This window comes from Tamandua tetradactyla, chromosome 8 (genome assembly GCF_023851605.1).
Source record: "Tamandua tetradactyla isolate mTamTet1 chromosome 8, mTamTet1.pri, whole genome shotgun sequence".
In the NCBI taxonomy this organism is placed as follows: Eukaryota; Metazoa; Chordata; class Mammalia; order Pilosa; family Myrmecophagidae; genus Tamandua; species Tamandua tetradactyla.
In genome coordinates, this window is record NC_135334.1 from 67,249,112 (window position 1) to 68,380,739 (window position 1,131,628).

A 1,131,628-nucleotide genomic window follows, 5' to 3' on the forward strand; every position below is an offset into this window, starting at 1 on the left:
TTTAACATTTGTTCCCCCTATTATTTATTTATTTTTAATCCATATGTTTTACTTGTCCCTCGATAAGTGAAATGAATATTAAAGTAGAAATGTCCAGTAGACAGACGGATTGTAGTCTGGAGTTCAGGATGTAAAGCTGTGAAATTATTATGTACCCCAGAAAAGCCATCTTCTTTTGTTCATATATATATATATATATATATATTTTTTTTTTTTTTTTTAACTACTTATTTATTTTTTACATGGACAGACACCGGGAATCGAACCTGGGTCCTCTGTCATGGCAGGCAAGCATTCTTGCCTGCTGAGCCACCGTGGCCTGTCCTTGTTCATATATTTTTGGTGAAATCTTTTGATTGTTTCCATGAAGATATGACCCACCCAATTGTGGGTGGTAACTTTTGATTAGATGGTTTCCATGGAGATGTCTCCATCCATTAAAGGTGGGGTTGCTTATTGAAGCCCTTTAAGAGGGAACCATTTTGGAAAAAGCTTAGAGAGCCACTGGAAACAACAGAACCAATGGAGCCCACACAGCCAGAGACCAGAAAGAAAACGCCCCTGGGGAAGGTGTAGAAGAAGCCTGGAGGGAAAGCTAGCAGAAGTTGCCATGTGCATTTCCAGCTGAGACAGAAACCCTGAACATCACTGGTCATTTTGAACCGGGGTATCTTTTCCTGTATGCCTTAATTTGAACATTTTCATGGCCTTAGAAATGTAAACTTGCAACTTAATAAATTCCCCTTTTTAAAAAGCTGTTCGAATTCTGGTATATTGCATTCCAGCAGCTAGCAAACTAAGACAACAGCATTTGCCATTATTTTCCCCATCTTTAAAAAAATCTGTTGTTGACGCAGTTTCCCCCATTAACTACTGCCCACATTCTTTTCTTCCCTTTACAGTAAAATTCCTTGAAAAAAAATCTGTGTCAGTCTTCAGTTTCTCTTCTTCCATTTGCATGTTTTTGTTGCACAGATGAGTGGATTTAGTCAAGCTGTGGTTACCATGTGAGAATCATGGTTAAGCCATGATGAAGAGATAGAGGAGAAGAAATTAAGAGTTCCTGTAAGCATGTGATAATGTTTGGCCAAGTAATTTAAGCTGTTTAAGGAGAAGCAGTACTTGAGGAGTTTGAGAAATGTGAAAAGATGGTGGTGGCATTAATGGACAAAAGTTCCCTGTGAGGTGGAAGTCATTGGAGATGGGGCACTAGAGGGAGTGGACTGGAAAAAAGAGGGGGTAGTGATTGGAGTGGGGTGTTTCAGATCAGAGTTTCAGTTATTGGTATTGAGAGGCTCAAGGATATAACCAAAGTTTTGGCTTACACATAAAAGAAGACAAAATTATTGAAGAGGCAGTCAAGGAACTGAGAAACCAAGACAGAGGAATCATCTACGTGGGTACTGAAATTACTAAATTGTATAACTGGGGTAGTGTTGCAGAGAGTGGCGGTGAGAGTGACACAGGAACTGAGATATTAAGAGAACAAGGGAAAATTGAGAGGAGAGAGTAGATGACTGCAACAAGAAGGACCCAGGTACCAGATGGCATAGTCCAATGACATGTTACTAGATGGAAGAAGTGATGGAAAACATGCAGTAAGCAACAGTGAAGAGAAAGGAAACCTCTACCTCCAAGCTCAATGATAGAAGAGTGTGGGAGAGGAAATTACCACCACTTGAAAGGGCTGTAATGTCATTAGAAGTCACAAACTTATATTCTGACAGGTGAAATTTATAGGGCTGGGTATTTTCAGAAATTAATGCTCTCATTTTTCTTAAACTACATAATAAGAGACATGAATTGTAACTTTTTTTATTGTGAAATATATATACAGAAAAGCGATAAATTTCAAAGTACATTTTAACAAGTAGTTTTAGGACAAATTTCACAGTATGGTATGGGTTACCGTTCCATCTCAGGTGTTTCCTTTTAGCTGCTCTAAGACACTGGAGACAAAAGAAAATATCAATATAATGATTCAGTAATCATATTCATTTGTGAAATTCTGTCTTCACTGATATAACTCCTCCTTTGATCCTTCTCCCACTCTTTAGGGATATTTGGGCAATGGCCATTCTAATTTCATATTGAAAAGGTGTGTTGACATTATAGGGTAGGGGGATGCAACTGGTTGATGCTCATGGAGAGACTGGTAACTCTTGAGTTCCAGGGCTTATCTGGACTAAGAACCATCTAGAGGTTTTAGGTTTCTGGAAAGTAACCTTAGTGGGTGGAACTTATGTAGAATCTCAGATAGAGCCCTGGGTATTCTTTAGGGTTTACAGGAATACTGTTGGTTGGGGCTTGGCATACTATAGCAATTAGCTGCATGTTGCTGAAGCTTGCATAAGAGTAACCTCCAGAATAGCCTCTCAACTTTTTTTGAAATCTCTTAGTCACTGAAACCTTATTTTGTTACATTTCTTTTCCTCATTTTGGTCAGGTAGGCATTGTTGATCCCACAGTACCCATGTCCCACGTTGCCAGGGAGACAAGAGACATGAATTTTAAAAAGTATTTCTGTACTTTTTAACAACCATGAAACAATAAGTCAAACTCAAGCTTCATGTGTGGAACACATAGGAAAATGGCAAGACACTATTTTAAAAGTTTTTCTTTAAAAAAAAACAGTTTTTTTTTTTTTGTTTTTTTTAAAGAGATCATTTTATTAGTTTTTGTTTGTTTGTTTGTTTTTTACATGGGCTGGGGCCGGGAATCGAACCGGGGTCCTCCGGCATGGCAGGCAAGCACTCTTGCCCGCTGAGCCACCGCGGCCCGCCCAAAAACAGTTTTTTTTAAACTATGTTTGCATGGCAAAATTCAGGCCTACTATTACCAAATCTTTTAATTTTTTTAAGAGAAGCTGGAATGACAGATTTGAGTGAAAGAGACTTCAAATATTGACTAAAATAGTTTAAATACTGTGCATGCTAAATAAAGAATGTCAGAAATGGCATTCAGCCATTGTTACAATTTTTTGAAATCTTCTTAAAATACAAACTACTATGGTATATATTTGTTGGTACTTCAAGAGTCAAAGTCCATGATCGTCAAACTGGCTGCCTTCCTGATCTCACTGAGTAGAGTTAGCAACAGTTCAGTCTGCAGGTGTTAAGTAGAATGACCATCTACAAGCTGATCACCAGGTAGCACTTAAATTACCTGGCAACATATCAGTTGTTTGTTAATTGATTATTACTCAAGCAAACATATTTTTTAACTTTTCAGTTCAAACCTGATAATGGAATTTCCTTTGAAGAGAAACACATTTAACTTTTTGTGGCTTGAACTTTTAATATAAATTAAACGTCATACAATAAAAGAAAGCTTCTAATAGAAGAAAACTTAAGTTTCTTTAAACCTCACAAAAAACTAGCTGGTTCTTAAACTTATTTTATTATTATTATAAAGTATTTACTGTTTTTTTCAAAACCTCTACTTTTCCATTACTTGTAATGATGACTGAGTAGAACTTTTGGATTGAAGTAGCAGTCTAAAGATGGTATGTGGCTCTTTGTGACCTTGGGCATGGCAGCAAACCCATCTAAACTTAATTTCCTTCTCTGTGAAGGAAGGAAGATTAAAAATGCATGCCCTACCTACTTAGGTAGTTGTTAGACTCAAAGGAGAACGTGAAAAGCTTATATATCTTGATTTCATGTGGTGCTTTATATTTTACTAAAGAATAATTTGTTGAAGCTAGTGAAATTATCTACTTAGAGGGAAAAAATTAAGATATTAGATTAGACTGTATTTAAAATTTGGGAAGCCCTTTGGATATGAGAGGATATATAATCTACTAAACGCAATTTTCCTTTGGGAAGATGACACTTGATGTTATTGAGTGATGTATTAACTGAAAAGTAGCCTATTTCCAGTTTTGTAGGGATGACTGTTATAGTACTTTGTTTAAAAATCCTGTTCATTCAAGTGATAACTTGATACACACTCTTCTCTTTCTTTGGTCCTTCCCTCATCTTCCCTTCTCTTTCCACCCTGTACTAATTTCATCAAAGTTAACAATTACCACTTGATTTCTTTTTTTGTATGCTATATGCCCGCTGGGGTCACATCTCATTCTTTTTCCATATGAGTATCCCGTTATTGCAGCGCCATTTGTTGAATTTTTGTTTGTTTGCTTTTTGGGAGGTGCATGGGCTGGGAATCGAACCCGGGTCTCCCACATGGTAGGTGAGAATTCTACCACTGAACTACCACTGCATCCCTTACCATTTGATTTTTATATTTAGTGTAATGATACTTTTCTAGTAGCATTTCATACAGCACTCAAGAACAATTCTTAACTGAGAAACACAGATACCTCAATTTCACAGTAATTTAAGTCCCAGTGATGAAACCTGTTAAGGCAGCGTCCTAAAAGGAAGCTAACATTGGTGAATCCAGTGCAGCCAGTGTGTTGGATATGAGGTGATAATATCTTTATCATATCCGGCTTGACTGTCATGTAGCTTAGTTTGAGTCTTTTGGAATAGTTATTCCTTTTTATTAATTGTATGGTTGTTATGGAGCCATGGAAGGAAAAGGCTGAACATCAAAACCATCAACAATATGCCTGAAAGACAAAATATAGTAAAACAAAACAATCTTTAAGGAAGTTCATAATCACTCAGTGGGTATAATTTTAAATTATATATAATTATATACTTAGAGATTTGGAAAGCTGTGATTTATCTACATCAATGCTATATGAAACACGTAGATATTTTAAAATATATTCTCACACTTCTTTCTTTAACCCTGAATCCTTAAAAACCATACATACTTGTTAAAACCAGTAGAATTTATTAACAGTGAATGCCAATGATAAACAAAATCCAAAGGTTTGTAGTTTAGTTCTGACTCCATTGCGGACTTGCTGAGTGAGAACCTTGGACCTGGGTCTCCATTTGCTTTTCTTTAAAATAGTAACACTGTATCCCTCCATGCCCCAGGGAAGTACCCAGAGAATAAAGCAACTGAAAGCACCCTTGAGTTTTTACTTGGAATGCTCAAATAAGAACAATATATTAGGTTACTTTCTCCCTTCTCACATTTTTTTCATCGATCTCAACCATTAATAGCTTTAGTATGAATCACAACATTTAAAGCAAAATTTCAATACTCGAATTTTAAATCTTAAATATACAAATGTAAAAAAAAAAAATCACATATTAGTAAGTCTTCATTTTTGAGGCCACATTAAATAAATCTAGTATGTAGCAGTTGGTTAATGTTTCAGTGGGAAGTACTGAGGGGAGTAAGACAAGGGCTTAAATCACTAATTTGCAAGGGAAATATGCTATGGTTATTTTAGTTCTTAGTGTAATTAGGCTTAAAGCTCTAGATCAGTTTAAACTTATATTAAGAATAAATTTTTGTCACATGCAAATTTGAAATTATTTTACTCTTGTTTGGAAACAACAGAAAAACCTTAAGGGTTGGCTAGCATTTAAATCACATAACATATTTTTAAAAGAATCTGTTTGTGACCAAAGGCTCTTAAGTGAAAAAAGAAATCCCTATATTAACTGACCCACTACTTTTGTCATTTTCTTTTTAAGGGCAGCGCTAGACATTACATTTAAAATAGTTTTTTCAAAAACAGGATTATAGGGCAGGCCATGGTGGCTCAGCAGGCAAAGTTCTCGCCTGCCATGCAGGAGACCCGGGTTCAATTCCCCAGTGCCTTCCCATGCAAAAAAAAAAAAAAAAAAAAAACAGCAACAGAATTACAGCTTCCTAGAAACAAATAGAATATGACAATTTTCATTGCATGAAATAATAAACCAGAAAATTGATTTTATAGACATTCAAATAGTCACATATCTAACATTTAAATTTTGGGAAATGACATGGACCATTTGAAGAATTATAATTTTATCTGCTATGAAAAGGAAAAACAGAACAAGGATCATGATTCCCAAGAATAGTTAGCTCCCTGCTTGGTCAGTAAAGGAAAGAAAATTTATTGTATTTTGAGATTGCAGTTATCTCCCTCACTTCCATGGCATTGCTTAATTTAACTTTGGCAGGTTTTTTTGTTTCTTTCCTTTTGGACTCTCATTTCCTATTTAGCTCTTTGAGTGACCCTTGTAAAAATATAATTCCTTATTTTCCCTCTATTTCCCATCCTTCTTGGAGTTTAACAATTGTAACTTTATTTCATTTGGGGCATTTTTTTCCCAGTGGGAATGTAACTTCAGTTCATGGCAAAATTCACTGGCAAGCTAGAATTCAGTATTTTAAAAACTGCCATTTATACACATATATGCCTTTTATCCACAAATAGAAAGGACACCTTTGTTGTTTCTCATTCTTAAACCTCTTAAAGAAGTATAGGACATGCCTCTTTAGACCAAAAACTACAACAAAAATGTTATGGTGCTTCTTATTAGGAAAAAAAGCTAGGGCTTCTTGGGCCAACTAAGAATGAATCTCTGAATGTGTATTTTTAACAGGCTAAATGGGACTATACATAAATCCAAAAAAAAGGTTGATCTCAGTTCCATTTGTAAAAGATCCTTGCATAAGAAGCAAAGAAAAAAAAAAGATAGGAATAAAAGTATATTTGTTTTCTATTTAGGTGTTTGGGTTGTTTTGGGTAATGGTTCTTTAAAATATTTTGGTAAGGGCCACAGGTAATGTGTTGTCTTACTATTAGAACTACATTAACCTGAAGAGACTATAGTCCCCTTCCCTACCCTGACACCCCCTGATCTCTTTGCTTCCTAAAGGAGAAGTTCTTATTTCTTTTTTTTTTTGTCTATCATGAGACTTTCTTCCAAGAAGTTGTTTTAAGAAAAAAACTCATGGTCCTTTAACAGAGAATGCCATTATTTCTGATTTTTTTCTTTTAAAATTTTTCTGGAAAGGTCTAAGTTTTTAATATTCTTTGAAGTAATGACATAATTCCTAAGTATCATGGGCCTACTGTTAAAATTGACATTGAAGCACATTAATAAACTCATAACCTAATAAATATTGGTTTCAAATTATTGGAATAATTGTTCCATATAGAACTACCAGTAGACTTGCTTGATTAGTAAAAGCTAGCCACTAGCATTTTAAAGTGTAGATTTTTCTCTGACAATGTTTAGGCCCATAGATACTATCATCAAAATATATAATAAATATAAGCTAAAGGAATGGAATTGAATAGGAGGAGTAAAATGTGATGGCTATTCACACCTGTTATGTCAGTGTACCTTTCTTTATGGTCCTTTTTTTTTTTTAAACAGAAAATGCTAACTGTGAACAAAAAGAGGGGTAAGCAGGTACTACTGGAGGGGCAGGCATCCTCACACTCATTTATTAGTCATGAATTATAATCACAAGTTTAAAACACAGATTATTAAACAAAAGCAAGGATGCTGATAATTCATATAAAGAATTGCATATTATTACAATTTTTGTGTAATCGTTTCTGTTATATGACCCATCTTTAGAGAAGACTTTTATATATCTGATCCATATAGAAATAACAGGAATAGAACTTTTGGATAATTTTAAAACTCCCCCTTCACAGGTATATGTTGTTTCATGTGATGCTCTCTTGCAAAATGAGTAAAATAAATGAAATGCTATTTTATTTGGAGCTCACAAATTTGAAGAAACAAAAAAAGGGAATATTTTTAAACAAAACTGATCATTCCTCCTCTCAAATCTCAAGTAACATACCTGAAACTGAACCGTCCTTAACCAGATAACTTTGTTTCTTGAAGATAAACAGTTTTAAAAGGTACTACACAAAATAAAATGTCATTTCAGGCACTTTAGCTCCCTTTTGCATTTCCTTTTTTATGCCTACTCTCACTTTGGAAATTGGCATGTTACAGTGACTTCTATATCTTATTTTAAGATTCCCTAATCTAAACATTAAATAAATACAGACTTACCTAAAGAAGGAGCCAACCAATATACTGTAAAAAAACGAGGGAATGCCTCATCAAAACACTTGAAATGCAGTGATAATGCCAAAGCTGGATTAAATACAGCTCCTGTTAGATTTCCTCCTGTAATACATTTTAAGAAAAACCATATATCTTATATTGTAACTGGAAACATGTGGATTACTAAATGTGACTATTTTATTTCAGATATTATAATATTCTTACTCTAACCAAAAAACACCAAATAATATTCTTACTCTAAGATTTTCCTTTGCAGAATCACTTGGCATATTATATAGCAATAGATTATAATATGCCATGTGCATAAAAAGGACATTAAGAATTTAAACCCAGCACTTTTCCCATATACTATAAAATGTACATTGAAAGTTAATGTTCTGTATATATTTATAATGCTATTTCTACAGCATTATAAAACAGGAAATTTGGCTGCCCTTCTTAAAATTCAAAATTTACATATTGTAATTTAAATGAATAGCAATAATGAAATGAAAGAAAATACATTTAAAATAGAATCAGTAACCCAGATCCTTAGGTATAAGCATACCTTTGTATTGAAAATAAAAAGTAAAATAGAGCCAAGTATTATCATTAAGTTGTATGCTTACCTGCCAACAGAGCCCTTAAGAAGTGACCATGAGTAGGCATGAAAGGTAGCACACATTTTAACTAGTTTGACCACTTTTCTGGAATTCATGTTCCAGCTCTGCCTGTAGGGTATCTCTAACATTGGGCCTAGAAATTTATAGTTATGGCCACACTGCAATATGGGAAGGCAGATCTCTTGAAGCAAAGGAGGCTGGACTGCCTGTCCAATAGTACTCATCAGAGCCATGTACCAGAGTACTTAAAAACACTATCAGCATCCCTAATATAGTAACATTTTTGGTGTTTCATAGGAAGTGGAAGCTTGGGCACATATTCAGCCAGAGATAAATACTAAGATCTTCACAGATTTTACATTGACATATGCTACTATATAGACAGTGTCTTCATAAAATGCAGTAAAGTAAAATTGGGAATGAAGTGACCTGACTAATGAGATGTCACTTTTTTTTTTTTTTTTTTTGAGATTTCACTCTTGAAAGGCAGAGAACAGTGAAGCTGTGTTGAGATGAAAGATGTTGAGCAATCAACTAAACTCAGTGGCTAAGAGTTTTTTCTAGCATGCCAGCCTTTTACAGCCTGATTGATATTCATGTCTCAGCAATTGTAAATAGCATCATGTCATGGACTTTCAGAATCATTCTTGAATTGTCAGATCCTGGAATGGTAAGCCTGTAACTATCAGGGTTACCACTGAATTGTTTGGTTGATAGGTGATCGTTTCATTCCTCAAAAAAAGTACTGAGGTCCAATGTATCATGAGCAGAAAGAGAAGGACTCACACAAACATCTTTCCAATATACCGTAATCTGAGCTATGATATATAAGTGATCTATGACTATTTTAGGCATTTATCAGTAAAAGTGGACTAAACATGTCTCTATTATTTACTTAAGTATTCCTGGCTGTAATATACTGAAGACTTTCCATTAGGTCTAAGAACAAACACTATCCATCAGTTTTATATCAACCTAACACTCAAGACTACCTTACTTCCCTTATCTTTTAATCCCTACATCATCCATTTTGCTCAGTGTGACTTTGCTGCTCCTCTCGCCAAGCTACAGAGTCTGTATTTCCCTTCTCTTGAATATGGGATGGCTTTGAATATGTAACATGCTTTGATAGTATGCAAAGTGACATTGTGATTTCTGAACCTCATGGGAATGATGGGTGAATTCTAGGTCCAGACCTCAATAAGCCTATCAGCTTCTGTTTGCTTTCTTGGAACAGTACCTATAACCATATAAGTAAGCTGGTCTAGGCTCCTGAGGGATGAAAAGCCACATGGAGAAGAACTGACACTCGCCACCAACTACCAGACATATAAGTGAGGATACCTTGTGTAACCACCTGTGTAACCACCAACTGTCTAGCCGAATGCAGCTGCATGAGCTATCTCAGAGAAATTGCCCATCGAGTCCACATAATAAATTTGGGGTGGTTACACAGCAATAATTATCAGAAATTGGTACCCAGAGTGGCTTCTGTCTTAAAACACGTCTAGAGCATGTGGCACTGGCTTTGACATTTTGGACTGGTTAATTCTTTGTTGTTGGGGGCTGTCTTATGTTTTGTAGGATGTTTAGCAACATTCCTGACCTTTATCCAATAGATGCCAGTAGCTCATCACATCTCCCCACCTCCCATTGTAACAATAACATCTCCAGACATTGCCAAATTTCCCCTGAGGGGCAAAACTTCCCAGTTGAGAACCGCTGTTCTAGAGAAACACTGGTACCTGTGTACAAAGAAACATAAGGCTATTTATTTAACACGGCTATTTATTTATAGTAGCAAAGATCTGGGGAAAACCTACCTGTCCACCTATAAGGAAACAGCTAAATAAATTTATTGTTACTTTGGAATACCATGCAGCATTTTTAAATAATGAGAGGAATCTCTTTATACTAACATGGATAAGTCTGTAAGATACATCATTGAACAACAATCACACACACACACACACGCACGGCAACTGCAGAAAGATACAGTATATCTTTTACGTTTAATGTGAACACCCAATAATAATATGTAGTTTCTAAAGGATCACATCTACATGTATAATAAATGAACCAAAAAGTTTGAGAAGACACAAAAACACACACAAGAGGATTACCTGGTGGTTGGAGTAGGCAGGGGAAGAGAAGACAGGCATGGATGATGGCAGTGAAAAGACTAGCCTTATTGGCAGTGTATCAGTTTTTTACAAGAACATATTCATGTATTTTTTGTGTGATTGAATATGAATTATTTTAAAAGAAAGGGTCATTTGGCATAGAACTATCAGAAAATGGCTTCAAAAAACAAATTATTGACATTTGAAGGGCAGAAGATATAATAGTACATATTGAAGAAAAGATATCACCCACAGAGGTCCACCTGGCTGGCTGCAAAGTCTTAGAGGACAATATGAACTTGGTGAAAATACCAAAGGCTCAGTCACAAACCTGGCAATTCTAGGAACTAACGTTTCTCAATACTACCAAAGGGGCTCAATCTGTCTATGTTAGAACGACACTAATTAAAACCACATAAGGATCATATATGAACCAGAATAAAGTTACTAATTTATAGTAGGAACTAACCCTTTCCAGTGACCTGAATATTTGTCTTCCCCCTCCAGGGGCACCCACTTCCTGGAGTCTCCTGAGAAGCCGACTCCATCAGAAAGTCACTTGGTAAACATGTAGTCAGAGCAAAAGCAGAGTCATCAGATCATGATGGCTGATAAAACATTATTATCTACAGCTGAAAATACCTCTCATGACAAGACTGTGTTCCCCTGCTGGATAGTGCTGGGCATACATCCTCAAAGTTTGCATTTATAAACACTCCACTTTTCATTGCTGTTTTACATTCTGTTGACAAGCTAATGTCACTAAGCTAGTTAGCTGTTCCGGACCAGTTGTTTTGTAGACCTGGAAGAATGCCATTACACTGTTCTCAGATTTTATGAGGAACACATAGGGATTTGTATAAGAACACTGCCCTTTGACTTATTTGTAACTGGACAGATTTCTGTATAAAAGTTACAGCTTTATATTTTCCTGAACTTACCTCCCAAAAAAGTTGTGAACACAAAAAATGATCAATTATGCAAAAATGATTATTATACTGGGAGCCGTGGGAAAATTAGGAAGGTAAAATAACTAATATTTCCCAAGTACTCACTATTTAGTGCCAGGTACTAACTAAAAACTTGAAATACCTTACTCTGTTCATCATGATAGTTTCATGAGGTAGATATTATTACTCTACATTTTATAGAAATGAGGCCCAAACTAGTATTTAGCCTAAGGTTATAGTCCAAGCCTGTGCTCTTAACCACTATATTATACTGACATTGTAAAATAGTTTTAGAGTAAATCAAACCTTGCTTGAAACGGATTTGTAAATTGGCAATAGCAGCACTTATTTCAAATGATTATTGAATTAAAAGAGAACAAATGTAAAGGACTTAGTTCCTTTCTACTTCAACAGATAATCTTACCTAAAATCTTACCTATATTATTCATTACTTAGAAGTGTTCCAAAAATTAAATGAAAATACTACAATTTCTTCTGACTTATTTTGGAAGCCCTTAGGCATCCAATATGGAATACTCAGATTGTTTAAAGCAAATAGAATATTTGCTAAGTCATTAATTCACTCATTCCACAAATATTTATTGAGTATTTTGTGCCAGGCGGTATAATGAATACAACAAATTTGGTCTCTGTACTCATAAAGCTTATTTACTGATGAAGGGAGACAGTTATTATGTCAAAAAACAAATGTACCATTTAAAATTCTATGAAGGCTCTGCTGCATTAGATTAGAAAGTTCTTAAGAGACAGAACCACCAAATATAATAAGTGGACTTTGTTTGGGTCCTCATTTTTAAATAGGTTTTTTAAAAAGGTAAAATGGGAGACTTCTGGAGAAGACGGCGGCTTAGTAAGATGCGCAGATCTTAGTTCCTCCTCCAGAACAGCTACTAGGGGAGTAGAAACGATACAGAACAGCTCCCGGAGCCATGACAGAGATCAAAAACACAGTGTACCCCATCCTGGAACGGCTGACTGGCTGAGAGAACCCGCTCCAGTGAGATCGCCGAGGGGCGCGGGCTTCCCCGGGCCGGGGAGGCAAGCGGCTGGAGTCCCTCCCTTCCTCCTTCCCGGGCCAGCTGGGACAATTGGACAGGCGGTCCCCTCAAGCCGCAGTGGCTGGCGCCCCACACCACGTGTGGCCCCCCGGACCAACTGGGAGAATTGGATCAGAGATCCCCAGGCCGCGGAGAATGGTGACCGGGGTCCCTCCCAAACACGTGACTTCCCAATCCGGCTGGGAACGGTGCATTCTCCCGGGCCATGGCGGCTGGCGCCCTCCCGCCATGCTTGGCGCCCCGGGCCGACTAGGAGATTCGGACGGGCGCTCTCCTGGGCTGCGGCGGCCGGCGACCCTCCCCGTGTTTGGATCCCCGGGCAGCTGGCACTCTTCCAAGCCGCTTCGGCTGGTGAACCTCCCCCACGGTGAGAGTTTTCCAAAGTTAAAGGACCCACAGCAACTTTTACTGGTGGGCCCCACAGACAAACGAGCGCCACCTACTGGGCAGGATAAGAAAAACAGAACCCAGAGATTTCACAGAAAAATCTTTCAACCTGTTGGGTCCAACACCCAGGGAAATCTGACTAAATGCCCAGACGCCAGCAGAAGATAACGGATCTCGCTCAGAAAATTGAAAATATGGCCCAGTCAAAAGAACAAACCAATAGTTCAAATGAGATACAGGAGCTGAGACAACTAATGCTGAATATACGAACAGAAATGGAAAACCTCTTCAAAAACAAAATCGATAAATTGAGGGAGGACATGAAGAAGACATGGGCTGAACAAAAAGAAGAAATAGAAAAACTGAAAAAACAAATCACAGAACTTATGGAAGTGAAGGATAAAGTAGAAAAGATGGAAATAACAATGGATACATACAATGATAGATTTAAAGAGACAGAAGATAGAATTAGTGATTTGGAGGATGGAACATCTGAATTCCAAAAAGAAACAGAAACTATCCGGAAAAGAATGGAAAAATTTGAACAGGGGATCAGGGAACTCAAGGACAATATGAACCACAAAAATATACGTGTTGTGGGTGTCCCAGAAGGAGAAGAGAAGGGAAGAGGAGGAGAAAAACTAATGGAAGAAATTATCACTGAAAACTTCCCAACTCTTATGAAAGACCTAAAATTACAGATCCAAGAAGTGCAGCGCACCCCAAAGAGAATAGACCCAAATAGGCGTTCTCCAAGACACTTACTAGTTAGAATGTCAGAGGTCAAAGAGAAAGAGAGGATCTTGAAAGCAGCAAGAGAAAAACAATCCATCAAATACAAGGGAAACCCAATAAGACTATGTGTAGATTTCTCAGCAGAAACCAAGGAAGCTAGAAGACAGTGGGATGATATATTTAAATTACTAAAAGAGAAAAACTGCCAACCAAGACTCCTATATCCAGCAAAACTGTCCTTCAAAAATGAGGGAGAAATTAAAACATTCTCAGACAAAAAGGCACTGAGAGAATTTGTGACCAAAGACCAGCTCTGCAGGAAATAGTAAAGGGAGCTCTAGAGTCAGATACAAAAAGACAGAACAGAGAGGTATGGAGAAGAGTGTAGAAAGAAGGAAAATCAGATATGATATATATAATACAAAAGGCAAAATGGTAGAGGAAAATATTATCCAAACAGTAATAATACTAAATGTTAATGGACTGAATTCCCCAATCAAAAGACATAGACTGGCAGAATGGATTAAAAAACAGGATCCTTCTGTATGCTGTCTACAGGAAACACATCTTAGATCCAAAGATAAACATAGATTGAAAGTGAAAGGTTGGGAAAAGATATTTCATGCAAATAACAACCAGAAAAGAGCAGGAGTTGGATACTAATATCCAACAAATTAGACTAAAATGTAAAACAGTTAAAAGAGACAAAGAAGGACACTATCTACTAATAAAAGGAACAATTAAACAAGAAGACACAACAATCATAAATATTTATGCACCGAACCAGAATGCCCCAAAATACGTGAGGAATACACTGCAAACACTGAAAAGGGAAATAGACACATATACCATAATAGTTGGAGACTTCAATTCACCACTCTCATCAATGGACAGAACATCTAGACAGAGGATCAATAAAGAAATAGAGAATCTGAATATTACTATAAAGGAGCTAGACTTAACAGACATTTATAGGACATTACATCCCACAACAGCAGGATACACCCATTTCTCAAGTGCTCATGGATCATTCTCAAAGATAGACCATATGCTGGGTCACAAAGCAAGTCTTAACAAATTTAAAAAGATTGAAATCATACACAACACTTTCTTGGATCATTAAGGAATGAAGTTGGAAATCAATAATAGGCAGAATGCCAGAAAATTCACAAATACCTGGAGGCTCAACAACACACTCTTAAACAACGAGTGGGTCAAAGAAGAAATTGCAAGAGAAATTAGTAAATACCTCGAGACGAATGAAAACGGAAACACAACATATCAAAACTTATGGGACGCAGCAAAGGCAGTGCTAAGAGGGAAATTTATTGCCCTAAATGCCTATATCAGAAAAGAAGAAAAGGCAAAAATGCAGGAATTAACTGTCCACTTGGAAGAACTGGAGAAAGAACAGCAAACTAATCCCAAAGCAAGCAAAAGGAAAGAAATAACAAAGATCAGAGCAGAAATAAATGAAATTGAAAACATGAAAACAATAGAGAAAATCAATAAGACCAGAAGTTGGTTCTATGAGAAAATCAACAAGATTGATGGGCCCTTAGCAAGACTGACAAAAAGAAGAAGAGAGAGGACGCAAATAAATAAGATCAGAAATGGAAGAGGAGACATAACTACTGACCTCACAGAAATAAAGGAGGTAATAACAGGATACTATGAACAACTTTACGCTAATAAATACAACAATTTAGATGAAATGGACAGGTTCCTGGAAAGACATGAACAACCAACTTTGACTCAAGAAGAAATAGATGACCTCAACAAACCAATCACAAGTAAAGAAATTGAATTAGTCATTCAAAAGCTTCCTAAAAAGAAAAGTCCAGGACCAGACAGCTTCACATGTGAATTCTATCAAACATTCCAGAAAGAATTAGTACCAGCTCTCCTCAAACTCTTCAAAAAAATCGAAGTGGAGGGAAAACTACCTAATTCATCCTATGAAGCCAACATCACCCTCATACCAAAACCAGGCAAAGATATTATAAAAAAAGAAAAATACAGACCAATCTCTCTAATGAACATAGATGCAAAAATCCTCAATAAAATTCTAGCAAATCGTATCCAACAACACATTAAAAGAATTATACATCATGACCAAGTAGGATTCATCCAAGGTATGCAAGGATGGTTCAACATAAGAAAATCAATTAATGTAATACACCATATCAATAAATCAAAGCAGAAAAATCACATGATCATCTCAATTGATGCAGGGAAGGCATTTGACAAGATTCAACATCTTTTCCTGTTGAAAACACTTCAAAAGATAGGAATACAAGGGAACTTCCTTAAAATGATAGAGGGAATATATGAAAAACCCACAGCTAATATCATCCTCAATGGGGAAAAATTGAAAACTTTCCCCCTAAGATCAGGAACAAGACAAGGATGTCCATTATCACCACTATTATTCAACATTGTGTTGGAGGTTCTAGCCAGAGCAATTAGACAAGAAAAAGAAATACAAGGCATCAAAATTGAAAAGGAAGAAGTAAAACTATCACTGTTTGCAGACGATATGATACTATACGTCGAAAACCCGGAAAAATCCACAACAAAACTACTAGAGCTAATAAATGAGTACAGCAATGTAGCAGGTTACAAGATCAACATTCAAAAATCTGTATCATTTCTATACACTAGTAATGAACAAGCTGAGGGGGAAATCAAGAAACGAATCCCATTTACAATTGCAACTAAAAGAATAAAATACCTAGGAATAAATTTAACTAAAGAGACAAAAAACCTATATAAAGAAAACTACAAAAAACTGCTAAAAGAAATCACAGAAGACCTAAATAGATGGAAGGGCATACCATGTTTATGGATTGGAAGACTAAATATAGTTAAGATGTCAATCCTACCTAAATTGATTTACAGATTCAATGCAATACCAATCAAAATCCCAACAACTTATTTTTCAGAAATAGAAAAACCAATAAGCAAATTTATCTGGAAGGGCAGGGTGCCCCGAATTGCTAAAAACATCTTGAGGAAAAAAAATGAAGCTGGAGGTCTCGCGCTGCCTGACTTTAAGGCATATTATGAAGCCACAGTGGTCAAAACAGCATGGTATTGGCATAAAGACAGATATATCGACCAATGGAATCGAATAGAGTGCTCAGATATAGACCCTCTCATCTATGGACATTTGATCTTTGATAAGGCAGTCAAGCCAACTCACCTGGGACAGAACAGTCTCTTCAATAAATGGTGCCTAGAGAACTGGATATCCATATGCAAAAGAATGAAAGAAGACCCGTATCTCACACCCTATACAAAAGTTAACTCAAAATGGATCAAAGATCTAAACATTAGGTCTAAGACCATAAAACAGTTAGAGGAAAATGTAGGGAGATATCTTATGAATCTTACAATTGGAGGCGGTTTTATGGACCTTAAACCTAAAGCAAGAGCATTGAAGAAGGAAATAAATAAATGGGAGCTCCTCAAAATTAAACACTTTTGTGCATCAAAGAACTTCATCAAGAAAGTAGAAAGACAGCCTAAACAATGGGAGACAATATTTGGAAATGACATATCAGATGAAGGTCTAGTATCCAGAATTTATAAAGAGATTGTCCAACTCAACAACAAAAAGACAGCCAACCCAATTACAAAATGGGAAAAAAGACTTGAACAGACACCTATCAGAAGAGGAAATACAAATGGCCAAAAGGCACATGAAGAGATGCTCAATGTCCCTGGCCATTAGAGAAATGCAAATCAAAACCACAATGAGATATCATCTCACACCCACCAGAATGGCCATTATCAACAAAACAGAAAATGACAAGTGCTGGAGAGGATGCGGAGAAAGAGGCACACTTATCCACTGTTGGTGGGAATGTCAAATGGTGCAACCACTGTGGAAGGCAGTTTGGCAGTTCCTCAAAAAGCTGAATATAGAATTGCCATACGACCCAGCAATACCATTGCTGGGTATCTACTCAAAGGACTTAAGGGCAAAGACACAAACGGACATTTGCACACCAGTGTTTATAGCAGCATTATTTACAATTGCAAAGAGATGGAAACAGCCAAAATGTCCATCAACAGACGAGTGGCTAAACAAACTGTGGTATATACATATGATGGAATATTATGCAGCTTTAAGACAGAATAAACTTATGAAGCATGTAATAACATGGATGGACCTAGAGAACATTATGCTGAATGAGTCTAGCGAAAAACTAAAGGACAAATACTGTATGGTCCCACTGATGTGAACCGACATTCGAGAATAAACTTGGAATATGTCATTGGTAACAGAGTCCAGCAGGAGTTAGAAACAGGGTAAGATAATGGGTGATTGGAGCTGAAGGGATACAGACTGTAACAACAGGACTAGATACAAAAACTCAAAAATGGACAGCACAATACCTAATTGTAAAGTAATCATGTTAAAACACTGAATGAAGCTGCATCTGAGCTATAGGTTTTTTTTTGTCTGTCTGTTTGTTTGTCTTTTTTTCTTTTGTACTATTATTATTATTTTTATTTTTTTCTCTATATTAACATTCTATATCTTTTTCTGTTGTTTTGCTAGTTCTTCTTCTAAATCGATGCAAATGTACTAAGAAATGATCATGCATCTATGTGATGATATTAAGAATTACTGATTGCATATGTAGAATGGAATGATTTCTAAATGTTGGGTTAATTTCTTTTTTTTTCTTTAACTAATAAAAAAAAATCATAAAAAAAGGTAAAATGGCATATTTGAATTAATCAGGCAAATTTGAATATGGACTGAGTACTAGATTATACCAAGGAATTGTTAATTTTGTTAGGCATGATGTGGTTCTTTGAGAAAATTTTTTTAGAGTATGCAGATGTAAAATGACGGGTGCAATTTGCTTTAAATTCTTCAACAAAGAAAAAAGAGGGGAAAGGCATAGATAAAGTATGTGAAGCAAAATCTGATCATTGTTGAATTTATCCCAGCTGATAAGGGAAAAAAAGATAGAAGCAGGACATCCCATTTTGCAACTAAGGAATTAACAGACCTAAGTTAGGGTTTTTCAACCTCAGCATTATTGCCATTTCATATGGATAACTCTTAGCTATGGGGGGCTATTGTGCCTTAGAGGATGTTGAACAGCATCCCTAGCCTCTCCCCTCTAGAAGGCAGTATCATCCCCACTCCTGATTGTGACAACCAGAAATGTCACCAGACATTGCCTTCAGGGGGCAAAATCGCCCTCAGTTGAGAAGCAGTGATCTTGTTAATAATCCTCGATGACTAACAACAGCACACATAAAAGAGAAATGAGACAATCTCATGGCTAGAAATAAACACCAATGAAATAATCTTGCCAAAATAAAATTGAACCTGAACAGCTTAAAGCTCTAGAATACAAAAGACAGAGGAACATGTCAAATGTGCCTTGAGGATAGTCAGAAAAATCCAGAGTATGGGAGTCTCTTCAGGAAAATGACAGAATTTCTTCCACAACAAATTGTAAGGAAACAAAAGGGAGAGGGGGAAAAAACCTATAACCTAAAAGGGACTTAAGAGACAAATGATCTAGTGACATCTGAATCTTATTTAGATGCTGATTCAAACAAACAAGCAAACTACTTTTAAAAAGCCAACACATTTATTAACACTGAGCGGATATTTGATGACTTTAAGGAGTACTGCTTATTTTTTTCAGGTGCAATATGGTATTATGGTCAGATTTTTTTTTTTTTGAGTCCTCAAAACTGTGAGGTAATAAATTCCCATTGTTCAAGCTGAAAAAAAATTCTATGAAGGTAATTATTAGGATGTGGCAGTAAAGAAAAACAGGATGTCTTAGATGGGCAAATAACAGATATTTTTAAATATCTAATCATCCATGAAAAAATGAATACAGTTCTCTTACCCTGTACATTGAACTAATCCTCCCAAAACCTAAATTAAGAAAAGCTTTGCTTGAAATCTGCATTGATAATTTATAGCTTTAGTATAAGTCATGCAACTTTTTTAAAAAGTTATTAGGAAAGCCAGTAAATCCCAGCTAATGGATTAGTAGCAGTCATAAGTGGTAATAACATTAATGGCTTCCATCCGCACATCAAAATATAGGGTGCTGTTTTGATTTGCTAAAGCTGCCAGAATGCAATATACCAGAAACAGAACAGCTTTTAAAAAGGGAATTTATTAGGTTGCAAGTTTACAGTTCTAAGGCCATGAAAATGCCCAAATTAAGGCACCAACAAAAGGTCACCTTCACTCAAGAAAGGCCAGTGGGTCCAAAATACCTCTGTCAGCTGGGAAGGCATGCATGGCTGGCTTCTGTTGGGTCTTTGGCTTCTAGACGCCTCTATGTCAGCTGGGAAGGCACATGGGAACGTCTACTAGCTTTCTCTCCTGGCTTCTCATTTCATAAGGCTACCCCAGGGGCATTTACTTTCTGCATCTCCAAAGGTCTCTGTCTGTGTAGACTCTAAAGTTTTTCCAAAATGATTCCCTCTTAAAGGACTCCAGTAAGCAACCCCACCTTGAATGGGTAGAGGCACATCTCCATAGAACCCACCTAATCAAAAGATCCCACCCAACAATACTGAATCAGGGTTAAAGAATATGGCTTTTCTAGGGTACAAAACAGTTTCAAATCAGAACAGGTGCTAAGTCGATAAATACACACATAGCTGTCATCTTCTTGGTCTTTGGCTATCCTAGGAGCCTGTAGTTATTTGGCAGGACAGTTATGTTCTGTAATCTCAAAATACATATTCAGTTATTTCAATGTGACCATCCATGTTGGTGGCTTCTGAGTGCTTTCAGCCCAAGTAATAAATCAATCTCTCAGCATGCAACGTTTGTCAAACTTGTATTAATGGTTATCTTAGAAGTTTTTTTAAAAAATATATATTAAAGTAACTGGTACTGAAGCTTGTCTTTATATATATATATATATTTATATATATATATATATATATTTTTTTTTTGGCATGGGCAAGCACCGGAAATTGAACCCAGGTCTCCGGCATGACATCGCCCACTAAGTCTGTTTCCCAACTGTCCCTTTCCCAACCTATCCAGTCTTTTTTTTTTTAATCTTTTAAAATTTTGAAGTTTAAAATTTATTACAAAAATAATGTAAACCTCATAAAGAGAATTCCAATGTATCTTTCCCTACAACAAAGACCCAGATCCATCAATTTTAACATGTGCCACCTCTGCCATATCATTCCATCTAATTTCTGAATATTTGAGAATAGGTTGTGCACATAACTCCTTGAACACACATAATACTTCTATGTACATTTCCTACGAACAGGAGTATTCACTTATATAATCACCTTAAATAGAGTTATCAAGTTCAAGAAATTTAACATTGATATAAAGCATAATTCTACATCCCAATTTTTTCTTATGTTCCAATGATGTCCTTTTGAGCTTTTTCTCCTCCATTCTTAGATGCTATACAGTATCATGTATTGCATTTGTCAATATCCCTTTAGTTTCTCTTTTTTTCCTTTTTTTTTTAAATTGTGGAAACATGTAACATAAATCTTCCCATCCCACCAATCCAAACATACCATTCAGTTTGAGATTAATCACATTCACAATATTGTAGTACTCTCACCATCATCCATTACTGGAACTTGTCCACCGCCTCAAACTGGTTGTTAACTGTTTTGCATTAACTCCCCATTGTCCCTGTCCCCCACACCTGGTAACCTGTATTCTACTTTCTGTCTCTATGAGTTTGCATAGATATTTTCTGATATTTTCTTTGTGGTTACCATGGGACTTAAATTTAACATCCTAACCCATAACAATCTCATTTGTTTTGATACCAATTTATCTTTAACAGCATACATAAACTATGTTCCAATGCCTCTCTGTCCCCTCACTCTTATGTAGTTCTTGTCACAAATTACAGATTTATATATTATGTGTCCAAAACCATTGATTTATCATCACTTTTTATGCACTTGCCTTTTAGATCCTATAGGAATTAAAAAGTGTAGTTACCAAAAAAAAATACACTAGTACTGGTATTTATATTTGCCCATGTCATTAGCTTTACCAGAGATCTTTATTTATTCATGTTGCTTCAAAATTTTCTTTAACATTTCTTGTAGAGCTGATGTAGTGGTGATTAACTCCCTCAGCTTTTGGTTATCTGGGACTGTCTTAATCCCTCCCTCATTTTTGAAAGAGAAGTTCATTGGATATAGAGGGGTGGTAAATTTTTTGCTTCTAGCACTTTAAAAATGTCTTCCCACTGCCTTCTTGCCCTCATGGTTTCTCATGAGAAATCAGTGGTTAATCTGATTGAGGCTCCCTGTATATGACACATTGCATCTCTCTCACAGTTTTCAGAATCCTCTCTTTATCTTTGGCATCCAATTGTTTGATTATAATTGGCCATGGTATGCTTCTATTTGGATTTATCCTGTTTGGAGTTTGCTGAGTATTTTGGCTATATATATTCATGTCTTTCATTAAATTTGGGAAAATTTCAGCCATTATTTCTTTGAATAGTCTCTCTGCCCCTTTCTCTCTTATCCTTCTGGGACTCCCACAATGAATATATTGGTACAATTAATGGTGTCCCACAGGTTCCTCAAACTCTGTTCACTTTTTTCTTTAATGCCTATTTTTTTTAATGCAATTCTATTGAGATATATTCACAAACCATCTGAAGTATACAATCACTGGCTCACAGTATCATCATATAGTTATGCATACTCTGTTTACTTTTCTTCTTTTTCCTTCTGCTCTTCAAACTGTCTTATTTTCAAGTTCATTCAAGTTCTTTTTCCTGCTAACTCCAGTCTGCTGTTGAACCCCTCTAGGGAATTTTAAATTTCTGTTACTGTGGTCTTCAGCTCTGGTACTTTTTCATAATTTCCAAAGCTCTATTGATATTTTCTTTGTGTCTATCTATTGTTTTTCTGATTTCCTTTAACTCTTCGTCCATGTTTTCCCTTAGCTCTTTGATCATATTTAGGACCATTTTTCAAAGTCTTTGTCTAGAATGTCCCAGATCTGGTCCTTCTCATTGGTGGTTTCTAATGCTTAATCTTTGCCTTTGCCTGGGAAATTGCTTCCTGTTTTTTTTTGTATGTTTTATAATCTTTTGTTGAAACCTGGGCATTTTTAGTGTGTTATCCCTGGAATTTAGACTTTGAAGAATCAGTTCCTTAAGCTTGTAAGCAAAACTTATTAAGTAACGGATCCTTTTGTAATTTTTGAGAAGCACACTGTAGAAGTGCTGATAATGAAATGAGTATGGGTTTAAAGTCAATTTGTACCATGGATCTACCACATTCTAGTTGTATGGCCTTGGATAAATCATTTCACTTTTCTGTGTCTCATTTTACTTAAAATGAGAATAATGTATTCACCAGTGGTTTGTAAAAATTACATAAAATTCTAGCAAATTTTCTACATGTAACAGGTGCCCAATAAATATTAATTCCTTATTTTGGCATTAAAAAAAGGATGAAAAGGAACATCATAACAAATTATGAATCTAGTTATTTACTAGTCTATTGTCTATTTTGTTCTGCCCCTGCAAACAGTTGTCAGTGCTGTCCAATATGGTAGTCACTAACCACATTTAGCTATTTGGCACTTGAATTGTAGCTACTGCAATTGAGTACCTGAATATTTAATTTTGGTTCATTTAAATTTAAATAGCTACATGTAGCTAGTGGCTGTCAAATTGCACAGCACAGCTCTAGAGTCCTGGAGCAACAATTCTCAACACTGGTTTCACATTGGAATTAATTGGGGAACTTTAAAATACACCACTACATAGCCTCCCAGAGCAATTAAATCTTAATCTCTGCACTCAGGCATGGGGATGTTTAAAAATCTCCCCAGGTGATTCTAATGGAGAGGGAAGGTTGAGAACCACTTCTCTAGTGACCCATTTACTCCTTTCCATCTCCTCCATAATTAGAATCCACCTTTTAATGTCTGTAATGTAAGGGAATAAAAAAGAGCAGTGATTTTGGATACTTTAAGTTGATATTTTATGATTCTTTCCAATAATTTTCCTTATATTTATCTGTAACTTCAAATATTATCTAGCTTCCCTTCTCTTAAAATCTTGTCACTTATAAGACTTGGCTAATATATACAGTATTATTTATGGAGTATAAATATGTATTAATGATATAAAAACAGACAAGAAGAATTACCAACTACAGAATAATGAAAAGAGGGACATAGGTACAGAACTAGATCCAACTGTACATAACACTTTATTAATTTAAAAAAATATTTTAAAATATAATTGTATAAATACAGAGCTTAACTGAGCCACAACTCTTTTTGCCAGTGATGATTTTGCTCAAAAATAGGGGATGTTTCTACTTTAGCCAAAATCCCAAAATTTAATGAGCAACTACTCAGCAACCCCTGAAAATTTTGCATAGACCTTCCCTCTCTCTGATAGCATTTCTTTCCATCCGTCTCTACTAAAAGAATGGCACTAGATCTAAAGAAAAGAAAGTGAATTGGGAAGTCTTTCATTTTTACCCTGGGGGAGGGGGTCAAGCATATCCATTAGGAGTCCATATGAAGATTTGCTTCTACTTTTGTTTTAATTTTAATGGGCAGAAGATAGACTAATACTATAAATTTCCATTTGTTAGATTCCTGCTTCCAAATTATTTTATAATTCAGATTTAGTCCCTAGGAATATATTTTGTCATAACCATTTAAAATGGCACATTTTATTATGAAACTTTTGTTTTGGGGATTTCCTTGTCTCATTTAGAAGATCCAGATTATCCACTACATCTGAGATCTGTCAAGGTAAACAGATGGTTTAAAAGATACAAACATGTTTCTCAAGTTACATGTTTATAAAGCATCTTTCATTTCAAGCAGGTTTTAACATTAAAACACGTTTCTTAGTAGGCCATTTAAAAGTTCATTTATAACTGAGAATGGGTTATTAAGAAAAAATGACTAAGTAATTTTTGTATAAAAAGAACAAAGAAATGGAGCTATAGAATTTCTACTCCCACCTCATATCACTATCATGTGCCTTGTGCTTTAAATTGCAAGGAACTTTTTAAACCCACGATCATTTTTCAGTGATAGTGAGAGTATCAGAAGAGGATATCACATTGGCATGAGGAAAGAGGTAGGTGTTAAGTTAACTTTTCTCTCTTCCATTAAAACAACCCTTTTGTAGGATATTTGAACCCTATATCTCAGTTTCAACTCAAGTGTGGCTCCTTTCTCTAGGTGTTAGGAAAAAACACTGAAGCTGCTCTCTATGTTTACACTATTGATTTATAACGAGCTACAAAATGGTTAGAATTAAGGGGATACACATTGCATTACAATCTTTACATTACAGAGGTGTAGTGGTTTCAAATGTATCTTGGTAAAGAACTGAACCCCTGTGGATGTGCCAAGTGTTTTTTGTGTGTGTGAGTAACAAACCTGCATAGACCAGAAAGGTGATGAGTGCTGCCAGTAGGTGGATACGAAGCTTATTTCCGACCTCCTGGAAATGCAGCAAGGCGCTGTGGAAGATGAAGGAGCAGATGGTCTCCACAATGACCGCTTTGAGCAAGTCGACGTGGATGGGATTCCTGCAAACGTAGCTCCTCTCGCTGATGTGATACCTGGTCAGACCCAGACTCCACAGGGCGCTTATGCAGTACCTGCTACATAGGGCACTAATCAACTGGGCCAACAGCGTCATCGCACCTGTCTCGGGGGGCATTCCCCCCAACATCATCTGCATCATCACACCGCACGGGTTGCTGGCGGTGCCCACCAGAGTCAGGCCATGCACCAGCGAGAAGAAGTAGATAAGCGTCAGCGACCAGGTGGGGTGCGCAGGTTCTTGCTCGCTCAGTAGCTGTAGCTCGTGGGTGCAGCAACAGAGCTGGAAGGTGGCCAGAAACTCCAAGACGAAAACAGAGACCAAGGGTCTGTGTAGCCGCTGCCGGGCGATCACGCGGGCCAGCCCCATGAACAGCACGACCGACAGCATCAGCCCCAGTGAGGTGCCGGTGTCCGGCACCTCGGGCCAGAGCCCCAGCAGCGCCGACATTGCTTTATCACCGCCTGACCCGAATGCCGCAGGAGGCCGATACGGCCTGAGTCCGAAGTCCATGGCCCCGCCTCCTCCTCACACCCCTCCGGGCGGGCGGACTCTAGAGGAGTCAGAGGCCCCAGGGGCGCGACGCTGGAGAACTCCTCCCCTCCCCCCATCAGCCAGCCGCGTGGTTGCTGGGGCAGAGCCTGGGAGGAAGGGAGGCGACGGGCGGCGAGGGAAGCTCCGCTAGGGCACCCGCAGAGGGGCTACCGGTCAGTCGGAACCAGACACGCACTTGCCCCCTGTGGCTTCCCTATAAATCTGGAAGAAGGCGTAGAAGGGGGGAGGAAGGCGAGAGACACCGCGCGTCCCCAGGCCATTGCGCACGCGCGTCGCGGCCCGAGAGCCTGAGCAGGCGGGAACCCCAGAACCTGGGACTGGGACGTGGGACAGGAAGAGGGGCGCCCTCGGCTTTTGAATCTAGGAGCTCGAAGTTTTTCATTTCCTACGCCTGAAACTATAAAAGCACAGAACTGGAAAGACCTCAGTGTCTCGGCCATCCACCTCGTTGTTTTTAATTGGACGGCTGGGATTAAGAGGATGAGAGTGAGAGAGAGACTTGCAGCGAAAGGATCCGGGGTGGTTTAGTGGGAGGAACCAGAGTTTGACCTGTGCAATGAAGGATATTGCCATAGGGTCTCCTTCAGCCTTAGTTTCTTCACTTGCCGAAAAACTTACTTAGAGTTGTGGGTCTTAACACCCATGTGGGCAATTTGTTTTGAAAAGCACGTAAACAGCTTAGTAGGCTAACTCGTAGAACGTGTTCAATATCTATCTAAATGATAGTTTAAAGTTGAAACAACAGGTTTGATGACGCCGGAATTCAGGGTCCTTGCTGTTACTGGACAAAGGCAGTAGATTCTTTTGCCCATGTGCTCAAATAACAATTCCTGAGACTCAGGGGTTTCAGAGAGAGAACAAGTTTATTACTAGGGGCATAGCAGGAGAGCAGATGGCCTGTCGGCCCCCAAATCTATCCCTGAACTGCAGTAATTCTGATCATTTTATAGCATTGAAAGATGGATAGGGTTTAGGATAATGAGTACAGTTGCCCCAGATGTTGTAATTAGAGGTGCTCTAATTATTGAGTATGCCCAGATTGATTACATGCTAAGTCACAGAATGTATGTAAGAAAATGGCAGCCTTAATCTGATGATGAGCAAGATTTTTAGTATTATAATAGATATAAGTGACTTATAGGTTAAGGTGACTTATAGATTAAGGTCTAAGCTACTGTGCATGTCAGGTGAGTCCATTTTAGTTAGATCCAGCTTCAGTTATCAAGATAACTTTGGACTTGGGTGGGTTAGCTATGGACTGTTCCAGGAGTCTTTATTAATAAGCATTAGGGGTTGTCTTTAGTAGTTATGAGACACTCAAATAAAAAACTGGATAAATAGGTACAAGTGAAGGTTAGTCACAAGTTTTTGTTTAGTTTTTAAATATTTTTATTGAGATATCTTCATGTATCATACAGTCCATCCAAAGTATATAATCAGTACCTCACAATGTCATCACGTAGTTGTATGTTCATCATCCTGATCATTTTTAGAACATTTGCATTGCTCCAGAGAAGAAATAAAAAGACAAAAGAAAAACCCATATTTCCCATATCCCTTACCCCTCCCTCTCATTACCCCTAGTGTAGCCAATTTTTTAACTGCTTATTCCACCCCATTATTGATTTATTTATTTTATTCATCTGTCCATACCCTGGATAAAGGGGGCACCAAATAAAAGGTTTTCACAATCACGCTGTCATATTATAAAAGCTATATGGTTATATAATTGTCTTCAAGAATCAAGGCTAGGGTGGGTCACGGTGGCTCAGCAGGTAAGAGTGCTTGCCTGCCATGCCCAAGGACCCGGGTTCGATTCCCAGTGCCTGCCCATGTGCAAAAAAAAGAATCAAGGCTACTGGGATACAGTTCAACTGTTTCAGGGACTTCCATCTAGCCACTTCAATACACTATAAACTATAAAACTAAATTCCCTCTGAATTAAAGGGAACTTGCTCTTTTATAATCTAATAAAAGTTTCCCTTTATAACTTCAAGATTTCTGTGGTGCCAGTAGACATTCTCTGAATTAAAAAAATCACAGTTCCTTCACATACACAAAAAATGCTCTACTGATAATTTGCTGTTACTAGCAAGAGCTGTGTAGAAAACTAGTCTTTTGTACTTTATAAATGTTAATATTATTGTGATGTACAAGGTCATTAAACAGAATTTGGATAACTATATAATGCATAATAATAACCTCCAGGATAACCTCTTGACTGTTTGAAGTCTCTCAACCGCTGGAACTTTATTTTTGTCTCATTTCTCTTTTCCCACTTTTGATCAAGAAGGCTTTCTCAATTCCTTGATGCTGAGTCCTGGCTCATCCCCTGGAGTTACATCCCACATTGCCAGGAAGATTAACACCCCTGGGAGTCATGTCCCATGTAGGAGGAGGGCAATGAGTTCACCTGCCAAGTTGGCTTAGAGAGAGAGAGAGGTAACATCTGAGTAACAAAAGAGGTTCTCTGGGGGTGATTCTTAAGCATACATATAAGTAGGCTTAGCTTCTCCTTTGCAGGAATAAATTTCATAGGGGCTCAGCTTATTGATTTGATTGTCCTCATTGCTTGTGAGAATATCAGGCATTCCGGCAGATAGGAAAGTTGATTATTTCCTCCTTTCTCCTCAGTCCCCAAGGGAACTTTGAAAATCCTTTTTTATTTTCTGCTTCTCTGCAAATTACTCTGAGATGTGTCAGTGCATCACACTAACCTGTATAAACCAACAAGATCTCATGTCTATTCAAGATTCTAAGCAATTTTGTTGTTCGAATAAACTGACCATACAAGTTAAATTAGATAATGCGCTACCAAAAATATAAATTTTGCATGAAATAAGCATCTCTTCATTTGCTCTCACACAGAAGTTGAAGTTTAAAAATATGGACCATATCATCCCTTACCCTGTATCCTGATTTACCACAGTCCTATCCAGAAGCCTCATTCATATCTCTACTTGAAGACTGATAACTTTTTCAACTTATGTAACAGTTGCTGTTTGGGGTAATGCAGTCACAAGTTTTTTTTTTTACAATCACAAGGGCACAAGATAAAAGTTAATACAGTCATCAAAGATCAGGGCAACTAGATTATAGTGGATAAAGTGGGTACAAATGAGGGTTAGTCACAAGGTTTTACAATCACAAATCACAAGTTGAAGACTATACAATCATTATCAGAGATCAAGGCAGTTGGAATACAGTTCAGAGACTCTAGGTATTTTCCTTTGTCTTTTAATACACTTAGAAAGTAAAAGGAAATATCTATATAATGATTTAATAATCATAAGCTTTTGTGAATTTCTAACTTTTTGGTTACAATGCCACGCTGGGCTCCCAGCTGCTCTTGCATCCTGGGTGCAGTGTCAGAGAGAACGTCGGGGATTCCACACGCTGAGTGGGGCTTTGGGCCCGTGGCATGGTGTCATGGTTTAGCGTGGCTGCTCAGGGTACATCAGCTCTCTAGGTACAGGCCTGCTTCCAACAGGTTCTGTTATCCACAGGGTCACATGTCATCACCCTGGAGGAGAGGCAGAGAGGAGCAAAAACGAGGAGAGTATGGACATACATGTACATAAGTGCCTAGAGAAATGATCAAAATATTTGGGGGCTGTGTGTGTTTCACCAGTGGTGGAGGCAGGGCCTGTGAAAGGAAATTTGAAATTGTGCTTTATAAACTTCTGAATTGTCTAAGTCTTTAAAAATGACTGTGTATTCGTATATTATTTGTGAAATAAAATTAAATTTATAAGTACTGAAAATGAAACAAAACAAAAAACGAGAGGAACAGTAGAGCACTTGCTGGTTCTCCTTAGCTTCTCTCGGTAATCTCAACTTGCTCTTTTATAATCTAATAAAAGTTTCCTTTTATAACTTCAAGATTTCTGTGGTGACAGTAGACATTCTCTGAATTAAAAAAAAATCACAGTTCCTTCACATACACAAATCATACAAACTAGGTAGAGAAAGAAAGTCTTTTTCCTCTTTCCTGTGTCAGTGCCAAACCAGGAAGAATTTAGAGTAAATTAAATTAAAACTATTTTTTAATCACTGCTGTTTAAAGATGTTCCTTTTAAATTAATCCTGTATGTATAACCTTTTCATTTCTCCCTTTTACTGGAAGTCATTTGATGATTAATTAACATGAATATATTTGTTTATTGCTCTACTGATAATTTGCTGTTACTAGCAAGAGCTGTGTAGAAAACTAGTCTTTTGTACTTTATAAATGTTAATATTATTGTAATGTACAAGGTCATTAAAGGGAATTTGGACAATGTTTCAATTAAAGATAAGACCAAAACAATCTAATTAATAACTAGTCATCTAGTATTTCACATCAAATAAGTCAATCTCTTATCTTCAGAAGCAAGAAATCATTAACTGTCATATGTAACATTGTGATAGGCTTCCACTGACTGTAACAACAGCATTGTGCCAAAACTTAATGTCACCTGGCTGGAGATTGGGAAAGGGCTGTGGATTCTGTGTGGAAAAAAAGGAAATGTCTTCAGATAGAGTATGGTAGCAAACTCATGTCTGTACAGTTAGACTGGATTGTATGACATGTGGATAAAACTGTTTAAAAATGAACAGAGAGAAACAAGTGCTAGAGAGAATGAGGAGAGAGAAATGTACCTATTTACTGTCAGTAGGGAAATGAGAGGTCTCGCCCCTTGGAGGCAGTGTGGTGGTTCCACAGGAGGTTAGGGGCAGGTTTGCCGTGTGATCCTGAAACCCTGTTGCTCAGTGTATACCTGGAGGAACTGAGTGTGGGGACATGGATAGACATTTTCACACTGGTGTTTCTGGTGGCAGTTTTCATGATCCACAATGAATGGAGGTGGCCTAAGGGTACAGCGACTGAGGAATGAAAGGGGGAAGTGTGGTGTATACATACGATGGACTACTGAGTGGCCACAAGAAGAAATGAAATTGTGAGGTATACAACTAGATGAATGAATTTTAAGAGCAGTATGTTGAATGAAATGGCAGGAACAAAAAGACAAATATGATCATGCCTCAATCATATGGACTAACCTATAATATAAAAATTCATTGAACTAAAGTCGAGAGCATGGGTTATCAGGTTGGGGCTTATTGTAAAGGGTCCTAGACTGTAAACTCTTACAGCAGTCACATATATTCAGGAGGTGTAACTGTTAATTCTAAATTCTGAGATACTGAGCTGTTTATATATAACATAGTATTTCCCAGACACTTTGGATGTTTATCTGACACCTGAGACTCAGAGCGCTCTGAAGTTATGAAAGTCGGCACTACCCCATACAGGAACTGTTTAAAAAATTGAAAAAGTGATCAGACAACAAGTAGAGACATAAATGAAGCTGAGCTGAATAGGACTGGGGTAGATGAAAGTATAGGGTAAAGGAGGATATCGTCCATGAATTCACACTTCAATTTCTGTGTGAGATTAAAAGGAGAGAAGTTTATTTGGTGCAAAATTTATATTTTGGGTAGTGCATTTCCTAATTTAATTTGTATGGTCAGTTTGGTTAACACCATAAGTACATGGTATCTTGAATAGAGCGTGAGATTTTGTTGGTTTGTCTAGGTTCGTATGATGCCCCGATAAATCCCAAGAGATTTGGACTTGTGAATAAAGAAGTATGTGCAAAGTGCCCTTGGGGGAATGGTAGAAAGGGGGCATTATTCAACTTCCCCATTTGGAGAATTTCTGCTACTCTAAGCAAGCGGTGGGGACAACCAAATCAATACTTCGAGCCCTTGATCTTGGAGTTTGCCACTATAAAACCTATTCCAGCAAAAGATAGGCTAAGCTTACTTAAAATTAGACCTAAGAGTCACCCACAGAGAACACCTTTTGTTACTCAGATGTGACCTCTGTAAGATGACATGGCAGGAGAACTCACTGCCCTCCCCCACCTGTACATTGGACATGACTCCCAGAAGTGTAAACCTCCCTGGCAACATGGGACAGAAATTCCGGGATGAAATGAGACCCAGCATCAAAGGATTGAGAAAACTTTCTTGACCAAAAGCATGAAGAGAGAAATGAGACAAAATAAAGTTCCAGTGGTTGAGAGATTTCAGAGTCGAGAGGTTATCCTGGAGGTTATTCTTACACAATATATAGATATCCCCTTTTTAGTTTATGGTGTATTAGAGCAGCTGGAGGGAAGTACCTGAACTGTAGTTCTGTGTTCCAATAGCCTTGTTTCTTGGAGATGATTGTATAATGGTACAGCTTTTACAGTGTGTGATCGTGAAAACCCTATGTCTGATGCTCCTTTTAACTAGTGTATGGACAGATGAGTAAAAGATATGGATAAAAAATAAACAAATAATAGGGGAAACAAAGGTTAAAATAAATTGGGTAGATGGAGATACTAGTGGTCAATGAGAGGAAGGGGTGAGGGGTATGGTATGTATGAGTTTTTTCTTTTTTCTCTTTTATTTCTTTTTCTGGAGTGATGCAAATGTTAAACAAATGACCATGGTGATAAGTATACAACTATGTGATGATATTGGGAGCCATTGATTGTATACCGTGTATGGAATGTTTGTAAGTTAAGAATGTTTATGTGTTTGTATGTTGTTTTATTAATAAAAATATTTTTAAAAGTCATTAACTTAAAGTCTCTTCAGAATGACACATGGGTTAAGACCTCTGTGGGAAGCAAACCACCCACTGTTCCCTCAGCATAAGAAGGAATAAATATTTTTTAATATGGGTGATGGAACAGCAATCTGCAAATCTAGACCTCAAAATTCCCATTCCACAAAAAGTATTATTACATCATGTTGAGTTAAATAAGCGAGATACAAAAGGACAAATATCAAATATTGTATGATCTCACTTATATGAAATAACTAGAATATATAGATTCATAGAGTCAGAAAACAGAATAGTAGTTAGCAGGAGGTAGGAATGGAGAATTGCTGTGGTAGTTATATTCAGTTGTCAACTTGGCCAGGTGAAGGCATCTAGTTCTGTTACTGTAGACATGAGCCAATGGTACGTGAACCTCATCTGTTACTGATTACATCTGCAGTTGGCTAGGAGGCGTGCCTGCTGCAATGAATGATGTTTGACTTAATTGGCTGGTGCTTAAATGAGAGAGTGCAACATAACACAGCCCAAGCAGCTTGGCATATTTTATCTCAGCACTCGCAGCTCAGCCCAGGCCTTTGGAGATGCAGAAAGGAATCACCCCAGGGAAAGTTGTTGGAACCCAGAGGCCTGGAGAGAAGGCCAGCAGAGATTACCTTGAGCCTTCCCACATAAGAAAGAACCTCAGATGAAAGTTGGCTGCTTTTCCTCTGAAGATCTAACAAAATAAATCCCCTTTTATTCAAAGCCAATCTGTCTCTTGATGTATTGCAGTCTGGCAGCTAGAAAACTAGAACAGTTGCTTAATGAGTACAAATTTCTATTTTGAATGAAGAGAGTGTTTTGGCTCTGTTTCAGCCATTTTGCTGACATTTCTTAGCCAGAAAAGGTCAGTATGGTTCTGAGAGACAGGATATAATGCTAAATTCAGAAAGTATGTTTAGTATAACCATTGGATTTGGCCTTTGAAAATAAGGGTTTGAATCTAGTTCAGGACTTACTCATCATGAGATCCAGAACAAGTCATTAGATTTCTCTGAGCTTTGGTTTCTTCATCAGAAAATGACTCAGTTTTGTTGTGAAGATTGAGTAAGACAATGCAGATGTAATACTGAGGAAAGAGCAATACAATGGAGGTTTTTTGTTGAGATATAATTCATATATCATAAATTCCATTAATCTAAAATGTATAATCCAGCAGTTTTTAGCATATTTACAAGTTATGCAGCACCATGAGTTAGTTATTTTGAGTAGTGATTCTTAGAAACAAAGTCCTAGATTTATTATGTGACTCTGTAATCTTTTGCATGAATTATTTTATACAATAATATGAAACAGTTATGTCATTATTACATATACTACTTCCTATGTGGAGAAGAAGCATAACTCTGGAGAGGTCTTAATTACTTTTTTCTATTGTAATTCAGATTTTATTGCTTGTTAATTTTTTCATTCCAAACCGTTTTAAGTAAACAGACATTGAGAAAATATACCGGGAGAAAATATTACAAAAGGTAATAGGAGGCACCACTGCCACCATCACTCCCAGAAATTCATATATGTCTTATGAAAATAGTGAAAATAGTTCATTGGCATTTAACTAACATTCTTTGTAACTCTTTATTAACCACAATGAGCCTGAACAATTTTATAATCTTCAGAGCAAAACAATATTTTCTTCCACTACTAGAGCAAGCTTTTTCAGTTTTTGAAAAACAAGCAAACCACTAAGTTATACACTTATGGTATGCATGGTAAAAAACAAAACTTATACACCACAACCTGAAAAAAAAAATTGGCATATTCCAGTGGTCCTGAATTGTAATGTTTCTGTCATATTAATTCAAGAAATAAACTATGATTCAGCTTATGAAAATGAGATTATAAGCTCCTTCACCATAATTATACTCACTTTGTAATTCAAAAGTTTTAACTGAAGCCAATATTAGCCCAGTAAAAACCATGCATACAACTCAAGAAACTGCTCTTTATTCTAAGGTAGTCTCTTTACAAGTTACTTTATTCTTTAAAAACTCAGACCCCAACCTGCACAGGGATAATATGAAGAAGTAACACTTCTATTCTCTGTATACCACAGCAGTAGTTCTAGTGTACTTATAGCTGGGAAGCATATACAGAATCACCATAAATCACACATAAACATCAATAACTTTTCCTGATAGGTTAAAAATACACTAATATTTTCCTCTATTAAGGATTTATTTAAAAATCAATCGGGGCGGGCAGCAGTGGCTCAGTGTGCAGAGTTCTCACCTGCCACGCTAGAGACCCGGGTTCGATTCCTGATGCCTGCCAGGAATCAGTCAGGTCCTATAATTCAGCATTTGAAAGATTTCTATGTCTATTATTGCAAAGATGCTCAGATTGAGAAAAACATTTGTATACTGAAGGGACACTCAGAAAAGCAACAAGACTTGAAATGTATGTTTTGTCAAGCTATTCAGAAGACTTCAGTTATCAAACAACTAAAAACACAATAGCAAGTCTCATGATTAATCATCTTGACCCAAACCAAGAGAAAAATATAAATGGATATCTATTTACTAAAAGGATGCAGTTCATACTTGAAAAATAAAAAAGAACTTCAAAGAGTATTATGTATACTATGTATATTATGCATAAAATTCAAATATTTTAAATTTCTCTGAGGCAATTTATGCTTAAGTAATTAAGAGAAAGAAGAGATGAAGACTTTATTTAAGATGAGAAGCTTATTAACATGGGTCATACTGCCAACTGCTCAGTGTTTGCTCCACTGAGATGAGAGTTTGTAAAGGGTTTCATACTCCTTTAAAAATATATCACATCCACTAGAATAAGATCATATAAATCAACACTGATTATCTATTATTCCCCATATTTGTCCATTTACAAAACTTGACAGCCTCCATAAAGTATACTAAACAGTAACATTTTCACCTTTTATTAAGGCAAGTTTGTGAAAATAAACAACCAGATTGTTTTATGAACTTTTAGCTTACGTTTTTTTACATAAGAAACACAAAAAAAAATTTTGTTTTATAAAAAGCCACTTCAATACCAGAAAAGAGTAACGAAAGATTTTTAATGCAATTTCCTTTTTTAAAGGATGCACTTTCCTCATCTCAAATTCCAAGTATTATTCATCATCTTTAGAACCAGTTTGACTTAAATGTTTAACCACATCAACCCAGCTCCATCCTTGAGGAAGTTCCCCTTTGTGATCTGTTTTATCTGCCAGCTTATGTTTCTGAGCTTTTGAAATTCTTTCTTTTTTGTCTTTTTTCTTACTGGGCAGGACTGTATTAGGAGTTTCAACAGGTGATGTTGCTTATGGATGTTGTAGAATTAATGGGATGGTGATTTTCCATGAACTGTTCTTTATTATCTTTGGCATATTCAAACAATGTATATGTCATAGCAGTACCAAGATTAACATCAACTGCTTCTTGTAACTTGGCTAATATACTCTGCTTTATAGCTGATGATATGCTGTTAAAAAAAAGTGTTCATAGATATAATTGGAGGTGTTTGGGGCTATGTTTTTGTCCAGGAAATCTCTATTAAGAAGGATCAGCATTTTTTACCTATCCTAAATTGAAACGAAACTGAACTTAACTCCTGGAAACTTTTGTCTCCTTCGTAAATCGAGCATAATGCTTCTAGTCCCTTCTCCTCGTCCTTGTTGGCACTCATCATGCCAACTGGAGGATGCCTCCAGGGCACGTGGCATTTGCGATGATAAAGAGAAAGTCAGGGCAGTGGTCATGGGGCTGGGGCATACCCTTCTGTGCCCTTGGCAGCTGACACACCCCCTCTTAATTACTTTTTTTTTTTTTTAACATAGGCAGGCACTGGGGAAGCGAACCCGGGTCTCTGGCATGGCAGGTGAGAACTCTGCCACCGAGCCACTATTGCCTGCCCAAAGACAGCTTTTTGTTTGTTTGTTTGTTTGGTGCATGGTCTGGAATAGAACCCAGGTCTGCCACACGAAAAGCGGGCATTCTAACCACTGAACTACCCGTGCACCCTCTTAATTACTTTTGATCACTTAATTAAGGTAGTGTCTGCCAGGGTTTTTTTTTTCCTTTTAAAAAAGGGAATTTATTAAGTTGCAAGTTTGCAGTTCTAAGGCTATGAAAATGTCCAAATTAAGGCACCAACATGAGGTTACCTTCACTCAAGGAAAACTGATGCCATCTGTAATAACTCTGTCAGCTGGGAAGACACATGGTGACATCTGCTCATTTCATAAGTCTTCCCCGGGGTGTTTTCCTTCTGCATTTCCTTCTGCATCTTTGGGCTGTGTGGGCTCTGTTGGCTTTTTTCCAAAATGTTTCCCTCTTAAAGGACTCCAGTAAGTAACCCCACCTTAAATGGGTAGAGAGACGGCTCCAAGGAAACCACCTAATGAAATGATCCCACTTATAATTGGATGGGTCATATCTCCATGGAAACAATAAAAAAGATCACACCCAACAGTAGTGGATCAGGATTAAAGAACATGGCTTTTCTGGAGTACACAACAGTTTCATTTAATTTTTTTATTAATTTTTAAATTAAAAAAATATATAACAACATAAACATTCTTAACATGTAATCATTCAGTTCTACATATATAATCAGTAATTTACAATATCATCACATAGTTGCATATTCATCACCATGATCATTTCTTAGAACATTTGCATCAATTCAGAAAAAGAAATAAAAAGACAACAGAAAAAAATTCATACATACCATACCACTTAACCCCTCCCTTTCATTGATCACTAGCATTTCAATCTACTAAATTTATTTTAACATTTGTTCCTCCTACTATTTGTTTTTATTCCGTATGTTTTACTCATCTGTTGATAAAGTAGATAAAAGGAGCATCAGACACAAGGTTTTCACAATCACACAGTCACATTGTGAAAGCTATATCACTATACAATCATCTTCAAGAAACATGGCTACTGGAACACAGCTCTACATATACACAACAGTTTCAAACCGGCACATATGTACACACATTTATATCTATTTCTGTATTTTCTATATATTTTAGAAATTGTGCATTCGTATTGAAAACTCCAACTCCAGACCAATACCACAGACCACCAGGTTCACTCTATTTTCTTCCCTTTCCATATTTGTAACTCCCTTCCCCAGTGGTGAGAAACCTGATTCCACTTATCCTTAATATATTTACGTATTTGATTAGTTCCCTTGCAACCAATCTCTAATTACAGTAGTCACCCCCCCCACCCCCCTCACATGTAAGTACATGGCCTCCTCACCGTGCTTTTGCAAATGAGTAGAGTCAGCAAAACTAAAGTCAAAAGGAGTGTACATAAACACTGTACTATAATTGACAAAGTTGTACAAGTTAATAATTATGAAACCAGTCTATGTGTATACTGGAACTGAACAATTAAGTACATGAATGGTGGATGGTGGGAGCCAGGATTCTTACTGTTAGCGTAGGAATTTATAGATATCCAAGGGAGGAGGCTAGAATGATCTATGTGGTAATGGATTAGAGTTGGAGACAACAATATGAACTCATGTTTGTTTAACATCTATACAGAAATATTTACATATATGTGCATATACATGGGCTAGAACACAAACATATTTCCTTCCTCTGTCAGCTGAAAGGGACTAGAAGCCAGGACGCTTCAGTGGCAATGAGAAAACCTAAGCACCTAGATTTTGATTTATAATACTGTTCTCCAATAAAAGGAACCAGAGGTCCTTGGAGAAATGGTGAACTCAAGGATTAAGGCAGAAAACTGCCAAGATTAGCCTGGAGCACGTGGTAGTGCCGAAAAGTAAGGAAACGATCAAAAACAAACAAACAAATGCCAGTTATGTCAACGAGACACAGAAGCCAACTGAAGAGCTTGCCAAAGCTGCAGCATTTTGAGCAGCAAGGTAAGGTTGCATTGAATTATAACCCATACTATAAAAGAAGTATCCATGATTGAATAAATAAATAAATGGGAGGGAATAGAAAAGTCTCCTGTGCAGAAGAATTCCAAATAATTTGTGTAGATACTCTGTCCTCAAGGTGGTGGCACATAATTCATCCTTCCTTAAGTGTGGGCTATATATAGTGACTTCCTTCCAAAGAGTACAGTATGGCAAAAGAGGGAAAAGAGTTACTTTATGGTGGAGAACTCTGGCAAACATTACCTCGGCCAGGTGATCAAGGTTAATATCAAGAGTGACATCATGTTGATAGCATGATATGATGTGATGAGAATGGCTCTTCACCTCTGTAGTCTTCTTCCCCAAAACACATAAACCTGGTAAAATCGTGAGAAAAACATTCAACAAATATCAGTTGAGAGCCATTCTACAAAATACCTGCAGAATTTTTCTACAAAAATCGCTGTCAAGGTTGTCAAAACCAAGGAGTATCTGAGAAATTGTCACAGCCAAGAGATGGTAACGAAGCGTAATGTACTATCCTGGAACAGAAAAAAAAAAACAATAAGGCTAAGGAAGTCTGAATAAAAGATGAACTTTATTTAATAATAATGTATCAGTATTGGTTCATTAATTATGACGGATGTACTATACTATTGTAAAATGTTAATAATAGGGAAAACTAGGTTTGGGGTATCTAAGAATTCTCTTTGCAATTCTTCTGTAAACCTACTATTCTAAAATAAAAAAATTAAAATAACAATTAAACAATACTAAACACACACACACACACACACACACACACACACGCAAAACAGAAGTTGCTCTTAATTTTTTAAAAATAGAATTGTAAAATCAGCCAGTTACAGCAGGCCCTGGATTTGGTACTACTGATTTTGGCAATGACGAGAGATGGTGAAGACCTCAGCAACCACTAAGAAAAAAAAAAGGGTTTCTGTATAGGCTGTCAGTACCTTGGAACAGGCATCTTTGGGCACCAGTAACTGCAGAGTTACATATACACCCCCCCCCTTTCTTTTTTTTTAACATGGTTAGACACTGAACCCGAGTCTCTGGCATGGCAGGCGAGAACTCTGCCACTGAGACACTGTTGCCCCCCCCCACATATACCTTTTTAAGCTTCAGCAGAAACAGGCAAGTCTCTATTAAGAGCCATAGCTAGAGCAGGCTGGTGGAAAGTGGTGATGAAAAAGACTGTTTTGCAGGTGTACTCTCGGGCTTCGTGAACTATTTGGGAGAGTATAAAGTCTGTTGTTCCTACAGAATAAGTGGAGGCAGAACCAAAAAATTACTATTTTGTTATTGTCACCACTGTAAAATAGGTTATTATCTACAAAATGAGGGGACTTATCTTTAAGGCATCTCTATAAATCTCTTTAAAATCTACTACATATAAGTATAAAATATAAAAATCTATAAAATACATATTACATAGAAAGTAAAAGAATGTACTTTTAAAAAATAAAGCATAAATCAAATTTGGTACACAGATACCAGATCTCTTTCATAAGAAATACAAACCTCAACCAACTGGTTTTTCAACTTCTTTCGTCTCTAATGATGAGATTGGTGATTGGTGGCTTTGAATCCACATCTACATATTCAGTTTTGAATTTAACTGGGTGAAGCTGGATCCATACCAGGATTATCAATATTTTGAGTTCTAATCATAGGAGCTACTTCTTTTTGAATTTCACTCCACCTAACTTCCTATTCCCTGTTCCTTTTTTGAGACTCAACAAACTACTCTTTACTCTTTGAGTAAAGAGAAGTCTTTACTCAACTTCTCTTACAGTCTGTACTACTGGGGCAATATTAGGGACCCTAGTCCCAGAAAACAACTGTACCTCAAAAAGTTGGTGTTCTAGTTTGCTAGCTGCCACAATGCAATATACCAGAGACAGAATGGCTTTTAAAAAGGGGAATTTAATAAGTTGCTAGTTTACAGTTTTAAGGCTATGAAATAGTCCAAATTAAAACAAATCTATAGAAATGTCCAATCTAAGGTATCCAGGCAAAGACACCTTGGTTCAAGAAGCTGATGACATTCAGTGTTTCTCTCTCAGCTGGGAGGGCACACGCCCAACATGGTGGTGTCTGCTGGCTTTCTCTCCAGGCCTCTTGCTTCACGAAGCTCCCCAGGAGGTGTTTTCCTTCTTCATCTCCAAAGGTAGCTGGCTGGTGGACTCTGTGTTTCTCTCGTCCTTCCATTGTGGTAATGTGGCTCTCTCCTCATCCTCAAAAGGACCACTCTCCAAAATGTCTCCTCTTTTATAAGATAAAAAACTAATAAGCTAAGAACAATAAACTAATAAACTAAATAGTAAACTAATCAAGACCCACATAGAATGGGTAGAGACACATCTCCATCTTATCAAGTTTAATACCATACAGTTGATCGAGTCACATCTCTATGGACATAACCTAATCAAGTTTCCAACCTATAGGGCTGAATAGGGATTAGAAGAAACCATTGCCCCAACAAGATTGATTAGGATTACAACATGGCTTTTCTTGGGTACATAAATCCTTTCAAGGTGGCACAGTTGGTGAATAATTTCTAGTTTCACATAGATCCTCTGAAGCCCTTTCATGGAGTTCAGGTTTAGAATCCCTACCCTAAAGGATAAACATCAAAATCACATGAAACCAGAAGCAGAAATTTCAAGATTTATGGAAAGGGAGATAGATTAAGTACTAAGGAGTAGCAGCAGCAAGAATGAAAAATAAGTTTCTATAAGCTTTCTCTTAAATGTGTCATCACCAGCTAATATATGTAATAATATGTTTCCAAGGAACGCCTACTACTGAGGACCCAATCTGTCACCAAGTGAACCTTGCCTTCCTTTAGAAGAACACTTTAGGAAGCAATTGATTCATTCAAATTTTCTCTAGTGCAGTACCACCCTTGACCTGGGCTGGGGCTCCTGCCAGCATTCCTCCCTGTGTTAGTGAACAAAGCAGTGGATTCTTTGCCTGATGTGCTAAATGGCCAATTCCTAAGACACCAGGGTTTCAAAGAGAGAAAAAGTTTATTGCTAGGTGCAGATCAGACAGCAGATGGTCTATCAGCCCCCAAACCTGTCTTCCTGAACTGTAGTAATTCTGATCATTTTATAGTATTAAAAAATGGGCAGGTTTTAGGATAATAAGCACAATGGCTTCAGATGATGACATTAGATGTGATGTAATTACTGAGCATGTGCAGATTGATTACATGCTTAGTCACAGAAGGTATGTAAGAAAATGGCAGCCTTAATATGATGATGGGCATGAGGTTTAGTATTATAATGAAGTATAGGTGACTTATAGGTTAAAGTCTAAGCTATTGCCCATGTCAGGCAGGCCCATTTTGGTTAGATTCAGCTTCGATTATCAAGATAACTTTGGACTTGGGGTGGGTTAGTTCTGGGCGGACTCAAAGCCTTTCATTAATAAACATTAGGGGTCTTTAGTGATCACAAGACACCAAAATAAAAATTTAAAAAATGGATAAAACTGGTGGTCAGTGAGGGTCAGTCTCAAGTGAGGGTCAGTCTCAAGGTTTTTCCAATCACAAGGGCACAAGATAAAGGCTATGCAGTCATTATCAGAGATCAAAGCAGGTGATTTACAGTTTAGATATTTCAGGAATTTCCCTCTGTCTATTCCAATATATCAGAAAGCCAAAAGGAATATCTATATAATGATTCAGCAAATCATAATCATCCCTTAAATCCTAACTTCTCAGTTACACCTGCTTTGGAGTGCCTTCCTAAACATTTTCTAGGATCCCTTCTGTTGGCTGATACGGGTCAGTGCCAGTAGTGTTCTCTAGATCACGACCCACATAGGCTCTGGATTCACTTTCTCCCCTTCAAGGTGCTCTCTAATTCTTTGCAATTCATGAATTAGACAAAAGTCTTGAGGAGCCTAAGGGGGTGCCCCAAAGTGAATACGATGACCTGGTAAGTGGCTCACTTCTGCTGGCCGTGCAGTATTTCTATTGCAGGATCATGTGAGATTGGTCCACCAGAATGGTGCTGACACGGAGTTTGGTGGCTCAATCAGGCATAGGATGAGCTGACTATCCACCACAGACCCTTGGGCCTGTGCATTGACTCTTTTTGTTTTCCTTTTTGATACATTTTTTGATTAGAAAAGTTGTAGGTTTACAGAAAAATAATGCAGACAATACAAGTTCCCATATACCTCCCCTTTATATTATTGTTTTTTTTGTAGAAATTAGAACTTTATTATAAACATTTCCAGAATATAAACTGATTTTGTTTCAATACTTTTTGATCACTTTTAAAACTGTATGTAAATTAAGCTTAATATTATAATGTATCTCATTTCTACTTTCTAACCTAGAAAATATACAAGTTAGATATAAGAAAGAAAAAAAAAACAATCTAAATTGCTTTATAGAGAAAACCAACAAACATAAAAATACCCCACCAAAACTAAACCCAATCAAGAAATAGATTCTGCAGAGCCTATTAACCCTCCAATTTATAATAAATGACCTCCCAAAGGAAAACAATTCCACTGTCATAGCAATTGGATGAATAAAACATTATTTGTAAGAAAAATGTAATAGTAATACTTTTAGAAAATGAGGAAAAGTAATTTCTATGTTAGGGAGTATCTATACTAAATGCTTTTTGTTCTCTTGGCCTTTGTTAGAGGCTGAAGCACCTGGTCATATAAGAAAAGTGATATGAACACAAACTTCATGAAACCAACTCCCTTTATTACTTTTTTTTTTCAACTTTGAGAAAACCAAATAAATATCTTTAAAATCCAAGGATAGACTGGTCCCAAAGCATTTTCCCCTCTGTCCTTTCTTGACCTTGTTCATTTTCTCTTTTCTACGCTTCTGTTCCTCTTTCTTAGAGCCTCATCTCTGGCTTTTTTCTCCTTTTGATTCTTAAGCTTTTCTGTACTGACACTGTTTCCATCTCTGCTTCCTTTGGATGCTCTTGTGTTTGTCTAAATCCATTTCCTCATACCTCTTTCCCTCTTATGCTTGGGCTGTTCCTCCTCTGGTTTTTCTCTATCTTCTTGGTGCCTTTTTCTCTTCTGATGTGTCTGTTAATGATTGCTTGATGGGAATTTGTACTGTTTTCTAAGGAGAGATGCCTATAAACTCCAGATTCTACAATGTAAGGGCCACAATTATATTCTTGCTGACTAATGTTCAGGGGTACTGGCTTTTCTGAGTAGTCCCGGGGGAGCTGACAGTAGCTCAGAGAGGCTGGTCATAAGCGGGGAGCCAGTGAGGTAACTGGGGAGCCCCTGAGGTAACCAGTTTTCCACTTTGTGAAACATTGTATGATTGTCCTAACAGCTTCAGGTGGGAGTCTTTGCTCAAACATTCTATATCTGGGTCTGGAGTTAACCTCTTCTTTGTACCCATAGGTTTCTAAATAGTCCTCTCTCATCTTTCTGAGACAAGCCTTTGGCTCTGCACTTTGATATAATCTTCACGTTCATCTTGAAAAATCGTACGTTTTCTTTGAATGCTTCATTAGGTTAACAAAGGATTCTCCTTACCAGGCCGAGTACTTGGTGGAGTAATCCTGTCATATTCTCCCATTAAGTGCTTCAGTTTTTTAGCATCAGCTTTCCCCATAGTGAGACTTTTTAGCATCAACTTTCCCCACATCTGGGGAGCCCAAAGTCATGATGCAGAGATTACAAAATCCATTTTTGTCCAATACACCACTCCCATTTACCTCATGTGAAATCCTTTGTGATACAAACTGTAGTACTATTCAACATAATTCATAAAGGTGTCTAAAATAAGTTCAGTCTTCTCCGAGGTAGGGGTGGGTGTCAACAAACTACTGTCCCCCTCCCGGTCAATGCCTCTTGCCAGGAAGCGAGCCGGGGTGGAGGTGGGGCAGGGACAGCCACTGCCCAGCAGGTGGGGCAGGACAAGGAGGAGGAGATCATACCTCCTCTTTATTATTAACACCTAGCATTGGTGCCTTTGTTACAATTGGTGAAAAAATATTATTGTAATTATACTACTAACTTTAGTACATATTTTACATTAGGGTTGCACTCTTTGCGTTTTACTGTCCTATAGCAGTCATGGGTGCATTGATTCTTGCTCGTCTGTGTTCTGACCATGGTGGCACCTCCTATTTACAGCACCTGAGGGTGACAACTGTAGAGGCAGGCAATCGTCTGAGCATTGTCATGCCTATCTCCTCTGGCCCACCTCCACCCTGGAAAAATTTTGAAATTTTTGCTCTGCAACACCAGCTGACCCTTCAAATGGACTGATCTCTTGCCTCCAATTAATCTGGTGATTTTTGTGCTCTCTCAAGTCTGTTTTAAGCCTTTTCTGACAATGAATATTCCTTGTGCTAATGGGCCACTCTATTTTCTCCACTGATGGAAGGCAGAAATACGGTCAACATTGAAAGAGATTACATTCTATGAATGCAGTGATTGTAGCCTAAAGAGTGATTGAAAGATGTGTTTATGTGTTTGCACTATAAAATCCTCCAAATGGTCATTTAAAGTGACCAGAAAATGAATCATCATTTACATGTCTCTACAGGCTCTGGGTAAGACCTACATTCATGATGGTCAAAACTGAAGCACAGGGCGGGCCACGGTGGCTCAGCAGGTAAGAATGCTTGTCTGCCATGCCTGAGGACCTGGGTTCGATTTCCGGTGCCTGCCCATGTAAAAAAAAAAACAAAAAAAAAAACTGAAGCACAACAATTGTTACCAAAGGCTGTGGATTCTTTTGTTGGATGCTCTCAATACCAATTCCTGAGACACCGGGGTTTCAAAGAGAGAAAGAGTTTATTACTAAGAAGAGCAGATGGCCTAGCAACCGAAAATCTGTCTCCCTAACCTGCAGTAATTCTGGAAGTTTTATTAGAGAAAAAGATGGGCAGAATTTAAAATAATGAGCACCGTGGCTCCAGATGATGTAACTAGAGTGATCTAATTATTGGGCATGCGTGGATTGATGACATGCTTAGTCACTGTAATGGTTAGGCGTTAGGCCCTGCAGTCAACTTGGCCAAGTGATGATGCCCAGTTGTCTGGTCAGGCAAGCACTGGCCTGACTGTTGCTGCAAGGCTATTTCATGGCTGGCCCATAAGCAGGAAGGCTGGTGAATTAAATCATCAGTAGTTGATTGAATCTGTGGCAGATTACATCCCATCAGTTGGAGGCTTTTATGGAAGAAGAGAGACTCTTTCACTGCTTCTTCAGCCAGTGGGCCTCTCCTGTGAAGTTCATCCAGTTCGTTCATGAGAGCCGCGTGCTTCACAGCCTGCCCTATGGATTTTGGATGCTTCCATTCCCACAGTTGCACGAGACACCTTTTTAAATCTCATGTTTAGATCTCTCCTGTTGGTTCTGCTTCTCTAGAAAACCCTGACTAACACAGTCACATATGTAAGAAAATGGTAGAATGAGGTGTAGGTGACTCATAGGTTAAAGTCTAATCTACTGTGTATGTCAGTCTTGGTTATCAAGATAACTTTGGACTTGGGGTGGGTTAGTTCTGGGCTGACCCAAGACCCTTCTTGGGGCCATCTTTAGGGATTTCAAGACTCTAAAGTTGAAAAACTGGATAACTGGGTACAAATGAAGGTCAGTCATGAGGTTTTTATAATCACAGGGGCAGAAGATAAGGCTATACTATCACTATCAGAGATCAAGGCAGTTGGATTACAGTTTAGAGATTTCAGGTATTTCCCTCTGTCTACTCCAGTATACCAGAAAGCAAAAAGGAATACCTATATAATGATTCAGCAATCACAATCATCCCTTAAATCATGATTTTTCGGTTACATAATCTTTGTGAGAGTCGTTGGAAGCCTGGGCAGCATGATGAATGATGCAGTGTCATTAGTAAATGGTTTTAGGAATCCGCAGAGGCAAGAGGATCTATGTTGTTTCAATGCAAATGGTTCCAAAGAGTCATGGCAGTACAATAGCGTTGCTACTTTTACACAAGTGGGAGATAAGAAATTAGCCAGGAATGGTGCATTTGACAAGAGGAAACATAAAAAGATGGTTCCTGGATCCCCAGACAGAAAGAAATGATACCTGGACACTACACTGCAAAGGCTCTTCATATTTCCAGACCAGCGGAGGCAGAGCCGCACCCTGGGCCCTCACCTGCCCGCACTCCACTGCCCTCCACGTGCCCAAGGTCTCTTGACCCCTGTCTCCTCCTCCTCCTCCATGCCCCTGTGGAGACCCTCTCGCCTTCCTGCCAGCTGGTCCCCGTTGTTCCACCCCAGGCCTCCCGCCCTTCCCCTTCCCAGCTGCTCCCGTTTTTGTTACAATCACCTTGAGCCTGCAGTTTTTTACTTTCACTTCCAACAGTGACCAAAGACTTGACCACTCAAAGTCCAGCTCCCCAACACACTGCTCAACATGGACACTGGTGTGATTAGAAGGAGATTAAATGTCACTCTCACCATCCGGCTATTTATGATGTTTGGAAAGGAAGCTGGCAGTATCATTGGAAAGAAAGGAGAATCCATTAAAAAGATGTGTGAAGAAAGTGGTGCATGCATCAACGTCTCAGAAGGGAATTGTCCTGAGAGAATGATCGCTTGGTTGAACCCAGTGACACCATCTTTAAAACCTTTGATGTGATCATTGACAAACTAGAAGAGGACATCAGCAGCTCTTGGATCAATAGCACAGCTGCCAGAAGACCCCCAGCCACCCTGAGACTGGTGGTCTCTGCTAGTCATTGTGGCTCTCTCATGGGGAAAGATGGTTGCAAGATCAGGAAATAGAGAGAGTACTGTGGCTCAGGCCCAGGTGGCAGGGTATATGCTCCCCACTCAACTGAGTGGGCCATCACTATTGCTGGTATTCTGTAATCCATCACTGAGTGTGTCAAACAGATCTGCGTGGTCATGTTGGAGACTCTTTCCCAGTTCCCTACCCCCTGCCCCAAAGGGTGTAGTCATCCTGTACTGACCCAAGCCATCCAGTTCTCCGGTCATCTTTGCAGGTTGCCAGGACAGGTACAGCACAGGCAGCAATAGTGCAAGCTTTCCCCATACCACCTGGTCCATGTGCCTCAACCCTGACCTAGAGGGACCACCTCTAGAGGCCTATACCAATCAAGGACAGTATGCAATTCCACAGCCAGGTTTGGTCAAGCTGTACCAGTAGGTGATGCAAGTCTCATCTTCCTATAACGCATGGCAACACCAGATTCAGGGGCATTGAATCCAGCTCTCCAGCGGTGAAGGGCTATTGGGGTTTGGTCGCATCTGCTCAGACTACTTCTCATGAACTCACCATTCCAAACTGTTTGGCTGCATCATCGGGTGTCAGGGTGCCCAAATCAATGAGATCTGTCAGATGTCTGGGGTGCAGCTCAAAATTGCAAACCCAGTGGAAGGATCTACTGATAGGCAGGTTACCGTCACTGGATCTACTGCCAGCATTAGCCTGGGTCAATATCTAATCAGTGTCAGGCTTTCCTTAGAAACAGGTGGCATGGGGAGCAGCTAGAACAATGCAGATTCATTCATACTCCCTTCTGCTGTTCACCACCCATCATCTATCTGTGTAGTTTCCGAACAGTCAGCGATTCCAGGTTTTAAGTAGTTTGTAAATTTTCAGTTTCTACCCACTTTATAATCCACTAGTGGTTTTTTAAGTAAAGCATATTAATTCCTTAAAAAAAAAAGTGTCTTAAAATAAAACAAAGAGGGCGGGCCACGGTGGCTTAGTGGCAGAGTTCTCGCCTGCCATGCTGGAGACACGGGTTCAATTCCTGGTGCCTGCCTATGCAAAAAAATAAAAATAAAAAAAAATAATAAAACAGAGAAAATAAACAAAAGAGAAAACACAAAAAGACTCTTCACATTCACTGCCTGGATAATAAACAAATACATAAATATCTCTTCTCGGCCTATTATTCTAAATCTCCATCAATACATCACTGTATCTCACATAACCTCATGAATTTTGTAATACATTTTAAACCATATTGTTTATATAGACAGTTCTATAACACATACAGCTATTCACCCAGACACATCCTAGGACTCAATTGGGGGGAGGTGCCCTGGGGGCATTTGACATTGTTTGGAGGCATTTTTTAATTGTAACAATTTGTGGGGGTGGTGCTGTTAGTATCTGGTGGGTAAAGGCTGCTGAATATCTTGCACTGCCCAGGACAATCCCCCACAACAAAGGATTATCCCAAAGGATCAACAGTGTAGAGGCTGAGAAACCCTGCCCTAAGGGCAGCCCTGCTAGCGAACCGATCCCTAAGCTAATCTGTTTCCAGAGAGAAATGTTTTTCAAGGGGGCTCAGACAGCACCACTGCATTGGACTCACCTAGGGTGTCACCCAAGATGCTGACATGTCTACCCTGCTTCAGACCTCTGCGGATGAAGTCCTGGAATGTGCATTTCTCCGACGTTGCCCAGTGACTTTTCCAATTAGTAGTCTAGAAATTTGCCTTGGTCAAATCTAGATGGGTTCCCTTACCTGGAGAGTTTAATTCTCCCAACAAATATTAATTGAGTGCCTATTTTGTGCTAGGTACTATCTAGGTGGTAGGGAGGGTTAAAGTCCCTGATTTCAGGTGCTGAGAGTCTTGGTGGGATAGGGAGTCAGGAAATAAACAATTAATATATACTATGATGCATGGTAGGAAATGCTATAAATTGAAACCAAGCAGAGGGTAAAGGCAGTAGAGAGTGACTGGAGTTTTGTGTGTTTATTATTTTGTATAGTTATTTATAGTTACAAAGTGTCAAGAAGTTCTCTCTAAGAAGATATTTGAGTGGAAATCTGTGGAAGTAGGGGAGCAAACCATCTGGCTATCTGGGGGAGCCTTTCAGGAAAAGGGAGGAGGCCAGTGGGCAGAGCAGGGTGAGTAGGGGAAAGAGTGGTGGGATATGAGGTCAGAGATGGGGTGGGGTGTGTGTGTAAGGTCAACCCAAGGTCAGAGTGAAAGGGTCAGGGATAAGGGTCTCTGCTGACGGGATCACGGCATATTGTTCGTTAAGGGGGAACTGCTCAGTAAAACCCATCGGGAGGTGTTTTGTACTGCAGTACCCACGAGGGCACACGTGAAAGTGCAGGAATTGCGGACCAGGTTAGGATGAAGTAGAGAGGCTTACCAAGGCCTGGGTAAGGCCGGTGCATGTCCATGTGCAGTGCCCCTTTGTGTGGGTGAGTGGGTGGAACAGTGAAAAAGTTGAGCCAGGAAACTGGAAGAACAATGGGGAAAGTACTGAGGAGAGTGAATAGAAAACAGAAAATTGGATATCTTAAGCGGAAAGAGCTTAGAAATAGAAGAAAACGAGAAGGATCAGGAAAGACTGGAAGAGGACAAGGAACTAGTACTTGTCAAATGCCCACAATTTGGTAGGCGTGTTACCTGTATTTTTCCATTTGGTCTTACGCAGTACTACAGGATGAATCGTGCTGTCCCCATTTCACAGGTAAGAGCATTTTGGACCCAGGAAAGTCAAGTAACTTGACAAAGGTTACTTACTACTAGTAAATAGTAGGAGAGGGCAACTTTATTATTTTGTCTTTAGTTCTTACCTATCGTATGGTAAAGAATTTAACCTAGTCCAAAGAGAAGTCTCACCTTAGCCCTCCATTTCTGGGCAGTAGTTTTTAAGCTTTTGGAGTGTCATACCTGATAGAAAGGCCATGTTTGCCTGAGGGTCCTGGGCCAGCCACATAGTAATGATAGGGTTTAGGGTGGGGGCTTTGGGTCACCTGGTATCAGCTTGAACTCCTGAGGGTCTGGACACTCTGGAGATTCTGTATGTGAGCTGGACCTTTGCTGAGGATCTCCCCAGCTGCGTGGAGGTTGGCTCCATGCCTGGAGCTCAATCAAGCCTGAGCATGGGGGAGTAGACGGCTGGGGCAGTAGGCAGCAGGTGTGCAGGGATCTGTCCCCCATTCCCCTGTCCCTCCCACCTACCCCTTTGCCACTGCAGCCACCCTGTGGGTTCATCTCCGACCACAAGTCCTCGGTGCACCTCACCTTCACAGGTGCCCACCAGCCGACTTAGAACTGGTAAATGCCAGAGGAAAACAACCGTTTAATTAAAGCATTGTGGAGGCCCACAGCAGTGGGTGTAAACATGGTGTGAATTCCATGTGATTTCTGCCCAGTGCTCTGAATGCCTAAGGGAAGAAACTGAAGGCAAAGTGGGTGTGCAGTGGGAGCAGCTATGACTCTTTTAAGGGAGCCAAATGCCTCCTCATCTAATTGGTGATGAGTGTGAGTGGGTGAACAAGAGTCCAACTGCCCCTACGTACTACCCAGAGAAACCACAGCTGAGGGAATGGGCTTGTCAGTGTCAGCCGGGAAAGTAGATCGTGTTGACTTGACTGTAGTCTGGCGTGGTTTAGGTGAGCTTCCCTGATTGGCGATACCTCGTGCATTTGGTCACACATCCATGCGCGGAGAGAACAATGGAAACTCCACATTTGGTACTTTTCCTGACTCTGCACTTCTTCCTTTGGCTGCTTTCAGTCTGTATCCTTTCCTTGTAATAATCTTATCCAAGAGTATAACAACTTTCAGTGAGTTCTGTGAATCCTTCTAGGAAATCATCGAACCTGAGGGTGATTGGGGGAACCCCATGAATTTTTAATGGGTGTCAGAAGTAAAGGCAGTCTTGTGTTGATTGTTCCATAACTAATGTTGCGTATATATTTTCATGTTGCTGCCGTTACATAACAGTAATGTTACAGGTAGGAAGGCAAAAGAGGAATGACGAAGTGGCAGACATGGTTAGGTTTTTGCCTAGTGGGCTCTCCTCAGGTTAGAAGACACACACTAAACTTACAAAAAAATGCCACGAGATGGCAGCATCATACTCATTTGTGGCCACTCGCTTTTCATGGCCAACTTTTTCAGCTTAAAAATACTGAATGAAAGAGTAATGTAACCATTATAATGCACATTTAGAAACTGACCCATTATAACAGGAAACATATGTCAGACAACAGAGTAAGAACCCCTAAATTCACAGGAATGTTTCATGTATTCATAGGCATGCCATTCACTTCCACTTAAATGGGATTAAAAAAATACATTTCCAATGGCATGTGGAAGTTATGCAAAATGGTTGAATGTAGTGGTCAAAAGTTTCCGTATGGGGATTGTAACAGAGAGTCAAGCATCAACAAATAATTATGACAACTGAATCATTAAATAGATGCTTTTCTTACCTTTTCGTATGTTGTAAAATAGCCCAAAGGAAATACCTGAAATTACTGAATTGTAACCCGGCTGAATTATCTTTGATACTGATTGTATAGCTATATAACTTGTATCTTGTCATAAACCTAGTGACTGCCTCTTCTTCAAGAAAACACCAAATGACAAATGACATGGGTGCTCAGTGTGCCTTGGGGGTCCTGGAATGGGAGGCCTCAGCGGCTCCTTGGAGGCTTTGGCAACAGGGTCAGGAACCAAGGTTGTGGGGCTAGTGAAGGCTGAGGCCGAGCAGTGCCTCCTGCCACCAAGCTGGGCCGCTTGGCCAAAGAGAGGCTATCCAGTCCCTGGAGGAGATCTATCTCCTCTCTCTCCCCATCAAGGAGTCCGAGACCATTGACTTTTTCCTGGATACGTCTCTCAGGGATGAGGTTTTGAAAATTATACCTGTGCAAAAGCAGCTCAGCCCTGGCCAGCAGACCAGGTTGAAGACCTCTGTCACTATCAGGGACTTAACAGCCTTGTGGGTCTGGTCGTGAAGCGCTCCCGGGAGGTAGCCACTGCCATCTGCAGGGTCATCATTCTGGCCAAGCTCACCATCATCCCTGTGCACCGGGGCTATGTGGAAACAAGAATGGCAACCCCCACACTGTCCCTAGCGAGGTGATGGGAATCTGCAGCTCTGTGCTGGTGCACCTCATTCCTGCTCCCAGAGGCACTGGCCTCATCTTGGCCCTTTGCCCAAGAAGCTGCTACGGATGGCCGGTATGGACGACTGCTGCACCTTGGCGAGGGGCTGCATGGCCTCCCTGGGCAACTTCACCAAGGCCACCTTCGATGCCATCTCCAAAACCTACAGCTGTCTCACCCCCAATCTCTGGAAAGAGACCGTCTCCCTAAGTCTCCTGTTCTAGTCTGCTAGCTGCCTGAATACAATATACCAGAAAAAGAATGGCTTTTAAAAAGGGGAATTTAATAAGTTGCTGGTTTACAGTTCAAGGCTGAGATAATATCCCAATTAAAGCAAGTCTATAGAAATGTCCAATCAAAGGCATTCAGGGAAAGATATGTTGGTTCAAGAAGGCCGATGAAGTTCAGGGTTTCTCTCTCATCCGAGAAGGCACATGGTGAACACAGTCATGGTTTTTCTCTCTCAGCTGTAAGGGCACATGGAGAGCACAGCGTCATCTGCTAGCTTTCTCTCCTGGCTTCCTGTTTTATGAAGCATCCCGGGAGGCATTTTCCTTCTTCATCTCCAAAATGCTGGCTGATGGACTCTCTGCTTCGTGGTGCTGCAGCATTCTCTGTTCTCTCTGAATCTCCTTCATTCTCCAAAATGTTTCCTCTTTTATAGGACACCAGAAATTTATCAAGACCCACCCAAATGGGTGGAGACATGTCCTCATCTAATCCAGCTTAACAACCACTCTTTTTTGTCTTATTTTAAAATTTAATTTATTTTGTATTATCAACCTGAAACAGCATACAAACATGAACATTCTTAATATACAAGCATTCCATGTATGGTGTACAATCAATGACTCACAGTATCATCACATAGTAATATACTCATCACCATGATCATTTTTCAGAACATTTGCATAACTCCAAAAAAAGAAATAAAAAGAAAACTCTCACACATCCCATACTCTTTATCCCTCCTTCTCATTGACCACTAGAATTTCCATCTACTCAATAGACTTTAACCTTTGTTTCCCTATTTTTTTCTACACCTCTTACCATTCCCTTTCACTGCATGGACTACTCTTGATAGTTCCTCCAGTGAATCACTACTTAGAGCCCAGTGCTTAGTGTTCAACTGAGACTATCAATTGCTATCTTTTTCTTGGATAATGGCAGGACTTGCTTTATATAACGCTGAGGTAAATAAGCATTGTCTTCAGTACCCTATGCACAGTTTTTACCCTTTTTCCTGCCTGTCTGATGTAGTAAATGATTAGGCTATATGCAAGAAATATTTATCAAGTGCATATTTTATGCCAAGCACTACATTAGTATACAAAGATGAGGAGCCCTTGACCAGAGATGCTTTTAAAAGGAGTGCTGCAGGGGTGGGCCATGGTGGCTCAGCAGGCAGAGTTCTTGTCTGCCATACCGGAGACCCAGGTTCGATTCCCAGTGCCTACCTATGCAAAAATAAAAATATATATATATATATCCTTCATTTTCAAGTACTCCAGGACTCCACCAGGCCCAGCATAGAAACCTATAAATAAATGTGTCTTTACACATATTTACAAGTACATTTATAGAAGGGCTTTTGGGTCAGAGGGTATGTTCATTTAAAATTTTGGCAGATATTACCAAATTGACCACCAAAGAGATCATATCAATTTACCCTTCAACTAAGTCCTGTATGAAAATTCTTTAACAACCACTCTTGATTAAATCACGTCTCCAGGGAGATGGTCTGATTACAGGTTCAAACATACAGTATTGAATAGGGATTATTCTACCTTTATGAAATGGGATTTTGATTAAAACATGGCTTTTCTAGGGGACATACATCCTTTCAAACCAGCACATCTCCCTATCGGGAGTTCACTGGCCATCCTGTAAAGACCAATGTCAGGGTCTCCATGCGGCTGAGCCAGGCCCCCGCTGTGGCCTCCACATGGTCTCAGGAGAAAAATCAGCACTTAAGTTAACTGCAAAAAAAAAAACAAAAACAAAAACCTATTTGACTGGCCCCACTTATATCCCCTTATTCTGTTCTACAACTCGAGAGTCTTACGGTGACAAAGACGGACCCTAATGTTTATTAATGAAGGAAATTCAGTCAGCCTGGAACTAACTCTCCCCAGTTCCTAAGTTATCTTCCTAGACCAAGCAGGTATGTCATCGGTCTGCACATTCCCAATAATCAGAAAATCTATAACTTCATCATCTCGAGTCATTATACTCATTATCTTAAAGCCTGCTCATCTTTTGATACTATAAAAGTATCTGAGTTACTGCAGTTGGGGGATCCGAATATTTTAGGCCAAGAAGCTATCCGATCTTCTGCTTTGTGCTTAGCAATAAACTCTTTCTCTCTCTGAAACCCTGGTGTCTCAAGAATTGGTCATTTGAGTGTATTGGACAGAGACCCCTACCCCCCACTTTTGATTGGTATCAGATTCAGGGAGACCTGTGTTAAAATTCAAATTCTGACACTCTTACTACATGGCTTTTAAATAAAATCTTTCTTAATTTATCTCTTCATCTGTAAAATCCCTACCCTTTAGGGATTATGAATATTAAATTTCACACGTAGGGTGGGCCACGGTGGCTCAGCAGATAGAGCTCTCGCCTGCCATGCTGGAGACCTGGGTTCAATTCCCAGTGCCTGCCCATGACCAAAAAAAAAAAAAAAAAAAAAAATTCACACTTAGAGCCCTTGGTGAACTGCCTGACACTTACCACTCAATAAACAGTAGCCATTATATAACAATTATTTATGTAATTATTGTTATTTTAATTGTTGCTTTTCTCTACTTTCCTAATGTTAGAATGAAAAAATAACCTTAGATATTATCTACTCTACTGGGTCTCAACTTTGGAGCACATTGGAATTACCTAAGGAGCTTTAAAAATGTCTGATGCCAACCCCCAGAGATTCTTATTTAATTGGTCTGGGGTGTGGCATAATTATTCAAAATTTTTAAAGCTCTTTAGATGATTCTACTATGCAGCCAGGATAGATAAATACTTATTTAGACCAACACATGCAAGGAAAAGGGAAAAAGGGGCCTTGAGAAAGTGGCAGTGACTTATCTGGTGGCAGGAGATGAAGAGCTGGACCTGAATTCTCCCCGCCCTAGCCCTGGGCTCTCTCTAGGACACAGCGCTGCCTTGGGCCGCACTTCCCATGCCTCCACACAAATACTCTGCCCCAGTCAGACTGGCTCACATTTTATTTTATGAGCACGCCAGATCTACCCACGTGTTAAACCCACAACCGTACAAGCTGCCATTTAATGGGGCTTATTATGTGCCAAACACAGTACAAGCCACATTACATGTTACTCTCAACCATAGGACAAGCTTTCAAGGAAGGTAGGAGTCTCTCCATTTTAGGAGGAGGAAGCTGCCCTTCAGAGACTGTAAGAGACTAGCTCAAGTCATTGCTGGTGAGAAGTCAGAATTTGATTCAGGACTATTGGGCTCCAAAGCTCAGGCTCTTTTGTTAAATCTCACAACATGCATTTCTGGGCATTTCCTGGGTTATTTCTCCATCAGGAACAAGCTCTAGTTTCACTGCCTCCAAAGCCCTGCCATCTCAGCCCACAGGGATCTCATATCTAGTTATTTATTTTGTCATGTATATGACCTGCTTCCTCCCCCATGAGACTAGGAAAGAGAAAGACTCTCCTGTGTTTCTGTCCTGTTCCTGTGGCTATGTCAGGGTGTGGTGATACCGCAGATCATAATGTTTGGTCTTTTGTGAAACTCCTCCCCTGGGAGCACCTGGTGAAGGGGAATGCCAACAGGCCCCAGGGGGCATTGAAAATTTGAGCTGGGAAGAATTGCAGCCTTCCTCAGCCTCAGATTTGCAGTATGGTCTCTTTTCTACAAATAAACCTCTAGATGTCAGTTAAAAGCCTAGTCTTGAGAGCCTGAGAGTCTCATAAATGAAATTTTAAAATCTCAGGCTGGAAGGAGTTCTTCTCATCTAACCACCAACCCAAAGCTAGAATCCCCTCTCCAACATTACGACAAAAGCAACAGTGCTCCCTGCACAGAGGCCTGTGATGAGGGACCCGCTGTTCTAAGACAGCCATGTCTGAACAGTTTTATTAGAATATTGTTCTTGATTTTATATGAAACCCTGCCTTTTTTTAGCTTCTGCCTACTCTGCAAAGGAATTAAGTAGTAACAGTGCATGCAGTACAAGTGGGCCTGGGCCTTTAAAGGCCTGTTATGTCTGGGAGGGGCCCTGCACACACAACTGACCACTCTGCAATGTTGCTAGCACCAGTGGCTGCCCAGCTGCTCTGGGCTGTCTCACCCATCAGCCCACCCCTCTTGGCCTAAGCATTGTACACTCTCAGACCAGAGTAGGAAAAGGTGAGCAATACACTTCTAGCAGAGTGTTCTTTCTTCAAACCCTGGGATGGAGAGGGGTGACTCTTTCCAGTGGGTCCAAAGACCTGAAGAATATGTGTCGTGCTCAGAGAAGCCTCCTTTTTACTTCTGATCTCCCCAAACGCTCCTCCCACAACAGCCTGGTTGTTCTTAGCGAAACTCACTTTCTCTGTTCAAAAAAGATATTGGAGTGAGCTATTTCAGGGCTACACATATCCCCCACCACACACACACCCACAGAAGCTTTGAAACCAGCAAAAACAGGTAGAAACATCTTTCTCAAAGCTCCGGAAAACAGTTAAAGAACTGCAGGAACAAGGCAAGCCCCAAATCAAGGAAAGGGCTACTTGACCTGAAAGCCATAGGACCTCCTGGAGTCCTGGCCGGCCCTCCACCCACCCTCACCAGGTTGGAACAGGGCCAGTTCACGTTCTTAGTGCAGATGCCCGGACCCAACTCTGGACAGAGCAGAGTAAACCTCATGCTTGTACTAGGACCATGTATATCTGGCCCAATCTGTGTGGTGGTGACCTAAGGGATTCACCATCTCAGAACTTGCCCTACATTTGAAAGGCAGCTCACCAAGCTCCCCTACAGAACCATGGAAGAGCAGCCAAGTCAAGCTGCCTGGGACAAAGGATTTCTGACAGTAGGACGTACTGTGCAGTGCCTGGGATGGCTGAGGAAATGGTTTCTAGGGAAGAGTGACATTAGTAACCATGTGAACCTGGAAATTCTCAAGGCTACACATGCATGCTCAAGACAAGATGCAAGCATGTGCAGAAGAGATAAGGGGGGTCCCTACGCTTTGGCCTGTATCTATTCTCTAAATTCATTGTATGAATGAGCTCTGAAGGAAAGGTCTTTCACAGATCAATCTGTAAAAACTGGGAAGGTGTTTCTTTCTTCTTCTTCTTCTCATATTTTTTCAGGTTGACTTTTTCCATGCAAGGACCTCTGTCATAACAGAGCTGAATACAAGCTTAAGGGACAGACATCTCAAGGTCTAAACTGCAGCAATAACACACTGTTGAAATGACCTGGTTTCAACAAAAGACATACAGATATACAAAAAAACAGGAAGCTATGCCCAGCAAAGGAGATTAAAGCATTAGAAAGCATCAATGAGGATGATCAGGTTGGGACATTCCAGACAAAAACTTTTAGAAAGTGGTCTTAAATATGCTCAAAAAGCTAAATGAAAATGTGAACAAAGAAGTAATGGATATCAGGAAAACTATAGATGCATACAAAGAGAATATCAATAGAGAGATGGAAATTGTAAAAGGATACTAAGCAGATCTGAACACCATAGTAATACAAATTAAAAATTCCCTAGAAGGGTTCAACAGCAGTTTGAAAGTGGCAGAGAAAAGAATCAGTGAACTTGAAGGTAAGACAATTTGAAATTATCCCCTCTGAGGAGCAGAAGGAAGAAAGAATGAAGAAAAGTGACCGGAGCTTGAGGAACCTGTGGGACACCATCACTTGTATCAGTATACACATTGTGGGAATCCCAGAAGGAGAAGAAAGAAAGGGGTGGAGAGAATGTTCTAGTGTGCTAGCTGCCAGAATGCAATATACCAGAAACAGAATGGCTTTTAAAAAGGGGAGTTTAATCAGATGCTAGTTTACAGTTCTGAGGCCGAGAAAATGTCCCAATGAAAACAAGTCTATAGAAATGTCCAATCAAAGGCATCCAGGAAAAGATACCTTGGATGAAGGCTCAAGAAGACTGACGAAGTTCTGGGTTTCTCTCTCAAGTGAGAAGGTACATGGTGAACACAGTCAGGGTTTCTCTCTCATCTGGAAAGGCACATGGTGAACACAGTCACAGCTTCTCTCTCATCTGGAAGGGCACATGGTGAGCAAGGCATCATCTGCTAGTTTCTTCTCCTGGCTTCCTGTTTCATGAAGCTCCCTGGGAGGCATTTTCCTTCTTCATCTCCAAAGGTTGCTGGCTGGCAGACTCTGCTTCTTGTGGCTATGTCGTTCTCCTCTGTTCTCTCTGAATCTCCTTCATTCTCCAAAATGTTTCCTCTTTTATAGGACTCCAGAAACTTATCAAGACCCACCCAAATGGGTAGAGACATGTCGTCACCTCATCCAGCTTAACAACCACTCTTGATTAAATCACATCTCCAGGGAGATGATCTGATTACAGTTTCAAATATACAGTATTGAATAGGGATTGTTCTGCCTTTATGAAATGGGATTTTGATTAAAACGTGGCTTTTCTAGGGTCCACACATCCTTTCAAACCAGCAGATTGCACCCTCTGGACCCTAAAAAAGACATGTTTTCCCCATATACAAAATACATTCATTCCATAACAATATCAGAAATCCTTAAACCATTTCAGTAGCAATACATGAGATACAAAGTTAGAAACGCACAAACTCCTATCAAAGTTAGTTACAGGCATAGTCTGTTCTAAGGCAGAATTATCCTCTGGCTCTGGACCTATAAAAACTCATAACAAGTTATTTGTATATTTGCCAACATACAAAGGAGGAACAGTGATGGGATACATAAATGCATTTCCATAGGGAGAAAGGAACACAGGGGTCACCGGACCCATACAGTTACAAAAATCTGCAGGGCAAAGTCCATTAGATTTCAAAGTCTGAGAATCATTTATCTTCAGGGCTTCTGAAAGCGGCAGTCCCACCCTTTCCAAAGGTCTACGCAGAGGCCTGCCTGTCTTTGAATGCAACCTTGGGGGATACTGGGGAGACCACCTTTTTCTCGGCTCCACCCTCTCTAAGTATTGGGGCCACACCCGGGCTCTCTGCCATCTCTGGAGCACACACTCAACCCCTCCAGGTGGTGGCAGCCAGGGTCACCCCAAACCCCAAAGAATGTGCTTCACCCTCTCCAAGGCCTGAGGTGGCATGACTCTTCCACTGCAACGAGGTGGAAGGCCCATCCTCTGCCTTTGGGGCAAACTCACCCTTTCTATGGGCTTGGGTGGGGTCCACTCTCCTAGCCTAAGGTTTCTTGACTTCAGACCTCAGCCTCCATGGTTTTGCCTCTGAAGTTATTTTTCCGCCAATGTGTCCCTTCTCTGAACCCCTCAGTCCAGACTAGTAGCAGCTCTGTTTACACAGGTCCCACAACACTCTCATTACCTTTCTATGCAGTAGCGTTGGATCATGCCCGTCAGACATAAGGAGTTTCCACAGATCCTTCCTGGATAATTCCATGTCCGATCCTGACTTTCTCTGAAATGGCTGACTGGTTTCACATTTGGCCAAGACCTCATGGGGGGCATTATTCTCTGGGGTTTCCCTTCCTGGAAGCCCAGAATTTTCTAGAATATCAATTTCTAGTTTCTTTGTGCCTATGAGGTCAGTTCTCAGCTGATCTCTTTCCTGTCACATTTCACTATAAGCTGTGAGGAGAAATTAGGCTGCACCCTTGACATTTAATTTGGAGATCTCTTCTGCTAAATATCCAAGTTCATGGCTTTTAAAATCTGCTTTCCACCCAAAGCCACTAGTCAACTTTGCCAGATTATCTGCAATTTTAAAACAAGGATCACCTTCCTTCCAGTCTGTAATGACATATGCTTCATTTCTGTCTAGAGCTTGGTCAGAGGTATCTTTAGAGTCCACATTTCTACCAAGAGTCTCTTCAAAGCATTCTAGGCCTTCCCTATCAAGCTTCTCACAAGTCTTCCAGAATCTTCCCCTTATCCATTTAAAAAGCCGTTCCAACATGTTTGATATTTGCACACTGCAGCAGCAGCACCCTACTCCTGGTACCAAAATCTGTTCTAGTTTGCTAGCTGCCAGAATACAATATACTAGAAATGGAATGGCTTTCAAAAAAGGGAATTTAATCAGATGCTAGTTTATAGTTCTGAGGCCGAGAAAATGCCCCAATTAAAACAAGTCTATAGAAATGTCCAATCAAAGGCATCCAGGGAAAGATAGCTTGTTTCAAGAAGGCCGATGAAGTTCAGGGTTTCTCTCTCAAGTGAGAAGGCACATGGTGAACACAGTCACAGCTTCTCTCTCATCTGGAAGGGCACATGGTGAGCAAGGTGTCATCTGTTAGCTTCTTCTCCTGGCTTCCTGTTTATGAAGCTCTCTGGGAGGCATTTTCCTTCTTCATCTCCAAAGGCTGGCGGACTCTGCTTCTCGTGGCTATGTCGTTCTCCTCTGTTCTCTCTGAATCTCCTTCATTCTCCAAAATGTTTCCTCTTTTATAGGACTCCAGAAACTTATCAAGACCCACCCAAATGGGTGGAGACATGTCGTCACCTAATCTAGTTTAACAACCACTCTTGATTAAATCACATCTCCAGGGAGATGATCTGATTACATACAGTATTGAATAGGGATTGTTCTGCCTTTATGAAATGGGATTTTGATTAAAACATGGCTTTTCTAGGGTCCATACATCCTTTCAAACCAGCACAGAGAATATTCCAATGAAATAATGTCTGAATATGTTCCAAGTTTAAAGAAACATATTAATATACATGTTCAATATACTTGACAAACTCCAAGCAGGATAAACTCAAATAGACCCACACTGTGGCATATTGTAATCAAATTGTTGAACACCAAAGACAAAGTGAGACTTCTGAAAGCCACACAAGAGAAGCAATGGGTTACCTACAAGGGAGCCTAAATAAGATTAAGTGCTGATTTCACATTGCAAAACAGGGAGGCAAGAAGGCACATTTAAAGTCCTGAAAGCAAAAAATTGCCAGCCAAGAATTCTATATCCACAAAACTGTCTTTCAAAAATAAGGGAGGGGGTGCACAGGTGGTTCAGTGGTAGGATGCTTGCCTTCCGTGTGGGAGACCTGGGTTTGATTCCTGGACCATGCACCACCCCTCCAAAAAAGTAAATAAATAAGAGAGAGATTAAGACATTTCCAGAAAAGCAAAAGCTGAGGGATTTAATCACCACTAGACAGGCCTTATAAAAAATGCTAAAGAAAACCCTGCAGGTTGAGGAAAAGGAGACTAGATAATTGACTGAAGCGACATGAAGAAATAAAGATCTCTGGTAAAGATAATGACATGGGTAAGTATACATACTAGTACTATTGTATTTTTGAATTGTAACTCTACTTTTTACTTTCTACAGGATCTAAAATGCAGATGCATAAGATGTAGTAATAAAGCAGTGGTTTGGACTTATAATGTGTAAACATGTCATTTGTGACAAGAACCCATACATATGGATGGTAGAGGGGTGCATAGAACATAGTTTACATATACTATTGAAGTTACATTGGTATTATCAGAAAAGAGATTGCTATAGATTAGGATGTTAAATGTAAGGCCCATGGCAACTACAAAGAAAATATTGAAGAATATGCAAGTTCATAAAGACAGAAATTAGAGCACAGGTTGTGGGGGTGGGGGTGGTAAAGGGCAATGGGATATGAATGCAAATATTAACAAATGTTAGCATCACATTGGGATGGGGATGAACGGGGAGTTAATACATAATGGGTATAGGTTTCTGTTTGGAGATATGGGAAAGTTTTTGCAATGGAAGGTAGTGAGGGTACTGCAATGATGTGAATGCGATTAATCTTATACTGAACGGTATAGTTGGGAGTGTTTGAGATGGGAAAGTTTATGTTGTATATAAATACTCACAATTAAAAAAGAAGGAAGTGCAACTAAAAAGAAAAGGGAAATTAAATGCAATACATGATCCTGGATGGGATTTAGCAAGGGAGGAGAAAAGGCTCAAAGAGACATTACTGGGACATATGAAAAAATTGGAATATAGACTTTTATATATATATATATATATATATATATATATATAATGTTATACTTGCACTTGAAACTGCACTTAAGTGATTATATAAGTGATTATCCTTGATCTTAGAAAATGTACATGGCAGTACTAGGTGTTCAAGGAGCATTATATATACAATGTGCACTAGAGTGTTAAAAAATGGGTTGATACATAGGGAGAAAGACAGACAGACAGACAGACAGATATATAGATAAGTGTGTTCATAGGTAGGATGATGGCAAACATGGCAAAATGTTCAAATTGGTGGCCCTTGGTATCTGGGGGATAGGGGTATGTTAGAATTCTCTGTATGGGGTTTGTATTATTTTTAACTATCCTATAAATTTGAAAGTATTTCAAAATAAAAATTTAAAAATAAGTAAAGAGGGAATTTCCACTGTAGCTCTTGGTCCCAGTTGTGTTCTTTAGAGATAAATAGAACAAACTCAATCTCTCTTCCTCTAGGGTTCTGTAGAAAGAGAATGAGTCATCATCCAACCATCCATTAAACATCCATACCTTTACAGGAAGCCTACTATGTACTGTGCACTAAATATCCTAGTAGGCAGTCAACAAGCAGGCAAATGGTATTATTAATAACCCGATGATCCGTTGAATCACGAATAAGTCCATTGTTATATAGTGAACTTCTGAGAAAGGAGTGGAGAGATAAGGGAACTAGCATTTGCAGAACATGAACTGGCTGTCAGGCAGAGTGCTAGGTGCTTGCCTTACATCGTTTGAGACTTTTGACCATCTTAGGAAATGTGTTAGTTAAAACTCAATTTTACAAATGAGGAAGCTGAGGTTCAGAGAGCTTGCTCAAGATCCCACAGCTCATAAGTGATGGAGCCAGAGTCTGGGCTGGGCTACAGAGCGACCCGACCACAAAGCCACCACACCGTGGGCCTTGCACGGGACTCCCCAGGACAGGCCACCATCGTCCCCTCATGGTCACAGATCTGAAATGAATATTGCGTTGTTTTCTTTTCAAGCTTTCAAACCCAAACCCCTCATTTTCTTGCTTTTTTTCGAGTTTACAGATTAGTTTGTTGTTGTTTTCCATAAAAGTCAAATTTCCTGCCGATTATAGTTCCATTGTAAACTTAGACATATGACAGGGCATATGAAGATCAATAGCAGTTATTTGAGTATAGATCGGTTTGCTTCTTCTCTGGAACTGGTTTCTGTACTCTATTTTAATTGATGAAATGCTGTGATAAGAATATCAAAGAAAATTTTGAAGAAAATGAAAAAGATTACAGTTATATCAATAACTGTTCTCATTCAAATCCGTATCCAGGTCTTTATAGTTTTCAGTTGCAAGCTCTTAATAAGTGTAAGCTGTTATTATAACTTCAAATGCTTTATATTTTAATTTTTTTCCATCAATATTCCGTAAACATCCTCTATTCACACTTCTACATATTCTTCTTAATGATCATATTTAACAACTACCCAATAGTCTATCAATTTACATTACACGTTAAGGCCTTTAGAAATGAAGTTCTGGAATTACTGATAAGAAATATTCTCTATCCTGCTTTATTTCGTTATTTAAACAATTTGTTTAAGCATGGCTTTAGCTCTTTTTGCAGTATCCATTAAAGGTATTACAACCCCAAGAGGATAGGGAAATATTATTTTCTAATAAGCTGGACATTTTCTTTTTGGTTTTAGTCAAAATCAGATTTGCAGTATTAATATCTCAGGATAATGACAATGAGTTAATTTGTATTTGCTTCTTACTGCTCAAATCCTCAGAGCCCTGAGCCTGCTCACTGAAGCCTTAGTTGCCACTTTTGAAAACATATTAAGGCTTTAGTTAGTTCTTCTTGGGGCTTTGCTTTGTGGACGCAGGTTCTTCTTGGTAACTGCTTCTTGTTTCAGCTTCTGCTGGTTCTGACAGTAGGCTGAGTGGAGACTGCTGTGTTTTTTCCTTTGTAATTGTGTAATTATGTTTTTCTGTATAATCTTTTATCTTCTTCAGCTTAAAGGCTGCCATGCCAGGTCAAGCAGGAGAAACTGGGAGATAATCAAAGTTAGAGTTTTTCCAGCCAACTCTAGGACTGGGAAAGGGTCATGCTTCTCTGTGAGGTTTGTGTTTGGCAATATTCCAAACTCACGGCAGGGGAGCTAGCGTGGACCTTTCTTCTGATGCTCCCAGAAGCCTACAAGGCCTGCTGGAGGGCTGGGCCTGTCCAGTTCTGCTTCTTGAGATACAGATCCATTTTTTCCCTCGGTTTTAGCTAAGAGGTGAGATAGGGAGAAAAGAATATCAGATATATTCATGCAGAAATGGTTCATCAAAATAGAAATATTAAGAAATTTCAAACAGGAAAAGGTCACTCAATATTGGTAGGATATTTCCTTTAATCTTTAAAGAAACAGGGCAGGCCATGGTGGCTCAGTAGGCAAGAATGCTTGCCTGACATGCCGGAGGACCCGGGTTCGATTCCCGGAGCCTGCCCATGTAAAAAAAAAAAAGCAGCAGCAGATTCTTCTCTAGGCTGACAGCTGAATGGAACTGCAGCACGCTATGGATGGGTACGGATTTAATATTCGAGGTTTTGAGTATTTGAATTCTTGAGTAAAAAGTGGTCATGTTTGACTTTGCCAAGGACTAAATTTGAATCCTGTGCACTAGGAACCTGGGCCTGAAGTGAGTTCCTTAGCTGGTAAGTGAGCCTGGCTGATGGCCCATCTCTCCTTTGCCTTCATGGCCTTCTAGCTATCTACTTCAGCATTACGTGTGCATTTATGAGGAAATTATATGATACAGTGGTTTTTAAAAATTTGGGGGAATTCTCAAGAACGTGAGATCCATCATTCTTCAATTATACTCAGCTATTTCCTGCCTCTCTGCTTTTAATTTTCCTCTTACATCTGCCTGTCCTTTCCCCTAGCCAACCATTAAGCTCAAGCTTACCAAATGCATCACCTCTTCAATGAAGTGCTTCCTGATCATTTTCCATAATGTCACCTTTCCCTGCTTTGGACCTCATTAGACTCTTATTTGTGCCTTTCTTTTATGGCTTTTATTTTATATGACCTTGGATAATAATGATTTGGGTACTTTGTCCTATTCCTACCTGAGGTTATATTGTCTTCAGGGTACAACTGGGTTCTACTTTATCTGAGAAACACCTCCCCTCCCCGCACTCCACTCCCTCCCCCAGAGCCTAGCACATTGCCCTCCACATGACAGCGGCTCAATACAGATTTGTTGAGTTGAATTAGAATAAAGGCTGGTTCTGTTGTGGCAAAGTGGGTAGACATCTCGTAGATGATAGCTTCTGCTGGATGTTACTAGTATTTTTGACAGTCACCTATAAATAAAACCTAATTGCTATGTCCTTTGGGTAATCTGACCTGGGGAATATATCAAATATAGGAGTCTGAGCAGGTTCAGCCTGCTAATGTAGATACTTTTATTAAATTTTATTAAAATTGATACTTTTATCTTCAAATCTGAGAATTCTCTAACTGGTCCAGCTCTGCCTTTCTCAAATCCAATCCCTATGCATACAGACGCAGTCCCCTCCTTATTTCCTTTCTCATTACATCATGCTGAAGTCTCAGAAAAATAGAATATGTTCTCTAAAGCTCCTATTTGTCTCAAGTTGTTCGAGTGGAGAGTTGAATAAATGATGTCCCTTGTAGCAAAAGGTTAATGAAAACCTGTATCAGTCTTATAAGCAAATTCTAAACAATTTCTGAAACTGTTTCCTCTTCCTCCCTAAATGCCAGCTTATCGTTTTCCTTTCCTCACAAAGAAAGGAATTTCTTGAAATAGTTGTCTATACTGCTTTTCTCTACTACCTTACCTCCTATTCAGTTTATCACCTTACCTTACCCCCAGGTCCTCTAGATTGCAGAACCTGGAATTAGGATTAAAGTGCTGGTTCTTTTGGGGGGAGGTGCAAGTGAGGAGAGTAAAAGTGAGGGACAGGCAAGTCAGGCAATACAGTGTGATGTGCTACCATGCTGGGCAATGCTTCCAGTGAGCCAAGATGAAAAACAGCAGGTGACTTAGCAGATAAGTCAAATGGGAGTTCCCCTGCATGGCTATAAGGAGGAATCACACCATAGAACAGTCTGTGGAAAGGAGAAATTAGGGGAATGCACCTGCCTGGTCCTCTTCTGTCGCCCATTTCCCATTTGTCAAGGTCCATAGGAAGATAACTCCCCTGTACTTCTGTGTAACGTCTATTGTGCATCATCTGGCCTCTCAATGGCAGTTCAGGAAGCAAGATTTCACACCCTGTGTTACAGCATTTAATCCGTCTGATAGCAGAGGGACAATTCAGCGCAGACGTGTGTGTGTGTGTGTGTGTGTGTGTGTGTGTGTGTGTGCGCACACGCACAGGCCTGGGGCTTCAGTTTCGACTCCAACCAACTGAAGGTACTTGGCAGAGGCAGCAGCAGTCCTATGGGTGAGCGTGACTTTGGATAGAAAGGAGCATTCAAGGCAATCTGAAAAGAAACGCAAGGTTATGCTCGATACACAGCATAATCAGATTTCCCCCTCACTTTTCACCTTCACTGAAATTGATTTTGCAAAGGTCATCAATGGGGTCTTGACAAATCCTGAAAGTATTATCTAGTTCTTGTCTGACTGAACAACTCTGTTCCATTTGAGATTATTGACCACTTCCTCCCTGAAATTCTATCATCCTCTTGTTTTCCTGGTGAACAGAATAGGTTTTCTTCCTACCTCATTGGCTCTGTCTTCTCAGGGTTTTCTTCCTTCTCCCATGTCTTAGAATTGGATATTCTCTGTGGTTCCATTTTCAGCCTTCATTTTATAGTATCACTCTCCACGCTTAGCTGTCTGTCTCCAAGCACTGATAGTTACCGAATCAATATCTGCAGCTCAAATCTCTCTGCTCCAGACCCACATGTATAACCAACTCAGGACATCAAACCCTAAATTGAGCTCATCCTCTATTCTTAACTCCAACACTCACTAGAACTTCTTTTCTTCCTATATCCCTGTCTTGGTAAATGTCTCCTAACCAAGAACCTGGGACCTCTCTTGAATTTCTTTTTTTTTCTTTGTCTCTCAAATATAGTGAGCCACTACCTCTCATAGATATTTCCTCTTAAATATCTCATAGAGCTAGACCTTTTCTCTATTTGCACTGCCATTGTTTCATTTCAGAACTGCAATTGCCTCCTAAATGTTCTTTCTGCATTTGACCTTGCCTTTCCTCAATCAATTTTCCAAACCGAACCCGCAGTTATATATTTTAAAACACAACTCACCATGACCAAATGGGGGTTTAATCTAAGAAAATAAGAATGTTCAATGTTTTATAAAAAATCTATTTATATATAATTTATGTCATCGATGTATCAAAGGAGAAAAAGCATATGATCATCTGAACAAAATGCTTAAAACATTTTGATAAAAATCAACATACACGTTTTATTTTTAAAGAAAAACACCTTAGTTAGCATGATAATGAATACTGATCTCAAACCAAACCACTGGCTTATATTATACTTAGCAGTAAAACATTAGAAACATTCCCATTAAGACTAGTAATTTGACTGGCATTATAGTTACTTAACGTTATTCTGGAAGTATTAATCAATGCAATAATGAGAGAAAGAAACAAGGTGTAAATATTTAATAGGGAAACAAAATTATTATTTGGAGATGATATGGTTGCTTGGAAAACTATTAGCATTAATAATAGAGTTAAGAAAGTTTGGCAATTGTAACAGAGATATTTAAAAATTAATTTTCTTATATACCAACAATAATCAGTAAAGAAATATAATGGAAGAAAGACATTATCACAACAATGAAAATAATCAAAACACCCAGCTATAAATTTAATGATAAACATGTGATTCTACAAAACTCTAAAGGGAGATTTGAATAAGGGTAGAAATGTATTACATGAATGTATTGGAAGATTTAATGTTGTAAGGGTATTAACTTTCCTCAAACCAAGTCTATAAATATAAAATTCCAATAAAACGTCTGGGGTTTTTTTCTTTCAGAATGCAAAAGATGCTATTTTAAAGTTTATTTAGAAAAATAAACAAATGAGAAAAATCATGTGCATTAATAGAAAGAACAGAACTAAAAATTCCTTTCTCTACCAGATATTAAAATGAACCCACAGGGGTGCGGGTGGTTCAGTGGTAGTTCAGTGGTAGACTGCTCACCTCCCATGAGGGAGACCTGGGTTCAACTCCCGGACCATGCACCAAAAAAAAAAAAAAAAAAAAAAAAAAAAGAGAAAACCTGCAGGATACAATAATTAAAACATTATGGCTTTCACAGGAGGCTACACTCCCGCTACACGCAGCCCCGTCTCTAGAGATCCTGGAGAAATTCCAGCACATTTTGCGTGTGCTCAGCACCCACATCTGCAGCGCGGAAAGACAGCCCTTGCCAGCACTGCCGTTAAGTAAGGGTGTGGGGCGAAGGTAAGCTCCTGCGGTGCTGAGGGAGGCAGGCATCGACCTCACCAAGAGGGCAGGAGAGCTCACCGAGGATGAGGTGGAAAGTGTGATCACCTTTATGCAGAATCCGCTTCTGCACGAGATCCTAGGCTGACAGAAGGACATCAAAGGTGGAAAACACAGCCAGGTCCTGGCCAACAGTCTGGCCAACAAGCTCCGTGAAGATCTAGAGCGACTGAAGAAGATTCGAGTCCGCGGAGGGCTGTGCCACTTCTGGGGCCTTCATGCCCAAGGCCAGCAACGGAGAACACTGGTCACCGTGGTTGTGCCGTGGGTGTGTCCAAGGAGAGATGAGTCTATAGGCCTTGCCTATTAATGAATTGTTTATACACCTGAAACAAAAACATTATGGTGCTAGCTCAAAAACAGAGAATTCAGAAAAATATCCAAGTATTTGTTAGAATTTAGTATATAAGGAAGCTTGTGATTCATCGCAGTGGGTAGAATGTTGGGCCATTACCTACCATCAAAACAAAGTTAAAGGGGGTGCCAGGGTAATTCAGTGGTAGAATTCTTGCCTGCCATGCGGGAGACCTGGGTTTGAGTCCCCGTCCATGCCTTTCCCCCAAACAAAAACAAACAAGCAAATAAACAATTGAAAACAAACAAACAAAAAATTCAACAAATGGTGCTGCAATAATGGGGTACTCACATGGAAAAATATTGAAATGTAACCCTAAGATAAATTGCAGGAAAAGATTAAAAATTTTAATGTAAGTAAATGAAAATTTTTGATATGAGTAGAAGAAAACATAGCTGAACATTTATAAAACCTTGGAATAAAGAAGGACTTCATAAACATGAAATTAAAGGATGAAGGCATAAAGGATGCTAGAGTTGGTTACATAAAAAAGTAAAACTTTTTGTAGCAAAAATTACCACACATTGAAAGACAAATGACATTCTAGGGAAGCATCCTGAACCAAAGGTCCATATCCATAGCTTTCAAAGACCTTTTTCAAATCAGTAAGAAAAACACAAATATCTAAAATGAAAAATGCACAATTGACAAGAAAAGGCATTTTACATAAGAAAAAAACCCAAGTGCTCAATACATATGAAAAAAGTTGAACTTCACTATTGGTCAAAGAAATGCAAATTAAAGGCACAAAAAAATAAGGACAAATATGTGCACTATTAGAAAGTGTTTGGAGATTGAGACACTTAAAAGCCTTTCTGGATGTATAAACTGATGCAGCCCTTCTAGAGGGTACGAAAACCGACTCCACTACTAGAAAATGTATACCGTGGAAATAAACACATACACACCTCTTGTGGCACTGTTTGTAACAATAAAAAATTGGAAACAACTTAAGTGTCCAAAAATAAAGTATGTAGCCATTTCAAAAGATGTAGCAGAATATTATTTAGGAACAAACATATTTAAGGAAGGATATTTAAAATACCAAAGCTGTAAAGTAAATGCAGCCAGTAGGATAAAAAACATTTATATGACAATATGACATGAGAGAATAAATTTCTGTTGTTTTAAGCCACCCAGTTTGTGGTTATTTGTTACAGCAGCTCTAGGAAACTAATATGGGGAGAAACTTTTGATTTAGTAGAATAACTTAGAATCTCTTTGTGGGTTGGAGTAAACGAGGGGAATGCTGAATTACTTTGTACAAAAGAGAGTGAGAATTGGGGATGGAAGCTTTGGGGTTTATAGCTAGAGAAGTCTGATTTTGGAGAATGAAAAAGAGAGGGAGGAAGGGAGCAAGAGAACCTGGGCAGCTGGTGTCACCGTGGAGGGACAGTCAATGAGAATTTTCCAATGATGGGAATGACTGATAGACTCTTAAAAGAACTGATGTCTATTCCTTAGTTTCAAGCTGTTCTTTGGGCTGTGCTACAATATAAGCCATCCTCTCTTGCCCCAAAACCTTTCTAAAGATAAACACATAGCCTTGTTTAGGAAATATATGGGGGAGAGAAAAGGTTGAGGAAATATCTAACAGGGTTGTATGGTATAGAAAAAAGGGTTGAGGTGCCCCACGAAGTGAAATTCAGGGTGGAGATCAAGGTGGAAACTCAAAGCTAAAGGGGATCAAAAGAAACATTACCCCATTGCCCCTGTGCAGTTTGAAGCTATTATGTACCCCAGAAAAGCCATGTCCTTTAATTCTCACTCAATAGTACTGGGTGGGATCTTTTTTATTGTTTCCATGGAGGTGTGACCCACCCAATTGTGAGCAGTAACTTTTTCTTAGATGGTTTCCATGGAGATGTGTCTCCACCCATTCTAGGTAGGGTTGCTTACTGGAGCCCTTTAAGAGGGAACCATTTTGGAAAAAGCTTTAGAACCAACAAAAGCCACCAGGACCAACATCTAAGACCCAACAGCCAGAGACCTCTGGAGATGCCAAAGGAAAATGCCCCACCCCACCCCCCACCAGGGGTGCTTATGAAACAAGAAGCCAGGAGATAAAGCTAGCAGATGTTGCCATATGCCTTTCCTGCTGAGAGAAAACCCAAACCTTATCAGCCTTCTCGACAAAGGTATATTTCCCTGGATGCCTTAGTTTGGACATTATTATAGCCTTGACTTAATTTGGACATTTTCAAAATCCATAGAACTGTAAACTTGCAATTTAGTAAATTCCCCTTATTAGAAGCTGTGCCATTTCTGGTGTATTGCACTCTAGCAGCACTTATAAACTAAAACACCCCCCCCCCCCCAAAAAAAAAGAGAATCCACAGAGATAGTGGTAGGGATCTGGGTTTCCTGTCATGCTTGGGAGAGTGGTTTGAATAGGATTTTTTCTATCTCAAAGGTCATGGAGATTCTAGAAGGTTGGATGCCCCTGTAAAATAGATGAGGGGAAGGGGATGAGGAAATTCAGAGAAAACTGGTTAGAAGGATACACAGCATACAAACTTACTTATGATGCTAAGTTTATAAGCAATTGCTATTTTCTTCATCTAAATTTTGATTATTTTATAATGAATCCATATTACTTGTATGATTTTTAAAAAATAAGAATGTACCAAGGAAGAAATATAAAACATAATCAGGCTCTGTCACTTCTTGCTTAAAACCTGTCGGGACATCCTAACTCTTTCAGCAGGGCAGACCAGGCTCTCAGCCCTGCTGCCTCCTCCAGCACAGCCACTCTGCCCTCTAAACCTTACTCTCCAGCCATGTAAAACCACGTGCAGTTCTCCGAAAGGGCCTATTCTTTCCTGCCTTCCTGCCTTTATATGGGTTTTCTCTTTTCTTGGGATGCCCTCTGAAAGGTTTAGGAGGCAAAAGGGTGAAAAAGAAGAAAAGTAGACCAGGAAATTTAAAGTGAGCGAGTTTATTTCTGCGCTCCCAGGCAGAGCTCACCGCATCCAAGATGGAGAGAGGTGAGTCCGCACATGGGCTTCAGTGCGGGCAGCTTTTAAGGATGGGGGTCAGATGACGTCCGGAAGGGGCAGTTCATTAGTTCCAGAAGTCAGGTTGGGAAGGGTGACACAGCCTCTGCAGCTCCAGCTGCAGTGCCTTTCCCCATTCCTCTGACCTAACATTCCAGCCTTTTTGTGATAATAGGGCGCCGAGATCTTTCTGGCTACTTCCTGCTGTAATGGGGTGGCGTGGGGTTATAGGCCGGAACCGTCATGGCCAGGGGAGTGGGGAGGCTGGCTGTAGGAATCTGGTGAGGAAGGCAGGTGATGATAATGATGCAGGAGCATTTGGTTGATTGCTACCCAGGATAGTTCCTTCATGCATCCCTGAAGGAAGTTGAGGAGGCAGGGAGCTAGGAGGAAAAAGAGACAGATTAGGATAACTGGTCCTAGTAGTGGGAGGAGCCATGTCACCAGAGGAGAAGAAAATCAGCTAAAGGCAGAGTTGGTTCCTTGTTTTCTGTGATAGAGATCGTCTCTTAGTTTGTTTAGGGTTTGAATATTTTGTTCCACCAGACCCGACTCATTGATGTAATAGCAGCATTCCTCTTGTAGGAATATACACGTTCCTCCTTTTTCGGCTGTCAGCAGGTCTAAGGCCCGTCGATTTTGAAGAGTTACCTGGGCTAGTGAGGTGAGTTGGCATTGTAGAGAGGAGAGGGATTCTGACGTTGATTCCAGGGCTACCTGTAGTCAAGTTTCAAAGTTTTGAGAGGTTAAAATATTGTGTCCCAATGCCCCTCCCGCTGTGGTTGAGGCTGCGACTGAAGCGGTTAGGCTGATGCCTACTAGGATAGGAAGAAAGGCAGCCCTTTTTGAGCGAGGAGAGGGCAGTAGCCAGGTTAGTTCGGACTCCCCATAGAGGGTCAATTGAGGAACAATAGTTACCAGGAAGCATGGCCCTGGGGCAGTGGAGTGAAGGCACTTGGTAAGAGTTCCATTACCCCAGAAATATTGTCCTTTGGGGGCATGGGTGGTGTTATGGATAGTGACGTTAGTCTGGCACTTGCTATGATGTTTTGTTTGATCTATGGTTATATGTGTGAGGTAGCAGGTTTTCAGGAGGTAGGGAAGGTTATCAGGCTCTGGTTCCCATAGGGGGATATTTTTTAGAGTGGTATGGCAGGAATCAGGGCTATGATTGTGTATTTGAGTGAGATTTATAGGGACGGCTCCCAATAGTGGCCTATTTAATGATGCACAGAGGAAACAGCAGGATACCTTAGGGAGTATTTGCATTTGGTTGAGGAATTGCAAGGTTTGTTGGAGGATTTGGGGCCATGTATGAGGGGTTGTGGAGGCAGAGCTTTGGGCAAGGTGGCTGGAGAGGCTTTGCTCAGCCTGCAAAATGCCCGTGGATACCCGGGTAAAAGTAGTATTAATGAGGACATATTTGTGGTGTATTTCAATGGTGCTTACAGGGTATCGGGACCAGCCACTGTAGTATAGCTTGCCTTGGATTCCTGCTACCCATCTTGTGTCCCAGGGATCTGCAATATTTATGTAAAATTGCTGGGAGCTAATGTAGAAGGTACCTTTATGAGCTGCCTCCACATAAGCATCATGTATTCTGCATGACCAATGGGGGCATCCCCCATATATATTGTCATAGTTGTTTTGGTTACAGCTTTCAGTTTGGGCATATGGAAAGCAGGCATATGGCCTCAGGCCCTTTTCAACTGATTTAGGATTTATGGGGATGGTTATAGGCTGACTACAACCTGTTAGAGGGCAGTCTCCTGTGCCAATCATATGAGTGGTCAATCTATCATTTTGGCTAAAGGTTTCCCTGATTTTGAACTTCCATACATAGGATGCGCCCTCAATGGGGGTTAGGAGAATGAGTAGCATGAGTGAGGTGGACCCGAGTGGGCCCCAGGGGGTGACAAGTGTAGCGGTCCTCCTCTTGTTTGTATAGTTTGACCCGTGATAAGTGATGCCAAGAGGAGTCACCCAATAATTTTACTTCCGTAGGAGTGGTGAGAATCACTGTGTGTGGGCCAGTCCACCGTGGTTGGAGTGGTCCAGGCTGAAGCTGTTTAAGGAGTACTTCGTCTCCTGGCTGGAGACCATGGGGAGGATCAGCAGGATCAGTTTCTCTGGGCTGTGGCAGGAATCAATCAGCGTGTTCCCGCAGCAGATGCCTGATTAGGGAAAGATATGGTAAGTAAGAGCCCAAAGGAGGAGGTTGCACTGGCAGGTGGTGATTAAGTAGGAACGGACGGCCGTACATGAGCTCAAAAGGACTTAAGAAAGTAGGTGCCCGTGGGGCAGCACGTAGTTGGGTAAGGGCTAGAGGAAGGAGGTCGACCCAGGATTGTCGTAGTTCAATGGCTAACTTGGTTAGTTGTGTCTTGATAAGACCGTTAGCTCATTCTACTTTACCAGAGGATTGGGGTTGGTAAGGAATATGTAGCTTCCATTCTACTCCCAAGGCCGATGAGGTTTGCTGGCCCACCTGAGAAATAAAAGCTGGGCCATTATCGGATTGAATGGAGGTAGGTAGTCCGAAGCGGGGAATGATCTGCTTCAGGAGGACATCAGCCACCATGTCAGCAGTTTCCCGTGTAGTAGGGAAAGCTTCTATCCAGCCTGTTAAGGTGTCAATTATAGTTAGCAGGTATCGTAATTTTTTGTGGGTGGGCATGTGTGTAAAGTCGATTTGCCAGTCCTGACCTGGAAGGTGGCCCCTCAGTTGATGAGTTGGGAAAGTGGGGCGCAACCCTCCTTGTGAGCTTGTTACCTGGCAAGTAGGGCAGGAGGAGCAGACTGAGGTTATGAGGTGAGTTAGAGATGGGTGATGGAATAAGGGCTGGAGGAACCTTGTGAGGACCCTGGGTCCTATATGGAGTGATGAATGTACCTGAAAAAGAATATCAGGGGCCTGTTTGGTTGGGAGAGCCACCTTGTTATTGAGGAAAATCCAGCCTTCCAGTGTAGTTGAGCCTCCCTGTGCAAGGAGGTTTTCACGTTCCCTGGAAGAGTAAGCAGGTTGGAGGGAAGGAAGAGTAAAGAAAAGAACCGGTGCTGGAGGGTTTAAAGGAAAGCTCTTTAGTCAGCTCTCGTGCAACAGCATTGGCCCAGTTATTTCCGCGGGTGATGTCAGAGTTGTCTGTTTGGTGCCCTTTGCAATGGATGATGGCCACCTGTGAGGGCAATGGAAGTGCTTGGAGCAGGCGTTGAATGAGCTTAGCATTAATAACAGGTGAGCCTTTTGTGGTAAGGAATCCTCGCTCCTTCCAGATGGCTGAGTGACAGTGGGCAACCAGAAAAGCATCTTTGGAGTCCGTGTATATATTAACGGATTTATTTTCAGCTAGGTGTAAGGCCCTAGTGAGAGCAATCAGTTCAGCCTTTTGAGAGGTGGTTCCCTCTGGGAGCCGTGCAGCCTCAAGTATTTTGGTGGATGAAACTATAGCATATGAAACCCTGCACTTTCCCTGTTGGTCTATTACTGAGCTACCATCAACAAAGAGGGAAAGGTCTGCCTGCAACAGTGGTGTGTCCAAGAGGCCCTGGCGCGGGTAGGCGAGCTCCTCCATGATTTCAGTGCAAAGATGTGTGGGCTGCGGAGAGAAGTTTGATAAGGGACCCTGAGGGAGAAGAGTTGCAGGGTTGAGGGTAGGCAAGACAGAGAAGGTGATATCTGGGTTTTCTAGGAAGAGTAAATGAAACTCCTGGAGATGAGAAGGAGTGAGCAGAGAGAGGGACTTATGAGACAAGAGGTCTTGTAGACGATGTGTCGACGGGACTTGGAGAGGCCTACCCAAAGTAAGTTTAAGAGCTCCACGCGTTAGGGTAGCAGCCGCAGCCAGCGCTCAGAGACAGGGAAGCCATCCACGGGTGGTGGGGTCCATCTGTTTAGAGAGATAGGCTACTGGATTATAAGTTGGTCCCAGAGGTTGGGTTAAGACTCCCACCACTATTCCTTGCTTTTTATCTGTGAATAGGAAGAAGGGTTTGTTAGGATTTGGAAGAGCGAGAGGAGGTGATTGAAGTAAGGCAATACGGAGGACCGAGAAAGCTTTGGATATAGTGGAGGGGTCGTCTGGTGGTCCTGTGGGCGTCGCCTTGGCTGCTTCATAGAGAGGCTTTGCTAGGGGAGAAAAATTAGGGACCCAATGCCGGAAGAACCCCACGAAACCTAGAAAGGACAAAATTTGTTCAGCATTTTCTGGAGGTTGGAGTTCACGGAGTGCTTGTTGTCTGTCTACTGTGAGATGCCGGGAGGTAGGAGTGAGGCGCAGACCCAGATAAGTGACGGTGGAGGAAGAAAGTTGAGCTTTGGCTGGTGAAACTCAATATCCTTTATCAGCTAAAAAATTTAGTAGGGTGGCTGTAGCCTCTGCAGAAGCCTTTTCAGAAGGGCTGCAAATTAATAAGTCATCTACATATTGGAGAACAATGCTGGGAATTAGATTGCACTCTATTAGGTCCCTGGCTAGGGCTTGGCCAAAGATATGGGGGCTATCACGAAACCCCTGAGGTAATACTGTCCATGTAAGTTGCTGGGCAGCCGAAGAGCCTGGATCTTCCCAGGTAAAAGCAGATAGATTGTAATAGGCAGGGTCTAGGGGGATGGTAAAAAAGGTATCTTTGTGGTCCAGGACTGAATAATGAGGAGTGTGAGGAGGTATGTGTGAGAGAAGAGTATATGGATTGGGAACTACTGGGTGGATGGGGATGACAGCCTCATTAATTAGTCTGAGGTCTTGGACTAAACGGTAAGAACCATCAGGTTTCCTCACAGGTAAAATAGGGGTGTTACATGGTGAGTTAGTGAGTATGAGGAGTCCTTTTCCCTTGAGCCGGTTAATGATGGGCTGTAGCCCTTTCCGATGGGTTATGGAGATAGGAAACTGTGGCCAAGATGGGAATGAGGATGGATCTTTTAATCGTATGAGAACTGGTTTATGATGGGAAGCTATAAGGGGGGTGGAGGTATTCCACACTTCTGGGTTTACTAGGTGAGGTGGTAGGGAAGGAGTGGGAAGGGTGGAACCCTGAGTGGAGGCAGAGGCCACACATAAGGGTAATAGTAAATTTGTTTGAGGGTTTTTTATCCAGTGTAGTGAGGCTCCTAATTTGGCAAGAAGATCTCGCCACATTACTAAGAAAGAGTGTGTAATGGGGTACCCTTCTGTTAAACATGTAAGCGGCCCAGTAGTTAAGGGGTGCGACGGACTGCCGTCTATGCCCATAACCGTGACCTGGGAAGGAAGGAGTTGACCTGAGTAGGAGGGGAGAACAGAAAAGGTAGCCCCTGTGTCCATTAAAAAGGAGGTGGACTTACCCGCTACCTTGATTGTTACCCTGGGCTTGACGAGGGTGATTGGGGTCGCTGGGGCCGGGCGTCGTCAGTCGTCGGTGGCCAGGCCCAGGGCTGCCAGCGGTGGGTCAGGGGTTGGAAGGACAGCCCCTCCACGGCTAGGCGCCGAGGAGCAGTCACTTTTCCAAAGTCCCTTTTTACCACAGAGAGGGCATGGTCCCTTGGGCAGTCGAGGATTGGGGCACTGGTGGGACCAGTGTCCATCAAGGCCACATTTGAAGCACTTTCCTGGTGGTGGATTAGTCATAGCCGGCTTCTTCTCCATTGAAGTGGGCCGCAGAGCCGCAATCAGGGATTGGGTTTGTAAATTCGCCTTTCGGCGGTCCCGGGATTCCTTTTCTGCCCTCTCCAGTTCATCACGAGTATTAAAAATGTTAAAGGCCGTGTTTACCAGGTCACGGATAGGGGCCTGAGGACCGGCCTCAATTTTTCTAAGTTTACATCTTATATCTGGAGCCGATTGGGATATAAAGTGTGTGGCTAAAACAGTTTTACCAGCCTCCGAGTCTGGGTCTAGGCGGGTATATTGGGAGAGGGCTTCTGTGAGCCGGTGTAGAAAAGCGGCCAGGTTTTCATCAGGACCCTGGGTAATTTCCCTTAACTTATGGAAGTTTACTACTTTATTTGAAGCTTTCTGCATGCCGGCTATGAGGCATGTAAGCATTTTGTCTCGTCTAGTCCACCCGTTCCTCCCCACTGGAGTGTCAACCTGATATTCCCACCCTGGCTCCTGGTCTGGCACGGCCTCGGCCCCTACCGGCATGGTGTGGTCGTTATATGCACCTGGTTAACATGGGCCCTGGCTGCATTGAAAATGCGGCCCATTTCGTCTGTAGTGAGGGAAGAAGAGCAGATTACGTGAATGTCATGCCAAGTGAGGTCATAAGCATTAGCTAGATACTGGAACTCTTTAGTATAGGTGGTTGGATCGTTGGAGAAGGAGCCCAACCGTTTTTCAATGTGTGAAAGATCGGCCAGAGAGAAGGGAGTGTGTACCCGAATTAATCCTTCAGGTCCTGCAACCTCCCGGAGGGGACAGAGTAAAGTACTTTTTGAGCGGGTATGGGAGCTTACGGGTGAAGGTAGCGAGGAACTAGCTGGTGGCAGAAGAGCCGAAGCAGGGGGTGGGGGACATGCCGGTAATGGGAGAGCCTTTGGAGTAGAAGGAGGAAGGGAAGGATAGGATGGTGGCTGGAATGCTGCTGGAGCGGGGGGAGGAAGAGGGGGGTAGGATGGTGGCTGGAGCGCCACCGGTGGAGGAGGAAGACAAAGGCAAGATGGCGGCGGGAGTGCTGCCGGTGCGGAAGGGGAGAGAGGAAGGCAAGATGGCGGCTGGGACATCACTGGAGCAGAAGGAGGAAGAGAAGGAGAAGATGGCGACTGAGATGTCGCCTAAGCAGAAGGGGGGAGGGAAAGGCAAGATGGCGACTGGAGTGCTGCTGGAGGGAGGGGAGGGTAGAGCGAGGGAGAGGAGGTTAGTTTCGCAAGATGCGGTGGTGGCCCTGGTCTTTTAAAGGAAGATGAATCAAGGAGGTCAGAAAAGGAGGAAGTTTCTTCAGAGGGAAGTGGGGATTTGGGAGTTTCCTTGGCTAGGAGAACCTGAGCTGTAGAACAGGAGGTACAAAGGGAAGGGCGGGAGCGCAGAAGGAAAAAAGCCTGGACATAAGGAATTTCGGCCCATTTGTTGTTCCTCTGGCAAAAGTTGTGGAGGTTCGTAAGGATATTAAAATCGAAAGTCCCATCCTCAGGCCAATGAGAATCATTATCCAATTGATATTGGGGCCAAGCCTTTTTACAAAAGTAAGTGAGGCGTTTTGGCCGGATGTCTGGAAGTAAATCCAGTGTAGATAGGTTAGTCAGGAGACAACCCAGAGGAGTATAAGGTTTGGTTTTTGAGGACCTATTGCCCATACTGACGGGTCTCAAAAGAGAAAGGACTGGCCCAGGGGGTGTCGGCGTCCCAACGCCCTGAGAGAGTCCTCGGAGCTCTTATGAGCAGGGGCTCGTCTCCCCAGGGGATGTCTCACCCTGGTTTGAGGCCCTTTCAGGTCCTGGACCTGAATTTGGGAGGGAAACGAGAAGCGGGGCGTCCCCACAGCTTTTCGAGTCCCAGAAAAAGGGTGTGAGGCTTGCAGGCGTCCCCGTTCACCTCAGCCCTTGGAAGAGAACCTGACGTGAAGTCACGATTTTCGGAGAGTAATTAACGGACAGGCTCTCGGAACGGTGAGACCCGGCAGCAGGGCTAGGAGGGAAGGGACTTACCCAATCTGTGGTGGATGTAGCAGTGGGCCGAAGGATCCCTTGTCGCTGGCTATGTGGAGGAAGGAGGAGAGAGGAAGCCAAGGCGCCTCTGGCCAGGCAGGCGGCACCCGTACTCCTCTCCCGGGTTTCCGGCACCAGATGAAAGGTTTAGGAGGCGAAAGGTTGAGAAAGAAGAAAAGTAGACCAGGAAATTTAAAGTGAGCGAGTTTATTTCTGCGCTCCCGGGTAGAGCTCACCGCATCCAAGACGGAGAGAGGTGAGTCCGCGCATGGGCTTCAGTGCGGGCAGCTTTTAAGGATGGGGGTCAGGTAACATCAGGAAGGGGTGGTTCATTAGTTCCGGAAGTCAGGTTGGGAAGGGTGACACAGCCTCTGCAGCTCCAGCTGCAGTGCCTTTCCCCATTCCCCCGACCTAACACCCTTCCCTTCATTACTTTTCACTAATCCTTCAAAACTCAGCTAAACACCTCCTTTGAGAAACTTTCTCTGGTTCCATAGTCTGGGGATGCTTTTTCCTCCTGTCCCAAGAGCCTTCTGAGCATTCCTCTATTATCTCAGTGTAGGCGGTTGTGATCTGCTGGTGATTGTGATCTGGCCCTTCCCTCTTTTTAGCCTCAGGATCTGACCCAGATAAGCCTGCCTGGAGCATAGAATGAATAAGAACAGACTTAGAATCACTGACAGTGACATTCTTTTCTATTGTGAAAGATAGGTTACCTTGGGCATGAAACTGAAAATAATTCAGAAATGTTTAATAGCTTGTTGTGATTACCATAGGGGAAATATAGTTTTGTTTCTTACTTTTTATGAATTGTATTGAAGAATTGAAGCATGGGTAAAAATTCTAAATGACAAATTAAAGTTTTCAATTGAGATAGTAAAATGATCTCAAATGGGGCTTAGAGAGTTGCAGAATACTGTCTTAGGAAAATATAGGAAATGTAGGAAAAATATGTAGGCTAAAAATTCAATTATTCTTGGGAAGAAACATGATAGGTAGTAGATAAAAAAAGATTTCATTTTGATACCTTGCTCCAAAACTATGATATTGTATTGCTATCTTAACCTAGTTTGGTGTTGAAAAATACCTAAATCTTGTATGATTAAAAGTGAGCCTAATCCCCTAATGAAGTAACAGACCTGGGCAAAAATCATCGATGGCTGCTAAAACTTTCAGGTGAAATGTTGGTGAAGAACTTTATAATGGATATAATTCCTGAACCCATGGCTCAATCTTAGCATTATTAAAACTATGAAAACCAGACATTCAGGGCCTCCTGATATGATGCAATAGAAAGTACACACAGCACCCCTTAGGAATATTCTTGCCAAAAAAGTTTAATCTAAATTTAACAAAGTCTCTAATCACCTGCTTGCAAGAAATATAAAAGATAGAGAAGCATGTTTATATTTTATGATATGGATATTAGAAATCAAATCAAGAAAGTGGGAAAATGTGCAAGACAAATAATTCAATTTCTTCATAAATAAGTGGTATGAAGAGATTCAGGGAAGCCCAAAGATTTAAGAGATAGCAAATCTGAATAAACAAAAAAGACATATTGAGACAATTGGAAAATTTACACGAATTGAGTGTTAGATAATATTAAGGAATTATTTTTTATTTTATTTTGTGTGACTATGGTATTGTAGTTCCGTCTTCAAAAATGTCTTTATCTTTTAGAGGCTGAAATAGTTATGGTGCAATGATACGATGTCTTGAATTTGCTTTTAAAATGCTCCCCCAAATGTGGGGGGTGGGGAATAGATAAAACAATGATACAGAATATTAATAATTGTTGACTCAGGGTCATAGTGGGCATATGGGATTTGTTACGCTATTCCTTCCCCTTTTGTGTATGTTTAAAAATTCGCATCATAAAAATAATTTTTAAAACAAACCTATCATCCAGCAGCAATGCAGGAATGTTAGTGAGTCCATCTCCCAAGGCAGGCCTGCATCCCAGGGAAGGGTATCGTTCAGTCAACGGGAAGCTCTTGGGCCCTGGAATCAGAAAGGCCTGGGTGTGGACCCCAGTTCTGTTATTTGCCGGTGCTGCTACCTTGGGAAAGTTGCTTACTTCTCTCAATCTGTTTCCTATCTGTAGACAGGGAAAATACTACCTACTTTGGGAGACTCTTAGGGAAACAAGTGAAATGGTGCCCACTATCTAAAGTGTCCAGCACATGCCTGACACAAAATAAATGCTTTATAAATGTTAAAGTTATTATTTATTGCCTTTCTTTTTTTAATATAAATTTAAATAACACCAAAGTGTATGAAGTAAAAAATGAAATTCCCTCTTATCACCATCCCCAATTTCACTCTCCAGAGGAAGAAGGCACCGTTAATAGTTGGATAAGCATCTTTCCAGCCTCTTTCTTTCCAAGAGGTGTATGCATACACATACATTTGGAGTTTTTTATTTTATTTTATTTTTTTAAATACAAAAAAACATCAAATAAACGCAAACATTTCTATTTTGATCATTCTGTTCTACATGTATAATCAGTAATTCACAATATCATCACAGAGTTGCATTTTCGTCATCATGGTAATTTCATGGAACATTTGCATCCATTCAGAAAAAGAAATAAAACGAGAACAGAAAGAAAAAATTATACATACCATACCCCCTACCCCTTCTTTTCACTGATCACTAGCATTTGAAACTAAATTTATTTTAACATTTGTTCCCCCTATTATTGATTTTTATTCCATATGTTCTACTCATCTGTTGACAAGGTAGATAAAAGGAACATCAGACACAAGGTTTTCACAATCACACAGTCACATTGCGAAAGCTATATCATTATACAATCATCTTCAAGAAACATGGCTACTGGAACACAGCTCTACATTTTCAGGCAGTTCCCTCCAGCCTCTCCATCACATCTTGAATAACAAGATGATATCTACTTAATGTGTAAGAATAACCTCCAGGATAACCTCTCAACTCTGTTTGGAATCTCTCAGCCATCGACACTGTGTCTCATTTCACTCTTTCCCCTTTTGGTTGAGAAGGTTTTCTCAAAACTGGATATATAATTATGTATTATACATTGTTTTGCAATTTACATTTTCCACATGATAATCTATAGTAAGTCTCTTTTTATGTCAATTTATATGGCCCTATAGATGTGATTCATTGAATAATGTCATTCATATGCCCTTTGTTCCCACATGTGAGGATTTCTGTGAACCAGACTCCTAAAGCAGAATTGTTAGGTCAGAAGGTATGTGTAATAAATATTTTGATGGTATTGTAAAATTGTCCTACTGCCCCTTGACAAGTTGTTGAGTCATTTTCACGTTAAGACCTCAACACTATTTTCTATACATTTCTAAGTTGCACGCCAAGAGATACCATCCTTTCTGGTACCATTTATTTCTCAGCAGGCACTGAAAGTATGTCAGAGAATAAATGTGTTGGATTCGAAAAACCAGCCTTATGGAAAATGGTCAGGCTCCATTCTGCTATTTGTCCCTGTTTGAAGATAATGCGCTGCAGGCAGTTTTTGAGGCTGGATGTAGCTGTGGATTGGATAAAGTAAATGGGAGTCCTAGTTTTCTTTGTGAAAAGCCAGTGAAGATTATGTGAGGCAGGATCCTAAAAGGGAGTGAGGAAATAAAACCTCCTCTCAAAAGAGGTCCCAGTGGATGGCAGCTGTGAAAAGGTGGATGAGCAAAGAAAGGGGAAGGAAATTCTGCCTTAAATACCTGGGGAGTTCAAAAATCTCACTTTTCTCTCCTGTCATTCCAGTGATGTTTAGAGAGGAGAAGTCCAGAGAAGTATGGTTTTGAAAAGAAGATAAATCCAAATGAAATCCAATTCTGCCTTACTTATGTAAGGGCACCTGTCTTGTGTACAATCAGTACAGTCCCAGGCAGAGCTCCTGAGAAAGATCACTTTGTTAGCTCTCCTTCTGCAATGGAGAGGCCAACAATCGTCCTTTGTCCATGAAGCCCTCCCATCGTCCTGCTAGGGAGTTGCTGGTCCAAGCCACTGTAAGTTTGGGCAAGAAAAAAATTATTCCATTGTCTTTTAGAAATGAGATCAGTAAGGATGATGTCATTCATGACACATGGCTTTCCTTGGGCCCTGGCTGTTTCAGATGTAGGAAATCAAGTGCTGCTCCGTTGCTGCATATATTTCTTTGGGTTTAAAGGCAATATGACCCATGCCAAATAAGAATTTATGTAGCTGCTAACAACCACTCAAGTTCTAAGAAAATCTGAACATTGCTTTTGCTTTTGATTTGCTTAGGCAAAATACTGTTAACATTTTGTTTAGTGAGCTCTGAAACAATGCATGTAAAAACAAGGAAGCAATGTCCTCGTCTCTCTCTTGGACTTTTACATCCAAGTTACTAACTCAATAAAATATGGAAAATATTTCATTGAAGTATTTGACCTCCAGAACACTTTTTGTCTCTGATTTGATTTTTAAGCCCTGGATCAAAGTCTTCTGCCAATCCACAGATGGGCTGATCACTAGCAAATGGTCAGTGTTTTGTCTGTAAGTCTTAAAATAGGCATCTCCTTGCTTTTTCCTTGTTAGGCAGCTTTGATTATTTTGACAATATTTATGTGTCAAGTACTGTCTTAGGAGCTAAGGATAAAACAGAATAAAACAGCAAAAATCCTTGCCCCTTGGGTTTACATCCTAGCAGGGGAAGCTTCATTCAATTAATTAATTCATTCCGCAAGCATTCATCCATCTCCTATTATGATTCAGACAGTTACTGCCAGAAAACATGGACCTAAATAGGCCCGCCTGATCCTGCATCAGAGAAACAAGTCTCTTTGCTTTGGTGAGAAGGTGAGTTTATTGAAGATGCATCATCAAGGAACTGGAGGGAAAAAAAAATCTTTCCGAGACCAATTCTAAGTGTGAAGGATGGTCTGGACTTTTGTAACCCCAGACAGACAAAGAAATGGCCAGGATCCAGAAAAAGAAGAAGAAAGAAAAGTAAAAAGAAAGAAACAAAAAATAATAAAAGAGGAAAAGCTGTCTGGTTAGCATGTCCCATTATCTTGTAGGCCCTTCTTTGTGTTGACTATTTGGGCTTTTGCTCTCGTCCTTCAAAAGGAGAACAGTGTTGATATTTGTTCATATGATGTTTCATTCCTGCATGCAGAGCAGGGGAGGATTTTATTTCTGTTACAGAAAAGGAGCAGAGAGTAAATTTTTGAGATTAAATTAATGGCCAGCTACTTCAACAATAGCTTTTAGGCTTCAAATAACTCAAGGCTGCTTGAGTGAAACAATTGTAAACATTTTTCTAGCTACTGAAGATTATACTAAGCATTTTTAGTTTAAGGATGATATTGAGTATTTGCTATTTATCCAGCTATCCAGTCCTTATGCCATGAACTGTAAATAGCCAGAATTTTATCCCTGCCCTCAAGGAGTCTAGTGGGAGAAATGAGATATGACTCCCCCACCCCCACCCCCACCCTGTTCCATCATATAAAGGGAGCACAGTAGAGGGCACCTTGCTCAGCTTGGCCGGTCTTTAAAGGAAGTTTCTCAGAGTAAGTGACAAGTGAGACGAACTTGAGGAATGAATGAGGAAGAGGGACACTTTCCCACGGCAGCCACAAGACAGAGCATGGCATGCTATGGCAGGAGGCCTGAGTCACATTAAGAGATCAATGAGTGCTGTTGAATGAGTCAATGAAACTTCCGGGTAGAATATAAACTCCATAAGGTATGTTCTGGGAACTGCAAGAATTTTTCCTGCAGCTAAAATTTTTTTTATCTGTACTTTTATTTATTTATTTTCAATAAGTTTACATCCTTGAAAGTTACAGCATCACACGGATTTCGTGTCCAACGGCCTCAGCAGGAAGGTTGCTTCAGAATTTGGCTCGAACCATACCACTATTTCCACCGGCATGATTTACCTTTCCCCAGATTACTCTGGTTTTGAGTTGTTTGTTGCCAGGAGTCACCATGTTGTTTTTTTGCTTTGTACATAAGCACACCTCTTGCCCAGACCGAATTCAGTCTCATCTTGGGCATAAACGCCTTCCATTTTAAGAAGAGCTATGCGCTCCCTCTGGTTGCAGAGACCCCGCGTACAGGACAGCAGCTTTCCGGACATATTTGCCCAGCAGGTCTCCACAGGCTTCAAGGTGACAAGAGGTGCTTCGTTTGTTTTTTTTTTATTTTGTTTTGGGGGGGGGCGGGTAGGGGAGTTGCATGGTCCGGGAATCGAACCGGGTCTCCCGCATGGCAGTGGAGAATTCTGCCCCTGAACTACCCTTGCACCACACCCCGCAGCTGAAGTTTAAATACGTGAGGGCGAGGGTCAGGAAACCGGGCTAGGGAAGGAGGCAGGATTCAGATGTAAGACGTATCTAACTAAGGAGCTTTGTCGTGACAATTAGAAAATTAGTGAATCATTTAAAAAAGCAATATGACATGGTCCGATTGTGTTTTATTCTTTTCTTAATAAAGTTGTAACTTTAAAATTACACAAATAACATGTTGATTTTAGAAGGCTCATCAGGTCCTTTCTGTGACAGCGATACTTTCTTTGTACTCTTTCTGTAATTGGCACATTGCATCTTGCTTTCTCTCTATCACAGTGGAAGAACCTTTCTCTCTCACTGCACTTGGCATTCAGAAGGCTCTTGGTAAAAATCCACTCCTTTTAAAAATGATTTGGCCCAAATGTGCTGTTCTGAAAAACTGGAGTTTCACCTGAGTGGAAATATTTAATGATGCTCATTGTCATTTCATTGACACTATACATATAATATTTATTTATTTATTTAAATCCTCATGTTTTTTTTTTTAATTTTTATTATGGAGAAATTCAAATATTAATATACACAAAAGTAGATAGACTAATACGATAAACTGTTATGCATCCATAACTATCAGTAACTATCAGTTCACAGCTAATTTTTATTATCCTTCCCTCTCCCCCACCACTGCATTCTTTTGAGGTAATTTTTTTCCAGATACCTTATCGTTTAGCATATATCTAAAAAAAGTAAGAACTTGTTTTAAAAACATACCCACAGTTATTACACCTAACAAAAGAATTTTTCATTATTCTCATCAAATATACAGGTTCAAATTCCCTTTATCTCATAATTTTTTTAAGTTGGCTTGTTTGAATCATGATTCAAATAAGGTTCATGTTTGCATCTGTTTGATATGTTTCCTAAGACTTTTTTTTTAACATTTTATTAATTAAAAAAATTAACAAACAAAACATTAAGATATCATTCCATTCTACATATATTATCAGTAATTCTTAATATCATCACATAGTTGCATAGTCATCATTTCTTAGAACATTTGCATCAATTTAGAAAAAGAAAAAGACAACAGAAAAAGAAATAAAACAATAACAAAGAAAAAAAAGATTATACATACCATACCCCCCACCCCTCGCCTTCATTTACCACTAGCATTTCCAACTAAATTTATTTTAACATTTGTTCCCCCTATTATTTATTTTTATTCCATATGTTCTACTATTCTGTTGACATAGTAGCTAAAAGGAGCATCAGACACGAGGTTTTCACAATCAAACAGTCACATTGTGAAAGCTATATCATTGTTCAATCATCATCAAGAAACATGGCTACTGGAACACAGCTCTACATTTTCAGGCAGTTCCCTCCAGCCTCTCTGGTACATCTTGAACAACAAGGTGATATCTACTTAATGCATAAGAATAACCTCCAGGATAACCTCTCAACTCTGTTTGGAATCTCTCAGCCATTGACACTTAGTCTTATTTCACTCTTCCCCTTTGGTCGAGAAGGTTCTCTCAATCCCTTGATGTTAATTCTCAGCTCATTCTAGGGTTTTTCTCAGTCCCTTGATGCTGAGTCTCAGCTCATTCCAGGATCTCTGTCCCACGTTGCCAGGAAGGTCCACACCCCTGGGAGTCATGTCCCATGCAGAGAGGGGGAGGGTGGTGAGACCGCTCGTCGTGTTGGCTGGAGAGAGGAGCCACATCTGAGCAACAAAAGAGGCTCTCTTGGGGGTGACCCCTAGGCCTAAATTTTAAGTAGATCTGACCTATAGCTTGTGGGGTTAAGTTTCATATGAACAAACCCTAAGACTGGGGGCTCAGCCCATAGCTTTGGTTGTCCACACTGCTTGTGAGAATATCAAGAATTCAACTTGGGGAAGTTGGATTTCTCCCCACTCTCACCATTCCCTGAAGGGGGCTTGCAAATACTTTTCCAGTCACTTATCAAATCACTCTGGGATTCATCGGGGCATCACTCTGGACAAACCAACAAAATCTCACGTCCTACCTAGATTCCAAGTATTATAACATTCAATCAAACTATCTACCTGAGTTATATTAGGAAATGCTCTAGTCAAAATATAAATTTTGTAACAAATAAACATTTTTTGCTTTAGTCTCACCCATAAGGTGACATTTTAAAGTATTAATTATCATCTATTTTCAGCACCCTGCAATAATGACATTCCTTTGTTCTTCCTCATGCAAAAACATCTTTAAAATTTGTACATTGTACATTTCACTATTATTATATACTCTAGGCATTCCTAGATTACACCATCTTGGTCTTTACCATCTATCTTTCTTTGTGATTTCATTTGTGTCCCCAGCCCTCCTCCCTCCATCATTCTCACATGCAGCTTCATTCAGTGTTTTAACATAATTACATTACAGTTAGGTAGTATTGTGCTGTCCATTTCTGAGTTTTTATATTCAGTCCTGTTGCACAGTCTGTACCTCTTCAGCTCCAATTACCCAATATCTCACCCTATTTCTATCTCCTGATGGTCTCTGTTACCAAGGAGATATTCCAGTTTCTTCACTAATGTCAGTTCATATCAGTGAGACCATACAGTATTTGTCCTTTTGTTTCTGGCTAATCACACTCAGCATAATGTCCTTAAGGTCCATTCATGTTGTTACATACTTCATAACTTTATTCTGTCTTACAGCTGCATAATATTCCATCTTATGTAAATGTCACAGTTTGTTTAGTCATCTGTCTGTTGATGGACATTTTGGCTGTTTCCATCTCTTGGTAATTGTTAATAATGCTGCTATAAACATTGGTGTGTAAATGTCCATTTGTGTCCTTGGCCTTGTGTCCTTTGAGTACAGACAGCATTTATAGATGGGTCCTGTTTTTTAATCCATTCTGCCAGACTATGTCTTTTGATTGGAGAGTTTAATCCATTAACATTCAGTGTTATTACTGCATGGGTAGTACTTTCTTCTACTATTTTGCCTTCTGGATTTTATATATCATATCTCATTTTCCTTCTTTTTACCTTTACTCATAGTCTTCCTTTCTACACTCTTCTCCACACCTCTTTCTTCTGTCTTCGTATCTGTCTCTAGTGTTCCCTTTATTATTTCTTGCAGAGCTGTTCTCTTGGTCACAAATTCTCTCAGGGATTTTTGTCTGAAAATGTTTTAATTTCTCCCTCATTTTTGAAGGACAGTTTTGTTGGATATAGAATTCTTGGTTGGCAGTTTTTCTCTTTTAATAATTTAAATATATTATCCCACTGTCTTCTCACCTCCATGGTTTCTGCTGAGAGATCTGTGCATAGTCTTATTGGGCTTCCCTTGTATGTGATGGATTGCTTTTCTCTTGCTGCTTTCAAGATCCTGTCTTTCTCTTTGACCTCTGACATTCTGATTATTAAATGTCTTGGAGTATGTCTATTTGGATCTATTCTTGTTGGGGTACGCTGCACTTCTTGGGTCTATGATTTTTTTTTTTTGGGTTGCCATATGATCTTTTTCATTTTTTAAATATTTTTTATGTAAATCTTAACACAGAAGCATTCCACACATGGTGTACAATCAGTGACTCACAGTATCATTCCATAGTTGTGTATTCATCACCAGTATGATTTTTTAGAACAATCTCAGTACTCCAGAAAAAGAAATAAAAAGAAAAAATTCAAACATACCATACACCTTACCCCTCCCTCTAACTGACCAGTAGTATTTCCATCTACCCAATTTATTTTAACCTTTGTCCTTCTTATAATTTATTCTTTTATTCACATTTTTTATTCATCTGTCCATACCCTAGACAAAAGAGCATCAGACACAAGGTTCCCACAATCAAATAGTCACACTGCAAAAGCGATTTCATTATATAATCATCTTTAAGAATCAAGGGAGCTGGAACACAGCTCAACAGCCCCAGGCACCCCCATCTAGCCAGTCCAACACGTCATAAACCAAAAAAGGGACATCTCCACAATGCACAAGAATAACCTCCAGAATAACCCTTTGACTCTGAAATCTCTCAGCCACCGAAACTCTCTGTCACATTCCTCTCCTCCCCCCACCTCCCCCGGTCAAGAAGGAGGAAATATTCAGCTTTCCTATATGGGGAATCCCTGATTTCTCATGAACAGTGAGAATACAATTCAATAGGCTGAGCCCTCAATCTTGGGGCTTGCTCCTGTGAAGGTTATTAATGCAATGGATAGGCTAAGCCTACTGATAATTGTACCTAAAAGTAACCCCCAGAGAAACACTTCTGTTGCTCAGATGTGGCCTCTCTCTCATTCTAAGCCAACTTGGCAAGTGAACTTACTACCCTACCCCTTACCTGGGACATGACTCCCAGGGGTGTAAATCTCCCTGGCAACAAGGGACCTGACTCCTGGGAGTGAACTGGGACCCAGCATCATCGGGATGAGATCTTGATCAAAAAAAGGAAGAGAGAAATGAGACAAAATAAAATCTCAGTGGCTGGGAGACCTCAGACAGATTCAGGAGATCATCCTGGTGGTCACTGTTACGCACCATGCAGATATCCCTCTCTAGGTCACGGCGCACAGGAGTGGCCATAGTTAAGCACCTGAAACTGGGTCTATGATTTTAAGTCTTTCATAAGAGTTAGGAAATTTTCAGTGATAATTTCCTCCATTAGTTTTTCTCCTTCTTTTCCTTTCTCTTCTCCTTCTGGGACACCCACAACACGTATATTCATGCACTTCATATTGTCTTTCAATTCCCTGAGTCCCTACTCATATTTCTCCATTTTTTTCCCTATAGTTTCTGTTTCTTGTCGGATTTCAGATGTTCCGTCCTCCAGTTCAGAAATCCTATGTTCTGTCTCTCGAAATCTACCATTGTAGGTTTCCATTGTTTTTTTCATCTCTTCTACTGTGTCTTTCATTCCCATAAGTTCTGTGATTTGTTTTTTCAGACTTTCAGTTTCTTCTTTTTGTTCTTTCCTTGCCTTCTTTATATCCTCCCTCAATTCATTGATTTGGTTTTTGATGAGGTTTTCCATGTCTGTTTGTACATTCTGAATTAATTGTTTCAGCTCCTGTATGTCATTTGAATTGTTGGTTTGTTCCTTTGACTGGGCCATATCTTCAATTTTCCTAGTGTGAGTTGTTATTTTTTGCTGGCGTCTAGGCATTTAGTTACCTTAATTAGTTTATTCTGGAGATTGCTTTCACTTCTTTTATCTAGGGTTTTCTTGCTGGATGAATTTGTTGTCTATGTGTTCCTTGAAATTCCATTCAGCTTTATCTGGACCTTTAGCTTAAATTTTGTTTAACAGAGGAGAATTTTTCAGTTCTTGTTTTCTTGTTTCTTGCCCTGCTTGTGTGGTGCCTTACCCCCCACCACTCCTAGGAGGGTCTACTTAGATATTATAGACCCCAGCCAGATTTTCCCAGACCAAACTGGCCTTCTGTCAGGAGGAAAGAGTCACCTGCGTCGGTTTTCCCTGAGGGTGAGACCCAGCAGGTTGAAAGACTTTGCTGTGAAGTCTCTGGACTCTGTTTTTCTTATCCTGCCCTGTGTGGGCGCTTGTCTGACTGCAGGTCCCACCAGCATAAGATGATGTGGTATCTTTAACTTTGGCAGACTCTCCCTGCTGGGGGCATGGTGGAGACAGAGGAGAGGTTGTATGCTGGTTTTAATGGCTTCAAATTACCAAGCCCTGGGGTCTGAATTCCTTGATGGAGGGATTCCACCTGGGTGGGGCTTCACCCCTCCCCTGGGGAAGACACAGTCTCCAGACAAGCCCCCAAAAGAGCTCACTTCTGCCTATGCCTGGGGCAGTTGCAGCCTGAAAAGTCCTGCTGCTGTATCCAGAGGCAGTCAAGCCTCTGGATACACAGGAAAACACAGAGGAAACACAAAAACCTCTGTTTCCTTCTTTTTCTCCCCCCTTTTTCTGTCAGTCCTTCCCCCTTGGCGCAGGGGCAAAAATGAGCAACCTCCACTTTGATCAGGTTCACCTAAGCTGGGGGCCTATTTTTAGTAGTCAGAATTTGTTAATTAGTTCCACAATTGGCATTTGATTGTGCCCAGCCGGTCCAGCTGGTCCAGACTGGGGTACGCTGTGTGTCTGGTTACTGATGTGGCCCCAGGAGCTGTTCTGTACTGTTTGTGGTTATTTAGTAGTTGTTCTGGAGGGTGAACTAAAATGCACACCTTGTTAAGCCGCCATCTTGACCCGGAAGTCCTAAGTCTTCTTTAATCAGTGGTTTCCTCCTTTTCCTCTTTCTTTTTCTTTCTCTTTCCCTTCCTCCCTCCCTTCCTTCCTTTCTTTCTCTCACATTTATCTTGAACAAAATCAACAAGTCAAAAGTAGCACTTTAAGGGTTGAAGGGTGCCATTTTCTTTTATGCTCATCTTCACCAGATTTTTTTTTAAATCCCTGATAAGCTTTTTCCTTTTTTTTTTTTTTTTGTGGGGGTGGATTTGGGCATCATCAGGGTCCCTCTGGGAATTGTATCTCATCATTGCAAGCATAATTTTAATTTCAGTTGCACATTTAATGCTGCCTGGTTGTTTTTTTAGCCTGTTTGCTTTATCCAAGCATTGAGTTACATAGTGATCTTACATACACCAAAGTGAATTCCAGATGGTATAAACGATTAAATATAAAAAATGAAACCATTAAAAAATGAAAAACATATAAGAAAATATTGAATATATTTTTGAAAAAGGAAGAGGCTACCTAAAAATAACAGATGTTTATGGAAGATATCACAAAGAAATACAGCAATAGAATTGACTAGATACAAAGTTAGAACTTCTGTGTTATCAAGCACAAAATGAAAGAACAAATGACAAACTAGAGGGGTGAATATTTGCCATATATGACAGATAGCACATTAGTAGCCTTAATACATATGACCTGGTCTAGCTTGAAAGTGAGTCCAGAGGGGTTCCACTAATAAGATTACTCCAAATCTTGGTTCTTGACCCCACCTTCTTGATTTATCTGAAGCTTAGTTTATCTCAGGATTTCCTGCCCCATTATTCCCTTTGGGGTAGCGGTGGGAATTCTTACATTTAGTTTCTTTGCTCTGTCCTTTGGTCTCATCATCCCTTTGCTTTATTGACCCCGGGGACTCTCGTGGACACTGCTAACTCACCCAATCACCAACACCCACCCCTGATCCCCCTCTAGCAATTAGGGAAACACCCTCTGCTTCTTATAACTGGTTATTTTCAAAGGGGTTTCCTGCAAAAGAGTTGCTGGACCCCAAAGACACAGTTCTTTTTGTTATATTGCAGACCTTTCTATCCCAGAACTCATTGGCATTCTTGTAATGGAGCACTAACAAATACAATTATAGTTTAAGGCAGTATTATCTACATGCTTTCTAGACTTTCTGATATATTGTAATATAGCCAGAAGCAAATATCTGTAACTGTTGTAACTCACTAAACTGTAACCCAGATGCCTTGTTTCTTTAAATCTGATGCTATGTTTCGAAACTGCATAATCTTTTCCCTGTAACTGGACAGTAATAAGACAACTTGTGACTGGCCCTGCTTGTATCTCCTTCTCTTCTTTTGCGTCCCTGAAGTCTTATACATAATCCCATAAAATTAAGTGCTCTTTCATGTATCCCCCTAAAATCAGGTGCCCTTGCATGTAGCCCCTTTGTTAGTTAACATGAGTCAGCCCAGAATTGAACACCCCAAATTCTTAAGCCATCTAGCTAGACCAAACCAGTTATAATCAGTTCACCTGTCTGACTTGCACAGTAGTCTAAGTATGCAACACTCTGTGCACACTCAGTTATTAGACTATCTCTGTCCTCATCATCTCAACCCACCTTGCTCGTTACGTTAAGCCTGCCTGCCTTTGTTTGAATGCTATAAAATACTGAAAATTTCTCCAGTCCAGGGAGACAGAGTTGAGGCCTGTCCTCCTGTCTCTTTGAGGCTAGCCTTGGTTGAATAAACTTTTTGTCTTCTCAAAATCCTGGTGCCATTTAGTTGACTCTGGTGCACATCAGGTAAGGACTCATTTATGAGCTACAACACTCTTAGGGTGAAGGAGGAAGAGTGGGAGGTCAAGACAGAGGATGATCAGATCCCTGTGTTCCCTAAAACTATGCTGCTTTGATTTCCAGGATCAGCTGCATGCATTATCTCCTGGCTGCAAGCGACAAAAATTGGTGCTGATAGGTAAAGCAGAAAAAGGGTTTATTAAAAGGATACGGGGTAGTTCATAGAACTGTGGGAAAAGTTGGAGGAGTCCTGAGGCTAAACTCCCAAGAAAATCACACAAAGTTATACAGCACAACTAACTGGTCTGATGAGAAAACTGCTTCCTACCACCACCTAGCAACTACATGATGCCTGGAGCTCAGTTTGACGGCAAGCTGCTGCGGATGGCATCAGAAATGCTTGCATCACAAACTCAAGTGTGCAAAGCATATGGGGCTTCCAAAACCACATGGCTCTGCCACCACCATCACCAGCAAAATGAATCCACTGTACAGGGTTTTTCCTTACCTTGCACTTCATCAAAATCTCACTCAAATGCATCAAACTGGAGGAGTGCAGGTCATATGCTTCCTTTTTTTAAGAAAGGGTAGGGATCTGCATACGGGCTGACATAGAAATCACCACTTTTATCTGCTATTTTTCCTTTTATTCTTTCAAATTCCTCTTTATCCTCTTCTAGTGTCTTCTTGATCTCTTTTATGTCATTAGCCACCCCATTTATTTTATTTAGTAGAGTTATATGAACATCTTTGATTAGTTTTCCAAAGTCTCTGTCTCATCCAGTGTTTTAATTTGGTCATTAGGCTGGGCTTTATCTGTCTGCATCTTGATATGCTTAGTGATCTTCTGTTGTCTTCATGGCGTGTAAATATCTTGATTGGTTTACTTTGTAAGTTGATTTTCTTCAGTAGTCTAAAGCTTTGTATTTGCAGGATAGATGTGAGGCAGGATGTGGGGTGGGGGCGGTGCACAACCATACGGTGATGTGTTGCAACACAGGTATAGGCACAGGCTGGGGGTGCTACGCAGGTGTCTTTGAGCATGGGGTGAAGGTCATGGGGTTGTAGAGGTGTGGTGCGGGGCTGTGGGTATGGGGTGCAGCTCAGGCAAGGCTTGGAGCACAGGAGCAGGATTCAGCATGGGGAACACTGCGGTAGATCATTCTTAGTCCAGGTCTGCCCATCCGTGCACTCCTGAGGGCTCCAGGCTTCCATTTAGAAAGGGGTATGTTAGGCTGTTTGCATCAGCTGGACGGTCTCCGATTCTCTGCCTCTCAATTCTTCAGCTTTTCTAAACAGGGCCTCCCTGTGTGGTGTAGAAGACCCTCCCGGGTCACTTATACCCTGGAATTGCCGTCTCAGTCACCTTCCTGTCCCTTCTCTAGCAGTTCCTTGGAACAGGGATGAACTTGACCTATCCTATTCTGCCATCTTCCCAGAACCTGGGTCCAGCCCTTTTGCAGTATTTTGTGCTGTCTGACTCAAAAAGCCTTGTTTGGTTTTTTTTTCCCATCAGCACCAACCCCTCTCTGCCAGGGCAAAAACTTCTAGTACCTTTACCGCTTATTCCAGGTTTCTCTATTCTGGGCGCCTATTTTCAGTAGTCAGAAATTGTTAATTAATTCTGCAAGTGAAGCCTGGTTGAGCTAAGCCCTTGCTGCTGATAAGTCTGTTTCCTTTCCCCTCAGGAACCAGGCTGCTGTGCCCATGGGGGAGGGGTGCCGGCCTCCGCAGCTTGGGAGTCTTACAGTTCTGTGTGGGTCTCAGCTGGTCCAGCTTGTCCAGACCGCTGTATGCTGTGTGTCCAGTTGCTGATGTAGCCCCAGCAGTTGTTCTGTACTGTTCCTAGCTATTTACTAGCTTCTCTGGAGGACGAACTAAATTCCACACCTCGCTAAGCCATCATCTTGCCCCTGTCTCAGAAATCACCATTTTTGTAGGAAAAATGGTTGATATTGGCAATTTTATACAATTCAGCCAAATATATTGTAGGGTAAGGGAAGTAGGAATGTAAAAGACACTTTCTGAATAGATCTGTTATATGTATATATATATATTTATTATTATCATTATTATTATTGTTTTTGCATGGGCAGGCACTGGGAATTGAAGCCGGATCTCTGGCATGACAGGCAAGAACTCTGCCTGCTGAGCCACCATGGCCTGCCTGATCTGTTATATATTTTTGATACTGGAATCATATAAATGTTTTACACTTTCAAAAATTAAGTTTACTTTAAAGAAATAATTCCTAAAATTCTAAAACAAACTGAAAGCATTGATTCTACCTATATATCAAGTTAATCACATAGCTGTATAGAGAAGACAATTATTTTAAGTGATTTTACAATAAAGTATATTTGCTTTACATGCCTAGTGGAATATATCATAAGGGTAGAGAGCTGCAAAGAAATCTAAAGCTTCTGTCAATAGTCACATTGCTAGTAGAAATACTGGTATTAAGATTTTGAAACTATTTTTTGTATAATGTAGGATAAAACAACAAGTAATTCTGCTAATTTTGTTTGGAACCAAGATTTTCTGTGTAAGAGAAATAAAAAATCAAAGGCATTAAGAAGAAATGCTTAATATTAAATTTGAATGAGAAATATCAATATAAGCTCATGCTTTAAAAAAATAATTTTCAAAAATACATATATCCCATTTCTCTGCTTTTCTGGAAGGCTTAAAATTTTTGGAAACATATCAAATGAACAGCCACAAACAGGTCAAGATGGTGGCTTAGCAATGTGCGCTTTTTGGTTCGTCACACAAAACAACTGGAAATAACCAGAAACAGTACAGAACAGCTCCTGGGGCCACATAATTGACCAGACACACAGCGTACCCTAGTCTGAACCAGCTGTACTGGCTGCGAGCCCCCCCAGAACCATGAGTTCCCCAAGCCGTGGCAGCCGGCGCCCCTCGCCCACAAGCTGCTTCCCAGAGGGGAAAGGAAAGAGACTTTACCAGCAGCAGGGGCTGAGCTCAACCAAACGCCAATTGTGGAATTAATTAACAAATTCTGATGATTAAAAATAGGCCCCCAGCTCAGGTGAACCTGGTCAAAGCGGAGGCCGCTCATTTTTGCCCCGGTGCCAAGAGGGCAGGGCTGATGGAAAAAGAAGAAAAAAAAAAAAGGAAACAGAGGTTTTTGTGGTTGTATTTCTACAAAGGCTTGACTGCCTTTGGAGACAGCTGCAGAAGCTGAGAAGCTTGAGAAGCTGCAATCGCCCAAGGCATAGGCAGAAACAAACTCATTTGAGGGCTTGTCTGGAGCCTGCGCCTTCCCCAGGGGAGGGGTGAAGCCCAATTCAGGTGGAATCCCTCCCTCAAGGAATCCGGACACCAGGTCTTGGTAATTTGAAGCCATTAAAACCATCCTACAACCTCTCCTCTGTCTCCACCATGCCCCCATCAGGGAGAGTATGCCCAAGTAAAAGGTACCGCATCATCTTATGCTGGTGGGACCTGCAGGCACACAAACACCACATATTGGGCAGGATAAAAAAAAGCAGAGCCCAGAGACTTCACAGAAAAGTCTTTGAACCTACTGGGTCTCACCCTCAGGGAAAACCGATGCAGGTGACTCTTTCCTCCTGATAGGAGGCCAGTTTGGTCTGGGAAAATCCGGCTGGGGTCTATAATACCTAAGTAGACCCTCCTAAGAGTGGGAGAAAAAAGGCATCATACAAGCAGGAAAAGAAACAAGAAAACAAGAACTGAAAAATTCTCCTCTGTTAAACAAAACCTAAGCTAGAGGTCCAGATAAAGCTGAACTGAATGTCAGAGAACAGATAGACAACAAATTCATCCAGCAAGAAAACCCTAGGTAAAAGAAGTGCAAGCAATCTCCAGAATAAACTAAATAAGGTAATTAAATGCCTAGACGCCAGCAAAAAAAACAAATCACACCAGGAAAATTGAAGATATGGCCCAGTCGAAGGAACAAACCAACAATTCAAATGAGATACAGGAGCTGAAACAATTCAGAATATATGAACAGACATGGAAAACCTCATCAATTGAGGGAGGTTATAAAGAAAGTAAGGAATTGACAAAAAGAAAAAATAGAAAGTCTGAGAAAACAAATCACAGAACTTATGGGACTGAAAGTCACAGTAGAAGAGATAAAAAAAAAAACAATGGAAACCTACAATGGCAGATTTTGAGAGGCAGAGCATAGGATTAGTGAACTGGAGAACAGAACATCTGAAATCCGACAAGAAAAAGAAAATACAGGGGAAAAAATGGAACAATATGAAGCACATGAACATACAGGTTGTGGGTGTCCCAGAAGGAAAAGTGAAGGGAAAAGGAGTAGAAAAACTAATGGAGGAAATTATCACTGAAAATTTCCAAATCTTATGGAAGACTTAAAATTACAGATCCAAGAAGTACAGTGTACCACAAAGAGAATAGATCCAAACAGATGTACTCCAAGACATTTAATAATCTACATTCTGAGTTTCTCCTTTTTCATAGCAACATATTCTTACTTTGTGAATGTACCATCTTCTGTGAGGATCCTAATTAGATGGGTTTCCTTGAGTTCTCTTTGCTTCTCCGGGATCATTTTCTGTTAGTTTATCTTATTCTTCAAGTTTTACTTAAATGTCTGGTCATCTTTGAAAATTTATGCACATTTGGGAGTGAGAGTTGAATCAGCCTTATTACTGACACTCACGATAACGTGCTACCACCACCTCTATTCATTTCCAAAAGCTTACAACCAAACTAAATAGAAATTCTGCAAAAACTAAGTATCAGCTTCCCATTCTCTGCCCTCATTCTATCTCCTGGTACCCTGTATTCTAGATTTTAACTCTACGAGTTTGCTTATCACAATCTGATCATATTAGTGAGATCGTATAATATTTGTCCCTTTGTGTCTGACTTATCACACTTTTCATTTTTACTAGCACCTGAGATAGCACCTCAGCAAGTCCAATAGAGCACAGAGCAGTTTGCAATCGTCTTTTGCTTCCAAAAAAAAAAAAGTGCTAATCATGCTTTATGTTTTTGCTGATTCACTGGGGAATAATTTTTGGTCTTGTAAAAAGATTGCAGGAGTTAGACAGAACTTGGAATAAATTAACAAGCATGTTGATTCTGAACAGATGGCCTCTCATCCCACCTCTCCCAGCACTTCCTTCACATCTGCCCTATTTGAATAAAGGTGCTGGATTAAAGAATAAGAAATGTTTTTGTTGCTGTTGTTTTTTAAGATAAAGGATTACAACAATCAGGGATGGCAAACACCGTCAAGTGTGTAACCACTCTCCTCTGCAGAACCCAGGGCCAGCAGATGTCACTGATTGTTCACAGCTTTTTATCCCACTGGTTCAGCTTCTTGCCACACTATTCTAGGTAGTACCATATTGATGGCATTTGTTTGTCATTCTTATTCAAAAAGTCTCCAGGATGGAAGCTAAAAATTAAAATTATGCCTAAGAGTCACCCCCAGCAAACCTCTGTTGCTCAGAGGTGGTCTTTCTCTCGAAGCCAACTCGGCAGGTGAACTCACTGCCCTCCCCCGCTATGTGGGACCTGATTCCCAGGGGTGTAAATATCACTGGCAATGTGGGACAGAAATCCCGGGATGAGCTGAGACCCAGCAGCACGAGATTAAGAAAGTCTTCTTGACCTAAAGGTGGAAGAGAGAAACGATATAAAATAAAGTCTCAGTGGCTAGAGATTTCAAACAGATTTGAGAGGTTATCTTGGAGGTTATTCTTACACATTATTAGATATCCCTTTTTAGTTTATGGTGTATTGAAATGGCTAGAGGGGAAGTACCTGAAACTGTTGAACTGTGTTTCAGTAACCTTGATTTTTGAAGCTTTAACTATATAGATTTTACAACATGACTGTGGGCATGAAAACCTTGTGTCTGATGCTCCTTTTATCCAGGATATGGACAGATGAATAAAAAAATATGGTTAAAAATAAATAAATAATGGGGGGGATAAGGGGTAAGATAAACTGGGTAGATTGAAATACTAGTGGTCAATGAGAGGGAGGGGTAAGGGAATGGAATGTATGAGCTTTTATTTCTTTTTCTGGAGTGATGCAAATGTTCTAAAACTGATCATAGTGATGAATACACAACTATGTGATGATCTTGTGAGCCATACACCATGTATGGATGATATGTGTGTGAAGATTTGTCGATAAAATTTTTTTTTAAAAAAAAGGATAAAAATAAATAAATAATGGGGGAGATAAAGGGTAAAAATTGAGTAGATTGAAATACTGTAGGTCAATGAGAGGGAGGGGTAAGGGGTAGGGATGTATGAATTCTTGTTTTCTTTTTATTTATTTTTCTGGAGTGATGCAAATGTTCTAAAAATGATCATGATGACGAATGCACAACTATGTGATGACATTGTAAGCCACTGAGTGTAAATATGGTTGGACAGTATGTATGTGGATATTTCTCAATAAAAATATTTTTTAGAAAACATCTCCAGGGTAGTTCATAGAGTGAAGGATATGCCTATCTGTTTTCTTCATTTCTACAGTAGAACAAACAAGATAAAAATACCATGAAAAAAAATATATATATACACACACACATCTTGAATTATACCTTGAAAATACTGTGAATGTAAGGAATTTAGATTAAATTGGATTTAAGGAAAATAATAACCCTCATTGAGGATTGCTGAAATCTGAAATGATCACTTTGAAAGATTAAGATATTTTTTCTTAAAAGACCTATTAAAAATGGGTAGATTCTTATTGTCTGGAATGATCTAAAAATAATGAGGTTGACAACCACCTTCTGGCCTGCCCAGTGTCCCTTTCCTCTCCTCATGATAAAATAGTCTTTCCTCTGGGGAACGTCTGTTTTAGGGATGCCCCTTCTCTTCTATAGCCAACTGCCAGACCTAGCCTGTCAAATTACCCCATTTCCTTGACCACCAAAGTTAATACAAAGATAGGCACTAAACTCTAGCTGGGCACATTAAAATTAGCCCCAGAATCTTTCAGGCAGACCTTTTGAGGAAAAGCTGTCTTTCCACTGAGTTTGCTAAAGTGGCTGGCTATGAGGCTAGGGTAGGCTGGTTGCTATACTGCCCTCTATGTGGAGAGCCAACCAATCAGAAAGTAGAATTGAGATGCTGGAAAAAAAATAGTCCTCCTTAAATCATTTGAACCCTTTGTCCTAACTGTGCCTGAAGCAGTATTCACCCCTGGATTAAATGTGAGTAACAATAAATTGCCTATTTTTTTCTTAAGTTACTTTGAATTGAATTAGTATCCCTTCCAGGCAAACTCTTGCTTAGAGCAGCAGGTGGGATACTTCTTTTGTTCAATTAACATTTATTGAGCTGTGCCAGTCATTGGCCCACTCTGGAGATACAAAAAAGACAATTCTTGTTCTGGAGTGCTCACAGTTAAAAAGACAGCATCAATATCATAATAATATAATAGTTGGTAATTTAAGGCTTAATATATACCAAGCATTATTCTAAACATACATTAGTTTATTTAATGCTTACAGCAACTCTATGGCATAGGTTCCATTATATTTTCTGCTTTAGAAATAGGGCAAATGAGGCATAGAGAGGTTATGTAAATTGCTCAAGGCAATTGATCAATAGAAAAGCTGGGATTTAAATTCAAGTAGTCTGGCTTTTAGTCACCAACATTCTACAGCTTCAGTGCACCTAAGGGTGCATGTTGGTAACACTGAGGAATAATAATAATAATGCTGAGCATCCATTGAAGGTACCCTATGTGTCCAGCTCTGTGCAAGGTACATTTCTGCCTTAGCATATTAAATTTTTGCTGGAGCCCTGTGCAGCAGAGATCATTCGTTGTAAGGAAGCTGAGGTTCAGGAAGGTTAAGTGACATGCCACTCAAAGTCTCTGCTCTCTCTACCATGTTTCTCTGAAAGGTCTTCCCATCCAGCCTTTCCAGCAGAGATGCTGAGGTCGTGTCTAGCATGTCTAGGATGCTGATGACTGACTGCCAGTGCTAGGAAATGTTTGAGTTAATGCTAGGAATCCTTTTTTTCCTTTTCAATGTTTTTAAATTGAGATATAATCAATGGTTCATAGCATCATCATATAGCTGTGTATTCATCATTACAATAAATTTTTTTTGTTTTTTACAATCAATTTTTGAACATTTTCATTACTCCAAAAACAATAAAAATAAAAAGTAAAAAAGAACACCCAAAACATTCCATAAACCTCATGCCCCCTATTGTTTATTTATTTATTTTTGTCTTTTTTTCTTACTTATCTGTCTGTCCAATGGATAAAGGGAGGGCCAATCACAAGGTTTTCATGCTCATAAGTTCATACCTTAAAAGCTCTATAGTTATTCAATCATCTTCAAGAAATCAAGGCAACATTCTTATGCATTACATAGATATCCCTTTTTAATTTTTGGTGTATTGGAATAGCTGGAGGGAAATACCTGGAACTGTTGAACTGTATTCCAGAAGACTTGATCCTTGGAGACAATATGTAACTATATGTAACTATATAACTATGGTTGTGAAAACCATGTGGCTGACGCTCCCTTTATCCAGGGTATGGACAGATGAGTAAAAAATGACAAAGAATAAATAAATAATGGGGTGGGGCACAAGGAGTAAACAAATTGGGTAGATTGCAATACTAGTGGTCAATGAGAGAGAGAGATAAGGGGTAGGGGATATATGGGTTTTTCCATTTTCTTTTTGTTTATTTTTCTAGAGTGATGCAGGTGTTCTGAAAATGATCATAGTGATGAATGCTCAACTATGTAATGATATTGTGAGCCATTGATTACAATACAGTTTTGGATAGATCATATGGTGTGTGAAGATATCTCAATAAAATATATATTTTTTAAAGTCGAAGAGGGAGACAGAAGAGAAGGCCAGAGTATGTAATGTGAGAATGACTCAACCTGCCTTTGCTGGCTTTGAAAATGAAAGAAGGGGGCCACAAGCCAAGGAATGTGGGTAGCTTCCAGAAGTTGGAAAGGGCAAGGAAACAGATTCTGCCTTAGAGCCTCCAGAAAGGAAAGAACTTAGCCCTACCAACATCTTGATTTTAGCCCAGTGAGACCCTGAACTATAGACTTCTGAACTATAGAACTGTAAAATAATAAATTTGTGATTTTTTAAAAAAACAAACAAAAAGAGTCAAGGCTATTGGATTACAGTTTGACAATTTCAGGTGTTTCCCTCTAGCTACTCCAATACATCAAAAACTGAAAAGGGATACCTATATACTGCATCAGAATAACCTCCAGAAAGACCTCTAGACTCTATTGGAAATCTCTCAGCCACTGAAACTTTATTTTGTTTCATTTATCTTCCCCCTTTTGGTCAAGAAGACTTTCCATTCCCATGAAGGCAGGGCCAGGCTCGTCCCCAGGAGTCCTGTCCCACATTGCCAGGGAGATTTACACCCCTGGGAGTCATGTCTTATAGTGGGGAGGGCAGTGAATCCATCTGCGGAATTGACTTAGAGAGAGAGGCCACATCTGAGCAACAAAAGAGGTTCTCTGGGAGTGACTCATAGGGATAAACATAAGTAGGCTTAGCTTCTCCTTTGCAGAAATAATTATCATGGGGGAATCCCCAAGATCGAGGGCCTGTCCCATCAAATTGGCAGTCCCCAGTGCTTGCAAGAATATCAGGTCTTCTGCAGGTGGGGAAGTTTAATATTACTTTTTTCCCCAGTCCCTCAAAGGGTCTTTGCAAATACTTTTTAATCTTCTTCCCAGCTTACTCTGGAATGTATCAGGGTCTCATAACAACCTGCACAAACCAACAAGTCTCATTCACTATTCATGGTTCCATGAAGTTATGGTGTTCGAATAAGCTGACCATACAAGTTAAATTAGATAGTATGCTACTGAAAATATGCATTTTGCAACAAATAAATATTCCTTCTCTTGGTCTCACACAGAAGCTGAAGTTTTATAATACACTCATATCATCTTTTTACCCTTTAGTCTGATTTACCTTAATCCTACTCAGTTCAACTTCATTCATGTCTCTAATTGAAGTCCGATAACTTTTTCAGTGATTTTAACAGTTGCTATGAGGGATAATGTTGACTTTCATAGCTACAGAGCTCTAGCTTTTGGTGTCACACAAATACCTAAAGTTCCATGAAACGACCAGGTTATACACAAAGAGCAGGGCATCTCAGAATTCAGAAACAACAGCTACAACTCAAGAATAGATGTGATTGCTATAAGAGCTTACAATCTAGGAAACTTTACAATGGAACCTTCACCAAATATGCTCTTGAATTCAATTCTCAAGAGTTTGCACATTATAGTTAGTCCATATTAGTGAGATATTATAATAATCATCTTTTCATTTCTGGCTTATTTCTTTCAACTTACTGTCTTCAAATTTCATTCACCTAGTTGCGTGCCTTGGGAGTTCTTGAACATCGAATGGTATGGCATGTTTGCTTTCAGCAGTGCTCTCGGATTTTGTGTACAACTTGATGCTCTTGAGAATATATCTGCTGCATTGGAAAGATAAAGAAATTTTTTGTAAGTCTCCCTTTGGGAGTGTGATAGTTAGATTCAGTTGTCAACTTGACCAGGTGAAGGCACCTAGTTCTGTTGCTGTGGACATGAGCCAGTGGTCTGTGAACCTCATCTGTTGCTCATTACATCTGCAGTCAGCTAGGAGGTGTGCCTGCTGCAATGAATGATGTCTGACTTAATTGGCTGGTGCTTAAATGAGAGAGTGCAATGTAGCACAACCCAAGCAGCTCAGCATACCTCATCTCAGCACTTTCAGCTCAGCCCAGGCCTTTGGAGATGCAGAAAGAAATCACCTAGGGGGAAAGTTGTTGGAACCCAGGGGCCTGGAGAGAAGGCCAGCAGAGATCACCCTGTGCCTTCCCATGTAAGAAAAAACCTCACTAGAAAGTTAGCTGCCTTTCCTCTGAAGAACTAACAAAATAAATGCCCTTTTATTAAAAGCCAATCCATCTCTGGTGTGTTGCATTCTGCCAGCTAGCAAACTAGAACAGGGCGTTTGAAAAGGATGTTATGTATCCATTTTTATGGTGGCCATTTAAATGTTGAAGGAGGAGAATCTTGCTTTGTTCTGCTCTCTGTCTTCAGGCCAGATCTGTGAATTAGAAGTCGCTTGGATAAGTAAGGTACAAGTCAGTTATCCAGAGTTGCATGCTTAGGAAAGACTTGATAAAAGTAAGATTCTTAAATAAAAAGCTTTTGAATTAAGTGTGAGCAATTTCATGCCTTTTCCTACCTCTGTACCTGTTCCTGTTGCCTCCAATTAAAACAACTTTTCTCAAATTTTCCACCTTCAATCCATCCTCCAGGATCCAACTCAATTGTGACCTTCTCTGGGAAGCCTTCTCTGATAGTTTGAGTTTTACCAGTTCTGCTACATATTAGTGGCAAATTTCTCAATCTCTGTGAATCTTAGGCTTGTCTTTCTGAAATGGAGATGACAATATGTAACTTGCAAGATTGTTGTGAGGATCAACTGAGAAGATGCTTATAAGGTTATCTGGCCCATAGTAGGTGGTAGGTACCCAACAAACAGCTGTAATTATGGAGTACTTGGGGCTATTGAAAGAGATGAATTGGGACAATCCTTGCCCCCAAAACCACAGGCTGTTTTGGCTCCACCTGCCCCCTAGTGAGATGAAGCAAATTTTTACAAATAGAAATGGAAAATTTTCTAGATGTTTTTAGGCGCTGACACCATTATGCTACCCAAGTCCTCAGCATTTGAAAGACTCATCATAAAGGTGCAGAGGACATCAGCACAGGTCCTTTGCAGAGAATACTTTCTTATTCTCACAAAATACTTTGTTCTAGATTGCTTAAAGGGCAGAAAATAAGAATGACTTCAAGAGGAATGGGTTCCAATTTATGGAGGACACATGGAGGAGGCTCTGGAATCTCTCCAAGTCGGATAAGAAGCAGATGAGGTAAAGTTTCAAGTGTTCAACATAGTACTTGGCACATAGTAGGTACTTAATAAATGATAGTTTCCCAATGCTAAGTAAGAATGTAAGGGACACACATCTAATCTATGAGCTCAGGAATTGCAAGCAGGCCTTTCTGCAAATGCTTTCTTTGTGCCACTTTCACAAAGACTCTGGTCTGCACAGTCTATTGATATGACCCTGCACTTAGCTGTAGAGTAGAAGAGATTAATAATCAAACTTTTATTTCATCATTTACTGCAGGGTTATCTTTAGCATGATAATCAGTCTCTGGGAACCTCAGTTGCTTTAACTATAACATGCAAATACCAATGCCTACCTTGCAAGAATGGCAAAAGGCATAGAAATAATGAAAAACATTTAAGACAGTGCCACACAAACAGGCGTACAATGAATTGTGGCTAGTAATGCTACAATAGATGCCTTGATATGTGAACAAGAAGTTGGTCTATTAATTGAAATTTTTGGTTAGAGCAGGGAGTTAAAAAAAAAAAAAAAAAGATACGACTTTCCCCTCACCACTCCATATCACTATCACTGAGATCATCAAATCCTTTTAATTTTATCTCTCAGGTTAACTTACCCTCCCCATCCTGACCTATACTGGAAGACATGAGTCATCCACTAACATAGGCCAGAACTACTGCTCCAGACAGAAAGTTTTGTCTGCAAAGCTGCAGGTTTTCCACTCACAGACCAGATAAATGACCACTGGCTGGGGTGGGAAGAGAAGAGAGTGAGGGTGGTGTCCATCATGGACCACAGAAGAGGAAGCTGTGGAGAAGTGGGTTGGAGGGAGAAAGAACCATGAAGGAGAAGGTGCTTCAGTGACCAGCTGTCCATCACGCTGTCTGGGATGGACCACCAGCTACCTGCAGAATTGAGTCGCCCCCTGAGTGTCTGATTCGGGTGAGCTCTTCTGCCCTGGAGGCCTTTCCCAGCTTTCTTTTGCAAACTAACCCTTTTCATGTTAGCAACACAGGTTCTTGTGGGCCTTAGAGCATAGACTGAGGGGACATGCTGCCCAGAGGTGTTATGGTGCCATGAAAGGAAATCCTATTTTAATCCCCTTGTCAAAGTGAGACTGGACAGAACCAGTGTTCTTGCCTCCAAATTGGAATGGTGATGGAATACCCCACCTTATCATACATATTATAAGCTGCAGACTCTAAGGATTTGGGGCTCTGTGTCTCTGTTCTAAACTAAAGCCTACCCCCATTCTGACTTGGGACTATATAGTTAATGCTAAATCACCTGCCAAAGATGGTGCTCATATTTTAATCAAATGCTCACTTCTGATTTAGTTGTTCTTGCAGTTTAAAATTAGACCTTCTTGTCAGAAAAAAAAAAAAATCAAAAGCAGCTGTGTTTCAGTGCTGTTCAGATCTGTGACTGACCCAGTTTTTAAAAATTGGAAAATGTAGCATTGCTATTTGTCACGTCTTTGCGCCTTGCTCACACTCTCATAAGGTGAGCATTGAGAAGTGTTTTCTGGGCTGCGAGCATGTGGCAGAGGAAGGGTCATGTGGCTGAGGGCATTGGACAACCCTCAGGCAAAACTCTAGAGACACAGCTTTTTCTGGGATTTACTTTCACTCCCCGATGAAGGAAAGCTGCCCAAATCGACCCTTCCGCAGGATAACCTTCAAAAGAGGTGGGTTTTAAAGACAAAGAGTTGTGGAGGTTGTTTACGCCTGCAGTCTCACGATACAAGTAGCTAAAACCTTAATAGTTAATCTTCCCACTGTTGCTAGTCTGGGCTCGCTGCCCAATGCACATAACAGCCAGTCTATGCAACAGGGTTTCAAAGGGAGAAAAAACATTTATTGCAAAGCTTGATGCAAAGAAAACAGGAGGCTTACAGGCCTCAGATTTGTCTCTCTGAACTGGAGAGCTTCTAAGAGTTTTATAGCATCTTGGCAAAGGGGGGTTTATGATACGGAGCACACTGGTTTGAGACAATGAAGTTAAAGATAGTCTAATCATAGTGCACACACAGACAGCTTACATACATGGTTATAGGATTACGTAAGGAGAATGGCGTCTTAATATGATTATGGTCATGATTTTTAAGGTTACATTGAAATATAGGTTACTATAAGTTAAAGTTTTGTGCTACTGTGCATGTCAGGTGGGCAAATTCTGATTAGAACTGGCCCTGTCTAGCGCGATAAGGTAGGAATTGTGGTGGGTTGGCTCAGGTTTCTTTATTAATAAACGTTAAGGGGGCTGTTAAAAGAATCACAATATTTTTAAGTTACAAAATAAGTATAGGGTGACTAGATTATTATGAGGCTATTCAATTACAGTTACAAAGCAAAGCATCAAGGCATCTGGCTTACAGGTCAGTGAGTTAGAACAGTTACAAGTATTTGCCTTTTGGCTACATTACAATATATCAGAAGGTTAATAAACATCTACGTAAACTCCAGTAACTATAATTATATTTGTTCATTCTTGGTTATACTATCCCTCTGTGCATAGGGTCTGGCTGCAAGGATGTTGGTCCTCAGGCAAGAAATGAAGGTCGTTCATTCTAAAGAAATGGAATGAATTAGGTCTATCCTCTGTATCTGGTTCTTAGGATTTCCAACTGTTTTGGTTTGCTAATGCTCCAGAATGCAATATACTAGAAATTTATTAGGTTACAAATTTACAGTTCTAAGGCCATGAAAATGTCCAAGTTAAGCATCAACAAGAGAATACCTTTGCTCAAGAAAGGCCGTTCACGTCCAGGGTTCCTCTGTCACATGGGAAGGCTGTCCTTCTCTCTTGGCTTCTGATTTCAAATGGCATTCTCAGCTTCTAGTGTCTCTGGGGCATTTCCAAAAGTCTGTATTCTCTCCAGAATGTCTCTCTTAAAGGATCTAGTAAGATGATGAGCACCCACCTTGAATGTGCAGGGTCACATCTCCATGGAAACAACCTAATCAAAAGGTCCCAACCAACAATAGCTCTGGCCCCACAAGATTGCTTTAAAAAACATGGCTTTCCTGGGGTGCATAACAGTTTTTGTTTGTTTGTTTGTTTAACTTTTTAAATTGTATAATATAACATATATACAAAGCAAAGATAGAAAAAAGCAGTACTTTTCCTGGAACTCTTCAACAAGTAGTTACAGGACAGATCCCAAGTTTGTCATGGGCTACCATACCATCGTCTCAGATCTTTCTTTCTAGCTACTCCAGAATATAGGAGGCTAGAAGGAATAAATATTTTTTTGTCATCACTTTTTCTTCTTTTTTTGTGAAAAATAACATACATATAAAAAGGTAATAAATTTCAAAGCATAGAACAATTAGTTGTGGACCAGATTTCAGAGTTTGGCACAATTTTAGGTTCTTACTTCTAGCTGCTTTAAGATACTGATAGTTCTAAAAGAAATATCATTTTAATAATTCAGCAATCATATTCATTTGTTAAACCCTACCTTCTCTGTATAACTCCATCATCACCTTTGATCTTTCCATCCCTCTCTTTAGGGGTGTCTGGGCTATGGCCATTCTAACTTTTTCATGTTGGAAAGGTCTGTCACTAATATGGAGTAGGGAGATGGAACTAGCTGATGTTCTGGAGAGGCTGGGCCTTCTAGGTTTCAGGATTTATCTTGTCCAGGGACCCTTCTAGAGGTTTTAGGTTTCTAGAAAGTTACTCTAGTGCATGGAACCTTTGTAGAATCTTATATATTGCCCTGGGTGTTCTTTAGTATTGCTTGGAATGGTTTTGGTTGGGATTTGGCAAGTTATGATAGGTAGCAAGGTCTAACTGAAGCTTGTGTAAGAGCAGCATCCAGAGTAGCCTCTTAACACCCTTTGAGTGACCCCCAGAGTAGCCTCTCGACCCTATTTGAACTCTCTCAGCCACAGACACTTTGTTAGTTGTACTTCTTTCCCCCTTTTGGGTCCATAAACAGCTTTAAACCAGCACATTTACTATAAAATAAGATTTTGTAGCACAACTCCCATCCACCCACTCCCTTGCCCTCCCAAACAGAAGTCAGAGTCAGCTTTTTTCAACTCTCACTCCCAAATGTGCATAAATTTTCAAAGATGACCAGACATTTAAGTAAAACCTGAAGAATAAGATAAACTAACAGAAAATGATCCCGGAGAAGCAAAGAGAACTCAAGGAAACCATCTAATTAGGATCCTCACAGAAGATGGTACATTCACAAAGGAAGAATATGTTGCTATGAAAAAGGAGAAACTCAGAATGTAGAATAAATGTTTTCCCAAAGTTGACAACAATCCTAAATATATATATGACATTACCAATAATGATTTGTGAAGTGAAAATAATTTTTCTTAACTGTAAATTATAAGGAATAAATTTTGATCAACCATAGAGAAAAGACTGAATTATCTTCCTGTTCTCTCTACAGATAATGATATTACAAAATCATTGTCATAGGAAAAGGTTATGAAAAATAATAAACAGAATCCTCACCTGGCATGATGGAGACCTAGGTTCGATTCCCGGTGCCTGCCCATCCACACACACACAAAAAATTAATAATAATAATAATAAACAGCAAAATTTGTAGAGAAAAATGTATTATAGAAGTATGTCTTGCAATTTGTTAATAAAAATGTTTTATTTCTCTGGCTGTCAACTTTTTATTTTTTAAGAATCTTCGATTTTTTATTAATATATATTATGTATCCACATATCATGAAATCATCCAAAGTTGGAACCATCCAATGGTTTCCAATATCATCATATAGCTGTGCCTTTATCATCACAATTAACTTTTTTCTTTTTTTGTGAAAAATAACATATATACAAAAAAAGCAATAAATTTCAAAGCACATTGCAACAATTAGTTGTAGAACAGATTTCGGCGTTTGGTATGGGTTACAATTCCACAATTTTAGGTTTTCACTTCTAGCTGCTCTAACATACTGGAGACTAAAAGAAATGTCAATATAATGATTCAGCAATTGTACTCATTTGTTGAACCCTGTGTTCTCTGTATAACTCCATCATTACCTTTGCTGTCTCTCCCATTCTTTAGGGGTATTTGGGCTATGCCCATTCTAGCTTTTTTATGTTGGAAGGGGCTGTCAATAATTTGGGATAGGGGGATGGAACTAGTTGATGTTCTGGAGAGGCTGGCCCCTCTGGGTTTCATGGCTTATCTGGCTGTCAACTTTTAAACAATTACAATTTTAGTAATTTCTTTTCTCACTCTAGATGCAAATTTTCAGTTAGATTTAACTTTATATCCATAAGTTGATATTATTTTTATTCAAGAGAGCTATCCAAATTGTATAATTTTCAGGCCCCATAAAACCCTTGGCAGCAAGCTATATTAAGTGTAGATAGAGCTGAGAAAGGGGCAAGGGAACTGCATAAAGATATGAACAATTTGGTTTCAATTCAGGAACTTTTTGAGTTTATGAATCTTACTACATGTTGTTTATATAAAAGTACAGTAATAGTTTAAAAATATAGCCTAGAAGATATACACCCAATTTGCAAAAATAGTTGCTTTAGGGTAGGAATGCTTTATTTCCTATCAGTCAAAAAATTCTGAAGAATAAAAAAAATGTAATTATGTTAAAATATTGAATGAAGCTGCATGTGAGTTATAGTTTTTTTCTCTCTATTATCGTTTTATTTCTTTTTCTGTTGTCTTTTTATTTCTTTTTCTAAATCGATGCAAATGTACTAAGAAATGATGAATATGCAACTATGTGATGATATTAAGAATTACTGATTGTATATGTAGAATGGAATGATTTCTAAATGTTTTGTTAGTTAATTTTTTTAATTAATAAAAAAATGTTATGCTTGTTTATCTTGGTTGGTGGACACCTGGGTGTTATATTATCATCAATGATTTTTCTCTTTTCAATTTAAAAACAATTGTAAAGTCATATTCCCTCAGAATTGAATGGCATTGTTCTACGGTCTTCTGGTACTCAGTGTTCCTCACCTGTCAGATGCCATCCTCTGTAGGCATAACCTGCAGATTTTGTTCTCTTTGTCTCTTTGTGGCCCTATTATTTCACGTCAGTCTATCTGGGTGTGGCCCTTGATTCCTTCATCATGCTAGGCCTTTGTGAAATTTTCAACCTGAGTATGCATTCCTTTAGCTCCAGATAATCCTTTTCTATTAGTTCTCTGTCAGTTTTGCCCTCTCCATTTTCTTCTCTTTCTGGATCTCCTATTCATTAAATGTTGGACATCATATTTTTGCCTCACATTTTATGACATGTTTAGTTTTATTTTATGGAAGTTTTTTTTTTTTTACCATCTTAAAACACTTTTGTTGAATTTTTATTTTGGCAATTTATTTTTAACTTCCAAGGCTTTTTCCTTTCTCAAAATGTCCTGTTTTATTTTGTGGGTCTCCATTTTCTTTGAGAACAATAATTAGATGGTTTTAATTAAAACTATTGTTCCTTTTTATGTCATCTTACAGATGGATTATTTGAAACATACCAATATTGATTTTTCTTTAAAGTGGTCCATTATAAAGTGTTCAAGACTTGCAGTGTTAAAGTACAAAAGCATCTCAGGATTCTAAAATACATTTTTTAAAACTTGGAAGGGAAATAAACAAAATGGAGAAAGTTTGTTCAAAAGGTTGATAAAACTCTAATATACCATTTTTCAACAGAAATTTGGCAAGAAGTTTTAAAGGTTTCACTAAAATAAGTGAGAAATAAGAGTCCTGATTTGGATGTATTTGCAACTTCACACACAGACTTGTTTGCTATTTCTGGCAATATGCCCTACAAACAAAAATTTTGATGAATTCTATTTTATACAATTCCTATTAGAAAAAAATAGAAACGAAAAAGGGGGTGGAAGAGATGAGGGGAGAAGGAATGCCACATCACAAACTCCAGACAGAGGAGAAGTTCTATTTTGAGTAGCTGTCAATAAGAATCAAATCCTCCCTTTGTAATTTTACACATCTGAAGACTGGAAGAATTTTCCACAGCCTAGCTTTAGGCTCCTTTATTGTCAACCCTTATTTCTCCTCCATTGCCCACATATTTCTCCTGCTGGGCACCGCAGGATGCATCCCTGTTGTTACATCTCTGGTTCTGCACCATCATGTCACAACACTGGTTCAGTTGGTGCAGTGGCGAGTGAGAATACTCCTGGAAGCCATTCCTGAACTAGAATGGCTAGTAATGATTTAATTATGTTATTTATTAAGTTATGACTAATAAATGAATGTGAATCACATAAGTCTATCCTATCAAACCCAAACTAAATATATCTCCAACTCAACTTCCCCTTAGCAGCATCCCTAAAATGTCTGTGGCCATTCCAGCGCCACCCTGTATGAGCATTGGAAAGAAAAAATGGCTTAATTGATTGTGATTAAACTAGTTTACTTTTGCAACTTTTCCAAAATATATAACCATGCAACCACATTGTTCTGGCCTCCCAGTCTAGGAAGGGACCCGTGTGAGTGAAGGACCTTGAAGCTTGAGTTTCATGACCTTCGTGGAAAATCAGAACACAGGTGTCAGAGCCAGATTTTTCAGGTTCAAAACATAGCTTTATATGTGCAGGACCTTAGATAAACTTCTGTAAAATGGGGATTAAGACTATAATTACTTCATAGGGTTACTGTAAGGATTAAATAAGATAATACTTGTAAACACTTAGAACAGTGCCTAGTGAGTGCATAGCACTTTTTTTTTTCCTAGGTGAGCTCATCCAGTTTATGTTTCCGAGTGCATGTTTGTCTAGGCCTAGACTATCTCTGAAGGAACTTCAAGAAACTAATAATAGTGCCTATTTTTCCTTCAGTACCTTCTGAATTTTCTACTGTGTATTACAATTTTTAAAATACGTTAAAAAATGTCATCTTCCTATTATTCTATCATATTACCTCATATTATTTTATGATCTGAATGTATCTTGTTCACTTATTTATTTATTGTCTGTCAGGATCCTTTTAAGAAAGAGATGGCACATGAACTAGATAGTTTGAGGATGGGTGTGGGTGGGGTTTAAGGACACCAAAAAGGGAGAGTGCATCAACCCCACCCAGGAACAGCAGTGAGCATGACTGCCCACGAGCTTGAAAGGCAAGGGAGTGAGCCGTCCTTTGAGCAGGCTGCCTCCTGGAGTTGTGGCTTCTGCAACTGGGTTACAGGCAGCCCTTGCCAAGGAGAAAGCCCTAAGGGAATATGTATCTTAATCTCCCTCTCATTCTGTTCCCCAACTCCCTAGTTTGGTGCCTCCCACTGATAGAATCAAATCAGAAGCCAAAGGCAAGGAAGCCCATTGACATGGTGTTATAATCAGTTCCAGACGCACAAGGCAGGGTGCAGAGGTGTAGAGCATGTATCCTGAGGCCAAACAAAACAACCAGCACACACCTTTAATCCTGATCTAATCTTGTCGGGTCAGACCTATTGTTTAGGGTGGGAAACTCTGATTGGATTGTTTCCATGGAGATGTGACACACCTAGTTGTGAGTGTGGCCCTCTGGTTAGATTACGTCCTTGGAGATGTGACACACCCAATTGTGGGTGTGGCCTTTTGATTAGATGCTGATGTGACTCCACCCACTCAAGGTAGGTCTCGATTAGTTTACTAGAGTCCCTTAAAAGGGGAAATATTGTGGAGAAACCTCAGATACAGACACTTGGAGAACAGGTGTTTCAGAGCTGACGGAGTCATGGATTTTTGGAAATGCTTGGAGTGCTGACAGAGAGAGCAGATGCCTAGACACAGGCAGAGGCTAGCAGTTGTCATGTGCCTTCCCATGAGATGCTAAGGAAACCAGAACCCAGAGTTGTGTCCCAGAGAAGCTAAGTGAAGGCCCACAGATGCTTAGAGAGGAAACCACTGGTATCAGAAGCTGAAAGCAATGGAACTGGGAACAAGGACCAGCAGATACTAGCCACATGCTTTCCTATGTGACAGACACTGTTCTTTCTTGAGTCAAGGTATCTTTACCTGGATGCTTTAGTTTGGACATTTTTCTGGCCTTAGAGCTGTAAACTTGAAACAAATTCCCTTTATAAAAGCCAACCCATTTCTGGTATATTGCATTCTGGCAGCTTTAGCAAACTAATACACCCCTTAACTAGAAGTTAAGCTCTTTAATGCAGGAATCTTGTTTAACTTGTTCCTTACTATGCCCCTAGGACTTGAATGAGCCTGAGGCATAGTAATAATAACGAACATTGACTGTGCATTTCCATTGCCCTGGGACTTATTCTAAGTGGGGTACAGCCATTATTTTATTTAGTCCTCATATCAACAGTTTTAGGTATTATTATCACCTATTGTCACAGAGGCATGGAGAAGGGAGTAATTTGCTGTTTTTACAGGTAGGAAGTTGGCAGATTTAGAATGCCAACCCAACTCACTTAGCTCTGTCACCCTCACTTTTTTTTTTTTAATGGACAAATCTTCACAAACATACAGTTCATACATGGTGTGCAATTAATGGCTCACAATATCATCACATAGTTGTGTATTCATCACCATGATAATTTTTTAGAACATTTGCATCACTCCAGAAGGGAATAAAGAGAAAAAAGAAAAGCTCATATATCCCAAACTGCTTATCCATCCCTCTCATTGACCACTAGTATTTCCATCTACCTAATTTATTTTACCCCTTATCCCCCTTATTGTTTATTTATTTTTATGCATATTTTTTTTCTACTCAACTGTCTATACCCTGGATAAAAGGAGCATTGGACACAGGTTTCACAATCACACAATCACATTGTAAAAAATGTATCTTTATACAATCATCTTCAAGAATCAAGGCTACTAGAACACAGCTCAACAGTTTCAGGTACTTCCCTCCAGCCACTCTAATATTCCCTAATCTAAAAAGGGATAATATATATATATATATATATATATACATATATATCCTTTTGGGTGGCCTAAGAATAACCTCCAGGATAACCTCTCAATGCTGTTTGAAATCTCTCAGCCACTGAAACTTTGTCTCATTTCTTTCTTTCTCCTTTTGGCCAAGAAGGTTTTCTCAATCCCTTGATGCTGGATCCTGACTCAACCTGGGAGTTCTGTCCCATGTTGTCAGGGAGATTTACACTCTTGGGAGTCATGTTCCACACCGAGGTGGCTTAGGGAGAGGCCAGCTCTGAGTAACAAAAGAGTTTCTCTAGGAGTGACTCTTAGGCCTGATTTTAAGTAGGCTTAGCCTATCCTTAGCTTATCCTATGAATACGTTTCATAAGGGCGAACCCCGAGATTGAGGGCTCAGCCTATTGATTTGGTTGCCCCCACTGCTTGTGAGAATATCAGAAATTCTCCAAATGAGGAAGTTGAATATTTCCTCCTTTGTCCCCAGTCCCCCAAGGGAACTTTGCAAATACTTCTTTAGTCATTGCCCAGATTACACTGGGATATATCGGGGCATCACACGATCATGGGCAAGACAAGATCTCACGCTCTATTCAAGATTCCATGTACTCATGATTTTCAACTAAACTGACCATACAAGTTAAATTAGGTAATGCACTACCCAAAATTAAAATTGTGCACCAAATAAACATCTCTCCCTTTCCTGTGATCCTCACTCTTAACCACTAAATTACACTGTCATTATGGGGCTCAACAAAAATTGATCCCTTCCTATTCAACATCACTTCTTATATCCACCCCCATCCTTTCCTAAAGCTATAACATACTTCTCTGGTGGGCTAATCCTCTGCCACCTACTTCTAGCACACAATGCATTTTACCAACTAAGAAAAGAGCGGTACCTTCCAGTTTGGGATTGAGGGTAAGAAATAATTTATGAATCACGAGAGGGTTCCGTTATTAAGGTAGAATTAACTCTACTCAGATTTTCTAGAAAACATAGATCTTGGCTGCTTGAAAGATTATATAGTTAAATAATATCTGTTTATCTGGTAAAATCTTGGGAAAGCAATGGATAAAGCAAGTCTATGATTTGATATACTAGGAAACAACATCGGGAAAAACAGTAACAGATACCATTTACTTTGTTTTAGGAGATCATTATCTCATTTAATCTTTAAAATATCTGCATGTGTTTGTTGGTATTGTTTCATTTAAACACAAGGAAACTGAAACTCAGAGAAAAGTGGCTGGCTCTAAGTCGCATAGCTAGGACATTGGATGACTCGTTTTGATATCAAAGCTTGTGCTCTTCAACCACATCATATTACCTCCTAGTGTGGTGTGTAGAAATTGTTCTTTAACTTTGATAAACCTCCCTATTTCTCTTGTTCCTATTTGCAACCACATATAAGAATACAAGCGTAGGTTTAATTGGATTTATATTTATTTCCATGCTGGGAGAAGAGCATGTACTCTTGTATGATTTTGTATTATAAACAATGCCTTATAAAGTTAACAATAACCCAGTAATTTAATTGTGTTTATATTGAGTGTGTCACAAATTTTTAAAATAGCACCACTTTCCAGGCAGCTACACTATCACCATGAAATGTAACTACAGAAACAAACTTTAGAGAGATAATATTTGCATCGGCTTTAACAGTGGGGGTATGGATAGCCCATGGTTGAATCACAATGCTAGGTATCTTCAAGTCTAGTTACTAGAAAATTATGGACCAAAATACTGCTGGTGCAAGTATGTACCATTACGTGTTTGAAGAAACTTAACAATCTAACCCAGAAAGGGGAAGCTAAAATAACAGTAATTTAAAATTAAAGACGAAGAGCAACAATGATTGAAAACCAAGCCAAACTGAAGATGACACTAAGAATTTGATGCTCTGATAACAAAGAATCTATTCTCCAAATAAAGGCATTCCAGCTTTCTGCATGAGGGCATGAATAGTTTGAGTCAGATTGGGTCTGCCAGGATTTGCCTGGCAGCCAGAACTCTTCGTGGAATACTGAATTTAGAGTCCTTTATAAACTGTTGTAACAGCTCAATTTTAGTTTATGAATACCAAATTTCAGTAATGGATAATAAGCTTGGTAGTTTACTAAGGAAGATGAAATTTTATAAAATGATGAATTTTGAGGTCAGTTTGAGGCCCACCAGTCAGACCCAGCTCATTAGCAGACGGAAGCCCTTTTTTAAAAAAAAAAAATTCAGGTGAAATTGGCATAACATAAAATTAATTATTTTAAAGTGAATAATTCATCGACATTTTAGAATGTTTACAATTTTGTGCAAGCATCTCCTCTGTCTAGTTCCAAAACATTTTCATCAGCTCCAAAGGAAACCCCGCACCCATTAAGCAGTTGTTCCTCTTTCCTCCTCTCATCCTCCCTACCTTCTGAGCCCTTGACAAGCACTAATCTGCTTTCAGTCTGTATGGATTCATCTCTTCTAAATATTTCATATAAATGGATTCACACAGTATGTGACCTTTTGTGTCTGACTTCTTTCATTTAGCATAATGTTTGTGAGGTTCATCCATCTCATAGCAAGTATTAGTACTTCATTTCTTTTTATGAATGAATAGTATTGTATTGGATGTATATATGACAAATTTTTTATACATTCATCCATTGACATTTGGGCTGTTTCTGGTTTCTGACTATTGTGAATAGTGCTGCTATGAACATGCATTCACATGTATTTGTTTGAGTACCTGTTTTCAGGCCTATATACCTAGAAGTGGAGTTGCTGAATCATATGTTAATTCTATGTTTAACTTTCTGAGGAACAGCCAAACTGTTTTCCACAGCAGCTGTGCCATTTCACATTCCCTGCGATGTATGCATGTTCCAGTTTCCCCGCATCCTCCATAAACACTTTTTATTATCTGTCTCTTTAATTTCAGCCCTCCTTGTGGGTGTGAAGTGGTACCTCATTGTGATATTGATTTGGTTTCCTCAATGATGAATGATGTTGAACATCTTTTCATGTGCTTGTTCGCCATTTGTATATTTTAATTGGAGAAATGTCTGCTCGTACCCTTTGCCCATTTTTAATTAAGCTGTTTGTCTTTTTGTTGTTGAATTGTAAGCGTTCTTAATATATTCTGGACACTAGACCCCTATTAGATATATGACTTGAAAATATTTTCTCCTATTCTGTAGGTTGTCTTTCCAGTTTCTTGATAATGTCCTTTGATGCACAAACGTTTTTTGTTTTGTTTTGTTTTAAGTTGACTTTATTATTTTGGGGGGGGGATGCATGGTCCAGGAATCGAACCCAGGTTTCCCATATGGAAGGCAAGCATACTACCACTGAACCACCTGTGCACCCTCATCACACAAAAATTTTTAATCATGAAGAAGCCCAATTTATCTATTATTTCTTTTGTTGTCCATGCTTTTGGTTTCAAGTCTCAGAATCCATGGACATGAAGATTTATTCTTATATTTTCTTATAAGAATTTTATAGTCTTAGTTCTTATATTTAGGTCGCTGATATATTTAATTTTTTTTATATGGTGTAAAGTAAGGGTCCAACTTCATTTTGTTTTTGCATGTGGAAATCCAGCTTTCTCAGCACCATGTATTAGAGGGACTGTTTTTCCCCATTGAATGGCTTTGGCATCCTTGTCAAAAATCATTTGGCCATAGAAGTATGGGTTTATTTCTGGACTCTTAATTCTATTCCATTAGTCTATATTTATGCTAGTATCACATTGTATTGATTGCTATAGCTTCATGGTAAGTTTTGAAATCAGGAAGTCTGAGTCCTCCAACTATATTCTTCTTTTTCATGATTGTTTTGGCTATTTGGGGCCCCTTGCAATTCCATATGACTTTGAAGATTGACTTTTTCATTCCTGCAAAAAAAAAAAAAGTCATTGGAATTTTGATAGGAATTGCATTGATTCTGTAGACTGCTTTGGGTTGTATTGCCATCTTGAAAATATTGTCATCCAATCCATGAACATAGGATGCCTCCCCATTTACTTAGGTGTTCTTTAAAGCAGCTCCTTTTTAAAGACCCCCTTGAATAGGGGCAAAAAACATAGAGAATTAGGATCAGAAGAGGCTGGGCTCAAATCGCCACTTACTTCCCTACTTAAGAGGAGTGAAACCTTGAGCAAGATCCTTAGCTCCTTCAAGATTCAGTGTCTGTGAATCATTCATTGCTGTGCTGAAATTGGCTCATACTGTACTTGAGAGCTGATTGCTAACTTTCTGGGAATTTTGCAAGGCACATTAAATCATTGGTAAGTTGATATCAGCCATGGTGGGAGTATTTACACCCAGAAAATCAACAAACCCTACAAATCAGAAATTTCCCCCAGAGAACTGGTTTACCAGCATACCATTCTTTCATCCTCATTCCCTTCCAAAACAGCACTAAATCCTATGAAAAGGAAATAATGATCCCCTGTTGAGGATGAAATTGTTTGGGCATTGAACAAAAAATAGTTAATCAATAGTCATTCATTTTATTTGTGGCTATCAGCAAGATCATGTTTAATTCCAATAGCAGCCTTTGGAAGTAGGCATTTGTTATCCCCAAGGATAATCCTATTTTTTTTTTTTTTTTTTGCCAAACATAAGCATTAACTGCTGAAACACACAACAACATGGATGAATATCACAGTTATTGTATTGAGTGAAAGAAGCCAGGCACAAAATAATGTAGAGTGTCTGATTCCATTTAGATGAAGCTCAAGAACCAGCAAAGCTGATGGCAGTTTATAGAAGCTAAAATATTGGTTACCTCTAAAGGAGTTGTGACTGAGCAGGGGTATGAGGAAAATGTTTGAGTGTTGGAGAAGTTCTCTATTGTGATTCAGATGGTGGTTACACAGATACGTAAATGCAAAAATGCATCGTTATGCACTTAAGATTGTTGCACTTTATAGTAAGTACATCTTTAACTCAATTTTAAAAGTTTAGTAAAAGGTAAATTGGGATTGAACTGTGAAAGAATATGTCTTATGAACTGGAAAGCTCTGTCCAAACTTTGGTGGCTATTAGTGTGCACCAAGCATAAAGAATGTAGAGTCTTCTTTATCTTAAAAGTGTAACATTTTTCTGGTTGAAGAAAGGCAGACCAGAGGACCTGAGGAAGATAGGAGGACAGAGAATTGCTTGAATGTCAGATAGCCTTTGACAGCCCCTTCTTTCCTTGTTCCTCTCCACCCCCTGCCTCTCAGTCTCTTCAACAGTTGCCTTTTCTCTGCCTGTCTTTTAAGTGTTAGTGTCCCCAAAGTTCTGATCTTACAATTTTCTTTGGTGCCCTGTCTGTAGCTTCAGTTCCCATCATGATTTTCTCACCTTCAGCTCAGAGCTCTTTTCTCCTCTAGACCCATACTCATTAATTTAATAATTCTGTATTGGGTATCTTCTTATGCCAGGTACTGTTCTTGGCACTGGACTACATCAGTGAATGAAACAAAGATCTTTGCCTTCATAGAACTTACATGCCTAGTACCTTCTCCCTGGATGTACCCAAGACTCAATCTGTCTCAAATTACCTCATTATCTTCACCCCTTGATTTTTTGCAACCCTAAACCTGCTCTTTCCATGAATCCGTTTCTTTCTGAATTGTACTGTCATCCTCTCAGAAACCAGGAGTCATCCCTGACCTATCTCAAATAAATCACCATATGCTGACCTGTTTTCTTAATTTCCTTCAAACCCCTCTACTTGTTTGTATTTCCACTGCCCCTAACCCATTCTCATCTGTTCTCACTTGGCTTACTAACTGGTCTCTCTGTCTCTGGTCTTGTTCCTTCCTATTAATTCCCCACACAGCAGCTAATATGATTACACAATGCAAATCAGAACCTGTTGCTTTTTGCCTAATTCCATTTAGTGGCCCTGCCAGATGAAAGTTTAACAAAAAATGTGCCATTATGTCGATATGTGAAGGACTTAATAAAGTTATTTAAAAATAAATATTTTTTAAAATTCCTCAGCTTTAATTTCTAATGTGTTAACTATTGATAGATGTAACCTACATAAACAAAGTTTTTTTGAGTCCTCAATAATTTTTAGAGGTATAAAGAGGACTCAAGACCAAAAAGTTTGAGTCTGCTGTCCGACCTTGCTCTTGAATCTGCACTGGCCTATCCAGAACAAATGGCCTCCTGTATGTGCTTTAACACTTTCCAGATTGGGTAGGTCACTACCTCCTGGGGCAGCCAGTTTTATCTTTGGATCATTCTCCTGCTCCTGCTAGAAAGTTCTGGCAATGAGTCAAAAATCTGTCTCTTGGATGCTGCCACCTAACTGGTCTTAAACCCACCCTTTAGTTTCACACATTGCAGTTTGGAACCCTCTTCCAGGTCAGGAAGACAGTCATCAATTGCCCTTGTGGTGGCCCCAGGGGAAATCAACATGTCCTTGGAGTGACTAATGCGTGTACATATTTTTCTGAGTCAGCCAGTGATTTATGGGAAGCATTGCCAAGCCAGATAACTCCCAGCTGTTTTTCTAGAAGCTGGAAGATTATCTCCAGCCCCACACCAAATTTTTGCAACTCATTTTGTTTTTGCTTTTTTCCCTTTAATAAGTTCATTTTTTTCCCATTATAGATCATACATGCTTATTAGGGAAAGTGAAAAATAGAAAGAAAAAAGCCTTAAAAAGAAAATTGTGTCATGAACCGCCCTGACTTTCTTGTCTTGGCATTTCTCCTTTCCAGGCTTGCCCTGAATGCCATTCTTTTCAAACAATCCCTACTAGCAGACGTGCGCTATGCAGCCCAGCAGGGTCTTGAGGGCTGCCAGGCTGCCAGCTGCGTGGTGGAGTGGGGTAGCTGTCCGTCAGTTGGCAGCTCTTTGCAGGCAGCCTAGGAGAAGTGCTAAGAGGGAAAGGGATGCTCCTGAGAAGGAGTGTGATTCTTCTGCTGTCTGAAACCACTTAAGTTGGATCTCCTCAGGTGGGGATCAGAGGTGACATGCACTCATATAGCAGTGACTGGTAGATTTCTTTTCTCTGCTCTTTTGGCTAAAATATGATGTTCCTCCAGGAATTCTACTTCCGAGAATCTACCGGAAGGAATTGATGACAGACTTTGACAACAATATGTGTTTCTCACTGTTCGAAAAACATAGAAGCAAGTTAAATGGTCAACAATAAAGTTTACTTTTAAAACTAGCTGTGTGATTGTATATTTTATGCTGATTAGACATAATAAATGGCATTTACAAAGTCATTTTAGTCATATGGGAAAATTCTCAACATAAAATGTTAGTTGCCTAGAATACACCTGGCATATAGTTTCTAAATAAGTATTTGTTGATTGAATGCTGAAAATAGCAGGATCAGAAACTGTGTATACAGTACAGTTTCAGTTATATAAATTATTTTGTGACAAAGTGAAAGAATGTTATCTTAATGGTTGGCACCAATATATCTTTGTGAGAACACCTTGGAATGTCTTGATGCCCAGCTTAGAGAAAGGAAAAGCCAATTTGCATGAAGCAAAGAGAAGAACTTAGTTTATTGCTTCTGAAGAGAATGGGGAAGGAAGAAGGTATTGGTCAGGGCCTTTGCAATTGGAAATGACGGAAACTCAACTCAATTAACTTAAGAAAAACATAGAATAGACATGGTTGGATTTAACCATGGTTGGATTCAACCATTCACATTTAAATGAGTGAGTTTGTCATCCATGTTTGAGCTCTCTCTCCTTCTCCTGATACTGTTTTCCTTCGTTTTGATTCATGCCAAGCAGGTTCTTCATAGGTGGTGGTAAAGATGACCTTTAGTCGGCTCAGTAACCCCAGGAGCAAGAGTCCTTCTCTCACCAGGAGTTCCCACAAGTCTGTCCCTGAACAGCAGCCTGCCCAGGGGGCTGGAGTGCACACATTATCTGGACTTGGCAACCTGTTTGGAAGAGGGTGGGGTAAGTCCTGCTCCGTTCATTTGAAAGAAGGGGAAAAGGGTGTTCCCCAAAGGAAAACTGCTGCTTATTATCTGAGGAAAGGGCATGGATGCAAAGAATGCCGGGTAGGCACAGAGAGCACATGCCCACTACAGGGAGGAGAGAAAAGAGGGAAGGGTGAAGATAAAGAGAAGAGTTGGCAAGATGAAGAGACAGGGTCCAGGTGGGGCCAAGGCCAGGGAAGCTCTCTTGTGTTGGCTGGTGGCCTTTCCTTTTTAAAATTTTTAACTGTTTTTTAAGTGTTATTGAGGTATAAGTGATGTACAGTAAACTATGCACATTTCAAGTAAATAATTTGATGTCTTCAAAATTTTTTGTTGTGATAAATATATATATATTGAAAAAATTGCCATTTTAACCATTTTTAAGTACAATTCTTTGGTATTAATTATTTTACCTTATTGTGTTACAATCACCACCTTCCATTACTGAAACCTCTTTATCACCCAAAATAGAAACTCTTTACCCATTAAACAATTAAGTCCCCACATTTCCCCCAATCCCTGGGCAGCCTCCAATATGGCCCTTCCATTTGGAATTGTGTGCTTTGTTGTGATGTGAAACGTTTTTGTATTTTTCCTTCCTTCCACATTTTTCAGCAATTTCTACTAATGTCACAACCACTCTTTGGTTATACAACTGTATAAATTTACTAACAGTCATTGCACACTTAAATGAGTGAGTTTTCTGGTATATAAATTATATCTGTGTAAAAAAAGAAAGCTGTAACAAAAAATACTCTTGTGTGTATAATAAATAACACTTCCCTATTTGCAGATGACATGATCCTAAATATAGCAAAATGGTGGGGTACAAGATGAACATGCAAAAATCAGTGCCATTTCTATAGATTAGTAATGAACAGTTTAAAGAGGAAATCAAGTAAAAAATTTCATTTACAATAGCAGCTAAAAGAATAAAATATCCAAGAATAAATTTAACCAAAGATACAAAGGAATTGTATATGAACACTATAAAACATTAATGAAAGAAATTAAAGATCTAAGTAAATGGAAGGACATTCCATGATCCTGGATTGGAAGACTAAATGTTGTCAAAATGTCAATTCTACCCAAAGCATTGTATAAATTCAAAGCAATCCCAATAAAATTTTGAACAGTCTTCTTCACAGAAATGGAAAAAATAATAATCAAATTCATATGGAAGGGTAAAGGACTCCAAATAGCCTAAACCATCTTGAAAAGATGGAGGACTCACACACTTCCTGATTTTAAAACTTACTACAAAGCTACAGTAATCAAAACAGCATGGTACTGGCACAAGGACAGATACATAGACCAATGGAATTGAATTGGGAGTTCAGAAATAAACCCTTACACCTATGACCAACTGATTTCTGACAAGGGTGCTGCTCAATAAGTGGCAAAAGAATAGTACTTTCAACAAAAGATGCTGGGAGAACTAGAAATTCATATGCAAAAGATTGAAGGTGGACCTCTACCTCACCATATACAAAAATTAACTTAAGATGGATCAAAGGCCTATATTTAAGAACCCAAAGTTTAAAACTCCTAGAAGAAAATATAGGGAAACATCTATAGGACCATATATTCGCAATGATTTCTTAGATTTTACTTCAGAAGCATAAACAACAAAAGAAAAAATAGATAATTGGATTTTATAAAAATTAAAAACTTTTGTGCATCAAAGGAACTTTATCAAAAAAGTAAAAACACAACCTATGGAAGGGTGGAAAATATTTGGAAACCATATATCTGATAAAGGTTTACTATCTGGAATATATAAGGAATTCCCACAATTCAACAACCAAAAGACAAACAACCCAATTAAAAAATGGGAAAGACTTGAATAGAAATTTCATCAAAGAAGATATACAAATAGCCAACGAACCCATGAAAAGATGCTCAATGTCATTAGCCAGCAGAGAAATGAAAATTAAAACAAACAAACAAACAAACAATGGGACACTGTTTTAGTTTGTTAAAGCTACCGGAATGCAACATACCAGAAATGGAATGACTTTTAAAAAGAGAATTTATTAAATTGCAAGTTTACAGTATTAAGGCCATAAAGATGTCCAAATTAAGGCAACAACAAGAAGTTACCGTTATTCAAGAAAGGATGAAACTATCTGGAGCACCTCGGTCAGTTGGGAAGGCACGTGGTTGACATTTGCTGCAGTCCTGGCTTCTGGACACTTCTCTCAGCTGGAAAGGCATGTAGCAACGTCTGCTAGCTTTCTCTCTTCATTCCATAAGGCTTCCCTGGGGTTATTTTCCTTTTGCATCTCCAAAGAGCTCTGACTGTGTGGGCTCTGTCAGAACTAAAGCTTTTTCCAAAATGGTTCTCTCTTGAGGCACTCCAATAAGCAACTCCACCTTGAATGGGTGGAGACACACCTCCATGAAACCAATAATCAAAGTTACCACTCCACACAATCAGAAAGACCCCATCTAGCAATATTGAATGAGGATTAAAGAACATGGCTTTTTTGGGGTACACAACTGTTTCAAACCAAAACAGACATCATCTCATACTGTCTAGAATGGCTACTATTTAAAAAAACAACAACAGAAAATTACAGATGTTGGATAGGAAGTGGAGAAATAGGAACTGTTGTACATTGTTGGTGGGAATATAAAATGGTGCAGCCATGATGGAAAACAGTTTAATGGTTTCTTAGAAAGGTAAACATGGAATTACCATATGACTCAGAAATTCCACTTCTAGGTATATACCCAGAAGAATTGAAAGCAGGGATTTGAACAGATATTTGCACACTGATGTCCATAGCAATATTATTCATAATTGTCAAATGCTGGAAACAACCAAAGTGTCCATTAACAGATGAATGAATAAATAAAATGTGCTAGAAACACAGAATGGAATATTATTTGGCTGGATGAAGTTCTGATACATCCTACAATATGAATGAACCTTGAACACATCATGTTGAGTGAAATAAATCAGATCCAAAGGGACAACTATTGCTTGATGTCACTTCTTTGAAATAAGCAGAATATACAAATTCATAAGGTCAGAAACTAGAATATAGCCGATCAGAGGCCAGGTGGGGTGGAGAATGGAGAGTTAATGTTTAATTGGTATTGGGTTTCTATTTGGGGTGTTGGAAAAGTTTTGGCAATAAATGATGATGATGGAGGCTTAATTCATGAATGTAATTAACAGCACTGAATTGTATATTTGGAGGTAGATAAAATAGGAAATTTTAGGTTTTATGTAAGTTACCAGAATAAAAAACAGAACTGTACAACACAAAGAGTGAACCCTAATGTGAACTATGTACTATAGTTAATAGTGTAATTATAATAAAATTATTACATCAATTGTAACAAAACTATCACACTAATACAAAATACTAAGAGGAAAAAGTGCATGTGAGAGGGTGATATGGAAACTCTACTTTCTGCATGATTTTTCTGCAAGCCTACAACTGCTCTTTAAAAGTAAAAAAAGAGTAGCCTCAACAACCTATTCCCCAATTTCATCCCTATGAGGTTGTCTCTACTTTGGTGCTGGTAGGTAGATTGTTCATTAAGCCATATTCCCCAGAAAGGATTTGTGGTAATAGTACTCGATCTCTATTCCCGAGCTCTTTTTAGTGTGTTTCTTCTACTGCAGAGGATAAAAATAGACTAAGACTCTGTTGTAGCTAAAATTCTGTATGCAGATTAGATTCTACCACTCAGATGCACTCAGGGGAGTTTGGAAAGGTAGAAATGAGGCAGAGACCATCTTCCTGTGGCTTTCGCTATATCTGTTGGGAAGAACATTTATGAAAACTTTGGGCTTTCTGCTGCATCATGTCAGTAGCCAGTCATTAACTTTGTAGGGGTCAAGAGGTAGTTGTGAGAGCAACAGCAGCAGCCTGATCCCTTAGTTGTAGCTGTAAGTTGTGCATTATTGAACGTTAATGGTCCCATTAGTGGCCCCCTGAATTCCCACCTTCCTAATTGTGGAAGGGGTGGCAACTCGACTGTCATGTCACTTTGGCAGTGTCGTTTAAGGAGCTATTACTGGGGCTCCAGCCTACAGCTCTTTCAAAATTTGCAACAACCTTTAAGCACCTGATTTCCTGTATTAAATCCGTTTCAGCTAGAGTGGTTTCTATTTCTTGCAGCTGAAGCTTGCCTGATACACTCCCTTTGACTTGAACTAGTTTAAAAGAGTTTCTGTTCCTTGCAGCCAAATGATCTCAGTTTAAGATACCAAGGGGGACAGTGAAGGTTGACTGCTGCAACAAGGGATGGGAAAATGAGCAATTCAGTGAGGCAGAGTTATTCAACTATCACATGTCACTCAATACCTATTCTGTCAGGCTCTATGCTGGGTTCTGGAGATGCAAAGATACAGAGATAAATCATGAACAGTCCCTGCTCTCAAGGAATTCTAAAGCTAGTTGGCAGATAAGTGAATACATCACAGAGCAATGTGGTATGTTCTATAAATGAAATAAATCAAATGCAGTGGCAGCCCAGAGAAGAGAATGATAATTCTGCCTACCCAGGGGTATTAGGAGATGGTATTAGAGCTAGGTCTTATAGAATGAATGAGTCTGAAAAAAAAGAAGAGAAAAAAGACTATTCACCCCCCCAAAAGCCTTCTTGGACCTAGAATGAATCAGTCAATTTGACTGCATCATTCCATTTAAAATTCAGAATATCCCCATAAGGTAGGTATTATTAACTCCTTTTTACAAATAAGGAAGCTGAGCCTTGGAGAGGTTACTAATTTGGCATTGTCACACATTCAGACACAGTAGGAGCTAAGGTAATAGAATCCACTGTAGAGCATGTAAACAGAAAGATATTTATTTCAGGTTATTAACTAGCTTGCAGAATCACTGATAGCACTATAGAAATAGACTTTATGCTGAGCTCTCATGAGTAACTTCCCAAGTCATGCTGCAGAACTGGGCCACCAAGGGAGTTGTGGCCCTGCCACAATCAGGAAGTCTCTCTTAAGGCTGCTGGCTCGAGGGCCCTGCATGTCTACCACAATTCACACCAGCACAAATGATTACCTTGTGCCCTGCCACTCTTCTCATTTAGCTCAGTTGTAAACTCAAATCTTGCCATCAGAGTGCATCTGATTTGTGTGACCCTACCTGGAAAGCAGTCTAGGAAATGTGATTTTCAGTGTTCAAGCCTCTAGCACAGGAAGACACATAAGAAGGTTGTCAGGTTGGATGTTGAATGAACCAATCCATCATTTTTACCACATTCAGTTTGAGGGCTTAAGAACATTCACTAAACAGATTGATAATATCCAGTGCTGATGGGGATCTGAGGAAATGGACATTCTCATACTTTGTTATGTAAGTGTGAACCATGAAGAATTTATTGGAGCATACTTTGGAAGCATGTAATAATATTAAAGTAAGCATACCCAATGAACCCATTAATCCCACTTTTAGGGGTTTAACCTACAATGAAGGAAATAGCACAAATACATGAAATTCAAGAATGTTTGTTGCAGTATTGTAACTGTATAATTTTGAAATGACCTAAATGTCCATCAATAGGTAAAGAGTTAAAGAAATAAATGGCACATCCATGTAGCAGAATACTATTAGGCATTAAAGGGAATTAGATGGAGATTTATGTACTGCCTGAAAATATGTCCTTGAAATGTTGACTGAAAAAAAAAGATGCAAGCAATTTGTCTAATATAATCCCATTTAAAGGACATAAGAGATATGTGAGTATAGGAAAAATTATTCATATTTTTCAATTACCCTTTGAGATTGAAAAGGTGAAGGTTAGGGAGTTTTATGAAAGTACAAATTATACTGTATATAATTATAGAATTATACTTTCTTTAATTCTTAAAAGCCTGGGATTGTAGGTAAATTTTGCTTTTTTGGTTGTGATATTCGGTATTTTTCATACGTATATGTGTGTATCTTTTAAATCTTTTTTTAAAAAAGGATAATTGAGTATATGTTTTAAAACTAGAAATAAAAACAAAAATTAAAAAGGGTGTTTTTCACCCAGAACCAGTTCCGCTGGTGACAGGAGGCTTTCCACCAGGGAGTGCAGAAAGGTCCATGCTCAGACCCCAGTCTGCAGGGACAACGGGAGCTGATTTAGCTTGACTCTGTCTTTCTGTGAAGAGGACAAGGGAAGGGTGTGGGATGTCTTCAGCTGATTGGGTCCATGGAAGGCAAGCTGTGCCCAGGTCCTTATTTCCCCCAGCGATGAGTCGACCACAGAAGGCTCCTGGGGCTGGGCATAATAATGAGAGGCAGTAGGGGGATGGAGACGTGAAAAATATAGTCCTGGCTGTCAAAAAGCTTACTAACCTAGAATGAGCCGAGAATTAACATCAAGGGATTGAGAGAACCTTCTCGACCAAAGGGGGAAGAGTGAAATGAGACTAAGTGTCAATGGCTGAGAGATTCCAAACAGAGTCGAGAGGTTATCCTGGAGGTTATTCTTATGCATTAAGTAGATATCACCTTGTTGTTCAAGATGTAGTGGAGAGGCTGGAGGGAACTGCCTGAAAATGTAGAGCTGTGTTCCAGTAGCCATGTTTCTTGATGATGATTGAACAATGATAAAGCTTTCACGATGAGACTCTGTGAATGTGAAAACCTCGTGTCTGATGCTCCTTTTGGCTACTATATCAACAGAAGAGTAGAACATATGGAATAAAAATAAATAATAGGGGGAACAAATGTTAAAATAAATTTAGTTGGAAATGCTAGTGGTAAATGAAGGCGAGGGGTGGGGGATATGGTATGTATAATCTTTTTTTTTCTTTGTTATTGTTTTATTTCTTTTTCTGTTGTCTTTTTATTTCTTTTTCTAAATCGATGCAAATGTTCTAAGAAATGAACTATGTGATGATATTAAGAATTACTGATTGTATGTGTAGAATGGAATGATATCTTAATGTTTTGTTAATTTTTTTAATTAATAAAAAAGTTTAAAAAAAAAAGCTTACTAGTCAAAGGACAATAATACCAATGACAAGTCATGTCAGAAATAATATTTTTTACTTAGATCTATACAGCGCTTAACAATTTACAAAGTACTTTCTCTTTCTTGTTCTCACTGAATTCTGCCAACAGTCCTGTGAGGGAATCAGGGCAAGAATCATGTCCGCATTTTGCAGATGAGGAAGCTGAGGCTCAGAAAAGACAGCGACAAAACTGCCTTTTATCAACTTCTCTCACAGCCATTAATTCATTCACTAGGGCATAGCTTGGCCGAGGAAAGGGCCCTGGAGAGTAGTGCTGGGCTCTGAGGTCTCGTGGGTGGTGCATTTCTATCCTGTGATGCATTCAGCTGCTTGAGCTGAGAATTCCATCCAACTCCACAACATGTAGGGGGCCAGTTCTGTTCTCTGCCAAAGGACAAGGCTTTTCAGTACACCGGTGAGGGGAGAACAAAATGATTTCTGCCTTGCTCTGTCCCTCTGATTCATACTTGGTCCTACTGACCAGTGCTATTTTGCATTTTCTGACATTGCAATATATTGTCTGCAAATGTTTTGATTTGTTTTTCACTAGAATATGAAGCTCCATAGTGGCAAGAACAGTGATGTCCACACTTAATTCTTAGGTATCTTCTAAGACCATTTCTCTTTTTTTTTGTTTTTTTAACTGCTACCTTCAGTAAGAAATATAACTTATATTCAATTCCCGGACCATGCACCGCCCCCCCCTCCCAAAAAAAGAAATGCAACTTACATATGTAACGGAAATAAATTTCATAAGGTGACATTTATCTTAAGTGTACAATACACTCAATAGTTTCTGTTATATTGTATTTTACATAATTTCACTTTTTAAGCATTCTAGTCTCTTACAATGTAATATGGTATCTTGGATTCGATTCTGGAATGGAAAAACGACATTAGTGGAAAAAGTGGTGAAATTCAAATAAAATCAAGAGTTTAGTTAATAACATTATTATAGGATCATTAATTTCTTAGTTTTAACAAATGTACCACAGTTATTTTAAAATCTGGGTAAAGGAAATATGGGCACTCTCTTGCAAATTTTCTTAAATATAAAATTATTCCAAAAGAAAAAATTTATTAAGAAAACAAACAAAAACATTCTCGTCTCAACCATCTTAATTGATTTCACAAACAACTAATGGGTTGCAGTTCATTCAATGAATATTGTAGATGCCATATCTTTTTGTATAATGCAGATGGGAAGAACTGTGATTTATGAATGCCCATTATGTCTCCTTCTTTGACCCTCTGGCATACTGCCACAGCAGACCTCTCATAGCCCTTGGTCCTCTCTGCCTTGCCTTAAACCATCGTACACTCATTTTGCAGAAAACATCTGCCCGAGTCATTTGTAGACCCTCAGAGGAATACAGGATACATATTTGTTAACCAAATGCCTGAAGGATTAACTGTCTCAACACCCTTGCTTGTGAATTTTCTCATCACTTTAAATTGTGGCACAATTGTGTTTATATATGGAAATCTAATGCTAAGGCATTTATGAAAACCTTATGTGAACTCTATTTTTCCAAACCTCTGGCAGAAAGTCTTCCTCGACAAAGACTTCATTATCATCTTTGGGTGTTACAGTAGCACAGGAAGCATAGCGCCTATGGAAGAAAGTTAATTATTTTTAACTTTGCTTATTATTTTGTTTCACGAATAACACCCATCCATTATTGAAAAATATAGGAAATAAAGATATTTTAAAAGGAGGGAAAAAAATGAGATTCTAAAAAGTCACCTCTAATTCCTCTAGGAATAACTATTGTTAACATTTTGATCTTTTAGTCAAACAATTTTAGAAGTGTCTTTTCTTGGGCTGTTCCTGCATTCTGGAATGCATTTTCTCCTTTTTGTTCTTCACCTGAGTACTTCCTACTTATCCTTGTGGACCTAACGTTTGATCTTATCTCTGGGATGTTTTTCTGCCCTCTGTGCCTTTCTCAGCTCTAGAAAGATTAAGTACTACCATTTAGGCATTTCAATGATATTTTGGTTATCATTGTTATAGTTGGTATCTTAACTGGTTGTTCATATGTCTATGTGTTCCAACAGTCAGGGAGTTCTTTGATGGCAAGGGCCATGCCCAGAGCAGGTTTTGTTGGATGGTTGTATGGTTGGATGGAAGGAGACAGTGTCTCATGACTTTTTGTCTACTATGGAGAACATCCTTAGACTGTCAGCCCTGTAGTGAAAGTCTGCAGCCTTTGCCTCAGTTAGGTTGCCATTAAAGAAGAGTCACTGGTAGAGACAATATGGAGGATGCCAGGTGCCTTATCAACAGGACTACAAAGACAACTTGAATGCCTGTCCTCAGGAGGAGGAAATCCCCCAAAGTTCCATGGAAATCTGTGCATGGTCCTGGACGTGGGCCCTTTACTCACTGAAGATACAACAGACTTGCCCAGCCATTCTGAAAGGTAGCAGCAGGGGGCCCATGTTTCAATCTCAGATGTGTGACAACCATGCTGCTGCAAGGCCTTGGACAAGGTACCCCCTGCTGCAGGCCTCAAGTTTCTCATTTTACAAGAGGATTAAATTGGGTGGCTTTTAATTCCCCTCAGGCTCTATAGTATCATGATTTAAGCACCAACTGTTGATGTTACTCAGAGAACAGACAGGATAGAGGGCAGTGAATGTTGCATATCTCACCTAAATGGTGCTTGCTGCTACCATTTGGCACTTTGGCCAACTCATCTTACTTCCCTGGACCTAAGTTTCTAGGATTGGGCCAGCTGTGCACTTCATCTTCAAAAAAGGACTCTCTCAGAGACCTATGAAAAGGACCGTGCGAAGTTCTCTGAGGCAAAAGCTTCTAATGATATTGCTTAATAATTTTTAAAGCATCCAACTTGGCTGAATCAAGATTTCCAGAGTTCTAGTGAAGAAACTCATGGGTTTATGAGAGTGCTAACACAAGATCAAATGAAACAAGGATCAATCACCTTGGACTAAATGAACTGATAAAGAATGATTATAGTTTTGTTTGGATGATGCTAATGTTATACTGTTCTCTTTTCTAGATATAAGGGACCCCTCACTCTTTTCTCTTAAACTGTCTATTATTCTTGAAACAGTCATCTTTTCCTCCCCGCCTGACCCCTGCAGAATTTGGAAACTCTTATTGAATATTATATTTTTATGGCAATATAATTATTCACATGGGGTTGATCAGAATCATCCTCCTTGATAACAGGAAATAACAGGAGACACTGATTATATAACCAAGTCTTTGGAATGGTATCTCAAGAACATAGAGGGAATTCCAAACCTATTGCCTACTATGGCCTGCAACTTGACGCAATTGCCAGTGCCTACCTAAATTCTGTTAAAGGTACAGCAGAAGCTGCTAAGTTAGTCAAAGCCTCAGCAAACATAACTCTGAGCAGACCCAACATTTTTCCTCCAGAAACTGACTTCTTATGAGATCCTTCTACTTTCACTTCCTAATCTTTACCTAAAGTGTTGCAATGTCCTTAAACCTGTTTTTCTGTGACTTTTATCCAATGTGGGGAAGCCACATAACTGTAAATTGGTAACTTCACAATTGACTCCATACATGCTCCTTTAACCATCCCAGTTGTCATTCTATTTTTTAATGACTCTTATGACAGAAATCCTGATGGTAAATTCCTAGCAGGCTATGTGGCCATCACTCATTATGAACTGACTGAAATGAGGCAGCCTTCCACAATTTTTCTTCTGCCGAACAGGATGACCTCTGCTTTTAGCTGAGCCTGCTTTCTATCTGAAGGAACATTTGTTACTATCTATACTGATAAGAGACATGCTTTTGGTGTGATCCATGATTTCAGCCTACTATGGAAACAAAGATGGTTCCTCACTTCTTCTGGTAGTCTAATTAAAAATGGACAAGTAATAATCTCCTTTCTGCCATTTTACTCCCATTTATGGTTGTCATCATTAAGAAAGGCAAAAAGAACTCAGCCTGAATATCAAATAAAATGCCTGGCTGAGATTATAGACATAAACTAAACTGTCTAAATTAACTGAAGAAACTGGCCTTCCTGGCCCAAAATTTTACCCGTGGCCCTGATGGTCATTCATAACACTTCCTTTGGGAAACACAAACTCTCCCCATATGAAAGTGTTACTGGCAGGCGTATGTCTCTGTGGATAAAATTGACCCTGATCATTGATTTTCATACCAGGAAATGATCAGTTTGCAAGTCCTTAGTGCATTATGCTAAAAATTATATACAAATGGTAAAGGACACCTTTCCTGATCCACATGATGGATGCTCAATCATGATTTGGAACCAGGAGACAGGGTCAACTGGAAGTGACACCACTGAAAGATAGCCCAAGTACCTATTAAATGGGAACATACTAAGTGCTCCTAACTTCTGTGACTGAAACAAAATTACAAGGTATTTAGCTGTGGGCCCACATCTCTAAACTGAAAAAAGCTTCACCAGAACCTGGACTTGTTCTACCTCTGGAGATTTAAAAATCAAAACTAACCAGGAAGTGAAGTAGATAATGTCACAACATAGGCTCAAGTGCAGATAATTTTGGTTGTCTCAAAGCCATTGAAACACGGGGATCCAATGCTTTTTTTCTAGATAGAATTCCAGAACCGAGTCCCTGCCACCATGGTGAAATGGTATAATGATTATGCTGAGATAAATTAATGTGAAAAATTATTCAGCTCCTGCAAATTAGCAGAGCTTCTCCAGGAAGAGTTCATCTAGAGGTTCTGTTCCTCCTCTCCATGGGGCTACCTATAGCCTGAGCACCAGCACTAAAGAGACTCCAAGGACCACATCTCCCTATATCCTGTAGTGCAGTCTGGACCAAAGCCATCTTACAGGCAGTCCTGTGCCAGTGGCAACACTGAAAGTCTCAGTTTTTTATTAGAAAGTATAGGCTGCTGGGCCGTGGCAGCTTCACAATAAATCTTAAAAATTAAAAAAAAAAAAAAAAGATTGGACCAGCTTTTACATACTATGATTTTATGACCAGAGTGACAATGAATGCAACTTTTGGAAGCCACCTAATACCAAGAGAAAGTCCCTGTGCTGGTTTGAAAGGATGTATGGACCCTAGAAAAGCCATGTTTTAATCAAAATCCCATTTTGTAAAGGCAGAATAATCCCTATTCAATACAGTATGCTTGAATCTGTGATCAGATCATCTCCCTGGAGATGTGATGTAATCAAGAGTGGTTGTTAAACTGGATTAGGTGATGACATATCACAACCCATTTGGGTGGATCTTGATAAGTTTCTGGAGTCGTATAAAAGAGGAAGCATTTTGGAGAATGAAGGAAATTCAGAGAAAGCAGAGAATGCTGAAGACCACGAATCAGAGTCCACGAGCCAGCGACCTTTGGAGATGAAGAAGGAAAATGCCTCTCAGGGAGCTTCATGAAACCAGAAGCCAGGAGAGAAAGCTAGCAGTTTGCCATGTGCCCTTCTAGCTGAGAAAGAAGCCCTGACTGTATTCACCATGTGCCTTCTCACTTGAGAGAGAAACCCTGAACTTCATTGGCCTTCTTGAACCAAAGTATCTTTCCCTGGATGCCTTAGATTGGACATTTCTATAGACTTGTTTTAATTGGGACATTTTCTTGACCTTAGAACTGTAAACTAGCAACTTATTAAATTCCCCTTTTTAAAAGCCATTCTGTTTCTGGTATATTACATTCTGGCAGCTAGCAAACTAGAACAGTCCCCTTTAAAGATAGAACATTCAGTCTCAAAGAAAATAAGATTGCATAGTTGATGCTGTTTTCTGCTCAATGTGTTCTCAGAGACCACCTCTTGCAATAAAATAAATGTTTTATCTTTTACAAAAATCACACTGATATTGGGAAAAGTAGTTTCTAAACCCATTCCAATGGCTATCACCACATCACACTGATTTGCAGATTTGCTGACCCCCAAATTGGGAAACGACAAGCATCAGTGCTGCAACTGCTGCTAAATTCTCAGTTGTTTCAGAATGTTTTACCTTTTATTTGTAAATGACAGCACTTAGAGTTATTCAAAGGACAGAGTATCAATAGTATTATGATATCAAGCTTGTGTCTACTTTTTCATCTAGAAACACCATGATTATAATTTATTGTTATGAGGATTAGTGGCCACCAATATGAAATTTCAGTGATGAACAAAAATTTGGAAAAGGATTTTTCTCATATAGCAAAGAATGAATTTATGCATATAAAGAACAGGAAAAAGACAGGAAGAAAATTCATGAAAATGTTAACAGTATATGCAAAAATGTTCAATATCGTTAATTATTATGGAAATGCAAATTAAATCCACAATAAAATCTCAGCATACACTTGTTAGAATGTCTAATATTAAAAAGGTCAATCAAACCAAGTGTTGGCAAGAATGTGGAAGAAATGGAACTCTCATACACATATGTGGTAATGAAAAATGTATAACTAGTTTGGGCAACAGTTCTTAAAAAACAGTTTGGAAATTTCTTAAAAAGTTAAACAAATACGTACCATATTGTAAGTATAAAATTAAGTTTAGTTTTCACACAAAATAGTGCGGAGTGGGGGAAAATGAAACTTAGTGAACAAAGGCTGCAAAACAGCCCAGACCCGTTCAGTGGTCTGGCAGGGAGTGGGGGGGGGGCCTCTGATGTAAGCTTGGGGACAGGTGTCGTTTCCTTACATGTGAAAGAATTGTGAGTTAGATCTCTTGGACAGGCTGAAACCTCTGGAGTACCCCAGCCAATGGGCAAATGGGAGGGAGTTGTGTGTTAGGCTCAGGGAATAAATGTTGCTGCCTCCTGTTGTTTGGTGCACCAGCCATCACATTTTGGCTGCAGGCCTATTCTTGTAATAAATTCTTTTCTTCTCCACAATCCGAGCATTTATTCTCCTTCAGGTACGGCTTTTTTTCCGACACATATGATCTGGTAATTCCAATCCTAGATATCTACTAAAGAGAAAACATAGGTCCAGACAAAATCTTGTACATGAATATTCATAACTTCATTTGTAACAGCCAAAAACTAGAGACACGCTTTTAAAAAAAAATTATTAATTTAAAAAAAATTAACAAATGAACAAAACATTAACATATGATCATTCCGTTCTACATATATAATCAGTAATTCACAATATCATCACATAGTTGCATATTCATAATTTCTTAGAACATTTGCATCAATTTAGAATAAGAAATAAAGACAACAGAAAAGAAATAAAACGAAAACAGAAAAGCAATAATTATACAGACCATACCCCTTACCTCTCACTTTCATTGATGACTAGCATTTCAAACTAAATTTATTTTAACATTTGTTCCCCCTATTGTTTATTTTTATTTCATATGTTCTACTCGTCTGTTAATAAGGTAGATGAAAGGAGCATCAAACACAAGGTTTTCACAATTACACAGTCACATTGTGAAAGCTATATCATTACACAATCATCCTCAAGAAACATGGCTACTGGAACACAGCTCTACATTTTCAGGCAGTTCCCTCCAGCCTCTCTCTCCATTACACCTTGAATAACAAGGTGATATCTACTTAATGTGTAAGAATAACCTCGAGGATAACTTCTCAACTCTGTTTGGGATCTCTCAGCCATTGACACTTCATTTTGTCTCATTTCACTCTTCCCCCTTTTGGTTGAGAAGGTTTTCTCAATCCCTTGATGCTGAGTCTCAGCTCATTCTAGGGTTTTCTCAATCCATTGATGCCGAGTCTCAGCTCATTCTAGGATTTCTGTCCCACGTTGCCAGGAAGTTCCACACCCCTGGAAGTCATGTCCCATGTAAACAGGGGGAGGGTGGTGAGTTTGCTTGTTGTGTTGGCTGGAAAGAGAGGCCACATTTGAGCAACAAGAGGCTCTCTTGGGGGTGACTCTTAGGCCTAAATTTTAAGTAGACTTGATCTATCCTTTGTAGGGTTAAGTTTCATATGAACAAACCTCAAGAATGGGGGCTCAGCCTATAGCTTTGGTTGTCCACACTGCTTGTGAGAATATCAAGAATTCAACTTGGGGAAGTTGAATTTCTCCCCGTTCTCACCATTCCCCGAAGGGGACTTTGCAAATACTTTTCCAATCACTGATTGAATCACTCTGGGATTCATCGGGGTATCACTCTGGATAAACCAACAAAATCTCATGTCCTACCCAAGATTCCAAGTACTTATGGTGTTCAATCAAGCTATCTAATAAGTTATATTAGGAAATGCACAAGTCAAAATATAAATTTTGTACCAAATAAACATTTTTTGCTTTAGTTTCACACATAAGGTAAAATTTTAAAATATAAATTACCATCTATTTTCAGCACCCTGCAGTAATGACATTCCTTTGTTCTTCCTTATGCAAAAACATTTTAAAAATTTGTACATTTAGTCACTATCATTATACACTCTAGGCATTTCTAGATTATACCATCTCAATCTTTATTGTCTATCTTTCTTTCTAATTTCATTTATGTCCCAGCCCTCCTCCCTCTATCATTCTCATATGCAGCTTCATTCAGTGTTTAACATAATTGTATTACAGTTAGGTAGTACTGTGCTGTCCATTTCTGAGTTTTTATATTCAGTCCTGTTGCTCAATCTGTATCCCTTCAGCTCCAATTACCCAATATCTTACCCTATTTCTATCTCCTGATGGTCTCTGTTACCAATGAAATATTCCAAGTTTATTCACTAATGTCAGCTCATATGAGTGAGACCACACAGTATTTGTCCTTTTGTTTTTGGCTAATCTCATTCAGCATAATGTCCTCAAGGTCCATCCATGTTGTTACATACTTCATAACTTTATTCTGTCTTGCAGCTGCATAATATTCCATCGTATGTATATACCACAGTTTGTTTAGCCACTTGCCTGTTGATGGACATTTTGGCTGTTTCCATATCTTTGCAATTGTAAATAATGCTGCTATAAACATTGGTGTGCAAATGTCCATTTGTGTCCTTGCCCTTATGTCCGCTGAGTAGATACCTAGCAATGGTATTGCCGGGTCATATGGCAATTCTCTATTCAGCTTTTTGAGGAACCGCCAAACTGCCTTCCACAGTGGTTGCACCATTTGACATTCCCACCAACAGTGGATACGTGTGCCTCTTTCTCCACATCCTGTCCAGCACTTGTCATTTTCTGTTTTGTTGATAATGGCCATTCTGGTGGGTGTGAGATGATATCTCATTGTGGTTTTGATTTGCATTTCTCTAACGGCCATTGAGCCGTTGAGCATCTCTTCATGTGCCTTTTGGCCATTTGTATTTCCTGTTCTGAGAAGTGCCTGTTCAAGTCTTTTTCCCATTTTGTAATTGGACTGGCTGTCTTTTTGTTGCTGAGTTGAACAATCTCTTTTTAAATTCTGGATACTAGACCTTTATCTGATATGTCATTTCCAAATATTGTGGAGATTAACTTTTGGGAGTGATGAATATCTTGTTCCTGGCAATGGCTTCACAGGTGTGTATCAAAATTTATCAAATGGTGCAAATGCTCATCAACAGGTGAATGGATAAACAAAACGTGGTATATACATACAATGGAATATTATTCAGTCATATAAAAGATTGAAGTTCTGGTACATACTACAACATGGATGAAATCTGACATTATGCTAAGTGGAATAAGACCTACACAAAGGGATAAACATAGGATTCCACTTATATCCAGTATCTAAAATAAACAAATTCAGCAAATAGAAACAGAAAGTAGATTAGGTTAGTAGGGACCGGGGAGAACTGAAAGAGGAAGTTACAGTTCATTGGATACCGAGTTTCTATTTTTGGGTGATGAAAAAGTTTTGGTAATGCATAGTGGTGATGGTAGCATCATATTGTAAATGAAATTAATGTTTCTGAATGGTACATGTAAAATAATTACTATGTGTGATCCCCAACATTCAGCACACATACAAAAAAATGGTTACTATGGAAAAAATTTATGTTATACATTAAAAAGTAAGTTTTAAAAAGGAATGAACTATTTTTTTATTTAAATATTCAATAAATATTTATTGAGTACTTAATACATGGTAGACAGTAATGGACAGTGTGAGAAATACAGAGAATGTATGTACAAGGAAGTTAATCTATTAATGAAGTTCATTTAAAATTGCACAGAGTAACACAGAATTACAACTGTGATGAGAGCTGCGGAGTGTTAACTGGTACCATGACAGCATATTTTAGGAATGTACACATTTCAAAATGTTAAAGAGAGGGCTTGTCTCAGGGGTAAAGAAAATATAGGAGGTAATGGATGACTAGGGTTGGGAAGAGCATTACGGAAAGAGATAAGGGCATCAAGAAGATCCTGTTTGCTTGGAACAGTGTCAAGCTGGAAGAACTAAAGTATGGAGTATGTTCCATACTGAATTGCAGAAGCTGCAGCTGCCAAACCAAGGAATGAACTATTGATGAATCTCAACATAATTACGCTACATGAAAGAAGCCAAACAAAAAACAATATAATCTACATGATTCCATTCATACAAAATTCTAGAAATTGTGAACTTATCTATAGTGACAGAAAGTAGATCAATGGTTGCCTGGTGAGGGGAAAGTGATGGAGAGAGATTACAAAGGGACATGAATAAAATTTTGGGGGTGGGGCCTATGATTTCATAGGTATATACACCTGGACCAAAATGTACCAAATTGTTCACTTTTAATATATTATTAGTCAATTATACCTCAGTGAAGCAGTTAAAAGGAAAGTGGGGTGGTTTTTATAGAAGAGAAAAGACTTAAGAGACATATAAAATTCACCAAATGCAATATGTGAACTTTGGTCTATTAGAATGGGGATTCAAATAATAATAAAAAATCTTTGAGACCATTGTGAAAAAATTAGGTTATATCTAGGTGGTGGGATTACAGAAACCTATCACTTTTTCTTTAAGCTTTTTTTTTTTTAAACTTTCTGTAAAAAACACATTATTACTATAACCAGAATATGAGAATATATGTGTATGTGTGTGTCTGTCTATGTCTCTCTCTCTCTGTATAATTTTTCTAGATAAAAGTCAGGAATTTTTATCTGTTTGTTCACCAGTATCTCTTAAGCACCCAGAGTATGTAATATGAGCTTAATTAATACTTGTTGAATGAATGAATCAATGAATGAAGGGGTAGGTGTGTTCCCAAATTCTCAGGCCTCAATGAAGACCTGAGACCAGCAATCTGTATTTTTTACAAGTCCACCAGGTGACTCTGATACACACTGAAGTTTGAGCATCACTGTGTTATATCATGTCCAGAAGAACTAGACAGAACTATTCCTGCATTTACCTTCCCCTCAGTTCCTTAATCTCACTGCCCACAAACTTCAACTCTCTCTTTCCTTAACATTTCTTATTGTGTTACCCAGATGGCTGACATGGCTCAACCCTCAATTCCTTTGCCACAAGCACAAGATATTGTTGTCCTCCTGCACATGCTTTCGGGCATTTCTCTTCTCCTTCCTTCAAAAGAAAAGATAAAGGGAATAAGAGCATTATTAGTGAGAAAAGAACAATAATGTACTTGATACACTTTTGTGGAGGGACTCCTATACAAAGCATTGGTTATGAACCAGAAGTTTCCATCAAAAAAACCGCCTAAAATGGGAGTGTTAATTTATGTGAACAGGTGATCCTGTATTTGCTCTTGAAACACTGAGATGGTATGTGCTACCACATACACACAGTTCTGGTATTTTGGTTTCTACAGAACAGAATGGACCCACCATCATTGGTAAAATGTCTAGGCTTTTTGACCTCTTCTACCCACTTTCCTGCATTAGCTAACATTTCCATTCTTTGCTTCTACTCCTAGCTTCTACTCCTTCCAGAGTGCCTGGAAGTCCTCTGAATGCATATGTGTGGGATTGGCAGGGTCTGGCCAGAAGTGAGTGAAATAAGTCTATTCACTTTGAAAAATTGGTCAAAATTAGTTCATAAGCATGGATACCCATGAACATAGAAATTTGTGTAGCAAAAAATGGGTATACATAACTCAGATTTGGCTAGGGCCCCTACTGCCCTTAAAGATCGATGTATAACTGGTTTGGACTCTTCCTTCCTCCCATTCTTTATCTTGTGGAAATCCAAAGCCCTTATCAAGATTTCAGACTTTTTCCCAGGGTCTTCTCTTACCTTTGTCCCCTGGCATCTTGGGTCCTGGTTATACACCACTTCTGTTTTGCAGTGTGTGGAACAAAACTCAGCCCCTTCAATTTCCACCAAAAAATTCCCTGGTGTCTGTTTGTAGTCAGTCCCTGATAATGTCCCAAAACAATGACTGATCTTCTTTTTCTCTATAGACTTTCCTGTTTTAGAAATGTCATATAAATGGAATATATAATTCAATGTGTAGTGCAATAGAGTTGATGGAATGATTTGCTAAAATATTCATCAGAGACCTATAGTTCTTTTCACTTTCCTATATGTCATGCTATTTCCCAGCACTGCTATTCCCTTTGAGTGATTTACTGTGTTTTATTTCTGTCCATGGATCAAGAAAATGCCATTAATTGATGGGGTTGTTTCAATCACCTAATCATAGATTGGAGCTTCATGTCACAGGTCGGTTATACACTTTCTCACTTTCCTCACTCTTTCAGGCCACAGAGACTCTCAATCACACTTAGTCATCTACAAGGACAAGGTGTTGATGAAAGTAAAGCAATTAACAATTCCAAAAATAAAATTATATTCTTCTAGACTAAAAAAAATACTGAGCATATGGTATGAATTCTAAACTGGAAAAAGCCAAAGAGAGAATTAGTAATTAGAAGAAACTACTCTGGGATTAGCCCAGAACCTAGCCTGGGAAGATAAGGTGAACAAGCATTTGTATAAGCAATTTATGGGCATGGAGAATGGATTGGCTTAGTGATGCTTAAAGAGATAGCAGCTCAGAACTCTGAAATTGAAGATAGACATGATTTTCAAATTAAGAGTTCTGATGAGATAAAGACTGAGATGGTATAATCTAGGAATGCCTAGAGTGTATAATGATAGTGACTAAATGTACAAATTTAAAAATATTTTTGCATGAGGAAGAACAAAGGAATGTCAATACTGCAGGGTGTTGAAAATAGATGGTAATAATACATATTTTTTTTTCTTTTTTTTTATTAATTAACGGAAAAAAAGAAATTAACCCAACATTTAGAAATCATACCATTCTACATATGCAATCAGTAATTCTTAACATCATCACATAGATGCATGATCATCGTTTCTTAGTACATTTACATTGGTTTAGAAGAACTAGCAACACAACAGAAAAAGATATAGAATGTTAATATAGAGAAAAAAATAAAAGTAATAATAATAGTAAAACAACAACAACAACAACAACAAAAACCTATAGCTCAGTTGCAGCTTCATTCAGTGTTTTAACATGATTACTTTATAATTAGGTATTATTGTGCTGTCCATTTTTGAGTTTCTGTATCTAGTCCTGTTGCACAGTCTGTATCCCTTCAGCTTCAATTACCCATTATCTTACCCTGTTTCTAACTCCTGCTGGATTCTGTTACCAATGACATATTCCAAGTTTATTCTCGAATGTCGGTTCACATCAGTGGGACCATACAGTATTTGTCCTTTAGTTTTTGGCTAGACTCACTCAGCATAATGTTCTCTAGGTCCATCCATGTTATTACATGCTTCATAAGTTTATCCTGTCTTAAAGTGGTAATAATATTTTAAAATTTAAACTTATGTGTGAGACTAAAGCAAAAAATGTTTATTTGGTACAAAATTTATATTTTGACTAGTGCAATTCCTAATATAATTTATGTGGACAGCTCAACTGAACAGTATAAGTACATGGAATCTTGGGTAGGGCATGAAATTTTGTAGGTTTGTCCAGAGTGATGCCCCGATAAATTCCAGAGTGATTTGAACAGTGAATAAAAAGTATTTGCAAAGTCCCCTTGGGGGAATGGTCAGAAAGGGGGAAAATTCAACTTCTCCAAGTGGAGAATTCTTGATATTCTCACAAGCAGTGGGGACAACCAAAGCAATAGGCTGAGCCCCCAGTCTTGGGGTTTTGTTCATATGACACTTAACCCTGTAAAGGATAGGCTAAGCCTACTTAAAATTAGGTCTAAGAGTCACCCCCTAGAGAACCTCTTTTGTTGCTCAGTGTGGCCTTTCTCTCTCAGCCAACATGACAAGCAAACTCCCCCTCCCCCCCTCTACGTGGGACATGACTCCCAGGGGTGTGGACCTTCCTGGCAACGTGAGACAGAAATCCTAGAATGAGCTGGGACTCAGCACCAAGGGATTGAGAAAACCTTCTCAACCAAAAGGTGGAAGAGTGAAATGAGACAAAATAAAATGTCAACGGCTGAGAGATTCCAAACAGAGTCGAGAGGTTATCCTGGAGGTTATTCTTACGCATTAAATAGATATCACCTTTTTAGTTAAGGTGTAATGGAGAGGATGGAGGGAACTGCCTGAAAATGTAGAGCTGTGTTCCAGTAGCCATGTTTCTTGAAGATCATTGTATAATGATATAGCTTTTGCAATGTGACTGTGATTGTGAAAACCTTGTGTCTGATGCTCCTTTTATCTACCTTTTTGACAGATGAGTAGAACATATGGATTAAAAATAAATAATAGGGGGAAAAATGTTAAAATAAATTTAGTAGATTGAAATACTAGTGATCAATGAAAGGGAGGGATAAGGGATATGGTGTATACGAATTTTTTTGTTTTCTTTTTCTTTCTTTCTCTGAAGTGATATAAACGTTCTAAGAAATGATTATGATGATGAATATACAACTATGTGATGATAAAAAAAACGCTATGCTAAGTGAAAGGAACCAGACACAAAGTACTATATAGTGTATGATTCCATTTATATAAAAAGTAAATATAAATAAATGTATAGAGACAGAATTAGATTAGTGAGTATGAAGGGCATGGTAGAGATAAAGGGATTGAGAGATGACAGCTATGGGACATAGGGTTTTTCTTTTTGGAGTAATGAAAAATGTTCGAAAATTGACTGTGGTTATGAATACACAACTCTGTGATTATAGTAACAGCCACTGATTATACACTTTGGATGGATTATATGGTATGTGAACATATCAATAAAACTGATTTTAAAAAAAAGCTTTGATTAGAATAATAAGATTTAACCCTAACGTAGAAGACACATTATAGTTAAAACATCAGGAATAAAGAAAAATTTTTAAACATCTACCTGAGAGAAATAAAACAGATTAACTATGAAGGAACAATAACTAGAGTGACAAATTACTCCTCTCTGGCAAAAGAGAGTCCAGGAGTCAATGATGTAATATAATCAAACTGCTGAGAGAAAATCAGTGTTTACTTAGAATTTTATATACAGCTGAAACATCATTCAGGAGTGAGTGAGGGAAAAAGGAAATAATTTTCAAACATTTACATAGACTAAGAGAGTTATTATTTCCATGAATCTTTGGTAAAAGAACTACGAAAGAAAATGTATTGGTAAGTTCAGTTAACCATGGACTTAAGACAATTTTCAAGATAAACTGTTGTCCAAATTTTGGAATAAAGGAAATCAGGAGGGGTGACCAGTAGGAGTTGAAATGTATTCAGGCCTTTATCTTACTTTGGAGGAGGATTGAAACACTGAAAACCTATGAAAGTTTATGGCTAAATATCTCATTCTTTTAAAGGTAAACACTAAAAGAAGAAAAACATAATTTATGTCTTTCTATAGCATAAAAGTGGAAAAGGGAAGAAAACCTTATCCTGTCTCCTTCCTCTTGCTCCTTCCCCTCCTGTGTTACTTTTCTATTGCTGAGTAACAAATCACCACAAATTTAGTGGCTTAAAACAAGATATATTTATTACCTCACACAGTTTCTGTGGGTCAGGAGTCTGGGCTTGGCTTAGCTGGTGCTCTGTTCAGAGTCTCAGAGGGCTGCACTCAAGGTGTCTGCAGGCCATGTTCTCACCACAGGTGCCAAGCTCCTTCAGATTGTTGGCAGAATTCATTTCCCTGTAGCTGCAGAGCTTTTGGCGGCTGGCTTATTAAAGATAAGATGGAAAGTGAGAATGAGTGTGCTTGGAATCCTATATATATTAAGAGGAAACAACAACACTCTATAGTAATGGGCATAACTAGTGCTTAGATCTGGGTTTCTAAGTAGCGTTTTTCACTTCAAGGAATCAGAGTTCTTTGAAGAAATAGCTGATTTGAGGCCTGGGTCAAAGAAAGTACAAGAGAAGCCTAGAATATCTTTGGTCATAAAGCAAGGAAGTCCTCAAAGAATGATGGGGACACATCAAAGGGACATAGAACAGTATAGCATTTTTGGAAAATAGTGTGGCAATTTCTTATAAAGTTAAATGTACACTTACCTGATGACCCACCAATTCCACTTCTAGGCACTTACCTAAGAGAAAGGAAACATATGTTGTCAGAAATTCTTGCACATGAGCGGCCATATAAATGTATTTGTAATAGTCAAAAAGTTGAAATGTCCATCAGCAGTTGAATGGATAAACAAATTGTGGTATAGCCACACAATGGAATGCTACTCAGGAAGGAAATACTGACTGATACGTGAAACAACATGAACGATCTCACAAACATTATGCTGAATGAAAGAAAACAGAAGCAGAGAGGTACATACTGTGTGATTCCACTTATATGAAATTCCAAAACAGGCAAAACTAATTTATAGGACAGAAAGCGGATCATTCATTGCCAGTGGTAGGGGTTAACTGCAGTCACACAAGGGAAATTTCTGGGTCAGATGGGGTGAGTTAGTGCTTACAGGAGTGTATACATGTGTCACAACTTATCAAACTGACCATTTAAAACAGGTGCATCTTATTATATGTAAATTTTAACTCAATGAAGTTGATTTGAAAAACTTGAGCCAAAGACTAAACAGACACTTCACAAAAGAGGATATCCAGATTACCAGCAAACTCAACCCCTGTTCAACCTCATCAGTAATCAAAGGAATTCAAATTAAAATAACAATGAAATAGACTACCCCCTAGAGTGGGTTAATACCTAGTATTGGTGAGGATGTGGAATAACTGGAACTCTCCTACATTGCTGGTGAGGGACTTAATGGCCCCTGATACGGACAACTATTTACTTACTAAAGTTGTTTTAGAATGTGAACTGTAAGTGAAACCTGTGTAAAGTCTGTGGCAGATACCTCTGGTACTTGTCATAGTCCCTTAAACCACCTCTGATTTCAGTTGCAACTGTGGTGGACAGTTCTAATTCACCTTCCGATAGTGTGTCTGTGCTGGTTTGAAATTGCTATGTACCCCAGAAAAGCCATAATTTTCTTTCTAATCATTTTGTGGGGGCAGACCTATTGTTTAGGGTGGAAATTTTGATTGGATTGTTTCCATGGAGCTGTGACACACCTACCAGTGGGTGTTACCTTTTGATTAGATGGAGAAGCGACTCTGCCCATTCAAGGTGGGACCTGATTGGTTTATTGGAGTCCTTTAAAAGGGGTAACATTTTGGAGAAAGCTCAGAGCCAACAGAAATGCCAACATTTGGAGAGGCTTGGAGTGCTGCCAGAGAAAGCAGACGCCTAGACATGGATGTTTGGAGATGCAGAATTCAGCAGACATTGCCACGTGACTTTCCATGAGATGTTAAGCAAGCCAGAACCCAGAGCTGTGTTATGGATGAGCTAAGTGAAGGCCCATAGATTCTTAGAGAGGAAACCACTGGCATCAGAAGCTGGAAACAAAGAAACTGGAAACAAGGACCAGCAGATGCCAGCTACATGCCTTCCCATGTGACAGATATCAGCTATTCTTGAATCAAGGTATCTTTCTATGGGTGCCTTAGTTTGGATATTTTTACAGCCTTAGAACTGTAAACTTGCAACTTAATAAATTCCCTTTTTAAAAGCTCTTCCATTTCTGGTATACTGCATTCTGGCAGCATTTAGCAAACCAATACAGATTTTGGTACCAGAGAAGCTCGGTGCTGTGGTTTGCAAATGCCAAACATGTTTGAGCGACTTTTTAAGTGGATAAGAGGAAGGTTCTGGAAGGATTGTAATATGCTTGATAGAAGATGCCTGAATTGTTTAAAAGAATGTGAACTCTAATGGTACTTCTGATGAGGTCTTAGATAGATATGATGAATGTGTTGTTGCAAAGTGAAAGAAGGGCAACCTGTGTTTTAAAGTGGCAGAGAATTTGGCAAAATTGAGTACCACTGTTGGATGGAGGTTAAAATTTAAAGACAATGACCTGGAATACTTAGCTGAGGAAATTTCCAAATTAAATGTGAAAAATGCAGCCTGGTTGCTTTTGCAACTTATAGTAAAATGTGACAGGAAAGAGATAAGTTGAGAACTGAACTCTTGGGTACAAAGAAAACAGAAATTGATGGTCTGGAAAATTCTGGACTTCCAGAAAGTGAGACCCCTTGAGGAGGGCCCCATGTGAGGATTTAACCAAACATGGAATCAGTAAGCCATTACAGGAAATGCCAGGTTTGGAAACGGAGTTATACAGGAAGAATTTGTGGAAAGTCCTATTGTCTGATTGTTATGATTCCTGTATACTGCATAGAAAACTGACAAGTATCTTGTGAGATCTGTATAAATGGAACAACTGTCAGTCTGGAATAAAAGCGACAGAAAAGGGACAGATTGAAGGAAAAATTACTTCAAAGGCAAAACCATGGAAGCTAAAGTCTGGACCCAGGAAATCTTGGGCCAGGAGAGCAGACTCACCCATACACATGGAGAGGGTAAGTTTGCCCCGGAAGCTGAGGGTAGGCCTTTCACCTCAATGTTTACAATGAGTTTTGGGGCCCCAGACCTCGGAGAGAGTGGCATGCATAAATTGGGGGTTGGGGCAAATATGACGATCATCCCATTGTTCTGAGGGGATTAAGCATGTAATTCAGAGATGGCAGGGTGCCTGGGTGCTGCCCGATGCTTGGAGAGGGTGGATCCAAAAGAAAGATGGTCCCCTCAATGTGCCCAAAGCTGCAACCCTCACCCAAGTGTTTGGAGAGAGCAGGGCTGCCATGTAGGCCCTTGGAAATGGTGGGTCTACTGCTTTCTAAAGCCCCCATGATAAATGATTTTGAAATCAAATGGAATTTGCCCTGTACGTTTTTGGAACTGTTTTTATTCAGTGACCCATATTCGCTTTCTTTATCTCCCAATGGCAATGGAAACATGTATCCTGTGACAGTTCCTCCTTTATATATTGGCAGCAGATAACTTGTTCTGAGTTTTACAGGTCAACAGCCAGAGAAGAATTTTTTGCCTTAGGATAGACCATGCCTGTAACTGATGAAATTTTGTACTGTTTCTGACTTTGTATTACATTTGTTTTGTCACTGTTTCAAAGCTTTTGTGATGTTGCGATGAAATGAATGTATTTTGTATATGGAAAGAACATGTCTTCTGGGGATTCAGAGGGTGGAATGTGCTCATTTGAAAGTGTTATGTACCCCAGAAAAGTCATATTTTCTTTCCTAACCCAATCTTGTGGGGGCATACCTACTGCTTAGGGTGGAAGCTTTGGTAGGATTGTTTCCATGGAGCTATGACACATCCACATGTGGGTGTGACCTTTTGATTAGATGGAGATGTGACTCCACCCATTCAAGGTGGGACTTGATTAGTTTACTGGAATCCTTTAAAAGCAGTAACATTTTGGAGAAAGCTCAGAGCCAACAGAGATGCAGACATTTGGAGATATTTGAAGTGCTGACAGAGACATCAGATGCTTGAACGTGGATATTCGGAGATGCAGAGCCTAGCAGACATTGCCATGTGACTTCCCGTGAGATGCTAGGCAAGTCAGAACCCTGAGTTGTGTAATGGATGAGCTAAGTGAAGGCTCGTAGACTCAGAGAAAACAACTGGCATCAGAAGCTGGAAACAACGGAACTGGGAAAGGACCAGCAGATGCCAGTTACATGCCTTCCCATGTGACACATATCAGTTATTCTTGAATCAAGGTATCTTTCTCTGGATGCGTTTGGTTGAACATTTTTATGGCATTAGAACTATAAACTTGTAATAAATCCTCTTTTTCAAAAGCTCTTCCATTTCTGGTATATTGTATTCTGGCAGCATTTAGCAAACCAATATAGTGTCACCTCAACCATATACCTCCCATCTTTCCTCATTTAGCCTTGGGGACTTTTCTGACAGCTGCAAGAGATAACTGCGTTGGCTTTATCTTATTTGCCTCACTCCTGTTTCCTAAGATCACCTCCCAAGTAGGACTACTTGCAACCAAGTATTTATCTCAGGTTCTTTTCTTTGGGGAAACCCAAACTTAGGTTGTTGGTATGAGGTGTGATGTAGAGAGAAGACTTTCAAGATGGGATTCTGGATTTGAACCACTCAGTGATCAGGCAGCAACAAGGGCTCCATTATTGGTGGTAGAGTGGAGGAGTGATAACTCTTGACACGAGACATGCTGTACCATCACAACTGGAAGGAGTGCATTAGATTACACAATAGTTCTAGTACACTGTTTCTCAATATTTCAATTATTGTCCTGCTAAGGAAAAAAATTAAATTTAAATTCTCTCTAGCAAGACTAATTAAATACTAAAGAATAAGATTTTGTCAAATAGGGTTGAGCTTTGGAAGCCACAAACCATTGTAATATCTAAAATGTTTTTGCTCCCTGTTTTAGTTTGCCAGTGCTGTTATAAAAAATATTACAAACTGGTTGGCTTTTGGAGGCTAGAAGTCCAAAACTGAGATGTCAACAGACCATCCTTTCTCTGAAGTCCTTGCTGTTCTGGTGATAGCTTGCTGGCAGTCCACAACTCAGTCTCCGTCTCTACCACATGGCCATTTGTCTCCTGTTTCCTCCTGACTCCTGCTATTGGGCCCAAATTTCTTTGGCTTATAAAAGACTCCAGTCATATTGGGTTAAGGCCCACTCTGATTCAGTTTGGCAACACCTTAATTGATGGCATCTTTAGGGATCCTATTACCAATGGGTTCACTTCTACAGGACTGGGGGCTAGGACTTGAACATGTCTTTTGGAACCAAGAGCCGGTTTTCAACTTCTTGGAGGAGGTATTGCCCCCTTTGAGAATGCATGCTGTGGCACCATTATGGTATAGAAGCAATGTTAATCATTCCTTTCTAGAATTGGCTGGATTTTGTTATGCTTCAAAGAAAATTTTGGGCTCAGGTCATTCACCCATCAATTTAAGACATGATGTAAAATTTAGAAGGCCTCCATGGGAGATTATTAAAAATAACAACCCTCCTCTCCTGCCTCTGGAGAGCAGACTATACTGAAAAATCAGGCCCAGAAATATAGTAGTTAGGTTGGTAGAGATGCCTTGACAGTTCTCTTATGCTAAAGTCAGGGTACCTGTAGGTAAGGAGTGGGACCTGAGACCTGAATGCAGAGAACCTTGCACCCCTAGCAAGTAGTTGCCTCTTATTTGCTAACGTTGAACAGCTGTCCCTTGACTGGATACTGTATTAGTTTTCTATTGCTACTTGTAATGGTTAATTTTATGGGCTACGGTGCTCAGTTGTTTGGCCAAAGACCAGTCTAGATGTGCAGTGAAAGTATTTTGTAGATATGACTAACATCTACAATCAGTTGACTTTAAGAAAAGGAGATTATTCTTGATAATGTATGTGGGCTTCATCCAATCAGTTGAAAGCCTTAAGAGCAAAAATGGAGATTCCTCAGAGAAGAATTCTGCCTTAAGACTGCAAAATCAATTCTTGCTGATTTCCAGGCTGCTGGCCTACCCTACAGATTTCACACCTGCCAGCCCCCACAATCACAAGAACCAATTCCTAAAATAAGTATTTTTATATACACACATACACATCTCAATATACATATGTTCTCAATCTCTCCCATTCTCTCTCTGTTTCTCACATATATATATCCTATTGGTTCTGTTTTTCTGGGGAACTCTGAGTGATACACTGCTGTAACAAGTTATAAATTTAGTGGCTTAAGACAGCACGAATTTATTATCTTACAGTTATGTAGTTCAGAAGTCTGAAATAGGGCTCACTGGGCTAAAATCAAGGTGTCAAAGGGTTCCATTCCTTTCTAGAGGTTCTAGGGGAGAATTTACTTTTTTGCCTTTTCCACTTTCTAAAGGCTGTAGCATTCCTTGGCTCATGGTTCTCTTCCTCCACCCTCATAGCCAGCAAGGGTGGATTGAATCCTTCTCACATTGAAAGTCTCACCTTCTCTTATGTAGTCAAATCTCCCATTTCCACTTTTAAGAATCCTTATAATTATATTGAATCCACCTGGATTATCCAAATTAATCTCCCCATCTCAAGATCCTTAATTTAATCCTAGTCCCCAATGCCATGGAAGGTAATATGTTCATAAACTCTGGGTATTAGATTGTGAACATTTTTGGGGGGCTATTATTCTGCCTACCACAGCGATCATGCAAAGACAGCCTAGAATAGGATCAATTTACTGGGTGTGTGATCTCAGGGTAATTTACATAATCCCTCTGTTTCTCAATTTCCTTATCAATAATATGGGGATAACAGTAGTATCTACCTTGAAGGGTTGCCTGAAATTTAAAGTAGTTAGTGCTTCTAAAGTGTTCAGTACAATACCTGGCACATACTAAGCAGTTGTATGAGCATTTATTAAATACATTCAAACATACTGATTCCTACTACATGTCAGGCAATGTTCTAAGTATGAGGCACTGGGATACGGATTACGTCTCACTCTTAAAGGAATTCAGAGTCAGATACACAAATAGAGTTACTACACAGTGTACTAAGTGCCATAAAAGGCATGGTAGCAATATAGCATTTACAGCATCGTGAAGGCTCAGGGAATCTATTTAGAAATTCCAGTTGAATGAATAATTGAACATGACATTTGAGCTGGCCTTTGTAGAATGAGTAGGTGTTGGCCAGTCAGACAAGGAGGGAAGGGCTCAAAAACATGAAGAAATATGGCTTGTTCAAAGAACATCAGGTAGCATTTTAGTGTAGCTGCAGTAAAAAGAGTTGCAGTGTGAGATGAAGCCAGAAAGGCTGGAGTAAGTGGTCAGGTTATGAAGTGCCAAGTGTGGATTTTATCCTGAAACCAATTCAATCTTTGGGAGTGTTTAAACAGATTTGTGATTTGGAAAACTACTCTGATGACCAGTGAGAAGAATGGCTTTGGTCCAGGCAGAGGTAGTGGGATGAAGAGAAGGGCAAGGATTAAAAACATATTCAGGGGTCAGGCCACCATGGCTCAGTGGTAAGAGTTCTCATCTGCCATGCCAGAGATCTAGGTTTGATTACTCAGTGCCTGCCCATGCAAAACAAAAAACAATAAACAAACAACAAGAAAACCACACAAAAAAACAAAAAACAAAACAAAACCAAAAAACATATTTAGGAAAATCTAGAAAACTTGGTAACCAATTTGATATGGATGATAAGAAAAGGAAGACTGGGCATGTCCTAAGGTTTATGGCTTAGGGGACTGTTGGATAGTAGTGGTCCATGCCGAGACCAAGAAGGAAGGTAAGGAGAGTAGCAAGTTTAGGGGAAGGTGATAGTTATAGCAATAACCACTATTCTAAAGGGCTAAATTGTATTTACTATTACTATAACAAAACTGAGGTTTAGAGAGGTCAAAATTAAGGATATTCAGGAACTAATTATTAATGAGAAATTGTAGGTTAGAAATGCTATTATTATTTTTAACTTTTTTATTGTATAATATAACATATATACAAAGCTAAGAAAGAAAAATGCAATAATTTTCAAAGCAATATTCAACAAGTAGAGGTCCTATTATTATTATTATTATTTTGCATGGGCAGGCACCCGGAATCAAACCCGGGTCTCCGGCATGGCAGGCGAGAATTCTGCCTGCTGAAGCACCGTGGCCCGCCCGGTCCTGTTATTTTTAACATGCAGACAGCTGGGATTTGAACCTGATTCCACACTGTTAGCCACTAATACTTAGTTTTGGAAATGTTGAATCTGAGATACAGTGGGACATGCAAATGATGCTGTCCAGGAGGCATTTGTAAATAAAAGATCTGAACCCAGGGGAAAGGTTTGGGTTGAATAGTAGCCTCTATGGTGGAGAAAAACAGGAAAGGGAGCATTTTTTTTGTCTGTCAGCTCACGATAGTTCAAATTTCTCCATTACCATTTCTCTGTCCCTGCCCCAACACACACACAAAGAAAACAAACAGAATAATAAATATCTGACTCTGAGATCACACAAGATTGGATAATTTTCACTCAGCTCCTGACAATGAGCCAACATATGTGGCAGTGCTTTGTAACCTGCAGAAGGTCCTAAGCCCAGGGCGTTAGCCATTTTATTCGACCCTGACTAAGCCACCAACGCCCTCCATAAAACCGTCCCCACACCTCCCCTGGGAAAGGCCGCGTCTAAGGAACCTGTAGCTGAAGAGAATGCCAACCGGGAGATAAGACGAGGGCGCAATGACGTCACGCGGCACCCGGGTGATCCCCCGGCCTCCGCGACAGGCGTCGATGACGTCATCCCAGGCGCTCCCCCTCCCCCTCGCCCTGCTTGGTCTTGCTCACGTGGGCTGTCCAGGCCTCCCCGCCCCCTCCCACCTGCGGGAGGTGGGGCCGGCTGGGCTACGCTGGCGCCGCAGCTTCGCTGGGAAGGGGCCCGGGCGGGTGGGAGAGGCAGTCGGGCAGGCCTTGCAGCGTACAATAGAGGGCTGCGGGCGGGGGAGGCGGCTCCCGCGGCCGCAGCTGGAGGCGAAGGTACCGGCTGCACAGTGGACCCCCCCCTCACGGCTTCTCCCTCTTACTCCCTCCCACTCCGCTGGGTCCGCCGCGCCTCCCGCCACCACTCTCACGGACTCTGCCATCCTACTCCACAGGAGCTTTCTCTTCAGACTCTCATCTACTTCTTCACGGAGCCCCGCACTTTCAAGCTCCCCTTGGAGTCTGTTTCCCCAGCGACTTCCCACCTCAGAGACCACCCGACCCCCTTCACATCCCCGCCCCCCACGCTGCTGGTCCTTCCTCCCCACCACACCCCCTACACTCGCGTCGCCTAGCTTCCTCCCGCCCGGCTCGCAGTCCCCTCCCTCGCAGATCCCCAGGCCCTGAGGGGACTCCCCGGCGTGAGCAGGGTAGGGGAGGCGCCGAGTGCTCGCCGCGGCAGCGAGGGGGTGAAAGTGAAGCGGCTGTTCGCATACATTCGCGCGCTCCCAGCCGGGCTCCGCCGCCGCTGTCGTCGCCGGCGAGGAGGAGGAGGAGCCGAATTCAGCAGAGCCAGCGCGGTAGGTGAGAGCCAGCCTCCCGCCCGGTAGGCATCGCGGGCTCCCGGGGCTGGGCGGCGGGGTCGGGGGCTGAGCGGGGTGCCTGGCGCAGGCGGGGCGGGGTGGAGGACGTTGATCCATTCATTCCCTGCCGCAGGGCCGGGCGGACGGGCGAGCCAGGTAAGGTGAGGCGAGAGCACCGCCAGGCGAAGCTAGCCGCTCGCGTCCGACCAACAAAGGGCCCCTGTGCACTCACCCGCGCGGCCCCGGGGTTCCGACGGCGGGGTCTAGGGGACGGCCGGGACCGGAGCGGGGGAGGGGCCGCGAGGCTGGACAGGTCTGGGGTCAGGACCAACTCCCTCCCGAACTTTGCGATCTTCTGGCGCAAACCCAGGCGGTAGACGAGGAAGCCTAGCAAAGGGGCTTCCAGGTTGATTATCCATGGAAAAAAATAACTCTGAACCAGAAGTGGGGAATCACCTTTAGGCTCAACTCCTTGAAGAATAAAACGGGATAGTAGTTGATTTATGCAGTCCCTTCCCCATCCCGGGAATACTCTATAACTTGTGAAGTTAAAAACAAGTGGGGAGAGGAGAATAGAGTTGTTTCATGTTCATATTACATTTCAGAAGATGATTATTTCAGCTTTCATATTCTAGAATATTTTAACAGCAAGCATTACTGGGGATGTTTTGGAAGAATAGAATCGCTTAAGAAGTATTGCGTATTTGTGGGTGTTTGTGGGAGAAAAGCACTTGCTGTTTTTAAACCCCTTGAATAACTTCCTTACAATTTATTTCCAGAAAAAGGGAAGGCTTAGTACTGTGCTTACCAGTAGAAATTCAAATTAATTAGTCTTGCCTTTATTTTAAGAATTGTTACCGAGGAAAATCTTTACTAAAACTTTTCTGCCTGTGTCTTTGGGCTCTCAGTTCTATCAGAGAAAACAATAAACAGTACAGAAATGCCTCATCCTTCTTACCTTGTGACTTCACCTACTTCCTTTGTGACCTTGAGCAGCACTTCCAGCTTTAAAGTTCCAGAAATTTGCTACTGTGTCCTAGAAACAGGCAGGTAGCAAGTATCTCCTCAGCTTTCAAGACTCAACTGAAGAATACCACCCTCTCTCTCCCCTCAGGCTGAGGTGACTTCTCTGTATGGGGCCTTCATAGGCCTTGTAGGATTTCTCCCACAGCACCTGAAAGATTTTTTTGTCCCTGTTTAGGGAATACTAAATCAGGTGCAAATGAAAGCCACCCCTTAACTAAAAACCTTCTCTTTCAAATAGGGTTTTGGGGAACATGAACTGTGAAACATTCCCTGAAGTTTATCATTTCCTGAAGTTTATCTGCACGCTTACCTGCATAAGTTCATGGGTCTATCTGGTAAATTTACCCATTCAGTCATTCATTTACCCAATGTTATTGGACTCCAGAGAGCTACTATGTTGGGGATTCAGTCTATTAAGACTATTTCCTGTCTTCAAAGAGCTCAAAGTCTAGTGGGTGAGGTAGACATGTGAACGTTCCAGGCCTGCGCTAATCTCTGGGGTACTCCAGTTTAACAGGAGCTGATGTGCAATAACTGAGGCTGTTGGACCTGTTTTGCAAGTCTTGTCCAGGCCAAAGTGGGTCCTGCAGAATAGATGGCCTATTTCTCATCCGTTAAAGGGCGCTTGATTAAAATCTTGTTCAGTTTAATTCAACATACTTTTACTAAAAAAGTGTTTATCGGGGCCCGTGCTCAGCTTGGAGGAAGCAATGCCTGGAAGGAGAACAGTCTCCTTCCAGAGGGATCTTTGTAAAACGAAAGCATGATCAAATTATTCTCCACTCCCTTCTCACTGCTTAAAGGCAAATTTCGTTCTGAACTTTGAATAAGAAGCTCTTAGAGATCAGACCACTGCTCTTAGAGATCAATCTCATTCACCTAACTCCCTGGCCATGTTCTTTTCTCATCTCTGTTTTTGCATGCTCAGTTCCTTTTGCCTGGAATGCCTGCTTACCTCCTACTCTCACCTCTGTAGAGGTGTCCTTGTTGCACCTCTAGGATGCAATCCCTTAGTTTCTCCTATTCTCATAGAATTAGTGGCCCTTCCATCCTTCTGGCTCATGTAGTACTCAGCCCTTTATAGTACCCTTCGCAGTCATTTGGGTTTGTATTGTCTTTTCCATTAGTCTGTGAATTCCATGAGGGCAGGGTCTGTTAATAGACTTATGTGTCCCCAGTGCCTAGCAATGCTCCTGGAGTGGGATCAGTGTGAATGAATGTATGAAAGAAGAAGCAAGTCAAGGCCCGTGAGACAGGGGTTACCTATCTCATGTGGGTTAGAACGTGATTCTCTAAGGGTCGTCATTCCATTTCAGACATAGGAACATAAATCTCTGGGAGTGAGACAAAAATAATCTTTGCTTTAATAAGCCTTCTAGATGATTCTGGTACTTGCTAAAGTTTGAGGACCACTGGGTTAGAAGATTTGCTTTTGATAAGACCAGGACGCCATTCACCTGCTCCTTCCTTCCCTTCTTTTTATTCCATAGCATTTACTGCCTGACACATGACAGTCTGTTATAGTCTTTATCATCTATCCATCATCAGTCTCTTGCCACTGGAATGAAAGCTCCTTGAGAGCAGAAAACTTTGTTTGCTGATTTAGCGCCATTTACTGCTGTTGGATTTTAGTCACATTTAATTCTCAAAATGAAGAGCCATACTCCAATATGCAAATCCAAATGAATCCTAACATTGTTTTGAGATTTATTTTAGACTGAGCTTCTTTCTCTTCCCTTCTTATTCTGTCTTTCTCCCCCAAAACCTGCAGGACTTTTTGGCTTATGTTTTTTTTCTTTTCACCAAAACCTGAAAACTGCTATTGAAATATTCTATGCTGGTGTTGTTTCTTGGGAGTTTGCAACTCGATTTTGCAAGTCTAAATAAGCACTCTAACTTTTGAGCTTTTTAACTTGAAGCTGTGTCTTCCGGACCACCTGTGGTTTTGTCTTTCTCTAGTAATACTTATGTTGAAGCCATAGAAGGCCTGTTTGACTCCATACAAAGATTTCTGTTCCTTGTGAAGGTCTTAAAATGCTTTGTTTCTTTCACTTTCTTATTAACCCTAAGATTCCATTCCCAGTGTTCTCTTTCCCTAGCTTGCCTCTGGGAGAGTGGTTTCATTTATTTGTTCATTTATTTATAAACATTTATTAAGCCTTTTTCCACCATGTGCCAGGCTCTAAGTTGGGGCAGATGTGGTCCAAGTTCTTAAGGATGTAAAGACATGTATAATATGGTGTGGTAGGTGCTGAAATAAAGGAATAAAATAGAGGAATTTAAAAAGTGATGCATGGTCACAAAGGTGGGAGAAAGCTGCCTTTCTAATTTTTTTCTTTCTTAATGTAGGAACAGTCTGTTATGCAAGTATCATTTTGAATAACAAACTTTCTTTTTTAAATTAAGAGCTTGGTAGCTTTGTTGAGGAAAACTAAAAGAAGGCATGATCAACAACTGACAATTTGAGAGAATTCTTAATTCTTTTGTTGCTAATTTTAATGAATTCTTCCTCTCCTTTTTTAATTTTTCTGAATCAAAACCAGAAAGTAGGAAAAAAACATTTTTTTTTGTATAGTAAAGAGGTAGGTTTAAAATTATCAAGAAAATATGCTTCTTCATAGATATTTTGATTTCTAACAGGTAAATTGTAATTTGGGGGTGGTCGAATAATGAAATCCTGGGAAAGTCAGAAGACCTTACTTTAGTCTCTATGTCACTGCACGACCTTATGGAAGTAATTTTATCTCTGTGCCTTTGCCTCAACTGTAAAGTGGGGATAATCGTTGTTTCACCTAGAGTTTTGAAGCAACTAAAAATATTGCATATAAAGAAAATTTTAAATATATAATCTTTTAGTTATTCGCTGGCAGTAAGCTTATTAACAATAGCTTACATTATCGAACACCTGTGATGTAGCTGAACTATTGTGAAATGTTTTCTCCAGTCCTCATAATAATCATGTAAGATAAACACTAGTATTCGATGAATAAGGAAGCTGAGACTCAGCTGAAAAAAAGAAATTAACTTCTTCAAATTTTTGCCACTAGTAAGTGGCTGGCAGACCTCAATTCCAGTCCCTATCCACTTGACTCCAGCAGTTATGTACTATTTTTAATTACCAGGTGGGTTTAATTTTTCTGCATTGAAGATATGGTAATATTTTGCAAATAAATATGTTACTGTGGGATTTAAATTTTCCCTCCATTTATCAGGCTGTTTTCTTGTGCATAGAAAGATTAGGCAAGACAGATTTATGTTTATATTTATCATTCATAGAGGGAAAATAACATCTTCCGTGGGTGTTTTGTTCCATCCTCACAACAGCCCTGTGAGATAGGTATTCCCATTTTACCAGTTAGGAGACTGAAGATTACAGACGTTTTGGCTTGTTCACAGGCATGCCATTTAAAAGTTATTAAATACTGATTTAAGACCACATTTAAAAATTCTAAGTATAGTAATTTACTTTTCTACTATATCATTTTACTTTTTAAAACTCTATCAGACTAAACTTTGGGGCCCTAGGTGTGTCCTTTTGGATTGCTTCTTAATCTTTTTAGCCTCTTGTTGTTAAGAAAACTGACCGAAATCCACAGTTTGAACTAGAAAAAATAGTTGTTGCTAAAACTGTCAGATGGTCATGATATTGCAGACTTAGAAGATAACTTTGTACAGAATCTGCAAGATCAAGCTTTCACAGTATTCTGCGTCACCTATGCCTGACTATTCATTTCCCTTTACCTTAAAAAATTCATTAACGTAATGTATTACATTTTTTTGCTCCTATTTTAAGCTTTTTCTCTCATGAATAACTTCCTTCTCTTGTATCCTTCTAATCCTTGAGATGAGGAAAATCATTTATGCGCTAGGATCCTCAAAATTATCCCCTTTCTAGGAATATTGTAATAAGTCTAGGAAGAACCATTAATATAATTTTGTGTGGTATTGATTAATTCTCTAAAATTGATTGTTATAAAAGTCCATTATCTCTTGGCTCATATTCATGGAGTCAGGGTTAAGTAATTTACATGCCGCAGTGGGAAGTCCATTCTTGTTTATGGGGTTTCTTCTTCCACGTTTCTATTTCCAGCTCTCTCCAGTGTTCCTTTCCCTTTCAGAGGGTTTAAGTGCTAACTGAGGCTGGCAAAAACATTTTTCCTCCTTTATAGAATTGCCTTTTGAATTTCTTGGGATGATAAATGGTAGTATGTGCATGGCTTTCACTCTTTTCCACATCCAGCTCCCTGATACCTTCTCTGATTTCCATAAAGTTGGTATTGATGTCTTCCTCATTTGAACCTCTGCTCCTATGGTACGTTGTGTATCATTATTGCAATATTATCTGTCACTTTCTAGGGAAAGAGAGGAGTTGAAGGAAGAGGACTAAAATTTGAAGTTAGACTTGGACACATATTTATATCTCTATTTCTTCATTTTAAAAATAGAAATGATACCTAATAGCAGAGTGTTGTGACGATTAATAATATATGTGAAAATGAATTGTAAGATGTTAGAATTGTAATTTTATGACTATAATTATATACAGCAGTGGTTTTTAATTTTGGCTGTGCGTTTGAATTATTTGTGAAGATCTTTTTTTTTAACTTTTTTTATTAACTAAAAAATTAAACAAAACATTTAGATATCATTCCATTCTACATATATAATCAGTAATTTCTAATATCATCACATAGTTGCATATTCATCATTTCATAGTACATTTACATTGATTTAGAAAAAGAAATAAAAAGACAACAGAAAAAGAAATAAAATGATAATAGAGAAAAAAAAGACTATACATACCATACCCCTTACCCCTCGCTTTCATTTATCACTATTTCAAACTGAATTTATTTTGACATTTGTTCCCCCTATTATTTATTTTTATTCCATATGTTCTACTCTTCTGTTGATATAGTAGCTAAAAGGAGCATCAGACATAAGGTTTTCACATTCACAGAGTCTCATTGTGAAAGCTGTATCATTGTTCAATCATCATCAAGAAACATGGCTACGGGAACACAGCTCTACATTTTCAGGCAATTCCCTCCAGCCTCTCCACTACATCTTGGACAACAAGGTGATATCTACTTAATGCGAAAGAATAACCTCCAGGATAACCTCTGGACTCTGTTTGGAATCTCTTAGCCATTGACACTTTGTCTCATTTTACTCTTCCCCCTTTTGGTCGAGAGGTTTCTCTCAATCCCTTGATGTTAATTCTCAGCTCATTCTAGGGTTTTTCTCAGTCCCTTGATGCTGAGTCTCAGCTCATTCCAGGATCTCTATCCCACGTTGCCAGGAAGGTCCACACCCCTGGGAGTCATGTCCCACGCAGAGAGGAGGAGGGTGGTGAGACTGCTCCTCGTATTGGCTGGAGAGAGGGGCCACATCTGAGCAACAAAAGAGGCTCTCTTGGGGGTGACTCTTAGACCTAAATTTTAAGTAGACTTGACCTCTCCTTTGTGGGATTAAGTTTCATGTGAACAAACCCCAAGACTGGGGGCTCAGCCTATAGCTTTGGTTGTCCACACTGCTTGTGAGAATATCAAGAATTCAACTTGGGGAAGTTGAATTTCTCCCCATTCTCACCATTCCCTGAAGAGGGCTTGCAAATACTTTTCCAGTCACTGATCAAATCATTCTGGGATTCATCGGGGGATCACTCTGGACAAACCAACAAAATCGCATGTGCTACCTGAGATTCCAAGTACTTATGACATTCAATCAAACTATCTACATGAGTTATATTAGGAAATGCTCTAGTCAAAATGTAAATTTTGTAACAAACATTTTTTGCTTTAGTTTCACCCATAAGGTGAGATTTTAAAGTATTAGTTATCATCTATTTTCAGCACCCTGCAATAATGACATTCCTTTGTTCTTCCTCATGCCAAAACATTTTTAAAATTTGTGAAGATCTTTTTGATAATACAGTTGCCTGAGGCCTATCCAGGTTTACTGAACCAAAATCTCTTAGAATCTCTATTTTTCAAGGTTTTTGGATGATTCTGATAGGAAATCAAGATTGAAGAATAATAGCTCATATTGTTTCGTACAGACTACATATAGACATTAATTTTATGAAAACTATTATTTTTGTTGCTATTTTAAAAAGTTTATTCATTTGCTAAGCACATTATCAGCATTGTCATGGACTCTGAAGAAACAGATAAATCATATATGATCCCTACCTTCAAGTTTCTTGTTTCCTGGAGAAACTGACATGTAATTAGATAGTTATATTACACCAAGATAAATATAACAAATGAAGATAGGTGCAAGTACTATATGAATACAGAGGAAGGGCATCTAAATCCATTTGAAATGGGGATGGCCCTAGAGGTCTTCTTAAAGGAACTGACATCCAGAAAGGGTTCTAAGATGAGCATGGGTTAACCAAACACAGTGAAGGAGAGGTGGGAAGGACGGATGTTCCTGAAAGAATGAGCATTGTGAGGGCAGGAAGGCCTGAGAAGCCTGTTTGGGGAACCCTGAAAAATTTCGGTATGCTTAGAAGGTAGGGTACAAGATGGGGAGTGGTGGGAGCAGAGAGGAGGGCAAGGCCTAGAGGTTGAAGGGCCTTTTGTGTAACATGTAAAGTACTTAACAATAGTATTATCTCTCTTGATTCTTTCAACAATTCCCAGGGTTAACTAGGGCAGGTTTTATCCCCATTTTACAGATGAGAAAACAAAAGTTGATTCAGTTGCCTGCTTTGTACGGCACAGCTTCGATTTGAAGCCAAGTCCTTATTTTGAGCTCATTCCCCTTTCATGACACCATAACTGTCTTACAACTTTCTAATGTTGTCATGAGGATCAGGTGATATCCATGGTTAGATGCACACCAGTTTGTAGGCTATGTGCTTGACTAATGTTGGCTTTTAGTTGAGAGTTTGGACTAAGTGACCTCTAATAGTGCTTTTAGCTCTAAGATTCTGTGGGCACGTCCTAGTTTTTTTTCTTAATTTCTGAAATAGATCTTTTTGTCCAACAGGAAGATAGTGCCAGATGTTCGTCAGATTGGCACTCTTCCGATTTGAGTGCCGTTATTCAAGCCCCTTATTTGTTTATAAAACGAATGTATTTTTCTTTTATTATGAAAATAATATATGATTCTCATGTAAAATTTGGAGAATATAGAAAAATGAAATGAAAAAATCCACCAGAGTTTTATAGTACAAAGATAAGCAATATTAACATTTCACTTATTTCCTTCCAGTCTTTTTAAAAAATGAGTTTGGGATGGTGATCCCCTGTTTCCCAGTCACCCCTTCCTCCAACCTCCTTGTACTTTGATCAGTGAGATCAGGAGCAAATCAATATTACCAACCTCATTACAACCAGCCTTTAACTGAGGACTTTTCAAAGTGTGGAGCACTTTACATTCAACCTTTCATTTAAACCTCAAAATATTCCTGTAAGAAATGTACTGTTTTATATTATTGTACAGCTGAAGAAATTTAGGAACAAAGAAGTCAAGCTGGGATTGGAAGATGTTTTTATAATTCAAGGCAAGTCACAACTATCCTGAGCCTCAGTTTTTCTGAGTTGTCATATAGATGTGTTAAATTTGATGCCAACTTCCCAGCTCAAAAATTTTATGACAGTTACTGTTTTTTCTTTATTAGAGAAGTTGTGGATTTACAGAACAATTATGCATAAAGTATGGGATTTCCATATACCACCCTATTATTGACACCTTGCATTGGTGTGGAACATTTTTTTACAATTAATGAAAGGACATTTTGATAATTGTACTATTAACTATAGTCCCTGGTTTAACATAGGGTTCACTGTATAGTGCAGGTCCATGGTTTTTTAATTATTTTTTTAAGTTTTTATTCTGTTATCATATATACAGCCTAATATTTTCCCTTTTAACCACATTCAGATATATTTCAGTGCTATTAATTACATTCACAATTTTCTGCTACCATCACCATCATTCATTACTAAAACAGTTTCTTTGTTCCAAATAGGAAACCAGTACATATTAAGTCTTAACTTCCCAATCCCTATGACAGTGATTCTTAACTTCTTCTCTTCCCTGTCTTCATCTTTCCCATTTAATACCCTAGGACATACTCTATCAGTAACAGTGTTTCACTATGGAAATAATTCCCAACAGATTAGAGGATCAAATTGAAATTTCCAGGTTGAGGGATGGGTGGGGAGAGACCTGATATAGTCGGAGAGATCTTTGGTTCACCTGTCACCTGTTGGAGAGTTACTGTTTTATATCTTACCATTCCATTTAAGAATATTTTCCCATTATCTGAACAGTCCAGAATCTGAGATTATTATTTTGGTATTAGGATAGATTTTGCTTGATTAATTAAAGAAGTTACCCATATAATTTGTTAAGTAATTTAAAAAAACAAACACAAAACCAGCTAAGCAAAAGGGGAAAACTCCGTAGTAATGGACGCTTTTTTTTTTTAAGATGGGCAGGTGCCAGGAATTGAACCTGGGTCTCTGGCATGGCAGGTGAGAACTCTGCCACTGAGCCACCATCGCCCACCCTGTAGTAATGGACTTTTGAAAATCCAAGTTTCTGAGCAGCTTAGTGATAATTAACATATTTCTGTGTTTTCCAAGCACTGTAATGTATGTTTCTCAGTTGCTTAATATTATCCTTAATTCATCATCATTTTACAGATGAAGAGAAATTAGGTGGCTGGTCCATGATAGCATAGTGGGAGGTTACAAATTGGAATCTTTAATTAACATCTTCCTTCTCCAAATCTGGTGTTTGTTCCTGATAATTCAGGTGCTACCTTGACCAGTGGTACTTCCTTCATTTTACCTTGACTGTTTGAAAATTTCAGATTCCTTGGAGAGAGTGGTAAAAGCTATTTACAGCTCCTTCTAACTCTTTCCAGAAATCATCTTGTTTTTTTCCATTACCATTTGTCATAAAATTGTCTAAAGTTGACTGTTTGGTAAAGGTCCTAGACCAGTTGGAAATACCTTGCTGAGTATATTCTTCATGTGGCCTGGAGGAATAGGGGCACAACACATACCTTCATGCTGTGTGCCTCTTATGTGCCAAGCACTGTGTCAGTTATTAGGGATACAATCATAAACAAAACAGAGATGGTCCTTGCTCTTGCATAGTTTATATTTTGGAGAGGAGTACAGAGAAAAGCAAGTAATATAAAAAATAAATGCAGGTTTTGATAAGTTCTGTGAGGGAGATAAACAAAGGACTACTGTAGAGAATTTTGGGTGATAAGGGAAACCCTCACTGAGGAGGTGATGTTTTGAAAGTGAGATATGTAAGATAAGTAGACATTAGCCATGCAAAGAATAGGATAAAGAGTATGCAGGCAGAGAAAACATTTTAAATAAAAGCTCTAAGAGTAGGTAAGAGTTTAGCCCTTTGGAGCTCAATATGGCAGCCATTAGCCTGTGTGGCTATTGAGAATTGAAATGCGGCTGATTCCAATAGAGGTGTACTGTAAATGTAAAATACATACTAGATGTTGAAGCTCTAATACTGAGAAAAAAATGAAATACCTCATTAATATTTTTATGTTAACTATATATTGAAATGTTAGTATTTTGGATATGTACTAAAACTAATTTCAACTGTTTACTTTTTATAATATGGCTATAGAAAATTACATATGTAGCTTGTTTTTGTGGCTTGTGTTATATTTGTGTTGGATAGTACTGGTTAGGCTCGACATAGAGAAACTAAAAAAGCCATCATGGCTGTTGCATAGCAGCAAAAGTGAATAGTACGACATGAAATTGGAGAGATAGGAGGAGACCTTTCAAATTAACACTGTGTAATAGACTAGTTAATCCTGAGAGACTAAAAAAAGATTATTAAATCAGATTTTATGGATGGAGATATATAGATTGAGACTATCAGAGGCACAACTCCCAGAATTACTTGCTAAACCATCACTTTGAATAGTGTTTTGAGTGTAGAATACTCTCATTGTTAGCTAATACAAACAAATAAATAGATGAGTAAATTGATCCAAATTTCTAAGTGGGCTTGCAACTGCCTCTGGGTATCTTTAAGTGGATTTCTTGATAAAAAATTGAATTTCTCATTAATATGGAATTATTTTTCTAGAAATTCCTTTGAACTGTATCAATATATCACTGTACACTTTCGACTTTTCTATATGCTTGAAAATTTTCATAATAAAATATTGGAGCAGTTATGTACAGTGAGCACCCATATACCCATTCTTCAGATTCTGTGATTAATATCTTGCTGTATTTGCTTCATTGCATATTGACCCATTATGAATGATCCATAGCAATCCATCCATCAGTCCATGTTTTTAATCAGGAATTGAACTTGGGTCTCTGGCATGGCAGGTGAGAACTCTGCCACTGTGCCACCATTGCCCACCCTTTTTTTGTTTTGTTGTTGTTTTTGTTTTTTTAATATATATATTTTTTGAAGCATTTAAAAATAAATTGCAGAATGAATGTTGGGGACATTAGGTGGTGCAAGATAAGCCAAAAACAAACGAACATTTATGGTATGGTCTCTTTTAGAAAATACCTATGAGAAAATTGGGACCTAGATTGTAAGCTCTTAAAGCAGTCACAGTTGGTTCAGATCTCTTAATGTTATTTCTAGATTTTGAGATGCTGTGCTACTTATGTACAACCTGGTTTCTCCCTGGAACTTTGGCTACCTGTGTGATTACCTATGTGATTACCTATTACCTCAGATTCAGAGTTCTGTAGCTCAAAAGTCAACATTGCTGTATAAAACACTGGTAAAGAAACTGAAAAAGCGATCAGAGTTCAATTACAGATAAGAATGAAGCTGATTGGTTGGGACTAAGGTGAATTAGAAGACAGTGGTAAGGATGATGTTATCTATGTTTTAGAATTCCACGTACTCTATGAGACCAAAGGAAGAGAGGTTTATTTTGTGCAAAACCAAAATTTTCTGTAGCACATAATCTAACTTAATCTGTCTGGATAGCATGTTTAAACAGCCTAAATACTTAGAGCCCAGAATGGGAATGAGGGCTTGTAATTCTGTATAGCTTAAGGTATACCTGGATACATCCCAGAGAATGTTGGGAATTTAATTAAAAAGTATTGGCAAAGTCCCTTGAGGGATGGGAGAAAAAAGATGGAACTATTAAGCTTTACCACCAGGGAAAACTTTGGTACTATGTCGAATATTAGGGAATCCCAAGTCAAAAGGCCTTGATCTTGAAGCTTACTTTTGTGAAGCTTATTTCTGTAGCAGAGAACCTAAGCCTACTTGTAGTTATGCCTGACAGTTACTTCAAGAAAAACCTCTTTTATTGCTCCAATGTGGCTTTTCTCTTTCTGTTCCCAACTCTGCAAGTGAAATCATTACCCTATCCCCTACATGAACATGACATCCAGGAGTGAAAATCTCCCTGGCAACGTGGGGCATGACTCTAAGGTCACCTTGGGATTGACAATGCCTACCTGACCAAAAGGGGAAAAGAAATGTAAAAAAGTAAGGTATCAGTGACTAAGAGAGTTTACCTAGAATCAAGAGGCTATTCTAGAGGCTGTTCTTATGCAAGCTTTAGCTAGATATTACTAATTATCATGGTTTGCCAAACCCCAACCAAAACCATTCCTGTTAACTCTAAAGAATAACTAGGGCTTTATGTGACATTCTACAAAAGTTTCACATACTAAGATCACTTTACAGAAACCTACAATCTCCAGATAGGTTCCTAGGCCAGATAAGTCCTGAAACCCATAATGGTCAGCCTCTTCAAGAACATAAAACTAGTTTTAACCTCCTATCCCATATTATCGACACCCCTTTCCAACATGAAAAAGTTAGAATGGGCAGAGCTCAAATACCTCTAAAGAAGGAGGAGTTATAATGGAGAAGATAGGATTTAACAAATAAGTATGACTGCTGAATTATTATATTGATATTTCTTTTATTCTCCAGTGTCTTGGAGCAGCTAGAAGGAAGAACCTCAAATTGTGGAACTGTAACCCATACCAACTCTGAAATCTTTTATGTAACTACTTGTTACAGTATACTTTGGAATTTATTGCTTTTTTTAACATATATATTTCATAATAAAAAACGTTTAAGAAAATAAAAATAAATTACAGACATCAGTATATTTCACCCTTAAACATTTGGGCACTTATATTTAAACCCTTAACCTGTAAACACTTTAGCATGTAGTTCACTATAGTTTTTTGATTGAATAAATGAAAGTGAAGCCAGCATTCTGATTGAGTCACATTTGACTTCTATACTAAGAACATGTGTTTGATTTACAAATCAATAGACATGTAAGAATTCTTTCAACATCTGGTGTTAGGAAAGGGGAGGAAAGAAGAAACCTGTCTGCTAAATATTTAGCTGTCCAGTACAAAATATCTCTGACCTGAGTAAAAGTTGAAATATGCCCTAATACCTCTACCTAAGAATGTGGAAATTTCTTAAGCAGGTCATCAGCTACTTTGTCATTCTGGGTCTTTCTTCATTTCATTTGAGTTGAGGAATTACATGTTACTGAAAAATGCATTGGAATGAGACCCTTGGTGGCATTTGCATTTCAGAGGACCCATTCTTTTTAGTCCTATTCAAGACCACTTTTCTTTTAGGTTGGTATTGGTTTCTTTAAAGTGCCACACAATACTAATAAGGCTTAACATACATATGTTACTACTTTTATTCCATTAAAAATTTCAGATATCTCTTTTACAAACTTTTTTACACTGTTAACGTTCAAAATTCACTGAAGATTCCGTCATCCTAGCAAATCAACTATTTTTGTTTCCTTTTTACCCCTTACTTATAAACACACATTTACATAGTTGTGATCATAAATGTAGACCTAAATTTGTGTTGTTTGTTCTTTTTTCTTGATCTGTAAACATTTCCCCATGCTACTCCTTAGTCTTCATTATAATAATTTAAGATGATGTTCTATAATTCACCTAAAACCATTGTATTAACCTTGGTTCTACCAGATAAACATACAAATAGGAGATTTTTGTATGTATTATAATATATGTGCTATACTATAGACACATACATTATATTTATGTGTAATATTTGTATTAAGGGATTTATTTCAAAGATTTGGCTTAGGCCATTGTAAAGGCTATGAAGTCTAAAATTTATACAGCAGGCTGGTAGGAGCTGGAGCTACAATCCATAGACGGAATTTCTTCTCAGTAAAAACTCAGGTTTGCTCTATGGCCTTTCAATGGACTGGTTGAGGCCCACCCATGGAGAATAATTTCTTTTACTTAAGTCAACTAATTGTAGATATTAATAACATCTACAAAATATCTTTGCAGTAATGCCTAGATTAGTGTTTACTTGAATAAATGGGTACTATTGCCTAACCAAGTTGACATAAAAATCTATCACAACCATAGGTTTTCTTTTCCTATTTTATATTACTCTGTAATTTTATTTCTAACACTGCATATAGCTTTCTCTTTTCAAAGGTTATTTCTTTGGAATAAATTTCCAAATTGGGTCTACTGGGTCAAGAGGTATGAAGACCTAATTGGCTTTTGACAGAATTTAATATTTTCAAACTGAAACACCATGACAGCTTTCTTTTTCTTTCCTTTATTTTTGCATGGACAAGCATGGGGAGTCAAACCAGGGTCTTCAGCATGGCAGGCAAGAATTCTACCACTGAGCCACCGTTGCATCACCCCAGCTTTTTTTTTAAGCTGGTTTCTTCAGGGGTTGTTTTATTAACTTTCCACAAATTTGGCCTTATATTTTCTAGCTTCGAAAATATGATGCTTTTTTATCAGGGCTATCTTCAAATTTTGCCCCTCATTCTCAATGTATCATATTCTCCCCTGTCCTTCCTTCACTTCTACCTTCCAATCCTCTCCTCCCAGACAAAATAGAACCTTCATATTCTTACTAACAAATCTAAGAATCTGTTTGAATTTGTATGTGTTCTTGCCTTTGCTCTTTCTTTTACAGGAAGGAAATGATTATCTTTCTAGGAAAGACCTGTGGCTCCACGTGTTTTTAGATTCCTTCTCATGTTTTTGCGCCTGAAATTTCACTTCTCAGCATCTTTAAATTTTGCTTTCAATGGAATTCTCATAAGCAGCATTGAAACTTTAAAAACAACTTTCCCCTTCTCCACCAAACAAAACTTTTGAGCTTCCATGCCACCTCTAGCTAAAGCCATCTCTGCTCTCCTGCAAAGCCATTCTTTAACTGTTTATGACTTCTACTTCAGTTCCTTACCTCCTGTTTACTCTGCAGCTTATTCCACTCTACTTCTCCTCACCCCCCCCATCATAACTGTTGTTCCTAAGGCCAACAGTGACCCCCGTGGTGCCAAATCTGCTTAAATAAACCTAAGCCAAAAATAGCCGCTGTACATTATTTACATAAGAAACAATAATCCTTTAATATCAAAATATCCAGTGTAGTTCAAATTTCATACTTTTTTTAGCAGTTTGAAACAGAATCCAGATGAAGTGTATAAAGAGAGATTGATTGATAGGTCTTTTATGTCTCCATTAATTTTTTAGTTCAATCTTGGTCTCTCGTCTCCTCTTTCAGTTTATTTGTTGAAGAAACTGTATTGTTTTTCCTGTCAAATTTCCAACAGTCTGGATTTTGCATCCCCCTGATATAGTTTAACAAGTTCCTTGGTCTTCTGTATTTCCTGCAAATAGGTAGTTGCATCAGAATCAGGTTGTTTATTTATGACTACTTCATAAGTTTTGATGTGTTCTTTCATCAAAAGGCTCGTAATTCCTGGCTATCCCTCTTTTTGTAACGTTAGCAGCCATTGAATTCCTTTTTCACTCTCATCTTAATGAATTTCTCAGCATTTGTCTCTCTTTATTACTCCCTTGTTTATTAAAATAGTGTTTTTTTTGCTTTCTGTGATATTACTTTCGTGGTTTACTTTTTACCCTGGCCTCTCCTCAGTTTATTTTGTTGCCTTTTTCTACCTTGATATAAAATGTTGAAGTTCTCAAGGGAGAGATTCTCTTCTTGTCTTACACCATACTCTATTCCTACTTGATCACATTCATTTTCCTACCTTTGAATAGCATATATATACTGGTGACTCCCATATCTGTATTTCTAGTCTAAAACTCTCTCCCATGTGTCTGTTTTCCCACTGGATTTTCCACTTGAAGGTCTTACAACATCTTCTACCTAGAATGCTTTAAAACTGTATTCTTCATCATACTATACCATGTGATCATCTCCCAGTTATCCCTATCTTAATAAGTGGAATTTCCATTTCCCTACTTGCTCAAACCAAAAATAAAGAGTCATTGTGGATATCTGCATCTCTCTTACCCTCTATGTCTACGCACCAGCAATCTTGTCAATTTTAATTCTTGTATATTTCTGGAATCCATGTACCTCTCTCCATCTGTTACCTCTCTAATCCAAGCTACCACCCTCTCTCCCTTGAACTACTGCAGTAACGTTTTAACTGAGCTTTTTGCTTAAAACCATTAAAGGCCTTTTGTCTCATTTAAAATCTTGTACATGATTTATAAGTTCTGAATGGCCCGGTCTTCTTCCTATTTCTCTAACTTTATTTTTGCCACTTTCCACCTCAGTTGGCAAAATTGTGCTTCAAGGTTATTGGCTTTTTTTTTTTTTCCCTGATTTCCAAAGTGTGAGATGGTCTTTCTTGTCTTAGGGCCTTTGTAACTGTTGTTTCCCCTGGAATGCTCTTCCCTAAACTGTTCTTCACCAGTCTGGCCCCGCGGTCTCTCCTTTTCTCCCTCCCTTCTTTTCTTCCTTTACTCAGCAAATATGAAATGTCTTCTGTGAGACAAGATCTCCCTAGTCTAAAGAAGAGCCACTCTAATGGCAATTATAATGATGCACAATTCTCTATTTATTTGACAGTTTGTTATGTGTCTAAAGTTTTAAGTTCCTTGGAGCTAGGGGGCATGCCTATTAGATTTGCCATTGTGTCCCACCACCTAGCACAATGCCTGGAACATAGAGTTACAAATATTTGCTGAGTGACTGAGTAAATGAGCTCATATTATCAATTCAATTGATTATCAAGCCTCTATCTCTTCTACTCAGGTTTAGATCATGGTCACGTCAAACAGATGGTTGCTCATCCATACAGTGAAATACTACTTAGTAATAAAAAAGAAGAAAGAACTGAAACATCCAACAACATTTCCCTAGGCTTTAAATAACCTTTTTTTTTTTTTGCATAGGGAGGTACCACGAATTGAATCCAGGTCTCCGGCATGGCAGGCAAGAACTCTGCCTGCTGAGCACTGTGGCCCTCCCTCAGTAACCTTTTAACTAGTATCCTGGCTGTCAGCCTTCATGCACTCTTATTCATCCATTATTCTGCTTGGAGTAATTTTTCTGATCCTGTTACCATTCTTTCCAGAAGCCATTAGTGTGCCCCCATTGCTTATAGGATAGTATGTAAGTTAGTTTGTCGTAGGGCACTTTCTGGTTTGACTCTACTTGCCTTTTTGACTTCATCTTTCATGACCCTAATATATTGCATTCAATTTCATATCTCATTCTGTTCCCTCAGCCTAGAATTCTTTTCCTTTATACTGTTAAAACTTAAAACTCTTCATTCCTGAAGATCCAACTTGGATATCATTTCTTTCAAGTAGGCTTCCCCAGTCCCCATCTAGCCATTTATGATTTATGTTCCTTGAGGATAGTAATTTGTTTTGTCCCTTGCTGTATCCTCAGGACAGTTCCTGGAATGTAGTAGGCTTAGTAAATATTTATTGAATGGTTGAATATATTAATGTACTTATCCACTCAACAAGTTTTTATTTTTTAAAAGCTTCCTTGAATTTCCATAGCACTCCCCCATCCTTTGCATTATAATGAGACATGTAGAATTTTATTTATCCATAGAAAATGATCATTTATAAAAGTATGATCACCTTTAGGGTCTGTCCTGTCACTCCATTTGTCAGTAAATGCCTTTCTAATGGGTATGATTAACATCTGATAATATGCTACAATTAAATTCTAAAATTAAAATATAAATTTCTGCCAAATATGCAGAGTTTTATGTTTTCTAAATGACATAATAGTGAAGAATGGCTTGAACCACACTCCAAGAAACCATTGGCAAATGAGGGCTAGGTAAACTTAGGCCAGTTAGAGATTGAAGGGAAGATTAAGGTGAGTAATGAAATAATAGGAGATTCAGAGGACAATGATTTAAATAACAGAATTAACAGACCCATCGGAAAAATTCATGAAGCTCTTAAATATTTCTACAAAATTGATTTCTGATTAGTGTGTTGTGAAAGCCAAGTGTCAAGTGACAGATATTTTTGTTTTCAGTTACCTTAGTGGCAGCTATAACCTAAATTTAAGAATTATAAACAATTTTTTTATTTTTATCTTTTTAAATAAAGACCCAACCCATATCTATTTCTAAATATATGTGTGTATATATATAATTAACTATGAAATTTTGGTTCCTTGTCAGTTAACTTTTTTTTTGGCTTTTATAAAGAGGATTTATTAAGTTATAAGTTTACAGTTCTAAGGCCATAAAATGTCCAAACTGAGGCTTCCAGTTAAAGATACCTTGACTCAAGGAAGGCCAATGTCTGTCACATGGGATGGCACATGGAAAGACTGGCATCTGCATCCTCTCCCAGCTTCTGGTTTCAAATGACTGTCTCAGCCCCTGTGGGTCCTTCTGACTTCTGGCTTGCTAGGATCTCATGGGAAGGCACATGGCTCTGCACTCCAAATGTCTGTGTCTAGGCGTCTGATCTCTTGGCACTGCAGTCAAATCTAAATGTCTGCATATATATCCCTTCTGGTTCCTGTGTAGCTTCTGTCCACTCTCTCGGCTTCTGGAATCTACTGGGTGTTAGGCATGGAGTTGTTAAGAAATTCACACAGACAGCAAGATAAAGCTTAACAAATTTATTGGAGAGAGAGAAAGCAGGCAGGCCAGAGCCAGAAAAAGGGGAAAAAAAATGGCTCCCTCTCTTTGTTCTGGGAGCTGTGTCTTAAAAGGAAAGTGACTCCAGGAGGGGAGGGTGCACATTAGGTGGTGTGTTGTCCTTTGATTGGGTGGGGGCTTGTTGACTTTGGGTATGATGGATTACTGAGGTGTTGACTCATTATTCTCCTTTCATGTGCAGCTGCATGTATTGGGTAGGATGAGGCTCTGGTACAGGAGGGTGTTATCAGCAGAGACAGATTATGACCATATTTCTAGTTATCTGGGATGTCCTCATTCATCTGGAGGATACAATACCAGTTAGTATGGCAGTTAGTTCATATCTGGATCCTTGGAGCTGCCGAGGACGCTGAGGTCCGGAGGGCTGAAGGAGGCTCTATGACAAGAGTTCCTTTTGCTCTTAGAGTTATTTTTCTGAGACCTAAAACTGGGGCTTCTGCATTTCCAAATGTCTGCGTCTATGTCTTTTCTTTTCTTCTATTTTTAAAATATTCTTATTGAGAAATATCCACACATCTACAGTTCAACCATATTATATAATCAATGGCTCATATCATTATATAGTTGTGTATTCTTCACCATGATCATTTTTAGAGCATTTGCATCACTCCAGAAAAAGAAATAAAAAGAAAACAGAAAAAACCCATACATCCCATGCCCCTCATCTTTCCCTGTCATTGACTACTAATATTGCAATCTATCCTGTTTTTTTTTTACCCTTTATCCCACCATTATTGTTTTTTTTTTCCTTAATTTTTTTACTCACCTGTCTATGCCCTGGATAAAAGGAACATCAGACACAATCACCTGGTGACATTATAATGGCATTTTGAATACCAATTATCCTCACATAAGAAGAATCTCCTTTATATGTGCCCATTTCTTCATTAGATTGAGTCCTCTGAGGTTTGGGACCATACTTATTTTATTCCTTTTCTACCTGGCTCAGAGTATGGCACATAGGAGATGTCTAATAATTATTACATGGGGATAATAATGGAAAGCATTTGGAAAAGCTCCTTGAAAAGGTGTTTTGGTCCAGAGCTTGATTGGTAGGTGAGTGAGTAGGGTTTGACTTTGTTAGATCAAAAGGGAGAAAAGCTCTCTTATTTTTCCTTTTGCCAGCTTCTATTTAGAGTGTACAGAGTCTGTTTGTTGCTCCAATAGCTCTTGTTCTCATTGTAATTCTTCCTGAAGATTGAGATGGAAATGAGGAAAGCCTTAGGCTGCTGCCTGGGCATCCACATTCGTGAGAAATGCGGAAGGACCAAATGCCATGCCTGACCTAGACAGATCCAGGTCAGCCAACCATTGTTTTCTTGTTTCTCCCTTTGTTCTCTATGCCTCCAGCCTCCCTATTTCCTGTAGGTTTGTGCGGCATCTGTTGTTCTGGAGGCCTTTATACTAATTAATAGAATGCTAATGTGCTCCTTAATGATGTCACAGAAGCACTTGGTCCCAGCTGGTAGATAAGAACTGCAAAGTGGCAGCCGTTGAAGTACTTTTCACTGACGACAGTTGGGATTTAGGACTAGACACCTGAATATCTTTTTGCATTGTTTTTGAAATCATGGAAACAGAAGCTGAAAGTGGCATAGGGAATCTAACCCTTCATTTTATGAGGCAAGAGAGGGAAAAAAAAAACCTCAGAAAGATAGAGCTCATGTCAAATTAATATGTCGATACCTCTCATTTTTTAACCAAGCTTAATTTTATGTAAATACAATGCTCCCCGCTATATTGTATATTAGTCAAAAACTTCTATCCACTGATCTAATTTTAAAGTGGCCCTGCCACTTTTTGATTATGGGTTATTTAACCTCTGTAACTTTGGTTTCTTTATCCTTAAAATGGTACTAAAAACCTAATAACAAATAGGCTTTGGAGATTTGTTAATAATATAACATAAGGTAGTGATTGTAAGGCACCTAACAGATTCTGGCACATTGCAAGTGCTCAATAAATGTTTGTTATTATTGTTATTGTTATTATGGGGTAGGGAAACTATAATAATCCTAAATGATTGGTGCTTTCCCTTAATTGACTTTAATTTACAATCCTGTCCTTATAACTTTTGTTCCTCATTCTCTTTTAGTTCAAATATGAGCCTCGTGAAAGAAGGACTTTGTCTGCTTGCCTTCCTGTATTCTCAGCACCTAGAACAGTTTTTAGCACATTGTAGATGCTTAGTAAGTATTTGGTTAGTTAATAGTTTCTCTTGGGGAAATTTTCTCTGAACAACAGCTAAATTTAGATACTTGACTTCACTCCTTTATTCTTTTCAGTTTTTAAATATAAATTTGCACTTGTTTTCATAGCTTTTGTCTTGTGTCTTTGGTCTTCTTCAGATATCTTTGTTTTGCTCTACCTTGTAAGTCTTCAAGAGTGGGGTGAGCTCTGCTATGGGAATCCCTATAGCTTCTAGTACAGTATTTTTGGTACATAGTTAATTACTGGTAATTGACCATAAAGTCACTTCTATTCAACATTAATTTACTGAGCAAAAACCAATATATACGGTGGCATCATACCCAACTCCACGAAGTTGTAAATTTGTGGGTGCAGGGTGGTAAGAGATGCCCTATTGCCTTTGTGAATGCTGTTTTTTGCATTTGCAATGCCCCTCTCTTTCTTCCCTGTCCCTTTGTTACTGGACAAAGGTGATGGATTATTGCCCCATATGCTCAATGACCAAATCCTGAGACCCCGGGGTTTCAAAAAGAGAAAGAATTTATTGCTAGGCGTGAAGCAGAAGATCAGATGGCCTTTTGGCCCAAAAATCTGCCTCCCTGAACTGCAGTAATTCTGATAGTTTTATAGTATTAAAAGATGGGCAGGTTTTAGGATAATGAGCACAATGGCCCCATATGATGTAATTAGAGGTGATCTAATTATTGAGCATGTGCAGATTGTTTACATACTTAGTCACAGAATGTATGTAAGAAATTGGCAGCCTTAATATGATGATGGGTGTGATTTTTAGTATTATAATGAGGTATAGGTGATTTATGGGTTAAAGTCTAAGCTACTGCACATATAAGTAGGCCCATTTTGGTTAGTTTCAGTTATCAGAATAACTGGACTTAGGATGGGTTAGTTCTAGGCTGACTGAAGCCCTTGGGCTGACTGAAGGCTTTCATTAATAAACATTAGGGAATGTCTTCAGTGATCACAAGTAAGGGTCAGTTAAGGTTTTTACAATCACAAGGGCACAAAATAAAGGCTGTATAATCATTATCAGAGATCAAGGCAGTTGGATTACAGTTCAGAGATTTCAGATATTTCCCTCTGTCTTCTTCAATATACCAGAAAGGAAAAAGGAATCTCTATATAATGATTCAGCAACCAATAATCATCCCTAGAATCCTGATTTCTTGGTTATACCCTCTCTGTCAAATGGCATATTGCTCATTCTTCAGGGCTCAGTTTTCTCTGCCAAGTCTTTTTTTTTTTTTCCTTTCCTCTGTGACTGACTCTTTCCTATATAAGCCTCTTCATGGAATAAGTGGGTACTTTTGCACATGGGGTGATTGGGCAGATGCACATTTCAGGCTGAGGAAAGAGTTAGTGTAAAGACAAGAAAAGAAAGAGTTAGGTATTATGGGAATATTGTAGTGAATACTGTGTATTATTATTAGTGTAGGTCAGTGTATTTGTTTTTATTGATAATGGTAAGCAACAGAATCAATTCTGGCAAGTTCAAGCAAAAGGGGAATTTATTAAAAGTACCAGAGAGATTAAAGAATTTTGGGGAGAGTTGAAGAAATGGACTGTGGTGGTTTGAAACTGTTGTCTACCCCAGAAAAGCTATGTTCTTTAATGCTGTTTCAATATTGCTGGGTGGGATCTTTTTGATTAAGTAGCTTCCTTGGAGATGTGACCCACTCAATTGTGGGTGGTAATTTTTTTTTTTTTTTGGATGGTAACTTTTTATTAGGTGGTCTCCATGTATTAAGGTGGGGTTGCTTATTGGAGACCTTTAAGAGGGGAGCATTTTGGAAAAAGCCTCGAATTCCACATAGCCAGAGAAGTTTGGAGATGAAGAAGGAAAACACCCTCAGGGAAGCCTTATGAAATAAGCCACAGACGTTGCCATGTGCCTTCCCAGCTAATAGGGTTATTCCAGATGGCATCAGCCTTTCTTGAGTGAAGAAAACCTCTTGTTGGTGCCTTAGTTTGGACATTTTCACGGTCTTAGAACTAGTAAACTTGCAACTTAATAAATTCTCTTTTTAAAAGCCATTGCATTTCTGGTATATTGCATTCTGGCAGCTTTAGCAAACTAAAACATGAAACCTAGGCTGAGTTTCCAGGAACAAACTCCCCGTGCTATACTACAGAACTGAGCTCCCAAGGATGCTGCAGCCCTTGCCATAATCTAGAAGCTGTTGCTACAATTACAAGATCTAAAATTATGGTGCCTTTGCAGCAGTTTCTTCCCAAAAGTGGATGTTCTGTGTCCAGCCTCACTTTTCCCTTAATTTGGTTCCAAATTAGAATATAGTGTGAGCGAATTTGAGTGGCAGAAACTACATCACATTTAGAAGGGAGTTGGGTCTGGGAAATACAGTTTTTTGCCCTCCAATTTATAGCAATACCCAAAGCTAAGCAAAGAGGGTGTTGAGTGAGTCAGTATACAAATTCTGCCATATCCAGGTGGCTTGTATCCTCTTCTAGTACCAAGTTCCATATCATTTGGAATTTTCTCAGCTGTAAATAGAAATTTTGACTCAAATTTGGCTTAAATTATGTGGAAATTTTTATCAAGCTTATTTTAGTTTATCCCCAAAGTGGCTTCCCTCTTGGGTAATAAATTAGTTGACAAGGGACAATTGGGGAAATGTGGTTCTTTGTTTAACAATAGACAAGAGATACACAGAGACAGACTTACTGACTGAGACTAACTTCATCCCCAGAAATGGATAGAAAGTCTTCCTTTTGTCAAGTTGTACCAATTTTGGTCATTTTCTCATCACTTTTGCTTTTATTTTCCTCCTTTTTAATTCAATCTACTACTTAAAAAAAGGATATAAAAAAAAAAGGATTGCCAGAGATATGCTAGGTACTAAATGCTAAATAGTTAAGCGAGGATTCCACAACTGATCACTATAATGGAGAATAGGATTACCGTTTTTGTTTGGATGTCTAATCAGGGCCTAGCCTTGGAGCTAGGGATGAGGTCAGCTTTCTTTCATTTCATTTCAAAATGTGGTAACTTGGAAACTTGTTAAAAATGCACATTCTCGGGCCATGTCCCAAACCTACTGAAACAAAAAATCTGGAGTCCAGAAATCTGTGTTTTAACAGATTCTCCAGGTGATTCTGACTGCATATTAAAATTTGAGATCCACTACCTGAGTAACAAAGGCTGATTATGAATGAATACGTGATGAAGAACAGAGCTCTTGTAGGAGGAGGAAAGGCAAGTTGATGCTGAGTAAGGAGCTGTGCAGGTTTGAAGCTATTATGTACCTCAGAAAAGCCATGTCCTTTTTCCTGATCCAGTCTTGTAGGGGCAGCCTTTCTTTTAATCCTGATTCAATATTGTGGGTTGGAAACTGATTGGATTGTTTCCATGGAGGTGTGACACACTTAGTTGCGTGTGGGGCCTTTTGATTGGCTTGTTTCCATGGAGATGTGACACACCCAATTGTGGCATTTTGGTTAGATGGAGATGTGACTCCATCCATTCAGCGTGCATCTTGATTAGTTAACAAGAGTCCTTTAAAAGGGAAAACATTTTGGAGAAACTTCAGATACAGATCCTTGGAAAACAGGGGCTTCAGAGCTGACAGAGACACAGTCATCTGGAGATGCTTGGATTGCTGACAGAGAGAGCAGACATCACATTGCTGTGTGCCTTCCCATGAGATTCTAAGCAAGCCATATCCCAGAGCTGTGTTCCCAGAGATGCTAAGGGAAGGCTCACAGATGCTTAGAGAGGAAATCAGTGGCATCAGAAGCTGGAAGCAATAGAACAAGGGCTAGCAGATGCCAGCCATATGCCTTCCCATGTGACAGACATTGGCCATTCTTGAGTCAAGGTATTTTTATCTGGGTGCCTTAGTTTGGACATTTTTGTGGCCTTAGAACTGTAAAAGTGTAAGTTAATAAATTCCCTTTTTAAGAGCTGTTCTATTTCTAGTATATTGCTTTCTGGCCGCCTTTAGCAAATCAATACAGAAACCAACAGCATCTGTTTCAAAGCTATAAATATAGGTTAAGGATCAGGTCATGGGGAATCTTGAGTGTCTACCGATGGTTGCTGTGAGGTATACACTTGGGTGAAATACATGTGAAAGATTTGTACAATGAAGGAGATAGATTATAATAGGAATGAAGTAGAAAGTACATTGAACTGAGAGGATTGGATTCTCATTTTGGTTTCTCCTTCCCTGAATTTCAGACTCTTCATCTGTAAAATAGGCAGTATAAGTACTGGGTATTTTGAAAGAATTAGATGAACAGGTGTTTGTGGAAATGCTTAGTACATCATTTGGCATATTAATAAATAACGTATTTATTGAATCTGCATGATAATCCTTGGTTAAAGTAGTTTGCACTTTATTCTGAAGATGTGGGGAGGCTTGTTGCCTCAGAAATATCTGTTCTCTGAAGACAATTTCCTGGTTCTCAGTGATTGTTTCAAGTCTCAGGTCCTTGATCATATTTCAGATCAGCTGTCTTAACTACATGAAGAAGGGTTTCTACCTCTGCAGTCCTATTCCAGAGCATTACATGAATTATTTACTTCAGCTGTCACAGGGTTACAGCGGTTTCTTTTTGCTCTTCTAACTAATAGGTATTCAGGATGATGTGACCATACATATTTTATGTTCTCCCTTGGCAATGTAACTCGTTCCTTTTAGTTTTCTTCTGTGAGCTCATTTTAATTTGTAACACTATGCCTCTTCCCCCTAATTTTTGTTTTTTACACATTTAAAAAATATAGATTACTTATAAATGCATATTAATTTAGAGTGGGAAAGATGTTTAGAATTGGTTGGACTCACTACCTTACTTTTATATAAAGGAAACTAAGACAGACAGGGAAAGTAATTTGTGTAAGTCTTATGTATCTCTTTTTCCCCTCTTCCTATTTCTTGGCATGGAAGATGTAAATTTAGGGTTAAATTTTACTTTTTTCTATAATATTATTCAATTAATATTAATTAATTCACTTGTAAATTGTTTATTTGTGATGTGATGAGATTTAGTTAGTCATAAACCTGGTCTGCTGTAAGTAAGGCAGAGCTGATGACTCAATCTCAGAAGAGACATTAACTAATGAAAAGAGGTTTATGAATTCAGTAGTGGGAAGAAGGGCCGCACCGTGAACACCTTGTTCACTCCTGGGTATACTTTGTGCATTATTACATGTGCTAGTTATTGGGTGTGTCAATGTTGTGTTGTTAGGTTATTAGAAAAGGCTTGTGGCCTTTTCTTAGGGTATTTGTATAAAGAAAAGACGAAATTTAATGGGTAATTTTCTTCTCTGTGGTGCTGAGCACTTCCTACCTTATTTACGCTGCAAATAACAGGACTTTTGTTTTGTTTTCTTTTAGAAATTTACTTTTGGTTGGCAAGGAAACCAGAGAAACTGCTTCTCATAGACTTGGCACTACTGATTACAACCTGGATTGCCAGCTGAAGGGGACTTGGGGTTTATCTACCTAATACCCTTATTTTATGTATGAGAAAATGGAGGCCAAGAACATATTTACTGAATCTGCATGATTTAATATTGCACAATAAATTACAGACTCAGGACTCTTAGCACTTCTGATTCTCTGTTAAGTACATTTCCATGATATCCCTCTGTAAAACAAAGTATGAGAAAAGTGGGGAATAGAGGAGAGAGCACAGATCTGAGGGCAAGGGATCTGGGTACAAACCATGGCTCTGTCACTTACTGACTTGTTCCTGAGAAAGTGGTATCTTTCTAAAGAGCCGGTTTCCTGATTTGTAAAATGGAATAATATTAATAACTCTTTTACTTGCCTCACAGGGTTATTATTAGAATAAAATGTGAGATATAGTGGTAAATATGAAATCTTTGTAAGTGGGCAGAGCTCATTTGCTTATGAATTTTAGCTCCATCACTTATTAACTGTGTGATTTTTGGTAAGTTACTTAATTTATGTGAACCCAGTTTTTCCTTTGTAAATTAGAGACAGTAATAGTTCTCTTCCTGGGTTGTTTAGAGGTCATTAGTACATATATAGCTTCTGAAATGGTTCCTGTATATATATATATATATATATATATATATATATATATATACGCTTTGTATATACTATATAAATATACTATATATATGTGTATACCTGTAACAATAATAGGTGTTCAATAAATGTTTGAAACCTCTCAGAAGACTTAGTTCTAGCTTCTCAGAACGGTTCCTCTAAAGGCTTAAAATAGAATAGCAGAACTTGTTTTGTGGTTTTAAAACTACTTTGTAGAGTTTGATTCTGGAAGCCAATAGTAGGATAAGATATGAGCATTGCTGATGATCATGTTTCCACTCTAAACTCCAGTGACCCTTGGTCAGGCTCTTCTGCCCAGGGAAGGGCCTTTAGAGAAGGCAGACTTTGTCATGAACTGATTGAAGAAGAGGAGGAGGAAGTTGATGGCTGGGAAACTCTGGAGGGAAAATGGAAGTGGAAAAGTGGTGCTACTTCTCATCACCCCTGCTTGCAGTCTTCTGAGTAGCAGTATGTCAGGGACCTCAGTGGCAAAATGTAGTCTCATTATGATTTCAGTCTCTGAGACTATATATGTCTCAAAAACTGGGACCATGTCTAATTCTTCTTCTGTCTTCATACATCTGACCCACAATAAAATATATTCTTATTGAAAGAATGACTATCTGAATAGGAGAGCTACTATGCCTTTAGGGGTCCATAAATCCTTAGCGACCCATAATATCCCCTCTCTGTTCCTTGCAGAGATATTTGTATTTAACCAGGCTTCTCTAGTCTTTTTTTTTTTTTATTAATTAAGGGAAAAAAAAGAAAAAAAAGAAATTAACCCAACATTTAGAAATCATACCATTCTACATATGCAATCAGTAATTCTTTTATTTTATTTTATTTTATTTTATTTTTTTTATTAATTAACGGAAAAAAAGAAATTAACCCAACATTTAGAAATCATACCATTCTACATATGCAATCAGTAATTCTTAACATCATCACATAGATGCATGATCATCATTTCTTAGTACATTTGCATCGGTTTAGAAGAACTAGCAACACAACAGAAAAAGATATAGAATGTTAATATAGAGAAAAGAAATAAAAGTAATAATAATAGTAAAAAACAAACAAACAAAACAAACAAACAAAAAAACCTATAGCTCAGATGCAGCTTCATTCAGTGTTTTAACATGATTACTATACACTTAGGTATTATTGTGCTGTCCATTTTTGAGTTTTTGTATCTAGTCCTGTTGCACAGTCTGTATCCCTTCAGCTCCAATTACCCATTATCTTACCCTGTTTCTAACTCCTGCTGGACTCTGTTACCAATGACATATTCCAAGTTTATTCTCGAATGTCCGTTCACATCAGTGGGACCTTACAGTATTTGTCCTTTAGTTTTTGGCTAGACTCACTCAGCATAATGTTCTCTAGATCCATCCATGTTATTACATGCTTCATAAGTTTATCCTGTCTTAAAGCTGCATAATATTCCATCGTATGTATATACCACAGTTTGTTTAGCCATTCTTCTGTTGATGGACATTTTGGCTATTTCCATCTCTTTGCAATTGTAAATAACGCTGCTATAAACATTGGTGTGCAAATGTCCGTTTGTGTCTTTGCCCTTAAGTCCTTTGAGTAGATACCTAGCAATGGTATTGCTGGGTCGTATGGCAATTCTCTATTCAGCTTTTTGAGGAACCGCCAAACTGCCTTCCACAGTGGTTGCACCCTTTGACATTCCCACCAACAGTGGATAAGTGTGCCTCTTTCTCCGCATCCTCTCCAGCACTTGTCATTTTCTGTTTTGTTGATAATGGCCGGCCATTCTGGTGGGTGTGAGATGATATCTCATTGTGGTTTTGATTTGCATTTCTCTAATGGCCAGGGACATTGAATATCTCTTCATGTGCCTTTTGGCCATTTGTATTTCCTCTTCTGAGAGGTGTCTGTTCAAGTCTTTTTCCCATTTTGTAATTGGGTTGGCTGTCTTTTTGTTGTTGAGTTGAACAATCTCTTTATAAATTCTGGATACTAGACCTTTATCTGATATGTCATTTCCAAATATTATCTCCCATTGTGTAGGCTGTCTTTCTACTTTCTTGATGAAGTTCTTTGATGCACAAAAGTGTTTAATTTTGAGGAGTTCCCATTTATTTATTTCCTTCTTCAGTGCTCTTGCTTTAGGTTTAAGGTCCATAAAACCGCCTCCAATTGTAAGATTCATAAGATATCTCCCTACATTTTCCTCTAACTGTTTTATGGTCTTAGACCTAATGTTTAGATCTTTGATCCATTTTGAGTTAACTTTTGTATAGGGTGTGAGATACAGGTCTTCTTTCATTCTTTTGCATATGGATATCCAGTTCTCTAGGCACCATTTTGAAGAGACTGTTCTGTCCCAGGTGAGTTGGCTTGACTGCCTTATCAAAGATCAAATGTCCATAGATGAGAGGGTCTATATCTGAGCACTCTATTCGATTCCATTGGTCGATATATCTGTCTTTATGCCAATATCATGCTGTTTTGACCACTGTGGCTTCATATATGCCTTAAAGTCCGGCAGCGCGAGACCTCCAGCTTCATTTTTTTTCCTCAAGATGTTTTTAGCAATTTGGGGCACCCTGCCCTCCCAGATAAATTTGCTTATTGGTTTTTCTATTTCTGAAAAATAAGTTGTTGGGATTTTGATTGGTATTGCATTGAATCTGTAGATCAATTTAGGTAGGATTGACATCTTAATTATATTTAGTCTTCCAATCCATGAACACGGTATGCCCTTCCATCTATTTAGGTCTTCTGTGATTTCTTTTAGCAGTTTTTTGTAGTTTTCTTTATACAGGTTTTTTGTCTCTTTAGTTAAATTTATTCCTAGGTATTTTATTCTTTTAGTTGTGATTGTAAATGGGATTCATTTCTTGATTTCCCCCTCAGCTTGTTCATTACTAGTGTATAGAAATGCTGCAGATTTTTGAATGTTGATCTTGTAACCTGCTACTTTGCTGTACTCATTTATTAACTCTAGTAGTTTTGTTGTGGATTTTTGCGGGTTTTCGATGTATAGTATCATATCGTCTGCAAACAGTGATAGTTTTACTTCTTCCTTTCCAATTTTGATGCCTTGTATTTCTTTTTCTTGTCTAATTGCTCTGGCTAGAACCTCCAACACGATGTTGAATAATAGTGGTGATAGTGGACATCCTTGTCTTGTTCCTGATCTTGGGGGAAAGTTTTCAATTTTCCCCATTGAGGATGATATTAGCTGTGGGTTTTTCATAGATTCCCTCTTATCATTTTAAGGAAGTTCCCTTGTATTCCTATCTTTTGAAGTGTTTTCAACAGGAAAGGATGTTGAATCTTGTCAAATGCCTTCTCTGCATCAATTGAGATGGTCATGTGATTTTTCTGCTTTGATTTGTTGATATGGTGTATTACATTCATTGATTTTCTTATGTTGAACCATCCTTGCATACCTGGGATGAATCCTACTTGGTCATGATGTATAATTCTTTTAATGTGTTGTTGGATACGATTTGCTAGAATTTTATTGAGGATTTTTGCATCTATATTCATTAGAGAGATTGGTCTGTAGTTTTCTTTTCTTGTAATATCTTTTCCTGGTTTTGGTATGAGGGTGATGTTGGCTTCATAGAATGAATTAGGTGGCTTTCCCTCCACTTCGATTTTTTTGAAGAGTTTGAGGAGAGTTGGTACTAATTCTTTCTGGAATGTTTGATAGAATTCACATGTGAAGCCGTCTGGTCCTGGACTTTTCTTTTTAGGAAGCTTTTGAATGACTAATTCAATTTCTTTACTTGTGATTGGTTTGTTGAGGTCATCTATTTCTTCTTGAGTCAAAGTTGGTTGTTCATGTCTTTCCAGGAACCCATCCATTTCATCTAAATTGTTGTATTTATTAGCGTAAAGTTGTTCATAGTATCCTGTTATTACCTCCTTTATTTCTGTGAGATCAGGAGTTATGTCTCCTCTTCCATTTCTGATCTTATTTATTTGCATCCTCTCTCTTCTTCTTTTTGTCAATCTTGCTAAGGGCCCATCAATCTTATTGATTTTCTCATAGAACCAACTTCTGGTCTTATTGATTTTCTCTATTGTTTTCATGTTTTCAATTTCATTTATTTCTGCTCTGATGTTTGTTATTTCTTTCCTTTTGCTTGCTTTTGGATTCGTTTGCTGTTCTTTCTCCAGTTCTTCCAAGTGGACAGTTAATTCCTGCATTTTTGCTTCTCTAGTCTTTAACCTTAAGTATATTTCCATGATACCCATGACATTTGCAGAATTTCAGGTCCTTGAATGTCTTGGGTGTTAGCTATTGCTCTACTGTCGACTTCCCTTTGTAACCCTGGTCAATCCATTCAGCTATTTTCTTCATTCCTAGTCACTGTGTGGGACTTTCCAGGTTCCTCTTTTTAGTTTTTAATGTTGGGGTGAAATTTGTGGCTCTAATGCACAAGAGCTGGGAAACATGAAATTCACGTTGCCAGGCAAACAGCATTTCCTCAGAGGTTCTGGAATTATGGGAAAATGTAATCCTGGGATCTCTCCCCCCTCCCAGATACTCCAACATAAACCATTAATTCTATAAACATATAATATATATTATATATCAGACATTTTGCTAGATGCTTTCCGTATATATTATTTCATCAAATACAAATAACCCTTTGAATTAGGCAAATAGTATTGCTCTCATTTTCGCAGTTAAGGAATTTGGAATTTCGATAAGAGAAATGACTTATTTTAGCTAGTAAAGGGTAGGTTCAGTATTTGAATTCAGATCTTTATAAATCCAAAGATAATCACTGATTGCCATATCTGTCTACCTCACCAGAATGGAAGCTCCTTGAAGGCAGGGTTCTTGTCCTTTTCAAATCTGTGCTTCCTGTTCTTAACATAGAGACTGATACAGAATAATTTTTGTTGAATATTTACAACATTGGAAAATCAGAAAGACAATACAGCAAATGGGATGAGGGTGTGGAGAAAACTGTTTCCTAGTCTACATTATTTTCCCAGGAGAATCTCAATCCTCAAGATAAATTTCTTATAACTCATGGGATCAAGAAGGAAAGCATTATTCACTCCAGAAATCCATAAGGGTAACTAACACAAACACTATTATTTACATATCTCATTGGGAAAATAACACTTCCTTCACTGTGTTGTCTTGAGAAGATGTGAGAGAATACAAGTGAAAGAGCCTGTCTGAACTGTAAAGTATGTTAAGTTGTTTTCAGGCCTAACTCTACCTGCCCCAGTCCCTCTTTAGGCTTCATTTTCTCTATATGTACAATGTGGTATTGAAATTGATGACCTCTGAAGCCCCTGACAGCTCAGACAGATAATGGTCTTGCACCTATTCCATTGCTTACTTCTCTTTCTCTTAACATGGTAACAGATAAATGATGCCCCTGATGTTCTGCAGCCCTTTAGCTCCTGTTTCTTAAGTCCACTGCCTACTTTCATTTAAATACCAGTGCCTACTTTAGTTTAGTTTTCTTTATAAAGCTGTTTATGTATGGGCTAGAGTTCCCTTTTGGGGTTGAACTGTATGTGTAACGTCTTCTCAGGAAATGGCAGAAGCACCTTCCTCAAACCTGATTTCACCAAAAGCCCATCAAGTCACATCTTGGCCCCAAAGAGGAAGAGAAAGCCTGGGTTCCTTAGCCAGCAAAAAGTTTCTGCCTTGAGTTCTCTGGGCTTATTTCACCACTTAGAGAAGAGACATTCCTTTTAAATTCTGAACACCCCACTCCGCATATGATTAATATCCTTAGGGCATTTTTGTTATCACTCCTTAATTTCCATCAATCTTTCTAAACCTATTCCTTGGGTTAGACAAAATAAATCCAAGCTCTCCTCCATATTACAATACTTTATAATCACAGTGGTGATTTTATTTCTTGTCTTCTCAAGTTAAATATTTTCTTGAAAAATTTTTCATATGACTACCTCTCTTTGCCCCACGTACCACTTTTCTCTTCTCAGAAACTTCTTATGGGTTGGCCTTTCTCATGCTAATCTCTTCCAGGTCCTGTGTGGCCCAGCTCTTCTACCACCCAGGTTTTCTCTATATGCCTTGATTTAGTTAGCACCCATCCTCTCTCATTTCCCTTAACTTTTGGTTCTCATAGTTTCATTTAAGATGCTTTTCTTTGCTTGCTGTACTTCTACTCAAGAATCTTGAAGGCCCACTTCAGATATTTCGTTCTCTGATGCCTCCCCTGACACTCTCCTCCTGTCCCAGACAGAAGTAATATCCGTTCTTTCAGTGTTTGTGTAGTGTTTTGCTCCAGTGATAGCATTTATCTTATCTTATATTGCTTGTTAACCTAAATCCTTCCTCAAAACAACATAGCTTTTCCAAGGTTAAGTACCCAGCATATGGTAGGTGATCAATTAAAGAAGAAACTAACATTGAGTGCTGTGTTGCTATGCAGTTTTCCTTATAGTTATTCTCACTTAATTCTCACAACAGGTCTGTGAGGTAGATTATACCCATTTCACATAGGAAGTAATTGAGGCTCAGAGATATTACATGGTTTATTTATGATCTCATAGCTGATAACTTAGAGAATGGGATTCAGATTCAAATTTGCTGCTCTAAAACTTGAGCTATATTTAGAACTATTTTTCTGACTCCTAATTCAGTATTTCTGTGCACATCAAATACTCACAAAGTGAATGTGTTGATGTATTTAATGCAGTGGTGGACAAGAGTTCAAATGGAGGTAGGGTAGAATGGGGAGCAAATAGCTGTGGCACTCAAATAATTTGTGAGTATTAAGAATTGGCTCTAGAGTCATTAATGACTTAATTGGAACTATAGGCAATCCTTAATTTGGCATTTAAAAATGAATCTGATTCAGCTGGTTAACAGATGTAACAACACCTACCTTTGGGCATGTTTTGTTCTAAAAAAGGATGAAAAGCTGCTGCTCTCACACTACCACAGGCGAATTAGATGAGCTCAGCTTTGACGTGAAACAGTGTTAGTACTTCTGAAATCTTTTGCCTCCAAGGTTCGTCATATTTTTGTCAGGTATTGGTAACCTACTTTTTCAGAGCTGTAGAATCAGGCAATTAGAATATGAGATTCTTTTCCCAAACTGTTTATATAGCTTGGGCTCTCACCAATAGAGATTTTTTTGGAGTTGGTAAATTAGGAGGCTGAAAGTTAGACCTTGGAAAAAACCCTCTGCTCCTTGTTTTGTGGCATGGGCTGTTGATTCATCCTATATCCTCTTAGTTCAGTTAATAGTGATGTTTTATAGAAAGGTAACAAAAATAAGAATACCTGGTGTGCCAGTTTGAAAGGATTTATGTACCCTAGAAAAGCCGTGTTTTAATCCTTATCAGTCTTGTGGGAGCAACGGTTTCTTGTGATCCCTAGACTACTATAGGTTGGAAACTTGATTAGGTTATCTCCACGGAGATGTGGCTCAATCAATTGTGGGTATTAAATTTGATTAGATGGAGCTGTGTCTCCACCCATTCTATGTGGGTCTTGATTAGTTTATAGGAATCCTATAAAAGAGGAGAGAGTTTTGGAGAGAGTTCCTTTTGAGAATGAGGAGAACGACAGGAGAACAACACAGCAGAGTGATGAGAATGATGAAAGAACCACAGAATCCACTAGCCAGCACCCTTTGGAGATGAAGAACACCCTCGGGGAGCTCTGTGAAGCAACAGACCTGGAGAGGAAGCTGATAGACATTGCCATGTTCTCCATGTGCTTCCCAGTTAAGAAAGAAACCCTAACTTCATCAGCCTTTCTTGAGTGATGGTAACCTCTTGTTGGTGCCTTAATTTAACATTTTTATAGACTTGCTTTAACTGGGACATTTTCTTGGTCTTAGAACTGTAAACTTGCAAATTATTAAATTCCCCTTTTTAAAATGTCCTGTTTCTGGTATGTTGCATTCTGGCAGCTAGCAAACTAGGACACCTAGGTTCAAACTCTTATTTGCCTTATATAATCTTAGGCAAGTGATTTTTACTTCCTAGGCATATTTTTTTTTATGTGTTTTAATCCAGTGGTTCTTTCCAGATGATGTCATGCTGCCGTACAGGTACCACACATCTGTGCTTCCCAGAGACCATGCGAGACTCATTATCTGCAGTCAGTTTTTTGAAATCTCTCATACTCTGAAACCTCCATCCATTCTTTCATAGTTGAGGTTCAAACCTTTTTTTATAATATGTGATTTTAAGGACCATAGGGAAATGTATGTTTTTAATCTGCCAATCCTAACTAGAAGCCAACCTCAAAGGAATTTAAAAGAACAGAAAGGTGAAGTTGCACTTACATCTGAAGTTGCAAAAACTAGAACTGCACCATGCAGCCTGGCCCTGGCACTGTGGGATCAACAATGCTTTCTGACCAAAAGGGGGAAAAGAAGTGCAACAGATAAGGTATTAGTGGCTGAGAGAGTTCAGGTAGAGTTGGGAGGCTACTCTGGAGGTCACTGTTAGGCAAGCTTCGGTTAGACATGGCTACCTATCATAACTTGCCAAACCCCAACCAAAACCATTCCTGCCAATCCTAAAGAATACCTAGGGCATTATTTAAGATCCTACAAATGTTCCATGCACTAGGGTAACTTTCCAGAAACTTACAACTTCTAGATAGGTCCCTGGACCAGTATATTCTGAAATGCAGAGGGGCCAGCTCTCCAGAACATCAACTAGATCCATCCCCCATCCCATATTATCGACAGCCTCTTCCAGTATGAAAAGTTAGAATGGGCCTAGCCCAAATACCCCTAAAGAGTGGGAGAAAAATCAAAGGTGATGGGTGGAATTATGCAGAGAAGGTGGGGTTTAACAAATGAGTATGATTGCTGAATCATTATATTGATATAGCAACTAGAATTAAAAACCTCAAATTGTGGACTTGTAACCCATATCAAGCTCTGCAGTCTGTTCTACAACTGATTGTTGTGATGTGCTTTGAAATTTATTGCTTTTTTGTATGTGTTATTTTTCACAAAAAAAGAAAAGTCAATTGTGATCATAAATACACAGCTATATGATGAAAAAGAAATAAACCCTTGTACATACAGTTGAAAAAAAAATAACTTTACCATGAGAGACAGTTTAGTATAGTAAGTGAAAGGGTAGACCTTCCATCCAGATGTCCTGGGTTCAAATATTGAATCCATTATCTACTAAATATATGACTCTGGACAAGTTTAGCTTACTCTGGACAAGTTAGCTTACATTCCTAAACCTCATTTTTGAGGGAAAAAAAAACTTAGAGGAGAAAAAGGTTAGAAATCGCTCTGAACTAGAAATCAAAATCCGATTTTGCTTAGAAGTGACTCTGTGTCCTCGGCCAAATCCTTTCCCTCTTTTGGACTTCTATATCCCTCTGTGTAAAATGAGGAAGTAGGCTTTGATACTCTTTAAATTCTTTCTACCTTTTACTGATCCAAGGAGTCTGAGATTTTCCTGATTCCTAAAGAACACTGGTCCTTTAATGGTATGTTTCATCTCCTTGTTCAGGATGATTTTGGCTTAGACCTCAGCCAGACAGGTTGTTCTAGTTTGCTAGCTGCCAGAATGCAATATACCAGAAATGGAATGGCTTTTAAAAAGGGAAATTTAATGAGTTGCTAGTTTAAAGATCTAAGGCCGAGAAAATGTCCCAATTAAAACAAGTCTATAGAAATGTCCAATCAAAGGCATCCAGGGAAAGATACCTTGGTTCAAGAAGGCCGATGAAGTTCAGGGTTTCTCTCTCATCTGGAAAGGCACATGGCAAATGCAGTCAGGGCTTCTCTCTCAGCTGGAAGGGCACATGGCAGACACAGCGTCATCTGCTAGCTTACTCTCCTGGCTTCTGGTTTCATGAAGCTCCCCGGGAGGCATTTCCCTTCTTCATCTCCAAAGGTCGCTGGCTGGTGGACTCTCTGCTTCGTAGTGTCACTCTCTCTGAATCTCTCATTCTCCAAAATATTTCCTCTTTATAGGACTCCAATAAACCAATCAAGACCCACTCAAATGGGTGGAGACATGTCATCCCCTAATCCAGTTTAACAACCATTCTTAACTAAATCACATCAACCAGGGAGATGATCTCATTACAGTTTCAAATATACAGTATTGAATAGGGATGATTCTACCTTTATGAAATGGGATTTATATTAAAGCATGGCTTTTCTTAGGGGGCATACTTCCTTTCAAACCAGCACACTCTGATACTAATAAATGAGAAGTTCACAAACTCTCAGAATCATGAAAGGTTTGCGACTGGGCACAATTCTGAAGTGTGCAATCTGAAGTGTTCTATTTTCAACTCATACGATACCATTCCTCCCTCTTTTATGGTAAATGCCACATCCTCCCTTGTATGTTATGTTAGTTACAACATATTAATTGCTTTCAGGGCTCCTTCCCATCTCCCCACCCCTAACCCTCACTAGACCATGAGCAAGCACATCTAGGGTTAAGACTTCACGCTCATTAATCTTTATGTTTTCAGTGCTTTCCACACAGTTCATAGCATGTGCTCAATCAACACCTCCTAAAGTATTATTTTCTCTCTTTTAATATTTGTTGCTATTATTTGTTGTACATGCAATAAAAATATTTTACTCAGTGTGTTTGTGCTAGGCTGTGCTAGTCTGGGCTTAATAAGAAGTTCAGACCCTCACCAAACAAAAAGAAGCAATGTCAAAATACAGCCAGCTTTAAGTCTAAAAGGAAAAATATATATAAGTGCAATATGATACTTTAAGAGAATTAGACATTGAGGAACCTTGAAACAGGTTAGGTCCTAGAGACAACAAGGCTAATTGGGATGACAAGAAGTAGAGATTCTAAATAGTTTTCTCTCAGAAAGTCAATCAAAAGAGCAGATATAATTTTCTGCTTGTTAACTGACATACATCTATTAACAGTACTCAAACTGCAAAAATACTAAGAACACTAGTCTGGCTAGGTATTTTCGTTGTTCCAGGCCCTCACTAATATAAAGAGAAGTCCAGGCCAGCAAAAGAAAAACATTTATCCAGACTTTCAAAGAATTTCTCGGTTCCCAAACAACTCCAGTGACTTGCTAAAGGAGGAGTCGTCTAGACTGTGCTGAAGCCCAGAGGAAGGGCAGGCCACTCTAAAAGACATCAACACATTTTCAGACTAGTGAAGTGCTCACTCTTCCACACTCAAATGTCATCTCTTTGGAGTTTTATTGGCTCCCTTCTCCTCCCTTACTCACTCTTGCTTAGATAACATTTTATACATCCCTCTATTATGGATATTTTAAGAACTCTAGTGTTCTCTCCTGCTAGAGCAGACTCAATAATCACAGATATATTGCAAGCAGTTGCTACTTCCCAAGCTAAGACTTCAAGTACCCCGGCTTATTTCATCCCTAGGAGGAAAAGTAAAAATGGTGGAATGTTTTCAATAGCTGCCTGTCTACCCTATATTGTCTAGGAGCCATGAATTTGTGCACCATGATCCCTCTTTCTTTTCATATACCAGGCTCCAGTCTGTACAGTAGGCAGAAACACAGACTTCAGAACACCTGTGTGCTGGTTTGAAGGGAAGTATGCCCCCTAAGAAAAGCCATGTTTTAATATGGATCCCATTTCTTAAAGGTAGAATAGTCTCTATTCAATGCTGTGTATTTGGGACTGTGATGGGATCATCTCCCTGGTTGATGAGATTTAGTTAAGAATGGTTGTTAAACTGGATTAGGGGATGAAATGTCTCCACCCATTTGAGTGGGTCTTGATTGGTTTATTGGAGTCCTATAAAGAGGAAACATTTTGGAGAATGAGAGACTCGGAGAGAGCAGAGAATGCTGCAGCACCACGAAGCAGAGAGTCCACCAGCCAGCGACCTTTGGAGATGGAGAAGGAAAGTGCCTCCCAGGGAGCTTCATGAAATAGGAAGCCGGGAGAGAAAGCTAGCAGATGATGCTGTATTTGCCATGTGCCCTTCCAGTTGAGAGAGGAGCCCTGACCGTGTTCACCGTGTGCCTTTCCAGATGAGAGAGAAACCCTGAACTTCATTGGCCTTCTTGAACCAAGGTATCTTTCCCTGGATGCCTTTGATTGGACATTTCTATAGACTTGTTTTAATTGGGACATTTTCTCGGCCTTAGATCTTTAAACTAGCAACTCATTAAATTTCCCTTTTTAAAAGCCATTCCATTTCTGGTATATTGCATTCTGGCAGCTAGCAAACTAGAACAGATTTTGGTACCGGAGAGTGGGGTGCTGCTGCAGTTTGCAAATACCAAACATGTTGGAACGGCTTTTTAAATGGATATGGGGAAGATTCTGGAAGAGTTGTGAAAAGCTTGATAGAGAAGGCCTAGAATGCTTTGGAGAGACTGTTGGTAGAAATGTAGACTCTAAAGACACTTCTGATGAGGCCTTAGACAGAAATGAGGTCCGTGTTATTGTAGACTGGAAGGAAGGCGATCCTTGTTTTAAAATGGCAGATAATCTGGCAAAATTGACTGGTAGTTTTGGCTGGAAGGCAGATTTTAAAAGCCATGAACTTGGATATTTAGCAGAAGAGATCTCCGAATTAAATGTGGAAAGTGCAGCCTGGTTTCTCCTTGCAGCTTATAGTGAAATGCGACAGGAAAGAGATAAGCTGAAAAGTGAACTCTTGGGTACAAAGAAACCAGAAATTGATGTCCTAGAAAATTCTGGGCTTCCAGGAGAGGAGATCCCAGAGAATAGAACCCTGTGTGAGGATTTAACCAAATGTGAAACCAGTCAGACATTTCAGAGAAAGCCAGGATCGGACATGGAGTTATCCAGGAAAGATTTGTGAAAACTCCTTATGTCTGATGGGCATGATCCAAGGCTACTGCATAGAAAGCCAACGAGAGTGCTGTGGGACCTATATAAACAGAGCCGCTGCCAGTCTGGACTGAGGGGTTCAGAGAAGGGACACATTGGAGGAAAAATAACTGCAGAGGTAAAACTGTGGAGACTGAGGTCTGAAGTCAGGAAGCCTCAGGCCAGGAGAGTGGACCCACCCAAGCCCGTGGAGAGGGTGAGTTTGCCCCAAAGGCAGAGAATGGGCCTTCCACCTCATTGCAGTGGAAGAGTCATGCCGCGTCAGGCCTTGGAGAGAGTGAAGCACGTTTCTTGGGGTTGGGGGAGAGCCTGGCTGCCATCACATGGAGGGGCTGAGCATGTGCCCCGGAGATGGCAGAGAGCCCGGGTGCGGCCCCAATGCTTGGAGAGGGTGGAGCCGAGAGAAAGGTGGTCTCCCCAATATCCCCCAAGGTTGCATTCAGAGAGAGGCAGGCATAGGCATTTGGAAAGGGTGGGACTGCCACTTTCTAAAGCCCTGAGGATAAATGACTCTCAGACTTTGAAATCTAATGGACTTTGCCCTGCGGGTTTTCGAAACTGTATGGGTCCGGTGACCCCTGTGTTCCTTCCTCCCTATGGAAATGTGTATATATATCCTATGAATGTTCCTCCTTTGTATGTTGGCAGCAAATAACTTGTTGTGAGTTTTCAAAGGTCCAGAGCAAATGGAGAGAATTTTGCCTTAGGACAGACCATGCCTGTAACTGACTTAATGAGATTTTATACTGTCTCTAATTTTTTATTTCATTGTATTGCTACTGATAGGTTTAAGGATTTCTGATATTGTTATGAAATTAATGTATTTTGTATTTGGGAAAAACATGTCTTTTTTAGGGGCCAGAGGGTGGAATGTGCTGGTTTGAAGGGAAGTATGCCCCCTAAGAAAAGCCATGTTTTAATATGGATCCCATTTCTTAAAGGTAGAATAGTCTCTATTCAATGCTGTGTATTTGGGACTGTGATGGGATCATCTCCCTGGTTGATGAGATTTAGTTAAGAATGGTTGTTAAACTGGATTAGGGGATGAAATGTCTCCACCCATTTGAGTGGGTCTTGATTGGTTTATTGGAGTCCTATAAAGAGGAAACATTTTGGAGAATGAGAGACTCGGAGAGAGCAGAGAATGCTGCAGCACCACGAAGCAGAGAGTCCACCAGCCAGCGACCTTTGGAGATGGAGAAGGAAAGTGCCTCCCAGGGAGCTTCATGAAATAGGAAGCCGGGAGAGAAAGCTAGCAGATGATGCTGTATTTGCCATGTGCCCTTCCAGTTGAGAGAGGAGCCCTGACCGTGTTCACCGTGTGCCTTTCCAGATGAGAGAGAAACCCTGAACTTCATCGGCCTTCTTGAACCAAGGTATCTTTCCCTGGATGCCTTTGATTGGACATTTCTATAGACTTGTTTTAATTGGGACATTTTCTCGGCCTTAGATCTTTAAACTAGCAACTCATTAAATTTCCCTTTTTAAAAGCCATTCCATTTCTGGTATATTGCATTCTGGCAGCTAGCAAACTAGAACACAGAGCATATGCTGTATTATCTATATAAAAAGCTCATGAGGAAATACATTGCAACAATTAATTGTACAACAGGTTTCGGAGTTTGCCCATACTGTTCTTTTTTTAACTTTTTTTTTTATTAAATAAGAAAAAAATTAACAAACAAAACATTAAGATATCATTCCATTCTACACATACAATCAGTAATTCTTAATATCATCACATAGTTACATATTCATCATTTCTTAGAACATTTGCATCGATTTAGAAAAAGAAATAAAAAGACAACAGAAAAAGAAATAAAACAATAACAAAGAAAGAAAAAGATTATACATACCATACCCCCCACCCCTTGCCTTCATTTACCACTAGCATTTCCAACTAAATTTATTTTAACATTTGTTCCCCCTATTATTTATTTTTATTCCATATGTTCTACTCTTCTGTTGATATAGTAACTAAAAGGAGCATCAGACACAAGGTTTTCACATTCACAGAGTCTCACTGTGAAAGCTATATCATTGTTCAATCATCATCAAGAAACATGGCTACTGGAACACAGCTCTACATTTTCAGGCGGTTCCCTCCAGTCTTTCCGCTACATCTTGAACAACAAGGTGATATCTACTTAATGCATAAGAATAACCTCCAGGATAACCTCTCGACTCTGTTTGGAATCTCTCAGCCATTGACACTTAGTCTCATTTCACTCTTCCCCCTTTGGTCGAGAAGCTTCTCTCAATCCCTGGATGTTAATTCTCAGCTCCTTCTAGGGTTTTTCTCAGTCCCTTGATGCTGAGTCTCAGCTCATTCCAGGATCTCTGTCCCACGTTGCCAGGTAGGTCCACACCCCTGGGAGTCATGTCCCACGCAGAAAGGGGTAGTGTGGTGAGACTGCTCGTCATGTTGGCTGGAGAGAGAGGCCACATCTGAACAACAAAAGAGGCTCTCTTGGGGGTGACTCTTAGGCCTAAATTTTCAATAGACTTGACCTATCTATCCTTTGTAGGGTTAAGTTTCATATGAACAAACCCCAAGACTGGGGGCTCAGCCTATAGCTTTGGTTGTCCACACTGCTTGTGAGAATATCAAGAATTCAATTTGGGGAAGTTGAGTTTTCCCCCATTCTCACCATTCCCCGAAGGGGGCTTGCAAATACTTTTCCAATCACTGATGAAATCACTCTGGGATTCATCGGGGCATCACTCTGGACAAACCAACAAAATCTCATGTCCTACCTGAGATTCCAAATTCTTATGACATTCAATCAAACTATCTACATGAGTTATATTAGGAAATGCTCTAGTCAAAATATAAATTTTGTAACAAACATTTTTTGCTTTAGTCTCACCCATAAGGTGACATTTTAAAGTATTATCATCTATTTTTAACACCCTGCAATAATGACATTCCTTTGTTCTTCCTCATGCAAAAACATTTTTAAAGTTTGTACATTGTACATTTCACTATTATTATGTATTCTAGGCATTCCTAGATTATACCATTCTGATCTTTAACATCTATCTTTCTTTCTGATTTCATTTATGTCCCCATCCCTCCTCCCTCTATCATTCTCACATGCATCTTCATTCAGTGTTTTAACATAATTACATTGCAGTTAGATAGTATTGTGCTGTCCATTTCTGAGTTTTGCCTATACTGTTTTAAAGATGGTTTTACAAGCAATTTTTTTTTCAATCCTTGCAATAATCTGCAAGGAAGATGATATCTCCATATCTCTAATAGGAAAACCAAGGCTAAGACAATTTAAATGACTTCCACAAAGTCATCTTATGAATAAGGAGTAGAAGCAGTTATTGTTTAAGAGAATGCCCCAACCCTCAAAGCATTGGGTTTTGTTTCAGATTGGCTTTTGGTTTTATAACAGTGGCTTTCCCATGTAAATGTAGGAAATTTTAGTTTTATGGTTCTATTAGTTATTTACTGCTGCCTAACAAATACCTGTAAAACTTATTGGCTTAAAAAAAAATTTATTATTGCATATAGTTTCTGAGGGTCAGGATTCTTGGAGTAGCCATGCTAGGTAGTTCTGCCTCAGGCTCTCTAATGAGATTGCAGTCAAGCTGTTACCTGGAGCTGTGGTCATCTGGTGGAATGGAGGATCCCCTTCCAAGCTCACTGATGTGGTTGTTGGCTAGTTTCAGTTACTTGCTGACTTTTGGCTGGAGACCTCTGTTCCTTACCATGTGGGCCTCTCCATAGCACAGCTCATAATTTAGTGTCTGGCTTTTCCTATATCAAGAAATCCAAAATTGAGCTATAAAGCAAGTGAAACAAAAGCTGCAGTGCCTTTTATAATCTAATCTGAGAAGTGTGGTACCATTGCTTTTGCTGTGTTCTTTTGGTCACATAGACCAACTTTTAGACCAGTGGGAGAGGACTAGACAAGGGTGCTAATTCCAGGAGGCAGGGATCATTGGGTGTCATCTTCAAGGTAGCTACCACAGTTGCTGTTGAGAAACTTTGAGGTCCAGGCTATACACATCATTTGTTAAGGAGTTAAGCTTAATAAAGAGGTTCTGTTCCATGTTCTAGGCATGATAGATCCTGGGAAGATTTCCATATATCTTTAAGGGATGGTTTATAGGGAGTAGGGAAGAGGGAATTCGTCAGAAGCCTCCTGTGTCACATTTATCTGCTTTTAGTCTAAATTGGTAACATAATCATGCCTGTTTTTATGAAGAACCAGACCCTTTAGTGAGGGATTGGGAGTACCAGATGATTTCTATGCCATTGGGTGCTACCTGGTAAGATTTTCCTTGGAAGTCTGAGCATTTTGACTCTTTTACCTGTAAAGAAAATTAGTTGAGGGAATTGTACATGTCTCCCACACTTAGTGCTTTTAAAAATTCTTTCATGTTCATTTTTATGTGATTGTCTCAAAGGAATAGTTTGATGAGATGTGAAATTGGCTGGCTTTGAAATCAGTAAATCAGGGTTTAAGTTCCCTTTTTGGCATCGTCTGTGTGGTCCTGATTAAATCTTGTTCTCTTACTGGACCCCAGATTCCCTAGTCCTACAAGAGAAGATTAAACTAGAATCCCAGGAGTATGACATGGAGCCTCATGGGCTACAGGGGTGAGGTTGGGAGGTGGAAAGAGGATGAGGAAGTAGAATTTTCCCACCTCCATGTCAGCCAGGGCTCTTTATTTATCTATTTAAATATTACTGTTTTTCTAAGATTTGATTGGAAAAAGAGGTTTAGAGGCTTAAGAAAAAGCCTAGAAATCAATGGATTTTGGCTGATCTTAACGGATTTTTTTCTCAGTGGCAAGGAATGGCCTAAGAGGAGTTGGGGCACCTTTCTTCTTAAAGAAAGAACAACAGAGTGGTGGGCCTAGGTCTTATAAGAAACCTCGGCCTTTTTCTCCCTCCCTCCTCGCTAGATGATTTCTTTTTTAGCCATTGTTAGGAGATGTGGGCATTAGTTGTGGATGGCTGCAGCTCCTGTCTCTAAGGTGGTGTAGTTTCTTTTGGAATCAGGATCTAGGTCTGGAGTGGTGCAGGCCTTCCTTGGAGAGGCAAAGGTCATGGAACAGGCCTCCTGTGAGAGGAAAGTGCTGCATAAGTTGGCGGCAGGTGAGAAGGGCTAACATTTTAAGTTGACCTCCGCCTCCTTTGAATTATTTAGATGTAAACATACTTGCCTATTATCTTCCCCAAATATCTTTTAGAGATTAAACTTATGGCGCAGGTGGAGATCGGAGGAATTCATGTGAATCTTGCTACTAGCAGTTTGAGAGGCCTATTGATATTTTGGGTGTCTACACCTAGTATTATTTCCCCCTTGGCTGTGAAAGCAGGATTTTGCCATTGTTTGAAGCTAATATCTAGCAGTCTTTTCCCTATTTTCTGTTCCAGGAAATACTGCATTTTGGAATAGAAGCCTGGAAATTAATGGTTTAGTGAAAAGAATACTGGACTTGGTATCAGTAGGCCTAGGTCAAGTTCCAGCTTTCCTACATAATTGTGTGATCTTGGGGTAGTTTCTTAATCTTTCTCAGTTTGTTATCTCATTTCTAAAGTAGAATTGGTATGAAGATTAAAGGAGATGAACACATAAATTACTGAACCTGTAGTAAGCATTCACTAGGTGTTAACTGTTTATTACTGTTTTTATTATATCTTTGAGAATTTAATACAGGTACTGATTAAAATCTTAAAAAATATTTTATGTTGAAATAATTTCAAATTTATAGGGCAGTTGCAAAAAATAATATAAAACCCTTCAGAGAACACCATATAATAACTAAAAATTTTAAATATCATTTTTAAAAGTTTTTTTTTTTTAATTGTGAAATAGATCATATATAAAGAAAAGAAAGAAAAAGCAATATTTTTTTTCAAAGTACACTTCCACAAGTAGTTACAGAATGGATCCCAGAGTTTGTCATGGGTTATCATTCCACTATTTCGGGATTTTTTCCTTCTAGCTGTTCCAAAACACTGGAGGTGAGAGGAAATATCAGTGTAGTGATTCAGCAGTCAAACTCACTTGTTAAATCCTATTTTCTCTTTTATAACTCCTTCTCCTTTTATCTTTCTCCTAGTCCATAGGGATCTTTAGGCAATGTCCATTGTAACTCATGTTGAGAAGGGGTATTGGCACTAAAGGGTAGGGGGATGTAATTAGTTGATAATCTTGGAGAGGCTTGTCCCTCTGGGTTTCAGGATTTACCTGGCCTAGGAACCCTCCAGAAAATATAGGTTCCAGGAGAGCAAACTTAGTGCATGAAACTTTCATAGTTTCTCAGTTCCAGCCCTAGGTGTTCTTAAAGAATTAACAGGAGTGAGATAGGTTGGGGTTTAGCAAACCATGGCAATTATCACTACTTAATTGAAGTTTGTGTAAGAGTAGCCCCCTCAATAGCTTTTGACTCTATTTGATCTTTTAGCCACTGATACCTTATTTATTTATTTATTTATTTTGTATCCTGCATGGCAGGGGTCACATTTCATTCTTTTCCATATAAGTATTCTGTTATTGCAGCACCATTTGTTGGATTTTTATTTGTTTGGTTTTTTTGTTTGCTTGCTTGCTTGTTCATTTGTTTTTTGGGTTAAGTGCATGGGCTGGGAATCGAACCTGGGTCTCTCACACGGCAGATGAGAATTCTACCACGGAACTACCCTTGCATACCCCTGATGCCTTATTTTATTACACTTCTTTTCCCCCTTTTGGTCAGGAAGGCATTGTGATCCCACAGTGACAGGGCCAGACTCATTCCCAGGAGTCATGCCCTGTGTTGTCAGGAAGACTTTCACTCCAGAATGTCATGTCCCACGCAGAGGGAAAGGAAGTGATTTTTCTTGTAGAGTTGGCCTTAGAGAAGAGTCCACATTTGAGAAACAGGTTCCTAGAAGCAACTCTTAGGCCTAGATATAGGTAGTCTTAGCTTTTCTCCCTACAAAAATAAGTTTCATAAGGGTAAGACTCAAATTTAGAGTCTTGTCCTATTTTCTTAGGAATCCCCAATGATTGAGAGGGTACCTGGGGCTTCCCAGATGGGAAAGTTTAATAGTTATGTTATTTTTAAAATATAATTTTATATTAGAGTAACAAAATCAATCATAGAAGAAATTTTATAAATTGTCTTGTCTGATACATTTATTTTATAATTGGAATTATTCAGGCTCAGAGTGAAGTAGTGACCAAGGTCACTGAGTAGAGGAACCAGAGACTAAATTTATAATGCATGATTCTCCAGTGAGAATGTCTTGGTCTAGCCTTTGTGGCTGGGGCTGGAGTAGCTATCCATACTAAGTTCCCAATAGTATGCTTTGGGGGCCATTAGTCTTTGTGTTCTGAGAAGCCAATGGCCATTTTGAATTTGGATATTCTGGGTACAGTCAATCTCATACCTTCCCATTCTCCGGAGAAGTTTTCCTTGGTTTAGACCTGAGCCCCTATAGATAATACCTAGTGGTTCTTTCTTTGACAACTTAACTCCTTTTTCACTCTCCATAAATTAAAAACAAGTTCTGAAAAGGAGGCAAGTATAGCCAGGATCTCTCTGAGAGTCAGTGATCAGTGTGCTTGGGTGGAGACATAGAAAGGAGGGAAAGAGATTAGGAGGACCAGAAAACTCTTTCTGTTATTGTGTAAAGAGAAAATTGTAGAAACTTAAAAGAGAAATATCTCATAAAAGTAGTCCCACAAAGCCTTTACCTCATGCTTGAATTCTCTCTCCAGATTTCCTGCCAGGTAGTTCTCAGGGTCTACTTGCATACTCACATGATAGAGAGCTTTCTACTGCTAAAGGCAGCCATATTCATGACTGGACATTAGAAGCTCCTCTGTGGTTTCTAATCATTGGCCTCTCACGTGAGGAAACTGAGGCTCAGGCAGATGAAATGGTAGTATGTGAGGTCATTGGTTGTGAATGTTACATTACAATTCCAACTAAAGCAAGATAGACTCAGGAGCTCAGTTGTAAAGCCTCAAATTCATTCTCATGTTCATTTTGGTCTTTGTAGATAAGTTGCTTTTATTAAAATTATTTATTCCTTTTCATGGACTTGTTGAGTTTATTAGTACTAGAAGGAAACTTACTGTTCATATGATCTATTCTCTTCACCATTTTATAGATTAGTAACTGAGTCTCAATGAGGTAAATCCATCTGTCCAAGGACCCTGGTCTCCTCTTGGTAGCCAGCTCTGTTTGTATTTCCACAAACAGCTCTTCTAGAAAGAAGCTGCGACCAAGCTCTAAACCAATTTTTTTTGGAAGTGCCATGTGGCCTCTGTACCTTGAGATTTCTACTGGGAGAGACATCAGTTAAAAATTACATTGCTTTCTATCTAAAAATGTCAAGCTGTTTTTCAGCATTGCAAAAGGTAAAGGGTTCTATTGACAAACATTTATAGAGCACCTGTAGCCACTCATGGTCTGTTTGAGGGGGTAAGTGTTTAAGGAAAATGCTTTATTCCAACCTCCCTCAAATCTGGAAAGTTCTTACTTTAAGACACAACTCACAAATCTTCACTTTTGTGAAGCTTCCTGACTGTTCCTGTCCACCCTTCACCCCTTGTCAAGGCAGTGTTCCTCATTATAGAACTTTCCTGCTGCACTGGCAGTATGGTGTCATGAAAAGAATATGCGTATTAGATTCAGTTTGGCAGATCTGTTACCAGACAAAGACTGTGGATTCTTTTGCCCAACAATAACCAATTCTTGAGATACTGGGGTTTCAAAGAGAGAAAGAGTTTATTATTAGGTGTGTAGTAGGAGAACAGATGGCCTAGTGGCCCAAAATCCGTCTCCCTGAACTGCAGTGCTTCTTAAAGTTTTATTAGAGAAAAAATATGGGCAGGTTTTAGGACAGTGACCTCAGATGATGTAATTAGAGGTGAGCAAATTATTGAGATGCGCGGATTGATTACCTGCTTAGTCACAGAACCTATGTAAGAAAATGGTTGAATGATGTATAGGTGACTTGTAGGTTAAAGTCTAAGCTGTGCGTGTCAGGAGTGCCCATTTTGGTTAGATCCAGTCTCCATTATCAAGATAACTTTGAATTTGGGGTGGGTTGGTTCTGGGCTGACCCAAAACCTTTCATTAATAAACATTAAGGGCTGTCTTTAGTGATTACAAGACTCTAAAGTTGAAAAATGGGATAACTGGGTACAGACAAGGTTAGTCACAAGATTTTTACAATCACAGGGGCAGAAGATAAAGGCTATATAATCAATTTCAGAGATCAAGGCAACTGGATTACAATTTAGAGATTTTAGGTATTTCCTTCTGTCTTCTCCAATATACCAGAAAACAAAAAAAAAATCTACATAATGATTCAGTAATCAAAATCATCCTTTAAATCCCAATTTCTCAGTTACAGATCTGATTTGGATTTTGGCTCCAAATAATTCATGTAAAGTGCTCACCAGATTGCAAGACACACAGTAAGAGTTCCTGAAATGTTAGCTAATGTTATTATGATTATTTTTATTGTTGCTCAGTTATTATCTCGTCTTTTAACCTGGGAGGTTTTCTAGGGCAGTGTTTTTTCTTTTAAACTATAAGTTATAATTCATGGGCTGTGGTGAACAGCAAATAAAATATACCAGAGAAAATATTAGAATATATTACATTATAAAAAGAATAAAGATTGTTTTTTGAAACTTTTGTTTCAGTGTTTTATTTATGTGTTTGTGTGTGTGTATACTGAGTCTCAATGTAAAATATAATTTTACTGTTGGTTGTAGGGCTTGAAAAACCCTATTTTAAGGAAGAGACTGCTTGCTGTTTGTATCTTTCATTTACAGGAGCTAGCACAGGGCCTAGAAGAAATCTTTTGATGCATACGTAATTAACAAAACAAGGCATCCTGAGATTAATTGGTTAATATATGATTCAGACAGCAAGTGCAATATAGGTTCAAAGAAGCAGGAAATTGTTTTGATAAATAGTTCATTAAAGTAGTTGAGAGCTTAGTTTTCTGGTATTTGAAAGATTTGGGAATAAATTGCAGCTCTGCTGTTTCTTGGCTGTGCATCCTAAGGCAAGTTACTTAACCTCTCTAATCTTCACCTTCTTTATCTCTAAAATGAGGATAATAATTACCTCAGAACATGGGGTGTGAAGATTGATGAGATAAAGTAATTACTCTGGCAGGCACATAATGAGTACTTAATATTTTCATTGCTGAAATGGTCAGGGGAGGCTTTTTTTTGGGAGACAGGCATTTGTCCTTGAAGTACTGGTTAGTATTAGACCTTGGGAATGTTTGAGATACCCTGTATGCAGCTGACTACTCTGTTGAAGCCCTTAGCGTCTCCATGTTTTCTCTCACCAAGATACCCACAGTCTTTTTTCTCTTCGAAGCCACTTCCTAGAGAGAAAGTCCAAGAGGGGCAGTTATAACCTGACTTTCGCTCCTCCCTGGAAGCAAGTTCATTCCCAGAGGCAGGGAAAAGGAAATTAATCCAGGTTGTCCGACCCACATTGTAATTTTCAGGCAGAACGCCTACTTAACCTCAGGGGAGAGGAGCAGCAGAAGCAGCTCAGGTATGGCTCCAGAAGGAAAGGGACTCCCAGGCAAAGTAAATAGGGAAGGCTCTTGGTCTTGGGGTCCAAAGCTCAGAATGGAAACTGAGAGGGCAAGTCTTTGGGAAGGTAGGCAATTGGGAGGGCTGGTAGAGTTCAGCCCTGTCTCTGACCTCTGATGATGATCATTTTCAGCGTGTGTTTGTGTATGTATGGGGCAGTGGTGGTGGAGAGGGAGGAGATAAAGAACGGAGCGGGGAGAAGTGGGTATAAAGTACCTGAGTGTATCACTGGGTTAGCTCCTAGAAGGAGCATTAGTCTGGGAATCAGGAGACTTGGGTTCCTTCCAGTCCTGGCTTTCTAATTGAATTGCTGTTCTTTTGCCCATTCTGAGTCTTGGCAAAATAAGAGGCTCTTTAAAACTTGTTTAAGATCTAAAACTTCCTGTCTAAAGTCTGGAAGAGGGATTCAAATAAAATACTTCTAGGAGTTTAGAGGAAGAAGAAGAAGAGAGAACTTTGGTTAGTTTGATTTGTTTAGTGTGTATTAGGGTTTCTCAATCTCAGAACTATAGATAATTTGGACTGGATTGCTCTTTGTTGTAGGGAGCTATCCTGTGCACTATAGGATAGTGCCCTTTACCACTGGATGCCGGTAGCACCCCCCCCCCCATAATCAAAATGTGTACTAGACATTGCCAGATGTCCCCTGGTAGGCAGAATTGGCCCTCCCCCCAGTTGAGGACCTCTGGTCTGTATCCATGTAAATTGTGGGGACAAAAGAAAACTAATAGTAAAAATGATGATGGTGTTAATATTCATAATCTAACCTCACACTTACATAGCTCTTGTGCCAGACACGTTTCTAAGCCTTTAAATATATTAGTTTACTTAATCCCCATAATAATTCTATGAGTTAGGTGTTATTATTATCCATGTTTTAATAGATGAGGAAACTGAGGCAAAGGTAGGTTAAGTGAATTAATAGTATGTATCAGGGACTAAGTTACCTTACCTATATATTTTCTCATTTAATCCTCATAGTCACTGTGTGAGGTAGGTACACTGCTCTCTCTATTTTACGAATGGGGAATCTATTGTGTGCTTAGCCTTGTACTGAGCACTGGGGGCTCCCAGGAATAGATGGTTTATCTCTTTCTCTTAGTGATTTAGTATTGTCTCCCCTAACGGAAAAATGCTTGATTTTTTGTTTTTAATTCATATGGTGCTTAAGTTTCCAGGTTACTTTTTCTGTTTTATTCTCAGAGCAATACTGTGAAGTAGCTAATGTCCTCAGTTTGTAGATGAAGAAAGTGAAACTCAGAGAGCGAGAGAGGAACTTGTCAAAGACCACACAGTAACTGGTGGAGCTGACTGGCATTTGTTGTTCGTTTTTATGATTTTTGCGGTTGCCAATGATAGATCCAACCAAACAAAGCAGTAGGCAATCAGGTACCATAATGTTTGGTAAAGAAACAAAGTCTGTGATGGGGGAGAGCTCAGAAGAGCTCCTTTTCCTGATTTACAATTTGAGTGTTTGTTGGTGAGGGTTTTTTTGGGGGGGGAAGTGTGGGGTCCGGGACTCAATCCCAGGTCTCCCATGTGGCAGGTGAGAACTCTACCGCTGAGCTACCCTTGCACTGCCCTGTAGGTGAGGTTTTCTTCTGCGTATGCGATTTCCTACCTACCGCTCCCTTTTTTTTTTTTTAATAGTTGATAGTACAGTTTTAATATTCTTCCATCAATATAACAAAGGTCCTTACACTAATGCAATGTCATTAGTGTAAGGACCTTTGTTATATTTTTTCAAATGATTTGATTGTAAACTTAGAGCTTCTCTAATTAAAAAAAGAATGTAAAGGGGGTGGTGAGGTCCATTCAGGATTCAGGAAGATATACAGAGATCTTCAATTCAGTGGTAGATAGACTGGAGTTAATTAAATTATTTTTGTACATTTTAATCTTTGTACCTATTATATACCCAAAATACTTCTTTTTTTTTATTAATTAAAGAAAAAAAACAGAAATTAACCCAACATTTAGAAATCATTCCATTCTACATATGCAATCAGTAATTCTTAACATCATCACATAGATGCATGATCATCATTTCTTAGTACATTTGCATCGATTTAGGAAAAGAACTAGCAAAACAACAGAAAAAGATATAGAATGTTAATATAGAGAAAAAAATAAAAATAATAATAGTAAAAAAAAAGAAAAGAAAAGGAAAAAGAAAAAAAAGACAAACAAACAGACAGACAAAAAAAAACTTATAGCTCAGATGCAGCTTCATTCAGTGTTTTAACATGATTACTTTACACTTAGGTATTATTGTGCTGTCCATTTTTGAGTTTTTGTATCTAGTCCTGTTGCACAGTCTGTATCCCTTCAGCTCCAATTACCCATTATCTTACCCTGTTTCTAACTCCTGCTGGACTCTGTTACCAATGACATATTCCAAGTTTATTCTCGAATGTCCGTTCACATCAGTGGGACCATACAGTATTTGTCCTTTAGTTTTTGGCTAGACTCACTCAGCATAATGTTCTCTAGATCCATCCATGTTATTACATGCTTCATAAGTTTATCCTGTCTTAAAGCTGCATAATATTCCATCGTATGTATATACCACAGATGTTTAGCCATTCTTCTGTTGATGGACATTTTGGCTGTTTCCATCTCTTTGCAATTGTAAATAATGCTGCTATAAACATTGGTGTGCAAATGTCCGTTTGTGTCTTTGCCCTTAAGTCCTTTGAGTAGATACCTAGCAATGGTATTGCTGGGTTGTATGGCAATTCTCTATTCAGCTTTTTGAGGAACCGCCAAACTGCCTTCCACAGTGGTTGCACCATTTGACATTCCCACTAACAGTGGATAAGTGTGCCTCTTTCTCCGCATCCTCTCCAGCACTTGTCATTTTCTGTTTTGTTGATAATGGCCATTCTGGTGGGTGTGAGATGATATCTCATTGTGGTTTTGATTTGCATTTCTCTAATGGCCAGGGACATTGAGCATCTCTTCATGTGCCTTTTGGCCATCCGTATTTCCTCTTCTGGTAGGTGTCTGTGCAAGTCTTTTTCCCATTTTGTAATTGGCTTGGCTGTCTTTTTGTTGTTGAGTTGAACAATCTCTTTATATATTCTGGATACTAGACCTTTATCTGATACGTCATTTCCAAATATTATCTCCCATTGTGTAGGCTGTCTTTCTACTTTCTTGATGAAGTTCTTTGATGCACAAAAGTGTTTAATTTTGAGGAGTTCCCATTTATTTATTTCCTTCTTCAGTGCTCTTGCTTTAGGTTTAAGGTCCATAAAACCACCTCCAGTTGTAAGATTCATAAGATATCTCCCTACATTTTCCTCTGCGGTTTTGCCCAACCGCTAAACTATCGGGGACCCTCTACTCCTCAGCTTCTCACTGCTTGCTAGACGACACAGCCGCACGCAGAAAGGGGGCTCGAGCCGGGGGTCTGGGTCCAAGGGGCGCGCGCAGGAGACCTCGCTGCGGGTCTAAAGGACTGGAGGCCGAGTCAATTAAGGCATGAAGCGAGGTAGCTTTATTGTTGGTAGACGCTTATGCCAGGGCCGCCAGTAGCTAAAGACCACGAGGCTTGACGAGCCCTGGATTATATACAGTTTGAGGAGAGGCGGAGTTAGGGCGTGGCCTCCAGGGGAGGGTAGCCAATCACACAGGGAGGACGGATGAGTGACTGACCATAGAGATGCTGTTCCTGAGTGTACCCGTAGCAGAGGATGTTGGGTAGGTGGAGAACACAGATTTTAGGGAAGGGGTACCATCCATTGCAAACAGAGGAGGCAAGTTTATAAGCAGCTTTTACATTTAGAACAATTAAGTCTCTTTGCTGTTGTCCAGGTAAACTGCTTGTCCTCAATAGGCCAGATTAGTACATCTGGAGGCCTCCCTACCAGCTGAACTGCTGCTTTGATTAGGTCTTGGGCTAAGGTTATCCACAGCTTTACCTGTGGACAGATTTTACGGAGTTTACTTTTGGCTGGATGAATCCACATTCCTCTAACTGTTTTATGGTCTTAGACCTAATGTTTAGATCTTTGATCCATTTTGAGTTAACTTTTGCATAAGGTGTGAGATGCGGGTCTTCTTTCATTCTTTTACATATGGATATCCAGTTCTCTAGGCACCATTTATTGAAGAGACTGTTCTGTCCCAGATGAGTTGGCTTGACTGCCTTATCAAAGATCAAATGTCCATAGATGAGAGGGTCTATATCTGAGCACTCTATTCGATTCCATTGGTCGATATATCTATCTTTATGCCAATACCATGTTGTTTTGACCACTGTAGCTTCATAATATGCCTTAAAGTCAGGCAGCGCGAAACCTCCTGCTTCGTTTTTTTTCCTCAAGATGTTTTTAGCAATTCGGGGCACCCTGCCCTTCCAGATAAATTTGCTTATTGGTTTTTCTATTTCTGAAAAATAAGTTGTTGGGATTTTGATTGGTATTGCATTGAATCTGTAGATCAATTTAAGTAGGATTGACATCTTAACTATATTTAGTCTTCCAATCCATGAACATGGTATGCCCTTCCATCTATTTAGGTCTTCTGTGATTTCTTTTAACAGTTTTTTGTAGTTTTCTTTATATAGGTTTTTTGTCTCTTTAGTTAAATTTATTCCTAAGTATTTTATTCTTTTAGTTGCAATTGTAAATGGAATTCGTTTCTTGATTTCCCCCTCAGCTTGTTCATTACTAGTGTATAGAAATGCTGCAGATTTTTGAATGTTGATCTTGTAACCTGCTGCTTTGCTGTACTCATTTATTAGCTCTAGTAGTTTTGTTGTGGATTTTTCTGGGTTTTCGACGTATGGTATCATATCGTCTGCAAACAGTGATAGTTTTACTTCTTCCTTTCCAATTTTGATGCCTTGTATTTCTTTTTCTTGTCTAATTGCTCTGGCTAGAACCTCCAACACGATGTTGAATAATAGTGGTGATAGTGGACATCCTTGTCTTGTTCCTGATCTTAGGGGGAAAGTTTTCAATTTTTCCCCATTGAGGATGATATTAGCTGTGGGTTTTTCATATATTCCCTCTATCATTTTAAGGAAGTTCCCTTGTATTCCTATCTTTTGAAGTGTTTTCAACAGGAAAGGATGTTGAATCTTGTCAGATGCCTTCTCTGCATCAATTGAGATGGTCATGTGATTTTTCTGCTTTGATTTGTTGATATGGTGTATTACATTAATTGATTTTCTTATGTTGAACCATCCTTGCATACCTGGGATGAATCCTACTTGGTCATGATGTATAATTCTTTTAATGTGTTGTTGGATACGATTCGCTAGAATTTTATTGAGGATTTTTGCATCTATATTCATTAGAGAGATTGGTCTGTAGTTTTCTTTTCTTGTAATATCTTTTCCTGGTTTTGGTATGAGGGTGATGTTGGCTTCATAGAATGAATTAGGTGGCTTTCCCTCCACTTCGATTTTTTTGAAGAGTTTGAGGAGAGTTGGTACTAATTCTTTCTGGAATGTTTGATAGAATTCACATGTGAAGCCGTCTGGTCCTGGACTTTTCTTTTTAGGAAGCTTTTGAATGACTAATTCAATTTCTTTACTTGTGATTGGTTTGTTGAGGTCATCTATTTCTTCTTGAGTCAAAGTTGGTTGTTCATGTCTTTCCAGGAACCTGTCCATTTCATCTAAATTGTTGTATTTATTAGCGTAAAGTTGTTCATAGTATCCTGTTATTACCTCCTTTATTTCTGTGAGGTCAGTGGTTATGTCTCCTCTTCCATTTCTGATCTTATTTTTTTGCATCCTCTCTCTTCTTCTTTTTGTCAATCTTGCTAAGGGCCCATCAATCCTATTGATTTTCTCATAGAACCAACTTCTGGTCTTATTGATTTTCTCTATTGTTTTCATGTTTTCAATTTCATTTATTTCTGCTCTAATGTTTGTTATTTCTTTCCTTTTGCTTGCTTTTGGATTCGTTTGCTGTTCTTTCTCCAGTTCTTCCAAGTGGACAGTTAATTCCTGCATTTTTGCCTTTTCTTCTTTTCTGATATAGGCATTTAGGGCAATAAATTTCCCTCTTAGCACTGCTTTTGCTGTGTCCCATAAGTTTTGATGTGTTGTGTTTTCGTTTTCATTCGCCTCGAGGTATTTACTAATTTCTCTTGCAATTTCTTCTTTGACCCACTCATTGTTTAAGAGTGTGTTGTTGAGCCTCCACGTATTTGTGAATTTTCTGGCACTCTGCCTATTATTGATTTCCAACATCATTCCTTTATGGTCCGAGAAAGTGTTGTGTAAGATTTCAATCTTTTTAAATTTGTTAAGACTTGCTTTGTGACCCAGCATATGGTCTATCTTTGAGAATGATCCATGAGCACTTGAGAAAAAGGTGTATCCTGCTGTTGTGGGATGTAATGTCCTATGAATGTCTGTTAAGTCTAGCTCATTTATAGTAATATTCAGATTCTCTATTTCTTTATTGATCCTCTGTCTAGATGTTCTGTCCATTGATGAGAGTGGTGAATTGAAGTCTCCAAGTATATGTGTCTATTTCCCTTTTCAGTGTTTGCAGTATATTCCTCATGTATTTAGGGGCATTCTGGTTCGGTGCATAAATATTTATGATTGTTATGTCTTCTTGTTTAATTGTTCATTTTATTAGTAGACAGTGTCCTTCTTTGTCTCTTTTAACTGTTTTACATTTGAAGTCTAATTTGTTGGATATTAGTATGCTACTCCTGCTCTTTTCTGGTTGTTATTTGCATGAAATATCTTTTCCCAACCTTTCACTTTCAACCTATGTTTATCTTTGGGTCTAAGATGTGTTTCCTGTAGACAGCATGTAGAAGGATCCCATTTTTTAATCCATTCTGCCAGTCTATATCTTTTGATTGGGGAATTCAGTCAGTTAACATTTAGTGTTATTACTGTTTGGATAATATTTTCCTCTACCATTTTGTCTTTTGTATTATGTACATCATATCTGGTTTTCCTTCTTTCTGCACTCTTCTCCATACCTCTCTCTTCTGTCTTTTCGTATCTGACTCTAGTGCTCCCTTTAGTATTTCTTGCAGAGCTGGTCTCTTGGTCACAAATTCTCTCAGTGACTTTTTGTCTGAGAATGTTTTAATTTCTCCCTCATTTTTGAAGGACAATTTTGCTGGATATAGAAGTCTTGGTTGGCAGTTTTTCTCTTTTAGTAATTTAAATATATCATCCCACTGTCTTCTAGCTTCCATGGTTTCTGCTGAGAAATCTACACATAGTCTTATTGGATTTCCCTTGTATGTGATGGATTGTTTTTCTCTTGCTGCTTTCAAGATCCTCTCTTTCTCTTTGACCTCTGACATTCTAACTAGTAAGTGTCTTGGAGAACGCCTATTTGGGTCTTTTCTCTTTGGGGTGCGCTGCACTTCTTGGATCTGTAATTTTAGGTTTTTCATAAGAGTTGGGAAATTTTCAGTGATAATTTCTTCCATTAGTTTTTCTCCTCCTTTTCCCTTCTCTTCTCCTTCTGGGACACCCACAACACATATATTTGTGTGGTTCATATTGTCCTTGAGTTCCCTGATCCCCTGTTCAGATTTTTCCACTGTTTTCCCTATAGTTTCTGTTTCTTTTTGGAATTCAGATGTTCCATCCTCCAAATCACTAATTCTATCTTCTGTCTCTTTAAATCTATCATTGTAGGTATCCATTGTTTTTTCCATCTTTTCTACTTTATCCTTCACTTCCATAAGTTCTGTGTTTTGTTTTTTCAGTTTTTCTATTTTTTCTTTTTGTTCAGCCCATGTCTTCTTCATGTCCTCCCTCAATTTATCGATTTCATTTTTGAAGAGGTTTTCCATTTCTGTTCGTATATTCAGCATTAGTTGTCTCAGCTCCTGTATTTCATTTGAACTATTGGTTTGTTCCTTTGACTGGGCCATATTTTCAATTTTCTGAGCGTGATCCATTATCTTCTGCTGGCGTCTGGGCATTTAGTCAGATTTCCCTCGGTGTTGGACCTAACAGGTTGAAAGATTTTTCTGTGAAATCTCTGGGTTCTGTTTTTCTTATCCTGCCCAGTAGGTGGCGCTCGTGGCACTCGTTTGTCTGCGGGTCCCACCAGTAAAAGGTGCTGTGGGTCCTTTAACTTTGGAAAACTCTTGCCGTGGGGAAGGTTCACCAGCCGAAGCGGCTTGAAAGAGTGCCAGCCGGCCCGGGGATCCGAACGCGGGGAGGGTCGCCGGCCACCGCAGCCCGGGAGAGTGCCCGTCCAAATCTCCTAGCCAGCCCGGGCGCCAAGTGTGGCGGGAGGGCGCCAGCCGCCGCGGCCCGGGAGAGTGCACCGTTCCCAGTCGGACCGGGAAGCCACATGTTTGGAAGGGACCCCAGTCACTGTTCTCCGTGCCCTAGGGATCTCCTATCCAATTCCCCCAGTTGGTCCGGGCAGCCGTGCGTGGGGGGGGGCGCCAGCCGCCACGGCTTGAGCGGACCGCCTGTCCACTTCTCCCAGCTGGCCCGGGAAGGAGGAAGGGAGGGACTCCGGCCGCTTGTCGCCCCGGCCCGGGGAAGCCCGTGCCCCTCGGCGATCTCACCGGAGCGGGTTCTTCCAGCCAGTCAGCCGTTCCAGAATGGGGTACGCTGTCTTCTTGATCTCTGTCGTGGCTCCGGGAGCTGTTCTGTATCGTTTCTACTCCCCTAGTAGCTGTTCTGGAGGAGGAACTAAGACCCACGCGTCTTACTAAGCCGCCATCTTCTCCGGAAGTCTCCCAAAATACTTCTTAATTAAATATTTCATATTTACCTTTAACAAAAACACCATTATTATGGTGAACTGTAGATCATCACAAATTTTCTGCTATCAAGAGGTGGGTTCTATTCCCTCACCCTTGAATCTGGTGGGCCTGTGCGACTGCTCTAAGAAAATATGGTAGAAGTAATACTGTCCCCGTTTCTGAGCCCAGGTCTTGCGACTAGCAGATTCCATTTCTTATCTCTTAGAATACTTACTCTTGGAGCCCTGAACTGCTGTGTTGCTACAGAAATACAGTCATAGGTCCCAGGTTGTTACTGCTCTTTGCTCAGGAGCCCAAAGAATGCCTTGGGAAGACACGGACACATCATACCAATGTTTATTCAAAGGGAAACTTACATATAGGAGACACAATCCAGGGCAGCACCTGGACTCCAAGTAGTGCTCCGTGTTGTGCAACAGGCTCCATAAAGATTATATAGGAGAAGAACAAAGGCATTTTGAACCAAACCATGCAAGACCACAAGACTTATTTATCACACTCATGAATGTGTGCACGTATGCTGGACCGTTTGGTACATGTATGCAGGGAATTTGCACAGAACAACTCTATACCTCATGTCCTACCTACCTCTTAACTCTTGGCACCTGCTGGATATCACAAGTTGTAATTATGTTCTAATTGGCATGTTTATTTCTTTACTATCTGACTTCTGTAGTATTCTATTTTATATGATCCATGTTTTTTTCACCACCAAATCCCAGCAGAGCCCATTGCATGCAGCAGGCATTTTGTAAAATTTCTGAATTGATAGGAAAATAGAAAGGGAACTGAGAATCAGAGAGATTGTTGGGTTCCAGATTATACAGCAGTTTGGTAGCTATTCTCAGAATAGATCTGAGTTTTCTTAGCATCAGGCCCAGAATTCTTTGTACAATATTGTGCTGCTTGTCTGTCATAGGACTGGGGCTATCTGATCTTGCTGTGTTGTCTTAAAACAAGTGAAACAAGTGTTTCAAAGTTTCAAAACTTTGAAACAAGTTTTCATTTTCAAACTGAAAACTGTGGTCTTCAGTTTTCCTTTCTATGAATAAAAGGATTAAACAGCTGTTTCCCCCCCCCCCCCCCATTCTGTACTTTTATGCTCTGGTGGCCTCCAACCACAGGATACATATCTACTGAGAACCAGGGAAGCTTCACTCTCCTTGTCAGCCCAGAAGCAGGAATCATGTTATCTCCTGAATAGCCTTTCCTATTTCAGTGGTTATGTGGTGATCATGGTATACTGGCTGAAGCAGAAAGTAGGGTTTGGATTCTAGGAAAAGAGTTGGAGTATCTTCTTGCACCCCTTCTTTATTCAGGACTGTAGTATTCATATACTTCAAGAGCCTTCTTACTCTTCATTGTAAATTTTGGAGTCTGCTTATTTTTCTTTAAGCTTGTGGGAAAAAGCCATAGGACTACTTAAATTAGATGAGGAAAAATGTCCTAGTTTCAATGATTATAGTCAGTAATACTAGTGACAAAGGTTGTCTGTCAGGAGAAAATAAATGTCTCAGGAAATTAGCTGTATGCAAGGTATTTTTACGTCTATTTTCTTACTTAATATCTCAGCCATCTTGCAAGATAGGAACTACTATTATTATTCTAATTTTACAGAAAAGGAAACTAAGGTTCAGTGAGATGTTATGGGCCTGCAAGTAGTGAGTGTTAGAACCGGGATTTAAACTCTAACCGACTGAAGACCAGTGGGTACTCTTGTCACTTTACCATATTGTGTGGGTATGCGGGCATGTGTGTTCACAGTTTTATTAAGATAGAATTCTCATACCATAAAATTCACCTACTTAAACTGTACAATTCAGTGTTTTGTAAGTGTATTTACTGAGTTGTACAACCATCACTACAATTTTGTTTTAGAATATTTTTGCCCCTTCAAAAGAAACCCTGTACCCATTAGCAGTCACCCTCCCCACCCTTGGCCCTAGGCAATCACTAATCCACTCTCTGTTTCTATAGGCTTGCTTATTTTGAACATATCACATAAATGGGATCATAAACATGTGGTCTTTTGTGGCTGGTTTCTTTCACTTAGCATAATGCTTTTGGGGTTCAGCCATGTTGTCATATGCATCAGGACTTTTCATTTCTTTCTTTCTTTTTTTTTTTTTTTTTGAGGGTGCATGGTCTGGAAATCGAACCTGGGTCTCCCTCATGGAAGATGGTCATTCTGACCACTGAACTACTTGTGCACCCCTTTCATTTCTTTTTATTGTTGATAATATTTCATTGAAGAGATATACCTATTTTATTTATCCATTCATCAGTTGAGGGATATTTAGGTTGTTTCTATGTTTTGGCTATTATGAATATTGCTGCTATGAAAATTTATGTACAAGTTTTTGTAGGGACAAGGGTATATATTCCTGGGAGTCAATTGCTGGATCATGCGGTAACTTTTTGAAGAACTGCCAGATTGTTTTCCAAAGTGGTTGCACCGTTAGTTTGTTAAGCTACCTGAATGCAATATATCAGAAAAGGAACAGCTTTTAAAAAGGAAATTTAACAAGTTATAAGTTTACAGTTCTAAGGCCATAAATACGTCCTAACTAAGGCATCCAGAGAAAGATACCTTAGCTTGAGGACCGGTGGTCTGGTAAGGCATGTGGCTGGCATTTGTTGGTCCCTTGCTCCTCAGCTCCATTATTTTCAAGCTCTGTTCCTGTGGGGGTTCCTCACTTTGCTTCTCTGGGGCTGACTTTCATCTCTTGGCTTCCCTTGTCTCTCTCTAGGTTCTGGCTTGCTTAACATCTCATGGGAAGGCACATGGCAACATCTGCTCAGCTCCGGGCATCTCCAAACATCCATATTTCTGTTCTCTCTGTCAGCTCTCTTTGAAATGTTTCCTCATTTAAATGATTCCAGTAAACTGGTCAAGACCCACCTGGAATGAGTGGAGTAACATCTCCATCTAATCAGAAGGTCACAGCTACAACTGGGCATGCCACATCTTTGAGGAGATGATCTAATCAAAAGCTGCATTCGTACAATATTGAATTATAGGAAACTGCTGCCCCCAAAAGATTGGTTTAGGATTAATACATGTTTTTTCTGGGGTTCATATTTTCAAACTGGCACACAATGTATGAAGGTTCTAATTTCTCTTTATCTTTACCAACTTTTATTACCTTTCTTTTTTATTCTAGCCATCCTAGTGAATGTGAAGTAGTGTTTTGTGGTTTTTATTTATGTTTCCCTAATGTCTAATGATACTGAGCATCTTTTCTTGTGTTTATTGGCCATTTGTGAATTTTCTTTGGAGAAATGTATATTCAGATCCTTTGCTTATTTTTAAGTGGGTTGTTTGTCTTTTTGCTATTTTTGAAAGAGTTCTTTATATATTTGGTTACAAGTCTCTTATCAGATATATGACTTGCAAATATTTTCTTCCATTGCCCAGGCAGAGTCTCTGCATTAAAAACTCTTAGGAGGGCTTGCTGTGCGGAGGGCCTGCTATGGTGTGCTGCATTTCATCATGGAGAATGGGCCCAAGGGCTATAAAGTTGTGGTATCAGGGAAACTCCGAGGACAGAGGGCTAAATCCATGAAGTTTGTGGATGGCCTAATGATCCACAGTGGGGACCCTGTTAACTACTATGTTGATACCGCTGTGTGTCGTTCAGACAGGGTGTGCTAGGCATCAAAGTGAAGATCATGCCTTCAATATGGCAGTGTTATTTATAAACCTGCTAATTAGTTATTATCACTTCTATCCATTCCCTTGCATTTAGATTCAACTTCTTTGAGTAGCCTTTCCTCCATCTCTAGCCTTTGTGTACCTCTAGGTCTGCTATATTCTACAGTGTAATCCCTGAGATTACCTTTACCAGAGTCATAATAGCAAGATCATACAGTATCTGTCCTTTTATGTCTGACTTATTTCACTCAGTATCATGTCCTCAAAGTTCATCCACATTGTCATATACTTTGGGGACTCATTTTGTCTTTCTGCTGCATAATATTCTGTTGTATGTATATACTACCTTTTTTTTTTTAACCAGTCATGTCGATGGCCCTTGGATTGCTTCCATCTTTTGGCAATTGTACATATATTAACTAAAAAATAGGGTGGTGCATGGTGGCTCAGTGGCAAGAACTCTCACCTGCCGAGCTGGAGACCCGGGTTCAATTCCTGGAGCCTGCCCATGCAAAAAAAAAAAAAAAAAAAAAAAGATTTTATTGCTAAAAAATGTTAACCATCATTTGAGCTTTCAGCAAGTTGTAATCTTTTTGCTGGTGGAGGGTCTTGCCTTAATGTTGATCGCTGCTGATTGACAGGGTGATGGTTGCTAAAGACTGGGATGACTTTGGCAGTTTCTTAAAAGAAGATGATGAAGTTTGCCACATCAGTGGACGCCTTCTTTCATGAAAAACTTTTCTTTAGCACACGAGATGCTGTGGATAGAATTTTACCCACTGTAGAACTTCTTTCAAAACTGGCATAACTTTTATCAAACCCTGCTGCTGCTTTATCATCTTAATTTATGATATATTCTAAATCCCATGTTGTCATTTCAACAGTGTTTGTCATATCTTTACTAGGAGTAGATTCCATCTCAAGAAATCACTTTCTTTGCTCACCTTTAAGAAGCAACTCCTCATTTGATAAAGTTTAACCATGAGATGGCAGCAATTCAGTCACATCTTTAGGCTCTACTTCTAACACTAGTTCTCTTGCTGTTGCCACCATAACTCTAGTTACTTACTTCCTCCACTGAAATCTTGACCCCTCAAAGTCATCCATGAGGGTTGGAATCAACTTCCAAACTCTTGATATTTTGACCTCTTCCCATGAACCACAAATGTTTTTAATGGCATTATCTGTGGTGAATCGTTTCCAGATAGTTTTCAACTTTCTTTGCCCCAGTCTATCAGTGGAATCACTATTTATGGCAGTGACTGCCTTATGAAATATATTTCTTAAATAAGACTTGAAAGTCAAAATGACTCCTTGAGGTGGGTGCAAGGGTAGTTCAGTGGTAGAATTCTCGCCTGCCATCTGGGAGACCTAGATTTGATTCCAGTCCATGCACTTCCCCTGAAACAAACAAACAAGCAAAACAAACAAACAAACAAAAATTCAACAAATGGTGCTGCAATAATGGGATACTCACATGGAAAAATAATGAAATGTGACCCCACCCTACAGCATACAAAGAAAAAAAAGATTCCTTGATCCATGGGCTGCAGAATGGATGTTGTATTAGCAAGCATGAAAACAACATTCATCTCAGGTGCATTGTCAAGGAATAATCATATTTTGAAAGGAATCTTTTTTTTTTGAGCAGTAAATTTCAACTGTGAGTTTAAAATATTCAGTAACCATGTTGTAAACAGGTTTTCTGTCATCCAGGCTTTGTTATTCCATTTATAGAGCACAGGTGGAGTAGATTTAGTATAATTCTTAAGGGCCCTAGGATTTTCAGAATGATGAATGAGCATTGACTTCAACTTCAAGTTGCCAGCTGCATTAGTCACTAACAAAAGAGTCAGCCTGTCCTTTGAAGCTTTGAAGCCAGTCATTGACTTCTCTTCCCTAGCCAAGAAAAGTCCTAGCTGGCATCTTCTTCCAATACCATATAAAGCTATTTCATCTATATTGAAAATCTGTTGTTTAGTGAGTTCTTTTCATCAGTTATTTCAGCTAGATCTTCTGGGTAACTTGCTGCAGCTTCGACATCAGCACTTAGTGCTTCACTTTGCACTTTTATGTTATGGAGATGGCTTCTGTCTTTAAACTTCATAAATCAACTTCTGCTAACTTCAAACTTTTCTTTTGCAGTTTCCTCACCTCTCTCAGCCTTCATTGAACTGAAGAAAGTTAGGGCCTTGCTGTGATTAGGTTTTGGTTTATGGGAAGGTTGTGGTTGTCTATTCAGACACTAAGCTAAAACTTTCCCCATATCAACAATAAGGCTGTTTCACTTTCTTATGATTCATGTGTTCACTGGAGTAGCACTTTTAATTTCCTTTTAGAGCTTTTCCTTTGTATTCACTCCTTGGCTAACTGGTGCAAGAGGCCTAACTTTCAGCCTATCTCAGCTTTCAACATGCTTTCCTCAGAGCCTAATCATTTCTAGCTTTTGATTTAAAGTGAGAGATGTGGAATTCTTTCTTTCACATGAACATTTAGAAGACATCTTGTAGAGTTATTAATTAACCTAATTTCAGTACTGTGTCTCAGGGAATAGAGAGGCCCAAAGAGAGAGAGATAGAGATGGGTGGAGCAGTCAGAACAAACATAACATTTATTAAGTTCACAGTTTTATATTGATGTGGTTTGTGGTGCCTCCAAGCAATTATAATAGTGACATCAAAGAACACTGATTATAGATCACCATAACAGATATAATAACAATGAAAAAGTTTGAAATATTGCTAGAATTACCAAAATATGACACAGAGACATGAAGTGAGCACATGCTGTTGGAAAAATGGCATCAGTAGACTTGCTTGATGCAGTTACCACAGACCTTCAACTTGAAAAAAAATGCAGTATTTGTGAAGCACAATAAAGTGAAGTGCAATAAAATGAGATAATCCTGTATTTCCTACATAACCAGGATATTCTTGTACGTAAGCATAATGCAACCATCAAAATCAGGAAATTAACATTTATATGTTACTACCATATGATTAATCCTCAGACCATTCAAGTATTACCAATTGTTAAAATGTCTTTACAGCCAAAGAATTCAGTTCATGCGAGTCACTCATTGTACTCAGTTGTCATATCTCTTTAGTCTCCTCATTCTTTCCTTGACTTTGATGACCATGACACTTTTGAAGATTATAGGCCAATTATCCTGCATAATGTTTCTTTATCACTAGTTTCAGGTTATGCATCTTTGATGGGAAATATTACAAAATTAATTATTCTCATTGCATCCTTTGAGGTGGTGCTCATTTCAATTTGTCCCATTATTGTTGGTGTTGACCAGGGTTTTCCACTGTGAAGTTAATCTTTTCTCCTTTATAATTAATAAGTATTTTGTAGGGAGGTACTATGAACTACATAAATATTCCTTTCCTTGTCAAACTTTCAATATACTTAATCATTTATAGCTGTATGTATTCATGTTTCCTATTTTGTTCAGTGGGTAATAATATATTTATAGAATTATTTATTTTGATGTCAAATTATTCCTGATTTGGCCAGTGGGAGTCCTATTCATATTGGCTTCTATCTACTTTTGATGTGTTCCCATCATTTTTTGAGCACTTCCTTGCTTTCTGGACCAAGGAGATTTCTGTGTTTATCATGTACTTTTTCTGCCCTATGTCTTAGAATCAGCCATTTCACCAAGGATCCCTGGTTTCTAAATGGCTTTAGAATTCAAGATGGCTGCTAGGTTTGTTCATGCTGTTGGGCCATTGTTGCTCCTATGCTCTCTCAGTAAACATAGGTAGAAATTGAGGTTGCGACTTCCTGTTGTCACTGTCTTCCCTCTGTGGATGTTCCCTTCTTCCTGCCTGGGCACCAACTCCCCACAGCAGATTGCTTCTTCATGGGGACTCATTCTTCACTTTGCCTGGACACTGTACCAGGCCACACTCTCTCCTCCCATATGGATGTCCTCCTCACTGTACTTGGGCTCTGAGATGTCATACCGAGCATCCCCTATGTGTAGATGCCCTCTCACCATGCTTGGGCTCTGATTCTCCTTGCCAGGCTACCCCCCACAGTGTGGACTCTCTCCTCAGCCTGCTCAAGCTCTGGCACCCAATGGTGGGCTGTCCTCATGATATCTTATCTGGACTATAATAATGTAGTAGCCTCCTAACCAGTCTTTCTATTTCCATTCTTCCTCTACCTTTCACACTTCTGCTGAAGTGATCTTTCTACAGTATAAGTCAAATAATGCCACTGGTTTACTTAAAAATTTTGTTATTTCCCTTTTGCTTATAGAACAAATTTCAAGTTCCTTAGGCCGGCATGCAAGTCCCTCTAAATTCTGATCCAAATGTGCCTTTCCTGCCTCATCTCTTATTAAATCTCCTGTGTGTCCAAGTATGGTCATTGGCTATTCCTTAGTTGTACCCCAGTACATTTACTCTTCTGGATTTTTGGCCTCTGTTCCACCTCACTTAGCTAGTTCCTTTCTTTACTATCTAACAAAATTCCTCTGGATCTTAGTTCAGATGTCTGGTATGGGAAGTTAAGAGTCTAAGTACAGTGAGGAGGGCATGCATGTGGAGAGGGAGTGACCTGGTGAATCTTTCTCTGAACTTCATAGTCAGAATAATCCTATTTTTTTTTTTTTAATTTCTGATGGAATACTTCATTCTTCCTGTTTTCATAATTAACTCTGTATACCTGGTGCCCCTGATTCATTGACTGCTCCTTGTATGCTCAGGGCATTGTGTATAGTAGACACAATGTTTGGGCAAACAAGGCTGATGGAACTTGTCAAGGGGATGAATTCTGGGTGGTTGAAGTTGCTTCAGTGTTGTGCCAGTTTGAGAGGATGTGTGTACCCTAGAAAAGCCATGTTTTAATCCTAATCCCATTTTGTAAAGGTGGCCATGTCTTCTAATCTCTGTTCAGTACTGTATGCTTGAATCTGTAATTAGATCATCTCCCCAGAGACATGATTTAATCAAGAGTGGTTGTTAGGCTGGATTAGGTGGAGGTGTGTCGTGATTGGTTTACTGGAATCCTATAAAAGAGGAAACATTTTGGAGAAAGGAGATTCAGAGAGAGCAGAGAAGAATGACATAGCCACGAGAAGCAGAGAGCCCACAAGCCAGTGACCTTTGGAGATGAAGAAGGAAAACGCCTCCTGGGGAGCTTCATGAAATAGGAAGCCAGGGGAGAAAGCTAGCAGAAGATGCTGTGTTCGTCATGTGCCCTTCCAGTCAATATAGAAACCCTGACCCTGTTCACCACGTGCCTTCTCACTTGAGAGAGAGACCCTGAACTTCATTGAACTCCTTGAACCTTCTTTCCCTGGATGCCTTACATTGGACATTTCTATAGACTTGTTTTAATTGGGACATTTTCTCGGCCTTAGAACTGTAAACTAGCAACTTATTAAATTCTCCTTTTTAAAAGCCATTCTGTTTCTGGTATATTGCATTCCAGCAGCTAGCAAACTAGAGTAAGTGGAGTCTGTTGTTTTTATCTGAAGCCCATTCAGAGGCTCCATTGAGATCTGAGAGGCTCTGACTACAGGAAAGTGTTTAGATCTTGACATTGCTGAGTCTAAATGCCCATCCTATTACAGATCTCTTTCTGAGATATTATATGTGTTCACAATATTCTCTTTCTGTTTTGTAAATTCCAAATATGTTCTTTTAAAAATTCCTCTGCATTCTTATCCCAAATTAAAGAATTACTGGCTACAGGCATATGGGTATTAAAAGCTGCAAATAATAGCAGCTACATCACCCTACTAAAAAAACCTGGCCCAAGCTATCTGAAGCCCAGCTTATGTCAGCCTGTCTTCCATTTAGTCTGTCTCTGGAGAGGCATTTAGGCTCAAGTGTCAGCAAAGGAGGGTTTCAGGCTTTCTCAGTGACTTATAAGTCTGTACTTTTCAGTCTGTACTTTCTACCTATGTGTAGGTATAGGTAGAAAGGATGCATTATAGGCTAGGGTTCTGGCAGGATTTGGGCTTTCTGGGGAGGAAGGAAAAAAGATAAGGGACTGTATACCCATCTCACTTGTTCCAACCATAGCAACATCTTTATCCTCCCTTTGCTCATTCCCTCCTCCTTTTCTTTCTATCTTACGTTGGAATTGTCTGGTTTCAGAGCTGTGCACTTTTCCATGTTTCATAGTTGTAGCAATGAAATGGTAAAAAATGGATCAATAACTTTTGCTTTTCCTGTCTGGTGTTCAGTCTAGTTTAAAATAATTTCAAAATTGAGGTCAGGACATTTTCTAATATACATTTTCAAGTTTTGACTCATCATACTGAGGTGTGGCAACACAGGAGTTGGAATCAAGCTGTACTTACCTACAAGGGTAACTGTCTGTTTGATTTGGCCTGAGAGACAATAGGAATGTTCCCAAGTCAAAATTAGCACTCTTCCATCTGCCTAGTAGTAGTTGAAATTAAAGAGGAATGAAGGATTTCATGGTTGTTTGGGAATCAGCATGGAAAGAAAGATCTATAGAGTATGATGGACCTGACATAATTTCAGCTCTAATATTAACTAGATTTGCAATCTTTGGCAAGTGTTAAGCTCTCTGTGCCTCAGTTTTCTTATTTGTAAAAGGAAGGTAATAAAGTGAAAATAAACGATATGATTCTTCTAGGGTAGACTCTGGTTTTGACTTTGTACTAGCAGTGGTTGAGAGGCTTCCACCAGAACCTAATAGTCTCTGGCCTTAGTCCTTCATTTCACAGTTCTCAGGCCACTTATATTATTTATGTAGTCTTCACAGTTTGCCCAGAGAGGGAAAGACAGTGTGATTATTCCTATTCAACAAATGAGGAAATTGATGCTCAGAGAACTTTTCTCTTGTCTTAGGACCAGGGATCTCTGAATGACTCTTCTTATCACTGAGCAGTCCTTTTAGAGAGGCAGCACAGGACTTCTCCTGTGTCCTCTTTTTCAATTAAAGCAATAGTTTTCCCAGAATTCTTAGAAACTTCCCTTTAGGACTCAGTGACCCAAGGGGAGGCTGAGAAAATGAGTATTATTTGTCTCATTGCCTTTCCATATAAAATTGGAGTTTATTTGGGAAAGATGAAGGGAAGAATGGATACTGGTTAGGCATTTGAAAGTCTCTGCCACACTGTTATTAGTAAAAATTATGCAGCTTATCACCTTTCCTTTTTTATTTGGCTGCTCTGAGGTGCAAAGCTAATTTTATGTTTTGTGTTCAATTACAGTAATTAGTGGACATTTCTGATAAAATTACCAACTGATGTTAATGACTTTTCAATATGGTTGTTAAGAAATGAATTTGTACTCTGTACAATTCCACAAAAATTTGTGATGGTGACTATAGCTTACTGAAGCTGTCTTATTCTGGCTGGGCATATAGTAATAAATGAGAAAATAAGAACATTTCCATTCTAGAGGTGAAAGTATATATTGACATTTTTAGTCAATTGGGATAAGTTTTTGGGCAGACTGTGCTGAAGGCCCATAATTAAGAGTGACTAGTTCTGTTTGGGGATTCTAGGAAGCCTTCATAGAGGTGGTGATGTTTGAGTTGAGTCCTAAAGGATAGACAGAGAAGAAAATTTTGGGGAGGAGTTTGTTACTGCATCTTCCTTTGAAAGGTTGGTTGGTAATGTTAATACCTCAGTGATCATCCATTTCATTGTTAGACACCTCCGATTATTATAGTGTTCTTATATTAATCCAAAATAGAATCCCCTATTCCTCTTTTTTTTTTTCTTCCCTCCCTTCCTTCCTAATTTATATGACATACTGTGTGCCAGGAATAGTTCTGAGGTCTGGAGATAAAGACCAAGTCTTTACCCCTTGGAACATGGATTTTATTGGGAGGGGTCAACCAATAAGCAAATAAATATAAAATATGTCAGTTAATTTTAAGTGCTATGGATATAAATAAAGCAGGATAAGAGGGAATAAAGAGTGCTGAGATGGTGGGGAGAGATTTTTGTCTTTTTATAAAGAATGGTCAGGGAAGAACTTTTTGATAAAGTGACATTTGAGCAGAAACCTCAAAGAATGGAGGGAAAAACACAGGTGGATATCTTGGGGGGAGACTGAGTGATAGAACCAAAGCCAAGGTGGAAGTGCACATAGCCTGATGGAGGAAGCGATTGTGCCTGGAGCAGCATGAGTGAAGGAGCAAGAAGTAGGTAGGAAACAAGTTCACAGATGTAGCAGGGTGAGATGGGCCAGGGAGGTAAGATCTTGTAAGACCTGATAGGTTTTTGTAAGGACTTTGGTTCCTAAACTGAGTGATTTGGGAAGCAACTAGAAGATTTTGAGCAGAAAAGAGTGATGTGATCAGAGACGTAACATTTTAAAAGGATCACTCTGAGGGGCAAGAGTGGATCATTTAAGAGACTTTTGCAATCAGTCCAAGTCTCTTGGAGGAAGGTTTATTCCTCCAGGAAGGTAATAACTTCCCTTCTCTGTGCTTCCTTGCCTTCTTTCAACTTCAAGCCTATTTTGATTTATGAATATATGATTAGTTGCTTTGTGACTGACTGCCACTAAGTGGATTCTATACTTTTTTTGGGCATTTCCATTCTCCTTTTCTTATTTCCTTGATTACAGCATTTTTGTTAGCCATTACTGTTATTTTTTTGTACCCTACCTCATTTTATAGAGTACCTTTAATAGACAACTGGCCTTGCCTATTGCAAGAAGGAATGGCATATTAGATGACTATTCTAAAACTCAAATCGTTATTGTTGACAGACTTCCTCCTATACTTAACTGATTATATCAGAAGATTGTAATTCTTATTCATTTAGTAAATATATTTTTTTGTAATTGCAAAAGAATAAAATAAAAACAATAATTTTCAGATCATAAAGCACTATAATCACAGTAGTCATCAGTTAAATACATAGCCACTAGCTTTAAAGCTTTAGTGTCTAAACAAAACCAAATTTGCTAATTATTACTGATTACTGGCCTTTATATTAGTGTTCCGGTGTTGCACACTCATATGCAAAGTTTAGGTGAGTGTCCTAAAAGGGCCTCAAGCCTAAGATGACTACACAGGCAAAACAATGCTGACCAAGATAATTTGTGAATTACTTATTGTGTAAACCAAAGAACTATACAAATACAGGTATTATAGTACTTAAAACAAGTTATCTGCTAACTTGTTGTAAGTTTTGGCAAGTCATTTGACTTCTCTAGGCATTAAATTTTTTTGGATATACAGCTTGGTCCCTAAGGTCCTTTCTACCTCATTTGATTCTGCTTTTTAATTTCTTTAGCTAATAGTTTCTTCCTTGATTATAGACTATTATCTGTCAGTAATATGTAGAACTGCTGGCATCTTAACAGTGTGCCTCAATTTCATCAGTCTTGTGTTTCATCAGTGGAGCCAAGCTTAGTCAAGCTTAGCCAAGTTTTCTATAGGAGCACCAACCATTACAAGAGAGTATGTGAACCAGCTCATCAGCCTTTTATAACCAAACTGGCATTTGAGTTTTTGGGAACTGAAATATAAAATAAAAGATGCCTGAATCTGATCATTCATGCTGAAGATATTAAGGATTTTACCTAACACTGCAAGTTTGTTGTCCTTCTCTCGTATCCTATTTATTTTGTTTATTTGGTTTTCAGTACTTTTTTACAGTTTTATATAGGCCAGTATCCCCTATTAGTGGTGAACTCCTTGAGATGCGGGCCATTTCTACATCATCTTTAATCCCCCAAATCCAGGTCAGGCAACATACGGTAGATAAATGTATGTCCTGCATACTCATGAGATTTGCAGGTGATAAAGGCTGAGAGAGAGAGAGAGAGAGAGAGAGAGAGAGAGAGAAAGAGAGAGAGAGAGAGAGGAAAGAAATGGCAACATATGGACAGGCTGGAGGAGACCTTGCATGATGCTATTCTTATGAACAAGACTGCGGTGGTTTTGGCAGCTTGAGCTCAATGTTAGCCAAAGGTCTGCAGTGGCTAAAAACCTAATGCATCTTTAGACCAAATTATTGGAAGTACTAAGTATAATTAAAGAAGGTGAAAGTCTACTGTTTTAGTGGACAGACTTCACTTAGAGTATCATGTTTCTCTTAGGGTATGAGGTACGAACAGGACTATATTTAGTGGAGGGTGCCCTAGATTACTGCTAAACCACGTATGGTCTGAACTGTTGCCAGTCTGCAATGAGGTAAGGATAGAAACTGAGTGTGTTGGAAACTTTTATAGCAAATTGACAGTGTAATTTTATGTCTAATAAAATAAAGTTAATGAGCTTTATTTTCCATGTCTTTGTTTCTTTTTTATTTTACTTTTCTAGTAATTAATTTTTTTTCTATTTAACAAAAGTCTTAGTCTATGACAGATGGTGAGAAACCAGCCCTTCATTACAGTTTTAGAAGAACTGTCCTAGATAATAAAAAGGTCCAAAATTCCCTGCTATTAGGATAGCTGATCTCTCTCTTCATACCCCCCAAGACTAAGTGCCTTTGTATATATTTTCCTTAATACCCTGTGCTTATGCCTATCATAATACTTTATATCATATTCTCTCTTATGTACTTCTCGAAGATGTTCAGTAGTTCTCAACTTTGGCTGATCATTAGAATTACCTGGGATTACATACGTATTTCTAATACTATATGATTAAAATTTTAAAAGCATATTATATAAACACTCTTATATATAGATATCTATATAGCTATAGTTATAGCTATAAAGATGCAATACCTAGGCCACATCCCAGTCCAACTGAGTAAAAATGTATGCTGGAATGCCAACATATCTATATATATTTTAAAGCTTTCCAGGTGATTTTGATGTACAGGCAAAGTTGAAAACCACATATGACCATAAGAACCTTGTAGTTGTGGTCCTATTCACTGATGTGTCTATCCCCAGTGCCTTGTACAAAATGCTTAAATGGTTGTTAAATGAAGAAAAGAATAAAAGAATTGGGGATATTTATCCTGCAGAAGAGAAAAAAAATGGAGGGACTAGATGGTTCACTATACATACATATCTGAAAGCCTTTAATGTGACTTGTCCTGAAGGACATTTTCTGAGTTCTTCAGAAGGCAGAGTTGGAAGTCTATAGAGAGGCATGTGGTTGAATGTGAGGGAGCACTGTGTAAAGGTTCTAGGAGAAACTGAGCTTCCCATTCCTGCATATGTTCCAGTAGAGCCTAGAAGACCATCCAAAGAGTTGCTGCATGGAAAGGAAAGATAGATGAGATCAGATGATGATTCTTGGTCATAGTTTGAAAAGCTCTGTTTAAGGCAGCTGTTATCTATCCTGTAAATTAGAATGAAGGACAAGGGGGTCCAAATAACATTTTGAAACTACTTTGAAATTGCGTTCTTACAGTGCAGCAGATCCCCCAGTCTGTATCATCAATTAATTCTCTTTATAATGTGGGTGTCTTCAAGAGATTCCTTGTTTCCTCCCCACTCGCAGCACTACCAAAATTGAGACCTCTGGTCTTAGGAACAGCATGGGTACTCAGGGTGTAAAAGGGCCTCATGTCCTCATAGAGTTCTTCCTCTACATCTTTCTGCCATTAGACTAATTTGTGCACATTGAATAGATGGTTCAGGTGTCTGGGAGGATGAGTCAGTGCCAAGAAATTTGTCTGTAGCTCACTTCATTCACCAGGCACAATGCTGGTTACTCTTTGTCAAGCGTAGGGAGAGGGATGCAGCCATTGATATAGAGATGACTAACAGTGATCTCTTGTAAACAGCATAGCAGAGAAAAATAAAACATTGGCTTAGAAGTCGAACTGGGGTTCAGATGACTCACCCATTTACCAGCTGTGTAGTTTTGAGAAATCACTCTGCCATCTCTTACTGATCAAACTCTTTCATCAAGTTCTAAGCTGTAGTTTCTCTTTCTAAGATGTGTCTTTCATTTAATCTTCCAATATAGCAGTCTAAATCATTACCATAATCTCTTGCCTATAATTCTGAAAAAATCTACTAACTTGTTTTCCTGTTTCCCTCATCTACCCTATTCTTCCATTCCTCATTCAGCAGTGATCTTTTAAACATGTAAATTAGATCTTGTCATTTTGCTTAAAAACCTTCCAAAGCCTTCCCAATGTACTTAGAATGAAATCCAAATTCCTGAATATGACTGGAGTCCCTGCATAATCTGACTTCTGTCGTATCTCTTGGCCCTGGGGGTGGGGATGGGAGTGGGAGGGGGAAGGAGTGTGGTAGCAGGGTAATACTACCTCAGAGGGAGCATTTGGAAATGATGTAAAGATATTTTTTATTGTCTCAATGTTGGGGTCACTACTGGCATTTAGGAGGTCTGGGCCACTCGGTAAATGTCTTGCAGTGTGTTGTTCAGCTCAAGGTCCATCACAGTGTCTGATACACACTAGGTGCTTAAGAAATACTTATTTTACTGACACCTCCCTGGACCTCAGTTTTGTCATATGTGAACTGTGATAGTACCTACTTCATAAGTTTGTTGTGAGATCGACATTATTTCTAAAGCACCTGGTACACAATAACACTTAAAAGGTAACTGCTGCTGAGCTTTCCTTGCTTTAAACAGCTAAGTGCCTACCTCGTGTTTTTGCCGGGGCATTAGAATCAGAACCTGATCTTTTGGGGGAGGTGTGGGCAGGTTGCTTCTCTGTACCTGCAGCCTAATCTTAGAGAATTCTGGGTCTGACTGACCTGAGGAGTCCTGGGAAAGGATTTGTCTAGACCCAGTTGCAGAAACTAAGGCTCAGAGAAGCTCTCTGGTTCTCTTCCTTGACTCGAGCTCACTCAGAAATCTGGCAGGCCCTGGAATGTCAGTTACCTTCTGCTGCAGATAGTGGGGAAGAATAGCTGAGAGGATGGTTAGGTAGTCAACCCGCCCTCGGCTCTTCCCTGAAAGGAGAAGCATTCGGCTTCCTCGCGTCTCTTTTCTTCCTTTCTTCCCCCGCCCCTCCTGCTTCGCCAACCCAGCAGCGTCTTCGCTGCCGCCCTGCGAGGGCGCGAGCGTGCTGCACCTCGGGAGCTGCTGCGGCTGAGCTGCCGGAGCCTGGCCCAGCCGAGTCGGGCGGAGCCGGTGAAGTCAGGACATTGCTTCGGCCCGCAGGCCTGGGAGAGGTGCGGTTTTGCAACGGAAGCGATCGCTAGGGATGCCGGGGCCGACTCTCCGCACCAGGTAATGCTGGCACTGCTTGTGGCGCGCTCAGCTGGGTGGTGCTTTGGGGGTCCCCGCTGGCTTCCAGGGAGTGGTGACCCCGGTTCCGGGAAATTTTTTAGGGTTCCTTACCTTGTCTGTCTTTTATGGGGCCTTAAATGAGAGAAGGGGCTACGACTGAAATCCTTGGATAAGTCCATCCAGGGCCAGGCCTGCACTGGAAACCGCCCTGGCTGGGGAACGGTGGGGAGGGGAAGCTGCACTTTTGGGGAACTGCTCTGTCGAGGGAGCTATTCTCCTACTTGGTGGTCAGGGTGATGCCTTGGCTTAGCTGCTGGCCTACTTTGGACCATAGGGCTTTTTCCCCCCGTGGAGGATTGGAAATGTTGGGGGCACTTATAAGTGACTGTTAAGGGTGGAGTGAACTGGGAGATAGTAGATCTGAGGACTGGTCCTTCCCCAGTTTCCTTATCTGTAGAATGAAGGACATTCTACTTGCAACTCTAGCTTTTCCAGGGTGTCAAATTGTCTTTTGGAAAGGTGAGCTGGAACAGACTGCAGAGGTGTCCCTTTGGCACTAGGAGACAGGCACAGTTGGGAAGCCCATCTTGGTGTTCTGTCTTCCAGCCAGCTTTTTGGATGGCATCTAGTTGGTTTGCTCAGGACCCAGTGACTTCATGGGCTAGACAGAGGCTGAGGACGTTGATGTTTATTTAGTGCTGCTGGTGTAGGTATGTTGTGTGTAGGGAGGTGGGATTGGGAAGAAGCAGGTGAAGGTATATTAATGGATTTTCTCTGATCTATTACTTCTTTGTTACTTGGATATCAGAGCTGCTTTAAACAAGGCTGTTTTTCTTTGGAGTCTCTTCCATTTTCTGCCAAGAAAATGTGAAGCCTTGGTACTGTGTAATGCCTTAATCACTATAATTTCTTCTTTCATTGACCATCTGGAACCGAGAAAAACATGCCTTGATTATTTTAGACTGTCCTCTTCTCCCTCTTTTTTCTATGACCCCATACCTCTGCTTCTTCTCCCACTTCTTTTCTTTCCACTTCCTCCTCCTGATCATTTTTCCTGCCCTGCCCCCTACCCACTTATCCCTCACTTCCCACCCCAACTTTCTCTCTTCTTCCTGTTCACCTCATATTTTCCCTTTCTTTACTCTCCTCCTCCAGAGCCAGTTTTTCCTTCCCTCTCTTGGATCCCTCTCTTCTTGGTAAGAATTTCTTCTCTTTTTATGCTTTCTCATTTTGTTAGGTTACACTTCCAAGGGACCTTTGTTGCCGTTTTTGTGAGGTCTGACACTGGTTTCCTACCTAACTCCCTTTGCTTTTAGCTTTTTAATTAAAAAAAATTTTTTTTTTGTATGCTGTATGGTGGGGTCACATTTCCTTATTTTTCCTTGTGAGTATCCCGTTATTGCAGCACCATTTGTTGAATTTTTGTTTGTTTGTTTTGCTTGTTTGTTTTTTGGAGAAGTGCGTGGACTGGGAATCGAATCCAGGTCTCCTGCCTGGCAGGCAAGAATTCTTCCACTGAAACTACCTTCCACCCACCTTGCTTTTAGCTTTTACCCCAAAATTCCATTTTCCCCAAGTGCCAGTTTCTTTCCTTAATATCACCAAGAAGCAATCCTTCCTGGATTTGTCTCTCACTTCCTTGGAGGGCTAGCAGGCAGGCAGTAGGGGGTATACAAGATGAGAAGTGGAGTCCTTGAAGGCTAGAGTGGGAGGAGAGCATAAGTATCCAGTAGGGCTGGGATAGAGGCTCAAACTCCCTTTAGTTAGATATGTGACTGAGGGAGGGCTGGAAACTCTGACATCTCCAAGGTATCGTTGATGTGGAGAAAAGGAGAGTGATTCATGAGCCCAGGAAGAAGAGGGGAGAAACATGTGGGGGAGCCTAGAAATGTATTAGCAGGGGTAGGTGCAGGGGAGAGGAGGAGGAGGAGTCCTGGGGGAGAAAAACAGTGGCCTTATGAAGAAGGTGGCCTAGCCAAGATAGGGGAATTTCAGGGGTAGGGATGGATATGGAGGGAGGGGTAAGGGAAGGACTACAGTCTGGAAAAGGGGACCATACAGGTTAATTCTCTTCTCTTCTGAAGACTGACTTTTGGACTTTTTTTTTTTTTGTATTGTGTCCCCTAAGTAGGGGACTGAGAGGGGGAAGCAGGGATGAGAATGACAAGATTGCTGTTTTCCTTGTGTTCACTGTCTAGAGTAGAATGTGAAATGTGTATATATACAAAAATCTTTGAGTAGGCATCTGTCTCTCGTCTAACTTTCTGTGAATCTAGTTAGGGTGCCAGATAGGGATACAAAAGTGGAAACTGGGTTCTGTCACTGCTCACCATCCACTGCAGGTCAAGGAATGTGGTATCTTTAACCTCATGTGAAAAATATTGTAGAGGTAGGCATAAGAGGCTGTGGTCATGCAGAGTAAGGAGCTTTTGATTCAGCAAGTCGGGACTAAACTCAAGTCTTCTTTAATGGTGATATCTAATTCTTACATGTTATCTCCTGATCCTATATGTACATAAAGTATGTAAAGAGTTCTCTTATGTTTATGTTTCTGACCGCCTTTTGAAACCACTTTAGGTATTGCCTGGTTCAAAAAAGAACAGTTCTATGTGTTAAGTCACTGTGCCATGGCCTAACATACATTCATTACCTTGGAAGGGAAACAGACTTGCTCCCTGTTAATGTCTCCTGGCTCCTGGCCACTTAGGTGTCTTGGTGCTGAACTCTCTCTATGAGTCATTTGATCTCTTCTTCCCTTTTCTCCCTGCTCCATTTTCTTAAATTCAATTTCTGTCATCTATAAGGTCCAGGGATCAGGTGGAGTTAGACGAGGTATTTTATTCCCATTGGTCTCTGAAATGGCATTTAATGCCTCATAGGCTTGGTGAGGATAAATTGAAATAACGAGTATGAAAATGCTGTGAAAATTGCTGTATAGATCTACTCTGGTTATTCTTGAATGCGTTTTCCAGCCTTGAAAAATGTGCAGATGCTGCAGCCTGATGGAATGCCTAGGATTACTTACTGACTAATTTAAATATTCACCCACTATATCTCAGGTCAACCCCCAAATTTGGCACCATCTTAATTTTTTCTTTTTTTCTCATACCCTACATCTAATCTCTAAATAATTCATTTGGCTCTACCTTCAAAATATATCTACTTTTGAAATATATCTGACTACTTCTCTGTCCTTACTGTCATCTGTCCAAGCCACCATCAGTTTTCACTTTAATTATTACAAAACTTCCTGATAGTTTCTCTTCTTCTACTTCGTCCCTCTGCTGCCTGTTCTTCTCTGCAGCCAGAGTGGTCTTAAATCAGATAACATTTCTCCTGCTCAGAACCCTTCAGTATCTTCCTACATGGGATACAAAATCTAAACTTCTTGTTTTGGCTTTTAAGGCCCTGCACGATCTGACCTCTTCCTACATTTCTGTTCCCATCTCCTACCACATTTCTTCTTGTCCACATAACTTTAGTCTTATTGGCCTTTTTACTTTTTTTTTTTTTTGACTATGTCCAGTAAATTCTCATCAAGGGCATTTGTACTTGCTGTTCCCATTGCTTAAAGTGCTTTTCTCCCATATATTATTCTAATTTGCTATAATTTTATTCAGGTCTTAAATTGTCTCTTCCTCAGAGAAACTTGTTCTGATTATCTTATCTTACATACTACCCCTGCCTACCTGCCTCCCCCCTCCCCCCAGTATTCACACAGAACTTTTCTTTAATTTTCATTATGAATTTGATAGTGTCTATTTATTTGTATCTTTTTTTTTTTTAATTTTATTGCGGTAACATACATGTAACAGAATTTCCCATTTTAAACTTTATTAAGTATACAATTAAGTGGCATTAATTACATTTACAGTGTTGCATTACCATCACTACCATCCATTACTAAAACTTTTTCATACCCCAAATAGAAACTCTGTACCCATTAAGCAATAACTCTACATTCCTCAGTGCCTGGTAACTCCTGCTTACTATCTGTTTCTATGAATTGGCTTATTCTAGATATTTCATGTGAGTGGAATCATCTAGTATTTGTCCTTTTGTGTCTGACTTCATTCACATAACGATTTCAAGGTTCATCCATGTTGTATCATACATCAGAACTTCGTGACCTTTTTTTGACTGAATAATACTCCACTGTATTTTTATACCACATTTTGTTTATCCAGTATCTGTTGATGGACACTTGGGTTGTTTCCACCTTTTGGCTATTGTGAATGTCACTTTTATGAATATTGATGTACAAGAATCTGATTAAGTCCATGTCTTTCAATTCTTTTGAGTATGTACTTAGGAGTGGAATTGCCAGGTCATATGGTAATTCTATATTTAACTTTTTGCGGAACCTATTTGCTTCTTTCTTTGTCGGCTTCCTCTATTAGTCCATGAACTCCATGAGTCAGGGACTTTGTTTTAGTCAATTAGATTAGTATAGTATATTTTAGATGCACATGAAATATTTGTTGAATGACTGAATATATCTAGTAGAGAGGAAAGACTGTGTAGTGGGAGGGATCATTCCAGGTAAGAGGAAATAAGTGAAGGAATAGAGGGAGAAGAGAGTCTGGGTTTTGATTGGAGAGGGACACTTCCTTCATTGTAACTGGAGGAAAGAAAGAGAAGGTGGGGGCAGATGCATATGGGCTCATTGATTTGGGAGTGGGAAAATGGAATTCTCCCCCAGTTTTCTCAATGAATGTAAGCTCATCAGCCAAGGGGAGGGGTAGGTGAGAAGTTTAGGGGAGAGAAAGTATGATTCAGAAAGAGAACTCACTGGAGGAATGTAGTATGCTTTGTGGGCTCAGTTGAAGGCCCATTTGAGGAGGGTAACCATAACTTTCAAGTGAAAACAGTCAGCCAAGTTTTGTAATGTGTTCTCTGACATTCAGCAGCATCATTATAGAGATAGTTGGGAGATACTTTGTGTTCAACTGTCTCAAAGCTGGGACTGTACCAATTGAACATTGGAAAGGGAGAGAAGAGCAAGGATTTGATTGTTTTTGATGTTTCAGTGATTTTGATGGACCACAGTTAGGTAAAGAAAGAAGTGATGGTAGGAAAGACTGATGGGGTAGTGAAAATGAAGTCTAGAAATTGTAGTGAAAATTCTTGAACAAGTGAGCTGCGTGGATGGGGGGTTGTGTTTAGAGTGTGTATGATTCATTCCAGATATTGAAATTGATGCAGATTTTGGTTGTAAGAGAGGTTGAACTAGGATGAGTAGTAGAAACCAGTATTTATAAGTATTATATTTCTTTTCCTACACACTTGGGAAATTCCTGACCTGCAGTCTCAGTTGAGCTCTTCCTAATAATTAAGGGAAAATTTCTAATTTAATCTCCAAACCACCAGACCTCCCACTGAATGACCTGCATTGAAAAAACAAGCACGAAAACCTGAGACACTTAAAGTCTGGAAGGAACAACAAAGGCTGTTCCTAGTGACTGTCTGCAGGGGTGGTGGGAGTGAGGTAGATATGTATGTGTGGGGATTCGGGGTGTGAGGGGGGTGTTGAAGGAGAACTGCAGGGCTAGCCTAATTTCAGGAAGCCTTCCAGGTACAGACCTTTGTTCATTCTGCCTCAAGTTATAATTAGTGTAGAAAGAGTGCTTTTTGAGAGAATCAGGATAATCAGAGGCTAGTTATGGTTTATCACTATTTCATTGAGTGATTGTAGGTAAATTGTGAACTCCTGTGGATTTCAGGTTCCCAAACGTAAAATAAAGATTTGAAACTGGCTGATTTTTCAGGAGCTCCTGTTTAACTCCTGTTTTGTCCCCCTACCCCTTTCCTAATGTTTGTCAGGCCTGTTCTGGGTGGTCCCAGGGACATGGAGTTTAATCAGACTCAGTTTCATCCCTTGAATTGTTCATGGCATGGTGAGGACAACAAATATGGATTGCAGTTGATATGATGAAAATAAAACTGCTACATAGAAGTATTTATAAAATGCTATAAAGTTTTGGGGAAAGGAACTACCAATATTAGTAGTGGAGATAGAGGGACTTCTGTGGAGGTTCCATAGAGGAAGTGATTCATGGGTCTTGACGAATGAGTAGAAGTTTGCTTGGCAGACAAGTTGAGGCATTCTAGGCAGAGAGAACAGTGTGGGCAAAGGCAGGGGCATGAAAGCATTGAGCTGGGTGACAAATTTAGTAAATAGTAGAGATAAAACTGGAAAGATACATGGGGGAAGGGAACATGTATTTTTGGACATCTGTTTTGTTCCAGGCAGCATGCTTGGTGCTTTTTTATATGTTTCTAAAATTCTTATGATAACTCCTGAGGAGATAGTTTTATTTGTATTTTGCAAAAGAGGAAACTGAGGGTCAGAAAGTAGCTTTCTTAATAATCCACAAAAAGCTAGAAGTTTTCTCAATACCCCGCCCCTGCAATTTTCCTCTTTGCGGTCCAGTGGTTGCTTTTTTGTTACTAAACCAGAGCAAGAGGCTGGAGGCTGCATAGCAGGAGTGTCTTTGGTCAGAATGACATCTCTCAGCACATTCAAGACTGCAGCATTCCAGGCCCCTGCCAAAGAAAACCTCCTGGCACAATTAATTAAAGATCAGATTCTCATAACCAGGGTGACAGGGGCATACAGTACTCCCCAGTCCTGAGTGAAGTGTTGTTCTTGTCAGTCTCAGCTGCACTGGATTGTTCCAACTGAGAAACATAATTAATACATGGAATAAGGCATTTTTCCTTCTTCCTTTTCCTCCTTTATGTTAAATAATGGCCTATGAGGGGTTATTAGATGTTATCTAGTCCATTCCTCTGCTTCCAGAATGAGCAGTGAAGTACGGTGTAGTGGAAAGAGTAATGGTTCTAGAGTCACACAGACATACATCATCATCATCATCATGTCACGTCCCTGCCTCTGTTGCCCATTAGCTGTGGTAACTTTGGGTCTCTGAGATTTGCTTCTTCTGACATGAACACTGTTTTATGCCTAGTATCTAGCATAATCTGGCAGACAGTGAGTGATCAATAAATATTTGCATGAATGCGTGAGGAAAGTCATACCTACCAAATGGATTTTCAAATTTTCTTTTAACTCTAAAATACTATCTAATGTTATTGGTTATTAAAATACCAGCCCCCAAAGGTGGCCGAAATCCTGTTTGTAAAGATGGTTAGTCCAGAAAGTTCTGTAGGGAAACCATTTTTTAGCATCTTAGCAACTCTGTTAAGCAGTTTAGAGGAATCACCTAAACCCTACGCCCCATTATATTGAGCTCAAGGCATCACAGGATCCTCTGTGCAGACAGATAGCAGGTAACACCTCTTTTCTCATCGTGATCTCTCCAAAGCTTTCTTTTTAAACCAGTAAAATCATCTCTTTTTTTTAAACATTTTTTATTGTTAAGTATAACATATATACAAAGAAAAGAAAGAAAAACAATAGTTTTCAAAGTGCACTTCAACAAGTGGTTATAGAACAGATTTCAGAGTTTGTTATGGGTTATCATTCCACCATTTCAGATTTTTCCTGCTAGCTACTCCAAAACACTGGAGACTAGAAGAAATCATTTTTTTCTTTTTTGTAAAGAATAGCATATATACAGAAATGCAATAAATTTCAAAGCACATCACAACAATTAGTTGTAGAACAGATTTCAGAGTTTGATATGGGTTGTAATTTCGCAATGTTAGATTTTTACTACTAGCTTGCTCTAAGATACTGTAGACTAAAAGAAATATCAATATAATGATTCAGCAATCATACCCATTTGTTAAACCCTACCTTCTCTGTATACCTCCACCATCACCTTTGATCTTTCTCTCACTCTGCAGGGGTATTTGGGCTATGCCCATTCTAACTTTTTCATGTTGGAAGGGGCTGTCGATTATATGGGGTAGGGGGATGGAACTAGTTGATATTCTAGAGAGGCTGACCCCTCTGCATTTCAGTACTTGTCTGGTCCAGGGACCCATCTAGAGGTTGTAGGTTTGATCTTTCTTCTTCTTATTTTTTTGTAGTTTTGATCTCTTATTTTTAAAAATTAATTTCAAAGTAAATTGCAGACATTATTATGCTTTCCTTGAGTACTTCAGCATTGGTGTTTTAAAAAGCTCACAGGTAATTCTGATAGTCCATAATATTGGTCTAATAGTCTAGCAATAGGATTAAAGACCACTAGTTTGACTGACCTATTAGCCTTTGTTCTAGTTTGCTAGCTGCCAGAATGCAATATGCCAGAAACGGAATGGTTTTAAAAAGGGGAATTTAATAAGTTGCTAGCTTACAGTTCTAAGGCTGAGAAAATGTCCCAATTGAAACAAGTCTATAGAAATGTCCAATTTAAGGCATCAAGAGAAAGATACCTTGGTTCAAGAAGGCCAATGAAATTCAATGTTTCTCTCTCAGCTGAAAGGGCACATGGCAAACGTGGCAGCATCTGCTGGCTTTCTCACGGCTCTACAAAACGGACTCTCTCCAAAATGTTTCCTCTTTTAAAGGTTTCCAGTAAGCAACTCCACCTTCAATGGGTGGAGACACACCTCTATGGAAATCATCTAATCAAAAGTTAACACCCACAATTCGGTGGGTCACCTCTCCATGGCAACAATCAAAATGCTTCCTCCCAGCAATATTGAATGAAGATTAAAGGACATAGCTTTTCTGAGGTCCATCGCAGATTCAAACCGACACAGCTTTCAAGCCTCTACTCTTCAAACCACCTTATCTGTGAAGCTTCATTGATCACCCAATTCAATTTAGTCTTTCCTTCCTATTTTTCTGATATTTTACTGCTTATACTGTTCTACAGCACTGTTCACAGTTGGCTTGTTATTGTGGTTTTCTAATTCTTGTCTGTCTTGCTTACTAAACTGTAAGAGCCTATAAGGTCAAGGCCGTATTGTAATTATTTATCTCTATAAGCCTGGTTTCTAGCATAGCAAACTTATACATAAGTACTTAGTAGAGATTTACTGATTTGAATTGTACTTGGATGAAGAAACTACAACTGCAGCAAAAAGTTTATGTAAATTTCACACGGCCTTTTTACATACTGATTATCCGTACCTTCCCCTCTATGTGTTTGTGCTTATCTTCTTTTTGTATGTGTGTGTTTGTGTGTGTGCAATATCTTCTTGACTTGAAGACTTGGAATTAGGAATTCATTTATATTCTCCAGTACTTAGCATAGGACTTGACATATGGTATATTTTTAGTAAATATCAGTCAAGCTCAGCACAAACATGCTTATTCATTTCTAAATTTGCCATTGGCTAGATTTGACTGACCTTAATATAAATCAGAAGTAGCAGAATTCAGGTCAGAAAAGGTATAAAGAGGAATTACCTCAAGGACAGTATGGTTGGAAAATCCTTTGGCAGAGAGTGTAAGACATGGATTCTGGTCCCTATAGTACCTTTGAATCTTAGGCAGTTCCCTTCTGCTATTTGGACCTTAATTTCCTACTTATAATATGAAGGAGTCAGATTAGATGACATCTAAGATTGCTTCTGGCTTTCATGTTATGTGCATCTTAAAAATATTTCATTGTCTTGGTTTTGTTTCATACCAGTAGCTATGGAATCCAAAAATGGTAGAATGAAGAGTGATAGTTCTTGGTACACATACTCCTTCTCTATACAGTTTCATTCAGAATGTAAAGTACCTTATGCATATTAGCTTCTTGAAAAGTGTTTTCTTTCTGCTCTAGTACTGTATCTATGCTTTGTATAGCTCCAAAAGGGCACAAATCAGTTCTTCTCCTTGATTGCCACTTGCTACTGTAAGTCTGGAGACTGTATAGACTGTATAGTGGCATAGCTAGGAAATGTACCACCCCCGGGAAACATCAAGTTACAGTTCATAAGTGAAGGGGCCATAAGGCCCATAGCAAATAGCTAGAAAATAGAAGACCCAGGTCTCCTGACTTTAACTCCAGTTATCTTTTTGCTATATGATTCTATCAGTGGGCCTTGTGAAACCTCACAGTGATCCTGCATTTAAAGGCCTAGTTTTGGGGATCAAGAATATAAAAGGTCCAAGTTCAGCACTCTGTGAGGGGGTGTAGAATGAGACAAATATGTCAACAATTTATTTCAGTGCAGTGTGAGATAGACAGAACTTAATATAAATAAGAACTCTCTAAACAAGGTGGTCAAGGATAGAATAGGCTGTCTTTTCAGATTGTAGAATTCCTGTCACTGCAAAATTTTAAGCATAGGCTTATAACCTAAGCTGGTATGTGGTACAGAGCATCAAACATTAGATTCAAGAACAGATTTTGTTTTAAGTAAATTTAGAATATCTTTGAAAGTAGGGATCTACCACTGAGAATTTCTCCAAATACAGTGAAAGAATTGAGAAATGTAGAAAAGCCGTTGTCAGGAATGTTGGTGAACCCTTTCTTGGTATAATCCTGGGCTGTGGGCCTGAAAGGGAGTTACATACAGTGAAGCTGTTGATTGAAGGACCTGGGAGGTAAGGAAGGACCTGATTAGATGTCTGATGACTGCAGGGAGTGTAATTTTGGAACTGGCAGCCTGGAGTGGGAAGAAACATTTGATATACTTGAGAATTGAACTAGGAGAAGCTCTGGGAAGTTGAGAGTCTTTAGTTGGGGCAGGGAGAGAAAGCCATGCAAACCTGGGAAATGAAATGGGAAGAAATGGATAAGAAGACATTACCCAGATAGAGAAAGTTGCCTTTGCTTGCTTGATATCTTTTGTTCAAAAAGAGAAGTAAGGGATAGTTGGTTTACCAAAGATGAGGACAGGATGAGTTTTACAAAGAGATAAGGTTTGATCTTGGTCTTGAAAGATGAATGAGAATTTTATCAGTTAGAGAACGGAGGAATCGTTGACAGATGCATAGAGGTGTGGGTGGGAGTAAGAGAATACCTGGAAAATTCAGGGGAATTGTGCTTTCTGAGGCATAGCTTGAATCTAGATGCGGTATCCATTTGTAAGGTAGGTCAGTGCCTTATTGAGAAGGACCTTGAATTTCATCAGTACTGAAGACTTGTTCCTGTAGGCAGTGGTAAGCCACTAGAGATTGTAAAGTGTAGAAGTGACATGCCACATGCATATTTTCAGAAGATAATCTTGAAGGAAATGGAATCAGATGAAATTTAATATAGATTTAATTGAAATGGAGAGGAGGGCAGAGATTGGAGTGATTTGTATTTGGCAGTGTATTGAATTTGAGGTACCTATGAGATGTCCCCATGGAGAAGGTAAAGGCAGTTGGAGACTTGTAGGCAGTTGAAGATATGTCTGGAGCTTTGTATAAAGTTCAAGCATGAGTCCCTGCCTTGTAAGAGCTTACAATTTAGCAGGAATGGAAAGATGCTGACATAAATTATTATAATATGAGGCTACATTCCACATTCCTTCCAAAGTCCAAGGACATTTTTAAAGGAGAAGCTTTTTTTTTAAAGTTAATTTCATTTTTTTAAATTGAGAGATCTTCACACACATGCAGTCCATACATGGTATATGATCAGTGACTCACAATACCATCACATAATTGTGTATTCATCACCATGATCATTTTTAGAATGTTTGTATCACTCCAGGAAAAGAAATAAAAAGAAAAAACTCAGGTATCCTATACTCTTTACCCTCCCTCTCATTAACCACTAGTGTCTCAATCTACCCAATTTTTTACTCTTTATCTCCCCTTATTATTTATTTATTTTTATCCTTATTATTATTTTTTACTCATCTGTCCATACCCTGGATTAAAAGGGGCATTAGATACATGGTTTTCACAATCACGTGTCACATTGTAAAAACTATATAGTTATACAATCATGCTCAAGAATCAAGGCTACTGAAACACAGCTCAGCAATTTCAGATACTTCCCTCCAGTAACTCCAATAAACCATAAACTAAAAAGGGATATCTATGTAATGCATAAGAATAACCTCCAGGTAACCTCTCGACTCTGTTTGAAATCTCTCAGCCACTGTAGACTATTTTGTCTCATTTCTTTCTTTCCCCTTTTGGTCAAGAAGGCTTTCTCAATTCCATGACGCTGGGTTCTGGCTCATCCCAGGAGTCCCACGTTGCCAGGGAGATTTACTCTCCACCCAGAGTCATATCGTATGTAGTGGGCCAGGGCAGTGAGTTCATAAAGGAGAAACTTTTGATACTTTAGATGATGACTAAAAGTTGGCTATGGGCTTTCAACTTAGTAGTTGACCCTGCACTCTTACTGTCTTAGAGTCAGGATTCGAATTCCTAATAGTTAGAAATGCAAGAAGGCTTTATTGAAACGTACCTCAGAGATGAAGGGACAGGGCATCTCCACCCTTTTGGTTATCTCCATCTCCATCTTTTGAAGCAATGTCTTCCTGTTGAATTCCTATTCCTCCTTTGTATCCTTAGCATTTCCTACCATGTATTTTACCTATGACTTATTATCCTTACTATAAATTCTGTAGAGGCAAGGTATGTATATCTCTGTGCATACTTTAAAAAAAAATTTTTTTTATTAATTAAAAAAAATTAACAACAAACAAAAACATTAACATATCATTCCAATCTACATATATAATCAGTAATTTTTAATATCATCACATAGTTGCATATTCATCGTTTCTTAGAACATTTGCATCGATTTAGAAAAAGAAATAAAATGATAACAGAAAAAAAAAAGATTATACATACCATACCCCTTACCCCTCGCTTTCATTTATCACTAGCATTTCAAACTAAATTTATTTTAACATTTGTTCCCCCTATTATTTATTTTTATTCCATATGTTCTACTTGTCTGTTGATATGGTAGATAAAAGGAGCATCAGACACAAGGGTTTTTTTTTGCATTTTAATTTTTTATTAATTAAAAAAAATTACAAGAAACAAACATTCCCAACACATACACTCAACAATTCACAATATCATCACATAGTTGCATATTCATCATCATGATCATTTCCCAGAACATTAGCATCAGTTCAGAAAAAGAAATAAAAAGACAACAGAAAAATATAACAAACAGAAAAATAAATTTTTACAGGCCATACCCCTTACTGATCCCTTTCATTGATCACTAGCATTTCAAACTAAATCTATTTTAGTATTTGTTCCCCCTATTATTTATTTTTATTATATATGTTCCTCTCATCTGTTGACAAGGTAGATAAAAGGAGCATCAGACACAAGGTTTTCACAATCACACAGTCACATTGTGAAAGCTATATCATTATACAATCATCATCAAGAAACATGGCTACTGGAACACAGCTCTACATTTTCAGGCAGTTCCCTTCAGTCTCTCTCTCCCCTACATCTTGAACAACAAGGTGATATCTACTTAATGCATAAGAATAACCTCCAGGATAACCTCTCGACTCTGTTAGGAATCTCTCAGCCATCGACACTATGTCTCCTTTCACTCTTCCCCCTTTTGGTCGAGAAGGTTCTCTCAATCCCTTGATGTTAAGTCTCAGCTCATTCTAGGGTTTTTCTCAATCCCTTGATGCTGAGTCTCAGCTCATTCCAGGATCTCTGTCCCACGTTGCCAGGAAGGTCCACACCCCTGGGAGTCATGTCCCATGTAGAGAGGGGGAGGGTGGTGAGACTGCTCGTCGTGTTGGCTGAAGAGAGAGGCCACATCTGAGCAACAAAAGAGGCTCTCTTGGGGGTGACTCTTAGGCCTAAATTTTAAGTAGACTTAACTTATCCTTTGTGGGGTTAAGTTTTATATGAACAAACCCCAAGACGGGGCTCAGCCTATAGCTTTGGTTGTCCGCACAATATCAAGAATTCAACTTGGGGAAGTTGAATTTCTTCCCGTTCTCACCATTCCCCGAAGGGGGCTTTCCACTCACTGATCGAATCACTCTGGGATTCATCGGGCATCACTCTGGATAAACCAACAAAATCTCATGTCCTACCTGAGATTCCAAGTACTTATAGCATTCAATCAAACTATCTACATAAGTTATATTAGGAAATACACTAGTCAAAATATAAATTTTATAACGAATAAACATTTTTTGCTTTAGTCTCATACATAAGGTGACATTTTAAAATATTAATTACCATCTATTTTCAACATGCTGCAATAATGACATTCCTTTGTTCTTTGCGCAAAAACATTTTTAAAATTTGTACATTGTACATTTCACTATTATTATACACTCTAGGCATTCCTAGATTATGCCATCTCAATCTTTAACATCTCTCTTTCTTTCTGATTTCATTTATGTCCCCAGCCCTCCTCCCTCTATCATTCTCACATGCAGCTTCATTCAGTGTTTTAACATAATTGTATTACAGTTAGGTAGTATTGTGCTGTCCATTTCTGAGTTTTTGTATCCGGCCTTGTTGCACAATCTGTATCCCTTCAGCTCCAATTATCCAATATTTTACCCTATTTCTATCTCCTGATGGTCTCTGTTACCAAGAAAATATTCCAAGTTTATTCACTAATGTCAGTTCATGTCAGTGAGACCATACAGTATTTGCCCTTTAGTTTTTGGCTAGTCTCACTCAGCATAATGTTCTCAAGGTCCATCCATGTTGTTACATACTTCATAAGTATATTCTGTCTTAAAGCTGCATAATATTCCATCGTATGTATATACCACAGTTTGTTTATCCACTCGTCTGTTGATGGACATTTTGACTGTTTCCATCTCTTTGCAATTGTAAATAATGCTGCTGTAGACATTGGTGTGCAAATGTCTGTTTGTGTTTTTGCCCTTATGTCCTCTGAATAGATACCGAGCAATGGTATTGCTGGGTCATATGGCAATTCTATATTCAGCTTTTTGAGGAACCGCCAAACTGCATTCCACAGCGGTTGCACCATTTGACATTCCCACCAACAGTAAATAAGTGTGCCTTTTTCTCCACATCCTGTCCAGCACTTGTCATTTTCTGTTTTGTTGATAATGGCCATTCTGGTGGGTGTGAGATGATATCTCATTGTGGTTTTGATTTGCATTTCTTTAATAGCCAGGGATGTTGAGCATCTCTTCATGTGCCTTTTGGCCATTTGTATTTCCTCTTCTGAGAAGTGTCTGTTCAAGTCTTTTGCCCATTTTGTAATTGGATTGGCTGTCTTTTTGTTGTTGAGTTGAACAATCTCTTTATAAATTCTGGATACTAGACCTTTATCTGATATGTCGTTTCCAAATATTGTCTCCCATTGTGTAGGCTGTCTTTTTACTTTCTTGATGAAGTTCTTTGATTCTTTGTGCATACTTTTGATTAATTAAAATATTTATTGAATCCACTGTGAGTAAGATACATACTAGGCACCTGTTGGAATGCAAAAGTGACAAAATCAGACACAAACTTTGAGAAAAAATGTGGCTGCAGGAGAAAATATAACTGTAAGCAAACTGTTACAATGCAGTAAAAATAAACTTGATTATCTTGGAATATATTCATTGCCTTGGGGGCATGGAGGAGGGTGACAGATAAATTCTTGGAGCCATTTTAAAGGACTTCATCAAAGAAGTGACAATTGAATTAAGCCTTGAAGGATAAGTGAATTCACAGTTTGAGAATAGGAATATTGGCGAAGGGATGAAAGCGGGAAGCCATGGTATATTTGAGGAAGTTGGAGAAGTTGGGTATGGCTAGAGTGTAAGGGGTGTTGGAGGGAGTGGTTGTGGTGGGAGATGAGAGTGGCCTACGTGGGATAGTGGAGGACCTCCAAAAGCAAGCTAAGAAATTTAGCTTTTATTCTAGGATTGTGCTGGTTTGAATGTATGTATGTCCCCTAGAAAAGCCATGATTTAATATAAATCCCATTTCATAAAGACAGAATAATCCCTATTCAGCATTGTATGTTTGAAACTGTAATTAGATCATCTCCCTGAAGATGTGATGTAATCGAGAGGGGTTGTTAAGCTGGATAAGGTGACAACATGTCTCCACCCATTCGGATGGGTCTTGATTAGTTTCTGAAGTCCTATAAAAGAGGAAACATTTTGGAGAATGAAAGAGATTCAGAGAGAACAGAGCAGAATGACATAGCCATGAGAAGCAGAGTCCACCAGCCAGCGACCTTTGGAGATGAAGAAGGAAAATGCCTCCCAGGGAGCTTCATGAAACAGGAAGCTGGGAGAAGAATCTAGTGGATGACGCTATGTTTGCCATGTGCCCTTCCAGATGAGAGAGGAACCCTGACCATGTTCACCATGTGCCTTTCCAAATGAGAGAGAAGCTCTGATTGTGTTCGCCATGTGCCTTCTCACTTGAGAGAGAAACCCTGAACTTCATTGGCCTTCTTGAACCCCAAGGTATCTTTCCCTGGATGCCTTTGATCGGACATTTCTATAGACTTATAATTAGAACATTTTCTCAGCCTTAGAACTGTAAACTAGCATCTGATTAAATTCCCCTTTTTAAAAGCCATTCTGTTTCTAGTATATTGCATACTGGCAGCTAGCAAATTAGAACAAGGATGTTAATAAAAGTTCTTAAGTATAGAAGTGGCTATAAGATCACTGATGGCACATGGAGAAAGGACTGAGAAGAAAACTGGATGCAGGTGATCAGTTGGTTCTTCATATTAGAAAATGTTAAAAGGCTTTCTAAAGTCTCTAAAGCATATGTTTGGCTCCAAGGAACTTACGTTCTAAATAGTCATGGTTAAAAATATAATGTCCATTGTAGCTTGGAAGAGTAATGAGAAACCTTATTATCTCTGGATCCATTTATCTCTAGCCATTGTTAAGGTGTTATGTAACTTATTTTAGATAATAATATCTGTCTTCATTAAAGCTATTGGTACCTATGCTAAGAATTCTTTCATTTCTGTTAAATTTTTATCCCTTCATTTGCCCAAAACATTTAAGATTGCCAATAAATTTAACACCAGAATAGTTTCTGGTGTTAAATATTTAGAACCATCAAATATTTAGAACAAAACAGAATTTTAGAGTAGGGAGATACTGGGGAAATGATAAAGTCCAAGGGTTGTATACTTTTTTGGTAAAGGGCCAGATAGTAAATATTTGAGGTTAAGGAATTTTTCTAAAGCTAGTAGGGTAGGTAACACAGGGTTTCATACTCTATTTTTCTTTTTCTTTCATTTTCTTTTCTTGAGAGACTATTTTTTAGAGTACTTATAGGTTTACAGAAAAATCATACAGAAAGCACAGTTTCCATATACCACTCTCATTAATATTTTGCATTAATGTGGTATATATGTTACAATTGATGATCCAGCATTATTGTAGTTATAGTATTAACTAAAGGTCACAGTGGACATTTGGTTTCACTTTTTGTGTTTTTACAATTTTGTGTTTTGGGATTGTCTTTTTTGTCCCAAATAGAAACTTTGTACATTTTAAGCCTTAACTCCCTATTCCTTACCCTGACCCCATCTCCTGGTAACCTATACTCTAGATCCTGTCTCTATGCATTTGCTTATTCTAATTATTTCATACCAGTGAGTTCGTGTAATATTTGTCCTTTTGTGTCTGGCTTATTTCACTAAACATGGTGTCTTTAAGATTCGTCCATTTATCAGAATTTTATTCCTTTTTATGGCTGAATAATATTTCATTGTGTGTATATACCACATTTTGTTTATCTCTTAATTGGTTGATGGACACTTGGGTTGCTTCCATCTTTTGGCAAGTGTAAATATTGTTGATATGAATATTGGTGTACAAATTGAAATCAAGTTCCTGATTTCAATTATTTGGGGTATATACCTAGACGTGGGATAACTGGGTCACATAGTAATTATATACTTAACTTTCTGAGCAAACTGTCCCCCACAGCAGCATGCAGTTTCATTCCCACCAGTAATGAATAAGTGTTTGGAGTTTTCCACATCCTCTCTAACACTTGTAATTGTTTCCAGATATGTTCTCCCATTTTGTAGGTTGTCTTTTCACATTCTTGGTGATGTCCTTTGATGCACGAAGGCTTTTAATTTTGATGAAGTCCAATTTATATATTTTTTCTTTTGTTACTCGTGCATTTTGGTTCTATTGCCTAATAGAAGGTCTGAAGTTGTTTCACCATGTTTTCCTCTTGGGGTTTATTATTTTAGTTTTCTATTAAGGTCTTTGGTCCATTTTGAGTTAATTCTCTTATATGAGATAGGGTCCACTTCCATTCTTTTGCATATAAATATTGACTTTTCCCAGCACCATATATTGAAAGGATTTACTTTTTCCCTGTTGCGTGGACTTGGTGCCCTTGTCAAAAATCAATTTGCCATAGATGTGAGGGTTTATTTTTCAACTCTCAATACAATTCCATTAGTCTGTATGTCTGTACTTGTGCTAGTACCAAGAGGTTTTGATTAATGTAGCTTTGTAATAAGTTTTAAAATCAGGAAGTGTGATCCTTTAAATTTGTTTTTCTTTTTCAAAATAGTTTTAGATACTTGGGTTCCCTTACTGTTCTACATGAATCTGATAATTGGCTTTACCATTTTTGCAGAGTAGTCTGCTGAGACTTTGACTGGGATTGTGTTAAATCTGTAAATTGCTTTGGGTAGAATTGATATCTTTTTTTTTTTTTTTATACATGGGCAGGCACCGAGAAATGAACTGAGAAACAAGAACTCTGCCACTGAGCCACCGTGGCCCAGAATTGGTATCTTAATAGTATTTACTCTTCAAATCTATGAATATGGAATGCCCTTCCATTTATTTAGGTCTGTTTTAATTTCTTTCAGCAATGTTTTGTAGTTTTCATGTACAAGTTCTTTACTTACATCCTTGGTTAAATTTATTCCTAGGTATTATATTTATTCTTTTAGTTGCTGTTATAAATGGAATTTTTTTCTTGTGTTCCTTTTCTGAATTTTCATTACTAGCATATAGACACACTACTGATTTTTGCGTGTTGATCTTGTGTCCCACCACTTGACTGAATTTATTAGCTCTAATAGCTTTGTTGGGGATTTTTAGACTCTTCTATATATATATAGGATCATGTCATCTAAATATAAAAAGCTTCACTTCTTCCTTTCCAGTTTGGATGCCTTTTATTTTGTTTACTTGCCCACTAAGACCATTTAAAAAATGTATGTCTGGTGTGTGAAAAGTATAGTAGTCTTTGTCAATGTTTTCTGGAGTTTTTGTCTTGCTCCTTTGGATGGAACTTTGGTTCCTGATTCATTGTATACCTTATAATCTCATGTTGCACACACTGAGCATTTTTATATTTTAATGTGGAATTTAGTCCCTGAAGTGTCTGTTCTTTAAGTTCTTATCCACCTAGTGTTGTGACAGAGATTTCCTTGAATGCCAGGAGCTAACAAAAACAAACAAAACACCTTTCACAGTTTTTGCAGTTTGACTCTGTGGTTGCTGGTGCTTTCCTCATATCTTAGCCATCCTAACAGTGAACCTGAAGAACAACCCAAAGCAAAAGTGTTAGGGTTCTCTCTGGTCTTTCTTGAACTGCATGTTGTCTTGGGCATGTGCTATGGTCAGAGGAATCCCCCGCTTTTGTGATTCTGGATGCTACCCCCTTTTCTCATTAGGAGAAAATTTTCTTTTCTCCTAGTCCTGGTTGCTCTTATTATATGTCTTAAAGCCAGTAATCTTTTGCCCCAGGCCATTGCCATTTGGTTGTTTCTTATACTGATTTTGCTGCCTTGCCAGCCTCTTCTGCATGCAGGGCAAGTTCTGGGATGTTGAGCCATAAATGCACATCCTGGTTCAGTCCTTCAGGTTGCCTCCACATAGAATGGCAAGACATGCATATACTCTGGTATGTGCACAAAGATTATTCTACTCCTTCTGAAACTGCACCCACACTGAGAGCATGAGCTGATGGAGGATGGGTCAGCAATGGCACCAAAGATTTTCCCACCATTTTTAAGTTTTTTTTTTCTTGATTTAGGACTTTCCCAGTTACTGCAACCCTTTAACAAAAGTTTTATGGAGTTTTGAAAAATGATCCTGCCAGTTTTTGCTAGTTGTTTAAAACTTCTGTGTGGGAGGAGGGCGTAATCTTAGAGCATCTCACTTACCATCTTGGTGACATTCCATATGCTATTTGCTGGGTCACATTCTGCTTTTTAAGTCACACCATCATGGCTCTCTGTGCTCTCCAGTACCTGAGATACATAGAAAAACAAGATCCTTGTGGATTTTCAGTGGTGCTTGATACAGTGTAGGCATTTACATCTTTGAGTTTATTGACTAAATATGCTAGCATTAGCTATGGTTTAAAGTGGGAAAAATTGAGCTGGGCTCTGATGAAAGGGCCGCATAATTTGGATTCTTTTAAACGTTTTAACACATATTTCTCTCTATTCAAAAATAATAAAAGAGTTATGTTCTTTCTGATTTCAGTAGCTGCTGGTGGTGGCAACAATGTCAAATAACGGCCTAGATATTCAAGACAAACCTCCTGCCCCTCCGATGAGAAACACCAGCACTATGATTGGAGCTGGCAGCAAAGATGCTGGAACCCTAAACCATGGTTCTAAACCTCTACCTCCAAACCCAGAGGAGAAGAAAAAGAAAGACCGATTTTATCGATCCATCTTACCTGGAGATAAAAGTACAGTATTTCATTTCTTCCTCAACATTATATTTTAAAAAAATTTGTGTAGCCTGTATAAAGTATCTGTCCTTCCTTGAGTGTTTTTCTTTGTTTTCTTATAACGTTTTTTTCCTAATGTGGCTGAAGCCAAATGGAAGATAGACTCGCTTTTTTTCTTTTAACATTTTTTTGAAATATGTATACAAAAAAAAGATAAAGCAGTAATTTTCAAAGTATACTCCAACACGCAGCTATAGAACAGAGTTTATAATTTGGTATGGGTTACCATTCCACAGGTTCAGATTTTTCCTTCTAGCTGCTACAAAACATAGGAGGCCAAAAGAAATGCCAATATAGTGATTCAGCAGCCATACTCATTTGTTAAATCCTGTCTTCTCTGTTTTAACTTCTCTTCCTTTGATCCTTCTCCCACTCCATAAGGATCTTTGGGCTATGCCTTTCTAACTTTTTCATTTTGAAAAGGGGTATTGATAATATAGGACAAACAGATGGAATTACTTGATATTCTTAGAGATGCTGGCCCTTCTGGGTTTCAGAGCTTAACTAGCCTGTGGACCCTCTGGAGGTAATGGGTTTCAGGAAAGTAAACTTTGTGCATGAAACTTTTATAGAGTCTCAGTTAGAGCCCTAGGTTTTCTTTAGGACTAATAGGCAAGATGTTGCCAAAACCTTTTTTTTTTTTTTCACTTTTTATAGACATTGTTAAAAGCGAAAATACAGTAGGATTTGTTTAACAAAGCAGTTTGTTGAGATCTGGGGTTTTGTTATTTCCTTTTAGAAAAAGGAAAATTTACAAGATACAGAGGTCTCACATAAGACTTTATCACTGATGACTGTTCTTGTTACACCTTCACACTGGCCCCATCTTATGAACCAGTGTTGCAAAGACTATGGAGAGCATGAATGTGTCTGAAAACTCACCCTGCATTGTGGACACACAGAAACACATCACAGTGTGAAAGGGGGACTCGGTGACAGATGACGTTGGGCCAGCCTGTTCCAAAAGCAAGCCAAGACATTTTAAGTATCAACAAAGCCTTTCTTCGGGGAAAGGCATGTGTGTGTGCCCTGCTGCTAAGTGCATTTTTCCCATTTGGAACTGTGAAGTACCAAATGGGGCACACTCCCCCAAATGGCAGGACCCGCATCCCCCATCAGGGCACAACTACAGAAAATGGTAACATTCCTTTGGTTTTTTTTTTTTTTTTAATAGGCCAACTCAGATTCCTACGTTCTCATTTCTGTCTTCCTTTTCATGTTTCAGTTCCAAGGCTTAAAGCAGTGAAGGTACTTAGCATCTTTCATAAGTTTTCCAGGACCCAGTTCTGACCAATGATAATGCACTGTGGCCACAGCCTCCAGGCCTAAGGCTCCCGCTCAGAAGACACATCCCTCTCAGCCCCACTGCTGGCACTACGCTCCTCTTTGCGCGGAGCGTTTCGTTCTTTGCTTGATTCTGAAGGCCCCTTGGCTCTGGTCTTCTCTTTCCTCTGCTGCTGTTTTTCAAGTTTTGACAGCTGCTTCGGATCAGAGGTGGCAGTGCCAGTGGCTGGTGACTCAAGCTCTATGGTCACAGGCCCATCGTTCTGAATGTGGACTTGCATGTAGGCGCCAAACTTGCCATCTTTGACAAGCTCTGGCCTGTATGCCTTGCGTAGCTGCTCCAGGAAGTTGTTATAGAAGCCCTCGGCCTGGTCTGTGGGCATGGCCAGGTGGAAGTCAGGCTTATTTCCCTTAAGGACGCACTGGAGGGTGAACTGGCTGATGCACAGTACCTCATACTGCTTGTCCATAACACTCTTTGACCAGTGCTTCCCGTTCTCATCCTCAAACACACATAGATTTAAAATTTTTCGGACCATGTGCTCCAATTCTTTCTGCGTATCTTCCAGAGAAACACCCAGCAGCACACAGATGCCCCGTCCAATGGCACTTATCTGTTCTCCACCAACTGTGACGCTGGGCCGGGCGACGCGCTGCACCACGGCCTTCATGACGGTGGCTGGGCCCCAAAACCTTTTGACAAACCCATACCAATTAGCAATATCTAGCTGGAGCTTGCATAAGAGTAGCCTCCAGAATAGCCTCTCTACTCTATTTGAACTCTCTGTTGTCACTGATATCTTGTTTTATTACCTTTCTTTTCCTGCTTTTGGTTCAGATGACATATTTGATCCCATGGTGCCAGGTTCATCCTTGGGAATCATGTTCCACATTGTCCAGGAGACTTTCATCTCTGAATATCATGTCCCCCTAGCAGGGAAGATAATGATTTTCCTTATAGAATTGGACTTAGAGAGTGAGAGGTCACATCTGAGCAACTAAAGAGATTTCCTTGAAGTAACACTTAGGCATAATTACAGGTAGTCTTAGCTTCTCCACTTACAGAAATAAGTTTCATAAGGGCAAGCCTCAAAATCAAGGGCTCAGCCTATTTTCTTGGGAGTCCCTAATATTTTGAGAGACCACCAGGGGTTTCCTAGGTGGGAAAGTTTAACAGTTCCATATCTTTTTTCAGTCCCTCAAGGGACTCTACTAGCATATATTTTTTTCCTTCCAGTGCCTAAGGATCTCTACCAATACTTTTTAATTACCAACCCACTGTTGTCTGGGATATCTCCAGGTATTACATTAAGTTATATAAAATTACAAGGCTTCGTTCCTATGCTGGTCTCCATGTATTTGAGTTGTTTAAATGAGCTACCCAGACAGGTTGATTTAGATTGTGTGTTATAGAAAATATAGGTTTTAGACACAATATACCCTCTCCAAATATAGTATCATGTCATCTGCAAATAATGAAAGTTTTGCCTCTTCCTTTCATATTTGGATACCTTTAGTTTCTTTCTCCTTCCTGATTGCTCTAGCTAGGACTTCTAGTATAATGGTGAATAATAATGTGACAATGGCATCCTTGTTTGTTCCCTATCTTAGGGGGAATGCTTTCAGTCTCTCACCGTTAAGTATGATGCTGGTTATGGGTTTTTCATATATGCCTTTTATGAAATTGAGAAAGTTTCCTTTGATTTCTACCTTTTGAAGTGTTTTTATCAGAGAAAGTTGCTGAATTTTGTTGAGCGCTTTTTCAGCATCATTGATATGATCATGTGACTTTTTTTCCTTTTAATTGATTTTCTTATGTTGAACCACTCTTGCATTCCTGGTATAAACCCCACTTGATCATGATGTATAATTCTTTTAATGTGTCATTGGATTCGATTTGCTAGTCTTGTTGAGAATTTTTTGCATCTATGTTCATTAGACCCACTTTTGTTTTCTATTTATTTTATCTGTATAAAATTCTGGGAGAATAATTGTGATATTCTTACCAGATTTTGGACAATATAAAGCTATTTATTTACTTCTCAAATTCTTAAACATTAGAAAAAGTGTCCATTTGGAAAATGCTTCATTTAAAAATAGCTTCAAGAGGAATATCTTCTTTCCAAATTCTTGATTGCCTCTTCTTTATTTAGACCTCCTGATCCAACCTCCAGATATGGGGATTAAATATTACTAAGAAGCACAAGTCACAGCTGAGAAGGGGAAGCAGAGATAACTAGGATTCAGCAAAACTTCACCTAGTATAAGTCATACCAGGACATCTCATTTCCTTTTTATTGATAAAGCTTTTAGAAGAGTGATCAGGGGATTTTAACAGTGTATCTGATGAAAACACTGAGATCCTATGGACAAGGTGGTGAAAAATAGAGATTGAGTGTCCATGTGGATAGATGACTTCTTATTGGACCAAAATTTCTTGCTCTAAATGACTGTTGATCTAATGTGAAGTATTCAGCCAGGCTTGTAGGTTCCTGTTCTTGAAATAAGCTGAAGAAATTGACTTCATGTCTGTAAATAGTTATCATGAGCTTTTGCTATAAATGGACCTTTTTCAAATCCTGGATTCACTACTTAGCAGCTCTGTGGCCTTAGGCATGTTATTTAACCCCTCTGACTTCTGTTTTTGTGATCTTGAAAATTGGAATAATATCTCATTGGGTTATTTTAAAGATTACATGTTAAGTTCCTAATACAGGTAATCCAATGTTTCTCTTTACTTTTTTGTTGATAAATAGAAGTTGGAGGCATAGCTATTAGGCTACAAGATAAAGTCATAATTGGATTTAAAGGAACTTGAAATAGGAGACCAAATATAATAAGCAAAGTAGTGAAGTATAGAAATTATCTTATACTATAGAAAAATATAAGTGCAGAACTATTGAACAGGGAAGATGGCAGATGATAATATCATTAACCTAATAGGGAACTGAGGGAGAAGAATGAATCTGGAAGGTTGATGGTTGGAGTACAGAGAAGATGATGGCTTTAGACATATGCATTTGAGATGGCTGCACATAGAGGTGTCTTACAGGCATTGTTATATGGTAAATGTTGAATAACTGAAATGAGAGCAACTTTGGACTTTTAAGGAGAACTTTGGGCTTATATTTTTTTGTGTGTATGGGTACTCCTTCATTGTGAGCTCTTTGGGTTCTGGACAGAAGAAATATGGGTAGTTTTGCTTAACTTTGATTTTTTGGCTAACCCACTTATAAAGCCAACTCCCTACGTAATTGGCTGTAATCTAGGTGGTATATGTCACGCTGCCCTGGATCTTTTTCTCACATATATAAGCCAACTTTGTTTATCCCTCAATTTTGTTTTAGTTTTTAAAAAAAATATTGTACTTTACCAACCATAGTTCCTGATCTCTATTGATAAGTAGGCCTTGAAGCCAAGTGTCTACAGGTGGTAAAAGAGATGAAACGTTTAAAATTAAAAAATTTAAATTGTTCTTGCTGATTCATACTAGGGAGGATGATAAGATTCCTGTCCAGTGTACACCACCACAATTAAAACTTTTTTGCTTCAAAGGATACCATCAAGAAAGGGAAAACACAACCTCCAGACTGGGGGAAAATATTTGCAAGTCATATATCTGATAAGGAACTTAAGGAACTACTACAACTCAATAATAAAAAGATAACCCAATTAAAAAATGGACAAAGGATTTGAATAGACATTTCTATAAAGAAGATATACAAATGGCCAATAAGCACATGAAAAGATGCTCAACATCACTGGCCATCAGGGAATGCAAATCAAAACCACAATGAAATACTGCTTCACATCTACTAAGATGGCTAGAATGAAAAAGACAGATACTATCAAGTGTTTAGCAAGGATATAGAGAAATTGAAACCCTTATACCCTGCTGGTGGACATGTGAAATGCAAGCCCTTTGGAAAGTGCAGTCTGCCATTTCCTCAAAAGGTTAAATATATTATTACTGTTGACCCAGCATTTCCACCCCAATTACATCCTGAAGAAAAGTGAAAACCTCTGTCCACACAATAACTCGTACTTGAATGTTCCTAATAGCATTGTTCATAATAGCCAAAAAGTGGATGCAACGCAAATGTCCTCAATTGATGAATGTATAAATAAAATGATATATTAATACAATGAAAAATTATTTGGTGATAAAAGCAAAAAGAGGAGTGATGCTTGCTACAACTGAAACCATTATGCTAAGTGTAAGAAACCAGTTACAAAGGACCACTTATTATTTGATTTCGGTTTCTTTTTTTGGGGTGATGAAATGTTCTAAAATTGACTTAAGTGTTGGTTACACAACTCTGTGAATATCCTAAAAGCGATTGAATTACATACTATCAGTAGGTGAATTGTATGGTATGTGAATTATATCTTAAATAAAACGGTTGGAAAAAGGTAGATTCTTACCTAAAATAGCAGGTGGAAGCAGAAACCTTCAAATATCACTGGAAAATGAAGGGTTACTCTAGTGTGCTGCATGGGGAGGTGAGATAGCCCAGAGCTGGGATTGGGTTATTTGGATTGTTTTGTTTCTCATATAAAGTGGCTGTGTAATTTGGGTCAGTAACTTCTCTCTAGAATTTTCTGCCATCATCTGAAAAATAGGAGAGTCAGACAGGTATTGTCTTCTATAGCTTTGAAATTCTATAATTGCATCAATAAGATATTGTAAGATAAAATTGGATCAGTCTTGGGCATCCAGGTGAAAAAAACTAGGCTACTGTAAAATATTTTAGTCAATGATGAAGTTGTAGATCCAGAAGTACTCTTGGAAATCCTATCTGAGTAACCATAGGCCAAATCTGGTCTGAAAACAAATCTTCTGGTTTCAAGATGAAGGTTGCATCGTTATAGGTTGGAAGCATAGAGATAGACAACTTTGACTTTTAAGAAGGTCATGTGAAATGATTTAGCAACCTTTATAGAGTTTCTCTGTATATCTTAAGCACACAGGTATAACCCTTAATGGCTATTACTGCATTCATCAAAATGAAATTAAAGCAAGGTTTTTCTCCTTTTGCCTGGAGAGTTTGTTCTTGACTTTATGCTGTTGATATTATCATTCAATCAGTGAGCATTTGTTGACCTACTTTGCGCTCAACTTAGTCCTGGCAGAATACATGACAGTATCTGGCAGTCTGAAGCAGTATGGCTTTCATATCATATTTGAGAATTTTTATCAGCTGCATAAAGAAGTAAATGGCCTGGAACTAGAGTTAGAGAATGTAGATTGAGTCCTGCCTCTGACATTTACTAAAGCAGTTATTTTCTTTCCTCTTATCTACCTATTACTAGTATCCTTTCTGTAAAGTAGGAACTACGTCATTTCCATCCAGCCTGTTTCATTACTAGGCTTTTGTTATTTGATGTAGTGGATCTAAATGCACTTGCTAAAATGTAAAGCAATATACAAATCTGAGTTTGTTTTTGCTTTTTAATGGAAACCTCCTGTATTGTTTTATTTGACATCTGCAACAACTCATTTTTATTGGGAGGACTCAGGCTTAAGGAAAAGTAAATTGATTAAACCTCATAGTTGGAAGTGGTGGGGATGAGTGCGGAACCAACTCTTAAAGTATTTGTTCCATCATACCATTTTGTCTGTTAGTTGTTCTCAACTCTGACTATACGTCTGACTTACTCATGTTGCTTTTAAAAATTACAGATGCCTGGGTTCCACCCAGGCTTTTGGAGTCAGAATTTCCAGGGGGATGCTAAGAGGATTTGGGAGTTCTCTGTGGGTTGCACTAGTGGTTGAGATTTTAGCTGGCTGTGGGTAGAATGTCTGTGAATACTGACTAATGCTGACCTCCAGAGTGGGTTTAGTTTGTGCTTGGGGAATGCATACAGAATTGGAAGGAGAAGCTGTAATTGAAGGCCTGTAATGGTTGGCACTACAAAATTCCATGGGAAAGCCTGGTTCCTGTGGTTAGGATCTGGAGCCTTTGGTTTATTGTAAGAGGACCTGCAGTTTTTAGTTTGTAATCTCTTCGTGACTGCATTTTCACAACCAAGGTGGTATTCTCCTAGCTTTGGGAAGAGATTAGCGAAGTTAATTTTAAAACTGGACTATGTCAGTGTTTATCTCTCTCAATTTGAAGCGTTTATTGCTTTGACCTCAGATTAGCTTGGGTGAGTCAATGAGAGGTGCTACTTAAAAATAAAATTTTTAAAAAATTAAATAAGGCTAGTGATTGTGCTAAAACTTCGAAGGCTGTAACTGAAACTATACTGATTTTGCAATGTCAGCTTCATTTCCCATGCTGTCAGAAGTCCAAACTGGAGTAGGCCAAAAATAAATTTGAAGTTGGAAATTGGGTTGGGTTGCAAGCTTCTTTTCGCACTCTGCTGTTTCCTCAAGTCTAAGATCTCTAATATGAAACCAAGATGATTCTTTCCTCTTTCTCTCTCCTCAGCCATTTTCTCTGTCTTAAATGAGTAGGTTGCAAAAAGCTCTGTAGTTTTACAAAGTACATTTATTTCCTTTACCTTAGTTGATCCTCAAAATTGTAATAAAAATAATAAATAGTAATAGTGTGTGAAACAAATAGTAACAATGAAAAATAGTGACAACAATCATTCTACCACTATTTATTGAATGCCTATTAGATACCACACACTATATTAGGAGCTTTCATATATTTCACAAGCATATGAGTCCTCTGAGGTAGATAATTATTTCAATTTATAGATAGTAAATTGAAATTCCCATTGATTAAGTAATTGCCCCAAGGTCATCTAGTTAGAAAGTGGTAAAGCTGGGATTAGAGTTCTGTCTGTCTGAGTCTGTCTGATTCTATGGACCTATCCACTACACAAAACTGATGCTATCAGGCTCAGAAAGACAGTAACTTGCCAAGGCCACATGGTTGCAAAGTTGCAGAGCATGGAGTCTGAATTTGAACCTTTATCTCTAGACATCTGTACTATGTCCTTTCATTCTTTAGCCCTCAGATACTTCAGTGTTTGAAGTCTCCCAGCCTAGAGAAGTACAGACTAGTGCTCTTAGTAGAACTAATTTGCCTGGTTCTTTTATATTACTTTAAAACAAATTTACATTCATTGACATTCCTTATATCACTCACTGGTGTATTGTTTATTCTGTACAATGGGGAAGACACAGTGCATATAGAAGTAGTCGTGTTGGAGTTGGAGCACTTGAGTCTACTACCATTGCCTATTCTTGACTTTGTGACCTTTGGTAAGTCATTCTACCCATTCTTTAATCTCAGTTACCATACCTCTAGAGGATATGAGTATATAATAATATTTATCTCGGAGATTTGTTGAAAGGATTATAATAAAAGGCCAAAGATATGAAAAATGACATGTAAACTGAGCGGTACTTTTTAAGAACAGTAATTTTGGTGGCCATTACTGTATTATTATTGTTTGCAGTCATGATTTTCCATTGAATTCTGTGATTAACACCATTGGTTTAAACAGAGTTAATGGGAAGGACAGAGTAAATAATCTTGTGCTAAGACCAAGCAGATCCAAGGCCAGGTTTTCCAAGAAGTTCTTAAGAGTTCTTAGTAATATTAGAAGTAGGATTCTAAGCTCTAGCTATGGGTCTGAACCCCTGGAACCAATAAAATATTTGTAAATGAGGCCAAGAATGTAAGCTCAATCTCTTAAAACTACAAATCTCAGATACTCTATTTTCCCCACTCTAACCTCCCATTTCTCTTTCCTTTCCCTTTTTCCCATCTTCCTTCTCTTTCTCTGTGTTCTTCTAATTCTTTTACGTTGTTGATGTCAATTCTATGCCAAGATTTTCTAAACAAGTAATACTTTAAAATATTCTACTTGGGGTTTGAAGCCTGTTGAAGTGTTCATATTTACTTGCTGTGTGACCTTGGAATAACTCCCTGATCTTCTCTGGGCTCCAATTTCCTCTTCATTCATAAAATGAATAGGTTGGATTAAGTGTCTGGAACATCACATATAGCTCATGAACAATAATTTTTGTTGGTTCTTACACTGACTTTTTTTTTTTTTAACATTTGTTCCTCCTATTATTCATCTTTATTCCATATGTTTTACTCATCTGTTGATAAGATAGATAAAAGGAGCATCAAACACAAGGTTTTCACAATCACATGTCACATTGTGAAAGCTATATCATTATACAATCATCATCAAGAAACATGGCTACTGGAACACAGCTCCGCATTTTCAGGCAGTTCCCTCCAGCCTCTCCACTACATCTTGACTAACAAGGTGATATCTGTTTAATGCATAAGAATAACCTCCAGGATAACCTCTCAACTGTGTTTGGAATCTCTCAGCCATTGATACTTATTTTATCTCATTGCACTCTTCCCCTTTTTGGTTGAGAAGGTTTTCTCAATCCCTTGATGCTGAGTCTCAGCCCATTCCAGGATTTCTGTCCCATGTTGCCAGGAAGGTCCACACCCCTGGGAGTCATGTCCCATGTGGATAGGGAGAGGGTGGTGAGTTTGCTTGTTTTGTGGCTGGAGAGAGAGGCCACATCTGAGCAACAAAAGAGGTTCTCTTGGGGGTGACTCTTAGGCCTAATTTTCAATAGGCTTGACCTATCCTTTGTGGGATTAAGTTTCATATGAACAAACCCCCAAGATTGGGGGCTCAGCCTATAGTTTTGATTGTCTGCACTACTTGTGAGAATATGAAGAATTCAACTTGGGGAAGTTGAATTTTCCCCATTCCCCGAAGGGGAATTTGCAAATACTTTTTTATTCACTATTCAAATCACTCTGGGATTTATCGGGGTATCACTCTGGACAAACCCACAAAATCTCATGTCCTACTCAAGGTTGGTTCCATGTACTTATGGTGTTCAATTAAGCTGTCTACATAAGTTATATTAGGAGATGCACTAGTCAAAATATAAATTTTGTACTGAAGAAACATTTTTTGCTTTAGTCTCACACATAAGTTGAAATTTTAAAATATTAATTACCATCTATTTTCAGCACCCTGCAGTAATGACATTCCTTTGTTCTTCCTCATGCAAAGACATTTTTAAAATTTGTCTTACAAACTGACTTTTTAAATGTTTTTATAGAAAAATGCACAATTCAGAAGTTTACAGATCAATGAATTATCACAGGGTCTTCTCTGTGACTACTACCCTGGCCAGGAAGAACGACATTACCAGGCCTCCAGAAGCTCCCTACATTTTTCCCTTCCCAGCACTAATATCTTTCTCCTTCCCAGAGGTGAACATCATAAATGAGTTTTACCTGGTTTTGAACTTGATGTAAGTAGAATCATAGAGTGCATAGTCTTTTATGAGTCCTCTTTTAATTAGCATTGTTCATAAGATTCATCCATGTTACAGGGAAAAATTCCTGTAAGAGAGTATCATATAGCAACGAAAATTAACTAAAGTTATATATAAAAACATAGATGAGGTATGTGTTCACATTTCTGTTGGGTATATAAATATAGTGAAATTGCTGGATCATAGATGCTTTTTATTGTAGCCATTCTGGTGTGTTCAGTGTGGTATCTGATGACTAATGAGGTTGAACAACTTTGTATGTATTAATTGGCCACTTGCATATTCACTTTTATGAAGTGCCTGTTCAAATTTGAACAGGCACTTCATAAAAGTGAATTAAATTAAAAAAAAATTTCATATTGATTTGTAGGTCTTCTTTTTTAGATGTTAGTCTTTTGTCAGTTTTACGTTGTAAATATCTTCTCCCATTCTCTTAATGGTATCTTTGCTAGATGTGTCTTTGATAATTTTAATAGGGTCAAAATTTTAAAATTATTTCCTTTCCAAAGCTTTCTGTCCTTTTTTTTTTTTTTGCCATCTCTAAGATCATAACTAATTTTTTCTTATTTGAATTTTCTATGTATATGATTATATTGCCTGTAAATTATAATTTTTAATTTGTATTTTTTATTATAGAAGTTTAGGTTTACAGAAAAATATGCATAAAATACAGAGTTCTCTTATACTATCCTATTATTAACATCTTGAATTAGTGTTAGTTCATGAACAAACATTTTTGTAATTGTACTATTAATTGTAGTCCATGATTTACTGTAGGGTTTACTATTTGTGTTGTACAGTCCTATGGAGTTTTTAGAAAAAATATTCTGGTAACATATATATAACCTAAAATTTCCCCTTTTGACCACATTTAAATATATGTTTCAGTGCTGTTAATTATGTTCACACTATTGTATTACCATCACCACCATCCATTACTAAAACTTTTCTATCATCCCAAATAGAAACTCTGTACAATTTAAGCCTTAACTTCTGGTTCACAACCCCATTCTGGCCCCTGGGAACCTGTATTCTAGTTTTTGACTCTGTGAAGTGGCTTATTCTAATTATTTCATAAAAGTGAGATCATACAATATTTGCCCTTTTGTATCTGGGTTTATTTCACTCAGCATGATGACTTGGAGGTTCATCCATGTTGTCACATGAATCAAAACTTCATTCCTTTTTATGATTGAATAATATTCATTGTGTTTATATATACTACATTTTGTTTGGTGGATGCTTCGGTTGTTTCCATCTTTTGGCAATTGTGAATAATGTTGCTATGAACATATGTGGTTTACAGATATTTCCTCCATTTGCTTTGGTTGCTTTTTTACTTTCATAAGAAAGTGCTTTGATGCACAAAAGCTTTTAATTTTGATGAGGTCCCATTTATCTATTTGTTCTTTTATTGCTTGTACTTTGGGTATAAAATCTGAGAGACTATTGCCTAATACAAGGTCCTGAAGATGCTTCCTGTTTTCTTCTAGAGTTTTCAGTTCTTAATCTATTTTGAGTTGATTTTTGTATATGGTGTGAGATAGGAATTCACCTTCATTCTTCTGCAAACAGAGACATCTGGTTTTCCCAGAATCATTTGTTGAAGAGACTGTTGTTTGCCTACTGAGAGGAGTTAGCACCCTTGTCAAAAATCAGTTGGCCATAAAAGTTAGGGTTGACTTTTGAGCCCTTAATTTGATTACATTGGTCTGTATGTATGTCCTTGTGCCAGTACCATACTTCTTTGATTTGTGTAGCTTTGTAATTTTAACATTGGGAAATATGAGTCCTCCAATTTGGTTCTTTTTCCAGAAGGCTTTGGTTATTTGGGCCCTCTACCCTTCCATATAAATTGATGATTGACTTTTTCATTTCTGGAGAGAAGACTCTTGGAATTTTGATAGGGATTGCATTGAATCTGTAAATTGCTATGGGTACAGTTGACATCTTAACAATATTTAGTCTTTTAATTTGTGAACATGGAATGTCCTTCCATTTATTTAGGTCTTCCTTGATTTCATTTAGCAATATTCCACAGTTTTCTGTGTACAAATCATTTACATCCTTGGTTAGATTTATTCCTAGATGTTTGATTCTTTTAATTGCTATTGTGAACACAATTTTTTGCTTGATTTATTCTTCTCATTGTTCATTACTAGTGTCTAGCAACACTACTGATGTTTCCATGTTGATCTTGTATCCTACCACTTTGCTGAATTCATTTATTAGCCCTAAGAAATTATGGTTTTATCAGGATTTTCTGTATGTAGGATCATGTCATTCTTTAAATAGTGACAATTTTACTTCTTCCATTCCAATCTGGATGCCTTTTATTTGTTTTTCTTGCCTAGTTGCTGTGGCAAGAACTTCCATCAGAATGTTGAATAACAGTGGTAGAAGTGTCTTGTTCCTGATCTTATAGGAAAAGCTTTCAGCCTTTCATCACTGAACAGGATGCTAGTTATGGGTTTTTCATCTATGCCCTTTATCATGTTGAAGAAACTCGCGACTGTTCCTTGTTTTCTAAGTTCCTTGTTTTTATCACGAGGTGGTATTGGATTTTGTCAAATGCCTTTTCTTCATGAATTGAGATGATCATATAGTTTTTTTCCTTACATATATTGGATAAATCTCACTTGATCATAGTGTATAATTATTTTAAAGTGTTGTTGAATTTGATTTGCTATTTTGTTGAGAATTTCTGAATCTTTGCTCGTAAGAGATACTGGTGTATAATTTTCTTTTTGTAGTATCTTTATCTGCTTTTGGCATGAGGGTGATGTTGGCCTCTTAGAATGAATTAGGGACATTCCCTCCTTTTCTGAGAATTTTGGTAACATTTCTTCATGAAGTCATTTGGTCTTGGCTCTTTCTTTCTTGGGAGGTCTTCGATTACTGATTCAATCTCTTTACTTGTTTGTTTGTTGAAATCTTCTATTGTTTGAGTCGATATAGGTAGTTTGTGTGTTTCTAGGAATTTGTCTCTTTCATCTGGATTATCTAATTTGTTGGTGTATAGTTGTTCATAGTATCCTGTTACAGTCCTTTTGTTTCTGTGGAGTTGTTAGTAATGTACCCTTATCATTTCTGATTTTTAGTTATTTGTGTCCTCTTTTTCTATATTAGTCTAGCTAAAGCTTTGTTGATTTTATTGATCTTTTCAAAAAAACAAACTTCTGGTTTTATTGATTCTCTTTATTTTTAAAATTTTCTATCCCATTCATTTAACTTAAATCTATTATTTCTTTCCCTCTGCTCACTTTGGGTTTAGTTTGCTCTTCTGTTTCTTGATACCCCAGTTTTGAGGTTAAGTCTCTGATTTGAAATATTTCTTCTTTTTAAAGGTAAGCATTTAGAGTTATAAACTGCCCTCTCAGCACTGCCTTTGCTGCATTCGTAAGTGTTGGTATACTATATTTTCATTTGCATCAGGCTATTTCCTAATTTCCCTTATGATGGCTTCTTTGACCTATTGGTTGTTTAATTTCCAGATATTTGTTAATTTTCCATTTCTCCCTCTATTAATCTTTTCTAGCTTTATTCCTATTGTGGTCACAGAAGATACATTTTTGAAGTTATTGAAACTTGTTTTGCAACTTAATGTATGGCCTATTGGAGAATGATATATATGTACTAGAGAAGAATGTATAGTCAGCTGCTGTTCTTTATATGTCTTTTAGGTCCCATTGGCTTAGAGTATCATTCAATTCTTTCTTTATTGATCTTCTGTCTAGATATTCTATTCGTTATAGAAAGTGGTGTGTTAAAATCTATTGTTAATGTAGAACCATCTGTTTCTCCCTTAAAATCTGTTAATATTTGCTTCGTATATTTAGGGGTGCTGCTGTTAGGTTCATATGTATTTGTAATTATTATGTCTTGTTGAATTGACCCCTTTATCAGTTTATAATAACCTTCTTTTTCCCTCTGTGTTAGTTTGCAAGCTGTCAGAATGCAGTATACCAGAATTGGAATGGTTTTTTAAAAGGGGAATTGAATAAGTTACAAGTTTACAGTTCTAAGGAAGTGAAAGTATTCAGATTAAGGCACCAACAAGAGGTTACCTTCACTCAAGAAAGTCCAATGGGTCAGGAATACCTCTGTCAGCTGAGTAATCATGTGGTTGGCTTCTGCTGATACCTGGTTCCTGGGTCTGTTGCCTTCAGCCTCTGTTCCTATAGGGATTCTTCACTTTACTTCTTCAGGGCTAACTTTCACTTGGTTTCTCCTGAATCTCTCTGGGTTCTGACATAACATCTCATGGCAACATCTGTTGGGCTCCAAGCATCTTTGAGCATGCGTGCCTCTGTTCTCCATGTGTCTGCATCTGTGTCCGCTCAGCTGTGAAGTGTGTGTTGGCTCTGAGGCTTTTGTCATTTCTGACTCTCTCCAAAATGTTTACTCTTTTAAAGGGTTCTAGGAAACTAATCAAGGTCTACCTGGAATGGCTGGAGTTATATCTCCATCTAATCAAAAGTTCACACCCACAATTGGATGTGTCACATCTCCATAGAGATAATCTAATTGAAGGTTTCCAACCTACCGTATTGAATCAGGATTAAAGAAAAGGCTGCTCTCACAAAATTGGATCAGGATTAAAACATGGCTTTTCTGGGGCGCATAATACTTTCAAACGCACACACCTTGTGATAGTTTTTACTTACAGTCTGTTATATTTTGATATTAGTATAGCTACTCCATCTGTCTTTTGGTTACTACTTGTACTGTATATTTTTCCATCCTTTCACTTTCAGCCTATGTATATCTTTGAATTTCAGGTTAGTCTATAATAAATAATTTCTGGCCAATCTCTGACTTTTGCCTGGAAAGTTTAGCTCATTAACAGTTAAAGTAATTACTGATAATGCAGAATTTTCTTTTACCATTTACTATTTAATATTTGCAAATAAAACCATTTTTGACCTTCATTTCTCCCTTTAATGCCTACTTCATATTTCTTTGATTTTTTTATATTGTACCATAGTGAGTCCCTTCTCATTTCCTTCTGGATATATTGTTCATATATTTTTTTTTGTGGTTACCATGGGGTTAAAATTTAACATCCTAAATATGTATGTATATGTAGACGATGTTAAATCTTGTTTTCATGCCAACTTAACATCAGTAGCATATGTTACACTGTTTCTTTACCCCTCCGCCCCCTACTTTTTTCATGTTTTAACTTTTTTTAAACTATTTTAACTATACCTAAATTAACTATTACTTTTTTTATTTGCTTTTTATATATGTTATATTATACAATAAAGAAAAAAAAAGCAATAGTTTTCAGAGCACTCTTCAACAAGTAGTTACAGGACAGATCCCAGAGTTTATCATGGGCTACCATATGATCCTTTCAGATTTTTCCTTCTAGCTGCTCCAGAATATAGGGGGCTATTCTAGTTTGCTAGCTGTCAGAATGCAATATACCGGAAATGGAATGGCTTTTAAAAGGGGGAATTTAATAAGTTGCTAGATTACAGTTCAAAGGCTGAGAAAATGTCCCAATTAAAACAAGTCTATAAAAATGTCCAATTTAAGGCATCCAGGGAAAGATACCTTGGTTTAAGAAGCCTGAAGAAGTTCAATGTTTTTCTCTCAGCTGGAAGGGCACATGGCGAACATGGCGGCGTCTGCTGGCTTTCTCGTGGCTCTACAAAAGGGACTCTCTCCAAAATGTTTCCTCTTTTAAAGGATTCCAGTAAGCAACTCCACCTTCAATGACTGGAGACACACCTCCATGGAAATCATCTAATCAAAAGTTACCACCCACAATTGGGTGGGTCAGTCTCCATGGGAACAATCAAAATGCTCCCATCCAGCAATATAGAAGAGGATTAAAGGACATAGCTTTTCTGGGGTCCACCACAGATTCACACCAGCACAGGGGCTAAAAGGCATAAATATTTTTTTATCATCACAATTGACATTTTTTTCTTTTTAGTGAAAAATAACGTATATACAAATGAGCAGTAAATTTCAGAGCACAGCAGCACAATTAGTTGTAGAACATATTTCAGAGTTTAACATGGGTTACAGTTCCACAATTTTAGGTTTTTACTTCTAGCTGCTCTAATACCAGAGACCAAAAGAGATACCAGTTTAATGATGTAACAATCATATTCATTTGTTAAATCCTATCTTGTCTGTATAACTCCACCATCACTTTTGATCTTTCCATCCCTCTCTTTAGGGGTGTTTGGGTTATGCCTATTCTAAATTCTTCGTGTGGAAGGGTCTGTCAATAACATGGGGTAGGGAGATGGAACTAGCTGATGTTCTAGAGAGGCTGGGCCCTCTAGGTTTCAGGGCATGTCTGGTCCAGGAACCCATCTGAAGTTATGATAGGTAGCAATGTCTAACTGAAACTTGCATAAGAGCAACCTCCAGATAGCTTCTTCACTCTATTTGAACTCTCTCTGTCACTGATACTTTATTAGTTAACACTTCTTTTCCCCCTTTTGGTCAGAATGGAATTGTTGGTCCAATGGTGCCAGGGCCAGACTCATCCCTAAGAGTCAACTCCCATGTCACCAGGGAGACTTTTACCTCTGGGTGTCATGTCCCATGTAGGTGGGAGGGCAGTGATTTCACTTGCAGAGTTGAGCTTAGAGAGAGTGAAGCCACATCTGAGCAACAAAAGAGGTCCTCCAGAAGTAACTCTTAGGCATACCTGTAGGTAGATGTATTAGTTAGTGTTCTCTAGAGAAACAGAATCAACAGGAAATATCCGTAAATATAAAATTTATAAAAGTGTCTCACATAACCATGGGAATGTAGAGTTCAAAATCTGTAGGGCAGGCTGTGAAGCTGACAACTCCGATGGAGTGTCTGTATGAAGTCCACAACAGAGGTTTGCTGGCCGAAGCAGAAAAGAAGAAACTGTCTCTTTGAATTCTCCTTAAAAGCCTTCTATTGATTAGATTAAATGTCACTCATTGCAGAGGACAGTCCCCTTGGCTGACTACAAATGGAATCAACTGTGGATGCAGCTGATGTGATCATGATTTAATTCTATGAAATGTCTTCATAGCAACAGACAGGCCAGCACTTGCCCAACCAGACAAACAGGTACCACCACCTGGCCAAGTTGACACATGAACCTGACCATGACAGTAGACTAAACTTCTCCGCTAACTATATAAGCTTCAGGAGTAAGCTTCAAGATCAAGGGCATGGCCTATTGATTTGAGTGTCCCTAAAATTTGATACAGTTTCAGGGGGTTCCCTGATGGTAAAGTTTCCATAATTTTTTTCCCATCCCTCAAGGGACTTTGCCAATACTTTTTGATTATCTGCTTAACATACTCTAGGATGTATCCAGGCATTACATTAAGCTATACAGGATTAAAGGACCTCTTTCTTATTCTGGGCTCTCTATGTTTCAATTGTTCAAATGAGTTATACAGATAAGTTGACTTAGATTATGTGCTATAGAAAATTTTGGTTCCAGACCGAATAAACCTTTCTTCCTTTGTTCTCAAAGAGTATGTGTGGTTCTAAAATATAGACAATGTCTTCTTTACCCCTGTGTTCTGGAAATTACTTTAATCCTGACCTGATTGGCTTCATTCTTATCTCTAAATATCAGGTTTTATGTATATATGTATGTATATAAGACAGTCTCTTGAAATCCAGAAATAATAATTACCACCCGGACTAAATGTGTCTACTATAAGAGCTTGCAATCTAAGCCCATGTTTTTTCATAAGCATTTTCCAAAGGAGACCATACCTTAATTGTTCTTTTGTTTCTGGCTAATTGGGCCTCACCAAACGTCCCAGTGTTCATTCACATCGTTGCACGCCTCATGACTTCGTTCCTTTTTGTAGCAGCACAACATTCATTCATAGTATACACTAACATTTGCCAATCTACCTCTCAGTCAGTGCATCTTTTAGCCACCTGCATTCATCAGGCAACATGTATAGTGCCCAAAGTCCGCAGTCTATCACTACTCTCGATTTTAGATAATTTAATTGTTCCCAAGAGAAAGAAAACCAATAAACACACCCTCACCAAGTAGGAAATCTAAACCTCCGCTTAACTCTTGACCCTCCCCCCATTATTTACCTCTGCTGTTGCTGCGGTAGTGCAGATATTTTCTTTTTAAACATAGCCCATAGCATGCAGTAATAGTTTTCCCCTCTACGAAGATTTTGTACACAAATCATACCTTTGAAGTAGTGCTTCAAGAACTAATTTATATTTCTAGTGTTAATCAGTGTGACACATAGGTCTGTACCACCCCTATAAATCTTGTTCATCCTCATAAGGTTATATTATTTAAAGACTCACTGGAGAACCACCTTCACTTCTATCTATTCCCTTACATTGGAGTTCAACCTCACTGCTAACCATTCACCCATCTTTAGCTTCTCTGTATCTCTAAGTCCCCTATATTCTGTATTATAAGCCTCTGATTTTATCTCTACCATGGTCATGAAAGTGGAATCATACAGTAACTGTCCTTTTGTGTCTGGCTAATTTCACTCAGCATTATGACCTCAAGACTCATCCATCTTGTCACGTGCTTCAGGTCGTCATTTCGTTTTACTGCTGCATAATATTCCATCATATGTATGTAACACGTTTTGTTAATCCACTTGTCTGTTGATGAGCATTTGGTTTGTTTCCATGTTTTGATGATTGTGAATAATGTTGCTGTGAACATTAGTGTGCAAATCTCTGTGTGTCATTGCTTTCAGCTCTTCTGGGTATATACCCAGAAGTGCTGTTGCTGGGTTATAGGGCAACTCAGTATTAAGGAACCACCAAACAGTCTTCCATAGTGGCTGCACCATTATGCATCCCACCAGCAGTGCCTAAGTGCCCCAGTTTCTCCACATCCTCTCCAACATTTATAGTTTCCTGTTTGTTTAATAGCAGCCATTCTTACAGGTGTGAGGTGGTATCTCATTGTAGTCTTGATCTACATTTCCCTTATAGCCAATGAAAATGAACATCTTTTCATGTGCTTTTTAGCCATCTGTATTGGCTCTTCAGAAAAATGCCTATTCATATCTTTAGCCCATTTTATAATTGGGTTGTTTGTTCTTTTGTTGTTGAATTGTATGATTTCTTTGTTATACAGGGTATCAAACCTTTGTCTGATATGTAATTTCCAAATATTTTCTCCCATTGAGTTGGCTGCCTCTTCCTTTTTTGACCTTTTTGACAAAGACTTTTGAGGTACAGAAGCATTTGATTTTGAGGAGTTCCCATTTATCTGTTTTTTCTTTTGTTGCTTGTGCTTTTGGTGTAAAGTTTAGAAAGATACCTCCTATTACTAGGTCTTGAAGATGTTTCCTTATATTTTCTTCTAGAAGCTTTATGGTGCTAGTTCGCACATTTAGGTATTTGAGCCACTTTGAGTAATTTTTGTATAGGATGTAAGTGCCCCCTACCTTTTTTTAATTTGCTGCAAATTATATGTTTTTACATTGTATATCTAAAACCTTAGATTTACCATTATTTTTTATGTATTTGGATTTTAGCACCTGTAAGAAGTGGAAGAATATTCTTTTATTTGTACTATTAACCACCTTCATCGTCCACAACAGGTTCACTATCTTATGTAATCTCATGTTTCATCTTCTAGCTTTCCTTCTAGTGACATACACTAGAAAGCTGTTCCCTTTCAGCCACAATCTCAGGCACAATTTGGTGCTGTTAAGTATGCTTACCATAATTTGCTGGCATCATCTCTAACAATTTCCAAACATCTACAATCAACCTTTATAAAAATTCTGAACAAATTATGTATTAGCTTCCCATTCTCTACCCTCATTTTATCTTCTGGTGACCTATATTCTAGATGTTAACTCCATGAGTTTGTTCATTATATTTAGTTCATATTAGTGAGATATAATATTTGTCCTTTTCTGTCTGGTTTATTTCACTCAACATAATGTCCTCAAAGATCATCCATGTTGTCACATGTATCAGGATTTCATTTCTTCTTGCAGCTTCTATTGTATGTGTATACCACATTTTGTTTATCCATTCATTAGCTAATGGAAACTTAGGTTTATTCCATCTTCTGGCAATTCTGCATAATGCCATTATATGCATCAGTATGCCAATGTCTGCTTGCATTATTCTTTCAGTTCTTCTGAGTATATTACTGGTAGCAAGATGGCTGGATCAAATGGCAGTTCTATTCTTAGCTTCCTGAGGAACTACCAAATGATCTGCCACAGTGGCTATGCACCATTTTACGTTCCTATGAGCAGTGAATTAATCTTCCTATTTTTTCACATCCTCTCCAACCCTTGTGGTTTCCTGTTTGTTTAGTAGTGACCATTCTAGTAGGTGTGAAATGATATCTCATTGTGGTTTGGATTTACATTTCTTTAATAGCTATTGATGTCGAACACCTTTTCATATGCTTTTTAGCTATTGATGTATCCTCTTTGGAAAAGTCTTTTGCCCATTTTTTAATTGTGGTGTTTGTTTTTTTATCGTTGAGTTGTAGGATTTCTTTATATTTAAAGAAGTATATACTAAATATATATAAAACCCTTATAAGATATGTAGTTTCCAAATATTTTCTCCCTTTGAGTAAGCTGCCTTTTCACCTATTTGACAAGGTCTTTTGAAGCACAAAAGTCTTCAACTTTGAGGAGGTCCTATTTATGTGCTTTTTTCTTTCATTGCTTGTGTTTTGGTTGTAAGCTCTAAAACACCTGCCTACCACAAAGATCTTGAAAATGCTTCCCTATATTTATGTCTTTGATCCATTTTGAGTTAATTTTTGTATAAGGTATGAGATATAGGGGTCCTCTTTCATTTTTCTGGGTGTGCATAACCATTCCTCCCAGGACCATTTGTTCAAGAGATTTGTTCTGCCCCAGTTGAGTGAACGTTCAGTTCTTCTGGGTATATACCTAGTAATCGATTTGCCAGATAATATGGAAATTCTAAGCTAACTTGGGACACTGTCAAACTGTCTTCCACAGAGTCCGCACCATTTTATATTGCCCCCAGCAGTGAGTGAGTGTTCCTGTTTCTCCACATCGTCTCTCCTACACTTGCATTTTCTGTTTGTTTAGTAGTGACCGTCCTAGTAGGTGTGAGATGATTTCTCATTGTGGTTTTGATTTACATTTCCCTAAATGCTAGTAATTTTGAGATTCTTTTCATGCACTTTTTAGCCATTTGTATTTCTTCTTCAGAGAGATGTCTATTCAAGTCTTCTTCCCATTTTATAATTGAGTTTGTCTTTTTATTGTTGATAATTTCTATGTATATTCTTGATATTAAACACTAATTGGATATGTGGTTTCCAAATATTTTCTTCCATTGAGTAGGTTGCCTTCACTTTCTTGACAAAATTCTTTCATGTACAAAGGTTTTTAATCTTGAGGAGGTCCCAGTTATGTATTTTTTCTTTTGTTGCCTTTTGAACGTACAATCCATGAAACCATTCCCTATTACAAGATCTTGAAGATCCTTCCCTACATTTTCATCTAGAAGTTTTATAGTTCTAGTTCATATATTTATGTCTTTGATCCATTTTGAGTTGATTTTGGTATAAGGTATGAGTTGGAGATCCTCTTTCATTCTTTTGCAAATGGATATCCAATTCTCCCGGCACTGTTTATTGGAGAGACCATTCTTTCCCAATCATGTGCACTTGGCAGCCTTGTCAAAAATCCATTGTCCATAAATATGCAGGTCTATTTCTGTACTCTCAGTTTGATTCCATTGGCCAATATATCTGTCCTTAGGCCAGTACCATGCGGTCATAACCACTGTAACTTTATAATATGCTTTAAAGTCAGTATTTTGGTTAGCTAAACCTGCTAGAATGCAATATACAAAAAATGGGCTGGCTTTTACAATGGAGATTAATTAATTTACAGTGGTACAGTGTACAGTTCTTAAGCCATGAATGCTTGGTTCAAGGCATTAGGAGGATGGTACCTTGGCTCTGAAGTCAGACTGCTGGTATCTGGAATATCTCTCTCACAGGAGAAGGTGCATGACTGTCTGCTGGTCCTTTGCTCCTGGGGATCCTTACTTTCAGCTTTTGATGATTCCAGTGTTTTCTTCTCTGAGCTTGTATGGGTCCTCTCTTAGCTTCTCTGGGGCTTTTTCTCTGGACTCTGTTTTTGCTTTTCTGTATCCTTTATCTTATCATAAAAGGGCTCCAGTAAAAGGATTAAGACCCACCTTAAGGATGGGTCACATCTCATTTGAAATAACCTAACCAAAAGGTACCACCCACAATAGGTCTGTACCCACAGGAATGGATTAAAAAAACTTGGCCTTTTCTGGGTTATAGAGTAGCTCCAAACTACCACAGTCAGCCTCTGAATTCATTCTTTTCGAGATATTTTTGGCTGTTTGGGGCTCCTTGCCCTTCCAAATAAATTTGATAATTGGCTGTTCCATTTCTTCAAAATAGGTTGTTAGAATTTTGATTGGTGTAGCATTGAATTGACATCTTAAAGCTATTTAGTCTTCCAATCCATGAACACAGAATGCTCTTCCATTTATTATTCTTTGATTTCTTTTAGCCAAGTTTAATAGTTTTCTGAATGAGGGTCCTTTACATCCTTGGAGAAATGTATTCCTAGATATTCTTTTAGATGTTATTATAAATGTTAAGTTTTTCTTGATTTCTTCCTCAGATTCCTTATTACTAGTGTATAGACCACTACTGATTTTTGGGTGTTGAGTTTTTACCCTGCCATTTTGCTGACCTCATTTATTAGCTCTGTAGCTTTGTTGTAGATATTTAGGGACTTTCTAAGTGTGGGATCATGCTATCTGCAAATAGTGAATATTTTACTTCTTTCTTTCCAATTTGAATGCCCCTTATTTGTTTTTCTTGCCTAACTGCATTGACGAGAACTTCCAGTACAATGTTGAATAACAGTGGTAAAAGTGAGTATCCTTGTCTTGTTCCAGATCTTAGAAGGAAAACTTTCATTTTGTCACCATTGAGTACGATGTTAGCTGTGGGCTTCTCATATATGCCCTTTATCATGTTGAGGAAGTTTCCTTCTTGTTTCAGTTTGTTAAATATGATAGAATGCAATATACCAGAAATGAGTTGGCTTTTACAATGGGGATACAAATTTAGTTTACAAATTTACAATTTTAAATCTGTGAAAATGTCCAAATTAAGGTACCATCATGATGATAACTGTTCTGAGGAAAGGCTGCTGACATCTGGGACACCTCTGTCACATAGGAAGGCACATGATTGGTATCTGCTAGTCCCTCTTTCTCAAGTTTTGTTGCCTTCAGCTTCTGGCTTCATTGGCTTCCTTTCTCAACTTCTATGTTTGTGTCAATGCCTTTCAGCTTCTCTGGGACTTCTCTGAGCTCTCTGGGCTTTTACTGTGTATCTTTTATCCTTTTATAAAGGCTGCCAGTAAGGAGATTAAAACCCACCCAAATGTGGTGGGTAATATCTCAGTTGAAATAACGTAATCAAAATGTTCTACCCTCAATAGGCCTGAACTCACAGGAATAACTTTAAAAAAGTGACCTTTTCTGGGTATATAGCAGCTTCAAACTAACACATGTTTATTTCTAACTTTCAAAGTGTTTTTATCAAGAAAGGATGCTGGGTTTGGTCACATACATTTTTTGTGTCAATCAACATGATCATGCGGTTTTCACCTTTGATTTGATAATATGCTGTATTACATTAATTGATTTTCTTGTGTGACATACCTGGAATAAAACCCACTTGGTCATGGTGTATAATTCTTTTAATGTGTTGTTGGATTTGATTTATAAATATTTTGCTGAGGATTTTTGCATCTATATTCGTTAGAGAAATTGTTCTGTAAATTTCTTGTATCTTTATCTGTCTTTGGTATTAGGGTGATGTTTGCTTCACAGAATTAGTGTTCGCTCCTCTTCAATTTTTTTCTAAGAGTTTGAGCAGAATTGGTATTAGTTCTTCTTAGAATGATTGGTAGAATTCACCTGTGAAGCCGTCTGGTCTTGTGATTTTCTTTCTTGGAAGGTTTTTGATGACTGATTCAATCTCTTGTGATTAGTTTGTTGAAGTCTTCGATTTCTTCTAAGTTATCTAATTTGTTGGCATATAGTTGTTCATAGTATCCTCTTAAGATCTTTTTTATTTCTATGGGGCCAGTGGTAATGACCCTTCTCTCATTTCTGATTTTATTAATTTTCATTTTCAATCAGGCTAAGAGTTTGTTAGTCTCATCTTTTTTTTTTTTTTTCGCATGGGCAGGCACTGAGAATCAAACCCAGGTCTCTGGCATAGCAGGCGAGAAGCTTGCCTGCTGTGCCACTGTGGCCTACCCTGTCAGTTTCATCTTTTTAAAGAACCAGCTTTTGGTTTATTGATTCTGTGTTTTTATTTTATTCTCAATTTCATTTATTTCTGCTTTAATCTTTCTTTCTTTCTTTCTGCCCAGTTTGGGATTAGTTTGCTATTCTTTCTCTAGTTCCTCCAGGTATTCACTTAAGTCTTTTATTTTAGCTCTATTTTTCTTTTTAATGTAGGAATTTAGGGCAGTAAATATCCCTCTCAGCATTGCCTTCACTGCATCATGTAAGTTTTTTTTTTAATGCTTTTTTGTTGTGATATCTTCACATACCTTACAGTCATCCAAACTGTGTAATTAATGGTTCACAGTATTGTTATGTAGTTAGTTGTACATTTATCACCACAATCTATTTTTTGAACGTTTTTATTATTCCAAAAAATATATTGAAGAATAAAAGTAAAAATGAAAAAGAACAACCAAAACATCCCATACTGCTTATCATCCTGTCATTTATTTAATTTTTATCCCTATTTTTTTACTCAGTTGTCCATACACTGGTTAAAGGGAGTGTCAGCCACAAGATTTTACAATCACATGTCACACTGTATATATACAATCATCTTCAAGAGTCAAGGCTACTGGGATACAGTTAAACAGTTTCAGGTATTTCCTTCTATCTGTTCTAATACTCAAACTAAAAAGGAAATCTTTATCTTATCATATATAAGAATAATGTCAAGAATAATCTCGACTCTAATTGAACTCTCTCAACCACTGAAGCTTTATTTTGTTTCATTTCTCTTCCCCCTTTTGGTCAAGAAGTCTTTCTCAATCCCATAATGCCAGGGCCAGGCTATCCCTGAGAGTCATGTGTCATATTGCCAGGGAGATTTACACTCCTGGGAATTATGTCCCATGTGGCAGGGTGTGGGGGGACAGGCCACATCTGAGCAACAAAAGAGGTTCTTTGCAGGCTGACTCAGGCATAATTATAATTAAGCTTAGTTTCTCCTATGTAGGAATGTTTCATAAGGGCAAGCCCCAAAAAAGATTGAGCGCTCAGCCTATAAAATTGGTAGTCCCTAATGCTTGCGAGAATATTTGGAATTCCCCAGGTGGTAAGTTTAATATTTCCACATTTTTTCTAGTCCCTCAAGGGGCTTGCAAATACTTTTTATTCTCTACACAAATTATTCATAGATGTATTTGAGCATCACACTAACCTGTACAAACCAACAGTTTCACTCCACATTCAAGGTTCTATGTAATTATAGTGTTTGAATAAACTGACCATACAAGTTAAAATAGATTGTGTGTTACTGAAACAATAAAATTTGCACCAAATAAGCAACTCTTTCTTTGGTCTCACACTGAGTTGAGGTCTTAAAACAGTCAATATCATCCTTTGTCTCTTAGTTTGGTTTACCTTAGTCCTAGCCAGATCTGCTTCATTCATATCTCTAATTGGAGTCTGATCTCTTTTTCAGCATTTTTTTTCTTTTTCTTTTTTTTTTTTAGCATGGGCAGGCTCCAGGAATAGAACCCAGGTGTCTGGCATGGCAGGTGAGAATTCTGCCACTGAGCCACCATTGCATTGCCCCCACTGAGCCACCATTGCACCACCCTTCAGCTTTTTAACAATTGCTCTACGGGTTAATGGTGACTTTCAGAGCTGCAAAACTTTAGTTCTAAGTCTTAGGTGTCTTACAGATACCCAAAGTTGACATTCTTTTGTTCTCCCTCATGTATAAGCATTCTTATATTTCTACATTTAATCACCATCATTGACCACTGCAGATTTTGCTGATTGTACAATTCCAGTCTTTATCTTCTGTCCTTCCTTCTGGTGTTATTCATTCCTCTAGCCTTCCTCTTTCAACCATACTCAAATTTATCTTTGTTCAGTGTACTTAAAAATTGTGTTACCATCAGATAGTATTGTGCTACCCATTTCTGGATATATACAATCAGTCTTTTTGAACATTCTGAACTCCTTCAGCATCAAATGCCCAATCTCTACCCTCTTTCTGGCTCCTTAAAACCTGTGTTCTCAATTTTAACTCTGAGTTTTGCTCATTAATGTTGTGAGACCATACAGTGTTTGCCCTTTTGTTTCCGGCTAATTTCATGCAGCATAATGTCCTCAAGGTTCATCCATTTCAGATGTCCTCTAGTTCACTACTCTGTTCTTCTGCTCCTCTTCGCATCTGCTGTTGTAGGTCTTCATTGTGTTTTTCATCTCTTCTTTTGTTCCTTTCATTCCCATAAATTCTTCCATTTGTTTTTTCAAACATTTGAGTTCTTTTTTATGTTCACCCAATATCTTCTTTATGTCAGTCAACTTTTTGCCATGCCATAACTTCCTCTAATTGTTGATTTGATTCCCCCCATGGACAGTTGATTTTTTTTTTTAAATATTTTTATTGACAAATCTTCACACAGATACAGTTCATACATGGTGTTCAATTAGTGGCTCACAATATCAGCACACAGTTGAATATTCATCATTGTGATAATTTTTTAGAACATTTGTATCACTCCAGAGAGAGAAATAAAAAGAAAAAAAGAAGAACTCATATATCCCCTACCCCTTACATCTCCCTCTCATTGGCCACCAGCATTTCAATCTACCCAATTTGTTTTACCCCTCATTCCCCCATTTTTTATTTCATTTTTTAATCCATGTATTTTTACTCATCTGTACATACCCTGGATAAAAGGACTAAAGGGTAAAGGATGATATTGACTGTTTTAAGACCTCAATCTCTGTGCGAGACCAAAGGAAGAGAGGTTTATTTGGTGCAAATTTATGAGACACAGGTTTTCACAATCACACAGTCACATTTTAAAACCTATATTGTTATACAGTCGACTTCAAGAATCAAGGCAACTGGAACACAGCTCAACAGTTTCAGTTACTTCCCTCCAGCCATTCCAATAAACCATAAACTAAGAAAAAGGTTTATTTATATAATGGATAAGAATAACCTCCAGGATAACCTCTTGGCTCTGTTTGAAATCTCTCAGTCACTGAAACTTTATTTTGTATCATTTTTCTCTTCCCCCTTTTGGTCAAGAAGGCTTTCTCAATCCCATGATGCCAAGTCCTGATGAATCCTGGGAGTTCTGTCCCAATGTTTCCAGGGTTGTTTACACCCTTGGGAGTCATGTCCCATGCAGGGTGGGAGAAGGCAGTGTGTTCACCTGCCGAGTTGGCTTAGAAAGGGAGGCTGCCCCTCAGCAACAAAAGAAGTTCCCTGGGGGTGACTCTTAGGCATAATCATAAGTAGGCTTAGCCTATCCTTTGCAGGAATAAGTTTCACAGTGGCAAACCCTGTGATCTAGGGTACAGCCTATCAATGTGATTGGCCCCACTGCTTGTGAAAATATCAGGAATTCTCCAAATGGGGAAGTTGAATATTTCCTCCTTTTTCCCCCAGTACCCCAAGGGGACCTTGCAAATACTTCTTTATTCACTGCCTACATTACCCTGGGATATATTGGGCATCACACTGACCTAGACAAATCAACAAAATCTCATGCCCTATTCAAGATTCCATATACTTCTGGTGTTCAACGAAACTGAGCATACATACAGGTTAAATTAGGAAAAGCACTACCCAAAATATAAATTTTGCATCAAATAAACATCTCCTCCTTTGGTCTCACACAGAAGTTGAAGTTTTAAAATATGGATAATATCATCCTTTACTCTGTATTTTGCTCTCCTTAGTCCTGTCCAGATCAGCTTCTTTCATATCTCTACTAGAAGTCAGATCCCTTTTATTTAACTTTTTTGTATTCATCACCATGATTATTTTATTGAACATTTGCATCTCTCTGCAAAAGAAAGAAAAAAAGAAAAAACTCATACATGCCATACCCCTTACCACTCCCTTTCACTGTCCACTAGTATTTCAATCTACTCAATTTGTTTTAACCTTTGTTCCCCTATAATTTGTTTATTTCTTATCCATATTTTTTACTCATCTGTCCATACTGTAGATAAAAGCAGCATCAGACACAAGGTTTTCGCAATCACATTACATTGCGAAAGCTATATCCTTATACGATCATCTTCAAGAAGCATGGCTACTGAAACACAACTCTACAGTTTTAGGTACTTTCCTCAAGCCACTCTAATGCGCCATCAATTAAAAAGGGGATATCTATATAATATGTAAGAATAACCTCCAGGATAACCTCTCAACTCTGTTTGAAATGTCTCAGCCACTGACACTTTATTTTTTCTCATTTCTATCTTCCCCTTTTTTGTCTAGAAGATTTTCTCAATCCCTTGATTCTGGGCCCTAGCTCATCACAGGATTTCTTCCTCATGTTACCAGGGATATTTACACCCCTGGGAGTTATGTCCCATGTGGGTGGGGTGGGGGGGGAAGCAGTGGATTCACTTGCCATGTCAGCTTAGAGAGAGAGGCCACATCTGAACAACAAAAGAAGTTCTCTGGGGGTGACTCTTAGGCCTAATTTTAAGTAGGCTTAGCCAATCCTTTGCAGGAATACATTTCACAGGGGCCCCAAGACTGAGGGTTTGGACTGTTGATTTGGTTATCCCTACTGCTTGTGAGAGTATCAGAAATTCTCCAAATGTAATCTTCCCCTCATTTTTTTGATGGACAGTTTTGCTGGGTCTAGAATTCTTGTTGGGCAATTTTTGTCTTTTAGAATCTTAAATATATCATACTATTGCCTCTCGCCTCCATGGTTTCTTCTCAGAAATCCACACATTGTCTTAATCTAGTTTCTCTTGTATGTGATGGAGTACTTTTCTGTTGCTGCTTTCACATTTCTCTCTTTGTCTTTGACATTTGACAATCTGACTAGTAATTGGAGTATGTCTATTTGAATCTATTCTGTTTGGAGTATGCTGCACTTCTTGGATCTGTAATTTTATGTCTTACATGAGAGGTGGGAAATTTTCAGTGTTTATTTCCTTCATTAGTCCTTCTTCTCCTTTTCCCTTCTCTTCTCCTCTGGGACACTCACAGCATGTTTATTTGTTTGCTTCATGTTATCCTTCAATTTCTTGACATACTGCTCATATTTTTTCCATTATTTTCCCTTTACTTGTCAGATTTCAGATGTCCATTCTTCTAGTTCACTAATCCTTTCTTTTGCCTCTTCAAATCTATTGTTGTAGGTTTCTATTTTTTCATCTCTTTATTGTGCCTTTCATTTCCATAAGCTCTGTGATTTGTTTTTTCAAATGTTCAAGCTCTTCATTTTTGTTCCCAATGTCTTCTTTCTATCCTCCCTCAACTCATTGATTTGATTTTTGATGAGTTGTGCATGTCTGCTCTAACATCCTGAATTAGTTCTTTCAACTCCTGTATCTCATCTGAAGTGTTGGTTTGTTCTTTTGATTGGGTCATAACTTCTGTTTTACTAGTATGACTCATTATTTTTTGCTGGCATCTAGGCAATTTGATTTCCTTAATTAGTTTATTCTGAAGGGTGTTTTTACTTTTTACCTAGGGTTTTCTTGCTGGATGGCTTTGTACTCTATCTGTTCTTTGACATTCAGTTCAACTTATTCTAGACCTGTAGCATAAGTACTGCTTAACTGATCAGAATTTTTCGGTTCTTGTTTTTCTGTTTCTTGCCTTGCCTGAATGGAGACTTTTTTAAGGAGGGTCTTTTCAGATATTACAGATGTCAGTCAGATTTTCCAGACAGGCCCACGTCACAGGAGGACAGAGTAGCCAGCATCAGTTTTCCCTGAGGGTGAGATCCAGCAGGTTGTCAGACTTTCCTCTTAAGCCTCTAGACTCTGTGCTTTTCCAGTCCTGCCCAGCATGTGGGATGGTCTGTCCGTGGCTTCCCACCAGCTCAATGTGATGAGTTGCCTTTAATTTCAGCAGACACTGCCTGCCAGGGGCAAGGTTCAGATAGAGATAATATAGTAGGATGGCTTTGATTGCTTCTGTTTTTTAGCCACTGGTGCCTGAATTCCTTGAAGGAGGGCCTCCACTTGAGCTGGGCACCACCCCCTTTTTCTTGGGGGAAGATTCATTCTTTAAGGGAATTATCCCCTTTCACCTGACTAGTTACTTTGTCTCTCAGACAAGCTTTAGTTCCACCCTTGCCTGGGGCAGTATTGGAGCCTAGGAGTGCTTCTTGTTTTATCTAATGAGCTATTAAGAAGTAAATAAAAAGCAGAAAAAGCCTTTTCAGAGCTGGATCCCTGCTTCTCATGTTTGTCAATCAAGAGTTTGAGTTGGTATCTGGCTCTGTGTAAATCTAGGCTCTATGTGCCCCCTTTTCTTGGGGTCCAACCCTTTCCCAGTATTTTGTGCTATCCAACTCAAGCCTCTGCTTTGTTTTGTTTTCCCATTAGCCCTGTCCCCTCTCTTCTGGGGCAAAAACTCCTGGTTCCTTTAGTGCTTATTCCAGGTTTATCTGTGTTGGGCCCTGTTTTTAATAGTCAGAATTCGTTAATTGATTTTGCAATTAGAGCTTGGCTGAGCTAAGCCCTTTCTACTAGTAAAGTGTGTTTCGAGGAACCAGCCTGCCATGTCTGTAGGGGAAGGCTACTGGCCTCCATGGTTTGGGGATCTTACGGTTCTTTGTGGGGTCTCCAGGTGGGTTCCACCTGGTCCAGACTGGTATACGCTGTGTGTCCATTCACTGATGTTCCCCCAGCAGTTGTTCTGTACCATTCCTGGCTATTTACTAGCTCCTCTGGAGGTTGAACTAAATTCCACACCTCACTATGCTGCCATCTTGCCCTGAGTCTCATTGATCTGATCTTTGATGTGTTTTTGCGTGTCTGTTAGAACGTCCTTAATGAGTTGTTTCAACTCCTGTGTCTCTTTTGTAATATTAGTTTTTGTTTGACTGGGCATTAGCTTCATTTTTCCTAATAAGAATTATACTTTTTGCTGGTACCTAGGCATCTTGTTTCCTTGATTAGTTTATTCTGGAGGTAGTTTTTGTTCTTTTACTTAGGGTTTTTTTTTGTTGGTTTGTTTTGTTTTCTATCTGTTCTTTAGAGTTCAGTTCAATTTATTTTAGACCTCTAGTATAGCTTCTCTTTAACTGATCAGAATTTTTTAGCTCTTTTTTTCTAGTTCTTGCCCTGCCTATATGCAATTTTTTTTTTTAAGGAGCATCTCCCCAGATATGATCATCCCCAATCAGATTTTGTCTGACAGGTTCAGGTGTCAAGAGGAGAGTGTGTAATCAGTATGATATTTCCTTGCGGGTGAGACCCAGTATGTTGTCAGATTTTCCCTCTTGACTTTGTGTTTTCCTATCCTGCCTAACAGGTGGTAGTTATCAGCATGTCACTACTCACTAGTGTAAAAGTAAGGTGGTGCCTTTAATTCTCAGCAGACCCTCCTTGCCAGGAGTGTGGTTGAGACAGATTCTGAGCTAGAGGGTGAGCTTAGGTTGTTTCTGTTTTATAGCCCCTGGAAACTGGGTTCCCTGAAGGAGGGCCACCATTTGAGTTTGATCCGCCTCCACTCTTTTTCTTAGGGTATTAGCTCCTCTGCTTGACACATTACTTTGTGTCTCAGACCTATGTTAACTGAGCCCTTGCCTGGATCCTGCTGGCTATTGAGAATACTTGAGGATTTCTTTAATGAGCTGCTTAGAATAATTTAAAGAAAGAAGAAAAAAATAGAAATCCTTTTTCAGAACCAGTCCCCTGCGCCAAGGTTTGGCATTCAACAGCTGGAGTTGATACCTGGCTCTGTGTTTGCCCCACTTCCGGTACTGTAAGCTCGGCCAGCACCAAAATCCCTCTTCTTTTTTCCTTTTTATTGTATTTCATTTTATTTTTTGTCTGTCAGCCCCACCTCCTCTCTGCCTGGATTGAAACCGCAGTTGGAGCTTGGCAGAGGTACCTTCCCTTGCTCCTAGTAGAGACTACCTAAAGACACACTCGTTAGGGAATTAACTCCTTTGCCTGACTATTTACTTTGTCTCTCAGACATGTTAATTCTGCCCTTGCCTAGGGCAGTGCTGCAGCTTGAGCATGCCATCAGTTATATTTAATGGGCTGTTAGGAAGAAAAAAAAAAAAGGAGAGAGAAAAAAAATCCTTTTCAGAGCTGGGCCCCTGCTACCTGGGTTTGCCAGTCAAGAACCGGAGTTTGTACCTGGCTCTTTGTGCCCCATTTTCAGTATTTTGAGCTCATCCAACTAATTAAGCTTTTTTTTTTTTTTTTTTTTGTCAACCCTACCCTCTGCTGGATGAAACTCCTGGGTTCCTTTTGTGCTTGCTCTAGGTTTATCTCTGCTTGGAGCTTGTATTTAACAGTCCAAATTTGTTAAATTATTCCTCAGTTGAAATTTGGTTGAGCTGCCTTCCTTGGTCCTGATAGAGAAGGGTTCTTTTTCCCTCGAGGAACTAACTCAGAGACAGACTGCCATGTCAGTGGAGGGTGGGCAGCAGCCTCCACATCTTGGGAGACCTGGAGCTCTACATGGGAGCTCAGCTGTCCCATCCCATTCCAGACTGGTGTACATGTGTCCAGTCACTGAAATCCCCCAAACAGTTGTTCCAAACAGTTCATGACTAATTATTAGCTGCTGTGGAGGATAAACTAAATTCCACATCTCACTATACCACCATCTTGCCCCATCTGAAAAGCATGTTGTTAATCTTACTCCACGTTCCTGTGGGTGTGCACCCATATGTAATAGAACCTATGTTTTGAAATATTTTGTTCTTATTTTCATTTGCTTTGATATAGTCACTAATTTCTTTTATAATTTCTGTTGACCCATTGATTAAGAATGTATTGTTTAGCCTCCATATATTTGTGAATTTTCCAATTTTCCACCTGTTATTGATTTACAGCTGCTATAATTAGAGGTAGTGTTGGTATAATTTCAAAATTTTCAAATTTATTAGGCCCTGTTTTGTGACCCAATATGTGGTTTATTCTGGAGAATGATCAATGAGCATTTGCAGAAATCTATATCCTGCTGTTTTGTGGTGCGGTGTTCTATATATGCTTGTTCTATACAGGTCTAATTCATTTGTCATATTATTTATGTTTCCTGTTTCCTTATTTATCTTCTGTCTAGATGTTCTATCGATTGATGAGAGTGGTGTATTGAAGTCTTCAGCTATTAGTGCAGATACATACATTTCTCACTTCAGTTTTGCTAGTGTTTGCCTCATGTATTTTAGGGTACCCTGAACAAACAAATATTTATAATTATTTCTTCTTGATGGATTGCCACTTTTAAATATATATTATCTTTCTTTGTTTTTTATTTTATAACAAATTTGCATTTAAAGTGTAGTAGAGCTACTCCAGCTGTTTTTTGTTATTCCTTGCATGTAATTTATTTTTCCATCCTTTCAGCTTTTGACCTACTTGTATCCTTTGGGTCTAAGGTGTGACTCTTATAGACATTGTATAGATGGCCCATATTTTTTTTAACCATTCTGTCAGTCTGTGTCTTTTAATTGAGGCATTTAATCCATTAACAGTCAATGTTATTAACTGTAAAGGCATTTTATCCTATGGCTGTTATATATCCTATCTTATTTCTGTCTCTCTTTTTTGCCCTTTTGGGAAGTTTTGGCTATTATGTCCTTAAATATTCTTTCTGTTTTTCCCTTCTCTTCGCCGTTTGGGACTCCCATAACATGTATATTTGTGCACTTCATATTCCATTCTTTTCCCTTTCTTTTCTTTTGTCTGTTTGGTTTCAGATACCCTGTCTTCTACATGACTGATCCTTTGCTCCTCCTTATTCAGATCTGCTGTTGTTGCCCTTCACTGATATTTAATCTCATCTATTGTTCCTATCATTCCCATAAGTTCTGCTATTTTTCTTTGCATGCCTTCAAATTCTTCTCTATGTTTGCCTGGTGTCTCTTTCATATCCTGTATCTCTTTAGCCATATTTTCCTTTATCTCCTTTGGTTGATTTAAGAAATTTCTTTGAACATCTTTGAATTGCTGTTTCAAATTCTGTATCTTCTCCTACTTTTTAATTTGTTCCTTTGAGTGTACCGTGTCTTACTGTTTCTTAATATGGCTTGTTGTTTTTTGCTGATATCTCTGCATCTGATTATCTTGATGAGATTATTCTGAAACTTGGTTTCTCTCTCGTCTAGCATTTGTTATTGATTGGGTTTATATTAAAAGAGTTCTTGACCCTTTGTTCATCAGCATTTCCCAGCTAAAATAAGGCCAGGGACTCATGCTGAGGGCACAGACGATTTAAAAAAGCCCTGGGGAAAGGGTCAGAAAAGTACCAAAAAGCCTTTATTTTCACCTCCCCAAGGGTATACTTTCCTGGCCTGTGCAGTAGGTGGCAACTGTTACCCCACAGCCCTAAGGGGACCAGGGTATTTTTAGCCTTCTAGTGGCTGCTTCTCTATCTGGGGTCAAAACAATAACATGGTCCGTGCCTATATGCGATGGGTTAAAGCAGCAAGATACAGTGGTTTAAATTCACTGGCTGGTAGCTGGATCAGTACTGGGGCCTTTTCCCTCTGTTCTTGGGGAGGAGGGCTTTCATGGCCCTCCTAGTCTGCAGCAGCTTGTCAGGCAGGTACCTGACTGATTCAGAGCTGCTTGTCTTAAAGGTAGAAGATGGGTACCAGGAGCCTCAGCCATGCCAGTTAATTACAATTTTTCACTTCAGTTTCTTATTCTCTTAATCGCACTCTTCCCTGAAGCCCCACAACTTTTGTTTTAGATAGTTTTTGCCTATTAACTCTTTTTTGGAAGAAGAGTGAGCCCTGTAACTCTGTGTTGCATCGTATTCTTAGTTCTCTTTTTAGTTTTTATTATTTCCTTTCTTATGCTCAGTTTGGGTTTTTTTTTTTTTTTTTTCGTAGTTCTTATGTATGTGATGTTAAGTTACCGATATCAGGTATTTCTCTTTTCTTAATGTTAGCATTCCCTAAAAACCTTTTAAGTGACTATGTCAGAAGAAATTTAGGAACATAAAGCTGTTCCAAATTCCTGCAACATGTGCCATGTTTTCTAGCTATGAGCAGTGTGGATGGACATGTGTCCTAAGTGACTGCTTGACCTTGGCCCTGTTATAACCATTCATCCTCTCTTTCTCAAAGCACTTACTCCTTGTAGGAGAATTTCCAGGTGCTTAAATAGCTTAAACCCTAGCCATTGGCATGTAGGAAATTGGTTTTCATTAAGGTAGTGAGAAAAGAAACTGGAATCAGACCTGGGTTCAAATCCCAGTGCTCACTAGCTGTTTGAGCTTAGGTAAGTTATTTAGTTGTTTTTCAGTTTTCCCATTTGTAAAATGACAGTAATATCTATCTCAGAGAATTGCGAGGATGAAGAAAATAAGGTATATCATTATTATACCTGGTAATTTCTAATTTAATGTTATTTCTTCTCCTTCTGATGCTGAAATGTATTTTCTTGATTCAACTTGGAAATTTTTTCCAGTAAAAGGTAGCACAGTGTGAAGAGTTTTGGCTTTGAAGCCAGATCTTTTAGGATTTGAATTACATAATGACTGTAGGCAAATCTATACCTCCATTTCCTACTCTACAAGGTATAAGTTACCTCTCAGGATTGTTGTTGAAATAATGTGTATGAGAGTGCTCATTTTCCTGTTTTCATAGACTTGTGGAATGTAGGAGCTAGAAGGGTTCTTAACATCATCCAGTCCATCTTCCCGTTGTTCAGGTGGGAAAGCTGAGATCCTGAATTATACAGTATGGTGAGGCAAAGGCAAAACTTGCCTGGACTCAGACTTTGCTTTTTCCTTTTTCCTTACAATTATGCTGGGGAGGTGAAGGCATTAGAACATTTTAAGCCAGGATTCAGAGCTTCCAGAGAGCAGAGTTTTAAAACAGGATTCATCAAGCCAAAGCTGATGACTCGAACCATATATTCCTGTTCTGGAGAAACATGTTTTAGGAAGATTCCTTAGAGTCCTTGCCTGGTTGAGGTTAAGTATCTTGTCATTTCTTCCTTTCTTCACTCACTGTCTGAGCATCTATTTATGTCAGGCATGTGCTAGCCTCTGAGGATCAGTGAAGGATTGGACATGGTCCCTGCACTTAGAATCCAATCTGGTAGGAAAGATAAACAATTACTGTGTTGCTGCTGTGGGAGCAGAGGAGAAGGTGAAGAACTACCCAACCTAGAAATTAGGGGGAACTTCATACAAGAAATGATATTAAACTGAGCCCTTAAATAAACGCCTTTATGTGGTGAGAGGGCAAGGAAAGGGAAAGGAGGTACATAGTAACACTAAAACTGTTTACTGGAGGCTTTTTCTGCTGTAGCAGCAGGACCTTAATGAACATGTACTTTATGCAAGACCCTTGGTGGAAGGGAGATGACTGCAAGTATCTGGATGTTGTGATCCTTTGAAATCCTAGTCCAGGGAAGCAACATAGTATAGTAGTTTAGAGCTCAGCCTCTGGACCAGACTGCCTGGATTTAAATCTGGGCCCTGCCACCTGCTGGCCCAGTGATCTGGGTAACTGTGCTTTCAGTTTCTTCATATGCAAAGTAAGGATGAGAGTACCTTTTTCTGTGAGGTTTAAGTGAATTAATATATATAAAGAATTTGAACCAGTGTCTGGTACATGGTAAGCAACCAATAAATATTACTGATTCTTTGTTATTAAAGCAACTTCCAAATCTAAAATTCTATAATTTGGAGAACTTTAAAGCAGTACATGATCAATGACCAGACAGGTAGGATGCAGGTTAGAGAAGCTCAGGGAACAAAGGATTCCAGATATGGAAGGGTCTCTATAGACCATCACTCTAGACTTCTCAAATGGGGAAACCAAGATTCAGAAAAGGGAAGTAACTATTCCTGGACCAGTTGGCTCATTAGTGATAGAACTATTAGCTGATGAATGCTCTTTCTGTTCTTCCCTTAATTTATTTAGTTTAATTTAAAAAATTACGTCTTTAAACATGCATTGGGCATCTACTCCAATCCAGGCCTGGTGTTGGCCTCTGTGACGACATATGTGAAGTAAGCAATCCTTCCCTCTAAGGGAGCTTTACAGCTCAGTAAAGAGCTAGAATAAGCCTAAAAACTTAATGTTCCTGTTTTTTTAGTTCCTTTTCTCTGTTTCTCTTGCAGCAAACAAAAAGAAGGAGAAAGAACGGCCAGAGATTTCTCTTCCTTCAGATTTTGAGCACACAATTCATGTTGGTTTTGATGCTGTCACAGGGGAGTTCACGGTTAGTCCTGGGTCACAAAAAGGTCTTTGAGAATTCTGGCTGTACATGGTTAGATTCAGTCCTTTCCTGATGCCTCTGTCTTTGCCTGAGACTATCATTACTGTGTCCTTATATTCATGAGAAGGGTACTATCCTCATTTGTAAAATTGTTCCCAGAGAAGCCATTGACTTTCCATTCCTTGAATAGATCTCTGTTAAGTGGCCCCTCAGAAGCAGGCTCTGTGCTGGACACTGACAATATAGAAACAAATCAGACATGATCCCTGCTCTACAGGAGTTATAGCCTGTTGAGGTAGCAAACATCCCAAGATGTGACTAATACAATGAAAATAGATATTATAACAGAAGCTTGTGTAAAGCTCTGAGGGCACAGAGAGAAGAGAGTGACTAATTACTAGCAGATATTTTCTGAGTTTCATTCAGAGTGTCTTTTGACTGTGTCTTCTTGACAGCCTTGTCTGTTTCTCTTATAGGGGATGCCAGAACAGTGGGCCCGTTTGCTTCAGACATCAAATATCACTAAGTCGGAGCAGAAGAAAAATCCTCAGGCTGTTCTGGATGTGTTGGAATTTTACAACTCAAAGAAGACCTCTAACAGTCAGAAGTATATGAGCTTTACAGGTAAGAGGATTGTATCTAGGGCCGTCTAGGGAGAAGGTTTGAATGGAAAGACTCCACATGAATCTTGGCCTAAGGTGAGAGAAGGAAGTATTGAAAGGAGTGGAATACTTTCACTAAGATGGGATTGTGGAATTTGAAGGTCAAGATATAATGGGTTTTTGCATTAAACTTGAGTATTCATTCTGAAGCTACAAGTTTTGTTTTGTTTTGTTTTTTAATAGCATGGTATTATATATAAAGAACACAGGCCTTTGGTAGAAGGTCTGGATTCTGTCACTCTCTAGATGTTATGGTTAAGTTCCTGTGTCAACTTGACCAGTTTATGGTGCCCATTTGTTTGGTCAAGTGAGCTCTGGCCTGATTGTTACTGTGAGGGCATTTTGTGGACTTAAATCATCAGTAAGTTGATTGCATCATGGCTTATTACATTTACAATCAACTAAAGAAATTACCTTCAACAATGAGAGTAGTCTCATGTAATTAGTTGAAGGCTTTAAAAGGAAAAGTGCTGAGTTCAGTAGTCAGAAGAGAGAATTACCATCTCTACTTCAGTCATCCACTTTCTCCTGGGGAATTCACCGATAACCTTCATTGGAGTTCCCAGCTTGCTGCCTGCCCTATGGACTTTGGAATTTCCTGTCCCCACAATCACATAAGACAATACTTACAACAGTTTCATAATATTTACAGATACCTCCTGTCAGTTCTGTTTTCTCTCAAGATCCCTGATTAATACACTAGGTTTAAAAGTTATTTCAGGGCAGGCCACAGTGGCTTGCCTGCCATGCCGGAAACCGAGGTTCAATTTCCGGTGCCTGCCCATGCAAAAAAAAAAAAAAGTCATTTCATTTCTTTGAACCTCAAAAAATGAGAATAATAATTTCTGTCTCAAGAGGTTGTGAGGAGGAATAAATGAACTAATTGAAGTGAAAGTACTTTATAGATTATAAAACAGCAACATGGAAATGTAAGCTATCATTATCAACATTAGTGCTAATGTCATAATTTAATTACATTTCTGTGTCTTTTAAGTAGGAAAGCGCAGTTTCTTCCTCAGGGAACTAATCTTTATCAGTCAAATGAAAAACAGACCAGATATAATAAATGTTCTTTAAATGTATTCTCTATATAAGGGACAGTGTTTTTCAGAGTATTTTTTAATGCTAGAGTTGGGATTAGAATTGAGGTCTCCTGATTCCTAGACCAGCACCTTTTGAATTTACTACTTGCATCTGGAGTAACTCTCTTTAGAGCACCTCTATCCATAGCATTGAGGTTTTTCTTTCCCTGGGAAAAGTGAGCAGAAGGTCTACATTTTTATATAGTATAGAATGTTAGAACAAAAAGTATCCTTAGTTTTGCAGAGATTAAAGCCAGGAAAGGCCTTTCTAAAGGGACTGAATCAGTGGTAGTTTTGGTCTCTTAACTGTAAGTTCAGTGCTCTTTCCAGGGCACTCATGCTCTTTCCTTCAAAGGGCACATTGATGGAGAAGGTGAGAACCATTAACTAGCTAATTTTGAAGGATGCTTTCCCCAGCCAGTATCTGGCTTATATCAAAAGGCACAGATGGTGCGGATGGCAGGCTGCAGCTTTGCTTATGCTGCTATGGTGGTGCCCAGGAGAGAGTGCCATGCGTTTTCCTAGCAGTATTTCCTTCCTCATGTTCGATCCCCATAGGTCTATTAAAAGGAACTGGGTCATTCCAAGGAGAAGTTGGGATGTAGAGTGCTGGATGGGAAAGTTTTCCAGTCAGAAAATTAGAGCTTGTGTTTTAAGGAATTTGTTATGGAATCGTCAGATTGAGACGTGGGTTTGAAAGCCTCAGCACCAGTCTTTTGAAGAACCTCTGTGTTTTTGTGTACATGTAGCTAGATATGTACAAGTACCGTGTATGTATATGGGGGCAAAACTCTGTGGGTTGGTATTAAAGTTCATTTACATATTCGTGAATGAATATGTGTGTAGATAGATGTACAACAATAGATATATACATTCAGATAATTGTGTATGTTCATCTGTCCATGCATACATGTATAATATTGAGTATATATGTATAGATAACATCTGCATACACATACCATCATATATATAAGTTTGTGCACATGTATATATATATGTATGTGCAGGTTTTAAAATATTTTTTAAGTTGAAGACCATGGTCAATTCTAGGCACAGTTGTATATTTGGTATAGTTTATTTTTAATGTCATATCTCTCCTTTCCCTGTTTCCCCTTCTTTCATAATATTAATTTTGATAACCTTACTTTACTTTGTATATGCATGCACATGAATTATTTGATTCTTATGAAGGCCTTGGGGAATGGCAGGGCAAGTCCTGTTATCCCCAGTTTACTGACTCAGAAATTAATTAGGCTTAGTGAAATTAAGTGATTTATCCAAAGTGACTATGTGGATGTGATGGAAATGTTTTAAACCCCAGCCTTTAAATGTCGCTCTCTATAACTCAAGCACAACCTTCCATGCCAATTTTGTCAAGTTTCTTATTTTTTCAGCAGTTTATTTTCTATACTAATTAGTAACTAATGTGACAGGAAGAAGTAGACTAGATTGACAACCCAAAGTTCAGGTTTTTTAAAATCTACTTTTCCACTGATTTATGTGACCTTGAACAAGACTCTTTATTTGAAACTCAGTTTCTTCATTTGTAAAATGAAGGGATTAGAAGTACTTTCAATTCTGCCATTCTATACATTGTAATTTGCTTTTTTTTTTTAACATAGGCAGGCACCGGGAATCAGATGTAATTTTATTTTGATATATAAAAACTGTACATCACCTTTAAACAGAGCAATGATTATTTATTGTTTACATGGCGTAAGTGGTACATTTAATTTCTATAATACCCAGTCCTCAAAAATACTAGTATAGCATAAGTTTAGGGGTGGTGCAATGAAGACATAGTGTTGGTTTTTGCTCTGCCTAAACTGATGTTCTATTGTAAAAGAAAAACAAGTGATTTGTATTTTAAGTATATCCTGAGTTGATTTCTCCAGGATACAGCTGGCTATTCAAGGTTTGTTTTAGAATATACTGTCTGTGTCCTGCTCTGAGGATTCATAACTTTCTATAGGACCAAAGAAGCTATAACTGGCTCTTTCCTCTATGATGGAATTGGGAGCTTTGGACATTTTTTGGGCTTGGTTCTTAATTGAGGCACATGTTGGATTTGGTAGAATATTTCTCCTCCTTAATTCCATTGGTGGTAATTGGGGAAGCAAATTTCTTCTTGGACCGTTAGGAATTAATGAATAAAAATCAAACACAATACCTTCTTTTCATGCTAAGAATCTCTACTGGGTCTATGTTTCATAAAGTCTAAGACATCATTGATTGTAAAATGCACCTTTATTTTATGTAACACTGAGGAATAAAAACTGCCAATTAAACTGTGAAAGGCATTTTATTGTAGGAGGCATCTCTATTTCAGAGATGTTATATTGAAAAAAATGCACCTATTAGAATGAGTGAAATATGGCAATACCCTCAGTGAGGAATTTTGACTCTGTTCTTAGGAAACAAGTCTGTCCTTTTAGAGTTATCATAATTAATTCCTCTCATTTCCTTTGCCTTAGTCTTTGTCTCCCTCCAGGGAAGAGACATGGATGTAGAAGGATAATTTCTGAAAGCTGAAGCTGCTGGCTAGTCATGATTTGGCTCAGGAGGATGCCAGCCATGAATTCGTTCCTTTCTCTCCAAATATAGGAAATTTCCTTGACCATTGAGGCTTGAAGATGATATAACTGATAATGTAATACAGTTCTAGCATAGTACTTGGAAGCAGACCAGGATTCAAATCTTGACTCTACTATTCAACCTATGTGTAACTCTAGGCAAATTACCAAACTTCTCTGCATCTCAGTTTCGAAGTCTATAAAAATAATAGTACTCAGAACTGTAATGAGGATTAAATGAGGTAATGTGTATAACATGCAGTACAATATCTGATCCATAGCAGCACTAATACTATTATTAATCTGTGAGTCTGGCAAATGCTTGATTGAATAGGCCGCCTCCATTCTCAGGAGGGGTTTAACTGTACTGAGTCTCTTGTCTTTCTTTCTTTGCAGATAAATCAGCTGAGGATTATAATTCTTCAAACACTTTGGTAAGTCTTTATTTCCTCTGTTCTGATATGAGCAGGTGTGATGACTGGTGATCAAGACAATGTGGTAGAAGGCAGAGCCTGGTCTGGGAGGGAAGTCATCTTTGTTACTCCCCAATCTTGCACCTCAGAGGCCCTACGTACATAACAAAAATATAGAACTTTATGAATAGTGGGTATCTCTTCCAGCTTCAATTTTATTTAAAACCTAACCTTGGAACCAGAAGACTTGGTATCTAGACTAAATTTGTTCATTTTAGCTTAAAAATTTAAGAAAGTTACTTTGCCTTTCTAAGCTTTGATTTCTTCTTTAACAAAATAGGGATGATACTCTTTGCCTTACCTGGCTATATCTTCAAATACTTGAATTTAGAAGAGAATTCCCTCTGTTTGGTCACCAGGGTCTACAAAGCCAGGATTAGTACTAATTGTTGAAGGATACAAATTCTATTCTTCTAAGATTTATCATTCTGTCCTCTGTAACAAATGTCCATTTTAACGAGTGCCTGATCACTGGAAAGGATGTTAGAGGAATCATTGAGGAATTGACTGGCAAGTAAAACTAGATTACCTCAACTTGCAAATTCTGTTTTTCATGGCAGTTATGATGATCAAATGAGATGTTATGTTTGAAAGGGACTTAGAAACAGTAAACTGATACATATAAGAGGATACTGCTATTCTTTACATCTGTCATCAATTGTACAAAGGTGGTTAGGACATACTGATTCATTTATTAAATATTTGATAGTCCCTATTCTAAGCCAGGTCCTTTATGGAGAAGTTGCTATACAGAGATGAATCAGACATTGTCCCAACCCCTAAGAGCCTCCCAGTTTGATCAGGGACATAAAGGCACAAATAGAATATTTCAGTGCAACTTACTAAAATTCATGAGGCCAGGGACGATGTCTGACTTGTTAATTGATGATGCTTGGAATCTAGCAAGTATCTGGCATTTAGTAAACATTTACTGAACGAAAGGTTGAATGTGTCAGAGAAAGCTTCCTAATGGTAAAAGACTGAGCTATAAATTAGCTAGCTAAGGCAAGAAGTAAGGAGAGTTGAAGGTTTTCCGTATATAGAGAGAAGAACATGAACAAAGGCAAGGAGGTAAGCAAAATATGCCTGTACAAGGAACGCAAGTAGTTTGATATGATGGGAATGCGAAGTGTGAAGGGAGTAGAGATGAGTAATAAGGAGGCATGGTAGGCAGGCCAGATCATGTAGGAGTTTTAACTCTACCTTAAAGGTAATGAGAAGCTATTGAAAAATTTTATGCCAGGGCTTAGTAAGTTCTAATATAATGCCAAGTCACCCTCAAAATACCTTGAATCATATGGGGATTACTTTGAGTCATATAATACTCTTATCAAGTATAAAAGAATGTTCAAATATCCAGTGCCTTGCAGCATAGTAGGTCCTTTCTTACTGTTTCTCATGGGAACTAATTGAGATAGATTAGGATTCTTGTTTTAAAGATGTTTATGTCATTAGGCATCTGATTCCCATTCTATAGTGCTTTCCATTGATTCATGCAGCCTTTAATCAAATGAAGGAGAATTAAGAGATGGAGAATTTTCAAATATGCAATCTTTGGGGGTTCTCCCCATTATTGAACATTAAAAAATTGTTGAAGAAGGGTGCTCATTAAAAGCTGAGCTGTGTTTTGTGGCTCAAATGTCTTTATGTTTTTGTAGAAAGTGTGACAGCTGTCATATATTGAGCACCTAATATATTTCTTAGCGTAATTAGTATTCAAAATTACCTTGTGAAGGAAGTATTGACATTCCGGTTTCACTGGTAGAAAAACAGGTGTTCCTGAACACTTACACCCAGCTATTGTGGCAGAACCTGATAAGAACCGGGGTCTTCTGAGTCCCAGTCCAAGGTTCTTTCACAGTGGCAGGAAACAAAAAGAAAAGTACAGAGGTCTTTATAAAAGACCCTGCAGTACAGCTATAACTATGTTACTTGTTAGTGAGGAGGAGAAGCCCTGGGGCTCATGCCATATGGCAGAGAGTATAACACCTGCTTGGTAAAAACCTTATTGGTTTAGTGTCTGCAATTAAAACTACTCAGGTGTCAAGGGCATTTTTCTCCCTCAATTCAGAACATTTGTTCCAGTGGCTCAGTGTTGTATATTTCTTACTAGTTTTACTAAGGTGATATGGTTTGTATTACAGTAGCATGTAATTGTTTTCCATTTTGGTTTCATACCAATGATTCCACTTGATTTGTGAAATAGTTGGACAGGATTGTTATCCCCATAGTATAGAGGAAGAGAAATTGAGACTCAGATTAAGTGACTTGTTCCATATTCTTGAGTTCTGATTGTAATTTGCTAATTTATTGAAATAGGATTGATTTCAGTATATTGATCTTGTATCCTAGTAGTAGCAACCAATATAAAATTTAGTTCTCCTGAGCATTCATTTATTCATTCATACTATAAATATTTATGTAGTATCTTTTTTGTGCCAAGGTGTTAGCTATACAACAATGAATATGCATTCTCTTAGCCCTTGAGGATAAGAGTAACAACAGTTTAGAGAGATAAGAGCTACAAGAGAGGTATGACTAACATACAGTGGGACCATATTTACTGGAGTGATTTATTCTGCTTGGTAGTACAGGGAGGTTTTCACTTCATTTCATTTAACAAGCATAATCTTTAAGATTTCATTCTGTTATTTGTGGTTTATTGGTCTGAAATCTGTCTCTAAGTATCTGTAGGCATTTTAGTGTCTGAATTCTCATTTATAAAACAAATACCTAATTTGTGATAAGAGTCTTTGGGTACTGAGGAGTGAAGGACTGGCAAGACAACGGCTTCACTCTTTTTTTTTAAATTTTGCTTTAAGTCATAAGTTTTTGTCTAATTTGTTATACAGCAATAGACAACAGTAAGAACCGAATACTATACACCACCTGTTTATTACCTGTACCTTTCTTATAGTTGGTGTTCAGTACTTATTGATAACATTTTCCATTTCACAACTGTTCCCATTGTTATTTATTTTCACAGTTCATACTTGATTTTCAGATAAAATTAGTGGACTCAAATACATTTCATTTCTTCAATAAAACTTTAGGTCTGCTTTTGACGTGTAGTTACAGGTAATGCTATTGGCCCTGCTTTTTTGGCAGTTAGAAGTAATTGGAATCATTCTTTACTTTTTAAATTATAACATGAGTTCTGAAGGTCTTTGCTCTTGATCTTACGAGTAAGTGAGGAGTTAGATATATAAACAGAGATTTATAATAAGAGTGTTCACAGATTTATAATAATAGTGTCAGGTAAACATAGGATAATGATATCAGGTAGAGAAAAAGGCAATGCTTTCTTGTCTGAGTGACAGTATGAACAAAGACCAGCTTGTCAAGGATTCAGCATGTCAGGCTAAATTACTTGGATTTTGTGCTGGAGCTAAGGAAATATTTTAAATACGACAGTATTATAGTTGGATGTACATTTTAGTTTACAGCTAACGTTTCAGAAAGAATCCTTTGGAAATTGGATCAGGATAGTAGAATTGAATCCATGTGACATCTTTCTCGCAAATTTCCTAATTGGGGGAAGATACATTAAAAATTAAATTCAAACAGTGCTCAAAAACAAAAAACGTGGCCATTATCAACAAAACAGAAAATGACAAGTGCTGGAGAGGATGCGGAGAAAGAGGCACACTTATCCACTCTTGGTGGGAATGTCAAAGGGTGCAACCACTGTGGAAGGCAGTTTGGCGGTTCCTCAAAAAGCTGAATATAGAATTGCCATACGACCCAGCAATACCATTGCTAGGTATCTACTCAAAGGACTTAAGGGCAAAGACACAAACGGACATTTGCACACCAATGTTTATAGCAGCATTATTTACAATTGCAAAGAGATGGAAACAGCCAAAATCTCCATCAACAGAAGAGTGGCTAAACAAACTGTGGTATATACATACGATGGAATATTATGCAGCTTTAAGACAAGATAAACTTATGAACCATGTAATAACATGGATGGACCTAGAGAATATTATGCTGAGTGAATCCAGCCAAAAACTAAAGGACAAATACTGTATGGTCCCACTGATGTGAACGGACATTCGAGAATAAACTTGAAATATGTCATTGGTAACAGAGTTCAGCAGGAGTTAGAAACAGGGTAAGACAATGGGTAATTGAAGCTGAAGGGATACAGACTGTGCAACAGGACTAGATACAAAAACTCAAAAATGGACAGCACAATAATACCTAATTGTAAAGTAATCATGTTAAAACACTGAATGAAGCTGCATCTGAGCTATAGGTTTTTGTTTTGTTTTGTTTTGTTTTGTTTTGATTTTACTATTATTACTTTTATTTTTTTCTCTATATTAACATTCTATATCTTTTTCGGTTATGTTGCTAGTTCTTCTAAACCAATGCAAATGTACTAAGAAATGATGATCATGCATCTATGTGATGATGTTAAGAATTAATGATTGCATGTGTAGAATGGTATGATCTCTAAATGTTGGGGTAATTTCTTTTTTTCCGTTAATTAAAAAAAAAAAAAAAAAGAGAAGGGATAATTGGAGATGAAGGGATACAGACTGTACAACGGGACTGGATATAAAAACTCAGAAATGGACAGCACAATACTACCCAATTGTAATGCAATTATGTTAAAACACTGAATGAAGCTGCATGTGAGGTATAGGTTTTTTGTTTTTGTTTTTTTTGTTTTTTTTCTTTCTATTATTGTTTTAATTCTTATTCTGTTGTCTTTTTATTTCTTTTTCTAAATCGATGCAAATGTACTAAGAAATGATGAATATGCAACTATGTGATGTTATTAAGAATTACTGATTGTACATGTAGATTGGAATGATTTCTAATTGTTTTGTTACTTCTTTTTTTAATTAATAAAAAAAAAAAAAGAATCCTGAAAAAAAAAAACAAAAAAACAAAAAACGTGAAATGAATAGACCATTGTGAGAAATTCATAGAAGCTATCAAGCAGTTAAGATGAGGGCCAAAACAGAAGAAACTATTACCTAATATATGTATAAGAGAATACTTCTGGGAAGTTAAGAACAGCTATGGAGAAATTTCTAGCTCAGAGAATATATACAAGAAGCAAGAGGGAGTCCTGAGTCATCTTCAAGGGTAAATTAATTAAAAGTCTGCATTTGAAACAACAGGCAACAGGAATAGCCTCCCTCTTGGAGTGAACAAAAGACAACATGTACATTTGATTCTAGGCTAAAACCAAATAATTTTCTAAAGGAAGTAAGCTCCTTACTTCAAGAGAAAGTGTGGGCATGGGGCCTGAGAGAGAAGCAAAGCTGAATCTGTGTTAACTATAATCTCTACAACAGATATAAAAAAAGGGAAGAAGAAAAAGAGGCTCTTTAGTGGAAGAAAATACATTGAAATAATTCTCCATCTTAAGAGTAAATTTTTCATATTTTGGATATTAGACACTCAAACAACAGTTGTCATGCTTCCTACAAAATCATAAAAACATTTGAGCCATAAAACACAGCTCAGTAGAGAGATCTCTATCCTATGTGGCTTTTCTATGCCAATATAGATGAAGTGAAGCTTGCCAGTAGCCACAACCCTATAAGTCACATTCAGACAGCATCAGACCTCCTAGTTAAAGGTGAAGGACAGTGGAACAACATTTAAACAAACTGCCGAAAAAACTTATGTTAATTATATACACTAGTCAATCTAGTCCTTCAATTATAAATATGAATGGATGGCCAAGAATCTCTAGACATTTGAAGAAAACAAAGCTTTAAAAAGAATGACCAAGGTAAAGAAATAAAACTGATCCCTGAGGCCAGCCTTTCCAGCACATCAACTATTTCCATCCCCCTATCCCATATTATTGACAGCCCTTTTCAGCATGAAAAAGTTAGAATGGGCATAACCCAACTACCCCTTAAGATTGGGAGAAAAGTCAAAGGAGACGAAGGTGGAGTTTTAACAGAGAAGATAGGATTTAACAAATACGTATGATTGCTGAATCTTATATTGATATTTCTTTTAGTCTCTAGTGTTTTGGAGTAGCTAAAAGTAAAATCCTACTACCCCTTAAGATTGGGAGGAAAGTCAAAGGAGAAGAAGGTGGAGTTATAACAGAGAAGATAGGATTTAACAAATACGTATGATTGCTGAATCTTATATTGATATTTCTTTTAGTCTCTAGTGTTTTGGAGCAGCTAAAAGTAAAATCCTACTACCCCTTAAGATTGGGAGGAAAGTCAAAGGAGAAGAAGGTGGAGTTATAACAGAGAAGACAGGATTTAACAAATGCATATGATTGCTGAATCATTATATTGATATTTCTTTTAGTCTCCAAGTGTTTTGGAGTAGCTAGAAGTAAAATCCTAAAATAGTGGAATTGTAATCCATACCAAACTCTGAAATCTGCTCTACAACTAATTGTTGGGGTGGCTTTGAAATTTATTGCTTTTTTTGTATATATGTTATTTTTTCACAATAAAAAAATGAAAGAACTGGCTCCTGAGGGAATAGGTAATTCAAGAAAGAGAATTTTTAGAAAAGTCTCATCTATTCAGAGAAATTCTATAGATGTTGTATGCATAAGAACATACTATTATTAAGACAATCAGAAAATAAGAAAGCGTTCTTAGAAATAAAAAGTATGACTAAAGAAATAAATTCATATGCATTAAAGAACAAAAGTGTACAAGCGGAGAGTGAATCAATGGTATAAAATATAAAACAGATGGACAAAAACATCAAGGAGTTCCAAAAGGAATTGAGAAAAAGAACAGAAGCAGTAGAATGGAAAGAATAATCAAAGGAATAATAGGGAAAAAATTACCCAGCTAAAGAAAAGAAATAATCTTCAGAAGAAAGTTATCAAGTTGAGAGACCCACACTTAGGGAAATGTCAGGACTACAAGGTTAAAGGTAAACATGTAGAAAGTTTCTAAAGAGAATATACATGATACCCAAAGGAACATTAGCATCAAATTTCTCATTAGTAATAGTTGACAAAGGAGCTATATATTTAGAGGTGTGAGGAAAATTATATGGAACCAAGAATTCCGTACCTAATCAAACTAGCATTCAAATGTGAAGTAAAAATAAAGACTTGTTTTGACATGTGAAGATCGAGGTTTTACTACCCACAGATCATCTCTGAAAGGCAAAACACCAAATAGTAATACAATTACCTCTGGGAATGATGGTAAATAGAAATATTCACTTGAAATTGTTTTATTCAATACTAGTTGTATATAGATTAAAAAGTCAGATAGCATTTTTGGTTTACTTTTGTGTTTTGGTGGAGCACATCCTCCAGTAGCTTTGAGAAGTAACTGAAAGGAAATATTTAATATCTTTCAGGTCTCAAAGTATCTATCCTATCCTCACATTTGATTGATACTTAGCTGAGCATAGAATTCTAGATAGGAAATAATTTTTCATCAGAATTTGGAAGATTTGGAACTTGTTTCCATCTAGCTTTAATTGTCACTCTTGAAGTCCAAAGCTGTTTTTTTCTCTGCTTCTTTTTATGACATATTCTTTTTTCATTTGGAAAGCTTACAGAACCTTATTTGTGACCATTGCTTTAAATTTCATAATTATATCCCTGTTTCCTTCTTTTGTGCAAGTAACTTTGTGGGTTCTTTCAAGCTGGAAATTCATGCTTTCAGTTTGAGGAAATTTGCTTGAATTATTTCATTGATTATTTCTTCCTCTCGATTTTCTCTCTTTCTAGGACTCCTGCTTAGATTTTGGACCTTCCAGACCCAGAAAAACAATCCTGCATTTTTCTTATGTTTTCTTTAATTTCCTTCCCTTAATTTTTTTTCAAACCCAGGTCTCCAGCATGGCAGACGAGACGTGCCTGCTGAGCCACCATAGCCCAATGCTAAATCTGCTTTTTATTTTTTTTTTATTTATTTTCCCCTCAATTTTTATTCTGAGTTTTGGGAGATTTTCCCAACTTCATCTTCTAATTTGTTTATTGAGTTTTTCATTTCTGTTTCTCATGTTTTATTTCCAAGAGTTCTTTTATTAAAAAAAAAAAATTGTAGTATCCTATTCTTATTTCCTAAATCCACGTCTTCTCTTTTCTCTGAGATTAATGATAGGCTTTCTTTTGATGTTTTCTTTTCCCTGCCTAGTCTTTTTTTTCAGGGTAGCCATTTCCCCATTTGCTTTGCTTCTTTCCTTTTACATTGGAGGGAGATTTTTACTAAATCTTGGCGGTCTGCTCTTAGTTATAATTGAGGTACTGAAAAACTTACTACAACTTTAAATTCATTGGTGGTGGAACATTTTATTTGTGATTATTACTATAAGATAATCTAGCTGGACCATTTAGGGAAGCCCCTTATATCACTGTCTTTAGAGCTTTCCTAGTAGGCTGGCCAGACAGAGAAAAGTCTAATCTCTGCTTTGAGAATTAAGGTTTAACAACTAGAACTCTAGGAGCTTAGAAAGGTAAGAGAAGTTAGGGGTCTCAGCTTTCAGCATTCAGTATGCATATATCACTTAAATTACTCTTTTATGTGTAACTCTTATATTTAGCTGTGTCTGGTATTCCTAATCCAGAAATCCCCTGGATTTTCTGTCGTCAGAGAATAAACCTCCAGTCTTCTGCTAGGGAAGAGAGGGGAATCACCCAGTGATGTAGAATAGAGGAGTTGATTTAGGGATGTAACTGTTTCTTGATAATACCTTTCAAAAAATCCTCCTTTAGTTCTTTATCCTCCCTCTACACTTCATCTCCAGTTTGCAAGGCATATGGTGCTACTAATTCTGGAGCTTTTAGAGGATTCTGCAGTGTAAAAGTACAGATTGGTTTTCAGCTTTTCCACTGCCAGTTTAGGATTCAGTTTCCTTGATTCATAAGTCAGTTACCACTCATCTAGCTACTGTTGACTCCTTTTTTACTGTTCTTGCCTCCTTTCCTATTCTCCCCATTCTTGTGGGAATATGCCTTTAAAAGGCTATTTATTATTGTGAAGGTGGGATTTCAATAAAGAGTGAAAATAGATGCCTATGTTCCATCTGACATTGTTACCTGGCATTACTGAGAAATATTTTTTTTATTTCATATATTTCTGTGTAATTTAAAATTTATTATGAAAGGCCTAGTGGTTTTACTTACACTTTAAAAACTTTACCTTTTAAACAGCTTTATAGAGGTATAATTTACATGCCAAGAATTCATCCATTATAAATGTTCAATTCAGTTATTTTAATAAATTTATAGATTTGTGGAACCAACACCACAATCTAGTTTTAGAACGTTTCCATCAACCTCAGAAAGTTCCTTTGAGCCCTTTCACAGTTAATTCACATTCTCTTGACCAGCCCTAGGAAATCATTCATCTGTTTTCTGTTTCTGTATATTTGCCTTTTCTGGATTTTAATATCAAAATGGAATCATACAACATGCAGTCTTTTGTGTCTGCCTTCTTTTGGTTAGCATGTTTTTGAGGTTCATTCATATAGCATGTATCAGTAATTTATTTCTCTTAATAGCTGAATCATATTCCATTGTAAGAATATACACCATATTTTATTTATCCATTTATCAATTGTTGGATATTTGTTTCAGATTTTTAGCAATTGTAAATAATGCTGCTGTAAAATTTATTTGTATATAAATATACGTATTTTTAAAGCAATTTTATTGAGATATATTCAAACACCATACAGTCCTTCTGAATATATATATTTATGTCTCTTTGGTACATGTCAAGGAGTGGAATTGCTGAGACATATGGTAAATTTTTGTAATTTTTAAAGAAATTGATAACTTTTCCAGTGTCATGCAATCTTTTGAATGAAATTGTTTTCCTAGCAATTTCTGATTGTTCTTTGTTAATTTATAGAAATACAATTGATTTTAGCATATTGATCTTGTATCATGCAACCTTACTATAGTTCCTCCTTGACTGCCTAAACTTGTTTATTATAGTTCCTCCTTGACTATTTTCTTTTGTATTAAATAAATGTTTTATATTGCACCATTTTAACCCCTCTGATATTTTTACTATGTTTCTAGGAATTAAACTTTTAAAATATGCATTTTAACTTATTACAACCTACTTCAGATTAATACTAACTGAATTCTGATAAAATACTGAAATTTAGTCCCTTGATACTTAATGCCCTACCCCCTTCTTTGTGCTATCATTGTCATATATGTTACATCTATATATGTTATTAACCCAATAATTTCATACAGTCTTACATCTTTTAAACAAGTGAGAATAATGTCTTCCATATTAATGGTAAACGTATTTACTATTTATTTTGTGCTTCATTTTCTCTTGTGGTTTCGAGGTACCATTTGGTGTCATTCCCTTTCTTCCTGATATAGTTCTTTAGTATTCCTTGTAAGTCAGATCTGCTAGCAATAAATTCTCACAGTCTTTGTTTACCTGGGAATATCTTTATTTCATCTTTATTTATGAATAGTTTTGCTGGATATAGACTGATTTATTTTTATTATTTTTTTTTGTCTCTTTTTTTTTTATTAATTAAAAAAAATTAACTAACACAACATTAGAAATCAATCCATTCTACATATGCAATCAGTAATTCTTAATATCATCACGTAGGTGTATGGTCATCATTTCTCAGTACATATGCATCGATTTAGAGAAAGAAATAGCACGACAACAGAAAAAGAAATAAAGTGATAACACAGAGAAAACACAAATAAAAATAAAAAGTACAAAAATATATAAGAGAAAGAAAAAAAAACAAAAAAAAACTATAGATCAGATGCAGCTTCATTCAGCGTTCCAACATAATTACATTACAGTTAGGCAGTATTGTGCTGAGCATTTTTTTTTTTTAGACATCATACCATTCTACATATGCAATCAGTAATTCTTAACATCATTACACAGATGCATGATCATCGTTTCTTAGTACATTTGCATCGGTTTAGAAGAACTAGCAGTATAACAGAAAAATATATAGAATGTTAATATAGAGAAAAAAAATAAAAGTAACAATAATAAGAACAAAACAAACAAAACAAAACAAAACAAGAACCTATCGCTCGGATGCAGCTTCGTTCAGTATTTTAACATGATTACTTTACAATTAGGTATTATTGTGCTGTCCATTTTTGAGTTTTTGTATCTAGTCCTGTTGCACAGTCTGTATCCCTTCAGCTTCAATTACCCATTGTCTTACCCTGTTTCTAACTCCTGCTGAACTCTGTTACCAATGACATATTCCAAGTTTATTCTCGAGTGTCGATTCACATCATTGGGACCATACAGTATTTGTCTTTTAGTTTTTGGCTAGACTCACTCAGCATAATGTTCTCTAGGTCCTTCCATGTTATTACATGCTTCATAAGTTTATCCTGCCTTAAAGCTGCATAATATTCCATCGTATGTATATACCACAGTTTGTTTAGCCACTCGTCTGTTGATGGACATTTTGGCTGTTTCCATCTCTTTGCAATTGTAAATAACGCTGCTATAAACATTGGTGTGCAAATGTCTGTTTGAGTTTTTGCCCTTAATTCCTTTGAGTAGATTCCCAGCAATGGTATTGCTGGGTCGTATGGCAATTCTATATTCAGCTTTTTGAGGAACCGCCAAACTGTTTTCCACAGTGGTTGCACCATTTGGCATTCCCACCAACAGTGGATAAGTGTGCCTCTTTCTCTGCATCCTCTCCAGCACTTGTCATTTTCTGTTTTGTTGATAATGGCCATTCTGGTGGGTGTGAGATGATATCTCATTGTGGTTTTGATTTGCATTTCTCTAATGGCCAGGGACATTGAGCATCTCTTCATGTGTCTTTTGGCCATTTGTATTTCCTCCTCTGAGAGGTGTCTATTCAAGTCTTTTTCCCATTTTGTAATTGGGTTGGCTATCTTTTTGTTGTTGAGTTGAACAATCTCATTATAAATTCTGGATACTAGACCTTTATCTGATATGTCGTTTCCAAATATTGATTCCCATTGTGTAGGCTGTCTTTCTACTTTCTTGATGAAGTTCTTTGATGCACAAAAGTGTTTAATTTTGAGGAGTTCCCATTTATTTATTTCCTTCTTCAGTGCTCTTGCTTTAGGTGTAAGGTCCATAAAACCGCCTCCAATTGTAAGATTCATAAGATATCTCCCGACATTTTCCTCTAACTGTTCTATGGTCTTAGACCTAATGTTTAGATCTTTGATCCATTTTGAGTTAACTTTTGTGTAGGGTGTGAGATATGGGTCTTCTTTCATTCTTTTGCATATGGATATCCAGTTCTCTAGGCACCATTTATTGAAGAGACTGTTCTGTCCCAGGTGAGTTGACTTGACTGCCTTATCAAAGATCAAATGTCCATAGATGAGAGGGTCTATATCTGAGCACTCTATTCGATTCCATTGGTCGATATATCTATCTTTATGCCAATACCATGCTGTTTTGACCACTGTGGCTTCATAATATGCCTTAAAGTCAGGCAGTGCAAGACCTCCAGCTTCGTTTTTTTTTCCTCAAGATGTTTTTAGCAATTCGGGGCACCCTGCCCTTCCAGATAAATTTGCTTATTGGTTTTTCTATTTCTGAAAAATATGTTGTTGGGATTTTGATTGGTATTGCATTGAATCTGTAAATCAATTTAGGTAGGATTGACATCTTAACTATATTTAGTCTTCCAATCCATGAACACGGTATGCCCTTCCATCTGTTTAGGTCTTCTGTGATTTCTTTTAGCAGTTTTTTGTAGTTTTCTTTATATAGGTTTTTTGTCTCTTTAGTTAAATTTATTCCTAGGTATTTTATTCTTTTAGTTGCAATTGTAAATGGGATTCGTTTCTTGATTTCCCCCTCCGCTTGTTCATTGCTAGTGTATAGAAATGCTACAGATTTTTGAATGTTGATCTTGTAACCTGCTACTTTGCTGTACTCATTTATTAGCTCTAGTAGTTTTGTTGTGGATTTTTCCGGGTTTTCGACGTATAGTATCATATCATCTGCAAACAGTGATAGTTTTACTTCTTCCTTTCCAATTTTGATGCCTTGTATTTCTTTTTCTTGTCTAATTGCTCTGGCTAGAACCTCCAACACAATGTTGAATAATAGTGGTGATAGTGGACATCCTTGTCTTGTTCCTGATCTTAGGGGGAACGTTTTCAATTTTTCCCCATTAAGGATGATATTAGCTGTGGGTTTTTCATATATTCCCTCTATCATTTTAAGGAAGTTCCCTTGTATTCCTATCCTTTGAAGTGTTTTCAACAGGAAAGGATGTTGAATCTTGTCAAATGCCTTCTCTGCATCAATTGAGATGATCATGTGATTTTTCTGCTTTGATTTGTTGATATGGTGTATTACATTAATTGATTTTCTTATGTTGAACCATCCTTGCATACCTGGGATGAATCCTACTTGGTCATGATGAATAATTCTTTTAATGTGTTGTTGGATACGATTTGCTAGAATTTTATTGAGGATTTTTGCATCTATATTCATTAGAGAGATCGGCCTGTAGTTTTCTTTTCTTGTAATATCTTTGCCTGGTTTTGGTATGAGGGTAATGTTGGCGTCATAGAATGAATTAGGTAGTTTTCCCTCCACTTCGATTTTTTTGAAGAGTTTGAGGAGAATTGGTACTAATTCTTTCTGGAATGTTTGATAGAATTCACATGTGAAGCCGTCTGGTCCTGGACTTTTCTTTTTAGGGAGTTTTTGAATGACTGCTTCAATTTCTTTACTTGTGATTGGTTTGTTGAGGTCATCTATGTCTTCTTGAGTCAAAGTTGGTTGTTCATGTCTTTCCAGGAACCCGTCCATTTCCTCTAAATTGTTGTATTTATTAGCGTAAAGTTGTTCATAGTATCCTGTTATTACCTCCTTTATTTCTGTGAGGTCAGTAGTTATGTCTCCTCTTCCATTTCTGATCTTATTTATTTGCATCCTCTCTCTTCTTCTTTTTGTCAATCTTGCTAAGGGCCCATCAATCTTATTGATTTTCTCATAGAACCAACTTCTGGCCTTATTGATTTTCTCTATTGTTTTCATGTTTTCAATTTCATTTATTTGTGCTCTAATCTTTGTTATTTCTTTCCTTTTGCTTGCTTTGGGGTTAGCTTGCTGTTCTTTCTCCAGTTCTTCCAAATGGATAGTTAATTCCTGAATTTTTGCCTTTTCTTCTTTTCTGATATAGGCATTTAGAGCAATAAATTTCCCTCTTAGCACTGCCTTTGCTGCGTCCCATAAGTTTTGATATGTTGTGTTTTCATTTTCATTCGCCTCGAGGTATTTGCTAATTTCTCTAGCAATTTCTTCTTTGACCCAGTCGTTGTTTAGGAGTGTGTTGTTGAGCCTCCACGTATTTGTGAATTTTCTGGCACTCTGCCTATTATTGATTTCCAACATCATTCCTTTATGGTCCGAGAAAGTGTTGTGTAAGATTTCAATCTTTTTAAATTTGTTAAGACTTGCTTTGTGACCCAGCATATGGTCTATCTTTGAGAATGATCCATGAGCACTTGAGAAAAAGGTGTATCCTGTTGTTGTGGGATGTAATGTCCTATAAATGTCTATTAAGTCTAGTTCATTTATAGTAATATTCAGATTCTCTATTTCTTTATTGATCCTCTGTCTAGATGTTCTGTCCCTTGATGAGAGTGGTGAGTTGAAGTCTCCAACTATTATGGTATATGAGTCTATTTCCCTTTTCAGTGTTTGCAGTATATTCCTCACATATTTTGGGGCATTCTGATTCGGTGCGTAAATATTTATGATTGTTATGTCTTCTTGTTTAATTGTTCCTTTTATTAATATATAGTGTCCTTCTTTGTCTCTTTTAACTGTTTTACATTTGAAGTCTAATTTGTTGGATATTAGTATAGCCACTCCTGCTCTTTTCTGGTTGTTATTTGCATGAAATATCTTTTCCCAACCTTTCACTTTCAACCTATGTTTATCTTTGGGTCTAAGATGTGTTTCCTGTAGACAGCATATAGAAGGATCCTGTTTTTTAATCCATTCTGCCAATCTATGTCTTTTGATTGGGGAATTCAGTCCATTGACATTTAGTGTTATTACTGTTTGGATAATATTTTCCTCTAACATTTTGCCTTTTGTATTATATATATCATATCTGATTTTCCTTCTTTCTACACTCTTTTCCATATCTCTCTCTTCTGTCTTTTTGTATCTGACTCTAGTGCTCCCTTTAGTATTTCTTGCAGAGCTGGTCTCTTGGTCACAAATTCTTTCAGTGACTTTTTGTCTGAGAATGTTTTAATTTCTCCCTCATTTTTGAAGGATAATTTTGCTGGATATAGGAGTCTTGGTTGGCAGTTTTTCTCTTTTAGTATTTTAAATATATCATCCCACTGTCTTCTAGCTTCCATGGTTTCTGCTGAGAAATCTACACAAAGTCTTATTGGGTTTCCCTTGTATGTAATGGATTGTTTTTCTCTTGCTGCTTTCAAGATCTTCTCTTTCTCTTTGACCTTTGACATTCTAACTAGTAAGTGTCTTGGAGAACGCCTATTTGGGTCTAATCTCTTTAGGGTGCGCTGCACTGCTTGGATCTGTAATTTTAGGTCTTTCATAAGAGTTGGGAAATTTTCAGTGATAATTTCTTCCATTAGTTTTTCTCTTCCTTTTCCCTTCTCTTCTCCTTCTGGGACACCCACAACACGTATATTTGTGCGGTTCATATTGTCCTTGAGTTCCCTGATACCCTGTTCAAATTTTTCCATTCTTTTCCCTATAGTTTCTGTTTCTTTTTGGAATTCAGATGTTCCATCCTCCAATTCACTAATTCTATCTTCTGTCTCTTTAAATCTATCATTGTAGCTATCCATTATTTTTTCTATGTTTGCTACTTTATCCTTCACTTCCATAAGTTCTGCGATTTGTTTTTTCAGTTTTTCTATTTCTTCTTTATGTTCAGCCCATGTCCTCTTCATGTCCTCCCTCAATTTATCGATTTCATTTTTGAAGAGGTTTTCCATTTCCATTCGTATATTCAGCATTAGTTGTCTCAGCTCTTGTGTCTCATTTGAGCTATTGGTTTGTTCCTTTGACTGGGCCATATTCTCAATCTTTTGAGCATGGACAGTTATCTTCTGCTGCTGGCGTCTGGGCATTTATTCAGATTTCTCTTGGTGTTGGACCCAGCAAGGTTGTAATATTTTTCTGTGAAATCTCTGGGATCTGTTTTTCTTATTTTGCCCAGTATGTGGCGCACGTGGCACACGTTTGTCTCAAGTGTTTGGAATGGGTCTCCCCCAGTCACCGATCTCCTTGGCCTGGGGATTTCGGATCCAATTCTCTCCGTTGGTTCAGGGGCCGCACGTGGTGGGGGCGTCAGCTGCCGCGGCTTGAGGGGACCCTGTGGCTGGTTGCGGGCCGCAGCGGGCCTGGGGGATTCCCCACTGGACCAGGAAGCCTCCCGTGGGGGGGGGCAACCGCTGCTTGGATAGCCCTCCTATCCGAGACTCATATCCGCGGACTCGAAGCAGAGACTCGAAGCCGCCCGCAAAAGAGGGGTGCCGCCTGCCTCGGCTTGGGAAACTTGCTTCTCCGATACTCTCAGCCGGCCCGGGAAGGAGGGAGGGATTAGCTCGGACCGCCGCAGCTGCGGCTGCTCGGCAAATCACGCGCTGCTCGGGGGTCTCGCCGCAGCCAAGAGTCGCAGTCAGACTTGCCAGCCCAGACTTTGTATAGCCCTCTGATCCGAGACTCGTAGCTGCGGACTCGAAGCTGAGACTCGAAGCCGCCCGCAAAAGTGTGGCGCCGGCCGCCTTGGCTGGGAAGCTTGTCTCTCCGAGTCTCTCAGCCAGCCCGGGAAGGAGGGAGGGATTAGCTCGGACCGCCGCAGCTGCGGCTGCTCGGGGGTCTCGCCGCAGCCAAGTCTCGCAATCAGACTTGCCAGCCCAGACTTTGGATAGCCCTCTGATGCGAGACTCGTAGTCGCGGACTCTAAGCCGAGACTCGAAGCCGCCTGCAAAAGTGTGGCGCCGGCCGCCTTGGCTGGGAAGCTTGTCTCCCCGCGTCCCTCAGCCAGCCCGGGAAGGAGGGTGGGATTAGCTCGGACCTCCGCAGCTGCGGCTGCTCGGGAAATCGCCCGCCGCTCGGGGATCTCACTCACCGCAGCCGAGTTTCGCAGTCAGACTAACCAGCCCAGACTGGGTTACGCTGTGTGTCCATTCCCTGCTGTAGCCCCGGGAGCTGTTCTGTACTGTTTCTGTTCACCTATTAGTTGATTTGGAGTCGGAGGAACTAAGACGCATGTACCTTACTAAGACGCCATCTTGGATCCTCTAGACTGATTTATTGGCTGACATTATTTTTCTTTCAGCTCTTTGAATATGTCATCTTACAGTGTATTGGCCTCCATCATGTCTAATCAGGAATCATCTGCTAATCATATTGATTCTCTCCTGTACATGTCACTTTTTTCTTGCTGCTCTGAAGATTTTCATCTTGGCTTTGACTAGTCTGACTATGATGTATCTAGGTGTGTTTGTTTTATATTTCTCTTAGAGTTTGTTGAGGTTTTTGAATATGTAGATTAATATTTTTCTTCAAATTTGAGGAGTTTTGTCTGTTATCTCTTCAATTTTTTTCTTCCCCTTTCTCTTCTTTCCCACAGGGACTCTCATTATATCGGTGCTCATACGCTTTAAGTTGTTCCACAGGTCACTGATGCTTTTAAGTTTTTCTTCAGTCTTTTTTCTCTATATTCTTTATATTGGCTAATTTCAGTGGGTTTCACTGTCTTAAAAGTCACTGATTCTTCCTTCTGTTCTCTAGAATGTACTGTTTAGCTTCTCTAGTGAATTTTTCATTTTTTATTTAGCTTTTCAATGCCAGTATTTCCATTTGGTTCTTTTTAGTAATTTCTATAAAGAATCTATCTCTGTTTGTTGACTTATTGTCATCATGCTTGCTTTTGTTTTCCTTTAGTTTTTTGAATATATTTATATTATCTGATTAGAAGCATTTGTTTTCTAGATCCAGTATCTGGGCACTCGGACAGTTTCTTTTTCCTCCTGAACATGGTCATACTTTCCTGTTAGTCTTGTATTTTATTGTTGAAAATTCAGCAGTTTAGATCATACTCTGTACTGATTTTGACATTCTCCTCTCTAAAGATTGCTTGGGTTTTTGTTTTTCTCTTAACTTACTAGAGATAAATCTGTGATAGGTCTTCACTATGTTCTGTGGCCATTGAAATCTCTGCTCAGTTTTTTGCTTTTAATGTTCTTGTTTTACACTTTTTGTACTGGGTTTCTAGGGATTTGCCTGGGTTTGCATAGTTTAGTAAGCATCTAGTGATTGGACAGATATTATAGTCAAAGACCTCATATCAATAAGGCTTTTTACCTTTGCCGATGGATCTGTGTGTGGGTGAAGGAATACTTTCAGAGTTCAGGCCTTTTCAGATCTATGCTAGCTTTTACTTTCTGCTGGACCCTTCTGTATCTTTTATGCACATGTACAGAGCCTCAAGGTAAGCCAGGCATGTGTGATGAGCTTGGGGACTCCATTCTCAGCAGTGCCCGTGAGCAGCCTCAGTCAGAACTTTATTTACCCTATCCAGGACTACAACCTCAGGCTAGTAGAGCCAAACAGTTGGCCCTCTCCTGCTACCACCTGTGAGAAATCATTTCCACTTGACAATGGCACTAGAGGCCTAGACTACCCATTGTTCTAATCAGTGAGACCTCTTGGACCATGGCAGCTTATAACCTGCTCTACCCTGGCAGAACCTCCTCTCTGATGGGGCTGGGGGTAGGGTGGATGGGAGCAGTCCCAGACCAGAATATTAGATTCCCACTGTGCTTTCTCATAGTTCAGCAGTTTTTCAATCATAAGCATGTTTTAGAATTTTTTATAACTTTGGTGATTTCCAGAATGCTTAAATAGTTGTTTTTGTCAGTTTAGTCTGGGTTTGTAGTTGCTTTTGGGGGAGAAAATTTTCCAATCTCCTTTCTCTGCCATACCTGGCAGTCTGCTTATAATATGTTTATAAATAAAAAGAACAAAAAGATTTAAAAAAGAAAAACAGAGTGCTCTGAGGCTATTGTGAAAGTTGAATTAGCGAGGGCAAGATTGGTAGGTCCAGAGAGCAATAAGAAAGACTTATAAGGTATTGGTGAGAATAAGAGATCATGAAGCCTAAGTGAAAGCAGTGATATATGGGGTTAGAGAAGAGAGTGTAGAATGGAGAGAATTTTTTGGATCCTGAATTTAGTTTTTTTTTTTTTTTTTCCCATTTTATCACAGTGATTCTGACAAATTGGAAAAAGGATTTTCTCCTCAGCCTGGTACCATCCTTGGTCTCTAACCAAGGAAAACTATCAGGTTTACCTTGTTCTAGAGTGGGCCCAGTCTTCCTGCTGGGACAGAATGCTTAGGGAGCACCCTGGCTGCCATCTCTCAGGGATGGGTTGCCAAATTTCAGTGGCCTTATATCCTTAGCTTCCCAAAGGCTTGAGTCACAATTCTACCCTCTAATTATTTTCTTTGTTCTTTGCCTTGAACTCCAAACTGTGATTTGATTAGACAGAAAGCCACCAAAAATTACTTGAGTGTCTAGATTTGTCCTTGACCATCTTAGCTTAGCCTTAGAGTCTTCCCAAATCAGCCTATGTATAATGACAGCTTAAGGATACTAAAGCAAACAAACTTTTACAGAGTATGAAGCCATCAGAACTACTTATCTTTACTGTAAACTGTAGACAAATAGTTTAAGTCAGTTAATAGTTCATTCCTTAGCCATTTTGGTCCCTTTCTCCACAACCCTGTTCTTATTATTTCCATCCCCCACCCTATTCCGTATCCTGCTGTTTAGATATTTCATTCTAGTTTATCCTACTTTTGGATAAGTTACATTCATTTGGCAATCCTGTGCTGGGTACCTTCTAATTACCTGGCTGAGACATTATCCTAGCTAATATTTTAGGATTTTTTAAAAATGAATTTTACATGGATTATCTCATTCAACCTCACACCGGCACTGTAGGAAGTACTGTTATTGGCATTCTTTTACAGATGAACTAGGGCATTTAGTATCTTAAACAAAACTCTGCTTTTAAGCAGTAGAGCCATGATTTGAATTCAAGCTGGTTGGTTCCAGAACACTAGCTTTTAACTACTATTATCTCCTGCCTGGTGAAACATGCAGTACAAAACAGAAGCTCAGCAATTGGAGAGAATTATAAAATTGTCAGAAATATTGTATCTGCACCTCTAGTGAAGAAGGTAAAGAGAAAGGAAGAAGGAAAGACAAACTGAGAATCAGTATCGATAAAGATGCATACAAAGTATGCCCCAACAAATGGTGTTCCAAGTCAGTCATTAAAAGAACAGTTGAGAAAGTTGGAAGTAGAAAGAACTTGCAAAATTTGTATGGACAAAGAAGTTTCTATCACAGGCATACCTCGTTCCATTGCACTTCACTTTAGTGTGCTTTATAGATACTGCATTTTTTACAAATTAAGGTTTGTGACAACCCTGCATAGAGCAAGTGCCATTTTTTCAACAGCATGTGCTCACTTTCTATCTCTGTGTCATGTTTAATTAAGGTATGTACATGTTTTTTATACATAATTCTTTTGCATACTTAATAAACTACAGTATAGTGTAAACAACTTTCATGTACACTAGGAAACAGAAAAATTCATGTGACTTGCTTTATTACAGTGATCTGGAACCAGACCTACAGTATCTGTGCCTGTATATTTATTATTTGTAGTCATCTAGTACTATAACAAGAATATATCACTTCTTTAAGCAAATGCCCTAAAATTGTAGAGGAATAATCAAGGGTATGCTTCATACATTTCTTTAATGAAGAAAATCTATACTCTTGATGGTTAAGTTCATGTGGGAACTTGGCTAGATTATAATGTGCATCCAGTTAGTGCTCAAGCAAGCATTGACCTTATTATTATTGTGAAGATATTTCCTGAATTTAAATCATTAGTCAGTTGATTGCATCTATGTCTGATTACAGCTACAGTCAAAAAGGGGATTACTTTCAGCAAGGCAAGAAGGCTCATCCAATCAATTGAAGGCCTTAAAGGGAGAACTAATGATTTCAGCATTCAGAAGAAAGCATTTCTACCTCTACGTTAGCCCACCAGCTTATCTTGAAGAATTCTGACCATCAAAACCTTTACCAGAGTTCCCAGCTTGCAGCCTGCCAATACCCCATAGTCACATGAACCAATTCTTGTAATAAATTTCCATGATAAATCTCATAAATATATATATATATCCTGTCATTTCTGTTTCCCTGGAGAAGCTTGACTAATACAGTTGTGAATGAGCTTATATAGAAAAGTCTTTAAAATTTTACTGAAACAGTTGAAGCCATCTGTATTAGGGAGAATGTAGATTCTTTGGTAACATTCATGTTCTCTGCTTTGCTAGTAGTAACTTTTAAAAAAAAGTAGATAGTACATATTTAATATTCTTTACCTATTTGCACTAGAAAACTTGCATGCTATGAATATTTTGTAATTGAGTCAGGGCAGATGGTATATTAGTGTATATTTGTGAGTGTATGAGGAATAAAATGCTGTCCATATAACATTTCAGGAGTTAATAAATTTAGTATGCTTTCTGACAGCCTTAAGTACTCTATCAGTCTGTGGCTTAAAAGAACTGAAAACCAGGAACTCTTGAATTCATTAGGATTATGGTCCCATATTTCCTTTGATTCTTTTCATTATTTTGTTGTAAAATGGGAATTTTTATTTTATTGGTCATGATGAAGACTTTTGTATCTAATTGTGAGGAACATCTTTGTAAAGCATTTTAAAAAGAAAATAATATAGATATGACCCTTCTGCTCACAGCCCTCAATGGCTTCTCATTCTAGGTATAAACTCCAAAATTTTTCTTAGCTTACATAATCTGGCTCCTGACTGACCTTCTGCCCTTGTTTCCTAGACCATTTCCCCTTGCTCTCTTTGTTATAGCCACCCAGGCCTCACTGAGGTTGTTGGAACATACCAAGCATGTTTCCATCTCAGGGCATTTGTGCTTCTCCCATTTGCCAGGAATGCTCTTATCTCAGATAGCCATATGGCTTGCTCCCTCAATTCATTCAGGCTGCTGCTTATAGGTCTACCCTATATAAAAGGGTTTTACCACCACAGCCAAGCTCTACTCCCATATGTTTACTTTATTACTACCTGATACTTTGGTCATTGTTTTGGTTGTATATTGTTCTAGAATGTAAGCCATAGGAGAGAGACTTTATCTATTTTATTTTTCAGTATAATCCCAGAACAGAGCCTGGCACACAGTGAATGAATGAATGAATTGGAGTTGTTTTTTTTTTTTTTTGATGGAGGTTTGCGGTTATTAGCCATAATGATAATTTAATAATTCTTACATCTTTGGAGCCCTTTACCATTTAAAAAGTGTTTTATATCCACATTATTTCATTTCATTCTTTCAGTGGCCCTCTGAGATAGGTGGACAGCTATTGACATTATTCCCATTTTATAAATGAGAAACTTGAAACTTAGGGTATTGCTAGGCTTGCACAAGGGCAAAGGGCAAAGGAGTAGAAATCTGAGCCCCCAAATCTAGATCTCTTGACTCTGACCGTTGTTAATACCACCACCCCAAGTCATCACCTGTGGAAAACAAAATGTGTAGCTGAGGAAGATGTTGAAATTTCCTTCTCTGGAGTTTTAAGAAGCAAACAAACTAGTGTTTATAATATACATCAGGGTATCCCCAGGGCCACCTGATAAGTAAGAGGTTGCCGAGTCAACGTCATTCCCATTTTGGGTTCCTAGTAAGATTTTGTTGAGTGGATAATGGGGAGAAAAGAAGTTAGAGCAAGTATTGAAATACATGCTTTGACAGGGAAAGAGCCTCTAATGGATTTTAGACATGAAAGTGACTTAAAGTCACCCCTCAATTTAGACTTGACCTACTCTTCCCATTCTTCCAGTGAAGAAACTTGAGACCCAGGAAATAGCTGTCATTACCACAGCTAGTTATTTGCATATGCCTGGCATTGTCAGTTTTTAAGTTATGCCCTGCTCTAACTGGAGGCCCTGTCATAGTTTATGAGATTGCCACTTTTCCTTACCTTAGTAAGGAAAGGAATTTTCCTTACCTTAGTCAAATATGGTTAAGGCCAGTCTTCCATACTCAGTAGCTCTAGTCTAGTATTCCTCAGTTCTTCTACTTAGATCCCATCATCCTGAATCCTGACTTTCCATTCTCAGAAAGCCCCAAGTGTCAGGCTGAGGGGAACTTTCTCTCACCTGCATAAGATGGCAAGTGGTTTCAGGACATAAACCATCTTTTTTATCTTTACCTTTCTGTTAACAACATTCATCATGATATCTTACTGAGCACAAAGTAGGAACTCTGAAAATATCTGAAAGCTTTTGAATTATATTAGAATATGTATAAGAATATCCCTGTTGCTTTTCTAGTCCTATGCTGTAATCATTTCTTCTTTATCAAAATCTCATGTTTTGGAGCCACTTTGTCCCTTGGGTTTATGTTGTGAGCAAAACTGGTATGGTACTTTTTTCTGGATCTACCCTAAAACCTGCTACTCTTGGTCTGGCTTTGTTACAGATTGCATGGGAAAATCAAGTTGCCATAGATTATAGTAGATCTAATTATTGGGCTTGGTAAGGTTCATTCCAGGGCAGGATAGAAGCTTAGTGAAATGGATAGCATCGATAAATTAATTGTTTCCTTTAGGGTGGGGCTTCTGATATTCTAAATCTTCAAACTGAGATGAGTGGCCCTGATGGTAGGGAAGGAGAGTAAAAAGAGAGGGCTAAAGCCTGTCTGGACTTCCATTTGCCATATCAAAAAGGAGTAAGGAGTTAAAATGATAAATTTTATAAAATTCCAAACTTATGAGTCCTCTACATTTCTTACTTTATTATCCTTTCCGTATAGAGAGTAAAATTCATACAGTAAGAATAAACTATGAGCTTTTCTTCCAAGGTGGGATTGGAATAGAGAAGCTGGTAACTGGCTTTCCATTCCACAGTTAGGCTTTGGGTAAAATAAGGAGTCACCAAGGGACTAAGTGGATAGTGGTTGTTAAAAGAGGAGAGCAAAGCTGATGAGTTCCTGAGGCTGACTACAATAACGCTGGTGAGCTTGGAGGCTGACGTGAGTTTCAGAAGGGATGTCAGACTGCAGTTTCTTTTGAACGATTGGCGATTCTGGTAGTTTAAATTCCATGGCAGTTGGATAGGATTAATTTAGTTTTTCTTTCCTACATAGAATGTGAAGACAGTGTCTGAGACACCTGCAGTGCCACCAGTTTCAGAAGATGAAGATGATGATGATGATGCTACCCCTCCTCCAGTGATTGCTCCACGCCCTGAGCACACAAAATCTGTGAGTCTTTGGGGGACCCTGACAGCTTTGAGATTGTGGTGGCTGTGGGGTTGAATTTATTAGAATTGGGATGGGTTGGTGCTGAGGCCTAGAGTTTAAATGCTCTGGTAGAAGTCCTTAGATTTTAGAGCTGATAAAATCATGGAGCCATCCTGATTGAAAGGTACTTTCTGTGTGATTAAAGACAAAAAGTGGTATATTAATTCATCATTGGTTTGTACGTAATCCCAAAGTGTCCTAGCCAATCAGTGTTTATAACAGCTCAGCTATAGTTTACATAGCCTATTCTCCATAGATGGGACTGAAAGATATGTAGAATTGATGTTACTTAGTGTAGACTAACATGAATTATCCCAGTCTCTTGGGAAGCAACAAATTATCCTGCTGCAGATCTTTTCCTCTCTGTTAAACGTAGTGTTCAGCCTCTTAAAGTATCATTGATGGTACTGAAAGACCCAAGAGAATTTATAAATACATTAGTAGTATTAATTTGCAGATATCAGGAGTGCATTTTGATACTGGATGTTGGCAGTGATTTTTATTTTAACTTCCTTTGAGGTTCCTGCATCTCAGAATAGCCACAATTACTCTGCTCTTTCTTTGTATAGCCTAGTCCCCATGCTTTTTAGTTGATTTAGCATAATGGAACACTGCCCTAAGATCAAGTGTTATATTGCTAGTGTTTCTTTGAGCTTTTTATTTTGGTGAGAGGGTGTTCTAGTTTGCTAGCTGCCAGAATGCAACACACCAGAAACGGATTGACTTTTAATAAAAGGGGATTTATTTTGTTAGTTCTTCAGAGGAAAGGCAGCTAACTTTCCACTGAGGTTCTTCCTTAAGTGGAAGGCACAGGATGGTCTCTGCTGGTCTTCTCTCCAGGCCCCTGGGTTCCAACAACTTTCCCCGGGGTGACTTCTTTCTGCATCTCCAAAGGCCTGGGCTGAGCTGCTAGTGCTGAGATGAGGAATGCTGAGCTGCTTAAGCTGTACTACGTGGCATTCTCTCATTTAAGCAACAGCCAGTCAAGTCATACGTCACTCATTGCAGCAGACACGCCTCCCAGCCGACTGCAGATGTAATTAGCAACAGATGAGGTTCACATACATCTTATGTCCACGCTTATGTCCGCAGCAACAAAACTAGGTATGCTCACCTGGCCAAGTTGACAACTGAATCTAACTAACACAGAGGGTCATAAGGAAAGAACCATTATAGGGTTTAAAATCTGATAATGCCTCTGAACATATAGGGAAGTATGCCAACAGAAGCTGATTGATTAACTGTGAGAGTTGCTTTGGGAGAAATTCAAGGAATTAGATGACTTCTTAGGATAAGAACTTATAAACAGAATTTGTGGTATCACCCTCTCTGTGGGTCACAAGGTCACCTTAAGGAAAATGAGCTTCAAAATTGAAGAATTGTCACAATATATCACACTGATATGGTCTTTTTCAATTACCAAACATATTCATTTTAAAAATAATTTCCTGCTAAACTATAAGCTGCTCATATGTGTATGTTATTGGCAGGTATCAGAAAGGCAGTAAATGTTAGAATGAATGGACAAGTTTGATCTTCATAGCATTTCTTTCAAAAAAAGCTTTATTAATTCCTAATTTATAGAAAAGAAGCTGAGATTTGGAGTGGTAGATTGATCTGTCCAAAGTCTCTTAGTTAAGCAGATGAGCCAGGATAATTGACCCAAGCCCAGGTTGCTTTCCACTATAGCATAGTAGCCTTTTTATGTATGTGGTCTGTGCTGGGAGCCAGAGAAGGAGCAGAATATTAGTCTGAACCTCACTCAGTTGGATACAGATTGCTCATTTCTTAGGACATTTATCTCTTTTTCTTTGTAATTATTTGACTTTCATATCTCCTCCACAAAATGAGAAGATGGGGGCAGCATTCAGTATAGGAATGAAGCATAGCGTAGATTCTCAGTAAATGTTTGTTATATAACTGAACAGAGAAAATCATCTAAAATTTGAATTCTTAATATATACTGAGGATAATTCTAATCATTTCACACATATTAACTAATTTATTCCTACAAAATTCCCATGAGATGTGTATCATTATTATTATTACCGTTCTACAGATGAGGAAATTAAAGCACAAAGAAGTTAAGTAACCTGTCATGATTATAGATGGTAAGAATAAGAATTGAGATTTAAGCTGAAGCTATCAGGTTCAAGAGACTGTGCTTTAAACCTCTACACCATACTGCCTTTTGAGGAAGAATAAAAAATAGTCCTTTTTCTACAAGGGTTCAGGGTTTAAAGGGGAGTAATTCAATGGAAGATAATGTTAAGTGCCATGTTAGCAGTGCAAGGAGCTCGGGGAATACTGAATATTAATTTCAACGTGAATTTTAGAGATGAAGCAGACTCACATGTAATGGTAGAATCTCCTTTAAATAATTTCTGTTGAGAATTATCTAGTCTGTATTGAATATCTTTAGGGTTGAGGCTCTCACTAACCGCTTGTGTAGATAGTGACAGCAAGGAAGGCCATTTCCTTCAGAGGATGGGCCTGAACATAGAGGGGGAGGAGTATAAATTTGACCTAGGAGAGGGCGTGAGTTTATTGGGATTTGTTCTTCTGTGGATATTCTAACCCCATATCTAGTAGAAGCTTCTGAGCTTCCCCAATGCTAACAAAGACTGGCCTTGTCAAATTCTTGCACTAATGATACAGGTGTACACACGGTCTGTGATTGAACCACTTCCTATTACTCCAACCCGGGACGTGGCTACATCTCCCATCTCACCTACTGAAAGCACCACCACTCCACCAGATGCCCTGACCCGGAATGCTGAGAAGCAGAAGAAGAAGCCTAAAATGTCTGATGAGGAGATCTTGGAGAAATTACGTAAGCCTTTTGTAGCTTTCTGAACCCTCCTCTGGTCTGTGATTGGTCAAGTAGGGAGATGAAGTTCTACTGGTCCTAGGTTCAGTCCACGTGGCCTTCTGGCCATGCTTGGTACATAGCCACAGACTGTGCTTCTCCTCACCCTGCCCTTGCTCCACCTTTTCCCTGTCCCACCAACCCTGACTAGATACCACGTGGTAATGGGGATGTGATGAAAGAAAATGTGGATAGCTCAGTTTGAGGGCTAAGATATCCCATGGTTATCAAGATGACATATATCTTTTATCTAGTGAATACTTTAGAATCTTGTGTTGAGAAAGATTAAGGCCTCGTCTATACGTGGTGAATCAGAGTGCTGTGATTAATTATTGATATTTGCTCTTGACCTAAGAGGAAAGAAACCTGCCATTTTGGTTCTAGGAAAAGAGGGAAGGTAAACTAACATTTTACAAGACTGTACTATATATGAAATGACAAAGAAGATATTTTCTTAATTTTTTAAATTTAATTCTCATATTAATCCTATGAAGACAGGGATTATAATCCTTATTTTTTTTTAGTGACATTATAGGTAACATTGCCATATTTTTATTTATTTATTTATTAAACATAACAATATACAGACACAAACATTCTTACCATATGATCATTCCATTCTTGATATGTAATCAATAACTCACAATATCATCACATAGTTGTATATTCATCATCATGATCATTTCTTAGAACATTTGCATCAATTCAGAAAAAGAAATAAAAAGAAAACAGAAAAAAACATATATACCATACTCTTTACCCCTCCCTTTAATTGATCACTAGCATTTCAATCTACTAAATTTATTTTAACATTTATTCCCCCTATTATAATCCTCATTTTTGTAGTTAAGGTATTTGAGGCTCAGAGATGCTAAATACCCTGCATAAAATCGCATAGCCTGCAGTGGTGGGGTTAGGGTTAGAAAGTAAACTTGTGCTCCTGTAATTAGAGCATGCTGCCTCTTAATGCCAGATGAAAACTTCCATTTTATTTCTTTAGCAGCTAAAAACGGGATATTATGGTAGCTTGTTTCTGAGTTTTAGAAGAATTCATGTTAGAAGGGAGGACTGGGTTGATATGTGGGCTTGGAAAAATAATTTGACCATGCCTTTGAATTATTCTTTATGCCTACTTGTTTCAAAAGCAGATTTGTGGTGGCTAATTTGGCTAAGCTTGCAAAGTAGCTTTGCTTTTTAAAGCTGAGGTTTCTGATTCTCTAGTTTTGTGCCTCTCAGTTTCTTCCTGATAATTATTGTTTGGCTACTTTTTTTTAACTCTTTTAAAAATTGCCCCTGTCTGGGATCCTTATGAAGCAAGGAAGAAGAAAAACCAGTCACTTAGGCATCTATTTACCTTCACTGACCTGTTTGCACTTTCTTGAACCAGATATTTTTTCTCACTGTGATACCTAGAACATAGAATTATAGAAATCAGACTGGCCTAGAAGTGAGGAAACTTGGTTTTAAGCCCCAGCACTCCCACCAACATTTGTGTTCTGGGCAATTTCTCACTGTTCTAGGCTTCTTTTTTCTCATCTTTTAAATAGAGATGTTAATACCTGCCTCATTTGGAGATTAAAACGGATAATGTATGTGAAAAGTGCCAGATCCTAACCATTGGCATCAGTAAAAAGCATATGAAACAAAACAAAACAAAAAACAGCATATTAGTCTGGGAGAATAAACACCAAACTCCCAATATCAGTGCTGCCACCAATTTGCTAGGTGATCTTTTTTTTTTTTTTTCCCATGGACAGGCACCTGGAAACAAACCTTAGTCTCCGGCATTGCAGGCGAAAACTCTGCCTGCTGGGCCACTGTGGCTTGCCCCTGCTAGGTGATCTTTCAAAATAAATCTTCCCTTCTGTGGGCCTCAGTTTCCCGGTCTGTAGAATATAAATTGTGAAACCAGTGTACTCTCTCAGGCCTCTATATTCTTGCATTTGAAGTAGTCCCTATTGTAAACTCCTTCCCTGCATTTTCTCCCTGGCTCACTTCTAATTACCCTGTAAAAATTGGTCCAGATATCACCTCCTTCCTGAAGCATTCCAGGCTATACTTTGTGCTTCATTCTGTAACCCCTAAACATCTATCACAGGAATTACATTTTCTTGGAACTCTATGTTTACTTGTCTGTCTCTTCCATAAGATTGAGCTCCTTGAAAGCAGGGACCATAACTGTATTTCATCTATCTTTCTATTCCTCGCACTCAGTATAGGGCTTGGTACATGGTAAGTGAGTAGTACTTAGTACACTCATATAGTAAATGAGTAAATGTCTATTAAATGAATGAATGAATTTTTTAAAAATGAATGAGTGGTTTTTAGGCGTTTAGAAATAGGATAGAGTAATATGGATAAAAGAAGTTTCAAGGAGATGAAACTTTTATTGGGATTTATAGAGGGTAAAGTTAAGAACCTGCTTAGTATAGTTTTTGGGTACCAAAGGTAGTTCTTTAATCCTTGCCAATGTCAGGGGTTGGGAGAACATGGGACATGTTTTGTATCTTTCTGGGAGAAAATGATTCATGGTCTCTGTTTCTTTCAAAGGGAGCATAGTGAGTGTGGGTGATCCTAAGAAGAAATATACACGGTTTGAGAAGATTGGACAAGGGTTAGTAGGGGCATTTTTATTCCCTGGAAAAATGATTTAAAACTGTGTGTGCTGGAATGTGTAAATTTCACTGTTCTGTCTTTTATAAACCTTGGTCTTTCTCCACTTCACCTTTCACCCATCTAGAGGTGTTATGTTAGGCTGATTTTAAGTTTGGCAGAATTATGCTTAATACGAGAAATGTACCACTAACCGGCCATGTTGCTAAAAATACCCATACAGTGAGAGTGAGAGAACCTTTATGTTCTTCACACAAAACCAGCTTCCCAAATTACAGCTCTTCCTTTCCAGATTAACCCTGTTTGCCCTAGCACTGACACCTACCAGCACTAATATGGGATGGGAGGCCCAGAACTGCAGTGCCTTCTGCAAGTGAAATGGGGCCTATTTTCTAGGAAGATGTCAGAATTCATGTCTTCTTATGTCTACTTTCTTTTTTCCATCTTGCATGTTGACCTCAGTATATTGAATCCAGTAAATCTAAACTGTTTCTGTTGTGACTTAGGCACTGTGAATACAGCTATGAATCAAACACAATCTCTGTCCTCGAGGACTTGAAGTCTACACAAGGAGATTGACAGGCAGAGAAAGAATCATAATATAATTCTTAAAACTGTTTGGCCATTATTTTGAGCAAAAGAAGCCTGATATATAGGAGCAGATACTGTATGATTCTATTTATAGGAAGTTCAAGAACAGGCAGAACTAATATATAGTTGTAGATGTCAGAATAGTAGTTATAGGGGGGCATGAGGAAACCTTTGGGGATGATACAAATGTTCTCTATCTTGCTCTTGGTGGTGAACACATGGTGTGTGCAAATCGTTGTACACTTAAGATATGTGCAAATTACTTTAGATAAGTTACACCTCCATATAAAAAAGGAAAATAATGAGATTTCTACAGACTTACAAAGAGCCAAAACTTAAAAAAGAAACTATATATATATATCTGGCTTGTAATAGGCTCTCACTATAAGTTGAATGAAAGCATTGTTGCTAATGAAGCCATTAAAGTTTTCTTTCTTATGAATCCAAGTAGTTTTCAATATAAGATAGGAAAGTATTATTGCATAATATAATGTCATATTTATATAGTATTTTCATGGTTTGCACCTATTATTTGTATCTATTATTTAATTTAATCCTCAGAACAACTCTAGACTTGAGTGGAACTCATTTTTTCCTGATCCATTGCTTTTCCTACTAAGCAAACTTTTGTGAATCTGAACTGGTATAATATAGTTAGCACTTTGTAAAGAAACTATTTTGCTTGTCTCAGCTTAATTTGGAGTAGCATTTCTATTATCTAGTTACTTTGAGATGTTAAGAATGTTGCAAAAAGGCATACAGGTCTGGACAAGTCAAGTCACTTCTCTGGACTTCAGTTTCTTTATCAGTAAATTTAAGGGAGAAGGTTATTGATTGAGCGTCTTTCACCTCCGAAATTTTTCTTCTTCTTTAAATACAAATGTATGAGTTTATAAGTAGGCAAAATCTATAAAAGATTCTCTCCTTGTTTACTTCACAGATCTGTTAATATGAAGTTAGTGATTAAATATTGGTTAAGCACCTCCAGTGATGTTTTCATATTCTGTGCTTTTAAAAATATAAATGCCACACAAATATGATGAACTAGTACTGTTATGATTTCTGTTGGCTGAAAAAACCTGAAGTTTTTGTTTTGTTTTGTTTAAAGACCTGCAGTTCATACGTCTATTCAAGGCAGAAACAATCAAGAACTAACTTGTTGGCTGAATAGCCTTCTATACTGTGTAATCATGGAGTCATAGAACAAAATGTCTTGTCCACTGAGGCTTGGGTATTTTTGCCCCTTCAGAATGGGCATGGCATGGAAAAGGGAATAGGAAATAGGCACCAATTTTATGACACAAATGGCTAGGATTATGGTGATCAGACAGTGGAGAAGTAATTGCCAATGCAAATACTCCAACTCTTCTTTGATAGCCAGTGTCTTACGATCCTATTTTTTGGCAAGTAGCTAGGGTCCCAGTTAAAGAATGGTGGTTAGGGAGCCAGTGACCATAATTTCTAGTTATGAGGCTTACTACAGGTGACCTTTCCCTCTGAATTGACCTGACTTCTCCAGGAAGCATAATCTCAGGGTTTGCCTAAATACATTTTGCAATGGATCAGAATTTTAAATTTCTTCAAATTGCATCATATCAAGCTGACTTACGGCATATACAACTGCAAATAATGTGTTATTTCATCCTCCTATCACCCACCCACAATTAAAGAGATTGGTGGTTATAGGCATAAATGAGGACTTTAGTTATTTCATATGTACATGATTACTTTCCTAGCATAAGAGGTGTGTTTTCTTTCTCTCTATATATATGTATATGGTTATATATAGAAATAATAAGTACATATATGTACATGTGTGTATATATAGTAGGTTTTTCTTATGTCAGGGTTGGGGTTAGACGTAGGATCAAATATTTCAAACACAAATATCAAATATGTGTTTGATATTTTATGTTGGAAAAATGAAAAATAAAAACTTATAATACAAACTACAGAAAATAAAATTCACATATCCTTTTGACAGAATAAATTATTAAAAAGCACTGTTATAAAGAGTCAGAGGACCCTAGATTGTCAAGGCAGGAAGGGTACTTTGAGATTATTTTAGATTATTCAGTATGGTTCTTCAAGTTATATTTTTAATATAATTTTTAATTGACTATAACATACATAAGTGTACAACTCTGAACTTTCGAAAAGTGAATGTACCCATGTAGCCAGCACCTAAATTAAGAACATAAGTGCCTGCAACTCCCACACCTCATTCTGCAATTCTCCCTAGGGCCTCTTTCCCCTCACCCTCCATGCCCCAGTGGAGAATAACAAATGTAGTCTTATCCCTGTTTACAGGTGAGAAGTTTGAGGACACAAAGGTTAAAGCAACTTGCCAAGGTGGTGAAGGAAAGGAGAGGAGAGAAAACAGGAGAAGGAAACTAGTGTGTATTGAATACTTACTATGATTTGGGCATTTGACTATGTGCTTTATATGAACTACTTCATTTTAATTCTCTTGTTCTCTTACATACTATCTTTACTTTGCAAATGAGGAAAGTGAAGCTCATAGATGTTAAATAAGTTGGTCAAGATCATATAGCCAGTAGGTATTTGGTAGAAGATCTGAATTAGAACTCAAGTCTGTTGGCCCCTAGAGCCTGTATTCTCTTTATTACCATATATTGCCTCAAATATGAGAATGTGAGGGCAGGAAGGAGGATTATTATTGCTGCTATTATTGTTAACACTTGCATTGGCTCTAAGTGTGTTTAGAGTTGAATTTGATAGAGATCACTTATTGAACACCTGTTCCTGTTATTTTCTTTCTCTCCCCCACCTGTTATTGCTCAGTGCTTCCGGTACTGTGTACACTGCAATGGATGTGGCCACAGGACAGGAGGTGAGTATCTGCCACCAACTATTGCTCTTTTGGGTCTATTGTTTCTTTTTATTTTGGGTAACTTTTAGCCATTCTTAGCTCAATAGAACATTTCTTCTAGTTTCTTATTACAGAAGACTAAAACTAAAGAAGGGCATAATATAATGAGATTTATAGATTTTAGAAAAGTCATTGTGGCTACAGTATGAAGAACAAATAGGAGGAGGTAAGAGTGGACCCAGGTGAGCCAGGAGATTATTGTGTTAAGTCCAGGTGAGGGATCATCGTTTGGACAAAGGTGATGGAATAAGTATAGGTAGGAGAAGTAGATGGATTTTAGAGATACTTAGGAAGTAAATTTGACAGAATTTTGTGACGGTGGCTCATAAATGAGCCTTTTATTGAAGGAAAAACAGAAAAGTGGTGGTATAGATATGAGGAAGTTGGATACTGTGGTTTGGTGCCTGGTAGAGAAACCTGTTCTAGAAATAAAAGATTTACACCTATATCTCATGACTCCCAATCTAGGGTTCCTCCCATTACTCTGTTTTGAGGATTCCATTAGATGTTGAAGGCGTCATCTATTTGGAGTTACCACTTTGTCCCTATCATTTCATTAAGATAGAAAAACTTGATTGCTGTGGCCTGCTGACCCAAGATCTTGTCTTCAGCAAAAGGGAGCCAAGAAGGGAATATAGAGCACTTTGCTTTACTTGTATTCTTTCCTTTAGTTGCAGTATGGAAATGTTGGCAGGTTGACTGTGAATGGCAGTTGTGTGGGATAGTTTTAGTTCAAAGAGTACTGGGGCTCAGAGGATAGAGAGGCATCATCGCCTTTTCCAGTGAAAATAGAATTGGGATCCTCTGAAGGAGGCTGCTAGGAACCTGTTTGTATGTGTTTGATGGTTAAACACACCACACCTGCTAAAATACTGGAGCAATTAAGGGGTTAATAGGGATAGCATATATCACACTGTGCTCTTGTGAGTCTCTTTCAGGTATCTAAGCCAAATATTGAAGCTCCACCTACAGTTAGTCAAATTTAAAAAAAAATCATCATATGGTTAAGGATTTTTTAATGGTTCATAGAAGGGGGAATGCAAAGATCTAGATGCTTATGTTTAGCTACTTAGGTAAACTTAGGCAAACCACTTAACCACTCTGAGCCTGAATTTTATTTATTTTTAATATGTGCGTGATAACATATACCTCACAAGTATTAACAGGGTTCAGTAAAGCGATGTATGTGAAAATACTTCATAAACTTTTTGAACTGTTTAAGAGCCCAAAATCTCTATTGTGTACATAAAAAGTCTTGCAGTGCTAACAAGCATCTGCCAGAAAGTAAAAATAATGGTGAGAAAGGCAGGAGAGTCTTACATATAGAGAATTGGGGGCAGAGATATAAAAAGGGGTTAAACTAGTCCTAAAATGAACCCTATGAGGTAGTTAATATTACTTCCTTTTTATTAATGAAAAATTTGATTTTCAGGGAGTTTAAATAACTTTTCAACATGGGTTGTGCCTTAGAATCTTCTAGCTCCTAAGCCCATGCTTCCTAGACTGTAGGGCTACCAGAGAACTGAGGTTAGGCACTAAGACCATTTTTTGTCATGTATTTCTCGCCTCTTGAGCCTGATAGCCCTTGATGGGAAGAAGGTTGATGATGGATCATTCCTGGAATGCCTGGAGGTTACATGTATAAGAAGCTGGCCACAGGAAAGGGAAACATAACTTTATTGTGGGCCTGCCCTGTGGTTACAAAACTATGAATGGAAGTGAGTCCATTAAGATGGCTAATGCGTTCTTGTCAAGAAGTCCTCATTTCCTGCCCCAGGGAGTATAAATCTTCAGTGGAGCTGGCAGAATGCTCTTAGCCTTTGTGAACGAGTGCATAATAAAGGTTATCCAAATGGGAAGAGTAGAGCTATTGTGTGTCACATATAGGAAAATTAACATGTTAGTGCTAGAAATTCTTCTAGATTGATCTAACAGTCATTTATCATGCCCTTTTTGAGAGGGAATGTATAAATAGAAAAAGAATAGGTTTTGGAGTTATATGGATTTGTGGGCCACTTATCAATTATGGTCTTGGGCAATTTACTTATAAGTTTTAGCCTCAGTTTCTGTATCTGAAAATGCAGATAATGATTTCTACTGTGCAGAGTTGCTGTTAGGTTTTACTGAGTTAATGTAAGTAGAATGCCTGATATCTAGCACAGAGTGGGCACTTAATACATTTATGAAGAAAAAAAAATTAACATTGATTTATTCAAGTAACATAGTTGTTTGAGAAACAGGATACTTTTAAGACAATTGAATAGAGGAAAGTGAATAATTACTCTATTAGTATTAGTAATAAAATTGAAGTTGCATGAATTTAAATTTCACTGAAGTTTGGCACCAGACTGAACACAGGTGTAAGCCAGTATTTTTTCTTGATGTTTAGAAATCCTGTATTTTTTTCTTTCAGATTAAAAGAAAAGCTTTATGACAGAACCCCAGTAGCTTGACCCTGATTATTTTGAGTGCAACTTATTTAGGCCACCAGTAACTACTATAAAATTTCAGTTAATGAGCATAAACTGACATTGCAGCAAAGAATTTGAAACCTAGGGGAGGTGAATTTGCAAAAACTTAAATCTTTGGTGTGGCAGAGCATATTCCTCCAAGTTCAGCCCCCACTGTAGTCTCCCCATATTCTGTCAAAAGGCAGGTGGAGACCAATTCTTAGTTCTCCAGTAAGATTACTAGGTTTCAATTCCTTAAAATATCAAACTAACAAGGTTTTATTCTATCGAAAATTTGTATAATTTCAATGTGAATTTCTTTTTACATATATCTGTTATTAAGGTCTCATTAAAATCTGTGAGATGGGCACAAAGGAATAAGAGTCAAGAGAGGTTATAGAAACTAGTGCCCCAGACAGCAAAATTAACCCTGTGGATTCTTGATTCCCAAAATGCACTTTTTATGGAAAGGGATAAATTCAGTAAACTTTTACCTTGAAAAAGATGATTACTAAGATATAGTTAGAAGCCATACCAAGTGAATTTAGTTAATTGGACTAGGAAGTCTCAAGGAAATTATCAACTGATATATGTCCAGATCTAAAGTTGTTAGGTTTTTCTTAGTTAAAGTAAGTAGAGCACTGAGCACAGTATCAGCACACATTGGGCACTCAATAGACTTAATTTTTAAAAATGCAGTTTTACTGCTATATATTGTGTATTCACATACCATATAACCATCCAAAGTGTATAATCTGTGGTTCACAGTATCATCATATAGCTGTGCATTGATCATCACAATTGGTTTTTGAGCATTTTCATTATTTCAAATAAAAAGAATAAAATTAAAAATAAGAGTAAAAAAGAACACCCAAAACATCTCCTCCCACCAATTTATTTATTTATTTATTTTTGTCTTAATTTCTTACTCATCTGTCCATACCCTGGATACAGGGAATGTCAGTCACAATTAAGATTTTCATAATCACATCATCACACATTAAAAGCTATGTAGTTTATTCAGTTGTCTTCAAGAATCAAGGATATTGGGTTACAGCTCAACAGTTTCAGGTATTTCCCTCTAGCTACTCCAATACACCAAAAACTGCAAAGAGATATTTATATACTGCATAAGAATAACCTCTAGAATGTCCTCTCAACTCTGAAATCTCTCAGCCACTGAAACTTTATTTTGTTTCATTTCTCTTCTTCTTTTTGGTCAAGAAGTCTTTCTCAGTCCAACAATGCTAGGACCAGACTCATCCCTGGGAGTCTTGTCCCATTTAGCAGGGAGGGCAGTGAATTCATCTGCAGTTGGCTTAAAAGAGAGGCCACATCTGAGCCACAAAAGAGGTTCTTTCAGGGTGACACTTAGGCATAATCATAAGCAGATTTAGTTTGTCCTTTGCAGGAATAAGTTTCATAAAGGCAAGCCCTAAGATCAAGGGCTTGGCCCTTCAATCAGACAATCCCCAATGCTTGTGAGAATATCAGGTCTTTCCTAGTAGGGAAGTTTAATATTTCCCCTTTTTTTCCACAGTCCCTAAGGAGGCTTTGCAAATACTTTTTGTTTTCTGCCCACATTACTCTAGGATGTATTGGAACATCACACTAACCCACATAGACCAACAAGATCTCACTCCACATTCAAGGTTCTTTGTAATTATGGTGTTTGAATAAGTTGACCATGCAAGTAAAATTAGATAGTGTACTACAGAAAATATAAAATTTGCACCAAATGAACACCTCTTTTTTTGGTCTCACACAGAAGTTGAAGTTTTAATATACAGTCAATAACATCCTGCACCCTTTAGTCTGATTTACCTTAGTCCTAATCAGGTCAGCTTCATTCATATCTCTCAATAAAGTTGCATCACTTTTTCAGTCTTTTTAACAGTAGCTGACAATGCATTGATTTTTTTTCAAGTATTTTTAATTGAGATATAATCATCCAAACTGTGTAATCAGTGGGCCACAGATTTATCATATAGCTGTGCATTCATCATTACAGTCAATTTTTGAACATTTTTGTTACTCCGAAAACAACGAAAATAAGAATAAAAATAAAATTAAAAAAGAATGTCCAAAACATCCCATTCCCCTATCCTTCCCATTATTTATTTATTTTAATTTTGTCTTTTTTTTCTTAATCATTTGATCACTGGATAAAGGTAGTGCTAGTCACGAGGTGTTCACGCTTACACATTCACACCTTAAAAGTTCTATAGTAAGCACAAAAAGACAGACAACCCAATTACAAAATGGGCAAAAGACTTGAACAGACACTTCTCAGAAGAGGAAATACAAATGGCCAAAACTACATGAAAAGATGTTCAGCTTCCCTGCCTATTAGGGAAATGCAAATCAAAACTACAATGAGATATCATCTCACATCCACCAGAATGGTGATTATCAATAAAACAGAAAATGACAAGTGCTGGAGAGGATATAGAGAAAGAGGCACACTTATCTACTGTTGGTGGGATGTCAAATGGTACAACCGCTGTGGAAGGCAGTTTGGCAGGTCCTCAGAAAGCTAAATATAGAATTGCCATTTGACCCGGCAATACCATTGCTAGGTATCTACTCAGAGGACATGAGGGCAAGGACACAAACGGACATTTGCACAACAATGTTTATAGCAGCATTATTTACAATTGTGAAGAGAGGGAAACAGCCAAAATGTCCATCTACAGATGAGCGCCTAAACAAGCTGTGGTATATACATACAATGGAATATTATGCAGCTGTAAGACAGAATAAAGTTATGAAGTATGTAACAACATGGATGGACTTTAAGGACATTATGCTGAGTGAGATTAGCCAGAAATATAAAGGACAAATACTGTATGGTCTCACTGATATGAACAAACATTAATGAATGAACTTGGAGAATTTCAGCTAAAAACAGAGACAAACAGGAGATAGAAATAGGGTAGATATTGGGTAATTGGAACTGAAGGTATACAGATTGTCCAACGGGACTGATTGTAAAAATTCAGAAATGGATAGCACAATACTACCTCGCTGTAATACAGTAATATTAGAACACTGAATGAAGCCGAATGTGAGAATGATAGATGGAGGAGGCCTGGAGGCACAAATGAAATCAGAAGGAAAGATATATGATAAAGACTGAGATGGTATAATCTAGGAATGCCTCGAGTATATAATGGTAGTGACCAAATGTACAAATTTAAAAATGTTTTTGCATGAGGAAGAACAAAGAAATGTCAGTACTGCAGGGTATTGAAAATAGATGGTAGCTAATATTTAAAAAATTTAACTTATGTGTGAGACTAAAGCAAAAAATGTTTATTTGGTACAAAATTTATATTTTGACTAGTGTATTTCCTAATACAACTTATGTGGACAGTTTAATTGAACAACAAGGTACATGGAACCTTGGGTAGGGCATGAGATTTTGTAGGTTTGTCCAGAGTGATGCCCCAGTAAATCCCAGAGTGATTTGAACAGTGAATAAAAAAGTATTTGCAAAGTCCCCTTGGGCAAAGTCCCCTTGGGGGAGTAGTGAGAAAGGGGAAAATTCAGCTTCCCCAAGTGGAGAATTCTTGATATTTTCACAAGCAATGTGGACAACCAAAGAAATAGGCTGAGCCCCCAGTCTTGGGGTTTGTTCATATGAAACTTAACCCCTCAAAGGATAGGCTAAAACAGAAAATGACAAGTGCTGGAGAGGATGCGGTGAAAGAGGCACACTTATCCACTGTTGGTGGGAATGTCAAATGGTGCAACCACTGTGGAAGGCAGTTTGGCAGTTCCTCAAAAAGCTGAATATAGAATTGCCATACGACCCGGCAATACCATTGCTGGGAATCTACTCAAAGGAATTAAGGGCAAAGACACAAACGGGCATTTGCACACCAATGTTTATAGCAGCGTTATTTACAAAGAGATGGAAACAGCCAAAATGTCCATCAACAGACGAGTGGCTAAACAAATGTGGTATATACATACGATGGAATATTATGCAGCTTTAAGACAGGATAAACTTATGAAGCATGTAATAACATGGATGGACCTAGAGAACATTATGCTGAGTGAGTCTAGCCAAAAACTAAAAGACAAATACTGTATGGTCCCAATGATGTGAATCGACATTCGAGAATAAACTTGGAATATGTCATTGGTAACAGAGTCCAGCAGGAGTTAGAAACAGGGTAAGATAATGGGTAATTGGAGCTGATGGGATACAGACTGTGCAACAGGACTAGATACAAAAACTCAAAAATGGACAGCACAATAATACCTAATTGTAAAGTAATCATGTTAAAACACTGAATGAAGCTGCATCCAAGCTATAGGTTTTTGTTTTGTTTTGTTTTGTTTTGTTTTGGTCTTACTATTATTACTTTTATTTTTTTTCTCTATATTAACATTCTATATCTTTTTCGGTTGTGTTGCTAGTTCTTCTAAACCGATGCAAATGTACTAAGAAACGATGATCATGCATCTATGTGATGATGTTAAGAATTACTGATTGCATATGTAGAATGGTATGATTTCTAAATGTTGGGTTAATTTCTTTTTTTCCGTTAATTAAAAAAAAAAAAAAAAAGGATAAGCTAAGCCTACTTAAAATTAGGCTTAAGAGTCTCCCCCCAGGAGAACCTCTTTTGTTGCTCAGATGTGGCCTCTCTCTCTCAGCCAACATGACAAGCAAACTCACCCACCCTCTCCTTCTCTACGTGGGATGTGACTCCCAGAGGTGTGGACATTCTTGGCAACGTGAGACAGAAATCCTAGAATGAGCTGGAACTCAGTATCAAGATTGAGAAAACCTTGACCAAAAGGGGGAAGAGTGAAATGAGACAAAGTGTCAATGGCTGAGAGATTCCAAACAGAGTCGAGAGTTATCCTGGAGGTTATTCTCACACATTAAATAGATAATCACATTTTTAGTTAAGGTATAACGGAGAGGCTGGAGGGAACTGCCTGAAAATGTAGCGCTGTGTTCCAGTAGCCATGTTTCTTGAAGATGATTGTATAATGATATAGCTTTCACAATGTGACTATGTGATTGTGAAAACCTTGTGTCTGATGCTCCTTTTATCTATCTTTTCGACAGATGAATAAAACATATGGATTAAAAATAAATAATAGGGAAAACAATTGTTAAAATAAATTTAGTAGGTTGAAAAAAAGAGAGGTCTGGCCCCTTAAAAAAAAAAAAAAGCTCTATAGTTATTCAGTCATCCTCAAGAGCCAAGGCTATTGGATTACAGTTCAAAAGTTTCAGGTATTTCCCTCTAGCTACTCTAATACACCAAAAACCAAAAAGGGATAATATCTATTTATTATATAAGAATAATCTCCAGAAAGACCTATCAATTCTATTTGAAATCTCTCAGCCACTGAAACTTTATTTTGTTTCATTTATCTTCCCCCTGTTTGGTCAATAAAGCTTTCTCACTCCCATGATGCCAGGCCCAGGGTCAATCCCAATCATGTCCCACATGGGGCAGGAGGAGGCAGTGAGTTCACCTGTGGAGTTGACTTAGAGAGAGAGGTCACATCTGAGCAGCGAAAGAGTTTCTCTGGGGTGACTCTTAGGCATCATTACAAGTAGGCTTAGCATCTCCTTTGCAGGAATAAGTTTCACAAGGCCACGCCCCAAGATTGAGGACCTGGCCCATCAAATTGGCAGTCCACAATGATTTCAAGAATATCAGGTCTTCCCTAGGTGGGAAAGTTTAGTATTTCCACCTTTTTCCTAAGTCCCTCAATGGCACTTTGCAAATACTTTTTAATCTTCTGCCCAGCTTACTGTGGGATGTATTGGGACATTGTAGCAACCCATACAATCCAACAAGATCTCACTCCCTATTCAAGGCTCGATACACTGATTTTTGAGTTGGTCGTTGTTGTCTGTTGTTATTCTTGCTGCTCTGTGTCAGGTACTCATGCTATCCTATTATTACTATGATTAGCATTTTCATTGCTCTCTTATTCTGTTAAATCCTTTACTTGTATATGGTTAACACACTGCCACTATCTCAGTCTTCAAAACAATCCTGTGAGGAGGGGAGTCAGGATTGGGGTTATTATTCTCAATGTATTGATGTATAGACTGAAGCTCAGAGAACTTGTCATTGTTCAAAGTCAGTAAGTGACAGAGTCAGATCAAGAGTTTAGGTCCTTAGAATTCAAGTCCAATTCTTTTTCTTTTACAGGAAAAAGCTATCTATCTCTTGGCCTGAATAGATGGAGTCTGATTAGGTGAAGGGCATTTAGCCTAGCTCAGGTCAGTCAGCAGCTAATGATAAGGATTCCCAGTATCCTACTGGAGTCTCCATGTTAGAGCTCTGTCTGCCTTCCTTCTTCTCCCTTGCTGCTGGCAGCGCTGATAACTGCGAGGTTCACAGGTTCTGTCCTAGTTATAGGATATCATGAAGAACTCCAAAGACAACACCCTGGCTCCAGTCCGTAAAATGTGTTATAATAAGGGCGTAATATACTTAATGCCATATATCTATAGATCAAAGTTGTTGCTTTTCAGACAATAGGAAAAGTAATACTCAGCTATAGTTATTATAGAAAGCTGCAGCCAAACCACAGTCTTGACCTGATAGAAAACCCCACTCCAAAGCAACTTTTTCTCACTTGGGGTAGGGAATAGAGGTGGACAGGATATTTTTAAAAATTCTTGTGATTAACTAGGTCTTTGTAGAAACTACCCATTCTTGGCTTATTTTCCATCCCTTATACTTCTTACTGCTTCTGGAAAGACAAAATTTAGTTCTGCTATTAAATGTTCATGTTCTACATTACAAGAAGAAAAAATATCTCTAAGAATGAACATTTAGCAAATCATTTAAAGTATATTCCTGTGGGATACAGCAGCCTATTGCTAATGCTTTTTCTGATTTGAAAATAAAACACTTATCTACCCACTGTTTACCCCCTATCTTTTCACAAGCTTTTGTTGACCACCACCTGTTTCAGGCTCTTTGCTGGGTACTAGGGGTTCTGAGTTTTCAAAAGATCTCTTAAGCTTCCTTTCTTATGTGCACACACACATGTGTACATACATATTCACATTTGTGCACACATACCCTAACTAATCATCTATGATTAGAACTATGTAAAAAGTTCTAGAAGAGAGGTAAAAGTATGGTCTTGTGAGGCTTCACAAAGGGAAAAAGCATATCTGATTTGGAAACTGAAGTTTCTTTTGGCCTGATACAAAACATAAATGTTTTTTAAACTTGTAGAAATGATGTAAGATGTTCCAGATGGAGAGAAGATCCTGAACAAAGGCAAGGAGACTGGATAGCAGGGAGGACATGAAATGTCTTAAGGAATACAGTGGGAAGTAAGATAGGGATCAAATCATGAGAACTTTGAATGATGGGCTGAGGAGCATTTCTAGGCAACTAGGAGCCATTAATATTTTGGAGCAAGGGGTAGTGTGATCAATTGTGCTCCATGGGGAAGCTTAATCTGGCCATGTGTACAGGTTAAATTGGCATCACTCTGTGGGTCCTTATCCTGACTTGGCCACTTAATACCTGTGTATATAAGTTACATATATTCTCTGAATCACAATTTCCTCAACGATCAAAACAGGTTGACAGTAATATTTAACTCATAGCACCTTTCTGGGGATAAAATGAAATAAAAACTTTGAGAAAATCTTACATACCTAACACGTAGAAAAAATAGATGCAGAAAATTTGCTTTGGAAATGAAAATAAACCTTGTATTTGTTAAAGTATTTTGATTACTTATATGGAAACTTGTTTAATTGCTATAGAAAAAAAGGCAATATCTTTTTCATATATAAATATTAGGGGTCTCTTCTCCTTTAACCTGGCTTAGGTTTATCTTTCCATCCCAAGTTTAAAAAGTCACCTCCTCCACCGAATTGTATATTTGAAAGTGGATAAAATGGGAAACTTTAGCTTTTACATACATTAGAAGAATAAAAATTTTAAACAATTCACAGAACTGTACAATATAAAGAGTGAAACCTAATGTAAACTATGGGCTATAGTTAGTAGTATAACTATATTATAATTGTTTTGTCAGTTGTAATAAAGGTACCACATTAATGCAAAATGTTAATAATAGAACAAATGTTAATAGAGAAAACTGCGTGGGGGATGTTTATATGGGAACTCTATATTTTCTGCATATTTTTCTGTGAAACTACAACTGCTCTAATTAAAAAGAAAAAGAAGAATGCACAGGTGGTTCAGTGGTAGGATGCTTGCCTTCCATGTGGGAGACCCGGGTTTGATTCCTGGACCATGTAATCCCCCCACCCCAGAAAAAGAAAAGAAAACAAAAAATGAACATGTGGGGTGGAGAAAGTCACCTCTTTGAAGCCTCTAGAGAGTGCCAGACTAAGGAAGTTTTTGCCTAAATAGTGCTTTTGATTCAGTAGTCCTGGAATGGGGTCTGAGAATTTAATTTCCCTTAAGTTTCCAGATGATGTTGAGACTGCTGTTTTGGGGAATTCACTTGAAGAACCACTGGCTGCATTGTAAAATGAATTCCTTGAGGGCTAAGGTGATATCTTATTTATCTTTGTCTTCCTAGTTAGGCTTAAGGTCTAGTATTTAGTAGGTTCTCAGTAAGTGAATGACTCAGGTTGCACATCATCTGTACTGTGATTTTAGGTGGCCATTAAGCAGATGAACCTTCAGCAGCAGCCGAAGAAAGAGCTGATTATTAATGAGATTCTGGTTATGAGGGAAAACAAGAATCCAAATATTGTGAACTACTTGGACAGGTATGGAATGGTGGGTCTTTTCATAAAGGGCCTTTGAGACTAATGGGTGATGGGACTGTTAAGGGAGAGGGCAGTACCAGCACTTAGAACTGCCTTCATTTAAGTGTCTTCTGTGATGCTGAGCTCTGTGCCTCTGACTCTTCGTACTGCTGTCCACCTCTGGTTGCTGGAATGTTCTGTGTTAGGCTGAATCTACTGCATTGCTTCTAATAGCTAGTCTTAGTGCTATTGTGTGCCTCACAGAAGCCCTTCATCACATCTGCTTGAGTTAAACATCCAGATGTTTAAATTGCTCTTCACCTAAAACTTTTCGTTATCCTCCTAGCCTTCTAGTTTGTCTATATTCTCTTAAAATGTGGTGGGAAGGGCAGTGCGATGGTGGCTCAGTGGCAGAATTCTTGCCTGCCATGCCAGAGACCTGGGTTCGATTCCCAGAGCCTGCCCATGCCTCCCCTGCCCCCAAATGTGATGGTCAGTACTGGATACTTCATTTGAAATCTGACCAGTATGGAGACAGTTCTAAATCAACATGCCCTAATTAAAATTAGTTAATTTTAACAAATTAATTGGTTAATTTGGTATTTGTTTTATTTTTTTAGCAGGCTCTTTCATTGTTGACTCCTAATAAGTTTTGTGGTCAACTAAAATCTCCATTCTTTTTTTTTGTATGCTGTATGGTAGGGGTCACATTTCATTCTTTTTCCATGTGAGTATCCCCTTGCTGCAGCACCATTTGTTGAATTTTTATTTGGTTTTTGGGTTTTCATTTGTTTGTTTTGCTTGTTTGGAAAGTGCATGGGCTGGAAATCAAACCCTGGTCTCCTGCATGGCAGACAAAAATTATACCACCGAACTACCCTTGCACCCCCTTTTCCATCCTTTTTTTTTTTTTACATGTTTGCATTAGATTGAGATTGTAGATAGCACTTTTTAGTCATCTTCATTAAATCCCATCTTTAATGGGATTTAATGGGATTTAATCCCATCTTGATTATTTCACCCCATCAGAATTCTGTTCTTTAACATAGCTTTGTAATAGTGGTCGTAGCTAACATTTATGTTGTAATTTACTTTGTACCAAGCACATTCATGAACATTATCTCATTTTGAGGTAGGGTTTATTATACATATTTTACAGATGATGAAATTGAGGTTCATAGAATTGAATAACTTGTCTAAGACCACTAAGCCAGTAAGTAGCAAATCAGGTTTTTGAACTCAAATGTTCCTAGCACCAGGAGACTTCTGGGGAAGGTGGTGGAATAGAGAGCTGCAGGGCTTGCTCTTCTTCCAAGAACACCTAGTAGCAGACAGGCAGAAACTGAAACGACTGCTCTAGGGTTCTAGAGGCCAGGGAATACTTCAGCATCCAGGGAAGAGTGGGACAAAGAGACTGAGAAAATGCGGTGAAAAATTATGAGTAATTTGCACAGCTGTGCCTGCTGATACCATCACCCACTCTTAAGGTAGGAAGCCTCAGGTCTGTCACCTGGCTGACTGGCTGCTGCAGAATGAGAGGAACGTGGAAACCCTCCTCCCCAAGAACTGGGAGGTACTTAGTCAACTGCAGATCATGGCTTCTGGTCCACAAATTTGGTCCATTGGATCCCACTGGACAGAGGCCTCCATGCCATTGTTTTGACCTCACTTCTGACAGGGTTGGAGCCAGCGGATGTTTACAAATCCACTGCCTTCCTAGGGCTGTGGGAAACAGCTTACTGAGGTAGCACCATCTGCTGGGCAGGCCAGGAAAGTGCAGCCTTGGGGAGACCCACAGAAAGGCTTTTTGGCATCTTTCCTGATCCTCTCCTTATGGCCCTTTGGAATTAGTCTGTGCCCCCTTCATGGGTCCCTGGCCCTGTTTTGGCTGGAAAATACTGATGGACCAAGTGTCAAGAGGAACTTTAACACAAAGCTAATCAACCACAAAACCCTAGACAAGAGAGAGAAACTAACCTTCAGAGTAAATTTATAGAGATAATTAGTTGCCTGGACATCAGCAAAAAAATGCAAGCCATACTAAAAAACAGGAAGCTAAGATTCAGTCAAAGGAACAAATTGGAAAGTCAGAGGAGATAGAGAATTTGGAACAGCTAATCAGAGACGTTCAAACAAATGTCTTAAATCAAATTCCTGGAGGTGAGAAAAAAATATGGCTAGAGAGTTTAAGGGTATTAAGAGGACACTAGGTAAGCATAAAGAAGAATTTGAAAGTATGGAAAGAAGCATGACAGAATTTATGGACTGAAAGGCACAATAAAAGGGATTAAAAATACTATAGAGGCATGCAATAGCAGATTTGAACAGGCAGAAGAAAGAAGCAGTGCATTGGAAGATAAGGATATCTAAAATTTCATAACCAGAACAGATAGAGAAAAGTATGGAAAAAATTGAGCAGGATCTCAGAATTGAATGGTAGCATGAAGTGCACAAATATTCATGTTGTGGGAGTCCCAGAAGGAAAAGAGAAGGTAAAAAGGGTAGAAATGAAAGAATACTTGAGAAAATAATGGTTGAAAATTTTCCAATTCTTATGAAGAGCTTAAATATACATGTCCAAAAAGTGCAGTATACTCCAAACAGAATAAATCCTAATAGACCTGCTCTGAGACACATATTAATCAGAATGTCAGATACCAAAGATAGAGAATCCTGAAAGCAGCAAGAGAACAACAATTTGTCACATACAAGAGAAGAACAATAACATTAAATGTTGATTTCTCAGCAGAAACGGAGAAGACAGTGGTATGATATAAGGTTCTGAAAGAAAAAAACTTCCAGCCAAGAATTCTTTTTTTGGGGGGGTACATGGTCCGAGAATCAAACCCTGGTCTCCCGCATGAAAGGCAAACATTCTAACCACTAAACTACCCATGCACCCTCGGCCAAAAATTCTTTATCTGGCAAAACTGTTCTTCAAAAAGGCAGGAGAATTTTAAATATTCACAAGAAAACAGAAACTGAGAGAGTTTGCTAATGAAAGTCCTGCCCTACAAGAGATACTAAAAGAAGTTCTCCAGACTGAAAGGAAAAGACAAGAGAGAAAGACAGAGAGAGAGAGGCTTGGAGGAGAGTGTAGAAATGAAGATTATTAGTGAGGGTAACTAATAGAGTAAAGAGAGAGACAAAAATAAGATATGACTATAAGAGCCAAAGGATAAAATGGCTGATCTACTGCCTTGACAGTAATATCATTGAATGTTAATGGATTAAACTCTCTAACCAAAAGACACAGTTTGACAGAATGGATAAAAAGGTATGCTCCATTTATATGCTATCTGCAAGAGACTCCTTATACTCAAGGATGCAAATAGATTGAAAGTGAAAGTTTGGTAAAAGATGTTCCACACAAAAGTAACCAAAAAAGTGCTGGGGTAGTTCTCCAAATATCAGACAAAATAAGACTTTTAAAATGCAAGTATTCCTTGCACCAAAATCCATTCTTTTTTCATCATCTCATGTTCTTTTCTCTCATACCTGAAAAAAAAAATTAAGCAACTTGCTAGGTTTCAGAGGTATCACAAATAGAGGTGATATTCAGGTCAAGTCTTTGCCTTCAAATCCTTTATATTTAGTTTTGGTCTACCAATACCTCTCCCTCTAGATTGCTGGAAGAGTCCATAAGTGTGTGTCTTGTCTCATATCTAAAACATTGATAAGCTTCATTTTCTTTAAAGAGGACAGAAATTGGACTCTGACCCTCCCAAAATATGATGTTGATAGCTGTAGAGAACAAAGTTTTCTTCGTCTTGGAGATGGTTATATCTCTTTATGTGGGTGCTGATTGGCTCTGAAGAAACCTCTGAAAATTATTAGCCTTTTAAGAACTTTTTAAGAACTTATTACTCCAAAAATATAGTGTGCCACATGGAGGGGTTGAGCATGTGCCCCAGAGATGGCAGAAATCCTGGTGCAGCCCCAATGCTTAGAGAGGGTGGACCTGAGAAAAAGGTAGTCTCCCCAATGTCCCCCAAAGGCTGCATTCGGAGAGAGGCAGGCCTCTGCATAGAAAGCTAGCGGGAGTGCTATGGGACCTGTATAAACAGAGCCGCTGCCCAATCTGGACTAGGGGGTTTTCAGAGAAGGGACACATTGGAGGAAAAATAACTTCATAAGCAAAACCATGGAAGCTGAGGTCTGAAGTCAAGAAGCCTCAGGCCAGGAGAGCGGCCCACCCAAGCCCATGAAGAGGGTGAGTTTGCCCCAAAGGCAGAGGATGGGCCTTCTACCTCATTGCAGTGGAAAAGTCATGCCACCTCAGGCCTTGGAGAGATTGAAGCACATTCCTTGGGGCTTGGGGAGAGCGTGGCTGCCAGCACATGGAGGGGTTGAGCTTTTGCCCCGGAGATGGCTGAGAGCCCAGGTGTGGCCCCAATGTTTGGAGAGGGTGGATCCGAGAGAAAGGTGGTCTCCCCAGTGTCCCCCAAGGTTGCATTCAGAGAGAGGCACGCCTCTGCGTAGGCCCTTGGAAAGGGTGGGACTGCTGCTTTCAGAAGCCCGGAAGATAAATGACTCTCACACTTTGAAGTCTAATGGACTTTGTCCTGTGGGTTTTTGAAACTTCTTGGGTCCTGTGACCCCTGTGTTCCTTCCTCCCTATGGAAATGCATATATGTATCCCATGACTGTTCCTCCTTTGTATGTTGGCAGCACATAACTTGTTATGAGTTTTCAAAGGTCCCAAGACAGAACGTGCTTATACCTAACTTTGATGAATTTTTGTACTGGTTTTAACCTGTATTTGCATTTGACTGTTACTGAAATGCTTTAAAGTTTTCTGATACTGTAATGGAAATAATGTATTTTGTAAATGGGAAAAACATGTCTTTTTTAGGGTTCAGAGGGTGGAATGTGCTGGTTTGAAAGGATGTATGGACCTTAGAAAAGCATGTTTTAATATAAATCCCATTTCAAAAAGGCAGAATAATCCCTATTTAATACTTGTATGTTTAAAACTGTAATCAGATCATCTCCCTGGAGATGTGATTTAATCAGGAGTGGTTGTTAAACTGGATTAGGTGATGACATGTCTCTACCCATTTGGGTGGGTCTTCATTGGTTTACTGGAGTCCTATAAAAGCGGAAACATTTTGGAGAATAGGAGATTTGGCGAGAGCAGAGAATGCTGCAGCACCACAAATTGGTCTCTTTGGAGATGAAGAAGGAAAATGCCTCCTGGGGAGCTTCATGAAACCCAAAGTCAGGAGAGAAAGCTAGCAGATGACGCTGTGTTTGCTACGTGCCCTTCCAGCTGAGAGAGAAGCCCTGACTGTGTTTACCATGTGCCTTCTCATTTGAGAGAGAAACCCTGAACTTCATCGGCCTTCTTGAACCAAGGTATCTTTCCCTGGATGGATACTTTTGATTGGACATTTCTATAGACTTGTGTTAATTGGGACATTTTCTTGGCTTTAGAACTGTAAACTAGCAACTTATTAAATTCCCCTTTTTAAAAGGCTGTTCTAGTTTGCTGATGCCAGACCGCAATATACCAGAAACGGAATGGCTTTTAAAAAGGAGAATTTAATAAGTTGCTAGTTTACAGTTCTAAGGCCAAGAAAATGTCCCAGTTAAAGCAAGTCTATAGAAATGTCCCATCAAAGGCATCCAGGGAAAGATACCTTGGTTCAAGGAGGCCGATGAAGTTCAGGGTCTCTCTCAAGTGAGAAGGCACATGGTAAACCCGGTCACAGTTTTTCTCTCAGCTGGAAGGGCACATGGCAAGCAAGGCATCATCTACTAGCTTTCTCTCCTGGCTTCCTATTTTGTAAAGCTCCCTGGGAGGCATTTTCCTTCTTCATCTCCAAAGCGTTGGCTGATGGACTCTGCTTCATGGTGCTCCAGCATTCTTTGCTCTCTCTCTGAATCTTCTTCATTCTCCAAAATGTCTCCTCTTTTATAGGACCCCAGAAACTTATCAAGACCCACCCAAATGGGTGGAGACATGTCATCACCTTATCCAGTTTAACAACCACTCTTGATTAAATCACATCTCCAGGGAGATGATCTGACTACAGATTCAAGCATACAGTATTGAATAGGGATTATTCTGCCTTTACGAAATAGGATTTAGATTAAAGCATGGCTTTTCTAGGGGACATACATCCTTTCAAACCAGCACAGCCTTTTAAGAACTTTTTAAGAACTTATTATTCCAAAAATATAGCATAGACAACCTGCTGAAGACTGTAGGGGTAGTAGGTTTTGGTTCAGTATAAAGAAAATTGGAAACTGACCAATAAGGGAATGCCTGTTTCATAGAATGGGGAGTTCCCCATCACTGGAGGTATGAAAGTAGTAAAATGGAAGACTGTGTTCTTGAAGGAATTTGCTAGAGTGGGATTAATAAACATTTTTAAATTTTTTACTTCTTTTACATGGGCAGGCACCGGGAAGTGAACCCGAGTCTCCATCATGGCAGGCGAGAATTCTGCCCCTGAGCCACTGTCGCACCGCTGAAACATTTGTTTATTGGTCATGCCATTACTGATTTTTCAGAGGCCTGTACTGTAGAACTCAGTAGCGCCTGTTTTAGTGGAGAAAAAAAAAAACCTCTGTGGGAGCGCAGAGAAGGTGCCCTTAGCCTAGGCTTTCAGTGAAAGTGCTGCAAATGAGGTTCTGATCCTTGTTAGATGTCCCAGAGGAGAATTCTATCCATATTTGTTCTTCTTCAATTAAGTGATGCTCTTGGGCTTTACCTCTGTCTGAAATGTGCTTTTTTTTTTCATTTTTAACTTTTTTTATTGTATAATGTAATATATATACAAAGGAAAGAAATAAAATACAATAGTTTTCAAAGCACTCTTCAACAAGTAGTTACAGGACAGAACCCAGAGTTTGTCATGGGCTTCCATATCATCATCTCAGATTTTTCTTCTAGCTACTCCAGAACATTGGAGACTAGGAGTAAATGCTTGTTTTTTTCAGCACAATTGACTTTTTTTCTTTTTTGTGAAAAATAACATATATACAAAAAAGCAATTAATTTCAAAGCACTGCACCACAGTTAGTTGTAGAACAGATTTCAGAGTTTGGTATGGGTTACAATTCCACCATTTTAGGTTTTTACTTCTAGCTGCTCTAAGATACTGAAGACTAAAAGAAATATCAATTTCATGATTCAGCAGTTAAATTCATTTATTAAGTCCTGTCTTCTCTGTATAACTCCACCATCACCTTTGATCTATCTATCCCTCTCTGTAGGGGTATTTGGACTATGGCCGTTCTAACTTTATCATGTTGGCAGGGGCTGTCAATAATATGATGTAAGGCAGATGGCACTAGCTTATGTTCTGGGCAGACTGGACCCTCTAGGTTTCAGGATTTATCTGGTCCAGGGACCCATCTGGAGGTTGTAGGTTTCTAGAAAGTTACTCTAGTGCATGAAACCTTTGTAGAATCTTATATATTGCCCTAAGTGTTCTTTACGATTGGCTAGAATGGTTTTGATTGGGGTTTGGCAAGTTATTATAGTTAGCAATGTCTAACTGAAGTGACCGCCAGAGTAGCCTCTCTACTCTATTTGAACCCTCTCAGCCACTGATTTCTTATTTGTTACACTTCTTTTTCTCCTTTTGGTCAGGATGGAATTGTTGATCCCATGGTGCCAGGGCTGGACTCATCCCTGGGAGTCATCTCCCACGATGTTGGGGAGACTTTCATCCCTGGATGTCATGTCCTACATGGTGAGGAGGGCAATGATTTCACTTGCAAAGTTGGACTTAGAGAGACTGAGGCCATATCCGAGCAGCAAAACGGGTCCTCCAGAAGTAACTCTTAGGCATAGCTATAGGTAGGCTAAGTTTCTCTGCTACCTGCATAAGCTTCATAACAGTAGGCCTCAAGATCAAGAGCATGACCTATTGATTTGGGTGTCCCTAAAGTATGACACAGTATCAGGGGATTTCCTGTTGGTAAAATTTAATAGTTTGGAATGTGATTTTTAAAAGGTTTCTTGGCATAAAGTATAACCACAAAATGTTTGAGACAGCCTGAATTTGGTCTTTCATTATCTTACCTTTGACAGTGACATGCTGGGCTCAGGAAAGGAGGCTTTATTTTGTCAATTCCCAAAGAGAGCCTTAAAATTTCTTCCCTCAATCAGTCCGGATTGGTGGGTGTCTCTTCAGGGTGCTGAATGGGAGGCCATAAGTGTACATTCTTTTCAGGGAGGGAATATGCTTGTGTTCTGGAGGGCTTTTTACTCAGTCCTGAATTTTCTTTGGTCCGAGTACCCCATAGTCTTCTATTTCAAAGGAGATTGAGGAAATACTTAATCTGTTATTCTTCATAGACTTTAAAAAATTACAGGACTTCAATTACAAAGATAGTAGGGTCTTATGGAAATAACCTAGATTAATAGTCAAGAGAATAGGATTCAAATCTTACATTTGCTTATAATTAAAATCCTTGAACAGTCTGCCTAGCAGTAGCCCCAATATAAGGATATAGATGTGATGACATACCATCCAGCTCTAGCCCATTCAAAAAATGTTTTCTCCAACCTAGCTTCTTTGTCCAAGATTAGCAGAAGTTTATTGGACCCTGGGCTAGCCTTGTTTTTATTTGTCCTTTTTTACAGTTGAAGAAACATTGACCAGACAAGCTAAGTAACCTTCTTTTAACTGCATAACAGGGCTGAGTAATCCAACTTCTGAATGAACCTAGGAGTTCTAATTTATGTCAGCTACGTAATTTCTGCAGATGGTAGCCGTTGGCTTAGTAGAAAAGGCCTTGTCTCTGAAATCCTTGGTGAATTATTTCCATTTCTAGAACCACAGACACCCAATCTGGAGGTCATTTTCAGCATAATGACTATTTGTATAACACTTTGTCATTTTAAAACAACTTTAACAACCACTATTTCATTTAACATTTTCAATTATCTTTTATTTTACACCTTAATTTACTCAGTTGGACACTGAGGTTCCAGTCTTCAACAAGACCTAGTACTTGCTTTCATGGATCTCAGATCTAGTGGAACTCTCAGGAAAATTTGGTGTGACTCTCCCTAATATTGATAACAGGGACTCTGAATCCCAAGCCCTTTCTACCAAAGCTTCTTTGTCAAAAGTTTGGGCACTTTCTGCTTGGATGCTGCTAGAGGTGTGGGAGTTTTGTCTCATCACAAAGCAGCCTATTTCATTTCCAGTCTTTCTAACTTTTGAATTGTGATGAAATAGAACTTTCTCATATCTTTAATCTAGTGACCTTTGTTCTGTCCTTTGGGGCTTACAGAACACCTGTTTTTTTTTCTCCAGTAGAATCCTTCAGAGATTTAAAATTAGTGATTCTGTCCCCTAAACTGTACTTTTCCCTAGGCTAAAAACCTTAGACCCTTCCAGAACTGAGTGAATGCTGGTTTCCTTTCTATATACTTAGCCTTTGAAACCTAATGTAATCTGACTGTTCCTTCTCACCCTTTATCTGGACTCCTGCAGTTATCTCGTGGGAGATGAGCTGTGGGTTGTCATGGAATACTTGGCAGGAGGCTCTTTGACAGATGTGGTGACAGAAACCTGCATGGATGAAGGCCAGATTGCAGCTGTGTGCCGTGAGGTAAGGCCAAAGGCCAAGCAGCCTTCAGGTGATATCTACATCACCTGAAGTTCCTGCAACTGATGGGATCTCAGCCTGGGTACTGTGGAGGTGGGAGAAATTTGTGTGACTCTCCCATATTTCTCTTATTACCCGAGTTGTGTTATTTCTATCACTATGATTTTTTCTTTAAAGCTAACTTAATTCTGATTGTAAAATTATGCACCCATTGTAGAAAAATTGTAAAGTAACAAAAAGGTATATATACAAAAAGTCACTCATGATTTCAGCCCTTAAAATTAACAGCTGTTAACATTTTATAATATTGTCCTGCTTTATTTATGTGCTAATGAAGAGAACAATGCAGAGTAAGAAGATAATGACAGAAGAGGTACTCTTTTAGACACGGGTAGTCAGGGGAAGTTTCACCATAGATTTGAGTAAAGATCTGAATGATGTGACAAAAAAGCCAAGCAAAAATCTAGGGTAAAATATTTCCAGGCAATAGAAATAAAAAACAAAGGTTTAAGTAGGTATCCTCCTTTCCCCTTCTTGCTGTTTAATGTCTAGGGTCTGTAATATGCTCATGTGAGAGGGGGAAAAAAGTAAAACCCTCCACCAGGGCTCTATGGGAAACAGTGTCCTCAGGGGATTTAATCAGGTCTCTATTGAGCAAGATGATGAAGAGAATGTTTAGAGAAGTTGAGGATGTTGAATATTTTGAAGATGGAGACTGGGGTTTCCTAAGGGCTCAGTGATAGAAAAGTTTGGCAATTAGTAAAGAGTGGAAGATTAGGTGAAGTTCAGAGTTATGAGGATTAATATTATGGGTAAGGTTTGATAATGTAAGATCTGAAAGTTGGCAGATGAAATTATATTTTCAACCAGTGTTAGGAAAAATAAAATAATATGTAATCAACACTGTACTAGAAAGCCTGGTCACCTTTGGATCTAGAGAGCAGGCAAATAGATTAATGGAATTAACATAGGGCTGGGATTCTTAGGATATCTGACTTCTTTTCTTAGCTCTACCACTAATGAACTGATACTCAACTTTTTTTTCAATATCCCCCCCCCCCCCCCCAAAGAGCCCTTTTAGAATTTTTTTCCTGGTTACCCTCCCACTGTGTTCCTTTGGAGGACCACAAATCATTGTAGTATCTAAGGGTTTTTTCATCTTTCAGGACCAACTTTTGCCTGTTGGGAATGTATACAAAATCTAAAATCAGTTTGCCTCAAATTATTCATCGGTAAAATGGGAATTAGAACATTCACATAGTGTATGCTTTAGGGTGTGCTGTGTCAGAAACGCTCTTGGAAAAAAAATCTAAATGTTACATAAATAGGTGGTATTACTATTATCCTTAAGTTTTAATAGAGATCATTTTTTTAACAGCTTTATTGAGCTATATTCACCCATTTCAAATATCCAGTTCAGTGGTTTATCTAGTTGTCCAACTATCACCATAACTGATTTTAGAATATTTTATTCACCCCATAGAAGAAATTTTTTACCCATCAGTAGTTATTCCACATTCCCACCTCCACCAAAAACAACCCTCCCAGCACTATGCAACCATTAATCTATTTTCTGTCTCTATTGGTTTGCCTATTCTGAACATTTCATTTAATGAAATCATATAATATGTGGTCTTTTCTGACTGGTGTCTTTCACTTAGCACAATGTTTTCAAGGTTTATCCATTTTTTAACATAGATCAGTACTTTATTCCTTTTTATTGTGATGATAATCCATTGTATGGATAGATACCATATTTTATTTACCCATTAATTGGTTGTGGACACTTGATTTGTTTCCCCTTTTTGGCTATTATGAATAATGTTGCTATGAACATCCATATACAAGTTTTTGTGTGGATGTATATTTTCATTCTAGGAATGGAATTACTGGTCATATGGTATACTCTGTGCGTAACATTTTGAGGAACTGCCATATTGTTTTCCAAAGTGGCTGCACCATTTTGCATTCCTACCAGAAATTTCTTTATTATTCTTTTGTATTTTGTATTCCAGTTTCTTGAAATTATCCTTTTTGATCATAATTTTTGATACCCAGTAGTTGTTGTTCAACTGACCTGAGTCTCCAGCCTCCTAAGGAGAACAGTGCTTAATTTTTCAGAGAAAAGCCAATTCTGGGTATTGATTTGCTCTTAATTCAGCCATTGGTATGTTCTTATAAGGCAAGGGATTAAATAAGGATCATTTAAATTGTATTTTCCTATTGGGTTGTATCTTTAATGAATTTTAATTGGTGGAGACTTCTAAATATTTAGCTTTGGGTTATAGACCTAAACAATTAGATTTAGTATAAAACCTGAGATGACCTTACCTGATCCCCACATTTTACAGATGAGAAAACAGTTGCCTAGAGAGAGTTAATGATTGTACAGAATGATATGTTTGATCAGATAGTGGCAGAACTAGGCATTTTAATTGTACCATTCCATCTCCTTGTTCCTCATTCAGTCTGCTAAATATAGGTGTTTTCCAAGGTTCTTTTCTTCCTTCTTGTACCTTCTATATCATTTGCCCAGTTTCAACCATTCCTATAACTTTAAAAGTCACCGCTTCATAAATGACTATTAAATATTTATCTTAAATCCAGACAGACCTTTGCATAGAACTTAAGACTCATATGTTCAGTTGTGTACTGGATGTTTGTTTGCAGATATCCCATAGGTATGTCAAATTCAACATATCCAAAATAGTACAGAATATCTCTTCACCAAAACAAGATTATGCCTCTGATTTCACTGCTTCTGATAATATCACTTCCATATGTCTAGTTTCCCAAGTATGGCTCTTATTTGTCGCTTTCTTCTAGTTCCAGCATTTCAGAAAAAAAATCCTCTCTGTTCTTCTTTGGTAACTTTTCTTGGGCCTCAGATTCTTTATCAATGATCTAATATTCTGTAAAACACCAAATAAATTGGAGGAACTCCTTTTCAAAACTACTATGAAGTGAAGGGCAGCATAGAGTGTTAAAATAACACTGAGAAAAGAGAGTGGGTTCTAGACCTGACTCTGCCACTGATCTGGGGCAAGTCCTTTAATTGATTGGAGCCTCACTTTCTTTATCTTAAAATGAAGAGGTTGGATTAGTTGATTTTCTGTGTCTTCTGTATTATATGTCCTTTCTTTCTCCCTCTGCCCCTACCACTTCTATAGTGCCTCCAGGCTCTGGAGTTTCTGCATTCAAACCAAGTCATACACAGAGACATCAAGAGTGACAACATCCTGTTGGGAATGGATGGCTCTGTCAAGCTAAGTGAGTAAGAGTCTCAGGAGTGATAATACTTCGCTTCACTGTTGGGCCCTGTCCATTGTAGGATGGGAATCATATAATAATAGCTGAAAGATCCACCAAAGAGTCTTTATATATTTCCTGGAATATGTGGGCTCCTTGTATTCCTCAGCACCAACATAGATCTCATTTCATTTTTATTTTCATTCTTTTATGCATTCAGCTTTTTATAAAAACGTTTTTACTTAATCCCTCCTCCGTGTCCAGGTAGGTACTATGAAGGGCACTGAGGGTTGCCTGCCTTAGTACAGAAGACATGTAATAGGGAATTAGAAAAAAAGAGCTTAGTGTAATTTCTTTCATTTACTCAGCAAACTTTTATTAAATGTCTTATATGCAAGGCCCTCTGAGGATACAAAGATGAAAAAGAAGACATAGTCCTTATTATCAAAGGACTTAAATTTAAATAAATATGTGATTTGCACACATTATGAAATGAACTACTGGCAGGACAATACATTTAATGGTTTAAGAACCAATAGTCCAGACAAAGGAACTCTGTTACAGGTGGATGGGCAGCTTGTGCCAAGACTATTAGCAGCTTCCAGCCATGAGGTACAAGGTAAAAAACTGATAAAAGCAGGGTCATGCCTAGCTTATAGGTATTTAGGATTTAAGCCAGGGACTTATACTGGGGAAAGAAGGTGAGGACCTAGTTGCCAGATTTCAGAGCATGGTAATGACTTTCAAGGACAAAATGGGCAACTTGGACTTTGATGCCTTTTCCTTCTGGTTTGAGGAGGGGTAGAAGGGCAAAGATGATGTCCCTTATATTCTTCCCAATTTTCTGTACAGTTGAACAGGGAACAGACTGAAAGCTGGACCAGAATATTGAAATCAGCTGACTCTAGCTGTGGAGTTGCAGCAGATGGGAGCTAGAGATTGATGCCTAGGAGTAGGCACACAGTCAGCACTTACGGAAGCAGTGCCCTAAATTAAATCCTTTCCTTCTCTTCTTTCCATTTTCTAGCTGATTTTGGATTCTGTGCCCAAATCACCCCAGAGCAGAGCAAACGGAGTACCATGGTGGGAACCCCATACTGGATGGCACCAGAGGTTGTAACACGGAAGGCCTATGGGCCCAAGGTTGACATATGGTCCCTGGGCATCATGGCCATCGAAATGATTGAAGGGGAGCCCCCATACCTCAACGAAAACCCTCTGAGAGTGAGTAGTACCAATCCCATTTCAAGATATGTGCACTGTTTTCTGTAGTCCCAAGATATGTGCACTGTTTTCTGTAGTCCCAAGATATGTGCACTGTCTTCTGTAGTCCCAAGATATGTGCACTGTTTTCTGTTAGTCCCAGCCCAGGGACTTGGGCCGTTTTCTGAGGATTTTAACCTGGATATCTCTTTTCTGGATAAAACTATGTATTCTTGAACTTAAACTGTAAATGCTCAGGGAGGGATAACAGAGCATAGGAATATAGGACAAGTTGGTTGGTAATCTTGGCGGTAGGTAAATGTGAAAGTTATTCTGATTGCTTTTATTTTCTTATTTATTCCAACCTCCTATCCACAGCAATTCCATGTATATTATTGCTGGTAGGTGGCCATCTAGCTTTAACTACATGCTCATGTCACCATTGGATAGCTCTGATGATTAGAAAGTGCTTCAGTGCAACAAATTGTACTCTACCTTCTGTAGTGTGTACTCTTTGATCCCAGCTTTGCCCTCTGAGGCCACATAGAACACATATTCCTCTGCCTTAGAATAGACTTGCAGAGATTTGAAGACTATGCTCAGTGGGGCATAATGCAAATAAGTTGGGATTAGAGTCCGAGGATATGAGCTCTTATGAACAGGGTGACTTTTGTGTATATCTTTTTGTTTCTGAACTTGATCTATGAAAGAGGATGATAATACCTTGCCTTGCCTATTAGTTAGAGTTATTGTGGTTATTAAATGAGATAGCATTTGTGTAAGTGCTTTGTGAATTAAAATGCAGAATGCTTGTAAAGGTTTAGTATCACTATATTTTTCTTTACCTTTTGCAAGAGATGTTTCATTTTAAGGGACCAGAGAGGCAATAGTGAAACAACTTGTTGCTTCACAGAACATTTTTCTTTTAATATTCCTCTCTTTCCTGAAGAGGTCAGTTAGTTCTTGGATAATTGACGTGAAGGCACCAGGAATAATTTCCATTAGCAGCTAGGCAGATGTTTAGCTTATCAGGCTAAAAGAATAATAAATTCTTTAGATCTGCAATCATGAATAATAATAAAACCTTAGATCTATTACACACTTTATGTGAATATAAAGTGCTTTCCAAACATACTGTCTCCTTTGATTTTTACAGACGTGTGAGATAGGCACTATTACCATTCCATTTTACAGATGAGGAAGTTTAAAGTTCAGTGGCTTGCACATGATTACCTGACCTTTAAATGTGAAACTCAATCCTAAAGTCATATTCTTTCTGACGAAGCACAGCTGCCTCTTTGTATCTTAGAGGCATAAAGCAGCTGACCATAATTCTAGAGGGCATGTCTTAGAACTGAGCAGCTCAAAGTGATTCTCCATTTATATTGCCAGGCTTTGTACCTCATTGCCACTAATGGGACCCCAGAGCTTCAGAACCCGGAGAAGCTGTCAGCTATTTTCCGGGACTTTTTGAACCGCTGTCTTGAGATGGATGTGGAGAAGAGAGGTTCAGCTAAAGAACTGCTGCAGGTAACTGTTCCTATGCAGGGAAGTACCTGGCTGGAAGATCACTCAATCCTTTTTTTTTCTGTAAGTTACTGGTTATTATAGAACTAGGCTTCTCTCCTACCACATCTCATACTCACCCTATATTCCCAGTTCCCTAATCTTCTTCTTTTTTTTTTTTATATTATTTCCCTCAGTCTATTAAAACTCTACATATTCTCCTAGACTCAGCTTGAAATCTACTTTCTGAGCTCCTATTGGACTTTACATATATTTTTCTTTAATGCTACTTTTGTTGTACGTGAATTAGTCTGTCAGTGGGTCTTGGTGAGAAGAAGCTCTCTAACAAACATTGCAGTTATATTTTTACTGGGATCAGCTCAAAAGATACATTTCAGCAAAGGATACTAGAGGAAACAAGTTCAGAGGATGGTTAGTGAATCCAGCTTCTTGAGTCTTCCCAGTTTCTTTACCTCTCAGATGGTGGCAATGATATTCTACATTTTTAGAGTGAGATTCTGCCAGATTGTGGTGAATCCTTGAGTAGGGACTTTACCAGCCTCATATAATTTGACCTGCTTAATCCTGAAATTACAGTATAATTATTTTAAATGGTTAACAGCTATAGCAGGCCACACTATTTGTATCTAAACCAAAACGTTTACATTTTGGGTGCAATTTCTTCATTAAATTACTGATGTCATTCTGTTTGCATCTTCATGACGGTGATTGATCTCTAGGCATGCACGGTCAGTTACATTTGTATTAAGGGAACGAGAGTGATTTGGCAAGACAGGCCAGGTCAGGCACTACCACACTGCCCTGCATTAAAGTTAGTTAAGAACATTTCTATCTTTCTTGCTAGATTAAAACCTTTATCTGATAAGCTCTGGGGCTCCTCTTCTTATATCTAGTGGGACCTGACTCAGAATAGGTATTCAGAAAACATTTATTGAATTGAATGGAATTGCTTAAAATATTTGCTTTCATTGGAATGTCACCTTCTTGAACATATTTAGCATCTCTTTGAAATCAGAATTGCTGATTACAGAGCACTGATCTATTAGATAGGCGATCTAGTTCTGCCAAGTATAACTCATTGGCCTCTAGGATCCCTTGTGACTAAAAACACTGTATAACAGACAGTAAACTATAGGATTTCTTTGCCTTTTCTGTGAGATGTTTTCTGGAAACCCTAGGCATTGAAAATGTGCAAACACTGTGTCAAGCCTGTGATTGGTGAAGATATTCTTAATTAGGTGTTTATTATTTATTTCAAACGATGAGAGCCCTTTAGAGGTTTCTTCCTGATGTAGTAATATGACTAATTATGAATGCTTTATATCAAATTTTTACCACATTCTAGGCCCTAGGCACTTCATTTACTTTTTCCATCTTTTCTTCACAACAACCCTGTGAGTAGTTGTAGATTCTTTTGTTCACATTTTTACAGATGTGGAAATTGAGGTTTCTGGAGTTTAATAACGTTTCCATGATTACATAGTCGGTAAGTCATAGAGCCAGGATTTTAATCCATGTCTATTTGGCTTCAAGTATGTGCTCAAAGTAAGAGACTGAAAGGGAACGTAGAAGAGTCTTTTATGATTAGAAAGTTGAAAGTGTCCAGATTAGATGATTTTTTCCAACTCAGACATATTGGTTCTACATAAAGTTATCATATATCAAGGTTTGTTTTTTTTCCAGCTACATTCTTGGATCCTTAGATTTTGATAACCTGAGCTGTTTTGTGAAGTTAAGAATTATTGCCAGTGGGTTTGTTATCTTTTAAAGATTTCCTTCAATTTGGAATGATCTGAAGCTCTCTATGCAACACCTTGTACAAATATGGATGCCCTTAACACCCTATAATGGTTGCTGAGGAAGAGTGGTAAATAGTCATGTTTTTTGCTCTTTTTTCTTCTTTATAGCATCAGTTCCTGAAGATTGCCAAGCCCCTCTCCAGTCTCACTCCACTGATTGCTGCAGCAAAGGAGGCAACCAAGAACAATCACTAATGTCACACTCATCCCAGCCTCATTGTGCCAGTCCTTCTGTGAAATAAATGCTCAGTTCAGAATTTCCAACCCCTGATGCCCTCTCCTCCTTACCCTGCTCCTCCCATTTCCTGGTCTAGAGCTCTCAAGACTTGAATTGTGGGTACCATGTGTCCAGCTTTGAAGAGATCTGCAATGGTATGACTAATCAGATCATGGCCATTCCTAAATAAGGAATTTCCTTTCAACTTATGGAGGTGAGGGTGATTTGTGAGCAAGGGTTTATATTAACAAACTTGGACTCCTATTTCTACATAGCAAAATCTTCTCCCTCCACCAAATCAATTCTTGATTATATAAATTTATGGCTGATAACATTATCAATTTGTAATTGGGTGAAATATCTTTAGTGCTGCTTTTCTGTGACTGAACTACCCAAACCTCATTGTACTTGAAAACTGGAACAGCTTGAGGAATGCTGTGGGGGTTGATCACCTGCCAGGGGCATGTAGTGGCTCAGTTTCCTGGACCATGACTTTAGCACAGCTGATCTTGATATAGGAGAGAAAGCTACCACACTTTTCTTTGTGTACTTCTAGCAACTGTTTGGAAAGACCTTGACCCAATAGTGTTCTACATGCTATTTTTTGTGAAATGGTCTTGGCTAATGTAGCAGCTTTTGATTCCTGCATTTCCTAGGCTGCTGACCCAATTCTGTACTTGTTGGTAATATTGAGAGGTTTCCTAGGGCACATGCTGGTTAAGAGCAGTGTGAGAAGTCAGGAAAAAAAATTGAGCTGATTTTAGAGCAAGGTTGGGCATCATCACTTGCCCAGCTATGCTTGCGTGATGTTTCAAAAACTCATCTCCTCTTTCCATCTGCAATAAGGAGCTGAATGATTAGCTCAGATCTTGTAATGACCTGAATTTTTGGGTCAACGATGTGGGTCTCCAGATCCAAGATTACATGTTAGTTTTGAATGGCCTTGGTGCCAGGGTTGCTTTTGGTCAAGGCCTGAAATGATGAGGGGACCCTGTTTATAGGATGCATGGCCAAACTCTCTGCAAATGAAAATGCTTACACTGGGTGTTGGGGATGTTTGCTACCTCCTGCTGTCTTTGTGGTTTTGGTCCTCCCGCTATGGTAGGATACCTTGCCAGCATTGTGGCTTGTCATGTCAGCCCCATTGGCTACCTTGTCATGCTCTGAGACACCACTGCCTCTGCAGCACAAACTTTTATTTCCTTCAATAAAAGGAGATGAAAATGTTCTACTTGGAGTATGTCTTTCTTTATCTCTTCCTCTTCTTTGATTTTTAATTTTGAAATAATTTGAAACTTGGAAAAACCATAGCACTGCAAAGAATTCCCATTTATCTCTCACCTGGACACCCCAGTTACCATATTTGCGTTATCATTCTCTTTTTGCATTTATGTGCATATTATATACACACACACACATTTTTTTTTCCTGAACACTTTGAAAGTGAGTTGTAGATAGGATGACCTTTCAGGACTAAATACTTAAGTGTGTATTCTTTCTTTTTAACAATTTCTACTTTAAATATAAATTAATTAAGAGAAATAGGCCAGTAATTGTGTGATGATATGGCTGTCGCGGTGTGACTGTGTGGTTGTGAGAGCCTGTGTCTGGTGCTCCTTTTGTCTACCTTGTCGACAGAGAGTAAAACATATGGATTGAAAGTGATTAATAGGGGAACAAATGTTAAAGTGAATTTGGTGGATTGAAATGCTGGTGATCGGTGGGGGGGGAGGGAGGAGGGGGAGGGCTATGGTGTGTATGAATTTTTGTCTGTTTTCTTTTCATTGCTTTTTCTGGATTGATGTGGATGTTCTGGGAGATGATCATGGTAATGAATGTAGAGCTATGTGATGAAGGTGTGAGTTGATTGTGTAACCAGAATGAACTGGTCGTATGATAGGGATGTTTGTGTTTATATGTGTGGTTATGTATCATAAATAAAAAATAGATTAATTAAAAAAATAAATAAAAAATAAAAACAATAATAAAAATTTAAAAAAAGAGAGAGAAATAGGCCAAAACATTTTTGTGCAGCTTAAAGAATAATTATAAAAGTAAATATACTTGTATTCACTACCAAAATCAAGAAATAGAACATGGCCAGTACGCCAGGACCTTTTCGCTCTATCCTGCCATGCCCTTTCTCATTACTAAATAACCACTATCCTAACATATTGAAGTCACTTTCTCACTTTCCTTACACTTTTATGACATCAGTATGCAACCCAAAACAAATATAAGGTTAGTTCTGCCAGTTTTGAACTTAAAATAAAATTATAATAGATGTGTTATTTTGTGCCTATATATTTATGCTTATAAGAGATATGTATATAGTTGTATGCAACTCTAGTTCATTCATTATTGCTGCTGTATAGCATTTGAGAGGAACATTATAACTTGTCCTAAACTAATTTCCTGAGAATTGGTCTTCCAAAGCAGTTGGAGTCTTGGAGATCTCCAGAATAATTGACTATGCTTAAGGCAGTAAGTTCTGATAGAATGCTCAGGTGGCTGATCAGGCCACAGGCTGCATCATGCAGCCACAACTCAAGGCTAGAACCCTAGCACTCTGATCAAGCCAGGGAAAGGGATGGTGTTCTTCTAACCAAGAATACTAAGCTGGCGCAATGGAGCTGGAGGCCAGTGTTCTTTCATTTAGTACCAAATTCGATCAGCACCAAAATATACTAGAGGAAGGACTAGTGCTTCTTAGGTATGCAAATTACAATGTCCACAGCTCAAGGCCTGGAGCTGACATCAGGGCCCTACTGGATCTCTGTGCCTGCCTTAGAAGGTGATGGGCTGTGAGGTTTCCACACCGTGGCTATTGTTTCCCACCAATATGTTCAGTTCCAAAAGGTCTGGAGCATTTGTTGCTTGATGATTGGTGCAGTAATTGGGCAATAATGGAAGCAAACCAAGATACCAGAGTACCACGACTCATATAAGGGGTGGGAAAAAGGACTCTTGAGACAACAGGCCAACAATCTTCAAGGATTAGGATTGTGCGTCATTGACTAGTTGCAGGAATGAAACCGGTCAAGTCAAAGATCTTGACAGTGTATATGAAAATTGATTGCATTCCAAGGTTATTTTAAAGAGTCTTGGAGAGAGTCACCCAGGAGGAGATGTCTACTGCTGATAAATTCTTGAGAGTCTTCAGCATGGATTCATTGTGAACCAGAGACCTGGGATGGAGGTTGGGGTTTAGTGATCAGATCTTCAGCAATAGAATTCTATGGTTGCAAATGATCTTGGAGGGAATCACACCACAGGATTTGACTCTACTGAGGGTAAGCACTCTGATGAATTAAAAACACCCTGATGTGTGGAATATGTCCCCTGATGACATGGCCTTTATGCAAAGAATAGTACATGAACTTACCTAAGTAGGGGCAAAAAAAATGGGCCCCTTCCCTGACTTTCTTCCACTATCTATGAAGAACAGTCTGATATGTTTAGTGTTGCTAGGGTGCTGTTCACCAGAAACAAAGATTAGGAAGGCCTAAATTGATGGCCTATGTGAGTCCCTACTCCCACCTCAAGGGGAAGAATTCCAAGGGGGATCAAGTGAGCTAACAGCTTTATTATAATAATGCTATGTGGTTATGGCTTTTAGATCAAGGGGGTCAAAAATGATGAGATTGGTGGCCCCAATGTTTTATAGGAAAAAAATCAAAAGCACAGGAGATCTTCTACATAGTTGCTGAAAGGAGGGGTATAATTGGACTGACTTATGTGTAAGAGAGGGAATTTTAGATGATGGCGCAGTCTACGATTTAGAAGATAGGAGTGATGAGGACCCAAAGATTGTATCCCTGCACTGAGATTGTGATAGTAAATTGGTCAGTCTAATGAGTTCTGAGGAAAAGTTAGCCAATTTCCCCACTGGAATCTTAGAGTTGTCTGATTACACAGGTGTTGAGGCAAAAGCATTTTCTGTCCAATATGTACCTTCCAGCACACAATTCAGGCATTATAGGGATAAGTATTTACTATTGGGATATCTCACAAAGACTCAGTCAATACAGTATTAGTGCACAGGCAGTTTAACAGCACATTCCCATACCTTTTACTGCCTACAGAGTGGAGGAAATAGAACTCTGAAACTCTTTACTCAGAGACAAATTGCTACTTGTCTAATAGTCCTGAATACATCAATCCCCCTGTGTATTGGATTCCATTGTACAGATTACTACAAACTTTGCAGACTAACAAACCTGGGCTTAACTTGGATTCTGTTCAGGGTCTCAGAGCTAAAATTGAGGTTTTTGCACAGCGCTGTAATTCTCATCTTGGGCTTACAGTCCTCTTTTGGGTCCACCGATTGCCAGAATTCATTTTCCTGTGATTGAGGTCCCCATCTTCTTGCTAGCTATCAGTTGGGGCCCCTCTCTGCTCTTAGAGACTGCCCAGTTCCTAGCCATGTGGCCCCCAAAGGCAAGTCACAAAATGATTACTTACTTCTAAAACACATCTTTCAACCTCCTCTTCTTTAACTAGCCAAGAAAAAATGCTCTTCTTTTAGAGGGCTCATGTGATTAGGTCATCTCATTCAGATAAAAATTCTATCATAAGGTCAACTGGTTTATGACTTTATATCTACAAAATCCTTTCACAGCAGTACTTGGATTTCTATTTGAGTAAGTGGGAGAAGGTGTGTATATACCAGGGACTGGGTATCCTAATGGGGTGAGTGAGGAGAGTAGAGAGGTTCCCCTGGATCCCTGGTAAGGTAGTTGTGCTGGATATGGAGCCAGATGCTATAGATACTTGCAGAAGAAGCCCCTCATTAGAAAGAAGGAAACACCTGGAATGGGATGCAAATGGATTCCTCCAAGGGGAATATCATCCACGCTATCCCAAATTCTTGCAGGCATCTTTTATCAGCAGTGATTCCTTTGCTAATCTGTCATAGTTGGCATCAACCATCTAGTACTGACGCAGCAAGGGAGAGCTGGAAACATTCCCATGTTTCCTAATGACATTTCCCTACTCCCAGCTTTCTGCCCTACTTCACTGAATTATACTACGCACTACCTGCCTATAAACTATCAATGATAGATTCTAGGTCTCAAGCCTAGCTCTTCCTTTTTCTGGAATAACACAGGTTTCTTGGTCATTGGAAAAGGTTTGGGGACCATCCTATAGGCCTTGATCAGCCTTTATTTAAGTTCTGTGCTGCAAGTTAGGATGCTGGCCTTTAATTCCACATAGCACCTATGCTCACAAGTTGGAAGGGCAGCCATTGACTGACTGATGGCTTAAAGACACACACATACAATGCTGGATTGGATAATGTGCCCCTCCTGGATTTATTCCTGTAAGATAAGGTGGCCCTCACCTGCTTGCCATCAGTAACCATAACCTATATCCTGAGATGATGGCCCAGCTATTTCATGTTTGTTTTTTATTCTCATCCCCCCAGATACCATCATCCCTGCTGTGAAGCAAAAAACTTTCCGGTTGGCAATGGGGAGAAAGAAGTAGGAGACAGTAATGTACATAGTCTTATTCCTGGATGGAGATAATTGAGGATGAGACAAAAGTAGGAAATATGCCACCCATGCTAAGCTAGACAGCTAATGAGACCACCCTAGCCACTCAAAGGATTAGCCTGGACTCCTTAGTCAGTGTGACTTTTTATTGTTAATTTAGCCAGGGTGGATTTAGACCATAGAATTGATCTTGATAATCTGATGGGTAGCAAAGGGGTTATCTGTACCCCACTCAACACATGCTATAGTTTACAGATCATGATTAATAGTAAGTAATCAGTATTCTGCATATAAGAAAGGCAGGATGGTTATCTAATGTACTCATCATAACTCTCGGATCTCCTCTCTTGTTTGTGTCTAGGCTCCCTTGGCCGCTGGTTTAAGGGGCTATTCATGGCTTTGCCTATTCCAGTGATTTTCAAAGTGTTTCTGGGTCAGCAACATCACCTAGGATTCTCAGGGTCTCCCTAGCCCTATCAAAAACTCAGGGAGAAGACCCAGCAATCTGTGTTTTAATAAGACCTTCAGGTGATTCTGATGCAAATTTGAGAACCACTGCCCTCGTCCCTGTGTTAATCGTTTTCAAGTGTCATGTATAAATAATCGTATATATTACCAGGGAGTGGGGTATGATGCATGGCCACATAGGGACCAGAGGACAGAAGCTGCAATGGTCACATTAACATCATGTTAACGTGCCCAAGATTTCCTGAAGGCTGACCTACCAGAAATGGAGTTGGCCTGCAAGCTCCATGAAAACTAGCTAGAGCTAAATGTTTTAGGCATCTCAATCCTAGTAGAATGCTGATCAGGCCACTTGTCTGCCATATGAAGATGGGGACTTCTGCCCCTATTCTTTAAGAAAAGGCCTGGTGCACTCCTAACTGATGAATGATTAAAGAAAGAGCTAGAAGCCATGGTTCTGTCATATCATGAAATTGTAGAATCACAGCCCTTGTAATACTGGCCACTCCGTGTTGTCATTCCTGTATGAAGAGGGAACCCTCATTGACGGTGAGAGGTAGAGGATTAAGACATTACAGTCACATTCATTCAAGGAAGGTATCCCTTTCTCTCTCCTTTCTGTGTGCTGATACAGAATGGGATGGGTAACAGGTCACTTCCATGCTTACATTCATTTGTTTTTTTTCCCCAGTAAATGCTATTCTGGAAGGCCCAGTATGTGTACTTTGTGGTCATTTGGCTTTGTTTGCTCCGTGGTATTCAATTGTATTACCATGCTGGCATTATTTGTTCTTTCTTCTGTTGATGAACATTTGGATCGTTTCCTGTTTGTGGCTGTTACAAGCCATGCTGCTATGAACATTGTTGTACATCTATCCTGGTGTCCATAAACACACATTTATCTAGGAGAAAGCCTAGATTTGGGATTGTTGGATCATAGGACATAAGTATCTTCAATTTTGTTAGATATATCCTAAAGGGTTGTAGCAATTTATATTTCCCACTAGCAAGGGAGCATGTCTTGGTCAGTATCCTTGCCAACACTTAATACTGTTAGACGATTTCATTGTAACCAATGTGGAGTGTATTTAATAGTATTTAATTATGTTTTTACTCTTTTGTGAAGTGCCTTTTCAAATCTTTTGCTCATTTTTTAAATTGGATTATCATCTTTTTCACATTTGTTGAAATCTTGTATATACTGTGGGTAATTGTCCTTTTACACTTATGTCTTACAAAATTGTCTGCTTTGTTGTTTGTCTTTTTTAAAATTAAACTTTTTATTTTGAGTTAATAATAGATTCATATGTGGTTGTAAGAAATAATACAGAGTGGCCTCATGTACACTTTACCCAATTTACTCCAATTAGAGTATCTTGCAATACTATAGTACAGTTATCACAACCAGGATATTGTTATACAGTCATGATGTAGACCATTTCCACCACCGCAAGGATCACTCGTGCTGCCTTTTTATAGCCACACCCACTTACTAGCCACACTTATGTCCCTCCTCCGCCCAACCCCTCCTTAAATCCTGGCAGTCTCCAATAACTTCTCCATTTCTATAATTTTGCTATTTCATAGTTATATAAAATCACACAGTATGTAACCTTTGGGGATTGACTTATTTCTTCAAGTATTTTTTTAGCCCTGCCCACTTGAGAGAGATCAAACTTGAACTGATGAGGGCTTGCTTCTTGTGGATGAACAAAGAAAGTCTTGAGATGGAATCTACCCCTGGTGAAGATGCTATGAACGCTGTTGAAATTACAACAAAGGATTTAGAATATTTCATAAACTTAGTTGATAAAGCAGTGGCAGGGTTTGAGAGGAATGACTCCAGTTTTGAAAGAAGTTCTACAGTGGGTAAAATGCTATCAAAGAGCATCTCATGTGCTACAGAGAAATCTTTTGTGAAAGGAAGAGTTCATCAATGCAGGAAACTTCTTTGTTGTATTATTTTAAAAAAATTTCCACAGCCATCCCAACCTTCGGCTACCACCACCCTGATCAGCCATCAATACTGAGATAATACCCTCCACCAGCAAAAAGGCTCAGATGATGGTTAGCAATTTTTAGCAATAAAGTATTTTTAAATTAAGGTATGTATTTTTTCTAGACATGCTATTACACACAATAGACTACACTTAATAGTATAGTGTAAACATAACTTTTATATGCACAGGGAAACCAAAACATTCATGTGACTCACTTTATTGCAATTATTTGCTTTATTGCAGTGCTCTGGAACCAAACTTGCAATTTCTTTGAGGTATGCTTGTATAAAAATCTGAAGCTCAGGAATTAAACCATAGAGACATACCCAGAGAAATTAAACAAGCAAACAAAAATATCTGAGGCAGGTTAAAAAAAAAAGAGAGAGATAAGGAAAGATAGTAAAAAATGAGGCAATCTAAGGATAACTGGGCTAATAGTTATTAACTATTAAACTTATATAGTTAATGCTTGAAACTAAATGATTAATAAGAATTAAGCCTACACAAGATTATTTTTATAAGAAAACTAAGAAGAAAGAGGGAATACATTTACAGACGTTTAAAATGCTGTGCTCTGAGCTGGCTTGGTTTGTCTGGCCTCGGAAGGCCATGAGCATCAATTATTTAGAAACAGTCTGCTGGCTTTGAACAGAAGCTGCTTACTTTCCAGTGTTCTATTGGAAAATGAAACTATGGGCTTAGTATATATTTTTAAATGCTGGAGAACTCTTGCTATCATTACTTTATGGTTTAAGTAATGATAGTATGGTTTAAGACTAATCTGGATGTAACCAAAGATTCTAAAGAGACCAAGTTATAACCATAGATTGTGGACAGTCTGCAAATAAGCCTAAAAGAGATCCAATAGTAAGTAATAAAAACTCTAAAAGATAAAGTGTTATAGTTCAAAATACAGTATCTTTTTTTCTCATGGAAACAAATGTTGGTACATTCCTCAATTAAAGGTGATCTGTTATAACTTTGGAATTCATCCTCATCTTTTCCAATATGGTTGTTTAATTCTATGAAAATTTATTTTAAATTCCTGTTTTCTCTGGTCTACTTATTAATCTTCCTGTTCTTTAGGTGATGTAGTTTTCTTTCTGAGATATAAACCCAGCCACATCAGCAGGTAATAAGTACTTATAAGTAGAAATAAAAAATCACTATCTTAAATGTTATCCTCCAAGGAAAGAGTAGAGAAAGGAGGAAGGGAAATGCAGAGCATGTCTCAGAGCAGAGAGCCTTTGCGGTCACCAGCTGGGCTCAATCACTCCGTCTCAAACTTAACAAGACAGCACTACCCTTTAGAAACCCGCCTCCAGAACCTTCTCACAGGCACTGTTATATTCTAGGGCTGCCTTCATCTGTTGTAATTTACTAGACTACTGAGTTAGGGTTAAAGGAATTGGGCTGACAGAAGTTAAGGTGTGAACTCATACACATATACCCATTGGTAAATGTTTTACTGCTTGGTAAATAGTTTGCCACTTGAGCCCAGTAACCAAAGACCTCCCCACTATACAACAAGTAAAAGAATATATTGGCTGGCACAGTCGGGCTCTCCATGACCTGCTGTATCCACAGTCTGCTCTCACTAGTTGGGGACTATGCCTTACTAATTATTAAATATTTTATGCAGCCCACCTGTGTTTGTTGTTGTATGTTCCTTACCCCAGCCAGGCTACAAAACTCTCCCAAAATTACCAATTCCCTTTGGTAATTGGGGCTTGGATGCTTCCATTTTTTTTCCTGTCCCAAAGTGGCAATGGAATGATTAGTGTCCTGCCTAGAGAAATGGCAAAATAGAAAAGGTCACATGAGAAATCCACCCTCCTCCCCAGTCTAAGCTCCACTCCAACATTACTGCTCAGTCAGCTTTGATCCCAGAACTTTGTTTCCAGAGTGACCATAAAACCGTTACCCCAAGGATTCACACAGCTTTGTGTTTGACTATGACATGCACCAATTTCCTTCTAACGTCTCCATGTTTGGACTTATTGGAGGTAGTCAATAGCACATGCAAGTTCACCTTCTTCTACAGAACTGTGTGCAACAGATCTTTTTTAAAATATATATTTTTACTGGGATATCTTAATACACCATACAGTCCAATAAAGTATACAATCAGTGGCTCACCATATCATCATATAGTTGTATATTCATCATCATGATCATTTTTAGAACATTTGCATCACTTCAGAAAAAGAAATAACCCCCCCACATCCTATACCCCTTATCCCTCCCTCTCACTGACCACTAGTATTGCATTCTACCCAATTTTTTATCCTTATCTACCCCCATTATTTATTTATTTTTTGTCCTTATTTTTATTTCAAAAATAGTTTTATTGAGAAATCTTTACAATCCATACATGGTATATAATCAATGACTCATAATACCATCACATAATTGTGTATTCATCGTCATGATCATTTTTAGAACATTTGCATAACTCCAGAAAAAGGAAAAAAAAAACTCATACATCCAATACGCCTTACCCCTTCCTCTCATTGACCACTAGTATTTAAATCTACCCAATTTTTTACCCTTTATCTCCCATTATTTATTTATCTTTATTTTTTTACTCATCTGTCCATACCCTAGATAAAAGGAGCATCAGACACAAGGTTTTCACAATCATACAATCACACTGTAAAAGCTATATAGTTATACAATCATCTTCAAGAATCAAGGCTAATTGAGTACAGTTCAACAGTTTGCAACAGATTTAGGGGATTAAATTTTACACCTAGTTCTGTATCATATTCAAAAAATTTGTTCTCTTTCTAATTTTCCATTTATTTCTATCTGGCTTTATGAATATCTACAAGCTGCTTTCCACCCTGAAATTGGTCATTTATAGTATAAGTGAACAGATAACTTTAAATGTTTTAAAAGTGACAAAAAATAAATCAATGCAACCAAAAGAATAAAATATTAAGGAATAAATTTGACTAAAGAGACAAAAGACCTATACAAAGAAAACTACAAGAAATCATTAAAAGAAATCACAGAAGATCTAAATAGATGGAAGGGCATACCATGTTCAAGGACTGGAGGACTAAATATAGTTAAGATGTCAATTCTACCTAAATCGATTTACAGATTCAATGCAATACCAATTAAAACCCCAAAAACTTATTTTGCAGAAATAGAAAAACCAATAACCAGATTTATCTGGAACAGCAGGGAGTCCTGAATAGCTAAAAGTATCCTGAGAAAAAAAAAGTGAAGTTGGAAGTCTCACGCTACCTGACTTTAAGGCGTATTATGAACCTACAGTGATTAAAACAGCATGGTACTGGCATAAAGATAGATATACTGACCAATAGAATAGAATAGAGTGTTCAGATATAGACCCTGTCATCTATGGGCAATTGATTTTTGATAAGGCAGTCAAGCCGAGTTACCTGGGACAGAACAGTCTCTTCAATAAATGGTGCCTAGAGAACTGGGTATCCATATGCAAAAGAATGAAAGAGGACCCATATCTCACACCCTATACAAAAATTAGCTTAAAATGGATCAAAAACCTAAACATTAGCTCTAAGACCATAAAACTGTTACAAGAAAATGTAGGGAAATATTTTATAAATCTTATCCTGGGAGGTGGATTCCTAGACCTTCCACCCAAAGCAAGAGCATTGAAGAAATAAATAAATAGGAATTCTTCAAAATTAAACACTTTTGCGCATCAAAGAACTTCGTCAAGAAAGTAAAAAGCCTACACAACTGGAGACAATATTTGGAAACGATACATCAGATAAAGGTCTAGTATCCAGAATATATAAAGAGATCGTTCAACTCAACAACAAAAAGACAGCCAACCCAATTACAAAATGGGCAAAAGACTTGAACAAACACTTCTCAGAAGAGGGAATACAAATGGCCAAAAAGCACATGAAGAGATGCTCAACTTCCCTGGCTACTAGAGAAATGCAAATCAAAACCACAATGAGATATAATCTCACACCCACCAGAATGGCCATTATCAATAAAACAAAATGACAAGTGCTGGAGAGGATGTGGAGAAAGAGGCACACTTATCCACTGTCGGTGGGAATGTCAAATGGTACAACCACTGTGGAAGACAGTTTGGCAGTTCCTCAGGAAGCTAAGTATAGAAATGCCATATGACCCAGCAATACCATTGCTAGGTATCTACTCAGAGGACATGAGGGCAAGGACACTAATGGACATTTGCACACCAATGTTTATAGCAGCATTATTTACAATTGCAAAGAGATGGAAACAGCCAAAATGTCCATCAATAGACGAGTGACTAAACAAGTGGTGGTATATACATATGATGGAATATTATGCAGCTGTAAGGCAGAATAAAGTTATGAAGTATGTAACAACATGGATGAAACTTAAGGACATTATGCTGAGTGAGATTAGCCAAAAACAAAAAGACAAATACTGTGTGGTCTCACTGATATGAATTGACATTAGTGAATAAACTTGGAGAATTTCATTTGTAACCGTCAGGAGATAGAAATAGGGTAAGATATTGGGTAATTGGAGCTGAAGGGATACAGATTGTGCAACAGGACTGAACGTAAAAACTCAGAAATGGACAGCACAATACTACCTAACTGTAATAAAATTATGTTAAAACACTGAATGAAGCTGAACATGAGAATGATCGAGGGAGGAGGGCTGGGGGCACAAATGAAATCAGAAAGATAGATGATAAAGACTGAGATGCTGTAATCTAGGAATGCCTAGAGTATATAATGATAGTGACTAAATGTACAAATTTTAAAAATGCTTTTGCATGAGGAAGAACAAAGGAATGTCATTACTGCAGGGTGCTGAAAATAGATGGTAATTACTATTTTAAAATTTCACCTTATGTATGAGACTAAAGCAAAAAATGTTTATTTGGTACAAAATTTATATTTTGATTAGTGCATTTTCTAATATAACTTACGTAGACAGCTCAATTGAACACCATAAGTACATGGAACCTTGAGTAGGGCATGAGATTTTGTTGGTTTGTCCAGAGTGATGCCCTGATAAATCCCAGAGTGATTTGAACAGTGAATGAAAAAGTATTTACAAACTCCCCTTCAGGGAATGGTGAGAAAGGGGGAAAATTCAACTTCCCCAAGCAGTGCAGACTATCAAAGCTACAGGCTGAGCCCCCAATCTTGGGGTTTGTTCATATGAATCTTAACCCCACAAAGGATAGGTCAAGCCTATTGAAAATTAGGCCTAAGAGTCACTCCCAAGAGAACTTCTTTTGTTGCTCAGGTGTGGCCTCTCTCTCCAGCCAACACTACAAGCAAACTCACCACCCTCCCCCTGTCTACATGGGACATGACTCCCAGGGGTGTGGACCTTCCTGGCAACATGGGACAGAAATTCTGGAATGAGCTGAGAATCAGCATCAAGGGATTGAAAAAACCCCTAGAATGAGCTGAGACTCGGCATCAAGGGATTGAGAAAACCTTCTTGACCAAAAAGGGGAAGAGTGAAATGAGATAAAATGTGTCAATGGCTAAGAGACTCCAAACAGAGTCGAGAGGTTATCCTGGAGGTTATTCTTACGCATTAAATAGATATCACCTTGTTAGTCAAGATGTAGTGGAGAGGCTGGAGGGAACTGCCTGAAAATGTGGAGCTGTGTTCCAGTAGCCATGTTTCTTGAAGATGACTGTATAATGATAAAGCTTTCACAATGTAACTGTGTGATTATGAAAACCTTGTGTCTGATGTGCCTTTTATCAACCTTATCAACAGACGAGTAAAACATATGGAATAAAGATGAATAATAGGGAGAACAAATGTTAAAATAAATTTAGATTGAAATGCTGGTGATCGGTGAGGGGGAGGGGTGGGGGGTATGGTATATATGAATTTTTTTGTTTTCTTTTTATTTCTTTTTCTGAATAGATGCAAATGTTCCGAGAAATGATCATGATGATGAATATGCAACTATGTGATGATACTGTGAATTACTGATTATATATAGAGAACAGAATGATCAAAAATTACGAATGTTTGTGTTTGGTGTTTTTTGGTATTTAAAAAAAATTTAATAATTAATTAAAAAAAGAAAGAAATTAAACAATTTCACTAATCTCAGTCTCTAATCAGTCTCATTTTTAAATTTTTATAGATATTTCACAATAAGTGGATATCATTTTTGTTCTCATGCTAAGGTCCAAATTCATAGATATTTTACATGAATATGAAAATAGAACAGTTTTAAAAACTAATGAACATGTAAATTAGAACAATTTTGTTGTTTACTTTCATATCTAAAAACAAACAAATAAAAAAGAGGGAATACTTCAAAATATGTGTTTAAAAGTGAATTCAGAAATGAACCCTCATGTGTGGCTAAATGATTTTTGACAACAGTGTCAAGTCCACTCAATGGGGAAAAAACAGTCGCTTTAAACAAAAGGTGATGGGTAAAATGGATAACCATATGCAAAAGAATGAAGGTGGAACCCTACTGCATACCCTATACAACAATTAACTAAAAAAGGATGCAAGACCTAAATAGGAGAACTATAAAACTCCTAGAAGAAAACAAAGGGATGCGTCTTCAGGACTTTGTGTTAGACAACGGTCTCTTAGACTTTATACTCAAAGCACAAGCAACGAAAGAAACAGATAAATGGGAGTTCATCAAAATAAATCTTTTTAATTTTTGTGCATCAAGTTCAGGAAAGTAAAAGTAAAAAGATATGAAAAGTAAAAGAACAACCATTAGAATGGGAGAAAATATTTGCAAACCACATATCTGATAAGGGAACACTCAAGGGCTGTGTAGCCAGAATATATAGAAAAAGTCTACAACTTAATAACCAAAAGACAAGCCAATTAAAAAATGGGCAAAAGACTTGAATAGACGTTTCTCCAAAGAAGATATTCAAATGGCAAATAAGCACATGAAATGATGCTCAACATCATTAGCTATTAGGGAAATGCAAATCAAAACCACAATAAGAAACCATTTCACACCCTGTAGAATGACTACTATTAAAACAAGCAGAAAATTACAAGTGTTGGAGAGGATGTGGAGAGAAATAGGAACACTTGTTCATTGTGGGTGGAAACGTAAAATGGTGGAACCACTGTGGAAAACAGTTTGGCATTCCCTCAGAAGGTTAAGAACAGAATTACTACATGACCCAGCAATTCCACTTCTAGGTATACACCCAAATGAATTGAAATCAGGGACCAGAACATATATTTGCACACCAATGTTCATAGCGGCGTTATTCACAAATTGCTAGAAGATGGAAGCAACCCACGTGTTCATCAGCTGATAAATGGATAAATAAAATGTGGTGTATACATACAATGAAATATTTAATTGTAAAAAGGAATGGAGTCCTGATTCATGTGACAATATTGATGAATCTTGAAGACATCATGTTGAATGAAATAAGCCAGAGACAAAAGGACAAATACTGTATGATCTGTCATGAAGTAATCAGAATAAGTAAACATATAGAGCCAGAAACTAGAATACAGGAACCAGGGGCTAGGATGGGGGTAGGGAATTGGGAATTAATGCTTAACTGGTATGGAATTTCTACTAGGAGTGATGGAAAAGTGTAGGTAATGGATGATAGTGATGTTAGCACAGCATTGTGAAAGTAATTAACAGACCTGAATCATACAAGTGAATATTGTTAAAAGGGAGAAACGTTAGTTTGTATATATGTTACTAGAATCAAAATTAAAATAAAACGTATAGGACAACATAGTGAACCCTAATGTAAACTGTGCACTAACTTGAGTATAATGATAAAAATATTGTTTCATCAATTGTAATAAAGGCACCAACCTAATGCCAAGTGTTAGTAATAGGGAAACTGTGTATAGGAGGAGGGTTATGGTAGACCTACAACTACTGTAATAAAAAAATAGGCAAAACAAATGGTGGGAGGGGGACCGCTCCGTCCTGATTTAGGTTGGTTGTCTGGCTCCAGAAGGAGTATCCTGACCACGCCCCTGACCACGCCCACCGCCCCACCGTCTCGGGCAGCCTCAAGTTGGCCACTCAGGCCTCCATCTTAGAGAGGTACCGGTCTTCTCAAGCCAAAGTCCAGTCTTGGGTGTGGGGCAGTGAACTCACCGTAAGTAACATGTCTAGCTCAGCATTTCACACATAAGCATCTCTAGAAAGAGTAAGTTAAATTCAAATTATCAGGACAGCTGCCAGACTCAGTTGGCCCAGCCCCTGATCCTGAGGCACTTTGACCATGAGCTCGCTGGGCTCGGTGAACCTGGAACTGCCATTATCCCTCTTGCGCAAGGGAGGGAGCAGAGGGCAAAGGGCTTCCACCCCACAACCACGCCCAGTCGCCCAGCCTGGTCCGGCAGTCCAAGTACGTGGCAGGGCCCGGTGTCCAGGACTGCCTTCAGAGTCAGTTTTTTGGGGAAGTGCCTGCCGGCGTCAAGCGCTCAGCTCATTGTTTCTGTTCTCTCGGGGATCACAGTGCTGTGCTGCCTGTTGTTCCGTGTCCGAAAGAGTTGTTTTGTGTATTTTGTCCAGTTTTCAAATTGTTTCTGGCGGGAATAAGTCTGGTGCTAGTTTCTCCATCCTGTCTGGCATTCCCTGGCTTTTGACTTAAGCGATTGGGTGAATGATGGTGCCATTTACTCAGGGGTCATAGATTAAGGGAGGAGTAGGTTTTCTGGGACATAGTAATTTTGAGATGGCTGTGGGGAATCCAGGTGGAGATTTTATAGGCTCTTGGATACATGGATTGGAAATCAGAGAAGAGGTCTGAAGGGAAACAATGCTTATTTGATCTCCCCCTACATATTACTGAAATTTTTTCATATGAACTTGGCTTCCCTAGTGCATAAATAAAAAATAAAGTATCTGTGGATGTGTGGAAAATAATGGTGGTAATTACTCAGATAAACATATCACCTTTTAATTCAGTATCCAAACAGCTGACCATCCTCCCAGTCACAGGGCTTTTGTTCACAACCTCTGCCCTTGGACACTCCAATATTTGCAATTAGTCACAGCAAGTGCTCTCTCTATGTGTATATATACACATATGCAGATATGTAGTATATATGTAGATATAGATATATCGTTATGTAATAGTTAAATCATCACCAAATTTAAAATTAAAAAAGTTTTTCTTTGTGATTATTTTCTTTAATCAATGAGTATTTATAAACATGGTAATGTTCTTTTTTCCTTTGTGTTGCATGTGCTTTTGATATCCTATCTAAGAATCCTTTGCTAAATCCAAGATCATAACAGTTTACTCTGATGTTTTCTCCTAATCATTTTATAATTTCCGCTCTTGGATTTCTATCTTTGATCCATTTTGAGCTAATTTTTGTATATGGTGTAAGTTAAGGGTCCAACTGCATTTTTTTGCATCTGGCTATCCAGTTGTCCCATTGGTTGGAAGGACTCTTCTTTCCCTTTTGAATGGTCTTGACATCCTTTTTAAAATCAGTTGACCACAGATGCATGCGTTTATTTTTGGACTCAATGCTATTCCATTGACCCATTTGTCTTATCTTGTGCTAGTGCCACTCAATTTTGAAATCATTGTGAGTCCTCCTGCTTTGTTCTTCTTTTACGGATTGCTTTGGCTATTCTGGGTCCCTTGTAATTCCAAACCATTTTCGGATCTACTTGTCAGTTTCTAAGAAGTCAGCTGGGATTCAAATAGGGATTGCTTTGAATCTGAAGATTAGTTTGAAGAAAATTACCATCTTAACAATGTTAAGTCTTCCAATCTATGATGTTTTGCTATGTATTAAGATCTTACTTATTTCTTTCAATAATGTTTTGTAGTTTTCAGGGTATATGTTTTGTTTTATATCTCTTGCTACGTTTATTTCTACGTATTCTTTTTCAATGGAGTTGATTACTTGACTTCATTTTCAGATTGTTTATTGCAACTATAAAAAAATACAGTTGATTTTCATATATTGTATCCTTCAACTTTGCCTAACTAAGTTTATTAATTCTAATAGCTTTTTTTCTTTTTTTCTTTCTTTCTTTTTTTTTTTTTTTTTGGCATGGGCAGGCTCCAGAAATTGAACCCTAGGTCTCAAGCATGGCAGGCAAGAATTCTGTCACCCAGCCACTGTTGTACCACCCTAATTCTAATAGTTTATAATTTAAGTCCTAAAGATTATCTGTATTTAAGATAATTTTTCTTTTCCGTTTCCATTCTGGGTGCCTTTTAGGGTTCTTTTTTTTTTCTTAATTGCACTGGACCTGTTAGTACAGTGTTGAAAAGCAGTGGTGAAAGTGGTTTTCTTTGTCTTATTCCTGATCTTAGGGGGTAAGCTTTTAGTCTTTCACAATTGAGTGTGTTAGCTGTGGGTTTTTCATTATGTTCATTATCAAGTTGGAGAAGTTTCCTTCTATTCCTAGTTTGTTGATGGCTTTTATCATGAAAGTTTGTTGAATTTTGTCAAATGCCTTTTCAGCATCAATTGAAATGATGATGTGGACTTATTTTACTTTTTAATATTTTTAAATTGTGAAATATATATTTAAAAAAGCGATTAATTTCAAAGTACATTTTTAAAAAGTGGTTTTAGAACTATTGATTCAATCTCTTGTTATTGGTCTGTTGAGATCTTCTATTTCTTCTTGACTCAGGGTAATTTATGTGTCCATTTTCACTGAAATGGAAGAATTTGTCCATTTCATCTAGATTACCCAGTTTGGGGGACAAAATAGTGTTGTCTTATAATCCTTTTTGTTTCTATAAAGTTTAACGTCTTTCATTTGTGATTTTAGTAATTTGAGTCTTCTCTCCTTATTCTTCATCAATCTAGCTGCAAGTTTATCAGTTTTGTTGATCTTTTCAAACAACCAACTTTTAGTTTTGTTGATTGTCTTTATATTTTTCCTCTTGTCAATTTCATTTATCTACTCTGATCTTAATTTTCTTTCTTTCTCTAGTCTCAGATTTCATTTACTCTCTTTCTAGTTCCTTAAGGTGTAAAGTTAGATTATTATTTGAGATTTTTTTCTTTTTTAATGCAGGCTTTTATAACTATAAATTTCCTTTGCAGTGCTGATTTTTTTACATCCTACAAGTTTTGGTGTGTTGTGTTTTCGTTTTCATTCATCTCAAGATATTTCTTAATTTTCCTTTTGATTTCTTCTTTTACTTTATTGTTTTAGTTTGGAAAAACTGCTGGAATGCAATATACCAGAAATAGAATGGCTTTTAAAAAGGGAATTTATTAAGTTGCAAGTTTACAGGTCTAAGGCTGTGAAAATATCCAAATTAAGGCATCCAGGGAAAGACACCTTAACGCCAAAGAAAGGGCTGATGAAATTCAGGGTTGCCCTCTCAGCCTGAAGGGCATATGGCAACATCTGCTAGCTTTCTCCCCTCATTTCATAAGCCTTTCCCTGAGGCCTTTTCCTTCTGCAATTGCAAAGGTCTCTGGCTGTGTAGGCTCCAGGGCTTTTTCCAAAATGATTCCCTCTTAAAGGGCTCCAGTAAACAACCCCACCTTGAATGGGTGGAGACACATCTCCATGGAAACTATCTAATCAAAAGTTACCACCCACAATTGGGTGGGTCACATTCCATGGAAACAATCAAAAACATCCCATGCAGCAATATTGTATGAGGATTAAAGAGCATGGCTTTTCTGGGGTACACAACAGTTTCAAATTGACACACTTATTGTTTAGGAATGTGTTGTTTAATTTCCACGTTTGTGAGTTTGTCAAGCTTTTCCCTGTTACTGATTTCTAATTTCATTCCATTGTGTTTAGAGAACATGCTTTACATTATTTATATCCCTTTACATTTATTGAGGTTTGTTTTATAGTCTGGCATATCCTGGAGAATATTCTTTGGCACTGGAAAAGAATGTAAAATCTGTTATTGTTGGATAGGGTGATCTATAGATACCTGATATGGTGTTTTCCAGATCTCCTGTTTCCTTGCTGATCTTCTGTCTGTTCTATCCATTATTGAAACTGCAGTATTGACGTTTCCAGCTATCATTCTTGATTTGTATATTTCTCTCCCTCCATTTCTGTTAATTTTTTGCTTCATGTATTTTAGGACTCTGTTATTAAATACATATAACTTATGATTCTTATATTTTCATGTTGGATTGGTCCTTTTATCATAAAAATTCCTTCTTTATCTCTAGTAGCATTTTTTTGTTTTAAAGTCTATTTTGTCTGATATTAGTATACTCATTCCAGCTTTCCTGTGGTTGCTGTGTATATGATATATTTTTCCATTTTAATCTATTTGTGGCTTTGAATTTAAAATGTGTCTTTTACAGACAATATATAGTTGGATCATGTTTTTTTTTTGTCTTTTTTTAATCCAGTCTGCAGGCTCTGTCTTTTGATTGTTTAATTCATTTACACTTAATGTTATTATTGCTATAGTTGGATTTCTGCCTGCCATCTTTTTGTCATCAGTGTTTCATGTCTTTTTTGTTCTTGCATTCCTTCTTAACTGGTTTATTTTACATTAAGTGAATATCCATGGTAGCATTTTAATTTCTTTAATGAATTTTTCACTATTTTTTTAGTTATTTTTAAGTGGTTGCTCTAGAGTTTATCATATATATCTTAACTTACCAGAATCAGCTTCAGATTTATGCTAGCATAATTCCAGTAATATATGGAACTATTACTCCTCTATAGTTCTATCCCCTTTCCCCCCTTTTTGTGGTATTATTGTTAAATATACCATCTATTAATGTTATAAACCTAACAATATATTGTTATAATTGTTACTTGACCATTTATGTCATTTCCTCAGTCCATTATAGCTTTGTTCCCACCCATTCTGTTGGAGCTTTATTGACAGAATAGTTTCTGAATTGTGTGTGAAGTTTGTTCTGTCCTCAGGAACACTCCTCCCAACAGTCTTATTCCCTAGTTCTCTCCTGCTAACTAACCAATCTATGTTCTAGGCTGTATCTTATTTGATGTACAGATCTCCTCCCAGATTCCTTTTACTACAACCCCTACTGATGTATAGAGTGCCCTTAGGTTTGAACTTTTTCATGATGTGCTATAAATGAAGTTACTGCTTTTGGGGAGAGATTAGGAGTGATGTGTTTTATGGCCTGCTTCTCTCCCCAGCTAAGTCTCTGAGCCAGGGCTCTGGAGCTGGGATGCAGACATTGATGAGCTTCTCTCTGAGTGACACCAGTGTTCTAGCACCTGAGCACACGTTGGGGGGCTGTCAGTGGCTTGAAGCCCTCCCTGTTTGCCTCTCCTGATGTGGAAACATGGCTTCATGAGATGGTGGAAGGGTTATATCATGGCTCCAATATTCTCAACAAACCATGTCCAAGATAGACCCTTCTTTCATGAGGGGGGATTGGGTAGAAAAAGGAAGCCTGCATCTCTTGACTGCACTCACATGGAACTTAGCAACTAGTAGCTGGGGGCGGATGAGAAATGCTGAAGTCCTGCTCCTCTCAGGAAGAAAGCCCTCCAATTGGGAGCTGGCATTAGAGGGAGCCCTGTGTTCTTAGCTGCAGCAATCTATAGTGGAGTCTCCATCTTGCTGAGCCAGGAGGAGGGAAAAAGAGAGAGGTCGTGGTCCACATTCCACAGACTGTCACTTTTCTTAACCTGATTTTCTTGAGAAGATGTTTCTTCATTTGTTATTTGCCTTTAGGATCATTTCCCTAGGCTTTAAATGATTGTTTTTACTAGTATTCCTTATTTCTTTATGTGGCTTCAAGTTACTGTCTAGTGGTAATCTTTCAGGACTCCCTTCAGTATTACTTAAAGGGCAGATCTGCTAGTAATGAACTCTCTTAAATTTTTTCTTTTTTTAAATCTGGGAATGTCTTAATTTCTCTTCATTTCTAAAGGACAGTTTTGTTAGCTATAGCATATTTGATTGGCAGTTTTTCCTTTGACATTTTAAATGTTATCCCACTGCCATGTTGCCTTCATTATTTTCTTATGAGAAATTAATCTTATTGAGACTCTCTTGTATATGATAAATCACTTCATTCTGACTGTTTTAAAGACTTTCTGTATGGTTTGGCTTTTGACAATTTGATTATACTGTATCTTGGTGTGGATATCTTTGAGTTTATCCTACCTCAAGTTTATTGAACTTCTTGGTTGGGTAGAGCCATGTGTTTCATCACATTTGGAAAGATTTTGGCCATTTCCCCCCCAATATTCTTTCTGACCCTTTCTCATTCTCTTTATCTGAGGACACCCATTACACACATGGGTACATAATGGATAACCATTATGTACATGAGTACATGTTTGTACTCTTGTTTGTGTCCCACTGTATTGCATGACCTAAAATTTGAGGTGCTTCCTTGACATTTTTGAGCCTCCAGATGTGTGTTGTAATCCAATACTACTTTATTGCTCAAATTATCCAATCTTTGGCAAGTTAGCTCCTCTGTCACTTAAAGAAACCCATTTTTGTGTTTGTTTCTTTTCTTTTTCTTTCTTTTTTTTCTGTAGCACTTCCTTTTCTTCTGGCATTACAAGATGCTCTAGGCTCATCTTGTACATTTCCTGCCCCAGCCCTGGAATCAGCCATTTCTCCTAGGAGCTGTGTTTTTGTTTTGCTTTGTTTTTTAGACTGGAGAATGGTATGAGTAACCAATATCTGGGCACTTGGTGTGTTCATTGCTACTGAGGTATCATTTCTTTTAGGCCCTCTCAGCTTACAAAGCAAATAAATATATGTGTGTACTAACCTGTGTATATATACAGAGATCTACAAATATTTCTATGTGTAACCATGTGTGTCTATATTAAGTCAAACTTCAGTTCTTACTTATGTCTCCAGTTCTAATCCATTAGCACAGGATCATTCTAACCCTCTCCCTCCTGTTTATCTGTAAATTCCCACTCCAATAGTAAGAAACTTGGCTCCTACCATCTGACATCCATTTGCTTAATTATTCAGTTTAAATAGATATTAACAGCAGTATCAGAATTGTAACCTATACCCTGGTGGGGCATAACTTTATCAACTACGGTACAGTGCTTATGTGCAGTTCCTTTTTTCTATAGTCTAACAGGCTTTCCTCATTTCCAAACTTACTTAGGGTGGCACCCTTCTCCCACCCCATTCAGTGAGGTTTTCACATGTACTTGTAATATAGTTAGATTCTCTTGTTACAAACTGCATTATTTCTAGTACACCTTAGCCTAAATGGGTTCGCTCTTTGCATTGTATAGCTTTATGGGTTTTGATAAAGGAATAATGTTTTGTATTCACTAATGCAGTATCATGTAGAGTAGTTTCATCACCCTAAACCTTCTTATCACTTCACCTACTCATCCTTTTCTTCCATTTCTTTCATCAGATTTTTGTAGTTTTCTGCATATTATTACTGTACGTATGTTATTAATTTTATATCCAAGTTTAAAACTTTTTGCTCATGTAAATGGCAAAAAATCCAATTGTTTATTGCTCATATAGGAAAGCAACTGATTTTTTTAAAATACCAAAAAACACCAAACATTGCAAACATTCTTAACTTTTGATCATTCCGTTTTACATATATAATCAGTAATTCACAATATCATCACATAGTTGCATATTCATCATCATGATCATTTCTCGGAACATTTGCATCTATTCAGAAAAAGAAATAAAAAGAAAACAAAAAAATTCATATATACCATACCCCCCACCCCTCCCCCTCACCGATCACCAGCATTTCAATCTAAATTTATTTTAACATTTGTTCCCCCTATTCATCTTTATTCCATATGTTTTACTCATCTATTGATAAGGTCAATAAAAGGAGCATCAGACACAAGGTTTTCATAATCACACAGTCACATTGTGAAAGCTATATCATTATACAATCATCTTCAGGAAACATGGCTACTGAAACACAGCTCCATATTTTCAGGCAGTTCCCTCCAGCCTCTCCACTACATCTTGACTAACAAGGTGATATCTATTTAATGCATAAGAATAACCTCCAGGATAACCTCTCGACTCTGTTTAGAGTCTCTCAGCCATTGACACTTATTTTATCTCATTTCACTCTTCCCCTTTTTGGTCAATAAGGTTTTCTCAATCCCTTGATGCTGATTCTCAGCTCATTCCAAAATTTCTGTCCCATGTTGCCAGGAAGGTCCACACCCCTGGGAGTCGTGTCCCATGTAGACAGGGGGAGGGTGGTGAGTTTGCTTGTTGTGTTGGCTGGAGAGAGAGGCCACATCTGAGCAACAAAAGAGGTTCTCTTGGGGGTGACTCTTAGGCCTAATTTTAAGTAGGCTTGACCTATCCTTTGTGGGGTCAAGTTTCATATGAAAAAACCCCAAGATTGGGGGCTCAGTCTGTAGCTTTGATTGTTTGCACTGCTTGTGAGAATATCAAGAATTCAACTTGGGGAAGTTGAATTTTCCCCCTTTCTCACCATTCCCTGAAGGGGAGTTTGTAAATACTTTTTCATTCACTGTTCAAATCACTCTGGGATTTATCGGGGCATCACCCTGGACAAACCAACAAAATCTCATGTCCTACTCGAGTACCATGTACTTATGGAGTTCAGTTAAGCTGTCTACATAAGTTATATTAGGAAATGCACTATTCAAAATATGAATTTTGTACGAAATAAACATTTTTTTCTTTAGTCTCACACATAAGTTAAAAATTTTAAATATTAATTACCATCTGTTTTCAGCACCCTGCAGTAATGACATTCCTTTGTTCTTCCTCATGCAAAAACGTTTTTAAAATTTGTACATTTAATCACTATCATTACACACTCTAGGCATTCCTAGATTATACCATCTCAGTCTTTATCATCTATCTTTCTTTCTGATTTCATTTGTGCCCCCAGCCCTCCTCCTTGATCATTCTCACATTCAGCTTCATTCAATGTTTTAACATAATTGTATTACAGTTAAGTAGTATTGTGCTGTCCATTTCTGAGTTTTTACGTTCAGTCCTGTTGCACAATCTGTATCCCTTCAGCTCCAATTACCCAATATCTTACCCTATTTCTGTCTCCTGACAGTCTCTGTTACCAATGAAATTCCCCAAGTTTATTCACTAATGTCAGTTCATATCAGTGAGACCATACAGTATTCGTCCTTTTGTTTCTGGCTAATCTCACTCAGCATAATGTCCTTAAGTTTCATCCATGTTGTTACATACTTCATAACTTTATTCTGCCTTACAGCTGCATAATATTCCATCGTATGTATACACCACCACTTGTTTAGCCACTCGTCTGTTGATGGACATTTTGACTGTTTCCATCTCTTCACAATTGTAAATAATGCTGCTATAAACATTGGTGTGCAAATGTCTGTTTGTGTCCTTGCCCTCATATCGTCTGAGTAGATGCTTAGCAATGGTATTGCCGGGTCATATGGCAATTCTATATTTAGCTTTCTGAGGAACCACCAAACTGCTTTCCATAGCAGTTGTACCATTTAACATTCCCACTAACAGTGGATAAGTGTGCCTCTTTCTCCACATCCTCTCCAGCACTTGTCATTTTGTTTTATTGATAATGGCCATTCTGGTGGGTATGAGGTGATGTCTCATTGTGGTTTTGATTTGCATTTCTCTAGTAGCCACGGAAGTTGAGCATCTCTTCATGTGCCTTCTGGCCATTTGTATTTCCTCTTCTGAGAAGTGTCTGTTCAAGTCTTTTGCCCATTTTGTAATTGGGTTGGCTGTCTTTTTGTTGTTGAGTTGGACACTTTCTTTATATTTTCTGGATACTAGACCTTTATCTGATATATCATTTCCAAATATTGTATCCCATTGTGTAGGCTGTCCTTTTACTTTCTTGATTAAGTTCTTTGATGTGCAAAAGGGTTTAATTTTGAGGAGTTCCCATTTCTTTCTTTCTTTCTGGTCTAGGCAACCACCTCCAAGTATAAGAATTGTAAGATATTTCCCTACATTTTCTTCTAACAGTTTTATGGTCTTAGATCTAATGTTTAGGTCTTTGATCCATTTTAAGCTAATTTTTGTATAGGGTGTGAGATATGGGTCTTCTTTCATTCTTTTGCATATGGATATCCAGTTCTCTAGGTACCATATATTGAAGAGACTATTCTGTCCCAGGTAGCTTGGCTTGACTGCCTTATCAAAGATCAGTTGGCCATAGATGAGTGGGTCTAATTCTGAACACTCTATTCTATTCCATTGGTCAGTACATCTATTTTTATGCCAGTACCATGCTGTTTTGACCACTGTCGCTTCATACTATGCCTTAAAGTCAGATAGCGTGAGACCTCTGACTTCATTTTTTTTCCTCAGGGTACTTTTAACTATTCGGGATACCCTGCCCTTCCAGATAAATTTGGTTATTGGTTTTTCTATTTCTGAAAAGTAAGTTGTTGGGATTTTAATTGGTATTGCATTGAATTTGTAGATCAATTTAGGTAGGATTGACATCTTAACTATTTAGTCTTCCAGTCCATGAACCCAGTATGCCCTTCCATCTGTTTAGGTCTTCTGTGATTTCTTTTAACGATTTCTTATAGTTTTCTTTGTATAGGTCTTTTGTCTCTTTAGTCAAATTTATTCCTAAATATTACATATTTTTTGTTGCAATTATAAATGGAATTATTTTCTTGATTTCCCCCTCAGATTGTTCATTACTAGTGTATAGAAACACTACAGATTTTTGAGTGTTGAGCTTGTAACCTACCACTTTGCTGTACTCATTTATTAGCTCTAGTAGTTTTGCTGTGGATTTTTCGGGATTTTTGACATCTAATATCATATCATCTGCAAACAGTGAGAGTTTTATTTCTTCCTTTCCAATTCTGATGCCTTGTATTTCTTTTTCTTGTCTAATTGCTCTGGCTAGAACTTCCAACACAATGTTGAATAACACTGGTGATAGTGGACATCCTTGTCTTGTTCTGATCTAATAGGAAAGTTTTAATTTTTTCCCCATTGAGGATGATGTTAGCCGTGGGTTTTTCATATATTCCCTTTATCATTTTGAGGAAGTTCCCTTCTATTCCTATCCTTTGAAGTGTTTTCAACAGGAAAGGATGTTGACTTTTGACAAATGTCTTCTCTGCATCAGTCGAGATGATCGTATGGTTTTTCTGCTTTGATTTGTTGATATGGTGTATTACATTAATTGATTTTCTTATGTTGAACCATCCTTGCATACCTGGGATAAATCCTAGTTGGTTGTGATGTATAATTCTTTAAATGTGTTGCTGGATTTGATTTGCTAGAATTTTGTTGAGGATTTTTGCATCTGTATTCATCAGAGAGGTTGGTCTATAGTTTTCTTTTTTTGTAATATCATGTCTGGCTTTGGTATGAGGGTGATGCTGGCTTGTAGAATGAGTTAGGTAGCTTCCCCTCCTCTTCAATTTTTTTGAAGAGTTTGAGCAGGATTGATACTAATTCTTTCTGGAATGTTTGGTAGAATTCACATGTGAAACCATCTGGTCCTGGACTTTTCTTTTTGGGGAGCTTCTTAATGACTGATTTAATTTCTTTACTTGTGATTGGTTTGTTGAGGTCATCTATTTCTTCTTGAGTCAAAGTTGGTTGTTCATGCCTTTCTAGAAAGTTGTCCATTTCGTCTATATTGTCATGTTTATTAGCATAAAGTTGTTCAAAGTATCCTGTCATTACTTCCTTTATTTCTGTGGGGTCAGTGGTTATGTCTCCTCTTCCATTTCTGATCTTATTTATTTGCAACCTCTTCCTTCTTCTTTTTGTCAATCTTGTTAAGGGTCCATCAATCTTACTGGTTTTCTCATAGAACCAGCTTCTGGTTTTGTTGATTTTCTCAATTGTTTTCATGTTCTCAATTTCATTTATTTCTGCACTAATCTTTGTTATTTCTTTCCTTTTGCTAGCTTTGGGGTTAGTTTGCTGTTCTTTCTCCAGTTCTTCCAAGTGGACAGTTAATTCCTGTATTTTTTCCCTTTCTTCTTTTTTGATATAGGCATTTAGGGCAATAAATTTCCCTCTTAGCACTGCCTTTGCTGCATCCCGTAAGTTTTGATATGTTGTGCTTTCATTTTCATTTTCCTCGAGATAGTTACTGATTTCTCTTGTAATTTCTTCGTTGACCCACTGGTTGTTTAAGGGTGTGTTGTTGAGCCTCCACAAAGTTATGAATTTTCTGGCACTCTGCCTATTATTGATTTCCAACTTCATTCCTTTATGATCTGAGAAAGTGTTTTGTATGATTTCAGTCTTTTTAAATTTGTTGAGACTTGCTTTGTGACCCAGCATATGGTCTATTCTTGAGAATGATCCATGAGCACTTGAGAAAAAGGTGTATCCTGCTGTTGTGGGGTGTAATGTTCTATAAATGTCTGTTAAGTCTAGCTCATTTATTGTATTATTCAAATTCTCTGTTTCTTTATTGATCCTCTGTCTAGATGTTCTGTCCATTGATGAGAGTGTGGAATTGAAGTCTCCAACTGTTATGGTAGATATATCTATTTCTCTTTTCAGTGTTTGCCTAATGTATTTTGGAGCATTCTGGCTTGGTGCATTAATATTTATGATTGTTGAATTCTTGTTGAATTGTTCCTTTTATTAATACAGCATCCTTCTTTGTCTCTTTTAACTGTTTTACATTTGCAGTCTAATTTATTGGATATTAGTATAGCTACTCCTGCTCTTTTCTGATTTTTATTTGCATGAAATATCTTTCCCCAACCTTTCACTTTCAACCTATGTTTATCCTTGGTTCTAAGATGTGTTTTCTGTAGACAGCATATAGATGGGTCCTGTTTTTAATCCATTCTGCAAGTCTATGTCTTTTGATTGGGGAGTTTAATCCATTAACATTTACTGTTATTACTGTATGGGCAGTACTTTCTTCTACCATTTGCCTTTTGGATTTTATATGTCATATCTGATTTTTCTTCTTTTTACCTTTACTGGTAGTCTTCATTTCTACACTCTTCTCCACACCTCTCTCTCCTGTCTTATCTTATCTGTCTCTAGTGCTCCCTTTAGTATTTCTTGCAGAGCTGGTCTCTTGGTCACAAATTCTCTCAGTGATTTTTTTTTTGTCTGAGAATGTTTTAATTTCTCCCTTATTTGAAGGACAGTTTTGCTGTGTATAGAATTCTTCGTTGGCAGTTTTTCTCTTTTAGTGGTTTAAATATATCATCCCACTGTTTTCTCGCCTCCATGGTTTCTGCTGAGAAATCTACACATAGTATTATTGGGCTTCCTTTGTATGTGATGGATTGCATTTCTCTTGCTGCTTTCAAAATTCTCTCTTTCTCTTTGACCTCTGACATTCTGATTAGTGTCTTGTAGTACTTCTATTTGGATCTATTCTCTTTGGGGTACCCTGCACTCTTGGATCTGTAATTTTAAGTCTTTCATAAGAGTTGGGAAATTTTCAGTGGTAATTTCCTCCATTAGTTTTTCTCCTCCTTTCCCCTTGTCTTCTCCTTCTGGGACACCCACAACATGTATATTCATGTGCTTCATATTGTCATTCCCTGAGTCCCTGCTCATATTTTTCCATTCTTTTCCCTATATTTTCTTTTTCTTGTCGGATTTCAGATGTCCTGTCCTCCAGTTCACCAATCCTATCTTCTGCCTCTCGAAATCTAACATTGTAGGTTTCCATTGTTTTCTTCATCTCTTCTACTGTGCCTTTCATTCCCATAAGTTCTGTGATTTGTTTTTTCAGACTTTCGATTTCTTCTTTGTGTTCATTCCTTGCCTTTGCTATATCCTCCCTCAATTCATTGATTTGATTTTTGATGAGGTTTTCCATGTCTGTTCGAACATTCTGCATTAATTGTTTCAACTCCTGTATCTCATTTGAATTGTTACTTTGTTCCTTTGACTGGGCCATATCTTAAATTTTCCTAGTGTGATTTATTTTTTTTTGCTGGTGTCCAGGCATTTAATTACCCTAATTAGTTTATTCTGGAGATTGTTTTCACTTCTTTTACCTAGGATTATCCTCCTGGATGATTTTGTTGTCTGTCTGTTCTTTGGCATTCAGTTCAGCTTATTCTGGACCACAAGCTTAGGTTTTGTTTAACAGATCAGAATTTTTCAGTTCTTTTTTCTTTTTTCTTGCCCTGTCTGTATGGTGTCTTCCCCCGTCCCCCACCCTTAGGAGGGTCTGTGTAGGTATTACAGACCCCAGCCAGATTTTCTCAGACCAAACTGGCCTTCTGTCAGGAGGAAAGGGTCACCTGCCTCAGTTTTCCCTGAGGGTCAGACCCAGCAGGTTGAAAGACTTTACTGTGAAGTCTCCCGGCGCTGTGATTTTCTTATCCTGCCCAGTATGTGGTTCTTGTCTGCCTGTGGGTCCCACCAGCATAAGATGATGTGGTACCTTTAACTTTGGAAGACTCTCCCTGCTGGCGGAGTGGTGGAGACAGAAGAGAGGTTGTAGGCTGGTTTTAATGGCTTCAACTTACCAAGCCCTGGTGTCTGAATTTCTTGAGAGAGGGATTCCACCTGAACTGGGTCCCACCTCTCTCCTGGGGAAGGCCACAGGCCCCAGACAAGCTTTCAAACAAGCTTGTTTCTGCCTATGCCTGGGGCCGTTGCAGTCTGAGAATCCCTGCCGCTGTGTCCAAAGGCAGTCAAGCCATAGAAAACACAGTCACCAAAAAAAGAAAGAGAAAAATCCTTCTCAGAGCAGTACCTCCATTCCTCAGGTTTGTCAATCAAGAGCATAAGTTGGTATGTTGCTTTGTGTACCTTCAGATCCTTTCTTCAAGGACCAGACCCTTTCAAGTATTATGTGCTATCTGATCCAAAAAAACCTCTGTTTCTTTTTTTTTTTTCTTTTTCCATCAGCCCTGCCCCCTCAGCACCAGGGCAAAACTCAGCAATCTCTGCTTTGACCAGGTCCACCTGAGCTGGGGGCCTATTTTTAGTAGTCAGAATTTGTGAATTAATTCCACCCTTGAAGCTTAGTTGCGCTCAGCTCATGCTGCTGGTAAAGCCTCTTTCCTTTCCCCTCTGGGAAGCAGCCTGTGGGGGAGGGGCACCGGTAGCCGTGGCTTGGGGCAGTCACGGTTCTGGGGGAGCTTGCAGTCAGTCCAGCTGGTCCAGACTCGGGTACACTGTGTGTCTGGTCACTGACGTGGCTCCAGGAGCTGTTCTGTACTGTTCCTGGCTATTTAGTAGCTGTTCTGAATGACGAACTAAATCCCATACCTTGCTGAATTTCCATCTTGGCACTGCTCCTGCATTTAATTATCTTAATAGTGTTACTTTGGAAGTTGATTTCCCTCTGTTATCTAAGGTTTTACATTTGTGGGATGGGCATGGGGCAAGATGTGGGGTGTGTGGCGGGGCATAGCACAGAGCTAGGCACAGGGCAGAGATGCTACACTGGTACCCAGGAGGATGGGGTGCAGGGTGTGGGCTTGTGGGTGGGGTGGCACAGCGCTGGTGGAGGCAGGGTGCAACTCAGGCCTTGAAGTGCAGAGGCACAGCACGGTGTGGGTCATGGAGGAAGGGCGCAGCAGGAGGGGGATCCGGAGGCTGCAGGTGTGTGTGGGGCGGAGCAGCATGCTCTGAGTGACAGGGCATGGTGAGCAGACAACATGGCATGGGGGCTGGCAGGGGTGTGGTACATGTGTGGTGCATGGGGGTTGTGGGGATTGGGGTGCAGTGTTCAGGGTGCAGAGGTCAGGGTGCAGTGGGGCGGGACATAGGTGTGCTTGTGTGCAAGACCAGCGGGCATGGATGTGTGGGTCCCACGGGTGTACCAGGGGATGGGGCTTAGGTGCATGGGGCATGCAGGGGGGTGCAGCGTGTGTGGGTGTCGTGTTTGAGGAGCACAGCTTGGCTTCCCTTGTCTCTGAATCCCTATCCATGCACTCCTGAGGGCTCTGGGCCTCTGTTTGGAAAGGGACATGATAGGCTCCTTGCACTGGCTGGATGGTCTACGGTCCTCTGCGTCTCAATTCCTCAGCTTTTTCATCCTGAACCTCCCTTTGTCGTGTAGACGACCCTCTCAAGTCATTTTCAACTTGGAATTGCTGTTCTGGTTGTTTTTCTTTTACTTCTCTAGTTGTTTCTTGGAGCAGGGGTGAACTCAGCCTATCCTATTCCACCATCTTCCCAGAACTCAATTTGCAAGAATTTCGTTGAGGATTTTTGCATCTATAATCATTAGAGAGATTGGTCTGTAGGTTTCTTTAGTGTCTTTATCTGGTTTTGGTATTAGAGTGATGTTGACTTCATAGAATGAGTTAGGTGGTGTCCCCTCCTCTCCAAGGATTTGGAAGAGTTTGAGTAGGAGTGGTATTAATTCTTGGAGTGATTGGTAGAATTCTAGTTTGCTTGCTGCTGGAATGCAATATACCAGAAATGGAATGGCTTTTAAAAAGGGGAATTTAATAAGTTGGCAGTTTACAGTTCTAAGGCAGAGAAAATGTCCCAATTAAAGCAAGTCCATAGAAATGTCCAATCTAAGGCATTCAGGGAAAGACACCTTGATTCAAGAAGGCTGATGAAGTTCAAGGTTTCTCTCTCAAGTAGGAAGGCACATGGCAAACAGTCACAGTTCCTCTCTCATCTGGAAAGGCCCATGGCGAACATGGTTAGGGTTTCTCTCTTGGCTGGAAGGGCAAATGGTGAACACGGTCAGGGTTTCTCTCTCATCTGGAAAGTCACGTGGCAAGCACGGTGTCTGCCAGCTTTCTCTCCTGGCTTCCTGTTTCATGATGCTCCCTGGGAGGCATCTTCCTTCTTCATCTCCAAAGGTCGTTGGATGGTGTGCTTTCTGCTTCTTGTGGCTATGTCATTCTGCTCTCCTCTCTCTGAATCTCCCACTTTCTCCAAAATGTTTCCTGTTTTATAGAATTCCAGTAAACTAATCAAGACCCACCTAGAATGGGTGAAGACACGTCTCGACCTAAACCAGGTTAACAACCACTCTTGACTGAGTCATCTCCAGGGAGATAATCTAATTAAAGCTTCCAACGTACAGTACTAAATAGGGATTAGACAAGATGGCTGCCTTTACAAAATGGGATTAGGTTTAAAACATGGCTTTTCTAATGTACATACATCCTTTCAAACCAGCACAACCTGTGAAGCCATTGGGGTCCTGGCATTTCATTTCTGGGAGACTTGATTGAGTGATTCAGTCTCTTTACTCGTGATTGGTTTGTTGAGATATTCTGTTTCTTTTTGAGTCACTGTAGGTTACTCGTGTTTGTCTAGGAGATTTTCCATTTCATCTGAGTTGTCTAATTTGTTGGAATATAGTTGTTCATAATATCCCCTCATAATTGTTTTTTTATTTCTATGAGGTCAGAGGTAATGACCTTTCCCCCTCATTTCTGATTATATTTGCATCTTCTTTTTTATTCTTTGTCAGTCCAGCTAAGGGTTTTTCAATTTTATTGATCTTCTCAAAGAGCCAACTTTTGGTTTTATTGATTCTCTTTATTGTGTTTTTGTTCTCAATTTCATTTATTTCTGCTCTAATCTTTGTTGTTTCTTTCCTTCTGCTCAGTTTGGGATTAGTTTGCTGTTCTTTCTCTATAGTTCTTTCAGGTGTTCAATTAAGCCTTCGATTTTAGCTTGCTCTTCCTTCCTGATGCAGACATTTAGGTTTATCAGTTTCCCTCTCAGCATGGCCTTCTTGGAAAACCATAATTTTGATATATCTTGTTTTCATTCTTCATGAGATATTTACTGATTTCCTTCGCAATTTCTTCTTTGATTCTTTGATTGTTTATGTTGCTTACCTCCATATATTGTGAATTTTCCAGTTCTCTGCCTGTTACTAATTTCCATCTTAATTCCATTATGATCAGAGAAAGTGCTTTGTATAATTTCAGTCTTTTAAATTTTATTAAGACCTGTTTTGTAATCCAACACATAGTCCATCCTGGAAAGTGATCATGACCACTTGAGAAGAACATATATCCTGCTGCTTTGGGGTGCAGTGTTGTATATATGTTTGTTTGGTGCAGTTCATCTATCATACTATTTAGGTTCTCTCTTTCCTTATTGACCCTCTATTTAGACGTTCTATTGATGAGAGTAGTTTATTGAAGTCTCCAACTATTATCGTAGAGACTTCTACTTCTCCCTTCAGTTTTGCAGTGTTTGCGTCATGTATTTTGGGGCACCTTAGTTAGGTGCATAGATACTTATGATTGTTATTTCTTCTTGGTAAATTGTCCCTTTTAAACTATATAATGTCCTTCTTAGTCTCATAATATTTTTGCATTTAAGGTCTTTTTTGGCCAATATTAGTATAGCCACCCTAGCTCTTTTTTAGTTACTATTTGTGTGGAGTATTTTTTCCAGTTTTTCACTTTGAACCTGTTTGTATCATTGAGTCTAAAATGAGTCTCTTGTAGACATCATATACATGCAACATATTTTTACCCATTCTGCCAGTTTGTGTCTTTTGATTGGGGAGTTTAATCCATTAACATTAAATGTTATTGTAAAGGCAAGAACTTCACCAGTTTATGTTTTGGATTTTTAAAAAAAAATCTGTATCTTATTTTTTCTCTTTTTATCCTTTTAGTTACCCTTAATGATAATCTTCATTTCTACCCTCTCCTTCAAGTCTGCCTCTCCTGTCTTTCTTTTCAGATTGTAAAACTTCCTTTAGTATTTCTTGTAGCTCAGGTCTCTTGTTAACTAACTCAGCTTTTGTTTATTTGTGAATAGTTTAAATTCTCCCTGATTTTGAACTACAGTTTTGCTGGTTAAATAATTCATGGCTGGTGATATTTCTCTTTCATTTTCTTAAATATATCTTATTTCTTGCCTCTATGGTTTCTGATGAGGAATCTGAACTTAGTCTTATTTGACATCTCTTGTATGTGGAGAATTGCTTTTTCTTGCTGCTTTTAGAATTCTCTCTTTATCTTTGTCATTTGGCAATAGGATTAGTATGTGTCTTGGAGTAGATCATTTCAGATTTATTCTTTTTAAGTATATTTCACTTGTTGAATATGCATATTTATGTCTTTATTAAGAATTGGTAAACTTTTGGTCATTATTTCTTCATATCTTTCTGTCCATTTTCCCTTCTTTTCTCCTTATGGGAAACCCATGATGCATATGTTTGTACACTTTATGTTGTCAATCGGTCCCCTGAGACTCTACTCAAATAATTGCATTCTTTTCTCCATCCATCTTCTAGGTTGAGGATCCTTTCTTCTACCCCTTCAAATCTGCTGTTGTATGCCTCTAGTGTATTATTTTTACATTTCATCCATTGTGCTTTTTCATTCCCATAAGGACTTTTATTTTCCTTTGCATGCTTTCACATTCTTCTTTATGCTCTTCAAGTATCTTCTTAATATCCTTTGTCTCTTTAGTGATCTCTTTGAATTGATTTAGGAGATCTGTTTGAACATCATTGATTAATTATTCAAAATTTTGTATCTCCTCTGACTTTTTCATTTGTGCTTTGGATTAGGCCATATCTTCTTGTTTCTTACTATGGCTTGCCACTTTTTGCTGATGTCTGGGCATCTGATTACCGTGATGAGTTTATTCTGCAAATTGATTTCTCTCTTTCGTCTAGGTTTTTGTTGTTGTTTGGGTATGTGTTAAGATTCTTCCTTGACAGTTGGTTCATCAGTATTTTCCACCTAAAACAGAGCCAGGTACCCATGCAGGGGGCACAGACCAGATTCAAAGTGCCCTGAGTTGGGAAAATCTCTTAAAAAGTCTTTTTTTTTCCTTTCCATTTAGGCCATGATACTCCTTCCCCAAACCTCCTTTTTGTTTTTTCCCTGAAAGTACTCTTTCCTTACCGCCCAGCAGAGGACACTGTTTGGCAACCTATTCCCAACCCATTCCTTTCAGTCCACAAAGGCAGGCTATGTTTTGGCCCTTTGCCAGCTCCATATCTGACATGGTTGAAACAGTGTCACAACAGCATCTGATCACGACAAGTTAGAACCGTGGGATTCCATTATTTAAATTTGCTGGGCAATAGCTGAATCGATACTGGGCTGTGTCTACCTCTAATTGGGGCAGAGGACGCCTATGGCTATCCCAATCCACAGCAGCCTACCAGTAATGATTAGACTGCCCAACAGTATTTTCCCCAAGGGTACTAGAAGGGTGGCAGGAGCTGTGGACAGAATTACTCACTCTCTCACTGCGATTTCTCAGTCTTTCTGTCCTATACTTCCCTGACTGTTGCACAGAACCCACTGGTCTCCAGAGTCTCAGAAGAGTTGATTCAGATAGTTTCTGCCTGTCTACTCGCTGCTTTTGGGAAATGAGTGGGCCTTGCATCTCCCTACCTATTCCCTCATTTTCCCAGACTGTATTATGTTTAGGAACATATTTTCCTGGGGTATATGCCTGAAAACCACCATACACAGGAGTCCTTTTAATGTATTTAGGTCTTATTCAAAATTTCCTAAGTTTTCCAAGTACAAGTCCTTTACATCCTTAGATAAACTTATTCCTAGATATTTGATTCTTTAAGTTGCTATTGTAAATAGAATTGTTTTCTTGAATTCCTTTTTGGATTGCTCATTACTAATATATAGAAACACCACTGATTTTTGCCTGTCAATCTTGAACCCTGACACTTTTCTGAATTCATTTTTAGCTTTAGCAGCTTTATTGTGGATTTTTCAGACTTTTCTATGTATAGGATTATATCATCTGCTATCAGGGTAAGTTTTACTTACTCTTTTCTAATTTGGATGCCTTTTTGTTTTGTTTTGTTTTGTTTTTAGCCTAATGCTTTGGTTAGAACTTCCAGGGTAGTGTTGAATAGCTATTGTGAAAATGGGCATCTTTTTCTTGCTCCTGATCTTAGGGGTAAGCTTTTAGTCTTTCCCACTGGGTATGATGTTAGCTGTTTTTTTTTTTAAATATGCATATATATATTATACGTATATATATGCCCGTTATCAAGGAAGTTTTCCTTCTATTCCTATTTTCCCAAGTGTTTTTATTAAGAAAAAATGCTGAGTTTTGTCAAATGCCTTTTCTGTGTCAATTGGTATAGTAATTTGTTTTTCCCCTTATTCTATGAATGTGCTGTATATTAGTTGATATTCTTGTGTTGAACCACCATTTTATTCCTGGGATAAATCTCACGTCATCATGGTGTTTACTTCTTTAATGTGTTGTTGGATTCGGTTTCTTAGTATTTTGTTGAGGGTTTCTGCATCTATATTCATAAGAAAGTAATTTTCTTTACTTATATTTTTATGCAGTTAGCATAATGTGATGCTAGCCTCATGAGTTAGGAAGTGTTCCCTCCTCTTCTATTTTTAGGAAGAGTTTGATCTGGATTGGTGTTAATTCTTCTTGGAAAAATTGTTAAAATTCATCTGTTTAACCATCTGGTCCAGCACTTTTGGTTTTTTTTGTTTGTTTGTTTTTTGTTTGCATGGGCAGGCTCGGGGAATCAAACCCTGGTCTCCGGCATGGCAGATGAGAATTTTGCCACTGAGCCACCACTGTACTGCCCTGCACTTTTCTTTTTAGGGAGGCTTTTGATTAATGATTCAGTCCCTTTACTTGTTATTAGTCTGTTGAGGTATATGATTTCTTCTTGATTCAGTTTAAATACTTTAGATGTTTCTGGGATATTGTCCATTTCATGGTTATCTAATTTGCTGGCATATAATTTTTCATATTGGCCTCTTATTGTCCTTTTTATTTTGCAGTGTCAGAGGTAAGATCCCAACACCTTTCATTTCTGATTTATATGTTTGCATCCTCTCTTTTTTTTTTCTTTGTCAGCTGAGGTTAAGTTTTGTTGATTTTATTGATCTTTTAAAAAATCAACTTTTGGTCTCATTGGTACTTTCTATTTTTAAAAAAACTCTCACTTTTCTCAGCTGTACTGTGTTATATACTTTCTTATGCTCACATTGGGTTTAGTTTGCTCTTCTTTTTCTGATTTCTTCAGGTGTGAGGTTAGGTAATTAATTTGAGATCTTTCTTCTTTAATGTAAGCCTTTACAGCTATAAATTTCCCTCTCAACACTGCCTTTCCTCTATCCCATAGTGTTAGTATATTGTCGTCTAGTTTTCTTTCCTCTCTTGCTGCATTCAAGATTCACCCTTTGTCTTTAAAAAGTGTTTGATAGTTCAATTTTAATATGTCTTTATGTGGTTTGTGTTTTTCCTATTTTGAGTTTGTTGAAATTCTTGGGTGTTTATCTTCATGTCTTTCACTAAATTAAAGAAGTTTTTGGCCATTATTTCTTTAAATATTATTTCTGTGCCTTTCTTTCTTTTTCTGGTACTCCCTAATGCATTTATTGGTATGTTTGATAGTGCCCTTCAAGTCACTTAGGTTCTGTTCACTTTTCTTTGTTCTTTTTTCTTTCTATTTCTCAGACTGGATAATTTCAATTGCCAGGAATTAATTTTAAAAATTAAAGAAAGCACCATTTCCAGTCTTTGCTGATTGACTCTGTGGGTGTGTTCTCCTTCAGAGCTAAACTAGCTTCACACTGAGCTTAAAGAACAGCCCAGTGAAACAGTGTAGGATCTTCTCAGGTCTTTTCTGTGCGTATGTCTTGTCCTATACATGAACATGTGGCATTATGAATTCTGTCTTTCCTTCTGGTCCCAGGTCCTGTATTGTATGTCTTAAAACCTGTAATCCTTTACTCCAGAATATTGTACATTGATTCTTTTTTTTTTTTTTTTTTTTTACATCATTTTAGCTGTCCTGTTATCTGCTTCAACATCCTGAGGAGGTTCTTGTACTGGCAAATCAGCGACAGGTAACCTGCTTCAGTCCTTCAGGCAGCCACCAGATGGATTTGTGCATACGTACATGGATTCCAGTATGCACATAAGAGTTATTTTTCTGTTTCCAGAATTGGGACCCATACTAGGTGCGTGGGTTTGTTCTGCATTGAGCCAGGGGAGGGTTGGGAGAGGACCCATCAAAGGTGCCACTAAGTTTTCTTACTGTTTTTTTATTTTGTGATTGCTGAGTTACTGTAATCCTTTGTTTTTCAGAGCTCTGAGAAAGATGACTGAATGAATTTCTGTTTATTGCTCAAAAATTCTGTGCACCCTTGAGCAGCTATCTTCCACCATCTCATTTGAAAGCTCCCACATCCTTGTTTTTTCTAACTCTGAACTTTTTTTTCCAAAAGAAAAGACAGATTTGTGCTTCTTTTTGATCCATTTCTGTTCTGAATTTTTCATTATTCATAGGTGAGGGTAACCCTAACTGATTCTAAATGAGAGAGGAGAGAAAGGGAAGGGATAAGTTTCTATATCTGAGCCACTTATCAGTTAAGGATTGTAGTTTTCCTCCAAACCTCTAACTTCTTAAGTTATTTCAACAGCATACTGCATTTTACAAAGCACAATCATATATATTTTTTCTCATTTGATGCTTATAGGCTCTACTTTAGTTGGTCAGGATAGGGAATATGATCCCATTTTATTAAATTAAAACTTATTGTGATAAAATTAAACTTACAGTGGTACAGTGACAGTTATAAACACTCAACAGTTTAGTAGGAGAAGTAGAATGAAGCTATCCTCCTCTGATTCCAATCCAGTGCATTTCCTTGAATATAAACATTTTTGTTTCAATCCATCTCTCTCAATGGAATTCTGTGAAATAGTGGGGTAGGAATCATTTGGAGAGCTGTACTAAATCCTGATTGTTTTATTTTTCCTTCTAGCAAAAGGGTAGATCATGTTTAAGAAAGCCACCAGGATCAAGCCCAGGAGCCTGACAAAAAGAAAGCTGAAAAAGTCAAATCTAAGAAATGGACACATCTTTAACTACAAATGCTATTTCACCTTTATTAATGGTTGTTACAGCTGCCAGTGGAAAATCAATCAGTTGAAAAAACCTGAAGTTGGATCCTGTTGCCGCAATTGGGTATATAGAGATGGGAAAGAGCCGGGCCACACTTTCTCAAAAATGGGGAATGTGGGCTGACCCCTCACCTCAAGAGGGCTCATTAGCATCCCTAAGTCTTTAGTCCTGACCTGAAAAGATTTTCCCAATACTGGATCCAAAGTAAACCATTCTAAAATATGTGCTTGCTTTCTTCATTTCCTTTTATTCTTCTTTTTCACTTTTTCTTTTTCTGAAGTATTCTTGTATATAATTTATTTATTCATTCATTCTCTTTTGTATTTATTCATTTACTAAGCCTTGAAGAAAAAGTGAGGTTTGGTTGCAGCTAGATGTTTTTGGCTAGGGATTATGGGAATGCCTGAATCTTTAATTATTTCTTCACTGTGAGTTTCTCAAGGGAGCTAAGATCATGAGAAAAAAAAACAAGTTGTAAACAAGAGACTACTTTATTATTGGTCACACTAGAGCCTGACATTCCGTAATGAAGAGCTCTGGTAAGGCTGAGTGGTGGCCCTTGGCCTAGCCTCAAAGGCACCACTTTCTTTCTTTAAGCTATATGTTGGGACACTCTGGCAGGCTTTATCTTATAAGAGACCAAATGATGAGCTTATTGAAGTGAGAAGAGGAGAGCTATGTACCTATATACAAACATCATCCAGCTTGAGTCTAAGAATTTGACACATTGAATCACTGATTTCTTATGCTTGAGGTGGAAGCATAGAAAAAGAGTAGGAAATAGGAGGCATGTCCCCTGTATATTTCCTGCCCAGATATTTGGCTTCTATGCTAATCACTGACAATAGCAGAAGTACCTCAGATGTTCTTTCAGAGTCCTTGCTCTGAAAGAATTCTACTGGGAGAAAAGACAAGTACATTCACAATCTCAGAATAGTGAGATAAGTGCTATTATAGTGAGACAAGTGCTGTGATTTATATGTGTTGTGTGAGTATGTGCATGAGCCAAAGGAGTGGCCAAAGGTAACTTTATTTAGAAGGTGAATAGTGATTAAGAATTAGAGAGGCAAATAATAGGAGCCAACAGAAAAATGGTATTTGAAAAGACATGGAGAGTCAAAGGCTATGAGTTGAGATGTGAAGGGAAACGAAGCTATAGAGGAAGATAGGTCAGATAATATGTGGCTTAAAGAATTTGTTATCTGTGAAGTAGGGAGTAAGGATTCCCTGAAGATTTTAAGCTAGTGAAGGGGTCTGAACTGTGTTTTGGAATGATTATTCAATTGTGTGGAGGATGTATTGGAAGGACAAAAGTAATATAGGGAAACCAGAAGGCAAAAGAGAAGGCAGTAGCAGTATTCCAGGTAAGAGGTGATGGTGGCCTGCATTAGGGTGGTGATGGTAAAGATGGAGAAGAATGTGTAGATTCAACAGATATTTACTACTTAGGGATGAAATAGTAGGTCATATGATGACTATAAAGGACTTAGAGAGAAAGATAAATGGAGGCTTCATGGCATAGGTGATGTTTGAGGCAATTTAGTACAATGGAAAAATCCTGGCACCAGAACCTGGGAGTATGTATGGGTCCTAATTCCAACTCTGACCTTGGGCTGGGCAGCTCTGAACCTCTCTACAATGATGGAATTGAATTAGATATTCTTAAGGTCCCTTTCTGCTCAAGGGATAGAGTATAGAGTAAGAGCTAAGATCTTGTATTCTGAGGAAAGATTGCCTGAGCTCAAATTATGGCATCACTGCTAACTTGCTCCAAATTATAGTTCTGCCATTATGGAAATTTGGGCAAGTTAATTAATGCCCCAGTGCTTCAGATTCCTCATTAGAATTATAAAAATAATAATAAATAATACCCACTAATGGGGTTTGTCATGAGGATGGAGGAGATATATGCAACACAATTAGAACTGGTCTCAGGACACAATTGCCACTCAATAAACGTTAGCTATTATTATTGTTCCCAGAGTCACTGACTTGCGAAAGTGATCCCCCACATGCAGAACTGATTGTAGGGGTGGGGCTAGGGGAATCTGGGTGAAGGAAATAATGTGAACAAGTCCAGAGGCAGACAAAATTTTAGTGGTATGTTAGAGAAAAGTGAATTTCCAATTGTTGAATTTATAAATAACTCTATAGTAAGAGGTAGGGCTGGAAAGGAATGTTTTGATCACAGTATGAAGCATCTTGTATGTCAAGCTAAAATGCTTGAACTTTATAATATAAACAGTGCAGAGCATTTGAAAATTTTTGAGCAAGGTAGCAAAAATAAGAATCAAAATGAGGAAATGGATTTAGTCAATGAAAATTTATTGAACACTTACTCTGTGCCGCAATGAGTCAGACAAACAAGGCTCCTGGCTGTTGCGCAGTTTGAGTTCTAGTGGAATAAGTTAGATAATGATAAATGAAGGAAGATGATTTCAGATAGTTATAAGAGCTTTGAAGTTAATAAAACAGGGAAATGCATTAGAAACTGGGATGGGAGGGTGGATAGAGAAGACCTTTTTGAGAAAGTGTCATTTGAGTCATCTCATAAATGAAGACAGAGTCAGCCATGTGTAGCTCTGGGGGGCAAAGTAATCTAGGCAGAGAAACAAGCAAGTCCTGATGTGGGAATAGATTTAGTTCAATTTAGTCTCATTTCTATTTAGAAAGAAAGGCCAGTGTGGCTGGAGTCTAGAAATGGAGTTAGAGCTTATTGTAGAGTGGGCAAGGGTTGATCATGTAGGATATTGTATGGCCTGGTGGCAGTTTGGATTATATTCTAGTATAGTTGGAAGCTCTGGGAGGGTTTTAAGTAGGGAAGTAATATAATCTGATTTTTGGGTTTACAAGTCCGTGCAAGTTTTGAGTAGAGAATAGGTATGAGACGTGAGTCAAATTCTGTGCTCTTCACCTTCTTACACTCAGGATGATGGTTTAATGCCTTAATATCTGTAGCGTCTAATGAGCTTTTTGAAATGCCCTTTTGTGTTTCCTATGTTCTTTTCATCCTTTCTCCTCAACATTAACACCATAATTTAGACAGGGAAGGTGTTATTTTATCCATTTTTGACAGATTAAAACAGTGTTTCAAAGAGATAGAGAAGGCTTTAAGGATTAATGCTTCCAGGAAGGTTTTGGCAACCTGAGGCATGGGTGTTTTGTAATATGATTTTCAGGGATAGGGTGGTTGTCTTCAATGCCCTGTTTGAACACCCACTCCATAAAGATATCTTCATTCTGGCTTTGGGCTCACACAGATCTTAATTCCAGTTCTGACTCTGCCATTTCTTGGCCGTGTGATTTTGAGTCAACTACATTACCTCTCTGAGCTTTTTAGTTCTTTCTTCTGCCAATTGAGATTAATAGTACCTGGCTATAAGGAAGAAATTATGGCTTTCTTATGGCTATAAGAAAGAAATTAAAATAGCCTGGGAAGTCCCTAGCATTGTACTAGCACAAAATAGCTACTCAAAAATGTTTGTTCCCTAACCCCATTGCCCCTAATGGATAGATAACTAAATGAACTGATGAATGATGAATGAAAGAATTACTCAATGAATGAATCACCAAAGAAACATTTAGTAGATGTCTTCAACAGGTGATTGTTAAGAGCCAACTAAGTACATTCAAGAACTGTGCTAGATATTGGCAATACAAAAATGTGTTATCGAAATTTCCTTTCCTCAAAAGATAAAGAGTGTAACAGCAGACACAAACATATAAACACTTCATTATGGTCCAGTGTAATAAAACTATGCATTGGTAGATAGTAGATTCAGTAAAGGGGTGAAAGCAGGAGAGACTTGGAAAGCATTCTAGACTTGGGAGGACAATACATGGCACTGCAACCATATTGATCTTAGGCGAGTGTGTACAGAAATTATTGGATTAACATGGAGAAATGAAGCTAAGTTAGATTTCCTTTCTTTCTCTTTCCAGCGAGAGAAATTATATTTCCCATTTCTGCTTACTTCAGTTGGCCTGTCTATGATTTTCTTGTTCGTGTGGGCAGAATCCTCAAATGAATACTTTGACTTTGACTGGTGAGTTTCACTTCTGCATTTTTCTTTTTTTAAGGGCTCTTTGGTCTTATAGCCACCTAGATTCTATTCCGGGTTGAAAAGCTCTGGTGGCATAGTAGGGCAAAGTGGACAAAACTGTGCTTTCCATAGTTTGTCGGTGAGAAGCCTGACTCTGGGTGGAAGTAAGGATGCTTAGACCCTAACCTGTTATACTTCACTTCCACCGGAGATTTTGCGTTTAGGCCAAATCTGGTATCTAGCTCAGTGGGAAGCTTTCTTTCTGTTTCCAATGTCCCTAATCCTGCTGCTCGGATAATGACTCCCTGACATCTCATTTCTCACTCATTTTGTGTGGGTTCCTGATACCTAGACTGGTTGATCTTCACGATCTCTGTCCCTGGACCCAGCTGTTTTATGTTTGTTTGGCATGGGCAGGCTCTGGGAATTGAACCTGGGTCTCTGGCATGGCAGACAAGAATTCTGCCACTGAGCCACCATTGCACTGCCCTGAACCCAGCTGTTCTTGTTTCACTTATATCCTGTGCCTAAACTTTCTCTCCTTATGGGATTTCCTAGTACTCTGAATACAGAGTTTGATGTCCCTTCCTAGTATCCTTTCATGGCAAAACTACCCCTAATCCTGGACTGCTCCCAGCCCTTCCAGTTTTCTGGCCCAATGCCTTCTAATTTTGCTTCAGAATCTTACCCAATATCTGGTATGTGGGGTGAATAGAAGTATGCTTGGGTATGAGATTTTTAAAAAATGAAAATACTTTTTATTTTTCCTTTTATGGAAGTAATATATAGTTTGTTATTTTAAGTGTAAAAAATACAGAAAATAATTTCTGCGTAGTCTTATAACTCAAGTGACAATCATTTATTGGTTTATTTCCCAGCCCTTTTTAATACTTATTTTTACATTATTATGCTCATAGTGTATATATAATTTTCCTTTTCCTTTTTACTTAAAATAATTAAAATATTTTAGCAAATAAATAAAACTCTTAATGAACATCTTTAAAATAGTTTCAGAATATTTCATCACATGAAGATGTGTTTCAAGTGCTATGGAATAATTCAGAACTGGTCAGTACGTAAGGATTGCATATGAAATAAAACTTACACTTAGCCATTATTTATTTATTTATTTATTTTTGTATTCACAGCAAATAATTATTTGATCATGATAAAACATATAAAACAATTTTACTTCAAATATAATATGTTATAAAGTGGAAAAAAAAAAGTAAAACACCAAAACCAAAAAGAGAAAATACGTATAAAAGATTTTTTTCTGACCTTTACTATGGCAACTCTGATTTGACTCTTTCCTTCTTGGAATATTTCCAGCTGTTTCCGGTGTTTAAGTTGTGTGCAAAACAGGGCCGATGTGCTGCTTCACTGTGTGGATGTCACTTTGCTCCTTACATTTACTAGGACCACAGTTTCCTGAATTTCCCTGTTAACCATTTTTTAATGGGCTTTATTGTTTTTATAAAATAACCAGGCAGAAAAATCTTTGTATTCTGATAATATTCTTATAATAGATTTCCACAAGTAAAGTCACTGAATTAAGAAGAAAAATTTTGACTTCTCATAATTCTAATTTTGAATAGTTTTTCTTCACTTGCTAGATAGAATTATTTTTTATTTTCTTTTAATTTGAATTATTGAGTTTCAAAACTATTTAGCTAATTTATTTTCTTTTTTAGTTTTCTTCCTTGGCCTATTTATCTTTTGGGGCCTTCAGTAAGTTTTCTCATCACTTCATGTACAGTCCTTATTTATGGATCAATTCTGAATTATTCCATAGCACTTGAAGTACAAGGAATGTTAATTTCTCTATGCTTATAAATAAAAAAAAAAAAATCTGTCTGAGATCCATAGTTGTCAGGGTTGTGCAGAGCCTAATATCCAAAATTTTCTGGCTTTCCTTTTTTGAAAGAGATTTCCCCATCACTTCAGTTTTATCAAAGTCCTGTGGATTACCATAGTACAGCAAAAATAGTGTGATGGTGAGGGGAACCTGTAGTTACTAACCTTCACTTTGGTTATTATTCCTTCCTTTACTTCCTTTGACACAATGCAAGCGCTGGGCCTTAGCCACTTTTTAGGAATTGCTATTCCAGTTATGCTACAGAAATATTCCTCACAATAGTCTCTTGCACTGACCACAAGCATGGCTCAGGGACACTGAGCTGTTTTGTGACCAACTTCTATAAGCTATGCAACCATCCCCCAGGTTGCAGTGTGCAAGATGGGCACAGATCTGAATTCTAGTGAAATTTTTAACTGCTCCCCTTTCCCAATCCTATAGGGAAGTTATTTTTTATATCCTTAGGTAAGGGCTACCTTTCATTTTCTTTAAAGCCTCAATTTAATATCTTGCTCATCTTGCTAGATTGATTGTATATTGTTTGTTGATGGTTTAGGATAAATGTTCACATGTTGAGAAAACAATCTGTGATTCCTACTTTTCTAAAAGATTTTATCAGATGGGCTTGTAAAGTTTTTTTTTTTTATATTACTACCTAGTGCTCTTCTACACACTAGGCTAAATGCTTTTATTTTATTTTATTATTATTATTATTATTTTTTACATGGGCAGGCACTGGGAATTGAACCCGGGTCCTCTGGCATGGCAGGCAAGCATTCTTGCCTGCTGAGCCACCGTGGCCTTCCTGCTTGTAAAGTTTTATGTAATGCTTTTGGAGCATCTATTGGGATGATCATATCCTTTAACTTATCTGTTGACAAGTAAAATATGTTTATTATAAAATATAAAATACATACATAAAATTGCATAGAACATAAAACTACGGTTTTAAAAATAACTGTATTGAATATGTCTTCTAAAGAAGATATACAGATATACAAGTGGCACATGAAAAGGTGGTGCTCAACATCATTAACCATTAGGGAAATGCAAATCAAAACCACCATGAGCTATCATTTCATACTGACTAGAGTGGCTACCATTTAAAAAAAATGGAAAATTACTGGTGTTGCAGAAGATGTGGAGAAATAGGAACATCCATTCATTGTTGATGGGAATGTAAAGTGGTGGAACCACTGTGGAAGACACTTTGGAGGGTCCTCAGAAAATACAAAATTAACATATGACCTGGAAATCACACTTTAGATTTATTTCCCAAAGAATGAAATCAGGGACTTGAACAGATACTTGCACATTGATGTTTATAAGCATTTTTCAGAATTTGCAAAAGATGGAAGCAATCCAGGCATCCATCAACCAATAAACAGATAAACAAAATGTGGTATATACATACAACGGAATATTATTCAGTCACAAAATGGTGAAGTTCTGATGCATGCATGAACACTGAGTGAAATAAGCCAGACACTAATGGGCAAATATTGTATGAGTGCGTGGATATTAAGTAATTAGAATAAGCAAACTAGAGCTTACGCTAGAGTCAGAAACTAGAATATAGTTTACTAAGGGCCAGGGTAAGGGTAGTGAATAGGGATTTAATGCTTAAGTTGTCCAGAGTTTGGGCGTATTTGAATTGATGGAAAAGTTTTGGTAATAGATGATGGTGGCGATAGCACAAAATTGTGAAAATAATTTCAACACTGCATTATATATTTGAATGTGGTTAAAAGGGAAAAATTTAAGTTGTATTCATATCACTAAAATAAAATTTTTAAAAGAAACAAAAAACATAGGATTTTACAGCAGTAACAGTGAACACCACAATGTAAACCATGGACTATAGTTGATAGTACAATTATAAAAACGGTTCTTCATCTTTTGTAACAAATGCACCACCCTAATGCAAGACATTAATAATAGGATGGTATATGTGAACTCTGAATTTTGTGCATTAATTTTCTGTAAACCTACAACTTCTCTAATAAAAAAAAATCCCCAAATATTATAAAGTCAATACATGTGTAAATCATATACCAATGCAAGAAATAAAACATTGCCAGGACCTCAGCAGCCCCCTTGTATCCCTTCCTGACCACAGCCCCCTCCTTCTTCTAGAGGTAACTATCATGACTTTTATGCTAATAATTTCCTTGCTTTTCTTTATAATTTTATCACCTATGAATGCATCTTTTAAAATAAAGCTTAAATTTGCTTGATTTTGCAATTTTTATAAATTGTATTTTAGGACAGCCATTCCTTTTTATTTCATGCAGCATTATGTTTATGAGACACATTCAGACTATGTGTGCAAATGTGGTTCATTCATTTTCTTGGCTGTACAATATTTCATTGCATGAATATTCTGTGCTGTAGTTATATATTCAATGTTTTTTTGAATATCTTTTTTAAATGCTATTTTATTGAGATATATTATATATTCATATATCATATAATCATCCAAAGTGTATAATCAGTGGTTCACAGTATCATCATATAGCTGTGCATTCATGTTCACAGTTGATTTTTGAACATTTTCATTACCCCAAAAAAAGTAGAAATGAGAATAAAAATAAAAATTAAAAGAATACTCAAAACATCCTGTACCCCTTATCCTCCTCCATTATTAATTTATTTATTGTCTTTATTTTTATTCATCTGTCCATACACTGGATAAAGGAACTATCGGTCACAATGTTTTCAGAATCTTGTCACACTGTAAAAGCTATATAATCATCTTTAAGAATCAAGGCTACTGGATTACAATTCAACAGTGTCAGGGATTTCCTTCTAGCTATTCTAATCTACTAAAAACTAGAAAGGGAAATCTATATAATGCATATGAATAACCTCCAGAATGACCTCTTGACTCTATTTGAAATATCTCAGCCACTGAAGTTTTATTTTGTTTCATTTCTCTTACCCCTTTTGGTCAAGAAGTCTTTCTCAATCCCACAATGCCAGGGCCAGGCTCATCCCGGGAATCATGTCCACCATTACCAGGGAGATTTATACCCCCTGAAAGTCATGTGCTAAGTAGGGGGGAGGGCAGTGAGTTTACCTGCAGAGTTGGCCTTGAGAGAGAGAGACCAAAACTGAGCAACAAAAGAAGTTCTCTGGGGGTGAGTCTTAGGCATAATCATAAGTAGGCTTGGCTTCTCCTTTTGCAGAAATAAATTTCATAATGGCAAGCTCCAAAGTCAAGAGCTTGGCCCATCAAATTGTTAGTCCCCAATTATTGTGAGAATATCAGGTCTTCCCCAGGTGGGAAAGTTTAATATTTCTACTTTTTTCTTCAGTCCATCAAGGGGACTTTGAAAATACTTTTTTATCTTCTGTCCAAATTACTTTGGAGTGTACTGGGGAAATCACAATTATCTGTACAAAACAACACTCCCTTTTCAAGGCTCCATGTAAATATGGTGTTTGAATTAACTGATCATACAAGTTAAATTAGATACTGCTACTGAAAATATAAATTCTGCACCAAATAAACATCTCTTCCTTTGATCTCACACAGAAGTTGAAGTTTTGAAACAACAGTCAGTACCATCCTATACCCTTTAGACTGGGTAAAGGGTAACCAGATCTGCTTCAATCATAACTCTAGTTGAAGTCTAATCTTTTTCAGTTTTTTAAACAGTTGCTGTATGGGGTAATGGTTTATTTCAGAGCTGCAGGACTCTAGCTCTGAGTCTCAGGTGTCACACAGATACCCAAAGTTCCTGGGACTGACCAGGTTATACATAAAGAGCTCAGCATCTCAGAATTTAGAAATAACCGTTACAACTCGGGAATAGATGTGACTGCTGTAAGCGTATACAATCTAGGAACTTTAACAATAAGCCTTCCCCAGATAACCTGTGCTCTCGGGTTCAAGTCTTAGAGTTTGCTCATTATAGTTAGTCCTTACTAGTGAGGCTTTATGTTTGTCTTTTCTTTTCTAGCTTATTTCACTCAACATTTTGTCCTCCAGGTCTGTTCACCTAGTTGCATGCCTCACAACTCCATTCCTTCTTGCAGCTTCTCATTATTCCATTGCATGTATAGACAACAGTTCGCCCTTCTGTTCATCATTGATGTACCCTTAGGCCACCTCCATCCATAGCAAATTGTGAATACTGCCTCTGTAAACACCAGTGTGCACATTTCCATTCATGTCCCTGCTTTCAGTTTTTCCAAGTATGTAACTAATAATGGGGTTGCTGGATCATATATCAGTCCTATACTTAACCTCCTGTGGAACCACCATGCTGCCTAATTGAAGTCTGATCTCTTCTTCAGCGCTTTAAACAGTTGTTTTGTGGGGTAATGGTTCCTTTTAGAGCTGTAGAATGCTAGCTCTGAGTCTCAGGCGTCACACAGACACCTGAATAAAATGGGCTGCTGCATTCTACTCCTCTGCCAACAGTGAATAGGGAACAGTGCATCCCTCTCTCCACATTTTTATCCAATATTTGTATCTTTATGTTTATTTTTAAACATTTTTATTCACACACCATATAATCTATCCTAAGTACACAATCAGTGGTTCCTGGTATAATCACTTAGTTATTCATTCACCACCACAATCTATGTGAGGCCATTTTCATTTCTTCCACAAAGAAAGAGGAAGAGGAAAAAAATAAAAATGAAGAATAAAAAATAAAGTGATATAAAATAAAAGGAGAAACACCAGCATCAAGAATACCATACCCCTCTCTTCTTGGCATTTACCTTTGGTATATTGCCTTTGTTGCATTCAGTGAAAACTTATTACAGCATTACTGTTAACTATAGACTCTAGTTTGCATTGATTGTATTTTTTTCATATACCATTCTGATGGTTAGGTTCTGGTGTCAACTTGGCCAAGTGATGAGGCCCAATTGTCTGGTCAGGCAAGCGTTGGACTGACTGTTGCTGCAAGGATATTTCATGGCTGGTTGATAAAACAGAAGGCTGGTGTATGAAATCATCAGTCAGTTGATTGCATATATGGCTGATTACATTCATGATCAACTAAGGCATGTCTCCCATGATGTAGCAAGCAGCAGGCTGACCCCTTCACCCCTCCTTGCACATTTAAACTACCTCCTCTTTAAAAATTCCCCAAATACCTTTGAGTAGTCAGAACTACACATAAACAGGATGCTTGCCCCGAGAACGGGTAAAACTACATATAGGCAAGAAAAGACAAATTCCTGTAAAGAAACCCCTCCTAACCACTCAACTGACTTCTGTAAACTCAGTTTCACACCCTTCCCAATTTAAATCAGCCAGTCATTTCCTTCCAACACCACCAATTACCATATTAAGCATACCTTGTCTTCAATGTGTCATCCTGTCTATAAAAACTGATGTTGACCTTTTGTTTGGGGCTCAGACTTTCAGAGGCTACTCAGCTGAGCCCTATGGCTGTAGATGAATAAAAACCTACTTCCTGAAACTTCAGAGCCTTGGCCTCAGTTTGTTCTGTTTCCGCATAACATTCTTGGAGGCTTGCAGCCTTGTCCCTGGTTCTGTGCAGCATTTCTGGGGGGCTCATCTGGGATTGAGAGGCTGGTGATATTTTCACCTTCCTCACCTGCGGTGGCGGCATCACCTGGACCAGAGACCTGATGGAATCCAGTGCTGGTAATGAGGCTTTTCACCGTCTTTTGGATTTCTGACCTCCTTGGCTGGGGCACTTATCACTGACGGATCTGGGACAGTTTCTGGAATCAGGTTCCTGGGAGCACTGCCCATCTGACTGGTAAGCGCCCGGGTGTGTCAGTTTCAGCCCCCTCATAAAAGGTTAGGGGAACCTGAGTGGAAGGGGAGCCTGATCACCTCCCAGAAAGTCTCTGAGTACCAGTCTCCAGTTGAAGGACCCGGGGAAATGGAAGTCTTCAGTTTGGTTCTGGGAAGAGTGGTGCGGGAGGGATGTTGGAGTTTGTGCATGTGATCGTTGTGAGTGAAAGGAAGTCCTGGGCCACAGGAGCCGTGCACCGGTCCGTGAGTGAGTTTGGATTCTGTGATTTCTTGGCGATCCTCATATGGCTCAGGGTGGGCAACCCCAAAAAGGGGGGCCGGTGAGGGGTTTATACTGGACCACCAAGCCAAGAGGCACCCAATGTCCCTGCTAGGGGAGCGGCCAGACCGAACAAAGCAACAGTTTGTTCAAAACCCTTTGTTGTTTGTCTGTAAGCCCTCTTCCTAATGGTTGGCGCCACCAATACGGAGGTAAAGTCAGTAAGACACCGTCACAGTGCATGATGTCTAATTTCAAGAAAGCTTTTACTGTTGACTGGGGAGTCAAGCTGACCCCTGGCCAATTTAGGAAACTGTGAATTAAAGTGGACCACTTTGGGGGAGGATGAAAAGAAATTATCTTGTATTATGGCTTATCATTACTCTATCTTATAAATTAAAATTTTCACATTGCAGAGTAAGTGGAGAACATCTGTGTAGTGGTTTTAAAATTCATCTCATTAAGAGAGTCTGTTCTGTACAACTGATGTTGCCATTGCATGATCTTGGTAAGAAAAAGTTGAAAGGTGCATGCTCGCTGGGAGGAATAGCTATCCTTCCGGGAGGAGGTATGCTTTAATAAAAATATCTAGGTCCCAGAAAGCTCCTCTTGGTCCCTAGCCAGTTCCCAGAGGACCAAACTGTCCCGGTCACATAAGCTAATTGGAATTTGGCCACTATTATGTGAAGATAACATAAAGAACAAAACAAAACAAAACAAACAAAAAAAAAACAACTGCATGCAAGCAGTTAGAGAAAGAAAGAGGAGAAACTTAGGAGAAGAAGAGAGAAAAGAATCTTATGAGAGAGGGAGAGCACCTCATCAGAATCTTATGCTCTTCTATGGATCTTAACTAAGGAGACTCTAAATGCCGTCTCCAAGATTGCTGTGGATTTTTACTAATTAGAGTTAAAATGCTGCTTCTGAAACTCTCCAGCACTTCTCTTCAAGTGTTGGTGCCATCTTATCCAGTGATGTAACTATGCTTTATTTTTGAAGACTCTTTTAATTATTTTCTTTAATTACTTTCCTAATAAAAACTGTTTTTATATCACTGAAGTTTGTGTGGTCCGCAAATCCGAACCTATAAATCAAGTAGCCACAAATATCATGTTGCCTTTCATGTGACAAAATTGGCGCTGTGAGCAGGATTCACATTTCAGCAGGGCTTCATACTGGTAAAGGTCAGTAAGACAAGCTTTAGAAAATGTGTGCAGAAAATACGGACTGCGTTCTTCTGAATATTGTAATGCTTTATTAGGACCATTCTTGATAAATGTAAAGTTGCTGATTTCTTATCCTTTTTGTATGCAGAATGTTTTGGATTTAAATGCTTTGTCTCCCTGATTTGTACTTTCTAATGCTGTAAGACATTTGGGAATTTTTAAGTCAGTAACCCCTCTTCAAGATTTACTTGAGATAGATTAATAGTGGGCCATAAGCTTCAGACATAGATTAGGAGATAATGTCATTTTTGAAAAAGTCCTCTAAGATCAAAGTAAAAAGCCAAAAAATCCCAGGATGGCATCATTTACCTTATTCCTCACTTGCAAAGGAAATGGCAAAATACACAGGACCCTGTGAAGATTGGGGGAATAGAATTAAATAGGGAAAGCCTATTCAGGTTGCGCTGTGTCTAGCAAACATTCCATTAGAAAAAGGGAAGGAAATGATTGGAGTGTGTAGAAGAGGATGGGCTTTGTTAATGGAAGATAAAAAATGTGGGAACAGAGAGATTGAGCAATCTTTGAAAAAAATGAATTATGAAAAGGAATTGGAAGAATTACAGGAAAAATTGTCCATGCTGAGATTCAAAATTTTGTTTTGGAAAATCCATTTTGTAATTATCAGTCAGTAGCTGATAGGGCTGCAGTCCCTGTGGTCCAAAATAAATATAAAAAGAGATGAGGTGAAGTGAACAAAGGGAAAGTACATATGGTACTAGCCACTGCCACTGCTAATCAGGACACTGATAAGTGGGATGGTGATGTGTGTGGGAGGAGGTAGATGAGGGGGGAAAAATGGGAATATTTTAGATGAGAAAGTTTGTCAGAAAAAAAAGAGTAAATATCCTCCAAAAATAGGAGCAGGCCCTATACAAAGGCAAAAAGAAGAAAACAGGGCAATCAGGTTACTTTCAAAACCACTATAAAAGAACAAAAAATAACTGACATCCTTAGGCGTTTTACTCAGAAAACTGGTGAGCCATTAATTACCTGTATGGTCAAAATCGCTGATGCAGGGGCTGGACTATGCTGATTGTATAAAACTTGTAGGAATTAGCACCAATCCCATTATACAAACTGCTTTTCAGGAGTTTAGTTGGCAGACTGGAAAAATTTTTAACTTGCTGGCATTGGCTGCACAAAGGTGTAATAAGCAATGCCCTGCTGACACTATGTGGCCATGAAATAATCGACCCTGTTACACTTTGCGAGATGCTATGCAGAAATTAAAAAAGGAAGTTATGAAGTCAGCAATTGTCTTGGGAGAGGCTGACACATACCACCTCCTCCTTATCAATGCTTAACAAAGGAATGCTATCATTAGGGCAGCACCTCCAGCATATAAACACTTGATAATAACTTTATTATTAGGAGAAACAGGCAATCCACTTAACAATGTCTTAAATAAAAGGGCAGAGCTGGAGGACATGGGAAACCGGAATACAGGGAAAGGAAAGGCCAAAAAATATAATGGGAAATGGTTCCTCAGTACCAATAACAGGATTTCTCACAGAGACATGTTCCAAGCCCTGCTGGAAGCTGGGGTCAACCCAAAAAGTATTAACATTTTGTCAAATGATGAGATAAAAAGAATGTATAAAAATGTAAACTAAGTTATAATTGTAAAGTGAATAGTGCTCCTACTCCTGGCAAGGCAGAAGACCTGCGTCCACCTCCCTTGGCACCTCTGTACCCTCATTTAGTCCCTTTCTTCCAGACAAAGGGATTAGGCCAAACCCCATTATCTTTGACTCCAAATTTGTGGCTCCCCTTTGGTTTTATGTTTCATATTTTTAAATTGAGGAAGCTGTTTAATATTGAAAAACTTCTTGCTTACAAGTTCTATCCTTACAGTTTTTTTAAAAAGTCTTGATATGTGCCATTAATTCTTAATAAAAAATTGTATGTTGATGTTTCAAATATGCATTAACTAAAGCATTTCAAGTATTTAACATTATTCTGACAAATTAGATTTTGATGGTAATTGTATGTGGTGAAATGTTTGTTTAAAGTACTGACTTAAGTATGAAGGATATAAAGGATGTGTTTCTACTAAAAGAAAAAAAAAGAAAGTAGTTTTGTCCTAAGGTAAAATAAATGGCTGTTACAGAATAAGGAAAATGTAAGACAAAGCCTGAACAAATATAGTAAGTTTCCAAAGGTTTGTGGAAAAGGAAATTATGGTCAAAGTTAGGGAAAGTTTCAGGTAGACTAAAGAAGAAGGTGTTTGGAAGCAGAACCCAAACCCTTTAGCATCTACCCTCCCTTACATGAGTTTGAGCCAGGGGACTTGGTGTGGGCAAAAGACTGGAAAAAAAAAAAGGCTCCCTCCAGCCTCAATGCAGAGGTCATTACCATGTTGTTTTAGTAACCCCAACAGCTGTCAGAGCTGCAGAGATCATCCCATGAATTCACCACTCTCAGGTCAAGAGGGCCAGCGCAGATGACCCCTGGGAGTCACCCCTGATCCTGAACACCTGATGCACATCATTCTCTGGAAGTCACTGTGCCCTTCTCCATCGCAGCGGAGATCAGCTGACCAGCCTGTGCCTGAGACCTAACTGACCATCATTGCCCTGCTCTAGCTCACCAGAAGTAGCTAGTCAATGCATGGCCGAAGCCTGAGGAAACCTCCCAGCCCTGTCTCAGTCACCCCGGAAGCTAACTGATCTACGCATGGCTGAAGACTAAGGAATCGATGCATGAAAATCCCGGTCGGCTGGGTCTGTGACTAGTTGTCTTTTCTTGCTCTTTGCTCTTGTCTTCCATTTAGCAGTTTTAGCCCTCCTGGAAATAGGTCACCTGGAGTTCTTCCCGAAAACCAACTTTACTCTAATTTGGTGGGATTTCCCAGGTAACTTCCCCCTTCCTAGACGCTGTCATAGTGTATGTCTCCATTCCTTCCCTGAGGCTATTTGTACATTCATGTGGTGCCACTCCCCATAGCCAGCACTACGCGCCTCACTCCTCTGTTTCTGCTCGGCATGGCCATAAGCCCTCTGAAGGAGAATGATGCATGCCAGGCATACCTCAAGACAACCTATGTTGGGAAAAGGTAAAAACTAACCACTGTTCATGCCAGGGCAGTTCTCAGACCTACATTATTCTGTATGCACCCTAAAGGAGGGTTCCCCAGTATGCTATAATCCCACCTTGCCATGTTCAGTAATGCTGTTTTTGCTACTCTAGGGCAGTAAGGCTATCACCACAACCCCTAGAAAAGGAAACAGTTCGCAAGTCCACCTGGCCTTCAACACATGTACAGTTTTACCCCCCACTGAATCCAACACCTTTCCCAGTGCAATCCTCCTGGTTGTGCAGTGCATACAAGATCAGGGGGAGCTCTGGGCTGTGCTGAGTTGGAGGCCCCCTGGGAGCTGGTGCCATGCAGTTTGTGTCTTGCCCAAAGCTATGAGCTGGGCCCTCACTGAAGGAAAAAAAAAAAGAAAACTTGGGTTCTCCAAAATGTAACCAGAGCTGGGGCCCTGCCAGCAGGTTAGGAAATCCCAAGGCAGGTGCTGCCTGTGGAGGCCAGGGAGCATAGGCTCTTGAGGAAACAGATCAGACCCTCTCAGGGTGCATTGCCCCTCCCTCACTTGCATACCTCCTATCACCCTGCTAGGCCCTGGAGGATGGCTGGTTAGCCAAGTACAGGTAAGATTCCTCAGGGAAGGAACAACCTAAAACAGGCACAGTTGCAAAGGGGCCATCAGGAGAAAACTTGGAGCCAACAGAGGTGGGGCACAGACCCCCCCCCCCAATTTTGCTGGGGCCTAAACCCTGCATGGCTACCTTGTTTCCCACACCCAGCTCAAATCAGGACATACCAACACCTGCAACAAGAAAAGGGCAAAATATAGGTGATGCTATAACCCCTTATTCTAAGTTGGGGTAAGCATCAAAGGGGGGAAATGTAGCAAGCAGAGCCCCTTGCAGCGGGTGGGCCCCTCACCCCTCCTTACACATTTAAATTACCTCCTCTTTAAAAATTCCCCCAATTCCTCTGAGCAGTCAGAACTACATGTAAACAGGATGCTTGCCCCGAGAATGGGTAAAACTGCATGTAGGCAAGATAAGACAAATTCCTATAAAGAAATCCCTCCCCTAACCACTCATCCGCTTCTGTAAACCCAGCTTTGCACCCTTCCCAACTTAAACCAGCCATCGTTTCTTCTGACACCACCAGTTACCATATTAAGCATAACTTGTCTTTAACGTGTCATCCTGTCTATAAAAACTGATGTTAATCTTTTGTTCAGGTTCAGACTTTCATAGGCTATTCAGCTGAGCCCTATGGCCATAGATGAATAAAAACCTACTTCCTGAAACTTCGGAACCTCGGCCCAGTTTGTTCTGTTTACACGTAACATTCCCGGAGGCTTGCAGCCTTGTCCCTGGTTTCGCCGAACAATGATATAATCCAATCAGTTGAAGATGTTTAAGGAAGAAGAGATACTCTTTTACTGCTTCTTCAGTCAGCGAGTCTCTCCTGTAGAGTACATTCAGACCCGTCATCAGAGCTGCCAGCTTCACAGCCTGCCCGATGGGTTTTGGACTCTTCCCTTCCCACGGTTGCATGAGACACCTTTCTAAATCTCATATTTATAGATCTCTCCTGTTGGTTCTGTTTCTCTAGAGAACTCTGACTAACACAGCTTGGTACCAAGAGTGGTTCTTGAGAAACAGAATCTTAAAAATGGTTTTTACGATTGATTTTCTACTCTGACTAGACTCAGAAACACTAATGACTGTTTCGTCCCCTCCAGCACTTGTAATTTTCTGTTTTTGTTTTTCATTTTTGATAATGGCTGTTCTGTACATATGGGATGATATCTTGTGATTTTGATTTGCATTTCCCTAATAGCCAGTGAAGTTGAGCATCTTTTAATATATTTTTAAGCCGTTTGTATTTCCTCTTTGGAAAAGTTTCTGTCCATGTCTTTTGCCCATTTTTAAATAGGGCTGTTTGTCATTTTTGTTGTTGAGTTGTGGGATCTCTTTATATATGGATACTAAACCCTCATCTAATATGTGGTTTCCAAATATCGTCTCCCATTGTGTTGGCTGTCTTTTCACTTTTTTGTCAAGGTCCTCTGATGCACAAAAAGTGTTTAATTTTGAGGAGATACCATTTATCTATTTCTTTATTCATTGCTCATGGTTTGGGTGTAAGATTTAGGAAACCACCTCCTATCAAAAGATCTTTAAGATATTTCCCTTACTTTTATTTTCTTCTAAAAGTTTTATGTTCTTAGCTCCAATGTTTTATGTTCTTAGTATTATCCATTTTGAGTCAATTTTTGTGTAAGATGTGAGACAAGAGTCCTCTTTCATTCCTTTGCATATGGATATCCAGTTCTCCAAATATCATTTATTGAAGAGGCTGCTCTGTCCCAGATGAGTTGGCTTGATAGTCTTATCAAAGTTCATTTATCCATAGATGAGAGGGTTCATTTCTGAACACTCAGTTCTATTCCACTGGTCAGTATATCTATTTTTATGCCAGTACCATACTGCTTTGACTGCAATAGCTTTGTAATATGCATTAAAGTAACATAGTGTGAGACCTCCTACTTCATTGCTCTTTCTCAGGATATTTGTAGCTATTTGAGGCACCCTGCCCTTCCAAATAAATTTGGTTATTGGTTTTCATATTTCTGCAAAGTAAGTTGTTAGGATTTTAATTTGTATTGCATTGACTCTATAAATCAATTTGGATAGAACTGATATCTTTATTTAGTCTTCTAACCCATGAGCAGTATGTCCTTCCATTTATCTAGGTTTTCTTTGATTTCTTTTAGCACTTTCTCATGGTTTCTGTACATAGGTCTTTTGTGGCCTTGGTTAAATTTATTCCTAAATATTTTATTCTTTTGGTTGTAATTGTAAATAGGATTTTTTTTCTTGATTTCCTCCTCAATACTAGTGTATAGCAACTCTACTGATTTTTTGTGTGTGTTTATCTTGTACCCTGCAACTTTGCTGTATTCATTTTCTTCGCTCTGGTAGCTTTGCTGTAGATATTTCAAGATTTTCTACAGGTAGTGTTATGTCATCTGTAAATAGTGAAAGTTTTGCTTCTTCTTTTCTAATTTGGATGCCTTTTATTTCTTTTTCTTGCCTAATTGCTCTTGATAGAACTTCTGGCACAATGTTGAATAACAGTGGTGACAGTGGGCATCTTTGTCTTGTTCCTGATCTTAGAGGGGTTAAAGCTTTCAGTCTTTCCCCATTGAGTATGATGTTAGTTATGGGTTTTTCATGTATTCCCTTTAACTTCTTGAGGAAATTCCTTTCTATTCCATGGCATTCCCAGGTGAAAATCTCCCTGACACCATGGGGCATGACTCCCAGGGATGAATCTGGCCCTGGTACTGTGGGTTCGACAATGCCTTCCTCACCAAAGAGGTAAAAGAAGTGTAATAAAATAGGGCATCAGTGGCTAAGAGAGACCAAATAGAGTCGAGACTATTCTGTGAAACATAACCTCCCAGGCACCCGGTAGCTTCTGTTGGGTCAGCGACATGAGGGACCCCCTGTGGTGATTCATCAGAGCCACCTGGGCAGTTGTGTGCCCGAGTGGCCGAGCTCCCTTCCTTGTCCTCTCTTTGGTCTGGGAGGGCCTAGACTGCCACCATGCTGGATACCGTGCCACAAGCAGGTGGCATCATGAGGCACCTACCCTATTTCTGCCACAGCCAGGTGGTGCAGGGCTTTGATTGTCGCTCCAAGCAGCTGGGAATCCCTACTGCTAACTTTCCTGAGGAAGTAGTTGATAATCTTCCAACTGCTGTATCCACTGGCATTTATTATGATTGGGCCAGTGTTGGAAGTGCAGATGTGCATAAGATGGTGGTGAGCATAGGATGGAATCCTATGCAAGAATATGAAAAAGTCCATGAAAACTCACATCATGGATACCTTGAAAGAGGACTTCTATGGAGAAATGCTCAATATGATCATCGTTAGCTACTTTAGACTGGAAGAGAATTTTGATTCTTTAGAATCACTTACTTCAGCAATTCAAGGTGCTATTGAGGAAGCTCAGAAATGACTACAATTACCAGGACATTTGAAACTTAAAGAAGACCATTTCTTCCAGGTTTCTGAAAGCAAGATAATGAATGACCACTGCTAAAAAATCATCTTATTTATTCATTCACTGTTTTCTAGTATTTCACTGCTCATAACTACTCATGTTGGCAATATTTTAAAAATCAGTCATTTTCCTATAGTTGTGAATTAGTTTAAACAGTACAGTGTAATTACTATATTTATGCTTCACTGTTAAAACCATCATACCACAGTACTAAAAAGATTTCATTTAAAAATCAAGATTCTTTTTTATGTTGATTAAAAACTCTTTCAAAATTTTCTAAAATGTATCACTTAGGAAGGTCTTAAGTATCTTGTGATGGAAATAAAACATGTTAAGTATGGGTAAAAAGCATATCCTAGTTTCAGATGAGACATGATTTTTAAAATATTAGTATGTATGTAGGTATTTGTATATCATGTACTCCTAAACAGAGGCTTGTAGAAGTAAATGCATTAAACAGAGTTTTGGTAGTCTATTAATAAACCTTAGAGGAAAAATCCAGACTTTGTATTTTTGATAACTGTGCATTGATATTTTTTACATTAATACAGCTTATTATACACATGAAGACTAGTGAAATTTCATTTCAGTTATTTCCTTCATGAGGTGAAATCATTGTACCCTCTTCCATTTTTACATAGATCTGCCTCAATTCTAAATGGTCTTGACTTCCTCCTTCCACTGTTTTTGTTTGTATTTTAAGTAAAAGAAAAATGAGTATCTTTCAAATCTGTAGTGTCATTTTTTAATTGGATAATACTTTTCTCCTTCTTAAGAGAAGATATTCTTGTTCTTCAGCATTTTTTATTAGTTCTTTTTTCTTTTAAACGATGGTCAGTATTGAGTTATTCTTTTATTTTTTCCATTTAAATTGTTTTATAACTGTACACTTATAGGAGATTGAATCTACCTTTACCATTCCATCCTTTCACTTTATGAACAGTGATGACCATCCATATTGCATTGCACTTTTAGAAAAAACACTACTATAGGTTTGTTCAAGATTTAGTTGAACCTATAGCAGTTCATTTATATACAACAGTTTCTTAAAGAACAAAAAAATTCTTGGGACTCCTCTCCCCTGAGAATATTTAACTCCAATTTCAACTATGAAAGAGCTTGAAAAGTATTTATTTTTCATGTAATTATGTACCTGAAATATCTAAACTCTGTGATTGTGTATGTTCAATGCCAGACTAAAAAAAGTTCTAGTTAAGTAATATTCATTTCATATATTTTTCTTCCTGCTAACTATGTGATTTTTGGCTCTTTGAGTCTTTTTGTTTATGTAGGCAGTAATTTGAAATTGATATTTGGGAAATTAAGGTTACAGATTTCTTTGGGCCTCTGAAATGCTATGTTACATCATTTTTTACTTTAGCACTGGATTTTCTGGAAAGGAGGGGCAGTATATACAAGGTAATTTTAAAGATGAAACAACTCATTATAAATCGGTTTCCCTAATCTGCTTAATGAATTAGAATAAAATATATAGAAAAATATCCAAGGTCACATGGAATTATTGGGAAACATGGATAAATTCAGTTGGTTGTATTTTACTTTATGGTTGTGCCGTTTTGAAGCTTTTTGGACTTCAGAAAAGCCATGTCCTTAATCCTCATTCAGTATTGCTGGATGGGATCTTTCTGATTGTTTCCATGGAGATGTGACCCACCCAATTGTGGGTGGTAACTTTTGATTAGATGGTTTCCATGGAGATGTGTTTCCACCTATTCAAGATGGGGTTGCTTACTGGAGCCCTTTAAGAGGGAACCATTTTGGAAGAAGCTTCCGAGTCAACAAAACCCACAGAGCCCACACAGGCAGAGGCTGTTGCAGATGAAGAAAGAAAACGCCCCTGGGGAAGCTGTAGGAGAAGTCTGGAGAAAAAGCTAGCAGACATCACCATGTTCACCATGTGCCTACCAGCTGAGAGAGAAACCTTAAACATCATCGGCCTTCTTGAACCAAGGTTTTTTTTGCTGGATGCCTTAATTTGGACACTCTTATAGCCTTGCCTTAATTTGGACATTTTCATGGCCTTAGAACTGTAAACTTGCAACTTAATAAATTCCCCTTTTTAAAAGCCATTCCATTTCTGAGTATATTGCATTCCGGCAGCTTACAAACTAGAACAGTGGTGTATGATTTTGTGGCAAACAGCAGTATGTGGCATTTTTCAGTTCTTATAAAAATATTCAGAAAATGTAATTTAATGTTAGAAATAAAATGCTTCAATAACAACAAAAAAGAGACTATTCTGGAGGCTATGTTTATGTAGACTTCAGTTAGTGCTAATTGCCAATAGTTTATTAATCCCCAACCCAAACCATTTCTGCTAAACCTAAAAACACCTAGGGCTCTGTTCTAGTTCGCTAGCTGCCAGACTGCAACACACCAAAGATGGATTGGCTTTTAATAAAATGGGATTTATTTCATTAGTTCTTCAGAGGAAAGGCAGCTAACTTTCAACTGAGGTTCTTTCTTACGTGGGAAGGTACAGGGCGACCTCTGCTGGTCTTTTCTCCAGGCCTCTGGGTTCCAGTAATTTTCCCCGGGGTGATTTCTTTCTGCATCCCCAAAGGCCTAGGCTGAGCTGCAAGTGTTGAGATGAGGTATGCTGAGCTGCTTGGGCTGTGCCACGTTGCACTCTCTCATTTAAGCACCAGCCAGTTAAGTCAAACATCATTCATTGCAGCAGGCATATCTCCTAGCCGACTGCAGATGTAATCAGTAACAGATGAGGTTCACATACCATTGGCTCATGTCCACAGCAACAGAACTAGGTGCCTTCACCTGGCCAAGTTGACAACTGACTCTAACTACCACAGCTCTGAGATTCTGCAAAGGTTCCATGCTCTATAATTACTTTCCAGAAACCTAGAACCTCCAAATGTGTTCCTAGGCCAGATAAATCCTGAAACCCAGAGGGGCCAGCCTCTCCCGAACATCAACTAATTCCGTCCCCCATCCCATATTATTGACAGACCCTTCCAACATGAAAAAATTAGAATGGGCATAGCCCAAATACCCCAAAAGATTAGGAGAAAGATCAAAGGAGAAGGTGGAGTTATAACAGAGAACATAGCGTTTAACAAATGAGTTTGATTGCTGAATCATTGTATGATATTTCTTTTAGTCTCCAGTGTCTTGGAACAATTAGAACAAAACCCTGTTTTACAATTCCATTGTAACCCATACCAAACTCTGAAATTGTTGCGGTGTACTTTGAAACATTACTTTTTTGCTTATACATTATATTTCACAATATAAATAAATAAATTAAAAAATGTTATGCTGTATATATGTATGTATTCTAAATAACTCTTTTAAAAAATCCTGTCACTTACACAGACCCCGTTAATGTACTTAATTACCTATGGGGCATAGTGCAAACTCCTCAACTAAATCACTAAAGCTTTTCCTGAATCTTTTCCCAAATCCCTTCTTTCCTATCTTTCTCTGTTCTCTTCTGCTTCGTCCAGTCTGGTCTTATTCCTATCTTTGTCAGACACTCTAATGCTTTCTGGTTTATTTTAAGGATTGAAACACATTTTTGCAGGGCCGTTTTTCTAAATACAGGATTCTGGTTCTTCTGGTCCCTTGTTTTTCTGTCAATAGCTGGGATTCTGGCTGCCTACTCTACGTTGCTATTGGTGAGTAATGCGTCCTCTTTCTCCCGTTCTCTTCCTTAGTATTCTCACGGGGTGCTCCTGTACCCGGCTTGGTATTCAGTTGGTGCTAGGAACCTCTGGAATCTAAGATAATCCTGTCTCAACAGAGTTGGGAATTGTATCAGTTATTTGAATTTTAGGCATATGGGATTGAGGACAAAAAGGCTTGTACTATTAGATGACTAAGGGCATATGGGATGGTCCTTTTAAAGGTTGGCAGGACATTCACTTCCTAATCCCTTTTCATAGCCCAACCCATAGCTCACTCAGTATCATTATTTTCGACACACACACTTCCGATTAGCAATACCTTCCAATTAGTAATACCTTCATATGAAATATGGAATATTTCATATTTTGTCCCCCGAGAATCAGTTTTTCTGTACCGGACAAATTAGCTAGCTTGTTAATTCTGTTCTAATGTGCAAATACTGATCATCTAGCCCAGAACTTTAGCGTAAGTTTTCTAGCAATAGTGACCCTGCCTGTGTTGCCTGACACAATAGTGTAATATACTGTGAAAATTTCAGGCCAGGTAAGACAAAAGGCTGTGGAAATGGAAAGCTAATGGGAGAAAAAACTTTAGTTTTTCAGTACCCACTTATGTACAAGGCAGGTATCTTTTTCTGATTTCACTGTTCCATGTCTCCAGTGATTTCCTGTTTAAGAACCAAATCCCCAAATCAGTTGCCATTTGCATTAAATTTTTCTTTCAGCAAAATTTATTAAACATTACATAAACAGAACATATTACTAAGTGCTGAGTATGCAGAGATCAACAAAACATGTAGCTTCTGTTTTCATCTAGAGAGTACTTTATAGAGATATAGGCATGAGATACAAAGTTAAAATAGCTCCTTCCCACCATATGCTTAGAATCTAGTAAAACAATTAAGTTGTAGACAAAAAGTAACTGATATATGGCAGAGCACTGGAGAGGTCTAAATAAAATTCTGCAGGGGTTCTGAGAAGGAAGAGGTGACTTAAAGCCAAGAGGATTAAGGGAATTGAAGGAGGTGACACTGGAGTTGGATCTGGAAGAGAATATTAGATTTGGACATGCAGATAAAGGGATAGAAAGAACATTCCAGGCTGAGGGAACAGTATGACCGAGGCAGAGAGAAAAGTTTGTGTTATGTCTAGGTAGGAGGGTATGTCTAGTTAGAATGTAGGCATGATGAAGAATAGTAGGAAAGGTAGGTTTGCTAAAGATTTTGGAAGACTTGGAAAGTGGTTAGGATAAAACAGGTTTCTATTTTAGGAAAATCATTCTGGATGTTGTGGTGTGTAAGGTAGATTATAGCCTCCCCCCCCCCCAAAAAAAACCCAATTAGAAACATTTTTTTTTTTAATAGAGAAAATGCAGATGAAGGATGTGCTTTGGGCCAAATCCTGGCCACTGAATTGTGTCACTTTCACGCGGAGTAATCATGACATGGTATAGTTAGCTTCTAAGGTGGGAATGAGTTCATGTCCAATAAAACAATATATTTTAACTTGAAACTTTATCATCTACCCTACTTCTTTGAGTATCTACAATGGCAATAACAGTAAACAAGAGAGAAACCTGGGTTCTATTTACAACTCTAAGTTATTTTGGGCCTCAGTTTCCTTTCTTTCAGATGGGAATAATACTATTTAATAAAATGGTTTTTCATAGAACTGAGTAAAGAACAAATGAAATCATTCACATGAGATTTTGATTAAAAGGTAAAGTACCATACATATTTGAATTATCATTGATATCTTAGGTATCTGAAGACTCCAGTTTTCACATTCTGTCTCCCACTGACTTGATGATTGGCTAGCTTTAGATTCAAATCTACCTAAGATTTATTGAGTTTGTACTAGTGCGAACAACAGTGTGTGGTAGTGGTTGTTTTATATACTCTTTCCTCAAGAAGCAGTTCTGAAAAGATGCTTGTAAATGCCCTTCCCAACCTCTGTTCTCTCACAAGAGGATTTTAGTAATAGCAGGAATAAAGTCCAACCCACGGGGAAGAAATTGTCAGGAACCCAGGAAGGATGTCGGTGTGGTGATCGTTAGGAAATCTCAGAGGAGATTATAATTCTTGCTGGGGTGCTGGTGAAAGATCGAAATGGGAGGTGAGATTTGAACAAGCTTTGAAGAATGGGTAGAATGGAGAGGGAGAGCTCCTCAGGCAGAGGGACAACATGGCAAATTCCAGATGGCTGAAAAGTGCAGATAGAAGAAATGAATGTAGTGCCAGATTGGGAAAGGAATTTTGAGCTACAGAGCAGTGCCTTGAGCAGCATCTTGGTGATTTCAAATTTCCTCCTCCTTCCTCTTTGCAGGTAATTGCATGTTTATTGTTTTGGGAAGGAGCCGAGTTATACCTGCACTGGTGTCATAAGGTAGGCCGTCTGAACCCTCATAAGCACCCTTAAGACATGGACAGAATGTGCCTCCATAGCACTCAGTGTTAAACAGAGTCTTCCTTTCTTTCGTGGTTTCCCTTAGAGAGAAGAGATCCACTTGCATGGTTTTAACTGAGGTAATTAAATTTCTAACCATGTAACTGGTTTACTGAAGACACTGAACTCAAACTATCTTTCTTACTATTCTCTGTTAAATTCACTCTTCCCACACCAATAAAATTTTTGACAAGTTCTGTTAATTTTCCAATCCCTTTTAGTTACAAGAACATTCCTATTTCATGTAGTTAAATTTTTATGTTCATTATAGTAAACCAGACTTCAGCTTTTATTAATCATAAAACTTCTCCCATCTCCTGTTTGAAACTGATCCCAGCCTGGAAGCCTGCAGTGATGGAGAGGGCATGCTGGTACTCTTACCTCTCCTCTACCAGAATAGGACCCAGGGGAGAGGAAATTAGGACCAAAAAGCACAGTCGCACAAAGAGGGACAAGAGGGTAATCAGGAGTGATTCTCTCCGGACTAGGTAAATACATGGTTACTGGCTCTTTCTATCAGGGTTGCTACTCTGTGTTTTCAGAGACTCTTCTGCTGAAAACCTTGACTACAATTCTATTGATAAAGCCAGTGTTTGGATTCCTATACCCCACTTGAAATTTCTCTATTAAGGTCCTTTTGTCCCTTCCTCAGGTGGGATCCTTTTAAGATGATACTACAGTGATTTGTTTCAAAGGGTCCATATCTGGTCCCCAGAAAACAGGCAGCTCTTCCCCACCATCTGTGGACATGCAGCTCGTTTTCAGCATAGCTCCTCTCATTTTGTTCTCAGGCATATTTCAGATACTGTTCCTTGCATTTCCCCAAATCCAGGAACACTTTAAAAAAACTGAGTGATGCCATTATATCCCCTTTTGTTCAAATGAGAAATATGAACTAGAAACATAAATTTAGGAGGTGTCAGAAAAGATGTAAGTTGAAGTCATGAGGTCTTCTAGGGAAAGAATATAGTTGAGAGGTGAATAAATAGGCCCTAGTGAGATCACTATCTATTTTGGGACACCATGATCAATTAGTCACCGCCAAGAATACCTGAAGGTTAAACAATTCTGATTACCATTCCAGGCTTGTGTCTATTATAGAAATCATGCCCACTTTTGCCCCTGGCAGTCAAGTGCTGCTATTTGACCTCTGCCATAGCAGGATCTCATCATCCCATTCGAGATCAGAAAGCCCATTTCATTGGCAGAGTCTCTCACCTTTATTCAGGCCTAGAGGCTGGCCACTACCATATTTTTCAAGGATGCTGGCACTTTCCTCACCAGAGCATTTTTCAGTGTCCTCTGAGACTTCCCAGAGAACATGATAGGGGGTGGGTGAGCTGATTATAGGTGATACCATTCTAGAAACCTTTTTACCCTAAGTCTATGGATAAATTTCTTCTGTGCCATACCAAGAAATTGTTGGCATCTCAGTTGCATTAAACGTAGGCCACTATTAAACCAAGGGTTGAGACAACCAATTATAACCACTCCAAGCTGCTTAATACATGGATTCATGTATATCGACTCTGGAATCTCTGGTAAGTGCACCCATATCAATGAATTTAGCATGTCTAAAATTATCTTCTTTTATTCTGGTCTAGCACCATTATGATTTATTTCCACACCTATCCTACAAGATTTCTACCAATATTTATTAGCAAAATCTTGCCATTCTTTTGTATGCCTACATCCCCTCAGGCATTCTTTGGTCTAGTTCTGGTTATAAGTCTAGGCAGTGAGAGGTGATAGAGGGTGGGATATGAGAAGAGTTGGCATTCCCTTAGGAGCTAACAATCATGATTGGGCTTTTAAGCAAATATGGATCATGCTTATCAGTCCTAGAAGGAGAGACTGCTTCTTTTGACAAGGGAGAGTCTGTGGTGCTTGGAGTTTCAACTTTAAGGTACTCAGAATAAACCCTGGGAAAGACAGGGTTAGCAGTAGGCCTATAACCCATATCCCTTCTACCTAGGGATTCCCAGGGAGACTGTATGACCTCAATCAAAATTCCTTGTAAAGATGCTAATAACTAGACCTGCTGGGAAACACTGTAAAGATATTTGTAGTCAAAAGTTAATAGTGAGTCCTTACATATCAAAATTCTTAATAGGATATACTCAGTATATCTAGACTGCTTATTGTAAATCACCCTGGAATTTATAGGTTTATGGGATGGGAGCCATGGCTGCCTGGAGTTGTATAATTAATAGGGTATACTATAGGAGAGGGATGCTCTGTAATCAGAATGACTCCTTCTGTGAAGCAGTGTTTCCACATACATAATTAGAACCACACCTCACATTTTAATTCCAAAACCAGAATGTATTTTAATGCAAGAGAGGAAAAACCTTTATAACAAGCTGTGTTTGACAGGATCAGGTTTCTCTAAGGGAAATATTTTGTCTGTACCTTAAATTGCCTGTGTTCTTTAAATCATTAAGGTTTGTTGTTGGATAAGATCTGTGATTCATGCGACTTTGAGTTGACAATTCAATCCTTTATGTTACACCACAAAACCTAACTGTAATGTATTCGGTTTGTTAATAGGTTAAGATATTTGCATCTATGTACTTAAGAGGGATTGGCCTATACATTTTTTTTTCCTTGAAATGTCCCTGTTGAGTTTGGGTATCAGTTTTTCTTTGCTTTGTAAGACAAGTTAGAAAGTTCTCTCTTTTCCTGTTCTGTGAAAGAATGTTAAAGATCAGAAATATTTCCTCCTTAAATGTTTGGTAGACTTAACCATTGAAGGAATTGGGGCCTAGAGTTATTTTTTGAGAAGGTTTAATTATGGATTCAATTACTTGGATAGATACAGAGATAATGGAAAGGAGGGAACTGAGCACTCTCTACAGGGCAACATAGATTTAGAAAAACTATGTTTGAAGTGGAGGAATTTAAGTCTTTTTGTCTTAGTGTTCTCTATTGAAGTATATAGCTTTCTGGCAGGCAGCATTTTTCATGTATTCAACAAATATTTGTTTGATACTTACTATGTGCCAGACATTCTGTAAGACCTTGAGGATACAATGATCAATAATACAAATATTTTCCTTGGCCTCATGAAGCTTATAGTCTGTTGGAGAAAATACATATTAAAAAGGTAATTTAAAATATTATTTATTTATAATTTTATTGAGTGGTATGAAGAAGTGATTTATAATGGCCATTGTCAAGAATGAGTGAGGGATGCCAAGCAGTGCTGAATGCCCACATGAGGCTAGAGGTCATAAATTAATAATGACAGCAGACCACATGCTGTGTAATTTTTTCCATCCAGCAAAGACTTAGGAGCAGAGAACATGAATGACTGGATCCTTCCAGTATTGGGATTTTCAGGATGGTTCAATTAAAAGAGTGAGGAGATAAGGACCCTGACATTGTTGGGTACACACATTTAATCTCCCAAAACAGTGCTGGTCAAAGCCTGGGGCCGGGAAGTCAGGAGATATCTTTCTGTTTCCCCAGATCCTGGTTCTACTAGTGAATATGCTATGCCTCTTTTTGCTGTGTGTTTTATGCATATTTTGGAGGGACAAGTGGCTGACATTTGGGCTGTCAATTCAGGTAAGCATTATCCTGCAACTCTAGCACTGTCTGCAGGAACATACAGCCTGAATTTTGACTTTTTTCCAGGTCTTTGCTCCTTTTGTGCACCTGTGCTGCGTAATTGTGATGATTCTCTTTTCCTGGCCTGTGGCCTTCTACTTGGCTCAGTTGGAAGGAGAAGGTATGCAATGGTGATGAACTCTGCCTGACTGTTCAGCTCTGGTTTTAGCTTACATTCTCCATTCAGCAAAACAGAAACTTGGTAGCAGCCATCCCTGCGCCTCTTTGAAATATTTTAACTTGTTATTCAGGCATGCTCTTGGAAGTCTCACTCCCTACTTTGAGTGGTCTGTTACAGTATTTCCCTAACTGAACCGGTCTTCTTCTAAAGAGGGAGTCACTTGCTAGGAAAATAAGATTTTTCTTTGTGTGGTTACACATTGACTGTCATGAGATGGGTGAGGGCAGTGTTAACCATTTTATTTGACTAGTGTGCTTTCAGGAGTTATAGTTCTTTCAGTTTGACAAACGTTTCTAGTTTCAACTAATGAATTTATAACAGGTCCAAAGATCTCTGGTCACACCCTAGTAACTCAAAGCAGGCCCTTGTGAGTCCCTTTCACACCTGAGGCAGAAATTTCTGGCTTGGCCATTAGTTTCTTCTCCATTCTTTGCCTTAATGTAATGGAAACAAAGGAGAATCAGAGCCATACACTAAATCATTTTGAGAATGGAGTTCTTGCTCACCATTCCTGCTGAGAAACCAGTAGGATCTTCTCTCTAGGTCTCCCTGTTTATCATCAGTTAAATAAGGGATATTTACTTCCTGACTTGTGAGGGGACTCAGGTTAAAGAAAGACTGGATTGATGGTAGTACCATTGTGTGTGTGTTTTTGTACATGTGTGTATATGTGTGTGGAGGGTGAAGTTTAGGCAATATGTCTGCAGCAAAAACTTAAAGGAGACAATAATCAAGTCTTTTCTTTTTCACTTCCTAAATTTAGTTAGATTAAGAAGATACAGGATGATCTTTTATGACAGAAGAAAAATCAAGAGATGTAACAAAGTCACAAAGTTGAAAGGTTAGAACTAAAGACCTTGTTTTGAAAGTCGTTGAAGCATAGGTGATAACTTAAAATGTAAAAATTAAAAAAAGTGTTATGCTTTATGGTCAGGGGAGGGCCAAAATCCTCAGAGGTCTAAAATACCATGTGTTGGGGAATGGCCAATGATAAAGGGGCTGTGTTTTGTGTGTGTGTGTGTGAGTGTGTGTGTGTGAGAGAGAGAAGTAAATATTGAATGTTTATTGAGTACTTATTAGGCAACTCTGTGAGGTAGTTGTTAGTAATGAGATAACCCCATTTTAGAAAAGAAAATGAAGCCGCAAAGAGATTAAGCAAAGTGCTTAGTCACATAATTAGAAAGTAGCAAAGCCTGATCTTGAACACACATTTCTGCCACCCAGTGCCCCTTCCACTATTCTCTACTGCCTTAAATATAGGACCGTTTTATAGGCTTAAGGGTTTTCTCAGAAGTAGCTGAAGACCTCCTCCATAAAGAAGCTGCTTCTTGACATTCCCTTTCCTTCTTTCCCTTCCTTCTGCCTGCATAACTCATCTCCCTGTCAATTTCAAGTTCCAGTAATGCTGCTTTAATAATAATATTATAATTAAATAATTATAATTATTATTATTTAATAATAATATCATATGTTTGGACAGTCCTGTACTTTCACATCCAAGTCCTTTGAAGGTAGGTGGGAATGTGACAGAAGTAGAGGCTAATCAGCCAATCATCAGAGTCAAGAACTGGGTATTTACTCAGAGTGCTGCTGTGGGATAGTCAATTGCTTGGGATGGTTCCCCATGCCTCATTTCCTTTAATCTCATTTCCTCCTCCTTACAAATTTTTCAGCTCTACAAGTGGCTATTGGACTCGCCTTTATTATTATCCTTTTTTTTCTCTACTTGTTGCCACTGAGGATTTATTCTCCCTGCATCCTGGAGAAGGAGAATCTGGGGCCCAAGCCAGCCTTCTTTGCACATAGAGGTGCCCCCATGGTAGGTCTGAGCAAAATGGACATGGGTGAGTATAGATGTGTGTGGGTAAGAGAAGGGGACCTTGAAACCATAGGAACCCTTGTAAAGTGAAAGAAGTTGGCTTCAGATGATGAAGAATAAAAAGTTAATTGTAGAGGCTGGCATGAACCCTGGTCACCTGAGTCCCAGTCTCTTTATCTTTACCTGCCCAATGACATTGCCTCAGATGATCAGGGTCCCAGAATCAGATTGGGTAGAAGGGAATGTAGGCAGGGTCTTTGTATAGGGAGCCTATATTGTCTAGTTCCGTTTCCTAAAGCCCTTTCATTATTGAGCTCCATCCCTGTCATGGGAGGGATGCTGGCAGTAGATTCTCTGAGGCATAGTCCTGATGTCCTTTTCTTCCACAGGTGGGGCCTGAAAACACCATGATGGCCTTTGAGAAAGCTGTTGAACAAGGAGCCCATGGGCTGGAGACCGATGTATACTTAAGGTAAGAAAACAGGAGTCAGGGGACACAAGAAGGGATAAGCCCAATGCCATGGAAAAGGACCAGCTTGGCTGGAGTAGAAAGGGCAAGGCCTGGGGTTTCTTTTGTGTTCATATGGTACAAATACACACACCACACATGTAAACTATTCCTCTTATAAACCATAATACAGCTGTACCCTACATTCTCAGTCACAGGCTCAAATGGAATAAGTTAAAAGGCAAACACCCTTCCCCACACACCACAAGTCATTCACATACTTTATATATACTCCACACATAATTAAAATTTGGCACTATTACAAACCATGCTTACAACTTAACCTCATGTATTACATGCCCATTCTCACCGTAGCAACCTATTTAACTAGCATTCATTGGGTGTCTACAATATTCCAGGCCTTTTTAAGTGCTAAGGAGTTGCAAATGAGTAAGATACAGTCTTGCCTCTTGATGGTCCCAGCCCAGTAAAGGAGACATGGCATGTTTACAGATAACCACAGTATAAGACCATTTATGGTGAATGCCTTCAAGAGAAGAATAAGCAATGAGAAGAATCACTGTGGAGGAAAAGTCCTCTTCCTATTATGTGGGGGAAAAAAAAAGCTCTGTGTTCAAAGCTATGCTTGGGTTGAGACTTGAAGGAAAAATAATATTTTTCCAAAAAGAGATAGGGAAAGGGGGCATTCCAAGCAGAGATATCAGCTTATTCAAGGGCATCTAAATGAGAAATAGCAAATTTGTAGATCAGCGAGCTAACCTGTGAGGATATCAAAAGTGTTATGCTTTGTGATCAGGGGAGGGCTATGTAATAAGGAAAATGGCTATAGGGTTGACTGAGGATGGATCATGAGCTCCCTAAATGTATAATGGGCACCCATGGGAAATTTTAGAGGAGAGAAGACCTTATTAGAGACGCATTTTAGAAAGGCTTATATGGCAGTCTATGAGGAAGGATTGTCAGGAGATGGGCAGCACACTGTAGTAATGGTACAAAGGAAAACAACAACAACAAAAAGACTTGGACCAGAGCAGGGCAAGGGACAAAAAGACATGCTTTGTTGTGGAATCTATACACCTGGAAAGAAATGGAAAGGTTAGGGTTATCTGAAGCATGGGTATGTTCGTGTATGTATATGTGGTCTGTACAAACCTCTTCATGGCTGTCCTGTGAGGCAAGCAGAACAGAAATGAATACTGTGTTTCACAAATGAGGAAGCTAATTTGGAATCTGGTATCAAAGAACTGAATGTGTTATATTACTCAGATTATATAACTAGAATGTACATTATAAAACCAGGATTAGAATGAAATTCCCTTACCCCAAACCAGGGTTCTTGGAGCATTCTGGCTCACTGCATAAATATTTACGATTGTTATGTCTTCTTGTTGAATTGTTCCTTTTATTAATACAGTGTCCTTCTTTGTCTCTTTTAACTGTTTTACATTTGAAGTCTAATTTGTTGGATATTAGTATAGCTACTTCTGCTCTCTTCTGATTGTTATTTGCATGGAATATCTTTTCCCAACCTTTCACTTTCAACCTATGTTTATCCTTAGGTCTAAGAGGCGTTTCCTGTAGACAGCACATAGATGGGTCCTGTTTTTTAAGCCATTCTGCCAGTCTACGTCTTTTGATTGGGGAGTTTAATCCATTAACATTTAGCGTTATTACTGTATGGACAGTATTTCTTCTACTATTTTTGTCTTTTGGATTTTATATGTCATATCTAATTTTTCTTCTTTTAACCTCTACTGACAGTCTTCATTTCTATACTCTTCTCCACACCTCTCTCTCTCCTGTCTTTTCTTATCTGTCTTTAGTGCGCCCTTTAGTATTTCTTGCAGAGCCAGTCTCTTGGTCACAAATTCTCTCTGTGAATTTTTGTCTGCAAATGTTTTAATTTCCCCCTCATTTTTGAAGGATAGTTTTGCAGGATATAGAATTCTTGGTTGGCAGTTTTTCTCTTTTTAGTATCTTAAATATATCATCCCACTGTCTTCTTGCTTCCATGGTTTCTGCTGAGAAATCTACGCATATTCTTATTGGGCTTCCCTTGTATGTGATGGATTGTTTTTCTCTCCCTGCTTTCAAGATTCTCTCTTTCTCTTTGACATCTGACATTCTGATTAGTAAGTGTCTTGGAGTACAACTATTTGGATCTAACTGTATTTGGGGTATGCTGCACTTCTTGGATCTGTAATTTTAAGTCTTTCATAAGAGTTGGGAAATTTTAAGTGATAATTTCCTCCATTAGTTTTCCCTTCTCTTCTCCTTCGGGGACACCCACAACACATATATTCATGTGCTTCATGTTTTCATTCAATTTCCTGAGTACTTGCTCCTATTTTTCCATTCTTTTCCCTATATTTTCTTTTGCTTGTTGGATTTCAGATGTCCCATCCTCCAGTTCACTAATCCTATGTTCTGCCTCTTGAAATCTGACATTGTAGGTTTCCATTGTTTTTTCCATCTCTTATACTGTACCTTTCATTCCCATAAGTTCTGTGCTTTGTTTTTTCAGACTTTCGATTTCTTCTTTGTGTTCATTCCTTGCCTTCTTTATATCCTCCCTCAATTCATTTTGATGAGGTTTTCCATGTCTGTTTGAACATTCTGAATTACTTGTTTCAACTCCTGTATCTCATTTGAATTGTGGATTTGTTCTTTTGGGCCATTTCTTCAATTTTCTTAGTATGATTCGTTATTTTTTGCTGGTGTCTAGGCATTTAATTACCTTAATTAGTATATTCTGGAGATTGTTTTCACTTTTTTTTTCCCGAGGATTTTCTTTTTGGATGACTTTGTTGTCTAGCTATTCTTTGACATCCAGTTCAGCTTATTCTAGTCCTCTAGCTTAGGTTTTGTTTTATAGATCAGAATTTTTCAGTTCTTGTTTTTTTGTTTCTTGCTCTGCCTGTATGGTGCTTTTCTCTCACCCCTTAGGAGGGTCTACTTAGGCATTATAGACCCCAGTCAGATTTTCCCAAACCAAACTGGTCTCCTCTCAGGAGGAAAGAGTCACCTGCATCAGTTTTCCCTGAGGGTGAGACCCAGCAGTTTAAAAGGCTTTCCTATGAAGTCTCTGGACTTTGTGTTTTTCCATCCTGCCCAGTATTTGGTGCTTTTCTTTTCTTTTTTTTTTTTTTTTCTTGAAATACAGAATTTTATTTAGAAACTGTTTAAAGTAGAAAAAAACCCTGTCAAGAAAGACCAGGTGGAAAACGGGTTCCCAATAAAATGGAATTTTAGGGCAACAAAAGTCTAAAAGGCCACAAAAGAGAAATAGCACCACTGTCATTTGAACAATGGCTAGTTACTTGCATTTTTTTGGCATTGTTAATCACTGAATCTGGGTTTTCCTCTGAATTTCACACAGAGCATGCACTACACAACAATTTATCATAAAATACCTGCTTTCTACACACGTTTTAGGACAAGCTACCACCAGAAACAAAGCAATACAAATACATCAGGGGCTGAACAATCTCAGTAGTGGGTGACACACATTTTGCAGAATTTTGTCAAAGGGACTGAATAGGCTAGGCTGTGGGCAAAAGCAAATGAGGGAGAGTTAAGGAATGAAATATTTAAATATTAATAATTAAATCAGTCACAATACTGTATTTTCTGCAAAAGAAAATTAACATTTAGTAATACACTAACGAATTTATCTCCAAAGAGATGAGTGCACTGGCAAAGTATTCCGATAGCAGTGGAGAGCTGTGGACAGCAGGTACCAAAAACACCCCAGCCTTGCAGATCCAAGGTAGCGATGGCCTTCACTGATCACTCCCTTTGTCAGAGGTCCAGAAAGAACTTGCAGCATCATCACCTGCCTGCTGTATTTCCACTCTAAGCAGCAAACTTTAAGGAGCCAAAGAAGAATCCCCAGAGGACAAGGGGAGCAGAGAAGAGAAACATGTTATATGTAAACTTAAAAAACAGTAAAACGGGACACAACCGCCATTCAAATCCCAGAGATGTGGGCAAGTTCCCAAAGTAGTTGTTAAGATTAAAAAACAGGACACACCTCATTTCCCAAAAATACAATACACAGAAATTCGGGGGGTAATTGGAAAAATCATCAGAGAAGTGCTCAATGAAAATCGAGCTCTTAAACTCAAATATCTCAGGGTTGAAAACACCCTGTATTCATTCAGGCAACAATGCCTCTTGCTTTTTAGCAGGGACGAAATTGATGAATGACACCAAATGGCTATACAGAGCAACTTTCATTTTGGGCCAATGTCTAAGCCTACAAGGATTCAAGCAGTCCTGCAAAGCCTTGTGAACAGCAGGTTCCAAAGGTTCCAAGGTCTGACCCTTCCTTCCCAAGCACAATGTCAAACACATAAAATCTGTCGTGTTACATTTTATATTTTGAAATATGGAAGCATATTTTAAATACTCTTAAGGCATTTATTTATTACAATGTTCTCTGCCAAGATTTCACATAGCTTAAAATTCAATTCAGTCTTTCCATTTCTCTACTGAGGTCTCCACTTCAATGTGTTACATTAACACCTTCTCCAGCAATCAGCATTTCCAGCAACCACATGGTGAGCCCCAGGGTCAGCCTCTTTGCTCCCTAGGTGAACCAACTAGATGTTAATACTGCTCTGCTACAAGGTAAAAGCTCCTAACTCATACTTAATGGAAAAGGAGTGAAACTTCTGCAAAGTGCACTTTTTAAGAAGAGGTACTTTTTGCTTATGAAAAGAAACCAATGAGTCCTCTAAGAATAATAAAAGGGAGTATTTTACAGTTAAGCACATGATTTGGAGTGAAGAATTCTGATGCTTCTCTGCTGGTCCAAGTTGTTAATACTCTTCTTGTTCCTCCTGTGGGCCCCCTTCATCAGGTATCACAAAGCCTTCATCTGTGGCATACAGAATGTCCACAATCCTCTGCAATACAGGGTCATTTTCTCCCTCATTCTCCTGACAAATCAATTCAATGTTTCTTAGTTTTCCAAAGTAGAAATTTCTCTCCTTCTCCAAGTCTTCGACAGTAAGTTTCAATACGTTGACCTGCTGCATCAATTCAGCTGCTTCATCATCCCCATTGCCCACACCAGGATTCTTTCTCACCACACCTGGACCAGCCTTAGGAGTTGCAGTAGTTCTCTGTGTTGAAATGGGCCTCTGTGGAGCTGAACTGCTAGAGCTGAGAGGTTTCTTTGGTTTATTCAGAGCTGAAGCAACAAGAGAGGGAGCCAATGCCGTCTCTTGACCTTGTCTGGCAGCCACAGGATCATAGTCTTTTCCATCATAGTTTGCATCAAAAAACTTCTTGAACCACTGAACAAATTCAAAATTGTCCTGAAACTTTCCTTTCACTAATTTGTCCACAGGAATTATTTTGTCAACACCCATTCTCTTAAAACCTGCTTGTAGTATTTTGAAGTTCTGGATGTATTCATGTTCTAACTTAGCTTGGAACTTCACCTTCTTCAAGGCAATGGAACCAGGGAATAGCATATCCATAAACTGACAATAGGCAGCCCCTGAGCACAACTGTTCAATCTTTGTCAAATTCAACTGCAGGGACTCATTGATCCATGCCAGCATGTCATGTCGACTTAAGTTATCACTGGTCACTGATGTCGAATATACGTTCACAGCCATCTTCGGCTCTCAGCGTGGCCGCAACCACTGCCTATGCCCGGCTCCAGTTCCGTCTCCGTCTCGTTCAAACCGTCCGACCTATTTGGTGCTTTTCTGCCTGCAGGTCCCACCAGCATAAGGTGATGCGGTACCTTTAACTTCGGCAGACTCTCCCTGCTGGGGGCATGGTGGAGACAGAGGAGAGGTTGTAGGCTGGCTTTAATCACTTCACTTTTCCAGACCCTGGGGTCTGAATTCCTTGAGGAAAGGATCCACCTGAGCTGGGCCCCACCCTTTCCTGGAGAAGGCACAGGCTCCAGACAAGCTCTCAAATAAGCTTGTTTCTGCCTATGCCTGGGGCAGTGGAGCCTGAGAACCTTGCAGCTGTATCCAAAGAGTAATCAATCCGTAGAAACACAGCCACAAAAGAGAAAAAGAAAAATCCTTTTCAGAGCAGGACCCTGTTCCTCAAGTTTGCCAATCAAGAGCTTAAGTTGGTACATTGCTCTGTGTATCTCCAGGTTCTATGTGCCCCCTCCTTTCCTGCAGGGTCCAGACCTTTTCAGATCCAAAAACACCTGTTTTTTCTGTCAGCCCTGCCCCCTCTGCACTGGAGCAAAAACCAGCAACCTCCACTTTTACTCGAGGTTCAGCTGAGCTGGGGCCTATTTTTAGCAGTCAGCATTTGTTAATTGTTTCTACATTTGGAGTTTTATTGCGCTCAGCCCCTGCTGCTAGTAGAGTCCCTTTCTTTTTCTCTCTGGGAAGCAGCCTGTGGGGGAGGGGCCCTGGCCTCCATGGCTTGGGGAACTCACGGTTCTGGGTGGGCTTGCAGCTGGTCCAGACTGGGGTACGCTGTGTGTCTGGTCACTGACATGGCCCCAGCAATTGCTCTGTACTGTTCCTGGCTATTTACTACCTGCTCTGGAGGACAAACTAAATCCCACACCTCGCTAAGCCACCATCTTGCGTCCAACCAGCCCAAACCAGTGTCCTTGACATTACCTGACAGTGACGGCTATTCCATGCTGACTATTTTGAATCCAGGATTGAAACTGAGTGTTCCAGCATAGCACACACTGGTGGAACTACCTGGTAGTTCTTCAAGCATCTTGCACATTATCTTTCTCTCCTATCTTACCTTTGTAAATTCAACTTGGACAAAGATGATCCTTCCACTCCCTCTGTTTCTCTGCTTGTTGACATATTCATGTCTAGGGAACATTCCCTCCATATACCTCCACCATCCACATTCATTTCAAGGTCATTACCAAACACTGAATATTAATCAGGATCCAGTCAGGACACAGATACAACACCAGTAAATTGAATAGGAGAAATGTAATATCCAGAATAATCCAGAATGTTGTAGAATGTGGTTAACTACTAAAAGAGGCAAAAGAGGACACTAAGCATTATAGAAGTATTAAGTACAACAAAAGCAGCTATAGAACTTCTTGTTCCAGATGAGATGGAATAAGCACATTCCATCCTGATTTTTTACAAGGAAAAACCTGGACAAAATTCATAAAGTAAATGACATTAGAATCTAAAAGGTAGAGAAAAGAAAGTAGACTGGCTAGGGTCTAAAGAATCAAGGAACAAGCCATTATGGAGTTTCCTGTTTTTTTTTCGTTTTTCTTTCTGCCTCCCATGTTTATCTACCTGGACTGTAAAGAGATCTGCAACCCTAACACACCAACAGGTACAGACAACTACACTGACAACAACAAAATACTCCAGAAAAGCCAAAGGACTGGGAAAAGGGTAGCCCAGCAGGGTATAAACATTTTGGCTATACCAATCCTACTCAGGTACACATCACAAAAGAACTACTCTCCTCCTTGTCCTTATCTGGTGCTGTGGCCTGAGACTGGACAGGAGTCTGTCTTTCATTCATAGGAGGCACTGCCCCTCTCTCCCTGCCCCAAATTATAGAATGTAGGGAGGATTATGAAAAGGAAGGAGCCAGAAAAAGGGATTTTCTAAGCCTTTCATGAAATCCTGGGAAGTCTTTGAAAGATCCATGCATAAAACCAACCAGAAACAACATGGAAAAATATTTGATAGCCAAACACAGGTCTGGAACACAATTCAGATTTTAAATTGATCTCTGGGTAGCACACAAATGAATAGTACTTTATAAAGCTTAAATTGGCATGTGAACCACGGCCCACAAAAGTAGTCCAGGACATGTGTTGTGAACCCAAACAAGTTGACAGTTGATTTCTCATCAGAAACTAAAGAGACCAGAAGAAAATGACACATCTTTCAAATGCTGAAAGAAAATAACTATCAATCCAGAATTCTATATCATCAAAAATATTGTTCAATAATGAAAAGAAGTCAAGAGATGTTCAGATGAAGGGAAACTATATTTGACATACACTAACTGAATGGCTAAAGAAATTTCTTCAGATGAAATAAAATTACATTAAAAAGTAAAATGTGGGCTACGGTGGCTCAGCAGGTAGAGTTCTCACCTACCATTCTGGAGATCTGGGTTCACATTCTGGAGATCTGGGTTCATTTCCTGGTGCCTGCTCATGCAAAAAAAAAAAAAAGGGTAAAATGACAACCTGCAACCTACAGAATGAGAGAAAATATTTGGAAACAACATATTGAATAAAGGTTTAATATTCAGAATATATGAAGAAATTCTTAAACTTAAGAACAAAAAGACAACTAAAAAATGGGCAAGATACTTGAATAGACATCTTTCCAAAGAAAATGTACAAATGGCCAAAGAGCACATGAAAAGATGCTGAACATCACTAGCCATGTGAAATGCAAATCAAAACTATGATGAGGTTCTGGAAAAATGGAGGAATAGGGAGGAAACTGCAGAACTCATTCCTCTCCCCTAGGCAGTAAGTGAACAGGCAGAAACTGTCCAAATCAACTGTTCTGGGGCTTCACAGACCAGGGGAGTTCTGTACAGCATCCAGGGAATAGTAGGATGAAGAGACTGAAACTACAGTCAGAGACTGAGTAATTCATCCATGGCTCCTGGTACCCATGCCCTACCCTTGAATGAAGCAGCGGAAGTGTTCTGATCCTTGCCAGAGGAGTCCTCTGCCCCAAATATAGAGGGGGGACAGCCCAATACTAATCCAGGTATTGGCCAGAAAATTTAGACTGCTGGATCCTGCTGTTTTAGCCTGTCCTGGTCAGATGTCACCACACCACTGTTTTGACGATGTCAGAGGTGGAAATGGCAAGGGCCCCAAAACAGCCTGCCTTTGTATGGCTGAGGAGAATAGGATGCTGAAGAGCACTATCTTCTGGGGAGGTCAGGGAAGTGTACTTTCAGTGAAATATCAAAAACGAAATTTGGCAAAGAGCACTGTGGTAGTTAGATTCAGTTGTCAACTTGGCCAGGTGAGCATACCTAGTTTTGTTGCTGCGGACATAAGCTAATGGTATGTGAACCTCATCTGTTGCTAATTACATCTGCAGTCAGCTAGGAGGCGTGTCTGCTGCAATGAGTGACGTTTGACTTGATTGGCTGGTGCTTAAATGAGAGAGCGCAACGTAGCACAGCCCAAGCAGCTTAGCATACCTCATCTCAGCACTCACAGCTCAGCCCAGGCCTTTGGAGATGCAGAAAGAAATCATCCGGGGGAAAGTTGTTGGGACCCAGAGGCCTGGAGAGAAGGCCAGCAGAGCCTGTGCCTTCCTGCATAAGAAAGCCCTGTACCTTCCCGCATAAGAAAGAACCTCAGTTGAAAGTTAGCTGCCTTTCCTCTGAAGAACTAATGAAATAAATCCCCTTTTATTAAAAGCCAATCCATCTCTGGTGTGTTGCATTCCGGCAGCTAGCAAATTAGAACAAGCACCATCAACTGGGCAGGCCAGGAAAGTGCACTCTTGTGAAGTCGAATGGAAACTAAAAGGGGGAGGCGGGGGTTGGAGTCTTTCCTGATCCTCTTCCCAGAGCCCTTTGAATCTGGCCCTGTTTTATTGTTTTTTTTTTTTTTTGCACGGGCAGGCACTGGGATTGGCCCTGTTTTGACTGGCCCTGTTTGACTGACAAACCAACTGTCAGAGAAGAACCTTAACACAAATCCGGTCAACAACAAAACCCTAAACAAGGGTGATTAAACCACCGCACTCCCCACAGAATAAACTCATCAAGATAACCAGATGCCCAGAAAGAGCAAAAAATCACCAGGCCTACTAAGAATCAGGGTGATATGCCCCAGTCAAAGGAACAAAATAAAAAGTCAGAGGAGATACAGAATTTGGAACAATTAATCAATGATGTTCAAACAAATCTCCTAAGTCAATTCTAGGAGATGGCTGAAGAAATAAAGGATATTTAGAAGAGACAGGATGAGCATAAAGAAGAATTTGAAAATGTACAGGAAAAATAAACATGAGAATGAAAGACACAATAGATGAAACTAAAAACACACTAGAGGCAGAGTGCCATTGTTCCCACAGACTGAGAAACTACTGTGAGTTTCATGCTTGACCATGGGTCCTAGTACCCATCCCCCACTCTCAAGTTCAGTGTTGTCTGGTCAGCCCAGTTTCTGCCTAGTGTGTGGTTGCAGACCGGGAGAGTCAGGGAAGCCTTACCCTCTGGGAATAGAGGGGTTGCGGTCCAGTTTTTTTTGTTTGTTTTTAATGTTTTTTATTGTGAAATATAACATGTATACAAGAAACCAATAAATTTCCAAGTACATTTTAACAAGTAGTTATAGAAGAGATTTTAAAGTTTGGTATGGTTTACAGTTCCACGATTTTTTATTTTTTCTTCTATCTGTTCCAAGACACTGGAGACCAACAGAAATAGCAATATAATGATTCATCAGGCATACCCATTTGTTAAATCCTATCTTCTCTGTAATACTCATCTTTCTCTTTAAATAACATATATATATAAGCAATAAATTTCAAAGTACATCATAACAATTAGTTGTAGAACAGATTTCAGAGTTTGGTATGGGTTGCAATTCCACAAATTTAAGTTTTTATTTCTAGCTGCTCTAAGGTATTGGAGGCTGTGTTAGTTAGATTCAGTTGTCAATTTGGCCAGGTGAGCATACCTAGTTTTGTTGCTGCAGACATAAGCCAATGGTACGTGAACCTCATCTGTTGCTAATTACATCTGCAGTCAGCTAGGAGGCGTGTCTGCTGCAGTGAGTGATGTTTGACTTGATTGGCTGGTGCTTAAATGCGAGAACGCAATGTAGCACAGCCTAAGCAGCTTGGCATTCCTCATCTCAGCACTTGCAGCTCAGCCCTTTGGAGATGCAGAAAGAAGTCACCCCAGGGAAAGTTGTTGGAACCCAGGGGTCTGGAGAGAAGACCAGCAGAGACCATCATGTGCCTTCCACGTAAGAAAGAACCTCAGTGGAAAGTTAGCTGCCTTTCCTCTCAAGAATTAACAAAATAATCCCCTTTTATTAAAAGCCAATCCGTTTCTGGTGTGGTGCATTCCAGCAGCTAGCAAACTAGAACAGAGGCTAAAAGAAATATCAGTATAATGATTCGGCACTCATACTCATTTGTTAAACCTAATCATCTCTGTATAACTCCACTATCACTTTTGATCTTTCTCCCACTCTTTTCTTTTAAAGCTCACCTCTTTTTATTAGAAGAAAATAGTCTTGGAATTCAGTTTCATTTTTATTGGTTTACACAATAATTTTTTTAACTTTTTAAAATGTATAATATAACATCACCTTTGATCTTTCTGTCCAACTCTTTAGGAGTATTTGGGCTGTGGCCATTCTAACATTTTCATGTTGGAAGGGGCTGTCAAAAATATAGGGTAGGGAGATGGAACTAGCTGATGAACTAGTGGGGAAGGCAGTGGTTTTACTTGCAGAGTTGGGTTTAGAGAGAGAGAGAGGCCACATTTGAGCAACAAAAGAGGTCCTCCACAGGTGACTCTTAGGCATACCTATAGCTAGGCTAAGGTCTGCTACATATGTAAGTTTCACCAGAGCAAGCCTCAAGGTCAAGGGCCTGATCTATTGTCTGGCACAGTGTCTGAGGTTTCCCTCATGGTAAAGTTCAATAGTTCCATAATTTTTCTCCTGTCCCTCAAAGTATCTTGCCAGTACTTTCTGACTATCTGCTTAATATACTCTGGGATATTCCAGGCATTACATTAAACTATACAGGATTAAAGGTTCTCATTCTTATGGGCTCCCTGTGTTTGGATTGTTTAAATGATCTATCCAGACAGGTTGAGTTAGATTATGTGCTACAGAAAATTTAGATTCTGGATGTAATAATACTTCCTTTGGACTCAAAGAGTAGCTGAAGTTCTAAAATACAAGCAATGTCTTCCTTACCCCTGTATTCTGGATTACCTTAATCCCGACCCGATTGGCTTTATTCTGTCTCTAAATACCAGGTTATTTACATATAAAACAGCCCAGTAAAATCCAGAAATAACAATTATAACTCTGGACTAAATGTGACTGCTATGAGTGCTTGTAATCTAGGCCCCAGTTTTCTTATAAGTATTTTCTAAGTGGGATCATAAAAATATTTCCTGTTTTGCTTCTGGCTTATTTTGCCTCACCAAATATCCCACAGGTTCATTCACATCATTGCATGCATCACTTCTTTCCTTTTTGTAGCAGCACAATTTTCGATCTTATGTTTACGCCATTGTTTGCCAGTCTACTCTCAGTCAGTGCATATTTCAGCCACCTCCATCCACTGAGCCTCATGTAAAATGTCCAAAGTCAACAGTCCACCAACACTCTCAATTTTAGATAATTTCATTGTTCCCAAGAGAAAGATAGCCAGTAAACACACCCTCACCAAATAGAAAATCCAAACCTCCCCCTAACTTTTGTCCTTCCACCCATCGTGTACCCCTGGTATTGCTGCAGTACTATTGATGTTTTCCTGTTAAACATAGCCCATAGCATGCAATAGCATTTCCCCCCTATACCCAGGAATTCTATACTCTTTGTATAAGATTCATACCTTTGCAGTAGCTCATGCAAGAACTTATTTATATTTGTAATGTTAATGGATGGGACACATGATTTTATACAACCTCTTTCAATCGTGTTCATCTTCAATATGGTAACATTACTTATAGGCCCACTAGTGAACCGCTTTTACTTCTATCTATTAACTTACAATTAAGTTCAGCCTCACTAGCTAACTGTTCACCAATCTCAAGCTTCGGTGTGTTTCTAGGTCCCCATATATTCTGTATTATAAACCTCTGATTTTACCTTTACCATGGTCATAAAGTGGAATCAGAATATCTGTTCTTTTGTGTCTGCCTTATTTCACTCAGCATTATGTCCTCAAGGTTCATCCATCTTGTCATGTGGTTCAGAATGTCATTTCATCTTATTGCTGCATAACATTCCATCGTATGTATATTCCACATTTTGTTGACCCACACATCTATTGATGGACACTTGGTTTTCTTCCATCTTTTGGTGATTGTGAATAGTGCTGCTATGAACATCGGTGTGTAAATCTGTTTGTGTCACTACTTTCAGCTGTTCTGGGTACATACCAAGTAGTGGTATTGCCAGGTCATAGGGCAACATAATATTTAGCTCTCTGAGGAACCCCCAGACTGTCTTCCATAACTGTTGTACCATTATACATTCCCACCAGCAGTGCATAAGTGTCCCAATTTCTCCACATCCTCTCCAACATTTGTACGTTCCTGTTTGTTTAATAGCAGCCATTCTTATAGGTGTGAGGTGGTATCTCATTATAGTCTTGATCTGCATTTCCTTTATAGCTAATGAGAATGAGCAACTCTTCTTGTGCTGTTTAGCCGTCTGTATTTGCTCTTCAGAAAAATGTCTATTTGTATTTTTAGCCTACTTGTAATTGGGTTGCTTGTTCTTTTGTTGTTGAGTTGTATGATTTCTTTATGTCAAATCTTTATCCAATGTGTTATTTCCAAATATTTTCTCCCATTGAGTTGGCTACCACTTCACCTTTTTAACTAAGTGTTGAGGCACAAAAGCATTTGATTTTGAGGAGTTCCCATTTATTTTTTCTTTTGTTGCTTGTGCTTAGGAAGCTACCTCCTATTACTAGGTCTTGAAGATATTTCCTTACATTTTCTTCTAGGAGCTTTACGGTACTGCTTCTTATATTTAGGTGTTTGATCCACTTTGAGTTGGTTTTTGTATAGGGTGTAAGGTAAGGGTCCTCTTTCCTTCTTCTGACTATTGATATCCAATTCTCCCATGCCCATTTATTGAAAAGCCTATTTTGTCCCAGTTCAGTGTTTTTAGGGGCTTTGTTGAAGATCAGTTGACCATTGATTTGGTGGTCTATTTCTGTGCTCTTGATTTGATTCCATTGGTGAATCTTCTGTGTGCCAGTACCATGCCGTTTTGACGATTGTAGCTTTATAATAAGTTGTAAAATCAGGGAGTATTAATACTCCCACTTCACTCTTCTTTGTTTAGGATGCTTTTCAGTATTTGGTCTCTTTCTCTTCCAGATGAATTTGTTTACTAGCTTTTCCAAGTCTTCAGAGTAGATTGTTGGCATTTTGATTGTACTCCATTGAATTTGTTTATCAGTTTGGGTAGAATTGACATCTTAACTACATTTAAATTTCCTATCCATGAGAACGGAATGTCTTTTCACCTACTTAGATGTTCTTTGAAAAACGCTATGTAGTTTTCAGTGTACAAGTCCTTTACATCCCTAGTTAAGTTCATTCCTAGACATTTGATTCTTTTAGTTGCTATTTTGAATGGATTTTTTTCCTTAACTGAATCCTTGGTTAGGCCACCGCCTGTGTATAGAAACATTATTTAATTTTGCACATTAATTTTTCAACATGCCATCTTGCTGAATTTGTTTATTAGCTTAAGTAACTTTGTTCTAGACCTCTTAGGATTTTCCAAGTACAGTATCATGTCATCTGCATAAGGAAAGTTTTACTTCTTCCTTTCCAATTGGGATGCTTTTTATTTCTTTTTTCTGCCTGATTATGCTTTTTAGAATTTCTGGTTCAATGTTGAATAATAGTGGTGGTAGAGGGCATCCTTGTCTTATTCCCGATCTTAGGGGGAAAGCTTTCAACCTCTTACCATTAAGTACGATGCTGGCTATGTATTTTTCATATATGCATTTTATCACGTTGAGGAAGTTACCTTTGATTCCTACGTTTTGAATTGTTTTATCAGAAAAGGATGTTGAATTTTTTGAATGCTTTTTCAGCATCAGTCGAGGTGATCATGTGATTTTTTCCTTTTGATTTGTTAAAGGGCTGTATTACATTAACTGAGTTCCTTGTGCTGAACCATCTTTGCACTCCTGGTATAAACCCCACTTGGTCGTAGTTTATAATTCTTTTAATGTGCTGTTGGATTTGATTTGCTAATTTTTAGCTGAGAATTTTGAAATCTATTTTCATTAGGGAGATTGGTCTGTAGTTTTCTTTTCTTGTAGCATCTTTACCCAGTTTTAGTATTAAAGTGATATTAGCTTCATAAAATGAGTTAGGTAGTATTCCTTCTTCATCAGTTTTTTTTGGAAAAGCTGAGCAGAAATTGGTGTTAATTCCTTTTGGAATGTTTGATAAAATTCCCCTGTGAAACCATCTGGCCCTGGGCCTTTCTTGTAGGAAGATTTTTGTTTTCTATTTGAATCTCTCTACTTTTGATGGATCCATTGGGATTTTCTATTTCTTCTTGAGTCAGTGTAGCTTGTTTGTGTGTTTCCAGGAATTTGTCCATTTCATCTAAGTTGCATAGTTTGTTGGCATATAGTTGTTTATAGTATCCTATGCTTTTTAAAAAAATTTCTTCAGGGTCTGTGGCAATAACTCCCCTCTCATTTCTGATTTTGTATATTTGCATCGTCTCTCTTTTTCTCTTTGTCAGTCTTGCTAGTGGCCCATTGGTTTTATTGATTTTCTTGAGAAACAGCTTTTGGTTTTATTGATTCTTTCTGTTGTTCTTTTGTTCTCCCATTGATTTAACTCTGCTTCAATTTTTGTGATTTCTCTTCTTCTACTTGCTTTTGGATTAGTTTGCTGTTCTTTGTCAAGTTCCTCCAGGTGAGCAATTAAGCCCTCAATTTTTGCTCTGTCTTCTCTTTTAATATAGGCATTTAGGGCAATAAATTTCCCTCTCAGCACAGCCTTTGCCACATCCCATAAGTTCTTATATGTTGTATTCTCATTTTCACTCATTTCCAGATAGCTACTGATTTCTCTAGTAATTTCTTCTTTGACCCACTCATTGTTTAAGAGTGTGTTATTTACTCTCCATATGTTTGTGAAAGTTCTTGTTCTTTGGTGGTTATTGATTTCCAGCTTCACTCCATTGTGATCAGACAAAGTGGTTTGAATAATTTCAATGTTTTTAAATTTATTAAGAATTGTTTTGTGTTCCAGCATATGATCTATCCTGGAGTATGTTCCGTGAGCACCAGAGAATAATGTATATCCTGGTGTTTGGGGGTATAATGACCTGTGCATGTCTGTTAGGTCTAATTCATTTATCAAATTGTTTAAGTTCTCTATTTCCTTATTGATCCTCTGTCTGGTTGTTCTGTCTATAGAGGAGATTGGTGTATTGAAGTCTCCTACTATTAATTGATGAAACTTTTATTGCTTCTTTCAATTTTGCCAGTGTCTGTCTCATATGCTTTAGAGCTCCTTGATTGGAAACATAGACATTTGTGATTGTTATTTCTTCCTGGTTAAGTGTTGCTTTTACTAATATATAGTGTCCTTCTTTGTCTCTTATGATGTGTAAAGACATCATAAGATGTAAAGTCTGTTTTGTCTGATATTAGTATAGCTACTCCTGCTTTCTTTGATTACAGCTTGCATGGAACATCTTTTTCCATCCTTTTACTTTCAATCTATTTGTACCCTTGATATAAGATGAATCTCTTGTAAGCAGCATATGGGGATTGTATTTTTTAATCCATTCTGCCAATCTGCATCTTTTAATTAGTAAGTTTAGTCCATTAACATTCAAAATTATTATTTTAAAGGCATTTCTTGACTCCACCATCTTATCCTTTGGATTTTATTTTTCAGATTTATATGTTCTTTTCCTTCTTTCTCTTTTGATCCTTTAGGTTACCCTTACTGGTACTCTTCAATTCTGTGCCCTCCTCCAGACCTCCCTCTCCTGTCTTTTTTTTTCAACTGGCAGAACTCCCTTTAGTATTTCTTGTAGAGCTTGTCTCTTGTTGATATATTCTCTCAGCCTTTGTCTGTGAAAATTTTCCTCTCTCCCTGAGGTTTTTTTTTTTTTTTAACATATTTTTATTGTGAAAAAAGTAATAAATTTCAAAGTCATTATACAACATATTTTAAAGTTTGGTATGGGTTATAATTCCACGATTTTTCATATTTTTCTTCTAGCTACTCCTAGACACTGGAGACCAGAAGAAATATGAGTATATTGATTCAGCAGTCATATTCATTTCTTAAATCCTATCTTCTCTATTCTTCCTTCTCTCTTTTTTCTTTTTTGTGAAAAATAACATATATATTAAAAAGCAATAAATGTCAAAGTATACTGCAACAACTAGTTGTAGAACAGATTTCAGTTTGGTATGGGTTATAATTCCTCATCTCCCTTAGTTTTGAAGGACAATTTGACTGGATACAGAATTCTTGGCTAGAAATCTTTCTCTTTTGGAATCTTAAATGTATCATATCACTGCCTTTTTGCCTCCATAGTGTCAGTTTATTAGTCCAAATTCAGTCTTATGTTACCCTTGTATATAATAGATTGTTTTTCTCTTGTCACTTTCAGGATTTTCTGCTTCTTTTCAACATTTGACAGACTAATTAGTACGTGTCTTGGGGTAGGCCTATTTGGATTTATTCTATTTGGAGTTCATTGGGGTTCTTTGATTTGCATATTTATGTCTTTTATAAAAATTGGGAAGTTTTCCCATTTTTCCCATTATCTTCCTAGCCCTTTGCTCTTCCCTTTTCCTTCTGGGGACACCAATGATTCTTACATTTGTACAGTTTGTTTTGTCCACGATTTCCCTGAGATCTGATTCAAATTGTTCCATCTTTTTTGCCAATTGCTGTTTTGAGTGTTCAAAATCAGTTGTCCTATCTTCTAGTTCTTTTGTTCTTTCTTCTGCTTCTTCAAATTTGCTGTTGTGTATCTCTAGTATATTTTATATTTGGTCTTCAGCACCTTTAATCTCTGTGATATCTGTTATTTTTCTATTTATTCTTTCAAATTCCTCTTTATCCTCTTCTAGTGTCTTCCTGATCTCATTTATGTCTAGCCCTCCCACTGATTTTATTTAGTATAGTTATATGAGCATCTTTGATTAATTGTTCCAAAGTCTATGTCTCTCTTGGTTTTAATTTGGCCTTTAGACTGGGATGTATGTGCCTGCATCTTCATGTGGTTGGTGATCTTCTCTTATCATTGTAGCATGTAAATATCTAGATAGAGTTTGGAAGTTGATTTCCTCCAGTAGTCTAAAGTTCCTTGTCCCTAACTCCCTGTCCGTGCACACTTGATGGCTCTGGGCCTCTGTCTGTAAACGGACATGCTAAGCTGTTTGCACTAGCTGGCCAGTCTCTGGTTCTCTGCATCTCAGTTCTGCTTTTTCAACCAGGGCCTCCCTATGTGGTGTTGAAGACTCTCCAAGTTCACTTACACCCTGGAATTGCTCTTCTGTCTATTTTTTGTCCCTTCCCTAGCTATTCTTTGGAGCAGGGGTGAACTCGACCTGTCCTATTACGCCATCTTCCTGGAACTCCTGCCCCACAGTTTTGATCCAACTATTGGCAGGTGAAATTGGTTTCTGGGTTCCTTAGTCTTGTCCCTTTCTGGACAGGCTCTTATAGTTCTCAAGGTGCCATTGTTTCTACTTGCCTCAAAAGCAGAGAGGACAGAGGGCTAAAGAAAAAAAATAACTGAACTTTGTAAGGCCATGGGGAATAGGTTGCTGAAGGGTGCCATCTGCTCTGCAAGTGCAGTTTTGGGAAGCTGCTTTCCTGATCCTGTCTCCAGGACCTCTTGGAACTGGTATTTATCTCCCTGCTTAGGAACCTGGCTCTGTTTTGGCTGGGAATTATGATGAACCAAGTGCAGTGAAGAGCTTTAGCATGAACTCAATCAACAAGAAAATCTTACACAAGAGAGGGAAATTGACCTTCAGAATAATCTCATCAGGATAATAAGATAGCCAGATAGTAGCAAAAAATCACAAGCCATACTAAGAAACAAGAAAATATGGCCCAGCTAAATGAACAAATAAAAAAGTTGGAGCGCATACAGAATTTGGAACAACTAATCAAAGATATATAATCAACTAATCAAACAAATCTAAATTAATTCAAGGAGATGGCTAAAGAGATAAAGAATATTTAGAAGACACTGGATAAGCATTCAAAGAAAAAAGAAAGATCTTATGGGAAGAAAAGATACAAAAGATGAAATTAAAAATACACTAGAGACAAACAACAGCAGATTTGAAGTGGCAAAAGAAAGGATCAGTGAGATTAAGTGCTGATTTCTCATCAGAAACCGTGGATGTGAGAAGGCAGTGATATGATATATTTAAGTTACTGAAAGAGAAAAACTGCTAGCCACGAGTTCTTTATCTAACAAAACTGTCCTTCAAAAAATATTCACAGATAATCAGAAGCTGGAGAGTTTGTTAACAAGAGTTCTGCCCTACAGGAAGTAATAAAGAGAGTTCTGCCCATGCTGTAAAGAAAAGATAGGAGAGAGAGGCTTAGAGGAATGTATAGAAATGAAGATTACCAGTAAGAGTATTCAAAAGGATAAAAAAGAGATAAAAAATAAGATATGGAAAATAAAAGTGAAAGGATAAAGTGGTTGAACTAAATATTGCCTTTAAAGTAATGACATTGAATGTTAATGGATAAACTCCCAAATTAAAAGGCAAAAATTGGCAAAGTGTTAATAAAAATATGGTCCACCTGTACACTATTTACAAGACTCATTTTAGCCCCAAAGGTAGAAATAGGTTGAAAATGAAAAGATGGACAAAGATATTCCATGTAAACATTAAAAAGAGGTGGAGCGGCTATACTAATATTGGGCAAAATAGATTTTAAGTGCAAAATGTTACAAGAGACAATGAAGGACATTATATATTAATAAAAGGGGCAACTCACCAGAAGAAATAACAATCATAAAAGTCTATGCACCTAATCAAGATGCCCCAAAATACATGAGGCAACACTGGCAAAACTGAAGGAAGAATTAAACGTCTCTCATTAACAGTTGGAGGCTTCATTAGACCAATCTCATCAATAGATAGAGCATCTAAATAGAAAATCAGTAAGGAAATAGAGAACTTGAATAAAGCAATAAGTGATCTAGACTTAAAAGACAGACCATTATACCCCAAAACAACAGGATATATAATCTTCTCAAGTGTTCATAGATCATTCTCCAGGATCGACCACATCTTACCTCAGAAAACAAGTCTCAATAAATTTTAAAAGATTGAAATTATACGAAGCACTTTCTCTGATCATGATGGAAGGAAGCTGGAAATCAATAATAGGTGGAGAACAGGAAACTCCACAAATATATTAAGGTTAAGCAACATACTCTTAAATAATCAAAGCATCAGCAAGAGAAATTAGCAAATATCTCAAGACGAATGAAAATGAAAGCACAACCTATCAAAATTGGGAGATGCAATGAAGACATTATTGAAAGGGACATTTTTAACCCTAAATGCTTACATTAAAAAGAAAGAAAGAAGGTGCATGGGTGGTTCTGTGGTAGAATGCCCAACTTTCATGTGGGAGATCTGGGTTCAATTCCTGGGCCATGTGGTAAAAAAAAAAGAAAAAAGAAAGAGCGAGCTAGAATCAAAGAACTAACTGTACACCTGGACAAACTAGAGAAAGAACATCAAACTAATCTCAGAGCAAGCAGAAGGAAAGAAATAAAGATTAGAGTAGAAATAAATGAAATTGTGAACAGAAAAAAACTATAGAATCAACAAAACTAAGTTGTCTCATCGGTTGATGGACATTTGAGTTGCTTCCATCTTTTGGTGATTGTGAATAATGTCATGTGAACATTGGTATGCAAATATCTGTTTGAGTCCTTGCTTGCAATTCTTTTTGCTTATGCCTTGAAGAGGATTGCTGAGGCATATGATAATTCTATTCTTAGCTTCCTGAGAAACTGCCAAACTGTCTTCCACTGCAGCTGTACCATTTTACATTCTCACCAGCAATGAATGAGTGTTCCTATTTCCACATCCTTTCCAGCACTTGTAATTTCTCTTTTTTATAGCAGCCATTCCTGGCGAGTATGAAATATTATCTCATTGTGGTTTTGATTTGCATTTCCCTAGCTAGTGAAGTCATCCTTTCATGTGGTTTATAGCTATTCATATTTCCTCTTTGGAAAAAATCTCTATTCATGTCTTTTGCCCATTTTATATTTGGGTTGTTTGTCTTTTTATTGTTTAGTCATAGGATTTCTTTATATTTTCAGATATTAAACGCTTATTGGATTTGTGGTTTCCAAATATCTTCTTCCATTGAGTAGGCTGCCTTTTCTAACAAAGTTCTTTGAAGCACCAAAGTAGTCAGTTTTTTTTTTATTAAGCGTAACCAAATGTAAGCACATTCTTACCGTATGATCATTCCATTCTTGATATATAATCAGTAACTCAGTGTCATCACATAATTGTATATTCATCATCATGATCATTTCTTAGAACATTTGCATCAATTCAGAAAAAGAAAAGAAAAAAATTCATACATACCATATCCCTTACCGCTCCCTTTCTGTGATCACTAGCATTTCAATCTACTAAATTTATTTTAACATTTGTTCCCCTATTATTTATTTTTAACCCATATGTTTTACTCATCTGTTGATAAGGTAGATAAAAAGGAGCATCAGACACAAGGTTTTCACAATCACACTGTCACATTGTGAAAGCTATATCATTATACGATCAGCTTCAAGAAACATGGCTACTAGAACACAGCTCTACATTTTCAGGCAGTTCCCTCCATCCTCTCTATTACACATTAACTAAAAGGATGATATCTATTTAATGCAAGAGAATAACCTCCAGGAGAACCTCTCAACTCTGTTTGGAATCTCTCAGCCATTGACACTTTATTTTGTCTCATTTCTCTCTTCCCCCTTTTGGTCAAGAAGGTTTTCTCAATCCCTTGATGCTGAGTCCCAGCTCATTCTATGATTTCTGTCTCACGTTGCCAGGAAGGTCCACAACCCTGGAAGTCATGTCCTACGTAGAGAGGGGGAGGGCGGTAAGTTTTCTTGTCATGTTGGCTGAGAGAGAGAGGCCACATCTGAGCAACAAAAGAGGTTCTCTTGGGGTGACTCTTAGGCCTAATTTTAAATGGGCTTAGCCTATCCTTTGTGAGGTTAAGTATCATATAAACAACCCCCAAGATTGGGGGCTCAGCCTATTGCTTTGATTGTCCCCACTGCTTATGAGAATATCAAGAATTCTCCACTTGGGGAAGTTGAATTTTCCCCCTTCCTCACCATTCCACAAAGGGACTTTGCAAATTCTTTTTTATTCACTGTTCAAATCACTCTGGGATTTATTGGGGCATCACTATGGACAAACCTACAAAATCTCATGCCCTACTCAAGGTTCCATGCACTATGGTGTTCATTTAAGCTGTCCGCATAAGTTAAATTAGGAAATGCTCTAGTCAAAATATAAATTTTGTACCAAATAAACATTTTTTGCTTAATTTCATACATATGTTAAAGTTTTAGAATATTAATTACATTAATTATGGTGTTGAAAATTAATCTATTTTCAACACCGTACAGTATTGACACTTCTTTGTTCTTCCTCATGCAAAAGCATTTTTAAATTTGTACATTTAATCACTATCACTATACACTCGAGGCATTCCTAGATTATACCATCTCAGTCTTTATTGTCTGTCTTTCCTTCTGATTTCATTTGTGCCCCCAGGCCTCCTCCCTCTATCATTCTCACATTCATCTTCATTCAGTGTTCTAACACTGTTTATTACAGTTAGGTAGTATTGTGCTATCCATTTCTGGATTTTTACAATCAGTCCTGTTGCAAAATCTGTATCCCTTAGTTCTAATTACCCAATATCTACCCTATTTCTATCTCCTCTTTATCTCTGTTCTTAACTGAAATTCTCTAAGTTCATTCATTAATGTTAGTTCATATAAGTGAGACCATACAGTATTTGTCCTTTTGTTTGTGGCTAATCTCACTCAGCATAATGTCCTTAAGGTCCATCCATGTTGTTACATACTTCATAACTTTATTCTGTCTTACAGCTGCATAATATTCCATAATATGTATATGCCACAGCTTGTTTAGCCACTCATCTGTTGATGGACATTTTGGCTGTTTCCATCTCTTCACCATTGTAAATAATGCTGCTATAAACATTGGTGTGCAAATGTCTGTTAGTGTCCTTACCCTCATGTTCTCTGAGTAGATACCTAGCAATGGTATTACTGGGTCATATGATAATTCTATACTTAGCTTCCTGAGGAACCGCCAAACTGCCTTCCACAGTGGTTGTACTATTTGATATTCCCACCGACAGTGGATAAGTGTGCCTCTTTCTCCACATCCTCTCCAGCACTTGTCATTTTCTGTTTTATTGATAATGGCCATTCTGGTGGGTGTGAGATGATATCACACTGTGGTTTTGATTTGCATTTCCCTAATAGCCAGGGAAGTTGAGCATCTTTTCATGTGCCTTTTGGCCATTCGTATTTCTTTTTCTGAGAAGTTTCTGTTCATATCTTTTGTCCATTTTGTAATTGGGTTGTCTGTCTTTTTGTTGTTGAGTTGAACTGTCTCTTTATACATTCTGGATACTAGAACTTTATTTGATATTTCATTTTCAAATATTGTCTCCCATTGTGTAGACTGTCTTTTTACTTTCTTGACAAAGTTCTTTGATGCACAAAAGTGTTTAATTTTGAAGAGTTCCAATTTCTTTGTTTCTTTCTTCAGTGCTCGTGCTTTGGGTGTAAGGTCTAGGAAACCGCCTCCTAATATAAGATTTATAAGATATTTCCCTACGTTTTCTTCTAAAAGTTTATGGTCTTTGATCTAACGTTTAGGTCTTTGATCCATTTTGAGTCAATTTTTATGTAGGATGTAAGATACGGATCCTCTTTCATTCTTTTGCATGTAGATATCCAGTTCTCTAGGCACCATTTATTGAAGAGACGGTTCTATCCCAAGTGATTTGGCTTAACTGCATTATCAAAGATCAATTGTCCATAGATGAGAGGGTCTATAACTGAACACTCTATTCAATTCCATTGGTCAGTATATCTGTCTTTATGCCAGTACCATGCTGTTTTGAGCCCTGTAGCTTCGTAATACAGCTTAAAGTCAGGTAGCATGAGACCTCCGACTTCATTTTTTTTTTCTCAGGATATTTTTAGCTATTCTGGGCACCCTGCCCTTCTAGATAAATTTGGTTATTGCTTTTTCTATTTCTGCAAAATAAGTTTTTGGGATTTTAATTGGTATTGCATTGAATCTGTAAATCAATGTAGGTAGAATTGACATCTTAACTGTATTTAGTCTTCCAGTCCATGAACCCAGTATGCCCTTCCATCTGTTTAGGTCTTCTGTGATTTCTTTTAATGATTTCTTGTAGTTTTCTTTGTATAGGTCTTTTGTCTCTTTAGTCAAATTTATTCCTAAATATTATATATTTTTTGTTGCACTTGTAAATGGAATTATTTTCTTGATTTCCCCCTCAGATTGTTCATTACTAGTGTATAGAAACACTACAGATTTTTGAGTGTTGAGCTTGTAACCTGCCACTTTGCTGTACTCATTTATTACTCTAGTAGCTTTGCTGTGGATTTTTCGGGATTTTTGGCATCTAATATATCATCTGCAAACAGTGAGAGTTTTACTTCTTCCTTTCCAATTCTGATGCCTTGTATTTCTTTTTCTTGTCTAATTGCTCTGGCTAGAACTTCCAACACAATGTTGAATAACACTGGTGATAGTGGACATCTTTGTCTTGTTCTGATCTTAGCGGGAAAGTTTTCAGTTTTTCCCCATTGAGGATGATGTTAGCTGTGGGTTTTTCATATATTCCCTTTATCAATTCGAGGAAGTTCCCTTCTATTCCTATCCTTTGAAGTGTTTTCAACAGGAAAGGATGTTGAATTTTTCAAATGCCTTTTCTGCATCAATCGAGATCATCATGTGGTTTTTGTGCTTTGATTTGTTGATATGGTGTATTACATTAATTGATTTTCTTATGTTGAACCATCCTTGCATACCTGGGATGAATCCTACTTGGTCATGATGTATAATTCTTTTAATGTGTTGTTGGATACGATTTGCTAGAATTTCGTTGAGGATTTTTGCATCTGTATTCATTAGAGAGGTTGGTCTGTAGTTTTCTTTTTTTGTAATATCTTTGTCTGGCTTTGGTATGAGGGTGATGATGGCTTTGTAGAATGAGTTAGGTAGCTTTCCCTCCTCTTCAATTTTTTTGAAGAGTTTGAGCAGGATTGATATTAATTGTTTCTGGAATGTTTGGTAGAATTCACATGTGTAGCCATCTGGTCCTGAACTTTTCTTTTTGGGGAGCTTCTTAATGACTGATTTAATTTCTTTACTTGTGATTGGTTTGTTGAGGTTGTCCATTTCTTCTTGAGTCAAAGTTGGTTGTTCATGCCTTTCTATAAAGTTGTTCATTGCATCTACATTGTCGTGTTTATTAGCATAAAGTTGTTCATAGTATACTGTCATTGCTTCCTTTATTTCTGTGGGGTCAGTGGTTATGTCTCCTCTTCCATCTCTAATCTTATTATTTGCACCCTCTCTCTTCTTCTTTTTGTCAATCTTGCTAAGGGTCCATCAATCTTATTGATTTCTCATAGAACCAGCTTTTGGTTTTGCTGATTTTCTCAACTGTTTTCACGTTCTCAGCTTCATTTATTTCTGCTCTAATCTTCATTATTTATTCCTTTTGCTTGCTTTGGGGTTAGTTTGCTGTTCTTTCTCTACTTCTTCCAAGTGGACATTTAATTCCTCAATTTTTGCCCTTTCTTCTTTTTTGATAGGCATTTATGGCAATAAATTTCCCTCTTAGCACTGCCTTTGCTGCATCCCATAAGTTTTGATATGTTGTGTTTTCATTTTCATTTTCCTTGAGATAGTTACTGATTTCTCTTGTAATTTCTTCCTTGACCCACTGGTTGTTTAAGGGTGTGTTGTTGAGCCTCCACAGAGTTATGAATTTTCTGGCACTCTGCCTATTATCAATTTCCAACTTCATCCCCTTATGATCTGGGAAAATGTTTTGTATGATTTCAGTCTTTTTAAATTTATTGAGACTTGCTTTTTTTCCCAGCATATCATCTATCCTTGAGAATGATCAATGAACACTTGAGAAAAAAGGTGTATCCTGCTGTTGTGGAGTATAATGTTCTAGAAATGTCTCTTAAGTCTAGCTCATTTATTATATTATTCAAATTCTCTGTTTCTTTATTGATCCCTTGTCTAGATGTTCTGTCCATTGATGAGAGTGGGGAATTGAAGTCTCCAACTATTATGATAGATGTGTTATTTCTTTTTTCAATGTTTGCCTCATGTATTTTGGAGCACTCTGACTTGGTGCATAAATATTTATGATTGTTATGTCTTCATGTTGAATTTTTCCTTTTATTAATACCTAGTGTCCTTCTTTGTCTCTTTTAATTGTTTTACATTTTGAAGTCTAATTTGTTGTATATTAGTATAGCTACTCCTGATCTTTTCTGATTTTTTTTTTTGCATGAAGTATCTTTTCCTAACCTTTCACTTTCAACCTAAGTTTATCCTTGGGTCTAAGATGTGTTTCCTGTAGATAGCATATAGATGGGTCCTGTTTTTTAATCCATTCTACCAGTCTATGTCTTTTGATTGAGGAGTTTAATCCATTAACATTTAGTATTATTACTGTATGGGCAGTACTTTCTTCTACCATTTGCCTTTTGGATTTTATACGCCTTATCTAATTTTTCTTCTTTTTACCTTTACTGGTAGTCTTCATTTCTACACTCTTCTCCACATGTCTCTCTCCTGTCTTTTCCTATCTGTCTTAGTGCTCACTTTAGTATTCTTACAGAGCTGCAAGAATACTAATTTCTTGGTCACAAATTTTCTTTCTGATTTTTTGTCTGAAAATGTTATATTTCTCCCCTCAGTTTTGAAGGACAATTTTGCTGGGTATAGAATTCTTGGTTGGCAGTTTTCCTCTTTAAGTATCTTAAATATATCATCTCACAGTTTTCTTGTCTCCATGGTTTCTGCTGAGAAATCTACACATAGTCTTATTGGGCTTCCCTTGTAGATGATGGATTACTTTTCTCTTCTGCATTCAAGATTCTCTCTTTCTCTTTGACCTCTGACATTCTGATTTGCAAGTGTCTTGGGGTACTTCTGTTTCTATCTATTCTGTTTAGGGTATGCTGCACTCTTGGATCTGTAATTTTAAGTCTTTGATAAGAGTTGGGAAATTTTCAGTGATCATTTCCTCCATTAGTTTTTCTCCTCCTTTCCCCTTCTCTTCTCCTTCTGGGACACCCACAACCTGTATATTCATGTGCTTCATGTTGTCATTCAATTCTTTTCCTATATTTTCCCTATAGTTTCTTTTGCTTGTTGGATTTTAGATGTTCCATCCTCCAGTTCACTAATCCTATCTTCTGCCTCTTGAAATCTAACATTGTAGGTTTCTATTGTTTTTTTCCCCCATCTCTTCTACTGTGCCTTTCATTCCCACAAGTTCTGTGATTTGTTTTTTCAGACTTTCGATTTCTTCTTTTTGTTCATTCCTTGCCTTCTTTATATCCTCCCTCAATTCATTGATTTGATTTTTGATGAGGTTTTCCATGTCTGTTCAAACATTCTGAATTAATTGTTTTAACTCCTATATCTCATTTGAATTGTTGGTTTGTTCCTTTGACTGGGCCATATCTTCAATTTTCCTACTATGATTCATTATTTTTTGCTGGTGTCTAGGCATTTAATTACCTTAATTAGCTTATTCTGGAGATTGCTTTCACTTTTTTATGTGGGAATTTCTTGCTGGATGACTTTGTTGTCTATCTGTTCTTTGACATTCAGTTCAGCTTGTTCTAGACCTCTGGCTTAGGTTTTGTTTAACAGATCAGAATTTTTCAGTTCTTGTTTTCATGTTTCTTGCCCTGCCTGTATGGTGTCTCCCCTGGCCTTAGGAGGGTCTACATAGGTATTATAGATCCCAGCCAGATTTTCCCAGACTGGACTGGCCTCTTCTCAGGAGGAAAGAGTCACCTGCATCAGTTATCCCTGAGGGTGAGACCCAGTGATTGAAAGGCTTTCCTAGGAAGCCTCTGGACTCTGCATTTTTCCTATCCTGCCTAGTATATGGTGCTTGTCTGCCTAAGGGTCCTACCAGCATAAGGTTATGTGGTACCTTTAACTTTAGCAGACGCTCCCTGCTGGGGACGTGGCTGAGTCAAAGGAGAGATTGTAAGCTGGCTTTATTCACTTCACTTTTCCAGACCTTGGGGTCTGAATTCCTCGAGGAAGGGAATCCACATGAGCTGGGCCCCACGCCTCTCCTGGGGGAAGGCACAGGCTCCAGACAGACATTCAAACAAGCTTAATTCTGCCTATGCCTGGGGCAGTTGGAGTCTGGGAACCCCTGCAGCTGTATCTAAAGAGTAGTCAAGCCATAGAAACAGCCACAACAAAGAAAAAGAAAAAGAAAAATCCTTTTCAGAGTAGGACCTCCGTTCGGGTTTACCAATCAAAAGATTAAGTTGGTATGTTGCTTTGTGGATCTTCAGGCCCTACATGCCCCCTCCTTTCTTTCACAGCCCATACCGTTTCAAGTATTATGCGCTATCCTATCCAAAAAATCTCTCTCTTTTTTTTCTTTTTTCTTTTTCCATCAGCCCTGACCCCTCTGTGCTGGGGCAAAAACCAGCAACCTCTGCTTTTACTCAAGGTTCAACTTAGCTGGTGGCCTATTTTTAGTAGTCAGAATTTATTAATTAATTCCACAATTGGAGCTTGGTTGTGCTCAGCCTCTACTGCTGGTAAAGTCTCTTTCCTTTGCCTTCTGAGAAGCAGCTTGTGGGGGAGGGGTGCCGGCTGCCACAGTTTGGGGAACTCAGGGTTCTGGGTGGGCTCACAGCTGGTCCAGCTTGTCCAGACTGGGGTATGCTGTGTGTCCAGTCACTGACGTGGCCCTAGCATTTCTTCTGTACTGTTCCTGCCTATTTACTAGCTGCTCTGGAGGATGTTCTAGTTTGCTAGCTGTGAAATGCAATACACCAGAAATGGAATTACTTTTAAAAAAGGGGAATTTAATAAGTTGCTAGTTTACAGTTCTAAGGCCAAGAAAATGTCCCAATTAAAACAAGTCTATGGAAATGTCCAGTCAAAGGCATACATCCAGGGAAAGACACCTTGGTTCAAGAAGGCTAATGAAGTTCAGTGTTTCTCTCTCAAGTGAGAAGGCACATGGCGAGCATAATCAGAATTTCTCTCTCATCTGGAAAGCCATATGGTGAACACAGTCACGGTTCCTCTCTCATCTGGAAGGGCACATGGTGAACATGGTGTCATCTGCTAGCTTCTTCTCCTGGCTTCCTGTTTCATGAAGCTCCCCGGGAGGCATTTTCCTTCTTCATCTCCAAAGGTCACTGGCTGGTGGACTCTGTTTCTCATGACTATGTCGTTCTGTTCTGCTTTCTCTGAATCTCTCATTCTCCAAAATGTTTCCTCTTTTATAGGACTCCAGTAAACCAATCAAGACCCACCCAAATGGGTGGAGACATGTCATCCAGCTTGACAACCACTGTTGATTAAATCACACCTCCAGGGAGATGATCTCATTACAGTTTCAAACATACAGTATCAAATAGGGATTATTCTGCCTTTATGAAATGGGATTTAGATTAAAACATGACTTTTCTAGGGGACATACATCCTTTCAAACCACCACAGAGGATGAACTAAATCCTATATCTTGCTAAACCGCCATCTTGTCCCCTCTATCCAAAGTATTCAGTTTTGAGGAGATCCCATTTATCTATTTTTTGTTTCACTGCTTGTGCTTTGAGTGTAAGGACTAAGAAACTACCCTTCATCACGAGATCTTGAAGACACTTCCCTACATTTTCTTCTGGAAGTTTTATGATACTGGCCTTTATTTCCACTTTTAGAACACTATCTGGTACTCATTAGGTATTTGTAGAATTGAAGTTCTGAGGGAAAAACGTATAAATGTCACCAAGGGATATTTTTGTTTTTGTCTTTAATCCATTTTGAGTTAATTTTTATATAAGGTGTGAGATGGGGTTTTATCTTTTTGGTTGTGGATATCCAGTTCTCCTAGCTCCATTTGTTAAAGATACTGTTCTGCCCCATTTGAGTGGACTTGGCATCTTTGTCAAAAATCAGTTGACCATAGATGTGAGGATGTATTTCTGAACTCTCAATTCTAGTCCATTAATTGATATTCTTTCTTTATGCCAATACCATGCTATTTTGACCACTGCAGCTTTGTAATATGCTCTAATGTCAGCAAGTGTGAATCCTTCCACTTCATTGTTCTTCTTCAAGATGTTTTTGGCTATTTGGGTCCTTACTCTTCCAAATAAATTTGATAATCATATTTACTATTCATGCAAAGTAGACTGGAATTTTTATTTGGACTGTGTGGAATCTGTAAATCAATTTGGTTGATGTCTTAACATTTAGCCTTCAATACATGAACATGAAATATCCTTCCATTTATTTAGGTGTCCTTTAATTTGTTTTATACATTTCTGAATAGAGGTCGTTTACATCCCAGGTTATGTTTATTCCTAGATATTTGATTCTTTTAGCTGTTATTGTAAAAAGAATTTTGTCTTAATTTCCTCCTCGATAGCTTATTACTAATTTATGGCAACACCTCTGAGTTCCTTGTGTTATCTTATATCCCACCACCTTGCTGAAATCGGTTGTTAGTTTAGTAGCTTTTTTTTTTTTTTTTTTTAAAGAAAGACAGAGAAGGAAGGAAGGATGGAAGGAAGGAAGGGAGGAAGAAAGGGAAACATCTTTAAACATTTTCTTATTTTATTATATTTTGTTTGTTTGTTTGTTTTTTACATGGGCTGGGGCCGGGAATCGAACCGGGGTCCTCCGGCATGGCAGGCAAGCACTCTTGCCCGCTGAGCCACCGCGGCCCGCCCAGTTTAGTAGCTTTTTTGTAGATTTTTTTGGACTTTGTAAATATAGGATCATGTCATCTGCAAATAGTGAATGTTTTACTTCTTCCTTTCTGATTTGGATGTCTTTTATTTCTTTTTCTTGCCTAATTGTTCTATCTAGAATTTCTAGCACAGCTTTGAATAACAGTGGTGACAGTGGCATCTTTGTCTTTTTACCAATCTTAGAGGGAAAGTATTCAGTCTCTCACCATTGAGTATGATGTTACCTGTAGGTTTTCATATATGGCCATTATCAGGTTGAGGGCATTTCATTTTATTCCTATCTTTCAAAGTGTTTTCGTTAAGAAAGAATGCTAGATTTTTCCCAGTGTCTTTTCTTCATCAATCAATATGATCATGTGGATTTTCTCCTTCAATTTGTTAATGTGGTATATCGCATTAATTGATTTTCTTGTGTTGAACTGCCCTTGCATACCCAGACTAAAACCACTTGGTCATGGTGTATAATTCTTTTAATGGATTCAAATTGGAAATATTTTGTTGAGGTTTTTTCCACTTCTATGTTCATTAGAGAGATTAGTCTATAATTTTCTTGTCTTGTAGTATCTTTATCTGCTTTGGAATTAGGGTGATGTTGGCGTCATAGAATGAGTTGGGTAGTGTTCCATCCTCTTCAGTTTTTGGAAAAATTTGAGCAGGACTCATATTAATTCTTCTTGGAATGTGTTGTAGAATTCACCTGTGAAGTTATCTAGTTCTGGGGTTTTCATTGTTGGCCAGTTTTTCATGACTGATTCAATTACTTGTGATTGGTTTGTTGAAGTCTTCTGTTTCTTCTCAAGTCAGTGTACATTGTTCATATGTTTCTAGGAAAACCTCCATTTTATCCAAGTTGCCTAATTTGTTGGTGTACATTTGTTTAGAGTATCCTCTTATGATCTTTTTATCTCTATGGGGTCAGTGGTAATGATCTCCTTTGATTTCTTTTAGCAATGTTATGTCATTTTCTGCGTACAAGTTCTTTATGCCCCTAGTAAAATTCATTCCTAAGTATTTGATCTGTTCTAGTTTTCTAGCTGCCAGAATCCAGTATACCAGAAACAGAATGGCTTTTAAAAGGGGGAATTTATTAAGTTGCAAGTTTATAGTTCTAAGGCTGTGGAACTGTCCAAATAAAAGCAAATCTATAAAAATGTCCAAAGTAAGGCACTCTCAGGAGGTTACTTTCACTCAAGAAAGACTGATGAAGTTCAGGGTTTCTCTCCCAACTGGAAAGGCACATGGCAAACATGGTGATGTCTGTCAGCTTTCTCACCAGGCTTCTTGTTACATGAAGCTCTTCCAGGGCATTTTCCTTCTTCATCTCCACAGGTCTCTGGCTGCATGGGCTCTCGTGGTTCTTGTGGCTCTCTCCTGGCTCTAAGCTCTCTCCAAAAATGTTTCCTCTTTTAAAAAATCCCAATAAACTAATCAAGACCTACCTAGAATGAGTGGAGTCACATCTCCCTTTAATCAAAAGTTAATACCCACAAGTGGGTGGGTCACATCTATGTGGAGATAATCTAATCAAGTTTCCAACATACAATGCTGAATAGGGATTAAAAGAAACAGCAGCTCCACAAGATGGATTAGGATTAAAACATGGCTTTTCTAGGGTACATAATTCTTTCAAACCAGCACAACTCCCCTCTCATTTCCGATTTTATTTATTTGCATCTTCTCTCTTTTTTAATTGTCATTTTAGCTAATTCGTCCATTTATTGATCTTTTCAAGGAACCAATTTTTTAAAATTGATTCTCTCTCTTATTCTCAAATTCATTTATTTCTGCTCTAATCTTTGTTATTTCTTTCCTTCTGCTCGCTTTGGCATTAATTTGTCCTTCTTTTTCTAGTTCTTCCAGGTGTGTAATTACGTATTTGGTGTTAGCTCTTTCTTCCTTTCTGATGAAGATGTTTAGGGCTGTAAATTTCCCTCTCATCACTGCCTTCATTGCATTGCATGCATTTGGTATGTTGTAATTCTCATTTTCATTCATTTCCTGATATATACTGATTTCTCTTGCAATTTATTCTTTGACCAACTGATTGTTCAAGAGTATGTTCTTTAACCTCCATATATTTGTTAAAAAATTTTTTTTGAGAAAAGTTTTTTTTTAACTTTTATCATGAAGTCCTTTTCTGCACAAAAGTTTTAAATTTTGATTAGGTCCCATTTATTGATTTTTCCTTTTGTGGCTTGTGCTTTTGTTCTGAAGTCTAAGAAACCATTGCCTAGTACAAGCTCATAAGGATGCTTCTGATATTTTCTTCTAAGAAGTTTATAATTATGTATTTGATTGATTTTGTGTTATGGTGTAAGATAAGGCCCTTTTATCTTCTGCATATAGATATCCAGTTTTTCCATAACTGTTTGTTGAAGAGACTATTCTTTCCCAACTGAGTGGACTTGGCATGCTTGTAAAAAATCAATTGGCCATACATGTATGGGTCTTTTTGTTGCACACTGTACATTTTAACATTTTAAAATGTTAATTCTGGGATTTTGTCCTTGAGTTGTCTGTTCCTTTACTTTGCATCCAGATCATGCTGTGACAGAGATGAGATGTCCTTCAATGCCAGGAGTTAACAAAATAAGGCAGAAAATTCCCTTTCTTAGACTTTGCAAATTGGCTCTGCATTGGCTGATGCTTTCATTCAGAATTCAGGTCTCCTATTAAGATGATCATCCCAGGTGAATGTAAAGTATAGGGTTCTCGCAACTTTTCTGAGCCTGTGTCTTGTCCTGCGTTTATGCTTGCAAGCGGCCTTAGGAATTTCCTCATTTACAGGAATTCAAATGCCTCTCTACTCTCTGTTAAAGCATACTTTCTCCATCCACTGCTCTACTGATTGACCTAAAGGAGGAAAGCCTTTGTTCCAGGTTGCTTTTGATGCCAGGCAGTCCCAGGAGTTCTCAGAGAAATTGAGACCTCAACCAAGGGCTGGTGCTGTAAGGTTCTTGATTTAGTCATGGGAAGGAATTCAAGGACTAGTCAGTATGTATAGCCAAATGGTTTAATAAGCTTGATGCCAGGGAACCTCAGAAGTTCATGGCTGGATGCAGGAGATCCCCAGGAATTCTTGAAGAAGTCTAGATCTTGACCAGGGGCTGACGCTATGAATTTTCTTGTCTTGGCCACAAGAAAGAACTTGAGAACTAAGCAGTGTGTACAGCCAAAGAATCCAAAGACTGGCTAGTGTGTACAAAACTCAAAACTTTAATGCATACAAAAGCACACGCTCACAGGAAGGTGAGTGTGGGTATTCTCCAAAGGAGGAGAAGCAATCTGAGGTCAAGATCCTTGAATGAAGAGAATTTGGAGGGGCCCTTCCTCCTTTGGCTATGCTAATAAGGGATTGATGAACTGCCCTTTTCATTGGTTCTTTTCAGTTGCTGACCTGAGTGATGGCTAGGTGTGTTTGGGCTTGTTCTGTGTATGCCAAAGCAACCTTGTTTTGGGTTTTAGAGTCAGTTCCATCTCCCTCCTTCCCTGTCTAACCTGCCTCACTTTAACTTAATTTTGTCTTACATTGCTTTAATTGTTGCTAGCTGCCTCTGCCTGGTGGTCAAATTTTGGATGGGTGAGCCCAAGCAGAGTTTCCTAAGCCATTTTTTCATGTTACCATTGATTTATTGTTATTGATGTGGAGGCACTCCAGTATGTCCATAGATATTACTCTACTCCCAGTGGAACAAGACCAGGAACCCCCAATGAGTGTGCAGGCTGACTCCACACCATCCTAGCTAGCGGCTGGGATGCCTTCCAAGGGCACCAGGAGCTTCTTCTATGGCTTTTGAAACTACATTTTCTTGGTTTGGCAGTCTCCAAGTTACTGCAGCCCTTTAACTGTTTTCCATAGTTTTGAGGAAGGGTAGTTTCTTTAAAACTCCTTGGCTGCTTTTGCCTGAGGGGTGTTGGAACAATGGCTGCCCTCACAGCTGACCCCAGTGATCTGAAGCAGCTGATGAAAAGCAGTGATCAGCCATCAAATGACACACACCTGGATTTTGGAGGGCTACATCTTCATATGTCATTCTGAGAACAGCAAGCTGTACCATGTACCATGTGCCTGGTCTGCAGTTCTGACTGCTTCCTGCCAAGAGACTGAGTAGTGGGGGTTGGAGCCACTACAGCGAGGCTGAAAATCACTGGTATTTACTATATTTACTGGCCTTTACCTCGCGCTTTTCCTTGGATGCATTACAGTGTTCCACTAGACTCCAGAGTTTCAAAGTGGTAGAGTCAAACAATTCCTGCCAGTTCTATAGTAGTTTTGGCAGAGTGACTGATTACCAGAACATTCTAGTCTGCTGTCTTCCCACAGTCCCCTTTCTGACTGCTTTTCTTTTGGGGGGGGGCTGGGGGCTGAGGTGCATGGTCCAGGAATCGAACCTGAGTCTCCTGCAAGAAAGCAAGCATTCTACCACTGAACCATCCATGCACTCCTCTCTGGCTGCTTTTAAGATTTTCTTTTCTTCACTGTTTTTGTGAATTTGGTTGTGATAATCCTTATAATGATGCATTTATGTGTGTGTGTGTGTTTATCCTTATATTTTATCCTTATTGGGTGTCTTCTATTTATCCTTCTTTGCATTCATTGAGATTTTTGCATCTATTGAAGCATACTTATAACATTTTGAAATTTTTTTCAATTTTTATTTAAATAGATACTTTTTTCTGCTCCTCTTTTCCTTGTAGGACCCCAATTATATATACATATAGTACTGCTTGAAATTGTCTCACAAGTCACTTATGTGCTAATCTTTTTTGTCTCAGTGGCTTTTCTCTGTTTTTTCACTTTGGATTGGTACATCCCCAGTACCACTGATCTTTGCATTATCTAATCTGCTATTAATTTCATCCAGTGAAATTTTCATGTCTGTTATATTTTTTCCATCTTCTGAAATTCCATTCTTCTTTTTATATCTTTATTTCTGTCTAGATCTTCTCATTATGTTCATTTTCCTTTGCATATATTATTTACATCATTTATTTCTTTTGTTTTTACAATAATGCCCTTGTTACATCACTTTAGTTTATGAGATAATCTCCATTGAGTAATTTCTTCTATTTATGGATCACCTTTTCTTGCTTCTTTTCATGTCCTGTAAGTTGTGGTTACATGCTGGACATTGTGATTTTACTTTATTGGCTATTATATTTCTTGTATTTTTCTCAAGAAGGTTGGGCTTTTCTAGCAGGCAGTTAAGTTATTTGCAGATTAGTTTGATCCTGTAGATGCCATTTTTTAGCTTTTATATGGTGGCTCAAAGGAGCCCTCATTCTTTATCTAAATTACCCCCATTCTAAGACACAGCCCTCCAGAGTCTGTAAGAATTACCTCATTGAGGTCTCTCCCCTCTTGTTGGATGGATAATTTGTAGTACTATGTGAGCTCTGGAAATTGCTTGTCATAGAAATTTCTATTAAGTTTTTTTTTCTTAGAGATTGTTCTTGCTAGGTTTCATAGAGTTTACACATTTACCTGATTTTATTTAGCCAATCTAAGGGGACCTCTTCCAAAATTTCTAGACCCCTGTTTGTATAGCTTGATCATCTCTTATGATACTCTGGCCCACAAATTCTAGCTGTCTCAGCCTACCTTAATTCTACTCTGTATCTCCTTATTTCTGCAAGTAGTAGGGTTCCTTTAGTCCCATTCCCCAACCCATGCTGCAGTCCAGTCTTCACCACAGGAAGAAAGCCTAGACAATCGTAGAACTTATCTAATTTATTTCCCTTTTATCAGGGATCACAATACTGTGTTCCCTGTTGTCCAGTGACCAAAAACAGTTGTTCCCTTCATTTCGTCCTGTTTTCTAGTTGTTTATGGTAGGAGCATAACTCCTAGCACTGTTATTCCCATATGGCTATTGTAGAAGTTCTCAATAAAAGTTCAATTTTATTGGGAAGGCAACAGAGATTTTTGTAGAAGCCAAAATTACTCCAAGGCAAATAGCAGATAGTGGAAACTTGTCTAAAAGTGCCACGTGATGTACTGAGATACCCATGGCCAGATATACTCATGTCAGGTGCCTACTTGGGGAAAGGGTAAGGAAAACACAGAAAGATTGTGTGAAAATCTGCTTAGTAAGATCCTGGGGACCTCAGGGTGTTGCCTCTATTTGTTTTTCATCCATCTTACTCTCATGTTGCTCTTGTACCTGCTGCTTTTCTGATGCTGGACAGTTACTGAATAAGGAATATACCTTTTTACTCTCACTAGTAAGATTATTGTACATCATGAAAAATTGATCCCTAAGGCAGAAGAATATTGATGTCAGAGTGTAAATGACTGGTACTAAGTCGTTTGCTGAGATGAGCCCTAGAAAGACTTGTGATTTTGATGGACCTTCTGAGAAGCCTGGTTAAATGCAATGTATCCCTGCCCCTCTTTTCCTCCTCTGCCTGCAGTGTTGATCATGTGCCTTTCCTCATGCATGACCATGACCTGAGAAGAACAACCAATATTGATGAGATCCTGCCAAGTTCCTCCTTGAACAACACTGCCTTCTTCACTTGGGATTTCCTGTCGACTTTGAATGCAGGAAAATGGTTTTTAGACACATGGGTAAGACACATCCTCCATCTTAACAAATTTGAAAATCCTCTTGTGGGTCAGGTCATGTGCTGCTCTTAAAGATACTAGCCAGAGGTAGAAGATAGGCAAGTGTGCATATGATTTCATCCCAGTTTGGTAGCAGAACTCTATCATTGGCAGAAGGGCCTTTCCAGTAATTCATTCTGTCTAATTGCTGCTTTCTACATTCACCCAGAAGTTGAAGATAAACTTGTAAACTTACTCTTATATATAAATCCCTTTTATTCAAGTATTTCATAAACTTTTACAATGTGTCTACTATGTACACAGCATTTTCCTGGGCGTTTTGAGTAGTTCACAGTCTTTATAGATGAGGCAGACCTGGAAACATATTTATTCTTGATTAATTCTTCTATTCAACAAATATTTATTGAATATTATGGAGTACTAGGCACATGGAATACAATAATGAATAAACATGTGTGCTGGTTTAAAAGGATGTATGTCCCCTATAAAAGCCGCATTTTAATCTAAATCCCAATTCATAAAGGCAGAATAATTCCTATTCAATACTGTATGTTTGAATATGTAATGAGATCATCTCCCTGGAGATGTGATGTAATCAAGAGTGTTTGTTAAGCTGGATTAGGTGACAACATGTCTCCACCCATTTGGGTGGGTCTTGATTGGTTTACTGGAGTCCTATAAAACAGGAGACATTTTGGAGAATTAGGGAGATTCAGAGAGAGCAGAGAATGCTGCAGCACCACAAAGCAGAGTCTAGCAACCTTTGGAGATGAAGAAGGAAAACATCTCCCGGAGAGCTTCATGAAACCGGAAGTCAGGAGAGAAAGCTAGCAGATGACGCCATGCTCACCATGTGCCCTTCCAGCTGAGAGAGAAGCCTTGTGTTTACCATGTGCCTTCTCACTTGAGAGAGAAACCCTGAACTTCATTGGCCTTCTCGAACCAAGGTATCTTTCCTGGATGGATGCCTTTGATTGGACATTTCTATAGACTTGTTTTAATTGGGACATATTTTCAGCCTTAGAACTGTAAACTAGCAACTTATTAAATTCCCCTTTTTAAAATCCATTCTGTTTCTGGTATATTGCATTCCGGCAGCTAGCAAACTAGAACAGCATGCATCCAGCCTTAAGGGAGTTCACAGACTAGTGAAGGAAAAACCATTACAATACATTATAAGTGCAAAATAAAGTTAATTTCTGGATGCTTCAGGAACACAGAAGAACAATTTCTAACTCAGTCTGAGGGATAGGAGTAGGGGGTTCTGGAAGAAGGAGATGTATTGGCCAATAATAGAAATAGAAAGCACGTTCTATATGCTGTGCAATTTTGAGGCAGGAATGGATGGCTCTCCTTGAAGGTTTCAGGATTTATCTGATTTACGAACCCTCTGGAACATTACAGGTTCCAGGAAAGCAAACTTAGTGCATGAAACTTTCATAGTAGAGTCTCAGTTCGAGCCCTAGGTGTTCTTAAAAGTTAATAACAGGAGTGATGTTGGTTGAGGATTAGCAAACCGCTGCAATTAGCACTATCTAACTGAAGCTTGCCTAAGAATAGCCTCTTGACTCCATCTGATCTCTCTTGGCCACCGAATGCCTTACTTTATTATATTTCTTATCCCTTTTGGTCCAGAAGTTGTTGTCGAATCCGCAGTGCAGGGCTGGACTCATCCCTGGGAGTCGGCATGTCCCATAGTGTCAGGGACACTACCCCCACTGAACATCATGTCTCATGTAGGTGGGGAGGGTAATGATTTTCTTTGCAGAGTTAGGCTTAGAAGGAGAGAGAGGCCACATCTGAGCAACAGAAGAGGTTTCCTGGAAGCAACTATTAGGCCTCTTTATGGGTAGTCTTAGCTTCTCCCTTACAGATAAAAGTTTAGTAAGGGCAAACCTCAAAATCAAGGTCTGGGCCTATTTTCTTGGGAGTCCCCAGTGGTTGAGAGGTATCCAGGGTTTCCCAGATGGGAAAGTTTAAAAGTTCCATATATATATATATATATATATATATATATATATATATATAGTTTTTTTTCTTTCCTCTGAATCCTCAAGGGACTTTACCAATACTTTTTAATTATCAACCCATCATAGTCAGAGATGTATCAGGGTATTACATTAAGCTATACAAAATACAAGACCTTGTTCCCATTCTGGACTCCAGGAGTTTGGGTTGTTTAAATGAGCTATCCAGACAGGTTGATTTAGATTATGTGTTATAGAAAATTTAGGTTCTAGACATAATAAATCTCTCTGCTTTGGTCTTATATAGCAGGCTAAGGTCTAGAGTACATACAGTATCATCTTTCTCTCTTTTTTTTGTATCCTGTATGCTGGGAGTAACATTTCATTCTTTTTCCATGTGAGTATCTCTTTATTGTAGCACCATTTGAATTTTTTTTTTTTTTAACATGGGCAGGCACCGGGAATTAAACCCAGGTCCTCGGGCATGGCAGGCAAACATTCTTACCTGCTGAGCCACCGTGGCCCTGAATTTTTGTTTAATTGGTTTTTTCATTTGTTTGGGAAGTACATGGCTGGTAATTGAACCCAGGTCTCCTGCATGGCAGGTGAAAATTCTACCACTGAATTACCCTTGCACCCCCATACACTACCGTCTTTTACCATATATTCTAATTTACCTTGGACCCAGTGAGATTGGCTTCATTTTTAACTCTGAGGTCTGATCTGTGTTTTGGTTGCTTTAACTGTTATTATATAAAGCTATGTCAACTTTCAGAGCTGAAGCACTCCATTTCTGGGTCTTAGGTGCCACAGATTTATTCAAAGTTCCAAGGAATTACCAGTTGATACACATATATCTCACTGTTTCAGAATCTAGAAATACATTTACAACTTTAGACTAAGTGTGGCTGCTATAAGGGTTTACAATCTAGGCTCCAATTTTCTTGTAAGTATTTTCTGAACGAGACCTTAGCATATTTATTCTTTTATTTCTGGCTTATTTTGCAAAACGCATTGTCCCAAAGGTTTATTCAGTTTGTTGCTTGCCTCTTAATACCCTTCCTTTTTGTAACTGCACCATATTCCATCATATAGATGTATCACAGTTCGCCATTCTGATTCTCAATCATTGTACCCTTAGGATCCCTGCATCTATTGGGAATCATGTATAATGTCCAAAATAAACAAACCATGTCTTACAGTATCCCTACATTCTTGTACAATTTTCATTTTAGACAATTTTGATTTGTCAATAACAACAAAGAACCAACAAACACAACATTGCCAACTATCAAATCAAAATTACCCCTTATCACTTGTCCCTTCTGCCCAGTTAGTTGTCCTTGGTAGTGCTGTGTCACTGTTGATGTCTTCCTGTTAATTATTGGCCATAGAATGCATTTTTAGTTTCCCCCCTTGTTTTAGTTTGCTAGCTGCCAGAATGCAATTTACCAGAAATGGGGTGGCTTTTAAAAAGGGGGAGTTTATTGAGTTGCATATTTACAGTTCTAAGGCTATAGAAATGTCCAAATTAAGGCACCAACAAGAGGTTACCTTCACTCAAGAAGGGCCAATGAAGTTCAGGGTTTCTCTTTCGACTGAAAAGGCACATGACGAAGATGGCAATGTCTGCTAGCTTTGTTTCCAAGCTTCTTGTTTCATGAAGCTCCCCCAGAGACTTTCTTCTTCCTCTCCAAGGTCTCTGGCCATGTGAGCTCTTGTGGTTCTCATGTATCTTGTGGCTTTCTCATTTCTGTAGGCTCTGACTCTCTCCAAAATCCTTCTTCTCAAAGGATTCCAGAAACTAATCAAGACTCACCTGGAGTGAGTAGAGTCCCGTCTCCATCAAGGTTAATACCCATACTTGGGCAAGTCACATCTCTGTGGAGATAACCTAATCAAGTTCCCAACCTATAGTGCTGAATATGGATTGAAAGAAATGGTTGCCCCCGCGAGATTGGATCAGAATTAAAACATGGCTTTTCTAGGGCGCATAATCCTTTCAAACAAGTACACCCCTATACCTCTGTACTATTGACTCGTCAGTTTGGATTTAATCTAATCAGTCGAAAATTTTTAAGGAAGAAGAGAGAATTTTCACTGCTTCTTCAACCAGTGAGTCTCCTCTGTGGAGTTCATCGAGACCCTTCATCGGAGTTGCTAGGTTCACAACTTGCTCTATAGATTTTGGACTCTTCCATTTCCATGGTATGTGGAAAATCCCATATTTACAGATCTCTCCTGTAGATTCTGTTTCTCTCAAGAAGCCTGATTGGTGTGTTTATTGAAAAGACTGTTCTGATCCAGTTCAGTGGCCTTGTAGAAGATCTGTTGCCCATAGATTTGATGGTCTGTCTCCACACTCTTAATTTGATTCCATTGGTTAATTCTTCTGCTTTTGTGCTAGTACTATGCTGTTTTGACTACTGTGGCTTAATAGTAAGCACTAAAGTCAGGAACTGATAATCCTCCCATTTCACTCTTTTTTTTTTTTAAACGTATCTTTAATTATTCAGTGTCTCTTTCCCTGCCAAATAAACTTGATAGCTAGCTTTTCCAGGTCTTCAGAGTTGGTTGTTAAGATTTTTATTGGTATTGCATTGAATCTATAGATCAATTTGGGTAGAACTGACATCTTAACAACATTCAACCTTGCAATCCATGAGCATGGAATATCTTTCCATCTATTTAGGTCATTTTTAATTTCTTTTAGCAATGTTTTGTAGTTTTCTGTATACAAGTCCTTGCCATCCCTAGTTAGGCTTTTCCCCAGATACCTGATTTTTTTTCATCCCTATTTTGAATGGAATTTGTTCGTTGATTGTCTCCTGAGATAGGACATTGCTTGTGTATGGAAATATTACTGATTTCTATATGTTAATCTTGTATACCGTCACTTTGCTGAATTTATTGCACAAGTAGCTTTGTCAGAGATTTCTCAGGGTTTCTAAGGATAGGATCATGTCATTTGCAGACAATGAAAGTTTTACTTCTTTCTTTCCTATTTGAATGCCTTTTCTTTCTTTCTCCTGCCTACTTGCTCCAGCTGGAACTTCTAGTACAATGTTGAATAAAAGTGGTGATAGAGGGCATCCTTGTCTCATTCCTGACCTTGCAGGGAATGCTTTCGATCTTTCCCCATTGAGTTTGATACTGGCTGTGGGTTTTTCATATATGCCCTTTATGATATTGAGGAAGTTTCCTTTGTTTCCTACTTTTTGAAATAGTTTTATCAAGAAAGGATGCTGAATTTGCTGAATTTTGTCTGATGCTCTTTTAGCATCAATCAATATGATTTTTCTCTTTTGATTTGTTAATTGCTATGATTACATTGATTGATTTTCTTGTGTTGAACCACTCTTGCATTTCTGGTTTAAACCCCACTTGGTTGTGATGTATAGTTCTTTTAATGTGTCGTTTGATTCGATTTGCTGGTATTTTGTTGAGAATTTTTTTGTATCTCTGTTCATTAGGGATATTGGTCTGTAGTTTTCCTTTCTTGTATCATTATTCAGTTTTGGTATTAGAATGATGTTAGCATCATAAAATGAGTTAGGCAGACTTCCTTTTTCCTCAGGTTTTTGGAAGAGTTTGAGCAGAATTTGTGTTAGTTCTTTTTGTATTGTTTGATAAAATCCCCCTTTGAAGCTGTCTGTTCCTGGCTTTTCTTTGTAGGAAGATTTGTGATGACTGACTGAATCTCTTTACTTGTAAATGGTGTGTTGAAATTTTCCATTTCTTCTCGAGTCATTATAGATGGTTTGTGTATTTCTAGTAATTTAGTCCATTTCAGCTAAGTTGTCTAGTTTGTTGGCATATAGTCATTCATAATTCTCTTATGACTTTTAAAATTTCTTCAGAATCCATGGTAATGAACACCCTTTCATTTCTGATTTTGTTTATTTGCATCCTCTCTCTCTTTCCTTTTTAGTCTAGCTAGAGGTCTGTCAATTTTATTGATTTTCTCAAGGAAACAACTTTTAGTTCTGCTGATTCTTTCTGTTGTTTTATTTTTCCCCAGTTTGTTTAATTTTGCTTTACTCTTTGTTATTTCTCTTTTTTATTTGCTTTGGGGTTAGTTTGCTATTCTTTCTCTAAATTCTCCAGGTGTGTAGTTAAGTCCCTGAGTTTTGCTCATTCTTGTTTGTAAATATAGGCATTTAGGGCAGTAAATTCCACCCCCCAGCACTGCCTTTGTCACAACCCATAAGTTCTAATATGTTGTGTTCTCATTATCATTCATCTCTAGATATTTACTGATTTCTCTAACAATTTCTTCTGTGATCCACTTATTATTTAAGAGTGTGATGTTTAATCTCCATATGTTTGTGAGGGCTCTGGTTCTTTGTTGATTGTTAATTTCCAGTTTCATTCCATTGTGGTCAGAGAAAGTACTTTGGATAATTTTAATCTTATTAAATTTATAAAACTCAGCTTGTGTCCCAGCATATGATCTATCCTGGAGAACGTTCCATGTGCATTTGATGTATATCCTGGTGTTTTGGGGTGTAATGTCCTGTTTATGTCTCTTAGGCCTAATTAGTTTATCACATTGTTTAGGTTTTCTGTTTACTTGTGGATCCTCTGTCTGGTTGTTCTATTTATGATGGAAGTGCTGTATTGAAGTCTTCCACTATTGTTGAAACATCTATAGGTTCCTTCAGTTTTGCCAGCATTTGCCTTATGTACTTTGGAGCTCCTTGATTGGGAGCATAAACATTATGATCGTTATTTTCTCTTGGTGAATTGTCCTTTTCATTAATATATAGTGTCCTTCTTTATCTCATATGACATCTTTACATTAAAGTCTGTTTTATCTGATATTAATATAGCTACCTCTGCTTGCTTGCTTTCTTTTTTTTTTTGATAGGCAATATCGTTTGGATTTTATGTTGTCATGTTCCCTCCAACCCTAGTGTGCTGGTTTGAAAGGATGTATGTCCCCTAGAAAAGCCATGTTTTAATCTAAATCCCATTTCATAAAAGCAGAATAATCCCTATTCGATACTGTATGTTTGAAACTGTAATCAGATCATCTCCCTGGATGATGTGATATAGTCAAGAGTAGTTGTTAAGCTGGATTAGGTGATAACATGTCTCCACCCATTTGGTTGGGTCTTGATAAGTTTCTGGAGTGCTATAAAAGAGGAAACATTTTGGAGAATGAAGGAGATTCAGAGAGAGCAGAGAATGCTGCAGCACCACGAAGCAGAGAGTCCGCAAACCAGCGACCTTTGGAGATGGAGAAGGAAAATACCCCCCAGGGACCTTCATGAAACAGAAAGCCAGGAGAAGAAGCTAGCAGATGACGCTGTGTTCATCGTGTGCCCTTCCAGATGAGAGAGGAACCCTGACCATGTTCACGATGTGCCTTTCCAGATGAGAGAGAAACTCTGTGTTCACCATGTGCCCTTCCACTTGAAAGAGAAACCATGAACTTCATCGGACTTCTTGAACCAAGGTATCTGTCCCTGGATGCCTTAGATTGGACATTTCTATAGACTTGTTTTAAGTGGGACATTTTCTCAGCCTTAGAACTGTAAAGTAGCAACTCATTAAATTCCCCCTTTTAAAAGCCATTCCATTTCTGGTATATTGCATTCCAGCAGCTAGCAAACTAGAACATCTAGATTTTATGTGGTCTGGTAGTTAGTCTTTCCTCTTGCTGCAGCTCCTCTATTAGGGCCAAGAAATGTATTCATGTGCCTTTTAGCCATTTGTATTTCCTCTTTTGAGAAGTGTCTGTTCGTGTCTTTTGCCCATTTTTTAATTGGGTTGTTTATCTTTTTGTCATTAGTTGAATAGTCTCTTTACTAGACCCTTGTCTGATATGTTGTTTCCAAATATTGTCTCCCATTTTGTGGGCTGCCTTTTTACTTTCTTGACAAAGTTCTTTGACGCACAAAAGTGTTTAATTCTGAGGAGTTCCCATTTATCTATTTCTTTCTTCAATGCTCATGCTTTAGGTGTAAAATCTAAGAGACTGCCTCCTATTACAAGTTTTATGAGACATTTCCCTATATTTTCTTCTGAAAGTTTTATGGCCTTGGCTCTAATGTTTAGGTCTTTCATCCATTTTGAGTTAATTTTTGTATAAGGTGTGAGATATGGATCCTCTTTCATTTTTTTGCATGTGGATATCCAGATCTCCAAGCACCATTTATTGAAGAGACTGTTCTGTCCCAGGTGAGTTGGCTTGACTGCCTTATAAAAGTTCAGTTGTCCATAGATGAGAGGGTTATATCTGAACACTCTATTCAATTCCATTGGTCAGTATTCTTATCTTTATGGCAGTACCATGCTGTTGTGACCACTGCAGCTTTGTAATATGCTTTAAAGTCAGGTAGTGTGAGACCTCCGACTTCATTTTTCTTTCTCAAGATATTTTTTAACTATTTGGGGCACCCTCCCCTTCCAAATAAATTTGGTTATTGATTTTTCTATTTCTGCAAAGTAAGTTTTCAGGATTTTAATTGGTATTGCATTGAATCTATAAGTCAATTTAGGTAGAATTGACATCTTAACTATATTTAGTCTTCCAATCCATGAACACGGTATGCCTTCCATCTATTTAGGTCTTCTGTGATTTCTTTTAACAATTTCTTATAGTTTTCTTTGTATAGGTCTTTTGTATTCTTGTATTTTATTTTTTAAATATTTTGTTCTTTTGGTTGCAATTGTAAATGGAATTTTTTTCTTGATTCCTTCCTCAGGTTATTCACTACTAGTGTATAGAAACACTACAGATTTTTGAGTATTGATCTTGTAACCTGCCACTTTGCTGTATTCATTTATTAGCTTTAGAAGTTTTGCTGTGGATTTTTCGGGGTTTTCAACATCTAATATCATATCATCTGCAAACAGTGAGAGTTTACTTCTCCTTTCCAATTTTCATGCCTTGTATTTCTTTTTCTTGTCTAATTGCTCTGGCTAGAACTTCCAACACAATATTGAATAACAATAGTGGTAGTGGACATGCTTGTCTTGTTCCTGATCTTAAGGGGAAAGCTTTCAGTTTTTTCCTATTGAGGATGTTGTTAGCTGTGGGTTTTTCATATATTCCCTTTATCATTTTGAGGAAGTTCCCTTCTATTCCTATGCTTTGAAGTGTTTTCATCAAGAAAGGATGTTGAATTTTGTCAGATGCCTTTTCTGCATCAATCAAGATGATCATGTGGTTTTTCTGCTTTGATTTCTTGATATGGTGTATTACATTAGTTGATTTTATGTTGAACCATTCTTGCATACCTGGAATAAGTCCAGCTTGATCATGGCAAATAATTCTTTTAATGTGCTGCTGGATTCGATTTGCAAGGATTTTGGTGAGAATTTTTGCACCTATATTCATTACAGAGATTGGTCTCCCTGCTTTCTTTTGTTTACAGCTTGCACAGAACATCTTTTTTCATCCTTTCACTTTCAAGCTAATTGTGTCCTTGGGTCTAAGATGCATGTCTTATAAACAGCATATAGATGGATTATATTTTTCAATCCATTATGCCAATCTGTATCTTTTAACTGGTGAGTTTAGTCCGTTAATGTTCAAAGTTATTGCTGCAAAAGCAGTTCTTGAATCTACCATCTTAACCCTTAGTTTTTATTTGTCAGATCTATATATTTTTTCCTCTCTCCCTTTTTTCCTTTAAATTACCCTTACTGGTACTCTTCACCTCTGTGCCACCCTCCAGTCTTCCCTCTCCTGTCTTTTTTTCTTCAGTTGGCAGGACTCTCTTTAGTATTTCTTGTAGCACTGGTCTCTTGTTGACTAGTTCCATCAGTCTTTTTCTTTGAAAATTTTAATCTCTCCCTCAGTTTTGAAGGACAGTTTGGCTAGATAAAGAATTCCTGGCTGGAAGCCTTTCTTATTAAGGATCTTAAATATAACATACCACTGCCTTCTTGCGTCCATGGTTCCTGTTGAGTGATCTGAACAGAGTCTTATGTGTATGTAGTAGATCACTTTCCTCATGTTGCTTTCAAGACTTTCTGCTTCTCTTCAACATTTGACAGCGTGACTGTTATATGTCTTGGAGCAGGCCTATTTGGATTTATTTAGTCTTTTGTAAGGGTTGAGAAGTTTTCCCCAATTATATCTTCAACTGACTTTCCAAGCCCTTTATGCTTCTCTTCTCCTTCTGGGACACCAGTGATTCTTATATTTGTGTACTTCTTGTTAGCCATCATTTCCATAAAATCCAGTTCAATTTTTTCCATCTTTTCTTGCCATTTGTTCTGTTGTGTGTTCTAGTTCAGTTGTTCTGTCTTCTAGGTCACTTATTCTTCCTCGGCTTCTTTGAATCTGCTATCATGTGTCTCTAGTATATTTCTAATTTTTTCTACTGTATCTTTTATCTCTGTGAAATCTGCCATTTTTCTATTTAATCTTTCTAATTCTACTTTATGTCCTTCTAGTGTCTTCCTTATATCCTTTATTTCTTTTAAATATTCTTGAGTAGTTGTTCCATATTCTGTGTCCCCTCTGGAGTTTTGATGTTTTCATTTGGCTAGGCCATTTCTGCTTGGATCTTCAAGTGCTCTTTAGCTTTCTGTTATATTTGGAGCATTTGATTATCTTAATAAGGTTATTTTGCAAGTTGGTTTCCTCACTCATCCAAAATTTTGTATTTACTTCTTTTTTTGTTGAAGGTTTTCTTTTGCACTTGGTTTGTCAGTAATTCCCCGCCAAATCAAGGCCCAGATCTCAGGTAGTGGGTACAATTCTACTTGAGGGTCTATTAAAAGCTAGGCCAGGGTGCACAAGTACTTCAGTGGTCAAACGCCTGCCCACAATGTGGGAGGCCCAGGCTTGATTCCTGGCCCATGCACTCGAATGATAATAATAGTAATAATAATAATGATGATAAATAAAATAAAATATGAAAAAAAACAAAAAAAAGATACCCCACATACCTCAACAGTATAGGCCCCAAAGTCAAAAGGAGACACTCCAAAATATATTGGAAATGAACTCAGACTGGTACCCACAGAAGAGAGAGAAAAATTTAAATCAATAAATAAGAAGAAATAAAATATAAATATATAAATAAAAATTTAAAAATATAAAAAAGAGTAATACTAATAAAAATAAATATAAAAAATATATTTAAAAAAGAAAGAAGAGGGCAGTGTGATAGTGGCTCAGTGGCAGAATTCTTGCCTGCCATGCTGGAGACCCAGGTTCAATTTCTGGTGCCTGCCCATGGGAAAAAGCAAAAAAAGAAGAAGAGGGAAGACTGAAAAAAAAAACTTGGGCAGATAGTGAGTTTGATAGCCTACACATACCACTTTTCACCAGCAGGTGGCTCTCCTATGGCACCTTCTACCCTCAGGGCTGCCCTTCCCCAACTAAGCAGCTGGTGGCAGGCTGAAAGATGGCATGCCCAGCAGAGGGGTTGCTCCCAGCCCATGGCAGCAGGATGGCTGGTCCTGGCATTTGGGAAGGGAGAGCTGGCTGCAGCACTTGGGGGAGTAGCCCCACTGTGCCCAGCACCCAATGGATCTGCCACACACTGTACCCAACAGTACAGCTATTTGTGGCACCTGACCAGGCAACCGCTCCCAGCAGCCAGGAGTGTGGCTTTTCATGGTAGAAGGCTGGGTCTGTCTCCTGGCTCCCCTCAGACACTACCAGCTATGGAGCCACTCAAGGAGGTTTCCCCAACCAGCCACTGGGGCAGGCTGGAGCAGAGGGTTGGTCTATGCCCTCCGATCTGCACCTCCCTGTGCACTGCCATGTGTCTCTGGTGGGAATCGTGGCAGGTCTGACCCACCTTGCTCTCCCCATCCCAACGCTCTTTCTCCTTCTTCCCCAAGAAACGCTATAGACCCTCTTCAATCACTCAACCCCCAGGACCACAGTTCCAGTCATTCCTTCCCTGTCCCCTAGCTTGTGCCATGGAGCAGGGGTGAATTCAGTCCACCTCATCTGCTATCTTCCTGGAAGTCTCCATTATTATAATAAATTTTTATGTTTTTTTTATAATTAATAGTTTTAATTTAGTATATTTAGGATATATCTGCAGTGTCTAGTTATACTATTACTGTGGCTACTGAGGAGTCTCCTGAAATTTGAGGTTGAAACATATGGTTACCTGGAGAACTTTACTTTAGAGTTTGATTGTGGAACTTTCTTTGCTTACATTGTTGCATGCCAGAAGGTACTATTTGTTGTCATATGATTTTTTGGAAGATTCAGTTAATGATAATGAATAAATTGGTTTTATTTGTGAGGATTAGGCTGGTGATTTTGAATATGTGTATATAAATGAAGAACACCCAATGAAAACAAAATAAGGCTGTTTTTTCAGTGCTTGCTAGTCAGCCACCATTACTTGTGTTTGGCAGAGATTCAAAGGCAGGCAGAGGAGTAGGAAGACTTTATAGTAGAAAAACGGGATCCCTCAGGTATGTGCTGATCAGAAGTTTTTGCAAGGGGAAGCTAGCGATGGGGTAACTAGAAGAGCATCCTATGTAATTGTTTACAGGAGCATATTTGGCATTCTCTGTTCGGTCCTAAGTTGGAAAGTGGGGGCCAGAATTAGGGAAACTGTGAGTTATTAACAAGTCCTAGCTATTTTGGGTTGATTGTTATAGGGATTGTAGTTGAATTCTAGGATGGTTGGTGTGGATAGTGGCCAGCTTCCTAGACTGATTGTTTCAGGTAGTGACTCAGATTTTCCTGGCTAACTGTTTGCTGCTGATAGTGGGTCAGAGTGTCTTGGTCATTGGACAATATTTTATATATTTGGTCTTTCATTTCCACCTTTTGGTCATTCTCTTGCTTGCAAGAAGTTGATCATTTCAGGGATAGCTAGAGATACAGATCTTCACTGCTTAGAGATTGTTCATTTGTTTTCATATCAACTGTATTGCAAGATCTTCTTTACCTCTTTGTTTTTGTATTATTATAGTACATCTGATGAAAGAGTGTCTGTATAGATATATTTAACACTATGGATAAAATGCAACAAACCAGCATCATGGTCAATTGGGGTCTTGGACCAACTTCTTGGGCAGATGCTGTCCATTGTTTGTGGTCATCTGCTTTTACTGAAGGTCCTGGATCAGCGTCTGCTTCTGAAGAACATTTGTTTCCAGAGGACCTCTGTGAATCCTCAGTTTGAAGTGTCTATTGGAGTAGTCTCCCAATTTTGTGGAATTCTTTAGTTGTAAAACATGAACCCAAGGATTGTCTCCCTGGAGTTTCACGGCTATTTTTGGTGCTAACAGTACCTGATAAAGTCCCTTCCAATGAGGCTCAAGAGTATTTTTCTCTGATGTCTCTGCCAACAGACATAATCTTCTGGTTAAAGGTTATAAAAAAGATGTCTAGAAAGACATTGTGGGAAGTGACCTTGTTGGTGATAGGACTGGTTATAGTATGTGAGTCCTTTGCAATATTTTGTTATGTCTGAATGTAGTAGGACAGAGTCTAATATCAGAGGTGAAAATCCTTAAATTCATGGGCCTTCCAGTTACCAATTAATAGGGAGATAATCATAAAGAAATGCTGAAATAACATTGCTAAATTAGATGCAAACTTGGTTAATATGCTATATGATAATAAAACCATAACTTTTGGAGTTAACTTCTCTACCAGATAAATTGTTTGCATATCTAATAAACAAATAATGATATTCATCTTTATCAGTTTTCTATACACTAAAATCCAAGTTTTCATTGTCTAGGCCCTAATCAATAGTAAATGGTAATTCAATCAAAGGTATATTCTCCAAGAGTCAGATGACCAGACCCTTGGGTGGGTTGTTAAATAATGGCTCTAGCATGATATTTCAAAGTCAAGCAGTCAACTTTTTGCCTCATTTCTAAGTTTTGAAATATTTAACACTCTCCTCTCATAATCATAAAAAATTTCTGAAGTTTTTTTAAGAGGCTGATCTCATTATGATTTGTGTTATTTGGCTTTCTTAATTTACATAGGTGCAACAAGAAAGGTTAATTAACAAGCATAAGGTTCTTTGTTGTATGGTCAACACATCTAGAGCCAGATAATATAACAACTTTAAGTCTATTCAATTAGGTTCTGTCTGGAGATTATGTAGAAAATTTGGGGTTGCATTTTTAATAACCCCTATCATTCCAGAGATCTTTTAAAAATCATTTTTATTTACAAAAGAAATTTATCCTCACCAGGGGTTGCCCACATATATATATATGTGGATGAATTCCTCTCTCCTTTTCCTCATCGGCAGTAACCTTCCTTACTCTCTGTAAAATTGGGACTCTGTACAACAGATACCAGACAGTTTGCTTTGGAAGACTTAGTGGCATAAGTTGCAAATATAAATTATAACTGTGTCCTTAGTAAGGACAGGGGCCTAGTCATAGTCATATCTGATTTAATGAAATTTATTCTCAAATATGACCTTCTAGATATGGCCCTGATTGCACAGCAACTTGTCCAAATATCCTGTTGAAAAGGAGGACAGATTTTTATTGAACCTATGCAGATAACTACATTGTCATGAAAAAGCAAGGGACTCACTAAAAATATTTGTTCCTGAATTCTGAAGGGTTGGAAAGAACAAGATACCTAGATCCAAAGAATGTTTTGCACAAGCTTAACTTAGCATTGGAGAAAGATCAAAAGGGAAAGGGCATTCTTGTATGCTCATCAGAATGTAAGACGTTAAAAAACAATGCCAACAAAATCCCAAAACGATAACCACAATTAGATTGTCCTTATCAGTTCATTCAATCTGGCATCGTTATCATCCTGCTCTACCTTGGGTTATCGATCCTGACTCAGTCCCCTAATACAATCTGTATACCAATGTGTCTACTCAAGATATCAATATTGGCTTATATTAAGAAGCCTGTTTCCACGAATTTATTCTTTGTATCAATAAATCAGAGTGTCTGTCACAGTCCTTTGAACCAAGATTTGTGTCTGTCCAATTTCTGGTCTGTATATTGTAGAAGAGGCCTAAAGACAAGAATGAAAATAAAGTTGAAACCACTAGATAATAAATCTGAATTAATCAAGTTAGTATATTACAGTAGCTAACAATATCAGAAAGGAGGAAACTAAAATGCTCTACTAGAGTATAATATATAATTATTTTAAAAAGATTTAGTCTGTGATCCTTGCAAGTAAGAACATATAATGTATGGACAGTGAAGACATTAAGAGATCTCCAGGGACTTTTAAGACATTCTGAAAATTTTTTTAATTTTCTAATCTCTGAAACGTATTTATATCATTAATATTTTGCCTGTCCAATATCAACCAGGAATGTAGCACTTTCTTTTTTATAGTTCCTGCCATATTGAGGGCTTAATAAACAGTCAGTTGTTACAATAGTGTTGAGCTATATATGGAACATGGACATTTTTATTTTTACTCTGGCCATGACTTGTGAACAGAAGTTTTCCTCCTGCCATAAACAACCAGAAAAAATATATGAAACAATAGTTTCAGATATAGGGCAATAGACAGAACAAAATTGATCCATGAGAGAAACAAGAGAGTCATGACTGGCCTTCTATTTTACCTTGGGTCACTTTCCAGGCTATAAAATAGGGAGGAGAAAATTAAGGAAAGCATGGCTGTCTTGTGGAATTGGTAAGAATGAGACTAGAGCTGTGGTGACGGCAGTTTTTAGAGAAGAAAATATCAGAGGGGAGAGAGCTCTCCAAAGAAAGGACGCCAGAACTCTGCATAAAGGTCTGCTTGATATGTTGTTGCTGATACGTAGGGTGCCCACACTTAGGGTGAAGCTCTACAAGGCTGGATGAAGAATTGTAAGGACGCTGTAAACGGAACCATTCTAAGAGCACATGTGGGCTGGGAAGATACTCAGGTTCTAAGTAGGCGGATTGAAGAGAGACTTTGTTGGACACCTGGGGTATTCAGTAAAGGCCCTAAAATGCCCTACCACAGTAATGGGGTAAACTAGTCCTAGGTTGAAGGCTGTCAGAGACTCATTCTAACAAAACATCAAGCTGATTTGCTAGTAATATCAAATGCGTGCCACAACACATATCAACACACTCTAAAGGTGAGCAACAATATCTAGATTTCCAGCAATATAATAGTTGCAATGTCCAGCTTCCCCACCCCAATTACTAAGCATACAGAGAAGCAGGTAAATGTAGATTAAAACCAAGAGAAAACTACTCATTAAAAAATGATCCAGAAATGACAGGGATGATAGAATCAACAGAAAGCATTTTTCAAAAAATCTGCACTAGAGAGGAAATGAGAGAGGGGCCAGGAAGAGTATCAGGAGCTTCTTCTGTGGCTTCACAAAGCTACACTTTCCTGACCTGTCCAATAAATGCAGCCCTTCAGCTGTCCTCTTTATCTCTGAGGAAGTATACCATCTTTGTGTCTTCTCTGCTGTGTTTGCCCTGGGCAGGTTTGACAATGGCCCTTCTCAGAGCTGGGCCTCCAGCTATCCAAAGTAACTAATCAGAAGCCATAATCAGTGATCAGCCTGTGGTGACCCTGAATGTTGGAGAGATTTTTATCACCAGCAAACTGCATCAGGGGTGGGACCCTGCTGCTGTGTTCTGTGAGAGTGTGGGCTGGGCAATGGTAACTGCCATGCGGAGAGAGCATCTTACTCACTTTACTGTAATTTTCCAGCCTCTTCCTTTTGCTCTTCCCTGGATGGTGTTCAATGTTTTATTGGACTTCAGAGTTTCAAAATAGTTGATTCAGACAGTTCTTGCCTGATTAATAACTGCTCTGATGGAAGGACTGATTCCTGGAGCTTCCTACTCTGACATCTTTCCACAATCATTCTCCAAGTCTTTTTTTTTTTTTAATGCCTCTTTGATCTGCTGTCTAGTGTCCTTTCCTTTCAGTCTGAAGAACTTCCTTTAGCATTGCTTGTAGGACAGACTCCCTCAGCTTTTGTTTATCTGGGAATGTCTTAGTCTCTCTTGCAATTTTAAAAGAAAGTTTTACCAGATATAAAATTCTTGGTTGGGAATTGTTTTCTATCATCGGCACTTTAAATATTTTGAATGTATCACTCCATTCTTGCCTCCATGGTTTCCGTTAAGAAATTGGCACTTAATCTAATTGGGATTCCCTTGTACCTAACTCATTGCTTTTCTCTTGCAGCTTTCAGAACTCTCTCCTTGTCTTTAGTATTGGACAGTTTGATTACTGTGTGTTTGGGCATGTTTCTCTTTGAATTTATCATTTTTGGAGTTCTTTGGGCTTCTAGAATTGCATCTTCACGACATTTGTTAAATTTGGAACATTTTCTGCCATCATTTCTTTGAATATTCCATTTGCTTCTTTCTCTCTTCTCTGGAACTCCCTTAATACATATATTAGTGTGCTTGATGGTGTCCCACAGGCCTCTTAGCCTTTGTTTGCATTTTTAAATTCTTTTTCCTTTCTGGTCCTCAGCCTATTCAATTGTCTTGTTGAGATCATTGATTCTTTTGCCACCTCCAATCTGCTGTTGAAATTTTTCATTTCTCTAGGAAATTTTTCATTTCACTTACTGTGATCTTCAACTACAGCATTTCTGCTTGGTTCCTGTTGAGAATCTCAAAGTGATTCCCATATTATATTGTTCATGCATTTTTTTCTTCATATCCTTTAGTAAGTTTTTCTCTGTGTTTTCTTTTAGCTTCTTGAGCATTTTGCAGATCATTTTTAAAACGTCTTTATCCCATGTATCCAAAGTCTGGTCCTCTTTATTGATGGAAAATTTTGAATTAGATCTCAGGGAAATGATGAACAAAACAAAACATGCAAATGTAAGAATCATTGGTGTCCCAGAAGGAGAAGAGAAGAGTAAAGGGCTAGGAAGATTAATGGAGGATATAATGGTGGAAAACTTCTTAACATTTCTTAAAGACATAAATACACAAATCAAAGAAGCCCAATGAACTCCGAATAGACTAAATCCAAATAGGTCTACCCCAAGACACATACTAATCATTCTGTCAAATGTTGAAGAGAAGCAGAAAATCCTGAAAGTAGCAAGAGAAAAACAATGTGCTACACACAAGGAAAACCACATAAGACTGAATTCAGACTACTTAGCTGGCACTATGGAGGTGAGAAGACAGTGGTATGATATATTTAAGGTCCTGAAAGAGAGAGATTTCCAGCCAAGAATTGTCCTTCAACACTGAGGGAGAGATTAAATTTTTCACAAACAAATGCTGAAAGAATTTGTCAACAAGAGACTGACCCTACAAGAAATACTAAAGGAAATCTGCCAGCTGGAAAAAAAAAGACAAGAGAGGGAGGTCTGGAGGAGGGCACAGAATTGAAGAGTACCAGTAAAGGTAACTTAAAGGATAAAAAGAGAAAGCGGGGGAAAAAAATTTAGATCTGACAAATCAAAGAATAAGATGGTGGATTCAAGAAATGCTTTTACGGTAATAATTTTGAGTGTTAATGGACTAAACTTACCACTTAAAAGATGCAGATTGGCAGAATGGATTAAGAAATATAATCCAGCTATATCCTGCTTACAAGAGACTCATTTTAGACACAAGGATGCAAATAGATTGAAAGTGAAAGGATGGAAAAAGATGTTCCATGCAAGCTGTAACCAAAAGAAAGCAGAAGTAGTTGTACTAATATCAGACAAATAGACTTTAAATGTAAAGACATCATAAGAGACAAACCTCCATTCTGAAAAGCAAGATAACTGCCTCAGGGAGATTCCCAAAGCAGGATCAGCAAGTCACTGTCACCTTCAAAGCACCCACAAGGAGTGCACACAGTGTTCATACCCAGTTAACTACTCAATGATTTTAAAAAGTCTGAATCTTCTCATATCATTTAAATTACATTATTGCTAGGCCCAAATATATTTCCAATAAATTTATATGAGGCAGTTGTCTTTTCTCTTTGTAAGGCAAGCGTTCATTTTCACCATTCCTTCCTTTTATCTGATAGTGTCATCCTGTTTTATCCATTTTTATGATTCAAAAATTAGTTGTCATTTTTCTAGGGCTCTTTTTTTATAGTTTTTTTTTTCTGTTAATTTCAACAGCTTCTCACATGCCTGTGTGTCTTCTATCACTTCTTGTGTTACAGCACTTTCTTGCCTTTAGGCATTTAAAATAAATCCACTTTTACTTTCTCCTTTTTAAAAAATTTGTTTACCCCCATATAACCCTTTAAGCCAGACTAGGCTTTGTTCTGGTGTTTGCTGTGATAATTTAAGTCTGTTCCTCATAACACCTTATTTGGTTTGCTGTCTTAACATTAAATAATGTAATTAATCCATTAATACTATACTAAGAGCAAGTAAACAAACCTAGGACAGTTTCTTGGAAGACCAGTGACTTCCAAATGAAATTTGTTATTTAAACATTCCCTGTAAAAGAAAGCACAATCTCTTCTTAATCTGTGGCCAGAATTATTCTGTGTTTTGGTTTGAGTAGATGAAGTGATTTTCTTTAAAAAATAAATGAGAGCCCAAATTATGTATCTATTACCAGGAAACCTCCATTCCAGAAAATTGCATGTTATTGGACTGTACTCATTTTTTCTCCATTTTTCACATTAAAAGCATTGTTATTATAAATGTTCCTTTTATGCTGTTTAATATAAATGCTATTAAAATAGCAAAAAAAAAAAAAAAAAGAGCTGTGAACAGAAAAAAAAGATTGAGTCTTAAAAAAATGTGATGCACCTACTGCACACTTCTGAGAGATGGTCTTTTATCACTCACTGCCTTTGGCCACAAATGATCTAAAACTGGAAAATGATAATAAAAAGTCATTAATTTAGTTAAATTCATTAATGTCATTAAATTTAGTGCGTGTGACTGCTATGTTTAAGATAAAATGCTGTGCACTGTAGAGAAAATAAGACACAGTTCCTGACATGAGAGAGCTACAGTCCAGGAGACGCAGTGGAAAGTAAGGGAACCAATGAGAATTATGCACTTTTTCTGTCCCAGACGTGTTGCCAGACCCCATCAATATTTTATTATATTTAATCTTCAAAATAATTCTGAGAAAATACATAGATCACCCCTTCCCTCTTCCATTTATATTTTGGGCAATTATGATTTTGAAAATTTAAATAATTTTACCTAGGTTACACAAGAGGAAGAATATTGGGCAAGGATTTGAACCTTGGTCTATCTAAGAATTACTAGTAATTTTAGAAGGCAGAATAAGGAACAATCATTATTCAGACATAAAAATGGGCAATAAGATTTGAAGGCATTAGTGTCCCTTTAGTTCAGGAATATTTAAGGAAAGCTTCATGAGGAAAATAGTATTTGCACTAGGCTTTGCAGCTTTGGGGTTAGTATTTTAACAAGTGAGTATGGCAGGGAAGAAAAATGAGTGGTAGAGCTGGGAATAAATCCAGTTCAGTCTGCAGCCGACGTCTGTGTTCTTTTCATTACACAAAACTAGAACAGTGAGAGCAAATATAGGAAGGCAATTCAACTGAAAAGAGGTCTATTACCCTGAATTATGTGAGAAAAGCTGAAAGGGCAGGTCAGGACAAGAACCTGTACAAATACAGCAGGTTCTGGGATGTAGAAGCAATGATTCTAAACATTAAAAAAACCTGTGGAGATTACACTTCATTTCTCTCCTTGGCAACTCTGATTTCAGGACCAGTGTTTTAGAGAGCGCCTGGTGGGTTGAATTGTAATGGAGCAAACTGGAGGTAGAGCTGGGTGTGGGACTACATAGTAGGAGAACTAGGACATGAGGAAATAAATGCTTTTGATGGGAGTCCATGTATTCTCTGATAACTTGTTTATTTTTAGCGTAGACCGTATTTCCAAATGAGATACCTATCAGAGGCCGATAAAAATAAAGCAAGAAATCAGACAATTCCAAAACTGAGTAATTTATTGGAACTTGCAAAGAAGGAAAAAAAACTTGTGATATTTGATCTTCATCGCCCTCCACCAAAACATCCTCTCAGAAGCACGTATGTCCGCAAAGTAGTAAGCGTGATCCTTGACTCTAAAATTGAGCAACATCTGGTATGTTATGTATATCTAAGTGTTTACGGTAGAGGTTGGGAGGTTGATAGCACATCCCAGGAGCACAGTAGTTGGACTTGATCAATGTTGTAGATCCTCCCTGGGATCATTAAATAATTTTGTTTCTGCTGGAAGTAGAGTATTGCTTATACAGTTAATATGTGGCAATCTGAGAGTGACCTAAATGAATTTATCTCAGTGAGGCAAAATGTTGAGGCCATTTGATATTCTGAAACAAATGAAATATCAACACCCTGTCTAGGAGGATTGTGTCTAATGACCATGTGATGTAACCTCCATCATCACCAACACAGGTCTATTAGGAAGGACCTGGGTTACATTAAGACTTGGAGGACTTGGCTTTAGTGGATGCTTAGGAAAGGCAGCTCATTCAGGTTTAAACACAGATTTGTCTATCATGTTTTTCAGAAGCAACTTTACATTTGGGCAGCCAATTCACAGAATTGTTCCAGATCTTTAATTATCAGAATATGGGAGAGTGCTATGAGTGAAACAGATTTTTGCAAATGGATGTATTTGCATTGATGAGTTATAATAAAATTCCCTTTGGACAAGAAATGACCCTTCTCAAAAATGATATTTTAGCATCATCAGCCAGAGACGTTTATGATTTCCACCTTTCATGCACATCTGCCCATTCCTCATCCACGTTCGGCTATTGTAAGGCTTTCTGTACACAGTGGGCCCTGACCCATGATATTAAATGGTGGATGAAGAGGGCCTGAGAAAACTTAGTTCCCGAAAAACCCTGGTGAAAGCCCCATCATAAGAGCTCATAAGAAAATGATATGCCAGGCTGACCTTTCCAGCAAAGGCCAAAATCTTTCTCAGCTCCCTACAAACCGTTAGCAGTGCTGAAATGGGACTCATTTATTCTGCATGGGACAGTTTGTCCCTAGGAAGTTAATTATCCACTTAAGGACTTCCTGTTTTTCCTTATAGATTTATTGGTTGCCAGGTTTTGATAGGAACTATGTCAGGGACAAAGCCCCTGGTTTTCAGCAAGTGGGCCGGCTTTATTCCATTGACCACCTTAAAGAAGAAAAAATCAGAATAATAAATGTTGAGTACAAGGAGTTGTTCCACAATGGGTTGAGGTAAGTGATTGACCACACCTCTCTTAGCCTGTATTACCTTTCTTTCTCAAAATCCATATTCCAACTAAGCTATTTAGCTTCCCCTTCCCATCTCAGGATTGCTGTGTGGTCATCTGTTTGGAATCTGCTTTCTCCTTCCTGTATCTCCCTCCCTTCTGCTTTTTCACCTTTCCCTGCCCCTCTCCTTCCATCCCTCTGCCAATAAACATTCAAGTGTAGACTATGTCCCTGAAACTTAGTCTTAGGCCCCTTCTCCTTTGTACCCCAATCTGTCATCTTTCAGCACATTTTTTTGGTATGTTTGGCATTTAATTTTTTAAATGCAATGTTATTGAGATATATTCACGTAACATATAATTGTGCTTTTCATTACCACAATCAATTTTAGAACATTTTCATTACTCCAAAAAAAGAAATAAAAAGAAAAAAGAAAACCCAAAACATTCTATACCTTATTCCCCACCATTATTATTTTTTTCTTTATTTTATTACTCATCTACCCATACACTGGATAAAGGAAGTATCAGTCACAAGGTTTTTACAATCACATGGTCATGCGATAAAAGCTATATAATTATACGATCATTATCAAAGGTCAAGGTTACTGGATTACAGTTCAATTTCAGGTATTTCTTTCTAGCTATTCTAATACATTAGTCACTAAACAGAAATGAGTCAGAAGTCTATATACAATGAGTCAGAAGTCATAATCATTTGTTAAATCCTAATTTTTCAGTTATACCTTTCCCCTCTTATTTAATCATTTTCTCAATCTTCAGGGATATTTTAACGTTTTCATGTTGGGGTTGGGTATTGACCTTATGGGGTAGAAGAATGAAACTGGTTGAAGTTCTTTGAGAGACTGGCACCTCTGAGTTTCAGGACCTATCTGGCATAGGATCAATCTGGAGGTCTTAAGTTTCTGAAAAAATCAACTTACTAAGAAAAACTTTTATGCAGTTTTATATAAAGCCCAGGGTATTCTTTAGGGTTTTCAGGAATACTGTTGGTTGGAGCCTAGCATACTGTGGCAATTTGCAATATGTTGCTGAAGCTTGCATATGAGTAACCTCCAGAATGACCTCTTGACTCTATTTGAAATCTGTTAGCCACTGAAATTTTATTTTGTTTCATTTCTCTTTCCCCTTTCGGTCAAGAAGCTTTTCTCAATCTCATGATTCCAGGGCAAGGCTCATCCCTGGGAGTCATGTCCCACATTACCAGAAAGATTTATGCCCCTGGAAGTTATGTCCACATGGGGGGTGGGGGGTGTTAGTGAGTTTATTTGCAGAGTTGGCTTAGAGAGATAGGCCACATCTGAGCAACAAAAGAGGTTCTCTGGGGGTAACTCTTAGGCATAATTATAAATAGGCTTAGCTTTATCATTGCAGAAATAAGTTTCATAAGAGCAAACCTCAAAATCGAGGGCTTGGTGTTTTAAATTGGGAGTCCCTAATGCTTGAGAGAATATCAGGAATTCCCCAGGTGGGGAAGTTTAATGTTTCCACATTTTTCCCCAGTCCCTCAAGGGGACTTTGCAAATACTTTTTTTATTTTCTGGCATTTCTGTTTTTATATAAGGTGGATGTTGAAAAGTCAGAACTCAAAGTTGTTTTTTTTTTTTTTGAGATCCTGCTATAACCAGATGAATTACAGTACTTCATGTATTTCTTTATGATCTGATAGCCAGATTTCTTGTAGGTATAATTAAGAATATAATTAAGTCATTCTTTTAAAAAACTTAAACTGAAAGCAGCCAAGCATGAGAAGTAACTAAAATGATTAACAGCGCATTTATAAGTACATATTCAGAGAAAGATTTTCAGAATTATAAACCCCTGGGAATAAAATGGTAACTGCCAAAACCCAGCCTATTGGACACCTCTGTTCCTTCCTGTTCCTGCTTTTTCTGTCTCTCTGGAGTGGAGTGGTTAATTATATAATATGTCTTTTTTTTTTTCCTTTAGCACTGAAAATTATATGTGTTTTACTCTCTCTTTCCTAGTCAGAAGATTTCTCTTTACTTAACTACTCCTCTATTTTGAGTACATTTTTGTGTCCTTTTACGTTTTTGCAAATAGAAAATGCCTCTAACATTGTTTACTTAGCTTTTAACCTTAACCTCCCTTGATTTAGTAGTTAAAAAGTAATTATAATAGATTCCATTTATTGAGCCTTTATTATATTTCAAGTTCTGTGCTTGCTAGACTACAGGTTCTGTTTCAAATCCCAGCCTACCCATCAGCTACATATGTAGCTTTGGAAAAGTTTCTAATTGTTGGATAACAATGATACCTATTTTATGAGTTAGTGAAAAGAATAAGTGAGATAATTCATACTCTGCAAATAGCAGGATGCTGGGCAAATGTAAGCGCACAATAACTACTAGATGCTGCTTTTATCATTACCATCATTTCATGCTATGAAATGATTATTTCATATTAATTAATATTATTATGAGTATTATCATCATCCCCATAGTACAAATGAGGAAACAAAGCTCAGAGAGGTTAGGTAATTCACCATAGTTGATATAGTTATTCCCTTGATCAAAGTTATATTGCCATAGTTTCCACTGGTCTCATATTTAACGGGGATTATTATAATAAAGTTGAGCAGTTTAATTTAGCTCAGCAAATATTTATAAAATTTAAAACAGACATTCAAACAAAAACTAGTATGTGAATGCTCATAGCAGGTCTATGAAAAATAGCCAAAAGGTGAAAACAACCCAAATGTCCATCAGCAAATGAATGGATAAATTAAATGATGCACATGAAAAAAAAGGAATATTATTCAGCCATAAAATATATGTACTGCTGTTAGAATAAGCATAGCCGAAATACCCCTAAAGAGTCAGAGAAAGATCAAAGGTAATGGAGTTATATAGAGAAGGTAGGGTTTATCAAGCCAGTGTGATTGCTGAATCATTATGTTGATATTTATTTTAGTCTCCAGCATCTTAGAGCAGCTAGAAGTAAAAACTAAAATTGTGGAATTGTAACCCATACCAAACTCTGAAATCTGTTCTACAACTAATTGTTGCAATGTGCTTTGAAATTTATTGCTTTTTTGTATATATGTTATTTTTCACAAAAAAGAAAAAATATATTTCTTCTAGCCTCCAGTGTTTTGGAGCAGCTAGAAGGAAAAATCTGAAGTTGTGAAATGGTAACCCCTAACAAACTCTGAAATCTGTTCTGTAGCTACTTGTTGAAATGTATTTTGAAAATCATTGCTTTTTCTTTCTTTTTTTTGTATATATGTTATATTTAACAATAAAAAATGTTTTTAAAAAATAAATAAAATTTTAAAAACATTTTGAATGTACTAATTATGACCAAAATGTATTCTTTAAAATGATTAATGTTATGTTTTGTGAATTCCACTTCAATAGTTTTTAAAAGTTGCTTCCAAATATTAATTGCATTGAAATATATTATACTTAACAAAAAAGATATGAAGTACTGATACATCCTGCAGAATGGATGATCATTAGAAACATCATGCTAAGTGAAAGAGGCCAGACTCAAAAGGCCACAAACTTTATGATTCCATTTGTATGAAACATCTAAAATAGGTAAATCCTTAGAGACAGAAAGCAGATTCATTGTGGGCACGGAGGATTGGGAAATGATTAATGAATGGATATGGGGTTTCTGTTTAGGGTGATGAAAAAAGTTCCAGCCCTAGATGGTGGTGATGGTTGTACAACTGTGAATATTCTCATGGCCACTCAGTTGTATACTTTAAAATTATTACAATGGGGAGGTGCAAGGGTAGTTGAATGGTAGAATTCTTGCCTGCCATGCAGGAGATCCGAGTTTGATTCATGGCCCATGCCCTTCCCAAACAAACAAAAAATAAGCAAATAAACAAAAATTCAACAAATGGTGTTGCAATAACGGGGTATCACATGGAAAAAGAATGAAATGTGATCCCCACCATTCAGCATACAAAAAACCCCCCCCACATTTAATAGTAAATTCTATGTTGTGTGCATTTCACCACAGTAACAATAATAAAAAAGAATATTTCTTAAACACCCACAATGATGTAATGCTTCACACGCTCTAGGTTGGCTGTTTTAAAAATGGAAAATAACAAGTGTCAATGTGGATGAGGAGAAATTGGAACCCTGTACATTGCTAATGGGAATATAAAATGGTTCAGCCACTGAGGAAAAGAGTTGTGAATCATACAATATATGATATTTTGTGTCTGGCTTCTTTCACTTAGCATAACGTTTTTGAGGTTCATCCATGTTATAGCATGTATCAGATCTTCATTCCTTTTTATGGCTGAATCATGAGCCATTGTCTCTATATTCTATATTTTGGCTTATGTAAAGAGTATTGTTGTGAGCATTTTATTTGAATGTCTGTTTTCAATTCTTGGGGTTGTATACCTAGGAGTGGAATTGCTAGGTCATGTGGTAATTCTATGTTTAGTTTATTGAGGAACTACAAATTTTTCTATAGTGGCTGAACCATTTTACATTTCCACTAGCAGTGTATGAGGGTTCTGATTTCTATATTATTGCCAACACTTGGTATTTTCCATTTATTTTTTCTATATTTTACTTTTAATTTTTTATGCTGAAGTATTTTCAAACTTTCAGGACAGACACAAAACTAATACAAACCCCATACAGAGAACTCCAGCATATTCCTATCCACTGCCACCGCCGTCCCAGGTGCCTAGATTGACCTTTAGCCATATCCTTCTTTCATCTGTCTACACATCCATCCATCTGTCCATTCATCCATTCATCCGTCCATTTTCTGAACTCTTGAGTGTAAGTCGTATACATTCTTTCTGTATCTCCAAATGTCTGTGTGGGCTTTGAAGCTTTTTCCAAAATGGTTCCCACTTAAGGGACTCTAGTAAGCAACCCACCTTGAATGGGTGGAGATGCATTTCCATGAAATCCATCTAATCAGCAGGTCCCACCCACAATTGGGTGGGTTATATCTTCATGGAAACCACTTAATTAAAAAGATCCCACCCAGCAATATTGAATTAGGATTAAAGAACATACCTTTTCTGTGGTACACAGCAGTTTCAGACTGGCACACCAACTTAAGTACAGTTGTCAAGCTCAAGAAGTTTAACATTAATACAAAGATGACAGAGTATCAATATTTTCAATAATGTCCTTTGAGCCTTTTCTCTTCCCTAATTTGATCCTAGATTGGCTATTTAAAAATGGAAAATAATAAGTGATCCTGTCCAGAAATAGGATTCGTATGTAACAGTAATAGTCTCTTGGGTAGATATATACAATATAAAGTTTCCCTTCTCACCCACTCCCAAGCATACCATTCACAGTATGGAGTTTGGGGCATGGGATGGTAGCCATTACAGGAAGGATGAAGTTCATTGTTTTTACTGCAATTTACCACCCTCTTCGTCTTGCTTTTTCTTGGATACTCTACTGTGTTCCACTAGACTCTGAAGTCTAATGCAATAATTGATTCAGGAATAGTTGTTTCAGATAGTTCCTGCCAGTTCAATAGCTGTTTTGATGTAAATGACTGATTCCTGGAGTTTTCTACTCAGCCATTTTCCCACAATCCCCTGGGGCTTAAATTTAGCATCCTAAATCTATAGCAATTTTGTTTGCTTTGATACCATCTTAACTTCAATAGTATACACAAACCATGATCTGTAGCTCTCTGTCTCCTGTCTTTATGTAGGTTTTGTCACAAATTACATTTTAGAATTTGTGTCCAAATCCACTGGTTTATCATTACATTTTATGCATTTGCCTTCCAGATCCTGTAGGAAGTAAAAAGTGGAGCTATAAATAAAAAATGCAATCATACTGGCATTTGTATTTACCCATGTTGTTACCCTCACTGGAGATCTTTATTTCTTCATGCAACTTTAATCTGTTCTCTATTGTCCTTTCCTTTTTACCTGCAGAACCCTTTTCAGCATCTCCTTTAGAGCCAATCTAGTGTTATGAACATCCTCAGGTCTTGTTTATTTGGGACTGTCTTAATCTGTCTCTTTTTTTTGAAGCACAGTTTTGCTGCATATAGTGTTCTTGGTTGGCAATTTTTTGCTTTCAGCACTTTGAATATGTCATCCCTCTGCCTTCTTGCTTCCATGGTTTCCAATGAGAAATCAGCACTTAATCCTTTTAAGCTCCTTTATTTGTGACATGTTGCTTCTTTTGCAGCTTTCCAATTTTCCCTTTATGTTTAGCAGTCATAAGCTTGACTCTAGCATGTTGAAGTATGAGTCTATTTGGATTTGTCCTGATTGGAGTCAGTGAATGTCTTGGATGTGTATATTCATCATCTTTCATTAAATGTGGGGTATTTTCAGACATTATTTTTTGAGTATTCTCCATGTCCCATTTCCTCTTTATTCTCATTGTGAGACTCCCATGATGTGTGTATTGGGGCATGTTCTAGTTTGCTAGCTGCCGGAATGCAACACACCAGAGATGGATTCGCTTTTAATAAAAGGGGATTTATTTTGTTAGTTCTTCAGAGGAAAGGCAGCTAACTTTCCACTGAGGTTCTTTCTTATGTGGAAGGCACAGGATGGTCTCTGCTGGTCTTCTATCCAGGCCCCTGGGTTCCAACAACTTTCCCTGGGGTGACTTCTTTCTGCATCTCCAAAGGCCTGGGCTGAGCTGCAAGTGCTGAGATGAGGAATGCCGAGCTGCTTAGGCTGTGCTACATTGTGTTCTCTCATTTAAGCACCAGCCAATCAAGTCAAACATCACTCATTGCAGCAGACATGCCTCCTAGCTGACTGCAGATGTAATTAGCAACAGATGAGGTTCACAAACAATTGGCTTGTGTCCGTGGCAACAGAACTAGGTATGCTCACCTGGCCAAGTTGACAAATGAATCTAACTAACACAGGGCACTTGATGGTGTACCACATGTTCCTTAGGCTCTGTTCATTTTTCTTCTTTCTTTCCTCTCTCTGTTCCTCAGAGTGGATGATTTCAATTTTCTTATCTTCCAGTTCCCTGATTCTTTCTTATACCAATTCCTATCTTCTGTTGAACCCCTCCAGGGAATTTTTTATTTGTTAAAGTGGTCTTCAGCTCTGTTGGTTTCTTTTTGTAATTTCCATCTCTATATTGATAGTCTCTTTTGTTCATCTATTGTTTCTTGATTTTCTTTAGTTTTTTGTTCATGTTTTCCTTTCGCTTTCCAAGCATATTTATAACCATTTTTTTAACACTTTTTTTTGTTTACTGTATGGCAGGGACCACATTTCATTCTTTTTCCATGTGAGTATCCCCTTATTGCAGCACCATTTGTTGAATTTTTGTTTGTTTGTTTGGGAAATGCAGGGGCTGGGAATCGAACCCAGGTCTCCTGTATGGCAGGCAAGAATTCTACCTATATTTATAACCATTTTTTAAAAATCTTTGTTATGTCCCTGGTCTTTCCTCCTCATTGATGGTTTCTAATATTTTAATCTTCTCCTTTGCTTGGCTATTGCTTCCTGTTTTTTGGGGTGTTCTGTAATGTTTTGTTGAAACATGGACATTTTTTGTATTTTAGTGGGCTACTGCTGGAATTCAGACTGAGTCATCTCTTCCTTAAGCTTGCATCCAAGTAGCATTATGACATTACTTTCCTTATATGCTGTCAGCTATCAAAAACAAAATAAAACAAAGGAGAATAAGGAAAAAGAGAAAACGCGGTTCCCAGTCTTTTCAGATTGACCTGTGAGAGTGCTCTTCCTCAGGGCTCACCCATACAATGCATTTAGGGAATAGCTCCAGGTCAAAGCTAGAGGCCTCCCTGATCCTTTCTGTGCATACATGTTGTCTTAGACATGCACATGATTTCCCTCACTTACATGAATGCAAATGCCTCCTCTTCCTACAGTTTCATCATGGTCCCAGGCACTGCACCATATGTCTTACTGCCAGGAATCTCTTGCCCCTGGCAGCCATGATTTGACTACTCTCTCACAGCATCTATAGGAGAACTCTTCGAGCTGCTGTGTACGTGCAGGAAAATTTCTGGAATGCTTAGACTGTCATGAGTGTCCTGGTTCAGTCCCTCAGGTGGCAACCAGCGATTGGGCCAGACATATGTGTGCCTAGTATGTGTACTATGATTATTCTGCTGTCTCTAGAACCAGGACCAGGCACCTGCTCTGGGAGCATGGGCTGGCTCCATGCCAGACTGGTGAGGCAATAGGGGCAGAAAAGTCAGGACCTTTGAGATCCTATACTTTTAAGTTGCCTTTTTCTTGACTCATCATCCATCCTGTTAACTGCATTAATTTAATTAATTTTTTGTAGCTTTGAGAAAGATGATTCTGTAAATTCTTGCTGGTTGTTCAAAGCTTCTTTGGGGGAGGGGAAGAGCTCTGAATCTTCTCATGCTCCCATATTGATTGAGTCCCCGTTTATTTTTGTTATGACCATCTAGTGGGTGTGAAGCAGTATCACATTGCGGTTTTGATTTGTATTTCCCTCATGGATAATGCTGTTGACCATCTTTTCATGTGTTTTGTTGACCATTGTGTATCTTCTTTGGTGAAATGTCTCTTCAAGTTCTTTGCCCAGTTGTTTTTAATCTTAAAATATATTTTTTATTGTGAAAAATAACATACATACAAAAAAGCGCACCTCAACAATGAATTATAGGACAGATTTCAGAATTTGGCATGGATTACAGTTCCACAATTTTAGTTTTTTTTCTTCTAGCTGCTCTAAGACACTGGAGACTAAAATAAATATCAATATAATGATTCCGCAGTCATAATTGTTAAATCCCATCTTCTCTGTTATAACTCCACCTTCTCCTTTGATCTTTCTCTCAATCTTTAGGGGTATTTGGGCTATGCTCATTCTAAATTTTTCATGTTGGAAAGTGCTGTCAATAATATGGGATAGGGGGATGGAACTTGTTGATGTTCTGGAGAGGCTGGCCTCTCTGGGTTTCAGGTGTTATCTGGCCTAGGAACCCATCTGGTGTTGGTAAGTTTCTGGAAAGTATTCATAGTGCATGGAACCTTTATAGAATTTCAGATAGAGCCCTAGGTGTTCTTTAGGGTTGGCAGAAATGGTTTTGGTTGGGATAAATAGCAATATCTAGATGATGCTTGCATAAGAGTAGCCTCCAGAATAGCCTCTTGACTCTATTTGAACTCTCTCGGCCACTGATACCTTGTTTTGTTACAATTCTTTCCCCCTTTCTGGTCAGGAAAGCATTGTCTATCCCATGGTGCCAGGGCATCATATCCCACATTGCCAAGGAAACTTTCACCCCTGATTTTATGTCCCACATATCAGGGAGGGTAATGATTTTACTTGCTGATTTGGGCTTAGAGGAGAGAGGCCACATCTGAGCACCAAAAGAGGTCCTCTGGAAGTAACTCTTAGGCATAACTATAGATAGGCTTAGCTTCTCCACTACATAAATAAGCTTCACAAGAGCAAGCCTCAAGATCAAAGCCTTTGTTCAATTTTTAACTGTTTTTTGCCTTTTTGTGTGTGATGTGTAAGAGTTCTTTACATATTCTTGATATTAAACCCTTATAAGATATATGATTTGCAAGTATTTTCTCTCATTCTTTAGATTGTTTTTTCACTTTCTTAATATTGTCCTTTGGTGCACAGTTGTTTTTATTTGATGAAGTTCAGTTTATCAGGGTTTTTTTTTTCTGAATCCATTGCTGAATCCTAGGTCATGAAGATTTACACACTGTTTCCTTTTAACAGTTTTATGTGTTAGCTCTTATATTTAGGTTACTGATCCATTTTGAGTTCATTTTTGTATATAAAGTGAGGTAGAGATCTATCTTCCTTCTCTAGTATGTGAATATCCAATTTGTCACCACCATTTGTTGAAGAGACTATTCTTTCCCCAGTGCATGCATTTGGCACCCTTGTCAAAAATCAGTTGGTAGAGGGACTCCAAGATGGCTAATGGGAAGGATGGGCTCACCTCTCTTCCAGAAAAACAACTAGGGAACAGGTAGAAACTGGAGCAATGGTTCTGGAGCTCTGGAGATCAGAGGGAGTGCTGTGCAAGACCCAGGAAACTGAAAGATTAAGAGATGGAAAAACTGCGGTGAATAATTGTGAGTAACTCCTGTCAGCCCAACTCTTGGCTACCATTCCCACTTTTAGGGCAGAAAGCTTTAAGGTGTCCAGTCCTTGGTGGGTGGGCAGTTCCAGACTTAAAGGGCAGTGAAGGTCCGCTCACCGAAGAACAGGGTGTGACACGGTCTAGCACTGCTTTTGGCTGGTGATTTTGGACAGCTGGGACTGACAGTTTCAACCTGCCCTGCCTGGGGTGGATACACTATTGTCTGGAGCTGACATCTAAAAATAGCCTGACTTCTGAGGGCTGAGAGGAATAGATTGCCAAAGAGCAGTATCTGCTGGCAGGCAAGGAAGCACATCTTGGGAAGATGTCTGTGTTAGTTAGATTCAGTTGTCAACTTGGCCAGGTGAGCATACCTAGTCTTGTTGCTACGGACATAAGCCAACAGTACGTGAACCTCATCTGTTGCCAGTTACATCTGCAGTCAGCTAGGAGGCGTGTCTGCTGCAATGAGTGATGTCTGACTTAATTGTCTGGTGCTTAAATGAGAGATTGCAACGTAGCACTGCTAAGCAGCTTGTCATTCCTCATCTCAGCACTTGCAGCTCAGCCCAGGCCTTTGGAGATGCAGAAAGAAGTCACCCCAGGGAAAGTTGTTGGAACCCAGGGGCCTGGAGAGAAGACCAGCAGAGACCATCCTGTGCCTTCCACATAAGAAAGAACCTCAGTGGAAAGTTAGCTGCCTTTCCTCTGAAGAACCAATAAAATAAATCCTCTTATTAAAAGCCAATCCATCTCTGGTGTATTGCATTCCGGCAGCTAGCAAACCAGAACAGAGTCTAAAAGGTTTTTTGATGAAGAGCCATATGCCGGGCAAGCCAGGAGTGCACTGTTGGAGAGTAGAATTAAAGGTTTTTTGAAGTCTTTACCTGACCTTCTCCCTTGGGCCTTGTAGAAATGGTGTGCACTCCCTTTGTGAGTCCCTGGCCCATACTCATTGGGTAAAGCTAACAAACCAACTTTCAAAGAAGAGCATTATCACAAACCCAATCAACAACAAATGCTTCAACAAGGGAGAGAATCTGACATTCAGAATAAACTCACCAGGATAATTCAATGTTCAGAAAGCAGCAAAAAAATAACAAGCCATGTCAAAACACAGAAAGATATGGTCCAGTCAAAGGAGCAAATAAAAATGTCAGAAGAGAAACAAAATCTGGAGGAGAAACAGAAGTTCAAACATATCTTCTAAACCAATTCAAGGAGATGGTTAAAGAAATAAAGGATATTAGGAAGACATTGGGTGAGCATAAAGATGAACTTGAAAGCATGCAAAGAAACAAACATCATATGGAAATGAAAAACACAGTAGCTCAAATGAAAAATACACTAGAAACAGACAACATTAGATTTGAGTAGCAGAAGGAAAAAAATCAACAAAGTAGAAGACAGAGCATCCAAATTTGAATAGACAAAAGAACAGATGGAGAAAAGAATGGGAAATTTTGAGCAGGGTCTCAGGGAAATGATTAACAACACAAAACACATGATCATTCACACCATGCGTGTCCCAGAAGGAAAAGAGAAGGGGAAAGGGGCAGAAAGAATATTTGAGGAAATAATGGCCAAGAAATTCCCAACTCTTATGAAAGGCATTGATGACATCCATGTCCAAGAAGCACAACATGCTCTAAACTGAATATCCGAATAGACCTACTCCAAGACACATACTAATCAAAATGACAAACGCCAAGGATAAAGAGAGAATTCTGAGATCAGCAAGAGAGAAGTGATTCATTACATACAAGGGATGCCTGATAAGACTGAGCACTGATTTCTCATCAGAATTTATGTAAGTGTGAAGGCAGTGGTATTAAATATTCAAGATACTGAAAAAGAATAACTTCCACCCAAGAATACTTTATTTGGCAAAACTGTCCTTCAGAAAGGAGGGGAAGTGTTAAATTATTCACAGATAAGCTGAAGCTGAGAATTCATTGAGAGACCTGCCCTACAAGAAATACTAAAGGGAGTCCTGCAGGGTGACAGGAAAGGACAGGAGAGAGGCTTGGAGGAGAGTGTAGAAATGAAGATTATCAGTAGGGGTAACTAAAAGGATAAAAAAGAGTGAGAAAATATGGACAGAGACTATATTTCCAGCCATGGGCCCTGGTGCCCATCCCCCACTCTTGAGGAAAACAGCATCACTTGGTCTAATCCTTGCCTGGGGGGTGGTTGCAGACTGGGTCAGCTGTGAGAATCCTCCACCACAAGTAAAGTGGGAACACAGACCCACATTGAGTCAGATTTTGGAAGCCCATATTTTCAGCCGCACCCAGTCAGATGCTGCCAGGTCTCCAAGAGGTAAACAGCTTCTGAGAGTGATTAAGCCACCAAACAGTGCCTTCTACTGGGGAAGCTGAAAAGTTCAGAGGAACTTCAGGGCTCTTCAGAACCTCTCCGTACCCTATTTCAGACCTATTGGAACTGGTCTACACACTCTATATGGGTACCCAGCCCTGTTTTGGCTGAGATATAAGACGATCCAACCATTAAAGCAGTACCCTAATAGAAATTGAGGCAACAACTAAATCCTAGCAAGAGAGAGAAACTGACCTTTAGAATACCCATCAAGCTAATCAGATGACAAGATATCAGTGACAAATCACAAGGCATACTAAAAGTCAAGAAGAAATGGCCCAGTTGAAGGGACAGATAAAAAAAACTCAGAGGAGATACAGAATCTGGAACAATTAATCAAAGATGTGCAAACAAATCTCCTGAATCAATTCAAAGAAATGAAGGAAAATGTGTATAAAGAGATATTAAGAAGACACTATAAGATCATAAAGAAGAATTTGAAAGAATACGTAGAAAAATAACAGATATTATTGATAAAATATCTACAGATACAAGATGCTGTAGATGAACCTAAAGGTATACTGGAGACACACAACAGCAGACTTGAAGAGGCAGGAGAAAGAATCAGTGAGCTAGAAGACAGAACAACAGAATTTGAACAGACAAAACAACTAATGGAAAAATTTGAGCAGCGTCTCAGGGAAATGATTGGCAACACAAAGTGCACAAATATATGCATCCTGGATGTCCCAGAAGGAGAAGAGAAGGTAAAAGGGCAGGAAGAATATTTGAAGAAATAATGGCTGAAAACTTCCCAACCCTTATAGAAAAAACAGACAAATTCAAGAAGCCCAGCATACTGCAAATAGAATAAATCTGAATACACCTACTCCAAAACACATAGTAATCAGACAGTCAAATGCCAAAGAGAAGGACAGAATTCTGAAAGCAGCAAGAGAAAAGTGACTCACCATATTCAAGGGAAGCCAGATAAGACTAAGTGCTGATTTCTCATCAGACATCATGGAGGTGAGAAGGCAGTGGTATGATATATTTAAGATACTGAAAGAGAAAATTTGCCAGCCAATAATTCTCTATCCAGCAATGCTGCCTTCAAAAATCAGGGAGAGTTTAAAATATATACAGATAAACAGATGCTGAGAATTCGTTAAGAAACCAGCCCTATGAGAACTACTAAAGGTAGTCCTGCCAGAAGAAAAGATAGGAGAAGAGAGGTCTGGAGGAGGGTGCAGAATTGAAGAATATTAAAAAGGGTAATTTAAAGGATAGAGAGGGAGAGAGAGAGAGAGACACACACACACACACAGAGAAATAAGATGTGACAAAAACCAAAGAATAAGATGGTTGAATCAAGAACTACGTTTCAACTAATAACTTTGAGTGTTAATGGATTAAACTTTGAAATCAAAAGATCTACAAATTGGTAGACTGGATTAGAAAATATGATTCCTCCATATGCTGTTTAAAAGAGACTCATCTTAGACCCAAAGATGCAAATAGGTTGAAAGTGAAAGGATGGGAAAAGATATTCCTTGCAAGTAGTAACCAAAAGAAAGCTCAGGTAGCTCTACTAATATCAGACCAAATAGACTTTAAATGCAAAAATGTTAGAAGAGATGAAGAAGGATACCATATAGTAATAAAAGGGGTAATTCAATAATAAGAAATAACGGTCATAAATATCAGTGCTCCTAATCAAGGTGTCCCAAAGTACATAAGGCAAACACTGGCAAAACTGAAGAAAAGTAATATATGACTCTGCCATGATAATGGGAGACTTTAATACGCCATTCTCTCCAATAGATAGAACAACTAAAAAGAGGAGGATCAATAATGAAATAGAATTTAAATAATATGATAAGTTAACTAGACTTAGACTTATATAGAACACTGCATCTCAAAAGAGCAAGGGAACTATTCTTCTCATGTGCTCATGAAATATTTTCAAGGATGGCCCATGAGTTGGGGCGCAAAATAGGTCTTAATACATTTTAAAAGATTGAAATTATACAAAATACTTTCTTAGATCATAATGGAATGAAGCTGGAAATCAGTAACAAACTGAGAACTGAGAAATATATGAATGTTTGGAAGTTAAACAACACGCTCTTAAACAACTAGTGGGTCAAAGAAGAAATAGCAAGAGAAATCCGTAAATATTTCTAGATGAATGAAAACAAAAACACAGTATATCAAGATTTGTGGGATTTAGTGAAGGCAGTGTTGAGAGGTAAATTTATAGCCCTATGTGTCTACATTAAGAAAGAGGAAAGAGCCAAAATCAACAACCTAACTGAACAACTGGAGAAAGAACAGCAAACTAATCCCAAAGCAAGCAAAAGGAAAAAAAAATAACAAAGACTAGAGCAGAAATTAATGAAATGATGTATGAATAAAACTGTTTAAAAATGAGCAGAGACAAACAAGTGCTAGAGAAAATGCAGAGAAAAAGATGTACCTATTCACTGTTGGTAGGGAAACTGAGAGGTACAGCCCATTGGAGAGCAGTGTTCCACAGGAGGCTAGAAATGGTTGCCATATGATCCTGAAACCCCATTGCACAGTGTATACCTGGAGGAACTAAGTGTGGGGACATGAATGGACATTTGCACACTGGTGTTTGTGATGGCAGTGTTGGAGAACCACAATGGATGGAGCTGGTCTAAGGGTACAGTGACTGAGGAATGGAAGGGGGAACTATGGTGTATGTAGCCAATGGACTACTGAGAGGCTGCAAGGAAGGAATGAAGTTGTAAGACATGCAACTAGATGAATGAATCTAAAGAGCTGTATGTTGAATGGACTGTCAGGAGCAAAAAGACAAATATTATCATGCCTCAATCATGTAGACTAACTATATTATAAAAACTCGGTAAATTGAAGTTGAGAACATGGGTTATTAGGTTGGGGCCTATTGTAAAGGGTCCTAGAATGTAAGCTCTTAGAGCAGTCACATTCATTCAGGAGTTGTAACTGTTAGTTCTAAATTCTGAAATACTGAGCTGTTTGTTCATAACCTGGTCATTCTCAGAAACTTTGGGTATTAATGTGACACCTGAGACTCAGAGTTAGAGCTCTGAAATGATGAAAGTCAGCACTATCCCACACAGTTTAAAAAGTTGAAAAAGTGATCAGATTTCTAATAGAGATACAAATGAAGCTGATCTGGATAGGACTAAGGAAAATCAGAATACAGGATAAAGAATGATATCATCCATATTTTAAAACTTTAACTTCTGTGTGAGACCAAAGGGAGAAAAGTTTATGTGGTGCAAAATTTATGTTTTGGGTAGTGCATTTCCTAATTTAACTTGTATGGTCAGTTTAGTTGAACACTGTAAGTACATGGAATCTTGAATAGAGCATGAGATTTTGAAGTTTGTCTAGGTTAGTGTGATGCCCTGATATATCCCAGAGTAATTTGGGCAGTGAATAAAGAAGTATTTGCAAAGTCCCCCTTGGGGGAATGGGGAGAAAGGAGGAAATATTCAACGTCTGCATTTGGAGAATTTCTAATATTCTCACAAGCAGTGGGGACTACCAAATCAATAGGCCAAGCCGTCTATCTTGGGATCCACCCCTCTGAAACTTATTCCTGCAAAGGGTAGGCTAAGCCTACTTAAAATTAGGTTTAGGAGTCACCCCCAGAGAATCTCTTTTGTTGCTGAGATGTGGCCTCTCTCTAAGCCAACTCAGCAGGTAAACTCATTGCCTTCCCCCCTACATGGGACATGACTCCCAGGAGTATAAATCTCCCTGGCAACATGGGGCAAAACTCCTAGGGTGAACTGGGACCTGGCCTCAAGGGATTGAGATCGCTTTCTTGACCAAAAGGAGGAAGAGAGAAATGAGACAAAATAAAGTTTCAATGGCTGAGAGATTTCAAACAGAGTAGAGAGGTTATCCTGGAGGTTATTCTTATGCATTATATAGATATCCCATTTTAGTTTAGGGTGTATTGGAGTGGCTGGAGGGAAGTACTTGAAACTGTTGAGCTGTGTTCCAGTAGCCTTGATTCTTGGAGACGATTTATAAAGTAGAGCTTTTACAATGTGACTGTGTGATTGTGAAAACCTTGTGCCTGATGCTCCTTTTATCCAGGGTATAGACAGATGAGTAAAAAAATATGGGTTAAAAAATAAATAAATAATGGTGGAGGAAAAGCATAAAATAACTTGGATAGATGGAAATGCTAGTGGTCAATGAGAGGGAGAGGTAAGAGGTAAGGGTATGTATGAGTTTTTTCTTTTTTTTTTTGGATTGATGCAAATGTTCTAAAAAATTATCATGGTGATGAATACACAACTATGTGATGATATTGTGAGTCATTGATTATACACCATGTATAGAATGTATGTGTGTGAAGATTTGGCAATAAAAATGTTTTTTAAAAAGAAATTAATTAAATAGAGAATTAAAAAAAGACAATCAATGAAATCGAAAGTTGGTTCTTTGAGAAGATCAACAAAATTGACAAACCCTTAGCTAGACTGACAAAGACAAAAATGGAGAAGCTGCAAATAAATAAAAACAGAAACAAGAGGCAGGGGGCATTATCACAGGCCCCAAATAAATAAAAAAGATCGTAAAAGAATGCTATGAACAACTGAATGGCAATAAGCTAAACAACTTAGGTGAAATGGACAACTTCAGGTGAAATGGACAACTTCCTATAGACACATGAACAACCTACACTGACTTCAGAAGAAATAGAAGACTTCAACAAACCAATCACAAGTAAAAAGATCAAAGCAGTCATCAAAAACCTACCAACAGGGTGGGCCACGGTGGCTCAGCAAGCAGAGTTTTCACCTGTCATACTGGAGACCCCAGTTTGATTCCCTGTGCCTGCCCATGTAAAAATGAAAACAAAAACAAACAAAAAAAAAAACCTACCAACAAAGAAAAGCCCAGGACCCAGTGGCTTTTCAATGAGTTTAACCATGCATTCCAAGAAGAATTACCACCAGTCTTGCTCAAAGTCTTCCAAAATATTGAAGAAGAAGAAACACTACCTAACTCATTCTATGAAACCAGCACTACTCTAATACCAAAGCTGGATAAAGATACTATAAGAAAAAAAAATCAGACTAGTCTTTCTAATGAATACAGATGGAGAAATCTTAAAAAAAAAAAAAAAATAGAATGCCCACCTTTCATGTGGGAGACCCGGGTTTGATTCCCAGACCATGCACCAAAAAAAAAAAAAAAAAAAAAAAACCTTACAAATTGAGTCCAACAGCATATTAAAAAGTATACACCATGACCAAATGAGTGAGTTTTATTCTAGCTATGCAAGGGTCATTCAACACCAGAAAATCAACTAATGTAATACACCACATTAACAAATTAAAAGGGAAAAACACATAATAATCCCAATTGATACAGAAAGGCATTTGACAAAATTCAGCATCCTTTCATGATAAAAACATTTCAAAAGATAGGAATCAAAGGAAACCTCCTCAGGGTGATAAAAGGCATATATGAAAAACCCACAGCTAACATCATACTCAATGGTGAGAGACTGAAATCTTCCCTGTTGAGACTGGGAACAAGGCAAGAATGCCCCTGTCACCACTGTTACTCAACATTGTGCTCTACATTCTAGCTGGAGTAGTTAGACGAGAAAAAGAAATATAAGGCATCCAAATCAGAAAAGAAAAAGTAAAACTTTCACTTTTTGCACGATATGATCCTATACCTAAAAAGTCCAAGAAAGCTACAACAAAGCCTATTAGACCTAATTAACGAGTTCAGCAAAGTGGTGGAATATAAGATTAACATGCAAAAATCAGTTATGTTTCTATACACTAGTAATGATCAATCTGAGGAGGAAATCAGGAAAACAATTCCATTTGTAGTAGCAACTAAAGACTCAGTTACCTTGGAATAAGCTTAAGCAAGGATGAAAGGACCTGTATTCAGAAAACTACAAAGCATCGCTAAAAGAAATCAGAGGAGGCCTAAATAAATGGAAGAACACTCACATTCATGGATCAGAAGGCTAAATGCTGTTATGATATCAGTTCCACCCAAAATTAATTTACATTTCAATGCACTCACATTCAAAATTTTAACAGCTTATTTTGCAGAAATGGAAAAGCTGATTACCAAATTTATTTTGAAGGGTAATGGATCCCAAATAGCCAAAAGCATCTTGAAAAAGAAAAATGAAGTTGGAGGACTTTCACTTCCTGACTTCAAAGCATATTATGAAACTATAGTGGTTAAAACAACATGGAATTGGCTTAAGGATAGGCATATTGACCAATGGAATCTAATTGAGTGTTCAGAAGTAGACCATAACATCTAGGGTCATTTGATTTTTTAACAGTCCTGCCAAGGCTACCCTACTGAGATGGAACAGTGTCTTCAACAAATAGTGCTCGGAGAATCTATATGCAGAAGAATGAAAGAGGACCCCTGCCTCACACCTTATATGAAAATTATCTCAAAATAGATCAAAGGCCTAAATATAAAAGCCAGAACCATTAACTCTTATAAAAAATGTAGGGAAGCATCTCAAAAATGTTGTGGTAGAAGGTGGTTTCTTAGATTTTACACCCAAAGCACAAGCAATGAAGGAAAAAAATAGATAAATGAGACTTTCTCAAAATTGAATACTTTGGGGCTTTAAAGAACTTTGTCAAGAAGTGAAAAGAAAGCCTACTCAGTGGGAGGAAATATTTGGAAACCACATATCTGTTAAGGATTTAATATCCAGGATATACAAAGAGATCCACAACTCAATGATAAAAAGACAAACACCCTATTAAAAAAGGGCACTCTCTCTCTAAGCAACTTTATAGGTAAACTCACTGCCCTCCCCCTTATGTGGGGCATGACTCCCAGGGATGTAACTCTCCCTAGCAACATGGGGTATGACTCCCAGAGTTGAGCCTGGCCCTGGCTTTATGGGATTGATAAAACCTTCTTGATCAACAGGGGGAAGAGAAATGGAACAAAATAAGGTTTCAGTGACAGAGATTTCAAATACAGTTGAGAGGTCATTCTGGAGGTTGTTCTTATTTGTTGTATAGATAATCCCCTTCTAGTTTTTAGTGAATTAGAATGCTAGAAGGAAATGCCTGAAACTGTTGAACTATAATCCAGTAGTCTTGATTCTTGATGATGATTGTATAACTGTATAGCTGTTACAGTATGACCATGTGATTGTGAAAATCTTATGACTGACACTCCCTTTACTCAGTGTGTAGACAGAAGAGTGAAAAATAAGGACAAAAAGTGAATAAATATAGGAGTGATAAGGGGCATGGGATATTTGGGGTGTTCTTTTTTATTTTTATTCTTTTTTTGTAATAATGAAAATGTTCAAAAATTGTGGTGATGAATGCACAGCTATATGATGATAGTGTGAACCACTAGTTGTACACTTTGGATGCTTATACGATATGAATATATCTCAGTAAAATTGCACTTAAAATGGGCAAAAGATATGAGTGGATATTTTTCCTAAGAGGATATACACATGGCTAAAAAGCACATGAAAAGATGCTCAACATTACTAGCTTTTAGGGAAATACAAATCAAAACCACACTGAGATGTCATTGAACACCTGCTAAAATGAGCTTTATTAAAAACAAAACAAAACAAAAACAGAAAACTCCAGGTTTTGGAGTGGAGAAATTGGAAAACTCACTGTTGGTGGGAATGTAGACTGATACAGTTGCTGTGGAAGACAGTTTGGCAGTTCCTCAGGAAGCTAAGTATAGAACTGCCAAGTGATCCAGCAATCCCACTAGTAGGTATATACCAAGAAGAATTAAAAGCACAGATGTGAACAGACATTTGCACACCAGTGTTTCTGGTGGCATTATTTACAGTTGCCGGAAGATGGAAACAACCTGTTCTAGTGTGCTAGCTGTCAGAATGCAATATACCAGAAACGGAGTGGCTTTTAAAAGGGGGAATTTAATGAGTTGCCAGATTACAATTCTAAGGCTGAGAAAATGTCCCTATTAAAACAAGTCTATAGAAATGTCCAATCAAAGGCATCCAGGGAACGATACCTTGGTTCAAGAAGGCCAATGAAGTTCAGGGTTTCTCTCTCAAATGGAAGGGCACATGGCGAACGTAGTCAGAGTTTCTCTCTCATCTGGAAGGGCACATGGCGAACACAGCGTCATCTACTAGTTTCCTCTCCTGGCTTCCTGAATCACGAAGTGCCCGGGGACGCATTTTCCTTCTTCATCTCCAAAGGTCGCTGGCTTGTAGACTCTCTGCTTTGTGGTGCTGCAGCATTCTCTGCTCTTTCTGAATCTCCATTCTCCAAAATGTTTCCTCTTTTATAGGACTCCAGAAACTTATCAAGATCCACCCAAATGGGTGGAGACACGCCTCCAGCTAATCCAGTTTAACAACCACTCTTGATTAAATCACATCTCCAGGGAGATGATCTAATTACAGATTCAAGAATTTAATACTGAATAGGGATTAGAAGAAACGGCTGCCTTTAAAAAATGGGATTATGATTAGAACATGACTTTTCTAGGATACATACATCATTTCAAACCGGCATACAACCCCATATCCATCAACTGAAAAATGGATAAACAAAATGTGTTATATACATATGATAGGATATTATGCCGCTATAAGAAGAAATGAAGTTATGATGTATATGACCACGTGAATGAATCTTGAGGACATTATGTTGTGTGAAATATGTCAGACACAGAAGGACAAATACTGTATGACCTCACTACTATGAACTAAATATAACCAGCAGACTCATGGTATTAATATCTAGAACATAGGTCACCAGAAGTAGGATGAAGAGAAAAAATAGGGAGTTGATGCTTAATTTATGCAGAATACGTAATGAGGTTGTTTTTAAACATTTTGAAATGGATGGAGCTGATTGTAGCACATTATAATGAGTGTAATTTACAGGAATGATATGTGGGTGTGATTGTGGTTGAAAGGGAAAATTAGGGTTGTGTATGACACTAGAAGGAAAGCCAGAGAATGAAATATGGCACTGTATAACATGGTGAACCCTTCTGAAGGTAAAAATGTTCTAAAATTGATTGTGGTGATGAACGCCCAACTGTGTGAGTATACTAGAAAATATTGATTATGCACTTTAGATGAATTGTATAGTATGTGAATTTATCTAAATAAAACAACTACTTTTAGAAAAATCAATTGGTCATAATTGTATGGTTAATTTCTGACTGTCAGTTCTATTCCATTAGTCTATATGCTTATGCCATTATCACATTGTTTTAATTGCGCTCACTTTTTAGTACCTTTTGAAATCAGGAAATATGAGTCCTCAAACTTTATTTTTTTTCTGTATTCTTTTGGCTAGTTGGGGCCCTTTTACAATTACATATGAATTTGGGGACTGGCTTTTCTATTTCTTCCAAAAGTATTGTTGGAAATTGGTAGGGATTGCATGGAATTTGTATATCTCTTTGGGTAATATTTCCATTTTAGCAATATTAAATTTTCTAATCCATGAATAAGGATGTTCTAACATTTATTTAAGTCTTCTTAAATTTCATTCAGCAGTATTTTCTAGTTTTCAGTGTACAAGCCCTTCACCAACTTGGTTAAATTTATTCCTAGGAATTATTTTTTGAATGCTATTTATTACAAATGACATTTTCTTAATTTCCTTTTTGAATTATTTGTCCCTGGTATACAGAAACACTGATTTTTACTTGTTGCTCTTGTCCCAGACACTTTGCTGAATTCCTTTATTTATTCTACTAGGTGTGTGTTTGTGTCTTTATATGTGTGTGCAAGTGTGTATTTTTGGAGATTTTATTATAGTGAATCATGTCATCTGCCAGTAGATTATTTTACTTCTTCCTTTTCAATTTGAATGCCTTTTCTTTCTCTTGCCTAATTCTCTGCTGGAACTTTCAGTACAGTGTTAAATAGTAGTGGTGAAAGCATCTCCCTTGTCTTGTTCCTGATCCTAGGAGGAATGTTTTCAATTTTTAATCACTGGGTATAATGTTAGCTGAGGGGTTTTCATAAATTCCCTTTTTCATGTTATGGAAGTTTCCTTGTATTCCTAGCTTTCTGAGTTTTGTTTATTTGTTTGTTTAAGAAATCATGTTGGATTTGGTTGCATGTCTTCTCTGTGTCAATTGAGATGATCATGTGCTTTTTTCTCCCTTCACTCTATTAATAAAATGAATTACACTGATTTCCTTTCTTATGTTAACCCCCCACCCCCCCACCCCTGCATTCCTGGGATAAATCCCATTTGATCTTGTTAGATTATTTTATATATTGCTGGATTTTATTAACTAATATTATTTTAGGATTTTTCTATATTTTTTTTATGAGGGATATTGGTCTGTGTTTTTTTCTTGTAGTGTCTTTGTCATATTTTGATATCTGGGCTATGCTTTCCTCATAAAATAAATTGAGGTATATTCTTAAAGAAAATCTGAAAGATTGATATTATTCCTTCCCTAAATTATTCATTGAATTTACCAGTGAAGCAAATCTTGGCCTTGAGTTTTCCTTGTGGGAAAAGTTTTAATTAAAATTTCTAATTTTTAATAGATATAGGATGTTTGAGATTTTCTATTTTTTCATGTTTCAGCTTTGGTACATGTTAAATTTCAAGGAATTTAACAACTTCACTTATGTTGTCTAAATTTCATCAGCATTAATTGTTAATATTTTCTTATTACCCATATACTATCTTGAGGATCAGCGGAGCAGCCACTGTTTATATTCTTATCCTGGAAATTTCTTAGTCATTCTTGCTAGAGTTTTATCAAATTTATGAATCATTTCAATTTACTAAGTTTTGGCTTTATTGGTTTTTTCTTTTGCAAGTTTATTTTCCTATTTTATTTATGTCTTATCTTCTCTCCTCTACTTCTTTTAGGGTTTGATTTGCTTTTTAATATGTTTGGAGAGAAGGTTAGGTGATTGATTTTAGATATAAGTATTTAAAGCTATCCCTGTAAACACTGCTTTAATTGCATTCTAGAAATTTTGACATATGTTTTCATCATCATTCAATTTAAAATATTTTAGATGTTCCTTATTACTCATTTGAGCCATGGATTATTTAGAAGTGTCTTGTTAGATTGTTAAATATTTGAGGTGTAGGACTTCATCAGGAATTATTTCCCTTCTACCCAAAGAATTATATTTAGCATTTCTTGAAGTGCTCTCAAGTAAGCAAATTCTCTTACTTTTATTTATCTGAAAAATGTCTTTATTTTGCTTTTGTTCATTCTTTGAAGGATGTTGTCACTGGATATGGAATTTAACAGGTGACAATTTTCTTTTCTTTTGACCTTTTAAAGCTCTTATTATAATGTCTTCTGACCTCCATTATTTCTTATGAGAAATTAGCCATCTTTATCATTTATCCTGTAAATGGAATATGTCTCTTTTTCTCCAGCTGCTTTTAAGATTTTCTCTTTATTTTTGATTTTCAGCAGTTTGACTATGATCTGCCTTGGTGTTGTTTCCTGTGTATTTATCTTCCTCGAGTTTTCATTAGCTTCTTGGATATCTGGGTTGATAAATTTAGTAAAATTAGGAAAGTTGGGGTCATTATTTATTAAAATATTTTCTAGTCCATTCACTCTCTACTCTCCTTCTGGACTTTCTGTTATATATATTTCAGTCAACATTGTCGCAGAAATCACTGAGGCTCTCTTTTCTCTGTTTACTTAGCTCTGGATAATTTCTGCTGAACTGTCTTCAAGATCACTAATCCTTTCTTCTGATGTTAATATGGTGTTAATCCTATCCAATGAATGTTTTTAATCCAAACAGGCAGAAAATTTATTATGTACACATATGAGAGGACATGTAGGCACTCTTGCAAAGTTAGAGGTGAGAAAGGCTAGAAGCAAGAGGCAAGTGGGGCCGTTTGCTTTTATAGAATAGCTTTACTTACTCTACCTCCCCCCCCCCACCTTCCTTGTTCAGGGCACTTCCTCCTATCCTCCCTTCTTCCCAGGGCAGTGCCTGGTGGTAGATAGTGCATTTGGATGTCTGCTGGCCCCATTCTTCCCTGTGTGTGACTGTGGTAATTAGGTTCAGGTGTCAACTTGACCAGGTGATAGTGCTTAGTTCTGTTGCTGTGGATTTGAATCACTAGCTTGTGGAACTTGTCTATGGCTGATTGCATCTGCAGTCTCTGGGAGGGGTACCTTCCTCAATGAGTGGTGTTTAATTTAATTCATAGGAAGCTTAAAAGAGAGAGTTCAGTGTAGCACAGCCCAAGCAGCTCAGCATACCTCATCCCAGCACTTGCAGCTCAGTCCAGACTTTTGGAGATGCAGAAAGGAATCGCACTGGGGAAAACTGTTGGGACCCAGAAACCTGGAGAGAAGGCTGGCAAAGATCTCCCCATACCTTCCCGTGTAAGAGAGAACCTCAGATGAAAGTTAGCTGCCTTTCCTCTGAAGAACCATATGTAACTAAATAAGTCCCCTTTTATTAAAAGCCAATCCATCTCTGGTGTGTTGCATTCTGGCAGCTTTGGCAGACTAGAACAGTGACTTACTCAGGTTGGGGTTGTTTAGCCCCTGGGTGCTGTTTGTTGCTGTTCTTTTCAGAGATATCTCTCTCCTTGAGGCCTGACCACTTTTTGAAGTTTGCCCCTTGCTTAGCCAGCCACCACACTAATTCTAACCCTGCATCATTTCCTCCTGAGAGACTTCTAATGCCCCTTAATTTTAAGGAAATTTGGGGCGGATGGTCTGTCTTCTGTAATTGCTTCAACTATCAGTGGGTTGGAGGCCCTACTTGTGGGAGTATAGAAGTCTCTGTCTATGCTGTTGGTTGTGGCTAGTTGAGCACTGCGAAAAGCAGCATAGCCTTTGGTGAGGAGAAGTTTGTTTTGAAAGTTTCTTGTGAAAATCTGGAAGAAACAAACTTGGTGAGAACTTTAAAAATGCAAGGGCTGATCAATAACAAGAGGATAGAATTAAGTGGGCCTGCGAGAGGCATTAGCTAAGTGAGACTTGGGAGTAGGGCAGGAAATGGCCATCCTTCAGATCCAAGAGTAAATTCTAACTGGTTGGCTTGTTCCTGTTTATCTGGGGAATGAGACGAAAGAATGAGGCTTAGAAGTAACGTCTGCTGCTAAGATATTTTTAAAGATATGAGGATTATTTTGGAACCCTTGGGGTAGCACTGTCTAGAGCGAATAGTGTGGGAATATTATTTTTAAGTTTCTGCCATTCAACAGCAAATAGGTATTGAGAGTTAGGGTGAAGAGGGAAACAAAAATGCGTTTTTAAGATTTAAGATTGAAAACTTGTGTGTATCATTACTTGTAGTCTAGCCCTCGTATTCCTTCATCTTATATAGATGGGTTTACTTGCTTAAGGATGTCTGTCCTTTGAGATGCTAAGAGGTCTCAATTTAGTAGGGGCCTCAGGGCAAACAAGGACTAAATACTAGTTGTGCTTGATAGTTTTAAAATGTCCTCTAGGGAGAGAAGAAGATCCCTCCCTAGAAGGGGGATGGGACGTTCAGGGACAGTGAGAAATTGATGGGATACCAGAATGTCTCCAAGTATACAAAGGGGAGGGGTTAGAGAAGGTTTTAGTTTTGGCTTTACCGTCAACTCCTGTAACTAGGCAAGTCTGAGTGGAGGTAGGCCCAGAGTGACAGTTCAGAACAGAGTACCTGCCATGTCAAGTGTCATCTGAGGCTCCTTTAGGTTGATGGTCAGATGTAAAGTCAGCAGGGCCATAAGCAGCCTCAGGCATCCTCACTTTTCTTTGTTTGCTACAAGCAAGGCTTGAGGGGCTATCCTGGCCCCACTTTGGGACACTGTACAACCTCCCTGGGCTCCATGCCTATGTTGGTGGCACTTGGGGCAAGGCCCTGGTGGGTCTTGAGGGTGAAGGTTGTCTCCTGTGTTTCGGCACTTTCTCTGGCACTGGCCCTCTGACTCAAGTTTAAGCAAGAGCCTGAGGCTTGAAGCCATGATTCAGGTGGCTTGAGGCGACAGGGCACTTTTGACAGCAACTGCAATAAACTGAGCCTGTACTCTGGTTTGCTGCTTACCTCTCTTTGCCTTCTCCTCCTCAGCCTTGTCTCAATTGTTAAATACAGAAAAGGCAGTTTTAATAGGTCATTAATGGGAGTTTGCCGGCCCATGGAGAGCTTTTGCTGCTTTCTCAGAATGTTGGGGCAGATTTGTTGATGAAATGGGTGCCCAACAAAATCTACCCTTCCCAGGAATATGAACTTATATTAATATACTTCTTTGGGGCTTCCACTGATTTCCTCTGGAACAAAGCCAGATTTTCCTCTTTCTCCTGAGTAATCTCCCACAGCTTATTACAACTAACTAGTTTGATGATACATTTTTCTCATGCCTTTTAGCCAACAAGTTTTAAAAGTAGATTATTAGGAAGATTTTTTTTTTTTCTAATAGAAATTGAGACATGGCAGAACACAAGTGAAAAGTCTTTCTCATGTCCTTCTTTTGATAGAGAGCTACAAACATCTGGACATGGGGAATTTCTTATTACTTTTCCTGTCTTTTAGGGATTGTAACTGAGAGCCCCATTTGAGGCCTATGGTTCCTCATTTTTTAGCTTATATTGACTGTTGGCATTTCTCATTTTCTCTGGAAAAGGAAAAAGAGGAAACTCACTAGCACAAATGTGACCATAGTGTGTCACAATGTGCATCAGAGCTGGATGTTTCCCTCTCTGCCACATCAGTCATTTGAGCAAATGGGGAATACAGTTGCTGGGAATCCCTGGACACGTTTCCTGAGAAATATCTGGACCTACACTTGCAAAGGTTTCCCATTCCAGGGCAGTGCTCTTGAGGAGTCCTCTCCACTAGCCCAATTACTTGGGAACATGGGGAGTACTGTTGCTGAGCATTCCGGGATGTTCCTCCCCAGGAGATATCTAAACCTATGCTCCTGAAATGGGGGCACTTGCCCCACCTTGGAGAAGTCTAGGACATCACTCCTGGGAATACCTTTGTCCTCTTAAGTTTCCAGTTACCTGGGGGCTAGAAAGCGAGCATAACCTTGAGGGGAAGCTTTATATGTGACCACAGTAGGTCTCAGTAGAGACTAAACAATCAAGGTCTTAAGAGGAGACACTCCCATTGGAAAGTACCCAATTCCCATGGGCCTAAACCAGAGGTGACTCCCTAGAATGTCAAAGACAACACCTTGTTTGGTACAAGAGTTCTTAGCCCAGAATCCTGTGTTACAAAAGATGGAATGTCTCAGAAGGCATTGAAAGCCAGACAGAGGGGAAAGAGGGAGAATCTCATGAAGGCAGGGGAGAGGACCTCTGTTGAAGAGCTGAAAAGGGGAACAGAAACAGCAGGAAGAAGGAGATGTGGGTCCTCAGAGGGGAGGAAAAGAGAGAGTGTGGGGAAGTCTTGGAGAGCCTTGGGGGGATGGGGAGAAAGAAGCAAGGGGACTTGATTTGGTGTTCTAGTTTGCTAGCCACCAGAATGCAATATACCAGAACCAGAATGGCTTTTAAAAAGGGGAATTTAATAAGTTGCTAGTTTATAGTTCTAAGGCCAAGAAAATGTCCAAATTAAAACAAGTCTATAGAAATGTCCAACTTAAGGCATCCGAGGAAAGATACCTTGGTTCAAGAAGACTGATGAAGTTCAACGTTTCTCTCTCAGCTGTAAGGGCACATGACAAACATGGCAGCATCTGCTGGCTTTCACGTGGCTCTACAAAAAGGGACTCTCTCCAAAATGTTTCCTCTTTTAAAGGATTCCAGTAAGCAACTCCACCTTCAGTGGGTGGAGACACACCTCAATGGAAATCATCTAATCAAAAGTTACCACCCACAGTTGGGTGGGTCACATCTTCATGGAAACAATCAAAATGCCCTCACCCAGCAATATTGAATGAGGATTAAAGGGCATGGCTTTTCTGGGGTCCACCACAGATTCAAACTGGCACATTTGGCTTCCATTTCCTCAGATCAGAGCCCCTAGATTCCTAGAGAAACAGAATTGCATGAGGATATAAGAGAGGATTGAAATGAATCAAGCAAGATGAAAAAAAAGCAGAAGCATATAGCCAAGCCTCCCAGTACTCAACAGTCCCAATGGTCAGAGAAGAGAGAGAGGCCTCCTGGCTGGCTCGCCAAAATATGTTGCTAGATTTTGGCTTCCAGGTTCTTGGCCATACTGCAAGAAAGAATTTAAGGGTTCAGCACAGTATAGAGTAAATAGGCAGAAAATTTTCTAGGTACATCTGTGAAAGGACATGCAGGTACTCTTGCAAAGACAAAGGTGAAAAACACGAGAGTCCTGGTGTTGTTTTAAATTGTTCAATTTGTGGTTATTTTTAAATGCAACAATAAAAATTAATACATATGGTGAGTATATTTTCAACTTTATAAAAAACTGCCAAACTGTTTTTCAAGGTGGCTGTGATATGTTTTGCTTTCCCACTAGCTATATATGAGAGTTTCAGTTGTTTCACATCCTTCCCAACATTTACATGACATTGTAAATATTTTCTAATTTGCTATTTTCTTTATGATTTCTGATTCTTTGTTCTTGAGAGATAGTGGCCTGCAACTTTTTTCTTGAAATACCCTTGACAGGTTTTGATATCAAAGTTATTCTGGTTTCGTAGAATAGACTGAAAAGTATTCCCTCTTTTTTGGGTGAGATTGTATTATTTATTTCTTAAATGTTTGGTACCTTTGACCAACGAAGGCAACCTGGTGCTGGAGTTTCCTTTGTGGAAAAGTCTTTAATGATGGTGTTTTAGTTTGTAAGCTGTCAGAATGCAATATACCAGAAAAAGAACAGCTTTTTAAATGGGAGACTTTATTAAGTTGCAAGTTTACAGTTCTAAGGCCATGAACATGTCCAAATTAAGGCACCAATAAGAAGTTACCTTCACTCAAGAAAGGCTGATGCTCTCCAGAACAGCTCTCTCATCTGGGAAGTTACATGGCTGGCGTCTGCTGGGGTCTTTGGATTCCGGACACCTCTCTCAGCTGTGAAGGCACATGGCAATGTCTGCTAGCTTTCTCTCCCAGCTTCTTCACTGACTTTCCCCAGGGGCATTTTCCTTCATCTCCAAAGATCTCTGGCTGTGTGGGCTCTTTTGGTTTTGCACTTTTTCCAAAATGGTGCCCTCTTAAAGGGCTCCAGTGAGCAACCCCACCTTAAATGGGTAGAGACACCTCTCCATGGAAACCATCTAATCAAAATTTACTACCCATAGTTGGGTGGGTCATATTTCCATGGAAACAATAAAAAAGATCCCACCCAGCAATATTGAATGAGGAGTAAGGAATTTAGCTTTTCTAGGGTACATAGTAGCTTCAAACTGGCACAGATGGAGTAATTTGCTTTGAAAAGTGAAATTATTCAGATTTTATATTACTTTTTGCATTATTTTATACAGGTATATTTTTCAAGTTATTTTTTCCATTTCCTTTAAGTTGTAAAATGTATTGGCATTATGTTGATCATAATATATTATTATTGTCTTTTAATGTTGTAGCATCTATAGTAATAACTTTTTTCATTCCTAATGTTGTAATTTGTGTCTTTTTTGTTTTCTTGATCTGTGTTGCTAGGTTTTATCAGCTTTATTATTCTTTTCATACAGTCAACTTTCAGCCTTGTTTTTTGCCTCTATTGTTCATCTTTCATTGGTTTCTACTCTTTATTAATTTTGGTTCCTTCTATTTTCTTTGGGTTTGATATGCTTTCATTAATCTAGCTTCATATTATAGAAGTGGATCATTGATTTTATACCTTTCTTCTTTCCTAATCTATGCATTTGAAGCAATGCATTGCCCTCTAAGCATTGCAGGAACTTCACCAAGAAATTTTGATATATTGTATTTTCAGTCCAATATATTTTCAAATTCACATTTTCATTTCTTCTTTGACATGTGGGTTATTAAGAAGTGTGTAGCTTAATTTCCAGACATTTGAGTATTTTTTTTCTTTGTCTTTTTTGTCATTAATGTCTCATTTAATGTAATTATGACCAGGGAACATACTCCACATTTTTTTTCAGTCATCTGAAAAAAGAAATTTGATAATTAGACTTGATTTATAAATAAGCAAATGGTTAGTTTTGGTGAAGATTCTGTTTTCACTTGAATAGAATGTATATTCAACCATTACTTTAAGCAATATGCTATTCAACCATTATTTTAAGCAATATGCTATAAATGGCAATTACGTCAAGTTGATGAACACCTTTGTTCAAATCTTCTGTAGACTTATTTTCTATATGCCAATTTTACCAATTACAGAGAGATATATTACAACCTCTAACAATAGGATTGTGAGTTTGTCTGTTCCTCTTTTCGTTTTGTCAATTTTTTATTCATATGCTTGAAGCTATATTATTATGGACATACATATTTATAATTATGTACTCCTAGTGAATTGATCATTCTTTTATTACAACTGTCCTCCTTGCTTCTTATAACACCCCTCTTGAAGTTTGATTTGTCTTATATTAATATAGCTATTGCAGCTTTTTTATTATTACTGTTTGCATGGTACATATTTTAATATCCATTCACTCTCAGCCTTTCTTTGTCCCTTTTGTTTAAAAGTGTTTTTAGGAGATGCAATGGTAGCTCAGTGGCAGAATTCTCGCCTGCCATGCCGGAGACACGGTTCAATTCCTGGAGCCTGCCCATGCCAAAAAAAAACAACAAAAAAAAACAAAGTGTTTTGTTTGTTAAGAATATAGTTTTGTCTTTAAAAAAGAGTCCAGTACAGTTTCTGTCTTTTAATTGGAATTGTTTAGTTCATTTAATTTAATTTAATGTAACTACCAATATGCTTGAGTTTGTTACCATTTTGTTATTTATTTTCTACTTGTCCCATCAATTCTTTCTCCTTTTCTGCCTGCTTTTAGATTAATTAAGTATTTTCTAGTATAATACTCCATTTTATCTCCTTAATTTATTTTAGCGATAGTTCTTAGTATTAGTTTTAGCGGCTACACTATATATTTCAGTATGTGTCTTAACTTATCACAATGCACCTTGGATTTAAAGTATTCTACAATATAGAACATTATGTTCTCAGGACAGTACAATTTCATTTACCACTCTTTATGCTATTGTTTTATTTCTACCGATGCTATAAGCCCCACAGTACATTTTTATTCTTTGTTTAAAACAGTCAGTAGTATTTTAGATTAAACTTTCTTAAAAAACTTTGAGATAATTATAGATTCACATGTAAGAAAAAATTCAGAACAATCAATCTACCCTTTGCCCAGTTTCCTCCAAAAGTACACCTTGTAACATTATTGTATAATATCACAACAAAGATATTGATATTGATATAATCTACTTGTTCTATTTAGATTTCCCTAGTTATACTCATTTGTGTAGATGCAATTGTGTATATAATTGTATGCAATTTTATCGCATGTGTAGGTTTGTGTATCCAACACCACAATCAAGATACAGACCAGTTGTAGCACCACAAGGATCCTTCATGTTCATTACCTCAGGGATTCCTCCTATTGCCCTTTGATAACCACACTCACCTTCTACCCATCCTTCTCCCTCCTCAAACCCATTGCTCTGACAATGACTAATTTTATGTCTATTTCTATAATTTTGTTATTTTGAAAGTGACATATAAATGTTACTTTTATGCAACTTTTGGGAACTTCTTTCAGTAAGCCTAATTTACTAGAGATTCATCAAAGTTGTTGTGTGTAACAACAATTTATTCTTTTTTGTTGCTGAGTAATATTCCATAATATGGATGAACCACAGTTTGTTCAACTATTTACCCATTGAAGAGCACCTGGGTTGTTTCCATTTATGATGTATTACAAATGGAGCTGCTATGTACAAGTTTTTATGTGAACATAAGTTTTCATTTCTCTGGGATAAATGCCCAAGAGTGTACTTGATGGGATATGGTAATTGTATTCTTAGTTTTATAAGAAACTGTCAACTTTTTCAGAGTGGCAGCAAACCACTTCACATTCCCACCAGCAATGTATGATGATCCAAATCTCTGCATCCACACCGATTTCTGGTGTTGCCACTATTTTTTCTTTTAATCACTCTGATAAGTATGTATTGATATTTCATTGTGATTTTAATGTCCATTCCTCGATGGCTAATGATGTTGAACATCTTTTTATGTAGTGATTTGCCAATGGTATATACTCTTCAATGACATGGCTCTTGATTTCTTTCTAATTGGAGACATATTTTTTTCACTGTTGAGTTGTGAGAGATTTTTATATATTCTAGATTCTAATCCTTTGTTGGATATGTGGTTTACAAATATTTTCTCCCAGTCCATAGGTTCTCCTTTCATCCTCTTAACAGAATTCTTCACAGAGTGAAGCTTTTAATTTTTATGAGGTCCAATTTTTACTTTTTCTTTTTATTGATCATGCTTTTAGTGTCAAATCTTAAGAACTCTTTGCCTAGCCCCTTGATCCTGAGGATTTTCTCCTATATTTTTTTCTAAAAGTTTCATAGTTTTACCTTATACATTTACATCTGTGATCCATTTTGTGTTAATTTTTATAAAAAGTGTAAAGTTAGGTTGAGGGTTTTAAAAAAATGCTTTTTATTGTGAAATATAATATATATACCAAAAAAAAGCAATAATTTTCAAAGTACATTTTAACGAGTAATTACAGGACAGATTTCAAAGTTTGGTATGGGTTACCATTCACATTTTCAGGTTTTTCCTTCTAGCTGCTCCAAAACAGTAGAAGCTAAAATATATATATCCTTATAGTGATTCAGCAGTCATACTCATTTGTTAAGTCCTATCTTTTCTGTTATAACTCCTCCTTTTCCTTTGATCTTTCTATCAATCCATAGGATCTTTGGGCTGTGCCCAAGTTTGAAGATTTTTGTTTTTGTTTGGCTTATGGATATTCAGCACCATTGTTGAAAAGACTTTCATTCCTCCATTTGATTGCTTTTCTACCTTTGTCAAAAATAAGTTGGTGGGCAGACCACGGTGGCTCAGTGGCAGAGTTCTTGCCTGCTGTGCCGGAGACCTGGGTTTGATTCCCAGTGCCTGCCCAGGCAAAAAAAAAAAAGAAAAAGTTGGAACCATATTCAAAAATCAACTCAAAATGGATCAAGGACCTAACTATAAGAGTTAAAAACATAAAACTCTTTGAAAATTATAACAGGGCAATTATTCATGACCTGGGATTTGGCAATGGATTCTTAGATATAACACCAAAGTCTTAAGCAGCAACTACAACAAAAAAGCAATAGATAAATTTGGCTTCATCAAAATTTAAATCTTTTTGCACATCAAAGGAAATAATCAAGAAAGTAAAAAGACAACCTACAGAATGAGAAAAGATAGTTGCAAACCATATATTAGATAAGGGTTAATGTCCAGACTATATAAAGGCATCAACAAAAAGACAAAAACTTAAAAATGGGCAAAGGATTTGAATTTGTTTCTGCAAAACCTTTCCTGGGATTTTGATAGGAATTGCATTAAATTTGGATAAGTGACATTATTATTATTGTTATTATTATTACTGTTCATACACTGAGGCTAAGAACTCATCAAGATAGTCAATGCAGAGGTAATATTCAAACCCAGGCTTGTCCAGAGCTGTTTCCAATATGCCATACCATCTCAAGATTAAAAAAAAAAAATTGAAGGCACTTATCTGATGTGTTTTTTGAGAAAACGAATCCTTGAAAATGACAACTTGACTAGAGTTATTAGGTGTTTCTCCATTTATTTCCCTCCTGGCTCTATAACAGTGCAAAAGCATCTACTGACACTTAATGCTTGGGGAAGATTTGGGTTTTATTCCCCTTATTCAGATGCTTGTAAAAAATCCTTTCTTAAAATTTTAAATGTTTACCAAGCTGGTTTTCATTTTTAAATTCCTTCTAATTAGTATTTATAGAGCTAGGCATAATGCTAGGTATTGGGGTATTGGGTACACAGAGTTGAAGACGACAGTCTCTGCCTTCAGCTTGCTTACAGTCAAATAAAGAAGACTGATAGATAAGCAGACCACTAGAGTGGGGCTTAAGTGCTCTGATGGAGTTAAGAATAGCTGCTAGCCAATAGTGTGCTGGAACTGGCTTACACCAGCTTGTGGGAGCCAATTACTAAATACGTAGGAATTTCACAAAGTGGTTTTATCAGAATTAGCTTGAAACTGGCCATGGTAGGAGTATTTATACCATGGAAAGTGTCAAATCCTACAAATAAACTTTCCTTTTTCTTTTCTCTGTTTGTTTTTCCCTTAGGACACACAATTTACCAGCACACCATTGTTACTGTAAGAGCAGAGGTACCAGATCCAATCCTTTATCCCACTGCAACATGAACCCATTCTGTCACGTCCCATCATAAGCCCTCCCAGGACTCACTGTTTCTGATGATTTAAGCAAAATGGTGATTTACAAAATGGTGGCTGTTTCCCTTTTAGATGATAAGAATGAGACTTGGTCTAAATGCCCTGTGGATTCTGTTTTTGTTCCAGAGACTATAAAGCAGCTAATATCACCATCAACCTATACACTATCAATGAACCTTGGCTCTACTCACTGGCCTGGTGCTCCAGGATTCACTCAGTGACCACAAACGATATTCATCTCCTGAGTCAGCTTAATCATCCTCATTTCTTCATGGTGAGCTGGTTGTCCACCTTGTTCTTCCAAGCCTGATACAAGAAGGGTCTCTGTCCCCCACTGCACCCCTGCATCGCCCACTGTGCACCGTGGAGAACTATTTAAAGTTCCGTGGTATTTGAGGTGTGGCATTCTTCCTTCTCCCAACCCCATCCTTCTCTGAATTTTCGGGGAGAGATTAATTAGTATTGTTAGCTACATTGCCATTTATTGAATCCATACAATGTGTATTATGTGCATTTTATAATTTAACCCTCTGAGTTAGTCACTATTATTATCCCTATAAGGGAACTAAGCTCGTAGATATAAAAATCTGTGTGCATGGTCGCGTGCTTGATGTGGGATTCAGAATGAGGTCTGACTCCAGAGTTTTGTGACTTGCAGCTCCATCTTCCTAGCGTCATGGCAACCGTGAACAGTGGCATGGGGTATGAGGAGAAAATTAGGGATACTTCACTCCAAAGTGAATACTGTGGGCCCTGAATAAAATGCTTTTGAAGAGGGGAGCCATGTCTAGTTGCCGAGCTTGGTTTCCCTGTCTGCTTCTGTTAGTGCTCAGTGCCAGAGGCGTGGGGGCCTGAAGGCCTGGATTATAATCCCATCACTGCTTATCCGTTGAGGGCCTAGCTAAGTAGTTAACTGCTTCATGGCACAGTGCCCATATTCTTTTCTTCCTCATCTTTAGATCTAAAAAATTACCTTAATACATTTGGTTATATAAATATACACTCTTTCCCCAGGGGAAGATAAATGCTATGTTTATTTGCTGGGAAAACATATTTGCCAAATATATTACAGGCATTTTCCTTAATCTTTAAATGGCTCTTAAAAGACTTCTGTGATATTTGAGGTGTGGCATTCTCCCTTCTCCCACCTACATCCTTCTCTGACTTTTCAGGGAGAGATTAATTAGTATTGTTAGTTGCATTGCCATTTATTGACTCCATACAATGTGTGCTACATGCATTACATAAGCCTCTGAATTAGAAGATTTCAATGAGAAAAAGACTAATAATGCAATAGAAAAAGAGACAATGGATATAAATAAATAAGTAGAGCACCAAAAAAGGGAAATATAAATGGTATTTAAACATAGGAAAAGATCCTGAACTTCACCTTTAATAAGAGGGGTGCAAATCAAAACCAAGCAGGATACCACCTTTCACCCATAAAGTAGCAAGAATCTCAACATTTGATAACACACAGTATTGGCTCTTCTTACACCTCCAAGGATAGCAATTAGCAATATCTATCAAAATTTTAGCTGCACATACTCTGTGACCCAGCAGTTACACTTTTAAAAATTTAGCATTTGCTCTGGCAGATTGGAAATAATCTAAATATGGATATTCACACAATGTAATACTATCATCCAAAAAAGTGTGAGGTGGTGGTAGTAAGAATTCGGCACTTCTGTTTGTCTTATTATAGAAATATCTCTGAGACAGATAGTGAGTTTTCAAAAGCCAATCTAAGGGAAGGAAGGCTGCAGATTATCCAGCTGGTAACTGCCCAGCACCTAACCCAGAGGCACATTTACCACGTAGTTAAGGAAGCTGAAGCTTTAGGCAGTGCCCAGTTTTCTTACCTGTGTAGAGAATGGGTTGAGTGAGTACACAATAGCATAGACTTTAAAAACAGCTTAATTTCTTTCCACCGGCTCTTGTTTTTATTTATTTATTTATTTATTTTTAATTTTTCCTTCCCACTGATTCTTTAAACCTGTTGGATGAGGTAGGCCTTTCCCTGCTCCGGAATGAAATCTCACTCAGGTTCCATAGCTTTTTTAGTCACTCTTAGACCCTTTTAAAAAATTCACTTATAGTCACAGAAACAGCCTCATTTTGGAATTAAAATGTCTATTCCAGAGTAATAGCTTAAACTCCAAACTGTCTTAGAAATTAAAGCTTTAAGTAGAGAAATATGTAGTAGGGAGAGGTCTCTGGTTGCCTTCTCCCTCCACCCTCACTGGCCCCAGATTCTGACCTGCCCCAGAGTCAGAAACAGGGGAAAAGAGAACAGGGTCAAGAGTACAGCCTCATAGGGCTGCTACTGCATTGAGGCCCTCGGGTAGTGCATATTTATCAGCTGATACCTCCTCTGTCTGGTAGCTTCTTCTTGGAGATGACACTGCAGGGAACTTTGGGTGGCAGGTTCCTCAGCACGAGTTAAAGCTTCTCCACCCACCTATAACCACGTGACTACCCCCCCCCCCCCCCAGGTCCCAGGATTCAGCAGATCACCCCACCCAGTTTTCCTCCACAGGTACAGCCCTTTGAAGAAAATTAGCTTCCCTACCCACCCACTTTTAGCCACCAAGGCAGTGAAGGGTAGCCATCTCTCCCATTTTTTTTTTTTTTAAAACATGGGCAGGCTCCGGGAATTGAGCCCGGGTCCTCTGGCATGGCAGGCGAGCACTCTGCCTGCTGAGCCACCATGGCCCGCCCTAGCTCTCCCATTTTGCCCAGCTGCTTCAGATTGAAATGCAAGAGACCCAGGCTAGGAATCTCCAAGCTCTCCACAAAGTTCCTCTACGTTGGCCTGAGTGAGAAAGAAGCACCCTGGTCCATTAACCCAAGGGTTTGGTGGCACAGTACAGAGACAAGCCTCTACAGAAACCTGCCCAAGGAATTCCTGCACGGGGTTGTGGAGAGTTGGAACATGGGCTCCTTGTTCTTTCCTGACCTGTGGAGCCTCTGTAAAACAGGGCCAGTAAAATCCATTCTCCATGCGTGTGTGTGTATAGAAATTAAATGAAATATTATGAGTTATAGAACTGTCATTCTGAGTGCTCAGTCAATGTCAACTTGCAGTTGTGGGCAAGGGCCAAGGCAGGGACCAGCCAATGCTGGAAATACGGACTGGAGATAACAATTCTAACAGGTTGCTGAGGTCATGGCTCTTTAAAAAACTATTATTCAGGATTACAATATATATTTCTAACATTTTTGTTTTTAAAACTGATTGCAAAAGTTTGCTCATTATATAAAATTCAATCATTATAAAAATGCATAATTTAGAAAGCAACACTCCCCTCCATGATTCTCTCCCTAAATTAGCAATATCTCATTCAAAGTTGTTCCCTTAAGAAGCTACACATACTTCTACTCAAAGCACTTTTTTTTCCTTTTTAATACTTGAATTGATAAATTCATGTGGTTAAAAAATTCAAAATGTATAAAAGGATATTAATAAAAAATCTTCCTTCCACACCTGGCCAGGGCTTTTTTAAATGGCCCAATTCGCAGTTTCTGGCCTGAGCTGTATTTCTGTATTCAAGGAGGCAGGACCTGCATCCCAGGTGGCTCATATCCTGGTGCCACCACTTACTGTATAAACTTGGAAATGCTAATTAACCTGTCTATGTGCAGTTTATTTGTAAATTGGGGATGACAATAGTACAATAGGAGCACTTTTATCCATCACAAAATACACATAACTTAAAATCATTTTAATAATTTTTAAATGTACAATTGTGTAACTTTAAGTACATTGACAACGATGTATAACTTTCACCACTATCTAAAACATTAACATCATCTCAAACAGAAACTCATGCCCATATCAGTTCGATTTTACTACTTTAAAAACACAACAACTTCCAGTTGTAGAGACCTAAAACAAAGGAATGTTCCATTATTTTTCACAATTCTGATGCTGGCTAAGCAGTTTCTCTGGGCTATCTGGTCTAGGATGACTTCATTCCCACCTCTGGGATTGGTCTCGCCTGAGGTGGCTGGGATCTCTCTCCCTGTGGCCACTCATCCTCGAGGAGGTTGGCCTGGGCTGTTCATCTGGCGGCCAGAGGGTTCCAGCAACGAAATCATGTGGCCAAATCCAGATTCAAAGTTAGGAAGAAACAGATTTCATCTCTTGATGGGGAGGAGCAGCAAAACCACCTTACAATGTGGTCTGCATACAGGCTTGGGAGGGATATTGTGGTCATTTTTTGGCACAATCTACCACATACATACTTTAAACATTTATTTTATTATTTTTTTTTCTTTTTCAGCCTTTTTTATTTATTTATTTATTTATTTATTTTTTTATTAATTAAAAAAAATTAACTAACACAACATTAGAAATCAATCCATTCTACATATGCAATCAGTAATTCTTAATATCATCACATAGGTGTATGGTCATCATTTCTCAGTACGTATGCATCGATTTAGAGAAAGAAATAGCACGACAACAGAAAAAGAAATAAAGTGATAACACAGAGAAAACACAAATAAAAATAAAAAGTACAAAAATATATAAGAGAAAGAAAAAAAAACAAAAAAAAAACTATAGATCAGATGCAGCTTCATTCAGCGTTCCAACATAATTACATTACATTTAGGCAGTATTGTGCTGACCATTTTTTTTTTTTTTAGACATCATACCATTCTACATATGCAATCAGTAATTCTTAACATCATCACATAGATGCATGATCATCGTTTCTTAGTACATTTGCATCGGTTTAGAAGAACTAGCAGTATAACAGAAAAAAATATAGAATGTTAATATAGAGAAAAAAAATAAAAGTAATAATAATAAGAACAAAACAAACAAAACAAAACAAAACAAGAACCTATTGCTCGGATGCAGCTTCGTTCAGTATTTTAACATGATTACTTTACAATTAGGTATTATTGTGCTGTCCATTTTTGAGTTTTTGTATCTAGTCCTATTGCACAGTCTGTATTCCATCAGCTCCAATTACCCATTATCTTACCCTGTTTCTAACTCCTGCTGAACTCTGTTACCAATGACATATTCCAAGTTTATTCTCGAGTGTCGATTCACATCATTGGGACCATACAGTATTTGTCTTTTAGTTTTTGTAAGCATTTATTTTAATTAAATTATTTTAAGTAATCATTCATTCACCTTTTAATATAGTGTCAAGGTCCTTTCTTTGAGAATACTTTAGCTGATTGAATTTTGTGTTCTCTTGCTGATTTAAATATCCAAATGCACCAGCTATGATTTCCTATTTTTATTTCTTTAAGGTAGATAAGAACTTGAAGTCACTGAAAGAAACAGTCAGAATGAGGAATCCATCTAGATTTTTTTAATTACCTCAGACCCTTCCAGTGTTTCACCCACGCCTAATCCAATCAATTTATTTTCTATAGTGAGCTACACTGTGTTCACTGAGTTTTTCCAACCATTTGACAGTTTTCTTAAAAACAACATACTTTTTTCACTCAGATTGAAGCAATATCTAATTACATTTCACAATCAGAAGAATGAGTACAATTGACCTAAGTACTGATTTTTGGTGAACAGACAGCTCACCTGGTAGGTATCTTGGAGTAGTCAGTAGGACAAGGCATCAGTCAATAAGTCTCTCAGAGGGAATTAAGAACCTCAATTTAGTGGCATTTGGTTAAGAACATCTGTACCTTCCTCATAGCGTGTGAAAATACCCTTAGAATGCTTAGAACACCTGCCTGGCTCCTAGTACATGCTCATTCAGTGTTAGCTGTTGTTGTCAATCTTGTCATGATTGTTAGCATTATTGTTACTCCGCCCAAGGAAATACCTTGGTTCCAGAGTGGCGAATGGCCTGAGAAAGAGTCAAAGTGCCAACCCCACTGGTATCATGTGAAATTGGTGGGGGAATGATGAAGCTGTAAAGGGAGGATCAAACTAGGAATTTAAAACTCACAAAAGAGGATGCAGGAGATGAAGCTATGGGAATTGGGTGATTAAGATAAGGAGTGAGGACGAGGGGGAATGTAAGGTAAGGGGGATTTATAATATTAGCTTACTTATTTGAATCACAAGGATTTAGAAAAATATTTCCCAAATGATGGTTCACAGACTAATTGCTTCAGCATCACCTGGGGAACTTGTTAAAATGCAAAAAAACTTGTTAAAACTCACTTAAGTCTGTAGTGAGACCCAGGAGCCCATATTATTAAAAACTGCCCATGTAGATTTGAATGCACAACTAGGTTTAGGAACCAATACCATGAAAATATAGAGGACTGGAAGTCAAAAAATCTGGGCTTTAGTCTTGGGTCTAGAACATCCCTGCTATGTGACTTCTCTGGGATTCAGCTTCACATCTGTAAAATAGGGAATATTATCTGTGAACTGACTCCCTCTGACCTCTGTCTGAAGGCCAAGGGAGAGCAATGGTGTGCAATGTTTTGTCCCCTGCAGAGCCCCCTGCGTGTGTGAGGGGTGACTGTTAGGTTAGCAGCAGGTACTTTCCATGTTTGAGACCATCATGTTAATCGGTGCTCCTCCACCTAATGTTGATCTCGTGGCCAGAGGCTTCCAGTAGCAAAATCACATGGCCAAGTCCAGATTCAAAGTGAGGAAGAAACAGATCAAAGCAGAAGAAACTAGTATGTGCGCGCCGCATCCCCCCCACCCTGCGCTTCACCCAGCCCCAGTAGCAGAGCAAGGGACTTGACCTACTTGATTTCAAAAATCCCATCCAACTGTAAAGTCCTTTAACTGTTATTTGTTTCTTGTTTTATAGACACCAAGGTACTACTTGTTCATATGGGTTCTTATAGATGCTGTTTCTGCAATTTGTACTTTTTCTATATTTCATTTTCACTGGTAAGTATATATTTGTAATTTTAAATTATTTTTTCCCAAGTAAAACTAATAAATGGTTCTTATGGAAAATTGATTGAAAAAAAAAAAGGATTGCAGTCTTCCTGTAATACCACCTGGAAAGTTCTCAGGAATATGAGGCTTATAACTGAACTTCTCATTTTTTTCAATGCTGCCTGCTGCTCCTCACACTGTTGCCACCCTTTCAACACCAGAAAATGTTTTAAGGATAAGGACTGTCACTGAAGCCTAGTTATTTCCAGTTACAATGGATTCAGGGTGGAGCATTTGGGAGAGAGCAGGGGTTGAAGGTTATCCAGAACAAATGCCTGCATCCTCCTACCTTCCTTAAAACTGGGTTTTAGAGGGCTTTGCCCCTTAGTTGCTGGGTGCCCCTGGGAAAAATCACAGCCCCTCTCTGGGCCATAGTCTTTTTTCATCTTTCCAAGATAATAATACTTGAGAACTCTTGCCAGGCAAATGCTACAGGATTGCAAGATTCAAGGTGGAAGATGGAACATCCTGATTGAAGGATGTTAGAGGAGAATATAATAGGTTAGATCCCATTAGGGCCCATCATTTATTGGTTCCTGACCTATCCTTTTAAAAGGACAGCGCAAACTCTCAGCTTAAATCAGAATTTGACTAGACAGTGTTTATTTTCTCACCACTGACTTGGATGATTACCTCTTATAGGAGAGGTCTGAGAGGTTCATGGATGGTCTGCTTCCTTCCAGGTCGAAAGTAAGCAAAAGAGAGAAAATGCTCAAAAATGTCGGCATTCGCACAGGTAAAGTCAGAGCCCTAGCCCTCTATTATTTCTCCATCCCACCTCATTGCATCCAGGAGACAGGTACTGCTGTAAATGTTTCTAACCAGATCTGAGGGTGCCTGGGAAATTGAGGGAAAGGGACCAGAACCAGGTTGGGAAGTGTAGGTTGGGCACAGATTTTGATGGGCCTTTTTCATCAAAGTTTCAGATTTTGAACTTCATCTTCTAAGCAGTGGGAACTCTTGGAAAATTTTAAGCATTGGTTGTCATTTCTTCAGTATTCACATTTCCATTCATCATGCAGTCATTGAGTGCCCACTTTGTGCCAGGCATACTAAGAGGGGCTGAAGATAGCTGAAAGCTATTTGTGGATGTTGCCCCAAGGGGGAGGAGGGTTGGCCTAGCAAAAAGCAGTAGGCAAGCAAAGTGTAACAGTTGACACTATTGAGCAAGGCATATAGGTCCAGTACACAGTGGCTGTCATGGCTTGTAGGGCTGAAGGTGCTTTGTGACAGTGTGAAAGACCTCTATAGTCAAAAGCACAAAACGTTGTTGAGAAAAATTATTGAAGACTTAAATGAGAGACATAATATGTTCAAGGATTGGAAGACTCAAGTTTGTTAAGATGCCAGTTCTCCCCCAAATCTGTAAATCCAATGCAATCATAATAAAAACCCAAAAGAGGTTTTTTGTGTGGAAAATGAAAAGATGACTCAAATGTATATGGAAATGCAAACAAAACAAAAGAAAAAACCGAAGAACAGACAAGACAATCTTGAAAAAGAAGAAGAAAGTTGGAGAACTTGTACTACCTGTTTTCAAGATCTGCCGTAAACCCACAATAAGACAATGGTATATTAGCACAAAAAATGGACAAAATAAACAAATGGAGCAGAATAAAAAGAACAGAAACAAACCTATACATATATGGTCAATTGACTTATGAGAAAAGTGTCAAAGCAATTCAGTAGGGAAATATTGTCTTCAATACACTGTGCTGGAGCAATAGGCATTCCATATGGAGAAAAAAATAAATATTAATCCCACTTCACCCCTTGTACAAAAATTAATTTGAAGTGGATCAAAGATTCAATGTTAAAGATAAAAAAGCTTCTAAAAGGAAATATAGGATAATATTTTCATGATTTGAGAAAGACCAAGACTTCTTAAAATAGGATACAAAGACCACTAACCATGAAAGAAGTGAATGATTAATTTGACTTCATAAAAAGTAAAAATCTGATTGACCAAAAAATTGGGATTTCAAGTCAAGATCAGTTTGGCAAATCTCTGAGGGACTAGTGCAGATGTTAGCAGCAGTGGTTTTGGGCTTCCCATCGACTTGAAAAGGCAGGGCATCTTTTATTTTATTTTTCTCTTCTGTTTCTTTCTTTGTTTTGCTTTTGGTTTTCTTTTTTTTTTGACTGATGAATCCCTGAAGGACCAGTGCAGACACTAGCTTTGATTTCAGCCCTCTTAGCAACAGCCAATTTCTTCTGTCTTCACACTGGTATCTACAGGGAAACTTGAAGAGACAACACACCTTTTCTTTCTTTTATTTGTCTTTTCTTCCTCCCCTTCCCTCTTCCTTCCTTCCTTCCTTCATTCCTTCCTTCTCCTTCCTTCCTTTCTTCCTTCTTCATGGCAGATCCCATTGGGACCTTATTTCATTTTCTGAGCAGCAGGCTTTCCACTGGCAGCTATCAGGAGACTTGGGAATTGACTAACCACCCATTTTAATTCCCCCCCTTCTTTTGAGTCTCCCTAAATAATAGGCAGCTCCAGCCCCAAACAAGTAAAACCACCAGAAATCCCTGAGGATTTGTGTGTATGTGTGTGTGGATGCAGAGGACCAGAGAAACCACATTATAGTACTCCAAGTGCCCAGTTTTCAACAAAAAGAAAATTATGAAGTATAAAAGTATACAGGAAAGTATGGCCAAATCACAGGAAAAATTTTAATTAAAACTATCCAACTTGGCGAATGATGGTGTATGCTTATGAAAGAAGGTTATGCTACTACAAAAAGGAACACAGTCATGAGGCAAGCAACGATGTGAATGAACATGTGGGACATTTGGTGAGGCAAAATAAGCCAGAAACAAAAGAATAAGAATGATATGGTCACCTTTAGAAAATGCTTACAAGAAAATAGGGGCCTAGATTGTAAGCTTTTAGAGCAGACACATTAAATCTGGAATGGTGATTATTATTTCTGGATTTTGAGAGGCTGTAATATAACCTGATATTTAGAGATAACGAAGATGAACAGGTTGGGGCTAAAGTAATTCAGAACAGGGATAAGGAAGATAGTGTCTACATTTTAGAACCACAGGTACTCTTTGAGACCAACAGAAGAAAGGTTTATTTGGTCTGGAATGGAAATTTTCTATAGTGCATAATCTAATTCAATCTATCTGTATAGCTCATTTGAACAACTGACACACAGGGAGCCCAGAATAAGAAAGAGGTCTTTAATCCTGTATAGATTATTGTAATGCCTGAATACATCCTAGAGTATATTAAGCAGATAATCAAAAAGAATTGGAAAAGTCCCCTGAGGGATGGGAGAAAGAATATGGAACCATTAAACCTTACCATCAGGAAATCCCCTGATAATGTGTCAAACTTTAGAGATGCCCAACTCTATAGGCCATGCCCTCGATCATGAGGCTTATTCTTATAAAGCTTATGTTGGTAGCAGAGAAGCTTAGACTACCTATAGGCATGCCTAAGAGTTACTTCTGGAGGACCTCTTTTGTTGCTTAGATGTAGCTTCACTCTCTCAAAGCCCAACTCTGCAAGTGAAGTTATTACCCCTACGTGAGACATGACATCCAAGGGTGAAAGTCTCCCTGGTGACATGGGAGATGACTCCCAGGGATGATTCCAGATCTAGCACCATGGGGTCAGCAATTCCATGCTGACAAAATGGGGGGAAAGAAGTGTAATTAATAAAGTATCAGTGGTAGAGAGAGTTAAAAGAGAGTCGAAAGGCTACTCTGGAGGTTGCTCTTAGGCAAGCTTCAGATGGACCTTGCTTCCTATCATAACATGCCAACCCCAAACCAGGACCATTTCAGCCAATTCTAAAGAACACCCAGAGCAATATATAAGATTCCACAAAGGTTCCAGGCGCTAGAGTAACTTTCCAGAAACCTACAATCTCCACATGGGTCCCTGGTCCAGATAAGTCCTGAAACCTAGCCCAGCCTCTCCAGAACATCAGATAGCTCCATCTCCCTACCCCATATTAGTGACAGACCCTTCTGATATGAAAAGTTTAGAATTGCCATAGACCAAACACCCCTAAAGAGAGGGATGGAAAGATCAAAGGTGATGGTGGAGTTATACAGAGAAGATAAGATTTAGCAAATGAATATGAATGCTGAATCATTAAATTGATCTCTTTTAGTCTCCAGTATTTTAGAGCAGCTAGAAGTAAAAACCTAAAACTGTGGAATTTTAACCCATGTCAAACTCTGAAATATGTTCTATACCTAATTGTGGCGCTGTGCTTTGAAATTTTTAGATTTTTTTTGTATATATGTTATTTTCCACAAAAAAGAAGGAAAAAAGTCTATTGTGATCATAAAAAATATTTAAGCCTTCTTGCCTCCAAATTCTGGAGAAACTAGGAGGAAAAATCTGAGAGGATCATATTGTAGCCCATGACAAACTCTGAGATCTTTCCTGTAACTACTTGTTAAAGAGTGCTTTGAAAACTACTGCTTTTTTATTTCCTTGCTTTGTATATATGTTATATTATACAATAAAAAAATTAAAAATCTGAAAAAAAGAATATTTGTTTGATTACTTAGTTTAAATTATGACCTCTAGTGTGAATATCCCTTTTTAGCTATTCTAATAAACAATTCACATTTAAAAAATCTATCCAAATGAAGCCCAGTTGCTGGAATTATTAACCAGAGATCTTAGATCAACTTTCTTAAACTGAATCGGTGAACTAAAGAAAAGTATGAACAAAGAACAAAAAGAAAATCAGGAAAAAGATACATTAACAAAATGAGAATTTCAATAGTGAGATAGAAAATATGAAAGGGAACAAAATAGAAATTGTGGAACTGAAAAGTGCAATAACTGAAATTCAAAATTCAACAACAGTATTCAACAGCTTTGAGCAGGCAGAAGAATGGACCAGTGACCTTGAAAAGAAGACAGTTGAAATTAACCATCTGAAAAGCAGAAAGAAAAAGAAATTACAAAAAATGAACAGAGCCAAGGTCCCTGTGGGACAAAATCATGTCTATCAACATAAGCTTCATTGGAGTCTCAGAAGAAGAGAGCAGAAAGGAGGTAGGAAAAAAATTGAGGAACTAATGGCTGAAAACTTCCCAAATCCGTGAAACACATGAGTATACAAAAACAAGAAGCTTAGTGAACTCCAAACAGGATAAACTCAAAGAGATACACAATGAGACACTATAGTTAAATTATTATAACCCAGAGATGATTTTGAAAACAGCAAGAGAGAAGTAATATAAGAAAACCTCAATAATATTAACAGCTGATTTCTCATCAGAAACCATGGAGGCCAGAGGCAGAGGAATGACATATTTTAAGTGCTGAAAGAAAAAAAATACACATCAACCAAGAATAATACATCTAGAAAGACTTTCCTTCAAAAATGAGGGAGAACAAAAAATTTTCAATTAAAAAAAAAGCTGAGGGAGGTCGTTACTTCTAAACCTCCCCTTTAAGAAATGCTAAAGGAAGTTCTTCAATTTAAAAGGAAAGGACACTGGACAGTAACTTGAAGCTGTATGAAAAAATTAAAATCTACAGTATAGATAACTATATGGGTTAGTATAAATATCAATTTTGTTGCATTTTTCATTTGTAACACTTTTTTTTTACTCCTTACATGTTGTAAAATACAAATGCCTAAAAACAATACCTTAGTCATACAATGTACAAAAAAAAATCTGTGACAGGAACAACATAAATGATAAGAATAGAGGGACCTAAGAGCAAAATGTATATAGACTATTGAAGATAAGTTGATATCAACACAAACTAAATTGTGATAAATTTAAGATGTTAAGTTTAACCCCCATGATCATCATAAAAAAATAACTAAAAAATCTACACAAAAGATAGAAAGTAATTCAAAACAGTACATCACAAAAGACCATCTAAATGAAAAAGAAGGTAGTAATAGAGAAAAGGAAGGTCAAAAAAGGATCATGCAAAAAAATTTTTACAAAATGCAAGAAGTAATTCTTACCTTCTCTGTAACTACCTTAAATGTAAATGGATTAAACTCTCCAGTCAAAAGGCAGAGACTGGAAGAATGGATAAAGAAATATAATCCAACTATATGCTGTATATAAGGGACTCCGCTTAGATCCAAAGACACAAATAAGTTGAAAGTGAAAGGATGGAAAAAATATTCCATGCAAATAGTAACCAAAAGAGTGTGGTTACTATACTAATATCAGACAAAATAGACTTTATGTCTAAGTCAATTTACAAGAGGCAAAGAAGGACATATATTGATTAAAGGGTCAATTCAACAAGAAGATATAACACTTATAAACAAAAATATGAAGCAAACATTAACAATTGTGGAGGAAGAAATAAACAATTCTACAATATTAGTTGGAGACATAAATATACCACTTTCAACAATGTATAGAACATCTAGCAGAAGGTCAACAAGAAAACAAAGGACTCAACACTATAAACCAAATAAATCTTACAGCCATACATAAAACATTTAACCCAACAGCAGCAGAATACACATTCTTCTCAAATGTACATTGATTACTGTTCTAGTTTGCTAGCTGCCGGAATGCAACACACCAGAGACAGATTGGCTTTTAATAAAAGGGGATTTATTTTGTTAGTTCTTCAGAGGAAAGGGAGCTAACTTTCCACTGAGGTTCTTTCTTATGTGGAAGACACAGGATGGTCTCTGCTGGTCTTCTCTCCAGGCCCCTGGGTTCCAACATCTTTCCCTGGGGTGACTTCTTTCTGCATCTCCAAAGGCCTGGGTTGAGCTGCAAGTGCTGAGATGAGGAATGCCAAGCTTCTTAGGCTGTGCTACGTTGCCCTCTCTCATTTAAGCACCAGCCAATCAAGTCAAACATCACTCATTGCAGCAGACACTCCTCCTAGCCAACTGCAGATGTAATTAGCAACAGATGAGGTTCACGTACCATTGGCTTATGTCTGCAGCAACAAGACTAGGTATGCTCACCTGGCCAAGCTGACAACTGAATCTAACTAACGCAGTCATTTTCCAGGATATACCATATGTTGGGGCAGAAGACAAGTGTCATGGTCAGGTTCATGTGTCAACTTGACCAAGTGGTGGTACCTGTTTGTCTGGTTGGGCAAGTGCTGGCCTGTCTGTTGCAATGACGACATTTCATAGAATTAAATCATGATCACTTCAGCTGCATCCACAGCTGATTCCACTTGTAATCAGCCAAGGGAAGTGTCTTCTGCAATAAGTGATGCTTAATCTAATCACTGAAAGCCTTTTAAGGAGGATTCAGAAGAGATAGGCTGTATTCCTGCTTTGGCCAGTGAGCCTCTCCTGTGGAGTTCATCCAGATCCTCCATCGGAATCAGCAGCCTCTCAGCCTGCCCTGCAGATTTTGGACTCTGTGTTCCCATGGTTACGTGAGACACTTTTATAAATTTTATATTTGTGAGTGTTTCCTGTTGATTCTGTTTCTCTAGAGAACCCTAACTAATACAGCTTGGTACCAGGAGTGGTTCTTAAGAAACAGAATCTTAAAAATGGGTTTTTATGGATGGTTTTCTACTCTGACTGGTCTCAAAGGCACTAAGGACTCTGATTCTCATAATCAGAATGACTTGCCAATCCATGGAGTGAATTGGCAAAAGAGATAGTCAAAATATCACTATTCGATTCTCCTAATGCTTTGCTTGTACAAAGCCAAGCTCTGGGGGATAATGTTTTTGATACCTTTATGGAGTTTTGTGGAAATAAGAGGTATAGAGATGTTGGCTGGTTGTTGTTAGATGCACTGGATACATTAAGAAGTGAAAGGGATGGGCTTAAGGTTTCAAATGAGAAGATTAAACGCCGTCTGAAAGATGTAGAAGTTTCTATGAGTATTCTGAAGGAAAATATTAATTCCTGTAGCTGTAGACTTGAGATCTCTGAAAATCAGACTTAGAATATTATTGTTATAGTAACCACTTTACAACATAAACTGAAATCTCAATGTTGTATGGTGTCTGCCGTTAAAGTGAGTGCATTGATTGGAAAGCAGTGGGGCCCTGAAAAACGGGATGGTGACATATGGATTGATAATGATGTCAGGGGTGAGGTTGAAACCTCATGCTGAGTCTTCTCTAGATAACCCTGTAATAATCTGCCCTGAGGACATAGCCACCCCACCGCCAGCTTGCCTTGAGGAGTTGGCCACCCAACCATCACCTGAAGGTATTAGCCCTAGAGTGTTAATCCTGTTTCACCAGATGAAACTGCAAATGAAGGCCCTGAAGCAAATGGCTTGGAAGATATTTCTAATTCTTTTCATGACCCACCCCCACCACCCCCTATTTCCAGGCCTATAACTAGACTAAAGTCCCAACGGGCCCCTAAAGGTGAGGAACAAAGAATCACACATGAGGAGGTACATTAGACTCCAAAAGAATTGTGTGAGTTTTCCAATTTATATAGACAGAAATCAGGGGAATATATGTGGCAATGGATTTTAAGGGTGTGGGATAATGGTGGGAGAAATATAAGGCTGGATCAGGCTGAATTTATTGATATGGGCCTACTAAGCAGAGTGCATTCAATGTTATAGCTCAAGGGGTTAGAAAAGGTATTAGCAGTTTGTTTGGATGGTTGATTGAAACATGAATCAAAAGGTGACCGACGTTACCTGAGGTTGAAATGCCAGAACTGCCCTGATATAATGTGGATGAGGGGATCCATAGGCTTAGAGAGATTGGAATGTTAGAGTGGATTTATCATGCAAAGCCTGATCTGACACCCCAGGAATGTCCGGAGTATGTACCTTTTACCAGAACAGTGAGAAATAAATTTGAGACTAGCTCCATCATCCCTGAAGAGCTCTGTAGTTGCATTTCTTTGTAGGTCAGATATTACTGTAGGAACTACTGTCACTGAGCTGGAGTCCTTAAACACAGTGGGGATGACTGGATCCCAAGTTGGCAGAAGCCAGGTGGCAGCACTTAATCGCCAAAGACAGGATGGACATGGCTATTATAATAGAAAGCAAACTCAAAGCAGGAGTCAAAATAATATGACTCGCAGAGATTTGTGGTACTGGCTAGTAAATCATGGGATACCTAGAAATACAATAGATAGGCAATCTACTAAATTCTTGTTTGAGCTGTATAAACAAGAGTTCTAGGTCAAGTGAACAGAAGTCTAACCTGAATTTAAAAATTAAGAGTCACGGCCCCTTAATCAACTTCCAGACTTGAGACAGTTTACAGACCCAGAGCCCCTTGAATGAAGGGGAGGCCAGGTCCCTTTGAGGGAGAACCCTGTTACACTGCCACAAATTTATACTGTTAATTTTCCTCCAAGCCTTCCCTAAGGAGACTGATGGACTTTTACCAGGGTAACTGTGTATTGGGGAAAAGGAAATGATCAGACATTTTGCAGATTATTAGACACTGGTTCAGAAGTGACATTAATTCCAGGGGACCCAAAACATCACTCTGGTCCACCATTCCAAGTAGGGGCTTATGGAGGCCAGGTGATCAATGGAGTTTTAGCTCAGGTCCATCTCAAAGTGGATCCAGTGGGCCCCTGGACCCATTCTGTAGTTATTTTCCCAGTTCCAGAATGCATAATTGGAATTGACATACTGAGCAACAGGCAGAATCCCCACATTGGCTCTCTAACTCATGCAGTGAGGGCTATTATGGTAGGAAAGTCCAAGTGGAAGCCACTAGCACTGGCTCTACCTAGCAAAGTAGTAAATCAGAAGCAATACCAGTTTCCTGGAGGGATTGCCAAGATTACTGCCACTCAAGGACTTGAAGGATGCAGGGGTGGTGATTCCCACCACATCCCCATTCAACTCTCCTATTTGGTCTGTGCAGAAATCAGATGAGTCTTGGAGGATGACAGTGGATTATTGTAAGCTCGACCAGGTGGTAACTCCAATGCAGCTGCTGTTCCGGATGTGGTATCATTGCTTGAGCAAATCAATACATCCCCTGGTACCTGGTATGCAGCTATTGATCTGGCAAATACTTTTTTTCTCAATAGCTATTAGTAAGGACCACCAGAAACAGTTTGCTTTCAGCTGGCAAGGTTAGCAATATACTTTCACCATTCTACCTCAAGGGTATATCAACTCTCCAGCCCTATGTCATAATCTTGTCCACAGACGCCTTGATCGTTTCTCCCTCCCACAAGATGTTACACTGGTCCATTATATTGATGAGTTACTCCAGCCTATTTATCGAGTGACCAGAAAAACTGCTAATTTTAAGTGGGTTCCTAAACAAAAGGAGGCTCTGCGACAGGTCCAGGCTGCTGTACAAGCTGCTCTGCCACTTGGGCTGTATGATCCAGCAGATCCAATGGTGCTGGAAGTGTCAGTGGCAAATAGAGATGATGTTTGCAGCCTTTGGCAGGCCCCTATAGGGGAATCACAACATAGACCCTTAGGATTTTGGAGCAAAGCCTTACCATCTGCTGCAGATAACTACTCTCCTTTTGAGAAATAGCTTTTGGCTTGCTACTTGGCCTTAGTAGAGACTGAACGCTTAACCATGGGCCACCAAGTTACCATGAGACCTGAGTTGCCTATCATGAGCTGGGTGTTGTCTGAACCACCAAGCCACAAAGTTGGGCACATGTAGCAGCACTCTATTGTAAAATGGAAATGGTATATACAAGATAGGACCAGAGCAGGTCCTGAAGGCACAAGTAAGTTACGTGAGGAAGTGGCCCAAATGCCCATAGTCTCCACTACTGCCACATTACCTTCTCTTTCCCAGACCAGAGCTATGGCCTCTTGGAGTTCCTTACAGTGAATTGACTGAGGAGAAAAAACTCGGACCTGGTTTACAGATGGTTCAGCACGATATGCAGGTACCACCAGAAAGTGGACAGCTGCAGCACTACAACCCCTTTCTGGGGTGTCCTTGAAGGACAGTGGTGAGGGGAAATCCTCCCAGTGCACAGAACTTCAAGCAGTGCACCTGGTTGTTCATTTTGCTTGGAAGGAAAACTGGCCAGAGGTGCGTTTGTATACTGACACATGGGCTGTTGCCAATGGTTTGGCTGGATGGTCAGGGACTTGGAAAGACCATAATTGGAAAATTGGTGACAAAGAGGTCTGGGGAAGAAGTATGTGGATAGACCTTTCTGAGTGGGCCAAAAACATGAACATATTTGTGTCCCATGTGAATGTGCAGAGGGTGACTTCAGCAGAGTAAGGTTTTAATAATCAAGTGGATAAGATGACTCATTCTGTGGATACCAGTCAGCCTCTTACCCCAGCAACTCCTGTCATTGCCCAATGGGTTCATGAGCAAAGTGGTCATGGTGGTATGGATGGAGGTTATGCATAGGCTCAGAAGCATGGACTTCCACTCACCAAGGCTGACCTGGCTATAGCCACAGCTGAGTGCCCAATCTGCCAGCAGCAGAGAACCACACTTAGCCCCTAATAGGGCACCATTCCCTGAGGTGACCAACCAGCTACATGGTGGCAGGTTGATTACATTGGACCACTCCCTTTATGGAAGGGGCAGTGATTGGTTCAAACTGGAATAGACACATACTCTGGATATGTGTTTGCTTTCCCTGTATGCAATGCTTCTGCCAAAACTATCATTCGTGGGCTTACAGAATGCCTTACCCATCATTATGGTATTCCACACAGCATTGCTTCTGATCAAGGAACACACTTCACAGCAAATGAAGTGCAGGAATGGGCACATGCTCATGGAATTCTCTGGTCTTACCATGTTCGCCATCATCCAGAAGCAGCTGGATTGACAGAACAGTGGAATGGACTTTTGAAAACTCAATTACAGTGCCAAGTAGGTAGCAATACCTTGAAGGGCTGGGGTAATGTTCTCCAGGAAGCTGTGTATGCTCTGAATCAGTGTCCGCTGTGTGGTGCTGTTTCTCCCATAGCCAGGATCCATGGGTACAGGAACCAAGGGGGTGGAAATGGGAGTGATACCTCTCACTATTACTGCTAGTGATCCACTAGGAAAATTTTTGCTTCCTGTCCCTGCAACCCTGAGCTCTGCTGGTCTATAAATTTTAGTTCCAAAAGGGGGAGTGCTTCCACCAGGAGAAACAATGATTCCATTGAACTATAATCTAAGTCTGCCACCTGGTCACTTTGGGCTACTCATGCCCCTGCATCCACAATACAAGAAGGGGATTACATTATTGGCTGGGGTGATTGACCCTGACTATCAGGGGGAAACAGGACTGCAACTATACAATGGAGGTGAAGAGGAGTTTTCTTGGAATATAGGAGATCCCCTAGGGCATCTTTTAGTACTACCGTGGACTGTGATTAAAATCAGTGGAAAACTGTAACAACCCCATCCAGGCAGGACTACCAATGGCTCTGAAACTTCAGGAATGAAGGTTTGGGTCACCCTACCAGGCAAAGAACCATGGCCAGCTGAAGTGCTTGCTGAGGGTAAAGGAAACATAGAATGGGTAGTGGAAGAAAGTAGTGATAAATATGAACTACGACCATGTGATCAGTTACAGAAACGAGGACTGTAATGCTGTTTGTTCATATTATGCTATTTAAGTTGTAAGATATCAAGCTTAAGAATGAATATTACCCAAGGACTTGTACCCTGTTCTGGAGAGATTTAATGTGTTTCCAGTTATATGCAGGACAGTTGAGTATTGTTAAATGAAAGAAAAAAATGTGTGTTTTATTGTTTTTATTTAGAAATTAGGTATGGTTTAAGCTGCCAAGACATTTGGCAGGACATTTGCCAAGACATTTCATAGGATTAAATCATGATCACATCAGCTGCATCCTCAGCTGATTCCATTTGTAATCAGGCAAGGGGAGTGTCTTATGCAATAAGTGATGCTTAATCTAATCACTGGAAGCCTTTTAAGGAGGATACAGAAGAGACAGGCTCTCTCCCTGCTTTGGTTGGTGAGCTTCTCCTGTGGAGTTCATCCAAACCCTCCATCAGAAACGCCAGCTTCACAGCCTGCCCTGCGGATTTTGGACTCTGCATTCCCATGGTCACGTGAGACACTTTTATAAATTTTATATTTGTGAGTGTTTCCTGTTGATTCTGTTTTTCTAGAGAACCCTACCTAATACAACTAATATCAATAAGTTTTAAAATATTGAAATTATATAAAGTATCCTCTCTGACCACAGTGGAATAAAGCTAGTGATCAAAAACAGAAGGAAAACTGGAAATATTTTACAAATATATGTTTTAAAACACGCTTTAAACAACCTGTGGGTTAAAAAAGAAATCACAAGGGAAATTAGGAAATGTCCTGAGATTAGTGAAAATGAAAATACAGCATAATAAAACTTATGAGATGCAGGGAAAGCAATACTTTGAAGGAAATTCATAATTATAAGTAAGTGTATTTAAAAAAAAAAGGGTTCAAATCAATAACCTAACTTCACATCTTGAAGAAATAGAAAATGAAAGGCAAAATAAATACAAAGATGTTAAAAAATAATAAAAATTAGAGAAGAGTACATGAAATAGAGAAAGAAAAATAACTGAGATTATCAATGAAACTAAAACTAAACTGACCAAAAAAGAGAAAAGATGTAAAAGATGCAAATAACTAAAATCAGAAATGAAAATGGTGACATCACTACTGCCCTTAAAAAGAATGATAACAGAATACTATGAACAATAGTATTCCAACAAATTAGATAACCTAGATGTATGGAAAAATTCCTAGAAACATGCAAATTACCTAACTTGACTTAAGAAGAAATAGAAAACCTCGACAGACCTATAGCAAGTAAAGAGATTGAATCAATAATCAAAAACTTTTCACCAGAGAAAAGTCTGGAAACATATGGCTTTACAGATGAATTCTACCAAAGAGTTAAAGAAGAATTAACACCAATCCTCATCAAAGTCTTCAAAATAAATTCAAGTGTGTGGGGAGAACAGCTCTGTCATGGTCAGGTTTGTGTGTCAACTTGGCCAAGTAGTGGTACCTGTTTGTCTGGTTTGCGAGTGTTCCCTGTTGATTCTGTTTCTCTAGAGAACCTTTACTAATACAACCTCCTAATTCATTCTGTGAGCCTAGCATTATGTGCAATACAGAGCCAGATAAAGACAGCATGAGAAAAGAAATTTCGTTACAGACCATTATTCCTTATGATTACAGATGAAAAAATCTTCAACAAAATACTTAGCAAATTGAATCTAACAGCGTATTAAAAGATTATACATCGTGATGATATGGAATTTATCCTGGGAATGTAAGGGTGTTTAAACAGAGAAAGACAATGTAACACACCACATTAATAAAACAAAGGGAGAAAACACATAATTGTTTCAATAGATGCTGAAAAAGCATTTGACAAAATTTAACATCCTTTCATAATTAATAAACTCAGAAAACTAAGAATAGATGATGTTCTAGTTTGCTAGCTGCCAGAATGCAATATACAAGAAACACAATGACTTTTTAAAAAGAGAATTGTGCTGGTTTGAAAGGATGTATGTCCCCTAGAAAAGCCATGTTTTAATCTAAATCCCATTTCATAAAGGCAGAATAATCCCTATTCAATACTGTATGTTTGAATCTGTAATTAGATAATATCCCTGGAGGTGTGATTTAATTAAGAGTGGTTGTTAAACTGGATTATGTGACGACATGTGTCCGCCCATTTGGGTGAGTCTTGATTGGTTTCTGAAGTCCTATAAAAGAGGAAACATTTTGGAGAATGAAGGAGATTCGGAGAGAGCAGAGAATGCTGTAGCACCATGAAGCAGAGAGTCCATGAGCCAGCCACCTTTAGAGATGAAGAAGGAAAACGCCTCCCGGGGAGCTTCATGAAACCGGAAGCCAGGAGAGAAAGCTAGCAGATGATGCCGTGTTTGCCACGTGCCCTTCTAGTCGAGAGAAAAGCCCTGACTATGTTCACCATGTACCTTCTCACTTGAGAGAGAAACCTTGAACTTCATCAGCCTTCTTGAACCAAGGTATCTTTCCCTGGATGGATGCTTTTGATTGGACATTTCTATAGACTTGTTTTAATTGGGACATTTTCTCGGCCTTAGAACTGTAAACTAACAACTTATTAAATTCCCCTTTTTAAAAGCCATTCTGTTTCTGGTATATTGCATTCCGGCAGCTAGCAAACTAGAACAGGAATTTAATAAGTTGCTAGTTTACAGTTCTAAGCCCATGAAAATGCCCAGACTAAAGCAAGGCTATAGAAATGTCTAATCTAAGGCATCAGGGAAAGATAGCTTGGTTCAAGAAGGCAGATAAAGTTCAGGGTTTCTCTTTCAATTGAAAGGCACGTGGTGAACTTGACAACATCTGCTAGCTTTCTCTCCAGGCTTCTTTCATGAAGCGCCCCCAGGGATGTCTTCCTGTTTCTTCTCCAAAGGTCTCTGGCTGCGTGGGTTCTCATTGTTTTCTCATGGCTCTCTTTTAAAGGATTCCAGTAAACTAATCAAGACCTACCTGGAATGGGGTCATATCTCCATCTAATCAAAAGTTAATACCCAACCAGCCAAAAGGTTGATCTCCAATAATATAGTATTAGTCATTTTCACATATATACACATGAAAGTGTATATATGTGAAAAAAATATATATATATATAATGGTTAATGTGCTTACAAAGCATTCCTATAGTTGAGGCATGAGAAAATCAGTGCTTTTACAAAGTGCCAGGAATCCTAGGATTGTTAAAATTTTCTCTCATTCTCTGTACCAGAAAAAAAGAGAGAAACTAAGAAGAAACAGGAACTGTACTTTATTGCAAAAGAAACTTTTATACTGGAAAGAAAATTGTTATAGTCCAACATCATATTTTTCTTTTTAGAGAATCAGAACAGAAATGTATCAGTGTTTCAGTTCTCAAAAATAAAAGTGGAGTTAGCAAGGTAAGGAGAGAGAATAACTATAGAGTTATTCTTAGAATCATTTTACTGACAAGTAAGCAGAGGCACAGAGAGGTTACAGAATTTCCACAGCTGTGGAAGAACAGAGCTTTAACTACACCCCAGGTTTCCAGAGAGTCTCTGCCCATTGCTTTTTACACTGCACATGTTTTGTTTGTATAGATTTCTTTTCAATGAAGTCCTTTTTCACTTCACTAAAGCCTATAATTTTGGAGAACTTTCAAACATTTTGTAAATGTTAAATCAATAAAGCCTTCTGGCTATCTTACTTTATTCTCTTGGCTTAAAGTTCTCAACAATTCAGTGTTTGGATAAACTGTCTCAACTTCAATTTTAACAAATAAACACACAATACCCTTATTATATTTTTCCCATTTCACAGTTTAAGAAACAGCTCAAGTGATTCTGAAAAGATCATCCCAATCAGGAAGAGAAAATAGCATTGATTGCCAAGTGGTCACCTTCATTCTTTATCCTCTTTATCCTGCATTAATTGTCTTAATTGCATTTATCACCTGACATATAATTAGGTTATATTTGTAGTATGTGACCTCCTTCTAGAATGTGAGTTTCTTGACATCTGGGACTTGGTCTAATTGTTCACTGCTTTATGCCCAGGACTTATAGCAATGTCTGGCATGTAGTAGGTGTTCAATGAAATATTTTGTTACAAGTATGAACTGACATATATACTTATATGTCCCTGGCACTATGCGAGGAATAGCTGTTACTTTCAATCTTGTAACAACTCTAGGAAGAATATATAATTATCCTTATTTAAAGGAGAAGAAATTGAAACTCACAGAGTCTCCTGGCTAGCAAATGGCAGAGCTGGATTTACTTGAGTCCGAACTCTTTCCTTAGCACAGAAGCCCATCCTGTATCATAGTCTGGCACATTGAAATTCAAACTTAGATGTGCTTGCCCTCTACTAAACACGTTCCATTTTCTAAGGTGAATGCCATAGGACTTACTACAAATTCCTCCAAGAGATTATCATTATGCATTTGCCATCACAAAGAACTAGAGACCTGGGGTCCAGTTTGTGTCCAGGCACTGTTACTATTACTAATTACAGTTTTATTGAAAATCCCTTGCAGTTGCCTGTAGCTCTTATGTGTATTAATGAGATAAGATCTGAAAGGCGCTTGGCAAAGGGCTCTGCCACATACTGGGAAAGTTGCGATGAATCAATTTTTAAAAATTGTTTGTGCTTTCTCGCTGGCTATACTTCAGGCGTGCTTAATCTTAATCTCGGCTCAATCTACCCTTGGCAAAAAAAAAAGTTAATACCCACAATTGGGTGTGTCACAGTTACCTCCATGGAGATAATCTGGTCAAAATATTCCAAACTACGTTACTGAATAGAGATTAAAAGAAATTTACTCCTACAAGATTGGATCAGGATTAAAACAGTGGTTTTCTAGTATTCATAATTCTTTCAAACCAGTACATTCTACCCTCTGGACCCTAAAAAAGACATGTTTTTCCCATATACAAAATACATTCATTCGGGCAGGCCATGGTGGCTCAGCAGGGCCTGCCATGCTGGAGACCTCGGTTTGATTCCCGGTGCCTGCCTTTGCAAAAAAAAGTACCAGATCTCAGAGTCACCTACAGGCGTGGCCTGTCATAACGCAAAATTTTCCTCTGGCCTTGGACCTGTGAAACTCAGACCAAATTATTTGCTGCCAACACACAAAGGACAAACAGTCATAGAATACATATACCCATTTTCATAGGGAGGAATTTGAAGGAACACAGAGTGGTCATCAGACTCAAGCAGTTTTGAAAACCTGCAGGGCAAACTCTATTACATTTCAAAGTCTGGGAGTCATTTATCTTCAGGGCTTTAGAAAGTAGCAGTCCCCCCCTTTCCAAGGGTGTACGCAGTGGCCTGCCTCTATCTGAATGCAACTTTGGAGGACACTGGGGAGAACACTTTTTTCTTGGCTCCACCCTCTCCAAGCATCAGGGCTGCACCTGGGCTCTCTGTCAACTCCCAGGCATGTGCTCAACCCCTCCATGTGGTGACAGCCAGGCTCTCCCCAATTTCCAAGGAATGTGCCGCACCCTTTCCAAGGCCTGAAGAGGGTCAACTCTTCCCTGCAATGAGATGGAAGACCCATCCTCTGCCTTTGGGACAACTCACTCTCTCCAAGTATTTGGGTGGGTCCACTCTCCTGGTCTGAGATTTCTTGACTTTAGACTTTAGCTTCCATAGTTCTGCCTCTGAAGTTATTTTACCTTCGCATTATTCCTTTTCTGAGCCCCCCAGTCCAGACTAGCAGCAGCCCCATTTATACAGGTCTCACAGCACTCTTGTAAGCTTTCTGTGTAGCAAGCAAGGATTGTGCCCATCAGACAGCAAGAGTTTCCACAAATCCATTCTAAATAACTCCATGTCCAAACCTGGCTTTCGCTGAAATGGCTGACTGGCTACAAATTTGTTAAATCCGTACATAGAACACTATTCTCTGGGATCTCCCTTCCTGGAAACCCAGAATTTTCCAGAACATCGATTTCTGGTTTCTTTGTACCCAAGAGTTCAGTTTTCAGCTTATATCTCCTATTGCATTTCACTATAAGCTGTGAGGAGAAACTAGGCTGCACTTTACACTTTTAATTTAGAAATTTCTTCTGCTAAATATCCAAGTTCATGGCTTTTAAAATCTGCCTTCCTGCCAAAGCCATGAGTCAATTTTGCCAGATTATCTGCCATTTTAAAACAAAACTCACCTTCCTTCCAGTTTGCAATAACTCCAGCCTCATTTCTGTCTAGAGTTTTGTCAGAGGTATCTTTAGAGCCCACATTTCTACCAACAATCTCTCCAAAGCATTCTAGGCCTTCTTTATCAAACTTCTCACTCTTCCAAAATCTTCCTCTTATCCATTTAAAAAGCCTTTCCAACATGTTTGGTATTTGGAAACTGCAGCAGTACCTCACTTCTCCGTACCAAAATGTGCTCTAGTTTGCTGGCTTCCAGAATGCAATATACCAGAAACAGAATGGCTTTTTATAAGGGGGAATTTTATTAGTTGCTAGTTTACAGTTCTAAGCCCATGAAAGTCTCCAAATTAAAGTAAGGCTATAAAAAATGGCCAATCTAAAGCATCGGGGAAAGATAGCTTGCTTCAAGAAGGCTGATGAAGTTGTGGTTTTCTTTTTCAACAGGAAAGGCACATGGCAAGCATGGCAATGTCAGATAGCTTTCTTTCCACGCTTCTTCTTTCATGAAGCCCCCTAACTCCCTCAGGGGCGTTTTCCTGCTTCATCGCCAAAGGTCTCTGGCTGTGTGGGCTCTCATGGTTCTAGTTGCTCTTTTGTGGTCTCCTTAAAAAGATTCCAGTAAACTAATCAAGACCTACCTACAGTGGGTGGAGTCACATCTCCTTCTAATCAAAACTTAATACCCACAATTGAGTGCATCACAACTCCATCGAGATAATCTAATCAAAAGATTCTGACCTACATTATTGAATAGGACTTAAAAGAAACATTGTGCTCACAAGATTGGATCGTGATTTCTAGGGTGCATAATCCTTGCAAACCAGCATGGATGCTAACCTCCTTGGCATAAAAACCATTTATGAAAATCTCACAGCTAACATCATATTTAATGTGAAAGATTGAAAGCTTTACCGTTCATATTAGGAGTAAGACAATATACCCACTGTCATCACTATCATTCAACATTGTTCTGGAAATTCTAGCCAGACTAATTAGGCAATTAAAAGAATTAGAAGATATCCAAATTGGAAAGGAAGAAGTGAAACTCTCTCTATTCACATACAACATGATCTTATACATAGAAAGCCCAATGTAATCTACAAGAAAGCTACTGGAGCTAAAAAATTCAGCAAAGTTGCAGGGTGAAAGAACAATACCCCCAAATCAAGTGTGTTTCTATACACTAGCAATGAACAATCCAGGAAGAAATTAAGAAAACAATTCCATTTACAACAACATCTAAAATAAAAAAATATCTAGGAATAAATTTAACCACGGAGGTAAACAACTTGTACACTGAAAACTACAAAATACTGCTGAAAGATGCTAAGGAATACCTATATAAATGGCAGGACATCCCATGTTCATGGATTGGAAGGCAATATTGGTAAGATGTCAGTTCTCCTCAAAGCAATCCACATACTCACTGCAATTCCTATCAAAATTTCAGCAGCTTTTTCTGCAGAAATGGAAAACCAGTCCTCAAATATGAAATTGCAAGAAGCCCTGAATAGCCAAAACAATACTGAAAAAAGAACAAAGTTGGAGAAGTCACTTCCTGATTTCAAAGTTCACTACAAAGTTCCAGTAATCAAAACAGTGTGGTATTGGCATAAGGATAGACATACAGATCAATGGAATAGAACTGACAGTCCAGAAATAGATCTACACACCTATGGCCAATTGATTTTCAACAAGGGTGCCATGTACATGCAATGGGTAAAGAATAGTCTCTTCAACAAATGGTGCTATACCAACTGGATATCCATATGCAAAAGAATGAATTTGGATCCCTACTTCACACCATATACAAAGATTAACCCAAAAGGGGTCAACTAATTAAATATAAGAGATATCTCTTGTATCTATATGTATCTATAAAACTCTTGAGATGACATGGGGACAAATTTTCCTAACTTTAGAGTCAGCAATAGATTCTTAGGCCAAAAGCACAACATCAAATTAGCAGGAGATAAATGGGACTTGATCAAAATTCAAAAACTTTTGTGTATCAAAGGACTTTATCAAGAAAGTGGAAAGAAAACTTACAGAATGGGAGAAAGTAGTTGCAAGCCATATATCAGATAAAGGCTTAAAATCCAGAATATAGACAGAATTGTTACAATTCATCAACAAAAAGACAACCCAATATAAAAATGGGCTAAGGCATATCTTGGAGATACTGCAAGTTTGGTTCCAGACCGGTGCAATGAAGTGAACATCACAATAAAGTGAGTCACACAAGCTTTTTGGTTTCACAGTGCCTATAAAGTTATGTTTATACTATGTTTAAGTGAGCAATAGCATTATCTCTAAAAAAAAAAAATCAATGTATATACCTTAATTATAATGTGATACAGAGACATGAAGTAGCACATGCTATTGGAAAAATGGCACCATTAGACTTCCTAAATGCAGGGTTGCCAAAAACCTTCCATTTGAAAGAAAAAAGAGAACAATTTCTGAGAAGTGCAATAAAGCACAATAAAACAAGATATGCCTATAGACATTTGTCCAAAGAGAATATACAAATGGCCAATAGGTACCTGAAAAGATACTCAAAATCATTATCCATTAGGGAAATACAAATCAAAACCACAGTGGAATACAACTTCGTACTACACACAAAAAAGGCTATTATGGGCGGGCCACGGTGGCTCAGCAGGTAAGAATGCTTGCCTGCCATGCCCAAGGACCCAGGTTCAATTCCCAGTGCCTGCCCATGTAAAAAAAAAAAAAAATTTTAAAAAGGCTATTATGAGAAAAAAGTGTTGGAGATTGAATGCAGAGAAATTGGAACATTCATGCATTGTTGATGGGTTGTAAATGGCGTTATCACTATGGAAAGTGACATGTTGTTCTACAAAAAGTTAAATATAGAATTACCATATGATCCATCAATCCCAATCTTAGGTGTATACTCAAGCAAATACCTATACATCAGTGGTCATAACATCATTATTTACAGTAACCAAAAGGTAGAAGCAATCCAAGAGTCCATCAAAAAATGAATGGTTAAACAAAATGTGGTATATACACACAATGGAATATTATTTGGTCCTAAGAAGTAAAGAACTGCTGCAACATGAATGAACCTTGAAAGCATTATGCTGAGTGAATAAGCAAATACTGTAAGATTTCATGTAAATGAAGTATCTAGAAATAGCAAATGCATAGAAACAGAAATAGATTGGCTATTGACAGTGGATGAGGGAAAGGGGAAGAGAAGTTGTTGCTTTGTGGGTATTGAATGTTTGTAAATTTTGGAAATTTCTAAGTAAAAATATGTTCATCAAAAAATGTCATGAAGAGCGTAAAAATATAAGCTACACTGGGAGAAGAAATTTACAATAAATATATATATGACAAAGGATACAGCACATGTCAATTTTTTAAAAAGATAACGATTTTATAAAATGGAAAACAGACCTAACCAGGCAGTTCAAAAATAATCCAATGGCCAATGAACATTTGAAAAGGCACTAAAAGCCATGACTCATTACAGAAATGCAAATTAAAACTATAGTGAAATACTACACACCCACCAAAACAACTAAAATTAAAAGACAGACAATACTAACGGTGGTGAGGATGTAGAATAACTGAAACATTCATATGTTGCAGGTAGAAATGAAAACTAGTACAACTAAAATTTTGGAAATTTTTTGACAATTTCTATTAAAGCTACAGATATGAGCCAGCAGTGCCATTCCCATGTGTACATCCAAGAGAAAAGAAAGTATCCACTAAGAAGCATTATATGCAGTGAACAAAAAGTGAAAATTTCTCAAATGTGCATCAACAGGAGAGGATAATTTATTGTGATATGTTCATACAGTGGAATGATTCACAAAAAATAAAAGAACAAATGATGCTTCTTCTCAGCAACAGGGATTAACCTCGCATATTTTAACACAACACTAGAATAGGCAAAGTCAAGCAGTGATGATGGCAGTCAGAGTAGTGGTTACTCTTGATATAGGAAGATTATGGATATTGATTATGCATGAGCATAACAGGACTTTCTGGGATGCTGGAAATATTCTATACTTTGATTTTTACATTTAATATTATTGCTCTTTGTGCATTTTCTGTATTGTGTTTTATCCTAATACAAAAGTTTAAGCTAATGGACTGTCTCTTCCATTAATGGGAATATAGCTTGAGAGAATTAGCTCTCTGAGATAAAAATTATAAAGAGTGAACAAATATTTTGGAAAAATATATTTGAAGGCACTAGAGCATTACCTAAAACAGGCAGAATCTGGAGTAGAATCCTGTTTCGTTTCAAGAGAAACTGTTAACAGATGAGAACCATGAGATTGCAGCTTTTGCCTTACAGTGCTCCCTAATTTGTGCAAGGTTCAAGACAGCAGGAAGCCACAAATTTCCTGCCACAAATTTTATGGTATCACTATAATGAGTTCATGGTTGACAGAATAGCTTTTAAGTTTTGGGGAACAGAAAAAGCCATGAAAAAGGTAAATCCCAAAATATGCATTTAAATTTTACCCCACTCCTTGGGGGACCACTAAACAGTGGAAACCCCAGATATACTGGTAAATTCTAAGTATCTATACAAGATGAGCAGAAATTACAGTTACCACCCACAGCAAGGAAGACTTTGAGTTCAGCTGGAATACTTCAGTAGTTTTAACAGGAATATTTAAAAATCTGGCTTTACAATATATCATTCATACTGTCTAACATGCCGTCAAAATTCATTAGATGTGAAGAAACAGGAAAATGTGACCTGTACTCAAGAAAGAAAAAAAATAGCTTTCAAAAGGAACTGAACCTGGGATGACCCAGATGTTGCAATTAGCAGACAAAGATGTGAATGAATGATGGATGGGTGGCTTCTTATCAGAAATCATGGAGATTGTAAAATAGAGAAATAGCAAGTTCGAAGTACTGAAATAAGAAAAATGTCAGTCTAGAATTGTATATCCAGAAAACTTATCCTTCAAATGTTATGGTGAAATAAAAACATTTTAAGATAAGTAAAAACTAAGATAATTCATTACCAACAAGCCAACATTTTAAAAGATCATGATGATAAAGTTCTTCAGGCTGGGTGCACGGGTAGTTCAGTGGCTAGAATGCCTGCCTTCCATGTGGGAGACCCAGGTTTAATTCCCAGACTATGCACCCCCCGCACCCCCCCAAAAAGTTCTTCAGGCCGAAGATGGTAACTTAAATCTCAAGGGAGGATTGAAGAGCACAAGAAATGGAAAATAGATGAATAAATGTTTAAAAAGTCATTTATAATATTTTGTTTCTCTTAATTTCTTTAAAAGACACGATTGTTTAAAGCAAAAAAAAAAAATATATATATATATAAAACACTATGTCTGGAGTTTATGACATGTAGAAGTAATATATAGGTTAACACTAGCACAAAAGACAGGATGAGATAAATAGAACTATACTGTTCCAGATTCCTATATTTTATATGCACAATATTCATTCTAAGTAGATTATGATATGTTTAATGATATATTTTGTAATCTCTACAACAGCCACAAAATTGAATCAAAGAATGTCATTGTATAAACAATTTATAAACATTGTATAAACAATGTCATTGTATAAACAATATGTTCTTTTTCAAAGTCCTCATACCCCTCCAAAAGGAGTGAATTTGTTTTCATACCACTTCATCTAAATGGAAACATATTACTCTTAAGAGATATCATAAATGTATTTTTGTAAAGCTTATTTTTGAGTACATTGTTTTTGCGAAAAGTTTTTAAAAAGTGCATTGGAAAAGTGAATTATGTAAACAAGTAGCATGTATTTTAAAGAAAGCCAGTGGAAGCATTGATAAGGTTCTATGCTACAATTCCTGACTGCAGTAATTGCCAGTTGTCCAGTAAGAAATTTATCATAAAAATCAAACCTGCCATATCTCCCTGAGTGTTAGGCAGATCATTCCCATGAGAATGCCACATGAGGTTTTTTGGAGACCACAGCATGGAAAAAATGAGGCAAAACAAATTTTCTTGTACAGACCAGAGGAAGAAAAATTTGTTAGCAGAGATTTCTGACACATTGGCTAGGAATTAGTGGCAGCTGAGGCAGCCAGAGACTGATGGTTCCTTATCAGGTTGTGTCCCTATCACCTTCCTCCTCCTTTATGCTCACCCCTGCTAATTAGGTCACCCTTTACTTCCCTAATTGAAGGAGATGAGCATAAATGTTATACTAACCAAACGTGTCATTGGTAAAATTTCTCTCTGTATTTCCTACCCTTTGACATGTGAGAGTTTTACACTTAACCTTGAGTTAAAATTCATGATAAAATATATATGTAAAAAGCCAATAGAGACACAAGTACAGATATATAGACTGATGGAATGGAATGAGAGTTTGGAAATAAACCCTCACATCTATAGCCAATTAATTTTTTATGAGGGAGCCAAATCCACTCAATGGGAAAATAGTCTTTTCAACAAATAGTGCGAAGAAAATTGGATAGCCATATGCAAAAGAATTAAGGTGGACCCTTACATAACACCATATACAAAAATTAACTCAAAATGTATCAAGGCCCTAAATATAAAAACCAAAATTATTTTTTTAAAGTCTGGAAAACTGGTGCGATGGTGGTTTAGTGGCAGAATTCTTGCCTGCCATGCCAGAGACCCAGGTTCGATTCCCAGTGCCTGCCCATGCAAAAAAAGTCTAGAAACATAGGAAAGCATCTTCTTTAGGATGTTTAACACAGAACCTTGTAGTAGGCAGTGGTTTGATAAACTTTACCACAAAGGCACAAGCAATAAAAGAAAAAATAGATAAATAAGACTTCATTACAATTAAAAACATTTGTGCCTCAAAGGACTTTATCAAGAAAGGAAAACACAAAATATAGAAGGGAAGAAAGTATTTGGCAACAATATATGTGATAGGGTTTAATATCCAGAATATATGAAGAACTAAAACCCACCAACCAAAAGACAAATAACTAATTTAAAAATAGACAAAAGACTTGAATAGACTTTCTCCAAAGAAGATACACAAATGGCCAAAAAACACAAGAAATGATACTCAACATTATCAGCCATTATGGAAATGTAAATAAAATCTCAAGGAAATGCCATTTCACACCCATTAGAATGACTACTATTTTTTTAAAATGGGAAATTACAAATGTTGGAGAGGATGTGGAGAAATAGGAACAATCATTCATTGTTGATGAGAAAGTAAAATGGTGTAGCTGCTGTGGAAAACAGTTTGATGGTTCCTCAGAAAGTTAAATAAAGTTACAAGTAAGATTATAGCCTGGCAATATCACCTCTACATATATACCCAAAAGAATTGAAAGCAGGGACCTGAACAGATATTTGCAAACTGATGTTTCTGACAGCATTATTCACAGTTGCCAAAAGATGGAAGAAATCCAAGTATCCATCATCTGGTGAATGGATAAATAATATGTGATATATACATACAATGGAATATTATTCAGCCATATAAAGGAAGGAAGTTCTGATAAATGCAACAACATACATGAACCTTGAAGACATCATGTTAAAAATTAGAAGCCAGGCACAAAAGGACAAATATTGCATGATCACACTGATATAAAATCATTAGAATAAGAAAATCCACAAAATCAGAAACTAGAATACAGGCTATCAGGGGCTAGAATGGGGGTGGGGAATGGGTAGTTAATGTCTAATTGGTATGGAGTTTCTGTTTAGAGTGATGGAAAAATTTTGATTATGAACAATGGTGACAGTTGCACAATATTCTGAACATAATTAACAGTACTGAATTATATGTTTGTCTGTAGTTAAATGGGGAAATTTTAGTTTGTATATTACAGAATTTTAAAAGTTTACACTCTACAACACAAGAGTGTAAACTATGGACTATAGTTAATAGTATAATTATGGTAATATTTTTTATTTGTAACAAATGTTCCACACTGATGCAAAGTGTTAATAGTGGGGAAGAATTGTGTGGGACTCTGTTCTGATTTTTCTGTAAACCTGTTCTAATTTTAAAAAGTTAACAGATAATTTAATGTCAATAAAATATTAGTGTACAAATGCTAAAAATAGAAACAATAGAAGAATTGAAATGGAATATTTAAAAATATATTCAGCTTATCCCAAAGGAGGCATGAAAAAAGAGCAAGACAAACAAAGAAAGAAAAAAACAGAAAAAACAAACAGGAAACAAGTTGAAAAACAGATGTCATAAATCTAATGATATTAATAATTACATTAAATATAAATGGACAAAACACAAAAGGCAGAGATTTTTAGATTGACTAGAAAAGCAAGACCTAGCTATATACTTTCTACAAAGAAACACTTAAAACACAAAGACAAAAATAGATAAAAAGCAAAATGATTTTTTTTAAGTTATGCCATTCAAACAACAAGCATACAAAATCTGGGAATGACTCAGATTGGGAATTTATATCAACAAAAAATAGATGTCAAGACATGGGTCATTTTATAATGGTGAAAAGATACATGTAACAGGAAGACATAATAATTACTACTGTATGTGCACCTAATAACAGAGCTCCAAAACACACAACATAAAAACTGAAAAAATTAAAGAGAAATAGAAAATCTATAATCATAGTTGGAGATTTTAACATTCACCTCTCAGTACTTGAAAGAACAACTAGACACACACAAAAATAAAATCAGAAAGGATATAGTTCTGATACATGTGACAAACATGGATGAACCTTGAAGACATCATGTTGATTGAAATAAGCCAGACATAAAAGGACAATTATTATGTGAACTGACTGATGTGAATTAATTAGAATAAGCAAGCTCATAGAGTCTGAATCTAGAATAAAGGTTACCAGAGGGTGGTGTGGGGATAAGGAATGGGAAGTTAAGGCTTAAAATGTACAGGATTCTTATTTGTAATGATGAAAATGTTTTGTTAATGGATGGTGGTGAGGGTAGCACAACATTGAGAAGGCCACCCTGAAAAGAACGTTTCAATAAACTAAGTTTACAGGTCAATATCACTTATGAACCTAGACAAAAAAATCCTTAACAACATATTAACAAATTAAATCCATTATATGTAAAAAGAAAAATACATCATGAGGAAGTGGGGCTTGTCCCAGTAGTGCAAGATGGGTCTATCATTTGAAAATTAATATGATTCTCCATATTAGCAAAATAAAGGAAAAATACATATTTGACAAAATTCAACACCCAATTGTGATTAAAGTTCTCTGCAAACTAGGAACAGAATAGGACTTCCTTGGCCTATAGCCAATATCATACTCAATGGTGAAATATTTCCCCCCAAATTTCAGGAATAAGGCAAGGATAAAGCTCTTATCATTCTATTCAGCATTTTACTGGAGATTCTAAACAGTATAATAAAGTATGAAAAAGAAGTAACAGATGTAAAAATGGAAAGGAAGAAATAAAACTTCTGATTCATAAATTATATAATTGCTTATAAAGAAAAATTCTTCTCTGGCTGTGGACCAACGAACTTAGAGTAAGTTATCTTCTTCCAGTACACAAAGAAGGATGAACAATCCAACTGCCAGGATAAATGATCATTTGTCATAGGAGAAATGATCCCATTGCCATGGGGGAAAAACTGAAAGGAAAACAGGTCATGGGACCTAAACAATTCTGAAAACCTGCAGGGCAAACTCCATTATATTTCAAAGTCTGAGAGTCATTCATCCTTGGGGCAGTGGGGCTCCCTCCAATCCCTAAGGAATATGCTCCACCTTCTCCAGGGCCTGGAGCATCAGAACTCTTCCTGAATATCAAGTTGTAAGGCCCACCCTCTGCCTCCAAGGCAAATTCACATGCATGGCTGGATCCACTCTCCTGGTCCAAGGTTTCATGGCATTAGACCTTAGCTTCCATGATTCTGCATCTGAGGTCGTTCCTCCCCCAATCTGTCCTTTCTCCATCCCCCTTAGCCCCAATGGTAGTGGCTACATTTATACAAGTCGTGCAAAAAATGTGTTAACCTGACATGCAGCATACAGGGATCAAAGCCATCAGACAATAGGGCTTTCCACAAATCCTTTCTGGGTAAACTCCATCTACAATCCTGGCTTGTCCTGTAATGACTTACTGGTTCCATGTTTGGCACTGTTCTCTGGGGTCTTACTTTCTGGAGGGCCAGAATTTTCCAGGCTATCAGTTTCTAGTTTCTTTGTACCCAAAAGTTCAGTTCTCAGCTTATCCCTTTCCTGTCACATTTACTATAAGCTGCAAGGAGAAAAACCAGGCTGCATTTTTCACATTTAGTTTGGAAATATCCTCTAACACCCCATTTTGTTACATTCAAATTCTCCCTTCCATCCACCACCAGAACTCAATTTTGCCAAACTCTGCCACTTTAAAGCAAGGATAGCCAGAAATAGATTGGCTTTTACAAAGGGGATTTATTTAATTACTGATTTACAGTTCTTCAGAGGAAAGGCTGTTAGCTTTCATCTGGGTTCCTCTGTCACATGGGGAGGCACACAGTGACATCTGCTACCCTTATCTCCTGACTTCTTGTCTCAAATGGCTTTCACTGTGGTGTTTCCTCTCTGCATCTCCAAATGTCTGGGTCTTTGTCAGCTCTGAGCACTTTCTCTTCTGATGTTCTCCTTTTAAGCCTCCATCTGATTAAATTAAATGTCACTCATTGCATAAGGCACTCCTCTTAGCTGATCACAGATATAATCTGCCATAGATGAAATTCATGTACTGATGATTTAAGCCTACAGCAACAGAACAACTGGTCACCATCACCTAGCCAAGTTGACACCTGAACCTAACTATCACAATGTTCAATAAAAATATCCTACTCCAATGAAACTGACAAAAATACAGGTCGTCTGTGTAGTTTTTTCTTTGAGATTGAAATTATACTCAGGGCAAAAATAACTTGGAGTCCTGGGCTTACTCCTTTGGATTCTCACATTCATTTACAATATTTAATTATCAACTCTTAAATAATTTTAAGATGTTTCTCGTTTTTTAATATTACTCAGTTTTTAATTTGCCTTCATTAGGAGAATTGGCCTCAACTCTCTAGCTCCATAACTTGTAGTCATCTTTAGCATAAAATTTTTTTCCATTAGCCAGGCAAAGACTATTTATTGAACACTTATCATGTGTAGGAAAGTCTTCTGAGCACTATATAGTTAGTATAAATCAAGGCAAAATCTCTGCCCTCAGAAGGCTCACATTTAACTGAGGAAGTTTTTGTTTTTCTAAATAAACTGATTTGGAAGCAATGGTTATGAAAAATGTTAACTTTAAGTTTATATCAGTCCCTGCAGTCAGAGATTCCATGATGGGCTAGAACTTCACACAATGGACTTCTCAGACCCAGGCAGGGAACCATAAAAAAGTATGCACAAAATCTTGGGACAGGTGTGGGGGCTTGGAATAAAGAACATGAGAGGATATCTTTGATAAGGCAGTCAAGCCAACTCACCTGGGACAGAACAGTCTCTTCAATAAATGGTGCCTAGAGAACTGAATATTCATATGCAAAAGAATGAAAGAGGATCCATATCTCACACCCTATACAAAAATTAACTCAAAATGGATCAAAGACCTAAAAATTAGATCTAAGACCATAAAACTGTTAGAAGAAAATGTAGGGAAATATCTTATAAATCTTATAATAGGAAGTAGTTTCCTATTCCTGACACCCAAAAAACAAGCATTGAAAAAAGAAATAACTAAATGGGAACTCCTCAAAATTAAGCACTTTTGTGCATCAAAGAACTTCGTCAAGAAAGTAAGGAGACAGCCTACACAATGGGAGACAATATTTGGACATGATATATCAGATAAAGGTCTAGTATCCAGAATACATAAAGAGATTATTCAACTCAACAACAAAAAGACAGCCAACCCAATTACAAAATGGGCAAAAGACTTGAACAGACACTTCTCAGAAGATGAAATACAAATGGCCAAAAGGTACATGAAAAGATGCTCAACTTCTCTGACTATTAGGGAAATGCAAATGAAAACCACAATGAGATTACATCTCACATCTACCAGAATGGCCATTATCAATAAAACAGAAAACGGCAAGTGCTGGAGAGGATATGGAGAAAGAGGCACACTTATCCATTATTGGTGGGAATGTCAAATGGTACAACCGCTGTGGAAGGCAGTTTGGCAGTTCCTCAGGAAGCTATAGAATTGCCCTATGACCCGGCAATACCATTGTTAGGTATCTACTCAGAGGACATGAGGGCAATAACACAGATGGACATTTGCACACCAATGTTTATAGCAGCATTATTTACAATTGTAAAGAGATGGAAACAGCCAAAATGTCCATCAACAGACAAGTGGCTAAACAAATTGTGGTGTATACATATGATGGAATATTATGCAGCTGTAAGACAGAATAAAGTTATGAAGTATGTAACAACATGGATGGACCTTAAGGACATTATGCTGAGTGAGATTAGCCAGAAACAAAAGGACAAATACTGTATGGTCTCACTGATATGAACTGACATTAGTGAATAAGCTTGGAGAACTTCATGGGTAACAGAGACCATTAGGAGATAGAAATAGTATAAGATATTGGGTAATTGGAGTTGAAGGGATACAGATTGTGCAACAGGACTGATTGTAAAAACTCAGAAATGGATAGCACAATACTACCTAACTGTAGTTAGTATTGTAATTGTAGTATACAATTGTGTTAAAACACTGAATGTAGCTGAATGTGAGAATGATAGAGGGAGGAGGGCTGGGAGCACAAATGAAATCAGAAAGAAAGATAGATGATAAAAACTGAGATGGTATAATCTAGGAAAGCCTAGAGTGTATAATGATAGCGACTAAATGTACAAATTTAAAAAATGTTTTTGCATGAGGAAGAACAAAGGAATGTCATTACTGCAGGGTGCTGAAAATAGATGGTAATCAATATCTTAAAATTTTACCTTATGTGTGAGACTAAAGCAAAAAATGTTTATTTGGTACAAAATTTATATTTTGACTAGTGCAGTTCCTAATATAACTTATGTAGACAGCTTAATTGAACACCATAAGTACATGGAACCTTGAGTAGGGTATGAGATTTTGTTGGTTTGTCCAGAGTGATGCCCTGATAAATCCCAGAGTGATTTGAACAGTGAATTAAAAAGTATTTGCAAAGTCCCCTTTGGGGAATGATGAGAAAGGGGTAAAATTCAACTTCCCCAAGTTGAATTCTTGATATTCTCACAAGCAGTGAGGACAACCAAAGCAATAGGCTGAGCCCCCAATCTTAGGGTTTGTTCATATGAAACTTAACCCACCAAAGGATAGGTCAAGCCTATTGAAAATTAGACCTAAGAGTCACCCCCAAGAGAACCTCTTTCGTTGCTCAGATGTGGCCTCTCTCTCCAGCCAACACAAGAAACAAACTCACTGCCCTCCCCATGTCTACATGGGACATGACTCCCAGGGGCGTAGACCTTCCTGGCAATGTGGGACAGAAATCCTAGAATGAGCTGAGACTCAGCATCAAGGGATTGAGAAAACCTTCTCGACCAAAAGGGGGAAGAGCGAAATGAGACAAAATAAAGTGTCAATGGTTGAGAGATTCCAAACAGAGTTGAGAGGTTATCTTGGAGGTTATTCTTATTCATTAAATAGATATCACCTTGTTAGTCAACATGTGGTGGAGAGGCTGGACGGAAGTGCCTGAAAATGTAGAGCTGTGTCCCAGTAGCCATGTTTTTTGAAGATCATTGTATAATGATATACCTTTCACAATGTGACTGTGTGATTGTCAAAACCTTGTGTCTGATGCTCCTTTTATCTACCTTATCAACAGATGAGTAAAACATATGGAATAAAAATAAATAATAGGGGGAACAAATATTAAAATAAATTTAATTGAAATGCTAGTGATCAATGAAAGGGAGGGTTAAGGGGTATGGTATGTATGAATTTTTTTCTGTTGTCTTTTTCTTTTTCTGAATTGATACAAATGTTCTAAGAAATGATCATGATGATGAATATGCAACTATGTGATGATATTGTGAATTACTGATTGTATATGTAGAATGGATGATCATAAGATAAGAACGTTTGCATTTGTTTGTTGTAATAATTTTTTTAAAAATTAAAAAAATAATTTAAAAAATGTAAAAAAGTAAAATAAAATACTGGATACTAAAAGAGATGTCAAAAAAAAGGGGGGGGGACATGAGAGGGTAAATGATGGGCCGGTATTAAAGAAATGACTAGTATTTTGCCACCTGGCAAGCAGAGGTTGGAGAAGTGGCATTTGAGGAATCTGTTTGTGTTTTCTATCATACAGATATTCAGCATACAGGCCGCCAACAGAGCAAAAGTGAGAATCAAGAAGCTGAGAATTTACCCCTACAGCATCCCACCCGAATCGTGGAAAGTCCTTGGACACAAGCAGCCCTCTACCCACATAAAACCAACAAAATAAAGAAATACCCAAGCTCTCGCCATTTTGTTGTAACCCCTGAGAAGAGAGACAGCCAAAAACCAGTGCTTGCCAAGAAAGAAATCAAATTAATGGTGCCTACCAAGGATGATGTTGAACTGGTACCTGCAAGGATGCCCATTAAACCCACCAATGCACCCATCCAAGGGGCCAGCTTACAAACCGCATTGTCCAAGGTGCGTGAGCCCAAAATACCCACTAGAGAGGATCACCATCCTGGAACGTACTTCCAAGAGATCCCAATGACTGAATCCTCCTACCAGGTATTCTTCTTTTTTTTTTTTTTTTAATTAGAGAAGTTGTAGGTTTACAGAAAAATTATACATAAAATAGAATTCCTATACACCATCCTGTTTTTAATACCTTGAATTAGTGTGGTACACTTGTTACAATTGATGAGAAAACATTTTTATAATTGTACTATTAACTACAATCCAAGGTTTACCATAGGGTTCACTGTTCGTGTTGGGCAGTCCTATGGCTTTTTTTTTTTTAATTTAAAAAATTTTTATTTAAGTAACATAATATGCAACTTAACATTTCCAATTTAACCACATTCAAATATATAATTCAGTGCTGTTAATTACAACCCAATGTTGTGCTACCATGAACACCATCCATTATTAAAACTTTTTCATCAACCCAAACAGAAAATCCATGATTTAAACAGTAACTCCCTATTCCCTACTCCCATCCCATCCCCTGGTAACTTATACTCATTTCTGTCTCTATGAATTTGCTTATTCTTTTTTTTTAATTAATAAAACCAATCAACATAGAAACACAAACATTCTTAACGTATGGACATTTAATACTTGGTGTGCAAGCAATGGCTCCCAACATCATCACATGGTTGTATATTCATCACCATGATTATTTCTCAGAACATTTACATCACTCCAGAAAAAGAAAAAACTCATACATACCATAGCCCTTACCCCTCCCTCTCATTGACCATTAATATTTCCCTCTTCCCTGTTTATTGTAACATTTGTTCCCCTATTATTTATTTATTTTTAATCCATATTCTTTACTCATCTGTCCATACCATAGATAAAAGGAGCATCAGAACAAGGTTTTCATAGTCACACAGTCACTTCGTGAAAGCTATATCATTATATAATCATCTTAGAGAAACATGGCTACTGGAACAAAGCTCTACAGTTTCAGGCACTTCCCTTTAGCCTCTCTAGTACACCTTAAACTATAAAGGGGATATCTATATAATGCATAAGAATAATCTCCAGGATGACCTCAACGTTGTTTGAAATCTCTCAGCCACTGATACTTTATTTGGTCTCATTTCTCTCTTCCTTCTTTCAGTCGAGAAGGTTTTCTCAATCCTTTGATTCTGAGTCCCAGCTCCATCTAGGATTTCTGTCCCAAAATGAGACAGAAGCAATGGTTATGAAAAATGTTAACTTAAAGCTTATGTCAGTCCCTGCAATCAAACATTTCATTTCTTTTTGAGGAGCTTCTTAATGACTGATTCAATTTCTTTTCTTGTGATTGGTTTGTTGAGGTCGTCTATTTCTTCTCAAGTCAATGTTGGTTGTTCATGCCTTTCTAGGAAGTTGTCCATTTCATCTACATTGTCTAGTTTATTAGAATAAAGTTGTTCATAGTATCCTCTCATTGCCTCCTTTATTTCTGTGGAGTCAGTGGTTATGTCTCCTCTTCTATTTCTGAGTTTATTCATTTGCATCCTCTCCCTTCTTTTTTTTAACCTTGCTAAGGGTCCATCAATCTTATTTTCTCATAGAACCAACTTCTGGTTTTGTTGATTTTCTCGATTATTTTCATATTCTCAATTTCATTGATTTCTGCTCTAATCTTTGTTATTTCTCTTCTTTTGCTTGCTTTGGGGTTAGTTTGCTGTTCTTTCTCTATTTCTTCCAAGTGAACAGATATTTCCTTGATTTTTGCTTTCTTCTTTTTTGATATAGGCATTTAGGGCAATAAATTCTCCTCTTATGCTTTGGGTATAAAGTCCAAGAAACCATTGCATAACATATGATCCTGAATGTGCTTCTCTGTGTTTTCTTCTAGAACATTTGTTTTGTTTTTGTTTTGTCGGAGGGAGTGCAGGGGCCGGGAATTGAGTTCAGATCTCCTGCATGGCAGGTGAGCATTCTCCCATGGAACCATGCGTCCCTTCTTCTAGAAATGTTATAGCTCTGTTTCTTATATTTAGGTCTTTAATCCATTTTGAGTTGATTTTGTATATGGTGTGAGGAAGGAGTCCACTTTCTTTCTTTTGCATTTGAACATCCAGTTTTTCTAGCACCACTTATTGAAGAGAATATTCTTTCCCAATTGAGTGGATGTGGCATCCTTGTCCAAAATCAAGGCCATAACTGTGAATAAAGTTCATAAATTTTGAACTCTTAGTTTGATTCCATTGGTCTATACATATGCTATTGTCCCAGTGTCATGCTGTTTTGATTACCATGGCTATGAGGTGTGAGACCGCCAATGTCATTCTCTTTCAAGATGTTTTTGACTATTTGGGTCCCATTATCCATCCATATAAATATGTTAATTGGCTTTTCTATTTCTGCAAAGAAGGCTATTGGAATTTTGCCTGGGATTGCATTGAATTTTTAAGTATCTTTGGGTAGAATTAACATCTAACAATATTTAGCAAACCAACCCATGAACCTGGAATGTCTTTCCATTTTTTTTAGGTCTTTGATTATTTTAGCAATGTTTTGTAGATTTCTGTGAACAAGTCCTTTACATTCTTGGTTAGATTTATTCCTAGTTACTTGATTCTTTTAATTGCTATTGTAAATGGAATTATTTTCTTGATTTTCTCTTGAAATTGGTCATGACTAATGTCAGATTTTTGCATATTGTTCTTGTACTCTACCACTTTTCTGAATTCATTTATTGGTTCTAGTAACTTTGTTGTGGATTTTTCAGGAGTTTTTATATATAGGATCATGTCATCTGCAAATATGAAAAATTTTACCTCTTCATTTCCAATTTATATGCTTTTTATTTCTTTATCTTGTCAAGTTTCTCTGGCTAAAAGACCCAGTACAATACTGAGTGGCAGTGGTGATAGTGAGCATCCTTGTCTTGTTCCAGATCTTAGAGTCTTTCAGTCTTTCACCATTGTTTTATTTCTTGAGTCAATGCAGGTAGTTTGTGTGTTTCTAAGAATTCATCTATTTCATCTAGGTTTTCTAATCTGATGGCATGAAGATACTCATCGTATCCTCTTATAGTCCTTTTATTAATATGCAGTCAGTGGTAATGACCCCCTCTTCATTTGTGATTTTAGGTCTTCTCTCTTTTTCTTTTTCATTTGTGATGGTCCGAAGCTGTTATGTACCATAGAAAAGACCATGATTTTTTAATCCATTCCTGTTGATGCAGACGTATTGTGAGTGGGACCTTTTGATTAGGTTGTTTCAGTTGAGATGTGACCCGCCCCATTCAGGGTGGGTCTTGATCCCATTACTGGAGTCCTTTATAAGAGGATAAAGGACACACAGAAAAACTCAAGTGCTCAGAGATGCCCCAAAGAAACTGAGAGATGAAATTAAGAGAAACTCACAGGAGAAAGCCCCAGAGAAGCCGAGAGGACCCACAGAAAATAGAGAAAGCCCCCAAAGCCAAAAGCTGAAATCAATAAAACCTGGGAGAGAAAGACCAGCAGAAGCTGGCCTAGTGCCTTCCTATGTGGCAGAGGTGTCTGTCTGGACGCCAGAAGCCTGTCTTTAGGGTCCAGGTATCATCCTGTTGATGCCTTGAGTTGGAACATTTTCAAAGTTTAAGATCTGTAAATTGTAAGTTAATAAACCCCCATTTGGAAAAGCCATCCCATTTCTAGTATATTGCATTTCATCAGCTTTAATAAACTGAAGCATCATTCTAGCTAAAGGTTTGTTGATTTCATTGATCTTTTTCAAAGAACTAATTTTTGGTTTTGTTGACTTTCTCTGTTTTTTTTTTTTTATTCTCTAGTATATTTATCTCTGCTCTACTCTTTGTTATTTCCTTCCTTCTACTTGCTTTTGGTTTAGTTTGCTCTTTTTTTCCATATCCTCAGGTAGTGAGGTTAGGTCTCTCCTTTGAGATCTTTCTCTTTTTTTAATGTAAGCATTTGGAGCTCTGAATTTTCCTCTCAACACTTTTTCTGCATCTCATTTGTGACACAATGTTGTGTTTTCATTTTCATTCTCTTGAACTTATTTCTCAATTTCCTTTGTGATTTCTTCTTTGATCCATCAGTTATTTAAGAGTAAAATGTTTAATTTCCACATATATGTGAATTTTCTGATTCTCCCTCTGTTATTGATTTCTAGCTTCATTCCATTATCATCAGAGAATATGTGTTGAAAGATTTCATTATTTTTTAATTTATTGAGACTTGCTTTGTTGCCTAATATACAGTTTATCTCGGAGAATGATCCATGTGCACTAGAGAAGAATCTGTACTCTGCTATTCTTGAGTGAAGTGTTCTATATATGTTAGGTCTAGTTAGCTTAGAATATCATTCAAATGTTCTATTTCCTAATTGTCATTTGTCTAGATGTTCTATTCATTGTTGAAAGTGGTATATTAAAGTCTCCTACATTAATGTAGAACTGTCTCTCCCTTCAAATGTGTCAACACTGGCTTCATATATTTTTGGACTTTGTCATTATGCATATATATATATATATTTATAACTGTTACGTCTTTTTATTGAAGAGACCCCTTAGTCAGTGTTCTAGTTTGCTAGCTGCCAGAATGCAATATACCAGAAGCGGAATGTTTTTTTTTAATTTTTTTATTAATTAAAAAAATTAACAAACAAAACATTAAGATATCATTCCATTCTACATATACAATCAGTAATTCTTAATATCATCACATAGTTGCATATTCATCATTTCTAGAACATTTGCATCGATTTAGAAAAAAATAAAAAAGACAACAGAAAAAGAAATAAAACGATAACAGAAAAAAAATTATACATGCCATACCCCTTACCCCTCGCTTTCATTTACCACTAGCACTTCAAATTAAATTTATTTTTAACATTTGTTCCCCCTATTATTTATTTATTTATTTTATTAATTAAAAAATAAAAAAATTAACACAACATTTAGAAATCATTCCATTCTACATATGTAATCAGTAATTCTTAATATCATCACATAGATGTATGATCATCATTTCTTAGTACATTTGCATCGATTTAGGAAAAGAACTAGCAAAACAACAGGAAAAGATATAGAATGATAATATAGAGAAAAATAAAAATAATAATAATAATAAAAAATAAAAAATAAAAAAATAAAAAATATATATATAAAGGAAAAAAACAAAAAACCCAAACAAACAAACAAAAAACAAACAAAACAAAAAAAACTATAGCTCAGATGCAGCTTCATTCAGTGTTTTAACAAAATTACATTACAATTAGGTAGTATTGTGCTGTCCATTTTTGAGTTTTTGTATCTAGTCCTGTTGCACAGTCTGTATCCCTTCAGCTCCAATTACCCATTATCTTACCCTGTTTCTAACTCCTGCTGGTCTCTGTTACCAATGACATATTCCAAGTTTATTCTCGAATGTCGGTTCACATCAGTGGGACCATACAGTATTTGTCCTTTAGTTTTTGGCTAGACTCACTCAGCATAATGTTCTCTAGGTCCATCCATGTTATTACATGCTTCATAAGTTTATTCTGTCTTAAAGCTGCATAATATTCCATCGTATGTATATACCACAGTTTGTTTAGCCACTCGTCTGTTGATGGACATTTTCGCTGTTTCCATCTCTTTGCAATTGTAAATAACGCTGCTATAAACATTGGTGTGCAAATGTCTGTTTGTGTCTTTGCCCTTAAGTCCTTTGAGTAGATACCTAGCAATGGTATTGCTGGGTTGTATGGCAATTCTCTATTCAGCTTTTTGAGGAACCGCCAAACTGCCTTCCACAGTGGTTGCACCATTTGACATTCCCACCAACAGTGGATAAGTGTGCCTCTTTCTCCGCATCCTCTCCAGCACTTGTCATTTTCTGTTTTTTTTTTTTTTTTTTTTTTTTTTTAAAGGAAAGACAGAGAGAAGGAAGGAAGGATAGAAGGAAGGAAGGAAGGAAGAAAGGGAAACATTTTTAAACATTTTCTTGTTTTATTGTATTCTGTTTCTCCGTTTTTGTTACATGGGCTGGGGCCGGGAATCGAACCGAGGTCCTCCGGCATAGCAGGCAAGCACTTTGCCCGCTGAGCCACCGCGGCCCGCCCATCATTTTCTGTTTTGTTGATAATGGCCATTCTGGTGGGTGTGAGATGATATCTCATTGTGGTTTTGATTTGCATTTCTCTAATGGCCAGGGACATTGAGCATCTCTTCATGTGCCTTTTGGCCATTTGTATTTCCTCTTCTGAGAGGTGTCTGTTCAAGTCTTTTCCCCATTTTGTAATTGGGTTGGCTATCTTTTTGTTGTTGAGTTGAACAATCTCTTTATAAATTCTGGATACTAGACCTTTATCTGATATGTCATTTCCAAATATTGTCTCCCATTGTGTAGGCTGTCTTTCTACTTTCTTGATGAAGTATTGGCATATCGACCAATGGAATCAAATAGCGTGCTCAGATATAGACCCTTTCATCTATGGACATTTGATCCTTGATAAGGCAGTCAAGCCAACTCATCTGGGGCAGAACAGTCTCTTCAATAAATGGTGCCTAGAGAACTGGATATCCATATGCAAAAGAATGAAAGAGGACCCGTATCTCACACCCTATACAAAAGTTAACTCAAAATGGATCAAATATCTAAACATTAGGTCTAAGACCATAAAACAGGTAGAGGAAAATGTAGGGAGATATCTTATGAAACTTACAACTGGAGGCTCTTTTATGGACCTTAAACCTAAAGCAAGAGCACTGAAGAAAGAAAGAAAGAAATGGGAGCTCCTCAAAATTAAACACTTTTGTGCATCAAAGAACTTCATCAAGAAAGCAGAATGGTTTTTAAATAGGGAAATTTAATAAGTTACTAGTTTACAGTTTTAAGGCTGAGAAAATGTCCTTATTAAAACAAGTCTATAGAAATGTCCAATCAAAGGCATCCAGGGAAAGATACCTTGGTTCAAGAAGGCCGATGAAGTTCAGGGTTTTTCTCTCAAGTGAGAAGGCACATGGCAAACACAGTTAGAGTTTCTCTCTCATCTGGAAAGGCATATGGTTATCACGGTCAGGGTTCCTCTCTCATCTGGAAGGGCACATGGCGAACACAGCATCATCTGCTAGCTTCTTCTCCTGACTTTCTGTTTCATGAAGCTCCCCGGGAGGCATGTTCCTTCTTCATCTCCAGAGGTTGCTGGCTGATGAACTCTGCTTCTTGTGGCTATGTCGTTCTGCTCTGCTCTCTCTGAATCTCCCATTCTCCAAAATGTTTCCTCTTTTATAGGACTCCAGAAACTTATCAAGACCCACCCAAATGGGTGGAGACATGTCATTACCTAGTCCAGTTTAACCATCACTTTTGATTAAATCACATCATCCAGGGAGATGATCTGTTTACAGTTTCAAACATACAGTATTGAACAGGGATTATTCTACCTTTATGAAATGGGATTTTGATGAAAACATGCTTTTTTTTCCCCATACATCCTTTTAAACCAGCACAATCAGTATATAGTGACCTTCTTTGTCTCTCATAACAGCTTTTGACAATGTCAACTTTATCTGATATTAGTATAGCTACCCCAGCTCTTTTGTTTATTGCATGCATGATATATCTTTTTCTATCCTTTCACTTTCAAGCTACTTATGTCTTTGAATTTAAGGTGAGTCTCTTAAAAGTGGTATATAATTGGGTCATGCTTTTTAATACATTCTGCCATTTTCTGCCTTTTGACTGGAGAGATTAATACATTTACATTTTAAGTAACTACTGATAATACTATACTTTCTTTTGCCATTTTGATATTTTTGCTTTGTAAGTTTTATACCTTTTTTGACCCTCAGTTCTTCCATTAATGCTTACTTTCATAAGTATTTGTTTTTTTATTTTACCAACTTGAGGCCCTTCTCATTTCTTTCTGAATATATTTTTTATGTATTTCTTTTGTGATAATAATGGGATTAAATTTAACTTCCTAAATCTATAGCAATCATATTTGATTTGATACAATTTATCTTCAGTAGCATACAAATTATTGTTCCTCAACCCCACCACACTCCCACCATTTTTCATATTTGTTACAGATTATGTCTTTCTATATGGTATGTCCCAAACCATAGATTTGTCCTTACCTTTATGCGTTTGCATTTTATCATTACCTTTTGCGATTTGCATAATATAACCTGTAAGAAGTAAAAAGTGGAGTTACATACTAAAAAATGTTTTACAATGCACTGCATTTATAATTATCCATGTGGTAACTTTTACCAGAGGTCTTTATTTATCCCATTTTGTTATATTGTCTTGTGTCCTTTCCTTTCAGTCTGAAGAATTCCCTTTAGCATTTCTTGTAGGGCTGATCTAGTGTGACCAACTCCTCAGCTTTTATCTGAAAAGGTCTTAGTCTCCCCCTCATTTTTGAAAGAAAGTCTTGCTGGATATAGAATTCTTGATTGACAATTGTTTTCTTTTATTATTTTAAATATTTGTACCACTGTCTTCTTGTCTCTATGGCTTTTAAAGAGAAATTGGGTCTTATTCTTACTGGGATAACCTTGTTGGTAATTTGTTGTTTTTCTCTTGCAGCTTTAAGATTTCTCTTCATGTACATAGTATGCAACAGTTTCACTACTATGTGTTTGATTGTTATTTTCCTCAAGTTTATCCTGTTTGGGATTTGGGCCTCTTGGATGTGTATTTTAGTATTAGTGTTTTCTCTAGGTTTTGGAAGTTTTCTGCCATCATTCTTTGACTATTCCTTCTGCTGCTTTCTGTCTTTCTTCTCCTTCTAGGACTCTCATAATACATATATTGGCACACTTGATGGTGACCCACAGGTCTTTAGGCTCTGTTCACTTTTTAAATTCTTTTTTCTTTCTGCTCCTATGCCTGAATCATTTCAATTACCATGTTTTTGAGTTCACTGAACATTTCTTTAGCCAGCTTCAATCTGCTGTTAAAACCTGTAGGGAGTGCAGGCCATGGTGGCTCAGCAGGTACAGTTCTCGCATGCCATGCCGGCGACCCAGGTTCGTTTCCCAATGCCTGCCCATGTGAAACAAACAAACAAACAAACAAAAAAACTGTAGGGAGGGTGCACAGCTGGTTCAGTGGTAGAATGCTCACCTTCTATGTGGGAGGCCCGGGTTCGATTCCCAGACCATACACCTTCAAAAAGAAAAAAAGAAAAAAAAATCTGTAAAGAATTTAAAATTTTTATCTCTTTATTGAGATTCTTGTTTTGTTCATTTACCATTTTCTTGATATCTTTTAGTTCTTTCTTTTATCTTTTTATAAAGTTTTCTTTTATCACCTTGAGCATATCTAAGATATATACATATTTTAAGTTTTTCTCTGGTTTTCCAAAGTCTGTCCTTCTTCATTTGTAGTTTCTGGATTTTTTCTTGTTCCTTTGTATGAGCCATCATTTCTTTTTTTCTTTGTCTGCCTTATAATTTTGGGGGGAATATTGTATTGTTTAATATTTTAAAGAGATAACTCTGGGATTTAGTCCTTGAACTGTCTTTTCCTTAAGTTTGTATCAGCTGGTGATATGTTATAAATTTCCTTTAGTATGAGGAGGTGATAAAAACAAATGAATGCAAAAAACAGTTTTCACAGTTTGCACATTGGCTCTGTGTTGGCTGATGCTCTCTGGTGTTCAGTTCTCCTAGCAAGATCAGCCAGGTTGAAAGTGAGCCTGCGCCTTGTCCTGTGCTTGTGCTAGCTTGTGGCCTTAGGAAATTCCCTATTTACAGGAATTTGAGTACCCCCTTTAATTGTTATGAAATAGATTTCCCCCACCTCCTCAGTGCTGTATTGTATGTCTTAAAGCAGGTAATCATTGTTCCAGGCGAGGTTTATTATTTTTTTTTTGGGTGCATGATCTGGGAATCGAACCCGGGTCTCTTGCATGAAAGGCGAGCATTCTACCACAAAACCACCTATGCACCCCTTGTTCCTGGCTACTTTGACTTAATTATTTCTTATACTGTGTGCCAGTTTGAATCTGTAGTGGACCCCCAAAAGCCATGCCCTTAATCCTCATTCAATATTGCTAGGTAGGAACTTTTTGATTGCTCCTGTGGAGATGTGACTCACCCAATTGTGGGTGGTAACTTTTTTTTTTTTAATCACATTAACTTCATTTTTTTTTTTTTTAACATGGGCAGGCACCGGGAATCGAACCCGGGTTCTCGGGCATGGCAGGCAAGGCTCTTACCTGCTGAGCCACCGTGGCCCACCCGGGTGGTAACTTTTGATTAGATAGTTTCCATGGAGATATGTCACCACCCATTGAATGTGGGGTTGCTTACTTGAGCACTTTAAGAGGGAAACATTTTGGAAAAAAGCTTTAGAGCCTATGCAGCTTTGGAGATGAAGAAGGAAAACACCCCTGGGGAAGCTTCATGAAACAAGAAGCTGGGAGAGAAAACTAGCAAACTTCATCATGTGCTCTTCCAGCAGAGAGAGACACCTGAACTTCAAGGTAACCTCTTGTTGACGCCTTAATTTGGAAATTTTCATAGCCTTGCCTTAATTTGGACATTTTCACAGCCTTGGAACTGTAAGCTTGCAACTTAATAAATATCCCTTTTTAAAAATCACTGTTTCTGGTATATCACATCTCAGCAGCTAGCAAACTAAGATATACTGCTTTAGCTATCTGCAAGTTGCTTCTCCTTGCAGGGCACATTCTGGAAGGTTGATAAAGAGAGAAGGTTTGTAGTTCAGTGTTTCAGGCTACCACCTTATAGATTGGCACTGAGGCACAGGCACCCCAGTATGGATGTAGGACTTACTCTGATGGCTCCGAACAGAGCCAAGGACTCAACAATGGAAGCACAGGCTGACTCCATACTGCAATGGAAAGGGTGTGGTGGAGGGGACAACAGAAGTGCCATGAGGGGGGTTCAAGGGTAGTTCAGTAGTAGAATTGTCACCTGCCATGCAGGAGATCTGGATTCGATTTCCAGCCAATGCACTTCCCAAAAACAAACAAAACAAGCAAACAAACAAACAAAAAACCAAAAGAAAAAAAAGAAAAATTCAGCAAATGGTGCTGCAATAAGGGGATACTCAGATGGAAAAAGAGTTAAATGTGACCCCGCCATATACAGCATACAAAAATAATAGAAAAAAGAAAAGTGCCATGAGCTTCTCTTACCATTTAAAAACAATTCTCCCAAAATTTTATTTTGGGCTCATAGTTGTCAGTGTTACAAAAGATGAAGATTCTTGTTCTCATTTATCTTCCAAGTCATAGTATTTTCTAGCAACTGTATTTTACAACTTGGTATTTATAAATATATATATATATATATATATAATTGTGAAAAATAACATATACAAAAAAGCAATAAATTTCAAAGCATACTGCAACAATTAGTTGTAGGACAGATTTCAGAGTTTGGTATGGGTTATGTGATGGTTAGGTTCTGGTGTCAACTTGGCCAAGTGATGATGCCCAGTTGTCTGGTCAGGTAAGCAATGGCCAGACTGTTGCTGCAAGGATATTTCATAGCTGGTTGAAAAACCAGAAGGCTGGTGTATTAAATTATCAGTCAATTGATTGCATTTGTGGCTGATTACATCTGTGATCAACTAAGGCTATCTCCTACCAATGAAATAATCCAATCAGTGGAAGGCTTTTAAGGAAGAAAGAGTGACTTTTTCACTGCTTCTTCAGCCAATGAGCCTCTCCTGTGGAGTTCATCCAGACCCTTCATCAGAGCTGCCAGCTTCGCAGCCAAAATGGATTTTGGACTCTTCCATTCCCATGGTTGAATGAGACACCTATATAAATCTCATATTTACAGATCTCTCCTGTTGGTTCTGTTTCTCTAGAAAACCCTTACTAGCACAGCTAGGTACCAGGGGTAGTTCTTGAGAAACAGAATCTTAAAAATGGGATTTTACAATTGGTTTACTCCTCTGATTAGACTCAGAGGCACTAATGACTCTGTTTCCAATAATCAAGATTTCACTGAGATTCCATGGGGTAAATTGGTGAGAGATACTCAAAATATCACCATTAGATTCTGCTAATTGTATACTTATACAAGGCAAGGCTCTGGGTGAGAGTGTTTTTGACACCTTTACAGGAGTTTTGTGGAATTAAGAGGTGGTATATTGGCTGCTTGTTGTTAGATATGCTGGATATAGTGATGAGAAAAAGGGATGAGCTGAAGGCTTTAAATTTGCAGCTTAAGCACCATATGAATGATGTAAAAGTTTCCATGTTTGCCCTGAAAGAAAATATTACTTTTTGTGGTTGCAGAATTGAGATCTCTGAAAATCAAACACAAAGCCTTACTGTGCAATTAGAAGATTTATAACATAAACTAAAATCTTGAATTTGTGGGGTATCTGCTATTAAAGTAAGGCTTTGATTGGAAATAATTGAGATCCTGAAACATGGGATGGGGATATATGGCTTGATAATGAGGGCAATGGGGAGATGAGTTCCTTGGAATCTGCTCAGCCTTTGCTAGATAGATCTGTAATGGACTGCTACCTTGCCACTTTGGGCTTCTCATGCCACTCAACCAGCAGGTGCAAAAGGGAATTACTGTTCTGTTTGGGGTGATTGATCTTGACTATCAAGGGGAAATAGGACTGCAACTACACAATGTAGGTAAAGAAGAGTTTTCCTGGAATACAGGAGATGCCCTAGGGCATCTTTTATTTCTACCATGCCCTGTGATTAAAGTCAATGGAAAACTGCAACAACTCATTCCAGCCAGGACTACCAATGGCCCAGAAACTTCAGGAATGAAGGTTTTGGTTACCCCACCTGGCAGAGAACCATGGCCTTCTGAAGTGCTTCTGAGGGTAAAAGGAACATGGAATGGGTAGTAGAAGGTAGTGATAAATATGAACTATGACCACGTGATCAGTTACAGAAATGAGGACTGTGATTGTCTGAATATTTCCTCCCTGTTTTGTTATGAGTATGTTTGCATTAGTACATAAGCAAATACCTTATTTTCCTCTTATCATATGACATAAGTTGCATTGTTCATGTTATAGTATTGAAGTCATAGGATATGTAGTTTAACAGTGAATGTTACCTAAGGACTTGCACCTATTCTGGAAAGATGTAGTGTGTTTCTGGTTGTACACATGACAGTCAAGTATTGTTAGGTAAAACATATATCTGTTAATATGTTCTATTTAAAAATTAAGCGTGGTTCAAGGTGATGTGTACAGCTGCCAAGTTGACAAAGGGGTGGACTGTGATGTTAGGTTCCAGCGTCAACTTGGCCAGGTGATGGTGCCCAATTGTCTGGTCAGGCAAGCACTGGCCTGACTGTTGCTGCAAGGATATTTCATGGCTGGTTGATAAACCAGGAGGCTGTGTATTAAATCTTCAGTCAGTTGATTGCATCTATGGATGATCACATCTGTGATCAACTAAGGTGTGATTATTTCCCACCAATGAAATAGTCCGATCAGTTGAAGGCTTTTAAGGAAAAAGAGAGACTTTTTCACAGCTTCTTCAGCCAATGAGCCCCTCCTGTGGAGTTCATCCAAACCCTTCATCAGAGCTGCCAGCTTCACAGCCTGCCCTGTGGATTTTGGACTCTTCCATTCCCATGGTTATGTGAGACACCTTTATAAATTTCATATTTATAGATATCTCCTGTTGGTTCTGTTTCTCTGACTAATACAGGTTGCCATTCCACAATTTTAGCTAGATTTTCCTTCTGGCTCCTCCAAGACACTGGAGATTAAAAGAAATATCAATATAATGATTCCACAATCATACTCATTTTTTAAGCCTTATGTTCTTTGTGTAACTCTACCATCTCCTTTGATCTTTCTCCCAGTCTTTAGGGTTATTTGGGCTATGCCCATTCTAACTTTTTCATGTCAGAAAGGGCTGTCAATAACATGGGATAGGGGAATGGAACTAGTTGATGTTCTGGAGAGGCTGGCTGTCTGTATTTCAGGAGTTATTTGGCCTAGGGACCCATCTGAAGATTGTAGGTTTCTAGAAAGTAATCACAGTGCATGGAACCTTTGTAGAATTTCAGATAAGGCTCTAGGTGCTCTTTAGGGTTGGCAGGGTTGGTTTGGTTGGGGATTGACAAACCATGTAGGTAACAATGTCTAGCTGAAGCTTACATAAGAGTAGCCTCCAGAATAGCCTCTCAACTCTATTTGAACTCTCTCAGCCACTGTTACAATTCTTTTCCTCCTTTTGGTCAGAATGGCATTGTTGGTCTCACAGTGCCAGTGCCAGGCTCATCTCTGGGAGTTATATCCCATGTTGCCAGGGAGACTTTTATCCCTGGATGTCATGTCCCACATAGAGGGGAGGGCAATGGTTTCACTTGCAGAGTTGGGCTTAGAGCGAGAGAGGCCACATCTGAGCAACAAAAGAGGTCCTCCAGAGGTGACTTTCAGGTATACCTACGGGTAGGCTAAGCTTCTCTGCTACATACATACGCTTCACAAGAACAAACCTCAAGATCAAGGACTTGGTCTATTGATTTGAGTGTCCCTAATGTTTGACACAATATCCAGAGTTTCCCTGGTGGTAAAGTTTAATAGCTCCATATTTTTCTTCCATTCCTCAAAGGACTTTGTCAATACTTTTTGGGGGCGGGAGGTGGGAGTGGGTGCATGGTCTGGAAGTCAAACCCGGGTCTCCAGCATGAAAGGTGAACATTCTACCACTGAACCACCTGTGCACCCTGCCAATACTTTTTGATTATCTGCTTAATATACTCTGGAATGTATCCAGCATTACATTAAGCTATAAAAAATTAAACGCTCTCATTCTTATTCTGGGCTTTCTGTGTTTTAAACTCACTGTTTTTTTCTTTGCATGGGCAAGCACTGGGACTCGAACCCGGGTCTCTGGCATGGCAGGTGAGAATTCCGCCACTGAGCCACTGTTGCACCTCCCCTCAGCTTCAATTTTATTTCTAAATATCAGGTTCTACATATATAAAACAGCCTTTCAAAATCCAAAACTAATAATTACCACTCGGAACTAGATGTGACTGCTATAAGTACTTACAGTCTAAACCCCAGCTTTCTTATAAGTATTTTCTAGATGAGATCTTACAATATTTGCTCTTTTGTTTCTGGTTTATTTTGCCTCACCATATGTCCCTTAGGTTCATTCATATCGTTGCATGCCTTACGACTTCGTTCCTTTTTGTAGCAGCACAATGTTCAGTCATATGTATACACCATCGTTCACCAATCTGCTTCTCAGTCAGTGCATCTTTCAGCCACCTCCAACTTCTGGGCCTCATGTATAATGTCCAAAATCAACAGCCATCAACATACTCAATTTTAGATAACTTCATTGTTCCGGGAGAAAGATGGCCAATAAATGCACCCTCACCAAATTGAAAACTCAAACTCCTCCTAACTCCTGCCCCTCCCCCAGTTATGTACCCTTGGTTTTGCTGTGGTACTGTTGATGTTTTCCTATTAAACATAGCCCATAGCATGCAAAAACATTTTCCTCCCTTATACCCTGAAATTATACACTCTTTGTATATGGTTCATACCTTTGAAGTAGTCATGCAAGAACTTATTTGTATTTGTAGTGTTAATTGGTGGGACACATGAGTTTATACAACCCCTTTCCATCATGTTCACTTCAATATGATAATATGACTTATAGACCCACTAGTGAGCTGCCTTCACTTCTATCTACTCACTTACCATTAAGTTCAACCTCATTGCCTAACTGTTCACCCGTCTCTAGCTTCTGTGTATCTCTAGGTCCCCTATGTTCTATACTATAAGCCTTTGATTTTACCTTTACCATGGTCATAAAAGTGGAATCATACAGTATCTATCCTTTTGTGTCTGGCTTATTTCACTCTCGTTATGTCCTCAGGGCTCATCCGTCTTGTCATGTGGTTCAGCACATCATTTCGTCTTATTGCTGCATAATATTCCATCATATATATATATATATGTATCATATATACCACTAGTTATATAATATACATGTTTATTATATGTATATATGTATATGTATATATACATATATATATAATATACATATATATTATATAATATACATATACATATATTATATAATATACATATATATACATATACATGTATATATACATATATATATATGTATATGTACCACATTTTGTTAATCCACTCGTTTGTTGATGGGCACTTGTATTGTTTCCATCTTTTGGTGATTGTGAATAGTGCTGCTATGAACATCATTGTGCAAATCTCTGTGTCACTGCTTTCAGCTCTTCTGGGTATATATCAACTAGTGGTATTGTTGGGTCATAGGGCAACTCAATATTTTGTTTTCTGAGGAACTACCAGACAGTCTTCCATTATATTCCCACCAGCAGTGCACAAGTGTCCAATTCTCTACATCCTCTCCAACATTTGTAGTTTCCTGTTTGTTTAATAGCAGCCGTTCTTATAGATGTGAGGTGATATCTCATTATAGTCTTGATCTGCATTTCCCTTTTAGCCAGTGACATTGAGCCTCCCTTCATGTGCTTTTTAGCCATCTGTATTTGCTTTTCAGAAAAATGTCTATTCATATCTTTAGCCCACTTCATATTTGGGTTGCTTGTACTTTTGTTGTTGTTGTTGTATGATTTATTTATATATACAGAATATCAAACCTTTATCCAATGTTTGATTTCCAAATATTTTCTCCTATTGAGTTGGCTGCCTCTTCACCTTTTGGCAAAGTTTTTTGAGCCACAAAAACATTTGATTTTGAGGAATTACCATTTATCTATTATTTCTTTTGTTGCTTGTGCTTTAGGTGTAAAATTTAGGAAGCTATTACTAGGTTTTGAAGATGTTTCCTTACAGTTTCTTCTAGGAGCTTTATGATTACTGGTTCTTATATTTAGGTGTTTGATCCAGTTTGAGTTAATTTTTGTATAGAGTGTGAGGTAAGGATCTTCTTTCATTCTTCTGAAAAACTATTAATAGCCACTTCTCCCATACACATTTATTGAAGAGACTATTTTGTCCCAGTTCAGTGGATGTGGGGGCCTTGTCAAAGATCAGTTGACTATATTATTCGGTGGTCTATTTCTGCACTCTTGATTTGATTCCATCAATACTTCTATCTTTATGCTAGTACCATGCTGTTTTGACCTCTGTGGCTTTATAGTAGGTTTTAAAATCAGGGAGTGTTAATCCTTCCGCTTTTGGGATCCTTTTCCCTTGCAGATGAATCTAGTAACTAGCATTTCCAAGTCTTCAAAGTAGGTTGTCGGAATTTTGATTGGTACTGCATTGAAGCCATAGATTTGGGTAGAATTGATATCTTAACTACATTTAACCTTCCTATCCATGAGCATGGAATGTCTTTCCACCTATTTAGATCTTTGATTTCTTTGAACAATATTATTTCATTGTTCATTGTATATTTGTACATAGTTCTCTATGTACAAATCCTTTACATCCCTACTTAAGTTCATTCCTAGATACTTGATTCTTTTAAGTGCTATTTTCAATGGATTCTTTTCCTTAATTGAGTCCTCAGTTAGGTCATTGCTTCTGTATAGAAACATTATTGATTTTTGCACGTTAATTTTATAACCTGCCACCTTGCTAAATTTGTTAATTAGCTCAAGTAATTTTGTTGTAGATTTCTCAGGATTTCCAAGAATAGTATCATGTCATCTTCAAATAATGAAAGTTTTACCCATCCTTTCTGTTTGGATGCCTTTTATTTCTTTGTCCTACCTGATTTCTCTATATAGAACTTCTAGTACAATGTTGAATAATAGTGGTGACAGAGGGCATCCTTGTCTTGTTCCCGATCTTAGTGGGAAATCTTCTAGCCTCTCTCGATTGAGTACGATGCTCTGCTTTTTCATATATGCCTTTATCATGTTGAAGAAGTTACCTTTGAGTCCTACTTTTTGAAGTGTTTTTATCAGAAAAGGATGTTGAATTTTGTCAAATGCTTTTTCATCATCAATCAAGATGATGATATGATTTTTCCCTTTCGATTTGTTAATGTGCTATATTACATTAACTGATTTTCTTATGTTGAACCATCCTAGCATTCCTAGTATAAACCCCACTTGGTCATGGTGTATAATTCTTTTACAGTGCTGTTGATTCAATTTGCTAATATTTGTTGAGAATTTTTGCATCTGTGTTCATTAGGGAAATTGGTCTGTAGTTTTCCTTTCTTATGGCATCTTTACCCGGTTTCAGTTTTAAAGTGATGTTAGCTTCATAAAATTAGTTAGGTAGTGTTCATTTTTCCTGTATTTTCTGGAAAAATTTGAACAGAATTGGTGTTAGTTCTTTTTGTAATGTTTGGTATAATTCCCCTGTGAAGCCATCTGACCCTGGGCTTTTCTTTGTAGGAATATTTTTGTTGTTTGAATCTTTTTACTTGTGATTGGTTTGTTGAGATTTTCTATTTCTTTTTGAATCAGTGTAGCTTGTTTTGTGTGTTTCCAGGAATTTGCCCATTTTATCTATAGTTGTCCAGTTTGTTGGCATAGGTTGTTCATAGTATCCTCTTATGATTTTTTTTTTTTATTTCTTCAGGGTCTATGGTAATGACCTCCCTCTCATTTCTGATTTTGTTTACTTTCATCCTCTCTTTTTTTCTTTGTCAGCCTTGCTAATGGCCCATTGATTTTATTTTCTTCAAGAAAAAAATGTTTTTTTATTTTACTAAACTTTAATTTTTATTTGATTCTATTGTTCTTTTGTTCTCCCATTCATTTAACTCTGCTTTAATCTTTGTTATTTCTCTTTTTCTATTTGCTTTGTGGTTAGTTTGCTGTTCTATGTCAAGTTCCTCCAGGTGACAATTAAGTCCTCAATTTTTTCTCTTTCTTCTCTTTTCATTTAGGCATTTAGGGCAATAAATTTCCCTCTCAGCACAGGCTTTGCCACATCCCATAAGTTCTGATATGCTGTATTCTCATTTTCATTTATCTCTAGATAGCTACTGATTTCTCTAGTAATTTCTTCTTTGACCCACTCATTGTTTAAGAGTGTGTTATTTAATCTCCATATATTTGTGTAAGTTCTTGTTCTTTGATGGTTATTGATTTCCAGTTTCATTCCATTGTGATCAGAGAAGAGGCTTTGAATAATTTCAGTGTTTTTAAATTTATAAAGACCTGTTTTGTGCACCAGCATATGATCTATCCTGGTGACCATTCCATGAGCACCAGAGAAAAATGTGTAACCTGGTGTTTTAGAGAGTAACGACCTATACATGTCTGTTTGGTCTAATTCATTTATCAAATTATTTAAGTTCTCTGTTTCCTTGTTGATCTTTTGTCTGAGTGTTCTATCTGTAGAGGAGAGTAGTGTATTGAAGTCTCTACTATTATTGTTGAAACATCTATTGCTCCCTTCAGTTTTGCCAATGTCTGTCTCATGTACTTTGGAGCTCCTTGATTGGGAGCCTATACGTTTATGATTGTTACTTCTTCTTGGTGAATTGTCCCCTTTATTAATATAGAGTGTCCTTCTTTGTCTCTTATGATGTTTTTACATTTAAATATATTTTGCCTGGTATTAATATAGCTACTCCTGCTTTTTTAATTATAGCTTGCATGGAACATCTTTATCCATCCTTTCACTTTCAGTCTATTGTATCTTGTGTCTAAGATGAGTCTCTTGTATGCAGGATATAGCTGGATTATATTTCTTAATCCACTCTGCCAATCTTTATCTTTTAATTGTTTAGTCCATTAACATTGAGAGATTACTGTAAAGGCATTTCTTGAATCCACCATCTTATCTATTGGATTTTATGTGTCAGATCTATAGGTTCTTTTCCTTTTTATCTGTTAGGTTACTCTTACTTGTACTCTTCAATTCTGTGCCCTCCTCCTGACCTCCCTCTCCTGTATTTTTTTTCCAAGCTGGTAGAACCCCTTTTAGTATTTCTTATAAAGTCAGTCTTTTGTTGACTTATTCCCTCAGCATTTCTCTGTGGAATTTTTTTTATCTCTCCCTCAGCTTTGAAGGATAGTTTGGCTAGGTATAGAATTCTTGGCTGGAAGTCTTTCTCTTTCAGGATCTTAAATATATCATACCATTGCCTTCTCACCTCCATAGTGTCAATTGAGTAGTCCAAACTCAGTCTTATGTTGTTTTCCTTGTATGTAGTAGATTGTTTTTCTCTTGCCACTTTCAGGATTTTCTGCTTCTCTTCAACATTTGACAGACGAATTAATATGTATTTTGGGGTAGGCCTATTTGGATTTATTCTATTTGGAGTTTGCTGGGCTTCTTTGATTTGTGTATTTATGTCTTTAATAAATGTTGAGAAATTTTCCCCTATTATATCCTCCATCAATCTTCCTAGCCCTTTACTCTTCTCTGCTCCATCTGGGACACTGATGATTCTTATATTTGTGTGCTTTTTGTTTTGTCCATTTCCCTGAGATTCAGTTCAAAATTTTCTGTTTATTTTGTCATTTGCTCTTTTGTGTGTTCAAAATCAGTTGTCCTATTGTCTAGTTCACTTATTCTTTTTTTTGTGGTGAGGGAGGGGTGCTTCTGGTCCAGAAATCAAACCCAGGTCTCCTGCATGAAAGCGAGCATTCTACCACTAAACCACCCATGCACCCTAGTTCACTTATTCTTTCCTCTGCCTCTTCAAATCTGCTGTTGTGTGTCTCTGGTATATTTTTTATTTGGTCTACAGCATCTTTAATCTCTGTGATATCTGCTATTTTTCCATTTATTCTTTCAAATTCCTCCTTATGCTCTTCTAGGGTATTCTTGATCTCTTTTGTGTCATTAGCCATCCCACTGATTTTATTTAATAAATTTATATGAACATCTTTGACTAGTTTTTCCAAAATCTGTGTCTCCTCTGGTGTTTTAATTTCATCATTAGACTGGGCTGTATCTATCTGCATCTTCATATGGTTAGTGATATTCTTTTGTCATCACAGCATGTAAGTATATTGATAGGGTTACTTTGGATGTTGATTTCCTTCAGTAGTCTGAAGCTTTATATTTGTGGGATGGGTGTGGATCAGGATGTGGAGTGTGGGGAGGGGCACAGTTTTGCAGTGTTGGGTTTCATTGCAGGCATATGCGTGGGTCAAGGACTTTATGCTGGTGCCTGTGAACATGGGGTACAAGGTCACAGGGTTTGGGACATGCAGTGTGGGGGTTGTGGGGGTGAGGTGCAGCTCAGGCAGGCCTTGGAGCACAGGAGCAGGGAACAGCCTGGGAGACACAGAGGTAGAGTGTGGCTGGAGGTGGATGGGGGTGCTAAGCGGATGTGCTGGGGCTGGTATGTGGGCAAGATGAGGGTGGGCACATGAAGCATGTGGGTTGTGGGTGTCAGGGTGTGGGGTACAGATCACAGAAGTTAGGGCACAGGGAGGTTGGAGCACAGGGAGGCTGAGGCACAAGTGAGAGTAGGGGGAGGAGCCCAGGGGGGCCAGGATGCAGATGTGTGTGTGTAGGGGCTGGGCGCAAGTCATGGAGGTTGTGGTACATGTTTCATGCATGTGTGATAACAGGTGGGCAGGGCCCTGGCACTGGTGTGGGGGTAGAGGTGGGGTTAGGTTGCCTGCTTGTGCAGTGTGGAGGCTATGTAGCACAGATGAGTTCTAGAGCATCTGCTAGGTGTGGGAGAAGGGCACTTGTGCCATGGGTGGGCAGGAGTGTGCACTTGTGCAGGGCAGAGTAGGGGGTGCAGGGGTCATGAGGTCCATACACAGATATGTGGGTGCCCAACAGGGAGGATGTGCCTGTACTGGTGTGTGGATCTTGGGGGAAGGGCCTTGGTGTGCATGTGTACGGAGCTCAGGGGCAGTGGAGTGGGATTGTGCCTGCCTGGGCTGGAGGTGGGTGTGAGCTGGATGCTCAGCCCAGCACTTGCCCAATGCTGAAGGGGCAAGAGTGGTTGCATATTGTGCACACGTCTAAGGGGCTGGATGCTGATATGCACTTGTGCAGAGCTCAGGGTGGGCTCAGCAGTGTAGAATGACTGTATGGGCTGGGTGAAGTTGTGGCCTGGGTATGAAGGTGAGCGCTTGCAGCCCGGGTGCCCAGGTGACTGCATACAGGGGACAGGGAGGAGAAGGTGGGGGTTGAGAGGCTGGCTGAGGTTATGCTTGTCTAGGGAGGGGTGGGGCAAGACTGTACACTTGTGCTGGAGAGGTGGGTCAGGCTAGAACAAGCTTGTATGCATGCTGGGGGCAGGGGTGTGGGGCGAGAATGTGCAGAGAGGTGGTTGGGGTGTGGATACTTGGAGCACAGTGGGGGACAGGTGATGGTGTTTAGGTGCATGAGGTGTTGAGGGAGTCATGGTTTTTTGCTGGTCAGGGGCAGCGCAGGTGGAGGGTAGCATGTTCAAGGGATATGGCTTGGCTTACTTCTTTGTCCTTGTCTCCCTGTCCGTGCACTCCTGACGGCTCCAGGCCTCTGTCTGGAAATAGATGTGCTAAGCTGTTTGCACTAGCTGACCAGTGTCCAGTTCTCTCATCTCAATTTTTCTGCTTTTTCAATTAGGGCCACCCTGTGTGGTGTAGAAGACCCTCCCAGGTCACTTAACCCTGGAATCATTCTCCTTGTCTTTTTTTCTTTTCCTTCTCTAGCTGTTGTCTGGAGCAGGGGTGAACTTGACCTATCCTACTCCACCATTTTCCCAGATGTTCATCCCTCTCCCCCTCATTTTTTGAAGGACAGTTTTTCTGGGTATAGAATTCTTGGTTGGCAGTTTTTCTCTTTCAGTATCTTAAATATATCATACCACTCCCTTCTCACCTCCATGGCTTCTGCTGAGAAATCCACACAGTTTTCTCAAGCTTTCCTTGTACATGATGGATTGCGCTACTTTTAAAATTCTCTCTTTACCTTTGACATTTGACAATCTGATTAATAAGTGTTTTGGAGTATGTCTATTTGGATCATTCTGTTTGGAGTATGCTGCACTTCTTGGTTCTATAATTTTACGTCTTTCATAAGAAATGGAAAATATTCATTGATTATCTCCTCCATTAGTCTTTCTCCTCCTTTCCCCTACTCTTCTCCCTTAAGGACACATACAACACATACATTTATGCACTTCATTTTGTCATTTATATCCCTGAGACCCTGCTCATATGTTTCCTTTCCTTCCCATATATTTTCTTTCTTTTTTTCATTCTTTTTGTATGCTGTATGGTGGGGTCACATTTCATTATTTTTCCATGTGAGTATCCCATTATTGTAGCACCATTTGTTGAATTTTTGTTTGTTTGTTGTTTATTTTGCTTGTTTTTTGTTTCTTGGGAAGTGCATGGACCAGGAATTGAACCCAGGTCTCCCTCATGACAGGCGAGAATACTACTATTGAGCTACCCTTGCACCCCACCCCACCCCATATTTTCTTTTGTGTGTCAGATTTCAGATGTCTAGTCCTCTAGTTCACTAATCCTATCTTCTGCCTCTTCAAATCTATTGTTGTAGGCTTCCATTGTTTTTTCCCTCTCTTCTATTGTGCCTTTCATTCCCATAGTTCTGTGATTTGTTTTTTCAAACTTTTTAATTCTTCTTTATGTTTGCCCAATGTCTTCTTTATATCTTCCCTCAACAAATTGATTTGATTTTTAATGAAATTTTTCATGTCTTTTCTAACATCCTGAATTAGCTGTTTCAACTCCTGTATCTCATTTTAAGTGTTGGTTTGTTCCTTTGACTGGGCCATATCTTTGATTTTCCTAGTATGGCTTATTATTTTTCACTGGTGTCTAGGCACTTGATTTCCTTAATTAAATTATTTTGGAGGTTGTTTTCACTCTTTCACCTAGGGTTTTCTTGCAGGGTGGCTGTGTTCACTATCTGTTCTTTGACATTCAGTTCAATTTATTCTAGGCCTCTAGCATAGATTCTGTTTAACTGATCAGAATTTTTCAGTTCTTGTTTTTCTGTTTCTTGCCCTGCCTATATGAAGCCTTTTTTTTTTTTTTAGGAGGAGGATGTTCTTCTCAGATATTACAGACCCCAGACATATTTTCCCAGACCAGACAAGCCTACATCTCAGCAGGAAAGAGTAGTTGACATCAGTTTTCTCTGAGGGTGAGACCCAGTGGCTTGTCAGACTTTCCTATGAAGCCTCTAGACTCTGCTTTTCCTATCCTGCCCAGCTTGTGGCACTTATCTGCCCACAGCTTCCCACAAGCTTGAAGTGATGCAATGCCTTTAATTTCAGCAAACTCTCCCTGCCAGAGCCATGATTGAGACAGAGTTGAGGCAGTAGGCAGGCTTTGATTGCTTCTGTTTTCCAGTTCCTGGGGCCTAGATTCTTTGAATGAGAGATTCCACTTGAGTTGGGCCCCACTCCCCTTTTCTTGGAGAAGATAATGCCTTTTAGTGAATTAACACCTTTCACCTGACTAATTACTTTGTCTCTCAGAAATGCCTTAATCCTGCCCTTGCCTGGTACAGTGCTAAGCTTGGGAGTGCTAGCAGTTCTCTCGAATGAGATATTTAAGAAGTCAAAGAAAGCAAAAAAGTTTTTTCATAACCAGATCCCCACTCCTCAGGCTTGCTAATTGAGAGCTTGAGTTGGTACATGGCTCCATGTTTTTCCAAGCTCTATGGACCCCCTTTTCTTGGAGTCCAGCCTTTTTTCAGTTTTTTGTGCTGTCCAACTCAAAATCCTCTGTTTTTTGTTGGTGTTGTTTTCTGTTGGCCCTGCCCCCTCTCAACCAAGGCAAAAACTCCTAGTTCCTTTAGTGCTTATTCCAGGTTTATCTGTGCTGAGAGCCTGTTTTCAATAATCAGAATTTGTTAATTAATTCCACAATTGGAGCTTGGTTAAGCTAAGCCCCTGCTACTAGTCAAATCTGTTTCCTCTCCTCTCAGGGATCCAGCCTGCTTTGCCCATGGCAGAGGGGTGCTGGCCTCAATGACTTGGAGGACTTACAGTACTGTATGGGATTCCAACTGTTCCACCTGGTCCAGACTGGTGTACACTGTGTGTCCAGTCACTGGTGTTTAGCAGTTGTTCTGCACTATTCCTGTCTAATTAAATTTCACACCTCACTATGCCACCTTGTAGCCCCCAAGCATTGCTTTCACTTTTTTTATGGGGTACATGGTCTGAGAATCAAACCCAGGTCTCCCACATGGAAGGTGGGCATTCTAACCACTGAACTACTCATGCACCTTGCTTTCACTTTTAACATTAATATTTAATGCTATGAAATGTCTTCTGCTTTACTCATCCCATAGATTTTGAAATATATTTTCATTATATTGTTAGACATTCTGCAATTATAATTTGCATTTCAGGAGCATTTCCTATTTTTAAAATTTCCATGTAAAAAATGACTTTATGTAATTTGATTGCATTGTGATCAAAGATTGCTATTTACATAATTTTAATTTGTTTATATTTTGAGATTTTCATATGTGCATCTTTATAACTGTTCCATGTGCACTTGAAATTTCTGGACTACAAGAATGGCCTAATTTTGTTTTAGGCACCAGGCAAGTTTGCCTCATCACATGACCTGGTAACATATTCGTTGGTCACAATTTATTTTCGTGAAGATTTTGTAGGTATTGCTTCACTATCTTCAAGCATTGAATGGTGCCATGGAAAAATCTAAGATAAACCTAATTTCAACTAATAATTAAGTTTCTGCTTGGCTTTAAAAAAAAAGATTCCAATAACTAAATTAAAAATGATTTACCATTGATTGTTTGGGATCTTTTTTTTCCTGAGCTTCAGTGTACCTTTGCTTAGATATCTAATAGAAATCTCAAATATATTATGCACCAAGCTGAACCGCCGGTCTTCCTCCCCTCAGACCTACTCTATCTGCATGTTCTCCCATCTTTTATGGCAATTGTATTTTTTCAGTTCCTCGAGCCCAAATAATTGAATTCATCCCTGAGTTTTCTCTTTTGCAACCCTAAATCCAGACCATTGGCAAATTCTGTTGGCTGTGCCTTTGAGGGATATCCAGAATTCAATTCTCACCATCTCCACTGCTACCATATTGGACCAAGCTATCATCATCACTCACTTGGATCACTGTAATAGCCTCTTGTGTCTCTCTGTGCTTCCACCCTTGCACAACCTCCCCTACCAGTCTATTGTCAACACAGCAGCAAGAGTAATCCAGTTTAAAACTAAGGTAGATCATGTCATTCCTTACTCCTTACCCATAACTTCCAACACTTCTCCGTCTTACTTGAACTAAAAACTAAATTCCCAACAATGGCTTAGAAGGCCCTACGTTATTTATTTCTTATATTTCCCTCAATCTGGCCTCCACTTTTCCTCAAACGTTTAGGATTCTATTGCTTCAGAGCCTTTGCACTTGCTATTTAATGCTCGGAATGCACTTCCTCAGGTATCTGAAAGGTTCACTCCCCCTGCTCCTTCAAGTTTTAGCTCAAATAATACCTCAGAAAGGTCTAACCTGATGATCTTATTTAAAATTGTTGTAAAAGTCATTCTTATTCTTACCCTGATCATTTTTTCCATAGTACTTATCATTTCCTAGCATGCTAGGAAGTTACTTATCTTTTATTCTCCTCCAGTGAGAATGTAAGCTTTGGGATTTTTTTCCTTTTGTTCACTGATGTGTCTTCAATAACTAAAATAATGCCTGTCACATAGATGGTGCTCAGTAATTATTTTAAATGAATGAATAACCAGAAAATTTTTAAAACAGATTTATTGAGGAATAATTTACAAACAATAAGGTTTTTAAAGTGTTAAATTTGATAAATTTTGACTTAGATATATACTTATAAAACTATCACCACAATGAAGAAAATGAACAGAACCATGACCACCAAAATTTTCCTCATGCCCCTTTGTGATCACTCCTTTTGTTTCCTTGCACACTCCAGCCCCAGACACCAACTGATCTGCTTTCTGTCACTGTAGATTAGTTTGCATTTTCTAGAATTTTATATATATGGAATCAACAGTATATACTATTTTTTGCCTGGCTTCTTTCACTCAGCATAATTATTTTGAGATTGTCCCATGTTGTTGTGCTTATCATGCAATGTCCACAGCAGTTTGATTTGTAATAGCTCCCAAATGGAAACAACCCCTATGTCTATCAATATGTGATTAGATAAACAAATTGTATTACAACATTTGTGTATATTATACATGTCTTTGTATGGACATATGTTTTCATTTCTCTTAAATAAATTCCTAGAAGTGAAATGACAAGCTCATATGGTAGGTGTATGTTTAATGTTTTTAAGAAACTGCTAACCTGATTTTCAAAGTGCTTTTTTTCAGATATGTATATAAATTTCCAATTGTTCCAGCATCATTTGTTAAAAAGACCATAATTTCTCCACTGAATTATTGCCTTTGCCCCTTTATCAAGAACCAGTTCAAAAAAAAACAGGGTGGGCTGTGGTGGCTCAGTGGCAGAGTTCTCGCCTGCCATGCCAGAGACCCAGGTTCAATTCCCGGTGCCTGCACATGTTAAAAAAAAAAACAGTTCTCCATGTATGTTTGGGTCTTTTTCTGGACTCTATTCTCCATTAATCTGCTCATCTATCTTAATACCAATATCATATTGCCTAATTGTTCACTGATGTCTTCAGTACCTACAGCAGTGCCTGCTGTAGATGCCAATATAGATGGCATGCATTGTTTATTGATTTCTAATTTAATTCCATATGGCCAGAGAGTATACTTTGTATGACATAAATCCTTCTAAATGTACTGTAAATGTTTTATGGTCCAGAATTGTGGCTTAACTTGGTAAATTTTCCATGTGTCCCTGAAAAGAATGTGTATTCTGCCTTTTTGAGATTCTATGAATGTCATCTACGTAGAGTTCTTAACAGTTTTTTCAAATGTTCTATATCTTTACGGATTTTCTGTATGCTTGTTATGTAAACTATTGAGAAAGGGTTACTTAAATCTTTGAGTATAATTGTGAATGTATTTCTCTTTGCAATTTTATCAGTTTCCTTCATGTGTTTTGAAAATCTGTTACTTAGTGATTAAACATCTAGAATTATGTCCTCTTGATAAAATGACCCCTTTATCATTATGAAATGACATTTTATATTCCTGGTAATATTCTTTGCTCTGAAATCTACTTTGTATGATATTAATATCAAATCAAGCTTTCTTTTGATTAGTGTTAGCGTAGTATATCTTTTTGCACCATTTACTTTTAACCTATTTGTGTCTTTATATGTAAAGTGAGTTTCTTGTCATCAACATAGAGTTGAAACTGGGCTTACCTCTTTGTATTCTCACATTCTTGATTTAAGCCCCTACAATTCTTCAGTATATAGTTAACCCTTAAATTTTTTTTTATTTTTTTTGCATTTTATTTATTTATTAATTTTGCATGGGCAGAGCACAAGGAATCAAACCCAGGTCTCTGGCATGGCAGGCGAGAACACTGCCTGCTGAGCCGCTGTGGCCCACCCTGCATTTCATCATTTTTTAAAAGTTTGTCTTGACTAGACAGGTGGGTATGAATTCTGTAGTCCTCTATTACTAGTTTTTCCATCAGTCAATTAGTCAAAAAAGATATATTGAGCATCTGCCATGTGATAGACAGACATTCTTCTGGGTACTGGGAATATAATGGCAAGCAAGTCAAAGTTCTTCCCTTCAAAAAAGCTCATATACAAGTAAGGAAGAGTATTCATTTTTCTATATAATCTTGTTGGGAAGCAATGATTGTAAAATATATAATCTTCAAGTAAGTGTCCGTTTCTGCCTTCTGAGAGCCTCCTTGGTGAACTCTAGCCTCATCCAATGAACTCTTTTGCCCCAGGCAGAACTTGAGAATCCTATATAGGTTTGTGGAGAATCTTGGGGGTGGCAGCTTGAAAGAATGAACCTGATGGGGTAGAGCCAGACTAACATTTGAGAGATGATATGAGTTCACCACATAGCAAACATAGATTGGGGAAGTGACATGTGAGGAATCTGTTTATGTTTTCTCTGTTCCCCACAGACATTCAAGAAACAGCCCCCAACAATGACAAAGAGTCCTGGAAAGCCTCTCTACTCTGGCTACCCTACAGCCCTCCTAGAACAAGAGAAAATTCATACACCTATGCTACCTCCATTTCACAGCAGCCCCCAGGGAGGACATCCGGAAACCATCAATGTCCCCCAAGGAGAACACCAAACCACCAGTACCCTCCAAAGAGCATATCAAACCTTCAGTGTCCCCCAAGGGGGACGTCAAACCACCAGTGCCTATCAACGTGGCCTTAGTAACCAGAGGGCCCCTTCTGGGAGGTTATTGGACAACACTGATTCCTCATCCATAGAGACCCTAGAACCCACGGTGCGCACCAAAGAGGCCCCCTATCCTAACACTCAGCCCCAAGAGGAATCCAGTACTGACTCCTCATCCCAGGGGTCCTTTTATACAGGATATTCCTCCGTGTCTAGCAAGCCCTTCTCTCCCTACAGGATGTTCCCAAAGGGGAATTAGCTATACTTGTAAAATGTATTAATATTTTAACGTTCTTCTTTTCTATTGCCTTGGGTGGTTTTGGTAGGGAATAGTCAAAGGAGAGCACAGGGGTCACTGAGGCTCTCAGGAGGCCCATTCTGGTCCAACCTTCTGTAAAGAAAGCATCTCAGGGGCAAGAGAAAACAACTGTGTGTACTCTTGGAGCTGGAGAAGTTTGTTCCTTGGGTATTACAGGGTTTGTCTCATCCTAATGCTTCTTCTAATCCCTGCTAAAGGGTGGTAAACATTAGCGTGTAAATAAAGGCAACTTCTCAGAAAGCCAAAAGTAAATGGTATGTTCTTTGGGGCCCACTGTGATCAACCAGGACTGGACAGCAAGTGCAACAGTGATATCATCATGAGTCAGAGAATAAGAGGTGGCAAGGCCAAGGGCATAAGTTGCAGGCAAAGATCTCATCCCCCCCCCCCCCCACCACCACCCACACACATTCTCTGGTCTAGTGTGCAGTAGAATGCTTCCTAATTGTTTGCTTTTGGCTGTTTTCTCAATGAGATGATGGGCACAACCCCATGCCCATCCAATAATCTTTGGCCTTGAAGAGAAACCAGAGTATACAGCAAATATCTGAAGCCCCTTCTGTCTGAAGGACTCCAGAGTTAGAAATGGTGAGTTGAATTTCATTGTGTAACTTTCACCCATTTGCATGCTCTCTTAACTTCAGCGACTCCATTCATATGATGATGGTGTAAGCGCAGACCACTGCAGCACCTTCCTTCTAGCTCAGATTTTATCCTGGGCTGACTGTGATGTCATGTAACATTGGGGGTGCTGGGCTGTTTCCTTAGCCACAACATCCACATATCAGAAACCAGGGCTGACTTGTTTGGGCCTCCACTTCCTTATACACCTGCCCCTGCCCCTCCTAGCCAGGAGAACTGGGGAGAGCGAGAACAGCACTTCCTATAAAGTGATTGGGCATGAATGTGATGACCCCAGACACTTGGGTGTAAGAGGGGAAGCAGGACTTGATTCTGCTGAACTATCAGGGGAACCTGGAGGGCAGATTAGAGGCAGAGACTTGGGAGCCATAAACACTCCCACCTCAAGGGGGTTCTCCACTGTTACTTCTTCATACACTTATCATAGCAACAGGCCAGAAGGATGCTCCCACCCCCACATCATATCTCCTCTATTTGAAGCTCTCACCTGCAGATTTGCCAAGGTTATGCCAAACTTGGTTTACCCTTCCTGGTCACAAAATGACATTTCACGGGCATCCTCTGAACATAAAGCTTTAACCCAAGGCAGCATTATTCTTGGGGTTCTTAAAGGTATCTGGAGATGTTTCTGGTAGGACACAGGGTCCTAGTTAAAGCCTGAAAGCTTGTTCCTCTTCTATATTCCCAGCCCATGCATTTAACTCCCCACTTCTCAAGCTGACCTCTAACCTATCCTTTCCCAGAATCCTTTAAAGCTACTTCCAAGCAACCTTGGGTTCAGGCATCCCAACCCCTGAACTCAGAATGGCTTGGCCCTGGAGACAAAGACCAATGAAGTAGTCATATAGACCACTCACTATGGGACCTGTCCCGCCCACGCATACCTTCTTCTTCCCCCAGCAAAGAGACTATTGGGCCAAAAGATGAAACACACATTTTATGCCCTGTGGTGATCAGGGGAGACTTGAGCAGGGGATAAGAATTTATACTACAATATATAAAAGTGGTCTCTCTCCCTCTCCCAGCTGAAGCTCCCAGATTTATGGGAATTAACGCAGTCTCTTAAGTTTCAGAATATTCTATTCAATGCATATTTGGTTTGGTTGCTCCAGTATGAAGAGCTGGGTTATCAAGATAACCTGGGTTATCTGTCTCAAGGGTACGTTGGGAGTCAAAGCAGGGTGGGAAGGTCTCATGGTGGGACTGGTCAAAGACAGGAGAAGCATCCAGGCTCTTACAGCTGGGAAGACTATAGCAAGCTGGGAGTAGAACTGAACCCAAGCACCTCGTGGACAGATGGAGGGGAGTTCTGCATACCAGCAAGGCCGCCTCACTGAAGAAGGATAGAGGCCACGTTGGTGTGATCACTGGTGGTTGGCTGGTCCATCCTCCCTTCCTGGATGGCAAAGGTCTAGCCTCTGCTGCAGGGCTAGCTGTTGGACCTCAGCTAGCTGTCTCCTAGAGAGCAGGCACAGAGCCAGCACCTCCTCACCATTGGTCATTTGCTACTCCTGGAGCTCCGCCGTTTACTCATAGCTGTGAGCATCTGGCTAATGTAGGACGTCAAGAGGTCATCCATTTTGTAGCCCTGGATATAGGGGTGAGGAGATAAGCAGAGCACAGTGTGGGACAGGGCTGGCCCACTCAGACCCCGAATACAAACTACTAGAGACTGTGTAGTTGGCAGACCCCTAGGTTTGGGACAGATTCCTGGTGCAAGGCAAATCCTGTTCTGCTCTCAACTCAGTCTCCCCATCTGGACAGTTGAAGGGTTGGAGTCATCTATTCATTTGTCTAAGGTTCTAAGCTATTATGATGCCACATGAATCTCATAGCTTGTGGGTCCCTTAAATCCTGGATGCCTAAAGGCTATACCAGCTGAGGTCTCTTTGGAAATTTTAGCTCAGTCCAGAAAGCCTCACTGCAGATGGTTCTAATATTAAACTCAGAGGCTAAGGGCTACAACCATGGGCTCAATCCCCAGATACTAAGGCACTCAAACATAACTGCTAAATAAGCAGTGTGTTCCTCAGCCTCGGGGTAAGCTCCATCCCAAACCCTAAGCTGAGTCCCTGACTCTGGCTCCAGTCTGACCCTGGATCCTGACCCTAAGCCAAGCCACAGCACCCATCATGTTTGCTCCAGGGCTGGGAGGATGGCTCAAAGCAGGTGAGCCCACCAGGCTCAGAAGGAAGGGCTCTCACCAGTGATGTCTCACAGAGCAGTTTGCTCCCACGCACCAGGTTCCCAATGGTGATGTGGAAGTAGGTGTTGCCACTGCTCCAGTTGGAGATTTTGGTGAAGGGGTGAGTAGTCAAAATGTCCTGGGAGGGTATAAAGGACATGAAACAGTTCAGCCTGGAATCTTCCCCCAGATGCCACCAACATGAGAGGCTTTGGGCCTCCGCCAAGAAAATGAGCAAAAGGGAGAAGCCAGCTCAGCCCTGGAGCTGCTGTTAAAAGCAAGTGCCAGGCAGACCACAGTGGCTCAGCAGGCAGAGTGCTCACCTGCCATGCCAGAGACCTGGGTTCAATTCCTGGTGCCTGCCCATGAGAAAAAAAAAAGAGCAAGTGCCTCCCTTCTCCCTGTCTTGGTTTGAACCAGATGGCTGGACACTCAAAGAAGCCCAGGAGGCTACTGGAACTAGAAATTATAAGGCCTGAAGGGGGAGACAAGAAGAAGGCTGAGAACAGAGACTTGGTGAACATATTTATGGGCTACATAGAGAAGCGGCCCAAAAGTGTCTGAGAAGGAATGGCCAAAGAGTTAAGAGAAAACCAGGAAGGCGTGGCACATGAAAGTCAAGGGGAAGATGGTAGTCTTTACCATCTGTCCAGTTCTCCCTCTTTGGGGTCCATGGAAGGACTGTACTTCCTGGCCCTCTGGATCAGGACTGCTCTGGCCCATAAAGATGAGAGCAGCAGTGACATATTGTTGCCCAGCACAGCCTGGCCATCCTTACCAACCCAGGCAAAGAGGATTTGAGAAGGAAGGGGCAGCTGGTAGTATCCAATGCTGATGAAAGGCCAAATGCTAAAAAGAATTTACTGGATTTAGTAACAAAGAATTTGTTGGTAGCTCTAGAAGAACAATTCTGATAGAGTGGTTGGGGTAAGGAAGTGGACATAGCAAACACGGATAACATTTCAAGAAGTGTGGGTAAGAGGGATTGAAGACAGTGAGGGGGGTGGCTAGACCCTTACGAGCTCCCAGGAAGGTGCTTCCACATGCCCTTTCCTGTCCCTGCTCACCTTGGTTCTCGGATCGATGAGGCTGACCCCATACTTATTGATGGCAATTAAGAGGATCTCAGGGAAGTTTGGCTCTGTAGTTTGCTAGTGAAGAAAGATGAGAAACCATCAGATGGTGATGGGGTGGGGGTGGGGGGAGGCAGGCAGAGCAGGAAAAGTTATGTGCATTTAGGAATAGGAATGAAACTGCTCCAAGCTGGGACAGTCAACTTCTCCAGCTGCCTGCTTGGTGCCAGAAGTGTGGCAGCCCTGTCAGAAACTCATGGTTTCTACCTCTGCCCCAAATCCCTTCATAAATCCCCAAGTGATCCTCTCCCCTGCCCACCATGGCAGTAGATCCAGAATAGCTCCCTCTCTCCTTGAGACCACCCCCTTGACTTCCTCCCCTCCTAAGCTCCATCTCCAGAAGAAGACCTTGCCGCCCACTTCACAGAATAGGATACCTACCATCGTGCCTGCATCTGCTCCCCTCCCTCTGGGCAATTGAGGGTTACCCTGCTTTCTTTTAAAGCCAGCCCTGCCCAGCCCCCATTCTGGTGCTTTGAACCCTGTCCACTCACCCTGTTTCTGGGAACTCTCTTCAATTTTCCCTTTACTCTGGCTTTCCCAGGAGTATCTGCTATCTCTTTCTCTCAGCCCAAATGTCTCCTATCTTCAGAAAATCTTCCTTGAACCTGAGACCTGCCTCCAACACTTGACCTACCTTTCTCTTCCCCTCACCGCCAAGCCCCTCAAAGGTCTTCTCATCCTTGAAGTGTAACAAGGTCATCTCCTTTCCATCTTGACCTACCTGCTCTCCATCCCCAGTTGCCTCCTCACCATTCTCCTGCCTCTGGGTATGCCCCTCAAATGTTGTCCACCCTGCAGCCAGAGTGGGCTTCTGGTCCTCACTTCCTTGTTCAAATCCTCCAAGGTTATACCACCCGCAGAGGAAACCCAGCCTTTCATCTCTCATCCTCCTCAGGCCCAGCCACACTCAACTACTTACACTTGCTGCCCAGGCCTGAGCTCTCACACCTCTGGGCCTTTATCCCTACTGGGCTCTCTACCAGGAAGGAACACTCTCCCCAGGAGCTCCCTGGAAAGTTCACATTCTACCTCAGCTCAGGGGTTGCCTCCCTCAGGAAGCCTCCCTGGTCCTCTTCCCCTGTCTGGGCAGGAACTCCTAGGCTCTTCCACCTTTGTGAAAGCTTCCTGCTGTCACAGCACAGATCTTCCTCCATTACCCTTGGCTGTTGACAAATCTGCCTCCCCTGCCAGGCTGAACTTCTGGTCTCTCTGTGTTCTCAGGACTGAGAGCTGGGCTCAGTACCTAGCATATGGGACAAGGCTTAGGTGCTTCCCTCCTTTTCTAGCCAGGCATGTAGCAGAAGCCAGTGCTGTTTCCCATGGTCCTGGGGAGGAGTCTATGCCTTCTTGTCCCCCCTTTATTGAAGCCCCTACCACATACCTTTACCTCAAAAAATGCTGAACCAAATGTAGGCCACTTGAAGATGAGTTTCAGGAAGGCCAGCTTGGCCTCCTCCTTGGATTTCCCTGTGTGCTTGTTGAAGTAGGCGACAATGGACTGCAGGGAGGAAGGTGGGTCAGGGCAGGCCAGGGCACCAGCCCACTCAGAGTCCTCTTCTGCTGCCACTCCCCCAGGCAGGCAGGCCAACTGATATCAAATAAAATCAGGCAAGCAGGAGAGGACAAATAACTGCCAAGTGGCCAGCTGAATCCTTTACATGGGGGACTGACAAATAAAGCAGGTAGAGGGGAAAATGGGAGGGCAACTTGATCACATACAGGAGCCACAAGAGATACCTCTCTTGGCTACTGCCCAACACCAGCCCCATGAGCCCTGAGACCCATTCAGGATGCCCCCAACTTCCCCATGCCACTGCTTCCTCTGCACTCACCCGCTTCCAGTCATCAGGTGAGACCTGTCGGATGAGATCCTGGGGCACCAGCTCTCTTAGCAGCTTGGGGATACTGGGGAAGTAGGACTTGTCTTCCTCAAACTTGACCCTATAAATCAGCGCCCCCAGCTGCAGCACCTCCTCCCGTGTGCACTTGTGGTAGCCTCGGAGATACTTGGGCAACTCCTTCCGGAGACACAGCAGGTCACAGAAGTGGAGGGGCCTGGAGACAGGAGGCTCCTTCCCACCACCCACTTCTGCAGCCTCAGCTGATACCACTCCCCCATGGGATATGGCATAGAACAGGGAAATAGCAACTATGCCTGTACAGACTCAACACTTAAGTTAGAAAACATAGTGATGGAAAACTGTTATCGTATCTCATCTCATAACAGTCCAGTGAAGACAAAGATGAAGACACTCCGAGTAACCTGAGACTGTCCCACATCCCTGACCCTCTGGGCCTGTCCTCCCTTGGGAAAGGTGACTTGGTTTGGTCTCCTCCCATGGTGCTCCCTTGAGGCTGGCTGGTTCCATCATTAGCACCACTCCCATCCATCTCTGACCCAGAACCAGAGTGACTGAGAATGGGAAGCGTACAAAGAGCAGACGGAAGCCTTTGAGGAGCCAGCACTGCTCAGATTCCCAGAGCCTTGGAGCATCTTACACACTATCTAAAGGATAGGAGAACTGAGACTGGCCTGAGGACAACTGAAGATCAGATCATTATCTACCCACCCTTCTATATACTCACCCACTCATACCCACCTACCTATCTACCTATCCATCACCCATCCCACCTACACACCCACACACACACACTCTATCCACTCATAAATTCATTCATCACCCTTTTATCCATCCATTTATTATTCACCTATTCACCCATCCATCACTCCAAAAAATATTTGTTGGGCCTCTACTATGAGCCAGGCCCTTTAAGCAAAAATATGTACCCTCCCTACTCTCATGGAATTTGTAGTCTCAAGGCAAGAACAGAAGTTAGTCTAATAATCATACAAATCAGTATATAATTACAATATTTGAAGAAATTGTTCATAGTGCTATGAAAGCACATAACTAGGTGACCTGATCTAGTCTTAGGGCCAAGGAAGATTTCCCTGAAGATAGTTGAATTGACATTTAAAAGCTAAGTAGGTGAGGGAAAAGATTGAAGGAAGAGCATCCCAGGTAGAGGAAGGATATGTACAAAGGTCCTGTGGCATACTTGAGAACCTGAAAAAATGTAGCTGGAGTAAATGGAGCAAAGAGGTACCTGGTATGAAGCTAAGCAGCAGAAGCAGGTAGCAGAATCACCATAAAGGGCCTTGTGGGCTACAGTCAAGATTTAGGGTTACAGGTTAGAGCAATAGGAAGCCACTGAGAGGACCTGAAAAGTATAATGAACATCCAGAGGAGAATGGATTGAAGCGAACAAAAATGGATGGGGGAGACCAGAGAGAAGGTTACTGCCTTCACCCAGCTTCATCACTTCCATGATGGTGGACTGGACCAAGTTGGTAGGGGTGGTGATAAAGAGATGTGAATGCAGTTTAAAGATATTTAAGAGATAAAAATCAGATGAGTGTGTACTGGAATCTGATAGGTAAGGGTGAGGGAGAGGGAGAAGTGAAGGTTGACTCAGGGACTGGGCAACTGGTGGTACCATTGACTAAATGCGGAACATAGAGGAGTGATTAGGAAGCATGATGAAAGGACGCTGTCTGACTCCCAGGCTACAGCAGCCGCCATCCCAATGTCCCTGTTTATCTGTTTCCCACACAATGGTAGACAGGTTGTAGCCCAGAAAAGTGTGCTACAGTCTGCAGTTACAAAGACCTGGAATCAAACCCCAGTGCCATCAACCATGTGATCCTAATTACACCACCAACTTCTCTGAGTCTCAGTTTCTCCCTCTGTAAAATGGGAACAACATGCCCACTTCTTGGGGATTATCAGGAGGACAGAATGAGTAAAAATTGTCAGACTTGATACAGTCTCAACATTCAAGCTTCCCTTCCAGTTTCCTGCAGTCCCATTCCTAAGATGAAAAACATTTACATAATCCTTCTTACAGAAACTTTGGATATGCCCAGTTATTGCATCAGGATGTTGAATTCAAAGAACAGCCTCTACTGATCAGGGTGGGGGTAGGGGGTGCCTAAACAGGTAGAGATCTGGAAACTCAGAGGAGGAAATACCAAATCTTTGGGGGCTGTAGCATTCAGAAAGAGAAGAATCTGAAGTTGGGCCATTCCCTGGAAGGGAAGGACGAGCATGATTCTGGGAATCTCTTGGATCCTGTCCCATCACTGTCCCCTCATCTGGCAAGGGCAGTGGTCTCTGTTTTCAGTCAAAGTACAATGAGGCCAGCAGGTGCAGTGGTGGCTACAGGAATAGAGAGTGCTTGGCAGCTCACCTGGTAATAGTGGAAGATGGAGTCAGCCATGGGGTCCTTCCCTGGTACCGTGGTGGTCCATAGCTTCTTCATGAAGAATACCTGGTAGGTGAGCGAGGGCACGATCCCTGTGGCACAGGGAGTTTGGTCACCCAAGGTGCCCAGTACAGAAGGGCGCTCATACCCCTCCCAGTCCAGTCCCAGAGAAGGCTTGGCCTCAGGTCCCACTGGGCTCGCCCAGTGGTTTGGCCCTGAGCCAGCACCTGCCCTGCTCTAGGCTTCAGGTGATCCCAGGGCCCCAACCTCACATTACCATCCTTGACAGGCCGTGCTTTCTTTATCCAGTCTGTCAGATGTCGAACAAAGTCAAAGAAGAAGTCATTCTCAGGGACGCTGATGACCTAGGGACATGGCCATTCTAGTTCATTCACTTGAGTTCAACAAATACTGAGATTTCCAACTTTCCTACCCCAGGCCCTCTTGGTGGTCCTCTCTCTGGAAAGACTCCCTCTGCCAGAAAAAGTGGTTTCCATGTATCAGCCCCACTGCCAACCCAACTGTGCTTGTTGAGTATCCCTAAAACACAGCCCACATCTGCCCCGAGTGGTAGTGATCCCATTCAGTCATTCGGCAAATATCTACTGAATGGTATCCTCAGCATGGGGAAAATGGCAGAGAGTAAGGCCCAGTCCCTGCTTGGAGTCGACTTTCTCTGGCATCATTCTGACTCCTCCCACAGGCTCTGAGCTCCACTGGGTCCAGGACATTATTGGGGTCACCTCTGGGTTCCCAGTGCCTGGCAAAGGGACAGGCATGAGGTGAGGAGACAGACACACTCACCCACTGGATTATCAGAGAGAAACAGGAGGGAGCACCAAATTCTGCTGAGATGATCAGGAAAGCCTTCTCATAGGAGGACATTTAAAGCTGGGCCATTAAGACATCCACAGGCAAAGAGGTGGGAGAGAGGGAGGTGGGATGGTGGCAGGGGCATGAGCTTTGGAGTCAGATCCACTTGGATCTGAGTCACTGCTATGTGATCTTGGATAAATTACTTAACCTTTCTGAGCCCTAGTTTTGTGATCTGTTAAATAGGATATTCGCACCTCCTGTCAAAAGTTATTTCAAAGATTAATCAAGAGTTCATTGGCAAAAAAAAAAAAAAAGAGTTCATTGACCCCAATCATGGCAGCTGAGGGACCAATTAAAGCAAAGTCTGGAAAGTACATGTGTCTTGGGATAGGGTTAGGAGCCCGGTGTGGCCAGAACATAGAGTGGCTGGTGTATGGTTCCAAAGAGGCCATGCAAAACCTCAGAGAAGAGAGGTTTAGGGACAGTTGCTCCATGTAAGGGGAAGTGCTGCAGGGAAGTAAGATGGGATAGCCAGATGCCTCAGACAAGCATCTTGTTCTCCCCTTCTCTCTCCCTCCCTCCTTCCCTCCCTCCCTCCCTCTCTCTCTCTCTCTCTCTCTCTCTCTCTCTCCCCCTCCCCCTCCTTCCCTGCTGCCCCATAAACTCCTATGGCCCCAGAAAATCTCACAACAAACAGACCAACATGAAGTAGACAATTAACAACCCACCTTGTCTGCAATTTTGACAAAGAGACTGAATCCATCAGAGGACTTGAGGAGCAGCCGGGTGGCGATGTTCTGGCAGAAGTCCTTGGCTTTGGTGCTGGACTCCACCTCGAAGGCCTGGGAGAGGTGGCACTTGCTTGGCTCCAGCAGGGCCTTTCCCAGGGACTAGGATGTCTCATGCCCTCCTGGCTGCATTTACAACTAACCTGAGCCCCCTCCCTCTGAGGAGACTCTCCCCATGGCTCCAGTACTAGGCTCCGCATTTTAAGAGGAGGGACAGGAAAAAGCAATTCATGTCTGGGTCTTACCAGATGCCTTCCTCCCCAACCCTCCAGCTGGGAAGTGACCTTGTAGATCCTGGGTCCTCGTGGTACCCAGAAAAGTGATAGGCAGAGGCAAAGGGAGCAGAAATGAGAATGAGGCGACTGGAAAGAGACGGCCTTGAGGAAGGGAAAAAGCAAAATTCTGAAAACAGAGGAGAAAGGAGGGCGAAGAAGGAGCAGCTCAGATTGGAATGGAGAGGGATTTCAGTGTCTGGCGAAGCTTAGATGGAGGGAGGTGAAAGACGTGGGGGCAGCTGCTCTAAGCTTTAACAGGAGGGGACAGGAGAAGATTTCAGGAAATTTTCCTGTCCTTGTGAACAGAAGCCTATTGCGGCATTTCTGAGAGACTCTACTCTCTCAATCAATTTTAAAACTACTTCTCAAACTAATTTTAGATGTCTATCTGAAGGAGAAGTTATGCTGAGATGGGGCAGAGAGTGGGGATGCATGAGGCCTTGCGGTCATGACAGAAGGACCGGCAGGAGCGTTTGGAAGAAGAGGCCAGGGTGGAGGGGTCAGCAGTCACATCATGTGAGAAAGGAGAAAGGGTCTGGGGGCTCTGTCTGCAGGAAAGTGGGCTCAGGGTGACAGGGGAGGGCTGAAGCTGGGGACCAGCTGGACCAAGGAACCAAGCTGGGGTTCGTTAGGGAGGCGGCCCCGACACAGAGATCAGCCCAGAGGGAGAAAGGAGTTTTCTCCAAGCAGGGAAGAAGGGAGGGAACAAGAACCTTCACAAAGAAGCTTCTCAAGGAAGCAGGGCTTAGACCCGGAACCCAGGGTCCCCTCGGCCCTATCCCCGCCCCACCTCCGCTCCGCCCCTGGCAGTCTAAGGCCTCTTGCCTGGGCACTGGCTCCACTGAGGGGTAGGAGGCCAGGGAGAGATGTCAGGATGCCCCGTGTCAGCCGAAGGAGCCCAGCCTGTCAGAGCCTCTGCAGGCCACGAAGCCGGCTGCCCTACCTCGTCTGTGTCGTCGGGGAAGTAGACCTTGTGGAAAATCTGGGTGGTTTTGTGCTGGATGGCCTCCACCTCCACCAGGTGCGGGGGGTACTTCCGGGACCCGTTTCTGAAACCCAGGGGCAGGGTGTGGGGTAGGGAGAGTCAGGAGCTGCTGCGTTGGTGGGGCCACGGGGAACAGAACAGAGGGCGCTGGAGACACCAACCAGGCTCTAATCCCCGCCCGGCACTTCCTGCTGTGTGACAAGTCACTTAGCCTCTCCCAATGTTGCGTTCCTTAGCCATAAAATGGGGACTATATTATAGTACGTGCCACTGAGGGCTTTGGAGAGGACGGAATTAAATGAGGGATGCAAGTGGCTCTGGAGGATTTAAAGCACTGCCCAGGTGTCTACGCCTCCCTGGTGACATGAAGGTACAAGCCAAGCAGTTATGAGTGACCAGGCTCTCAAACTGTCCAGCATGGACTGTTGGGCCCTGCAACCTCTGACTAGCTGAGCAGCTCTGGTACCCCAGGGAAGAGCCCCAGCTTCTGTGAATACGGTCCTCATCCCCCAGGATTGCTTCCACAAGCCCAGTGTGGCTGGGAACCCATCCTAGTGCCTGCCCCCAAGCCCTGGGCCCGCTGCCCCCTGCCCCTGGTGGCTAGCTGTACCTCAGGGCCTTCTGGAGCCGCTGCAGGCAGTCAATGGCGAGTGGGCAGTGCTTGCGGGACTGCAGGAAACGCTGCACGTGGGGCAGGAGGATGTTGCTGGGTGGGAAGAGGCCGGTGCAGAGCCAGAGCAGCTCCCAGCCCCGCTCTTCACTGTACCTGCCAGGAGGAGGAGGCACAGCATCCAGCAGGGGCAGCTGCCACTGGTGGATCACAGGGGTCTGTGCACTCCACCACGGAACCATGCCTGAGCACCTCCGGTGGGTATACAGCCACAGAAGCACCTACCTGCCCTGAGCCCGACCTGTCTGAGGACCAACATACCTACCTGCCTGACAGCCAGAGCCAGCCGGTGCCACTCAAAAGTGTGGTCCAGCAGTGGTGCCAGGCTACCACCACTGTTGTCAGTCCACTTTGGAAATAAGGTGCTTCTCCCAGGATGAAAGTCCACCACATCACCAAGCATTCAGGTTCAGCTGAGATATTTTTTCAGAGCAAGACTTTCTCAATGAAGGAAGCAGTACATGATTTATATTCGGGCACAAGATTTTGAACTCATCACAGACCAGCACTTTGAGTAGCACTGGGTTAGACTGGTCCCTGGGGCACTGCCTCCTGGGCCACAATTTCTCTGTTCTAGGGCCACCCCTTTGGACTGATGCTCTTAGAGGGCAGGAGGGGTAACCCATCTCTGTCCTGACAGACAGCCAGTAAAGGTTTGCCGGAATGGAGCTCAGCCTAGGAAGGGGGTAGGAGTAGGCAGAGACACGGGAAGAGAGTAGATGCTCTCCCTGGCTTCCTTCCCCCAAACACTGCCTTGGTCTTGCAGCTTTTCAACCACTCAGTCCCTGGCCTGACCCTACCTGTGCAAGTACCTCTTGGCTTCATAGCCATCCCTCCTGAACCACACACTCCTGGGATCCCTGGGCCTGCAGCCACCAGAATTCTGCCCCTGCCTCCACCCCCACCCCAGCCTAGCTCCTCCCCTGCCAAGCTGAACATTAAGAGCCCTGACAGTGCCACAGCACAGTGCTGTGGCTTAGGCACCACCAGTGTGTTGAGGGAATGCAGGGGAGAAAGTCATTGAGCCTGGCAGGAGACAGTCTTGGAAGGCTTCAATGGAGGACATATCATTTGAATTGGGCTTTGAAGGAAAGACAAATTCTGACATGCAGAGAAGGGGACAGCAGATTTTCCTGGCCATGGGCACAGCATGTATAAAGGTTTGGCAGTTTGAAAAGACCTGATGTATGATTTGAGGGTGGATTTGTGTCATGGGATATAGTGAATAATGAGTGACAAGGCTGGGGAGGGAAGCAGGGACCAGGTGTAAGGGGAGAGGGTGGAGCCTCTCTCAGGCACGTGGTAGCTTCCTGCTCCTGCCTGCAGCTGACCCAGCATGGAGAAGAACATGACACACTCTGGGGCCTAACGCTCCCAATCCATGAGGTTTTCACCCAAGGCTTCTGGCTGACAGCCAGCTCAGCCTGAGCCCGGGATGGGGACATTTGCTCATGAACTGAACTTGCAGGCAGACAGTCGGGTCTGGGCTGGGGAGAGGTATCCAGAGAAGGCCCAGGCAGGGAGGGGCAGGAAGTTAGGGGAACCAGGCAGAGGAGCTGGGACTGTTACACTTAGAGAAGGACAGACTCAAAAGGGTATGGCAATCACCTCTTGGCTTCTGATGGGTCATTCTTGGGCCTCAAAGCAAAGCTAGGACCTGAGGGGGCCCGAGAGCAGCTCCCTGTCTGTGTCCTGGGAGGAAGGATGTCTCCCAGGCAAAGCCAGCTGCTGCCTCAGGAGCAGATGAGCTTCTGATATGACAGGGGGACAACTGTGAAGGTTCCCTGCAAGCTGTGGGCACCAGGGGTGGGGGGCTGCCCCCCAGCCCGCCGGCGCCCTCGGCTCACCTGATGTGGTTGTCGGTCAGCTGCTTCAGGATCTGCGTGTACGCCTCGTCCTTGAGGGGCTCGGCTCTCAGGGCGCCCTCAAAGATGTGGTCTGTGAGCTCATTGGCAGAGCGTGTCCTCTTGGATGGGTAGTCGCCCATGTACTTGAGCACGGGTGGGGGTTGTCAAGGAAGGGCTCGTGGCCAAGTGGGGGGCAGGCAGGAGGACACAAGCCCGGACAGGGCTCCCACTACCCAGTGTGTCACCTGGGGTAAGTTCCTTAGCCTAAGGCTGCTCATCCCCAAACGGGCATGACCTGCCCAACCCCTCCCCATGCCCGCCACCAACCCTCTTCTCACTTCCACGGGCCGCCTCCTCATAGGGTGCCCCGCCTCAGGCTCCCAACCTGACACCCACAGTACTCACAGCAGCCAGAGTGGGCTTTCCAAATCACAAATCTGACTGTGTCACCCTCTGTACAACGGCTCCCCTGGGTCTTGAGAGACAGTCTGAGCTTTTCAACACAGTTTGGGAAACCTTCATTAGTCAGCCCATACCTCCAAATTTCCTTCTTGAACAATGCCCCCCAGGACTGCTGAATTATTCTGTGCCCTTGAAACAGCCCTGCTCTCTTTTGCCTCAGGGACTTTGCTTATGCTGTTCCCTGTTTAGGAATCCATCTCTCTCCTTTGTGTGACTAAATTTTACTAGGCCTCAGGTCTCAGCCTAGATGCCACTTCCTCCAGGAAGTCCTCCAGGTCCCTCTCCAAGCACTCTCCTGGCCCCATCCCAGCACTGGCCCCAGCTTTAAAAAAGCCTGATCAGCATGTCTCCCCTCTTAACTGGAAGCCCCCCTGAGGCCAGGGATGGAGTCTGATCACAGCACATGGCATAATAATCATCTGCCAACTGAATGGTGGGGTGAGGGGAGGCAAAGGTGAGGCGGCACTGTGCACACTGGAAGGTGTGGGTGCATGGATGGGGTCATTCCACCAACACTTCGCCCCATCTCCCCCGTGCCCCACCACCATCACCACAGTCCCATCTGCCCGGGAACCAGCTGAGCCCCTCAGAAGGGAAGACGAATCTAGACAAAACTCCTGGGGCCAGGAGCCAGCCCCACCCTACCCTACAGACCCCTCGCCATCGGCCCGGCCCGGACCTCCGAGTCGCCTTCCCCTGCTCCCCAAGCCCGGCTGTTGCGGATATCGGTGAAGGCCATGCAGGCCGCCTGCGAGAGCTCCTCGCTCCCCAGGATCTTCTTGAGCAGCGCCTGCTTGAGCGGCTCCCGCGTGTGGCTCCAGAGCCGGTCCTTGCCGCGAGCCTTGGACACCATCACACGGCTCAGGGTGTGCTTGGGTGGGGGCCTGGCCCAGGCACAGGGGACAGACAGTCAGCTGATGGCCGGGGGCACTCAGCAGCCAGGCAAGCAGACTGGGCCCAGCTCCCCCATTTGTGAATCTGTCTTCCTTCCCATAAAAAGGCCCCCCCAGTAAGACCCACCGTTCCCAACCTCCAAGCTGTTCCCGGAGGCTGCGTATGAGGGAACAGGCCCTGCTCTTCCCTGCTGTGGCTCAGGCTGAGTCAGTGGCCCTCCCTGGGCCTTAACATCTCTGCTATAAAACGGAGATACTAACACCACTGGCCGGGGCCAGCCAGCCCCACCTACCTCCCTGGCCTCCTCGGGCTGCCTACTCCTCCTGGAGCGACACTAGATTCGTGCTTTCTCTGTTCTGGCCTTTGCACATGCTGCCTGCAGTGCTCCTGCACCCCAGACCACCTCAAGTCTAGCCATCAACCCCTCCAAGAAACCTCTCCTCATCTTGCTCCCCCAATACCCCAGCCAAGCACCCCCATCACAGCACTGGACACACGGAACTGCAGCTCCCTGTTTTCCTGCCTGTCTCCACACTAGGTCAGTGAGTGAGGCAGGTACCAGCTGTGAGTCCTGAGTGCCCAGGGCCTGGCTCGGGGTGGGCACAATTTAGAGCTTGTAAATGAATGAGCGATAAGATGTGACAAGAGAAGGGCCATCTCGGCAGACAGAAACTGGCTCCCTCTGACCCAGGCTCCTCCTATGGCGGGGAGCGGGGGCGGGGGGGACTGCAAAGCATCCCCAGCACTCCTAGCAGACAGTAGCAGTGTTCTGTACCGTGTCATCCCGTGGGCCCTCTCCCTTCCCAGGGAGCCCATCACCTGAAGTAGTCGTAGGAGAACTCCTCCAGTGTGTACGGCTTGGCGCGCACCTCGGGCTCCGCCGTTCGCAGCTGCAAGAGCCGGATGACGTCCTGCCTTTGATCGGGAGTCATAGTGACCAGGGCCTGGGGGCCAAGAAACAGGGGCCTGAGGTCAGCTCCCCACCTGGAGCCACTGGGACCCTCAGGGTAGAGTCCGGGGCCTCTAGGACTGGGGCTGAGGGAAGACTCTCATGCCCTCATCCCTGAAGTCACTGCTTCCTTCACCATGCTGAGCTCACAACCTTTCTCTTGGGGTGCCCTGTGGTGGAACAAGCAGGCAGAGCCAGTCAGAAAGCCTGGACAGGGCAGGGGGTGCAGTGAAAGAACTGCTCAGTCAACAGAGCCCGACTGAGCCACCTGGGAACTGGGCTCTGAAGCCTCAGGGCTGCACTGAAGGGGCCTCTGGGAAGAAGGCCCCTCCCTTTCTGGCCCTGCCCTCTCTGCCCTTCCAGGTCCTCTCTTCCCCTCCATCTCGGTCCCCTGGCGGTTCTGCCCATTTCTAGGCCCCTCCCAGCCTGGCTTTGAGAGCTGCCCCAATGGAAGCGGCAGCCGCATAAATCCCCTAGGCCGTCTTCACAGAAGCTGCTGACCATTCATTAATCTAATGTAATTCCTCACTCCATTTTACAGATATGGGAACAGGATAAAGGGGGGGGGGACCTCCCATCCAGGCAACACCCCCGGGCCACATACCACAATCTCCTGTGGCGGCCTGGTGACAGTGGGCATGACATACACACAATCGGTGGGGAAGTCCCCACGCTGCCTGGTCCTCTCGTTGATGCCGTTGGCCCAGCCCGAGTTCATGACCTGCTCGCCTGTGTCGTGGTCCAGGACCATGAGGTCGCCCTTGGCAAAACTGAGGAAACCTGATTCCTCTCCCGCTGGGTCGCACAGGGGCAGAGAGAGAGGCACCTTTACTTGGGTTGATGACATAGAGTTCACTAAATGCCCGCCGCCATCCTGCCTCCACCTCGCCACAGCCCCCACAGGGCCACCAGCGTGGGCCATCCCCCGCTCAAAATCTTCCATGGCTCCCCATTGCCCTCAGGAGAAGGCCCACACTCCTAGACACACCCACAGGCCTACTGTGATGTGTTCTTCTACCTCATTTCTCACCTGTCTTCTCTTTTCTTGCTCGTTTGGGTCAAACCAAGCCATTTGCCATTCCCTAGACAGGCCAGGATTCTCCGGCCTCTTTGCTTTGTTTGTGCCCTTCTCTCTCTGACTCAATACACTCTTCAATCACTTCCTCCTGGAACTCTCAGGCTGCCTGGGGGACTCTCCTCTGGGCTCCCACAGCCTCTGAGCTTCCCTGGTCACTGCACTGGTTACAAGAGCTGTCAGTTTCCACCCCCTCCCCGGGGGGGGGGGGCGGGGGGCAGGGGCCATTTCATCTCTCTGTTTGCCATGCTTGGCCCAGGACCCAGGTAGCCCAGGGAGAGACTCAATCGGGGTAGTCGTGATTGCTGTTATCATCTGAAGATGGTGAGTATTTGGAGAATACTGAGGAGGAATGCCTGATCTACCCTGGGGAAGGTGGCAGGAGGTAAGTATTGAAAGACCAGTGGGAATTGGCCCAGCAAAGAGAGGGCAGAGGGAGAAAGGGGATGAGTAGGAGGGAGAGAAAGACTCCCCTCCAGGCACAGATTGAAGACACAGAGTTCAGTCATTTGGTCTAATTGATCCAGGGGTATCTGGGGAAGGATGAGTAACAAGGCAATTGCAGCCTTCAATGCCAGGCCAAGGTCAAGGTCAAAGCCAAGACATATAAATATGCCTAACATCCCCCCTCCAACCCCGGTGCCTGGCAGCCTGTGCTCAGAGCCACTCACCAGGGTTGGGGTTGTCCTGCAGAGCCACCACGTACTTAGACCTCTTCCGGAGCCCTTCCAGGAAGGTGACCACAAGGTCACGGATATCCTCGGCATTGTTGGAGGTGAAGGTGTACTCATCCCCCTTGATGGTTGCCAGCGTGAAGCTGGGAGCCATCAGCTTCACTCCCCTGCAGGACCAACACGGAGAACAGGGCCCCGCCGGGGTCAGTCCTACCCGGCCCAAGTGAGGTGCAGCACAGCCCAGGTCAGAGCAGCCCAGAGAGAGCGAGACACGGCACTCCCTGGAGGAGACCAAGGCCAGCCAGAGTCAGACGTGGCCTGGCCAGAGGGAGGCCTGCTCCTACCCAGCCCAGACACATTCCTGCCACTGTAAGACGTGGCCCAGTTGGACCAAGATCGAGTCTAACCAAGGTGATACAAGGCCCAACCCTGATCAGACATGGTCCAGTCCAAGTGAGGCGTGGCTCAGCCAAGGTGAGTTATGGCCCAGGACACACACATCTCAGCTGGAGTCAGACATGGTGCAGGGTGAGGCCCAGACCAGCCTAGCCCACTTCCTCTTTGCCTAGCTAATTCCTACTCACCCTTCAGGCCTCAGCCAAGATACCATTTCCTCCAGGAAGTCTTCCCTTCCTTCCCACAGCCCTCATCACATGATCCTTGCTTTAAAATGGCCTATTCAATGTCTGTCTCCTCTCTCGACAAAAGCTCTCAGAGGGAGTGGACTGTCTTGTCACCACTCCATTCTACGTATCTGGCACGTGCCTGGTCAGAGCTGGACATGGTCCACTCCCCAGCCCCCATCAGGCAAAGCCCAGAGACACTCCTACAAGCCCAGGACAGGGGTGAGCCTCCGTGCTGCTGGGAAAGCCTATCTATTCCAGGCACCTCTGATGAGAAGTGGTGCCTGGAACCCACCCTCGCCCTCCACCATCCCTCCTACGTGCATCACACTTTTTAGTTTACAAAGAGCTCTCCATCGGTTACTGCATTTATTCCTAACCATTGCTCTTGAAGGCAAGTATTGAGACCCCTATTTTAGGGAGGAGGAGATGGAGGTGAGTCACACCCAGGCCCTGAAACCCAGGTAGGGCTTTTTCCATAAAGGCAGAAGGTGCCTGTGGGTCTGCACACTACAGCACAGACTGCTGACTTGCCATGTGACCAGGATGTCACCTTGTGCAACCTCAGTGATGGCCTCTGTGAGGCAGAAACTCCCTCAAAAACTCCCATGACTTGAGGAAAGCTCCAGAGCCCTCTCATTCCCCATCTCTCTATCCGTCTATCTGCCCCATCCTCACCTGCTGCTGGATACAGCCATTATTTCAGGGAAGGAGAGCTCCAGAAGCACCTGCTCCTGCTCATCCACAAAGTACACGCCCGTCCAGTTGACGGCCACGATGACGTCGTTCTTGGGGAGGCTGGGCCCTGGGGCAGAGACCGAAGCACTGAGAAGGAGGCTGCCCCAGCTCCCGGGCCCAGCCCTTCCCAATCCTCACAACCAGCAGGAGGCAGCCAGGGCTGGGTGCACACTGATTTCCATTTTACAGATGGGGAAACTGAGGCCCAGAGAGCCCATCCTCCCTATAAGCTGCAACCCAAGGGGCAGTGGAAAGAGAATATTGAATTAGGAAACCTGGGTTTAGTCCTATCCTTCCCACTGGACTTTGGGCAGTTTCCCAAAGTGGAATCTGGGGAGGAGTTGGACTAATGGAGTGCCCAAATTCCTCCAGCCCTGTTATTTGGTGACCCTGTGATGCCAGCACCAGCACAGAGCCTGGTGGCCCATGGGGAGGCTGAGTGAATGGCCCCTGTAAGTTTATATCTGCCACATCCACTCGCAACACCACAGAGTGAGCCCAGCAGAACTGGCCCCACCCATACTCTAGGCCACCCATCTGCACATGGTAGATGCCTTAACGATTCAATACTCATTCAAGCGCTCACTCCAATGCACCACCGAACACCTTCTATGTGCCAGGGATCAAGATCACACAGCATCGGGCCCCAGCTCCAACTACTCAGTGTGGAAGACTCAACAGCTGTGCTCCTCCCCACACCCCATTCTTCCCTGCCGGTGGAGTCCTGTGTCTGTCTTAGGGGAGCTGGCCAGTGCCAGCCTCAAGGAGGGAGTTCTGACTGGTCTAAGCCAACAAAGATGATTTCATCCCCCTCACCAGTGAGTGGCTTATGGCCCAATTCTAGCCAAATAGACATAAAGGGAAGTCTGCTAGCTGGGAAGAAACTTCTGGAAAGGTTGCTTGGATATTAAAGAACAGGAAGGGATAGTTCCCTTTGTGTCGAAGGATTCTGGTATATGAGGCTATGGTGCCTGGAGCTGCTGCAGCCATCTTAGAATCATGATGGGGAGCTGCTGAGTTTTCTGTCACTTGCAGTCAAAAAAGTCCTAATGATAGAGTGGGGTATCTCCCTTCTTCCCCGGGCTGTGGTGGGGGTTATATGAGATAGGATACACAAGACACCAGTGCTTCATCTGGCCCAGGGCCAATGGGGTTCAGCTCCACTGGGCTCATTCTGCCAAAGGTACTGTCTCCCCCTACCCCACACCCCCCCAAAACATTCCCGGCCATTATCCTAGTGCCCACAAACTCTGGGCATCACCACCTTTGAACAAGGTGGGCTCAGACAGCTTTGGGGAATGTAACAGAGCTAGAAATACTGTGTGGCCACATCCCTGCAGGGGGCAATCAACCCTGCCTGCATACCACCCACGACTAGGGGCTTACTCCTTCACACACAGGATTACCTCCCTGTGTCAAGCTGATACTGGCTGCTTGGGGTACAATGATGGCAAAGCAGAGCCTAGTGCCGGGGCCCAGGTTGGGAGGCCAGGATGGGGGGGGAGAAAGAGAAGGCAGGACCCGAAAAGCGCACACTGCCCCACAGACAGGAGCTTTGCTGACACCAGGGCCATAAAGCAAAGGGGTTGGAGAAGGGCATGGAAGGAGACTGAGGTGTAGGAGAAATAAGGAGGTACCTGAGAATTTGTAGGCCTCATAAAACCTGGAGAACAGCAGGGGCCACTTGAAGCGGGCATAGTTGACCACATCCTCTTTGACCTTCTGGACATCAGCTCTCCTCTGGGCATAGATCCCCTGGGGGTGGTCAGAGAGGTTTTGAGGCGGGGGGGGGCAGTATAATAGCTCTGTCTGCAAATCAGATACCCCAGCCCCCGGCCAGAGGCAGCCCCAGAGCTGCTGTGTCCTCCTGAGCATCATGGCCTTGCCCCATGCCCACAGCCCACCTCTGCCCCAGCACTCTGCCTTCCTTTTATACATCAACATCAGTGAGTGCTTGCTAGATGCCACCTCGGTGCAGGTCCTGGGGATATGAAGTCCCACCCCAGGGATCCCCAATCCAGCACAAGAGACAGGAAAGCCAACAATTCCAGCCAGCATACTCTGTGTGTGCAAGGCCCAAAGGCATGGGACAGTGAGTGGCATTTGAGGAACACAGATTTGGATGGTTAAGAGGAGGTGTACATGCTATACCAGGCCAGGGAGGAGAGGGAATAGGGAAACAGCGTGTGGGAACCAGGTCACATTGGAATTGTGGGCTCGGCTGCAACTGCAAGATTGGGCTATTAACAGAAACTGACCCAGATGAATCAGGCATCAGAAAGCTCACAGTGTGGAAAAGGCACTGGAGCCTGGAAGGAAGGAGAGCAGCGAGGGGTCATCGCAATGCTCCAGGCAGGAAATGCTCCAGGCAGGTGGCTTCAAGCAGAGCCCCAGCATTACATTCATTTAAAAGTATTCCTCCTGAACCCAGTCAGGACCCTGGGGCGCTGGAGTAGAACTGGAGGGATCAGAATGAACTCGTGGTTCTTATATAGATGCAGACATAAAGATAAACATGAGTGTCCACATACATACTGCTTTAATTCCATCTGCTGGGAAGGCCGAGAAGCAGTGGCGTCTCCACAGCATTTGATTATTTAGGGGACAAGAGGCTCAACATCTCCAATCTAATCTCAAATGGTTCGGAAAATAAGAGTAATATGTGCTCATATAACAAAGCTTGTGAGACTCAATGCTAACAGTTGGTGAATCTGAATGATGGGCTGACAGCAGTTCTAGTTCTTTGAACTTTTCTGGCAACTTCTCTGCAAGTTTGACATTATTTCAAAATATGTTTTTTGTTTTAAATAAACTACCATCACCACCCCTAAAAACAATTCCCATCTGTTCACTTTATGAGAGACCCTGTCCAGGGCTCTGGAACTCCAGCCAAGCAGTTGAGGGGAGTGACACGCTGAGCTTGGCCAGGGGCTCTGGGAAGGCAGAGACCACATCTGTCCTGTTGGTGGCTATGTCCTCAGGGCCTGGGACAGTGCCTAGCACATAGCAAGTGCCTAAGACAAAATGAATGCACAAGCAGTAGCACCCAACCAAAAGGCGTAGCGTGCAGGGTGGACATGAGTGCCGGGTAATGGGAAGGAGAGCAGTGCAGTGGGGGCAGAGCGTGGAGAGGCTTGGGAGGTAGACTGGACAGGTGCTAGCAGTGGACTGAGTGTGAGGGGATGAGAAAGGGGATTTCCAAGGATAAAGAGCAGCTTGCTCACTTGAGAGACCCCAAGTTACACTATGGAGGTTGAGGGGTACTAGGGAGAACACACCTGTCTTCTGAAGGGTACTACAGGGAAGGTGAGGGCCTTAGGGGTTTGCTGGGCCTAAATGATGAAGGGGTGCAAGAGCATTAAGGGGAGGCTGAGGCTGGTGGGGAGCTTACCAGGGAGGGCGAAAAGTCGGGTGGGAGGGGGGCACCTGGAAGCTGTGTTGGGAGAGTCTGAGTGTTGTAGGGTGGGGAGAGATTGTTGGTCTGAGAGCCTTATGACAACTTGGGGGCAAAGCTGTTTTTAGTTCTGCATAACAGAGGCCCCAGAAGAGGGGAGCCAGTGGGTGCCCACCTGCAACAGCACAGCCATGCTCAGGGCTCTGCCAGTGCCCTGCAAATCCTTCCCCAACAGTGCATCCCACTCTACTTGGGAAGGCCCTTCAGTGTTGCGGGAGCCGACTTCGGGTAGATTGTGGGCCTAGGGCTTCAGGGAGGTGGGCTTGTACCTAAAGTACCCAAAGCAGGAATTTGGGGCTGGAGTTCTATTAAAGGAAAAAAGAGTGTGCACTTCCTGGATGCTCCTTCCAGCATCCACCAATACTCCTAAGCTGTAGCTCTTGGGAAGCTAAGTGAAAAAGCAAGTGGCTGGTGCAGACCAGACAAGGGAGCCCTAGTACACAAGTGTCTATCTCCCTCCTGAGGATGAACGGCTGGCTTGATCCATCTGTGTGCCTGGCGCCCAGCCCAGAGTAGGCGGCAGAAGTAACAAGTGGCCTGAAGTCCAGGATGGAGGAAGAGGGCTGCTGGGAGGCAGGATGAAGGTGCCATCCCACCCCCTGACAGGCTTCAGGTCAGGTAAGAACTGTGACCTCCTTAACTGCTCAGGTCCTTGCCCCTCAGCCCAGGTCACCAGAGAGCCTTCCCAAGACCCCATCCCACCCCTCCTACCTTCTTGTGGGCAGCAATGGCCAGCTGGGCCCACTTCTCTAGTGTCTTCAGGGGTGTGATCTCGCGGTCAGGGATGTAGGTGGGAACAAGGTTCAGGAGACGCTCCAAGATCATCTCAGAGCCGTAGTCCACAAAGTACTGCTGGGAGGCCAGCTCAGCCAGATCATCCTCCTAAAGCACGGGGAAGAGACCTCATCATCCATGGGGCCCAGGCCCCTCGAGGAAGCCTTTCCCGACAATGAAACCCACAGGCACCTCTCCTGTCCCTGCTCCCCACAGCTTCCAGGCACTGGGCCTCAGTGGAGCTGTGAGCAATGAAAAGGGCAAGGCCAGACCCTCACCCTCTCCTGTGTCCTCTCAGGACCAGCATGAAGCTAAACCTTGTCCAGGGGCATGACCTGACTGAGATACCAGCCAGCCCATGGGTAACGGGTCAGCTGCTACACACCAAGCCCTGTGGAGCAGTGACTGGGGTTGGTAGGAGAGGGGGTACCTGCCTTGAGAAGGGGAGCCCTTGGGTACCTCTGGAGACTGGCAGCTGGAATAAGGAGCATATCACCATTACCATCTCCATCTCCATCATTAATACCTCCAGGAAGGTTATTAAAAATATTTAGCAACCATGGACTGTACTGCAGAGGCTTCAGAGAGCCAGATGGGCACTGGGAATTTTCCCCTTCTCTGTGTGGGGCTAGTGCACAGCAGCCCCAGTAATGCCTCCTGGGGCTTCAGCAGTGAGGACAACAGAGAAAGACTCTTGGAGACGTCAAGGCAGTGGGTATTTTCCAATTAGTTTCAGAGCGCTTTAGAATTTTAGCACTGAAATGGATGTATTAATGCATTCTAATATCAACCGAGCTTACCACCACCATCACCACCTCCACTGCCATCACCACCATCATCACCACCATCACCACCACCACAATCACCACATCACCACGTTTATCATCACCATCACCATTACCACCACCACCACCACCTCCACCACCACCACCATCACCACATTCATCACCATCACCACTACCATCACCACCACCACCACCACCATCACCACCATCACCATGTTCATCATCACCAACACTATCACCATCATCACCATCATCATCATTACCACCACAACCATCACCACCATCACTACCTCCACCACCATCACCACCATCACCACCACCACCTCCACCATCACCACCATCACCACCATCACCACATTCATCATCACCATCACCACGTTCAGCATCACCACCACCACCACCACCATCACCACCACCACCATCACCACGCTTATCATCACCATCACCATTACCATCATCACCACCTTCACCACCACCACTACCACATTCATCATCACCATCACTATCATCACCACCATCACCACCACCATCTCCACCATCACCACCATCACCACGTTCAGCATCATCATCACCACGTTCAGCATCACCACCACCATCAACCATCACCACGTTTATCATCACCATCACCATTACCACCATCACCACCACCACCACCATCACCACCACCATCACCATCACCACCTCCACCACCATCACCACCACCATCACCACCATTACCACGTTCATCACCATCACTATCATCACCACCACCACCATCACCGCGTTCATCATCACCATCACTATCACCATCACCATCACCACCATCATCATCATCACCACCATCACCACCACCATCACCACCACCATCACCACCACCACCACCACCTCCACCACCACCACCATCACCACATTCATCACCATCACCACTACCATCACCACCACCACCTCCACCATCATCACCACCATCACCATGTTCATCATCACCAACACTATCACCATCATCACCATCATCATTACCACCACCACCATCACCACCATCACCACCTCCACCACCATCACCACCATCACCACCACCACCTCCACCATCACCATCACCACATTCATCATCACCATCACCACGTTCAGCATCACCACCACCACCACCACCATCACCACCACCACCATCACCACGTTTATCATCACCATCACCATTACCGTCATCACCACCTTCACCACCACCACTACCACATTCATCATCACCATCACCATTACTATCATCACCACCATCACCACCACCATCTCCACCATCACCACGTTCATCATCATCATCACCACGTTCAGCATCACCACCACCACCACCACCATCACCACCATCACCACGTTTATCATCACCATCACCATTACCATCATCACCACCACCACCACCACCATCACCACGTTTATCATCACCATCACCATTACCATCATCACCACCTTCACCACCACCACCATCACCACCATCACCACATTCATCATCACCATCACCATTACCATCATCACCACCACCATCTCCACCACCATCACCACCACCATCACCATCAGCACCTCCACCATCACCACCACCATCACCACCATTACCACGTTCATCACCATCACTATCATCACCACCACCACCATCACCACGTTCATCATCACCATCACTATCACCATCACCACCATCATCATCATCACCACCACCACCACCACCACCACCATCACCACCACCACCACCACCACCATCACCACATTCATCATCCTCATCATCACCATCACCACCATCGCCATCACCATCATCACCAGCAACAACAACACCTTGATCATCGTATAACACTATCTTCTTTATTTGCATCATCTCCACATCATTCCCTCATCATAATCATCAGCAGAACCAAACATATCATCAGAACCATCAGCACCATTATCATCAAAAACAAAGCAACCACATTGCCCCTGCCCTTAGGAGATAAAAGGAGACATACTTTCAAACTCTGATGTAAGTGAACAGATCTCTTACTAATTCTGCCTCATCTTTACAATTTCCATGAGGTAGGTAGAGTGAAATTCAGTAGAATCCTGGGTAATGCCCAAATTCAATCACGATAACCTTAACATTATCATGACTGTTACATTTGATCAAGGACAGTGGTAGATCAAGGACAGTAATGTTCAGCCCAGATTTGGCAAACAGGTGGCTGCGAGCCAAGCAAGCTCAGCCAGAAGACTTCCTCCCACTCACCTTCTCACACCTGTACTCCCCAAACTTGACTCCACGCACCACCTGCTGGTAGATGAGGTTGGTGGCCACGTTGTCTTCAGAGGGGTTGTGCCAGGGTGTAAAGACCTCTTTGCGGAAAAAAAGCCTCCACGGGGCATTGCGTTCCTGGGCACCCTGCTCCTTGGCATACTGCTCACACTGGGAGATGGCATCCATGACATGGTCACTGCCACTGCCCAGGGAGGAGACCTGCAGGCAGGACCAGTGGTCACAGCAGAGAAGCCCCAGTGGGAGGGTGAGCAGGTACAGCATCAAGGGAGGACTACGAGGAGCCATCAACAGTGCCAACTATTCTTGTTCAGATGGAAAAATGAGGCTCAGAGAGAGGCAGGGAAGTGTCTAAGACCATCAAGGAGACAGGCCAGAATTGGGAGTCTCACTCCAGCTATGGGTTCTTAGCCAACATATCCAAGTATACTGTCTTTCTAGCTTACATTTTGGGCACAGCCACACGGGATTTCCCAATTCCTAGTGCAAGCCTTTTGGGACACATTGATGGATAAACTGTGACTGAAAACACAGGAGGATTCTATAGGTGAGAAAACCCCAGGCAAACTATGTCCACAACATGGTTCTGTGCCTGCACCTGCCAGGGTTGGGGATACTTCTGCTATGTGTGATGTTGCTGGGGCTGGTGGCAAAGTCACGAGAAGGCTCCAGCCCAGATGCAAAGCCAGGGGATGCTCACACTACAACTGGTCAAGAACAAGTGAGAAGGAACTACCCATCGTGGACTAGCATCTCTGTACCAGCCACAAAACATCTCCACCGAATGTCCCAACCATGCAATAAGAACTTACATCCCCATTACAGATGAGAAAATGGAATCTCAGAGAGCTAAAGGGGCTGCATGTTTTTCTATGCTATGGTCTTTCTTCAGCCCCAGGGGAGGATAATTCTGCCTGGGCATATATGACTGAAGTGAGCTCTTGGTTCCTATCTACATTGTTCTGTTGGGTTTTTCATTAGCGTTAATAGCTCTCTACCACCCTCAGAATTGAAGCAGAGGAGGTGCTGCTGGTTTCCAAGTGAGAAACAATTCTGTAAGTAACCCTACAGGTTAAAGGTGAGTAACTTGTATGAGGTCACCTGAGCCAGCAGGTGGCATTTTTGCATCACTGGGATGGGAGCTGGGTGGGCTGGGCCACAGATGGTGCTGGAGGAGGGGCGTCAGGGCAGCCATACCTTATCAAACAGGGCAATGTAGAGGGAGAACCCAAATCGATCCTTGAGTGAGATCTTGTCAGCCAGTGCACGGCAGAGCTCCTTAGCCGTGGTGGCTGAGTCGGTCAGCAGCGTCTTGGTGGTCCCATCCATGAACGTCACAGGCAGCATAATAGGCTTCTTGGACTTGGTGGCCTGGGAAATGACCCAAGAGGGTTTGTGGGAATCCCTTCATTTCAGGCCAGCTCACATTCTCACCTCCTTGGGGCTGGGCTCCAGGGCAGCTGGGAATTCTGCCCTCCTGGCTCCCTGAGCTGCCCCCAAAGCTTGGGCCCCTAGCATCCCACCAGGACACTGCCTGTCCCTGGTCACAGGTGCCCAGGGAGCCCTGCTGTACATCCACCCCCATGGGACCTTCAGAGCCACCGAGCCAGGCCATGGGCCTGGGAGGCCAGGTGTTGCCAGGTGCCAGGTGCTTCTGCCCTCACCTCATATAACCATGGCTGTACCCCATTAGATGAGTCTCCTCATAACCATTTTGTAGATGCAGATATTGAAAGGGAGAGAGAGAGAGAGGGTGGGTGGGGAATGGGGGTTCCATGGCCCCAGTCATTTCAACCACAAAGTGAGCAGATAGGAGTCAAACATCCTTCGGGGCCTTTCCTGTTTAATAGGCCCGGGATTCAGCGACTGGGGGTGGGTGCTTGAGGAACCACAGAATTCCAAAGAAGGGAACGTTTCTGGAGCTCCTGAGGGCAATGGAGACACACACACACTCACATGCACACATGCACACCAACCCTTATGCATGCACACACACTCACACCCACAGAGCCCAGCTGGGCCTTGGCCACACCTGCAGCTCCAGCCAGCTAGGCGGCTGTGTCCGTGTCCCATTCACGAAGGTCCTCCTCAGCCGCTCCTCACAGTATGGGGCGTAACCAGGTGGGCCCCCGTGGATGAAGTTCCGCAGGTACTGAGAGGGAGGACGGGGGGTGCAGAACTCGTGGGCCACCTTGCCCCGGCACCTCTCCAGCTTCCCTCAGCTGGACCACTATTAGCACAGCCTCCCCATGGGCCCACACTCAGAACCTGCTCCTCAAGTCTGCCCACTTGCCCCACCGCGCCTTCCCACGGTCCCCCGCTGCCATCAGGATGATACCCACACACCTGAGCTCAATGGCAATGCCACCTCGATCTGACCCCCTCAGCCATGCCTCCTGCCTCACCCTTCCACATGCACCGTGGTCAGCTCTTCCCTAGGTCCTCCTTCAGGGCCAGTTCAGACTCCACTGCCTCTCTCAGCTGGGCGAGAGCTGCCCTCTCTACAGCACTGACCAGGCAGGAGGTGGGGGTGGGGGTTGGTCGTGCTGTGACCAGCGCTGCTTCTGTCCCTGGAGGCCAGGGCCTGGCACCAAGGAGCAGCCAAGAAAGTGGGCTGAGCTGAGCTAAGTGCCTTCTCCACTCTTGTCAAAATCAGTTTCCTCACAAGTAAAATGGACTGAAGTGAGAACAGAGTGAAGTAGTGGGTGCCTGGGGGGTGGGATGCCCATAAGATGTGACCCAGCAGGTGTTGGCTTGAATCTATGATGTACTCCAGAAAAGCCACGTTTTAATCCTGACCCGATTTGTGGGAGCAGCCAATTTTTAAAATTCTGATTCAGCCAGCACTATAGGTTGGAAACTTGATTGGATTATCTTGTGGGGATGCAACGCGCCCAATTGTGGGTGTGGCTTGCTGATTAGAGGGAGATGTGATGCCACCCATTCCAGGTGGGTCTTGATTAGTTTACTAGAATCCTTTAAAAGAGGAAGATTTTGGAGAGAGACAGAGATGACAGAAGCCTCAGAGCCGACAGAAACTTCAGAGTAGAGCTGACAGATGCGGACTCTTGGAGAACAGAGACATGGGTGTTTGGAAATGCCTGGAGCCCAGCAGACATTGCCATGAGATGTTAAGCAAGCCAGAACCTGGAGAGAGCCAAGGGAAGCCAAGAGATGCAGGTCAGCCCCAGAGAAGCAAAGTAAGGAACCCCCATAGGAACAGAGGCTGAAAGTAAAGGAGCCCAGGAGCAAGGGACCAGCAGATGTCCGTCTGACAGAGGAGTTCCTGACCCACTGGCCTTTCTTGAACGAAGGTAACTGCTTGCTGGTGCCTTAATTTGGATACTTTCACTTCCTTAGAACTGTAAACTTGTAACTTATTAAATTCCCCTTTATGAAAGCCATTCCAGTTCTGGTATATCGCATTCTGGCAGCCTGCAAACTAACACAGGCGGTGAGCCTGAGTGGGGCCCAAGGCCCCCCGACCAAGCCCCTTTGCCTTCTGATCCACCTGTGAGCTGCTTCCTCTTGCTCTCCCTCCTCACTGCCTGGGAAGGTGGAGCTCCCCTTCCCACCCAGGGGCCAGGCACCCCCCTACCTTAACAAACTTCTCTGAGGGAGAGAAGCAGCCCACGCAGAGGGACACGAGGATCCAGCCCCGGGCATAGCTGCTCTTGGAGGGGTTGTGGGTGAGCTGCTTGCTGATCTGGCAGTAGATCTCATCCCTGGGCAGTGGGGGAAGCAAGGGAGGGAGATTGCCTTCCGGGGACTAGCCCCGACCCCCACTCCCTTCAGCAGCAGGGTGTGCACTGCACAGTTGCCCTCTCTGCTTTGCCCCAGATCATCCAGGAGGAGGTGGGGTTGGGTCAGGGCAGGGAAGGCTGAGCCCAAGGTCCTTTTCTACCTTCAGTCCAGACTCTGCGTGTCAAGGTCCCATGACCCAGAAGGCAGGGAGGCTGAGGCCAAGAGAAGAGGGGGTGGCCCAGGCTCCCGACTCCTGGTCCAGGGCTCCCAGGATTGAGTTCCAGAGGTGACAACTTTAGGTATGACTGTGAGGTAACTGGGGGCAAATTCTTGACCCTCAAACACGTCTTGGGCATGTGTTTGCTGCTGGAGGTGAGGGAGTAACTGGCCTCATGGAGCAACAGATGGAGGTCTGGCTGGAAGGCAGGGGTTCTGGGAGGCTGAATGACCCCTGGGCCAGTCTATTCCCTACTCTGGACCTCAGTTTCCCCATAGGTAAAATGGGGCTCAACAGAACCACCTCCACCCCCACCCTGCCTGCCCTGTCACCCTCGAACCAACATACCCAAGCTCACGAGATCAGCTTTCCTAACCAACCTACCCCGCGCAAATACAGTTCTCAGAAAAATCCTATCCCCGTTCCCTCCTGACCCAGCTGGGTTGACTCCTCAATTGCTCCTGGGCTGTCCCACCCACCTCCTCCCCAACACCCGAGGGATGTGGGTAAGGCCTCTCCTGGGCCCGGGTGGGGAAGGAGGCACTTCCAGGGTTCCCAGGTGTGCTGACCACAGGAACCCTGACCACCGGGCCAGGTTGGGGGCACTGAAGGTGAGCTGGCAGGGACAAGGCTAAAGCTGAAAATGCATGTCAGATAGTAATCACCCCTGAGAGCCTACCGTGCTCCAGGTCCTGTTACACACTTTCTATGGCATTATGGCCCCACAACCCTACAAGGTACATTCTATTAAAATCCCCCCTTTGCAGAGGAACGAAGATGAGGCTTAGAGAGATAACAAGTCCACCAAGGTCTCACGATGAGCAGAGCTGAGCCAAACCTTTGTGGCTTAAACGGTGGCCCACCTGCTGCTATGGAGCTATTGCTCCACCGTGGAAATCCTTTTGGGGCTCCACCCCAGGAGGTGCGGGTATCCCCCCCCAGCCCCCGCCACCCAGCCAGCCCCGCTCTCTGGGCACCCCCCCAGCACGCTGGCCCCTTGGGCTCTGACCGCAGGGCCGGCCGCAGGATGCCGTTGCCGATGATGAAGTGCAGCTTCTCCAGGTTGGAGGTGGGCCGGTCCTCCAGCATGCTGTTGCCCTGCAGCATGGCCTCCCCGTCGTGCAGCCTCTTGGTCACCTGGGCCAGAGGGAGGGGACAAGGCTGGGTCAGAGGGAGGGGACAAGGCTGGGCCTGGGCAAGGTGAAATGAGGGGCACGTCGCTGCCCACCAGAGTACCAACGCCTGGGTCTGCTCGCTCCTTCAGAGAAGCAGAGTCCCAGGACTGGCTAGAAAAGCCAAGCTCCCTCCTCCACAGGGTGGGCCCAGCCCACAGTTCCTCCCTCGTCCCCACCCCCGTCACTCCTCCACTCTAGGAAGCATAGGAGCTACATCAGTAACTGTCCCACACAGCCAGGAGCACTGCCCTGGTGCCACCTTCTCCTGGGCACAAGCCCCCTGGGCAGCTTCCCTGACCCTCCACACCCTACCCCAAGGTGGCTCTTTCTTTCAACCAGGGAGGGCCCCTGCTCCCCTGACTCCGAGCAGGACGCACGCTCCCCGCCCCGCCCAGGGTGGACCCCCCCCCACAGCCTCAGGCACCCAAAGGACAGTCCAGTTTCCAATCATCCACGCATCATCACCCAGTCACCACACCTTGTCCCTGATGTGGACAACCTCAGACCTGAGTTCTCACGAAGTGAGTTTCTCTTCTCTCAGTCTACACCGCCCACACCAGCAGCCCCGCGCTCTGCCCAGAATATGCAGGTGGGAGAGAGACTGAGCAGGTGGGAGGCAGCATTGCAGCAAGGAAGGGCAGAGAAGGTGCTCACGCCTACTGAGCACCCACAGCCTTCACCTCATGCCATCCTCCCAAACACATCCAGAATGGCCTTTTCTTCCCTGGGTTCCTCAGATATCAAATAGCAGAGCTGGGACTCAGATCAGGGACCATGCGGCTGCAAGGCTAGATTTGAGTCACAAATGGGGACAAGGACAAGGGCAGAGGCAAAGCAGGCTGTGGAAGCCCTGAGGAGGAGCCACTGACTCCTCATAGAGAGGTCAGGGGAGGCTTCTTGGAGGAGGTGACCCCAAGAAAAGAAGGGAAAGGAGGTATTTTAGACATGACTGGTGTGTCAATGTTAGGGACATGAGAGATCCGGTCCCCTGTGCTCTTAAATGCTTTCATTAGTGTTTGTATATCCCCCGCCAGCCTGGGTGGCCCTGGGACAGGGCTGGGACAGTGCTCAGAAAAGGCAAAACGACTAAATGAATAAATCAATACATTTTCAAGCAAACAAATTAATAGTGTTGGTGCTCAACGAAGCCTCTAATAACTACAGAAAAGCCCCAGCATATGACCAGTCCTTGGACCAAACACAGTCTGGTCCATCCCCTGGCATGAAGCGTCTTCCCTCTCACCATCTGCCACTCCAGCCCTCCCCAGCCCTCCTCCAATATGCCCAGTGCCAGCCCTCGTCTGAGCTCATGGCCCTCTTCCTCACACTCCAGCCTGCCTCATCCCCCAGGCTGTCCCGCCCCCTCCCAGCCGGGACTCAGGACAGACAGCGTCCACTCACGCTCCTGCTCTCGCCCCAGCCTGGGCCAGCACAGCCTGCAGGCCGCCAGACCCCCCGGGCTGCTCTAACCTCCTCCGTCAGTTTGGACTTCTTCTTCAGGGTCAGGTGCACCAGTTTGTGCCTCACGCTGCTTTTCTTCTGTCCCTCGGGGAGCTGGGCCTGCGGGACCAACAGGGACCAGGGTCAAGTAATGGGGCAGAAAGTAAGGACAAGATCAGGATGCTGTGATCACAGCTGTGCCCACCTCCCCTCCTCCACACTAAGGCTGGGAGGTATGTCCACTCCTACCCCATGCCCTCTCCGCCCCTACCCCACCTGCCCTCCACCCCAAAAGGCTTAGAAGAGAGTAGTAACCCACCCTGTCATGGCCTCCTTCAGTTGCAGGCAGCACTTTACAGTTTACAGAACCTCCCCACATTTATTCCCCATGAGTAGATGAGGTGGGGGAGAAGGCATGCAGAGACAAATGTTAGGATGCTCGTGCTGGGGGGATCCCGAGGCAGGGGCGCTGGGCAGCCCTCCCCTCAGCCTCACCTCGCCCTCGCCCTGCAGGGCCTGCAGCTCCCTCTTGTACGACTTCTTGCCCAGGGTCTCGTAAATTTTGGTCATCACCGGGACCTTCTCGCTGCCGTCACTCATGGCCATGTGGTACTTGGGCTCAGGGAGGTCACCCATGAAACGGAGGATGGTGATCCAGACCGCCAGGGCCGCCTGGGGCAGGGCCGGCACGGGTCAGAGATCCCCCGCGGGGGGTGTGGCCAAGGTGACACAAACTGCCTGGTGATTTGGGGACCGGACTGGAAAAGCACCCCCAGGAGGGCCTCTCTGAGTGGCTCTGAGTGCTCCTTGTAAATGCGCCTGCATGGGCCTGGCCGAGGCTGGGTCCCGGGGGACCATGCGGCCAGGCCTGGTTTCTGCCCACCAGGACCACCCCCCTCAGTGCCCAGGCTACCGCCACCCAGGGGCAGAGCCCACGGCCCCAGCCCGCAGCAGCGCCCTGGCCTGCAGGGGCCTCACCAGCTGGTCGCCCTCGTCGTCGTGGTACAGCAGAGGCTGCTTGAGCGGCCGCCGAGTGTATGTGTGTGTGGTTGTGCCCTGGAAGTAGGTGGCAGCAAACTTGGCGAATTTATACTCAGAGAGGTCCTCCTCCTCGTCGTCGGGCAGCGGCAGGGCTGCGTCCAGGTCCTCCTCCACCATCTCCGTCCTCCCCGGCTCCAGGTCCTGCCGGAGACAAGCCGGTGTCCCTGCGCCATGGTCTGGGGGCCTGGGGGCAGACTCGGACTAGGATGCGGTCCCTGGGAGCCCCCACCCTGTCCTTGCAGGGCCAGCGCCTCCTGCACGAGGGTAGGGACTGTGTTCACCTTGCTCACAACTAAACAGAGCCTGGCATGTGGAAGGTCATCGATAAATGAATGAATGAATGAATGAATGAATGACAGTTTGGGAATGGCCTGGGGAGGGGCAGTGAGGGCCCCTGGAAGGTTGGTGGCTGGGCAGGGCTGGGAACCGGGCCCCCGGCCTGGTTCATCACAGCTCCCTGTGCCCCCAGCGGGGCAGGTGGACTTGAATGCAACGGCCACAACAGGGGGGAGGGCCACCCCACGGGGTGCCCAGGCCTGCCACATGGACTGTGGAGGCCTTTCCCTGCCGGTACCTCAAAGCCTCTGGGCGCCTGTCCCTCCTGGCCTGGCAGGCCACCCGAAGTCCCCAGGAAGCCAAACATCTTGTCCACCATGTCCGAGTGATTGATGGGCTCATGGCGGGCCTTCTCCATCTGCTCCAGGAGCTCCTTCTTCCGCCGAGCTGCCTCCTTCTCCTTCAGCTCCCGCTCTGCATCCTCCCGAGCCAGCTGGGCCAGGCGCTCCTGGGCAGGTGGGGTGAAGCAGGAGAGATGGGTCTCAGGACTCAGTGCCACAGCCTCAGGAGCAAGCCCTCCTCAGGGAGCCCAAGACAGCCACAGCCAGGGTCTTGGTCCCAACCTCACTTGGGCCCTCCTGACCGCTGGCAAGAACAGAGCCTCATGGGCTCAGCTCAGCCCTCACCGTCCAGTGAGACATGCCCAGCATCTCTGGACCATGGGGAAGTCTCTCAACAAGCTCAGATAGAATCCTGCCTGTCCCCCAGGGCTTCAGCTGGCAACTGCCTCCTTCAGGAAGCCCTCCTGATGCCCTCCCTGGAGGGGACCACGCCAACCCAGAAATCGCACAGCCATTGGTTTGAGGTTCTAGACCAGTGCTGTCCAACAGAAAAATAATGTGAGCCACATATGCAGTAGCTGCATTTTAAAAAGTAAAAAGAAATGGTGAAATCAGTTTTAATATATTTCATTTAACCCAATATTTCCCAAAATAGTATAATTTCAGCATGTAACAAATGTTTTAAAAATTAGTAATAAGATGTCAAAATCTAGTGTGTGTTTTATGAATTCAGCGTTTTTCCACTGGGACAGCCAGAGTTCAAGTGCTCGGTAGCCAAATGTGGCCTGTGGCTACTGTATCAGGCAGCGTAGCTCTCTTGGTGCCCTCAGCCAGCTCAGGCTTTATATCTGCCATTAATCCCCCAGTTAGAAAGGCCCTCCTGAGGGCGCGGACCATTGTGCACGGAAGCCTCTGACTGCACAGGACCAGGCACCTGGGAGACCTCGGTGCACCACTGCTGACCGGCTCTAGCGAGGGATACTTTTTGGACAAATGAAGGAAGGCTGCATGGGCAAATGACAAATAGGCAGTTCTGCATGCAAGCTGCTGAACAAAGGAATGGAAATCTAAGGTGCTTGGGTTTTCTCAGCTCACCTGATGCTTGCGTTCTGCCTCCTCCTTGGCCTTCCTTGCGCTCATTTCCTTCCGCAGCTTCTCCTCCTCTGCCAGCCGCATTTTCTCAGCCTCGAGGCGCCGCAGGTACTGAGGGAAGGGGCAGCCATTGTCGTGGCCCCTCGCACCCCTCCCCCTCCCCCCTGACTGGGTTCTGGGACTGCCAGTAACTTTGCCCAACAATTTGGCAGATAGAGAAACTGAGGTAACTGAGACATTCTCCAGGTCACACAATGGGCTGGGGACACTGTTGAGCCCAAAGCCAGACCAGGTTTGTCTCAGCCTCCCCAGAGAATCACAGGAGTGATGGAGGCCCCCCAGCCCTGCCCTTGGCTGGAAGGATGCAAAGGAGGGGTCCAGCCCCCCATTTAAGGCATTCCCCAGAGAAGGCATGGGGCCAAGGTCCTGCCTCTCTAGCTCACAGGCTCCTGGGCCGACAGGTGGGGGTGATGTGTCTGCCGAGGCCTCGTGCCCCTGGGAGGACGCGCTGAGGGGTGGGGGTGGGGCTGTGAGCCCGGGACCGTGGCCCCGGGGCCCCTCACCTCAGCCCGGAGGCGCCGATGCAGCCTGCGGGCAATCATGCCCCGGGCGTGGGCCTGCACGGTGAGCACGGCCCAGAGGCGGTGGCGGAAGGCCCTGCGCACCAGGTAGGCGCGGCAGCGGGCCTGGAACTTGATGATGTGCCGGCGGGCCAGGCAGTACTGCCGGTGCAGCCTCCGGGAGCGGTGCAGGGCCTGCAGCCGCAGGAAGCCAAGCCGCATCTGCAACGACACAGACGCGCTCGCGGCCCGCAGCCCACAGCCCGCATTCAGACCGGCCAGCCCGTGGGAGCGTCCGCGGCCCAGGGGCTCCAATCCCAGACTGGAGCCTCTGAAGGCTTGGCCCCCACTCCCCTCAGATGGGCCCCCGAGCCCCCCCCCCCCACCAGCTCGGACCAGGTGCTGCAACCACCCTCCTCCTTCCTGTCTACTCCCCAGCCCCACGTCCAGCTCCACACAGAGGTCCATGGGACCCATCCTTGTGCGGGTCCCCTTCCGGGGTCTCTGATACCCCAGTATGCTCACAGCCCTCCAAAACATTCCAGAAGAAAAGCATCAGACATTGCTGACCAACTGGGAAAAAGCCACAAGAACACCACCTGGATTTTGGGCTGGAAGGACAGGAAGGGCTGGCTGGGGCAGGGGCAGGAACCAGACTAGGCAAGTCCTGCTGCCATGGCAACGGGGCTGGTTCAAAGGCTTAATGGGGCAATGAGCAGCCCCTCAGGGAGGCTCACCAGCCCATAGTTCCTCCGGCAGTTGTGGCCCCGCCAGAGTCTCTGGATCACCGTGGCTGCGTTCTTTAGCTTCAGGAAGTTGGACCTGCAACAGCAGCAGTGATGCAGGTGAATCTCAGAGCAGGGAATCAGTGCCCTGAGGCAGCCAGGGTAAGGGTGGGGTTTGGGGTCAGGAAACAGGGCTGAGTTCCAGCTCTGTAACATCCCGGCAATGTGGCCTTGGGCATGGCATATATTTCTCAATGCCTCCATTTCCTCATCTGTAGGACAGGTATAATAACATCTGTCCTGTAAGCCCATTAAGGTATGCATTCAGAAGATGTTTGTTGACTGAATAAGTGTATGAATAAATAAGTAAATTAAATAATATCAAAGACTAAAAGCTTTGAACACTGTGAACATTATTTATTACTGACTGCTTTAACTTCCTGATTTTACAGACAAGGAAACTGAGATTCATAGAGGTTGGGATTAGAGCCCACATCTTACGACTTACTGAGCTCAGCGCTGTTACCCCCCCACACACACTAGGCTGCTTTCCCAGGAAACAGTCATCTTTGACCCGACAGAAGGCAAGAAGCAGAGAGAGAGCACACATTCGACAGCAGATATCTGCTGAATGTACAAATAAGTGAAGGGCAAATGTGTGAGTGTGCGAGTAAGCCAGTGAGCCAAAGCCTGAATGCACACATGTGCAAGAGAACAATTGTGGGAGAGAACGGACAGATGAATGGATGGACAGAGATGGATGGATAGATGGATGGACAAACCAGACAAGCACATGGATGGATGAATGGATGGATGAAAGAATGTAGAGATGGACAAAGGGATGAATAGATGATGCATGAACGGATGGCCAGGTGAATAGATGCACAGACGGATGGGTGGGTGGATGCATGGATGCATGGATGGATGCACAGATGGACAGATAAAAGGAGGGAGTGAACAGATGAACTGCAAAAAGGGCAGGTTGTGGGATTTCTGTGGAACCTGAATCACATTTCAGAGTCAGCCCTGCCCATCTGTAAATTCTCACAGGTATGCACCTGTCCCTTACATGGAATATAGGACACACTTTTTAACATGTAACTCCTCTTTGGGGAATTTCATGGGAGATTGACGTCTGACACTGGCAGCGTGTGCATATGTGTGTACCTCATGCATCCATGTGTGCATGGCTGTATGTGGGTGAGTGTACAATGTACATGGCATGGATTGGTCTGTGTGAGTTGTGTGCTTGTGTGTTCATCTGTATTTGCATGATCACGTGGGCCTACTGTACATATGTGTGCTTGTTTCTTGGTGAACCCATAGATGTGCTTATTTATTCCTGGTGTTCACGTGGGAGAAACAGAAGTGAGCCAAGCACATGCCCACAGACCCGGGCGTGGGCTGAGATGTGCAGAAACTGGCCTCGGCACATACCTGTCCTTGAAGCCCCGGATGACCTTCTGGAGGAGGATGACTCTGTCGGTGATGGCCTTGTCCCTCTCCACCTCCAGCAGCATGTCGTGGTGGTCCTGGAGTACAGAGCCCCTGAGCAGCACCACCACCGCATCTCCTCCAGGGCCACCAGCTCAGTTCCGAGCCTGAGGCTGCCCCCGCAGGCTTTCTCGCTTTCTTCACTAGCAGCCCAGGCCTGGGGCTTGGTTGGGACTCCCGTGGACTCCCAGCCCTACTCTCCCCATATGTGGTTGCCTCCCGTAGCCACAGGTACTGAGGGATTGTGGCTGTTTCCCAGAGACCCATTGGAGCAGGAGGAGCCTGATTTCCCTGGGTGGGTCAGAAGGCCCATTATACACACACGGGCTTTATCCTTGTCACTGTCTCTGCCCAAGCCACTGTTCTACTTGATGTTTCTGTTTCACTGGCCTCAGTCCTGGGCCAGATCCTCTCCAGAATCATGGCAGCAGCCTCCTGACTAGACTCCTGGCCTCTGTTACTCCCCGGCCAGGCCTCCCACAAAAGGAACCAGAGGGACCTTCTAAAGCACAAATCTGACCACGACCTTACAGTCCTTCATGCACACCCCACGGTTTCTAGGGTCAAGCCTGAGCGCCACACCCTGGCACTCAAAGCCTTCCATGACCCAGGCCCTGCTGACTTCTCCAGCCCTCTCTCCTCCTCGCTGCTGGGCCCCCCACCCTCACTCCAATTGAAGGAAACTTGATGAATTGAACATCTCTACGTGCCAGCTCTGTGCTAGATGCTAGGGGCAGAGCCACAGCGAGCCCGGTAGATGAGTCCCCTGAGAGGTTAGAGTCTTGTAGGGGAGCCACACTCACCAAGAAGTCACTGACACACATTACTTCCAGACTAGATTTGGCACAGAAGAGCCGCTTGGCCAAGATTTTTTGAATGAATGAGCACTAGATATTTGGCCTCTCAAAATCACAGCCCATTTCTGAAGAGCTCAGAGAGGAAAGGATGAGGATGACGACACTCCTCAGAGCCCTCCGGCCTGGATGCCATCATGCTTCATGCCTTCCTTCCTTTGCCACCTGGGCCTAGGACCAAGCCAGGCTGGAGGCCCTGCTATCTACTTCAGCTGCAGGACCCTGGGCATCTGCTTCTCCTCCCTGGGCCTGTGAAATGGGCACAATAATCCCGACCTCAAGGAGTTACTGAGAGGGTTAAATGAGATCATGGATGGAAAGCCCCCACTGGGGCCTGGCACACAGAAAGCACTTTCCAGGTGGCAATTGTGAAAGGCACAGGCCAGGATATTTGACACATTTTTCTGATAAAGAAGCCAAGGCTAGGGGAGATGAAAGGATTGCTCAAGGCCCCTGTGCCAGGGAGAATTCGGACAAGATCTCATCTGTCCTGGGTCCCCGCTCCCCCTACTATACTGAAAGCTAGCAGAGCGAAAATAGAAATGGGGAACCCGGAGTGCTGGACTCATGCTGCCCCGCCGCAGCTGCCCTGCCCTCGCCAACTCCCAGGCAGCTCTGCTCCAAAGCCAGCTATCCCTGTGGCCCTGTTTCCTGCTCTCAGCCCTGCTTTCTTCCCTGAGCAGTCCGGTGCCAGCTTCCTGCCCAAATAGCTGCTGTGCTCAGGGCACTGGGAGGGTTGAGAACAGACTGCATGACCCTGGGCATCTGCTTCTCCTCCCTGAGCCTGTGAAATGGGCACAATAATCCCGACCTCAAGGGGTTACTGAGAGGGTTAAATGAGATCACGGATAGAAAGCCCCCAGTGGGACCTGGCACACAGAAAGCACTTTCCAGGTGGCACTGAGTGATGGAGGAGAGCACACAGCCGACCAAGCCCAGCGAAGAAACCACAGGAACAGACCTTCTAGATAAGCCCAAGATCCCTCAACCCAGACACAACCCATTTCACAGATGGGGAAATGAATCTTGGAAAGGGCCAGTGACTTGCCCAGATTCTCAGGGCAATAACCCCAGGGTTGGAATTTGAATCCAGCCTCCTTGGTGAGGGCCTGACAGACAGCCCCAGCTCGGGCCTGCAGCTTTCTAACCCTTGGTCGATGCCCTGAGTCCTGCATCCCGTGACCAGGACCCCTCAGAGCACAGATGGTCTCAAATATCGGTCTCCTCTTCCCCACCAAGGAAGACTTGGCCCAGCCTTACCCAGCTCCCCCCACCTCAGATGGCAGCAAGGTTCTCGAAGGCCTAGCACTGATGCCATCTGATGCCGCATTTCCCTCTAAGCACCTCCCCGGAACCCCAATCCCCATGGCGATGGGGCGTTCATGGCCTCCCAAGGCAGCCCAGGGACAGAGCCATGCTCACTTTCAGAAAGATCTTGGTCTTGCCAATCTGCCAGTCATCGTGGGTGCCCAGCACAGCCTCAGCCATGCGCTGGCATGTCCCCTGCAGGTCACCCTGGGTGGGGGGAAGGACACAATGGCAAGGGCAGCCTGACCAGTGGGAAAGCCACCCACATGTCCGTCCCAAGGGCTTGCCCAGCTCTGTCCCAACTTGCTATGTGACCCTGGCCAAATCCTGCCTCTCTCTGAACCTAATTTTTCTCCTCAGCTGGGCTGGATGATCACAAAAACTTCTCCGACATCTAACATGTGATGCCCCCTTGGCCACCTTGGTCTTGTCCATCATGCCACCTTCAAGAAGTGCATGCCAGCCAAGCATGGCGATCTACGCCCTTTGACACATTCCATTGCCTGAACCCCTAATCTTCCTGGCTGGACCTGGGGTGCCTGCAGAGCACATGGCATCCAGCCCACCATCCCCATGAAAAAATGGGGCCTGGGTCCCTCACCCAGCCTAGAGCTGAGACCCTCCCTTCTCTACCACTCGTGCACCCAGCCCTGTACCTACCTGCTTGTAGGCTGGCATCACGCCAGGTAGCAGCACACGGTACCGCTCCACAAACTCCACAAAGCTGTACCGGATGGGGTAGCCGGCTCGGCGGATTCGGATAGTTTCCATCATCCCCGAGTACCGCAGCTGACGCACGCACAGGTGCCGGTCGAACAACTGGCAGGCACAGAGCCAGAGAGCCCGGGCTGGAGGCTACTGCCAGAAGCTGGCCCCACTCTGTGTGCTGCAGCCCCAGACAAAGACCTAGGAGGCCCTGGCCACACAGCACACGAGCAGCGAAGCCAGGGCTGTCCAAGCCCACACACGCAGCGGGAGCGAGAACCCTCTCGGGGAGACGAGCTGTGTGCTTTGGGAGCACAGATGAGAGTGACTGTACTCCCTTTGGGAGAAGCAAAGGGCGATTCACGGTGGAAACAACCCAGGGGCAAGCAGGTGCAAAGGCAGGGAAGCCTGAGGGCGCGGCACTTGTTGGGGGTTTTCAGTGGACTGGGGAGGTTAAGCCAGGTTGTGGCTGAGATTGTGCGGGTGGTGGGGGCCCTGCACAACCACAGGGGGAGACCTTCACTGTAGTCATTGTACATTTGTAGTTATTCAGGCAAGTTTCTAGCTGCTGGCAATAAAGTGACTTAAGGAAGAAGCTCGTTTTCTGATTTGCACAAAGTCTCCCTTTGTGAAGGGATGGGACAAGACCGCAACCACCCCTTTCTCACTCCCCACATCTGGCCCAGGGATCCTGGAGGGCCAGAGGAGAGCTTTGGAGGCCAAGGTAAGGAGGCTGGGCTTCATCTCCTGGGTAATGGGAAGCCAGAGAAGGGTTTGGAACAGGGAGTGACAGGGTCAGATTTGGATTTGAGAAACAGTCTCTCACTGCAGTAGGGAAGGAGAATTGGAGGGGGGAGGCAGAAAACCTGTGACGAGGCTGCTGCCAAAATCTGGGCAACAGATGTGGAGTCTGGTGTCACGAGAAAGGTTCCAAGGCATTTCAGAGACAGGAGAGAATGGACCCACCGGCCTTGGCAGGACCAGGGCCTCTGTTTCCCTGGAACCCCAGCTTAGAGGGAAAGCATGCTGGAGCCCTCTGTGACCCTCAAGCCCTGGCAGACCCATTCTCGAACCCCATGAGGAACAGACCTCACCCTCTTTGGGGACTGTTTTGCAGGCATGGGCAGTGGGTGGGGCCAGCGCATGCAGATGGCCGGCTTCCGTAGCCTGTTTCCTCTCCCTCCAGGCCACTTTCCCCAGCCCAGGCCAGGCCTGCTGCCTTCCTGCCCTCCCCAGACTTGTGGCCCCAGCTTTCCCCCAGGGCCCCCTACTGGGCCTCGCCTGCAGAAAACAACACCTCCCAGACCTGTGTGCCTCGGATGGAAAGGGCTTGATGTGAGATGAGGGTGGGAGGCAGGTTCCCATGCCCTGGGCTCAGGCCCCTTCACCTCTCCAACATAGGGCAAAAAATAGAACAAAATAAAAACCCACAGTGTCTCCCTCACAGGGCTCTGGAGACACATCTAGCCTGTGGTACACACACAGAAAAAGCCCGTGAGAAGAGTCAAAGATTAGAACATTTCTAACTAGCTAGAAGAATCAGGGAAGGCTTCAAGGAGGAAGTGGTAGCTGAGCTAGAAGAAAGGGGGGGGGGGCTTTCAGAGGTCCGGCCACAGCAAGAATGATTGCCACCATTTCCAGAACGCTCCCAAGATGCCAGGTAGTGGCATGGAACCCGCCTCCCCGAGGAGGGCAGTGTCATTAGCGGTCCCATTTCATCTGCCAGGAAACTGAAGCACAGGAGGATTAAGTGACTGGGTGAAGCCGCCCAGCATGTAGGCGGTAGAGGCAGAATTGGACCCGCTGCAGAGTCTGGGCTCTTACCAGCACACCTGCCTCCTGTGAATCAGGGACTGTGTCTGGTAAGCCCCTCCGGTACCCCCCTGCCGTTCCCCAGGGAGGCCGGTGGCCGTCTCACCCCGCCCCACCCAGGGCCGGGCCGCTCACCATGGGCTTTTTGAACTCGTTGGGCTTGATGCAGCGCACGAAGAAGGGCTGGCAGGCTCCCAGCGTGCGCATCAGCAGCTCCAGCGACCGCTTGAACTGGCTGCTGAGTGTGGGCGAGCGCTTCCTGGTCTCGGCGCCCTGGAGGGACGGACGACAGGGATGGGAGGGGCCGTGCCCGCCACCCTCTCCCGGCCTCCAGCGGGAGGAAGGGTCAGCGGGGTCCGAGCCCGAGAGACAGCTGCCGGGAGCGTCAGCCCGGGCCTCCGCATTGGAGGTTCTCCTGCGACTCGCCCGGCCTGCCTGGGGCTGGGACCCAGAAGCACCCACTTGGGGAGCCTCCCAGGACCTCCAAGAGGCACCACGTCCCCAGCCAAGAGGAAGTGAGCGCGGCGGGCCGGGAGGAGCCGGGACCGGGAGGTTGGAGCTCCGTGCGCTGGCCGACCCCGGGCGGGCGCCGCCCCTCTCTGAGCCTCCATCTCCCCTCGCGGTATAAGCTAGTGGTTGAACTTGGTCACCTCAGGACACTGGGGTCATCCCTAGATACAGGGGTTAGACAAACCTAAATTCAAATCCTGGCTCCACCGCTTCCTAGCTGTGAGCTCTGGGGCAGACCATTTAAACAGCGTTGAGACTCAGTTTCCTAAATGAGAGTACTGCCCTTGAGCCACCTGGCAGGGCTGTGACGGGAGTCAGAGGGGTGCAGGGCTCGCTGTGGGGAATCAGGGAAGGCCCTGGGGGAGGGGTGCTGCCGGAGACCTCCCCTTCCTGTGGGTTTAGCAGCTCAAGGCCGCTGCCGTCCTGGATAATCTTCCGAAAATGGTGTTCAAGCTTTGAGGTGCCGAGGCCAGGGGTCTGTCTGTGTTCCCCAGCTGTGAGCTGGTGGGCTCTCTGAGACCCCTCTGACCACACTGTGAATTGAGGTGAGGATGGGGTGCTGGGGGAGGGCCTAAGCAGCAAGCAAACAGGAAGAACCAATCTCAGACTGATAACAGAGAAACCAGACGTACAAACCAGACTTGATTCCAAAGCATTTTGTCATTACTGATTTCCTAGTGATTTCCATTTGGGCCAAGATAATTAGTGAATTTGATTACTATTGCAGGATTTTATGTTTTTAAAGTCATGATTTTATCTGATACCTGGTGACACCAAAACTCATGGGAGTGGGGGAAGGACCCAGAGAGGTCTAACCCCTACTGTACAGAGACAATATGCTGCTATGCTGTAGTGAAATGTCAAGAAATAGCAAAATTTGCTATTCTGAAATTTGCAGTATTTTTTCACTTTTTAGTTTTACTTGGAATATATTCCAGGATTTTGCTAAGGGAAGCTGTGGAAGGGTGATGGTCAGATCTATGGCCCCCAAACTGATTCAGAGGCAGCCCGGGGTGGCCACCCCCCCCTCCGACTGGGAGGGGAAGCTGTCCAGGTTGGCATGCGAGCCCCTGTCATAAGCACACACAGCACACACTCACTCACACACAAGTACCCTTTGGTTTCAATCATCACACTAGAACTACTCCTTTCCATCTGTCTTCCCTGGTGAGCTGTGTGCTCCATGAGGACAGACGGGGTCTGCCCTATTTGCTGCTGTGTCCCCGGGGCATGCAAAGTAACAATCAACACCTATTTACTGAACTGGAGGGTTTCTGAATTGGTTCCTACTGCCCACGGGCTCACAGAAATTGTTCACCTTCCAGCGGCTCAGGCCAAAAATTTAGGAATCATCTTCAGCATCTTTCTCTCACTTCCAATATGTCAGCAACTCTTATTGATTCCACTATCAAAGCAGAGCCAGAATCTGACCTCCTCTTACCACTTCCTCTACTACTGCCCAGTCCAAACCACCAATAATTGGATTATTCCTGTTTCTGTCCCCACCCTCCCAACTCCACACTGCCCTCCACCCCACTATCATCATAGCTGGCAGAGTGAGCCTGTTAAAACATGACATCCGGTCACAACCTTGCCCCACCCCGAAACCTCCAGTAGTTCCCCAGTTCAATCAGCATGGCAGTCCCTGGTACATAATGAGCATTCAATAAACATGAATTGAATGAATGAATAAATGGAAGCTATGGCGCTCCAAAGTCAGGTCTCACTTCCCTGACCACCTGGGTTTCTGGCTTGGTTTTATTTCATTGAGGAGAAAGGTTGCTCTTTCAGATATTTGCTGTTTTCTGGGTTAATCTGCAGCTATTTGGGGATGGGATCAAGGAAGAAGTAAGAAGTCCAATGGCCACTATGGAATGGCTCCATGGAGGGGCATGAAGTAAAGGAGCTGGGTAGTTGTAGGCAGGAGGCCTCTGAAGAAAGAGTGAATAAGTGTCCTGTGGGCTCAGAGCCCGGGGACACATGTCCGAGGTTCGACCTTAATCAGGGGATGCTCAATGTCCTGTGGCAATTTCCTGTGTCATGGCTTTGTTTTCTTTCCTGGATGCTGCACTTACAGAGACAGCACAGTCTACTTAAAATAAAGCAGGGGCTTTGAAAGCCCCACTTTTGCCCTAACTTGTGGTATGACCTTGAGCAACTTCCTGTAACTCCCTGAGACAGACTTGGATTCAAGTCTCTGTTGTGTCACCTACAAGCTGTGTGACCTTCAGTAAATGCCTTGGCCTTTCTGGGCCCAGCTTCCTCATGGGGATAATAGTAATTACTTACATGGTTGCTGTGGGGATGAATAAGTGTAAGTGTTTAGCTTATAGACTGGCCCAGAACGGGTACTTGGTAGATATTAATTAGTATCAAACTGTCATTGTTTGTGTTCTAATTCGGCGCTCCTAGAACTCCCACAGGAGTGGGCCATTTCTCAGACCCCAGGGTCCTGTGCTTGGACCTTCTCGTTCTTCACCAAATGGGTTTCAGTCCCAGAGGAAGGTACCCTAGAAGAGGAAACGTCACAGAGAGGCCACCAGAAGCCTCCAGGAGCTTTGGAATGAGACAGAATGCTGGAAGATAGATTTGAAGAGATGAGGCAGGACAAGATGGGATTCAGGTGGGGTTCAGTCTTACACCAGGTGGAATGGTTAGGGAGCTGGGGAGACCAGAGGGGAGAGGGAGAGCAGAGGCCAGAGCCACACTGGTCTTTCACCAGTGCTGCAAATCTGTAATCCTGCAACACGTGGGTTGGGGTGGTGGATCTCCTGGGTGCTGCAGCTTCAGGCTCTTGGGCCCCTCTCTGAGAGAGGCCCTGCCTCCACCCCACCAGCAGGCTGGACCACAATGTTGGTGTGTGTTTGTGTGTCTGTGTGTATGTATGTGTGGAGGGGGGGCAGGGTACTCAGGGCCCATCATTAGGTAGGAGGAGGGAGGCCCCATCCACAAGGTTCCTTGCTCCTGACATGCTCGGGTCCTGTTCAGCTGCCTGGAATTACTTCAGAACTCAACGAGGCACTGGGACAGCAGGCATGCAGGAAGGAGGAAGGACTCAACATTAAACCACGTGTGTGAGTGTGTGTGAGTGTGTTGGGGGTGGGGGTGGGGGTTACAGTATTAAGTAGGGAGGAAATGGAGAGAAGAGGAAAGGGAGGCAAAGAGGACAGTGGAGCTACGCTGTTGCTAAGAGGCCCCCAGCACCCATCCCATCTAAAGCACCTCGAGAGCCACAACCTGAGCCGAGGATGCTGCTCTGGAGCCTCAGCAAGTCCAGGGGAGGCTGCCTCTGGTCCCAGCTCCCCCATCGCGAAGCTGTGACTTAGGAGGGTCACATCCCCTCTCTGAGCCTCAATCTCTCATCTGCAGCATGCAGAAAACACCACTGTCCGCTCCTGCTTCAACAAGTCGTGGGTATAGCAAAACTCAGCAGGGTTTGGCTGAAAGGTCAGGACTAACGCTTCCAAGACACTAAGCGTGGGGTAGATGAGAGACCCCCCAGAGGAGGTGGCAGATCTGGCTGAGTCCAGGCTCTGCCCCTGCTTCCCTGGGCAAGTCTTTCTAGGACTCAGTTTCCTCCTTTAAGAAAATGAGATACCTGTCACACACATAATTCAAAAATCAAAACCACTCTGTAAACCACGCCACACACAAACCACGCTCAAAAGAGAAAAAAAGAAGAAGAAGAAAAAGCCCAGCCCTGCTCCCAGCCACAGCGCCCCAGGGACCAAAGTCACAGCCCAGCCCTCAGGGGCCTCTGAGGCCTCTCCCACCATCCTCGGGCCTCGGGCTGGGGTCTTTTACCTTCGCAGAAGCTGCTGACTGGCGGAGAGTGCCCGATGAATAACCACAGAGAAACTACCACAGGAACCACAGTGCAGGGTGAGAGGGGGAGAAGAGGGAGCAGGGAGAACGTGGAGGGTCAGAAATCCACCATGAAAAGAGGAAGGCTCCCAGGGGGGCCGCCTGGGGCCCCCGGAAGCTCTGTGACCCCCGGCGGTCCCAAGGGCAGGGGGCAGCGCAGGCACCTGGACGGGCACAGAGAGGGCGGGGGCTCTGCCCTCTCCTAGAGCCCATCCCTGCACCCTCTAGGAAGCCATGGGGACAGGGAGAAAATATGAAATAAAAAGACATACCTCCCCACAGGAGAAAACCCACCAGACTACCACCCCAGGGGCCGAGGAGAAGTAGAGGACTGGGAAATTCTCATACCAACTCGATGGGATCTGGGGCTTGTGCAGACAGGCCCTCTGGGCCGTTTCTCTGAATCCCCATCCCATGTCTCCTGAGGCTGGGCGCATCCCCTATACCCCTGCTCCCCGGCAGCTGCTGGAGTCTAGGGAGTAGGTCCCCATGGTAAACTGAGTCTTGATCAGGCTCTGCACTGTGACCCCTCACAAGGCCCCCTCTCTGGGCCTCACCCCCCCACCCCCAATCAGTACAACAAGAGGCCTTGAAGGCCCCTCTGGGCCCCCCCGGAGCTGTACGGTGGGAGGAGCTCAGCTGAAGCTGCTGGACAAGGGTGGGGCCTAGACACAAGTCTGGCTTCCGGGGACCCTTCCTGCCCAGTGGGAAACCCCACCCCAGCGTTACCATGGCCACATCCGCCTGGAAGATCTGCTTGATGAACTTGTTCCTGGAGGAGTGGACCAGCTGGATGATGTCCCCATGCAGGGTGTCCCGATTCTTCTCCAGGAAGCCTGGGTGGGGCGGGGGCAGAGAGGTCACACTTCGCCCACTCCGCAGCCTCCACCTACCAGCCCTCAGCCCCTTCCCAAATCTGCAATGTCCTGCAACTGCATGCATTTTATAAGGCTGACACTGAGGCCTGGAGAGGACAGTAGCTCGCCCAGGATCAAGGAGAGAGTGATTGGCAGAGCCGGAAACTGGAGCCCCGAGTCCACCCAGGTGGCCTTCCTTCAAGAAAGGCAGGAGTTCTTGGTCGCTGGGAGGGAACAGGGTTAACTTCCTGCCTGAACCACCCCAATGCCTGAAATGCCACCACTAATGAAAAGTCTTCTGAACTAGGGTATCATAAGCCCTTGTTAAATGAAACGTGAGTCACCTGGGAGGGAACACATGTTGCTCTGCAACCAGTTAATAGTAAAGGAATTAATTTAAAATATCTTGTACCTGAGAAGTACACTATGCTTTACAAAGTGCCCTCACAGAATGGATGCTCAGAAAACCCACTCGATACTTGAGATGGGCAGGGATTATCTTCCCCATCCCACAAGGGAGAAAACAGCTGAGCTGTCACAGCAAACCAGGGCAGAGATAAGACTCAAACCCAGGACCCCTAGCCCAAGCCCAGGGACACTCCCTCTACCACACAGACCCCAGATGAGGCTGCCATTATCAGAAACCACGGGATAAGGACGTGCTCTATCAGTTAACAGGGGGGCTTTTTCGGGGAGGGGGAGGGGACAGGGGATGGGATGCCCGATGGGGCTTGTGCAAATATGCCCTCTGTGTCGTTTCTCTGAACTGGCAGAGATTCGGAGCCCCTGGCTGGGTTGGCTGAGGTCCTGGCACACTGCAGAGAAGCAGCACCCCCTTCCCCACTCAGGGCCAGGCTGCCCACCTGGCATGTGAGGAAGGGAGGAAGTGCAGGGGTAACGGAAGGGTGAGTTGTGGAGATGGGATGGGAGTATGTGGCCCTAGTCAAAGCTCCATGACAGACTCACTCTGTGACCCTGGGCTGGTCACTTCCCCTCTCTGGAGCCTCAGTTTCCTCATCTGTTGAATGGGAATGATAATAGCCATAAATTCTTGCTTCTCTTCAGATCTCCTAACGTCACCCATTTCACAAATGAAAGGCTGGATTAATGCAGTGCTTTGCAAACCAGAAAATGCTGGTAGAATTATTTAAAGTAGCTCAGACTGTTTAGTGACATCAGGCAAGTTGCTTCCCTCTCCAGGCCTCAGTTTCCAAATCTGAGTAGATAACCCTTGTGTTCCCTCCACATCTGCCAGGTTTTTTCTTTTTTTTTTTTAACATGGGCAGCACCGGAAATCAAACCTTGGTCTCTGGCATGGCAGGCGAGAACTCTGCCACTGAGACACCTTCAAACCACCCTGTAATGTTTTAACTCAGCATGAGTCTACTCAATTTTTATCTCTGGTTCCTTCGCAGTGGTATGAGGCTTGGCACATAATAGATGCCCAGTGAATGTTTGTTGAATTGAACCCAAAATCACAATCCTCTATTACCCCAAACAATAGACTGACTCTTTTGCTCAACAGTCCCTCAAACTTAATGTCTGCTCCTTCTTAAGAAAGAAGGAATGAGCAGAACAGCCTGCAGATTTCATAAACGCATCATGGTTCATGACACACTGATGCATTCTGCCACCCTCTGGACAAATTAACAAGAAGGTATGGAACTGATGTCCCTTTGCTTGTTTGTTTTCAGTCTCACTTTGACTCTAGGCAGGACCTTTTGGGGCTGAATGGCATGAGCTCAATATAGGCATTCCCCACAACAGATGCCTTTTTTTTCACATGGGCAGGCACTGGGAATCAAACCCAGGCCCTCTGGCATGGTAGGCGAGCATTCTTGCCTGCTGAGCCACCGTGGCCCACCCCAGATGCCTTTATGATGCTGGGGAGAGAGAGGGGTTGGGAAGGACAGGCTGCAGTTTTGGGGTAGACCTCATAAGACTTCTAAATGGGGAACCCTGACTGTGTTCTAACCCCTCTTCTTAACTTCCAGATTTAAAATGAGCCCAACTGCATGCCCCCAGGAGAAACAAGATGGCTTCAATGTTCACACTCAGTCCTGTGACTGCAGGAGCCTTGGTGGGTAACTGGATGGCTCTGGCTTTATATGTAGTAGGCATGTCATATAAGGACTCCCCTTTTCCAAGCCTTGGATTCCCCATATGTACAAAAAGCATTGAGCCCAATGTTTGCTAAAGCCCATTCTCTCTCTGGCATTCCAGGACTCTGGTGTCTTTCTCCTGGCCTGGAGAAGGGAAAGATAGAGGACACAGGCAAAGAGGGACAGACAGCCTAGGACAGCTTGTACCTTGGGTCTCGTAGTAGACAATGCCAGCAAAGTGGTTGATCCCAAACTGGGTCTCGTGGTTGTTCTTGGGAGGGATGTAGTTTGCGTTGAGCTTGTGCTGGGAGTTCAGCTTATGCAACATGGTGGAGTCTGTGCCCTGTGGGAACCGGAGGCAGCTGCCGAGCCCACCCTTTCCCACCACCTTACCTGTCCCGTGTCTTTGCACCCTCCTCTTCTAATTTTGTCAACACTTCCCTCCCCTTTACTTATACTCTGCAGGAACTTTTTGGGCCTCCATTTCTCCATCTGTTAAGTGGGTGAATTGGAACTGGATAACCTTGAAAGTTCCATTTAGAAAATCTATTTCCCATTATTAGAATCATGGCAGCAATCCCACCCCACCTATCCCTATCTCCAAGACCATTTTGGGGGCACCTTTTCTGGGCCAGCTACATGCTTGGATATGCATTGTTTGGCCCAGAACCCAGTGGACTTTAGGGGATTCTAAATGTCAGAGGAATGCTTTTGAACTCACCCCAGAGCAACCCTGAACCACTCTGCGGATGCGGGCAGCTGAGGTTCAGACTGGGGAGAGGGCCCACCCACACCCCGGCCAGAGGGTGGCAGCCACAGGACGCCAGCCTGCTGTGGGCCCACCTTGGGGAACTTGCTCTCCTCGTCGATGAGGGAGATGATGTTCATGGGCCTGTTGGCAATCATGTCCAGGGCGTCCTGGTTGTCGGTGAACTCAATGTGCAGCCAGTCGATGCTCTCCAGGTCGTACTCCTCCTGCTCCAGCTTGAACACATGCCGCACGAAGAACTGCTGCAGGTGCTCATTGGCGAAGTTGATGCACAGCTGCTCAAAGCTGCAGGGGCATGGGGTTAGGGAGGGATGGTCAGGCCCCAGCTCTGCCCCATCTGCAGCGTGACCTTGGGCAAGTCACTCCCATCATCAGTCTCTAGGCTCCGAAGTGGGGCAGGACCGCAGAGTACAACCTCCTCAATGCATGGGAGAGAGCACCGAGGACAAGAGAGGACAAAGGACTTGCCCAAGGGCAGCAGTGAGTCAGGAGGAGGGTTAAGGCTAAAAACCCAGGGCTCGGGACTCAGGTCTCCCTGTTTACCCTGCATAACCAGGCCTCAGCGGAGGGCTGGGGGGCTGGTAGACAGGCACCCAACCCCCTGGGAGAGCACCCAGGAGAAGACCCAAGACAGTGGTGAGGCAGACCATAAAGAGATATCAAAAGCATCAGCAGCAGAAAGTGGATTTGAGGTTACCAGAGGCCGGGGAAGGGAGAATGGGGTGCTATTGCTTAGTAAGTATATGGTTTCTGTTTGGGATATTGAAAAAGGTGTGTAATGAATGATGACGATGACAGCACAAAACTGTAAAAGTAATTAATGCAACTTTATATACTTAAAAATGGTGCAAATGGAAATTTTTGTTATATATATGTTGCCACAGTAAAACAAAATGTAACTATCAGTGGGAGGTAGGCAGGTGATTGGCAAGATTTGGCAAGCAGAGTCTTGACTGCTAACACCGCTGAGGTACTGACTCAGAGCTTACCCAGGCGACGCTCTGTGTATTCAATATTTTGATGGTGGGGATGAGGGGCTTTAGGACATCTGAACATTATAGAAATTGAAGTGACTTGCCAGGGGCCACACAGCTGGGGAGTGGGGCAGGACTGGCTGTCTCCACCCCAGGATCCTCTTGGGTCTGCTCCATCCATCAACCCTTGCCAGGCTTCTAAGTGCAGGATCCCAAGAGTGGCGCAAGCTTGGCTCAGGCCCTGCTCAGGTATCACCTGCTTCGAGGGACCCTGCAGCGTGGACACTTGACAGGTCAGCAGAGGCTGGTGGGGCCTGGAGACCAGTGCCCAGGATGGTGTAAGAGTGCCCCCACTCCACCATGGGAAGGGAAGAGAGAGGACACAAGTCCAATTTTCAAACAGCTTGGAGCCAAGCAAATGTCAGTAAAGGGAGAAATATGACATTTCTCACGTCACAATTCACCCAGGGCAGAGCCCCACCTGTTCACGGAAAAGTTCTCAAATCCAAAGATGTCCAGGAGGCCAATGGATCGGCGAGAGTTCTTCACTTCCTGGGAGGGAGGCTTGTAAATCGCTGCATTGATCTTGTCCACAATCCACACGAAGAGTCGCCCATAGATGCCCTGAAAGGCGGCACATCAGCCCCTGGGCCAACCACGCCCTTCCTGGGGAGACAGGCCAGGCCCCTGGGGCCCCCCTTCAAGACCCGTGGTGGGCTCGCGTCAGACCCTTTGGTAGAATAGGCTCATTGAAACCTCCCAGCCTTTCCTCAAGATGTTCCCTCTGCATGTTGCCCCCTTGCCTGCTTGAACAGTTCCTACTCATAGGAGATGTCAGCTGCTCCCTGAGGCCTTGCCTCACCCAGCAGGCTGGGAAGGAGCCCTGCTTTGAGCTCCCATCTCTCTGTGGAACTCTGTCTCCCCTATGAAGTCTGAATATCTTGAGGGTCCCAGAGCCTAGTGCAGGGCCTGCACAAGGAAGGGGCTCAGTAGATGGCAAACAAATGACTGTTAGAAGCAGGGAGAACTGTGGCCCTTTCCCAGCTGACCCAGCCCCTTCCAGTGTCTTCTGCAGAGACCAGAGAGGCTGACCCCTGGGCTGTGAACAGCACAGCTGGACTAAGTATCCAGAAAATATGATCCAGACAGACGGCCAAGGAGCTGAAGGTTAGAGCAGGCCAAGGGTTGAGGCCTGGGGGGACTAGAGCTGGACGGGTCCCTGGAGAGCACACACCCAGCCCCTTGTGGGATGGATGGAGAGGCTGGGCTCAGAGAAAGACCTGCACACTGGCTCCCAAAGTGAGTTAGTGGCTGGAGCCTGGACTCGAGGCTCCATCCAGCTCTGTGGACGCCTTGGCACCTGCCCATCAACAACCCACCTCCAGAGGGGCGGAAGGAGCAGGCAGCCCCTCTGCGTCCAGCCTACCTTGACGAAGGCATCCCGCACATCCAGCGCCTGCTCCCTGCTGAGCGGGGTGGACACCGTCTCCCCGCGGGTGATGAGGGTGCGGCTCGTCAGGCAGTTCATCAGGTCTGGGGGGTTCACCTGGTGCACAGACAGTCCAGTGCTCACGCGGTGACAGCCACCCACACCAAGACCCGAGCCCCCTCCCACTTTCCAACCCAGGCCTTTGCTCAGACTCTTCCCTCCACAAACATCAAAGCCCACTCAGAGGGGCTGCTTCCCCCTACCCCAAGCCCCCAGCATGTTACCTGTCCTTTCCCGTACAGTCCCTCTAGACTATGAGCTCCCAAACTCTGGCTTTGCTAGTCCCATTTTTATCCCCAGAGCAGATTCTATTGTTTGCTAAATGACTAATGGACAGACTCAATGCATGTGGCTCAGACATAACAGTGCCCTTTCACCCAGCAAGCAAGTACGACCCACCCAGGATCCCAGAGCCCCACCTCAGAGCCCCCCATGTACCACATCATCCCCAGGGGCCAGTGGGGCGTGGATGGGTTGGACAAGCCAGGGAGGCTTCCAGACCCTGGACCACTCCCCTGGGGCCCACCCCAGCACAGAACCGATACACAGCTGGTTCTCAGTATTGAGCAGAACTCTCCCAAGAAGGCCCTGGCACCCTGACTCCCGAGTCCCCAGCCCCCATGGAGTTTGAAATCAAAGCCATCCCCTGAGAGGAAGAGAAGGAGCTACAGGGAAGAAAGGCTGGGTACTGACCTCAAGCAAGGACGCGGCTGTGGTCAGGGATGGGGAGAAGAGGACCTCGCAGGTGTCCAGGTTTTCAAACGTACGAGCTGGCGGCAGCAAGGGGGTGTGGTGTCAGGGCAGGGATTGGGCACAGGGGGCAAGGGGACCAGTCCTAGGAGGACCAGACTGCCATGGCCACTCTGATGGGGCCTGCCCCGTCCACAGAGGGCATCAGCACCAGGATGAAATGCTTCTGTGGATTGGCATATTGCTGGATGAATGTTCTCACCACAGGCCTATGAGTACTGTGAGGGGGGGTGGTGAGTGTGCCCAGCACTTGGGAATATGGAGCATCCAAGCAGCAGATGCTAGCAGTTGTGTCCCACGCCCAAGATTTCCATTCCAGACTCCCAGAGCTCTTAGTGGCAGACCTGGCTCCTATGAACTTGCCTAGCTCAATGTCTGACACCATATACCCTTCCCCAAACAAACCCTGCTCTTTCAGGCCTCAGGGCCTTTGCACAGGTTTACCCCTCTGCCTGGTGCATTCTTTCTCCTTGTCTCTTAGTCTTTTAAGATTTACTATACTGTGATGTCCTAAGAGCTGGGATCATTAAGTTATTCAGTGAGCAAAATTCCCTAGGCCAGGGGCAAGAGCAGAGTGAGACCTTGATCCTGCTTCAGAGGACTTCCCAGCCTGTAGAAGGTCTCCAGGAAGTGGATGAGTGAACGGGGATAACTGAACATGTCCCCTTCCCTACACTCCCTACTTTCAGAAGATGACCATCTAGTCACTCACATCTTAGTATGAATTAGTCCAAAGAGGTATCCTCCCCTGAAATAGCTGACATTGAAGAAGAAATCAAATTTGGAAGGGATCTTGAACAAACTATAATCAACTCCTAATACATTTTATCTATACATTGCTAAGGTGAAATTTCACCACAGTGATAGCACGCCTGACGGTGACGTCAAGCCAGCAGACTGTTCAAGCCCACCCACAAGTGGCTCTCCCCAGCCTTCATCCCAAAGGAGGGCACGCTGTGATGGAAGGTGAGCCACCAGTATCCCGTGATTGGCTTGGGGTTGTGCCTCCCTCGAGTCCAGGGTGGGGTTGGGGACAGTGCAGCATGGACCCCTCACCCTCATACTGCAGGTTGCCCAGGTGCAGGATGGCAGCCAGGAGCTTCGAGATCTCCCAGTTCTCAGTGTCGGTGAACATGAGCACCTTCATGGCGGAACGGATGTTGGCGTACTCCTGGCTGTCCTCCCGGCCCTCACAGGTGATGCAGTTCCCCTGAGGGTGGGGGAGTGGGGCGCACATGGGCATCAGGGAGGCTGTGCCTGGGCCAAAGGACCTTTTCTGCCAGACCAGGCCAGCCTGGCACGCTGGGCCCCCACCTCACCGAGTGAGCACCATGACTCCAGAACATTCCTGCCCGGCCTTCTCACAAAAACACAGTTCCCACCTGCCAGGTCCCTGGATACTCCTTCTTCCCACGGGTGAGAGGAGCCGGGCACTCCCACCAGGCCCATCAGGCACAGCACCCAGGCCCTGCTACACTGGGGGCACTCCCCCTTACAGATGTGACACCTTCACCAGGAGGAGAGGGTGGCTGCAGTCAGGCAGGGCACCGACAGGGGTCTGCCCCAGTCTGCGCCCACAATACCCATACGTGTGCATGTGAGTTCATGTGCCAGCCAGCTACAGGAAGTGTCCAGGAAGGCCTGTCATATCCACAACCTGTACACAACACACACACACACACACACACACACACACACACACACCTTTGTTTCCCTATATGCCTCAGATATTTTTCCTCATGATTGGGTAGTAATGGCTCCAGAGTCCAGACAGCAGCAAGAGGCTGCAGCAGCATCTGGGCTGAAGCAGCTTGCACCCTACAACACGTGATGCCGGCAAAGGTCCCTAGTCTCCACGTCCTAAAGACTAAACTAACACAGCATGTATGTGCAGAGAGGTCATGTGCGCACACGGGTGTGCGTATCTGTGTCCTGTGTCCAGAAATGTGTCTGTGGCGAGACTGTGTCTAGATACCTGTGCAAGCAGGTGAGCCCAATCGGCCGACAGGCCTACAGCACGTGCCAGCCCAGGGTGGGCGGGGGCGGTGCAGAGCACAGCAGGAGGCCGCCCCGTAGTTCCCACCCTCCAGGCCCAGGGCTGGGGCAAGGCTGGCTGGGTGTCCCCTCCCCAGGGAGCCCCTGGCCTCACCATGGCCAAGTAGTTATACTCGGTGGCCTGGCCCAGGCCCAGCCTCCTCTTCTGCTCCTTGCTCATGCCTTCCAGCATGCAGTAGAACACGTGGTAGTTCCTCTCATCAGGGGCCTGAAAGTGTGCGCATGCGCGTCGGGGGCAGGGGGAGGGGGAGGGGAGGAGACCACCTGTCACCAGACAAGGCCCTCATGGGAGGGAAGATGGAACCCCTGGTTTACCACTTGAACAAATGGCTTTAAGGAAAAAGCCTGATCTATGGGTTTTTTTCATGGTGGGATTTTGGGTATGAAAGCAAGAAGGCAACAGCATAGGTCGGGGAAGGTCCACGGGGTTAGGCTGCCAGTGCCTGAGGCCCGGGGGTTGGCGGGGGAGGTGCTGGGCAGGTAGGGCCCTGCCCTGGGGAGAGCCCGCATGGGCCCCCGCATCCCCGGGGGCCGGGGTGCACCTGGCGACAGACGCGGGACTTCTCCAGCAGGTACTGCTCAATCTTGGCACCCTCGATGGCGCCGCGCTTGTTGAAGTGGATGTCGATGTACTTCCCAAAGCGGCTTGAGTTGTCATTGCGAATGGTCTTGGCATTCCCAAATGCTGCAGAGCAGGTAGAGGGTCATGGGCAAGGCCAGCCCCCTCCCAGCCACCTGGCCCTGCCCTCAGCCCTGGCCCTACCTTCCAGGATGGGGGTGGCCTCCAGCACCTGCTGCTCAATCCATGAGTGCTGCCCACTGATGGCTGCCAGGAACTGCAGGATCAGCTTTGTGCTCTCCGTCTTCCCTGCCCCAGACTCCCCGCTGTGGAGGAGACCAGGGAGTGGAAGGACCCTGGTCCTGGTGGTGGTGGCATTGCTGCCACCACCCCCACACTGGGGCCTCATCCCAAGCTGCCTCCTGCTTTTCCATCTGGAAAATGGGCTGATGATACAGACTTTCCAGGGCACCCAGCAGAGTGCCCTGTCACATGTGGAGGTGATCTCCTTCCCCTTCACTCAGACACACCCCCTCGATCCGAACTTGCCACAGACCATGATACATATTAGATGCACAGTCAATGCTTTGTCTTTTAGCTATCTGTTCAAGAAAGAACAGGATCCTTTGTCAAGCAAACCTGAGGTTTCAACTGACCAAAAAGTAACAGGAGCCAGCAGTAATCAAGGCTGGTCTCAAAAGCTAATATGACCTTTGGCAGCATTAATAGAGATATAAGGTCCAGGAAAGGGGAGGTGATTCTCCACATCATGACATAGCATCCAGTGCATAGGGTCTGGTTCTTGAACAGCTTCATGGCATGTCCAATAGAGTAGGCAATCCCAAGAGGCATTAACAGGAGTGCAGAGATGGAGCTCGAGGGGCTAAGCCTGGAGCGCCACCCTAGTGCTAGGTCACCCACCTGATGATGCAGCACTGGTCCCGGCTGTTGCGTTTCATGTTGAAGTAGCAATTGTCAGCAATGGCAAAGATGTGGGGGGGCATTTCCCCAATCTTCTTGTTGGTGTACTGGCGGATGTGCTCTGGCGAGTAGATGGAGAGCAGCTGGTAGGGGTTCACAGCCACCAGGATGGAACCCGTGTATGTCTGTGGACAACAAGGGATGGGGAGCTCACCACTCCCCGTGCGGGAGGCTCTGACTCTAGAAAGCTCTCAGACGCTGCCCTGCTCCATCTTTCCAACAGGATGAGCACTGGTTTTGGAGTTGGTGGACCTGGGTCAGAACTCTGGGTGGGGCTTTCAGTCTGGCATTGGATCAGGCTCAAAGCCAGGCTCATTAACATTTGATGAAGTGAGTTGGGGAGTGGGGAGAGAGGGAGAGAGAAGCTCTAAGCTTCGATTTCTTTGTCTTTATCTGTAAAATGGGCATAATATAACTGTTTATGAAGAATAAAGGAGAGTCTATTTTAAAATTCATAGCACACAGTAGGTACTCCTCAAATGCTGGCTCTCACATTTTCCCCCAAGTTTTGCATCCCCAACTTTTGGAGTGACATTCACAAACAGTACTGTGTGTAGATTGGAGGCTGGGCTGGTGGGGAGGGTGTGAAAATTAAGCTATACAGAACTAAAGGTGCCTGGATATATGGCTTGGGGGACTGGGTGGACCCCCAATCTCTGCAGCACTGCCCCAGGGCAGGGGGCTTCTGGGTCATGGGGACCCAGCACCTCCAGTCATTCTGGGTAGCAATGGGGGCCAGGTGCACCCAGAAAGCTTCCTGGGGGAGACTCTCTCTACCTGGGTTCCTCTGTTAGTAGACATATTATACACCCATGAACAAGATTTCCTACTGTGGGCCCCAGAGGGTGGTATGGCCTGTCCTCCCCACTTCCACCCCCAGGCCACCAATGCAGAATGAGCTACTCAGGGGTTACTAACCCCTCCTCCACGCTCCCCGACCCCCATCTTGAAAAGGTCGGGCCCAGACTATAATTGGTGATGATGTATTGACATTTGGGCCTTGGGAGGAAGGGACAAAGAAAGGGCGGCTGGCTCAGGGGAGATAGCAGCCCTGTCCCTCCTGCTTGAACTCAGTGCATCACTCCAGAGCTGTAGCCATGCCCCAGCAACCTCAGCCCAACGTGGCCATGCTGGGAAAGTGCTGCAATGGGCACTGCATGCCAGGGGCAGACCTACCCCGGGGCCGGGGTGGCTATGCAGAACAGCCCTAGGCCGGGCACCAACCCAGGTCTACGCCATGAGACCTGGCCAGTCGCTGCCCCACTGTGGGCTCAGGAGGACTCTCCCCTCCCACCCAAACCTCCTCTTCCAAGCAGCCCATGGCCAGAGGCAGGCAAGGGGGCAATACCCACTCAGCTGAGGCTCACGATGGTGGCTGGCTATGTGGCAAGAGCCCAAGCAGGGAGAGATGGAGGCAGGGTGGGGGGAGCCGCCAGGCCAAGCCAACAAGCCCAAAGCTGGAGCCAGTGCTGGCAGCTCTCAGCGCCACACTCACCCGCCCTCCACAGCTGGTCTGAGGTTGGAAAGTGCAAGAGCAGGAGAAAGAGAACTGGTGAGTGAGGAATGGGGGAGACAGGGGCATTCCCCATGAACATCATCCCACAGGGTACAGGACTAGACCAACTTCTCAGATGAGGACCTGCTACTCCCAGCCCAGCCAGCCGCACCCCAGACCCCTCAGCCATCCTCCCCTGCAGCTCTGCCCTGTCCAGCTGTGGGAAATAGACTCTGGCCTCCCGGGTAGGAAACCTGGGCCAGACTGTGAGTTGGATACAAGTAACATCCCTTTGGCACGTCATTTCACTTTTCTAAGCCTCGGCTTGCTCTTCTGTAAAAGGAGGATGGTTAACGCCCACCTCCCAGGTCTGCTGTAAAGATTAAAGGGCATGACCTTGATGGGGGCCTGGCACAGAGCGGTCGCCATGAGTGGCCCCTTCCTTTTCCTCAATATTTATTAATGATTTGATGCTCCACCACCTGGTCCGTGATCTCCGCGTGGCATAAGGCTGACTCCAAGCATTCACTCAACAGCCCCTTACTGAGGCAGCAGGGAGGCTGAAGTGGGGGGAGGGGGTGCCAAGGAAGGGGAGCCTGGGGCGGTGGGAGTTCCGACGGGGGCACCTGGATTCCTCGAGGGAAGATGTTGGTGGGTGGAGGGTCGGGCCACTGGGCACATCCGTGGGCGCCGGGCGCAGAGGCATGAAAGGGTGTGACATTTGGGAGGCCCGCTAGAGAAAGGTCTCCCTGGCAGCCGTAGAGGTGAATGGCAGGCACGGAGGCTGGAGGCCAATGTGCTGTTTCCGAGTCTAATGACCTAGCCGACAGCGGTGTCAGAGTCAGACAGGGAGTCCCAGAGAGCCGGCTTGGCGCCCAAGTGCAGGTCAGGGGCAGTGTGGGAGGGGGAGATGGGGGTGCTGGGGCCTGCACCCTTTTCTCAACCCAATGCCCGACACCCCGCCCCCGGCAGGCATCTCCCACCCATAGTGCCACGACCCTCCCACTCTGCGTACAGCCCAGAGGACCCTCCTGAGATCAGACCCCTCAGCCACCTGCCTCCTCGATGTCCCCCATGTCTGCCAGCTTGTCCAAAACAAGAGTGCGTCCTTACCTCCACACCTGCTCCCCATCAGCCTTCCCAATTGGGCAAATAGCACCACCACCACCACCCATCGCCCAGAGTGGAGACCCACTTCCCACACCACCCCCACCATCCTCCATCCATGAGGCACCATCATGTCTTGAGCAGACCACTGCAGTAGTCTCCCACTGGGATTCCCACTTCCACATTTGCCCCCCACCTCCCATAATCTGTCCTCCACTCAGAGCCAGGGTGAGCTTTAAAAAAAATCTGACCGTGTCATTCTCCAGCTTTCAGTTTAAAAGCACCACCCTCCACCCCTGCTGTCTCTGGTCAGGACTGGACTTCCCACCTGCCTCTTTTACCCGGCTAACTCCTACTCATCCTTCGGGACTAATGACGCCTCCTCCAGGAAGGCAGGTGCCTTGCCCCTGTGCCCCATCACGCCCCACACATGTCCCTTTGCTTCACTCACCTGATTGATTCCAGGCAGCCTCGTTTTCCTCTCATTACCCAGGGCATGTATTTAGGTCACAAAGTTTTGCTGAATGACTAAAGTAATGAGTGGAGAAGCCACTGAGTGGGCAGCATAGACTTCTGTCCACAGGGAAGCAGCAGCAAGGGAGCTGAAGGACCAGACCCCTGAGCGACACTGAGGCCGCCTGCCTCGCTCTGCCCCTGCTGACAGCAGGGATGGCCGGGGATGTGGCTGAGTGGGAGAAGCACAGGCAGTGTGTGTGTGTGTGTGTGTGTGTGTGTGTGTGTGTGTGTGTGTTGAGAGAGGGGGATTTTCCGACAGAGCCCGTCTCTTACAAGATACATAAGAAATTAATGAGGGGTCTTCTCTGTGGTGGGAGGAAAACTTTTCCATTTTATAACACTTTTGCCCATATAAAAATAATACTATAATAATAATAAAGAGGCCCCTTTCTTTAGTGAGGAGACCCCTCTCCTGCAAAAGGGCAAGGACAAGTCAATTGCCAGAGAGACCGCTACTGGGAGCAGGACTTCCCAGCCTCCCGCAGCTGTCACGCCATCACTTGCCTCACTCCTCAGAAGGCCACTGTGAGTCAGGTTCCCCTTTCCAGGTGGGAGAACGGAGCCTGCGTTTGGAGGGACTTGCCCAGGCCACACAGCAGAAAAGCAATGGTGGAACGAGGTGAATGAGGGGCTCTGGCACCAGGACCCCAGCTCCTGCTCCTCCACTGGGCTCCCCCAAATCCCAACAGTGCACCTGTGGGCCTGCAGAGCTGGCGGCAGGGGTTTGGGATAAAGAGTGAGGGGGCTTGGTCACTGGGCGATGAGACCCACTTCCCGCCCTCTCTGGGCCACTGTGTCTGTCTGTCCCCTTAGATCTCAGCATTGCCCCTTGAGGCCCTTCTGGCCACTGTCCTAAAGGTCCACAGTCAGCAAAGGGTTAATGAACAACTCCCCAGCAGAGGCCTCTCATTCAAGTCTGCAGTAATAAAACCTGCCAGGGCCTGGAGTAAGGGAAAGATAAGGAGCTACTCCTGAGCCAAGGACCTGGGACATCTGGTCCCCAGGGGCCCCCAAGTCCCCAGGCAGAGAAAACGGAGGCTCTCTGGGGACAGAGACAAACCCAGGAGATTTGGCAGGAATCAATTCCACTTGAGCCCCACCTCCTTCAGGAAGCCCCCAGGCCTGCCAGCTCTGGACCATCTCCTTCAGCAGGTATGGAGCCAAGACTCACATCCTGGGACTCACATACCCCATGAAATCTCCCCACTGTTCCGCAAGGAAGGCTGAGACCAGAGACAGTCAAGGATGCCCAAGGGCCACATACCCAGGCCTCTCCTTCCCAGACCAGGGCTACAGCCTCTGCTCGGCCTCAGGGAGCCTGGTTCCCACACCAGTCATCTACTCCCCGCAGGACTCAGGGATGACCCTTGGTCTCTGCAATTGCCCAGTGAGGAGGACCTCGGTAACCCTGGAGGGCCTCCCCTCATCCGGGGTCTGTGGGGCTGTTGGTGGTCCTGGCCTGCTTCCCTCTGGTTCCTGGGGACAGGCCAGCTGGAGGCAAGCAAGTCCAAGGCAGAGAGTCAGGGACAGAGTGTCTGCCTGGCTTGAGGCTGAGAGCTGGCCGGGGCAGGGGCCAGCCTCCCGGTAACCTGAGGAAATCCTGGGTGCGTGGGCCTGCCACCCAGAGTAACCCAATCCCGGCAGCAACCGGGGGTTGCCATTGTTACGGACTGGTACAGTTTCTGGGTGGAACAATAGTCTGGTTGCTTCATAAAAGCCCTTCTCTCATCCTGCCTCATCACTAAGCACAGAATCATGATTCAGCAAATCCAGGAATTGAATCCTGCAATTCTTGGGCATGGATCCCCAGCCGACCTACACCCAGAGTCTTAGGGCCATGAGCTATCAGAGCTGGGGACCCTCTGGGTCCTGACGATGAGTCTCTAAATAAGAAGGCAGCTCATATACTACCCCCACCCCCCGCCACAGCTCCTTCCCCAACCCCTCCATAAGGGAAGCCCCAGCCCCTTCCCGCACCTCCATCCCTCACCCAGGAAACAGGGAACTTCTAATGGGGCAAATGATGCAGATCTCAGGGTGTTCTGGAGAATCCACAAACCTCTGGGATTATTTCTTTGATCTCAGAGTCAATCTACTCAAAGATATACTATTCAGGCTGAGCTCTCCGCAGGCTGCCAAAGACTGAATCTACTCCCCGCCCCTCGAAAATTTCATCAAGACTCACTGTTCCCAGACTGTCCAAGGTTTCTTCCCCTCCTCTCCCTTATAAACCCTGCTTTTGCCTTTGTCCCTTCACTCAGCCACCAGCTGACTTCCTCACGTGTAAGCGGCCAGTTTGCCAGCAAAACAACTAAATCGTTATTCTCAGACATGGGTCTGGGGGGAAGGGGATGAGTCCCTGGTGGGGGGGACAACTTCCATCTCACCCCGCCCCCCCCCGTGAAAGGGGCTCACCCCATCCTCCTGTCGGACACTGGGCCTTGGGGTCAGGCCTCAGCACAGATACAACGACTGGGTGTCAGCCCTGGCGGTGGCCGTCCTGGGAGGGCAGGTGGGTGTGCAGGCCCCAGGTTTGCCTTCAGACCCAAGTGTTAGGTTGCGTCCAGGCCTGGGTGAGGGGCCACAGGGAGCCCCAGGGCCCACTTCCCCTCTCGAGTGAGGAGCAAGAACTAAGGTGGAGACACCAGTAGGTCCCCACGGGGTGCCTCTGTCCTGGGCTGAGCACTAGCTCCAGCCTCTGGCGGGTGGCACTGATCATTTCTAGAGGAGCCATCCATGCCCTGCCCCCCTCAGAGTTCGGTGGTGGGAAAGGACTGGGTGAGGAAAGAGTGAGGGGCGCTGTGTCAGTGCAGAAAGGCTCCCTGCAAAAACCATGTGCTGTGCCGACAGCAGTAGGCATTGGGGGTCTGGGTTCACTCTTTCCTTGGGAGCCCAAAGCTGGGCAGAGGGACCCAGAGTGGGGAGCTCAGCTGAGGGCCATTCTGGTAGGTGAGGGGCCATTCCAGGGCTTCTGAGGGAGCTGGACCCTTAGCCTTGAGAGCTCCTTGCTGAGATTCCTCTGGGGTGGCACCCAGGGCTCCCTCAGACCTCCCAGCCCCATCTCCCCACCTCCCCTACATGGTCCTGCCTTGCACAATCCTGCTCCAGCCTCTCCCCATGCCGTGGCCTCTGCCTAAACACCGTCTCTATCCACTGGACTCACTCACAGCCAGGGGGCCCTTCCCCTCTGCCCCAGCACCCGCTCGGCCCTTCTCTCAGGCACTCATCACCCACCCGTCCCCCAAGAATGCCAGCCTGTCCTGGGCCTGGGGACCCAGAGGGAATCCAGCCCTGTCCTGACCTCAAGGGGCTCCCTCCTGCTCTCTCTTTGTTGCAGCCACACACATCGTGGCTTCCTTGTCCCCTGAGCTGCTTGAGGGTGGGGCTGGGTCAGAGGCATGCAGTGCCTCCTGCGCATAGCTCTGGATGTGACTAAACCCTGTGAGGCTTCAGTTTCCCTGTCTGTGAAATGGGGCTATCAGACTAGATCAGCAGTTCTCAGAGTGTGGTCTAAAGACCCATGAGGGTCCCCTAAGCCCTTTCAAGAGTTCTGCAGTGTCTTCTCTTTTCCAACTACATCTCTGTGTGAAGCCAGATTTCTTCATACAATTCAACCAAAACAACGTATCACATCAGATTGGATGCAAAGAATGTATAGGAATCCAGCCAACTACTATTAAACCAGATGTTAAAGAGCTTTGAAAATTGTAAACCAATGCCACAGTTCTTACTAATTTTTTTCTTTTGGAAAATATAGTTATTTTTCATATAAACATGCTATTCATGTAATGGATTTAATGCGGTTATGTTTTAATGAATTAATAAATATTTTTAAAATCTCTCAATTTTACCTTCTAATTTCTAATATTTATGTGGGTAAATTTCAATAGATATATAAACAAAAACAAAAAGCTCTTTGGAGTTCTGAATAATTCTAAAGAGTATATAAAGGGCTCCCAAGACCAAAAAATTTGAGAAACTTCCAAGGAATTGATCAACACAGGCCCCTCTTGTTCTGAGGTTCTCTGAGCCTATCTACCATCTTGGGGTAAACTCTTAGCAAGTGAAACAGTCCCTTACTTGTCTTCTTGAACTTCAACGTGGAGAAATGAGGTCTATGTGTTTTGGGGGGGGGGGGGGGAGGGGTTGGGGGATGGGGAAGCAACTCCTCCACTCCCTTCCTGAGTATACAAGGCCCCGACCTGACCCACCCTCTCTCGGTCTTGAGGATCCCGCAGGCCCAGATCCTATAACAAAACCAGGAGGGCAGCAGGTCCCGCATCCCTGGGCAAAGCGTTAGCCTCACGCTGACCCTGCTCTGCTTTCCCCGAGGTATCAAGGCCTCAGGGGAGGCACGTGAACCTGCGGAACAAACCGCTCCCTTCCCCAACCAGAGACCACGCAAGCCGCTGAGCAAAAGACAGGATGAAGGACAGACTGCACCGCTGCGGGAAGAGGAGTCCGGGTCCCCAGTGGCCTGCAGCGGCCTGGCAATCACTGGAAGCGGGAACACCTGGGGCGGGGCAGGGCTGCGGGCCGGACTGGGAAGCACTCACGTAGATGAGGTGGTCCCGGTAGCGGATGAGCAGGTTGCGCAGGATGCCCGCCTCGTTCAAGTCCCCCAGGCGGATCATGTCCTCCACGCCGTGGACAGACGTGGGATGCATGGGCTTGATGTGCGTGGCGTTCTGCGGGGAGATCCAGTGTTCCTGCCGAGAGGGACCCGCGCCGCCGTCAGGTCGTTCCCCCGGGGCCCAGGTTGCGCGTCACAGGGGAAGGGACCAGGGAGGGGCGAGGGTCCAAGTTCTGTGCCACCCCGGTACGGGTCTGGTCCTCTCTTGCTGCCAAACACCATCGGGTCTATCATGTTTGAGTCCTTGAGGGTGGTGCCGCCCACGCCCACCCAACAGCACTCTTCTCAAGTTCTCCCTGCAGACCTGAACGGGGGCAGGGCAGGCACAGGGGCTGCTGTAATGGATTAGAGTCCCCCAGTCACTCTGCAAGGCAGAGAGGGAAGTGTAATAATTGGAGTTAGGCAGACTTGGCTTCAAATTCAGGCTCTGGTAAGCAAGGTGCATGAAAAGTAATTTCAGATAGTTCCAAGAATAAATGAAAACAGGCCTATGTAATTGAGAATCATCCCGACAGGTGGTCTGAGGAGGTGAGACTTGAATGATGAGAAAGAGATCACTATGAGAAGATGTGCTGGGAAGGGAATCCCAGGTCCAGGGAACAGCAAAAGCAAACGGCTCTGAGGCTACTTAAAATTAAGCCTAAGAGTCACCACCAGGAAAACCTCTTTTGTTGCTCAGATGTGGCCTCTCTCTCCAGCCAACACAACAAGCAAACTCACCACCCTCCCCCTGTCTACGTGGGACATGACTCCCAGGGGTGTGGACCTTCCTGGCAACGTGGGACAGAAATCCTGGAATGAGCTGAGACTCAGCATCGAGGGATTGAGAAAATCTTCTCGACCAAAAGGGGGAAGAGTGAAATGAGACAAAGTGTCAATGGCTGAGAGATTCCAAACAGAGTCGAGAGGTTATCCTGGAGGTTATTCTTACGCATTAGATAGATATCATCTTGTTAGTCAAGATGTAATGGAGAGGTTGGAGGGAAGTGCCTGAAAATGTAGAGCTGTGTTCCAGTAGCCATGTTTCTTGAAGATGATTGTATAATGATATAGCTTTTACAATGTGACTGTGTGACTGTGAAAACCTTGTGTCTGATGCTCCTTTTATCTACCTTATCAACAGACAAGTAAAACATATGGAATAAAGATGAATAATAGGGGAAACGAATGTTAAAATAAATATAGATTGAAATGCTGGTGATCGGTGAGGGGGAGGAGTGGGGGGTATGGTATGTATGAATTTTTTTTGTTTTCTTTTTATTTATTTTTCTGAATAGATGCAAATGTTCCAAGAAATGATCATGATGATGAATATGCAACTATGTGATGATATTGTGAATTACTGATTATATATGTAGAACAGAATGATCAAAAGTTAAGAATGTTTGCATTTGGTGTTTTTTGGTATTTTTTAAAAAATAAAAGGCTCTGAGGCTAATGAGAGCTTGTTGGAGGAAAAGGCAGAAGACTGGGCAGTAGCGGTGGAGATGAGGAGAAGAGGACCCATTCGATGTATGGTCGATGGGGCTTGTTGATGAAGTATGTGGAGAAACCGGTGAACTTTCAGTACCTGTGAGCTCAAGGTGAAACTCCACCTTCTCTGCCTGTCAACCTTCCCAGCTTCCCCTCCTCTTCCCTGCAATATCTCAGGCTGCCACAAGGTGGCAGGTGGGTGGGCATCTGGGCAGTAGCACTGGCTCTTTCTAGGAGCAGCAGAGCTAGCGAAGCCCTGACTCAGGGCAGCCTTGGTTTCCTCCGTGCTCTGGAGCCTCCCCTCCCCCAGGTAGTCTCCAGCACCTTCTCCACACACTCCCTGCCTCCCGCCACCTCCCATATCAAGCCTTCAAGGTTGTGGGTAGGTACGATGGATGTTTCATGTCCTCCCACACCCGCTTTCAGCCAGATACCAGCAGGAATCTGGACATCAGCTCCCTACCCCCACCCCAATCCAACCAGTCACCTAGTCCTGCCCATTCAACCCTCGAAAGGGTCGACCTCAAGCCCCTGTCCTGACCCAGTTCACCCCCAGCTGGCCTTGGCTCCTGCCTCTTCCTGCCTCTCACCTCTGGCTCTCTTCTCCAATCCCTGATCCACCTGGAAGTTTCCTCAAGCACCAGTCTGAGCCTATCACGCAGGAATTTGGAGCCCTTCCCTACCTCTCCCCACCAACTTCCGCCACCCACCCCTGCCCCACAGCCCGGCATTCAAGGCCTGGAGGAGCTGGACACAGGGACTCCTAGCCTGTGCTCCGCCACCACCTGTACTTCCAAGCCAGGGAAGGTTGGTCTCACGTCCCTCTGTGGTCACTCTGGGACTTTGTTCATCTTGTTCCCTCTACCTTAAGGCTCAGCTCTGATCTTTCCCAGTTTCTAAAGCCTTCCCTGACAAGGCTTCACAGGCTCCACTTGTGCCATCACCCCCCTCCCACCCCAGGGTGTCGGGCCTGTCTGGGCTCATATGTCACCTGGGTCTCCCTCTGAGCAAGACAGCGGTCACACTGGCTGCCATTGTCTGAGAGCTCGTGGAGGCCAGAGTCTATGTGGGATACATCCCTGGTTCATGTGCCTTGCGCAGGGCCGGAATCTCTGATGGGGGCAGATGGCTGGTGAGCAATTGCTGGGGGTCACGTCTGAATAGAAGCAGAAGTCCTAGTGACGGCGAGGCTCCAGAAACCCCTTACTCCAGCTCCCTCACTTCCCATGAGAAAGCTGAAGCTCAGCGCAGGATGGCGGCCTCACAGAGGCCCCCAGGGGGGTCAGGGGCAGGGTCGGCCTGAGCCCACGACTCTGGTTTCCCAGGCATTCTCGGCTCCTCCTGGGCTGGGAGCATTTCCAACCAGGGCAGGTCCTTACAGGGCCCTCCCCAAGGCATGAGCGGACTGAGCGGGGAAGTCTAAGAGCCTGCCTAGATGTTCCAATCCTGTGTGGAACATTCCTCTCTGCTAGACTCCCTGTTTCTTGAGAAAAGCTGACCCAGATGGAAAATTCCCTCTGCCTGGCCCCCACTCCCTGACTCAGTCCTAGGCCCCAGCATGGGCTGGTGGAGAAGAGGGCTCCCGTCTGCCCCTCCTACCTTGCCTCTGGCACCCGCAGTTCTTCCACCACAAGTTCAGCCAGAGGTTTAGAGCCAGGCTCTGGCCCCATGCAGCCCTATCACCCTGTGCAAGTCACCTGGCCACCCGGAGCCTCCACCACCTCATCTACAAAATTATATAGATTTTATATTATAACAGTCCATGATATAATATATATATATATAATAATCATATATACTATAATTATAACAGGTTCATTATAACAATGACCTCTTCTTCCTGGGGATGTTGGGAGGACTAATTGATACAATAGTTAACCTTTGTGATGGCTTACCTCTGCCAGGTCTATAAAGCACTGGTGCCTTATAAATTGCTCAACAAATGCTGGGTATTATTATTCTAATGTATTCTAGTTTTACAAAGGAGATATATGCCTCCATTTGTTACTGATAACATCATATAGCAGAGAATGACTGACGCAGTTTTACAAGTGAGTCAGACTCAGAGAGATAAAGAAACTGGCCCAGAGCTGCATGATGAGTTAAATGGCAGAGCTGGGCCTCTCCCCACCTCTCTGCTGCATGTAGACGCCTCCAACCGAGATCACCATCCCTCAGCTCAAAGTCTACAAGCTCCTATGACATGGGCCAAAGTGTAACCAGAAAGTGAGGCCTGGCCTCAAAGGAATACCAATGAGACGGAGAGAGCATGGTTGGTTGCAGGGACTGGAAGCATTAGGGAAAGGGCCAGCCTGGGACTGAGCTGGAGAGACGGGGCCACGTGCTTTGCAGAGGAAAGGAAGGAGGGATGGATGTAGCAATGGGAATGGTTGGGCAAAGGCAGTGTCAGGATTCCAGTGAGGACTGAAACCACACTCTTTTATTCATTCATTCATTCATTCATTCATTCAGCAGGTCTTTACCTAGAACCTTCTCTGCACAAACCTTAGGCTGAGGTCTGGGGAACCAGCAGTAATTCATCTGGTCCCTGTCCTCAAGTAGCTGGGAGTCTGTGAGATGATGGATGGGTGAAAGACAATGGCCTGGTATTGGGTAGGCAAATGGGGGTGGGAAAGGCTCTGTGCAAGAGGGGGCATATGGGGTCTGCTCCTCCTCCTTCTACAGCTCCCACTGTCAGGACCTTGGAAGGGGCAGAGTAGGAGGGGACCTCTGGGATCCAGTAACACAGAGTTATGGGACACCATCTGACATGCAACATGAGCCAGGAGAAACTCGAGCCTGCAGGCAGAGTCCCAGGCCCCACCCTGGAAGCTGTAGGCAGGTACATGACCCTTGCAGTGCTGCCAGCCCAGCCTAAGCCGCCTCCTCCTTCTGTGGCCACAATCTTATAGCAGCTTCTTACCGGGTCCCAGACCTAGAATGGAGTCCCAGGAGTGATGTGGCAGATGCTCTTGTTCGAAAGTCCAAGAAACAAAAGCTTGGTTAACAGAAACTGAGCCCCAAATGCTGAGGAGGCAAAGCTGCCATGGAGATGTGGAAAGAGGAAATTCATGCACAGGAGTCAGAGGTCCTGCGTTCTAATCCCAGCACCATCACTTACTAGTTGTGTGACTAGTCAGGTGGGCCCATGCTGTGCCTCAGTTTCGCCATGGGGTAACACTTGCTGCCTTCCCTGCCTTTCACAGATGCTATGAGGATCCAAAGAGAAAATGTGGGTCAAAGGGCTTTGCAAACGCTGAGAGGGGTACTCCTTAGGGCTGCAGGCATCTCATGATGCTCTGTGCCTTTGATGTCTGGGATCCAGCCTCCAAGCCTCTGAACCCCCTCATCTCACCACCGGTCCAGCCTCTGCTCCTAGTCATTGCACCCTCTTTGTCTCCCATCCTCTCACCTCAGACTAGGAGGCTAAGACAGGGACTCAGTCTTATCTTTACCTCCCCAGCACCAGCACAGCCCCTGAAACAACCCAAGTTATGGTGGAACTGAATCTCACAGGGTCTTTCAGGATCCTGCTAAGTGGCAACCCTGTGCTCTGTGCCATCCACAGGTACCCAAGCCCACGCATGCACAGACACATGCACACATGTTCAGAGGCCCCGCATTCCCCTCTGGGCCCACATCCAGACTACCCTCCTTCTCCTTTCCTTCCTCCCCCAAGACCCCACTATCTCCACCTACCAAGCTTACACTTCCTGCTTCCCTTTCCTCCATTGCCCATGAAATAAAGGGTTAATCTGTTAGACTGATTCCCAGCGTATGTCGGGATGAACAATGAATTCATGTGGCCTTCTGATGCTATAACCCAACAGAGCTGGACGACAGGTGTTTCCAGATGCTAATTGTGCTGAGATGTGCCATGCATGTGACCTCACTTATGGGTCAGCACCCTGTGAGATAGTCATTATTATCCCCATTTTATAGAAGAGGAGATGGAGGTACAGAAGGCAAGGCGACTTGGCCAAGGTTGCACAGTGAATAAGTGGGTTAGATAGGATTTGAGGCCAATCTGTCTGGCCCCAAGGCACCCTTGTGCTTTAGGAGCTCCCAGTCTGGTGCAGTGCCGTCCCCCAGTACACACAGACAGACGGACACATAGAGGCACACACAGACACATCTCTAATTCCAGAGATAAAGAAGTGAAATGCTTTGGACATAGAACAGGCAGCCTGAGGCAGGAGTGGATGTTCTCTCTTGCTGAGATAGTGGGGAAGTCTCCATGGGGAGGTGGAGGGAGTATCTGAGAGGTCACTACCTGGCCCTGGCCTCAGGTGACCTTTCCACCTCTGTCCTCCCCAAGGCATGGGGGAGCTGGGTGGGAGGCTACTTACATTGTCTTCATCATCCACCACCTGGATCTGCCCAGAGTCGCAGAGCTTCACCACCGCCCCAATAGGCACATCAAACTCCTGCCCAGATCTCAGGTCCATCCAGACATAGTCCCCCTGTGGGTGACAGAGAGCCCCAAGTCAGGTAAGCAGCGAGAGGGAGGGACATCCCTTCCAGGCTGTCCCATAAACTACCCACTGGAGTCTATTCTGCCAACCATGGAAGAGGGAAGAAAATGGAATTCACATTTGCTAAGGGTCTTCTGGTGCCAGGCCTGGGACTAGATACTTATGCCCTGTCACTGATCCCTCCTCCATGACAGCCATTACTCTACCCATTGTACAGATGAGCAAGTGGAGGCTCAGAGACAGGAAGAGCTGAGGAACACAGCTGGCATGTCTAAAGCCCCATTCCCCCTACTGCTCTACAGCCCACACATGTATTACAGACTCAGTGGGGTTTAGGCAGAAACATCGAACCACTCAAAGCACTTCCCTTCTGTCCAAAAGGAGGCATTAGCACAGGTCACCCTGACTGTGGGTGAACAGTGCAGCCTCCATCACCTCCAGGGTTGACTTTCATAGTCACAAGGACAGTTTCACATGGGACACTGCTCTGTGCTGGGCTGATGGACTGAGTTCAAGCATATTTGTGTCATGGCTTGTGGGGAGGGCCCTGACCTCGAGGAGAGAGGGTTGTGTCCCCTGCAGTGTCCAGCACAGAGCCTGGCCCTCACTAAGGGCTCATGGAAGCCAAATCTAAAACCCAAACAGAAGCCATAATCCCATCAAGTGTGTGAGTCAGTTGAGATGGACTTAGAATAACCATTTTCAGCCCAGATGTATTTGACAAACATGTACTGATCACCTACTAAATGCCAGGCACTGATCTAAATGCTGGGATCAAGTTGGGTTGCCAGAAAATAGGCTGAGCAAATATGTTTAACAGAATCACTTTGGATGGTGACAAGTGCTCTGAAAGACATAAACACGCCGCTGAGTGGAGAATGACTGACCCTGCCCACTTTTGGACAGTAGCCAGGGAAGCCACTCTGTGCAGGAAACCTGTGAGCCGAAACCTGAAGGGTGAGGAGGAACCAGCCAAGGAAAGAGGCAGCCAGGATAGTGATCTCAGCAGAGTGAGTGACTAGTGCAAAGGCCCTGAGGCAGGAAGGAACAGCAGAGAGGCCATTTTGTCAGGAGCAGATAAGAGAGGGGAGATCAGAGAGGTGGGCAGGGGCTAGGACACGGAGGACTTTGTTGGCCTGGGGGTAAAAGTTCAGATTTTTACCTAATTCCAAATTCCTCAGGATTGTGAGGGAATTTAGATCTCTTAATAAAAATTTAACTTACTATCAAGCAGCAGTTAAAAATATAACAGCTAATAAAAATGATTCACAGTGAAATAAATCTGAGGACAGGACCCCAAGGAAAGCCCTGTGTGACCTTGAACAGGTGACTGACCTCTCTGAGCTTCTGCTTCCACATCTCTCATTGAGGGGTAGACTCAGTGATTCCTAGTTGAGGTCATCACTGTTTCAGTCTGCCACGCCCCCTAGAACTAACTATTTTTGGCCACAGGTGTTACAATGGGCTCTGGCTTCATGTGAACGGAGCTTAGCTCATGTTAGAGACAGACTAGCTCCAAACTCAAGCTTTCTCCCAGAAAAGTGGGGAAGCCCAGGGAAGGGAGGAGAATTCGTGTTTACTGAGCACCCATACCAGCCCATTTAATCGTCATAACCGCCTGGGACCCAAACCCTCAAGCAGTGCTTCCTGCCACTCCCCTGCCCACCCCTACAGGTGCCCGCCTGCAGGGCCGGGTGCCCGACCTCAAGCAGTTCTCCTCCACCTGCCCCCACTGTTCCACCCGGGGGGCTCCGGCCTGTCTGTCAAGACCGAGAGTGACTATGAGCAGCTCTGCCCTGGCCCCAGCCCTCCACGTTCCTCCTCCTCCAGGGACCACGAGACCAGGTTATCACCATCCACTTCCATGCCCCCAGCCTGGAGCTCCCTGAGGCCGGGCCGGGTCTGGTACTTCATTTGTGACTCTCCAGAGCCACAGAGAGAGAAGGCCTCAGGGAGAAAGAGTATGTGTGAGTGTGTGTGTGTGCACTAGTATGTGAGTGTGTGACAGTGAGTATCTATGAGAACAAGAGAAAGTTTGTATGTGAGTATGTGTGCATATGAGAGACTGTGTGAGAGTGTGAGTGAGAGAGTATGAGAGTGCGTGTGTATACGGGAGAGTGTGTGTCTAGGTATGCACGAGGGCAGGAATGTGTGTGAGAATGAAAGAGAGTGAGTGAGACTATGAAAGTGTGTGTGCGCTTGTGTGAGTGAGATAGAGAGGAAATGACTCCTGGGGCCGGGCTGTGGCTGGGCTGTGACACCAGATGCTGCTGTGCTCTGGTCTAACCACATTCCCCCACCATGCGCCATGTGTGAGTTAGATGCTTCCCTGTAATTATCTAATTGAACTTCATGACAGCTCACATAGAGGATTCTATCTCCACTTTACTCAAAGAACGAGAACCGTGCACAAGGCCAAATAACTGCTTCATGGCAGAGCCAGGATTCAGGCCCTGACAAACTCCAAGCCCAGTGCTCTTTCCCAACACTGATTTGGCTCAGCCTTGAAGCTCTGTAGGCAAAACAGGAAGCACTTATTGACTCCCTGGCCCTAGGTGGCTTGTGGACCCAAAAGGGAAGCTGGAAACTTAGACTACAGGCAGGGCTCTCTCCAAGTCAGAGTAGTCCCTGTCTACTCTGACCCAGCACAGGGCCTGGAGCAGAAAATACTTGTTTCTCACTCAAGGAATACAGAATATCCAAAAGAAAAGACCTCCTTTGAGAAGGAACTAGAGGCTCAGAGGGGCTCAGCAAAATGCCCAGGGCCATACAGCAAGCAAAAGTGGTTAGAACTGGGCTCTGCTAACCCAGAGCTGTCCCCAGGAGGCCAGAACTAGAGAGAAGAGGCTAAAATGGCAGCTTCAAGAGGCCTCAGGGAGGATGCTGAGACCTTGGAGCATAGGAAGGTGGAGGTTGTAAGGGTCCTCATTTTACAGAAGAGGAAACTGAGGCCCGAAGAGAGAAAGGAACTTGGCTGAAGTCAGTCACCCAGTCAGTGGCTGCTGAGACTGTGAACACCTGGGGGGCAGGGCCTGCACCAGCCGCAGGGTGGGTGAGGAGGGAAGGATGGGAGGAAGAGAAAGAGGAAGAAGTGAAAGAACACGAAGCTTTATAAAGAGGCACAAGGAGGGAGTTGAGAAAAGGGAGTTTCTGGAAAGGGCAAGTCCAGCTGGCAAGTCCCAGGCAGCCCATGCTTGCCTCTGGCCCTGTGCCTACTACTCCACTGCCCAGTGACAACTTTACATACTGGGAGTGTGGGAGAGGCACCCCGTTAGGGACCTTGAATTGAAGACCTCATTTGCGGCATGACATTCCTCAGTGTGCCAGTTTAACTGGGGGCAAGTCCCAAGTTCTCCACTATAAAATGAGCAGCTGGAATAGAAGGTCCCCAGGCCCTCACAAGCCCCCGAGTGCTGATTTCCTGGAATAGGTGTCTGAGCATTGCCTGCTGGTGTGAGCCTTCCACAGCCACCGTCAACCCCGGCGGGGCTCCCCCGTGGGAAGCCAGCACACATCCAAGGTGAAGACTCATCGGGAGATCTGGGTAGTTCCAGTAATGACACTAACTTGCTGTGTGACTCTGGGTAAGTCATTAACCTCAGTTTTCACCAGCCTTAAAATGTAAGGGATCAGGGCAAGTGAAGATGAGACGCGTGCAAATCCAAGTCGCTCTTCCAGGCCTGAGTCCAGACAGGATCAGTATTAGTTCCCGCTGGACTTTAGCCGCTTTTGCCTGCAGCGCCTGGGGCTCAGTCTCTGCTTGTGAAATGAAAAAGAGTCTATCTCAAGACTTTTTTTCTCTCTCTCTCTCTCACTTATCACCAAACTGACTCTGGGATACTGGTTTTATCCACCCCATTTTCATTGATGGGAAAGGGGCCCAGTGTCCTGCCAGGGGTGCCTGTAGGCCAAGAACAGGGTAGGTCGTAGTGCAGCGCCGCTGGTCATGCCCCTTCCACCCCCGGCCAGCCAGTGCACAAACGCTTACCAAGACCCTCCGTGCTCCTGGAGGCTCCACGTGCTCGAGACCCCCCCAGATGCCGCCCAGTCCCTGCCTGGCTCTTGCCCACCCGCTTCGGGTTTTCCAGGTGTGAAACCCCGGCCCAGGGAGGGGCAGCCCGGGCCAAGTCCACGCCGGACGTCAAGGACCGCACGGGCCACTCGGGGTGGAGGGCGGTCCGCGAGCACGAGGGGGCGGTGCGACCCCGCGGCACGCCCGGCTTGGGGCGGGCGGGAACCCGAGGCCCGGGGCGGGTCCCCAGAGCACGACCCTCCCCATCCGGACCCGGGCCTCACCGGCATGACCGCGAAAGTCTTGAACGCCTGGTTCAGGTTGCGCACCAGCGCCCACTTGTTGGGCTGCTGGGCCCGGGGCTCGGCGGGGTCCATGGCGCCGAGGGTCCTGCGGCGGCTCCGGCGCTGGTGCGGCTCCGACTCCTAATTCACCCAATCCCGTGCGCGCCGCCCGCCGGGGAACCCTAAACCCGGCCATCTGCCGCGGGCCCATGGCAACGGCGGCTTAGGTGACGCCCGCGGGGGAGGAACGGGGAGGGGGCGCCCAGGCGGTCTCCGCCTCGGCCCCCCGATCTTGGCGGGACCCCTAACACCTCAACCTCCTTGGGGATTCCCGGCCTGCTTCGCTTGGGCCGCGGCGAGTGGCAGCCTACAGACCGAGCCGCGCAGCCCGGAATAAACGTGGCACCTGGAACCTCCCCTGGACCGCAGTTTCGGAGAAAGTCAATGTTTTCTATGAGAAGAAACGAGGGGGCATTATGGAGTACAGCATAATACCCTCCAGGGATTTTAAAAACTAATCTGAAGGCGTCACAGACTTTTCTAGCTTGCTGGTTTCCTCTAGGGAGTGAAGGCAGATACAGATTTTCCTTCTGGGGTGCAACTTTGGGGTATAGCTTCTGAAGAGCCTGCTCTCTGGTCCAGTCCTGAGGTCAGGGAGTGATCTCCAGCCCAGAGAGAATGCCACTGAGGCTGGGAGAAGGCAGAGGTTGAGGGTGATGCATTCCTGGACATTCCCCAGGACGGCCCAGAGCTCACCCTGCAGTACATGCCAAAGCTGGGCTCCTTTGTCTTGGTGGCCTAACAGGGCTGGACCCTGGCCCAGGGTCCTTACTGGGCTCTGAGCCACAACAGCCTCTGTTCCTACCCATAGTCAGAGGGCAGGAACGCCCAGGCGCTGTGACCCTTCTCCCACCCCTACCTTCTTCCCTCTCCCTGCTTATCTTTGTCTTTCTCCCCTCTTTCCTCCTTTCTCTTCTCTTGTCATCCTCCTCTGCTTCTGACCCTTGTCACTATCTGGACTCCTGGAAGCCCAGCTGCTCCCCCCAACAAATAAGCAAATAACAGCTGGGGTGGAAGGAGGGGAGGGTAATGGCAAGGCAGAAAACAGTGATGCCTCACACAGAACTCAGAGCTGCCCAGGCTGGACCTGGAAGTTCCTTCTACTCTAATTTCCTGTCCCAGCCTCAGGGACCCAGGCCTTTGCTGTCCAGCACAAAGCTGACCGATTGCGGTGACTACTACCCATTCCCTGTGCCCTCTCAGGGATCCTACTCTTGGGAGAGATCCAAGTCAAGCTTAGAACAAGGACATCTGCCCCCTGCTCATCTGCCATGGGCATCCATTTGAACAGGAATCAAAACTTCAGGCACAGGAATGCTGGTAGGGGACTTCCAGGCATCCTCCCATCCATCCATTTAATCAAACTTCACTGAGCACAGGCTCGGTGACAGGGTCAATGATAAGCAAGATGGGTCCTCAGAGCTCCTGGCCTGCTAGAGTGGGACACAGATAAGAATGGTACCACAAGATAAGGGACAGATCGGCCTGGAGAGACAGGATAGCATGGCGGCTAAGAGGTTGGACTCTGGAGCCAGGCGCCTTAGGTTCAACCCCAGCTTAGTCACTCACAAGCTGTATGACCTTGAGCATGTTCCTCACCCTCTATGTGCCTTTGTTTCTTCATCTTTTAGGTGACAGGATAATAGTAGCACCGACGTTTTATAGTGAGGACTAAATAAGCCAACGTGTGTAACACGCTCAGATCAGTGCATGTCAGAGTAGACCCTGAATGATTGTTGGTTATTATTAACTGAGGGCATCGGTTAAGGGTGACATTTGGGAGTTACGATTTTCCAGGCAGACATAAGGAGAAAGAGCATTCCAGGAAGAGGAAGCAGCAAGGCACAGAGAAGCAGAGGTGGGAAGGGAGAGATCATAAAGCAAGCCAGGTGGCTGGAAGAAGCTTCCTGGGGTACCCTTCAAGGTGCTGAGAGCCTAGCTCTGCCCACACCCAGGCTCAACCCCCTGCATTCAGGCCAACCCTAAGCTGAAGCCTGGTGGAACAAGCCCCCTCCCCTGTGATGGACTGGGCACCAGGACTGGGAGACCAATCTAAGGCCCACTCTGGAACCTACTTAGGCATCACATTCAGATCCTCTCCCAAAACGGGGGCTCACTGCTGCTCCAGCAGGTAGGGCTTCCCATCTCTGTGCCTTTGCTTCTATGCTGAGCCCTCGGCCAAGAATCCTCTTCTTACTTACTTACCCTCTTCTTTGCCTCCATCCAACCACCAAGGTTCCACTGAGCCATCTGCCCTCAGCTCCCCACATTTCCCCTTCTCACGTGTTCCCTCCCCACCACCCTCTGCTTCTATTCTTTTGGTGCCTCACACAGATCCATGATGCTGCCCTCCCCAGCCCGCAGCTCCTGCTCCCATTGTACCACCATCCAGTCCAATCCTGCCCATTTTACAGATAGGGAGTCTGAGATTCAGAGGGAGACAGGAACCTCCCCAAGGATACAGCAAGTTGGCACAAAAAGACTTTAGGAAATAACTGTATCAACTGTCATCAGCAAGTGACATCAGGAGAAATGGTGGGGTAGGAAACTCAAGAACCTGTCCCTTCACAAAAACACCAAAAAAACCTGGAAAAACTGTCGAAAAATCAACTTTATCAGAACTCTGGAAAATAGTCACAGTTTTACAGCAGCCAACCAAACATGTAATAAAGAGGCAGCTAAAACACAGTAGGAGAGCTTTGTGACATTTTAACTTGTGCTTGCCCCATCACCCCTCCCTAGCTTGGCAGCAATCTTGAAGATGGCAGCTTGTATCCTGGGGTAGATTCCTGGGGCCTGGTATGAGCCCCGATGGAGCAGAATGGACCTTGTTCTCAAAAAAAAATTGTGATTGTCTCTTTTGATCTGTCTGAGGGCTTCCTGAAGAACTAACACAAATCATTTGCTCTAATTTCCCTAACTCAGAACTCTTTTAAGATGAAGAAGTGGCTGTGCTGAAGGCATTGGTTAAAACATTCAAAGGCAAATGAACCACCCCCTGCCTCCTGGAACAAAGAATATTAGTTGGGGCAAATAATAGACACTCAAAAATGCCGGCAAGGCTGGTGAATGAGATGCTTTGAAGAGTAAAGGGTTTGGAAAACTCTTACATATGTCAGGGAATATAGACAGTCATATTATGCCCAAGTTCAGACACATATTCAGAAATGGCCTGAGAAGACCCTAAGCTCTCACCTCCAGCTGAACTTCAAGCCTCCACACAAGCAGGAAAAAGGCTAAGGCACAATTATAAATGACCCGACTAAGCATTGAAGACATGCTGCAACACACACACACACACGCACAGAGCCCAGCTATAAAGACTGGGAGATCTGTGGGAATTGGGGCAAGGAGCTTTAGACAGTTAGAGACTTCAGTGACCTCACACAACAAAGAATGCAATCTTCACAAAAATTAGTTTAGAAAAGTCACTAAACAAATAGCTATAACCCACAAGAAGAAGCAACCACAAACTTCTTGGAGGAATGGAGCAAAATCTGACTTCCAGAGTTGCCACATTATTACATTTCAAATGTCCAGTTTGCAACAACAAAAACAATATGAGACATGCAAAGGAAACAAGAAAGTAGGGCCCATTCACAGGAAAAAATAAATTAATAGAAATTGTCCTTGAGGAAGCCCAAACATTACGCTTAGGAGAGAAAGACTTCAAATCATAGTCAAAAAACTAAAGGAAACGTGGAGAATGACGTCTCACCGAATAGAGACTATCAGTAAAGAGACAGATTATGAAAAGGATTAAATACAAAAGCCAGAATTATTGTACTTTGAGTTTGTAACTCCTCTTTTTTTCTTTTTAAAAGTTATGATTAAAAAGATAAATGCATAAAACAATAATTATACATCCATGTTAAATGGCACATGATGTTTAAATATGCAATTTATGACAATAATAACATGAAGGGGAGGGACAGAATTATATAGGAGCAGAATTTTTGTATACCATTAAAGCTAAATTGGTATTAACTCAAACTAGAATGTTATAAATTTAAGGTGCTAATTGGAGTCCCCAGGATTATCACTAAGAAAATAACTAAAAAATATACAGAAAAGGAAATGAGAAGGAAACCAAAATGGTCAGCCAATTAAACCCAAAAGGAGGCAGTTATGGAAGAATGAAGAACAAAGAAGATATGACATATAGAAAACACATAGCAAAATAGCAGAGTGTAAGTTTTTCCTTATCAGTAATTACCTTAAATAGAAATTGATTAAATTCTCTGGTTATAAGGCAGAAATTGGCAAAACAGATTTTTAAAAATGATCCAACTATTTGCTGTCTACGAGAGACTCACTCTATATCTAAAAACACAAATAAGTTGATAGTGAAAGAATGGGAAAAATATTCTATGCAAATAGTAACCAAAAGAGACCTGCAGCAGCTATACAAATACTAGATAAAATAGAATTTAAGTAAAAGATTGTTACAAAAGACAAAGAAAGACATTATGTATTGATAAAAGTGTCAACCCCACTGTCAGCTGCAGCTTACACATTTATCTTCAAAACTCCCTCTTCCCATGAATGGTGACAAAGTACATCCAGTCCCTACTCTGGACCTACCATAGAGCCAGAAATCACAACATGCTGAAACCGAGGAGCCCTCCCTATGGTCCTTGTTAAGTGAGTCACATGCACCACAGAGCTCTGGATTCTTATTTCCACCCTGGGACCAACTGGCCTTGAAACCCTGGGTAAGTCCTTCTCCCTAAACCCTCGATCCCCCCCTCTGTATATGAGAGGCTCCTGCCACAGCCTCATAGCCTTCATGGCCATGCATGGCATGGCATTAGCCTCCTGTGATCCCCAAGTTTGACCCCAGGATTCTGCAGGCTTAGTTGCTCACAGCCACCCTCACCATGTTTCTGAGCCATGTCCCCTATTGCTTTGGGAACTCCTCCAGAGCAGGAAGCAATTTATCTCTGCATCCTTTGTGCCAGCCTGGCCCTGAGATGAGACACAGTGCCACTTTGCTGGATGGGTGAGTGAGAAAGTAGCAGGAGGAGGTGGCCTATCCTGTTAGGAATCCCCAGGCACCCCACCCCACCCCTGAGGACCTCGACAAGATGGGTCTTTCCGGATTGCCACAGAGTCCCTGTTCCACTGATGCTCTCCAGCTCAGGCCTTCTGACTTGTCCTCCCCCGAGCTCTATGCCTGCTCCTCCTGCCATGGCCCCTGGGCCCTGTACAGTGACCTCCCTCCCAAGGCCTTCTCTCCCTGCCTGCTATCCACTTCAACATCGGGCTCCTTTCCAGACCCACCCCAGCATAGCCTGGGAAATATCAGTTACCTGATCTTGAACTGTTTCCTCAACTATGAGATTGTGAGGCTTTCTACCTCATAGTCTTGTGGTGATAAAATGAGATTATGTAGCTAAGGTGACAGGTGCATAGTGGACCACCACGGGTGCTACTTTGAGAAATAAGAACCCTTAGGAAACTTTCTTCCTGAGTGATGAGATTTGAGTTCTAAGCCCATCTTTGTGAAGTTGTGTCCTGTAGTACCCTGTGAGGACTCAGAAAGGCGGGGATGATGGATGAATGGATGGGAGGATGAATGCATGGATGGATGGATGGAAGGAAGGAAGGATGGATGGATGGAAGGATGAGTCCTGTCACTGACATGTCCCATATGGGGAAACTCTACACACAAGGGAAAAGAACCATCACATCTTTTGAGACCTCCTGAGATTTTTATCCCAAAGTGAGAGGGAGAGCAAAGAACAGGAAATCTCATAACAGGAACTCTGTTAATATTATTTTAATGTTAGGAGTAGTACTGGTAGCTAACATTTATTGTGCTGTGTGTCAAACACCAACTAGAAATTCCATATGCATTGTGATATTTCGTTCTGAAACATCCCTATGAAGAAGGCAACATTGTTAGCCCTGTTTTACAGATAAGGGTCTGGATTTAGAAATTTCCCTACAGCCCCATAAATGGAAGGGGATGGAGCCAGAATTCAAATCCAGCCCTTCGCATCAAATGATGGTTTAATTATAATTATTATTCATTTGACAAAGTAGCACAGAGCTCCATCTCTGAGCAGACCAGTGCCTGGGACTAAGGAGACAGTGGAAAGCAGGCTGTCCCTGATGTCCAGGGCCCTCCAGGAGGCCCCAAGTAGCAGGAAAAGAGGGTGGACTGTGATCGGGACTCAGAGCTGTGAAAACTTCCAAAGAAAGTGGTGGCTCGACTTTAACCTGAGTAGAACTTACCCAGGTACAAAGGGGGAGGCAGAGTGTTCTGGGCAGATGTGAGAGAGAACATGGGTCTTTCAGGAAAGGGAAGGAAGTGGCAGGAGGACGGGTGGAGGGAGACAGACCGGGGAGGCAGGTGAAGGAAGAGGCATTTGCTGGAGCCTCTCACATCAGTCAATCCCCATAACAGCAGTCCCAGGAAAAGCTTTTCTCCTCCTCTCACAGACGAGGAAACAGAGGCTGAGGAAGGTTGAGTGACACGCCCTACATCCTTCCACAGTCCGTAGTGAAGCCCAGGTCCATGGGCAGTGCTTTATGGAGCCTCCTTACTGGATGGTCCCCTAGAGCTGGCATCTTTTTCAGAAAGAAAGGAGTAACAGAAATGTGCTTTCTTTTTGTGGGGTGGGCAGAGCTGGAGCGCATGTACAGACACCTGCCCCTAGGCCAGAGCCGTCCCCAAGGTGAGGTGAGCCAGGCTAGGGGTGAGGGGAAGTCACCCAGAGCCTGCCCCAGAGGCCCCGCAGGGAAAACATCCCTCCTTCACCCAGACCCTGGCCCACGCACTCACTGAACTTGACATTTGTTCTCTTTTTGATCCTGGCCATCCCTGATGGCCTCTGAGGAGGCTTTTGGGCAAAGTGGTTCTAGAGGGAGGGTCTTCTCCAGCCCCAGGATGAAATACTGTCCTGATCCTGTACACACACACACACATGCACACATACACACGCACATACACACACGCGTGCGCGCGCACACACACACACACACAGCTGCCCCACTGGCCTCTGAGGGCCCTGGAAGATGGGCAGTTACTGGCTGAGCTGCCTTGGCCCCACCCTCACAAGCCCGAGGCTCCAGTGCTGGGTAGACCTGGCTCAGAGCCCACATTCCTGGCTCTTGCTCTGGAGACAAGGAGCTCATTAGAGACTCAGGCTGATCACGGGGAAGGGCTGAGGGTCAGGGGCTGTTTGTGGCTCTGGGTAGGGAGAGGGGCTGGAAGACTCAGCTGGGAAAGCTCTGGCTCACTCACGGCACCTCGAGACTCTCAAAGTCAATCAGGCTCAGGGCTCCTCAGTAGCTTTGCCAACCTCCTTCTCCTTTCCATCAGGACTTTCCCCCATTTGGGCCTTTGCACATGCTGTTCCCCTGCCAGGAATGCCTGGGGATTCAGTGATGCATGTAAATAAATAATTTCTACCCAGTGTTATAAGTGCAGTGAAAAGGGAAGCCTCAGCAAGCCCATCAGAGGAAGCAGTTTCCCTACTGGGCCTGGGAGAGTTAGGGAAAGCTTTGCAGCTGAGTTTCGAAGCATTGGGGTGGGGATGGGGGAGTTTGTGAAAAGAAAAGCTTGAGGAGAATATCCCACCGTTAAGATATAGATGAGAGAGTATGGAATGGGCACAGGTTATTTCGGGCTCTGAGAGTCTACAGCTCTGGGAGGTAAGTCAGATGAAGAGGCATGGAGGTGGGAGAAGCACTCACCTGCTGGAGAATCACCATTGTTCTGTGTCAGGTGTTTCTGCTCCCACTTGGCTAACACAATTCTGCAGAAGGAGAGATCGTAATAAACCTTTGAGCAGGCCCTACCAGACAGCCCAGCCATGGCAGCCTTAAGCCAGCCTGGGATCACCTGGGCTCCTCCCAAAGCCCCTTCCTTCTGGGGAACCTTCCCTGGCTCCTCTCCCTCTGGCCACAGACTGAACCTTGGCCCCTGTCACCAGCTCCATTGCCTAGAGCAGCTGAGCCTTTCTCTCGGTCTCTGTCATTCAGAGACTCCCAGAAGACTCCTAGCAAGTAGCAAGTCCAGCCCCTGACCTGGACATGTAAGCAAAGGGGCCCAGAGAAGGACTGAGACTTGTTCAAGGTCACACAGCAAGGTGCAGCAAATTCAGGCCTAAGGCTTGGTTTCCAGACTTCCAGCTCAGAGCTGCCCCAGGAGTAGGGCAGCCTGGCTTGGGGGGAAGCTCATGGTCTGAGCATGACCTGCTCAGGGCACACCCTGCCTAAAACCCTTCCAGAGTCCCCACTGCCCTCAGGGTGGAGAGCCTAAGACCCCCAGCCTCTTTTTTACTTTAACATTTTTTATTATAAAATATAACATATATACAGAACAAAGAAAGTAAAAAGCAGTAATTTTCAAAACACCCTTCAACACGTAGTTACAGAAAGGATCCCAGTGTTTTTCATGAGCTACCATTTCATCATCTCATATTTTTCCTTCTAGCTGCTCCAAAACACTAGAGCCTAGAAGGAATATTAATGTAGTGATTCAGCAGTTATATTCATTTCTTAAACCTCATTTTCTCTCTTAACCTCCTCCTTCTCCTCTAATCCTTCTCCCATTCTATAGGGATCTTTGGGGAATGTCTGTTCTCAATTTTTCATGTTGAGAAGGGGTGTCCACACTGAAGGATGGAGGGTATAATTAATTGATAATCCTGGAGAGGCTGGTCCCTCCGAGTTTCAGGATTTATCTGACCTAGGACCCCTCTGGGGATTATATGTTCCAGGAAGGCAAGCCTAGTGCATGAAACCTTTACCGAGTCTCAGTTCGAGCCCTAGGTGTTCTTAAGAGTCAACAGGAGTGCTGTTGAGTGGGGTTTAGCAAACCATGGAACTGAGTTTTATCTAACTGGAACTGAAGCTTGCATAAGAGTAGCCTCCAGGATAGCCGCTCAACTCCATTTGATCTCTCTTGGCCACTGATGTTGTTTTATTACATTTCTCTTCCCCCTTTTGGTCAAGAAGGCATTGTCGATCCCACAGTGCCAGGGCCAGATTCATCCTCGGGAGTCACGCCCCACGTTGTCAGGGAAACTCTCACCCCTGAGTGGCTTGTCCCGCATAGCAGGCAGTGTAACAAGTTTCCTTGCAGAGTTGGGTTTAGGGAGAAAAAGGCCACATCTAGCAACAAAGAGGCTTCCTGGAAGCAACTCTTATGCCTCCTCATGAGAAGTCTTAGCTTCTCCCCTACAGTAATAAGTTTCATAACAGCAAGCCTCAAAATCTAGAGCTTGGACTATTTTCCACTGGCTGGGAGGGTACCCGGGGTTTCTCAGATGGGAGAGTTTACCTGGTTCTGTATATTATATTTTCCCCCTTCAGATCCTCAAGGGACTCTACCAATATGTTTTAATTATCAGCCCTCCATAGTCTTAGATGTGTCCTGGCACTGCACCAAACCATAAAGAATTGCAAGGCCTTGTTCCTGTTCTGGACTCCAGGAGTGTGGGCTGTCCAGATGAGCTAACCGGAGAGCCCTGGCCCCTTCTAAGGCTCTGCACGATCTGGTCCCTGCTGCTGTCTGTCTTGCCTCTTACTGCTTCCTTTCTTCCCCACCCCTGCCCTTGGGCCATCCTTAGCAACTCCTCGTTCCTGAAATATGCTAGCTCTTTTCATACCTCCTGGCCTTTGCATACACCATCCCCTCTGCCTGGAATTCTGACCAATGAATACCATCTATATCTCATGACTCAGCTCAGATGGAACCTGCCCTGGAAGCCCTCCCAGATCACCCACAGCTGCCAGGAGCCCCTGCATTTCCCTCTATCCTGCATTTCCCTCTATCCTAGCTCTGCTTTGATGTGCTATGTTGTCTGGGTGGGTCCGAGTCATCTCTGCCTCGCCAGCCTCGTCCAGCACCAGACCAGGACCAGAGTCCTGTGGGGCTGAGAGTGGCCGTCAAAGGCAGATGGCCGTGGACCCTGGCTCGGGGCCCCTCCGCCCCCCCCCCCGCCCCCCCCCCCGAGAGGAGCATCAATTTTTCACCAGGGCCCATTCAGAGGCTCTGGGGCATTTGATCTTCTGCCTATGGAACTGCTGACACCTGAGCCCTGACCCCTGCTCTGGAACTCCGGGACACAGCAGGGACACAATCCTTCCAGAGGCCTGCCCCCTGCCTGGGCACCTGGCAGGGAGGTGAGTGCAGCAGGGCCCGCGGGCAGCTGCCGTGGGGAGATGTGTCTGAAGCGCCCGGCTGTGGTGCTGGCATCGGCCCCAGCAGGAGCTGCCACAGCTGGGGTCAGAACCGATGATTTCATGACAGAGCCAGGGCTGCAAGGGTTAGGAGGGCAGTGAGGGCGTATAATTTTAAGGGCCATACAGAAGGAAAAAGCTACAAGACATTTTTTTTTTCTAAAAATATGAACTAAACTGTGCATAAGTTAACTGCATTTCAAATTGACAACAGGAGACACCGATCTGTATTTATGTGCCGTGCCTGGTTTTACATGTTCCTTGTTTCTTCCTTCTCCAGGGTCCTAACTGCCATCCTTCCAGGCTCAGGACATTTTCAATCCCCGCCCCCAACACACACACACACCACCACCAAGTGCGGCAGGAAGCTTGGGAACAAATGGCTGCGGGGCACGGAATCCAGCAGCAGCCGGACCCCTGCATCTTTCTGCTGCTGCAGGGTCTGAGCAAACCTTACTCCCAGTGCCCAGGGCAGAGGGCAGTTCATCCTTACCTGGGCCCCCGCCGCACCCTTTCAGCTGCCACCTGCGTGCAGGGCTCAGGAAGCTGGGGTCATGAGTTCAGGCCAATCTGCAGACACCTTCTTCCCTTCTTCTTTCTTGCTCCCAGGTTCTCTCTGGATGTCTCTCCAGGTCTTTCAGTTTTTCACTGTCTCACTGGATGTCTCTCTGTCTTGCTGGGTCTCCATGTGTCTCTGCATCTCCGTCTCCCTTTCAGTGTCTCCCCTTCTCTCCTGTCCAGGGCAGCTGTCCTGCCAGCACTGCCCGCTCTCTCCTCTCCAGTCCAGAGCCTTCTCCCAGGAGGCGGAGCCAAAGGGGGGCCCTCCGAGGCCTGGGACCCATGACATCAGCTTGGGGGCGGGCTGTGCTGGGACCAGAACTTCCAGAGGCTGTCCAGGGCTCTGTGTGAGCACCCGCTGGCCCGCGAGGAAACAGGGACACGGGGGCTCTCTCTACCTGGGTGCTGACCAGCATGTGACCTGGACCAGGGGCCACCGTCCTGGCCTCAGTGACCTCCTGAAGTATGCACTAACACCACCTGCTCCCACTCAACCTGGGCTGGAAGCCGCATTCTGATCCTGACATGGTCACTGATTTGTTGGCATCTCAGCCTCTGTCCTTCTCTGAGCCTGTTTTTTCTCTTCTGTTAAATGGCTGCTTGAGACTGAGAGGAAAATGATCAGGCAGGACATGGCAGAAGGTAGGGTGCTGAGCAAGACCCCGTATTTTGGCCCCTTCTCCCCCCTCCCTGTGCACGCGTCTCTCCCTTTAAATCCCTGCCCCAGACCCACTTGCCAAGGACTGCCCTCAGATGGGTATCCCGAAAGCTCCTCAAATCAAATAATACCCCCCAACCTGTTCTGGGAGTGGGTACGTGCTGTCGTGTAATCACCCAGGAGACTTTGCCAAAGGAGCTGACTTGGAGCAACCCTGCATGTAACAGGGACACATACAAATTAAAGGGAAATATGTGATTTATAAGGGAAGGGAAGGGAGAGAGGATATTTACTCGAATGAGTTGAAAACTTATGTCCACATAAAAGTCGCACATGAATATTTATGGCACCTTTATTCATAATTGCCCCAAGATGGAAGCAACCAAAATGTCCTTCAATATGAACGGCTAAACAAACTGTGGTACAACCATACAATGTAGTAGTATTCCTCGATTAAGAAAAAAAAAAAGCTATCAAGCTACAAAAAGACATGGAAGAATCTTAAATGCATATTACAAACGGAAAAAAGCCAGTCTGGAAAAGTTACATATGTATGATTCCAATTATATGACATCCTGGAAAAGGAAAAACTGTAGAGATAGTAAAAACAGCAGTGGTTTTCAGGAGCTCAGAGAGAGGTGGTCCAGGATGGGTAGGTGGCATGCAGGACATTATAGGGCAGTGAAACTGTTCTGTGTGACATTGTAATGCTGGATACATGACATTATATTTGTCAAAACCCATAGAACTGTGTAGCAGAAAGAGTAAACTTTACTGTCAACTAGACTTTAGTTACAAATAATGTATCAATATTGGTTCATCAATTGTAACAAATGTATCACACTAATGCAAAATGTTTTTAATAGAGGAAACTGTTGCGGGGGGAAATGGGAACTCTGTATATTCTGCATAATTTTCTGTAAATCTAAAGCTACCCTAAAATAAAGTCTATTAAAGCTCTGAGAAAAAAATTTTGTACCAAAAACATAAAATGAAAAAGATGTTTGAGCCACATAGACCCAGAGTTAATATTCTTCTGAAATAGGTTATAAAATGAAACATATAAATCTTCGTGAATAAACAAAAAATGCTAGTAGGAAATTTGACAAAGACTATATGGATATGGTTTATGAAATAAATGTATGATCAGACCACAAAACATAAAAATTATTTGCATGTCTTAGCATTTAAATAACCAAAGTTTGATGAAGTAATGAAGTATTGGATTATTTTTCTTATTAAATAGAAGCCTGTACTTTTAATTATCATACCCACAATTATGAACACTTGGAAATGGGTATTCATATATACAGAGGTTAATAAATAAATGTACACAACATTTCTAAAAGCCCACATTAGTTGAAATTCAAAAATTATAAAAACTTTATGACATGGTCCTTTCTATGAATTTTTCTTAAGATTTATATATTTTAAATCTGTTTCTAGCTGGTTGCTCCACACAGCATTTCTAATATTATTTAAAACCTGAAGCCAACCCAGATGCCTTAACAGAGTGAATTAAGGAAGCACATTGAAATCATCCATACGTTGGAATAGAATCTAATAAAAATATTTTAAAATTGTACAATTGAAAGTGGTTGCAATGGACCATTTAGGTTGCATATGTGTTATTACAATAAAAATTTTTAAATACATAACTTTTAAAAAAAAAAAGAAGGGGGGACTACACAATTAGCGTTTGTTATTAGCACTGGCAAAGACAGTAACGTGGAGGCCTCCTTACTGAGACCCAGCACTTTCTCATTACCGCCCTTTGCCTACAACCACACCTGGAAGCTGTCCCCACTCAGTCCTCTCCAGGGACAGCCCTAGGCCAGGTAGAGGGACACACTCTAGTACCCCCAGGCTCTGTAATGGGGATGTGTCTGCAAGAAAGGGACCTCCTGCCGCAGCCCAGAAAGGGGTTGGAGGCCCAGCAGCGCCACCTGCTGGTCACAGGCACAACATCCCAACTGCGATCCCATGGAGCAAGGCAAGGCACCCAGCCTCTGTACCTGGGCTGCAGGTGGGCAGTGGGGTGCTGGGAATGGAGGTGGGGTCAGGTAACAGGTCTGGCTCTTCACTGGCCATTACGTGACAACTTGCCCCAACCCACCCCACCCCCGGCCTGGCCATGCTTTGATAGTGGTAGAAAGGCGTGAGCTTTGGAGTCAGCTTGGCCTATTTCTGGCTGTCTGACTTAGGCAAGCCCAACCTCTCTGAGCCTTCTATTCCTCATCCTTAAAATGCCAGGATAATATTCTCCTTAGGCAGGGTGGGGAGGGGGCGCCATGAGGTTCCACCTCACAGTGGAGCAAAGCAGCTGCAGCCCAGGGGCAGGGTGCTCGAGGCCCCAGGAGTCAGCAGTGGCAGCTGGAGACCAGGAGGCTACTGTCCCTCAGAGAGCAGGGTGCCCCAGGCAGCCAGAGCGGAGCATGTTGGCCTGAGGCTCAGCCTCTGCTGGGGCCAGTTCTCTCTGACCAGACAACCCTGAAAACCCCTGACAGGAGTTGCTCTGGAGTGGACTTCCACCTGCTGGTCCTACTTAGAACCTACCCCTCCACCATCACCTCATGTCCTAACCTTTGCCAGCTGGGTGAGGCAAGTGGGGCCAGCCCTGCCCGGATGGGGAAAATGAGACCAAGAGGGGGACATGCTTGTTCCCAAGGCCATGGCCAGCAAGCTGCAGGGACAAGCACAGGATACAGGTCTGAGCACAATCCCAGGGATGGGGGCAGAGTGGTAGGAGGTGGGGAGTGGGGGTGGTCTCCAAACATCATGACAACAGCTACCATCTCTTCACACCCGCTGCATAAAGGTACCACACTGAGGTCATCCTGGCTCACTTATTTTGCCCTCATCCTCCCTTCCCCATCAGCCCAATCTAGCATGGAGTCCTATATGCTCTGCTTCCTGAATGTATCCCGTTTCTCCTCACCCAACACCCCCAACTTCCTAGCTCAAGCTGCCAGCATCCGCCAGGGCTCCCTCCACAGCCTGCTCTGGTCTCCCCACATCCACCAGCACCCACCCCCAAATCCTTCTCTTTCCACACCCCCTCCCCCAGCGTGCGCGCGCACACACACACACACACACACACACACACACACAAACGCACACACTTGCCTCCAGTTCATCCATCAGCTCAGGGCTTAGGCCCTCCCTCCCTTGCCTGAAAGACCAGGCGCCCCCAACACCCCCTCACCAATCTACTGATTATCTCCTGCGCAACGTGTGTCATGACCAGAGCCTTTGTGTCTGCCTCCCTGCCAGTCTGCAGACAGCTCCAGAGCGGAAGCTGTGTCTGGGTCTCTGCATCCCCCAGGCCTAGATCTGAGCTCAGCACAATGCCAGTCCACACAGATGGCCTGAAGGAAGGAAGGATTCCAATGACCTCAGCTCCCTGATGCACTGGCAGGCAGAAGGGTCCAAAGTGACTCCCAAGTCCTCCCTGGCCAGAGAACCGTCACCCTGGCCTGCAAGTATTCCCTCTGTCATCCCTTCCCCCCATAAGAACAGATGACACAGGAGAGTATTTCTGGGATTGCAGTAATATTTATTCCAAGAATAGAACAAATCTCCCACCCTACCTTTCGGTGAAGCCTGGGTAGGAGAGGTATGGGCTGGAGACCCCATCCCCACTTGAAATGGAGACTCCAGGGTCCCCATGAGCTGAAGGGTGCATCTGGCTAACAGAGGAGTAGCTTTCGCCACCCACCCTCCAGTCCCAGCCTGAAAGAACTACATTATCACCTGCCCAGTCCCTGGGGCCTTTGGGGACCAGGGATCTCCTCAGCAGCCAGGAACCAGCCTGGCCCACTCAGAGGGGCAGGGAACAAAAGCAGAGGTGCCAAACCGGCTCTGTGTATGGGGTGGCACCCAGCCACCAGGCTGGAGCCCACACACTCTGCCAGTGGGTCCTGGTTTGCCTTTGTAGCCCAGGTGGACACGGCTGAGCCAAGATCTCATATGTGAGCCTCAGGGACCCTCACCCGGCTCACCTGGCCCTTACCTCTCCCCTTCCTAATCAGAATTCTTCATTTGAAATAGACATTGAGAAGTGGTGATTACATGAATGTGTATATACTGGTACAAGTACAGATATACATAGAGAAAGGGATATTGTTTTGCCCTTATTCAGCACTTGTTAATAAGAGTGCTTGACAAACAAGAATCATTGGCCCCACTTTGCAGAAGGGGGAAATCGAGGCACAGGAGGTTTGAGTGACTTGCTCCTGGTCACACACCGAGTCCTGGATCTGGGCTCAGTTTTTGAGTGGAAGTCCCAGGTTGCAAGACGGAATCCTCTTCTCCCTGTTTTTCAGCTCTTGGTCCCTTACGTGGCCCAGGGCAGGACAAAGGGGTAGAATTGGCCTCGGAGCAAAGAGGCAAGTCCAAGAACCCAGCTCCTCCAGCCAGCACACTGGACCAAAACAGTGAGATACAGAGTTGAAAACTCAGATTCCCAACATGTTTTCCTAGAAAAGCCACAGGGCTTTGCATTCTTGAACCAATTGCACTTTTTCATTTGTTTCACCTGGTTTGGAAGCCCAAGGAGGGCACAGAAGAGACCCTAAGCCAGTCAGGGCTCTAACACTCAACGAGAAGTCTCTAAGAACACCGTTAGTGGCAGCCTGCACGACACCCAAATACAGGACACCCTCTCCTTCCCCTGCCTCCGGAGTTCTCCCAGATTCCCTCCTCAAGTGGAATCAAAATACACTCAGAAGACCCGAAGAACAGGAGTCCAAGAAGAATAAAGGGATTCAGGCTTTCACGGTTTTGAAAAAACCCTTTTTAAAATTGAGATTTTAAAAGAGAAAGAATACAAAACTTTGAGGACTGAAGGAACGTTTTGGTCCAGGCAGTAAGAAGAGGGCTGTGACCTCTTTGGGATGTGTTTTGGGGGGAATGTTGGCAGAGGGGCCTCTGGCTTAATGATGGATTTATCATTCTAGTGCCAACCCCAAAGGGTGACCTAACCCAGCAGGCCTGAAGACCGCCCTCACCCCACCCAGGGTCCCTTCTCCCAGGAAAATCCAGGATCTAGCAGCAGAGGGGGCCTGGGAGCAGGAGCCCGTGCCCCCCCACCCCAGTTCCCCATCCCCTCCACCTGCCTGGCCCCCAGCCCATCAAACTGGACCACCCCCTCGGACATCAGGGCAGTGATGGCAGGAGTCGCCCTTCCTGGTCACCACTGCCATCGCCTCCCCAGGGCCCTAAACCAGAAGCTGGAAATGAAATCAGTCCTGGCATGAGAAGGCAGCTGCAGCCCCTGTAGGCGTCTCCCTTTCGGACGACCGGAGAGAAGAGGCACGGTCCCAGGCGGATGCCTGGGTCTCCCAGAGCTGCTGGGGGCAGGGCCCAGCTCCACCTGAGGCCTCGTGGGCATCACTGATTCATTTGGCAAATCTCTGTGGAATGAATGGACAGGTGAGTGGGTGGGTTCAGAAAACAAACCAATGCCACCCGGACACTGTCTGAATTTCAGCCTGAGCAGGAATGCGGTAGGAGCCAGGAGTCCTTTCAAGGTAGCTAGAAAACCAGCGGGGGAACTGGGGTGGGCCTGGGACATGATGGGCAAGAATGGGGCTTGGGGACATGGCAGCTTGCGTGTAAACAAGTGACATCTTGGCACTCGGTCGGTACACAGCAGGGCCTTGGAGAAATGTCTTCAGTGGATAAGAGTCCCTCAGCAGGCTATTGTAAATCTCAGGCAAGAAGAGTCCTCCACGAGGAGGGAATGCTTTGGGGTTCTTGGGACGCTGAGGCCCAGAGAGGAGCAGAGACGTCCTGAGGTCACCCAGCAAGTCAGTGGAAAGCTGAGGAAACCCAGTGTCCTGGCACCGGGCTAGTGCCTGGCCTGGCGGGGACATGCAATGGTGGCGAGAACGGCAGAAGCCACGCAGGCAGGTGTTACACGGCCGTGAGGGAGGCGCTGCTGAGGACGCGCACAGCCACGGTGCCGGGCAGGTCGCTGGGCTGGCGGCGGCCGCGGTCCCGGAGGTGGAGGGTGTGCAGGGCCTGGAGGTTATCTGGGTCAGCCTTCAGGTGCACCTGGCCCAGGAACTCGTCTTTCAGGACACGGTGGTTCCAGATCTGGGAAGAAACAGAGGGTTGTGAGAGGGGCCGCCTCACAATCCTGGGACAGGTGCCAGGGGAGGGGACCAAGAGTACATGCCTGCAGGTGGGCGGGGGGATGGACAGGGCATTGAACGGCTGCAGAAAAGGAGCCCTGGATTGCTTCTGCTTCACCGTGAAACCTGAGCAAGGCCAGGCCCCTTCTGGAGCCTCAGTTTCCCATCTATCAAGTGGGAAGATGGCCTCAAAGCTCCCTTTCAGGTAGAAGGTTAATGGATCTGTTATCAACTCCACTCTTGACCTTGGGTGACCCTGGTCTCACAATAAGCCCCCCTGCCCTAGTTCCCCGTGAGCTCCACTGCTCACGTAAGATCCTTCCAGCCCCAACATCTATAGAACTGTGATTTGATCTAGTGGGACCCAGTGCTAAGAAAACTTGGAAAATCTACAATGGTTCTCCCAGAGTACCCAAGTGTTTGTTTACAGATGGTTTCTCACCTGGGGAGATGTTGGCCTGGGCCTGGGAAACGGAGGGCTTCCTGCTAATGAACTCAGAATCATCGTCCACCAAACGCCTTGGCCCGAGAGAGGAAGGAAGCCCCACGCCCAAGGATGCTGGCCTTGGAATCCCCTGCTCGAGGCTCTTAGGGAACAGCCACAACACACACCATCTCAGGTGGGCCCACTTAGGGGTAATTTGAGGAACAGCCACCACAGCTGTGGGGCGTGTAGGGCAAGGTCAGCAGAGAGACCACTGTCTCTGGGCCAGAGACTAAAACTGCCGGGTCTGAACCATTCCAGAGCTGGGCTAATCCCACTCACCCACCCTACAGACGGTGCTATGAGTTGAATGTGCCCCCCAAAATATGTCCAAGTCCTAACCCTTGGTCCTGTGCTTGTGGCATGACTTGGAAGTGGGTCTCTGAATTACTGGTCATGATGAGGCCAAACGGGATTAGCGTGGGCCCTGGTTCAGTACGGCTGGCGCTTAGGAGAAGAGGAGAGGAGACCGGCAGGGACACAGGGAGCTGGCGGATGTGACGCTGCCACAAACCAAGGAATGCTGGCTGCCAGCCAACACCAGAAGCCAGGAGGAAAGGAAAGATTCTTCTCTACAGGTTTCAGAGGAAGCACGGCCCTGCTGACACTCTGATTTCAGACTTCTAGGCTCCAGAACTGCAAGGTGATAAATCTCTGTGGTCAGGGGCAGAGTGAGAACCAGAAGTTGGGGTTCCAGGCTCCCTGTCAAAGGCTCTTTCACCCTGGGCCCTGCCTCTTTAAACAGGGAAGCCTGAGGCTGGAGGCCCAGGAGGGGCCCTCAGACAGGTAGGCTCACCTGGACAGTGATGGGCTGGCCCGGCTTCTTGCGGTAAAAGATGCCTTTCACGTCGTACCCAGGTGTCGAGGTGGCTTTCTGTATGGCTGAGCGGACTTTGTCCCCCTCACACTTGATGATCACATAAGAGTTAGCCCCTGGAGAGAGGGGGTGCGAGACGGGGTGAGCATAGGGGCTGGAGCAGGGCCCAGATGGGACAGATGTTTGGAGGTGAAAGGTGCCCCCTGGGCTCAGCTATTCAGAAGGGGAGACCAGAGCCTCACCTATGTCAGTGTCACCTAATTTCCAGAGACAAGCAGACCCGTAGGAGGGGGCATCCCTGGTAGTCTCTGGCCCCCAGACCTTTCCCCATGCTGTTCCCTCTGCCCAGGGCACCCTTCCCACCTTTCCCACTTCACCAGGCTAATATCTCCTCAGGCCAGAAGAGACCTACTCCTCCAGGAAGCCTTCCCTGAATGCTCCCTCCCAGAGATCTGCTCCTGCACCTGACTTCCTCACTGAGAGCAGGGCAGAGCCTGTTCCTCTCTAGATGCCCAGCATTAGCCCAGGGAGGGGCCTGGTGTGAACATCGGGAAAGATTTGTTGAATAAATGAGCAAGCACAGAAAAACTCTAGATGGCTGAATGTCTTCTGACTAGGGAAGAGGGTGGGGGGGGCACCTGCCTGGCGGGGGAGGGTCAGGGGCTTTCCAGGGGCTGGGCCAGGGCAAGCTCACCTGTTGGGGAGTCCTTGAGGCCGGCAGCCCCCAGGACGTGCACCTGTGTCACCAGCTGGGGGTAGCCGCAGAGGGAGCTCCAGCAGGAGCGGGGAGGCTCATCCAGGCGCAGCTCCCTGGTACCAGGAAGGAGAGAGGAGACGGGAAGTGATGAAGAAGGTGAGGAAGGGGTTCAAGGAGTGGGGAGGGAAGAGGAGCACTCTTCATCCAGACTCTCTCGGCCTGGACAAATTGTTCTGGGCAGTCCCCAAGCATCCAACCCCCACGGGCTTCCTGCTACTCTACACCTACCCAAGAGTGCCCGGTTCTCCCCAAAGAGAAAAGCAATTTACTGAGCATCTACTAGGTGCCAAGCCCTCTGCTGGGGTGTTAAAGGTATTGTTTCCAACCCTCACATGGCCTGGGAGATAGGTAACTGCTTTGCTCATTTTACAGATCAGGAAGCATCAGGCTCACCCACGTTTAGGAACTTGCCCCTATGGCTGGAAAGCAGTGGAGCTGGGCTGGCGGGACCCAGGCCCATGTGACTCCACCACACAAGCTGCCTCCCAGGTCTGGGCTGCACGCAGGGCCCACCCTGTCCTTCTGGGCTGCCTGCCAAGGTGGGGAAGGCAGTGCAGAACCCACAGGGATAGTTTCAGTAAAACCCACTACTAGCGAAGTAGTCTTTTGAACCCCACAGCCACCCACCCATGGGGCAGGGGATTATAAGGAACAGATGGAGCCCTGGAATCAGACAGGCTAGGTGGCCCAGTCCGACTTCACCACTAGCTGCATGACCTTGGGTCACTCCCCAAACCTCAATCCCAAATTCTCATTCGTATGTAAAATGGAGTAGCCAGGCCTTCGGCTCAGGGGTGTGGAAAGATGAAAGCAGATGGAAGGAGAGCTGCTTTATAAACTGTGAGGTGCTGCATCCACACATTCCTAGTGCTGGTCAAGGGAGGCTGCGGGAGGGGGGCAGGGGAAGGGAGAGGGGCAGGGCGGGCACTGGCGTCAGCCCAGGGAGGCTGGGGGCTCCGCGGCCCGAGCGGAACATCTCGGGGTTCTGGCTGCCCGGCCGGCCGCGCCTGCGCTGTGTGCGCTGTGCCACACCCCCCCCCCCACCACCACCGAGCCCGACCCCGAGCCACCGCGGCCCCACCCCGCACCGGCAGTCGGAGGGCACGTCGGTGAAGACGCGGAGCAGGAACTCGCCCTTGTGGCCCGCCTCGAAGGTGGTGGGGATGATGACGTAGCGACCCTCGGGCTGGTCGGTCCGCAGGAAGACGCTGCGCGAGTTGATGTAGATGGAGCTGGCGGCCTTGTGCTGCAGGCTGTGCATGCGATACTGGCGGTTCTCCTCCACCTGCAGGGCGCGGACGGGGCTGGGCTGCACGGGGCCACCCCCCGGCCACCCGCCCGTCCCCCCGCCCCGCGCCACCACGCAAAGGGCGATGGCATCCATTTATAGGAAATGTCCAGAATAGGCCAGTCTATGTGGGGGAGAGTAGATGAGTGGTTGCCCAGAGGTGGGACGGGCGTGGCTGGGGGATTGGGCCGTGGCAGCTGAGCATCAGGGATTCTTTTGGGGATGATGAAAATGTTCTAAAATTGACCGTGGTGATGGTTGCACAGTCCTGTGAATATACTAAAAGCCACTGAATTGTACCCTTTAAATGGGTGAATTGTACGGTAGGTGAATTATATCTCAATAAAGTTGTTTAAAAATAAAAAGGTTGGGTGCATGGGTGGTTCAGTGGTACAAGGCTCGCTTCCATGCCAGAGACCTGGGTTTGATTCCTGGACCACGCACGCCAAGAAAACATAATCACCAATCAATCAACCAATCAATCAATCAAAGGGCACTAGGAATCCCGCTGGTGGCAATGTCCACAGGGCCCCAAGAGTCAGAAGAGAACCACGAGTCACAGCATGCACCCATGAAACGACATCGCCAGCTGTCTTGTCACACTGGACAAAACCCAAAACAAGTGCTATAGTCACATGAGTGAAGGTCACGGCATCTCAAAGTCACAACAAAGTGTCACTGCATGTGAGAACACAATGAATGTATGTGACATGACCGAGTGCATCAAGGGCAAGTGACTCATGTGGACCAGAAGTCTATATCCTCCATGTGATTTCACCGCACTCTTGGGGCCTGACAGGCCAGTGGTGTCCCCCCATGCCAGGCCATCATCACCCAAGAAGCGTTACAAGATGCAGAGGCCTGGGGTTGCAGGCCAGCGGAGAGCCCACCTGCCTCTGTCCAGAGACCCCTCCCTCCTTCTTGTGGCCAGCAGGGCCTCCAATGGGACTTCCGGGGGCTGCCGGGCCTCAGTGGAGGAGGGGACAGGAGTCCATCTGACCTCCAGGACCTCCCAGGGCCTGTCTTGGCCACACAATCTTCCCTGTCCTTATCCCCAAACAGCCCAGGCCTGCAAGGTTTGGGGCAGAAAGAAATCAGGCTGAGAGCTACCAAAGAAGCCAGTCCCAGGCAGGTAGGGCTGTCTGCTGATGCTGCACACAGGGCCCCTGCTGCAGCAGCCCCACAGTATCAGCCTTGTGCGTCAGGGACAGCTGGGTGGTGTCGGTGACCAGGACGTTCTAGAAGATGCTCTCCCGGGCCTGGGTAGCCCCACTCCAGCTCCCTCACTCTTCTCCCAGCAGGGGCCCAGCAGGCCTCACCTTGTAGATGTCAAAGCCAATGGCCAGGTTCTCGCCCTTGCCCTCCCGACGGGTGGAACGCTTTGGCCGCTGCTGGATGCAGATCAGCACCTCATCTTCAGGCTTCTTGACATCAAAGATGTACTGCGGGAATGGCCCAGAAACAGAAACACTCAGTGAGACCATGATAAGGATGGGCTCCCTGGCTCCCAGAAGTCGGTGCTTTAAGATCCGGCTCTAGCTCAGCTACTTCCTAGCTGTGTGAGCTCAGGCAAGTCACATTATCTCTCTGAGCCTTGGTCTCCTTCATCTGGAAGAAGAGCCTAACAATTCCTATGCTGCATGAGAGTTCTGAGGATTCAATGAGATAGTGGATGTCAGCTCTGAGCCCAGTACACAGATGGTGCTCAATAAAGGCACATTAAGCAGCTGTCCCCATTTGGGTAGAGGACCACTGTGGATTGAACTATGTCCCCCCAAAAGACATGTTCATATCCTAACCTCTGGTCTTATGAATGTGACACTATTTGGAAATAGCCTCTTAGAAGATGTTATTAAAGATAAGACCACACTGAGTGGGCTCTAATCGATAAGCTGGTCCTTTTAAAGAGGGGAAATTTGGACACAGAATGAGAGGGACTTAGGTATGCCATGGATTTCTGGCCAGCCACTGCCAGCACCCCACGAACTTCAGAGGAAGCATGGCCCTGCAGATATCCTGATTCAGACCTCCAGCCTCCAGAGCTGAGATAATAAATTCCAGCTGTTTTAAGGCACCCATTTTGTGGTACTTTGCTACAGTAGCCTTAGGGAAGTAAGATAAGGATGGAGCAGTTGCCAAGGGTCACAGTCTGGCCCAATTCCCCAGGAAAAGGCAATGTTGTGCTGCCGTGGAAGGGAGGAATTGAGTCATTGGCTTGGCCTCTAAATGTCCCTGCAACTCTGGACAAGATATTCGTTCGTCCCTTGGAGCCTCAGTTTCCTCATTTTTACCATTGGCATGTCATGGGTTGGGAGCTACAGGACCAAAGAGGGGACTCAGGTGCCCATCCAACCCTCACTGTACAGGTGGGTGCACTGAGGCCCCAGGAAGGGCAGGGATGGGCCCAGGGTCACGCAGGAATCCATGGCAGGACAGTGGAGAGGACCCCCGTGGTTCTGCAGGGCGCCCGGCTGGAGACTTCACAAACACCCACCTGCGGGTTCTGGAAGAAGGTGTCCTTGTGGTTGACGCAGCCCCCGCTGCGGTTTAGCTGCGGGTCCTCGTGCTGCGTCCAGGCGCCGTGCAGCCGGGCCTCCTCCCAGGTCTTATGGATGCTCAGGTAGGACGTATTGATCAGGCGGCACTTGATGATGTCGGTGAAGTACCGGCACATGTCCTCGAATGTCATCCTGCACACGGGAGGGGTCTGAGCTGGGTCTCTCTCCTTGCCTATCCAGGGGCTACTCTGCACCCCAAGTCTAGGCTCAGTAGGTGGTGCCTCCGCGAGGCCTCCTCCTCTTCCTCTTCCCCCTCCCTACCCACTGGCATCGTGCCTGGCATTACAACCCATCACGCCCGCTGCCCTCCTGTTAACTCCCCACCTGCGGGCATCCTGGCTGACTTGCCAAGGACTTGCCCTGGGTGTCAGAGCAGCCCAGGGCCCCCTCGGGCGGGCAGAGAGCCATGGGGGTGGAAGGGTCCATTATTGCCCAATTCACTTTACAGAGAGTTTGTGTGACACCACCCAGCAAGTTGGTGATGGGGCATTTGCTTGAGTCCTTGTTCCTGACTCCAGTCTAGTGCTCCCTGCCAGGCAGGCCATCTTGCCTCCTGGGCTGCACTGCCAGGCCTACAGGAGGCCCCCCACCCACCCAGGATGCGGGCGGCACCAGCACACTCACCAGAACTCGCCATCGTCCTGCACAGTCACACCCATCTTCTCCCGCTCACTCTTGCTCACTTTCTTCCACTCCTCTGAGCTGGTGTAAAGGCCGGGGGAGGTGGGGCATCAGAGGAGGGACCCCAGCAAGGCTAACTAACATCTGTGGGTGTGTGGGGCCATGCCCAGTCCCTCTCAGAGAAGCGCTGCCTGCCCATTTCCCCAGGTAACTGTGGGTCACCACCATGCCAGGGCACTAGAGGTCTGGGAGCAAAGCTGCAGGCCAGGGGGCTCCTTCACTGGGGACCTGGGCTTCGCTCCCTACCCGGCCTCACCTGGCGCCGTAAGCGACCAGTGTCACTGCCATTCACTCACCCCTCAGGGCCTCCCTCTTGCTTTCCTCCCCTACTCCCGGGCCAGGTTGGTCTCCATGTCCTCTACGGGAATCAAGCTCGTTCCCACCTCCAGACCATGGCTCCTGAGTTCACCATCCCAAACACTGATTCCTTTCTTCTCTCTTCCTAATGTCACCCTCCCCTGCAAATCATCCAAGGCTCAGCCCCAGTGCTACCTCCTCCAGGAAGCCCACCCCCGACCTGGCATCACCTGCCCGGCTCCCCAGCCTCACGTGTCACTCCAGGGCCCGTTCCACTCCCGCTCGCCCCAGGGGTTGCGCAGGCGAATCATGTCCAGCTTCTCTGACTTGAAGAAGGCCAGCAGGCCATGGCCCAGGCGCACCTTGCGCACGTCGGTGACAGCATACGCATGGCCCTTCACCAGGCCACATGCCAGGCGGGCCTCCATGTCGGCAGCTGTCACGGCCTGTGGGACGACACAGGGGCTCAGAGAGGGAGAGTGGACTGGAACCCAGAACCAATGGGATGCGTGTTCTTGCACCTCCTGGAGGTCAGGGCTGGCACTGCAGCCCCACACCAAGGTGAGATCTTGTTCCTCTATGATTAGGTGCTCACGACCCATTACTGCCCTGTAGTAATGGGGCAGCAGTGTAGGGTAAAGGGAGCTACCTGCAGTGGGGTCAGCCCAACAAGTGCTAGAGCTGACTTGTACTGGCTCGGCTGATTGTTAAATATCCAGGAATTTTAGGAGCTGCTATTTAAAAGGTTGGTAGCTTGAAATCAATCATGTTGTAAGTATCTATACCACAGAAATGAGCAAATGCTACCTATGTCTTTTTTTTCCCCTGGAGAGCCAATTTACCAGCATGCCACTGGGTCCACCAGGTCTGGGTTCAAAATTCTGCCTTCACTTAGCACCAACTTTCTCATCTCAAAACTGGACAATTAATGAAATAAGAAGACCCTCACATACAGACTGTGCAACAGGACTAGATACACAAACTCAAAAATGGACAGCACAATAATACCTAATTGTAAAGTAATCATGTTAAAACACTGAATGAAGCCGCATCTGAGCTATAGGTTTTTTTTTTTTACTATTATTATTACTTTTATTTCTTTTCTCTATATTAACATTCTATATCTTTTTCTGTTGTGTTGCTAGTTCTTCTAAACCGATGCAAATGTACTAAGAAACAATGATCATGCATCTATGTGATGATGTTAAGAATTACTGATTGCATATGTAGAATGGTATGATTTCTAAATGTTGGGTTAATTTCTTTTTTTCCATTAATTAATAAAAAAGAAAAAAAGAAGACCCTCACGAGGACCCCAGCTCCATGTCAGCAGGCTCTTAAATGCAATTTAGTAGCCACTCAAATAACCTTATTGCAACCAAGAAAGGAAACAAATACATAAAAAATACATAGCCGCTCCCTCCCCTCTTCCGGTTGCCCCATGACTTTCAATGCTGCAATCCCCGGCTCAGGGACCCTCAGATAAACAGACACGCATCACCCCAATACAAGGTGGGTGGAAAGGGGGGACACTGGCTGGACACTGTTGGGAAGGTATTTCATAGCATAGGGACTTTAGGGCAGGGGGACCATGGCTTGTGCTGCCTAGAGGAGGGGGTTGTACCCTCCAACTGCACCCCTTTCTCCATGCAGCTGAGGCTGGATTTATGAGCTGACCTGTGCCTGGGCTCAGCCTGGGACACCGCAGCTAATGCTCATCCGAATCAGGGCCAGTTAAGGGGAGAGGCCAACTCTGGGGCCTGACTCTGTGTTCTCACCTTAATAGAGGCACTGATGAGACCTCCCCGGCTGTGCACCTTCAACACGCGCTCAAAGAGCTGATTCCTCTTGGCCTCATCATTAGCGCAGTCTCCCTCGATCAGGTCGATGGGCTCAGAAACGCCCCCGGTGAAGTCCACCAATGCGTCTGCCGTGTTGCCTCCATCCAGAGCCTGGTAACAGCCTGCCAGCCTGGGGAACGGGGAAAGAAGTCCCAGTTCAGGTTCCCCCAGCTGGTCTAGATCCTTCACTTTATAGTGGAGATTTTTGAAACTCAGAGAGGTCAAGCACACTGCTCAAGGTCACACAGCTGGCTGCAGCAGAGCCAACATTAGAACCCGGGTCCCCCCCAACAACTGTCCCAATGAATCACACCATTTTATCACTCAAATTCTTCTCACCCCTAATGGCCTGTCTTCAAAAAAATAGCTGTCCAACAATCTAGAAATTCTTCTGAAAAGCACTAAAAGTACATAGATCTTTTCGACACATAAATTCTGGATGAATGGCAATATTTATAATAATGTAACACCAGAAGTAACCTAAATATCTAACAATGGGGAATTGAGTTTTTTTTAAAAAAAAAATACTACATCTCTATCCTGTGGAACATTAAGCAGCCACTAAAAAAAGCACTGTCAAAGAATTCTCTTATGGCTAGGAAAATGCCAGGGCTTGATTGTTATATTTTAAAAAGCAATAATAAGATTCCAAGTATGTCTACAGTGTATATGTTAATTAACTAAAAAATATTTATAAGCATCTATTATGTGTAGCATATGAGGCACTAGGAACATGGCTGTGGATTCTTATTTAAATGTGTAGGAAAAGGGTTTGGGGCCTTAAAGACATATAGTGTCAATGCCAAAAGTGAGAGGCAGAATGGGATATATCACCCAATATTATTTACATAAATTAAATATATATGCCCACAAAGCTGCAACACGGATTTTGCAAGGTCAGTTCTGAACAAAAAGATACCTCAAAGAATTGGCAGTCATGGAGGGATGGGAGAGGGGCACAGACAGCCAAGGGAGGGAATGGGGTCAGAGCAGGGCAAGGCCTTGAGCAGACCATGGCAATGCTGGTTCCTGGAGCCCAGGAACCCAGTTAACTCAGATGGTGCAAGACTGGGGTGGAGGGACCCAGGGCACTGGAAGAATACGCAGGAGTATAGCAGATTTTCGTTATCTTCTTCATAGTCTTCTTCATTCTCTGACATACACTGTTATTTCTAAATAACAGACATGTATCCATTTTATAATTTAAAAAACAAATGAATGCAGAAAACAAGCAAGCCCACCCGAGGACGCTGTCCTGGAACGGTGGACAAGGGACCTGCGCCGAGGACCAGGAAGATTCAGGAACCACCAGGGGGCAGGCTTTGCTTTCTTAGGGTTCAAAATGGAACCTCCCGACATTATGTTTTCTTGGGTTTGTTTTAGATGTTGGAGTTTTTAGTTTCTCCTTTTTCTTTCATGCATGCATGCACGCACAGGTGCACACATTTTCCAAGGAGATTGGCAAGTGGTTCTGGGAGGAGGCATGGAGTGTGGCTCCCAGAGAGCTGGCTGAGCTGGCTCTGGCCCACAGGCCCTCCTGCCCCAAGCCTGTCACAGGCCTGCAGGGGCCCTGGCATGACACTGCCCTGCAGACTTCCACAGGTCAGCAAGCTTTCGCTTGTGTTCATTCTGTGCCAGACTCGGTCCTGGGCACTGACACTGGTGAGCAAAGAAAGAATGGGTGGACAACAGGACAGATGGCCACATAGATGGATGGACAAGGGGGAGCCCAGCGATCTGGGGCCCACCCTCTACACGAGGCCAGAGCTCAGAGTTTCCAAAACCCTTTCTAGTAAAAAAGACGTCTTCTGGGGGGGCGCCAGCTGGGATCTTTGGGAAAGAACCATAGACCCAAATGCAGGCCTGGCTCGGCTCCCTGGATACCCATGCACCTTAACCTCAGGCTCCTCATTATAAATGGGACTAACTGTTTATCTCCTCATGGGTTGTTGGTGAGGGTTTGACACCAGGCACTTGGAGGACCTTCAATCCTGGCCTCCCCCCTGCCCAGCAGGGGCTCAGCTGGCCATGCCTTGGTGTCAGGCTCTGAGCACACTGTCTCTGCACCGGCCCCTCTCCCCTCCGTGCCTGGGAACCCTGTAAAGGAACGTGCATGCAGGAGCCCATCAGCTGTGCCGCCCCAGCCCGGCCACCGGCCTGCCCGCCGCGGCACCTACTTGGCATAGGCCTTCTCCACTAGGGCACACCAGAATTCATTGCGGGAGTTGGAGTGACAGTAGATGAGCTGGTTGTTGACGGTGGGCAGCCGGTCGTCGATGACCACGTCCACCCACTCCCCAAAGCGCCAGAAGTGGAAGTGAAAGATGCCTGCGTAGGCATTGGGCTTCTCAGGGTCCCACTCCTGCTCCTTCCAGTCTGGAATGACCTGGAGCGAGTGCGGGAGGGGACAGGATGAAGACACATTAAGGGTCACACATGGCTTCGGGAGGAAATGGGGGTGCGGGTCTCCAGGGAGTCAAAATGGAAGGGAGCTGATGGTGGTGCCGAATATACAACTATGTGATCATCTTGTGAGCCACTGGTTGCGTACGCTGTGTGGGCTGTATGTGCATGAAGATCTCTCCATAAAAATATTTAAAAACAAACAAACAAGCAAAAAACGGGAAGGAGTAAGAGGTCAATTCCCATCTCTGCCATGAATGAATGTGGTACCTGGAGGGAATCCATCTCACCTCTGGGCCTCGGTTTCCCCATTTCTACATTGATTGGAGGCTTCCCTAGGTTCTCCCCAGCTCTATCATTCTAAGATTCACTGAGCTTCCCCCACCCCAGCTCCCACCCCCTGCCCCCCTGCTCCCCCAGGCTCTTTCTTTGTGAGGAACTCTACACCTGTTCTCCTTCCTCCTCTTTATCCAGCTACTCCCACTTTAGGATCTTTAGGGTCTATTTTCCTCCCCCAGGAAGTCCTCCCTGACTCTTCAGACTAGGCCCGGACCCCTGTCCACTGGTCACATGGCACCTGGCACTTATGCTCTGAGACGCCTACCCCAACTACAATCCAATAACTGTGACACTGTGCTCAATAACTGTCACTATCACTGGAACATCAATTCTCTGAGGACAGGGACACAGAAGTACTGGTCACTGCTAAACACACAGCATCGATCCCAGAGCCTAGCCCAGAGAAGGTGCTTAATAAGCGTGTGCTGACTGAATAAACAAATTAATAGATGCTGATTGGGAGTCTAATAATATCTACTCTTTATGGAGCATCTTGGAAATGCCAGGCACCATGCCTGTGACAGCCACAGATCATCTCGTCTAATTCTCACCACAACCCTGGAGTGGATTCCTATTACTCATTCCCATTTTACTAATGAGAAAACTAAGGCTCAGAGAGGTAAAGTGACTTTTCCAGGATTACACAGCTAGAAAATGGAAAGCCAGGATTCAAACCCAGGCCTGTCTGTTTCCAAAAAAATGAGTTCTTTATCAATATGGACTGCTCTGTGCCTGGCCCCAAGCTGGCCCTCGAGAGGCTCCCAGTCTGGCGGGAGAATAGGCACATGGGCAAAGTGCTGGGGCTAACATGAGTGCACGTGGGGCCACAGAGAGAACAGAGTTTTGGGCCCTAGCCTGGAAGGCCACCAGCAGCTGCTGAACAGGCGTCCTGCGAGCTGTCAGGGAGCACCCACCAAGGACAAATGGAGGCAACCAGGTCAGCAAGAGACGGCCAGGGAAGGGAAGATCCTGCACTGCAGCGGTGGCCAGTGGGTCCCGCCAGCGCATGGTACCAGGTGGGGCTGAGCTTCACTGGGGCCGTAGGCAGCGCTTTGGACAAACCACCCCCAGCCTGAGGGGTGTGCACCCAGGCACCCAGGATGAGGCTCCAGAGACAGATCAGTGGATATAAATCCCAGGGTCCTGTCTGTGTACACAGACATCAGCCAAAGGCGGTGTCCCAACCCCCACGCTCATGAAGGATGCGTTTGTTTATATGCCTCTTACCATCAACAGGAATGTTGGCAGAGGGAAGTACTCCCTAGTGAGACTTTCAAAACCAAGAGTATGAAAATACTAAGCATGGTGAGAGGCACTTCCACCACTAATGGAGCCTGCCGGGTACCAGGCATGAGGCAGGCCACTCACTGACTGCCCCTAACCCTTACAACACTCTTTGGAGGTGATACTATGGGAAGTTGCTGGCAGAAGACAAAGTGAGGGAGGCAGCAATCAAATCCAGGGCCCCAGAGCCCGGCCTAGAGTCTGGAACCCAGCAAGTGCTCAGAACTGGTGGTTTCTTTCCCCCCACCTCCTTGCCTCATTTTTTTTTTTAATCAACTCTGCGTTCTTTCTAAGTAAATTCCCAGGCCTGCCACTGCCCTGACCACCTCTGCTCTGCTTCCAGGTAAATGCAAGTAGGGGTTGTCACCCCACTACACAGATGGGAAGACTGAGGTCCAGAGAGGGGCAAGAAGCTGCCCAAGGCTATAGAGAGGACTCTGGCCTGAGCCATTACCTCTGCTGCAGCCCCTACCTGGGCCCCAGGCCTGCTATGCATGCTCCGGACTGCACGGGAGGCAGGAGAGGGAGGAAAAGAAGCCCTCACCGGGTGCTGGGAGGTTCTCCTGGGGCAGCGGGAAGATCATTAGCAAGAGTCAGGGCTTGGCTCTGAGCCTTCTGTGGCTCAAGAAACAACTAATGAAACTCCAGGGCCTGGAGACACAAAGTTAGAAAGCCCCAAGGACCTCAATTTCCCCTCTCTTCTGCCTCACAGAACATTGTATCCAGCTCTGAGTGGGCCCCAGGCCAGTCTTCTCACCCCACCTGCAATCAGTCAAGAAACTGAGCATAGGCAGGGTGTGACAATGTGTACACACATTAAAACCCCTTCCACACCACATCTTGTTATGCCAGAAAGCAAGGAAGCCATCAAAGCCCCCTGGGGCCATGTCAAAGGATTCAGGAATCAACCTAAGAGGTTCTCACTGTCCAAAGTCGGGCCAATCTGACTATCAATAAGAATAATAGCTGCAGTGGACTAAAACACACCAAATATGATCAAATCCACAAGATCATGATACTTACAAAATCAAATAACTAGTCACTGATGATGGATAATAGTGAATCAATTCACTATTTTGAAATTGGAAAATTAAGAGAAATAATCAAACACATATCCTGCCTATTCTATACAAATTACACTAGAAGGTAACCAAATCGTAGATGAAGGGTAGTTTCGATATGGAGAAGAATGCCAGCTAAGTATTGAATAAGAAATATTAGACTACCACTATTTTGTAAGCACTGACAAATTAATGGATTTAGGCAACAACCTTCAATGGCTTCTAACATCACAAGAAAGAGACAACTGGATATGATTTGCCTCCTGAAGCTAAATCCTAGTCTACAGGAAATGCAAGGGACAGAGGAACACGTTAAACATCACCATGAGGATGCAGTCAGCATAATCCAGACAGTGGGAAATGTCATATTTTCCACATAAGCATGACCAGGTTCTTCAACAAATAAATTGCAAGGAAAAGTAAAAAGACAAAAGAGGAACCAACCAATAGCCATCATGGACCTTTGTTTAGATCTCAGCCAACCAACCAAACTGTAAAACATGCACACACATTTATGGACATCGGTATACTTATTGAGTATTGGATGATATTACAGGATTATTTTTAAATATTTTAATTGCATGAAGGTATTATAGTCATGTTTTGTTTTCTTTAATGGGTTCTTAACCTTCAGAGAGGCATCCTGAAATACTTGGTGATGAAATGATACCTGGTCTCTGGGAAATGGAGTGTGGTACAGAGGAAACAGGATGGGCCATGGGTGACAGCTGCTGAAGTGAGGGATAGGTATGGGGGAGTTCATTAGGCTGTTCTCTCTTCTGCTGTGTTGCCTACAGTTAAAATTCCCAGGTACCACAGGACATCAGCTTCCTGGCCTGACATTCAAAGCCCTGTGGGAATGGCTTGCTAATCTTCTCAGCCTTTTCCCTGAACCCTTCCTCTTCTGGACCCCATGGAAATCTATCAGAGCCTCCCGCTGCCCCATCCCATGATGCTTCATGCCACCACATCTTCACGCAGGTAGCTAGTCTGGAAAGCCCTCCCCTTTGTTTTGTGCTGGTTTGAAAGTGTGGTGTACCCCAGAAAAGCCAAGTCCTTTTATCCTGATTTGATATTGTAGGGTGGAAACCTTTGATTACATTGTTTCCATGGAAACTGCCCCCTCAATTGTGGGTGTGGCATTTTAATTAGCTGGAGATGTGACTCTGCCCATTCAAAGTGGGTCTTGATTAGTTTACCAGAGTCCTTTGAAAGGGGAAACATCTTGAAGGAAGCTCAGACGCTTGGAGAACAGTTGCTTCAGAGTCAACACAAGACCCAGATATTTGGAGGTGCAGAAAGAAAATGCCCCTGGGGAAGCCGTTTGAAATCAGAAGCCAAAGGACCACCAGACACCAACCACACAGCTTCCCAGCTGACAGAGGTGTTCTGAATCCTTTGGCATTTCTTTAGTCAAGGTATCTTTCCCTGTATGCATTTAGTTTGTACATTTTTATGGCCTTAAAATTATAAGCTTGGGGCGGGCCGCGGTGGCTCAGCGGGCAAAGTGCTTGCCTGCTATGCCGGAGGACCTCGGTTCGATTCCCGGCCCCAGCCCATGTAACAAAAACGGAGAAACAGAATACAAGAAAATGTTTAAAAATGTTTCCCTTTCTTCCTTCTATCCTTCCTTCCTTCTCTCTGTCTTTCCTTTAAAAAAAAAAAAACTATAAGCTTGTAACTTACCAAATTCCTTTTTTAAAAGCTGTCCCATTTCTGGTATATTGCATTTCAGCAGCTTTAGTAAACTTCTATACCCTTTCACTGTCCCCCAGGAACTAGAAGAGGAGCAGCTTCCAGGGACCTCCCTGATGGAGCCCTCCATCTGGGCACATCTGGGCAGCCCTCCTTCGGCTTCGCCAGCACATTTCTCTCTTCTCTGTTCACTGGGAGGAGCTCCTTAAGGGCAGAGACCATGGCTGACTCATCCCCAAATCCCCAGCATGAAGCACAGGGCCTGGTCTTGCTCCAAAGCCGGCTAAATCTTTCTGAGAGGAAAAATCCCCAAGCCCTGGCTGCAGCAAAGCCTTTGACCGGCCAATGACCTCGTGTATATTACTTAACCCACATGACCAACCTGGCATGGAGCTAAGTTTTGACCAGGAAACACTGGCTGCCTCTGAGTCTCAGTTTTCTCATCTACCTACCCTACTTCCAGGACTACTGTGAGAATTAAAGTGGACAAAGGCCTTGGAGGTGCTCCATAAACTGTAGGGTGTTGTGCACACGAGAGGACATCCTGTTAGTGTATGAAGTATATTTGCATGCATTCACACAATAGTTTTATAACCTCAGAGTTAAGAGGGAGCTGAAACTACCTGATCAACCTTCCTCCTAAGATGACAAAGGAAAATCTCAATACCAGCCCCCTATGCAAATGGGGAAAGTGAGGCCTGAGTCATACAGGTGCTTACTTGGGCTGACCTGGCAGCGAGGCAAGGACTGTGTGGGGTTTGGAGCCTCCCTCCTACCCAGGGGGCCCATTAGCAGCCACCCATTGCAAAATCAGCCCAGACACCTCAAGGGCACCAGGGACAGGCACCCCCACAGCGCCGCTTGGTGTCTCCAGTTTCCCTGGGGACTCCCTGGGTTTCCCTGGGGACTCCCATCTAAACACAAACAGAGCCCTGGCTGGGTGCAAACTCTTTGTGGGCCAGGGGTAGACCAGAACTCTGCCAAAGCTGAGGGAGGGAGAGAGGAGAAGGCTGGGAGGGCCAGCACTGCTCAGGACCCGTGTGTGTGTGTGTGTGTGTGTGTGTGTGTGTGTGTGAAGGCCAGTGTGCACGAGTGCGCGTGAGTGTTTGTGTATGTGTATGTGTGGGTAGGGAGGGAGCTTTTCACAGATTTCTGCTCAGGACTCCAGAGGGCCAGCTCAGGGCCTTTCTGAACAAGCCTGGCAGGGCTATGGGAGGCAGGGATGCAGTGGAATTTCCTGCTAATGGAAACTGAGTGAGGTGAGTCCCCAGAGCTCAGCTTCAAGCCCTCAGAAACCAGAGAGTCTCTGGCTTTAAGCATCTGACATTCCTTAGTTCTCAGCTTCTGATATTCCAAGAATCTCAAATGCCCCGGGTTTTAGACGCCATGACTGGTAGAGGTCAGGAAGGTTGGGTGCCATTCCGCAGCCTCCTTGGGAGGCCCTCACCCCACAGACCAGCAGCTGATGCAACTGCAGCGAGGCCCAGAGGATCCCTGTTTACAGGGCAGGGAATCCGGTGGCAGGAGAAGGAAACACAAGTGGAGAGGCTGAGACCTGTGGGGGCAGGGGCCCTGCCGTATGCCGTATAGTGCCAGGACCTGGCCTTGGGGTTGGTCCCCTCCTGTTGGGTCTCTGTCTCCCCAGTTGTACTGTGGGGGTCCCCTCAACTGGAACACTCTGAGATCAGAGGTTTGCTACACACAGATGTGGGAACTTGATAATGGTGGCAGAGAAGAATCCGCAGCCTCACAACCACAGAGCCAAGCCTGGCACCTGCCCTGCCCATCCCTCCACCCCACATCACTTGCTGGCACCTTGCTTCACCTCTCTCGAACCTTGCCCTCCTCATTCTCAAGATATTCCCTTCACCCTTCCTCTGTGAATAATTGTGGAAATTAAGTGAGACCACATTTGTGGTAACCACCGGGAAGTAACAATGAGACAACTCAGAGTTGTGCCAGCTTTGTAAAGCTCTGAGTTCTTTGTAAACACAGCTCATTTGATGTTCACAACGACCCTATGAGGCAGGTACCATAATGAGCCCCAGCTGACAGATGAGGAAACAGGCTCAGAGAGGTTCAGCAACTGCCCAGGATAACACAGCTGGTCAGCGGTAGAGACACATTAACCACTGCCTCTGGGAAGCAGAATCTCAAGAAATGGCAGTTCTCTTTGCCATGTGATTTCCATGAACAATGTGTCCTCATTTACCACCTCTTGCACCCCCCACCCCTAAGTTTTGGGGTAAGAGGCAGTCCCTTGCAGTCTAGGGGGCTGGAGCATCTGCAGGGGTGGCTTGAGGCAGCAGCTGGAGGGGCAGGGCTTGGGGAGGGTGCAGGGGAGGCTCAGAGACTCCTGAGCCTGGGCGGGGCTGCTTCTGTATTTTCAGTGGGGGCCTACAGGGCTGCGAGAGGGGCTGTGAAGGGAGGAGGGACACAGGGTGACTGTAGACAGCTGAATGCAGGGCTCTGGGGTGGCAGAAAGGAGAGGCAAGACCTGGCTGGGAGCGGCCTGGAGGGGGAAGCATATCAAAAAAAGGGTCTTTCCCAAGCAAATCTGAATGTGTGGCCTCTGAGAAGGAAGTTGGCCCACCCCAGGCCTGGGCCCTTGGTAAGAATGGGGAGGGGTCATCTCTACCACCCATCCCAGGCCACCCCACACCTCTTCTGGCTCCTCCACCTCCCCATGACCTTGGGCTGTGCCTCCTGCCTCTGGGACTCAGTTGTCTCTGTCCATAAAATGAGCGAGCTCAAGAGAGATGATGAAGGGGCACCAAGGAGACATGGCCTTGCCAATGCATTAGTGCCCACGTCAGTCTTAGATGGTCACAGGCTTGATAATCCTGGAGGACGAAGGCAGAAGGGACCCCACAGGATGGGGTCGGTCTCTGCTGCACAGGTGGAAGGTGTGAAGCCCGGGGCGGGCCAGGGGCAGCCAAGTGGTGGCAGGGGCCAGACTTAACCTGACATAGGCCTGATGCCACCCCATTCCTCAGCTATTTCCTCTCTGGGCTGCCCCATGCCCAGTATCCTGGAAAGGAGGGAGACTTGGAGCCAGGCTGGCTGGGTGCACTCCCACCCCACTCCCAGACTGGAGAAAAAACAGTCTGTGGTGTAGGCTCCAGGGTGGGTGTCAGGAGCCCCGGTTCCAAACCCAGTGCTGATGTAGGAGGGGAGGTGGGTGGGAGTGTGGGAGAAGGCCCAGGGAGGGGTGCTAGGGGCTGTGAGGGGCGAGGGTACAAGTGGTTCATGGCAAGAGACTGAACACACCGAGGTGGGGGGCACACAGGCTTTATTGGGGAGAAGCAGGGGACATGTGAGGAAGGGCAGGGCAGGGGAAGGGCACGCACAGGTGGTCTGGACCAAGAGAGTCCACAGAGCTGCAGGGAGAGCTCAAGTAGAAGGGCAGCACCCTACGGTCAGAGGACAAGAGGCAGCCTGCGGTCCCAACTTCAAGTGCGTCCCGGGACAGGCTCCAGACCACAGCTGCCCCCACAGCCTGTCTGCCCCCTCAGGAACCCTGACTCCACACCCTGCTCTTTCCCCCCACACCTCCGAGGTGGGAGGTCTCGTCCTCCCAGCCGACCCCCCGTCGTGAGGCAGCTCCGACCATCCACCTCTCACTGCAGCTCCCCTCATTGAGGGGAGATGTCGTGGACACATCCCTAACTGACCACGGACACAAAACGGGGCTGGCCTTGAGAAGGGGTGTTTGGGGCACTTCTCGGAGGCCCTCACTGATGCCAGGTTGCACTCGATGACCTCTGAGGTCCCATCAGCTTCTGACCATAAGCGACTATAGACTCACTGGGCCACCTTTCAGATAACGTCAGACCTCTCTGTACAGATGGGGGACCAAGGCCCAGAGCAGGCGGCTCCCAAGCAGAGGCATGCTGGCGCCAGAATCCAGGACCCCTGGCTCAGGCCCTGCTCTCCCACTGCCCGCCAGGCCGTCCCACCCCCACTCCTCAGGCCTGCTGAAGAAGCCAAAGAGAGGCCAGCAGACACATCAGGGCAGGTCGCTCACCTTACCTGACCAGTGAGCCAGAAAAAGCCTGACTTCCCAGCAGGGGACACCTGTAGCCCCAGAGAATCTATCCACTCCAGGGGCCTGGACCTCCTTCCTTTAGCTTCCCCCAGAAGGAAACCCCTTTACTAAGCCACTCTCTGCTTCACTGTAGGAACCCCGAAGTCTCCCAGGTCAGGAAGGCCCTCTTGAGGGTCATTCTGGCTAAGCCCCTACTAAGACCCACCTTGAACCAGCTGGGCAACCATGTCATAAATAATATAAAATTGAATTTGTACGTAGGTCAGGTACAGACCTCTAGGAAACATCCATATGAATATAGCATGCTCTCTCTCCACATGGTTGTGCATGTATACATAGATACATAGATCTCTAGGTGACTTCTGTATATTTACACCCTCACTTCTCCACCCCTGAAGTTGTTCCCAGAAGGGCCAGCGCTGGGCCTGCTCACCCTCCAGCGTGCCCCAAACGGCGAGACCTCAACCCTGCAGCCCTCCTGCTCGCCTCCTGCAGGCCCTGAGGTCAGTTCCCGGAGCAGCAGCGTCCCGGACGGGCACAGGCTGGGGGTTCTCCTCCAGGCGAGGCTTCGGCCAAAGGCGCTCTGGCCAGGTGGGCATCAAACTCCGGCTTGCTGGATTCCCCGAGGCAGCTGCTCGATCAACTCCACCTCCCCAACTCCGGAGGAAGCTGGATGGCTGGTTCTTTGGATCACTCCATCTCTGTGTGAAGACATCTGTCTCTGTTGCTCTCTCGTTCTCTCTCAGTCTCTCTCCCACAACGAAGCGGAGAGCGAGCAGATGCCCATGGCCTCTCCATCTTCCCTCACCAGCCCTGACCAGGTCTCTATCCCCTACAGCAAAAGCAGCGGCAGCCAGCTCGGCGTCTAGACTATGGAGGCTCTGCATCTCCCTCCTGCGGGCAGGAGCGCCAGGACCAGGGAAAAGAAGCAAAGGAAGGAACCCAGGGGGGGACTTGGTCACAACAAGGACAGGCCGCGCACTAGAAGACTGTCCCCACACACACACCTGGAGGGCGGGGTTGCAGGCAGGGGAAAGGGCGGCCGGGCGACAGGAGGGGACAGCAGCGGGCGCCGCTCTCAGAGCTGGTTAAACACCACGGACGCCTTGAGGTTGGCGGGCTCCAGGCCCTCGCCGAAGGTGATGAGGAAGTACATGACCTTGCGGATTTTCGCCAGATCTGACAGGCGCTCCCCAAACTCCAGGGCATCGGCCTCGTTCCAATCCATGGCATCCGAGTCCTCCTTGCGCCAGAAGATGGCCGCGGGGTCCAGCAGCTGGCGCGTCATGAGGTTGGTGAGGTCAGGCGTCCAGTTCTGCGAGGTGCCCGTGATGGTGACCTTGCCCGGCTTGTCCAGCACCACGTCCCAGCGCTCAAACTGCAGCTTCTGCTGCTGGATGAAGTCGAGGCGGTACACGGACTCGGCCGGCCGCAGCAGCTTCTCGCCGTCCTGGCGCTTCTCCCCACGCTGCTTCAGGCTCTCCACACGCAGACGCATCTGCTGGGTCAGGTCAGGGTCCAGGACCAGCGGCATCTCGAGCTGTGGCTGCTGTGGCCCGTCCTCCGCCATGGCCCGGGTTCTGCAGCTGCCGCCGTCAGAAAGCCAAGTGGGCCGGGGCTTCCAGCCGTCGGGGGAAGAGAATGCCAAAGCGGGGCCCCGCCCACCCCCCACCCCCACCCGCGTCTCTGTCCTCCCTCTTCCCCTCACCTCTTTGCCACTGGCCCTTCGCAGCCCCGCCCAGTCCTCCAGTTAGGGTATGCATGAGGGGTGGGAGACAGGCCGCAAGCTTCCCAGGAGTCCCCAAATGCCTCCTCTCCACTGCTCGCAGGCGTGCTAATGGAGGAGGTGCCGGCAGGCGGGAGGGTGAGGAACTCCTCGGAGACCAGATCGCTGATGTCGATTGCTGTGGCAACCGCCCAGATGGGCTTGGGAGCTGCCTTGTTTGCGAAGAAGGGAGCACTTCATAAGGGCAGCAAGAAGGGGAGGAGGGGAGGAACATGCAATCACTGGAGGGATGCAAGGAGAGGCTGGAGGACCACCTGGCAGGGTGAGGGGAGGCCCAGGTCAGAAGGGCCCACCTGATTTGGGATCTGGTCACCTGAGCCACACCTGGGAGCCTTCCTTAATTCCCCCTCATCCCTCCACACCCAATTGCCAAAGCCTGTAGGTCCTGCCTCCCCGGTACACTGGGAAATCCCCCTCGATCCCCACTTTCAGAATTCTGGCCCAGCTCCCGTCATCTACCTGGACCTGTGATTCTCAAACATGAGCATCCATGAGAACACCCAGACTGCCGGGCCCTACGCCTAGAGTTTCTGTCTAGGGTGAGACCTGAGATGTGCTTTTCTAATGACTTCCTGGGAGATGCTGACGCTGCAGTCCAGGGGCTGCACTCAGAACCACGGACTCAGATGGCTCTTGCCTGCTGGCCCTGCCTCAACCCTGCAGCCACATGACCAGGTTTCTCTCTTATTTAAATCTCATCATTTATTCCACCTATATAAGCCTCAGTTTCCCCCAAAAGACTTGAGGCAGAGGAAGCATCTGATAAATACCTGTATCCCCAAGAACCGAGGCCCAGGCAGAATCACGAGTTTGTCTATTATATGTGGGTGAATGGGGGTAGAGTTGGACACTCCCACAACATACCACCTACAGAAAAGAGGCACGGGGCAAGGTATAAGAACTGAAAACAAACTGAAGGGCCTAATGGACCACAAGCACTTCACTAGAAGTGAAGGGTGTCAGTCAGTGGGGTCTTGGGCTACGTGAACAGCAGGGGAGCACCAAGGAGGACAGAGCACCTAGTCCTGGTAAGACAGCACCTCAAGCCCTGGGTCAGTTCCAGGGTATTTTTCCAACAATATGCCAGAGACCTGTAGACCAGGAGATGTTAATACAGGCTATGAAGGGGGAAAGGGGAAGGGCCTCTTGGCCCTGTAAAAGAAATAGTGGTTTAAACAGTTCAAAAGGTCTTGTGAACTAGACTTGAGCCAGGGGGAGAGCTGGCCTCGAATTGCCTAACACTCACAGAACCTTTAGTTTGTAGCTGGAGAGGCAGAAGAAGAGGGGAATGATGTGGCTAGGGATTACCACTTGGGGGCTCCTCTTCCCTCCATGATGAGATGTTTCTCTCCTTCACAGAGCTAACTTTGGCTTTTCTATTTCATGGCCCAGTCTTTGACTGTGCTGTCTCCTCACTCGACCACAAGCACTGAGCAGGCAGGAGCTGAGCCCATCTTGTTCAGCACTCTAAGCCAGCACCTAGGACAGGAGGCCCTCGGAAAACGCTGTGGCATGAATGAATGATTGCAGGGCAATCGTTGATGTGAGGGCCCATGGGGTCCATGGCCACGGATGACAAAGAAGGTGCACAGCGGGGCACAATGCACAGGCCCTGGCCAAGGGCAGAATGAGGTGATGGCCGTGAATCACAGGGAAAGATCCTTGGATTAAAGACGTCCAGGGAGAGCAGCCCTGGGCCTCGGCTACGGCTGCGTGAGGGGGCTGGAAGCGAAGGTAGACGAACATGAAACCAAGAACCGAGGTCAGGGTAAGGCGGGTAGGGGGTGCCAGCCATGGGACAACGAATTCTTGGAATACAGCAGTACTGGGGGTGGAAAAAGCTGGAAGATTGGAGGTGCTGAGTCTTTGGTGTCTGAGTGGCATGCTAGGGCAGCCAGTTGGCAGGGGATGGCAGTGAGGTGGGCTAGCGGGATCTAGGGGAGCACCTGGTACTCTAAAGGCCACTTCCTTGCCCTCAGACCACCCCAATCAAGGATCTCTTTGGAGGGCAAGCATTGCCAGGAGGTGTCCGGCAGAACAGAGAAATAGGCAGGAGAGCCTAGAGGTGGGGGTTGGGGGCAGAGGGGGGTGTTCACCACATACTAAATGCCAAGGACAAGCCCTCCAGCGTCCTTTATCCTTCCACAATCCTGGGGATTGGAAAGGTCAGGTTTATACTGAAACAGAGAAGGGACATGATCTGCCCAAGGTTCCACGAATAGCAAGGGACCCAGCCAGAATCAAATCCCAGTCTGGCTGGCTCCAAACGCTGTGTGCCTAGGTCCTAGGCCTCCTCAGGGGCTATAGCTGTAAAGGGGTGGCTTCCTGGAGGAGGGGACATTTGTGTAGAGGGTGTGATAGCCGCATCTGAAGCTCAGCATCCTCAGAGGGTGAGGCTGGGCTGAGTTACTCTGCCACTCCTGAACTGCCCTTCCGTGGAAAAAGCAGGGGGTGGGGGGAGTGCCCTGCAGGCAACAGGCCCAGAGAGCGGGGAAGACAACAAACAGGACCCAGTCGGCAGGGAGAGGAGGGGAGGCAAGGCATGGTAATGAGCTCCCTAGGGCCCCAGGCCTTCCGGGACCCAGGCAGGGACCATCACCACAGCAGCATCATAAGACACTGCAATTAGCCAAGAGCACCCAGCCCTGCCCAGCCTCCCTGGGACCCAAGCTGCTGGAGATCAGCCTCCTGGCACAGGTGGCTTCCAAGACCACCCAGAGCAGCACCCTGCGGGAGGAGGTAACCATGAGGCACGTCAGGGTCACAGAGCATCAGGGAACAGCCTCTGGCCCCTGCCTCCCAGGCCCTTTCCTCCACTTGCTAGAAGGGGAGCAGCCAGGCCTGGGGCAGGGGACACAGCAAGCTTGACACGCTCTCCTGCAAACTACCAGACGGCGCATTCCCCAGGGGAGGACCCAGTGGTGTCAGGCTCCAGCTCCACCGGAGGCCCCGGGAGGTCTGGGGCAGAAAGGCCGGTGTGGAGCTGCTGGTCAGGAGCCGGGTCACACGGTTTGGAGAAGTGCTCCATTCCCCAAACTCTCCGGAGACTTCTATATGCCAGGCCCCTGCTGGGCTCAGTGGAGAGACAGGAGTTGGACCAGCTCGGCCCATGGGAGCTCACCTCGAGAGGAGAGACCACAGGTAAACAGGCAATTATAGGGCAGGGTGAGAAGGGTGGGCCAGCCCAGGTGGTAGGGAGGATTCCTATATGCTGCCTCCAGCCCCAGATTGAGCTCTGACCTCACTGGAGGTGGAGCCCAGAGGCAGTGGAACCTTGTTCTGGGCTCAGAAGAGGGGGTTGGAGGCCAGGGGCTGAAGCGGAGAGACCAGCCCTACACCCAGAGAACCACTCCAGACTCCAACCTTCTCTGGGCCTTGGGGCCCCATGTGTCAGATGACCCTCTGTGTGAGCTCTGAGGGCCTCCCAGCTCTGAGACCCCATGACTATCTGTGTCCACAGGTCACAGGAGGGGTCTCTGCCCAGGGTCCCCAGATCCTCCTCTCCCCACAGGGCCCACCAGGTGCCAGGCTTCAGGTATGCCCACCTCAGGGTGGCTCTGAGAGGCCACATCCCTGCTCAGAAGAGAGGCCAGCAGAGTGCCCACCACAGCCCCAGCCTGGCCTACTGCACAGCTCCCTTGACGGCTGAGGGGCGCCTCGGAGGAGGTGTCACAACTCCCTCTGTGACTTAGTGCCCTGCTAGCTAGGAACACCCACCGTGTTCTATGAACATTAGTTTTCATCACATCAGTAATTGCAGCTGCACAACACTGCACAGGGCACTTTAAATACAGTAATCCGGTTTCACCCTCACAACTCCCCTGAGAGGCAGCTGCTCTGATCGTCCGAGTTTTCCAGAGAGTAACCTGAGGGAAGTCACAAAGCTCCCAAATGGTGAGACTGGGGCTCGAACCCAAGCCTGTGAGATTCAGCACCGTGGGCTCTTAAGCCCTGCCCCTTGCTCGGACAAGCAGAGAGGGTAGGGATCGAGAAGGCAATGAACCCAGGTCTGAACACTCTGCTCAGGGCTTTCCCCACTGCAATGCCTGCCAATAATTCTGTAGAGAGGAGTTCAGCCTCCACACGGCTTCCCTGCCTCCCAGGTGGGGAGCTCCGGGTGTTGGACTTAAGGGCTGCACTTCCCGGAGCTGCCACAGGAGGGCGACGTGGCAGGCCAGGAGTCCATTCTTTCTAAACTAGACTGGCTGGTCCTGGGTCCACAAAACCAGTGGCTTGGAACCATGAACCATGAAGCTGGGGGGCATCTGGACCACCCCCACTGAACACCTGGGGATTTCGAGGCCCAAGGGGTAGGCACCAGCCCGCATCACGCAGCAGGTTGCCAGCAGGGGTTTCCTGAGCCCGTTTAGCGGTGTTCCTGAGTCAGTCAGCAGCTACATCTCACAGGTGTGTGTCCCACCAAGCGGCTGCAAGGACACTGCGGGCCCCTAACCGTGAGGAGGGGACACATCAGAATCACCGTAAAGCTATACAGATCTCCAGAATCCGCCCCTGGAGCTCCTAAGCTGGCAAGTGAGGGAAAGGTGATTCTAATGCTGGGTCAAAGGTGGGGCACCCCGGTGTCACCCCGACTCCATCCCTGGCAGAGGCTTTTGTAAAATCTCATCCGCCTATGTCCAGGTTGCACCTCCGCTGCCTGGCAAGGAGGGCCGCAGCTGAGCTGGTGACCTCCCCCAGCATGCCCACCCCACACTAGGCCTCACCTTTTGCCATAGCGACTCACGGGAGGCGAGTGACGAGCAGGCGGCCACAAACCAGCAGTTGCCCACCTGGCCCTGGTGCAGGTCATGAGAGCTGATGCCATCCACAAAGAGGTGGGGGTCCTCACAGATATCCTGCAGAGAAGGCAGGAGAGAAGGTGAGGGGCCAGGGAGCTGCACACAGAGGCCGCTGTCATCACAGAGATTCTTTCTCCATGTGAGTATTCTGTTATCCGCCCCACCCCCACCTGTCCTGCAGACTGCAGGGCCCTGGGTGGCCTATGTGTTCCCACCCAAATCCGCCTGGGACACCCTTTTCCCCTTCCCCAGCTGGAGAACTCTGCTTTTCTGCCAAAGATGTGATGAATGAGTGAGGGCCCTTGAAGGACATCGGGACCCTGGACCCTGGGTCATCACCCTCCTCCTGACCTCCGTGTCCTCCCTGACCAGCAAGGGCTCAGTTTCCATCATTCTCCAAGCATCTGCAGCTCAGCAACACCCACCTCAGCCAGGCTTCAAGGGCTCTCCGTCACAATGACACAGAGGTGGGGTGCAGAGATGATACAAACACTAAATTACAGGTGACAAACAGAAAGCGAGGGGAACGTGGGGACGGGTGTGCCAACCACCCAGTCTGCACCAGGACTCACGTGGACACCGTCCTGGGCTATCTCACTTGAGAGCATACAAGCGAGAGCACACACCTGCAAGAAGTATGAGCTTGTTATTTGTTTTATGGATGAGGAATGGAGGTTCCGAGAGGGTCAGTGAATTGTCAAAAGCACACAGCAAGCAAATGCCCAAGCAAGGCAGAAATGCCTTCTATTTGATTTTCCATGGAGACTGGCAGGCACAGCCAGAGGATTCACAGGACAGGGTGGCCCTGGAGGAAGGAAGCCCCACCAGGCAGTCCTCTCTGCCAACAGGGTCTGCTTCATGGGACATGGCCAGGAAATGACTCATGCCCAATTGGCAGCCCTCAGGCCCAGCCCTTCCAATTCCTAGAAGGCCACTGCTCTGTCGGCTAGGATAGGGGAGCCTCGGTGGGCTCCAGGACCAACTGACTGCCCTCCTCACCTGTCCCTACCTATAGGGTCGGGCCTGGACTTTCCATCTCTTTATGCTTTGGGGGTTTTTCTTTTAAAAGGTCCCCTGAGGCAGCACTATGGAGTGGTAAAAATATGGGTGGTGGCTTCAGACTGGAGTTTGAATGACAGCCCCTGGCTCTGCAATTGGATGAGCTCTCTCAGCCTTGACTTGCTCATCTATATAGTGGGAACAATCCTTTCTACCTTGTGATGAATCAGTGTATGCAAAGTGCCAAGCCAAGGTCTGACCCCAAGAGAATGTTTCAACTTTCAGGTGCTGGGAACAGACCTAAATGGGTGGCTCCAGCACAAACAGACAGAGCCTGGCAGGGTTAGCTCACCCAGCATTCCCACAGCTGTTAAAATCCCATTTCCAGGGGGAACAAGGGTCGTTCAGTGGTAGAATTCTCGCCTGCCATGCAGGAGACTGGGTTCGATTCCTGGCCAATGCACTTCCAAAAAAAACAAAACAAAATAAAAACAAACAAGAATTCAACAAATGGTGCTGCAATAATGGGATACTCACATGGAAAAAGAATGAAATGTGACCCTGGGAATATAGCATACAAAAAAATCCCATCCCCAGGCCTGGGCCATGGAGCCAGGTGATCCCTGCAGCAGGGGCAGCCAAGAGTGCCCTACACCCTGGCCCAGGACTCACAGCTGAGCAGACACCTACAGAGCTCCCTGAGTGCCCTTTATGTGCGTGAGGTGGGCCTAATGGGCCAGGCTGGGGTCACCTGGGTGTGGGAAATTCCTTTCCCCCTTTCTAGTCCAGGTTTCTGCTTAGGGCATACACATGCCTACCCATGTTCAGAATGCCCACCCCAGGCAGTCTCCTATCCCATGAGCATCTTCAAAGAGTTCAGAAGTGGCAGACCCTCCTCCAGGTGGTGGGACAAAAGGGGGCAAACATTACTACTTGCCTTCCCTTGACAGGCAACCTGTGGGCACTGTGACAAATCTCACCATGGCCCGGAAAGAAGGTCAGTGGTATGTCCATTTTACAGATGCAGAAACTGAGGCCCAGAGAGGTTTGAATTACATGCCCAGCCACAAAGCACAGGGAGGATGACAGGAGGCCTCCCTACCCATCTCCATTTCAGACTGTGCCCCTGAGCTTGAGCTTGTCCAAGCACAACAGAGGATTTGAAGCAGCCAGCAGAGGGTAACAGAGTCCAGGATCCAGGATTTGAATTCCTGCTCTACCCATTTACTGGCTGTGCAACTTTGGGCCAGTTGCTCAACCCCTCTGTACCTCCATTTCCTCACCTGTGAAAAGTGGACCAACCATTATCCCTGCAGGGCTCTACCGCTGATGACTATGGTCTCTGGACTATGGTCCCTGACTATGGTCCAGGCCCTGGAGGACCGGAGCATATGAACCTGAAGACCCCTCCACTCTGGAATGATCAATGATCCTGTATACTATGACCCTGGGGCCCAGGAACCCAGGAATATGACCAAAGCTCGAAGGAAGGATGGATAGGAAAAGGGGGCTGAAGCTGGAGAACTGGGGTCCTGGGGGACCTGGTGTGCCAGGCCAGCCAGCTTACTGTCTCGTTGTGTCGGGGAGTCTCTGGAGGCTTTAAAGCAGGGGAGGGTCCTGGCTGGAGCCATCAGACCAGAATGGGGAGATCAGCCTGTTCTGACGCCAGGTGAACATGGATCCTAAGGGGCTGTGAAGACCTGGCTATAGTCTGAGTTCTGCTCCGAACCTGCTTCCCCTCCCTGAGCTGGGTCAGGGGAGCCAGGTAGGTGCCACCCAGGGGCTCAATGCCAGGTACGGTCAAAGCTCACATCTTCCCTGGGGGCTGCATGTGGCTGTGCTTTGGTCAGAAAACCCCTCTTCCTCCCAACAAAGAAAAGTACAGGACAGATGGCTTCACCGGTGAATACCATCAAATATTTAAAGAATCAGTGCAATCTTTTGCAAATCCTTCCTAAAAATAAAAGACCAGAAAACCCTAACTCATTCTATGGCATCATTACTCTGATACCAAATGCCGATAAAGACACCACAAGCAAAGAAACTTAAAGACCAATATCCCTTCTGAATATAAAGCAAAAAACCTCAACAAAATATTGGCAAACCAAATCCAAAGGCATATTAAAAGGCTCATACATTATGACCAAAAAGTGAAATTTATCCCAGGAATGCAAGGGTGGTTCAACAAACAAATATCAATGTAATACCAGGTATAAATAGGACTATTTGACAGAAAGGCATTTGACAAAATCTAATACCCTTCCATGATAAAACTACTCAACAAACTAGAAGGCAACTTACCTATCCTGAGAAAGGATATTTATAAATAACATCATATTCAATGGTGAAAGACTGAAAGCTTTCCACCTAGGATCAGGAGCAAGACAAGAATGCCCACTGTTACCACTACAATTCAACACAGTACTGGAAGTTCTCACCAGAGCAATCAGGCAAGAAAGAGAAATAAAAAGGCATCCAAATTAGAAACGAAGAAATAAAACCATCTCTATTCACAGATGACATGATTCCATATATTGAAAATCCCAAAGAATCCACAAGAAAGCAACCAGAAGTTAATAAATAAATTCAGAAAAGTTACAGGGTTAAAAGATCAACAAAATATTCAGAAATCATAAGGCTGATAAGAGTTGAATAGTCAGACTATATAAAGAACCACTACAACACAATAACAAAAGAACAAACAGCACAAATAAAAAATAGGTAAAGAACTTCAACAGACATTTCTTCAAAGATATACAAATAGGCAACAAGCACATGAGAAGATGCCCAACATCATTAATCATTAGGGAAATACGAATCCAAACCACTGTGAGATAACACTCCATACCCACTGTGATGGCGTTTTTGTTATTTTCAGCAACAGCAACAACAAAACTCAAACAGGTTTTCGAACCCACGAGCACTGCTGGTAGGAATACAGACTGGTGCAGTCAACACGGAAAACAGTCTGACAGTTCCACAAAAAGTTGAACATAGAGTTGCCATGTGACTCAGCAATTTCAGTCCTAGATATACACTGCGAAGAACAGAAAACAGAAACTCAAACAGATATTTTACACCAATGTTCATAGCAGCATTATCCACAATAACCAAAAATTGGAAACAACCCAAGTGTCCATCAACAGATGAGTGGAAAAACAAAATGTGGTATATTCAAAGAATGGAATATTATTCAGCCATAAAAAAGGAATGAAGATTGATACCCTCTGCAACATGGATAAATCTCGAAAACATTGTGCTAATTGAAATAAGCCAGACACAAAAGGATCCCACTTATATGAAATACCTAGAATAGGCAAACTCATAGAGACAGAAAGTAGGTTAGGGGTTTCCAGGGGTTGGGGGCGGGAGGGGTTGTGTGTGTGAGGAGTTGCTGCTTAATGTGTGTACCTCATCTGGAGTTGATGAAGTTTTGGCAATGGATGGTGGTGATGGTAGCACAACATTGTGAATGTAATTAATGTCACTGAAATGTACACTGAAAAATTATTAAAGTGGCAAATTTTATGTTATACATGTTACTATAATTTAAAAAATGATTTAGGGCAGGCAACCGTGGCTCAGTGGCAGAGTTCTCACCTGCCATGCCAGGTTTGGTTCCTGGAGTTTGCACATGCAAAAAAAAAAAAAAGATTTAAATGGCAAATTTTGTGTATATTTGTATATATTTTACCACAATGAAATTTTGCATATATTTGTATGTATTTTACCACAATGAAAAAAAAATTTAAAGATAAAAAGACTCCTCCCTTGGGGCGTTTAGGCGTGTGGGCGGGATTGCAGCTCTTGTGTCTTCTGGTGGGTTCCTGAATTCGCTTGGCCGGCCCTCGTTCATTCACTTCTTAGAAAAAGAAATAAAAAGAAACCAGAGAGACTTCCGGAGAAGGTGGCGGCTTAGTAAGACGCGCGGGTCTTAGTTCCTCCTCCAGAACAGCTACTAAAGAAATAGAAACGGTACAGAACAGCTCCCAGAGCCACAAAAGAGACAAAAAGATAGCGTACCCCATTCTGGAACGGCTGAACCGGCAGGGAGAATCCGCAGCAGTGAGATCACTGAGGGGCGCGTGCTTTCCCGGGCCGGGGTGGCTGGCGGCCGGAGTTCCTCCCTCCCTCCTTCCTGGGCCGGCTGGGAGAATTGGACAGGCGGTCACCTTAAGCCGCGGCGGCCAGCGCCCCCCCCACGTGCGGCCCCCTGGACCAGCTGGGAGAATTGGATAAGAGGTCCCCCAAGCTGCGGAGACCAGCGACCGGGGTCCCCTCCACACATGTGACTTCCCGGTCCGGCTGGGAACGTTGGATAGGCACTCCCCCAAACCGCGGCGGCCGGCGCCCCACCGCCACGCTTGGCGTCCCGGGCTGGCTGGGAGATTAGGACCGGCGCTCCCCCAAGCCGCGGAGGCCGGCAACCCTCCCCATGCGCGGATTCCTGGGCCGGCTGGGAGATTCAGATCGGCACTCCCCCAAGCCGCTTCGGCTGGCGACTCTCCCCCACAGCGAGAGTTTTCCAAAGTTAAAGGAGCCACAGCATCTTTTACTGGTGGGACCCGCAGACAGACGAGCGCCACGAGTGCCACCTACTGGGCAGGATAAGAAAAACAGAGCCCAGAGATTTCACAAAAAAATCTTTCAACCTGCGGGGCCCCACACCCAGGGAAATCTGATTAAATGCCCAGACGCCAGCAGAAAATAATGGATCATGCTCAGAAAATTGAAGATATGGCCCAAACAAAGGAACAAACCAATAGTTCAAATGAGATACAGGAGCTGAGACAACTAATGCTGAATATACGAACAGAAATGGAAAACCTCTTCAAAAACCAAATCAATAAATTGAGGGAGGACATGAAGAAGACATGGGTGGAACAAAAAGAAGAAATAGAAAATCTGAAAAAACAAATCACAGAACTTATGGGAGTGAAGGACAAAGTAGAAAAGATGGAAAAAACAATGGATACCTACAATGATAGATTTAAAGAGACAGAAGCTAGAATTAGTGAACTGGAGGATGGAACATCTGAATTCCAAAAAGAAACAGAAACTATAGGGAAAAGAATGGAAAAATTTGAGCAGGGGATCAGGGAACTGAATGACAATCTGAAGCGCACAAATATACGTATTATGGGTGTCCCAGAAGGAAAAGAGAAGGGAAAAGGAGAAGAAAAACTAATGGAAGAAATTATCACTGAAAATTTCCCAACTCTTATGAAAGACCTAAAATTACAGATCCAAGAAGTGCAGTGCACCCCAAAGAGAATAGACCCAAATAGGCGTTCTCCAAGACACTTACTAGTTAGAATGTCAGAGGTCAAAGAGAAAGAGAGGATCTTGAAAGCAGCAAGAGAAAAACAATCCATCACATACAAGGGAAACCCAATAAGACTATGTGTAGATTTCTCAGCAGAAACCATGGAAGCTAGAAGACAGTGGGATGATATATTTAAATTACTAAAAGAGAAAAACTGTCAACCAAGACTCCTATATCCAGCAAAATTGTCCTTCAAAAATGAGGGAGAAATTAAAACATTCTCAGACAAAAAGTCACTGAGGGAATTTGTGACCAAGAGACCAGCTCTGCAAGAAATACTAAAGGGAGCACTAGAGTCAGATACGAAAAGACAGAAGAGAGAGGTATGGAGAAGAGTGTAGAAAAAAGGAAAATCAGATATGATATATATAATACAAAAGGCAAAATGTTAGAGGAAAATATTATCCAAACAGTAATAACACTAAATGTTAATGGACTGAATTCCCCAATCAAAAGACATAGACTGGCAGAATGGATTAAAAAACAGGATCCTTCTATATGCTGTCTACAGGAAACACATCTTAGACCCAAAGATAAACATAGGTTGAAAGTGAAAGGTTGGGAAAAGATATTTCTTGCAAATAACAACCAGAAAAGAGCAGGAGTAGCTATACTAATATCCAACAAATTAGACTTCAAATGTAAAACAGTTAAAAGAGACAAAGAAGGACACTATCTACTAATAAAAGGAACAAGTAAACAAGAAGACATAACAATCATAAATATTTATGCACCGAACCAGAATGCCCCAAAATACGTGAGGAATACACTGCAAACACTGAAAAGGGAAATAGACACATAAACGATAATAGTTGGAGACTTCAATTCCCCACTCTCATCAATGGACAGAACATCTAGACAGAGGATCAATAAAGAAATAGAGAATTTGAATATTACAATAAATGAGCTAGACTTAACAGACATTTATAGGACATTACATCCCACAACAGCAGGATACACCCTTTTCTCAAGTGCTCATGGATCATTCTCAAAGATAGACCATATGCTGGGTCACAAAGCAAGTCTTAACAAATTTAAAAAGATTGAAATCGTACACAACACTTTCTCGGATCATAAAGGAATGAAGTTGGAAATCAATAATAGACGGAGTGCCAGAAAATTCACAAATACGTGGAGGCTCAACAACATACTCTTAAACAACGAGTGGGTCAAGGAAGAAATTGCAAGAGAAATTAGTAAATATCTCGCGGCGAATGAAAACGAAAACACAACATATCAAAACCTATGGGAGGCAGCAAAGGCAGTGCTAAGTGGGAAATTTATTCCCCTAAATGCCTATATCAGAAAAGAAGAAAAGGCAAAAATGCAGGAATTAACTGTCCACTTGGAAGAACTGGAGAAAGAACAGCAAACTAATCCCAAAGCAAGCAAAAGGAAAGAAATAACAAAGATTAGAGCAGAAATAAATGAAATTGAAAACATGAAAACAATAGAGAAAATCAATAAGGCCAGAAGTTGGTTCTATGAGAAAATCAATAAGATTGATGGGCCCTTAGCAAGATTGACAAAAAGAAGAAGAGAGAGGATGCAAATAAATAAGATCAGAAATGGAAGAGGAGACATAACCTATGACCTCACAGAAATAAAGGAGGTAATAACAGGATACTATGAACAACTTTATGCTAATAAATACAACAATTTAGATGAAATGGTCGGGTTCCTGGAAAGGCATGAACAACCAGCTTTGACTCAAGAAGAAATAGATGACCTCAACAAACCAATCACAAGTAAAGAAATTGAATCAGTCATTCAAAAGCTTCCTAAAAAGAAAAGTCCAGGACCAGACGGCTTCACATGTGAATTCTACCAAACATTCCAGAAAGAATTAGTACCAACTCTTCTCAAACTCTTCAAAAAAATCGAAGTGGAGGGAAAGCTACCTAATTCATTCTATGAAGGCAACATCACCCTCATACCAAAACCAGGCAAAGATATTACAAAAAAAGAAAACTACAGACCAATCTCTCTAATGAATATAGATGCAAAAATCCTCAACAAAATTCTAGCAAATCGTATCCAACAACACATTAAAAGAATTATACATCATGACCAAGTAGGATTCATCCCAGGTATGCAAGGATGGTTCAACATAAGAAAATCAATTAATGTAATACACCATATCAACAAATCAAAGCAGAAAAATCACATGATCATCTCAATTGATGCAGAGAAGGCATTTGACAAGATTCAACATCCTTTCCTGTTGAAAACACTTCAAAAGATAGGAATACAAGGGAACTTCCTTAAAATGATAGAGGGAATATATGAAAAACCCACAGCTAATATCATCCTCAATGGGGAAAAATTGAAAACTTTCCCCCTAAGATCAGGAACAAGACAAGGATGTCCATTATCACCACTATTATTCAACATCGTGCTGGAGATTCTAGCCAGAGCAATTAGACAAGAAAAAGAAATACAAGGCATCAAAATTGGAAAGGAAGAAGTAAAACTATCACTGTTTGCAGACAATATGATACTATATGTCGAAAACCTGGAAAAATCCACAACAAAACTACTAGAGCTAATAAATGAGTACAGCAAAGTAGCAGGTTACAAGATCAACATTCAAAAATCTGTAGCATTTCTATACATGAGCAATGAACAAGCTGAGGGGGAAATCAAGAAACGAATTCCATTTACAATTGCAACTAAAAGAATAAAATACCTAGGAATAAATTTAACTAAAGAGACAAAAAACCTATACAAAGAAAACTACAAAAAACTGTTAAAAGAAATCACAGAAGACCTAAATAGATGGAAGGGCATACCGTGTTCGTGGATTGGAAGACTAAATATAGTGAAGATGTCAATCCTACCTAAATTGATTTAGAGATTCAATGCAATACCAATCAAAATCCCAACAACTTATTTTTCAGAAATACAAAAACCAATAAGCAAATTTATCTGGAAGGGCAGGGTGCCCCGAATTGCTAAAAGTTTCTTGAGGAAAAAAAACGAAGCTGGAGGTCTCATGCTGCTGGACTTTAAGGCATATTATGCAGCCACTAAGGCATATTATGAAGCCACAGTGGTCAAAACAGCATGGTATTGGCATAAAGATAGATATATCGACCAATGGAATTGAATAGAGTGCTCAGATATAGACCCTCTCATGTATGGACATTTGATCTTTGATAAGGCAGTCAAGCCAAACACCTGGGACAGAACAGTCTCTTCAATAAATGGTGCCTAGAGAACTGGATATCCATATGCAAAAGAATGAAAGAGGACCCGTATCTCACACCCTATACAAAAGTTAACTCAAAATGGATCAAAGATCTAAACATTAGATCTAAGACCATAAAACAGTTAGAGAAAAATGTAGGGAGATATCTTATGAAACTTACAATTGGAGGCGGTTTTATGGACCTTAAACCTAAAGCAAGAGCACTGAAGAAGGAAATAAATAAATGGGAACTCCTCAAAATTAAACACTTTTGTGCATCAAAGAACTTCATCAAGAAAGTAGAAAGACAGCCTACACAATGGGAGACAATATTTGGAAATGACATATCAGATAAAGGTCTAGTATCCAGAATTTATAAAGAGATTGTTCAACTCAACAACAAAAAGACAGCCAACCCAATTACAAAATGGGGAAAAGACTTGAACAGACACCTCTCAGAAGAGGAAATACAAATGGCCAAAAGGCACATGAAGAGATGCTCAATGTCCCTGGCCATTAGAGAAATGCAAATCAAAAGCACAATGAGATATCATCTCACACCCACCAGAATGGCCATTATCAACAAAACAGAAAATGAAAAGTGCTGGAGAGGATGCGGAGAAAGAGGCACACTTATCCACTGTTGGTGGGAAGTCAAATGGTGCAACCACTGTGGAAGGCAGTTTGGCGGTTCCTCAAAAAACTGAATATAGAACTGCCATATGACCCAGCAATACCATTGCTAGGTATCTACTCAAAGGACTTAAGGGCAAAGACACAAACGGACATTTGCACACCAATGTTTATAGCAGCGTTATTTACAATTGCAAAGAGATGGAAACAGCCAAAATGTCCATCAACAGACGAGTGGGTAAACAAACTGTAGGGTATATACATACGATGGAATATTATGCAGCTTTAAGACAGAATAAACTTATGAAGCATGTAATAACATGGATGAACCTAGAGAACATTATGCTGAGTGAGACTAGCCAAAAACTAAAGGACAAATACTGTATGGTCCCACTGATGTGAATCGACATTCGAGAATAAACTTAGAATATGTCATTGGTAACAGAGACCAGCAGGAGTTAGAAACAGAGTAAGATAATGGGTAATTGGAGCTGAAGGGATACAGACTATGCAACAGGACTAGATATAAAAACTCAAAAATGGACAGCACAATAATACCTAATTGTAATGTAATTATGTTAAAACACTGAATGAAGCTGCATCTGAGCTATAGTTTTTCTTTTTTTTGTTTTGTTTGTTTGTGTCTTTTGTTTTTTTCTTTTTCCTTTTTTTATATATATATTTTTTATTTTTTATTATTATTTTTATTTTTTCTCTATATTAACATTCTATATCTTTTTCTGTTGTTTTGCTAGTTCTTTTCCTAAATCGATGCAAATGTACTAAGAAATGATGATCATACATCCATGTGATGATATTAGAATTACTGATTGCATATGTAGAATGGAATGATTTCTAAATGTTGTGTTAATTTCTTTTTTTTTTTCTAATTAATAAAAAAAAAAAAAGAAAGCGGAAAAAATTCATACTAATTGTCCTGTTTTGAAAGGATGTATGTACCGTAGAAAAACCGTGTTTTAATCCTAATCCCATTTTGTAAAGGCAGCCATTTCTTCTAATCCCTATTCAGTATTGTGTGTTTGAAAGTGAAATTAGATCATCTCCCTGGAGATGCAATTTAATCAAGAGTGATTGTTAAACTAATCCAGTTTAGGTGGAGGTATGTCTCCATCCATTTGGGTGGCTCTTGATTAGTTTACTGGAATCATATAAAAGAGGAATCATTTTGGAGAATGAGAGAGATTCGGAGTGAGCAGAGAATGCTGCAGCACCTCTGAAGCAGAGTCCACGAGCCAGCAACCTTTGGAGATGAAGAAGGAAAATGTCTCCCTGGGAGCTTCATGAAATCAGAAGCCAGGAGAAGCTAACAGATGATGCCTTGTTTGCCATGTACCCTTCCAGCTGAGAGAAAAGCCCTGACTATGTTCGCCATGTGCCTTCTCACTTGATAGAGAAACCCTGAACTTCATTGGCCTTCTTGAACCAAGGTATCTTTCTCTGGATGCCTTAGATTGGACATTTCTGTAGACTTGCTTTAACTGGGATATTTTCTTAGCCTTAGAACTGTAAACTAGCAACCTATTAAATTTCCCTTTTTAAAAGCCAAAAAAAAAAAAAAAAGATTCCTCCCTTGACAGGCAAGAAGGTCCCTTCTTTGTCCCCTGCCTCCACACCTGCCTCGGAGCACACGCCCCAGGCTGGCCTGAGATTGGCCAGTGGTGAGTCTGGCTTCCAGGCCTGAGACGCCCTCCATGGAAGCCAGGCCGCATCTGCCCCGTCTCTGTGTACCCAAGACCCAGCACAGAGGCACGGAGGGGCTAGTAAGTGGGTGAGGGAGCCAGCGATGCACCTAGAAAAAGGTAACCATCCAAAGAAGCAGAGTTGGAACAGGCAGGGGTAGGAAGCCAGTCGCCAGCTCAGCTCACAGCCCAAGGGGCGGTCCTGGAGAAAGACGGGGGCCAGAAAACAAGCACAGAGAAGCCACAAGGCTGGGTCAGGAAATCCTGGCAGCCTTCGTGGGAGGGAGAGAGGAGTGTCCTAAGGGTCCATCTGGAGAGGAGGATGGAAGGGCTTTCCCGTTCCATGCAAAAGGGGGAAGAGGGCAAAGGCCATTAAGCTATGAGAGAAAATTAAGGCATTGACAGTGATGACTTTAAACTGGTCTGGTCCCATCTGCAAATGGGAGGCTGGGCTGTCAGCAAAGTGTCTGTACCTTTGTGGGTGTGAGTGTGGGTGTGAGTTTGTGCTTGGGTCTGCGTGTGTGTGCACCTGCAGGGGGTGGGGGTGGGGGCGTGGGGTAAGACCACCATTCCCAAATGCCCACTGTGGGCCTGTGTCTCATGCTTTTGCCTACACGAGCCTCTATGGTCACCCTCCCATTCATAGATGGGAACAATGAAGTGCAACATGTTAAATGACTTACCCAGGCCACAGAGCTCTAAGAGGCAGGGCTGGGATTATACCAGGGTCTCTCTCACCCCTCCTAGGCCCTAGTCTTTCCAGGGAACACAGTGCCTTGGAGTTTGGGGGAAGGAAAGGATAGGAGACTCAGGCAGGGGAATATGGGGCAAAGGCCATCAGTTCTAACTAAAGTGAGATGCTGCTGCTGCCAGCCCTGCCTGGGAAAACCAGTGTTTTAGAGGACCAGGACCCCTGACAGCCTCCTGGCCCTGTGAGCATACCTGGCTCATTTTATCCACAAGGCCAATTCTCAGGAAACACAGGCAGGAAGAAAAGGCTTTGTCTCGCCTCCCTGCTGCTCTCCCTATGTTATCTTATCTCCTGGGCCCAGCCCCAGAGGCCCAGCCCAGCTCTCTGAGCCAGAGGGAACTATGATTTAGCATCTGGCTCCCTGAGGCCTGGAAGGGCAGGGAGGATGGGGGTGGAAGGAGAGGTGATAACAATATCTGGAAAGACAGCCCCGGGAAGAGAGACAGCCAGCGCCTGGTGTCCCCGGCGTCTGCGGAAAGCTGTAACCGCCAAAGGGGCCTCTCTACTTCAGATCCTCCCTGCCAGTGCCCTGAGATGGAGAGACATGGCTGCCCCACTCCACAGAGGTGGGGGCTGAGGCTCAGGACTCAGGTCTCCTGGGCGTCCGGACCAAGCTCTCTTCTCCACCAAGCAGACCCACGCAGTCCCAGCACGCCCTGCCACCTTGGAACATGGATTCTGACCCTAGGCACTTCTCCAGCCACCAGCCCAGGCTCGCAGGCATCGTCCTGATTTACCGTCAGGAGTAGGGACCACAGGGCTGATTGACCAGCCTGGGAGGTAGCAGAGAGAGGAGAAGGAGGCCCCTAGGACATGCTCCTGCCTCCAAGAGAGGCACAGGCTTGCCACCTCCAACCTAGAGAAAACACACATGAGATCGGTGGCACCTGCAGTCTGCCCTGGAGTCCAGAGACCACCTTGGGGCATCTCGAGCAGAATACCACAGGAACAACTCACATCGTCTAGGCACCTGCTGTGTGCCAGGCCCCGGGCAAAACAGCCCTGTGATATGGGGACTGGCAGCTCCCCCACTTTACAGATGAGGAGACCAAAATACAGAGAGGCTAAGTAACTTCTCTGTTACAGGCCAGACAGGAAGAAGAGAACTAAGATCCAAACTCAGGCAGCCTGGCCCCACAGCCTCTAAGAGGTTCAGTATTTATGTGTGACCAAATCCTGGACTCCACTTTGGAAGGTCTCACTACCCAGCAATGAGAGCAAGGGGGCATGGGCACTCCAGGCCTTCACTCCCACCACCATGGGCCCAGGCATTCTTAAGACCAAAGTTTGTTCTTCAACCTCTATCTAGTTGTCCCATACACCTTCCCCGGGCCAGGTCCCTGGGCTCAGGGTGAGACAGGGAGGTTCCCACACACACACAAACACCTTTGAGGAGGGGAAACCTGTGGGTGAGCAGAGCTGTGACGGTAGGAGTCCAGAGAGAGATCAGGGGAGGCTGCCTGGTGGTGGTGACACCAGCAGAGCAGGCATGAGGAGAGGGCTGGTGGGCAGGGATGCTCAGGAAGGAAATGAGGATCCAAATGCCCCCCAAGAGGGGGTCCACACCCAGCCTCCAGATACATGCTGGCTCTGATCTGACCCCCTCTGTTCTCAGCTCTCTGCGTTTCTTTCTGTCACTGCTCACACTCAGGTTTGCTTTCCGGTCCCGCCCTCCAGTTACCAGGACTGGGCCAGGCCTGATGGCTTATCTCTAGTGCCCGGAAAGCAGTTGGCAGCTGGGGCCAGAGAGGCGACTCCTGGGGGGAGAGGGAGGGCAAAGTGCACAGAGGACTGGGCTGGCCCAGCTACAGAGGGCTGTCTGGTGTGAGCTCAGAGGGCAAGCCACCCTGAGAGGTGGGGTGGGGGCCCCTCCTTTGGTCAACATACCTCTAGGTCATGGCCCTCTGCATCTGCAGCCACCTTTCACCTCTTGGCCTCTCCCAGCCGGTTAGACCAGCTCCACGGGACACAGAACAGTCACCAGGGGCCTCCCTTCTCAGACAACGAAAATTCAGTTCTCCTGGCCAGGTGCACTCACGAGGATGCAGCACAGCAGCAGATCCAGGGCACCCAGGCTGCACCTGCAGGGGCTGCTTCCTCACTGCCCCCGCCTCACCCATCCCCCTTCACCCCGGTCACCTCCCTCCCAGTGTTATCAGCAGGAATCAACCAGCATACCCCAATTTCCCCATGTGACAGCTGGGAAAACTGCGGCCCAGGAAGGGCCCTCTGCCTGGGACAGGGTGGAAAGGGCACTCGTCTGACAAGTTACATTCTGCGCCAGCCCCTCCGCCTGCCCCCCTCCCCTCCCTTCAAGGCCATATCCCCTAGGAGGCCCCCTGACCTAGTGCTCTGTCTCTGACCTGTGCCCACAAGGAGCTAATTTCTGGGCAGGGCAGTGGCCCAGACAGCTGCATGTGCCCCCAGCTGCTAGGTCTCAAATGCAAACTGCCTGCACAGCCAGGAAGTGGGGCTCCTCAGGGAGGTGGTTTGATGAGCAGGAACCCCAGGGGGTGGGCCTGGGTGAGCTCAAAGAGGGCGCTGAGACCACCAGGCCGTCCTGGGAGAATCTGGGGAGGCTCCCAAACTGGTGTCTGTTAGTAGGACCCCTACTTGTTCCCTCCTGGTTCTACCAAAGGACGTCAGGCTTATCTGGAGGGATGAGGGCGGCAGAGGGCTGGACGGGAAGAGGAGACCCCAGCTAGGGCCTTAGGTTGGCTTAGGAGGATGGCCCCGCCTCCAAATTCCCCCAGCTCTGGGCCTTGCTGACAGTCCCGATTCACCTCTGATCTTCCTAGGAGACTGGCCCTGCAGATATTTACTGAATTGGAAAGAACAAAAAAGCATTGAGCTTTGGGGAGGGAGGTCTGGGTCAGGGCTCCTGAGGGGTGAGACAGAAGACAAGGCAGGCCCCACCTGCAGCATCCCTAAGAGATGGGATGGGCCAGCTATGGGTCCCCAAGGTAAGCAAGAAGGTGGGCAGGAGAGGGGAACCAAAGCCTGTCATCTGCTCCCATGTGTCTGACACCACAGCTCTCTGAAGTCATTTCAATCCCCCAAAAGCATGACCGGCAAGAATTACTCCCCCTGTTTACAGATGAGAAGCTGGGGTGCAGGGAAGGGAAGAGACCTGCTCAAGGTCACACACGGAGGAAAGCGGGGCCAAGGTCAGGGCCAAAATCATCTGGCTCAAAACTCAGCCTCCCTCATGGGGTTGTGTGCACAGCCCCATGTGGATCCTGTGAGCCTGTGATTGTGTACATTGGCTGGTTTGTGTGATATGGGAACATATCTCAATAAAACCACATTAATCCTCCGCCGGCGCTCCCGCCGCCATCTAGCCCTCCTCTTCCCCCTTCTCCGCCGGCGCTCCCGCCGCCATCCAGCCCTCCTCTTCCTCTTTCTCCGCCGACGCTCCTGCCGCCATCCAGCCCTCCTCTTCCTCTTTCTCCGCCGACGCTCCCGCCGCCATCAGGCCCTCCTCTTCCCCTTTCTCCACCGGCGCTCCCGCTGCCATCTAGCCCTCCTCTTCCCCCTTCGCCGGCGCTCCCGCCACCATCTAGCCCTCCTCTTCTTCTTTCTCCACTGGCGGCACTTCCGCCGCCATTCAGCCCTCCTCTTCCTCTTTCTCTGCCGACGCTCCCGCCACCATCTAGCCCTCCTCTTCCTCTTTCTCCGCCAGCGGCGCTCCCGCTGCCATCTTGCCCTTCTCTTTCCCCTCCTGCTCCCACAGCGCTCCGTCCACCATCTTATCCTTCCCTTTCCCCTCCTGCTCCGGCGGCTCTCTGGCCACCACCGTGCCCTCTTCTGCCTTCACCGGCTCCTCCGCCACCGTCCTCGACAGCCTTGCCACCCTCACCTTTCCTCCTCCAGAACAGCTACTAGGGGAGTAGAAACGATACAGAACAGCTCCCGGAGCCACGACAGAGATCAAAAAGACAGCGTACCCCATCCTGGAACGGCTGACTGTCTGGGAGAACCAGCTCCAGTGAGATCGCCGAGTGGCCCGGGCTTTCCCGGGCGGGGTGGCAAGTGGCTGGAGTCCCTCCCTTCCTCCTTCCCAGGCCAGCTGGCAGAATTGGGCAGGCGGTTTCCTCAAGCCGTGGCGGCTGGCGCCCCCACCACGCGAGGCCCCCCAGACCAACTGAGAAATTGGATCGAAAATCCCCAGACCGCGGAGAACGGTGACCGCGGGGGTCCCATCCAAACACGTGACTCCCCGGTCCGGCTGGGAACGCTGCACTCTCCTGGGCTGCAGCGGCCGGCAACCCTCCCCACGTTCGGACCCCCGGGCCGGCTGGCACTCTTCTAAGCCGCTTCGGCTGGCAAACCTCCCTAACGGCGAGAGTTTTCCAAAGTTAAAGGACCCACAGCACCTTTTACTGGTGGGACCCACAGACAAACGTGTGACACGAGCGCCACCTACTGGGCAGGATAAGAAAAACAGAACCCAAAGATTTCACAGAAAAATCTTTCAACCTGTTGGGTCCAACACCCAGGGAAATCTGACTAAATGCCCAGACGCCAGCAGCAGATAAGGATCATGCTCAGAAAATTGAAAATATGGCCCAGTCAAAGGAACAAACCAATAGTTCAAATGAGATACAGGGGCTGAGACAACTAATGCTGAATATACGATCAGAAATGAAAAACCTCTTCAAAAACGAAATCGATAAATTGAGGGAGGACATGAAGAAGACATGGGCTGAACAAAAAGAAGAAATAGAAAAACTGAAAAAACAAATCACAGAGCTTATGGAAGTGAAGGATAAAGTAGAAAAGATGGAAAAAACAATGGATACCTACAATGATAGATTTAAAGAGACAGAAGATAGAATTAGTGATTTGGAGGATGGATCATCTGAATTCCAAAAAGAAACAAAACTATAGGGAAAAGAATGGAAAAATTTGAACAGGGTATCAGGGAACTCAAGGACAATATGAACCGCACAAATATACGTGTTGTGGGTATCCCAGAAGGAGAAGAGAAGGGAAAAGGAGGAGAAAAACTAATGGAAGAAATTATCACTGAAAATTTCCCAACTCTTATTAAAGACCTAAAATTACAGATCCACGAAGTGCAGTGCGTCCCAAAGAGATTAGACCCAAATAGGCGTTCTCCAAGACACTTACTAGTTAGAACGTCAGAGGTCAAAGAGAAAGAGAGGATCTTGAAAGCAGCAAGAGAAAAACAATCCATCACATACAAGGGAAACCCAATAAGACTATGTGTAGATTTCTCAGCAGAAACCATGGAAGCTAGAAGACAGTGGGATGATATATTTACATTACTAAAAGAGAAAAACTGCCAACCAAGACTCCTATATCCAGCAAAATTGTCCTTCAAAAATGAGGGAGAAATTAAAACATTCTCAGACAAAAAGTCACTGAGGGAATTTGTGACCCAGAGACCAGCTCTGCAAGAAATACTAAAGGGAGCACTAGAGTCAGATATGAAAAGACAGAAGAGAGAGGTATGCAGAAGAGTGTAGAAAGAAAGAAAGTCAGATATGATATATATAATACAAAAGGCAAAATGTTAGAGGAAAATATTATCCAAACAGTAATAACACTAAATGTTAATGGACTGAATTCCCCAATCAAAAGACATAGACTGGCAGAATGGATTAAAAAACAGGATCCTTCTATATGCTGTCCACAGGAAACACATCTTAGACCCAAAGATAAACATAGGTTGAAAATGAAAGGTTGGGAAAAGATATTTCATGCAAATAACAACCAGAAAAGAGCAGGAGTAGCTATACTAATATCCAACAAATTAGACTTCAAATGTAAAACAGTTAAAAGAGACAAAGAAGGACACTATCTACTAATAAAAGGAACAAGTAAACAAGAAGACATAACAATCATAAATATTTATGCTTCGAACCAGAATGCCTCAAAATACGTGAGGAATACACTGCAAACACTGAAAAGGGAAATAGACACATATACCATAATAGTTGGAGACTTCAATTCACCACTCTCATCAATGGAGAGAACATCTAGACAGAGGATCAATAAAGAAATAGAGAATCTGAATATTACTATAAAGGAGCTAGACTTAACAGACATTTATAGGACATTACATCCCACAACAGCAGGATACACCCTTTTCTCAAGTGCTCATGGATCATTCTCAAAGATAGACCATATGCTGGGTCACAAAGCAAGTCTTAACAAATTTAAAAAGATTGAAATCGTACACAACACTTTCTCGGATCATAAAGGAATGAAGTTGGAAATCAATAATAGGCGGATGGGGCGGGCCGCGGTGGCTCAGCGGGCAAAGTGCTTGCCTGCCATGCCGGAGGACCTCGGTTCGATTCCCGGCCCCAGCCCATGTAAAAAACAAACAAACAAACAAAATACAATAAAACAAGAAAATGTTTAAAGATGTTTCCTTTCCTTCCTTCTATCCTTCCTTCCTTCTCTCTGTCTTTCCTTCCCTTCCTCCCTCTCTCTTTAAAAAAAAAAAAATAAATAAAAAAAAAAAAATAATAGGCGGATGGCCAGAAAATTCACAAATACATGGAGGCTCAACAACACACTCCTAAACAACGAGTGGGTCAAAGAAGAAATTGCTAGAGAAATTAGCAAATACCTCTAGGTGAATGAAAATGAAAACACAACATATCAAAACTTATGGGACACAGCAAAGGCAGTGCTAAGAGGGAAATTTATTGCCCTAAATGCCTATATCAGAAAAGAAGAAAAGGCAAAAATGCAGGAATTAACTGTCCACTTGGAAGAACTGGAGAAAGAACAGCAAACTAATCCCAAAGCAAGCAAAAGGAAAGAAATAACAAAGATTAGAGCAGAAATAAATGAAATTGAAAACATGAAAACAATAGAGAAAATCAATAAGGCCAGAAGTTGGTTCTATGAGAAAATCAGTAAGATTGATGGGCCCTTAGCAAGATTGACAAAAAGAAGAAGAGAGAGGATGCAAAGAAATAAGATGAGAAATGGAAGAGGAGACATAACTACTGACCTCACAGAAATAAAGGAGGTAATAACAGGATACTATGAACAACTTTACGCTAATAAATACAACAATTTAGATGAAATGGACGGGTTCCTGGAAAGACATGAACAGCCAACTTTGACTCAAGAAGACATAGATGACCTCAACAAACCAATCACAAGTAAAGAAATTGAATTAGTCATTCAAAAGCTTCCTAAAAAGAAAAGTCCAGGACCAGACGGCTTCACATGTGAATTCTATCAAACATTCCAGAAAGAATTAGTACCAACTCTCCTCAAATTCTTCAAAATAATCGAAGTGGAGGGAAAGCTACCTAATTCATTCTATGAAGGCAACATCACCCTCATACCAAAACCAGGCAAAGATATTACAAAAAAAGAAAACTACAGACCAATCTCTCTAATGAATATAGATGCAAAAATCCTCAACAAAATTCTAGCAAATCATATCCAACAACACATTAAAAGAATTATACATCATGACCAAGTAGGATTCATCCCAGGTATGCAAGGATGGTTCAACATAAGAAAATCAATTAATGTAATACACCATATCAACAAATCAAAGCAGAAAAATCACATGATCATCTCAATTGATGCAGAGAAGGCATTTGACAAGATTCAACATCCTTTCCGGTTGAAAACACTTCAAAAGATAGGAATACAAGGGAACTTCCTTAAAATGATAGAGGGAATATATGAAAAACCCATAGCTACTATCATCCTCAATGGGGAAAAATTGAAAACTTTCCCCCTAAGATCAGGAACAAGACAAGGATGTCCACTATCACCACTATTATTCAACATTGTGTTGGAGGTTCTAGCCAGAGCAATTAGACAAGAAAAAGAAATACAAGGCATCAAAATTGGAAAAGAAGAAGTAAAATTATCACTGTTTGCTGACGATATGATACTATACATCGAAAACCCGGAAAAATCCACAACAAAACTACTAGAGCTAATAAATGAGTACAGCAAAGTAGCAGGTTACAAGATCAACATTCAAAAACCTGTAGCATTTCTATACACTAGTAATGAACAAGCTGAGGGGGAAATAAAGAAACGAATTCCATTTACAATTGCAACTAAAAGAATAAAATACCTAGGAATAAATTTAACTAAAGAGACAAAAAACATATATAAAGAAAACTACAAAAAACTGTTAAAAGAAATCACAGAAGACCTAAATAGATGGAAGGGCATACCGTGTTCATGGATTGGAAGACTAAATATAGTTAAGATGTCAAGCCTACCTAAATTGATTTACAGATTCAATGCAATACCAATCAAAATCCCAACCACTTATTTTTCAGAAATAGAAAAACCAATAAGCAAATTTATCTGGAAGGGCAGGGTGCCCCGAATTGCTAAAAACATCTTGAGGAAAAAAAACGAAGCTGGAGATCTCGTACTGCCTGACTTTAAGGCATATTATGAAGCCACAGTGGTCAAAACAGCATGGTATTGGCATAAAGATAGATATATCGAACAATGGAATCGAATAGAGTGCTCAGATATAGACCCTCTCACTATGGACATTTGATCTTTGGTAAGGTAGTCAAACCAACTCACCTGGGACAGAACAGTCTCTTCAATAAATGGTGCCTAGAGAACTGGATATCCATATGCAAAAGAATGAAAGAAGACCCATATCTCACACCCTACACAAAAGTTAACTCAAAATGGATCAAAGATCTAAACATTAGGTCTAAGACCATAAAATAGTTAGAGGAAAATGTAGGGAGATATCTTACGAAACTTACAATTGGAGGCGGTTTTATGGACCTTAAACCTAAAGCAAGAGCACTGAAGAAGGAAATAAATAAATGGGAGCTCCTCAAAATTAAACACTTTTGTGCATCAAAGAACTTCATCAAGAAAGTAGAAAGACAGCCTACACAATGGGAGACAATATTTGGAAACGACATATCAGATAAAGGTCTAGTATCCAGAATTTATAAAGAGATTGTTCATCTCAACAACAAAAAGACAGCCAACCCAATTACAAAATGGGAAAAAGACTTGAACAGACACCTACCAGAAGAGGAAATACAAATGGCCAAAAGGCACATGAAGAGATGCTCAATGTCCCTGGCCATTAGAGAAATGCGAATCAAAACCACAATGAGATATCATGTCATACCCACCAGAATGGCCATTATCAACAAAACAGAAAATGACAAGTGCTGGAGACGATGCGGAGAAAGAGGCACACTTATCCACTGTTGGTGGGAATGTCAAATGGTGCAACCACTGTGGAAGGCAGTTTGGCGGTTCCTCAAAAAGCTGAATATAGAATTGCCATACGACCCAGCAATACCATTGCTGGGTATCTACTCAAAGGACTTAAGAGCAAAGACACAAACGGACATTTGCACACCAATGTTTATAGTAGCATTATTTACAATTGCAAAGAGATGGAAACAGCCAAAATGTCCATCAACAGACGAGTGGCTAAACAAACTGTGGTATATACATACGATGGAATATTATGCAGCTTTAAGAAAGGATAAACTTATGAAGCATGTAATAACATGGACGGACCTAGAGAACATTATGCTGAGTGAGTCCAGCCAAAAACTAAAGGACAAATACTGTATGGTCCCACTGATGTGAACGGACATTCGAGAATAAACTTGGAATATGTCATTGGTAACAGAGTCCAGCAGGAGTTAGAAACAGGGTAAGATAATGGGTAATTGGAGCTGAAGGGATACAGACTGTGCAACAGGACTAGATATAAAAACTCAAAAATGGACAGCACAATAATACCTAATTGTAAAGTAATCACGTTAAAACACTGAATGAAGCTGCATCTGAGCTATAGATTTTTTTTTTACTATTATTATTACTTTTATTTCTTTTCTCTATATTAACATTCTATATCTTTTTCTGTTGTGTTGCTAGTTCTTCTAAACCGATGCAAATGTACTAAGAAACGATGATCATGCATCTATGTGATGATGTTAAGAATTACTGATTGCATATGTAGAATGGTATGATTTCTAAATGCTGGGTTAATTTCTTTTTTTCCGTTAATTAATAAAAAAAAATACCACATTAAAAAAAAATCAGCCTTCTTGTTCCACTTTGGGATAAAGGAAAGGAGGAAGGCGAGCTGAGAAGATCATCCAAGAATCGAGAGGCCAGGAGAATGCCACCTTAAAGAGAGGGAGGCAAGTGAAGGAGGCCATTCCCAGGGTTTTAGAAAAAACTTGGCTTTTTGCTGTGTTTGTAAATAGTGAGGTCCCAGATGGGACTCCAAAGGAACATGGTTGCCTCAGGCCAAAGTTCCGCCTCTTCGGCCAACAGCCCAACAGCTGGGAGTTAATGGCCACTCTGGCTAACTGGAGCCGCCCCCATTCTCCTGTGCTAAGATTGGCTTGATTTCCTGCAACATAAACCTCCCACCCTGGTAGTCCCTGCTAGCTGCGTCTGGGGCCTGCCACCAAGGCGCCGGCCCTGCTTTCCATCCAGGGTTTTTTTTAATCCCTGCAGTGAAGAGAACCGTCCATTGCACACTTGCCCACTTGGTCTCACCTCCTCATTCTGAATGCAGGAGTCAGCTCACACCCAGACTGCCCATCTGAGAATGAATCCCCACCCCTGCCGCCACTCAGACATTCCTACCCCCCACGCCAATCGCACACTCTACCACAGGCCCCACGTCCCACGGCAGGGCAGGTCTGCGCCTCCCCTTCAGGCCCAGTGTCTAAAAAGGGCTGGGCCAGAGCAGGCACCCAGAGAGGAAGGCAGTGAAAAGAAGGGAGCCGTGGGCTGGTTCCTGAACAGATCAGGAGAGGAGCTCAGAAAGGGCAGGTGACTCAGCTAAGGTCACACAGCAGGGCAACGCTGAGCCTGACGAGCATGGCGTTCCCTCCTCCCACAGGGCCAAACCCATCCTCACCAGTCTCCTTCAGAGTGATGGATCTGAAACATCCGGGGTGGTTGGGGGCGGGAGAGGGTCAGGACAGGGGCAGTGAGGGGGTGGAGCAGGAAGGGGGCAATGTGCTCCAGCTCCCCACCCTCTCCCCTGCACTCAGGGTATTACAAAGGCCCTTTTAAAGCCGGGCCTCCTTCCCCACCCACTTGACAAAGGAGAGAAAGAAAGGCGTGGGGGAGGGGAGAGATCCAGGAGACAGAATCTTCCTGCCAGGCCAGAAGGCGCCTGGGATTTCCAGAGAACCACAGCAGAGGGTCAGAGATTCTATTGCAGCCCGTCAGGCTGAGGTCAAAGGTACCAGAGCCCTTTAACTGGTGATGGAAAGGCGGGGCCAGGGTGCAGGGCTGGGAGGCAGGACTCCTGGGTCACAGCCTAGCTCCGCTATCAGCTTGCTGGGTGACTGGGGCATGTGCCTTTCCCTCTCCACCTCAGTTTCTCAAGCATCCCAGTCTAAGAAAATGTACAGGAGTTTTGAATGGGGAAGGACTTAAGTTCATAGTCCGGAAGAGGAACTAGAAAACTAAGTGCCATTCTCAAAAGCTCAGGGACTGAAGGAATGTTGTATGCCAAACTGACCCTGTCACACCCTGCTGAAAGCCTCGCCTTCAGTGGCTGCCCACACCCCTGGAGGAAAGGCCAAGGGTTCCAACCAACCCTGCCCACCCTGGACCCCTTGGGCCTCCTTGCTCCGCTCACTCTCCTCCCCCTGCTCAAGCTTCAGCTGCACTGTCATTTCCCAAATAAGCCTGAGGACTTCAAGTCTCCGTGTCTTTATTCACATCTCGTCTGTGCAGCCCTTCCTGGCAAATGCCTGTCATCCTTCAACTCCAAGAAGCCTTCTCTGATTGTTGGGAGGCAGAGTCACAGCCTCTGAGCATCCGCAGTCACCTGCACTGAGGTCCCCTCTGTGTGAGTGAATCTCGGGGTGTCACCAGCACAACCATGGAGAATGGGGAGGGGCCTGGGGCAATGTCGCCTCCAACCGGGACACCCGACTCTGCAGCCTGGCACGCACAAGCTTTAGGGACCCCCGCCCAGCCACTCCCTCACACTCAGGAATCAGGTTTAAAATGATGAAAGCATGCTCCGAGACCACAATTTTCATTTAAACACACTCTAACCTCAGCAACCAAGTGCAGGAGAGGCGAGCAGCCAGACAGAAATGCTACTTAATTCATCATTAGCAGTATTAATGGCAATAGCTTTTCTGGATTGGGTGCCAGGCCCTGCATTACCTCCTCTTCTCCAGAACTTCTCATGCATTACCTCCTCTAATCCTCACAACAACCCCATGAGGTAGGTACTATTATTTTTTACTACTATTGTTATTGATTAATCATCGTCATAAATGCTTTTTATTTATACAGCAAGTGACTATCAAAGTCATTATGATAATCTGGAAAGTAAATTCTTTACACTTGAGTGTCACTCTTCATCTTATCAAAAAACAGTCACATTGGGCTGGCCACGGTGGCTCAGCAGGCAGAGTTCTCGCCTGCCATGCCAGAGACCCGGGTTTGTTTCCTGGTGCCTGCCCATGCGGGGGGGGGAAAAAACAGTCACATCCCAGAGATGATGGTAGCACGTTATTGTGAGAATAATTAACATGGTGTGTGAGTGTAGTCAAAAGGGGAAGTGAAGAGTCAATGTGTGTCACCAGAAGGAAAGGTGGAGGTTAAAACATGGGGATGCAAAACACGGTGAATCTTGTGGTGGACAATGTCTGAGTAACTGTACAAACATAAAAAAAAGTTCTTTCATGAGCTAGAGTGGATGTGCAATGTTTTTATAAGGAGTTAATAGCAGAGGGGTATACGGAGAAAAATTTACCTATTACAAACTATGGGGTATTGCTAACAGGAATATTTTAATGCTCTGTCATCAACAGTGACAAACGTACCACACCAACACCATGAGTCAATAATACAGGGGGATAGGGAGTAAGGGAAGATTAGGGTTTGCTTTTTTCTTTCTTTCTTTTCTAGAGCAATGAAGAGGTTCTAAGTTTGATCATGTGATGACACTGTGAGCCTGTGCTGCATGAACACATCTCAAGAAAATTGCATTTAAAAAAGGTCACGCCCATATCTGCACATTTTTATCTCAAAAATGGCCTGGGGAGGACCGGCAACATAGCCGTCCGAGGCTACTGCCCAATTTTCTCAGAGAAGAGCAGAGGCTGGAGCTGGGCGGTGGTGACCATGGAATTAGGGTCCTTTCAAACCCCCAGAGCATCAGCACCCCCACTCTCTCAGCAGCCTGGGGCCAGGGACCGACGCCCCCCAGCCACCCAGCGGCCTCCACCGACTCAGCCCCAACGTTTCTGGGCCTAGCTGGGCCACCCAGCTGGGACCTGACACTGACTGTTATATTTCACATTATGTTATGCTATTCTACGTTGTGTTGCGTTTTGTGTTGTGATGTTATATGTTGAATTGCATCAACACATAACAGAAAGCGCTGTGGAAGTCCTAACCCCCAGTGCCTCAGCATGTGCCCTTCTATGGAAATAGGCCCATTGCAGGTGTAATTAGTGAAGACAAGGCCATACTGGAATAGGGTGGGCCTTTAATCCGTTATGACTGGCGTCCCTTATTCCTATACAAGACAGCGAGAACAGACACACACACAGAGACACGCGGCGGGGTGGGGGCAGGTGATGACGGAGGCAGACACTACAGCCGCCGGCCAAGGAGGGCCCAGGATTGCCCGCACACCCCAGAGGCTGGAAGGAGCACGGGAGACTCTTCCCTAGAGCCTTCACAGGGAGCCCAGGCCTGCTGACCTCTCGATTTCCGATTTCTAGCCTCCAGAACTGCGAGGGAGTGAACACATCTGTTGTTGGAAGCCTCCACACTCTTTGCTGCAGCAGCCCTAGGAAAATCAGCCACTGACCTTGGGCCGCTTCCACCTAACCGTGGGCCCCGGGACGCCGGCGTAGTAGAGCGAGTCATCGGTGGCCGGGAAGAGGGGGTCCTCGAAGAGCACCTTCCTGCGCAGACAGGCCCGCTTCAGGGACGAGTAGTTCTGGTCCTCGTAGGACTTCACGCAGGAGAACATGGTGGCGGCCGCTGCCCCAGGCAGGCGAGGCCGAGACCAGGCAGCGGAGGGCGGGCTGGGTATGTAGGCCGCTCCTGGGGCACCTGGCAGGACAGGAAGGCAAGAAGGCCGTCACCTGTTGGCACCTAGAGTGCCTGCTGTGATGCTGCGTGATCCCCAGGGCTGCCCTCCCTGCTGCCCCGTCCCCACTGTACAGGCAAAGAACTGAGGCTCAGAGGTGAAGGCAGAGACGCGGCTGGAACACGGCACAGCAGGCAGAGGAGCCCAAAGGCCTGACCCCAGAGCCTGAATTCTCTTCAGTTTCTGATGCTTGGAGGAGTTAATAGACCCCTCAGCCAACAGCCCAGTGGCATCCAGGGCTGGCCCCAGCTGTATTCCCTCCTTCTCCCTCCCCTGTTTACCCAGCCTTCTCTGGACTCCCTAATGGGTGGCTGACCCCAGCAGCTCGCTGGCTGGTGACTCCCCACCAGGGAAAGCAGCAGCAATTCCAGATTTCTCTCCTCCAGACACTCGTCCCTAGTCTGGAGTGGCACATTTCTGCCCCACGTAGAAAAACCCTGGTAACCCCTCCAGCCATTCATTCCCCCTTGTCCCCTCCCTCCAGCATTCTGCCTTCTTCACTGCACCCCTGGAATAAATATCTTCAGTTCACTCAGGGGTATGCTCATTGCTTCTGTAACCCGACTGCCCTAAGACCTCCAACCTCCAAAAGCCAGACTACCCCACAGCAGCCACCCGGACCACAGTGGCAACCCACATTCCTAAACACAGTCCCCTCCTTGGAACATCTGCCCCGGGCTGTAGAGATGTCTGTTGTTGGTTCTGGCCCCCTCCCCCATTTCTGACCTCTACTCCCACTCTGTGGCCTCACCAAAAAGTTCAAAGTGGTCATTTCCATGGCAGTGGTTTCCACGGCCCCTCTCTCCAACGATGACCCCTAGATCTCTGAGTAAGGTCTGGGTTCCTATGCTGGGCCCCAGACCAGCCCACCCCTGGCTGGACTATGACCCCCTCACAGTCAAAGTCTCCTCATATCTCTCCATCCCTCCCCTGGATTTCCTGGCCCAGGGAGCCACGCCCTCGGCACCCCCATCAGACCATCAGCCTCAGGGTGCAGGGGCCCCTTGTTTGGTTCCTCGCACACATGAGCCCCGAGACCAACACAGGAGGTGATCAGGAAACATCAGCATCCTTCCTGCATTCTCCATCCAGGAGGGCCTAGGCCCAGTGTCCTGAAACTTGTGGACATGTGCTGGCCAAAGGCAAGAGGCACAAACCAGATCGACATGGCCAAGGAAGGCCAGGGAGGTGGCGGTGGGCAGAGTGGAGGAGCAGCAGTCCGCACGGTCTGAGACATCGGACACCCTGGCAGATGGGCCCAGAAGGCCAAGCCCCCAGGTGGCAGCCCCGTCTATGCCACCCCACATCTCAGACTCCCTCTGGGCTGCTGGCGGAGCTACACATCCTGGGGCTCAATGAGCACCCCCAGGCTCTAGACACAGTGGCAGTAATGCCACACCCACACCGAAGCACAGGCCACAACCGCCCAGCCCTGCCCTGAGGGAAACCGAGGCAACAGAGGCTGGCCACTGGGGTGAATACCAGCAGAAGAACAAGACTGATGCCTATCCCAGCTGCAGGGCCACTGGCTGGGTGACCCTGAACAAGTCCCTCAACCTCTCTGAGCCTCATGTTCTCAGCTCTATATGGGAACAATGTTGCTTCAGTAACCAGAAGATGCCATGATAATAAGTGAGAGGCCGAGGGGCCAGAAGGGAAGGGGAATGAGAGGAGAAGTGGCCAAGCACCTCTTATTCCCGAGAGACCCACCACTCTGGCATCTGCCAGATGCAAATCACTTCCCCAGAGGTCTGTGTGTGCTGGGGAGCTTTTCGTGTGGCCATTTTTTCAGAAAAGAGAATCAGGCAATTCGCTCAAGTTCCCATGCCCAGTCGGGACACTGGGGTGCAGCTCCTCTGACTCCGGGGTCTCCGCCTTGGCCCCCCAACCCCGCAGCCCAGGAGAAAGGACTGAGCACTCAGACAGAGCTGGCTCACTCCCAGCATACCCTGCTGAGCTGGGGTGTCACAAGAAGGGAAAGACGAGGAGATCCTCGAAGGAAGGGAAGGCGGTGGGAGTGGGCAGTGACCGTGGGCAGTGGGGGAGGGCAGGGAGTGCCAGACCGTCCCTAACCACCACGGGGGCTGAGAGCTGATTTGTCCTCTGCTCGGGAACCCACAGCTTCGTCATCTTCTGTCCCCACAGACATCCTGGGTCCTCTTGCTGCTGTGCGGTGACCTCAGGCCCACCACTTAACCCCTCTGGCCACCTCTCTGCCCAGAGAAGCCAATAACCCTGTCCCCTCCCAGCCACTCCCAGCTGTAGAGGCCTAGAGACAACCCCTGGACTTTGGCAAACAGCCACGCAGGAGAGTCATCAGCACCACGGGTTTCTGGCAGGGCCAGAGCAGGAAGCAATTTGCTACAAGAATTAGATTAGAAAAGCTAAAAGCCAGAAACCAGACATCAGGACTTGTAATTCCAGTATCTTAGAGCCCAGAGGGCCCAGAGAGGGAGAGTGAGCTGGTTGAGGTTACACAGCCTGGTTGGTGGAGAATGAGAGTTCTGCCTGCTCTCCAGGCCAGGCAGCAGCTGATACTGCTGGAAAGGCTTATCCCAGTAGAGGTCAGAAGAGGAGTTGTGGCTGCGGGGGAGGGGGGCGGGGGGCTGACGGGTGGGGGTCTGCTTGACCAGGGTCCAGGAAAACAGGGGCAGGCTCAGCTGGGTGAGGGTCTGTCCCAGTTTAGCCGTCTCTCCAGCCTCACCTTGCCAGCCAGCTGACCTTGGCCTATTTAGGTCAGGCTCTTGTGGCCCTAGGTCTTTGCACAGGTTACCGCCCCCTCCCCTCCCCCCCACCCCCTCCATCTGCCCCAAGTGACCTCCTACTCCATTTGCCGGGTCAATGCTTTCATGGGGTCACAAAGTCACTAGCGTCTCTCTTGCCTGTGGCTCTTGCCCTATGGCTCCTGGCATGGTTGCTGAAGGCCACAGATAAATCAGGAACCAGGAAAGCTGCCTTCCAACCCCCAAGCTGGATTCCAAGCTTCTCTTTCTGAGCCTGAGCTTGAGGATATGGCATTTTCAGGGTTTTTAAACATTTTTATACTATGCGTAAACTCTGGGAGGTGTTCAGGACAGTCTGAGCTCCCCAGCCGCCTGCTGGCCCTGTCAACCTCGTTGCCCACCACCCTCTCCTCCGCACTGAGTTTCAGTCCCCTGAGCTCCTCGAAGTCCCCCTAAAGCTGTTTATCTCTAGGTCTTTGCATACTCTGGTCCTTCCACTAGGAATGCTGTTCCCACACTTGCACACTTGCATCCTTGGAGAACTCCTGGTCATCCATCAAGACTCGGTCCCAGGGTGGGCCATGGTGGCTCAGCAGGCAAGAATGCGTGCCTGCCATGCCAGAGGACCCGAGTTCGATTCCCGGTGCCTGCCCATGTAAAAAAGAAAAAAAGACTCGGTCCCAGTACCTTCCATCGGCCCTGACAGTGTTCCTCCCTCTGCCTCCACCATCTTAGAGCCTCTCCCTTACAGCACCTGCTGCCATGTGCCTGACTGCCCAGTGATTTGTCCATCTCCCCAGCGGAACTGAAGTCCCTCCAAGGCAGGGCTCAGGACGTACTCCTCTGTGCATCCTGAGAGACCTACACTGGGCGTGGGGGGAGAATTCAGTAAATATTTGTTGAATGAATCACAAAAGTGAGGGAAGTAAAAATTCTTTCACAGATGGGGGAAAACAAACTCAAAGACTGGCAGGGAATCCCCCGAGGAATCAGGGTTCAGGTTCCCGAAGGCCAGCCCCACCCTTCCCACTGGACAGGCCTCTCCTTCCCTCCCCTTCCTGATGGCTGGGTGCCAGCCGGTGCCACACCCAAGCCTATCTCCAGCACCTGACAGAGACTGCCCATTAGTTCCCCAAAGACCACCTGGGCTGTGCGGCCGGACAGGCCATGTCACCTTTCTGGTCTGCATGATCTTTGTGTAGAAGGAGAAGATAATGAGCTCGGGCCTCTGTGCCAAAATGAGACTCCCAGAACAGCATTCTGTATACAATAAAGTGCTGTGCCCCTGAGGGACTTTCCCTACCAGGCAGTCCACAGCTGGCACGCGGATATCTGCTACGTTTCTAGACCCCTGCCGGGCATGCAGAGTTACAACATTTCATAGTTTCTGCCCCCCAAGGAACCGTATGGTCTAGCACGACAGACAGACACAAGGCAGGATGGATACACACCGTTTCAGAGGTTCTAGCAAGCAGGATGCAGGGAAACCTCACCGAGGCCTGGCCCCAGAATAGCTTGTCTTTTATGAGAAAAAGGTCATTCCAGGCAAAGGGAACAGCTCAAGCAAAGGCTCAGAGGCATGAATATGTACGGCGACACAGACCCAGCCTGGCTTAGCAAGGGCCCCTGGACTGGGAGTGGGGTGCCGAGATGGGCCACAATAAGGGGACTGGGAGTTCCTCCCCAAGGAGCTCGGTGACGCAGGCTCCCGCGGCAGGCTGGACAGTCCCAGCCGGCTACTGTGTGCCCTTGGGCAAGTCTTTATCCACTCTGAGCCGTGATTCTTGATTCTAGACTCTATGGAGGCAGAAGATAGAAAATGAGTAGAATCTGCCCCCGAGCTCTGCCCTGGATAAACTTGGTCTGTCCTTGCCTTGGAAAAGGTGAGCATCTCCCCTCAGGCCTGACTCTCCCTGGGCCTGCGGGCAGGAGCCTGGCTGTGTGTGTAGGGTGGAGTGAGGGGTCCTCTCCCAGCAGGCCATGCCGAGCTGGCTGGAGGAGCAGAAGGGTTGACACCAGTGAACCTTCCCTGGGACAGCTACAGTCAACGAAGCAGTGAGAGAAGCAGAGAGAGAGTTTGGTAGAAAAGAAGTTTGTAGGCAAGAAGATGAAGGAACTTCTCCAAAGTTCATACCTATGAGCAGCAGACCCAGGCAGAACATGGAGACCCCAGACTCCAAACCACACCAGGCATCCCAAAGCAGGGGTGTGGGTTAATGCTTGGTTATTTTAGAAGGTACAGTGCTGTGGCAAAAAAAGATATTACTTCCCCTTCGATTCCCTTTCACGGAGAAGTTCCTCAGCCTGGCCCAGCAGGTCTTTAACATCTCAGAGCCCTGCCCACCTCCTATTTCACAAAGAGGGAACAGGCTTCGGGCTCCCAGCCTTAATCCGGCAAAGGCACATAATTCAAAGACGGAATTGATTGTTGTTCATATTTTGAGGTTCTCTCAGCTTCCTTGTATTTATGGAGAATGATACGGACTTTCCACCTCCAGCAGATACACAGTTTCCTTTAAGAAATATTAAGGGAAAAAGTTGTTTGTTTGTTTGTTTAAACCGCAGCATTACACCAAGCCCTGGAGGGCAGTGTGCTGCTAAAGAGGCCCTGAGACCAGGTTCCAGGGCGTGTGGCAATGGACCAGTCACCTCACCTCTCTCAGCCTTGGGGCCCTCCCATCGAGGTGGGGTAACGGTGCCTGCAGCTGCCGCAGCTAAGCCCACCTGCAGCAGCCAAGAGGGACTCAAATCAGCACACGACAGGCCGGGCAATGCCAAGGCCACCTGGAAGAAGAGCAAAAGCTGGAGGACTTCAACTACCCGCTAGCAAGGCCCAGCACAGGGCTCCAGCAATTAAGGAGGGTGGTATCGGCGCAGAGAGAGGCAGACAGACCGATGGAACAGAACAGAATGTCCGAAAATAGGCCACCAGTATAAGGACACCTGATTCATGACAAAGGCGACACTATGGCACATTGGGAAAGGACGGTCTTTTCAATGAATGGTGCTGGGCTGATGGCCTGTCAATATGGAAAAAGAATTTTCTTGATCCCTGCCTCACACTACACACAAAACTCAATTCCAGATTGCAAATCCAACTGTGAGGTAAAACAATAAAGTGGTTAGGAGAGAACATGAGAGCACATCCAAATGGCCAATAAATACATGAAAAAATGTTCAATTTCACTTATCATTAAGGAGATGCAAATTAAAACCACAAGACAGCACTACACACCCACCAGAACAGCTAAAGTGAAAAAGACCAAAAGGAATAAACAAAAAACAAGAAAACACAAAAATCCTAATGAGACTCTCACATATTAGCGGTAAAAGTGTAAATTGGCCCAACCGCTTTGCAAAACTGTTTGACCATATCTACCAAAGCCGAAGTCCTGTCTAGTGATCCCATTCCTAAGCATATGTTGAACAGAAATGCATGCACATATTCACCAAAAAAACACGTAAAAGAATGTTTATTACAGCAGCATTTGTAATAGCTGACAATTAGAAACAACCCAAATGTCCATCAACAGGAGAACTGATAAAGGCGTTGCTGTGTTGGATACTCACGTAATGGATACATACAGCAATGAGAAGGAAAAGAAAGACTGCCGCATGCAACTGCAGGTGAAGCTCACAGGCATAATGTTAAACAAAAGAAGCATTACCGTCTAATTCCACTTATTAAAAATAAAAAAAAAACTTTTTTTAGTAAACCCAGGCAAAACTTATCCATGGTGACTAGAAGGCATGGCAGCAATGACTTTGGGGGGAAAGCAACTGCAAGGGGCCTGGGGGCTTTGGGAATATTCTCTCTTGATCTGGGTGGTGGTTACGTGGTCACTTCTGAAATTTCATCCAGGTACACAGCTACACTTTATATACTTTTCTGTTGTTGTTAGCCTTCAGTAAAAAGTTGAACAAAACAAGCTGGCCCAGTGGCCCTGGTTAGAAGGGCTGGTTGAATCTGGTGACCAGATCCCACCAGTTCTGGGCCTTTCACAGCTGAGGTCCTGTCCAGCTGGTCACTGCACACCTGGCACCAAAGGTGGGACTCCTGGGGTAGGGGCTGTGTGACCTTCTGCAAGTTGTCACGTCTCTGATTCTCCGCTTCCTCTCCATCTCTCTGGACACTTGTGGCTTTGGTGCTTGGCGTGCTCAAGTCCAAGGGAGGGCCCCAGAAGGTGACAGCAGTGACCCCCTGACCCCAACCAAGCACATGCCTCCAAGGTTTCCTCTGTGTGGGAGAAGGGGTGCCAGCCAGGCAGAGACCACCCCCAGGAGACGTTCTCAGCACTGAGGAGAGTGGGCACAGCTGTTGGGAAAGGATTAGGTCCCAACTAGCACAGAACTGGCGGAGGTGGGGAGGATGGTTATTAATAGATGAGGCTGCAGAGGAAATTCAGGCTGAGGATTCGGGCTTTATCTTGAAGGTGATGGGGAGCTGTGGAAGGGTTCTGAGGAGAGAAGGGACTTGGTCACACAGTTGTCTTAGAAAGAGCCACATGAGGAACAGAGAAGTAAAGGGCAAGACGAGGGCAGAAAAAACAGAATGCAAGACTACAGCAGAAAAACCTGACCTGTCAGGCTAGCATGTGAATGGAGAGGATTCTAGAGCTATTTAAGAGCTCTGCTTAGGAGGGACAGTCAGCTCTAACTGGTGGCCCACTGACTGTGGGGCTTTATGGGAGGATGCAGGAATGTCTCCCAGGGGTACCCTCTCTGTGCCACAATTCCACACACAAAGTGGGCACCCGCGTGCAGCATGGGCCTGGCAAGTAGATATGGTCCAGAGCTGGAGAAAGGAGCGAGTGAGACCCCAGACCCCATAACGAGGCAATCAAAGCCCCACCATGTCCCCCATCCCCTTCCCTGCCCTCCCACCACTCCCAGCGCCAGAGCCCCCCTCGCCATATGCTCAGGGAAGGGTTAAACAGCTGAGTTCATACTAGTGCCCCTGGGACTTCCACTTGCGCACCTTTGCCAGCACCTGTTCTGGGCAGGCCCCGAGCTGACGCGCAGGGTCCTCGAGGCGGTCTCAGTGGAGGAGGGGTTCTAGGTGACACACACAAGAGCTACGCAAACACACCACAGCCGGGGCTTAGGGTGATAGAGGCTGGAAGATCAGTGTGGGCTCGGGGTGGGGGTGGGGGGGGCGTCTTCAAGATGGAGCCTGAGCAGGGCTTGCAGGCGAGGCCTGACCACCCATCGGGAGGAAGAGCCTGAGGAAAAGGCAGAGGCTGGAACCTGAGTAACAGCCGGAGGGCCAGGGCCAGGAGATTTGAGCGAGGAAAGCTTGCAGCTGGGAGCCAGGGAAGGGGTCGGGGGAGAGAAGAAGCATCAGAGGCAGATGCAGTGACAGAGCCGGGAAGCATCGAGGCCTGAGCTGGTGGGGAGAAGGCCGGATGCCAGGCGGAGGGAAAGAGCAGAGCCTCAGAGCTTGGCAATTGATTGGTAGTTGGGTTTTTGTGGTTGTTAATGTATTTATTCCCTTTTATCCCATACCCACCCCCATTCTCCTAATGCCCTACTATTACCATTTTAATAATATGCTTAATGTGTATCTCTTTATGTGTACTGTGTACGTATTTTGACCTCCCAGGACTCTATCTCATCTTTCCTGTGCACAGAAGAATGGATGGCAAGGATGAGGGAGAGGGGTGGGGAGAGAAAATGAGTGTGTGGAGGGACAGCTGGGCTTTGGCTACACTTGAGGCTGCTAGGGAGGGCTGGTCACCCCCGGCTCCCGGGCCACCCAGAGCAGAGGCAGCCAGGCCCGATGAATCACTGGAGCTAACGCCAAGCAGGCTGGCACTGGGGCTGGGAAATCCTGTCTTTCTTCTCCACTCCCCTATCAACATCATTTGTGTCCAAATCTATCCTCCACCCAACTGCAGAGCCATCTTTCTAACATATAAATCCAACCAAGTCATTCCCCTGCAGGGAGGCCTGGAGGGCAGAGCCAAGGATCCTCAGCTGGCAGTGGTGGGGGACAGCAGTCCTGGGGCTCTGCTGTCCCCCTGGCAGTGCATTTGAGGGAGAAACAGCCTCAGGGCCTGGCTTACTGTGTGGCGTTGACTAAGTCACTGGTCTTTGACCCCTGCAGCTGTTCCTCATTTGGGAATTAGGTCCTACCACAGGGTGTTATGAGAAGGGAGCTGGGGATCGTCGGTAAGCAGAGTGTGCATGGGGGAGGAAACTAGGGGATATTCTAGCTCCTGGGTTCCTGCGGGCCTTGGTCAGGGGCAGGAAGAGGCTGAGAACTTGGCCTTACTCCTGGAGGCAGGGAGCTTCCTGAATGGGTGAACAACTGGTCTGATTTTAGCCCTGAAAGTCACATGTCCCAGAAACTTTTGCATGTGCTCAGAGCAGGGCAGATGCAGCAGAGTACTCCCAGTTAGAGGCTTCTCTCCCCCACCCTAGGTGGGGCTGGGGGCTGTTATACCTGGAGGTGCACGTCACAGGTGCTCACTCACTTCCCCACAGGAAAATCACCCTGAAAAAATGGGACTCAGTTTGATCACAGAAGCACCTCTGCCCCACTGTGCAGCACGCTGCCTCTCTGGCTGCAGCTTCTCACCATTGAACGGTGGGGAGGGGAACACTTTTTTTGCTCTTTTCCAATCTTGTGCATATGTCACCAGGACAGCCTCTTTCCTGGCTTTCTGCAGAGGTAGTCTGTGCCCCTATCACCTCCTGTCTCCAAGACCTAAGGTTTATAACTTGGTAAGATGGGGCCCATTGCTCAGATGGGGAAACTGAGGCCCAATTCCTAGGTCAAGCTCCTGCACAGAAATGAACTCTTCTGTTGCACTGCACAGATGGAGGATAGAGACCCAAAGAGGAAAGAGTTATGTTCTGTACTGCTTGGCTCTCTCCTGCAGGGAAAGACAAAGGGAAATGACCAATGGCCCACTCATCAGCCCCTGAGAGTCTCACTCAGTGTGCATCCCCCATCCATCCTTCACCCAAACCTGCTCTGTGTTTGACCAGGGGGGCAGTGAGCAGTCAGACAGGGCTTTAAAGGTCAATCTTGTGGGGAAAGCCAGAGACTTTAAAACAAGGAAGAGAGATCTGTTCTAAAAGAGTAACTAAGTGGGGCAAGGAAAGCTGCATGGAAGAGGTGGCATCTAAGCAGGATCTCAAAAGATGGGCTGTGATTTCAACAAATGGAGATGGAAGGTTTGCAGGAATAACATCCTAGGAAGAAGAAACTATTCTGGGAAAGGGGGAGGTCAGGGTGCAGGGGAGAGGGAAGAAAAAAGAGGGGCTAGCACAGAAATATTGCCACAGTTGGTATGGCGGGTACTGAATCCTAGGCCAAGGAACTGGGGCGTGTGCTGCGGTGTCAGCTGGGCTCCTGGATCATTCATGAGAAGGTCGGATGGAAAGTGGGCCAGGCAGGGGGACCAGCTTGTAGAAATGCCTCTGTGACAGAAGTGGGCCTGGTCATGCACGGCCCTGCCCTGGGGATGAAATGGAGACCCACGCTGGAGCAGGGACTGCAGCATGCAGCCAGGGGTTCTTCGGGGGATGGCTGGGGTTTCTTCTTTGGAGATGCCAGGAGGCTTCCAACCTCCAAGTTGCCAGACCACGTCTGGAGTAAGTGGCCTGCTAGCAGCACTTCCAGGCTCAGTGCTCAGCACTGCGCCATGTCACGCTCCTGCCTGTGACAGCCTGGAATGCAAACGCCTCCTCCTCCCCTGTCCAGGCAGAGGATAGATCAGAGCCTCAGGATTTCAGGCTGGAAGGACCATCAATACCCCCATGCTTGGATGGGGAGAGCAAGGCCCAGGAAGGGGCAAGACAGAGATCTATTTGTGCCATAGATTCTTCAACTTAAAATGAAGGCCTTTTCCACTCTGCTGACCCAATCTCCCCTAACCACTCTGGTCACACTTCTGTTTCAGACAGGACCTGGCCTTTCTCAGCCTTGGTATATTCATCTGCAAATGACCCCACCTGGCACTAGGTTTATTGGATGAATGTGTGAAAAAAGCCCAGCTCCACTCTGATAGGCCTAATCCATTGTCACGTACAGGTTGGGTCCAACCTCTGGGGCAGCCCACAGGGACATGCTGGAATGTTCTCTTCTTCCAAACACACCTGAGTGCCAGTTACCACAGGCTCAGGCTGGGCGCTGGAGCCAGAGGTGCAGCAGTGCCAGGCACTGACCACAAAGGCTCCCAGGCCGAGGGAGACAGATGCTGAGAGCGGCCTCACAGGACAACCAGGGCTGTGACGCAGGGAAGCTGAGGGCTATGGGTGCCCTGCGATGACACTGCAGTTGGTTCCTGTGGCCCCAAAGATGTCCACGTCCTAATCCCTGGACCTGTGACTGTCACCTTATATGGCAAAAAAGACTTTGCAGATCTGATGAAGGCTCTTGAGATGGGGGATTATCCTGGATTATCCGGGTGGGCCCTAAATGTAATCATAAGGGTCCTTATAAAAGGAAGGCAGAGGGAAATTTGGCTCCAGGAAAGGAGAAGCCACAGTGACCACAGAAGCAGAGTTTGGAATGATGCAGCCACAAGGAATGCTGGCAGCCACCAGAAGCTGGAAGAGGCAAGGCTTCTCCCCTGGAACCCCTGGAGGGAACCAACCATGCTGACACCTTGAGTTTAGCCCTTTAAGACTCATTTTAGATCTCGGACCTCCAGCACCATAGGAGAATATATTTGTGTCATTCTAAGACACTAAAATTGTGGCAATTTGTTACAACAGCCATAGGAAACTATATAGTTCCTGAAGAACAATGGGTGGGGGTGGGTTATGGGGTCCCACCCCTTCTCTCCCACTCAAGGAAGCCAGCGAGTAAGGCTGGAGTTATTACCCCTTCAATTGCCCCTTCAATTGCTCCAATGTAAAACAAAGTCACCCTAAACTCTGGTGTCTTAATTACTGTCAGTAGTAACAAACCCCTTGAGTTCCACTGCACCTGCCTGGCAGGGGAAGTTACACAGCAGTGGGCTGCCCAGGGGTAGGTGAGGACTCAGGCCTCATGCTCCTTGCAGCCACCTCCCGGACATACCTCAACAGTGGTGGTCAACTTCATACCAATGCATGGGCTTTGGCCTTCTCCAGTCACCAGTCCCTTCTCCCACAGCTGACCACAACCCCCATTGTGGCAGAAAACAACAGCCCACTCCCACAGGCCACAACAGCCTCAGCCACTAGTAGTCTCTCCATGCCCCTAGCCCAGGGAAAGTTAGGGGCTCCTAGAAATACATCCTCTGAATAATTAAAATGGGGAGTAACTAGAGCCATTTACAAGCAACTAAATGCTGGCCAAGCCTGAGGGCTGACTCCATAAAACACTCTGGATGAGAACCCAAAGGGACCTGACCCATTTTGCCTTCAGAAGCAGGTAAAGGCAAGGCCTGAGGCCAAAGGGAAATTTGCAGCTTGGTCTGAACTGAAGTGAGGCAATCAAAGGATGTCAACATCTGGAGTAGAAGTGGCCCAGGGAAAAGACGAGTCTGCAGAGGTGAGCCTGCATCACCTCTGGATGAGAAGCCTAGGTGGACCACAAGGAACCAAGAAATGTTTTGGGAGGTGAGGGCAGTGGATGAAGGGGCAGAAGAGGTCTCTGGGGGAGATGGGTGGATGGATGGGAACTCCAAAGGCACAAAAAAACACTTGAGGAGATGGGGGCAGAGATAGGGCCGTGGGATAGACAAGAGAAAGGCTGCACAGGCCCTAAGACAGAGGCTGGGGAGCTGCTTGGGGGACAGAGTTCAGGCTTTGCCCCCTGCAACTGGGGGAACCCAGCTGCTCCAAGCCCCTGCCTCTCTCCAGGGAATAGGAGCCTTGGTGGAGGCCCTTGGTCAGGCAGACAGAAAGACCCAGCCACAAAAGGGGTCTGAGAGGGTTTCCAATTCAGTGGGAGAGCTCCCATTTGCTTTCACCCTTCTTCTCCCAAAGTTAGACCCTCCTTCCTGCAAGCATTTATCTATCTCCCCCAGGGAAGGAGGGAAAAAGTGATGTCAATTGTTAATCACTATTAATCAAAACAGCTACCAAAAGCCATGTACCTACTAAGTGCTCTAGTGACATGCCCTAAACTAATCACCATTTCCCAAATCTGTCTGATTAGGCAGCATTTATACCCATTTCACAAATGCGGAGACTGAGACTCACACAGGGGACATTCCTTGTCTCGAGGCCATAGGCAGGTAGGAAGGTACAGAGCCTGTCTCAGCAGGAAGAACCTTGGGCACAATGGCTCAGGCCTGCAGGGGGCACTGGAAAGAGTCCTCCCCAGTGCTCAGTGAGGGCTTCAGGAGGGCTCCTATTTGGGGCCCAGGGCTGTCTTGAGAGCCATCGAGGAAAGCAGCCTCAGAAGCAGCCAGAGACAGCACTGGCCTCAGAGCAGGGTCCTGGATTTCACCCCCAAAAGCCCACTGGCCTCTGGAAATCTTTGCAGCCAACCTCTGCCTCATCAACCTCCCCCAGACCTGCTCTTCTCCCGGTCATGGTCCCCATCTCACAGGGCACCCCACCCACCCTTTCCTAGTGTCCAGACCCTGTGCTGCAGCCCCTTGGCATCTCCCGCTCACCCTCACCCCTGCTCTGGGAACTCCTGTTGAGGTTCCCTCCTTCCCTACCAAGCCAAGTCCTGGTGAGGGGAGGAGAGGAGGGAGCCTCTCCCTGACACGGCCCCTCCTCACTGGTTTTGAGCAACCCACTCACCACTGCGGCCAAGGGTGACCCTTCTCAGAAGACAGGCATCTGGCCTGTTGACTTGATCTCTGCTCCCCACCAAGCTATCATTCATCTTTAACCATGCTATCCCCTTGGCCGACAATGTCCTGCACTTTGTTTTCTGCTTAGTGAACTTGTTTTCATCCTTTGAGACCCAGCACCAGTGAATCCCCAGTAAAATCTTCCCCAGCTCCCAGGCAGTAATGAGTCCCTGCCTCATACCCAGCACTGGGTCTAACTCTGGCAGGGGCTTATCTGTTGATCCATTTGCCTCTCAGGCAGAAGTGAGGCTGTTCAGGGCAACGACCTCACCTGTGCACCCCTTTGATCTGACACCCCACTCTGGCCTGGTCTGGAGCAGGAGCAGCTGGACCCACCTCACCCTGCCCTGTCCCTCAGCCCGGGAAGGCCCTCCCCATCAGGACTGGTACAAGGACCAGGCCCAAAGACCCCCGAAGGTCTCAATCCTGGCAGCTGAACACAGTGGTTCCCCCAGGAGGTCTCACTCACAGGGTCTGCTGGGCTGGGACTCAAGCCACCTCTATCCCAGGAAGTCTGCCCAGATTTCTCCCTGCCTTTAGAATTCTGGGGATAGTTGCCCTCAGCCCTTTCCTCCAATAGTGCAGGGAGGAGGAGATGCTGGCTTGAGAGTTACGCAGACAGGGGATCAAGTTCAGACTCAACAGCCCCCAGAGAGATGGCATCTCACTTCACCCCTCTGTGCCCTACTCTTCTTCGATGAATCTCACCAGATGAAATGACGGGAGAGAACTGAACACCAGTTAACGACCTTCTGTCCTACTTCACCTCTGATCACCAGGCCAGTCTCCCCAGACCCCACCCCCACACATGCCCAAGCCCTGCAGCCAAGGAGAAAGGTTCCCATTCATCCTGATAAGGACCCCTATGGGGAACAGGCTCTGGCACCGGGACCTCGGCCTTGCCCCTTTCCCAAGTCTCCAGTTACAAGGGAAGGGCTGTGAGATCGAATGGGTGGAGAGAGAAGCCGAAAGGGGAATTGTAAGGAAGAGGAGGGGAAGAGCCCATTAAGCCCCAGTGTTTAGCGCCAACGTTCTCTACACCAGGAAAACGGAATCCGGAACAGTGGAAAGAGGCCCCGCGTCGCAGGGTGGGGGTGGAGCTGGGGACGAACCCCGGGGTGCCGGGGCGTATCCCTGAGGGCACCGCCCCCCAGGCCTCAAGGCCCGTGCTCACCTCCCCTCCTCTCTGGTCCGCAGGATGTGCAACCCTCTACATCGAGTCGTGCTCACACGTACTGGCTCATGCTGCACCTTCTCACACACCCCCAGAACACACACAAAACACACGCGCCCTCGCATATGCCTCCCTCCGCGCAGCTCCTGCTACCTGCCGCACAGCCGCGGGCCGAGCCGGACTCGGGGGATGCTGGGCGCAGCGCGGGCACTGGACTGGACCCGGACAGCTGGCTCTGGTTCTGGCCAGTGATCCGGCTGGGGCTGGCCTGGAGCGGGGGCTCGAGCTCCGACTCGCGGGGTTCGTTCGGCCCTGCCCCGCCCCGTCCCTCCGGGTCCCGCCCAGTCCCTCGGCCTCCGCCCATTTGGGGACAGAGGCGTGGTCTCTGGTGGGGCAGCAGGAAAGGATTGCTGCGCATGCGAACTGGCGCCGCGCTGTGGGGGCGAACCGGCTGGGAAGTGGCCGCGGAGTTCCCGCTAGGGCCTGGGAGGGCGTGCTTTGGGTCCTCGCCGCTCAGCTGGACACCTCTCTGTTCCGTCGGGCCCCCTCTCTTCCTCCCTCCCTCCCACCCGAGTTTTGTCTGCTGTAGAACATCCCCGGGAGCCCCTGGGGGCCAAGCCCAGGTTGGCAGCTACCCCTGGGCTCCGCGCGCAGCCAGGGACCCCGCGGAGGTGCAGGCTCCACGTCAGGCTTTACAGGCCGGCTAAGCTCTGGACAAGCATCTTGTGCAACCAGCACTGCAAGTGCCAAGACAGGGTCGCTGGGGAAAGAAAAGGAGGAGAGCGCCATTCCTTTCCCCATCTCCATCTCTACATTAATCCTCAAGTTTCCGGATGGAGGAGGGGGCACTCAGTCCCCGAGAGATGTAAGGAGGGTCCTCATCAGATGGGAAAAGCTGGCCCAGGGTCTGGATTGAGCGCTTACCACGTGCTGTGACAGGGCAGCGGTAGGAGCAGTCTGGATCCTGAGCTCAGCTCTGTGGCTGGTTCCCAGAATGCCCTTGGGAAAGCCACAGATCCTCGGTTTCTGGGTATTTAAAATACGGACTGTATCCCCAAAGGCTTATGAATGACCAATCCTGCCACACAGAAGGGGCTCTGGGGGTATCCAATGGAGACTCACCCAAAGACAGCAAGACAGAACACAAACCCTCTGATCATCCCAGGCCTGTGTCCACCCACTTTGAGGCTCAGATAGTCCACTTCTCCTCACCCTCCAGGGTTCCCAGTTTCAGTTAATGGTTTCCTCAACCTCTCAGTCACCTCGACTCCTCCGACCTCCTTCCCCACCTCCCATGCTCCCTCCAGCCTAGACCCCCCAGAAGTCACTCCCCTGGTTGCAGCTCCAGCTCCCTGGGAGGCCTCCTATCCAGGCAAGAAAGACTTTCCAATGTTTACCCTGGACTGTCATGCACAGTCAGACCATGTCACCCCCCTACCTGACTCGCCCACCTCTTCCAACCCCCATTCCAATGTCTCTCCCCTGGGCTGCAGCCTCCAGGATCAGGCACTCATCCTTTTCCCACCCTCAGAAATGGTTTATGCTGTCCCCCCTGCAGCTGTCTGAAAAGCTCTTTCTTCCCTTTGCACACACCTACAGCCTGACGTCACGCCTTGGCTCTAAGGCCACCTTCTCTGTGGGGTCCCACTACCCTACTTATTCAGCATTCCCATCCCATTACGTATGCTCCTCGACTGTACTGAGAGTTGACTGGTGGGGTCTCGGCCTCCCACCAGGCATAAGTTCACAAGGGACCAAGGGCTCATTCTCAGTAAGACAGTAAGTAGTACTTGGCAGAGACGGGCAGAGCTGGATCCCAGTTCTTGTTCTTCCAGTTACTGGCCTTGTGATCTGGGCAAGTCCTCCATCCTTTCTGGGCCTCATCTTCTTCATCTGTAAAGTGGGCTTCTCGCAGAAGTATGTGGTGATCAGTTCTGGTCAGCACGGGGCTCAATAAAGGCCTCCTCAGGTGGAATGTTGCACAGCATTGCCTCTTGAACTGTAGCTCCTATGTGTTCCAAGGTGGAGCTGGCTTCAGAGCCGAGAAAACATATCTGCCCCACCCCTCAAAAGAGTGGGGTTCAGAGAATGCTTGGGTTCCTTCTTCTATGTCAGAGTTTTGGAGCCATAAGAGGAGGTTGGAAACATGGACTCTGGACTCACTAACTAGGTTCATATTAGCTGCGTGTCCTTGGGCAAGTGACCTGACCTTGCTGTACCCCAGTCTCCTCACATATAAAATCAGTAGAGTAGTAATTATACCACGGAGTTGTTGTGGGATTAAACGGACCATGTAAAGCTCTCAAGAGTGCTTTGGATCAGTTTAGAAGAACTAGCAACACAACAGAAAAAGATATAGAATGTTAATATAGAGAAAAAAAATAAAAGTAATAATACTAGTAAAAAAAAAAAAAAAAGTGCTTTGGAGTAAGCACTCCGTATCAGTATTAGTTGATAAATTTTCATCTGATTTAATGCTCTCATTTTGTGAAGATAATGGGCCCCCAAAGGTAAAGAGACCTGTACACACAGCTGAATAAGAAGTCTAGCCATGATGAAAGGTGAGACTAGAAGGGCCCCCAGAAGGTAGGCAGCACCTGCCTTCTTTGTTATGTGGGGAAAGAGGCCTAGAAAGAGATAGTGATGTCTCCAGGGCCACCCAGCCCGGTGGGGAGTGGGGTACTGGTCCTGCTCCTGGAAGGGGTTTGGGGGTTGAAAAGAAGCTGGGAAGCCAGGCCTGCACCACAGGCTAAGGGCTCTAAGGATGCTCTGGTCCCAGGACCCCGACTGGTCGTTTTTCATAAGGTCGGTAATCATTATGCTGCCATTGTGGAGCCTGATGTGTTGGCATTTTCCAAAACCATTTAATTCTCATGATTGCCCTGTGCAGGAACCCTCATTAACCCCGTTTTGCAAATGACACATTGAGCCTCAGGGAGATGCCCCAGGTCACAAAATTGGTAAATGTCAAGAACTGGGCTCCTTCCCTACCCGGTCTGACTACACTCCTATGCCTGTCCTCTCTCCCTTGCCCTCTCTTCCCATGGAAAACACTACCCTTGCAACCTCTGCAAGCTCTTCTTGCATGACCCTGTCACTGGGAGTTCATTCACTCTTAGGGCAGCCCTTTCCACCCTACAAGGGAGAGTCTTTTGAAAACTGGAGTTGGTCCACCCCCTTCTACCTGACTCTCTGGGATTCCACATACTGAATCTGCCAGAGGTCCAAGACAGTCTACCAGAGCACTGCAGAGCACTGCTCTGCTCCAGGCTAGACATCCTCTGTCTTCACTGCTTCTTTCCCAGATGAAACTCATAACAATAATAATAAATCCCAGCAGCCCTAACTGCCAAGCTATTATTTTTTTCTTAAACTTTTTTTATTAATTAAAAAAATTAACAAATAAAACATTAAGATACCATTCCATTCTACATATACAATCAGTAATTCTTAATATCATCACATAGTTGCATATTCATCATTTCTTAGAACATTTGCATCGATTTAGAAAAAGAAATAAAAAGGCAATAGAAAAAGAAATAAAACGATAATAGAGAAAAAAAAGATTATACATACCATACCCCTTACCCCTCACTTTCATTTACCACTAGCATTTCAAACTAAATTTATTTTAACATTTGTTCCCCCTATTTATTTATTTTTATTCCGTATATTCTACTCTTCTGTTGATATAGTAGCAAAAAGGAGCATTAGACACAAGGTTTTCACATTCACAATGATAGAAAGCTATATCATTGTTCAATCATCATCAAGAAACAGGGCTACTGGAAAACAGCTCTACATTTTCAGGCAGTTCCCTCCAGCCTCTCCGCTACATCTTTTTTTTTTTTTTAATTAATTAACGGAAAAAAAGAAATTAACCCAACATTTAGAAATCATACCATTCTATATATGCAATCAGTAATTCTTAACATCATCACATAGATGCATGATCATCGTTTCTTAGTACATTTGCATCGGTTTAGAAGAACTAGCAACACAACAGAAAAAGATATAGAATGTTAATATAGAGGGAAAAAAAAGTAATAATAGTAAGAACAAAACAAAACAAAAAAAAACAAAACAAAAACCTATAGCTCGGATGCAGCTTCATTCAGTGTTTTAACATGATTACTTTACAATTAGGTATTATTGTGCTGTCCATTTTTGAGTTTTTGTATCTAGTTCTGTTGCACAGTCTGTATCCCATCAGCTCCAATTACCCATTATCTTACCCTGTTTCTAACTCCTGCTGAACTCTGTTACCAATGACATATTCCAAGTTTATTCTCGAATGTCGATTCACATCATTGGGACCATACAGTATTTGTCTTTTAGTTTTGGGCTAGACTCACCCAGCATAATGTTCTCTAGGTCCATCCATGTTATTACATGCTTCATAATTTTATCCTGTCTTAAAGCTGCATAATATTCCATCGTATGTATATACCACAGTTTGTTTAGTCACTCGTCTGTTGATGGACATTTTGGCTGTTTCCATCTCTTTGCAATTGTAAATAACGCTGCTATAAACATTGGTGTGCAAATGTCCGTTTGAGTTTTTGCCCTTAATTCCTTTGAGTAGATTCCCAGCAATGGTATTGCTGGGTCGTATGGCAATTCTATATTCAGCTTTTTGAGGAACCGCCAAACTGCCTTCCACAGTGGTTGCACCCTTTGACATTCCCACCAACGTGGATAAGTGTGCCTCTTTCTCCACATCCTCTCCAGCACTTGTCATTTTCTGTTTTGTTGATAATGGCCATTCTGGTGGGTGTGAGATGATATCTCATTGTGGTTTTGATTTGCATTTCTCTAATGGCCAGGGACATTGAGCATCTCTTCATGTGCCTTTTGGCCATTTGTATTTCCTCCTCTGAGAGGTGTCTATTCAAGTCTTTTTCCCATTTTGTAATTGGGTTGGCTGTCTTTTTGTTGTTGAGTTGAACAATCTCTTTATAAATTCTGGATACTAGACCTTTATCTGATATGTCATTTCCAAATATTATCTCCCATTCTGTAGGCTGTCTTTCTACTTTCTTGATGAAGTTCTTTGATGCACAAAAGTGTTTAATTTTGAGGAGTTCCCATTTATTTATTTCCTTCTTCAGTGCTCTTGCTTTAGGTTTAAGGTCCATAAAACCGCCTCCAATTGTAAGATTCATAAGATATCTCCCTACATTTTCCTCTAATTGTTTTATGGTCTTAGACCTAATGTTTAGATCTTTGATCCATTTTGAGTTAACTTTTGTGTAGGGTGTGAGATATGGGTCTTCTTTCATTCTTTTGCATATGGATATCCAGTTCTCTAGGCACCATTTATTGAAGAGACTGTTCTGTCCCAGGTGAGTTGGCTTGACTGCCTTATCGAAGATCAAATGTCCATAGATGAGAGGGTCTATATCTGAGCACTCTATTCGATTCCATTGGTCGATATATCTATCTTTATGCCAATACCATGCTGTTTTGACCACTGTGGCTTCATAATATGCCTTAAAGTCAGGCAGTGCCAGACCTCCAGCTTGGTTTTTTTCCTCAAGATGTTTTTAGCAATTCGGGGCACCCTGCCCTTCCAGATAAATTTGCTTATTGGTTTTTGTATTTCTGAAAAATAAGTTGTTGGGATTTTGATTGGTATTGCATTGAATCTGTAGATCAATTTAGGTAGTATTGACATCTTAACTATATTTAGCCTTCCAATCCATGAACACGGTATGCCCTTCCATCTATTTAGGTCTTCTGTGATTTCTTTTAGCAGTTTTTTGTAGTTTTCTTTATATAGGTTTTTTGTCTCTTTAGTTAAATTTATTCCTAAGTATTTTATTCTTTTAGTTGCAGTTGTAAATGGGATTCGTTTCTTGATTTCCCCCTCTGCTTGTTCATTGCTGGTGTATAGAAATGCTACAGATTTTTGAATGTTGATCTTGTAACCTGCTAGTTTGTTGTACTCATTTATTAGCTTTAGTAGTTTTGTTGTGGATTTTTCCGGGTTTTCGGCGTGTAGTATCATATCGTCTGCAAACAGTGATAGTTTTACTTCTTCCTTTCCAATTTTGATGCCTTGTATTTCTTTTTCTTGTCTAATTGCTCTGGCTAGAACCTCCAACACAATGTTGAATAATAGTGGTCAGAGTGGACACCCTTGTCTTGTTCCTGATCTTAGGGGGAAAGTTTTCAATTTTTCCCCATTGAGGATGATATTAGCTGTGGGTTTTTCATATATTCCCTCTATCATTTTAAGGAAGTTCCCTTGTATTCCTATCCTTTGAAGTGTTTTCAACAGGAAAGGATGTTGGATCTTGTCAAATGCCTTCTCTGCATCAATGGAGATGATCATGTGATTTTTCTGCTTTGATTTGTTGATATGGTGTATTACATTAATTGATTTTCTTATGTTGAACCATCCTTGCATACCTGGGATGAATCCTACTTGGTCATGATGTCTAATTCTTTTAATGTGTTGTTGGATACGATTTGCTAGAATTTTGTTGAGGATTTTTGCATCTATATTCATTAGAGAGATTGGCTTGTAATTTTCTTTTTTTGTAATATCTTTGCCTGGTTTTGGTATGAGGGTGATGTTGGCTTCATAGAATGAATTAGGTAGTTTTTCCTCCGCTTCGATTTTTTTGAAGAGTTTGAGGAGAGTTGGTACTAATTCTTTCTGGAATGTTTGATAGAATTCACATGTGAAGCCGTCTGGTCCTGGACTTTTCTTTTTAGGGAGCTTTTGAGTGACTAATTCAATCTCTTTACTTGTGATTGGTTTGTTGAGGTCATCTATTTCTTCTTGAGTCAAAGTTGGTTGTTCATGTCTTTCCAGGAACCCGTCCATTTCATCTAAATTGTTGTATTTATTAGCGTAAAGTTGCTCATAGTATCCTGTTATTACCTCCTTTATTTCTGTGAGGTCAGTAGTTATGTCTCCTCTTCCATTTCTGATCTTATTTCTTTGCATCCTCTCTCTTCTTCTTTTTGTCAATCTTGCTAAGGGCCCATCAATCTTATTGATTTTCTCATAGAACCAACTTCTGGCCTTATTGATTTTCTCTATTGTTTTCATGTTTTCAATTTCATTTATTTCTGCTCTAATCTTTGTTATTTCTTTCCTTTTGCTTGCTTTGGGATTAGTTTGCTGTTCTTTCTCCAGTTCTTCCAAGTGGACAGTTAATTCCTGCATTTTTGCCTTTTCTTCTTTTCTGATATAGGCATTTAGGGCAATAAATTTCCCTCTTAGCACTGCCTTTGCTGTGTCCCATAAGTTTTGATATGTTGTGTTTTCATTTTCATTCACCTCGAGGTATTTGCTAATTTCTCTAGCAATTTCTTCTTTGACCCACTCGTTGTTTAGGAGTGTGTTGTTGAGCCTCCACGTATTTGTGAATTTTCTGGCACTCCGCCTATTATTGATTTCCAACTTCATTCCTTTATGATCCGAGAAAGTGTTGTGTATGATTTCAATCTTTTTAAATTTGTTAAGACTTGCTTTGTGACCCAGCATATGGTCTATCTTTGAGAATGATCCATGAGCACTTGAGAAAAAGGTGTATCCTGCTGTTGTGGGATGTAATGTCCTATAAATGTCTGTTAAGTCTAGCTCCTTTATAGTAATATTCAGATTCTCTATTTCTTTATTGATCCTCTGTCTAGATGTTCTGTCCATTGATGAGAGTGGTGCGTTGAAGTCTCCAACTATTATGGTATATGTGTCTATTTCCCTTTTCAGTGTTTGCAGTGTATTCCTCACATATTTTGGGGCATTCTGGTTCGGTGCATAAATATTTATGATTGTTATGTCTTCTTGTTATTTGTTGCTTTTATTAGTAGATAGTGTCCTTCTTTGTCTCTTTTAACTGTTTTACATTTGAAGTCTAATTTGTTGGATATTAGTATAGCCACTCCTGCTCTTTTCTGGTTGTTATTTGCATGAAATATCTTTTCCCAACCTTTCACTTTCAACCTATGTTTATCTTTGGGTCTAAGATGTGTTTCCTGTAGACAGCATATAGAAGGATCCTGCTTTTTAATCCATTCTGCCAATCTATGTCTTTTGATTGGGGAATTCAGTCCATTAACATTTAGTGTTATTGCTGTTTGGATGATATTTTCCTCTAACATTTTGCCTTTTGTATTATATATATCATATCTGATTTTCCTTCTTTCTACACTCTTCTCCATACCTCTCTCTTCTGTCTTTTCGTATCTGACTCTAGTGCCCCCTTTAGTATTTCTTGCAGAGCTGGTCTCTTGGTCACAAATTCTCTCAGTGACTTTTTGTCTGAGAATGTTTTAATTTCTCCCTCATTTTTGAAGGATAATTTTGCTGGATATAGGAGTCTTGGTTGGCAGTTTTTCTCTTTTAGTAATTCAAATATATCATCCCATTGTCTTCTAGCTTCCATGCTTTCTGCTGAGAAATCTACACATAGTCTTATTGGGTTTCCCTTGTATGTGATGGATTGTTTTTCTCTTGCTGCTTTCAAGATCCTCTCTTTCTCTTTGACCTCTGACATTCTAACTAGTAAGTGTCTTGGAGAACGCCTATTTGGGTCTAATCTCTTGGGGTGCGTTGCACTTCTTGGATCTGTAATTTTAAGTCTTTCATAAGAGTTGGGAAATTTTCAGTGATAATTTCTTCCATTAGTTTTTCTCCTCCTTTTCCCTTCTCTTCTCCTTCTGGGACACCCACAACACGTATATTTGTGCGGTTCATATTGTCTTTGAGTTCCCTGATACCCTGTTCAAATTTTTCCATTCTTTTCCCGATAGTTTCTGTTTCTTTTTGGAATTCAGATGTTCCATCCTCCAAATCACTAATTCTATCTTCTGTCTCTTTAAATCTATCATTGTAGGTATCCATTGTTTTTTCCATCTTTTCTACTTTATCCTTCACTTCCATAAGTTCTGTGATTTGTTTTTTCAGTTTTTCTATTTCTTCTTTATGTTCAGCCCATGTCTTCTTCATGTCCTCCCTCAATTTATCGATTTCATTTTTGACGAGGTTTTCCATTTCTGATCGTATATTCAGCATTAGTTGTCTCAGCTCTTGTATCTCATTTGAACTATAAGTTTGTTCCTTTGACTGGGCCATATTCTCAATCTTCTGAGCGTGGACCATTATTTTCTGCTGCTGGCGTCTGGGCATTTAGTCAGATTTCCCTGGGTGTCGGACCTAACAGGGTTGTAAGATTTTTCTGTTAAATATCTGGGTTCTGGTTTTCTTATCCTGCCCAGTAGGTGGCGCTCGTGGCACACGTTTGTCTCACGTGTTTGGAAGGGATCCCCCCGGTCACCGATCTCTGCGGCCTGGGGATTTCCGATCCAATTCTCTCCGTTGGTTTGGGGGGCCGCGCGTGGTGGGGGCGTCAGCCACCACGGCTTGAGGGGACCCTGTGGCTGGTTGCCAGCCGCAGCGGGCCCTGGGAATTCCCCACCGGACCAGGAAGCCGCCCGCGGGGGAGGGCCACCGCGGCTTGGGTAGCCCTCTGATCCGAGACTCATAGCCAGACCAGGAAGCCGCCCACAAAAGAGGGGTGCTGGCCGCCTCGGCTTGGGAAACTTGCCTCTCCGAGACTCTCAGCCGGCCTGGGAAGGAGGGAGGGAGGAGCTCCGGCCGCCACAGCTGCCGCTGCTCGGGAAATCACGCGCTGCTCGGGGATCTCACCGCAGCAGAGTCTCGCAGTCAGACTAGCCAGTCCAGACTGGGGTACGCTGTGTGTCCATTCCCTGCCGTGGCCCCGGGAGCTGTTCTGTACTGTTTCAGTTCACCTAGTAGTTGCTTTGGAGGAGGAACTAAGACGCACGTACCTTACTAAGCCGCCATCTTGGCCCCCCCAAGCTATTATTTGAGACCCCTAAAAGAAGTCCCTTGGCATAGGAAGTGACTCAAAAGGAAGGCTCTTCAGGTCTGATGTCTTGGGGTGGAATCTTAAAATAACCATGGTTAGTCCCCTTTATCCTCATTTCCATTCGCCTCCTGCAAGAGGCAACCATTCTAATGTACTTAATGTGCACCTATTTATATGTGTTCTTAGAAAACATGTCTTGTTTATTTCTATAAATATAACTTTATTTCCATCTGGTTCTTACTTTTTTGCACTAAGTGCTATCCTCATAAGATGCCTCTTTGTTGCTGTGTGTGACACCTAGACCGCTGCTTCTAACCACTATATAGGACTCCATCTGCTCTCTGGGGATGCACACCCAGGTGGCTTCCAACTCTGTGCAGCCAGGAATCAGGCTGCAATGAATACCCTCAGCTATAGTCTACCTAGAGACATTCTTTGGGATAATTACCTGCAAGATCAGTTGTTGGGTGGCAAGAGACATGTGTCCTACTCAATTTAACAAAGTAGATGGGATGGTATTTGAGCACCCATTCTTCCTCCTTGATATCCGAAAGCTTCACTGACTGCCCCCATGCCAGGGCTGGACTCTAGGCTGGGGTCACACTTGGGCTGCGAGCGCTGCCACAGACCTGCTGTGTGATGCTGAGCTGGTCACTTCCCCTCTGTGGGCCCACTTTCCCCTCCATCAGGAATGGGGGAGGGAGCACAGCTCCCAAGGCCTTTTAGGGTTGGACTTCCTGCTCCCCATAATCGTTGTTTATTCTTTTCTTTGGGGCTTGAGGGAAAGGGCTGGTGTGGCATTGGGCTGGGGGAAACTAAAATGAGGCCTCACCTTTGAGCTTCACCCTCACCCCTGCCTGTTGTGTCACCTTTTGCCTCTAAAGGCTTTTGCTTCCAATGAGATGGTTGGGGACTGAGGAGATTATTCTTCCACTGAAGGCATGAACAATGCTAAGGCTGTCTCCCCTTCCCCCACCCCTTGCTTGGTTGTGATATTGTTATTACATTTTAATGAAATCTTATCTCTGGAATAATATAGGAGATAGAACACTCCCTGGGGACAGGTCATTTGCTTTTCTCAATGCCCAGTGGCTAGGTGGTATATCACTGGCTGCCTTCTCTCTGGACTTGGTCTCTGGCTTTGTGCAGCCCTAGCCTTTGGACTCTGGGGATAGTGAAAGTTGGGCATGGCTGGGGCAGTATGGTCAGTGCCCAGGAACAGCAGACAGGAGACCTGAGGCCTTTAGTCCTTGATGCTTATTACATTCATATGACCAGGTCATTCCCCTGCTTGGGCCTCAGTCTCCTCATCTGTTAAATAGGGTTGATAATCCTGTTCCCTGATTGTGGAGAGGATCCAAGGAAGTCAAGGACTTAGGTGCTTTACAACGTGAGATCTCACTACATTCACGTTATATTATGGTAAAATATATTCAACCAACACTTCCTGTTCTAGTTTGCTAGCTGCTGGAGTGTGATATATGAGAAACAGAATGGCTTTTAAAAGGAGGTATTTATTAACTTGCAAGTTTACAATTCTAAGGCCATGAAATGTCCCAATTAAAGCAAGTCTATAAAAATATTTAAATTAAGGCACCAACAAGAGGCTACCTTCACTCAGAAAAGGCCGATGAATTCAAAATTTCTCTCTCAACTTGAAAGGCACATGGCGAACATGGCGACATCTACTAGCTTTCTCTCCAGACTTCTTGTTTCATGAAGCTCCTCCAGGGGTGTTTTCCTTCTTCATCTCTAAAGGTCTCTGGTTGCATGGGCTCTTGTGGTTCTGGTAGTTCTGAAGCTTTCTCCAAAATGCTTCCTCTTTAAAGAATTCCAGTAAATAATCAAAACCCAACTAGAATGGGTGGAGTCACATCTCCCTTTAATCCGAAGTCAATGCCCATACTTGGGAGATTAGATTATCTTCATGGAGGTAATCTGATTGAGTTTCCAATTTAAATTGGGGATTAAAAGAAAAGGCTGCTCCCACAAGATTGGATCTGGGTTAAAAAGGGCTTTTCTAGGGCACATAATCCTCTCAAACCAGCACATTTTCCATTTTAACTACTTTCAAATATATAATTCAATGGTGTTATTTACATTCACAGTGTATTGCTGTTCTCATTACCATATGTTCTGGTTTGCTAGCTGCCGGAATGCTATATAACAAAAATAGAACGGTTTTTAAAAAGGGGAATTTATTGGGAAAAAAGGGAGGGGGGCATTTAATTACATACTAGTTTACAGTTCTAAGGCCAAAGAAAAATGTCCCAATTGAAACAAGTCTCTAGAAATGTCCAATCTAAGGCATCCAAGGAAGGATACCTAGGTTCAAGTAGGCGGATGATGTTCAGAGTTTCTCTCTCGGCTGGAAGGGCGCATGGCAAAGTCAGCCAGCTTTGTCTCCTGGCTTCTTCTTGTTTCATGAAGCTCCCTAGGAGGCATTTGCTTCTTCATCTCCAAAAGTCACTGGCTGGTAGACTCTCTGCTTCATGGTTCTGTGACATTTTCTGCTCCCTCAGAATCTCCTTGTTCTTTTGTCCTTCTCAAAAGGAATTCTATACGTCATGGTTGTTCTAGTTTGCTAGCTGCCGGAATGCAACACACCAGAGACGGATTGGCTTTTAATAAAAGGGGATTTATTTTGTTGGTTCTTCAGAGGAAAGGCAGCTAACTTTCCACTGAGGTTCTTTCTTACGTGGAAGGCACAGGATGGTCTCTGCTGGTCTTCTCTCCAGGCCCCTGGGTTCCAACAACTTTCCCCAGGGTGACATCTTTCTGCATCTCCAAAGGCCTGGGCTGAGCTGCAAGTGCTGAGATGAGGAATGCCGAGCTGCTTAAGCTGTGCTACGTTGAGCTCTCTCATTTAAGCACCAGCCAATTAAGTCAAACGTCACTCATTGCAGCAGACACACCTCCTAGCGGCTGCAGATGTAATTAGCAACAGATGAAGTTCACATACCATTGGCTTATGTCCGCAGTAACAAGATTAGGTATGCTCACCTGGCCAAGTTGACAACTGAATCTAACTAACACAATGGTTCTGCAGCCTTCTGAAGCTTTCTGCAAAATAATTCTTCTTTTATAGGATTCCAGTAAACTAATCAATACCCACCTGGAATGGGTGGTGACCCATCTCTACCTAATCAAGTTTAATACCCACACTTGATTGAGTCACACCTCCGTGGAGATAATCTAATTAAAGTTTCCAACATAGTTCAGAATAGGGATTAGAAGAAACAGCTACTTTTACAAAATGGGATTAGGATTAAAGCATGGCTTTTCTAGGGTACATAAATCCTTTCAAACCAGCACATCATCCATTACAAACTTTTCCATCACCCCAAATAATTTTAGGTAGTTTTTAATATCTTCTAATAATTTTTTATTATTTTCTTGCATATCTTCTACTAGATTTAGACCTAGGTATACTGATTTTTTTACATTGATTTTGTATCCGGAAAAGTGGTGAATTTTCTTATTAATTTTAATCAACTTGTATTTTCTGGGGTTAAAGGTATGTGCTATGTAGATCAATGGTTCTCAGTGAGGTGTACTGCCCCGCAGGGGGACCTAAGGAAACTTGTGGGGTAGTTTTTATATTTATGCTGAGGAATTAACACAACAAAATGCATATTATTTTATTTTAAAGTGTTTTTCTTATATTTATATTTACAATTGTAATTAGTGCATTATATTGATTTTTTTTTAAATATGTGTGTGGGTAGATTATGTTAACCAGGAATTTCATTTCATGCCAGTGAGGTTGGCCTTACTTTGTTATAGAAAGGGGAAATTGGATCTGATAAGGTTGTAAACCCCTGGGGCTTTAATAATTTCATTTTTTTTTAACCAATAATTATGTTTTTGTATCTTTTCCTTGCGTTATTTGCTCGCAAGTCCTGTACAATGTTGAATTGTGATGATTAGGAGCCAAGATGGCAGCTTAGTGAGGTGTGGGATTTAGTTCGTCCTCCAGAGCAGCTAGTAAATATCCAGGAATAGTACAGAACAACTGCTGGGGCCACATCAGAGATCGGACACACAGTGTAGACCAGTCTGGACCAGCTGGACCAGCTGTGATCCCTCCAAGAACTGTGAGTCCCCCAAGTCATGGGGGCCGGTGCCCCTCCCTCACATGCTGGTTCCCAGAGGGGAAAGGAAAAAGACTTTATTAACAGCAAGCGGCTGAGCTCAACCAAGCTTCAATTGTGGAATTAATTAACAAATTCTGATTACTAAAAATAAGCCCCCAGCTCAGCTGAACCTCGAGTAAAAGCTGAGGTTGCTGGGTTTTGCCCTGGTGCAGAGGGGACAGGGCTGTTGGAAAGAAGAAAAAACAAACAAACAAAGGAAAAACAGTTTTTGGGGGGATTGGATAGCACAAAATACTTGAAAGAGTCTGGGCCCTGAAGGAAAGGAGGGGGCACAGAGGTCCTGGAGATACATAGAGCAATGTACCAACTTAAGTTCTTGATTGGCAAACACGGGGAACAGGGGTCCTGCTCTGAAAAGGATTTTGTTTTTCTTTTCTTTTTGTGGCTGTGTTTCTATGGCTTGACTGCTCTTCGAATACAGATGCAGGGTTTCTCAGGCTCCAACTGCCCCAGGCATGGGCAGAATTAAGTTTCTTTGAGAGTTTGTCTGGAGGCTGTCTCTTCCCCAGGAGAGGGGTGAGGCCCAGCTCAGGTGGAATCCCTTCCTTAAGGAATTCAGACCCCAGGGTCTGGAAAACTGAAGTGATTAAGTTTAGCCAGCTTACAACCTCTCCTCTGTCTTGACCATGCCCCCAGCAGGTAAAGTCTGCTGAAGTTAAAGGTACCGAATCACCTTATACTGGTGGTATACCCCCAGGCAGGCAAGCAGCATATACCTGGCAGGACAGGAAAAACACAGAGTCTAGAGGCTTCATAGAAAAGTCTTTCAACCTGCTGGGTCTCACCCTCAGGGAAAACTGATGCAGGTGACTCTCTCCTCCTGACAGGAGGCCAGTTTGAGCAAGAAACAAGAAAACAAGAACGAAAAAATTCTCATCTGTTAAACAAAACTTAAGCTAGAGGTCTAAAATAAGCTAAACTGAATGTCAAAGAACAGAGAGACAACAAAGTCATCCAGAAAGAAAATCCTAGGTTAAAAAATTGTGAAAACAATCCACAAATAAATTGATTAAGGAAATTAAACGCCTAGATGCCAGCAAAAAATAATGAATCATACTAGGAAAATTGAAGATACAGCCCAAGGGAACAAGCCAACAATTGAAATGACATACAGGAGTTGAAACAATTAATTCAGAATGCTCGAACAGATATGGAAAACCTCATTAAAAATCAAATCAATGAACTGAGGGAGGATATAAAGAAGGCAAGGAATGAACAAAAAGAAGAAATTGAAAGTTTGAAAAAATAAATCACGGAATTTATGGGAATGAAAGGCACAGTAGAAGAGATAAAAAAAAAACAATGGAAACCTACAATGTTAGATTTCAAGAGGCAGAAGATAGAATTAGTGAACTAGAGGACGGGACATCTGAAATTCGACAAACAAAAGAAAATATAGGGAAAAGAAAGGAAAAATATAAGCAGGGATTCAGGGAACTGAATGACAACATGAAGTGCACAAATACACATGCTGTGGGTGACCCAGGAGGAGAAGAGAAGGGAAAAGGAGGAGAAAAACTAATGGAAGAGATTATCACTGAAAATTTCCCAACTCTTATGAAAGACTTAAAATTACAGATCCAAGAAGTACAGCATACCCCAAACAGAATAGATGCAACTAGACATACTCTAAGACACTTACTAATCAGAATGGCAGATGTCAAAGAGAAAGAGAGAATCTTGAAAACAGCAAGAGAAAAGCAATCCATCACATACAAGGGAAGCCCAGTAAGACTATGCACAGATTTCTCAGCAGAAACCATGGAGGTGAGAAGACAGTGGTATGATATATTTAAGATACTAAAAGAGAAAAGCTGCCAACCAAGAATTCTATATTCAGCAAAATTGTCCTTCAAAAATGAGGGGGAAATTAAAACATTTTCAGACAAAAAATCACTGAGAGAATTTGTGGCCAAGAGACTGGCTCTGCAAGAAGTACTAAAAGGTGCACTAGAGACAGATAGAAAAAGACAAGAGAGAGAGATATGGAGAAGAGTATAGAAATGAAGACTATCAGTAAAGGTAAAAAGAAGAAAAATTAGATATGACATATGAAATCCAAAGGCAAAATGGTAGAAGAAAGTACTACCCATACAGTAATAACACTAAATGTTAATGAATTAAACTCCCCAATCAAAAGACATATACTGACAGAATGGATTAAAAAGCAGCCTCCATCTATATGCTGTCTACAGGAAATGGATCTTAGACCCAAGGATAAATATAGGTTAAAAGTGAAAGGTTGGGAAAGATATTTCATGCAAACAACAATCAGAAAAGTGCAGGAGTAGCTATGCTAACATCCAACAAATTAGACTTCAAGTGTAAAACAAGTAAAAGAGACAAAGAAGGACACTATGTATTAATAAAAGGAACAATTCAATAAGAAGACATAACAGTCATAAATATTTATGCACCAAGTCAGAGTGCTCCAAAATATGTGTGTCATACACTGAAAACACTGTGTGCTGGTTTGAAAGGATGTATGTCCCCTAGAAAAGCCAGGTTTTAATCAAAATGTTTCAAATAAGAGTTTGCATCAGGAAAGTGTGTGTGAAGGAAGTGGGGCAATGTTTGTTCATTTGTTCAACACATATTTATTGGGCACTGTGGTGGGCAGAATAATGCTCCCCAGAGATATCCCTGCCCTAATCTCTAGAATCTGTGAATATTCCAGGTTACATGGTAAAGGAAAATTAACGTTGCTAATCAGCTGACCTTAAAATAGGAAGAGTATTCTGGATTATCCAGCTGGGGCTAATGTAATCACAAGCGTCCTTAAAAGTGGAAAAGGGAGGCAGAAGAAACAGGAAGGTGTGACTAAGGAAGAAAATCATGGACTGATAAGCATTGCTGGCTTTGAAGATGGAGGAGGCCAGGTGACCTTGAAATAGGAAGAATATCCTGGATTATCTGGGTGGACCTAATGTAATCACAAGGGTCCTTAAAAGTAAAATAGAGAGGCAGGAGAGTCAGAGTCAGAGGAGAGGTGACAACTGAAGTGGAGGTCAGAGTTATGCGATTGCTGGTTTTGAAAACGGAAGGGGCCCCAAGTCAAGGAATGCAATCAGCCTCTGGATGCTGGGTAAAGCAAGGAAATGACTTCTCTTCTAGAGCCACCAGTAGGAAGGCAGCTCTGCTTCATATCTTTTTTTTTTATTTAACATTTTTTTAATACCAAAAAACACCAAACACCAACACTCTTAACTTTTGATCATTCTGTTCTACATATATAATCAGTAATTCACAATATCATCACATAGTTGCATATTCATCATCATGATCATTTCTTGGAACATTCGCATCTATCCAGAAAAAGATATAAAAAGAAAACAGAAAAAAATTCATACATGGTATGAAATGGTTACCCCCCATCCTTCACTTTCATTGATCACTAGCATTTCAATCTAAATTTATTTTAACATTTGTTCCCTCATTATTTATTTTTATTCCAAATGTTTTACTTGTCTGTTGATAAGGTAGATAAAAGGAGCATCAGACACAAGGTTTTCACAATCACACAGTCACACTGCAAAAGCTATATCATTATACAATCATCTTCAAGAAACATGGCTACTGGAACATAGCTCTACATTTTCAGGCAGTTCCCTCCAGCCTCTCCATTACATCTTGACTAACAAGGTGATATCTATTTAATGCATAAGAATAACCTCCAGGATAACCTCTTGACTCTGTTTGGAATCTCTCAGCCATTGACACTTTATTTTGTCTCATTTCACTCTTCTCTCTTTTGGTCGAGAAGGTTTTCTCAATCCCTTGATGCTGAGTTTCAGCTCATTCTAGGATTTCTGTCCAACGTTGCCAGGAAGGTCCACACCCCTGGGAGTCATGTCCCACATAGACTGGGGGAGGGCTGTGAGTTTGCTTGTTGTGTTGGCTGGAGAGAGAGGCCACATCTGAGCAACAAAAGAGGTTCTCTTGGGGGTGACTCTTAGGCCTAATTTTAAGTAGACTTGACCTATCCTTTGTGGGGTTAAGTTTCATGTGAACAAACGCCAAGACTGGGGGCTCAGCCTAAAGCTCTGGTTGTCCCCACTGCTTGTGAGAATATCAAGAATTCAACTTGGGGAAGTTGAATTTCTCCCCTTTCTCACCATTCCCCGAAGGGGACCTCGCAAATACTTTTTTATTTACTGTTCAAATCACTCTGGGATTTATCGGGGCATCACTCTGGACAAACCCACAAAATCTCATGTCCTACTCAAGGTTCCATGTACTTATGGTATTCAATTAAGCTGTCTACATAAGTTATATTAGGAGATGCACTAGTCAAAATATAAATTTTGTACCAAGTAAACATTTTTTGCTTTAGTCTCACACATAAGTTGAAATTTTAAAATATTAATTACCATCTATTTTCAGCACCCTGTAGTAATGACATTCCTTTGCTCTTCCTCATGCAAAAACATTTTTAAAATTTGTACAATTAGTCACTATCATTATACACTCTAGATTATACCTAGATTATTCCTAGATTATACCATCTCAGTCTTTATCATCTATCTTTCTTTCTGATTTCATTTGTGCCCCCAGCCCTCCTCCCTCTATCATTCTCACATTCAGCTTCATTCAGTGTTTTCACATAATTGTATTACACTTAGGTAGTTTTGTGCTGTCCATTTCTGAGTTTTTACATTCAGTCCTGTTGTACAATCTGTATCCCTTCAGCTCCAATTACCCAATATCTTACCCTATTTCTATCTCCTGATGGTCTCTTTTACCAACGAAATTCTCCAAGTTTATTCACTAATGTCAGTTCATATCAGTGAGACCATATAGTATTTGTCCTTTTGTTTCTGGCTAATCACACTCAAGATAATGTCCTTAAGGTCCATCCATGTTGTTACATACTTCATAACTTTATTCTGTCTTAAAGCTGCATAATATTCCATCGTATGTATATACCACAGTTTGTTTAGCCACTCGTCTGTTGATGGACATTTTGGCTGTTTCCATCTGTTCACAATTGTAAATAATGCTGCTATAAACATTGGTGTGCAAATGTCCATTTGTGTCCTTCCCCTCATGTCCTCTGAGTAGATACCTAGCAACGGTACTGCTGGGTCATATGGCAATTCTATATTTAGCTTCCTGAGGAACCGCCAAACTGCCTTCCACAGTGGTTGTACCGTTTGACATTCCCACCAACAGTGAATAAGTGTGCTTCTTTCTCCACATCCTCTCCAGCACTTCTCATTTTCTGTTTTATTGATAATGGCCATTCTGGTGGGTGTGAGATGATATCTCATTGTGGTTTTGATTTGTATTTCTCTAATTCTGCTTGATATCTTGATTCCAGTCCAGTGAGACCCATTTTGTACTTCTGACCTTGAGAAGTGTAAGATAATAGATTTGAGTTGTTTTAAGCCACTAAGTTTGTGGTAATTTGTTATAGCAGCGATAGGGGACTAACACAGCCTCCTAATAGGATATGGACTACAGCACTGGGACAGCAGCACTCATCATCCAGTCATTCACTCACCTCTAAAGCACTTATGCTGTAACCAAGGGAACCAACAAAAATCCAGATACTCAAAAAACAATAGTTTATTTTTTTCTTCCACAATATTTAGGGTATTCCAGGGCAGCCAGTGGGCAGCTCTACTCTGCACAATAACTCAGAAATTCTCATTTCTCTCCCCTCCTCTAGGCCAGCATTCTCAGCCAGAGGTGAATTTGCCCACCAGGGTACATTTGGTAATGCCTGGAGATATATGTGGTTGGTCTTGACTTCCAGGATGCTACTGGCATCTAGCGGATAGAAGTCAGAGATGCTGCTAAGCAGCCTACAATGCACAGGACAACCTCCAACAACAAAATGTCCTGCCCCAAATGTCAGTAATAAGGATGGGGAGAAACCCTGGCTTAGGCCCAGGGTGTTGGCCTTGCCTGCAAGGCAGGAGCGGGTCACAGGTCTATCCACATTCCAACCAGAGGAAGGAAAAGGTAGCATAGGCTTTAAAACTATCCACATGCTCCGGGCATCCAATTAGAAATTATTCATTACTAATAAAATCAGAACCAGTGGTGATGGAACAGGGCAGGGAGTGCGATGGGGTAGGGTATAAGTCTTTTTTACCCTCCCTTTCTCTCCAAGTGATTTCAATGTGCGCTGGGTTTCAGATCCACTGAACTCGGTAGGGCTGAGGGTACCCAGCCCCAGGAAAGGTGTCTCAGCAAGGAAAACGTCACGTGCGGAGGCCCAGAGGCTGAGGCCATTCACCCATCCAGTGCAGCACACCTTGCCTCAGGAGACCCAGTGCCCTCGAACACAGCTCAGCCCGGGGTCGTGCAGCGCCTTCCACATGAGCAGCATTTCGTAAGGCGCGAAGCGGTGGACGAGCAGCAGCTCGCGGTACATGCAGGGGTCGAAGGAGGGCTGCCGGGCACCGGGCAGCTGCACGCCGTAAGGCCGGATGCCCTCGTGGCTGCTGGGCGCCAGGCCGGCGCGCTTCAGGCACATGCCCATGTAGGCATCGTCTATGGGGAAGAGTGGGGTGTCGCGGGCGGCCTTGCGCAGGGCCTGAGCCGTGTGCCTGGAGAAAAGGAAGCCGCCGCCGCTGCAGTACACAGGGTAGGCCTTCCCGGGGAAGAGCTGCGGAGGCACGAAGTATTTGCTCCAGCTGTCGCGAATGGGCACTGAGCCGTACATCAGCTGGCCGGCGAAGAGGTGGCGGTCGGGCGACTGTGCCTCCAAGAAGCCGAGCACGTTGGAGGTGTGCACGAAAACGTCGTCGTCGCCGCTGAGCACGAAGTGCGCCCGCGGGCAGCGCGCCGCCAGCCAATCCAGCAGGTGCACGTGCTTGAGCGTGAGGTTGAGGAAGGTGTCGGTGAAGGCCCACTGCAGCACGTCACGGTGCTCCCGCGCCTCCAGCCCCACCAGGGCGTCCAGCCGCTCGGCGCTCTCGCGGTCCTGGGGTGCCGGCAAGCCCAGCAGGAAGAGGCGGCGCACCCGCAGCCCCCGGTAGCTGTGCTCCTGTCCCCACGTGCGGCGGATCAGTTCACGCCGCTCGTAGTTCGTCGGATATGACTTCACGGCCAGGAGCAGGAAGACCCCTTGGCTTCCCGCGCACTTGGACGGAGCGTCCCAGAGCAGCGGAAAGTGGCGGCAGTGGCGGTACCGCAGGAAGTCTTGCATTCGGGCGGGCAGCTTCTCAAAGGCGGGGATGGTGTTCACTGAGGCGTTGGCCACGCACAAGGGCTCTGGGTTGGGCGCCGAGGGGTGCGTGGCGACAGGAGTATGGGTGAGCGCAAGCTCCTTCTCCGCCTGCTGGGGCCTCTGGAGGAGCCCCAAATGCAGTGCCAAGAAACTCAGGCCCATTAGGAGAAAGGCGACAGTCTTGATATTCACGGACCTGCGGCAGGGAGAAGCCATCTGTGGGGGGAAAACGAGTCAGAGGTAAGTCAGGAGATGCCTTTGACATGATGCTGCCCCACCCTTCACCCATCACCTCTCTTCCAAAACCCAGCTAGGCCCCCCCTGAACTCTGCTGACACTGGTAAGATGTGTTACAAGGAACAGTAACAAGGCTGTCGGTAGGTTTATAGATAGAAAACTGTTGGAGCTGGGACCTCTCAAACCTGAGACTTGGAGTAAGAGTCTTAAAATGGTCAGCTGGTTACAGCGGCTTGTAAAGGCAATTAGGGGATTTTTAAATGGGGACTTAGAGTAATTACTTGGCATCTAATTTTTCTTTCTTTTTTTTTTTTTAAATCGTGTAGAAGATTCTTACAGAATGGAACAGATATACATTGGTTAGTATAGCATATTTGTTTGATTTTTGTAGTCTATACCTATTAGATGGAGGCCAGCTAATTACTAGTGTTGTAATTATTGTAACTTTGTTGGGATGACTCCTCGCTCTTACAAAGTCCCAGCCTCTCTCAGTTTTTATCTTAGAAAAGCCCCTTCTGTTTCTCAGAAAGTGGGCTGCTCCAGGCCTGTTTTCTTTTTATTTCTCATTAGAAACCTGGTATTGCAGTCACCACCATTGATTGATTTCCTTTTGCGGTAGACTGAAGCAGATGTTTTGTGTTTTTTATTGATCATTTTCTTTCCTTTTTTTTTTTTTTTGGCGTGTCATCCAGAAATGGAACCCAAGTCTTCTGCATGGAAGGGGAACACTTTACCTATTGCTTTATTTTGAGTGTGTGTGTATGTATTTCACATTGTAGTGAGGTTATTTATTAAGTTGAGTAGATTTTGGTTATGACCCTCTCTCTGAGGCATATGCAGGGGTATTTATTATTTTAATTTCTGTCTACCAGAGACAGCCCCATTTTTATTTCAGTTTTTTTTTTTTTTTTTTTTTTTGCGTGGGCAGGCAACGGGAATCGAACATGGGTCTCTGGCATGGCAGGTGAGAATTTTGCCATTGAGCCACAGTTGCACCGCCCTTCACTCTCTTTTTGATTAGTTATTGTAAGAGCAATCATTTGTCTTCAGGTGATAAGGAATTAGAACAGAACACGGTACAACAAGGAATAAAAACATACAGACTGATAACTATAATTAAAAGCATAAATCTAAAGCGTATTAGTTGTTCCCATATTTTATTAGACAGAGAGCCTAAGTTAGCAAATAGGTCTGGCTTTTGAAATGGTTGTGCCTGACTGATATTATGAAATACTTTAACTGCATCTTTTAAAATATTTATGCTACTTATTACTATCCAGACTAATTCATATAAAAATAGTATTCTTTATATATTAGAATACAGGTACCTCTTTCAAGATATTTAGAGCCCATCTGTTTTGTAAAAGCAATGAGGCTCAGCTGTGAACTTCAGCCTGGAAGGCGTGCAGAGCGCTGAGCCGGGAGGGGAAGCTTTGTTTTATAGCCCTACAGATGTTTGTGATTGCTCACTGTAGGTGGTATTTGGTATGTTTCTAGGGAAGGTATAATGCTGTGCATTTAAGAAAGAGACCTGTGTCCTGGTAGATTAAAGGACTGGGAATATTTTTTTCTTTCTTTCATCAGTTTGAGGCTCAATACACAAAGTTCTTAAATTAGTTATTTAACTTGCATTTAGGGTAGACAATTTAACATGGATGGGACAAGCTATCTTTATATTTTTCTGACTAGCCATGGGGAAGAACTTTATATGCATTTTTTTTTCCCAAAAAAATAAGAAATCTTGTGTGATCTGAAGTCTGGCTAAGAGTTGATCTAGAAATCCACCATGAATGGTTTCTCTTTTAAAAATCTTTTTAGGTCATATTAGCATCAGCATGCTGTCATTTGTTTTTTCCCCATTAGAGATGTTGTGGGTTTTTAGAACAATCGTGCCTAAAATATAGTATTCCCATATACCATCTGTTTCAGTTTGCTAAATCTGCTGGAATGCCATATACCAGAGATAGGTTGGCTTTTTCAAAGGGGTTTTATTAGGTTACAAATTTACAGTTCTCAGTCCATAAAAAAAAGTCCAAACTAAGGCATCAACAAGAGGATACTTTCACTGAAGAAAGGCCGGTGGCCCTGTCCAGAGTTCCTCTTTCACATGGGAAGGCACATGGTGATGTCTGCTGGTCCTTTGCTCCTGAGTTGCGTTGCCTTCAGCTTCAGATTCCAGTGGCTTTTTCTCCCCAGAATGTCTCTGGGATTTCTCTCTAAGCATCTGAGCTGGTTTGAAACTGTCATGTACCCCCGAAAAGCCAAGTTCTTTAATCCTCATTTAATATTGCTGTGGGATCTTTTTTATTGTTTCCATGGAGATGTGACCCACCCAATTGTGGGTAATAACTTTTGACCAGATGGTTTCCATGGAAATATGTTTTCACTCATTTTAAGGTGGGATTGCTTACTGGAGCCCTTTAAGACGGGACCATTCTGGGAAAAGCTTTAAAGCCAACAGAGTCCAACATAGCCAGAGACCTTTGGAGATGTAGAAGGAAAATGCCCCTAGCGAAGCCTTATGAAATGAGAAGAGAAAGCTAGCAGATGTTGCCATGTGCCTTTCTAGCTGAGAAACCTCAGACTTCATCGGCCCTTTCTTTGAAGTTAAGGTATCATCTCTGGGGCATTTTCTTTCTCTATTAGCTTCTCCTGGGCCATTTTCTTTCTAGGCTATCTTACTCCCTGTGAGTTCTTTTAAAGGGCTCCAGTAAAAGATTAAGACCCATTGGGAACTGGGTGTGTCACATCTTCATGGAAATAGCCTAATCAAAAGGTCCCACCTACAGCAGGTTTCCCCCCACAAGAATGGATTAAAATAACATATTCTTTTCTGGGGTACCTAACAGATTCAAACCAGCACACTGCTCTATTCTTAATACCTTGCATTGGTGTGGAACAATTGTTACAATTGATAGCACATTTTTATAATTGTAATGTACAGTGACATTTTTAAAAGAGTGAGTCAGTCCAAGTGATTATGATATTATGCTATAACAATTTAAATATTTTATTTTAAATTATGTTTGTTGAATTTTAATTTCAGTTGTAACCTGTTGATCAAGCCATATTATATTAATTTTATTTGTAATAATAAGAAAATAGTAGAGGCATTTTATGTGCAGTAGAATTTTGCCACTAAACCAATATCTAGATTCTAGATTTAGTGATTTTTTTGTTGTTAGGTTTAGAAAAATGTTATTAGAATTTGGTTTGGGCTGTATGTCATTCTATATAGGAGTCCAATTTTTATTGTGTGAGTCAAACCAGACTGTTTGGTTATATAAAACAGCCTGTAATGTATCCCAATTTTGGTTTTGCCATATTTAAGTTTTTCACCCATAAAAAAACTTTGTAGTCACAAAGTTCACAATAGTGAAAGGCTGGTCTAATGTTTTAATTAAAGGCTTCCAATGCAAACAAATTTATATTGGTTTTTCCTCTTGGAAACCCACTTGCCACTTATTTTTGCCCATTGGTTAAGTTTTGTTGTTTGGAACTTAATTTTAGGCTCATTATCATTTCGATATTGGCAAACTTAGCAGTCAAAATTGGCAGTATTAGAAACCTTTGAGTGACTGGAGCCAGGGAATGGTCTAAGTTTACTGGAGATGGTTAAAAGTAATATTTTAATTATTATTATTATTATTTTTAATTTTGACTGCGGGTTTTATGTTGACAGTTAGGGAAAGAGTAGCAAATAGGCCTGTGAGGAGGGCAACAGAAGAGGAACAACAAAATTTTAAGAACAGATAAAAGGACAAGTGTGAGGATTAAATAAGGGAAGTTTAGGTCAATAGGTTTTTGTTTCGTGATTTTGGGTGGAAACTCTCTATGTCAGACGCTGTCGCCTACTTTTGGGTTATTTTGGTTAATTTTAGTTTTGTGTCAGATATAGTTTTATATAACCATTTTCAAAGTGGTACCCATTTTAGCTGGGAGATATGTATCTAAGGTTTTAGTTTGTTGTTTTAAAAAAAACCCTTTTTAGCAGTGTTCAAGATTGGTCTTTTTTTTTTTTTTTTAAGCAGTTTTACTGACCTAAATTCACATACTGTACCATCCATCTAAAGTATACAATCATTTCTTCAGGTATATTCAGAGTTGTGCATTCATCACCACAAATCAATTCTAAAACCCTTTCACCTCAAGAGGGTTCCCTATGTTTCATCCTCTGGCTTTCCTTCTAGTGATATACACGTCCCTAAACTTTCAACTACCATGGCCTCCACACTCCATCGCTGTTAGTTCCACTCACTATAATGTGCTCCCATCACCTCCATCCATTCCTGAACATTTACAATCAATCTTAGTACATATTTGTACTAATTAAGCATCAGCTCCCATCCTCTGCCCTCACTCTGTCTTCTGGTGACCTATGTTCTGGATATTAACACTATGAGTTTACTATATTTAGTTCATACTAGTGAGGTCATGTAATATTTGCTCTTTTCTGTCTGACTTTATTTCTCTCAACATAATGTTCTCAAGGCTCACCCGTGTAGCCATGTGTGTAATGACGTAATTTCTTCTTACAACTACATAATATTCTGTCGTATGCATATACTACATTTTGTTTATCCATTCATAGGTTGACGGACAGCTAGGTTGTTTCCATCTGTTGGCAAGTGTAAATAATGCCACTAGAAACATTGGTGTGCAAATGTCTGTCCACATCCCTGCTTTCAGTTCTTCTGAGTGTATAGCTAGTAGTGGGATTGCCGGGTGACATGGCACTTCTGTATTTAGCCTCCGGAGGAACTGCCAAACTGTCTTCCAGAGTGCTGCACCATTCTACATTCCCGCCAACAATGATAAAGTGTTTCTGTTTCTCCACATCCACTCCAGCACTTGCAGTTTTCTGGGTTTTTTTTTCACTTAGTGGTCATTCTAGAAGGTGTGAAGTGATACCTCATTGAGGTTTGATTTGCATTTCCCTAATTTCTAATGATGAAGAATATTTTCTGAAGTGCATTTAAACCATTTTTATATCCTCTTTAGAAAAATATGTATTCATGTCTTTTGCCCGTTTTAAAATTCGGTTGTTTGTCTTCTTATCGTTGAATAGTAGGATCTCTTTAGATAGCCTGGATATTAAACCCTAATCGAATATGCGTTTCCAAATATTTCCTCCCATTGAGTAGGCTGCCTTTTCACCATCTTCACAAAGTCCTTTGAAAGTACTCAAATTTGAGGAGGTCCCACTTATCTATTTTTTCCTTTCAGTTGGTATAAGGTCTCAAACCTTCTACCACAAGATTTTAAAGAGGATTCCCTATATTATCTTCTAGGAATTTTATGGTTCTGGCTTTTTGAGTTAATTTTTATATAACATGTGTGCCCGTTTGAATCTGTTGGCACCCCAGAAAAGCCATGTCCTTTAATCCTCATTCAATATTGTTGGGTGGGATCTCTCCTGTTTCCATGGAGAAGTGACCCACCCAATTGTGTGTGGTAGCCTTTGATTAGATGGTTTCCATGGACGTGTGTCTCTGCCTATTCAAGGTGGGATTGCTTCCTAGAGCCCTTTGAGAGGGAATCATTTTGGAAAGAGCTTGAGGGCCATGACAGCACCAGAGACACGAGTTCCAACAGAGCCAACAGAACAGAAAGAGCCCTGGAGATGCCACTGAAGAGAAAGCTAGCAGATCTCGCCATGTTCCTTTCCAGCTGAGAGAGAAACCGTGAACGTCATCGGCCTTCTTGAACTAAGGTATCTTTTCCTGGATGCCTTGGATTGGACATTTTTATAGACTTACTTTAATTTGAACATTTTCATGGCCTTAGAATTGTTAACTTGCAACTTAATAAATACCGCTTTTCAAAAGCCATTTTGTTTCTGGTATATTATATTCTGGCAGCTTTCAGACTAGAACAAGATGTATGATAGGGACATCCAGGTCAAGATGGTGGCTTAACAATGTGTGCATTTTAGTTCGTCCTCCAGAACAACTACTAAATAACCAGAAACAGTACAGAACAGCTCCTGGGGCCACATCAGTGACAGACACACAGCGTATCCCAGTCTGGACCAGCTGGACCGGCTGTGAGCCCCCACAGAACCGTGAGTTCCCAAAGCTGCAGCAGCCGGCACCTCTCCCCCACAGGCTGTTTCCCAGAGGGGAAAGGAAAGGACTTTACCAGCAGCAGGGACTGGGCACAATCAAACACCAATTGTGGAACTAATTAACAAATTCTGACTACTAAAAATAGGCCCCCAGCTTAGGTGAACCTGATCAAAGCTTAGGTTGCTCATTTTTGCCCCAGTGCCAAGGGCGCAGGGCTGACGGAAAAAGGGGGGAAAAAAAGAAGAAAACAGAGGTTTTTGTGGCTGTGTATCTACAAAGGCTTGACTGCCTCTGGATACAGCGGCAGGACTTTTCAGGCTGCAACTGCCCCAGGCATAGGCAGAAGTGAGTTCTTTTGGGGGCTTGTCTGGAGCCTGTGCCTTCCCCAGGGGAGGGGTGAAGCCCCACCCAGGTGGAATCCCTCCATTAAGAAATTCAGACACCAGGGCTTGGTAATTTGAAACCATTAAAACCAGCCTACAACCTCTCCTCTGTCTCCACCATGCACCCAGCAGGGAGAGTCTGACAAAGTTAAAGGTACCACATCATCTTATGCTGGTGGGGCCTGCAATAGACAAGAGCCACACACAGGGCAGGATAAGAAAAACAGAGTCCAGAGACTTCACAGGAAAGTCTTTCAACCTGCTGGGTCTCACCCTCAGGGAAAACTGATGCACGTGACTCTTTCCTTGTGATAGGAGGCCAGTCTGGTCTGGGAAAATCTGGCTGGGGTCTATAATATCTAAGTAGACCCTCCTAGGTGTGTATGTGTGGGGGGAAAGGCATCATACAAGCAGGGCAAGAAACAAGAAAACAAGAACTGAAAAATTCTCCTCTGTTAAACAAAACTTAAGCTAGAGGTCCAGATAAAGCTGAACTGAATGTCAAAGAACAGATAGGCAACAAATTCATCCAGCAAGAAAACCCTAGGTAAAAGAAGTGAAAGCAATCTCCAGAATAAACTAATTAAGGTAATTAAATGCCTAGACGCCAGCAAAAAATAACAAATCACACCAGGAAAATTGAAGATATGGCCCAGTCAAAGGAACAAACAACAACTCAAATGACATGCAGGAGCTGAAACAATTAATTCACAATATCTGAACAGACATGGAAAACCTCCTTAAAATCAAATCAACGAATTGAGGGAGGATATGAAGAAGGCAAGAAATGAACAAAAAGAAGAAATGGAAAGTCTGAAAAAACAAATCACAGAACTTATGTGAATGAAAGGCAAGGTAGAAGAGATGAAAAAAAAATGGAAACCTACAATGGTAGATTTCGAGAGACAGAACATAGGATTAGTGAACTGGGGGATGGAACATCTGAAATCCAGCAAGAAAAAGAAGATGTAGAAAAAATGGAAAAATATGAGCAGGGACTCAGGGAATTGAAAGACAATATGAAGTGCACAAATATACATGTTGTGGGTGTCCCAGAAGAAGAGAAGGGAAAAGGAGGAGAAAAACTAATGGAGGAAATTATCACTGAAAATTTCTCAACTGTATTAGTTAGGGTTCTCTAGAGAAACAGAATCAACAGGGAACACTTGCAAATATAAAATTTATAAAAGTGTCTCACGTGACCACAGGAATGCAGAGTCCAAAATCCACAGGGCACGCTGCGAAGCCGACGACTCCAATAGATGGCCTGGATGAACTCCACAGGAGAGGCTCACCAGCCAAAGCAGGAATGGAATCTGTCTCCTCCGAGTCCTCCTTAAAAGGCTTCCCATGATTAGATTTAGCATCACTGATTGCAGAAGACACTCCCCTTTGGCTGATTACAAATGGAATCAGCTGTGGATGCAGCTGACGTGATCACGACCTAATCCTATGAAATGTCCTCATTGCAAGAGACAGGCCAGCGCTTGCCCAATCAGAGAAACAGATACCACAACTTGGCCAAGTTGACACGTGTCCCTAACCATGACACCAACTCTTATGAAAGACTTAAAATTACAGATCCAAGAAGTACAGCGTACCCCAAAGAGAATAGATCCAAATAGACATACTCCAAGACATTTACTAATCAGAATGTCAGAGGTCAAAGAGAAAGAGAGAATCTTGAAAGCAGCAAGAGAAAAGCAATCCATCACATACAAGGGAAGCCCAATAAGACTATGCGCAGATCTCTCAGCAGAAACCATGGAGGCGAGAAGACAGTGGGATGATATATTTAAATTATTAAAAGAGAAAAACTGCCAACCAAGAATTCTATATCCAGCAAAATTGTCCTTCAAAAATGAGGGAGAAATTAAAACATTTTCAGACAAAAAATCACTGAGAGAATTTGTGACCAAGAGACCAGCTCTGTAAGAAATACTAAAGGGAGCACTGGAGACAGATATGAAAACACAAAAGAAAGAGGTGTGGAGAAGAGTGTAGAAAGGAAGACTATGAGTAAAGGTAAAAAGAAGGAAAATTAGATATGACATATAAAATCCAGAAGGCAAAATAGTAGAAGAAAGTACTACCCGTGCAGTAATAACACTGAATGTTAATGGATTAAACTCTCCAATCAAAAGACATAGACTGGCAGAATGGATTAAAAAACAGCACCCATCTATATGCTGTCTCTACTCAAAGGATATGAGGACAAGGACACAAATGGACATTTACACACCAATGTTTATAGTAGCATTATTTACAATTACCAAGAGATGGAAGCAGCCAAATGTCCATCAACAGACGGGTGGCTAAACAAACTGTGGCATTTACATAAGATGGAATATTATGCAGCTGTAAGACAGAATAAAGTTATGAAGTTTGTAACAACATGTATGGACCTTAAGGACTTTCTGCTGAGTGTGATTAGCCAGAAACAAGAGGACAAATACTGTATGGTCTCACTGATATGAACTGACATTAGTGAATAAACTTGGAGAATTTCGTTGGTAACAGAGACCATCAGGAGATAGAAATAGGGTAAGATATTGGGTAATTGGAGCTGAAAGGGATACAGATTGTGCTACTGGACTGAATATAAAAACTCAGAAATGGACAGCACAATATTACCTCATTGTAATACAATTATGTTAAAACACTGAATGAAGCTGCATGTGAGAATGATAGAGGGAGGAGGGCTGGGGCATAAATGAAATCACAAAGAAAGATAGACGATAAAGATTGAGATGGTATAATCTAGAAATGCCTAGAGTGTATAATGAAAGTGACTAAATGTACAAATTTTAAAAATGTTTTTGCATGAGGAAGAATAAAAGAATGTCATTACTGCAGTGTGCTGAAAATAGATGGCAATTAGTATTTTAAAATTTCTACTTATGTGTGAGACTAAAGCAAAAAATGTTTATTTGGTATAAATTTATATTTTGACTAGTGCATCTCCTAATATAACTTGTGTAGATAGTTGGTTGAACACCTTAAGTACATGGAACTTTGTATAGGACATGAGATTTTGTTGGTTTGTCCAGGTGATGCCCCGATGAATCCCAGAGTGTTTGATCAGTGAGTGGAAAAGTATTTTCAAAGCCCCCTTCGGGGAATGGTGAGAATGGGGAAAAACTCAACTTCCCCAAGTTGAATTCTTGATATTCTCACAAGCAGTGTGGACAACCAAAGCTTTAGGCTGAGCCCCCAGTCTTGGGCTTTGTTCATATGAAACTTAACCTCACAGGGGTCAAGTCTACTTAAAATTAGGCCTAAGAGTCACCCCCAAGAGAACCTCTTTTGTTGCTCAGATGTGACCTCTCTCTCCAGCCAACACAATAAGCAAACTCACCATCCTCCCCCTGTTTACGTGGGACACGACTCCCAGGGGTGTGGATCTTCCTGGCAATGTGGGACAGAAATCCCAGAATGAGCTGAGACCCAGCATCAAGGGATTGAGAAAACCTTCTCAGCAGAAAGGGGGAAGAGTGAAATGAGACAAAGTGTCAATGGCTGAGAGATTCCAAACAGAGTCGAGAGGTTATCCTGGAGGTTATTCTTAAGCATTAAGTAGATATCACCTTGTTATCCAAGATGTAATGGAGAGGCTGGAGGGAACTGCCCGAAAATGTAGAGCTGTGTTCCAGTAGCCATGTTTCTTGAAGATGATAGTATAATGATACAGCTTTCACAGTGTAACTGTGTGATTGTGAAAACCTTGTGTCTGATGTTCCTTTTATGTACCTTGTCAACAGATGAGTAGAACATATGGAATAAAAATAAATAATAGGGGGAACAAATGTTAAAATAAATTTAGTTTGAAATGCTAGTGATCAATGAAATGGAGGGGTAAGGGGTATGGTATGTAAATTTTTTTTCTGTTTTTGTTTTATTTTTCTGTTGTCTTTTTATTTCTTTTTCTGAATTGATGCAAATGTTCTTGGAAATGATCATGATGATAAATATACAACTATGTGATGATATTGTGAATGCTGAGTGTATGTGTTGAGAATGTGTGTGTTTCTTTCTTGTAATTTTTTTTAATTAATAAAAAATTAAAAAAAAAGAGGTATGATAGGGGGTTCTCTTTTGTTCTTTTGGATCTGTATGTCCAATTCTTACAGTGTCACTGGAAAGTTTCGAACTTTTGCATTTTCCAGTCCTCTACCTGTTGTTGACTTCCAGTCATTCCAGTATGATCAAGAAAGTGCTTTGCATAATTTTTATCTGTTTAAATTTACTAAAACCTGTTTGTGATCCAACACATGGTCTGTCCTGAAGAATGATCCACGATCATTTGAGAAGAATATATAGCCTGCTGTTTTGGGGTGCATTGTTCTGTATGTATCTGTTGGGGCTAGGTCATTTATCATATTATTGAAGTTCTATTTCTGTATTGATCCTGTTTTTAGATGTTCTACCTGTTGATGAGAGTGGTTTGTAGAGTCTCCAACTATTATTGTAGATGGGTCTGTTTCTCCCTTCAGTTTTCCTTGTGTTTGCTCATATATTTGGGGGCAGCCTGGTTAGGTACGTACATACTTATGATTGTTGTTTCTTCTTGGTGGATTGCCCTTTTTATTAATATATAATGTCCTTCCTTGTCTCTCTCTCTCTCTCTTTTTTTTTTTTTTTTTTTTTTTAAAGAGAGGGAGGAAGGGAAGGAAAGACAGAGAGAAGGAAGGAAGGATGGAAGGAAGGAAGGGAGGAAGAAAGGGAAACATCTTTAAACATTTTCTTGTTTTATTGTATTTTGTTTGTTTGTTTGTTTTTTACATGGGCTGGGGCCGGGAATCGAACCGAGGTCCTCCGGCATGGCAGGCAAGCACTTTGCCCGCTGAGCCACCGCGGCCCGCCCCTCTCTCTTTTTTTTTTTTTAACTCAAATTTAAATTGTTATTGGCTGTGTAATTTTGAAAGTCAAATTATATCCGTAAGAGTTATAACAAAAAACAGTACCCCTCACAAATTTCCCACCTCTAAGGCCCATGCCTTATGGAGGTCCCTTTTAAATTTTTTCATCTTTTTTTTTGCATTTTAAATTGATATATATTATACATTCACATATATGGCCCTCTTTGCCCAAAAGCATTTTCAGTGTCTTCCCAGATGTGCAAGGTCTTCATGGGCCAGCAGATAGCAAGCTTCAGCTGCCCATCCCCCTCAGCCCCCAGAACGCAGGCAGTTTTAGCTGTGCGCACCAGACAGTGAGGGAGCCTGGCTGGTTGTGGGGCGTTGAAACTGCTGGTGGTCCCAGCCGTCCAGATTCCCCTGCCAAAAGCTGGCACAGTGCTAGATTGTGTCTCACCCTGTTCTTGGGAGAGTGGGCCTGCACTGCCCTCTCAGTTTGGAGCTGCCTGCCTGCCAGGCACTGGAGAACCAGATGCTTTCTGCCCCGAGATAGGGGCTGGGTTCCAGAAGCTGAGGGGGTTACACATGCTGTCTCAGGGCAGTTTCTCCAGGTCTTCCTCCTGCACTTTTCTGGGTGTTGTGGAGAACTTGTAGCTGATCTCCAGAGCCCCAGATCTGGTGATGCAGACAGCTTCTGTCTGACGTGGTTTTTCTGGAAGAGAAGTGGGTCCAACGTCTCCCTAATCAGCCACCTTGGATCTCTCTCCCGGTCTCTTTCTGATGTTTTATTTCCCCCCAGAATCCCAGGTCACCAGCTTGTACCTGTTTTCAGGACGTGAAGGATGTAGTCAAGTGGCAGTGGCATATCAGGAAAAACCTCTGCTACCTGCTGAAGATAACCTTGAGGATATTTTCTTAATCCTGAAACTATGGGAGTAGGTCTTGTGAGGGACTTTATTTAAGGTATACCCTTTTATCTTGATAATTTGTTGAACTGTTAGTTTTGTATGCTGAGCCTTTATATTTTGGCTCAGTTTTATGAGTACGAGCCTCTCTTTTTATCACACCTATTTTTTTTTGGTTAATGAATAACTCTCTTCTTTTCCCTTCCCTTCCCTTCTCTTCCTCTTCTCTCGTTTAAAGCTTTGAACTCAGCTTGTTGGGCCAAAATGAGCTTCGGTGTTAACTGAACTTTCATTGTTTTCATTGTAGTGGTTTGAAGATGAAGCATGGTTGTAAGTACTTTCAGGGAAGCGTTAGAGTAAAACAATGTAACTAACTGACAAGGAAATTTGATTGTTTTTGTGGCATGTAATATTTTTAAAGAATCACTGAAATGATAACCAATGACACTATACTGTTGTTAAATATCAGACAGGTTAGTACTGGAACATATTATGGACTGTGAGAACAGTGACACATTTTTAGGAGTTTTATATAACTTTTGAAATATTTACATTGATAACATTTTACCCATACAAATTTATCCAACAGAGGGTTAGATTAATCTTTTTAACTTGCAATACTTGCCATGCAACTCATAGCATATTAAATAAACCTAATTTATTTTAGCATTTTTTTTACAAGGTGAGAAAACAAATCCTTTGCGATTTCCTAGGGACCCTCTAGAAAACCCCAAAGACAGTTTGAAGACAAGAAGACAGCTTCAGGAATTGATTTTGGGGAAGGCAAAATGTCAAAATTTTGGGAAGGTTTAAGCAATTTTTCAGATAGGATCATGGGTCACTATGAAACAATCCTTGGCTATTTATTTAACCAAAGTTACAATAAAAAATTTAAAGTAATTATAGGAGGTAATATGATTGTTTAAAAATACTTTAGTTTTTTTAAAAAAGTGATAGAACTTGATTCTTTCAATCAAGGACATGATAAAACGAACATAAAATATAGGAAATTATTTTCATAAGACACAGAATCTCTGCCACTTAGGCCAGTTACCCAAAATGTAAAGAAAAGTAAAGAAAACCTTTTACAAAAAGCTTTCTAAGAGCAGACCAATAATTTAGGAAAACTTTGTCATTTTATTAGAGAAACAAATTACAGTATTGCATGAATATACTGTTTGATATGAAATTTTTCAAACTCTTACAGAAAAAAACATTAAATCTTAGCCAGTTTTGAGCAAGAGATGTAAAATTTATTTTGCAAACCTTCTACAGCTTTCTTATCCATCTAGACTTTATCCTATACTCTCCTCTTTCTCATTTTACAAGTCGGTCTTCTTCTTTTAGGACAGAACTATCCTTTTCTTAACAAAAGCACATCCTGCATACCTTGTATACATAACTTAGTATACACCTAAGGTTTTCTTTGTTTTTTTAGAGAAGTTGAGGGTTTATAGAACAATCATGCTGCAATACAGTATTAATATATATACCACTCTATTATCATCATCATCATCATCATCACTATTTACTAGAAAAGCTGTGGGTTTACAAAATGAAAATGTACAAAATACAGGATTCTCATATACCTCTCTATTATTAATACCTTGCATTGGTGTGGTTCATTTATTACAGTTGATGAAATAACATTTTAAAAATTGTACGACTAATTGCAGTGTGTGGTCTAACTTAGCATTCACTGTTTGTGTAGTGCAGTTCCATGGTTTTGTTTATTTTTTTGAAACTTTATTGTATTGTGTAACATATATACAAAGCAAAGAAATAAAAAAGCAGTTTTCAAAGCACTCTTCAAAAAGTGGTTACAGAACAGATCTCAGAGTTTGTCATGGGCTACCATAGATCCTCTCATATTTTTCCTTCTAGCCGAATATAGGAGGCTAGAGGGCTTAAATATGTTTTTATCATCACAGTCGACTTTTTTTTCCTTTTTTATTTGTGAACAATAACATATATATATATAAAGCTATAAATTTCCAAGCACAGCACCACAATTAGCTGTAGAACATATTTCAAACTTTTACATGGGTTAAAATTTCACAATTTTCGGTTTTACTTCTAGCTGCTCTAAAATACTGGACACTAAAAGAGGTATCAGTTTAATAATTCAGCATTCATATTCATTTATTAAGTCCTATCTTCTATGTATAATTCCACCATCACCTTTGATCTTTCCATACCTCTCATTGGGGTTGTTTGGGTTATGGCAATTCTAAATTTTTTATATTGGAAGGGTTTGTCACTAATATGGGGTAGGGAGATGAAACTATCTGATGTTCTGGAGAGGCTGGACTAGGTTTCAAGACTTATCTGGACCAGGGACCCATCTAGAAGCTATAGGTTTCTGGCAAGTTGCTCTAGTGCCTGGAACCCTTGTGGAATCTTATCTATTGCCCTACATATTCTTTCGGATTGGCTAAACCATTGAAATGGTCCTGGTTGCGGGTTGGCAGGTTATGATAGGTAGCAAGGTCTACCTGAAGCTTACCTGAGATCAACCTCCAGAGTAGCCTTTCGACTCTATTTGAACTGTCTCTGCCACTGATACTTTATTAATTACACTTCTTTTCCCCCATTTGGTCAGGATATAATTGTTGATCCCATAGTGCCAGGTCTGGATTCATCCCTGGGAGTCCTCTCCCACATTGCCAGGAAGACTTTCACCCCTGGATGTCATGTCCTACGTAGGGGGCAATGATTTCACTTGAAGAGTTGGGCTTAGAGAGACTGAGGCCACATCTGAGCAACAACAGAGGTCTCCAGAAGTAACTCTTAGGCATGCCTATAGGTAGTCTAAGCTTCTATGCTACCTACATAAGCTTCACAAAAGTAAGCCTGATGATTGAGGGCATGTCCTATTGATTTGAGTGTCTCTAAAGTTTAACACAGTATCAGGGGATTCCCTGATGGTAAGGTTTAATAGTTCCATGTTCTTTCTCCCCTCCCTCAGGAGACTTTGCCGATAGTTTTTGATTATCTGCTTAATATACTCTAGGATGTTTCTGGGCATTAAAATGATCTATACAGGATTAAAGGACCTCTTTCTCATTCTGTGCTCTCTGTGTTTCAGGTGTTCAAATGAGCTATACAGATAGGTTGAATTAGGTTATGCACTACAGAAAATTTCAGTTCCAGATCAAAAAACCTTTCTTCCATTGGTCTCAAAGAGTATGTGTGGTTCTAAAATATAGACACTGCCTTCCTTACCCCTATGTTCTGTATTACTTTAACCCCAACTTGGCTTCATTCTTATCTCTAAATATCAGGTTGTATATATAAAACAGCCTCTCAGAATCCAGAAATAATAATCACTACTCCAGACTTAATGTGTCTGCTCTAAAAGCTTACAATCTAGACCCCTGTTTTCTTATAAGCATTTTCTAAAGATGACTATACCATTGTTGTTTTTTTGTTTGACTTATTTGGTCTCACCAAATGTTGCACAGTTCCATGGGTTTTTAAAATTTTTTATTCTATTACCATATACATAACCTAAAATTTTTCCTTTTAACCAAATTCAGATATGTATTTCAGTGTTATTAAACGTCCATGATGTTGTCCTACCATCACCACCATCCGTTACCAGAACATTTCCGTTGTTCCAAATAGGAACTTTTAAAACCTTAACGTCCATTTTAAACCTTAACGTCCTATTCCCTATCCCCTGGAATAGAATTCTAGATTCTGACTCTGTGGGTTTGCTTAGTCTAATTATTTCATATCAGTGAGATCATACAGTATTTCTTCTCTTGTGTCTGGCTTATTTTGCTCAACAGAATGTCTTCAGAGTTTATCCATGTTATTGTATGTATCAGAGCTTCATTCCTTTTTATAGTTGAATAACATTCCATTGTATATATATATTGCATTTTATTTATCCATTCATTGGTTGATAGACCCTTGGGTTGCTCCCATCTTTTGGCAATTGTGAATTATGCCATTGTGAACATTAGTGTGCAAATATCTGTTCGAGTCCCTGCTTTCAGTTCTTTGGGACTTATACCTAGCAGTGGGAATGTTGGGTCATTTGGTGGTTCCATACTTAGCTTTCTGAGGAACTGCCAAACTGTTTTACACAGCAGCCCCATTTTTCTTTGCCACCAGCAATGAATGGTGCTCCTATTTCTCCATATCCTCCCTAACGCTTGTAGTTTTCTGGTTTTTTTTTTTTTTTTAATAGCAGTCATTCTAGTGAGTCTGAAATGGTAACTCATTGTGGTTTCAATTTGTATTTCCCTAATTTCTAGTGACATTAAACATCTTTTCATGTGCTTTTTAACCATTTGCAATTCCTCTTTGGAGAAAGGTCTATTTAAGACTTTTGCTCATTTTAAAATTGCATTGGTTGTCACTTTATTGTTGAGTTGTAGGATTACTTTACATATTCTGGACAGTAAACCTGTATCGGATAAATAGTTTCAAAATATTTTCTCCCATTAAGTAGATTGTCTTTTCACTTTTGTGACAAAGTTCTTTGCACAAAGTTTTTAATTTTGATGAGGTCCCATTTATCTATTTTTTTTCTTTCATCACTTGTTCTTTGAGTGAAAGGGCTAAGAAACCACTGCCTTACATAAGATCTTGAAGGTGCTTCCCTACATTTTCTTCTAGGCATTTTATGGTCCTGGTTTTTATATTTAGGTCTTTGATCCATTTTGAGTTTATTTTTGTATATGGTATGAGATAGGGGACCATTTCATTCTTTTTCAAATGAATAGTCAATTCTCCTAACATTACTTTTTTGAAGAGACTGTTCTTTCCCAGTTGTGTGGAGTTGGCAGCCTCGTCAAAAATCAACAGAGCATAGGGGCGGGCCGCGGTGGCTCAGCGGGCAAGAGTGCTTGCCTGCTATGCCGGAGGACCCCGGTTCGATTCCCGGCCCCAGCCCATGTAAAAAACAAACAAACAAACAAAATATAATAAAACAAGAAAATGTTTAAAGATGTTTCCCTTTCTTCCTTCCTTCCTTCTCTGTCTTTCCTTTCCTTCCTCCCTCTCTCTAAAAAAAAAAAAAAAAAAAAATCAACAGAGCATAGATGTTGAGGTTCTATTTCTGAACTCTTAAGTTCGGTTCCTTTGGTTGATAAATCCTTGTGCCAGTACCATGCTATTTTGACCACTGTAGCTTTGTAATATGCTTTAAAGTAAAGAAGTATGAATTCTCAGTTTCGTTCTTCTTTTTCAAGATTTTTTTTGGCTATTCAGGGCCCCTTCCCCTTCCAAATAAATTTGATAATTGACTTTTCTATTTCTGCAAAGTAGGCTGTTGGCATTTTGATTGATAATGAATTGAATCTGTAAATCATTCTTGGTAGAATTGACATTTTAAGAAAATTTTTTCTTCCAATCCATGTACATGGAATTTCCTCCCATTTATTTAGGTCTTCCTTGATTTTTTTAAGGAGTGTTTTGTAGTTTTCTGTGTACATGTCCTTTGTGTTTGTGTGTGTGTGTGTACATGTCCTGTTATATCCAAGGTTAAAATTTGTGTGTAGGTTTTTATTCTTTTAGTTGCTATTGTAAATGGAATTTTTTTTCTTGATTTCCTCATAGATTGCTCATTACAAGTATATATAGAAACACTACTGATTTTTTTATCATTAGAGCAGTTTTATGTTGTTTTTGTTATTTTAATAACAAGTTTCATGAACTATTAAAAATATTATATTCATATCCTCCAATTTACACATTTCTGCATTGACTTAGAGAAAACCCATATGAAATTTTCATATGGTTACAAAGGCAGCCGCACATGCTGTTTTCACAGCAACTTATTGTTATTGCCTCAGAACAGACCTGAACATAAAGCATCAAAAAGAATATACCAGCCCCCCACCAAAAACCCCAACCCTTTCCCATGCCCATCAAAAATTACCCGGTACATCTTTTGTTGCTCACATGTGTCCAATCTCTTCAAGTCAATTCATCAGGTGAACTCACTGTCCTCACCACTACATGGAATATAACTCCCAGGGGTATAAATCTCCCTGGCAATGTGGGACAGAACTCCCAGAATGAACTGGGACATGGCATCATGGGATTGAGAAAGCCTTCTTAACCAAGAGAGGAAAGAGAAATGAAGCAAAATAGAGTTTCAGTGGCTGAGAGATTTCAGATAGAGTCAAGAGGTTATTCTGGAGGTTATTCTTACACATATATAGAGATTCCTTTTTAGTTTTATTTTAGTATACTCAAATTGCTAGAAGGAAATACCTGAAACTGTTGAAATGTAATCCAGTAGACTTGATGCTTAAAGAAAGTTGTATAACTATAAGCTTTTACAGTGTGCCCATGTGATTGTGAAAACCTTGTGGCTGACGCTCCCTTTATCCAGTGTATGGACAGATAAGTAAAAATATGGACAAAAAAAATAAATTAATAATGGAGGAAGGGGAAGGGGTATGGATGTTTTGATCTTTTTTATTTTTGTTTTTTATTCTTTAATTTTTTTGGAGTAATGAAAATGTTCAAAAATTGATTGTGGTAATGAATGTTCAACCATATGATGATACAACGAACCATTGATAGTACATTTTAGATAATTATAGGGTATGTAAATATAGCTCAATAAAATTGCATTTAAAAAACTACCTTTTCTCTTCTGGGTCAAGATGGTGGCTTAGCAATGTGCGCATTTTAGTTCGTCCTCCAGAACAGCTACTAAATAACCAGAAACAGTACAGAACAGCTCCTGGGGCCACATCAGTGACAGACACACAGCGTACCCCAGTCTTGACCAGCTGGACCGGCTGCAAGCCCCCCCAGAACCGTGAGTTCCCCAAGCTACAGTGGCCGGCGTCCCTCTCCCACAGGCTGCTTCCCAGAGGGGAAAGGAAAGGAACTTTACCAGCAGCAGGGGCTGAGCCCAACCAAACACCAATTGTGGAATTAATTAACGAATTCTGACTACTAAAAATAGGCCCCCAGCTTAGGTGAACCTAGTCAAAGTGGAGGTTGCTCATTTTTGCCCCAGTGCCAAGAGGGCAGGGCTGACAGAAAAAAAAGAAGAAGAAGAAGGAAACAAAGGTTTTTGTGGCTGTGTTTCTACAAAGGCTTGACTGCCTTTGGATATAGCGGCAGGACTTCTCAGGCTGCAACTGCCCCAGGCATAGGCAGAAGTGAGCTCTTCTGGGGGCTTGTCTGGAGCCTGTGCCTTCCCCAGGGGAGGGGAGAAGCCCAACTCAGGTGGAATCCCTCCTTCAAGGAATTCAGACACCAGAGCTTGGTAATTTGAAACCATTAAAAACAGCCTACAACCTCTCCTCCATCTCCACACGCCCCCAGCAGGGAGAGTCTGCCAAAGTTAAAGGTACCACATCATCGTATGCTAATGGGACCTGTAGGCAGACAGGCACCACATACTGGGCAGGATAAGAAAAACAGAGTCCAGGGACTTCACAGGAAAGTCTTTAAATCTGCTGAGTCTCACCCTCAGGGAAAACCAATGCAGGTGACTCTTTCCTCCTGATAGAAGGCCAGTTTTCGGTCTGACAAAACCCGGCTGGGGTCTATAATATCTATGTAGACCCTCCTAAGGGTAGGGGGAGGGGGGAGGTACTATACAAGCAGGGCAAGAAACAAGAAAACAAGAACTGAAAAATTCTCCTCTGTTAAACAAAACTTAAGCTAGAGGTCCGGAAAAAGCTGAACTGAATGTCACAGAACAGCTAGACAACAAATTCATCCAGCAAGAAAACCCTAGGTAAGAGAAATGAAAGCTATCTCCAGAATAAACTAATTAAGGTAATTAAATGCCTAGACACCAGCAAAAAATAACAAATCACACTAGGAAAATTGAAGATATGGCCCAGTCAAAGGAACAAATGAACAAATCAAATGACATACAGGAGCTGAAACAATTAATTCAGAATATACGAACAGACAAGGAAAACCTCATCAAAAACCAAACCAATGAATTGAGGGAGGATATAAAGAAGGCAAGGAAAGAACAAAAAGAAGAAATTGAAAGTCTGAAAAAACAAATCACAGAACTTACGGGAATGAAAGGCAAGGTGGAAGAGATGAAAAAAACAATGGAAACCTACAATGATAGATTTTGAGAGGCAGAACATAGGATTAGTGAACTGGAGGACGGAACATCTGAAATCCAGCAAGAAAAAGAAAATATAGGGGAAAAATGGAAAAATATGAACAGGGTCTCAGGGAATTGAAAGACAATACTAAACACATGAATATACATGTTGTGGGTGTCCCAGAAGGAGAAGAGAAGGGAAAAGGAGGAGAAAAACTAATGGAGGAAATTATCACTGAAAATTTCCCAACTCTTATGAAAGACTTAAAATTACAGATCCAAGACGTGCAGCGTACCCCAAAGAGAATAGATCCAAATAGATGTACTCCAAGACATTTAATAATCAGAATGTCAGAGGTCAAAGAGAAAGAGAGGATCTTGAAAGCAGCAAGAGAAAAGCAATCCATCACATACAAGGGAAGCCCAATAAGACTATGCGCAGATCTCTCAGCAGAAACCATGGAGGCGAGAAGACAGTGGGATGATATATTTAAATTATTAAAAGAGAAAAACTGCCAACCAAGAATTCTATATCCAGCAAAATTGTCCTTCAAAACTGAGGGAGAAATTAAAACATTTTCAGATAAAAAAATCACTGAGAGAATTTGTGACCAATAGACCAACTCTGCAAGAAATACTAAAGGAGCACTAGAGACAGATACAAAGACAGAAGAGAGAGGTGTGGAGAAGAGTGTAGAAAGGAAGACTATGAGTAAAGGTAAAAAGAAGGAAAACTAGATATGACATATAAAATCCAGAAGGCAAAATAGTAGAAGAAAATATTACCCATGTAGTAATAACACTGAATGTTAATGGATTAAACTCCCGAATCAAAAGACATAGTCTGGCAGAATGGATTTAAAAACAGGACCCATATATATGCTATCTCTACTCAAAGGACTTGAGGGCAAGAACACAAACGGACATTTGCACACCAATGTTTAAAGCAGCATTATTTACAATTACCAAGAGATGGAAGCAGCCAAAATGTCCATCAACAGACAGGTGGCTAAACAAACTGTGGTATTTAAATAAGATGGAATATTATGCAGCTGTAAGACAGAATAAAGTTATGAAGTATGTAACAACATGAATGGACCTTAAGGACATTATGCTGAGTGTGATTAGCCAGAAACAAAAGGACAAATACTATATGGTTTCACTGATATGAACTGACATTAGTGAATAAACTTGGAATATTTCGTTGGTAACAGTCTCATCGGGACCATGGTAATGGTCTCATTGGGAGATAGAAATAGGGTAAGATATTGGGTAAATGGAGCTGAAAGGGATACAGATTGTGCAACTGGACTGAATATAAAAACTCAGAAATGGAAAGCACAATATTACCTCACTGTAATACAATTATGTTAAAACACTGAATGAAGCTGCATGTGAGAATGATAGAGGGAGGAGGACTGGGGCATAAATGAAACCAGAAAGAAAGATAGACGATAAAGATTGAGATGGTATAATCTAGGAATGCCTAGAGTGTATAATGAAAGTGACTAAATGTACAAATTAAAAAAATGTTTTTGCATGAGGAAGAATAAAAGAATGTCATTACTGCAGTGTGCTGAAAATAGATGGCAATTAATAATTAAAATTTTCAACTTATGTGTGAGACTAAAGCAAAAAAATGTTTATTTGGTACAAATTTATACTTTGACTAGATATTAGTGCATCTCCTAATATAACTTATGTAGATAGTTGGTTGAACACCTTAAGTTCATGGAACTTTGTATAGGACATGAGATTTTGTTGGTTTGTCCAGGTGATGCTCTGTTGAATCCCAGAGTGATTCGATCAGTGAGTGGAAAAGTATTTGCAAAGTCCCCTTCGGGGAATGGTGAGAAAGGGGAGAAATTCAACTTCCCCAAGTTGAATTCTTGATGTACTCACAAGCAGTGTGGACAAGCAAAGCTTTAGGCTGAGCCCCCAGTCTTGGGCTTTGTTCATATGAAACTTAACCCCACAGGGGATAGGTCAAGTCTACTTAAAATTAGACCTAAGAGTCACCCCCAAGAGAATCTCTTTTGTTGCTCAGATGTGGCCTCTCTCTCCAGCCAACACAACAAGCAGACTCACCACCCTCCCCCTCTCTACGTGGGACATGACTCCCAGGGGTGTGGACCTTCCTGGCAATGTGGGACAGGAATCCCAGAACGAGCTGAGATTCAGCATCAAGGGATTAAGAAAAACTCTAGAATGAGCTGAGGCCCAGCATCAAGGGATTGAGAAAACCTTCTCAGCCAAAAGGGGGAAGAGTGAAAGGAGACAAAGTGTCAATGGCTGAGAGATTCCAGAGTCGAGAGGTTATCCTGGAGTATGTTCTTAAGCATTAAGTAGATATCACCTTGTTATCCAAGATGTAATGGAGAGGCTGGAGGGAACTGCCTGAAAATATAGAGCTGTGTTCCAGTAGCCATGTTTCTTGAAGATGATTGTATAATGATATAGCTTTCACAATGTGACTGTGTGATTGTGAAAACCTTGTGTCTGATGTTCCTTTTATCTATCTTGTCAACAGATAAGTAGAACATATGGAATAAAAATAAATAATGGGGGAACAAATGTTAAAATAATTTTAGTTTGAAATGCTAGTGATCAGTGAAAGGGAGGGGTAAGGGGTATGGTGTATAAATTTTTTTTCTGTTTTTGTTTTATTTTTCTGTTGTCTTTTTATTTCTTTTTCTGAATTGATGCAAATGTTCTTGCAAATGATCATGATGACGAATATGCAACTATGTGATGATATTGTGAATTGCTGAGTGTATGTGTTGGGAATGTTTGTGTTTCTTTCTTGTAATTTTTTTTAATTAATAAAATTTTAAAAACCTTACCTTTTATAAGCAATGACTTAAAAATGCTTTCTTAACAAATAATGGGGGGAAAAGGTAAAAATAAATTGGGTAGATGGAAATACTAGTGGTCAATGAGAGGGAGGGGTGAGGGGTATAGTACATATGATTTTTTAAAATTAAATTTTCAATTTTTTTAAAAATACAAAAAAACACCAAATGTAAACATTCTTAACTTTTGATCATTCCGTTCTGCATATATAATCAGTAATTCACAATATCATCACATGGTTGCATATTTATCATCATGATCATTTCTTGGAGCATTTGCATCTATTCAGAAAAAAGAAATAAAAAGAAAACAGAAAAAAAAAATCATACTTACCGAACCCCTTACCCCCTCCCTTTCATTGATCACTAGCATTTCAATCTAAATTTATTTTAACATTTGTTCCCCCTATTATTTATTTTTATTCCTTGTGTTTTACTCATTTGTTGATAAGGTAGATAAAAGGAGCATCAGACACAAGGTTTTCACAATCACACAGTTACACTGTGAAAGCTGTATCATTATACTATCATCTTCAAGAAACATGGCTACTGGAATACAGCTCTACATTTTCAGGCAGTTCCCTTCAGCTGGTCCATTACGTCTTGGATAACAAGGTGATATCTGTTTAATGCATAAGAAGAACCTCCAGGATAACCTCTCGACTCTGTTTGGAATCTCTCAGCCATTGACACTTTATTCTATTTCATTTCACTTTTTCCCCTTTGGTCAAGAAGGTTTTCTCAATTCCTTGATGCTGAGTCTCAGCTCATTCTAGGATTTCTGTCCAATGTTTCCAGAAAGGTCCACACCCCTGGGAGTCATGTCCCACATAGACTGGGGAAGGGCCGTGACTTTGCTTGCTGTGTTGGCTGGAGAGAGAGGCCACATCTGAGCAACAAAAGCGGTTCTCTTGGGGGTGACTCTTAGGCCTATTTTTAAGTAGGTATGACCTATCCTTTGTGGGGTTAAGTTTCATACGAACAAACCCCAAGATTGGGGGCTCAGCCTATAGCTTTGGTTGTCCACACTGCTTTTGAGAATATCAAGAATTCAACTTGGGAAAGTTGAATTTTCCCCGTTTCTCACCATTCCCCAATGAGACTTTGCAAATACTTTTTTATTCACTGTTCAAATCACTCTGGGATTTATCGGGGCATCACTCTGGACAAACCCACAAAATCGCATGTCCTACTCAAGGTTCCATGTACTTACGGTACATTAGGAAATACAGTAGTCAAAATATAAATTTTGTACCAAATAAACATTTTTTGCTTTAGTCTCACATAAATTAAAAATTTTAAATATTAATTACCATCTATTTTCAGCACCCTGCAATAATGACATTCCTTTGTTCTTCCTTATGCAAAGACATTTTTAAAATTTGTACATTTAGTCACTATCATTATACACTCTAGGCATTCCTAGATTACACCGTATCAATCTTTATCGTCTTTCTTTCTGATTTCATTTGTGCCCCCAGCACTTCTCCTTCTATCATTCTCACATTCAGCTTCATTCAGTGTTTTAAATAATTGTATTACAGTTATGTAGCAATGTGTTGTCCAATTCTGAGTTTTTACGTTCAGTCCTGTTGCACAATCTGTATCCCTTCAGCTGCAATTACCCAATATCTTACCCTATTTCTGTCTCCTGATGGTCTCTGTTACCAACGAAATATTCCAAGTTTATTCACTAATGTCAGTTCATAGCAGTGAGACCATACAGTATTTGCCCTTTTATTTCTGGCTAGTCTCACTCAGCATAATGTTTTAAATTTTTCTTTCTTTTTCTGGAGAGCTGCAAATGCTCAAAATAATGATTGTTGTGATGAATACGCAACTATGTGGTGATATTGTGAGCCATTGTATACCATGTATGGAATGTTTGTATGTTAAGAATGTATGTTTGTGTGTTGTTTTATCAATAAAAATATTTTTAAAAAAATAGTAGGGAGTACTCAGAGCAATGGATAGCATGTATTCGGAACTCAATAAATGACAGCTGATCATTATTTTTAGCAAAATGCTTTCTTAGTAGGAAACATTTGTAAAATGCAGAGTGGGCCTCTCCCCCAGGGTTCATTCACGAAGCAGGAAGAATTCTACATAGTTTAGGAAAGCACATTTTATAAAAGTATATTTATGGGGTGTATGGGTGGTTCAGTGGTAGAATGCTGGCCTGCCATGTCGTAGACCCAGGTTCGATTCCTGGTCCATATACCCGCCCCCCCCCAAAAAAAAGGATATTTGTGCATATCCATGGCTATTTCTTTGAAAGAAAACATCCAGCCTCATCTGTGGAAGTGGTAAAAGGAGGGGAAGAAGCAACAATACACAGCCATAACCCAGAACAGTGCTTCTCCGTGAGCATCTGATTGATAGATTGCAGCAACCACAAAGGAAAACATTTTGTGACTTCACATTGACCATTGATCTGAGCTAGCTGAAGCAGTTAATATTTCATGCATCTCAAGAAAAATAAACATGTGGTCATTTAAAATGTAGTGTTCACATTGTCAGTGTGCTACCTGTCCCTCCAATTTTCCATGTATATGTAAGTATCCCAAAACCTACAGAGATCCTATAATAATGTCATTGGCACGTCCCGCCTACAAAACTACACTGAACTGCATTATGTTTTGGTACATGGTATCCTTCTTTGTCTCTTTTAACTATTTTACATTTGATGTCTACTTTGTTGGATATAGTATAGCTACTCCTGCTCTTTTCTGGTTGTTATTTGCATGAAATATCTTTTCCTAACCTTTCACTTTCAACCTGTGTTTATTGTTGGGTCTAAGATGTGTTTCCTGTAGACAGCATATAGAAGGATCCTGTTTTTTAATCCATTCTGCCAATTTATGTCTTTTGATTAGGGAGTTCAATCCATTAACATTTAGTGTTATTACTGTATGGGTAGTACTTTCTTCTACCATTTTGCCTTTTGGAATTTATATGTTCTATCTAATTTTCCTTCTTTCTACACTCTTCTCCACACCTCTTTCTTTTGTGTTTTTGTATCTGTCTCCAGTGCTCCCTGTAGTATTTCTTGCAGAGCTGGTCTCTTGGTCACAAATTCTCTCAGTGACTTTTTGTCTGAAAATGTTTTAATTTCTCCCTCATTTTTGAAGGACAATTTTGCTGGATATAGAATTCTTGGTTGGCTGTTTTTCTCTTTTAATAATTTAATGTATCATCCCATTGTCTTCTCACCTCCGTGGTTTCTGCTGAGAAATCTACAGATAGTCTTATTGGGTTTCCCTTGTATGTGATGGATTGCTTTTCTCTTGCTGCTTTCAAGATCCTCTCTTTCTCTTTGACCTCTGACATTCTGACTAGTAAGTGTCTTGGAGAACGCCTATTTGGGTCTAATCTCTTTGGGGTGCGCTGCACTTCTTGGATCTGTAATTTTAGGTTTTTCATAAGAGTTGGAAAATTTTCAGTGATAATTTCTTCCATTAGTTTTTCTCCTCCTTTTCCCTTCTCTTCTCCTTCTGGGACACTCACAACCCGTATATTCGTGCGCTTCATATCACTCAATTCCCTGAGTCCCTGCTCATATTTTTCCTTTTTTTTCCCTATAGCTTCTGTTTCTTGTCGGATTTCAGATGTTCCATCCTCCAGTTCAGAAATCCTATGTTCTGTCTCTCGAAATCTACGATTGTAGGTTTCCATTGTTTTTTCATCTCTTCTACTGTGCCTTTCATTCCCATAAATTCTGTGATTTGTTTTTTCAGACTTTCCATTCTTTTTGTTCATTCCTTGCCTTCTTCATATCCTCCTTCAGTTCACTGATTTGGCTTTTGATGAGGTTTTCCATGTTTGTTTATATATTCTGAATTAATTGTTTCAGCTCTTGCATCTCATTTGAACTGTTGGTTTGTTCCTTTCACTGGGCCATATCTTCAATTTTCCTAGTGTGATTTGTTATTTTTTGCTGGTGTCTAGGCATTTAATTACGTTAATCTGGAGATTGCTTTCACTTCTTTATCTAGGGTTTTCTTGCTGGATGAATTTTTTGTCTATCTGTTCTTTGACCTTCAGTTCAGCTTTTTCTGGACCTCTAGCTTAAATTTTGTTTAACAGAGGAGAATTTTTCAGTTCTTGTTTTCTTATTTCTTGCCCTGCTTGTATGGTGCCTTTTTCCCCCTACCCTTAGGAGGGTCTATGTAGGTATTATAGACTCCAGCTGGGTTTTGCCAGACTAAACTGGCCTCCTACCAGGGGGAAGGAGTCAACTGCGTCAGTTTTCCCTGAGGGTGAGACCCAGCAGGTTAAAAGACTTTTCCTGTGAAGTCTCTGGGCTCTGTTTTTCTTATCCTGCCCAGTATGTGGCGCTTGTCTGCCTGCAGGTCCTACCAGCATAAGATGATGTGGCACCTTTAACTTTGGAAGACTCTCCCTGCTGGGGGTGTGGTGGAGACAGAGGAGTGGTTGTAGGCTGGTTTTAATGGCTTCAAATTGCCAAGCCCTGGGGTCTGAATTCTTTGAGGGAGTGATTCCACCTGAGTTGAGCTTCACCCCTCCCCTGGGGAAGGCAAAGCCTCAAGACAAGCCTTGCCTGAAAGGAGCTTGTTACTGCCTATGCTTGGGGCAGTTGCAGCCTGAAAAGTCCTGCTGCTGAATCCAGAGGCAGTCAAGCCTTTGTAGAAATGCAGCCACAAAAGCCTGTTTCTTTCCTTTGTTTTCTTTTTCCGTTAGCCCAATGAGCGACCTCTGCCTTGACCAGGTTCACCTGAGCTGGGGGCCAATTTTAGTAGTCAGAATTTGTTACTTAATGCCACAATTGGCATTTGGTTGGACTCAGTCCCTGCTGCTGTTAAAGTCTCTTTCCTTTCCCTTTGGGAAGCAGCCTGTGGGGCAGGGGCACTGGCCGCCGTGGCTTGGGGAACTCACGGTTCTGGGAGGGTCACAGCTGGTCCAGCTGGTCCAGACTGGGGTATGCTGTGTGTCCGGTCACTGACGTGGCTCCAGGAGCTATTCTGTACTGTTTCTGGTTATTTAGCAGTTTTTCTGGAGTATGAACTAAAACGCACACATTGCTAAGCTGCCATCTTGACCACTACATTATGTTTTGAATCCTTGAAATTTCAATACCACATTCAACATATAATGTTCTAAATTTTACTTAACTTCACAGGTTCAATGTAGACAAAGAAGAAAACATCAAACAATGGTTATTTGCAATTTTAAATAGTTATTTGTGGAATCTTGGGTTATAGTCAGTCTTTCCAACCACTTCAGCTTCCTAGTCTAATTATAATCTAATTATCTACCTATAAGTTTCATGATATTTCTTCAAATATCAAAACACTAAAAGCACTGGTGATTCCTGTTATAATTTAAAATATGTTTAAAATAAATAGATCTCATATCATTCATTTGATAAAGTAATCAAAATAATAATTTGTTTATCTGGAAGAAAGTTACAGACATGGAGCCTTTCCAGTGTATACACATCTTCTGTAAAACGCCAAACCAAAAATAGAGCAAACAATGAAATAAGGATTTCTGTTGCTGGGAGTGTTTGTACTCTAAGATGAGAAAAGGACTAGTATTCTTTTGTAAAGAAGGATTTTATAAAGCTTAACAGTAGCTAACTTTTCTTATGTAAAGAAGGATTTTATAAAACTTAACAGTAGCTAACTTTTCTTATGTAAAGAAGGATTTTATAAAACTTAACAGTAGCTAACTTTTCTTATGTAAAGAAGGATTGTAAAGGAAAGAGTTATGGGCCCCATCAGGCTAAGAAAAACAACTTGGGACCTTCCGGGGTGGTTATCTGCCTCTCGCAACCCCCATGACTCCTTGCACCAGAAATGCTTGTTGTGAAAATGATTGTTATCTGCTTCTTGCATGAAGCAACACCTGTGACCCATGCTCAACCCCCACCCCCCTCCTCCTCCCCCTTCAAAAGCTTCCCCAAACCCAGGCTAGGGGCTCTCTGTTCCTCCGTGTTCAGTGAGCCCTACACATGTGTGGTAAATAAACCCCTTGTGTGTTGCATGAGAGAACGTCTCTTGGAGTCCTCCTTTGCGTGGCATAACTCTCAAATTCTTACATTTGGAGGTCCCACCGAGATCTGCTCTTCGTAATGGGAGGCTCCAACAGCTCTTTCTCTCGGGGTAAGTGAGGCCTTTTTGTCTGAGGTGTGATTGCTTAGTCTGTCAGACTGGCAGTGACTGTCGGAGAGTTGTGTGAGCACTCCCCGACCGCAACCGGCAGACGTGTCCAGGGGTTGCAGGTCACTCTCCCAAGGGACGCCTCGGGATTGGGGGACCTCCGGGGACGCCTGGAGGCTTCCTACAGGGCCGACTCTGATTCTGTTTCCCTTCTGACGGGGGGAGACTCGATCACAGTCATCAGGCCAGTCTGAGCTGTGTCTGAAACTGTGTAAACATGGTGTGCCGGCTCTGTGTGTGTCTGTCTGTATTCGTGTGTTAGGAATTGTTTTTGTTTTACCAAAGATGGGTCAGGGAACGTCGACTCCACTTTCTCTGACCTTAAGACACTGGTCTGAGGTCAGGGAAAGAGGTCAGAATCTATCTCTTATTGTAAAAAAGGCAAATGGCAGACCTTCTGCTCGGCCGAGTGGCCCTCTTTTAACGTGGAATGGCCTTGTGAAGGAGCTTTTCATCTCCCCTTGATTCGGGCCGTCAAGTCAGTCATCTTCCGCCCTGACCCGTATGGCCACCCGGACCAGCAGCCCTACATCATGGTTTGGCAGGACCTGTGTGAAAACCCACCTCCATGGGTAAAGGCGTTTCTTACTCCTCTTAGTCAACATGACTCTCCCTCTGTACTCCCAATCAAGGTGCCGGGTCCTTCTCAAGCTCCGAAACTCTATCCTTCCTTACCTCCTGCAGTCCTACCGGAATCCCAATCGGATCTACTCCTCTTCGACGCAGGTCCTTCTTCCCCTCCTCCCTACCCTTCAGCTCCGGTACAGGACCCCCCCCTTCTCTTAGCTCACCTTCTCCCTCCTCTAGTTCTCTCTCCCCGCTCTCTTCTATTCCCTCTCTGCAGGTTCACCAAGAGACAATCCCAGATGAACCAGGACCAGCACATAGTACACGAAGCAGATGAGCACTAAGCCTATCTGATGTGGCGGTCACTCTCCCCCTCAGACCATATGGGCCTCCAGTGGATGATAGACACGGGGGAGAAATGCCCGCTCTACAATACTGGCCCTTTTCCTCCTCTGACTTATATAACTGGAAAAATAATAACCCTCCTTTTTCTGAGGCTCCCACTAGGCTGACTGGATTGGTGGAGTCCCTTATATTCTCTCACCAGCCCACTTGGGATGATTGTCAACAACTCCTGGGGACTTTCTTCACCACGGAAGAGCGAGATCGGATCTTCCTGGAAGCCAGGAAGCAAGTTCCCGGACAAGATGGGAGACTCACCCAACTCCAGCATGTCATCGATGATCGGTTCCCGCTGCGCCGCCCTAATTGGGACCCGAACACCTCTAAAGGTAGGGAGCATCTGTCCATCTATCGCCAGACTCTAGTAGTGGGTCTCCAAGCAGCCGCACGCCGGCCCATCAGTTTGGCCAAGGTAAAAGAAATTATTCAGGGAGCGGACGAATCGCCCTCAGTCTTTTTAGAAAAACTAATGGAAGCATACCGTAGGTATACTCCCTTTGACCCTCAATCAGAGGATCAAAGAGCCTCAGTGGCCATGGCCTTTATCGGCCAATCAGCTCCAGACATTAGATGCAAGCTGCAGCGCTTAGACGGGTTGCAGGACCTAGCCTTGTGAGATTTAGTCAAAGAAGCTAAAAAAGTGTTTTATAAGAGAGAAACAGAGGAGGAAAAAGAACAAAGGAGGGAAAGAGAAAGAGAGGGAAAAAAAATTAGTAAGAGAAAAAAGAATAATACAGCTAACTAAGGACCAAATTAATTCTGCCCTAAGCAGGCCCATTCAAGTGCATTATCACCGGCTTCATCTCGCTAACCAAGGTATGAAACCAAAGTATCTGACTGCTACCCACCCTCTCGGGTAAGAATCCCCACTCCTACGGGAGCAGCATACAACTCGAAAATATGCTTCTAGCTTATGCTATGATTGGTACCGCTGGGTGCAAGGCAAAGCACTGCAAAGGAGGGCCAAAACAATTAAAGACCATTTTCGAGCTCCTTGAGAAGTATGCCTCATCTTGCATAGAGGTTCACTCTGCAAAAATTCCTCTCCCCAGAAAAACAGAGCCACAAACAACCTGGGGGATGAGGCCTCTACTTCTCCCAGCAAAGGTTAATGCCAAAAGAAGGCTGGATCAGCATTCTTCCTCCATCCTTTTAAAAAAAACAAAGGGAGGAAATGTTGGGGACAATTAAAATAGCATGTATAAAATCCACCCTCAGTGATGCCGGAAACATGCAACATAGCCGCCAGGGCTGAAACAAAGAACTAGCCATTGTCCACTGTGCTAGCCACCAAAGAGGCTCGGACCCAGTAACCATGGGTAATAGGCGAGCAGATAAAGAAGCAAAAGCGGCAGCATTAAGGGACCCTATAAACTTGGTCCTAATAACCAAAGAAAACCAGCAACCCCCTGAGACACTATCTGAGGTTACACCCCAAGGAGAGTCGGAAGCCCTAGCTTACATACAGCAGGTCCACCAGCTCACTCACCTGGGGACAGGGAAACTACAGCAGCTCCTGCAAGACCAGAGGAAATTGTACCCTCTGGCAGCCTCAAAAAGGAAGGAACTGGCAGATCGCGTAGCCAGAGAGTGTCAGGCGTGTCAAATCGTAAACGCCTACCCCACCAAAACTCCTAATAGAAAAAGACTAAGGGGAACTCGACCTGGGCAGTTCTGGGAAGTTGACTTTACTGAAATTAAACCTGCAAAATATGGACTTAAATACTTACTAGTTTTTATAGACACCTTTTCAGGATGGGTTGAAGCCTACCCAACTAAGAGAGAAATGGCCCAGGTCGTAGTCAAGAAGATTATGGAAAAATTTTTCCCCGGTTCGGTCTACCAAAGGTAATAGGGTCAGATAACGGACCCGCATTTGTAGCCCAGGTAAGTCAGGATGTGGCCAGGATATTGGGGATTGATTGGAAATTGCATTGTGCATACAGACCCCAAAGTTCAGGACAGGTAGAAAGAATGAACAGGACAATTAAAGAGACCCTAACCAAATTAGCTATAGAGACTGGCTTGAAGGATTGGACCATGCTCCTGCCTTATGCCCTGTTCAGGGCCCGGAATACCCCCTCTGCTCTCATGCGTAATCTAACCCCTTATGAAATCTTGTATGGAGCGCCACCTCCAGTCAAAGACATGTCCTCCATTCTAGAGATTAATAGTTCCCTCCATACCCCCTTGCTTGACAGGCTGCGAGCCTTGGAAAAAGCCCAGCGGTTCCTGTGGCGGCAGCTCTCCACCTCCTACCAGCCAGGAGACAACAGAACTCCGCATCAATATCAGGTGGGAGGCTTCGTCTACGTCCGCCGCCACCAGGTACAGACTCTTGAACCTCGCTGGAAAGGACCGTATCAGGTACTCTTGACCACCCCCACCGCAGTCAAGGTCGATGGCATCGCATCCTGGATCCATGCGTCTCATCTGAAACCTGCGCCTTCGCCCTCTGAGTCCCAGTGGAAACTGGAAAGGACTGACAATCCTCTCAAGCTGCGGGTTCATAGGGTTACTACTCCTTCTCCTCCTTCCCCTAGGGGAACCCAATTCCAACCCGCATAAGCCTTGGAAATGGACAATATCTAGATGGGAGAATGAAGAGATTTTAGCAACCTACGAAGGTGTAGGACAGCCCTCTTTCAACATCACCCCTTGTAACTTGCCCTTGCCAGATTCCTGGTGGACATGTATTAACAAACTCCACCTCTACATGTGTCCTGCCTCAAACCCTGGAAAAGGCTATTGTAATAGTCCTGGCCACTACTATTGCGCTTATTGGGGTTGTGAAACTCTAGCCACTACCTGGACACCCCAGTCCCCTGACCCTAACCTCAAATTGGGATACCCTGCAGGATGCATGCCTCCACTGTCAACAGGCCCCAGAGTCGGGGACTGTGAGACAGTATTTCTCAATGTCACCAACGCCACTGACCCTAAATGGCTCACTGGTAGAACGTGGGGATGGAGATTCTGGATGGAAGGCCGGGACAGGGGGGTGGCTAATACTAATTAAGAAGGAAGAAATTCCCCAAAAAGCTATCAGGGTAGGCCCCAACCCTGTTCTGACTATGAAAAACCCAGGGCCTCCTGCGAAGCCTACGCCCCCAGGAAGGCCTAGCAATAGCTCCCTAATTCCCACTTCTTTCCCCCTTCCGACTCCCAATAGTACTTCTCCCTACAATCCAGAGACTCCTGGCGACCGATTATACAACCTAATTCTAGGAGGCTTTTCTGCCCTCAATCACTCCCGAGCTAATCTCACCCAGTCATGCTGGCTTTGCCTGTCGGCTTTGCTGCCCTATTATGAAGGAATAGCTATAAATAAGTCATATACCATCCTCCCTAATGGCACGTCTTGCGACTGGGACAGCGACCATAAACTCACCCTGTCTGAGTTTACAGGACAAGGAACTTGTATAGGTAACCCTCCTCCCCACGTTAAAATCTTATGTGCCACCATTAATCAAACCCAAGATAATGATAAATTCCTTCAACCTCCCCCAGGTTTAAAGTGGGCATGTAACACTGGAATTACCCCTTGTGTATCTACAAAGGTTTTTAACAACTCTGTCAACTATTGTGTGTTGGTTTCTATATACCCCCGAATTCTCTATCATTCAGGGACAGAATTAGAAACTATACTATTAAGCCAAACCAGATACAGAAGGGAACCAATCTCAATAACCCTGGCAGTTCTTATGGGGGTAACCGCCGCTGCCGGTATAGGCACAGGGACTGCTGCCATTGTACATAGCAATCAACAAACCAGTCAATTACAGGCCGCGATAGATCAAGACTTAAACAAAATAGAAAGATCTGTCTCAGCCCTTCAGAACTGTCTAACCTCCCTTTCAGAAGTAGTTCTGCAAAATAGGCGAGGACTTGACTGACTTTTCCTTAAAGAGGGGGGACTATGTGCAGCTTTAAAAGAACAGTGCTGTTTCTATGCGGATCACTCTGGTGGTGTTAAAGAGTCCATGACAAAACTCAGAGAGCGCCTTCGTGAAAGACAAAAAGAACGAGAGGCGCAACAGTTTGAATCCTGGTTTACTAAGTCTCCCTGGTTGACAACGCTATTATCTGCTCTCGCTGGGCCTTTAATTGTGTTACTTTTAATAATAACTATAGGACCATATATTCTAAATAGAATTATACAGTTTTTACAAAGGCAGATTGGAAATGTCAAATTAATGCTCATCAGACAACAGTACTCAGTATTAAATAACCCAGAAAATCTCTAAGATTAGAGATATGTACAAAAAGGAGTGGGGAATGTAAAGAAGGATTTTATAAAGCTTAACAGTAGCTAACTTTTCTTATGTAAAGAAGGATTTTATAAAGCTTAACAGTAGCTAACTTTTCTTATGTAAAGAAGGATTTTATAAAACTTAACAGTAGCTAACTTTTCTTATGTAAAGAAGGATTGTAAAGGAAAGAGTTATGGGCCCCATCAGGCTAAGAAAAACAACTTGGGACCTTCCGGGGTGGTTATCTGCCTCTCGCAACCCCCATGACTCCTTGCACCAGAAATGCTTGTTGTGAAAATGATTGTTATCTGCTTCTTGCATGAAGCAACACCTGTGGCCCATGCTCAACCCCCACCCCCCTCCTCCTCCCCCTTCAAAAGCTTCCCCAAACCCAGGCTAGGGGCTCTCTGTTCCTGTGTGTTCAGTGAGCCCCATGCATGTGTGGTAAATAAACCCCTTGTGTGTTGCATGAGAGAACGTCTCTTGGAGTCCTCCTTTGTGTGGCAAAACTCTCAAATTCCTACACTTTATTTTTCCTGTGAATTCAGAGTTTATATGGCTTCAGGACAGCTCTCTGGGATGACTTTACACAGTTTTTGCTTTGATTTGTTTCATTTTCTTCAGTTTCAGTTGCTTCTTCTCCAACTTCTTTTGCTCATGCCTCAAAGCAGCTTCTTCTAACCTGCGTTATTTCTCAGAAACTTTTCCATTCATCATTTGCACCTTCTCTGTTCTTTTCTACTCCTTATGCGGAGATTGTGCAGCTTCTTATCTCTGCATATAAGTCAGCTTCAGGAAGTTCTCTTCTACTCCAGCATGTTGTTTATCTGCTTTTTGTTTACCTTCTCTGTTGAGTTGGAACTTTCTGGCTTTATCACAGAGTCAACCACCATGTGTATCAGGGATAGCAGAGACACCATATCTTTTGAGTAGGTATTATCTGAACCAGGAGCATTAAATGTAATGATACTTTATCATCACATGGCTCACTCTTGGTGTCTCCCTACTGGGTATCTCCACCTTGGTTTTCATCCTCTCCTTCCCATTCCAAAATGGTTTCATCTTCATTGTCTTCATTCATTAGAAACCACTGAGGAAGTTCAGCGGCAGAATATTTCAGGACATCCTCAAATTCAGCAAAGTCATTATCGTTATATTCTGTGTCTTTGTCATCCTCAAAATCATCAAACTTGGCTTCAGAGAAGCTCTGGGACACCAAAACATCAACAAAGAAAACATGGAAGGCTTTTATTGAAAAATATACTGTACCTGCACCAGAGGCCCCTGTGGCTGCCTGCCTCTATGCCTGGCCGCTGCCTTTGCTGTGCCCACAGTTACTGACTTTTGCATGTTGGTATGGTATCCCACCACTTCACTGAACTCATTTATAAGCTGTAGCATCTTTGTTGTAGATTTTTGGGGACTCTCTATCTACAGGATCATGTCATCTGCAGATAGTGAAAGTTTTATTTCTTCCTTTTCAATTTGGGTGCCTTTTATTTCTTTTTCTTGCCTAACTATCCTGGACAGAACTTACAGTATGATGTTGAATAACAGTGGTGACAGTGGGCATCCTTGACTTTTTCCCATCTTGGAGGGAAAGCTTTCAGTCTTTTTCCATTCAGGATGATATTTGCTGTGGGTTTCTTGTAAATGCCCTTTATCATATCGAGGAAGACTCCACTTATTCCTATCTTTCTTAGTGCTATTTTTTTTCAAATTTTTAAAGCAACTTTATTGTGGTATAATATTGACAGGCAATAAACTTCACATTTTAAAGTGTACAATTTGATGAGTTTGACATACTGTATAACAATTACCACAATAAAAATCCATTCCTCCCTGAAGTATCTTTGTGCCACTTTGTAATCTCCACCTCCCTCCCTACACCACTTCCTTCTCACACAAACACTTCCTGTTACTGTAGATTAGCGCATATTTTCTAGAATTTTTAATAAATGTAATCCATGCAATGTAGATACCATTTTTGGTCTGGAACAGTCCCTCAATTTTTGTCTTTCATGACATTGCCACTTTGAAAAATTGCAGCTCAGTTGTTTTGTTCCTCAGAGTTTGTCTGTGTTTCCTCGTAACTAGATTTGAGTTATACATTTTTGCAGGGATATCTTATCAAGAGGCATATGCTATCAATTTGTTCCACCATTATTGATCTTAATTTTGATCAGTTGGTTAAAGTGTCTTTCAAGTTTCTTCATTGTGAAGTTAATATTTCCCCCTCTGTACTTAATAAATATCTTGTGGGGATGTTGAGACTAAAATTGTGCTACCCACTCAAACTTGCACTTCCTAATTTTTTTTTCAATTTTTTTCAATTTTTTATTCATTGAAAAAAATTACAGGAAACACAAACATTCCCAATACAGGCACTCAGCAATTCACAATATCATCACATAGTTGCATATTCATCATCATGATCATTTCCCAGAACATTTGCATCAATTCAGAAAAATAGATAAAAAGAAAACAGAAAAATAAAACAAAAACAAAAACAAAATTTTACATACCATACCCCTTACCCCTCCCTTTCATTGATCACTAGCATTTCAAACTAAATTTATTTTAACATTTGTTCCCCCTATTATTTATTTTTATTCCTTATGTTCTACTCATCTGTCGACAAGGTAGATAAAAGGAGCATCAGACACAAGGTTTTCACAATCACACAGTCACATTGTGAAAGCTATATCATTATTCAGTCATCATCAAGAAACATGGCTACTGGAACACAGCTCTACATTTTCAGGCAGTTCCCTCCAGCCTCTCCATTACATCTTGGATAACAAGGTGATATCTACTTAATGCTTAAGAATAACCTCCAGGATAACCTCTCGACTCTGTTTGGAATTTCTCAGCCATTGCCACTTTGTCTCCTTTCACTCTTCCCCCTTTTGGCTGAGAAGGTTTTCTCAATCCCTTGATGCTGAATCTCAGCTCATTCTGGGATTTCTGTCCCATGTTGCCAGGAAGATCCACACCCCTGGTAGTCATGCCCCACGTAGACAGAGAGAAGGTGGTGAGTTTGCTTGCTGTGTTGGCTGGAGAGAGAGGCCACAGCTAAGCAACAAAAGAGGTTCTCTTGGGGGTGACTCTTAGGTCTAATTTTAAGTAGACTTGACCTATCCCCTGTGGGGTTAAGTTTCATATGAACAAAGCCCAAGACTGGGGGCTCAGCCTAAAGCTTTCGTTGTCCGCACTGCTTGTGAGAATATCAAGAATTCAACTTGAGGAAGTTGAGTTTTCCCCATTCTCACAGTTCCCCAAAGGGGACTTTGCAAATACTTTTCCACTCACTGATCAAATCACTCTGGGATTCATCAGGGCATCACCTGGACAAACCAACAAAATCCCATGTCCTATACAAAGTTCCATGTACTTAAGGTGTTCAACCAACATCTACATAAGTTATATTAGGAGATGCACTAATATCTAGTCAAAGTATAAATTTGTACCAAATAAACATTTTTTTGCTTTAGTCTTACACATAAGTTGAAATTTTAAATTATTAATTGCCATCTATTTTCAGCACACTGCAGTAATGGCATTCTTTTGTTCTTCCTCATGCAAATACATTTTTTTAATTTGTACATTTTCATTATTTCACTTCATTTTTTTAATTTGTACATTTCACTATCATTATACACTCTAGGCATTCCTAGATTATACCATCTCAATCTTTATCGTCTATCTTTCTTTGTGATTTCACTTATGCCCAGCCTTTCTCCCTCTATCATTCTCATATGCATCTTCATTCAGTGTTTTAACATAATTGTATTACAGTTAGGTAATATTGTGCTTTCCATTTCTGAGTTTTTATATTCAGTCCAAGTGCACAATCTCTATCCCTTCAGCTCCAATTACCCAATATCTTACCCTATTTCTATCTCCTGATGGTCTCTGTTACCAACGAAATATTCCAAGTTTATTCACTACTGTCAGTTCATATCAGTGAGACCATACAGTATTTGTCCTTTTGTTTCTGGCTATTCACACTCAGCATACTATCCTTAAGGTCCATTCATGTTGTTACATACTTCATAACTTTATTCTGTCTTACAGCTGCATTATATTCCACCTTATGTATATGCCACAGTTTGTTTAGCCACCCATCTGTTGATGGACATTTTGACTGCTTCCATCTCTTGGTAATTGTAAATAATGCTGCTTTAAACATTGGTGTGTAAATGTCCATTTGTGTCCTTGCCCTCATGTCCTTTGAGTAGAGACAGCATATAGATGGGTCCTGTTTTTTAATCCATTCTGCCAGTCTATGTCTTTTGATTGGGGAGTTTAATCCATTAACATTCAGTGTTATTACTGCATGGGTAGTACTTTCTTCTACTATTTTGACTTCTGGATTTTATATGTCATATCTAATTTTCCTTCTTTTTACCTTTACTCATAGTCTTCCTTTCTACACTCTTCTCCACACCTCTTTCTTCTGTCTTTGTATCTGTCTCTAGTGCTCCTTTAGTATTTCTTGCAGAGCTGGTCTATTGGTCACAAATTCTCTCAGTGATTTTTTTATCTGAAAATGTTTTAATTTCTCCCTCATTTTTTTTTTTTTTTTTTTTAAAGAGAGAGGGAGGAAGGGAAGGAAAGACAGAGAGAAGGAAGGAAGGATGGAAGGAAGGAAGGGAGGAAGAAAGGGAAACATCTTTAAACATTTTCTTGTTTTATTGTATTTTGTTTGTTTGTTTGTTTTTTACATGGGCTGGGGCCGGGAATCGAACCGAGGTCCTCCGGCATGGCAGGCAAGCACTTTTGCCCGCTGAGCCACCGCGGCCCCCCCTCCCTCATTTTTGAAGGACAATTTTGCTGGATATAGAATTCTTGGTTGGCAGTTTTTCTTTTTTAATAATTTAAATATATCATCCCACTGTCTTCTCGCCTCCATGGTTTCTGCTGAGAGATCTGCGCATAGTCTTATTGGGCTTCCCTTGTATGTGATGGATTGCTTTTCTCTTGCTGCTTTCAAGATTCTCTCTTTCTCTTTGACCTCTGACATTCTGATTATTAAATGTCTTGGAGTATGTCTATTTGGATCTATTCTCTTTGGGGTACGCTGCACGTCTTGGATCTGTAATTTTAAGTCTTTCATGAGAGTTGGGAAATTTTCAGATAACTTCCTCCGTTAGTTTTTCTCCTCCTTTTCCCTTCTCTTCTCCTTCTGGGACACCCACAACATGTATATTCATGCATTTAGTATTGTCTTTCAATTCCCTGAGACCCTGTTCATATTTTTTCATTTTTTCCCCTATATTTTCTTTTTCTTGCTGGATTTCAGATGTTCCGTCCTCCAGTTCACTAATCCTATGTTCTGTCTCTCGAAATCTATCATTGTAGGTTTCCATTGTTTTTTTCATCTCTTCCACCTTGCCTTTCATTCCCGTAAATTCTGTGATTTGTTTTTTCAGACTTTCAGTTTCTTCTTTTTTGTTCATTCCTTGCCTTCTTTATATCCTCCCTCAATTCATTGATTTGGTTTTTGATGAGGTTTTCCATGTCTGTTCAGATATTCTGAATTAATTGTTTCAGCTCCTGTATGTCATTTGATTTGTTCATTTGTTCCTTTGACTAGGCCATATCTTCAATTTTCCTAGTGTGATTTGTTATTTTTTGCTGGTGTCTAGGCATTTAATTACCTTAATTAGTTTATTCTGGAGATAGCTTTCACTTCTTTTACCTAGGGTTTTCTTGCTGGATGAATTTGTTGTCTATCTGTTCTTTGACATTCAGTTCAGCTTTTTCTGGAACTCTATCTTAAGTTTTGTTTAACAGAGGAGAATTTTTCAGTTCTTGTTCTCTTGTTTCTTGCCCTGCTTGTATGGTGCCTTCCCCCCTCCCCCCACCCTTAGGAGGGTCTACGTAGGTATTATGGACTCCAGCTGGGTTTTGCCAAACCAAACTGGCCTCCTTTCAGGTGGAAAGAGTCACCTGTGTTGGTTTTCCCTGAGGGTGAAACTCAGCAGATTTAAAGACTTTCCTGTGGGGTCTCTGGACACTGTTTTTCTTATCCTGCCCAGTATGTGGCACTTGTCTGCCTGCAGGTCCCACCAGTGTAAGATGATGTGGTACCTTTAACTTTGGCAGACTCTCCCTGCTGGGGGCATGGTGGAGATGGAGGAGAGTTTGTAGGCTGGTTTTAATGGCTTTAAATTACCAAGCTCTGGTGTCTGAATTCCTTGAGGGAGGGATTCCACCTGAGTTAGGCTTCACCCCTCCCCTGGGGAAGGCAGAGGCTCCAGACAAGCCCCCAGACGAGCTCACTTCTTCCTATGCCTGAGGCAGTTGCAGCCTGCAAAGTCCTGCCACTATATACAAAAGCAGTCAAACCTTTGTAGAAACATAGCCACAAAAACCTCTGTTTCCTGCTTCTTCTTTTTTTTTCCTGTCAGCTCTGCCCCCTTGGCGCCAGGGCAAAAATGAGCAACCTCTGCTTTGATCAGGTTCACCTAAGCTGGGGGCCTATTTTTAGTAGTCAGAATTTGTTAAATAATTCCACAATTGGCGTTTGGTTGGGCTCAGCCCCTGCTGCTGGTAAAGTTCCTTTCCTTTCTCCTCTGGGAAGCAGCCTGTGGGGAAGGGGTGCCAACCGCCGCAACTTTGGGAATTCATGGTTTTGTGGGGGCTCGCAGCCGGTGCAGCTGGTCCAGACTGGGATACGCTGTGTGTCTGGTCACTGATGTGGCCCCAGGAGCTGTTCTGTACTGTTTCTGGTTATTTAGTAGTCATTCTGGAGGATGAACTAAAACGTGCACATTGTTAAGCCACCATCTTGACCTCTTACCGTTTTTTTTAGTGCATTTTGTCAAATGACTTCTCTGTGTCAACACAGGTGATCATATGGGTTTCCCCTTTGTTTTGTTAAAGGAGTGTATACATTAATTGATTTTCTTATGTTGAACCACCCTTGCATATCTGGGATTAAACTCACTTGATCACAGTGTATAATTATCTTAAAATGCTGTTGGACATGAGTTACAAGTGTTTTGCTGAGAATTTTTGTGTTGGTCTTCATTAGAGAGATTGGTCTGTAATTTTCTTGGACTATATGGATTTGGTATTACGGTTATGTTGACCTCAGAATGAGTTAAGTAGTGTTCCCTCCTCTTCAATTTTTTGGAAAAGTTTGAGCAAGATTGATATAATTATTCTTAAAAATGACTGTTAGAATTCAATGAAGGAACTGTTTAGAAAGTTGAAAAAATGATCAGACTTTTACTAGAGATGTAAATGAAGATGATCTGGATAGGACTAAGGTAAGTCAGACTACAGGGTAAAAGAAGACAAAGACATTTCTACAATAATAGTTGGAGACTTCAAGACACTACTCTCATCAATAGATAGAGCAACTAGACACAGGATCAATAAGGAAACAGAGATATTGAATAATATGATACATGAACTATAACTAACAGGCATACACAGAACAGTGCACCCCAAACAGCAGGATATATATTCTTCTCATGTGTGCATGGATCGTTCTCCAGGGTAGACCACATGATGCCTCACAAAAAGTCTCAATAAGTTAAAAAAGATTGAAGTCTTATGAAACACTTTCTCTGACCATAATGGAATAAAGCTGGAAATCAATAACAGGAGGAGAACTAAAAAATTCACAAGTATAAGGAAGTTATATAACACTTAAATAATCAGTGGGTCAAAGAATAAATTGCAAGGGAAATCAGCAAATATCTTGAGACAAATGAAAAGGGGAAAACAATACAACAAAACTTATGGAATCCAACAAAGTCAGTGTTGAGAGGCAAATTTATAGCCCTTAATGCCTACATTAAAAAAAAGAAGAAAGAGCTAAAATCAAAGACCTAACTGCACACTTAGAGAAACTGGGAAAAGAATACAAAACAATCCCATCATAAGCAGGAGGAAAGAACAGAAATAAATGAAAATGAGAATAAAAAAACAACAGAAAAAATTAAGAAAACCAAAAGTTGGAACTTTGAGAATATCAATAAAATTGACAAACCCTTAACTAGACTGATAAAGACAAAAAGAGAGAAGATACAAACAAATAAAATCAGAAATGAGAGGGGGACATTACCTCTGACCCCACAGAAATAGTAAGGATCACAAGAAGATACTATGAACAACTGTATTCCAATAAACTGGACAACTTAGATGAAACAGACATATTCTTAGAAACGCACGAAAAACCTATACTGACTCAAGAAGAAATTGAAGAGCACGACAGACCAATTACAAGTAAAGATATTGAATCAGTCATTGAAAACCTCCCCCCAAAAAGGCCAGGACCAGATGGCTTTACAGGTGAATTCCTTTTTTTTTTAATTGAGAAATTTTCACACACATACAGTCCATTATTGGTGTACAGTCAGTGGCTCACAGTATCATCACATACTTGTGTATTCATCACCATGATTATTTTTAGAACATTGGCATCACTCCAGAAAAAGAAATAAAAAGAAAAAAAAACTCGTACATCCCACATTCCTTACCCCTCCATTTCATTGACCACTAGTATTTCCATCTACCCAATTTAAATTACCCCTTATCCCCCCTATTATTTATTTATTGTTATCCATATTTTTTTTAACTCATCTGTCCATACCCTGGATAAAAGGAACATCAGATACAAAGTTTTCATAATCACACAGTCACATTGTAAAAGCTATATCATTATATAATTGTCTTCAAGAATCAAGACTACTGGAACACAACTCAACTGTTTCAGGTACTTCCCTCCAGCCATTCCAGTACACCATAAACTAAAAAGGGATATCTATATGTTGCATAAGAATAACCTCCAGGATAACCTCTTGACTGTTTGAAATCTGTCAGCCACTGTCACTTTGCTTTGTCTCATTTCTCTCTTCCCCTTTTTGGTTAAAAAGGCTTTCTCAGTCCTATGATGCCTGGTCCTGTCTCCTCCCAGGAGTTCTGTCCCAAGTTGCCAGGGAGATTTACACTCCTGGGAGTCATGTCCCACATAGGAGGAAGTGCAGTGAGTTCACCTGCTGAGCTGGTATAGAAGCCACATCTGAGCAACAAATGAAGTTTTCTGGAGGTGACTCTTTGGCATAATTATGTATAGGCTTAGCTTCTCCTTTGCAGGAATAAGTTTCATAGAGGCAAACCCCAAGATCGAGGGCTCAGCCTATTGATTTGGTTGTCTCCACCACTTGCAAGAATATCAATCCCCAAATGGGGAAATTGATTATTTCCTCCTTTCTCTCCAGTCCCCCAAGGGACTTTGCAAATACTTTTTAATTCATCACCCAAATTACTCTGGGATATATTGGGGCATCACACTTACTTGGACAAACCAACAAGCTCTCACACCCTATTTAAGATTCTCTGTACTTATGGTGTTCAACAAAACAGACAATATAAATTAAATTAGGTAATGTACTACCCAAAATATAAATTTTGTGCCAAACAGACATCTCTTCCTTTGGTCTCACAAAGAAGTTGAAGTTTTAAAATGTGGGCCATATCAGCCACTGATACTTTATTTTGTTACAATTCTTTCCCCCCTTCTTGTCAGGAAGGCATTGTTGATCCCACAGTGCCAGGGCCCAGGCTTATCCCTGGGAGTCATCTTCCATGCCACCAGGGAGATTTTCATCCCTGGATGTCATGTCCCACAAAGGGGGGGGAGGGTAATGGTTTCACTTGTAGAGTTGAGTTTAGAGAGAGAGAGGCCACATCTCAGCAACAAAAGAGGTCCTCTGGAGGTGACTCTTAGGCGTATCTACAGTTAGGCTAAGTTTCTCTGCTATCTACTTAAACGTCACAAGAGCAAGCTCAAGATCAAGGGCTTGGCCTATTGATTCAGGTGTCCCTAATGTCTGACACAATATCAGGGGTTTTCCTGGTGGTAAAGTTTAATAGTTCCATAATTTTTCTCACATCCCTCAAGGGACTTTGCCAATATTTTTTGATTATCGGCTTAATATACTCTTGGATGTATCCAGGCATTACATTAACCTATACAGAATGCAAACCCTCATTCCCATTCTGGACTCCTTGGGTTCTGGTTGCTAAAATGAGCTATCCAGGCAGGTTGAGTTAGATTGTGTCCTACAGAAAATTTAGATTTTGAACAAAATAAGCCTCTCTTCCTTTGGTCTCATACAGGAGGTGAAGTTCTCAAATATATATAATTTCATCCTTTATCCTGTATTATGACTTACTCTTAGTCCCGATAAGATCATCTTTGTTCTTACCTATAACTGAGGCCAGATCTCTTTTTTGGTTTCTTCAACAGTTGTATGTAGCAATTCTTTCAGAGTTGCAGAACTCCAATTCTGTTTCTTAGGTGTCGCACAGGTACCCAAAGTTCCAGGGAAATACGGGCCATGTACGTATAGTGCAGCATCACAGAATCTAGCCATTACACTGATAGCTCCAGTCTAAATGTGATTCCTGTTCGAACCGAAAATCTAGGCCCCTGTTATCACATAAATATTTTCTAAAAGAGACTACGCCATATTTGTTCTTTTGTTTCTGGCACATTCTATGTAACATAATATCCCTAAGTTTCATTCACAACGTTGCATGCCTCACCGCTTCATTCCTTTCTGTAGCCACTCAGTATTCCATCATATTTATACAACATGTTTGCCTTTCTGCTTCTCAGTCAGTGCACCCCTCAGCTACATCCATCCAGTGGGCATCGTGGATAATGTCCAAAATAAACACTCTGCATTTTAAAGTGTCCTTGCCTAGTTGTATAATCATCAGCTCTCTCAATTTTAGACAGTTTTCATTGGTCCAAAGAGACAAAAATCTGATAAGCATAGCCTCAACAAATATCAAATCTCAACCTCCCCCTATCTTTTGCCCCCCCCCCCCATTGATTTACCCCTGACATTGCTGTGGTACTGTTGATGTCTTCCTGTTAACTTTAGATCATAGCATGCAGTATTAATTTTTCACTATACCCCTCTGTTATTAGCTCTTTGTACAAGGTTGTGCCTGTTTGAAAGGATTTATGTACCCTGGAAAAGACATGTTTTAAACCTAATCCCATTTTGTAAAGGCAGCCATTTCTTCTAATCCCTATTCAGTACTGTATGTTGGAAACTTTAATTAGATTATCTCCATGGAGATGCGACTCAATCAGGTGTGGGTATTAAACTTTCTTAGGTGGAGACATATTTACACCCATTCCAAGTGGGTCTGGATTGGTTTTCCTGGAACCCTTTAAAAGAAGAAGCACTTTGGAAAATGCTAGAGAACAAGAGAGAAAGCCACGAGACTCTGGAAGAGAATCTCAGAGCCACAGAACCACAAAGCAGAGAGTCCACCAGCCAGCGACTTCTATATTCATTAGGGAGATTGATCTGTAGTTTTCCTCTCTTGTAGCATCTTGATCTGGTTTTGGTATTAGAGTGATGTTAGCTTCATAAAATGAGTTAGGTAGCATTCCTTTTTCCTCAATGTTTTGGAAGAGTTTGAGCAGGATTTGGTGTTAGTTCTTTTTGGAATGTTTGATAAAATTCCGCTGTCATGTCATCTGGCCCTGGGCTTTTCTTTATATGAAGACTTTTGATGACTGTTTGAACCTCTTTGTGACTACTTTGTTGAGATCTTCTATTTCTTCTTGAGTTGATGTAGCTTGTTTTTATGTTTCCAGGAATTTGTCCATTTCATCTAAGTTATCTAGTTTTTGGCGTATAGTTGTTCATAGTATACTCTTACAATTTTTTTTATTTCTACAGAGTCTGTGATAATGACCCCCCTCTCATTTGTGATTTTGTTTATTTGCATCCTCTCTATTTTTTTCTTTATCAGCCTTGCTAGTGGTCCATCGATTTTACTGATTTTCTTGAAGAACCACATTTTGGTTTTATTGATTCTTTCTATTGTTCTTTTATTCTCCTATTCATTTAAACTCTACTTTAATTCTCCAATGCTTTGTGTTTCAGATTGCTAAAGTGTTTCTTAGGAAGTTCTTTAAATAATTTCATTCCAGATACCAAGTTTCTATGATGATGATATACTGCTCCATGGAATTTGTGTTTCCTTCTGATTGACAGGAAAAGCAACTTTTGTCTTTTTGTTAGTGTAGAGAAGCAAAAATATCAGCCAGATTCCTTTAGTAAGAGATGAGGAAAAGAAGAGGGGAAAAAAGAATCTGGGTGCTGGTTTCTGTTTGTCTACAATGATTAGAATTAGTAATATTTTTAAAAGATGATAGAAAAATACCCAATGGACATTAAAATGGTCAAAAGTTATTTTTAACTGCAAGTCAATTTTTTTTCAAAATAAAAATACAAAATGAACACATAATTAGGGTGGTAACTCTGTTGGACATTTCAATTTATTCAGTCACTTTTCCCTCATTTAGAAAAGGGAAGCAGGCATTAGATTTTATTAGTAATGTTCTAAGAGTAACCAGATGTGTTAATGGCAGCTTATTTGAGGTCCATCAGTCCTTTGAATACATGTAGGAAAGCATTCTCTGACTGCCCACATCAGAACAAATTCAGCTACCATGGAAACTAAAAGAGAAGAAAAAATATATTTAGTCCAAGATTCATTCACTGGGATTTAAGCCATTCTTTTGTCTGTAGAGCCCAAGTGTGGTGATAATGTGCAGGGGACTGCTGAGTTTCCCAGCATGAGCATCTATCCTTTGAGGGTCCTGAGAAGGATAGTGGAGTGGTCCTGGAGCCCTCATGAGAGGAGGGGTTGTTCCCATTGGATGGAACATGTGTGGCCCAAAACCTGGAGGTGGGGGCGGAGCAGTACAGCGGGGGTGGTGGCAGGGCTATGTTCACTGTGGCTGGAGGACCACTTGGGTAGGCTGAAGTAGTTGGCAGAGTCTTCTTCTGTTGCAGGAGGAGGAAGAAGAGCTCCTGGCAATCCCTGGAATAGGCTCTAGCTTGATTCCAGAGTCTTTGGTTCCGTCCTTCTCTTTTTCTTTTTCTCTGGCTGCTTGAGGTCTTCCCCATTTCATGTTAAGTCTGTGACCATTGACAGTGAATTTATTAAAAGATTTTTCAGCAGCCACTTCTACAGCTTGCCTTGCAACAAACTGGATGAAAGCATATGGCTGTCTCTGTACAACAGTTATTGTCTGAATCTCTCCAATTTGGTAGAAATTATTTCTTAGATCTGTCTCAGTAATGGTATCTCCAAGACCACCAATATATAGTGTAGTGATATCTTGTCCTCTGGTGGATCCAGATGAGGAACTGTTGAAGCCTGCTTTAGAAGCTTATCTAACACAGGGTCATTGATTCCATATTGGTCTTTATATTCTGATCAGCAAGGGGGTTATCTGGATCTGTAGACTTCTCATGTCTGTATGGATGCTCCTTTCCTCTCTTACATTCTCCTTTTATCCGGAAGGAGCAATTGTGGAGTTTAATAAGGTATGGTCCAGGCCAGTTAGAGTAGCATGTCGCTGGTGAATATGGCTTTCCCCAGCATATCAACTGGCCACGTTCCATCAGAGTTAGAAATCTCTCTCCATATTCTGCATGTAGTACTCTTTGTTGACATCTGACTTTGGCATGTCATCCTTAAAAGACAATTCCACGTCATGAGCTTGGATGAGCAGGCTATATTCTAGGTCAAAGAGGCAGGTCTGGCAGATATTCTTCAATTTGCTACAGGTTTGGCATACTTTGGTCATCTTGAAATGCATGCAAACCCAGGGCATCAATGAAACACTGTGAGTGGCCTGGCACAGACTTTGCATTCCTTCCTGTACTTTTCTTTGGTCATTGAGATATGTGATTTTCCCCCAAACACATCTGGCACAAAATGGGGAAGTCCAAATCCTCCCAGTTCTGCTTTTACAGTGTTGGATCTTGAGAGCATCCAGAGGCAGCAGTGGCTTTCTAGTTGGGAAAGAGGACCGTCACCTGGGTGGGATCTTTTGATCAGATTATTTGCATGGAGCTGTGACCCCACCTATTCAAGGTGGATCTTTATTAGTTTACTGGAGCCCTTAAAAGATCTCACAGAGAGAGAACAGATGCTTGGAGAACCAACACAGAGAGCAGAGAGATGAAACCAAGATATAAATGTTTGGAGATGCTAAGCTAACAGATGAAACCCAAAGTCTTCCCCAGAGAAGCTAAGTGAGGAGTCACAAAGACTAATAAAGAAAGCTGCTGGAAAAAGGAGCTGAGAGAGCCATTTGAAACCAGATGCCAAGAAAGAAGGACAGCAGACATCACTGTGTGCCTTCCCGTGTGACAGAGAAACCCTGGATATGATCAGCTTTTCTTGACTGAAGGTATCCTCTGGTTATTGCCTTAATTTAGTCATACCCATAGCCTTAGAACTGTAAGCTTGTAACTTAATAAATTCCCTTTGTAAAAGCCAATCCATTTCTTGCATTTTGTATTCTGGCAGCAATAGCAAACTGAAACAGTATCCTCTTGGGATTGTTTCTTATTTCTTTTGTTCAGTGGTAATGGCCCCCTATTATATCTGATTTTATTCATTTGCATCTTCTCTTTTTGTCTTTGTCAGTCTAGCTAAGAGTTTGTTGATTTTGTTGGTCTTCTCAAAGAACAAACCTTTGGTTTTATTTATTCTCTTTGTTGATTTTTGTTGTTGTTCTCCATTTCATTGATTTCTGCTCTAGTCTTTGTTAGTTCTTTCTTCCCCCTTGCTTGGGATTAGTTTTCTGATCTTTCTCTAGTTTCTCCAGTTGTTCAGTTATATCTTTGGTTTTAGCTCTTTCTTCCTTTTGAATGTAGGCATTTAGGGCTATAAATTTCCCTCTCAGCACTGCCTTCACTGCATCCCATAAGTTTTAATACATTGTTTTAATTTATTTACCAATATTTACTGATTTATCTTGCGATTTCTTATCTGACCCACTGATTGAGTGTGTTTTTTAACCTCCATATATTTGTGAAATTTCCAGTTCTCCAGCTATTATTGGTTTCAATTTTCATTCTGTTATGATCATAGAAAGTGCCATATATTATTTGTCTTTTAAAATCTATTAAGATAGTATGTTGAATTCTCCAACTATTATTGTAGAATGTCTATTACTCCTTTTGCCGGGGTTTGCTTCATGTACTTTGGAGTCACCTTGATTAGGTGTATAAGTATTCATGATTGTTATTTCTTCTTCATGCATTGCCCCTTTTATTAATACATAGTGCCTTGTCTCATTACATTTTTACATTTAAAGTCTATTTTGTCTGGTATTAGTGTAGCTACCCCAGCTTGGTTTTGGTTACTGCTTGCATGGAGTATCTTTTTCTGTTGTTTCACTTTCAACCAATTGATGTCTCTTTTAAACATCATATAGAGTGATCATATTTTTTTAATCCATTCTGGCAGTCTGTGTCTTTTGATTGGGGAGTTTAATCCATTAGCATTCAGTGTTATTTCTCTGAAAGCCATCTTTATTTAGACCATTTTACCCTTTGGTTTTTATTTGTGAGGTCTGTTATTTTTCTCTCTTTTTGTCCTTTCATTTACTCTTACTGATAATCATCTTTTCTGTACTCTCCTACAAGCCTCTCCTGTCTTTTTTTTTTCCATCTGGCAAATCTCCCTTTAGTATTTCTTGCAAGACAGATTTCTTATTACTGAACTCTCTCAGCTTCTTTTTATCTGTGAATATTTTAAACTCTCCCTCATTTTTGAAGGACATCTTTGCTGGATAAAGTATTCTTGGCTGGAAACTTTTCTCTTTCAGTATCTTAAATATATCATAGCTAGCATTGCCTTCTTGTCTCCATGGTGCCTGTTGGCACTTAGCCTTATGTGGCTTCCCTTGTATATGGTGAATCACTTTTCTCCTACTGCTTTTTTGGATTCTCCCCTCTTCGGTACTTGATAGTCTGATCAGTATGTATCTTAGAATGGGTCTATTTGGATTTATTCTATTTAGAGTATATTGGGTTTCCTTTATTTGCATTATTTATGTCTTTTATGAGGTTTGGGAAAATTTCAGCTATTATTTCCTCAAATATTCTTCCTCTTTACCCACCTCTTCTCCTTCTGGGACACATATGATTTGTATATTTATCTGCTTCATGTTGTTAGTCATTTGCATGAAACCCATTTCAAAAATTTCCAGTTTTTCTCCATTATTTCTTTTTTGTACTTGAATTCAGTTGATCTGTTTTCTAGTTTGCTGATCCTTTCTTCTGCCTCTTCAAATCTACTGTTGTGTATCTCTAGTGTATTTAAATTTCGTCTACACTATCTTTCATTTCCCTAAGTCTGCTATTTTTGTGTATTCTTTCAAATTCCTCTTTACGCTCTCTTACTATCTTCTTAATACCCTTTATCTCTTTAACCATCTCCTTGAAATTATTTAAGAGATTTGTATGAATGTCTTTGATTAGTTGTTCCTAGTTCTGTATCTCCTCTGACTTCTTAATTTGATCATTTGGCTTGGCCATACATTCCTGTTTCTACATGCGTCTTGTAATTTTCTGCTGGTTTCTGGATATCTGATAAGATTATTTTGAAAGTTGGTTTACCTGTCCAGTCTAAGATTTTTGTTATTGATTGGGTTTGTATTAAAGGTCTCCTTTGGCACTTGGTTTGTTAGTATTTCTGAGCCAGACTAGGGCCAGGTTCTCACACAGAGGGTGCCAAACCATTCCATGGAGTCTTTGAGAGAGGACAGGAAGGCAGCATCCAAGACTGCACGTTCCCAGCCTTCCCAACAGATGGCGGTCTTGTGCACCCTGTTCACCACTTTGGCCTTTCCCAGAGTGTGGCAGTCTACCAAGCTGGGTCTGGACCTACTGGAAGCTGCCAGCCTCGGAGGTGGGGGATGGGTGCCAGGAGCCATTGTGGAGCTCCTTTCCTCATGTACCTTCTCTGTTTGTGGAAATAGTGGAACCATGAGAGCCCTCGTTTCCTGTCTGGAAAGATTAAAGGCTTCAGGACCCAGATGGTCACACTTGCCAGCCAACTGTTCGATTAACACTGTTCTGTGCCTCCCTCTTTTCTCAAGGGGAGGCCTCTCTGTCTGTCACAGACCACTGCATCTGCCTGGGCAAGATCCAGGGGTGCTTCCAGACAGAGGTGAGAGGTTATCCTGGAGGTTATTCTTACGCATTAAATAGATATCACCTTGTTAGTCAAGATGTAGTGGAGAGGTTGGAGGGAGCTGCCTGAAAATGTAGAATTGTGTTCCAGTAGACATGTTTCCTGAAGATGACTGTATAATGATATAGCTTTCACAACGTGATTGTGTGATTGTGGAAACCTTGTGTCTGATGCTCCTTTTATCTACCTTGTCAACAGATGAGTAAAACATATGGAATAAAGATGAATAATAGGGGGAACAAATGTTAAAATAAATTTAGAGTGAAATGCTGGTGATTGGTGAGGGGGAGGGGTGGAGGTATGGTATATATGAATTTTTTTCTGTTTTCTTTTTATTTCTTTTTCTGAATAGATGCAAGTCTTCCAAGAAATTATCATGATGATGAATATGCAACTATGTGATGATATTGTGAATTACTCATTATATATGTAGAACAGAATGATAAAAAATTACGAATGTTTGCGTTTGGTGTTTTTTTGGTATTTTAAAAAAATTTTTTAATTAATATAAATAAATAAATAATGATCCAGGGGTGCCTGAAGCTGCTGATCTTAGGGGTGGGAGCTGGGCCTCAGGAACTATGGTGGAGTCTCTGTTTGTGGATATAAAGGAGGCGCTGTCTCCTAGGCTCCCATGTGAAAAGATTCTAAGCTTCAGGACTGAGAATGTTAACTTCACCAGCCAATGGTTGCACGAGAATTGTGCCAGCTGGCAAGAACCAGTGATGTATAGCTGCTGGCCTTGAGGATGGAGGGGTAGGGTCAAGTTCATCACCAGTATTTCTTAGTTGTAATTTCTCCTTTTTGTTATCTAGCTCTTCCTTTTATGCTTCAGTGGTCCTTCCCTGGTCTCCCAAACCCCTGAAATGCTGCTTTGGACAGCTTCTGCCTGTCCTCTAGGTGTTTTTATTGGAGAAGTGAGTTTGGCCTGTCCTTACTTCACCATCTTCCAGAGAGTCCTTTGTGAGTGGTTGCTCTAGTTTGCTAGTTGCCAGAATGCAATATACCAGAAACAGAGTAGCTTTTAAAAAGGGGAATTTAATAAGTTACGAGTTTATAGTTCTAAGGCTGAGAAAATGTCCCAAGTCTATAGAAATGTCCAATCTAAAGCATCCAGGAAAAGGTACCTTGGTTCAAGAAAGCTGATGACGTTCAGCATTTCTCTCTCAGCTGAAAGGGCACATGGCAAACATGGCGGCATCTGCTGGCTTTCTCACCAGGCTTCTTGTTTCATGAAACTCACTGGGAGGCATTTTCCTTCTGCATCTCCACAAGTTACTGGCTGGTGGACTCTCTGCTTTGGGGTTCTGTGGCTCTGAGGTTCTCTTTCAGAGTCTCCTGGCTTTCTCTCTTATTCTCTAGCATTTTCCAAAGTGCTTCTTCTTTTAAAGGATTCCAGGAAAACCAATCAAGACTCATCTGAAATGGGTGTGAACATGTCTCCACCTAATCAAGTTTAATACCCACACTTGATTGAGTCATATCTCCATGGAGATAAGCTAACTGAAGTTTCCAACATACAGTACTGAATAGAGATTAGAAGAAACTGTTGCTCCTACAAGATTGATTAGGATTAAAGCATGGCTTTCCTAGGGTACATAAACCTTTTCAAACCCGCACAGTAGTCTCATATTTTTTAATCATCTTAAACATTTAATAGATGTAATATTAGCTTATCTGAGTAACAAACTTATGGTAGTTTAGGGAGAACATCTCTAAATAAAATAAGGTATATGCTTGTATTGTTTTTATCACTGATGTGAGAAGGAACATGGCTGTTTCTATTAAACCTTGATATTTGAAGTCTCATAAGTTTAGATTTTTAATTCCTGGGATTTTAGAAATACTTAAATTATGTAAGCACTTACTTATCTTTAAGCTAATTTGAACAGAATTTCTTTAAGGAATTTTATAAATTAATTTGGTGCTACCATCTGGAGGTAACAAAATATTATACGTATAATAGATATTTATAAATATACAGGCACAAATAGATACCTTATAGCTTAAAATTTTTAGCCATGAATTAGACAAAGTGACTCAGAAAGGGATAAACACAAATCTCACTAGTTTATATAAAAGAGCTGGCTTTGTCTCATCCCTCTATGTATGTGTACACATATATATGTATATATATTTTCAGCATGTTTAAAGGAATCCTTTAAGCTCTTTAAAGAAACTGTTTTAGAGTCATTTTATCTTTTAGAAATTTCTGAATATCAATCAGAGAATGCACCCCAGTCCTTTGGATGAGTCCAGGACCTTCTTTTTTCGAGTGCACTTCTCAAATATCTTGGTTAATTTAAATATTTTATAAGTGGCCATTGTCAACTAAAATAATTGTTGATGAGATTTATCCGTTTATTCACAAATGTGAATTGACCTCATAGCGAGAAAATACATATACAGCAGGGGGTTTTGTCAGAGAAGAAGAAAGAGATTTAGACTGACAAGAGCGCAGGTTCATCAAGGTTTGAAATTGCAAATTATATAGGGGCCCTGGAAACATTAAAGCAGTTGCCTTTATGTGCCCTGGAACCTATGTACCACCCGTCCACATAGCCAGAACCAGGCACTCACCAAGCAAATGTCCAGACCAAGCCAAAACCAGTCAGTAAACCTAGAGAGAGCTCAGACATGCAAAAAGAACCGAGCTTGGATCTGGGAGAAACTTACCACCAGCCCTTTGTGGTCAGCGAGGAAGCAGTGGACACAGTTAGTTGTGTGGGTGCTACACCTGGTTGCTCACAAGCGGGGGTGGGGGTGGCAGTTGTTTCTAGATCCCACTTCTAACACCAAAGCTGTTAAAATAAACAGTTACCAGCAAGAGCAAAGCTGCAGGTTATTGAAAGAAACTGCTTGAACAGAGATATCTCAAACTGGAAAAATCAGAGTATCAGTCCTAAGATGGTGTGTGTAACCCACTTTGTGTGGGTTACAAAGGCTTATAAAGGCAATAATAGAATTAAAAATGTTCTTCTTGAAATTCCTTCAAATTTACAGGAAAGTTAGAAAAATAATTCAAACCCATACAGAGAACTCCAGTATTCCCCTAACCTCTCCACAGATCCATGAAATTTAACATTTTGACATGTTTGTCATATCAATCCATCATCCATCTATCTGTCCATCTATGTATTTATCAATCGGTTTTCTGAACTCTTGAGTGTAGATTGTGTATATCATGTTCTGTGGACACTTACCACTGCTGTGTACATTTTCTAAGAACGGGTATTCAGTTATGTAGCACCTTAAGTGCACCTTAAGTGCAGTTATTATGTTTGAGAATTGTAACATTGATATAAAGCTTGCATTCTACATTCCAATTTTTTCATTTCTACAATAATGTCCTTTTGAGCCTTTTTTTCCTCCCTTGTTAGATCCTGTCTAGGACCATGTATTGCGTTTAATTGTCATTGTCTCTTTGGTTGCTGTTTATTTTTTTAATTGTAGAATCATATATACAGCATAAAACATTCCCAAGCATAGTATTAATGAGTGGGATTAATCACATTCACAGTGTTTCAGTATCCTCACCAACTCCTATTCCTAAAACTTTCTCACCTCCCAAACGAACCCCGTACCTATTATGCTCTAAGTTCCATTGCCCCTGTCCCTGCCTCTGGCAAACTGTACTCTAATTCCTTGTCTCTTCAGGCTTGCATATTCTCTGCTATTTTCTTTGTAATTACCATGGGGCTTAAATTCAACGTCCTAAACCTATAACAACCTCATTTGTTTATCTACCAACTTAACTTGAATAGTTTACCCAAACTATGTTCCTATACCCTTCTGTGTCCCCACCTTTATATAGTTCATGTCACAAATAACATGTTTATACATTATGAGTCCCAAACACTGATTTCTCATTGTATTTTTTGTGGCGGGGGAGGGGGAATGCATGGTCCAGGAATCATTGTATTTTATTCATTTGCTTTTTAGATCCTGTAGGAAAAAACAAGTGGAATGATAAATCAGCAGTATTGGCATTAATATTTTTCCATGTTGTTACCCTTACCCAGGATTTTTATTTCTTCATATGGCTTCAATCTATTATCTAGTGTCCTTTCCTTTCCACCTGCAGAACTCCCTTTAGCGGCTCTTCTAACGCCTGTTAGTGGTGATGAATTCCCTCAGTGTTTATCTGCGAGTGTCTTAATTTGTTCCTCATTTTTAAAAGACAGTTTGGGGAGTGAGATATTGTTGGTTTGCACAGGTCAATATGATGCCCTGATACATCCCTGAGTAATTTGGGCAGAGAATAAACAAGTATTTCAAAGTCCCCTTTGGGGGTTGGGGAGAAGGGAGGAAATATTCAACTTCCTCATATGGGGAATTTCTTCTATTCTTATGAGCAGTGGGGACAACAGATTCAATAGTCTGGGCCCTTGATCTTGAGGCTCACCCCTATGAAACTATGAAACTTCTTCCTGCAAAGGACAAGCTAAGCCCACTTATAATTATAATTAAGAGTCACTTCCAGAGAACCACTTTGTTGCTCAGATGTGGCCTCTCTCTCTAAGCAACTTGGCAGGTGAACTCACTGGCCTCCCCACTACATGGGACATGACTCTCAGGGGTATAAGTCTCCGTGGCAATGTGGGACATTACTCCTGGGGATGAGCTGGAATCTGACATCATGGGATTGAGAAAGCCTTCTTGACCAAAAAGGGGAAGAGAGAAATGAGACAAAATAAAGTTTCAGTGGCAGAGATTTCAAACAGAGTCAAGAGGTTATCTTGGAGGTTAGGTTATTCTTATGCATTATATAGATATCCCTTTTTAGTGTGTGGTATATTGGAGTGGATGAAGGGAAGTACCTGAAACTGTTAAGCTGTGTTCCAGTAGCCTTCATTCTTGAAGATGATTGTATAGCAATACAGCTTTTACAGTGTGACTGTGTGACTGTTAAAACCTTGTGTCTGATGCTCCCTTTATCCAGGATATGGGCAGATGACTAAAAAATAAGGACAATAAATAAATAAATAATGGGGGGATATGGGGTAAAAAATTAGCATAGATTGCAATACTAGTCAGTGAGGGGGTGGATAAGGAGTATGGGATGTATGGGTTATTCCTTTTTATTTCTTTTTCTGGAGTGATGCAAATGTTCTAAAAATGATCATGGTATAAATACGTAACATGAACCATTGATTGTATACATGCATACAATGGACTGTGGTGCATGAAAATGTCTCAATAAAAATATTTTTTTAAAAAGCAAGACTATTTGGCCAGAGATAGAATTCTTGGCTGGCAGTGTTTTGCTTTCAGCACTTTAGATTTATTACCTACTGATGTCTTGCCTCCGTGGTTTCCAACGAGACATTGGATTTAATCTTATTGAGACTACCTTGCACATAATACGTTGCTTCTCTCTTATGGCTTTCAGAATTCTCTCTTTATCCTTGACATTTTGATAGTTTGATTATAATATGCCATGGTATGGGCCTATTGAATTTATCTTGTTTGAAATACAAGTGTCTTCTATGTGTATATTCATGCCTTTCATTAAATTTGGGTAGTTTTCAACCATTATTTATTTGACTATTCTCTCTGACCTTTCTTTCTTTCCTTCTGGAATTCTTACAATGTGTATATTAAAATTCTTGATGGTGCCTCATGGTTCTTAAGCCCTGTTCACTTTTGTACTTTGTGCTTTTCAGACTGGATGATTTCAGTTGTCTAATCTTCACTTTCACTGCTTCTTTCTTCTGCTAACTACAGTCTGCTATTGAGCCCTGTGCTGCTTTGAAAGGGTTATGTACCCTAGAAAAGCCATGTTTTAATTGTACTCCATCAGTGGAGGCAGCCGTTTCTTTTAAATCCTGTTCAGAACTCTATGTAGTAAACTTGATGAAATTATCTCCACAGGGATGTGGCTCCACCCATTCTACATGGGTCTTGATTAGTTTACTGAATCCTTTGAAAAAGGAAGCATTTTGGAGAAAGCTTCAGAATGACAAGATACCGAGAGAGCAGAGCCATGAAAGGGTGATGAGAGTGACAAGAACCAGAACCCATGCAACCAGAGACCTTTGGAGATGAAGAAGGAATACACCCCTGGGAGAGTTTCATGAAACAAGGAGCCTGGAGAGAAAGCAAGGAGATGCCACCATGTTCACCATGTGCCTTTCCAGTTGAGAGAGGAACTTTGAACTCATCAGCCTTCTTGAACCAAGGTATCTTTCGCTGTTGCCTTAGATTGGACATTTTTATAGAATTGCTTTAATTGGAATATTTTCTTGGCCTTAGAACTGTAAATTAGCAACTTATTAAATTCCCTTTTTTAAAAAGCCATTCCATATTTGGTATATCTGGTATATCACATTCCAGCAGCTAGCAAACTAGAACAAGTCACTTAGGGATTAAATTTCTTTACTGTCATCTTCAGCTCTGTTTGGTTCCTTTGATAATTTCCATCTCTCTATTGATATTCCATTTTTGTTGACCTGCCATCTTTCTGATTTTCTTAGTTATTTGCCTAAGTTTTTCTTCAGCTCTTTGAGCATACTTAGGATCAGGTTTTATAAGCCTTTCATATGTTGCAGTTCTGGTCTTTCTCATTGCTGGTTTCTAATACTTTACTCCTTTCCTTATCTCTGCCATCACTTCCTGTTTCTTGATATGTTTGTAATCTTTTGTTGAAACCTGGACATTTTGAAATATTAGGTATTATCACTGAAATTTAAACTCCAAGGCATCTATTCCTTAAGCTTGAATCCAGCTAATGTTATGACAGAATTTTGTTTGAGTGCCAGGAGCTAACAAAAAAATAAGGAAAAAAAAAAGAAAGCATCTTTCCCAGTCTTTGCAATTGACTTGTGCAAGTTCTCTTCTTTAGGGCTTATCTATACAATGAGTTTAGAGAATAGCTTATGGCCAAAGCATAGGAGCCTCCCTGATCCTTTCTGTGCAGTTGTCTTGTCTATGGCATGTGTGTGTGGCCCTAAGGATTCTCTTGTTTACACAGATATGAATGTTATTTCTTCTCTAGAAACAGCTTCTTCATGATCCTGGGCACTGCATGCACATCTTGCAGCTGGCAATCCCTTGCCTTGGGCAGCCACAATTTGACTACTCTTCCAAAATGTTTTGTAGGAGAACTCTGTGAGCTGCCTTCTGCATTCAGGGCAAGTTCTGGGATGACAAGCCTGAGACAAGAGTACTGGTTCAGTTCCTTAGGCCACCATCATCAGAGAGATTGAGTCACTCATACACACTCCCACTATGTACACGAGAGTTACTCTTCTCCCTCTAGAACTGGGACTGGGGGCCTCTACTGGGAGCACGGACTGGTTCTACATCTGGACAGTGAGGGGATGGGGGAGGGGCTAGCCAGAGCACCATGAGATCCTAATGCTTTTAAGTTGCCTTTTTCTTGATTAAACACTTGCCCTATAACTGCAATCCTTTAACTGTTTCTTTGTGTAGCTTTGAGAAAGATGTTTCTGCCAGTTCTTGCTGGTTGTTCAGAGCTTCTATAGGGTGAAAGTGCCCTGAAGTGTCTCACTCCTCCATATTGTTTGGGACAATACCCCAACTAGGGGACTTTTAAGTGGGAAGTTATATAATTGGTTGACATTTAAGTTTTTATTACATAGAAGGGTCTACAAAGCAGAGAATAGGTATATGTTGGTTAGTATAGCATATTTGTCCAATTTTAGTCGGCCTACTGGGCTGAGACCAGCTAATCACTAAATGTTGGAAAAATTGTAATTTGTTACGATTGCTCCACTGTCTTAGTAAAACCCATCCTTGGTCAGTTTTTATCTTAGAAAAATACCTACCCTTTCTTAGAAAGGAGGCAGTTCCTGGCAACTCCCAATGTAGGTGGCTATTGTATTTTTATTTAACAGATTGCACTGAAGCATCCCACATCTTCCACACCCTAGAGCTCTTCTGCCTTCAGATCCGTATATCCCTTTCCCCCTGGATATCTTCCCAAATGTACCTTGACTCAGCAGACTCATGTCCAGAGCAAACTCTCCATCTACCTGTGAATCCTTGTCTTGCATTTCCCACCTCAGTAAATAGTCCTACCCTTCCAGTTGCTCAAACCAGTAGCACTGACTCCTCAATTATCCTCAGCGTATATCCAGCCTCAACATCCTGTTGATTCTGCATCCTACATGTGCTGGTTTGAAAGGAAGTATGTCCCCTAAGAAAAGCCATGTTTTGATATAAATCCCATTTCATAAAGGTAGAATAATCCCTATTCAATACTGTATATTTGAAACTGTAATGAGATCATCTCCCTGGTTGATGTGATTTAGTCAAGAATGGTTGTTAAACTGGATTAGGGGATGACATGTCTCCACCCATTTGAGTGGGTCTTGATTGGTTTACTGGAGTCCTATAAAAGAAGAAACATTTTGGAGAAAGAAATTCAGAGAGAGCAGAGAATGCTGCAGCACCACGAAGCAGAGAGTCCACCAGCCAGCGACCTTTGGAGGTGAAGAAGGAACATGCCTCCTGGGGAGCTTCATGAAACCGGAAGCCAGGAGAGAAAGCTAGCACATGACACCATATTCACCATGTGCCTTTCCAGCTGAGAGAGAAGCCTTGACTGTGTTAGCCATGTGCCTTCTCACTTGAGAGAGAGATCCTGAACTTCATCAGCCTTCTTGAACCAAGGTATCTTTCCCTGGATGCCTTTGATTGGACATTTCTATAGACTTGTTTTAATTGGGACATTTTCTTGGCCTTAGAACTGTAAACTAGTAACTCATTAAATTCCCCTTTCAAAAAGCCATTCCGTTTCTGGTATATTGCATTCTGGCAACTAGCAGACTAGAACACTACATTTCTCTTAAGTTTATTCTCCTGCCCATCCCTGCCCAGCTTGACCCTTTCTGATCTGTTCCCTTTGTTGCTACCAGAGTCAAGGTAGCATGGAGGTGATAACCCTGGATTCAGACGAAATGAGAATTCTCACTTTACCACCTTTGTTCAAAAGCTGCGCTTTGTTGAACAAGTCATTTCAGGTATGTTTTAGCATCCTTGACTTCTCAGGCAAATAACATGTAATGGGCTGGCTTAAACAATGGGAATTAAATGTCTCACAGGCTAGGAGTCTAAATCAAGTTCTCCTCAAGGTGATGCTTTCCATCTGTTTGTACTTGCTGGTACTGTTGGCTCTTTCCCAAACATGCAAGGTCAGTCTCTCTTCTGTATATCTAAATCCTCCTCTAGCTTTCCCAAGTGCACCTCAAATGCTGTCCTCTTGAGAACTCCCAAGCCAAGTCTGTGTGACAACAGCCTTTCTCTTATTAAATAGTTTCCTGCTAAATTCAGGCACATGTGTCCTGCATCTCAAATCACTCTCTTCTTGAAACACATTCTTTCCTCTGTTTTGTAGATGCCATATTCTCTTGGCTTTCCTCTGACCTCTTTTATCATGGCTCTCATTTCTCTTTGCTCAGTTTCTCATCTCTTATCAACTTTGTAAAATCTTTAAAAAAAATTTATTGTGGTAATATCATGTTACCACACAGAATTTCCCATTTTTACCATGTTCGAGTATAAAAATTAGTAGTATTGACACCACTCATTAGTAGTATACTATTACACTACCATCATTACCAAAACATTTTCATTATCCCAAAACAGAATCTCTGTACCATTAAGTACCCCATTCCCCAACTTGCCCCTGGTACCCTGTTGCTACTTTCTGTCTCTAAGACTTTGCATATTCTGGTTATTTATTGTTTTAGTTTGTTAATGCAACCAGAATGCAATATGCCAGAAATGGGATGGCGTTTATAAAGGGAGTTTATTAAATTACAAGTTTACAGTTCTAAGGCCATAAAAATGTCCAAACTGAGGCACACAGATAAAGACACTGTTCTGGTTTGCTAGCTGCCAGATTGCAACACACCAGAGACGGATTGGCTTTTAATAAAAGGGGATTTATTTCGTTAGTTCTTCAGAGGAAAGGCAGCTAACTTTCAACTGAGGTTCTTTCTTATGTGAGAAGGCACAGGGTGATCTCTGCTGGCCTCTGGGTTCCAACAACTTTCCCCGGGGTGATTCTTTTCTGCATCTCCAAAGGCCTGAGCTAAGCTGCTTGTGCTGAGATGAGGTATGCTTAGCTGCTTGGGCTGTGCAACATTGAGCTCTCTCATTTAAGCACCAGCCAATTAAATGAAACATCATTCATTATAGCAGGCATGCTTCTTAGCCAACTGCAGATGTAATGAGCAGCAGATGAGGTTCATGTACCATTGGCTTATGTCCACAGCAACAGAACTAGGTACCTTCATCTGGCCAGGTTGGCAACTGAATCTAACTACCACAGACACCTTGACTCAAGAAGGGCTGATGGCATCCAGAACACCTTTGGCATCTGGAAAGGCATGGGGTTGACATCTGGTTGTTCTTTGACCTCTCGTTTCAAACTGCTTCCCCTGAGATTTTATTTTCTGCATCTCCAAATGTCTTTGTCTGTGTTGGCTCTGAGCTTTTTCCAAAATGGTTCCCTCTTAAACGATTCTAGTAAGTGGATTAAGACCCACTTTGAATGGGTAGAGATACATCTCCATGGAAACCACCTAATTAAAAGGTCCCACAAACATTTGGGTGGATCATATCTTCATGGAAACAACCCAATTAAAAAATCCTATCCTAAACAATAGGTCTGGCTCTACAAGATTGGATCAGGAAAAGAACATGCTTTTCTTGGGTAATAACAGTTTCAAACCAGCACATTTATTTATAAGTGAGATCATATAATATTTGCCCTTTTGTGTCTAGCGTATGTAACTCAACATGATATCTTCAGGATTCATCCATGTTGTCGCTTGCATCAGGACTTCATTCCTTCTTACAGCTGAATAATATCCCATTGTACGTATATACCACATCTTGTTTATCTATTCATCAGTTGATGGACACTTGGGTTGCTTCCATATATTGACAATTGACAATGAACATTGGGTGCAGATATATCTGTTCGAGTCCCTGCTTTCATTTCTTTTGGACGTAGACCTAATAGTGGGATTGTCGGGTCATATGTAATTCTATACTTAACTCTCTGAGGAAGTGCTGAACTGTCTTCCATAACAGCTACACAATTTTTCTTTGCTACCAGCAATGAATGAGTGTTCCTATTTCTCTGGTTCTCTGCAACACTTCTCATTTTCTGTTTTGTTCATAGCAGCTGTTCTAATGGGCGTGAAATGGTAACTCATCATGGTTTTTATTTTAATTTCTGTAATGGCTAAGGAAGTTGAGCATCTTTTCATGTGCTCATTGGCCATTTGTATATATTTGTTCTAGTTTGCTAGCTGCCAGAATGTATCACACCAAAAACAGATTGGCTTTTAATAAAAGGGGATTTATTTTGTTGGTTCTTCAGAGGAAAGGCAGCTAACTTTCCACTGAGGTTCTTTCTTATGTGGAAGGCACAAGATGGTCGCTGCTGGTCTTCTCTCCAGGCCCCTGGGTTCCAGCAACTTTCCCCGGGGTGACTTCTTTCTGCATCTCCAAAGGCCTGGCCTGAGCTGCTAGTGCTGAGATGAGGAATGCCTAGCTGCTTAGGCTGTGCTACATTGCGTTCTCTCATTTAAGCACCAGCCAATTAAGTCAAACGTCACTCGTTGCAGCAGACACGCCTCCTAGCTGACTGCAGATGTAATTGGCAGCAGATGAGGTTCACGTACCGTTGGCTTATGTCCGCAGCAACAAGATTAGGTATGCTCACCTGGCCAAGCTGACAACAATCTAACTAACACATGTCCACCCCTTGTCAACTTGGCAACTTCAAGCATCACCTTAAACAGGTGCAAAAACTCTTCTTGCTGTGGGCCTGTAAATCTCAAAACAAATTGTCTGATGCCAAGATGCAAAGGAGGATATTCACAGGATATAGGTTTTCATGTCCATAGGGAGAAATTGGAAGAACACAGATGTAAAACCTGCAGGGCAAGCGCCATGGGATTTCAGAATCTGAAAGTCATTTATCCTTCGGCTTTAGAAAATGGCAGTCCCACCCCTTCCAAGGGCCTATGCAGTGGCCTGCCTCTTTCCAAATCAACCTCGGGGAACATCGAGGAGACCACCTCTGGGCTCCACTCTCTCCAGGCATCAGGGCCACCCCTGGGCTCTCTGCCATTTCTGGGGCACATGCTCAACCCCTCCATGTGGTGGCAGCCAGGCTCTCCCAGTCCCCCAAGGAGCATGCTACGCCTTTTCCAAGGCCCGAGGCTGCACAACTATTCCACTGCAATGAGAGGGGAGCCTCATCCTCACCCTTCAGGGTAAACTCACCCTCTCCCTGTATATGGGTGGGTCCACTCTCCTGGCCAAGGTTTCTTGGCTTCAGACCCGAGCTTCTATGGTTCTCACTCTGCAAACTCCAATTTTTTCCCTTTTGTGTCCTCCTTTGTCAAGATTGGTAATAGTTCCATTTACACCAACAGTGTCTTCAAACCCTCCAGGACTTCTCCATCATTCTCTTCACGGTTCCTCCAAAATCTTCCCTTTAGCCATCCAAAAACTGTTCCAACATATCTGGTATTTGCAAACTGCAGCAGCACCCCACTCTCCGGTACCAAATTTGTTCTAGTTTGCTAGCTGCTGGAATGCATCACACCAGAAACGGATTGGCTTTTAATAAACAACTGAATCTAACTAACACAATATTCTTTAGAGAAATGTCTATTTTTGTCTTTTACCCAATTTTTAATTGGGTTATCTTTTTGTTATTGAATTGTTGGAGTTCTTTATATATTTCAGTTATTAAGCCCTTGTCAGGTATATGGTTTCTACATATTTTTCCTATTCTGTAGGCTGTTTTTTCACTTTCTTGATAATGTCTTTTGCACAAAAGTTTTTAATTTTGATTAGGTCCACTTTATTTTTGTTGTTGTTGCTCATGCTTTTGATGTATGAGTAACAACAACATAGTGTACAAAATCTAAGAATCCATTGCTTAATACGAGATCCTGAAGATACTCACTATATTTTCTTCTAAGAGTTTCATAGTTTTAGAACCTATTTGAGGTCGTTAATCCATTTTTAGTTAATTTTTGTGTATGTTGAGAGATAGAAGTCCATTTTCATGTGGACCGCTAATTTTCCCAACACCATTTGTTGAAGGAATTATTCTTTCTCTATTGAGTGACCTTGGCACCCTTGTCAAAAAGCCATTGGTGATAGATATGAGGATTTGTTTCTGAATCCTCCATTCTGTTCCTTTGATTTTTTTTTGCATGGCGGGCTCTGGGAATCAAACCCAGGTCTCCAGCACAGCAGGCGAGAACTCTGCCACTGAGCCACTGTTGCCTGCCCTGTTCCTTTGATCTTTATGTCCGTCTTTGTGCCAGTACCACACTGCTTTGATTGCTGTAGTCTTTTGATAAGTTTTGAAATTGGGAAGTGTGAGAACTCCAACTTTGTTCTTCTTTTTCAAGGGGTTTTGACTATTTTGGGGTCCCTTGCTCTTCCATAGGCGTTTGGTGATTTGCTTTTCCATTACTGTGAAAAAGGGTGATGCTTTTATTTTTTTTCACATGGGCAGGCACTGGGAAATGAACCCAGGTCTCTGGCATGGCAGGCGAGAACTCTGCCTGCTTAGCCACCGTGGCCTGCCCTAGGGTGATGGAATTTTGATTGTGTAGAACCTGTATATCACTTTGGATAGAATTGACATCTTAACAATATTTAGTCTTCTAATCCATGAACATGGAATTAGGTATTCTTTAAATTATTTAATAAGGTTTCATTGTTTTGCATATTGCTTTTCTCTTGTGGCTTTCAGAATTTTCTCCTAATCCTTGGCATTCAGCAGTTTGATTATAATATGCCTTGGTGTGGATCTATTTGGGTTTATCCTGTTGGAGTTTTAGCATCTTGAAAGTGTATAGTCATATCTTTTGTTAAATTTGGGAAGTTTTCAGGCATATTTCCTTTGAATATTCTCCATACTCCTTTCTCTTTCTCTTTTCTTCTGGCACTCCAGTACTGTATATATTGGTATGCTTGTTTGTACTCCACAGGTCTTTTAGGTTCTCTTCATTTTTCTTTTTATGTTCCTCAGACTAAGTAATTTAAATGATCTTGTCTTCAAGTTCACTGATTCTTTCTTCTGCTAGCCCCAATCTGCTGTTGAATCCCTCTAGGGAATTTTTTTTGGTCATTTTAAAATGTCTCGTATTGAGATATATAGTCACATACCATATAGTCATCCAAGATATACAGTCATTGGTTCACAGTATCATCAAATAGTTGTGCATTCATCACCACAATGTTTAAACATTTCATTACTCCAAAAGAAGAAAAAGAATAAAGAACACCCAGAACATCACATAACCCTTATTCCCCCCATTATTTATTTATTTTTTGTCCTTATTTTCTTACTCATCTGCCCATACCCTGGATGAAGGGAGTGCCAGTCACAAGGTTTTCACAATCACATGATCAGGTCATAAAAGCTCTATAGTGATACAGTCATCTTCAAAAGTCAAGTACTGGGTTGCAGTTCAACAGTTTCAGATATTTTCTAGGGAATTTTAAATTTCAGTTACTATGGTTTTCAGCTCCAATATTTCTGTTTGGTTCCTTTTTATAATTTAATCTCTTTATCAGTCATCTCATTTTATTCATAAATTGCTTCCTATGAAATAATTTTTCTTCTGAGTTCCCATTCCCAGGTGCTTTATTGTATGTCTTAAGGCTAGGTATAGTTTTTCCCTGGTTGTTATGATTTGATTATTTCTCACACTAATTTAGCTGTCCCCAAGCTGCTTCTGCACACAGGGCAAGCTCTGTGACAGTGAACCAGAGACAAGTGTCCCAATTCACCCCTTCAGGCTACTACCTGATAGGTCGGTCCAGAAACACATGCACCTTAGTATGTGCATAGGGATTACTCTGCTTCCTTCAGAACCAGGATCAGGGATTTGAACTGAGAGCATAGGCTGGCTCCATATTGAGCTGGGGAGGGCATGGGGGAAGGGACAGTAACAGAACCATGAGGGGTTTCTGTCCTTTTTAAGTTGCCACTTTCTTGAATTGGCACTCATCCAGTTACTTCAACCCATTAGTTGATTTTTGGCACTCTAAGAAAAGTGGTTCTGTTAGTTCTCACTAGTTGTTTAAAGATTCTGTCAGAGGACAGAACTCTGGAGTGTCTCACTCTGCCGTCTTGGTGATATCTCTCTATATCTATCAGCCTTTCTTAATGCTCCCATTATGAAAGCCTCAGGGCTCTGTCCTAGGCACTCTTTTCGCCTCCTTCAAAAACAATCTCCTTCACTGTAATGACCTCTATATGTCTAACCAGCCACCTGTTACTTAACCACTTTTTTCTCAGCCACTTTGGATACAATCCAAGCTGTCATTTTTCTCCCCAGAGTTGCCACTATCTACCATGTTGTTCAACCCAAAACCTTGATTAACTCGCTTCTCTCCTTCATACACTTACCCAAGCCTGATCACATCTGACTCCTAAATATTTAATCAATGTTTCCACTTCTAGTCCCAATACCAGCAGGCTAATCTAAGCTAGCATCTCATTCTTAGCTGAAATAGCCTCCTGACTGGTCTTCCCAAATGCTTTCTAACTCTTAGCTGATCCCTTTTCTATAGTAGCTAGAGTGACCTTTGAAATATGCTTTGTATGCCATTCCACATACATGCTCTTTTCCTGGTAGCTTCCTACCATAACCTGCTACCTTGACCTTTGGCCAGTTCCTAAGACCACTAGATCTCTTTCTATCTTGAGACTTTGCCACGTACTATTCTCTGGCCTAGATTGACCTTCCCTTCTCTCCTTTGCTTCTTTAATACCTATTTCTCCTCTAAGTATGCTTAAAAAGTCATGTCCTTTGGGGAAGCTTTAATGAAGCCCAAAGGAGACCAGTTCCCTGTTAGACATTCCCAGAGTATTATTTGTTTATAGTTTATCTTCCTACTAGTCTGTAAGTGTCTTGAGGGCAGGCTCACATCTGTTTTTCACCATTGTATCCAGACCCCTGCACAGAGTTCAGCATTGGAAAGGAAGAAACATAGAAGTGGTAAATGCTGGTGGTCTTGATTCAAATTCTAGCTCTACCGCTTTCCATGCTCATGATTATGAGCATGTCTATTTAAGCTCTAAAACACCTATGTCTTAAGAGTAATCGTGAGATTTATCTGATACTACATGCAAAGAATTTAGCATTATGTTTCACATGTAGTTAGTTTTGAGTAAATATTAGCTATTATGATTGTCATAGGTGCTAATAAATATTTGTTGAATAAATGTTTTTCCCAGAGTATCTGCTCAATACATATTTTTAGATTGAGTAGTTTGCACATAATTATTGTTGGATTGAATTGTGCTCTGTTGCTTGTGTATTAGGGTCCATACACAATATCTGGCATAGAAGTGGGCACAAAGCAGGTGTCCAGTGAAGTGATGGCCGCACTAACTACAAATAAAGGTGAAATAGCCGTGCTAAAGTGTCAGTATAATTACTGAGTGTCTATTGGAAATATTAGATGTAAGTTTCTATAGTTCTTAACTTATTTCTGTTTTGGTGGTTGATGTACTGAGAAAAGGAGGCAGCAAGGTGAACTGTGCTTACTTTGTCCTCATTGTATAATCAGTGCCATGTCCTGTGCTTTACACACATGGGGCATGCAATAAATATATTTTTTCAATGAATAAAGGAATAAAAAAATGAGTGGTAGTAGAGTTTAGAGTCTAACTTGAGCCCAGCTCTTCCTTTTGTTAGTTGTGTGAATTTGAAATTAGTTAACCTCTGGGTTTTCGGTGCCCTCCCCTGAAAAATGGAGAAAATTAACGTTCATCTTTGAAGTAAGGAGCAAGAAAATAATTTTGTGAATTTTGAAGTGCCATACAATTCTAGTTTTTAAAAACTAAAATGACTAAAAAGCAAACCCCTCAAATAATTTGTAAAAAGAAAAATAATCTCTGACCCAGTGCAACAGTTATTCTTATCTCAATAAAACTTACATTGACACACGTGATTCAGAAATCTGGGTCTCAGCCAACTTTTGATATGAAAGTAAAGAAAAGGTGCTGGCCGGGTCGAGCTCGTGAGGGAGGCACTTGCTCTTGGATGTGCAGTGTGTGCTCTGCATGGGCATTTACTAGCTCTGAAGCTTGGCCGACCTCTGAGTGTGTATTTTTCTTGGATTTCGTCCTTTTCTTAAAGTACTTCCAGGCTCTCTGGAGTCCCCGCAGCTAAAGCCCTCACAGTCTCTTCTGTCTTTGATGACTCAGCTCAAATACTAGCTCCTCCAGAAAACCTCCCGGTAAGTCCAGCTAAAGAACCTATCTCCTTTTTGATACGTCTGCTTTTTGATACCAAGCTGCTGAGTAACAGAGTTGATAAAAGAGGACCGACCTGCCACTTACTAATTATTCAGCCCTTTTCAATCTCAGGTTCCTCATTTGCTCAACTTTTGGAAAATTATTTATCTTTGTGCCTTAGAGGATTAATTCATGTAAGACCCTTTATAACTACATGGCACATAATAAGAGCCTGATAACATTAGCACTTGTCAGTTAACTCGTACAGGAGTGTTTATCGAGGCAAAACAATTTGTTTTTATGGATTAAGTCCAAGGTTCTCATGCAGAGTGGTATAAATGAAATTGATTTGTGGTCCTTTCATTGTAATCTTTTCTCTGTCTTTCTAGTGCTCCACTGACATGCCTGCTCATCTTTTTGCAGTGCTATTCTCTCTGCCTAGAACTCCCCAACTTCTTTCCTCACAGGCAGCTTTGATGCTGAGAGATGAATGGCTGGGACACAGCTTTTCTGGCTCACCTACCAGCCCCTGCCACTTCAGGGTCTTCCTGGGGGGATATATACCCAAAGAATGTGGCAGGCAAACAAAGCTTTTATTACGGTAGGACTTGGGCCCAAATCCCAGCATGGAACCCTTACCCCAGGGACTGCCCTGGATCTGGGCAGGGTGGGCAACTCTTGTTTTATTTCTTTCCCCTTGGCCTCTCTCTGCTTCTTGACCGCTGCTCTAAGGAGAGGAGGGTGAGGTGGGAGAGAAAAGGTACTTCTTTCCCATTGGAAAGAAACCCAAGCCCCCGACTTACCTTGCATGTCTGTGAGAAAAGCAGTAGGAAGGAGCCATCCCCAGACTGGAACCAACCTGTAACCCTTTGTTTCACACGTTCCCTCCCTGGACTTTGGCTTAGTTCAGTAGATTTGAATCTGGCCAATCTATGACGTCAGTCCTTCTACTTAGGGGTTGGGTGAGGAGGAGGGGGAGGGGAAGCAGGAGCTACAGGTTTAACCATTAGTGATTACGTGTATATATTTTAAGGTGTGTGTATGTGTGTGTGGGGGGGGGTATAGCATATGTCATAAAATTTCCCATTTTAACTACTTTCAAGTATACAATAAGATATTTACTACATTCACAGTAATACCCCCATCCATTACCAAAACTTTTCCATTATCCCAACCAGAAACATTGTACCCCATATGCCTTAACTCCCATCCCCGACCTTTCAGTTCCTGGTAACTTGTAATCTTTGTTTTTGTTCCTCTTTATTTGCATATTCTAGTTATTTCATGTAAGTGGAATCATAATATTTGTCCTTTTGTGTCTGGCTTATTTCGTACACCATGATATCTTGAGAGTTCATCCATATTGTAATGTCAAATGTCAGCTCTGTGGAAGATTTTTCTTGACCCCTCCATCTACCAGTGGTTTTGTACTTTCCCACAATGTAGACCTATCCTTACTAAAACATTTTAGTTCTGTTTTAGACATGCTATGTTGACAGCATCATAAAGGGAAGGGGACATATTCTTTTTTTTGGGGGGGGTGCATGGTCTGGGAATCGAACCCGGGTCCCCCACATGGAAGGTGGACATTCTAACCACTGAACTATTCGTGCACCCAAGGGACATATTCTTTTAACGTAGTATATGCTCAAAAATTTTTGATGGATGCATTGCACGTAAAGTGTTCGTAAAGTGTTCATATGGAAGTGAGGCAGGCTAGAACAGGAAGAGAGGAGAAAGAGGATAAGAAAACTTTGAAGGAGAACTTGAACAAAGGTGGTTAGTCAAGTTCAGGAGGGCCCATGTCCTGTACAGACACCCTGCCTGGAGGCTACCTTCGAATGGGAAGCACCCAGCTGCAGCCAACCGGTTCATCTGGAGCCAAAGGACCCCCATCTGAGTGAGTCACTGTGGAGAATGGTAGAGTCAACCAGCCCACCCAAAATACTGTCTACCGCCAGGTACAGCCCTGTAGAGAAGGGAAGGTAGAAGAAAGAGCCCTGAACAAAGGGGTAAGACTGGGGGGAAGGGGAGTAAGTAAAGATAATCTATAAAAGCAAATGGCCCCACATTGCCAGGGCTTCTCGCCTTTCTCACCTCTGTCTTTGTGAAAGTGTCCACATATTCCTTCATGTTGTAACAGAGAAATCAGTATTTAAGGGATGGTGTTGATTACTGAATCATTATATAGATATTCCTTTTTGCTTTCTGGTATATTGGTATAGACAGAGGGAAATTCCTGAAATCTCTAAACTGTAATCCAGCTGCCTTAATCTCTGATAATGATTACATAGCCTTTATCTTCTCCCCTGTAATTGTCAAAACCTTGTGACTAACCTTCATTTGTACTCAGTTATCTAGTTTTTCAACTTCAGAGTCTTGTAATCACTAAAGATGGCCCCTAATGTTTTTAATGAAGGGTCTTGGGTCAGCCCAGAAAGAACCTACCCTTAGTCCAAAGTTATCTTGATAATCAGCTGGATCTAACCAAAATGGGCCTGCCGGACACTCACAGTAGCTTAGACTTTAACATATAAATCACCTATGCCTCATTCTGCCATTTTCTTACATATGTTCTGTGACTAAGCATGTAATCAGTCCGTGTATGCCCAATAATTAGATCATCTCTAATTGCATTATCTGGGCCCACTGTGCTCATTATCCTAAACCCTGCCCATCTTTTTCTATAATAAAACTATCAGAATTACTGTAGTTCCGGAGACAGATTTGGGCAGCTAGGCCATCTGCTCTCCTACTATGTGCCCAGTAGTAAACTCTTTCTCTCTTTGAAGCCCTGGTGTCTCAGGAATTGTTATTGAGCATATCAGGCAGAAGAATGGCCTTTGTCTGGTAACACTGTGTGTTCTCAATAAATTTTCTGCCTGCTTTATTCTATGCTATGTTATGCCCTTGAATTCTTTCTCATAGCATGGCCAAGAACCGGGAAGCCAAGTCTGGCAACAGGAGTACTTCCTAAATATATTAATGACATTCAAGTGTGCTGAATTCAACAAATAATAAATGGCTTGATCTCATTACCACTGTCAATTCTGGTCTTCAAGAAGCTCGCTGTGTCTTGGGAGAGAAGATACTAAATCATTATAAAGGAATATATCGTGCAAAACACCAGAGAGGGAACTTGGGGAAGGGAAGGCTTCACCTTAGAACTGAATTGTATATTATCTGTTCCTGTGTAACAAACCATCCCAAAACTTAATGACTTAAAGCAACAATAATTTATTATTTCCTGAGATTCTGTGGGTTGACAGGGAGGTTCTTGTACTGGATCCACCTGAATGCGCTCATGTGGCTATATTCAGCTAGTGGATAAGCTAGGGGCTGGCCTCTCTCTCCATGTGCTCTTTTGGCACCAGACAAAGGCAGTGTATTCTCTGCCCCATGGGCTCAAATGACTAGTTCCTAAGGCACTGGGGTTTCAAAGAGAGAAGAGTTTATTACTTGGTATGAAACAGGAGATCAGATGGCTTATTGGCCTAAAATTCTGTCTCCCTGAGCCTAGGGAATTTAAGGTTTTTTTTGGAGTCTAACAAGGAGAGATGAAGTTATTGCAATTTTAACAAAAAGTATAAACAGACAGAGTTATCTCAATAGCAAGTATAAGCAGAGACAATTTATAAATGAAAAGGAGAAAAACTGTACTGGTACCAGTTAATGGTTATTCTGAGCTAATTCAACTTCCTCCATTAGCATTAGAGGATTTTCCCTTACAAGTTTTTAAAGTAAAAAAATAAAAAATACACAGATAAAGGAAGTACCAGCTTTTACAATCACAAAGGCACAAGATAAAGGCTTTTACAGTCCTTTTCAGTGATCAGGACAGCTACATCATAATCCAGAGATTTCAGGTATTTCCCTCCCTCTACTCTAATATACCAGAAAGAAAAAAGGAGTTTTTATATAATGATTCAGTAGTCATCATCATTTGTTAAATCCTAACTTCTTGGTTACATTTTCATGCTGGGCTTCTGCACATGTGGTGGTCTCAGGGTTTCATGATGGTGAAGGCGGAAACCCTGAGACCTCATGAGGCCTGGGCTGCAGAACTTGCACAGAGTCTCTTTCACCACATTCTGTTAGTCAAAGACCAGCCCGAGGGATAGGGAGGAATTCCAAGTATTGGGAGCCATGGGTTTTGAAGGTGGGAAGTTTTCCCAGCAGGCAAGGAGAGGTGTAAAGAGGGAGAAGGGTACTCTCCAGAGGTTCCCAGGAGGGGTTAAACTAGGCAGGATGTGTTGGGGAAACAGTCAAGGTTTAGTGTGGTTAGAGGGGTAAATATTTGGAGTTCAAGGTGTGAAGAAAGAGTAGCACTGCCCTGAGAAGGTCCTTGAATTCCATACTTGGAGTTTCAGCTTGACCATGTTACCAGATAAAGGCCATGGACTCTTCTGCCCATCCCGCTCAATGATCAATTGTTGAGACACTGGGATTTCAAAGAGAGAAAGAGTTTATTACTACATGTGTAGGAGGAGAACAAATAGCCTAAGGGCCCCAAATCTGTTTCCCCAAGTTTAAGGGGTTCAAGGTTTTAACGATTTTAACAAGAGGAGATAAGGTCATTTCAGATAGTAAGTTCAAAGCAGAAAAGGAGACAAGTGTTATCATTTCAATAGGAGAACAGAAATTGAAAGGAGGGGAGGCAGAGCTATCACTTCAGTACTAAAGGTGTAAACCAGAAGGAAGAAGTAGTTAATGGCTGACTTCATTAGCATCAGGACCTTTGCTGTATAAGAGAATAACCAGCTCTTATAATCACAAAGGCACAGGATAAGGGCTTTTTACACTCATTTCAGATATCAAGGCAGCTGGACTACATTCAGAGATCTCAGGTATTTCCCTGTCTACTCCAACATTCTAAAAAGCAAAAAGGAATTTTTATATAAGGATTCACTAATCAAAATCATCCCTCAAATCCCTATTTCTTGGTTACAACCCTGTGAAAGTTTTGACAGGCCACATCTCTTTTGAAGAGCCCATTGTAGTAGCCCATATGGTGTTATATCCACTGGAGAAGGCAAGGCTGGAGGTAGAAAACCTAGAGGGAGGGTGGTACAGTGATCCAGGTAAGAGGTGAGGTCCTGGCTTGAAGTGGGCAGGCGGTCAGAATGGAGGGGGTAGGTGTCTTCCTAGTTTGGTGGCTTCTTGGGCTGGTCAGAATGAGAGAAGTGTTAGGTATGGGTCGTTAAAGGAGCCACATGAGACAGCAAGTTAAAGCTTAATAGTTTATTGCTAGAGAGAAAGAAACAGAATGAAAGCAAGGGGAGAGCAGGCAGGTGGGAGCCAGCAAAACCTGCTAGCAAAAGGAAAGGAAAAATGGCTCCAACTCTCTTTCTGACAGCTCGTGGTTTTGAAGGAAAAACCACTTCAGAAGGGGTGGAAGTGATGTGTGGCTGCACGCATCGCTGGGAGATATCAGGCTGGTGCACATCGTGAGTTCATGCTTGTGGTTATCTGGTCTGGCCTCTGGCAGGTGCGGCAGTGGCATGTTCGTGCTCATCCATCTTGCCAGCACATCAGGTCCTATCAGAGGAGCTGCAGAGGGAGAGAAACTGATGGGCCCCCATGCCTCAGAATCCATTTTGTATGTCAAGTTTTATTTTCTGAGACCTGACCAGAAGCCTGAGGGATAGGGGTGGGAGTGTCAGGAGAACTGGGGGAGAATGAGGAAGGGACTGAGTATAGGTTTCAGATGGGGATGTGAGGTACATAGTTGATTATGGAAACCCTAGGATTTACTGGGAACTTCATGGCAGGTAAAAGACTGAAAGGGGCGATGAGCACTTGTTAAGTCTGGGGACAAATGGGGGCAAGAATGAAGCCCCAGGCAGGGATCTGACCTTAATTCCTCCCCAGAGTGTCTCGTTCATGCCTGAGGCCTACAGCTTGGCACATGAAGTCACCCATTAAGCCTGGGTAAATGACTGAATGGAATAATTTTAACTCCTTTTCTTCAAGCCTCTTAGAAGCTCATCTGTTGTTTTTAGTAGAAATATCTTTTGGGAAGTGAATTGTAATGGAGAGAAGGTGACATGGAGAGAGTTTATTGGAGTAAGATGAACAGGCTTTGGGACAGGCAGTTGTGAGCTCTCTGGGAAGGTTTTGTAGTGGCCAGAGAGAGACTTAGATGGAGAGGTGACGTCTCACATGTGTGGACACATACTTTGTCTCTTTTGGGCTTCACAGTCCTGTGGCATAAAGGCCACAGAGCTGTGGGTGGTGGTAAAATCTAGTGTAAATCCTAGTCTTGATCCAGTGCCAGTTCTGTCACTCCTTTGTCTGAAAAACTGGGTGGCATCAGTTCATTCTGTCACCACCTTCAAGACAAACAGTCTCTGTGGGCAAAGGTGGCACCTGACAACCAGGAAGAGGAAGAAAGTTGGATTTCTGATTCCTTGTTCCAGGTCGTCAGTCCTCAGAGCGGGATCGGGAAGTGGGGCTGACTCTGATAGCTGAGGTACCTCTGGCAGACCCAGGCCAGGCACTCTAAAAAAAAATTTTTTTTTTAATTAAAGAAATTGTGAGTTCACAAAATAATCATGCATAAAATACAGGATTGCTTTATACCACCTGTTCTAGTTTGCTGGCTGCCGGAATGCAATATACCAGGAACAGAATGATTTAAAAAGGGGAATTTAATAAGTTGCTAGTTTACAGTTCTAAGGCTGAGAAAATGTCCCAATTAAAACAAGTCTTTAGAAATGTCCAATTTAAGGCATCCGGGGAAAAGATACCTTGGTTCAAAAAAGGCCGACAATGTTCAATGTTTCTCTTTCAGCTGGAAGGGCACATGGCAAATATGGCAGTGTCTGCTGGCTTTCATGTGGCTTTACCAAAAAGGGACTCTCTCTAAAATGTTTCCTCTTTTTTTAACAAAAATTTAACAAACAAAATAAAACATTAACATATATAATCAGTAATTCACAATATCATCACTTAGTTGCATATTCATCATTTTTTAGAACACTTGCATCAATTCAAAAAAAGAAATAAAAAGACAATAGAAAAAGAAATAAAACAAAAACAGAATAAAAAAAGATTATACCTACCATACCCCTTACCCCTCGCTTTCATTGATCACTAGCATTTCAAACTAAATTTATTTTAACATTTGTTCCCCCTATTATTTTTTTTTTATTCCATGTGTTCTACTCGTTTGTTGGCAAGGTAGATAAAAGAAGCATCAGACACAAGGTTTTCACAATCACACAGTCACATTGTGAAAGCTATATCATTATACAATCATCTTCAAGAAACATGGCTGCTGGAACACAGCTCTACATTTTCGGGCAGTTCCCTCCAGCCTCTCCATTACATCTTGAATAACAGGGTGATATCTACTTAATGCGTAAGAATAACCTCCAGGATAACCTCTCGACTCTGTTTGGAATCTCTCAGCCATTGACACTTTGTCTCTTTCACTCTTCCCCCTTTTGGCCGATAAGGTTTTCTCAATCCCTTGATGCTGGGTCTCAGCTCATTCTAGAGGTTTTCTCAATCCCTTAATGCTGAGTTTCAGCTCATTCTAGGTTTTTTTTCAATCCCTTGATGCTGAATCTCAGCTCATTCTAGGATTTCTGTCCCACATTGCCAGGAAGGTCCACACCCCTGGGAGTCATGTCCCACGTAGACAGGGGGAGGGTGGTGAGATTGCTTGTTGTGTTGGCTAGAGAGAGAGGCCACATCTGAGCAACAAAAGAGGTTCTCTTGCGGGTGACTCTAAGGCCTAAATTTTAAGTAGGCTTGACCTATCCTTTGTGGGGTTAAGTTTCATATGAACAAAGCCGAAGACTGGGGGCTCAGCCTATAGCTTTGGTTGTCCACACTACTTGCAAGAATATCAAGAATTCAACTTGGGGAAGTTGAATTTCTCCCTGTTCTCACCGTTCCCCGAAGGGGGGTTTGCAAATACTTTTCCACTCACTGATCGAATCACTCTGGGATTCATCGGGGCACCGCTCTGGACAAACCAACAAAATCTCATGTCCTACCTGAGATTCCAAGTACTTATGGTGTTCAGTCAAACTATCTATGTAAGTTATATTAGGAAATGCACTAGTCAAAATATAAATTTTGTACCAAATAAGCATTTTTTGCTTTAGTCTCACACATAAGGTGACAAAAAAATGTTTCCTATTTTAAAGGATTCCAGCAAGCAACTCCACCTTCAGTGGGTGGAGACCAACCTCCATGGAAATCATCTAATCAAAAGTTACTACCCACAGTTGGGTGGGTCACATCTTCATGGAAACAATCAAAATGCTCCCACCCAGCAATATTGAATGAGGATCAAAGGGCATGGCTTTTCTGGGGTCCACCACAGATTCAGACTGGCACACCACCTCACCAACACCTTGCATTGGTATGGAATATTTGTTACTTTTAATGATAGCATTAAAAAAAAATTGTACTCTTTTTTTAACAGTAGTTACCTTTGTTATAATTCATTAAAGATTATTAAATGAGTTCTATCATCCATTGTTTTGGTAGGTATATTTTTCCCTTATAACACTTTATTATTACCACCTTATATTATCATCATACATCTGTTATGAACCATGAAAGAACTTTCTTATGCTATTAACTATTGTCCATCATCTATAATAAGGTTCACTGTGCAATACAGTCCTATCTTTAAATTTTTATTCTAGTAATAGATACATCCTAAAGTTTCCTCTTTTAACCACATTCATCTGTAAAGTTCAGTGCTGTGGATTACATTCACAGTAATGTGCGACCATCATCACCATTCACTTCCAGACCTTTACAATCATCCTAAATAGAAATTCTTTACAGGTTAAGCATTAACACCTTATTCTCTAACCCCAATCTGTTTCCTGGTAATCTATATTCTAGATTCTAACTCTCTTGAGTTTGTTTATTATAATTTTGAGTTTGTTTATTATCTCATAACATTGAGATAATACAAATATTTGTCCTTTTGTGTCTGGGTTATTTTCATCCAGGTTCATTCATGCTGTAAAACATGCATCAGGACTTCATTCCTTCTTACAGCTGAATAATACTCTATCATATGTATATGCCACATTTTGTTTATCCATTCCTCACTTGATGGACACTCGGGTTGCTTCCGTCTTTTGGCAATTGTGAATAATGCTGCTATGAACATCAGTGTGCAGATGTCTATTTGAGTCCTGTTCTTACTCCTTCGGGTAGTATCTCAGTGCTGGATCATACAGTAATTCTCTACTTAGCTTCCTGAGGAACTGCCAAACTGTCTTTCATAGTGGCTGCACCATTTTACATTCCCGCTAGCAGAGAATGAGTGTTCCTATTTCTCCACATGCTCTCCAACACTTGTAGTTTTGTTTTTTTAAAAGAGTGGACATTCTAGTAGGTCTGAAATGGTATCTCATTGTGGTTTTGATTTGCATTTCCCTTGTAGCTAGTGATGTTGAGCATCTTTTCATGTGCTTTTTAGCTGCTTATATTTCCTCTTTGGAAAATGTCTATTCATGTCTGTTCTAGTTTGCTAGTTGTTGGAATGCAATATACCAGAAACAGAATGGTTTTTATAAGGGGGAATGTATTATGTTGCAAGTTTACAGTTCCAGGCTGTGAAAATGTCCCAGCTAAAGCAAGGCCATAGAAATGTCCAATCTAAGGCATCCAGGGAAAGATACCTTGGTTCAAGAAGGCCTATGACATCCAGGTTTTCTCTCTCAATTGGAAAGGCACATGGCAAGCATGGTGGCATCTGCTAGCTTTCTCTCCTGGCTTTTTGGTTCATGAAGCTACCCCAGGGATATTTTCCAAAGGTCTCTGGCTGTGTGGGCTCTGGCTCTTGTCATTCAGAAGCTCTCTCCAAAGATTCCTCTTTTAAAGGATTGGAGTAAACTAATCAAGACCCACCTGGAACGGGTGGAATCACATCTCCCTCTACTCAAAAGTTAATACCCACAATTGGGTGAGTCACATCTCCGTGGAGATAATATAATCAAACTTCCAACATACAGTACTGGAATAGGGTTTGAAAGAAACGGCAGTCTCTACGTGATGGATCAGGATTAAAACATGGCTTTTCTAGGGTGCACATATCCTTTCAAACCAGTACAATGTCTTTTACCCATTTTTAAGTTGGGCTTTTTCTTTTTTATTGTTGAATTGTAGGATTAGTTTATATCTTCCCCCCTTGGATAGTAAATGCTTATTGGATATGTGGTTTCAAAGTATTTTCTCCCAGTGAGTAGGTTGTCTTTTTCACTTCTATGACAAAGTCCTTTGAAGCACAAAAGTTTTTAATTTTGAGGAGCTCCCATTTACCTAATTGTGCTTTGGGTGTGCTTTGGTCTAATAAAGCCTTGCCTATCACAAGATCCTAAAGATGTTTTCCTACATTTCTTCTAGGAGTTTTATGGTCCTGGTTCTTATATTTAGGCCTTTGATCCACTGAATTAAATTTTCTGTAAGGTGTGAGATAGAGGTCTACTTTCATTCTTTTGCATCTGAATATCCAGTTCTCTCAGCACTGTCTGATTGAAGACACTGTTCTTTCCTGGTTGAGCAGATATAGCAGTCTTGTGAAATATCAATTGGCTATAGATGGGAACATCTATTTCTGAACTTTGAATTTGATTCCACTGGTCATTATAGCTTTATGCCAGTGCCATGATGTTTTGACCAAAAGCATATTAGTCTTTCAATAGAAACTAAAAATCAAAAGGTATAAATTTAACTAAGGATGTAAAGGGCTTATACACAGAAAAGCTTTGTAATATGCTTTAGGGTCAGGAAGTGTGATTTTCTAAATTCATTCTTCTTTTTCAAGATATTTTTGGTTATTCAGGGCCCTTTACCCTTCCAAATAAATTTGATAATTGGCTTTTCTTTTTCTACAAAGTAGGCTGCTTGAATTTTGATCGGCATTGCATTGAATCTGTAAACCAATTTGTGTAGAATTGACATCTTAAGGATATTTAGCCTTCCTTTCCATGAACACAGAGTGTCTTCCCATTTATTTAGGTCGTCTTTGATTTCTTTTAGCAATGTTTGATACTTTTCCATGTACAGGTCCTTTTACATCCTTAGTTAAATTTATACCTAGATAATTTTTTTTTTAGTTTCTATTGTAAGGCATTTTTTTTCTTGATTTCCTCCTTAGATTGCTCATTACTTACGTATAGAAACACTACTGATTCTTGCATGTTGATTTTGTACCCCACCACTTTGCTGAAGTCATTTATTAGCTCTAGTATTTTTGTGGTAGATTTTTCAGGGCTTTCTATATGTAGTATCATGTCATCTGCAAGTTATGAAAACTGTACTTCTTACTTTATAACTTGGTTATCTTTCTTTTTCTTGCCTAGTTGCTCTAGCTCTTCTCTTGCTGCTTTCAGGATTCTTTTTATCTTTGGTATTTGACATTCTGATTATTATGTGTCTCAGACTAGGTCCGTTAGGATTTATTCTATTTGGAACATGTTGTACTTCTGTACAAGTCTATTTATGTCTTTCTTAAAAGCTGGGAATTTTTTGGCCATTATTTCCTCAAATATTCTTTCTGTCCCCTTCCCCTTCTCTTCTCCTTCTGGGACACCCATAACAATATATGTTTGCATGCTTTGTGCTGTTATTCAGATTCCTGAGATACTGCTCAAATTTTTCCATTCTTTTCTTTATCTGTTCTTCTGTCTGTATTATTTTGATTATCCTATCTCCTAGTTAACTGATTTTTAGTCTGCCCTTTCAGTTCTGCTGTGTGCCTCTAGTGTGTTTTTAAATATCTTCTTGTGACTTTCATTCCCATAAGTTCTGTTGTGTTTCTTTTTTATGCTTTCATTTTCTTCCTTATACTCACCCAGTGTCTTGAATGTCCTTTGTCACTTTATGCATATTTTCCTTTATCTCTTTGAATTGATTTAGGAGATTTGTTTGAACATCTTTGATTAGTTGTACCTAAAGCTGTCTTCCTCAAAGTTTTAAGGTTTTGCTTTGACTGAGTCATATCTTCCTGCTTCTTAGTACGGCTTGTAATTTTTTGCTGATGTCTAGGCAACTGGCTATCTTTTTTTTTTTTTTCTGGGAGGTGCATGGTTCAGGAATCGAGCCCAGGTCTCCCACATGGCAGGCAAGAATTCTATCACTGAACTACCTTGCACCATCTGATTATCTTGATGAGTTTACTCTGAAGGCCAATTTTCTGTCTTGCCTAGGGTTTTATTGTTGATTGGCTTTGTGTTAAGGCTGTTCTTTGACATTTGATTCCACTTATTCTAGACATTTAGAATTACCCATGTGTAACAGCTCAGATTTTTGTCAGCTCTTCTTCATTTGATTCTTTCCCTCAATATGCAGTACAATTTTTAAGATTTCACTATTCATGCAGTTGTTTCATCCCCAAGATTCTCCAGGAATGTTGATCTGTTCTCTTTGCTTTTGTTTTGTCTCTGTAGTTTTTTAATACTTCTTTTGTTGTCTCTAGCTTTTTTGCCTGGAGGGAAAATTCTGGGAGGAGGGTCACCCTGGAGAAGATTTTCCCAAATTAGTATTTCCCAGCCAAAACTGGACCAGGGAGGCACTAAGGAAATGCCAACCAACTCCAAAGAGTCATGGTGAGAAGGTCAGGTAAGACACCAGAAAACTTTTTTTTTAACTTTTTTTTTATTATATAGTATAACATATATACAAAGCAAAAAAATAAAAAAGCAGTAGTTTTCAAAGCACTCTTCAAAAAGTGGTCACAGGATAGATCCCAGAGTTTGTCATGGGCTACCATATGATCCTCTCCTGTTTTTCCTTCTAGTTGCTCCAGAATGTAGGAGGCCAGAGGGCCCAAACACTTCTTTATCATCACAGTTGACTTTTTTTCCTTCTTTTTTTTGTGAACAAAAACATATATGCAAAAAAAGCTATAAATTTCAAAGCATAGCACCACAATTAGTTGTACAACATATTTCAGACTTTGACATGGGTTACAATTTCACAATTTTAGGTTTTTACTTCTAACTTCTCTAAAATATTGGAGACTAAAAGAGATACCAATTTAATGATTCAGCATTCATATTCGTTTGTTAAGTCCTATCTTCTATGTATTATTTTACCATCACCTTTGATCTTTCCATACCTCTCATTGTGCTATGACATTGTTTGGGCTATGGCAATTCTAAATTTTTGATATTGGAAGGTCTGTCATTGATGTGGGGTAGAGAGATAGAACTATCTGATGTTCTGGAGAGGCTGGGCTAAGTTTCAGGGCTTATCTGAACCAGGGACCCATCTAGAAGTTATAGATTTCTGGCAAGTTACTCTAGGGCCTGGAACCCTTGTGGTATCTTATATATTGCCCTATGTGTTCTTTAGGATTGGCTGGAATGGTCCTGGTTGTGGGTTGGCAGGTTATGATATGTAGGAAGGTCTACCTGAAGCTTGCATAAGAACAGCCTCCAGAGTAGCCTCTTGACTCTATTTGAACTCTCTGTACCACTGATACTTTATTAATTACACTTCTTTTCCCCCCTTTGGTCAGGATGTAATTGTTGATCCCTCAGTGCCAAGTCTGGATTCATCCTTGGGAGTCCTCTCCCACGTTGCCAGGAAGACTTTCCCCCTGGATGTCACATCCCACATAGTGGAGAGGGCAATGATTTCACTTGCAGAGTTGGGCTTAGAGAGACTGTGGCCACATCTGAGCAACAAAAAGAGGTACTCTGGAAATAACTCTTAGGCATGCCTATAGGTAGTCTAAGCTTCTATGCTACCTACATAATAAGCTTCACAAGAGTAAGCCTCATGGTCGAGGGCATGGCCTATTGATTTAGGTATCACTAAAGTTTGACACAGTATCAGGGGATTCCCTGATGGTAAAGTTTAGTACTTCCATATTCTTTCTCCCCTCCCTCAGGGGACTTTGCCAATATTTTTTGATTATCTGTTTAATATACTCTAGGATGTTTCCAGGCATTACAATGACTTATACAAGATTAAAGGACCTCTTTCTTATTCTGTGCTCTCTGTGTTTCAGTTGTTCAAATAAGCTATACAGATAGGTTGAATTCGGTTATGCACTACAGAAAATTTCAGTTCCAGATCAAAAAACCTTTCTTCCATTGGTCTCAAAGAGTATATGTGGTTCTAAAATATAGACACTGTCTTCCTTACCCCTATATTCTGAATTACTTTAACCCCAACCTGTTTGGCTTCATTCTTATCTTTAAATATCAGGTTATATATATAAGACAGCCTCTCAGAATCCAGAAATAATAATCATTACTCCAGACTTAATGTATCTGCTCTAAAATCTTACCATATAGGTCCCTGTTTTCTTATAAGCATTTTCTAAAGGTGACCATACCATTGTTGTTTTTTTGTTTCTGGCTTATTTTGTCTCACCAAATGTCCCACATGTTCGTTCACATCCTTGGTTGCCTCACGACATTGTTCCTTTTTGTAGCAGCACAACCATTGTTCATAAGTGTACACCATCATTCTCCAATCTACTTCTCTGTCAGTGCATCCTTCAGCCACCTGCATTCATAAGGCATCATATAGAGGGCCCAAAGTCCTCAGTCCATCAACATTCTCAATTTTAGATAATTTCATTGTCCCCAAGAGACAGAAAACCAATAAACACACCTTCACCAAATAGGTAACCTCCTCTTAACTGTTGCCCCTCACTCCATTATTTGCCTCTGCTGTTGCTGGTGGTAGTGCTCATGGTTTCCTTTTGAACATAGGTCATAGCATGCAATAGCACTTTCCCCCCTGTACCCTGAGCTTAAATACTCTTTATATAAGAATCATATCTTTGAAGTAATTCTTACAAGAACTCATTCATATTTCTAGTGTGAGTCAGTGGGACACGTAGGTCTATACAACCCCTTTCAATCTTTTTCATCTTCAATATGGTAATATTACTTCTAGACCCACTAGAGAATCACCTTCACTCCTACCAGTCCCTTACATTAGCTAATGGTTCACCCATCCCTAGCTTCTATATATCTCTAAGTCCCCTGTATTCTGTATTATAAATCTCTAATTATACCTCTATGCTGGTCAGAAATGGAATGGAATCATATAGTATCTGTCCTTTTGTGTCTGGCTAATTTCACTCAGCGTTGTGTCCTCAAGGCTCATCCATCTTGTTATGTACTTCAGGATATCATTTTGTCTTACTGCTGTATAATATTCCATCGTATGTATATACCATATTTTGTCGATCCACTCATCTATTTTTTTTTTTTTAACATGGGCAGGCACCGGGAATCAAACCCGGGTCCTCGGGCATGGCAGGCAAGCACTCTTACCTGCTGAGCTACCATGGCCTGCCCAAATCCACTCATCTATTAATGGGCATTTGGTTTGTTTCCATCTTTTGGTAGTTGTGAATAATGCTGCTGTGAATATTGGTATGGAAATATCTGTTTGTGTTGTTGCTTTCGGCTCTTCTGGGTATATACCAAGTAGTGCTATTGCTGGATCATAGGGCAGCTCGATATTTAGTACCTAAGGAACCGCCAAACAATCTTCCATAGTGGCTGCACCATTATACATTCCCAGCAGCAGTGCATAAGTGTCCCAGTTTCTCCACATCCTCTCCAAACATTTATAGTTTCCTGATTGTTTAATAGCAGCCATTCTTATAGGTGTGAGGTAGTATCTCATTGTAGTCTTGATCTTCATTTCTCTTAGAGCCAGTGAAGATGAGCATCTCTTCATGTGCTTTTGAACCTTCTGTATTTGTTCTTCAGAAAAATGCCTATTCTTATCTTTAGCCCATTTTATAATTGGATTGTTTGTTCTTTTGTTGTTGAGTTGCATGATTTCTTTGTATATACAGGAAATCAAACCTTTGTCTGATAAGTGATTTCCAAATATTTTCTCCCATTGAGTTGGCTGCCTCTTCACCTTTTTGACAAAGTCTTTTTAGTTGCAGCAGCATTTGATTTTGAGGAGTTCCCATTTATCTATTTTTTCTTTTCTTGCTTGTGCTTTGGGTGTAACATTTAGGAAGCTACCTCCTGTTACTAGGTCTTGAAGATGTTTCCCTATATTTTCTTCTAGAAGCTTTATGGCGCTAGTTCTTATATTTAGGTGTTTGATCCATTTTGAGTTCATTTTTGTGTAGGGTGTAAGATAGGAGTCCTCTTTCATTCTCATGGTTATTTCCATGCCCAGTTATTGAAAAGACTGTTTTGTCCAGTTCAAGGATTTGGGGGCCTTGTCAAAAATCAGCCGACCATAGATTTGGTGGTCCATTTCTGCACTCTCAATTCGATTTCATTGGTCAGTGCTTCTGTCTTTGTACCTGTAACATGCTGTTTTGATCACTGTGGCTTTATAATAGGTTTTAAAGTCAAGGAGTGTTAATCTTCCACTTCGTTCTTCTTTTTTAGGATGGCTTTAAGGGGCTCTTGCCCTTCCAGATGAATTTGGTAGTTTGTTTTTCCAAATCTTCAAAGTAGGTTGTTGAAATTTGGAATAGTTGATACTGTGTTGAATCTGTAGATCAATTTGGGGAGAAGTGACATCTTAACTATATTTAGCCTTCCTATCCATGAGCAGGGAATGTCTTTCCACCTGTTTAGATCTCCTTTGATTTCTTTTAGCAATCCCCTTATGTAGTTTTCTGTGTACAAGTCCTTTATGCCCCTAGTTAAGTTCATTCCTAAGTATTTGATCCTTTTAGCTGCTATTTTGTATGGAATTTTTTCCTTAACTGACTCCTTAGATAGCTCATTGCTTGTGTAAAGAAATATTACTGATTTTTGCACATTAGTTTTATATCCTACCACCTTGCTGAATTTGTTTATTAGCACAAGTAACTTAGCTGTAGATTTCTCAGGATCTTCCAAGAATAATATCATATCATCTGCAAATAATGAGAGTTTTACTTCTTCCTTTCCAATTTGGATGCCTTTTATGTCTTTGTCCTGTCTGATTGCTCTAGCTAGAACTTCTAGCACAATGTTGAATAATAGTGGTGACAGTGGGCATCCTTGTCTGGTACCTGATCTTAGGGGGAGGGCTTTCAGTTTCTCTCCATTGAGTACAATGCTGGGTATCAGTTTTTTATATATTCCCTTTATCATATTGAGGTAGTTACCTTTGATTCCTATCTTTTGGAATGTTTTTATCAGAAAAGGATGCTGAATTTTGTTGAATGGTTTTTCAGCATCAGTCAAGATGATCACATGATATTTCCCTTTTGATTTGTTAATGTGCTGTATTACATTAATTTATTTTCTTGTGTTGAACCATCCTTGCATTCCAGATATAAACCCCACTTGGTCATGGTGTATAATTCTTTTAATGTGTTGATGGATTCAATTTGTTAATATTTTATTGAGAATTTTTGCACCTATGCTCATTAGGGAGATTGGCCTGTAGTTTTCCTTTCTTACAGCATCTCTACCTGGTTTTGGTATTTAAATGATATTAGCTTCATCAAATGAGTTAGGTAGAGTTCTTTTTTCCTCAATTTTTGGGAAAAGTTTGAGCAGAATTGGTATTAGTTCTTTCTGGAATGTTTGATAAAATTCCCCTGTGAAACCATCTGGCCCTGGGCTTTTATTTGTAGGAAGATTTTTGATGACTGATTAAATCTCTTTACTTTTTATTGGTTTGTTGCGATCTTCTATTTCTTCCTGTGTCAGTGTAGCTTGTTTGTGTGTCTCCAGGTATTTGTCCATGTGTTGTCTAGTTTGTTGGCATATAGTTGTTCATAGTATCCTGTTATGATTCCTTTTATTTCTTCAGGGTCTATGGTAATGTACCCCTTCTCATTTCTGATTTTGTGTATTTGCATCCTCTCTCTTTTTTTCTGTCAGTCTTGCTAGTGGCCCATCAATTTTATTGATTTTCTCAAAGAACCAACTTTTGGTTTTATTGATTCTTTCTATTGTTCTTTTGTTGTCCCATTCATTTATGTCTGCTTTAATCTTTGTTATTTCTCTTCTTCTATTTGTTTTGGGGTTAGTTTGCTGTTCTCTCTCAAGTTCCTCCAGGTTTGCTGTTAAGTGCTCGATTTTTGCTCGTTCTTGTTTTTTAATATAGGCATTTAAGGCAATAAATTTCCCTCTCAGCACAGCCTTTGCCACATTCCATAAGTTCTTATAAGCTGTACTCTCATTTTCATTCATTTCCAGATAGCTGCTGATTTCTCTAGCAATTTCTTCTTTGACCCACTGGTTGTTTAAGAGTATGTTGTATAATCTCCATATATTTATGAATGTTCTCATTCTTTGGTGGTTATTGAGATCCCAGCTTCATCTCATTGTGATCAGAGAAAGCACTTTGAATAATTTCAATATTTTTAAATTTATATAGACCTGTTTTGTGCCCCAGCATATGTTCTAACCTGGAGAATGTTCCATGAACACTAGAAAAGAATGTATAACCTTGTGCTTTGGGGTGCAGTGACCTATATATGTTTGTTAGGTCTAATTCATTTATCGAGTTATTTTACTTCTCTGTTTCCTTGTTGATCTTCTGTCTTGTTGTTCTGTCTATAGAGGAGAGTGGTGTATTGAAGCCACTAACTATTATTGTTGAAACATCTATCGCTCCCTTCAGTTTTGCCAATGTCTGTCTCATGTACTTTGGAGCTCCTTGATTGGAAGCATAAATACTTCTGATTGTTATATCTTCTTGGTCAATTGACCCTTTAATTAGTATATCATGTCCTTCTTTGTCTCTTATGATGTCTTTACATTTAAAGTATATTTTGTCCGATATTAGTATAGCTACTCCTGCTTTCTTTTGGTTACAACTTGCATGGAAGATCTTTTTCCATCCTTTTACTTTCAACCTGTTTGTATCCTTGTGTCTAAGATGAATCTCTTGTAAGCAGCATATAGCTTGACTATATTTCTTGATTCATTCTGCCAATTTGTATCTTTTAATTGGTAAATTTAGTCTATTAACATTCACAGTTATTACTGAAAAGGCGTTTCTTGATTCCACCACTTATCTTTTTTATTTTATATGTCAGATCTATATATTCTTTTCCTTGTTTCTCTTTGTATTCTTTAAATTCCTCTTAGTGGTAGTCTTCAATTTTCTGCCCTCTTCCAGACCTCCCTCTCCTTTTTTTTCAGCTGGCAGAACTCCTTTTAGGATTTCTTGTAGGGCCGGTCTCTTGTTGACAAATTTATTCAGGACTTCTTTGTCTGTCAAAGCTTTCATCTCTCTCTCGATATGATATCCCTATATCCACACTAGTCCCCATTAATCTATTCTTTATCATTTCAAAAGCTTTCCAAATTCAAATTTTTAACATGACTTTCAAGGCCTTGTGTGACAGATACTTCTTGCTTTGTGCTGTAACCATCCTTTCTTTCCTAGTTCTGCTCATCTTTCAGTTTTTTTGACATAGGTTATCTTTAGGGAAGTCTTCCCTACTCCACCCTCCCAGGGTATAGTCCCACTGCTCTCAATACCTTCCTCCATGACACAACAAATTTAACCAGCATACTCATTTGCTAGACACTAGATAGTAAGCACCATCAGGGCAGGTGTCTGTCTTGTGTCTCCACTATGTTCCTCCCACAGAACATGGATATAGCACTCCCAAGTTTGTTGAGTGGATGCACAGTGCCGTATGGTCCTCATGTGGTAGAGCTTTAAAAACGAAGCCTTTTTCTTTTCCTGCATTCCTTATACTTTCCTTTAGAAGTCAAGCCCTATTTTGGGACTAGGCCACCTTACCAGGAGGCAGGTCCTATTCTCTCTCAACAGGGCAGACCCATTCTGCATTCAGTCCTGGGCTGAAGCAGGAAAAAAAAAAAAAAGAGCTGAAAAGGCTAAACCAGACTATGCTGGTACTGAGCCCAGAGTAAGCTCAATAAAAAGTTGCTAAATCAAATGTTTGATGCCTGTAGGTTGACAGTGTGTGTGGCAGGGTGGCTTCAGAGAGGTATATACTATTCAGAGGTGGAATTAAAGCAGTCTGTACTTCTCAGCCCTTCCTTTCACAAAGCATAGCCTAAATTGCTTTACAAAGTCCTTTTTGTCTTCTCCGTCAGGCAGGAGTTCCTGGTTTACATGCTGCTAGCAACCATGTGTTGATCTAGGCATGGCTGTCCTGCCCTGACGCACAAAGGCTAGATCAGTTGAAGGGTCTACCAGATGGTCAGCAGTGACGAAGCTACTCATTTGGATATGCTTGGCTGAGAAAGCTAATATTGAAAAGGCTATGGTTTGTTTGGAAACTAGGTGGTTGTAGGAATTTTAAAATTTGTTTTACATCTTATAGATGGCACTTTGGTTATTGTGAAGAATAGAAACCATAGACAGACATGGCTTATGCAATAAGATTTGTTTCTGTTCCTTGGTCTGTTCACTTTACTTGTGTGAAGTTGGAAGATTCATGTGTTTAGTCCACAGCTCAAGTTGAGAATGCTATGTATTTATAGATCATAAATGTTTACTTGAAAAGTTATTAGCTTTTAGCTCATAACTTACCCAGGCTTGGAGTAGAGAAGTACTGCCATACAGTGTCTTGGCTTATAAATGCAGAGTTCTGCTCTAATGAACAAGAAGTTGCAGCATAGCTACCATGAATAGTATCACTGCTGCCCTCTTGAGGAGACTGGAAAAAGATGTGTCCTCTGAACTGCAACCCTACAAAGGAACATATTTCGGCAGGCTAGATTTCAGCCCTCACTCTTCCCCCTCTCCGAACCAGGTGCCTTGATACAGCGCATAAACTGCACAATTAGACATGGTGGCTTTGCCTTTACATAAATGTATGTAAACCAGGGATAAAACATTACCAGAAATCTTATTTAAAACAGAATCATTTATTACTTTGACCAGAAAAGCAATTAACGCTGAAATATAGCCTATATTATAGCAGATTAGATAAAAATACATTATTTACTATTTTCTAGAAAAATTATTGTGGCATTGGCAAATCAAATGGAAAAAGTCAGTAAGCAGATCTGGGATCAAAAGAAAATGGTTAAATCCTCATAAAGATTCTGTACAATCTCTATGTTTATTAGTTAGTAGAGCAAATTTATTTGGTAACAAACATGAAAATAGGAAATGTTATATTAGCTTGCAGAGTTTATCTGTTGGTGACAACAAAAAATGATTCAGATAAAAATATGGAAATACTTGACAGTAAACAATGCCTGATGAGTTTAGTCCATCAACAAGTGAGTTTAGACTCACTTATTCATTTGGTATGAAATAATATATTTCTAAGAAGAAAGACCACAAGGACATCAGGATTAATTGTGGAAAGGACTTAGAACTTTTCCTTCTCAAAAGAGCTGAAACAAAGTATGTTCATGACAACAGCTTTGTAGTTCTCAGACAACTATTACATGTAACATTTATATAGCATGAAGAAAAAATGGTCAAAAGGAAATACAGCAGATCTTAACTTCCTGGAAGTCAACTCAAAGGTGAATGCAGCTGGCATTTTGAATTTTACAGTATAGAATGGATTTCCCTTTATAATGAAAACAAAATCATAGACCTTGCTCACAGTTTTTTTTCCCCAAAGGTTTAGGCACTGTGCAGCATGTTGTTGTCAATCTAGTAAAACTGATGCAAAAATCATTTTATAGTGTAAATATTTAAATGCCAATCCTATGATTGCATTCATTGAAAAAGTGAGAGATGTCTGAAGTTAATAAAATAGTTTCATCCTGACAAATACACAAGGAAGGAAAAATGCTGCAGAGAAGTACAGCTGAGAAGCCCTGCTGTCCTCCCATTACGGCGTTCACTTGCTGATTGATGATCTAGAGCACGGAGGCACACGCTCCGTAAAGAGCCACAGAGTAAATATTTTAGGCTTTGCAGGTTACATATGATCTCTGTCACACAGTTTTCTGTTTTGTTTTTTTAAAGAATGTTTTAAAATGTAAAGATCATTATTACCTTGAAGGCTGAATTTGGGCTTTGAGCCAGTTTGCCAACCCCTAGTCTAGAGCCATTTGAGAGCATATTTTTATAATTTCCTTTCAGGTGCAGATAATCTCAGAACGAATTAATTGTAGGGAATCATTTTTCTATGCTTACAGATTTCCGATACATGTGCTCTGTTGCCAACCTTAGAGTCACTTCTGCAAACCCAGTTTTAGTGATGATCTGCAGATCTGACATTGCCAGAAGTTTCAAAAACTAGAAGCTTCAAGACAATTTTATGAATATTTAAATTATCAATGACTAAATCTAGTTGAAGTTTCAACATTGTACTCTTTAAAGCAGTGAAGCAGGTCTCACTAGTAAGGATTAAAAAGAACCTATTAGAGCAAAGCGGGACCTGCGGTTGGTGGGGAAATTTTAGGTCACTTAGAGGCCTGTAATTGAATTTCTCAAGTTAGGTTATAAGGTTTTCTAATATGGAATGTCCTTGTGATCATTTTCTAAACTAGCTGCTAATCAAAAACATATATAATTTGCTGTATTTAATGACACATGAAGGCCCTGTGAAACAACTATATATTTCCGGTACTGCTTAGCTTTTACTCCAAATGATCGAATGTGCAACTAAACCAGCAAGAAATTCTGTAGGTAATAATACTGCCTAAATTCTTTAGTGATCCTTCCTCTCCTTAGCCACTCTGCCTATCAGAGAAAGGGCTGTGCTTTGATTAAATTGCTACCCCTACAATTTGCATAGGAATTCCCTCCAACTATGCCAAGGTTTCATATCCAGGGCTAAAGTTTATAGTCTGAGGCCAGAGTTTCACTTTCTGTTTGAATTTCAAATGAGGCAGCATCCATCATATCTGGATACATGAAGCTGATTCGGCTAGCAATTTTGGAGGAATGGTTACATCTAGTGGCAGGTTCACACAGACCTCAGCAATTCGGGCAGCTCCCCCCTCACCTCCCATGTAGAAACTACAGTTAAGACAGTAAACAATAGGTGTGGGTAGGTGGATTTTCCTTATTGTTAGAGAAAGTGCAACAGTTTAAAAAATATTGAAATTTCCCAGTCAGATGGTCATGCCACTTGCTGCTTTTCATTTTACAGTTCCTTCCATAAAGGAGTAACTACTTTTAACCAAACTTTACTCATTATTTCCATATGGTTACAGCATAGTGAATGTCCAGCAATTTTTGACATTGAAAAACAAGATACACTGATCAAACTAATTATATTATGGCACTGATAGATTATGCAAAATGTTAAGACAAGAGGTAGATTTGCAAATTCCAACTGTAATTGGTCCTCTTAGAATCATCTTATTAAATGCTTATCCAGTAGCACATCATGAAGTACAGGGTCAAAAAAATTCTCCTGTCATGTAAATGTAGATTTGGAAGCTAAATCTACCAAATTTAGCAGCAAATGATTCCCCCCCCCCCCCCCAAGAGCCATATGAGTCCTGTGACTCAGATGAAAAACTTAAAACAAAATTATTAAATACTTTTAGGTATATTGGCTAAATTCTGAAGGTTGCTGGCATTATAATAGGACTTAATTTGGGGTGTATTTAAAGATTTTCATGCATTATAGACCAGAAATTTTTGGTTTTTAAATTTTCTTTGGCTCATACCTCCTTTACTTGATATAAGGAAAACTGTCTTAGTTTAAGGAAAACCCAGAGTAATAGTCCTTCTGAAAACTCTGCATTATAATTCAAAACTATAATATTTATTTCCTTCTGCTCATCTGAATACCATTATTTGGAATTCTCACTTGTAGACTATTCAAAAAGCAAATGCTTCTCCTGTTAATCACCAATTTATGCAACATTACAAGGATAAAAGAGATCATTTCATGTGGTGGGAAAGTTTAATGAATGCTCCAGGCTGCGGAAGGGGTGGAAAGCGTGACCAGTCAGATTAATACAACCATCTTCAGTTTTTCCTTTTTTTTTTTTTAAGTCAAATTGCTTTCAATTTACTGGAGTGAAAATGGCAGCATAGGAATGATTTTAAAATATGCAGGCAAACTGCTGCTTTTGTACCTTCAGAGTATTTATGTTTTCTAAAATATAACTTCCTAAGTAGGGTGCGCCGATGACCACCTTTCATATCAGGTAATAAGCAAACATTTACTAAGCAGGAAACGTTTTTTTTTTTGTATACTGTAGTTACACGGAAAGTTTTCTAAGAAAACAAAAGGAAGGGAACCAGGAAGTAGTTCAGCCTTGTAATGTTCCCCCAGAATCCTAAAATGAAAAAAAAAAAAATAAAGCTATTGAAATACAGACGATTTAGCCTTATCCAGAAGGTCAGTGATGATTTCCATAACACTTGATGTGGCACAAAGTCTTGAACGTGGTGTTCATGCTGCTGAAGAGAGAGCCATGTGTGAGGCGTCGTTGGGCTTGGAAAATTAAAATCACTGGATTGAAATTCTGTTTTCGCCTTAACACTTCTAAAATGTTTTATGCTGAGTTTGCATCCTATTTTCCCAAAAGAAACAAGGGTCTTTGAAGATTTGGCCAAAATTATACAAGTTACCCAGCAGCGTAGATGCCTCTCTAGTAACTGTCCAACAAGTGACTGGCTGTATTACTCTTCCAACAAACTACTCTATGTGCAGTATCAGGATGTCTTCTCCATACTCTTAATCTGACTTTAATACTTACAATTTTAGGAGAATTGCCATGAAGGGTGTGCCTTTGATCCTGTACTGACTCTTGATACAGGAATATATCTTGAGCGGAAAGCATAAAAAGATAGTGGTGTGAAACAAATGAATTCATTAAAAAATTATGCTGATTGATTGCTTATGTCAATGTAGGTGATTTGTAGCTGGGAGTCAAGCTTTTGTGGCAAAAGAAAGTACAGTCCATGGGCTGTGTGTTTTTGAGGTTTTTAGTTTTATTCCTTCCTAGGGTACTGAGCTCCACAACCAAAATTCCCTTAGATTTATCCATGGAAAGTATTTTTCTCTGCTGGAGGATCACAAAAGTAGGTGAGTCAAGGGAAAGTATCTGCCTAATGGCGTGTTTGCATGTGAATGGAAGGAAAATAGTACTAGTGCTAAAACTAGGACCATTAGGTGGAGAAACACAACAATATTTGTTTTGGTTTTAATTTGTACTGACATTACTTATGGACTACTGGAAGTAGTAGTGTTTTATCACCTATGCATGGTAACACAAAGATTTTCCTTTTGAAGCTGTAGCTCAGGATTTCTTCTGGGGTCATGTCACCATGTAGTAAAATGATCTGGATTTTATAATAAAGTAGGAGATTAGTTATAAAAATGCGAAATGAGACACCTACAAATATGGTGGCCTATAAGCAGAAGGGTTAAATTAGGCTTTTACTCCAGGCAGGTGTTACGTTTGTGAAAAGTGATTAAATTTGTTTTACATACTCAAATCCAAGTTAGAACTAGCTTCCCTATATTAAGATTTCACTGCCTTTTCTTGGCACTTTAATTTTGGGGGGTTCATTAAGCTATAAGTTAGAGAGAGCTTTCCTCAACCTTTACAGTTATTTCCTTCAAAAACTGAAAGGAACAGGTATTTTCAATAAGCTTTATGTAAACAGGTTCATTGAACTCTACTTTACCTGAAAAACTTTCCTGAGCCATGACAATGGCCTCTTCCTAGAACTGGAAAATGCTGTGTAATTTAAAAAGTCAGAGTATATTGACATTTACTGATAAGGTATGCTAGGAGAATGGAGTATGGATAGGTTAGACCACCAGTTATGTGTGCCTAGCTATAAAACCAGATGTAAACATCTACAAAGATCAAAGGAAACAGCAACCACTTTTAACTGGTATCCTCATGGATCTTCATAAAGATTGATGGACCCAGAGTCCACTGCAAATCTTGGGATGTGAAATGTATAGACTGGTAGCAGGTCTGAGCTGTTGGATTTCAGATTTGGATGTGGGTGGAGGTCAGGTGTGACACAATGGGAGATAGACGCCATAATGCATGAGAAAAGGTGATTTGTTACTCACAGGCCATGACAAGTCTGTGGCAAGCACTAGCACCTCAGGTGGTTCAGCGAAGAGATGGGGAACACACAGGCAGAGCAAAAGGAACTGGGGCTTGTGCCTTTATTGACCGTGGTCCAGGGTGGAGGTTAGTAGATTGCTCGTGGGAGTTAAGGACTGGTTAGTTTAAAGCAACCCCATACCAAAAGGAAAAGGGATTGGGGATCTGAGGGCAATGGGGATAGTTAGCTTACTGCTTGGGACTAACTGTGGGTTTTGGGTGAGGTGTGTAGGTGTTGGCCACAAATGTGGGTTTAAGGCTCTGGGGGAGTTTATGCCCCAAGGGTAGAAGGCTGTTCATTAACTAAGCCAAAGGTCAGTGTTGAGGCCAGTGGCTTAGCCAATGGATGCTGAGGCAGCACACACAAAAATTTTTATCATTATGACAGCTTGCTTATGATACTCAGACTAGTACAGAGGCTGATAGTGATCCCAGCATCCCAGTTAGCTCTTACACCTTGGAAAACCATCCATGAGGTTAATATGACAAAAATGTAAATCAAAGCTGACATAGCTAAGTGCTGGCTCACAGCTGACCATCTGGATATGGGGTTTTGTCAGTCCTTAGATAATTGTTATCATTATTTAATCAAATGTTCATTTCAAATCATAGATGAAAGGTTACCGTTCACATGCAAACTTTGTCAAAAAAAAAAAAAAAAAGGTGAATTTCCTATGACCAGCACAAACTGTTAACTTGTAAGAAAAGCCCGAGTTTTCCAGAATTTGAGTACATACATAAACATCACATCTGTTTCTTTTTAAACATCTTATGGTACGTAAGGAGGAAGGGGAAGAATGAGATAAAGACACGCGCTAAACACCCAACGGCGCCCATTCCTCATTCTCTGTGTGGCTGGCAGTATTAGTTAGAAAGTCGTTCCTTTGCTGTGATGGTCATGATATATTTGGACATGTAGATCTTTAAGGATTTCCTTATTCATTCTGCCAGGCCTATGGTAGGTGTATTTTGGTTGTTCTTGGCAGAATAATTCATTAGTGTTTCCTAGGAGGCTCAATCAGGATCACTGGCCAGATTCCGAGGAGAAACTGTTTGGAAACAAGATAAAATCATTCCATGTTATTCCAGAAAAAGAATGAGAAAGAATCCACGGGGCTATGACTACAGTACTTGATAGTTTTGCTAGTGATCATCTTCGTATTGGCTGCCTGAGCACAAGTAGATCAAAACAAAACAATCCATATTCCTTCCAGACTTTCACCAGATCTCAGGAACTTTTATTTAATGTATTCAAATATATTAACATCTACTCATCAGGTATGGAGCAGGGCACTAAATCATCTCTAATCCTTAAAACAACTCTGCATTATAGTTATTAATTGCTCCATTTTATTGTTAAAGAGAAGAGACTTGCCCCAAGTCATGTAACAGTAAGTGAAAGACTTAAGATTCATCACTGTCTGGTTCCAAAGCCTGTGGTCTCTCTACTACCTCTCCTCTCCTCTCCTCTTTCTTCTTCCACCTCCATCCCATCCCATCCTTCCAACATCCCTTTACCTCTTCCATGCAACTTCACCCTCCACTCACACACGGGCCTAAAAATAGGCTTACCTTTACTTTCGGCCTGTATTTCAGGTAAAGTGTTCTTGTGTACAAACTGAAAGAAAAAGGGAGGGGAAAAACTCTTCAGGCTAATTTTTAATCCATGCAAACTTGCTTACTGACAAATTTAACCATAGTAGATCAGTATCTGCAAAGAAATACCAACATTAGTATATCCTTTGTTCCTTCAGCAACCATTTTTTTTAATTAAAATTTTTTTAAACATAACAACATACAAACACGAACATTCTTACCATATGATCATTCTATTCTTGGTATATAATCAGTAACTCACAATATCATCACATAGTTGTATATTCATCACCACAATTACCTCTCAGAACATTTGCATCAATCCAGAAAAAGAAATAAAAAGAAAAAATTCATACATACCATACTCCCTACCCCTGACCCTGACCAATTACAAGTATTTCAATCTACTAAATTTATTTTAACATTTTCCCCCATTATTTATTTATTTTTAATCCATATATTTTATTCACCTGTCGATACGGTAGATAAAAGGTACATCAGATACAAGCGTTTCACAATCACACAGTCACATTGTGAAAGCTGTATCATTATACAATCATCTTTAATAAACGTGGCTACTGGACCACAGCTCTATATTTTCGGGCAGTTCCCTCCAGCCTCTCCATTACACCTTAACTAAAAAGGTGATATCTATATAATGTGTAAGAATAACCTCCAGGATAATCTCTCAACTCTATTTGGAATCTCTCAGCCATTGACACTTTATTTTGTCTCATTTTGCTCTTCCCCGTTTTGGTCAAGAAGGTTTTCTCAATCCCTTGATGCTGAGTCTCAGCTCATTCCAAGATCTCTGTCCCACGTTGCCAGGAAGGTCCACACCCCTGGGAGTCATGTCCCACACAGGGAGGGGGAGGGTGATGAGACTGCTCGTCGTGTTGGTTGGAGAGAGAGGCCACATCTGAGCAACAAAAGAGGCTCTCTTGGGCAGGCCACAGTGGTTCAGCAGGCAAGAATGCTTGCCTGCCATGCCAGAGGACCCGGGTTCGATTCCCAGTGCCTGCCCATGTAAAAAAAAAAAAAAGAGGCTCTCTTGGGGGTGACTCTTAGGCCTAAATTTTAGGTAGACTTGACCTATCCTTCGTGGGGTTAAGTTTCATATGAACAAACCCCAAGACTGGGGGCTCAGCCTATATAGCTTTGGTTGTCCACACTGCTTGTGAGAATATCAAGAATTCAACTTGGGGAAGTTCTCACTGTTCCCCGAAGGGGGCTTTGCAAATACTTTTCCACTCACTGATCGAATCACTCTGGGATTCATCGGGGCATCACTCTGGACAAACCAACAAAATCTCATGTCCTACCTGAGATTCCAAGTACTTATGGTGTTCAGTCAAACTATCTACATAAGTTATATTAGGAGATGCACTAGTCAAAATATAAATTTTGTAACAAATAAAACTTTTTTGCTTTAGTCTCACACATAAGGTGACATTTTAAAATATTAATTACCATTTTCAGCACCCTGCAATAATGACATTCCTTTGTTCTTCCTCATGCAAAAACATTTTTAAAATTGTATATTGTACATTTCACTATTATTATACACTCTAGGGATTCCTAGATTATACCATCTCAATCTTTAACGTCTATCTTTCTTTCTGAATATCCACCAATTTTACTACTTGCCAGCTTTACCATATCTTTCTTTCTTTCTACCTACCTACTTACCCGTCTGTCTGTCTAACTATCTATCTGTCTCTCTCCTCTACCTTTGTAATTAGATATGTCTAGTGTGCTATAGGCTGAGAATCCAAATAATCAATGTAGAAGGAGCTGCAAAAAGTAAAATATGTATGCTTAGAGTCAGGGTTTAAAGATCTTTTACATGATTAATAACCTTGACCTCTCTGTAGCATGAATTTCATGATTCTTATTGAGATGCCCAGAAGCTTTTTTTAAATATATAATTCCCAAGTAGTTAAATTTTTAGGTAATTCAGGTTGCCTGAATAAGTTGATCACAGATAGGTGAAATGCAAATGTTAGTTTGGGGAGGCATTCTAAAAATTTCACTTGAGAAGATTTTCACATTGGTTCAAAGGAAAATTTTCTGTCCCTTTTTACAAATATTTCTTGAGAAAAAAACAAAATTTGAGAATAAACATTAAACAGCCTGATACAACGGTAAAGAGATCATTATGTACATATTAATTCAAAATATTGATTAACAATATATATTAAGTGCTTACTATGTGCCAGGCATTGTTCTGAATGAGCATTTGGAAGTGTAGTAATGAAAAAGAACCTGCTTTCAAGGAACTTACATTCTGTTTGGGACGAGTAAACAAGTAAATATATATAAAACTAGTTATAAATGCCCTGAAGAAAAATAAGACATGGTAAAGGAAGAGAAAGTGATATGGGGGTATTATTTGGACAGTGATCAGAGAGCTCTGATTCTATTTTTGTTGTAAATGGCTTCACTCTAACAGACTTTATTAGGGAAGCAGGGGAAGAGAAGCAGCAACCAATTTATTTCAGGGAAGGAGAAAAATTAAATTGGTATTTCAGATGCTCAAGCCTTCCTAATTCCTTATGCAGGGGATCTGGCTGCTTCAAACAAACAAACCGTGTTCTCTATAAACAGTGATCCTGATCAACAAGAAACCAGAAATGTTTATGTCCTGCTGACATAATGGAGATTAGTGTTGTGCTTAGAATGCAGATTGTGTATCAGAGGTTAGGAGGAGAAAACCAAGCTTCAGAGAGATGAAGGGGCTTGCTTAAGGTCACACAGTGGCAGAGGCAAAGCTGGAACGTAAGTACCCGATTCTGTCCTTAACTTTTTGTATTTATACCATCCTATTTGAAGAGTAAAGAAAAAGGAAGGACCAATAGAAGGCTAAAAAAGTCTCTAATTCTTACCTGAAAAGGATGTGAAGATAAGAGCCAAGGCCAGTTAAAATATGCCACCACGCATGAAATTGTGTGGCAACACCTATGATAGGTGGCACCTTCTTTCGAAAGTTCCTGTGGAGAGGGGTAAAAATACAAACCACCATGTTAAATTTTTATTTATATAGTAAATGATGCTAGCAGTCTTGGAGCATTTTGAAAGCATGTCATTCTCAAATATTTAATTTCCTTAAGACTTCTACAGTCTGCTGCATTGTTTTCCGAAGTGCATTATGAGGAATAGTATTCCTAGAACCTTCCTAGCAGAGGTTCTATGAAGAAAGGGCTCTGTCAAATAAACATGGAGAGTTTATTTGCCCTCTTGGAGATTTGTAATGCCTATTAACAGATTAAAGGCTTTGAAATGCCCTATCTTAAATAAAATAGTTTTTTTTTTTTTTCAGTTAACCTAATCCATGGGACCCTTTTATCAGGTAACAACTATTTACACCTTGTGGCACTAATGTTTCCCGAAACACACTTTGAGAAAACTAGTCTAGTTAGCTGTCCATTCAAGAAACTAGATACATGCCTTTCCTAATGCCCTATATACAACCATCACCTTAGTACAGCACCATATAGTCTAAAAAGCACTTTTATATCTATTATTTCTCCTCAGTGATTCTTTGAGGTGGTTATTAGCTTTGTTTTACAGTTTAGGAATTTAGAATTCAGAGAGATTAACTGAACTGCCCAAGTCACTCAGCTAGAGGACAGCTGAGTCTCAAACTCTAGATCTTTTAAATATACCATGTCAATATTATCATTTATTTGAGGAGAAAAAAATGTGAAACACCAAATTATTTTTCTAGATATCCCCCTTTCTTTTTGAGACAATTACCACCTCTAAGAGCCTACTTTATTTCTTAGACTAGATTAGTGACTCTCATCCTCAGCAATGTAAAAACTACAGTGGGGATTCTGATAGATATAAATGATTCAGAACCACTCACTTCAATCTTAGTTTTCTAAGCAAACTGTATAACTTATCAGTCTACATTTACTTATTTAATTTTTTATTACAGAGAATTTCAAACATGTGCAAATGTAGACAAAATAATAATACTCATTAACAGCCTCAATAATGATCAACTTAAATCCAATCTTGTATCATCTACACTCTCATCTACTTCTCCCCTCCCAAATCACTTTGATGTAAATGCCAGATTTTATTGCATCTGTACACATTTCAATATTAAAATCTACATATAAACCAGAACATTTTTGTTTTTCAAAGACTTCAACAGCACACTTAGATATAATTTTAATGGCACTACAGTTCACTTTTTAGAAACAAGATTACTAAAATGTGAGAAGTAATAATGTACCAGTAATTATATAAATGGTTAAGTTTATAGATGTCACAGATGTTTCAAAAACTTTCATTTTAAATATTTTACTATGGAAAAATTTCAAATATATAGAAATATTTGCATTAGAGAGAAAGGTGTAATAAAACTCAATGTATCCATCACTCAGCTTCAAAATTATCTTCTTCTGGCCAATCTTGTTTATCTACAGGCCATTCCCTGAAACTGGACATTTTGAAGCAAATCCCAGACATTTTACCTTGAAATACTTCAGCATGCATCTCTAAAAGATGAAAATTGCTTTAAAACATAGCTAAAATACCATTTTCACATATAAGAAAATGAACAGTAATCCCCTTAATATCATCATATATCCAGTCATTGAATAAAGTTCCAGTTGTTTCATAATGTTTTCAATTGGTCTCTTTGAATCAGTATTCAAACAGGCCAACATTGTATTAGGTTGGGAGAGCTCCAAAGTCTTTTTAAATTTATTTTTCCCTCCTTCCTCCCCCGCTTCCTATCTGTAATTTATTTGTTGAAGAAACCAGCTCATTCATCCTGTAGATACCCCACAGTCTAGATTTTGCTTATTGCCTCCCTGTGGTGGTGCCCATATATTCCTGTGTTTACACAAAACTGCTAGCTCACAGAATTTTGAATTGGAAGGACCCATACATTCATTTTATGGAAATTGAGGGTTAGAATGATAAAGTATCCTAATGGCAGACTAGGGTCCAGAGACCTAAGTGTAGGATGCAGATTCCTTCAATACGTAATTACTGACAAGATGGTAAAAAAGAATGCTTACCTTCTCAGAAAATAATATTAAGCTTATCAAAGTACAAGTTTATAGACATGTATTTCATATGCTTATTACAAATCATTCTTATTTATTCAATAAAGCCGATAAAGCAAGTTTCAAAGACCTAATGAACATCTGATTATGTAATTCTGTGATGCATCAATAGAAAAAACAAGCTTACAGATGTTAGGAAATATTCTCAGGTCCAAACTTTTAGGTAATTAAAAAAGTTACTCCCAGAATTTAACTTTATTTGCTATATATATATTTTCAGTTTCAACAATGGCAAAATTCCTTCCAGGACACTAATAATTCTATATTCCTATATTTAATAGAATGCTTCCAAAAATATTTCTCAAGATATAAAAATATATCTTACCTCAGTGAATCACAAAAAATGTTATCTATGTTCCATAATAAAAATCCCAATAAAAATATGCCCAAAGATGTATAACCCAATCCTCTAAGCCATGGATAAACCCTGTGGGAAAAAAAGGAAAAGCAAAATAAAATTTTCTCAAGTTGTATCATGATCAGAGCTTTAAGTCATGGCTCTAATGAGAAGAAAGGGGTTTCATCTATATACAAAGCAAACCTATCTATTCAGTCCTCTAATATATTTGCTTACTGTATTTATACATTCTGAGAGAGACTGGGCCAACAAGACTTTGTGAAATATTATCAGAAAGGTAATGTGAAAGTACCCAATAACTTCTTTCAGTCCCACGGAAGAGGCAGGAGGATGGTAGAATATAATTAACATGATTGAGTCACCTGCTCTGTGTCAGGCACTGTAGTAAATTCTTTATATGGATAAGTAATCTTCAATTAACCCTGTGATTATTCTTTTCATTTCATAGCTGAGGAAACTGAAGCTTGGTGAATTACCCAAAATAAGAAGGGAGCAACTTATATCTTCTTTTTACATCTTTAATGAGGTATAAATGAATTGTGTTCAACTCCACATATTTAAAGTGTACTGTGTAATGGGTACCTCTGTATATACTCATGAAACCACCACCACAATCAAAATAATAAACGTATTCATCACTCCCAAAAGTTCGTGTTCCTTTGCAATCCATCTCTTATTTACTCCTTAACACCCTCCCTCACTCCCACAGGTCTTTCTGCTTTCTGTCACTGTAGCTTAGTTTGCATTTTTTAGAATGTTATACGTATGGAACCAGACATCAAGTACTGTTTTGTTTTGTTTTTTTGCATGGGCAGGCACTGGGAATTGAACTCGAGTCTCCTGCATGGCAGGCGAGAACTCTGCCTGCTGAGTCACCATGGCCTGCCCAGCATGTACTCTTTATTGTGGCTTCTTCTACTCAGTAAAATTATTTTGAGATTCATCCATGTTGTTATGTATATCAATAGTTCATTTCCTTTGCTGAGTAGTATTCCATTGTATGGATATAGCACAATTTCTTTATCTGTCTATCTGTTGTTAGACATTTTTGCTGTTTTCAGTTTTGACTTTTTCAAATAAAAGCAGCTGTGAACATTGATAAATAAGTCTTTGTATGGACATGTGCTTTCATTTCTCTCAGGTATAGCTAGGAGTGGAACGGCTGGATTTCATGATAGGTTTAACTTTTTAAGATACTGCCAGATTGTTTTTTAAGTGATTGTATATTTTTATAATCCCTCCAGCAGTGTATGAGCATTCCAGTGAATTGTTTCACAACATCATCAACACTTGGTATGGTCAGTCTTTTTCATTTTAGCTGTACTGGCCAGAATGAAGTGGCACCTTGTGGTTTTATTTTGCATTTCCCTAATGACTAATGGTGCTTAACATCTTTTCATGTGCTTTACTGATCTATATATCTTAATTGATGAAGTATTTGTTGAATCTTTTGCCCAATCAAAAAACACTGGACTATTTGCCTTCCTTTTATGGAGTTGTAAGAGTTCTTTCTATATTCTAGATGCAAGTCCTCTGTAGGATACACACACATATATATATATTTGAAGCTGAGAAAATATTTTATTGTATACATAAGAGAAATATATAGTCAAGTAAGATAAAACTAGCATTTTAAATTCTTAAATAATTTTAAGAATTATTTCTTAAATAATTCTTATGCCTTATGCCTTTCCTTATGCCTTAAAATAGTAATAGAATGAGTGTTCTTATTTCTCTGCATCCTCTCTAAAATTTATTATTTTTCTGTTTTATTTTTTAACTTTTTTTTTATTGTATAACATACATACAAAGCAAAGAAAGAAAAAAAAGAATAGTTTTCAAAGCACTCTTCAAAAAGTAATTACAGGACAGATCCCAGAGTTTCCCATGAGCTACCATACCATCATCTCAGATTTTTCCTTCTAGCTGCTCCAGAATATAGGAGGCTAGAAGGAATAAATATTTTTTTTATCATCACAATCGACTTGTTTCTTTTTGTGAAAAATAACATATATACAAAGAAGCAATAAATTTCAAAGCATAGAACAGATTTCAGAGTTTGGTATGGGTTATAATTCCACAATTTTAGGTTTTTACTTGTAGCTGCTCTAAGATACTGGAGACTAAAAGAGATACCAATTTAATGATTCAGCCATCATATTCGTTTGTTGAATCCTACCTTCTCTGTATAACTCCACCTTCACCTTTGATCTTTCTATCCCACTCTTTAGTGGTATTTGGGCTATGGCCATTCTAACTTTTTCATTTTAGAAGGGGATGTCAATAATATGGGATAGGGAGATGGAACTAGCTGATGTTCTGGAGAGGCTGGGCCTTCTAGGTTTCAGGACTTATCTAGTCTAGAACACGCCTAGAGGTTGTAGGTTTCTGGAAAGTTACTCTAGTGCATGGAACCTTTGTAGAATCTTATACATTGCCCTAGGTGTTCTTTAAGATTGGCTTGAATGGTTTTGGTTGGGGTTTGGCAAGTTATGATAAGTAGTAATGTCTAATTGAAGCTGTGTAAGAGTGACCTCAGTAGCCTCTCGACTCTATTTGAACTCTCTAAGCCACTGATACTCTATTAGTTATACTTCTTTTCCCCCTTTTGGTCAGGATGGAATTGTTGATCCCATAGTGCCAGGGTCAGATTCATCCCTGGGAATCATTTCCCAAGCTTCCAGGGAGACTTTTCCCAGATGTCATGTCCCATGTAGTGGAGAGGGCAGTGATTTCAGTTACAGAGCTGGGTGTAGAGAGTAAGGCCACAACTGAGCAACAACAGACGTCCTCCAGAAGTAACTCTTAGGCATACCTATAGGTAGGCTAAGCTTCTCCGCTACCTACATAAGCTTCACAAGAGTAAGCTTCAAGATCAAGAGCTTGGCCTATTGACTTGGGTGTCCCTAATGTTTGACACAGTATCAGGGGATTCCCTGATGGTACAGTTTAATGTTCCCTATTTTTTCTCCCATTCCTCAGGGGTCTTTGCCACTACTTTTTGATTACCTGCTTAACATATTCTAGGATGTATCCAGGCATTACATTAAGCTATACAGGATTAAAGGCCCTCATTCTTATTCTGGGCTCCTTGTGTTTCAGCTGTTCAAATGAGTTATTCAGACAGGTTGAGTTAGATTATGTGTGTGGTAGTTAGATTCAGTTGTCAACTTGGCCAGGTGAAAGCACCTAGTTCTGTTGTTGTGGACATGAGCCAATGGTAGGTGCATCTCATCTGTTGCTAATTACATCCGCAGTCGGCTAGGAGGTGTGTCTGCTGCAATGAGTGACGTTTAACTTAATTGGCTTGTGCTTAAATGAGAGAACGCAATGTAGCACAGTCTAGCAGCTTGGCATTCCTCATCTCAGCACTTGCAGCTCAGCCCGGGCCCTTGGAGATGGAGAAAGAAATCACCCCGGGAAAGTTGTTGGAACCCAGGGGCCTGGAGAGAAGACCAGCAGAGACCATCCTGTGCCTTCCACGTAAGAAAAGAGCCTCAGTGGAAAGTTAGCTGCCTTTCCTCTGAAGAACCAACAAAATAAATCCCCTTTTATTAAAAGCCAATCCGTCTCTGGTGTGTTGCATTCCAGCAGCTAGCAAACCAGAACAATGTGCTATAGAAAATTTAGGTTCTGGACAAAATAAACCTTCCTTTGGTCTCAAAGAGTAGGTGCAGTTCTAAAATGCAGACAGTGTCTTCCTTACCCCTGTGTTCTGAATTAACTTAATCTTGACCTGACTGGCTTCATTCTTATCTCTAAATACCAGTTTACAGATATATAAAACACTTTGTAGGATATATACTTTAAAAATATTTTTGCCAAGTTTATGACTGCTTTCATTTTCTTAACAGTGTCTTCTGAAGAGCAAAACTTTTAAAATTCTAATAAAGTTCAACTTATCAATTTTTTTCTTTCACAGGTTGTACTACTTGTGTCCTATTTATAATAAATCTTTGCCTACCCCAGAGATGTAGATTTCACCTATATTTTCTTCATGAAGTTTTTATTATAATGTTGGCATTTATATTTAGGGATACGATCCATTCATTTTGGGAGTAGTATGAGGTAAGAGTTGAAGTTTATTTTTTTTCCTTAAGAATATTCAGTTGTTGCAGCATAGTTTGTTGGGAAAAAAAATTATCCTTTATCCACTGAATTACCTTGGTACACATGCTGAAAATCAGGTAAGTATTTATTTGTGGATGCTCTATTCTTTTCTATTGATATATATTACAGCCAACTACTGTGTTCTGGCTCTGTGTGTTGCTTTGATAAATCTAATACCATTCTGCATCCTGATCCTTTGTAAGTAAGTATACCTGCCTCCCAATTCTAAAAACATGTAGAATTTTCCTTATTCTAGCATTCTGGAATTCATAAGGCTAAACATTCGCATGGATCTAATTCCATCCATTGTGCTGTATATCCTGTGGGCTCTTTCAATCTAATAACTCATATTCTTCATTTGTAGGATATTTTTTTGCATTATTTTGGTGATGATTTCCTCCCTTCCATTTTCTGTCTCCCTCCCCTTTTTTTATGCTGATTCTTCTAATATTCCTATCAAGTCTCTTCTATTCTTCCATTTCTTTCTGTTTTGTTCTCTATTCAGATGGCTTCTTTAACTGTCAGTCCTCAATTGAATTTTTCATTTTATCATATTTTTAATTTCTAAGATATTTTTCTTAATGTTTTTTAAAGCATGCTATTCTTGATTTCATAAATAGAGTGTATCTTTAGGAATACTAATGAATTAATGATATTTGTTGTTTCTAAAATTTTTTTCCTGCATAAGTTGTTTCCCCTAAGTTGAATGATGCTGAAGGAGGTAATCTCTCATATCTATCATATGTGAGGAAGATTTCCTTTTATTTACCCTGCCTGGTGTTTGCTGTTATTCTTGAAGCTGAAGAGCTACATCTTTTATCAATTTTAGAATTTTTTCACTTATCTTTTTTTATTAGAGAAGTTAGATTTAAAAAAAATTCTCTTTGAATACTTCGTTTTCCCAATTTTTACTAATCTCTCCTGTTAGAACTGCAATTAGACATGTGATTTCTCTGCTATGCTTTCTGGCTTTTTTCTTTAACTGTCTTCTAATTTAATAATTCTCCTTTCACTGTGTCTTATCTACTTTTACATTTTTTTTGGGGGGGGGGGGTGCATGGTCCAGGAATTGAACCTGGGTCTCTCACATGGAAGGTGAACATTCTACCACTGAACCACCCGTGTACTCTCTATTTTACTTTTTAAAAAATTACAGTAATGGTATTTTTTTTAACTTTTTAAATTGTATAGTATAACATACATACAAAGCAAAGAAATAAAAAAGTAATAGTTTTCAAAGCACTCTTCAGAAAGTGGTTACAGGATAGAATCCCAGAATTTGTCATGGGCTACCATACAATCCTCTCATAAGTAATAGTACTTTTTTAAGGCCAGAAGTTCTTGTATTCTTTTTCAAATCTGTCTTTTCATTTTTTATAATCTCCTGTTCCTTGCTCACATTTCCATTCTCTCTCTTATTTTATTACACATTTTCTAAATAGTTACTTTATTACTTTAAATTCATCTGATATGGAGAATTTAATTCTGTTTATTGTTTCTGCTGTCTTCTGTTTATTGCGGCTTATTTTCTCCTTTGTTTTTGGAACTGCTGATTACATGCTCATGTTTGATCTTCAAATGAGGAAATCCTGAGGATTAAGGTGCAATTCTTTGAAGATCATTTGCTTTTGCTTCTCTCAGATACCCTGGAGCTCTACTTTTGAAGTTGGATCAATTTGAGTTAATTTTATGCCTTGTGATTTCAGACAATGAAAGTAATGTACATTAAAATCCCAAACCTGTGTGAAAGCAGTGATTACAAATTCTCTGGAGAGTTGTCATTCCTACTAAAAACTGAGAGTGAAAGACAAATTACTTTGTCACCTCCTGGTACTGTAGAATAAAGTTTTTTCTAGCCTCGTCCTTCACTGACAATATACCTCTTTGATAGTCCTGGCTGTATGTATATGGATATAGTAGTGGTAACAATTCCAACTGCCCCTCATAAACATGCCCATCTGGAACATAAAAAGACAATGGAAACGTTGTCTTTAATCTTCTCATAATCAAACTGAAGAGGCCCTGGTTTCTTGTTATCTGCAAATGTCCTCAAATTGGCTGTTGCTGGGGACTGAATTATATAACCCAGAAAAACAAGTTCTTAATCTATTCCTGTGGGTATGAACCCATTGCATATAGGAACTCTTGAAAATATTATTTTTAGTTACGTTGTGGCCAGGTGAATCAATTGGATTACTGGAGTCCATTATAAGCACAATGAAATTCACACAGAGAGAGAAAGCCACAGGGAGAAGCTGGAAGTCATCGGAACCCAGAGGAGAAGGGAGAATACATTGTCATGCATATTGCTATGGGACAGGAAACCCAAGGACAAAACAAGGGTCACTGGCAGCCAGCTGCAGAAAGCTACTATCTTTGGGGAGAAAGCATTGTCTTGCTGATGCCTCAATTTTGGATTTTTCCTAGCCTCAAAACTGTAAGCCAATATATTCCTGTTCTTTTTAAGTCAACCCATTGTGTGGTATTTGTTGTTGCGGCCAGGAAACTAGGCAGAAATGATTATTCTAGTTTGCAGCTTCTTTGGGCTTGACCCTCTGGAGTTTTCTTTATTTTCTTTGATTTCAGGTAGGCATTTAAAAGGTTTATTTTGGTTCTATTTTATCTAGATTTCTAGGTGCTTTTATTACAGGAGGGATTTTTCAGATACCTAGGCAAATATACAAAAAATAAGAAACCCCAGACATTTTAGAGTTTTAATTTAATTAAAAAAAAACTTTTTGGGTTTCAAGTATTACCAGTGACTTTGGGAAGCCCAGAGTCTAGTTAGACAGATAAGTAATTAATGAACAATGCTAAATGAAATAACCACTAATTGGTGATAAAAGAAAGAAGCTGTGGCAAGGCAGGCAGAAGAAAAAGATGTTTCTATTTCAAAGGATGACCATTGTTAAGTACTTTTACATGTGTGTCATTTGTTTCGAAAAGTAGTAGTATCCTGTCTTTAGACTTGATTTAAGGTAAAGTCTTTGCTTTATGTTGCTTTATAGTTCTAGGTACCTAGAATTAAAAATAAAAAAGAAAAGAATAAACCAGGGGACTTCTGCTTTTGGGAAAATAGAGACTTACTTTCCCTATTCTTTCTGCTAAGTACAACTAAATTATATATAAAACAAACATAAGAAACTCTGAAAGGTGCAAGAACATGTGGACAGCTAGACATTTCAGGACCTACAGAACAACAGGTGATGAGTTCCATGGGTTTTTGTTTTGATTTACATATTGCAGACTCGGAACTGAAGAAGGCAGCAACCCAGAAACGCTACTAGGCACAACAAAACACATCCCCATGAAAACATGTTCTCTCTAGCCAAAGAACCCGGAAAGGGACAGCCTGGCAAGAGAGAAAACTTTACATTGCACTCCAGATGAACGCTGTAGGAAAAAAACTGGCCTGACTTTGACCCATGTCAGCAAACGCTGAGTGGTGAGTCTATCTAAGAAGGTGTCCGAAATCCATGTCAGGTCAGGAAGGCCAAGCACAGAGGAACCAGGAACTTTTTCCCACCTGACTGTAAGAGTTCTCAGTTCCCTTCATCTATCCCATGATGAAATAACAAGGCACTTCTCCCCGTCTCCGATGGGGTGGTGTCCGAGTCAGAACATTTACCAGTCCTAGCAGCCACACCACCAGGCTGTCAGTAGAAGCCCTGTGGCGAGGAATAACTAGGTGCTCCTGCCTCTCCCAGCCTGGGTGGTACCAGCAGATGTCCGACAGAGAGCCATAACTTGCACCCGGGCCCTGCAGTAATGAGGAACCCCTTTGCCCGCCACTAGGTACAACAGAGGCCAAGCAAGGAACCTGGATTTATACCCATACTTGGCAGAAATGAGGTGGCACTCAAAGATCTGTGAGACTATACAACAAAATGTTCATGAGATTAGTGTACCAGAAGGAGAGGAGAAAGAATGCAGGGCTGAAAAAGTAACTGAAGAAATAATGGCTGAAAACTTCCAAATTTGGAAAAAAGGCATAAACCTAAATTCAAATAGCTGAGCAAACCCCAAATAGGATAAACGCAAAGAAATCCACATCAAAACACACCACAGTCAAACTTCTATCAATTAAGGTACAAAGGCAAAGCAGTGAGAAATAACATTTTACCTACAGGGAAAAACCAATTCAAAAGAGATGATTTCTTATCAGAAAACTTGAAGGCCAAGGAAGTGCTACATTTTCAAGATCTGTAAAAAAAAGAATAAATTCAAAGCAGCAGAAGGAAGGAAATAATACAAGAGCTGAAATTAAAGAAACTGAAACAGGAAAAATAGGGGGAATCAATGAAACAAAAAGCTGTTTTTTAAATAAAATTGATACACCTTTAACAAGACCACCCCCCACCTCCACACACACGCGTGCGCGCGCACACACACACACACCAAAAAAGAGAGAGAGAACACACATTACTGTCAGGACTGAAATGGGATGTCACTATAGTCCCTGAAAATATCAGAAGGAAAATAAAAGAATATTATGAACAATTTTACACATATAAATTTGACAACTTGGATGAAACGGACCAATGCCTCAAAAAAAACCACAAATTATCAGAGCTCACCCAATATCAAGTAGATAATTTGGATAGTCCTATAACTATTAAAGAAATTGAATTTGTAATTTAAAAATTGTCTAGAAATAACTCACCAGGCCCAGATGGCTTTACTGATGAATTCTACCAAAAGTTTGAAGAAAAACACAGCAATTCCACATAAACACTTCCAGAAAATAGAAGAGAAGGGAACATTTCCCAGTTCATTTTATGAAGCCAGTATTGCCCTGATATCAAAATCTGACAGTACAGAAAAATAAAACAACAGGCCAATATACCTCATGAATATTGATGCAAAAATCCTTAACACAATTTTAACAAGTGAAATTCAGTAAAGTATGATTCATCAAGACTAGATAGGTTTTATTCTAGAATGCAAGAATGGTTCATATTTGAAAATATATCAATGCAATCCAATATATTAACAGCTAAAAAAAGAAAACACATCATTTCAACTGATACAGAAAAAGCATTTAACAAAATTAATACTAACTCATCATAAAAAATTCATAAAATTAAAAACAGAGAGAAACTTACTCAACTTGATAAAGAGCTTCTACAAAAAAAACCTATAGCTCAAGACTTAAGCTTTTGCCCTAAGATCAAGCAAGGATGTCTGTGCGCACCACTATTAGTACAGGTGTGGAAGTTCTAATCAGGACAATAAAGTAAGAAAAGGAAAAACACACGAGAAAGGAAGGAATATAACTGTCCCTATCTGCAGATGCAATGATTGTCTACACAGAAATTCCCCATGAATCTACACGCACACACAAAAAAAACCGTAGTTCTAAATAGGTGAGTTCAGTAAGGTGGCAGAATAAAAGATAAACTTTCTATATAGTATCAATGAACCTGTGGACGTTGAAATTTAGAAGTACGGAGCAATTTATAGTAACTTAAAAATGAAATACTTAGGTGTAAATCTAACACATGAATAGCTTGTATGCTGAAAACTACAAAATGCTGATCAGAGAAACCAAAGGTCTAAATCAAGAGAGAGTATACCAGTTTATGGACTGGAAGACTCAGCACAGTAAAGATGTCAATTCTTCCCACATTGATCTGCAGGATTAACACAATTCCTATCAAAATCCAAAGACTTTAAATATAGACAGTATTATTCCAAAATTTATATGAGGAAAGGTAAAGGAATCTGAAAACCTAAAATAATTTTGATAAAGAAGAATGAAGTGGGAGAAATTCTATGTGATTTGAAGACTCATACAGCTACAGTAATCAAGACTCTGGTACTGGTGGAGGGATATAGATCAACAGCACAGAACAAAGAGTCCAGAAATAGACTCATACAAATATAGCCAAATAACTTTTGACAAAAGTACAAAAGCAATTCAATGGAGAAAGTATAAAGCGTCCTGGAGAAATTGGACATCCACAGGCCAAAAAAAAAAGAGAGCCTCAACCTAAGCCTTATACTTTATATAAAAATTAATTTAAAATTAATCAGGGACTTAAATGTGAAACTATACAAATTTAAGGAAAAACAGAACAAATCTTTGGGATCTAAGGCCAGGCATAGAATTCTTAGACTTGACATTAAAGCATGACCCATGACAAGAAAACTGATAAATTGAACCTCATCAAAATTAAAAACTTTTGTTCTGTGAACCACCCTATGAAGAAGTTGAAAGACAAAGTACAGACCAGGAGAAAATATCTGCAAATCACATTATCTGACAGAGCACCAGTATTTAGAATACATGAAGTCTAAACAACTATGAGAATGGCTAAAACATTTAAAGCCTGTGAAAACACCAAATGCTAGTACAGATGTGGAGGAACTGCATACACTGCTGGTGGGAATGTAAAATTGTACAGCCTCTCTGGAAAATAGTCTGGCTGTTTTTACAAAACTAAACATATCATTACTATATAGCCTAGTCAATTTACTCCTTTGCATTTATTTCAGAGAAATAAAAACTTACCTTCACACAAAACCTGAACATAAGTGTTCATAGAAGATTTACTCACAATAGCCAAGAACTGAAAACAACCTAGATGTTCTTCAATGGGGGAATGGTTAAACTGTGGTACAACCATACCATGGACTACTACTACTCAGCAATAAAAAGAAATGAATGATTAATACAGTCAACAACTTGGATGACTCTCCAGAGAATTGTGCTGAGTGCAAAATGCCAATTCCAAGTTATATATTGTTTTATTCCATTTATATAACATTCTTGAAATGGTAAATTATAGAAATGGAGAGTAGATGAGTGACTGCCAGGGGTTAAGGACACAGAGGGCGGGAGATGGTGGGCAGGGGATGGGGGACAGGGGTGGGAGGGAAGTGAGCGTGGCTTTAAAAGGGCAACCCAGGAATCACTGTGTGATAAAACTGTTCTGTATTTTTTACTGTATCAATGTCAAATTCTGGTTGTGTTGTTGTTGTTTATAGTTTCACAAGATGTAACCTTTGGAGGAAATGGGGTAAAGGGTACATGGGATATCTGTATTATTTCTGGCAAATGCATGTACTTCCACCATTATCTCAGAATAAAATACTTAATTAAAAAAAGAAACTCACAAATCATACTACTTATTTACTGAGCACCTGCTATTTGGCCAGGCATTATTTAATATATTCTCTTATTTAATCTTCACAAATGCCATAAAAATTACGTTTGGTTCCCTAATGTTGCATGGAATACTAATTTTTTGTGACAGTAGTAGCTTTCCCTGAGACTACAGGTGTGCCCTAATCAAGCAGGCTTCCAAAACATAAAAACAAAATGTTTTTTTACTGTGAAATTTTTTAATGCCTTTACTATAGTAACGTACCTTAAAATTTTCAAAAAGAGGCCATATACCCAGCTTTCCTCAAGTTTTTTTTTTTTAATTTTGTAACTTGCATTTTTCATGTGATGCCTATTGACTTGCTTGAAGAACTTGAATTCCTTACTATATACTATAATAAATGTTGGGTTCTAGTTTTCTATCAACATACCTGATGGAGCTGGGTTTTTATGTGTTATTTCAATTTAGGCTATAGGTTACTGTTACAAGTCTGAATAGACTGTATTCATAGTGTTGCTGATCCCAAACCACTTACCATGTAACAATATAAATAGACCGTAGTACTAATGTGAAGACCAACATTCCATACATGACCTGAATAGGAAAGGAAAATAAAATTAGTAAGATCATTATTCTTTGGAAAAGAAAGTGTATTTTGTCCACAAAAACAGCCCTCCTGACTAAATGTAAACATTTACTACTCCCATTACATTTTAAAGAGCACAATCTTAAAAAAAAAATTAGTCATGTAATTCAGATTCATGTCAACCTCTGAGGAGTAATCAAGAGCCTGACTGTGAATAACTAATTCCATAAGTCCCAGGTCAATTTTAATTTAATTTAAATTCAATTCTCAATGATTAGATTAAGTTTTACGTAGCTCTTAAAATCTGAACAAATTCTGTAATTCACAAGCCCTTGCTCTCTTCCTTCCCTTTGGTTTTGTTTTCAGTAAATGGCTGTGCTTTCCATTATACAGAAAAGTACAACCCTGAACTCTTGAAACTTCTCCTAAATGTCTGTGCATACGCGTCTTCCTCCTGCATCCTTTCTCCCTTCCTTAGTCTCCAAAGGAAGAGGAACCTACATCTTGACTAAGGCTAAATTCTATTCCTGTGTCCTTACTCTTTATGCTCCCATATGTCCCTAGACCTGCTCTATCAATTACCCTCTCTTCTATACTGTGCATTTGATGGGTATTACTACTTGGAGAGTTGATCTTGGGAGGAAAATTTAACCTTTAAAAGTGTGAAATGTTAAATACAAAATTGCATAAAACACAAATATGCATTTTAACAAATAATTATAAAGCCACTAGCTGGGAAAGCACCACCCAGGCCAGGAGCTGGACCACTGTCAATACCTCGGAAGCACTGCATGCGTCTTCCCAGTCACAACCCTCTCCCTTTCCTAAAGCAGATCACTCTTATAACAAACATTTTCTTGCTTTCTTTATATATTTACTAACTTAGACTGGGTGCCTAAACATGCTATTTTGAGTAATATTATTTTGAAATTTTATGTAAATAGAATAATATTGTAAGCATTCTTTGTCGTCTTGGCTTTTAAGATTCAGTTTCTTGTTGCATGCAGCTGTGGTTTATTCATTTTTGATGTTATATACTATTTAAGTGGATGAAAATACATTTAGCCATTCTGCTGGTGGGATTTTTGGATTGTTGCTAGCTTTAACTGCTGTGAACATTCTTATTCCCATATACACATGTCCATGAATTTCTCTAGGTTATGTGCCTAAGAATGTAACTGCTGGGTTAGAGTGTATTCTCAAAATTTCTAAAAAGGCTAAACTGTTTTCCAAAGTGGTTTTACCAACGTCCATTCCAACCAAGTGTGGATGGACATTTCTGTTGCTCCATATATTAACCAATACATGATATAGTCAGACTTCTAAATTTTTGTCAGCCCATCTGGTTTTTAATATGTATTTCTCTGATTATGTGTTGAATATTGTGTCTTATGTTTACTGGCCATTTGGTTTTCTATTCAGTTGTCCGTCATTTTATTTTTCTTATTTTTAGTTTTTTAACTAAAAAACTTTAAAAATTGAAATGTCACACATATACTGCACACAGACTCAAACAGTTCCAAAGAAAAAAGTTTTGTACTGCTCTTGTAAATTTCCCATATGTTTCATTTGGTTTAAAAATTTTAAATAAATTTAAAAATAAAGGAAAAATTCCATTCTAACCCACTAGAACTAATTATTTGCTTCATACTCTATTCACACTCTAACCTCCAGAGGGAGCTCAAGCCTTTCATTCTAGAAGACAAGCACTTGGTTCACTGGTGATCTAGAACAGTTCAAAGTGAGAGATCTGTTAAGGATTTGTAGATGAAGCCCCAGAGAGTGAGAACCTGTGGTGAAAATATGCAATGGGAATTAGGCATTTGGAGTTTGTAATAACTTCACTCATTATATTAATGGCAATCAATTGCCCCAAATTGTTAAAGAACCTCAACAGAAAAAGCCTTCGGCTACAGTTGGGGAAATTTAGATTTTTCTACCATCTGATAACTACCTCACTCTAATAAGTCACTTAAATTAGAAGGGAAGAGGTAATAACATACTGACATGTTCTGTCTAGAAATCACCTTTAGGAGATGGCAGGGAGATTTTAAGTAACAGTGCTCCATGAAACATCAGATGAAGTTTTATCCGAAATACTGAATTACTGATGTGTCAATTAGGGGCTTAAAGAGGGTTCACTAACTTAAACATTCTTTTTATTTACTCTCATGTATGCTTTTCTTTTTGTCTTCTTGCTTAAGATACACAGGCATTTCTATTGATTGTGACAGCTATGTGATTTGAGTATTGTCCTTTGCAAGGCCATCAAATTAAATAAGTGGCATTTAGCTCTTATTTGGAAATGTTTGCATCACCTTGGTTTTAATATAATAAACTAGAACTGTTATCAGTATTTTCTCTCTCAGGGAAGCTAATCTGATTAGTGAGATAATAGTGCTGGTGGCAGATACGTTCAGTCTTTATTAACCCCTTCCTTCAAATTTTATCTAACTACTTATCTCCTTATGCCCAACTCAAATACCATTTTCCAGAAGCTTTCCTTGATTATTATAGCATGATATACACATTATATTACTAATATGTGAATTCCGTGTCCTGTGTATATTTTATAAATTAATTCTATGTGGTATATACATATATATTTCTATATTATCCTTGTGAAAAAATACCTCTCCTTGTTTTGAATGTTTTACAGATGAAGAAACTGAAAAATAGTGCCAGCAAAAAACTTGTCTGTGGATAACAAAGTGACAAGAAATCAAAATTCCAGACTTTCAAGCCAGTACTCCTTTAGCTTAGACAGCATTGTTTTTCCTTTATTTTTAAAACTAAAAATTAAGTAAATCTTTTGAGTTAAAATTGCAAAACAACTTTCTGTGTTTTTGTACATAGAAATAACAGTTGTATGAAAGAATGAGAGCAGTATCTAAACTTTGACAAATCGTTAAATTTATACCTATTTATGTCTGTGAATATTTTGATTCACAAATGTGAATTAAAATATAAATCATTTTTGAAGGGCAGTTTTGGCAGATGAAGAATTATTGACCGACAATAATTCTTCAGCACCTTAAATATAACATACCACTGCCTTCTTGCCTCCTTGGTTTCTGAGGAGAAATTGATACTGAGTTCTATTGAAAATCCCTTGTATGTGACAAATTGCTTTTCCCTGGCTGCTTTTGGACTTCTCTCTTTATCTTTGGCACTTAACATTTTGATTAGTACATGTCTCAGAGTAGGTTTATTAGACTTACTGTTTGGAGCACTCTGGGCTTCTTCAACATGTATATTTATGTCTTTCATAAGAGTTGGGAAACTTTGGCCATTATTTCCTCAAATGTTCCTTCTGTCCCCTTTATCTTCTCTTCACTCTCTGGGACATGATATATGTGTGTGTATTCATGTTGTCCCTCAGATCTTGAGTCCCTGCTCAACTTTTTCCATTGTTTTCTCTGTGATTTTAATTATGTCTTCTACTTTGATTCTTTCTTCTGCCTGTTCAAAATGCTGTTATATGCCTCTAGTGCATTTTTGTTTGTTTGATTTCAACTTTTTTTATTGTATAGTAAGTATAACATATATACAAAGCAAAGAAATAAAAAAGCAATGGTTTTCAAAGCACTCCTCAACAAGTAGTTAGTTATAGGACATACACCAGAGTTTGTCATGGGTCTCCATATGCTCCTCTCAGATTTTTCCTCGTAGCTGCTCCAAAATATTGGAGGCTAGAGGGTTTAAAGATTTTTTTATCATCACAATCGACTTTTTTCCCTTCTTTTTTTGTGAAAAATAACATATAACAGCACCACAATTAGTTGTAGAACATATTTCAGAGTTTGACATGGTTACAATTCCGCAATTTTAGGTTTTTACTTCTACCTGCTTTAAGATACTGGAGACTAAAAGAGATATCAATTTAATGATTCAGCATTTATATTCATTTGTTAAATCCTATCTTCACTGTGTAACTCCACCATCCCTTTGATCTTTCTATCCCTCTCTTTAGAGGTGTTCGGGCTATGGCCATTCTAAATTTTTCATATTGGAAGGGTCTATCACTAATATGGGGTAGGGAGATGGAACTATCTGATGTTCTGGAGAGGTTGGGCCCTCTAGGTTTCAGGACTTATCTGGACCAGGGACCCATCTGGAGGTTGTAGGTTTCTGGAAAGTTACCTACCTGTAGGTAGCAAGGTCTAACTGAAGCTTGCGTAAGAGCAACCTCCAGAGTAGCCTCTCGACTCTATTTGAACTCTCTCTGCCACTGATACTTTATTAGTTACACTTCTTTTCCCCTTTTTGGTCAGGATGTAATTGTTGATCCCATGGTGCCAGGGCTGGATTCATCCCTGGGAGTCATCTCCCACGTCACCAGGGAGACTCCCCCCCCCCTGGATGTCATGTCCCACGTAGGGGGGGGGGCATGATTTCAGTTACTGAGTTGGGCTTAGAGAGAGTGAGGTCATATCAGAGCAACAAAAGAGGTCCTCCAGAAGTAACTTTTAGGCATACAGGTAGTCTTAGCTTCTCTGCTACAGGCTTCACAAGAGTGAGCCTCAGGATCAAGGGCATGGCCTATCAATATGGGTGTCTTCTAAAGTTTGACACAGTAGCAGGGGATTCCCTGACAGTAAGGTTTAATAGTTACATATTCTTTCTCCCATCCCTCAAGGGAATTTGCCAATATTTTTGATCCCTGTAGTATATCTTTAATCTCTACTATTGTGCCCTTCATCCCTATAATTTCTATGTTTCTTTTTATATTTTCAAATTCTTATTGTCACATATCATCTTCTTAATATCCTTTATCTCTTTATGAATATTTTTCTTCCTTTTCTTGAATTGACTTAGGAGATTTGATTGGTTGTTCCAATTTCTGAGATTCCTCTGAAGTTTTAATTTATTCTCTTGACTTAGCCATATCTTTCTGTTTCTTAGTATGGCTTGTAATTTTTGCTGATGTCTAGGCAACATGTATATTCATGTTATCATAATCTTGATGAGTTAATTCTGAAGTCCATTTCCCCTTCTTGCCTAGGGTTTTATTGTTGATTGGCTTTGTGTTAATTTCTTGGTGCTAGGTCTAATTTATTCTACACCTTTAGAACAGCCCGTGTTTTATGTTCAAATTTTCTCAGCTCTTTTTAATCTGATTCTTGTCTTGGATATATGGTACAATTTTTAAGATTGCACTTTTTGTGCAATTGTTTCACCTCCAGGAGAAAGCTTCCTTTCCTTTGTTCCTTCTTTGGGAATCTTATTTTTTTTTAAACTCTTTTTAATTGTAAAAAATAACATATATTCAAAGCAAAGAAAGAAAAAAGTAATAATCTTCAAAGCACACTTTAACAAGTAGTTACAAAACAGATCCCCGAGTTTTTCATGGGCTACCATTCCACATTTCAGATTTTTCCTTCTAGTTGCTCCAAAACACGGGAGGCTAGAAGGAATATTAATATAGTGATTTAGCAGCTATACTTGTTCTTTAAATCCCATTTTCTCTGTTACACCTCCTTCTTCTCCTTTAATCCTCCTCCCAGTCTATAGGGATCATTGGACAATGCCTATTCTGACTTTTTTATGTTGAGGAGGGGTGTCCACACTAGAGGATAGGGGGATGTAATTTATTGATAATCTTGGAGAGGCTGGTCCCTCTGAGTTTTAGGATTTATCTGACCTAGGAACTCTCTGGGTATTATGTTCCAGGAAGCAAGCCTAGTGCATGAAACCTTTATAGAGTCTCAGTTTGAGCCCTAGGTGTTCTTAAGAGTCAACAGGAGTGATGTTGAGTGGGGTTTAGCAAACCATAACAATTAGCACTATCTGACTGAAGCTCACATACGTGTAGTTTCCAGAAAAGCCTCCTGGCTCCATCTGATCTCTCTTGGCCACTGATGCCCTATTTTATTATACTTCTTTTCGTCTTTTGGTAGGGAAGGTGTTGTTGATCCCCAGGAGTCATGCCCCATGTCATCAGGGAAATTTTTCACCCTTGAAAAGCTTGTACCATATGGGGGGTAGGGGCAATGATTTTCCTTGCAGAGTTGGGCTTAGTGAAAGAGAGGCCACATTTGAGCAACAAAGAGCCTTCCTGGAAGCAACTGTTAGGCCTTGTTATGGGTAGTCTTAGCTTCTCCCTTTCAGAAATAAGATTCCTAAGGGCAAGCCTCAAAATCCAGGGCTTGGCCTATTTTCTTGGGGGTCCCCAACGGTTGAGAGGGTACCCAGGATTTCCCCAGTAGGAAAGCTTTAATAGTTCTTTTTTTTTTTTCTTTTTACCCTCAAGGGACTCTATATACTTTTTAATTATCAGCCTACCATAGTCTGAGGTGCATTCTGGTATTATATTAAGCTATACAGAATTACAAGGCCTCCTTCCTGTTCTGGACTCCAGGAGTTTGGGTTGTTTAAATCAGCGTGTTCTGTTTGTTTTGTGCAGACTTTTCTCCCTAGCTCCTAGGATTTGTTTAAATTCTCTCCCTCACTTAGTACTCCATTTTCCTTACACTCTTCAGATCTGAGACCTTCTTATATTACAGCAATTCAGTTTAACAACGCCTCCCCCATTTTTTTTTTCTCTGAGGCTTTTTGCCTCCAGTTTCTGCCCCGTCAAGGTAGGCATGAAAAAAAATTCAATGCTATGAATGGTGGTCCAGCCTGATGGTGTCAATCCAGAAAGGTGGGTCACTTCAGAAGAGTCCATCTTGACTTTATTTGGTCCAGGTGACTGAAACTGGGTTTGGGGGGGTGAACAGTTCTTCCCAGCATGTCTATGGTTGTCTCTCCCAGGGACCTTTTGCATGCAGCACTTTTCAGCTGCTTGTGTTCTGCCCTGGGTCCCTGTGGACTCCGGTCCCTGTGCCTGGATGTGTGTGGAGTCCTACCACGCTGCTGTGACTAGCTCTACAGTATCTGTCTGCCATGGGAGGGACCCAGGCCATGCTGCCTCTGTGCAACGCCCAAGCTATGTGGGACTGAGTGAGGGACACAGGAACCGGAATGAAGTGGCAGGTCTGAAATGGAATTTTCCTATCTGATATTTTTCTGTTTCTTCAGTTAAGTGTTTTGAAATTTTTTCCTAGTCTCTACTGTCCTCCAGAGTTCTAAGCAAGTGGGATTTGTCCTTTTATTTGCTAAATCTCTGGGGAGGCTTTTTTAGTGGATGTCTTATATCACTATGTTGATGACTCATATTATTTCTTTATTTTTAAAATTACCAGTATAAACAAAATCTTAGTGGTAACACAAAGGTCTTAGATATAAATTCTCAATAGTTGGATTTTATGAAAAAAATTAAAGGAGGATAATAAAACAAAGAAGGATGGGGATGTAATTTTAGATAGAGTTGCCATCCTGATAGAGAGGACGGCCTCTCTGCTAAGTTGACATCTGAACAGAGACCTGAATGAAATGAAGTAAACCACGCAGATAGTTGGAGTACTAGTATTCTAAGCACTAAAAGCAGTCAAAAGCTCTAAAGTGGAAACATGGTAGCTATGTTTGAAATAAAAGGCAAGAAAGCTAGTGTCTTAGAGTGGAGGGGGGAAGTGGCAGGTGATCCCTCTAATTGGATTTTTCTTATCTCATAGCACTTCTCACCTTCTAATGTGCAATATAATTTACTTATTTGTTCTAACTATAGTTTGTTTTGTATTTATCATAGCTTTGATTTTTTTTTCATCTTTCTCAACGGACTTGTTCAATAGAAACCAAACTTGTCTCTTTACTCACATTCTTACCCCCTCATCACAACCCCTAGTTGGCCTTCCAAAAAATGGGCATCTGATCCACTTGCACTCTAGCCTAAAACCCCCCAGTGGCTCCCCACTACCTACGAGTTCAAACCTTTCAGAGCATAGCGTAAAGGGCTGTGCATGATCTAATCCTTCACCAGCAATCCAATCTCATCTCCTATAGCTAGGGCTAGCCATTCCAAACATTACAGGGTACCAGCACTTTCAAACCTTTCTTCCAAAGTATTCCTAATGGCAGAGCAGGGATGACTTATTCTTGAGGTATAGAAGCAAGAGATGCACACTGAAAACACAAAATGTCTTACTGCATCCTAAAAATTCATGTGGTCATTGTATTCTATCCTGTAATGTATCTGCATGTTTAAAAAATGTTCAATCCCCTAATATTCTTGAATAAAATAAATACTCTAGGAATATGGGTTATATTTATGTAGTCAGTGATTTGGAAATATCCTGGCCTGCTCTGATATACCTCTGGGAAACTTACATTCCCATTTCATGTGCAGAAGTTACTAGACTCCCATTCTGTATCTTTATATGCGCCTCTTTCTGGATGTAGTACCCTTCCCCAACTTTGTCTACCTAGTGACATCCTCTTTACCCTTTAAGACTCTCCTGAAGCCCCTCTCTGAGTTATTTAAGCAGATAAGATTGTGCCCTTGTCTACCTTAACACTGCATCTTTTACATATTTATTATAAGACTTACATACTGTAAATATTTTTTACAAGTCTATCTTCCTGACTATTCAGTAAGTTCCCTGAGACTAGAGGCCATATCTTAATTTGCCCTGGTATATGTCATGGTCAGGTTCATGTGTCAACTTAGCCAGGTGGTGGTGCCCAGTTGTCTGGTCAGGCAAGCATTGGCCTATCTGTTGCTATGAGGACATTTATGAACTTAAATCATGATCACACTGGCTGCATCCACAGCTGACTGCATCTGCTGTAATCATCTAAGGGGAGTGTTTTCTGTAATGAGTGACATTTAATCTAATCACTGGAAGGCTTTTAAGGAGGATTCAGAAGAGAGTCACTCTTCAGCCAGCCAGCTTCTCCTGAGAGTTCACTGAGGACCTTCACTGGAGCTGCTAGCTTGTGGCCTGCCCTACAGACCTTGGACTCTACATCCCTATGGTTACGTGACACTTTTATAAATTTTATATTTATGGGTATCTCCTGCTGATTCTGTTTCTCTAGGGAACCCTAGCTAATACAGTTTATTAATATTAATCAACATTTACAGTGTGTTTACTATGTGCTAAGGGTTTTATTTGCATTACCTCCTCAGACCACTTTAGGGATTATATCACTCTTACAGACAAGGTATAATAATAGTCTCCTTGGGAGCAGGGACCTTGTTATTTTATTCACCAATATATTTTTCATGACTAATACAGTGGTTGACATGTATAAGGTACTTAATAATTGTTTGTTAAATAAATAATAAGCCAAAGATCAGAGAAGTTAAGTAACTTGCCCAGGGTTTAACAACTAGTAAGCAGGGTAGACTAGATTTGAATCCAAGTCTGTCTGACTTTAGATCCTTTAGAGTCCTTCTTTACTGCTTCTGTAGCTCTGGCTTCCAGTTCAGAATTTGGTGCTATGAAAGGCATCCAGCAGACATCTGCTGAATGAATGGATTTGTTGAATAAATGGATTTCTTTCATCTTCAGACTGCTTATCTGAATCATCCTAGCATCCTTCTACTCTTTCACATCTCTATTCTAATGTTTAGTCTCTAGGGCTAGGATTTAAACCACAGTGGACATGGATGGACCTAGTTTTCATCTTGCCTTCCTTGATATCAGCAAACATTACCTCTGTACATAAGAGAAGAAAATACTTATTATTGAAAAAACACATGGAAATTGCAGCAAGGGAGGTTATAATAATGGTTTGTAGTTTTTTTTTTTAATATAAACATAGTGTTAAGGAGGTCTTAAATGCAAAATGGATATTGATGGTCATACACTTGGAAAATAACCCCCCAAATTCCAAATTTTATTTTCTTTCTTATAAAAGGAAAACAAGAGATTTATAAAAACTGAAGTATTCTTTATACAAGTCAACTTCATTTTTCTACACTGCCTCAATGAACCTATCTTATTAAAGGGGGAATTATATAATGACATCATTTCAGATACAATAAACAAGAAAGTGATGATGTTATTTTCTGTAGCATCTACTTTGGTATATCTACTTTCCACTGGCCTGTAGAAAAGCAATGCACAATAATGTGCTTTTGGAATTTATTTCAAAAACCAAGTTCCAGACCAGGTCCCTGGTCCAGATAAGTCCTGAAATCAAAAGGGCCCAGCCCCTCCAGAACATCAGTTAGTTCCAATCTCCCTACCCCGTATTATTGACAGCCCCTTACAACATGAAAAAGTTAGAATGGCCATAGCCCAAATACCCCTAAAGAGTGGGATAGAAAGATCAAAGGTGATGGTGGAGTTATACAGAGAACGTAGGGTTTAACAAATGAATATGATGGCTGAATCATTAAATTGATATCTCTTTTAGTCTCCAGTATCTTAGAGCAGCTAGAAGCAAAAACCTAAAATTGTGGAATTGTAACTCACATCAAACTCTAGAATCTGTTCTACAACTAATTGTGGAGCTATGCTTTGGAATTTTTTTTTTTGTATATATGTTATTTTTCACAAAAAAGAAAAAAGTCGATTGTGATGATAAAAAAATATTTATTCCTTCTAGTCTCCTATATTCTGGAGCAGCTAGAAGGAAAAATCTGAGATGATGGTATGGTAGCACATGGCAAACTCTGGGATCTGCCCAGTAATTACTTTTTGAAGAGTGCTTTGAAAACTACTCCTTTTTTTCTTTCTTCGCTTTGGATATATATCACACTATACCAAAAAAAAAAAAAGTCCTGTTAGATGAATATTATATAACTTGAGTTCAAAAATTTATTTTTTCTTTAGGCACAAAATATCCTAAAACTTGGAGACTTCTTAATAGTCCTGAAAGGTATATTTGCTTGCTTACTTTACTTACCTATTTATTTATGCTAGTTTGTTAAAAGAATGGTGACAGGATTCAGACCTGATCCCTGGCTCTGTCCCTTAATAATTATCAAACCTTGGGACAAATTATTTAATTTCTCTGAGCTCCTTTCCCTTAAAATATGGATGGTAATCCCTATTTTATACGACTTTCAGGAACAGTAAAAAAATATGTGCGTGTGGTAATGAGCATAACACCAGGCACATGGTAGGCACTCAATGAACAGTAGCTATCTTTATTTAAGATTTGCTACTTTGTTTCACTTTGGCTTTGTGTTAAGTCCTCATTTCCTACAACAAAGGTTCCTGTGTTTACTTCCTTCAATGTAAAAAATTCCCACCTCAATAAACTTACTTAAATATATTGGGAGGCAAATATTTGAGAAATGTTCAGTTCTGTCTTTTCTAGATCATCATATCATAAAAAGACTGTAACCCTTTCTGGTTTTTTTGTTTTTTGTTGTTGTTATTGTTTACCTGCTTATGAGAGTAATACAGTCATCTGGATCTGAGCATTGGTTGTCCCAATTATAATTCCTGTTACCTTTACCCATAGGCACTTGAGTTGACAATCTGTTTTAAACAATAAGATTGTCTAGGACATTTACCATTTCATTTTCAAAAACTGTATGTACATATACTTAACTAGAAAAGGAAAGCACAAAGCTGGCATATTATTAATCAAATGTATGATAATTTTTAAAAAATTACCTGATGGAATATAGGCTCTTTTACCTTAAGGTAAACCTGCAAAATATTAAAAGAAACACATGTGAATACAAATAATGATGGAAGGGGTAAAACCTATTCTAACTATTCTGCAAATCCCAAACCTCTCCTGTTTCCCCTATCCTGTTATTTAAACGACTCCAGCCACGTAAAAGCAATTAGATTAGATGGCATGTCACAGGAGGGCAAGTACCTATAAGTGGGTCTACCCCAATTCTAGCCCTGCCATGAACTAAATGTTTCAAGAGCTGCTGTGAACTCTTCTGGCCTCTTGGCATCTGCAGCAGCATCGAGAGACAAAAAGACATGGGGTATGAGGGTTGAAGAAGTTATTTTGATAATCTCTATAGCAGTCTGTCTACAGTAGAAAGAACACTGTACTTAGAGGCAGTAGTTAAATTTCAAACTTTACCACTTACTTATGACATGCCTATTTAACCAAAGACTCATTTTTCTCATCTAATTGTGGTGAAGGATAATGACCTAAAGATTTAAGATTTATGTTAGACCTAAAATGTCTAACATAATAGTTGTTGCTCAGTAAGTGAAAATATTCAAAATAATTTTCTGGCATTTTCTTCTGGTTCCAAAAACCTCTTACTCCCAAGTCACGTAAGTGATTACATTAGATGCCTGTTAAAGATTTAGCAAGCACATATGGCCTTTTGGAGCACTCCTTTTTTTTGGGGGGGGGGGGGGGGGAACGGTGCACAGTCCAGGAATTGAACTCGGGTCTCCCACATGGAATGCAAGCATTCTACGACTGAACCACCATGTACCCTGGAGCACTATTTTTAAATGGACTGGAACAGAGGAATCAAATTCAAATCATAAGCCTGCACTGATACTCATCACTTATAAGACAAAATTCACCTTCATAGCCTGACATTCGAAGCTTTCAATCATCTGGACTCTGTCTTTCTGTTGGGCCTTGTTAACACTCCTGCTTGCCTTTTGCCTCCTATACATCCTACACTCCAGAAAGTACTGAGCTCCCCCAACTGTGCTAGTTTCATGCTTCTGTATCTTTAAACATGGCTGTGTTCTACATTGTCCATGTAATTTACTAGAAATCTTCCCTCCCTGACAATACTCATCTTTCAAGATTCAGCTCAAACCATACCTCCTTGGAACCCTTTCTGAGCTCCCCTCTATTCTCACCTTCCTTTCTACTCTAACTGTCCTTTAGTCTATATTTATCTCAGTACAACTTCATCTATCCCCGCATTTCTAGTACTACCTATAGCTATACTGGCTATAGTACTACCTCCATACTCCCAAATCTACATCTTCACCCAGCCTACCTGCTAAGCATCAGGTGGCATTAATGCTAGGCACCTCAATCTCAGTATAAACTTCACAGCATTTATCAGTTTATTTGTTTCTCGCCCTTCAAAACAATAATCTCTTTGTCAGCAAGGACTGTCAGCAAGGATTGTGCTTAGATACCTCTATATCCTCATTTAATGTAGTGCTAATTTTTAAAATATATATATAAATATTTGCTAGAACATTTCTTATTCCTGAAGGAAGTTCCTGGTCTTACTAGAAAAGAAGATTACATTTCCTTGAAGTACCTAGAGCTTTAACAGTAAGATGTTTGAGACATACATCTGTAACTACTCTAAGCAAGACAGAAGTCTTTTAATCTCTGAAAGTCTCTTTATGTAGTTAATGCTTTTAGATTCCCATTGTTACTAGTAGAAGAAATGCATAGGACATGCCTCTTGAAAACATTTTTTAAGATAACTGAATTATGTAATCCTTTCTATATGCCAGGTATAATTCTCATAACTAATATAAAATGTATATTATTTTCTTCATTTTTCAGATGAAGAAAAAATAAGCCTGAAAGAGATTAAGTAATTTGCCCAAATTTCCACAATTATTAAGCGATGATGGTAGATCAAACTCAGGTCTGACCGACTTCAAATCATCTCTTGATTGACAAAAAGATCTAGTTTTGACTCTGCCACCAGTTCTCTATAAACTTGGTTGATGGGGCAAGACAATGAAACTCTCTGGACTTTATTTTCTTCTATGTGGTAACAAGACTCCAGTTCACAACTAAAATAGGATTTCTTCACTATAAACAAGTATGTGGTTTAGGCAAAGGATAATGTCAAGTCTTAAGAAAACAGTGTCTATGACCTCTTCAACCTCCTATTCACCTTCTCAACTCACTAAAATCCAGCTTCTCCCTCTATCAAGCTGCTTTTGACAATATCTTCATTAAGGTTGCTTCTCTTTTAACTGATAACGTTTATGGGTCAAATCTTAATTTCAATTTACTCCTCACTTACTAGAAATCTCTGCACTCTGAAATATCAGGCTCTCCTAGTTTTTCTACATCTCTGCTTGCTTGTTCTCAGTCTCCTTTGCTGGCTCCACTTCTTCCACCTGACCTTCAAATGTCAGTGTTCCACAGGTATGTATTTTTAGTTATCTTAGTTTATATTTATCTCAGTACAAGTTCATCTATTCCTGTATTTCTAGTACTATAATACCTTCATACAACCAAATCTACATCTTCCACCTAGCCTACCTGCTAAGCATTAATGCCAGGAACCTCAGTCTCCACGCATTCTAAATTGAACTCATCTACCCATACTCTAGGGCTTATGAATAAACCTATTCATTATATTTCCTGCAAAATCTGCTTTTCCTCCAAGTTCTTGGTAAGGATATACCATGTATTCTCACAGCCAGACCATAAACTGAGTTATTCTAGACAACTCCCTCTTTTTACTCCATTTCCATCCCCTTCACTCAGTTGGTCACAAGTCTACAATTCTGTTATTTTATACATATATATCCTTACAGTTATTTTTTCTTTAGACTGAGTCTCATATTTGCCTAGGCAAATGCAAAAATCCCTGACTCTAGATCTTGTTATCCCTGGGTCTAGCCTCATATCCCTTCACTCTATCCTCCATAACCAGAGTAATCTTTCTGAAATACATATCTGATTACAGTTTTCCTCCTCTTTATTTAATGGCTCCACACTGCCTTCAGGATAAAATTCTAAACTTGTAAACATAGCATACAAGGGTCTTTATAATCTAAAATTTGTCTAATTTACTAGACTCGTATCTCCATTCCTCTCCACTTACCATATGATTCAGCTGTACTAAATCTCTCCCAGTTTCACTGGTGATGATGGTTTAATGACACAATAAATAGAAAGTACTTGGTATAATATCTGGCACTAGGAAGCACTTAAAAATCACTGTGTTCTGTAGTTCTATGCCTGTGGACATGCAGTAGCCTCTGTCACTACACCCTTGTGCAGTTAAAACCCAGCTCAAGTGCCTCCTATCTGAAGCTTTTCTTGACCCACAGGAGCAGTCTTGATTGATCTTCTCATCATTGTATAACTAGTTTTTACCTCTATTATTACAATTATCATCCTTTAATGTTTAACTTCCCTCCTAGAATGAGCTCCTCAAGGATAGCAACTGCTTCTTAGTCTCTTGTATTTTTAGTGTCTGACGTGGTAGGTTTTCAATAAATGTTTGCTGAATTAAATTAAAATTTAGTTTACTTAATTCAAAATGCAATTACTTGAGGAATAAAATACTAGGGTAAGATCAAATTTGTAGGAAAAGGTTAACTATTAAGACAGGTATTCTAGGACCAAGTGAACAGAGCAGCTCTCTTGTTAACAATTAGGAGGTAATATAGTCATCCATGAGATTAAAGGTTTTTTCGTTGTTAATTTTTGCTTTTACTTCCCACCCTTTTACAAAAAAACCAAATTTTAAAAAGTTATTTCAGTTTCAGTAAAAAATGCTATGTACTGAAAATAAAGGAACTTTTGAGAAATTGCAGTTTTCTGTAGAAATATTTCATTTTGAATAGCATGTATCAAATACTGGAAGCAAAAATGTGCCAAGCTCCATAAAGAGCTAGCTCACATTTTTAACCTAGTAGAAACAAAATATAACTTACTGTGGTTACTATTAAACTGAATAGAACTAATATAAAAAGCAGATGGTAGTTTACTGAGTTCTTGATCTTGAAACATTCAAACCTTTAAAAAAAAAAAAGAAGGAAAAAGAAACTTGTTTTAGAATAACTAGGAAAACAAACAATGTTACTTTACCACTTGCATACATACCTCTGTGATCTAGGACTACATGTTATTTTCTCTCACCATACTCTCAGAGAACCTGCACTGCTCATAGTCTGCAAGAGGCTGGATGGACCAGGAGTGGACACCTAACTTAGCTAGGCCAATGAGAAGCTCTAAATTTGCATATTTATATATTTAAAATTTGTATATTTTATGAATGAACAGCACAAGCATACAGAAGGCAATATTACTGTTTAATAATAAAAACTATCCACTAACATTTTCTAGGCCCTTATTAACAGGTCAAATACTTTATACTTAGTTATCTGCACTATATAAAACAACCCTTCAAAGTAGGTATATGATTTTCATTTTTTAAAAATTAATTTTTTTTTTTTACATGGGCAAGCACTGAAAATCAAACCTGGGTCTCCGGCATGGCAGGTGAGAATTCTGCCACTGAGCCACCATTGTACCACCCTGATTTCTATTTTTATAGATGAAGAAACTGTCTAAGATTTCAGCATTTGAACCCAGAACCACTTGATTTCAAAGAGCATGGTATTTTTATTATGGCAAATTATTTTTCATTTTGTCCTTCTAGTGTCTAGTCCCTGCAAAGTACATGTTCTTGGGCAGAAACTAGTCTCACATACCACCATACTGGCCAATTTTATGTCATTACTCAGGCAATCCATACATTCTCTAAAAACTACATGTAAAATACATTTAATTAAATTGAGGTCTATTTTTTCAAAACACTCTATTGACATATAAAAGACATTACAGAAAAATGTACAATCTTAACTGCATTTCTCAGTGAATTTTCACAAAGTGAGTACATCTATGTAACTAGCACCAAGATCAAGGAAAAGAACACCATAGCATCCCTGAAGCCACATTTGTACCTCCTTCTCAGTCACTATCCCTCCCTTGAAGAATAACTACTATCCTGACTTTTAACAGCTGTTAGTAGCTCTGCCTTTTTTTGAAATTTATATAAACAGAATAATATAATATGTGTGTTCCGTGGCTCCTTTTACCCAACATCATATTAGTGAAATTCATCCATATCATTAGATACAGTTGTGATACGTTTATCTTATCGTATGTATAATACTCCACTTTGTGAATATATGACAATTTATTTATCTGCTCTACTACTGTGGGCTTTAGTGTATTTTCCAATTGGGCTAAGTTATATCATTGTACTATGAACATTTTTCTATATGCCTTTTGGCAAATATATTATACATTTATGTTGGATATTATACATATAAGTAGAATTGCTGAGTCAAAAGTGACATATATATATTCAGCTTTAGTAAATACTGCCAAATGGTTTACTTAAGTGGTTGTACCAATACACATGCCCACCAGTGATGTATGAGATTTCCTGTTGCTTCATATCCAACTCCTTGTATGCCTATGTTCTTAATTTTATTCATTATGGCAGACAGGCAGTAAGTACTGTTATACTGTGGCTAATTTGCATTTCCCTGATAACTAAATGAGTTGAGCACCTTTTCATCTTTATTGGCCATTTAGATATTCTTTGTTGTTATTTTTATTTATTTATTCAGCCAAATTGTTTTCCACAGCTGCTACTTTTTTTTACATTCCCATCAACAATATACAGGTTTCCTATTTCTCCACATCCTAATCAATATTTACTATTTTCATTTTTTTAATAGAAGCCATTTTAGTGGGCCTGAAATGGTATCTTATTGTGATTTTGATTTGTATGTCCCTAATCGCTAATGATGTTGAATATCTTTTCATGTACTTGTTGGCCATTTGTATATCTTCTTTGGAGAACGGTCTATTCAGGTCTTTTGCTTGTTTTTAAATTGGGTTGTCTTTTTCTTGTTGAGTTGTAAGGGTTTTCTATATATTCTAGGTTTTAATATCTTCTCCTATTCTGTACATTGTCTGTTTATTTTCTTGATAAAGTCTTTTGATACACAAAAGTTCTTAATTTTAATGAAATCTCAGCTATGTTTTTTGTTTGTTTGTACTTTTGATTTAAAGTCTAAGAAACCATTGCCTAATACAAAGGTCCTGTGTCAAACATCTTTGAAGATGTTTCTGTTTTCTTCTAGGAGTTTTGTAGTCTTGGTTCTTATATTTAGGATGTTAATCCATTTTGAGTTGATTTTTGTATATGGTATGAGGTAGAGATCCACTTTCATTCTTCTGGATATTCAAGTTTACCAGAACCATTTGTTGAAGAGATTACTCTTTCCCCATTGATTGAATGGGATATCCTTGCCAAAAATCAATTGGCCATAGATGTGAGGGTTTATGTGAACTCTCAATTCCATTCCATTGGTATAATATGTCTGTCCTTGTGCCAGTAACATGCTGTTTTGATTATTGTAGCTTTGTAGATAAGTTTTCAAATTTGGAGGTTATGGGCCCTCCAACTGTTCTTTTTCAAGAGTTTTTGGCTTTTGGGCCCCTTTCATGTGAAATTAATGGCTGTTTTTTCTATTTCTGAAAAGAAGGTTGTTGTAATTTTTATTGGGATTGCACTGATTCTGTAAATTGCTTTGGACAGAATCAACATCTTAATAATATTTAGCCTTCAAGTTCATGAATATGGAATGATCTTTCATTTATGTAGGCTTCTTTCAGCAATGTTTGTAGTTTTTCATGTACAAATTCTTTACATTCTTGGTTAAATTTATTCCTAGATATTTGATTGTTTTAGTTGCTATTGTAAACGGAATAGTTTCTCAGACTGTTCTTTATTATTGTATGGAAACACCTCTGACTTTTGCAAGTTGATCTCATACCCTGCCACTTTGCTTAATTTGCTTATTAGCTCCAGTAGTTTTGTCGTCAATTTTTCAGGATCATATATATATGATCGTGTCATCTGAAAACAGGCACATTTTTACTTCTTCCTTTCCAAGCTGGATAACAATTATTTCTTTTTCTTGCCTACGTACCCTCACTAGAACGTCCAGTGTAATGACAAATAACAGTGGTGTCAGTGGGAACGGTGGGCTTGTTCCTAATTTTAGGAGTTAGGCACTCCATCTCACACCATTGAGTATGACGTTAGTGGTGGGTTTTTTAGATGTGCCCTTTATCATGCTAGGGATGTTTCCTTCTATTCCTATTTTCTAAGTGTTTATGTGAAGAAGGGGTGGCAGATTTTGTCAAATGCCTTTTCTGTGTCAGTTGAGAAGATCATGTCTTTGGGTTTTTTTTCCTTCATTCTATTATTGCAGTGTATTAAACTGATTAATTTTATTTTGAATCCTCTCATTCCTGGGATAAATTCCACTTGATCGTAGTGTCTAACTCTTTTACTGTACTACTGGATTCAGTTTGCTTGTATTTTGTTGAGGATTTTTGCATCTATATTCATGAGGAACATTGGTCCGCAATTTCCTTATTTGTGATATCTTTATTTGGTTTTGGTATCAAAGTGATGGTGGCCTCATAGAATCAGGCAGGAAGTGTTCCTTTGTCTTCAATTTTTTAAAAGAGTTTGAGTTATATAGTTAGTAATTCTTCTTGGTACGTTTAGTGCAATTCACCAGTGAAATCATCTGGTCCTGAGCTTTTCTTTGTTGGGAGGCTTCTGATTACTAATTCAGTCTCTTTACTTGTTACTAGTCTGCTGAGATCTTCTATTTCTTCTTTAATCAGCGACAGTAGTTTGTGTGTTTCTAGGAATTTTTCCATTTCATCTAGGTTATCTAATTTGTTGCCATGTAATTTTTCATAGTATCCTCTTAATTTTGAAGAATACAGACCAATTATTGTGGAGGACATCCCACAATTCTGGTTAGTTTCACTTTTTGGCAGAAGTGATGAATTCTGCAGAAATGATGTTAACTTTAATTATATAGTTAAGGTGATATCTACCAGGTTTCTCACGTAAAATTATTTTCCCAAATTTTAATTAAAAAGTCATCTGTGAGAGATAAATGACAATAAGTATTCTATTTCTCAACAAACTTTCACTGTCATTTGATAATTTTTCCCCTGAAATTAATTATTACTATCATGGTTGCCAAATGGTGACGTAATCCTGGATTTTTAAATCCTATAAAATGAGGTACACCTGTTTCTTATATTCTTTATTAGACTAGGCAGCCCAAGAGTAGAGACAACTGAATGCTAAGATCTAGGTTCGGCCAATTAGAACTTTGAATTCATGCCGATGCCTTAATTATTCATACTTTTAGTTTCAATTATCTTGAAACGTATAGGAGATAAAGATAATATGCAAGGACATTTTGTTGCAATTACAATGTTTTATTACAAACTGATCTTACATTTCTTTCAAAGATGGTTTGAATTGAAATACTTAATGTTCATGGATTGAACAAGTGTATAAGGAAATCTCTATTTATAGGAAATACAACCCCTTATTTACTGACATACTAGAATGAACATAGGTTCTGGGGTAAAAAATACCTATGCTTGAATTCCACTTACTAACTGTGTTAACATGTAAGTTAGTTAACCTCCTTGTCTCCAGTTTCTTTATCTATGAGAATGGGGGTGATTTAATCCACCTAGAAAGATGACTGATGAAATATTTGGCACATAGTAGAGGCTCAATAAATAAGTTCCCTTTTTCTTCTACCTAGTAAATAACAACAATCATGATAACAAGAGCTACCTTTCAGTGTACCAAACCCTGTCATTTAAAACCAATATATAGTTTTTCAAATCTAATTGCCCCAATTTTATGAGATAGAAATTATTCCACTTTACAACACAGGAAACTAAGATCAGAAAAGTTAAATGACTTTCCCAGTGTCAGAGAATTAGTAAATGATGGTGCCAGTATTGGAAACTGTCTGACCCAAAGCCTCTGTTCTTAATCTTTATGCTGTTCTGCTTCCTATCTCATGCCGCTGCCTATGCTAGAGTATATAATGATGGCAGCAATAACAGAAACAATTCAGCAACAATTAATGCTGCCTTTTAAATGCAATTATATTGAGATATATTCACATACCATATAATCATCAAAGTATACAATCAATGGCTCACAGTATTATATCATTGTGCATTCATCACCACAATCAATTTTAGAACATTTTCATTACTCCAAAATAAAAAAATAAAAAAGAACATTCAAAACATTCCATATCTCTCATCCTCCACTATTACTTATTTATTTTTTGCTTTTATTTTCTTACTTATCTGTTCATACACCGGACAAAGGAAGTGTCAAAGTTTTCACAATCACATGGTCACACAGTAAAATCTATGTAGTTATACAATCCTCATCAAGAATAAAGGCTACTGGATAGCAAGCAGTTCGACAGTTTCAGGTATTTCTGCTAGCTATTCTAACACCTTAGAAACTAAAAAGGAATATCTATATAATGCATAAGAATAACCTCCAGAATGACCTCTTGACTCTATTTGAACTCTCTTAGCCAATGAAACTTTATTTTGTTTCATTTCTTTCTTCCCCCTTTTGGTCAAGAAGGCTTTCTCAGTCCCATAATGCCAGGGCCAGGCTCATCCCTGGTAGTCATGTCCCACATAGTGGGGAGAGGAGTGAGTTTATTTGCAGAGTTGGCTTAGAGAGAGAGGCCACATCTGAGCAATAAAAGAGGTTCTCTGGGAGTGACTCTTAGACATAATTATAAGTAGGTTTAGATTCTCCTTTGCAGAAATAAGTTTCATAAAGACAAGCTCCAAGATAGAGGGCTTGGCTTATATTAATGCTGTCTTAACTAGTGTACTAGTTGTTAACTTGGGGCAAGTCATCCAGATTATGTGAATTTCAGTTTTATAATTTAATCCCTAAATGAAATGCAAATAAAATTTTTACCCTGCTTACATAGGGTTACTATGAATATAATTGTGGTGATCTGTATACAAATCATTTTGAAAATGAAAAGAATAAAAAATATAAAAGATTCGCAAAGAACTTAATGGAAATAATTAAATCATATGATTGCAGATGGAAGACTAATAGAGCCAGAAGAGATGCTAGATTCCTTCTTTCTAAGTTCTGTTTTTTTAAAAAGGAGGAAATGTTTAATATAAAAATGAGTTGTAATTTAAATAAAATAAGAAAAATAAAGTGACTTCCTAGGACAAATAGAAGAATAACTTTATGAAGCGGATTCAAATTGAATATGCTATATAAATGACTGAGCAAAGAGCTGAACAAGTGAGAGAACTCCATTTTGGAGTTAGGGACGGGGTAGAGCCACAACGATAAATGGCTTAATCACATGCCAACAAGGGATATATGGAAACCAAATAAAAATGAATTTTACTTCAGAGATCAAAATATCAATAGAAGCTGAGTTTAGAAATAACTTGTAAATAACTTCCCCTAAAATATAATTGCCTAGAAAACAAGGACTCTCAAAAATCAAAAAACCACATGTGCCTGTGATGCTTAAACAAAGAAAGGAAAAAAAGGAAGAGATATTTCATAAGACAAGATATACAAATGGCCTGTTAGCACATGAAAAGATCTGCTTTTATGGTCACACCACATTCCCAAACAGTCTAAGAAAGTTTTCTTCCAATCTCTCCTTCAGAGGAGTTTTGACAATTCTAATTTTCTCCATCATGATATATTTCCAGGGATATTTTACACAGATTGATTACCTGGGCAAGGTAACTTTTTTTTTTTAAATCATACTTTTAAAAAATTGAGGTAAAATTCCTATGACATAAAATGAACCATTTTTGGTTTAGACTCCATTAAAAGTTTTATGCAGCTGAAAATTTTACTTAATTACACTGATATCTACAGTCCCTAATTGTCACATTAAAAGTTATTTTACTCATCTTTCTATCCCCAACATTTCTGGGTTGGTGTCTAAGTCATAGCAGATACTGAATAAGTGCTGAATGAATTAAAGTTTTAAAATCTATTGTTTCCACCAGGTGGTGGGAAGCAGTATAGTAGCTGGTTTAGAGCATGAACTTTAGAATAAAAAAATGGGGATCACATCCTTGCTCTTGGGCAACTTACTCAAATTCTCTAAGCTTCAGTTTCTTCACCTGTAAAGTGGCTAATAATATATTTTATTGCATCTAAGAAGACATCATGGATTTTAAAATACATCATTTTATGTCACCAATAAAGAAAAGTTGCTGCCAATTTTTAGTAAACAATTTTGAAGTAAACAATTCAGTGACATTTAGTACACTCATAATGCGGTGTAAGCACTACCTCTATCTACTTCCAAAATAGTTTGATCACCCCAAAAGAAAACCTTGTACCCATTAAGCAGTTGCACCTAGTCTCTCCTCCTCCCAATCCCAGACAATGACAATCTGCTTTCCATCTCTATTGATTAGCTATTCTAGATATTTCATATAAATGGAATCATACAATATGTGACCTTTGGTGTTAGCCTTCTTTGACTTAGCATAATGTTTTCAAGGTTCATCCATGTTGAAGCATTGCCTTTTTATGGCTGAGTAATATTCCATCTATGTATATAACACAATCTGTTTATCCATTCATCCATTGATGGACACAGCATTTTTGGCTATTGTGAATGCTGCTCCTGTGAATATGTGTGTACATATATTTGTTTGAGTACCTGTTTCCAATTATTTTTGGCTGTATACCTATGATATTGGGTCATATGGTCATTCTATGTTTAACTTTCTAAGGAACTGTCAAACTTTTTTGACAGTTAATATATAAGGGTCCCAGTTTCTCCATATCCTAATAATTATAATTTCCAACTTTTTAAATTCCAGCCTTCACAGTGGGTGTGAAGTGCTACCTTATTGTGGTTTTGATTTGCATTTCCTTAATGGCTAATGATCAACATCTTTTCATGGTCTCTTGAGCTATTTGTATATCTTTCAACTTCTTCGCCCAATTTAATTGGGTTTTAACTGTCCTTTTGAGTTGTAAGAGTTCTTTATATATTCTAAATATATGTTCTGGATATAGAACCTTTATCAGATATATGATTTGCAAATATTTCCCTCCATTCTGGAGGTTGTCTTTTCACTTTCATGATAATGTCCTTTGATGCACAAACATTTTAATATTGATGAAGCAGTTTTCTTGTGGATTCTTTGGGATTTTCTATATATATAACCATGCCATCTACCAACAGAGATAGTTTACTTCTTCCTTTCCAATGTGGATGCCTCTTATTTATTTATTTTTTACTTACTTATTTTGCCTAATTGCTCTGGCTAGAACATCCAGTACAGTGTTGAGCAGCAGTAGTGAATATGGGCATCCTTGTTTTGTCCCTGAATTTAGGGGAAAAGCTTTAAGTCTTTTAGCACTGAATATGATATTAGCTATGGGTTTTTCATGTATGCCCTCCATCATATTGATGAAGGAATCTTCTATTCCTAGTCTTCTGAGTGTTTATAACAAGAAATTGTATCAGATTTTGTCAACTGCTTTCTCTTAATTGAGATAATCATGTTTTCTGATTCCTTGTTCTACTAATGTGGTATATTACACTAATTGATTTTCTTATGCTAAACCACCTTTGTATTCCTGGGATAAATCCTAGTTGGACATATAATCCTTTAAATATGCTGCTGCATTTGATTTGCTAGTATTTTGTTGAGGATTTTTGCATCTATGTTCATATGGAATACTGATCTCTGTGTTTTTTTGTTTTCTTTTTTTCTACGTGGTATCTTTGTCTGATCAGGGTAATGTGAAAAAAAAAGTCCTGGACCTTTCTTTGTTGGGAGATTTTGACTATTGGTTCATCTATTTACAATATAGTTCTATTCAGATTTTTCTGTTTCTTACCGAGTACATAGTTGTAATTTGTGTGTTTCTAAGATTTTGTCCATTATCTAGGTTTTGTAATCTATTGGCATACAATTATTCACAGTATTCTTTTATGATCCTTATTTATTCTAGAAGGTAGATATATTGTCCTCATTTTCATTTCTGATTTTAGTGATTTGCTTTTTCCTTCCCTTTTTTCTTGATTAGTTTAGGTAAAGATTTGTCAATTTTGTTTCTCTTTTCAAAGAACCATTTTTTGGTTTTACTGAGTATATTATTTTTCTGTACTTTATTCATTTATTGTAACTCTAACATTTATAATTCCCTTCCTTCTGTTCAGTTTGGATTTAATTTTCTCTTCTTTTTCTATTTCCTCAAGGTGTTAGGTTATTGATTTGAGATCTTTCTTCTTTTTAATGTAGGCATTTAGAGCTATAATTTTCATTCTAAGCACTGCCTTTACTGCATTTCACAAGTTTTTGGTATGTTGTGATTTCATTTTCATTCTTCTCTAAATATTTTCTCATTTCTTTGGTGATTTCTTCTTTGACCCATTAAGAGTGTGTTGTTTAATTTCTATTTCTGAATTTTCCAGTTTTCCTTCTGTTATTGGTTTCTAATTTCATTCTATTGCAGTAGGAAAAGATACTTTACATGATTTCAATCTTTTAAAATTTGCTCTAGATGGTTTTGTGGCCTAATATATGATCTGTCCTAGAGAAAGTTTCAGGTGCATTTGAAAAAATTATATATTCTGCTATTTTTAGTCAAAGTGTTTCATATATGTTAGATAACTTGGTTAACAGCATTGTTCAAATCCACTATTTCTTTGTTGATATTTGGTCTAGATATTCTATCTATTACTGAAAGTGGGGTATTAAAGTCTTCAATTATTATTGTAGAACTGTCTATTTCTTCCTTCAAATCTGTGAATTCTGACATATATTTTGGTGTTCTACTGTTTGATGTATATAATGTTTATAATTGTTATGTCTTCTTGATGAATTCACCCTTTAATCAATATCTAATGTCCTTCTTGTCTCTTCTAACAGCTTTTGACTTAACTATTTTGTTTATATTAGTATAGCCACTGCCAGCTCTCTTTTGCCTACTATTTGCATGCTTTTGCCTTCAACTCTTCGTATCTTTGGATCTAAAGTGAATCTCTTGTAGATAGCATTGAGTTGGATGTTTGCTTTTTAAATGCAGTTGCCAATCTCTGCCTTTGGTTGGAGAGTTTAACCCATTTAGATTTAAAGTAATTATTAATAAGGAAAGACTTACTTCTTGTTTTGCTGTTAGTCTTCTGTATGACTTATGCCTTCTTTGTCCCCTGTTTGCCCTTTACCATTTTTTTTTTATGCATGCGTGTTTAATTTTTTGAATGTACTATTTTGATCCCTTCTCATATCTTTTCTGGGTATACTTTTTGGATATCTTCTCTCTAGAAAATTAACATCCTAAATTTATAACAATCTAGATTCAAGTGATACCAACTTATCTTCAGTACAAAAACTCTGCTCCTATACAAACTTCCTCCCCTCCCCTTTATGTTATAGTTTTCACAAATTACATCTTTATACATTCTGTGCTCATGAACACAGATATATAATTTTTTATGAATTTGTCTTTTAAACCATGCAGGAAACAAAGAGAAGAGTTACCAACTAAAATATAATAATACTGGCTTTTATATTTACCTATATAGTTGTCTTTACTGGAATTCTTTATTTTATTTTTTTGTATAGCTCAGAGTTACTATCTTAAGTTTTCACATTTCAACTTGAAGAATTCCCTTGAACATTTCTCTTAGGCAAAATTTACAGGCAATGAACGTCTTATGATTTTGTTTATCTAGAAATGCCCTAATTTTTCCTTCATTTTTTTTTTTTTGGCATTTTGTGATCAAATTTATTTTTTGTTTAAATTTCATTTACTTTGTTTTACTGTAATTTACACAAGAGATTGCCAAGTACACTAGGTCTTTTACATTCACTGCATACTCCCTCAAATCTCCACAGTTGTTAGATAAACATTAAAATCCATGTGCTGGCCTCTTGTTTTCATGCACACCCGAGCTCCTAATGATATTACAGATGCCAGGAGAATTAAGTTTATTAAAAAGAGAGGACTAGACTCTATTTTACAAAATTAGCAATAATCCTCCTCCCCCACACACTTTGCAGACAATGATTAAGCTCTGACAGAATCTATCTTACAACCGTGCCCAGAAAGTTAGCCTAAGTCTCTTATCCTGAGTACACAGAGGACATGTGAGATGTGGCATTTGTGGCTGAGGACAACAGGGCCTCACACGTATGGTAGGGATCCAAAACACCCTATCTGAGCCACTACAATCAGTGAGGACATCAGACATGTGGAAAAACGAGACTCAGGGATGGTTGGGCTGCCAGCACATCAGATTACTAATGTGATTTGACTACAAGGGCTGGCATGTTTTAGGAGGGACGAGAAGTTAAAGCAGACAGTTTGTGACCTGAAGGCTTACACAAAATCATTCTACTCAAGCTTCCTGGACTGACGGGGGAAAAGCTGCATTTGGACAGAGAAAGCCGATTAAAAACAACAACAACAACTTACCTAGCTATTGTTGCCTTTTTAAAAGGATTACTCCCACTCCAACCCTACCCCTCAAAAAGGCAACAGCTTCTCGCCAGCATTCTGGCATTTGTATAATGCCAATCCAGGATTTGTCCCCATGGGCCTTCTACTTGAGAGCACATCAAAAGGGTGGAGGCACACCAGTCCCTCGGCAGGGCCCCCGAACCACAGGCAGGCAAGCTCTTGCTGTTTCTTTTTTCCTATATCAAAGTCAGCTTTCCCCCCACCTACCCTGAAAGTGTATTTCAACATGAAAAGAGCAAAACATCATCACTATATCCTATGGTGTAAGCTGTGAGGAATCTAGACCATTTGCATAATTTCCAAGCTGCAATTAAAGAAAACAGTCATTTTAGAAACAAGACTCCATGGCAGTGCTACACATCCACTTTCTTCTACATAGCCTACGATATTATTAAGAATTTATTTCTTTTTTTTAACAGGTGCCTGAAAATTACATAGTGTTTATTATAAATCAGAAGAAACCTTCATCTCCATTTTTGCTAGGTTTGATGTAGAAAAATATTTGAAATTTAAAATACAAAAATCCAATAAAAACCAGAAATGTTTTAAAAGGATTTTCCCTCAGGGCAAACAAGTAAAAACTGGCCTGTGACTTTAACCCTCACTAATAGATATTGTCAAATTTGGCTGTAAGATAATGGCCATCCAGAAATAAATAGTTACAAATACATTGAGAGTTTACACCCCAGATTCAATAGGATATCAAAAAATTTAGAATGAATTTTTCTGTGGGAGTCTTTTTGCCTATGGGTCTAAAATAAAAATTTCTAAAACTGACTTAAAGAATGGAAAGAAAATAAAAAGGATATATATATCCTTTTATATATGGATATATATATATCCATATATATATATATATATGTCCACAACTTGATATTTATGAAACATACCAGCTAGTATTATGTTGCAGTCAATTTGTCCATTAACAATATTACCTGATAATTATTAAAATCTGTTCCAGGTATATACATTGAAAATATTTTCCTCTGCATTCTTGCCAAAGACAGTATAATACTTTGGAGATACTGTACTAACCCCCTTCAGTCTGTTTGTATGTACATATATATATACACAAATGTGTGTATCTTTATCTGCAGCTCTACATGCATTTTATATACAGCTACAGATACACTCACACATACATATATACACACACATGGTTTGGAACCTCTGCATGTGTGTACAAAATTGAAAGCACATGTCTAAGAAATGCCAATGCTGCAATATACTGGTCAGATTCTTCTTCACTCATCACTGGCTGCACTTGTTCCCCTCACTTGACCTTGATTACGTAAACAGTTTGATATTGTCTCTGACCCTGATCTAGACATTAGCAGCTGATGTGCCTCAGATGGAACCGTTCTTACACACTGTTTCTAGTTCTTTCTGAGTTTCATCTGCCATTCTTCTAATGTCTTCCATCATCAGATTAATCCACTTGTCAATCCAACAAAAAAGCTGACGATGAAAGTTCATAAATATCCTTTCTTCTTGCTTCTGAATGAAGCGTTCTACTTTGCTTTGCAGTCCCCACCACCTGAATTTGATGGTCACCAGCTTATAGGCACACATCTTAGGGCAGTCTGGGTTGTTTGCCAGCTCCTTCTTCCAGTTGGATCCCAAAGGGCCTCTCTTGGTCTTTACTGAGTAGAATAATGCTGGATCTTCATCAGTTTTGTAGTCTGCTGGCTCAACGTGACTTCAATCTGCAATATCTATGTGGACGATTTCGACAGTTTTCCAGGTGTTAGGATCTAAACCATGTCCATTTTCTAATGTTCCCAAGTCTGGCTTGTGCCATATTTCAATTTTAATGAAGAAATCATCTTTAATATATTCATTCATTACAATTGTTCTACAGTAGGGGTATGCATCCCAGGCTTTTTCATGAAACACCAAGGAAGCCTCAAGAGCAATCATCCTCACAAATCCTGGAACTTTGCTCTTTAGGTGATAAATTTTGTGTGTATACTGTCTCTTTTCTCCATCCTTCTCATAAGGTTCATTTTTTAAGACTTCAATTCCTTCTTCACCACCAATTTCATTCTTACTAGCTTCAGCCACAGAATAAAGCTGTCCAACCCGATATTCCTGAATCGAACATGGCAAAACCACATGGGATTCGTTAATCAGCACCATCTTCCAAAACCCCCCTCACAGCTGCCGCCGCTACTACCACCACTGCCACAGCTATTGCCTCTCACCTTTTCCCTCATTCTTGAAGGACAACTTTGCCAGACATAGAATTCCTGGTTCAGTTTGTTGTTGTTGCTGTGTCTCTCAGCACATTAAATACATTACCTGCTTGCCTTCTGGATTCCATGGTTTCTGATGAGAAATCCACTGTGAATCTTATTATGAACTCCTTGTATGTGAGCAGCTGCTTTTCTCTTGCTGCTTTCAAGATTTCTCTTTGCCTTTCGACAGTTTGATTATAACGTGTCTCAGCATGGATTCCTTTGAGTTTATCCTGCTTGGAATTCACTGAGCACTTACATGAGTAGATTTATGCTTTTATTTTTTTTCAAATTTGGGAAATTTTAGCCATTGTTTTTCCAAAATATTCTTCCCACCTCTTTCTCTTCTCCTTGTGGGACTCCATAAAATGTTTGTTGCTACACTTGGTGGTGTCCCACATGTGCCTTAGGTTCTGTTCATTAATTTTTCTTTCTGCTCCTCAGACTGGATAATTCCAATAGTCCTTCCTATCTTCAAGTTCACTGATTATTTCTTGCTGTGAACCCCTCTAATGAATTTTTCCTCATGATTTTTCTGGCTTGTGTCCGAGCTGTGGCGCTCCTTCTTTGCTAAGCTAGACAACTTACAACTCTGTTTTAACTACCACCATCTTCTTGTGCAGAGCCCACAGGTCAACCAGAGGGGTAAGTCTCGGGTCTTCTCAGGTCTTTTCTGAGTATGTCCAGTCCTGTGCATATGCATTGCACTCCTTTTCCCTTGGTATACGGTTGTCCTTCTAAACCCTTATTCCCTCAAGAAACTTCTACCTCAGCCTCCTCCTTCCTGGGCTTTTGGAAATATCTGCTGCTTCTCTCATCTGCCAGCACTTGTTCCAGGAAGGTAGACAGTGTATGTCTTTAAATCTTAAAATTGACAATGCTCCCACCTGAAAAGCCTGAGGGGAGTTGGCAAAACAAATGTTATTGTGCTGGTGTGAGACAGTTATGTACCCCAGAAAAGCCATATTCTTTCAATCTTAATCCATACTTATGGGGGCAGACCTATGTTTGGGTGGGATCTTTTTGATTAAGTTGTTTCCATGGAAATGTGACCTCCCCAGTTGTGGGTAGGACCTTTTGATTAGGTGGTTTTCATGGAGATGTGTCTCTGCCCATTCAAGATGGGTCTTAATTGGCTTACTGGAGTCCTTTAAGAGGGAACCATTTTGGAAAAAGCTCCACCTATACAGAGACGTTTGGAGATGCAGAAAAAAACATCCCTGAGGAAGCTGTTTAAAACCAGAAATCAAAGGACCAGCAGATTGCAGCCCTAGGCCTTCCACCTGACAGAGGTGTTCCATGCCATCAGCCTTTCTTGAGCAAAGGTATCTTTCTCTAGATGATTTAGTTTGGACATTTTTATGGCCTTATAACTGTAAACTTGTAACTTAAATCCCCTTTATAAAAGCCAACCCATTTCTGGAATATTGCATTCTGGCAGCATTTCGCAAACTAAAACAGTTAGTCTCTGTGTGAGTTCCTCAGAGAACCAGTAGACAGGTTAAAATACACAATCAAGGATCATAATATTTTAAGAACAGGGTCTGTATTAGCCCCCTGACACTTGCAACTCCTGGAGGAACACAGGATGACCATCCGCTTGGTCATTACCACTGCACTAAGGAATGGGGGATAATAGGCTACTTGGCAAAAATGCCACAACACTCTCTTGCCAAAATTCAGCTGCTGTTTTCTTCACAAAGCAGTTCCCTGGTTGCTTTAAGTTTACATTAGATTCCAGAGTTCTAAAAAAATTGATTTTGTCAGTTTTTGCCAGCTTATGGATGTTTCACTGGAGAGACCCATTCTTAAGGTTCCCTACTCCGCCATTTTCCATGATGTCACTTTCTGGCATGCTCCTTCATCAAGCTCTGCTTATGTTCTTAGACAAGTTACTAAATCTCTCTTGCCTCCTTTCTCATCTGTAATATGAGACAATACCTATTTCTCTTGCACAACTGTGAGAACGAGAGATGATTTATAATAAGCAGCCTGGGACAGTTCCAGGTAGATAAATATTAGCACTTATGAATATCCTTATTATAATTATTTTTATTTTTCCAGGTTGATTTTTTTTTCCCTGACACTCAGGAAATACAAATTAACTTGATACTGAAGTAAAAGAAAATGTGGTCCAAGAAGTAATGGTTGGTAATGATTTATGTACTGCTTTTCTCATTGTTCTCCTCCGTGCTTGTGAATAACATGAATATAATCTTTTTTTAATTTTTTTTGTTTTTTTTATGAATATAATCTTGACAGCATTTATTCTTATTTGTGAATAAGAAGAATTTAAAGGAAACAAATATCTATTACTTAACAGATATTTTCAAAGTAAAGAGAGTATTACAATGCCATAGCATTATACAACTGGTGGAAGTTTATTTCATTTTGAGAATACGTTTCTGGTGAGAAAATTATTACACATAATACATAGAAACTTCATCTAACAATTTTTGTAGCATAGTATATAAAATATTTATCTAAATTTGAACACATTCCTCACTTAAAAAGCAAATTAAGTCAAATTAAGCCAGATTCTATCTCAACTGGCTACAGGGTTTTGAGAACATAACAGTTAATAAATAACATTATTATAACTTCCCAGAGTTTATACTCTATATTGAGATCACAAAAGTTTTAATCTTCTACATTATTACAATGTCCCCATAATATAACTGAGTTAGCAATATTAATTCACTATGAAGTATATATAAATCTTAAAATATGTCAAATAATTGAATTTTAAACTTTAAATACTTACATGCAGTACACAAATATGCAACAGCTGTAAATCATTGGGAGCTCATCCAATAGCTATAAGAAACAAAGACAAACAGCAGGGCTTGAAAATCACAGAGCTGCAATTATTATGCAAATAAAATAAAAGAGAATGATTAATATTGTCACTTCATATTAATTTCTTTACTAATTCTTTAATGTATTTATCATAATCTAATTTACACTATGCATATTTAGTTTACTGATTTAACAAGCATAATCTTATCCATTCATTCATGTGTCCTAAAATACAGACCTAAGTAGGATGCCTGACTCTCTATTTCTGGAGGACAGCCTTGTAATAATGCTGCTCACATCACTCTATATCACAAACTACAATATCAGTACTCCAGAAAATACTGATGTCCACCGTCTTCAGGTCTGTGGATCCTATCAGTATTTTTTTGCATTTCCTCACTTCCTACAGTACCTTAGATGGGTAAAATGTCCACTGATATACATAAGAAGAGATATTGCAGTGGGGGAAACAATTTCTCTAGTCTAAGTAACTTATATCTCTGAAAAGTGACATTATTAGTAGTAATAATAGTTATTATTATACCTATCATATATAAGCTGGCACTATAGTAGGTATTATAGATATGCATTTAATTAATCTTCAACAATATGCCTATTTTGTGTCAGGCAATTTTAGGACCTAAGGACACAATGATAGACAAGACTTGGTGACTGCTCACAAGGAAATCACAGTCTAGCAGGGTAGAAGGAATGAAACTGTGTAATTAAGTATAGACTAATAATTATAACAAAAGAGGTACACAGAAGCTAGAGAAGGTGATGGCCAGTAATGAAATAGGGTGGTAGAGAAAGGCATTCTAGAAAGAAAGAAGACAGCTTATGCAAAATGAATGAGGTATTCTGGTAAATTATTACAATAATGAAAATAACAGCAATTGTGCACAGAGTTATGCTTAAGTGTTTCACATTTATTATCTCATTTAATTTTCACAACTGAAGTAAGTAATATTAGATTTTCACAGATAGGAACAGAGATTATACAATTTAATAACTTAATCAAGGTTACAGAATAAGTAGCAGAGCCAGATTTTGAACTGATTCTGGAGTATACTTCTACATTATGTTGCCTCCAAAAGTTCTCCCTTAAATCATATTTATATATTTAAAAAAATCTGGTATAGTATCATGATAGGCTGTGGCAAAATCTACCCTAAATTCTATGACATGCAGAAATCTCCTCTAAAGTTTTCAAATCATGCTCTACTAGCTTGACATTAACATATTTTGCATTTTGTCTTCTTTATTTTGGTTTTTAAATGTTAGCAAAATATATTTGTAGCCATTTAATCTTTCCACAATTTACTGAGGCACTTAAGGGTCCATTTTTGGGATCTTCTGTCCAAATAGATGATATGGTATAAAAAGATCTATTTTCTCTGTATTATCTCATAGCCCTATCCATACCGTCTATGAAAGGCAGTTGAAATATTTGCTGTCATCCTTTTATTCATTGATTCAATAGCGAGGCACTATGCTAGGTACTGGAGATAAAATAGTCTTTGCTCTCATGTTATTTTACATTCTAATAGGGGAAAGAGACATTAAACAGTTTACTGCACAAGTAATATTTAATTATAATTAGAATAAGTGCTATGACGGAAAAGTACAGAGTAACATGACCATAAATTTAGTCAGGGTTTGGAAACATTCCTTGAAGTGACGCATTAACTGAGACTTGAAAAATATGCAGATTTAATCAAGATGAAGGGGGGGTTGGGAAGAAGATTAAAACCCAAGGCTGAGGAAATAGCATGTGCAAAGGTCCTGTGCTAGGAAGGAAACGTTAAGAACTGAAAAAAGCCCAATACACTTGACGCTTAATTGGTGAGGGAGATAAAGGATATGAAATGAGTCTGGTGAGATAAGTACCAAACAGATCATGCAGAATGTTTTAGGTTAAATGGGATTTTAAATTTTATTTTAAAAGTCATAGTAAGTTGTCCGGGTCAAGATGGCAGCTTAACAACGTGCGCATTTTAGTTCGTCCTCCAGAACAACTACCAAATAACCAGAAACAGTACAGAACAGCTCCTGGGGCCACGTCAGTGACCAGACACACAGTGTACCCCAGTCTGGACCAGCTGGACCGGCTGCAAGCACCCCCCTCCCGAACCATGAGTTCCCAAAGCTGTGTCGACCAGCTCCCCTACCCCACAGGCCGCTTCCCAGAGGAGAAAGGAAAGGACTTTACCAGCAGCAGGGACTGGGCACAATCAAACGCCAATTGTGGAACTAATTAACAAATTCTGACTACTAAAAATAGGCCCCCAGCTTAGGTGAACCTGATCAAAGTGGAGGTTGCTCATTTTTGCCCCGGTGCCAAGGGGGCAGGACTGACAGAAAAAGGGGGAAAAAAAAAAAAAAGGAAACACAGGTTTTTGTGGCTGTATATCTACAAAGGCTTGACTGCCTCTAGATACAGCAGCAGGATTTTTCAGGCTGCACCTGCCCCAGGCATAGGCAGAAGTGAGCCCTTTTGGGGGCTTGTCTTGAGCCTGTGCCTTCCCCAGGGGAGGGGTGAAGCCCAACTCAGGTGGAATCCCTCCATCAAGGAATTCAGACACCAGGGCTTGGTAATTTGAAGCCATTAAAACCAGCCTACAACCTCTCCTCTGTCTCCACCATGCACCCAGCAGGGAGAGTCTGCCAAAGTTAAAGGTACCACATCATCTTATGCTGGTGGGACCTGCAATAGACAAGAGCCACACACAGGGCAGGATAAGAAAAACAGAGTCCAGAGACTTCACAGGAAAGTCTTTCAACCTGCTGGGTCTCACCCTCAGGGAAAACCGAGGCAGGTGACTCTTTCCTCCTGATAGGAGGCCAGTTTGGTCTGGGAAAATCTGGCTGGGGTCTATAATATCTAAGTAGACCCTCCTAAGTGTGTGGGAGGGGAAGGTACCACACAAGCAGAGCAAGAAACAAGAAAACAAGAACTGAAAAATTCTCCTCTGTTAAACAAAACTTAAGCTAAAGGTCCAGATAAAGCTGAACGGAATGTCAAAGAACAGAGAGTCAACAAATTCATCCAGCAAGAAAACCCTAGATAAAAGAAGTGAAAGCAATCTCCAGAATAAACTAATTAAGGTAATTAAATGCCTAGACACCAGCAAAAAATAACAAATCACACTAGGAAAATTGAAGCTATGGCCCAATCAAAGGAACAAACCAAAAATTCAAATGACATACAGGAGCTGAAACAATTAATTCAGAATGTATGAACAGATGTGGAAAACCTCATCAAAAACCAAATCAATGAACTGAGGGAGGATATAAAGAAGGCAAGGAAAGAACAAAAAGAAGAAACTGAAAGTCTGAAAAAACAAATCACAGAACTTATGGGAATGAAAGACACAGTAGAAGAGATGAAAAAAACAATGGAAACCTACAATGGTAGATTTCGAGAGACAGAACATAGAATTTCAAAACTGGAGGATGGAACATCTGAAATCTGACAAGAAACAGCAACTATAGGAAAAAAAATGGAAAAATATGAGCAGGGACTCAAGGAATTGAAAGACAATATAAAGCGCACGAATATACGTGTTGTGGGTGTCCCAGAAGGAGAAGAGAAGAGAAAAGGAGGAGAAAAACTAATGGAGGAAATTATCACTGAAAATTTCCCAATTCTTACGAAAGACTTAAAATTACAGATCCAAGAAGTGCAGCGTACCCCAAAGAGAATAGATCCAAATAGACATACTCCAAGACATTTAATAATCAGAATGTCAGAGGTCAAAGAGAAAGAGAAGATCTTGAAAGCAGGAAGAGAAAAGCAATCCATCACATACAAGGGAAGTCCAATAAGACTATGCACAGATCTCTCAGCAGAAACCATGGAGGCGAGAAGACAGTGGGATAATATATTTAAATTATTAAAAGAGAAAAACTGCCAACCAAGAATTCTATATCCAGAAAAATTGTCCTTCAAAAATGAGGGAAAAATTAAAACATTTTCAGACAAAAAATCCCTGAGAGAATTTGTGACCAAGAGACCAGCTCTGTAAGAAATACTAAAGGGAACACTAGAGACAGATATGAAGACAGAAGAGAGAGGTGTGGAGAAGAGTGTAGAAAGGAAGACTATGAGTAAAGGTAAAAAGAAGGAAAATTAGATATGACATATAAAGTCCAGAAGGCAAAATAGTAGAAGAAAGTACTACCCATGCAGTAATAACACTGAATGTTAATGGATTAAACTCTCCAATCAAAAGACATAGTCTGGCAGAATGGATTAAAAAACAGGACCCATCTATATGCTGTCTCTATTCAGAGGACACGAGGCCAAAGACACAAATGGACATTTACACACCAATGTTTATAGCAGCATTATTAACAATTACCAAGAGATGGAAACAGCCAAAATGTCCATCAACAGACAGCTGACTAAACAAACTGTGACATTTACATAAGATGGAATATTATGCAGCTGTAAGACAGAATAAAGTTATGAAGTATGTAACAACATGAATGGACCTTAAGGACATTATGCTGAGTGTGATTAGCCAGAAACAAAATGGCAAATACTGTATGGTCTCACTGATATGAACTGACATTAGTGAATAAACTTGGAATATTTCCTTGGTAACAGAGACCATCAGGAGATAGAAATAGGGTGAGATATTGGGTAATTGGAGCTGAAGGGATACAGATTGTGCAACAGGACTGAATATAAAAACTCAGAAATGGACAGCACAATACTACCTAACTGTAATGTAATTATGTTAAAACACTGGATGAAGCTGCATGTGAGAATGATAGAGGGAGGAGGGCTGGGGACATAAATGCAATCAGAAAGAAAGATAGATGGTAAAGATTGAGATGGTATAATCTAGGAATGCCTAGAGTGTATAATAATAGTGAAATGTACAATGTACAAATTTAAAAAATGTTTTTGCATGAGGAAGAACAAAGGAATGTGATTATTGCAGGGTGCTGAAAATAGATGATAATTAATACTTTACAATGTCACCTTATGTGTGAGACTAAAGCGAAAAATATTTGTTACAAAATTTATATTTTGACTAGAGCATTTCCTAATATAACTCATGTAGATAGTTTGATTGAATGTCATCAGTACTTGGAATCTCAGGTAGGACATGAGATTTTGTTGGTTTGTCCAGAGTGATGCCCTGATTAATCCCAGAGTGATTTGATCAGTGACTGGAAAAGTATTTGCAAGCCCCCTTCGGGTAATGGTGAGAGTGGGGAGAAATTCAACTTCCTTAAGTTGAATTCTTGATACTCTCACAAGCAGTGTGGACAACCAAAACTATAGGCTGAGCTCCCAGTCTTGGGGTTTGTTCATATGAAACTTAACCCCACAAAGGATAGGTCAAGTCTACTTAAAATTTAGGCCTAAGAGTCACCCCCAAAAGAGCCTCTTTTGTTGCTCAGATGTGGCCTCTCTCTCCAGCCAACATGAAGAGCAGTCTCACCACCCTCCCCCTCTCTGCATGGGACATGACTCCCAGGGGTGTGGACCTTCCTGGCAATGTGGGACAGAAATCCCAGAATGAGCTGAGACCCAACATCAAGGGATTGAGAAAACCTTCTCAACCAAAAGGGGGAAGAGTGAAATGAGACAAAGTATCAATGGCTGAGAGATTCCAAACAGGGTGGAGAGGTTATCCTGGAGGTTATTCTTATGCATTAAGTAGATATCACCTTGTTGTTCAAGATGTAGCAGAGAGGCTGGAGGGAACTGCCTGAAAATGTAGAGCTGTGTTCTAGTAGCCATGTTTTCTTGATGATGATTGAACAATGATATAGCTTTCACAATGAGACTCTGTGAATGTGAAAACCTTGTGTCTGATGCTCCTTTTAGCTACTATATCAACAGAAGAGTAGGACATATGGAATAAAAATAAATAATAGGGGAAACAAATGTTAAAATAAATTTAGTTTGAAATGCTAGTGGTAAATGAAAGCGAGGGGTAAGGGGTATGGTATGTATAATCTTTTTTTTCTCTGTTATCGTTTTATTTCTTTTTCTGTTGTCTTTTTATTTCTTTTTCTAAATCGATGCAAATGGTCTAAGAAATGATGAATATACAACTATGTAATGATATTAAGAATTACTGATTGTATATGTAGAATGGAATGATATCTTAATGTCTTGTTTGTTAATTTTTAATTAATAAAAAAAGTTAAAAAAAAAAAGTCATAGTAAGTCATTGAAAAGGTTTAATTAAGCTGGGTGGTAGTGGTGGTGGTAATTACCAGTTCAGGTATATGTAAAAAAAACTGCTCTGAAAGGGAAAAAAATGGGATGTGGGAAGACTAGCTCAGAGATTACTGCCGAGTTCAGGCTCAGGAAAGTTACTGCTTGGATTATGGTAGCAGATTTTGGAATGGACATAAGTGAAGAAGTTTGAGAAATATTTACAAAACAAAATAAACAGGGGTTTGTGATCTGTGATGTATAGAAGTAAGGGAGCCAAAAGTGCCAAGGTAACTCTGAGGTTTCTTGCCTGAATAGTCCAGTTGATGGCAGCACTGTTTACTGAGATTGTGGAAACAGAGAAAATTACAAGAACAATGTTCGATACACTGAGCTGAATTACCTGTGAGAAAGCTCACTGGAAATGTAAAGCAGGCTACTGGAAGCACAATTAGTAGTGCAGAAGAAAGGTCTGGACTCCAGATATTGGCTTCTAGTTGCTTGCTTGTTTGTTTAAAGAGACAGAATTGAAGAGAGCATATGTTAAAAGGGCCTGGATTTTAAAATTTAGGTAACAGAAATATAAAAGCCTTATTTCAAAACCATAACTAGGAAAATTATGACTGGTAAAGGAGCCCATAGTTTTGAGTAGGGACTTAATGTGTCTAAAGATGACTCTGGAGAGGTAGGCAAGAGTCAGATAGCAAAGCTGTGGTTCAAATTAATGAGCCTGGGCTATGGGATGTATTAAAGAAATTTTTTAAATGCTGTACTATCTGGAGGACAGTGACTGACTGCATTTCATACATCTCATTCCTAACACTTATATAAGCTCTAGTAAATATTGCTCAAAGAATGAAACGATTAGTTTTGTTTTTAGGAAGGGTACTCCTGTTCCAGTGTGATAAATGGATGGGGGAGGCAGGGAGATCAATTAGGAATCTGCATTGGTGATGACAGTGGCCTGGATTAAGGTGGTGGCAATGGATGGATTCAAAAGTTACTATGGTATTTGAATCAAGAGAATTCTTATTTATAGAGGTGAGAAAGCAGGATAAATTAAAGATGAATCAATAAACATATATTATCACTGAGAGCCAAAAGGAATGAGTTGATTTGACTGAATAAATGAAACGGAAGCCCAGGAAAGGTTCTCTAAAAATTTAAACTTTTTACACTACCAACACCATTATCGTAAGACAAGTCCTAAAATAGATAAGCTGTAACAAAAGAATATTAAACCCAGGTGTCAGGAAATTTGGGCCTTAATCTTGTCTCTAACTTTCGGTGTAACTGCTAGTCAAGTTACTTCCTCCTTCTTGGCCTTTTTTGTCCATTTGAAAAATTTGTAAGTTGGACTAAATTAAAAAAAATCTCTTCCAATATTAAAATTCCATGATTCTTAATGTAATATACTCCATAAAAGGCCATATTCTCTTAATCCATTCCTGTGGGGGCAGACCTATTATTGGGTGGGACCTTTTGATTGGGTTGTTTCCATGGAGGTGGATCTTAATCCTCTTGCCAGAGACCTCTTTGAGAGGATAAAATACAGGTGAAACTCAGAGAGTTCAAAGAAGCTGAAAGAGAGAGAAAACACCCCAGGAGAAGCCAAAAGGACTCACAGGAGCTAAGAGAGCCATTTTAAAACCAGAACCAGGAGAGAAGGACCAGCAGACGTCTCCATGTGCTTCCTATGTGACAGAGAAACAATGGATGCCAGAAATCTTTCCCTAGAGGAAATATCTTTCTCTTGATGCCTTAATTTAGACATTTTCATGGCCTTAGAACTGTAAATTTGTAACCTAATAAATCCCCACTGAAAAAGCCAATCCATTTCTGGTATATTACATTCTGGCAGCTTTAGCAAAACCAAAACAGGAACCAAGAGCATTCAACAGGGAAGGAATGAAGTTAGACCCCTATCTCACATCATATATAAAATTAACTCAAAATGCATCAAAGACCTAAATGTAAGAGCTAAAGTGCAAAACTCATAGGAGAAAACATAAGAGTAAAGCTTTCTGATCTTGGATTACACAACAGACTGTCAGATGTGATACCCAAAGCACAAGTAAGCTAAGAAAAAATAAAACATTTTCTTTCAAAGGACCCCACTAAGAAAGTGAAAAGAAAACCCAAAGGACGGAAGAAAATATTTCCAAATCATATATCTGATGTCTAGTATCTAGAATATAAAGAGCTCTTATGCAAGTCAGTAATAAAAAGACAAATTACCTAATTAAAAAATGGGCAATACAGGTGGGCCACAGTGGCTCAGCAGGCAGAGTTCTTGCCTACCATGCCGGAGATCCAGGTTCAATTCCTGATGTCTGCTCATGCAAAAAAAAAAAAAAAAAAAAAAGGCAATATGCCTGAACAGACATTTCCCCTAAGAAGATATACAAAGGGCCAACAAGCACATGAAGTAATGCTCAATATTAGTCATTAGAGAAATGCAAATCAAAACCACTACTCAAAAAGATGAACAATAATGAGGTACCATTTCAAAACCACTAATCAAAAAGATGGACAATAACAGCAGTTGGCAGGGATGTGGAGAAATTGCTAATAGGAATGTAAAAAAGTCAAGCATTGAATGACCATATGATCCAGCAATTTCACTCCTAGGTATATATCCAAGAAAATGAAAACATATGTCCACCCATGTGAATGTTCATAACAGCAGTATTCATTATAGTCAAAATGTGGAAACTATCCAAATGTCCTTCAATTGATAAATGAACAGAATGTGGTATATCCATAAAATGAAATAGCATTCAGCCATTAAAGGAATGAAGTATTCCATGCTACCACACGAATGACTCCTGAAAACATCATGCTAAATCAAAGAAGCCAGTCACAAAAAAGGCCATATACTGTATGATTCCATTTATATGAAATGTCCATTTAAATCCATAAAGACAGAAAGCTGATTAAGGGTTGTCAAGGACTGGGAGTGGAGGTTATTGGGGAGGGACCGCTAATGGATATGGAGCTCCTCTTTGAAGTGATGAGAATGTTCTAGAATAACATCATGGTGACAGTTGCAAAACTCTGTGAAAATATTCAAAAATCACTGAATTACACACTGTAAAAGGGTGAATTTTATGATATGTGAATTGTATCTAAAAAAAGGTACAGAATTACATATCCACAACTCATCCAACAAAATCAGGAAATTAGCATTGGTTTATTATCATCGTGTAATTCCTGGACCCCATACAAGTTTTTTTTTTAATTTAAAATTTTTTTCCCATTCAAGTTTTGCTGAGCTTATCAATAATATCATAAATACAAATATAAAGCACAACACACACACACACACAAAGGATTCAGTACAGAATTACACATTGTATTTAGTTGTTGTGTCATGGGAAGGCTCCGGGAATCGAACCCGAGTCTCTGGGATGGCAGGCGAGAATTCTGCCACTGAGCCACCATTGCACTATCCAAAAGGAAGGTGCTTTTTAAGTTTTGTTTTTTAACTTTTTATTTGGTATGAGCAGGCTCCAGGAGTCGAACTGGGTCTCCCACATATCAGATGGGAATTCTACCCTTGTAGGGTAGGTACCCACGCTACCCTTGTACTGCCCTGTCATGTCTTTTTTAAAAATAGTTTTACTGACAAATCTTCACACATATACAGTCCATACATGGTGTACAATCAGAAGGCTTACAATATCATCACATAGTAGTATATTCATTACTATAATCATTTTTAGAACATTTACATTACTTCAGAAAAAGAAATAAAAAAGGTAAAACTCATATATCTCATACACCTTACCCCTCCCTTTCATTGACCACTAGTATTTCAATCTACCCATTTTATTTTACCCCTCATCCCCCTATTGTTTGTTTATTTTTATCCATATTTTTTATTCATCTGTCCATACCCTAGATAAAAGGAACATTAGACACAAGGTTTTCACAATCACACAGTCACACTGTAAAAGCTGTATCATTATACAGTCATCTTCAAGAATCAAGGCTACTGAAACACAGCTCAACCATTTCAGGTACTTCCCTCCAGCTACTCCAATACACCACAAACCAAAAAGGGATATTTATAATGCATAATAACTTCCAGGATAACCTCTCTTAAAATATCTCAGCCACTGAAACCTTATTTTGTCCCATTTTTCTCTTTCTCCTTTTGGTCAAGAAGACATTCTCAATCCCATGATGCCAGGTCCCAGCTAATCCCAGGAGTTCTTGTCCCATACTGCCAGGGAGATTTACACCCCTGGGAGTCGTGTCCCACATAGCAGGAAGGCAGGGAGTTCACCTGCTGAGCTGGCTTACAGAGAGAGGCCACATCTAAGCAACAAAAGAGGTTCTTTGGGGTGACTCTTAAGCATAACTATAAGTAGGCTTAGTTTCTCCTTTGCAGGAATAAATTTCATAGGGGCAAACCCCAAGATTGAGGGTTCAGACTATTGATTTGGTTGTCTTCCACTGCCTGCAAAAATATCAGAATTCTCCAAATGGGGAAGTTGACATTTTCTTCCCTTCTCCCCAGTCCCCAAGGGAAATTTGCAAACACTTCTTTATTCACCACCCAAATTACTCTGGGATATTTCGGGGCATTACATTAAACTCAACGAACCAACAAGATCTCACACCCTATTCAACATTCCATGTACTTATGGTGTTTAACTTAACTGACCATATAAGTAAGTTAGGTAATGCGCTACCCAAAATATAAATTTTGCACAAAATAAACATTTCTCCCTTTGGTTGCACACAGAAGTTGAAGTTTTAAAATATGGATGATATCATCCTTTACCCTGTATTTTCATCTACCCCAGTCCTATCCAATTCAACTTCATCCATGTCTAGTCGAAGTCTGATCCCTTTTTCAACTTTTTAAATAGTCCCTCTATGGGGTAGTGCTCACTTTCAGAGCCTCAGAGCTCCAACTTCAAGTCTCAGGTGTCACATAAATACCCAAAGTTTCAGGCGGAATGATCAGGTTATATACAAATAGTTCAGTATCTCAGAATTTAGAAATAAGTTACAACTCCTGAATACATGTGACTGCTATTAAGAGTTTACAATCTAGGACCCTTTACAATAGGCCCCAACCTGACAACCAATGCTCTCAACTTCAATTCACCAAGTTTTTATATTATATTTAGTCCATATGAGTGAGGTATATTATATTTGCCTTTTTATTTCTGACATTTCATTCAACATACAGTCCTTAAGGTTCATTCAACTAGTTGCATGCCTCACAACCTCATTTCATCCTGCAGCCTCTCAGTAGTCCATTTTATGTATACAGTACAGTTCCCCCTTCCTACCCTCAGTCATTGCACCCTTAGGCCACCTCCACCCATTGTGAATCGAACACTGCCGCACAAACACCAGTGTGCGGATGTCCATTCATATCCCCACACTCAGCTCCTCCAGGTAAATACTGAAGAATGGGGTTTCAGGATCATATGGCAACCCCACCCCTAGCTTCCTGTGGAACCACCCCACTGCCCTCCAAGGGGCTGTATCTCTCATCTCCCTACCAACAGTAAATAGGTACATCTCTTTCTCCACATTTTCTCTAGCATGTGTTTCTCTCTGTTCATGTTTAAATAATTTTATTCACACATCATACAATCCAACCTAAGTAAATAGCCATGCCTTCTATATAAAGAAGGCCATAATCTATATAAAGACATTTCCTTTTCTTCCACAAAGAATCCATACCCCTCCCCATTCTAGTCCAGAATTACACATTTATTTAGTTGTCATATCTTTTAGTCTCCCTCAGTCTGGAACAGTTCCTAAGTTTTTCTTTGATTTTTATGACCCTGACATTTCTAAAGATTACAGGCCCATGATTTTATAAAATGTCCATCAATTTGGTATTACCTGATGTTTCCATAGGATTAGATTCAGATTATGAATCTTTGGCAAGAAAATAAGAGAAGTGATCCTAGTTTATTAATGTATCCTATTAGATGACACATAATTTTGATTTGTCCCAGTATAATGATATTCTTTTTGATGGCTGTATTAAAGTATCATCTGCTAGGCTTCTCTACTGTAAAGTTACTTTTATACCTTTTAAAACTATTTTGTGGGGAGGTACATTGAAACTACATAAAAATGTCATTCATTTATTTATATTTATTCATTGTTTCACTTATTATATCACTTATTATCTTAGTATGGACTTATGATTTCCTAGTTTATTCAATGCATTGCATTATAACTGTTGCAGTCCCTTACTATCAGTTATTTTGATGCTCAAATTGTCCCACATTGGCCAGTGGGAACCTCTTCAAGTTGGCTTCGGTGTCCTTTTACTTCTCTCCATTATTCTTTGAGTACTTCCATTCTTTCTGGCACAAATACATGTTGCAGGATCATATTGCCCATTCTCTGACCAAACTTTGGAATCAGTATTGGCTGCTTTAAAGGAGAATGAATTTTAGAAATCAAGACTTGGATGCTAGGTGTGATCTTTGGTTTTGGTATTCCCTGCTCAGGTCTTCTGATGAACAGAGCTAATGAATATATGTGTGTGTGTGTAAGTGTGTGAACATATGCATATGTGTATATATGTATATATATATATATATATGTGCATGCATACCGCATACATTTTTACATCTATATTTCTATATATTTTGAAAACATGAGTTCACACAGATACCTCCAACGCAATTCATCACAGAGTTCATTCTAGTTTTCACCTTTCCATATTTACAATATCATTGTCAAACCATGCTCCCATTATCTTATAAAATATTTACTTATTTGATCAATTCCCCTGTATGTAACCAACATCCCATGTCTGCCATTGCTCCAACTCTGAAGAAATATCCTCCTCAACTCACAGGCTCCAACATTCTATTCTGAGCTGCTGCCTATGACCATTTGAATAGTTTCCTCATCCCACCCATGCTTCTATATCCTGCACTGGGCCACTCACCACGTAGAAGCCATCCTTATTCTTGCAGGCTCTCACGTTCAGCACAAAATGGCATGGCACTGCACTCCCCAACCTGCTGAGATTCCAACCTTGTGCCAAACCATGTCCTCCACTTGCATGGACACACTGTTTATTCTATGTTGTGCTTTCCTTTCTGCATGGACATACTGTTTATTCTGGTTCCTGACACCCTCCCCTAGGCTGCCCTGCTATGTGAACGTCTGCTTCACCTGTCGTTAGGCTCTGACACCATGCGCTGGACTACTCTACTGTGTGGACATCCTCCTCAGCCATCTCAGGCTCCACCGCCCTGCACTGGAGCACATCCCCCATGCAGATATTCCCCATGACCCCTCAGGCTGTGACTTTCTACACTGGGTCATCCTCTGTACCAGTATGAAGCTATTATGTACCCCAGAAAAGCCATGTCCTTTAATCTACATTCAATATTACTGGGTGGAATGTTTTTCATTGTTCCCATGGAGATGTGACCCACCCAATTGTGGGTGGAAATTTTTGATTAGATGTTTTCCATGGAGATGCATCTCCACCCATCCAAGGTGGGGTCGCTTACTAGAGCCCTTTAAGAGGGAACCATTTTGGGGAAAAGCCTTAGAGCCACCAGGACAGAGCCAACAGGATGGAAAGAGCCCTGGGGAAGCCACTGAAGAAGCCTGGAGAGAAAACTAGCAGACATTGCTACGTGCCTTTCCAGCAGAGAAAAATTCCAAACACTATTGGCCTTCTTGAACCAAGGTATCTTTCCTGGATGCCTAAATTTGGACACTCTTATTGTCCAAATGATGATATTGTGAGCCCTTGATTGTACACCATGTATAGAATGTTTATATGTCAAGAATGTTTGTATGTTTGCTTGTTAAATTTTGACAATAAAAATATTTATTAAAAAAGTAATACTGCTATCAACTTGTTTTTTCTATGGACGATTTATCGGGTTTTTTTTTTTTTTTTTACTTCACTTAGTCAATTTGGATCATTTGGCCTGAGGTTAAAAAAAAAAAAAAAACCTCCAAAGATTTCAAATTGCATTTTTAATTTTTTTCATTATCTTGTCTCAATACTATCCTCTAGCTATGGGCTCTTTTCTCAAATTCGAAGTGCCTCTGGATTAAAAGAAATAAGCATTTAGTAATTTTGTGATTACTAACCTGCATTTCATATTTCAGAGTCATGTGGAAGCACCAGGATCCCATTCCCACCACTGAAATTAAAACAAACAAAAGAAAAAACAATTAGCATGAAATTCTTATGGGGAGGAAGGGTGGCCAGAGTGACTTGAGAAGACAAAAAGACATTTCAATGAGTTTGAATGCCAGTTATCAGAAATAGGGCTAGAGGAGGAGGAGGAAAGAAGAACAACTATTACTACTGTTGTTTCTTTAAAAACTATTTTAAATGCTTAGAATAAACTCAATAAAAATGAGTTGCTAATAAAAGTTGCTGTCCTATGATTCCCAGGGGTGTGGAACTTCCTGGCAACATGGGACAGAGATCCTAGAGTGAGCTGAGACTCAGCATCAACGGATTGAGAAAAACCCTAGAATCAGCTGAGATTTAGCATCTAGGGATTGAGAAAACCTTCTCAACCAAAAGGGGGAAGAGGGAAATGAGACAAAGCGTCAATGGCTGAGAGATTCCAAACGGAGTTGAGAGCTTATCCTGGAGGTTATTCTTATGCATTACGTAGATATCAACTTGTTATTCAAGATGTAATGGAGAGGCTGGAGGGAACTGCCTGAAAACATGGTAGAGCTGTGTTCCAGCAGCCATGTTTCTTGAGGATGATTGTATAATGATATCGCTGTCACAATGTGACTGTGTGATTGTGAAAACCTTGTGTCTGATGCTCCTTTTATCTACCTTGTCAACAAGTGAGCAGAACATATAGAATAAAAATAAATAATAGGGGGAACAAATGCTAAAATAAATTTAGTTTGAAATGCTAGTGATAAATGAAAGCGAGGGGTAAGGGGTATGGTAGGTATAATCTTTTTTTTCTTTCCTGTGTTCGTTTTATTTTTCTATTGTCTTTTTATTTCTTTTTCTGAATTAATGCAAATGTTCTAAGAAATGATGAATATGCAACTAAGTGATGATATTGTGAATTACTGATTATATATGTTGATGTTTTATTTGGTTTGTTAATTTTTTAAATTAGTAAATAAATTTAAAAAACAAAAACAAAAAATAAGGAATGGGGGAACAAATGTTAAAATAAATTTAGTTTGAAATGGTAGTGATAAATGAAAGTGAGGGGTAAGGGGTATGGTATGTATAATCTTTTTTTTCTGTTACTGTTTTATTTCTTTTTCTGTTGTCTTTTTATTTCTTTTTCTGAATTGATGCAAATGTTCTAAGAAATAATGAATATGCAACTATGTGATGATACTGAGAATTACTGAATATATATGTAGAATGAAATTATATGTTAATGTTTTTGTTTGTTCTTAATTTTTTTTTTAATTAATAAATAAATTTTTTTAAAAAGTTGCTGTTCTAAACCAGGATGTGAAGAAGAAACTGGGAGCTAAAAAGGTGAAGGATAAAAAAAAGGGAGAGAGCTCATTCTGTGTAGTAGGATCATCCAGAGTAAAAGGAAAGATAGTGCTTTCAAACAACTGAAAGAGCTTGCTGGGACCATGGGCAATGTTGGAGCAGAGCTCCCATGATGAGGCTGGAATGATCTGTAGCAGCTGGATTAGTGCTTTTAAAGCCATGTTAAAATTTGGTTGACTTCAACTTTATCCTAATGCCTAAGCAAAGTTGTTAAAGAAAATACACACACATACACAAATACGTATGTACTTACATATGTATATACAAATACCTATATACATACATATAGAGGGATTAACATGATCAGTTTTGCATTAAAAAATTATTACTCTGGTTATAAGATGGGTAAATGTCTAAAGAAGTGGTCTCTGAACTTCGATAGGAAAAAAATTTTTAGCAACCATGTGCATATATATTTATAAATTGTATGCATACTGTTGTATTAAGGTATTACACATATTTTTAAACATGTAAAATAGAAATTTAGGAAAAAAGATGCAAAGAAGTAGCATTAAATTAGAATTTGTACAGTTTTCTTCCATTACCCCAACAGATAATTTTTCTCCCCTTCTGGAGTGTGAGCACCCTACATGGTGACTGCCAGTTTAAAAGACAAAGATTAAACTCCTTGCAAGGCACACGTGGAGTTCATGATCTGCTTTCACTCATTTCTTCTACTGCAGTTTGTAGTTCAGTCACACCTGACTGCTTATCAATGCTACATCATCAACTTCTAGTCTGTTTTGCTTTTGCTCATCTTGTGCTCATAAGGTGCTTTTATTCTGAAATACTTATCTCCTGCATTGCCCCATCCTACCTGCCCTAACCTATGTCTCTGCTTATCGAAATCCTGTACAACTTCTTGATGCATTTTATTTTTTGCATTTTATTCTTTTAAAATTTGTTTGAAATAATTTCAGATTTACAAAGAATATTACAGTATACACCTGTCAACGTTCTTCATAGTTTCACCAATTTTTAGCATTTTACTATATATATATGTGTGTGTATGTGTGTATCATGTCCCTTTACTCTTTTTTTTTTTTTTTTCCCATGGGCAGGGACTGGGAATCGAACCTGGGTCCTCTGGCACGGCAGGCAACCGTTCTTGCCTGCTGAACCACTGTGGCCCGCCCTGTCCCTTTACTCTTAATATTTCAGCGCATATTCCAGATCCATCAACTTTTAAAGCACATTCTTTTGCTTTATAAGTGATAGGTTCTTAATCCTGAAACTACTAAGTCCTGAAACTACTAAGTCAGTAGGTACTCTGGTACCTGTATTTTAAAAACCTGACAATGTTTCAATTGTACATGAAAAGCTAAAAGTCATTGTTAGATTCTGAGCTTCATAAAGGCATGATCCAGGCCTGTGGAGTTCATTAAGGAACCTCTAAAAGACATATACGAACACTTATAAAGTACTTGTTCATTGACTGATTTTTTTCTTCCCACTTCGTTACTCAGCGGTTCATATCAAAGTAAGAGTGTGTGGCGGGGGGGAGGATGGGATGTGGGGGATGCATAATGGTGAGTAGTATCCCTGAAATTCAGAAAATATAATAAGAGAGATGAGTTCTGAACAGGAAAAAAAATGTTATCTGGGTGGAACGTAGGCAATAAAAACAGAAGGGCTCCCACTGATGTGAACGGACATTCGAGAATAAACTTGGAATATGTCATTGGTAACAGAGTCCAGCAGGAGTTAGAAACAGGGTAAGATAATGGGTAATTGGAGCTGAAGGGATACAGACTGTGCAACAGGACTAGATACAAAAACTCAAAAATGGACAGCACAATAATACCTAACTGTAAAGTAATCATGTTAAAACACTGAATGAAGCTGCATCTAAGCTATAGGGTTTTTTTTGTTTGTTTGTTTGTTTGTTTTTTACTATTATTATTACTTTTATTTCTTTTCTCTATATTAACATTCTATATCTTTTTCTGTTGTGCTGCTAGTTCTTCTAAACCGATGCAATGTACTAAGAAACTATCATGCATCTATGTGATAATGTTAAGAATTACTGATTGCATATGTAGAATGGTATGATTTCTAAATGTTGGGTTAATTTCTTTTTTTTCCATTAATTAATTAATTAAAAAAAAAGAGAAACCTCAGCCTGGTAGAACCAGCCAAGCCCTTACCAGGCTCCTGACCCACCACAACTGTAAAATAATAAATCGTTACTTTAAGCCACTAAAAAAAAACAGAAGGGCTTGCTTGAGAAAGTAATATTGAGATAGACATGGAGGAATTCACAGGTAGAAAGAGTAAGGGAGAACAGACAGTTGGAAAATATAAATGGAGTTTGAATGCAGGTATGGAGATGTAGAAAATGTTTAAGGACAAGCATGTCATTCAGTTTGAATAGAAAGGAATAGAAAAAAAGGCAGAGAGATGAACTAGCAACATAAATAGGGCTTTTAAAATTTTGCAGGTAATAATACCAGTGCTAGGCATTGTACCTTATATATTCTTATTCCCAAACCTTTCTATAGCCCTATAAGGTAAGACATTATTATTCCTATTTTATATATGAAGAAAGTAGTGTTCATAAAGATTAGGAAACTGGCAAGGGTGCATAGCTGGGTAAGAGGCAGAGCTAACAATCGCAGCAAAGTCCATCTGGCCCTGAAGCCTTTCCCTGGGTCCGACCTATCCGTGGTATGAGAGGGACAGTGTTCAAAGCACAGAACCTTTATTTAGGAAAAGAATCTGTGTTGCCCTATGTCACCTGTAAGGTTAGGAAGACGTCCATATGAGAAAAAAAAAAACAGAGTCTCAGAGTAATGACAATAAAAATGGAAAAAAAGAGGTATCACAAAGACAGAACCTTAAGAGCTGTCAAATAAATAAATATGGGGACTAGAGAGGAGGAGGAAGAAAAGTAGTCAAGGATGAAACTGGTTTTGTGTTCAGAGCCTAGGAAAACTGTGGCATAGGAAACAAGCGCAAGAGGTGATTTACAAGGAAAAGGAGGAGAAGAAAGAAACTAAGAGACCTGAAATGTCCATCAGACCTCGAATGTGAAGCAGATGGGGGAAACAACCACAATTCCACATTTCACAAGTAATCAAAGGAAAATTCAGGAAACATTTTGGTCATTTCCTCTGTAATCTGTATATCAGTGATTAACTCAAGTGCTTTCCAGACATTAAAATATTGAAAAGAAAATGAGAACAAGAGGATTAACACTGATATTGAGTCTCTTTAAATGGTTATTATGTTGACCATACCAGATCTAAGGGAAAACTATAGCATGCATATGAGCTTTCATTGGGGTGGGGGTTGGGGTCAAGGTCGGGGGTGGGAGTAAAAACCCTTCTTGCTGTAAAAATAAACAAGTCATAAAAGCAAAACAGCAATAAAAATCCTACTTAGTTGGCAATAACTGTGTGATGTTTTCAGCAAAAACATTTATGAACCTCATCATGAAAATTAAGGTGTAATTCAAGACCATAAAATTCTCTTCACAAGATGACGGGATATAGGTACTTTGGAAACTATTCTCCAAAATCTACTTCTGTTTTTTTTTTTTAACTTTTTTAAAATAATTTTTTATTAATTAAAAAGAAATTACAAGAAAGAAACACAAACATCCATAATATATGCTCATTCCGTTCTACATATATAATCAGTAATTCACAATATCATCACATAGTTGCATATTCATCATCATGATCATTTCTGAGAACATTTGCATCAATTTAGAAAAAGAAATAAAAAGACAACAGAAAAATAAAACAAAAACAGAAAAAGAAAAAAAATTTTTACATACCATATTCCTTGTCCCTCCCTTTCATTGATCACTAGTATTTCAAACTGACTTTATTTTAACATTTTTCCCTCTATTATTTATTTATTTATTTATTTATTTTTCCTGAATCTACTATGTGCTTTTATTTTTTTATCCAATTTTTTTTTAATTTTTTTTAATTAATCAAAAAAAAGAAAAGAAATTAACACAACATTTAGAAATCATTCCATTCTACACATGCACTCAGTAATTCTTAGTATCATCACATAGATGTATGATCATCATTTCTTAGTACATTTGCATCGATTTAGGAAAAGAACTAGCAAAACAGCAGAAAAAGATATAGAATGTTAATATAGAGAAGAGAATTAAAATAATAATACTAATAAAATATATATATATATAAAAAAAGGAAAAAGAAAAAAACAAAAACAGAAGATACAAACAAACAAACAAACAAACAAAAAACCATATTTCAGGTGCAGCTTCATTCAGTGTTCCAACATAGTTACATTACACTTAGGTATTATTGTGCTGTCCATTTTTGAGCTTTTGTATCTAGTCCTGTTGCACAGTCTGTATCCCTTCAGCTCCAATTACCCATTATCTTATCCTGTTTCTAACTCTTACCAATGATATATTCCAAGCTGATTCTCGAATGTCGGTTCACATCAGTGGGACCATACAGTATTTGTCCTTTAGTTTTTGGCTAGACTCACTCAGCATAATGTTCTCTAGGTCCATCCATGTTATTACATGCTTCATAAGTTTAGTCTGTCTTAAAGCTGCATAATATTCCATCGTAGGTATACGCCACAGTTTGTTTAGCCACTCGTCTGTTGATGGACACTTTGGCTGTTTCCATCTCTTTGCAATTGTAGATAATGCTGCTATAAACACTGGTGTGCAAATGTCCGTCTGTGTCTTTGCCCTTAAGTCCTTTGAGTAGATACCTAGCAGTGGTATTGCTGGGTCGTAATCCATTCTGCCATTCTATGTCTTTTGATTGGGAAATTCAGTCCATTACCTTTTAGTGTTATTACTGTATGGATAATATTTTCCTCTACCATTTTGGCTTTTGTATTATATATATCATATCTGATTTTCCTTCTTTCTACACTTTACTCCATACCTCTCTCTTCCGTCTTTTCGTATCTGACTCTAGTGCTCCCTTTAGTATTTCTTGCAGAGCTGGTCTCTTGGTCACAAATTCTCTCAGTGACTTTTTGTCTATAAATGTTTTAATTTCTCCTTCATTTTTGAAGGACAATTTTGCTGGATATAGAAGTCTTGGTTGGCAGTTTTTCTCTTTTAGTAATTTAAATATATCATCCCACTGTCTTCTAGCTTCCATGGTTTCTGCTGAGAAATCTACACTTAGTCTAATTGGGTTTCCCTTGTATGTGACGGATTGTTTTTCTCTTGCTGCTTTCAAGATCCTCTCTTTCTCTTTGACCTCTGACATTCTAACTAGTAAGTGTCTTGGAGAACGCCTATTAGGGTCTATTCTCTTTGGGGTGCGCTGCACTTCTTGGATCTGTAAATTTAGGTCTTTCATAAGAGTTGGGAAATTTTCAGTGATAATTTCTTCCATTAGTTTTTCTCCTCCTTTTCCCTTCTCTTCTCCTTCTGGGACACCCACAACACGTATATTTGTGCACTTCATATTGTCATTCAGTTCCCTGATCCCCTGCTCAAGTTTTTCCATTCTTTTCCCTATAGTTTCTGTTTCTTTTTGGGATTCAGATGTTCCATCCTCCAGTTCACTAATTGTAGCTTCTGTCTCTTTAGATCTACCATTGTAGGTATCCATTGTTTTTTCCATTTTTTCTTCTTTGTCCTTCACTCCCATAAGTTCTGTGATTTGTTTTTTCAGACTTTCTGTTTCTTCTTTTTGTTCAGCCCATGTCTTCTTCATGTCCTCCCTCAATTTATTGATTTGGTTTTTGAAGAGTTTTTCCATTTCTGTTCGTATATTCAGCATTAGTTGTCTCAGCTCCTGTATCTCATTTGAACTATTGGTTTGTTCCTTTGACTGGGCCATATCTTCAATTTTCCGAGCGTCATCCATTATTTTTTGCTGGTGTCTGGGCATTTGATCAGATTTCCCTGGGTGTGGGACCCGGCTGGTTGAAAGGTTTTTCTGTGAAATCTCTGGGCTGTTTTTCTTTTCCTGCCCAGTAGGTGGCACTTGTGGCGATCGTCTGTCTGCGGGGCCCACCAGTACAAGATGCCGTGGCTCCAATCGAATCTCGCAGTCGGCCAGGGAAACTGCGCGTGGGGTGGGGGGGTTGCCGGCCGCCGCGGCTTGGGAGAGTGCCGGTCCTAATTGCCCAGCTGACCCGAAACGCCAAGTGTGACGGGAGGGCCCCGCTATCCAACGTTCCCAGTCAGACCGGGGAGCCACGTGCGTGGAGGGGACCCCAGTCGCCAGCCGCCCCGGCCGGGAAAACGCGCGCCCCTCGGGTATCTCACCGCAGCGGATTCTCCCTGCCCGTTCAGCCGTTCCAGAATGGGGTACGCTGTCTTTTTGGTCTCTGTCGTGGCTCCGGGAGCTGTTCCGTATTGTTTCTGTTTCTTCAGTTGCTTTTCTGGAGGAGGAACTAAGACCCACGCGTCTTACTAAGCCGCCATCTTCTCCGGAAGTCATCCAAAATCTACTTCTTTAATAAATAAACTTTAACAAGTGAGGGATGATCCCAAACTTAAGAGTGGACCATTTTGTTGTAAGACCATGAATCAAAGACAAAACCAGAGGGTGCCAAATAAAGTGAGTTCAAAAGCTAGAAGTACAAATACAGACATATTTAAGAATCAGACATATTTTCATTATATGAAAAGAAAAAAAGAAGGCAAGGTATGATTTCAGGTTTTATTATTAAATTCAGGAAAAGATTAAAGGAAAATATTCTACAGATATTCAATTTTATCTTTATCTAAACGGAACACATTTAAAGTGGTTATAACAACAAGGCTGTCAAGGAAAAAAATCTCCAAATCAGTTTTGATACCTCTTTTTTCCTTTTTAAATTCTGAACTATAAAGGTGGTGTAACATATTTAGTTTAAGTACATTCTTCCAACCAGAAAGCTCTGGGAAAGAGTAACTAATGTTCCCTTAAAATTAAAGTACATGATTAGTTAATTTAGACTCCAAAAACATAACTATAGATGCTGGTATGTCAAGAAGAGAATAAGACTAGGACTCAAAATGACTTGGGTTCAAGTCCCAGTTCTGCTGAACGGGCAACCTTAACTTAAATCAACTTCATATGTCTGAGCCTCAGTTTCTCACCATAAAATGTAAAATAATATTTTTTATCTCTCTCAGTAGTATAAGACTGTAATTACGATTATTACACCTTTCTTATAAAAACTTATCAGATTTTTACAAATTAAACTCCAATCTAAATTAAGTCTAACTAAATCTATATTTAGTCTAAATATTTAGTCTAAAATATTTCTGTGTGAACACTGCTGTTCCCACTTCTGTGTGTTAATATTCTGTATTGTATCCACATCAGGACTAATACTCCTATTCCCTCCGTCCCTGAAGCAGCATGTTTCTACCTAGCAATCCCAATCCTTGCCCTTGTGAACTGGGAAACCATCTGCTCTCATCGAAAGATCTTCACTTTATCACCTTTCTCTCCTGTACCAAACTCTACCTTTCTAATGAACTGTTCATATATTCTCTAATAACACCAACACCCACACCTTTGCCTCATTTACCTGTACCTCCTCAATTTTATGAGTTCTCAAAAGGACTGCTTCCACTTCCTCACTATTCTTTCACCCATTCCTCAATTCATTCATATCACTTAAACAGCCTTTTTCTGTATTCATCTTACTTAATCTGTTAATAGCATTTATTAATTAAAACCTAGTTTTCTGTGATACCCTATTAATTAGTTGCTACTTAATTAGATTCCTTTGTTGATTCCTTCAATCATAATATCTAAATCAGGGGCCACAAATTCAAATGCCCACACAGGCACTTGAGTAAAGCAGGCTAGGTAAAAGAAAAATAAGGAGCAGTGTAGACTGTGGCCAACTGGACAGAGCACTGAAGGGAACAGGTCAGGCTGATTATTTACCATGCAGGATACAGGCTCAGTGATGCTGGATCTTTGAATCCTTCAAGAGAAGGCAGACATCTGGATTTTTATGTGAAATGTTGCAATTTTTAAAATGACAACTAATTTAAAACATGGTTAAATTTTAAATTAAAACCATGTGTATAAAGTATATTGTTCCTATTGCAAAACTTTACTCAGAAAAGGTCTGTCTTCTTCCCTTTCATAATTTATGGTAGTTTATGCAGGATGGAGCCAGGCTGCTGGATTCCAGTCTCAAGTCTACCAGATCAATATTCAACCTCTCCAGTGCCTCAGTTTCTCCACCTTTACAAAGAAGACATTAACAGAACTCACTTAATAGGGTTGCTGTGAAGGTTAATAACACGTAAAGCACCTAAAGCAATGTTTGGGCCCATAGTAAAGAATTTATGTTCTGTGTTCATAAATAAAGAATTGCTGTTTATATCTTTACTTTAAAATTTATCATTTAATATTTTAGTATGAGAAAGTATTAGCTTTCAAAAATACTTTAAACTGATTAATTTCTTCTGATAGTTTTTCTGTTAAACTAAATTTTAATTTATTTGAAAAACTGTTATGATCTGTCATCTTTCAGCCAGATGTCCCATTAGTTGCTAAGTAAACAATTTAGAAGTCTATAAAAGATCTTCAGAGAATATGCATAAGAATGTTTTATCACGTCTTTTTCTTTGGTGGTAGTAGATTAAAAAAACAAAGAAAAAAAACCATGTGCAAGTCAGATTCTGCCTTTGAGCACAAACTTGTGATATTTATGTCCATTCCTAGGCCCTTTTCTCTCTATATATTTTTTCCCTCAGTGATCTCTTCAATTCCCATAGCTTTAAATATGAGCTTTATGACAACAATGCCTAAGCTTCACTTCTGAACTCCAACTTCACACATCCAAATACCTATCTGACTCTTTAATGTCTCACAGACATTTCACATTTAAAACTGAGCATAATCCAAAGAGAATGCCAGATCTTCCTTCCAAATCCCTATTTTAGTCTTCACTGTCTCAATTAATGGAATGCTTATCTATCAAACCAGAAACCTGAAAGTCATTTTCGAAAATCTTTCCTTTCTTTCAGCCCCCACCTTTAATGCCTTAAGTGAGCCCCAGAGGCACCTCTTCCATACTATATCTTGAGTTACCCATTTCTCTCCATCTGTCCTCATCTAAGCCACTATCATCTGTCACTTGGACTACTGCAATAGCCTCTATTTACTGGTTTCCCAGCCTGCACTCTTGCTATTCACCAACCCATTCTCTACAGAGCAGTTAGAGTGAAATTTTAAAAACAAATAGGAGAGGAGCTTCCAAAAGGGAGGATTAGGCAGGGGGTAGCAGACCCACATCTCTCCCAAAAGCAGTAAGTACCCAGGAGGAAACTCCAAATAAACTGTTTGGGGATCCAGTGACCATGGGCAGTCAGTACAATGCCCAGGGAAATGCGGGACAAAGAGACTGAGAAACGGTGTCTGGAGACTGTGAATAATTCCATCTGTAGCTCCTAGTACCCATCCCCCAGGAGGGAAACAGTGGTGGGTGTCCTGATCCTTGCCTGCAGGGTGGCTGCAAAATGGAATGGATGCAGGAGTCCTCCACAACAAATGCAAAGGAGGATACAGCCCAAGACAGAGCCAGATACTGGCTGGTGAAGTTAGAACATGGATCCTGTAGTTTCAGCCCCTCCCAGTGAAACGATACCAGACACCGTTTGATCTGGCAAAAAGCCATTAACAGCCTGCCTCGATAGGGCTGAGGAACATAGGCAGCTAAAGGGCACCATCTGCTGGCTAGGCCAGAAAGTGCAACCTGGTGACGGAATAAAATATAGGAAGGGCGTTTCTAAATCTTTACAAATTCTCTCCAGGGTCCCTTGGATGTGATCTATGACTCCTGCATGAGTACCTGGTCCTGTTTTGGCTGGATGTACTGACAGTTCAACAGTGAAAGAACAGTCTTAATACAAACTCGATCAACAACAAAGTCCAAGACAAGAGAGAGAAACCAACCTTCAAGAATAAAGCCATCAAGATAATTAGATGACCAGATCGCAGCAAAAAATCTGAAGGCATATTAAAAGATGAGAAGAGGGCGGGCCACGGTGGCTCAGCAGGCAAGAATGCTTGCCTGTGATGCCAGAGGACCCGGGTTCAATTTCCGGTGCCTGCCCATGTGAAAAAAAAAAAAAAAAAAAGATGAGAAGATACAAACTCCATTAAAGTAACAAATTAAAAAGTCAGATGGCACACGGAAATTGGAACAACAAATCAAAAATTTTCAAACAAATCTTAATCAATGCAAGGAGATGACTAAAGAGATAAAGGATATTAAAACAACAATAGATCAGCATAAAGAGGAAACTGAAAGCATACAAAGAAAAAACCCCAGATCTAATGGAAATGAAAGACACTACAGATGAAATTAGAAATACACTAGAGAGTTTGTCCTCCAGAGCAGCTAGTAAATAACAAGGAACTGTATAGAATAACCGTTGTGGGGACACCAGTGACTGGACACACATCTCACACCAACCTGGAACAGGTGAAACAGCTCAGATCCCTCAAAGAACTGTAAGTTTCGCAAGCTGTGGAGGCTGGCACCCCTCCCCCATGGGCACAGCAAGCTGATTTCCCAAGGTGGGAGGAAACAGACTTTACCAGTAGCAAGGAATCAGCTCAACAAGGCTCTAATTGCAGAATTAATTAACAAATTTTGATTGCTGAAAATAGGCCCTAAGAACAGATAAACCTGCAGTAAGCACTAAAGGAACCAGGAGATCCTAACCCCACACCCAAGCAGACAGGGAGCAAGGCTGACAAAAAAAAAAAAAAAAAAAGATGCTCTTTGAGTTGGACAGCACAAAATACTGGAAAAAGGCTGGACCCCAAGAAAAGGGGGCACACAGAGTTACCTACCAACTCCACCTTTTAATTGGCAAACTTGGGGTGCAGAGGTCTGGCTCTGAAAAGACTTTTATTGAGTTTTTTTTTTTAACTTCTTAACACCTCATGAGATAGAACTGCACGCACTCTCAGGCTTCAGCACTGCCCCAAGTAAGGGTGGAATTAAGACATGTCTGAGAGACAAAGTAAATAGTCAGGTGAATGAGGACAATTCCGTAAAGGCTGTATTTTCCTAAGAAAAGGTGGGGGGCAGGTTCCAGCTCAAGCGGTGGCTCTCCTTCAGGGAATTCAGGCCACAGGGGCTGGAAAACAAAAGCAACCCAAGCCAGCTTTCCACCTCAGAGGTAGACAGAGGTCTCAACCACATGCTGGCAGGGAGAGGCTGCAGAAATTAAAGGTGCCACATCACTCTACCCTGATGGGAAGCTCTGGGTAGACATGTCCCATATGCTGGGCAGGAAAGGAAAAACACAGAAAGTCTGACAATCGCTGAGACTCACCCTCAGAGAAACCTGATACTGGCAACTCTCTCCTGAGATGTGGGCCTGTCTGGTCTGGGAAAATCTTACTGGGATCATCACATCTGAAGAGACTCTCCTCAAAAAAAATGGCTCCATATAGGCAGGGCAAGAAACAGAAAAATAAGAGTTGAAAAATTCTGATCAGTTAAACAGAACCTATGCTAGAGGTCTAGAATAAGTTGAACTGAATGCCAAAGAACAGATAGAGAACAAAGCTATCCAACAAGAAAACCCTAGGTAAAAGAGTAAAAACAACTTTCAGAAGAAACTAATTAAGGAAATCAAAGGCCTAAAAGCCAGCAAAAAATCGAACGTCTGGCCCAGCCAAAGGAACAAACCAACACTTCAAATGACATTCGGGAGTTGAAACAACTAATTCAGGATATTTGAACAGACATGCAAAATCTCATCAAAAATCTAATTAATGAGTTGAGGGAAGATATGGCAAAAGAGACAAAGGATATAAAGGAGACATGGAGCAACAGAAAGAACTCAAAAGTTTGAAAAAACAAATCACAGCACTTATGCAGATGAAGGGCACAACAGAAGAGATGAAAAACACAATGGGGGCGGGCCGCGGTGGCTCAGCGGGCAAAGTGCTTGCCTGCTATGCCGGAGGACCTCGGTTCGATTCCCGGCCCCAGCCCATGTAACAAAAACGGAGAAACAGAATACAATAAAAAACAAGAAAATGTTTAAAAATGTTTCCCTTTCTTCCTTCCTTCCTTCCTTCTATCCTTCCTTCCTTCTCTCTGTCTTTCCTTTAAAAAAAAAAAAAATAAAAAAATAAAAAAAAAAAAACACAATGGACACCTACAACAGTAGATTTTAAGAGGCAGAAGAAAGGATGGGTGAAGTTGAGGACAGGACTTTTGAAGTCCTACACACAAAAGAAAAGATAGGGGAAAAGAATGGGAAAATATGAGCAGGGTCTCAGGGAACTGAATGGCAACATGATGACACAAATATACATGTTAGGGATGACCCAGAAGGAAAAGAGAAGGGAAAAGGAGCAGAAAGACTAATAGAGGTAATAATCACAGAAAATTCCCCATCTCTTATGAAAGACATAAAATTACAGATCCAAGAAATGCAGCATGCCCAAAAAGAATAGATCCAAATAGACCTACTCCACTTACAGACTGTCAAATGTCAAAGACAAAGAGAATTTTGAAAGCAGGAAGAGAAAAACAATCCATCACATACAGGATCGATAAGACTATGTGTGGAGTTCTCAGCAGAAACCATGGAGGCGAGAAGGCAGTCGTACGATATATTTAAGATTCTGAAAGAGAACAGCTACAACCAATAATTCTATACCCAGCAAAACTGTCCTTTGCAAATGAATTGCACAGAACGTCCAATTCTCCTGTCCTCATACACTTATCAACCTACAGATTTTTAATAGGCAAAACTAAAGTTGTTTCATTTCTGCACACAAACAACAGAGGGTTTCAGCAGTTGTGCACAGTAATTTTATTGCTGGTTTGTTTGTGGTATGTACGCTGTTGTCCTACTTGATGATAATAATTAACCCTATCATTTGTGATATGAAAAATCTATAAGAGTATTAAAAGCACCGGTAGGAAGATACACATATTTCACTGAAAATAAAAGTAAAAGTAATAAGGTAATTGAACCGGTGAAAAACGATGACAGTTGGGTAAGGGATAAATCATTTTTATTTATTTATTTATTTTGCATGGGCAGGCACTGGGAATTGAACCCGGGTCTCCGGCATGGCAGGTGAGAACTCTGCCTGCTACGCCACTGTGGCCCGCCCAGATAAATCATTTTAAATCAGTAACAGTATGGAAAGACAAATATCCAATACAGCATGAGAAAAATTATTGCTCCTATGCAACCCTCCAAACATGTGATGCTTGAATTTTTTTCACATTCAAAAATACATTTTGGTGCTGTAAATTACATTAATGCCACACCATCGTCATGACCATCCATTACTAAAATTTTTCCATCATCCCAAATAAAAATTATCTGCAGTAACTACCCATTTTCCACCCCACCCAGTCCCTGGTCAACAAAATTCTAGATTATGATTCTATCAATTTGCATATTATAATTATTTCATACCAGTGAGATTATACCATACTTAGCCTTTTAGGACAAAAGCTTATCTCACTCAATATGATGTCTTCAGGGTTCACGAGGTTGCTGTATGTATTTGAACTTCATCCCTTACATGGCAGAATAATATTCCATTGTGCATACATGCCACATTTTGTTTAGCCATTCACTGGTTCATGGACATTTGAGTTGCTTCCATCTTTAGGCAAGTGTGAATGATGCCTTTATGAACCTCGGGATGCAGATATCTGTTCTAGTCTGTTTTTAATTTTGGGTATATATATAGATAGATAGATAGATAGATAGACAGATGTGGGATTATGGGATCATATGGTAATTCTACACTTAACTTTTTGAGGAAATGCCAAACTATCTTCCACAGTGGCCAAATCATTTTGCATCCCCACCAACAATAAATGAGTGTTCCTATTTCTCCACATCCTCTCTAACATTCATAATTTTCCATTTTTTGTAAGTAGCCATAAAAAAAATGAAGGGGAGATTAAAATATTTTCAGAGAAATAGTCACAGAGAATTTGTGATTAAGAGATCAGCTCTACATGAAATACTAAAAGGAGAACTAGAGGTGGACAGAAAAAGACATGAGAGAAAGGTCTGGAGAAGAGTGTACTAATGAAGAATATCAGTAAAGGTAAAAAGAGAAAAAAAGATACGACACATAAAACACAAAAGACAAAATGGTAGAAAAAGTACCGTCTTTACAGTAATAACATTAAATGTTAAAGGATTAAACTCCACAAGCAAAAGACACAGACTGGGAGAATGGATTAAAAAACAGGACTCGTTTATGTGCTGTCTATAGGAGACACACTTTAGACCCAAGGACAAAAACAGATTGAAAGTGAAAGGCTGGAAAAAGATTTTACACAAACAAAACCCAGAAAAGGCAGGGGGTAGCTACACTAAAATCTGACAAATTAGACTTCAAATGTAAGGCAATTAAAAGACAGAAAGAAGAACACTATGTATTAATAAAAGGAACAATTCAACAAGAAGACATAACAATCATAAATATATATGCACTGAGCCAAAATCCATTAGACAAACACTGACAACACTGAAGGGTGAAGGAGACACTTCTACCAGAATAGCTAGAGACTTCAACTCCCTGCTTTCATCAACGGATAGAACATCTGTCTGTTGCAATGAAGACATTTCACAGAATTAAATCCTGAGCACATTAGCTGCATCCACAGCTGATTCCATTTGTAATCAGTCAAGGGGAGTGTCTTCTGCAATGAGTGATGCTTAATCTAATCACTGGAAGCCTTTTAAGGAAGATTCAGAAGAGACAGGTTCTCTTCCTGCTTTGGCTAGCAGGCCTCTCCTGCGGAGTTCGTCCAGACCCTTCATCGGAATCATTGGCTTCACAGCCTGCCCTGTGGATTTTGGACCCTGCATTGCCATGGTCACGTGAGACACTTTTATAATTTTATGTTTGCGAGTGTTCCCTGTTGATTCTGTTTTTCTAGAGAACCCGAACTAATACACCATGATAAAAAAAAAGAGAAAAAAAAAACATGATTATCTTGATTGATGGAGAAAAGGCATTTGATAAAATTCAACATCCTTTCTTTATAAAAACACTTGAAAGGATAGGAATAGAAGGGAACTTACTCAACATGATAAAGGGAATATATGAAAAAGCCACAGCCAACACCATCGTCAATGGGGAAAGACTGAAAACTTTCCCTCTAAGATCAGCAACAGGACAAGGATGCCCACTGTCACCACTGTTACTCAACACTGTGCTGAAAGTTCTAGCCAGAACAATTAAAGGGGCAAGCCATGGTGGCTCAGCAGGCAGAGTTCTCGCCTGCCATGCTGGAGACCTGGGTTCGCTTCCCAGTGCCTGCCCATGTAAAAAATAAAAATAAAAATAAATAAAAGATATCAAAATTGGAAAGGAAGAAGTAAAACTCTCACTGTTTTCAGATGACATGAAATCATATATCTAAAATCCTGAAAAATCTACAGCTAAGCTAGTAGAGCTTAAGTATAGCAACTAAGTACAGCAAAGTGGCAGGGTACAAGAGCAATACCCAAAACTCAATAGTGTTTCTATATATTAGTAATGAACAATCTGAGGAGATGATGAAGAAAAAAATTCCATTTATACTAATAACCAAAATAATAAAATATTTAGGAATAAACTTAACTACGGACACAAAAGACTATACACAGAAAATTACAATAAATTGCTAAAAGAAATCATGGAAGACCTAAAGAAATGGAAGGGTATACTGTGGTCATGGATTGTAAGACTAAATGTAGTTAAGATGTCAATTTTACCCAAATTGATTTATAGATTCAATGTAATACCAATCAAAATTCCAACAACTTACTTTGCAGAGATAGAAAAAACAATAACCAAATTTATTTGGAAGGGCAGTGTGCTCCACATAGCTAAAAATATCTTGAGAGAGAAAAATGAAGTAGGAGGTCTCACACTACCTGATTTTAAAGCATACTATGAAGCTACAGTGGTCAAAACAGCATGGTACTGACATAAAAATAGGTATACTGACAAATGGAATCAAATTCAGTGTTCAAATATAGACCCTCTCTTCTATGGACAACTGACCTTTGAAGGGCTGGGCATATATATGGAAAGCTACAGGATAAAGACTGAGACAGTATAACTTAGGAATGCATAGAGTGGTTAATAATGATGATTAAATGTACAAATATAAGGATGTTTTTCATGTGGGAGAACAAATGAATGTCAACACTGCAAGGTGTTGAAAATGGAATGGTATACAGGAAAAAAATACAATCAATGCAAGGTAGGGTCTATAGTCAACAGTAACATTGTAATATGCTTCCATTGAATGTAACAATGATAAAAGGTCAATTTTATAAAGTAATCAAGCCAACCCAAGTGGGACTGAACAGCCTCTTAAATAGAGTTTGTTTGGAGAACTGGATATCCATATGCAAAAGAATGATAAAGAATCCATATCTCACACCCTATACCAAAATTAACTCAAAATTAACTCAAAATGGATGAAAGACCTAACCATCAGAGCTAAGACATAAAAATTTTAGAAGAAAATGTAGGAAAGTATCTTATAAATCTCATGATAGGAGATGGTTTCCTAGACTTGACACCAAAAGCACGAGCAATGAAAGAAGAAATAGATAAAGGGGATTTCCTCAAATTAAACACTTTTATGCACCAAAGAACTTTGCCAGGAAAGTAAAAAAGCAGCCTAGGCAATGGGTGGCAATATTTTGAAACCATATATCAAATAACAGTTTTATATCCAGAATATATAAAGAGATTCTAGAACTCAATAACGAAAAGACAAACAACCCAATTAAAAAATGGGTAAAAGACATGAGCAGAAACTTTTAAGAGGAAATACAAATGACTAAAAGGCATATGAAAAGACATTCAACTTCACTGACTATCAGGGAAATGCAAATCAAAACCACAATGAGAGCTCTAGAAGGGCCATTATTTAAAAAAAACAACAGAAAACAGCAAGTGCTGGAGAGGATGTAGAGAAAGAGGCATACTTATTCATGTTGGTGAGAATGTAAAATGGTGCTACCACTCTGGAGAGCAGTTTGGCAGTTCCTCAGGAAGCTAAGTATAGAACTACCATATGATCCAGCAATCCATTACTAGGTAAACATTCAGAGGAACTGAAGGCAAGGACGCAAATGGATATTTGCACACCCATGGTCATCGCAACATCTTTAGAACTGCCAAGAGATGGAAACAGTTCAAATGTCCATCAATGGACGAGTGGCTAAACAAGCTGTGGTATATACACATGGTGGAATATTATGCAGCTGTAAGGCAGAATAACATCAGGAAGTTTTTAACAACAAGAATGAACCCTTAGGACATTATGTTGAATGAAATTAGCCAGGAACAAAAAGACAATACTGTATGGTCTCACTAATATGAATTAACATTAATGAGGAAACTATGAGAGTTAAAGTTAAGGACACAGGTTATCAAGAGATAGAAAGAGGGTAGAGATTGGGCATTTAGTGCTGAAAGAGTATAGAATGTGCAACAGAATTGATTGTAAAAATTCAGAAATGGATAGCACAACACTAACTGATGGCAGTACAATAATATAAGTACACTGAATGAAGCCAAATGTGAGTATGGTTGAGGGAGGACTGGGGGCACATAGGGAAAGCTAGAGGATAAAGACTGAGACAATATAACTTAGGAATGCCTAGAGTGGACAATGATGATGATTAAATGTACAAATAAAAGGGCGTTTTTCATGAGGGAGAACAAATGAATGTCAATACTGCAAGGTGTTGAAAATGGGATGGCATACAGGAAAAAATACAATCAATGCAAGCTAGGGTCTATAGTCAACAGTAACTTTGTAAATAGGTTTCCACTGAATGTAACAAAGACATTTTGCCAAAACTAAATGTCCACAAGCCGGGGATATGAGGGAGGGTTATGGAATTCTTTGCAGAAGAAAAGGACATGTCTTCATTTAGATTGTGATGTTGAAGGCATGGTTATGTAATTATATCAGGAACCATTGACTGTTTTTACTTAGGTTGAGTTATATGATGAGTGAATAAAAGTATTTAAAAATGAACAGAGAGAAACAAGTGTTGGAGAAAATGTGGAGAAAGAGATGTACCTATTCACTGTTGATAGGGAATCTGAGAGGTGCAGCCCCTCTGGAAGGCAGTATGATGGTTTCCACTGGAGGCTAGGGGTTGCCATATAATACTGAAACCCTGTTCCTAGGTATACCTAGGACACAGAGTGGGACACAGACATTTGCACACTGGTGTTTATGACAGCAGTGTTTGAGACTTGCAATGGGTCAAGGGGGCCTAAGGTTACAATGACCGAGGAATGCAAGGGGGAACTGTGGTGTATTCATACAATGGACTTCTGAAAGACTGCAAAAAGGAATGAAGTTGTGAGGCATGCAACTAGGTGAATGTAACTTGAGGACACTATAGTATGTTGAAAGAAATGTCAGAAACAAAAAAGACAAATATTATCATGCCTCACTCATTTGAACCAACTATAATATACAAATTCACAGAACTGAAGTCGAGAGCATGGGTTATCAGATTGGGGCCTATTATAAAGGGTCCTAAATTGTAACATCTATTCTCAAGTTATGACTGTTACTTCTAAATTCTAAGATACTGAGATATTTGTATATAACCTGGTTGTTCCCTGAAACTTCAGGTATTTATGTGACAATTGAGATTTGGAATCAGAGCTCTGAAGCTATGAAAGCGAGCATTACCCCATAAAGCATCTGTCAAAAAAGTTGAAAAAAGGATGGGACTTAGAAAAGAGATAAGAATGAAGCTGATCTGGATAGGACTAAGGTAAATCAGAATACAGGGTAAAGGATGTTATGCCCCATATTTCAAAACCTGAACTTCTGTGTGAGACCAAGGAAGAGATGTTTATTTGGTGCAAAATTTATATTTTGGGTAGCACATTATCTAATTGAACTTATATGGTCAATATATATGAACACCATAATTACATGGACTCTCGAATAGGGCATGAGATCTTGCCAGTTGGTACTGGTTAATGTGATGCCCTGTTACATCCCAGAACAATTTGGGCAGAGGTTAAAAAAGTATTTGCAAAGTTCTCTTGGGGGACTGGGGAGAAGTGTGAAATGAAATATTAAACTTCCCCATCTGGGAATTCCTGATACTACTGCAAGCAGTGGAGACAATCAATTCAACAGGCTGAGTCCTTATCTCGGGGTTTGCTCCTATGAAACTTATTCCTGCAAAGGAGAAGCTAAGCCTATTAACAATTAGGCCTAAGAGTCACCCCCAGAGAACTTCCTATTGCTCAGATGCGGCCTCTATCTCTAAGCCAACTCAGCAAGGAAATGCACTGCCCCGCTCCCACCCTGAATCCCCATGTGAGACAGGACTCCCAGGGGTGTAAATCTTTCTGGGAACGTGGGACCTAACTCCCAAGGATAAGCCTGGGCCTGGCATCTTTAAAAAAGAATTGGAGGTTCCAGGAAAATGGCTGAATAAGGTAGATTGAGTTCAGCCCTGCTCCAAGGAAAAGATAGAGAAAGGACGAGAGGGTGACTGAGATGCTGATGTAAGAGTGTAACTGACCTAGGAGAGCCTTCTGCACTACATAGGGTGGCCCTAATTGCAAAAGCTGAGGAACTGAGAAGCAGAAAACCGGTCCTGTTGAAGAAGTACGGAGCCCACAGGACTGCATGGACAGAGAGACGGAGACTAGGAAGTAAGCCAAGCCACATTCCTTGAATGCATTACCCTCACCAGTGCATGACCTGCAACTCACCCCATATTCCACGCACCTGAACCAGTCACCTGCTCGCACTCCCCATGCTCTAAGCCCCTCAACCCACCAACACCTGGCCCATGTACCTACCCCACACACCCACCCCAAGTATAGTCCAACCCACCTTTCCTGCACCCTTCCAGAGCACTGCCTACCCCTCCCTGCTCCCTGCAGGCTGTCACCAGCACATAAAGGCTGCAGGCTCAAACCTCCATACCAAGCCTATGCCCACCCCCTGCCCATAGTGTCCCACAGTCTCACCCCATGCCCCTAAGCTACATGCATTAGTTTACAGCACTCTTAGACGTGCGCATGCTCTCAGCCCCCAATCACATCCTTCACCTTTGAGAACAAAAGTTTACAGCACTCCTAGGCCTGCACATGCACATGGCCCTCAGTCAAGCTTCCCAGCTGAGAAAGCACTGACCTACGCAGCTAGTCACATCTGCCCCCAGCCCATGAAAGCATAAGCAAACCTGCCACCATAGCTATGCAAATGTGCACAAAGGGCCCTGTGCCCTACACCAGTGCACACCAGGATTAGGCCCCAAGACCTGTACACCCACACAGCTACATCCTCCCTGGACTTTGGGCACCCACATTCACAAGCACCAGTATAACACCCCCAAGTACACATCCATCTTGCAAACACAAAGCTTTAGACTACTGAAGGAAATCAACCCCCAAAGTAAATCAATCAAGATATTTACATGCAATGTGCATTTGGGGTGTGGCCAAGATGGCAGCTTAGCAATGTGCGTGTTTTAGTTCGTCCTCCAGAACAACTACTAAATAACCAGAAACAGTACAGAATAGCTCCCGGAGCCATGTCAGTGACCAGACACACAGCGTACCCCAGTCTGAACCAGCTGGACTGGCTACGAGACTCCCCAGAACCATGAGTTCCCAAACCCATGGTGGCCAGAGCCCCTCCCCCACAGGCTGCTTCCTAGAGGGGAAAGGAAACAGACTTTACCAGCAACAGGGGCTGAGCCCAACCAAACACCAATTGTGGAATTAACTAACAAATTATGACTACTAAAAATAGGCCCCCAGCTCAGGTGAACTTGGTCAAAGTGGAGGTGGCTCATTGGGCTAACGGAAAAAAGAGGAAAGGGAAGGAAACAGAGGTTTTTGTGGCTGTGTTTCTATGGAGGCTTGATTGCCTCTGGATTCAGCAGTAGGATTTATCTGGCTGCAACTTCCCCAGGCATAGGCAGAAACGGGTTGCATTCAGAGCTTGTTCCCACCTGTGCCTTCCCCAGGGGAGGGGTGAAGCCCAACTCAGGTGGAATCCCTCCCTCAAGGAATTCAGACAACAGGGCTTGGCAATTTGAAGCCATTAAAACTAGCCTACAACCTCTCCTCTGTCTCCACCACGCCCCCAGCAGGAAGAGTCTGCCAAAGCTAAAGGTGCCAAATCGTCTTATGCTGGTGGGACCTGCATGAAGTCAAGCGCAACATATACTGGGCAGGATAAGAAAAAAAGAGCCCAGAGACTTCACAGGAAAATCTTTAAATCGGCTGGGTCTCAACCTCAGGGAACACGGATGCAGGGGACTCCTTCCCCCTGATAGGAGGCCAGTTTAGTCCAGGAAAACCGGCTGGAGTCTATAATACCTACATAGACCATCCTAAGGGTGGGGGGCTGGGGGGAAGGCACCATACAAGCTGGGCAAGAAACAAGAAAACAAGAACCAAAAAATTATCCTCTGTTAAAAAAAAACTAAGCTAGAGGTCTACAAAAAGCTGAACTGAATGTCAGAGAACAGACAGACAACAAATTCATCCATCAAGAAAACCCTAGGTAAGAGAAGTGAAAGCAACCTCCAGAAAAAACTAATTAAGGTAATTAAATGTCCAGACGCCAGCAAAAAATAACAAATCACACCAGAAAAACTGAAGATATGACCCAGTCAAAGGACCAAACCAATAGTTCAAATGAGATACAAGAGCTGAAACAATTAATTCAGAATATACGAACAGAAATGGAAAACCTCATCAAAAACCTAATCAATGAATTGAGGGAGGATATGAACAAGGCAAGGAATGAACAAAAAGAAGAAACTGAAAGTCTAAAAAAATAAATCACAGAACTTATGGGAATGAAAGGCAAGGGAGAAGAGATGAAAAAAACAATGGAAACCTACAATGGTAGATCTCGAGAGACAGAGGAAAGGATTAGTGAACTAGAGGACGGAACATCTGAAATCCGACAAGAAACAGAAACTATAGGGGAAAAAACGGAAAAATATGAGCAGGGATTCAGGGAATTGAATGATAATATGAAGCTCATGAACATACGTGTTGTGGGTGTCCCAGAAGGAAAAGAGAAGGGAAAAGGAGGAGAAAAACTAATGGAAGAAATTATCACTGAAAATTGCCCAACTCTTATGAAAGACTTTAAATTACAGATCCAAGAAGTGCAGCGTACCCCAAAGAGAATAGATCCAAACAGACATTCTCCAAGACACTTACTAATCAGAATGTCAGAGGTCAAAGAGAAAGAGAGGATCTTGAAAGCAGCAAGAGAAAAGCAATCCATCACATACAAGGGAAACCAATAAGACTATGTGTAGATTTCTCAGCAGAAACCATGGAGGCGAGAAGACAGTGGGATGACATATTTAAATTACTAAAAGAGAAAACCTGCCAACCAAGAATTCTATACCCAGCAAAACTGTCCTTCAAAAAATGAGGGAGAAATTAAAATATTTTCAGACAAAAAAATCACTGAGAGAATTTGTGACCAAGAGACCACCTCTGCAAGAAATACTAATGGGAGCACTAGAGACAGATACGAAAACACAAAAGAAAGAGGTGTGGAGAAGAGTGTAGAAAGAAGGAAAAGTAGATATGACATATAAATGCAAAAGGCAAAATGGTAGAAGAAAGTATTACCAGTACAGTAATAACACTAAATGTTAATGGATTGAACTCCCCAATCAAAAGACATAGACTGGCAGAATGGATTAAAAAACAGGATCCTTCTACATGCTCTCTACAGGAAACACATCTTAGACCCAAAGATAAACATAGGTTGAAAGTGAAAGGTTGGGAAAAGATATTTCATGCAAATAACAACCAGAAAAGAGCAGGAGCAGCGATACTAATAGCCAACAAATTAGACTTCAAATGTAAAACAGTTAAAAGAGATAAAGAAGGATACTATCTACTAATAAAAGGAACAATTCAGCATAAGGACATAACAATCATAAATATTAATGCACCGAACCAGAATGCTCCAAAATACTTGAGGCAAACACTGAAAATAGACAAATCTACCATAATAGTTGAAGACTTCAATTCCCCACTCTCATCAATGGACAGAACACCTAGACAGAGGATTAATAAAGAAACAGAGAATTTGAATATTACAATAAATGAGCTAGACTTAACAGACATTTATAGGACATCACACCCCACAATAGCAGGACACACCTTTTTCTCAAGTGCTCATGGATCATTTTCAAAGATAGACCATATGCTGGGTCACAAAGCAAGTCTCAACAAATTTAAAAAGATTGAAATCATACACAACACTTTCTCAGATCATAAAGGAATGAAGTTGGAAATCAATAATAGGCAGAGTGCCAGAAAATTCACAAAACGTGGAGGCTCAACAACACACTCTTAAACAACCAGTGGGTCAAGGAAGAAATTACTAGAGAAATCAGTAAATATCTCGAGGCAAATGAAAATGAAAATACAATGTATCAAAACCTATGGGATGCAGCAAAGGCAGTGCTAAGAGAGAAATTTATTGCCCTAAATGCCTAGATCAAAAAAGAAGAAAGGGGAAAAATTCAGGAATTAACTGTCTACTTGGAAGAACTGGAGAAAGAACAGCAAACTAACCCCAAAGCAAGCAAAAGGAAAGAAATAACAAAGATTAGAGTAGAAATAAATGAAATTGAGAACATGAAAACAATTGAGGAAATCAATAAAACCAGAAGCTGGTTCTATGAGAAAATCAATAAGATTGATGGGCCCTTAGCAAGATTGACAAAAAGAAGAAGAGAGAAGATGCAAATAAATAAGATCAGAAATGGAAGAGGAGACATAACCACTGACCCCACGGAAATAAAGCAGGTAATAACAGGATACTATGAACAACTTTACGCTAATAAATACAATGATGTAGATGAAATGGACAACTTCCTAGAAAGGCATGAACAACCAACTTTGACTCAAGAAGAAACAGACGACCTCAACAACCAATCACAAGTAAAGAAATTGAGTCAGTCATTAAGAAGCTTCCTAAAAAGAAAAGTCCAGGACCACACGGCTTCACATGTGAATTCTACCAAACATTCCAGAAAGAATTAGTACCAACCCTGCTCAAACTCTTCAAAAAAATTGAAGTGGAGGGAAAGCTACCTAATTCATTCTATGAAGCCAACATCACCCTCATACCAAAACCAGGCAAAGATATTACAAAAAAAAGAAAACTACAGACCAATCTCTCTAATGAATATAGATGCAAAAATCCTAAACAAAATTCTAGCAAATCGAATCCAGCAACACATTAAAAGAATTATACATCATGACCAAGTAGGACTCATCCCAGGTATGCAAGGACGGTTCAACATAAGAAAATCAATTAATGTAATACACCATATCAACAAATCAAAGCAGAAAAATCACATGATCATCTCAATTGATGCAGAGAAGGCATTTGACAAAATTCAACACCGTTTCCTGTTGAAAACACTTCAAAGGATAGGAATACAAGGGAACTTCCTTAAAATGATAAAGGGAATATATGAAAACCCACAGCTGATATTATCCTCAATGGGGAAAAACTGAAAACTTTCCCCCTAAGATCAGGAACAACGCAAGGATTTCCACTATCACCAGTGTTATTCAACATTGTGTTGGAAGTTCTAGCAGAGCAATTAGACAAGAAAAAGAAATACAAGGTATCAAAATTGGAAAGGAAGAAGTAAAACTCTCACTCTTTGCAGATGATATGATACTATATGTCGAAAACCCTGGAAAAATCCACAGCAAAACTACTAGAGCTAATAAACGAGTACAGCAAAGTAGCAGGTTACAATATCAACATTCAAAATTCTGTAGTGTTTCTATACACTAGTAATGAACAATCTGAGGGGGAAATCAAGAAACAAATTCCATTTACGGTCTTGCAACTAAAAGAATAAAATATGTAGGAATAAATTTAACTAAAGAGACAAAAGACCTATACAAAGAATACAAGAAACTGTTAAAAGAAATCACAGAAGACCTAAATAGATGGAAGGGCATACCATGTTCATGGATTGGAAGACTAAATATAGTTAAGATGTCAACTCTACCTAAATTGATTTACAGATTCAATTAAATACCAATCAAAATCCCGACAACTTACTTTTCAGAAATAGAAAAACCAATAAGCAAATTTATCTGGAAGGGCAGGGTGCCCCGAATTGCTAAAAGCATCTTGAGGAAAAAAAACGAAGCTGGAGGTCTCATGCTGCCTGACTTTAAGGCATATTATGAAGCCACAGTGGTCAAAACAGCATGGTACTGGCATAAAGATAGATATATTGACCAATGGAATCGAATGAGTGTTCAGATATAGACCCTCTCATCTATGGACATTTGATCTTTGATAAGGCAGACAAGCCAACTCACCTGGGATGGAGCAGTCTCTTCAATAAATGGTGCCTAGAGAATTGGACATCCATATGCAAAAGAATAAAAGAGGACCCGTACCTCACACCCTATACAAAAGTTAACTCAAAATGGATCAAAGATCTAAACATTAGGTCTAAGACCATAAAACAGTTAGAGGAAAACGTAGGGAAATATCTTATAAATCTTACACCTAAAGCAAGAGCACTGAAGAAAAAAAGAAATAAATGGGAACTCCTCAAAATTAAACACTTTTGTGCATCAAAGAACTTCATCAAGAAAGTAAAAAGACAGCCTACACAATGGGAGAAAATATTTGGAAATGACATATCAGATAAAGGTCTAGTATCCAGAATTTATAAAGAGAGTGTTCAACTCAACAATAAAAAGACAGCCAGTCCAATTACAAAATGGGAAAAAGACTTGAACAGACACCTATCAGAAGAGGAAATACAAATGGCCAAAAGGCACATGAACAGATGTTCAATGTCCCTGGCCATTAGCGAAATGCAAATCAAAACCACAATGAGATATCATCTCACACCCACCAGAATGGCCATTATCAACAAAACAGAAAATGACAAGTGCTGGAGAGGATGTGGAGTAAGAGGCACACTTATTCACCGTTGGTGCGAATGTCAAAGGATGCAACCACTGTGGAAGGCAGTTTGGCGGTTTCTCAAAAAGCTGAATATAGAATTGCCATATGACCCAGTAATACCATTGCAAGGTATCTACTCAAAGGACATAAGGGCAAAGACACAAACGGACATTTGCACACCAATGTTTATAGCAGCATTATTTATAATTGCAAAGAAATGGAAACAGCCAAAATGTCCATCATCAGACAAGTGGCTAAACAAACTGTGGTATATACATACGATGGAATATTATGCACCTTTAAGACAGAATAAAGTTATGAAGTATGTAACAACATGGATGGACCTTGAGAACATTATGCTGAGTGAGACTAGCCTAAAGCAAAAGGACATATACTGTATGGTCTCACTGATATGAACCGACATTAGTGAATAAACTTGGAATATTTCGTTGGTAACAGAGACCATCAGGAGATAGAAATAGGGTAAGATACTGGGTAATTGGAGCTGAAGGGATATAGGTTCTGCAACAGGACTGAATATAAAAATTCTGAAATGGACAGCACAATACTACCTAACTGTAATACAATTATGTTAAAACGCTGAATGAAGTTGCATGTGAGAATGATAGAGGGAGGAGGGCTGGGGACATAAATGAAATCAGAAAGAAAGATAGGTGTTAACCATTGAGATGGTATAATCTAGGAATGCCTAGAGTGTATAATAATAGTGACTAAATGCACAAATTTTAAAAATGTTTTTGCATGAGGAAGAACAAAGGAATGTTTTTATTGCAGGGTGCTGAAAATAGATCGGAACATTGTGCTAGACACCAGTGTCTAATAAACAAAATAAAGATAAACAAAATAAAATAAATTAAATAAACAAAAATAATAAACTAAACAAATAAATTGAGAAAAATTCATAGTTATCCAGTAATATGGCAATCTACATTCATAATCCAAGAGAATTTATAGTATTTCACAAAGCTTTTGGAAACAAATTCAATAGAAAAAAATTAAATTTATGATTAAATCCCAGTAATAACATGAGGAAATGTAACTTTAAAAATATAATGTAAATTTTAAATTTTAAATATTAACACAATACCATCAAAACTAACAGTGCAGCTAGGAATATATGGCAAAAGATGTACAGAGACCTCGATGAAGAAATTAGAAAATTTTTATTGAAAGACATAAAAGAAAACCAAATAAACTTAGAGATAAACTCTGTTCTTTTTTTTCCTATAATTTTGAATTATTTATTATTTGATATCAGGTATTTATAACATTTTTATTTAAAAATATGGAATGCTTCAAAAATTTGTGGGTCATCCTTGCACAGAGGCCATGCTAATTTTCTTTGTATCATTCCAATTTTAGTATATGTGCTGCTGAAGTGAGCATTAAACTCTGTTCTTAAATGAAAGAATTCAGCTTCTCCTCATTTACACATTTAATATCATTTTAAACAAAATTTCTTAGGAGTGGGAGAAAGATCAAAGGAGATGGTGGAGCCATACAGAGAAGGTAGGGTTTAACAAATGAGTAAGACTGTTGAATCATTATAATGATATTTTAGTCTCCAATGTCTTAGAGCAGCTGGTAGTAAAAACCTAAAATTGTGGAATTATAACCCATACCCATACCAAACCCTGAAATATGTTCTACAACTAATCGTTGTGGTATGCTTTGAAATTTATTGTTTTTTTTGTATTTATGTTATTTTTCACAAAAAAGAAAAAAATGTCAGTTGTGATGATAAACGCACAGCTATGATGATGATACTGTGAACCACTGATTGTACTCTTTGGATGATTATATGGTATGTGAACATATAATATATATCATTAAAATTGCATTAAAATTTTTTTTTTAATCATAGGGTTTTTTGGGGGGGAGATTAGCATTTGATATACTGATCCTCAAATTCATGTGGAAGGACAAATAGCAAAAAACTGTCAAGATAATTTTGAAGGGAAAAAAGGCAGGAGGACTTACTGTACCAGATATCATGATTATAAAGCTATAACGATTTAAGCAGTGCTATCTTTGTAAAGGGAATGACAACTGGACCTACACTGCCAAAGTCAAAGTCAAAGATGTATGCATATATCCATGACCCAACAATTCCACTTTTAGGCATAAACCCAGACATTCACACATGAGCATAAGGAGACGTGCAGTAACGTTCATTTCACCATTACCTATTACACTGAAAACCTGGGAAAATGTCTATAATGAGGAGAATGAATAGACTTGGTATATTCAAACAATAGAATGCTATTCAACAATAAAAAGAGTGAACTAGAATAACATGTATCAATATACTTCATAGCCTAAAACATAATGTTTGGGGGTGGGGCGATTACCAGTAAATTTTTACAGAAATCATTACAAAAAGCTTAAAAATATGAGAATCCATATTGCATATACTTTTAAAGGATACACATAGATAATATATTATAAATTATAAATAAAATTATAAACGAGAAATGATAAAATATCAATTTCAGGATAGAGGTTAACTCTGGGGAAGGGAGGCTGGGAGATTGAGGAGAAAAGGATTAGCAGAAACACAAAGGGAACATAAATTTTATCTGTACTAATTAATTTCCTTAAAAAAAGTAAGATCTAAAACAAATATTGGAAACTCTTAAGAGATCACAGAGCTGGGTGATCAGACACATGGGTGTATTTGTTGTAGTATTATCTTTATTCTTTCTTGTATGCTTGAAGTAGTTCATGATTCTTTTTACTGTTATTCAAAACGTAGTTCAATTTACCCGCAAGGTTTGTGGAGTTCTAATTCAGAAGTCCCAGAACACGGTGAAGTAGTATAACATACAACACAAAACTGACCACTGCTTTTAGAAAAATAATGAGAAAAACAGCCCATCTGAACACTGTATATACCTTTTCTCAGATAAAGTGTTATACATACCTGTGAGTGCTAAATAAGAAGCAATGTACCGCTTTTCCAGCCCATCTCTAACACTCTGAATTGCACCAAAGATTGGAGGTATGACCATAATCAGGTTACTCACTGTATTCCCTATAAAAGAAAAACACAAAGAAGACCAGTTAATCAATAACACTTTAAATAAAGATACATTCTCATAGTTTAATCACTTATAAGAACCTGGTGAATTCAGTGATATACAGTGCTGAGACTTTGTCCTCAACACCTTTTTCTTAATTTTTACAAGTCTTTGTATAATAGCAAATATATTTATCACAAAGCTATTTTTAAATAGTAAGTCCATAAATTATGTCAATAGTATAGGCTCAAGATACTAAAACCAGAATTTTCTTAAACAGAAAAACCTTTCAACTTATATTGGGAGTTAGATATTTCCTGGCATGTGTTTTCCAAAGTGGCACACTTTATCATTTTTATCACCTTTCCTAATGAAGGCAATTTAAAAATGTGGAGTAACTTAAAAATAAAATCCTCTTCAAAACATCAAAGCACAATAAAATATCAACAAATGATCAAACTGAGGAGGGGAAGATGGTTAAAATTTAAAGAGGCTGAAAGACAGGCAGCAGAGATAAAGCTCTCCTTTTGACCAAAAACTGTGTATGGTGGTGGGGGGGGGGGGAAGCGAATGGAGGGAAAAGATAAAAATTTATGGCTGCCAGGGCAAAGTTTATGGTGAATATCATCCTCACTTCCTACCTCCTACCTCTGGACTCTGAAAGGCTGCCACTTTTCCTTATGTAGAGCTGAGCTGAATTGCTGCATATTTGGTAGACTCATGGGGCTAGAAAGAACAATCAGTTTAGCACGAAAGACTACTTTCCAGAAATCTACAACCTCCAGATGGTTCCTAGACCAGATGAGTCCTGAAACCTACAGAGGCCAGACTCTCCCACTATCCCATATTACTGATACCCCTTTCCAACCTGAAAAAGTTAGAATGGACATAACCTAAATATGCCTAAAGATTGGGAGAAAGATCAAAGGAGGAGGAGGAGTTATAACAGAGAAGATAGGATTCAACAAATGAGTACAACTACTGAATCATTTTATTGATACTGCTTTCAGTCTCCATTGTCTTAGAGCAGCTAGAAGGAAAAACCTAAAATTGTGGAACTCTAACCTATACCAACTCTGAAATTTGTCCTATAACTACTTGTTACAATGTACTTTGAAATTTATTCCTTTTTTGTATATATGTTATATTTCACAATAAAAAATATTTAAAAAATAATTAATGAATTCTTAATTGAATAGGGAATTGGTGGAATGAGGGATTGGTTAGTAAAACGTAAAGAGAACTCCAGAAAGTACAGGAATAGCAGATAGAAGGGCCAGCCCCTACCCATAGAGCTGAGTCACAGCACCTAAGAAGAGACCCCCCTCCAACCCACCCCCGGGCTAAGATCCAGACTTTGTTGAGGAGCAATAATCATAGCTCACAGAATTCAGAGAAAGTATTGCTGAAAATCTGTCTTTCAGACCTTAACCAGAAATCTGCTCTCAAGGATGCCAGGGAAACTGATCATATGGAGTTGTCTGTGCGGTCAGGTGAAGGCATCTGCACACTGCTGACTGCTATACTCTGCAGGAGCACAGCACTGGAGATGCTGACTGAGCTTCAGGAGCTGGGCACCGGGGAAGCTGCATGTGCTGCAGGAGCCAGGTTCTGGAGGAGCTGCCTGTACTGCAGGAGCTGGGTACTAGAGAAGCCACAAGTCAGACCAGAAAGGAAAACCCCTTTCTCCTCAATGTTTTTCCAGAGTGCTCTACTGGCAAAGTTTAACATTATGCCAGCCAATAAAAGAAAAATATTTAAAGGGCCCAGGTTCATTTTCACAGAACATACAATGAATGGCGAATCTGAAGCTGAGAGGCAATAAATTAAATAACTAGTACAATTATAAAACTGTTTTCACCAATCATGACTTGGCAAAACTACAGTGGATAAGAGATACCTAATCACAAAAATGATAAGAATTTGTTTATTAAGATCATGAAATAATGTAGTTTTCTTGCTTTTTTCTATCTTTTCTACAATGTGGTTATATTGTTTCTATGATATAAAATTAAATTTTTAATAAGGTAAATAAATGATAGAAAATAAAGATTAAATTATTTTTACTAGAAATTTAATTGGGCTTTGGGTTAGTTGCTCCCAGAAATCAATTCAAGCAGTTTCTCTTCTGGTACTCAAAATTAGAGATTCACTCATATATTGTACAATAGTATATGAAAATATTAAAGAAAAAAAATTTTTTTCTAGAATCCTGTTTGGATGAAGATTTAAGGGACTAAAAAATCTGAAAACTATTGCTCTCTCCCAACAATATATAATACCCCCAAACACATTCTTCTCATGCAATGCAAATTATAGCCAAGGGTGAAAGCATTCCAATAGTGTCCAGATTTCTTTTTTTTGGTTTGGTTTTGGCTTTTTCTCCCCCTATTATTTGTTTGTTTGTTTATAGTATCATTATTTATAATTGCAAAGAGATGGAAACAGCCAAAATATCCATCAACAGATGAGTGGCTAATACGTAGGAGAGGGGCCAAGATGGCGGCTTGGTAAGGTGTGTATGTTTTAGTTCGTCCTCCAGAACAACTACGAAGTGGCCAGAAACAGTACAGAACAGCTCCCGGAGCCACGGCAGAAACCAAACACACAGCATACCCCAGTTTGGACCAGCTGGACCGGCTGTGAGTCTCCGCAGCGGTGAGTTTCCAGAGCAGCACGCACTTCCCCAAGTCGCGGCGGCCAGTGCCCCTCCCTCATGGGCGGCTTCCCAGACCGACTGCGAGTCTTGGAAAAGCGAGTTCACCAAGCCGCGGCAGCCGGCAACCGGCACCCCTCCCCCACAGGCAGCTTCCCAGAGGGAAAGGAAAGAGTCTCCAACAGTAACAGGGACTGAGTCCAACCAAACACCGGTGGTGGCATTGATGGACAAATTCTGACTACTAGGGATGGGCCCCCAGCTCAGGCGAAACTGATCAGGACAGAGGTCGCCTGTTGGGCTGACTGAAAGAGAGGAAAGGGAATGAAACTCAGCCTTCTGCGGCTGTTTCTGCGGAGGCTTGGTTGCCTCTGGACTCAGCGCCGGGATTGCACAGGTTGCAACTGCCCCAAACGCAGAAGCAGGCTGCTTTTGGGGCTCTCTGCCACCTGGGCCTACCCCACGGGAGGGGTGAGGCGCAACTCAGGTGGAGTCCCTCTCTCAAGGAATTCAGATACCAGGGCTTCCCAATTTGAAGCCATTAAAACGAGCCTACAACCTTTCCTCTGTCTCCACCACGCCTCCAGCAGGGAGAGCCGTCCAAATTAAAGGAGCCACAACATATTTTGCTGGTGGGACCCGCAGACAGACAAGCGCCACATACTGGGCAGGATAAGAAAAACAGAGCCCAGAGACTTCACAGGAAAGTCTTGCAATCTGCTGGGTCTCACACTCAGGGAAAATGGACGCAGGTGATTCCTTCCCCCCGAAAGGAGGCCAGTTTAGTCCGGGAAAACCCGGCTGGAGTCTGTAATACCTATGTAGATCCTCCTAAGGGTAGGGAGGGAAAAGGCACCTTAAAAGCAGGACAAGAAACAAGAAAATAAGAACTGAAAATTTACCCTCTGTTAAACAAAACTTAAGCTAGAGGCCCAGAAAAAGCTGAACTGAAGGTCGATGAACAGAAAGACAACAAACGCATCCAGCAAGAAATCCCTAGGTAAGATAAGTGAAAGCAATCTCCAGAATAAACTAATTAAGGTAATTAAATGTCCAGACACCAGCAAAAAATAACAAATCACACCAGGAAAATTGAAGATGTGACCCAGTCAAAGGAACAAATCAATACTTCAAATGAGATACAGGAGCTGAGACAACTAATTCTGAATATACAAACAGAAATGGAAAACCTCTTCAAAAACCAAATCATAAAATTGAGGGAGGACAAGAAGAAGGCAAGGAATGAAAAAAAGAAGAAATGGAAAGTCTGAAAAAACAAATCACAGAATTTATGGGAATGAAAGATACAGTAGAAGAGATGAAAAAAACAATGGAAACCTACAATGGTAGATTTCAAGAGACAGAAGATAGAATTAGTGAACTGGAGGATGGAACAACTGAAATTCAAAAAGAAACAGAAACTATAGGGAAAAGAATGGAAAAATTTGAACATGGGCTCAGGGAATTGAATGATAATATGAACCGCACAAATATATGTGTTGTGGGTGTCCCAGAAGGAGAAGAGAAGGGAAAAGGAGGAGAAAAACTAATGGAAGAAATTATCACTGAAAATTGCCCAACTCTTATGAAAGACTTTAAATTACAGATCCAAGAAGTGCAGCGCACCCCAAAGAGAATAGATCCAAATAGGCGTTCTCCAAGACACTTACTAGTTAGAATGTTAGAGGTCAAAGAGAAAGAAGGGATCTTGAAAGCAGCAAGAGAAAAACAATCCATCACATACAAGGGAAACCCAATAAGACTATGTGTAGATTTCTCAGCAGAAACCATGGAGGGAAGAAGACAGTGGGATGATATATTTAAATTACTAAAAGAGAAAAACTGCCAACCAAGACTCCTATATCCAGCAAAATTGTCTTTCAAAAATGAGGGAGAAATTAAAACATTTTCAGACAAAAATTGACTGAGACAATTTGTGACCAAGAGACAAGCTCTGCAAGAAATACTAAAGGGAGCACAAGAGTCAGATACGAAAAGACAAAAGAGAGAGGTGTGGAGAAAAGTGTAGAAAGAAGGAAAATTAAATATGATATATATAATACAAAAGGAAAAATGGTAGAGGAAAGTATTACCCAAAGTGTAATAACACTAAATGTTCACGGATTGAATTCCCCAATCAAAAGACATAGACTGGCAGAATGGATTAAAAAACAGGATCCTTCTATATGCTGTCTACAGGAAACACATCTTAGACCCAAAGATAAACATAGGTTGAAAGTGAAAGGTTGGGAAAAGATATTTCATGCAAATAACAACCAGAAAAGAGCATGAGTAGCTATACTAATATCCAACAAATTAGACTACAAATGTAAAACAGTTAAAAGAGACAAAGAAGGATACTATCTACTAATAAAAGGAACAATTAAACAAGAAAACATAACAATCATAAATATTTATGCACCGAATCAGAATGCCCCAAAATACATGAGGAATACACTACAAATACTGAAAAGGGAAATAGACACATCTACCATAATGGTTGAAGACTTAAATTCCCCACTCTCATCAATGGACAGAACATCTAGACAAAGGATCAATAAAGAAACAGAGAATATGAACATTACAATAAATGAGCTAGACTTAACAGACATTTATAGGACATTACATCCAACAACAGCAGGATACACCTTTCTCTCAAGTGCTCATGGATCATTCTCAAAGATAGACCATATGCTGGGTCACAAAGCAAGTCTCAACAAATTTAAAAAGATTTAAATCATACGCAACACTTTCTCAAATCACAAAGGAATGAAGTTGGAAATCAATAATAGGCAGAGTGCCAGAAAATTCACAAATACGTGGAGGCTCAACAACACACTCTTAAAAACCAGTGGGTCAAGGAAGAAATTACAAGAGAAATTAGTAAATATCTCGAGGTGAATGAAAATGAAAACACAACATATCAAAACCTATGGGACGCAGCAAATGCCTATATCAAAAAAGAAGAAAGGGCAAAAATTCGGGAATTAACTGTCCACTTGGAAGAACTGGAGAAAGAACAGCAAACTAACTCCAAAGCAAGCAAAAGGAAAAAAATAACAAAGATTAGAGTAGAAATAAATGAAATTGAGAACATGAGAAAAATAAAGAAAATCAATAAGACCAGAAGTTGGTTCTATGAGAAAATCAATAAGATTGATGGGCCCTTAGCAAGATTGACAAAAAGAAGAAGAGAGAGGACGCAAATAAATGAGATCAGAAATGGAAGAGGAGATATAACCACTGACCTCACAGAAATAAAGGAGGTAATAACAGGATACTATGAACAACTTTATGCTAATAAATACAACAATGTAGATAAAATGGACAAGTTCCTGGAAAGGCATGAACAACCAACTTTGACTCAAGAAGAAATAGACGACCTAAACAAACCAATCGCAAGTAAAGAAATTGCATCAGTCATTAAGAAGCTTCCCAAAAAGAAAAGTCCAGGACCAGACGGCTTCACATGTGAATTCTACCAAACATTCCAGAAAGAATTAGTATCAACCCTGCTCAAACTCTTCAAAAAAATTGAAGTGGAGGGAAAGCTACCTAATTCATTCTATGAAGCCAACATCACCCTCATACCAAAACCAGGCAAAGATATTACAAAAAAAAGAAAACTACAGACCAATCTCTCTAATGAATATAGATGCAAAAATCCTCAACAAAATTCTAGCAAACCGAATCCAACAACACATTAAAAGACTATTACATCATGACCAAGTAGGATTCCTCCCAGGTATGCAAGGATGGTTCAACATAAGAAAATCAATTAATGTAATACACCATATCAACAAACCAAAGCAGAAAAATTATATGATCATCTCAATTGATGCAGAGAAGGCATTTGACAAGATTCAACATCCTTTCCTGTTGAAAACACTTCAAAGGATAGGAATACAAGGGAACTTCCTTAAAATGATAGAGGGAATATATGAAAAACCCACAGCTAATATCATCCTCAATGGGGAAAAATTGAAAACTTTCCCCTTAAAATCAGACACAAGACAAGGATGTCCATTATCACCACTGTTATTCAACATCGTGTTGGAAGTTCTAGCCAGAGCAATTAGACAAGAAAAAGAAATACAAGGCATCAAAATTGGAAAGGAAGAAGTAAAACTATCACTGTTTGCAGATATGATACTATACGTCGAAAACCCTGAAAAATCCACAGCAAAACTACTAGAGCTAATAAACGAGTACAGCAAAGTAGCAGGTTACAAGATCAACATTCAAAAATCTGTAGTGTTTCTATACACTAGTAATGAACAAGCTGAGGGGGAAATCAAGAAACGAATTCCATTTACAATTGCAACTAAAAGAATAAAATACTTAGGAATAAATTTAACTAAAGAGACAAAACACCTATACAAAGAAAACTACAAGAAACTGTTAAAAGAAATCACAGAAGACCTAAATAGATGGAAGGGCATACCATGTTCATGGATTGGAAGACTAAAAGTTAAGATGTCAATTCTACCTAAATTGATTTACAGATTCAATGCAATACCAATCAAAATCCCAACAACTTGCTTTTCAGAAATAGAAAAACCAATAAGCAAATTTATCTGGAAGGGCAGGGGGCCCCAAATTGCTATAAGTATCTTGAGGAAAAAATACAAAGCTGGATGTCTCACGCTGCCTGACTTTAAGGCATATTATGAAGCCACGGTGGTCAAAACAGCATGGTACTGGCATCAAGATAGATATATCGACCAATGGAATTGAATAGAGTGTTCAGATATAGACCCTCTCATCTATGGACATTTGATCTTTGATAACGCAGTCAAGCCAACTCACCTGAGACAGAACAGTCTCTTCAGTAAATGGTGCCTAGAGAACTGGATATCCATATGCAAAAGAATGAAAGAGGTCCCGTATCTCACACCGTATACAAAAGTCAACTCAAAATGGATCAAAGATCTAAACATTAGGTCTAAGACCAAAAACAGTTAGAGGAAAATGTAGGGAGATATCTTATGAAGCTTATAACTGGAGGCGGTTTTATGGACCTTACACCCAAAGCAAGAGCACTGAAGAAAGAAATAAATAAATGGGAACTCTTCAAAATTAAACACTTTTGTGCATCAAAGAACTTCACCAAGAAAGTAAAAAGACAGCCTACACAATGGGAGACAATATTTGGAAATGACATATCAGATAAAGGTCTAGTATCCAGAATTTATAAAGAGATTGTTCAACTCAACAATAAAAAGACAGCCAATCCAATTACAAAATGGGAAAAAGACTTGAACAGACACTTCTCAGAAGAGGAAATACAAATGGCCAAAAGGCACATGAAGAGATGCTCAATGTCCCTGGCCATTAGAGAAATGCAAATCAAAACCACAATGAGATATCATCTCACACCCACCACAATGGCCATTATCAACAAAACAGAAAATGACAAGTGCTGGAGAGGATGTGGAGAATGAGGCACACTTATCCACTGTTGTGGGAATGTCAAAGGGTGCAACCACTGTGGAAGGCAGCTTGGCGGTACCTCAAAAAGCTGAATATAGAATTGCCATACGACCCAGCAATACCATTGCTAGGTATCTACTCAAAGGACTTAAGGGCAAAGACACAAACGGACATTTGCACACCAATGTTTATAGCAGCGTTATTTACAATTGCAAAGAGATGGAAACAGCCAAAATGTCCATCAACAGACGAGTGGCTAAACAAACTGTGGTATATACATACGATGGAATATTATGCAGCTGTAAGACAGAATAAACTTATGAAGCATGTAATAACATGGATGGACCTAGAGAACATTATGCTGAGTGAGACTAGCCAAAAACTAAAGGACAAATACTGTATGGTCCCACTGATGTGAACCGACATTCGAGAATAAACTTGGAATATGTCATTGGTAACAGAGACCATCAGGAGATAGAAATAGGGTAAGATAATGGGTAACTGGAGCTGAAGGGATACAGACTGTGCAACAGGACTGGACACAAAAACTCAGAAATGGACAACACAATACTACCTAACTGTAATACAATTATGTTAAAACACTGAATGAAACTCCATGTGAGAATGATAGAGGGAGGAGCTCTGGGGACATAAATGAAATCAGAAAGAAAGACAGACGTTAAAGACTGAGATGGTATAATCTAGGAATGCCTAGAGTGTATAATAATAGTGACTAAATGTACAAAATTTAAAAATGTTTGTGCATGAGGAAGAACAAAGGAATATCATTGGTGCAGGGTGCTGAAAATAGATGGTAATTAATATTTTAAAATTTCACTTTATGTGTGAGACTAAAGCAAAAAATGTTTATTTGTTACAAAATTTATATTTTGACTAGTGCATTTCCTAATATAACTTATGTAGATAGTTTTATTGAACACCATAAGTACCTGGAATCCTGGGTAGGAATGAGATTTTGCTGATTTGTCCAGGTGATGCCCCGATGAATCCCAGAGTGATTTGATCAGTGAGTGGAAAAGTATCTGCAAAGTCCCCTTCGGGGAATAGTGAGAACGGGGGATAATTCAACCTCCCCAAGTTGAATTCTTGATATTCTCACAAGCAGTGTGGACAACCAAAGCTATAGGCTGAGCCCCCAGTCTTGGGGTTTGTTCATAGCAAACTTAACCCCACAAAGGATAGGTCAAGTCTACTTAAAATTTAGGCCTAAGAGTCACCCCCAAGAGAGCCTCTTTTGTTGCTCAGATGTGGCCTCTCTCTCCAGCCAACACAACAAGCAAACTCACCACCCTCCCCCTGTCTACTTGGGACATGACTCCCAGGGGTGTGGACCTTACTTGCAACATGGGACAGAAATCCCAGAATGAGCTGAGACTCAGCATCAAGGGATTGAGAAAAACCCTAGAATGGGCTGAGACTCAGCATCAAGGGATTGAGAAAACCTTCTCGACCAAAAGGGGGAAGAGTGCAATGAGACAAAGTGTCAATGGCTGAGAGATTCTAAACAGAGTCGAGAGGTTATCCTGATACATTAAGCAGATATCACCTTGTTATTCAAGATGTAGTGGAGAGGCTGGAACGAACTGCCTGAAAATATAAAGCTGTGTTCCAGTAGCCATGTTTCTTGATAATGATTGAATAATGATATAGCTTTCACAATGTGAGTGTGTGATTGTGAAAACCTTTTGTCTGATGCTCTTTTTATCTACCTTGTCGACAGACGAGTAGAACATATGGAATAAAAATAAATAATAGGGGGAACAAATGTTAAAATAAATTTAGTTTGAAATGCTAGTGATCGATGGAACGAGGGGTAAGGGGTATGGAATGTATAATCTTTGTTTTTCTGTTTTCATTTTATTTCTTTTTCTATTGTCTTTTTATTTCTTTTTCTGAATTGATGCAAATGTTCTAAGAAATGATGAATATGCAACTAGGTGATGATATTGTGAATTGCTGATTGTATGTGTAGAATGGATAGATCACATGTTAATGTTTTAGTTTGTTTGTTGTTAATTTCTTTTTAATTAATAAATTAATTTTAAAAAGAAAGAAAACAATAAAATTTCATACATACCATACTCTTCCCCCTCCCTTTCATTGATCACTAGCATTTCAATCTACTAAATTTATTTTAACATTTGTTCCCCCTATATTTATTTATTTTTAATCCATATGTTTTACTTGTCAGTCGATAAATAGATAAAAGGAGCATCAGACACAAGGTTTTCACAATCACACAGTCACACTGCGAAAGCTATATCATATACAATCACCTTCTAGAAACATGGCTACTGGAACACAGCTCTACATTTTCAAGCAGTTCCCTCCAGTCTTCCCATTACACCTTAACTAAAACAGTGTGTGCTGGTTTGAAAGGATGTATGTACCCTAGAAAAGCTATGTTTTAATCTTAATTCCACTTTGTAAAGGCAGCTGTTTCTTCTAATCCCTATTCAGTATCATATGCTTGAAACTGCAATTAGATCATCTCCCTGGGGATATGACTCAATCAAGAGTGGTTGTTAAACTAGATTAGGTGATGACATGTCTCCACCCATTTGCGTGGGTCTTGATTAGTTTCTGGAGTCCTATAAAGAGGGAACATTTTGGAGAATGAGAGAGATTTCTGAGAGAGCAGAGAATGACACAGCCATGAGAAGAAGATTCTACCAGCCAGTGATCTTGGAGATGAAGAAGGAAAACACCTCCCGGGAAGCTTCATGAAACAGAAAGCCAGGAGCGAAAGCGAGCAGATGACGCCATGTTCACCAAGTGCCCTTCCAGCTGAGAGAGAAGCCCTATGTTCACCATGTGCCTTCTCACTTGTGAGAGAAACCCTGAACTTCATTAGCCTTCTTGAACCAAGGTATCTTTCTCTGGATGCCTTTGATTGGACATTTCCATAAACTTGCTTTAATTGGGACATTATCTCGGCCTTAGAACTCTAACCTAGAAATTCCCGTTTTTAAAAGCCATTTCGTTTCTGGTATATTGCATTCCAGCAGCTAGCAAACTAGAACAAGGTGATATCTATTTAATGTATAAGAATAACCTCCAGGATAACCTCTCAACAATGGTTGAAATCTCTCAGCCACTGACACTTTATTTGGTCTCATTTCTTTCTTTCCCTTTTTGGTTGAGAAGCTTTTCTCAATCCTTTGATGCTGAGTCCCAGTTCATTCTAGGATTTCTGTGCCATGTTGCCAGGAAGGTTTATACCCCTGGGACTCATATCCCACATAGAGAGGAGGAGGGCAATGAGTTTGCTTGTCATGTTGGCTGAGAGAGAAAAGGCCACATCTGAGCAACAAAAGAGGTTTCCTAGAACGTGACTCTTAGGCCTAATTTTAAGATACTTAGCCTATCCTTTGTGGGGTTAGGTTTCATATGAACAAACCCCAAGACTGGGGGTTCAGCCTATTGCTTTGGTTGTCCCCACTGCTTGTGAGAATATCAAGACTTCTTCACTTGGGGAAGGTGAATCTTCCCCCTTTCTCACCATTTCCCCAAGGGGACTTTGCAGATACTTTTTTTATTCACTGTTCAAATCACTCTGGGATTTATCAGTGCATCCCTCTGGACAAATATACAAAATCTCATTCCCTACTCAAGGTGCCATGTACTGTGGTGTTCAATTAAGCTGCTCACATAAGTTATATTAGGAAATGCACAACTCAAAATATAAATTTTGTACCAAATAAACATTTTTTGCTTTAGTCTCACACATAATTTAAAGTTTTAAAATATTAATTACCACTCTTCCTCTTTCTCTGTGGGCGGGCGGCGCTCCCGCTGCCATCAAGCCCTCCTCTCCCTCTTCCTCCATGGGCGGGTGGTGCTCTCACCGCCATCCAGCCCTCCTCTCCCTCTTTCTCCGCCGGCGGCGCTCCCGCTGCCATCTTGCCCTTCCCTTTCCCCTCCTGCTCCCGCAGCGCTCCATCCGCCATCTTATCCTTCCCTTTCCCCTCCTGCTCCGGCGGCTCTCCAACCACCACCGTGCCCTCTTCCGCCTTCACCGGCTCCTCCGCCACCGTCCTCGACAGCCTTGCCACCCTCACCTTTCCTCCTCCAGAACAGCTACTAGGGGAGTAGAAACGATACAGAACAGCTCCCAGAGCCACGACAGAGATCAAAGAGACAGCGTGCCCCATCCTGGAACGGCTGACTGTCTGGGAGAACCAGCTCCGGTGAGATCGCCGAGGGGCGCGGGCTTTCCCGGGCGGGACGGCAAGTGGCCGGACTCGCTCCCTTCCTCCTTACCAGGCCAGCTGGCAGAATTGGGCAGGCGGTTCCCTCAAGCCGCGGTGGCTGGCGCTCCCACCACGTGAGGCCCCCCGGACCAACTGAGAGAACTGGATTGGAAATCCCCAGACCGCGGAGCATGGTGACGGGGGGGTCCCTCCCAAACACGTGACTCCCTGGTCCGGCTGGGAACGGTGAAATCTACCGGGCTGCGGTGGCTGGCGTCCTACCGCCACGCTTGGCACCCCGGGCCGACTAGGAAATTTGGTCGGGCGCTCTCCCAGGCTGCGGCGGCCAGCGACCCTCCCCGCGTTCGGACCCCCGGGCCGGCTGGCACTCTTCCAAGCCGCTTCGGCTGGCGAACCTCCCCCACGGCGAGAGTTATCCAAAGTTAAAGGACCCACAGCACCTTTTACTGGTGGAAACCGCAGACAAACGTGGTCCACGAGCGCCACCTACTGGGCAGGATAAGAAAAACAGAACCCAGAGATTTCACAGAAAAATCTTTCAACCTGTTGGGTCCAACACCCAGGAAATCTGACTAAATGCCCAGACGCCAGCAGAAGATAACGGATCATGCTCAGAAAACTGAAAATATGGCCCAGTCAAAGAACAAACCAATAGTTCAAATGAGATACAGGAGCTGAAACAACTAATGCTGAATATACGAACAGAAATGGAAAACCTCTTCAAAAACGAAATCGATAAATTGAGGGAGGACATGAAGACGACATGGGCTGAACAAAAACAAGAAATAGAAAAACTGAAAAAACAAATCACAGAGCTTATGAAAGTGAAGGATAAAGTAGAAAAGATGGAAAAAACAATGGAACCTACAATGATAGATTTAAAGAGACAGAAGATAGAATTAGTGATTTGGAGGATGGAACATCTGAATTCCAAAAAGAAACAGAAACTATAGGGAAAAGAATGGAAAAATTTGAACAGGGTATCAGGGAACTCAAGGACAATATGAACTGCACAAATATATGTGTTGTGGGTGTTCCGGAAGGAGAAGAGAAGGGAAAAGGAGGAGAAAAACTAATGGAAGAAATTATCACTGAAAATTTCCAAACTCTTACGAAAGACCTAAAATTACAGATCCAAGAAGTGCAGCGCACCCCAAAGAGATTAGACCCAAATAGGCGTTCTCCAAGACACTTACTAGTTAGAATGTCAGAGGTCAAAGAGAAAGAGAGGATCTTGAAAGCAGCAAGAGAAAAACAATCCATCACATACAAGGGAAACCCAATAAGACTATGTGTATATTTCTCAGCAGAAACCATAGAAGCTAGAAGACAGTGGGATGATATATTTAAATTACTAAAAGAGAAAAACTGCCAACCAAGACTCCTATATCCAGAAAAATTGTCCTTCAAAAATGAGGGAGAAATTAAAACATTCTCAGACAAAAAGTCACTGAGAGAATTTGTGACAAGACACCAGCTCTGCAAGAAATACTAAAGGGAGCACTAGAGTCAGATATGAAAAGACAGAAGAGAGAGGTATGGAGAAGAGTGTAGAAAGAAGGAAAGTCAGATATGATATATATATAACACAAAAGGCAAAATGGTAGAGGAAAATATTATCCAAACAGTAATAACACTAAATGTTAAAGGACTGAATTCCCCAATCAAAAGACATAGAGTGGCAGAATGGATTAAAAAACAGGATCCTTCTATATGCTGTCTACAGGAAACACATCTTAGACCCAAAGATAAACATAGGTTGAAAGTGAAAGGTTGGGAAAAGATATTTCATGCAAATAACAAACAGAAAAGAGCAGGAGTGGCTATACCAATATCCAACAAATTAGACTACAAATGTAAAACAGTTAAAAGAGACAAAGAAGGATACTATCTACTAATAAAAGGAGCAATTCAACAAGAAGACATAACAATCATAAATATTTACGCACTGAACCAGAATCCCCCAAAATACGTAAGGAATACAGTGCAAACACTGAAAAGGGAAATAGACTCATATACCATAATAGCTGGAGACTTCAATTCCCCACTCTCATCAATGGACAGAACATCTAGACAGAGGATCAATAAAGAAATAGAGAATCTGAATATTACTATAAATGAGCTAGAATTAACAGACATTTATAGGACATTACATCCCACAACAGCAGGATACACCTTTTTCTCAAGAGCTCATGGATCATTCTCAAAGATAGACCATATGCTGGGTCACAAAGCAAGTCTTAACAAATTTAAAAAGATTGAAATCATACACAACACTTTCTCGGATCATAAAGGAATGAAGTTGGAAATCAATAATAGGTGTAGTGCCAGAAAATTCACAAATACGTGGAGGCTCAACAACACACTCTTAAACAACGAGTGGGTCAAAGAAGAAATTGCAAGGGAAATTAGTAAATACCTCGAGGCGAATGAAAATGAAAACACAACATATCAAAACTTATGGGACGCAGCAAAGGCAGTGCTAAGAGGGAAATTTATTGCCCTAAATGCCTATATCAGAAAAGAAGAAAAGGCAAAAATTCAGGAATTAACTGTCCACTTGGAAGAACTGGAGAAAGAACAGCAAACTAATCCCAAAGCAAGCAAAAGGAAAGAAATAACAAAGATTAGAGCAGAAATAAATGAAATTGAAAACATGAAAACAATAGAGAAAATCAATAAGACCAGAAGTTGGTTCTATGAGAAAATCAATAAGATTGATGGGCCCTTATCAAGACTGACAAAAAGAAGAAGAGAGAGGATGCAAATAAATAAGATCAGAAATGGAAGAGAAGACATAACTACTGACCTCACAGAAATAAAGGAGGTAATAACAGGATACTATGAACAACTTTACGCTAATAAATACAACAATTTAGATGAAATGGACGGGTTCCTGGAAACACATGAACAACCAACTTTGACTCAAGAAGAAATAGATGACCTCAACAAACCAATCACAAGTAAAGAAACTGAATCAGTTATTCAAAAGCTTCCTAAAAAGAAAAGTCCAGGACCAGACGGCTTCACATGTGAATTCTACCAAACATTCCAGAAAGAATTAGTACCAACTCTCCTCAAACTCTTTAAAAAAAACGAAGTGGAGGGAAAACTACCTAATTCATTCTATGAAGCCAACATCACCCTCATACCAAAACCAGGCAAAGATATTACAAAAAAAGAAAACTACAGACCAATCTCTCTAATGAATATAGATGCAAAAATCTTCAACAAAATTCTAGCAAATCGTATCCAACAACACATTAAAAGAATTATACATCATGACCAAGTAGGATTCATCCCAGGTATGCAAGGATGGTTCAACATAAGAAAATCAATTAATGTAATACAACATATCAACAAATCAAAGCAGAAAAATCACGTGATCATCTCAATTGATGCAGAGAAGGCATTTGACAAGATCCAACATCCTTTCCTGTTGAAAACACTTCAAAAGATAGGAATACAAGGGAACTTCCTTAAAATGATAGAGGGAATATATGAAAAACCCACAGCTAATATCATCCTCAATGGGGAAAAATTGAAAACTTTCCCGCTAAGATCAGGAACAAGACAAGGATGTCCACTATCACCACTATTATTCAACATTGTGTTGGAGGTTCTAGCCAGAGCAATTAGACAAGAAAAAGAAATACAAGGCATCAAAATTGGAAAGGAAGAAGTAAAACTATCACTGTTTGCAGATGATATGATACTATACGTCGAAAACCCGGAAAAATCCACAACAAAACTACTAGAGCTAATAAATGAGTACAGCAAAGTAGCAGGTTACAAGATCAACATTTAAAAATCTGTAGCATTTCTATACACTAGTAATGAACAAGCTGAGGGGGAAATCAAGAAACGAATCCCATTTACAATTGCAACTAAAAGAATAAAATACCTAGGAATAAATTTAACTAAAGAGACAAAAAACCTATATAAAGAAAACTACAAAAAACTGCTAAAAGAAATCACAGAAGACCTAAATAGATGGAAGGGCATACCGTGTTCATGGATTGGAAGACTAAATATAGTAAAGATTTCAATCCTACCTAAATTGATCTACAGATTCAATGCAATACCAATCAAAATCCCAACAACTTATTTTTCAGAAATAGAAAAGGCAATAAGCAAATTTATCTGGAAGGGCAGGGTGCCCCAAATTGCTAAAAACATCTTGAGGAAAAAAAACGAAGCTGGAGGTCTTGCGCTGCCTGACTTTAAGGCATATTATGAAGCCACAGTGGTCAAAACAGCATGGTATTGGCATAAAGATAGATATATCGACCAATGGAATCGAATAGAGTGCTCAGATATAGACCCTCACATCTATGGACATTTGATCTTTGATAAGGCAGTCAAGCCAACTCACCTGGGACAGAACAGTCTCTTCAATAAATGGTGCCTAGAGAACTGGATATCCATATGCAAAAGAATGAAAGAAGACCCATATCTCACACCCTATACAAAAGTTAACTCAAAATGGATTAAAGATTTAAACATTAGGTCTAAGACCATAAAACAGTTAGAGGAAAATGTAGGGAGATATCTTATGAAGCTTACAATTGGAGGCAGTTTTATGGACCTTAAACCTAAAGCAAGAGCACTGAAGAAGGAAATAAATAAATGGGAGCTCCTCAAAATTAAACACTTTTGTGCATCAAAGAACTTCATCAAGAAAGTAGAAAGACAGCCTACACAATGGGAGATAATATTTGGAAATGACATATCAAATAAAGGTCTAGTATCCAGAATTTATAAAGAGATTGTTCAACTCAACAACAAAAAGACAGCCAACCCAATTACAAAATGGGAAAAAGACTTGAACAGACACCTCTCAGAAGAGGAAATACAAATGGCCAAAAGGCACATGAAGAGATGCTCAATGTCCCTGGCCATTAGAGAAATGCAAATCAAAACCACAATGAGATATCATCTCACACCCACCACAATGGCCATTATCAACAAAACAGAAAATGACAAGTGCTGGAGAGGATGCGGAGAAAGAGGCACACTTATCCACTGTTGGTGGGAATGTCAAATGGTGCAACCACTGTGGAAGGCAGTTTGGCGGTTCCTCAAAAAGCTGAATATAGAATTGCCATACGACCCAGCAATACCATTGCTAGGTATCTACTCAAAGGACTTAAGGGCAAAGACACAAACGGACATTTGCACACCAATGTTTATAGCAGCATTATTTATAATTGCAAAGAGATGGAAACAGCCAAAATGTCCATCAACAGAAGAATGACTAAACAAACTGTGGTATATACATACGATAGAATATTATGCAGCTTTAAGACAGGATAAACTTAAGAAGCATGTAATAACATGGATGGACCTAAAGAACATTATGCTGAGTGAGTCCAGCCAAAAACTAAAGGACAAATACTGTATGGACCCACTGATGTGAACGGACATTCGAGAATAAACTTGGAATATGTCATTGGTAACAGAGTCCAGCAGGAGTTAGAATCAGGGTAAGATAATGGGGTAATTGGAGCTGAAGGGATACAGACTGTGCAACAGGACTAGATACAAAAACTCAAAAATGGACAGCACAATAATACCTAAATTGTAAAGTAATCATGTTAAAACACTGAATGAAGCTGCATCTGAGCTACAGCTTTTTATTTTGTTTTGTTTTGTTTTGTTTTGTTTTACTGTTATTACTTTTATTTTTTTCTCTATATTAACGTTCTATGTCTTTTTCGGTTGTGTTGCTAGTTCTTCTAAACCGATGCAAATGTACTAAGAAACGATGATCATGCATCTATGTGATGATGTTAAGAATTACTGATTGCATATGTAGAATGGTATGATTTCTAAATGTTGGGTTAATTTCTTTTTTTCCGTTAATTAATAAAAAAAAATATTAATTACCATCGATTTTCAACACCCTGCAGTATTGACATTCCTTTGTTCTTCCTCATGCAAAAACATTTTTACATTTGTACATTTAGTCACTATCATTATAGTGTCCAGATTTCTTTATAAATAAAGTCATCTTTGGGCAAGGGAAAAGAAAAACTCAAATATCAATAGTATGGAAAAGAAAGGGTGAAATATCACTGTGAAAAAAAAGGTAAATTTGAAACATAAAATTCTACATGAAGATACACAAGGAAAAATGTCTACCTTGGCAGGACAGTGGGCACAGCCAGTGTCCTCAGAAGCATAATGTTTGGTGGAAGACATAATTAATACCTTGAGGCATCTGGATAAACAATTTAGCATTCAGTTATATTTACAATTGTTCCACCTAGAGCTAAGGATCAAAAATAGTAGCATTAAAACTTGGTGAAGCTGAAAGAGTGATCTATAATGCTTCATTGCCACTGCAAAGAGCCCTCCTATATAGCTGCAAATGAGGCAGATAAAAGCTCTACCTGGTTTGAGCCTGAAAGTAACTGGTACTTTGCCCAAAGCAAGTTTGTTTTGACAAATAATTTACTGATTATGAAAATGTTCAAATAATGTTAGACTCACAGAACTTCAGTCTTCAGAGCTGAAAGAGGACATGAAAATCTTCTTTGGCACAGGAACTAAAATATTTAAATAATTTAACAAATATGATTTTAAAATATGACCAAATATCATATAAAAATCATTTGATTTTTTGATAAGAGAAAGATTATTGAATATTATACAGGAACTTCCACAATTTTGCCCTAACCTCTGTTAAAAGTTAGGTACCTACTGCCTCGAAATTGCCTGGGTTCTTGGAGCAGCTCAGGAAAGGTTGTCACAGACAGAAGATTTGCCTTCCAATTCAGACCAGTAACAAAGAGAATTGTAGGGTATTGTGGTTCACCCAATGTTTGTTTGCTTGTTTTTAAGCATGATATACATGCATCTTAAAGTATTAGGCATTTTATAGTAGCTTGTAATTACAGCTGATATCAGAATAAAAACAGAAACCAATACAGGTACACCTTACTTTAAGAAGTAATAAACACAAATTCAGCACAATTTGACAAATAAGTATTTTCTATAGGCATGGTTCTGAGTTGGGGGTTGGGAAGAAATACAAGTGAATGACTCTGGTTCCCAGCCTGAGAAAGTATATATATAGTTTAGTGGGAAAGATAAACATGCAAGCAACTAGCAAAGAAGACTGACAGGACCAAAGAACACAAATGAATAACAAACTTAGTTCCGAGAAAGGAGGGAACCCAAGTCTGGCTTTATTAAGAAGGTAAAGCAAGATTTTGATCACTACCGATTTTTCTTTGAAGCTCATATAGTATCTTCAAGAAATTACCGACTTCTGAAATTAGTTTTTCACATTATCATTTTTTTTTTTGCACATGGCCAGGCACCGGGATTCAAACCCAGGTCTCTGGTATAGCAGGCCAGAATTCTACCTGCTGAGCCATCATCACACTGGCCCACATTATTTTTAAAAATGTTATTTCACTTTACTGCATGTAAGTTATAATTAAAAAATGAAAAAAAAATATGGCAAAAATGGAAATGTTCACATTAAATTCAGAAAGAAGTCCATTTTAGGTTTGGAAAGAAAAGCCAAATACACAGTAGTAGGGAAATAAGAGAAGAACTGGGGAGTTTCATTTCAGTTATGTCTCAGGTAAACTCCGGCGTAAAAAGATGGAGGTTACAGGAAAGGGGAAAGACCCATGGCAAAAGGAATATTTGAACATGTTTTGCAAAAGGTTAAAAAATGAGCAGTGAACAGTGAAAAAAACTTGAAACAAATAAGCATGATTAAGACAGTAAGTCAGAAGTAAAAAGGAAGTAAGAGGGTCTTGAACCCCAAAAGAAATATTTAGTGAAATGAAGATTTAAAGTTTATCCAAAGGTCAAATATTTTAGGAAAGTTTTCAAAGCATGCTCAGGAATATAGAGCATTATTGAAATGACAAAATCTGAAAATGATTACTTTGATTATCTCTACTTCCTCTCCACTGTATTAAAACTTTTACATCCTGGATTATCTCAAATCCTACCTATACTTGATGAAGTTTTTCCTTATTACTCCACCAAAAACGACCACTCCCTTTTATGCTACTTAATGTTCTAACCTGTCACCTGGTGCTTAGCACAGATTGCCTTGCACAGTTAGTTCTTTTCACTAAATCAGATTTTTAAAAAGCATGTATTTATATCTTATCTTCTCATATTTCTTTAGGGTATTGGCCTTATATCCACTTATTCAATAACAAATACTTTTTATAAAAGGCATTACTGGGAAAACCAGACAGATTTGAATCAGGAAAATTAAATTAGTACCAAATTTTAAAATAGTAAAGATACTTTAAGCATAATATGCATTATTTAGATGTGTTCAATTATGAAGTAATGGAATAATTTTTTAGTCCTAAACTAATTTAATGCACCAAAGTAACTACACTACAATTTTTATTAACTCTTCATTTACTTAGAATTGAAATGCAACAGTTAAAATCATGTTTGAACAAGTCTTTTATGATGCAATATAAATTCTATGCTAAATTAAGTGCAATAAAAATGCAAACTATTTATTATTATTAAAATCTGACCAAGTAAATTTTTTATAATTTTATTTTTTATTAAGTTTATTATAATGGCATAAAAATTTCCTAAGTGCCTTAAATCAAGCAAAAGTAGTTTTTTAGACAGCTCTTTCTTATATCTAGTAGCCACAAGAAATACTCTTTTTTTTCTGACTGCTGCAACTGACCCAAAGTTACTCCGAGGGATACCCAAGAAATTAGTGGTATGGGTTCTATAACCTTGTCCTTTTTCTTAACATATCATTTTCATCTTTAATATATTAACAGATCACATAATATTGCATAGCATGGATTTATTTTCATCTGTGTACTTAAACCTTTATTGGTGGAAATTATTGTTTCCAAGGGTTTTTTTTTTTTATGCTGTATGGCAAGGGTCACATTTCATTCTTTTTCCATGTGAGTATCTCCTTATTGCAGCACCATTTGTTGAAGTTTTGTTTGTTTGGTTTTTCATTTCTTTTTTTGCTTGTTGATTTGTTTGGGAAGTGCATGGGCCAAGAATCGAACCCGGATCTCTTGCATGGCAGGTGAGATTTCTACTACTGAACTACCCTTGAAATCCTTGTTTCCAAGTTTTTACTCTGAAAAAAAAATATGGTGTTGAAGATCTCTGGACACGTATTCATGCATTTAATTACATTCACAGTATGAATCCCAAGGCGAAATCTCCTCCTGGAGAAACTGACCAGCTTCTTTTCAGAATTTGCTCCTTAGGCCCTACTGGTGTTCATTTAACAAGACCATACCCATTTCTTCCCATCCCCTCACCAAACTAACCTCATATTCTTTGTCTGGGAAATTAGAATAAAGACTCAAACATTACACTCTTATGAAGACTCTTATGGTACTGAAAGGTGGTGTAAATCTAAAGCTGAAACATTCATATTCAGGCCAATATACTATGAAGCAGAAGCAGAGAAAGCTCTTCTATATTGAAAGAGGAAAAAAGGCAGATGGGCACATAAATAACAGACATGAAACAATATATGGTACCAGAGACTATAGAGAGTAATTGCAATAACTATAAATGACTTTCAGTTCTAGAAATGGTAGTTGTTTTTATAAATATAAAAGCATTATATGCTCATTGGGAAATATAGAAATACAAACTTGAAATTATTCATATTATGCATCCTATAATACTGTGAATACTTTCATGTATTTCCATCTAATAAATAAATTTAAAATCATACTATAATTTCAACACATATAGCATAAAATTGACTTTTTCCTATTAACATTATGAGTATTCATCCATGTAATTTAATAATCTTCAAAAATACCATTCTAATGGCAGCATAATGTTCTACCATATGATAATCACTTTACTTAATTATTTTCTAATTTGTGGCCACATTACATATTATAACCAAATTGCTTTCCAGAATGGATGGACCAATTATACGTCAATTACACTTCAATTATATACTTCCAATTATACTTCAATACGGAGTACAAACATAAAAAATTTTTCTTTAAGAAGTAAAAAATGGTATATCAATGTTTCGACTGACATTTCTTTGTGTTACTGAGCTACTGTATATTTATTTATTAATTTCTATGCTTATTTATTGATATATTCTCATTCGTGTAATCCTTATTTAAAGTATTTAACCTCCCTGAGTCTTAATTTTCTCTTCTACAGATTAGGAATAATACCTGTTGTGATGATGAAATACTGAGTAGTGAAAAATAAAGTAAATTGAGTAGGTACACAATAAATGTTGGTTCCCTTTATAAAGATTTTACTTTATGATACGGTAAAACAGCTTTATTCTAATAAGGTGAAATGCTTTAGGAAAATATGCATTCTGTAATCATATGTTAGGAAAAAACAATAATAGATCCACAGGAATTACATTAGTCTTTTTTAAAAAAGCAAAACGAAATGGTTACTCGCAGACCCATCTGTAAAAATTAATTTTTAAAATAACATTATAAAATTATATGTTTTATTTTAAAAATGGACCTTGCTGGCTTATTTTCTTGGATACAAAATATTTCATAAATCTGAACAGTCAAAAGTCAAGAGGAAAACAAGAGCTTTCAAGAATACCAACTACATTTGTATTATATAATGTCCCCAGAAGTTTAAAAGTCATCTTTGTGGCCAACAGTATGGAAGAAGCAACTGCAGAAACAGAGACAATCACAGCACTAGCATATCTATTCAGAACAAATTAACTAAATAATACAGCTTTTACAATGAATTCATGTGAAATAGTATCTGGTAAATTGTAGCCTACAGATGACTTTTAAGTACAGAAGCAATAATCAGGTAACAACACAAAAGTTACTTAGCAAGGGTCACTGACATTCCTAAGATCTAGTTCCTGGCCTTATCTATCACGGAAGAACATTTCCTGAATTTTTACCTCAAGATATATCTTCAATGGGGGGAGTTACTTTAAAATGGCAGAAAACGCCTTTAAATAAATGGAATCCTAATCCGGCTATCTAATATAATTTAATGATCCACTCTTCCTTCTAGGAAAAAATTAAAAAAACAAAAGAAATTTAAAAACAGAATCAAAATTCATTAACTATCTATTCAGTACAATATGCTATATATCATAACCTTTCTTTTTAATTTGAGAAAAGATGCAGAGAGTAATGTAATAAATACATTCACGACTTAGCACTGATCACTGTTTACAACTGGTCATGTTTTAAGCATTTTTTAAATAAAGGAAATAAGTAAAACACTACAAAGTCAAAGTCACCCATCTCTTTAGTCCTATTTCCCATTCCATTTCCAGAGGTAACAGCTAACATTAACTTGGTGTGCATCACTGTTCATTTAAAAATTATTTTACATATAAGTGTCTATAAAAATAAAGTTTTGTTTTGTTTATATTTTTAATTTGTACCTAAATAGATTACATATCATTCTGCAAATAAGTTTTATCAGTAAAAATTATGTTTGACATATCATTTACATAGATAAATAGATGCTCTAGTTTACTCCTTTTAACTGCTTATTGTATGCTATCATTGGAATATACCACATTTTATTTAACCATTCCCAGACTGACTGACAGGTTGTTTCCTGTGTTTTTCTGTTAAACAATATTGCACTTTAGGTCTTTGCTTGTATTTCCTTACGTACATTTTAACAAGTGTCTTCCTCTATGATTTATATGCATATAAGAAAGCCTTCCTAGTTGGGGGAGAAGGAAAGGAAAAAAGATAGATGAAAAGGGGTTTTACAGCTATTACAAGAGGCAGAAGGTCAGTGGACAAGGGATGGAAATACTCACTGGAGTTCCCTTATACTCACCCCATTATAACTACTATATCTCAGGCCCTCTCACCTTGATTTGATAATATTCTAGTAAAAAGTAGAAACAAAAACAGTATTAGCATGCTAAATGTATTACCTTTCATGAAGAGAGTCAAAAGACAGTTTCAATTTCAATAGAAAAATATAGGTTCAATAATATTTAAATAAAGTAATGGAGAATTTTTTTAAAGTTTATTTTCCTAAACACAATCACTTTTTAAAAGACATGAAAAGTACTCATTATATTCATTAAGAAAGATAACCAGGGCAAAAATATTACTTAATACATAATCACATTTTTATTTTTTTAAATATATAAACTTGTTCATGCAGTTTAATCATACCTTATGGATCTGCTCAAGTTCAGCCCCATTTTTACCTATTTTATTTTATAATAGATTTCAGGTACTCATCATTTCCTTTTTTTCTTTGTATTTTCTACAATTTTTTTTCCTTCATAACACTTTGAAAAGTTGAAGTATTTGTTTAAGAACATCCCTGAGTCTAAACTATGAGCTCCATGAAGATTTTATTGTTTCTTTCAAGTTTAGTACTGTGCCTGGCATATAGCAGGTAATAAATAAATATTTACTGACTGATTCAAAATGTTCTACAATAAGAAAGGAATTACTAATAAAAGTTATGTTTTTACAAAGGAAATTCTTATAACTATAACATCAATAAAAAATACAACTATCATAAAGGAGACTAGTGCAAGAGGGTATCAGGTAAACCCCTGGCGTGGCAGAGTTGATAAAAATTTCACAGAAGCGATAATATTTTAGTGTTCTTTAAAGTCTGAATAGGAGTTGGGTAAGTACTGAGAACCGTATTCAGGAAGAGATAACACAGGCATGCGGAAAAGAACACAGTGTGTCTAGAAAACCACGAGAAGTTGCACAGTATGTCTAGAGGACAAGTGCCAGGAGATAAAACTACTATATTAAGCATAGAAAACATATCTGTGATCTCCCTACCAAACTGTAAAAAGTTTGAACTCTATCCCAGAGGGAACAAATGGAGGTCTTGACTAAAGGAATGATAAAAAGATAACTGAGGTTAAGATAAGCCTGAAAGACTGGAGGTATAACAAGAGGACAAAATAGGACGCTACCACAATAGCCTAACTAAACGATGAAAGCTTGAACCAGGATGGCTGTGAGATGGGGAAGAGAGAAGAAACGAAGGCATAAATTTGACTAATTTGAGAGATTTCTTAGATGAAACAACACATTCTCAATTGGTATATGTCATACAAAAAAACAGCCAAAAGCATGCAAATTTATATTCTTTACTCTACAGAGAAACTAATAAAATGTCAACAGTGTTAAATTATCCACTTTTCTTCCACAGAAGAAATATGCAGGCTGTCTTAGTTTCCTAGGACTATCACGATAAAGTACCAGAGTCTTCTTGGCTTAAAGCAACAGTATTGTCTCACAGTCTAGACGCCAGAAGTCTGAAATCATGGTGTCAGCAAGGACATGCTTCCTCTTAAACCTGTGGGGAGAATCCTCCCTTGCCTCATCTAGTTCCTGGTGGTTTGCCAGCAATCCATTGCACTCACCCCTCATCTGTCTATTTCCTCTTCTTATAAGAACAGAGTCATACTAGAGTAAGGGTCTACCTTACTCTAGTAAGACCTCATTTCAGTTGGCCTAATTCCATCTGTAATAACCCTATCTCCAAATAAGGTCACATTCTGAAGTACTGGGGATTAGGACTTAAACATATCTTTTTTGGGGGGGGGACACAATTCCATACATAACGTAAGGCCATCATCATAAATAACCCCTAAATAGGTTTTTCATAATTAAATAATATGCTTAGCATGGTGGCTGGCCAATAAATATGAGTGCTATAGTAATACTATCTTTAATATTACCAAGAAGGCTACGAAAGGAACTAAATTTTCCCCAGAAACCCATATGTTCTGTAATTACTCTCTCATAAACTGGTTAGCCAGCCTGGCTTAACCACATGACCAGAGAGACATAAAATACCTTCCTGGGAATTTCTACTTTGAGTTCTCCTGAAGCCAAGATTTATCACACAGATCTTGGTGGTTCAAACCAGAGACAAACTACTAATTTGTACACGGACATATACTAGAGAAACTAAGGCCCAAAAGATAAAATGCCTTGCCCAGAGTTGCTAAACCAGCAAGAGGAAGAACTGGATTCAAATCTAGGTCTAAGTATATTAATTATACTATGCTGCCTCCTTTGTGACCAAAGCTTGTAGCATACCTGTATCTGTACAATAAATTTAAGGTTTAAGGTGTTCTCATTACCCTGAAGAGGCTTTTTAAAATAAAGTCACAGGGAGGCAGTATTAGATGTAGAGGAGCCCAGGCTGGGCCCGGACCCCACCTGGTCCCGCCTTCTCACCCCCACCTGTGGCTGTGCAGGGAAGTCGTCTAGGCCCCCAGGAGGGCGGTCCCGGGGTCGCCCAGGAGATCTGTCCCTGAGCCTGCAGCCAGAAGGGCATCTGCAGGCCCGGGAGGAGGGCTCAGCCACTGAGGAGCCGGCTGGGCCCTGGGGCCGCCTTCACGGGAGGAGCATTGTGCATCCCCGGCTGCGGCTTTCCTTTGGGAGCAGCGGGCCATGCGGCTCTTCCTGGGTGCCTCCTCTCGTCGAGCAGAGTCTGGGTCAGAGCCCTCTACCCAGGTGTCTGTTAGGCTGTTGGTGGTGGCCGCTGGGTTGTTGGGCAGGGCTCCGAGGCCCAGTGGCTGAGTGCATGGCCACCGGCCAGGGCAGTGGGGGGATGTGTTTAGAGGGAGTACAGGCAGTAGGGTCAGCGGTACCCCTGGCTTGCCCTGGGATGGGAAGGCCTCCACCCTTTGGAAGGATGTCCCCTCAAGGCTGCAGCTCAGGTGTCCAGAGGCAGACACTGCAGCTGAGAATCTCCGAGCACTGCCTATCACGCCTGCGGCAGCATGGCATCCCCCACCTCCTACCACGCCACACAGGGAATGCAGCTACCCAAGCTCCTGTGATTGGACAGGGGTGGCTCAACCAGTGGACCACACAGAGCGTTCAGGTCTGAGAAATGGCCCAGGCGGTGGATACGTGACCAGGTCCACGTCATCAGTGTCCCTGGGTTAGACAGGCAGGCGGCTACTCTGGCACCTGAGAGGGCTGGACCCCACTCGGAGGGCAGCACAGGGCTACCCACCTCACCCTTGTTTTCCTCCATCCTTGGTAGTGTCGGGACTCCAGAGCCGGGGGTGGGGGGTGGGGCAAGGGTATAAGGCAGGTGCTTGGGGCCCAGTTGCAACCTGCCCAACCTGCCAAAGGCCTGTCTGGAAGGGGTGACAGCACCGTCTGGGAGTAGCTGTGGGATATCTGTATGCAGGGCTCTTTCCACATCCCTGCGCTCCCTTCCCTGCAGCTCCCCACAGCGGGGTGGTTGTAGGGCCCTGGAGGTCAGGGCTGGGGCCCGAGGTACAGTCTGATGCTTACCTGTGGGTGTGTGGTCCTGAGCCCAGAGGCTGCAGCCCAGGCTGCATCTATTGGGGATTAAACACGAGGAGCAGGGGGACCAGGTAGGGAGGGGGCCCAGCGCTCGCTCTAGGTCCGGCAGCTGCACGGGATGATCCTCGCAGCCAGGCAGACACACAGTGAGGGTTCGCCGAGGCCGTCAGTGCTGCTGGGGAACGGGCTGGGGCAGCCCATGGATCCGCCTGTTTCTAAATCACACCTGGGCTGCCATGGGCGTTGTGGCTGGACCCACATGCTCCCGCAGCCAGGTACTGGCTGGGGCAGTGTCAGCATCCTGCAGCCGCTCGCGCCCACGGGAGTTTGTGGGGCCCCCAGCCGGATCTCCAACGCATGAAGTGACACCGGGCGGGGATGCTGCTCGACCCTTTCCTAGGGGCTCTGCCTCCCTGACAAGTGTCGGGGCCGTCACCCAGGGCACGGGATCCTTCAGGGAAGCACCTCAGCCCAGGTGAGCCGAACGTGGAGAGCCAGAGGTGAGCCCAGTCGTGCACAGTGCTGACAGCACTGCAGGTGGACGCCCCCATGTCCACCAGTGAGTAGAGAGCCAGTGGGTCGTTTCCCAGGCCAAAGTGTGTGCAGCCATACAGAGGGGAAAGCTCTGGAACCTGCTACAGCACGGGGGAGGCCCTGGAAATGTTCCATTCCCAGGGGGGTCCAGGGAGGAGGGGGTCCCAGAGGAGATGGTCAGGGGTGCAAGCATAAGGAAAGGTAGCCGTGGGCCCCACCTGCTGTGCTGGGCCTGGGCTCTGGTAGGTGCCCCCTCCCCCACCAGCGTGGCCACCCCCTGCTGCCCTCTGGGTCACACCTGGCCCTTGGCTGGATCTGCAGAGTGGCCGGGGGCCTGTGAGAGGCCGGAACCCAGCCTGCCTGCCAGACGCGCCCCTGCATTTATTGAAATCAGCCAGTGAGGTTCCCAGTGCGGGGAGGGATCCAGTGTCCAGCATTCCTTTCCCGTGGGGGCTCAGGGGGTCCCCCGAGGGGCTCCCCCACCTAGGCTGGCCCAGAAATGCTGAGGGACCTCTCTGGCCACGGCCCCTCAGCACCTCTGATCTGACCCACACCAGGGCCCCCAGCCCAGCACAAGGCCAGGGCCAAGCTAGCCACGGATCAGCTGCGGAGGGCCCGGACCCCCTGGACCTCCTGGTGGCCACAAGCCTGGACCCTCCCAGCATGTGTCCTCCTCCCCCTGCGCCCTCGCTGTGGCACTTCACTGTCTCTGGGGCTGGCGAACCCTAGTTCTGTGGGCCCAGCAGCCCATCCCCACTCTCCCTGCCCAGGCCCCAGGTGCACCCATGGGTGGGAAGGGCCTCACTGCCCACGCCAGGCCTTCACCATGGGGAGAGACGGGCTCCACGGTGCTCGGCCCCACACCTGCGGAGATGGCCAGGTGGCTCAGATGTCCCTGTGTGAGGGATGGCGCTGCTCGCCACAGGCTGCTCCACCCCACGCCCCGGACAGTGTGCCCAGGCTGGTAGGCAACCCTCGCCTGCATTGGCTGGTGCGCCTGGGTTTTACCAAGGTATCTCGCCATCTATCCCCAGGGAACTGGGCCTTCCTGAGCCCAGTTTTCTTGTTGGGCCGGGACAGACCAGCTGAGCCAGGAGAGGGAGCTGCCTAGGAGCCCTGCACCCTTCAGGACCCACAGCATTTCCAATACACTGCCAGGAGCCCTGGGCGCACAGAGGGGCGCACCTCAGGGTTAGGAGCAACATCTGGGGGTGGGTACCTCTGGCATCGGGTGGGAGGAAGACAGGGAGGCTGCCCGCCAGACTGGAGTGCCCAGACGCTCCTCAGCAAGGGCAACCTGGGCCCAGGTGGCAGGTGGAGATGACCTTGTCCCAACCCCATGCTGCCCCTGGGCACATTCACCCCTGCACGTGTGGATTTACATTCTTTCTTCCTCTGGACTTGTCCTGACCAAAGTGAGTATGTGTGACATGCGTGTCTTCAGGGGGAAGTTTCCAGAGCCAGAGGATGCCTGTGCCCCCTACTCTCCAACAGGACCGGCGATCCACAGGGTCCCCGTACAGGGCCACGAGGGCAGAGCCCCTCACTGACTCAGCATGGGACCGTGGGAGCAAGAAATGAACTTTGGTTGTGTTAAGCCCCTGACTTTTGTGAACTGTTTGTTAATGAGGCATAGCCCAGCCCACTGTGACTGATACATCTCCCTCTAGGGGAGACAGAAATAGAAACAGAGAATCCTGTTCTTCCTGAAGTCAGAGGAAGGAGCCATCAGAGAGTCAGTTGAGAAATACTGAGAAATTTCCACAAGAGTGTGAACCAGATTCGATTCCAGGATATAGCAGCCAAGGGTAGGCATGCCGTGGCTACTTTCCACCCAACAAGGCTTGTGCTTCCCCACTGCTGTCCTGACTGCTGCCATCAGCTCCTGCCGGTGCACCACCCCTGGAGTTTACAGCAGTGAGGTGCACATGGTAGACAACCAGAGGATACAGCTGAGTGAGAGAGGACTTCTCTGCCAAGATACAAGAGAGCTAGAAATAAGTATCTCAGTCAAGCCAAGGCAAGTTAGACATGCTGGAAAGGAAGCAAGCACGCGCTTCCAAAGCAACTCAAGTCAGAAAAAAAGGCTGCAGGATGGCACTGCATAGTGAGACTTAGAATGGGACCAGAAATGTACTCAGAGGAAAATTAAATTAATATGTTCATTATAAACAACAGAGATTAAAAAATAACATGATCCAGTGGAAAGGTATTTGCAAAGTCCCCTTTGGGGAATGGTGAGAACAGGGAGAAACTCAACTTCCCCAAGTTGAATTCTTGATATTCTCACAAGCAGTGTGGACAACCAAAGCTATAGGCTGAGCCCTCAGTCTTTGGGTTTGTTCATATGAAACTTAACCCCACAAAGGATAGGACAAGTCTACTTAAAATTTAGGCCTAAGTCACCCCCAAGAGAGCCTCTTTTGTTGCTCAGATGTGGCCTCTCTCTCCAGCCAACACAACAAGCAAACTCACCACCCTCCCCCTGTCTACATGGGACATGACTCCCAGGGGTGTGGACCTTCCTGGCAACGTGGGACAGAAATCCGAGAATGAGCTGAGATTCAGCATCAAGGGATTGAGAAAACCTTCTCAACCAAAAGGGGGAAGAGGGAAATGAGACAAAGTGTCAATGGTTGAGAGATTCCAAACAGGGTCAAGAGGTTATCCTGGAGGTTATTCTTATGCACTAAGTACATATCACCTTGTTAATCAAGATGTAATGGAAAGGCTGGAGGGAACTGCCTGAAAATGTAGAGCTGTGTTCCAGTAGCCATATTTCTTGATGATGATTGAATAATGGTATAACTTTCACAATGTGACTGTGTGATTGTGAAACCTGTGTCTGATGCTCCTTTTATCTACCTTGTCAACAGACGAGTAGAACATATGGAATAAAAATAAATAATAGGGGGAACAAATGTTAAAATAAATTTAGTTTGAAATGCTAGTGATCAATGAAAGGGAGGGGTAAGGGGTATTATATGTATAATCTTTTCTTTTTTCTGTTTCTTTCTTTTTTCTGATGTGTGATTTCCAAATATTTTGTCCCTTTGAGTTGGCTGCCTCTTTACCTTTTTGACAAAGTCTTTTGAGGTGCAGAGCTTTTGATTTTGAGCCAACACAACAAGCAAACTCACCACCCTCCCCCTGTCTACATGGGACATGACTCCCAGGGGTGTGGACCTTCCTGGCAACGTGGGACAGAAATCCGAGAATGAGCTGAGATTCAGCATCAAGGGATTGAGATTGTGAAATTTCAATTTTTTTCAAATGTTGAGAAATTTGATTTTCTTAATTTTACTGTTATCTTTTTATTTCTTTTTCGGAGAATTGATGCAAATGTTCTAAGAAATGATGAATATGCAACCAAGTAATGATATTGTGAATTACTGATTATATATGTAGAACGGAATGATCATGTTAATGTTTTAGTTCATTTGTTAAATTTTTTTAATTAATAAATAAATTAATTTTAAAAAAAAACATGATCTACAACGTCAACCAATCTTGCTCAGAGGTCCAGCAGCTTTTTTTTCCTTTTTTTTTTTGCAGAAAATGAAATACTGATTCTCCAATTCATATGGAATCACAATAGCCCCATAATAGCCAAAACAATCTTGCAGAAAATGAACAAAGTTGGAGGACTCACATTTTCTGACTTCAAAACTTAACTACAAAGCTACAGTAATTAAAACAGTGTGGCACGGGCATAAAGCTGGACATACTAACCAATGGAATTGAACTGAGAGTTCAGAGATGCACATATGTGGCTAGTCAACGAGGGTGCCAAGTCCACTCAGTGGGAAAAGAACAATCTTGTCACCAAAAGTTGCTGATACACCTGGAAACCCAAAGGTCAAGGAATAAATGTGAACCTACCTCTCAACAGATACAAATTTAATTCAAGATGGATCAATGGAGAACTAGCACCATAAAGCTTCTAGAAGAAAATGTAGGGAAACATCTTCAATACCTAGTAATAGGAGGTAGCTTTCTAAGCTTTATACCCAAGACACAAGCAACAAAAGAAAAAATAGATAAATGGGAACTCCTCAAAATCAAAAGCTCTGCACCTCAAAAGACTTTGTCAAAAAGGTAAAGAGGCAGCCAACTCAAAGGGACAAAATATTTGGAAATCACACATCAGACAAGGTTTGATTTCCTGTATATACAAAGAAATCATATAGCTCAACAACAAAAGAACAAACAATCCAAATATAAAATGGGTTAAAGATATGAATAGGCATTTTTTTGAAGAGCAAATACAGATGGCTCAAAAGTATGTGAAGAACTGCTCATTTTCCCTTGCTACAAGGGAAATGCAGATCAAGACTACAATGAGATACCACCTCACACCTATAAGAATGGCTGCTATTAAACAAATAGGAAACTATAAATGTTGGGGAGGATGTGGAGAAACTGGGACAGTTATGCAGTGCTGCTGGGAATGTATAATGGTGCAGCCACTATGAAAGACTGTTTGGCAGTCCTTAAGAAACTAAATATTGAGTTGCCCTATGCTCCAGCAATACCACTACTTGATATATACCCAGAAGAGCTGAAAGCAACGACACAACAGATATTTGCACACCATTGTTCATAGCAGCGTTATTCAAAATCGCCAAAAGATGGAAACAAACCAAACGCTCATCAACAGATGAACAGATCAACAAATTGTGGTATATACATACAATGGAATATTATGCAGTAGTAAGACAAAATGATGTCCTGAAGCACATGACAAGATGGACAACCCTTGAGGACATAATGCTGAGTGAAATTAGCCAGACACAAAAGGAGAGATACTGCATGATTCCACTTTTATGACCAGCATAAAGGTATAATCAGAGGCTTAAAATACAGAATAGAGGGGACTTAGAGATACATAGAAGCTAGAGATGGGTGAACCGTTAGCTAATGAGGTTGAACTAAGGGAATAGATAGGAGAGAAGGCGATTCTCTAGTGGGTCTAGAAGTGATATTACCATATTGAAGATGAAAAAGATTGAAAGGGGTTGTATAGACCTACGTGCCCATTGACTCGTACTAGAAATATGAATGAGTTCTCGTAAGAATTATTTCAAAGATATGATTCTTGTATAAAGAGTGTTTAAGTCCAGGGTATGGGGGAAAACTGTTATTGCATGCTATGAGCTATGTTCAAAAGGAAACCATTAGCACTACCACAGAAAAAGGAGAGGTAAATAATGGGGTGAGGGACAAGAGTCAAGAGGAGGCTAAGATTTCCTATTTGATGAGTGTGTGTTTATTGGTTTTCTGTCTCCTGGGAACAACGAAATCATCTAAAATTTAGAATGTTGATGGACTGTGGACTTTGGGCCCTCTACATGATGCCTGATGAATGCAGGTGGCTGAAGGATGCACGGGTGGAGAAGCAGATTGGCGAACAATGGTGTATACTTATGAACGAAGGTTGTGCTGCTACAAAAAGGAATAATGTAATGAGGCATGCAATGATGTGAATGAACATGTGGGACATTTGGTGAGACAAAATAAGCCAGAAACAAAAAATCAACAATGGTATGGTCACCTCCAGAAAATGCCTATAAGAAAACAGGAGCTTAGAATGTAAGCTTTTGGAGCAGACACATTAAGTCCGGAGTGGTGATTATCATTTCTGGATTTTGAGAGGCTATTTTATATATATAACCTGATATTTCGAGATAAGAACAAAGCTGAACATGTTGGGGTTAAAGTAATTCAGAACACAGAGGTAAGGAAGACAGTGTAGATATTTTAAAACCACACATAACTCTTTGAGACCAGTGGAAGAAAGGTTTATTTGATCTGGAACTGAAATTTTCTGTAGTGCATTATCTCATTCAACCTATCTGTATAGCTCATTTGAACAACTGAAACACAGGAAGCAAGGAAAAAGAAAAAGATCCTTTAATCTTCTATAAATTATTGTAATGCCTGGAAACATCCTAGAGTATATTAAGCAGATAATCAATAAGAATTGGCAAAGTCTCCTGAGGGAGGGGAGAAAAATATGGACATATTAAACTTTACCATCAGGGAATTCCCTGATAGTGTGACAAACCTTAGGGATACCCAAATCAATAGGCAATGCCCCCGATCATGAGGCTTACTCCTGTGAAGCTTATGTAGGTAGTACAGAAGCTTAGATTACCTATAGGCATGCCTAAGAGTTACTTCTGGAGGACCTCTGTTGTTGCTCAGATGTGGCCTCAGTCTCTCTAAGCCCAACTCTGCAAGTGAAATCATTGCCCTCCCCCCTACATGGGACATGACATCCAGGGGTGAAAGTCTCCCTGGCGACAGGGGAGAGGACTCCCAGGGATGAATCCAGACCTGACACCATGGGATCAACAATTCCATCCTGACCAAAAGGGAGAAAAGAAGTGTAATTAAAAGTATCAGTGGCAGAGAGAGTTCAGATAGAGTCGAAAGGCTATTCCAGAGGTTGCTCTTATGCAAGCTTCAGGTAGACCTTGCTACCTATCATAACCTGCAAACCCCCAACCAGGACCATTCCAGCCAACCCTAAAGAACACCTAGGGCAATATATAAGATTCCACAAGGGTTCCAGGCACTAGATTAACTTGCCAGAAACCTACAACCTCCAGGGTCCTGGTCCAGATAAGTCCTGAAACCTACCCCAGCCTCTCCGGAACATCATATAGTTTCATCTCCCTGTCCCATATTAGTGACAGACCCTTCTAATATCAAAACTTTAGAAGTGCCATAGCCCAAACAACCCCAAAGAGAGGTATGGAAAGGTCAAAGGTGATGGTGGAATTATATATTAAAGATAGGACTTAACAAATGAGTACAAATGCTGAATCATTGAACTGATATCTCCTTTAGTCTCCAGTATTTTAGAGCAGCTAGAAGTAAAAACCTAAAATTGTGAAATTGTAACCCATCTCAAAGTCTGAAATATGTTCTACAACTAACTGTGGTGCTGTGCTTTAAATTTATAGCTCTTTCATATAAATCTTATTCCCCCCCCCCCCCCCAAAAAACAAGAAGGAAAAAAGTCTACTGTGATGATAAAGTATTTAAGCCCTCTAGCCTCCTATATGCTGGAGCAGCTAGAAGGAAAAATATGAGAGGATTGTATGGTAGCCCATCATAAATTGTGGGATCTACCCTGTAACCACTTTTTGAAGAGTGCTTTGAAAACTACCGGTTTTTTATTTCTTTGCTTTATATATATGTTATACTATACAATAACAAAAGTTAAAAAAATAAAGAAAGAAATAAAGTCACAGGGTGGGCCACGGTGGCTCTGCAGGCAGAGTTCTCACCCGTCATGCAAGAGACCTGGGTTTAATTTCCGGTGCCGGCGCATGTGAAAAAAAAAAAAAAAAGAAACAAAACAAAAAAATAATAAAGTCACAAAAACATCTATATTCACTTGTTTATTAAAGAGGTAATTTAGGGTTTTTTTTGTTTTTTTTATTTTTTATTAATTAAAAAAAATTAACAGACAAAACATTAAGATATCATTCCATTCTACACATACAATCAGTAATTCTTAATATCATCACATACTTGCATATTCATCATTTCTAGAACATTCGCATCGATTTAGAAAAAAATAAAAAAGACAACAGAAAAAGAAATAAAACGATAACAGAAAAAAAAGATTATAAATGCCATACCCCTTATCCCTTACTTTCATTTACCACTAGCACTTCAAACTAAATTTATTTTTAACATTTGTTCCCCCTATTATTTATTTATTTTTTATTTTTTTAATTAATTAAAAAAATTAACACAACATTTAGAAATCATTCCATTCTACATATGAAATCACTAATTCTTAATATCATCACTTAGATGTATGATCATCATTTCTTAGTACATTTGCATCGATTTAGGAAAAGAACTAGCAAAACAACAGAAAAAGATATAGAATGATAATACAGAGAAAAATAATAATAATAATAATAAATATATATAAGAAAACAAACAAACAAACAAACAAAACTATAACTCAGATGCAGCTTCATTCAGTGTTTTAACATAATTACATTACAATTAGGTAGTATTGTGCTGTCCATTTTTGAGTTTTTGTATCTAGTCCTCTTGCACAGTCTGTATCCCTTCAGCTCCAATTACCCATTGTCTTACCCTGTTTCTAACTCCTGCTGGTCTCTGTTGCCAATGACATATTTCAAGTTTATTCTCGAATGTCGGTTCACATCAGTGGGACCACACAGTATTTGTCCTTCACTTTTTGGCTAGACTCACTCAGCATAATGTTCTCTAGGTCCATCCATGTTATTACATGCTTCATAAGTTTATTCTGTCTTAAGCTGCATAATATGCCATCGTATGTATATACCACAGTTTGTTTAGCCATTCGTCTGTTGATGGACATTTTGGCTGTTTCCATCTCTTTGCAATTGTAAATAACGCTGCTATAAACATTGGTGTGCAAATGTCCGTTTGTGTCTTTGCCCTTGAGTCCTTTGAGTAGATACCTAGCAATGGTATTGCTGGGTCGTATGGCAATTCTATATTCAGTTTTTTGAGGAACCGCCAAACTGCCTTCCACAGTGGTTGCACCATTTGACATTCCCACCAACAGTGGATAAGTGTGCCTCTTTCTCCGCATCCTCTCCAGCACTTGTCATTTTCTGTTTCGTTGATAAGGGCCATTCTCATGGGTGTGAGATGATATCTCATTGTGGTTTTGATTTGCATTTCTCTAATGGCCAGGGACATTGAGCATCTCTTCATGTGCCTTTTGGCCATTTGTATTTCCTCCTCTGAGAGGTGTCTATTCAAGTCTTTTTCCCATTTTGTAATTGGATTGGCTGTCTTTTTGTTGTTGAGTTGAACAATCTCTTTATAAATTCTGGATATTAGACCTTTATCTGATATGTCATTTCCAAATATTATCTTCCATTGTGTAGGCTGTCTTTCTACTTTCTTGATGAAGTTCTTGGATGCACAAAAGTGTTTAATTTTGAGGAGTTCCCATTTATTTATTTCCTTCTTCAGTGCTCTTGCTTTAGGTTTAAGGTCCATAAAACCGCCTCCAATTGTAAGTTTCGTAAGATATCTCCCTACATTTTCCTCTAACTGTTTTATGGTCTTAGACCTAATGTTCAGATCTTTGATCCATTTTGAGTTAACTTTTGTATAGGGTGTGAGATACGGGTCCTCTTTCATTCTTTTGCATATGGATATCCAGTTCTCTAGGCACCATTTATTGAAGAGACTGTTCTGTCTCAGGTGAGTTGGCTTGACTGCCTTATCAAAGATCAAATGTCCATAGATGCGAGGGTCTATATCTGAGCACTCTATTCGATTCCATTGGTCGATATATCTATCTTTATGCCAATACCATGCTGTTTTGACCACAGTGGCTTCATAATATGCCTTAAAATCCGGCAGCGTGAGACCTCCAGCTTTGTTTTTTTTCCTCAAGATACTTTTAGCAATTCGGGGACCCTGCCCTTTCAGATAAATTTGCTTATAGGTTTTTCTATTTCTGAAAAATAAGTCGTTGGGATTTTTGATTGGTATTGCATTGAATCTGTAAATCAATTTAGGGAGGACTGACATCTTAACTATATTTAGTCTTCCAATCCATGAATACGGTATGCCCTTCCATCTATTTAGGTCTTCTGTGATTTCTTTTAACAGTTTCTTGTGGTTTTCTTTGTATAGGTTTTTTGTCTCTTTAGTTAAATTTATTCCTAAGTATTTTATTCTTTTAGTTGCAATTGTAAATGGAATTCATTTCTTGATTTCCCCTTCAGTTTGTTCATTGTTCGTGTATAGAAATGCTACAGATTTTTTAATGTTGATCTTGTAACCTGCTACTTTGCTGTACTCATTTATTAGCTCTAGTAGTTTTGTTGTGGATTTTTCTGGGTTTTCGACGTATAGAATCATATCATTTGCAAACAGTGATAGCTTTACTTCTTCCTTTCCAATTTTGATGCCTTGCATTTCTTTTTCTTGTCTAATTGCTCTGGCTAGAACCTCCAACACGATGTTGAATAACAGTGGTGATAATGGACATCCTTGTCTTGTTCCTGATCTTAGGGGGAAAGTTTTCAGTTTTTCCCCATTGAGGACAATATTAGCTGTGGGTTTTACATATATTCCCTCTATCATTTTAAGGAAGTTCCCTTGTATTCCTATCTTTTGAAGTGTTTTCAACAGGAAAGGATGTTGAATCTTGTCAAATGCCTTCTCTGCATCGATTGAGATGATCATGTGATTTTTCTGCTTTGTTGATATGGTGTATTACATTAATTGATTTTCTTATGTTGAACCATCCCTGCATACCTGGGATGAATCCTACTTGGTCATGATGTATAATTCTTTTAATGTGTTGTTGGATTCGATTTGCTAAAATTTTGTTGAGGATTTTTGCATCTATATTCATTAGAGAGATTGGTCTGTAGTTTTCTTTTTTTGTAATATCTTTGCCTGGTTTTGGTATGAGGGTGATGCTGGCTTCATAGAATGAATTAGGTAGCTTTCCCTTCACTTCGATTTTTTTGAAGAGTTTGAGGAGAGTTGGTACTAATTCTTTCTGGAATGTTTGATAGAATTCACATGTGAAGCCGTCTGGTCCTGGACTTTTCTTTTTGGGAAGCTTTTGAATGACTGATTCAATTTCTTTACTTGTGATTGATTTGTTGAGGTCATCTATTTCTTCTTGAGTCAAAGTTGGTTGTTCATGTCTTTCCAGGAACCCGTCCATTTCATCTAAATTGTTGTATTTATTAGCGTAAAGTTGTTCATAGTATCCTGTTATTACCTCCTTTATTTCTGTGAGGTCAGTGGTTATGTCTCCTCTTCCATATCTGATCTTATTTGTGTCCTCTCTCTTCTTCTTTTTGTCAATCTTGCTAAGGGCCCATCAATCTTATTGATTTTCTCATAGAACCAACTTCTGGTCTTATTGATTTTCTCTATTGTTTTCATGTTTTCAATTTCATTTATTTCTGCTCTAATCTTTGTTATTTCTTTCCTTTTGCTTGCTTTGAGGTTCGTTTGCTGTTCTTTCTCCAGTTCTTCCAAGTGGACAGTTAATTCCTGAATTTTTGCCTTTTCTTCTTTTCTGATATAGGCATTTAGGGCAATAAATTTCCCTTTAGCAAGGCTTTTGCTGCGTCCCATGGGTTTTGATATGTTGTGTTTTCATTTTCATTCACCTCGAGATATTTACTAATTTCTCCTGTAATTTCTTCCCTGACCCACTCGTTGTTTAAGAGTGTGTTGTTGAGCCTCCACGTATTTGTGAATTTTCTGGCACTACGCCTATTATTGATTTCCAAGTTCATTCCTTTACGATCCAAATTTGTTAAGGCTTGCTTTGTGACCCAGCATATGGTCTATCTTTGAGAATGATCCATGAGCACTTGAGAAAAAGGTGTATCCTGCTGTTGTGGGGTGTAATGTCCTATAAATGTCTGTTAAGTCTAGCTCATTTATTGTAATATTCAAATTCTCTGTTTCTTTATTGATCCTCTGTCTAGATGTTCTGTCCATTGATGAGAGTGGGGAATTGAAGTCTCCAACTATTACGGTATATGTGTCTATTTCCCTTTTCAGTGTTTGCAGTGTATTCCTCACGTTGTTTGGGGCATTCTGGTTCGGTGCATAAATATTTATGATTGTTATGTCTTCTTGTTTAATTGTTCCTTTTATTAGTAGATAGTGTCCTTCTTTGTCTCTTTTAACTGTTTTACATTTGAAGTCTATTTGTTGGATATTAGTATAGCTACTCCTGCTCTTTTCTGGTTGTTATTTGCATGAAATATCTTTTCCCAACCTTTCACTTTCAACCTATGTTTATCTTTGGGTCTAAGATGTGTTTCCTGTAGACAGCATATAGAAGGATCCTGTTTTTTAATCCATTCTGCCAGTCTATGTCTTTTGATTGGGGAATTCAGTCCATCAACATTTAGTGTTATTACTGTTTCGATAATATTTTCCTCTACCATTTTGCCTTTTTTATTATATATATCATATCTGATTTTCCTTCTTTCTACACTCTTCTCCATACCTCTCTCTTCTGTCTTTTCATATCTGACTCTAGTGCTCCCTTTAGTATTTCTTGCAGAGCTGGTCTCTTGGTCACAAATTCTCTCAGTGACTTTTTGTCTGAAAATGTTTTAATTTCTCCCTTATTTTTGAAGGACAATTTTGCTGGATATAGAAGTCTTGGTTGGCAGTTTTTCTCTTTTAGTAATTTAAATAGATCATCCCACTGTCTTCTAGCTTCCATGGTTTCTGCTGAGAAATCTACACATAGTCTTATTGGGTTTCCCTTGTATGTGATGGATTGTTTTTCTCTTGCTGCTTTCAAGATCCTCTCTTTCTCTTTGACCTCTGACATTCTAACTAGTAAGTGTCTTGGAGAACGCCTATTTGGGTCTAATCTCTTTGGGGTGCGCTGCACTTCATGGATCTGTAATTTTAGGTCTTTCATAAGAGTTGGGAAATTTTCAGTGACACCTTCTTCCATTAGTTTTTCTCTTCTTTTTCCCTTCTCTTCTCCTTCTGGGACACCCACTACACGTATATTTGTGCGCTTCATATTATCATTCAGTTCCCTGATCCCCTGCTCAAATTTTTCCATTCTTTTCCCTATAGTTTCTTTTTCGTTTTGGAATTCAGATGTTCCATCCTCCAGTTCACTAATTCTATCTTCTGTCTCTTTAAATCTACCATTGTAGGTATCCATTGTTTTTTCCATCTTTTCTACTTTGTCCTTCAATCCCATAAGTTCTGTGATTTGTTTTTTCAGACTTTCTATTTCTTCTTTTTGTTCAGCCCATGTCTTCTTCATGTCCTCCCTCAATTTATTGATTTGGTTTTTGAAGAGGTTTTCCATTTCTGTTCGTATATTCAGAATTAGTTGTCTCAGCTCCTGTATCTCATTTGAACTATTGGTTTGTTCCTTTGACTGGGCCATATCTTTAATTTTCCTAGCGTGATCCGTTATTTTCTGCTGGCGTCTGGGCATTTAATCAGATTTCCCTGGGTGTGGGACCCAGCAGGTTGAAAGATTTTCCTGTGAAATCTCTGGGTTCTGTTTTTCTCATCCTTCCCAGTATGTGGCGCTCATGGCGCTCATCTGTCTGCGGGTCCCACCAGTAAAAGATGCTGTGGCTCCTTTAACTTTGGAAAACTCTCGCTGTGGGGGAGGGTCGCCAGCCGAAGCGGCTTGGGGGAGTTCTGATTCAAATCTCCCAGCCGGCCCGGGAGTCCGCGCGTGGTAGGGGGGATGCCAGCCTCTGCGGCTTGGGGGAGTGCCGGTGCATATCTCCCAGGCGGCCCGGGAAGCCAAGCGTGGTGTGGGGCGCCGGCCGCCGCAGCTTGGGGGAGTGCCAATCCAACGTTCCCAGCCGGACCGGGAAGCCACGTGTGTGGAAGGGACCCCGGTCGCCGGCCTCCACGGCTTGGGGAACCTCCGATCCAATTCTCCCAGCCGGCCCGGGTGGCCACGCGTGGGGGGGTCGCCGGCCGCCGTGGCTTGAGGGGACCGCCTGTCCAATTCTCCCAGCCAGCCCGGGAAGGAGGGAGGGAGGGACTCCGTCTGCCAGCCGCCCCGGCCTGGGAAGCACACACCCCTCGGGTATCTCACCGCAGCGGATTCTCCCTGCCGGTTCAGCCTTTCCAGAATGGGGTACGCTGTCTTTTGGTCTCTGTCGTGGCTCCAGGAGCTGTTCTGTATCGTTTCTACTACTTTAGTAGATGTTCTGGAGGAGGAATTAAGACCCGCGCGTCTTACTAAGCCGCCATCTTCTCCGGAAGTCCTATGGTCAATTTTAAGCATGACGCTAAGATCCTGCAGTCAGAGCTACGACCACCGTCCCCATCTTCAGTCCATCGCGGCCGCCTCGCGAACTCAATAGTAATATCTTAATGTTCTTCCATCAGTTGTAACAAAGGTACCACACTGAAGCTAAGTGTCAATAATAGAGGGGTATAAGGGGCATGGGTTTTTCTTTTTGGAGCTATGAAAATGTTCTAAAATTGACTGTGGTGATGTAAGCACAGCTCTGTGATTATGCTGAATGGTAATTTAGTTTTTAATATTAATATATATAATGGCGATGCCAAAAGGTTGAACATTTTAATTCCTTTCCTCCACAAGTATTTTCTGAGCACCTATTATGCAGCTCATTTTGAAAATGTAAAATGAGTTGTTTATGTTTAGCAGTATCTCATTCTTTAACAGTATAAGCAACTAAATATTAGTTCCAAAAGAACACATTAAATAAACACAGGTTTATAAATTTATTTAATTTAAATCCTTAAGCACTACTTAATTTAAATCAATTTTCTAAACAATAAGGGCAAAATTAGAGGCTATAAAATGAAAATTTTTTATTTTTTTTAATTCCAAAATTTTTCAAATGGACTATTCTAGTTCTACCAGAATCTTGTGGGTCAAGTTCTACTGGAACAAGACATTTTTTTCAGGGTATTTGTTTCCCAAGTGTCAGCTTTTAAAGGTCTGGAAAAAAAAACTGCTTCAAAAAAAACCAGAGTAAACAGAGTGGTCAGGCAAGGTAAGTGTGCCACAGTAGCAAAGAGAGCTCTGTGATCCAACATTATTAGAGGAAACTCACAGACAACATATAACTGGAATATTTATATGGTCTAAGCCTTAATCTAAATACTAAAGTTATTATTTCAAAACTTGAATTTGATTTTATTTAAATAACAAAAACAAAAAAGAATGAACAAGTGGAAAATAAAACAAATTAGATAACAAAAGTAAAAAAATAAAAGCAGAAGGATACCAACATCTACTGAGTTAATATGCTGGGAACCATGCTAGTTTTTTTAGTTATTATAATGTGTAAAACTGTTATGTGCCCCAGAGAAGCCATGTTTTCTCATCCAATCTTTTGGGGGCAGACCTATTGGGTGGGACCTTTTGATTAGGCTGTTTCCATGGAGATGTGACCCTGCCCATTCAAGGAGGGTCTTAATCCCTTATTGCAGCCCTGTATGAGGGTGTCCCTTGGAGTGTTTTCTTTTCCAAGCATGTTGGAGAGAGTCCAGATACTTGGAAAAGAAAACACCCCAAGAGAAGCCAGAAGGACTCACAGGAGCTGAGAGAGCCATTTTGAAACCAACCCAGGAGAGAAGGGCCAGCAGACATCACCATGTGCCTTCCCATGTGACAGCAGAACCTGCATGCAAATGGCCTTTCTTAGGTGAAGATATCCTCTTGCTGATACCTTAATTTGAAAATTTCCATGGCCTTAGAAATGTAACTTCATAAATCCCCTTTGTAAAAGCCAATCCATTTCTGTTACACTGCATTCTGGCAGCTTTAGCAAACCAAAATGTATAATATCATTTAATATAAATTATCACCTTATGAACTGACTATTATCATGCTTATCTTACATATCAGGCTCAAAAATATTAAGGAATTTGCCTACGGTTATATAGCTACTAAGTGAGAAATCTGGATTCAATCTCATGTCACACTTCTTTGATAATAAGACATGTTCCTCCTACCACATACTGATAAAAAAAAATACAAAAGAAAGTACAGGAGAGAGGCAATAATGAAAGATCATCAGTCTACACTAATAATTCTTAAGAGGCAAGTAAATGGAGATCAAGCTCCAGCATGACAGCACAAGGAGTTTCAACTGACCACTCCCCAGTGAAACTGGTGAAAAAATATTAAAAACAAAACAAAACAATGAAATAACAACAATTTAAAGTCTCTGGAAATGTCCCAAGAGAAAACAGCAAATGAAGAGACATCTATTCAAGAAAATCTACAAAAAGTCAGTTAAAAAGGAGAGTATATGAACCAAGACCACTTCTGTCTACCCTCCCTCCTGAGTGAGGTGAAGACTCCACTCCAAATTGCTAGTCAAAAATACAGGGCTCTGGGGGCAATAGTATTCTGAACTCTGTTTTAAACTAAAACCAAAAAAAGTACGTCATGTATTATTGTTTGTTTTTATGATTCTTAAGTTTCAGTTATTCAACAGTCCAAATGACATTGAATAAGAGCACTTCTATTTTGTTTGTTCATTCTCTGTTTCATTTGCCTGAATGCGTGAAGATATAAGGGATTGTACCTGTCACATTAACAAGTTACTTAGTAAATGCTTCTTAAAGGAATAAAGTTAAATTGTGTGCTCTCCCCATAATGGAGTGCTAACAAAACCATTAAAAATAATGTTGAAAAGTTTATGATTTATTGTGAAGGGGAAAAAACAGTTTACATAATAGTTATGTATAATATAACTATTTTTAAAATTATATTGTCTATATCTTCATGGAAAATCATCTGGGAGGATATACATAAATGTTTGGGGGTACAAAAAATTTCTCTTTTTGCTTATCTGTATTTTTAAAATTTTTCTGAAATGAGTATGTTTTCTCTGTCTGATTGATTGGTCATTGGCAGAGTTTTTGCTTTACACTACATAATTCTGGAGTCCTGATGGAATTTGGACCTGACCAAATGGAGGCACCAAATCCTGTCACTGACCAGGTGATGGGAGAGAATGAGAGAAGTCCACGTACTTGTCAGGGATGGCTAATCTTCCATGGTGCTCAGAAAATTATAAATTAGATGTTAGCACCTCCTGGTAGCTCTAGTCTGTTGAAACAGACCTTCCATCCTCCCGTTTTATCCTAAGAGCAACAAGGGGTTCAGGAAGAGTTTTGTACATTTATTCAAATAAATACTACAAAACTAATAAGATACAATAAATAAACAAACAAACAAACAGGGCTCCTTCTCTCCTTAACAACCAGTCAGAGGACTTTCTTCCTGAGAGGAGGAGGACTTCAGCATTTCGCATCCCACCCTCAGATGCCTATTGCTGAGGTTAAGTCCCAGGCAAGTGCATGATTGCAGCCGAAAGGGGGGAGCTACCTTCTTCCGCTGAGACACACTGGTACAAAGGAGGCTTTTCACCTGGCATGGTGTACGGAAAATACTGGAACCCAAATAGTATTTCCTTCAGCTTGTAACATGTTGGTTACATGCCATGAGAATCAAGCCAAGAGGACATCAGGACACTGCCCCACACCACACACACATGCTTAGCTCCAGGAATCAGAAGCTTACCATTGCCCTCACTCCCAACCCAGAAGTCTTGGATCTGAGATTATTGTCTGGGAGGAGAAGGCCATAAAGCAGATGGCTCCTAGTCTTTTCCTAAAGGAGCTTATTTCATTTGTAATAGAAACACCTAAAGGTACTCTCAAGAACACCAGAGGCTGTGGTGAAAGGCAATTGGGAAGAGAAGTGTGGATCTAATGAAAACACAGCCCACAATATAGGTCAGCTAGTTTTCACGAAAGAACCATGGAATAAAACAGCTGGGAGGAGCCCTCCTGGGGTCAGAACAAATATTAGACCTCAGAAACTAATACCTGGAAGGAGCCACAATTTGACTGGTTTTGTTTACAGGGCAATTTATGCCTGAGGGCATATGATGGTTTGAAGCTCTATGGACACCAGAAGAATTATATTTTTAAAGTTAATTCATTCCTGTAGGTATAATTCTCTTATAAGGAGGACCTTTTGGTTACGTTAGTTCAACTAAGGTGTGGCCCAGAGTGGGTCTTAATCCTCTTCCTGGAGTCCTTCATAAGAGAATGAAATTCATAGGGATTATATATGTAGAACAGGATGATCATATGTTAAGAATGTTTGTGTTTGCTTTTTTTAATTAAAAAATTAATAAAAAAATAAAAATAAAAAGAGAGAGAATGAAATTCAAACAAAAAAAGAGAAAGTCTTAGAAGCAAGAAGCTGAAAGCAACGAAACCTGGAAGAGAGGTGGGGAGAGAACAGCAGAAGCTGCCATATGCCTGGCTACATGACAGAGAAGTCCAGAATCATTGGTAGCCAGTGTTCAGGAAGAAGGTATTGTCTTTTTTTTTTTTCTAACATGGGCAGGCACAGGGAACCGAAACGAGGTCTCTGGCATGGCAGGTGGGAACTCTGCCTGCTGAGCCACCATGGCCCAGAAGGTATTGTCTTAATGATGCCTTCATTTGGACATTTTCATGGCCTCAGAACTGTAAGCTTGAAAGCTAATAAGTTTCCACTGTCAAAGCCAATGCGTTTCATGGTATCTGTTTTTGGCAGCAAAGCAAACTAGAACAGGGTGATACTGAAATGAGAGATAATTGGCCAGACATTAATGGAACTTAATGGCTGGGAGTGGTCAGGGAAATAGGAGAAGAGAGCCCTACTGGAACAACTGTCACCCAAAGCGACTGTGAGTCCACCCAAAGCTGCACCTCCCGGGGAACAATATCAGAGGCTTAACACAGTTTGGGGGTGGAGTTTTTTAACAGACTTCAGCAAATAACCCGGCCATTCACCAAATAAACAAACAAGCAAATAATAAGAAGTCCCACAGGAATGGGCCCAGAGTTGCTACAATATTTTATCTAAAATGTTCACTTCCAACAAAAAATTATGAGGCATGAGAAGAAATAGGAAGATATGGCCCATATACCAGGAAAAAAATGCAGCAACAGAAACTATTTGTGAGAATGACCACATGTTGGATTTAACAGAAAAAATATTTCAAAGTGTCCATTATAAATGTTTTCACAGTACTAAAGGAATACAGAATTAAAGAAGTAAGGGAAAGTATGATGACAATGTTGCATCAAATACAGAAAATCAATTAAAAGATAGAATTTCTTTAAAGGAGCCACACAGACATTTTTAAATTCAAAAGTACAAGAACAAATAAAAATTCAGGAGTAAATTTGAACCAGCAAAAGAGAGAATTAGCACCCTTGAAGAGAAATTGATAAAGATTATGCAAGCAACAAAACAGAAAAAAAATGAAGGAAAATGAACAGAGTTCAGAGAAATCTGAACATCATTAAGCATACCAACATACATGTAATGAGACTACCAAAAGGAAAGGACATAAAGGAGGAGAAAAAAACACCAAAGAAACAATAGCTGAAACTTCCAAATTTATTGAAAACTACACCCTACACATCCAGGAAGTTCAGAGAACTCTAGGTAGGATACAAATAAAAAGACCCACAAATAGACACACCATAATAAAAATGCTGACTGACAGTCAAAGGTAAAAAAATAACATCTTGAAAGTAGCCAGAGAAAACTGATGTGTTACATACAAGGGAACCCCAATGAGATTAACAGTTGGTGTCTCAGCAAAAATTATGGCGGCCAGAAGGCAGTGGGATAACATACTCAAAGTGCTCAAAGGAAAAAAACTGTCAACCAAGAACCCCAAATACAGCAAAGCTATCATTCAAAAATGAAGTGAGATAAAGATTTTACCATAAACAAAAACTAAGAGAATTAGTTGCCAGCAGACCTGCCTTAAGTGAACAATAAAGGAAGTTCTTCAGGCTGAAAGCAAGTCAACTTTCTTATGGTAATTCAAATCCACAAACATACAAAGAGCATCAATAAAGGTAATCACATGATAAAAATGCCACTACAGATGGATATTTTTCTTCTTCTCTTAATTCTTCTTTCTCTTTAATTGAAAAGCAACTATATAAAATAATATGCAGATAATACACTGAAGGGCTTATAAAATATAGAAATGTAACATATGTGTAATATATTTAACAATAACAGCACAAAGGAAGTGGGAGTAAAGCTGTAATGAGCTAAGAAATTAGGACAGCTGATAAAACAATAACTATAACAATGTATTGTTGTATCTGTAACATTAATAGATGTAATATGCATAACAACATCACACCAAGGCAAGAAATGGAATAAAGCTACACAGGAGTAATGTTTCTACTTATTACTAGAATTAAGATAGTATAAATATGAAGCTGATCTGATAAGTTAAGATCTACATGATACACCACCCTCAAGCAATCATTAAATATCTCAAAAAATAGTGAAAACATCATTAATGAAATAAGAATGCTACATTACAAATTAGTCACTAAATTCAAAAGGAAGTAGCAAAGGTTAAAGAAAAACATATGACATAAAGGAAATGAAAAGTAAGGAGGCAGATGTAAATTTAACTATATCAGTAACATTAACTGCAAATAGATTAAACAATCCAATCAAAAGGCATAAACAGACTGGATTAAAAAACAATCCAATTGTATGCTGTCCACAGGAGAAACAATTTAGATTAAAAAATTTTTTAAATACTGAAAATAAAGGGATGGGAAAAGATACATCATGCAAACAGCAACCACATCAATGCTGGAGTGTTATACTGCTTTCAGGCAAAACAGACTTTATAGATAAAAATAATGTTACTAGGGAAAAAAAGAGGGGCATTTTGTAATGATAAAAAGGTCAATCCATCAGAAAGATGTAAGAATTACAAACAAACATGCACCTAATAACACAGCACCGAAAGACAAAGCAAGAGCTGACAGAAATGGAGGGAAAAGTAGACAATTCAACAATAATGACTGGAGATTTCAACACCACACTTTAAATAATCAAAGAACAACCTCACAGGAGAGTAACAAGGAACTAGAAAACCTGAAGTACAACTGTAAACCAACTAGACCAACAGACATGGACAGAACACTCAACCAAAACAGAATATGCACATGGAACATTCTCCAGGGTAGACCATACGTTAGGTCATAAAACAAGTCTCAATGAATTAAAAGGACAGAAATAATATAAACTATGCTCTCTGACCACAATAGAATGAAATTAGAACTCAGTAACAAGGGAAATTGTTGTAAATATGTGAAAATTAAACAACAAGTTCTTGAAAAGCCAATGAGTCAAATTAAAAATGAAAACTCTGTGAAAGTGAAGACACAAGGCTTATGGGAAGCAGTGAAAGCAGTGCTTAGAGGGAAATTTATAACTATATGTGCCTATATTAAGAAAAAAAATCTCAAATCAATAATCTAACCTTCTGCCTTAAGATACTGGAAAAGAAGAGCAACTTAACGTTCAAGCAAGCAGAAAGAAGTAAATAATAAAGAAAGATTATAGCAGAAATTAGTGAAATAGAGAATAGAAAAACAACAAAGAAAATCAATGAAACCAAAATTTGAACTTTGGAAAAGATCAATAAAATGTACAAAACTTTAGCTAGATTGACAAAAGAATACAGAGAAGATATAAATAACTAAAACAAGAAATGAAAGTGGAGACATTATTGCCAACCTTAAAAATAGAGAAGGATTATAAAAGAATAATTGTATACCAACAAATTAGATAACTTAGATAAACTGAAAAAAATTCCTAGAAAGATGCAATCAAAACTGACTCAAAAGGATATAAGCAATCCAAATAGACCTATAAAAGGTAAAGAGAATGAATCAGTAATCAAAAATTACCCACAAAGAAAAGTCCAGACCTCCAGATTGCTTCTGTACGGAATTCTACCATATGCTCAAAGAAAAATTAATATTAAATATTCAAAAACTCTTCCAAAATACAAAAGAGAAGGAAACATTTCTCAACTTATTTTATGCAGCCAGTATTATCCTGTTAACAAAACCAAAGACATCAAAAGAAAAGAAACTACAAGCCAATATCTCTTATGACTATGGACACAAAATTCTCAACAAAATATTAGCAAACTGAAGCCAACAACATATAAAACAATTAAACATCATGACCAAGGATTAAACATCCAGAACCCATTTTACATAATACATATCAATTTAACCAAAAAATTACATGATCACCTCAACAGATTCATAATAAGCATATGACAAAATCCAACAATCTTTCATAATAAAAACACTCAGCAAACTAAGAATAGAGGAACTTCCTCATGCTGACAGAGGGCTTTACAAAACGCGCATGCGCACGCACACACACACACACACACACACACACACATACACACACACACACAATATGATTAATGGTAAGAGACCATTAAGTGGTTTTCCTCCTAAGACGGAACAAATTAAGGATATGTGCATTCATCACTTCTATTCAACATCTGTACTGAAGGGTCTAGCCAGGACAATTAGGCAAGAAAAACAAATAAAAGGCATCCTAAAAAAAGAAAGAAAATTACCTGTAGTTACAGATGACCTATACTTGTGTAGTGAAAATTCTAAAGAATCCACTAAAAACTATTGGAACTAATGAGTTCAACAAGGCTGCAGAATCAAGGTCAACACACAAAATCAATTTTATTTAATACAATCGCAATGAATGACCCAAAAATGAAATTAAGAAAGCTATTTCATTAACAACAGCATCAAGAAATAAAATATTTAGGAATAAATTTAACAAAAAAAGTGTAAAACTTAATTAAAAACTACAAGTCACTGTTGAAAGAAGTTAAAGATCTAAATAAACAGAAAAATATCCATGTTCATGGCTCGGAAAAGACTCAACATTCTTAAGACAGTGATGCTCCCTAAGCTGCTCTACAGATTCAATACAATCCCTACCAGAATCCCAGGTGACTTATCTATAGAAATTAACAATCTAATTCTAAAATTCATATGGAATTGCAAGGGACCCAGAATAGCCAAAACCACCTTGGGAGAGAAGAATAAAAATAAAGCAGGATGATACAGGGTCTTCCCAAATTCAAACTTATTACGAAACAATGGTAATCAAGAGTGCGACAGTTTTACAAGGATAGACACCACAGATCAACAGAACAGACTTGTGAGCCCAGAAATAAACCTATACATCTATGGTCAACCGATTTTCAACAAGAGTGCTAAGAAAATTCAATGGGGAAAAAACAGCCTTTTCAAAACATGTTGCTAGGACAAGTGGATAAAATCAAAAGGTCAGGTAACAATAGGTATCGGCAAAAATGTAGAGAAATCAGAACCCTCATATACTGCCGGTGGGAATGTAAAAGGGTACAGCAGCTTTGGAAAAGATCTGGTATTTCCTCAAATGATTACACATAAAATTACAATATTACCTAGAAATCTCACTCTTACCTATATACTCAAGAAAAATGGAAACATATGCCCACACAAAAACTTGCACACAACTGTTTGTAGCAGCATTACACATAACAGCCAAAAGGGGGACACAATTCAAATGTCCATCAACAGAGGAAAGGATAAACAAAATGTGCAATGTCCATACAATGGAATATTTTCACCCACATAAAAGAATGAAGTACTGATACATTCTACAACATAGATGAGACATGAAAACATGCTAAATAAAGGAAGCTAGTCAGAAAAAAACCACATACTATATGATTCCATTCAGATGAAAGTCTTGAATAGATAAATGCATAGAGACAAAGAGTTGCTTAGAGGTGTGTGGCAGAGAGGGATGAGGGTTAGAGGGGTGGTAGCTAAAGGGTACAGTTTCTCTTTGAGGTGATGAAATCTTCTAAAATTAACTGTTGCATATATATGAATATACTAAAAAACATTGAATTGTACTCTTTAAATGGCTATATTGTATGGTATGTGAATGATATCTCAATAAAGCTGTTAAAAAAAGAAAGGCAAGAAAACTACAATTTTAACAACCATACTGGACTCACCTGAATCTCTATAGAATTTATTTGTACTCTATAATGATCAAAGAACTGATGCTGTCTTAAGACAATTCTTTCATTGCTGTACTGAATTATTTATCTTTTGTGCTATTTACTTTTCCATATTTTTAAGTTTATATCCTAACTAGCATATAACCTATTAGAACATTGCAAAACAATATGCATGCAGTAGGTATTTACCTAGATATGCCAATGTTTGTTGGCTGAATACATTTTTAAATTTTATTGTATAGTATAACATACATACAAAGCAAAGAAATAAAAAAGCAATTGTTTTCAAAGCACTCTTCAATAAGCAGTTACAGGACAGACCCCACCATTCTTTTTTCTATTTACGGTACACTGAAATCAATAAGCATTTGAATAGTTGATGATATGATTAGGCTTAAGTGACACTGGACTTGAAGTTCTAGTTTTGGAGTTCAGTCTGGAAAAGGGTTCTGCTTAATCAATCATGAGAAAGAATACTTCTGGTTAGAAGAACTGATTCACCATTTCTCTAATATTCTTCATTTTTTCAAAAAGATTTCAAAATAACAACCAAGCAAAATAAGTCTAATTTACCATTCTATAGATTACAATCGGCAGGATATGACTATTAGCATTTTTTTAATAAACATGTCCTGAACATTTACTGTGTATCAGACACTGTGCTAAGTGCTGGGAATACAAAGTCAAAGCTAAGAAATTATTTAACTTGAGTCATTACCAATATAGTAGACAGATATGAATATAAATAATTATAATATTGTATGAAACTATTTGCACATCATTCATTAATTCAATAAATATTTATGAAGAGCCTTGTGTACTAAAATCTGTAACATGCCCTGCCATACAGCAGTGAATAAGACCACAAGGATCCTGCCCTCATAGACTTTATAATCCAATGTGGCCCCAAAGATTTCCCAAGTCCCCCCAAAATGAACCATCAGTCAAAAATCACAGGAACACATGTGGCCATAAGCAAGAATCAGCATAACAACAAGCAAAACAAAGGTGAAAGATACTGAAACTATAAGACACAGTACATTAAATAAATGTTTAATATGTTTAAAGAAATCAAAGAAAGCAACAACAGCAACAAAAAAAGGAAGAAAAAATTATCAATAATGTCCAAACAGATATGAAAAAGAAACAAATAAAACTTCTAGAAATTAAAAATATCAAAACTCAAAATACTAAAGAGAAAAAGTAAATTTAGAAAAAATATAAGACCAAATAAAAAAAGATGAAAGGGACAGAGTAGTGCATTCCAGGCAGAAAGAATAATGCATACAAAACATGAAGCCATGAAGCTGTATTCTGTGTTCAGGAAAATAAAAGCAGTACTGTGTTGCTGAAATATAAAGTACAAGTGTTCAGAAAGGCAAGATTACATTGGAAGAGTCAAAAGGGCCCTACTGTGAAAATCTTCATGTGCTATTTCTCAGCATCATATTCTATGTATGCCAATACTGATTATCTGACATTCTTACCTTATGGACTTGTGAGTATACATATTTATTCATACCAAATAATATTTCCAGTTTTGAAATATGTAAATCCATAGCTAAAATAAAATAAAAAAATATGAAGCATATGACAGACAACCCCTAAATCCTTCCATTATAAATACCTAGAAATGCTGGCTAAAACTTAATAAAAACAATTTTAAAAGAAATTACAAGTTATAAATACATAATTTAAAAGTAAATGCACAGCTGAGCTCCCAAAAGAATAAACATCCCCAGAGGAAAAAAAGAGGTAAAATCAAAAATCACTATTTTAACTGGGTACTCTCAGGAGAGTAAGAGGTAAGGCAGTGAATTGCCCATCTCAGTACCATAAGAGGTTGGGTTTCAATGCTCACACAGGAATAAGAGACGAGGGCTTGGGACCATGCAAGGATAGGAACTGGATCTGAGATAACCTACAAAGAGTTAAGATGCTTGTGGGGCTACCCACCCACGCTAAGTAAAACAGAAAAAGATCCACCTATTAGGACAGAAACAAAAAAGGAAGTTATCCACACTGACCTGGTTTCAGGGTTAAAAAATAATAGTAGTAAGACAATAAAAAATACTATTACCTCATTTAGAAGCATATACACAAGATGCGTAACAAACAGATTCTAATTGGCTCCCATGATTCTCGCCAGCTGGCATCCATGCCCTTTGTGCCTGGGCAGGACCTACGAGTGGCTTCTGACCAGTAAAATACAGGAAGGGGATAGAATGTATATGATTACATAAGACTGTATACCCATCTTTCTGGAGTCTCTAATTCCCTTGCTGTCTTTGAAGAAACAAATTATTATGTTGTAGGCTGCCTAGTTGAGAGGCCCCAGTGGCAAGTAACTGAGGCAGCCTCCAGGAGGTGACAGCAGCCTTTGGCCAAAAGTTAGTAGGAAACTGAAACCTCAAGGAACTGAATTCTGCTAACAGATTCTTCCCTACATGAGACTCAAATAAGGCCAAAGCCCCGGCAGACAATTGGAAAATAAGCTTTTGAGATCCTAAAAAGAGCGGCCCAGCTAAACTAACCCATAGAAACTGTGAGATTATAAATGAGTGTTGGTTTAAGCCACTAAATTTATGGTAATTTATTATGCGGCCTTAGACAACTAATACAAGGTAGAAAAATACTGAATAACAACACATAAGTTAGAAAAAGTTAAAGTAGTCTAAGGTTCCTTGAAATGTTTAAAAGGAGGGTAGAGATAATTTTATATTTACATTAAACATACATTTTAAATAATTTTAAAGTACCCACTAAAGGAAAAGAATGAGAACATGTTATTTCCAGAACAGTAGAGGGGGAAAGAGAATAAAAGAAAACCTGATTAAAGCCAAGAGAAGGCAGGAAATATAGGGAGGAAAAATTCTTATAAATGTAGGCTAAATTAAAAGCATTAAATAAATAGTAGAAACATAAAAATCTACCAGCAGTCAGAGTATATAGTAAAAAGAGATCATGAGAATGGACTTTTTAAATAACAGAACAGTTATGTGGTATTTACAAAATACCTGAAACTTAAGGGCACATAATGAATGAAAACAAAACAGTGGGAGAAAACATGCCAAAGAAACAACATAAGTTTTAAGACATCAATATATAGTTTAAATTTCAGGTCATTATTTGAAGAACAAAGTACTTGCTATCATTCCTCTTAATTTTCTTATCAATTTTTCTCTTTATTTTTAAAGGCATTGATTAAACACCTTTTTCTTGAAATGCCTGAAATAATATGGCCACCAATATCCTAAAAATCATTCCCATAAATAAAATTTACTCCTAAGAAACTGACAAGAGCACAAACTGCTTATGGTATGTAAAATACTTAAAGTTGTACTATGCTAGCTACCAGTTATGTTTTTCTTTATCAAGATGATACTCCTGAGCCATCTAGTGTAAGGCATAGACATTTACTTCACACTATCTTTGCATCTCTTTCTGAGTTTCTCTTTGTTTTCTCGTCACCCACTTACATAACCCTTCACCCCCTCTTGAAACTAACCTAGCTTCAGTCCCCCAATCTCTTATTGAAGATACTTTCCAGAAAGTCGAGGTCACAAAGTCTTCTTTGACACTGACAGCTATTTTATATCTCCTTTCTTTTATCGCTTATTTTGGCCACTCTTAAAATTTAACCCTTACCTATGTTCTATTCTCTATGGCAAGTTCTTACACTTAAAAAGCCATGCTCCTGAATACATCGGCCTGTTCTGTTGATCTGCTCTCCTTCAAAATTCCATTCTCATTCTTTATCAACCATACTCAATATTATATTATTGATTATACTCAATATCCCGCTTTAAAGCCATTTGCTTCATTAAACTTTCCCGATACCATCTTCTTTTGGTCACAGAATTATAGCAAGTACCTCTCCTAAGTGTCAGCGTCACTGGTAATCATATCTGACTTATTCTGAACGGAGTGTAAAACGATTTATTCTCCTGGCTAAAACCCTCCAAAGACTTTTTATTGTAAATAAAACAAAAGCCAAAATCCTTATCATGGTCTAGGAGGCTAACATAATCGACCCCTGCCTCCCACTTCTAACCACTCTCCCTCTTGTCCACCCCATCCCAACAACACTAATCTTTGTGTTTCTAGAAAAAAACAAGCTCATCTAGCCTCAGGACAATTTGCAGCAGTGCCTGGAACATTATTATCCCAGATTACCCCATGTTCCTTATCATTCTTCAGGTCTTTTATCAGTTATAACAAACTCAAGAGAAGCTTTCCTTAACTGTCCAATCTAAAGAAGTCACTAGACATTCTCTATCATAGTAACTTGTTTTATTTCTTCATAGCACTTCATTATTAGAAACCACTCATTTAATTACTTATTTGTCATCTTCCCTCATCAGACTGCAAATTTATGACAGCAATCTTAATTGTCTTGTTTGCTGCTGTATATCACAAGCACCTAAAACAGTGATTAGCTATACCGTGTATTCAACAAATACTTGTTGAATGAATCCGCTAGAGAATGACTGTCTCCTTTCAGTTCCTAGCATAGTATGTGTTTATCACAGTTCATCGACACATTTTAGTAATTAATTCATTCAAAAACATGTATTCTTTGCCCAATAAGTGATAGGTACTATAAAGATACCCAAAGATACAGAAATGAATAAAAAATAGATGTATTTGTTTATGAGTTTCAAATAAGAGAAGAATGCTAAAAGGCTGAAAGTAAAACAATGAAAAAATATAACATGGAAATACCACTGCAAAAAAAAAAGCTGTATAGTTATTGTAATATCAGACAACGAAGGATCTTTTCTGTTTTCTTTTATTTCTTTTTCTATTGTCTTTTTATTTCTTTTTCTGAATTAATGCAAATGTTCTAAGAAATGATGAATATGCAACTAAGTGATGATATTGTGAATTACTGATTATGTTAATGTTTTATTTGGTTTGTTAATTTTTTAAATTAATAAATAAATTCAAAAACTCAGTAAAAATGCACTTCTGATTAGTGTATTATATAAAATGAAAATTTTATATAACAAAAACAACATAAAGAAGAATTGAATTTTAATTAATATTATGCATTTTGAAGTATTTAGGGGAAAGTATACAGATGTCTGCAATTTGAAAAGTATCAAAAATAAAATGGATTGATGGGTAGAAAGAAGATACATAAATGAACAGATAAGTGATAAAACAAATATAGTAAATGTTAATCATAGAATATGGTAGTAAGTAAATAGGTATTTACTGAAAAATTCTTCCAACTTTGTTGCATTCTTGAAAGTTATTTTTTTTTAAAAAAAAAGAATAAATTGGTCTACGAAAGGCTTTTCATGCCACATTAAAAGTTTGGACTTTATCCTTCAGTAAACAGAAAGTCTTCAAAGGAATAGAGAAGGAGCATCTAATTCTTTAAGGAGAAGTGAGTCAAGATTTAAAGGGTATTGACTGACTGAGAGAACATAACTACAAAAAATGCCAAGGGAGCAGCATATACGGAAGCTATGAGTTGTATGACACACTAGATACCTTAACTGACCCTCCCTCTGTAAAATCTAAAAATCAAAGCTTTAATTAAAAATTTAAAAATAACAAATAAATAACCAACCTAAGTAAAATCAGGAACTCAAAAAAGTGAGTAGAGGTAGTGAAGTTGGTTTTCATTTAAGAACATCTGCTGTAACCCTGTTGACCTTAAGCTTCCATTTTCTCATTCTGATCATGCACAGAGGCAAGAACCAAGGTCCCCCAAGACAAGGAGTCCAGTAGGCCACCTCCCAAAGGTCTATAATCTCAGCGTAAGGGTAACTAAAACTCAATTATCTATACCATGAAAACTTGAAGGAAAATTGCCTGACTTAAACTTTAGTATTAGTTGAGAGGAAAAAATTAAAACAACCTCGGAGAATTCGTAACTACAAGCCAGTTGTCATGTAGGTTGACAGCCAAAATTCATATTACTCATATTACATAGGGAGTTCATAAAAATATTAAGCTAAGAATTTAAGGGAAAGCAAATTAGTATTCCCAGGCACCTGGAAGAAGTAAAGACAAACTTTTTAGCTGGAGAAACCCATGTCAAGCAGGCCTTAAACAACTATCACTAGAAAAATTCCAAGAAATGAGTTACAATTGAAAAAAAAATCACAAGAAACACGACATCAAGAGCAAGATGGAAGATATGAAAAAAATCTTGATTAAATATTGAAAGGCTGAGATCTAATAAATGCTTACAAAAATGATGGAAGGAGAAATAAAAGGGAATAAGGCAGAGGCAATATTTGAGGAGAAACGTTTCAAAAATTACAGAATGGTAAAAGACAAAACCCAGAGAATCAAGAAGCCCAATAAATCCTAAGTAGCATAAATAAAAGAAATTCACATTTAGATACATAATGATGAAACTGCAAAGCATCAAATACAAGGAGAAATTCTTAAGATTAAGACATGCTAATAGAATTAACTCCCACCCCAGAAATCCATATCCAGAAAAAAGATCTTTTAAGGATTGGGAGCAAATTAAAGCCATTTCAGACCAAAAAGAAAATTCTTTCTTTTTGAAAGTTCACTACCATTTGAAAAAAAGTTCACTGTCATTAAACATTCATTAAAGGAATTTCAAAAGGTTGTACACAGACTCAATTATATAAAGCAGAAATAAGTGGAAAAAAGACAAATATACCATCACAGAGGGAGATGTCAAACACCTTCCTTTACTGATAGAATAAGCATACACACACAAGCACACAATTAATAATATCGATGTAATGCACCCAATAACTGGAAAATGCATTAATTTCAAGAATACACTGAACATTTATAAAAAACAATATATACTAGGACACAGAGCAAGTCTTCAAAAATTACAAAGGAATTAAATCACAGAACAAGTTTTCCACAATGCAATTAAGCTAGAAATCAAAAACAAGGTTTACTAGGAAAATGCCATAACTAGGGAAAAAATTCATTAGTAGGAAGTTTGGAAATTAAGAAAGATACTTCTTTCATACCAGGAATGCAAGAGTGGTTCAACATAAGAAAATCAATCAACATAATACAGCACATTAACAAGTCGAAAGAGAAAAATCACATGATCATATTGATTGATGCTGAAAAGGCAATCAACAAAATCCAGCATCCTTTCCTGAAAAAAAACACTTCAAAAGTTAGGCATCAAAGGAAACTTTCTCAATATCGTAAAGAGCATGAACACCAATCTCGTCTTGGAATCCCTGGATATAGAAATCCAAACCAACTTTTTACTTGCAGACACCTCTGCTCAGCCCAACAGTTGTAGGGGAAATGCTAACTTCTTGGGCCTTGAAGTGTGTGATACGCAGACACAGACAGACTTAAACTTCTTTTCAGACAGTAGTTCTCATCTGCCTCTGGACAGCATTCTGATACACTCCATCTTTTCCATGAGCACTGATTCATCAGAGACAGAAACCCAATCAGAAGTGATTTCCACTAAAAACCTACCTGCTCTAGAAAGCAAAGTTCAACTGAACAGTACAAAAACAGAGACCACAAATTCTGGGATTTGAAACCCTGGGGAGTTTGTTTTTTATCAGCAATGAAACTCAAACAGCTATGGATGATTTCCTTCTGGCTGATTTGGCCTGGAACACGATGGAGTCTCAGTTCAGTTCTGTGGAAACCCAGACATGTACAAAATTACATACAGTCTCCAACTTGTAAAAGTGAAGTCCACATGCAGGATGGCATTTAGTTTCTTCTGGATTTAGAAAACAGGGATCAGGGACAACGGTATTAACTATTGAATGTAGTTGATTAGATTCTTTGCGGTTCTTTACCTTTTGTACTTGTAAACATGAAATTTGTGTATAAATGTGAATGTATTATAAGTGTATGATGCTGATCTTAAAAAAAATTCCATATAGTAACTGTAAAAAATCTGTACCTTCATATTTTCCTGAAATCAGGAAAATATTTAGTAACATAGGTCTTTACTATAGCAGCAGATATTTATTTGTAGGAATTTTCTACTCGTTATTTTGAGAACACTCACAGTTCTGACAGCTGATCAAATGGTATCTAAGTTAGTGCTTAATACTTTTTTTGCTACCTGAATATATAGATTTTTTTCCTTGTTGCCTTAATTTTAAATTGGTTTATGAAGCTTACTGCGCAAACACAGGCTTTACAATGGTTATATGGATACTTTATTTAAATATGCCTATATGGATAACTAAGATATCCATTGTTGGTGGTTCTAAGTGTATTGCTTGATTTCTTAAATAAAAAAATTAACCGAAAAAAACTGTGTCTATAGCATATTCCCAATTAATACCAAAAATACTCTCAGAAATAGGACTGAAAGTATTTGTTAAAAATTACTTGAAGAGTTGGATTATAGGAGATATTTTTCTCTTCTGATTTTTTTATCTTCAATAAAGTATTTCATATTCAAGTAAAAAAACAAAAAGAAAGATAATTCTAAGTAAGCCCATCGTAATTAGAAAATATTTTAAATTAAATGATGAAATTACCACATATCAAAATGTGTTGGATGCTGCTGAATTAAGACAAGAATGGACATTTATAAGCTTCAAATGTATATTTTAAAAAGAGATGTTGAAAATTAATGAGCTAAACACCCAAATCAAGGGGGAGGGGAATTAGCAAAACAAACCCAAGAAAGCAGATGTAAAAGTACAATAAAGAGAACTGATCACTTGAAATAGAAAACAAACTTGTAACAAAGCCACAGACTGATTATTTGAAAAGATAACAAAATGTACCAACTATGGCAAGATTGTCAAGAAAAAAGCATTCAAGGAGTAACTAATCCGAATATTAAAATCTCTTCTAGGAAACAGAAAAAAGTACACTTCCTAACTCATTTTATGAAGCTAGAAAAACAAGGACAATTTGATAAAGGAAAACAATAAATCAAATTCACTCATGAACACTGATGGATAAATCCTAAAGAAAATACTAAAAAGATCACTTCAGCCATATATATTAAGGATAGTATTATCACCACCACCACCACCCCCCCAAAAAAGAATATTACCATGACCAATTTGTGTTTAGCTTAGGAGTGGATGGTTGATTCAGTAACAGAAAATCACTCAATGCAGCATACCATATGTGCTGGTTTGAATTTGTGGTCCCCAGAAAAGCCAGGTCCTTTAATTCTCATTCAGTATTGCTGGGTGGGAGTTTTCTAATTATCCATGCAGATGTGACCCACCCAATTGTGAATGGTAACTTTTGACTACATGATTTCCACACAAGGTGGGGTTGCTTATTGGAGCCCTTTAAGAGGGGACCATTTTGGAAAGAGGTACAGAGCCCACAGCCAGAGACCTGTGGAGATGTAGAAGCAAAACGCCCCAGGGGGAGCTTCATGAACCAAGCAGTCTGGCGGGAAAGCTAGCAGACGCCATCAAGTTTGCCATGTGCCTTTCCAGTTGAGAGAGAAATCCTGAATGTCATTGGCCTTCTTGAACTGAGTATCTTCTCCTGGATACCTAAGATTGGACATTTCTATGGCCTTGCTTTAGTTGGGACATTTTCATGGCTTTAGAACTGTGGACTTGCAACTTAATAAATTCCCCCTCTTAAAAACTGCTCTGTTTCTGGTATATCATATTCTGGCAGCGAGCAAACTAGAACACCATATTAATAGCTTAAACAAACAAATAATGTTGCAATAGATTCAGAAAAACATTTTTGAAAAATTCATTACCTATTTATAATAAAAACTCTTAGAAAATTAGAAATAAATTATGAATTTTATACTGAGACATACATATAGCAGCTAATTGGTAGATACCTTCAAATGAATTAAATTAAAAAGTTGTTTCCTGTGCCCCATTATTTGCCCATTTGGAAGAAAAGAAAATTTCATATTGAATACAAATACCTAAGGTTTTACATTTTGACTGTCTGCACTTTCCAAATTAGACTATTTTCTTGAGTTTCCTTAAGATAAAAGATATTTTCAGGGAGAAGCAAAGATGGGAAGGTCACAATCGTTCCAAAGCACGGTTTGTTTGTTTTTTTAACTTATTTCAATTTGATTCCAATTCAGCTAATCTTTAATGGGCACCCAATATTTGCCAGGCAATTCACTGTGTGCTTTCACACATATCATACCATTTAATTCTCACAACCCTAACAAATATCACTATTCTTATTTTATAGAAAATGAACCTGCACAAAAGAATGAGCACGTGATTTGTCCAAAGTCACAACGTTCAATGGGTCAAACTCCAATAGCAATTCTGATTCTGACTCCAAGTTCAATGGCCTTTCAGTTGTACCACGTACCTTCCCTACGGCTAAGCACGTAGGGCTTTCATGTTGCCATCAACTGCTTCTGCTGTCTCCTTTAGCTCTATCATTTTTCTAGATTCCAAACTGTTTCTTCATACCTTTACTTTTCTCCAAATGCTCTTTGGAGCTCCCTAATACTCTCCAGGTAAGTTTTTTTCCACTGACTAGGAAACAGCTACCAAAGGAACAAGGGTAGAACCCAAAATCAAAGAAACAACTTAAACACTGGGGGGGGGGGGTGCAAGGGGAGTTCAGTAGTAAAATTCTCATCTGCCATGCACGAGACCCAGGTTTAATTCCTGGCCCCCAAAATTCAACAAAGGGTGCTGCAATAACAGGATAATCACATGGAAAAAAAAATGAAATGTACCCCCCCACCACACAGCATACACACACACAAAATTAACCTGAAATAATAACAAACTGGGCAAAACGTTCATTTAAGATGTTTATTACTCTACATATTTCAGCTCAGTGAAGTTACTCAAAATTATTCACTGGAGGTATTCTCCTTCCTTACCCACACACCAACTACTGTTTCACTGAACAAAATAACACCAATCATTTCTTCCAATGCATGCTGCCAAATGACAATTCTTCCTACTTAATATCTTGGAAGACCTGAATAAATACTAAGTGAAGATCTGACTTCAAAATGTACCCAGTCATTTCAAGTACTTACTAAACTCTCATTACTAACTCGAGATTTGACTCTAAAAGTTGGTTTGGTATGAGCTTGGAAAAGGTACTAAGTGCAAATAAGAATGAAAATGGTTTCTGAAATGAAAACATAAGTTCAATTTAATTTATTATCCAGATCAGTCATTTTCTTTAACTTCTGGTTATGTGTGTGTGTGTGTCATACAATTTTCCATTTTTACCAGTTTTAAGTACATAATTCAATGGTTTTAATTACTTTTCAATGGTTGTACTACCATCACAACTTTCCACTACCATAACTTTTTCATCATCCCAAAAGAAACCTTTACCTCTCCCCTTAGCTCCTGGTAATCTCTAATCTACTTTTTGTGTCTATGAATACTTTTATTCCAGGGATTTTATATAACTACAATCATACACTATTTATCCTTTTGTGACTGGCTTATTTCACTCTGTAAACGTTGTGAGTTTACAGAACAATCATCCATACAATATAGACTTTCCATATACCACCCCACCACCAACACATTGCAATGGTGTGGAACAGTTCTTATAAATGATGACAGCACATTTTTATAATTGTACTATCGTTTAAACTCCATGGTTTAACTGAGGGTTCACGTGTAGCATGGTGTAGTTTCATGAACATTTTCGTAAATTTTTATACTATTGCCATATATACAAATCTAACATTTCCACTTTTAATCGTACTCAGATATCTATTTCAGTGCCATTAGTTGCTTCACAATGTTGTGCTACCATCACCACCACCCATTTACAAACATTTCCATCATTCCAAATAGGAACCATGTGCATTTTACACCTTGACTTCCCATCCCCTCTCCCCACCCTGTTCCATGCTTACCTATATTCTAGATATTGACTCTATGAGTTTGCTTATTCTGTTTCAAATCAGTGGGATCATACAGTATCTGTCCTTTTGTGTCTAGCTTTATTTCACTCCACAGAATACCTTTAAGTTTCATCCATCTTGTGGTATCTATCAGGACTTCATTCCTTCTTACAGCTGAATAATATTCCATCATATGTATATACGACACTTTATCTATTTCATCAGCTGATACCCAATTGGATTCCTTCTATCTTACGGCAATTATGAATAATACCACTATGAACATCAATGCGCAAATACATGTTGGAGTCCCTGCTATAAATTATTTTGGTTACATACCTTGTGGTGGGCCTTCCTGGTTATATGGGAGTTTTATACTTGGCTTTCTGAGGAAGTGCCAAACTGACTGCTACATTAGCTATACCATTTTATATTGCCACAAGCAATGAATGTGAGTGTTCCTACTTTCCACATCCTCTTCAACACTTGTTATTTTCCATTTTTTAAATATCAGCCATTCTAATGGGTGTTAAATAGTACCTTACTGTGGTTTTGATTTCCATTTTCCCGATGGCTAATGATGTTAAGCATCTTTTCATTTGTATATTCTATTTGGAGAGATGTCTATTCAAGTATTTGCTCATTTTTAAATTGGATTGTTTTGGTTGTTTGTTGTTAAGTTGAAGGGTTTCTTTAAATATTCTGGACATTAAACCTTTATCAGATATGTGGTTTGTAAATATTTTTTCCCAGTCATTAGATCGTCATTTTACTTTCATGATTAAGTCCACTGAGGCATGTAAGCTTTTAATTTCGATGAGGTCCCATTTATCTATTTTTTCTTTTACTGCTTGTGTTTTGGCATGAAGTCTAAGAAAGGACTGCCTAACACAAGGTCCTGAAGATGCTTCTCTATGTTTTCTTCCAGGTGTTTGAGAGTTCTAGCTCTTATATTTAGGTCTCTGATCCATTTTGAGTAGACTTTTGTAAATGGTGAGGGGTAGGGGCTCCTCTTTTTTTTTTTTTTTTTTTTGCAAATAGAAATCTTGTTTTCCCAGCATCATTTGTTGAAGAGACTGTTGTTTCCCAATTTAGTCGTCTTTGCCACTTGTGGAAAATCAGTTGGCCATCATTTCCTGGTGCCTGTTCAAGCAAAAAAAAAAAAAGATCAGTTGGCCACACCTAAGGGTATGACAACTGATGAATGCAAGAGCAAACCTTGACGTACACATACAACAGACAACTAAGTGGCCACAAAAAGGAATGAAGTTGTAAGGCATGCAACTAGGTGTTTGAACCTTAAGGACTGTATGCTGAATCAAATGTCAGGAACAAAAAGACAAATATTATCATGCTTCAATCATATGAACTAATTATAATATAGAAATTCAGTGAACTGAAGTCGAGAGCATGGGTTATCAGGTCAGGGTCTACTGTAAAAGGTCCTAGATTATAAACTCCTATAGCAGTTACATATATTCAGAACTTGTAACTGTTATTTCTAAATTCTGAGATACTCAGCTGTTTGTATATAACTTGGCTGTTTCCAGAAACTTCAGGTATTTATGTGACAGGTGAGACTCAGAGTTAGAGCTCTGAAGCTATGAAAGTCAGCAGTACCCCCTACAGGAACCATTTAAAAAGTTGGAAAAAGGATCACACTTCGAATAGAGATATGAAGGAAGCTGATCTGGATAGGACTGAAGTAAAGCAGAATACAGGGTAAAGGATGACATCGTCCATATTTTAAAACGTCAACTTCTATGTGAGACCAAAGAGAGAGCTTATTTGGTTCAAAATGTATATTCTAGGTAGTGCATTACCTAATTTAACTTGTATGGTCAATTTAGGTGAACACCATAAGCACATGGAATCTTGAATGGGGCATGAGATTTTGTTGGCTTATCCAGGATATTGGGATGCCCCAATACATCACACAGTAATTTGGTCAGGGAATAAAGAAGTATTTGTAAAGTCTCCTCAGGAGGCTGGGAAGAAAGACGGAAATATTCAACTTCCCAATTTGAAGGATTCCTGATATTTTCACAACCAGTGAGGATAACCAAATCAACAGGCTGAGCCCTTGATTGTGGGATTCACCCCTATGAAACTTATTCATGCAAAGAATAAGCTAAGCCTACTTAAATATATGCCTAAGAGTCACCCCCAGAGATCCTCTTTTGTATTTCAGATACTGCCTCTCTAAGCCAACTCAGCAGGTAAACTCACTGTCCTCCCCACTACATGGGACCTGACTTCCCAGTGTGAAAATCTCCCTCGCAACATGGGACAGAACTCCTGGGATGAGCTGGGACCTGGCATCAAGGAACTGAGAAAGTCTGCTTGACCAAAAGGGGGAAGCGAGAAATGAGGCAAAATAAAGTCTCAGTGGCTGATAGATTTCAAACAGAGTCGGAAGGTTATCCTGGAGATTATTCTTATGCATTATACAGAGTTGCCTGTTTAGTTTACAGTGTATTGGGGTAGTTGGAGGGAAGTACTGAAACTGCTGAGCTGTGTTCCAGTAGCCTTGATTCTTGAAGATGATTGTACAAAAATATGACTTTTACAATATGACTGTGATTACAAAAGCCTTGTGTCTGATGCTCCTTTTAACCAGGGTATAGGCAGATGAGTAAAGAAAATATGGACAAACAATAAATACTGGGGATAAGGGATAAAATAAATTGAGTAGATGGAAATACCAGTGGTCAATGGGAGGGACAGGTAAGTGGTATGTTATGTATGAGTGTTTTCTTCTTATTCCTTTTTCTGGAGTGATGCGAATGTTCTAAAAAAATAATTATGCAGATGAATACACAACTTTGTGATGAGAATGTGAGCCACACTGATTGTACACTATGTATGGAATGTGTGAAGATGTAGCAATAAAAATACTTCAAAAAAAAAAATCAGTTGGCCACAAATATAGGGGGATGATTCTGAGCTCTCAATTCAATTCCATTGGTCTGTATGTCTGTCTGCCCTTGTGCCACTACCATGCTGTTTTGATTACTATGGCTTTGTAATAAGTTTTAAAATAGGAAAATGTGAGTCCTCTAACTTCATTCTCCTTTTTCAAGATGGCTTTAGCTATTCAGGGTCCATTACTCTTCCATATAAATTTCATGATTGGCATTTACATTTCTCTTTGTCCAGTTATTAACTGGGTTGTTGGTCTTCCTGTTATTGAGATGTAGTGGTTCTGTCTAGATGCTTGATATTAAACCTTTATCAGATATACGAGTTCCAAATATTTTCTCTCATTCTGTAGGTTTTTCCACTTTCTTGATACATCCCTTGATGCACAAGTTTTTAATTTGGATGAAGCCCAATTTAGCTATATTTTAACTTTTTTATTGCATAATATAACACATATACAAAGCAAAGAAAGAAAAAAGCAATAGTGTTCAAAACACTCTTCAACAAATACGGACATGACAAATCACAGAGTTTGTCATGGGCTATCACACAATTCTCTCAGATTTTTCTTCTAGCTGCTCCAGAATATAGGAGGCTAGAAGGAATTTTTTTCATCATCACAATCAACTTTTTTCTTTCTTTTTTGTGAAAAATAACACATATACAAAAAAGCAATAAATTTCAAAGCACAGCACAATTATTTGTAGAACAGATTTCAGAGTTTCGTACAGGTTACAATTCCACAATTTAAGGTTTTTATTTCTAGCTGCTCTAAGATAGTGGAGACTAAAAGAAATATCAATTTAATGAATCAGCAATCACATTTGTTTGTTAAACCCTATCTTCTTTGAACAGCTCCACCATCACCTTTGATCTTTCTATCCCACTCTTTAGGGGTTTATGGGCTATGGCCACTTTAATTTTTTAAATTAAAAGGTCCTGAAACCTAGAGGGCCCAGCCTTTCCAGAACATTAGCGAGTTCCATCTCCCTCAATAATTTGGGGTAGGGAGATGGAACTAGCTGATGTTCTGGAGAGGCTGGGCCCTCTAGGTTTCAGGACTTATCTGTTCCAGAGGTCCATCTGGAGGTTGTAGGTTTCTGGAAAGTTACCTAGTGCATGAAACCTTTGTAGAATCCTATAAATTGCCCTAAGTGTTCTTTAGGATTAGCTGGAACGGTTTTGGTTGGGGTTTGGCAAGTCACGATTGGTAGCAATGTCTAACTGAAGCTTACATAAGAGTGACCTCCAGAGTAGTCACTCAACTGTATTTGAACTCTCCCAGCCACTGATACTTTATTAGTTGTACTTATTTTACTCCTTTTGGTCAGGATGGAATTGTTGATCTCATGGTGCCAGGGCTGGACTCATTTCTGTGATTCATCTCCCACATTGCCAGGGAGACTTTCACCCCTGGATGTCATGTCCCAAGCAGCAGGGAGGGCAATGACTTCACTTGCAGAGTTGGGCTTAGAGACAGTGATACTACATCTGAGCAACAAGAGGTCCTCCAGAAGTAATTCTTAGGCATACTTACAGGCAAGCTAAACTTCTCTGCTATCAACAAAAGCTTCACAAGAGTAAGTCTCAAGATAAAGGGCTTGGCCTATTGATTTGGGTGTCCCTAACATTTGACACAGTATCAGAGGATTTCCTGACGGTAAAGTTTAATAGTTTCATATTTTTTCTCCCATCCCTCAAGGGACTTTGCCAATACTTTTTGATTATCTACTTAATATATTCTAGGATGTATCCAGGTATTACATTAAGCTATACAGGATTAAAGGCCTTCATTCTTATTCTGGGCTCCCTGTATTTCAGTTGTTAAAATGAGCTATCCAGACAGGTTGAGTTAGATTACGTGCTACAGAAAATTTAGGTTCCAGACAAAATACACCTTTCTTCCTTTGGTCTCAAAAAGTCGGTATAGTTCTAAAATACAGACGATGCTTTCCTTACCGCTATGTTCTGAACTACCTTAATCCCGACATGATCAGCTTCATTCTTATCTCTAAATACCAGGTTATAGATATATAAAACAGACTCTCAAAATCCAGAAATAATAATTACCTCTCTGGATTAAAGTGTCTGCTACAAAAGCTTACAATCTAGGCTCCAGTTTTCTTATGAGCATTTTCTAAAGGAGACAGTACAATAATTGTTCTCTCATTTCTGGTTTATTTTGCCTCACCAAATGTCCCACAGGTATGATCATTCATATCACACAGGTCTATACAACCTCTTGTTCACCTTCAATATGTAACTATTACTTACAGACCCACTAGAGAACCACCTTCACTTCTGTTACCTTGCATTTGAATTCAACCTCATGAGCTAACCATTCACCCATCTCTAGCTTCTATGTATCACTAAGTCCCTTATATTCTAAGCCTCTGATTTTACCTTTCCCGTGGTAATAACAGTGGAGTCATACAGTATCTATCCTTTCATGTCTGGCTTATTTCACTCAGCATTATGTCCTTAAGGCTCATTCATCTTGTCATGTGCTTCAGGATGACATTTCATCACACTGCTGCATAATATTCCATCATATGTATGTACTACATTTTGTTAATCCACTCGTCTGTTGAACTGCTTCCATCTTTTGGTGATTGTGAATAATGCTGCTATGAACATCGGTGTGAAAACGTCTGCTTGTGTCACTGCTTTCAGCTCTTCTGGGTATATACCAAGTAATGGTATTGCTGGGTCATAAGGAAACTCAATATTTAGTTTCCTAAGGAACCACCCAACTGTCTTCCATAGCAGCTGTATCATTATACACTCCCACTAACACTGCAAAGTGTCCCAATTGCTCCATATCCTCTCCAACATTTATAGCTTCCTGTTTGTTTAATAACAGCCATTCTTATAGGAGTGAAACGATATCTCACTGTCATCTTAATTTGCATTTCCCTTATAGCCAAATCTGTATTGGCTCTTCAGAAAAATGCCTATTCATATCTTTAGCCCATTTTATAATTGGGTTCTTTGTCCTTTTGTTGTTGGGTTGTAGGATTTCTTTATGTGTACAGGATATTAAACCTTTGTCCAATGTGTGATTTCCAAATATTTTTTCCCCATTGAGTTGGCTACCTCTTCACCTTTTTGACAAGCTCTTTTGAGATGCAGACACTTTTGATTTTGAGGAGTTCCTATTTATCTGCTTTTTCTTTCACAGCCTGTGCTTTGGGTGTAAAGTTAAGAAAGCTACCTCCTATTTCTAGGTCTTGAAGATGTTTCCTTACATTTTCTTCTAGAAGCTTTATGGTGCTAGTTCTTATACTGAGGTGTTTGATCCACTTTGAGTTAATTTTTGTATAGGGTGAAGGTAAGGGTCCTACTTCATTCTTTTGGCTATTCATATCCAGTTCTCCCATGCCTATTTATTGAGAAAACTATTTTGTCCTAGTTCAGTGGATTTGGGGGCCTTTCTGCACTCTTGATTCGATTCCACTGGTCAATATTTCTATGTTTGTGCCAGTACCATGCTGTTTTGATGACTGTGGCTTTATAATAAGTTTTAAAGTCAGGAAGTGTTAATCCTCCCACTTTGGTCTTCTTTTTTTAGGATGGCTTTAGCTATTTGGGGTCCCTTTTCTTTCCAGATGAACTTGGTAACTAGCTTTTCCAAGTCTTCAAAGTAGGTTGTTGGAATTTTGAAGGGTACTACGCTGAATCTATAGATCAATTTGGGTAGAACTGACATCTTAACTACATTTAGCCTTCCTATGCATGAGCAGAGAATGTCTTTCCACCTATTTACATATTCTTTGATTTCTTTTAGCAGTGTTGTGTATCTACAAGTCCTTTATGTCCCTAGTTAAGTTCATTCCTAAGTACTTGATTCTCCTAGTTGCCATTTTGAATGGAATTTTTTCGTTAATCAACTCATTTAGGTCATAGCTTGCATATAGAAATATTACTGTTTTTGTCCATTAATTTTATATCCCACCACCTTGCTGAATTTGTTTATAAGCTCAAGTAACTTTGCTGTAGACTTCTCAGGACTTTCCAAGTATTGCATGTCATCTGCAAGTAATGAAAGTTTTACTTCCTCCTTTCTAATCTGGATGCCTTTTATTTCTTCATCCTGCCTGACTGCTCTAGCTAGAACTTCTAGCACAATGGTGAATAGTAGTGGTGACAGCGGGCATCCTCATCTCGTTCCTGATCTTAGGGGGAAAGCTTTTAGTCTCTCTCCATTGAGTACGATTCTAGCTACAGGTTTTTCATATATGCCCTTTATCACATTGAGGAAGTTACTTTTGATTCTTATCTTTTGAAGTGTTTTTATCAGAAAAGATGTCGAATTTTGTCTAATGCTTTTTCAGCATCAATTGAGATGATCATGTGATTTCTCCCTTTCGATCTGTTAATGTGCTGTATTACATTAATTGATTTTCTTGTGTTGAGCCATTTTGCATTGCTCGTATAAACCCCACTTCATTGTGGTGTATAATTCTTTTAATGTGTTGCTGGATTCAATTTGCTAGTATTCTGCTGAGAATATTTGCATCTGTGATCATCAGGGAGATTGGCCTATACTTTTCCATTCCTATAACATCTTTACCCAGTTTGGTATTAAATTGATATCAGCTGCATCAAATGAGTTAGTGTTCCTCCACCTCAAATTTTTGGAAAAGTCTGACCAGGATTGGTGTTAGTTCTTTCTGGAATGCTTGATAAAATTTCCCTGTGAAGCAATCAGGCCCTGAGCTTTTCTTTGTAGGAAGATTTTTGATGACTGATTGAATCTTTCTTGTGATTGGTTTGTTGAGATCTTCTACTTCTTCCTGAGTCAGTGTAGCTGGCTTGTGTGTTTCCAGAAATTTGTCTATTTCATTTAAGTTGTCTAGTTTGTTGGCATGTAGTTGTTCATAGTACCCTCTTATGATTTCTTTTATTTCTTCAGGGTCTGTGGTAACATACCCCTTTTCATTTCTGATTTCATTTACTTGCATCCTCTCTCTTTTTTTGTCAGTCTTGCTAGCAGCCCATCAATTTTACTGACTTTCTCAAAGAATGAACTTTTGATTTTATTGATTCTATCGTTCTTTTGTTCTCCTATTCATTTAACTCTGCTTTAATCTTCGTTATTTCTCTTCTTCTATTTGAGGGTTAGTTTGCTGTTTTTTCTCAAGTTTCTCCAGGTAAGCAGTTAAGTCCTTGATTTTTGCTCTTTCTTGTTTTTTTAATATAGGCATTTAGGGCAATAAATTTCCCTTTCAGTACAGTCTTTGCCACATCCTCTAAGTTCTGATATGTTGTGTTCTCATTTTCATTGATCTCTAGATAGCTACTCATTTTTCTAGCAATTTCTTCTTTGACCCACTGGTTGTTTAAGAGGGTGTTATTTAATCACCACATATTTGTGAAATTTTTTGTTCTTTGGTAGTTATTGAGATCCAGCTTCATTCCATTGGGATCAGAGAAAGTTCTTTGAATAATTTCAATGTTTTTAAATTTATAAAGACCTGTTTTGTGCCCCAGCATATGATCCATCCTGGAGAATGTTTCATGAGCACTACAGAACAATGTATATCCTAGTGTTTTAGGGTGTAATAACCTATATATGTCTATTAGGTCTATTTCATTTATCAAGTTGTTTAACTCCTTTATTTCCTTGTTGATCTTCTGTCCGGTTGTTCTATCTAAGAGGAGAGTTGTGTATTGAGGTCTCCTATTATTATTGTTGAAAAATCTATCACTTCTTTTAGTTTTGTGAATGTCTGTCTCATGTACTCTGGAGCTCCTTGATTGGGAACACAGCCATTCATGATTGTTATTTCTTTTTGGTGAACTGTCCCTTGATTAATATATAGTGTTCTTCTTTGTCTCTTGTGATGTCTTACATTTTAACTTTCTTCTGCCCAGCAAAGGGGGCAGCAAATCTGTGAGAAGGGACAATACCTAGCTTGAAGCACCCTACCTCAAGGACAAAAGGGAGATGGCCAAACCAGAATTAACATTCATTCCCTCCAACCATGACAGTCTTACCAATCAAGTTATCTCCCCAGACTGAATTACTCCCTATAAAAACCATAATTAGGAATTGAAAAATAATTTTTGGACTTATGATAAATAAATTCCCTCATAATGTATCAATTCTTGGATATTCTCCTTTGAAATACATTTTTAGGAATGTATTTCAATTGAAAGTAGGACGGTGCTTATTTGGTGCTTATCCATTCATACTCCTACTAGCTTATTAGCTACCTTGAACAGAGTGACTGGCTTCAAACATAGCTTTGTATGAAGAGTCAGTAACTAAACTGGTGTCCAATAACATTTGCTGAATAAATGAAGCATCCTGAATAATTTTTAACTAGGCATCCTGAATAATTTTTAATGATAACCTGATTGGTAAAAGGCTATAATTAAAGCTTAGAGTTCTTATACCTTACTTCAGATGATATCTCTTCATTTAAGTCAACAGCCCCTGAAATTCTACTTTGTATAGGTAGTATGTCTTGGTTGAAAGAGTTATCAGACCTATATCTGAATACAATTTTTGTCCATGTGATGCCAAGAAGGTTACTTAACTTCCCTAAGACTCAGTTTCCTCATCTTTAAACGAAGACAACACTATATACTTAATAGGAATGTTCTGAATATTAGAAATTTATAAGTAATCTTCACTTTGCAGTTCTAGTATGCACAAAGTTTAGTTACCATGGTTTAGATCATTCACACGAATTCCGTAATGACCCAATTCAAATTTCAGTTACCACAGTTTATTAACTATAAATAACTGCACACAGTACAAACTTCACTGTTAGATCTTCAGTCCACAATTCACTATAAATAATAGACATACATCACGATCAATCATCAACCAATTCACTTTTTTCAAGGTCTGTTGATGTTTAGTCACTGTGCACCTGTTCTTCAGTTCACATACAGACAGCAACGCATATAGTTGTAGGATCTCCTTGTCTCCTAGTGATAAATTCATAAGCTCTTTTACAAAAATGGATACTCAAAAGAGGGAACTGGCCAACAACACTGAAAATGCAGCATAGAAACAAAAGGTGGTAATGCTGAGGATGACATCCCAATTGAATGTAAATGGAGCTACAGAAGAAACAGCTGACCATGGGAATGCTGTTCAAGAGATTCTAAATAGGCAGTCAGTGGAACTCAGACAGGGCAAACGCATCAACACAAATGACTGAAAGTGGTTGTGGTGAAAGGAATGAAGATGTCCTAGAAGTGACATCAGCAAAAAATATTGCATTAAAGGAACTCTCAAAGATATTTCATAATACTGAAAGTGCAAGGATAAAATGTTGGAAGCTAGCTCAAAATTAGAAAAGAATATGACAATTTCTCAAGACACAGAAAAGATCCTTACTCCCAATCATAAGTTATATGATAAGAAGGCAAAAACACTATTCAAACTACTCTTGATAAGTTGTTTTACAGAGAAATAAAACACTTAAATTCTCAATGTTGCTAATACTTTAAATTATAGTGTACTAAATAAATATTAATTTTACTATTTTTTCATTTCCCTATGCATGTATAACCAACAGTAAGAGAGTGTTTTAATGTTTTAACAAAATTTTTAAGATCACAGAACAATTATAACTTTTCCCATTGATTGTTAAGATTGCTTTCCTGGTTTCAACTTGCACAGTCATTTGTATGGTCTTATACTACCGTGAAAGTAAGAACTGCTTGTACTTTTACCTTTTACCACATCAAAGCACTTATTATTTCACAGCTAGAAGAGAAACCCTCCACCTTTCCCTGATCCTTACAATGTGCTCAAGCAAAAATAAATTTGAACTGATTTTGAGTGATGTTAAGAAGACAATTTTCAGAAGCTGAAAGTGACTGAGGACCACAGTCTTATTTAACATGCAATTTCCCCAAATCCTCTTCCTGTTATTCAAAACATAGACACCCTAATGCTGAAAGACAGGCTTCTTGAACAGTTATCCCACTTGTCCTTTGTGATGATACTGTATTTCCATGTCCTCACCCCTTGCATGTAAAGGCAAATTAATGAAAGTATGACAAAAGTAATGATGGGGAGGTCATGAGATGTAGTCGTTTTAGAGTCAGACCTCAAATTTGAATACTACCTCTGCACCATTTATTAACTATGCAGTCTCGGATAAGTTACTTCTTAGGGCTTCAACTTCTTAGTCTGTGAAATGGGGATAATCATAATACCTTCTTTTGGGGATTATTGTAAAAATTAAAAGAGAGAAGATTTATTAAGTGCTTAACAAAGTATGACACACTGAGCATTTTAACAAACAGCTATTATCATTACCATTATCCTTAATATTACTAATACTGATGTACATATTTTAAAAAGGATAAAGATGCATTTATTTTAAATACACCTTATTAATGAGCATAGTTTTCAAAGATCAAATTCTCGTACTCCAAGAATCTATCATGCATGATTCTCACTGTCGTAAAACTTGACCTTAACTTCCTCCAGATAACTTTCTCCCAGGGTACATGGGCAAAGAGCTGCCAACATTCACTCAGACTCTTCTCGCACCCCCTCAAATTCCTATGTCAAAACCTCCCTCCAGTCTGCTCAGTTTCCTCTTCTGAGAACACTGAGAACTAAAGCCGTTTCCTATTTCTCAGAGCTATCTATGAAAAGAGTAGTATCTTGCCCTCTCGCGGCCCACATGACTTAACTGCCAGTTTTTTCTCTTAATTCAAAACCCAAACCTTAGTTCCTAAAAGTCTAATATCCATGAAGCTGCAAGGGACCTCAAGGCCAACTAAGGCCAACCCCCTTTCTCTACTAAACAACTGATTCTCCCTAAAATATTCAAATGAATCAGTTGAGCAAAGTCTGCTTTCGCACTGTCGGAGACTGAATCACGTTCTTCACATAAGCCATGATCAGGTGGCAACCTCTGGTCCTGTGCAGAAGAATTTGTAAACAGGACCTTTGAAGATGTTTAAAACTGAATGAGGGTAGTCCTTAATTCAATATGGCAGAAGTTCTTATAAGCAAATTTGAAATCGGACATGGAGAGAGAAGCAGCAGCCACAAGGAGGAACCAAAAGCTGGAAGTCAACAGAAAACAACAGAGAAAGGAAAAAATGCCACCATATGCACTGCCATATGAAAGAATAGCGAAGGACTAGAGATCGCCAGCAGCCACCCACAGAATTCCATAGTCTGTAGGAAAGCATCACCTTGTTGACATCTCTATTTTGGACTTCTCCTAGCCTCAAAACCATGAGCCAATAAATTCCCACTGTTTAAGCCAACCCATTACATGGCATTTGTTTTAGGAGCTAGGAAACTAATACAAACACTTTCAGTGACAAAAACCCCTTTACTTCCAAAGCCAACCCATTCCATGACTATACCGTTTGTTAGAAAGTTTTTCCCTATATTAAAATAAAACCTCTTCCCTTATAGTTGGTTTCCACCCATAGGCCCTAATTCTATGTTCTAGAGAAATACGGAAAGTTTAACTGCTCTATATTATAACCCATTCAATACTTAAAGGCTCCTGAGTTTCTCTTTTCCAAGTTACACATTTCCATTCCACAGAATAGAGTTTAAAGTCCCTTTCCTTATGGTTGTGATTCTCTGCACCAGACATGAGTTTGACAACATGATCTAACTACAAGCTGGTAAAATGCTTCCTTTGATAGCACTTGGGCTGCCAAGTAATTAAACCAGAAATGATCCTTTCGCCTGTATTCGTCCATTATTATGTAAAAAAGTATTCACTTGAAATAATAGTTTAGGAAAAGTGACCCTCAGCCTAAATCATAATTTAAATGGAATGGTACTGAAGTCCTGAAATCTGCAAAGAGCTTTGCTCTTTTTTTTTTTTTTAACTTATTTTAGTCAATTACTGGGAGCTGAATAAATAGGATCAGCTGACATGAAACCCTTGCTTCTTTCCTACAAAGCCAAACACTCAAGCCAGAGAGAGGGACCCAACAATGGGAAGATTAGCTAAGAACAGTTTTGCTTCCTGTCCTTAGGAAGTAGACCCAATTAATAAGCGGTAGTAATAGTGAACCAAAGAATATTCTTTGTACCTTGCCAGAAGCAGATACCTGAAAGGAAGACCAAACATTGTGCTTCCAAAACTTGACCACAATGAACAATAGAAAAAGTAATAAATTTTTCCTGTGTTCTCTTGGCCGGCAAGAATAATCATCTGGGGAAACACACAGAGAAAAAACCCTGACCTGGACAGCAGTGCCTGTCAGGGACAGCAGATGGAAGTGGATTCTGCCCCAAATCCTCAGAATGTGCAGTGGATGGATGGAAGTAATGTCCTCAGATAACCTCTTACCCCTACTATCCTATGAGGATATTGTGAGGAGCAGAAACTTGGTCCCTGGTGCCACTGGGAGCCTGGCATGAGCAGGAAGGTACAGACTAGGTGCTTTGCTTCTAGACTTGGTGCAAGGAGAATGCCGAATAGTCCTACTCAGAGCATAGATGATCTCTAGACATGAAGATATCGTTGGGGTGGAGTAGCATGAATGGGGTTCTAACACCGGTAAAGCTGTTCCCTGTAGCTGACTGAAGAGATTTAAGAACAACAGAGAAAAAGGAAGGGGACGACCTAAGAGTTTTCACATATTTGGGGGAAAATTAAACTAGGAACTGTTCCCTTCTCCTGTGCCCTTTTGGCTAAGGCAATGGGAGCAACAGTAGGAGCAGGTGTCCGGGCTTCATGTAAATGAGCAGTCCTCCACGTGCCCAACCTCCTCTCAGCTGCCCCCAATCTGCCCCCAGCCTCCCCCTATTCGGCGCATCAGGGAGGAATTCCCATTCCCAAATCTACCTCTCGGACTTTCCCTTTGGTCCAGCAGGGGCTTCCCACTTCCCTTGCGCCCCCCAATCTTAAGGTCGCCCTTCAGGGCTTCCAGACCCCAGCACGCTTCACCCTATACACTGGACTTCCCGATTTGCTCCCTTCATCGGCACCGTTCCCATTCCTTTCCCCTGCTCCAGGAGTCCCCTATTCCACCTCCTCCGGCCAGGCCTGGTGCCGCCACTCCAGGGCGTGTTTTCTGAGCCCAGTCCAGCGGGACTCCGGAGCCCTTTCCCTTCCCCACACGGCGTCCCCCCTCAGGCCAGGCGCCCTCTCTCCTTCCCTTCCTGCCTCAGGCCGGCTGCCCGGGTGCCCACACCCGCACTCACAGAACTCGGCGATGTACCGGGTCATGGCGTAATTCTCCTCGCACCAGTCCAGCGTGGAGGTCGTGCGGCCCCAGTAGCCCTCCCGGTCCGCGGTCGGAGCCATAGCTCGCTCTACTGCCCCGCCGCCCAGGCGCTCAGCTCGCTGCGCTCGTCTCCGCGGGCTCCCAGGACGGCTCCGGCCCAGCTCGCGCGCTAGGCTCGCGCCCCGCCCTCCCTCACCGTGGGGGCGGAGCCGCGCGCCCCGGACCGGGCGGCCGCGGGGCGGGACCCGGCGCTGTCACTGAGACTGTCGGGCGGGGAGATCCCGCCCACCGCCGCCGCCCGGGCTCCAGGGTTGCTCTGTCCCCGCCCTGCCTTGTGTGGGGGAAGGGAAGTGATCCAGAAAGGAGGGGGTGACTTGGACTGCCTGAGCCTCCTAGACACGCCCGGGATTCCTGATATCCTAGAGATTATTTTCTGTAATGATGTGTCTGAGCGTGTGTGTGTGTGTGTGTGTGTGTGTGTGTGTGTGTGTGTGTGTGGTTTGATGTTATTGGGCCAGGAGTGAGATATGTCCAGAAGCATTCTATGAAGGCTTTGTTTTTTAGAGATGCACCTCAGTACCTTCTATAGACCTGAAGGTATTGAAACTGAGCCCAGACCCAGAACACTCCCACCCCCCGGGTTCCCAGGAAATAATAAGTGGTTTCTTGGTAAAGTTTGTAAGTGGCTCTTGGGAACAAAAGGAAAAGGCAACAATACAGGAATGGGGATAGGGGTGGGTGGGTATAGGGGAGTGAGCCTTGAGAGCCTAAAAAGAGAATGCAGTGAGGGCACTAACGTAGTTTGCCTGCTTCACAGGATGAACTTCCAAGCCCAGATGTTTCTGTCTTTTATATAGGATTGTGCCCTCCTCTCCAGGCAACCAACAGCCTCCCCCTGAATCCAGCCTCAGGACTCTAATACTCCAGAGAACTGCCAGAGTGATCTTTTTAAGACACAAATCCAGCCACAGCCCTTTTGTTCGGCCACATCAAACTTTCCCAGAAAGAGCTGGGTCCACTCCCATGTCCCTGCGTTTGCTGCTGCTGTTCAGCTGGGAAGACTTTCCTCTCTTCTGCAGTCAGCTACTCACACTCGTCCTTTAAAATTCAATGCCCTGAAGCCTTCTCTGGCTCTCAATCCACTTTGTTCACATCCTACCATGATGATCAGAACTTTGACTTTCAAAAAGCATAGACTGACAATAATACAACTGCTGCTTTTTAAATAAAGTCAGGTGAGAAGCAAAAGAGAAGACAAAGAGAGGTGAGGAGCCCACAACCTCTCTCTACCAAGTGACCCTAAGAGATGTTAGATGCAGAACTCTTTCATGCTGGATGAAAACCTAAGATGAGAGACGATGTATTTTAGTAAGAATATCAAGATAGCTGAAATTATTCTTTTAAATAGCAAACGCTTAGTTCCTGGTATGTACCAAACCCTCTTTGGCTGAGTGCTGGGAACACACAGAGGTAAACAAGAGAGTCCTGAAGAGGGCAGTCTCCAAAGGGGTATTTAAAACCACTTGGGGTGGGCCATGGTGGCTCAGCAGGCAAGAATGCTCGCCTGCCATGCCAGAGGACCTGGGTTCAATTCTAAATACCTGCTCATGTAAAAAGACAAAAAAAAAAAAGGCCACTATGTATGGAGAATTTTATTTCTAGTCATTGTTTCTCTTTTCCTCTAAAAATCTGTTTCAGGTATGTTTTTTTTTTTCACTTATTTTTTAAACTTTTTTTATTAATTAAAAAAATTAACAAACAAAACATTAAGATATTCCATTCTACATATACAATCAGTAATTCTTAATATCATCACATAGTTGCATATTCATCATTTCTTAGAATATTTGCATCGATTTAGAAAAAGAAAAAGACAACAGAAAAAGAAATAAAACGATATCGGAGAAAAAAAAAGATTATACATACCATACCCCTTACTGATCCCTTTCATTGATCACTAGCTTTTCAAACTAAATCTATTTTAACATTTGTTCCCCCTATTATTTATTTTTATTCCATATGTCCTACTCTTCTGTTGATATAGTAGCTAAAAGGAGCATCAGATACAAGGTTTTCACATTCACAGAGTCCTCACACCAATACACAAAATTAACTCAAAATAAATCACAGACCTAAATGTTAAGAGCTAAGACCACAAAACTCAGAAGAAAACAGAAAAGTAAATCTTTGTAACCTTTTGAGTTAGGCAATGGTTTCTTTATGTAAAACACCAAAAGCACAAGTGAGAAAAGAAAAAAATCAGATAAACATCAAAGTTGAAAACGTTTTTGCTATAAATGATACCATCAAAAAAGTGAGATGTCCCACAGAAAGAAAGAGAACATTTGCAAATCCATATATCTGATAAAGGACTTATATATTCAGAATATATAAAGAACTCTTATACTTCAACAATAGAAAAACATGTAATTCAATTTTAAAATGGGCAAAGGAACTGAACAGACATACCTCCAAAGAAGATATACAAATGGCCAATAAGCACATGAATAAAGCCTCAATATCATTAGCCATTAGGGAAATGCTAGTCAAAACCACAATGAGATGCCATTTCACACACACAGTAGGATAGATATAATAAGAAAGACAATAAACAAGTGTTGGCAAGGATGTAGAGAAATTGGAACACTCATACAATTCTGGTTGGAATGCAAAACGGTGCATTTGCTTTGAAAGCACCTTGGCAGCTCCTGAAAATGCTAAACATTACCATATGACCCAGCAATCATACTCCTAGGTATATACCAAGAAAACTGAAAGCATACATCCACGCAAAAACTTGTATATAAATGTTGATAGCATTAATCACAACCCCAAAGTGGAAACAACCCAAGTATCCATCAACTGATGAATGAGTTAATACAATGTGGCCTATCCACACAATGGAATATTATTTGGCAATAAAATGCAATGAGGCACTGATACATGCTACAATATAGATGAACCTTGAAAACAGTATACTAAGTCAAAGAAGCCAGACACAAAAGACCACATAGCACATGATTCCGTTTATGTGAAACCTCCAACATACACAAATCCTTATAGACAAAAAGATTAGTGGTTGCCTAGGGCTGGGAGAACAAAGAGGAGTGGGGAATGACTATTAATAGGTATGGGGCTTCTTTGGGGGATGATGAAAGTGTTCTACAATTAATGGTAATGGTTTTGCAACTCTGGATGGGGGCCCCCTCATCTGTGCTCCTGGATTCCCTACATTCTATTCACCATTATCCTTCTCACAACAGCTGATAGTCTGTTTAGGAATTGGTCTCCCAGACCCTGTCTCATTCACCTCTGTATCTCCAGTGCCTGACCTGAGCCTGACACAGGGTTGGTGTCAGGTAAAGGTTACAGAACAATAACAATAATAGATAGCATTTATTGAACATTTACAATGGGGCAGGCCCTTTCAGAGTTCTCTATATTTATCTATTAACTCAGTTAAATCTCACAACAACCCTACATGTAAATTGTTCCCATTTCACAGTTACGGACATTAAAGTGCAAAATGGTTATATTACTAGTCCAAATATTTATAACTAGATAGTAGGAGAGTAAGGACTTGAATCCAGGCCGTCTGACTTCAGACTGATAATGTGCTACATTAAGAAGAATCACTACTGGTTTGTAAAATACTGATAATGAGTCCCACTCAGAATTTTGTGAGTATATTAATAGCACAAATGAGGGGAAGTTCTAGGTAAAGGAAACATGTATCCCCAACATACAGCTTGGTAAGTCCTCAATAAATATGTGGTAAATTGATGATATAAAAAGGGAAGGGTGGGAAAAGGTACAAGAGAAAGAGAATCTTTAAAATATTGTTACAGAGCAGGCAACAGTGGCTCAGTGGTAGAGTTCTCGCCTGCTGTGTGGGAGACCTGGGTTCGGTTCCCGGTGCCTGTCCAGGCAAAAAAAAAATGTTGTTACATTTATTACATACGTTCTCTGTTTAAAATGACAAAGAACATGGACATTACAGAAATTTTTAAAAATACTAACCAGAAAAATAGTGTTTTCATATGAAATATAATATATATAAAAGAACATCTATAATTTATATATAAAGTATCAAGGATAATAATGAAATATATTGGACTTCTGGGTCAAGATGGCAGCTTAACAACGTGCACATTTTAGTTAGTCCTCCAGAACAACTACGAAATAACCAGAAACAGTACAGAACAGCTCCTGGGGCCATGTCAGTGACCAGACACACAGCGTACCCCAGTCTGGACCACTGGACTGGCTGCGAGCACCCCCCCGAACCGTGAGTTCCCAAAGCTGTGGTGGCCAGCGCCCCTCCCCCACAGGCCGCTTTCCCAGAGGGGAAAGGAAAGGACTTTACCAGCAGCAGGGACTGGGCACAATCAAACGCCAACTGTGGAACTAATCAACAAATTCTGACCACTAAAAATAGGCCCGCAGCTTAGGTGAACCTGATCAAAGCTTAGGTTGCTCATTTTTGCCCCTGCGCCAAGCGGGGAGGACTGACAGAAAAAGGGGGGAAAAAAAGAAGGAAACAGAGGTTTTTGTGGCTGTGTATCTACAAAGGCTTGACTGCCTCTGGATACAGCGGCAGGACTTTTCAGGCTGCAAGTGCCCCAGGCATAGGCAGAAGTGGGCTCTTTTGGGGGCTTATCTGGAGCCTGTGCCTTCCCCAGGGGAGGGGTGAAGCCCCACCCAGGTGGAATCCCACCATCAAGGAATTCAGACAACAGGGCTTGGTAATTTGAAACCATTAAAACCAGCCTACAACCTCTCCTCTGTCTCCAACAAACCCCCAGCAGGGAGAGTCTGCCAAAGTTAAAGGTACCGCATCATCTTATGCTGGTGGGACCTGCAGTCAGACAAGCACCACATACTGGGCAGGATAAGAAAAACAGAGTCCAGACACTTCACAGGAAAGTCTTTCAACCTACTGGGTCTCACCCTCAGGGAAAACCGAGGCAGGTGACTCTTTCCTCCTGATAGGAGGCCAGTTTGGCCTGGGAAAATCTGGTTGGGGTCTATAATATCTAAGTAGACCCTCCTAAGTGTGGTGGGGGGGAAAGGCACCACCCAAGCAGGGCAAGAAACAAGAAAACAAGAACTGAAAAATTCTCCTCTGTTAAACAAAACTTAAGCTAAAGGTCCAGATAAAGCTGAACGGAATGTCAAAGAACAGATAGACAACAAATTCATCCAGCAACAAAACCCTAGATAAAAGAAGTGAAAGCAATCTCCAGAATAAACTAATTAAGGTAATTAAATGCCTAGATGCCAGGAAAAAATAACAAATCACACTAGGAAAATTGAAGATATGGTCCAGTCAAAGGAACAAACCAACAATTCAAATGACGTACAGGAGCTGAAACAATTACTTCAGAATGTACGAACAGACATGGAAAACCTCATCAAAAACCAAATCAATGAATTGAGGGAGGATATAAAGAAGACAAGGAAAGAACAAAAAGAAGAAACTGAAAGTCTGAAAAAACAAATCACAGAACTTATGGGAATGAAAGACACAGTAGAAGAGATGAAAAAAAACAATGGAAACCTACAATGGTAGATTTCAAGAGGCAGAACATAGGATTTCTGAACTGGATGATGGAACATCTGAAATCCGACAAGAAACAGAAACTATAGGGAAAAAATGGAAACTATGAGCAGGGACTCAGGGAATTGAAAGACAATATGAAGTGCACGAATATACGTGTTGTGGGTGTCCCAGAAGGAGAAGAGAAGGGAAAAGGAGGAGAAAAACTAATGGAGGAAATTATCACTGAAAATTTCCCAACTCTTATGAAAGACTTAAAATTACAGATCCAAGAAGTGCAGCATACCCCAAAGAGAATAGATCCAAATAGACATACTCCAAGACATTTAATAATCAGAATGTCAGAGGTCAAAGAGAAAGAGAGGATCTTGAAAGCAGCAAGAGAAAAGCAATCCATCACATACAAGGGAAGCCCAATAAGACTATGTGTAGATCTCTCAGCAGAAACCATGCAGGCGAGAAGACAGTGGGATGATATATTTAAATTATTAAAAGAGAAAAACTGCCAACCAGAATTCTATATCCAGCAAAATTGTCCTTCAAAAATGAGGGAGAAATGAAAACATTTTCAGACAAAAAATCACTGACAGAATTTGTGACCAAGAGACCAGCTCTGCAAGAAATACTAAAGGGAACACTAGAGACAGATACAAAGACAGAAGAGAGAGGTATGGAGAAGAGTGTAGAAAGGAAGACTATGAGTAAAGGTAAAAAGAAGAAAATTAGATATGACATATAAAATCCAGAAGGCAAAATAGTAGAAGAAAGTACTACCCATGCAGTAATAACACTGAATGTTAATGGATTAAACTCTCCAATCAAAAGACATAGTCTGGCAGAATGGATTAAAAAACAGGACCCATATATATGCTGTCTCTACTCAGAGGACACGAGGCCAAGGACACAAATGGACATTTACACACCAATGTTTATAGCAGCATTATTAACAATTACCAAGAGATGGAAACAGCCAAAATGTCCATCAACAGACAGTTGACTAAACAAATTGTGACATTTACATAAGATGGAATATTATGCAGCTGCAAGACAGAATAAAGTTATGAAGTATGTAACAACCTGAATGCACCTTAAGGACATTATGCTGAGTGTGATTAGCCAGAAACAAAAGGACAAATACTGTATGGTCTCACTGATATGAACTGACATTAGTGAATAAATTTGGAATATTTCCTTGGTAACAGAGACCATAGGGAGATAGAAATAGGGTAAGATGTTGGGTAATTGGAGCTGAAAGGGATACGGATTGTGCAACAGGACTGAATATAAAAACTCAGAAATGGACAGCACAATATTACCTAACTGTAATACAATTATGTTAGAACACTGAATGAAACTGCATATGAGAATGATAGAGGGAGGAGGGCTGGGGCATAAATGAAATCACAAAGAAAGATAGATGATAAAGATTGAGATGGTGTAATCTAGGAATGCCTAGAGTGTATAATGATAGTGACTAAATGTACAAATTTAAAAAATGTTTTTGCATGAGGAAGAACAACAGAATGTCATTACTGCAGTGTGCTGAAAATAGATGGTACTTAATATTTTAAAATTTCAACTAATCTGTGAGATTAAAGAAAAAAATGTTTATTTGGTACAAATCTATACTTTGACTAGTGCATCTCCTAATATAATTCATGCAGATAGTTGATTGAACACCTTAAGTACATGGAACTTTGTATAGGACATGAGATTTTGTTGGTTTGTCCAGGTGATGCCCCGATGAATCCCAGAGTGATTTGATCAATGAGTGGAAAAGTATTTGCAAAGCCCCCTTCGGGGAATGGTGAGAATGGGGGAAAACTCAACTTCCCCAAGTTGAATTCTTGATATTCTCACAAGCAGTGTGGACAATCAAAGCTATAGGCTGAGCCCCCAGTCTTGGGCTTTGTTCATATGAAATTTAACCCCACAGGGGATAGGTCAAGCCTACTTAAAATTAAGCCTAAGAGTCACCCCCAAGAGAACCTCTTTTGTTGCTCAGATGTGGCCTCTCTCTCCAGCCAACACAGCAAGCCGTTTCACCACCCTCCCCCTCTCTGCGTGGGGCATGACTCCCAGGGGTGTGGATCTTCCTGGCAGCTTGGGACAGAAATCCCAGAATGAGCTGAGATTCAGCATCAAGGGATTGAGAAAAACTCTAGAATGAGCTGAGACCCAGCATCAAGGGATTGAGAAAACCTTCTCGACCAAAAGGGGGAAGAGTGAAATGAGACAAAGTATCAATGGCTGAGAAATTCCAAACAGAGTGGAGAGGCTATCCTGGAGATTATTCTTATGCATCCAGTAGATATCAGCTTGTTAACCAAGATGTAATGGAGAGGCTGGAGGGAACTGCCTGAAAATGTAGAGCCATGTTCCAGTAGCCATGTTTCTTGATGATGATTGTATAATGATATAGCTTTCACAATGTGACTGTGTAATTGTGAAAACCTTGTGTCTGATGCTCCTTTTATCTACCTTGTCAACAGATGAGAGAAACATATGGAATAAAAATAAATAATAGGGGGAACAAATGTTAAAATAGATTTAGTTTGAAAAGCTAGTGATCAGTGAAAGGGATCAGTAAGGGGTATGGCCTGTAAAAATTTTTTTTTCTGTTTATATTTTTCTGTTGTCTTTTTATTTCTTTTTCTGAATTGATGCTAATGTTCTGGGAAATGATCATGATGATGAATATGCAACTATGTGATGATATTGTGAATTGCTGAGTGTATGTGTTGGGAATGTTTGTGTTTCTTGTAATTTTTTTAATTAATAAAAAATTAAAAAAAAAAAAAGATGTAATGGAGAGGCTGGAGGGAACTGCCTGAGGGTGTGTAGCTGTGTTCCAGTAGCCATGTTTCATGAAGATGATTGTGTGGTGGTATGGCTTTCACAGTGTGACTGTGTGATTGTGAAGACCTTGTGTCTGATGCTCCTTTTATCTACTTTGTCAACAGATGAGTAGAACATATGGAATAAAAATAAAGAATGAGGGAACAAATGTTAAAATAAATTTAGTTTGAAATGCTGGTGATCAGTGAGGGTGAGGGGTGAGGGGTATGGTATGTATAATTTTTTTTCTGTTTTCATTTTATTTCTTTTTCTGAATAGATGCAAATGTTCTGAGAAATGATCATGATGATGAATGTGCAACTATGTGATGATATTGTGAATTACTGATTATATATGTAGAATGGAATGATCAAAATAGGAATGTTTGCATTTGTTTGGTGTTTTTTGGTATTTAAAATAAATAAATAAAAGCCTGCTGGCTAAACAACCTAAGTGTCCATCAACAGATGAGCAGATAAGCAAAATGTGGTATATATACATGATGGAATATCATGCAGCCATAAAGTAAAAGAAGTACTGATACTGTGATAGTTAGATTCAGTTGTCAACTTGGGTAGGTGAAGGTGCTTAGTTCTATTGCTGCGGACATGAGCCAATGGCATAAGAACCTCATCTGTTGTTGATTATATCTGCAGTCAGCTAGGAGGCATGCCTGCTGCAATGAATGATGCTTGATTTAATTGGCTGGTGCTTAAATGAGAGACTCAACATAGAATAGCCAAAGCAGCTCAGCATACCTCATCTCAGCACTCGCAGCTCACTCCAGGCCTTTGGAGATGCAGAACGGAATCACCCCAGGGGAAACTGTTGGAACCCAGAGGCCTGGAGAGACGGCTAACAGAGATTACCCTTTGCCTTCCCGGGTAAGAAAGAACCTCAGTTGAAAATTAGCTGCCTTTCCTCTGAAGAACTAACGAAATAAATTCCCCTTTTATTAAAAGCCAAAAAAAAAAAAATGTAATAAATTTTGGCACACCTGATGTCCAGCTTAAGAGATAACATTTGACCAATTGGAGTAACCGCTTTCCTGAATTTTGTTTTTACTTTTTGCAAAATCTTTTCGCACTTTACTTTTCTATATAGTTTTGTCATGTGAATGTATCCCTGAACATGTATTTTGCAAGTTTTTGAATTTTATATAAATGGACTCACATAGTATGTATTCTTTTGTGACTTGCTTTTGTGGCTCAATATTATACTTCCAACATTCTTCCATGTTACTGCATAAAGCTATAGTATATTCATCATCACTGTTTGATAGCCTTCCATTGTATTGAACCTACCACAACGTATTTATGCATTCTCTTGAGATGGATATGAAGCTGTTTCTTGTTTTTTTTTGGCTGTTATAACTAATGCCGTCCTGAACATTCACTTTTACATACTTCTTTATAAACATATGCAGTTTCTTTAGGATATTACCTATGAATGGAATTGTTGGGTTGTAGAGTTCGTACAGTTTCAAATTTATTAGACAATGACAAATAGTTTTCTAATGTGCTTGCACCAATTTACATTTCCATAATAAAATTATATTCACAATATAAAATGTTTCCACAATAAAAAAACATATAATCACCTGGAATTTCATTACTCAGTGGTAACCACAGATAACTGACATTTTTCTGTGTATATATGTGTGTGTGCAAATGTGTGTAAATATATATATAAAACATATATATATAATTATATTTGTTTTATTAAAATGGAGTTATAAAATGCAGGTTATCTTGGAGTCTTCTTTTTTCACTTACAACACATGAAAATCCCTAAAAATTAATGTTGTATGCAGTTTACATGAGCTCTTTTGATGGTTACATTTGCAGATGAATTAGCATAATTAACTGCTCCCAATCCCAGACTCTGAGACCCAGCTCAACTGCTTGTCTTCCACAGGCCCCACTCCCAGACAGAAGTTAGCGCTTCCTTCTCCTCCCTCCCTAGAATGCCGGGTGCTTCTCACCCTGCAGCCTCACTGCCTGTTGACACTAGATTGTACCCACAAAGCAGCAATGAGTTCCTGGAGAGAAAGAATCACCCACGTTCATCTCTATGTTTCTGATGTGCAGCACCTGACGAGCCTGTGAAGAAATCAATAAATATTTCTCAAATTAAGAAACAAAACCAGTTTTCTGAAGCAACTGTCCTTAAGAGAATCCGCTCTAGAATGTGACAAACATGGTCTTGTATCCTAAACTCACCCCTTTGTGTGAGTTTAACCTTTCTAAACCTCAGTTTCCTCAGCTATAAAATAGGGAAGCAGCAAAGCAGTAAGACCTATTTTATGCATGAATTAAATGAAAGAATGGTTCTAAAATGCAATATCTGGGAAATCAAATGAGATCAATGTATCGCATGGTATTGTGACAGCTCACATTTTTCTTATTTTGAAGGAAGGGGACAGTCTCCTCAGCACAGGGAATCGTACTGCCCACCATGCACAAGGGACATGGTGGGGAACATGTGGGCCCAAATTTCCCATGAGTCCTGTTTTCTCAACTAAGAAAAAGCTCGGTGTACAAAGAAAGAAAATTCCTTTCGAGCTCCTTGAGAGAGCCAGGATTCCTCGGTCCGTAGTCTTCCAGGGCCTCTCCTCCTCGCCCTCCTCTAATACCTAGCTGAGAGCCACCTTCTGCTGTGTCTTCTTCAGTGTCCTGGTCTCTCCCGTTCTCTCCCCCGTCGGAGGCCTCCGACTATTACATCACACCTTTGGAAAACCTGAATAAGTAAAGGGTGGTTTATGGGGGAATTAGCAAATATGGATTGGACATCTACTAAAGACCAGAAATTAAGCCCAGTGTTGGGCTTAAGAGAGTGGGATAGCATAGCCCCAGTTTTTCATCTGGCAAAATGAAATATGAGAAGATACAATATAATCGAACTGGTGAAATGAAATGTGAGAAGACACACTAACCAAGCAAATTAGAAAATTTGTTGGCTAATAAATATTTAATGAACTCCTACTGTGTGCCAGGCACTACTCTAGGCATTGAGGATATATAGAAGAGGATTAAATGGACAAATTTTAAGGGTCAAAATAAATGTAACAGACAATTTTAATAGCTAACACTTCCATAATATTTACTCTGTCCCTAATACTGTTCTGAGTACTTTTCAAAATTATTCTTTAAAATCTTCCTAACAACCTTCTTAACTAATTACTTAACTTTAGCCCCCGTTTAGAGATGCTGAAACTGAGACCCAATGAGGTTAAATATTTCACCCAAGGGCATCCAGCTAATAAGCAGCTGAACCAGTGCTGGAATCAAGGCCATCTGGTTCCAGAAGCCATGTCTTAACTATTGTGCCAAGATAGCTCTGCAGGAGCTCAGAAGGGGCTGTACTGGGCAGTGAGAACTGTAGGCAGAGAGACATCCTGGGGTACAAGAAATGAGGTTTGAGAATTCTACACAGAGGACACCATTGGGGGCCGAAAGGGTTAAGCAAGATATCGGCAATGGGGGCAAATTTGCAGAGAGGAGGAGAGATTGATTAGAGTGGGAAAGACTGAAAACAAGAAGGCTCAAAGAGACCGAAGACAAGGAGACCACTGCAGCAATCTGGTTAGAACAGTAGTGATGGAGAGGAGGCAATAAATTTACCAACATTTCAGGGTACCAACAGGATATGGAGAGAGATCTGGGGAAAGGGATTGAGGGAGAAAGAATTGGGACATTCCTGGGTTTCCAGCTATTCCCAGCCCTTGAGAGGAGCAGAAAATTAATCTGGCTGTTGTGGGTGGGTGGGGGTAATCAGGCAGAGCTGTGGGCGGAGAAAGCATTGCTAGGCCAGCAAACAGCCTGCATGGGCTTGAAAGGGCAAGAGAAATGTGGGCAGAGTGAGAGATTCAGAGTGGAATGGCTGAGCATGTGTGCACTGCTGGGGGAGGGTAGAGGACAAATGTCAGGGGCTGAGGATGGAAACATCCTTGGGGGGCTAATATGCTGTGATAAGGCGTGAGCTTTATCCCAGAGATGACAGAAGTGTTCAAGAAAGGCAGTAATGTGTTTAAATACAGGCATTAGGGAAAACAGATGTTTAGTGTTTTTATTGTGTGAACGTGTGCTTGCATGCACGCAGAGGTGGGGGATAAGATGGGATGAAGAGAGGGGTCAGGAAAATCAATTAGGAGGCCATGGCAAATAATCTTAGCAAAAAGACAGGCCAGTCGAGTTAAATCTCAGCATAGCTCGTAGGCATTCCTTGCACTGGCCTTCCTGGAGAGAACTCCAGGGGGACTTGCTGCATGGATGGAGAGGAGAGCTGAAGTTTAGCATGTCAACTCCTGAGACCAGAATATCCACACCCTAGGAGGTATGTCACCACAAATATGACTGGAGTCATCTGCCCTTGGTTAAGCACCTGGAAAGTTGCTACAAAATAAATTTCATGCAGTTGAGCATTAGCTGAAAAGCTCTAAATTGACTGTTTTGTTTTGAACGCAGTTACGGAAACATCAACAATAAAAAAGTAACCTAAAAGTACTTGCACAGTGAATAGGATTTCTTCCTTCCAACATTATCTACAAATGGAGCCCTCTCTGACCTTTAACTTGTAAGAATTATTTACATTTGTGAATATTTAAATGTCTGATTTTCTTGTGTCCTCCCCAGTGCTGTTAGTTACCATCTAGAGGCTGACCCAAATCTCTATCTCTAACCCAGATATACCTTTAGGATGTTAGCAGATCTGCCTCCAGGGTTTTGGCAGATCATGTTCTGCAGCAGGTGACAAAAAATCAGTTTCAGTGTTTTAACCAAATAGGGTTTTCTTTTTCTTAGGCAGAAGACAGTCCCAGGCCATACAGCAGCTCCACAATGCCAGAAACCTTCTGCCTTTCTACTCTGCCTTCCTTAGCATATGTATTAGTTAGAGTTCTCTAGAGAAATAGAATCAACAGGAAAGATTCGTAAATATAAAATTTATAAAAGTGTCTCATGTAACGGTGGGAACGTAGAGTCCAATATCTGTAGGGTAGGCTGTGAAGCTGACAGCTCCGATGGAGGGTCCAGCTGAAGCAGGAAGACAGCCTGTCTCTTCTGAATCCTCTTTAAAAAGCTTCCAGTGATTAGATTAAGCATCATTCATTAAAGAAGACACTCCCCCTGGCTGATTAAAAATGGAATTGGCTGTGGATGTACTGATGCGCTCATGATTTAATTCTATGAAATGTCCTCATAGCAACAGACAGGCCAGCACCTGCCCAACCAGACAAACAGGTACCACCATGTGGCCAAGTTGACACATGAAGCTGACCATGTGTCCTCCATCCCCACCACTCAAGATACCTGATTCATGTCCAAATATAACAACTCTGTTTGGGCAGGAAGAAGAAATAAGAGCAAGGGCAAAAGGCAAATGCCAGCTGGGCTTGTCCATTTTTATCAGGAAAACAATAGCTTCTCCAGATCATCCACCTAGTGATGCCCACTTAGAGCTTGTTGGTCAGAACTGGGTCTCATGACCAACTAGAGAGTCTGGGAAGATGGAAAAGGAAGTCTGGGAGGATGGGGATTTTAGCTGGGCACATCACTGCTCCAAACAATGGAGGTTTCCGTTAGAAAAGAAGAAGTAGGAGAGATTATTGGATGGGCAGCTAGCAGGATCTCTTATATTTCTACCTTCTGAAGAGCTTCACTGGGATATGCCCTAAGGACCTCAAATTACGTATGTCCTAAAGTGGTCTCATAATTTCCCCTTCCCACTGGCTCTTCTTCCAGTGGTTTCTTTTGTTGTTGTTGTTGTTGTAATTACTACAGTGAAATTCTCAACCATGGACCCAATTTGCTTAAGAAAAAAGCCTTGACTCCTCCCCACCCCCATCAAGCCATACTGAATCAGTTATCAGCCCCTGTGGATCCTTCTATCTGTCTGCTTCCCTCCTTCTCCCACTACCCTTGCCTTAGTTGAGGTCACCACTGCCTGTGTCCTGGGTGGCAGCCCCAGGCTGCTAACCGATAGTCTTGTTCCAACTTCACACTCTGTTCTTTACCTTGGGGCTACCAGAGAGCTCTTTCTAAACTCAAAATTATCAATGTCCTCCTTCAAGAAGGAAAAAACAAATAACTTTCAGTGGTTCTCCTATTGCCTGCAGGACAAAGCCTAAACTCCCTGAAGTAACCTACAAGGTCCTTTGTGACCAAGTGCCCACCCCACAGACCTTATGTAGCACTCCACACTCCAGCAATGCCAAAATACTTTATCTTCCCTGAAAGGGCCACACTTCTCTCACTCCTGGAATGTTGTTCCTTCCGCTTGAATTTCCCCTTTCCTTCCTGCCCTCTCAGATGACTGTTCCTAATCTTTCAGGTCCCAGTTTTGACCAGCCTTCCTCTAGAAACTCTTCCTGTGCCTATCTCATAACTCATTGTTTTGCATTGTAATTACCTCTTGTCTTCCTCACCAGCTAGGTCAGCGTCTCTCACACTTATGAGAACACCAGGATTGCTGCTTGTTATGATTCACCAGAAACCTATAAAATCAGATAGAATCTCAGGGATCCCAGGGATCTGCATGGTGAACAAGCAGCCAGGGTTGTTATGAGAGCGATTATCCAGGTACTCGATCTTGAGAAATGCTGAACAAGCCTCCAGGCTGGGAAAGTTTCTTGGTCTCCAGTGTAGGCACAAAGTGCATCATCTGATTAACTCCAAACCCTTTCTCCTTCTTCTCTTCCACAATGACTCATTCACATAATAATAATAATTACTATTTATTGGGTATCACAAACTGTGGTGTCAGATAGACAAGTAAATAATAAGTGATACTCTTTCAGTGATTCTCCACTGCCTGCAGGACCGAGTCAAAACTCCCTGACAGACCTGGGATTTTAATATAGCAGTGATTCTTACTATTTTTGTGACTTTTTGTAATTGGCCTGAACTTTATAAGCCTTGACTGCATTATCTGAAAAAATTAAGCTAGCACCTGTATCAACCTCATAAAATTGCTATTAGGAGTAAATGAAAAAAATGAGCTTACAACACTTAGGGCACCTGACACATAGCAAGAGAACATTAAAAATTGACTACTTAATTACTACTACTACTGTTACTGCTACTAATGTTTATGATGAGCCTGCTAAATTCCAGTCAGGCATTTCAGTAAACATTTTTATATCTATTACTTCATTTAATCCTCCCAGCCACCTAGCAAGATAAGTATCACTACCGCCATTTTACAGATAAGAAAACCAAGGCTCTCTTTTGTTGCTCAGATGTGGCCTCTCTCTCCAGCCAACACAACAAGCAAACTCACCACCCTCCCCCTGTCTACGTGGGACATGACTCCCAAGGGTGTGAACCTTCCTGGCAACATGGGACAGAAATCCTAGAATGAACTGAGACTCAACATCAAGGGATTGAGAAAACCTTCTCAACCAAAAGGGGGAAGACTGAAATGAGACATAGCATCAATGGCTGAGAAATTCCAAACAGAGTTGAGAGGTTATTCTGGAGGTTATTCTTCTGCATCAAGTAGATATCATCTTGTTATTCAAGATGTAGTGGAGAGGCTGGAGGGAACTGCCTGAAAATGTAGAGCTGTGTTCCAGTGCCATGTTTCTTAATGATGATTGTATAATGATATAGCTTGCACAATGTGACAGTGTGATTGTGAAAATCGTGTGTCTGATGCTCCTTTTATCTACCTTGTCAACAGACGAGCAGAACATATGGAATAAAAAATACATAATGGGGGAACAAATGTTAAAATAAATTTAGTTTGAAATGCTAGTGATCAATGAAAGGGAGGAGTAATGGGTATGGTATGTATAATTTTTTTTTCTGTTTTCGTTTTATTTCTTTTTCTTTTGTCTTTTTATGAATTGATGCAAATGTTCTAAGAAATGATCATGATGATGAATATGCAACTATGTGATGATATTGTGAATTACTGATTATATATGTAGAACGGAATGATCATGTTAAGAATGTGTTTCTTTCTTGTAATATATTTTTTTAATTTAAAAATTTAAAAAAAAATTTTTTTAAGTTCGTGAGAGCTGCCATTAAAAAAAAGAAGAAAAGAAAAGAAAACCAAGGCTCAGAGAAACAAAATAATTCATATAAGATAAGAGTCTGAGAACAAGTAAAAGAAATGAATTTTGAACTTGGCTAAGGTTTTATTAAAGATAAAGTTTTGTGCAAACATGTGGCGCAAACTGAACATTCATACATTGCAGGTTGGCCTGTAAATTGATGCAATCACTTTGGAGAGCAATGTCTGGCAAAGGTGATAATGTGCGTACACATCATCATGATTCAGCAAATATACTCCTACAAATATAACCTAAAAATTATCATGCCTATGTATTAGAAGACATGTACTAGAGGGATAATTAAATGAACTGGCATGTAATCACAAAATGAAATATTATGCAAGAATCCCAAAAATATAATGTGGGGGGAAAAAAGCAAGTTGCAGAAGTCACATTATGATACTATTTATATAAAGTTTTAAACATGATTCAAAAGCAAACTATTTTTGTGGATACATACCTACTTACTAGAAATATAGACGCACACATGAAATTGATAAATCCCAAATTCAAGATGACAGTCATCTATAGGGAGAGAGAAGGGAATGGAATTAAAGTTACACAAAGGCGTTCATCTGTACACGTAATGCTTTATTTCTTTAAGAACGAGAGCTGGAGCAAATATAGGAAAATACTACGATGACACTAAGGTGAATAACGGATGCTTAGATGCTGGTAATATTATCTTCTCGACTTTTGCTTATAGTTTAAATATAACATAAGCTTTTTGAAAGGTTCTATCAAAATCACGTCGAAGATGGACAATGGGGTCCAGAAATGTTCTAAATCTCCCATTCCACCACCGTCCTTGATGGTTGCCACCTCCCCAAGCCACTCAGCTGCTTGGAACCTCCCCTTACATGCGACTCCACCAATGTCCAAGGGACTGAGTGGGGCCTACGGACTGCATCTGCAAGACCTGGCAAGCAGCTTCCCCCTAGCGAGGACGCCAGCCCGCCGGAACCACAGCTCCTGCCTAGAGACAGATCAATGCCGAGATCCCGCCGGGACCCAGGCCCAGCGCGGAGCCTCCGCATCCCGACCTCTGCGGCCAGCTCTCGCCAAGCCTGCGGCGCACTGGCGTGAGAACACAAGCGACCCCGCGGCGCACGAGTCCAGGCGCGGCCCCGCCCCGTCCCTTGCACGCGCTGCCCACCCAGCATGCCGTGCGGCGACTACCGCAATCTCTGCTTCCCCGCTGTAAACCGTCCCGGAAAAGCTGTGGGGGAAATGCCCGTTTAGAAAAGGTCCACGTCAGCATTTTTTTAGTATCAAGACCTTTTAAACAACCTGAACTCCAACAGTACCATCAGATCTATTTTCATGGACATGGAAAGATCTAATATGTCATAACGTAATGAGTGCAAAAAGCATTTGTTTCTGCATTTGCATCTTCCATGAAGAGATTGGAAGCATTCTGGGGACAGGGAAAGTGCTGGAACTTTGGAATCAGTTAGGGTTTTGAACCATAGCTCTGCCTCTTATGTGTTCTGAAGCAAGTCACCAAACCTTTCTAATTCTCAGGTTTTCTCATTTCTTAAACTGGAGGTTATCACCTATCCGCAAATTTTATTGTAAAGATTCGATGAGATGATGTGTGTAAGCACTTAGTGCTGTGCGGCAATATAAATGCCCAGGAAATGTCAGCTGCAGTCATTATAATAATTAATTACCGGTGTAAGGCTGAGACTCCTCTTTTAGCTAAGGCAGGGCACACAAGGTTGTGGGCAAACGCAGACGTACCCATTCTGAAACGCCTCATCAAAAGCAGGCAACCAATCTTGTATAGACCTACGTTTCCCATGGATTCCTAGAAATATGAGTGAGTTCTCATAAGAATGACTTCAAAGATATGATTCTTGTATAAAGAGTGTTTAAGTCCGGGGGGGGGGGGGGGGGGGGGGGGGGGGGGGGGTGGCGGAAACTGCTATTGCATGCTATGAGCTATGTGCAAATCATCAGGGGCGGGCCATGGTGGCTCAGCAGGCAGAGTTCTTGCCTGCCATGCCTGAAACCCCAGATTCGAATCCCAGTGCCTGCCCATGTAAACAAACAAAAAAAAGTAAACCATCAGCACTACAACAGCAGAGGTAAACAACACGAAAAATTTAGAATTGCCATAGCCCGTACACCCCTAAAGAGAGGTATGGAAAGATCAAAGGTGATGGTGGAATTTATGCTTAGAAGATAGGATTTAACAAATTAATATGAATACTGAGTCTTTAAATTGCTATCTCTTTTAGTCTCCAGTATTTTAGAGCAGCTAGAAGTAAAAACCTAAAATTGTGAAATTGTAACCCATGTCAAAGTCTGAAATATGTTCTACAACTAATTGTGGTGCTGTGCTTTGAAATTTATAGCTTTTTTTGTATATATGCTATTCCCCCCTCCAAAAAAAGAAGTAAAAAAAGTCAATTGTGGTGATAAAAAATTACTTAAGCCTTCTAACCTGCTATATTCTGGAGCATCTAGAAGGAAAAATATGAGAGGATCATATGATAGCCCATGACAAACTCTGGGATCTGTCCTGTAACCACTTGTTGAGGAGTGCTTTGAAAACTACTGCTTTTTTATTTATTTGCTTTGTATATATGTTACACTATACAATAAGAAAAAAAGAGTTAAAAAAAATCAGGCAACCAATCAAAGAAAGATAAAGAACTGGATTCCGGAGTGAGGAAATTAATAAACCTTTTGTGCTGAACACAGTCCCCATTTTCTGTGGGTTTGTTTCCTCCAGGCACACACTGACTAATACGTTGGTTTTGGACACAGACTCTGAAACTATTGGATTATTTGCGTAGAGATTAGGAAAGAGGGCATAGTGGGGCCAAGTAAGGGACTAACAGTTACTCAGCCCTGACTGTATGGGAAGCAATTTGCACACTTTTTTCCCCATTGAATCCTCAAAATTCTTTGAGGTAGTTTCTAAAAGTTTCCACTCTCATGGCCAATTCGTTGCAAAAAAAAAAAAAAAAAAAACAACAAAAAAAACGCACTACCTGCTTTCGGCAGATAGCCCCATAGCAGTTTCCAACGCTTGGCAAGAAAAATCTGGCTGTCAGCTTCTGTGCACACCTTTGGCTGAGTGTCTCTGTACAGAACATAGATTGCAAAATCAGGATGGATCCAGGTTTTGTCAATTTTGAGCTTTTACAATGAAATTGTTCTCTCTAAGAAAAAGAATGCAAAGAATAAAAAGGCCCATCCCAAACAAGGGAAAGTGGCAAGGAAAGAGAAGTTAGAATGGAAAGAGGCAGTGGACTTAGCCAATTGAAGTTAAAATACTTTTTCTTTTAGAATTTGACAAAAACTCCTAACAGTGTGAATACAATTGGCACAGCTCCTCCTAGGTTTGGAAGGGCTCTGTGCAGGGGAGAGGAGCTTTGGATTTTAAACTTCTTTAGCTTCATGGTAAATCTGCCTCTATGCACAACCATAAATGTGGCCCTTTATGATCACTATGAGGTCATTTTTCATAAATGTAACACGTGCTAGAAAAGAGTATGTATTCTGGAGCTTTGGGGGATGCTGTTTTAATCACCTATGTCCTGACTGATTTTTTTGGTCATTACTGAGAGAAGTGTATTGTTCTGTCACTTGTTATTGTTTGTGTGTATGCTTGCTGTTGGGTACATAGTAATTTAGAATTGCTTCATCTTTCTGTTGACTTGAATATTTTATTGTTAAGTAGTGACCCGCCTTAATTCTGGTTATGCTTTTGCCTTTAAGCTATTTTTTTTTTTAACCTGGACAGGCACCGGGAATCGAACCCGAGTCTCCGACATGGCAGGCGAGAACTCTACCACTGAGCCACTGTTGCCCACCCCTTTAGAGTTATTTTGTCTAATGTTATAATAGCTGTACCAGTTTCCTTTTGCTTGGTACTTCTCTAGCATATCTATTTTTTTACTTTTATTTTCAAACTTTCTGTATTCTTATAACTTAGGTGTATATTTAAGAAATAGCAGATAAGTGATTTTTAAAAACTCATCTGTAGCAGATTACATTTTCCAAAGGTAGCTGCACCAAAATATGCCAACCCTGCATGTTTTTCTTGCAATGTGACATCAGCACTCCTTTATCAGGAAATAGAATCTGTATTCCCTGACCTTTAATCTAGGCAGGCTTGTGCAAGTGACACTATCTGCCTTATGAGACTAAGTTATAGAAGATAATACTTTCCTGGGATATACCTTTAGAGCCCAGAGATGCCATATAAAGGTTATGGGTGCTGGATGACTGCCATGCTGGAGAAGTTTCACAGAGGGTAGAGAAAGAAGCCTGAGGAGCCCCAGATGTCTAGTCCCCAACTACTGAAGTCTTCCCAGCCCACACACCAGATATTTTTTGGAGCAGCTAGAAGGAAAAGTCTGAGATGGTAGAATGGTAGCCCAGGACAGACCCTGGGATTTGTTCTGTAACTCCTCGTTGAAGTGTGCTTTGAAAATGATTGCGTTTTTCTTTCTTTATTTTGACTATGTGCTTTATTTTACAATAAGAAAACTTTTTAAAAAAAGATTTATAGGAACTTTCGGTTGATTATTTTTCATTTTGTCCCCATAATAGACTCTGGAATTGACAGAGATTTGAAAATTTACAGGATGGCCTTAACAGCTTATTAAGATTTCTATTTGCTTTTAGTTTACTGGGTTTTACTTTGTCTTCATAACACTATTTTGTGGATTGCTCTCTTTATCTCTGACACGTTTCCAACCGCTACAGATAAAGAGAGATGGGTAGACAGAGCTGACCCTCTGCTGAGGGAAGGACTTAGGGGAGTCAGTACTAGCACACACTGTTAGTTAAATAAAAACAACTATGCCTTCTGAGTTATCGATATTAAGAACATTACAAGCATATGATTTTATTCTACTTGGGTAAGTTCTTCCTCAATTTATACAGATTTATTGATAAAATAAGCTAGGATTATATCTATTAGATCTTTAAGATAATGAAAAATATAAATTTATGTTTAACCAAATTGCATTATTATTTTGAAAACTTTAAGATTTTATAAGCTGTTGACTTGAAGATCATTTCCAAGGTCTCTTTGGTAACTTAAATATGTAAGGTATACCAGATATGTTTTGGTTAAGGAAAAAGAGTAGTTTTATTTTTCCCTAAAGTAAAAAGACTGGTTGTTGCAGAATGAGAGACAGGAATGTATAGGACAAAACCTGAATGGTTGTAGAAAGTTGTAGAAGGTTTTGGGGAAAGGAATTTTATTCATCATGAACAAGGTTGTTTAAAATTTGATAGATTTATAAGACTTTTAAGACTTTTCTCAGACAATATCTTCATACAAAACTAGAATTTGGTTTTCTCTGTTAAAATGACGAAATTTTTGTGGGTTATTGGTCTGCTTTTTAGTAAGAGGCTATAAAAGGTTTTTCTTAATCATCTGAGTAATCTGCCTGGAAGACAAAGATTCTGTATTTTAAAAGATTCTGTATTTTAACAGAATAATCTCCTATGCTTTATCTAGACCTTATCCCTTTTTGGATCTTTAATATAGAAGAACAAGTCTCCTCACTTTTGAAAGAACTAAGCTCTTTGATAGTTTGTTTTACAATCATGTTAACTCCTGTTTACTTTAAAATCTTTTATTGGTTAAATAAGAAACCAAATATTGTTTCACAGTAACTTGGGATCCCACTTAACAATGTTCAAACCTACAACTTTTCGACATTTTCCATTCTCCAAATCAAACCTTAAATGTTGTCTTACTGATCTCAGATTGTCTTTGGGATACTTCCAGAGAATCCCAAAGGATTTGTTCTTTCACCTTGTAAAAAAAAAAAAGGGATGCTGGAAATAGATTTATTTGATCTGTTATGAATTGCATGGGAAATGTCAACTTTAATAGGATTTTCTGAACTTCTGTTGATTAAATTTGTATGAGTAAAATCCTATTAATATAAGCATTTGAGAAATTGGAAAAAAAGTTTCTTAGAGATTTGTCAATATCCTCACTGTCCATCAGATATCCTATTACTGATCTATCTGATATTAAACAGCATCGTGTTATTGATCATAATTTCAGTTATTCTTTTAAAAATGCTTTATATCAAAGAAATAGCCAAATTTCCCTCTCAATTGCATTATTTTTGTAATGAAATTTCATCACAATTTTCACTTTATGTAAAACAGTAATAAATTAACCACAGCCATTTTAAGTATTTTGTCACTTACAATTTTTATCCTGGAAACATTTGCAATTACCTACAGGCCAGAGCGCTCCAGCTTCAACAAAAAGGACGGTCTCAGAGACCCATGGGATGGACTATGGCAGATTCTCTGGGGCACAGGCTTCTAATCATAGCTTAAATAACTTTAGTACCACACCAGTGGACCAACTCAATATTACAGATCTAGTGAAGAAATCGATAGGGTCATGAGATTTCTGACACAAGATTGAGCAAAACAATAAGTATCTTGGGACTGAATGAACTGGTAAGGAATAGATTACAGTTTTTTTAGGATTATTGCTGATGTTTTAATGTTCCAATTTCTTAATAAAAGGAATCCCTTACTCTTTTCCCTTCAATTATTTATCATTCATGAAACACTCATCTTTTTCTCCCTGCCTGTGCCCTCCAGAATTTGGAAACTAATTGGATATTCTTATTTGTATGACAATCAAGATCTATCCTCCTTGTAGACAGGACACAATTGCAGATGCTGGATATATAATCACAGCTTTAGATCTGAACAAAGACTTTTAAGGAACAAAAGTTGACTTTATGGAGCTAATGCTTACAAAAATCCATTTGGAAAAACCAGTCTGATATCGGCCTCCAGGTTTCCAACCTTCCAAGTCAGTAAAGAAAGTTACTTTCTTGCAATCAGGGAACCATATGATACTTTGGGCACCTAGAGAAAGAAAAATTCACCCAAATCTATAGGTGCTGCAGGTGAAATCTAATGGCAAGTTCTTGGCTTGGCTTCCTAGCCTCAAGAGGCTTTTAAAAGTCCATCCTGAGTGCCTTGTGAAAAACTACCAGCAAAGCAAGCTTAAAAAGTTTACTATTTTTTTTTTTTTTTACTAAACGGTAAATTGTCATTCTTGCTGCACCTATGTATGTAATCAGGCCAAACTGAATGAAACCAGCTTTATTTTATAATTAAGAATAATCTTTTTGAGGTTATCTTTTTTAAATTTATTTATTAAAAAATAAAGAAACAAAATAAAACATACATAATCGATAATTCACAATATCATCACTTAGTTGCATATTCATCATTTCTTAGAACATTTGCATTAATTCAGAAAAAGAAATAAAAAGACAATAGAAAAAGAAATAAAACGAACACAGGAAAGGAAAAAAAAAAGATTATACTTACCATACCCCTTACCCCTTGCTTTCATTGATCACTAGCATTTAAACTAAATTTATTTTAGCATTTGTTCCCCCTATTATTTATTTTTATTCCATATGTTCTACTTCTTTGTTGACAAGGTAGATAAAAGGAGCATCAGACACAAGGTTTTCATAATCACACAGTCACATTTTGACAGCTGTATCATTATTCAATCATCCTCAAGAAACATGGCTACTGGAATACAGCTCTACATTTTCAGGCAGTTCCCTCCAGCCTCTCCATTACATCTTGGATAACAAGGTGATATCTACTTAATGCATAAGAATAACCTCCAGGATAACCTCTCGACTCTGTTTGGAATCTCTCAGCCATTGACACTTGGTCTCATTTCCCTCTTCCCGTTTTTGGTCGGGAAGGTTTTCTCAATCCCTTGATGCTAAATCTCAGTTTATTCTAGGGTTTTTCTCAATCCCTTGATACTGAGTCTCCGTTCATTCCAAGTTGAGGTTATCTTTTAACCAAAGGAGAATGACTGTAGAGAAATTTTGTGTTTCAATAGAAACTACAATTATTCCTTTCACGTTGTGGGGGTAGGGACATTGCACCTCCACAATCTGGAAAATCTGCATAACATTTTTTTGGCCCTTCCCTAGTACCAAAGAAGTAGTCTGAATTTTTTCAATTTCTATTATGGGGTGTTTACAGTATCTTATAAAATTTGGGTTAAGTATTTGGTCATAAGCTGTATGTAGGTCAAAGGCTATGTATCATCTGCTGGCTTTTGCATTCTTTTTTGCAAACTAATTTTTTACTTATTTTAACTTTTAAGAAGTTTCTTATGATATTAGAAGCTAAAATATGTTGATATTATGCAATATAGTACATATATTTTATGCATTTCTGGGTTTCTAAACTTTTTCTGTGTCATCTGCTGGCCTTTGTGTGTTGTCTGCAGTTTCTACAAAACTCCCCCTCCCCCCAAATTCCCACTTAATTTCCTATGCCCACCCATGATATAGCAAGACCATGATGGGGAAAGTCATGATATGGAAGAGATAACTGTATAACACACTCCTGTGGGTTATCAGATTCTGGTCCTGTTCATTGTCTGAGCTATTTTGCATCCCCTTTGTCAACTGCAGATAACTGCATGAGTTTTGTTACCTACCTTTAAATTGAAATGGATCCTGTAATCTTGCATATATTGCCTACACTAAATGCTAGTTAGAATGCTAACTTAGTATCTTTTATGTACCAGATCTCAACTGACAAAAGAGAGATAATACCCTCAATCTCTTGACCTACCATAATACAAGGTCCAGTCTTTCAAGTGTACTGTCTTACCTTTCCTAGGAACACATGACCTGGACCAAACAGTTTTAAATATATCTAAGGTTAAGAAGCAGTTTTAATTATATCTAAGGTTATTAACATCCCCTTCAATGCTCTTTAGGCCCTCCAGGCTGAAGTAGACAGCTTAGCATCAGTAGTCTTGCAAAACAGGCTCTGTTTTGTTCATGCCGATAAACAATGTTCCTTTTATGTTACTAAGTCTGGACCCAGTTAAGGTGCTTCACAATACCAGTCAGGCTCAGATGTTTCAGTGGACCAATCCATTCCCTGACCTAGGTTCTTGGTTTAATGGAATATGGGGACAAACTAGAATGCTTCGATTTATGCTTTTAATTGTGATTATCACAATCATTGTACATAACAGTTGTACAAACTGTTTCATGGTTCTTTTCAAATTCCTCGTCACTCTCAAGACAGATGGTTGCTCCTGATAGCTAATCAAAAAGAAAATGATTAGGAAAATAACTGATATCATGAAATAGAAATTGAACTATCTTTAGGGAACTGTGGTAGTTAGGTTCAGGTGTCAACTTGGCCAGGTGAAGGCACCTAGTTCTGTTGCTGTGGACATGAGCCAATGGTACATGAACCTCACCTGTTGCTAATTACATCTGCAGTCGGCTAAGAGGCATGCCTGCTGCAGTGAATGACGTTTGACTTAATTGGCTGGTGCTTAAATGAGAGAGAGCAATGTAGCACAGCCCAAGCAGCTCGGCATACCTCATCTCAGCACTCACAGCTCGGCCCAGGCCTTTGGAGATGCAGAAAGAAATCATCCCGGGGAAAGCTGCTGGAACCCAGAGACCTGGAGAGAAGGCCAGCAGACACCATCCTGTGCCTTCCCACGTAAGAAAGAACCTCAGTGGAAAGTGAGCTGCCTTTCCTCTGAAGAACTAACAAAAGAAATCCCCTTTTATTAAAAGCCAGTCCGTCTCTGGTGTGTTGCATTCCGGTAGCTAGAAGACTAAAAATAATAAATACCCTGATTCAGAGAGAGGGCCATACCCATAATCCATTCAACTCAGTAAGTGGCCCTATTCGAAAGGTCTTAAATGTAATTGAACCCAACGAACCTCACTGCAATCAAGAAAGGAATCAAACACACACACACACACAGATGCAAAGTAAAAATGGAACAAAATGAATGAATGACTGAGCCGACTCGACCACAAAATAGGGGATACTATTAGGTAAAATAAAATGGCCACCTGCATTGGGTGTTGTGGGGCAAAGACCCTTTTCTGAGAAGGGCTTGTCCAGAAGACAAAAACAATTGACCTGCAGGGATTTTCAGAGAAAAGGGAAAACACTCTTTATAGGGCTACTGCTAAGCAACACCTGGTGATAGAACTAGTTTTGGTCCAGTAGAAATAGTTTATCAGAATGGACAAGCATACCATACTAATCAATGTATATCTACTCCCCACTTTGTAAGACTCCTCTGTGTAAAACGGAAACAACATCAGCCAATCACAGCATTTCCTCACTTGCTTCTGTATTTGCCTATATGAGCTTCCCCATTTCACTCCCCTCAGTGGAGCTCCTTTCTACTTTCTGAATGGAATGCAGCCCAATCCATGAATTGCTCAATGAAGCAGTGAAATCCTAAAAGTGTGTGTGTGTGTGTGTGTGTGTGTGTGTGTGTGCGCGTGTGTGTGTATCTCTAAACAACAGTCAAATGGGGTAAGATTATATCCATTTTTCAGATAGGGTGAAGTGACTTGTCAAAGGTCACACAACTAACTGGAGGAGACCTTCAAAGCCAGCGCCTCGTTTTCTATAGCAAAAGCCTCCATTGAAGCTATGCAGGCTTTTCCTTCATTTGTTCTCCTGACAGCAGATGCATAGATATCAGTGATAATATCAATGACTAACCTTTGAGAGGTACCAAGAATTATTCTAGGCCCTTTATGTACACTAATTTAATACTTATGACAGCCCTGTGAGTTAGATATTATTATTATCCCCATTATATAGATGAGGAAACTGGGGCACAAAGAAGCTAAGTAACTTATCCACAGTCAAGCCACTGATGAGTGGTGGAGACAGGAACTGAGTCTAGGCAGTCTTAAGCAATGAACGATACATAAATAACAAGTGTCTGAATAACCAGGTAGACTCTCCAACATAGACATAAGGTAAATCATGTAGTCTGCCTGTTCTCAGGATTTTATGTCTACATGTGTCTACTCTGAGCTCCCACTCCGTGCCAGCTCCTACATTAGGCACGCCGAGGATCCAAGGATATAAGACAAGGTCCCTGCCCTCAAGTCTGGTGGGGAGAAAAATAAAAGGGTACAATGAAGTACAGGGAAGCTGCTGAGGGTTTTAAGCAGAGGAGCAAAATAATCTGAATTAAGTTTAACATAATATTTCTGTCCTATGAGTAGATAACTTGAGGAGGACAAAGGTGGTGGTCGGGAAGCAGTGATGGGGATACAGGACAGAGACATGATGATGGGCTGAGCCAAGGCAGCAGTGTGGGCAATTCCCTCACTGTGTGAGTGTCTCTGGTTTAGCTAGGAGGTCTGCTTTAATAACACCCTCAAGGAGGAGGGAGACCATGGTCCACCTCCAACTCTTGGCTCCACCACTGACCAACTCTGTTAAGTCTCTGGACAGGTTCCTTCAATTGGACCAGTGTGAGGTGCTTCGGCCAAAGTGTCCCTAAGGTTCCTGTCATCTCCAAGCCTGAATGTCACTTCCTTATTTACACCCCTCCAATGACTTTCCCTTGTCATGGCCCTGTAGGATCCCACTGCCCTCCCAACTTGTGTTCTCCCACTTTCCCCATCCTCATTTGGCTCCAGCCATTTTTGACTGTTCTGTTCCTCAAATAGTCAAGCTTGTTGCTACCTCAGGGACTTTGCACCCTCTATTCCCTCAGCCTAAGTCATCTCATGACTAGATTTTTTAAACCTTCTTATCTCAGCTCAAATTTCACCTCCTCAGAAAGAACATTTCTGACTACCTTAACTTTTACAGTCCCCCAATCATGCCATATCACTGCTCAGAGCTTATATTCTTCCTAGAACTTTAAATAAACTGAAGGCATTTTATTAGACTGGAGTCATCTAGTGTTTATATCTTTATCATTTACAACGGTCCATGAGAGCAGAGACTTTGTCTTTGTTCATTATATATCCACTGTCTAGAACAGCACCTGATGAGTACATAGTAGGCACTTGTTTTGGTTTGCTAAAGCTTCCAGAATGCAATATACCCGAAATGGAATGGCTTGTATAAAGGGAATTCATTACATTACAAATTTGCAGTTCTAAGACTTTAAAAATGTCCAAATTAAGGCTCCAACAAGAGATTACCTTCACTCAAAACAGGTGATGATGTTCAGGGTTTCTCTGTCTGCTGGGAAGGCACATGCGATGTCTACTAGCTTTCTCTCCTGGCTTCTCATTTCAAAATGGTTTCCCTGGGGGCATTTCCAAAGGTCTCCTGTCTGTGTCAGCTCTGAAGCAACTGTTCTCCAAGCATCCGCATTGGAGTTTTCTCCAAAATGTTTCCCCTTTTAAAGGACTCCAGTTAACTAAGACCCACTTTAACTGGATGGAGACACATCTCCATCTAATCAAAAGGCCATACCCGTGATTGGTGTGTCACATCTCCATGAAAACAATCCAATCAGAGTTTCCCACCCTAAACAATAGGTCTGCCCCCACAAGCTTGAATCAGGATTAAAACATGGCTTTTCTGGGATACATCAAACTGTCACAGCACTCAGTATTTGCTGAAGGAAGGAGGAGAAAGGAAGGAAGGAAGGAAGGAAGGAGCCGTCTATCAGCTTTTGTAATACATAATCTAAGACAGGACAGAATCCATTTCCTGAGCCAGAAAGTTTTTTCTTTTAATTTAATAATGAAATTCACATAAGAAAATCATCAAGCATGCCTGGGAATTACTCTCTTTTATTTTTAAAATCATGGAATCGTAGACTGGTCAAGTCGGGTGAGCGCCATCTAAGTCTTCAAAGCCAGGTGGGTCTGGGTTCAAATGCCAGCTTTGCTGCTAAGTAGTTCTACAAGCACGTACAGGGCACTTAAGCTCTTGAACATTAGTTTCCACAGCTATAAAATAGGGGTAATAATGCCTACTTTAGTGGAGGTATTAAGTTATATATTGGATATAAAGTTCTTGGGGCACATTTGGTGCTCAATAAATGTTAATACATCAAGGCGTTATGTGGGTGAGTGTGTCCCACCCTCCAGACTGTGACCAGCTGCGGGCAGCCTTGTCTTCACTGCCCTTTCGCCGATGGTACAGGTGTCCTGGAGGTTAATACATGTCTGCTGAACAAATGCTGGAATCTACTGCAAGGTCCTCATTTTACACATGAGGAAACTGACACTCTAGGTCACACAGCATGTGAATGGCAGAGTGTGGCTTAGAATATGCCCTAACTTAGAGCCCAGTGCTCCTTCTTCCCTCTATATATTTATCCACTGCTCACACACGGCATCCTAAGCTGTCCTCGGCTTCATTTGTATCCAAACAGCTCTCCAAGGCTCGGGGGAACTTTTTAGGCTGGGAGGAAACCTGTGCCAGTGCTAGTAAACAAAGCTGAAATATTTCTCAAGCTTTAAGCAAAGTGTTTACGCAGGGGCTTACCAAATGGTTTATAATGGTAAACTGTCTGTAAAAATAAATTCTTCCTGGCTGGAAGTACAGGCACATAGCACACTATTATATTCGCCAGTCCCCAAACCATGCTCCTATATTCAGATCAATTCCTGATGCCACCTGTGCTGGTTTGAAATGGTTATATACCCCCAGAAAAGCCATGTTCTTTTTATATCCTAATCCAATCTTTGGGGGTAGCCATGTTCTTTTTTTTTTTGAAGCCATGTTCTCTAAATCCCGATCCAAAATTATAGGGTTTGACCTCTTGATTAGGTTGTTTCCATGGAGATGTGACACACCCAATCGCAGGTGTGACCTTTCGATTAGATGGAGATGTGTCTCCACCCATTTAAGGTGGGTCTTAGTTAACTGGAGTCCTTTAAAAGGGGAAACATTTTAGAGAAAGCTTAGACACAGACGTTTGGAGATGCTTGGAGACAGAAGGTGAGAGCGGAAGCCACTGACATAGCATCTTCATTCTTCCGACGTGTTCCAGGACAGAGCAGGAAATAAATTAACTCCTGTCCGCAGGAAGGGAGGCTGGCCGACACCTACCCTGCTACTTAAATATGAAATATTTCCCCCTCAGTATGGGTTTAAACCGTGCTGACAATTAATTTTGCTCTTTGGGATATTGTGTTTAATCCAGAAAGTTCAATGGTTAAAGAAAAATGAATATCAAAAAGGAATCCACCTGAAACAGGCCTTGGGTTTCTGAAGTCCCCAACTGTTGTCTGGGAAATGGACACCAACGAATGATGGCCGCCTGGGGCTGCTGGGCGGGCCTGAGGGACACAGCTGCGAGGAGAAGGTCCTGCTCCCAACTGGGAAGCTGTGTGGTGATGTGGGGAGGGGCAGATGGAAGAGAGTGAGGCCCCCTTGCCAGGGTTGGGGTTGGATTTCTGTGGGACTGAGTATAGATAGGCCTGCGGAGAGGCTTAAGAGAAGGAGGTTCTCAGAGGAAGAGAGGTGAGAATCTCAGGGCGTGAGAAGGGAGGTTAGAAACTGCAGCATTCCCTGAGGGTACATCCCCCTTGTGAAAGATCCCTACGGTTTCCCCTTCCATCCTCCGCGCATGTCAAGAGGGCCAGAGCTTTAACCTTCCCCCTTAGACACTGTAGCTCCTTTTATGATGGTGCCCACTCTTTCTTCTGGGAAGAAATCTTCACGCCCGGCCAGTAGGATGTCTAATCTTGGGGTCCTCCCAGGGACAGAGTGGTGAGGGGCAAGGAGCCCTGTGCCTTGCTGTCACCTCCAGGGCTTCTGTGGAGAGGGGCAGTCCCCACCCGATTGAGGGGGCTAGAGCCCAGGCTCCCCGGCAGAGATGGGGGCTAGTGGGCAGTGGTCTCCGACACTGCTGGCTGAGCTTCTGGACAGGCGTGTGTCACATCTCCATGGACTCGCCTTCCTCCAACCCTGCTGTTAGAAGTTTCACCTCTGAAAGGAGGAAAAGGAGAGACATGCAGATACCAACCCACCCCTAGCCCACTCGGTGTCTTTTATGACTGGAAAGCTGTCATAAAAATCATTCATATCTCTGTGGTGAAGGACACCTCCTTAGAAGGGATGCCTGTGTCAGCTCTGTTTTCTGGGATACATGAATTTTACAGACAAGGAAACTGAGCTGAGAATGGAGGAAGAAGTTGACAGCTGATCCACCAGTCTGGCTCCAGAGCTTAAGCTCTTCACCATTGGCCATTGTTTTTATTGGAAATATCTGTTACCCCTGAATTTCCCTTATAAACTCCTATTATCCTTAAAACCCGGCTCAACTGTCTCATCTCTGAGGCCTTCTCTGACCTGACCGAGTCGAATGTGCCATTCCCTCCTCTGTTCCATGTTCCCCACTTCTGAACCTTACACAGCCCCCTATTGAAGCCTTATTCCTCCGAATGAATTGGTTAAGTCTATAGTTTGTCTCTACCCCAAGACTGAGCAAACTCTTCAAGGACTCCTGGGGAGGCTGAGGGGTACCAGGCCTGCACCCCCAGAAACTGGCACGGGGCCTACACAGAGAAGCAACTCAGTAATGATGAAAAGAGAGAGCTGAAATGAATTTGCCCATGCGGGGATTGGACCCAATGCTCTCCCAGGACCCCTCCAATTCTGTCTTTCATGAAGCCATGACTCAGTATGTGATTCTTAGACTCTGCCAAAGCTGAGCAGCAGGAATCACAATGGAGCAGAAGAGAGGGAGGCAGGAGAAGGGAAAATTGCCAGGAAATGGGAAACAGGTCTGTTCAAAAGACGTCAGAGTGATTAGATGGGATCAGTCGTAGAGCTTCTTGGAAGGCTTATGTGAGCCCATTAAATATCTCTGAATGCCCCAGCATTTCCCAGTGAGAGCAGCTGGAGAAGCTGTCAAGGTCATTGCAGACTTCGAAATCCCCCAGATGCTTCTACATTAATAAGTTTTCAGAAAAGGAAGAAAAAAATAAACCCAATGAGCTGTCATTCTGTAATCAGAGTGGATTAATAATGCTCTCTCTAGGAAAAGGTCAGGGGCTTTCTGCCAACTGCAGTCAAGTATCCAAGGACACCCTATGTGTGCAAAGAGCTTCTCACTGCAAGCGTGGGAGACTAATGAGCCTCCAGGGGTGACCTGACACAGCTAGCGAGGGCTGTTTCCAGTCCCTTTTCTTCACTTCCACAGAATGTAACAGCTGTCACCGTGGACCAGGCCCTGCATCAGGAAGCAGAGGGGGACCCTTTGGCTGCAGAACTCAGCTGGGTCTCCTGGGGCCAGCAGCACCTCTGGCTGACGGGATCATTTAAGTCTGAGCTCTACTGATCTGGGGCAGCTGATACAATGACCAGCAATTGGTGTTGGATTTAATTTCTTTATAATTCTTTTTAGCTCACTAATCATTTGAAAAAAGAAACCCCCCTTGTATTCAAAAGACTCACAAAGTTGATCTCCTTGTTCATTAACTCATTCAATCATCCAATGCATATGTCTCGAGCATCTGCCATGTGGATACTTCTGGGCCACTTAACATCACCTTAACTTTTTTTTTGCTTCCAGACGCTTGGCCTTGGCAAGTCTGTGTCACTTCACTTGCGGTGAGCAGCCCAGTCTCCTATGCCAGAGGTCCTGGTGCAATTCACTGGTCTCCTCTGTCCTGTCTGAACCGGGACTCAAGAATTGAGAGGGACTGTCCCACCTGCAACCCAGAGAAGCGGACACTCAGCTGCTGCCTGGGCCCAAGGGGCTACCTGCCCACGAGACAGAAATCCTGGGGGGCGTGGGGACTACATGGGGCAGAAGGGCCTTCAGTTCCTTTGCTACTGCTCTGAGAGACTGACACTTCACATCCTCTTCATAGAGAAGGACACAGGAAAGCAATGTTGATTGTTGTTCCTCAGAAATAATTAGAAAAAGAATGAGGAAAATATGCAAGGAAAATAGTAAGTCCTATATGATCCATCATCAAAAGATAGCCACTTTTAACATTTTGGTGTTTATCATTTTGATCTTCTTAAAACAATTCATACATATATGTATGTATGTATGTACAAAATTATCATGCAATTTTTTTATTAATTAAAAAAATTAACTAACACAGCATTTAGAAACCATTCCATTCTACATATATAATCAGTAATTCTTAATATCATCACATAGATGCATATTCATCATTTCTTAGTACATTTGCATCGATTTAGAAAAAGAAATAGAAAGACAACAGAAAAAGAAATAAAACGATAATAGAGAGAAAAAAAGAAAAAAAGAAAAAAAAACTATACCTCAGATGCAGCTTCATTCAGTGTTTTAACATAATTACATTACAATTAGATAGTATTGTGCTGTCCATTTCTGAGTTTTTGTATCCAGTTTTGTTGCACAGTCTGTATCCCTTCAGCTCCAGTTACCCATTATCTTACCCTATTTCTATCTCCTGATGGTCTTTGTTACCAATGACATATTCCAAGTTTATTCTCTAATGTCGATTCACATCAGTGGGACCGTACAGTATTTGTCCTTTAGTTTTTGGCTAGTCTCACTCAGCATAATGTTCTCTAGGTCCATCCATGTTATTACATGCTTCATAAAGTTTATTCTGTCTTATGCTGTATAATATTCCATCGTATGTATATACCACAGTTTGTTTAGCCATTCGTCTGTTGATGGACATTTTGGCTGTTTCCATCTCTTTGCAATTGTAAATAATGCTGCTATAAACATTGGTGTGCAGATGTCCGTTTGTGTCTTTGCCCTTAAGTCCTCTGAGTAGATACCTAGCAATGGTATTGCTGGGTCGTATGGCAATTCTATATTCAGCTTTTTGAGGAATCGCCAAACTGCCTTCCACAGTGGTTGCACCATTTGACATTCCCGCCAACAGTGGATAAGTGTGCCTCTTTCTCCACATCCTCTCCAGCGCTTGTCATTTTCTGTTTTGTTGATAACGGCCATTCTGGTGGGTGTGAGATGATATCTCATTGTGGTTTTGATTTGCATTTCTCTAATGGCCAGGGACATTGAGCATCTCTTCATGTGCCTTTTGGCCATTTGTATTTCCTCTTCTGAGAGGTGTCCGTTCAAGTCTTTTTCCCATTTTGTAATTGGATTGGCTGTCTTTTTGTTGTTGAGTTGAACAATCTCTTTATAAATTCTGGATACTAGACCTTTATCTGATATGTCATTTCCAAATATTGTCTCCCATTGTGTAGGCTGTCTTTCTATTTTCTTGATGAAATTCTTTGAACAAAAGTGTTTAATTTTGAGGAGTTCCCATTTCTTTCTTTCTTTCTTCAGTGCTCTTGCTTTAGGTTTAAGGTCCATAAAACCGCCTCCCATTGTAAGATTCATAAGATATCTCCCTACATTTTCCTCTAACTGTTTTATGGTCTTAGACCTAATGTTTAGATCTTTGATCCATTTTGAGTTAACTTTTGTATAGGGTATGAGATACGGGTCCTCTTTCATTCTTTTGCATATGGATATCCAGTTCTCTAGGCACCATTTATTGAAGAGACTGTTCTGTCCCAGGTGAGTTGGCTTAACTGCCTTATCGAAGATCAAATGTCCATAGATGAGAGAGTCTATATCTGAGCACTCTATTCGATTCCATTGGTCGATATAACTATCTCTATGCCAGTACCATGCTGTTTTGACCACTGTGGCTTCATAATATGCCTTAAAGTCAGGCAGCGTGAGACCTCCAGCTTTGTTTTTTTTTCCTAAAGATACTTTTAGCAATTCGGGGCACCCTGCCCTTCCAGATAAATTTGCTTATTGGTTTTTCCATTTCTGAAAAATAAGTTGTTGGGATTTTGATTGGTACTGTGTTGAATCTGTAAATCAGTTTAGGTAGCATTGACATCTTAACTATATTTAGTCTTCCAATCCATGAACACGGTATGCCCTTCCATCTATTTAGGTCTTCTGTGATTTCTTTTAACAGTTTCTTGTAGTTTTCTTTGTATAGGTCTTTTGTCTCTTTAGTTAAATTTATTCCTAAGTATTTTATTCTTTTAGTTGCAATTGTAAATGGAATTCGTTTCTTCATTTCCCCCTCAGCTTGTTCATTGCTAGTGTATAGAAACACTACAGATTTTTGAATGTTGATCTTGTAACCTGCTACTTTGCTGTACTCATTTATCAGCTCTAGTAGTTTTGCTGTGGATTTTTCAGGGTTTTCGACGTATAGTATCATATCATCTGCAAACAGTGATAGTTTTACTTCTTCCTTTCCAATTTTGATGCCTTATATTTCTTTTTCTTGTCTAATTGCTCTGGCTAGAACCTCCAACACGATGTTGAATAATAGTGGTGATAATGGACATCCTTGTCTTGTTCCTGATCTTAGGAGGAAAGTTTTCAATTTTTCCTCATTGAGGATGATATTAGCTGTGGGTTTTTCATATATTCCCTCTATCATTTTAAGGAGGTTCCCTTGTATTCCTATCCTTTGAAGTGTTTTCAACAAGAAAGGATGTTGAATCTTGTCAAATGCCTTCTCTGCATCAATTGAGATGATCATGTGATTTTTCTGCTTTGATTTGTTGATATGGTGTATTACATTAATTGATTTTCTTATGTTGAACCATCCTTGCATACCTGGGATGAATCCTACTTGGTCATGATGTATAATTCTTTTAATGTATTGCTGGATTCGATTTGCTAGAATTTTGTTGAGGATTTTTGCATCTATATTCATTAGAGAGATTGGTCTGTAGTTTTCTTTTTTTGTAATATCTTTGCCTGGTTTTGGTATGAGGGTGATGTTGGCTTCATAGAATGAATTAGGTAGCTTTCCCTCCACTTCAATTTTTTTGAAGAGTTTGAGCAGGGTTGGTACTAATTCTTTCTGAAATGTTTGGTAGAATTCACATGTGAAGCCATCTGGTCCTGGACTTTTCTTTTTGGGAAGCTTTTGAATGACTGATTCAATTTCTTTACTTGTGATTGGTTTGTTGATGTCATCTATTTCTTCTTGAGTCAAAGTTGGTTGTTCATGCCTTTCTAGGAACTTGTCCATTTCATCTACATTGTTGTATTTATTAGTGTAAAGTTGTTCATAGTATCCTGTTATTACCTCCTTTATTTCTGTGAGGTCAGTAGTTATTTCTCCTCTTCCATTTCTGATCCTATTTATTTGCGTCCTCTCTCTTCTTTTTGTCAGTCTTGCTAAGGGCCTATCAATCTTGTTGATTTTCTCATAGAACCAACTTCTGGTCTTACTGATTTTCTCTATTGTTTTCGTGTTCTCAATTTCATTTATTTCTGCTCTAATCTTTGTTATTTCTTTCCTTTTGCTTGCTTTGGGATTAGTTTGCTGTTCTTTCTCCAGTTCTTCCAAGTGGACAGTTAATTCCCGAATTTTGTCCCTTTCTTCTTTTTTGATATAGGCATTTAGGGCAATAAATTTCCCTCTTAGCACTGCCTTTGCTGCGTCCCATGGGTTTTGATATGTTGTGTTTTCATTTTCATTTGCCTCGAGATATTTACTAATTTCTCTTGTAATTTCTTCCTTGACCCACTGGTTGTTTAAGAGTGTGTTGTTGAGCCTCCACGCATTTGTGAATTTTCTGGCTTTCTGCCTATTATTGATTTCCAACTTCATTCCTTTATGATCCGAGAATGTGTTGTGTATGATTTCAATCTTTTTAAATTTGTTGAGACTTGCTTTGTGACCCAGCATATGGTCTATCTTTGAGAATGATCCATGAGCACTTGACAAAAAGGTGTATCCTGCTGTTGTGGGGTGTAATGTCCTATAAATGTCTGTTAAGTCTAGCTCATTTATTGTAATATTCAAATTCTCTGTTTCTTTATTGATCCTCTGTCTAGATGTTCTGTCCATTGATGAAAGTGGGGAATTGAAGTCTCCAACTATTATGGTAGATGTGTCTATTTCCCTTTTCAGTATTTGTAGTGTATTCCTCACGTATTTTGGGGCATTCTGATTCGGTGTGTAAATATTTATGATTGTTATGTTTTCTTGTTTTATTGTTCTTTGTCTCTTTTAACTGTTTTACATTTGAAGTCTTATTTGTTGGATATTAGTATAGCTACTCCTTCTCTTTTCTGGTTGTTATTTGCATGAAATATCTTTTCCCAACCTTTCACTTTCAACCTGTGTTTATCTTTGGGTCTAAGATGTGTTTCCTGTAGACAGCATATAGAAGGATTCTGTTTTTTAATCCATTCTGCCAGTCTATGTCTTTTGATCGGGGAATTCAGTCCATTAACATTTAGTGTTATTACTGTTTGGGTAATACTTTCCTCTATCATTTTACCTTTTGTATTATATATATTATATCTAATTTTCCTTCTTTCTACACTCTTCTCCACACATCTCTCTTCTGTCTTTTCATATCTGACTCTAGTGCTCCCTTTAGTATTTCTTGCAGAGCTGGTCTCTTGGTCACAAATTCTCTCAGTCACTTTTTGCCTGAAAATGTTTTAATTTCTCCCTCATTTTTGAAGGACAATTTTGCTGGATATAGAATTCTTGGTTGGCAGTTTTTCTCTTTTAGTAATTTAAATATATCATCCCACTGTCTTCTTGCCTCCATGGTTTCTGCTGAGAAATCTACACATAGTCTTATTGGGTTTCCCTTGTATGTGATGGATTGTTTTTCTCTTCCTGCTCTCAAGATCCTCTCTTTCTCTTTGACCTCTGACATTCTAACTAGTAAGTGTCTTGGAGAACGCCTATTTGGATCTATTCTCTTTGGGGTGCGCTGCACTTCTTGGATCTGTAATTTTAGGTCTTTCATAAGAGTTGGGAAATTTTCAGTGATAATTTCTTCCATTAGTTTTTCTCCTCCCTTTCCCTTCTCTTCTCCTTCTGGGACACCCACAACACGTATATTTGTGCACTTCATATTATCATTCAATTCCCTGAGCCCCTGCTCAAAATTTTCCATTCTTTTCCCTATAGTTTCTGTTTCTTTTTGAATTTCAGATGTTCCATCCTCCAGTTCACTAATTCTAACCTCTGTCTCTTGAAATCTACCATTGTAGGTTTCCATTGTTTTTTTCATCTCTTCTACTGTATCTTTCATTCCCATAAGTTCTGTGATTTGTTTTTTCAGACTTTCCATTTCTTCTTTTTGTTCATCCCTTGCCTTCGTCATGTCCTCCCTCAATTTATTGATTTGGTTTTTGAAAAGGTTTTCCATTTCTGTTTGTATATTCAGAATTAGTTGTCTCAGCTCCTGTATCTCATTTGAACTATTTCTTTGTTCCTTTGACTGGACCATATCTTCAATTTTCCTGGTGTGCTTTGTTATTTTTTGCTGGAGTCTGGATATTTAATCAGATTTCCCTGAGTGTGAGACCCAGCAGGTTGAAAGATTTTCCTGTGAAGTCTCTGGGCTCTGTTTTTTTTATACTGCCCAGTATGTGGTGCTTGTCTGTCTCAGGTCCCACCAGCAAAAGATGTTGTGGCTCCTTTATTAATGTCACTATTGGTGTTTGGTTGGACCTAGTCCCTGCCACTGTTGGAAACTCCCTCCTCTCCCTCTGGGCAGCTGCCTGTGGGGGAGGGGCACCGGCTGCCGGCCGCCGCGGCTTGGGGAGCCCGCTGATCCGAGACTCGTAGCCGGTCCGGGAAGCTGCCCGCAAAAGAGGGGTGCTGGCCGCTGCGGCTTGGGAAACTTGCCTCTCCGAGACTCTCAGTTGGTCCGGGAAGGAGGGAGGGAGGGGCGCCGGCCACCAGCCGCCATGGCCCTGGGAAGCGTGCGCCGCTCAGGAAGCTCACCGCAGTGGAGTCTTCCAGATGGTCCAGCCAGTCCAGACTGGGTTATGCTGTGTGTCCGGTCCCTGCCGTGGCCCCGGGAGCTGTTCTTCACTGTTTCTGGTCACCTGGTAGTTGCTCTGGAGGAGGAACTAAGATGCACGCACCTTACTAAGCTGCCATCTTGGCCCCCTCTCCACGCAATACTTTTTAATGACCTACTTTCAATAAATTATTCGTGACCTATTTTCCCCTCTTTATATTCCAAAGTATTTCCTAGTATGTGATATAACAGTTTATTTAACTTACTTCTCTTTTTGAATATCTGTTTACAGTTTTTTTCTATTATGTAAAAAGTAGATTATTAGAAGAGAGGGTGAATGTTTCCTGCTGAACACAGGATGCATCTATCCCTCTCCCCTAGTTTTTCCTTCTGTATTTTTACCATCTAAGTGTCAGCTAAGTCAGAACTCTGGAGCCAATTCTGCCCCCTTCCTGCCTCTCACCCCACATCCAATCAGTCACCAAGCTCTTGTTGTCTCCTTTTCTCTCCATGCCTTCAGGCCTAGCCCAGACCTCCTCCATTCTCTCTGGACCATCACAGAGGCCTTGCCTCCCCGGGCTTCCCCTCCAAGCCATTCTCCTCTCCATTCTGACTCATCTTTGAACCAGAATATATTCCTTTTACTTACCTACTGTCCTCCAGGGCAGAGAAATAAGCCCAAATCTCCTAGTCTTGGTGGGGGGGGGGGGGAGACTGTGTTTATTTAATTGGGGTGGCCAGACTTAATGTTTTAAGGGGGCTGGTCTCCAGGGGGTAGGGAAGAACCCGTTGACTGATTGTGGGAATAAGATCTCTGAACCACCCGAGGGCTTGCTGGAAGCCCTGGGCCCCAGGGCAGGGGCTTGGCTGGTTCTGAGGCCGAGAAGCTCAGCACCTGTCATTGGTGAGCGGGGTCTTCCTTGGTCCCTTCCCCAGCCCACACATTTTCAGAGGTTCTCTCTCTGTCATGCAGGGCCCAGGCGCTCTGTGGAGAAGCCAGAATGGGACGCTAAGAGCTTACTGCTGGCAAGATGAAGGTCTTCCCGGAACCTGGCAGGACAGGCTCTGCATGTTTGAGGTTGCTCGCTAACTTCATAGCTCACAAATCCCACTTGTGAATTTTATAACAGTGTAACTTTGGTGCAGATCCTTCTTTTGTTCTGACACATAACACTGCCTCTTGTGTGTGAGTGGAAAAATGACCTGTGTTTTCCTTCTAACCAGAGTCCACTCAGAATCACAGACCTTAGAAGGACCCATCAGGCCTTTTACTTCAGCCTCTCCACTTTCTACTCCATGATGTCACTCCAGAGCATTCCAAGCAAAGCCAGCTCCTTCAGAGGCCTCTAATGGTGGGGAAATCGGTCCTTTCCAGGAAGCCTTTCCCCTCTTTGTATGGCTCTTTAAAAAGCTCTTCTCGGAATCTGTAGCTCATCATCAGGTGAAACTCTTTCTCAGATCCATGTCTTTGTAGCCTTCCAAGCCTATCCCCATCTTGTTCACTGGGGCAAACTCTAATTCCTTCTTCAAATCCCAGCCCAAGATCACCTCCTCCAGGAAGCCTTCCTTGCTTCCTTGAGACTGAGTTGATTCCCTTTCTTTGGATTCTCCCAGAGTCCCCTGACCTTCTCTTTATCAAACTGCAATTGTTGGTTTATTCATCTGTATCCATTCCCCCATCAACCTGGACACTCCTGAAGCTGAATTTTTTATCCCTAGTGCTTGGCTAAGTGCTGAGCAAGTAAAGAGGCCTTTCTGAAAGAATGAATGATCAAGGAAGGAAAGAGTATCTCAGATCAGTTTAAACAGCAATAGCCCCCACACCACCCTTTGTTTTCTGACCCAGGTCCCTGGTTTATCTAAGCTGTTTTGTATCTCTGATCTTGCTGCAGCCTCACAATGGCCCTGACGTGGTTTTGAACAGGGACCCACACCCTGACATGCAAATGAGGAAGCTGAGGTCCCATGAGGAGAAATGACTTGCACAGGAGCATCCCAGAATCACTGAGGGAGATGAGGCACTGTCTCTGACCTTCCTCGCATTCTCCTTGGCTCCTCCCACCTTACTCACTTCCCTTAGAGCTGCAGGAGTAGAGCTGGGATTCCTGGTGAGAGCTGAGGGGTTTTAGAGGCCTGGGAGGAGTTCCCAGAAGTGGATTGTTTGTTATTTTTTAGTTAAGTTTTGAGAATTCTTTATATTTCCCAGATACGCTTTTTGGTCAGATATTTAATTTGCAAATATTTTCTCCCAGTCTGCAGCTCTTTTCATTTGCTTCACAGGGTCTATCTTGGAGCAAAAGGTTTACATTTTGATGCGGTCCAACTTATCCAGTTTTTCTTTAATGGATCGTGGTTTTGGTATAAAGCATAAAATCTCTTTGCCTAACCCTAGGTTCTAAAGATTTTCTCCTATGTGTTTTGTCCTAAAAGTTATATGTTTTATATTTAAGCCCATGATTCAGTTTTAGGTTGTTTTTTTTTTTTTAATGTAGGAGAATCCTAGGGCATCTTTTTTTTATTTATTAATTTAAAAAATTAACAACAAACAAACAAAAATATCAACATATCATTCCATTCTACATATATAATCAGTAATTCTTAGTATCATCACATAGTTGCATATTCATCATTTCTTAGAACATTTGCATCAATTCAGAAAAAGAAATGAAAAGACAACAGAAAAAGAAACAAAACAAAAACAGAAAAAAGAAAAGATTATACATACCATACCCCTTACCACTCACTTTCATTTATCACTAGCATTTCAAACTAAATTTATTTTAACATTTGTTCCTCCTATTATTTATTTTTATTCCATATGTTCTACTCTTCTGTTGATATAGTAGCTAAAAGGAGCATCAGAAACAAGGTTTTCACATTCACAGAGTCTCATTGTGAAAGCTATATCATTGTTCAATCATCATCAAGAAACATGGCTACTGGAACACAGCTCTACATTTTCAGGCAGTTCCCTCCAGCCTCTCCACTACATCTTGAACAACAAGGTGGCATCTACTTAATGCGTAAGAATAACCTCCAGGATAACCTCTCGACTCTGTTTGGAATCTCTCAGCCATTGACACTTAATCTCATTTCACTCTTCCCTCTTTTGGTCGAGAAGGTTCTCTCAATCCCTTGATGTTAATTCTCAGCTCATTCTAGGGTTTTTCTCAATCCCTTGATGCTGAGTCTCAGCTCATTCCAGGATCTCTGTCCCACGTTGCCAGGAAGGTCCACACCCCTGGGAGTCATGTCCCATGCAGAGAGGGGGAAGGTGGTGAGACTGCTCATCATGTTGGATGGAGAGAGAGGCCACATCTGAGCAACAAAAGAGGCTCTCTTGGGGGTGACACTTAGGTCTAAATTTTAAGTAGACTTGTCCTATCCTTTGTGGGGTTAAGTTTCATATGAACAAACCCCAAGACTGAGGGCTCTGCCTATAGCTTTGGTTGTCCACACTGCTTGTGAGAATATCAAGAATTCAACTTGGGGAAGTTGAATTTCTCCCTGTTCTCACCATTCCCCGAAGGGGGTTTTGCAAATACTTTTCCACTCACTGATCAGATCACTTTGGGATTCATCGGAGCATCACTTTGGACAAACCAACAAAATCTCATGTCCTACTTAGGTCATCTTTTAGTGATGCCCTGTGATTAAAATCCATGGAAAACTGCAACAACCCAATCCAGGCAGGACTACCAATGGCTCTGAAACTTCAGGAATGAAGGTTTGGGTCACCCCCTCAGGCAAAGAACCATGGCCAGCTGAAGTGCTTGCTGTGAGTAAAGGTACATGAATGGGTAATGAAGAAGGTAGTGATAAATATAAACTACAACCATGTGATCCTTTACAGAAACAAAAACTATAATGTTTTTTGTTCATGTTACACTATTTAAGTTGTAAGATATCAAGTTTAAGAATGAATATTACCCAAGGGCTTGCACCTTATTCTGTGGAGATTTAATGTGTTTCTGGTTATATGCAAGACAGTTGAGTATTGTTAGGTGAGGGAAAAAATGTACCTCTTATTGCTTTCTATTTAGAAATTAGATATGGTTTAAGGGGATGTGTATAGCTGCCAAGTTGACAAGGTATGGACTGTCATGGTCAGGTTCATGTGTCAACCTGGCCAGGTGGTAGTATCCTTGTCAGGTTGGGCAAGTGCTGGCCCGTCCACCGCCATGAGGGCATCCCAAAGAATAGAATCATAATCACATTAGCTGCATCCACAGCTGACCCCATTTGCAATCATCCAAGGGGGGTTGCCTTCTGCAATGAGTGATGTTTAATCTAATCACTGGAAGCCTTTAAAGGAGGATTCAGAAGAGACAGTCCCTCTTCCTGCTTCAGCTGGTGAACCTCTCCTGTGGAGTTCATCCAGACTCTCCATCAGAATCAACAGTTTCACAGTCTGACCATGGACTTTATGTTCCCACAGTTATGTGAGACACTTTTATAGATTTTATGCTTATGAATATTTCCTGTTGATTCTGTTTCTCTAGAGAACCCTAACTAATACACACACCTTGGCTGACTACAAATGCAATGAGCTGTGAATGCAGCCAATGTGATAATGATCCAACTCTATGAAATGTCCCCATAGCAACAGACAGGCCAGCACCTGTCCAACCAGACAAACTAGTACCATCACCTGGTCAAGTTGACACATGAACCCGACCATGACACCAAATTAATATTTCATATTATTTTAAATAAAGAGACAAATTTGGTGACCATAATTTTTCATTTATGAAAAGTTAGCCAGAAGGTGGGAAGGTAAATCCTTAATCAATCCCCTCTAGAAAGGGATCTACCCTATGTGTCAGGGGAGTTGGCACCATATATAGGATTTGACTTTTTTATTTTAAATTGTTGTAAGATATATAACATATACAGAAATGTTCACATCATCTCAATGTTGAGCACAATAAATTATCATAAAGTGAATGCATTATTTAAGTATCAATGAAGTCTAGGAACAGTCTATTAGTAATGACCCATGAGTTCTCTAGACAAAATTCCTATGATACTCCCAGGAACTCTAAATGAGCCCTTTTGCTTGTTATTTCCAGGTACTTTTGAAATATCTATCAATGTTGTATGAAATGCTCTTGCTAAATGTGCAAACAATTTGTTTTGGAAGTGTAAAAAAGAAAGCAGTATTAGCTATATAGCCAATCTAACCTGTGGCAGGATACTGAGAAAATAAGAGGAAAAGGGCAAAAATTCAGAGTAGAAGAAAAATGTCTTGCACAAAAATCTTTTGTTGAAGTTAAACCCAGAAGAGGCAATAGGATGAATTAATGCACCACCTGATAGCTTTAAAAAAAGCTTCTAATCATTCATTTAAAAGTACATTTTGCAGAACTTCCATGCAGGAGACCCAGGTTTAATTCCAGACCATGGACTCTGATGATGATGAAGTTCTGCTTCCCTGTTATCAAGCTTCTCTTATCAGAGGGAGATTCCTTAAAAGGCCTTTACACTTTCTTTGTAAGGAGAAGATCACCACCATCTGCATCCCTTCCACTTCATTTGTCCTGTAAACAGTGATAAATACCCTGGAGTAAAAGGGCACCTCTGGGTATTGGGTGTCAGACAAGATGTCTACCGGCATCGTTCCCTGGTAGCGGAGATCGATGCTATCGTGCTGGCCACGCCGATGGGTCTCCGCTTGCCAGAAGCCCGGGCCCGTTGAAGCGGTGGGGCACCAGAGCCTCCCTGGGGTTCCCTGACCCGCCAGTTTTAGGGTTTTTTTTGTGGCCGTTATTTGTTTGTTGTTTGCATAAGATAAGAGATTGGAGTCAAAGTTTAATTTTTTCCTTATGTGCAGCTTAATTTTTAATGGTTATCCAATAGTCTATCCTTATATATACCATAAATTACTTAAACAACCACCCTATTGATGAAATCTTTTGGCTGGCTCCAATATTTTTGCTATTATAAGAAAGAGAGCAATGAATATCTTTGTAGCTAAATCTTGTACATACCCATGATTGTTTCCTAAGAGTTTCAGAATTGGAATTACTATAGCAATTATTAGGGCACCGAGTATGTATCGTTGAATTGTTCTTCAATAGAGTTTGTGCCAATACTATCTCTCTCAAGCTGGGTATGAGATGGTCCAACCTAGAGGTCACCTCTCCAAAATAAAATAAAAACAAATACATTGCAAATGGGAGCTCCACGGTGTTTTAGATGTTTCATTTGTGTATCTTTGATTACTAAGGACAGATGTGGAGGAGCCATGAGGTGATTCTGTGTGGCAAACCCACGCAACTCTTGTTCTGAGCACCCTTTTCTCCTTTCTGGAGTCTTCCCACTTACCTATTCTCACCAGGCCAGGGGGCAGGGACCAGAGTTCTGCTCTTTGTCACTGGATGTGTGCCACGGGACAAACCACATACTTCCTCTCTGACCCTCAGTTTTCTCGTCTGTAATTTTTGTGAAGATCTAAACATATCATGGACACGCTCCGAAATATTACAAGAGGTTCTGATAGTAGGTAGGCATTACTCATTTTATTGCTGCTTTTAATTCCTTTCCCTTCATAATTTCTGGCTACACTCTACATTAGTTTAATTCGTTTTATTAGTGCCCCCTGGTGAGTGTCAGTGGAATAATAACCCAAACCTAACTTGGGTCCAGATGAGACAAAGGAGCAGGGCAGAGAGTCAAAGGATTTCAGGACCAGAGTGGCACCCTTATTGGCCAGGCAGAACAGGCTCGGGGCCCACACTGGAGCGCGCCCTCTGAACCCCAGCCTCGGACTGTGGAGGAAGGAGGTGATGTTACGTGAGTTCTCCCACCTCTGCCCTGTGCCTGAGCCTGTGATGGGGAGTCTACCTGCGTTCCCTTGACAATTCTTCACAACCAAACTCTGGGCTTGTTGTAAATTTGTCACTGTCCCCATTTTCCAGTGAGCAAACTGGAAACTGGAGAGGGATAAAATGCTTCAGCTGGTGTGACACAGCTAGAAAGTAGCAGGAGTGACTGGAATGCACGGTGCCCCCAGCTTTCCTTACCACCTGGTTTGAGGTTCCAACATAACCAAGTAATTTTAGTAAAAGTGCTGAAGTCTTTACTAAAATGTCAAGGACTTGAGAGAGGAATACGCTGCGCCTCCCTTTGCCATGAACAAAAGCCCAGCTGTTCTTGGGTTTACCTCGTGCTGAGCAGAGCCCTGTGAGCGGCAGGGAGGAGGCTCGGACAGATGACCCGGGTTCAAATCCTGCCTCGGCTGGGTGACCTTGAGCAGGTTACCCAAGAAGGGCAAGAATGAAGACTCAGGCCCTCAGGGGGTCATGGCGGCTTGGAGCTATGTACCCCAGAAAAACCATGTTCTTAATCTTAATCCATTCTGGTGGGTATTCCCATTGTAAAAAAGGAATTTTGATGAGGTTCCTTCAGTTTTAATGTGTGTCCAAACTGAATGAGGGTGGGCCTTAATGCCCTAAAGTCCTTTTAAGCAAAGGAAATTGGACACAGAAAGAAGAAGCCTTAGGGAGCAGTCAGAAGCTGGAAATCAACAGAACCCAGGAGAGAAAGGAGATGTCACTATGTGCATTGCCACGTGACAGAAAAATCAAGGAACCCTAAAGCTTGCCAGCCAACCAGAAGATACTGCTCCTGGGAGGAAGCAAGCCTTCTAGCCTCTGAAGCCTGAGCCAACACTTTTCTGTCTTTAGGCCAACCCATAGCACGGTATCTGCTTTAGTCACTAGGAAACTAAAACAGGGGTTTTCTCTGAGGTACTTTCAGATGCCAGGGCAGCTGTCTTTGGCGAGCAGAACCACCCAGCAGTTGTGCCTGGAAGCTGCCCCCAACTGACCCTGGTAAAGCTGTTGGGGTCAAAGCAGCTGGGCTGCTGGACAGGAGGCCCTTGAGTCCTTTCCAAGGTCCCCGCCAAACCCAAGTCTTGACTTCTGGGATTCTAAGAGCTAATGAAGCTAACACTCATGATTCTCTGTTTCTGATTCCACAATGTTAAAATTCCTTCCATGCTCTGCAGTTAGCAGTTTATTTATGGGCTCTGAAATTAGACAGACTTGCTTTCTTTGTTTTTTTTTTTGCAGGGGCAGGCACCGGGGTCGCCAGTACGGCAGGCAGGCAAAGCAAGAACTCTGCCTGCTGAGCCACCATGGCCCCAGACTTGCTTTTAAAATCCAGAATCTGTCACTTATCAGCTGTGTTACCTTAGGTAAATTATTTAACCCCTCTGAGCTTCAGTTTTCTCATCTGTAAAATATCTTTACAGTGTAATGAGAATGAAATAAAACACATATCATGGACTTACTTCAGTGCCTGGCACTTAATAAGCTTTCACTCCATGAACAAGTTCTTTTTGGCTCTCAATAGATACAAATTACTCAATTCCTTTCCACCACCACTGCTATTATCACGTCACCATCATCTCTTTACTGGCCTATTGTAATGCCTTTCTAACTGGTCTCTCTGCTGCTACTTTGGTATCCCCCGAATGTTCTCCCAACAGCAGTCATGCTGACCTCTGTGAAATGTACATTAAAGCAAAGCATGTCAGTCTTCTATTAAAAGCCCTCTAAAATATCTCCTGCTGCAACTGGAATAAAGAACATCCACCTTACAGAGGTCTTTGACCTCTAATCTCACCTCCACCCCTTGTTCTCTTTACCACTCTCCCCCGCTGCTCAGCCATTTGAACTTCCTTATACAAGCCAAGTTCACTCATTCCTTGAGGTCAGGAAATTCCCTCTCCTGGAAATGCTCTCTCAGATCCCCGCAGCGTGGTTTGTTTTTTTTTTTCCCCTTTATTCAGGTTTCAGCTCAAATCTCAGAGAAGGGCACACCCTAGGCTCACTTCCGCTGGCACCACCACCATCTCCACTTTGCTCTATTTTATCCTGTTCATAGCATTTATCACCACATCATTTATCAAGTCATTAACTCAACTATTTGTTTAGCGTTGACTTCTCCCCGCTAGGTGGCGTCCTCCAGGAGCGCCTATAGTCACTGCTCTTTCCCCAGTACCTGTCCCTGGGTCTGGACACGGCAAACACCAACAACTATTTGTCTAATTAAAAAATAAAAATGAAAACAAATAAATGCAGTTTTAAAATTCTGTAAAACACAAAAGTGAGAAGTTATCTTACAGTGGGAAAGATATGAAGGATATGGAGCCTTGGGTGGCTGAGTCGAAAATCACTTCTCATTCAGACTTCTGCTTCCTGGCTATGTCCTCTTCCTGTGGTGACCCCCAGGCCCCAGGCCCGCCAGCCTCATTTTTCTGGGTCTGGAGAGTCAACACCAGGGACAAAAGGGAAGGAACACGCATGAGCTCGGAAAGGGAGGGGGCGAGCCGGAGGCAGCGCCCTCTGGTGGGCACAAGCTCCATGACACGTCAGAGACCCCGAGTCTGGTCCAAGCTCAGCCTGCCACTCAAGTCTTGTTAAGGTTGATTTCCCTTAGCTTGGCCCTGTGTCAGGTGGGAGCCCCAGTTCCAGCCCTGCCTATGCAGACACTTACCTCATTAGTTGTCTGACTCCCACATCGACAGGAGCTGCTGCCAGGGCTGGGTTTGGTCCTTCTTTGGGTGCTCCCTGGCCAGCACTGTAGTTTCTTTCCGCCAAACACACTGCTTAAAAGTGGGGGAAAACAATGGGATATTTTTCGGCCATAAAAAGGAGTGAAGTACTAATGCACGCTGCAATGTGGATGAACTCCAAAACTATTATGCTAAGCAAAAGAATCCATGCACATGATTCCATTTATATGAAATATCCTGAATAAGCAAATCCATGAAGACAGAAAGCAGATTGATGGTTGCCAGGGGCTGGGAGGAGGGAATAAGGAATGACTGATTAATGGGTATGGAGCTTTCCTTGGAGGTGATGAAAAATTTTGGAACTAGATGGAGGTGGTAGTTGCACAACAATATGAGTTGTGCTAAATACCACTGAATTTTGCACTTTAAAATAGAGCATTTTGTGCTATAGGAATTTCATCTGAATTTTAAAAAAGTCCAAAGAAGTAGTGGGAGGGTTGGATCCTGGGCACTGAGACCTGGGCACCCACCCTTTGGGCTGCCCTAATGCTTTAAGTCACTCTCTCAGCATTCTGTTGCTTTTGTCCCAGAGTTTTGATACTCTTGAGATCATGCTTACTCCTGTGTCCTAGAGGAAGGGTTTCCCAACAAATATACCCCATGCCAAGGCCAAGTTCCCTTGACGCGTCTACCAGGAAAGTAATTGTATTTGTTCTTTTTTTAAGTTATTGTTATTATTATTATTATTATTTACATGGGCAGGCACCGGGAAATGAACCCAGATCTCTGGCATAGCAGGCGAGAACTCTGCCTGCTGAGCCACCGTGGCCTGCCGTCAAAATTATTTTTATTAGAGCATCTGTAGGTTTACAGAAAAATCATACTGAAAGCGCCGAGTTCCCATATACCATCCCCTCACACAGACCGTCTTCCCCATTAACATTTTGTGGTAGTGTACAAATGTATATTATTAACTATAGTGTACAGTTTACATTAGGGCTCACCTTTTGTGTTATAAGTCCCATGTTTTTTAAAAATTATTTTTAGTGTTACACACATACACACACACATACATATAACCTAAAATTAATCATGTTTGCTGTTTTCAAACATATAATGTATGTTGTTAAATACATTCATAATGTGCTATCATCACCACCATCCATTACTCAACTTTTCCATCACCCAAAACAGAAAAACTCTGTACCAATGAAATATTAACTCACCATTCTTCACCCCCACCCACCCCTGATAACCTGTATTCTAATTTCTGATGGCTAATTTGCATATTCTCATTATTTCATACACTTGAAATCACACACTATTTGTCCTTTTGTGTCTGGCTTATTCCACTCAATATGATGTCTTCAAGGTTCAACCCTGTCCTCACTTGAATCAGAGCATCATTCCTTTTTATGACAAAATAATGTTCCATTGTAGGATTATACCACATTTTTTAAAACTTTTTTTATTAATTAAAAAAATTAACAAACAAAACATTTAGATATCATTCCATTCTATATATACAATCAGTAATTCTTAATATCATCACATAGTTGCATATTCATCATTTCTTAGTACATTTGCATCAATTTAGAAAAAGAAATAAAAAGACAACAGAGAAAGAAATAAAATGATAATAGAGAAAAAAAGCTATACGTACCATACCCCTTACCCCTCGCTTTCATTTACCACTATTTCAAACTGAATTTATTTTAACATTTGTTCCCCCTATCATTTATTTTTATTCCATATGTTCTACTCTTCTGTTGATATAGTAGCTAAAAGGAGCATCAGACATAAGGTTTTCACATTCACAGAATCTCACTGTGAAAGCTATATCATTGTTCAATCATCATCAAGAAACATGGCTACTGGAACACAGCTCTACATTTTCAGGCAATTCCCTCCAGCCTCTCCACTACATCTTGAACAACAAGGTGATATCTACTTAATGCGTAAGAATAACCTCCAGGATAACCTCTCGACTCTGTTTGGAATCTCTCAGCCATTGACACTTAGTCTCATTTTACTCTTCCCCCTTTTGGTCGAGAAGGTTCTCTCAGTCTCTTGATGTTAATTCTCAGCTCATCTAGGGTTTTTCTCAATCCTTTGATGCTGAGTCTCAGCTCGTTCCAGGATCTTTGTCCCATGTTGCCAGGAAGGTCCACACCCCTGGGAGTCATGTCCCACGCAGAGAGGGGGAGGGTGTATACCACATTTTTTAAAATCCACTTTTCTGTGGATGGATCCTTAGGTTGCTTCCATCTTTTGGCAATTGTAAATGAAGCCACTGTGAACACAGGTGAGCAAATGTCTGTTCAAGTCCCTGCTTCCAATTCCTTGAGGTATAAACCTCGTAGTAGAGTTGCTGATCACATGGTAATTCTATAGTTAACTTTCTGAGGAACTGCCAGTTTTCCACAGTGGCTGCACCATTTTACATTCCCATCAATAATGTACAAGGGTTTCTATTTCTCCACATCCTCATCAACATTTATTTTCCATTTTTTTTATAGCAACCGTCCTAGTGGGTGTGAAATGGTGTAACATTGTGGTTTTGATTTGCATTTCCCTAATGGCTAATGATGTTGAGCATCATTTCATGTGCTTATTGGCTATTTGCGTATCTTCTTTGAAGAAATACCCATTCAAGTCCTTTGCTCATTTCTGAATTGGGTTGATTTTTCGTTGTTGAGTTTTAGTTCTTTATATGTTCTGGATATTAAACCCTTATTGTGGGTTAAAAAATTTAAAGGGTTAAAAAATTTCCCCCATTCTATGGGTTATCTTTTCACTTTCTTGATAATCTTTGATGACCAAAAGTTTATTTGTTCTTATTGTTTTGTTATTTCAACCCAAATCACTCCCAACCAGCCACGTGGAAGTGGGAAGAAGACAGAGTTTGGAACAGGATGTCTGAATACACCTCCCAGGTTCCAGCCCCTACCATCTGGGCACGTGTGTAATGGGCTGGTGGTGAGCCCTGCTCTGCTCTCCTCGCGAGAAAGTCGCTGTCATGGTCAGGCTCATGTGTCAGCTTGGCCAAGTGATGGTTGGGCAAGTGCTGGCTTGTCTGTTGCGATGAGGACATTTCATAGAATAAAATCACGAGCATGTCAGCTGCATCCACAGCGGATTCCATTTGTAATCAGCCAAAGGGGTATGTCTTTGGCAATGAGTGATGCTTAATCTAATCACTGAAGGCCTTATAAGGAGGATTCAGAAGAGACAGGCTTGCTGTTTTGGCTGGTGAACCTCTCCTGTGGAGTTCGCCCAGACCCTCCATCGGAATTGTGGGCTTCACAGCCTGCTCTGCGGATTTTGGACTCTGCGTCCCTGCAGTCACGTGAGACACTTTTATAAATTTTATATTTGCGAGTGTTCCTGTTGCTCTAGAGAACCCTAACTAATACAGTCGCGAAGAGCAAATGAGGCCTGGTTGTGCCATGTAAGGTCTACACAACTCCCAAGAGTTACCCAAACCTGACTATGCAGTAGAACCATTTGAATTTGTTTTTAAAACCTAAAAACCATAGCTCACTCCCCCACCCCCCACAGATACACAATGTAAAAGTTTAAAAATTAAATAAAATTGAAGTGAAATTCTGGTACACTTGAGAAAGCAACGGGGACTTCTGGGCCTCTGCCGTGCTTGGTGCAGGTTTGTGCTCTGCCTTTGTCATGCTGCAGGCAGCTCCGGGAGGCGGCAGCATTTCTTCTTCTCCGCCCTCACTCTCCAGCCTTTTCCATTGGGGTTCACAGACCCTCAGAATCGTAAGGAGACTCAGGATCTCTCAGGCCGACTGGTCACCCTCCGGCTGAGGAAGCAGGCTCAGAGAGGAGGAATGCACCACAGCCAGAGAGCTGCGGTGGGTCGGGGAGAGTGAGGCAGGGAGCAGGCTTAGGGCACCAGGAGGAAGGCAGAGCAGATGTGGGGCCACACAAAGGAACCAGAGAGGTGGAGGTAGAATTGATAGGGGAAAACTGGCCATCCCAGCTTAATTCCAGCTTTCCCAGCTTCAGGCCTGTTACACAAACCTGTCCGCCTGCTGGTCTTCCTACCCTCTCCAGGGACAGCAAGAAAAGGGAGCAGGGAAGAGAGGTTCCCATTACAGAATAACTTAAATACTGAAAGTCTTAAGAGCTGGGGTCTAGACCCATTCCTGCCATTAGCTTGCTGTGCAGTCTTGAGAAAGTCACTTAATCTCTCTGGATCTCTGTTTAAACGTCAGTAAAATGGATGTAACAGAAAAACTTATATATTTAACAGATATTTATTGTAAATAGCTATGTGCCAGCAATCAGACTGGGTGCTAGGGACCCTTTAGTGAGCGAGGCAGGCACAGTCTCTGCCCTCAGTGTAGAGTGGAAGCTGGAAAAATAAACACAAAATAAATGTGATGAGTGTCCGGAGAGAGGATGAGGTAGTGGGCTGGCACAGAGGAGGAGCATTCAACCTTATCTGGGGTGAGATGAAAGAAGGTGATCAGGGAAGGCTTCCCAGAGGAGGTGGTATAGAGACTGAGATAGGCAGGGTGCCTGGGAGTTCATCAGAAGAGGAAAACATTCACACCACCCCTCCTCCCCTACTCCTCTTCAAGGATAACCCTCCTTCTAGAAGTTCTGTGTAGAGTCTCTCCTGAAAGGTCTGCTCAGAACGTGGGACCCAGGCCTTGATGGCCCTGCCGCTGCCACATGCCCATTCTGGTCTCCTGCCCACGCCCCACCCCCTGCCTCACGCGTCAGCACAGGCTTTACTGGTGGGTGGGGCGAGTCAAGGGAATTGCAGGGTCTGTGTCTGTGTGTGGGGAGAGTATTTAAAACTTGTGCTAAGTATGAGTATGACTTGCCCACAGTCTGGGGGATGTGCCAGAAAGCTATGCCTTTCCTAGGGTTTCCTGGGAGTGCTGCCCTGCCCTGCTCCAAATGAACCACCCCTTCCCCTCCAGGCAGCGCTCACACCCCCCTTCCCCCAGTGAATGCCCATCCCCTCCATTCCCCCCCGTCTGAGCCCCCCCACCCCCACCCAGGGAAGGGGAAGGCACTGTGGTAAGACAGTCCCTAGCCCGATGGAAGAGACCAAGGGAAGGTCCAAGGCTGGGGCAGGGGGTGCTGCCTGGGGACCTGCAGATGGTTTGTCTGGCCTGGGGGAAGGGCAAGGAGGAGCGTGCGAGGCTCAGGAGAGAGTGGCCAGTCCTGCTGGGTGGTTCTGAGACAAAAATCTAACAAGAGATGAGCTCATGTGTAGGGCGGCACCTCATAAACTTTGAAACACCCGTTTATGTGTTTCCTGTCAACTGTCCCTCTCTGCCTGGTCCCTTCAGCCGTCCTGAGGAGGCTCTGGCTATCTCGTTTTTTCACTCAGCATCTTCTTTTCATCTCCAGCTGCCCATGTCCCACAGCTGGGTCAGCAGTTTCTTTCCCATGGAAGGCAGAGGGCATGAAGAGTGGGGCAGTGGGGCTGGGGGACATGGAACCCGTGACCTTGGCTGTTTTGGTTATCTACCGCCTGCAGTATACCACTCCAAAGTGTAATGGCTTAAAACAACAAAGATCCTGCAAACCGGGCTGGGGTCAGCTGGTTGGTTCTTCCGCTGGTTTTACTGCGGTCGTCGGTACATTAAACTGCTGGACTGGCTGGGGTCGGAGCTCAGGATACTGGGCGGTTGAGCTTTCCTCTCTCCATACAGTATCAGAGCCCCTCCTCCCACCACCTTCATTATGGGTCTCAGAGTCTTGCCTCTAGCACGAAAATCTTAACAACTTTTAAATCAAACATATCTTAACATTTTTAGAGCACACCATGTGGGTTTTATTTTGCTCTTTTTTGTTTTTCCAAGATTGGAGAAGTTGTTAGTTTACAGAGCATACAATCCAGGATTTCCATATAGTACCACCCTGCTATTAACCCCTTGCAACTGATGACAGTGCGTTTTTATAGTCGTCCTATTAATTAAACTCCATGGTTTAACTAGGTCACTGTTCGTGTAGTGCAGTGCCACGGATTAAATTTTTATTCTGTTAATGTACATACAATCTGACATTTCCACTTCTCATCACCTTCAGATATATGTATTTCAGGGCTGCTATTTACACTCACAATGATGTACTACCATCACCACATCCATTATCAAAAATTTCCCACCGTTGCAAATAGGAACCAGGTACATTTTAAGCTGTAACTGTCTATTCCCAATCCCCACCCCAACCCCTGGCGAGTTTTATTCTAGACATTGACTGTATGAGTATGTTTATCCTAATTATTTCATATCAGTGAGATCACACAAGATTTGTCCTTTTGTGTCTGGCTTATTTTACTCAACATGATGTGTTCATGTTTCATTCATACTGAATGCATCAGGACTTCATTCCTTTTAATGCCTGAGTAATGTTTCATGGTGTGTATAGACCACATTTGTTCATCCATTCATCCTTTGACGGACACTTGGGTTGCATCCGACTTTTGGCAATTGTGAATAATGTCGCTGTGAACATGACCACATTTTGGTCTTCTTCATTGGTGTTTTCTGGATTTTTACCTTCTTCCTTTAGAGGTGGGCCATCATTTCCTGTTTCTTTGCTTGTCTTCTACTCTTTTGTTGCACACTGGGCATTTAAAGATGTGAACTCTTGGGTTTATTCCCTGAGATATCGGTTTCTTGATTTTGTAACCAGCTGTTGATAAGAAAGAGATTTTCTTGAGTTTCAGCCCTCCTATCAGGAGGGTCTCCCTGTGGTTCTGGGCCTATGCCTTATAGTGGGCTTTGGCTTGTTAGTTGTTTGGAGTTCCCCTGTCTGTAAGAGTTTGGCTGTCCCCCTGTTTCCAAGAAGACCGACCTCCCTCTCTTGGTTGTTTGCAGCTGGCAAACCTTTATCCCACATTGTCTGCCTTTGTAGGTTTTCACACTCCTTTCATCATCTCAAGCTACTTTTGCTGGAAGGGAAAATTCTGGGAGGAGGGGCAGGCTGGAGAGGACTTTCCCAAGTTGGTCTTTCCTAGCTGAAATAGACCCATGAAGGGGGACACAGGCCAGCTCCAAAATGCCCTGGGGAGGGGATCAGGAAGGGCGCCAAGAGCTTCCTCCATGGCTCTCCAAAGCTGAGCTTACTTGGCCTGCCCAGCAACCGCAGCCCTTCAGCTAACTGTCTCCTACAGCCCTGGGGAAGCTTAGCATCTTTAAGTCTCTTCTGCTGCAGCCTTTGTCTGGGGTGTGTTGAGATGATGCCACTATCAGAGGCCGGCTCCCAGCAATCTGAGGTTACTAATCAAAAGCTGTGATCAGCAGTACCCACCCCTGGTTTGGGGGAAGAGGATTTTTATGTCCCTTTCGGTCACCAGCAAGCTAGCCAGGGGATGCACCCCACAGCAGCCTGCTGCAAAAGTAGGGCCCTGGTAACCACCAGGTGGAGAGCACAATTTACTGTTCTTTACCATAATTTATCAGCCTCTACCTCCCCTCCCGTTCTTCCCTGGCTGCTGTACAGTGTTCTTCCAGCCTCCAGAGTTTCAAAATAGTTTTTTTCAGACAGTTCCTGCCTGTTTAATAGTTGTTTTGATGGAAGGACTGAGTTCTGGAGCTCCCTATTCTGCCATCTTCCTACAATCCCTTTTCCGGGCACACCATGTTTTGAGAAAGTGTTCCGCTACCTTCTGCTCCCCACTGGTTGGAGAATGCCCTACTTTCCCACCCACCCCAGATGCCTCAGCCCATCCCCAACCACTCTAAGGGTCCTGGGCCTTGCCTCTCCAGGAGGGGCACCAGGCAACCATCATATTTTAAGCTGGGGAGTAATGATGGGGTTTCAGGCAGAGAAGGAGGCTGTTAGGGAGCATGGAAGAGTGGAAAGTTTCCCCCATATCTCTCAAATCATAGCCAGCTGGCCATGCCATCTGCGAATGCCTAGGAGCATGGTGGCAAACCCACGGCAGGAAAGGGGCACAAGGACATATTTTAAGCATTGCGTCTTTTAAGTGTGTTAGGCCAGAAGGAAGCTGGATGGCTGGGTGATTCTGAAATGTACTGGTGCAGAGGGTGCAGCCTCTTTTCAGACAAATTCCTAAGCACAGCAGCTTCGATGATATTCTCGGCTGGGAGCTGATGGTCCTGAAGAAATCCTATGTGAGAACATACTGAACTCAGCAAGCTCCTAAGCTTGACAAAATCATTTTCAAAATAAATGATATTTCACTTCTATAGCATTTCTTATATGCCAGGGACTGTTCTAAGTATTTATATCCATCAACTACTTTATCCTCCCAATAATTCTGAGAAGTAGCTACTTAGCTCCATTTTATAGGTGTGGAAATGAAGGCTAAAAGAGAGGGTAAGTGGCTTACCCTAGCTGTTGGTGGAGAAGGTAGCGTATATAAAAGGCCCCATCCTTCAGCTACTTTCTTTATGGGTCTTGTGCTCTTTCCTCCAGCGTCACGGTCTGACTTTGAGAAGGCAGCCTCCCTTTGAAGTCTCAGCCTTAATCACCAGTTATGCTGCCTTAAGGAGCCTTTGAGTCAGTGCCTTAACCTCTAGTTTATCTGCTTTAGGGAACATGGCTTTTTCCAGCCAAAAGTTAGGCTCTTTATCCTTTCCTTGAAAACAGAAGGGCAGATGCCTCGGTCCATTGCTCAACTTTAGAAAAGTTGCTATTTTAAAGAATCAACTAATTAGAAAATTGCTCTTGGGTTGACACTCCTGTCCTCAAATCAGTTTCTCTTTTTCTGAATGCTTTTGCCTACTAATGGGTATGTGAAATAAAATGATTAATAGCTTTGGGAATTAAAGAGTAAACACAGTAAGAATTTCCTGCCAAGTTCAACAAACACAATAATTCCCATAAACACAACCACCAGAATGTAAATAAATGAAAAAGAAGAATAAACACAGGCACATGACTTAACTGGATGGGTGCTTACTATTGCTACATGTTGAGCTATGGTCTGATGTTAGGTGTTGATGCACAGTACACTTTTTTCTTTTTTTTTTTTTCTGGCATGGCAGGCGAGAATTCTGCCATTGAGCCACCATTGCACCATGCCACAGCACACTTTTAATTCACTACCTGCAAACACTGGGCACTGCTACACATTGAGCAGTCGTGGGCATTGCCATCACTAAACATGTTCCCTTTGTGGTACCAGCCATTGGTGGAAACTGTCACTGATGAGCATTAGGTATTGGTAAATATTAGCTGTCAATGGATACTAGCTTCCTGATAAACATTAGCCAACAAGGAATATTGAGCCCTCATGGGCAAGGCCATATTAGCCTCTGATGACCTCTGTTGTCATAGACCTGGCCCTGAGTGGATTCTGAGTATACTGGGCTTCGACACTGATGGACTTTTAATTCTGAAAGTACATAGCATGAGCAGACTGGTGTAAGCCTCTGCCCAGCACATTCCTGGCAGGCTCATCAAGAGAAACCAGTAATCCATCAATTCTATGAGCTGCATTGGTGGCAGATGGTGGGTGACAGTATCTGCATTTCTATCTTCCCCTTTCCCTGAAAGCCCTTTGGCCATAGAAATCGGGAGCAGTCAGAGGATGGTGTCATAACACCCACAGAGGGAAATTCTTGACCGTGGAAGAGGCTAGTCATCTCCCTAAGCTATGGAGGACTCAGTTTACACAAAAGCCACACAGCCTCTCTCTGCCATCTTGACCAGCCCTGTCTGCACATTTGTCCCTTCCTTCTCCATAAACAGGATGGCCAAAGCCCATCAGAGCAGGCTTTACGAGCATGCGATCTGTGCAGTCACATAGAGCCCCATGCTTAGAAGGGTCCCACACTTGGTTTAATGCTCTATTGTTTCCATCTTGAAATTATAAATAATTTTTGAACAAGAGGCCTCACATTTTCATTTAGTACTGGGTATCTAACGGGTATGTGAAATATGCAGCCAGTTCTGAAGCAGATCCTGCCATCCACTGTACAACCCTGGGCTGCTCCTCTGCTGGCCTCAGGCTCACTGTCTGAAAGGAAGCCAGAGGAGAAGGACTTTGACTTTGACCTTTGACATTTTGTGCTGCCGAATCTAGAATCAATGACCTGAATGAAGATACTAAGAGCAGCATGATTTCTCCAGTTTATTCCCGACAGAAAAGTAAACAGACCCCCCGTGCTTTTGGATGTCTCAGAACGTCTCCACCCTCTCTGATTTACGGGATCCATGTCGGGCCAGCCCGGGAGGGACAGGAGATCACCACTGACGACCGATGAAGTGAGGCCCAGGCTGGCTTCCTCAACTGATCGCTGGCAATAATGCCTCGTGTGGTTGTCGTAAGGAACTTATAGCATGTACACAAAGTGCAAAGGGCATGTGTCTAGTAAATGGTAAATGAATTATTATGGAAATGCAAGGAAATGTTTGTGCCCCTGCCTGGGCCAAACTGCCTCAGTTGCTTCCCTATCTCCACAATTCAGCTGACATTCACTAAGTACTTATTCTAAGCTGGAGGCATAGAAGCAAAGATTCTGCTGTCCAAAGAATATGTTTAGCAATTTGCCTAAATGCTTAAGAAATTCTTCATTTTTGAGTCATTTATCAAAAAAAGAAAAATTCCAAGATACACGGTTCTGTACTCTCATAATTCTATGGTTAAGTGAGGGAGGGAATGAGCATTTATTGCTGACGTTGTGGCAAATACTGTATTTGGCTCTTGCAAATATTATCTCCTTTACTCTTCATTCACTCCTATGGAATTTGTGTGAACATATTTTCATCTCTGCTTTCCAGGTAGGGAAACTGAGGCTCAGAGAAGCAAAGTTATTTGGCCAAGGTCACAAAACTGGTTAAGTGGTGGAGCCAGGATTTTAACTCTTTTTTGTAAACTTCCAAATGGAATCTTCACGCTGATATCTGTGATTCTGTAAGATTTGAATGCCCTCATTCCTGGCCCCAGGATTCCAGGAGGGAGTATGACAGGATGAGGGTGGTCTGGCTGGGAGAGAGGAGGGTCTGGCTGCACAAACGGGGCACATCCACCTTGGCCTCCAGCAGTTCTGGGACGCTCCCTCGCAATGGGGCTGTCTGGTCACTCTTGACCACAAGGTGGCACTGCAGGCTGGGAGCCTCCCCGGGGTGTGTGTGTGGGGGCTGTGGCTCTCCCTAAGGCAATCAAGAGGCCACGGCTGGAGGGGTGTGGGGAAATGCCCCCACCAGGAAGGATGAGCCCTCCACCCCCACCCCCAGTGTGAGGGCCTCTGTGCCCCTCCCCCAACTGGTGCTTGCCACTGCCCATGTGGATGAGGAAGCTGCAGCTCAGGACGGAGAGTGACCTTTCCCAGCCTTCCGCTTTGTCCCTCTTTAAGACTCTTCTGTTTCCACCCTCCCCCCCCAACAAGGACTCCTGCCCCAATCAGCGCTTTGGGAGGGCTAACGCCCAGTGGGTCAAAGTCCCCAGTTTTTAAGCCTTTCTTGTCCCAGAGACTGTGGGAGGGGAGAACAAATCAGAAAGGTTGTACGGGCTGGGGCCCCACCCCAGCCATCCCCACCCTACTCTGTGCCAGCCACCCTCCACACTGACCTGTGCATGTCAACTCTTTTCTCCCCCTTGGGAGTAGGGTGGGGACTGCTCCCTCGGGAGGCCTGGGTGACCAGATGAGCACGCTCCCCGCCCCCACGCTGGGCTCGGTGCCTTAATTCACCCATAACTTCTCCTGAGCTCCAGTCCCCTCGTCCTCCTCCCGGGTGGCTGCCTCTCCTCCAGGAAGCCTTCCCAGCCTCTCTGCAGGGCACTCACAAGCTCCTTGTGCTGCTGTTAGGTGACCCTTTTGGTAAGCGCCTCTCCCCTCTCCTACCGTAGGAATGCAAGTCTGTTTAGGGCAGAGACCAGGGCAGAGCCCCTTCCCGCCTGGCACAGAGCCGCTTCAGTAGGTATCACGAAAGGGTGGCCGTTGCTGTGCAGGTGGCAATGGACATTTCTGTAGACTTTGGCTAGTGAGAAGGAAGAACTCGCTGAGAGTCAGACTGCCCAGGTGAGCTGTGTGGGAGTGAGCCCCCTAGCACCGCAGTGACAAGCACGTTAGGTTACCCCAGCAGCCTAAACGCCAGGATGGGGGAATGGGACTACAGTTAGAGCAGGGCCATGGAGGGGATCTCAGGGAGCACTCCTGAGGAGGCACGTGGCAGGAGCTGGGTCTGTTGGGACACCGAGGGGTCTGAGAGGCAGGGATGGGGGCTGGGTGTCCCTCAGAGTGACAGTAGGAACCGAGGCAGAGGGGTGCAAGGGACCCGGGCAAGTGCGTGGTCATGGCTGGACTATGGGTGGGCGGAGCTGGGGTGGCGGGGAGCGGAGAGATGAGGGAGGCAGAGGTCCCACCCACCCTTAAGGCAGCCCCTCACTCACGTCACCTCACTCCCCAAATCCTGGGAGGTTTCAGGCTTCTCAGGGAGAACACGCAGGGCCTGACCTGGTTTGTCCTTGTGGCCCCAGGGCCAGCCCGGGGCTGTCAGTGAGCACTGCTGAGTGACTGAATGAGTGCTGCTTAAACCCAGGACCACTCCGGTGAGGGGGGGAGGGCTGATGGAGCCTTCACTACCACTGCCCTGTGCTGTGGGCAACCGGTGTGACCAGCCCTCACGCCCATGGCCGGCTGGCTTCTGCCCAACCTTCCCTGCAACATATCCCCAGGATGCGAAATGATGATATTGAACACATGCAACTTTTTCCTTCTTTTACAAATGACAAATTATTTCCATCCCCTGCCAGCGGGGGAGGGGTGGCTGAAAGTTACAGTCCATTAAAAAGGCAACAATTTCTATAAAATGAAGACAAAGGACTAGGAGGCTGAGATGCCACCCTGTGGATGGAGCATAAATGTGGCTGGGGGAGGGGGTACTGCTGCATTCTGATGGTGGCATGGGTGGTTGGGCTCAGGGCCTGCGGACCGAAGCAAAGAGGCCCCTCGGAGGGCCTGTGGCCAGGTGGGGGCTCCAGGACTGCGTGGACAGCTTGTTGGAGCACAGAGGCTGCACCTTGGGGCTCAGGAGCACATTTCCAGTCTCGATGCTGGGGGTTTCCACCCCAGAGCGCACAACGGGCAGGGCTGGGACTGGCATAGCCCAAGCTCCCAGAACTCTGAGAGGGAAACAGCCCATGCCACGTAGCTGGTCACTGGGCTGAGTCCCACCTCCCAGGCCCTTCCTGTCCTGCTGCCGCCACTCCTGCGGATAACAGGACAAAGGACAGAAACAGTGGGACACAGGATTCAGCTGCAAGGGGAAGCCAAGGAAGGAGAGAGGGAGGGTATGATTTAGAGAGGACAGGAAAGCACAAAAGGGTCTGGCGGGGAGGCAAGGGACTCCAGTCACAGATCTGCCCCTGCAGGGACTCAGATGATCATTTTTCTTTCCCTAGACTTCAGTGTCCCCCTCTGTCACATGGTAAGAGTAGACTTGATTTCCTCATCAGTCTCTTCTATAACTGTGATTCTAGCCAGGACTCTAGGGGAAGAGAAAAGGATGAAATGGGCCTGCGAGCCCTGGCCTCCTGTGATGGGGACAATGGCAAGAGAAATCCATGCTCCTGAGCGGCCATGTGCCGCAGGGAGCGCTCAGGCCCGTGAAACTGGACTCCACTCTGCAGTAGTGGCTCCCTTTGACCCTCTTCCTGTGACGCTTCAGATTGGCCCAGGCATGAGGGAAGGCACTTTGGGGACAAGTGGGGAAGGGCAGCAGGAAGGGACCAGAATCTGGCTTGGTACTGAAGTCCCTCTGCTCATAGTTTAGGGGACCACAGAGACAAAGGGGTCAAACTTTGCTCCTGGGTGTGTGTCCCAGATCCAAAGCCTCTTCCTAGGCCCACAGCTGGCCTGCAAGTGTCCCCCGCTGGCATTGGCACATCACGATACGAACTACCCAGGACGGGGCCCTGGGTCACACCGTTCGTCACAATGTGTCCGAGACCTTGGCAGCAGATTCCCAGGTGTCCATGCAGTGCAGAGCCACCTTGGGGCTGGAGCCGGGCTGCCGGGGGTAGGCGCCCTCCCGCACCAGGCGCCGGCACTGCACACCCCGGCCCGCGCTGACCCTCTGCAGCGCTGGCAGGTGGTGCAGCAGCGTCTCCGGCAGGGGTACCAGGCCTGTGCCCGACAGGTCCAGCTCTTGCAGGGAGTCCAGGCCCGAGAACACCTCAGCTCCTGTCCACTTGAGCTTGGAGTTGCCCGACAGGTCCAGAACCTGCAGGGCTGGCAGCTCGCCGAACCCATAGGGTGCCAGCTGGGGGAGGCCCTGCAGGCTGCCCAGCGAGAGGTGGGTGAGGTCGGCCAGCCCCGCAAAGGCCCCCGGGCCTATGGTGGCCAAGGGATTCCCGTCCAGGCTGAGGTAGCGTAGGGGCAAGTTGCGGAGGTCGGGGACCGTGCGGAGCCGGTTCCAGGCCAGGTTCAGGCTCTGGATGGCGGGGGTGGGCAGGCTGGACTGCGCAGGGTGGGGCACGAGGCGGTGGACGAGGTTGTGGGAGAGGTCCACGTGCAGCGCCCTGCCCTGGCTGTGGGTGGCAAAGGCCGACACCGAGACCTCTCGGAGCCGGTTGTGGCTAAGGTTCACGTCACTCAGGGGCGAGCTGGCGAAGCTCTCGGCCGGCAGGGCCGCCAGGCCGTTGTGGCTGAGGTCCAGCGACTCCAGGTAGCGGAGGCGGGAGAAGGCAGTGGGCGAGAGGCTGGTGAGCAGGTTGTGGCTGAGATCCAGGCCGGCCAGGGTGGTATAGCCGGGCCCTGCCAGCACCGACTCGTTCACCATCTCCAGCCGGTTGGAGGACAGGTCCAGGTGGGCCGTGTCCAGGGGGATGGGCACGGGCATGATGTGGGGGCCCAGGCCGCTGCAGTCCACGCGCGTCAGGCTGAAGCTGTCGAAGAGGCCGAAGGTCTCCACCTCACACTGGCACCCAGGGAAGCAGGGCCGGGTCGTGTGGGCCCCGCTCACAGCCAGCAACAGCAGCAGGGGCCACGGCATGGTGGGGGCTGGAAGGGGAGAGACGTGGGTGTGGGTGGGCAGGTGGCACCACGGATGAGATGGTTCTAACCCCACCTCTAAGACATGAGCCCATGTCCCTAGGCACAGCTGAAAGCTGCCACTAGCCCCTACACCCCCACACTTGTTCTGTTCCTCTTTGGCCTCAGTCTCCCCATCTGTGTGGTAAGGGGGGTTAAGCCAGAGTGGTGGATTTTAGATTAGAAGGGAAAGAACCCTTTCTTAAACAAGATTAGCAGATGAAAGCGGACCTGCTCTGGCAAAAGTGAGGGCACAGGGTTGGGCCCTCTCAGTCTGCTCCCCAACCTGGCCGTGGGGTATCAGGGAACTGGGTTTGAAGCCCACTGGACTAGACGGTTTCTTGGGTTGGCCCCTCCAGCTGTGATACTCTAAGGTCCATGGGCTGGTCTAGACCAGTTCAGGAGGGGAAATGAACTCAACCAGAAACGTGTCAGAGGGTGGGCCCATAGGCTCCACCATCTCTGCCTCACTGCATGGCCCACTTAGCTCTCACAACCATCTTGCAAGGCAGAAACCTATCTCCATTTCACAAGAGGGAACTGAGACCAGGGAGGTTAAGAATGCATGCATCACCGCACAGCTAAATAGGAGAGGAACCAGATTACCTCGGCCAGGGTGTTGTACGGAAGAAGATCCAGCCTTGCGTCTAACAGCGGCTGAGCCGGGCCTGAGACCCAGCCTCCAGCCTCCAGCCTCCCTGCAAGGGGGTCTGCACTGATGGTGCCCCACCTTGCCCCGTCACGGATGGCAGGGGTTGGGTTCTCAGTTATGTGCCCCCTCACCTGGTCTGTCCTCCAAGGGCAGGAACCTCCCTTCCAACTACAGCCCCTGTGTCTACTCCCAGATGGGCTTTAGGGACATCTGTCCCTCACCCCTTTCCCTCTTGCTCCCTCCTCTGCCCGCAGCTGATATAGTTATTACACCTCTTTGGCTCTTCCTTTAACCCAGGCTTTGGCTGGTTTTCCCATTATGCAGATGGAGAAATAGAGGCTCAGAGAGGAAAAGAGGGTTACCCAAAACTGATCAAAAGCAGGGCAGGCCTAGAAGCCAGACCTGCTCAGTTCCAATTCCTCCATCTACAAGCGCTGCCTCTAGCATGCCTGGCAGTGGAGCCCGCAGAGAGACCAGGTCCAGGAGGGGCTTCTCCCAGGATACAGGCAGTGACAGAAGCCACCTCCCCTCCCTGGATCCCAGTTCTCTAGCCTGTTCAGTTATAATCAGTAGCTGCCACAGATGTCAGGCGCGATGTATGTGCTGTCACGGTCCATCCTCAGGCCCAGTCTGTCCGACCCAAAGCCTGTGTTCAGGTTCACCGTCACTCCCTGGACAATGTCTCAGCCCCCTTGTCCAGCTCAGTGACGGCAGAAGGAAGATGAGAGAGGGCCGGGTGGTGAGCGCTCCTACCTGGTAGTCTGCGGACACCCACCCGCCCTGCCCCACACGGCAGGCAGTCGCTTGGCCTGGGAGACAGAAGGCACCAACCTCACTCCAGCAGACCGGCTCTCTTCATCTGGGAAGGCCCTGCTCCCAGGCCCCCCTCCCCGCCCTGCCTCCTTCCCACTGGCCTTCAGGGAGTGGGACTGGGCAGAGGGAGCAGCAGGATAGCATTACCAGCCCTACATGAAATTTTAAAGCAATAGTCACTTGATCCCCACTCTGGCTCTGCCCAGAGCCCGGGAGAAGTGGGGTTCCTCCCCCATTTGGGCCCCTTCTCTCCCGCCCCCTTCTTTTGTGGAGGCCAATTTGAGGATTAAACCTGGCCCAGGTGCATCCTGGTCCCAGTGGAGGCAGGACAGAGTGTTCCAATGTCTGGAGCCAAAAGGAAAATATTAAGTTGCTTCAGGCCCCCTTTGTTCCCGTAGGTGAGCTTCTCAGTGCAGGAGGTTCACTGCCAGCGGGGGCTCCACCTTCTCTGCCAAGCTGATCTACTCATACCCACCCTTCCTGGGGTTTAAACAAACACCTGCAAAGGACCCAAACATTACTCTCTGGTTCCCAAAGGTGATTATACAATGTCTCCATTAAAAGCCAAGTGATCCCCCATGAGCTCCTGCTTATGTAACCAGCAGCCCAAACATGGCCCAGATGTTTCCCCTCCGGTGAGAGCACCTTTTCCTAGCCCCTCTCTAGGCTCAGTCTTGTCCTCTGCCCACCGAGCAGTCATTTCTGCCCTCCTCATCTAAACAGATTCACACCTCACTTAAGTGCGCTGCCAACTGTGAAGAGCTGCGCACACACGAAGGGCGGTCATCACTGGGTTGCCAGTGAAAGCAGAGATAGAGGAGAGGCCAGCGACAAGTGACATGTACAGGGGGCGGTGGGTGGGGGGGGTGGAGACCCTCCTGGATAACCTTGTTGTAAACGTTCCCAGGGCACCCTGGAGGGGCCTTGCTGAGCCCTCCCGGGCCCCTGCTCCGTGCCAGGCCCGTGCTTGGGGCTGGGCATTTGCAGTGGGACGGACATGCTGACGGGGACAGTAAGAGCCAGGCTGCTCTAGGTGCTCTCATTCAGTCCTTACAGTAACTCCAGGGGCTCAGCACCGGCTCCTCTAAAAATCAGAAAAGGAAGGTGGCAGAATCAGGAACTGAATTAGGTCTTTTTAACCTCATAGCTGGTTTGGTTCAGGTAGGAAAGCATATTTCTATGTGCTGCTAGGAAAGGGGAGCAAAGCATCATAGGCGTGGAGCCAAGCCCCAGCTGCTCTTAACTTGTTGTGAAGAGGTGGATTTGATGCTTTTTAATACTCAATGACCTCTGAGGTCATAGCAGAGCCTTGGAGTCTTTGGGGGGGCTTCCTATCAAGCAGGTCTGTCCACACCTGGCTGCTGCAGAGACGGGCCTGGGCTCAGACCCCTACAGCCATAGCTCTTGGGAGAAGGGAGGGGAGAAATCCCCAAAGGCCTCCTAACTTCTGGGTCAGGATTGTGGTCTTTGGGCTGTGCTCTCAGCTAAAGGCCGGACAGCCAGTGCCCCAAGTCTGTTCAGAGGATATGTTCCCTTTGCAGAAAGGAGAAGAGTTTCTCTGAGACTGAAGCCCTTGTGAGTGCCTCATTTTCCAAGTCCTTAGAGATGCTGAAGTCTGGCACCAAAGCTTCAAGGCCCCCTTAAGAAAAAAGGTACAGGAGTCAAGAGGAGAGCAGAACTTTCTGAGCAGAGGGAAGAAAGGGAAAACTGTTCCTTCCAGGGGCACAGCTCTTTATAGTTTACAAAGGGCCACCACCCCTGGCTACACCAGTGAAGAGACTGTAGCCCAGAGAATCTGCAGTGACGTGTCTATAGACCCCAAGTGAGGCGGTGGCAGGCCCGGTGCCAGGGCCCAGCCTCCTGCCTCCAGGCCCAGTGCTCTCCCACCCCGACTCGGGCAACACTGTAACTCTCCTAGGGATCTCACGCAGTCAGTGAAAATAATATTCAGAAGAGTTTGCAGTCTCACTGAGAAGGCTGACACCACAATACTAGGTAGTATGAGGATAAATTGCATGTCCAAGGATATTATAACTATGCACTAAAAAATAAATCCTAATTTGGGAAGTCTAGAAGGAAATATAGGAACATAGCAGTTTTCTTTAGATGGTAGGACCTTAGTGATTTAAACATGTCAACCTGCTTTTTTTTTTTTTTTTCCTATTTTCTCTTTCACAGGAAAGCATAACATACTGTGTAACTACAACTCCTGGCATTGCCTCATCGGCCCTCTGTGCTTTCCCTGGTCTCGGCTAGCCATGACCTCTCCTCTTCTGTAGACTGAAGGTACTACATCCACCTCTCAGGACTGTGGTGAAGATGAAACGAGATGACAGAAGTTGGGGACCTGGCAGGGCTGTCTGACACATGGGACGGGCTCATGGTAAGCATGAGCCACCCACCTGCCCTTCATCCAGAGGAGATCAGTGGGTAAGCCTGACCCCTGATGCCCTCTCTTCCTCCTCCCTTCAGCAAATATGAATCACCCACGCCAAAGCTCTTATCAGAGCCCTCCTGGCCAGCAGTTCTTTCCTAGGAGGCCACAGGGCTCTGGGTCCTGGAAGGGATAAGGATGTGAGTACCTCTCGACTAAGACCACCAGCCTGAGCTCCATGGGGAGGGAAGGGCCTTCGCAGAGAGGTGGCAGGCTTTGGACACTCACTGTGGGGGAACTGGGCAAGCTACCTCACCTTTCTGGACCGGTTTCCTTCAACTGTCAATCCGGTTTAACGCTGGCCCCGTTGCAACTGAGAAGATTTAACAAATGATTATGATTACTGAATCATTATACAGATATTTTTTACTTTCTACTATATTAGAATAGCCAGAGGGAAATACTGAAATTGCTGAACTATAATCAGTTGCCTTGATGTTTGATAATGATTGTATAACTATATAGCCTATAACTTATAACAGTCAAAACCTTGTGACTGACCCTCACTCGTACCCCCTTAAAACTCAACTTTAGAGTCTTATGATCACTGAAGAGAGCTGCTGATGTTTATTAATGAAGGGCCTTGTGTCAGCCCAGAACTCACCCTCATTCAAAAATTATCCTGCTAGACCGGGCTGCATCTAAAATTGGCTCATCTGACATGCCCAGTAGCTTAAACTTTAACCTCTAAGTGACCTCTGCCATTTTTCTGCATACATTCTGTGACTTAGCATGTAATCAATCTGTGCAGGCTCAAAAATTAGACCGTCTCTAACCTCGTCATCTCAAGTCCTGTGCTCATTATCCTCAAACCTGCCCATCCTTTGATAGGACACAACTATCAGCTACTGCAGTTCAGGGAGAGATTTTTAGGCTAATGGGTCATCTGATTTCCCACTTCTTGCCTAGCAATAAACTCCTTCTCTCTTTGAAACCCCAGGGTCTCAGGAATTGGTCATTTGTAGACATTGGGCAGAGACCCCACTGCTTTTGATTGGTATGACCATTGTCCTCAGAGAAGATGGCTACGAAGATTAGTCTGAGAAGCTGAATACCCTAATAGAGTTCTGGGGCCCCAAGGGAGGGAAAATATGCAATGGAATGACTGTGCATTTTTATCCCGACTCTCTACCCCGATGTCCACCGCAGACATCATTATTTAATCACAGCACTGCAGCCTGTTGAATCTGGACAGGGCCTCAGGATTCTTGTCAACATGAAGCCTCTACCTCAACTGTCAGTCAGAGTTGGCTCTTAAAAGGAAACCTGTCATTCTGGAACAATTATGCCTCTGACTGAAGGAGCTAATACTGGCGATGCAGTGCAAGGGAGCAGGAGTCATTTGTTAAACTGTGCAGCTTCGCAAAGTGACTTCCTCTCTTCCAGGTTTCCTCATCTAAAATGGAGAAAACAATCCCTCCCTTGAGGGGCTGCCATGAGGATCAGCACTCACATGTATGAAATGCCCAGCACACTGACAGGGGCCCGGCAGAGGCTCAGGCAATGGAGGTGGATGTTCTCTCCTAGACTCTATGCTAGATGGAGGTCTCCAAGACTGGGGGACTGAAGGGGGCAGACAGGGAGGTTACAGGGCTGCTGGGCATGCAGCCAGACAGGTCCCAGGAGGCAGTTAGGATTCCCGGGTCTTAGCCCTACTCTGCCGAGGACTGTTTGAATCCTTGGACAAATCTCCTCCCCTGTCGGCCTCAGCTTCTCCAGCTTCACAATGAGGGGGTTAGTCTAGATAATCCAGATCCAGCATTGCAGGATTTTAAAATTTAAAAGAAGAATTTACTGAATCTCAACTAAGGACAAGGCCCTGTACTTAGGGCCCTGTGGGGAAACGGATACCAGGGCCCCTGTCCTCATGGGACTCCCAGGCCAACCACGGGGACTGAAGACTGAACCATAACAAGACAACCAAGGCAGGGGGCCTTGGACCTCAGAGACTAGAACTCCAGTCATTAGCTATGTGGTCTTCACAGAGTTAGCTATTTGTCTCGAGCCTCAGTTTTCTCATCTGTAAAATAGTATTGATACAGCCTCCCTCTGGGACCTGTGTTCCACCTTCTGGGGAACAGGGCGAGGACCTGCCATGTGGGGTAGAGACAGGCAGACAGGAGCCACCAAGAAAGCCCAAGGGACAAAAAGTAATTTTGGGCCAAAGTTATCACTTTTTTTTCCAAACCTCAACCTGGAGATCAAGGCCATCCTCGAATCAAACAGGCTGCAGAACGGCAGGGCAGGAGGCCAGGGACTTAGAAATTGCATCCACCCTGGATTTGAGGTACACATATCATTAGATCCTCCAGGAGAGGGGCTCTGAGTTATTTACTGCTGTGCCCACAGGATCTGGTGTGCAGTGACCCTAAGGAAAGGTCTGCTGATGGCCTTCGAGGACAAAGGAGTAAATGTTGTGGCTACAACAGGCTCCAAGCAGGTCCCCCTACCATGCCACCCAGACCGAGCTGGGAGAAGACTCCCTGAAACAGGTCTGCCCACAAAAACCTCTTAGGATCTATTTTTGCCTACAGAAATGGAGTCCTCCCTGGCACAGAGGCCCCTGCCAGCTGGCCCATCCTCTCCCATTCCCCCAAATGAGCCCCTCATCTGTGTTTGAACCTTCCTCGGCAGCCAGAGCAGAAATGCCCTTCATGCTGACGGCCTCTGAAACAACTCTCAGCCTCTGTTCCTATTTCCTCCAAAGTCAGAGAATTCTACGACCTGGGAGCTGGAAGATACCTGTGAGATTACAGGTTACTGAGGCCCAACCAGAGAGGGGCAGTGATGGCAAGGAAACAGAGCAGAATCCAGAAACGGGGTCAGGGTGCCTCCCACTGCTGCCAGCACCACACATCCACCAGGCCTGCCCTGGCCCCGCCAATGGAACAAAGCCTGTTCTGTCCACTTGGGCTCCTGGCCCTCCCCACCCTCCCTCCCCCTAGCCCCCAGTCTCTCACACGAGGGCTATCGTACACATCTTCTGGACACCCGTTGAGTCAATTCTCTGCCATTATTTACCTGCCCATTTCCTGACTTGAGGGAAGAGCAAGGTGGGGCAGTGACCCTGCCTTCTTTCTCTGTGTATCCCTTACCCCAACCCGGGGTCAGAGCCAGGCCTGGCAGGGGCCACGGCAAAGAAGGGCCAAACAGTTAAAAGCTAAGCGCTGCGCTAAGTCCCGGGAGTAAAACCCACTCTGTCACCTACCAGCCGTGGGCAAGTCTCAACCCTGTGAAATCCGCTACCCCAACAGGGATAACAATACAGAGTTGTCAAAAAGATGAAATAGCAGAACATGAAACATTCAACTCAATATCTGCCACATGTTAAGTGCTCGGTGCACAACGGATGATAAGTGATGATTATTGAGCTTCCTGAAGGCAACGACCATGTAATTCTTCCTTATGTGTGTCCCCACTCAAGTCCTTAGTGCAGGGCAGGCGCCCAGCAGGTACGTGACGCTGGCACTAACATTCTCCAGTTAGGGTGCCCGCTGGTAAAGCCCCAATCCCCTTTCTCCTCTGAGGACACCTCTCTGGGGTTAGGGGTTCCAGCTCGGACCTTCCTGGCCCCGGCTGCCTGCTCCCAGTGCCACCCACAGCCTCTCTGGCAGCTCCCCCTGCTTCGACAGGGAGCCCCCGGCACAGGAACAAGGTGGGCAGGGGGCCAAGTCTCAGCCTGGCCCGGGACCCCAGCACCCAACTTAAAATGGGTCTTTGCCTCTGCCAGCCACCTTTCAATGTGAAGCTGCCTCCCACCCTACTCCCCTTAGTTATGATCTCACTCAAGCGGATGCTAACGAAATCCCTAGGTGGAAATTTCATAGATGTCCTGCCCTTCAGCAGCTTAGTCAGCTCTGGAAATGCAAGGCAGAAAGAATTTCAGGGCCAAACTCCCAGAGCCTTGAGGGCCTGCTCTCCCCAGCAGTATCGTTAACGCTCACATCTGTGCAAACACATCAGCTCACCAAACACTTCCACACCAGCACCTCGGTTCTGCCTCACCACACTCCTTGCCCATGGGGATCACACTCTCTATTTTGCAGACAAGGACAGACTTTATTCAGCTGGGTCACAGAGGAACCGGGACTCGAACCCAGATGTCTTAGCTCCAAATCCAGTGCTCCTTATCCCCCTCTGCCTCAGCTTACAAATGGCACGGGGCAGATGACATTTTAGAGCTGACTGTGCTGATTAAAATGACATATTTACCTGTCTGGGCACAGTTGGGGCTGGATTTAATTCAATGGCCTTGGAGCTAAGCCCTGAGCCTGTCAGAGAAGGTCTTATCTGAAGATGCACCATGTATTTTTGAATACTAACTACCTCACCATAGGATGCATCTCAACATTTCCAGTATTCCCCCAACTATTATCTTATCTCTTCAGCCACCCTGCAAGGTCAATAAGTTAGGTGACATCATACCTATTTTATATAAAGAGGGCCATGGAAAGGGACAGTGATCTGTCCAGTCCAGAGCCAGTGAGGACAGAGGCTACACTCAGGACCCAGGTATTGTGACTCCCAGTGGCTGGCCTCCCCCCTGACATCACCCCTGGTGCAGGTGGGACCTGGAAGCCCAGCAACTCCGCCCCTAGCAGGATAAACTGCAAGGAAATGGCAAGGCTCACGATACTACATTTTCTCCCTCTTCCAACATCTTCTTCCTGAAGATTTTAGAGTTACCTTTGGTCTGAGGTAGCATGCACAGACAAAGGGGGAAGCACGATGGGGCAGAGGAAATGGGTTTTGGAGCCCCAGTGCCTCCCTTGACCCACTATGAGGCTTGGGTGTGCCCTCACCCCTCTGAGTCTGAGTCTTCACCTGTAACATGACGATAATCCTAGCAGTGGCCCCCAACAGCCCACTATGAGTACAAGAGGTAAACAGAAGACAGCCCAGTGTCTGGTATACATTGGTGCACAATGCATGTTTGTTCCTGCCCCTGAAGGGGATATTTCAAGGAAGGAAAAAGGAGCAGACACCAGCAGATCATAAGGTAAGTCAGGAGCAGAGGATGAAGAATCCAAAATTCATGCCCTGAAGCTAGGATTCTTTCCCAACTCATGCAAGGGACCCCTGGGGCTCCAGTGCTGAGCAGGCTCTCCCAGGGACTTGGGAGGGACTTGGCAAGGGGGCGCTCAAGAGGTCTGTTGAGGCCAAAGTAGGCTTAAGCAGTGTTGTTGCCAGTGACAGAATGAGGACATGGTGTCAATCCACTAGCTACCCCTGGGTGTTTGGATCACTCTTCCTCTCACCACTGAGTCCATCAGTCACCTCAACCTACCCAGGATGGGCTCAAAAGGCCACCTGGCCTGGGCAGCTTCAACTGCCTCGTTCCTGGCCCCTGCCTCCAACTGGCAGTCACACTGGGCACCAGAGTGTGCTTTCCAACTGAACAGCTGAAACCCACCGCTGCTCCCTTGTTTAAAGCCATCCCATAGACTACTTTCCAGTCCAGGGGCCTATCACTCTCCAGAGCTCCAGTGTTTGCACATGCTGTTGCCTCTGACGATAAAGATGCCCTTCTTTTCTTTGTCTACCATGCAAACTCTCACTTCTGGGATTCAAATGGCACCTTAACTGTGAGACCTTCCCAGTCAAACCTGCCCCTCATCCAATAAAGGGTCATCCTTCCCCTGAGCTCCTGTGGCCCCTGAGCAGCCCCTGTCACGGCACCACCTACTTAGCGGTCTCTGGCTATCTAAGGACCTGACTGTGTCCAGTAAATTTCCTGCTCTGGGCCTGGCCACAAGAAGGTGGACATAAATCAGAGAGACTAAACATTATGGATCAAGAGCTTCCTTCTGCTTGGAGAGGAGGAGAACAATTGGTCCAGGCCTTGAAGGATACTGAGGACTTCACCAGGGGGTGAAATCAGGCTTAGGAGCACAGCAGATGCCATCTCTGCCTTCTGTTGTCAGTATAGCCTAAGAAATGTCTGTACAATGTAATCCATATTACAAAGCACTTTAGAGTTTATTAGCGCACATAATTCATTATCCTGTTTAACATTCACAACAGATCAGTGAGGTAGGAATTACTATCCCCATTTGCCACCCAGAAGTTATGATTAAGAAGAAAATTGATCCCGACTCCACCTACCCACAATCTATCATTTAAAAAGTAAATTGGGGGGAGGGGGGATTATCAATCTCTCCCCTTCCCCCATTTTTTATCTACTCCTCAGGTTTTGCCTTTCAACCCATGGGGGAGGTGGGAGGTGGGGAGAAGGGTAGGTAGAAGGGGTGTGAACTGAACCTTCCCCCCAGGCTGGTGCCCTCAGGCCTTCCCTTCTTGTCTTCCTCCCCCAGGGCCCAGGACACCAGACCCCACTCACTTCAACCGTTTCTTGACTTCGAGCCGCAGCCGCAGCCGCAGCTGCCCCCACCACCACCCCGACGACTTTAGAAGGGCAGATTAGTGCCCAGGAACTGGCCACGTCAGAATAGGCCTGTGCATTTAACATTAAAATATTTCCAGGGTCTGGGATCTCAAATAGTCGGCAGGAGCTGGAAGGGATAAAGAGGCTGTGAGAACCAGAGATGGAAAGTTAAGTGCCCAAGGTCACCCATTCCCAGGTGAGAGGCCAATGCACCTCCCCCAAGTTCTAAGTTAACACTGTGGGGGTGGGTGGGTATTAGGTTTATCTTTTGAACCCAGGAATGAAAGCTGAGCAGGTGCCCAGGGCTGGGAGTTCTCTTAGGGTCAGTCCTAGGTTCTGCAAGCCTGGACTTATCCGAACGACAGAGCAGACAAGGAGGAAGGACAGGAGAAGTTCCTGAGTCACATCCTCACCCAGGCCAAGTGTGGGCAGGCAAGGTCGCAGGCAGGCTCTAGCTGCTCTGCTTATCCTGACAGCACAACTGGCAGCCACCGCCACGAGGGAGGAGGTCTCACTCCGGTCCACAACAACATGACTGCGATTCAGAGAGGCTGAGCAAACTGCCCAGAGCCGGACAGTGGGCAAAAGGCCGTTCCATTCAAAACCAGTATGTGCGAGGCTCCTGTTCCCCGCAGCTCAGGTCGGGGTCCGAAGGAGCGGGTAGCCGCCGGCAGGCTCGGATCCGGACGCTCAGAGCAGCATCAGGGAAGTCAGCCGTCGCTTTCTCACCTTCGGGATCCGAGGGCTAGTTTCCCCCACCCCGGGGGCGGGATGCAAGAGGTGAGCGGATCTCAAAGCGGAGCCGGGCTGGGGCAGGCCTTTCGGCCACGCACACACGTCTCTCTCGGTCACACACTCTCTCCGAGAAGCATGGGGCGGGCAGCGCCGGTCGCCCTCTTCTCCTCTCTCCAGCTCCTGCCAGAAGCCCGGGACTAGCCGCTCCCCTCCTTCCTCCTAGCCGGGCTCAGTGGGGGTGCCCCGCAAGCCCCGCCCAGCCCTAGCCCCCCGCCAGTCCCCGGGCGCTGCCGATCCCCCCCCTCCACCACCAATTCTACTCCATCCTCTCGCGGTCCTAAGGACCGCAGGAGGAGGAAGAGGGGAGGGCTGCCAGCGTCCCCCCGCCCAGGCTGCAGAGGGGAGAACCAAGGCTATTGCCCGAGGAACTGGGAGAAAAGTTTGAAGCCAAGTCGGGGGCCCGGGTGGACAGGGGAGCGAGGAGCTGGGGCGGCGTCTGGCTCTCGGCGCACACACACTCAACAGCCACCCAACCCAGACACGTCGACAGAGCCAGACCACGTACATGGACACACACAACGATGCCCCACCAACACCCCCAACCAAACGCGGACCCACAAAACGTGGGCACAGGCGCGTAACAGCCAAGCAAAGCCGCGTCCACGGACACACAAAGTACAAGATGCACGTCCGGCCAGACCCACAGATGCACATCCCCGGACCAGAATCCACAAAGACCCACAAATACTAGATGCACGTGTAGGCAGACACACAAAGACCCCAGAGGCGCCGACCTACGTTCGCGGCCCCCCGGCAGGGAGCCTTTGTCTCCAGGAAGCCCTCTCCCCCGAGCCCCGGACGTCCGGCGGCCACTGCCGACGCCCTGGGTCAGGGAAAAGTTAAGGGGCCCCCACGGGACCCTACTCCCGCCCCGCCTCTGCGCCCCGCACTGCCCGCCGGACGGGGCAGAAAGGTTGGGGTCGGGGGCTCCGGACCTTCGCCCGCAGCCCTGACGCCCACCCTGCCCGGATCCGCACCCACCTGGAAGCCTGCGCCGCCGCCGCCTCGGCACGCTCACCCAGGCGGCCCGGCCGCTGGCCCTCGGGCCGGCGCTTTTCTCAGCGCGGCGCGGCCCGCCCCCTGCCCCCGCCCACCGCTGGGCACCCCCCGCCCCCCAGCCCGCCAGGCGCCCTGTGGAGGCTGCGGCTGGCGGCCGGGTGGCTCAGGGAGCGTCGCCAAAATGCCGGCCTTTCGCCGAGCGCTCTTCGCCCCGCCCCACCACCCGCCCGCCTGCGGAGCCCGCGAGGAGCCCGGGGTTCCACCCTAGGGAGCGTCTCAAAAGTGCGCAGCGTCTGTCCGCATCAGTCGGCCTGGCTCCCAGCTTCCTGAATCCCGGATCCTTAACCCCTCCCCCGGCGCGCCCGGGTAACCTCAGCAGATGGCAGCACGGTCGGAGAACATCTGGAGGTCGCTGGAGTTTGTGTGTGTCTGGGTGTGTGCAAGAGCGAGAGGGAGGGAGGGAAAGAGAAAATCAGAGACTTGTTGGTAAGAAGAAATTTGGGGGCGGGGGCTTCCCTCTTCTCGAGTTCACTCCCCACTTTTTTTTTTTTTTTTTTTTTAAAGAGAGAGAATCTGAAGCTGCGAAAGACTGGCAGAAAGAAGAGCTCAGAGAGGAAGACGCTGGGTTTAAGCAGAAAAGCTGGGTGGGGTCAGGGAAGAAAGAGCCAACAGACTTAATTTTGTTTTTCTGGAAGGAACCATCGATTTCTGGATTTCTAGGAAGGGACACTGTGAATGTGTGACTATGCAGCACTTTAAAAGTCTGTTCTACCCTCTGCAGCCCATCCTCTCTCTCACCCATCTTTAATTTTAAAAAGACATGAAAACATCCAAAGAACTTTAGAAAATAGGTGGCGGAGAGAAATAGCCTAGTGATGCATTCCCAGGAAGGAATTGGATGCTTGTGTGTCTCCCAGTCTACAAACCCAGGTGCTGCTCACCCTCCTTGAGGGGTGCAATTCTCAGGCACCTGAGGGGTCGCTCGTGGCAGGGGAGAGGGAGGCTTTTGGTCCTGCACCCCGGACCTCCCAGAAGATTCTCCCTCTTGTGGAGAGGGCCCCAGGGTGCAGAGATTGGGCAAAGATCCCCCTGCAATGGCCCAGACTTGTACACCCAAAATCTTATTGCTGCTTCTTTCCTTATTGTTATTATGTATCATTAAAAAAAAAAAAAAGTTGCTTGGGCTTGTGTGTGTCTGTCTGCCTGTCTGCTTGGTGAAGGAGGCAGGTAAGTTAGGAGGTGGTAATGGAGAAACAGAGGGTCTTAGGCCAGCAAAATCAAATCCACTGCCCAGAGAACAATGACCTTGCAAGGCCTCACCCTGGTGTGCGCAGTCCTGATTTGGGGAACTTGGGTTCACTGGGGCTGAGATCTGTAGACCCTGCTAATGAGAGAGGTGCTGGGAGAAGACTGTGAACCTTACTACATGGGAGCAGGGGAGATCTCCCCTTTCTCCTTGCTGCCCTTCCTGCTCTCTGTTAGAATTTCCAGCTTCCAGAATTGACAGGCCCTTCAGGACCATCCCGCTCTGGCTCCTCATCAAACAGTCTTTGAAATTGCACCACAGTCCCCTTTGGATCCAGTGTCTTCCTCACCATCTGTGGACTGCTCCGGATTCAACTCTGTGTCCCCTCAGTATTCCCTTTGCATTTGGCGCCTGCCAGGCCTTGGGGGCTCAGGGAAGAATTGGAGCCTTCCCTGTCCCTTAGGAACTGGACATCCTAAATCAGCCTCTGTGAAGGCCCCGAGTTTGGACAGGATTCAAGTTCCAGCCTTGCCACTTAACTAGCTCTGGGTAAATTTACTTAACTTCTCCAAGACTCAGTTTTGCAACTGTAAAACAGGCTGTTATGAGGAGAAGTAAAGAAGAGGATTTAAGTAAAGCATTAGTCTGGATCACTGGAAGCCTCCATTATTATTATACCAAGAGGCTTCCCATCAGGGATTGTGTAGGATCTGGAAAACCAGTAGGCTTGGGAGAGGAGGGGGCAGGGGAACGGCCACCTCACCCCTCCAGCTTGTCTAGCCTTTGTGTCTGCTGCCTCCTTTACGCTCAGCCCAGTAAAGGCGCTCATCCTTCCCTCTCCTTCCTGGGTGAGTAATGTGGAGTGAGACTCAAGCTCAGTTCCCTGAAAATGGAGATAAAAAGAACTTAACTCCCAGGGAACTCAGGGAGGTTTACTCCCACCATTCTTTGTATACAGGATTTAGCCTGCTGGGTTGAGGCCCTAGGCCCCTCTGAAAGGCCTCTCACTTAACTTGAGCATTATAAACAGCCCTTCCTAGCTTGGTGACTGGCAGAGCAAATGGGGCCCTATCCTCCCCTCTCCCCCATCACCAAGCCTCTTGTCTCTCTATCTCCAGATTCTCCCCTTCCTGTCTGCTGTCTGTACTGCAGTAAGAGTGACATTTCTAAACTGAAAATCTGCAAAAACAGATCATGACATTTGCCTCTTAAAATATTTCAATGGCAAAGGCCAAACTCCTTGGCTTGGCATTCAAGGCCCACGTGATCTGCCTCCAACTCCCACCTCTTCAGCTTCAGTTCTGGCCATCTACTCTTACACATCTCCAGTTCTAGTCCTCTAGTCACAGGGATGGGGAAAGGTGGTGGAAGGAAGTGCCTCTGCATTCTTTAAGTGTTTGTCTAATGTCCTCTTCTCCAGGAAGTTGGTCCCTCCTTCTCTTCTGCTGCCACTGCCCTTTGTACATAAGCACCATCATTTTCAATATTCCCATCATCTTTCTTGTGGTCATTTTGGTGGCCGTCATGTGCTAGGGATCATGCTGGACACTTTATATTCATTATATCATTTAATCTTGACAACAACCACCCTATACAATTGATAGCAGTAAGGCCCAGAGAGGGCAAGAGATCTGTCCAAGGTAACACAGCATGTTCTCTGCAGAGCTACAGGAGAGTTCAGGGCTCCGGTGTTCTTTCCGCTACCTTACAATCTCCATAAAGAGCAGAACCGTGTGGCAAGGTAGGAAGGCCTTGGAACCTAACCTCATGGGTGCAAATCATTGCTCCATCCCTTGCTAGCCTTGAGACCTTGGCAAGTCATGGCCTCCCATGGAGCCTCAGTTTTCTTACCTGTAAATCAAGAATAAATAAAAAGCCCAACTTCAAAGGAATATTGGGAAGATCAAATGAATTAACATAAATGTAAATGTGCTATAAGCTCTAGGGTGCTGTATACTTTTTTTTTGGAGTTCTAGTGGGCTTTTATTGAGATTGATTTTTTTAGGTTTTTTTTTTTTTCTTTTTTTATGTATACTTTTGATTTATTTACCTGATCAGCCACACTGCAACTGATGGTGATTGGTTGGGGATCTCATTTCTCACAGAACTCTCCAGACTAAAGATTAAAAGGCATCATTAGTCCCTTTGGCTGCTTTACTCATTTCTTAAGTTTTGAGAAAGCTGAAAGGTCTCTCTTTTTCCACCCCTCACCCTAAGTGCTAGACCAGAAAGCCTTCCAAACCCAGTGTATTTCCATGGACCTCAGGATTTCTAACTCGTTTTCTTGCTGCAGTTTCTTTTTTTCCAGCTGTCAGAAACTGGCAGGACTATGTTAATACAATATCAGGACCATGTGAAGAAACGATAGAAAAGAAGAGCTAGGAGAAAAAGAATTCCTCTCCAATCTCCCCTTCTGATTGTGTGGCTCTGGGTTGGCATGTGGCCTGTGAGTAGTCTGAGGGATCCCTGGTGATTCTGACGTCAAGATAAGAATTGGGGAAACTGGTAGGAAGCCTCAGGGCTTGTTATCAAAGCCCTTCCACGTAAACTCTCTCATGTTTAAATCTCTCAGGTTGTTTCTTATCATCCGCATTTTACAGATGTGGAAACTGAAACTCAGGAGTGACTTCTCCCAGGCCACAAAGTTGGAACTTAAAACTGGCTCACTGAGGTAACTCCGGCCACCCCTCTACAGGGCAGAATTCTGTGCATGGGCTTTGCTGAGTCACTGTACTATGAACACGCTTCCCTTCTGCCAAATCAAATGCTTCTCAGAATATTTCTCTCCCACTCTCCCACCTCCATGGTTTTTTTTCCTGCTGTCTCCCCTGCCTGGAATGCCTTTATCAGCCCAGCTGCAATCTTTATGGCCTCCTCCACAAAGACATTTCCAATTCCCACAATTTCTCTTTCTTTGAGCCTAGAAACCCTTGGTTTGTGCCCTGATGTGGCCCCCTCTCCAGCCCTGCCTCCCGCTGTGACTTGACTTTGTGCTGTAATATCCCCAAATGCTGGGGGTCCTTGCAGATGCTGGCAGCTCCTCCCCTCCTCACCTCTGCTCCTACCCCGCCCCCTTTGCTCTGCCCTATCTCTTAATTCATCTTTCAAAATTCAGAAGGTATTGCCTCCTTCAGGAAGACACACTTGACCTTCCCAATCTCTAGCTCTACCATTGAGGGCCCTTCTGCTCCATGGTCTATTGAAGATATCTCTGTTGTGGCCCAGATCTTTAGATTGTTTGTCCATTCATCCGTTCGTTCTTTCATTCATTCATTATAGCAAAGTTCAGACTTTGGAGCGAAACTTCTCAGGTTTGAATTGCAGCTCCGGAATGACCTTGGGTGAGTTCTTAAACTTGCTCTGTCTTAATTTTTCTTATCTTCAACATGAGGAAAATAATACCTCTTACCTCCAATGTTGTTGTGCAAATTTAATTAATTAAATAAGCGTCATCGATGTTGGCTACTACTATTATAATTTATTAATTCATTCTACAGGATAGGAAAATAATTGTAAAACTGGATAGGGAAATCAACGTGGGAGCCTGTTTTATGCACCAGCAGAACCCAGGGCGGGGTGAGAGGGATTCAGTAGTCCATTGGACACCTGAACTTCTACAGTTGTTAAACACAGCAAATGGTCGGCAACGAGACTCCCTGCCTTGTGCAGTGTTGATGGCCAATCCATCTCTTGCCCGATGGGACCTGGCTCATGTCCAGGACCTCATGTACAGGGCACGTAGCTGGGCCAGGCCCCAGAAACTCCAGGCTAGAGGGGTTAGGGGAGTCCTTGGCTAGCACAGACGTTGTTATTTTTAACCTTATAGAAAGAAAAGAAATGGAAGGGGAAAAATGGTTCTCTAGAGGGGCGACAAGAGAGGGAGAAGAATCCCCACCACTACCTGCTGGCTGGAGCCATCGCTCTCTGGTTGGCAATTTGCACAGGACACCCTGGATTGACAAGAGGGAGATTGTTGGTCAAATATGCCAAGGCCTTGGCCTCCAAATATCCCAGTTAGGTGGTAGTGTGTCTGGGGTCAGGCACAGGTTGTCTTTTGAACACCTGCCAGAGCTGGTCTTCTGTCAGGAGGAGGAGTCAGCCGTTGAGGTACTGCCCTTTCCAACTGGGCTTCCAGTCCTCCTTTGACCCCTAGAACCTTTGCTCCCATCCCTGTATCTGGAAGCTAAACTACCTGTATGTTCAGACCAGATGTGACAGCTCTGCAACCATGGAGTCCACACGGAAGCTGGAGGGCCCTTGGGGATTGATATCAGGCACTCTACACTGCCCCTGCCCCATTTTACAGCTGGGAGACTGAGATTCAGAGATGGGGGGTGACTTGTCCAAGGTCACAAAACTTATGAATAGGAAAGCTCTAAACCTCCAATCAGGTGCTCTTTCTATGTTGCCACTATAGCTACATATACCTCCTTGCCCATCCCATCCTTCCACCCATCCTACTATCCTAACTGTCATCTGTCTATCCACCCATTCATCCATCCACCCATCCACAGATGTTTACCTATTGAATCTCTGATGCATGTCAGGTCTTGTGCTGGGCTTTAGGGGGAGTTCATAGTTAGGGCTGGGGCACCAACACAGATGTGTCTTAAGTCCTAAAGAGTTGTGGTTGCATTAAAGAAATCTGTACAGAGCACTCAGAACAGAGAGGGGCCCAATTCTGGTAGGAAAAGTCAGTGTTACTGGACAAAGGCCATGGGTTCTTTAGCCTGACGTGTTCAATAATCAACTCCTGAGATTCCAGGGTTTCAAAGAGAGAAAGTTTATAACTAGACATGTAGTAGGAGGGCAGATGGCCTAGAGGCCCAAAATTGTTTCTACGAACTATGGTAATTCTGATAGTTTTGTTGGAGAAAAGGATGGGCAGGGTTTAGGATAATGAGTACAGTGATCCCAGATGATGTAATTAGAGGTGATCCAATTATTGAGCACGCGCAGGCTGATTACCTGCTTAGTCACAGAACCTAGGTAAGAAAATGGCAGAATGAGGTATAGGTGACTTGTGAGTTAAAGTCTAAGCTACTGCACGTGTCAGGAGGGCCCATTTTGGTTTGATCCAATCTCGGTTATTGAGATAACTTTGGACTTGGGGTGAGTTAGTTCTGGGCTGACCCAAGACCCTTCATCAATAAATCTTAGGGTCTGTCTTTAGTGACTACAAGACTCTGAAGTTGAAAAACTGGATAACTGGGTACAAATGAAGGTTCGTCATAGGGTTTTTACAATCACAGGGGCAGACGATAAGTGCTGTATAATCATTATCAGAAATCAAGACAATGAGTGCTATATAATCATTATCATTAAAAAGATGGATTACAATGTAGAGATTTCAGGTATTTCCCTTTGTCTGCTCCAATATACCAGAAAGCAAAAAGGAATGTCTGGGCAATGCTTCAGTAATCAAAATCATCCCTTAAATCCTGACTTCGCAGTGGCATTCGGGAAAGGTGTAATCAGGGAGAGGGTGGTCTAGAGAGTCCTGTAGGGCATAGTGGGTTTGGGAATGTGGGAATGTGGGATTAGGGAAGAAATCTGCTACATTTCAGGCAAAAGGAACAGCATGACCAAAGCCTGGAGGGGAGGGTTTGGAGCACCAAGTGGTTCCAGGTGGCGGGGTGCAGTGCCTAAGACCCCTTGAAGGATGCACCTGAGAGGAGGGGAGCAAGTCGCAGGGCCCCTGTGGGCAGGCCCAGGTGACAGGCCTTGGTGCCGTGTGCATGGGAATCCTGGGTGCCTGTAATTCATTGTCAGCTGCTCACCTGAGAGAGCCCCAGTGCAGGGCCCTGGGTGTTCAGGAAGGGAAGAAAGGCTCTGAGGCACCCTGTCCCCTCCTGTAAGCCTGTTGCTTTCCTCCCTGACATCCAGCCTCTCTCTCTCTTGCCTTACCACTTCCCGCCTCCAGCCTCATTCCCTCTTCCCTCTGTTATTCCCTCCTCCTCGATGCATCTCTCTCTCTCCTTTTAGCCTATCAATCCTCATCAATTACCCAGTCCCTCCCTTTTTCCTCTTGGTCCTGTCTCCCTCTACCACATCTGCAGGCAAAGAGCAGAGCTGGAGGTCAGGACATGGGGATCCAGTCCTGGCTTTGCCACCAGCCGACCTAGGCAAAAATTGTTTATTGATAACAACTTTTTTGCAGAGCAGTTTCTAGATTACAAAGCCATTCCCGCCCATTGTCCCATTGGCCCCCCAGCAGGGAAGAAGTCCCATTTACTCCATAACTTTGTCAGGAGTAATGAACTCGAGGGCCAGTGAACTCTGGCGAACTTTGTTATCAGGCTTGGGTTGTGTTATTATGTTCCATGCAAAGGGTGCTGTGCTCATTTTATTACCTTCTGTCCTCGGAAAAGAAGTATTACAGAACACTACCCCACTGCAGGCGGCTCTCAGGGAGCATTGCAGTCATTCCTGCCCAGAGCAAACAAGCTCTGTTGAGAGGTTAGCAGGTTTATTTATTGATTTATTTTGATGACAGCCCATAGTAAGAAATGCATATAATTTTGTATCTGGAGATATAGATGCCTCTAAACAGAGCTGAAGCAAGAGTCTAACAGAGCAGCATGTACCCTAACCATGTATAATACACTCGGATTATCTTCTTTTCCACTGGGAGAGAAAATGGTGGTCACCACCCTATAAATTAATTTCATATTCCACTGACAGGTTACCATGAGAAGTCTGAAAATCCCTATTTTGCTATCACCCGTGTTAAAACAAAACAAAAGAATACCTCCTTCAGTCCACCTTGCCCTCCAATCACTGCCGTCTCTCTCCCCAGTCACTTCTCTGGTATATTCGCTTAGAAATGTTTACTGAGCACTTACTGGGTTCCACATCTCATATCAGATAAAGCTCTTAAATAACAATCTAGAATCATTGTTTCCACTCTCTCACCTCTCATCCTACCCTCCACCCTGAGAACCATAAACTGGCTTCCACCACTGCCGACAATGGCTCAGGTGCCCTCACGGTGTGATGGTTTGTCACTGCCTGCCAGACCTGTCCCCCTCCTGCTCTCCTTGGCTTCCCTCCTCCTTTCCCCCTTATATATTTTCTCCCCAGCTGTCACTGCTCTTTCCTGGTTCTTCCTTGGACCCCAGTCCATAGGTGGCTCCACACTGCACCCCCCACTGCTCTCACCCTGCCGCCATTTCTCAGGACCTCTCACCCCAGTCCCACTCCCATGTCTTCAGCTGCTCCCTGATGCTGAAGCCCCACATAGCTGAGCCCCGCCCAGACCTTTCCCCTTAACCTTGCTCAGAACCCTAGAGCACCCTGTCTGTTCAACATCTTCACTTGCTCTCTGCTCATCTGAGCCAAAGATTGGGCTCCTAGGGAGAACCCCAACAGACGGTCAGGGTTTTCAACCTTTGCCAGCCTCAACCTCTCAATGTTCTTTAGGGTCCGTGAGGTGAGAGACCCCACCGGCCTGTCCAGCCTCACCTCCCACCACTCCACCATCTACACCCCGTCCCCAAAGCCAGTGGTCAGCCACCTAGATGACAGGCCCCCCTCTGAGCCTGCTCTCTGGCTCTTTCCCCAAAGGCTGAAATCTTGAGCATCTCTAGTTAAAGGCCTGGGAGCTAGGATGGGGGTGGGCTCAAGGTGAGTGCCATCAAAACCAGGGCATGAGGTGGGGAAGCAGGATGGCTTATGTTTGGGGAGGCAGGAACTAGAGAGCAATAGGTGAAAGGGGAGGTGGGTACAGGAAGGCGGGGTTAGAGGAAGGAGGGAGCGAGGGTGAAAGGGCAAGGCAAGGTCTGGTGCACAGTTACATAAGGGAGTGTGCCCAGGGACTCCATGTGACTGAACCCAGGTGCCCTCCCGGGGGGTGAGGAGAGTTTCATCAGCCACCAGCTTGGCGCTATCAGAACAAACAATCTGGGAATAATGTTGCGAAAGAGGGATGCTTCAGCCAGGGGTAAGCTCCCAGGGCTGGCGGACTGCCTGTGGCTCAGTGGGGTCCTGCCTCCCACCCTCGCCAGCTCTAAGTTCTGTTCTTAGAGCTTCAGGGCAGGACCTATACTAAAAAGAAAAGAAGATACCTGTCTGTCCATGCGCTTTCATCTTAATTGTTAACAATGGTTACAGGAATTTGACAGAGCATCCCCCAGTGTTTGTGCCATGGTCACATTTGATGCTCGCAGTGACCCCAGGAGACAGAGCTCATTGTGCTCTTAGGTCACAGACTGGAGCTCAGAGGGGAAGTTGTGTCCAAGTCACAAAGGAGAAAGAGGTAGAGCTGGGACTTTGAAGTCGGATCTTGTGCTGTGGTCCTGTGACTGTGGCCCCAATAAATAAAACAAACTGAAGCCTACAGTGGGCAAGATACAGTTCTTGTTTTGACTTACTTAATCCTCATAACTCTATGTGGAAGGCACTAATGCATCATTCACATTTTGCATGATGGGATAATTTGCATCATTCCCAGTATGCAAATGGGAAACTGAGACACAGTAGTGTAAAACAACTTACTTATTTCATAGAGCCAGTAAGTGGTGGAGCTAAGACTCGAATCAGGGCATCTGGTTTTCAGTCTGACCTCTTAACCACTCTTCTTACAAGGGGGCTCGGGGTGGAGCGAACCCCAGTTATGCCATGCGGCCCCTGCCCTGGCACTCTTGATGCCCTGTGGTTGGCATCACTGTCAGGCAGGCAAGCAGGTGGCCGAGGCATCTCCTCTCAGGTCAGGTCAAGGTCTCCTTGAACTCTAGTTCCCTGTTCTGGGCTGTGTTATCTCTGGGGAAAACTTTGCACCCCAAGAGGTTGTTGAACTCGTATGCAGCCCTCGTGGGACCGGGTGGGGGTAGACCCGGGGGTGGGGGTTGTGCTGCTGCTGGGGTTGGGGCACTTGGGCAGATGTGGGCAGGGAGGCTGCAGCCTGAGCTTCCAGTCCCAGCCGGTCGTGGCCCAGCTCCCAGCCTGAACCCTGGCAAATCCCCGCCCAGGCATTACTCTCCTTGCTTTACAGTGAGGGACTTGCACAATAGGATACTCACAGTCCTGGCAGCCCTGTGTACTCTGCTCAGGGTTTTAATTCCTTAGACATGGGCTCTCTTTTCAAAGGAAGAAAACTCCCTCGTTCGAGCACCTTCTAAGTCAGGAGAAGGTCCTGGTGGTTTTTGCACTTCAGCTAACTCAGGCTTTCAGCAAGGGCCCTAACCCCCAAAGGAGTCACCGCTGGTGGCGAATAGGACTGCTGTTCTGGTTTTATTGGTTGTAAAAATACTGATGTACTTTTATAATGCTTGGTAAATAGCCATTTTTTCCTTGATGTCCCCTGGCACTCCCTTCTCTGCCTCGGGACTCCAGGAGTTCAGGGTGAGTGCCTGCAGCCCCCTGCCCCAGCCGGGAGTGCCAGCGGCCACGGGTGTGTGTGGGGGGGCCCTACAGCCACAGCACTGTGCATGTGCCCCGGGGGTTGTGTGGCCCCTACCCGGGAGGAGAAGCACTGTGGAGTGGTGGGTAGGATGGGACGCAGGGGTTCACACCCTGCCTCTGCCACCAGCCCCCATGTGCCCCAGCCCACCTCCCCTCTCTAAGCTGGAGTTTCTTCAGAGCGCCCACTGCACGGGGTGGTTGTATTGAATTAAATGAGGGGGACAAACACCTGGTATGCAGAATGCACTCAGAACCCGATGGTTCCCCTTGTGGCACCTAATGAGAAATGTTTGGGTTCAAGGGAGAAGGAAAAGGGTAAAGTGAAACGACAGCAAGAGGGTAGATTTTTGAGCCAGAAAGAGCCACCTTTGAACTCTGGCCCTGCCACTCAAGGCACAGCATCAGACTGGTTACTTAATCTCTCTGTGCTTCACAGGGAAAATTAAATGAGGTAACACCTGATAAAGCATCTGGGCACACTGTGGGCCCCAGGACCTGCCCTGCCAACCTGGGAATGGCAGCTGCTGTCTCAGGGGAGGAAGGAGGAAAAATGTTCCTGAGTCGTTGTGCCTCAGCCTGAACCTGCAGGAATCCTGACCTCTGACCTGGCCCTAAACTTTTCCCTGGACTAGCAATCCTGCCCTCAGCACCCCTGGCCTGGACCCTGACCCTGGCTTTCTGTCTGCCAGGCTGGGAGGTTAGCAGAGCTCACAGTGGCTTTTGCCTCTCCCATGCAAACCTGCCGTGCATGATTGCCCAGCTTGTCTTGGGTGTAGACGCCTGTTTAGGGGTGGAGGCGTAGGGAGGAAAATCCAGAGAAGAGAGGCCTGGGAGGTCGCAGGAGCAGAGGGGCTGCATACTTGCTTACCTGTATCTTGTTTGAGGCTCACAGCAGCCCTGTCAGGTGGGTTGGCCCAAGGGGCTCCTTTTGACACCAAGAAAAAATGAGGCTCCGAGGGGTAAAGGGACTCACCTCAGGTTACTGGCAAACCTGGGCTGGAATTGCGCATTCCACCGGAGCACTTGCTCACCCTCCAGGGTCTTTGGGAGACCATGGGGTGTGGTGAGGAGCATATGGACCCAGGAATTAACAGACCTGGGTTCACATCCTAGCTTGGTCAGGGTCCAGCTGTGTGACCAAGTCTCTTTAGTTTGTAGTGGGGGCTAATAATACCCACCTCGTCAGGCTGTAGAGAGGATCTGTGAGAGGGAGGCCTTCTCTGCCCCTGGGACTCTCACAACCCACAATGAATGGCAGCTATTGTGAGTGTAGAATGACTAACTGCTCAGTAGCTGTCACTAAATCAAATCCCTGGAGAGTCAAGAAGGGTGCCTGTGGGTGGGAGAGACGTCTGGCACTTCCAGGGGTACACAAGGCTTGCTTCCCTCCCCCCAGTGCTTGACAGCCCTTGAGAGGGAACTGGAAAGGAGGAACCTGGAAGCTCTGGCATTCCCCTCCCCCCCAGCTCACTGTACCTGCCTGAAACTCCTATTTCCCTGCCTGCAGTTCCCAGTTCAATAAACACTTGTGTTTTCTTCATCACATCTGTTACCACCCA

At 40.9% G+C, this 1,131,628-nt stretch overlaps 10 protein-coding genes, 3 long non-coding RNA genes, 1 other non-coding gene and 9 pseudogenes across 45 annotated transcripts; 7 read left to right on the top strand and 16 right to left on the bottom strand.

Moving 5' to 3' along the window:
* Positions 1-2,790: 2,790 nt before the first annotated feature.
* AQP11 (aquaporin 11) lies at positions 2,791-26,160 on the bottom strand. The gene is made up of 3 exons (XM_077113480.1): positions 25,221-26,160; positions 7,899-8,015; positions 2,791-4,576 (listed from the first exon to the last, which is right to left on the bottom strand). The coding sequence occupies exons 1-3, from the start codon at positions 25,900-25,902 to the stop codon at positions 4,497-4,499; spliced, it is 879 nt and encodes a 292-aa protein (XP_076969595.1). The 5' UTR covers positions 25,903-26,160; the 3' UTR covers positions 2,791-4,496.
* A 9,521-nt stretch (positions 26,161-35,681) lies between these two features.
* Positions 35,682-36,238, bottom strand: LOC143643447 (RWD domain-containing protein 4 pseudogene; annotated as a pseudogene).
* Positions 36,239-43,257: 7,019 nt separating this feature from the next.
* On the bottom strand, positions 43,258-43,992 carry LOC143643448 (lysine-rich coiled-coil protein 1-like; annotated as a pseudogene).
* A 2,817-nt stretch (positions 43,993-46,809) lies between these two features.
* Positions 46,810-47,983, top strand: LOC143643449 (poly(rC)-binding protein 2 pseudogene; annotated as a pseudogene).
* Positions 47,984-49,904: 1,921 nt separating this feature from the next.
* Positions 49,905-54,339, top strand: LOC143645119 (small ribosomal subunit protein uS5-like; annotated as a pseudogene).
* Positions 54,340-61,792: 7,453 nt separating this feature from the next.
* LOC143645120 (small ribosomal subunit protein uS13 pseudogene) lies at positions 61,793-69,310 on the top strand (annotated as a pseudogene).
* A 1,973-nt stretch (positions 69,311-71,283) lies between these two features.
* Positions 71,284-358,972, top strand: PAK1 (p21 (RAC1) activated kinase 1). Of its 11 annotated transcripts, XM_077113489.1 has the most exons (17): positions 71,284-71,515; positions 74,378-74,566; positions 106,085-106,197; positions 252,605-252,815; positions 290,774-290,874; positions 291,348-291,495; positions 295,585-295,622; positions 319,865-319,981; positions 322,679-322,853; positions 325,440-325,503; positions 328,899-328,947; positions 340,082-340,194; positions 349,635-349,752; positions 352,920-353,019; positions 354,026-354,222; positions 355,594-355,731; positions 357,636-358,972. In XM_077113489.1, the coding sequence occupies exons 4-17, from the start codon at positions 252,626-252,628 to the stop codon at positions 357,720-357,722; spliced, it is 1,635 nt and encodes a 544-aa protein (XP_076969604.1). In that variant the 5' UTR covers positions 71,284-71,515; positions 74,378-74,566; positions 106,085-106,197; positions 252,605-252,625; the 3' UTR covers positions 357,723-358,972. The 11 variants fall into 11 exon arrangements, with proteins under 11 accessions (XP_076969604.1, XP_076969600.1, XP_076969603.1 ...); XM_077113485.1 differs by lacking the exon at positions 74,378-74,566; XM_077113488.1 differs by lacking the exon at positions 74,378-74,566 and having other exon boundaries at positions 252,608-252,815.
* LOC143644463 (uncharacterized) lies at positions 138,047-155,463 on the bottom strand. The gene is made up of 4 exons (XR_013156724.1): positions 155,367-155,463; positions 147,305-147,339; positions 146,795-146,970; positions 138,047-138,781 (listed from the first exon to the last, which is right to left on the bottom strand). It is a non-coding gene; the product is annotated as an uncharacterized LOC143644463 (long non-coding RNA).
* Positions 253,505-254,820, bottom strand: LOC143644462 (D-aminoacyl-tRNA deacylase 1 pseudogene; annotated as a pseudogene).
* Positions 358,973-365,396: 6,424 nt separating the features above from the next.
* Positions 365,397-373,976, bottom strand: LOC143644468 (uncharacterized). Its single transcript, XR_013156725.1, has 3 exons — positions 373,815-373,976; positions 367,355-367,496; positions 365,397-365,468 (listed from the first exon to the last, which is right to left on the bottom strand). It is a non-coding gene; the product is annotated as an uncharacterized LOC143644468 (long non-coding RNA).
* On the top strand, positions 373,710-593,866 carry GDPD4 (glycerophosphodiester phosphodiesterase domain containing 4). 8 transcript variants are annotated; one of them, XM_077113504.1, is made up of 19 exons: positions 373,710-373,815; positions 396,306-396,479; positions 397,287-397,489; positions 401,369-401,472; positions 421,282-421,316; positions 423,651-423,710; positions 427,242-427,340; positions 427,410-427,503; positions 428,327-428,404; positions 429,237-429,382; positions 429,772-429,854; positions 467,098-467,254; positions 487,959-488,180; positions 489,144-489,298; positions 524,199-524,346; positions 530,834-530,916; positions 531,651-531,703; positions 563,832-564,250; positions 593,055-593,866. In XM_077113504.1, exons 4-19 carry the CDS (start codon positions 401,451-401,453, stop codon positions 593,541-593,543), a joined length of 2,343 nt encoding a protein of 780 aa, XP_076969619.1. In that variant the 5' UTR covers positions 373,710-373,815; positions 396,306-396,479; positions 397,287-397,489; positions 401,369-401,450; the 3' UTR covers positions 593,544-593,866. The 8 variants fall into 8 exon arrangements, with proteins under 8 accessions (XP_076969619.1, XP_076969620.1, XP_076969625.1 ...); XM_077113505.1 differs by lacking the exons at positions 373,710-373,815; positions 396,306-396,479 and adding an exon at positions 424,108-424,258 and having other exon boundaries at positions 397,480-397,489; positions 421,223-421,316; XM_077113503.1 differs by lacking the exons at positions 373,710-373,815; positions 396,306-396,479 and having other exon boundaries at positions 397,486-397,489; positions 421,223-421,316.
* LOC143643450 (riboflavin kinase pseudogene) lies at positions 416,854-417,699 on the top strand (annotated as a pseudogene).
* On the bottom strand, positions 434,214-435,554 carry LOC143644464 (microtubule-associated protein RP/EB family member 1). The gene has a single exon (XM_077113495.1). It carries the CDS (start codon positions 435,479-435,481, stop codon positions 434,675-434,677), a length of 807 nt encoding a protein of 268 aa, XP_076969610.1. The 5' UTR covers positions 435,482-435,554; the 3' UTR covers positions 434,214-434,674.
* Positions 593,867-595,167: 1,301 nt separating the features above from the next.
* On the bottom strand, positions 595,168-680,629 carry MYO7A (myosin VIIA). Of its 7 annotated transcripts, none has more exons than XM_077113499.1 (50): positions 680,320-680,629; positions 677,334-677,395; positions 665,148-665,261; positions 659,249-659,401; positions 651,515-651,699; positions 650,798-650,919; positions 650,577-650,719; positions 650,129-650,242; positions 649,036-649,189; positions 647,923-647,999; positions 647,167-647,286; positions 646,222-646,364; positions 644,841-645,051; positions 644,205-644,340; positions 641,768-641,874; positions 640,979-641,032; positions 636,800-636,937; positions 634,808-634,966; positions 634,262-634,354; positions 631,929-632,023; positions 630,504-630,588; positions 629,770-629,988; positions 629,210-629,317; positions 628,072-628,281; positions 627,435-627,638; positions 626,952-627,128; positions 626,487-626,576; positions 624,851-624,978; positions 623,479-623,605; positions 621,913-622,032; positions 621,078-621,251; positions 619,854-620,081; positions 616,794-616,964; positions 614,266-614,383; positions 612,569-612,695; positions 611,265-611,434; positions 610,123-610,313; positions 609,389-609,513; positions 608,402-608,559; positions 607,214-607,367; positions 605,307-605,462; positions 604,655-604,760; positions 603,377-603,490; positions 602,110-602,197; positions 601,818-601,924; positions 599,399-599,584; positions 598,948-599,064; positions 597,498-597,581; positions 596,450-596,569; positions 595,168-595,833 (listed from the first exon to the last, which is right to left on the bottom strand). In XM_077113499.1, the coding sequence occupies exons 2-50, from the start codon at positions 677,349-677,351 to the stop codon at positions 595,744-595,746; spliced, it is 6,588 nt and encodes a 2,195-aa protein (XP_076969614.1). In that variant the 5' UTR covers positions 677,352-677,395; positions 680,320-680,629; the 3' UTR covers positions 595,168-595,743. The 7 variants fall into 7 exon arrangements, with proteins under 7 accessions (XP_076969614.1, XP_076969612.1, XP_076969611.1 ...); XM_077113497.1 differs by having other exon boundaries at positions 598,954-599,064; positions 611,265-611,548; XM_077113496.1 differs by having other exon boundaries at positions 611,265-611,548.
* Positions 680,630-684,577: 3,948 nt separating this feature from the next.
* On the bottom strand, positions 684,578-754,994 carry CAPN5 (calpain 5). Of its 2 annotated transcripts, XM_077113513.1 has the most exons (13): positions 754,825-754,994; positions 739,742-739,989; positions 713,243-713,374; positions 698,080-698,288; positions 695,840-696,032; positions 694,314-694,507; positions 693,708-693,785; positions 693,020-693,215; positions 691,845-691,967; positions 690,326-690,522; positions 689,175-689,290; positions 688,460-688,596; positions 684,578-687,141 (listed from the first exon to the last, which is right to left on the bottom strand). In XM_077113513.1, the coding sequence occupies exons 2-13, from the start codon at positions 739,904-739,906 to the stop codon at positions 686,959-686,961; spliced, it is 1,923 nt and encodes a 640-aa protein (XP_076969628.1). In that variant the 5' UTR covers positions 739,907-739,989; positions 754,825-754,994; the 3' UTR covers positions 684,578-686,958. The 2 variants fall into 2 exon arrangements, with proteins under 2 accessions (XP_076969628.1, XP_076969627.1); XM_077113512.1 differs by lacking the exons at positions 698,080-698,288; positions 754,825-754,994 and having other exon boundaries at positions 739,742-739,906.
* OMP (olfactory marker protein) lies at positions 706,067-708,373 on the bottom strand. The gene has a single exon (XM_077112081.1). The coding sequence runs from the start codon at positions 708,300-708,302 to the stop codon at positions 707,811-707,813; it is 492 nt and encodes a 163-aa protein (XP_076968196.1). The 5' UTR covers positions 708,303-708,373; the 3' UTR covers positions 706,067-707,810.
* Positions 754,995-773,600: 18,606 nt separating the features above from the next.
* On the bottom strand, positions 773,601-845,830 carry B3GNT6 (UDP-GlcNAc:betaGal beta-1,3-N-acetylglucosaminyltransferase 6). 2 transcript variants are annotated; one of them, XM_077113514.1, is made up of 3 exons: positions 845,730-845,830; positions 830,340-830,464; positions 773,601-776,072 (listed from the first exon to the last, which is right to left on the bottom strand). In XM_077113514.1, the coding sequence occupies exon 3, from the start codon at positions 776,070-776,072 to the stop codon at positions 774,945-774,947; it is 1,128 nt and encodes a 375-aa protein (XP_076969629.1). In that variant the 5' UTR covers positions 830,340-830,464; positions 845,730-845,830; the 3' UTR covers positions 773,601-774,944. The 2 variants fall into 2 exon arrangements, with proteins under 2 accessions (XP_076969629.1, XP_076969630.1); XM_077113515.1 differs by lacking the exon at positions 845,730-845,830 and adding an exon at positions 832,484-832,607.
* Positions 821,495-827,403, bottom strand: LOC143645121 (pre-mRNA-splicing factor RBM22 pseudogene; annotated as a pseudogene).
* On the top strand, positions 844,691-879,494 carry LOC143644473 (uncharacterized). 3 transcript variants are annotated; one of them, XR_013156727.1, is made up of 5 exons: positions 844,691-844,928; positions 853,086-853,303; positions 857,384-857,526; positions 875,749-875,778; positions 878,320-879,494. It is a non-coding gene; the product is annotated as an uncharacterized LOC143644473 (long non-coding RNA). The 3 variants fall into 3 exon arrangements; XR_013156728.1 differs by lacking the exons at positions 875,749-875,778; positions 878,320-879,494 and adding an exon at positions 858,428-860,246; XR_013156726.1 differs by lacking the exons at positions 875,749-875,778; positions 878,320-879,494 and having other exon boundaries at positions 857,384-860,246.
* ACER3 (alkaline ceramidase 3) lies at positions 870,349-1,043,997 on the bottom strand. 2 transcript variants are annotated; one of them, XM_077113516.1, is made up of 11 exons: positions 1,043,803-1,043,997; positions 966,222-966,332; positions 935,932-935,984; positions 921,604-921,656; positions 905,102-905,183; positions 901,133-901,168; positions 889,626-889,684; positions 877,839-877,940; positions 875,315-875,419; positions 872,406-872,451; positions 870,349-871,882 (listed from the first exon to the last, which is right to left on the bottom strand). In XM_077113516.1, exons 1-11 carry the CDS (start codon positions 1,043,903-1,043,905, stop codon positions 871,829-871,831), a joined length of 804 nt encoding a protein of 267 aa, XP_076969631.1. In that variant the 5' UTR covers positions 1,043,906-1,043,997; the 3' UTR covers positions 870,349-871,828. The 2 variants fall into 2 exon arrangements, with proteins under 2 accessions (XP_076969631.1, XP_076969632.1); XM_077113517.1 differs by lacking the exons at positions 935,932-935,984; positions 966,222-966,332; positions 1,043,803-1,043,997 and adding an exon at positions 934,763-935,222.
* LOC143644472 (phosphatidylinositol transfer protein beta isoform pseudogene) lies at positions 917,941-921,580 on the bottom strand (annotated as a pseudogene).
* LOC143645345 (U6 spliceosomal RNA) lies at positions 964,578-964,684 on the bottom strand. The gene has a single exon (XR_013157067.1). It is a non-coding gene; the product is annotated as a U6 spliceosomal RNA (small nuclear RNA).
* A 61,018-nt stretch (positions 1,043,998-1,105,015) lies between the features above and the next one.
* TSKU (tsukushi, small leucine rich proteoglycan) lies at positions 1,105,016-1,119,898 on the bottom strand. 4 transcript variants are annotated; one of them, XM_077113521.1, is made up of 3 exons: positions 1,119,404-1,119,460; positions 1,111,499-1,111,555; positions 1,105,016-1,107,313 (listed from the first exon to the last, which is right to left on the bottom strand). In XM_077113521.1, the coding sequence occupies exon 3, from the start codon at positions 1,107,303-1,107,305 to the stop codon at positions 1,106,244-1,106,246; it is 1,062 nt and encodes a 353-aa protein (XP_076969636.1). In that variant the 5' UTR covers positions 1,107,306-1,107,313; positions 1,111,499-1,111,555; positions 1,119,404-1,119,460; the 3' UTR covers positions 1,105,016-1,106,243. The 4 variants fall into 4 exon arrangements, with proteins under 4 accessions (XP_076969636.1, XP_076969635.1, XP_076969634.1 ...); XM_077113520.1 differs by lacking the exons at positions 1,111,499-1,111,555; positions 1,119,404-1,119,460 and adding an exon at positions 1,119,793-1,119,898; XM_077113519.1 differs by lacking the exon at positions 1,111,499-1,111,555 and having other exon boundaries at positions 1,119,404-1,119,462.
* Positions 1,119,899-1,131,628: the final 11,730 nt, after the last annotated feature.

Coding starts and splice junctions, on each gene's coding strand:
- AQP11 (XM_077113480.1), bottom strand. CDS start 25,902: ATGGACTTCGGACTCAGGCCGTATCGGCCTCCTGCGGCATTCGGGTCA. Junction 8,016..25,220: donor CACCTTTCTGGTCTATGCAG/GTTTGTTACTCA, acceptor AATGTATTACAG/GAGGAAATCTAACAGGAGCT. Junction 4,577..7,898: donor TTGGTTGGCTCCTTCTTTAG/GTAAGTCTGTAT, acceptor TTTGTCTTTCAG/GCATATTGTTGATGGTTTTG.
- PAK1 (XM_077113489.1), top strand. CDS start 252,626: ATGTCAAATAACGGCCTAGATATTCAAGACAAACCTCCTGCCCCTCCG. Junction 252,816..290,773: donor CATCTTACCTGGAGATAAAA/GTACAGTATTTC, acceptor TTTCTCTTGCAG/CAAACAAAAAGAAGGAGAAA. Junction 290,875..291,347: donor CTGTCACAGGGGAGTTCACG/GTTAGTCCTGGG, acceptor TTTCTCTTATAG/GGGATGCCAGAACAGTGGGC.
- GDPD4 (XM_077113503.1), top strand. CDS start 401,417: ATGATTTTCTTGTTCGTGTGGGCAGAATCCTCAAATGAATACTTTGAC. Junction 429,855..467,097: donor GAGACCGATGTATACTTAAG/GTAAGAAAACAG, acceptor CTCTGCCTGCAG/TGTTGATCATGTGCCTTTCC. Junction 564,251..593,054: donor TGACTGAATCCTCCTACCAG/GTATTCTTCTTT, acceptor TGTTCCCCACAG/ACATTCAAGAAACAGCCCCC.
- LOC143644464 (XM_077113495.1), bottom strand. CDS start 435,481: ATGGCTGTGAACGTATATTCGACATCAGTGACCAGTGATAACTTAAGT.
- MYO7A (XM_077113496.1), bottom strand. Junction 648,000..649,035: donor GGGCAACCTGCAGTATGAGG/GTGAGGGGTCCA, acceptor TGCTGCCGCCAG/CTCGTACGTTTGAAAACCTG. Junction 646,365..647,166: donor TGCGGGATGCCTTCGTCAAG/GTAGGCTGGACG, acceptor GCCGCCTTTCAG/GGCATCTATGGGCGACTCTT.
- OMP (XM_077112081.1), bottom strand. CDS start 708,302: ATGGCGGAGGACGGGCCACAGCAGCCACAGCTCGAGATGCCGCTGGTC.
- CAPN5 (XM_077113513.1), bottom strand. CDS start 739,906: ATGTTCTCCTGCGTGAAGTCCTACGAGGACCAGAACTACTCGTCCCTG. Junction 696,033..698,079: donor GTGGAGAAGGCCTATGCCAA/GTAGGTGCCGCG, acceptor CCCGTTCCCCAG/GCTGGCAGGCTGTTACCAGG. Junction 693,216..693,707: donor CAGGACGATGGCGAGTTCTG/GTGAGTGTGCTG, acceptor TCCCGTGTGCAG/GATGACATTCGAGGACATGT.
- B3GNT6 (XM_077113514.1), bottom strand. CDS start 776,072: ATGGCTTCTCCCTGCCGCAGGTCCGTGAATATCAAGACTGTCGCCTTT.
- ACER3 (XM_077113516.1), bottom strand. CDS start 1,043,905: ATGGCTCCGACCGCGGACCGGGAGGGCTACTGGGGCCGCACGACCTCC. Junction 905,184..921,603: donor TGCATATTTGTGTACTGCAT/GTAAGTATTTAA, acceptor TTTTTTTTAAAG/GTTTGAATGTTTCAAGATCA. Junction 872,452..875,314: donor TATCTTCACATCCTTTTCAG/GTAAGAATTAGA, acceptor TTTTTCTTTCAG/TTTGTACACAAGAACACTTT.
- TSKU (XM_077113520.1), bottom strand. CDS start 1,107,305: ATGCCGTGGCCCCTGCTGCTGTTGCTGGCTGTGAGCGGGGCCCACACG.